At 41.0% G+C, this 1,129,647-nt stretch overlaps 5 protein-coding genes, 1 non-coding gene and 4 pseudogenes across 24 annotated transcripts; 5 read left to right on the forward strand and 5 right to left on the reverse strand.

Annotated features, from left to right (window-relative positions):
- The first annotated feature begins 45,497 nt into the window (after positions 1 to 45,497).
- CTNNB1 (catenin beta 1) lies at positions 45,498 to 86,457 on the forward strand. 3 transcript variants are annotated; one of them, XM_010374295.2, is made up of 16 exons: positions 45,498 to 45,737; positions 69,728 to 69,788; positions 70,229 to 70,456; positions 70,653 to 70,906; positions 71,032 to 71,270; positions 71,359 to 71,560; positions 72,906 to 73,050; positions 79,309 to 79,412; positions 79,495 to 79,833; positions 80,101 to 80,259; positions 81,692 to 81,811; positions 82,328 to 82,478; positions 82,567 to 82,688; positions 84,027 to 84,087; positions 85,146 to 85,366; positions 85,672 to 86,455. In XM_010374295.2, the coding sequence occupies exons 2-15, from the start codon at positions 69,776 to 69,778 to the stop codon at positions 85,352 to 85,354; spliced, it is 2,346 nt and encodes a 781-aa protein (XP_010372597.1). In that variant the 5' UTR covers positions 45,498 to 45,737; positions 69,728 to 69,775; the 3' UTR covers positions 85,355 to 85,366; positions 85,672 to 86,455. The 3 variants fall into 3 exon arrangements, with proteins under 3 accessions (XP_010372597.1, XP_010372598.1, XP_010372596.1); XM_010374296.2 differs by having other exon boundaries at positions 85,831 to 86,455; XM_010374294.2 differs by having other exon boundaries at positions 85,146 to 86,457.
- A 963-nt stretch (positions 86,458 to 87,420) lies between these two features.
- ULK4 (unc-51 like kinase 4) lies at positions 87,421 to 790,693 on the reverse strand. 8 transcript variants are annotated; one of them, XM_030935309.1, is made up of 37 exons: positions 790,431 to 790,692; positions 782,899 to 783,084; positions 766,691 to 766,790; positions 764,088 to 764,227; positions 759,550 to 759,712; positions 749,501 to 749,602; positions 748,556 to 748,639; positions 744,679 to 744,754; positions 741,797 to 741,889; positions 740,232 to 740,356; positions 740,008 to 740,077; positions 736,209 to 736,302; positions 727,083 to 727,187; positions 723,808 to 723,868; positions 722,210 to 722,391; positions 720,841 to 720,887; positions 702,933 to 703,011; positions 665,452 to 665,559; positions 655,647 to 655,730; positions 639,436 to 639,597; positions 628,447 to 628,503; positions 594,342 to 594,469; positions 562,926 to 563,059; positions 560,669 to 560,790; positions 560,468 to 560,524; positions 550,540 to 550,591; positions 550,342 to 550,436; positions 529,690 to 529,741; positions 529,447 to 529,591; positions 511,264 to 511,356; positions 463,317 to 463,365; positions 399,961 to 400,066; positions 305,298 to 305,464; positions 297,713 to 297,811; positions 238,977 to 239,162; positions 95,313 to 95,398; positions 87,421 to 92,826 (listed from the first exon to the last, which is right to left on the reverse strand). In XM_030935309.1, the coding sequence occupies exons 2-37, from the start codon at positions 783,034 to 783,036 to the stop codon at positions 92,763 to 92,765; spliced, it is 3,705 nt and encodes a 1,234-aa protein (XP_030791169.1). In that variant the 5' UTR covers positions 783,037 to 783,084; positions 790,431 to 790,692; the 3' UTR covers positions 87,421 to 92,762. The 8 variants fall into 8 exon arrangements, with proteins under 8 accessions (XP_030791169.1, XP_010372600.1, XP_030791159.1 ...); XM_010374298.2 differs by having other exon boundaries at positions 628,321 to 628,503; positions 790,431 to 790,691; XM_030935299.1 differs by lacking the exon at positions 511,264 to 511,356 and having other exon boundaries at positions 628,321 to 628,503; positions 790,431 to 790,693.
- On the reverse strand, positions 242,367 to 242,957 carry LOC115899071 (annotated as a pseudogene).
- Positions 725,490 to 725,622, reverse strand: LOC115892169. Its single transcript, XR_004052050.1, has one exon. It is a non-coding gene; the product is annotated as a U8 small nucleolar RNA (small nucleolar RNA).
- On the forward strand, positions 783,680 to 783,998 carry LOC104670935 (annotated as a pseudogene).
- A 12,828-nt stretch (positions 790,694 to 803,521) lies between the features above and the next one.
- Positions 803,522 to 807,369, forward strand: LOC104670993 (annotated as a pseudogene).
- A 37,239-nt stretch (positions 807,370 to 844,608) lies between these two features.
- On the forward strand, positions 844,609 to 889,551 carry LOC115899696 (translation initiation factor IF-2-like). Its single transcript, XM_030938049.1, has 4 exons — positions 844,609 to 844,881; positions 844,938 to 845,639; positions 888,189 to 888,428; positions 889,328 to 889,551. The coding sequence occupies exons 1-3, from the start codon at positions 844,609 to 844,611 to the stop codon at positions 888,213 to 888,215; spliced, it is 1,002 nt and encodes a 333-aa protein (XP_030793909.1). The 3' UTR covers positions 888,216 to 888,428; positions 889,328 to 889,551.
- A 30,041-nt stretch (positions 889,552 to 919,592) lies between these two features.
- Positions 919,593 to 1,059,180, forward strand: TRAK1 (trafficking kinesin protein 1). 10 transcript variants are annotated; one of them, XM_030935386.1, is made up of 16 exons: positions 919,593 to 919,875; positions 956,423 to 956,617; positions 1,010,365 to 1,010,441; positions 1,017,270 to 1,017,386; positions 1,020,921 to 1,021,021; positions 1,021,916 to 1,022,024; positions 1,024,863 to 1,024,941; positions 1,025,930 to 1,026,060; positions 1,026,681 to 1,026,755; positions 1,027,676 to 1,027,813; positions 1,032,822 to 1,032,898; positions 1,034,449 to 1,034,685; positions 1,036,050 to 1,036,366; positions 1,043,086 to 1,043,427; positions 1,052,793 to 1,052,895; positions 1,056,346 to 1,059,180. In XM_030935386.1, exons 3-16 carry the CDS (start codon positions 1,010,391 to 1,010,393, stop codon positions 1,057,139 to 1,057,141), a joined length of 2,673 nt encoding a protein of 890 aa, XP_030791246.1. In that variant the 5' UTR covers positions 919,593 to 919,875; positions 956,423 to 956,617; positions 1,010,365 to 1,010,390; the 3' UTR covers positions 1,057,142 to 1,059,180. The 10 variants fall into 10 exon arrangements, with proteins under 10 accessions (XP_030791246.1, XP_030791263.1, XP_030791256.1 ...); XM_030935403.1 differs by having other exon boundaries at positions 1,043,086 to 1,043,304; positions 1,056,346 to 1,059,178; XM_030935396.1 differs by having other exon boundaries at positions 919,681 to 919,875; positions 1,043,086 to 1,043,241; positions 1,056,346 to 1,059,178.
- Positions 976,967 to 977,659, reverse strand: LOC104670939 (annotated as a pseudogene).
- Positions 1,059,181 to 1,086,538: 27,358 nt separating the features above from the next.
- CCK (cholecystokinin) lies at positions 1,086,539 to 1,094,743 on the reverse strand. Its single transcript, XM_010374308.2, has 5 exons — positions 1,094,240 to 1,094,743; positions 1,093,825 to 1,093,993; positions 1,093,254 to 1,093,464; positions 1,091,980 to 1,092,195; positions 1,086,539 to 1,086,945 (listed from the first exon to the last, which is right to left on the reverse strand). Exons 4-5 carry the CDS (start codon positions 1,092,191 to 1,092,193, stop codon positions 1,086,812 to 1,086,814), a joined length of 348 nt encoding a protein of 115 aa, XP_010372610.1. The 5' UTR covers positions 1,092,194 to 1,092,195; positions 1,093,254 to 1,093,464; positions 1,093,825 to 1,093,993; positions 1,094,240 to 1,094,743; the 3' UTR covers positions 1,086,539 to 1,086,811.
- Between the last annotated feature and the right edge of the window lie 34,904 nt (positions 1,094,744 to 1,129,647).

The raw sequence follows: 1,129,647 nt of genomic DNA on the forward strand, positions 1-1,129,647 counted from the left end.
TTGCCCTCGTTTCTGCAGGGAGTGTTATATAATATGCAACTTACACATCACATTGCTTTTCTAAAATCTGAAAAATTCTAAATTCCAAGGGGCAAAACCTGTCAACAGGAGCATGACACTGATGCCTAGACCCATGGCCTGTAAGCTGCCCCAGGTATCCTGAGTTTGATGGCTGTGTCTGTCTCATAGAGGCAGCCTTTAAAGCAGAGGCCAGCCTCTGGCTGCTGCTATGTGTAGATCTCCCTCTTCAGCCCAGCCCCTGAGCATGTCACTGATTCTCCCACCAGCTGGGCCAAAGCATTAAGAACACAATCGTGGGGGCTGCAATCAGAGATGCTTCTCAGTGAGTGTGGCTTTGGCCTATGGGAGAGATATCTGAATCCTGATAAAGCCTCTCTCTCAGACCCTAGAAAAACAATTGCAGCCACTTGTGGATAACAGCAGCCAAAAAAAGAGTCTTGGTGCAGAGTCTTCAAGAGGGTATCTGAGATCACCCACGTCCTCAAACAAACAGTGCTTCAGTTGAGGTATCTGAATGCCCAAGACCAATTAAGCAGGGAAGTGGGTCAAAGAGATTCACAGCTAATATTTCTACACATAGTACATCTCAGTGGCTCCTAATGTGAGTTACTGTTTGCTTTTGAATATCAATAAATTATTTAAATTATTATTATATTATTATTTCGGGACAGAGTCTTGCTTTGTCACCCAGGCTGGAGTGCAGTGGCGCCATCTCAGCTCACTGCAACCTCCACCTCCCAGGTTCAAGCTACTTTCCTGCCTCAGCCTCCCAAGTAGCTGGGACTATGGCTGGGACCCAGCGTGCCACCACGCTGGGCTAATTTTTGTATTTTTAGTAGAGATGGGTTTTCGCCACGTTAGCCAGACTGGTCTGAACTCCTGACCTCAGGTGATCCGGCCGCCTCAGCCTCCCAAAGTGCTGGGATTACAGGCATGAGCCACGGTGCCCGGCCTGTATTTTCTGTACCTAACTTTTCTCATCTGTAGAGCAGGAATCATTATTAAGGTCAAAAGTGATCATACATGTAAACTAAATCACATAAAATAATGCTTGGTATCTGGTAAGTACTTAATAAATGTATGCTATTATTGTTGTTTTTGTTTTATTATTATTTGGGGTGGTTACTTATATCAGATGAAAAATAGGTCTTTAATCATGAGCCTGGATAGTTTATTATAGAAAATAGTAGGGAAAAGAGCAATAAAGAATTGTCATTGTCAAGGCTCAAGCGCTCATTGCTAGACCAAAGGGAAACTGTAATTTTTTTCTGGTTAAAAAATGTAAGAAGATATAATGTAAGAATGTAAGAAGATATAAAAGAAGAGGTGATGTCTCAAGACAACAAAAAAGGAACACACAACAACTAGGGGGACTGCAGGGAAACTCTCTAGAACACGGTTGGCTGGGCAGGTGAGCCCTTGACCTGCGGAGGCAGCCCTGCCTGCAGCTCTCAGGGTGTGCGGGGAAAAGGGGAACTGGCAGTATGAAACAAGCCATTAGAGGGCAAGCTGCTGAGAAAAGGGGGTCCAGGTCAGGCAAGGCAGGTCCATCCTTTTGTTTGTTACTGCCATTAGTGAGATGAGCAGATTAAAAAAAAAAAAAAAAGTTTGAAAAAAGAATTCCTCTCCAGAATTGTAAACATTAAAGGCATTTTTTAAGAACTCCAAAAACTGAAAAGGATTAAAAGAAGGCAGGATTTAAGACATCTCTATTTTGAGCTAGAATAGTATCCAGTACATGAAGTGTGTTTCCAAGAGAATATGTAGGCGGTGTGTGTTGTGTGTAGGGTCAGGAGGGGTGGGAGGGGGTGGGCAGTGGGGAGTTAGAATAGATTCAGTGCCCAGGGCATTGATGAAGTGTCAGTAGTCACCATAATTTTTGTCTCTCCATGGCCAACCCTGAGCTCCACCCAGAATTTGCCTATGTTGGGAAGACCAGGCAGAAAGGCAGAGGTGTCCCCCACTTCAGAGAGAAGCAGTCAGACTGGAATAGCAAGGTGGGGAAGGGAAGAGAGGGTAGTAGTGAATATGGACCAGGAGGGATGCGAGGGCTGTCCAATCAACAAGCACCCACTTGATCAGTTTCAGCTGTTCACTCTGCACTCCCAGTAGCTGGTCTGGGCACTGTGCAGACATCCTTGCCATCCATTCACGTTCCACAAAGTGGGCAGAGAAGACCTGTCGGAGTCCCACTTACCATTTTTAAGAGCTGCAGGACTTGACTTCTTGCTTGACAAATGCCAGTTCTGCCTACTCTGGGTAAAATAGGTTAAAAAACATAATACTACAAGGAGGGAGCACAAATTCTGAAGAGTACCAAAAGTGACTTCAAGTCACCAATTTTAGGGAATAAAAGACCTCTTGGAGTTAATAGCATATCATCAGAGTCGTCAAGAACAATTTCAGGATAAAAAATCCCTTCAGGAACATTTCTTAAGGGTAAGTCCAAGCTGGAATTCAAAAATAATATGGTAAAAGGAAAGGAGACACAAAACATGACTACTTATTTTCTGTGAGTACATGTGTACGTACGTGTACATGCATACATAAATATCAAAGAGGTAGGGGGAGCAGAATGAGTATTTGCTGAACATTACTCCAGTCTGATTTACACAACACAAAGAGAAAAAGAACTGGGACCAACTATACCGAAAATATCAATAATGGAATTTTGTGCATGGTGCAACTGTGAGGAATCATTTTCTCTTTTGAACGATTCTCTAGTTTTGAAATTTTCAGGGCTTATGGTTTTGGTTTTGGTTTTTAGAGAATATGTTAGGTCTCAATGTCCTGCCTCTTAGGAGGCTTCTTGACTCTCCCTGTGCCCACTTTGTCCCTAGCCACCTCACATGAGGGTACATATGAGGAGACACAACAGTTAATCCCTAAAAAAGTCCTGCTTCACCTTTCTCCCACTCTGCTCACAAGACAAAACCGAATTTTTCCATGGTAACCTGCAGCCTCCTCTGGTAGACACAGCAGCTTAACAGAAACAACTCCCAAACAGCAGCTTCTAAGTGGCAGCTCCACGGCCTTCTCCTCTTCATATATGACTTGAGGATAAAAGGCTGAGAAGAGCACACCAAATCGTTAGCTATGGTCATCTGAGTGGTGACAGCAAACGTGGTTGTTCTCATTTTTCTTTATACTCTTGTTATAATCTGAATTTTAAAAATAATAACATTTGCTAGTTATATAGCTATATAAAAATAAGCTAGTGGTTTTTTTTGTTTTTTGTATTTTTTTAGGGAGAAAAAAGTTAAACTTCATTGCCTCTCCATTCCCTCAGGTTAGCATTCAATTTCTGAATGGCTCACAAGGCTTCCCAAGATCTTGTGTCTATTTAGTGACGTTTTAAATATTTGGTTGAAATATATGCACCTGCTGTTTTTCTTAGTTAAAATGGTCAGTTATTGGCAAGTTTATATGGCTGAGCCTACCAAGGCCTTCATCCTCACCCATGTGCTGCTCCTTTGACCTGGAAAACATTTTCTCACCACCCCAGCTTTTCTCTACCTCCCACCCATTCCTTCCTTCTTCACTTCTTCCCTTTCTTTAAGTCATCCAGTCTCTGTGCCATGTCTTCCAAGCAGCCTTAACTGACCCCTCAATACTGGATTAGAGACCCCTCCTATGGGCTTTCCAAACATTCTACCCATTCACTCATTCATTCACTCAACAAATAATTATTAAACAAGAAGCACATGCCAGCATAAATCTAGACAATAGAGACACGGTAATGAAAAGGGCAAAGTCATCTAACCTCTAGGTATAACATAATTTGTTTGGGGTTTTATTTCTATTTATTTATTTATTTATTTATTTTATTTTTTGTTTTAGAGCCAGGATCTTGCCATGTTGCCCAGGCTAGTCTTGAACTCCTAGCCTCAAGCAATCCTCCCACCTCACTCTCCCAAAGTGCTGGGATTATAGGTGTGAGCCACCATGCCTGGCCTGGGTTCTTATTTCTAGTTTCCTCTGCTAAACTGTGAATTCTTATAGGTTAAGCTCCATGTCTCACACACCGTTAAACAGTCACAACTCAACGTACCCAGCACACAGTATTCACATGCTCATTGAATAAAAAATAAATGGGCCGCGCGCGGTGGCTCACACCTGTAATCCCAACACTTTGGGAGTCCGAGGGAGGCGGATCACCTGAGGTCGGGAGTTCGAGACCAGCCTGACCAACATGGAGAAATCCCATCTCTACTAAAAATAAAAAATTAGTCAGGCCTGGTGGTGCATGGCTGTAATTCCAGCTACTCGGGAGGCTGAGGCAGGAGAATCACTTGAACCTGGGAGGCAGAGTTTGCAGTGAGCTGAGATTGTGCCATTGCACTCCAGCCTGGGCAACAAGAGTGAAACTCCATCTCAGATAAATAAATAAATAAGTAAATAAATAAATAAATAAATAAATAAATAAATGCCTCCATTTCATCAAAGTATTATCTAACTTATTTTTGTTCTGTTACTTTTTTTTTTTTTTAAGGTTATTGCTCACAATTTATCTTCTAACAGAAGGGAACAGCTGATAAAAGAAGCCCTCCTTTGTTCTACATTTCCTGCCCAGGTCGCTCAAGTTCTGTTTGCTTTGACTGCCTCTGGAGTGCTTGCTGGGTGAGGTCAGGGAAGGGAAGGAGAAAACCCGCCCGCCTGTAGCTGGAGTCACAGGAAACCAACTGCAAGGTTCCCGCTGTGTAAGGGGGTTGGGGGGGATGGGCAGAGCAGCAGGATGAGTGATCAGCCTGGACAAACCTCAATCTGAGAAGAAATGTATATTTAAAGCCTGTACTCAGCCTCAGGACCTGCGCAGAAAAAGCAGCCTACATATATATATAGTCAGGTCACACAATTCTACCACTGGACAGAGGAGAAAACCAAGAAACCAAGCAGAGTCAGCACTTGCCAAGATAAAAGAGCCAAGTAACAGCATAACTGAACCTCAAACCCTAGCTTGCTACCCCAGAGTCCTTGCTTTTTCCTAGAGAGGCAGAGCTGGGAGAGTCTACAACCCATGACTGTTGGCTTCCACTCAACTTTGGGTGATTAATCCACCCACATTATTTACTGAGCACCTATTATGTTCTAGCACCTGTCTAGGTAGGCGGTAGTGGGGAAGGCAAATTCCCACACTTGAAAAATCCCCAGAATGAGAGTGATGTGATTTGTGGCATCCATAAAGTTGTGCAACTCACCTGAGTGAATCAGAGTCTAAAGCACTGGAAGCCTCTGTGGGAGGAAGTGGCCTCTTCAGCCTGCCCCTCCCAGAGGCACAGGCTCTGCTCCTGAAGTCCTGCCTCTTGAGATGGAAGCTTTTACTTGTCCTAAGCAGGCAGGAGTCCTGAGAACCAGGCCATTACAAGAAGGAAAGGAAGTACTCCTTGATTGAACACCTGTGATGAGCTAGGCCCTGTACTAAAACCTATACACTACGTGCTTTGATCCTCAAAACCATTTTCTTCAGATTAAGAAACTGAGGCTTCAAAGAGAGGATTGTGAGAACTGATTTCTAGGGCATCTGCTGCAAAGCGCCCTCAACCCTGTGTTGGTTACTTATATTCAGGGATCCGAAACCACACTTTCCACAGCAACTGGTCAATGAACACTTATATTTTGTCCATATTGAACAGCACAGATTTTACAGAACATTTCCATCATCACAGACAGGTTCTATTAAACAACACTGAACTAAACCATGAGAGTTGGTAGCTCATAAAAGCACTTTCTACCACCCTGTATTTTTAATCCACCTGCCACTCTCACTTTCTCTAAAAGTGGCCATGCAGTAGGGGATGTTGTGGGTGCTCAATAAATATTTCCTGAATGGATAAGGAAAATGTGGCCCAAAGATAAGAAGGAGGTGGAAGGAAGCAGAGTTGGAAGTGGGCCTGATTTATTCAAGAAATGTTCAGTAGCTGATTGAGAGCTTGGGCAGACCAAGAGGTCCTTTCTCTGATGTCACCGAACCCCACCCATGAAAACACAGAAATGAATGGTGACATAATTTATGGGAGCAATAAAAGTCATACCTACCCATTACCTCTTCAAATGACTCATGTCTGTATGTGTTCACAGTGAACGTTTCAAACAGACCAGAACAGTGGTTAGTGCCCATGAGGACAAGTGTCTTTTTAAAATAAAATTTTTTGGCCTACTCAAGTCAGAACTTGAGAACTCGGATTCCGGAGTTCCTGTAACCCAGTTCCTTTATGGTTCAAGTGGGAAAACTGAGGCCCCTTCCCAGTGACTGCCCCATGGTCACACAGCCAGTTGGAAGCAGTATTGTTCTCCAGCACACTTGCCACCTAGAATACAGACTAGAATGAGAGCAGATGATCTTTGTCAGAGTGGATGGACCAAGAAATGGGAAGCTTGGGTGCCCAGAGAACCAAGGGTGAGATCAAGATAATAAGGAAACCAGGAACAAAATAAAACAATAGGCTGGGAACAACCCCGAAACAATAGAGTCAACCAGGGGTACATTAAGAAGGGGGAAGATACTGTGGTCTGAATGTTTGTGTCCTTCCAATATTTATATGTTGAAACCTAATGACCAAGGTAATGGTATTAGGAAGTGGGGCCTTTGGGAGGTGGTTAGTTCACAAGGACAGAGCCTTCAGGAATGAGATCAGTGCCTTTATGAAAGAGGCCCCAGAAAGCTAGCTAGCTTCTTCCACCATGTGAGAACACAACAAAAAGCCACCATCTATGAACCATCAAGTAGGCCCTCATCAGACACCAAATTTGCCAGCACCTTGTTCTTGGGCTTCCCAGGCTCCAGAACTGTGAAGAATAGCTTTTTGTTGTTTGTAAGTCACCTGGTTTATGGTATTTTGTTATAGCAGCCCAAATACACTCAGACAAAAGACAATTAGAAAAAAGAGTCTAGTCTGGCAGCAAGAGTTGGCAAGGATGATGGAAATGAGCACTCTTGTACACTACTGGTGGGACTGCGCATTGGTAGGACCCTCAGAGGGCAATTCAGCTGGTAGAATTCAAAATGTGCATCCCTATGACCCAGCAATTCCATTACTTCTTAGGAGAAAAGCTTGCACACTTGTACACAGAGACGTGTACAGGGCTATTCATTGCAGCTTTGCCTGTGATCACGAGAAACTAAAAACAACTGAAGTGTCCAGTCATGGGGATGGATACATAAAATACACTATACCCACAAAATGGAATACTATGATGTAATGCAACAGAGTGTAAAGGATCCATCCAGGACCACCACAGTACATATCTTTCTATGAATTAAAATAAGATGATCCCCTCTGGGTGAACCAGTTCCAGAAAGGCATCCCTTCCTCCAGGCTAATCTAGTGGAGATGGGCAGAGTTCCAGCCTTCCTCATACCCTCCTGGCTGTGCGACCAGACCAGTGCCTCTGAGTCCAGTCCCACCAACCTGAATGACCACGTCAAATGGAAAAACAAGTTGTGGAATAGTATGTAAAACAGGATGTCTTTAATTCATTTAAGCACATATTCTTTATGTTTTTTCTAAGGATAGCAATTCATAACATGCATGTTAAGGAGAAGGAAAAGAACTGGAGGAATACACATCTTCCCTGCAATAGGTGTTACCTCTGGGGATGCCAGTGGGTAAGAACTGTTGGTCAAAGAGGCCTTTAACTTGATCAGATGTGTTTTGATTTAACTTCTCACAAGAATGTACTTTCCTATGATTTGTATGATTAAATTTTAAACTAAAAACTAAAGAATGGAAAGGTGGGCTTTGGGGACAGAAGGAGAAATTTATGCCATCCTAGGTGACACCCACCATCACTGCCACCACTGCCAGCACCAGATTTAAAGGCACACTGCTACATGGGCCAAAATCCCACACAAGTCCATTCTGATCTCAACTTTGGCATAAGGTGGAGTAGAAAGTGACAGGGACCTCAGATTAGATGAAAAAACCTTTTAGAAATCAGAGAGAAGAAGGCTTGCTGAGACCATATCTCTTCTAGGCACATCTGCTGACAACCTTGATGACTTTAGCCCCAAGAATCCCAGCTTTGTCCCCAAGACTGGAAAACAGCAGAGAAAATAGGAAGAAGGGGATGGAGTCTCCCCATGTCCATTTACTCCTAGAAAGCACTTGCAAGGAGCACCTCTATGCCCAATAGAAAGTGCTAAAAAGGTCAACACACCAACTGAAGCAAGATCAAAGGAAGCACCCAGTGACTTTTGGGGGCTTTATCACAGTGAATAGAGGGTGAGGGAAGTTGACTAATCTTGAAATTGTCTTTTAATGGTTTGATTTCACGGTCCTCTTGTTACTTAAGTACCATTCATCTTCCTCCAAATCTCCACCAGGAGTTTCATATGGCTTGGCAGCTCAATTTCCTCTCAGCCTACTGGATGAGACAAAAGGTCCACCAGTCACTTATCTAGGGAAAGCACATTGTGAGCCATTAGGGTCTCAGCATCCCTCTCTTTGCAAGATATACAGCCCCCACGAGAATGGATTTATATCTCAAAACACTTGCTACTCTTGTCATCTTCATTCAGAAGCAACCCTTGTATTGATTGTTCATGCTTTGGATACTGTTTAATTATCTGTCAGAAGTCAAGAAGATTTCACTGAATGACAATGATGTTTGACTTGAATGTGTAACTCCAAAGGAACAATAGTCCTATATCTATTTCCCCATTTCCTGCACATATCTTCCTTCCTTTTGTTTAGACCACCCACTGTCATGCCCACCCACCACAGCCATAATGTGCTGCCAGGGGGCATTTCTCTGTTGTACACTTTCTCCCAGGGTTCTCAGTAGCACGTCCCAAGGCCTACTCCACATGGAGAGAGGTTGGCTCCCATGGCAGGGGTGCTATTTCTCTTCCAATGACTCAAAGAGAATAAAACTGGAATAAAAGGGCAGCATACAGAATGTTTAAAAAAAAAAAAAAAAAAAAAAAACTAAACTAAAAGATTAAATCAGCATCTAGAAACTATACCTGTGGAAGGAAGAAACTCTGGCTCCAGACTGATCCTCCATATGGCCATCAGCATAATCTTGCTATTATTAAACACCATGCAGAGACATACCTCACAATGGACTGCAGGCTGGCCAATAGTTTTAGCTCTTGATTCAATCTCTCCATCTCCCCTCACTTGCCTGGTACAGTCGAGCCCTCTGTATTTGTTCATGTTGCTGCTGTTTTTTGGACCATGACTGTCTTAGATGCTTCTCCCCGAAGTAGACATGAGTCAAGGATGTCTCATGCAATTGTTTGGGATATGATCTCAGGAAACACTGCTAGGGAAGTGGGGAGGTAAGATGCGGAAAGGAAGGGAAAAGGAGGAAGTCAGTAAAGAATGTGTTATCAAGCATGTAATGACTATGGGAGAGCAAGGCCCAAGCTCCCTGGAGACCTCAGAATTCACCTCTAAGTTGTTCCACTTGAGGGGCAAAGAAATTAGGGCATTTGTCCTCCAACTCCTACCCACCATTGACTGAGGGCTCCTCCCAGGACATTACCTCTTCAGCCCTTGCTGCCTGCCCAGCTCACTTTAGAAAGCAAACCTCAGGCTGACAGTCATATGTGCATGTAGTAGGCAGCTGTGAAATGTCCTGAATGGTGAGCCCAACAGATATGGGCAGTAACTCCACAGTAACTGCTGCAACTCTTCATTTCCTTTTTGCTTTGACAAACTTGTTTATCTTTTAAGATCCATGTGAAATTCAACCTCCTCTGAGATGTCACCTCCTTCCACACTCCCTCCCCAGAAGGAAGAATTAATAGCTTCCTCCTCCAAGCTCTATTAACACTATGCTCACACTTCAATTAAACCAGCAGCTATGTTTTGTTCCACTTTGTTTGACTGTTCTTCTTCCCAAACAAACTGCACAATGAGTATGGAGATCAAGTCCAAGCCATCTCGGTATTTTAGCACATTCACCCAGGCTCCTAATTTGTATTAACGGAACATCTACTCTTTGACAAACATTGTTCCAGGTACTGAGGATACAGAAGTAAAAAATATATATACACACTAAGTCCCTGCTTTTTTTATTTTAACAGTTGTGTGTGTATGTCTGTGTGTGTGTAGAGAACAAATAAAAACAAATTAGTGTAAGTTGTGAGGGGTAAAAAATACAATGAAGAAAAATAGAGCCCGGTATGGAATAGTAACTAAGTATGAGTGGTTTAATCTTTTACATGGGATGCCAGGGGAAGACCTCTCTGATGAAACTGCATTAGAATGTAGATGTTGGATAAAATGAAGGGGTGATCCATAAGAATATTTAAGGGAAGAGAAATCTGGGCAAAAAGAATCATATGTGCAAAGGCCCTGTGTTGAAAGCATGAGGGTGTGTTCTGAAAATAGCAGGAAACACATAGCCCATGCCAAGCTCATGGCTGATTTAATCATGCATTGACTGTAAGATTCACCCACAAGTCCCTTATTTGGCTAAGCTGTCTCTCATCCTATGCACTTCTCTATCATTGCACTTACATATGATACTATAATTAAATGTGCAAAGATATACGGACTGTGTCTTCTGATCCTTTTTGTGTCCCTGGTGCCAAACTCAGTACCCGTTCTGTTGTAGGTGCTCAAAAATTGTTCCTTAAACTTAAGCCCTTATTATTCTCCATATAAAACTTGGCAAAATAGAAATCAAGTCACAGAAAGGGTCCATTTGAAGTGCACACACACGCTACAGAGCACCTCTGCTTGCAGATTAAGACGAACACAGATGCTGGAAAATAGCTTCAGAATTCTTAAAGGCAGTGGCCATTCTTGGCTGAAACTAGGACTCTTTTGAGAGTTACAGCCCTAAAACGTGTAGCCCTTTCTTTCAGGGGCATTGAATTGTCTCTGGTGGTTGAGCACATTTTACATTCTGATCAGAGTGGATTTTGTGTGCTAAAAACAAGGATGTATTACAACTTTCATGAATGAACACAGCCTGCAGTCCTCCAGAAACCCCCAATGTTCAGTCTCTTCCTAGAGCAGAGGGAGCAGCTGCTCAGAACTGACTCAGAGGTGGGCCTGAGTGATTGTGTTTCAAGGTAGTAACAGACGACAGCCTGTTCCAGAAAAAATGTCATGAGCCTTCACATTAGTAAGGACGTTTAGGGTTGCAAGGACAATAGTGTTTTGTCTATCCAGCACGCTCTGCCCTTCCTTTAGGAAATTATATCTTCCTACTCCAAACACATGATTGGAGGGAGGGAAGAGCTGGCAAGCACAGTTCCCTTGGTTACAGCATCAGTGGTCCCATGAGGTAAGTAGTCTTACTATCCCCATCTTATGAGGGAATAACCTGAGGTTCAGCATAATGAAGTTTCTGCCCAAATTCACAAAGCTAGAAAGTAATAGGGCCAGTGGTCAAACCCAGTTCTTTGTGATTCCAGGGTTCTTGCACTTCATTGGAAATGACAGGAAATAGGGCAGCAACAGGGCAGAGGGGATACGGACAGGAACTGGAAGCTGACATCAAGGTAACATGGTACTAGTAAGCTCAGGCCCCAGAGCTCAGACCAGAGTCAAGGTAAAGGATCTGAGCATGTCCATACTGAAACTAGATTTAGTAACCAGCTAAAGAACAGGATTCAGAAATCCAAGTGGACTTTCAATGGTTAAAATTTCTCATAAAGACACTACCTTGGGGTCAGAGGTTAAGGTGTAATCTATAAAGGCAAAGAGCAGTTCCAGTAAGGTTGGGAACATTTGGAGAGAGATGGGAATGCATTCTCCTTTCCCAAGAAACCAGGAGTCAGAGCAAGACCATGCCCCAAGTCTGCAGAGACTTGGTTTGCATCTGGGAGGTGACTGGGGGCAATCCATGGGGCCCCATTTAAACAGAATCTTCATATGCCAATTCTAATAGGCTTACCCTGGAAGTACTACCAATTTAAAGTCACCCTTGACCTGTGCTTTTAATAGCTTCAGAGAGAGCCAAACCAGGGGGTATTGCCAAGCCTATCAGTGATGGCCCTGTATCAACATAGGATCTCAAGGGGCAGAAGGCCAAGTGGGGCCTCTCAGAGGCAGAGCCCTGTATTGGTCAGGGCTCATCCAGTTGTAAGTGACAGACTCAATTCAAGCTAGCTTAGGCAAAAGAGGCAAAGCTTACCATACAAGAACCACATCACAGGCAGGCAAGGTAACCTAGAACGAGGGACTCAACAGCAGTTCATTATCCCTTCTCTTCTCATGTCTTTGCTTTCTGCTAAGAGGCCTCATTTCCTTTCTTGAAGCTGAAATCATGTTTCCCAGAAGCTCTGGACACGTATTCTCTCAACTTCGTCATCCGAGAAAGAAAGTTCCAATTAGATATATCTCAGAAAAGGCCCTGATTTGCCCATTTCAAGACCAGTCACTGTTGCCAGGGAGGAAGGCACTATGATTGGCCCCATCAGGTCAAGGATGTGGGGCATCAGAAATGGTAGCCTTTACCGGAACTTCATAGAGCTGTAGGTGTCAGGTGGAGGGTGGGCAGTTCCCCAAAAAGAGTGAGAGGATAGCAAGGACATGACTCCACAGGAACTGCTGAGACCTGGTCAGCTACACCAGTGGTATCTACTTCAGCTCCAGGACCTTTTGCCCTCCTCAGTCCAACTCCCATTCCTCCCTGGTGAGAACAAAGGGAGGGAAGGGAGTCCTCAGCCTATTCATTTCAAGAAATAAAGCAGTTAGAGAGTCTGGGCTCTTTCCTAGGTGAATGGGAAAAGGGAGATGGTCTTTGCTATGGAGAAAAGGAACAGAAACAAGACTAATACTTAGTGTTTATTGGGCTCTCATTCTGAAACTCTACATGGAGCAGCTCTAATCCACACAGCAATGTCAATAGTAGTGTCCCATCTTGCAGAGGAGGAAAAAGAGGTTGAGTTCACAAAAGTGATTGCCATGGATCACACAGGGAAAAAATGGGGAAAGCTGGTGAATTGAGCCTGTGTTTTCATATTGGTGGCACTTCACAGGTGAGGGTACTTCTTCCAGCCTACAGAGTCTCTCTCCAATAACATTTGCACACTGGCCTGAAGTAAGGTTTGTGCCCTGAGGGTGAACGTCTTATTTGGCATTTTTCAGACTTCTCCTCCTACCCACCTGTAGATAACTGTGTAGACTGCCATAGTCTGTCTGACACCCAAACCCATCAGGAAAAATGACTTGAGCCATTGACTAATGAACTCTTCCTTCATGCCTTTTGGTATAGAGGTGGCAAAACACTTTACAAATCATTGTAACAGGATGTTGACCAGGCCTTACATGAAGATGAAGTAGTGCTAATAATCCCCATATTCTAAAAAGATGACAGGGCTTATTAAGAGGCAGCAGAAATGACCACTCTATAATCGATGACCAGCCCCAACCCTGGACAATACTTAAAGGAAAGCACTGGGAGAAAAAAGGAAGTGGAAATCAGTGGAGAGAGCTACATGGCTTTACAAGGAGTACAGGGTCCCTGGAGAAAATAAATCTCTTGCCTCCCCACAAAGGATGGAGAGAGAGGGGTGCTTTCTTCTCTTCACTCCAATGGGGAACAGGGTCAGGAAAGTAACATGTGAAGGTTGGGGATGTCAACAAGAAGACTTCATCGCTCTCTTAGGCTCTCTAATGCTGGCAACAGGTGGAGAGAAACATGTTTAGAGAATGCTTGGGAGAATGTGTAAATGTCTCCTGAAAGTGAGGAGCACATGTGAACAGCCTCATCTTGCCTGGGGTAGGAGGCTTAGAAGAGACTCAGATGAAGAGTGCCTAGTGAAAAGAAGAAGGGGCACCTCCACCCCAGAAGAAGGAGTGTGAAGGTTAGGAGAGGGAGCAGGAACCACCATTCCCTAAACCAACAGAGGAGATGCTCCATCAGAAAGGACAGCAGGGACCTGAACTTCTGGTCTGGTTGACAAGAGAAGGGCCACCCCTGAAGAGTCTTCAGCAATGGAAATGGAATGAAACTGAGCACTAGCCCCAAGGAAACCACATCCACTGCCTACACAGAGACAGCCTCATCAGAAAAGACCTCAAGCTTCAGATAGCACCAGGTTAAACCAGAGAGAAATCAAGGCCACTGAACCACATGAGAGTCATGTAAGTTGACCCCTGCTTCTCATCTCTTTCTACTTCCCCAGTGTAGGCAAACTAGAGACAGAAGAGGGAGGAAGAAGAAGGGAAAAGGAAACGCAGGCTCTCCCTTCATCCAGTCCTTTGAGCCACAAGTCTAGACAGCAATAGCAAAGAATAAGCCATGACATTACTTAGAGGATTAGTGTTTTTACCAGGACCTGCCTGTGTTTAATCATCGGAAGTGGCCAGAAAGTTATAGAATCTGTCAAGATAATGTAAAGGTTGAGAAAGGCAGACACCACAGTGCACAGCAATGAGTGGGAAAAAAAAAGTCTCATGTTGGTATCTCTATTGCACTGAGTATTTTCAGTGAGTCACTTACCATTTGGATTCTCTCAATTGACCTATTTTCCCTAATCCTCTTGAGCCATTCAGAGTTCATTTTTATGTGTCCTTTTATGGATGAGAAAGAAGACCAGAGCCTTCCTTCTCTTTGCTTTGTCTGTATCATCTTGACTCATTATTTTGCAAAGCAGACAGGCTTTCTCTGGATGGCTGAAAACATGGCCACCACCCTCTCCAACTTCAAATTCTTCCTGATCCATCCCCCAGGTGCAGGGCCCGTCTCCAACTCCAGCTGAAAAAAAATCTCTCAGGGAAGGATTTGACTGGCCTTGCTTGAGTCACATTCCCCCACCAAGGGGTCAGTCTCATGACTGGCACACAGCCCCTTATCATGTGTTTGGAGTTAGGACAAAAGAGGTCCAATGCCCCTAGAACAATGGTGGACAGTGCTAGAACAGATAAAATACTACAGATGGCCTACATGATACTAAGATGCATTTTAAGCACAGTTTTCATCCTGCTGACATCTTGGAATTCTTGTTTATCTACATAGTTTTAAAAGACGATTTAAATCATGTGGGTCTTATAAAAGCTTCTTTTAACAGAATCAAGTGATGATGAAAGAGAATAAAAGTGAGTGATTACAGTTTCCATATTTTAGGTTTCTCTTCCCTAAAAGTTATAAAGGCCCTTTTATAAACAAGAACCTCTCTTTGGTCATCCTTTTTTTTCCCCTTGGACAACAAAAAGATTAAAAAGTCATGTGGCTAGTGTCTACTGTTTGGACAGCACAGATTATAGAGCATTTCTCTCATTCCAGAAATTTCTGTTGGACGGCACCAATGTGGATGCTTAACAGAGGCCAAAAGCACAAGCAGAATGAGCCAAGAACACATCGGCGATCAGACGGCGATCAGAGCAATGCATGTACAGAACAAGGAAGGAGCAGACGCCAGAGGGCAAGGTGAGTCAGCAGAGACCAGGGTTCCTAGGGGAACAGCTGGGGGACAAATGTGGTTTCAGGGTTGGGGGTGACATCTTAGTTCTCACTGTGCTGCCTTCTTCTCTTCATGCAGGAACCAAAGCCCTTACTTCTAGTTACTAGAAGAGCCCAAGCCAGTGTCAAAACTAGCACTTGTGGACTGGGCACAGTAGCTCATCCCTATAATTCCAGCACTTTGGGTGGCCAAGGTGGGAGGATTGCTTGAGGACAGGCATTCAAGACCAGCTTGGGCAACACAGGGAGACATTGTCTCTCCATGTCTCCTGCTTACTAGAAGGAAGGTCAGTGGAAGGAGGTAAGCAGGTACAGCTGCCTGGAGTGTGGCACATAGCATAAGGCAAGAATAGATTTGTTCTGCACAAGAATAGATTCCTTGCCCAGGGAGAGACCTGACATTTTGGGGTCCAGACTTGTCAGGAATGAAGCAGAAATAAAGAAAACAAAATAACTTAAGCTATCCTTTCTGGAAAGTCTTAACCTCTTTTTCTCTCTAATCTTTCTGATCAAAATGAAGCCAAGAAAATAAAGGTCTAGAAGGAGTTGGGCGGAACATCCAGCCCAGAATATTCCTTTTTATAGATGTACCAGAATTCAAACATTCCCCCATGTGAGGCACTTTTAGGATGTCCTAGTTATCTTTGCTTACCTAGTCCCTGACAGTGTCTGGCACAGAGTTGGTGTTCAGAAAATGTTGTTGAATAAATTAATTAATCCCCTTTCAGTTACATAAGGAAACAGTAGTTGCCCAGGAAAACATTCATCTATTAAATGTGGGTATGAAGGGAATAATGGATATTAAGGTATATCATTTAGGGCAGTGGCTGCTGCAGCACATCACAAGTGCTGGTTTGGTTTTACTTTTAGAGACAGTCTCTCTCTGTCGGCCAGGCTGGAAAGCAGTGACATGATCATAATTCACTGTACCTTGTACTCCTGGGCTCAAGTGATACTCCCTCAACCTACTGAGTAGCTAAAACTAGAGGGGCACACCACCATGCTTGGCTCATTTTTTTTTTTTAAAGAGAGACAATGTGTCCCTATGTTGCCCAGGCTGGTCTTGAACTCCTGGCCTTGAGCAATTTCCCTGTCTTAGCCTCCCAACACGCTGAAATTACAGGGATGAGCTGCTGTGCCCAGCCCACAAGTACTGGTTCTGACACTGGCTTGGGCTCTTCCAGTAACTAGCTGTATTCCTTGTGCCTCAGTTTCCTTATCTGTGAAATGGGGGTATTGCATTTGATGTGCTCCATGGCCCTGTCCAGCTCTCAAATTATCTGCAGAGTGACACCTGACCATTCCTTCTTTGACCTAGAACACAGGCTTTCCCCGCACCCCCACCAAAAGTGTATTAAAGAGATTTCTGCTGTCTTTTTGGTAAGGATAAAGGAGTTTATTAAGGGGGGCAAGTATTAACCCTTCCCCCATCAAATGTGAGTTTGGGAGTGTCCCCAGTCCAGTCTGGCGCCATCTTACCTGTGCTTTAAATTGTAAAACTATTCATGATTATGTACCTGTCTGTCTGAGACTACAGGGCTGGGGAGAAGTCCTCCCTAACCTCAGCAGAAAGCTGGAAGCCAGCTTGTGTGATTGATTTCTGAAAGCAGAGAGAATAATGTGCAGCTCTGAGAAAGGGTTAATGCAGGAGATCATAAAATTGCAGACAAGAAACTTAAATTAAAAAAAAAATAAAAAGGCCAAGGAAACAGGCACCTTCAGGCAGGTAAGCCAAAAAAAAAAAAAAAAAGAGACAGGAAATAACATGTAAAAGACTCTGTACTTTATGCATTTCTAACTACTTGTGTGCCTCTGGTTTGGGAAAAACAAAGCTAGTGAGTTCGATATCATTATCTTTACTTTACAGAGAGAAAACTGGCCAGGAGAAGTTCTCTGATTAATTTGCGTTACTGAGAGCCTATTAAGTACCAGGCATAAGTTATACAGCGGTGTATGTGATGGACATGAAATTTACAGCTCACTCAGAGCTGTCAGATATTGAAAAACTGATTAGCCAAATAACTATTTAATCATAATGCTGTGATATATAAAAGGAAAAGTCTAGGGTGCTCACTGGGATGCAGACAAGTAACAGGTGCAACTATGTAACTTGTTGGAGGGGTCAGAGAAGGGCTGTGAGGAAGTAAGCAGGAATCTGAAGGATGGGTGGGAGGTCCCCAGGTGAGGGTAGAGACAGAGTGTGCACACTGTGCATCAGGCAATCTGCTAAAAATCCCTGTGCTAACTGGAGGTCAAGTTGTTGCCATTATCTATTTCTCCCTTTTCTCCTGTGGTTCGAGGCCCAGAAAGCACGGCTAGTTAATGGCAGAGCTCAAACCAGTATCAGCACCAGCGCTTGTGATGCGGTGCTGCAGCAGCCGCTGCCTTAAATGATATATCTTAATGTTCATCATCCCTTTCGTGCCCATGTTTAATAGATAAATGTTCTCCTGGGCAACTACTGTTTCCTTAAGTAACTGAAAGGGGATTAATTAATTTATTCAACAACATTTTCTGAATACTAACTCCATGCCAGACACTGTCACGGACTAGGTAAGCAAAGATAACTAGGACATCCTAAAAGTGCCTCACATGGGGGAATGTTTGAATTCTGGTACATCTATAAAAAGGAATATTCTGGGCTGGATGTTCCACCCAACTCCTTCCAGACCTTTATTTTCTTGGCTTCATCTTGATCAAAAAATTTATAAAGAGAGAGAGGAAAAGAAAAAAACAACAACAACCAGTATTGGTCCCAGCCAAATGGAGATCCACAGTCAATGGCCTCAGGAAAATCCCCCACCCACAGCCCCGACTGTGCTGGGGCCACTGTTACTGCCCTTGTAGAATCTGGGTTTTCTTCCTAGCCCTTAGTCGATTTGCAATTATACATTTATTTTTGTGATTGTTAGATTAATGCCTGTCTTCTGCATTAAGCACAAGGTACAGGAGAGAAGGGACCAGTCCTGCTTTTGGTCTCCACTGTATCCTCAGCACCTAGTCCAGGACTAGGATAGAGAATAGGCCCAATAACCATTTGTTGAGTGAGTATATGAATAAAGGTGACAAGTGAGAGAAATCTCATAACTGAAGAAAAACAGAGAAATAGTTAATAACAAGAACAACTTGACCTCCAGTTAGTACAGGGATTTTTAGTTTATCGCCTGACACACAGTGTTTGCGCTCTTAAGTGGCAGTTATTATTTAAGATAATTTTAAATAACCTGAAACTAGAAAAATAGCTGAAGCTTTCCTTCTAACCCTGTGATGATTATCCCTGTTTGGGGGTGACAGAAATGACGCAACTTGCCTATAACCACAGCACTGGAACGCTCAGCCTGATGCATGTCCTAATAACCGTTATACCTTGACAAGAGTCACACAGTCAAAGAAGAACCTGCCTTCTTCCTCCCTTTCTCCACAGCATCACACCTATCATGAGCTCTTACCACCAAACTTTGAAAATCTCTGTAACACCTTCTCAGTTTTTTGTCTGTACCACCTAGACAATTACTTGCTTAATATTTTTCTTTAAACCAACCCAACGGGTTACTTTGAAAAGTTCAATAGAAAAAACACTATCGCTTTTTCTTAAATATTGGAGAACTGCAATAAACACGATGAAAACAAAAACACCTTGACTAAATTCAGATATTAATATTTGAGAAAGGATCTTGGCCTGAGGGCTGCTCTCTGCGTTAAACCAGAAGACATACTAAAGGAACTTCTTTACACAGAAGGAAAGGCTCTCAGATGGAAGGAAGGAAGTGCAGGAGGAAAAGCAGCACATCTAAAAGGGCAAATATAAAAATTGTTCCCTGTTGAAAGCAAAGAATAACAATAATGTGTGTGTGTGTGTGTGTGTGTGTGTGTCTGTGTGTCTGTGTGTGTATAAAATAGATGACCACAGGACCAAAAGGGCAGGAGCAGAATAAATACATTTAAATTGTAAGGGTCTTGCATTGTTCAGGTTGTAATAAAAGTACTAATTGGAAGTAGACTGCAATAAGTTAAGGATGCATTTTATAATTTCTAGGGTACCCAACTACTAGAATGATAGCATAATGCACAACAGAAATGCTAACGCAAGAGATAAAGTGGGCAGGGAAAAAAGAAATTAGCAAAGATGTGTTAATAAGGTCAAAAAAAAAAAAGATGCCAGTACAAACCCAAGACTTCAGTAGGTCTGAATGAAGCTCGGAAAGAAAATAAACTTCGTGCTTTTGATTCAACATTTTCTAATGCTGCACCCATGACCCATCTGAAATTCACCTCCTCTTACCCTCAGTAAGTGGATATAGGCTTTGAAGCCTGGTTCACCCAATGGGTATGAGAGGAGGCCATTCATTATTAGGACTGGTGCTTGGAATCAAATGTTCATATCCTCCTCACTTTTCTCATGGGACAAATGTCAGAGCAGAATTGGACTCTGCATAAGGAACCAGATACCACTTCTAACTACAGGCCTTCCTTCAAACCAGTGGTCATCACTGGGGATGATTTTGTCCACCTACGGGCATTTGACAATGTCTGGAGACATTTTTGGTTGTCATAATTTGGGGGCAGGGGGTCCGCTACTGGCATCTAGATGCCAGGGATACTGCTTAACATCCTACAATATGCAGGACAGCCCCAAACAACAAAGAAGTATGTGGCCCCAAATGCCAATAGTGCCAAGGATGAGAAACTCTGCTTTAGGGCATAACTAATCACAACACCAAACTGAAGTCTTGATTGGAAGCTAAGGGAAAGAGAGTTGGCAACATGAATGCACCTGTCCTGAATTCTCTACTGGTAGAAAAATGTTCAGCCCCACTTCTCCGCACTGGAATCAGATGCTTCATTAACACTGAGACTCTTCTTAGAGAGTTTGGTGACATTCTAGAACACAGAAAAAGCCCTGGTTTCACAAAGCTAAGATCCTGGAAATTAGGTAAAGGCCTCTTCTGACATCAAACTCCAGAGATAGAACATTGTGGGAAGAGAGTAATGCAATGGAGAGATGCTGTTTTGACATGACATGTACACAAGGCTTATGTTGAGTAAATGAGCAGCCTCCTTAAATATAGAAGAGCCCATGGTCAATCTTGTGCCTCAAGCCATTTCTCAGGGACGCCTGAGTCACTTTGCCCATCTTGCTTTACTTGGTTGTACAAAACACAGCCTGTTGTATTTCTCTCTTTTCTTAGCATCTATGTATCTCACCAGGCACAGCTGTCACCCTTGCCTCCTCCTTTGCCACAGTGGAGGCTCCTGGAGCCAATGTGCTTTCTCCATAGCAGCGCCAAGCCTCAGGGAATGTTACCCTCTTGTCTCCTGCTGACAACTGGGGCTCTGCAGAGACTCAGAGGCAAGAAAGCAATGCTCCCTGGAGGCCTCCTGCTCCCTTGAAGGAATCCCCAGGGATTCAGGACAGGCAAAGATTTCTCTCAAGGGCAAAGACTTCACTGCACTCCAGGCTTTCCTCCCACATGATGGTGCCATGTGCAGGGGGAGGGGAAGAAGAAGAGAGTGGGGCAGCCATATACAAGGCCTGGGAAGCAGGAACGGAGGGCTAACACTCCTCTGAGAACACTAGTCTCCCCAGCTTCTGGCACTGCACAGAATCTCCCTATGGATTCTTCTTGAAGTTCTCCAAAAGCATCAGCTCTTGGAGGTGCAGCCTAGACCCCCAAGAATCTCCAGGATGGGTAGCACACATCCATGCTGGGATCTGATTTGTCACTCAGATGAGTTAATCCCAAAGCTGTTTCTGTGTTCATGGTAAGTTTTCTTTCCCTGGGTGGCCCATCTACAGCTGGTGCTAACCACCATGGTGCAGACCTCATCTACATCCAACTGTTCACCAAACTCAGTCAATTCTATTCAAATTTCACTTATTTCCCTTCTCATCATTTCTCCCTCTTCATCTCTGTTGCCCTGTCTTGGTCTAGGAGGGTCATCTCTTACACAAATGACTAATAAGTCTCTCGCACCTTCTGCCTTCTGTCTCTATGGCCCTCTACAGACACCAGTAGAGGAGTATATACCCTCTTCCCTTGTGATTTTTCAGAAATATAATTCTGATCATCCTCCTGCTTAAAACCTTTGGAATACTTACCCTGACTTCCAGAAACTTCAAATTCCTTAGGGTTGGGCAGAAGTTCCTATTGGAATCCAGCCCTTCCTTTTCTCTTGAGCTCATCTCTGGCCAGTCAAACCCCCAGGGAAAGTGGTGGTAATTATATGAGTCAATCATAGAGAGAAAGCAAAACCTTCTGGCCCTATGGCTTTGTTCATTTTAAAGGTCATCCAGGCTGAGGCAGCCATTCACACCAGGGAGGCCAGTCAGAGTTGAAAGCATGGCTCCTGACTCTGAGGGACAATGTCATCTGCTGCTGGCCCCAAACCCTAGTTTATACCCTCTGCACGCCTCAAGAGTCCATCTTTCAGGATTCTAGCCCCCTATCAGGCTTATTTCTATCTCCTCCAGCCACATCTGAGTAATGGGGTAATGTTTGACATTCCCTGAGCTCCTACTGCACATTCCAGACACTGTGCTAAGCCCTTCACCTGTCCTGTCTTGTTTAACCTTCCCAGAAACCATACAAGGCGGTATAATTATTGTGCCCATTTTGCAGATGACCAAACTGAGACCCAGAGGTCAAGTAACTTGAAGATCACACAGCCAGGAAACGGCAGAGTTGGGATTTCTAATCACAGGCATGTCCTAATGTGTTGGTCATGCATTTCCCAGGTTGAGATGGGGGTACTGAAGCTGCTTCAAAGTTTGGAATGGGGAGGGCACTTCACAGCACGTTACTTATTCTTCTGTGTATATTTTCAGCATATGTTAGCAGCTACCAGTTTGCCATCTCTTTTGAAAAGATACTTTTGCCTTCTTTGAGGACTTACTCATGCTGTTTAATAGAAAGGATTCAGAAGTGTCTTAGTGATAAATTACAACTTGCCCTACCATTCCTGTAAGAGTCCTGGAAAGCTTAGCCGGATTTGGGGAGAAAGAAGGAAACTCTACTTGGTCACCCTAATCTCAGAGGATGCAGGCTGGGACTCTCAGTTCAGAAAGTAATCTCCCAAAGGCCCAGAAAGGACTGAGTTGCATTATGAGTTTAAAACAATTGCTAGGGCTCCCCTGGAGAGTAGAGGGGGAGTTCTAGCATCTCAGAGACAGTAGCTTAGTCATGTGTGCTCTGTTTCCCCTCCAATGTCAAGAAAGCTTCAACACCTCCTACAGAAGAGGGACCGTGAGACCACAGCCCAAAGGTGCCTGGACAGGGAGGGTCTCAGCTGGGGTTGCATAAGAGGAGTGGCATTACACTTAAAGACCTCACTTGGGAACACAGAGGAGCTTTCCCAGAGGCAGCTGAATGCTTAAAAAGCAAATCTCTCAAGCTGCCCTGCTTGTCTCTGCAGCTGTTCTTCATCTATTTTGTTTGGGTTTAAAGGTCAGTGAAAATGCACAGCACAGGGTTATTTAGGACCTTCCTCAGAGGACACGGATGCCTTTTTCAGTGGCCACATGGAATTCAACATGTGTTACTCTCCCCTCCTTTTGCAATATGGGAACTGGCGCTGTCTGAGGACTGGCGCTGTCAGGAGGTGAACCTGGCTGGTGGGGGACTGAACTGCATTCCTGGCATTCAGGAGAATACCTCTCCCTCGAGATTTATGGGCTTCGTTTTATGTTTAAATGGTTTCTGTCAAAATGCCAAGAGGCTTTAGTGACTAATGGGAAGCAAGGAAAGGGGAAGAATACTCCAGGTAGTAGAAACAGCAACGACAAAGGCTGTTGATAAGTGAACACACATTTGTGCAGCGAACGTTTACTGAACATCTACCACATATCTTTGACTGATTGCCAGATAAAAGGGTTTGGGGCCACAGAACTCTGACAGACTCTCTTAAGGCTATTGCAATTCCTGGCCTCTCAGGGGGAGTGAAGGCCTTCTGTCATTTCTTCCAACTGGGGTTGGAGAGCAGCATCTTAGAGGAGGCCAGTTCATACCAACCCCTTCCCAACTAGCAGAGGAGCTTCAGAAAATGGAGCTCAGAAGCTGATCCACGATGGAAATACAGAGACAAGGAACTGCTCTTTGCTCTTTTTAAATTCTAAATCTGGCATATGCCCTCGAGTCCCTGGCAGAGTCACACCCCATCTAGACATGATTTGGGCCGTGCTGGTGTCTGCACAAACTCACCCCTCTGAGACCAAGACATGCTCCCCACAGGCCACCTAGAGTTTCTTGCGAAACACCAGGAAGCCCATCTTGTCCGCCGCAGCCTCTTAGCCCATTTTTACCATCTACACTCCAGCCTCTCCTTTGAAATAAATGTATTCAATGCGAAGGTACAAAATGGATGAAACTGTTGCTTTTAAATGCTGATTTCATGCCCCTCCCAAAGGCACTCTTTTGTTCTGTTTAATTTTTACATCAGATTGGTGATAAACTCTAGGGTGGATTCATCAAAGGAAACTGATCATTACCAACTAGTACATTTTATTTTGTTCATTATTTTGTTAACATCTGATTCTGAAAAATACTCTTTATAAATGGGCTGGAAGTTGGCATAAAAATTATTAGCAATAACAAGATGTTTTTGCATAGAAATGGGTTTCTTACCTGCCAGCTGCAGTTAAGTATGTGGGACTTGCTTTGTGGCAACCAACAATATCCAGCAAGCTCCATTCCACCTGCCTCCAGGTTAAAAAAAAAAAAGAAAAAAAAGTTGTGTTAGAACCCAAGAGTGGGGCTGTATTTTCCTCTGCAGAAAGGTACCCATCTTGTTCCAGCTGGGATTCCTGGTGTGTGGAAAATAGATTACTAGGAAAGTGGAATCAGAGAGTGAGCCTAGAATAGCACTAAAAAGGGCATCAAGGGGTCAGTGTCCTAAGGATTGGTTGGAGTGAAACACCGGGAGATCTCATAATTGCTAAGAATAGCAGAAAGTATGTGCCCCGGTTGATTCACTCCACATTCATGAACGTGTACAGTCCTCAGTAGAATTCAATGTGTATAAGCAGTGGGTATTGGTTATTTCTGGATGCCACCCAACATCTTCCCATCTTTGGGGAAGTTCCATGGTTTATGATGCATCCCCATGGTAGAAGCTGGAATCGCTCCTGTCCATCCACTCTTGCTGCTAAGATATAGGCAGGGGACTTAGGATCTACTGATCTGATATACTCACTTGAGGCTTTGACTGGGAAACTAATACCATGAAGTTGGTGCCACAGGGAATTCATTCTGCTGAACATAGCAGCAGATTATTCTAAGAAGCATCCAAGCCCTAGACTCAGGGGAATAAACACAATATTTGTGCCCAGGGGTGTATTCCTGGAAGCAGATCTGTGATGAAATCTGGCCACTGTTCTTGGTCACTATGCTTTCATGTGTGTACCTCTGGTCTTCTCAGAGATTCTGTGAATTATCTAATATTCTTGAACAAATTCCTTTTCCACTTTAACTGCTTAGAATGAGTTCCTGAGGTTTGCAACTGGGAACCCAGACTGTGATCATAGCTTGATGTAAGCTGCAAGTGACAGAAGCCCAAAGGAAATTTGGTGAGTTTTGTAAGGAAAAAAATCCAGTAGGAGTATTCATGGTTTCAGGTATGGTCAAATCCAGGGGCCAGGATTGGCTACATAATTTGCAGGCCCCAATACAAAATGTAAGTGTTGGGTACCTTTTCAAAAATCATTAAGAATTTCAAGATAGCAATATAAAAGCATTAAACCAAGCACAGGGCCCTTCTAAGTTCAGACCCCTATGTGACTGCACATGCTGCATGCCCATAAATCTAGCCCTACTGGGGGCTCAAGCAAAGTCACCAAGACTTCAATGTCTTTCTCTCTCTACCTCTTGGCTCTGCTTTTTTCCTGTGTTGACTTCATTCCCAATCAAGTTTTCTCTATATGGTGTCCCCAAGCAGCTCCAAGCTTTAAGTGCAACAGAAAGAGTGGGGGCCCCTTTCCTATAATTTCCAAAAAATAATCCCAGAAGTTGATCTTACTGGTCAAGCCTGGACCACATACCTATTACAGAAGGTAGAGTCATCCCCACTGGAGCCATGTGACTTTAGAGTAGAGGAGGGGTAATGCAGTGAACTGTACTAGCAAAAAGAAGAATAGATGGTGGGCAGGCAAAAGCAACAGAGGTGACCACTGTACAAGGTACATCTGCTCTTAAGATGCTTATAAATTAATAGGAAATATGATCTCATAAGAAAATGTAACAGAGAGAGTTAATGTTTATTAACATGTGCTCCACTCATTTCCAGTCTCCCTTCAATTAGGTTAGGACCTGTGCAAGTTCTGGATTGCAAATCAGCATAGTTAAGAACTAGTGCCTCTCCTCCATCTTTCTCCTTCTTGTAGGCTACATGTTCCAGAAGCATAGTTAAAGATGGGGGAAGGTGCTCAATAGGCATTGCATTATATGTAAACAAGAAATAAATCCTTTTGTAATAAACCATTGATATTTCTGACTTTGCTTATTACGGCAGCAAAGCATAATTTATTTTAATATAGTACATTTGAGAAGACAGAAAGTAAGACTTTCTTGACTCTTTGTGCCCTCTAACTCTATGTGCTTCGAGCCTAAAGGAGAACTATGGGTTGTTATGTTCAGAAAATGTCTTATGATAGAGGACACTGAACCAAGGTCCTGAAATATAGGTAGTATTTGAATAAACAGGGAATAGGGTCATCCTAAGTAGAGATTTGCATGGATAAGTAGTACCCCATGAGCCCCAACCCTTATGATATTACCCTAAGTTTGATTCTTTCATTAATTTAACATGTTGTAAACTGCAGATTTATACGAGTCTCCCCTGGGATGTCCAGGGGCAGGAAAATGTGTGCAGATAACCTCTCTATGCTATTAACCATCTAGTACATTACTCCAAAGAGTATAGCCCTCAGCTGGACTGGGAAAAAGTAAGATAGGCAAAAGTGCACTTCCATCTCAGATCTATGAGGCAGCATTCCCCAAAGGCCAGTCCCGGACGTTGACTGTCATAAAGGGTTTGGAAATCAATTCAGCTCTTTCTTCTGCATATTGGCGTATAAAGGGCTTTGAGAATCTTACAGCTAAGTAACCTAGTTAACTTGGTCCGTGTGTTTTCCATTTGACCATCATACCTATTTTTCCCATAACATCGTCAAGGGATGGTCATAGACACTGCTGCACTGTTGCTACACCATTTTATACACCTGACCTATCTGTTACACAAAGTGTGTGCTGTAAATTTTATAATGAACGTTATAAAATGGCTATGAGTGATAAGCTCCTGGAGTTCAGACCTATTAGTCACTACAAAGCCAGAAAGACCGTTATAGTTAATACTCAGTTAATCTCCTGTTCATAGTGAGCTCAGTCTCAAAGAAGAAAGATATAGTTTTGTTGTAGTCAAAACTCAGCCAATTTCCTGGTCATAGTGAACTCAATCTCAAAGAAAGAGAAGGAAAGAGGAGAGGAGGAGATCTGTGTGTCCATTTGGAATGCTCTTTGCTGCAAGTAGCAGGAACAACAAGAAAAAGACTAACTTATCTTAAACAAATAAAAAACATTTCTTCTCCCATAATAAATCTCAGGGGCAGTGCTTCTGACTTTCCCTTGATCTCCCCCTTGTTGCTATAATACAGCTGCCCAGGTTCCAGACCTCACGTTTGTGTTCAAGGCAGGAGAAAGGGGCAAAGGCATGATACCGACTTTCTCGATCCCTTTAATCAAGAAAGTAAAAGCTTTTTCGGCTGTCCCCAGCAAATAGTTTCTTCCACCTCACTGGTCCCTGTCATAGCTGAAGGGCAGCTAGAAAAGTGAGTTTGGCCCATTTCAGAGTAGGTGAGGGAGGGAGGAAGGAATTCATCTGAGGTTAGTCAGCAGTGTCTGCCTCATTCTGCTTCCGACTGTAACCAGAAAGACTCAAGATCTGCACCTTGATATTTTCTTATTTCCATATGTTAAAATGTAGCTGATACTGCCTTTGTTTTATCTTATTGAAGTAAAACAAACAGGGAGAAAAGTACATATATTATAATGTATAGCTTGCTGAATTTTCACAAGGTAAACACACCCATGAAACAGCACCCAGTTTAAGAAACAGGACATTCCAAGCTCCAAACTTCCCCAGAAGGCACCTCACATCCTCCTCTAGGAGGCAGCCACCTTTATTACTTCCATAGCATAGATCAGTTCCATCTTTTGTTCACTCTGCAGTTTTGAGTAATAAAGGTTTGGCAACTTCTATTGTGTTTTAGGTGTGTTTTGTATCAGTATGGCAATTTTAGATGGTAGATGTTAAAAGGATATGTATGAAATGTGAGAAATATTGTGGGCTAGATCCTAAAACACCAAATGATCTGCCTAGTCAGTACCATTGTAAGTGAGAAATAATTCATCTGCACATTCACATTTGTACTAACCATGTGCCTCCAGGTGTTGGGGAAAACCATTAACTATTGTTAAACAAATAAATCCCTGATGCCACTCATCCTGGAGTGCATTACACAGTTGCCCATGCAAGAAGCAGCTCAACTGCAAATCAACTTCTACCTGTACCTCCATGAGGGGCTCGCAGTAGGAACTGTCATTTATTTTCCGCATCCTGAAATCTTTCTCCATCGGTAGTGTCTCAGACCTCTCATTGTTTCTGTTTTTCCTACTCTAGAAAGTAATTGTCCCTCTGTATAAAGTGCCCTCAGAATCCCCAAAGTGAATTTTATTCAAGCTATGTATACTATATTTTATTTCAGAGAGAACATATGTTCTAAATTTGGCAAATCAATGAAACTTCAACCAGTTGAAAACTGATGATCATATAAATCACTGACAATCGTGTACTTTTTTTAAGTAGAAGAAAACTATAGTAACTATGTACTTATTGGGTGCTTTTTATGTGTTAGATGCTGGATTAAGTGTATTACATTTATTATTTCATTTAATTCTCACAACTACTCAATGAGGTAGAGGCTTTCCTCATCTTACAGATGAGGAAAGAGAGGTTCAGAGAGGTTTCTGAATTGCCCAAGTTCTCACAGCCAAGGAGTGTTGAAGGGCAAACCAGAACCTAAGCTGCCTGACTTAGGAAGGCACACTGACATGCTTGGCTGGTAAGAAACCTTACACTGGCCCTCACCATGCAAAGGCCATGAAGTACAAGAGGATATTTTCTGAAGCCAAAACAGTTAGGGTCTCCTAGGGCAGTGGCAGACTCGGGTGAAAAGAGTGAGAGGCCAGGAGGATGCTCAGGGGCCTCACCTGGGGCCCAGGTTAGAGTCCAAGTAAGAGTAAATCTTCCTTGAAACCCACACTTTCACACCCATGCATAGAGCAGCCTGAATGGGGGAGGGACAGGGGGCAGAGTCACTTTCCTTGGGCTGGTAGGACTCAGCAGGAATCTCCTACCCCTACTCTGGTCAAAGCTGCCCTGAAACTACAAGCCCAGCCTGAGGAGCTGGGTTTCATAAAGGCCTTTGAGGAAATACAGGAAAAATGACAAATCCTAGCTGATCCCTTACCTGCCCAAGCATTCCAGTGCTCCAGACAGAAAGGCCTGTCCAGATCCCCACAGCCAGTTGAGATGCACAGACCAGTTCTACCTATAGCATGTCCAGGCAGGAATCCTGATGACACTCAACACACTGATCCGCCAGATATGTTGAGTGTGGTCTTAGGTCGAGTTCTCTAAAAGCAGACTCTGAGATAAAGATTGGTGTTCAGATGATTTATAGAGGAAGTGCTGCCAGGAAGATCTGTAAGGAAACAGGGGAGGCAAGACAGGAAAGGAGAAGAAGCCAAGCAAGGCTGTGGTCAGTGTCTTACGGGGTGACTTCAGCCTGATCCTACAGGGAGCTCTGGAGTGTGAGTTACACCTCAGCATTGTCTGGACCTGAGACAAGGGAGATGGCATTTCATCTCTCCCCATCTGCACCCCTTGGTTATTGACTAAGGACCACTCTGCATGTGGGTGGGCACATAATTTCCAAGCACTACTAGCTCTTCGTGCATGTGGACAAAGTGGGTTCCAGTAGACCAAGGATAATCTTCTAAAAAAGAACTGAGGACCAGGCATGATGGTGTACATCTCTAGCTCCTCTAGTCTAGTCCCAGGCTGAGGCAGGAACATTACTTGAGTCTAGGAGTTTGAGGTCATGGAATGCATTCATTTCAAAACAGGGAATCTAATTTTTAGATGTGCAACAGATAGGCTAACACTAATTTTTTAAAGTTAGGTAAATAGAACCTCAGAAATACCTGTTATTGAGTAGCCACCGTATTCCAGCCTGGACAACAGAGCGAGATCTCATCTCTAATAATTAATTAATTAAAAGAGACTGAAATAAAAGAATGCACATACTGGCTTATGGAGGTGAACACCAAAGTGGGGAAGGGGTCACAGAATGGTACAGGTGATCTAAGATGTAGGCAGGACATACCCTGCCTTCAGCTCCCACCTGCAGCATCCCTCAGAAAATGCTGAAGTATGAGGTTCCACTGGGAATGTTCACGTGTGATCGCTCTAACCAGTAAATCAGGAAGCACCTGGTGATGGGGAGGTAGTGATGATAATATAATATGTATTTCTGAGGTTCTATTTACCTAACTTTTAAAAATTAGTGTTAGTCTATCTGTTGCACATCTGAAAATTAGATTCCCTGTTTTGAAATGAATACATTACATAATAGTGTTTATAAGAACTGTATGAGCTTCTGAGTCTGTCACAGGAACAAACTTTGCACGAATTCTGCTCATACCTTTTGACACTTGCACTTAGTCACAAGTGGCCATGTACTGCTCTTGGGAGATGCACATCCCTCAGATTCATTAAGGATTGGATCCTAGAAAAATAGGATTAATTGTTAATAATAAAATATATTAATAAATTTCATAACAGCTTTATTGAGGTATAATTCACATACCATATAATTTCCCCATTTAAAGTGTACAATTCAATGGTTTTTAATACATTCACAAAGTTTTGCAACGATTCCCACAATCAATTTTACAATATTTCCATCACTCCAAAAAGAAACCTCATACCCACTGACAGTCACTCCTCATTTTCCCCTAAATCCTCAGCCCAAAGCCAAAAGTAGATAGGGCTGGGAGACAATCCCTCTTGCTCCTCATTTCAGGAAACATTCAGAAAGCCTTATGGAAAAGAACAGCTCTGGAAAGTCCCCCATTCTCCACATTTGCTTGACAGAGTCACAACTTTGGAGTGCCTTTGTGACTGCCAGGCTCAGTGACTGGCAAATCAAGAGAAAGAAAGAAAGGGAAAGCCTGTGTCAATTCAATACAGCCAAGCTAATGAATCTGGTCCCTTGTCCCAGACTAAGAGAAATGTGAGTATTTGCATGCCCTGCTATGTGGAGAGCAGCAGCAGCCTCTGGCACATGAGGCAGGGGTGTGGCCTGGTTTCTTCCTGAACACCAAGGGGATGATATCAGGCCACTCCCTCCAGAGGGCTTGATCCCCAAATTCAGACTTGGGGGAAACAGGGCACTCCTTACACAGGAAGCTGGCAGTGCTGGGCGGTACTGGTTGAACCAAGTTACAAATTTCCATAAAAGCCTCCTTACCTTTTGGGAGAAGAAAAAGGAAAGGAGCACCCAAGCCTATTAGAAAATCCTTTGGAAACATAAATTGACGATACTACTAAGGGGTTTATACGTGACCAAACATTTTTCATCTTTCCAACTGAGGAAAGAAGTCCAGAAAAAGTTACCCATGAGACTCAAGGTTATTAAGTCAATGAAATGTAATAACCTATGTATAATTTTGCTGTATAAATATCTTGGCTAGAGTGTAGCACCACTGGGTTGGATGCATTAAGTAAATACTTACTTGAAGACCTTTTCCACTGAAATATAAGAATAAGGCAGTGAAAAGAATACGTATTCTGAACATCACATCGGCCCCATTAGGAGGGCTCTGTGATCACATTATTATGTGCTTTGTCTTCAAACAGAGACTTCCCCGTCTTTTTCACCCATAAGCAGAAAAAGTCCTCTCCATGCTCATTATCAGGCTTACGGAGCCCATTCTCTCTGATGTGCCTCCCTCCCTCACTTTGGAGCTCCACTTCCTTGAGATCTGTCATTGTCACCTTTATTATAATGGTCCTTACAATCCCACAGCTAGTGACACCCAGGGGAGGAGTATTCTGATGAGGAGGGTGGGGGTGCCCGAGAGATGTCTGCGATGGAAGTTTCCACAGAGGCTACACTGAAAACTTGCAGAGAGAATGGAGAACTGACAGGGATATGGGCATTAGGCCACCCAGTTTTACTCCTCTGGTCTCATGCAAGAAAAAGTAAGGCCTTTGAAAGTATTTGGAAAAGTCGAACTTATAGTTTATTCCATTTGCAAAAGGCAGGAATATTTTCTTCCCAGGTAATGCAAGCAGAGGCTGGTGCACACAGAGGCAGTTGAGTAAACAGGTAGAGGTAGCAAGCTTTCTTTCTTTCTTTCTTTCTTTCTTTTTTTTTTTTTTTGAGATAGAGTGTTGCTCTTGTTGCACAGGCCGGAGTGCAATGGTGCGATCTAGGCTCACCGCAACCTCCGCCTCCCTGCTTCAAGCAATTCTCCTGCCTCAGCCCCCAGAGTAGCTGGGATTACAGGCATGCACCACCATGCCCGCCTAATTTTGTATTTTTAGTAGAGACAGGGTTTCACCATGTTGGTCAGGCTGTTCTCGAACTCCTGACCTCAGGTGATCAACCCGTCTCAGCCTCCCAAAGTGCTGGGATTACAGGTGTAAGCATGCTTTCTTTCTATCACATGTGGGCAAAAGGAGCTTAAAACACCCATGAAAGGAAGGAATTATGGCTGGTTTATTTGTCTCATGCTCAGTAGGGCCTCTGAGTCAATGATAAGACAGTATCAAGCAGCACAATAGAATATGATGGGCTTCTTTCCTTCTTTCTAAGAAGAAACTATGTGTCTGTGAATGCTACTCAACTAGAAAAAAAGTCAAAGATCAGTGAGTATGATTCACCCATATTTGGGAGTAGAATCCGCCCGAGATAGCATTAAAAGGTATCAGAGGTACAAAAACAGTATTTTTAAAAACCACATCTAAGGGATGGCCAAACAGGCAGCAATAAATCAGAAAAGGTTCAATCCTTTCAGTTTGTCTGCTTTGGCCAAAACAACTGAATTTAATCAAGTTCATGCACACATGTGATTTGTGCAACAGTTTATGATACTCTAGAGATGAATAAAAGTCATGGTTGTCTATCTATCTATCATCTATTTGTATTTTCTATCATCTGTCTAAATATCTATTGGTATTTTTTCTCACTAAGAGTAAACAACTATCAATTTAAACTGTACATAGCAGTGTGATAAGTTGCAAAAGTCAGATTTTAAAAATCATTAGGGCCCTCTCAATCTTTTTCATTGGTTTTTGGGCTTGCAATTAAAAACATGCTGGCTGGACATGGTGGCTCATGCCTGAAATTCCAGCATTTTGGGAGGCCAAGGCAAAATAATTGCTTAAGCCTAGGAGTTCGAGACCAGCCTGGGCAACATGGCAAGACCCTGCCTCTACAAAAAATAAATTAAATAAATAAATAGGCGTGGTGGCATGCTCCTGTGGTCCCAGCTGCTTGGGAGATTGAGGCAGGAGGACTGCTTGAGCCCAGGAGGTCAAGCTATGTTTGTGTCACTGCACTCCAGCCTGGGCAACAGAGTAACACTCTGTCTCAGAAAAAAAAAGAAGCAACAGCAGATGCAACTGCAATTTTAGGAGAGATTGGATCCAATACTGTATGAAAATGGCACACAAATTGCCCTGCCATTTTGTGCAGAATGAAAGAAAAAATGAAGAGCTATGGGAAAGGAAGAAAACATACACTTTCAGGAAAGATAAGATAAAGGCTCACAAAATAAAAAGATACAGAAGAGGCTATTCCAGATAGAGAGATGCTATAGCAGGAAACCCTTCTGCTAATAAGGGTAGTAAAGGCCAGGTCAAGAGGAAAGCCAAGAGACTCACAATCATTTACAAGAGGAAATAGATTCGGGCAGTGAAATACAACATCTTGCTCAAAGTATTCCAAGGGCAGTCTTCACAGTAGTGGGTGATTCTGGGAGAGATTATAGAGCAAAAGAAAAAGAAAATCACAATGAAGATAAAAGTTGGTGACTGTCTTCTAAGATAAGTTCCAAATAGATTAAAGATATAAATGTAAAAATAAAAATTAAGTGTTATTAGAAAATATGGAATTCTTCTTCTGAAACTTGGAATAAGAAAAGCATTTCTAACTATAACTCAAAATACAGAAGACACAAAAGAAAAGATTGATTAATTTGCCTAGGTAAAAATAAAATCTCCTGAAAAGCAAAAAGAAAAAAGAAGAAAAAGGATGAGGAAGAGGAAGAGAAGAAAGAAGAGGAGGAGGAGACCAAAAAAACCCCATAAAAAATGCCATAAACAAAAACAAACAACAAACTGAAAAAATATTTGTACCACAAAGACTGAATCTTCCTACTATAGAGATTTTGTAGAAATTGAAGAGATCAATAGGCAAAATATATACCCATCAGTTTACAGAAATAGAAAGAAAAATATTCAGATGCATGAAAATATGCTCAACCTCATCCAAAAGAGAAATGAACAAATTACACTGAGATGTCATTTATAAAATTCCAAAAGTTTGATGACAAACTAATTAGACTGGGTTCTCCCAAGTATTTTAATCTAAATAGTTAATTTGGGAGATGATTTTAGGAAACCCCAGCAGGGAAGTGAGGAGGGGAGAGAGAGAGAAGTCCAGAAGGATGTGTTATCAAGATGTGTTCCATTTAACACTATGGAGACCTGGAGCTCAGATGGGGAACTGTGGGATACAATGTAGAACACACTTTAGTGTTACCCTCTCTAGGAATGAGAAAGCAGGGGTCTTTATCCATCTACTCCCCTATCATTGCTTGATGGCTGCTTGTGGAAAATTAACTCTCAGGCACTTCTGCCCTATCCCCACACTCACATACAGGTCAAACCTGCTTCCTAAAGCCACAAAAATAAACAAAATGCCCTGGGACAGAGGGTTGCAGCTGTAATACAAAGATGACTTGTCTAGAGGGTGTGGGTGGGGCATAGCCATATCTTCCACACACCCTCCATTGATGAAACTGCCAGAGAATAGGCATTCTCATACGTTGCTGGTGAGAATGGAAATTGTTACAAAACTGATGATCGTTGGGAGTGCCTATTAGATATTGGCAATTTGACAATGTCATACTGATTCTTCCCTCCTGGTGCATGTATTTTTTGACTCAGCAGTCCCACTTCTGGGAATTGATCCTACAGCTAAGATTTGCACATGTAGCAAATGACACATGTGCAAAATCATTATGCAGCATTGTTTGTAATGACAAATGCTTAGAAACAATCTAATGTCCATCAATGGGGAGAGGTTAAATAAATTAAGGTACCAAGGAATGCTATGCAGTTGTAAAAACAAATGAGGCAGCACTCTGAGTACTGATGTGGCAAGATTTCCAAGGTATGGTAAGTGACAAAAATGAAGTGCAAGAAAATTGTACTATCTTTCGTATTTTAAAAAGAGAGGGAAAGTAATACAGATTCATATTTTCATAGAGAAGTGGACAGGATACAGAAGAAATTAATAATAGCATTAATGTAAGAGTGGTGGTGGTGGTGGGAAGTGGTGGACAGGGTGAAATTATATATAGAAATATATATTTCTGAATAAATGCCTGGAGGATTTTCCAAAGCAAGGACCAGGTTGCCACTTCATGGAGCTGGTGCCTTATGGCCTTTCCACAAACCCATATCTGAGTGTAAAAACAGAATGTTGAGCACATACAGTGGTTTAGAAATTATTTTAATAATTAAATGGACGTTCTATAGGAACGTGATATTCAGTTCTCCTGAAGACCATGGAAATTTTTATTTCTAGTGGCTGGAGATGGATATTATAGCTAAATAAAATAATTTTACTACAAAACGTATATGTTACAAAAAGAAAGAAAGGGGACGGCTATATAACCCAATCAAGCTGAGCTAATGAATCTGGCCTGGTATACCCGTCCAAGAGAGATACACACAGACACACACACAGACATACACACACACGTGAATGCATTATTTAATTTGAAAATTAAATTTAGAAATACTGATGGATATCTGGTGGCATGGAATTATGGGCACTTTTTCACTCTATCGCATACATTTTTATTTATTGGAATGCTTTACATGATGCATGTATCATTTTGAAATGTGGAAAAATAGTAGAGATATAATGACTAAATACAAACTAGGGAGACAGACAATAGTAGAAAATAATCAAAACAGAAGGTTTATCAAACCAGGTGTTGAGTTGCAAGGAATAGAAATGACTCTGACTGATTAAAGCAGAAAAGAAATTGATGGGAAGGATATTGGATAGTTCACAGAATCACCAGAAAGGGTAGAAGCAATGGGCTTGAAATGCAAGCAGCAACCCAATGGGGCTAGGGAGCAATAACTACAGAACCGTCTTATGAGTTACCATTGTACCCACTTGCCCTGGTTCCCTCTGAATCCTTTAGGGGAACAGGATTTCAGACCAGAAGTGTCAACTGAGGCACCAAAATACAACGGTTTTAGATGTCAGAATGAAATGTAAGGTAGATTACCAGGCAGAAAGGTCAAAGCAAATGACCCAGAACTGGGAACAGTGAGCACATTAAAGGCATGAGAGACTAAGATTGGGGAACAATCCTTGAAGAGAAACTTAGAAGGGCTTAGTGGAGTCCCACCATGCTCAAGGGAGAGGGAGTCAGAAGGGTTTGTAGGGGAGCTGCTGATGACCCACAAAAATGCACACCTTTAGATACTGGCTGGACCCAAAGAGCAAAAGCCAGTTTATGACCGTAACCAGTCTGTTTAGAAATGTTGCATTCCTCTTACCTTTCCACATGGCCCCAACCCAAAGGGAATCAAAATTGCTGCTAGCCGGTGGGGAGGAGGTGATGGTGAGAAGAAGACAGCTCACCCTCTTCACAGCCCTAGCTGGCAGAGGGAGAATTTTTACCATTGACTAAAGAAAAAAGTGTGGATTAATACACTGGGACTGTGTTTTGCAACTCAGTAACCATAGAACTTATTTGTGACAAAATAAGGGAAAGTCACTCAGAAACACTCTCATGAAGGAGGCTTAAGGGAGTGGACAAAAATAAAGTTGCTTTCAAGATTACCCATCACAATTTCAGTAAAGTGACAGCCACATAGAAACCCAATATTACTGATGCAGTCACTGAAATAATTAAAGCTGCCTCAGCTTCCTTATGTCATCTGTACCAAAGTCCCAAACAGAACCACCTGATTGGGAGAGGGGGGACTTCATGCTCCAGTTGCATGGCTCATGTGGCCCACAATACTCTACCTGGGGAACTCTCCAAGCTTAGGAAAAGGGTTCAGGTGAGCAGGCAAAAACTGACCCATGTGCACTATAACGCAAGGCTTCACATTCACTTCTGATGGGTACTGTACTCTGCTAAATGCAGGGCACAGGGGTGTATGGGAGACAGAAGAGAGGACTTCGAGAAGGGTAACATAGACCCTGCTCTCAATGAAGCAGCATTTCCCTACACTCCAACATAAAAGTATTTCACTTTTATCTAGAACCGTAGAGCTCAAACAACTCTTTCATGTCTATTTCATTTGCTCTTGAACACAATGCAGTGAGATAACTCTCCAGTGTCCCATGGGGTGACAAGCACATAGTTGGTATTCAGTAAATATTTGTTGAATGAACGAACAAGTAAAGGAATGAATGGGTGAGGAAGAATTAAATCCAGTGAAGTACATGCTTTACAGTTGGTCAGCAGAGTTCAGTACTGTCCAGCGGAACTTAGAGTGATAAGATATTATTTGTCTGTGCTGTGCAACATAGTAGCTGCATATGGCTACTGAGTGCTCAAAATGTGGAGTTCAATTTAATTTAATTTATATTTTAATAGCTACATGTGGCTAATGGCTATTGAACTGAACAGCACAGGTCCAGAGTTCAAATCCCAGTTCTGTGTTTATTTAGCTTATAACTTGAGCAAACTTTGTAATTTCTCTAAGTCTCAATTTCCAAAATGTAAAACGGGGAAAAGAATGTTTCCCTACCTCACTAGTTATGATGGTTAAAAGAGGCCTTATATATGAAGAGTGAAGTTCACTGGGTCATGAAGGGCAAAGCTCTTACCTGGTGGTAGGTCACTAAATGGAAGTCACCAATGGGATTATTGTGACTCACCAGCACTGCTGTTGCTACTACTACAGCAGTGACGCCAAGATGCAGAGAGAAAGAAGCTAAAGAGCCTGTTCAGATCACACGACTAATGCACATCAGAACGGGATTTGCATCTTCTGTATTCATTATAGCAGTGGGTTTCTAACTATCAAGTTAAACAAGGCTCCAAGACCCCATTACAAGCCCTAAGCAGTGTTCATGCACTGAAAAATGAGTCTTACACATTTGTTTGCAAATAGTACTCAAATTCAGATGCCACTGAAATTAATAAAACATATATATGTTTAAAATCAACACTGAATTTGTAGCTTTTTGTCATTACATAGATTCTCAACAAACAGCTGTTAAAAGTACAACCATTATTGAGGTCCTCAGAATCCTCTGACATTGAAAAGGCATACTTTCCTCTTTGTTAATTACTCCTTGTTAAAATAGTGTGTGTGTATGTGTATATCAAGAGAAAATGGTGATGCAAGAAACTCCACGAACCTGTATATATTTTAGGAACACTTGCTAGAAGAATGAATGGCAGTTTTTACCAAAGGGAGTTTATTGAAAGTCAGTTAATAGGAAAGATCAAGGTGTAATTCCCTAAAGGATTCTTCAATAATCAGTAACTATAATAAGTCAAGCTCTGGGTTTAGTTTTTTAAAAATGAATTGCACAAATTTGGAATAGGTAAAATAATGCTTTAAAGCTAATTATGGGAAAGATTTGAGAGTTTTAGAACAGTGGTCCTGAATGGTGTGACTATAACCCAGAAGGCACATGAGGATCCACTGGAATGAGGAAATAATGACTACAACCACTATATTTATTTTTTATTTTAAAAAAATAAATCAAGCTTCACTGATATTTAATATATGTAATTGGCATCTGTACACATATATAATTTTAGTAAATATGTGTCTGGGGCTGCACATACAAAATTATTTTACTAAAAAGACTGTACAATTAAAAATCTTTAGAAATGTTTGTGTCAGAAGATAAGCAGCTCATAACCTGCAGTATGATGTGATTATTTAAAACAAGACAAAATTTGAATTATCTCTGTTCTATTAGTTAGCTTTCCTACGTAACAAACCACCCCAAAACAAACTGGCTTACAACAACTACCCTTTTTTAAATTGTTCAGAATCGGCACAATGTCAGTTGTACTGACAATCTACAAATAAGGGTTCTGAAAGGTAAGTCATATGAGGAAGGGTTGAAAGAACTGGGATAGGTTTGCTATGAAAAGAGAACATTAATAAGAAAAAGGAATATGTGTGTTAGACATGTACTATCTTTATTTCTTACAGCTTAGTTTCTAATACAATTTCTAGTGGACAGAAAAATATCTTGAATGGACAATCCCTTGAAGCAACAGAAATTAAAGTACATTTTTCTTTTCCCAAAATGATTTTATAATTAAAGAACTATATGATTTCAGCGAGTTCCATTTGGTAGAATGACACTGTCAGCTGACATGAAAATTACTAGAAATTCCCAGTGGAGATGTATATATTTCATACTTGTCCACTTTCCTCATTTTTATCAAGGAATTGGCTATTTCTGCCTCTTCTTTTTAAAAGAAAATCAATATGACCTTTGCTTCTTTTTCTTTTTCTCCCTAACTCAAATTCTATAATTGTCAATTCAAAACATGAACAGATTTGAAAACAGATTATGAAGAAAAAGCTTTAGTACAAACAAAAGAAAGATGGAGTAAAATGCATGTCCATCGCTGCATGAGAAATGGTGTGACAAACGTGCGGTACCTCTCCACGGAGAATGGTAGTGACTAAGAGCTTTGCCTGTCCACCTAAAAAGAGGATGTGAAATAAAATATATTTTAAAGAAAATCCACGTAAATGCAGTGTCCCTTCTGGGTATAGCTGGAACAGTGCTCTATTTGAATACTTTTATACCTTCGCTTAGAACTAAAATTCCTGCAAAGTTATACCAAAATGCTGTTAAAATATATGCATTGTATAAGCAACAACTATATTATAAGATTTAGCATCACATTTTAAGATCATCCAATATAATAAAATTTAACAACCAATAACTTAAAATTTGGCCATGATAAAATTTATTTCTTTTGCTTTTTAACAAACAAAAAATTAAGACTGCAATACAAACAAAAATGTCATTTCTTTGGGCAGCATTATTAGGAGAAAAATCAGAAATCACTACATCCTTACCCTAAGAATTTTTTAGACAAGTAGTTAAAAAAAAAAAAATTCAATCTGTACGTTCTTCTACTTTTCCAGGTCCAAAGTTATTTTTTGCTGAATGGTACAAAATAGAAAACGGACATTTGCTTCTGGCACTGTGACATTCTCTAGGCCCTGCCCATGTTACTCTGATACAACATATTTCTGGCACACACTTGTGATATAACCAGCAACCACTCTCCTTAAACATTCAACTTGACAGCAGGTGAAAGGGGAGAGAAAATTTTCTTTTGCATCAATAAAGAGTGCTACACTATAAACACACTTTCTTCTTTGATAAGATAGATGATTTTTTAAAATTATTAATTCAGTTAGGTAATTGCTCAACACTTATTTTTTTCCAGCTATACACATGGAAACATGTAATTTTTGTTCTGAAACCAACTAAGCTCATAAATTTTATAAACTACTTATAATTTTTAAAATTAAATCTATAGCTTATCCATATGTTTTCCAACTAAGACACAGTATAAAATCTCTATGTTTTAAAATGCCATAGTCTCCATATATAACCACACATACATATACACATCGATGCAACTCCACACTTACCCATTGATGACTTAACCTTTTAGCATGGATTGGTGAGGGGCAGGGGGAAAAGAACTGGGGATAATTTTTTTTCAATAGGTATATTTACTAAACAGGACATTTTACTCAGTATTTTGTTTTAGTGTATGGGGGGAATCATAATTGTATTTAGACTTTATATGGCAAGGGTTACTCAGTTCACAGCAGAAGCACCTGCAGCAAATTAATTTGTTGTAGCACATTAATTATCTCATAGCTTCTATTTAGGCTGCAGCTGTTGCTATTATGTTAATAATATTTTTTATTACCACTGTATACAACAGGTTATGGCAATAATAGAAATATCTTTCTCTCTCTTTTTTTGGCTTCTCCCCCCTCCCGTTGTTTCCATTTTTCTATGTCAGAAGGGGAGAATGAAAGAAATTTAGGCAAATTAAGCCCCAAAGCGCACTATAATTTTCTATTTCTGAACTGATTTGTAAGAGAATGGGTAACTGAAATTAGCAAAGAATCACCCCACACAAAGATGGCGCGTGCAGAATTTGTGAAAGCGAAAAAGAAGACGAAGGAGAAGCAAAGAGGGACGGAATACTGCAGTGCTAGGGTGGTGAGTGTTTGGATGGGGGCGGGGAAAATGCTGCAGTTTTCATGAAATAATAAGGTGGGGGAAAAAAAGGCATACAAAGAGTAGGTTTTTCATTGTTTGTAAAATATAAACACAGATGAATTCTGTCTTTGGTTTGTTCATGCTTTTCACTCTGCACAGCAGGGATGTTCTTAAGAAGTTGCCCTCTGCGAAATTTCACTAAATGGGAACCGTGGACCCTGCATGATGGGATTATAATCACACCAGCCACTCCTTTTACATAATTTTTTGTTTAAGATCCAGTAAGACTCCCTGTTTTTAATACATATAAAGCAATAGACATGTATATGTCGATAAACTGAGGGTTTGCATCCCTATTGCCTAGTGCAAGCTAAAACAAAAAACCGGTGATATCACATCTACAAATCTCAATGGATTCAAAAACAATATGAAAATTTTTAGCTGACAAGAACATGTCTGCTGCCTGCAGTCCCTGCAATAGCTCACCATGTTGCCTACTAACCAAAAGATCAAAAATTATCGATTTCATGGCGCTGCGAGGTCTGGAAAGAAAAGCTACTTTAAAATTTGCATTGTTCAAGAAATGACTTAAAAGAAAAGAATCATTTTTTTCTGAACACGTTGGAAGGTGAAAATGGCTTGTTTTAATCTTATCCATGATTTACTATAATTCTATTATTTTTAGCAGCTGGAGTCCAGAAATGATTTTTTTCGATGAATTTAGGATTTTGCCGCAGTATACATCTGCAGTCCCAGAATCCTCCGGTAAGTTAATCCTTCTTGCGATGGGAAACGCCTTTAACCTTCTTGTGAATGAAATATCTGCAACCATTTTGAAATTTTTAATAGTGGGGTGTGTGTGTGTGTGCACGTGCGTGTGTTGCGGGTGTGTGTCTCCAAAGCATGATTTCTTAGAAATGCAGCGGTACTTGTGTGAATTCTTAGAAACATTGAGAGACATATATGCCTTTATGTTCTTTGAATATCATGGATGATGACTCCATTGCTTCTCCTTCATACTTTGTATGGTAGCCATTAAAATGTACTTCCTTAGTATGGCAAACCAATGAAGGCCTCGAGAACACATAACTTCAAGCATGTAGGGTGTTCCTGACATAACTGAAGTGACCAGGCCATAGCAACCACCATGGCCATTGCCTCCCACCACCTTCACCGCCCCTCCCTCGCTCTGCAGTATACATCAGCTGCAAGCTTTCCACAGTGGCTTTCCGCCGAACTTGCCCAGTGGGTTCCTAGATTACTTCTGTGTGCGAAAATAGCCAACCATGTAGCCTGACAAGAGGTATTTACAACTACTTAGCCTGTTCAGCTGGAAAGAAATCAAAAGATAACACTGAACCCCGAGATGATGTATTACAAATCAAAAGTCCCAATCCATAAATAGCCCACTTGATGAACTGCTAAATGAAAAGCTGATCCTGATTTTTGTCCAGTGTTTTTACATTGTCCAAAGAAATATTTTTAACAGGCCTTCTTGGAGAGTTGGGATTGTTTTTAAACGCATGGAATATTATTCTTACCTTTCTGCTGGGAGGGGAGCCTTCCGAGAGGATTCGGATGTAGAGTCCAAGGGAGACCACACCCTAGTTTCGCAGCTTGTTTTCTACCGTTTTTGCTTCTTTTTAAATAGGGTTAACAGATACAATTTTACATTAATTTAAGAGCCTTAATCACATGGAGCCAGTCATCCATTTCCCTCTCTCTAAGGGAAGCTCATTGTCTTAGGTGCTCAATAACTGTTTAATTAATGGATTTGATAGAGTTAATTATCCAAAAAGTGAACGAACCTTCTTTACAATGCTAGCATATTTCTGTGATTCATATTTCTGTCTGAAGTGTGAAATAATCTGGGCTTTTTTTTTTTTTCTCTTAAAGGTAATCAAAAGCCTCTGTTTTAGGGAAGGGATGCCTTACATTCAGGTTCGGTCTACCACTGCTTTATATGCCAGTGGCCTGATAGCGTGAAAAGAAATATCTTCTCTTTTAATCTAGCTGGAGACACTTTTGATTTCTAAGAACACAGCCTAAAAATTAGAACAACTTGTCTATCACCATTTTATAAAATTAATTTATGTCAAACCCAGGGTGACTGGCTCTGGAAGGAAAAGGCATAAAACAGATAACCAACTGTTTTTATGAAATGTATTGTCCAAAGTCAATTTAAAAAAATTATTTTACAAAATTACTTATTTTACCAAACTCAAGTATTTTGATAATGTATTTTTCTTTGATTTAAAGATAGTGTTCGTCTTCATTCCATAGAAGTTATTCATCTCATATTTTTGGTGAGACAACTAGAACAATTTCTGCTTTATGAAACATGCAAATAAAAATTAGGAGCAATGTTAAATTTAACTTGCTTTAATGCTAGTCAACCAGTAATTCTTCAGTACACTTAATATGATGGGAAAAACAGCAAGATGCACTGTTGCAAATTCTACATTTTCTTTAATAATATGTATTTGTTTACGGTGCCAATTGGGATTAAAAATCATAATTCTAAATTTAAAGTATTTAAATTATAGAAAAATGATTCCATTATTTTGATAATGGAAAAGAGAAATACAAATACAGAAATGTTTTTATCCTTTAGATCTTCTAATGGTGCAGATATTTCTTAACCAATTTCAAGAGTGCCTTATTCAACAACAAAAAGCACATAGAAAAAGCAAACATGTTTTACAAAAAAAGAAAAAAAAAGGTCCTGTAAAAGTGGTTAATTTGTCGTCTGATTTTTAATATATCACTTTAATCAACTGCATATTCCTTAATTCTGCAAATGACAATTAAAATTAGGAATCAGTACCTGAAAACGCCATTTATACTTTTGAGTTTGTATTAGAAACATGGCTTTGATGAAATGCCTTTTTCGGTTCATTTTTTTTAAAATTGTGACCACAACCAATAGCTATACTTAATTCTACAGAATTAGTAGGAAAGATACAAATGAGAAGGTCTTTCTAGACAATGGATCTCATTGAACATCATCTTAGTGTGTAGACTTTTTCCACTGCAGTGGCCCACATGTGCTATGGTGACAGACGGCAGTTGGCATTACCACTTACATAGTAAGATATCTTTAAAACAAAAATAAGTTATTTAAAGAATATGCTGGCCCTGAAACATGAGCTATGCTTAAACTACACATCCCACCTCCATAAGTGAATGAATAAATGGGTTTTCTGCCTGCATCTATGTATTAAGACCTATTGTTTGCTTGTATTAATTGTAGTCCTGGGATAAAAGCATAGATGTAACTTTCACTGTTGCTTTTTGTACTCTCTCCAATGTTTTGGAGGAAAAATAAGCACAAACAATAGGCTAGAGAAAGTGAATCGATCATAATTGTTGCAGCTTTGACAAGTGTCAATTTTGCTGGATTACAATGGGAAACATTTTTCAGTCTATTGAAATGAATTACAAAACGTTTTTAAATAGAAAATTAGTTTAAAAAATTAGAGGCTGCCTAATCGATAGCTTTCTCTATAAACATACTTGGATTTCTCAAATAAGTAATACCGTAAAAATCTTTTTCTCCAAAGAAAAATCCCCACAAATAAATCTATTGATACCTAGTGACAAGTGGAACCAGATAAAAATGGAATCTATAAGAATTAACCTAATTGACAGCGCTCTGGAGCTAATCCATTTCCATTAGTTATTTGTTCACAGTAGGTACTCATAAGGACTTGTTGAATTGCGGGCTTGGCGCCCATTCTACGAAGAGTTTACAGCCTTCGTGAGTGGGGATAGAAGGCAGCTCGGCCCGGTGATTCAGGTTGAAATTCAAGCTGAACAACCTGCTGAGAGGTGGGATCCACCCTCCGGACAGTGGAGGGGCTTTGGGGGTGCTGTGAGACTGGGCTGCGACCCAGGTCCAGCAGCGAGTGTGCGGCACAGACCGCAAGGTTGGCGAGGCCCCCTAACCCGCGCCCGGACGTAGAGCCCGCAGACCGGCGACCGGGCAGCGGCGGCACCCGGGAGCGCCCCAAGCCGGGCGGGCGCTGACCCCGAGCTCCTGCCGCCGCCCTGGCCCCGAACTTCCGCCCTCCCAGGACCTGTCCCGTCCACCCCGCGCGGTCCCCCAAGACCAGGGCCGAGGTGCCAACTTCCGCAGGCCGCGAGAAAGCCGCGCCGAGTCCTGCGGCTGTTTTCCGGGTTCGGGAAAGGCGGGGGGCGGGCGTGTCGGGCTTGGGACAGGGGAGGATACCGGGGCCACGTTCCCCAACCCAGGCCGCAGGGGCCCGGCCTCCCCGATGCAGACCACGGCGCCCTCAAGGGTTGCCCTCAGGTGCCGCGCGGCGGGCAACCTCCAGCCGTCACCCCAGGGAGCGTCCGTGGCGTGCCCAGACACCCCGCCCCGGCCCGAGGCGCTCAGACGGCGGCTGACTGCTGGGCGGCGCGGGGACTACTTTCCACCGCCCTCTCGCGCCCCGCCCCTTGTCCTCGCGCGGCGGAACGCTCCGCGCTTCGCGCTGCGCCGGCGGCGGCAGGATACAGCAGCTTTTGCGCGACTTATAAGAGCTCCTTGTGCGGCGCCATTTTAAGCCTCTTGGTCTGTGGCAGCCGTGTTGGCCCGGCCCCGGGAGCGGAGAGCGAAGGGAGGCGGAGACGGAGGAAGGTCCGAGGAGCAGCTTCGGTCCTCGCCGAGCCGCCACCGCAGGTCGAGGACGGTCGGACTCCCGCGACGGGAGAAGCCTGTTCCCTTGAGGTGCTTGGGCGCTCCTTTCCTTATCCTTCCGGGGCTGCTCCAGCTTCCTCTTGGAGCCAAACTTCGTCGCAGTCGCGCGGTCCGGGCGGCGGGCTGTGAGCCGGGCTGGGCGCAGCCAGGAGGCCTGGGGTTGGGAGCGGGGGGCTCAGGTAGGGGACGGTGGGGGCGGGCCGCGCCCGGGGCGCGGAGGGCGGCGGCCGGGCCCGGGTTCCGGTCGTGCTGCCTCTCGGGGGCCCCGGGGGCATCGCTTGCGGGGAGGGGGTGCCGCGGGGGCGCGTCCGGGAGCCCGGATGGCCGGCGGGGTGGGGGTGGGGGTCTGTGGTTTCCGTCCGGGGCTCTGGCCTTGGCCGAGTTTGGGGGAGGGACCCTGTGCCTTGGGATGCGCTGGGGCCGGGGTGGGGGGCGGGGTGGGGACGGGGGGCTCCGCCTTCTCAGCTCATGCGGCGAGTTGGGGTTCGGGCGCTGAGGCAGGGACACCACCCTAGGTCCCATCAGTCCTGGGGATCGGACCAGTGGACTTTCTCAAGATTTCTTCTTTCGTTCTTAAGAATAGAAATGTTGTTATTTTTTTTAATACCCTGGCTATGTGAGTTTGAATCGAAGCAACTTTAAACGTTAGAGTAACTAAACTCAGTGCAGCCGGTGCGATGCGTCAGTAGGGTGTGCACATGAAAAATCCATGTCTTGCACCTACATTGTAGTGTACTGTGCAGGTGAGTAAAAGCAGTGGGTAATGTACTGAGAGTCTTATGGATTTATGGTAGTGGGCATGAGACCCTGGTGAAATAAGAGGGTGGAGGAAGGCGAAGGTGATGGCTTACAGTTTTTTACCAAGTGAACTGCAGGATTCAGCCTCCGACTCAGAACGCTTCGAGAATTTTGTTCGTAGAAATAATTTAAATTTATTCAAATAGTTTGATGGCAGCTAAAATTGGGTTTTAGAGGATGTTGTTTTTTCAGCGGAGTGAATTTTCCCTTCGCTCCAAAACTGGCCAAATGGAGTTCAAGCACTGCAACTTCTTTGAGTGTTTTGTCTGAAGAGAGGACTTTGAACCGAGACTTTTCGAAGTTAAGTTCCTATAGCCCGCTTCTGAATCTGCCAAGCTTGAAAGCTTTGGCAGTTGGGTGTAGTTGTTGCCTTACGTTCTCTTCGCTTTTGGAGGGAGCATTGTCTCATACTTTGTATCTTCCAGACATCTGTGGTCTTCCCCCGTCCCCGGCCCCCCACCCCTCGAGTTTGTGAGTGGTGAATGAAGAGAGACTAGGCTGCTGGTATGCAGAGGTCGGCAAAAGGAAATCGAGGAGTGGTTTTAGTGAAATGGGAGCTTTGTATCTTGAATAATGGTGGCTTAGGCTAGACATCAACTTAAAGAGACGGCAGCATTTCCTTTCATAAAGTCTAGGCTAATGTTTTTCAGATCGCTAAGTTGTAGTTTGTCTGGAATTTAGGTAGCCATTTCAGTATTTGTCACTTGGTGAACGAAGATTCAGTACCTTCAGATGTCTTCGTATTGACTTGTATTCATCCTAAGAAATATTAAATATAGCCTCAAGTGTTATTTATGTTGTACCGCTGGTTTATTCCCTGCTTAAATTATTAACATACATTTCTACTTTGGAGGCTTTTCGTTTGAACTAAGGCTGTGCGACATTTATTTTACTTTTATATTTAGATCTTTGAAAATTTCTGATTCAAAAAAAGTACCCTTCAGGGTTTGAGGATGTACTTTCACACCAGACAAAATGTGGCTAATTTGCGCCCAATATTCATTACTTTGACCTAACCTTTGTTCTGAAGGCCATGTACAAGGACAAGGCCCTGAGATTATTGCAACAGTAACTTGAAAAACTTTCAGAAGTCTATTCTGTAGGATTAAAGGAATGCTGAGACTATTCAAGTTTGAAGTCCTGGGGGTGGGGAAAAGTAAAAACCTGTGCTAGAAAGCTTAGTATAGCATGTAACTTTAGAGTCCTGTGGAGTCCTGAGTCTCCCACAGACCAGAACAGTCATTTAAAAGTTTTCGGGAAAAACCGACTTAAAAAAAAAAAAAAAAAAAAGGTGGCTAATAAAAAAATGAAGCATTTAACAGTGTTCAGGTTTCAGAGTATTGAAGAGGGTTTTTAAAAACTGTTATCTGATTATTTCCTTTACTAGCATGATATAGAAAAGTGTATTTCCAATATTAAAATTTAGCAGACTGAGCTTACTGTTCCCGTTGATGACTGGAATAAAAATTGGCATAAGTGAAGGTCTGTATGCTTGTTTTCATACCACCACCACCAAGATAGGAAACGAGGAGGCAAGTTTCTTCAAGGGTATTTTGAAATGTGTTAGCAAAACTCTTGCAGATACTCTTTTTTGTTATAGGATGAGGTGGGGAGAGGCGCATGCTAAGTGTTTTTGAAACTAGGGATGTAGAGAATTAAAAGTTTGATATAATTTTTTTGTAGTTATAAGTAGCAGTGAAATTAAGTCTCTTGCAATAGACTATGTAAGTATATTTAGCCAAATGAAACTTCAGTGTTATTGAAATGAAATAATACATCTGTCCTGTTACAAGATTATTTTTATTTCTCTTGTGGTTTCCTAGCTGCTGATAATCAATAATTGTAGATGAGTAGGTGGTAAGTTTTAAGTTTGTACTTTGAGCTTAGTCGGAAGCATGCTTGACTGCCAACCCATGGCACAAAGGATGAAGGCTTTTAGAACTGGACAAACTTCTAACAAAAGGTATTTGCAACTCTTTTGTAGTGTGTCATGTTGATTTGTGACATTGTTTTTGAAAATACTGTGTTAACTTAGTTTTCTTGTAGCCCTCTTTATTGAAACTGTGGTATCTATTGTTGAAACTGCTTGACTGAGAACATTTTTATACCGTAAAAGTAAATACTAAACATAGCCCAGGAGCTGCTTCTGGTTTGTCCATCGTATGTAGCCATTGCCTCCTTGTACCCTCATTGAGAAGATACTGATTTGCAGATTCAGTTGTCCTTCTTTAACAGACTATGTAATATTGCAATTGTGATTGTGATAGGTAAGTGGGCCAATCGGTTAAAATAAATACATACTTCTCAGGTTTCACAAAAGGAAAACAATATGATTTGTGTTGATTGAAATGAGTAGGAGTTAACTTCTATAGTTTTTCATCACTTAAACTCGGGGAAAGTTCTTTATTTCCTCTGTTTACTTAAGAATGCTGCTTTTGTGTTTCATGCAAGACTGAGCTTGACTCAGTTTGAAACCTAGGCTCATCTGTTGAGGCCTGAACCCTGCTGTCCTTGAGGTATGCATATAATTTGCTTCCTCCCTAAGGAAAAAGAAGCTCTTGAAAGATAAAGTCAATCACATTAGGAACCCATTTTTAGGGTTTAGCCACTTTTTTTTTTTTTTTTTAAACTTAGGGGCATCTCTTCTGTTAAGAGACATTCCCCAATCTCAAAGTTTCCCTCAACTTTGTGAGTAGTGTTGGAGCATGTTTTCATTGCATGCTTGGGTCATGTTGAGTGCCCTCCAGTGGATATAGTGTAATGCTTGTGATTTTTTTTTTTTTAATTCCAAACAAGTTTATGTGGAATACATTTATGAATAGTTCTGATGAGGGAGAATCACCTAAGAAACCTTTGATTTCTGAAATCATACTACTTCTAATTAAAATACAGGCTTGAGAAAATGTCTTCTCAGCCAATATTTGCAGTAAAAAAGTTGGGAGGTTTTTTAAGGTCACTTTGAATAGGCAGTTCTGCTTAAATATATCGTAATGATAAACCAGAATCTCATTATAGTACTTTAGGAAGTAAAAGATCATAATGTTTAGCTGTATTGATGAATTACAGCAACTGAAATTCTCAGAAAAAAATAATGAAGATGTGAATTGTCAGTTTGTCTAAAATCAGTCACAGAGTAAAACGTAAGTGCTCAACTTGATTATATTAGGAAATAGAAATGAAGGCAATTCAGTGTATGTGACCTAAAATAAAATGCCCTTAGTTACCATAGGGTTGGTCTCATTTGTACGTAGTGGTGGGCCATGTTGAATTGTAAGTGTTTTGCCCTTTTAATTTTTTCTTAAAGAGCTTTCTCTAGCCTCCTATGTTAAAGTTCATGGTTTTTCTGTTAGTAATATTATTTTCTGAAAATCCATGTTTCAGATCAATCTAATTAGCAACATGAATGAAGCTTATTCTAAATTAGCTTTTGGAAGTTAAACGGTCAGCATATGGAAATATTTCAGTGTTTAGATTAAAAAATTTTTTTTTTCAGAATATGTTGCTAGAATGAAAATGTTAGCATAGGGAGGGAAAATGACAGTTATCAATGATTGCTTTACTTTGCCTATGGAATTCAGTGTCATTTTGTGGAAACTGGTATATGATTTTTTTTTTTTTACTACTTAAGAAATGTATTATTGCTATATTTAGGGTTTTTTTTTTTTTAAGGCAAGAATGCTTAAAGTGTTTTATATGAATGATTATTTCAGGGTGGATTAAATATTCCTCCATCAGGGACAATACTTGTAAATTAGTGATTTCCAAGTTGGTGCTTAGTATTTCCAGCATTTACTGTCTATAAGCTTCTCTTCTGATTTTTCAAGAGTTTTCTGAGAAAATGAGAGTAGGCTTCAAAGTTCTTTGAAAAATTATGTACATACAACTTACTGAAAAAAATGGCTACTGGGGACTTAAGTTTTCTCCTGAAATGGGTTACTTGCCTTCATTAATGTAGCATACTACAATTTGATGTTCAAGATATGTTACTAAGAATAAGATCATTTTCACAAGCCTTATATAGGATTGGTCTTACTACATTATAGTGGGAATGGCTACTCAAATGTCTCCAGGGCCAGTTAGGTATTGGGTAAATGGGACCATGTGGACTATTACAAATTGAAGTGCACATGAAGCAGCCAGTCATAATATGCAGCTCCAGCCATTGTGTGGGAATATAGTTTATGTTGCCAGATCATCTGATTTCTTTCCCCTAAGTGGGAAATCCAGATAAATGTACATCTCTTGATTTTCAAGTGTCGGTGAACAAAATTCATATTTTAAGATGCTGTATTCAGCACAAATTAAATACACTTATTTGCTGAATACTGCCAGTTTGTCCCTCTGCGGTAGTCCCATTTGAAGTACAGTGTTTTCATGATGATGATTCTGTGAAATAACTGGTTCTGTGAATGTACATAATTGAGCAGATAACATTGTTAAATTATTAGGTTTGTATTTATTTGGGCACTTGGGAAATGCCTTGTGTGAATTGATTATAGATTAGGAACTTAAAAAGCAGGATTCATATTATTGACTTACTGTGAAAACTAGGAAACCAACATTTTTAAAGTTAGGAATTAAGATGGCCAGGTTCAAGAATAAGGGGGAGAAGTAACTTTCTCATTACTTGGCCATCTTAAATAGAGTTCTTTAAGTGTGTTTTTAAGAGGTCTCAAAACTTAATGTGAAGGCACTTAAAATGCTGGACAAATTCTGTGTATACAACTCACATCAGCCCTAAATTTTACTGGTCTTTAAATCATGTCCTTTTTACCAGAAGTTTGCATTTCTAAGCTAAATTATTACTGTTAGACTACATCCAAAACTTAAAAAACAGTTTAGGTAATTAAAAATTAATTGAATATGTTTTACTTCAATTAATGGCTTATGGCTTTTTGGTCAGTTTATGTAGGCAGTTAAATCGATTTTGGTTAAATCTTTTGCTGCTAACAAGGTATTTCCAGAATTTCAGAAGTGGGGTAGCCGGGCGCGGTGACTCACGCCTGTAATCGCAGCAGTTTGGGTGGCTGGGGAGGGTGGATCACCTGAGGTCAGAAGCCCAAGATCAGCCTGGCCGACGTGGTGAAACCCTGTCTCTACTGAAAATACAAAAATTAGCAGGGCATGGTGGCAGGTGCCTGTGATCCCAGCTACTTGGAAGACTGAAGCATGAGAATTGCTTGAACCCGGGAAGCAGAGGTTGCAGTGAGCTGAGATCACACCACTGCACTCCAGCCGGGCCAACAGAGCGAGACTCTGTCTCAAGAAAGAAAAGTAGGGTGTTTAGTCTTCAAACTCCGTGTTTAAGTGACTGGACTGAAAACGTAAATCATAGGCCGGCGTTGGTTTAGAAAGTATCATCTGAAAATAATGCTATAGTCTGCAGTTATTTTTATTATGATATGATGGTGTAAAATACAAGCAGATTAGTGGACCTTTTATGAAATATTAATCCTAGAGGCGTCTCACCCCCTGGTCTATCCCACAATCTCCATGAGACTCTTCGTAGAACCACTGTAAAGTTTCTTTTGTAATATCCCAGAAGTTTCCTACCTCTGGTATCTTTTGAACTTGTTCATAAGGCTTCCCCTGCTCCCCTGCCCTATGATGGTTTGAAGAGTGTGAACATCTGAATGATGCTGGGGTGAAACTGCTTCATAAGACTTCCATTTTCTCCCCTATTTATTTCCATCTTTTTATTTCCATCTTTTAATTTTTTCATTAATATCCCCACGGTTTTACCTCTGTTTTAGTAATTCACATATTGCTGGACTAGTTCTTTTTAACTGACCTGTAACAGATATGTTAAACCGTTTAAAACTTGGGGGGTATTTTTAACCTACTTTAAGTTAATTTCAAGTTAGTCTACATGGCATATAAACCTTATGATTAGTAAATCTTAAATGCTGGTAGCTGAGTTGGAAGCCAAAGATGTACAAAAAATCTGAAGGGTTTGGTTTAGTTTGATAAACCTCTCTTACAGGGTTTTGTAATAGTAGCAATATATATATGTGCATATATATAGCATACGTTATTGGACGTCCATATAAAAATGTGTAAGAAGTTAAATTTACTGCAAAATGTCTTGGGAGTGCAATTTGAAGATGATCTTAAGTGGTGATAGTAATTTGCTACACTGAGGGATAGTTGTTGCAAACTGCTCCCAATTTTCCTTTACTGTGAAGTAAACGAAACAGCTGTAATAGGGATTACTTACTGTACTCTTTCTTTTTTTAAGTATAATTAAGTGGTTTTGGGGTAAGGGTATAGGGAGTGAGTGTCTTTGAAGTTTGGCATATACTAGATGAATGCCACATGTATAAGGGAGGAACAAGGGATTCTTGGAAATATTTTTCAATCCAAGTAACTTTGGAGGCTTCCAAGTGGAGTTCAATTCCCCTGTGTAGGAAAGTGCTGAGGTAGACCCTTAAATTCCTTTCTGAGCCTTTGAATGTCCTCAAACTTCGCTTATACTTTATAGTTCGTTTAGATACAAAAGTTACAAACTAAATTCTCTTTAGGAAACATAATACGCTGACATAGCGCTCTTCAAATAGATTATAAATTTAGTGTATCAATTTCCTGGCATTTTGCGGAATTTTATTGTTTAGTTTTCAAGCCCAAGTGTTTTGTTACTTTGTATATTGTAGTTGTCCTGCATTGATCACTGTTTCCTGCTTTACTTGTGCTGTCATTTTTCCTGGGTCGTGATTCAGAGTGCCAACCATTCTGTTCCCCATAGAATAAGAAATAAGAGGCTAGAAAGTTCAGAGATGAGATATCTAGGAATGCCTGAAGATCAAGGGTCACCCTTGAGGCAGAGTAAATATGGTTAAAATGGTATTACTGATAAGTGGATGCTGGGAAATATTAAAATTTGATTTTTTAGAAGAATACTTATTTCTCATGCTTGAAGAGCACCCTCACTATATGCTAAAGGGCCTCAGGTTTTTCCTTATTGCAATTATGCTGCAGATTCTATTACATTTGTCTGAAAAGATCTAAGACAGAAGGGCCGTTTAATACCTTCCGTTTTCTCCTCAACTTCCCCTGTCTTCCCCATCAGGAGCTAAATAGGAACCCCTTCACCTTGTTACCATCAAACTTCGTCAATGGTCTGTCTTTAAAATGAAGGAAGTAGTACTGCATTCTGGTCAGAGGCCAATCCTGAGGCATGCCTTTTCAAGGACTTGTTACTTTAGTTACACTGGCCCTTCTCTGTTAACTCTTATCCCCCAGACTCTATTCCTGTTGCTTTTTTTGGTCCCCATCTCCCACCTTTCATCATCTGAAATCCATTCATTGTTACTTCTGGAATTCAGTCGTTAGAAAATCCTTTATATTCTTAATCTGTTGTGAATGTTCGTTTCTTATTTCAGCTGTAACCTAGCCTTCTCCCCAAGAATGCTACTTCCCTTACAACTCTCTCAAGTGGTGAATTTTTCCCTTCTTGCACACCTTGTAACACTGAACTAAGAGATGTGTGGACTAAATGTCTGCTTTTTTTCCTCATTGTCTTGTCTTGACCTTTCTTTTCCAAAACTTCAAGCTTTGACTTTCATGTGATCAAATTATACCACCCATTGCCCGTCTTCATTTCAAGCACCTGCAGACCTTGTTGGGTCATTCACATCCTTCCTTGATCACTTTATTAGCTCTTGGCTCAGTTGTCACTCTCTCTTATTTCTGTCATAATTCTTGATGACATCACTATCCATGTAGAGCAGTACTGGTAAAGATGTGGTCTGGTAACTGTTTGTTACCTATATTGAATTAAGATAAGGAGTTATGCCAGAATGTAAGTCACCTGTGTCACTAAGTTTACTGTTTAGCTTACTTTTTTTTGTAGCAAGATTTTGATGAAGGAAGCAGTATGTTGATTTACAGTCTGGTACAAACTTTGATATAGAAGATGCTTCCAATATCCTGGTCTCTTAGTTCCTTGATTTCTTCTCCTCCAGTAATCTTACTTTCTATCCTAACTCAACTACACATTCCCATTGTCATATTCTAGACTACTCTGTCTTTTATCAGTAACTGTGCTCCCTTCCCCCAATCTCATTTCAGGCATCCCACTTTCTAATTCCTCTAGTAAATATGTCAACTCCAACAGCCCATCAGTCCCATTGGGACCTACAGTTTATCCAAGCTTTTCCCTGTTCCTCACCCTCACTTCTATACAGCTGAAGTTTCATACTGAATTATAATCACTTTCCTGTATACACGTTCAACAGTCTTGTCCCTCCCTGGCTTCATGCCCAGTGGTCTCTTGTATCTATGACCATGTCCTTTATCTTCTCCTCTGTCACTGGAAGAACTGTAGCCTTCCAATATAAGGCCACCCAGTTCATTTGCACACCAGATTCCATCCCCTCTTGCTCTCAAGAATATTACTGTGGCATCTCTCGTTTCTTGTATCAATGGTTTTTCCTACCCTACTGGCCTTTTCCATGAGCAAACATGCTATTATCCCATTATAAAAAAAAATTTTTTTTCTCTCCATCTCTCCTTTCACTCTCCACCTCAGTCTCTGTTTCTCTTTCCAGCAAAATAACCTTGAAAAATTGCTTTATGCACTCCCCTTTTTCTTTTGAACCCCTACCAGTGACCACCACGTTATAAATTTGTAGTTGTCATCTCACTTAATCTGTTAGTATTTGGCACCATTGCTACAATTGCTTGAATGCCTTTTGGTTGGTTTCCAGGCCACCATGTCTATTAGCAGGTTTTCAAACCTCTTACTTCACTGGCATTTCCTTCTTTGTTTTTTCTGTTATCTTTCTGATCTCTATTGGAGTGGCTGAAGGTTTAGTCCTTGAATCTCTCCTTTTTTGTTGTGCGTATTTACTCCAGTCTCATAGCTTTATACAGATGGTATTTACATCTGTTGCTAATGATTTACAAATTGATATCCTTAAACTGATATCCAGCTACTTTTTGGTCAGCATTTTGGATGTCTAGGAAGCTTCTCAAACTTAATATATCTAAAACTGACCTCCCAGTTTTCCCCAAAGCTGCAGTCTTTTCTGAAATGCAATTCTGTCTTTCCAGTTACCTAGCTTAAAACCTTGCAGTTGTTGACTCATCTTTCTCTCATACCCCATATCTAAATTCTCTCTGCATACCTTGTCTGTTCTCCCTTCAAAATAAAGTCATATGTCATTTTATAATGGGGATACATTCTGAGAAATGCGTCATTAGGAGATAATCATGGTTGTGCGAACATCAGAGTATACATAGACAAACCTAGATGGTATAGCCTACGCACATCTAGGCATAGGGTGTGGCCAATTACTGTAATGAATACTTTAGGGAATTGTAACATAAAGGTAAGTATTTTTACCTAAACATATTGAAACACAGAAAAAAGTACGGTAAAAATATGATATCAAAAATAAAAAATGGTACACCTGTATAAGGCATTTATGATGAATGGAGCTTGCAGGACTAGACATTGGTCTGGGTGAGTCAGCGAGTGACGAGTGAGGGAATGTGAAAGACCCAGGACATTACTGTACACTACTGTAGACTTTATAAACACTATACACTTGGGCTACACTACATTTTTTAAAAGATTTTAAAAGACTTTTTTCAATAATAAACCTTAAATTACTGTCACTTTTTTACTTTGTGAATTCTTAATTTTTTAAACGTTTTGACTCTTGTAATAACACTTAGCTTAAAACACACATTGTACAGCTGTATAAAAAATTTTCTTTATATCTTTATAAACTTTTTTCTATTTTTAAAATTATTTTTCACCTGTTAGCTTTTTTGTTAAAAAACTAACATGAACACATTAGCCTAGACCTACAGAGGATCGGGATCATCAGTATCACTGTATTTCACCTCTGCATCTTGTCCTTCTGGAACGTCTTCAGAGGCAGTAAACAAATAGAACTGCCACCTCCCACGATAACAGTGCCTTCTGGAATACTTCTTGAAGGACCAACCTCTGGCTGTTTTATAGTTAACTTTTTTTTTTTAAAAAGAAGTAACAGAAGGAGTGCACTCTAAAATAATGATAAAAAGTATAGTAAGTCCATAAACCTGTAACACAGTCATTATCATTATCAAGTCTTGTATACTGGACATAACTGTATATGCTATACTTTTTTTTTTTTTTTTTTTTTTTTCCGAGATGGCATCTCACCCTGTCACCCAGGCTGGAGTACAGTGGCGCTATCATAGTGCACTGTAACCTCAGACTCCTGGGCTCAAGTGATCCTCCTACCTCAGCCTCCCGGGTAGCTGGGACTACACCAGGCACCCCACCATGCCTGGCTAATTAAAACAAATTTTTTTTTGTAGAGATAGGGTCTCACTCTGTTGCCAGGGCTGGCCTTGAATTCTGGCATCAAGTAATCCTCCCACTTTGGCCTCCCCAAAGTGCTAGTAGCGTCACCACAAACACCATGAGTAGAGCATTGTGCTGCAATGTTATGATGGCTACAACATCATTAGGTGATAGGAATTTTTCAGCTCCATTATAATCTTGTGAGACCACTGTTGTATGTGCAGTTCATCATAAACTGAAATGTCCTTATGTGATGCATGTCTGCATATCCAGAAATCTTAATCATTTTTCACTGAAGCCATGTCTTGCCATGCCATCTTTTGCCTGTATTATTATTATTCAGCTTTTATTTTAGATTCAGGGTGTACATGTGCAGGTTTGTTACAAGGGTATGTTGTATGATGCTGAAGTTTGGGGTACGGTTGAACCAGTCACCCAGGTAGTGAGCATAGTACTCAATAGATAACTTTCCACCATTACTCCTCCATCCTTCCCTGTTTTTGTCCCTGTCTATTGTATCTTTATGTTCGTGTGTACCAAATGTTTAGCTCACTCTTATAAGTGAGAATATGTGGCATTTGATTTTCTGTTCCTGTGTTAATTTGCTTACAATAGTCTCCAGTTGCATCCACATTGCTACAAAGGACATGATTTTGTTCTTTTTTACAGGCTGCATCATATTCCATGTTGTATAGGTACCACATTTTTCTTTATCCAGTCAACCGTTCATGGGCATTTGGGTTGATTCTATCTTTGCTATTATGAATGGCTTTTGCCTATATTATTGGAAAGGCCTTCTAACTGGTGTCCCTGCTTACACCTTTTTCACCCTTAAATGTGTTTTCGACGTGGTCACCAGAGTAACCCTTTTTATAACGATAAATCATGTAACTTTTTGGTTCAGAAACTTCTGGGGGCTTACCATTTCATTCAGTAAAAGTTCAAGCTCCTGTATACTCACATCCTTCATCACCTGTTACTTTTCTCCTCTCACTCTTCAGCCTTGTTGTTTTTTTTTCAAACTGATGAAGCCTTCATGGCTGATGTCAGATATTTTGTCCATTGAGATCTTCCTTGTTGACTCAGTTGCACTTGGTCATATTATTTTCATTTATTTGGCATATCTAATCATAGTCTGAAAGTTTGTCTACTTATTTTTCCCTCTTTGAGGGTCCTTGCCCTGTTTTTGTATCCCTGATAGCTGGACAGTATCTGGAACTTACAGGTGTTCAGTAAAGTTTTGTTGAATGAATATTCTGGAATCACCCAACCTTTTTTTTCCCTCCAGTCATTTTTCTTCTCCCTTTCACTGCCTGAAAGATGTCCTTTGTATATGGTTCCACTTATCACTGTCATCCCAGTTTGTGATATACTATTCTAATGTATTATTATTAATACATTTCCAATGAACTTGCTCTTGCTTTGAGTTCACCACTGGACCTACATGTTGGCCAATCAAATGGATACTTTTAGTCTTGATGGACTCCTGCATTTGGCACATTTCTTACCTCTAGCACAGCACTGTCCAGTAATCCACACTTCCTGGGACAGTTGAAATGTTCAGTGTCTGTGCTGTTCAGTTGGTAGCAACCAGCTACACGTGCCTATTAAACACTTGAAATGTGGCTGTGTGGCTAGTGGCTATTGTGTTGGAGAGTGCAGTTTTAGAAACTGCTGTTTTTCTTACATGGCACTAGATTTAGTATCACAATCTAATTGTGCAAGCCCGATAGGTAGGAGTCATCTTTATTCCTCTTACTTAATTTTTCTCATCTACTATATGCAGTTCATCACATCAACAGAACCTGCTGTTTTTACCTCCTAAATATTTCTTTAGTCTAACTACTACTTGTTCCTAGTGCCACCCCCATCTATCAGCTGGAATATTGCTATAGCTGCTTTGCAGGTTTCCCTTCTTTCCTGTTCCCTTCTAGTTTTTTGAATTAGAGTCAGCATGAGCTTTTAAAAACTCAGGTAAGATTGCATTATTCACCTGCTAGAACCTTTCATGACTTTCAGTGTCACATAGAATAGAAAACACTTTTCTTACCAAAGGCTAGAGAGCTGTACGTGATCTGGCTATTTTTAACGTTTCATCGCACTCAACCTTTTCCTTTATAATCAAAGTACTCTGATCTCAAGGGTTCTTGAAAGATGATCATGTTCTTTAATGACTTTGGGTTTTTGCTTGTTATATTCTATTTCTAGAATGTTTCTTCTCTGTTCCTTACATGCTGTCCCTTTTACATCCTTCTTCAGGTCTCAGCTTACATGTTACCTTCAAGAAGCCTTTGACCACGCTAAGTGGGACCTTCCTTCCACTTCTGCTGTGTAATCCCATTCCCTTCTCCCACTTGTTAATTAGTTACATGCTTTTTTTGTAATTGTTTATTTGGTTATCTGTCTCCCTCAAGAATGCAGGGACCATGTCTGCATTCTGCAGTAATCACTACTGCACACCCAGAATCTATTACAGATCCTGGCATGTAGCTGATGCATAAATATTTCATGAATGAAAGGCTATGCATTGTATTTATGCTATTGGTATTGCTATGACCTGAAACTAAAAGGAGCTGTAGGAAAGATTTCTTATGGAACAAAAATATCCCTTTTGATTAATATCACAATCTCGTAAATTGAGAAAACAAAAAAAATATATACCAGTGGAGCACTCATGTATAGTTTGAGGTTATGACTCATTTGTTGGTGTATTTTTGGACTCACAATAGAACAAAGATTAGGGAATATTCCTTAAAGCTCTGTATTGAAATAACGAAAAGCAGTCACATTTTGATAATAGAAGCTTCCTAGCTTACTCTTTCTGCAGTCTTCTTTTCCTAAATATAAGAGAGCCTCATAATTATGAGGCTTACTACTAGAGTAAGGCAGTCAAAGGCAGCAAAATGTCTTTCTGTTTTAAAGAATAACATAAACTTGATATGTATGGTGGGGGACAGAAGGTTTCAGAAGTTTAAGAATGTGTTGTGTTAACGAATAGATGATTCTCAAGCAGCTTATGCTAGGGTTACTCTGTTTAGTCAAGGGTTTTTTCTTCTTTAACTTGGGTTCATTTCCTAATGTCACACATGAAGTTTGGATCATATGGTTTGACTTTAGCTATAGTCCTTAGCTATGGGGAGCAGCATCAGCGACCTGTGACACATAAATTAAAAATACAATGCCAGGGCCCTTCCCCAGCCCCTCTGATAGAGAACCTGTTGGTCATCTGTATTTTTAGATGTTCCAGGTTAGTCTGATTAACACCCTTGGTTAAGAACCATTGGGAGGATCTGGTTGCGAGTTTAAGGGGGACCTTCAAGCCTGTAGGTCTTTATAGTTTAAAAAAAAAAAAAAGATTTTAAAAATCATGCAAATGTTGTGGCTGAATTCTGGTTTAGCACATACTGCTTTTAATGGCCTGAAATGTTTTTTCCAAATAAATTGTCTTGTTATAGCTTTCATGTGTGATTTGGTCCAGTTTCTTGTTTTTGAAGATACTTATGGGGAAAAAAACTTTGTAATTTCTCTTAGTAACATATTAACCCACTTAAAAACCCTTTCTGTTACAGGTCTTCACATTTAGGCTTAATGTGCTTAATTAAAATGTAAAAATACACCTGCCTTTGTTCTCTGTGAAAGTATTTAATAAATAAATGAGGGATTGGCAAAGTACTGCCCACTATCTGGTTTTATATGGCCTATGACCTAAGAATTGTTTTTAGATAGCTTAAAAAAAAAAAAAAAAAAACCCAAAAGGATAATATTTTGTGCTGTGAAAATTACATGAAATTCAAATTTCAGTTTCTGTGAATGAAGTTTTAATGGAACACAGCCATCCATGCTCATAAGTGTGCATATTATCTGGCTGTTTTCACTGCAATAGCAGAGTTGAGTAGTTGTGACAGAGTTTATGGCCCACAAAACCTAAAATATTTACTTCCTGATGCTTTACAGAAAAAGTTTCCTGAATGTTGTTCTAGCTATACATTATTCATAAATGAATCTTTCGTGGTTCTGAAGGCATTTAAGAAATCTCTTAGGTTATAAATTGGCCTGGTGTGGTGGCTCATGCCTGTAATCCCAGCACTTTGGGAGGCCGAGGTGGGTGGATCACGAGGTCAGGAGTTCAAGATCAGCCTGGCCAAGATGGTGAAACCCCGTCTCTACTAAAAATACAAAAAAAAAAAAATTAGCTGGGTGTGGTGGTGGTGGGCCTATAATCCCAGCTACTCGGGAGGTTGAGGCAGAGAATTGCTTAAACCCGCGAGGTGGAGGATGCAGTGAGGCAAGATCGTGCCACTGCGCTCCAGCCTGAGCGACAGAGTGAAACTCCATCTCAAAAAAAGAAAAAAACTCTTAGGTTATAAATAATTGTTGTAAGCTCTCCAAGCCTCCATATTACATTTTGTGTGTTCTCCTTTTCACTTTTTGAGCATTTTATTTTTTATTAGCACATTCCGTTCATTAAGTATTTAAGAGCTTAATATATGCCAAAGCACTTTAGAAACAGTGAGAAACTTTCTAAATGTACAGTCTCAGCCCTCACAGAGTTCACTTCATTGGGCTCTTTAAAATTTCTTTTTTTTAAAAGGTCAACGTGCTGGTATAGTGAGGAAGGGAAACTCTTACAACAAGTGGAGTAGAGGAAGGTTATCATTATGGGATATAATTTGGAGGTCATTGAGTACCTGCCATTAATTCTGCCTGTAGTCTGAATGTAGAGATCAACATCTAGAAACTTTTTTGAAATAAAATCTTCAATTTCTTTGGCATATCTAGTACTATCTAGCTAGGCATATAGTCAAAGTATGGTGTATATTTCAAATATTAACAGTTTTTTTGGGCTGTAGTCACTGTTGAAAGGATATCGTTCTTTACTATTACATGTGATACCTGTATATAAAATTGGCTAATCCCTGTCTTTCATTTATCTGCAACACTGACTGTTACCAGTTGTCTCTTAACTTTGGTATGGGGGTGGCAATATGATTAGATTGAAAGGGTACATGACTGAGCCACAGGCAGACCTGGATTTGAATTTTAACTGAACGGTTTATTAGCTAGTCTTACATAAATACTGCTAAGCAGTTTTCTTGTGATACTTTGAGGAATGATGTCTTCTTTATGAGATTCAATGAGATAACATATTAGGCTCAGAACCGAAGTTGCTAGGAATTTAATTATGCTACCTTGTTAAGTATGTCAAAGGCAGAATTCAGTGTTTAGCTGATACCACAAGGCAGTAAGTATCCTAAAATTATGCTGTAAAAGATATAAAGATGCTGTAAGTGACTCAGAAGCCTGGTAACTTTGTAATGCAGTTGATTCTTAGAATACTGTCACTTTAACAAAATAGGAGCTAGGAATGGACAAATATTTATTAAATTACTAAAATAGAAAATTTGTTGATACATGTAAAGTGACATTTGCTTAAATATGGAAAAATTTGCAGTACTATTTCTTTGCTTTAGAAAACATTGGTTATCACTTTTTTTATTTTTAGCAATTTGTTTTTGCCTTGAGGCAAGATGGTTGACTGAGTGGTTGCCACATTTCTTTTTGTACAAGGTCCATTTCATAGGCCACCTAGCTTTTATGCTTAGAAACATTTCCTTAACGTTATATTTCAGTATTTGGCTAACCTATATAGGGTTCAATTATGTAGGCTAACCTTCTCGGACAAATATTTCTAATATACTTGGTTCTGCAGATGTATACAATCATATATGTAAAAAAGATGCCTTGCATACTTGATATATGTTACATTTTTTTTAATGTGTACCTTTTTCATTCTCTTTAATGACTGTATGGTATTCCACCATCCCCCTCCTGTCACCTGGACAACTGCAGTAATCTCCTAAATGGTCTTTCTGCTTTGCTGTTGCCCCTTAACTGTCTTTTTTCCCCTTTATAGCTGCTGGAGTGAATTTTAGAAAGTCTAAATCATACATCACATTGCTTCACTGGCTTCCCAGTACACTTTGGATTTTATTTTACATCCTTACTGATCTGATTCTCATCTCTGTCTCTTCATGGTTCCCTGCCTTCTAGTTACACTGGTGACCTTTCGATACCTTTACCACATTAAGCTCATTCCTTCCTTTTCACTTGTTCTCTGCCTGGAGTGTTCTGCCCCATCTTTACATGGCCAGCTGCTGCTCCTCTGATGAAATGTCTCTTCCTCACAGGCCTTCCCTGACCACCCGCTAGAGTAGCATACCTTCTACCTTATAAACTTGTTTATTAGCATTTCTCACTCTAAATTTTCTTTTTTTAATTGCTTAATTCCCTAACAGTAGAATATAAGCTTCACTGTATTTATGACCTTGAGTCTCTTATTACTGTAATACCAGTAACATAAAGGGTGTTTAAAATTTGTTCAGTGGGTGAATATATATTCCATTTAATTGATAAATTATTATTATTCCATCCCCTGTGGATGGACATTTGAATAATTTCATCTTTTTCTCTATGAATGCTTCACTTGGCATGCTTCTGACAGTATTGCCACAGAATACATTTCTGTTATAAAAATTGAATTTTTAAGTCAAAGGGTAGTTACACTGATGTTTAATGGATAGTGCCAGCTTACTATCAAAAGTTTCTGCTAGTTTCACCATATCCTTATTGGCAGTAGATACTAATCAATCTTTTCAATCATTGCCAATCTGAGAAGCAAAAAGTGTAAATGGGTTTAAACATCCTTTGTATATATTCATTGCTCACTTTAGGTTTTTCCTTTGCAATGTTGTTTCTTGCTCTTTCCCTGCAGTATAATTCTTTCTTCTTTTTGACTTGTTCCCAGTTTTTCGTGTACTGTGGATATTAGCCTTTATGTTACACATGTTCTAGTATGTCATTTTTTGAATTACTTCAAACGTGATTTGTTGCTCAAATTTTAAAAACTACATACACACACAGATTATCTCATGTTTCCCTTTTTGGTTTCAATTTCAACTCATGCTTAATCAGTTCATCGATTGGGCATGGTTTTAGTCTTAATATATACCCATATTTTATCTCATTGTTCTATTTTTTACATGTAAATATTTGGTGAATATAATAAGGATGAAAAAATGATAGTTGGAGTGACAAGCCCATTTCTCCTAATACTTTTAATCAAGTAATCCACTAATTGAAATATTACCTTCTTCATTTATGAAATTACCACATTATATCTGGGTGTTTTTCTGCCTACTACAGTCTCTTACCCATTTCTTTCCTAATAATACAATACTTGAATTGCTGTGGTTGTTGATTTATAATGTTATCTTAGTGATAACGTTATAAATGTGATGTAACTGGTTCCTTCTTATAGTTCTTCTTAAATCAAGAACAAGACATATCTTCCCATGTACTGTTGTATGTATTTCATTTTACTGTTATGAATGAAATCTCTGTCCTATTTGTGTATAGGAAAATAGTTTTAGTATGTCATTGTGGCCACTTTTATTAAAAATTCAGTTAAACTAAGAGTTGTTTTCTGTTCAGCCTTATCAGACTATAAAATCCACATAAAAGGGGTATAAAAATGTCTCAGGACACTGGGCTCAGATGATTCTCCCACCTCAGCCTCCCAAGTAGCTGGGACTACAGGGGCATGTGCCACCACACCCAGCCATTTTAAAAATAAGTTTAAAAAATGAAATTAGTATTTTTAGTAGAGACAGGGTTTCACCATGTTGCCCAGGCTGGTCTTGAACTCCTGGACTCAAGCAATCCATCTGCCTTGGCCTCCCAAAGTGTTGGGATTACAGGTGTGAGCCACCACACCTGGCTGAATTGCAGCTGTCTTTAATACTTTTTTCCATCCTATTCCCTTTGCTGCTCCCAGGCCTGCTGTATTGGTAGCCCACTATTAAGAAGCTAGTGTATATTCTTTGCATACTTTTACTTCATAAACTATATGAAGCATTGTTTTGTTTTTTAACTTAATTGGTATAAAATTATATTTTGGAAATTCAGTATGTTTTGTGAAAATTACTTAGAAAATGTGCCTGTGAGGTAAAGCCTATTCAGGATGTATCTTAAAGGAGATAGCTGTGCTTTAACATATTAGTCTTTTTGGCTGCTTATGTTAATATAAGTTAGAGAAAAACAATCTGCTTTTTGTGATAATTTGTTCTTGGAGATATAGTGAAAGATTGTTTTAAAACATTGTCTTTTTTTTCCTCCCCGGAGTACCAGTACTATTTATTTTAGGATGTTACCGATCAAAGATGCTGTGTGGAGTTACTCATTGGTGACACTAACAATAAATCACACATGCAAAGGATGTTACCATAATCTAATGATTTTAAACAGTAAAATTATATTCTAAGACATCCAGTTGGCCTAAATGTGCTATATCAATGACTATTCAAGGGGCTTTTTATGTATAATATATACAAGTACTTCACAAAAATATAAAAGGATGACAGTGACATCAAAAATCTGGCAAGCCAAAAGGCTACATTATACGTAGCAAATAAATAAGCATATAAACTTATTGGAATTTAAAACCTTGTGGGATGGGTGGGTGATGGTATATATGTTAGATGTGTGAACGTATCTATTAAAAGTTGTGTCAGATAACAGCTGATACTGGCAAGCCCTTGGTAAGATGGCAACATGTTCAGTACGTTCTGTGAAAATTATGTCAGTTTATGATCTGTCAGTATTTTGGAGCTATGCATGAAAGGACTTAAAATTCTTACCCTTTAACTCAGTAATACTATTTCTAGAACTTCTGGTGATATAGGAAATTAAGAGAATTATTTATATGCAAGGTGTTTATTGAGGCATTGTTGGAATAATAGACAAAATGGGGAAGAACAAGCTAAGAATGGAGGAGGTGGCTTATAGTATAGACATACAATACAATCCAGATGATAATATTTTATAATAGTCTTCACAAGGGATTTTATATTTTTATTTTAAAAAATACATAGCAGTGAGAGTTTAATATCATTCCAAATATACCAAAATGTCATCATTTACTGTGTAGTGGAGTCATGATGGAGATGATAAATAAAAATACTAATTTATACTAGGCATATATTACTTTATGGCTGAGGAAGGAAGACAGTTAAGAAGAAAAGAAGAGCTCATTCTGGAAACATACTAATTTTTCCCAGCCATAAAGAGATTCCATATTTCTTTTTTTTTCCATTTACCTTCTGTTTCCTACCTGACAAGATTTCATACTTCTAATAGCCATTTGTGTACCTATTTAAAGACAGTACCAAAGGCATACATTTTTGTGTTTGGAGGACGAAGGGTCGTGTGATGTTTCATGCGTATTGACCATTCTAGGATGACAAGACACCTCGAGAACACACACACACAGGCACACACACACACACACACCAAAGAAAGCTGTGAAAGAAGAAAGCAGAAAGGAACCTGGAGTGAGTTGTAACTTAAAATATTAGTGTTGCGTGAAATGTGCTAAAATAGGAAGAGTTGAGGAAACTGCATACATTTTCTAGATGGCAAAGTATTACTGGTGACGGTTAATGAAAATGCATATGCATGTATTTTTAGATTTGCAGATTTTACTATGAACTTTTTAAAAATCCTTGAAGATACATCAAAAGTTTATCTTGCTTATGAAATAGAGTAGCACTTTCTAACTTTAAAACAGGGAATAATTCTTTGGATCTTGATTATTGGAAAAGTGAACTATGAATTGCTAGTATAAAACTGTGATTTTAAAATGTATCTGCTTTATATTTTTATGTAGCATATTTACCCGTAGTTAATAATACTCAAACTTCCTGAAAACTAAGGTAATTAAGATAATTCTGTCCTGATGGGAAAACGAAAAATAACTTTAGTGTGAAATCTATTGTATATTATTTGTGGCAAGACTTCTCCCCTTGACTTTGACTGAAGACATTTATAGGGTAAAATCAGAAATAGCACGGTGAATTTTGAAGTATCCTTTATAAAGTTTGTAGTTGGAAAGAGTATTATGTTCATATTGCCAGAAAAATGCATGGATGCATTAGACTGCATGGAAAATACATGAGAAGTTGGCCAGCTCCCCCTTTGTCAAAACATCACTTGGTGGTGATAAAGCTGTCAGAAAACACAGCATTCTAATGTAGTCTGTAGTTTAATGATAACCTGTGTCTTGAAACATTTAGTGTAGTACTTATACAAACCTAGATGGCATAGTGTACTGCAGCATTGTTGCTCCTAGGTATAAAGCTGTATAGCATGTTACTGTAGGCAGTTGAAACAGTGGTATTTGTGTATCCTTTTTTTTTCCCCCTTTATTCTTTTAAGAGACAGGGTCTTGCTCTGTTGCCCAGGCTGGATGCAGTGGTGTGATCATAGCTTACTATAACCTTGAACTCTGATCCTCCTTGCCTCAGCCTCCCCAGTGTCTAGGACTATAGGCACATACTACCACACCTGGCTAATTTTTAAAATTTTTTTGTAGAGATGGAATTTTGCTGTGTTGTCCAGGCTGGTCTTGGAACCCTTGTGCTGCAGCAATCCACCCGCCTCCCGGAGTGTTAGAATTATAAGCCACTTCGCCTGGCTTGTTTACCTAAACATAGAAAAGATCCAGTAAAAACACAGAATTATAATCTTATGGGGCCACTGTAGCGTATGTAGTCCATCTTGACTGAAATGTCATTATGCAGTGCATGATTGTACTTCATAATTTTTAAGCCCTCCTCCCTCTTGATTGGTACTTAGTGGATTTTGTCATTTTTGTTTCTTCATAATTCTTTCTGAAATGCCTACTAGTTGGACCTTTGATCTCCTGAATGGATCGTGATTTCTTCTTTTGTATTTTTTGTCTTTGTCATTTTTTTGTACTCTAGGAAGTTTTCTCAATTTTAGTTTCTATTCAACTTTTTGTTTTTATTTGTTCTCTCCAGTCTTTTACGGAGATACTAAATTGAAGTGTTCTGTTTCTCTCTTCACCCTACCGCTAGTTTTAAATTTTATCTCAGTTTCTATGGAGTCAGTTTTTTTGTTGGTTTAAAAAAAATTTTCCTGAAGTGATTGGTAAGTTTTGGCTAATTGGGAGCACTAGAATTGGGCCCTTAATGGTTGGCAGGGTGTGGTGGAGGAGAGCCAGTCCTTAGCTTGTAAGGCTCAGGCCAGAAAAAGAAAGAGGAAGGCTTTCCTTTTCCTTTCTGGAGCAGTGTTCTGCCCTAGTTCTTGCTGGGCAGTCTATTTGATTTCTTTAGTGGTTAATGCTCAGATTTTTGGCATATTTGGATCTGCCTCCAGAGCAGGTACAAGGTGAGTGAGTCTATGCTGTTACCTAATTAGATCCCCATTTCTACTCTTTGTTTTTACTTCTCTAACTGCCGATAGATTTTTACCCTCCTTCACCTCATAGGGTTGCGGTGAAGAGCAAGATGAATTTTTATTTATGTTGCATAAATTTTAAAAGCTAAAAAATATATATGTAATGTTGGGAAGTCCTAGTGTACAAATGGCTGTTGTAAATTTGGAACATGAATATGTTTTTTTCCATTATAAAAATGAAATCGTTATAAATTGCGGTCAAGTTACTAGGTCAGCCCACACAGAGTTTACCCAGTAATATGCGTAAATGTTTTGCCTTTGCATCAACAACAAAGAAAAACAGTACTATAAAAAAAATGTTCCTGGAAGCCAGATGTATCAAAGCACTTCTTAAATAGCTATATAGTCTATAGACATGACCAGTTGGTTTCTGAGTCTCTTGACATTGGCCAAAGGAGAAGCTCAGTGTAGAACATGTTTTGAGTCTCCTTTTGCAGAAATACGTTGGAGGCTGGAGTGGGGAACCAATTTTTCAGAAAGGTGGTGAAGTAGTTAAATAACCACTCTTTTAAAGACAGTCAAAAGGTAGAAACTAAGGCCAGGCGTTGGCTTACATCTGAGATGGTAAAATCACTTGAACCTGGAAGGCGGAGGTTGCAGTGAGCTGAGTGTGCACCTCTGCACTCCAGCCTGGTTTGGCAATAGACTGAAACTCTTGTCTCGAAAGAAAACATAGTTCACACTTAAATATTTAATCCATATCTTTCCATACCCAATATGTTATTTATAGTTCCAGATGAACTTGTTTGGCACAGATTTTGTAATAAAGGAAATTTTGTTATTAGAAATACCTAGAGGCCATGAACTGTTCAAATTTGCAGGTAGTTCCCTGTGTGATGCAGTGTTTTTTTCTGAATATTGCACAATAAAGCCAAATACAGACATAAATGAGATGCTAAGATTTGTATATGATATTAATTTTTAAAATATTGATCAAAATAATATGTATCCATATTGGTAATATTTGTATTTATAATAAATCATTGCTATAAATTTGAACTTAGAAAAAAGGTGCTTTTGTGTTGTAGACTTTCATTTGAAAAGTAATTTTTCTTTGTACTAAAAAATCTAAAATTCGCTATTCTGACACCAAAATTTGCTTTATGAAAAATAATTTTTGATGGCCCTGTATTATATCAGAAAACAACTAACTTGTTAATGAAAATGTGGAGTTTTTAAAATCCCATGTACCTCTGTTATCCAAAGAGGATCTGTGAATTTTTTCATGAAAGGTTAAAAAAACGAGAGACCTTTTGGAATTCAGAGAGCAGCTCATTTTTGAATAGTGTTTTCCCCTCCCTGGCTTTTATTATTACAACTCTTTGCTTTCTCATCACCATCCTGATTATCTGTAATTTATATTTCTACTATTAATAAAAAGATGTATTTGGTAAGGAGGAATTTTCACTGAAGTTCAGCAGTGATGGAGCTGTGGTTGAGGTGTCTGGAGGAGACCATGAGGTCTGTGTTTCACTAAATAACCTGGTAAAAGAGGATATGGGGTTTTTTTTGTGGGTGTAATAGTGACATTTAACAGGCATCCCAGTGACTTAGGAGTATTAATCAAGCTAAATTTAAATCCTAATGACTTTTGATTAACTTTTTTTAGGGTATTTGAAGTATACCATACAACTGTTTTGAAAATCCAGCGTGGACAATGGCTACTCAAGGTTTGTGTTATGAATCTTTAGTTACTGAATTGGGGCTCTGCTTCGTTGCCATTAAGCCAGTCTGGCTGAGATCCCCCTGCTTTCCTCTCTCCCTGCTTACTTGTCAGGCTACCTTTTGCTCCATTTTCTGCTCACTCCTCCTAATGGCTTGGTGAAATAGCAAACAAGCCACCAGCAGGAATCTAGTCTGGATGACTGCTTCTGGAGCCTGGATGCAGTACCATTCTTCCACTGATTCAGTGAGTAACTGTTAGGTGGTTCCCTAAGGGATTAGGTATTTCATCACTGAGCTAACCCTGGCTATCATTCTGCTTTTCTTGGCTGTCTTTCAGATTTGACTTTATTTCTAAAAATATTTCAATGGGTCATATCACAGATTTTTTTTTTAATTAAAGTAACATTTCCAATCTACTAATGCTAATACTGTTTCATATTTATAGCTGATTTGATGGAGTTGGACATGGCCATGGAACCAGACAGAAAAGCGGCTGTTAGTCACTGGCAGCAACAGTCTTACCTGGACTCTGGAATCCATTCTGGTGCCACTACCACAGCTCCTTCTCTGAGTGGTAAAGGCAATCCTGAGGAAGAGGATGTGGATACCTCCCAAGTCCTGTATGAGTGGGAACAGGGATTTTCTCAGTCCTTCACTCAAGAACAAGTAGCTGGTAAGAGTATTTTTCATTGCCTTACTGAAAGTCAGAATGCAGTTTTGAGAACTAAAAAGTTAGTGTATAATAGTTTAAGTAAAATGTTGTGGTGAAGAAAAGAGAGTAATAGCAATGTCACTTTTACCATTTAGGATAGCAAATACTTAGGTAAATGCTGAACTGTGGATAGTGAGTGTTGATTAACCTTTTCCAGATATTGATGGACAGTATGCAATGACTCGAGCTCAGAGGGTACGAGCTGCTATGTTCCCTGAGACATTAGATGAGGGCATGCAGATCCCATCTACACAGTTTGATGCTGCTCATCCCACTAATGTCCAGCGTTTGGCTGAACCATCACAGATGCTGAAACATGCAGTTGTAAACTTGATTAACTATCAAGATGATGCAGAACTTGCCACACGTGCAATCCCTGAACTGACAAAACTGCTAAATGATGAGGACCAGGTGAGCAATGACATGGCTAACTTTTTAGTCTGCTTTGAAGTAAATGCTCAAGGGGAGTAGGTTCAGAATGTCTACCCAATACCAGGACTTGAAAACTAACGATGTTTCTAATTCCTGTATTACAGGTGGTGGTTAATAAGGCTGCAGTTATGGTCCATCAGCTTTCTAAAAAGGAAGCTTCCAGACACGCTATCATGCGTTCTCCTCAGATGGTGTCTGCTATTGTACGTACCATGCAGAATACAAATGATGTAGAAACAGCTCGTTGTACCGCTGGGACCTTGCATAACCTTTCCCATCATCGGGAGGGCTTGCTGGCCATCTTTAAGTCTGGAGGCATTCCTGCCCTGGTGAAAATGCTTGGGTAAGAAAACATTGTCAGAATGCTTGAAGCTAAAAAGTAAAAGAGTATAGTCACAGTATTTCTGATTAGGCTTTTTTCTTCTTCCCAGTTCACCAGTGGATTCTGTGTTGTTTTATGCCATTACAACTCTCCACAACCTTTTATTACATCAAGAAGGAGCTAAAATGGCAGTGCGTTTAGCTGGCGGGCTGCAGAAAATGGTTGCCTTGCTCAACAAAACAAACGTTAAATTCTTGGCTATTACGACAGACTGCCTTCAAATTTTAGCATATGGCAACCAAGAAAGCAAGGTAAGAGAATTGTTCTTTATGTGGTTTTCATGGAGCATCGGACACTTCCAGTGTCATGTCATTCCATGCAGTGTTCCTAACCTTTTTGGCACCAGGGATCAGTTTCGTGGAAAACAGTTTTTCCATGAATGGGTTGTGGGAATGCTTTCTGGATGACACTGTTCCACCTCAGATAGTCAGGCATTAGATTCTCATAGGGAGCGTGCAGCCTAGATCCCTCGCATGTGCAGTACACACTAGGGTTTCCGCTCCTATGAGGCTCTCATGCTGCAGTTGATCTGACAGGAGGTAGAGCTCAAGCCAGATAATGCTCGCTCACCTGCCACTTACCTCCTGCTGTGCAGCCCAGTTCATTTCTGCTTCTTTTAAATATTTGAGTTTCCATATGTAAAGCACTATGCGAAGTAGTAGGGATATCGTAGGCAAGCTTCTCTTCACACTTTTGTTCTTAGGTGGGATGTAGACGTTGGGAATAATAACCTAATATTTAATTCATGTAGTGGGAAGAAGTGGGGCTATGAGAACACATAACACAAGTGAAACAGACTCTTTGAGGGTTCAAGGAGGTACCTCTTGGAGGAAGTGATAGTTGAGTTCAGTGTTCAAGGATGAGAAGGGATTCACTAGGTGAAGGTTAGGTGAGAAACAGCATTTTTGAAACGAAGGAAGGAGATGGAAAGTTTTGGGAATTTAAGAAATACTAACAGTAAAGAGGAAGAAAGGTTTGAGGTGAGGCTATTGAGATAGACTCAGCAGATCTCATAGGGCTTTGTACAGCATGTTTAAAAGCACAATGGGAAATTTCAGCAGAAGCATGAAATGATGAAATTTGTTTTTAGAAAATTGGGGCAGTGTTGAAAGGGAAGATACACAGGGAATGAAAGGACAGGAGTGAATGATCATTTTATGGTATCTCTTTTTAAGGTGGATACAATTAGGAAAATTAAAGGGCCAAGTGATAAGGAGTTTTAAGTGCCATTTCTGGTTCAAATTTTCAGTGAATCAGTTTTGATACAACTTTCATCTTAGGGCATTAATCTTGCCTACCAACATGGTTTCTAAATTTTTTTCTTCTGCTGTGATCAGTGTGGGAAGAAGGAAATTGGGCCAAAACTGATACATTCTTGGGAGGACTGGGATGTCTGAATTTGAGTGGAATGCTTTAAAAGGACAAGTTGGATAGGGCCCCAGGATGGGGGTCTGAGTGATGGGGTCCAGGAATACATTTAGGTCCAATGACAAGCTGGCTGAAATTCTTGTATAATAAAATATGTTGGTAATATGGCTCTTCTCAGACATGTGATCAAGATTCCATGACTAACAAGATATGTGTATATCTTTCTAGCTGATCATACTGGCTAGTGGTGGACCCCAAGCTTTAGTAAATATAATGAGGACCTATACTTATGAGAAACTACTGTGGACCACAAGCAGAGTGCTGAAGGTGCTATCCGTCTGCTCTAGTAATAAGCCAGCTATTGTAGAAGCTGGTAAGTATATGTATCTATTCTGAGTCTTGTGTACAGCATCTGCAGTTCTAATTAGATTACTTTTCTTAGGAAAAGGTGGTAGAACTTTAATGACTGAAAATAGATGGTCCTATTCATTTTGCAGCCAAGATTACATTCAAAGTACCTGTCATCTGGATTGTAGCTAAATATTTAAGGCTAGTTTAGGTAGAGTTCTTACTATCCATCAAAAATGATGGCATATATTTTGCTTAATGAAATTTGTAATTTCAGTTTTGAGTAAACCTAAGATTTGCTAACAGACCTGTGAATTTATAGGAGAAATGACAAATTCTAATATAGTACAGGTTTTATGTAATAAAGTGATTGCTTTATTAGTAGATGCTCATGAGCAGTTTTTTTGTTTTGTTTTAACTTTTAGGTACGGGGTAATGTGCAGGCTTGTTATATAGGTAAATTGCATGTCACAGGGGTTTGGTGTGCAGATTATTTTGTCACTCAGGCAGTAAGTATTGTACCCAATAGGTACTTTTTCAGTTCTTTACCTCCCACCCTTAAGTAGGCCCCAGTGTCTGTTGTTCCCTTCTTTATGCCCAGGTGTACTCAGTGTTTACCTCCCATTTATAAGTGAGAACATGTGGTATTTGGTTTTCTGTTCCTGTGTTAGTTTGCTTAGCATAATGGCCTCCAGCTCCATCCGTGTTGCTGTGGAAGACATCTTGGTCTTTTTTTATGTCTGTATAGTATTCCATAGTATATATGTACCACGTTTTCTTTATCCAGTCTACCATTGATGGGCATTTAGGTTAATTCTGTATCTTTGCTGTTGTGAATAATGCTGCAGTGAACATATGCATGCATGTGTCTTTATGGCAGAAGATTTCTTTTTCTTTGGGCATATACCTAGTAATAGGATTGCTGGGTTGAATGGTAACTGTGTCTTGAGTATTTTGAGAAATCACCAAATTGCTTTCCACAATGGCTGAACTAATTTACTTTCCCACCAGCAGGGTATAAGCATTCTCTTTTCTCAGCAACCTCACCAGCATCTGTCATTTTTTGACTTTTTATTAGTAGCCATTCTGACTGGTGTGAGACGGTATCTCATTGTGGCTTTGATTTGCATTTCTCTAATGATCAATGATGTTGAGCTTTTCTTCATATGATTCTTGGCCACTTGTAGGTCTTCTTTTGAAAAGTGTTCATGTCCTTTGCCCACTTTTTAATGGAGTTGTTTGTTTTTTGCTTGTTAATTTAAGTTTATTATAAACTCTGGATATTAGACTTTTGTCAGATGCATAGTTTGCCAATACTTTCTCCCATTCTGTAGGTTGTCTGTTTACTCTGTTGATTTCTTTTGCTGTGCAGAAGCTTTTTATACTGTCCCATTTGTCAGTTTTTGTTTTTGTTGCAGTTTCTCTTGGCATCTTCGTCATGAAATCTTTGACAGGTCTTATGTCCCGAATGGTATTTCTTAGGTTATCTTGCAGAGTTTTTACAGTTTTAAGTTTTATATTTAAGTCTTTAATCCATTTTGAGTTGATTTTTGTACATCATGTAAGGATGGGGTGCAGTTTCAATCTTGGATATGGCTAGCCAGTTATCTCAGCACCATTTATTGAATAGGGAGTCATTTCCCCATTGCTTGTTTTTGTTGACTTCTTAGGTGTGCAGCCTTATTTCTGAGCTCACTATTCTGTTCTATTGGTCTGTGTGTCTGTTTTTATACCAGTACCATGCTGTGACTGTAACCTTGTATTAACAGTACAGCTTGAAGTTGGGTAAAGTGATTCCTCCAGTTTTGTTCTTATAGCCTAGGATTGCCTTGGCTGTTTAGGCTCTTTTTTGGGTTCATGTGAATTTTTAAATATATATATATATTTTTTAATTCTGTGAAGAATGCCATTGGTAGTTTGATAGGAATAGCATTGAATCTGTGAATTGCTTTGAGCAGTATGGCCATTTTAACAATATTGATTCTTCCTATCCATGAAATAGAATGTCTTTTCATTTGTTGGTGTCATCTCTGATTTCTTTGAGCAGAGTTTTGTAATTCTTACTGTAGAGATCTTTCACCTCCCTGTTTAGCTGTATTCCTAGGTATTTTATTCTTTTTGTGGCTTTTGTAAATGGGATTGCATTCTTGATTTGGCTTGCAGCTTGGATGTTGTTAGTGTATAGAAATGTTTCTGACTTCTGTACATTGATTTTTATATCCTGAAACTTTGCTGAAGTTTATTGGATCAAGGAGCTTTTGGGCAGAAATTATGGGGTTTTCTAGGTATAGAATCATATTGTTTGCAAACAGACTTCCTATTTGTATGCATTTTCTTTCTCTTGCCTGATGATTATGACCAGTGTTTTGCCCTGATATTCTGTATTCTCAGTGAGTAGATATCATCTAAGTATGAGAAACAATTTTTTTCTATTCTGAGTATTTTTAAGGATGCAACTTGTATGTGGTACTTTGTATCTTGTGTATGTTGGCAATTGGGGAGAAGAATAGATGGTTTGTACTAGGGCCTCTTGGGGTGTGTGTGTGTCATGAAAATAGTTACTCTTTAGCTACCTAGCATTTTTTCTCCTTTCAGTAACCCACCTAACAACATTTACCCAGAATTTCAAAGCAAGCTTCAAATCAGTATTGAAAGAGGGAAAAATATAAAGGCATTTAATGGAAGGAAATGTTGGGAGTAAAGTATAGGGCTGGCAACACTTATTTTTCCCACTTAATTGAGAGTAATTTTACTTGGGATTTTATGAGAGAGAAAGACGTTATGATTGCTCCAGGTAACTGCTGGCAGTGGAGCCATAGGCTTGGGGATAGACAAATGTGACTGAGTTCATACAGAATGAGGGGATGTAAATTCTGTCAGCTGTTCCAGCAGTAACCTGTAATGTAGGCTAAAAATACAGATTTTGAGATTTATTTAGTCAGAATCCCTGGAGTGTTAATTTTTATATCAAGATCTCATAGTGTTTATTTGAAGTGACAGGGAGGTCTGTAGATAGCTGGACTTGTATGGGACCAGAAGCCTAGGAATCTTTACGTTCTTCCAGGTTATTCTTACATTCATTTGTTTATTCTGAACATAGCATCTAATGTATTTTAAGAAATGGAATAGGCATGTGGTATACATTGGGTAACACAACAGATAGGGTCCCTGTGCTTGTTCTTATAGTCTTGTGAAGGTGACAGAAGTATTTAAAAATATGTGATCATAAATTAGAATGAGTGTTAGGGGAGAAGTGAACAGCAAATAGTGATAAGAATTAATGAGGAGGGTAATTGTCTAATTAGATGAGAGGGAAAGGGTCTCCTTGAAAAGGGGATGTTAAGTGGGACTGCAGGATGAGAAGGAACCTCTCTCTTGTCTGTATGAGAAGTGAGGGTTAAATGTTTTCCAGGTAGAGAAAAGGAACACCATGTGCTATGTCTTAGAACCAGGGGTATCCAGTCTTTTGGCTCCCCTGGGCCACATTGGAAGAGGAGTAATTGTCTTGGACTACACACCAAATACACTAATGATAGCTGATGAGCTAAAACAAAAAAAAATTGCAAAAGAATCTCATAATGTTTTAAGAAAGTTTACGAATTTGTGTTGGGCTACATTCAGAGCTGTCCTGGGTCACGTGGCCCATGGGCTGGAGGTTGGACGAGCTTGCCTTAGAAGGAAAGAGATTGTGGAGATCCAGGTGCTGAAGAGAAGCTCTGTGTAAACAGAACTTAGTAAGTAATGAGGTGGATGGCCTGGTATGAGGTTGAGGTTAGGTAAGCAGAGCTATAACATGCAGGACTTTCTAGGTTCCTATAAGATGTTTACTACTCATAGAGTTTATTCATGCTTTATCCCAGCTTTGGAGCCATAGATACAGAATCCTTTGGTCAGTTTGGAAGGCTAGGTGGGATCCAAATTCTAAACGGTTCCTCGGGGTTATACTAAAGTATTGTCTACTATCTTAAAAGGATGCCAAGACACTTTTGATGGTTGTCTATCAATAGCAGAGCATCACAGTGGTGTGTTTAAAATATTAATAATAGCATTGTGTAGATTAACAGTTTGAATGACCAAAAGGTAGAACAGACTGCTGAGATGTTATAGGCTTTTAGGAATGAAATAGTTTGGTTTTAGAACTGACTAGCTAAGGGCAAATGTCTGAGATGTCTGAAAGAATCACAGAATGTAATAATATAGGAGCTAAGGGAGCAACCAAAAATGGTTTGTGGAGGGGACAATATTGGTACCATGAAGAGAAATGGAACCCTCAGAAGGCATCCTTAATTTTTGAACATAATAATTTAAGAAGCTGACTTAGGCCGGGCGTGGTGGCTCACGCCTGTAATCCCAGCCCTTTGGGAGGCCGAGGCAGGTGGATCACCAGGTCAGCAGATCGAGACCATCCTGGCTAACACGGTGAAACCTCGTCTCTACTAAAAATACAAAAAATTAGCCGTTTAGCCAGGCGTGGTGGTGGGCACCTGTAGTCCCAGCTACTGGGGAGGCTGAGGCAGGAGAATGGCATGAACCCGGGAGGCGGAGCTTGCAGTGAGCCGAGATTGCGCCACTGCACTCCAGCCTAAGCGACACCATCTCAAAAAAAAAAAAAAAACAACAAAAAACGAAGCTGACTTAAAGTGACTAAAAGGTCAGTAGGTAGCTGGAAATGTAAGGTACTAGAGAATGCAAGAGAGGCAGGCTAGAGATTTGGAAGTTTCCCTTTTAGTATATAGGGGTAAGGGCAGCAGGGAAGGGGAGGTAGAGATGCCACAGAGTCATCTGCATGGGACTTTTTTTACCCTAGAACTGCTGAAACAGAATGTGTGTGTTTTAAAGTCTCTATAGGCCATTCTGATGGACATCTGGGGTTAAAATCCATTCTCTTAGAGTTAATAGTTATGTAAAGGGAAGGAATGAAGTCTTAATGAGGGGAAAGAAGGTAGTCATTTCACAAATACTGAGCATCCTGAGTATCAATCTTATGCAGATCATTCTGTTAGTAGCTGGAGCTACTATGAAAAAGGAACCCAATAGAGGTGATCTTTGTCTTGTAGGGAACATGGACTAACTTATACTATGAAGGAGAAGTGCAGGGTACTGTAAGAATTACAGCAAATAGACCTCATCTGAGGAAATAAAACAGACCTAAAAGATGAAGGAGACAAGGAAAAGTATCTCTTACTGCATTTAGAAGTGGTTTAAGTTGAAGATGGATGGGTGAAGTTAATCTAGTATGTGGGCATTGGGCTTCCATTTATACTCCTTTGCCAGAGTAAATGTCCCCCATTTAAGGGTCCTAAAGGATGGAAGGTTGTGAACCTTGGAACACATGTATTGCAGTCAGTGAATTGTATAAAGTCCCTGGCAGTAAAGTGTTTTCATGCCATCTTTCTGGATTGTTCTTACCCCAGGAATTTACCTAGCTTCTTTAGGTCTTTAGTCAGATGTCACCTTCACAGTGAAGTGACCTAATTATCTACTTAAAATTGCAGCCCCACTCCATTGTTTTTCTCCATAGCCCTTTAATATCATCTGACATGCTGTATGGTTTTAGTTTGTTGTATATTTTTTGTCTGCCTCTTCCAACTAGATCATAAGTTCTGCGGGTAGGAACTTTTGAATATTTTTGCTCACTGGTCTATCTCCAGCTCAGAGCAGGACCTGGTACTGAATAAATATTTTTGAAATGATTGAATGGATGAAAAGAAATTAATAAGAATATTACCGCCGGGTGTGGTGGCTCACGTCTATAATCTCAGCGCTTTGGGAGGCCAAGGCAGGCGGATCACGAGGTCAGGTGATCGAGACCATCCTGGCTAACATGGTGAAACCCTGTCTCTATTAAAAAATACAAAAAATTAGCTGGGCGCCTGTAGTCCCAGTTGCTCGGGAGGCTGAGGCAGGAGAATGGCGTGAACCGGGAGGCAGAGGTTGCAGTGAGCCGAGATTGTGCCACTGCACTCCAGCATGGGCGACAGAGTGAGACTCCATCTCAAAAAAAAAAGAATGTTACCTAAGGGGGATAGTGGAGATAACAAAGACTTCTTCGGCTTAGGAAAGGAACAGTAGCTATTTGACAGTTTGTCACTAGGGATGTGAACTGGCAAAACGAGGGAAACTGAGCAACATTCTGGAAAATGAGAGGAAAACAAATACTTAGGTGAAAGGAAGTAAACTCTGGAAATAAAGAAGGACACCTTCTAAGACTAGAATATATATTTAGGATTGATAGGAACTTCTAGCTAATGACTAGGACCTTACATCCTTTTTAATTTTCTAGGTGGAATGCAAGCTTTAGGACTTCACCTGACAGATCCAAGTCAACGTCTTGTTCAGAACTGTCTTTGGACTCTCAGGAATCTTTCAGATGCTGCAACTAAACAGGTAAATTGAGTAAATTGACACCATGGGAACAGAGTGAAGATGAGTATGTGCTTGTACTGACCATTTGTTTTTATCTTCATAGGAAGGGATGGAAGGTCTCCTTGGGACTCTTGTTCAGCTTCTGGGTTCAGATGATATAAATGTGGTCACCTGTGCAGCTGGAATTCTTTCTAACCTCACTTGCAATAATTATAAGAACAAGATGATGGTCTGCCAAGTGGGTGGTATAGAGGCTCTTGTGCGTACTGTCCTTCGGGCTGGTGACAGGGAAGACATCACTGAGCCTGCCATCTGTGCTCTTCGTCATTTGACCAGCCGACACCAAGAAGCAGAGATGGCCCAGAATGCAGTTCGCCTTCACTATGGACTACCAGTTGTGGTCAAGCTCTTACACCCACCATCCCACTGGCCTCTGATAAAGGTAAATTGTCAAAGTAGAATTTACCTTTGTTGCAGAATTGAAAATGAAGCATCCCTAGCCGTTGGATGGCTAAGCATAGTGATCAATAAATAGGAATTGTATTCCTTAGTAAGTAGGAAGTATGGCTGCAATAGGGATAGGATTCTGAAATGTTTGTGTAGTCAGAACTACTTTTAGTTGTTCCCAATAGATTTAGTGTGGTGGGAATTTTAGGCTAAGAAAATGATTGTGTTGAGTTGTATGCCAGTTCTTCCTTCTGTTTTTCAGGCTACTGTTGGATTGATTCGAAATCTTGCCCTTTGTCCAGCAAATCATGCACCTTTGCGTGAGCAGGGTGCCATTCCACGACTAGTTCAGTTGCTTGTTCGTGCACATCAGGATACCCAGCGCCGTACGTCCATGGGTGGGACACAGCAGCAATTTGTGGTGGGTAAATTCTTACAGTGATACCTGGCTGTCTAAAAGGAATGCATTAGACCCAAAGGATCCTGAACTTCTTTGGTCATTTCTTCCCCCCGTCCCTTTTCCTGAAGAGCTGATGACAAAATATGACTGCAGAGAAGCTAAGGCATAGTGTGGCCCCAGTGATATTTCCTTGGACACGTCCTTCACATGGTCAGTCTTAACAAAGGTTGGGTTAGGCATTTCATGCAGTGTTCTCATTTAACTTACACAAAGGCCCACTTAGGAAGAGGTAGAGTCATAATTTGAGACCAAATCTGCGTAATTTCAGAGCTTCTTACCCTTGCCTCATCATGAATTTTGACACTAAATATTTAGCGGTCCATTTTATTATCTTCTCTGTGAGTTAAACTTTTTTCATGGACCTAAGAATACAGTATTGACATATTTCAAAAATAAGTAGTAGCATTTCTGTACTCTTAACCACAATAGTCTCAACCTGAAGCTTTGATACAAAGTTTGAGTCTTAAAAGTAGCTTCATTAAAAGTATAGTCTGAAGACACTTCTGATTTCTCAGACTTTACAACCTTATTTAATTAGGTTAGTTTAGAAAACAAAGATGGAGCCTACCAGAACAGACTTTAGGAATCTCACTTTGCTGGTTGCTTTGTGCGTGTGCTCATCTTGGGGCTTTGGCTTCATTTATTACTGTTGGTATTGGCCCATCTCCATGAGGTGACTTAATAGAATGTTGAGGGGAATCTTTTATTTTAAATCTCTTTTCTAGGAAAAAAGGAGTTTTTGTGTCCTTGCAAGAATCAAATTATTTATAAAAGCTGCTAAATGTAGCAGAATCATAACCCCTTTAAAACTCAAATCCAGAAACAGGAGAAACAGATGGTACTTACATATTGCAAAAGCTAACTTCTCCTATACATGAGGCTGTCAGCTGAATATCTTGGAAGAGAGAGGAGTGGATTTTTCTGCTGGCAACTCAGTTAGTTTTAGCAGTTTGTGCTAAAACTTGGCAAAGTTTTCACCAAATACATGGAAGATGTACAAAAATAGAGGGGGCATGTAAAGGAAAAACGTTGACATAGTCTGAGCATTACTTTCTCATCTTCTCTTTTTATATACCTTTTACCCAGAATGATTGGTGCCCTTACTGTAGGGAAGTTGTCTTCGGGATTCAGTGCTATGTGGAAGCTCTGTTGCACTGTGTATGGGGGAGGGGTGCTGCCTTGAATTAGTGCTGCCAGGAGGCCTCTTTTCAGTGACATTCAAGTTAATGGAATCCTCCTTCATTCCCGAACTAATTGCAAGTTATGGGGAACTTTGGGTATATAATGTAAATAATTATAGTCTAATAATTGTTCCTCAGAATGCAAAGTCTTTCAAGTTCAGAAACTTTACAGAGGAGAATGCCCTATTTGTTAACCATGTTTCTTTTGGCAGGAGGGGGTCCGCATGGAAGAAATAGTTGAAGGTTGTACTGGAGCCCTTCACATCCTAGCTCGGGATGTTCACAACCGAATTGTAATCAGAGGACTAAACACCATTCCATTGTTTGTGCAGGTATGTTGCTTTTAAGTGAAGTGTTCTAGGTTTTATGTCCCTAAAATTTCCAGATTGTAATGACTAATAAAATTTCAGAAAATTAGGGGCCATAATAGGGGCACCAACATTTAATTTTATGAAAATTCTCTTCATTTTTTTGGTCAGTAGGAGAAACATTGAGACTCGAGAAGAGGGAGGAGATTTCACATTTCACTTTTACGGGTGCCTAGTTTTAGAGGGGAGAGCTGACCTGGGCTGCCAGAGGCGAGGCATAGGCCCCCAATCAATTCTGGATTTTCCAAATCTTAGATCAGTTAGAGTTGCCTCTGAAGAAAGGGTTTACAGCTAAAAAGTATTCTGGAAATCCAATGCTCCAGAGTATTAGACACCCTAGGACATAAAATTCAGAGAATATTATTTACTACAGTGTGAATGCCTCTTGCACTCTGAATTCGGAATGTTTGCACCACAGTGGGGGACTTGCCATGTTTTAGCTTTAGATTTAATTAGGTTTTGTTTGTGTTTTCTCCCTAGCTGCTTTATTCTCCCATTGAAAACATCCAAAGAGTAGCTGCAGGGGTCCTCTGTGAACTTGCTCAGGACAAGGAAGCTGCAGAAGCTATTGAAGCTGAGGGAGCCACAGCTCCTCTGACAGAGTTACTTCACTCTAGGAATGAAGGTGTGGGTAAGTAAAAAGGAACCAAAGCCTTTAGCAGATGTGTACATTGAAGTCTCAGTTTTTCCTCAAGGGCCTTTTTTTCCTTGTCTCTTAGCGACGTATGCAGCTGCTGTTTTGTTCCGAATGTCTGAGGACAAGCCACAAGATTACAAGAAACGGCTTTCAGTTGAGCTGACCAGCTCTCTCTTCAGAACGGAGCCAATGGCTTGGAATGAGGTAGGGAAATGTGAGCGGTTATTTATCTGGTAGTTTCCTAGAGCGGGTAAGGCAGCTCGTTCTTTCCTCTCGAAACACTTAGTACCCATTCATTTGCATTGATGTTTCCCTGGCCTGAGTATTTCTTCTTTATGCTGTCCAGCAACTGCCCTAAGGAAGAACTATAACACAAACTTTAAAGAGCCTGTTCAGAATCATTACAAATAAGTTGTGCTATTTAAAATTATAATTCGTAAGGGAGAAAGATGAAAAACGTTACCAGATTAAAGATGATTTTTCAAAAGGATGTAAGGAAAGAGGCAGTGTCAAACACTGTTAGAGGACAGTTTGTAAGTAGTTTTTACTAAACTTTAATAAAACTTTTCTATTTGAATTTCTGCTATGAATTTGCCTTCAGTATTTGTCCTCAGTACAGGTGTCCTTTGAAACATTGTTTCTAATACAACTAGAACCACCCTGGAAGTTTATTTTATCCACTCTGTAGTGATCACTGATGGTACACAGTCATACAGTGGATTATATTTGTTGAGTGAATGGAAAGAGAGATTATTAGGTTTAAAACGATGCAGCTCTTGAGGCCAGGAGTTCAAGATCAGCCTGGGCAACATAGTGAAACCCCATCTCTACAAAAAAATTTAAAAATTAGCTGGGCATGGGGATGGATGCCTATAGTCCTAGCCACTGGGGAGGCTGGGACAGGAGGATTGCTTGAACCCAGGAGTTAACAGGACTGCACTCAGCAACAGAGCCAGACTCCAACTCAAAAAAAAAATAAAGCAGAGCAAATTACCAGTGAGTAGTGTGTTACTTGGGTTTTTAATAGGCATCTTATTAACATGTTCCAACTTGAGCCCTTAACTTTCTCCACCTACCCCCTTCCACAAACCTGTTTTGACTGTCTTCTCTGTCTTGATGTCAGCTTTGTCTGTCCAGCTGCTCAGGCTAAAACTTTTCTTTCATACAACACATCCTGTCAGCAGCTCCTGTTTGGGGATAGGCATTTTGCCTGTTTTTTTTTTTTTTTTTTTTTTTTTTTTAAACTGCTATATCTCTAGCACGTAGAACAGTGCCTGGCAGCACATAGTCGGTGCTTAATATGTATTTGTTGAAAGATCAAGTCAGTGAGTATTTTTAATGTGAGGTGCAAAGAGAAAAAAAAATGTATCTTTGAGGGGTGGAGTTTTGAAGAACTTCCCATTTTCTAAGTATTTGTGTAATGTTGGAGTTACTTGTTTCCTTTGTAATCTGAAAGTATGCTTTAAAAAAATTAGTGTACTTTTAAGTTGAGAATTTTCATTTTGCTTTTTATTCTTTCTTGCCTTGTGCCTGTTTATCTAGACTGCGGATCTTGGACTTGATATTGGTGCCCAGGGAGAACCCCTTGGATATCGCCAGGATGGTATGCGTCTCATATTTCTCGATTAACTCAGATCAAGCTAAAGTTCTAAAACTTGATCAGAAGAGCTGGTTTGCTCATCTGGGAAACTAGTGTTGGCAGAGAAGTAATGGCTTCAGTTAAAAGCAGTTCTTAAATTCCAGTCAGCAACAGTATCTTTAATGGAGCACAGGGAATTCAGAGCCACATGATGAATAGCAGTAGGATTACACCACCAACAAATACATGCTACTACCAGGCCTCTGCAGTGTAGGATGTTACAGTTTACCTGGCTTTTTATTCTCTCTTTGGCCAGAGGACTCATAATACCTTTTGTCTACAAGCTACCCAAGGAAGACAGGAAAACTCCTGTCTCTAGGCTCAGATCTGGGGTGGGTTTTTACATAGTTGCATTATCGGGGTTTTCTTGAAAAGCTAATTCAAATCTGGGTAATGAACATAGAGGATAGGGTAGACCACTAACAGTTTTAACTGTCTTACATTTATAACCTTATCTGCTTCTACCTAATTATGAAACCACTAAAGCGCGGATTCTTACTCTGACAAATAACGTGTCAACCCTAAGATAAAATATGTTGAGGTTTCGTTGAAATAGTGCCTTAACTTTCCTTAGTACTTTTGTTGGTGTCACTTGGACTTTTTTGTCAAGATAGATTACACCTGCCAGACCTCATTATTATCTTAATCTTCCTTCCCATGGGTTCTCATTGCCTAAGTGGTCACACAGTAGATTCCTGCTTCTCCTCCTTGGGAACCCCAAGTCTCTGACAGGGGTAAATGCAGTGTGTTCAGGGTTAGACTAATGATGTGACTAGGCCCTGCTGGTGTTCCTCTCTGATGGAAACAGATGTTATTTGTGTAGTCTCTTGGGTGGTTTGGCACTGAGTAATTGCTTGGCTAAAGAAAGCTAGAAGTTGAGGAGGCTAGAAAGCATTGTTTTCTGACAAGTTTGCTGCTGAACTTTGGATGCCCTAACCTCAGTGTTAACGTCGATGTTTGTTTCTCTCCTCTCTCTTTTGCCTTCCTTCTTGCCTATTTTGTTGACACCCTGACTCTTCTAGATCCTAGCTATCGTTCTTTTCACTCTGGTGGATATGGCCAGGATGCCTTGGGTATGGACCCCATGATGGAACATGAGATGGGTGGCCACCACCCTGGTGCTGACTATCCAGTTGATGGGCTGCCAGATCTGGGGCATGCCCAGGACCTCATGGATGGGCTGCCTCCAGGTGATAGCAATCAGCTGGCCTGGTTTGATACTGACCTGTAAATCATCCTTTAGGTAAGAAGTTTTAAAAAGCCAGTTTGGGTAAAATACTTTTACTCTGCCTACAGAACTTCAGAAAGACTTGGTTGGTAGGGTGGGAGTGGTTTAGGCTATTTGTAAATCTGCCACAAAAACAGGTATATACTTTGAAAGGAGATGTCTTGGAACATCGGAATGTTCTCAGATTTCTGGTTGTTATGTGATCATGTGTGGAAGTTATTAACTTTAATGTTTTTTGCCACAGCTTTTGCAACTTAATACTCAAATGAGTAACATTTGCTGTTTTAAACATTAATAGCAGCCTTTCTCTCTTTATACAGCTGTATTGTCTGAACTTGCATTGTGATTGGCCTGTAGAGTTGCTGAGAGGGCTCGAGGGGTGGGCTGGTATCTCAGAAAGTGCCTGACACACTAACCAAGCTGAGTTTCCTATGGGAACAATTGAAGTAAACTTTTTGTTCTGGTCCTTTTTGGTCGAGGAGTAACAATACAAATGGATTTTGGGAGTGACTCAAGAAGTGAAGAATGCACAAGAATGGATCACAAGATGGAATTTATCAAACCCTAGCCTTGCTTGTTAAATTTTTTTTTTTTTAAATATCTGTAATGGTACTGACTTTGCTTGCTTTGAAGTAGCTCTTTAATTTTTTTTTTTTTTTTTTTTTTTTTTTGCAGTAACTGTTAGTTTAAGTCTCTCGTAGTGTTAAGTTATAGTGAATACTGCTACAGCAATTTCTAATTTTTAAGAATTGAGTAATGGTGTAGAACACTAATTCATAATCACTCTAATAATTGTAATCTGAATAAAGTGTAACATTGTGTAGCCTTTTTGTATAAAATAGACAAATAGAAAATGGTCCAATTAGTTTCCTTTTTAATATGCTTAAAATAAGCAGGTGGATCTATTTCATGTTTTTGATCAAAAACTTTATTTGGGATATGTATGGGTAGGGTAAATCAGTAAGAGGTGTTATTTGGAACCTTGTTTTGGACAGTTTACCAGTTGCCTTTTATCCCAAAGTTGTTGTAACCTGCTGTGATACAATGCTTCAAGAGAAAATGCGGTTATAAAAAATGGTTCAGAATTAAACTTTTAATTCATTCGATTGTGTCACTCTTTTTTTTCTTGTCATTAAATGGTTGGTGAGGGTGGTAAGTTTATCCAACTCAACTTTATACTGAGGAAGATACATAGTGAAGTAATTTGTTGTAGCGATAGAGAGGGCCTTACTTCTCTAGATGCAATTTGCCAAGTTTCTTTAGCATTTGGCCCTGGGTTACATTGCACCCCCAAAAAAGTGTTTCAGCCTTGCACATTGTGATTAGTTCTGGGCTTTTGTGGGAGAAAGCCAACAGACTATCTATCATCTCTACCCCAGTCTCTCAGATGGTTTGATTCCATTAAGGTAATGAAATATTAACTACCTGGATTTGGATTTGAATCACCTTCACAGAAGTGTGACTCATTGGGAGAGGGGAATTCCTTCAACAACTCTACTTTGAACTAATAATTAAATAGGTTTAAGTGTTGATGTGTATCTGAACACATTCAGAACCAGAATGAGCCTTCCACACTATCTGCCAGATGATCCTATCATCCTGGTGGTAGGTCTGACAAGCTTAGTTCATCTCTTCAGGTAGACCTGTTAAGACTTGTTTTGGTCTTATAAAAAGTGAGTGTTTTGTCTTTAGGGAGAGCTGTTTCTGATTTACTGTTTTTATTTTGATAGTGACTATTAATTATGAGAAAAACATACATTCAGTTCTTTTTCATTAAAAATCAGCTTCATCTGGGGAGGCCTTTTTGTGAATGCCCTTGCTTTGCAAAAATAAATTCTTCATTGTGGTCGAAAATGTAATTAGGGTTTGAAAAGAAACATTCACATAGCTGATGAGGTGGTAGGTCTCAGGTTCTGTCTCATGTGTGATAAACCAAACCAGCCAGTATTTCAAGAAGCCTAGGGCTATTGGTAGGTTAACACTGTGAAGATCTTCAGTGAATTCAGCTTTCAACATAAAGAGCCACCGCAGGGTGTTTCATTTACAGAACTTTTTAAAACCAGAAAACATTTTCAGAGCTTTGCTAATTCATTGTATTTTTGAAGTTTAAAAACTTTTAATGTGAGAGTTAATCCAGTTCAGCAAGGTGATTCTGGAAATACCAAAGGTGAATAATAGCCAAGACGCTTAGGAAAAATAATAGGAGTATTTGCTCTAGCAGCTGTCAAGGCCTAACTAATATATAAGCTAAAGTTAAGTTAACCCCGACAGGACTAGGGATATAAACACAGATTAATACATTAACACAGAATAACAGGCATTTGAAGACTCTTCAGAGACAGCGTTGGAGATCAGTGTGGGAGAGTGACTTTTTCATGAAGGTGTGAAACAGCCATTGGAATAAAAAATACAGAAAAACACCCATGACCCAACAAAATATCAAGATTTTAAATAAAGGCAGTATTACTGATTGATTGTTTCTTTCGCCTCAAGCGTCAGTAAGGCTTGGTGGGCCACAATGTTGACAGTCTATCCTGGACGCCCATGTGTCCAACAATCTCTGTTCACACAAGAGACACTGGAGTGAAAAACTACAGCTTCGGTGATGTGGGTATCAGTATAGTATGCATATATTTCACATAATACTGAACAAAAGTCACAGATGCATGCTTTAGAACTCCACTGATCTTCATTGATTCAAAAAAGGGACAAGCTATTTTAAGGAAAATGTCCACGGATGGAGCGAGGAGATGATTAGCTGACTAGAAATCGGAATAATGGTTACCTGGAGAGGGAGGTGCACAGGACGCTGGCAAGGGTGCCTAACCTTTCCAGTAAATGGTGGTGAAGAAAGTGAGGTCAAGTTTTCAATACCAGAAATAGTGGTGGGGAGGAAAAGGCCTAAATGAAATGCTGCCCACTTGCATTTTTGGGTACAGGAGGTGAAAATGACAAAGTGAACATGGCCGTTGAGAATAGGAGGGCTTTCCAGTGTTAAGTTTTCTTTCTTCAGTTGTGCTGTAGTTAATGATTCAGCCTTGAGAGTTAAGACATTTGATCCCATTGCAGCAACCACCATTGAATCTAAGAAGGAAGCTTTTCTATGTTGGGGCAGATCTTACAGACATGAAGCTTTGAAATCTGATGATCTGAATCCTTAATAATGAAAGCTCTTAAGATAAATACACTCTAACTCTTGGTTGCTATAATAAAAAGATGTGAATTGTGCTGTTTTGTTTATAAAGCAAAGAATGCTAAATTGATCTGCAGTTCTATTAAGTGAGAACCTGCCTTTCCTTGCCATGAGCAGATCACCCACCGAAGTGAAATTATGGTATCATGGCCTCCTATGTGGAATTTTGTATAGTATCCATTCCACCACTTCAGACTCCAGTAAACGTAGAAGGAAGTGACAAGTTTCAGAGTTCAGGTTGTGGGGGAAGGTCATAACAGGTATAGGGGTATGCAGGAAGGCAAAGGAGAAACTCCACCCATATATATTTCCAAGGTAGGTTTGGGCATGAATAGGGAAAGGTCTGTGTGTCCATAAACGTCATTTCCATGTTAGGTACGACTGAGAGCCACTCTGTGACAAAGCAGTTCTATTCAGAATTATTTGAGGTATACTCCCAAGTATGTACAAGGAATTCATTGCAGCACTATCAGAGATAGCAACCCAAATAGCTATCAAAAGGGAACCTAACTAGTTAAGCAAATGTTGATGCATCTATTTGGTGGACCACTCTGCAGTCAAAAGGGGGGAAAAACGGCACATAAAGCTGTGTTTTGGTATAAAACGGTCTTCGAAATACATTATTAGGAGAAAAAGCAAGGAGCAGAGTTGACAGCTGCTCACATACAGGTAAAAAGGGGTGGGTGCAGAATCTGTGAAGACATGCATAGACCATCCCTGGATGCACACAAAGACCCTGGTGGCAATGGGCACCTTGGAGGAGGAGATAGGGAGAGGACTAACAGCGTGTGAGGGAGAGACTCTGCTGTTTATCTTTTGGGTGTTTTCACCAGGCTTCATTGGTGCCAGGCTTCTGGATTGGATATTACCATTCAAATGTAATCATTAAAACCCTTAATGCATTTGTCCACTGCCTCAACATCAAGCCTCTGATGGGACAGGCCAGAGGCTGGACTTTAAGGGCCAGTTTAAAGCTCCTCATTCTAGGCCCAGCTTCTTGCTCCCACACACCACTTCTCAACCGCACTGAAGCCTGAGGCCAAGGCTGCCTAGCTTTGCCTAGTCTCCCCCAGCCCCACTCCAGACAGCTCTCCCAGGAGGCCAAGCCTCTTGTAGCTTTCTTGTAGCCATACCACTTGCTACCGTAGCCCCTGTATGTATACGATTATATTCTACATTGCATTTTTCTGTTGCCGGGGAAAGAAAAAGGGCATCTTGCTTCAGATGGAGACAGGAGAGACCTGGTGAGCGAGATTCCTCTCACATCACCTTGTACAAGAGCCTTAGCCACCAGAGCCCCCATTTTCTCAACTATAGCACAGGGATGATGGCTGCCCTGTGTTCACAGAACCGACCTGAGAACCTCATTAGCTAATAGGAGAAACTTGAAAAGATAAACTGCAAAGAACCACAAGAGTAAATTGTTGCTGCATTCCACTGACTCAAGTGCCACGAGTGATTATCAGCACCTTTCAGGGCACCTGTGACCACAGTTGCCCCAAATGGTGCTTCACAGAGGGACAGCTTAATGGGGATGCACACTCGGCTGTAAGTTAAGGCAAGGTCTTGGAACTTTGGGCTTGCTGTTAGTGGAGGGAGAGGAATAGTCCTGTGTGCAGCCACTCACCTGAGCCTCCTCTGTGCCCTATTGCTTGTCACCTTTGCCTCTCACCTCTGTGACTTCAGTGACACCATTTATCCCTGAAGACAGCCAGTGGATTGTAGCTAATTAGCAAATAGCTGACGCTTGGGGATGGAGGGAAGGAGAGGGCTAGGAGGGGTGGGCCCCTTGCCACTGCCAGAATCCTAAGAGCTGAGGGGCCAGCTCTGCTCTCAGAGTGGAGCCACTTAGGCATGCCAAATACTAAGGTACAGGCCTGGGGAGGGCAGGGAAGGGTTACTACTACAAGCTGCCCTCTGCCCAACCAGGCTGCTCATATCCCCTACCTCTGAGCTCAAAGGGACCTAGGCTGCTGCTTTCCATAGGCACCTTTCTTCCAGGACACAGCCTCACCAGGGTACAAGGCTTGGCATGGACTAACTTTAGTGACCCGGCACGTTTGGCAGGGCAGTGAGCTCTGCTTGGGACCATCATCTCCTTGTCCTTGCTGATCCAGATAAGCTTTTCCCCAGATAGGCAACACTGGGGCCCAGGGCCAGGAGTGGTCCACTGAACTAAATGGCTCTGGAATAGTAAGAGTTTCCTCTTCTCTGTTAAACAGCAAAGGCTCCTCCTTGCTCAAGTGAAAAGAGAAAAGGAAGAAGAATCTTCCATTGCTCCGAAATACCTTGACAGGACTCCAGACCCAGAACCCCACGGGCGTTCCCCCACCTAAGAACTAAAGGGAGATGGCAAAGAAAACAAACCTGAGCCTGTTGCTGTATCCAGCAGGCAAAGCCACTGGAGCCGAGAACCAAGCCTCTGGCTGCTCCATCAAGTACTCCCCACTCACTCCCAGAAATGCAGGCAAAACCAACCAGGCCAGGGCCACATGGGCACACACAGCTGGAGATGAGCACACCGCCCAGGAGGACTTAAATCGTGAAGCCTCCCCACCATGGGCAATAAGTAGGCTATGCGAGGTCCAATGAAGCTGTCTGTTCCTGGGTCATGCTCTTGGAGGGCACACTCTCATATCCCAATTAGTCACAGCCCAAGCTTTGTGCACCCCATTAGGGGATGAACACAGGGTATAGAGTCAGAGTCCTGGGTTCAGCCAAGCTGTGGGGCCTTGGGCAAGTGAAAACGGCTCCTCTGAGTCTGTCTTCTCATCAATGAAATGGAACTAAGGCGGCTTGCTTTGCAGGTTGTGGTGGGGATTACATAAGGTAATTGACATTCCCTTTGGTGCAGTTGTGCAGAGAACTGTTTTCATTGTAAAGCAATGAAACCATATCTGAACTATAACACAGGGATGATGTCTGCCCTGTGTTCACAGAACTGACCTGAGAACCTCATTAAGTAATGAGGTGCTGATGAGGATGCTTCTGGCTGGGCTGCAATGAAATGCTTTACAATGAAAACAACAGTTCTGTGCACAACTGCATCAAAGGTAATGTCAAATGGAAACTGTCAAACTACCCAGATTACTGTGTCAGAGGGGCTGTTGATGACAGCATGACCGGCTTCCTGAGATGCAGTAGATGGGGCCAACTGTGGGCCAACGTGGCCACTGCCTGGGACAGAATCCATCTGGGCAGTGTTAGAAGGCAAATCCCCTAAGCAGCAGCACCAGAGCACTGGAGCTGGGAAAAGGGTTGGCAGCCACTGATTCAGTGTAGCCTTTTCATTTTGCAGATGAGGAAAATGAGGCCCCAGAAAGGCCAAGGCATTACCTCAACTTACCCATCTGGTCAGAGCTGCCCAGGGCCCACCCCTACCTACCCAGTCCAGATTCAGGAGTAAGCCTGCCCAGTACAGCAGTCCCAACGTACTTCCACAGTATCCACCAAATATTGCCATGGGCTTGACTGACTCTTACATAGGAGGTTCTAAGGCATATGTGAGAGGGAACATGAGGCAGATATGGGATCAAGTGGCAGAAGTTGGGGGAAATGATTCTACCCTGATGCCATCATCCCATCTAGATGGGAAAAACTTCAAGGAAGCCAGTGTTCTTGAGCATTTTGCATTCCTTTAGGCAAACTTTTCACTATCTGTGCTGGTCAGTGAGTCTTACCTAGCCCTCCCCAGGATTCTTGGAATCAGTTTGCTCCTGAAATGAACAAAAGCCAGGCATGTAAAAGGGGGGAAGACAAGAGGCTCAGAGATTAGCTTCCAAAGGCTTACTCTGGAGCTGTGGCTGGGAGAGCATTCCTGCCTTGGTCCGCCCTTCCGCTCTTCTCTGAGGAGAGGAGAGATGCTCACAGATGCTGGCAGGCTGAGGACGTGCTTCGCATCCACTGCTTTACTACCACAGGCAGTGCTAACCTTAGCCCACCTGGCCCACACAGAGAGGGAAAGGACATTTCTGAGAACAGCTAACAAACCTGGGCTTCCCAGATGCATTCCACAGGAACCGAGGAAGTCCATTCTGAGTTAGTTTTCTAGGCCCTGGGGTTAGTGAGCACTTGGGCCACCAGGTTCTGGGTTCAGCTGACTTTATTAGGTCCAAATACAGCTGTGAGGGGATGTGGCAAAGGTGTCTAGGAGCTGACCTCGCTTGTGCATCCGAGGGCTGGGGTCACAGGGTGGGCTTGTGCGAAGCACTTTCTTGCCTAGTGTCCAACAGCTTGGAGGATTTCCAGGGCCAAGGGAGCCACCACGCTGTCAGCAAATGAACTGTAAGAAAAACCAAAGTAGGTACACTTAATAGGCATCTTTAAGGTAAAATGCCCACCCCCCTTCAAAGGGGCCAGTCTCTTTTGTACCCGAGTATCTGATGGACCAGCTGCAGCATCCTCTTGGAAAGCAGAAGCAGGAAAGCCTGGCCCACAGTCCTGGTGGGGTTCAGAATTGGCCATGCCCGCACCCCTGAGCTATTTCTGAGCTCCCAGCCCCAGCCACCAGTCACTATCTGAGCCACCACTGCCAGAAACACTGCCACTGAGCTGTAGGCAGCCAGACTCTACCAGGCCTGGGGCCCTCAGTGGGCCTGCCCGGCTCCTGCCTGGAGCTGACTCATGTGTCCCAGACCCACTCCACACACTGACCCTCCCTGCTCCGTTGCCCTTTCCAGCCATTCAGCTTTCTTACTCTTAGAGGTGTGAATGTGCAATTAAGAGCTTAAAATGGGAACTTTGTTACTGGAGCAAATTGTTTGAGACACATTTAAACCTATGTTTAACAACTGTTAGCAAAGAAAAGACTGAAACCAGTGACCCTTGAAGTGTAAAATTAGCTCGTGGCACACTCTTGACTGCACATAAATAGAGCTGGTACCAAATAAATGGGTGGGGGCGCTGCATAAAAGATGCGGGTGGCAGTGGGATGGGGCTGTGACCAGGAGACCGTGCCATGCATTCCTGCTCTGCGCATCAAAGCCCCTGTGTGACAGAAGGAATGTGTTTGAACTTGGCCCGCCCCTGGCTGAGTCTAGGCCAGACTAGTGGGGCCATGCTGCCCACCCGCACGCAGCAGGCCCAGTGAGGCTGGAAAGGACAGGAACTACTGGCAGAGCAGCATCGGAACTGAGAATGCCATCCACTCATTCTTGGTTGACAAGAAAACCCTTTCTGGTTAGGCCATCTGAACAAAGTCCAAACGAGAACTTTCCAGGAGCAACTTCCCTGCCCAACACAAGATCTGTCTGGTGTAGACGTTTTAGATGCTGGAGTACTGGGTGTGGGTACGGGACAGACCACCAGCCTCATGGACCACTGAACCTTGTTTTGACACATTTGGTCCACATTTGGGTCCAGCATGAGGATGTGCTATTTTTGGCTAAAAGGCAGTTGTAGGTCCCTACTATGAGGAGTCCCATAGCGCAGGTGCCTAGAGCAAAGGAGCTCTCCAGAGCTGTCTGTCAAACTCCACTCCTCTGTGGCTTTCTCTGTGCCCTCAGCATAAATCTGTGTAGCTGGCTTCATAATGGCATTTTGCACAAGGTCAGGATCCGATGACATGTGCTCCTCAAAACGGTCTTACATGAGGCTTATAGGTCAGTCCAGGGAGTCACTGTTCACACCTTACATGGCAGGGGCTCAGCAAGGTGTGAAGGGGCTTCTTGCAGCAAAGTCAGTCTCTCCTGCCCCTCACCTTACAGAAAACCATGAATAAGAACTTACTTCTATGGTTTATGCTGAAGACAAAAGGCGTAGGGTTAGGCTAAAAAGGATGGTATCCTCCCCTCTCACCTATCCAGGATTAAATGCACAAGGCTGATTGGAATTGAGCCTTCTCTGCAAATTCACCTTCTTAGCAATGCTTTAGCCACTTATTTTTCTTCAGATTAATAACAAACCCAAAGCACACCAGGAAGCAGACTTCATAGAAACATGTAGTTCTAAAAACAGAATCTACCAGGAAATGGCAGACAGCATTCCAGGTCCAGTGAAGGTCAAGCACCCCATAGGAGGCGGGTCCTTCTCCCTAGGGTGGGGAAATGCTCCACTGAGCATCAGCGTCTCTGTGGGGCTGGCTGGGATGCTGGCTCCTTCTGCTTTTACAGCATGTAACATGCTCCTGGGTGATAGGCCTATCCCCTGTCTGTGGAACTTACTTCTAGGATATTCTAGACACACCGACTGTACAGCCAAGGACTGGGAGGCTGGCCTAACCCCATGCTGTCAGCTTCTGGGTGTCAAATACGCAGTTGTATGTGGTCCCTCGGAACTTCTGGCTGAGGAAGGTAGCCTGGTGCGGCAGAGCAGGCTAAGCTGTCACGTTTGCCCCAGCCCTGCCTGGGCCTTGAGTCCTCTACAAGGTGGTGATGAGGATGCCTCTGCCTGAGCTACTGATGGGGGCACGTGTGCACAGGCCAGGGGCTGCCTTTATCATGAGGTTCCTTATATCTCCCACTTGGTCATCCACTCAACCTCCTTAGGTGCCTCAAGGTGGGAATATTGTTTCCCCTGGCATGAGTAAGACTTTCTCTCCCCCTGTGGATTCCTGTGCCCCCACCTTCCCCACCATAACTGGGGATTCCCGGTGGGTGGAGTGGTAGAGCTTCCCTTCCCATAGTGGGAAGGATCTCAGTGGACAGTGATGGGCTGGAAGGTGGTGGTCCCTGGTGTGGAGGGAGATGGGTGGGGGTAGTGAAGAAAGGAATGGCTGAGAGTGTGTGCTGATCCGGAGCAGACTCTGCTGATCCTCCCGGCCCCGCTTACCCACTCCTGGGGGCCAGCTGCTCCAGAGCCCGCAGGAGGCTGCCCGCATTCTTGAGGCTCTCCAAGTGCTTCTCATTGGAGGTGATCTGCAAGGGCAGGAGGGAGAAGACAGTGGTCAGCTGACCCATCCTGATTCATGCCCTGTTAGATGGGCACCCTGAGTATCAGGCCTGCATGGTGCTGTGGCTGCCTAAGGCACTGGGGAGGGTGTCCCCTGGGCTTGTCTGCAACCCCCATGCCTAACCTCCCCCACAGAGTACTGCTGACCAAGGGGAAAGAGGCAGGACACTGGTGGTCCTTGGGGAAGGGACAAGGCAGTCCGCTGGGGCAGGAGACGGCCAGCTCAGGGCAGGATGCCTCCTGCAGCTCTCTCAGGAGGGTTTGTGTCTGGGAACCTGAACTTTCCAATTAAAGCAAAACTACGTTTTCTGTGCTGGGACTCAGAGGGCCTGGCTAGCAACTGGAAATCTGTTTCTGGGGCTCTGAGCCCAGCATGATCTCTTTCATATGGACAGAAGGATGCCAAGAAGGTGCCTGGGGACCTGGCAGAGAGGCATTAATAACCCCAGGAAGTGTGCCCATGCTAATCGCCACAGTCCTGTGAGAAAAACACTTGGGCATGCCTGACTCTGTAGCACCTATTTGCAGAATCATAAACTCTCAGGGCTAGAATAGGCTCAGGTAGGGATTTATCCAGCTATGGCACCCAGAGACCTTACAATTCAGTCCCTCTAACAAAATGAGTCTATGTCCTGAAAGGCAGAGAAGAGAAGGCTTTGATTCTACTATTAGACTTGCTTCTCTTAATTTACCATCGCCTCCTATTGTTATCTTTGTTAGTTTAAAATTTCTTGTAATAAACACTTGTATGGCACTTTACATTTCAGAAGGCTGTTTCCTATATGTTTTCTCATTTAATCTTCTCAATGGCCTACCTTACAAAGTAAGTATATATCATGTTTTATTTATAAGGTAACCAAGGCTTAGTGAAATTAAGGGGCTGCTACAGGAGTACACATGAAGCCAGATTCCCCATCATGAGGTTGGAACCAGGATGGCTTCAGCTGACTTTGATCACAGCAACCAAGGCTGGATTATTGTCTCCTTAGTTAAGAGGCTCAACATTTTTTAACCAATCACTCATGATAGGTCACAGGGGTAACTCAACATTAACATGAACTCTGAATTATATACGAATGCATTTGCACCTCCACTGAGATCCTCTCCCACTTCCTGAGTATGCCAGAGAACAGCTGGCAGTTCAACTGCATCAGGTGTGATTCCTGCAAAGATTTGCAACTCGGAAGAGCTGCATGTCAATTTGTTCTGAAACTGCATCCAACTTGATGTGTTCAAAAGACTATTGCTTAAAAATGTCAGCTGTAGTTCAATTATGTCTGAAGTATGCATAAACTTACACTGAAGGTACACTCAACATCGGGGTCTTCAGTGAGGATTCCCACCTCATTTTTCTCAGAACTGCATCAAACAGGTCAGCTGACTACATCCAGACTCACTGCCCCTGAGCAGCCCTGCCATGAGATGGTGTGCAGAGGCTGTGCTCCCAGGAAATCACCCACAAGTTGCAAATAAATCAGAAGATGACTTTCATCCACAAGGCTGGTTAGAAGGTGCAAATAGAAATCTACAGTGACAGTTATGTGATCAAAGGAAGATACCAAAATAGTATCATGTGTAGCTGACATAAATGTAGACATAAACAAACCCAATTGAAAACTACGTGGTTTGGCCATTTACCTGATTCTTATTAATAACATCAGCTGTTGTTCTGTATATAAGGATGAGTTAATTCAAAAATAAAAATTTTAAATTATATCAATCAGAGATTCCAGTTCTGAGTAAGACAGAGAAAACACATGACACTCTTTCTCTCCCTTTGGATGCAAATCCACAGCGCAGCTATTTGAGAACACTGAAAAGCAAACAGCAACAGGTAAATAGGAGACAACACTGAATTCAAAGCACCACTGAACTGGCAGTGAGTTTACCACTTCTGTCTCAGCCTGGATGCAACAAACCCAAACCCCAAAAGCTCTAGGAGAAACCCAGTTTGAGAAGGGAAATCCCCAAAACCCTAGAGAGGAGATGAAACCCCCTCAAGATTGTTTTGCTCTTTTTTCTCCCTCCTCTTGTGTCCCAGGCCATTCTGTGATGGCAGCAGTGGTAGTGGGGACAGAGGTGGCAGCAACAGTAGTCAGCAAGAGGAGCCTGAAGCCAGAGCTCTATTCTTTCTCTGTTCTCCTAGTGTTTGGCCTGGATGTTGCATAATCATGGAACTAGGCAGTTTTAGGCCAGACAGAAAATGGGAAACCCAGGGAACCAGAAAGTACTGGGGAGAGAATGAATCAAGAAGAGCTTAGTAAAGTTACTCCATAAAACTGTTTATGAACTCCTGGCCTCACCCCCAACCTGTGTATGCATGGAACCGATCCCAATAGCATGCCACAGAATTGAAGAACTGAGGTAACAAATGTATCCCTGCTCACATCCCAGACTGACCCCTGGGGAAGGACACACCAGATAGATGCACATAGCACTGCAAAACCTGTGAAACTAATATGACACTGAAATTACAATTCCAACCCGCAGCCTGAACCTAATCAGCATGATTGCTTGCTAAAACAAAAATATCAATATTCTCTGTAGTATTTAACAAGACAGGGTCTTATAATGCAATATTTTAAATGACCAGGATACAATTCAAAATTACTTGGCAAAAGCAACCATAAAATCTCAGCTGACATGAAAAAAAACAATCAACAGAGGACAATAAATAAAATGACACATGTTGGAATTATCTGACAAAGACTTCAAAGTGCTATTATAAAAATGCTAAAAACAATCACTAACACTCTTGAAACAAGTATTACAATAGAATGTATCAGTAAAAAAGGAGAATATATCAAAGAAGAATCAAATGAGAATTTTCTAACTAAAAACAATAACCAAAAATTTAAAGTCCTCACTGGATGGACTCAATAGCAGAATGGAGACAATAAAAGGAATGAGTCAGTGAACTTGAAGATAGATCAATAGAAATTATCCAATCTCAGCAGCAGAGATCAAAAAAAAAAAAAAAAAAAAAAAAAAAAGATTGAGAACACAAATGAACAGCACCTCAGGGACCTATGAGACAATAACAAAAGGTTTGTGTCATTGGAGTTCCAGAATGAGAGGACAGAAAATAAATGAATGAAAAAGTATTTGAAGAAATCATAACTAAAACTATTCCAAAATGTGCTGAAAGAAATAAATCTACAGATTCAAGAAATAGTATATCCCAAACAAGATTAAACCCAAAGAAATCCATATCCAAACCCATCAAAATCAAACTTGCTGATGGATGTTGCAAGTGGGCAGAAAAAAAAAAATGATATATTACCTATAGGGTAAAAATAACTTGAATTATTGTGAATTTCTCATCTGAAGCTACTGAGGCCAGAAGATTTTAAGATGCTAAATGAAATGAACTACCAAACTAGAGTTACATACCTAGAAGATACAATTCAGAAATGAGATCATGGTTTCAAAATATTATTTAGGAATGAAGGTGAAATAAAGATATTCTCAGATGAATGAAAACTAATAGAAGCAGAGCGGCTACAAAAAATTTACTCTCTCATCAGAGAGAAAGCAAATAATACCAGAAGGAAACCTGGAACATCAGGAATGAAGGAAGAGCAACAAAAATGGTAAATACAACAGGATGTTATCTTTCTTTAAAAGCTGTTTAATAGTAGAAAACAAAGAATACATATAATATTGTATTGATGGGGTTTTCCATGTATGTAGATGTAACATATAAGACAGCTGGAACATAAGATGGGGGAGAGGAAAGGAACCTATATGGTAGTAAGGCTTTTATGTTCCATTTGAAGTGGTAAAATATTGTCATAAGTAGATTCTGAAAGGTTAAGTATTTTATAACTCCAAGAGCAACCACTTAAAAAAATTATACAAAGAGATGTAGTAAAAAAAAAAAAAAAAAACCACAATAGATAAAATTTAATATTTAAAATGTTCAAATAGCTTAAAAGAAAGCAGGAAAAGGAAAAGCGACGAAATAAAAACACTGGACCTAATCAGAAATCAAATAAAAAGGCAAACTAAATTGTAACATACCAAGAATTACATTAAATGTAAATGATCTCAAAGCAGCAAGTAAGAAATCTCCTGAATGATTTTTAGAAATGACCCAACCATATATTGTCTGTAAGAATGTTAATTCAAATATAATGAGATAGTGGTTTAAAGTAAGAGGATGAAAAAAGATATGTCATGCAGACATAAATTAAAAGAAAGCTAGAGTGGCTATAGTAATGTCAGGCAAAGTAGACTTCGGAGCAAAGAAAATTAGCAGGGATATATTTTGATTAAAGGGTTTTGTAACCAAGAAGACATAACAATAAATGTGTATACATCTAACAGTAGAAATTATACATACAGAAAGCAAAAACTGATACAACTGAAAAGGAAAACAGATAAATCCACAATCGTAGTTGGAGATTTCAAAATTCCTCTCATGGTAAGAAATAGGATGAGCAGACAAAAATCAGCAAGGATGTAGAAGAACGGAGGAACCCATCAACCACATGGATCCTATTGACATTTGTAGATCACTGACCCCATCAGCAACAGTATTCACATATATTGCAAGAATCCAGGAATATTTACCAATGTATACAGTATTCTGTGTCATAAAACATATCTTAACACATTAAAAAAATTGAAACCATATAAAATATATTCTCTGACCATATGGAACTAAACTAGCAATTAATAACCAAGGTAACAGGAATATTTCCAATTACTTGTCATTAAACAGCACTCTCCTAAATAATACAGGGGTTAGAGAGGACATTCCAAGAAAAATTAGAAAATAATCTTAGCTGAATGAAAATGACCTTGATACAACATGTCAACATCTGGAAGGGGGCTAAAGCAATGCTTAGAGTGAAATCTGTAGTATTAAATACTTATTTTAGGAAAGAAGAAATGTCCCAAATCAATAATTTAAGCGTCTACATCAAGAAACTAGGAAAAAAGGGCTGGGCACGGTGGCTCATGCCTGTAATCCCAGCAATTTGGGATGCTGAGGAGGGCAGGTAACTTGAGGTCAAGAGATAGAGATCAGCCTGGCCAACATGGTGAAACCCTGTCTCTACTAAAAATACAAAAATTAGCCAGGCATGGTGGAGGGTGCTTGTAATCCCAGCTACTCAGGAGGCTGAGGCAGGAGAATTGCTTGAACCCAGGAGGTGGAGGTTACAGTGAGCTGAGATCTGGCCACTGCTCTCCAGCCTGGGCGACAGAGCGAGACTCCGTCTCAAAAAAAAGAAGAAACTAGGAAAAAAGGAAGAAAACAAACCCAAACTGAGAAGAAAACAAGAGCAAAAATCAAGAGGAATGTGGTAAATGTATGACCTAAAATGTCAATACTTACATTAAATGTAGATTTATTAAACGCTCCAAGTAAAAGATTTCAAGCTGTATATAAACAAAATAAAATATATCTCATATATAGAATTATACACATCTATAATACATAAATTATAGCTACACACGCACACACATATTTATATATAGTACTTATAAGAAATATATTTTAAAATAAGGGCACCAAGGCCGGGCATGGTGGCTCATGCCTGTAATCCCAGCACTTTGGGAGGTCAAGGCAGGTGGATCACTTGAGGTCAGGAGTTCGAGACCAGCCTTGCTAATGTGGTGAAACCCTGTTTCTACTAAAAATAAAAAAAATTAGCTGGGTATGGTGGCACAAGCCTGTAATCTCAGCTACTTGGGAGGCTGAGGCAGGAGAATCACTTGAACCCGGGAGGTGGAGGTTGCAGTGAGCTGAGATCACACCATTGCACTCCAGCTTGGGCAACAAGAGTGAAACTCCATTTCAAAAAACATGAAAAAAAAAAAAAGAAAAAAAAAAGGGCACTAAACAGTTGAAGGTTAAAGGATGGAAAAAGATATGACATGCTAACAGTAACCCAAGAAAGTTGGCACAGCTAATACCAGATAAAGTAGACTTTAAGGCTGTAATCATAACTAGAGGTAAGGAGGGACATTTCATATTTATGAGAAAATAATTGGCCAGGAAGATATAGCAATTCTAAATTTGTATGCTCCTAATCACAGCCTCAAAATACATAAAACAAACAAAAATGACAGAATCAAAGTGAGAATTAGATAAATCCACAATCATGGTGACACACTTTTCAATCTCTTGCAGCAATGTGCATACAGAAACCAGAGGGGACACAGAGGTTCTATACAACAAGAGTAACAGAATTGACCTAATTGACATATATTTAAAAATCATCTAAAAACTGCAGAATATATATTCTTTTCAAGTGCACATGGAAAATTTCCAAAATATACCATCTGCTGGGTCTTAAGGCAAGTCCTGACAAATTTCAAAGTTATAAATCTGATAAAATGTATCAGGATCTGTATGATTAAAAACTGTAAAATGCTGATGAAAGAAAATAAATGGATACACTATATTCAAGGATTGGAAGGCTCACTATAATAAAAATGTCTTCCAAAATATAGGTTTAATGACATTCCTATCAAAATCTCAGCAGGAATCTTTGTAATATAGAATAGCTGAGTCTATTGCTTCTTGGCCTTTTGGCTAAGATCAAGTGAAGAATAACTGACTCTAAAATTTGCATGGAAAGGCAAAGGAGCCAGAATAGCTAAAATAATTTTGAAAAAGCAGAATAAAGTTTAGGCATCATACTACCCAACTTTAAGAGGCACTACACAATTCCAGCAACCATGACGGTGTGGTATGCGCAGCAGGTCAGACACACAGATAATGCAATAGACAAGAAAGCCCAGAAAAAGAACTATACAGATATTGTTAAAATTTTGACAAAGGTGCAAAGTTAATTCAAGGAGGGAAGAATAGTGTTTTGAACAAGCAGTGCTAGAACAAATGGATGCGCATATGCATAAACATCAATCTAGACACATATTTTACATCGTATATAAAATGCAATTTTAAATGGCTGATGGATCTAAATATAAAATGTAAAAACTGTGTAACTTCTAGAAGACAATATAGAAGAAATTCTGTGACTTTGGGTTTGGTGATGAGTTTTTAACATAAAAACATAATCCCTTAAAAAATTATAAATTGGACTTTGTCAATATTAAAAACTTGACTTTTTGAAAACATAAGAGAATGAAAAGACAAGCCAGACTTGGAGAAAATATTTGCAACTTACATATCTGATAAAGGACTTATATCAAGAATATAAAAGTGACTCTTTAAAAAAATTTTTTTTTTTGAGAAAGAGGGTCTCACTCTGTTGCCCAGGCTGGAGTGCAGTGGTGTGATCATGGCTTACTGTAACCTCATACTCCTGGGCTCAAGCAATCTTCTTGCCTTGGCCTCTCAGTTCTCACCTTGGCTGGGATTACAGATGTAGGCCACCATGACCAGTCAAAAAGAACTCTTCATATTCAATAATAAGAGAACGACCAGCCTAGTTTTTAAAATGGGTAGAAAATCTGAATAGACACATCAGCCAAGAAGATATATGGGTGGCAAATAAGAAAAGATAACTCAACATTGTCACTAGGGAAATGCATATTAAAACTGCAGTGCAATACCATCGCATACCTATTAGAATGGCTAAAATTCATAAAACTGACAATAACAATGTTGGTAGGGATGCAGAATAACAGCAATTCTCATTTCTTGCTGATGTGAATGCAAAATGGAACAGTGCTTTGGAAGACAATTTGGCAGTTCCTTATAAAACTAAACATACAGGCCAGGCACAGTGGCTAACATCTGTAATCCCAGCACTTAGGGAGGCTAAGGCAGGTGAATCACTTGAGCCCAGGAGTTCAAGACCAGCCCCAGCAACATAGTGAGACCTTGTCTCTGCAAATAAATAAATAAATAAATAAATAAATAAATAAATAAATAAATAGCTAGCTAGCTGGGTGTGGTGGTGCACACCTGTGGTCCCAGCTACTTGGGAGGCTGAAGTAGGAGTATTGCTTGAGCCTGGGAGGTCAAGGCTTCAGTGAGCCATGATCAAGCTGCTGCACTCCAGCCTGGGTGACAGGGTGAGATCATGTCTCAAAAAACAACAACAACAACAACAACAAAAAAAAAACATTAAACATAGTCCTACCATAGTCCTGGCCAAACAATTGCACTCTTGGATATTTACCCGAGTGAACTGAAAACTTCTGTCCACACAAAAACCTGTATTCAAAATCCTTCACTCTTTTATTCATAATCACTAAAATGTAGATGCAACCAAGCTGTCCTTCAACAGTGAAATGGAAAAATAAGGAAGCCGTGCATGCATCACTTGGAATGCAATCAGACTTACAGAGTCTGATTTGATTTTTAGAATGAGATATTAGTAAAAATAAGTCTGAGTAATTTTTGAAAAAATAAGAGTTTGAATTTACCTTGCTAAATTATCATATACCATGATACCAAACCATTTTCTATAGCTGGTAATGCCCATGATATGAGGATTTCAATGGGCTCTGAAATGAATGATCCTTGGGAGTGGACTGCTTCGGTCTCCCAGAGCTGAGTGTCCTCTTAGGCCACTGAAGGTTATAAATTAAGATGGGAACCAGCCCTCTTTCAGAAGCGTTAAGATTCCACCGTATCTGCTGGACTATGTGGCCTTTAACCTTCTATTTTCTCAGTACTTTTATTTTCCTCAAAAACCAAATTATGGGTCCACTCAAAAGTCATCCCACCTACTCCTCTTTTGAGCTACTTAGGCAGAGAATGTTCTGTACAAACTGAAACCCACAAAGAAATCTCCTCTCCATTTTGAAGGAAGGAGTAAAAGTGACCCTTCTCTACTGTGATGCTGAATTCATGACTAAGAGACTATTGGTGAACTTATCCTGGCTGTGATTACAGACGTCAAGAGACAGTACTGCAGCGACACTGAGAAAATAATGCAAGAGAACGCCAGCGAAGAGTGTAGGCACAACACTTTCTTCCCGAAGTTAACATTTTCATTACTGGCAGTCAGTTAGCCAAGACAGGCTAACTCAATTTTATTTTGCAATAATGTACTATAGCAGAGGTTCCTGGACCTGTGAGTCCATGAGTGGATTTCAGTATTTCAAAACATCAGATGGCAGGCATCCATTTCCTACAAACAAAGTCATGCCTGTCTCACATTTCTCTGCTTTACGATGAAAATATATCAGCCAAGCCTGCAGTGCCAGCCATTATCTCATGCTGCTAAGACATCTGCCTGGTAGCTAAATGGCTAAAATCAATCAAAATGGAAACATGAATTATACTAAATACATAAAGTTCACCTGGTAGACAGGTAATGCTCAAAACATGGGGTCTTTAAAGGAAAAATCATAAAATAATTGGGAATTTGAGCTTAGAATTAAGATAAACTTGGAAAGACAATTCCTCTACATCTGTTGATTATATATATGCATATATATAGATATATATACACACACACATATATAAAATCAGATAACACACTTGGGATAAATACATAATTTTCTGCAAACTCTGCTATGGTCACTTTAACATGGCACTGTGTCAATCCAGCATTCACCCAAACATTGAAAGGAGATGTTAGTGTCCTACAGAATCATCTTCAAATTCCCCACTAGGCTCATGAATTATAAGGTAGTGGTTTTATACACCACAGCCTGCAGTACAGAGTTTGGGTTGGCTCTTCTCTGGATTTCAGCTTTCCCAAATGCAAACTAGCACGTGGAGCCATCCTCTGCCCCCTGATAATGGCAGAACTCTGAAGTTGGCAGCCTCTTCAGTTTGCAGGAGAGGATGTGAGAACAGAGAAAACAATGGCTTGCCCAAGGCAAAGTGGCTACTGAGGGACAAATCCAAGCCTGGTGCCTATACTGCTCAACTAAGGCCTTCAAAAACATGCAAACCAGAACTTACTTCTATTTTCTATCACTGTGGCACATCAGGAATTTATGCTCACAAATATGACTCACAGCATCATCATCCTCCTCCTAAAGCTCATAAAATACCCCAGTGCGGCCTTCTGTGTTTGCAAATGTTTTTTGGTGTGGAGAGATGTGTGGCTGTAACTGAGTAAGGTATGGGCAGGCTGTGGTACTTTGTTTATGAGTGTGCAATAATATATGTCTATATCTGTAGTGATCTTGAATGTGTGTGGCAAAAGGAAGTCCAGTTAACTTTTGCTTTCTAATCATGAGTTCCTCTCAACAGGCCCAGGCAACACTGACAGACTAGAAAAAAAATATCAGGAGATGAAGCTGACACAGTGAGAGCAGCCCAGGTGCTTCTTGGTGCTTGTTATTACAGACACACACTTCACACAGGGGAGGATTATTTTAATTCTGTGGCCTTCAGATCTCATAAATACAAGTAAAAACAAGCAGGTAACTATGACAACTTTACTTCAGAGAGTCTAAATTTCAAAAATAAACCTATCCATCCAGCCCTTCATTTTGTTCTCTTAATGTATACTTTGTCTTCTCTTCAGCTGGGGTTTTCATGCTACTTCAAAGTCATTTCTCCCAACTGCACATGGAGACAGGCCATCCCCTTGCCACCTGACGCCAGGAAGGAATCTGGAGGAGAACCTCTCGTCGGCATGATGCAATCTGGCAGGCCCGTCTTCACTTTCTACCTGGTGTTGCAGTGTGCATTCTGGGTCCTTTCAGAAACATCCTGAGCTGCTGCCAGGGTCTCACCTTTCATATTCAGATTAAAGCAAGTCTATATTAACACATCCTGCTCTGCATCCAGACCCATATGCTCATCACATCTTTCATGGGATGCTGAGTGCATCTGAGACTGAATGGAGGAATTTTCATGCATGGCCTCCAGCTGCCTCACAGCATCTGTGCCTTCCCTGGAGTCCATTTAGAAACTCTATGTACCTCAGCAAAAGCAAGTGAGGCCCATTCTGTCCATGATTAGTAAGGAGGGGATGATCTGAAAGAGATCTAGAGGTGTCCCTAAGAATTCCCATCAGTAAATCTGCTGATCACCAAGGGTAAGGGGGTAACAGTTGGAGCTCAAGGAAAGAGGCAGGGTCTTACAAAAGAGGTAGGCCCAGTCACAAAGGCTTGCTCTCCTAGATTTGACCCAGGTCCTCATGAATGCAGGTTCTCTGGAGGGTGACAGAGCTATTGCACTAAATACCTGGAACAGTACTGGAGCATAAGCAGCACCATGTTTTTGTCCAGGAGGACCACTTTGTGAGGCAGTCTTTCACCCTCTGCATGAAGCACAGCTTTGCTTTAGCTCACTGGGAGGCCCCAAGCTTACTGAGGCCTGAGGAAGTGGTGGCATTTGCAATACAGTGATTCCTCAAGGTGAAGGAAGCCGGGAGAGGACAGGAAGAAAACAGCAGATGACCTCTTGTTCAAGGGCAGAGATAAGTCTCCACGTGGTGTACTCCAGACAAACGGGGTAGGAGAGGGGAGTGAGTGCACAAGGCATTAGTAGATGTGTGGGGGCAAAGTCAACAAAACCCAGATTTCAGGTAGAAACTGTTAGATTCACTTTTACCTATAGGATTAAATAAGTAAAAAGCCTTGCAGTAAAAATGGCTTGGGATTTGTGTCAAGAAAGGAAACTAACATTCCTGAGTACCTACTATATTCAGGAATAGAGTTAACTGCTTTCAAACATATTATTTTCTTTTTGGCAACTTGAAAAACAAGTATTAACTGTGTTCACTTTACAGATGAGGAAATGAAGGCTAGGAGGGCTCATGTGACTTGCCCAAGGTCAGCTAGCCAGGAAGCAGTGGCACTGAGATTTAACCCAGTCCCCACAACTTCAAGATCCACATTCTTCCCAAAAGACCATGGTATCTTCACATCTGCTACTAAGTACCTGGCACAGTTGTTGGCTGACTGGTTGATTAATAAAAGTAAGCAACTGACTAAGCCGTGTTTCTAGCTCTACTGCCTACGTGCTATGTGATCTTGTATAAATGGTTTGCACTCTGCACTGCTCTGCCGGCCACCTTTTGTAAACTGCATAGCACCCTTTGCTCCCCTAGTCATTGTTGTTCATCCTCATCATTTCCAGGCAAAGCAGGAACTGCAGAATCTCTCCCAGACGGAACTGGAAGTTGCTGCTCTTGACCAAAGGAGTCTGTGGATCCTATGTACTGTCCAGTAAGCTGTTCCTGATATGCAGAACACCATATTTTTGGCAACTTCTTTCAGGCTTGGCTACCAGAGGCTTTGCACATCTCTCCTGGCACTCTTAGATGGAGGTCTGCCTTTGCTGGTGATGAGAAGTGAATCAACAGTTTGCTGGGTAGCCACTGTGGGCCATTATCTCATGTTCTCTTCATGGTGACCCTATGAGGAAGGTCTTCATGATCACACATTAGAGACAGGGTGAGGCGGTGATCAGTAGTAGAGCTGGGATGGAGGCCCGGATGGGCTGGCTCTCTCCTGCATCCCACCCCATTGCTACTCTGCCTTCCCTCCATTGCTTCCTGCCCCAGTCACCATGTTGCCCTTTGCCTCCTCCCATGAAAGGTCTGGCTGTAGGAGCACCTGGCCAGAGACAGGGCCGGTGTCCAGCTGGGGAAGCCGGGAGTTGACATTTCCATGAGTAGTGAGGAGGCTGACATTCTGCCATGGGGGGAACTAGTCCCAGCTTTCAGGGGCCCAGGTCCCCAAGGAAATAGCTTGGCCTGTATTTAAGACAGAAGCCTCTCAAGCTGGGGTCAAAGGAAGGAACACTCCTCCTTTCCACTGATATTTCCAGATTTGGAGATGCAGCGTGCAAAGGAGGATGATGGTAAACTAGCATTTGAATTATCAAAGGGCACACTTTGGTGAGAGAAAAGCAGTGTTGAAGGACTTTCTTCTTTCTCTTGACCTTTATTTCCTCCTCCTGGGGTCTGTATGTTCCCTTAACCTAGCCTGACACCTCCATTCACCTCTCTCACCCAAACACCTCTCTGTACCTGTGGCACCCGCTAAATCTAGAGGCTACAGAAATCACATGTGGAGGATTTGAATGTTTTTCTTTTTCACCCCATAAGACATGATTATTTTCTAAAAGAAAATTATCCATAGCTACCTCCTCCTCCATTTTAGGCCAGCCAGTTCTCTCAGTTCTCTGCAGGGCAGTAAAAATGCCCTTATTGCTTAGAAACTGTTCATAATTACATCAGTTTCTGGCCAGTAAGTCCCATAAGTCTAAAATGTTGAATATAATATAGCTGCTTTGGGAAGTCGTTTAGGCCTGATCCAACTAACTACCTACAACAGTCAGTCCCAAAATAAGTGAGGAAACAAACAGTTTTAATTGGCAAAAAATTATGATGTGGACTTTTTGTAGATATAAAAATAAACAGGAGGTTGGCCCAAAGTATGTTTTGGTGAAATACAGGATCAGGACATACCATTTTGCCCAGGAGGACCCAAACCAAGCACTTAGAAAAGCATGAGAGCATAGATTTCCAAGGCACTGACATGAGGATGTCAGCTATGGATGTGGCTGGAATAATTTCCTCACAAGAAAATATACTTAGGGTGGTAACTAAAGTGGGAGAGCTTGGGTCATAAGAAGTGAGGAACAGCGTGAGTATATATCATGCAAACCTGATCCAAGCAAATACTAACCAGTCCTTAGGAATACTATATGGGGTCATAGTGAGCTGTGTATTTGACAACAGAGTCACTGATTTTGTGTTGTGAGGGTGTTTGTGTGATAGAGAGGGCTCTGAGGTGGGAGAGGGGATGGAGATAAGAGGAGCTTAACAGGGCCTGTTTCCAGCCCCTTCTCTGAACCTCCCACTGGATGAAGGAGAGCAAAGTAGAGCAACGTCAAGTCAACTTGGCTAAAAAAGCCCTTAGCCTTCTTCTTTCCCCAGTTCCTCACTCTACAAGGTAAAGACACTATCAGCCACTAAACCACTCTGCAGTGATTCAGCCACCATACATAGGGACAATCAGGAAAGTTCCCGTAATATGAAGTAAAAAAACACACAATATAAAAACATGCATGGACCATGACTGCAAGGATATGCAATAAATATCATACATTCTGACTTTGAGACCTCCAGTGTCATAAGAAAGTGCCACCAGGCCAGGCGCGGTGGCTCACGCCTGTAATCCCAGCACTTTGGGAGGCCGAGGCGGGTGGATCACGAGGTCAGGAGATCGAGACCATCCTAGCTAACACGGTGAAACCCCGTCTCTACTAAAAATATAAAAGATTAGCCGGGCGAGGTGGTGGCGCCTGTAGTCCCAGCTGCTTGGGAGGCTGAGGCAGGAGAATGGTGTGAACCCCGGAGGTGGAGCTTGCAGCGAGCTGAGATTGCGCCACTGCACTCCAGCCTGGGCGACAGGGCGAGACTCCATCTCAAAAAAAAAGAAAGTGTCACCAAATCCTCACACCCAAGGCCTTCAGTCTAGTCAAAGGTGGGCAGAAAAGCAATCACAATCACACATGAGATGCGTACACATTAAAAGCTCTTTTGGCAACTGTAAAGGATCCTTCAAACATTAGCTTGATTCTGTGGTCCATAAGACAGTGTGTATTGAGCACCTACTATGTGTTGGACTCTGTTTAGATTCTGGAGAAATAGCCGGGGGTGGCGGCTGTCAAGTCAGAGCTTCCACCTTGAGAAACACAATTAAAAAGTAAACAAATACAATAATTTGAGATGCTGATAGGTGTCATGGAGAAAGTAAAACAGGGGAGAGAAGAACAATAGTATGAGGTTGGCCAGGACAGTCTCCCTGAGGAGTTGACATGCAAGCCAAGGGTAGAATGATGAGAAAGAACTAGCCATGAGATTATTTGAGGGACTTATATTGTAAAAAGAGGTGATAGCAGCAACCATGAAGGCCTGAGGTGGGAACAGGCAGGGTAGAGATTTTTTAAAGGCTGCAGAAGCAGGGACGAGCTGGAAGCCAGAAGCCAGTTAGGAGGGACTTTGGGAATGGTCCAGGTGAGAGGCAACAGGATGAAGCACAACATCCAGGAACTCACACGCCAACACCAGATCCCTAACCACACTGACACAGTGTCTCCTCCCCTGCTTTCCAATGATCCTTCAATTGAGCAGAGGTAAGATGCCGCATGGTTCTTCCTTTGTCCTCAGTGGCAGAGGCAGTGCCTTGGTGGAGGTGTGAGCCAGCAGGTGGCTGTTGGGGTGGACATGCCAAAGAAGCCACACATTGAAGACCCTCTCTTGTAGGGCTAAATGCTGAAATAGTCCCATTCTGAGTGAACAGGAGAAGAGTCTGCCTCATCCACCGTATGGAAACAGAACCCTTGAGATTCCTATCAGAAATAAAGTAACTCAAGCACTCTTCAAAGAAGGGGGAAGAAAGAGTTTCCATTTGAACATGGGCAACATGATTACATATTCTCAGATTTGGAAGGAGATGGATTGACAGTTATAAGCAATCTCTTCAATATTATATTAGATGAGCATTTTATTTTTTGGTAAGTTTTAATACATGGTGAAATGTTTACCACTGTGCGTGAAGTCTTCAGCCTCCCCTTGAAACTCATGTTACAACTGGAGGAAAAAGTCAGTCAGTTATGGCCAGCTGTAATTTCTGCCCTTAATAACATGCTCTATTGAGCAAAACCACCTCTGCTGCAGTGAATCCACAGTGTGGAAGGGAGCCTTGTGACGGGGCACAGGGCTGGGGCCTAAGACCTAATCCCCACAGGCCCTCAGAGAAACCACCATAAAGAACTCCAGAGGCATCAAGTTGGGATTTATAAGGCAGGACAGAAGGACTCCGTGACTTTGGGACACAAGAGGTCCAGGTGGCCAGGCCTGGACAGTGGAGGCTGGGCCAGCACTGCAGAATCCTCAGCCTGGGCTGGGCACCGAGCCTCAGTCAGGAGGGCAGGTAAGGGACCATCTCAGATCCATGGCCACGGGGGGCCACGGCCAGCCAAAGTGTGAAACCGAGGTGGCCAGCTCTGAGAATGATCTGCATGCTTCTTAAGACTGAGGGCAGCCACGTTTGGGAGACACACCGTCATCTCGGGCCCCTGCTGAGCATGAGTCACAGCCAGGCGGAGTGCGGCTGGGCACCCACTGGAAATGATTGGTAGGGCCACGCGAGCTCAGTCATTTGCTCTGTCCTCCAAACTTCACTTCATACTTCTGTGGCTCTCTAATGAAACATAAGGGGCCGCCGCAATTCCTTCAAATCGATAAAATTGGGAGGAAGATAAAATGGAAAGGAAAATTAAAGCACACTTGGTTTACATTATTAAAGCCGTCAGGCACCAATTAATCAAAATTTAGGCCTGATATTGACTACCGGATAGCTGCAAATTCCCATGGTGGCTGTTACTTTTGTTGAAGGACTTGATCAAATATCGACTCCATTTGGAATCATTTTATAATGACCGTTTTGAGAAAATGAGCAGCCCCATTGAGAGATCTCACCCTTCCCTCCCTAAGGCAGGGCCACAGCTTTCAGGACAGTTTTTGCGAAGCCTGTGAGTCTGGCTGCAGCAGAAGGGAAGGGAATCATGAAGTCTGTGGATTGTTACCTCCAAGAGACAGGTCCACTGTCAGCTGACCTAAAAGCATCCATTCTGCACAGCCTGGTGGTGACAAGTAGCTATGTATGTGGTAGGGGCTTGGAAAACTCCCAGGAGGCATCTGCTGGCCCACACACCCCCTGCTCTGGGCGAATCAGAGGACCACACAGGACCCAGCAGAACGTGTATGCACAGGAAATCACTTCCTGGCTAAGTGTCAAATCGGCCTTGAGATAAAATTAACTGAAGCAAGGTCTCCCAGGCCTCCAAGGGCAACATCAAAGAGCCCGGATATTCCTCTCTAAAAGGCTTTGACAGGCTGAGCAGACCAACCTCCCCAGGCCTCTGCTCTTTATACTTGTGGACAGGCCCAGCTGGGGCAGTGGCTGGTGCAGTTGGCAGGCCAGGGTTGGGATCCTGGACTCAAAGGAGTTGTGACCACCATGTAGCCATCACTCCTTCTGGGCAACACTGGGCACTTGAACAGGAACAGCAGAACTTTGGTCCAACTGAGTCTCTAAATGGGTGAAGCTGATTCTAGAAAAGCCTCAGGCTGGCTGCAGACTCTGTCTGCTTACACATTTTTTGCAGAGTAGAGAAGGATGCATGAAGAGAGGCCTCACAGAGTCAAGGCCCCAGAGCACGGAGACCACTGAGACCAAGAGAGACTCCCTCCCAGTCCAGGTGAGCTACCACGGGGGAATTCTCACGCACAGGCTGTTTGGCTGCAAATAGGCTGGACTTTGTCATTGTTTCTTTGCATTTTTCTTGGTGGCTCATAATACAAGGTTAGGTCTCTTGGAAGCCTAAAAATATTATCCAAAAAGGCTGTTTTCAGTGGGTTAGAGTATAAATAGCATACAAGTGCTTCATGAACCCCAGTTCAAATTCAAAGGTATTCTTAGAAGGTTTTCATTGAATAAAGACAGGAAAATAAATTGAGACCAAGGAAATGATTTCAACAGAAGGGTGAAGGGGGAACTCCTATTCTTCCTTCTCACTGAAGTGCTTCTTCCAAACAGCCTCCTTTATTGCCACGGTCCCTTAAAACCACTTTGCTAGGAGTAGACTTACGCGGAGCAAAGGCAATGCTAATGGAGGGTGCGGCTGCCTCTGTGGCTTCTAAGTGGAAAATATAACCCTCTTGCCAGCTACCTCATGTGCCAGGTGTGTATGTGTATGAGTAAATTTGTGTCTCTATGAGGGTGGAGGGGGGAGGTTAAGGCTTTTTTTTTTTATTTTTAATTTTTTTTGCTTTTATTATTTTTATTAATTTTAAAGTTCCGGGATACATGTGCAGTACATGCAGGTTCGTTACATAGGTATACATGTGCCATGGTGGTCTGATGCAGCTATTGACCCATCTTCTAAGCTCCCTCCCCTTGCCCCACACCCCACAACAGGCCCAGGTATGTGTTGTTCTCCTCTCTGTGTCCATGTGTTCTCATTGTTCAACTCCCACTTATAAGTGAGAATATGTGGTGCTTGGTTTTCTGTTCCTGTGTTAGTTTGCTGAGGATGTGGCTTCCAGCTTCATCCACGTCCCTGCAAAGGACATGATCTCATTCCTTTTTATGGCTGCACAGTACTCCATGGCCTAGATATACCACATTTTCTTTATCCAGTCTATCACTGGTGGGCATTTGGGTTGCTTCCAAGTCTTTGCTATTGTAAACTGTGCTGCAATAAACATACAGGTGCATGTGTCTTTATAGTAGAATGATTTATATTCCTTTGGGTATATACCCAGTAATGGGATTGCTGGATCAAATGGTATTTCTGGTTCTAGATCCTTTAAAACTTATCTTAGACAGACTCATTTACCCTGAAATAGAGGACATGATGGATGCTAAAAAGGCAAAAGTTCTAAATGCCTTACCACTATAAATTCTGCATGACTCTTAGAGCCTAATTTGACATCAGCCACAGTGAAAAGTCCTTTACATGCACTCCACCTGTCCACACCAGATCAAGGAGTCCTGCTGCTACTCTCGTTTACAGATGAGGAAACTGCCACCTCAGGAGGCAAAGTGACTAGCCATGGTCTTCTTGACTTCGAATCCTTGATCTCAACCATCAAAGGACACTGAGAAAGAATGAAGGAGTCAGCAGTTGTAGCTGAGATGTCTACCAGATTGACAGAGCCCATGAAATAGGAGTCCAACTGTTGCTGTGTTTGATTCAGTGGCTTCATGGCACAGCTGACTATTTCACATTCGTGTTCCTCAACTGGGGGTGATTTTGACCCCCAGGAGATATTTGGCAATGTCTGGAAACACTTTTGGTGGTCACAACTGGGGATAAGGGGAGGTGGACTGGCATGTAATGGGTAGAGCCAGAAATGCGGCTATACACTCCATATTGCACAGGACAGTCCCCATGATAACGAATTATCTGACTCACAATGTCAATAGTGCTGAGGTTGAGAAACCCTAGGCTAGACCATCAGATCCATGCTGAGTCAGACTGTGTTGCCTTCTCATGTTACACCAGGATGTCTTTCTTTGGAAGGTTACTAACCACCCTCCCCACTGGACTACAAACCCTTCTTTTCCTCTCTCCTGAGGTTGGAGTCTTGGACCAGCCTTTCTTCAACACATAATACTCTTACTTCTGCAGTACTTGGATCAGTGGCTATCACTTGGTTTATCCTGTCCCAGGGTGAACCTGTGCTTCAAGGTCCTTCTGGGCTGCCCAACGCAGAGAGATTCTGGCAGACTACCCTTAAATGCCTCACACTCGGCCGGGCATGGTGGCTCACACTTGTAATCCCAGCACTTTGGGAGGCCGAGGCAGGCAGATCATTTGTAGTCAGGAGTTTGAGACCAGTCTGGCCAACATGACGAAACCCCATCTCTACTAAAAATACAAAAATTAGCTGGGCATGGTGGTGTGCACCTGTAGTTCCAGCTACTCAGGAGGCTGAGGCAGGAGAATTGCTTGAACCTGGGAGGCGGAGGCTGCAGTGAGCTGAGATTGCACCACTGCACTCCAGCCTGAGTGACAGAGCAAGACTTCATCTCCAAAAAAATAAATAAATAAAAATAAAAAAGCCTCACACTCCACCATCTTCCCAGAAAGTAAAGACACAGCTCTTCAGATGAAGGCTTTCCGCACGGCTGCTACAGGGACAGCAAGGAGCAGCCTTCAGATGCAGCCTTCAGGGCTCACTGGCCACACTGACCCAGCCAACCCAGAAGACAGACTGCATAGACTGCATAGCCTGACTAACTGGCACACACTTGTCACCAGGAAGTTCTTTTCCCCATATGACCCACTTGAGTGAGAATTTGAAACAAGCTTTATTACACATCTCTGCAGTTAGCTCCGCATGAGTTTTAGAACATATCAGGATTCTGACAAAAAGATGTGTGATAAGCAGGACTATTTTGTATCTAGGGTATAAATCACTCACAAGTATCCCCTGTGAATGGATAATTCCATCCATCCCCACTAACTTCACTACTAATTTCAATGCAAATCCACGAAAGGAATAAGGTTCCCAGCTGGTAGGAATGTGACACATCATTCAGCATGTCCTTTTACAGGAAATCCTAGAAGCAGAGACCTGGCCTAGGGTAGATAAATGAGCTCCAGGAATTGATGGTCCTGTACAATAGCACAGTCTTCCAACATCTGGATGAGGTGGCAGAATGCAGCATGATCCAAAGGCTCCCTTAATTAAAGATATTAGGAGGCTACAGTCCATTCACCCCATTACAAAATGGTGTCATGAATCAGATGCTACTATGATGAGATACTTTGGTTCATGATAACGAAACATGAGTTAAGGTAATAAGGATTCTAAAGTTGTTTTAATGAAATATAATGTATAAAGATGCAAATTTATGAAAAGCAAATTATTATATAGATTATCTACATAAGAGAAGGAGCTTCATAGCATCCTTATAAACAGTACAATCTCAATAGTGCAAACTTAAAGTTATCCAAATTATAAACATTTGGTTTTACCATTTCTTATAAAGTTAAATTACCCAATAAAGAGAAGTGTACAATAAAGTACTTGCACATGACTAATTAAAGAGGTGCTGGGGAAAATCCTTAACTCTTTGGAGACTCATCTTTTTGCTACCTTTAGCACTCTGTGATGACTGTACCTCTGGTTTGAAGGTGCCATGAAAATACTATTGTCAGTATGAACTGATATGTGTGAAAATTATAAATTAGACTGTTTTCTATATAAGTTGGAATATATATGTATCATATTAGGATAAATACACGCACACACAACACAAACAGACATATACAGCCTAAGATAAGGACGAGCAAAGTTGTTAAAGTTGGAGGTCACGATATTACTCAGAGAAAAAAAGCAATCTGTCATATGAAATAAAAACTACCTGCTCAAACACGAGGCCCAGAGTCCAGAGAAAAGAGGTGGTGATGTGTCACAGTCAGGTGGGGAAGGATACAAACCCCTAACCAGGAGAGTCTGAGTGCTGGGGCTGGACAGTCACGCTAAGTACTCAATCCATCATTCCCAACCCAGCTGGGGAGCTGTGACCTTGAAGCAAGTCCCTGACTGGCTTCATGTATGTCCACAACTGTCCTCTCTTCTCCCCATGGGCCCCAAAGAGTTGTCTTGCACATTTGTGGGGTCTTGGTCCTTAGAGTCAGGAAGCAGAAACAAAGATCTTAAGCCCTTTTTCTTTTTTCTCTATCCCTTTTTTAGTTTTTGTTGCTTTTCTCTGAGTATACAAGCAACAGGGAAGGAACTACCATTTTAAAGTTCAACCTTCTGGATCCAAGGTGGCCTTAGAGGCACATCCTATTAGTAGCTGGTAATGATAAGAGCTAACAAGTATTGAGTGCTTACTGTATGCCAGGTACAGTTCTGGAAACTTAGAAATGAATTAGCTCATTTAAAAGCTTCTGTTAAATACTACTAATGTCCTCATTTTATATGAGGAGATTGTGGCAGAAAGGTTAAGTTTCTAAAGAAATTATTAAAAACCTTACATGGAGTAATTAAAATTCAAATCCCATAAAATGACAAAATCTGAGAGTACATTTTTTTACTTCTATTTATTCATTCATTCACTGGCAAAAATTATTACAATAACTTTTTTTCTAAATATAACCATCTTTCTAAACTATTTCTTTAAAGATATATTATTTATATTGTATATTGTTTTTACCTAGTTGTTGCAGGGCTTGTAAAACTGCATTTTCTATATTTTTCTATGTCCTTTTTCTATGTCTTTCTCACATTCTACTCTGTCTTAAAATACTAATTTTTAACAGCTTTACTAAAGTTTAACTGACATAAACTATGCAATTTGCTCGGTTTGAATATACATATACAATTGTGAAACCAACACCACATCAAGCCAGTGAATATATTCATCATTCCTCATGCCCATTTGTAATCCTTCCCTTCTTCTCCCCACACCCAACTCCACCTTGTAGGTACCCACTGATTCCCTTTCTGTCATCATATGCTACTTTGCATATCCTAAAACTTTGTATAAATGGAATCATACCATATATACTCTTCTTTGGCTTCTTTCATAAACCTAATTATTTTGAGATTTATCCATATTATAGCATGTATCAATAATTCTTTTTTTTTTTTTTTTGAGACAAAGTTTCACTCTGTCGTGCAGGCTGGAGTGCAGTGGCATGATCTCAGCTCACTGCAACCTCTACCTCCTGGATTCAAGCAATTCTTGTGCCTCAGCCTTCCTCTGAATAGCTAAGATTATAGGCACTTGCCACTACACTCGGCTAAGTTTTGTATTTTAGTAGAGATGGGGTTTCACCATGTTGGCCAGGCAGGTCTCAAACTCCTGACCTCAGGTGATCCACCCGCCTCGGCCTCCCAAAGTGCTGGGATTACAGGCATAAGCCACTGTGCCTGGCTCCAGATTTTAATTTGGTATCATTTTCCTTCTGCGCCTGAAGGGCTTCTTGTAGTACCAGTCTGCTGGTAATAAATTATTTTACCTTTTGTATACCTGAAATTGTCTTTTGTTGCTTTCAATTTTGAAATTTTGTTTTGCTGGAAATAGAATTCTAGGTTGACAGTTTTTTTTTCCTTTCAATAAAGACTGTGCTTCCTTGTATTCTTACTTGCATTGTTTATAAGAATGTGCCATTATCCTTTGCTCCTCTGCATGTAATGCTTCCTTTTCCTCTGGCTGCTTTAAAGATTTTCTCTTTACTACTGGTTTTGTGCAATTTGATTGTGATATGCCTTGGTGTGTTTTTCTTTATGTCTAGTGCTTGAGGTTCATTGAGTATATTGGATCTATGGGTTTATAGTTTTCATGAAATTTAGAAAAATTTCAAGCATTATTCCTTCAAATATATTTGCTACTCTCTTCTATCTTCCCTTTCCCATTGACTCCAATCACACGTTAGGCCACTTAAAGTTATCCAATAGTTATCTTTATTTATTTCTGTGTTTCATTTTGGATAGCTTCTATACGTTCAAACTCAGTAATTTTTCTTCTGCAATGTCTAATCTACTGTTAATGCCATCCCATGTATTTTTCCTCAGATATTATAGTTTTCATTTCTAAAAGTTTTCCTTAGGTTTTTTTCATATCTTCCATGTCTCTGGCTAAAATTTTTGGACATATGGAATAGAGTTGTAACTTTTAACATTCTTGCCTACCCATTCTAATGTCTGTGTCACTTCTGGATTGGCTTTGATAGACTGTATTTTTCTGCCTCTTTGCATGTCTTATAATCTTTGATTATAAAATTATAAAAGTTTATAACATTATAAAATTTACCTTGTTGGGTACTTGCTATTTTTGTATTCCTAAAAATATTCTTGACCTTTGCTTTGAAATACAACTGAATTACTAGATTTTGTTTTTTTGAGGTCTTGCTTTTTTGATTTGCTAGGCAAGTCTGAAGTAGTGCTCAATCTAGGGCAAATTATTTCCCCTGTTGAGACAAGACCCTTCTGTGTATTCTACCCTATGCCCCAGGAACTATAAGGTTTTCTAGTTTGCCTGGTGGGAATGGGCATTATTCCTGGCCCTGTACCAGCATGAGGCATTGTTCCCTTTAATCCCTTTGGATGGCTCTTTTCCTGACCTCACATACAGGTGCTGATCAGTACTGCTGAAATACTCAAGGAAAACCATCCATACATTTCCAGGGTTCCTCTCCAGTACTGTGTACTATTGCACACTAGTTGTCTTAGTCCCTCTGGACTCAGCTCTGTCTCCTGAACTTGGAATTGATTGGGCCCTACCTCAGTTCCTCTCTCCTATAGTTTAGATACGATTTGTTTGGTCCCATCAAATCTCATGTTGAAATCTGATCGTTAGAGTAGGGGTGTGGGGAGGTGGGCCTAGTGGGAGGTGTTTGGGTAATGAATGGAGTGGATCACTCATGAATGGCTTGGGGCTATTCTAGCAGTAGTGAGTTCTTGCTTTTGCAAGACTAAATTAGCTCTCACCAGAATGGACTGGTTCCTGTGAAAGTGGGTTGTTATAAAGCCCCTCAGATTTCCCTCTCTTCACATATGTCTGCTTCCTCCTTGACCTTCTATACCATGTTGTGATGCAGCACAAAAGCCCTCACCAGAAGCCAGGCCATGCCCTTGAACTATCTTAGCCTGCAAAACAGTGGGCCAAAAAACCCTCTTTTCTTTATAAATTACCCAGTCTCAGGTATTTTTTATAGTAACACAAAACAAACTAAGACACCCTCCATATGCTGTGGCCTGTAAACTCTCAAGGCAGTAAGCTGAGGCAATCATAGGACTCACCTGTTTTTTTGTGCCATCTCTCAGAGGTCACTATCTTTCACAGCCTGGTGTCCAGTGTCTTCAAAGCCATTGTTTTATGTATTTTTTCCCTTTTCTTTTGGCTATTTCAAGGCAGGAGGGTAAATCTGGGCCCTATGACTCCATCTTGACCACATACAGAAATTCTCATGTATTAATTTGTGATGCTTACATGTCCAAAATGTATGTAACCATTTCTCTGTTTTTGGATACCTGCGATATTTCCAGGTTTCATTTTTGTGCATGTATGTCGGTTTGCCATATATTTTAAGGCTGCACAGTAACACAGACAGCCACTAATAATTGTTCCCTAATAATTCTGTGTGGGAATGTCTGAGATGTTTGTGCTGTGCGCTGCCCACTTAATTGGCTCTGATATATATCATTTCAGTCACAGTGGTAATGTTTTCTCTCAAAAAACACAAATTAATCAACTTTGGAAAAGGTCCAGGGACCGACTCATGGACTTAAAGATGAGTGGCAACCACAGAACCTTAAATTATTCATAAGACTATTTTGTCACAGATGTAGCCCAATTATTGTAGGCCTTGGCCTAGAATACATGGTTATAAATATATTGAACCAGAATAAAATTTTGGTGGGCTTGATTTACTAGTTCCCTTAGATTTCTGATATGCCAAACAACCAAAGCAGTCAATTCTACTCTATGGAGTTGTGTTCCAATTTGATATTGCTCCAATTTGCTGGCATTTCTCTGAGTCTCATATATCTCATGGACTCATGTACCAAGGCCTTCTATTTATATGGTGGCAGGGAAGATAAAAGGTTATGAGAAAAGATGCCGCCATGACAGCTACCCAACTCTGCTAAGCCTTTGGATGCAGTGCACTGTGTACTAATGATTCCATGTGGGAATGCCTGAGACATCTGTGCTCTACACTGCCCACTAAACTGGCTCAGAGGCTAACATTCCAATGGGGCCAAAGTACAGTGAACTGGGTTGTCCCACAATCCTCATGAGAAAGACACAGGCAATCTTGCACAGCCTGTGGTGCTTGGCAAACACCCTAGAAGAAGTGACTTATCTATTACTTCCCATGAAGAATGTTAGGACAGTGACAAAGCAGAGTTACTCATGTGTCATTGCTACTTGGACTTTGGGGATCCTCTGGGTCAGTGATCCATTGCTATAGAGGAGGCCTAGAAGTTCTCTTTACTTTCTGCCAAGTTAGAAACATTTGCTGGTTGCAAAGAACAGTTCTACAGCCCTTTGTTAAGGGTTACAGTAGAGCATTGGTTTGGGTTTTGCTTTTGAAAGTATTTGTCTTATTTGACCTGATATTTAGGTGATTTTGAGGCAAACCATTAAGTACACAGAAACAAAACATTAGATCAAAAGATCAAACTTAAAAAGAATGCCTACAAGATCAAAGCCTCTGTTCATCCTCTCTTCCTGCAGGAGTGTCTAGCAGAGGGAGAAAACATTTCTTTTGAGAAATACCCCTTTCAAAGAAAGATTAGAATCTGGCTTTAAGAGAATGGCCAAAGGGTGGGGAGAGAGGGGGTGGGAAGAAATCAGTAATGGCATTCAGAGCAAACTTTTTCAGCTACCAGTCCTGACAAGTTGGCATATCCGTCAGATGTCTGAATGCTCACGACAGAACAGTCCAGCTGCTGGTGAACTTACTTAGAATCTTTCTAATATTTCCAGAGTCCAAGGGACACCCTCTGCCCAAGAAATGTGCAGCTCTGCCATTCCCTCCAACTAAGATCGACCCAGCTGCTGCTGCCATCAGCTCCCAGGCAGAACAGGTGGTTAATGGTATGTCCTCACTGGGCATGGGCTTTCTCTATGGCTGTATTAAAGAAGGAATATCAACACAGAATGGGACATCCATGATGCAGAAAGGATGAAGAATTAGCTCCTTTGCCAGCTAATTCCAGGATTCCACAATGACAGAACAGGTAACAGACAGGACTACTGCTGATCCCCAGGAGTATGGCTTAGCATCTCAGAAGAGAAAATGAGTTAGAGAATATGTGTCTATGAACATCAGACATCTGCCATGCAATGGCTCATCTCAAACTGTGATGGTTTCAATGCACTGACTAGTTAGTTCTTTCATTCTCCTATAGTTATCTGATGATAGTAAATACGGAACACATTTGGCACCCTTACCCCAACTCCAATTTAACAATTTAACAAAAGACTCCTTTATTCAGAGCTCTGAGGAATCTCTGTCTTCTGGTTACCTTTCAAGACCTTCGAGCCTCCCTCCAGGGCAAACCTTTCACTTCAGATCTTGAAAATCTGTGTTCTCAATGTGTCCCTTGACTCAAAGTTTTGGGCTCTTCCTTATTCCTTGGACCAGCCAGGTGAAAGCTCCAGCCCTTGCACCCTTCACTTGGCTAGGAGGGGAGGTCAAAGGATAAAAACAGGTGATAGAAAAAGAATAAAAGCTCAAGACAGATTGACTGAAAGGAAAACCTCAGAGCTCAAACAGCTCTTTGTCTTCAGTCTTTTTTACCAAAGTATATGACAGGAATGTAATACATACAAATCACATTCTGCAAGGAAACAACTAATTATGAACAGAACAAAAAAGGAAACAAGAAATTGGGAAAACAGTTGTAACATTGATCACAAAGGGCTTGGGTGTTTTCCTGGTAAAGAACTCCTGCAAATCAACAAGTGTAAGGTCAACTAAAAGAAACTGGGCAAAACATGAAAAGACAGTGAACTACATGAAAGACATTCACATGACTTTTAGATAGGAATTTGTGCTTAATTTCACAGTAACATACAAATTAAAACAATGCAAGATTAGCCAAGAAAAGAAGAGAGAAAATCCCAGTAACCTCACTAAGAAAAAAATGGGAGATATTACAACTGATACAACTGAAATACAAAAGGCTACTATGAACACCTTTACACACATAAACTAGAAAACCCAGAAGAGACGGATAAATTCCTGGAAAAATACAACCCTCCTAAATCAGGAAGAACTAGATACCCTGAAAAGACCAATAACAAGCAGCGAGACTGAAATGGTAATTTAAAAATTACCACCAAAAAATGTCCAGATTCACAGCAGACTTCTACCAGACACTCAAAGAAGAATTGGTACCAATCCTTTTGACACTCTTCCACAAGATAGCAAAAGAAGGAACCCTCTCTAATTCATTCTATGAAGCCAGCATCACCCTAATACCAAAACCAGGAAAGGACATAGCCAAAAAAGAAAACTACAGACCGATATCCCTGATGAACATAGATGCTAACATCCTTAACAAAATACTAGATAACTGAATCCAACAACATATCAAAAAGATAATCCACCATGATCAAGTGGGTTTCATATTAGGGATGGAGGGAGGTTTAACATATGCAAGTCAATAAATGTCAAACACCACATAACAGAATTAAAAACAAAAATCACATGATCATCTCAATAGATGCAGAAAAAGCATTTAACAAAATGCAGCATCCCTTTATGATTAAAACTCAGCAAAATCGGCATAAAAGGGACATACTTCAATGTAATAAAAGCCATCTATGACAGGCCCACAGGTAACATAATACTGAATGGGGAAAAGTTGAAAGCATTTCCTCTGAGAACTGGAACAAGGCAAAGACGCCCACTCTCACCACTCCTCTTCAACATAGTACTGAAATAAAGGGCATCCAAACTGGTAAACAGGAAGTCAAACTGTCACTGTTTGCTGACGATATGATCATTTACCTCAAAAACTCTAGGGGTTTTTGCTTCCAAGATGGCCAAATAGAACAGCTCCGTTCTGCAGCTCCCAGTGAGATTGATGCAGAAGATGGCTGATTTCTCCATTTCCAACTGAGGTACCTGGCTCATCTCTCTGGGACTGGTTGGACAGTGGGTGCAGCCCATGGAGAGTGAGCCAAAGCAGGGCAGGGCACTGCCTCACCTGGGAAGCTCAAGGGGTTGGGGGATTTTCCTTTCCTACCCAAGGGAAGCCGTGACAGTCTGCGCCTAGAAAAACGGGACACTCTCGCCCAAATACTGTGCTTTTCCCACAGTTTTAGCAACCAGCAGACCAGGAGCTTCCCTCCCGTGCATGGCTCGGTGGATCCCACGCCCACAGAGCCTAGCACACTGCTAGCGCAGCAGTCTGACATCGACCTGTGAGGCTGCAGCCCTGTGGGGGAGGGGCGTTCATCATTGCTGAGGCTTGAGTACGTAAACAAAGGGACCAGGAAGTGTGAACCGGGTGGAGCCCACCGCAGCTCAGCAAGACCTACTGCCTCTATAGATTCCACCTCTGTGGGCAGGGCATAGCTGAACAAAAGGCAGCAGACAACTTCTGTGGACTTAAATGTCCCTGTCTGACAGCTCTGAAGAGAGCAGTGCTTCTCCCAGCACAGCGTTTGAGCTCTGAGAACAGACAGACTGCCTCCTCAAGTGGGTCCCTGACCTCTGTGTAGCCTCACTGGGAGACACCTCCCAGTAGGGGCCCACAGACACCTCACACAGGCGGGTGCCCCTCTGAGACGAAGCTTCCAGAGGAAGGATCAGGTGGCAATATTTACTGTTCTGCAGCCTCCACTGGTGATACCCAGGCAAACAGGATCTGGTGTGGACCTCCAACAAACCCCAACAGACCTGCAGCTGAGGGGCCTGACTGTTAGAAGGAAAACTAACCAACGGAAAAAAATAGCATCAATATCAACAAAAAGGACATCCACACCAAAACCCCATCTGTAGGTCATCAACCTCAAAAACCAAAGGTAGATAAAGCCACAAAGATAGCGAGAAATCAGAGCAGAAAAACTGAAAATTCCAAAAACCAGAGCACCTCTTCTCCTCCAAAGGATGGCAGCCCCTTGCCAGCAGTGGAAAAAAACTGGATGGAGAATGAGTTTGATGAGTTGACAGAAGTAGGCTTCAGAAGGCTGGTAATAACAAACGTCTCCGAGCTAAAGGAGCATGTTCTAACCCACTGCAAGGAAGCTAAAAACCTTGAAAAAAGGTTAGATGAATGGCTAACTGGAATAAACAGTGCAGAGAAGAACATAAATGACCTGATGGAGCTGAAAACCACGACACAAGAACTTCATGACGCATGCATGAGTTTCAATAGCCAATTCGATCAAGTGGAAGAAAGGATATCAGTGATTGAAGATCAAATTAATGAAATAAAGCATGAAGAAAAGATTAGAGAAAAAAGACTAAAAAAAAAAAAAAAAAAAATGAACAAAGCCTCCAAGAAATATGGGACTATGTGAAAAGACCAAATTTACATTTGATTGGTGTACCTGAAAGTGACGGGGAGAACTGGAACCAAGTTAGAAAACACTTTTCAGGATATTATCCAGCAGAATTTCCCCAATTTAGCAAGGCAGGCCAACATTCAAATTCAGGAAATACAGAGAACACCACAAAGATACTCCTCAAGAAGAGCAACCCCAAGACACATAATCGTCAGATTCACCAAGGTTGAAATGAAGGGAAAAATGTTAAGGGCAGCCAGAGAGAAAGGTCGGGTTACCCACAAAGGGAAGCCCATCAGACTAGTAATGGATCTCTTGGCAGGAACCGTATAAGCCAGAAGAGAGTGGGGGCCAATATTCAACATTCTTAAAGAAAAGAATTTTCAATCCAGAAATTCATATCCAGCCAAACTAAGCTTCATAAGTGAAGGAGAAATAAAATCCTTTACAGACAAGCAAATGCTGAGATGTTCTATCACCACCAGGCCACACATAACAATGTTAACCTTAAATGTAAATGGCTAAATGCCCCAATTAAAAGACACAGACTGGCAAATAGGATAAAGAATCAAGACGCATCAGTGTGCTTTATTCAGGAGACCCATCTCACGTGCAGAGACACACATAGGCTCAAAATAAAGGGATGGAGGAACATCTACCAAGCAAATGGAAAGCAAAAAAAAAAAAAAAAAAAAAAAAGCAGGGGTTGCAATCCTAGTCTCTGATAAAACAGACTTTAAACCAACAAAGATCAAAAGAGACAAAGAAGGTCACTACATAATGGTGAAGGGATCAATTCAACAACAAGAGCTAACTATCCTAAATATATATGCACCCAATACAGAAGCACCCAGATTCATAAAGCAAGTCCTTAGAGACCTACAAAGAGACTTAGACACCCACACAACAATAATGGGAGACTTTAATACCACACTGTCAATATTAGACAGATCAATGAGACAGAAGGTTAACAAGGATATCCAGGAGTTGAACTCAGCTCTGCACCAAGTGGACCTAATAGACATCTACAGAACTCTCCACCCCAAATCAACATAATACACATTCTTCTCAGCACCACATCACACTTATTCTAAAACTGACCACATAATTGGAAGTAAAGCACTCCTCAGCAAATGTACAAGAACAGAAATTACAATAAACTGTCTCTCAGACCACAGTGCAATCAAATTAGAACTCAAGATTAAGAAACTCACTCAAAACCGCTCAACTACATGGAAACTGAACAACCTACTCCCGAATGACTACTGGGTAAATAACGAAATGAAGGCAGAAATAAAGATGTTCTTTGAAACCAATGAGAACAAAGCCACAAAGTACCAGAATCTCAAGGACACATTTAAAGCAGTGTGTAGAGGGAAATTTATAGCACTGAATGCCCACAAAAGAAAGCAGGAGAAATCTAAAATTGACACCCTAACATCACAATTAAAAGAACTAGAGAAGCAAGAGCACACAAATTCAAAAGCTAGCAGGAGGCAAGCAATAACTAAGATCAGAGCAGAACTGAAGGAGATAGAGACACAAAGAACCCTTCAAAAAATCAATGAATCCAGGAGCTGTTTTTTTGAAAAGATCAACAAAATAGATAGACTGTTAGCAAGACTAGTAAAGAAGAAAAGAGAGAAAAATCAAATAGATGCAATAAAAAGTGATAAAGGGGATATCACCACCGATCCCACAGAAATACAAACTACCATCAGAGAATACATAAACACCTCTATGCATATAAACTAAAATATCTAGAAGAAATGGATAAACTCCTGGACACATACACCTTCCCAAGACTAAACCAGGAAGAAGTTGAATCCCTGAACAGACCAATAACAGGTTGTGAAATTGAGGCAATAATAGCCTACCAAACAAAACAAGTCCAGGACCAGATGGATTCACAGCCAAATTCTACCAGTGGTACAGAGAGGAGCCGGTACCATTCCTTCTGAAATTATTCCAATCAATAGAAGAAGAGGGAATCCTCCCTAACTCATTTTATGAGGCCAGCATCATCCTGATACCAAAGCCTGGCAGAGACACAACAAAAAAAGAAAACTTTGGACCAATATCCCTGATGAACATCACAAAGCTTATCCATCACGATCAATTCGACTTCATCCCTGGGATGCAAGGCTGGTTCAACATATGCAAATCAATAAACGTAGTCCATCACATAAACAGAACCAACAAGAAAAACCACATGATTATCTTAATAGATGCAGAAAAACCCTTTGACAAAATTCAGCAGCCCTTCATGCTAAAAACTATCAGTAAACTAGGTAGTGATGGGACATATCCCAAAATAGTAAGAGCTATTTATGACAAACCCACAGCCAATATCATACTGAATGGGCAAAAACTGGAAGCATTCCCTTTGAAAACTGGCACAAGACAAGGATGCCCTCTCTCCCCACTCCTATTCAATATAGTGTTGGAAGTTCTGGCCAGGGCAATCAGACAAGAGAAAGAAATAAAGGGTATTCAATTAGGAAAAGAGGAAGTCAAATTGTCCTGTTTGCAGATGACATGATTGTATATTTAGAAAACCCCATCACCTCAACCCAAAATCTCCTTAAGCTGATAAGCAACTTCAGCAGTCTCAGCATACAAAATCTATGTGCAAAAATCACAAGCATTCCTATACACCAATAATAGACAAACAGACGGCCAAATTATGAGTGAACTCCCATTCACAATTGCTACAAATAGAACAAAATACCCAGGAATACAACTTACAAGAGATGTCAAGGACCTCTTCAAGGAGGACTACAAACCACTGCTCAACAAAATAAAAGAGGACACAAACAAATGAAAGAATATTCCATCCTCATGGATAGGAAGAATCAATATTGTGAAAATGGCCATACTGCCCAAGGTAATTTATAGATTCAATGTCATCCCCATCAAGCTAACAATGACTTTCACAGAATTGGAAAAAACTACTTTAAAGTTCATATGGAACCAAAAAAGAGCCCTCATTGCCAAGATACTCCTAGGTAAAAAGAACAAAGCTGGAGGCATCACGCTACCTGACTTCAAACTATACTACAAGGCTACAGTAACCAAAACAGCATGGTACTGGTATCAAAACAGAGATATAAACCATTGGAACAGAACAGAGCCTTCAGAAATACCACCACACATCTACAACCATCTGATCTTTGACAAACCTGACAGAAACAAGAAATGGGGAAAGGATTCTCTATTTAATAAATGGTGCTGGGAAAACTAGCTAATCATATGTAGAAAGGTGAAACTGGATCCCTTCCTTACACCTTATACAAAAATTAACTCAAGATGGATTAAAGACTTAAATGTAAGAACTAAAACCATAAAAACCCTTGAAGAAAACCTAGGCAATACCTTTCAGGACATAGGCATGGGCAAAGATTTCATGACTAAAACACCAAAAGCAATGGCAACAAAAGCCAAAATTGACAAATGCTGTCTAATTAAAGAGCTTCTGCACAGCAAAAGAAACTATCCTCAGAGTGAACGGGCAACCTACAGAATGCGAGAAAATTTTTGCAGTCTATCTGTCTGACAAAGGGCTAATACCCAGAATCTACAAAGAACTTAAATTTACAAGAAAAAACCAACAACCCCATCAAAAAGTGGTCAAAGGATATGAACAGACACTTCTCAAAAGAAGACATTTATGCAGCCAGCAGACACATGAAAAAATGCTCATTATCACTGGTCATCAGAGAAATGCGAATCAAAACCACAATGAAATACCATCTCATGCCAGTTACAATGGTGATCATCAAAAAGTCAGGAAGCAACAGATGCTGGAGAGGATGTGGAGAAATAGGAGTGCTTTTACACTGTTGATGGGAGTGTAAATTAATCAACCATTGTGGAAGACAGCGTGGTGATTCCTCAAGGATCTAGAACTAGAAATACCATTTGACCCAGCGATCCCATTACTGGGTATATACCCAAAGGATTATAAATCATGCTACTATAAAGACACATGCACACGTATGTTTATTGCTGCAATATTCACAATAGCAAAGACTTGGAACCAACCCAAATGTCCATCAGTGATAGACTGGATTAAGAAAATGTGGCACATATACACCATGGAATACTATGCAGCCATAAAAAAGGATGAGTTCATGTCCTTTGTAGGGACATGGATGAAGTTGGAAACCACCACTCTCAACAAACTATCACAAGGACAAAACCAAATACCGATGTTCTCACTCATAGGTGGGAAGTGAACAATGAGAACACATGGACACAGGGCAAGGAACATCACAACCAGGGCCTGTTGTGGGGTAGGGGGCTTGAGGAGGGATAGCATTAGGAGAAATACCTAATTTAAATGACAAGTTGATGGGTGCAGCGAACCAACATGGCACATATATACCTATGTAACAAACCTACACGTTGTGCACATGTACCCTAGAACAAACAAACAAACAAACAAAAAACCCCTAAAGACTCCCCCAGAAAGTTCCCTGAACTGATAAAAAAAAAAAATTTAGCAAAGTTTCTGGATATAAGAAATACAAAAATCATTAGCTCTTCTATACACCAACAGTGACCAAGCGGAGAATCAAATCAAGAACTCAATCCCTTTTACAATAGCGGCAAAAAAAAAAAACAAAATAAAACAAAACAAAATAAAACTTAAGAATATACCTAACCAAGGTGCCAAAAAGACCTCTAAAAGGAAAACTACAAAACACTGCTGAAAGAAATCATAGATGACACAAACAAATGGAAACACATCCCATGGTCATGGATGGTGAGAATCCATCCATATGTCAATTTCACAATATTGTGAAAATGGTCATACTGCCAAAAGCAATCTACAAATTCAATGCAATTCTCATCAAAAATACCACCATAATTCTTCACAAAATTAGAAAAAACAATTCTAAAATTCATATGGAAACAAACAAGAGCCCGCATAGACAAAGCAAGATTAAGCAAGAAGAACAAATCTGGAAGCATCACACTATCTGATTTCACACTATCCTGTAAGGCCATAGTCACCAAAACAGCATGGTACTGGCATAAAAATAGACACATAGACCAATGGAACAGAATAGAGAATCCAGAAATAAACCCAATTACTTGCAGCCAACTGATCTTCAACAAAGCAAACAAAAACATAAAGAGGGGAAACGACACCCTTTTCAACAAATGGTGCTGGGATTACTGGCTAGCTGCAGGTAAGAGAATGAAACTGGGTCTTCATTTCTCATCTTATATAAAAATCAACTCAAGATGAATTAAGAACTTAAACCTAAGACCTGAAACTATAAAAATTCTAGAAGATAACATTAGAAAAACCCCTTTTAGACATTGACTTAGGCAAAGATTTCATGACCAAGAACCCAAAAGCAAATCCAGTAAGAGCAAAGATAAGTAGCTGGGACTTAATTAAACTAAAGAGCTTTTGAATGGCGAAAGGAATGGTGTGCAGAGTAAACAGAAAATTCAGAGTGGGAGAAAATCTTCAAAACCTATACATCTGATAAAGGACCAAATATCCAGAATCTACAACATGCTCAAACAAATCAGTAGGAAAAAAAGAAACAATTCCATCCAAAAGTGGGCTAAGGACATGAATAGACAATTCTCAAAAGAAGATACACAAATGGCCAACAAACACGAAAAAAATGCTCAGCATCACTAATGATCAGGGAAACGCAAATCAAAGCCACAATGCGATACCTCCTTACTCCTGCAAGAATGGTCATAATCAAAAAATCAAAAAACAGTAGATGTTGGCGTGGATGCAGCGATCAGGCACTTCTACCCTGCTAGTGGGAATGTAAACTAGCAGAGCCACTATGGAAAACAATGTGGAGATTCCTTAAAGAACTAAAAGTAGAACTACCATTTGATCCAGCAATCCCACTACTGGGTATCTACCTAGAGGGAAAGAAGTCATTATATGAAAAAGATACTTGGACACGCATGTTTATAGCAGCACAATTTGCAACTGCAAAATCGTGGAACCAACCCAAATGCCCATCCATCAATGAGTGGACAAAGAAACTGTGGTGTGTATATGTATGTGTATGTATGTGTATATATATATTATGGAATACTACTCAGCCATAAAAAGGAATGAATTAATGGCATTTGCAGCGACCTGGGTGAGATTGGAGACTATTATTCTAAGTGAAGAAACTCAGGAATGGAAAACCAAACACTGTATATTCTCACTGATACATGGGAGCTAAGTTATGAGGACACAAAGGCATAAGAATGATACAATGGACTTTGGGGACTTGGGGAGAAGGGTGAAGAGGGAGGCGAGTAATAAAAGACTACAAATAGGGTGCAGTGTATACTGCGAGTGATGAGTGCACCAAACTCTCACAAGTCACCACCAAAGAACTTACTAATGTAACTAAATACCACCTGTACCCCAATAACCTATGGAAAAATTAAAAACAAAACAATGGCAAAATATCACTTCTACCTAGTTGATGAGCAAAGATAAAACAACTGAGGAGGATGTGGGAAAGAAAACAAGTTGCAATATGCATAGTAGCTGCTATTTGTGTGAAGCGGGGAGGAGAATGAATAACACTTTCTCGCATATGCATTAAGTATCTCTAGGGTAGTATACAAGAAAAGATAATAAAGGCTATCTCTAGGGAGGAGAATTTGGTGGCTAGAGACAGAATTGGATGAGATACTGTTCATTTTACATTCTTTTTATTGATTGAAATTTGAACCAGAGATTGTCTTAAAGCTTTCATCACTATCTAGAGAAAGAATATCTTTTGGGGACCTCATTTTGATGCACATGCTAATGGGCCAGGTTGAATGAGGGGCTCTTTGTATCTTCAGAAATTGATATATAACAATTTCCTTTAATATTATTATGGTGCTTTATGGTTAGTTTATGAACGTCTTTCATACATTACCTTCTTGAATCTTTGTAATCACCCTCTGAGACAGACATTATTTTAATCTCTATTTTTCAGAGGGAGTGAATGGGGCTGAGAGAGACAGCTATTTTTGGCCAGAGAGTAAAGTTCCAGAGCCAGGATTTGGCATTAAGTTAACCTGGTAGCTCCATGAGTTTGCATTTTTAGATATGCCCAGCCTAGGGCGGATGTGACAAGCCCACCACATGCCATGGGGGAAAGCATATGTGGGACTGGAAGCAGCTGGAAGGCTGCGGCTAGGACAACCAGCAGACGGTGCCCAAGAACTGTCCAGGAGGCCTTCAGGAGGAGGAGGCAGGGCACATGATAAACATAGAAAGAAAAGCTTCTCCAGGGCCCAGCCAACACCCTAAACTGCAGGCACAGCCATGACTAGAGAAAAAGGGAGGTTGGTGCTGGGTGAAGACCCCAGGTTTACCCTCAGGAGTGGCACTGGAACACAGACTTTGGGCATGGCTTCCTGCCGAAACCATAGGGCACCTTCCTTCTAGTCCATGCTCAGACCTTCCCATACTTGGGGACTCCTCTCTCCATGTACCATTCCTCCCTGCCTCTTGCTGTCAAGGTCACTCTGTAAAACCTTCAGACTAGGAGAGACAGTTGTCCAGGAAGCAGAGGTTAAACCGTTCTCAAGGGATGTCTGTCATCTTAACTCAACTGCACTTATAGGGACCAGAAGACTACAAGACCTAGAAATTTAGACAATGTCCTTTCTGGTGCCATGGTTATATGTTGTAATGTACTGTTCATGCAAACCACCCACCGATTTGACAGAGAGGTGACGCAGAAGGCTGTGAAAGATGCCTGTCAGCAATCCTGGCACATCAAAGAGCCTGGCAATAACCCTAGGAGCTTATGGCAGAAACTGGTGAAAATCTCTATGGAAAATGACAAGATCAGGGTAGGAACTTAATTTTGGGGACAATAAAAAGGTGAGCTAAGAGCAGAGATGGAGAGAGTTACTGGGCAGGCAAGGGGTTCATATAGGCTAGGTGAGTAAAGGAGTTAGGGACTTTTTTCTTCTAAGAGGGAAGAAGAAAGAAACTTTCTTTTTAACTTAGTGGAAGGAAGGAAAATAGGGCTGAGTGTGATATAATTTCCTACCGGCTCAAGAACTGAAATGATATGAAGAGAAAAAACAACGCAGCTTCCTCTGTTGTCTGCCCCTGGGGTATGGATTTGGCTGTGAATGGAATATGATGCTTATCTTTATATTGATTTTTCTTGGTCCAAAATTCAGAAACAAAATAAGGTCAAATAGGGCCCCCATGGGGTGAAATTTGGTTGTGTAACTTTGCTTTGCAAAGAACAGGACACAGAGTTAGGACTGATGGAGGATACATTCTAGTCTCCTTTCACCCCTGGGGCATTAAAATCCTCTGGGAATTTGAGCACTCTTCAAATAGAGACCTGATTTCCCAGCTAGAGATTTGGGTCTCATGGAAGCTGAGATTTCCTTTCAACCAAATACTCACAGTGAGAACTTCACACCCTCCTAGCATGATATTCACATTTGCCAGAGCCCAAACACAGGAACGAGAGTCACTATGGAAAGGACCACACTGAGGCCGAAGTCAGGTTTGTTCACAAACGTTCAGCCCAATTAGTCTTACAGTTCACCAAAGTTATACATGGGGACATTTGAGGACAGGGCAGGCATGGCCTGTTTTCATAAATTAGGTTGAAACTTCTTTGGATCTTGATTCCATGAGCCTGGGTAAATATAATCTGATTGGGTTAAATGTCTTTAGAGTTTCTTTCAGGCTGCTTGAGTCTGAGACAAGTATGAAAAGACATAAAGAGAACACAATGATTTATTTGGTGAGGATGAGAATTACACTAAAATTCAGTTCAAGTCTAGTTATTCTCTATATGTAGTTTTGTGGAAAACCAAAACTAATTTCACAAACAAAAAATTTGAAATACAACAAGTAGTAGACATCTCTGTGACCATAAAAAAAAAAACCATCTCCCCACTTACCCTTCCTCACAGAAGTCCAATTTTAAGTATCTACTCCTCCTCCACACGGCTTGCTCCCAGGAAGATGAGCCCCACTGAGCACCAGGGCAGTTTCTGACCAGTCTGAGCTAATCCCAGTAAAGTGATTCTCAGGAAGGCACTAACCCTAATCTGGTCAAAGATACTTTAGGAAGTCTGCTGGTGCCTTCTGGAAAAGATCTCTTTCTCTAAGCCTTAGGCAGGTTGTCTTAGAGAGTCCTTGGAGGTTACATCTTGGTCTGACTCTTGGTATGATATGTGGAATTGCTGAAAACATCCCGCTATAGTCCAAAAGAGCAGGACATATGAAGAGGATGAGAATTCAAGAAAGAGAAGCCAGGCAGGCTTTGAAACCCCCTGTACCACTGGATTCTTCTAGGAAATACAATTTATATTTACTCACTGCTCAAACCAATGTGATTTGGTGTTTTTGTTATTTGCTGACAATATAACTAGTAACGAATACATAACCCTAAGAATACTCTGAGGGACCTTATACTCCCAGTGTATTAGCACTTGGTGCTCAAGAGAAAGGCGCACTCAAGGACCTGCCCAGTGGCTGTGTATATTGAGAGGAAAAACCCTCCTCGAAGTAATTCTTTGAATAGCCAAGGTTTCCAACCTAGTGTAGAAACGTGATAGTCAAAGATGGTACATCATTGGGTCCCAATCTGTTCAGGTTCACAGTGGAGCAGGCACGCAGCAGGCCCCACCTCTGTCCGTCAGGGCTCCCCAGTACGGAGCACACAGTGGGTGTGGAGGAGCTCTCTGTCAGAGCCCTGTGGGGAGCGGCAGAGCAGCCGGCCACTCCCATGGCTGTCTGCCTTTTTCCCTATTCTTTTTCTATTACAGCTGTACCTCCCATACATTTTTAAATTTTTAGTTAACCTATTTGAATTAGTTTGTTTTGTTTGTTTTTTATGCTACTGTTATGGCAGTTATAAACCACATGCTAAAAATGCTCTTAATTTTGGAATAACATATCATCATGAGAGTGTACTGTACATTTTTAAATTATAGCTATCACTTACTGAGTTTACTGGCTCAGGTGTTGGCAGGAGAGGATGCAGTGCACTGAAAGCACTGGAACACATGATTAAATCTCCAAGGGTGACTCTGTCTACTCTAAATTCTCCATCAGATTTTACAATCAACTGCACCCACTAACGATGATGAATACTGTCACACAGTTCTCTCAGAAATAGAGCATTATTGAAAATATCCACAAAATACAAGGTGGATTTAATATGATTTTTGGTGCCTGATAACAAATATTTGATGTTAACAGATGGCCAAGGCTGAGGTGACCTTTCACACAATAAAACCTGGGCAGTATCTTAGGACACCCCACAGAACCCTGGGTTGAAGGTGGCCGCAGAGCCCATGGTAAACAGAGTGGGAGGAATCTCAGGGCCTTTTCATCCAACCTGTCCTCATTGCACAGAGGACACTTAGTGCTCAGCACTAGAGAGGAGAAGCCCAAGGAAGGCAGCAAGTCAGTCTAATACCAGAAACTGACCCTAACCCTGCATCTTCTTATTAGGTCAACTTAATATTTATTTATTTATTTATGACGGAGTTTTGTTCTTGTTGCCCAGGCTGGAGCGCAATGGCATGATCTCAGCTCACTGTAACCACCACCTCCTGCGTTCAAGAGATTCTACTGTCTCAGCCTCCCAAGTACCTGGGATTACAGGCATGTGCCACCACACCTGGCTAATTTTGTATTTTTAGGAGAGAAAGGGTTTCTCCATGTTGGTCAGGCTGTTCTCGAACTCCTGACGTCAGGGGATCTGCCTGCCTCAGCCTCCCAAAGTGCTGGGATTACAGGCATGAGCCACCATGCCCAGCCCAACTTTATTTTGCTATAAGACTAAGTAAGCTTTCTGTCATAAGATATCACAGGGATGATAATGATGGTGATGACAATGATGCCGCCAGCTAAGTTTACGGAAAGTTTGCTATAAACCAGGCACTTCATGTATATTTATAATCATGCAACAAGTAGATGCAGAAAGTATTATTATTACCTCCCTTTAACAGATGGGGAAATTGAGACACAGGTTAAAAGTCACTTCCACCAACTGGAAAGTAGGAGGAGCTGGGATTTGAACGCTCAGTCTGGCTTCAAAGCCCCTGCTCTTACTCTTTAGATTATACTGCTTCTCTACTAGGCTTCCATCATCTTCTACTGGCTTCCACCCCTCAATGATCCCTTTTTGGCTCTGTGGTAGTCTGAGTGACTAGTCGGTTTCCACTGGGAGGGGGTTCTGGGAGTCCCCAGTATCTGGACTGAACTGTATTGCAGGGGCACTCAGCGGCTAGAAGGCAACATTATAAAGTATGTGCCAGGTGTTGACCAGAATTATTTGAACTCCTCTAGGTCATGTGCTTCCTGTGGGAAAGGACTGTGGTACACATATGCTCATAAGCTGAAGATCATCTCTTGATACTCAGGACTGTTCTCACCCTTCTACGTTCCTGCCTGTATGCCGGAATCCTGAAAACTATAATTCCCTGACTCCTATGCCAGCAGGTTCCATTACATTCTGCTGGTGAAATTAATCACATGTCATTTGGAAGGCAGGCAAAGAGAAGCTGTTATATTCACTGGAGACAACACAGGCAGTTGCCTGGGAATTAGTAAATGGCTGGTGTGAGGTTTGCTAATGGCTTCTAGGCCTCCTCCTGAGAATTCAGTGGCACAGGCAGATGGGAATTTTTTTTTTTTTTTTTTTTTTTTTTTTTTTTTTTGGTTTGCAGTGATCCTTGCAAGTCCTGACTCCTTGAAAACTTGCAGAAGCTTCTGATTTTCACTCTCTTCAACCTTTCAATCTCCTGTCTTCAATTCCCTCTTGACTGGAATACCTAGAATGACTTCTGTTTTTTTCAGTAGACATTGCCTGATATAAAATGTATACAGGGTTACAGTGCTTTTAGTAATTGGAGAGTGAGAGAGGGAAAGAGAGAGATAAGTAAAAGAGGAAAGAAAGAAAGAAAGAGAGAGAGAGAGAGGGAGGGAAAGAAAGAAAAAGAAAGAAAGAAAGAAAGAAAGAAAGAAAGAAAGAAAGAAAGAAAGAAAGAAAGAAAGAAAGAAGGAAAGAAAGAAAAAAAGAAAGAAAGAAAGAAAGAAACAAAGAAGGAAAGAAGGAAAGAAAGAAAGAAAAAGAAAGAAAGAAAGAAAGAGAGAGAAAGAGAGAAAAGAAAGAGAAAAAGAGAGTGAGCAAGCAAGCGGGAGGGAGGGAAGGAGGAAGGAAGGAAGGAGAAAAGGAAAGAAAAAGAAAAGAGAAGGAAGGAGAAAGAAAAAGGGAAGGAAGGAAGAAAGGAAGGAAGGAAGGAAAGGGAAGGGAGGGGGCGTCTTACAGTGTGCGTGATGTGCGGGTGACGTTGTTTGCCGATAGTAGGAAATAGAATAAAGGAAAAAGGAAAGAAAGAAAGGAAAGAGGGAGGGAAAGAGGAAGGAAGGAAAAAAGAAAGGCAGGGAGAGATGGAGGGAGGGAGGGAGAAAAGAAAGATAGCCTAATGTTTCCCAAGAGAAGAATGGATAAGCAAACTATGTTATAATCATGTAATAGAACACTACTCAGTAGTTAAACTAATCTACATGAGTAAACATTGTTAAGCCTCAAAAATATGAAGGGACATGATGGGGCTCCTGGGGTGCCGCAATGCTGTTTGTCAACCTGGGTGCTGCTGGTTGCACAGCTGTATTTTGCTTATGAACATTCATCATGTGGTCACTTGTGATTTTCTCTAGGTATATGATTTATCAAAAAGTTTACAAATAAATAATAACAACAATGGCAACAACAATAACTACTTCTAAGTGGAAGGCGGAGATTAAATAATTTGTAAAGACAAGTCTTTCAACTCACAGCAACGCTTTGAGAAAGGTATTGTTTTTCCCACTTAATCAACAGAGGCTCAGAAGGATCAAATGACTTGCCAACAATCCCCTGGACTCTTGTTCAAGCCTCTGGGTCCAGTACCTCAGCTTGTAACCATTGCCCTCTACTGAGGGTGGATCACCTGAGGTCAGGAGTTCGAGACCAGCCGGGCCAACATGGCAAAACCCAGTCTCTACTAAAAATACAAAAAATTAGCCGGGTGTGGTGGTAGGCACCTGTAATTCCAGCTATTCGGGAGGCTGAGGCAGGGAGAACTGCTTGAACCAGGGAGGTAGAGGTATCAGTAAGCTGAGATCATGCCACTGCATTCCAGCCTGAGTGACAGAGGGAGACTGTCTCAAAAAAGAGAAAACAAAAGAAAAAGAAAAAAAGACCAGATGTGGTGGCTCACACCTGTAATCCCAGCACTTTGGGAGGCCAAGGTGGGTGGATCACAAGGTCAGGAGTTTAAGACTAGCCTGGCCAAGATGGCAAAACCCTGTCTCTACTAAAAACACAAAAATTAGCTGGGTGTAGTGGTGAATGCCTGTAATCCCAGCTACTCGGGAGGCTGAGGCAGGAGAATTGCTTGAACCTGGGTGGCAGAGGCTGCAGTGAGCCAAGATTGCACCACTGTACTCCAGCCTGGGCAACAGAGCAAGACTCCGCCTCAAAAAAAAAAAAAAAAAAAAAAATCAGTCAGGTGTAGTGGTGCGTGTCTGTAGCCCCAGTCACTTGGGAGGCTGAGGCAGGAGGATTGCTTGAACACAGGAGGTGGAGGTTTTGGTGAGTTAGGATGATGTCACTGTACTCCAGACAGAGAGAGGCTCCATCTAAAAAAGAATAGGACTGGTAACCTAAAGAATATAAATAAGGCAGAAATGAATAAAAATAAGGCAAGGAAGGTTATAATTTAGATAGCCAAGCCAGGAAAAAGCTTAAGATTCACAGAAAAACAATGATGGGATTATCAGGAGAAAATAAAAATATGCACACAAACATACATATAAATAAAACGTGAAAAACAGAGCTGGCAGGATTCCATGGAAGGTCAAGGTCTCAGAAGAATGAGATTAAAGTCAGGAAGTGGCAAAGAGAGAAGAATATCATGCTAGTGAAGGTCAGTCCTCCACTCACTCCATAACCCAGTGTTGGGCCAGTCACAGAGCTTGAGATATATATGATACAACATTACTCTCAAAGACTCACCATCAAATGGAGAACTAAATTCCCATACAACATGTTACAGGCTATAACATCATAGAGGAATCTCTGAAAGTCATCTAGTGTTAGGAGCCTGAGCTTTGTAGTCTGATACCCTGGGTTCAAATCCTATCTCCACTGTTTCCTGGCAATGTTATTCTCAGCAACATGCAAACTAAACTATTTTTGCCGTGTTTCCTCAATGGTAAAATAATAGTAGCTCACAGAGCTGCTGTGAGGAGTAAATGAGTTAACAATTACACTTGAAACAATGTCTGGCATATAGTAACATATTATCTATTCTTAGCTATTATTCTATAAAGTGCTATGGAGCCCTATGGAAATACTAATTTCATCTGCAGTAGGCATGGAAGGCTTCATGGCAAAGGTGACATTTCATCTTGTGTCTTGAAGGATTAGAGGCAGTTTGAAAGGTGGAGAGAAAGCAAAATGACTCTCAGTAAAGAGAACAGTGTGAACCAACATATGAAGGTGTGGAAGAGTGTGTGAAGTCAGGGCCCAGCCTGGAGGGTTGATGTCACTGGTAAAGTTTGCAATGCAGGATGCTGAGATGAGTGGAGAGATGCTACAGTCTGAGTGTGTCCCCCCAAATATGTGTGGGACAGAATTCTCAGGGCAACAGTGTTAGGAGATGGGGCCTAATGGTAGGCAATGTTTAGGTCATGAGGGCTTTGCCTTCATGAATGGTTTAGTGCTGCTATAAAAAGAGCCTGCAGGAATGGGTTTGCTCTCTTCTGCCATGTGGAGACAAAATATCCCTCCCCTCTGGAGGATGCAGCATTCAAGGTGCCATCTTGGAAGCACAGACTGGACTCTCACCAGACAATGAACCTGCTCGTGCCTTGTTCTTGGACTTCCCAGTCTACAGAACTATGATAGATTAATTTGTTATTTATAAATTACCTAGTTTGTGATATTGTTATAGAAACAAGTGGACTAAAACAACAGATCATTTGAGACCAGCTGTGACAGGCTTTGTGTACCATGTTAAAGAGCTTGCACTTTTGTTAGTAGGAGAGAATCATGAGTTTTTCTCAAAAAGAAAGTAATCGTATACGTTTTATAAAGATAATGTGACTTCTGGTCAATATGGCTGGCAGTAGTGATATGAAAAGTCCCCCTTTTGTCCAAACACACTAAACCAAAACATAAACAAAACAAATTAGGAGCAAGCCAAAAATGGCCTCTCTCACCACTCCTTTTCAACATTGTACTAAAAGGTATTAGCTAATGCAATAACAAGAAAAGATCCATATGAGAAAAACTACAATAATGTGATGAATGAAAAAAAAAAAAGCCTAAATAAATGGAGAAACATTCCATGTTCTCATTGGATAGGGACACTCAATACCGTCAAGATGTCAGCTCTTGTCAACTTGATCTATAGATTCAATGCTATTTCAATCAAAATCCGAGGAGGTTATTTTGTGAATGTTGACAAACTGACTCTAAAAGTTATATGGAGAGATAAAAGACCCAGAATAGCCAATGGAGTATTGAAGAAGAACAAAGTTGGAGGACCAACACTTTCCAACTTCAAGATGTACTAAAAAGCGACAGTAATCAAGACAGTGCGGTACTGGTGAAGGAACAGACAAATAGATCAACGGAATAGAATAGAGAACCCAAAGACAGACCCACATACATATAGTCAACTGATCTTTGACAAACAGCAAAGGCAAAACAATGGAGCAAACAGTTTTTTTCAACAAATAGTGTTGAAACAACTGGATATTCACATGCAAAACACGAATGCAGACACAGATCTTTTACTCTCACAAAAATCAACTCAAAATGGATCACAGACCTAAATGTAAAACACAAAACTACAAAACTCCTAAAAGATAACATACAAAAAAAAAATCTAGATGACCTTGGGTATGACAATGACTTTTAAGATACAACACCAAAGGCATGATCCATGAAAGAAATAATTGATAAGCCAGATTTTGTTAAAACTTAAAACTTCTGCCACAGACTGGGAGAAAATATTTGCAAAAGACATATCTGATAGACTGTTATAAAAAAAAATACAAGAATTCTTAAAACTGAACAATAATAACACAGTTGATTAAAAAACAAGTAGCCAAAGACCTTAACAGACACCTCACCAAGGAAGACATATAGATGGCAAATAAGCATACAAAAAGATGCTCCACATCATTTGACATCAAGAAATGTAAATTAAAACAATGAGATACCACTACACACCCTTCAGAATGGCCCAGATCTGGAATACTGACACACCAAATGCTAGCAAGGATGCAGAGCAACAGGAACTCTCACTCATTGCTGGTGAGAATGCAAAATGGTCCATCCACTTTGAAAGACAAAGTATGCTCTTACCTTACTATCTAGCACTTGTGCTCTCTGGTATTTACTCAAAGTGAAAACTTACATCCACACAAAAGCTTACCCCACAGAGGTTTATAGTAGCTTTACTCAAAATTGCCAAAATTTGGAAGCAAGCAAGGTAGGTGCCATTCAGTAGATGAATGAATAAATAAACTGTGGTATACCCAGACAATGAATTATTACTCAGCGCTAAAAAGAAAGGAGCTATCAAGCCATGAAAAGTGTGTGCAATGTACTTTGTAATTTGTCAATGTAGGTTCACTGTGACAAATACACTGTCTGGTGGGGGATGTTGACAGTGGGGAATGCTGTGCATGTGTGGGGGCAGAAAGTATATGGGAAATCTCTGTACTTTTCTCTGAATTTTTCTGTGATCATAAAACTCCTCTAAAAAATTAAGTTTCTAATTAAAAAAAAAAAAAAGGAAATATGTAACTCGGTTTGAAAGAAATAAAAAGGGCTCCTGGAAGGTACTGAAAAGAAGAGTTGGAAGTAGAAACTCTCTGAGGACCTTGGCCAGGGTGATCACCCAGGGGCAGGCTTTAGCATCAGCCTGGTGCGTGTTCGAGGCCACAGGCCCACCAGAGCTGAGTTTCCTGGCTGATGCTGGGGTCAGGAAGATCTGTCCTGTCTGCAGAACAGGCAAGAAAACTCTGCCTACCAGGTGGGAACTCTGTAGAGAGGCTGCCATGGGTGGAAAAAGAATTATTCCTGAGACATCAGAGGCCTTTGGTGGGAGGTGACATTTAACATAAGGCCTAAAGGAGAAAGGGAGGCAGTCACACCAGGGGAAGAGCAAATAAGCAGAGGCAACTCCAGGCAGAAGCGCTCTAAGATAACAAAGGTACTCATGGCTGGGAGCTGATGAGTGAGGTGAGGGGGTCAATGGCAGACTGCAGAGGGTCTTGAGTCCAGAGGACGTCCAGTGGAGTAAGAACAAACAGAACGAGGCCACTGAAGGGAAGGTGGGAGGGAGGGAAGAAGAAACAAGTGAACCTGGAGAGGAAGGGGAGCAGGGATGAAAGAGGGTAGAAGGGACAGACGGCAGGAAGAAGAAAGAAGAAAGGGATGGAGGAGGAAGAATCATGTTGAGGAAATGGAAATCAAACACAGGGGTGAGATCTAATCCCACGTTTTCCTGTGCAGGAGCTCATCACACTTTTGCCTTCCACAAATTGAGCCTGAAACAGTAAGAGGGGCTGTGCTGTGCTGCTATGGTACCTGTCCACTGCTGGGAATGTGCTCTCTTTGCTTCACTGAAGCTCATCCATCCTTTAGGGGGTCAATTTCTCTCCCTCCTGCTGCCTGCATGAGCGCCCGCTGTGCATCAGCATCGTGGAGGTCCACATCTATTTGCTGTGTGTGGGCTTTGTGATCCTGGACTCCTTCTGAAACCCTAGCCCCTGCTTCTCTGCGATCACTGAGCGGGGTTGGAGGAACATGTCTTCTTCCTGCCACAAACGCTTGGAAAGTGGAACAGAGGGCATGCCTCAGCCTTCTGAGTTTGAGACTGATGTTCCATGTGAGGGTCCCATGAAGCATTCCAACATACTGCACTGGCAAAACAAGACAAACTGATGCTGATGCTGAGCCCACTTCGAAGGAGTGGCAGAATCTTTTTTCCTTACCACATGTCTGTCACAAGAGGTCTCAGCCCTGTTATCCTGGAGAGACACTTATACCACCATGAAACACACAGATTTCTAGATGCCTCCAGATCCAGCAAATCAGTGTCCTTCTAGAGTTAGGAGCCAATCCTGTTTTTAAAGTCCCATAAATTAAGAGCCACTGAATTCAACTGAGGTCAAAGCAAAATGAATACAATTAGCTGATTTGTTTCCTCCAACACCTGAGATGCTTTCTGATGGCCCACTCCTGATTTCAAAAGTGAACTGCCTTGCCAGACACAAACACTGTGTCCCCATAAGAGGCTGAGGATGGTAAGGCTGTCAGAAGTTTTTGGGTGGGTTAATGCATTATCACACTGTAGGAGAACATAAACATCAGCCCACTGTATCCAAGGTCACAAAGGATGATGCTTTCCTGGCAATGTTACACAAACACTTTAGCACCTATAGGTCAAAGAGCTAACACAAGTCAATAAGTCCTTAGTCAACAACTAACCAGGCAGCACTTTGCCTCACTGGTTTACAGTAGATAAAAATTGCCCATCACCACTCAGGATATTCCCTCTATCATCTGATTCTGCCAAGAAATGGAAAAATCAGACACCCAAATAATATCATATACCATATACAGAAAATAATATCCAGCTCAAAATGCAATAGATGCAAAATAATATTTGGCTTATAAGTCTAACACATAAACTCAAACCAGAAGCCTACTGAAATACTTTAAAAAACTGGCTTTTGGTTTTTCTGATGGATGAACTATTTCAGTTTTTCTGTCAATATGAAGAGATCACATTAGAATGCAAAGGACGAACACATTAGCTTTTTCTAAGAGTTTAAAGATAAAGAGTTTAGGGATCACTGTTCAATTTCAAATTGGTCAGTCTCCAAAAGTCAGTCCCCCAAAACTTCAACACTATTCCACTATTGCCTCTGTCTTATGTTTTCCTGTTGTTAAACTAATACGTTAACCGGAATTAGTGCTATTTGGAAACATTTAAATCTTCCTATTATTGTTTTTTCTCCCTTAAATCAAAAAGAAAATAAGATTCGGACCTAGCTGCAAGAAATACAGATCTCAGCTACCATAATCATGCCCTCTGTTGTTAAAGTCACTTAACAACTACACTCTCCAAACTGTGTATGAGGAAAGTGATAACTCTGGGAAGGTTGTGAACTTTCATGCATATTAGGGGATCCTCAAGTCATAGAGAGTCAAACAGAAGAGATACTCAGAATCTTTAAGAAGCTGGTATGGCATTGGGCTGAGCAGTCAGGATGGGCACCATGACCAGCCCAAAGGGATGCACACTGGCCTGTACGGGTTGAATCTCAGATGTGGGGTAAAGCATCAGATTTGGAATACCTGAGCTCTTTAAAGGGTCATTGAAAGTGAAAAGGAAACTTGACAATTCAGTGAGTCAGAACGACAAATCAGTGAGTTAGGGTTAGCTGGTGAATGCTTGAAAAAATGGCTGCAATTATTCTTCTCCCAGCATCCACGCCTCTGACAATGCGACACTGCAGCTCCCCCCATCAAGACCTAGAGTCTATTACCCATCCTTGAATCTGGGATGGTCTTGTGACGTGTTGGCCAACAGGATGTGATGGAAGTGATGTTGTGCAGATCCAAGCCTAAAACTCAAGAGGCTTTCCACACTTCAGTTCTCCCCTTTGGGTCTCTGACTATAAGAACAAGCCTGGGCTATCCTGCTGGTGAATGAGAGGCCACATGGGGCAGAACTGGCCCAGTCATCCCAAGTAAGATCCCAGATATGTGAGACAGGCCAGCTGAGATCAGCAGTGCCACCTGCCCGACCAGCAGCTGACCAAGGATGCATGAGGGAGCGCAGCATTCAACCCCTAACCCTAACTCACTGGACTGTCAACTTTCCTTATAACCTGCAATGATTCTTTAAAGATTCAGGTATTCCAAGGCTCACGCTTTATCCAAGGGCTAGGATTCAACCAATACAATCCCATCAAGACAAGCAAAAGGTTTTGTGGCAGTGCCCAGCCTAAATGGCTGGCCTGCAGAATGATGAGCTATGTACGTGGCTCTTGTTTTAAGTCCGTAAATTTCAGGGTGATTTGTTAATGCTGCAATATTTAACTGAAAGAGTTCGGGGTCTCCTAAAAATTCAGATGAGGAGATTCTTATGTTCTATGATCCTTCTGCTAAGGAGGAATAACTTATAATCCCAGTGAGCACACTATTTTTGTTACTTTACTTCTAACCATCATAGCTTACGTATTTTTCCACATTGCCAATTTGTATTTATTATAATAATCACTAATAGCTATAAAATATTCCACTGAAGGAATATAGTAGAGTTTACCTAATCATGCTCATGTTGGTAGACTTTTAGATTGCTTCCAATTTCTGAGAAGTATAAATAAGCTTATACATCTAACATATTCCATGTTTTGGATGATTTCTTTATGAGAGATTCTTAGGAGCAGAATGACCAAGTCAAGGTTATTAACAGCAATATGGCTCTTGAAATAGGCCATCAGATATTTTCTACAGGGACTGAACCAATTTTCACCAACACCAGCAGAAGAAGAGTACCAATTTCATCACACACTTGCCAGCACTAGATTTATTTTTAGGAGGTACAAATTTAGTAGATGAAAAGTAGAAAAATGAGAGCATTGGTTACATTTCTTTGAATGGATAAGATCCTGGAGCAACCATTGAGCTCTCTGATTTATATATCACTGAATAAATGAGGCTGGCATACAATTTTGAAACTGCAAAGAATTAAGGAAGAGGTCAATGCTACTCAGAAACTTAATACTGGAACATTTACAGCAGCTCTAAATTGTGGAAACTGGTGGGTATTTGCTTTTCTAAAACAAGTTTTAGAGGAAGAACTCTCAGGTGAATATGTGTAAGTTTCCTCTAAATGCATGCTTATAAGGAGCATTATTTAACATAATCATATTGCAGGGATAACAATAACTTGAAAGCAAATAAACTCTACAGGATTTTGTCTTAAGTTTTCACTGGTTTCTGTATTAAAATTATTCTGTAGTTGCTAAACAATACCCAAACAATATGACCACACCTGTGTGAACCTTTATCTTAATCAAGGCCTACAATGCATGCACAAAGTCACTGCACAGCCTGGTGAGGCTCCTGTACCCTCCTACAGCACCCCCAGATGTTTGTACAAAAGCACCACACAGATCCCAGTTAGGAGAACGCTATGGGGACACTCTCCTAGCCATGATACAAGTGATTTGTGGCTCACAGCAGTTAAAGCACTGAAGTTTACAAAAGTGTTAATTTTCTCTTCTCTTTTATGATTAAATTTTGATCATTTTACAGAATACATATATATATTTGGTATCTTGCTGGTCTAGAATGACCAAGACCTAAAGTCACAGCAGGGAAGTAGTTGAATGCAGATTGAGAAGGAGGATCATAAAAGACAGTTAGGTGTGACTGAATTCCTCAGGTTCAGGGACTTGTCCAAGGCCTTGCAGCTCATGTGGATGCAGCAGGACCTAGACTCAGAAAGGGTCAAAAGGAGGCTGCTGTATTTCACTACAAAATGAAAAGGCATGATTTCTGAATCATTTATTGCCTGGGGATCATCCACACTGCCTGCTGCCTTCATTAGTCAAGACTGAGAGCATAGCGAGATGGGGAAAAATCAATACCCTGCAGGGATGGTGCTGTGGATGCAGAGAATATTATACTAACTAGGTTTTTTCCTCTTAACCAGCTGGCATTTTACTTCATTTAAAAAAGAAACGCTATTCAATCTTTTAAGATTAGGGGAAACTGTGCATTTCACTATAACGACAGAATAGAATGGACGGAATCTTCCCAGGACCCAAGATACTTTCTAATTAGCTCTAAGTTATACACCAGGAACTGATACAACACGTGAGCACTAACTTATTTAATGGTATATAGTCAGCTGAAAAGATTTCACACCAATCCTCATTTATTTAACTTTCAACCAGACAATAGCTTAAGCGCTGGGTAGAAGGGTTGACCATTATTTTCTACAGAGACAGGCTTTCTGGTGTGCTATGTTTAGAGTATTACAAAGGCATACATCTGAGTAAATGCATTTACTTTAAAGAATTTTAAGTATCTTTATTTTAAATATCTATTAATGCAAATGAAGAAACATGAAAAAACCATAAAATCAAAAGGTTGAATTGCTATTTAATGCACATTGCCAGATATGTCATCACTAAAGTATCTCACAATCCAGGTATTCAAGAAAAATAAGTCAGTTATTACTCTTGGGAAGGGACATTCTATTTCTAAGAGTTATTTGATGTTGATTATCTAAAGTAAAACTAACGTTTAAGGTTCTAAAACAATCTTGGCTTTCTGATTAATAAATATATTTATATCGATAAATTTAACATTTTCTACTTAGTAACAGAGGCCAAGGCCTAACTGATACTGAATGGTAAGAGTCAGAACAAGAATATGGGGAGATTATGATTATGCGAAGCACCTGAATGAGGGAGGTAAGCATTTCCCATGCTCTCATGGAAAGCTACTTACATAAAAGCACTGTGAAGAATGTTTGGCAAACAAAGAATTGAACAGATATACTGAAAGATGTTGGCTATTAGTTTGAAATGTGCTTAACTTTTCTATCAAAGATAAATTTAATTTTCCCAACTTATTATTGAGTAGAAACAAAAACCATTTGACTTAAGGGAATGGTTTAAGCAAGTTAGCAAGCAGGGCTTTTCGTACGTCTGGAAACCAGGAATAAGAGAGGAAAGGGATGCCAGCAGTCCTGCTTTTAAGTGCCGGGGGGGAGAAAGAATACAGAAGAAGGGATGGTTGATGGGAATGAGGAGTGACAGATTATTCTCTGAATAATCAAATCTGTGCTCTAAAGAGGCAATTTCATGAAAACTCAGCATGTTGTAATGAGCCATGTATTTAACTATCTGCAAAGTCCTTGAAATATTTACAATATTGCCCAGATGTGGCACAGCTTTATTTACTTTCCAATTACACCAAAAAGTTCAGATTCTAACTTGCAAAACACTGCTTATTTTAAGTGAACAGACAATTTTAAAATAGTAATAATAAAAAGCTCTGATTCCAAATTAAAAATCCACAATGAATATCTGTTGGGGGACTATGGATAACTGAAAGCATTTCAGTGATCTATGTTAGCAAACTATCTATTGTTGGCTCTATATATGTCAAATTTGAGATAAACAAGTTTATTTCAATGTTCAGAAATCAAAATTATCTACTCTGACTAATTCAATGTGGGGGAATTTTATAATATTAAAGAATAAGTGAAATCTTTCTAAAATATAGAATATACTAAAACACACTATAGACAAAGACTGGAAGACAGAACCGTGCATTTATGCCAGAAGGAACAAAATACCACATTCAAAAGTCATGAAATGTCAAGCATTCAAATATAAATGAGCAAATGTTATAACTCTTTTAAAGTCATTTTTTAAAATTATAGCATTGCCTCTGATAATAATTATTTGCCTTTTAACTGATTTTGACTCACGCTTTTCTCAGAGTATGGACAAAAAGATTTTCCTATTTTTGAGTAACACTTCAAGAACTTCAAACTCAGGAGCCTACACTGGGATATTTTACTCTGCCTAACGTAAGATTAAAATGTTGAAGCTATCATAACAAGAAGTAAAACTCTAGGGAGGCTATTAACAATTTAGTATTTCTAGTTCACACTAGAGTATTAATTCCACTTCCCAAAGAAAGAGGAGTGGTATTCATTAAAATTAAGATCTTGTGACTGCACACCACATTTATATTAGAGCACTTTAAGAATAACATGCAGCTGTCTCTGTGAATTCAGTGAGGTTAGTGAGGTCTCAGCTTGAGTTTTCCCTATTTCTTTGCATTGGTAAAATACAACCAACCAACTTTTGATTATTCACAAATGGAAGTGAGTTTCTGCAGACATGTCCAGCAGTGTCCTCTGAAATAAGTGGTTTCCTGCACCAGGAAGTAGTGATGATCTTCAAGATCACAGCTGTAAATGCACTTTTTCTGCACTGTGGTTTCCTTCTGACATGCTCAAGTCTGTAATTCAGGGTCACCTTGGGTAGCATGCCCTGGGAATACACCTATGCCGGGAGGTAAGTAGTGCCAGGGGGAAGAGCAGCCTGCAGTAGTATCTGGGATTGAATTTGGGGGCAGTATGGGCGCAAGAGGTTGGCAGAGGGGGCAACCAAAAGGTGTTCAGAACTCCCCAAGGATTCTTAGAAATATTTGGGAGGGGGCTGGATACATGCCAAGTAGGTGCTCTCACTATTGTATTTGGATGCTAAAGAAACAGACAACAGGGCAGGCACGATGGCTCACGCCTGTAATCCCAGCACTGTGGGAGGCCGAGGTGGGCAGATCACTTGAGATCAGGAGTTCGAGACCAGCCATAGTCAACATGGTGAAACCCCGTCTCTACTAAAAATACAGAAAATTGGCCAGATGTGGTGGTGGGCACCTGTAATCCCAGCTACTCGGAAGGCTGAGGCAGGAGAATCACTTGAGCCTGGGAGACGAGGTTGCAATGAGCTGAGATGATGCCATTACACTCCAGCCTGGACAATAACAGCGAAGCTCTGTCTCAAAAACAAACAAACAAACAGAAAAAAGAAACAGACAACATTTGAAGACTGGAAAATGTGGGGCAACTCAGTAAGATATGTAAAAGAGTGAACAATCTGCCTAGTGTATAAGCCATTGAGTATCTCCAAGACAAATATTTAAGAGAAGGCAGTGTAAAAAGAGTCTACGCGGCCGGGCGCGGTGGCTCAAGCCTGTAATCCCAGCACTTTGGGAGGCCGAGAAGGGCGGATCACGAGGTCAGGAGATCGAGACCATCCTGGCTAACACGGTGAAACCCCGTCTCTACTAAAAAATACAAAAAAGTAGCCGGGCGAGGTGGCGGGCGCCTGTAGTCCCAGCTACTCGGGAGGCTGAGGCAGGAGAATGGCGGGAACCCGGGAGGCGGAGCTTGCAGTGAGCTGAGATCCGGCCACTGCACTCCAGCCTGGGCGACAGAGCAAGACTCCGTCTCAAAAAAAAAAAAAAAAAAAAAACTAACCGGGCGACGAGGCGGGCGCCTGTGGTCCCAGCTACTCGGGAGGCTGAGACAGGAGAATGGCGAGAACCCGGGAGGCGGAGCTTGCAGTGAGCTGAGAGCCGGCCACTGCACTCCAGCCTGGGCGGGAGAGCAAGACTCCGTCTCAAAAAAAAAAAAAAAAAAAAAAAGGGTCTACGCATGGACAGCCCCCAAACAGGGACATGTTGACTTAGGAGAAACACAGAAACTGTTAAAACATTGATAAGTGTAACACCTAGGTTCTTAGTTTTTAGGTCTCTGCAAGCTGCAGAAATCAACCCTAGTTCATTCAGCAGAGAAAGCCTGGGGGCTCATGATTCTGAGCGGGGCTGGAAAACTTGAAGCTAAGCTGCCAGGTGCAAAGCCCATAACCAATCACCACTACTGCTGCAAGACACTCCAGCTGGCACTAGGTCATGAGTAGGAAGGCAGTGATCCTGCAACTATGACTGGCAACAGCCCTGTTTCTGCTCCATAATGCCAGGAAGTCAATCTGGCAAACTAGGATCCTGTCGCTTCTCCAGAGAGTGAACTCATCAACTCTTGCTTCTATTGTCACTAGTTCCTGTGTCAAAGTGTGGAATGAGACAGTCTGAAAGGAAGAGCTGAGATCTCCTGCATTTGGCCCAGCTGCAGGGTAGGGAGGAATAGTGAGAACACAATATTATCACCAGAGGCTGTCTTTGTTTCCTGCCAAGCATTATGAGGTGGGTAACATTCTCCTAATATAGAGAAGGGTGCACATACTGGGCCACCAAAATGACACATGCTGTGCAGAAAAAAGTTACTATCTGGTTATGTTGCTTAAATGGTGGAGAGAAAAACGAGAAAAGAGACGTGAATAGGAATGAGGACAGAAGCCAGAGCTTGATGGAGATAAAAATAAATGGGTTGCTAACTTGGAAGGTGATTCAAAACTGGAATAGGAGAGTGAGTGAAGGCGCAGAAGCAGAAAAATACTGGGAAAACGCCGCACCCATGCGGCCACTCAGCCTGAGTCCACAAGCCACCCTTGGGAATTCACCTCTGTGCTTTGACAGCAGAAAAAGGGCCATGCCTGGAGGAGAAAGATTTAGACCCTAGGGAGGGAAGCTCCAGCCCTACGTGAAGGTAGGTGCTTTTCTCTTTTAAACTAAGTATGTTAATATTTTTCCTGATGATAAAGATGCATTGTGAGAGACTTCCATTTCAATAATATAACATTAGAGATTGGATAGACTAAAAAGTCTCACACTACAAATGTGCTGATAAAATAGAGCCTACATCCCCCTACAAATAAAGCTAAATTAGGCTGGGTGTAATAGCTCACACCTGTAATCCAAGCACTTTAGGAGCAAAGACAGGAGGATTCCTTGAGCTCAGGAGTTTGAGACCAGCATGAGCAATACAGTGAGACCCCATCTCTACAAATATATTCAAAAAATTCAGCTGGGCGTGGTTGCAAGAGCCTGTAGTCCCAGCCACTTGGGAAGCTGATTCAGGAGATTGCTTGAGCCTAGGAGTTTGAGGTTACAGTGAGCTATGATTGTACCACTGCACTTCAGCCTGGGCGACAGAGCAAAACCCTATTCATTCACTCATAACATACATATATACACACACATAGTACACAGCTAAAGTAGTAAGGAAATAGGAAAATCCTTAGTGGGAAAACACACAGAAAAAATTAAAACCTGGAGCTGTTGTGGCTGCCTCAGAACATGCCCATTTTGCTACCCAAAAGCTTGAGTTTCCACCGCATTTAAGGGCAGATACAAGAAGAAACGTGAAAACAACACATTCATGCCCTTAGGAACAGAGTAGAGATTATCCCCGCACTGACACGGGGACAGCCGAGGAAGTTTGACTTGCAGGGCCTGAGCACTGAGTCCAAGCAAAATGTCCCTGACATCAGTAACTATGGTCTGGCTTATATATGGTTTGGTTTACAACTACGGTAGGTCCAGAAAACTTAGTGAAAACACACATGTGCATTTACATGTACACACAGGAGTGTGTCTCTGAGGGTAATACCCTGAGGGTACCTGGAAGAATAAAAAATAAAACAGTGCATGAGGGACAAATCCTCAACACAGCCTGTGCAGCATCCCTACAGACAAAAAGATAACTGAAGATAAGCATCTCCCAGACTCAAATTACAAACACAAGGGACTTCATGTAACCAAATTATTGAATAAAAACTACAAAAAAAGATGACTCACTTGATTACAGGTATAGAAGAAGGAATCAGAAAAGGAACAATCAGGACATAGATACTGGAAACAGATACTGGAAATAATCGAAAGAAAACTCCATTTAAATACAAAAAGTGAAAAAATGTGGTTGCTGAAATTAAAAATTCAAAGACTGGGTTAAGCAGTAGGTAAGCAATAGAGGAAGAGAGAACAAATAAGTCGGAAAATAGATACAGGTTGAGTATTCCTAATCCAAAATCCAAAACCCAAAATGCTCCAAAATCTGAAAGTTTTTGAATGCTGACATGATGTTCAAAGGAAATGCTCACTGGAGCATCTCAGATTTCTAGATTAGACATGCTCAAGCCTTACATATATGCAAATATTCCGAATCCAAAACACTTCTGGTCATTTTGGATAAGGGATACGCAACCTGTATGAAGAAGCCATTCAGAACACAAAATAACTAAAGTGAAGGAGGGTAGAATTACAGAATCCAACATTCATTGAATAAAAGCTTAAGAACAGCAGTTTATTGCTTTCATAGCTTTCATACTTTCTAGAAAAGTTTTATTGTATGAAAATTATTTTATAAATAAAATGTATGAAAGTTATTTTTAAAGTATGAAAGTTGAAAGAAAGCTTACAACTGTAAAGCATGAAAGTTATTGATTAATAACTTATACTTTCTAGAAAATTATCAGCTAATACCTCAAATATTGCTGCAAGAAGCAATATTTTGCTACAGGAATATTTTGCTACAGGAATATTGCTGCAGGAAGCAACATTTTCTAGATGTTTCATGAAACATCTAGAAACACTGCTGTGAAACCGCAGAACAACAATGATAAAGGGAATATATATGTTTTAAGAGATGGGGTATCACTATGTTGCCCAGGCTGGAGTGCAGTGGTTATTCACAGGTGTGATCATTGCATACTACAATCCCAAATTCCTGGGGTCAAGCAATCCTCCTGCCTCAGCCCTCCCAGTAACTGAGACTGCAGGGACAAGACATTGTGCCTAGCTATGAGATTTTAAAATTAGAGAAAAAAGACTGATTATCTATAAAAAATGGCAATTAGACAAAGTAGACTTTTTGACATTTACAATAGAATGGCAGAAGATAGTGGGGCAATGTTCTAAAAGTACTGAAAGACCATTATAGGAACACTAAATGTTTTAGAACAATTACTTTAGAATATTATAATTTTAGTTATACAATTATGCCAAAAGTTGGTTAAAATAAAGATACTTTTCTAAAAAACAAGTTTTATCAGTAAAAACCCTTAATGAAAAAATTACCAAATGAGGTATTTTAGAAAGAACAGATTTGAATCCAGAAGGAAAGAAAAAGCTGCACTAAAAAATAATGAATTTTGGTAAATATATGGGTAAATCTAACCAACGCTTTTTAGGAAAAAAATAAACATGACACATTTTAGAGGTATATTTACAAATGGGTTTAAAACACTAGATGACAATAACATATACGCTGGAAAGGGGTAAACAGGACTGAAGGATTTAAAGTCATTGCATTGTGTGGGAGAAGGCTAGAAACCTTAATGAACTTTAGTGGTTTTCAAACCACTGTTGTGAAGGCCCCCAGCTTTTTTTCCAGTCCCTCATGAACTGATCTTTTCTAAAACATACTACAATGAATCACTAGGAAAATGATCATATCCTTAGATACACTGGCAACATCAAATGGATCAAATGTTTCTAAATGCTTCTTCGCAATCCCTATACTTTCATACTGTGAATTAATACACAACAGTCCTCAGACTGGTGCCAATCTGTGCGCCACTCTTTGTGCCACATTGTTTTTAAACTTTGTTAAATCAATTATACCAGATAAGTTTTTAAGATAATTTCCAAATAAAAGAAACAGACTACCTTTCAAATCAATAGAAGAGGAAAAAAAGGTATATATTTGTTTACCTTATAATCAATTTACTAGAAGCTGGGAGGGCGGGGGAAGACAGGGTGTGGGGAAAATCAGAAAAATATAGCAAATAAACAACACAAAATAAAATGGAAGAAAAAACTAAATACGATCACAATAAATACAAATAGGATAAACTGACCAAATAAAAAACAGAGATTGTCAGAGCAGAGAGAAACAACAACAAAATCCAACTTAATGCTATTTACTTGAAATGTATCAAAAGCATAAAAACAGAGAAAGGCTGAAAGTAAGAGGATGGAAAATGAAATAAGTGGAGGGCCAGGTGTGGGCAGTGGCTCACGCCTGTAATCCCAGCACTTTGGGAGGCCGAGGTGGGCAAATGGCTTGGGCCCAGGAGTCTGAGACCAGCATGGGCAACATGGCAAAACTCTGTCTCTACAAAAAATTAAAAAATTAACTATGTGTGGTGACATGTGCCTGTAATCCCAGCTACTTGGGAGGCTGAGGTGGGAGGATCACTTGAACCTGGGAAGTTGAGGGTGCAGTGAGCTGTGATCATGCCACTGCACTCCAGCCTGGGCAACAGAGGGAGACCTTGACTCAAAAAAAAAAAAAAAAAAAAGAAAAAAAGATGAAGGAAGGAAGGGAGGGAGGGAAGAACAAACAAACGTTGTGATGGTTAATTTTATGTGACAACTTGACTGACCCATAGTACCCAGGTATTTTGTCAAATGTTATTCTAGATGTTCAACAAAATAATTAACAAATTCAATTTAACGAACATTGTAATGGTTAATGCTGAGTGTCAACTTGATTGGATTGAAGGATGCAAAGTACTGATTAAAGGTGTGTCTCTGAGGATGTTGCCAAAGGAGATTAACATTTGAGTCAGTGGGCTGGGAAAGGCAGACCCACCCTTAATCTGGGTAGGCACCATGAAATCAGCTATGAGCACAGCTAGAGTGTAAAGCAGGCATAAAAGCATGAAAAGACTAGACTGCCCTAGCCTTCCAGCCTACATCTTTCTCCCATGCTGGATGCTTCCTGTTCTCGAACATCGGACTCCAGGTTCTTCAGCTCTGGGACTTAGACGGGCTCTCTTTGCTCCTCAGCTTGCAGACTGGCCTACTGTGGGACCTTGTAATTGTGTGAGTTAATACTTAATAAACTATTTCATTTTATTTTATTGTATTTTATATTTTTGAGACTGAGTCTTGCTCTGTTGTGCAGTGGCGCAATCTCGGCTCACTGCAACCTCCACCTCCCAGGTTCAAGCAATTCTCCTGCCTTAGCCTTCCAAGTAGCTGGGACTACAGGTACCTGTCACACCTGGCTAATTTTTTGAACTTTTAGTAGATAGGGTTTCACCATGTTAGTCAGGATGGTCTTGATCTCTTGACCATGTGATCCGCCTGCCTTGGCCTCTCAAAGTCCTGGGATTACAGGTGTGAGCCACCATGCCCGGCCAAACTCTCCTTTACATATATATCTATCCTATTAGTTCTGTCCCTCTAGAGAACCCTAATACAGACATATACAGAGCATTATACCAATTAGTGGAGGACATATTTCTTCTAACACACACATTGATTATTTATTTATTTATTTATTTATTCAGCAATGGGTTCTTACTCTGCTGCTCAGGCTAAAGTGTAGTGGCATGACTACAGCTCACCAGACTCAAACTCCTGGGCTCCAGCTATCCTCCTGCCTCAGTTTCTTAAGTAGCTGAGATTACAGATGTGAGCCACCGTGCTGGGCTGAATATTTATAAAAAATGATCACATACCAGGCCATAAAGCAAGTTTCTTTTTTTTTTTTTTTTTGAGACAGAGTCTTGCTTTGTCACCCAGGCTAAGTGTAGTGGCGTGATCTCTGCTCACTGCAAGCTCTGCCTCCAGGGTTCACACCATTCTCCTGCCTCAGCCTCCCAAGTAGCTGGGACTACAGGTGCCCACCACCACGCCCGGCTAATTTTTTTGTATTTTTAGTAGAGACGGGGTTTCACCGTATTAGCTAGGATGGTCTCGATCTTCTGACCTCGTGATCCACCCACCTCGGCCTCCCAAAGTGCTGGGATTACAGGCTTGAGTCACTGCGCCCAGCACAAAATTTTTTAAGAATCAGAATTCATTACAGCTAATGTTCTCTGGCAACAATGCAGCTCGATTAGAAGTCACTAACAACAAGCGACCTACAGGTTTTGATATCTAAAATTACATTTTAAAATAACTCATAATTCAAAGAAAAAAATTAGAACTGATAATAAAAACACTATATATCAAAACTTGTGGGCCAGGCCTGGTGTCTCAGGTCTATAATCCTAGCACTATAGGAGTCCAAGGCCGGGGGATGCCTAATGCCAGGACTTAGAGACCAGTCTGGGCAACATAGGGAGACCTCATCTCTACAGACACACACACACATACACACACACACACACACACACACACACATTAGCACACCTGTAGTCCCAGCTACTTAAGAGGCTGAGGTGGAAGCATTACTCGAGCCCAGGGATTTGAGGTTACAGTGAGCTATGATCATACCACTGCACTCCAGCCTGGGCAACAGAGTGAGACCCTATCTCAAAAACAAAAACTAATCAACCAAACAAAAAACTTGTGGAATGCAGTGTAAGTGGCCCCAGGAGGGTTATTTGTAGCCCTAAGTGCTTATATTAGAAAAGAAGAAAGGCTGAAAAGTAATGAGCTCATCATACAAACAAATAAATTAGAAATAGAAAAGCAGAATAAATTCAAAGAAAATAGAAGAAAGGAAATAACTACTGAGCAAAGAGTAAGGAAACAGAAACAAACACATGCCTAAAAGTTAACAAAGGCAAGGTTTGAGACGACAAACCTTTGGAAAGGTTTCTCCAGTGAAAAAGAGAAAAGACACAAAACACCATGAGGAATGAAAAGAGGGGACTAAATAGAGACCCAGCAGAGATGAAAAGTAGGAAGGCATTTAGTGGTGATGTGTTTTTCCATGGGCAAGTTATTTAGGGGTGTTGTGAGAATTAAACTAGTTAGTGTATGTAATGCGCTTAAATCAGTCCATGGCAATAAAAAGTAATAAATGTAGTGTTTACTAAATGTTAGCTCTTATTCCTATTGCTGGTGCTTATTTGTTCTTCTGCTTTTTCTTAGACAGTGGGACTATTAACATTCTCAAAGAACAGCTTTTGGTGTGGATCTTCTCATTTTTCCGTTGTTTTCTATTTCATTAATTTCTGCTCTTATATTTAGCATTTTATTCCACTGTCTTCTTTGGGTTTATTCTATTATTCTTTACAAGCTTCTTTAGTTGAACATTCAACACATTTATTTTCAACGTTCCTTGTTTTTAAAATTCATCTTTAATGATAAAAATGTATCTCTAGCTAAAGTACGAAAGTGCTGCTTTAGTTAAACCATATAATTTTATTTCCTCAGTTCTATAGTGGTTTTAAAACATACCTGGAAGTTCCTTTACACTCCTGCCATCAAAAATAGAATTTAATTTCCCTCATTTTGAATACAGACCGGGCTTAGGGACTGACCTTGAACAGATACAAGGTATGACGTCTGAAGTTAAGTGACTTCTGAAGCTAGGACATAAAAGGTGACACAGCTTCTGCAGGGCTCTAGAGCTCGTGAGATGGCTTTCCTTACAACCTAGCCACTGCGTCCTGGGGAAGCCCAGGCTACATGAGCAGGTCATGTACCAGGGTTCCAGCTTGTGCCAGCAAGTGTTGACTGCCACCTAAGAGTGAGCCTTCAGATGATTCCAACCTCCCAGTCTTTGAGATGTGCCAGCTGATGTCCTGTGGAGCAGAGGAGCAAAGACAAGTCGACTTCACTGAGACCAACCCAAACTACAGATCTGTCAGCAAGATAAATGTTATCTTTTTAGACCACTAGGTTTATTTTAAACATTTTTAAAATTTTTATATATTTAGAGGGTATAAGTATAGATTTCTTACATGCATATATTGTGTAGTGGTAAAGTCTGGGCTTTTAGTGTAGCCATCACCTGAACAGTGAACACTGTACCCAACCGGTCATTTTTCGACCTTCAATCCCTCCTTTCCACCCACCCACCTTTTGGAGTCTCCAATGTCTATTGTTCCCCTCTGTATGTCCATGTGTACCCATTGTTTAGCTCCCACTTATGAGTTTGAACATATGATATCTGACTGTTTCTGAGTTATTTCACTAAGGATAGTGTAGGCCACTAAGTTTTAGCATGTTTTGTTCTGTGGCAATCTAAAACCAGAACAGTTCTAAATATTTTCTATTTTAGGATTATCAAATTACCTTAATGGCATAAGAATATGTATATTCTGTAGTTTCCAAACAACCAATGGTAGTGGTAATAGTAGTGATGGGGGTGATATATTTTATTATTCGTTTTTAATTTAATTTAACTGTGGTTAGAAATATGGTCTGAGTACAGAATTTATTTGAAATTTGTTTAAAAATTTGGTGATGGTCTGTAAGTGTAATTGTTTTAGGTGTCCTTCTAAAGAATATATCTTCATTTGGTGCAGTGTGTGTGTGTGTGTGAAACCACTGATCTAAGGGAGATCATAGACGGGTCTTTATTAGATAAGTGGCTTTCAAACTTTTTGGTCTTAGACCCTTTATACTCTTAAAAATTGAGGACCTCAAGGGATTTTGTTTAGGCAGGGTATATTTATCAGTATTTACTATATTGAAAATTAAAACCAAGACATTTAAAATTACTTATAAATTCATTTAAAATAACAATAAAACCATGCAAATTAGCATATGTCTTTTAAATGTATTTTCTAAAACAAGAAAATCTGGGAACAAGAGTGACATTGTTTTACATTTTTGCAAATTCTTTAGTGTCTTTCTTACTAGAAAACAGATTCTCATATCTGCTTCTACATTCGATCTGCTGGGATATATTGTTTTGGATGAAGTTTTCTAAAATTCTAAAATTTAGAATTCTCATTTTGGCTGGAAAACTCAAATTTATGGCAACAAGTGCTGTCAGCTGTTTTCCTTGAAGTCACAGACTTTGTTCATTTCTGAGAAAATGCCTGCCAGATACTCAAGCCTAATCATAGTTTGCCTGTCAGTAGTTACTCTTTTGAGTAAAAATGGTGTTCCAGGTTTCTGGAATGGTGGCGTGAGGAGCTACAAAGGCCCATTCCCAGAGAAACAAGCATAACTTACAGAAATTATTTAAAAACCAACCATTTAATGCGTCTGAAATTGTCTTAAGTGCATACAGCAAATGAAGAAATATTTATTCAAGAAAATCTACTAAAACTTAGTGAGAACAGTTGTTAGTCTGTGGCATTTCAACCACAGGCCTCTACATCCGCTGCCTTCCCCGCTCGGCACTACAGAAACTCTGTTCTAGGCTGGTGTAGCCAAGAACACAGGGCTCAGTCTCTCATCAGTTCCCAGTGGTGGGGAAAGGATCCAAATAAACATTTCCCCAAAGAAGATGTACAAGTGGCTAATAAGCACATGAAAAGATAGATGCTTAATATCATTAGCCATCAGGACAATGCACATCAAAACCACAATGAGATGCCACTTCCCACCCACTGGATGGCCACAACCAAAAAGATAAACAGTAGCAAATGTTGGAGATGATAAGGAAGTCGAGAAATCAGAACTCTCATACATAGCTGGTGGGACTATAAATGGTCAGCTACTTTAGGAAAGAGTCTGGGAGTTCCCCAAATGATTAAACAGAGAGTTACCAAATGACCCAGGAATTCCACTCACAGGTATGAACACAAAAAAATGAAAACATATGTGTACACAAAACATGTATACAAATGTTTATGGAAGCATTATAATAGCAAAAGGGGGAAAAGCCCAAAAGACCATCAACTGATAAATGAATAAACAAAATGTGAGCTATGTCCATACAATGGAATATTATTTGGCAAAAAAAGAGGCACCGACACATGCTACAAAATAGATAAAATCTGAAAGCATTATACTAAGTGAAAGAGGTCAGACAAAACAGGCTGACTTTTGGGGTGATAAAAATGTTGAAAAACTGCGGTGATGGCTGCACAACTGCTAATACACTAAAAACCACTGAGTTGTACATTTTAAATGGGTGACTTGTATGATATGTGAATTATATCTCAATAAAGCTGTTATTTTTTTAAAAATGGAGAATGAAATCATATCCTTTACAGCAAAATGGATGAGGCTGGAGGCCATAATCCTAAGCAAATTAACGCAGGAAGAGAAAATCAAATACCGCATGTTCGCACTTCTAAGTGAGAGTTAAACACCGAGCACACATGGGCATAAAGATGGGAACAATAGACACCGTGGATTACTAGAAGGGGGAGACAGGGAGCGATGTGGGTTGCAAAACTACCTGCTGAGTATGATGCTCACTACCTGGGTGCAATATACTCACCATGTGACAAACCTGCACATGTGCCCTCTGTATCTAAAATCAAACTTGAAATTTTAAAAATGGATATATTATTTTCCCTACTCTCAACTACGATGCAAACTCCATGAAGGCAGCGTCTTTTTTAGTTGGCTCACCACCATATATGTTGGCATCTAGAACAGTGTCTGGCATATAACGGGCACTGAAATCTTTATTAAGTAAATGAGTTAACATCTTCAAATATTTCCCTCTAGACTTTGCTCTTTGTTCATGTATTTTTCTATGCAATTTTAATTTAATATTAGGTATTTTCTAAAAACATTAAGACTCTCCTTATACATACTATTTAATGATTGGAAGTTTTGATGTAAAATAGGAAATTACATCTATTTTTTCAGCAATTCAAACTCATTTCTTCTGGTTTTGAAACATTGTCATTTTACTTTTTTCTTTTAGTCTGTGCACATAACAGATAATTGATGATAATGATTATTGATAACAATAAATGATCTAACACAAGGATGGGTTAAACTTCTATGAAAGAAGAGGAGATGACCCAGGCCAGTTCCAGATGCATGTTCCTCTACCCTCCCACCCATTTACCAAAATGCAACAATCATTTTTCTCTTGGTCAAATAATACATCCCTCTGAACAACAACAAATCACTGATTTTCTTAGAATAATAACTCAAGATAAATAGCTGATGCTGAACAGAATTACAATTTGGAAGGAAAAAATTACCAAAATGTTCCAGAAGGTGATTTATCCTGTAGCTCCGTGCTATCCAAACCATAAACCAAGGCTCTGCCACCACCAGAATACCTTCAAGTGATTACAGACATGAAAGATTTACTTTCTGGGCCTGAGGTTGGGAAAGCTGCTGCCAATTCCTCTCCTTTTATATCTTCTTACTGTTAAATCACAAGTGCTGCAGGGTATTAGTCACTTGACCTTCCTCCTCCCTGTGGTGCCATTTCATTGACCCTTTAAACTAATCGCTGTATCTAGCACTGTTGTCCCAGGGGTTAAGGTAAATTATTAATGAGTTTAAAGACAAAAGTTGCTCTCAACTCTGTATCTTACCTCTTGAGAAAATCCTAATGGGGGAAATTATAGTCAAAAAATAAGATAGAAAAGAATGACTTTCTTCAGTTCTTCCATTCCATGAATGCTGTGAGAAATAAATAGTAATAGATGGGATTTTCTCTAGCATAGAGAGTTAAGAAGATATTTTTTAAAATTAAGAGTCTCAAAAAAATTTTAATTTGTAGGACAAGTTTGATATTTTAACTTTAAGAAGTCCACATTGGTTTGAATTGGGTTGTTAGGTTTGTTTTTAAAAACAATTGTTTGCATATTTCAGTAAAAACATATAATTAGATTTGGTTTTCAATACTGCGCTTTACCAAGGGTCTTAGCAAATGGCACACCAGGAGATTATATCCCACACCAGGCTGGGAGGGTCCCACGCCCACAGAGCCTCCTTCATTGCTAGCACAGCAGTCTGTGATCTAACTGCAAGGCAGCAGCGAGGCTTGGGGAGGGACGCCTGCCATTGCTGAGGCTTAAGTAGGTAAACAAAGCCGCTGGGAAGCTCGAACTGGGTGGAGCCCACAGCAGCTCATGGAGGCCTGCCTGTCTCTGTAGACTCCACCTCTGGGGACAGCACACAGCTAAACAAAAAACAGCAGAACCCTCTGCAGATGCAAACGACCCTGTCTGACAGCTTTGAAGAGAGCAGTGGATCTCCTAACACGGAGGTTGAGATCTGAGAATGGACAGACTGCCTGCTCAAGTGGGTCCCTGATCCCTGAGTAGCCTAACTGGGAGACATCCCCCACTAGGTGCAGACCGACACCCCACACCTCACACGGCAGGGTACACCCCTGAGACGAAGCTTCCAAAGCAAGAATCAGACAGGAACACTCGATGTTCAGCAATATTCTATCTTCTGCAGCCTCTGCTGCTGATACCCAGGCAAACAGGGTCTGGAGTGGACCTCAAGCAATCTCCAACAGACCTATAGCTGAGGGTCCTGACTGTTAGAAGGAAAACTAACAAACAGGAAGGTCACCCACACCAAAACCCCATCAGTACGTCAACATCATCAAAGACCAGAGGCAGATAAAACCACAAAGATGGGGAAAAAGCAGGGCAGAAAAGCTGGAAATTCAAAAAATAAGAGCGCATCTCCCCCTCCAAAGGAACGCAGTTCATCGCCAGCAACGGATCAAAGCTGGACGGAGAATGACTTTGACGAGTTGAGAGAAGAAGGTTTCAGTCCATCAAACTTCTCAGAGCTAAAGGAGGAATTACATAGCCAGCGCAAAGAAAATAAAAATCTTGAAAAAAGACTGGAAGAATGGATAACTAGAATAATCAATGCAGAGAAGGCCATAAATGAACTGACAGAGATAAAAACCATGACATGAGAAATACGTGACAAATGCACAAGCTTCAGTAACCGACTAGATTTGGTTTTAAATTCAGTAAGTAGGTATAGTTGTACCTAGTTTTTGGTTCAAAACTTTAGTTTTCTTAAGTATACTTAACACTTAATTAGTACTGAGAGTCAAAATAAAGATTTGGAAGAAATGCCACACAAAAAAGGTCTGTGTTTTGCACTGCACCTGCCATTATCCTAAAATATTTTAATGAGAATCTTCTCCATAGTTAGAATACTACGCAGAGTGCTGGTACAAAGAAATGTCGAGTGCTGGTACAAAGAAATGTCCAGTGCTTGTGGTGTGTCCTGAGGGAAATCCTGATGAGCAGGGTGAGCCAGCTACCTGAGTCATCCTGGAGTGACAGCAGCAGGCTATCAGCAGTATGTGGTCTGTGAGGTCAGAGCAAATCTAGAAAAACAATTAGGATGTGGTTGATCGATATTTTGTATCCAAGCATGGCTTGCAAAGAAAATAGCTGTATTTGGAATGAAGAGGACTTAATCAGTGACTCCTCTTTATAAAACCTGTAAAAGATGACAGATCCATCCAGAAACTCAAATCTATTTCCAGTGCATGTTAATTTGGTTTTAAAAAGAACTACGGTATGGAAGAATCAGTAACACTGATTCTATTATGGCGGATTTGGGAAAATAAAAGATTGGGTCTGAAAAGATATAATTAGCTGTAAAACAGGTCTATGAAAATGAGTTTAGGATTTATTGCATGACTTCTAGAAATAGGGTCTATATGTTACTTACATGTAATATCAAAGGTAGTGCAAGACATTTAAGCGGCAGTGCAGAGGCTATGACAACCTTTGGAATGGACTTGCAAGCTGCATTATTCTGCCAGGTGCCTCTGGGCATCTTTGTGTTGGGGTACTACGAACTAGTACAATGAAGTGCTTGTGATTTGAACTCTTCAACTTAATATACTCTTCAATTTACACACAAGATGGTCTCCATCTCAAGAGCTGTTAGGATGTCTTGTTTCTACTGAGTTCTCAATGGCTCAAAAAGGCTAAAAGCACTCTTCATGTGTCCATGATTATCTGATTATCATAGTTCATCAATAATTAGCCAAGTGTTTAAGTACTGTCAATTTCAAGAGTCCAGATCAAAAGGAAGAACCTACAGCCCTCTGACTCTGAAAATCTAGGTTTTATTAAGTAAGAGGAAGCCTTCACATTAATTGTATTACTATACTAGACACATCTTGGTACATGGTCAAAGCAGGATGCCATCATGTCCAATCTGCCAAAGCAAAGGCTATCACATCACCATATTCATTTTTTAAACATCTAACATTTATTTGGTGTTTACCATGTGCCTGATACTTTTCTAAATACTTTACATGTATTAATGTCATGTAATCCTCATAAGAACTACATGAGATAGGTATTAGTATTGTGTCCAATTTATAGATATGGATAATGGAGATTCAAAGAGGTTAAATAACTCTCCCAGAAACATTAAATGAATAAATGGTGGAGCCAGAGTCAGTGAATTAATAAATGGAGAGCCCAAGCCTTCTATTGGGTTATTGACAACAGCCCAATCACTATTCCACCAGCAGTAAAATCAACCGCCATTGATTCCATAGTTTCTTCACGTACAAAACTTTCTCATAACTTAAACCTCAGTAGTGATATAAATACGTTATATTTTAAATATGTTTAAGGGTTTAAACAATAATAAACTTGTGTTTTCTTCCAATTATGGAATATGCTACACGATTGGAGAATCTGCTGCCTGAATTCTGATCCTAGCTCTGCTGTTTACTGGCTATGTGACTTAAAGAAAACTCTTCTAGTGACTTTGAGCTTCTGTTTCCCCAACTATGAAAGTATAGATTTCTCAGGAGGATGAAGGGTAGGGTATATATGAAGTACTCACCTCTTCCTGGGCACTCAACAAAGGGTAGCCATTATAATTACGAGATAATCTAGGGGGAAGTCCTGTGTAAACCATGCTCTATAATGCAGGGATGTCACTATTATTACCTTGATGGTGATGACAAATGTGATAATACAAGTCAACTGTTGCAAGATCATAATCCATTTTTCAATAACAAGGAGAGTGGTTGAATCCCCGGGAGCCTAATAAGTCTAGAATAAATTCCTCTAGTTTTCATGCGGCTGAGGAAGCCACTGAACTTGCCCGGCCCAAGAACCTAGGCTGGCCACAGGGAACAACTTCTTCCTGCCACTGTCCTGTACAAGTGTCCTTCTCAATTTTGAATGTTCTTCTCAAGTGATCCTGAGAGGCCTATCCTTTAAATAAGCCATCTAGGGCTTGGTGCAGTGGCTCACACCTGTAATTCCAGCACTTTGGGAGTCTGAGGCAGGTGGATCACTTGAGGTCAGCAGTTCGAGACCAGCCTGGCCAACATGGTGAAACAAAAATTAGCCGGGCGTAGTGGTGTGCACTTGCAATCCCAGCTACTCAGGAGGCTGAGGCAGGAAAACCACTTGAACCTGGGAGGTAGAGGTTGCAGTGACCTGAGATTGTACCACTGCACTCCAGCCTGGGTGACAGAGTGACACTGTCTTGAAATAATAAAATAAAATAAAAATAAATAAGCCATGTAGGCTGCTCTGGAACAAGTTTTAAGATGCAGTAATTTAATGCAATGATATCTCACTGCCTTTTTTGTTTTGTTTTGTTAAGCCTGGAAACTGTCCATGGATCTTAATTGCCAGGCCTCTCTGGTTCTGGTTCTTACTTTTTCCCTTTATAATGCAACAAACTTGCACCCTGGGAAGGTGCTTCTTTCCAAGATCTCACATTTCTATTAAGGACCTCAGGGGGCTCCTTTAAAAGAAGACGAGAGGTGTTAATTAGGGTGGCAATAGCCTCAAAAAATCCTTTTCTAGTCCTCAGAAGAATCAGTGCCTGTTGGAAACTCAGCATTAGTGTGAAAACAGATAGAGATATAAAATATTCAACAACTTTTCTGTGCAGAAACCTTGCTTCGCACAACCCTACTGCAATGACTACAGTACCCAGTGGCTGGCTTGTTGTTGCAGGTAAACATTCCACTGCGTTCCCTTTGCTCAGAGTTCCTGACTTGTGTTGTTGTGGATGGTGTCCTTTAAAGTGATATATCTGCTATGATAGTGTTACAGTATGTAGTCAGACATGAGCAGGGCAGGAGACTCCCCCACCACCCAGGAATGTGAGGCGACTATCACGCCTGCTCCTTTTCGTAATTTTAGTAGAGATGGGGTTTTGCCATGTTGGCCAGGCTGGTCTGGAACTCCTGGCCTCAAGCAATCCACCTGCCTCAGCCTCCCAAAGTGCTGGGATTACAGGCATGTGCCACAGTGCCTGGCCTCTAAAACTTTTTAATAAACTTTCACTCCTGCTCTAAAACTTGCCTCAGTCTCTCCCTCTGCCTTATACCCCTCAGACAAATTCTTCTGAGGAGGCAAGAATTGAGGTTGCTGCAGACCTGTATGAATTCGCTGCTGCTAACCATTTGATCCACATAAGATAATATCTCTCAAAGTACTAACCGCAGACCACCTGCACTGGATAAAAAGCAGATTACTAGTCCCACCCTAACCTAATGAACCAGAATCTCACCAGGGATCAAGAATCTACATTTCTTCAAAGCTCCCTGGTAATACCCACAAACACTAATGCTTGAGAGCATATGGAATAAGAAATAATGCTTACTTCTTTCCAAGTTCTTTAATGCTCAGCAGATATTGGTTGCTAGACTACATCTCAAACATATTAAACTATATCCAAGATTTTTGCTTCGCTCAAACAAAACCAGAAATAAATGTGTGCCAAAGATTTACAGGATGACATTTCAAAAATTATGGTGAGAACAAGGCATATTGTAGAAGGTTATCTTTATGACTAGGGATTAGGGAAAGACTTCTTAAGCAAGGCTCCATGAGCATATGTAATAGCCGTGTGTGTATGTGTGTGTGTACCTTTTTTTTTTTTTTGAGATGGAGTTTCGCTCTTGCTGCCCAGGCTGGAGTGCAATGGCGCAATCTCAGCTCACTGCAACCTCTGCCTCCTGGGTTCAGGCGATTCTGCTGCCTCAGCCTCCCGAGTAGCTGGGATTACAAGCATGTGCCACCATGCCTGGCTAATTTTGTATTTTTAGTAGAGATGAGGTTTCTCCATATTGGTCAGGCTGGTCTTGAACTCCTGACCTCAGGTGATCTGCCTGCCTTGGCCTCCCAAGGTGCTGGGATTACAGGTGTGAGCCACTGTGCCTGGCCATAGTTTTAAACTCCTTTCATGTTGCCATACACACACGTCAGATGCATATTCAAGGACATATATTAAATTCATTAGAGTGGGGGTGGGGGGATGGGAGTAAATATTGAAGAGGGAGGAAAAAAAATTAAATCCTGACCCCATCCTGAACAACAATCATAAACACACACACACACACACACACCTCCCACCCCCAAAAACCAAAAAAAAAAAAAAAAGAAAAATAAATAGATTTGAAATGTTTCCCCCTTTTTGTGAATAGCAAAGGTCAGTTACTTCCCTGGATTCATAAACTGAGAAGGCAGCGAAGCTTGCACCTGGTTATCTTGAGCTTTTTCATGATCCAGCAGCATTTCTGTTATTTCACTTTAAGGGATTATGCCTGTCACTGCAGGCACAGCCCAGCAGGAAGCCAGGTCAGCCCAAGCTCAGGGTTCTGAGGTCACAGTTATTCAGCTGGAGCCTTAGCATCCAGAAGGCGGCCCATTCTCTTCCTTTCAATTCACTGAGCAGGTTCTGAGACTCTGGTGTGCCCAGCCTGTGTTCAGGACCCAAAGGGACATAAAGAAGATGTAGGCCTTGCTCCTAGGAAGGAGACATCCAGTTGTGTCACTATACACCTACTGTGCAAAGGCCATTAATCAGTTGTCTGCAAATAAGAAAGGTAAACGGACTGAGGGGGACCGTTGAACACCTGCTTCCTTTATGAGATCTTTTATCCAATTCACTGCATTTACTGAGTGTCTACTCTGTGCATAGAGTTATACAAATGCCTGTGTACTCTGTGTACACAAAGGCCTATATACTCTATGCACAGAGCTATACAAAGGCACAGAGCTATACAAAGGATCCATGCCTTATTTTGCCAGGAAAAGAAAATAGGAAAAGTTAGTAAAAGCTCAAGAATCAGATAAAACTACCATCAGGTAGAGAGGATTCACTGCCAATTAGAGAAGCAAGCACTTAGAGTGCAGAGAAGGGGAGGGGGCTGGCTCAGCTATTCAGAAGGTAGGTGGAAGTGGCCATGGGCCATGAAGGATGGAGGGGGTTTGGGGAAACAAGTGGAAAGCATGATGGGGGAACAATATAAACAAAAGCAAAGGTTTGAGTGGAAGGTCACCTTCTCTCTCTGGGCCTCCACCTGCCAGCATTTTTCTCTCCTTTCATCAAAGGCAATACAATGGCATCTTCCTCCTTCATCTTATACATTGTGATCTCAGGAGAGTCTCCATTGGTTTTCTTGTTTTCCAACCAGTGCCTCATGATAAACTATGCACATTTCACTCTTGAGTGGAGGAAGTATACAAAAACATTAAGTTGGAAAAACATAGGCACCACGAGAGTAAAAACAAATGACCGTCTTTCCAAAAAAGGTAACTACCCAGCCAAATGAGATCATCTACACCAGCAGGGAGATAGGGAGAACCAGTTGGGCTTGTTACGGTGGTGAGAATGTTCCCGATTCTTCACAGTGTAACCTGCAATTTTCTGATGCTTTAAATGATATGTTTTTCATTAAAAGTACAGCTTGACATCACATGCTCAGTCTCTAGTGACTAAAAGATGGGTATAATGGCAATATTCTCCCAGAAAGTATAGAGATAACCACCCCTTTTCAAAAAAAACTGACAATATGAGAGTTTGTTCACTCAGAAAAGAAACCCAGGAGGTGGGGGTATCTGGGGAGCTTGAAGAATGAAAATGAGCTATAGGTAAACTGGAGACAGGAAAAACTTTTTAAAACCTAAATACAAATACTTCATTTGTTTCCTAAAAGAAAGATCGGAGCTGAACTCCAGTTACCAAAAGGAAATCAGATTTCATGCTGTTACGTGATAAACACATACTTTTGATGCAAATACTTATCCATTCAGTAAATTCTAGAATATATGTTATTGTTTTGGTGAAAATGATTTCAAAGGGACTAAAATTGCATGTGAGGAGAAAAGTTTGTGACACTGAAGAGGGTGTTTTTTAATAAAAGGATGGATTTTATTTTATACATAAAATATATAATAGGCAGGGCACAGTGGCTCATGCCTGTAATCCCAGCACTTTGGGAGGCCGAGGTGGGCAGACTGCCTGAGGTCAGGAGTTCGTGAAAAGTCTGGCCAACATGGTGAAACCCTGTACTAAAAATACAAAAAAAATTAGCCAGGCGTGGTGGCGTGAGCCTGTAATCCTAGCTACTTGGGAGGCTGAGGCAGGGGAATTGCTTGAACCAGGGAGGTGGAGGTTGCAGTGAGCTCAGATTGCACCACTGCACTCCAGCCTGGGTGACAGAGCGAGACTCCATCTCAAAATAAATAAATAATATAATAGATATATAGATATAAATAAATTATATGTATATGAATGCATGTATAAACAAACAGATAAGTAATGAATTTTATGTATAAAATAAAATCAGGTCTTTATCATATCCCACGAAAAATCACTCTACACAATGTTTGGGCTCCTGGACGTCCACTGGCTGGGACCACTGGATTTAGCACAGCATAAGCATGGACGGGGGACTCCCCAAGAACAGACTGCTGTGATCTTTCTCATTCTCTCTGCAGGCAGCAAATTTATAGCATTCCAATCACGAGTAGTACCATTATACCTCACAAATCAATACAGACAACTCTTCAAATTTGATTCTTAAATACAAGTTTGCAGCTAATTCCTGCAAGAATTTCATTATTAACTGAAGTGCAATTTAGAATCTTTGATTGAAATGCCTGCCCGCTACAATTCCCAGTTCTCTTTAACTAGATTACCCTACATATGTTGAAAAATGTATTAATCTTCAGTTAAAGAGTTATATTTACATGCATATATATATGTATATACATACATACAAGAAAACATACATAGAATAATAATATATGTTACCTCCTCTGTTAACAAAGAGTAAAAAGAAAAGTAACAGGTGAAAGGCAGACTTCAGAGAAAAGAAGCTGACAGTCAATAGGGTAGAAGTCTGGGGATTTCTGAATAAAAGAAAAAAAATTACATGAAATGTATTTTTTGGCAGTCATGTGTAAAGTACATTTTGCATAGTTTTAAGCTGTTTCTAATGGTTTCTTCCTCACTCTGACTCACTTTACCTGAATTGGTGAGGACAGATGGTTTGACTATTTCAAGGCCATTGAGAAAAGCTCTTCTTTGACAGTGCATGACACTTTCAGAGGGACACAGTAAAAGACACAGAAGACAGGGACACCCATGAGTCAGACTAGCAATCAGAGGGACCCCCGACTCAGCAGCCAGATTCCCTTCTCATCCCATTAAGAGCTGGACCTTTAGGACACTGTGGCAATGTTTCATGTAAGGGCTCTCAACTAAATGCAATCTCTTGGTCAACTGGTTTAGGAATAACTATATAAAACAGGTCAGTATCTGGTAACATTGCATTTACATGCCAGGCTCTCTGCCCTACTGTTTCCAAGCTCTTCATAAGGTAGATCAGCATAGAATTTTTGCTCTGGGGCTATTTACTTTATTTCTTTTGGTGAAATGGTTTTTTTTTTTTTTTTTTTTTTTTTTTTTTTTTTTTAAAGAGGGTTGGAAATAAATCCCTGGCTTCTGGGAGGGGGAAAAAAGGATGATCTAGAACCTTCTCCATTTACCCTCACATCCTGAGCAATCTATTGGAAGAAGGTGTCTTGTTAGAGAAAGTCCATAGGGCACTTTCAGGAGCAAATTACACCAAATCCCTGGCCTTTTAATTTACCTTATTATATCAAATGCACTTTTAAATCATGCCAAGAAATCGGCTCCATGGTCATTTATGATTTGTCTCTCTCATTTTTTCCTATAGAGTCTCTACTTCCTCTTATGTCCTCTTGTCCATACTCTGGCATCTGGTCACTGGCTACCCACCTCCTCTGTAGTTTCCAGAGCCCACACACCTCCAGGACCCACTAAGGGAAGCTGCTTCCGAATTCCTGATTATTAACATAATTAACACCTTCTAATTCTAGAATAGGCCAGTAGTCACCTTTCAACTGCAGCAATTATGGAAATAAGACAGCCAGATGTGTAGTAATTTCATAATAACTGCACACCTATGAAGCACCAGAGGAAACTGTAGGTTTCAGACCTGCTTAAGTATGCAGTGATGCTAATTAGGATAAGTTGTATTTATGCGGCGCCATCCTGCCCCAGCAACCCAAACTATAATAGCATCAAGGCATACAATTAACAGTCACATATAAAGAGGTACAACATTCAGAAGACAAGAGGAACCTTTTCAGAAAGGAACACAAGCAGAGGGAAAGCTTAAGACATGTCGGCATTTATTTTCTTGTGGAACAGGCTGTTCCAGTGAGTCAGAGGTGACGGCACAAAAATGAAACTCAAACATCTCCCTTCTTCAAGTCGTTTGGAAAGAGAGACTATACTACTGACACAGATGAAGACTGACACAGATGAAGCCAGATGTCAGAGCCTGAGACTGGGAAAAATGGTGGGTATGCCAGATGTCAGACCCCTGCAGGATGCAAAATGATCTGGAGAGTGGAATGGCCAGCCCTAAAAAGATGTAACTGAATGGGATAAATGCAGAGTTCTACAGTGAAAGACAAAAAAACCTACTCCTGTTGAACATTATGGGGAGTTCTCAGCAGCATGTGCCAAAAGACAATGTCTGGGCACTCTGAGTCCACAGAGTGATATGGCTTCTGGAGGTGGCCCTGTGACCCTAGCATCATCAATAGAAAAACCATGTTAGGATTAGCAAGAGGGCCAACTAGCTCTGTTTCCTAGTATCAGACCACAGATGCAGAATCATGTTCACGTCTGACCAACGCATTTTCAGAGGGACGCTGACAAACCAGACAGTAGACAAAAGAGACCAGAGGAGTGGAGAGTGTAGAAACCAGGATGAGAAAAGAACCAGTTCAGAGAAGAAGTGAGAGAGGCAAGAGCAGAGAGAGATGACTGCAACATACTGAGAGTTTCTCGAGTTGTATTAATTCTACGTGATGCCAGTGAGCAAAATTAGATTCCGCTGGTAGAAGTTACAGTGAGAAATTGCAAGCTTCGTAGAAGGCAATATATGTAAATCCAATATAAAGTCTTGAAAGGTGCTGAGCTTCCTGATACGAGATTTGTTTAAATAGAAAGTGGGCAATCCCTTACAGTTCTTGGGATTGAACTTATCTCCCAGGCAGAAGTAAGGGTAAGGCTGGCTCTGGGATTTAGCCAAGGACAGAAAGCCCCACAGAGTGGGGTGGACACATGGTGCTGAACAACCAGAAACCCACAGCCATGTTCTTATGTGGGTTCAGACATATGATATTCTTTGGTTCCTTATTCCTTTATTTGGTTTTTTGCTTTTACATTTTTTACTAAATTAACATACAATAAAATTGATTTTGTTTACAGTTCTATGAATTTTAACATGTTAATCTCATGTTCACCACCGCAATCAAGATAAAAAAACTTTCCATCACTGAAAAAATTCCTTTGTGCTGCTCCTTCTCCCAGATCCTAGTAACCACTGATATTTTCTCTGTCTCCATGGTTTTGTCATGTTGAGAATGTCCTACAAATTCCATTTGAATTACTTAGTATGTAAGCTTTTGATACTGGCTTGTTTCAGTCAGTATAATGCTCTTGAGATTCATTCAAGTTGCTGCAATGTATCAATACTTCACATTCTTAAACAGAGTATGATGGGGATCATCAACTGGCTACTCTGAAATCTCTGCTTTTTCAGGTTTTCCAAATTTGGCTCTATCTGGGGAGCAGTGACTTCAGTTTAGAGATTACTATAGCATCCACTGCCTCCAGTGATCTCTTTCTTTGTATTGGTGTTGAATTTTACAGGAACTTTAATTCTAGACAAAAAAATGCATGCTCATTGAAAAAGGCCAAATGCTTCAGTTCTCAATACTTATATACATGGATAAGAGAATAAAAATTTCCCTTTACAACTTTCACCATTAATGGTTTGACAACAATTCCTCATAGACTCTTCTGAACTTACTTTATCACGTTTGAAATAAATTTATAAAAAATTGAATCTCACCATAGTTGTACAACCCAATATCATAAACATCTTTTCCTATCAATACATCTAGCTCTACCTCATTAGTTTTAAGAACTGCACAGGATTCCATTATAAAAATGGACCAAAATTTATATAATAGATATCCCATGGATGAATATTTAGATTATTTCCAAGTTTTCACTAATACAATGTAACAATAAATACCTTTCTTTATATATCTTAGAGGTTTTAAATCATTTGAATGAAAAAATAAAGCTCTTCATAAGAAAGGGTATTTATTAGAAAAGCATACTAGATTTGACAAATGGTATTTAGGAAATAAAAACACAAAAACATATGAAATTACTGATCCAAATTAAAATTCCCTAACTTGTACTAACACGAACATGTTTCAGATTAATATCACATGAATTGACCTTATTCCATAGGTCTAGTGGTTCCCCTCTACACAGTGAAACTTGTTTCTCCCCTGAAGGAAAGAGCTGTTTCCTGCCACAGATTTCATAATCCTGCTGTTGTTGAGCTTTCTGCACTCAGTGGACTGGAGTCAATGCCAGAGAGATTAGAATTTGCCAGCACAAGGATGCACCCTCTCTCTCCAAACCCCTCACTCCTATTTCCTCCTTGTTTCATTCAACCAGCTTCTATCCGCTTATCTCCTCTCCCAAGCTTCTGGGGTCTCACAATGCTTTCCTAAGGAAATTAGCCCTATACTGACTGCCTTTTCCAAGTTTTAGAAATTATCTGACAATCTGAGCACTTCTGGACATTTTCCAAGGCTGTCCACTACTCACATCCTATCCCAATTCCTCAGGCAATGCTTACCTAGACATTTCTTATAGGCAAAACCAAAATTAGGTTATGGCTAACTACTCTCCCACTTTTCTACAAACCTATTCGGGAATGAGGATTCAGGGACACCAAGGGAGCAAGGAAATGCAGTTACGAAAGCCATCAATGACGCTGTAAGAAGCTGTACATCATCCTGGTGAGGGTTGACTGGGCAGTCAGAGGGTCAGAGTCAAGTCGTAGGCTGAGAAGCCATGTTTACCTCTAAGTCATCTAAAAATATCCAAAGAATCCTTTGTCCTCAGTACTTTGTGGTTTAAAAGACTTTTTATTACAGTAACACTTAGGCCTCATAGTAGTTCCAGGCAGCAGAGCTAAGGCTCTGAGAATAGTCTAGCCAAGGCTATGGCAGTAGTCTGAGGTTCTGGGTTTTTACAATGTCATGCTGTCATGCTGTCATGCTGGCTACAGAGGTCAGAGAGAAGCAAGGTGAGGAGGTCAAAGGAAGGTGGAAGAGGTCCGGAGAAGTGGCCAATCTCTGCCAGTCTCTACTGGGTGTCATGTGAGATCTGTAACTTAGCATTTGGCATTGCAGGTTCCCAAGACTAAAGGGTCTGCTTATTTAACACATACACACCTCCTGAAAACACCAAAGCAGCTTCAAGGCCACTGCTCTTGGGCTGTTACTAAATTCCCTAGTGAACTCTTTTAGGCACAGCAGCCACTTGGGTGAAAGAAGGGAGTTACCCGCAAGCCAACTTGGATATCTGTTAGCACTAGGTCTGGCGGGCAAGCATTCATTAGGGTTCAAGATCTAGTTAGTCTGACTTGTACCAAGCAGATGTCCAGTGGGGGCAGGGAGCACTTTGGGCCCACAACTGAGGAAATGGCACAGCAGTGATGCATGTAAGAGACATTAAGAGAGCAGAAATACTTGGCCAAGTCAATTCACACTGGGTGTGTACTCTAAGGTTCTTGACACCTAATCTACTCCAATTAACTAAAGCAAATGGAGTGTTCTTGGGATAATAATGTGTGTAATTATAGAATAAAACCTGACTGTTTAATATTAATTCCTTGACTTTAGATCCTTGGTAAAAAGTGAAAACAAGAAGAAAAATGTGTAAGGTTTTTCCAAAGCTCTTTATTTCCTGTGCAATCCCCAATCTCAGGATACCAAAAGTGTCACAATGTCATTTAGAATTCCTCGGTTTTTCATTTTATTCTATATTATTTACACATTTTCTTCAGTATTTTACAGATTCAAGGTAGAAGTAAACCTTTTTTTGTGATTCTCTTCCCTCACCACTCACCATCATCTTTGCCAAATTCACAGAATCTCTAAAGTTGTTCTGAGACAAATTTCTTAACATTTAAGTTTTATCCATTTGGATCGTTTAATGAGTGTTCCCTAAAAATTCAATTAGTCTCTATTTGACTGGCTGTCAATTACTTCTGATTCTTCCTTGGTGTCTTATAAACAGCAGGTGATCAATGGATGTTTGTTAATATGGATTAAGTAAATATAAGATCAGAAGGAAACACACCAAAATTTAATAATTTATCTGGGACTATGGTATGATTTTTCTTTTCACCTATCTTCCAAAGGTTTCTATATGCTAAAATAAATAGTTTTTAAAATAAAATGTGAAATTATATAGGCTGTAGAAATGCAAGCCATAATTAAATGAAGATCTTGGGATGTCCAGTCTTAAAAGTTCATGACTCTTTCCTTAGTACCCTTTGGAAATCTGAGTGTGGCCACTGTGTAGAGTGCAGGATAGGGCTGTTTGCTCTAATGAGCAGAGATTCTCCAGTCAAGACGAAAAAGAAATAAAATACAAACCAACAAACCTATGTTTCCATTTCAAAGCTTATCTATTCCAAAAGCACCGATTACAAAGCAGATCTGGGGCTACAATAACATTTGTTAATTCCAATCACACATTCAAATGACTTTAGGAAAGTTCTGGAAAATAGTCAACTCCAAGCATGAATCAACTTGATTTCATCATGGTTATGACACTTTGTGCTTCAAAAGGATGGTATTTTCAGCTTCCCATCTTCCCAATGGCAGTCTTGATGGGAAGCCAGAAATCTTAACTGCTCAATGGGTTAAGTCTGTACTGCTTTGCTTGGATGAGCAGATGGCGTGGCAGGCAATGTAAAAGTCACTTGATATCTTTTCTTTAAGAAGATTAGTACTTATCTTTAAAATCTTTAGACAATTTTAACCAACATTTAAAGAATCTTATTTTTTTGTAATAATTTCCACTTTTATTTTAGATTCAGGGGGTATATGTGCAGGTTTGTTATGTGAACATATTGCGTGATGCTGAGTTTCAGGGTATGATTGATCCTGTCACCCAAGTAGTGAGCACAGTACCCAGTGGTTATTATTATTATTTTTTTTAGATAGAGTCTTGCTCTCACCCAGGCTGGAGTGCAGCGGCGCGATCTCGGTCCACTGCAAGCTCTGCCTCCTGGGTTCACGCCATTCTCCTGCCTCAGCCTCCCGAGTAGCTGGGACCACAGGCACCCGCCACCACGCCCGGCTAATTTTTTGTATTTTTAGTAGAGACAGGCTGGTCTCAATCTTCTGACCTCGTGATCCGCCCACCTCGGCCTCCCAAAGTGCTGGGATTACAGGTGTGAGCCACCGTGCCTGGCCCAGTGGTTAGTTTTCAACCCCCTTCGCTGACTCCCTTCCTTCCCCTTCTAGTAGTCCTCCATGTCTATTGTTGCCATCTTTATGTTCATGAGTACCCAATGTTTTGTTCCCACTTATAGGTGAGAACATAGGGTATTTGGTGTTCTGTTTCTGCATTTAACCGACTTTTAAAAATATTTTCTAGTCGGCCGGGCGCGGTGGCTCAAGCCTGTAATCCCAGCACTTTGGGAGGCCGAGACCGGCGGATCACGAGGTCAGGAGATCGAGACCATCCTGGCTAACACGGTGAAACCCCGTCTCTACTAAAAATACAAAAACTAGCCGGGCGAGGTGGCGGGCGCCTGTAGTCCCAGCTACTCGGGAGGCTGAGGCAGGAGAATGGGTAAACCCGGGAGGCGGAGCTTGCAGTGAGCTGAGATCCGGCCACTGCACTCCAGTCCGGGCGACAGAGCGAGACTCCGCCTCAAAAAAAAAAAAAAAAAAAAAAATATTTTCTAGTCATCTCATCTGCAACAAAGAACAAACGTTTTTCCAACAAAGCTTTCCACATAGATGATCTAGAGGATGGGATAATAACACACTTCTGGTAACTTATGCAAAGCCATGAAAAACCCCAACAACATGAGAAAGAATCTTTCTTGAAGGTTCCATCTGTATCAGAAGCAGAATAAACTGAGGATTTCATCTATAGGTATTTCAGAGTAAGCACTGAATTGGATCCTGTGGACAAATGTGGCCTAGACAGTTTCAAAATGAAAACCAATGGCCAGTGGGATCGTGGAAGTTAATGTTATGACAGCAAAGCCCAACCTACCCCATGCAGCCTCAACATGCCTGTCCTCACAAAGAGGACCTGGTGCTTGGCAGTCACTGCTCATTTCTATCTGTGATTGGGATACCTCTTACATTCCTTTCAACAGAAGTGCACTGTAAATTGCTGAAAAATTAGTTCTGAGAAGTTGGATACAAATCAGATTTGGGGGATCTGTACTGGGCATTGGCTTGGGGAAAGAGAATCAAAATTAGCAGATGTTTCTCACCCACCCTGGTCAGCATTACTCTTTCTTTGTCTTGGTGTCTGGTACTTTTTTAGTTCTGAAATCTTGCACTTCTTACCTAAGGGTAAGCAAGGGTAGTGCCATCTTGTGACAAGTTTCATTTTTCTTAGTCTAAAACATTTCTTTTATTCTTTTGTGATCTAGGCAAGATTTGAACTGAGCTGTTTTACTTTTCATCTGCTTGCTATGTAGGATATATAGACAGGGTTGGGATGCTGGCTGTTCGGGATGGAAACAGTAGAAAATAAACCAATTTGGAAGCACATCAGAATCAGGGGGAACATTAAAAATTCAGAATCCTAAACACCATGACTCAGTGATTCAGGTGGTCTGGACTGTGGCTCAACTGACTCCAAAGCAGCTGGGGCCATGGATTGGTACTGGGAACTACTAATCTAGGTGAAATAGTGCCAAGTTAATAAAGCTTTCAGACATGGTTTTCTTATTTTAATAAACCATCTTATTTATTATAAGAGGTCAAGATCTTGAGAGGAGAATAAAAGTTCACAGGACAGGATAACTAAGAAACACACGCAGACTCGCACACACACACACACCGGCAAAACTGAAGGTAGGACAAGGTCACATTTGCAGAATTGCTTCTTCCCCAATTATTTATTATGATATATGGTTGCTGTGGTGATGGGAAGAGGGCTGAACATGGAGGGCTTGTGACAGGGGCTGCAAACTGGCAGGGCTTAACCTATAGAAACCTTGTTGAAATTATCTCTGTGAATTGGGTTGAGAGGTTGCCTCATCTACTTTCCATCAGAGGCCGTTGCATCTCTTCAGGTTCTATTAGTCACTCGTGTTGGCTGTTTCTATCATCCTGAGGGGATCCCAAGCCTCTGCTACAAAGAGAGAATGTCCCACCCGATATCCTAGGATTCTTCCAGCTCTAAATATATGAACCTATATGACGACTCTGGAGGATTTTTTTATGGGCTATTTTTCTGCACAGGGCTTGTGGGAAAAAAATTGGTACACACACTTTAAAGCATGCCCATAAATATATATAAAAAGTGAGCCACAGGAAGCGACACTCTGGTGTGGGCTGTGCAGGTACTCCTCTCTGCTGGAGCCTGCTGCGTCTCCTCCTCCACTTCCAGGGCTCTCCAAATGGGGCAGCGGGAAGTCCACTTGTGAGGCTACATACCATTAAAACAAAGAGTTTTAGGTCTTTGAAGTGTACTGCCTAAAGAAACATGTCTGAGATGCATATTTTAATACATGAAAACATATTTGAACATCTGTGGAAAAGAATTAACCACAAATAGCAAAGTAAGTTTCATGTTTAATTAACTTCTGTTTTAAATCATCCTTTGAAGGAGTAGAGATAAAGAAAACTCAAAGAGGGAAGGAAGAAGTGAACAGGGTAGAAGCTGCCCCAAATGTCATAGCTAGAGGGGAAGGAACTGCCAAAATGATGGCCCATTTACCAGGGATGATAATTTAAGGCAGGATAAAAACATACTGGAGTTGAGGATGAAAGAGAGAAAGGTCAACAAAAGTAAACCACTATTTACACAAATAAGAAAAACAAAACTTTGACAATTCTACCCTCATTATTTAAAGGTGTTTTTAGTAATGGCACACAATTCCTTCTTTATAATAGTGTTCTTTGCAAGACAAGTAGAATGGATAATTAAGTCATGAACCAATAGTATTAAGTCTCCTCATTAACAGTGAAGGTTTAAATTAGCTTCATTTAAATGAGGCACTGAGCACAGGTCATTTAATGCTGGTTAACTTCACAGTAAAGATGATCTGCTCCTTGTAAAGCATCACATTTCATGGCCTGGAATTTAAAGACTGATGCCAGAAATCATCAGCAGCTTAGAATCTCTATTTTCATTTATTTAATAAGTTCCTAACTATTTACGTAAGAATAACTCCATCTTCATATTATCATCAAGTTTAATGGGGTTGGAAATTGGTAAAATATATCTTGGTGGTAACTTATGTTTCTTGGGAACACACTAAGAAATGGAGAAATAGTGAGATAAAGACTTTTTCCCCTTGTAAAAACATCACAACCACCGATGACACAAGATACAAGAAAATTATGGCCTGTGATGTGTGTAAACAGCTATTTTGTTGAAGAACACTGCCTGATGCTAACCTATCCCATGGAAATTGGTAACTACAAAACAGCTGTGTCCTAGAGGCATAAAAAATTTATAGGAGTTAGATGTCAGCAGCATGAGGGCAAAAAAAAAAAAAAAAAAAAAAAAAAGTTCTTGGTTTCTGAATATCACCAAAATTCTCATCTCAAATTATTTATTATTTTAGATATTTAAAAGTGTACACCCCAAGCCTCTAAGGGAATATGTAAAGGTGTAAAGGAATACATCAACATGAGGTAACCCAAATACAAATGCTCTACATTCTTTTAGAGAAATAGTTAACCTGTACAAAACAGGAAAAACTGTGCCACAGCCACAAGCCTGTCCTAGAACAAGGCTTTCTGAAAAATATAGGGATATACAAAGAAAGGAAGGAAGGAAGGAAGAAGCTACGACAGCTGAATGCATATGTGATCTTTGCCATGAAGAACTGTGGTAAGCCTGTCCTTGACCTAAACTTACTCCACTCTAGAGACCAGGCTAGGCCAAGAGGGTAATTGAGAAAATGAGGGCTCAACTCACCATCCCCAGCAACATGTCTGGACTCCCCAATAGGACCCCAGTTCTGCTACCAGGAAAACCATCACAACAATGAAACTATCTCTGGAGAAAAACACTTTCTGTGCAAATCAATTAGCAGGAGCTCTGGGAAAATAACATGCAGCAAAGTGTCCTCTATAATCAGTTTAAAGCTTATAAGGAAATGTATCCGCAAATGATGGAGGGAGAACTTCAAGCTCCCTCCGAAATACTCTTCAATGTTACTGGGGTCCAGATTAGGGAAGAAAAAGTGTGTCAGAGGAAGGTCCTATGGACTTCTATTCTGTGTCACTTCTTCTGGACAAGCACAGAAGTCTACTTCTCCTCACCGACTCCCAGGGAGGAGTCAACACACACCTTATGGCATAAGGCGAGAACTTGCTGGTACAGGCAGGCCTGGGGCTGATTCAAAGGCGCAGAAGGAGAAACAACATCTGAAACTCTTATTTTATCCCAAAGCTCATGCCCACCTCCTTTACAAACGCCCATGGTGTGTGTCTTTGGCCATACCACTAACTCCCTTGGGTAGGTCTCCAGCATTTCCACCCACAAAGCCTGGGATTGGATGGCACCTGGAAGGACTGGGTCTCCTGGGGCAGTCTGGAAGACTGGTGGTTCAAGTGAATGCTCGCTGTGTATCTGGAGCATATGGGATGCACTGATCAGGAAGCTGTGTGATTACAGCCCATTGTCAGTAACATGGAGGAGCCTAACCAATCTGGAGCACAGCTTCTTCATCTGTAAAACCAGGGGGCTATACTGCAGCTGTGAACCATTCTAAGGATGCTGATGACACTAACTTGATATGAGAAATGCTGTGCAGGTCACATTTTCTCAAATGTCATCTTACTGGATTGTCACAAAAATACCTCTACTTGAGTCTTAGCTCCATTTTCTAGATGGGGAAACTGAAGCTCAGAAAGAATACATGCCACATCGTGAATCAACAGCAAATTCAGGTCTCAGATTCAGGTCTTATGATTTGAGGTCCTATGTTCTTCAAATTATGATGATTCCATTTTATATTGAATTTTATATTTCTGGCTACAAAGTATTACTTTATAATATATATTATATTTATATAAAAATAATAAGTTTGATAATTTTGGTAAATTAAAATTGACATTGATTTGAAAGACTCCCTGTATGAGGCTGGGATGAGAGAGGACTCCAGGAATAAGAACTGTCATCTCTGTCATTGCTGCTGTCTGGAAGGACCTGTGTAAGGGCGAGGCCTCCTCACCTCCTCTGTTCTGAGGGGTGAGGATGAAAGGAGGGGGATGACTGGCCACTGACAGGGCCCACCAACACCAACTACATGTGCTAGGATAGGGAAGACAGGAAAAACACATGCATGTGCGGACGTGCATGCACACACACACATACATGTGCACACAAATGCAAGCACATGCATGCACATATACAGAATTCTGAGGCCTGGGGCCCACCAACTAAAATTTCACAGAACTTTAGAATTTATTATGCACCCTTCACGCAATATGCTGAGGCACTGCTGTCCTCGTTTCATAAGATGGAATTTTCAAAGCCTTTTAGCAGCAGAACCTCAACCACAGACAGAAAATCCAAATTTGATTCCTCTCCCACTGCATGGGCCCTACATTCAGCCCTCTGGGTTTCCTATCCTAATAGGAATCCCGGAATCTCAGGCTGCTCTAGGTATGGCAGCCCTTGAAGTTCTGCATCAGGGGATAGGGTGGTATCCACAGACAGATGGACACTGAAAGCCTTTCTGTCTACCCTCGTCTCTGAAAACCAGAGGGAAAGATGATGAGAGCTAATCAAGTTCCTATGGCCTCATATCCTCTCTTCTCTCAAAAGCAGAGAGTTTTCTCAAATGGAACAAAGCAATTTCTTTGCCAAGAAAGCTTTTATGTTCACCTTCAAAATAGCATTTCTGCTTTGCAAAGAGAGCCTTTCGGAGGAACAACTTCTTTGAAAGGAAATAAATAAGAAGAGAGAAAGTGCCCGCAGCTTCAATTTTTCTCCAATAGGATTGTAGTGCTTTGACATAAGAGTACCTGGCAGCTGGAATTCCAGCTTCCCGTTCCCCTCCTTGAAACAGGCATGAGGAGGCTGCTGAAGATGGGGCAGGACAGCCCCTGGAGACTCTCTCTTCTGTGTAATCGAGCCCTCGACATTCTAACTGTGAAAAGGGAGAAACCACTGCCGGAGTCCCAGGCTTTATACAGGAATTCTCAGATGCTGGAGCAAACAAACATTAATTTCTGAATTATGTGGGTTCCTTAGCCAGCCTTACCCATGAGTGGCTCTCTTAATCTGAACACTGTCCCCATAAGCCTTTCTACAAATTTCCTCTATTGTTAACCCCTCTGCTTTAAAATTCCTAATATGAGGTGATGGAATAAAAGCTATTATTTTAAAAATCCCTTTTGCCTGGACATAATTTATCAGGAAGCTCTCCAGTCGCTAGTTAGAGTCCAGGGAAAAGATCCAGTGAACTTTGGAGGGTACAGCACTGTGTTAGCTAGGGTTCTTCAGAGAAAACTAGTAGGATAATGTGCACATATATATGTGTGTGTATGTGTATAATATATATCATATATAATATATATAAAACATATATCTAATTATATATTATATATGATATATATGTGACATACATATCAGATGTTATAGATTCCAGTAAGATCCTGAAGGCCTGAGAACCAGGAATGCCAAGGGCAGATGATCAAGGGCAGACTGATATCCCAGCACAAGCAGTCAGGTAAAGAGAGTGAATCCTCCCTTCTTCCACCTTTTTGTTCTATTCAGGCCCTCAATGGATTTTTGATGCCCACCTGCTCTGGAGAGGGCCACTTGCTTTACTCAGTCTACCAATCCAATGCTCCTCTCTTCCAGAAACACCCTTACACATACGCCCAGAAATCATGTTTAAGCAGCTATCTGGGCATCTCCCAGCCCTGTCAGGTTGACACATAATTTAGCTACTACAAGCAGAAAGATGGGGCATGCAGCTGTGGGCAGGTGCCAGGGTAAGGCTCTAGTGGACATTGCCAGGGCTTTCTCCAATCCCCTGGGTCTTTTTTCTGGTCTTCACCCCTGTCCATGGGCCTGCGCCAGCAGCTCGTGGCAGGACTGTGCTCGGTCTACCGGTTGCTCTGCCTGCACTCCCAGAGAGCTGCCACTACCTGGGGATTTACATCCCACACAATGGCCCTTGCCAATGAATGACTTGAGTGCCATGTGAAAAGCCCAGGACCCTGGCCTCAAGTGGTACAAATTCTAAGGATGAATCCAACACTCCCTGTGGAATCAGGATGAAGCCACCGTCGGCATATCCCTGCTGGGCTCCCACTGTGCTCGGTTTCCTCCCTTCTCCTGCTTCTCCCACTCCATTACAGGTTTCTCCTGGGAGCACTTCCTCAATATACAACTTACTCCCAAATCTTCATCTCAGAGTTGGCTTGTGAAGGACCGTAAGACAGAGTTCCTCGCTGGTGAGGGCCAGGTGGAACAGGGTTTTTCTGAGGAGGTAGGAACAAAGCAATCTCATCTGCTTTTAAATTTTTGGCTTTGGGCCACTCTTATACAGTAAAGGTGGGAATTATATTTTAGAATTTCAAATTCTCCATGCAGCTAGAGGAAAAACATCCCTTTCTAGAGACAGCAGCTTTGCTTACCAGTATATTTAATCATATTCATAGCCCACGACCCATCTATTACTGTTGCCTAACACTGTGGGCAGTAGGTATGGTAATGTCTGCTGTTTTCCTCAACAGTGATTAATATTATTTGCATAAATTTGTAGAGGCGCTTATTACAAAGAAATAAAGTATCCACCTAAGCACTGCATGAAAATCAGCATAATATTAACCAAAAGAGGAAATTAAAAAGGAAAATGTCACCAGAAATTTTAGCTTATCAATCTTCATTCTTCCCCTTTAACACTGTTTCCACTGCTGCTTATATCACATTTGCATAATTAAATTGCTGGAAGCATGTGTTTTAATTTGGATGGAAAGTATATATTATTTCTACTGTGTAAAAATTATTTGATGTTTGATTGGGTTTTTAATGCTCACTCTTCAAATTACTGAAGAGAGCAAAATAGTTTTATTTTTGTCCTTTTTTTCCCCAACCTATTTGACCAAGAGGTGTTCAGATATTGTTAAAAGGTAACAAGTACAAAATTAAGGCCAAACTAATGCAAATACAGGCCTCTAGGAGAGAAGGTGGGAAGGGGCAGGGAGGTGCCCAGGCAAGGTTATCCATGGTTCTGGGGTCTTGTTTTGGCTTTGCCATGCATTGGCTATGTGACCTTGGGTGGGGGTCATTTCTCTTTTGCATTCATTCATTTGTTCATTTGAGAAACATCTGCTCACGTCTACTTTGGGTCAAAAAGGAATTAACTAGATCAGCACTGTCTAATATAGCAGTTACTAGTCACACGTAGCTATTTAAATTTAAGTAAAAATTGATAAAAATTAAAATCTAGTTCCTCAACAGTATGAGACACATCTGGAGTGCTCAATAGCCATTTATGGCCAGGAGCTACTACAATGGACAGGACAGATATGTACATTTTCATCATTGTAGAAAGTTCTGGACAGTACTGAACTGGATGATCTCTAAAGGTTCTTTCATCTGATGTGCTATGATTTGAAATGATGTGAAAATAAGCCCAGGTTCATAATGGTAACCACTCTCAGTGTTAAGCTGAAGTTTCTGTCACTTCATAAACATTCTCTGACATTCTGTGGAAATCTTACATGGAAATGGATGGGGTTGGGGTGGACACACAGGGGATAAAGGAACCAAGTGTCTGGCTGAGGAGACAAACATATGTACAAGCAGGACGTCTGAGGATGGGGGTAAGAGAATGATTCCTAAGCTGGATATACAGCCATCTTCCTCAAATTTCCAAATGGAAGTCCAGCTGTGTGCCATCTCACAGCTGGGAGCATCTCAGGCCACTGACATAACTGGTATTCCACCTTGATTAAGAGGCTACAATGTTCTCCAATGTGAGTTCATAATTGCCCACTAAGCACTGCAGCTATATCATCAAGATGTTAAGACTCTTGCTGTTCATGTTTCAGAATAAACAGCAAGGGAGGAACACACAGATTGATTTACCTTATATAGCCAGGCCCTGTGATGGTATGATAGTTTATATTATTCTCCAACAAATATTCACTTTGGCTTGACCATGTGACTTTTTACTTCAGGGTGGATAAAGATACTTCCTACCTCCTTGATTTTACACTTGACCATGAGATTTGATGTAGCTAATGGGATGTTAGCAGATACAGTGGCAGCAGAGGCTTGGAATGTATTTGAAGGGTTGGGTTTGGACTTTTGTGCTTCTGCTGCAGCTTTGAAAAGATCTTGCCCTGACTGACCCACTGGTCTTGAATAATGGAGCAGTGCTAAATCCAACCTGTGGGCTGGTAGGATGCAGCCAACCTGTAAAGGTAAAGACCAAGGGAAAAGAACAAGAAGGGTAGAGAACAAGAGAAATGAAGGGCTGGGGGCTGCAGACTGCAATCAAGAAACCAGCGCAAGTGGTTTGATGGCAGCCACATTTGGTCCTACAGGCTCCAAATCAGAAGGCCCTGCTAAGCATCCCCACAGAGACCCCACTCCTACAGCTTACTTTCCTATGAAGGGTGATATTCACCCCTCAGAGAAGCAACACAAATAATCAGATGAATGGCAATAGAATTTAGAATTTCTAATATTAAGAAATGAAATGGAACATGAAGCATCCATAAAATGGTCTCATGAAGTCAAAAAGGAGCTTCCTGAACTACTTGTAAACAAATTTTACTGTATTAAAAGCCAACACAGCACATTTCAGCAGATGAATCAATTGAAGTGATTTGGGGATGAAAAAAATTAAATATAGTTTATAATAAGATGCATATAGGTTATGATTTTGGGGTGAAAAAATTTTAAATATAGTTTATGATAAAAAGTGGAATAAACTGCCATAATGGTTTAATAAGTTTCCCTCACTCCTTTTAAGTTCTTGGCTGGTGTTGAGTACAGAAGCATATGGGAGAGTAAATTAATGAGCTGAGGGTTTGGAATTAAGCTACTCTATGAGTTTTCATGCATAGCAACAGGCAAACACACCCAATCACATCAGAAATGCACAGCCATGAGCCACTGCACATTTTCTGGAGAGAGATCAGAATGGAGAGGAAAAGGGCTGCCTGGGAGGCTAACAGACTTGCACTACAATCTAAGGCTTCCATCTCGACATTGAGCCCAAAGTTTCTAATTCTACTTTTCTTGTCTATGTTACAATCAAAGCTGATTTAGAGGCCTTTCATAATTAGGGTTTTGTTACTGTTATTAGAACTAAAGTCATATAGGAAATACACAAGCAGCTACTGCCTAAATAGACCAATAATGAGTTCTGAAATTGAGGCTGTAATAAATAGCCTGCCAACCACAAAAAGACCAGGACCAGACAGATTTACAGCTGAATTCTACCAGATGTAAAAGGAAGAGGTGGTACTATTTCTACTGAAACTATTCCAAAAAATTGAAAAGGACAGACTTCTCCCTAACTCATTCTATGAGGGCAGCATCATCCTGATGCCAAAACCTGGCAGAGAGACACAACACAAAAAGAAAACTTTAGGCCAATATCCCTGATGAACATCGATGTAAAAATCCTCAATAAAATACTGGCAAACTGAACCCAGCAGCACATCAAACAGCTTATCCACCACGATCAAGTTGGCTTTATCCCCAGGAAGCAAGGTTGGTTCAGCATATGCAAATTAATAAATGTGATTCATCACATAAACAGAACTAAAGACAAAAACCACATGATTATCTCAACAGATGCAGAAAAGACCTTTGATAAAATTAAACATCCCTTCATGTTAAAAACTCCCAATAAACTAAGTATTGAAGGAACATACCTCAAAATAATAAAAGTCACATATGACAAACCCACAGCCAATATCATACTGAATGGGCAAAAGCTGAAACCATTCCCTCGAAAACCAGCACAAGATAAGGATGCCCTCTCTCACCACTCCTATTCAAAATAGTATTGGAAATTTTGGCTAGGGCAATCAGGCAAGAGAAGAAAATAAATGGTATTCAAATAGGAAGAGAGAAAGTCAAACTATCTTTGTTCACAGAAGACATGATCCTATATCTAGGAAATGCCATCGTCTCAGCCCAAAAACTTCTTCTTTTTTTTTTTTTTTTGAGATGGAGTCTTGCTCTGTCGCCCAGGCTGGAGTGCAGTGGCACAATCTTGGCTCACTGCAGCCTCTGCCTCCTGGGTTCCAGTGATTCTCCTGCCTCAGTCTCCTGGGTAGCTGGGATTACAGGTGCATGCCACCACGCCTGGCTAATTTTTGTATTTTTAGTAGAGACAGGGTTTCGCCATGTTGGCCAGGCTGGTCTTGAACTCCTGACCTCAGGCAATCCGCCCGCCTCGGCCTCCCAAAGTGCTGGGATTACAGATGTAAGCCACCATGCCTGGCCAATGATACTCCCCAAAACTTCTTAAGTTGATAAGCAACTTCAGCAAAATCTCCGGATACAAAATCAATGTGCAAAAATCGCTAGTATTCCTATACACCAACAACAGGCAAGCCAAGAGTCAAATCATGAATGAACTCCCATTCACAATGCTACAAAAAGAATAAAACACCCAGGAATACAGCTAACAAGGGAAGTGAAGAACTTCTTCAAGGAGAACTAAAAACCACTGCTCAAATAAATCAATGAGGACATGAACGAATGAAGAAGCATTCCACGCTCAAGGACAGGAAGAATCAATGTTGTGAAAATGGCCATACTCAATGCAATTTCCATTAAATTACCAATGACATTCTTCACAGAATTAGACATTAACTATTTTAAAATTCAAATGGAACCAAAAATAACCCAAATAGCCAAGACAATACTAAACCAAAAGAACAAAGCTGGAGGCATCATGCTACCTGACTTCAAACTACACTACAAGGCTGCAGTAACAAAAACAGCGTGGTACTGGTACAAGAACAGATATAGACCAATGGAACAGAATAGAGAACTCAGAAATACGACCACACACCTACAACCGTTTTATCTTCGACAAACCTGACAAAAACAAGCAGTGGGGAAAGGATTCCCTATTTAATAAATGGTGCTGGGAGAACTGGCTAGCTACCTATGCAGAAAATTAAAACTGGCTTTTCCTTACACCATATACAAAAATTAACTCAAGATGGATTGAAGACTTAAATATAAAACCCAAAACTATAAAAACCTTAGAAGAAAATCTAGGCAATACTATCTGGACATAGGCATGGGCAAAGATTTCATCATGAAAACACCAAAAGCAATTGCAACAAAAGCAAAAATTGCCTGGGTGTAGTGGCTCACACCTGTAATCCTAGCACTTTGGAAGGCTGAGGGGGGCAGATCACTTGAGGTCAGGAGTTCGAGACCAGCCTGGCCAAAATGGTGAAACTGTGTCTCTACTAAAAGTACAAAAAATTAGGCAGGTATGGTGGCACACACCTGCAGTTGCAGCTGAGGCATGAGAAATGCTTAAACCTGGGGGGTGAAGGTTGCAGTGAGCCAAGATGATGATATTGCACTCTATCCTGGGTAACAGAGCAAGACTCTGTCTCAAAAAAAAAAAAAAAAAAAATTGATAAATGGGATCTAATTAAAAAGCTTCTGTACAACAAAAGAAACTATAATCAGAGTGAACTGACAACCTACAGAATGGGAAAAATTTTTTTCAATCTATCCATCTGACAAAGGTCTAATATCCAGAGTCTACAAGGAACTTAAGTTTACAAGAAAAAAACAACTGCATTGAAAAGTGGGCAAAGGACAAGAATCAGACACTTTTCAAAAGAACACATACATGCAGCCAACGAATACGGAAAAAAAAAGCCCAACATCATTGATCATTAGAGAAATACAAATCAAAACCACGAGACACCATCTCATGCCAGTCAGCATGGCTATTATTGAAAAGTCAAAAAATAACTGATGCTGATGAGATTACAGAGAAAAAGGAACACTTTTACACTGTTGGTGGGAGTGCAATTTAGTTCAACCATTGTGGATGACAGCATGGCAATTCCTCAAAGACCTAGAGGCAGAAATACCATTTGACCCAGCAATCCCATTACTGGATATATACCCAAAGGAATATAAATATTCTGTTATAAAGATACACACATGTGTATGTTCATTGCAGCATATTCACAATAGCAAAGACATGGAATTAACCTAAATACTCATCAATGATAGACTGGATAAAGAAAATGTGGTACATATAAACAATGGAATACTACGCAGCCATACAAAGGAAAGAGATCATGTCCTTTGCAAGGACATGGATGGAGTTGGAAGCCATTATCCTCAGAAAACTAATGCAGGAAGAGAAAACTAAACACCGCGTGTTCTTACTTATAAGTGGGAGCTGAATTATGAGAACATATGGACACATAGTGGGGAACCACACACAGTGGGGCCTGTTAGAGGTTGTGGGTGGGGAGAAGGACAACATCAGGAAGAATAGCTAATGGATGCTGGGCTTAATACCTTGGTGACAAAATGATCTATTCAGCAAACCACCATGGCACATGTTTACCTATGTAAAAAACCTACACATCCTGCACATGTACACAAGAAAATACAAGTTGAAGAAAAGTAAAATCAATTTAAAGATATACATAACGAAGTCATGAATGCTACAATGGGAGTAGCACAGACATTATCTGCCCCCAGTGGGTAAAGGCTATAAACCAAGACTTGCATACAGAGCAGGAATTTGTAGGGGGGAGGTGAGCACAGGGGGTGGTGTTGGGAGATAACGCTGTTCTAGGCAGAGGGAAGAGCCAAAAGGTATAGCCAAACAGGAAGTCTGATAGGGGCAGAACAGGTGGGTGCAGAGTATAAGGACAGGATGCGTGAGAGGCAACAACAGAGAGATAAGCAGAAGTCAAGAAGGACTTCATCAGCCACACTCAAGACTCCCGGCTTCATCTGAGAGCAGGCGGAACCCGCTGGCTGGGCTTTAAGCAAGGCAGTACGGAGCTTTCACGAGGTACTCAGTAAATGTTGACTGAGCGGTTCACCTGGTGCACTGAGAATGTGGCAAATGCTCTGTGGGGCTGTCTTTTCTTCCCACCTCTTCCATGACGCACCACTCATGCTGCGTCACATTGCAACATCCAGGACTTAATTTTACCTGCTTTTTGGAAGTTCCTATTGTGTCCTCATATTTGTCTCACAAGGAACCCTAGGTTTCCTTTTCAATAATATCAATGCTATCCTTTTTGGCATACTGCCGTTCTTGCTTTCCCTTCTCTGCAGAAAATGAGCTCGGCACCCGCTCAGTGCTCCCACCAGTACCCAGACTGGAATGCCTGGAGGGCAAGAGGTAAGTCAGACCAAGGCAGGTATGAGGAGGAAGTGACAGAGGGAGGGAGGCCAAAAGGGGTATGGAGAAAGAATTCTACCATTTAATTCTTTTAGATTTAGTTTAATATTTTCAAGTTTTTGGTTTATGTTCATTTTCATTGGGAACTACTTTTCATAATAATTGCACAATCAATAAGACATACATTTGTGTGCTGTGGAACTAAGTCTGAAGTAAAAGTAATTGAAAAAGAAGACAGCAGAGATATTCTATCTTTGAGCTCTCTTTTTCTGAAATAATTCCTTTAAAAATCATTTTCCAAGTATTCTTAAGTATAAAGCATTTAACATGACAAGAGTATGAGTCAGTCATTTGGATTTGAGTCGGTCACATATAGACTCAGTGCTTTTGCTGATGAGCTTCAAACTTTTCTAATGGCTTAAAAATAATCTACAATACATAGAGTCATTACTCAGGATTTATCTTCAAAGAACTCCAATTACAGAATTTAGTCACTGGAATCCCCCCTTTTTAGACACAGGAACAAATATTCTGGAAAAAAAAAAACCCACATAGGATTCACAAGTAAAGATTTATACCTTTTTCTGAATAAAGCAGGCACTAAATAAAAGTGCCGTCACTGCGGCTCTAGCTGAGTTCAAAGGCTCATTGCAGCAGCTTTAAAGTTTATTCCAATAATCAACTCAGTCCAAAGTTAGGCATGTGCTAACTAGACTTGTCATGTGTATATTGCTTTTAAGTCTTTAGCATGCAAAATGTCTCTTCATTTTTGGAAAAAACTCATAAAATAAAGAATTCTTACGTTGGAAATTAAGTTCATAGTCTAAAAAGCTAAACCAGACAGGCTACAGCATTCCAGCAAGTAAACAAGACAGATGTTTTGTGTTCCAGCTCTCAAAAATCATGAGATAGTCAAGATTCTCCCAGATCAGGTTCAGATTTGTCTTGTCAACTTCATTTCTTCCTCCTCTTCCCTTTCATGCATGCAACACCCTATCTAACACTTCCCTTCCACTCTTACATATATATGGTTCTCCCTTTCCTGCCTCCATACTCATGCTCACATGGTTCCTCATATCTGGAATGCTCTTCCTGCCACATCTGCATGACCAAATCATGCACACATTTGCAAACTCATGTCAGATACCACCTTCTCTAAGAAACTCACCAGAGTGTCTCCAGACAAGAGGAGTCTCTCCTTCTGTGCATGGGCCACTTCTTATCCCACATCATGTCATCTACTCTGGGCCCACTGAAGGCAGGGTAACCCTTAGTATATTGCTTTATTTACAAGAAGCATCAGTACCTCTTACTTGCATGAACAATAAGGTATTAGGAAGATATAAGCTGGCAAATTTCCTGATTTAATAAGCTTAAAAAGTACGTGGACCACTGGACACATGGCTCATGCCTGTAATCCCAGCACCTTGGGAGCCTGAGGCAGGCGGATCACCTGAGGTCAGGAGTTTGAGACCATCCTGGCCAATATGGTGAAACCCCATCTCTACTAAAAATACAAAAATTAGGCAGGTGTGGTGGCATGCATCTGTAGTCCCAGCTGCTTGGGACGCTGAGGCAGGAGAATCGCTTGAACCTGGGAGGTGGAGGTTGCAGTGAGCTGAGATCGCGCCATTGCACTCCAGCCTAGGCAAAAAAGTAAGACTCTGTCTCCAAAAAAAAAAAAAAAAAAAAAAAAAAAAAAGTACTTGGACCAAAAGGTGGCAAAAAGAAGAATAAGATTTCAAATGTGAAAGGATGAAGTTTTGACATAGGTGTAGCATTCACCTCCAGCAAATACAATTCAGCATTTCTGGGTGTCTAGGACAAGGTGTACTGGAGAACAGGGTAAAGGCTGTCATTTAGTGTGTGCCCACCAAGTGCAGAGTTTGTGCAAGGGCTTTATTGACACTGATTTCTTTCTCAAAACAATGCTAGAATGTCCCTATTATTATCCTGGCTTTACAGAGGAGGGATAGGGGCCAGACAGGATGAGTGAGCTCAGAGAGGCTCAAACAGCTAAAAATTCTTCTGCCTCCAAAGTCCCACATCCTTTATGCTGCCTAAGAACTTTCCAAGAGAGATAAATAAAACCGAGTACATACACTAAACCCCAGTAAAACGTGAGTAAATGTAAGACTTCTTCGAGTACGGTTAGTTTTATAGCAGGGAAAATCAAAAGAGGTTAACAGAAGTCCTTTATATCTACATAACGCATCACCCTCCAAAGAACTTCCATATTTATGAATTTACAGACATATCAGATTTGACATAATCTGATTTAGTAAAAAATGAACAAACAGGGTTTGGCGGCACCTCACCAGAGTAGGTCAGGGTCCTTAGTTCTTAGCCTTCTGGGAGACTCAGAAAGCCCAGAGACTCCAGAGAAGTGAATGTCTTCTGTAATGTCACTTAGAACCAGGTCTCCAAGGGACCCAAGGAACCAAAGCATCCTTATAAAGTTGTGGGTTAAGTGGTTTATTCTTCCCCAAGTCAGCCTCTGAGACACTGGTCCAAACAGAAATGGGTTTGGTGAAGCCCTCCAGTCTGAAGTGATGCATTCTGAGCACACCTGGAAGACCAGAGGATCTCTAGGCTTGGGTCATACTAAAGGTCACATAAGGTAGAAGGCTGAACTCCTACTGAATTCACCATATGCCCCCATTCCCAGTTTATCATTCATAGTGCTAACTTTTCTCACATCACAAATAATCCATCTATCCTTCCATTCATATCTCGTATAACTCCTGGAAGGCAGTCATAGACTCTTGTGATTTGACCAGTAATAGACTCTTGTGATTCAGTATTTCCTGAATAACACATGCTCAGAAACAGCAGGTTTCTAGGGACATCCTTAAGGAAATCTGACAACCTAGCTTGGTTCAGGAGAGCTGGCCTCTAGGTCCATTTGACTTGGAATGACATAAGCCAAACTTCTCTACCCGTAGTCCTATGCCTGAGTCTTCCTCAGGGACCAGCATAAAACTGTTCCATGCACCAATACTCAACTTTTTACAGGCAGACACATGACAGGCACCTTTAGGAGCAGAAGTGGTAGCAGAACTACTACTAGTAGTCATAATAAAAAACAGTTTCTAAATCCTTGTCCCTCTTGTAGAACTGAACTCTAGAAAAGGCAAAGTACGGCAAAAATAGTGTCTTTTCCACCCTCAGTCCATTTGTCAAATATAAACATAAAACTCTGATTTCCCCTTGGGGTTCTGGCCACACATACAAGGCATGTAAGTTCTTCTTTAGAGGGGTCTTGCTATATGAAATGCAGAATCCAAGGTATTTTATTCCTACTTACAATGAAATAACTTAATTTTTATAGAGATAATTTTCCCCTGTAAAGGAGATATCACCATAGCACCACTATGAAGGCCGCACACATCTTCCTGAAAAATAAGATGAAGATTATTTTGTCCATCTTGCCATTATTAATGCGAATATAAATTATCTGTGCTATTTCATTGGCATATTTTCCAGACTCACAGTATATATTCTATAATTTAATACTATATTATGAAAAATGTGATTTGCTGAAAGTCATTTATTCACAAACAGACCTTTCCATATTTTATGTAAACTTGCTATTCGTTATATTTAACATTCTCACATTTAACCTAAGAAGATAATAAAAGTGTAAGTTGAAAAAATAGTCTTATAACATCCTAACTTAACTGTCTCTGTCTTCTCAGCAGAAGGACAGCATGTTCTTGATCTTTTGCTTTTGTTCTCGTATTTTGAGTCATGAGCCTTTTCAAGAGTAGGACAAAAGTTATGGATCCCTTCTCCAGAAAAACATACACAAATAGAAACACAAGGTTTTCATATAACTAATTTTATTTCATTGGAAGTTTACTACCTTAACATAAACAGAAATAATCTTTATAAAGAATATCTTTTGCTATCTTTTTAATGTTTATTATGTGTGTAAACCAAAAAGTAATGCTGCTTAAAAAAAACTACAATTTGAGGGCTTGCCTAAGAAGATGAAATTGTGGTTTACTGTTTGACAGCCAGGGGTGTGTGGGTGTTATTTAATAATAACCAAAGCTACTTGTATCCAGCAACTCCAGAATCATCTAGACTTTGCAGTGAATTCACGGTTTATTCTTAACTGTCTTTCATAAGCGTCACTGTGTTTGGCAAGGTCTGACTCACTGGGGCTGCCTCTGTCAGCAGAGAAGAGATACAGAAATCCAAGTATCTGTCCTAACACAGGCACAGGAGTAGCCTTCATAGGAGTCAGCTGATGTTGCCAGAAACGTGCAGATTTCTTTTTGGAGAGAAATTAACATGGCTTTGTCCTTGTGGAGACCAACCTTCAGGTTCTCTTCTTCCAGCACAGGGAAGTTCACAAGAAAACGGCTTCCACCAACCTCTTCTAGAATGAAAGTACAGGATGTCGCAGAAGCATCAATAAAAGGGACTATAGGACCTTGTAATAAAAGATTTCCCTCATTCATGTGGCAGAAATTGAAACAAAACCTCTAAGCATGTCAGGTGATAAACTTCTCCCTGGCAGATTGCTCTGAGAACGGCTTTCCTTTCCACTCCACACTGGAGGACATAGGACGGAAGATAAGTTAAGTCTTGTAAGAGTCGTTCTCTGGAAAGCCAGCAAACTTCTGGGTAGCATAGAACTTTACATTCAGCAGTATGACTTGATATACCCCTGAACAAGCTGGTGATTCAAGGCCTTGGTTCTCCTCCAAGGCAACTCACCACAGAGGGAAATACAACTTCTGTGGGATTGGTAGTGGATGGTCGAGTGTCAGAGTGTGTGAGACAGACATTAATGGTGCTTCCTTCTTCACAAAAAGTCTAACCAGGAGCTCTTTAATTGCAACATGCACCTGATGGACAAAACCCATAGGCTGGTTTCTGAGGAATACACCAGGAATTTTACAAAAATGCTGCAGAAGGAAAGTGGCATAATGGCCAGTCGCTCCAGAGTACATTTTGAAATACTGAAAATGAGAACCTCCAGGGATTCCACAGTGGTTGGTATTTGAGAGGGCACTGCTTCATCCTTTCTCTTCTCATTCAAGCTACAAATTGTAGCACTCCACCCCTGGCCTCTCCAAAATGCCGTAAGAGTCTCACTGGCTGCTTAAAGATGAGGCTTTCCCCTTGGGACGAATCCAAGTTTCTGCCTTTCCAAATGGAACCATCTTCTCACAGAGAAGCTCCACATGCCTGGTGAGGCTCCAAGCGAGATGGGAAGAAGGTGCTTCTTTTCCCATCTTGTCTGCTGTGTCCAGCATCAGACACCCAAGGGACTACTATGGTCATCCTATCCACAGGGTGGAAGATCTGACCGTCTCCCCTGTCTAGGTCACCTGCCTCTAGGACTGCATTCTCAACAGGGTGATACTGCTTCCACAGTGGTGAAAACTGGTTCAGCAAGTGGGACTAAAGCTTACATATTACAATGGTTTGTGCCAGAGGACAATATATAAACAGACACAGTCTATATTAAAATTGCCTAGAGAGAGGTAGTCAGGGAAAATAAATCAAAAAAGGTTCCTTAGGGTGCATGTGAAAAAAAGGTTGAGCACCACTGCTATAACGTATTTGAAGGAGGGAGCCTGGAGTATCTCCACCCTGTTCCTATGCTATCTGGCCATGGCCTCGTGCTCTTCACTTGGCTGCAGGCTTCCTCTGACTTGGCTCCTGGTTACCAGCTGGACTAGAGGATGACGAGTGCCCCTTTCTGCTCCTCCATAAATGCTACAACCATCATCGTAGCTACAGAGGAATGGTGAGGGCCACATACACCTACACTGCCCTTGACAAGAGTGCCCACGGCTTCCCCTTCCTTTATCCTTAAGGCACCACTGACTAGTACTTATCACAGAATTTACTGATAGCATCAGAAGGGATTTGCAATTCATAAAAGAAAACTTAAATCTCTGTATCAAGTTCTAATGTTCTAATAGAGGAATTAGCCATATCCCACTGCCGGGGGCCCCCTGTCAACCCACTGCTTTCCTTGTTCCCTTCATATTGCTGGGACCCCTCTCTTTCAGTTATGAGCTGCTTCTCCTCATGCTCTCAGTCCTGTCCCATGATCAGAACTCTGGTCACCAACGCAGCCAAAAATAGCAAACACCATACTAACTTCTCCTCCCAGGACAGTCACCTTTTGATTTGCCCAGCAGAGCAGCTTAGATCCTCTTTGCTTAACTTCCTCCCTTGGACTATGTTCCCAGCCTCATCTCTGCAGAGCTCAAAGTCCAAACAGGAGAGTGCTTGGCTTGCAGGAAGGCAGATGATTCAGATGGCCTAACTAGGTTCTAGCTAACAGGGAAGCGTGAACCTTCAAGGTCAAACAAGGCCAATTCACAAAAGAGCAGGACATATGCATTTTTAAATCTTAAGCAAAAGAGAGCAGTACCATCTTCCACCCAAGTGGGTGTCAGAACAGTATCCATGGACCTGAGAATCTGCCTCTTGCTTTCGCCTCCCCAGCTTTTACTCTACTGGACTTGCTTTCAAGGCCAGCTGTATGTGGTAGCCTTCCTTTCTGGACTTGGGAAATCTAAGAAACAATTTGACTTTGGCTTATTCCAGGATACTGTCTCCTGCCTACTATGTAGAAATATTAAGCTTGGTACCCATTGCTCCTGGGTCTCCCCATCTTAGAACCCTCTCTGGAATTCAGATTTCCATGGACTCTTAGAACAAGCAGGACCTGGTTCCACTAAGCATTGACCTACCTCACCGACTACAGACCAGATTAATCTCTATTCAGAGGGCCTGTGATATAGACGCAAATTTGTATTAACATCTTTTAACAATCTGGAGCAGTAGAATGTTAACATAAAGCCAATAATGACTAAAGTAGGTTGGGTGTGGTGGCTCATGCCTGTAATTTCAGCATTTTGGGAAGGAAAGGGGAGAGGATTTCTCAAGAACTGGAGTTCAAGACCAGCCTGGGCAACATAGAGAGAGCCCATTTCTACAAAAATTTTTTTAAAAATTAGCTGAGTATGGTAGCTCATGTCTATAGTCCCAGCTTCTCGGTAGGATGAAGCAAGAAGATCACTTGAGCCCAGGAGTTCAAGACTACAGTCAGCTATGATTATGCCACTGCACTCCAGCCTGGGTAATGGAGCAAGACCCTTTCTCTAATAATAATAGTAATAATAATTACAATTACTATTACTACTACTACTACTACTACTACTACTACTACTACTACTACTCTGCTGCTGCTGCTGCTGCTGCTGCAAAACAAAGAAAGGTTGCTTTACAACTTTCCTGGTCTTACTTTTATAGGATACACCTACTATACTAGTTAAAATAATGCTAGATGAAGTAACAGATACCTCCCCATCCCTTCCTTCACCCAAATCTCAATGACTAAACACCTTAGAAGTTTATTTCTTATTTCTTCTGATAGGCAATTCAATACAAATTACAAAGGTGGCCTACTACCTGGTGCCTCAGAGACCCATGCTCCTTCCATTGTGGGGCTCCAATGTCCCATGAGGATCCCAGAGCCCTCTGCATGCAGCTGGCAAATAGGCGGAGAGAGGGCTGAGAAGGCACCACTGCCTGCCAAGGAAACTCAACCCAGAAGTCACACATATGCCCTCACACATCATTAGTTGAACCTGAATGCAAGGGAGGCTGGGATGTGCAGTCCAGTGTGAGCCACGTAAGAGAATGACCATCCTTGGTTCATTGCTGGCCACTCTGTCACTCCCTGCCTTCTCCCCTCAGTCCACAGTGGCTGAGCAGGGGCCATGGTGATATCATGAACTCATGGGGAGGGGCCTTTCGAGACCATGGAGTCCAATCTGCTTTTACTGAAGTCTTGAATAACGTGGCAAGGGCTTCTTTCCCAAGTGTCACTGCCCATAATTTCATAGATTGTATCCACTATAAATCAAGCCTCTCTGGCTGTTTCAGAGATTTCCGTGGAACCTGGTTTTCAAACAGGCTAACTCATTTATGGACATGGTTGCAGAGAGTTCTCATTAAATTACAAACATTGTATGACAACAATGTAAGGTAACACATCTCTTACCTGTTAGACTGGGGATTCTTTGAGGTAAGGACACAGTAGAGAACTCTTTATTATACTTTCTGCCCTTAAGCTGGGGACAAGCAGAAGTTTGACAAAAGTCAGGTTACAAAAGGGTCCTGGAAGACCAGGAAATGAGGTCCCACTCTGAGATGGGGCAACCAAACTCTGCTAGGTTCAGGCATGCCCACTAAAGCTGTGTTTACAAGATTATAACTTGTTTTTACAAATCTGTATTCAATTACAGACACATGTAATTGCAGACGAGCACTTCTGTGCAGTCTTCTCCAGGCTGAACACTTGACCTCTGTTTTATTACAGAAATCCAGAATGGCTTGCTGACCTCACCTCTACCTGTGGATGCCCCTCCCTCTAGCGATGGCTATCTTTCCCTTCTCTGAATATATGCCTCAAAGCGCTGTGAGGTTCCTGTTCGTCATTTCTAAAGGGGTTGCTCTCAGCTCTCTACCACACTGGAAAGCAGCTAGAAAACTCCTGTTTGCCAGGAAAATAACTGTGCTAAGGGTAAAGACACTACCTTTTCAAGAGTGTTTGTCTATTAAGGAGTGCTTGTACCCAAAGAAAGATCTCTAGTGGTAAAATTGTAGAAACTAATGATGACTTTCAGAGAAGACCCAAAAGACAGAGATGCTCTGAGGTGGAATGGCACGCCTATACTCTTCAATTACCTTAGAATGGTAGCTTTCGGTCCACCCACATCTAAAGAGATACAATCCTGGGTTGAATCTCAGCCTCCAAACTCAAAACTGCCACTGGGCTTGTCAAAAGCCTGACAAAACCTAACTTCTACTTACAGATCAATTATTGTACCCCTCCTGAAGACTCAGTGATCTTTTCAAAGAGTAATTCCCCTGTATGGACACATTCTTAATAGAGATTTTGGGATAGAAAGTCTTCAGGGCAGTATTCATAACCAACTTTCTTATTGTAGGAGAGCTGACTGTCAAGATGGTTGTTTGAAAAAATATTTTAGAAGGTCTCAAATCAAACTGTATAATCAGCACTCACGTTTTATGGAAATTAGAAGACATATTCTTATACTGCATCATAGGAACTAATCATCCTAGCATATCACTCAGAGAAAGCATCTGCCAACTGAAATTTAGAACGATCATTCACAGCCCATGGAATAGTGCATCACCACAGATTAGGCTTGTTATAAATTTATAATGATTTCATATAAAAACATTACATTTTAATAGTTTGAAGAAATGACAGGGTAGGGCTGGTATAAATATTTAACTAGCACTGTCTCATATTTTACACTTTGTTTATTTCATTACTGGATATGCTAAAGTGGAAGAGCTAGCTTAAAAATGTCATCACATTCAAAACAGAAAACTTGAGAACAAATACTCTATGCAAACCATTTTTCTAGCCTGAAGGATATCCCACAGCCTCTTTCAGATAAGCACCTGGATATCTAACTATCACAAAATTATAACTTCTTTAAATTGTTTATCATTCTGACCTTGGTGAGATGAAATAGGTCACAGCCCATGTAATTAAATTTGTTTCCATATTTGAGGCTGCCCCAGAGAAGCCCTGGCCCCTGTGTTCTCCATGCCAACTGCTCTTTGGCTCTTCTGTGACTTTACATGCTTTTCTATAAAGGAAAGAGGATTACTCAAAACACGTTGAGTCCTATTAATATGAGATTGAGATGTGGCAGTCCTTGGGATACGCCAGACACATAGACAAGACCTGAAGCTGCCTTGCAGGAATACATTTGATTTGTCACTGTCAGGTGCACATCATCTCTTGCCCTTTCTCTTGATAGTCTCTCCTGTCTCTAAATTCTCAGTGACTGTTCTTCTTTAATACAATCACTCACAGAGGTCTGAGGATATGGTAGCATCCCAAATCACAGCATCGGGAACTATATCCTTACTACTTATTAAGCGTAGCTTAACTAGACTAAAAATTCCACGCCTCACAAGACAGTGCAAAAAGGCAGTTGTGGGACACGTACAGTATGATTCCCTTTTCTGAGATACGTTTCTTTTTAACATTTTCACTCATTGCTGTAATGCTTTGCTTTCTCTAAAGGTTATATGTTACCTGTACAATCAGAAAATTAAAATAAAGATTTAATTTTGCTAAGAAAATGGATGTTCTTCTGGTTAGGATGTTTCACAAGGAAGACAGAATCAGAGTGGAAGTTGAAACCAGACAAAGCCCATCAGGGCCAGGTGTCTGGAGAGCAGCTTCAAGGAAGGGAGCAGTAGTGAAGGGAAGAGGGAAGCCTGAGAAGTGGGGTGCAAGGCAGAATGAGGCCTAGCAGTTCAGGCAGCAGGTTGAAAACACCTGCTCCCCACACCTGCCCATGAAATAGGTGAAATAGAGAGGCTCAGGTCCATGCTCTGAGGAAGGCAAAAGGTGTCATAGTGAGTCACAAGCAAGAATTTGGGGTGTGGAATCTAGGGTCTAAGCCCCTTCCACTTTTCAGGCATCTTCTGCAACCATTGGAGGGTGCTGGACCCCAGAGTAAAGCAGTTGTTTTATTGGAGATTAAAGGAAATTATCACCCTAGAAGCTTGGAATATGTGAGGACATTTGGGTAAACATTTGATCTTTACACTAAGATGTTATAATCTCCAGTTTTTGATAAAGAAAATAAATACTTAAGGAAGTTAAGTAACTTATCCCAGGTTTCCCAGTGTAGAGTGGAGACTTCAACCTAGACTCGACATGAAAATCTTGCCTCCTCATGAAAGACATTGTAGGGAGAATAAGTGACAGCCCAAGTCAGCAGCCTCGATCCAACTGTGAGGGTGTGTCCATGGCATGTGGGGCAGAATGCTCCCCGGAGTGCTGGGCTGGCAGGAACACCCCACAGCCTCAGAGTGGGTGGGAGCCAGAAGATGCAATTATAGATTGCATGTGGTCTGCTTCCCGCGGTGTCAGTTTCTGAGACTGGGACACCAGGATCTCACAGCTAAACAGGGTGCAGCTGAGAGATCCCTGACATTGGAGACTGTCATCTGTGTTTGCTCATTGCCATTTGTCCCATGCCCAATGCAGAGCCTAGCACAGAGTAGGGCTCAAAACATGTTTGTCGAACACATTCATGAAATGGTAACAGCTCAGGCATAGGTATAGGTCTGCTGCTTGCCAATCTGATGCTGTCCCCTCCTGCTTATGCTGTACCTCCAAAAGGAGGCATGTAGATTTGATGTAAGCTCACTTAATTCAACCTACTGTGACAGGAGTCATGGAGGATCCAAAGATGAATAAAAATATTACAACTAACACTTAGCATCTATCATGTGCTGGGCACTGCTCTAACTGCTTTTACAGAAATAACTCATCTAGTCCTCACAATAGCCTCATGTATAAAAAGAGAAAACTATTAGAAGCCCATTCTACAGATGAAGAAATTGGAGGCACAGACAGGTTAAGTAACCTATCTAAGGTCAGAGTGCTAGTAAGTGCTGGAGGCAGGTTCAAACTTGGCAACTTTGGCTCCAGAACTTGTGCTGTTCACCATTACACCACACTGCCTCTCATGTGATCTCTAGCTACAGGGCATTGGAGGGCAAACACACCACAATGGAGTGGGCTCCACAGAACAGACTGTGGCTCAAGCCCATTCCAGAGAGGAACAGGTGCCTAGTTTACAAAAACTATACTCATTTATTTAAACAAACCATATCCCTAGTCCAAGTATAGGTGCTAAGTATACAGCAGTGAGGATAAGAATGTACGAATTCATTATCTATGTAGTGCCTGTATATCAGAGGGGCAGATAAACAACAGAAAATAAACAAGCAAATAGGCAACACACAGTAAGAAAAGACAATAAGTGTAAAGGGAATAAAGAAAGCTAAATCAGGAGGCAGAGGATGCAGAGGCAGAGAAAGGGGCGCCTGTTCCTGCAGGCTGGTCAGGGAAGGTCCTCTCTGACAGGGTGACATGTGAGTAAAGACCTGAAGGAAGGAAATGAGGAAGCTACATAGTTATGTGGAAGAATCTTCCAGAAAGAGAGTAGAGCACATAAAAAGGCCTGGGGGTACAAGTATACTTGGCGTGTCTCAGAAACAGCAAGTGCATCACGATTGGAGTGAGCAGGAAGAAAAGTTGCCAGAGAGGAAGTGAGATGTGTGGTAGTGGAGGCTGACTGCAAGGGCCTCGAAGATGAGGTAGAACTGGATTTTAGTCCGAGATGGAGAGCCAGTCCATGGCTTGCGTGCCATAAACTTACTTAGGTTTTAAGGGGATGGCTCTGGCTGCTGTGTTGAGAATGAACTGGGGTGGGGGTGAGGGGCAATGGTGGAAGCAGGAAGACAATAAGCCGTGTGTGGGGTGACGGATAGGGTGGGAGCAGTGGAGGTGGTAAAAATGATCAGATTCTTCACATACATTGAAAGTAGGGCCAACAAAATGGGTTGGTAAATGGGGTGGAGTGTGAGAGAGGGAAGAGTTAGAGATGACTTGTTCCCTCACTCCCTTCAGGCCTCTGCTCAGAGTTCACCCTACTGAAGAAGCATGACTTGCTGATGCAAGGTCTGACTTGGGAAACTTGAAGCTGCCATGACTAAGGCGAACAGGAGTGAGGGAGGAGCAGGCCTGGGGAGGCCATGAGAAGCCCGAGGTGCCAATGAGCCAAGTGGGTGAAGATGTGGCGCATGTGGCTAACTCTGTCAGACTTGAGTTCAGGCTCTGGGTGGGCTGAAGGTACAAATACAGAGGCCTAAGTGTAGAGATGATAGAAAAAGCTAGAAATTGGACGAGCTCCCCTAGGGAGCAAACTCAGATGGAGAGGGGTAGCAGTCTTAGAACCCAATCTTCAGGCAGGCACTGCAACGTTTACAGACACCAGCCACGGAGATTGAGATGAATGGTCAGTGTGACGGGAGCAGCGAGAGAGTAGGGTGTCCCAGAAACCAAGGGAGAGAGTGTTCCTGAAGGAGGAGACACCAACTGTGCCAAAGGCCAAGTCAGCCAAGGACTAATAACTGATCATTCACTAGTCACCAGCAAGAGTAGCAGGTACAGATGCTCAGCTAGCTGGAAACAGTGAGTCTAGACAACTCTCCCAAGGAGTTTTGTTAGGGAGGCAGGTAGGGAAATGGGGGCAGAGTTAGACAGGTATGTGGATCTGGAGAGGCTTTTATTTTCTTTTTTAAAGATGGGTGATATCCATATACAAAAATCAACTCAAGATGGATTAGAGACTTAAATGTAAAACCCCAAACTATAAAAACCATAGAAGAACATCTAGGCAATACCATTCAGGACATAGGCATGGGTGAAGATTTCATGATGAAAATGCCAAAAGCATTTACAACAAAAGCAAAAATTGACAAATAAGTTATAATTAAACAAAGAGCTTCTGCAGAGCAAAATAAACTATCATTAGCGTCAATAGACAACTTACAGAATGGGAGAAAATGTTTTCAATCTATCCATCTGACAAAGGTCTAATACTCAACATCTACAAGGAACTTAAACATTTACAAGAAAAAAACAACCCCATTAAAAAGTAGGCAAAAGATATGAACAGACACTTCTCAAAAGAAGGCACATATGCAGCCAACAAACATGAAAAAAAGCTCAACATCATTGATCATTAGAGAAATGCAAATGAAAACCACAATGAGATACTATCTCATGCCAGTCAGAATGGCTATTATTAAAAAGTCAAAAAAACAACAACACTGGTGAGGTTGTGGAGAAAAAGGAATGCTTTTATACTGTTGGTGGGAGTGGAAATTAGTTCAACCCATTGTGGAAGACAGTGTGGCAGTTCCTCAAAGACCTAGAGGCAGAAATACCATTTGACCCAGCAATCCTATTAGTGGGTATATACCTAAAGGAATAGAAATCATTCTGTTACAAAGATACACGCACATGTATGTTCACTGCAACACCATTCACAACAGCAAAGACACTAACTCAACTTAAATTGCCTATCAATGATAGACTGGATAAAGAGAATGTGCTACATATACACCACGTAATACTATGCAGCCATCAAAAGGACTGAGATCATGTCCTTTGCAGGGACATGGATGGAGCTGGAAGCCATGATCCTCAGCAAACTAATCCAGAAACAGAAAACCAAATACCACATGTTTTCACTTATAAGTAGGAGGCTGAACGATGAGAACACATGTACACACGAAGGGCAACAACACACATTGGGGTCTGTCAGAGGCTGAGGGATGGAAGGAGGGAGTGCATCAGACAGAACAGCTAGAGGATGCTGGGCTTAATACCTAGGTGATGGGATGATCTGCGCTGCAGACCACCATGGCACACTTTTACTTATGTAACAAACCTGCACATCCGGCACATGTATCCCTGAACTTAAAAGTTGGAAATCAAAAAAAAAAAAAAAAAAAAGGAAGGAAAAAAAAAGATGGGTGATATATCAGCATATCATATTCTGATGGGAAAGACCCAGGAAGGGGAGCTTTGATGATGCAGGAGAGAGAAAGGGGACATCTGCTATGGGATGTCCTTGAGCAAGCAGGAAAAGCTAGATCTGGTGCAGAAGCTGAGGGCTCAGCCTCAAGGAGGAGTCAGCTCCTCCAGTAAGAGGGAAGAGCAGCCTTGTGGCACAGGTGCAGGCAGATGGCAGATATCGGGGAGAGAATCTGAGGTGTTCTCTTCTTATCTCCTGTTTTCTCAGTGACATATGAAGGTCATCAGCTGAGAGAGAAGATGATGGGCTTAAAAATCTTTTATAAGATTTTAAGGCCAGGCGCAGTGGCTCAAGCCTGTAATCCCAGCACTTTGGGAGGCCGAGACGGGCGGATCACGAGGTCAGGAGATCGAGACCATCCTGGCTAACACGGTGAAACCCCGTCTCTACTGAAAAATACAAAAAACTAGCCGGGCGAGGTGGCTGGCGCCTGTAGTCCCAGCTACTCGGGAGGCTGAGGCAGGAGAATGGCGTAAACCCGGGAGGCGGAGCTTGCAGTGAGCTGAGATCCGGCCACTGCACTCCAGCCCGGGCGACAGAGCAAGACTCCGTCTCAAAAAAAAAAAAAAAAAAAAAGATTTTAAATAGAAAATGGTAAAGTTAGATCTGATTGAGAAAACTCCAATTTGGTAAGATAAAAGCCAGGAAAAAATACATAAAATTAACAAAAAAATATGAATTCCTTACCCTATTGTTTGAAAAGTGCTCTTGGACACAAACTCATCTTTTCCTAGGATCAGGCCTGACAGTGGGCCATTCTTTGTGGAAGCAGCTGACTAAATCCAGAACTTGCTGGACATACAAATGAAACTGTTTAGAACTTTGAAAGCTATATGGTTAAAAGTACATCATTATTTGGAGATTATTTTATATCACAAACTACTATGAGATAAGTTTTCACATCCTGATGTGACGGACTACAACCTTTTTTTAAAGCAGCATTTTATTGGGTGGTGGTTACACAAGTCTTTATTATTTTGTTTTCTGCACATGTTTGCATGAGTGTGAAATATTCATAACAATAAAATGCAGCATCTTACTCTAATTTTGATATGATGAATCTTCATTCAATGTAAGTAAAGTCTTTAAAGATAGACTAGAATTCTGGTATTGTGTCTAGGGAAGTCAGCTATTTTTGTATCTATGTCATTATGAAGTAAGAGCTTCAGCAGGCTTGTAAAACAAGATAATTGAGGCTTTACTTGATGTTCTACTGTTTATAATATCATATGGGTCACTGTATTTTCAGAAAGGCATTCTAAACAGTTGAACAAAGATTAATTTGTGCAGGGAAGAGTTTTGCTGATAAAGCTTATCTTACTGCACTCTGCTTCCTGAGAGTATCATTGGTCAAATACCTCGATTAACCAGAGGAGCCTACTTTTCAGTTGTGTCAGACAGCACAGGGTTAACTATCATAAGACAGTTGAGTCTAGCAAGTTTCTTTCAGGTGTGAAAACCTACAGGCATAGACTTGTGGCTTAAAGACACAAAAAATGCAACCCCTCCAGTGTACTGACTGGAGTGTTCATAAAGTTACTAGGTATGACGATGCTGTATTATTCTGGAATTTTTTTGAGAAAAGACAATTTTAACAGAAAAGGTAGAATTCATATTTGTGACTGAAATAGAGACTGACATATTGAAGCCATTGATAAAGCAGAGATTGGTTAAGAACATTCGAATCAGCAACATATTCCTAAAAATAGATCCCTAGAGGATTTTGCCAACTCTTCCTTATCTAGCATATGATACCTAGTATCATATACAGTATACATGTATCATATACTATGATGATGATGGTTAAACTGTTAAGCTAAAATATCTCGGTTCAAATCCTGGCTCCACCACTTACTCATCCAGCCTCCTATGCCTCAGATTTTTTCAGCTCTAAAATGGGGTTAATAGTATCTCCTCTCATTAGGTTGTTCCAATATTATCCACATCAATGACTCAGTCAGTGGTCAGCCTAGAGGCAGTAAACACTCAATACGTGGGTGAATTTTACATCATTATTAAGACAAAGGTCAAACAGTAACTTTGAAGAAAACTGTTTCCCAGTCTATAGAGTCATCTGATTAACAATTGTTGACAATAACCAGAACATCCCTGGGAGAAGCACTTAGCAACAGAGAACATTCTAGCTTCACAACAGCTTAGGAGCAGGAGATCCAGGCACCAAGAGAGCAGAGCCCTGATCTGGCTGCACTGTTCCTGGTAAGTTTCTGTGCAGTGATGCAGTCTCCAGTGTCACTTGCTGCAGCTGAAGCCTCGCCAGCAGGCTGGCTATTCTCCAGCCTTTGTAATGGTAATGGAGGCAGGAGACCTGCAACTTTGCAGTGGACTCTCTGAGTCACACTGCCTGTCCCTACAATGCCCCAGGGTCACTGAAGAGACAATACCAGAGGCTCCAGCTCTCAGTGGCCACACAATTAAGCCTAACAAGGCATAAGGAGCTCCCCGGGGGGCACATAGAGATTCCCGCAGTAATTGGCAGTGGTCCTCTGGTTCCCCAGGGGCTGAGGATTATCTGTTGGCAGCAGGGAAGGATCAAGACTTTGAGGGAGGCCAGATGGGATCACCTATCTTCATGCATAAGTCATGAGCAGCTCTGTTGACTGCTCTGTGCTCTCCTGAGTTAGACACAGCAAGGCGGATGCCTGGTTTGGTGAATCAGGAAACAGAGGCTTCCTCTGTGCTGGGAGGCTCTGGCCCAGGATAGCTTCCTACATCTCTCTGTGGCTCCAATAAAGCTGACTTCACAGCTCTGTTTCTTGCTGAGGCAAGCAATAAAAATGTGTGCATTATGCAGTGTACATTTTAGTTCTCTCAACACTGAACCCCTCAGCAGAAGGTGTGTACCACTGACAGGAAGGGTGTGCATGATCAAACAGAAATGAACCTTCCCTGAAGAAACAGGATGAAAGCTTATAATATAGTAGGGATAGTCCACACATTTAAGATGACAACTGCCATTTCCAAAGTATATATCTGTGGGCATGGGCATGCATGTATGCATTTGTCTTTTCTTGATGGCTTTCTCTGTGCCAAGCACTATGACAAACATTTTGAATATCTATGTGCTGTAATCTTCATAAAAGGGCCCTATCAGGTAAATTACCATTCAGTTTTGAGACGTTAAGTGATGTGTCCAAGGAAGGGGCAGAGTGAAGATGTGAACCCTCCATCCAAATTCTCTCTCTTTTTTTCTGTAGATACAGGGTCTCACTCTGTTGCCCAGGCTGGAGTGCAGTGGTGTGATCTCAGCTCACTGCAGCCTTGACCTCCCCAGTTCAAGCTATCCTCCCACTTTCAGTCTCCTGAGTAGATAGGACTACAGGCATGTGCCACCACCCTCAGCTAATGTAAAAATATATATTTTTTGTAGAGACAAGGTCTCAATATGTTGCCTAGGCTAGTCTTGAGCTCTTGGGTTCAAGTGATCTTCCTACTTTGGCCTCCCAAAGTGCTGGGATTACAGGTGTGAGCTGCTGCACCCGGCCCAAGCCTCTTCTCTTAATCCAGTCACTGGTGATTAACTATCTGGAAGGGCTCACTCAATACTTCCACTCTACCTCCTGCCCATTTGCTGACCTTTGCTCCTGAACTGATTGATCAGCAACAACATTGGCCCACCTGCCCTCCACCAGGCCCTGTGCTGGGCCCCTTGCATGTTACTACATTATTAAGGCATCAGTATATAAATATTATCATTCTAACAGATAAGAAAACTCTTGTACTGTTTTGGCTAGCCTGTTCCACAGGTTTATTAAATCAGTATTTTTTTCCTGGTATTTCTCTTCTACTGCTGCTCAAAGTCTGTCCATTTGTGAATTCTTTACTAGATAAACGAGACTTTAGAGGCAAGAGACCATAAACATATGCCAAGGCTGAATGTTATAATTATCATTTAATAAAGAAAAACTAAAGAAATAGAAAGATTTTCCCAAGTGGATGTTAGCAGGTCTTCTAGAAATAAACAAACAAACACAAATTGGAGGTCCAGTCCCCTTTCCAGCAAACATAAGTGAAAGTATATGGAACTAGCTAGAGACAGACTAGATTTGGAAAAGTGAAACCCTCAGATGCAAATCTTTTTTACAGTTTCAATAATCACCCTTCTAGATTGTTCAGGAGCAATCTCTAGAGCAGCATTTCTAAAAAGATATGCATATGAATCATCTGGGGGATCTCATTAAAATGCAGATACTGATTCTGCAGGCAAGGGGTGGGACCTGAGATTCTGAATTTCAAATAGGCTCCCAAGTACTGATTTGGCTGCAAATTTTGAATAGCAAGGGGCTAGAGGTCCTGTCATCTCCATCACAAAAGCTATCCCAGAGATGGCAGTATTTCAGCATTTTTACTATACTCAGGATTTTGAATCCAGAAGTTCTTTTTGCCAGATAAGCTCAATATGTGGTGTGGAAAATCTGGCTGTCTTACCAGGGCATGCCATGAATGAGTGTTTCTTCACATCACAGTAAACAGTAACACTTGCCTCATTTAAGAAAAAGAAGGGGATAAACAAAATTTGACAATATCTGGTAACCTTCACCATCTTGAAGTTTGATGAAATTTTAATGAAGCAAATTCAAAATAGTCTCAAATAACCAGCAGATATTGTTCATGTCCTAATGTTTTGCAATTCTGTGGGCAAAAGTATTATGTATCTGGAAAATAAGACAACTAATTTTTTTGCTGCAGTCAGAAGATTAATACAACATAGGAATAAAAACGATGATAATGACAATAGCAATTAATAGTTTCAAGCACTTACGTTCCAGGCACATGCTAAGCACTTTGCTTACACTATATCTCATTTAATTCTCGTAACAATCTTATGGTAGAAATATCATTATGTCTAGTTTTTATGATAGAAAACTGAGACTCAGTGAAGATAGGTTACTTGCCCAATTATTTACCAAATAAAACTGAGACTTGAACCCAAGGCTGCCTAACCCCCAAGCCCCTGCTCTTCACCATTACGTTAAATGAGTGTTTTCATTGCAAATACTGAAGCAGCACCTTGTGAGAATTAAATTAAAGATGAATTAAATTTCATCTACCCCAATGGGAAGACAACTATATCATAAGGCCGTATCAAATAAACTACAGGCTTTAAAAAAATAAAGTTAAGATTATTGATTTTCTTGATTAAAGACATAAATCAAGTTGGTTAAAATCAAATACTCCAGATTGTAAAGTTAATTGTTCAAAAACCATTTGGACAGATTCACTATTTTCCTCAACAAAGGGTGATCTGTTAATTACACGTACTGAAAGGCTGCAGAGGTTAAATGTTCCAATCCAGAAAGACGGGACAGTCTCACAAACCAGGCTAATAATGTCACCATTTCAAAAGCTGGGGATGTCCTCAAAGCAAACAGCAAGTAGCACTCCAGGTGTCCATTCAGCTCCCCATAGCAGAGAGCCCTGGGCAACACAGAAAGAATCCCAGCCCAATGGCCTCCTGGCTTCACCATAGGGGCAATGCACTTCTTGAATTCCTCTAAACACTTCAGTGGGAAACCAAGGCAAACACATTTGTAGTGGTTCTCACCAAAGAGGGACAACCACTTAGGTGAAATATGAGGGAAAGTAGGTAAGATGGTCTTTCTATATTATGATATTGGAAATATCATTCCCTAGAAAATGTGTACTTCTGAGAGTAACAGCATACATTTTATGTTTTAACAGTACAATACAATTCTATTTATTTGATCTAAGTAAATATGTAGTAATATCCAGTTCAATTGATTCTACAAATGAAATGCCCTAAACACCTGTCTTTGGAAAATATGGCTACACACACACACCCACACACACACTTTATCTATATACCTATTATGTATATATACACACATATACACTTATTGTGTGCAGATATACTTATTATATATCAGTATATGTCTACAATTTTCTATACCACTGTATATTATACTATTGTGGATATAAACATGAATATATACAATATGCAAATTGCCCTCATGTGGACAATGTGGGGGAAATGTCCATATGCCACAGTTAAGTCTTCTTTCTGTCCCTTTTCTCTATGCCGGGAGGGTATTCAATTTCAGTAGATCACCAGACCTGTGGTGCTAATATACATTTCCCACAAACGGCTTTTGAATTTGTTGGATCTACCTGCCACAGTTCTTAACATTTCTCTCACTCTGTGCTCAGAGAGAACTCTCCAAGGTACTCTTGTAAGTAAGTCATGTGACTTTTGTCAGCGTGTACTGTTACTCAATCCCTCTACTGGGATTTAAAATCTGAAAGTCATATTTCATGGAAATCTTTCAAGTTGTCATGTTTGTACAAATTAGATATTTTTAAAGACCTGTTTCTTACATTATCTTTGTTTTTCCCATGACTATTGGCCTTCGGGATCCCCTGTGGCCTCTCTTTGGCTATGGACTTCCTCAAATGCCCAGCAATTCTTCCTTGTCTGTTCATGTTCATAAATGAAGGTCTATGAGTACTGGCAGCCTGATGAGATATCTCAGTAATTTTTAAGATCTCGCTTTGATTTACTTGGGGATCTCCTCCTAAGTAGATGCTGCTGAAAGCTGTAGGCAGCCTCACCCTGGAGTTAGTGAGAAATGGATGAGAAAAGAATAAAGATATTGATTCAGAGGAGGAACAGTGATGGAAGGTTGAGAGTCTTTTTTGGCGGAGGGCGATGGCTCTGGGGGACCAGGACAATCCAGTCCAGAATTCAGTTACTCTTGTGCCCACCCACAGGGCACCTTGGGGAATATCCTGTGGTGAGCAGCACCATGGCTGGAAGTGGGGCCCACACTTCGCTCTGCCTCAAAACCCCTGTCCATGAGTCTGGAGTTCCTCCAGGACTTTTCCATAAGCCTGCTTCCTGCTTATGGTGGTATGTGGTCTTCTCAATCCTGAACACTCTGTCAAAACAGCTCTGTCTTCTAGAAATTTCTCAAATTAGGTATCTATTATTGATACTTTGCCCTGTTTACAGTGAGATTGTGCATTTTTACTTATTTTCATACTTATTTTGATTACTTCAATGGAATTTTGTGGGAGCCAGCAAAATAAACACATGAAATTTCACCATTATGATTTACAATCCTAATTCATTTAGAAATATGTTAATATATGTATATGTATATATGTATGAATGTATATACATATGCATACATATATGTCATGTGTGTGACAAGAAAACAACCAAAATATTGTAACTACATTAATCTATGCATTATACGTTTAAGGAAGACATTATTTTCTTCTTTGTGCTCATGTATTTTCCAAGTTATCAACCATCACTATATACTCCATTTTGTGTTGTGATTTTTTTTTTTTTTTTTTTTTTTTTGAGACAGAGTCTTGCTCAGTCTCCCAGGCTGGAGTGCAGTGGCGTGATCTCGGCTCACTGCAAGCTCTGCCTCCCAGGTTCACACCATTCTCCTGCCTCAGCCACCTGAATAGCTGGGACTACAGGCACCCACCACTACACTCGGCTAATTTTTTTGTATGTTTTTAGTAGAGACGGGGTTTCACTGTGTTGGCCAGGATGGTCTCAATCTCCTGACCTCATGATGCTCCTGCCTCAGCCTCCCAAAGTGCTGGGATTACAGGCGTGAGCCACCGCGCCCGGCCTGTGTTGTGATTTTTTCAAATAACAAATTCACATACCATAAAACTCATCATTTTAAAGTATACAAACTCAGTGCTTTTTAGTATATTCACAGAATGTGCAACCATCACCACAATCAATTTTAGAACACCTTCATCATTCCCAAAATAAACTCATGCGCATTAGCAGTCACACCCATTCCCCTCTCTCTCTAGCCTCCAGCAACCACAATCTTTCTGTAGATTTGTAGATTCCACTTATCACTAATCTATGTGTCTATTCTGGGTATTTTACTTAAATGTAATCACACATCATGTGGTGCTTTGTGTCTGACTTATTTAACTCAGCATAATGTTTCCAAGATCCATCCATGTTGTAGCATGTACCAGTACTTCATTCCTTTTCATGACTGAAAAATACTCTATTTTATGGTATACCACATTTTATTTATTCATTCATCAATTGAATTACATTTGGGTTGTCTCTACTTTTTGGCTATTATGAACAATGTTGTTATGAAATTCATGTATAAACTGTATTGCTTTCGTAATTAAAAAAATACTGCTTAAAAAATTACAAAAATATTTTTTCAAAAATAGTACATCAAACTTTTCATTCATTTATACCTGCTTTGCTCCTACCTAGAGCATACGGTTTTCTTACACTCTTAAAATCTACCTAATACCTGCAAATAACTGGGTAGAATTAATTAAATAAGAATAAACAGACATTCTTGCATAAATTGGTGGCCAATGAATACAACTAATAAAATTTGAACATTTTCTTTTCAAAATGATGAGAGTACTCTAATGTATGTTAACAACTGCTATGGCATTTACAATTATTATTTCAGAAGTGGGCCTTCCTTTTAAGCATATCATCTTAGAGGCCCTGCACGGTGGCCCCCACCTGTACCAGCACTTTGGGAAGCCGAGGCAGACAGCTTGCTTGAATCCAGGAGTTCGAGACCTGGAGTCAGCATGGCAAAACCTTGATTCCACTAAAAATACAAGAAATTAGGAGGGTGTGGTGGCACATGCCTGTGGTACCAGCTACTCAGGAGGCTGAGGTGGGAGGATCACCTGAGTTTGGGAGGTCAAGGCTGCAGTGAGCTGAGATTGCACCACTGCACTCTAATCTGGGCAAATGGAGTGAGACCCTGTCTTTAAAAAAAAAAAAGAAAAAGAAAAAGGGCCAGGTGTGGTGGCTCACGCCTGTAATCCCAGCACTTTGGGAAGCCAAGGAGGGTGGATTATCTGAGGTCAGGAGATCGAGATCATCCTGGTCAACATGGTGAAAACCCGTCTCTACTAAAAAAAATACAAAAATTAGCTGGGCGTGGTGACGGCCACCGGTAATCCTAGCTACTCGGGAGGCTGAGGCACGAGAATCCCTCATACCCAGGAAGCAGCGGTTGCAGTGAGCCGAGACCACACTACTGTACTCCAGCCTGGGTGACAGAGTGAGACAAAGTCTCAAAAAAAAAAAAAATCATTTTGAAATATATTTTACTCTGTCACATACAACAGTCAGAAAACAATACTTTGTGTACTGAATTAAAACCTGCCCAGGCCACAAAAAAAGAAAAAAACATCTATTTTGCCACCCACTCATAGAGTGCAACCTTTAGAAAGGGATTATTTCCATTGCATTTTCATCAGAGACTGGCAAAGAAAAGTATATCATGTTATTACAGAGCCTGGAAATGTAATGACTTCCAGGTTGCTAAGCAACGCCACAACGTTAAAGGCCCCGGTATCTGTGATCTCTAGAGACACTCTCAAATTTCATTAAAACCTGCTCATAACCATTACACAAAAGATCTATGTGGAGTTTATAAACAGGCTTAGTTTCTTAACACGACAATGAAGGAATTAAAAAAAAAAAACAAGCAAGTAGCATCAAAACTTTTGTGGAACTTAAAACCAAATATTTTGGAGATGCAATTAATGAAATCCATAACGTTTCTAGAAGTGTTTCATAGAAAGAAACCAAGGACTATCATTTCAGGGCAAATAAGTGTTTAGTGGGGATTACCAGGCAAGATGGCCAAATAGGAGCAGCTCTGGTCTGCAGCTCCCAGCAAGACCAACACAGAAGGTGGGTGATTTCTACATTTCCAACTGAGGTACCCAGCTCATCTCACTGGGACTGGTTAGACAGTGGGTACAGCCCACGGAGCGTGAACCAAAGCAGGGTGGGGCATCGGCTCACACGAGAAGTGCAAGGGGATCGGGGAACTTCCTACCCTAGCCAAGGGAAGCCATGAGGGACGGTGCCATGAGGGATGGAGCTATTCGGCCCAGATACTACGCTTTTCCCATGGTCTTTGCAACTTGCAAACCAGGAAATTCCCTCAGGTGCCTACAGCACAAAAGCCCTGGGTTTCATGCACAAAACTGAGCAGCCAAGCTAGCTGTAGTTTTTTTTTCAAACCCCAGTGGTGCCTGGAATGCCAGCAAGACAGAACTGTTCACTACCCTGAAAAGGGGGCTGAAGCCAGGGAGCCAAGTGGTCTTGTTCAGTGGATCCCACCCCCATGGAGCCCAGCAAGCTAAGATCCACTGGCTTGAAATTCTCACTGACAGCACAGCAGTCCGAAGTGGATCCTGGATGCTTGAGCTTGGTGGGGGGAGGGGCATTCACTATTACTGAGGCTTTAGTAGGTGATTTTTCCCTCACAGTGTAAACAAAGCCGCCTGGAAGTTTGAACTGGGTGAAGCCAGAGCCCACTGCAGCTTGGCAACGCTGCTGTGGCCAGACTGCCTCTCTAGATTCCTCCACTCTGGGCAGGGCATCTCTGAAAGAAAGGCAGCAGCTCCAGTCAGGGTATTATAGATCAAACTCTCATCTCCCTGGGACAGAGCAACTCGGGGAAGGGGCAGCTGTGGGTACAGTTTCAGCAGACTTAAACATTCCTGCTTGCCAGCTCTGAAGAGAGCAGCGGTTCTCCAAAGAGAGCAGCGGTTCTCTCAGCACAGTCCTCAAGCTCTGCTAATGGATGGTCTGCCTCCTCAAGTGGGTCCCTGACCCCCATGCCTCCTGACAGGGAGATACCTCATGGCAGGAGTCAACAGACACCTCACATAGGAGAGTTCCGGCTGACATCTGGCAGGTGCCCCTCTGGGAAAGTTTCCAGAGCAAGGAGCAGGCAGCAATCTTTGCTGTTCTGCAGCCTCTGCTGGTGATACCCAGGCAAACAGGGTCTGAAGTGAACCCCCAGCAAACTCCTACAGACGAGCAGAAGAAGGGCCTGTTAAAAGAAAAACTAACAAACAGAAAGCAATAGTGTCAAGATCAACAAAGAGGATGACCACGCAAACACTCCATCTGAGGGTAACCAACAGCAAAGACCACAGGTAAATAAATCCACAAAGATGAGGAAAAACCAGTGCAAAAAGGATGAAAATTCCAAAAACCAGAATGCCTCTTCTCCAAATGATCACAACTCCTCGCCAGTGAGGAAACAAAACTGGATGGAGAATGAGTTTGACAAATTGACAGAGGTAGGCTTCGGAAGGTGGGTAATAATAAACTCCTCCGAGCTAAAGAGCATCTTCTAACCCAATGCAAGGAAGGTGAGAAGCTTGATAAAAGGTTGGAGGAATTTCTAACTAAAATAACCAGTTTAGAGAAGAACATAAATGACCTGATGGATCTGAAAAACACAGTACAAACTTCATGAAGCATACACAAGTATCAATAGCCAAATCAATCAAGCAGAAGAAAGGATATCAGAGATTGAAGATCAACTTAATGAAAAATAAAGCATGAAGACAAGATTAGGAAAAAAAAAATGAAAAGGAACAAACAAAGCCTCCAAGAAATATGGGACTATGTGAAAAGCCCAAACCTACATTTGATTGGTGTACATGAAAGCAATGGAAAGAATGGAATCAAGTTGGAAAACACACTTCAGAATATTATCCAGGAGAACTTCCCCAATGTAGCAAGACAGGACAACATTCAAATTCAGGAAATACAGAGAACACTACAAAGATACTTCTCAAGAGGAGCAACCCCAAGAAACACAATAGTCAAATACACCAAGGTTAAAATGAAGGAAAAAATGTTAAGGGGAGCCAGAGAGAAAGGCTGGGTTACCCACAAAAGGAAGCCCATCAGACTAACAGCAGATATCTCTGCAGAAACCCTACAAGCCAGAGAAGAGTGGGGGCCAATATTCAACATTCTTAAAGAAAAGAATTTTCAACCCAGAATTTCATATCCAGTCAAACTAAGCTTCACAAGTTAAGGAGAAATAAAACCCTTTACAGACAAGCAAATGCTGAGGGATTTTGACATCACCAGGCCTGCCTTACAAGAGCTCCTGAAGGAAGCACTAAATATGGAAAGGAAAAACCAGTACCAGCCACTGCAGAAACAAACCAAAATGTAAAGACTATTGACACTATGAAGAAACTTCATCAACTAATAGGCAAAATAACGAGCTAGCATCATAATGACAGGATCAAATTCACACATAAAAATATTAACCTTAAATGTAAACAGGCTAAATGCCCCAATTAAAAGGCGCAGACTGGCAAATTGTATAAAGAGTCATATGCCAGTAACAGACAAACAGAGAGCCAAATCAGGAATGAACTTCCATTCACAATTGCTTCAAAGAGAATAAAATACCTAGGAATCCAACTTACAAGGGATGTAAAGGACCTCTTCAAGGAGAACTACAAACCACTGCTCAGTGAAATAAAAGAGGACACAAACAAATGGAAGAACATAGCATGCTCATGGATAGGAAGAATCACTATCGTGAAAATGGCCATACTGCCCAAGGTCATTTGTAGATTCAATGCCATCCCCATCAAGCTACCAATGACTTTCTTCACAGAATTGGAAAAAACTGCTTTAAAGTTCATATGGAACCAAAAAAGAGCCCGCATTGCCAAGACAATCCTAAGTCAAAAGAACAAAGCTGGAGGCATCATGCTACCTGACTTCAAAGTATACTACAAGGCTACAGTAACCAAAACAGCATGATACTGGTACCAAAACAGAGATATAGACCAATGGAACAGAACACAGCCCTCAGAAATAATACCACACATCTACAGCCATCTGATTTTTGACAAACCTGAGAAAAACAATAAATGGGGAAAGGATTCCCTATTTAATAAATGATGCTGGGAAAATTGGCTAGCCATCAGTAGAAAGCTGAAACTGGATCCTTTCCTTACTCCTTATACGAAAATTAATTCAAGATGGATTAGAGACTTAAATGTTAGACCTAATACCATAAAAAGCCTAGAAGAAAACCTAGGGAATACCATTTAAGACATAGGCATGGGCAAGGACTTCATGTCTAAAACACCAAAAGCAACTGGCAACAAAAGCCAAAGTTGACAAATGGGATCTAATTAAACTAAAGAGCTTCTGCACAGCAAAAGAAACTACCATCAGAGTGAACAGGCAACCTACAGAATGGGAGAAAATTTTTGCAATCTACTCATCAGACAAAGGGCTAATATCCAGAACCTACAAAGAACTCAAATTTACAAGAAAAAAAAAACAACCCCATCAAAAAGTGGGCAAAGGATACGAACAGACATTTCTCAAAAGAAGACATTCATACAGCCAACAGACACATGAAAAAATGCTCATCATCACTCGCCATCAGAGAAATGCAAATCAAAACCACAATGAGATACCATCTCACACCAGTTAGAATGGCAATCATTAAAAAGTCAGGAAACAACAGGTGCTAGAGAGGATGTGGAGAAATAGGAACACTTTTACACTGTTGGTGGGATTGTCAACTAGTTCAACCATTATGGAAAACAGTATGGCGATTCCTCAAGGATCTAGAATTAGAAGTACCATATGACCCAGCCATCCCATTACTGGGTATATACCCAAAGGATTATAAATCATGCTGCTATAAAGACACATGCACACGTATGTTTATTGCAGCACTATTCACAATAGCGAAGTGTTGGAATCAACCCAAATGTCCATCAGTGACAGACTGGATTAAGAAAATGTGGCACATATATACCATGGAATACTATGCAGCCATAAAAAAGGATGAGTTTGTGTCCTTTGTAGGGACATGGATGAAGCTGGAAACCATCATTCTCAGCAAACTATCGCAAGAACAGAAAACCAAACACCGAATGTTCTCACTCATAGGTGGGAACTGAACAATGAGATCACTTGGACTTGGGAAGGGGAACATCACACAGCGTGGCCTATCATGGGGAGGCGGGAGGGGGGAGGGAGTGCATTGGGACTTATACCTGATGTAAATGACGAGTTGATGGGTGCTGACGAGTTGATGGGTACAGCACACCAACATAGCACAAGTATACATATGTAACAAACCTACACGGTAATGCACATGTACCCTAGAACTTAAAGCATAATAATAATAAAATAAAATAAAATAAAATATAATAAAACCAAAAAAAAAAATAAAAAATAAAAAATAAAAATTGTACTACAAAAAAAAAAGAGTCAAGACCCATAGGTGTGCTGTATTCTGCAGACCCATCTCATATGCAAAGACACTCATAGGCTCAAAATAAAGGGATGAAGGAAGATTTACCAGGCAAATGGAGAGCAAACAAAAGCAGGAGTTGCAATCCTAGTCTCTGAACAAACAGACTTTAAACCAACAAACATCAAAAAAGACAAAGAAGGGCATTACATAATGGTAAAGGGATCAATGCAACAAGAAGAGCTAACTCTCCTAAATATACATGCACCCAACACAGGAGCACCCAGATTCATGAAGCAAGTTCTTAGAGACCTATAAGGAGACTTAGACTCCCACACAATAATAGTGGGAGACTTTAACACCCCACTGTCAATATTAGACAGATCAATGAAACAGAAAATTAATAAGGATATTCAGGACTTGAATTCAGCTAGGGACCAAGCAGACCTAATACACATCTACAGAACTTGCCACCCCAAATCAACAGAATATACATTCTTCTCAGCACCACATCGCACTTATTCTAAAATTGACCACATAATTGGAAGTAAAACACTCCTCAGCACATGCAAAAGAATGGAAATCAAGACAAACAGTCTTTCAGACCACAGTGCAATCAAATTAGAACTCAGGATTAAAGAAACTCACTCAAAACTGCACAGCTATATGGAAACTGAACAACATGCTACTCAATGACTACTGGGTAAACAGCAAAATAAAGGTAGAAATAAAGAAGTTCTTTGAAACCAATGAGAAGAGAGACACAATGTACCAGAATCTCTGGGACACTCCTAAAGCAGTGTTTAGAGGGAAATTAATAGCAATAAATGTCCACAGGAGAAAGCGGGAAAGATCTAAAATCAACAACCTAACATGACAATTAAAAGAAATACAGAAGCAAGAGCAAACACATTCAAAAGCTAGCAGAAGGCAAGAAATAACTAAGATAAAAGCAAAACTGTAAAAGATAGAGACAAAAAACCCTTCAAAAAATCAATGAATCCAGGAGCTGGTTTTCTAAAAAGATTAACAAAATAGATAGACCGCTAGCCAGACTAATAAAGGAGAAAAGAGAGAAGAATCAAATAGACACAATAAAAAATGACAAAGGGGGTATCACCATGGATCCCACAGAAATACAAACTACCATCAGAGAATACTATAAACACCTCTACGCAAGTAAACTAGAAAATCTAGAAGAAATGGATAAATTCCTGGACACACACACCCTCCCAAGACTAAACCAGGAAGAAGTTGAATCCCTGAATAGAACAATAACAAGTTCTGAAATTGAGGCAGTAATTAATAGCCTTCCAAGCAAAAAAAAAAAAAAAAAAAAAAAAAAGCCCAGGACCAGACAGATTCACAGCTGAATTCTACCAGAGGTGCAAAGAGGAGCTGGTATTACTCCTTCTGAAACTATTCCAAACAACAGAAAAAGAGGGACTCCTCCCTACCTCATTTTAAGAGGCCAGCATCATCCTGATACCAAAACCTGGTAGAGACACAACAAAAAAAGAAAATTTCAGGCCAATATCCCTGATGAACATCAATGTGAAAATCCTCAATAAAATACTGGCAAATGGAATCCAGCAGCACATCAAAAAGCTTATCCACCATGATCAAGTTGGCTTAATCCCTGGGATGCAAGCCTGCTTCAACATATGCAAGTCAATAAATGTAATCCATCACATAAAAAGAACCCATGACAAAAACCACATGATTATCTCAATAGATGCAGAAAAGGCCTTTGACAAAATTCAACACTACTTCACGCTAAAAACACTCAATAAACTAGGTATTGACGGAACATATCTGAAAACAATAAGAGCTATTTATGACAAACCCACAGCCAATATCATACTGAATGGGCAAAAGCTGGAAACATTCCCTTTGAAAACCGGCACAAGACAAGGATACCCTCTCTCACCACTCCTATTCAACATAATATTGGAAGTTCTGACCAGGGTAATCAGGCAAGAGAAAGAAATAAAGGGTATTCAAATGGGAAAAGAGGAAGTCAAACTATCTCTGTTTGCACATGACATGACTGTATATTTAGAAAACCCCATCGTCTCAGCCCAAAATCTCCTTAAGCTGATAAACAACTTCAGCAAAGTCTTAGGATACAAAATCAATGTGCAAAAATCACAAGCATTCTTATACACCAGTAATAGACAAACAGAGAGCCAAATCATGAGCAAACTCCCATTCACAACTGCTACAAACAGAATAAAATACCTAGGAATCCAACTTACAAGGGATGTGAAGGACCTCTTCAAGGAGAACTACAAACCACTGCTCAAGGAAGTAAGAGAGGACACAAACAAATGGAAAAACATTCCATGGTCATGGATAAGAAGAATCAATATTGTGAAAATGGCCATACTGCCCAAAGTAATTTATAGATTCAATGCGATTCCCATCAAGCTACCATTAACTTTCTTCACAGAATTAGAAAAAACTACTTTAAAATTCATATGGAACCAAAAAAGAGTCTGTATAGCCAAGACAATCCTAAGCAAAAAGAACAAAGCTGGAGGCATCACAGTACCTGACTTCAAACTATACAAGGTTACAGTAACCAAAACAGCATGATACTGGTACCAAAACAGATATATACACCAATGGAATAGAACAGAGGCCACAGAACTAACACCACATATCTACAACCATCTGATCTTTGACAAATCTGACAAAAACAAGAAATGGGCAAAGGATTCCCTATTTAATAAATGGTGCTGGGAAAACTGGCTAGCCATCATATGCAGAAAACTGAAACTGTACCCCTTCCCTACACATTATACAAAAATTAACTCATGATGAATTAAATATTTAAATGTGAGACCTAAACCCATAAAAACCCTAGAAGAAAACCTAGCCAATACCGTTCAGGACATAGGCATGGGCAAAGACTTCATGAGTAAAACACGAAAAGCAATGGCAACAAAAGCCAAAATTGACAAATGGGATCTAATTAAACTAAAGAGCTTCTGCATTGGCAAAGAAACTAGCATAAGAATGAACAGGCAGCCTATAGAATGGGAGAAAATTTTTGCAATCTATCCATCTGACAAAGGGCTAATATCCAGAATCTACAAGGAACTTAAAGAAATTTACAAGAAAAAAACAAACAACCCTATCAAAAAATGGGCGAAGGACATGAACAGACACTTTTCAAATGAAGACATCTATGCGGCCAACAAACATGTGAAAAAAAGCTCATCATCTACTGGTCATTAGAGAAATGCAAATCAAAACCACAATGAGATACCATCTTGTGCCAGTTAGAATGGCGATCATTAAAAAGTCAGAAAACAATAGATGCTGGAGAAGATGTGGAGAAATAGGAACATGTTTACACTGTTGGTGGGAGTGTACATTAGTTCAACCATTGTGGAAGACAGTGTGGTAATTCCTCAAGGATCTGGAACTAGAAATACCATTTGACCCAGCAATCCCTTTACTGGGTATATACCCAAAGGATCAGAAATCATTCTACTATAAAGACACATGCACACATATGTTTATTGTTTATTGTACCACTATTCACAATAGCAAAGACTTGGAACCAACCCAAATGCCCATCAGTGATGCACTGGATAAAGAAAATGTGACACATTTACACCATAGAATACTATGTAGCCATAAAAAGAATGAGTTCAAGTCCTTTGCAGGGACATGAATGAAGCTGGAAACCATCATTCTCAGCAAACTAACACAGGAACAGAAAACCAAACACCACATGTTCTCACTCATAAGTGGGAGTTGAACAATGAGAGCATACGGGCACAGGGAGGGGAAGACCACACACCAGGGCCTGTGGAGGGATGGGAGGCAAGGGGAGGGGTGGCATTAGGAGAAATACCTAATGTAGATGACGAGTTGATGGGTACAGCAAACCACCATAGCACATGTATACCTATGTAATAAACCTGCACATTCTGTACATGTGTCCCAGAACTTAAAGTATTTATTTTTTAAAAAAAGTGAAACAAGAAAAAAAAAGTGTTCAGTATCCTAAAAAATACATGTACTGTATGGAACTCTGAAACTTTCGTTGGAGAATGGATAAAAATGTTATATGTATAAATTGGAAATAGAAGCAGAATAATTTGAAATGAGAGAGCTAATCATTACTTGCTTCAAGGAGGGGTCATGATAGCAGCATGCTTTCAACTGAAAAAGGAAATCAAGATGCCATGAGAAATAATTCTCAGGAACACTTTCAAAACATTTCCTTTAACAATGGTGTTGGAAAAGACTAATCCCTGAAACAGAAAATGTTAAACAAGCCTCAATAACAATTTCATAGCCATCACTGGGATACCGGTCTAGGAAGTCTGGCACAGTTGTCTAAAATGCCAATGAGACCTGATCTGTGACATACGTGTGGGGCACCTACCCTTGCCCAGCCATCTCCTAAATGTTCTAAGCAGAAATACTGGAAGGAGACCATGTGGTTTAGCTCAACCTTACTCATCACCACTAGAAGCCAAAAATATTTTTAAAAAATCAAAGTAAGTGAGCACTGACACAGATCAAAAAGGTCATTTGCTATGATGCTTGATTTTAAAGGCAAATTCTTAAATAGAAACTATGTATGCATATGGGATCATAGGTTTGCTATGCTAAATGGGTAGTGAGAGTGGCAGAGGATACGTATTACATATTTATTTTCAATTCCTTAGTTCCCAGAAAGTCTGATTGATTAGGGAAGCCCAAGTCTTTAGGGGCATAAACAAGTGCACTGATAAATTGATGAGTAGTTGGCTCTCACGTGGTCACATACCAAAGTGAAGAAAAAAATTAAAATCTTGCAAAAGATGTGAGATTTCATAAAATCAGTGCCAGTGATGATAGAAGAATTACACCAAAGTCTTTGATGAGTGAGGGTCTGACAGATAAACACAGAACTAGATGATTAACAGTTGGAGAAGAGAAAATCTCTTCAAGGGTGAAGACAAGACAATTCAAAAGATAAGGCAATTCAAAAGGGAATACTAATTTGAACAGCAAGGGAAAACTGAGGAATATCTTACATAGTTTTACAATAAGAGACTCACTTTTATGATGGGGCTGGAAAGGTTAAGTATGAAGAATGTCATAACATGCCATTACGCAATTTTGATAATGTGAAAGATGATATACAAGGAAGTTTAGAATCACTGGTAAAGCCCCAAGTGATGGAGCAAAAAGGTCCATCTACAGGCCTTCTTACCATACCCTCAGAGTAAGACTGCATCTCTGCTGATTCCCAGGGGCAGGGACATAGGGAACACAGGTGCTGGGTGGGGGTGGGGGTCACCTCTGCCCTGGCTGGAGTCAGGAGTTGTCCCAGAACTATTCAGGCTCCAGCAAAGCTCACTCACAGCCTCACCCATCCAGTTGACCTGGGACAGTCAAGGCCAATCTCATTCCTCATTGTGTCCAAGTTTATGTAGGTCGCCATGTAAAGCCCAGGCCCCCCAGGTCAGCCTTCTTCCCCTGGGCTCTCATCTCTATGAGGCTCTGTATATCCTATATTGTGATTCTCATCTTCACCCCTCCTCTTGAATCCCTTCTACTCACTGTGCCTTTTGGACAGAGGCACCAAGCAAGACCTCCTTTATCCTCAGTCTCTTCCCAGGATGCGCCTTTCACTTTTTTTGCTGTAACTGAAACTGGGCTTTTCCCTCGTGATATGCTCCTCTTGCATGTGTCTTTCATACCCCTGAGCTGCTGGGCCCGGAGAAGCCTCCTTGGTTCTCACAGAAGCTTCCTGGTCATTCTCCACCCCTCCTCCATGCATCTCCTGCCCCTCTGCCCCCAGCTTTAAATCTTATGTCACCAGAGAACACCTTCTACTCTTACCTGTGGCAGTTATCTGTGGATTATCAGGTCGCTCACACTCCCATTCCCCAGCTCACTGTCAGTGTCTTCAACACCACCCTTATCAAGCGCTTGGTCATTTCAAAGTCCACAGAGAGGGTCCTTCCAAAACTACTCATTTCTTTGGCTTTCCCTCCAGTGATCTTGTCCTCCTCCACACTTGATTCACTCCCCTTGTTTTAACCTATACCTGGTCATTACCATTAACTGGCAACCTCCGGAATCTACATTCAAGCATTCCACATTCCGATACCATTCTGCTCTAGTCCAGACCTCCCTCTGTTGGAATTCCAGGCCTGTAGAGCCAACCGCCAGCTTGCCATTTCCAGATGGATGTCCAACAGGCATCTTAAATGTAAAATGTTCAACTGAGCTCCTGGTTTTCTCTCTGCCCTCAAATCAGCTCCTCCTACAGTTTTAGCCATCTCAGTTTTGTCTTAGGCCAAAATTGGAATCATCTTTGAGTATTTCTTTCATAGTCTCCAACTAATATGTCAGCAAATTCTATTGGTTCTGCTTTCAAGATATATCCAAAATATAACCACTTTTTACTCCCTCCAAGTCATGATCAGGACTCTCCCGATATAGCAGCCTCCTGACATATATCTCTTAACCTTCACCCTCTTCAATGACTACTCTCAATGCAGCAGCCAGACTGTCTATCCCTTCAGCTCAAAACCCTCCAAAGGCTTCCACTTCACTGGGGATAAAGGCCAGTGTTTACAAGGGTTTACAGGGCCTTTGAAACCTCTTTCCTCCACGACACGCTTCCCTGTTGTCTCCCTCACATCCTATGTGTCTCCTTCTTGCTCAGTTTGCTCTGGACACAGGGGCTTCCTTACAGTCCCTAGAACATACCATGGATATACCTGCCTTGTGGCCTTAGCACTTGCTATTCCCCTGCTCCAAACACTCCCTGGCTGCTTTCTCTACTTCTTTCAGTCTTTACTCAGATGTCATCTCAGAGAGGCCTTCCCTAGTCACATTATCTAAAAGCTGCAAATAGCCTGCTGTCGTTTCTATTTTCCTTTCTCTCTTTATTTTTCTTCTTAGTGCTTTCCCTACATAAAATACGACATAGTTTACTTAATAAATGTGGCTATCATGTCACTTTCTTAGCAAGTTCCATTAGAGCAGGGTTTTCTGTCTGTCTTGTTCCCTGCTGTATCCCCAACATTGAGAACCATGGGTGCCACAGAGCAGTCACTCAATATTTACTTGTTGAGTGAGTGGTCACTCTGTCTTACTAAGGAGTTTTTCTGTGTGGTACTGAAAAATGCTGAATAACTCACTAGAATGACTTCATAACATTGTTAAAAGACAAATTAAATTCACTTTGATAAATGTTAGTTTCATATTTTGAGATTAAATCCCAGTGAAACTTTTTGTCATTATGTACCATAATTGTTAGATTGCCAGTTTAATGCATCTACATTAAGTGGTTAGTTCTCCATTATCACTCATTCTGGAACAAAAAGGAATTCCTGTGTTATCAAATAATATACCCAAACCTTGGAGTAGTTCTTTTGACTGAATTCAAGATACCAGTTTACAAAAAAACAAGAGTCATATTTTACATGATATGATTCAATTCAACTCATCTAACAGCTTGAACTTAAAATATTCTCTTGGATAAATATTGTAATTACCAACTGAATTGTTCTCTTTATATTTTTCTGTGATTAATTAAAACCTGATACCAAACTCTGGTTATTTGCTTTATATATAGCCTATCTACCTAGAAACAGTCTTGCTAAGGAAAGAGATATATTCCTATGAACATAATGTGGATATTAGTTATTGTTTATTTCAATTGATGGAATTCATTTCTTAAAATTAATATATATTAAAGAAAAATTATATTTAAATTATTTAAAAAACAAAATTTAAAAACATTTAGTGTAGGTATTCATAACAGAAGATCCCTCAAAAAATTGCCATTGCTGTTTACAAACACAAGGCAGTATTTTTCTTTCTTTTTTTTTTTTTTCTGAGACAGAGTTTCACTGTTGTTGCCCAGGCTGGAGCACAATGGCATGATCTCGGGTCACTGCAACCTCCACCTCCTTGGTTCAAGCGATTCTCCTGCCTCAGCCTCCTGAGTAGCTAGGATTACAGGCGCCTGACACCATGCCTGGCTAATTTTTATATTTTAAGTGGAGACAGGTTTTCACCATGTTGGCCAGGTTGGTCTCGAACTCCTGACCTCAGGTGATCCACCTTCCTCGGTCTCCCAGAGTGCTGGGATTACAGGCGTGAGCCACCATGCCTGGCCTGGAAGTATTTTTCAAACATATTCATTCTAATACTTAACTTGCTTTAAATGCTCATTGTTCTGAGACTGGTTTTGTTAAGGGCATGACATTAAAGACATCCCAAATTACCAAAGGAATCTGTAGCATTCTGCACAGCAAAAGCTGCACAGTGAAGTTGGTGATGGTCAAAATGATTACTAAGCATCAGGAAAGCACCGTAGGAACTTACAATTACTATTATTTGAACCAGATAATAATTCCCTTTAAATGGAAATATTCAGGGGTTGAAGAAATAAATGGTCCCTCACAGTGAGCTTTCCTTTGTGTTTCTCCCACCACTTCCCTTGGTTCTCAGGAGGCTGCAGAGTGCAAAGCACCAGGGACTCTTAGCTTTTTACTTACAACTTATACTGGGCAGATTCTCAATGAATTAATATCACAGAAGGAAGCAGTATTCCCGGCAACTCTTCTCCCTTTTTGAGAGTTATTATATCTGTTACCAAGAAAAGTAGATTGGTCTTTTCCACATTTTAAGTATTTCCCCTCAGGCATTAAAATGAACCATTTTGCTCCATAAATATTATCAAATTTGTATAGTTTTTACCCTTTAAAAAGTCAATGTGGGAAATAGGAATATTCACACAGTTCCAATGTATCTCTCCAAGCATGCCTTAGTGATTGCAAGGGAAACACACACCTGCATAGTGGAGACATGTGGCAGGTGCCCTCTTAACCAAGCAATTAAACTTAGCATCACTAAAAGTGGAGATGACTGACATCACATGCTTCTTAATATGATACAGTATAAGGGGCCACTATCAATGGGACATTGTGACCCAAAATATCATGAGGAAACAATCATTCTACTCTCCAGAGTATGGGATATTCCATAAGACAAGTGACTTAGGCTTTTCAAAAAGTCAATTTCATAAGAAAAAAAAAAGATTCTTCTAGATTAAAAGAGATAAGGAAACAATAATAAATTCAGTATGTGAGCCTTGGTTGGAATGTGGCTTAAAAACAAAAGACTACAATAGTCATTTTTTGACAACTAATAATACCAGCATTTTGGGAGGCTGAGGCAGGCGATCACTTAAGCCCAATTCAAGACCAGCCTGGACAATATAGCGAAACCTTATTTCTGTTTTTCTGAGATCAGATGAGATGGGGTGCATTCAGGGTGGTATGGCTGTAGAGCCTGTCTATATATATATATATATATATATATATTTTTTTTTTTTTTTTCAAGACAGAGTCTCGCTCTGTCACCCAGGCTGGAGTACAGTGGCGTGATCTTGGCTCACTGCAACCTCTGCCTCCCAGGTTCAAGCAATTCTCCTGCCTCAGCCTCCTGAGTAGCTGGGAGTACAGGCACCCACCATCACGCCTGGCTACTTTTTGTATTTTCAGTAGAGATGGGGTTTCACCATTTTAGCCAGGTTGGTCTTGAACTCCTGACCCAGGTGATCTGCCCACCTCAGCCTCCCAAAGTGCTGGAACTAAGGTGTTAGCCACTGCACCCAGCCTTTATTTTTAAAAAAAGAAAATTAGCTGGGCATGGTGGTGCATGCCTGTAGTCCCAGCTGCTTGGAAGGCTGAGGTGAGATAATCAATTGAGCCCCTGAGGTCAAGGCTGCAGTCCCCATGAGGGCACCACTGCATTCCTGCCTGAACAACAGAGTGAGACCTTGTCTCAAAAAAAAAAAAAAAAGTATTAAGTAGATATTAATGATATGAAATTGTTAATTTTCTTAGTTGTGATAATGGTATTATGGTTAGAGACCAAGTGTCATGATGTCTTCACTTTCACATGATTTAGAAAACACATACACACAACAGAAATATGGTAAAATGATAATTCTTAATTCTTGATTACACAGGTGCTCATCCTATGATTCTTTCATCTTTTCTTGGATTTTGAGACTTTTTATAATAAAAAGAAGAGTAAAAATATCATCAATGGCAACAGAAATCTGAAAGAGCAGAAGATGCTATAGAGAGAACAGGGAACAAATTTTATGTGCTAGGATTACAGAAAGGGAGTAGGGGACCTGAATCTCTTGAGAAAAGAAATCATAACAGAAGGAAAATTATGCTGCACAGGGGCTACAAATGACAGATTGGAAAAAAAAAATAGGAAGGGAAGGCAACCAGCCTGGGCAACAGAGTGAAATTATGTCTCTAAAATTAAAAAGAAAATTCATATCACAACTTGGTACGCACAGCCACATGTGCAAACAGATGCAGAAAACGGGAAAAAAAGTTTCACAAAGTAATATCCTAGTGAACAATACATTAAGATTTGTTACTCTGTTCTATTTCATTTTTATTTAAATAACAAATGCTGCACTGTGAAACTTTAAATTGCTTTCAGTGGATCATGATGTGTAGTTGGAAAAACACAAATCTCAATCAACTTGCTTGCTTTGTCAGTAGTGAAACTTAGAGAGGTTGCGTCTTGTCTGTGGCAGTACAAGTAGTTGACTGAAGAGCTGAGATTGGAACTCAGGGCTATGGGCTCCCAGGCCACATTCTTTCTATTCCACTAAGCTGACTTTCACATTGTTTTATCTTTAAAACACACATGAAACTTTTCAACCTCCTTAACGGACAATATTTTCGAAATCTCAAACCTGGATGCTTATTATTATCCTTTATACTATTTCTGGGAAGAAATATACTGTATTCAGCCATTCAGGTCATAAACTTCATGAGAGCAGAGGGGTTGCCTGTCTTGTTCTTCATGTATTATACCTTCAGCACTTCCATGTTTGGCTCACAACAGATGCTCAATATACTACTGCTAAACGAATTAATGACTCCACTCCTGTGGATTTAGCTATTATCTCAATATTGATAACTCTTATATACATATTCCTTTTTTTTACAACTAGAATCTAATTTTGCATTTCATTTTGTGGCCTTTCATATTCATCCACCCTAATTTTCAAACACCAGATCACTTTTTCAAGGTGTTATTTGTCATTTTTAACTGAACATGTGTAAAATTAAACTTACCATATTAAATGGGTTTTTCTCTACCTCTACTGAAGGTACTAATTATATTCCAGGTATTTGGATTAGGAATTTCCATGAAGTGGGGTCCACAAGCTCCAGTTTTCTCAAAAGTCAGGCAGGAAACAAATGTTTGAATCACTTGAGTATAAGAACAGAGGGAGAATTGAAACCACAGCCAAACCAGAGAACCCAGAACCACCTAAAACTTTTGTTGACCCTTTGTGTTCAATTTGTGGTCCACGAATCTACAGCCAAACTTAGCTCACATTCCTCTGCCTCAGAGACCTATACTCAATCAGACCTGGTTGATTCTTCCTATTCAATACCTCTTGCAATGGTTCTGGATCATATATCCTTATACGGAATCAAACTGCAGATACTAGGAGGAGAACCCAAGTGAGGAGGAAAGTAGAGAGCTGATGTGTGGGGAAATGAGACATGTTCAGGATGGATCTTAAGGAAGCTTTCTCTGTCACATCCTGTGACATGTGATCTTGTCGATACCTATGGGAAAGATCTATATATTTCCTCAACGCTCTTGAGGTGGACTATCATTTTATCAATAGTAACACTGAGGTCTGAGTCCTGAGAAGGACTGGCTATAAATGACTCTGTTCCACTAGCCATTTTCTGAATCTGCCTTGCTCAAAATCTCAGGAATATCTCTTCAGGGAATTATGTAAAAATTTTAGGCACTATATTTCTTTTTTTTAATAGACTTTTTAAAAAATTGGCAAATAATTATTGTACATATTCATGAGGTAAACAGTGATGTTTCAATACATATAATGTATAGTGGTCAGATCAAGGTAATTAGGATATCTATCATTTAAAACATTTATCATTTCTTTGTGTTGAAAATGTTCAATAACTTTCTCTAGCTCTTTGAAACTGTGTTTTACTATTAACTATAGTCATCCTACAATGGTATAGAGTGCTAGGACTTATTCCTCTTATTTAGCTGTAATTTTGTATCCTTTAACGAATCTCTCCCTATCCTTCCTCCCATGCCCCTTCCATTCCCTTCCCAGCCTCTAGAATCCTCTGTTTTACTTTTTACTTCTATGAGAGCAACATTTTTTAGCTCCCACATATGAGTGAGAACATGCGGTGTTTATCTTTCTGTGCCTGGCTTATTTCATTTAACATAATATCATCCAGTGCCATCCATGTTTCTTTTCTTTGTTGGAAAGATACAACAAAATCATTCAAAGAGTTGCCAAATTAACTTGCAAACCCTATGGCAATCAGTGGCAGAGAATGCCTCTCCAGTGGAACTGCAAACGGGTGTGTATGGATTCAATAAAAGATCTCTTTCAGAAATGCTTAAGAGCATCCTCTCAGGGTTTTAGGAAATCTTCTAAAAAACCAGATTTCATAAAATTGATTAAATTTATGTTTAACTCATTTGGGTGCATAGTGTTTCTCTTAGAAATTTTACTGGTTTTACATCAATCCCCATTCTTTTCTCCTTTAAGAATACAAGTCAAGAATAGAAGGTCTTAACCACAAGAAAAATAGGAGGGAGAGAGGTATAATTTCACCTTTTTATTATACCTCAAGGAATATTTCTTTACTTTTCTAGGAGAAACAGTGCCTCTTCTGATTCTAAATTCTACAACCCAACCTGGTGCTAAAATATTAAAAGAATGGCTGCAGAATTCCTAGTTTCCTCATCTGGTCTCTTTAAAAATGTAATGACTCTGTACATAAAGAAATGCTATATTACACTCATTTTCAGCAACATAACATGCCTGTTCTCATGTGGAATGAGAGGGGCCGGTGACCTATATGAGAATTCAGAAGGAAAATGATAGTGAGCACAGCAAGACTTTCTGAAGACCACAGGGTAAAGATTCTTCATGGAACAGATATTTGTAACAAATCCTTAATACTATTCATCTTCAGAGAGTTATTGCAAATCACACTCCTTCCACCTCTGCTGCACCAGGTAGATAGGTGAGAAGGCAACAGGGAGTTAGTAACATCAGCATATTACAGTCACCCTCCCATGGACTATTTTTCTGCTTTCAGAGAGTAGTTGATAGCATATATTTAAGCCAATTTTAGGCACAGAACAAATTTGTGGTGGTTCGTGTGTAGTCAATATTTTGAGTGTTGGAGTAAGCTAGCTTTAATTATGAGACAAGTAGCTAATCTACAATCATTGCCCTGGGAAAACTCCCATTGATATCCAGTTTAAGGGAAAGGTAAACTTGGGAGACATCTGAAGGAGCTCCATCACATTTTTAAAGCTAAAGCAGAAAGTATAATTATAAAACCTCCCAACTTCCTGTTAAATTACAGCAGATAATTAAATCGTTAGGTTTCTTCAACATTCTCTGGATGTTCTAAATACAGACTAAATAAGAAAGAGCACCCTAGAGGCAAAACATATCCCATCTCTATTAGCAGAAATTAAACATTCTATTTCTTTAATTTGTTAGTGAAAATTATAGTTTTAGAAAGTGACTGTCACAAGATTGGGACTTTAAACAGAAAAGTCAAGAATCCAGGACCCTTTCTGTGATTCACAGGGAGGGATCTGCCACATGATTCCCCAAGATGATTCTCTAACAACCATGGTTTACCAGTCACTGACATGCTCATTACCTGTAAATTATGGAGTCAAACATATCTTGGGCTTGCCCTCTGAATCCATCCAGACTCGCTCAGCTTTGGGCACAGGAGGCTACTCTTCCATCAGGGTTTTAAAAGAGATGACCCCACCAGCTTAGAATACTCTTCTTTTTAGATGTGCTCCTGGTGGGAGTGGGTACTTAATGAATATCCTCTAACTAGGTCCTCGGGGAACTTGTCTTTTCCTCCCTAACTTCTTACAGTCAAGAAAATGCATTTGTCAGGCCTCCTTAATCCAATTACTGGCACCAGGTAATAAATCTAGAATGCTTCTGTATCTCTATGGAATCTGATTCTTCTGCTCCAGTGAGCCGAGCCTAAGAGTTGGGTCTCCTCAAAGTCACAGGAAATTTTTGCATGTGTTCCTTATATCACTCAAGTTCCTGTCCTTTATCCATATGCATATCCAATCTCATGCAGTCTTCAGAAACTTGGCAGGGCTACTGTGGAGAAGACTGAAGCTTCAGACTATGGGATAACTAAATGTCTTTTATGGTCCTTCTCAGACTGACCTATGTGTGTCTGCAAAGTACTAACACGAGCTCCCAATATGGACTGAAGACCAAAAATGAACTGCCAATAGCAAAAACGCTGTATTTTATGAACATTCCTTATTCAGCTCAGTAAATGCTAAATACCTATTCTGTGACAGCTACTATGGTAAAGTTTTATTCCACAGTAAGGAAAACATTCAATTAAGATGCTGCCGGCAGCCTTTTCTTTCAGAGACCAGAATTTCTTAATTCCATCAACAATGTCTAAACTCTAAATTCTCCCAAAGTTAATGTTCAGTGAAGCTCTGGCTTTTCCTGGCCCATTTCTTATGTCTTCCCAATCTGGCTCCATGGATTTCTGGGTCTTTGCTCAGGATGTGCTTCTTCCTGCTCAGTGTGTAGAATACCAGCACATTCTTCCATACTCAGTTTAAACATCATGTCTTGCCAACTTCCTCCCCAGAATGATTGTTCCTGTGGAACTTTCTTGGCTCCTCCACTGTAGCACTGATTGGATCCTGCTTTGTAATGAAGCTGGTTGCTTCCATGTCTCTCTGGCTAGAGATCCCTGAGGGCAGTGATCAGCAAGATCATGTCTGTTTCATTATCTCCAGTGCAGTGCTTTGCACACAGTCATAACTCTATCCATTACTTGTTTTTCTATGAATAAAAGAATGAATCTCTCAGGTGCTGTCTGGATCAAAGTTCAGTCAAATTCTGCCTGACAAATGCCTGAGGAATTCAGATCAGTCCTTGGCAAAGCAGCAGCCTGGGGCCAGCTACTTCGAAGGAGAATGGGCTGGGGCAATCCAACCTGGGCTTGATACCAGCTCTACCATTCCCTAGTTGGTGGCCTTGGGAACATTACTTAAGCTCCTTAAGCCTTAAGTTATAACCTATAAAATTGGAATGATCTGGGAACAATCACTGGAGCTGTTCTCCAGGGATGCTGTCAAGATTAAAGGAGATTAATGCACCAAAAATCCTAACACAGAGACTACCACACAGTAGTAACCAATAACTGACGAACATCTTTTACACGTCAGACACCATAACATTCTGAAGATACAACAAATAACAAGACCGACCACATTACCACCCTGGAACAAGGGTAATGTAAAGATAAGGACAGAAAGTAAGCCAACAATTACAAAGCAATGGCTGCCAGAGAATTAAAAACAGAGAACAGAAGGACAAAGAGGAAGGAGGACTAAATCAGTCCAGAAGTATGAGACAGGTGGTATCACACTCCTCTTTGGGTAACCTGCTGCTATTTCTCTTCAAATGTACTAACCTCAGTACAGATGGAGTTACTTTCCAATAAACCCATTATAATGTAAGTCAAAAATGCATTTAGTATACCTAACCTGCCAAACATCATGGCCCAGCGTACCTTAAATGTGCTCAGAACACTTACATTAGCCTACAATTGAGCAAAATCATCTAATACAAAGCCTATTTTGTAACACAGTATTGAGTATCTCACGTAATTTATTGAAGACCATATTGAAAGTAAAAAATAGAATGGTTGTATGGGTACCTGAAATACAGTTTCTGCTAAATGAGCATCAGTTTTGCACCAGTGCAAAGTTGAGAAATCCTAATTTGAACCATGGTAAACTGGAAACCATCTGTATTCCATTTAATTAGAACTGAGCTTCAGGATGGGCAAGTTCAAGGCCATAGCTGAGCTGACTGGGGCCCCTAGAATCTCTGATTATATGTTTTATATGACTTGACCCAATATTGACTTACCCAGGGTAAATCAGAAGGTTTTCAGAAGATTTTGAGGCATTTATCACAGATGGCAGGCCTGCAAACATTATGGGCATTCTTGAAAAACTAAAGTAGACATCAAAGAGTTAGAGTGACCTTCACAGGTCCCCTCCAGAAGAGGGTAGAAAACAGTATCTTGGGACTGTCCAGGCTATTTCTGTTATTGTTGCTAAGCAAACACACAGTTGTTTTAATCCCAATCCAGAACGTTTTTGCATCTTACTTCCTAAATACCACACAGAAAGGTTCCATAGTTCTTTGGAGAAATGCCTGATTCCAAGGCTGGAGTAGTAGTACAACATGAGCCTGGAATATCACATTATGATTGAAAGCACTCCAGAAAAAAAAAAAAAAGAAGATGGAGAATGTCAAAAGACATAGCAGACATCCGAAAGCCATTTCCATTAGCCAAATCTGGGGCAGCCGTGGATTGTAACCCACTGAAAAATCCATGAGCCAATTCTGATAATAACAGAGATAAGTTTTTAAAAATCAATAAATGGGACAGAAAAGGTGGAACAACACAAATGTCCATCAATGGATCATAACATTTTTAAAATGTGGTATACACATAACAATGGATTATTAGTCAGCCCTAAAAAAGGAGGAAATTCTAGCACGTGCTATATCATGAATAAACCTTGAAGCCACTACACTAAGTGAAACAAGCCAGACATAAAAGGACAAATATTGTATAATTCCACTTGTACGAGGTACCTAGAGTAGTCAAATTCATAGAAACAAAGTAGAACGGTGGTTATCAGGCACTGGGAGAAGGAGGAGTGGGAAGTTATTGTTTAAAAGGCACAGAATTTCAGTTTGGGAAGATGAAAAAGTTGTGGAGATAGTAATAGTGATGGCTGCACAACAATGTGAATATGCTTAATGTCACTGAACCACATACTTAAAAATAATTCAAGTGATAAATGTTATGCTATATACATTTTACCACAATAAAAAGAAAATAGATGAGCAGCACCAGGATCAACTTCTGTTTTTGCATACAAAGGCAAAAATCACTTGGATTCAACTTTTCTTCCACAAAGCAAAATCTACCTGGCTCTATGAGGAAGGTCAGATATTATAAAGAAGCCATTTTAAATAGTAAAGCGAACTAAAAGACGGTAGAATCTGTTTATTTCGAACAAGTTGGGGTCTTACTAATTAATCTGTATGATTAATTTGATCAGTGTTTTAGTAAATAACATAACTTATTTCCATAATATCTGCAATTCTAAAATCTAAAAAGCTCTGAAAATCCAAACCTTTTTTCGTAAGTTCAAAACACATATTTCATATTGTTCAAAAACACATATGGTAGCAAAACCTGACCTGAACTCACAAGAGCCCATGTTTGGTCTTAATTTACCCCTGCCTGGTGTAAATATTCATACATTTCGCCACAGAAATATTACTGTGCTTATGGTGGCATTGCCTGAGTGTCTCCTATGGGCATCATATAATATACAGTATAAGTTCCGTGCCAAAAAGATGTGAAAATTCTAAGTTTCAAAAAAAAAACCTGGTCCTGAATTTCAAAGAAACTATAGATCCCTACAAAATTTAACCATATCAGGTATCAGACCAATATTTTCCAAGTTTTTGACATTTTCTACCAAATTCACACTTTTGCCATATCTACAGATCACTTGTATTATCTTCAGATTGACTCACCTTTTTTCTTTAAATAATTTTTTAAAGAAACATCTCCACTGTAAAAGATGAGAGCTTGAGAGGCCTGCTCTGTTAAAAGGGAAATTCTGAAGGATTAGAGAGGTATTAAAGACACAACGACAAACTGAGGCTTTTGCCTTGAATAACCAGAAAGACCAATAGAAAATGGAAATGAAATAACTGCCTCACTACGTGATTCCACATCATCTAGTGCTAGGCTGGTGCACCGTCTCTAAAACCTACTCTCCTCAGAAGTATTCATCCCACACTTGGGGAACTGGACTAGACCATCAGAATCCTGCAACTCAGGTAATGACTCTGCTGAGATTAGTAAGTCTTGTTTTGGGGTTGAGGGGAGTCACATCCACACAGCAGCACAATACAGCAGTGAGGGAGTCAATCTCTTTATCTCCCTTCTAGTTCTGTCACCCATCACCTGTCATGCAGGTTCAGCTGGGTCACTCACAACTGTCTACTTATCAAATTGGTGCAAGTCATTTTGAGTACAACTCTCTGGAACATCCACAGCTTCCACCTGCCAAAGGACACCTCAAGGTACTAGGATCTAGAAGTGAGCACGGACTGACAAACCAGAAGATGACAGGTGAACAGAACCCCCATCCTTTATTAACTTCAACACTAGCTACTGTAAATAGTGGCCTTCAAAATCAGCAGAGAAAGATTTACTGTAGAAAGAGAATAGGTTTTCAAAAGTACTTTCAAATAGACATCAGCTATACATGCATTTTTAAATAAAATAAGTGAAGCAGAAGGGAAAGTTTTTCCTTAGAGTGGAATGCTGGGAATTATAAACGCTGAGGATGAGAAAACATCCATTCTGCAACTACTACAAAAAAATAATAACTAACTACACATTGATTAAACCAAATGATCAAAATTAACATCACCAGTAAGGGGCAAACAGCCACCAAGAGCCTCTGGATGTGATAGATTGAGAAGGACCAATTTACTTCTAGAGTACTCACAAATCGAATCGTGAAGACACATCAAACAGACCCAAACTCAGGGAGATGCGACAAAATAACTGGTCTACACAGGTGGCCAAATGTACCCTCCGACCAGGCCAGACAACAAAAGCTGATGGAGACGCTGCTGCCATGCACAAGGTGGGCCCAGGAGAGGGCAGTTGGTGGCCAGGTGGGAAGAAAAGCAGAGGGACACTTCTAAGGAGGGGCTGGTAACTGAAGACCCCTCAGATGCACAGCCTCAACAGAGATGTAGAATGCCTGGGCTCTAGTCAGTCGCAGTGAATCAAGATCATGCCACTGCACTCCAGCCTGGGCAACAGAGCTAGGCTCTGTCTCAAAAAATAAAAAATAAAAATAAATAAATGAAAGGAGAATAGGACTGCATGCTCACTCAAGCCCCTTCCAGTGCTTCGTTCCAGGGGGAGGAGGCCACGCTGACCCCCAAGGCCTCTGAGGGGGGGAAAAAAACCAACAAAACCTGGCCTATAATCTTCAAAAATATCATGAAAGACAAAGACCGAAAGACTATTCCAGATTAAAGACACATGCCTACCAAAATACATAATCCTGGACTGTATCCTATACCAGAAAAAAGCTATGAAAGTTACTGAGACAGCTGACCTAACTAGAATATGGACAGAAGACTGGTAAAGGAATTTTATCAGTGTTAAATTTCCTGATTTTGATTACTTAAGTAACAGAATATCAATTTTATTTTAGGAAATACATACTTAGATGTTAAGAGGTGCGAGGCACAATGTCTCTAACTTACTCCCAAATAGTTCAGAAAAAATATGTATATATGCAGATGAACAGTATATGACAAATGTCAATAATAGGTGATTAAGAAGAAAGGTGACCCGGAGTTCTTTACCACTCTTGCAAATTTTCTGGAAATCTGAAATTAGGTACAAGAAATGGCTATTCACTGCCCTTGTGGCTGCCAGCAAAGCCACCCAGTGTCCCCAGTTTCTACGTGAACTCACCATTCTTCTGAGAATCCTTAACAGAAGCTTCTGTTCCTTTGGGTCCTCCTTGGATGTCAGCAAATGAGCAAAAATTTCCACATTTTCAGGAGAGAGGCTGTCTGGGTTTTCCCCTCCATACAGCTGAACCAGTATAGACAGGCACTTGGATGAAATGTCGAAAATCTCAGGATCTTCATTAGGAAGCTGAAAATTAACAAATAAGACCATTTAAATTTTGTTGAAGATGGTATTAGTACTCAAAAAAACACAGTAAAATTTGGCTTGATGGGGATGCCAGCCTGAGTAGTCTGCTGAATACTTTTTACTTTTCTTTTCTTTCTTTTTTTTGAGACAGGGTCTCACTCTGTTGCCCAGGCTAGAGTGCAGTGGTATGATCACACCTCACTCTAGCCTCAACCTCCCGGGCTCAAGTGATCCTCCTGCCTCAGCCTCCTGAGTAGCTGGGAACAAAAGCACACACCACCATCTTGCCCAGCTAATTTTTTTTTGGGGGGGGGGCGGGTAGAGATATAGTCTCCCTATGTTGCCCAGGCTAGTTTTGAACTCCTGGGTTCAAGGAATTCTCCTTCCTTAGACTCCCAGAGTGCTGGGATTACAGGCATGAGCCACTGCGCCCGGCCTAAATACTTTTTAAAATGCATCTTTTTCAAAGTGTATATAGTTGCTCAAACAAAACTAACAGCACAAAATCAGAAGGTCATATATTCTTCTTTTTAAAAAAGTTTTTTTATTATTTTATTTTTATTGGCACATAATTATACATTTTTATGGGGTACAGTATGAGGTTTCAATACACATATATAATGTATAATAATCAAATTAGGGTAATTAACATATCCTTTACCTCATACATATATCCTTTATTTGTGGTGAGAACATTCAAAATCCTCTCTTCTAGCTATTTTGAAATATACATTATATTATTATTAACTATAGTGCAGTGAAACGCTAGACCCGTATTCCTATTTAATTGTAACTGTACCCATTGACCCGCTTCATAGTAACTCTATATTTAACGTTTTGAAGAACTGCCAGACTGTTTTCCAAAGCTGCCGCTTGTACCAGCAATGTATGAAAATTCCATTTTCACTAACACTTGTTATTATCTGTCTTTTTAGTTAGAGTTATCCTAGTAGGTCTGGAGGGGTAACTCATTGTGGTTTTCTGACGTACTTCCCTGATGGCTAATGATGAGGGGTACCTTTTCCTGTGCTGATTGGCCATTTGTGTATCTTCAGAGAAACGTCTGGGCAGACCCTTTGCCCATTTTAAAAATAGGTCATTTGTCTTTATACAGTTGAGTTCTAAGAGTTCTTTATATATTTTAAATACAAGTTCCTTAACAAATATATAATTTAAAAGTTTTTTTTTCCTTTCTGCAAGTTGTCTTTTCACTTTCTTGATATTGTCCTTTGAAGTAAAAAATATTTTTAATTTTGAAAACTCTCTTTTTTTAATACTTGGGTATATGTATGATTTCAGTGACATATATCTAAGATTAATGTTTTATTTTTGTTTTTTGGGAGATGGCATCTCTCTCTGTCACCCAGGCTGGAGTGCAGTGGTACAAACATAGCTTACTGCAGCCTCAACCTCCTGGCTTCAAGCAATCCTCCCACCTCAGCCTCCTGGGTAGCTGGGACCACAGTGGTACACTGTCACACCTGGCTAATTTTTAAATTTTGTGTAGAGACAGGTCTCACCATGTTGCCAAGGCTAGTCTTGAACTCCTGGGCTCAAGCAATCCTCCTGCCTTGTCTTCCCCAAAGTGCTGAGAGTGTAGGCAAGAGCCATCACACCCAATCATGCCCATGTTTTCTTCTAAGAGCTTTATAGCTTTAGCTTTTTACATTGAGGTCTTTGATGCCTTTTGAGTTAATTTTTATATATGGTGTAAGTAGAGGTCCAATTTTATTCTTTTGCATGTGAATTAAACTTTTATTTTGAGATATTTGTAGGTTCACATGCAGCTGTAAGAACCAATACAGAGAGATTCCATATATACTTCCCCCAGTTTTCCCAATGGAAACATCTTGTATAACTACGGCACAGTATCACAGCTCGGACATTAGCCATCAACCTTATTCTGATTTTACTAATGTTACATGTGTGTGCATATGTGTGTTTGTACACACTGTATTTAGCTCTGTGCAACTTAACCACACGTGTAGATTTGGTGACAACCACCACCACCAAGATAAAGAAGAGTTCTATCACAAGGATTCCATTACAGTAAGAGCCAACTCTCACTCTCCTCCATCCTGAACCACTGGTGACCACAAACCGGTTTGCCATTTTGTCATTTCAAGTATGTTACATAAATGGAGTCACACTGTATATATGGTTTTCTTCACTCAGTATAATTTCTTTAAAATCCATCCAAATTTTTGTGTAACAATAGTTCATTTCTTTTTGAGTACTGTTCCATGACATAGATGTACCATAGTTTAACTAACTCACCCATTAAGAAAATGTGAGTTGTTCCCAATTTGGAGCTATTCCAGATAAAACGACTGCGAACATTTGCACAAGTTTTTGTGTGAACATCAGCTTTCATTCCTCTGGGATAAATGCCCGAGAGTACAATGGCTGGGCTGTATGGGAGATTCATATTTAGTTCTTTAAGAAACTGTCAAACTGTTTTCTAAGGCAGCTGTAGCGTTTTACCATTTTACATTCCTAGCATCAATGTACAAAAGATCCAGTTTCTCAGCATCTCCACTAGCACTTAGCGTTTGTTTGTTTGTTTGTTTGTTTGTTTGTTTTGCCACTCTGATAGATAGGTGGTGGTATCTCATTGTAGTTTAAATTCACATTTCCCTAATGGCAGCTGATAGGGAACATCTTATCACCTATTCATGACTTTTGCCCTTTGTTAACTGGATGTTTGATTCTTTATTCTTGATATTTGAAAGTTCTTTAAATATTCTAGATACACCTTTCTTAGATATATGGTTTTACAAATATTTTCTCCCAGTCTGTAGCTTGCCTTTTCATCCATTTTACTGAGTCTTTTGAAGAGAAAAAAAGTTAATTTTGATGAAGTCCAATTACTGGTTTTAGTTCTTAGCAATTGCGCTTGTGGTGGCAAGTACAAAAAACTCTTTGCCAAAACACATGTCCTGAAGACTTTCTGCTATATTTTTTCTAAAGGTTTTATAGTTTTATATTTTACACTTAATTCACTTAATTTTGGGTTAATTTTTATATAAAATATGAGGTGTAGGTAAAGGATTTTAGTGTTGTTTAGTTTTGCCACTGGGTATCCAATTGCTCCAGCACCATTCTTGAAAAGGCTATTGTTGTCCTATGATATTGCATGTTTAATGAACTGGCAACAAGAGAAAGTTGGTCTAAGAAAAGCAGAGGAACTTTGTCTCATAAGAATTAGAACCAAGGGGCTCCATAATCATCTGACATCAGTTCCATGTTGTATCTATGATGGTTAGAAATGTACATGACAGGAACTCTAGGAATCTTATGGATTCTTCTTTTAGGGTCTCTGGTCAACCATGGCCACAATGTGACACTTAATGCTGAGTTATTCTCTGTTTTAGGCAGTCTTCTGTGTAGGTTCCTCTGTGTGTGCATGGTAACTTTTCAAATCTTGGATCCTTGATGATCCTTGGAGTCACTCAATACTTCTGCCCCGATTTCTCAATTTCAGCCATTATACAATCAGTTATACAAGGGATACACTTGGCATACAGACTGTCCATCACTGACTGCACTAAGTCCAGTTTGGCTTTAATGGAAAAGTTGATAAAGTTGGTATTGACAAGGATGTGGTAAGGTGGGCCTAGCTGTGTGATATATTGGAAAAATAAATGGAACGGTGTTGAGAAACTTCTCCTTTAGCACACTAGGATCTTTTTCTTTCTTCTTAGGTTTTAATCTACCTTTTCTTTAAGCCTTTGATCTGAGACTAAGCATTCACTTCATGATTGCATACGTCCTTGTTTTCTTTCACTTCTCCATGGTCACGTCATACTTGTGTTTCTTCTGGAATCTATTAATTGTTAGTATACAGAAATGCACTTGATTTTTTACTGAGGTATAATTGATATACAAAAACTTGCACATATTTAATGTATGCATTTTGATGAATTTTGTTTATTGATCTTGTATCCTGAAACCTTGTTGAACTCACTTATTAATTCTAGGAGTCTTTTTGAAGATTCTTCGGCATTTACTACATAGATAATCGTGTTACCTGGAAATACAGATAGGCTTATTTCTTCCTTTCCAATGGGTATTCCTTTTCTTTCTTTCCGTACCCTACTACACTGGCTAGAACCACCACAAAGATGTTAAATGAGATTAGTGTGAGTAGACACTCTTGCCTTGTACCCAATCTTAGGGAGAAAGGATTTAGTAATTCACTATTAAGTATCATGCTAGCTGTAAATTTTTCATAGATGCCCTTTACCAGGTTGAGAAGATTCCCCCTCTAATCCTAGTTTGATAACTTTTTGCCATGAATAAATGCTGGTGGTTTTGTCAATTACTTTTCCTGTATCAATCCATATGATCATGTAATATTTAATATTTAACCTGTTTATATGGTAAAATACATTAATTGATGTTTCAATGTTGAACAAGCCTTGCACATCTGGAATAACTCCTACTCTGCTCATTCTCTTTATACATGGATGTATTCGATTTGTTAATATTTTGCTGAGGAGTTTTATATCTAAGTTTACAAGAGATACTGATTGTAAGTCTTTTTTGGAGAGGACTTTCTTTGTCTTAGTTTAGTATCAGGGTAATATCATCCCCATAAAATGAGTTGGGAAATGTCCCCTCTTCTATTTATGTCTGTAATCCCAGCACTTTGGGAGGCCAAGGCAGGCAGATCATCTGAGGTCAGGAGTTCGAGACCAGCCTGACCAACATGGAGAAACACCATCTCTACTGAAAAGACAAAATTAGCCAGGCGTGGTGGCACATGCCTGTAATCCCAGCTACTCGGGAGGCTGAGGCGGGAGAATCACATGAACTTGGGAGGCAGAGGTTGTGGTGAGCCGAGATCATGCCACTGCACTCCAGCCTGGGCAACAAGAGTGAAAACTGAGTCTCAAAAAAGAGAAAGAAATTATATAAAATTGATATTTAATTCTTCTTTAACTGTTTGGTAAAATTTTCCAGTGAAATCATCTGGGCCCAGAGATTGCTTTTTAGGAGTATTAAATTATAAATTCAATTTCTTTAATGATTATAGGACTATTCAAGTGTTCATGTTGGTTGAGTTCTGGCAGTTTTGGAAGAATTGGCTCATTTCTTCCAAGTTACAGAATTTATGAACATAAAATTGTTCACAGCTTTCCCTTATTATTCTTTAAATGGCTGATATACACTGACACCTCTTGTTTCATCCCTTATATTGATAATTTCTGTCCTCTCTCCTCTTTGTCAGTTGGATAGAGGTTTTTCAATTTTACTGATTCTTTTTCAGGGTCAGCTTTTTGTTTCACTGATTTCTCTGTATTGTTTTCCTGTTTCAGTTTCATTGACTTCTGGCTTGATCTTTATAATTCCTTCCCTTTAGCTTGTTTTGAGTTAGCTTTGCTACTCTTCCAGTTTATGGAGGTGAGAACTTAGATGACTGATTTAAAATCTTTCCCTTTTTCACCTTTTGTCTATAAGCTTTTGGTTTTTTCTCTCAGGACTGCTTTTAGCTGTAGTCTACATATTTGGATGTTTTCATTTTCATTCAGTTCTATGCATTTAAAAAGCTTCTTGTGTGACTTCCTCTTGGACCCATGAGTTATTAGTGTGTTTACTTTTTAAACACTGGAAATTTTCCTATTGTCCTTCTCTTACTGATTTCTAGTTTGATTCCATTGTTATCAGAGAACAATGCTCTATATTATTTCAATTCTTTTACTATTTCTTGAAGTTTCTTTTATGACCTAGGATACAGTCTATTAGTGGTACGTGTTCCATGGGCACCGGAAAAAAATGTGCATTCTGTTGTAGTGTGAAGTGCTCTCTCTATATCAATTATATCCTGTTGGTTGAGTGTATTGTTCAATTTTTCTATATTCTTGATTTGTCTAGTTGTTCTATTAATTCGTAAGTGGGAAAGCTCCAACTATCATTGTTGACTTGTCTATTTATCTTTTTAGCCCTATCATTTTTTTTTACTTCATGTATTTTGAGGTCTTGTGGTTTGGAACGAATACATTTAAATTAGTTATGTCATTTCAGTGGCTAGATCTTTTAATCATTAGGTAATGTCCCTCTCTGCCTCTGGTAATTTTCCCTGAAGTTGACTTTATCTGATATTAATATAACCACTCCTGCTTTTAAAAATATTTACATGATATACATTTTTCTTCCTTTTACTTTCACCGGCCTATATCATTATATTTGAGGTTTCTTGTAGACAGCATGCTGTTGGATCATGTTTTGTTACTCTGCTATGGTTTGAATGCGCTCCCCAAAAAGCATATGTAGGAAATTTAATCTGCAGTGCAACAGTGTTGGGAGGTGGAACCTTTAAGAGGTGAGTAAGCCATGAGGGTTCCACCCTCATAAATGGTTTAATTCTGCCACAAAGGGAGTAGAGTCATTATCACAGGATTAGGTTCCTTATAAAAGGACAACTTTGGGCTACCTCCTGCATATGTGCATGTGCTCATGCTCTCTCTGTTGCCCTCTTTGCACTTCCTTCATGTGATGCCTTCTGGCATATTATGACACAGCAAGAAGCCCTTGACAGATGCCAGCCGCCTGATTCAGACTTCCAAGCCTTCAGAACTGTGAGTCAATACATTTCTGTTCATTATAAATTGCTTAGCCTCTGGTATTATGTTATAGCAGCACAAAATGGACTAAGAACTCTAATCATCTATATTTTTAAAAAATGATTTCAACTTTTATTTTAAATTCAGGGGGTAGATGTGCAGGTTTGTTACCTGGGTATACTGCATGATGCCAAGGTTTGGGGTATAATTGATTCCGTCACCCAGGTACTGAGTATAGTATTCAATAGTTTTCCAACCCTTGCCACCCTCTCTTTCTCTCCCATCTAGTAGTCCCCAGTGTCTTTTTTTGCCATCTTTATATCCATGAATACCCAGTGGTTAGCTCCAAGTTATAAGTGAGAACATGAGGCATTTGGTTTTTGTCCCTGTGTTAATTGACTTAGGATAATGGCCTCCAACTCCATCCATGTTGCTGCAAAGGACATAATTTCATTCCTTTTTATGGATGTGTAGTATTTTATGCTGTATATGTATCACATTTTCTTTATCCAATCCACTGGTGATGGGCACCTATGTTGATTCCATGTCTTTGCTATTGTGAATAGTGCTGCAATGAACGTACAAGTGCATGTGTCTTTTTGGTAGAACAATTTGTTTTCATTTGGATATGTATCCAGTAATGGGATTGCTGAGTCAAATGGTAATTCTGCTTTAAGTTGAGAATTCTCCAAATGGCTTTCCATAGACTGAACTAATTTACATTACCACCAACAGTGTATAAGCATCCTCTTCTCTCCACAGTCTCACCAGCGTCTGTTTTTTAACTTTTTAATAACAGCTATTCTGAATGGTGAGAGATGGTATCTCATTGTGGTTTTAATTTGCTGATCTCTGATGACTCATTATGTGGAGCACTTTTTCATATGCTTGCTGGCTACTCGTATGTCTTGTTTTAAGGAATGTCTGTTCAAGTCTTCTGTCCATTTTTTAATGAGTTTTTTTTTGTTTTGTTTTTTGCTTTTTCAATTGTTTAAGTTCTTTATAGATTCTGGATATTAGACCTTCATCAGATACGTAGCATGCAAATATTTTCTCCCATTCTCTAGGTTGTCTGTTTCTTTTGCTGTACAGAAGCGCTTTAGTTTAATTAGGTCCTGTTTGTCAATTTTTGTGTGTGTTGCAATTGCTTTTGAGGATGTAGTCCTAATTATTTTCCAGGGCCTATGTCCAGAGGGGTGTTTCCTAGGCTTTCTTCTAGGATTCTTACAGTTTGAGGTCCTACATTTAAATCTTTCATCCATTTTCAGTTAATTTTTGTATATAGTGAAAGACAGGGGTCAAGTTTCATTCTTTTGCATATGGCTAGCCAGCTATTCCAGCACCATTTATTAAACAGGGAGTCCTTTTCCTGTTGCTTATTTTTGTTGACTTTGTTGAAGATCAGGTGGCTGTAGGTGTGCAGCTTTACTTCTGGGTTCTGTATTCTGTTTCATTGGTCTATGTGTCTGTTTCTCTAACAGTACCATGCTGTTTTGGTTACTGCAACACTATAGTATAGTTTGAAGTTGGTTAATGTGATACTTCCAGCTTTGTTCTTTTTGCTTAGAATTGCTTTAGCTATTTGAGCTCTTTTTGGTTCTATACAAACTTTAGAATGGCTTTTTCTAGTTCTGTGAAAAATGTCAGTAGCTTGACAGGAATAGCGTTGAATCTGAAAATTGCTTGGGCAGTTATCTCTGTCCTATAATTGGTGCATTTAGACCATTTACATTTAAGGCAAATACTGGGGAACTAGGGCTTAAGTCTAACGTGCAATTTTATTATTTGTCTTCTGTTTCCTGTTTCTCATTCTGCTCATTCTCTTTTTTCTACCTTCCTGTGGGTTACTTGAACATTCTATTTTTCCAGTCATCATGATTAAATTTATTTTACTCCCTGATTTATTATTAGTTTCCCAGGGCTACCATAGCAAAGTACCACTAACTGGGTGTCATACACAATAGAAATTTACTGTCAAGTAGTCCTGGATGATAGAAGTCTGAAATCAATCTTCCTCAGAAACCCATAGGTGAATCCTTCTTTGCTTCTTCCTAGCTTCTAGTAATTTACTGGCAATTTTTGGTATTCCCTAGCTTGCAGTTGCATAATTTCAATATCTTCCCTCATCATTTCATGGCGTTCTTGCGTGCCCGTGTCTTTACCTGGCCATATTCTTATAAGAACACCAGTCACACTGGATTTGGGGCCTACCCTTCTCAACTCTGCCTTTATCTCAACTAGTTACATCTGGAAAGACACCAGTTCCAAATAAGGTCACATTCTGAGGTACTGGGGGCTACAACTTCAAAATTATCTTTTGTCTGTGTGTGGAGGGCACAATTCAACCCATTACACTTCCTATCATCTTTGCTTCTTCTGTGCTCAGCTGTTTTCTTTATTTCCTTGGTCTTTCTGCATCTTGCTGTTAGGCTTTCCCAAATGTCTTGTGGTCTTTGGTTTTCTTTATGACTGGAAGATTGGGTAGATTATTACAGGCAGCTGGCTTGAACTTCCTATTTGTCTGTGCCTGTTTCTTTAAGGAGTTTCCCCGTTTGCCCACCCCATTTGCATTCTGTGTTTCCCTCAAACTCCCCAATGCTTCTCCCCTAGGCCAACCCCCATGTTAGAAATCACCTCAGATAGACAGTTCACCCTCTCTACAGTGCAGTCCCACAAAGCAGAGCAACATGTATTAGGAGAGGGGCCTGACTGACCTGTTTTGAATGTTAACCTTCAATTAGGCTGGTAGATGCCTAGGGCCTCTACCAATGTTCTACCTCACTCTGAGGTTATAGATCTTCTGCAGCTGTTCCTACCTTCTGCTTAGTTTTATCCTGTATACGTTCTGGGTGATAGGTTTCACCACCATTTCAATTCAGTTCCATCTGCTTTCTATCATCTAGTAATTGCACAACATTTCGTTTCCATTATCAAAACTTTTTCTGTTCTCCCAGCCCTGTAAGATACATTTAATCCTTCTCTATTTTCAAGAATTCAGATACTTGTTGAGATTGAAACCAGCTTCTGTTTCAATTTATTCTAATACGTCTTTATTTTTTAGTTCAAATAACTGGAGGATGTTTATCATAATATTTTAAATGGCAGTTTATTTCCCGGATCCTTGTAGATCTGAAAATGTCTTTGTTTTTTTGTTTTGTTTTGCCACAAAAAATAAATATTGTGCAGATATAACATCTTTCTATTTTCCCTGGCACAACAGGTAAGGGTATACCCAACTTCCTGAAACAACAAACTAGCATAAGAATGCATGAAGCAATGGTTCTTAAGACAGTAGACATAAGACAACGAAGAACAGTGGTCCCTAAGAGATGGGACACAAATAGGGTGAGAGGTCTCCTGTGGTCCCAGATTAGAGACTTGAGAGAGTTTCCAGGCCTATGTAAAGGAAGGACAACAGAGGTGGATCCAAGTGGATTCCTTAAGATGAGGAGACAGAGTAAAAAGTCCTGCAAGACCAAGAAGCTAGAGTTGATAGGACAAAGTAACAGAGACAACAAAGCAGGCCGAGGCTCATTCAGGAAGAAACAGATAACCGGGATAGCACATTATCCATTAGAGAAAATAAATTTATGGCTAAAAACCATCCTACAAAAGAACAACAACAACAACAACAACAACAACAACAACAAACATACTCAAGAGCCAGATGACTTTACTGGTGAATTCTACCAAACATTTAAGGAAAAATAATACAAATTCTACCATCTTCCACAAAACTAAGAAAAAGGGAACACTTCTGAACTCTTTCTCTGAGGTCAGTACTACCTTGATACCCAAACCAAAGATATTACAAAAAACAACAACAAAAACCCACTAGAGGCCAATATCCCTTAAGAATATACATGCCAAAACCCTCAACAAAATAGTAGCAAACCAAATCAGCAATATGTGAAAAGTATTATAGACCATTACCAAGTGGGATTTATCCTAGGAATTCAAAATTAGTTTAACATGTGAAAATCTATCAATGTTATATGCAACAGCAATAGAATAAAGAACAAAAACTACATGACCCTCTCAATAGTCACACAAGAAGCATTTCACAGAATTAACTATTAAAACCATTCAACAAATTAGGAACAGAAGGTAACTGTCTTAACTGATAAAGGACATCTATGAAAAACTTATTGCTAACGTACTTACTGGCAAAAGAGTGAACTCCCTTCCCCTAAGATCATGAACAAAGAGAGATGTCCACTCTTCCCATATTCATCATTATAATGGAGGCTCTAGCTAGAAAAATAAAAAGCACCGAAAAAGAAGTAAAACTCTACTTGCAGAAGATATAATCTTATACATAGAAAATCCTAAGGAACCCTTTAAAGAACTTTTAGGACAAATAAACAAGTTCATCAAGGTGGCAGGGTATGAGATCGATATACAAAAATCAATTGTATTTCTACACACTAACAATTAATAACCTAAAGTTGAAATTAAGAAAATAATTTCATTTGTAATAGCGTTAAAACGAATGGCATATTTAGGAATAAAGGCAGCAAAAAATATATACTGAAAAGTACAAAACATTGTAAAAACATTTTGAAAAATTAGGCTGGGTGCGGTGGCTCACTCCTGTAATCTCAGCACTTTGGGAGGCCAAGGCAGGGCGGATCATGAGATCAGGAGATTGAGACCATCCTGGCTAACACGTCTCTACTAAAAATACAAAAAATTAGCTGGGCGTGGTGGCGGCGCCTGTAGTCCTAGCTACTCGGGAGGCTGTGGTAGGAGAATGGCGTGAACCCAGGAGGCGGAGCTTGCAGTGAGCCAAGATCATGCCACTGCACTCCAGCCTAGGTGACAGAGTGAGACTCCATCTTAAAAAAAAAAAAAAAAAAAAATTAAAGACAGTCTACATAAATGAGAAAATTTTCCATGTTCATGGATCAGAAGACTGAACACTGTTAAGATGACAACACACTCAAAACTGATCTATAGATTCGAAGCATTCTCTATCAAAATTATAGTTGTCTTGTTTGGCAGAAATTGTTAAGTTGATACTAAAATTCATATGGAAATGCCAGGAACCAAGAATAGCCAAAATAACATTACAAAGGACGAGCATGGTTGGAGGATTCCTACTTCCTAATTTTAAAATTTACTACAAAGCAACAGTAATCCAACAAATGTGGTACTGGCATAAGATAGATCTAGAGACCAATGAAATAGAATTAGGAGCCCAGACAAACCTTTACATATACGTCAATTAGTTTTAACAACGGTGCCAAGACAACTCAATAGGGGGAAAATAGTATTCTCTACAAATGGTGCTGAGACAACTGGACATACAAAAAAATGAAATTGGACCCCACACCACACCATATATAAAAATTAACTTAAGATGGATCAAAACTTAATTAAGAGCTAAATGTGGCTGGGCGCTCTAGTCCCAGCACTTTGGGAGGCAAAGGCAGGTGGATTGCTTGAGCCCAGGAGTTTGACAACAGCCTGGGGAACGTAGCGAAACCCCATCTCTACAAAAAATACAAAAATTAGCCAGACATGGTGGCACACACTTATAGTCCCAACTTCTCAGGAGGCTGAGGTGAGAGGATGGATTGAGTCCAGGAGGCAGAGGTTGCAGTGAGTGGAGATCACGCCACTGCACTCTAGAATGGGTAACAGAGCAAGACTCCATCTCAAAAATAAATAAATAAATAAATAAATGTATAAAACATATAGATAACACAGGAGCAAGTCTTGTGAACTTAGGTTAGACAACAGTTTCTTATGTATGATGCTAATAGCACAAGCAACAAAAGGAAAAAATAGATAAACTAGACTTCATCAAAATCTAAAACTGATTTGCTATAAAGGATATAACCAAGAAAGTAAAAAGACAACCCACAAGAGAAATATTTTATAAATCTGATACCTAATAAAGGACTTGTATATACATGAGATATAGTATTTCTTACAACTCACTAATTTAAAAAATGATCCGATTTTTTAAAGAGCAAAAGATTTTAACAGATATTTCTCCAAAGAAGATATGAAAATAGACAATAAGAACAGGAAAAGATGCTCAATATCATTAGCCATCAAGAAAATGCAAATTAACGGCTGGGCACAGTGGCTCACACCTGTAATCCCAGCAGTCTGGGAGGCCGAGGCGGGCAGATCACCTGAGGTCAGGAGTTTGAGACCAGCCTGGTCAACACGGTGAAACCTCATCTCTACTAAAAATACAAAAATTAGCTGGGCATGGTGGCACGCACCTGTAGTCCCAGCTACTTGGGAGGCTGAGTCAGAAGAATTGTTTGAACCTGGGAGGCGGAGGTTGCAGTGAGCAGAGATCATGCTACTGTACTCCAGCCTGGGTGACAGAGCAAGACCCAGTCTCAAAAAAAAAGAAAAGAAAAGAAAATGCAAATTAAAACCACCATGGGATATCACTTCATACTCCATAGAAGGACTACAATCAAAAACACAGACAGTATCAAGCAGTTGGTGAGTATGTGGAGAAACTGAAACCCTCATATACTGCTAGTGGAAATGTTAATGGTGCAGGCACTCTGGAGAACAGTCTGGCAGTTCCTTTAAAGGTTAGACATAGATTTACCATATGACCCAGATCCCAGGTATATACTGAACAAAAGAAAGTCTATGTTTACATAGCGATTTGTACGCAAATGTTCATAGCAATGTTATTCATAATAGCCAAAAAGTGAAAACAACTGAAATGTCCATCAACCGATGAATGGATACACAAATGCGATACACTCATATAATGGAATATTATTTAGGGATAACAAGGAATGAAGCATTGATCCATGCAACAAACATGAATGAATCCTGAAAACATAAAGCTAAGAGAACAAAAAAATCAAATTATATATTTCCATATATATGAAATACCCAAAAAAGGCCAATTTATAGAAACAGAAAGTAAATTAGTGATTGACTAGAGTTGTAGAGGGGAGGGAATGGGGAATGACTTTTAATGAGTACGAGGTTGCTGTTGGGGATGATGAAAATATTCTGGAATTAAATAATGGTTGCACAATATACAAAAATATTGAATTATGTACTTTTGAGAGGTTAATTTTATGGTATGTGAATTACTGTGCGATAAAACTGTTGTTTTAAAAAAGATGCTAATTGTACACGAAGTCTTCAAGAAAACTGAAAAGGAAGAAATACTTCCTAATTCATTCTCTGAGTTCAATATTATCCTGATACCCAAACTAGACAGTCACTTACCACCAGGGACAGGGAAAAATGAAACAAAACTAGACAAAGACAGCATAAGTAAATGCCATTCTTCCAAGTGTCTTTGTCTCTACATGGCTGTCTTCTCAAAATGACACCAGTCATATAGGATTAGGGACCCACCATACCCCAGTGTAACCTCATCTTAACTAACTATATCTGCAAGAACACTGTTTACAAATAAGGATATTCTAGAGGAGTGGAGGTTAGGACTTCAACATATCTTTTCCAAAGGACACAAGTTAACCCATAACAATGTACCCCAAATCACAAGATCATCTCAATAGAAAAAGTATTTGACAATATCCAACACCTATTTACAATGTGAACTAGGGGTGGAAGGGAACTTCTTGTAAACCAAAAACAAAATCCTAAGGTCCCCCAAACATCTGAATAGTCTTCTCCTCAGCCAGGGCACTCTATAACTGAACCTGAAAGATTGGTTCAGGGAAGTGGGGGGGTCTAGACATGCCTTGTTATACCCTTCAGCGTTAACATCAACACATACCTTTGGTCTGATAAGAAACATTTACAATCTATTCTCTGTGAAGTCTGCTACTTAGAGGCTTTATCTGCATGATAAAACCTTGTTCTCCACAACCTCTTATCATAACCCAGACATTCCTTTTTTTTTTTTTTTTCATTTTGAGACAGAGTCTCACTCTGTCACTCAGGCTGGAGTGCAGTGGCGCTATCTCGGCTCACTGCAACCTCTGCCTCCCGGGTTCAAGCGATTCTCCTGCCTCAGCCTCCTGAGTAGCTGGGATTACAGGGATTACAGGTGCCACTGCGCCCATCTAATTTTTGTATTTTTAGTAGAGACAGGGTTTCACCATGTTGGCCAGGCTGGTCTCAAACTTCTGACCTCAGGTGATTCACCTGCCTTGGCCTCCCCAAGCGCTGGGATTACAGGCATGAGCCACCATGCCTGGCAAACTTTCTATTGATAATAACTCTTTCAACCAATTGCCAATCAGAAAAATTTTAGATCTAGCTATAATCTGGAAGCCTTCCCCACTCCCCTTTTCCTGGACATTCCTCAAACTGATAAAGGTTGTGTAGGAGACTGAACGCTTTCCCCTGAGATTACAAAGACAGACAGGATGTCTCCTCTCACCACTGTTTGGAAAATTCTGGCCAATGCAATCAGCACACCCACTACCTGACGCTCCACCAGATGCATCCAGATTGGAAAAGTAGTAGTACAGTAACTTTACTTGAGTAAGTCTGATCCTGTATGTAGAAAATCAGATGTGGCCGGGCGCAGGTGGCTCACGCCTGTAGTCCCAGCACTTTGGGAGGCCGAGGCGGGCGGATCACCTGAGGTCGGGAGTTCGAGACCAGCCTGACCAACATGGAGAAACCCCGTCTCTACTAAAAATACAAAATTAGCCGGGTGTGGTGGCACATGCCTATAATCCCAGCTACTAGGGAGGCTGAGGCAGGAGAATCGCTTGAACCCGGGTGGCGGAGGTTGCAATGAGCCGAGATTGTGCCATTGCACTCCAGCCTGGGCAAAAAGAGTGAAACTCCATCTCAAAAACAAAACAAAAAACAAAAATCAGATGTAATTAACAAACAAGGTACTAGAGTCCATGAGTGAGTTTAACAAAGTTGCAGGGGCCAGGCGCGGTGGCTCAAGCCTGTAATCCCAGCACTTTGGGAGGCCGAGATGGGCGGATCACAAGGTCAGGAGATCGAGACCACCCTGGCTAATATGGTGAAACCCCGTCTCTACTAAAGAATACAAAAAACTAGCCAGGCGAGGTGGTGGGCGCCTGTAGTCCCAGCTACTTGGGAGGCGGAGGCAGGAGAATGGCGTAAACCCGGGAGGCAGAGCTTGCAGTGAGCTGAGATCCGGCCACTGCACTCCAGCCTGGGCGACAGAGCCAGACTCCGTCTCAAAAAAAAAAAAAAAAAAATCAATTGTGATTTTCATGTAAGTAGCAATCAGAAATTGAAATTAAAACAATACCGGTATAATACCATAAAAAAATGGGAAATGCTTAGGGATAAATCTGACACAGGATGAAGGACATATATATGAAAAATACAAAATATTGCTGAAAGTAAAAAGGATTTAAATAAATGGAAAGCTATACCGTGTTCATGAGTCAGATAACTTGATATTGTTCCCAATATTTTCCCCAAATTACTTTATAGATTCAACCCAATCTCAATACCAAATCTCACAAGTTTTTTCTGTCAAACCTAACTTTATTACAAGCATTCTTATTAGCCACCTCAAATGCTTTATTTGGAGAGATGATATATAAAAGAATACACACATACAACTTGGAAATACTTCATAGTAAACTTATATTTGAATTTTAAAACCTGTTCTACAACAGATTAAAATCACAGTTGTGTTGTATTTACTTCCTGTTATCCAATCTACACAATATAATGCATTTCAAAATCTTTCACATTTTATATTCTATTTTAAAAATAATGCCTGGTGCAGTGCTTTGTCAAAAAGTATATGAAAATATTTATTTTCAGAAAAGATATTAACTAGCCAAGAAAGAAAAAAATAATCACTTAATTCTACCTTTTTTATACTACCAAAAAGCACTTGAAGAAGAGACTCGTCCATGTTGTTAGGACATCTTTAACAAAAGATTTCCCATTAGGCCATCAATACTGTTCCGCTTCACTTTCATATATCACTCCTGCCCAAACTCAGCTGAAGAGGCAGCAGAAAATATCATTAAGCTGATGAATGGTGGTAATTCCAGATGACACAGCTCAAGGAAACACTATTTGCCCAGGGCCTTGACCTGTCCCCTTTCTCTTCAGAAGGATACTTGGTCTCCTTCGATCCCAGGTACACCATATTTTTAAATGTGGGAATTTAGAAGGCAGAAAACCTGCCACCATTTTCTTTTTTTTTACTAATTTAGTTTTAAGTCTACATATCACAGAATAGAGTACCAGGGTGTTAAAAAAGAAACGTAAAAACAAGTTGAAAATGACAGATAGGTAAGCTCAACCTTGCCTTCTGGGCCTCCTGCACTGCCCTAATTAACTTTCCTAAGGCTCTTTCCACGTATATTATGAACAGACAGTTTCATGTCAATAACGAAAGAAGTGGAAAGCATCACTCATTTAAAAAGTCATAACCATCAATACAGGAGATTTAAATAATTCTACTGAAGCAACGAAGTTTCAGAAACCACAGAGGATAAATGTGTTAACAGTGAATGCTAGGATGCTGAGTTCTGTGGAAAAGCTCTGGCCTGATCATGTCTTTTCTGCTCTCCCTACTTTAGACATTCAGGTGGATTCTGCCACCACTGGATGAGTGACATGCGTTTGAGACAGCCACCCAAGAAGGAACCAATGCTCTACTATGCTCCATTGGGCTCCTACAATCCATTTCCCCATCTCACCAGGACCCACCTCTGCCCCTTGCACATTAAGCCTAAACACTGGCCTTCCCTCACTCCTCTAAATTTACGAGGCATGGTGCCGCTCAGGGTATTTGCATCTGCAATCTCCTCTGCCTGGGTGTTCACTGTCTATTTTCAGAAGGGTGCCTCCACATAAACTTGACTCAGTTGAAAGGTCACCTCCCAAGAGAGTTCTTCCCTGGCCTCCTAATACAAAGATCCTCATCTTATTCCCACTCTGCCTCTCCCACCACCAAAGCCATTCTGCAATGCAGGAGCACCTCTTCCTTTTCACTATTCCGACCACCCGTCACTCCTAGAAATGACCCTTCCATTCATTTGTCTCAGCCCATGGAAGCTGACTCTCCGCCTGTCTTGTGTACCTGGTAGACCGCAGCCAGCAAATGATGTGCCAAATTAAGCGTGCTGATGAAAACACCCCAATGGCAAGTGATCCGGAGCCAAAGAACAGTGAGAAAAGAAATACCCTCAAGTAATGCAAATAATGTGAATTTTTATATGTCAAACATTATTGTTCCAATGATTTTCATAAAGTAACTCCCCTCTAGGAAAAAATGTGGCTTTATGATCTTTATAAAATCACACTGAAAAGTCACACATTTCTATGAAAATGACCATTCTGATACCGCAGTAACAATAGGAACACTGTGTTGAACACATAAATAAAAGGATGTGGTTCTAGGACAAGAGCTTCAAGACCTGACAGAGGAGATGTAAACTGGTAGGCCCTGGGACAAATTTGTCACCACAGACTTGTTTTACTTGGTCTCGCATATTTTAAAGATTTAATATCGGTTTCCAACATTTAAAAATTGGAATATTTCACATAAAAACTCATATTTCCTATATTTTTTCTGTAAAATCAGAAGTGATCACCACAGGTCCTCATTACTTTGTGGCAAGTGCTGAGCAGAGCTTAGCCTGGCAGGGACTCTCCCAGGTCCCCGCCCTCCCAATTTCTTCATACCTAGAATGACGCCCTCATGTAACAAAAGGCCTCTTTCAAGCATTTGATTTTTCAACTGCTATACCCCTCAAAACAAAACTACTTGCTTCTAGTGGCTCTTCCCTTTGAATACTTTACAACAGAAAAATGGTCAAATTTCCAGAGTGACATAGGTAATACTTAGTGATACTACAGAAGTTTACTATAGTGCTGGAAGAAAAAAGAAAAGGAGAAAAGAGATCCACAATAAAATTATTAGGAAACAGAGCCTAGTAAGGAACTAGGGATGCCTGTGGGAAAGAAAGGGCTGCAACACTGGGCCTGAAATGCCCCATGTGAAACAGGGAAACACGTGACCAATGTACCTACTTTAATTACCCAGGAGGAAACGGAGGGAGAAAGGGGGACCCAAGTTTGTCCAAACGAGACAGCATTTGGGCATGAAAGAGACTAGAGTTAGAATAAGGAATTAAAGCATTTGCTTAGCTGAAAGTGCACTAAAATGTACATGTGATAGGAACATTACCAAAAGGACGCCATGGTTACAGTCCTTGAGGAGCACCAGGTGAAGACATGGAATGCATTAGAGCTAACGGGAGGCTACTGGGGCCAAGGAGTGACCACCTGGAAACCCACTCTCTTCTGCCTCTATGCACGTGAGAGACAGTAAAGAGTGAAGGGTATGTTGATGCACTGAATCATTCTGTTCTGCACAGCACTTGTTCCAGGAGAAACTCCAGAGACATCAGACTTAGATGTGATTCTGGAAGGGAGAAAAAGCTTTCTACTAGTAACTGAGCTAAGATAAGGATGTTAGGGGTCTAGTAAGGAGAGATCATCAGTGAAACTGTCAGGGAAGAGAGCCTGGTAAAGGAATGGGAATATGTCTAGAAGCTCAGGAACGACACGGTGACAAAACATAGCTGAAACACCTGAAAGAGGGAGGAAAATGCGACTCAGGTAGCTTCCTGAGGAGAGGTATGGGGTTAGAGGAGGCTGTGACTAGGCATGAAGAGCTCACAAAAGGCCAGGGTTAGCCTAGTGTAGGGGAAAACACATCTCTGAGCAGTAAGGCTCTCCCTGGGAGAGCTCCAAGAAGGCAGATAACTGACTGTACTTAATGCAGACAGGCTGACTCTGCAAACCCTGGGTGCCTGTTACTTTTTGAGGTACACAGAGGCTCCTCCCATCTAGGCAGCAGGAAGGACAGAAAAGGCAGGTGAGCACACATGCAGTTCTTTTAAGAGCTGATACCAGAAGTGACACATATCACTTCTGTTCGCTTCTCACTGGCTTGACTTTGGTCAGTCATATGGTCACGTCAAGGCAAAAGGGAGGCTGGGAAATGTAGTTTTTATTCTGGCTATTGAAAGAGCTAAAAACATACTAACTACTCTGGTATATTGTCTACTATTTATGTTAAAGCCACTTAAAAAACAGCAGGCGCAAAAAGATCACTCTGACTTTTGGGCTGTTTTTCAAAAGCAGGAGATGAAATTCCCATGCAAAAGATAACACATTCTTATCATTAAGGATGAGCAAGTTGAGGCTAAGGGAATTCTGTTCTAACAAGCCTTGTTAAAGTAACCCTTACCTTCCTAGTTACTTCCATACCCAATAATCTACCTTAGTCCATGCTCCTTTGCCTTACCACATTTTCACAACTACAAGTTGACTCTTGAACAACACAGGGTTAGGAGCACTAACCCTGTGCTCCTAACACAGTCCAAAATCTGCATATAACTTTTGACTTCCCCCAAACTTAACTACTAATAGCCTACTGTTGATTGGAGGCCTTACTGATAACAGTCAATTTATACATAGACTAGTACTGCATGTATCTTATACATTCATGACATACTTTTTTTCTTAATGGGGTGGGTATTTCTAGGCTACACAGTTTGCAAGTTTTTTCAAACTGTCTCAAATCTGCAAAAAGTTTGTAAAAGTCCACATATAAGTGGACCTGCACAGTTCATACCCGTGTTGTTCAAGGGTCAACTATACTACTCTTTGTCCAGTTCAGCATGTGAGTGACTGCTTTAACTATTTCTTCTGGTCTTCATTTCCTAATCTAGTCTTCATTTCCTTATGAGAACTCCCATGACATGTAAAAACCTATTCTAAAGAAATGTGTATGCTTTTAATCTATCTCATGTCAATTTAATTCTTGGGACCACTCAGGACCCTAAGAGCATGGAGGTAGAGTTTTGCAGTCCCTACAGTATTTATAGGAGAATGGATATTGATGGAGAACTTGAAGTTTCTGACAAATGCACCTACTACGAGTCAGGCATTGTCCTGATGCTAAAGGAACAGGTGGACTACACAGGTGAAGCCCCTCCCTCGTGGAGCTCTCACTCTAGAGTGGCTGGCAGACAGTGCATGAATGGGCACATTATAAAATGTCAGGCCATTTTACATAGAGTTGTTAGAAAAGAGTTCTTTGACAAATGTTCTTTGGACAGACAGCCGATGCAAGTGACGGAAAGAGTCATGTGAATGTTGGAGGAAACAGCCTTAAGAGGTTAGAACACCGAGTTCAAAAGTCCTGTGGCATTACTTTAGAATGCATCAGAAAGTAAGACGGATTGATAGATAAATGGACAAATGATAAAATAAATGTAGGAAACTGTTAAACAATGCAGGTGGGGCAATTATATATGTGCTTACTGTAAGCTGGTCAGTCTGAAATTCTTTCAGCTTTTCTGTTTGAAAACTTTCATAATAAAAATGTTGGGGAGAAAAAAAGCCCATTGACAGCAGTGTGCTTGGTGTTTCTAAGGACCAGCAGGGAGGCAGCATGACTCACTGAATGTGCAGAGAGAGGCTAGAAAACAAGGTCAGAGAGGAGAGTAGGATAACATGGAGCCTGCAAAAAGGTCAATCAGATCACCATCCTATGGCTCACACCACCACTGGCTCAGACACTCTCATGGAGGTATTATTTAGGCAACAGATTTATAAGAATGGAATTCAGGGGACAGGTCATGGCTAAAGATACAAATTTGGAAATCCTCAAAGCACAGACACCAGGGAAAGCAAGCAGCTGAATGACATCACCTGTGGTTAGAGGTGGTAACACCGCCCTGTAGCGGCGGTAACACTGCCCTGCAGTGGTGGCGGTGGAGCTCAGAAAGTTTCTCCTTAGGGAAACCTCACCATCACTTCTACCATCGGCACTCTGCAGAAAATCAGGACTACTTTACTCTGGGGTACTGCCTGATTTCTGCTCAGCTTCAGCTTCGCTGGAGAAAAGTGCTGGCATCACTGTGAAGGCACAGGGGCACGTGCTGGGCTGCTTGGTCTCTGGCATGCAATAACTGAGGAAGGGCGTAAGAGGGATGAAATGGCAGAGCTGTTCCTTATAGACTTCTGAAAATGCCCCTTTCCATCTCCTCCTGAGGCCAGGGGTGCTGTGGAGTTTCTGTGGGAAAGCCACTGCCCACCGCTGCTGTAACCCCTCACAGGGTGTTTTGGCACTGGGCTTCCTCCGCCCTGTGCCAAAGGCTTCCATATACCTCCTGTCTCCCAGAAGTAGGTTGAAATCTTAATCTGCCACTGACTTTCTTTTCCGCTTTCCCTTCATTAATGTCAGTTTATTCCTTTTTGAGTTCCTCTATTTTTCTCTAAAGAGGTCCTGTGAGAGACAGGAGATAAATGTAAGGAAAAAAAAGAGTAACAAAACGAGGGCTTTCTGCTCAAAATTTTCTTGGTTAGTCTCTCATATTTATTTTGTAGGATAATCTTTAATACACTTAAAAAAAAGGTTGGTGAGATTATAATTACTTAAAATTTCTATTTTAATTTTGGAAGAATTCATATTTTTAATGGTAGTCTTCCCACCACGTACCTGGCACATCTGTGATTTCATTTACATCATAGTTTACATCTTCAAATTTTTCCTATAGTTATCATGTACAAGTAATTATGACTTGTATTTTCTTGTTATCTTTATTTTTGGCCATTTTATAGGATGATTTCACACTTCTATGAAAGGGATTTTCCCCCATTTCCAGTTGTTTCTTTCTTTCTTTCCTTTCTTTCTTTCTTTTTTTTTTTTTTTTTTTTTTGAGATGGAGTCTCACTCTGTTGCCCAGGCTGGAGTGCAGTGGCACAATCTCGGCTCACTGCAACCTCCACTTCCTGGGTTCATGCGATTCTCCTGCCTTGGCCTCCCAAGCAACTGGGCCTACACAGGCACCCACTATCATGCCTGGCTAATTTTTATATTTTTAGTAGAGATACCACTTCACCATGTTGGCCAAGCTAGTCTCAAACTCCCGACCTCAGGTGATACGCCTGCCTTGGCCTCCCAAAATGCTGGGATTACAGGTGTGAGCCACCGTGCCCAGTCTGGTTCTTTCAATTTAATGTCAGTATTTAAAAAAAAAAAAAATCCGGCCAGATGCGGTGGCTTGCACCCATAATCTCAACACTTTGGGAAGCTGAGGCAGGCAAATCACTTGAGGTAAGGAGTTTGAGACCGACCTGGCCAACAAGGCGAGAGTCTGTCTCTACTAAAGATACAAAAATTAGTTGGGTGTGGTGGTGCATGGCTGTAGTCCCAGCTACTCAAGAGGCTGAGGCAGAAGAATCGCTTGAACCTGGGAGGCAGAGGTTGCAGTGAGCTGAGATCACACCACTGTACTCCAGCTTGGGAAACAAATAAGTGAGACTCCGTCTGAAAAAAAAGAAAGACACAAAAGAAAGGCTATTAATTTCTGTGTATTATATAATGCCTGCTTACTAAAATTTGCTGTTTAGGACCAACGAATTTTTTGTTGTAATTTCTTTTTTCTAGGTATAAAAATCTTATGAACTGCAAATAATGATTTCAGACTGCAGATTTATTTCTCTCATCTTACAGCATTACCTATATCATACCACCCCCACGCTCCCCATCACTGTTGACTAGTAGTGGCATTCTTCTTTTGCAATTTTAACGAAAATGCGTTTAGAGTTTCTTTATTTAAAATGTTTACTATTGACTTTAAGAAAATAACCTTCAACATGTTTGGGAGATTCATGCTATCTTAAATGGAGTTCTAAAAAACGAAGAATTGCTAGCTGAACTTTCTAGCATCAATAATTATAATCATGTTTTTGTTCGCCTTCAATTTCTTAAAATATTAGATGATGTTTTTCTAGTGCTTGAACTATTCCTGAATTCCAGAATCAAATCCTATTTGGTTACATTAAGTAACGTACTGCTGGATTTAATTTGCTTTTTTCGGGGGAAGGAATTTTCTTGCCTATATTCCTAAATGAAAGTTATCTTCAATTGTTCTGTGCTGTTTTAAAGTAGGTTATGGTATGAGACTTATTATAGCTTCATGAAAATGAACCAGGAAGCTTTAACTCTCTCTACACTCCAAATCATTTAGATAGCATAGGAGTTGTCTACTTCTTGAAAATTTTGAATGCACATATAAAACCATCTAAGCTTGACAAGATTCTATTTAAAGATCTTGTAGATGCAAAATATCAGATCACCATGATCCACTTGTTTGTTGTTTGTTTTTTCATATTAGAAGTTTTTTTTTTCTTTTGGTAAGAACTAACAGAATTCTGGTATTTACCCTTTAAACTGGCAGCCCTTCTAACTGCTTGTGAGAGAAATCTTAGCAGAAATAATAAAGAGAAAAATGTTTCCTCTTTCCCTGCAGCTATGGAAAAGCAGATTCTATTCTCTGTCATAAATCGTCCTTGAAAGTGTTATTTCTAATAAAGAAGTCTTGTAAGATACCTAGAAGGCAGAAAGGGTGATCATGTCCTGTGAAATCAACATTTATCTTTTAAAACATAAGAAATTCTGATTGGTTGTCTTACCTAACAATGTTTGCTTTGGTGATACGTATATTCACATCTTTGAATTGCTACAGGCTATAAATACTTGCAAAGTTTCTTTGTTGGATCTTTTCTTTTCTACCTGCTTGTGGTGAAATTACACCTTGCAGATTCCTATTCCTATTTAAATAGAGGTTGAGATGTTTAAATCATTAGATGATCACATTTTAAGAACTCTGAGGTTTGATATTTTTATCTATTCTGATGTCAATTTTGATAATTTATAGTTTTCTGTAAAATCATCTACTTCTCTATATTTCCACATTTAATGCCTTAACATTACACATATTCATATGCCTGTTTTTCCTTTCTCTTTCTTACCGCTATAGCCACAGTCCAAATTGAAAGTTTGTGATATGTCATTTTTACCTATCAAATGGACAAAAAATTTTTAAGACTCAGGAAATGCAGTGCTGCTGAAGATGTAGTAAAGCAGGTACATTTATACACTGTTTAATTAGAATATAAACTGTTAGAATCTTTTGAGAAGTTATATGGTAATTAGTACTTATAAAATAAAAATGTGTTTATATCTAATGATCTCACTTCTGGAGTTTATCTAATCAAAGGAAATTCAGAAGTACCACACAAAGATGTGTTTTGTACTACATTTATAATAGAAAATAACTAGAAACAATCTGAGTGGCCATCCATCAGACGACATTTGAATCAAATAAACCATGGTACATTCACACTATAAAATACCACGCTATTAAAAAGAATGAGATTGACATGTAAGTACAGACTTGGAAAAGATGTCCCTAATATTGAAATAAAAATAAAAGCAAGTTAAAAATATGTATACTATCTTGTTTATGGTCCTATTTTTAGAAATGAAAGCGAAAACCAAAGAAAGAAAATCACTGAGATAAGTGCTTGTGACAGTAAGCAGGGAAAAGGATGCAAGGACACATGCCAAATGTAAACATGGGTTACACTGGGGGTGGAGTCATGACAGAGGAAGACTTCAGTTTAATCACTGCTTGAATTGTTATAATATACTTATGGTACATTATAATATACTTATGGTACGTTTTCTAATTCAAATGTCTGATATAAATCTGTCTTTCCTACTCCTAAAATTTAAAAAAGGGAAAATTTGCTAGGCACCCTGTGTAATCGCCCTCATTTAGTGGTCAAATCCAAGACTTGCTACAACTAATAGAAAAGATGGGAAGGGCTCAGGCTGCCTTTAACAACTCTAATAATAGAGCATCATGGTTTCTATGACCATCAAATGAGGAATAACGAAACTTGAAAATTTGGCTTTTTGGTTATAAGATTCAAAAGTGTCTTGTGGAGGAGGGGCCAAGATGGTCGAATAGGAACAGCTGCAGTTGGAGGCTCCCACCAAGAAGAATGTAAACAGCAAGTGAACCCTGTACCAGCAACTGAGGTATACAGCTTCTCTCATGGGACTGACTAGGCGGTTGTCTTGACCCATGGGGAGTGAGGAAAAGCGAGGTGGTACAACAGCACACCTGGGAGGCACACAGGGCAAGGGAGCTCCCATCCCCAGCCAGAGAGGCAGTGAGTGATCATGCTACCCTGCCCGGGAAACCACGCTTTTTCCATGGATCTATGTGACCCACAGATCCTGTCATGAGCCCACACCACCAGGGCCTTGGTTCCCAAGCACAGAGTTGTGCAGATTCTCAGTGGCCACTTGGTTGGAGACAACCTAAGATTACACAGTTCTTGGGGGAAGGGGTGGTCATCACCACTGTGACTGCCTGTTGTCTCTGACAACTGAACTTCCTAGGTATTTTATTCACTTTGAAGCAATTGTGAATGGGAGTTCACTCATGATTTGGCTGTCTGTTTGTCTGTTATTGGTATATAGGAATGCTTGTGATTTTTGCACATTGATTTTGTATCCTGAGACTTTGCTGAAGTTGCTTATCAGCTTAAGGAGATTTTGGGCTGAGACAATGGGGTTTTCTAAACATACAATCATGTCATCTGCAAACAGGGACAATTTGACTTCTTCTTTTCCTAACTGAATACCCTTTATTTATTTCTCCTGCCTGATTGCCCTAACCAGAACTTCCAACACTATGTTGAATAGGAGTGGTGAGAGAGGGCATCCCTGTCTTGTGCCAGTTTTCAAAGGGAATGCTTCCAGTTTTTGCCCATTCAGTATGATACTGGCTGTGGATTTGTCATATACAGCTCTTATTATTTTGAGATACAACCCATCAATACTGAATTTATTGAGAGTTTTTAGCATGAAGGGCTGCTGAATTTTGTCAAAGAACTTTTTTGCATCTATTGAGATAATCATGTGGTTTTTGTCTTTGGTTCTGTTTATATGCTGGATTATGTTTATTGATTTGTGTAGGTTGAACCAGTCTTGCATCCCAGGGATTAAGCCCACTTGATCATGGTGGATAAGCTTTTTGATGTGCTGCTGGATTCGGTTTTGCCAGTATTTTATTGAGGATTTTTGCATTGATATTCATCAGGGATATTGGTCTAAAATTCTCTTTTTTGTAGTGTCTATGCCAGGCTTTGGTATCAGGATGATGTTGGCCTCATGAAATGAGTTAGGGAGGATTCCTTCTTTTTCTATTGACTGGAATAGTTTCAGAAGGAATGGTACCAGCTCCTCCTTGTACCTCTGGCAGAATTCGGCTGTGAATCTGTCTGGTCCTGGACTTTTTTTGGTTGGTAGCCTATTAATTATTGCCTCAATTTCAGAGCCTGCTTTGGTCTATTCAGCGATTCAACTTCTACCTGATTTAGTCTTGGGAGGGTGTATGTGTATGTGTTCAGGAATTTATCCATTTCTTCTAGATTTTCTAGTTTATTTGCATAGAGGTGTTTATAGTATTCTCTGATGATAGTTTGTACTTCTGTGGGGTCGGAGGTGATATCCCCTTTATCATTTTTTATTGCATCTATTTGATTCTTCTCTCTTTTCTTCTTTATTAGTCTTGCTAGTGGTCTATCAATTTTGTTGATCTTTTCAAGAAACCAGCTCCTGGACTCATTGATTTTTTTGAAGGGTTTTTTGTGTCTCTAGCTCCTTTGGTTCCGCTCTGATCTTAGTTATTTCTTGCCTTCTGCTAGCTTTTGAATGTGTTTGCTCTTGCTTCTCCAGTTCTTTTAATTGTGATGTTAGGGTGTCAATTTTAGATCTTTCCTGCTTTCTCTACTCATCTAACAAAGGGCTAATATCCAGAATCTACAAAGAACTCAAACAAATTTACAAGAAAAAAAGCAAACAATCCCATTAAAAAGTGAGCAAAGGATATGAACAGCCACTTCTCAAAAGAAGACATTTATGCAACCAACAGACATATGAAAAAATGCTTATCATCACTGGCCGTCAGAGAAATGCAAATCAAAATCACACCAGTTAGAATGGTGATCATTAAAAAGTCAGGAAACAACAGGTGCTGGAGAGGATGTGGAGAAATAGGAACACTTTTACACTGTTGGTGGGACTGTAAACTAGTTCAACCATTGTGGAAGACACTGTGGTGATTCCTCAAGGATCTTGAACTGGAAATACCATTTGACCCAGCCATCCCAGTACTGGGTATATACCCAAAGGATTATAAATCATGCTGCTATAAAGATACATGCACATGTATGTTTATTGCAGCACTATTCACAATAGCAAAGACTTGGAACCAACCCAAATGTCCATCAATGATAGACTGGATTAAGAAAATGTGGCACATATACACCATGGAATACTATGCAGCCATAAAAACTGGATGAGTTCATGTCCTTTGTAGGGACATGAATGAAACTGGAAACCATCATTCTCAGTAAACTATCGCAAGAACAAAAAACCAAACACCGCATGTTCTCACTCATAGGTGGGAATTGAATAATGAAAACACTTGGACACAGGGAGGGACACATCACACACCGGGGCCTGTCGTGGGGTGGGGGAAAAGGGGAGGGATAGCATTAGGAGATATAATTAATGTAAATGACGAGTTAATGGGTGCAGCATACCAACATGGCACATGTATATATATGTAACAAACCTGCACATTGTGCACATGTACCTTAGAACTTAAAGTATAATTAAAAAAAAAAAGAAATGTGACTAGTACAAAATGAGATGAGATGTACTGTAAATATTAAGTACACAATGGATTTTTTTTTTTTTTTGGAACAAAGTCTTGCTCAGTCACCCAGGCTGGAGTGTAGCAACATGATCTAGGCTCACTGTAGCCTCAATTTCCGAGGCTCAAGCCATCCTCCCATCTCATTTCAGCCTCCTGAGTAACTGGGACTACAGGTGCATACCACCACGAATAGCTAATTTTTTTTTTTTTTTTTTGTAGAGACAAAGTTTCACTGTGTTACCCAGTCTGCTCTCAAACTCCTGGACTCAAACAATCCTCCCATCTCAACCTCTCAGAGTGCTGGGATTACAGGTGTGAGCCACCATGCCCAGCCCACACTGGATTTTAGGGACTTAGTATGAAACTCATGGATAGGAAGAATCAATATCGTGAAAATGGCCATACTCCCCAAGGTTATTTATAGATTCAATGCCATCCCCATCAAGCTACCAATGACTTTCTTCACGGAATTGGAAAAAACTGCTTTAAAGTTCATATGGAACCAAAAAAGAGCCCGCATTGCCAAGACAATCCTAAGTCAAAAGGACAAAGCTGGAGGCGTCACGCTACCTGACTTCAAACTATACTACAAGGCTACAGTAACCAAAACAGCATGGTACTGGTACCAAAACAGAGATATAGACCAATGGAACAGAACAGAGTCCTCAGAAATAATACCGCACATCTACAGCCATCTGATCTTTGACAAACCTGAGAGAAACAAGAAATGGGGAAAGGATTCCCTATTTAATAAATGGTGCTGGGAAAATTGGCTAGCCATAAGTAGAAAGCTGAAACTGGATCCTTTCCTTACCCCTTATACGAAGATTAATTCAAGATGGATTAGAGACTTAAATGTTAGACCTAATACCATAAAAACCCTAGAAGAAAATCTAGGTAGTACCATTCAGGACATAGGCATGGGCAAGGACTTCATGTCTAAAACACCAAAAGCAACGGCAGCAAAAGCCATAATTGACAAATGGGATCTAATTAAACTAAAGAGCTTTTGCACAGCAAAAGAAACTACCATCAGAGTGAACAGGCAACCTACAGAATGGGAGAAAATTTTTGCAACCTACTCATCTGACAAAGGGCTAATATCCAGAATCTACAAAGAACTCAAACAAATATACGAGAAAAAAACAAACAACCCCATCAAAAAGTGGGGAAAGGATATGAACAGACATTTCTCAAAAGAAGATATTCATACAGCCAACAGACACATGAAAAAATGCTCATCATCACTGGCCATCAGAGAAATGCAAATCAAAACCACAATGAGATACCATCTCACACCAGTTAGAATGGCAATCATTAAGAAGTCAGGAAACAACAGGTGTTGGAGAGGATGTGGAGAAATAGGAACACTTTTACACTGTTGGTGGGATTGTCAACTAGTTCAACCATTATGGAAAACAGTATGGCAATTCCTCAAGGATCTAGAACTAGATGTACCATATGACCCAGCCATCCCACTACTGGGTATATACCCAAAGGATTATAAATTAGTCTACTACAAAGACACATGTACACGTATGTTTATTGCGGCACTATTCACAATAGCAAAGACTTGGAATCAACCCAAATGTCCATCAGTGACAGACTGGATTAAGAAAATGTGGCACATATACACCATGGAATACTATGCAGCCATAAAAAAGGATGAGTTTGCGTCCTTTGTAGGGACATGGATGCAGCTGGAAACCATCATTCTTAGCAAACTATCACAAGAAGAGAAAACCAAACACCGCATGTTCTCACTCATAGGTGGGAACTGAACAATGAGATCACTTGGACTCGGGAAGGGGAACATCACACACTGGGGTCTATCATGGGGAGGGGGGAGGGGGGAGGAGGGAGGGATTGCAATGTCAATGATCTCATTAAAATATTTTATATTGACTTCATGTTAAAATAATAATACTTTGGCTATATTAAGTCAAATAAAAATATTACTAAAATAAAAAAAGAAAAACAAACAAATAGAAAGCAATAACTACAGCATCAACAGGAAACTCCCCAAAAAAACCCCATCCAAAGGTCAGCAGCCTCAAAGATCAAAGCTAGATAATCTCACAAAGATAAGAATCATCAAAAAAAAAAAAAATGCTGAAAACTGAAAAAACCAGAGTGTCTCTTCTCCTCCAAATGATCACAATACCTCTCCAGCAAGGGCAGAGAACTGGGCAGAGGCTGGGATGGCAGAATTGAGAGAAGTAGGCTCCAAAAGTGGGTAATAATGAACTTCACTGAGCTAAAGGAGCATGTTGTAACCCCATGCAAAGAAGGTAAGAATCATGATAAAACATTATAGGAGCTGTTAACCAGAAAAACCAGTTTACAGAGGAACATAAATGAACTGATGGAGCTGAAAAACACAAGAACTTCACAATGCAACCACAAGTATCAATAACCAAATAGACCAAGCAGAGGAAAGAATTTCAGAGCTTCAAGACTATCTTACTGAAATAAGACAGGCAGACAAGATTAGAGAAAAAATAATAAAAAGAAATGAAAAAAAATCTCTGAGAACTATGGAATTATGTAAAAAGACCAAACCTATTACTGATTGGGGTACCTGAAAAGAGACAGGGAGAATGGAACCAAGTTGGAAAACATACTTCCAGATATTATCCAGGAGAACTTCCCCCAACCTAGTCAGATAGGCCAACATTCAAATCTGGGAAATGCAGAGAACCCCAGTAAGATATTCCATGAGATCAACCCCAAGACACATAATCATCAGATTCTCCAAGGTTGAAATGAAGAAAAAAATATTAAGGGCAGCCAGAAAGGCTAGGTCACCCACAAAGGGAAGCCCATCAGACTAATGGCATAGCCTCTCAGCAGAAATCCTACAAGCCAGAAGAGATTGGGGGCAGTATTCAACATAATTCCCAAAGAAATGAATTTCCAACCCAGAATTTCATATCCAGCCAGACTAATTTCATAAGTTAAGGAGAAGTAAAATCTTTTTCAGACAAGCAAATGCTGAGGGAATTCATCACCACCAGGCCTGCTGTGCAAGAGCTCCTGAAGGAAGCACTCAATAGGGAAAAGAAAAACCATTCCCAGCCACTGCAAAAACATACTGAAGTACAAAGACCAATGATACTATGAAGCAACTACATCAACAAGTCTGCAAGATAACCAGCTAGCATCATGATGACAGGATCAAATTCACACATAACAGTATCAACCTTAAAAATGTAAAATAGGCTAAATGTCCCAATTAAAATGGCAAGCTGGATAGAGTCAAGATCCATCAGTGTGCTGTATTCAAGAGACCTATCTCACATACAAAGACACACATAGGCTCAAAATAAAGGGATGGAGGAAAATTTACCAAGCAAATGGTAAGCAGAAAAAATCAAGGGTTGCAATCCTAGTTTGTGACAAAACAGACTTTAAACCAACAAAGATTAAAAAAGACAAAGAAGGGCATTATGTAATGGTAAAGGGGTCAGTTCAACAAGAAGAGCTAACTATCCTAAATATATATGCAACCAATACAGGAGAACCCAGATTCATAAAACAAGTTCTTAGAGACCTACAATGAGACTTAGACTCCCACACAATAATAATAGGAGACTTTACCCCACTGTCAGTACTACACAGATTGAGACAGAAAATTAACAAGGATATTCAGGACTTGAATTCAGCTCTGACTCAAATGGATTCGATAAATATCTACATAATTCTCCCCAATAAACAACAGAATATATAGTCTTCTTGGTGCCAAATGGCACTTACTCTAAAATTGATCACATAATTTGAAGTAAAACACTCCTCAGCAAGTGCAAAAGAACTGAAATTACACCAAACAATCTCTCAGACCACAGTGCTATCAAATTAGAACTTAAGATTCAGAAACTCACTCAAAACCCACAACTACATAGAAATTAAACAACCTGCTCCTGAATGACTCTTGGGTGAATAATAAAAATTAAGACAGAAAACAATAAGTTCTTTCAAACCAGTGAGAACAAAGAGACAATGCATCAGAATCTCTGGGATGCAGTTAAAGCAGTGTTAAGAGGAAAATTTACAGCACTAAATGCCCATGTCAAAAAACTAGAAAGATCTCAAATCAATACCCTGACATCACAATTTAAAAAACTAGAGAATCTAGAGCAAACAAACCCCAAAACTAGCAGAAGACAAGAAATAACCAAGATCAGAGCGGAACTGAAGGAGACAGAGACACAAAAAACCCTTCAAAAAAAATCAATGAATCCAGGAGCTGGTTTTTTGAAAAAATTAGTAGATAGACCACTAGCTAGATTAATAAAGAAGAAAATAGAGAAGAATCAAATAGACACAATAAAAAATGATAAAGGGGATGTCACCACTGACCCCACAGAAATATAACCAATCATCAAACAATACTATAAACACCTCTCTTCAAATAAACTAGAGAATCTAGAAGAAATGGATAAATTCCTGGATGCATACATCCTCCCAAGACTGAACCAGGAAGAAATTGAATCCCTGAGTAGACCAATAACAAGTTCTGAAATTGAGGCAGTAATAAATAGCCTAGCAAAGAAAAAAACACCAGGACCAGATGGATTTACAGCTGAATTCTACCAGAGGTACAAAGAGAAGCTAGTACCATTTCTTCCAAACAACTGAAAAGAAGGGACTTCTCCTTAACTCATTTTATGAGGCCAGCATCATCTTGATACCAAAACCTGGCAGAGATACAACAACAATAAAAAAGAGCTTCAGGCCAATATCCCCGATAAACATCGATGCAAAAATCCTCAACAAAATACTGGCAAACCAAATCCAGCAGCACATCAAAAAGCTTATCCACTACAATCAAGTTGGTTTCGAAGATCCCTGGGATGTAAGGCTGGTTCCACATATGTAAATCAATACACATAATTCATTACAGAAATAAAACGAAAGACAAAACCACATGATTATCTCAACAGATGCAGAAAAGTCCTTCGATAAAATTCAACATCCCTCCATGCTAAAAACTCTCAATAAATCAGGTATTGTTGGAACATATCTCAAAATAATATGAGCCATCTATGACAAACCCACAGTCAACATCATATTAAATGGGCAAAAGCTGGAAGCATTCCCCTTAAAAACTGGCACAAGACAAGGATGCCCTCTCTCACCACTCCTATTCAACATAGTACTAGAAGTTCGGGCCAGGGCAATCAAACAAGAGAAAGAAATAAAGGGTATTAAAATAGGAAGATAGGAAGTCAAACTGTCTCTGTTTACAGATGACATAATCCTATATCTAGAAAATTCTATCGTCTCAGCCCAAAAGTTTAAGCTGATAAGCAACTTCAGCAGAGCTTCAGGACACAAAAATCAATATGCAAAAATGACAAGCTTCCAATACACAAACAACAGGCAAGTAGAGAGCCAAATCATGAATGAACTGTCATTCACAATTGTGAATTGTGAATTCTCTTACAAAGAGAATACAATACCTAGGAATACAGTTAACAAGGGAAGTGAAGGATCTCTTCAAGGAGAACTACAAACCACTGCTCAAGGAAATCAGAGAGGACATAAACAGACGGAAAAACATACCATGCTCATGGATACGAAGAATCAATATTGTGAAAATGGCTATACTGCACGAAGTAATTTACAGATTAAATGCTATTCCCATTAAACTACCACTGACATTGTTCACAGAATTAGAAAAAACTACTTTAAAAATCATATAAAACCAAAAAAAAAAAAAAGAGCCAATATAGCCGAGATAATCCTAAGCAAAAGGAGTAAAGCTGGAGGCATCACGCTACCTGACTTCAAACAATACTACAAGGTTACAGTCACCAAAACAGCATGGTACTGGTACAAAAACAGATACATTGACCAATGTAATAAAACAGAAATCTCAGAAATAAGACCACACCTCTACAACTATCTGATCTTTGACAAACCTGACAAAAACAAGCAATAGGGGAAGAATTCTCTATGTAATAAATGGTGCTGGGAAAACTGGCTAGTCATATGGAGAAAATTGAAACTGGACCGCTTACTTACAATATATACAAAAATTAACTGAAGATAGATTAAAGACTCACATGTAAAATCCAAAACAATACAAAACCTAGGCAATATCATTCAGGACACAGTCATGGGCAAAGATTTTATGACAAAAACGTCAAAGGTTATTGCAACAAAGGAAAATTGACAAATGGGATCTAATTAAACTAAAGAGCTTCTACACAGCAAAAGAAACTCTCATCAGAGTGAACAGACAACCTACAGAATGGGAGAAAAATTTTTCAATCTATCCATCAGACAAAGGGCTAATTTCCAGAATCTACAAGGAACTTAAATTCACAAGAAAAAAAAAAAATCTCATTAAAAAGTGGGCAAAAGACATGAACAGACACTTCTCAAAAGAAAACATATATGCAGCCGACAAACATGAAAAAAAGGTCAACATCACTGATCGTTAGAGAAATGGAAATCAAAACTACAGTGAGTTACCATCTCATGCCAGTCAGAATGGCAATTATTAAAAAGTCAAAAAACAACAGATGCTGGAGAGGCTGTAGAGAAAGAGGAATGCTTTTACACTATTGGTGGGAATGTAAATTAGTTCAACCATTGTGGAAGATGGCTTGATGATTCCTTAAAAACCTAGAATCAGAAATAACATTTGACCCATCAATCCTATTACTAGTATATACTCAAAGGAATATAAATCATTCTGTTATAAAGATACATGCACATGTATATTCACTGCAGCACTATTCACAATAGCAAAGACATGAAATCAACACAAATGCCCATCAGTGAGACTGGATAAAGAAAATGTGGTACATATACATACTACACAGCCATAAAAAGGAATGAGATCATGTCCTTTGCAGGGACATGGATGGAGCTGGAAGCCATTATCCTCAGCAAACTAATGCAGGAACGAAAAACCAAACACTGCATGTTCTCACTTATAAGTGGGATCTGAACAATGAGAACACATGGATAATGGGAGAGTAACAACATATACTATGGCCTGTTGGAGGGGGGGCAGCACGTGGGGAGGCAGAGCATCAGGATAAATAGCCAATGTATGCTGGTTGGGTTTAATACCTAGGTGATGGGTTGATAGGTACAGCAAACCACCATGGCCAGGTCACTTACAAAGGGAAGTCCATCAGACTAATGGCATAACCTTTCAGCAGAAACCCTACAACGTTTACCTGTTAACAAACCCTGCTCATCCCACACATGTATCCCAGATGTAAAATTAAATTAAATTAAAATTCTTTTTAAAAAGTTTATTACAGAATTATATGGCCTAGAAGTGTGCTGTTTACTGAATCCAGGATATTGAAAAATACATGAAATCCTCCTCATACTAAATTCCTTTCTGAAGAGCTCATACTTAAATAATATAAGATTAAGGTAAAGAATATATACTAAATGAAAATGAATAGGAGATAATACATTTATTCTTTAAAAGAGTATTTCCATTAAAATAATATATACTTTCTAATAAAACTGCAAGGGTAATAAAATAAAAACTGCCACTTCCTAACGGTAGAAACTTAAACTAGGCAATTTTTACAACTGAAAGTAGAAAATTCTCTATATAAAATGGCTTAGATATAGTTAAGCCTTTATTATCTAGGCATTTAGCATAACTTCCATAAGGTAAAGTTTCAGCTTTATAAACTAATGGTTCATTTATTCAGAGACTAATCCAAAATTAAATTGGAATGGGTTTGTCTATGGTTTTACGCTATAGAACTTGGTTGCCCCAAAGTGCCTTTACTGTGAGCTCTGCTTCGTGTGCCTTCATGATCTGCAAGGTGCCACAGGAGATTCAATCACTGGAGCTGAAGTGGCAGTTTTTGCACCAATAGAGCTGTTAGGGCAGCTAATTTTAGAGCTACAATGAAATTGGTTGGAAATACCCCTGGGTACATTATTTCAGCACATTAATGAGGCTGTTCACAAAGAGTTTATTACAATAAGAGATAGATGTTTATTAGATCAGTAATGTGATTATAGAACATGCTGCATGGGAAAGGCCTCTGGGAGCCATAGGCAGGATAATTTTGCAGGCATTAAACAAAACAAAAAAGCCAAACATCATTATCAAAACTGCTACATTTACTGTATCACAGTTATGGGTAAATATCCACACTATTAAATATCCACATTATTTTCCTTTCAAAAATGATGCACAGGCATGCTTTCTGAGCTTACATGCAATGAGGTTTGGGGGTGGGGGTGGCAAAAATGAAACAAATCAAACTCAGAGAATTTACCGTTCATCTTAAGTAAGGCCCACTTCTAAAGACACCTAGGAACTGCATATTGTTGACTGTAGCCATGATAGTCTTTCACTACATGTTATTGTACTACTGAGTAATAAAGATAACAGGCTGGGCACGGTAGCGCATGCCGGTAATCCCAGCACTTTGGGAGGCCAAGGTAGGCGGATCACGAGGTCAAGAGATGAAGACCATCCTGGCCAACATGATGAAACTTCGTCTCTACTAAAAATACAAAAATTAGCTGGGTGTGGTGAGGCACACCTGTAATCCCAACTACTCAGGAAGCTAAGGCAGGAGAATCGCTTGAACCTGGGGGGCAGAGGTTGCAGTGAACCGAGATCAGGCCACTGCACTCCAGCCTGGCAACAGAGCAAGACTCAGTCACCAAAAAAAAAAAAAAAAAAGAAAGATAATAATTCCACTAACCAATAACAAGATAACAAAGCGATAAAAGCAAACATCCTGGGTTGGGGGTGTTTATCATACGCCAAGTGCTGTGCTAAGAGTTCTTCATGCATTAATCTTTTAGCCTTCTCAACAATCCTGTGAGGTGTTATAATTCCCCCAGCCTTTTTTTTAAGTGGAAACAGAGGCTTACTAACTTGCACATGGTCATTCATCTGTTAATCAGTAAAGCCTACTCAACCACAGTTAAACAAATGGGTGTTCAGAGGTGACCCAACTGAATAAGAAATGCCGTATATTTCCTGCCGAACAGCCTCATATTGAATGTCAAATTAATTAGATAACGCTGCTTCATTTTCAGTTTTTAAAGATGCGACTATTTTTTTCTTTTTTTTTCTTTGAGACGGAGTCTCGCTCTGTCGCCCAGGCTGGAGTGCAGTGGCGCAACCTCGGCTCACTACAAGCTCCGCCTCCCGAGTTCACGCCATTCTCCTGCCTCAGCCTCCCAAGTAGCTGGGACTACAGGCACCCACCACCACGTCCGGATAATTTTTATGTATTTTTTAGTAGAGACGCGGTTTCATCGTGTTAGCCAGGATAGTCTTGATCTCCTGACCTCTCCACCTCAGCCAAAGGACTATTTCTTTTCTTTAGTGTTGTTACTTGTAAATGCACAGTTGCATGCCATTACGCGATTATCCCTGTTGACAAGGCAACAGCGGCTTCTACAGTTTACAAATGTAGTATACACACATTGGAAGAGGCTGAGATACTAAAGACCAGTAATGACAAGGTAAAATGCAATCAGTATGACCTTGAAATAGAGACTTCAAAGAAATAGAAGCATAAACAATTATGTTACCCATTAGCACCTCAACTTTAAATGGAGTTTTCTTCATCACCCTCCACAGAAACGACAAAGTATGTCTTTAGTCTGTTTCTCTGGGATGAACCAATGAAGCAAGGATCTATTTCCAGGGGAAAACCAGTCCTGAAAATGCTGCTTTCTCTGGAGGATCACATAATGTAAAAACAAGGCTCTTCTGTGTAATCCTTGGGGACTATACCAGAACAGCTTTCCCACCTGTAAGCCACTACTAATCCTCTCTTCTGTGGTATAAAAGAATCACTATCAATCATCTCCTTTTGTTTAGTTTTATTAGGAAGCAGCACATTAGGTCAAGGAAATGTTATTTTCATAGAAGATGCTTTGTTATTGTTTCCCAGGACATACACTACTCCCAATTACTTAATGATTATGGTGCAGAGAATGGATATAACCAATCACATTCAGCCAAAGAAATGATAATTTCTAAGATACACAGATGCCACTCCACTTATTTAACAACTGTGTGGCAAACGATAACTAAAACCAATGGAACAAAATCTTACCAGTACTTGATGCCTGAAATCTTTTACCAATATACCACTACATAGATGTCTACCTATTCCTTACAATAAAATAATTCTGAACAAATCAAATAAATGTAAAAAATAAAACCATGGAAGTAGTAGAAGAAAATGTGGGTGACTGTATTTATAACCCTGGAGTGGAAAGACATTTTAAAACACAAAACTCAAAAATCTTAAAGATACCTGATAAATTTGATTGAACAGAACTATCTTTATAGTGAAAATACCTATAAAAATTAAAAATGCAAGGAGAAACCAAAAAAGTATATTTGTTACAAAAAAAGAGATACATTTATTAATATACAAAGAGTTCTTACAAATCAATAAAAGAGGTAAATTAAGTAGAAAAACATGAGAAAGGATTACACTAAAGCTTCAGTAATTGTGTAAAAAGACACACAAATGACTAATTAACCTACAAAATATGCTAAACTTCATAAATCATGAAAGAAATGCAAAACATCAAAGACCTATCAGGTTTCATATATCAGAATGGCAAAATGATACAATTTCAGAAAACTCAGTATCAGCAAGGAGAAACAGGCAATTTCTTCTTTTGGTGAGAATGAAAACTGTTCCTCCAGCTTTTGAGGAGGGCAGTTTGGCTATCTATATCAAAGCTAAAAATTCACAACCTTTTACCTAGCAATTCTATTTCTAGAAATTTGTCCTATAATTATATAAGCACAAGTAAACATAGTATACTGAACAAAAATTTTCAGTGCAGCTCTCTTTGTCAGAAAAATGTACCCCTTCCACATACACACACCTAGAAGCTTAAACATCCATTAATGGGAAATCTTACTAATTTGATTACGGTATGTTCATACAGTACCACAGTCATCCAAAATAGTTACACAGATTGAGCATCTCTAATCCTAAAATCTAAAACCCAAAATGCTCCAAAATCCCAAACTTTTTGAGTGTCAGTATGATACCACAAAGGGAAAATTCCACGCCTGAATGTGACAGGTCACAATCAAAACACAGACACACAATACAAAGATTATAAGTATCCCTGAAGGAAAAATAAAATTATCTTCATGCTATATGTACAAGTTGTATATGAAACATAAATAAATTTTATGTTTAGACTTGGTTCTTTTCCCTAAGATATTTCATTATTTATGGGTAAATATTCCAAAATTCAAAACACTTCTTGTCCCGAACATTTTGAATAAGGAATACTCAACCTGTATTTATATGTACTGATACGGAAATTTGTTAAAATATATTGAGAAATGGGAGAGAAAGCAAGTTGCAGACGCACATGTATACTATGATTTCATTGTATTAAAGGGGCATATATACATTTACTTATACACACACATATACATATAATTGTAAAAGAAAACACTATTTTTTGTGACTCTGGATAAGAGAGGAAGATATTTACTTTTCATTTATTAACCCTTCCAAAGAGTTTGAATTATTTTTACTGGGCATATATAATTATTAGTTTTAAAAGGACACTAGCACATAGAACCTATTTGTCAAACATCCAAAATACTTGGAGAAAAAAATGTAAGATACTATAAATCATGCAGGTACATTTAAAACTCAGAAGGGGGCAAATCTGCCCATAATCAGGATGACAAATTCACTTTTCATTTATACTTTTTGGTATTTATGTGAAAAGTCCCAGCATAGAAATAAATTCTTTATTATTGTTTTACGTTACAGTATATGTTTGCCTAGTGTTAATGGTAAATGTGTTTTAGTTTGAATTGACTTTTTAAAATAACATACAGGAAAAAGTTTAGTACTTAGTCTATTTTTCCCTCAGTGATAAATTAAGGGAAACTGATCACTACTAGGTTAAACACTGAATTTTCTGTACTTGCAGTGTTTTTGCATGATGAATTTTGTAATTATCCTAGCCTCCACATTCCAAAAACCTTTGTGGTTTCATTTACATGAAATGTGAGTTTCCTTTTTTTGCCTCAGCTGAATCTTTAATTATGAGCTAAACCATAATTATTAAAAAAAAAAGTTATGAGTTGAAAAATTTATTCTTCAAAATTCACACTGACAAACTCAAAGATAGAAATAGCTTAAGCAAACAATTTATACTTAAGTTTACTTCTCTGTAAAATGGGTGGATATCTGCTGCATATGAAAGCATTCAGTCCAACCAGGCATGCTCCTGATGGTACAAGCATCTGAAGAAATGAGTCTCACATCTCATGTCTTCAGTAATGTTGTTCTCAAAGATGCTTTAAGCCCAGGGACAAACAGAACTGTGGGAACCTAACTACTAATGATCACAGGGTGTCCAATCAAAATGAAAATTAAAATACCTAATAGAAGATACATAAGTTAATGATCCAAAATAACTATATATCTGTTTCTAGGAAGGATGGCTAATGAGATCAAATCAATCAAGGCTGACTGGTTTTACCAGATAACATAGGTGTGGCCCAAAATAACTCAAATTGTTAAATAAGGTTCTATGTGAGAATAAATAGTAACTTTGAACTGAGTATGCATACAACTACTTTTGGACCCAAGTGATACTTTAATAGTAGAAAAATGGAAAATGCATGTAACCAACTACCTTAAACATACAGACAGCCTGGGCGCAGTGGCTCATGCCTGTTATCCTAGCACTTTGGGAGGCTGAGGCAGGTGGATAACCAGAGGTCAGGAGTTCAAGACCAGCCTGACCAACATGGTAAAACCCCATCTCTACCAAAAATATAAAAATTAGCTTGGTGTGGTGGTGGGTGCCTGTAATCCCAGCTACTCAGGAGGCTGAGGCAGGAGAATCGCTTGAACTCCAGGAGGTAGAGGTTGCAGTGAGCCGAGATTGCGCCATTGTACTCTAGCCTGGGCAGCCTGGGCAACAGAGTGAGACTCCGTCTCATTCATTCATAAATAAATAAATAAATAAATAAATAAATAAATAAATAAAATAAAGAATACAGACAGTCCCCAACTTAACGATGGTTTTACTTAAGGTTTTTTGACTTTATGATGGTGGGAAAGTGATATGCATTCAGTGAAAACAGTACTTTGGGTACCCATACAACCACTGTCTTTTTCACTTTCAGTATAGTTGTCAATAAATTGCAAGAGATACTCAACACTTTATTATAAAATAGCTTTGTATTAAGATAATTTTGACCAACTAGTGGCTAATTTAAGTGTTCAGAGCACATTTAAGGAAGGCAAAGCTATGATGTTTGGTAGGTTAGGGGTATTAAATGCATTTTCAACTTACAATACCTTCAACTTATGACAAGTTTACCCGAGGCATAACCATATTGCAAGTTGAGGAGCATCTGTATTTTTGGTTGATGCTCTTTAGAAACACTATAGTATATTCTAGTACATAGTTTTATTTGAAACTGAAACCAGGTATTTTTCATTATCTGTTACTATATATTCAATTTTTCATTATCTCTTGGGTGACTTTTTAAATGATTGAGTTTGAAGGGGCCAGTAGTGCTCTTCTAGTCCAACCACAGTCTTGTAGGCAGAAAATTATCATTTTAACTCCCCACATATTTCAAATGAACAGGATGAAAAAGGCGCTTTTATGCACTGTGTCAATCAGCTGTACTGGGTTATTGGACAGAAATATGTTAGGGGCCAACTGCCCAAAATGTGCTGACTCCTTGGGAAGTGGGACCAGGCAGTCATGTTCTTTCATAGTAATTTGGAAGCAGAGTCAAGGGTTGCTGCTGTCGTCAAAAGTCAAGGCCCCCATGTCCTCTGCAGCAGAGGGGCACAATCCAGCTCCCTCAGGAAGGGCATCAAGAATTAATTAAGATTAGCAAATGTCACAAGTAATATTTATGAAAAAAATCTCATTTGCTTTCTTGTAAAAGAAAGTGCTATTCTTATCATTTCATGGATATAGCACAAAGTATCAAGACATGAACTTACTGAGTCTGGAAGTGGAAAAGCAATAAACCTAAATTCAAGATAAAGTTTTATGCTCTACTAAGTCATATCGAGCTGCTTATTTTGGATGCAAGAAAATAGCACTACAGATAGTCAATTTATTGCCACAGGAAAGCCAACCAAACTATACTTAGTCTCCACTCAACAGAACAGTATTCTGATCTTTTCTGGCAGAATTAAAGAGTGAATTCTGATGATAACAGCTACTATGAGAAACTCGGAGTTGGAATATTTACGAAGTTTTCTTACTATAATGGCCCCTTGCAGGGAGGATGGAAGGGATGTGTACTGTTGAATGATCTAAGAAGCTTGGAGTTTATCTATCAGACTTGACTCTAGGATTTCAAATCCTAAATTAAGAAAAAATGATAAAGTATATTAGGAAAAATGCTCAAGATTCTGAAGCTAAAATCATAATTTAGATATTTATCTCCATCTCGTAGGAAAAATGTTGGGTATCTCTAGTGTGGAAACAGCTGGCAGCGAGCTTCCACCTTGCTCTGCTTTTGTGTCTTACACACTATACTCTGGGCAGAGCAAGAGGATATCTTGGTCCCCAGAGATGCAGAGTGAGAGATGCCTCTGAGATCAGGTCCCTTGAGTAAAAGTTTCCAAGGCTAAGGCTGCATGGCACTTGCCCTGCTCCACCTCATGAACACTAAACACCTTTCTATTTTATCACTCACACCCCAAACTAAAATGAAAATGATCTGAATGTCATCACTGACTTGCCAGAAATGCATGCACATGAGCAGGTTAACTCGCCTAAGAAAGTAACCCAAGGCTAAGACTTTCATTTTCTAATTCTAACTAAAAGAATTTCAAGTAGCATCATAGAAAGATTTTTTGAAGGGATATAAGGGAGAGATTCTGTTTATATGTCCTTTTGGTCCTTTTAGAACACCTGAAAATTAGAACATGGAGGAAGAGAAGGCCAGTGAGAAGGGTAACAGAAAATCATGTGCAAAAAAGACTTGGTGCTCTGGAGATGGGGAATTGGTGGGAGGAGCTGTGCCCCCATCAGGAGAGATGAAAATCAGGACCCTAGTTCATTTGTTTACTATTTTCAGAATGAAAATAACTTTATCGTATTCTGGTTTTTAAAAATACATGTTTATTGTAAAAAACAATAACAAAAAAAGCAGGGTGAGGGCAAGGACAGCAAAGAAAGGCATTTTTTAAAATAAAAAAATTATCCAGAAATACACTAGTTTGCTGTTTCTCCAGCCTCACTTCTTTTTGTACATTTTATATACACATATATAAAGTGTGATATAAATCAGACCATATAACTGTTTTCATAACCAGATTGTGGCACTTAGTACATCTTATTCATGGATCCAACAATTATTTATTGAGAGCTTGCTATGGTGAGCACTTTAAAATGTGCCAGGGGTAAAGCTGGCAATTATACAAGCACGTGACCTTCCAGTCAAGAAGGTGCGTGAGTTCAAAATGTGCACCCCTGCCCCATAGTAACTATAATAATGGAAGCTTTAAAATATACAGATAGCTGTCCCTGTGGGTCAGCAGTGGAACAAACATACACAGCAGCTTGAAGTTCAAAAATAGTCAGAAGTAGCTACCAAGAAATAGGATCTTCAGGATCACTGAGACCAGCATTTTGAGACCAGCCTGGGCAAGACCTCATCTCTACAAAAATTAAAACAAAACAAAACAAAAAAAAGAACTTGGCCAGGCATGGTGGTGCGTGCATGTAGTCCCAGCCACTTGGGAGACTGAGGTGGGAGGATCGCTTGAGCCCGGCAGTTCGAGGCTGCCATGAGCTATGATCATGCCACCACTGCTCTCTAGCCTGGGCAACAGAGTGAGATCCCAACTCAAGAAAAGAAAAAGAAAAACCTTCCAGGGGCACATTTATTTGTAAACCATTCCAGAGGACAGAAAAGAGATGTAAAGCTCCCTAATTCATTCCATATGGTTAGCATAATCCTTACAGCAAACTGCACAAATAAAACACAAGGAAAATTTTTTTTAAAAAAAAAGGAAAAATAAATAGGATCTTCAATGTAATCGGACTATCAATCCAGGTGTGGCAAGACAAAAGCCAGCCAGAGAGTGTGAAATGGGAGTTGGGGTTCCTGTGAACAAAAGGAGATGGAAGAAGCTTTTCCAGCTGTGGGCCTCCTGCTAATAAATGAAGCTATTCTATTGTTGAAACAGCAGCCACAGAACCTGGGCCAAATTCACTGAAGGCTCAGTATCTGGATTTGTGATATACCAAATAATAGTTTGATATATAAATTTGGGCCTTGCATTTGTTTCTGGATTTGGGGACCCAGGGCAAGGTAACTACAGTACCACTAGATAGGAAGCAGCTGGTTTAGAGAAAAGAAACAAGAGCATCACAAAACACAAATACCTTCCACTCTTGATGAACTTGGATAGGAAGTTAGACTGAAATGGAGAAAGAGAACCACCAAACAAAATGACCGCTAGGTGAATTCATCCAGAAAGAAATAAAAATAATAAAGCAACCAAAAAATGACTTATTTTTAACAGCTTTCTTGAGTCATAACTGACATGCAATAAAGTATAAAGTGTACAACAATCAAGACAGTGAATATAACCATCACTATTATAATTTTATTTTCACTAATACCTCACTATTTTGATTACAGTAGCTTCATGGTAAGTTTTGAAATCAGAGTGTTAGCCCTTCAACTTTATTCATTTTCAAAGTTGTTTTGACTATTCTAAGGTCCTTTATATTTCATGTAAATTTTAAAACTAGTTGATTACTCTCTACAAAAAAGTCTGCTGGGATTTTGACTGGGACTACATTGAGTTTACACATCAATTTTGGGAGAACTAGCATCTTAACAATATTGAGCCTTCCTGCTCCTGAACCAGGTATATCTCTTCACATACGTAGAAGTCCTTTAAGTTCTCTAAGCAATGTTTTGTGGTGTCCATACCTTTTGTTAGATTTATCCCTAATATTTCATATTTTTATGCTATTGCAAAAATCATTACTTTTTATTTCAATATCAAATTGTCCATTGCCAGAAATAAAATAGATTTTTTGCATATTGATTTTGTTTACTGCAATGTGGACAGACTTATTACTTCTGGTAGCTTTTTGTTGATTCCATTGGATTTTCAATACAGACATCATGTCATCTATGGATAAAGACAGTTGTACTATTTCTTTTCCAATTTGGATGACTTTTACTTATTTTTCTTGCTTGATCGCACTGGCCAGGACCTCTACTACAATGGCAAATGGAAGCAGTGAAAGTGAACATCTGTTTGCATTTCAGATCTTAGGTAGAAAGCATTAAGGCTTCCACCATTAAATATAATGCTAACTGTAGATTTTTCATAAATGTGCTTTATCAGGTTTTATCAGAAATAAATGTTAGATTTTTACCAAGTACATTTCTGTCTCTATTGAAACGATTAAATAGTTTTCCTTTCTTAGGTTGCTAATGTGGTGTATTACTTGATTGATTTTTAAATGTTAAACCAATCCTGCATTACTGAGATAAATCCCACTTGGCCATGGTATATTCATTCTTCTAATACACGGTTAGATTCAATTTGCTAAAATTTTGTTTAAATTTTTGCATCTATGGTCATACAGGAAACTGGTAGTTTTCTTTTCTTGTAATGTCTTTCTTTGGTTTCTGGTATCAGGGTAATGCTAACCTCTAGAATGAGTTGGGAAACAGAGCTTCTTCAATTTTCTGGGAAAGATTTTGTAAATTTTATATGATTTCTGAAATATTTCACTGAATTTACCACTGAAGCTATCTGGGACTGGAGGCTTCCTTATGGAAACATTTTAAACTAAAAATTTAATTTCTTTAATAGACAGAGAGTTATTCAGGTTGTTTTTTTCTTGAGTGAGTTTGATAGTTTGTACCTTTCAAGAAAGTTTTCCATTTCATCTAAGTTCTTTCATTGATTGGCATAAAGCTATTTATAATATTCCCTTATTCCTTTTAATATCTGTAGAATTTTTAGAGATATCTTTCCATATTCTTCTCTCATTCCTGATAGAGGCAATTAGTGTCTTCTTTTTTCCCTGATCAGTATGGCAATGGGTTTATCAATTTTGTTGACCATCTCAAAGAAGTGGGTTTTGATTTTACTTATGTTCTCTACTGTTTTCCTAGTTCCTTATCTTTGATTTGATTTCTGTCATCTTTATTATTCCCTTTCTTCTACTTACATTGAGTTTAATTTGCTCTTCTTTTTCTAGTCTTTTAAGGTAGAAACTAAGGTAATTGATTTGAGACCTTTCCCAAACCTTTCTAAAAGGGGAGTCATGTGCTATAAATCTCCCTCCAGCTAAATATTGTTTTAGGAGCATCCCACAAATTCTGATACATAGTGCTTTCATTCATTCAGTTCAAAATACTCTTTTTGATTTTTAATTTGACCCATGACTCTTTAGGAGTGTGTTAGTTTCAAATATTTGGGGATCTTCCAAGTATCTTTTTAAAATTGGCTTTTAATTCCATTATGGTGAGTTCTATATATTTATCAATTTATAATTTCTATATATTACAAAATATATACTTGCATATTTATAAATTGATATATACTTTATATGACTTGAATACTCTTAAGTTTGAGGCTTTTATCGTGCAAAATATGGTATATCTTGGTAAAATGTTCAGTGTGCACTTCCAATAATGTATTTCCTTCTTTTGTTGGGTGCTCTGTGAATGTCAATCAGGTCAAGTTAGGTGTTAGTGTTGCTCAATTCTACCGTTTCCTTGCTGACGCTGACTTTCTTCCATCTCTTCTATCAATTATTAAGAAACGGGCACTGAAATCTTTTATTTAAACTGCATATTTGTCTTTTTACCCCTGTGTTTCTAACAGTTGTTTTGCTTCATGTGGTTCGTTTGGCACTGTTAGGTCTATTTGATTGACCATCGTATCATTAGAACATGACCTCTTATCTCTGGCAATAGCTTTGCTCTGAAATCTACTTTGTCTAATATTTTAAAATAGCCACTCCAGCTTTCTTTTGATTAGTGTTACCATGGTGCGTCTTCTTCCATTCTTTTACCTTTAACCTATGTGTATCTTTATAGCTAAGATATGTTTCTTGTAGGCAGTATACAGTTGGGTCTCGCTTTTTTACCCCCAAAATGGGGAAAAATGGGGGGGAAAAGCCCCAAAGTGGACTGTTAGCTGACGGGAAAGGGATATCACTGATTTATTAGAGGGAGGGTATTAGGGAGCTAGGACAGAACAGAGGAGGTAGAAATTTAATGTCATTGTTTATGCTAAGGAAAAATGGGTAACATAAGATAGAAATGGGGACTTAAAATGTTTTGTGATTATAAAAGTGGTAAAATTTTAAAGGTAGCTTAAAGAAAATCTGAAATATACAGATGATTTAAAGAAGAAAATAGAAATCACATGTAGTTCTACCACCCAGAGTAAACCACTGCAAGCATTTCAGTGTATGTTTGTCCTACATTATACAGAAGTAGTCCTCGCTTTGCATGGTATTAAAGGACCATAAAAACGACTATGCAAAGTTAAAACATGCAAAATAATCTTAATAATGAATGGAGAAATTAGGATTGCTCCATGATCTTTAAAGTTTCTTTTCAAAATATTTAAATCTTTATTATTATTATTACTTTTAGAGACAGAGTCTCTGTCACCCAGGCTGGAGTGTAGTGGGGTCACCACAGCTCACTGTTACCTTGAACTCCTGGGCTCAAGTGATCCTCTCACCTCAGCCTCCCAAAGCACTGGGACTACAGCCATGAACCCCTGCACCTGGTCCTTACTGTTGATTATAAACATGTACTTACGTGTTGGGAAATAAACAACAGTAAACTTAATACTTATTTAGTAATCTGTAATGTGAAACCTTAAAAACACAGAGAATTAAAGCATCTTATTTTTTTGTAAAACACTTATCAAGAGTAGTTTGAATAGTGCTTGTCTTCTTCTCATCATATAATTTATGACATAGAAACAGCACACTTTCCATGACTTGGTGAACTGTCATCCTGCTTTCTAATATGGGTCAGCTCTCGACATTTTATCCTTTGCACTTTCAATGTCATGGATATTTCCCAGGGCTCCTTTAATGTGAAGTTTTTTGCTTGCATCACTTCCTCTGGGACATCTTCATCCTTTTCATCTAAATCACCTTTGTCATTGATGCAGATAAGTTCATTCTCACCAAGTTTCTCTGGCTACATCCCCAGAGCTTCTCAAATGGTAGTAGTTTCAATAATCCTACAGTCAGCTATTTCTTCTGTAACTCCACTTACATTCCTTTCAAATTTCACTTCCCACGTTATCATTTTTGATTTCTTTGCTGCACCTTCATCTTTGCTGGACAATTCCAATTCCTTCTTTCAATTATCAATTTTTGTAAAATGCTACACAGATTTATCACTAGGGGACCAAGAGGCAACCCAACTACATGCTTTGCTGTCTGTGTATAAAATAAATAATGGATGCATAGTAAGTAAATGCTGACAGACTTTGAATAAATGACATGACTGGTCACTAATGGTGATGTGTAACTGTTATTTACATAGTGATTTCTTGACTGAAGAGCTAATGGCAAAGTTTATACTTTCATGTATTTACTTCCAGTTAACACACCATTGTAACTAAACTTTGGACCATGTTGTTAAGGGGACTGATATTATTAATATTAAACTGAAATTTGTGCATATCAGAACCATGCAAAGACTGTCTCTCTGCTCTGTGTACATATATTGTGATATATTTTATAAAATGAACCTAATTTTAAATATATATTTTAAATACATATATTTTTTCAATTATATACACATTTTTAAATACACTTTTAACTAGCATGTTAAGTGATATATTCTAGTACTTTATTTAACTTATGCTACAAATATTTTCCCATATGATTAAATATGCTTAGGAAACATGATATTGTGAGTAGCACAGAATCTACCCTAAGAATGGAATTTAATTAATTTCCAATTGAGCAACATACAGATTAACAAAGTTTTCAGTACTAAAAATAATGCTGTAAAGTATATCTGTTTATACAAATAATTCTGTACTTCTGATTATTTCCTATGCATACATTTCTATAAGTGGAATGACTACATCAAAAGGTATAAATAATCTTAAGGCTTTTGATACAGACCAATTAACATTTTAATTTACCAATATATAGTCCCACAGCTAGCTCCCAACTTTGAAGATTGGAAAAGTAAAAACTTGCATTTCATTTTTTTCACTTAATTTTCCCTTATTAACTAATGAACTTATATGTGTTTGGTGAAATTAACATTGGGCATTTGTATTTTTGCTGTTATGAATTACCTGCCTAATTCCTTTGACCACTTTTCTCCTGGGGGTATCTATTTCTAAATGATTTAAGTGACTTCATATATATATATGTGTGTGTCTGTGTGTGTATGTGTGTGTGTATATATATATATATATATATATATATATATATAGTCATATCCTTACAGATACTATGTCTCGTAATGAATTTGTTATAAGTTGTGGAACTCCAAAAACTATCAGTTATTACCACTCTGCCCAATTCTCACATAAGTGAGATGTATAAATATAATGTTACACTAAAATTCTGATGTGTTTTTACCTGGTTCTAATATCTAACCTTCAGACTTGGTTATTAGAGTCCAATTATTAAGACTCAATTTCCTCATTGATGCACATAAAAACTCAACCATTAATTATGCAAAAGTATTCTTATCCTACATTTAAAAATCAAGGCAAGAAAATAAAACGGCCAAGCACGGTGGCTCATGCCTGTAATCCCATCACTTTGAAAGACCAAGGCGGATGGATCACAAGGTCAGGAGTTTGAGACCAGCCTGGCCAGTAAGGTGAAATCCTGTCTCTACTTAAAAAAGGTACAAAAAAAAAAAAAAAATTAGCTGGGCATGGTGGCATGTGCCTGTAATCCCAGCTACTCAGGAGGCTGAAGAAGGAGAATTGCTTGAAGCCGGGAGGCGGGGGTTGCAATGAGCCAAGATGGTGCCACTGCACTCCAGCCTGGGCGACAGAGTGAGACTCCGTCTCAAAAAAAAAAAAAAAAAAAAAAAGAAAAAAGAAAAAAAAGAAAAGAAAAGAAAATACACCTTAAAAACCTTTTAATTAGCTAGACTTTGCTTTTGGCATGACCCACGTTTCACAGTTCCACATTCAATTCTTCCTTCCACCCCTCTAGCTCCCATCTCTTGTCTATCTGTCTGTCCCATTGCCCTAGTCTTGTTCTTTCAGTGAAATGTATTCATATTAAAGGATTACTTCCTGAAAGGGGGCTTGAAAAGAAGACAGGAGAATGCTGGAGTATGCATCATCATGGGTGAGAATGAGTTTCCGGAGGAGCTGCTTTCTGGAATGCCTCATATCCCACCACATAAATGCATGTTTTTCTACTCAACCTAGAGCAGGCAGCTTTGGCCAATAACAAAATGGCATTAAAAAACATATTGCTACATGACAGCCACTCAAGACAAAGGCATAAAATTTAATGGGAGAAAGCAGATCTGCAGTTCCAGGGCCTTTCTTCCCTAAAGCTAGACAAATCTAAACATTGAATGTCAGGGCCCTGGGGACTTTTCTGTTAGAAAAGGGTAATGATGCTGTGGCATCTATTTTGACTGCTCAGAGGCTTCTGTGCTCACCAATGCTACCGGGATCCTAGGGCTAGGATTTTATGCATTGCAGTGGCTATAAGTATAGCAATTTTCCAGAAACACATGGGTCCCTGGTTAATGTCATCTGCCCTTTGGTATCCTTTCTTGTCAATCAAAGATAGGGTTTGGGTTGCTTCAGAAATACAGGCTGCCCAATGAATGTCAGGGCAAACCCTGCTAAGAAGAGGACAACTTCTAGAGAGAAGTCTAAATGATGCAATTTTAAAGTGAGCGAGACAAGCCAGTGAGCCATCACCACCACCTCCTCTTACTAGAGACCACGCAGGACAGCAAGAGTGCTGCGGACAAATTCTCTGAATAAATTTGTATTTGAATCTATGTCTTACCAGACTTAGTCTGTCGTCAGTTACAATGAGAAGATACATTACATTTGCTAGCTCTTTACTTCCTTTCCTACACAAATATAATTAAATCCCTTCTCTGTAACAGGCCCCAAAGTGAAGCAAACAGATATGGCTTCTGCCTTCCTAGGGTTTACAGTTTAGTGGGAGGGACAGAGACATAAACAAGTGTTTTTGGTACCAGGTAACAGGAAGTGTTAGGACTAGGAGGCTGGGGATGCTATGGGAGCTGGGGTCTGAGGCAAGCTAACCCAGTTTTCATGGGTGTGAGCAGCTTCCTAAAATAAGTGACACTGACGCCAAGACCTGAAAGTCAAGGAAAAGTCAGCAAAATGAAAGGAGAATGAGCTAAGGGAAATCAAGGCATGTTTAAAGAACTGAAAAGAGCTGGTACACAGAACATAGAATATGACAAGGAAAACCTAGAGAAAGTGCTAGAACCATAAGAAAGGGTTCAATTATCTATGATTTTGTAAGCCTGTTCAGAAGTTGGAGTTTATTAAGTCGATGAATGACAGGGTGAGTTTTGCATTTTGGAAAGAACACTATGCCTGTACGATGGAGAAGACAGTAGAGGGAGCAAGAACAGGTAGAGAATCCAGGTGGAAGGCTTCTGCGGTCCTGTAAGGGCAGGAGGATGGTGGTGGCCTTCATGATAGTGCTCATGGCAATAAGGAGAAAATGGCAGTCTGTAACTTGTGATGTGTTTGGGTAGCAGAACTGCCAGGGCTTGATGAGATGGGGCAGGATGGTGAAGGAAAAGACAAGAATGATGTCCACATTCTTGGCTTGGGCAATTGAGTGGAAATTAGTTTCATGTGCTGACAGACAAAGCACAAAAGGAGGAACAGTTTTATTTTTATTATTTTATTTTCTCGAGACGGAGTCTCGCTCTGTCACCCAGGCTGGAGTGCAATGGCACCATTTCGGCTCACTGCAACCTCTGTCTCCTGGTTTGAAGCAATTCTCCTGCCTCAGTCTCCCAAGTAGTTGGGACTACAGGCATGTGCCACCATGTCCGGTTAATTTTTGTATTTTTAGTAGAGACAGGGTTTCACCATACTGGCCAGACTGGTCTTAAACTCCTGACCTCAAATGATCTGCCCACCTCAACCTCCCAAAGTGCTGGGATTACAGCTGTGAGCCACCATGCCTGGCCCCAAGTTTTATTTTAAAAAAATATTTTAGAGACCAGGTCTCACTATGTTGCCCAGGCTGGTCTTCAACTCCTGGGCTCAAGTGATCCTCCTGCCTTGGCCTTCTAAAGTATGAACAGTTTTGAGGAGGTACTTATGATGAGTTTGTTTTAACCCTGTTGAATCTGAGGTACTTATGGTGTATCCACTGGAAATGTCCAGAAGGCAGATGGGCGGTGGCTACTCAGAAAAAGGGGTATCACCTTTAAATGGAGTACTGACTCCTTAGAGGAGCTGCTTAGTATAGAACTAATAAAATCCCCAATCTCTTGGGCTTGACTTGCAAAAACACTACTACTACCCCTGGGCTCCATCACCGTAAACCATAATCACCATAAAGCATTATCTGTATTTCATGCCACTGACCGTGAGGTCAGCAGGAAAGACAAGGAGAACAGGCAAGTACAAGTCCACCACCATTTGAAAAGAAAAATCTGCTCATATACTTTGTGAAAGGAAGAAATTTAGTAATAAAAATGGAAAACAGAAATGGACTTCTCCTACATTGTGTTTTATTTTTAATTTATTTTTATGTTAATTTACCTATTTTTAAAACTGGCACAGTGATCTCAGAAACATGAATTGATAGGAATCATTAGATGTTCAGGTGACAGCTTGGTCTCCCAGTTGCCTAGCATAGCCACGCTGATACCAGTTGAGGACTGGGTCCTAAAGGGACTGTCGAGGAACATCTTTTCAGTGGCCAAAAAAGGCACACACGATTCAGGTGAAATAAACAGAATGATATAAATTAGTCTAAACACTGGCACCTTTGATATATAATAAATAATATTTTTAAAATAATACCTCCTATAAATTTGGAAATATCTATTTTAATTGAGGGACAAGCAGGCTGTAGCATAATTTCTTATCATAATTAACTATCTAATTTAAAAACTTATCTAGAATATATAGTTTGGTTTCTCGTTTTCTTTTTTCCAGTAATAAAACACTTCGGTCAAATAATAACTGTGCTTTATCTTTCCTTCAGGAGACACAGTCAGCTTATTATATCCTATATTAGCCATATCTTATACTATGGTTACCAATTTGAAGTTCCCCCTGAAATTGTGAACTATGTGCAGAACTCTGCATATAAGCAAGTCTGGGCATTTTTATGGTAAGAGAATCAAGAATAATCAGATTGTCAAAACAGACTTAGAATCACCGTCTTACATAAACATTTCACTATGGCTCTCCTACAGTGTATATTATAAATACAGGTCATAAATTATAGGTTGACAGATTTCATATTCTCTTAAGGATAAGTAGGTTTACTTTCATAGGACCATATCTGGAAAAAACCTCAAAAGCTAACAAGTTCATTCTGTTGCCTTTAGGCCAAATGCTTCCAAAATTATCCAAGTCAGATGAAAACTGAAAGTATGTTTATTTTTCCCTACGGGAAAGCAATTCCAGCACCTCATTCTGTAACCTATTACATTTTTTAACAACCACTGTAAAATTTATCTTTGGTCTGTATGTGCTCTAGTTTAGGTCCTCAATAGCTTTATTACTATTTTTCTTCACTTTATACACAGCTATAAATGTGTGTTAATCTTGCCCAGAGAAGACATATGGCAGTGTTCTTGTCACAGGCCATTTTTAAACCTAATGGTTCCAATGAGAAATGTGTATATATTGTACACAATGCAGCCCACACACATTAGGCATACGTCTAGTCAATACACTAGAACCTAACTATGATCAAGTTACAAGTAACAGTTCAGTGTCACAAAGAGCTGGGAAAAACCGCTCAGAGGACAATTTTATTCCTTGGGTAATCACCTGCCCTGAACACTGGGTGGCATCACCATTGGGCTGCAGGGCTCTAAGCAGAACAGTGAAAGCTGCAGCTCCAGCAGAATTCCAGGAGAAAGGCGGGAAGACCTCAAAGCAGTGGGTAGTATTCAAGGAAACTGGACCCTGTGCTTTTATATATGTGAATATTCAAGGTAAGAAACCAGAGGACAATCTGGAAAAAAACAGGGAACAAGAGGGGGCCTTTGGGAGGAACTTCCAAACACAAGGGAGGATGTCTATAAAGAAGGTTCCAAGATTCACCTTATAAAGAATCCTAAACTGAGCAGAGGGGTAGCATCAGAGGTTCGCTGGGTGAGAGAGACAAAAGGAGCACTTTATGAGGGCAGAACAGACTATTCCAACAAATCATAGCAAGCAGATGATAAGGCTAAAAATCAGATATAATATGTGATCAAAGGGGAAATTTTCGAGAAATGACACTTGATCATTTCTCCCAGGTATCATCTCATTTAATCCTCAGGCTCAGAGACAAAGAGTGCCCCATCCAAGATCACACAGGTGGGCAGCAGCAGAGCCAGACATTCACTCTTGGATTTCTGTCTCAAAATCCACAGCTCCTGGCAACCTCTGGCCAGAATCGTATAATATTCCAATTCAAGTAATTAGGGGATAGTACCATGTACAAAACAAATGCAATATGAATTTCAGGAACTATTGGTAGTACAGACCAATAAATTGTCATATTCCTACTATAAGGTTGAACCAAATGAAACTGCTACTTTTGTAGGCCCCAAATGGTCGGATATTGGCAATTTTATGTGATTCAATGTAATATCAAGGAATTAAAAATAAAAAGGGAAGGTGTCAGCCTAAATATAGAGCCCAAGGTGGTACCCTCTTGTGTTTAAATTTTATAAAAAACAGAAGAAGAATAGTGAGAGAAGAATACATAAAGCATGCTAATAAATATTTAAATGCAAAATCTTCAAATACCAACAAAAACCTTCACATTTTATGTTCTATACTCACCTTCCTCCCTGATTACTGGAATTCGAAAGTCAGCCTTCTGGGGAACCTTCTGATTTTGAACTTGGTAGATACATACTGCCCTATTTAACAGACCTCTGTGGCCTACAGAGAGCCACCTATCTGTTCCAAGTTCCAGGTTCTCTGCTCTTCATCTACTTCAGAACCTCCAGAAAGCTCCCCAGGCAGCACCTAGGCCACTCCAGGGTAGATAATTAAGTCTGCATTTCAAGTTTCAACTACTGCTCCATCCAGGGATTTTTCATTATGGCCTACAGTATTTGGTTGTTAGATTATCTGGAATAGACACCTGTTCAACAAACAATTCTGAAAGAAGCAGATTCCTCCAGGAGAGGAGATGGGAGTATCTACTCTCTTTCTACTGAGAGTTAAATCCAATCACTGAAACCCAGCAATTAAACAGTGTCATCAGGGCAGCTGTTACAAGGAATACAAGCAAACCCAGGTTCATCAGAGCTATTCTGTATTGGTGTTCCTCGTATTTTGAAGACATAATCGTTTCTATTTCCTAATTAACTCTGCTAATTAGATATAACTACATAAAATAGAAGTGTAAAATATTTTGTGCTTCCTAAACAAAAATGTTTTGTGAAGTCTACAAGCATTTTTGTCCATTTATGTGTTTGTCACAAATGGACAAAAGGCCATCATCCTTGGGATAAAAAGGCAAAAAGTAGCCTCCATTCAGAACATCTTAAACTATGAAAAATGCATCTGGAAATGACTCCATGTTTGAGCTAGGAATATCTTCCATTCATGAAGACCTCCAAAACTTAAAAACAGCCAAAACAGAATGGCTTTTGAATCAAAACATTGTATTTCAGTGAGACTATTCCCGAAAATGGAATAAAGTTAAGAGTTTAACGTGTTTGCAGTTAATCCAGAGGCCAAGGAGAATGGTGGTAGGGAAAATGTAGACATTGAGTTCAGACCCCGAGCTCTCTTGCATTTTTATCCTTTCTAACCTTTGGGGTACCTATTTGGAAGGTAAGGATGGGCCTATGTCATAAGGAAAGAAGGGCTAAATAAGATCAAAGGTAAAGCACTAATAGAATCTAGCTCATTGTCAACACTGGTTAACAGTGGTGAAATTGTGTATTTTTTAAATTTTTTAAAATTTAATATTTAACTTAATTTTTTTTTGAGACAGGGTCTCACTGTTTCACTCTTTTGCCCAGGCTAGAGTGCAGTGATATCATCATCGCTGGCTGTGGCCTCACACTCCTGGGCTCAAGCAATCTTCAAGCCTCAGCCTCCCAAGTAGCTAGAACCACAGGTGTGCACCACTACACCTGGCCAAATTTTAAACATTTTTATAGAGACGGAGTCCTGCTGTGTTGCCTAGGCTAGTCTCAAATACCAGGACCCAGTCGATTCTCCTATCTCGACCTCCCAAAGTGCCAAGATTACAAGCATAAGCCACCACACCTGGCCTGTATCAATTTTTATATAGCTATATTTATTGAGCATATACTATATGCCAGGTACTGTTCATTATTTAATCCTCAACATAATTTCATGATCTCATTAGCATTACCAACTTCATTTTATAGATGAAGAAACTGTGGCATCAATAAATTAAGTAACAAATATTGTTACTTAATATTTGCCCAAAGTCACACAGCTGGTAAGTGGCAGAGCTAAGCTGAGCCCATGCCCATGAACTCTGCATGCAATACTGTCTTGCATTATTACTGAAATTGTTCACTCCACTTTATTTCTCATATTTCATCTTCCATGTAGTTTCTAACTTATAATTCCATGGAACATAGATATCATAGAAAAATCTCATTTAAGAAAGGGCAACTAGATGTTCTTAACTAGAAAGATGATAAAATTAGGCTGGGCGTGGTGGCTCACACCTGTAATCCCAGCACTTTGGGAGACCGAGGCGGGCAGATCACTTGAAATCAGGAATTTGAGACCAGCCTGGACAACATGGTGAAACCCCGTCTCTACTAAAAATACAAAAATTAGCCAGGCACGGTGGTGGGTGCCTGTAATCCCAGCTGCTTGGGTGACTGAGGCAGAAGAATTGCTTGAACCTGGTAGGCGGAGGTTGCAGTGAGCTGAGATCATGCCACCTCACTCCAGCCTGGGCAAGAGAGTGAGACTTCGCCTAAAAAAAATAATAATTAAAAAAAAATTTTTAAGATGATAGAATTGGCAAAAATATAAAGTTAAAATCAATTAGGAACAATAATTTGATTTTTAAAGACTGAGAAGTTTTGTAGACAGTGAAATTATATGTTTAAAACAGTTTTTTAAATTTCTTATTTTTCTAGGCCAGGCGCGGTGGCTCAAGCCTGTAATCCCAGCACTTTGGGAGGCCGAGACGGGTGGATCACGAGGTCAGGAGATCGAGTCCATCCTGGCTAACACGGTAAAACCCCGTCTCTACTAAAAAATACAAAAAACTAGCCAGGCGAGGCGGCGGGCGCCTGTAGTCCCAGCTACTTGGGAGGCTGAGGCAGGAGAATGGCGTGAACCCAGGAGGAGGAGCTTGCAGTGAGCTGAGATCCGGCCACTGCACTCCAGCCCGGGCGACAGAGCAAGACTCCGTCTCAAAAAAATAAAAAAAAAAAAATAAATAAATAAATAATAAAGTTTTTATTTTTCAAGATGGAGTCTTGCTTTTTCACCCAGGCTGGAGTGAAGTGGCATGATCTTGGCTCACTGCAACCTCCGTCTCCCAGTTTCAAGTGATTCTCCTGTCTCAGTCTCCCGAGCAGCTGGAATTACAGGTGCACACCACCACACTCGACTAATTTTTTTTTATTTTTAGTAGAGACGGGGTTTCACCATATTGGTCAGGCTGGTCTCAAACACCGACTCAAATGATTCACTCACCTCGGTTTCCCAAAGTGCTAGGCTAAAACTGTTTAATACGTCCAAACTCTGAATTTCTGTTGAGCTCTTTTTGTATATTCAATGGTCTTGTATAGTCTTACCTGTTTTTATTTAATTTTGCTTATTTCACTCCATTTCTATTGAGATTGAGGGGGTGTGCCCTAGGTCTGTGTCTGTGCTTTTGCATTTCTGGGGGAGTCCTGCATGCCAAGTCAAACTCTAAAATATCTTTTTGAAAATAAATTGATTCCCATAGCAATTTCTTCTTTCTTCTTATAATTCATTTGTTGAATTTCTTACCTCACATTCATTAAGAAAGTAATTAGATTTGAGATTTTTGAGATTTTGCCTTACCTAAACATCTATTTAAATAAGTAAGCCACCTGGTTTTAAAATAAAGTAGAGATTTAGTTTTCCAGGCCAAATAATCTTCTGAAAGTTCTTTTGGCTCTAGTTTTGAAGGGAATGAAAATAACACAGAAACTCAAGAGATCATGAAATTCAAATACAATTACTTCAAGTTCAGTAATGCGCCAAAAGACATACAGGTGAGCTCTTACCAGTGGAATGAGCAGGCTAATCAGGTCTGTTAAAGGTTTGCTGAGCAGCAGCAGGTCTTCTGCAGCCTGAGTGTCCTCTCCTGAGCCAGACTTCTGGGCCTGGAACAGGGAGAAGAGAAATGAAAGACAGTCTTGGTGATTAGTCAGCTTGGCTAAAGGAAACAGGACCACTCTGTCTGGCAGACACAAGGGGCTGAGGAAGCATTCTACCTCGGTTCCCAGGGATGGAATAGATGGAGGCCCCAGAAGAGATACTATGCTTTGTTATGACACAAGGAGTGTAGCTATTGCCACTGCCACCAGCTCAGGCTATAGAGGCTGACCTCTGTACAGCACATAGATGAAAGAATTACAAAGGTTGCTGCTGCTGGAGGAATAATGGTGATGTATCATATATTGCAGTGGGGAAGGACTTAATCTTTTTTTTTTTTTTAGATGGAGTCTCGCTCTGTCACCCAGGCTGCAGTGCAGTGGCACGGTCTCAGCTCACTGCAACCTCTGCCTCCTGGGTTCAAGCGATTCTCCTGACTCAGCCTCCCAAGTAGCTAAGATTACAGGCTCTTTCCACCACGCCTCGCTAGTTTTTGTATTTTTAGTAGAGACGGGGTTTTGCCATGTTGGCCAGGCTGGTCTCTAACTCCTGACTTTACGTGATCCACCCATCACAGCCTCCCAAAATGCTGGCATTACAGATGTGAACCACCGCGCCCAGCCAAAAGTGTTTTATCTTAACCATCCTAAGACCTGAAGAAAATGAACTTCAGAGAAGCTGGGTCGTTTGTCTAACATTTCACAGATAATGGATGACAAAGCCAGAGAACCAAACCCAGGTTGACTCCAAGTCACAAATGCTAATCTCTGAGCATATTTATGCACATTATGATACATACCAAGTGCATTCTGCTGTGCTTTCCTTCTCTATATTGCATACATATGCTCAAATAACATCTAGAATATTTGTCCAACATATCACTGCATGAATAGGCTTCAAATATAGGTCTACATTCCTGTGAATGTGTAGACTTAAATGGCAATGAAAATAAATGAGTGAGTGGTTTTTACATTGTGTGTCTTCTCCCAGGGATTTTATAGAATTGTCTAGTTCCAAAGGAGACTTCTATCACAGAGATGAATAATTTTATATTGAAAAATGGTACGGATTATTTTTTGCATTTGCTATAATATGTATATACTCTTCCTCTCTGTTTTCACTTTTACTCAGAAGAAACAAAACCACTTTTCAATAACGACCTTTGCCAGAGCCAACAGAGCAGGCCAGAGGCTGCCCTGCCTTGAGTCATTAACCTGGACTCCAGGGCCCTTCTCATAAACGCCTAGTTTCCTTCTGCACTTCTGGCCTATGGACAGAATTTCAGTTGCCTGTTTTCTTTGGTTCAGAAGAACTTGACTGAAAATCGGACACCTGTCTTTTAACAACCTGCACATCTCAACAGGTAAGGAGAACAAGGGTCATCATTAGCTTGGAGCTTGCCTCTCACTTCCCTGACTGACTTTATCAGAAACGAAGAAGTTCCTTTCAGGAAACAAATGTGCAGCACTATCCAAGAGGCCTGAACCTTTCTGAATCTTGGCCGTTGATCCCTTGACCTCTGAAACATTATCTGATATGGAATATTACCACATTATCCCTTAGAGCAGATTGATTTCCTCCTGGGAGAGATAAGGCAGTCTTGCAAATCAGCAATGAGGCAGCAGTGAGGGGTATGGTGCCTCCTTTCCAAACACACATAAGCGAGCAAATGGGGCCACAGCACAAGAAACACTGTGGGACTTTTTCCACCAGGATGTCCCAGTCCTCCAGATCCTCCAAGATCTACATAGTCATACGTCATAGTCACCAAGAAACATCGATCCAGCCTACCAGTATTCATGTGGCCACCTCCTTGCAAAGTTGCCAAGAGTTTCAGAAGAAAGAGAATGCTACAGCTTTGCACAACAGAAAGGTGGCACAAAAGAAAGACATTAGAAATTCTACTCTCCCCACAAGAGTACTGGCCCACAAAGGAAGCTCTGTGCAACAAAAGGACATCTGCCTGGATGCAGCAATAAACACCGAAGCCCCCAGAATCAAATGTAAAGGCCCAGGCCTATCTTGTATCTCAGCCTCTCTCCAATTCCACAACATCAGACTCCCTCATGTCGGCCTCCCAACTCCTGGATTTCCCACCCTTTGTGTGCATCTTGTACAGGGCCGGTGTCCCTGTCACCACACCATGACTGTCTGCTCCATCCAGGTCCTCTGATTTTGCCTCTGGTCCCACTGACCCCTTTCCAGAACTCACTCCCTTTTGTCATTGCTGTGTGTGAACTTACCCCACTCCTAGCAATCCCCTAGCTGTTATAGCCCAGGCAAGAGAGGAAGCTAGCCTGGGCTAGGGTGGTAGCAACAGGGTTTGAGAGAGGCAATTGGATGAGTTGGATATGTATGGTAAAATCTACATGATTTGATGACAGATTAGATGTGGGATATAAAAAAGAGGGAAATTTCAAGAATGCCTCCCAGGTTTCTGGTTTGCATGGCAGGGTGAGTGGGGCAGGGCTTGCTGGCAGGGAAATGGATTTGGGGGGTAGATCTTGAGTTCGGCTTTGGTCTACGGGGAATTCTGGTGGTCATATTGAGCAAGCTGCTAGGTATATGAATATTGACTTCAAAGAAGAACTTTAGGTAGAAATATACATTTAGTAGCCTTAAACATATCAAACTAAAGAAGTGGACATTCCTTTGAAACTTGTCATCATTTTAGTTAAACCGTGAGATCCTAGAAGGTGGGGACTGAATCATACTCATCTTCGCATTGCGAAAGTGTGACATGATGGTGTTTGGGGAGCACAGTGAGTGTTAAATTGATCCGAGCCATACCACTGACAGTTATGCTCCACTGTGTGCTAAAACCTGCTGGAGATATAAGACAGGAACTGGGCTGGGCGTGGTGGCTCATGCTTGTAATTCCAGCACTTTGGGAGGCCGAGGCGGGCGGCCTGTCAATTTCTGAGTCATATTTAACATTAAATAGCAATACAGCATTATCTAAAATGAGATAACAGAAGACAGCTTCTCAGCATTAAAACAAACAAACAAACAAACAAACCAGGCCATGTATATTACAATTCTCTTACATCTAGCATTGCTACGCGGATCTAGCACACAGAAGTAGATAATCAACAGAGGTCTGCTAAATATACACAGAGGTAAGGCATCTATAAAGAACAAGAGACAGTTAATTCCTCAAGTAGTTCCTGTCTTATTTTATTTATTTTTTTGAGATAGAGTCCTGCTCTGTCGTCCAGGCTGGAGTGCAGTGGCACGATCTCGGCTTACTGCAACTTCTGCCTCCCGGGTTCGAGGAATTCTCCTGCCTCAGCCTCCCACATAGCTGGGATTACGGGTCCCCGCCAGCACGCCGGGCTAATTTTTGCATTTTTAGTAGAGATGGGGTTTCACCATGTTGGCCAGGCTGGTCTCAAACTTCGGACTTCATGATCCGCCCGCCTCAGACTCCCACAGTGCTGGGATTACAGGTGTCAGCCATCACGCCCAGCCTTTATTTTTATTTTTTGAGATGGAGTCTCACTCTGTCACCCAGGCTGGAGTGCAGTGGCATGATCTCATTCACTGAAATCTCTGCCTCCCAGGTTCATCAAATGATTCTCCTGCTTCAGTCTCCCGAGTAGCTAGGACTACAGGCGTGTGCCACCACGCCTGGATAATTTATTTATTTATTTATTTTTTTTTATTTTTAGTAGAGACGAGGTTTCACCATGTTGGCCAGGCTAGTCTTGAACTCCTGACCTCATGTGATCTGCCCACCTGGGCCTCTCACAATGGGCTGGAATTATAAGCATGAGTCACCATGCCCAACCCAGTTCCTGTCTTTATATCTCCAGCAGGTTTCAGCACACGGCGGAGCAGAACTGTCAATGGTGTGGCTCCGATCAATTCAATTCAACACTTACTGTGCTCCCCAAACACCATCACGTTGCATGTCCGCAATGCAAAGATGAATATGATTCAGTCCCTATTCTCTAGGATCTCATGGTTTAACTACAAAGATGACAAGTTCCAAATAACTGTGCTAAGGCAGAATATGAAAACTGCTATAATAGAGGTAGAAATACAGTTTGGGTGAAGGAGGGAAGTAGGATAATGTCACAACTGACTTCATCACTTGGATGGTGGGGATGGGGTTTACTAGGAGTCATATGGAGTGCAGATATTTCACATGTGGAAATTTCATGAGGAAAGGCACAGGATAAGCACAGCATCCATTTACAAGATGGCAGTGCAACTAACTGTCTGGTTGGGGTATGGGCAGCATGGAGATCAGGCAGATGGGCTGGGAAGGTACCCTGGGGCTCGACTGTATAAGCCTTTGAATGTCTTGGCAAAGAGTTGGAACATTATAGATAATGAGGTGTCACTGAAGTTTTCAAAGGAAGGGAGAAACTATCAGGACTATGGGCTATGACAGAAAAATCTCATCCGCATTCAACAACCAGGCAGAGGGTAGCTCATGGTGAAGGCCAACAAGGGGAAGGCCGTGAAGAAATCAGATTTGATCATTATAAGAGATGCTAAAAATAGACAGCCCCCAAAATAGCCCCCAATCACGGATAGCCTTTATGTGTATGTGAGACTAAGGAAGACTCAGTAGCCACATTACAGTCTTTCAACAATACTGATGTATCTGCAAATCAACAGCAGTTTAATGGTCCTACTATCAGGAGGATGATGTAAAAAGCTTCCCCATACCACCTCAGAAAGGATAAACAAGGCCCAGAATGGAGAGTCAGGTGACCTGAATTAGAATAATAAATATTTGTCTTCCCTAGAAAAGCCCTCCCTAATCTCAAAATTGGGTTTGGTCCCCTGCCTCATTATTCATTCTGCAGCATGTAATACCTTTCGATGGCTGCCTTTTCACACATGCAATAAGATGAAGACTTGCTTCATTATTTGTATGTTGACAGTCTTCTCTATTAACCTGTAAGCTTCCTGAGAGCTAACACCCTTTCTCCCTAGATTCCTGCTGAAATTACAGGTACCTAGCCCTATGCTAGGCTCATAAGTACAAAATAACTCATAAGCCTGCTAGGAGTTAGTCAGTAAATATGAACTGAGTGCTCTTCCATGCACCAGGACTTAGAAATGTGAAAGTCATGGCCCACAGGAGGCCCCCTGTAAACAAGAAAAGAAGAACCTTTCTTCTTGTTGCTGTTCATGATACAGTAACCACTTATTGGTCACCTTCACTGGGCCAGGTATATGTATGCCACTTTACATCTATATATAATTACATATATTTTATTCTCCCATTGAAGTCTCACAACCACCCAGCAGAGTGGTGATCACACCTACTTTCCAGATGAGGAACCTGATACTCAGGTGCAGTAACTTGCCCGAGGTCATACAGGTGGTGGTATGTCTGGGATTTGAATCTAAGGCATTCCAACCTGCACGACCCACATGTCCCCACCACACCAGTGAGTCTCAGGCACTTTGTCTCTGCCTCCATAATCTTTTATACATAACATTCAGAGGTGAACAGGGACCAGTTCTAAATCACGGGGAAGGTAGTGGGTAGGGACTGAACTTCTGATGGAGATTCTGACACATGCCTGCCTTTGCTCCCCCATACACATACTTGCATCATACCACTCTCCTCCCTGGAAAAGTGCTTTGTGAATCTAAGCATCATTATAATTTTAAACACTGGCCTCTCTCAATTTTTCTACTTTAAAGAAGCTCCTATTAGAAGTAGATATAGGTTTCAAGTGCAGAAGAATCTCCAGTGTGAGAAGTATGTCTATAAATGGAAGGGGTGACTTAGGGTTTTGGAAAGTACTTATGGCTCAGTGTTTCAAGGCAGATATGTCTTTGATTCACATTCCATTTCTTTTCTCAACTCTTTCACCTAATTCAGCCTCAAGGACGACTCTTCCTTCATATTGACACCAGGTGTCATGGAGATCAAAGTCAGTGGTCAAGGCCAAAAGCAATATATGGCAGATATTATGAGGGATGATTCAGAAAGATGATAGCAGTAAAATGTACAGTGGTGTTGAAGAATATGAAAACAATAAAAAAAAACAGTGATCTACTGGGAAACTAGCAAGTTGGAAATAGAAAATTCAAAAATATTTTGTATTAAGGAGTTTCCTTTTACAACATCCCTGAGTATCTACCTAATCACTTATAGTAAAAAACAGAATTTCTATTGTTCTGAAGATTTTTAACTTCTGATCCTTTTTTTTTTTTTGTCTATAATTTACAAGAAAATCTTTTACAGATTATCATCAAGGTATCCTGTAAGAATAACTATCAACTACATCTCAAAGAATTACAAAAAAATACCACTATAGAAACTGAAATAAGAAACCATATTCTCTGAAGAGAAACTTACTAGAACAGAGAGGAAAAGATAGGAGAAATACATAATTAGGGATTATTTAAGTATGTAACAATTATTTACTGTTAATTTGGAATTCTTATAAATGAGCTAATAAAAGCACCTAGGTAATTCAAAGGCCATGGCTTTTGAATTAATCTACTCGCTTTACAGTTTGGGTTAAATACTTAGTAACTAGTAATATTTGTTGAGGGGATCTTGGATTTATTAAATCACATTAGACAAGCTAAATACTTGACCAGCTTAACTGTGGAGAAAAGATACAATTTATCATAATGATGAATAACAGAGGCTATCCTGGGGTCTAGGGATTCATTCTTGGCTCTACTACTGTGACTTTGGCAAGGTATCAAAACAGTTTGGTTTCAACTTTAGCTTCTGCGTCTATGCAAGCTTGGATGCTACCATTTGATATACATCTTTTGCAATTGTATCAGGATTTTAAAGATAACAATAAATTCATATTGGCCCTGTCACTTGATCTAAATATCAGCTGACTCCATTGGTTAGAGCATTAAATAAGACAGGCATAGGAAAGTACTCTATAAAACCACATCTCCTTCCTGCCTTACAGTATGATGCTAAGTAAATACAGGTTACAGTTTATGGCTAATTGGCTTTTTCCATAGCCACTGAATACACCTATATTCCTCAAAACCATCTCACAAATCCATGGTATCAGTCAGAAGGGAAAGCAAGTTGAGCTTATGAGTTATATATGTATATGTGTCTACAAACACACATATGCATGTGTATGTACACAAACCCTCAATCCATTATCCCTAGAAAGCTGACCTATCCTGCTAAGGGGGAACTGGAGAGCCACTTCAGTACATGAAAGGCTGCAAACTACTTGGCCAAAATAGGATTGTGCCTAAGGCAAATGCTCTCCTTGGTCAGGAGTGGTTTCCCAGCTAATGCTTGCTAAGTCTTTGCTTAGTAGTAGGCCTCTCCTTCTTTCTCGGAAGATTTTGATCAAATTCTCTGTTCCTGACATTGGTCACCCAAAGATGACTCTTCAGAAGACACACTCTATAGAATGACACGTTCTTTTAAATAAGTAAAGACACAATAGAGGAAGATAAGAAAGAAGAGAATGAAAGGGAAGCATGAAATGGAGTAGGGCTGCTCAAGACACAGGAAAACAGATCCTCTACCTGCAAAGCCAGCCGTACAATACCGGAGGTATAGGTCAGCATACTGTGCAAAATATCAAGCAGGGAAAAGAGCAGTGCAGCTGCCATTTCATTGTTGTTTTTATTGTCCACATCCAAGCACAGTGTGGCAGTTTCAGTGAGCAGGTTACAGATGTGACTGACAAGTCCTGAGGGTAAAAAAGGAAAAGAAAAAAACCTCATCATTAAGTACACAAATGTGTCATATGAACCAAAAAGAGAGGCATTCTGGCTCGATGCTGCATAAACCCTATGCAATACTTAAACTGTACTCTTATCAGATTCACTGAGGAAAGTTGTTTAAAATGCAAGTTTCCAGGCCTCACTCCCAGAGAGTCTGCTAAGGAGTCAGGGATGGGGCTTAGGAAAATACTTGTTAAAGAAGTTCCCCCCCAAGGATTTTGATGCAAAGGTGCCAAACCACAGCTTGAGAAACACCATCCTACATGGGCAGGCTTCACAGGGTCTGAGGACTCCCTGACGCTGAAGGAAAGCAACTGTCCCCAGATTCTTGTTTGAAGGCAGTTTTCTTTAGTGCATGATCAAGGGCCACAGTGGACCCAGTGGTCTGGTCTATCTAGCAACTGGGTGGTTTCAATAATGCAGTCCAAAAATGTAAGATTAATTATAAGAAATTTGAAAATTAGAAATTACCAGGCGCCATCCCTTTGTCTCTGCAAATCTCATATTAACAGTGTAGTTGGTCTTTACTGATGTTTAGTTTGACACAGTCTGCTACAATAAATACATTTTCACATTTTGGGGTTATTGTTACATTTAAATTGACAGTTTTATTCTATTATATAGTGTCACCCTTTGAATTCACAAAAATGAAATACAACAAAAGTAAAATTACAACATGAAATAATGTTATAAACCTAAATGATGAATGAGAAATTTGGGACCAGTAGAGCATAAATTCAGATGTTCTTAAAAAAAAGTGAACATTCTAAGATAAATATTTTACACACACAGATGGGGGAAAAGCATGGCAAGGAAGTCTGATGTGTATTAAGAGCTATATTTTATCGGACCTGCAATCTACTTGTCCCTAATCCAGATGATCAACGGAATGGAAACTCAGCTAAGCACAGCCATATAAGTTTTGGCATCTCTTCCATACAGTGCACCTTGTCACTTCCAGCAAAACAATACAGTCTTCCTGACAAATGCAAAATTATCACAAAATTATCAGATTACAAAAGTGAACTAATTTTGTCACTAAAGGCAGTGACATAGAATGATAGACGCATCATTCAAAGTTATACCTCCTGTGGCAATAAAAAAAAGGGTATAAGTCCCACACAACTGCTAAGATGCTTATAAAAACAAAAACAAAACTGAGTTTCAAGGCTGAAAATAAACACACTTGAAAGTAGAATGAATATTGCCAAAATTTCCTTATCAAATGACAAGTCTGATAACCCATATCATCAATGATACATAGTGCAGAAAAGCAATTATTACAGCATGTGCCCTGCACCAGCAGACATTCTCCTGAGAGTTACAACGCATCATCCATGTACAGGCTATGAATCAGTACTTGGCATCTGTGAGCTGTAGACAGACTAGCAGGGCTTGAAAACACAGTATTTGGTAAATATACACTGCAAGAGAACAGGTTTTTCATTTGGGAGTTCCTGATGACTTTGTGACATGTCACATAGACGGTCAAAGGTAAAAGGGGTGAGTACTGGTGGAGTCCAGCTCTGTGAGCTGCAAAGAAGGATACAGTTCTTCAGGAGGCAGAGGTGGGCCCCAGAGCACCCATCTACATACTGCTTACTTCAGAGTAAACAGCTAGTGGGCATCAATGTTCTTCTTGATCTTTATTCAGCCTTCAAGGAAGGAGTGCAAAGAACGAATGCAATCAAATGCCTGCTGGGACAGAAAGTATTTCCAGTCTACTGTGTAAAAAACAGGCAACAAATGCCAAGCTCTGATTTTACACACTGAAGTCATCAGCTCCCAAGGGAAGGTTCTCAGATAAGATTAGAAATGAAGTATGAGATAAAAATATTTCTTCACAACAGTGATAACGCCAGCAAAACCCATTAATATGATTTTAAGAAGCAGATCTTGGCCGGGCGCGGTGCCTCAAGCCTGTAGTCCCAGCACTTTGGGAGGCCGAGACGGGCAGATCATGAGGTCAGGAGATCGAGACCATCCTGGCTAACACGGTGAAACCCCGTCTCTACTAAAAAATACAAAAAACTAGCCGGGCGAGGTGGCGGGTGCCTGTAGTCCCAGCTACTCGGGAGGCTGAGGCAGGAGAATGGCGTGAACCCGGGAGGCGGAGCTTGCAGTGAGCTGAGATCCAGGCCACTGCACTCCAGCCTGGGTGACAGAGCGAGACTCCATCTCAAAAAAAAGAAAAAAGAAAAAAAAAAGAAGCTGATCTCAGGCATATTTTCAGTTTTCTTCATAGCCAGAACTTTCATTTCAGGGTCAAAATGCATGTTTTTCATGTTTAAATTTTTTATTATGAAAACAAAGTCATGAGACAGTTCAGCAAAATGAACTTTCATTACCCTTTTCAACAATATCAATATTGTGTCTATTTTATCTGTCTTTTCAAAAGCATTTTAAAGCAAATACCAGAAAAAGTCTTATTTCTCCTGTAAATACTTCTGTATAGTATAACACATACTCATTTTTAACTATAATACCATTGCCACTTTTAAAAATTAATGTTATTTTTTTTTTTTTTTTTTTGAGACGGAGTCTCGCTCTGTTGCCCAGGCTGAAGTGCAGTGGCCAGATCTCAGCTCACTGCAAGCTCCGCCTCCCGGGTTTATGCCATTCTCTCGCCTCAGCCTCCCGAGTAGCTGGGACTACAGGCGCCTGCCACCACGCCCGGCTAGTTTTTTGTATTTTTTTAGTAGAGACGGGGTTTCACCATGTTAGCCAGGATGGTCTCGATCTCCTGACCTCGTGATCCGCCCGTCTCGGCCTCCCAAAGTGCTGGGATTACAGGCTTGAGCCACTGCGCCCTGCCAAATTAATGTATTTTTAATATACTCCTCAACTGTCTCCAGACTATCTTTTTACAATTAGTTTCTATGAATCAGGATGCAAAGCAGCTCCGCAAATTCCATTTGGTCATGGACCTTAAGTCTCCTTTAATGTCTGAAAGTCCTTCCTCTAACTTACAATTTTTTATGCCACTTATTCGTCAGATAAATTAGAACAGCTTTCTTGTAGATTTTCTCATAGATTTGTTCCTATATCCCTACAGTCCTGTAAATTGGTAACTGCACCTAGAGACTTGATTTAATTCAGGTTCAATTCCTTTGGCAATAATACCTGGGGCTGGGTTCTTTGGATTTCCTGTTGCATCTTATTTGGAAAGATATACCATTTGTCTTAGTGATGTTAAAACTGATCCATGGATTCAAGGGTTGTTATTTTGAAAAGGAAAGGCAAGATAAATGTTTATTCTTTCCTGTCATTTACCACTTTCAGAACAATGATTTTGGAGTGTTAGCAACTACCAAAGAAAAACAAGGTGTGAAGTAGGAAAGGTAGAGGAAGACAGAAACTACCAAAAGTTACTAAAGCATTCATTTTGTAGCATCATTGTGAATATACTGGATTTTTAAATAATATATATTATGAGTTTTGATTTCAGTCACTATTCATTTATATGCTCAATATGTTCTACTTTTGGCCACGAAAAGCTCCTTGAAAGTATCATTGCTTCTGCTATAATAACGTGCCCTGAGTTCATATTATAGAATTCCTGTCTCTGACTGGGCATTAGATGCTTCTACAAGGAGCGCTGGTTTCGTTCAATGATAATTTGTACTTAGAGACCATGGTCTGAGTACTCAGGGTGTTCATTGCTACTGAGTCACTGATTCAGTAAACAGAGATAGGAAGGATCTATCTCTTTAAGAAAAAAGAGCTCATGCAGATATTACTAATGCCAGAGTCCAGAAACAGACCTACAATTATATGGTCAAATGAATTTCAACAAGGAATTCTTCAGAAAAAAATCCTTTTCAACAAAAGGGTAAGGAAAAACTAAGTATCCAAATAGGGGGAAAGAGAGAGATCCTTGACCATTACCTCACACAATATACAAAACCGAATTTCAGATGAACGATAGATCTAAACATACAAGCTAAAATTATAAAGGCTCTAACAGAAAATGTAAGAGAAGATTTTGCAACTAGGAGGTAGGCAAGATTTCTGAGGATTCCAAAATACCTGGTCTTTAAAAAATGGATAAATTAGATACAGACTGGCAAATTGGATAAAGAGTCAAGATCCATCAGTTTGCTATATTCAGAAGACCCATCTCACATGCAGAGACACACAGAGGCTCAAAATAAAGGGATGGAGGAAGATCGACCAAGCAAATGGAAAGCAAAAAAAAGCAGGGGTTGCAATCCTAGTCTCTGATAAAAACAGACTTTAAACCATCAAAGATCAAAAGAGACAAAGAAGGCCATTTCATAAAGTTAAAGGAATCAATTCAACAGGAAGAGCTAACTATACTAAATATCTATGCACCCAATACAGGAGCACCCAGATTCATAAAGCAAGTCCTTAGAGACTTACAAAGAGACTTAGACTCTCATACAATAATAATGGGAGACTTCAACACCCCACTGTCAACATTAGACAGATCAACGAGACAGAAAGTTAACAAGGATACCCAGGAATTGAACTCAACCCTGCACCAAGCAGACCTAAGAGACATCTACAGAACTCTCCACCCCAAATCAACAGAATATACATTCTTCTCAGCACCACATCACACTTACTCCAAAATTGACCACATAGTTGGAAGTAAAGCACTCCTCAGCAAATGTACAAGAACAGAAATTATAACAAACTGTCTCTCAGACCACAGTGCAATCAAACTAGAACTCAGGACTAAGAAACTCAATCAAAACCGCTCAACTACATGGAAACTGAACAACCTGCTCCTGAATGACTACTGGGTACATAACGAAATGAAGGCAGAAATAAAGATGTTCTTTGAAACCAATGAGAACAAAGATACAACGTACCAGAATCTCTGGGACACATTTAAAGCAGTGTGTAGAGGGAAATGTATAGCACTAAATGCCCACAAGAGAAAGCAGGAGAGATCTAAAATTGACACCCTAACATCACAATTAAAAGAACTAGAGAAGCAAGAGCAAACACATTCAAAAGCTAGCAGAAGGCAAGAAATAACTAAGATCAGAGCAGAACTGAAGGAGATAGAGATACAAAAAATCCTCCAAAAAAACTAATGAATCCAGGCGCTGTTTTTTTAAAAAGATCAACAAAATTGACAGACTGCTAGCAAGACTAATAAAGAAGAAAAGAGAGAAGAATCAAATAGACGCAATAAAAAATGATAAAGGGGATATCACCACCGACCCCACAAAAATACAAACTACCATCAGAGAATACTATAAACACCTCTACGCAAATCAACTAGAAAATCTAGAAGAAATGGATAATTTCCTGGACACTTACACTCTCCCAAGATTAAACCAGGAAGACGTTGAATCCCTGAATAGACCAACAGCAGGCTCTGAAATCCAGGCAATAATTAATAGCCTACGAATCAAAAAATGTCCAGGACCAGAAAGATTCACAGCTGAATTCTACCAGAGGTACAAGGAGGAGCTGGTACCATTCCTTCTGAAACTATTCCAATCAATAGAAAAAGAGGGAATCCTCCCTAACTCATTTCATGAGGCCAACATCATCCTGATACCAAAGCCTGGCAGAGACACAACAAAAAAAGAGAATTTTAGACCAATATCCCTGATGAACATCAATGCAAAAATTCTGAATAAAATACTGGAAACCAAATCCAGCAGCACATCAAAAAGCTTATCCACCATGATCAAGTGGGCTTCATCCCTGGGATGCAAGGCTGGTTTAACATATGCAAATTAATAAATGCAATCCAGCATATAAACAGAACCAAAGACAAAAACCACATGATTATCTCAATAGATGCAGAAAAGGCTTTTGACAAAATTCAACAGTCCTTCATGCTAAAAACGCTCAATAAATTCGGTATTGATGGAACATATCTCAAAATAATAAGAGCTGTGTATGACAAACCCACAGCCAATATCATACTGAATGGGCAAAAACTGGAAGCATTCCCTTTGAAAACTGGCACAAGACAGGGATGCCCTCTCTCACCACTCCTATTCAACATAGTGTTGGAAGTTCTGGCTAGGGCAATCAGGCAAGAGAAAGAAATCAAGGGTATTCATTAGGAAAAGAAGAAGTCAAATTGTCCCTGTTTGCAGATGACATGATTGTATATTTAGAAAACCCCATTGTCTCAGCCCAAAATCTCCTTAAGCTGATAAGCAACTTCAGCAAAGTCTCAGGATACAAAATCAACGTGCAAAAATCACAAGCATTCTTATACACCAGTAACAGACAAGCAGAGAGCCAAATCAGGAATGAACTTCCATTCACAATTGCTTCAAAGAGAATAAAATACCTAGGAATCCAACTTACAAGGGATGTAAAGGACCTCTTCAAGGAGAACTACAAACCACTGCTCAGTGAAATAAAAGAGGACACAAACAAATGGAAGAACATACCATGCTCATGGATAGGAAGAATCACTATCGTGAAAATGGCCATACTGCCCAAGGTTATTTATAGATTCAATGCCATCCCCATCAAGCTACCAATGACTTTCTTCACAGAATTGGAAAAAACGGCTTTAAAGTTCATATGGAACCAAAAAAGAGCCCGCATTGCCAAGACAATCCTAAGTCAAAAGAACAAAGCTGGAGGTATCACGCTACCTGACTTCAAACTATACTACAAGGCTACAGTAACCAAAACAGCATGGTACTGGTACCAAAACCGAAATATAGACCAATGGAACAGAACAGAGCCCTCAGAAATAATACCACACATCTACAGCCATCTGATCTTTGACAAACCTGAGAGAAACAAGAATGGGGAAAGGATTCCCTATTTAATAAATGGTGCTGGGAAAATTGGCTAGCCATAAGTAGAAAGCTGAAACTGGATCCTTTCCTTACTCCTTATACGAAGATTAATTCAAGATGGATTAGAGACTTAAATGTTAGACCTAATACCATAAAAACCCTAGAAGAAAACCTAGGTAGTACCATTCAGGACATAGGCATGGGCAAGGACTTCATGTCTAAAACACCAAAAGCAATGGCAGCAAAAGCCAAAATCGACAAATGGGATCTAATTAAACTAAAGAGCTTCTGCACAGCAAAAGAAACTATCATCAGAGTGAACAGGCAACCTACAGAATGGGAGAAAATTTTTGCAATCTACTCATCTGACAAAGGGCTAATATCCAGAACGTACAAAGAACTCAAACAAATTTACAAGAAAAAAACAAACAACCCCATCAAAAAGTGGGCAAAGGATATGAACAAACATTTCTCAAAAGAAGGCATTCATACAGCCAATAGACACATGAAGAAATGCTCATCATCACTGGCCATCAGAGAAATGGAATCAAAATCACAATGAGATATCATCTCACACCAGTTAGAATGGCAATCATTAAAAAGTCAGGAAACAATAGGTGCTGGAGAGGATGTGGAGAAATAGGAACACTTTTACACTGTTGGTGGGATTGTAAACTAGTTCAACCATTATGGAAAACAGTATGGCGATTCCTCAAGGATCTAGAACTAGATGTACCATAGGACCCAGCCATCCCACTACTGGGTATATACCCAAAGGATTATAAATCATGCTGCTACAAAGACACATGCACACGTATGTTTATTGCAGCACTATTCACAATAGCAAAGACTTGGAATCAACCCAAATGTCCATCAGTGACAGACTGGATTAAGAAAATGTGGCACATATACACCATGGAATACTACGCAGCCATAAAAAAGGATGAGTTTGTGTCCTTCGTAGGGACATGGATGCAGCTGGAAACCATCATTCTTAGCAAACTATCACAAGAACAGAAAACCAAACACCGCATGTTCTCACTTATAGGTGGGGACTGAACAATGAGATCACTTGGACTTGGGAAGGGGAACATCACACTCCGGGGCCCATTATGGGGAGGGGGGAGGGGGGAGGGATTGCATTGGGAGTTATACCTGATGTAAATGACGAGTTGATGGGTGCTGACGAGTTGATGGGTGCAGCACACCAACATGGCACAAGTATACATATGTAACAAACCTGCACGTTATGCACATGTACCCTAGAACTTAAAGTACAATAATAATAATAATAATAATAATAATAATAAGATTCCACCATATAAAACTGCTAGAACTAGTAAATACAGGCTGGGCACACTGGCTCACGCCTGTAATCCCAGCACTTTGGGAGGCTAAGGTGGGAGGTTCACTTGCAGTCAGGAGTTCAAGACCAGCCTGGCCAACATGGTGAAACCCCGTTTCTAATAAAAATACAAAAATTAGCCAGGTATGGTGGCACACACCTGTAATCCCAGCTACACAGGAGGCTGAGGAGGGAGAATTGCTTGAACCTGGTAGGTGGAGGTTGCAGTGAGCCAAGATTGCACCACTGCACTCCAGGCTAGGCAACAGAGTGAGATTCTGTCAAAAAAAAAAAAAAAAGAAGGAGGAGGAGGAGAAAAACAAGAGGAACTAATAAATACAGTTAAGTTGCAGGATACAATGTCAACACACAAAAATCAGTAGCGTTTCTATACACTAACAACAAACTTTATGGAAAATAAAAAAAAGTCATTTACAATAGTTGTAAAAAAAATACTTGGGATTTTTAAGATGGTGAAAGAATTGTACCCTGAAAACTATAGAAAATTAAAAAGGAAAAGAAAAGAAATTAACAAAGACTGGGATAAATGGAAAGATATCCCATGTTCATGAATTGGAGGAATTAATATTGTTAAAATGTCTGTTCTGCCTAAAGCAATCTACAGATTCAATGCAGCAATCCCTAACAAAATTTCAATAGCATTTTTCATAAAAATAGGCAAAACAATCGTAAAATTCAAATGGTATCACAAAATAAATTAATATGGAGCCCCCAAATGGCCAAGGCAATATTGAAAAAAAAAAAAGAAAAAAGGACAAAGCTAGAGACATCACACTTCCTGATTTCAAAGTATACTACAAAGCTATAGTAACTTAAAAAACATGGTACTGGTATAAAAATAGACACACTGATCAGTAGAACAGAATAGAGAGCCCAGAAATGAAACACATTTGTAGCCAGCTGACTTTTGACAAAGGTATCAAGAACATATAATAGGGAAAGGACTGTCTCATTAGTATGTGGTGCTGGGTAAATCAGACATCCATATGTAGAAGAATAAAACTGGACCCTTATCCTCATCCTATATATAAAAATCAGTTCAAAACTACATGACACTAGACTGGACAATAACTTTTTAGATTTGACCTCAAAAGTGCAGGCAACAAAAGCAAAAATAGAGTTACATCAAAATATAAAGTTCCTGCATAACACAGGGAAAAAACAACAGAGTGAAGAGATAAGCTACAGACTGATAGAAAATATGTGCAAGCCATACATCTGATAAGGGGTTAATATACAAAATACATATGGAACTCAACAGCACTACAGAAGAACAGTCTGATTTAAAAATGAACAAGGAACTTGAATAGACATTTCTCAAAAGAAGACATACAAATGGCCAACAGATACATGAAAAGATGCTCATCACCAGGGAAATAAAAATTAAAACCACAATGAGATATCATCTTACATCTGTCAGAATGATTATAAAAAGAAAAGAAAAGAAAAGAAAAGAAAACAAACCTTGGCAAGAATGTGGAGGAAAGGGAACTCCTGTACACTATTGGTGAAATGTAAATTAGTATGACTATTATGGAAAAGTATATGGAGGTTCCTTAAAAAAATTAAAAACAGAATTACCACATGATGCAGAAATCCCACTTCTGGGTATTTACCCATAAGCTTTGAAATCAACATATTGAAGAGATATATGCACTCTCATGTCCACTGAAGCACTATTCACAGTAGCCAAGTTATAGAATCAATCTAGGTGTCCATCAGCAGATAAAAGGATAAAGAAAATGTGGTACATACATATAATGGAATTTTATTCAACCTTAAAAAAGAAAAAAATTCTGTCATTTGCGACAGCATGGATGGACTTAGAAAGCATTATGCTATGTGAAATAAACCAGACACAGGAAGACAAATACCGCATGTTCTCATATACATAGCATCTAAAACAATAAAATACAAAGAAACAGAGAGTAGAATGGTGGTTACCAGAGACTGAGAAGGTGGACAGAATGGGGAGATGATGGTCAAAAAGGTACAACATCTCAATTAGACAGAAGAAATAAGATTTTTTTTCTTTGACATATAATGTACAGCATGGTGAATAGAGCAAATAATAATGTATACTTCAAAATCACTAAGAGTATACATTTCACATATTCTCACCACAAAAAACAGTATTTGAGATGATGAACATTTTAACTAGCTTGATTTAATTATTCCACATTATATTCATAAATGACAATATCACTTTGTACACCATAAATATACAACTATAATTTGTCAGTTTACAATTTAAAAAATTAAAATTAAAAAAAGAATGTTAAACTGAGATAATTCAAAACCTGAGAAAAGTTCACTAATTTGGCAATTTCCAGGCCACTAATAACTATCATTAGTAAAATTTGCTAGGTACTGTGGACTGAAGTCAGACTTCAAGTTACCAGATCTTCCATGTTGCATTTTCCCACATACCGCGTAGGTGGTGACATATTTGCTCCCCTACTGTTTCAGAATTTGCCCAAAGAAGAAGTTAGGAAATAGGAAGGGAGGAGAGAAGGAGGGAAGAAAAGACGAAGGGAAGGAGTGAAGGAAGGAGGGAGGAGGGAAGAAATGAAAGAGGGAAAGAGAGAGGGAGGCATGGGAGGGCAAGAGAGAAGGAAGGAAGAAGGAAGGAAGGGAGGGAATGAAAGAAGGAGGAAGGGAGGGCAGACAGGAAGGCTTAAACCTGGGTTTGCATAGGGCTGACGCTACCAGTGGTCCATAGCTCCTAAGGGTACAAAGAGAGAGGGAGCAACTGCTGTTAGTCTCCCACCTTACCTAGTAGGAATTGAAAATTAGACTAGTAATGTTGGTGAAGCTCTGTAAACAGGCTAATACATGATGCATTTTACTAAGTGAAGAAATAAATCTAAAAAGAAGCAAAGCAAGTCAGGGTAGAAACTTTTGGTACAGAGGGGAGAAAAATTAACACTCCCCTATCTCCCTACTTTTATTCTTCTCCACATATGAGCCATGATCAAGACAAGATATTCCATCTCCAAAGAGATAGAGTGAAGTTCAATGATATTGCCAAGGCTGTGTTCTCCAGAGTAAGACTTTCCAAGAGATCAAAATGTCAGTGGAGATGGATGTGTGGCTCTTTCTGTCTTCATCTTCCACTAAGAAGGCTGGTGACAATATGGCATAGCCAGAGGCCTGACCCCTGGGAAACACTAAGCCATTCCTTTTTTTTTTTTTTCCTCTTTCTTTTCTCTCTCCTCTCTTTCATCTAGACCCAGTCTAAGGTGTAGCAGTTATCTGTGGCTTAGATTAGCTCTGCTTTAGACTACTGGGCAAATGCATAGCTCTTCATTTATTTATTTATTTTTTTTATGACTCTTGCCTCTTCTACTGGTTGTAGCTGATACACATCTACTTGAAAGGGTGAGAGAAGCTTTCTTACATGAAAGTATTAACATCCAAGACTGAAGTTTAAACACCGAGAGAAAGCCAAAGCCACCTTTGTCTCCAGACTAGTAGGTAGGTATAGGAAATAGAAAAATGTGTACCTCAGCATAATGAAAAGGGCTTCTGTGCTTTGCATGTCTGTTATCTCTCTCAGAGATGCTGCTGGGATGCATCTGGGATAGTATGCTAGTACTTCCCAGTCCTCTGGTCAAATGCTACCACAATACTTTCTTAATATTCCATCCCAACATCTCTAAAAGAAGTCAACATTCATTAATTCAAAGAACCAAAGAATTATTTTGCATTAATTATAACCAACTCCTAAAAAATCCAAGACTTATTTTGTATTAATTATAAGCAAACCCCGAAAGGAGTCTCTCCATAAGTTATTTTCAAGTGTTTAATGTTCTGAGAATATTAATATACATGAACAGTTCCCAACTCCAATCATTGTGTTCTTATTATTAGTTTTCCACAATCTATTAGAAAGCAAATATAAGAATATATTTTGAATTTCCAAGCTTTAGAAAGTGCTTTACATCTCATTTTTAATGACTTGAAAATACAACACTCTAAATCAAAGGTAACCTTCCTACACAGAGGCTTTCTTCTGGCTAATTTTACATTTACATCATGCAAATATGTGGTCACTTGCACTAGGGTTCGTTAAAATCAACCTAAACACAAATCTCGAAAAGAAGTATAAAAGCATTTGTGAAATTCAATGTGGGGACATAATTTGTTCCCAAACTGATCAATGCTTAACCACTAAAACCAGAAGTCACACTAAATCAGTTAAGTTAAAAAGTCTGTTTTTAAACTGAAGAACTTGGAGGGTGAAAGTGGCAATGCCTGTCTTGGACATACTGACAGGTTATAAATATAAGTATCTGTGAACTGTGGGGTTCTGAGCCATGCAGCACCCAAGGGCATGCAGCCTCTTCTGGCCAACAGTTAACAAGCAGCCACTCACATACAGCATGGCCCCACATGACAATATGACCAAACATCTATGAGGTTAAACATTTCTGAACCATCTCAGTGTAAGATTTGCCTCTGCTATTTTAGCCCTGCCAGGCATGGGTCTAACACGCTCACTAGGTTGGCATAAGTGCTACATACAAGACCACATAGGTGTCTACATTGTTCTTGTCACCAGGCCAATACCTTTCAAACCAAGCTCTGATCCTCCTCCTGCATTTGTACTCCCAATTCTGCAGTTCCTTTGGCCAGGAGCTTTGGGTTTGGCTTCTTTATCTGAAATCCTCACCCTCATCCAGGGTCCATGGGAGTTTAGCCTTCCCTAGTCATGGGAAGGACATCAAACATGTTTAGCTCAATGAGTATGACGAGCTAATTCACAATTCTGGGCTTTGCTGAAGTAAAGTACCCCATCAAACTCTATAATCTGAAAGAACTTGATGAATCACATGCTGAGACTTCTCAAATAAGGCAGAAGCTAATGTTTCAACAAAATGTTTTCTTTCAAAACTCTGGAGAGTCTCTGTATTCAGTATATTCATTTTGAATTACTTTCCAAAGAAAATTTAGCATATGAGAGTATCTTAAACCAGCCCAGCTCCCTTCTGAGCCCACAATGGTCTCTGGATCCTCCTTTGATTAGCAAAGATCATTGTGTTGAATTATTCCAAGCATGTAATTTATTCTGGTAGCCTGTCCCAAGGGGCTGCCATGCCCTTTTCTGGTTTAGACAGAAATCCTGAATTTTTCCTGCATGGCCAAAAAGTCCAAGTTACATACTTCAGAGTGAAAAGTTTCGGATAGGATGAACTCAATTATAAAATCCCTGAAAGGAGAAGTTTAACACTCAAGGGATTTCTGCACTGAAGATACACTCATTTTGACTACTGAGAGATAGCTCTAGTGGCTTAGGATTAATTTAAGCAAATATGGCTGGAAGGATTTTTGTGAGAATACAGAAAGTAGGAGTGGCTGGTAATTTCACACTCAAAACTTAAGATACAATGTTATTTATGACTAATTCAAAAACTAAATTCTATTATTAACTCAAAGTTACATAAACTTACTTTCCAATTATGTCCAGGTAATAAGATGGTTAAGGAATGATTGATCATATATTCCAATGCCCAGGAAAGTGCTGGGAAGAGAGAGTAGGGTGGAGATGCAGAGAAGAAAATCCTCTTGGGGTGGGGGTGATCTCTCATCAGCAACACAGCCTGAGGTCTATCCCCAAAAGCCTCAAAGTTTTACCAATTCAATTCCAACTTTAATTCAGCACTTGCTGAATTATAAGAGATTTTTGCAAGTTGGGCAATGAACTGGAGCACATCCTGTAGAGCCCTACACCTCGGAAAATCTTCGGCCATTCTCCTTTTTCCTCCCGTCATCTACTTCTGAGATGGTAAGTAAACATTGAGGAGAAAATCGGCATCAGTCTCATTCACTGGTTCATTTGCAATACACTAAGCATTTATAATGTAAATTTTACAATGCCGGACTCAAGGAATTACAAAAAACATAACGAATAGTCCCTTCCCTTCGCAGACCACATAAATATATTGGAACATGAACTGGATCACAGGATAAAGTACCAGTTGGTGCTGTTGGTCAAAGATGATGATCAACAGGAAGGCAGGGAAAGCTCTTGTGGGGAAGGAGGGACTTGAAGTGGACTTTGCAGGCCATCTGGATTTGGACAGATAGAATGGAGGAAGAAAGGCAAGATAGGCTTGTTCAGTAAACAATGAGAAAGACTCCCAGTTGGGATCTGAACATGCTGTATTCACGCAATTGTGGGAAGGCTAGGAGCCAGGGCCTATGAAAAACAGCAGTGAGAGGCAGGGCTGAAGAGTAGAGAGATGCGGCGTGCAGATTCCTAAGACTCCTAAAGGACAGGAGACCCTAGATTTTATCCTGTAGGCAATGCAATGTGGCAACAATTTCTCCCATTGCTTTCTTATTATAAAAGCAATATATATTCATTATAGACAAATTCCTATTTTTCATTTTTCCTTATCATACTCTGTAAAAATTCAAATAATACCAATGTGTATATTTGTATATAAAAGTATCTAACAGACAATGAAAAGTTCAAGGGCATCCTATCTCCTCAAAATGTACCAAATGTAAAAGTTTGCTATAGAGTCTAAGTATATGAGATATTTGTAAATACAGATATATTACACATGGGATATATTCTATAGCTTACTTTTTTTTCCATTGAAGAAGACAGTCGACCCCTGAACAACATGGGTTTGAACTACATCCACTTGAATGCAGATTTTCTTCTGCCTCTGCCCCTCCTGAGACAGCAAAACCAACCTCTACTCTTCCCTGTCCTCCTCAGTCTACTCAATGTGAAAATAAAAATGAAGACCTTTACGGTGATCCACTTCTACTTAATGAATATATCTTCTCTTCCTTATGATTTTCTTAATAACATTTTTTTCTCTAGCTTTATTGTATTCTCTAGTTTTATTGTAAGAATATAGTGTATGTATTAGTCTATTCTCACACTGCTAATAAAGACATACCCAAGACTGGGTAATTTATAAAGGAAAGAGGTTTAATTCACTCTAGTTCTACAGGGCTGGGGAGACCTCAGGAAACATTCAATCATGGTGGAAGGGGAAGCAAACACATCCTTCTTCACATGGCAGCAGCAAGGAGAAGTGCAGAGTGAAGGGGGTAAGTCCTCTCATAAAGCCATCAGATCTCATGAGAACTGACTATCGTGAGAAAAGCCTGGAAATAACTGCCCCCATGATTCAGTTACCTTCCACCAGGTCCCTCCCATGACATGTGGGGATTATGGGAGCTACAGTTCAAGATGAGATGTGGGTAGGGACACAGCCAAACCGTATCAGTGTATAATACATAAAACATACAAAATGTATGTTATTAAACAGTTTTACGTTATCAGTAAGGCTTCCAGTCAATAGTAGGCTATTAGTAGTTAGGTTTTTGGGTGGTCAAAAGTTACATGGAGGCTTTTTACCATGTTGGGGGCTGGTACACCTAACCCCCACGTTGTTCAGGGGTCAGCTATGTATAAGAGACATATTACCACATTTTAAACATGTAACTCATTGTTTTAATTTAAACTGCAGTGTCCTGTTGTAAAAATACAAACCCTTAATATTATTAACAATGCCTAGGCAGAGAAACAGTGAAGTTCAGGTGTCGGAGGTGTTTGAACCAGACTGACTCCATCTTGAATAGGGTAAGATAAGGCTGAAATCTGCTGGGCTGCATTCCCAGCAACTTAGGCATCCTTAGCCTCTAGATCTTTACGGTTAAGGGAATAGATTAACAACATTTACTAAACAGACCTAGTTCCAGGAATGTCCTGATATCCCAATGTCTTGAGAACAAAAAGCATTCCTAATTTTGCTTTAAAGATAATATTGATTTTTGCAAAATACAGTAATTAAGAAAATTAATCTGTTATCACAAACCCTTGTAGTAGAGCACATGATCCTATGATATTTTTGTTGTTGTTATGCTATATATAAACAAGCATTGTACCTAGGGTGGGTGTGTTCCTCCTCTTACTTTTGGGAATGTCCTGCTCTGTTTATGGAGTAGCTATTATTTCGCTACTTTACTTAATAAATTTGCTTTCACTTTGCCCTGTGGACTCATCCCGAATTCTTTTTTGCATGAGGTCCAAGAACCCTCTTTTGGGGGCTGGATCAGGACCCCTTTCCAGTAACACAGGTACCATCCAGTTACTGTGCAGCAGCCAGTCTGCACAAGGGCACTGGCTCCCAGGCCACAGCCAGCTGTTTCCTTCCCTTGGCACTTCAGAAAAGGGGCAAGGAAGGAGAAAATGGCATCCTTCTGAGAAACACATTTTAACATTTGAAAACTGGGAGTGGCAGTGATGGTGTCTTATTTCAAGGACAGGGGAGCCAGAAGCTGGGTTACAACAAGTATATAAAAAAGAAAGCTATGGCCAGAGAGGAGAAACCTGGGGCAAGGGGCTTCAGGGGTCAAGTTTGGGCCCTCAGTTCCAGATGTACCTGGGATATAAAAATAGTTCTTGCCTAAATGAAGACAGTCTCCTTTTCACTTGGCTATGGTGAGCTACATTTCTAATATGAGCAGGTAAGAGTCCTAAGCAATACAATGACTAGAAGTTGTTTTGTTTTTTAAATCTTCTAGATTAGCAGTCTCCAGTTGTCAAAATTCAAGTTACTTTCTTGACCCCATACATTTTCCCTCCCTTTTCCCTTTCTTTCCATCTGTCTGTTCAGAGTCAGAAGTCTTACAGCAGTCCCAGGTTACCTTCCTCTCTCTGCAGAGTACTTTCAATTCCTTTTTTAAAAAAATTTAGTTCACAGAGAGCTTTACATAGTTTATTCTGTTGTTCAGATTTTTTTAATTTTTTAATTTTTGTGGGTACATAATAGGTGTAAGGTATATATATTTATAAGGTACATGAGATATTTTGGTATAGGCATCTGATGTGTAATAATCACATCAGGGTAAATGGTGTAGCCATCACCTCAAGCATTTATCCTCTGTGTTACAACTAATCTAATTATATTCTTAGTTATTTTTAAACATACAATTAAATTAGTATTGACTATAGTCACCCTGTTGTGCTAGCAAATACTAGATCTTATTCATTCCTTCTCTTTTTTTGTACCTGTTAACCATCCCCACTTTAGCCCTACCTCCCACTACCCTTCCCAGTCTCTGGAAATAAGATCATTCCACCATATCTCCATGATTTCAATTGTTTTAATTTTTAGCTCCCACAAATAAGTGAGAACATGTGAAGTTTCACTTGTTTTACTTATTTTATTTACCTCCATCTCTTTAAATAACACATTTGCTCTGCTGCTTCAAGATTTTTTGAGTTTTAAGCATTATCTACTGACTTCCTACCATGGAATATGAAGACAGAGCTCTCTTTCCCCATCCCCACCTCATATGCATACTGTTTCCACCCCCACACCCCCATTTGGTTATCTCTTTCTTTTGCTCAGATTGATATTCAGTGATTACATTGCTGTGATTGTATGAACACTATTCCCAAGTAAATAATGTAGAATATAATAATTATCCTTTCCTGGGAAACTTTCTGTTTTCCCTGGAATTAATAGTTTCGAAGACTCAATTCTCATTTAAATTATGTTTTGAGAATCTGGAAAGCTGAATAATGCTCCCCCATCCCACCCAAAGACATCCACATCCTAATCCCTGGACCCTGTGAATATAATCTTACACAGCAAAAGGGACTTCGCAAATGTGATTAAGCTAAGAAGCTTGAGATGGGGGATTTTCCTGTAATATCCAAGTGTGCCCATTATAATCACAAGGATCCTCATCAAAGGGAGGCAGGCGACCAGGCTGAATACTAGGAGACGTATGATACAAGCAAGAAGTTGAAGTGATGCAAGGAAGGGACCAGGAGCCAAAGAATGTAGGGGGCCTCTGAGGCTATTCAGCTTGGTTTTTCAAGGCAAGGAAACAGAAGCCCCCAGAAGGAATGATACCCTGACAATACCTTGACTTTGGACTTCTGACCTGCAGAAGCTTGTGGCTTTTCTACTATGTCAAAAGGAAACTAATATGAGGAGGGAGCAAACGTAATTTCTTTAGCCTGGTCCGTTGTCTTTACCAAGAAGTTTTCAGCCACTGTTCCTAGTAATGAGATGCACTGCTGAGTCAGCATCAGGTGATGGACCAGGAACGTGCAGAACCCAATGTGATATTGATAATATCAGTAAACATAGGGTGTCTCCAATATTTATCAAATAAATTTATCAAATAAATTTAGGAGACACCCTATAGGTAGTACATTGTTTTGTGGGAAAAATTTTATAAATCAGCACATTTTTGCTCTGTCAAAATGGGATGAAAACTATATTGTTTAAATTATAACAGAGAAAACCCCCTGGACTGGGCGCCTGGAGACGTACATCCTGGTCTCAGCACTACTACACCTGAGTGACTTTTTTTTGAGACGGAGTCTCGCTCTGTCGCCCAGGCTGGAGTGCATGGCGCAATCTCGGCTCACTGCAAGCTCCGCCTCCCGGGTTTATGCCATTCTCCTGCCTCAGCCTCCCGAGTAGCTGAGACTACAGGGGCCCGCCACCACGCCCGGCTAATTTTTTGTATTTTTAGTAGAGACGGAGTTTCACTGTATTAGCCAGGATGGTCTCCATCTCCTGACCTTGTGATCCGTCCGCCTCGGACTCCCAAAGTGCTGGGATTACAGGCTTGAGCCACCGCGCCCAGCCTGAGTGACCTTTTTACGCAGCCTTAATTTCCTCATTTGAAAATGGAGAACGAGCACCATGTGATATCTGAGGTTTCTTTCAGCTGATACTTTATGAGTCACATTGTGGTAAATGAATATTATTTATCTCTAAACCTGTTAACACTCTACATAAAATTATTTCCATAAATTTTCAATAAAGATGTATGATAACAAACTGTAACTATCATTTATGAGTCAATATTTTAAAGCTAAAAATCAGACATTGGAATAACCTAGTGTAAAGAAAAGGTAATAACAGCAAATACCTACATGGTTCTTTCCATGTGTCAGGTACTATTCTAAGTGCTTTACCATAGCTAATGCATATCCCTTCAACAACTCCATTTCACAGATGATGAAACTGAGACTCAGGAGGTTAGGTAACTTTCCCAATGGTCTGTGCTATTACCCATTTTGCAAGACTGCTTTCCTGTAACTAAAATGACAGAAAAGGGGAAAAGGAAGAAAATAAGATCATCTAGCAAGTTTAAAGTGTGAATGCAACAAACAAAAACCCAACAACACCCAGATGTGTTTAAAAAGGTGTAATTGGGAACAGAAAAGCATAAGAAAGGAAAGGGGGAATGCTTCCCATGGGAAGTTGAATCTCTCCCCCAACTATAGAAATATAAAAGGCTAAAAAATAAAGAAGAAGAGATAGAAAATTGTTATGGCAGCAAGGAATTCTACCTTGAAAATAAATCTGCTTTGTTAAAATCTTATTTTGCAGAAGTTATTTTAGCATTTGTATACAGCAGGGTGTCTATTATCCCATGACAGTCTTTTACTTCAGTGGCATCTTTCTGCAATAGTTAATTAACAGCTGCCACTCAGAGTGAGTCCATTCTAGCTGATGTTGCAGGAGGTGCAGAGCAGTATTCAATATTCAACACCAGTGCTGTCAAGTAAATGACAACAATCAGCAGGGAGTGCATTTCATTTTCAGGTTTCTGGTGGAGAAAAAAAAATATTAAGATGAACTGATATGTAGCTTTTACATATCAAATCTCTAAAAAATTTGAAGTCACACTGAAATCAATTCAAGTTATAAGGGGACTTCTAAATGCTCACTTAAATATGAATGTAAAAAATGAAGCTGGCAGAAACAGACATAAAGGAAAATAAATAAGGAAACGTGGCTAAAGGCAAAAGAGCATAATATTCATTCTTTATCTCCTTGCACTTGATCTCCAGATGGCTCTAAACATATCTGACCTTTTGGAAACTGCCGTTCCATGGTTTGCTGGACACTTCACTTTTCTGGGTTTCCTCCCGGAATATTCCTTTCCAGTTTCCTGGAGCTTTTTTCCCTTTACCCCACAATAAAGCAAGTGCACTTATCTCATGAATATCTGTTTTCCTATTATGCCATAAATTCCACAGGGGCAGGAATATAAAGGGCTAAAAAATAGGTGCTGGAGAGGATGTGGAGAAATAGGAACACTTTTACACTGTTGGTGAGACTGTAAACCAGTTCAACCATTGTGGAAAACAGTGTGGCGATTCCTCAAGGATCTAGAACTAGAAATACCATTCAACCCAGCCATCCCATTACTGGGTATATACCCAAAAGATTATAAATCATGCTGCTATAAAGACATATGCACATGTATGTTTATTACAGCACTATTCACAATAGCAAAGACTTGGAATCAACCCAAATGTCCATCAGTGACAGACTGAATTAAGAAAATGTGGCACATATACACCATGGAATACTATGCAGCCATAAAAAAGGATGAGTTCGTGTCCTTTATAGGGACATGGGTGCAGCTGGAAACCATCATTCTCAGCAAACTTTCGCAAGAACAGAAAACCAAACACCACATGTTCTCACTCATAGGTGGGAATTGAATAATGAGATCACTTGGACATGGGAAGGGGAACATCACACACTGGGGCCTGTTGTGGGGAGGGGGTAGGGGGGAGGGATTGCATTAGGAGATATACCTAATGTAAATGACGAGTTAATGGGTACAGCACACCAACATGTCACATGTATACATAGGTAACAAACCTGCACGTTGTGCACATGTACCCTAGAACTTAAAGTATAATAAAAATAAATAAATAAATAAATTTTTTAAAAAGGCTAAAAAATAACTGCAGTAATTGGGTTATTACCACATCACCTAGCCTTGCACAGTCCCTGGCTCATAGTAGGTATTCAAGAAACATATGTGGAATAACTGACATGATAACATGAGCAAAGACGGCTTCATTCTAGAAATTTGTTGCCTGTGAGTCATTAGAAAACCCATTAATGAACATTAAAGTATGCAGAAATAAACAAAGGTCACCCAAATGAGAACAAGCAGAGGCTACGCAGCTTGTTATGGCAAGAGAGTTGACCATCATCTACATTTGATGGAGACTCAAAGGCAGGCACGGGAGTGGGAGAGTTTTATCATGAAAAGACTAAAAGGTGTCAGGTACGCACTGACTGGATGTTGTTGGCATGGAGAGGAAGCATGGAGGTAGGTGGCCTAACTAGAAGTGGGGCAACTTGTGCTATCGGGTTGGGGAGCATTTTTGTCTTTCTATAATTGGTCCTGAGTTGGAAGTATGGGCAAAAATCAGAGAAGCTAGTAGTTATTGACCAAGTACTGACCAATTTGGGCCAATTTCTGCAGAGGTTGTGGTTTGGCCTTCTGGACTAATTGCTGCAGATGTTGTGTATTAGTGTTCTATTTTCATATATGATCTGGCCATTGACCCTTTGTATACACAATCTCAAGGGAAACACTAGAAGCATATCCATTAAATTCAGGAAACAAGGATGCCTACTCTCCCAATTTTTACTCAGATTTGGTAAGGTAATCTAGCCAAAGCAATAAAGAAAGGAAATAAGCTGACAATACCAGAAACAAATAGTTAAAAGTATCATCAATTATAGATAATGTGATTGAGAACCCAGGAGAAATGAAAAGAAATTCTTACTAATCAGTAGGAAAAGTTTCCTTTAATATCAACAATATCCAGAAAAAATAACTTAAAAATCTCTTCATAACTAAACTACAACTTAAGCTATTTCTTAGGAATCAATTTGATCAGAAATGTGAGACCTATGTAAAGAATAATATAACACATTATGTAAAGATATAAAAGGAAAACTGAATAAATGGAAAGGTACAAGACCTTCAATTAAAAGTATCTGTGAAGATAAAATCCAAATTGGCATATAATTAATACTGGTGATCAAAATCTTATTGAGATTTTTGAGGAACATAACAAAGTTATGTTTTAAAGTTCATTCGAAAAGATAAATGCATAAGAACAATGGGATATTTGTGTAAAAAAAGAATTAAGTACTTGCCCTATCAAATATCAAAATATGTTCCAATACTATAATAATTAAAATATTCTGATTCAAATACAGGAATTAAGAGCTACACCAAAGGGACAAAACAGAGAGTCTAGATGTAGATAATAGGAATTTGGTGTATGGATATATGAATTCTTGTATAAACAGGGGTTTCAAATTCTATGAGGAGTAAGTAATTATGGCATAACTGCCTAATCATTAACAAAATTAAGGCTAAATTTCTACACTTCATATCATTCATAAAAACAAATCCCAGCCAGAATAAGGCTCTAAATATAAAAACAATCTCTCAGGTGGTAAAGGTTACCAGACGGCATAACAGAAAACATTGATATGTCTGACAATAAAAAAGTTTCTAATTGCTACATGACAAAAGACTCAATAAAGGTAACATATATTTTTAACAAAAGTTATATAACGTGTAAATATCCCTAATATAAAAATTCTTTTGTTAGTGATTCTTACAAATCACTAAGAAAAAGACAAATACCCCTGTTACTCATGAGCAAAGAATAAGGGACAGCTATTTACCAAAGAAACACAAATGATCAATGATTCTATGAAGAGTGCTCAGCCTAACAAAGACGACTACTTGGAAGGGGAAGGAAATAATGAGATTGGAAACCATTAAAAAAGATGAAGTAGAACTACATGCAAGGTATAGAATTACATCTATGACATAAAATATGGACAACCAAGTTATAGAACAATACATAGAGAATAATACAATTTTAGTTTCTAGCATATATATTATAGATATTTGAGAGTAACTTTTTAATTGAATATTTCCTATTTTTCAAGCATTGTGCTATTTTACATACAGTATGTTTACACACGTTATCTCATCATTTACGGCCTCTCAGTTATTATTCCCATCACTCTGCACAGGAGAAAGTGGAAACCATCCAGTAAGTTGGAAATGAGGCATGAACCCAGACAAGCTAACTCCAGACCTGGATTCTTCCTCATTACCTAGTTGTGCTTGGTAAGCCGTACACACACACATAACCCAGATCATCTCTGAGAATGAGTTCACTTTTAACTTCATACGCTTCTGAATTTTTATCATGAATATGCATTACTTTTGTGATTGGAAAAGATACAGATATTTAACATCTTGCAAAGAACTAAAAAGAAGAAGGATTGACAGTACTTCAAACATTTTAAATCGTGGCCTGAAACTTACCAATTTGCTAACAGTAAGTAAGGCTTCTATACAGGGTTCAGTTTCTACCTCTGTAACACCAGTGAAACTCTTGCTACATTCTGACACTTTTATAAGGTTTGTTCCACTTTGAAGAAAGTTTCAAGTGTCTTAGCTATGAGAAAGCTTGATACCGAGAAAAGTACCACTTGGCCACTTGTGGGAAATTAAAGTCCTGGCTTTCCTTGCCTAAATGGGATGACTTTGGCACAGGGGCATGATGTGAAAATCAAGGATATAAAAAATAGAGCTGAGAAAATGACACACTCCAGCCATCCTTCCTGCAGGTCTCATAGTAAGAGGGACTCCTTCCTTCTCAGGAGGCCCTCTTGGTGAGCACCCCTCCCGCTGAGACTCTATCTCAGCCCCTTCTGCCTCTTCCAAACCCCCATCCCCTGACCCTCAGTTTATCCACTTTCATGTAAGTTTCCTTCAACTCTCCCTTTCATCTGTCTTTTCTCAAATACGCCAATTTCTCAATTCCTAAGGAAAGCTTCAAGCAGTGCTCCCTGAAAATGCCATCCTATCCTTCTTTTACTGACAACATAGGCATGTTTTCTATTTTTCTCATTAGAGTCATGATTAGAATTTTCAAAAGATACTTTACTGACAAACACTTCAGCATTAGATCATCTATTCTCTGCACTGGCTTATTTCTCACTGCCCTGCTGGGTTTCCAGTTTCTCATCACGAGCTGACTTGTAATATAATTCTTTATCAGGTAGAGTGGGATGGTAATGAGGTCCTCAGAAGACTGAAAGTATTCACTAGAGGGCAGGGTGTGACCTAACTCATGCTTTCATTCTCTTGCTTGGCCCCGTGCCTCACAATCCTCGTGTAAGGAAGCCAAATCCTACTAACAGTGCAATGAGTCAAAGAGCAACACCCTCCCCCATCCTGGCACAATCTTTTCTCCCCATGACCCCCACCTCAGTAGGATTAGATGCTTTCTCCCTAAGCTTCATCTGTCCAGGCACTATCTGCAAAGTCCTTTCCTATATAGGAAATGTACCTAACTTTGTAATTTTTTCAAGGAAGTCAGCACTAACACACTCTAACATCTAGTAAATACGAGTTCTCCTGTGGACTCAAATCATCCCACTCCAGGAAAACTGCCCCTCAGATGTCACCTCCTACCAGACTTGGCTAGTCAAACTCTAGTTACTAGATTTTAAACATTATAAAGCCTAAAACATTACTATTAATACACACAGGGTATGACTAGGATTATTCTCACATGGGAATTTTTTCTTTCCCAACTATATTTACCTGAATCAGAGGACAGGACTCCCAAACTGACATCTTCAGGAATAGTAAAAAGGCATGATCACTTTTTCTGTCCCTGTGATTTGAAAACCTGGTGGCAATGATATCTTCACTCACTCAACCCATAGCTGTTGCTCAGTCCGGACTGTGCTCCTTTTGCTGTATCTCTGAAATGATTCCATATGTTACAGTTCCTTTCCTATTCCAGTTCTGATGTTTATCACTACATATGTAACTGGTTTAGCTTTCTAACAGTTCTCTCTGCCTCTGATCTCCATCACACGATTGGGGCAGCCAAATCATGCTTAACATCATTGACATAACGTTCCTCCACTGACAAGGGGGTCTGAGCACCATGTTATCACTTATCTGACCCAGTGGGAGTCCAGCCCAGCACTCAAGTCCCTCCATACTCCAGCTTCAGCACAGACCCACACTTCCAGCCAGAATGTATGTTCATAGCTGACTGTGGTCTCATCATTCACTCCTGCCTCTGTGCTCTGTTCCCACTGTTCTTTTCAGCTGAAGTGGTCTTGCCTTCTTATATTACCTACAGTCCCTGCTTCCTTCAAGGTACACATTCCTCCACTCACTATTTTCTTCTTTGAGTGCTTCTGTTCATACCATTCATTTTTGCAATATCGTCACACACTGGTTTTTATCCTTTAGCATAAAATGTTTTTCCCCAACTAGGCTGCAAGCTCCTCAAAGAATGGAACTCTAATGGAAGGCAAAACACATTTTAAAAAGATTGAATATACATTTGAACTGAGCAAGGTGCTTCTTGAGAGTTTTCTACAATGTCTACCATGGTTTGGGAATATTAAAGGTATTCACTGAATACTTTTTGAATAAATCAATCAACAAGTAAATTAACTGGGATAAGAGAGACTATAATATAAGACTACTGGTGCTTAAGGACATGGACTACATCTTCTGAATCATTATACCCAGAAACCCTCTCAGTAGCTGATACCAATCAGTGCTCAATAAATGTCTGTGTAACGAAACCAGACAAAGATGGAACAGCATTTAGGTGAAAGTCACAAAAATCACCAAATTTGTTGCAAAAAGAAAAAAAAAAGTGTGAAAGAGAGTAATAACCATAAAACATGGAATAGAAGATCCCATTTACAATAGCAAGGAAAAGATGAAATCACTGAGAATACGTTTAACAAGAACTGCCCAAAGTCTACGTGAAGAAATACTTAAAACACTATTGAGGGACACAGAGGCAGGCAGACTTAAACAAATAAAGAGCCATACCATATTTTTGAATAGGAAAGCTCAATTTCTAAAACATGTCAATTCTTCCTAAATTAATCTATTAATTCAAAGTAATTGCCATAAAATAAGTAGCCAACATGTTTTTCAATCTATAGAAGCTAATTACAAAGTTGTTTTGGAAAAAATAAAATAAAATAGTAAGAAAACTGCCAAAGAAGGTAAAGTAACTGGAAGCAAAAACGACCACGACCATATATCTAAATATTTAACAATACTACAAAAATTAAAAGAGTTTGGCACTGGCACACAAGTAGACAAATGACAGGGAAAAAGAAGCCTAAATTCTACACAAAAATATATAGAAATTAAGTACAAAAATATGGCATTTCAGATCAGTGGAGAAAAGATGAAATATTCAGTTAACAACATCAGTACCACTGAGTAGCCACAAAATAAATCCTACTCCCACAACTTATAACACAATACATTCCAGGTGGCCCAAGGATTTAATAATCAAACTGAATCCATAACATTAATAGGAAAAAAGAGAACTTTTAAAACTTTGAGTTGAGAAAGCATCCATAATACAACACAAAAGCCAGAAGCCATAAAAGATTTATAAGTCATACTTAATAAAACATTGTATTTCTGTAGTAAAATACAACATTAACAAAATCAAAAGTCAAACAATAAAATAGTAAACATTTGTAAAACATATCACACTTGTAAACATATCAGAAAGAGAAAAAGAGGATAATTTCACTTATTTGTAAAAAATACTGACAAACCAATAAGAAAACACGAAAAAGAGTAGAATGAACAAAGAAGGAAATATAAATCACTCTTAAATAAATGAATAAATGCTCATCATAAGTAAACTTCAAATTAAAAACACAATGAGGAAGACTGATATACAATTATGGTACAACTAGTACCAAACTAGTCCTATCATAAACGTTAAGCCTAGACAAAATACACGAGGCAACTGTTTCTCAAATGTTAGACAAAAAGCAATATAAGACTCTGACTCCTGAGAGAGGAAAAACACAATGAATGAGCCCCATAACCACCCCAGTATTTTGTCTGGAGGAATTCTCTAGACTAAGGTACACGGTGACACGGTCCAAGTAGAGGGTGGTATCTTGCTTTGCTGAAAAGGAGTAAGAACTTGGAGTTAGAGTTTGCTGAGGGAGCTAGAGTTTTCCTGGGAGAGTAATGAAGAAAGTGGAGCTGCTCAGAAAGGACATCAGAAATCTGCATTGTGCTGCCCTCAAGTCTTCAGCTTTAGGACGAGCCTCTAGGGAGCATGAGAGAGAACAGCCACCTGCAAGCTGTGAGTTGAATAGAGATACTTAAGATTGCACAGATCTGGCAGTCAAGGAGTTCTGACAATCCAGAGAGAGAAGATCTCACTAAACACTCTAGATATTCAACTGAGATCTAAGAAAAGCAACACCTCACTAACAGACCCACGATTAGAAAAACTAAAATTAAGCCTTGAATAAATCTAGCTGAAGCATCAGTAAATTAAGTAACACCCAGAAAAACACTCAACCTTCTCTAAAGGAAGACAACAAAATTCAGATTCACAATACAGCCTTCAGAACTGCCACCATGCAATCAAAAATTATTATGCATGCAAAGAAGCAGGGAAATGTAACCCATAACCAAGAAAATATATTAAATAGAAAGAGACATTGAGATGACACAGGTTTTAAAGCAGCTAATGATAATATGTTGAAAGACATAAAAAGAAAATATGGTTATAATGAATTAACAGATCAGAACTCTTTAGGAAATAAAAAACATAAACCAAATGGAAATTTTGAAATGAAAACATATATTATCTGCAAGGAAGCATTCACTTGTTAGGATGAAAAGCAGACTAGAATAGCAGGAAAAAAGGTCAGTAAACCTGAAGATAGATCTATAGAAATTGCACAACTTGAAGAAGAGAGAAAAAAAAGATTTGATTTTTTAAAAAATAGAGATTTAATCTGCTGAACTACACCAAATAGACTAATACATATAATATACATATATCTATATACATAATAATTGGGGCTCCATAGGAAAAAGAGAGAATGAGAGAAAAAATATTTTTAAGAAATAATAACTCATAGTTTGCCAAATTTGGCAAAACAAAATGTATACTTGCAAATTCAGGGAGCTCAGAAAACCCCAAACAGGAAAATTATAAATATGACCACACCTAGGCAAGTTAAAAGTCAATTTTCTGAAAACCAAATATACTGTACCAGAAATAAATAAGGACATTCCAGATTGATGATATAAGGGTCAAGTCATCAAGAACACCTAATAATCTTAAATATAAGGGCACTCAGTAACAGAGCTTCAAAATACATAAAGCAGCTGAGTGCAGGAGTACACATCTGTAGACTCAGCTACTCAAGAGGCTGAGGTGGAGGACTGCTTGAGGTCAGGAGTTCAAGACTGTAGTGTGCTATAATCATGCCTATAAATAGCCACTGCACTTCAGCCTGGGCAACATAGACTCCATCTCTAAAAAAATAATAATATGGGCCGGGCGCGGTGGCTCAAGCCTGTAATCCCAGCACTTTGGGAGGCCGAGACGGGTGGATCACGAGGTCAGGAGATCGAGACCATCCTGGCCAATACGGTGAAACCCCGTCTCTACTAAAAAATACAAAAAGCTAGCCGGGCGAGGTGGCGGGCGCCTGTAGTCCCAGCTACTTGGGAGGCTGAGGCAGGAGAATGGCATGAACCCAGGAGGCGGAGCTTGCAGTGAGCTGAGATCTGGCCACTGCACTCCAGCCTGGGCGACAGAGCGAGACTCTGTCTCAAAAAAAAAAAAAAAAAAAAAAAAAAAAAAAAATAATAATAATAATAATAATAATAATAATATGTAAAGCAACAACTGATATAACTAATTAGATAGAAAAAAACCATCATAACTGGACATTTTAACACTTCTCTCTCAGTGACAGAAACATTGAAAAAAAGCATATAGAAAATCAGCTATAGAAAATCTGAACAGCATTATCAAATATCTTGATGTCAATAATTTTTGTAGACTCCTATAGCTACAACTCCAGAATACACACTCTTTCCAAGTATACATGAAATCTTCTCTAAGAGAAACTACATGCCAGGTCAAAATAACAAGTTTAGGAATTTTCAAAAAACTGAAATTTTTGAGTGTGTTCATTCAACATAACCGGAAATAAATTAGAAATCAATAACAATAAAGTACCTAGAAAATCCCCAAATGTTTGGAAATTAAGGAACATGTTTCTAAAACACTCATGGGTCAAAGAAAAAAATCGCAAGGGAAATTAGAAAATATTTCAAAATGAATGATAATGAAAATACAATAGAGCTTAAAAAGAGTTGTGTAGCTTAAATACTGGAAATGAAGAAAGTTTTAAAACCAATTCTATAAATTCTCACTTTAGGAATCCAGGGAAAAAGAACCAATTAAACTCAAAGTAAATAGAAGAAATGAATTAATAAAGAACAGAAATCAATGAAATAGAACCACAGACAAACATTAGAGAGTTTCTTTTAAAGATTAATATAACTGATAAAATTCCTAGCAAATGAAGGAAGAAAACACTAATTAAAATACAATATAATACTATTCTTCAATAAAGAGGAACAAAATAGTGATATGCTACAAATGGACAAATCTCAAAAATGCTGTGGTAAGTGAAAAAAAGCCAGATGCAAACAACTATTATATTATTCCACTTAAATGAAATGTCTAGAAAAGACAAATCTATAGAGAACAAACATGAACCACAGGTCCACTTCATTCGTTCATTCCCTTGCCAATATTTTTATTGAGCTAGGAACTCTAGAACATTGGTTTTCAAAAGTTTTTTAATTGATGGAAACTCTTTTGCTAGAAAAAGCTCATGGAGAACCCCAATAGACAACAGAGCTTCTTTAGCTCTGTTGAAATGAGTGTGGCTGAGTGCAGTAGTACACGTCTGTAGAAGAGAAGAGTGTCTTTCCTGCTTTTGATCTCCCCTAGGCAATCAAGAGTTGACTATATTGAACAGAAAAGTATAGATTAAATATTTGCAAAACCTCCAAAATACAATAGAATCCCAATATCTCCTGGCAAAGTGGCAGCTTCTTTCCTATGTGTAGAGTGTTGAGGGCAGAACACCTTGGGTAAATTTTTATTGATTGGCACAAAATATGTGGTGAGCTCATAGCCTGGGTATAACCCACTGCAACATGAAAAAGATGGGAGATTAAACCTTCACTTCTACATAAATTAGTTAAAGATTTTTTTGGTCCAATTTTACTTTTGACTTTAACTGGCAAATAAATTAATGCAGTAAAATTTGAATTAATGTGTCAATTACACAAAAGCCTGCCAACTTTAAGTTGAACAAAATGGAACATCCCCGGGGCAAAAAGATAACATGCGTATGGCACATTGGGGTTAAAAATGAGGTTGTCTGTGGCTAGAAACTTTCTGCATAAAAGTCCTTCTTTAATATGAGAGTTTTGATTAGTGACATTTAATAGTATCTAGGTTTGAATGATGAATTATATTCACCTTGGTTATAAAACAGTTCAGACTTTCTACTTCTTGAATAAAGTTTGCTTAAGCTATATTTTTCTAAGTTTCTTCATTTTTCTATGTTTTCAAATTTACTGACATAATATTTCCAGAGTCTTCCTTTATTCTTTCTCCAGTCACTGCTCTAGCAGTATTACTTTCTCTTTTTCATTCTTAATACTGTTTATTTGTACCTTCTCTCCTTTTTCTCTTAAGGCTTTCTTGAGTTTTTTCCATTTTATCAGTCATTTCAAAGATCTATCAGTTGGCTTTGTGGATCTTCCCAACTGTATTAATGAACTTTCAGCTTCATTAATTTCTGCTTTTTCATTATTTTCTTCCTTCTACTTCCTTCAGGTTTTTTTTTTCTCCTCTTTCTAGCTTCCTAAATTGCAAGGCTAGCTCATTAATTTTCATCTTATCTTGTTTTTTTTCCTACTGAAATCATTGAAGGCATTGGTTCTCAACAGTTGAAAACCCTGATATTTAAAAACTATCAATGTCAGGATCCCACTATACAAAAATCTTTATTTCATTGGTCTAAAGTGGGGCCAGGATAGGAGTGCTTAACTTAGTTTTTACTTTCTGTGATGATGAAAGGGAGGAGGGGTAGAGAGGGCAAGGAGAGGCCCACCTGATTAGTGGTAGGCAACCCTTCTTCAGCAATCAGAGCAGCAGAGTGAGAGTCCTCAAATCCCTAGTAGCCTTCTGGCCCAATCCCCTGGATCAAAGCCAAGTTGGGAATTCCCAGAAATGCTGGTGGCTATCCCAGAGACACAGCAACCTCATTTATACATTCACTGGATCCCAAAGAGCCCAACAGATGGTACCAAGCAAAGCCAGTTCTGGAATGATTTGGAAATTACAGCTGAACCCTGCAATCTCCAAACCCTGGAACTCCGGGCCAGCAGAGAGTGTAGGCTCAAGCCGGTAATCTCATTAACAAGTCTTACCATAACAACCCCTCATTTTATGCATCTGTACTTTTTACTCCTCTTACTATGTGTGAAGGCAAATTTTTGTTATAAATGTGATCTTGTATGATTTCTGGGTTTTTGTGGATTTTTTACATGTCTTTACTTTTGTTTCTCCAGTAGGCCTTCATTGTTTTTGTGTTCTCCAGTAATTTGAAAGGTTTATACATTGCTTTAAGGTCTACAGTTACTAACTGGTTAATTAGCACAGCTCAACATCAATAGACCTCAGGGTGATACAAATTAAGACCATAATGAGATACTACTACACAGACACTAGGATGGTTAAAATTAAATAGATTGACAATTCATAAGTGTTGGTGAGAATGCGAAACAACTGGACTTCACACACCGCTGGTGAGAATGTCAAATGGCACAGCCAGTTTGGAAAAACAGGCAGTTTTTAAAAAATTAATGTTTAGGCCGGGTGCGGTGGCTCACATCTGTAATCCCAGCACTTTGGGAGGCCGAGACGGGCGGCTCATGAGGATAGGAGATCAAGACCGTCTTGGCTAACAAGGTGTAACCCCGTCTCTACTAAAAGTACAAAAAAAAATTATCTGGGCATGGTGGCAGGCACCTGTGGTCCCAGCTACTTGGGAGGCTGAGGCAGGAGAATGGCGTGAACCCAGGAGGCGGAGCTTGCAGTGAGCCGAGATTGCACCACTGCACTCCAGCCTGGGTGACCGAGCAAGACTCCATCTCAAAAACAAAAAAAAAATTAATGTTTAAAATTGACAAACAAAAATTGTATCTATTTATAAGGTACAATATTTTTATGCTTTGATACATGTATATATTATGGAATGATTAAATCAAGCTAATTCACATAACCATCACCTCACATACATTTTTATGGCCAGAATAATTACAATCTACTCTCTTGGCAACTTTCAAGTATACAATGCATTATTGTTAACTATAGTCACCATGCTATACAACAGATCTTTGAACTTACTCCTTCTGTCTAACTGAAACTTTGTGTCTTTTGACTAATATGTCCTCAATTATCCCAATTCCTGTACCTCACCCCTCCCCACTCCAAACCCTGCCACCACCATAATACCTGGTAACCACCATTCTCCTCTTTGCTTCTATGAGTTTGACTTTTCTGGATTACACATGTAAGTGAGATCATGTGGTATTTCTCTTTCTGTGCCTGTCTTACTTCACTTAGCATAGTGTCCTGCAGCTTCATCCATGTTGCTACAAATGATAGGATTTCCTTCTTTTTAAAGGCTGAATAGTATTCCATTGTGTACACATTCCATATTTTCTTTATTCATTCATCCATTGATGGACATTTAAATTGATTCTATATCCTAGCTACTGTGAATAATGCTGGAATAAATATGGGAATTCAGATGTATCTTTTGGCATATAAATTTCATTTCCGTTGGATATATTCCCAGAAGTAGAATTGCGGGATAATATGGTAACTCAATTTTTAAATTTTTAAGGAACTACTATACTGTTTTCCACAATGGCTGTATTAATTTACATTTCCACTAACAGTGTACAAGCGTTCTCTTTTTTCTACATCTTTGTCAGCACTTATCTTTTATCTTTTAAATAATAGAGAGAGACAGTTTCTTATAAAGTTAAAAACACATTTACCATATAACCCAGCAATCTCACCTCTAGGTATTTGCTCAAGAAAAATGAAAACAGATGTAAACACAAAGACCTATATGTGAGTGTTCACATTATCTTTATTCACAACAACAATATATAGAAACAACTCAAAAATGTCCACCAGCTGGGAAATTAATAAACAAAATGAAATATAGTCATACAGTGGAATACTATTCGAAAGAAAAATACTATTGATACATGTGACAACATGAATGAATCTCAAAAGCATTTTGCATTGTGAAAGAAGGCAGACACAAATGTTTACATATTGTATGATTCCATTTATGTAACATTTTTTTCTAAAGGCAAAACTATGTAGGCATAAAAAAAATTAATGGTTCCCAGGAAGTGGGAGGGGGTAAGCGAATTCACTTCAAGGGACACAAGGAAACTGAGGTGATAAAAATGTTTCACACCTTGATGATGGTGGTGGCTTCACAAGTATATACTCAGCAAATTGCACATGTAACTAGTGCATTTTATTGTTTAAATTATCTCAACAGACCTGGTTAAATGTACAAATATCCATTAATTGCTGTTGAAAAAAGATGCAATAGCCTTTGATACAGCAATACAACTATTGATAAATTAGTCTAAGGGGGAAAAATGCACTTTAGACAGGCTTATCAATAATTACAGAAATTCAAAAAGGTACTGAAATGGTAACCAATCGTCTGGTTGACAAGGAGGTCAGAGAACATATAGCCCCACACAAATGCGAAAAGGAATCCTACATATCTAAAGGACTAAGTTAGAATTATGAGTAGATATCAATTAACTTGAACTTCAGTCTTCTAGAAGAAAGTAAGGCTTTCCTCGGCAAACCAACATTTAATTTCAAAACTCTCACAAGAAACCTAGTTAGTGCACCAAAACTATCTCAGCAAGCTGGACATCACTTAAGGTCTAACTGGTGACCGGAAGGGCTGTCAGTGGAAGTGTCATGGCTACAAAGAGTGCAAAGGCAAACAACAAACTCAACAAGAGACCAAGACTTAGTTGTTGACAAACTCAGGATGTGTAAAACACTTCACGTATTATTTATACAAATAAGCATGACACCAGTTCTTCCTTTATGCTATGGGCACACTACAACCTAAAGTTGACCTAGGAAACAGAAGAAGGCAGAGATTTCAGTCTGCAGATGCCAGCTGTGAGCTCTAGCTCTGCAGGGTACCCTACCTTCTTCCAGAACTCCTCACTAACATGGAGAAATCAGATTAAAAGAGTCTAAAGGTCCTGTACACTCTAAAATTCTCTGAGGAAAATTCCTGCTAATGTCAAAGGATATCTAAATTTTTTAGAAATCACTTATGTAGATCAGAATATTGAAAAATATTAAAAACACTGTTCTGAACTGGCTGAAAAACTAAATAATGATGTCTTTTTATATCTTTTCAGATTATACTTAAAAGTAGAACACATACGTAATAAGCATTTAGTATGTTTTGTCTTTTAAAAAAAGAAGAAATCTGATGATTAACACCTGAAATTTCAATGTCCTAAAAATGATATAAAATAATACTCTCTCTTTCTGAAAAAAATCTGGATCTTACTCACGTATGTAAATACATTTTAATAGTAAGCAGTTACCTTGAAAAGAGCTAGAACTAGAAATGTTTAACTCTAGAACTTCAACATTTGGAACCAGTCATTTCAATCAATGCTTTGATTTTAGAAACAGAAAAGGCCATCTTGGTTGAATCAAAATATACAAAAACAAAGCAAACAAAACAAAAACAACAAAATCTCCCCATAGAAAGAGAGAAATATTAGAAATTTTTCTTTTGGGTCATTTGATTTCGAATTAAGACTCGAGTATCGAGTTGGTCAGGTAGAGAACGCTCGTCCCTACACATTGGCATGACTCTCCCTTCCTTCCTTCACTTCTCTGCTCAAATATCATCATAAAAAGAGAGGACGTCCCCAACTACCTTGCCTACAACAACCCTCACCTCCCATATCCTACCTGCTAACTGTTCGTGTCAACATCTGACATACTTTTACCACACAGGTTATTTGCTGTCTCCCTCTCCCAAAACATAAGATAGAGGCCTTTGTTTGTTTTATACATTGCTGTAACCAGACCCTAGAATAGCAGCTGGAATTAGTTGTCAACAAATATTTAAATAAATGAATATGTGAATGACTAAGGAAATGGAAATAAAAGCCATTTCTGTTATTTTGGACTATAATATGACTTAGGCTTGCAGACTGACATATGCAAATATGGAAGTGTAGAGCATAATTTTGAATTTCATTTTCCATCAATGTCTGATTACCTACTGATTAAATGTGACAAGCTACAAAGGGAGAAAAATCATTATTAGATCCCAACCTATCATCTATAACAACCTAAATGCAACTAATCATATGTTTAATTTTATATAATAGCTTTCAGACAGGAAAAAATCTATAGGCACAATGTCGTAAAAAATCTCCAGTGAATTTTATACTATACCTAAACATATCCACATCAATATATAGTTACACTTAGATCTATAAACTGTAAACATATATTTAGAAATAACATTTCATTTACAGTAGATCATTTTCAATCTAATGAAGAGTCATAATTTAAAATTCACTAGAGTTATTGTTTTTAATGCATAAACACACACATTGTCCCCTAAAGGGAAAGAAACAAGCATATTCTCAATGACATCTATACACCAATATTAACTCTCAATGTAGCTAAACGAGCATAATATTATCCCCATTTTAGAGATGAGGAAGTAGTTCAGACATGTGCCTCGGCTGGGTGTGCACGGTCACACTGCTATTATGCAGTAGTGTCAAATAACAATCCAATCTGACTGAATCTAAGGTACACATATACCAATGGTAAGCTACTATCTGCATATATAAACAGACATTTTCAGAAAACTTTTTATTGATGTGTAGTAGATACAGAAAAAGTGTACATAAGTGTGTAACTAGATGAATTTTCACAAACTGGACAGGCCCACATAAACACCCTGTAGCTCAAAAGCAAGAACATTGCCAACACCCAGAATCCTCATACTCCTTCCAGACATTATCCCCTTCCCCGAAAATCATTACTGCCCTGACTGCTAACATCAAAGATTAATTTGCTGCCTGGTTTTGTACGATATATAACCAGAATCAGATATGAGATCCATCCATACTGTATTAACAGTAGTTGTAATTCATTCATTCTATTATAAATACTGTCCTATGAACATCCTAATTTTCAATATGTTTTGTTCATTAGATTTATTCCTAAGTATTTTTATGAATGCTACTATAAATTAAATCATCTTTAAATTTTTTACTAATTTTTAATTGGTAGAAACCAAGTCAATTTTTTTATATCAATTGTATAGCAATTGATTTTTTTATATTGACCTTGTGCTTGGGGACCTAGCTAAACTGCTTATTAATTTTAATAGTTCATTGATTCTTTTTAATTTTCTAGGTTCACAATCATGTCATCTGAAAATAAGGGTAGTTTCATTTCTTTCTTTCTACTTTTAATGCATCTATTTCTTTTTCTTAACTTATTGTCCTGGCTAGGACCTCCAATACAACATTAAATAAAAGTGGTCATGGTGGACATCTTTGTCTTGCTCCCAGTTTCAGGGTGAAATTTTCAATCTTCTATTAAATATGATATTTGCTTTAGTTTTTTGGTAATCTTATTTATCAAACTAAGGTAATTCCCTTTTAATCTTAGTAAACCAAAGGTTTTAAATTATAAATATGTGTTTGTCAAATGCATTTTCTGTAGTGTTGTTCTTTTAATCATGTATATAGCAAGAAAAACTAAACTAGAAATGTCTGTTTCACATAAATAGTACTTATATTAATATAATCATCTTAAGAAACAGATCACAAAGTACATTAACACTTTTTATTAATCTACATTACAGCTTCTTTATTCTACTCTGCTAGCACTCACATAAATTAGTATGGATGGATAAAGCCAGATGAGAAAACCCTAAGGCCCCAGTACACAGAGGCATAAACCAAAGAGAAGGTGCACCAGGCTATTGTATCTATCTTTCAATCCATCTTTTGGTCCTGGAGACAGTTATTCAAGTGGTCTAATCAAGCTGAAAGGATGGTTAGACAGATTTCCTAAGTGTAGAAATATAGGAATATACACTGGAGGAAGAATAGCAGAAGTTGACAATAATTCATCTAAAATTACTTTCCAAGTTTTGAGCCACACAGTAGAAGCTGTGTAGAAATCCTGAATTGTAGTCATTTTCTTTCTTGCCCTTACTGCTGCTGCTGCTGCTGCTTCACTTCCTTTTTGGAGTCTTCTAAGATTTTTCCTTACTTTTCTACAAATTTAACATCAACTTCTCTGCTTATTTTCCTTCTCTGCTCTATATTCCTGATTTTTGACCATCAGTCCTTCACTAAAGAATCACTTTCTTGTCCTCTACTTTCTAAGCAAGTGTTTTTTTAGACCACAGTTCTCCAAAGCAATACACTGGAGTGTGATAAAATATATATATATATATGAACATGTTGTATAATTATTTTTACCAAAAAGGTAATAACTGAAATTGGTCTTTTCACTGAACACATGCACCCTCCTGCCTAGCAGAATGCTCATTGGTGGGTATCCAGGAGAAAGAGCAGGGGCGGCATGACTCAGGACAGCCAGAGTGAACATCCCATGAGTTTCTGTAAAATTTCAGTATATTGCACATATATATATATATACACATACATATGTATATATTTGCCATAAAGCAGTTCATGTACACCTGGTTAAATGGATGTGCCAATTATATTATCTAGTTTCAACTAAATTAACAATAAAAAGGTAGACAAGTACCTTACAGATTCCAACCCCCCAAAAAATATATATATAGAATTATAGATAATGCAAATAACCAGGAGCAAAAAAAAAAAAAAAAAAAAAAAATCAGTGTGATTCTGCTCCCCAGCTTCCTCAGTCACATTATAATGTTAAAAAAATGCCAAGTTAAATACATTTGAAAAACCAGCTAAAATACTGAAATTATGAAAACTACTACTGTTAAAAGAATCTTACTATGTATTTTGCTTGATATTTTAGCAAGAAATACTAGGAAGCCATCACAATTAGCAAGAAAATTTAAAACTAAGTACCCACAAGAGAAAATTAAAATTCTTTATTTCATGTGACTCAGTTCAGTACTTCTCAACATTTAAGAAACTAAATGACAAATATTCAGAAGCCCCTGTGAGATTTCATATTTTACAGTAAAAGTCAGAAAACCACAAACCACTGGGAAAAATGCTTTTCTCCCCACAGTAAAAACAGCTGAATATATTAAAACCATCACCAAAAAAAAAAATGAAATTTTAATTTTATCAACAAAAGTAACACTGACAATTTTAGACATATTGCAGAAAAGTTGAAGTAGTAAATGTTAGAACAAATACATCATGGAGGTTGAATCCCAGTATAGTTATTTCAAAACTGACTCCACTCATGATCCAGATTCTGTTCCTATGAAGAAATATTCAAAAATAAGGTGGCAGGACCAGCTTGCAGCTCCCGCTAGAACAGACGGAAGAGCGTGTGGAGATACGTCATGAACATTTGCTCCAAGAACCACCAGGAAGGCTGAGAGTATCCAGAGACCCTTTGAAGGAACTGGATTGCCACTGCAGGCTTCCTCAGATGCCAAAAACACTGTGAGTTGACTTGCTTTCTCAGCAGGGAGGCTGGTGGTCCAGGGCAAGTTCTCAGCACTGGTCACTGGCTCCTCTACTAGACTCAGTGTTGTTGGGGGAGCACAGTGGGATTGAGACCGGCCTTTAGGACTGCAGGCTGCATGGGAGTAGGGAGAGGCCTATGACTGCCAGCTTTCTCCTACTTCCCTGGTGACCTGTGTGACTCAGCAGATGCAGCCGTAATCCTCTGGAAACAGAACTCCACTGGACTGGGAACCACACCCCCATCCCTCACAGTGGCCACAGCAAGCCCTGCCCAAGGAGAGTCTGAGCTCAGACATGCCTATACCTGCCCCCACCTGGTAGTCTTTCTCTGCCCACCCTGGTTGCTGAAAACAATGGACATAATCTCTTGAGAGCTCTATGGCCCTGCCCACCACCTGAGAAACCTGAATACTTAACCTGGTGACCCTAAGGCAAATTTGCATCCTCCCTATAGTACCACAGGTAATGCACTTTTGAAAGTGCCACCTCCTGGCTGGAGGTCAACCAACACAAAACCAGTACACTAAAAAAAATACAATCAAGGACCCAAGGACCAAGGCCCACTTCACTCCCCTGCTACCTCCACCAGAACAGGTGCTGGTATTCACAGCCGAAAGACCTAAAGATGGATCATATCACAGGACTCTTTGCAGAGACTCCTCAGTAGCAGCCCTGAGCCCAGTAGCTCTGCTGGGTGGCTAGACCCAGAATAGCAAAAACAATCACCACAGGTTGGTTCTCAGGAAACCCCATCCCTAGGGGAAGGGGGAGAACACCATATCAAGAGAGTACCCTGTGGGACAAAAGAATCTGAACAGCAGCCCTTGAGTCTCAGATCTTCCCTCTGACACAGTCTACCCAAAAGAGAAGGAACCAGAAAAACAATTCTGGTAATATGACAAAACAAGGTAGATTAACACCCCCAAAAGATCACTAGCTCACCAGCAATGGATCCAAATCAAGATCAAATCTCTGAATGGTCAGACAAAGAATTCAGAAGGTTAATTATTAAGCTAATCAAGGAGGCACCAGAGAAAGATGAACTCCAAATTAAAGAAATCAAAAACATGATAAAGGATATGAAAGATATAATTAGTGAGATTAACCAAGAAAAGAAGAGAGAAAATCTAAATCTAATCTAAAATCTAAATAAGCTCAACTAGAAATGAAATGGGATATATTACTACTGATACCATAGAAACACAAAAGATTATTCAAGGCTACTATGAGCACCTTTGGGCACATAAACTAGAAAACGTAGAGGAGATGGATAAATTCCTGGAAATATAAAACCCTCCCACATTAAACCAGTAAGATACAGAAACTCTGAACAGAGAACAGCAAACAATGAGATTGAAATGGTAATTTAAAAAATTACCAACAACAAAAAAAGTCCAGTACCAGACGGATTCACAGCTGAATTCTACCAGACATTCAAAGAACTGGTACCAACCCTAGTGACACTATTCCATAGAATAAAGAGGAAATCTCCCCTAAATCATTCTATAAAGCCTATATTACCCTAATACCAAAACTAGGAAAGGACATAACAAAAAAAGAAAACTACAGGCCAATATCCCTGATGAATATAGATACAAAAATCCTCAACAAAATACCCAATCCAACAGCATATCAAAAAGATAATCCACCATGATCAAGTGGGTTTCATACCAGGGACACTGATGGTTTAACATACATGAGTCAATAAATGTGATACACCACATAAACAGAAAAAGAAAAATCAGACTATCATCTCAATAGATGCAGAAAGGCATATGAAAAAATTCAGCACACTTTATGATTAAAACCCTCAGCAAAACTGGCATAGAAGGGACATACCTTAAGGTAATAAAAGTCATCTATGAAAAATCCACAGCCAACATTACACTGAACAGGGAAAAGTTGAAAGCATTCCCCCTGAGAACTGGAACAAGACAAGGATCCCCACTTTCATCACTTCTATTCCACATAGTAGAAGTTCTAGCCAGAGCAATCAGACAAGAGAAAGAAATAAAGGACATCCACATTGGCAAAGAAAAAGTCGAACTGTCGCTGTTTGCTGATGATATGATCATACACCCACCACAAAGACTCATCCAAAAAGCTCCTAGAACGGTTAAATAAATTCAGCAAAGTTGCAGGATATAAAATTAATGTACACTAATCAGTAATTCTGCTATATACCTATAGCAACCAAGCTGAGAATCAAATCAAGAACCCAACCCTTTTTACAATAGCTGTAAAAAATTAAATAAAATACTTAGAAATATACTTTACCAAGGAGGTGAAAGACCTCTACAAGGAAAACTACAAAACACTACTGAAAGAAATAATAGACAACACAAGCAAGTGGAAACATATCCCATGCTCATGAATGGGTAGAATAAATATTGAGAAAATGACCATATTGCCAAAAGCAATCTATAAATTCAATGTAATTCCCACAGAAATGCCACAATCACTCTTCACAGAACTAGAAAAAAACACTCCTAAAATTCATGTGGAACCAAAAAAAGAACTGCATAGCCAAAGCAAGACTAAGCAAGAGAACAAATCTGGAGGTATCACATTACCCAATTTCAAACTATACTATAAGGTAATAGTCACCAAAACAGCATGGTATTAGTATAAAAATAGGGACATAGACCAATAAAATATAATAGAGAACCCAGAAATAAAGCCAAATACTTACTGTTAGTAACTTACTAATCAGCTACCTGATTTTTGACAAACAAAAAAAAAATAAAGTGGGGAAAGGACACCCTATTCAACAAATGGTGCTGGGATCATTGGCAAGCCACATGCAGAAGAATGAAATCTCATCTCTCACCTTATATAAAAATGAACTGAAGATGGATCAAAGACTTAAATCTAAGACCTGAAACCATAAAGATTCTAGAAGATAACATCAGAAAAACCTTTCTAGACATTGGCTTAGGCATAGACTTCATAACCAACAAGCCAAAAGCAAATGCAACAAAAACAAAGATAAACAGGTAGGACTTAATTAAACTAAAAAGCTTCTGCACAGCAATAGAAATAATCAGCAGAGTTGGCCAGGTGCGGTGGCTCACGCCTGTAATCCCAGCACTTTGGGAGGCCAAGGAGATCATGAGGTCAAGAGATCGAGACCATCCTGGCAACAATGGTGAAGCCCCATCTCTACTAGAAATATAAAAGTTAGTTGGGCGTGATGGCACACGCCTGTAGTCCCAGCTACTTGGGAGGCTGAGGCAAGAGAATCGTTTTAACGATGAGCCAAGATCCCGCCACTGCACTCCAGCCTGGCAACAGAGCAAGAGTCCATCAAAAAAAAAAAAAAAAAAAAAGGGAACAAAATAATGACATTCACAGCAACCTGGATAGAATTGCAGACTATTATTCTAAGTAAAGTAACTCAGGAATGGAAAATCAAACATTGTATGTTGTGACTCATAATTGGGAGTTAAGCTATGAGGATGCAAAGGCATAAAAATGATACAATGAACTCTGGAGACTCGGGGGAAAAGGAGGGAGGGAGCTGAGGGATAAAAGACTACACACTGGGTACAGTGCACACTGGTTGGGTGATGGATGCATCACAATCTCAAAAAGCACCACTAAAGAATGTATTCATGTTACCAAGCACCACTTGTTCCCTAAAAACCTATTGAAATAAAATAAATATTAAGATAAAAAAGAATGCCCTTTTCACAAAACTGGGTTCCAACTGTTTGCTTCAAGAAGTGAAAATTTTTCTGCATTTCAACTGTAAATTTATCCTGAACCAGATACCTAATAAAATTATTTTTAATGGATTGCTTAAAAAAATTGAAAAGGAAACCATTTTGGAGGAAGAGGTAGATTTTGCCTTGAAAGAGGCAACCTACTAGTTTTAATAATCAAGAACCACATAGAGAACTGAGCCCAGTTAAAGAGTTAATAAAATAAACAGCCTTTTGGGGGGAACAACTTAAATATTTTAAGATAAAAGTAATAATCTTACTTTTACATAAAATGCAGAGACAGATTTTCTTTTTTCAGGACCAGGTCAAACAAAAGACCTGGAGGGAGCTGTGTGAAGCAAAGGACCACAGAGTTCTGAATGCCCACCCTGCTGGGAATAGGATCATGCTTGATCCAAATGACTTCAGGCCCAGCAAAGGACTCAGTTCTGATGAGACCACAGCAATTTCCTGAGTGAATTCCAAGCCACTTCATTAACAAATCAAAGCTTCACAATAGCGAAGATATGAAATAGACCTAGTGTCCATCAGTGAATAAATGGATAAAGAAAATGTGGCATATACATATAATGAAATAATAGCCATAAAAACAATGAAATAATGTCTTTTGCAGCAATGTGAATGAAACTGGAGGCCATTATCCCAAGTGAAACAAGCCAGGCACAGAAAGACAAACACTGCATGTTCTCACTCATAAATGGGAGCCAGAAAATGTGTTCATGTGGACGTAGAGAGTGGGATGAGAGATAATGGAGACTCAGAAGGGTGAGGGGGTGGAAGGGAGGATGAGAAATTAGTTAATGGGTGCAATGTATGTTATTCTATTGATGGATAATTTAAAAGCCCTTACTTGACCACTATACAATCTATGCATGTCTACCCCCAAAATTTGTACAAATTAAAAAAAAAAGAAATATTCAAATAATTATCTTTTCTGTGAGTCGCTAAAGAACAGATATGCTGGCTATGCATGTTGGCTCATGCTTGCCATCCCAACATGTTGGGAGGCTGGGGCAGGTGGATCACTTGAGGTCAGGAGTTTTTGTGACCAGCCTGGCCAACTTGATGAAACCCTGTCTCTACTAAAAATACAAAACTTAGCTGTGTGTGGTTGCGTACACTTGTAATCCGACCTACTTGGGAGGTTAAGGCAGGAGAATGGCTTGAACTCAGGAGGTGGAGGTGGCAGTGAGCTGAGATCGCACCACTGCCCTCCAGTCTGGGCGACAGAGCGAGACGCCACCTCAAAAAAAGAAGAAAAAGAAAAGATATGCTGAAGAAATAAACTATGATATAAACAGATACAGACAGATATGCTAAAGAGACAAACTGTCATATATTCATATAATAGAATACTATATAGTAATTAAAAATTGATAAAAATGACAATGTGGATGACTCACAGAAAATGCACTGTGAAAACAGCCAGACATGTAAGTAGAGGTATTAGTCTGTTCTCACACTGCTATAAAAAATTGCCCAAGACTGGGTAATTTATGAAGAAAAGAGGTTTAACTGACTCACAGTTCTGCACGTGAGTCACGACTGGAGAGGCCTCAAAAAACTTCCAATCATGACAGAAGGGGAAACACATCCTTCTTCACATGGTAGCAGGATAGAGAAGGAGTGCCAGCAGGGGAAATGCCAGATGCTTATAAAACTATCAGATCTCATGAGACTCACTCATTATCAGGAGAACAGCAGGAGGGAAAGTGCCCCCATGATCCAATTACTTCCACCTAGTCCCACCCTTGATATGTAGGGATTATTACAATTCAAGGTGAGATTTGGGTAAAGACAGAGCCAAATCATATCAGTAGACATACTTTCTAATTCCTTTTATACGACATTCAAGAACAGGCAAAACTAATCAAAGGCGATAGAAATCAGAAGATTGATGAGCACTGTCTGGGAAGGGACTTGAAGTACCTTTATAGTGTACTAGAAATTTTCTTTAAATCTATGTGTTGATTTTACATGTGTATACATCTATATAAATTCATTAAGTTGTATGCTTAAAATTAATGTACTGTACTGCATGCATGTTAAACCTCAATAAAAAGTAAATAAAATATAACAAAAAGATTGAAAACAATTTTCACACCTATTTAAACATTTTCTAAGTGAACTCAGTAGGTCATGAATCTATTAGAAATACAACATGTTCTGATTCGTTAGTAAGGATAGGCAACAATTCTGAGAAAATGAAATTTTACTAGACAAATTATTTTTTAAAACCCTTTGTGTAACTGGCGTACTGATTTGAAAATAAGTATTAATTTGGGAAGCAGAGTCAATAGTGTACTTTCTGCACTCACTTCTATGTATTGTTTATGAAGTTTACTTTTCAGCTATTAAAACCAAGTATCAAAATAAACTAAACCTGAAGAAAATAAAAACACAAGTCACAGACTAGGATAAAATATTTGCAAAACATATCTGATAAAGGACCTGTATCCACTATAGTACTCCACAATGGAGTACTATTCAGCCATAAAAAAGAATGAGATCCAGTCATTTGCAACAACATGGATGGAACTGAACATCATTAGGTTAAGTGAAATAAGCCAGGCACAGAAAGGTAAACATCACATGTTCTCACTTATTTGTGTGATCTAAAAATCAGAACAATTGAACTCATGAACATATAGAGTAAAAGGATGATTACCAGAGGCTAGGAAGGGTAGTGAGGGGTAGGGGTGGGGGAAGGTGGAGGTGGTTAATGAGTACCAAAAAACAGAATAAATAAGACCTACTATTTGATAGCACAACAGGGTGACTATAGTCAATAATAATTGTTTATTTTTAAATAACTTAAAGTGTGTAATTGGATTGTTTATAACTGAAAGGATAAACACTTGATGGGATGAATACCCCTTCTCCATATTGTGCTTATTTCATACCACATGCCTGTATCAAATTATCTCATGTACCCCATAAATATATACACCTACTATGTACCCATAAACAATTTTTTTAAAGGACCTGTATCTGAAGTATACAAAGAACCCTTGAAACTCAAAAATAAGAAAATAAACCACTCAATTAAAAATGGGCAAAAGATCTGAACAGATACCATGTCAAAGAAGATATATAGATGGCAAACTAGCACAGGAAAGGATACTCAATATCATACGTCATTAGGGAATTACAAATTAAAAGAATGAGATACCACCATACACCCATCAGAATGACTAAAATCCAACACAATGATAATATCAAATGCTGGCAAAAATGTGGAGCAATGGTGCTATGATTTGAATCTATCCATCCCTCCCCCAGCACAATTCATATATTGGAACCTAAGACCCAAGTAATAGTATTAAAAGGCAGGGCCTTTAAGAGGTGATTAAGTTGGAGTTCTGCCCTCATAAACAGGATTAGGACCCTTATTAAAGGGCCTCAGAGAACTAAGGTGGGCCCTTCTGTTCCCTTCTGCCATTGGGAGGACACAGGAAGAGGCACCATCTTGGAAGCAGAGAGCAGCCCTCATCAGATACCAAATCTGCCAGGTCCTTGACCTTGAATTTCCCAGCCTCCAAAACTGTGAGAAGATAAAATTTCTGCTCTTTATAAATTACTGTCTCGGCTATTTTGTTATAGCAGCAGGAACAGTCTCTAATATATATATATATAGATCTATAGATAGATATACATCTATATATTTTTAGATATATCTATATCGATATAGATATAGATATAGATATAGATATAGATTTTTTAAAGAAAGAATACCTAATGGTGCCGTAGCTAAGCATTCGCTGTTCTGAAGAGAAAGGGAGGTAATTCAGCCCTTGGTGAGGGCATAGGTAGGAAGGGCGCCCCTGCCCCTCAGGGCCATCTCAGCCACTTTCTAGCCAGGGATCCTGGGCAAGTTTCTGTACCTCACTGGCCTAGTTTTTATTATCTGTACAGAGTGGGTTTTGAACAAATGATTTAGGTTGGTGCAAAGGTAATTGTGTAATTAAAAGCAATGGCAAAAACCGCAATTATACTTGCACCAACTTAGTATTAAGAATACTCTCATTCTAAATATTCTATGACTCAAAAAAGATTTGTTGAATGAAATTTAAGGGAACGACCCAAATCAGAACAATTGTACCTAACAGGAAAGGAAATCTTCTGGGTATAATACAGAGTAAGAGCTGTTAGGAGGCAGGAGAAGACAAACTATCATGTCCAGAAATAATTATGGTGGAAACTGTTAACAGAAGGGGAGGTAAATGGCCTAATGGTCTATAATTTATTCACCTATTTAGAGCCAGTAACTGGGAGACACCTAGAGAAGAAGACTGGATTAAATCCAGCATTTGGGGCTTATATAGACTAAAGATCATTTTATTGTTTGCCAATCACTCATCTATATATCTGTAAGTAGAAAGAGTTGATACCTTACATTTTATTTAAAATGTTAATGCTGGATCACTGCTCTTTGGGGACTCATTTTTAAGTGCGCATAATTCTGCAGGCTTTAACAATAAGATGCACATAAAGACATTTGAAATCTTAGTGATCTCTTGACATTTGACTAAAAGTCAAAGCAGTGGTCCGCAAGACAAATAGAACACTTCACCCATGAAGGTTGACTATTAGCTTTGTTTCATGATCTGTAAATGAGTTATTAAATGCCTCTATAAAGTTTTATTACTGTGTTAATCCCACTAATAACTGTCCTCACTTTAAATGTCCTACTGCTTGCTGAATATGGCAGTGATGTGCTTCAATAATGCTGCCCGACATTAGATTTTTTCTCTCTAAAACAAAGGATATAAAAGAGAATGCATTAGAGATACTATGCAGTACTGGTTCTATCAGTTAAGGGAAAAAAGAGCGAGCCAGATGTTAGCTGTCTGTCTTTGTATGGGTATAACCTGCTTGATTCCACATTTCCATCTTTAGTTCTTGAGTGTCAGCAGCCTAGACATAAGGGAATAAAAGTGAATGTATGTTTCAGCACATTATGAAAGCACTTACAGAGAAAACAATTTACATCTTAATAGCTTTCTTTCATTACATTAACTTCTCTGCTTTTCATCTTGGAGACTGCAGGAATGTTCACAAACATTGGCAAATGTGAGAAAGAATCACAGAATCTTGGAGCTAGAAGGGGCTCTAGAGGCTGTAACCCTTCCTCCCACCGTGCTGGAATTGCTTCTCTGTTCAGTCTCTCTTTGAGGCTGCTGGGGCACTCACAGTACAGACCATTCACTCACTACGTCCAGATGTTGGCCTCTACAAAATTCAGTCTTCAACCTGTTGGAATGGTCTTTCTTATGTTGAATACAAAGTGGCTGCCCCAGAACTTTCACTAGGATTCAGGGTCCTGCCTTTCGGAGCTTGTCACAGCAAGCACCTCCTCTGTGCCTCACAGGAGAGGCAGACACATATCTGAAGACATCCCTTGGAGCTCTGACTAGTCACCCGACCTACAAGCCAAACATCCTAGCATCTTCCACCACTCTTCAGAAGGAGTGGTTCCTACTTGCCTCACTACCATGGGTGCCAAATGATAAGCAGTCTCTAATTTCATTTGCAGTATTTCTTTTAAAATGTTCCACTATTAATTAAACTCAACCTTCTTCCTCATACAGAAGAGACATTTGATGTACCACAGTTGGGACACCATACAGTTGTCCCCTCCTGAAACAGTGTGGTAGGGAGTTTGAATTTGAAGCACACGTGAACATGTAGGGAAAACAGGGGCAGGAGAATCAAGGTCAATTAATGAAAGCCTTAAACATCAGACACAGAGCACACACCAATAAAAGAAACACTGTGTACATTTTATTCATTTTGCATTGGTAAAACGGGAACATATTAATATATCTTGTACCTGACTCAAGTTTGAGGGGAACTTTTCAGGGTCTTCTGACCCCACAGTTTCAAGGAGTTGCCTCTAAATTGAATGACTATTTTGTAAGTTGCATATATAGCAACTTAAATTTGGCCTTTGTAGCCAAAATAGCTGGCTGTCCACAAAATATTCATGCACTTCTTTCCAAACTGTGGAATAATTACTGGGAAATGTTGCTCAATCAAGTACTTCAAGTACTAAATTACCAAAAGTCTCTGCAAGGCTACCTCTCACCAGTGGAATGTGAACAAAAGACACATGTGTCATTTTCAGCTGGGGTTCATTTTTAACTGTGGTAAAATATACATGCCATAAAAAATGTACCATTTTGACTATTGTTTAAGTATATAATTCAGTGGCATTAAGTACATTCACAGTGTTGTGTAACCATCACCACTATCTTCAGAACATTTTCATCATCTCACACAGAAATCTCTGTACCCATTAAACTGTAACTCCCCATTCTCCCTCCCCCCAGCCCCTGGTAACCCCTGTTCTACTTTCAGTCTCTATGAATTTGATTTTTCTAGGTACCGTACACAAGTAGAATCGTAACAATATTTGTTCTTCGGCATCTGGCTTCTTTCAGTTAATGTCATGTTTTCGAGGCTCATCGATATTTTCTATCTCAATTTCTTTTTATGGCTGAATAACATTTCACTGTATGCATATACCACATTTGGCTTATCTTTTCATCTGCTGATGGAGACATGAGTTGTTTCCATCTCTCAGCTATTATGATTAATGCTGCAATGCATATTTGTGCATATATGTATATGTGTTTGAGTCCCTGTTTTTAATTATTTGAGGTATATTATAAGAGAACTGCTGAATTATATGTAATTCCTTATTTAACGTTCTGAGGAACCACCATAAAATTTTCTACAGTGGCTGAACCATTTTACATTTCTACCAGCAATGTGCAAGGATTCCAATTTCTCCACATCCTCACCAACACGCTATTTTCCATTGTTTCAATAATAGTTATATTATACACTAGGTGAAGTGGTATCTCATTGTGGTTTTGATTTACATTTCCCTAGTCACTAAAGATATTGAGTATCTTTTCAATGCTTAGCAGCTATTTGTATATTGTCTTTGGAGAAATGTCTACTCAAGATCTTTGTCCATTTCTGAACTGGGTTATTTGTTTTTCTTTTGTTGAGTTGTAGGAATTCTTTATATATTCAGGATATTAATTCCTTGTCAGATATGTGATCTGCAAATATTTCTTCTAGCTAGGATTATTAAGCAGCTGTGCCTTTTCCACTATTTTATTCTTCTGCCTGATGCAGATGATTCTAAGACCCTAGGGAACAAGGGAGCCATGAAATGGAAGAAGCCAGGTACCACATGAAAGAAAAACACCCACTGACCAGGAGTGCCGCACATTCTACTGTTACACTACTGATAAACCAACTTCTGTGCTGATACGCTGAAATTTTAGTTTCTTTTTTCTACCAGCTAGCACTACCCAACCTAACAGAGTCCTCTGTCAATAGGTTCCCAGTCCTTCTGATAGTATGATCTGGGAGGTCATGATTTCCATCTCCCAGATCTCATCTTCATTAATATCTCATATATGGTCTCAGGCCTTCACTGATTAGACCCTCCTTTTTTTTTTTTTTTGACTTTCAAAAACACAGCATCATCATTTTGTCTAGACAGATATATGTAGTTCTCAAATTCTTCAATTCCGCTTTTTGAAAATCAGGTATTTCCCACCCTAAAACTCTTAGGCACCTCTGTTTCTTTGTAACAATGGCTCTAAAATCCTATTTGTGGATTTTTCAGTACTCTGCATAAGAATCTATTTGGGTTGGTAAAGTTGAACTCATTTAGAACAGGTGATATGGTCTTGAAATCTAATCACTATCTTGGATTTCCCTTCAATCATTCTCAAGATCTGCTTATATGGTCCCATGTGAAGATCACTCAGCTATTTTTAGTATTTACTTTTAAATACACTAATTCAGTTATTATACATGGCAATCTTCAACACAAACATATAAAATAGGAATCAATATCCCTGGGGAGATTAAGACCCAAAGGATCTCACCAAATAAGCTGTACACTCTAGATTCAGACGTAGCTATTTCAATTGCCATGCCATGTTACTTTCTTGCATTCACATGCTAACTTGCCAAATTTTCCTAAATAGACTAATATCTTTTTGGAAGACAGCTTCAAAAAAGGATCTTTCTGTTGCTCTTTATGGTTTTTATAGCAGGCACAATTCATTGTACGCTATTTTCTGATACTATGGTAAATTTACACGTAGTGTTCTACGTCCCTCCTTGCTATTTTACATGTTTTAAATCTAACACACTGGTTAAATGGCCCTTTGTTTTGGAGACAGAGTCTCACTCTGAGACACCCAGCCACAGTCTCAGCTCACTGCAGCCCTCACCTTCTGGGTTCAATTAATTCTCCTACCTCGGTCTCCCAAGTAGCTGGGATTACAGGCACATGATACCACACTCAGCTAGTTTTTGTGTTTTTAGAAGATATGGGGTTTCACCATGTTGGCCAGGCTGGTCTCAAACTCCTGACCTCAGGTGATCCACCGGCCTCAGCCTCCCAAAGTGCTGGGATTACAGGCGTGAGCCACCACATGCCTGGCCAAATGTCGTCTTCTTTTACATTTAAAAAAAATTCTTTTCTGATAATTGATAATATGGCTTTGATGTTTCAGAATATTTTAGACATTAAGAAACCTAGGCAAACACTAGGCAGAAAGCTTTTGGGATGAGGAGTAATAACACAGAGGCCATTCTATCTCAATGAAATATTAAAGAAAAATGGAAAGTTCTCATTATTAACATCTTATTCTCCATATTTCAAAACTAAGGTCAGATGATATGACAGAAATGAAAATGAAACAACTGCTTGAAAGTTTTTAGGTCACAAAATTGGTCCATTAAGTCCAAATTATGGTCTCAGTCTCTGCCAGTGATTTTCATTGTGTTCCAAAGCAAAAGGATCTGCCCCAGGGAACTCAGCCAACTGTGTCCCAAGAGTATGCCATTATCACAAGAGGAACTGGGTAAGAACTAGTGAAAAAACAATCAGCAGATCAAGGTTTTTTTGTTTGTATGTTTTGTTTTGTTTTGTTTTTTCAGACAGAGTCTTGCTCTGTTGCCCAGGCTGGAGTGCAGCAGCACGATCTTGGCTCACGGCAACCTCCACCTCCCGGGTTCAAGCGATTCTCCTGCCTCAGCCTCTTGAGTAGCTGGGATTCCAGGCATTCACCACCACGCCCACCTAATTTTTGTATTTTTAGTAGAGACGGAGTTTCACCATGTTGGCCAGGCTAGTCACGAACTCCCGGCCTCATGTGATCCACCTGCCTCAGCCTCCCAAAGTGCTGGGATTACAGGTGTGAGCCAGCGTGCCCAGCCCCAGATCAAGTTTTATTCATTTTGGTGGCTCTAAAAGAATCCAGCACATAATGTCTTAGTAGACTATATGTAAGACATAATGTCTTACACATATTAGGTTCTCAATAAAGATACATGGAGAGAAGGAAGATACTACTAATAAGGTCAAAAGTGGGACAACACATATGGTACAGGGCATCTGGGACTGAGACTGTGGGCAGAGTGCATTTCTTCTAGAATCTAGAGATGGATGGTGGTAATGGTTGCACAACAATGTGAATGCACTTAATGTCACAGAATTGTAGCATTAAAATGGTTAAAATGGTAAATTTTATATTATAATAAAAAATAAATACTTGTATAATATATTTTTATAGATTTTTTTTAAAAAATCACATGAGATATCACTTCACACCACTAGAATGGCCATAGTTAAAAAGACAGATAATAAGTTTAGGAGAAAGTATGGAGAAACTGGAGTCTGTACACATTGCTGGTGGGAATGTAAAATGATGCATCCACTTCAAAAAACAGTCTGGTAATTCTTAAAAAAAATTAATCATAAAGTTACCATATGATCTAGCAATTCCACTCCTAGGTATATACCTCAGACAAATAAAAACATATCAACACAAAAACTTGTACATGAATGTTTATAACAGCATTATTCACAACAGCCAAAAAGCAGAAACAACCTATATTCTATCAACTAATGAATGGATAAACAAAATATAGTATATCCACATAATAAAAAAAATTCTGCAATCAAATGAAATGAAGTACCAATACATGCTACAATTTGGATGAACCTTGAAAATGTTATACAAACCAAAAGAAGCTAGCCAAAAACCCCATGCTGCATGATTCTTTTTATATGACACGTCCAGAACATGCAAATCTATAATGACAAAGTAGCTTAGTGCTTGTCTAGGCAGAGGGGAAATAGGGGGATGCAGTGAGTGACTGCTACAAGCAGAGTTTCTTTTTGAGGTGACAAAAATGTTCTAAAATTTATTGTGTCATGAATATACTAAAAACCACCGAATTACACACTCTAAATGCATGAACTGTGTGCTATGTGACGTACATCTCACTATAGCTATTTTTAAAATTAAAGCAGTGGCTGTATGGTAGTGAAAGTCCAGAAATGAGTGATGTCATTTACTAACCTAGTCTCCCCTTTCGTACTCCTCCATCTTCTTTCTCCCACCTCTTATTCCTTTGAATGGACTTTCAAAGAGATGCACAGTAGTGACCCTGGAAACAAGTCAATGGCCAACTAGGAGTTCAAAAGAAAGTACAGAGGAAACCAGTCAGTACCATAATCCTTAAAACTGGCTGTCCTTGTTCTCCTCCAGTCTTTCCTTAATTCCACAGTACTCAGGATCAGAGCTGTATTTAAAATTGTCACCAAGTACAATACAGTTGTATTAAAATTGTCACCAAGACTTCCTTTGGCCTGAAGTCGGGCAGAGTCAGGAACACACCTAAGAAAGGAAAAAGGGCAGCCGGGCACGGTGGCTCACGCCTATAATCCCAGCACTTTGGGAGGCCGAGGTGGGCAGATCACAGGTCAGGAGATCGAGACCATCATAGCCAACATAGTGAAACCCCGTCTCTACTAAAATACAAAAAAATTAGCCAGGTGTGGTGGCGCATGCCTATAGCCCAAGCTCCTCGGAGGCTGAGGCAGGGGAATCGCTTGAATCCAGGAGGTGGAGGTTGCAGTGAGCCAAGATCGCACCACTGCACTCCAGTCTGGCTACAGAGCAAAACAAAAAAAAAAAAAAAAAAAAAAAAGGAGGAAGAGGGGTTAAGCCTGAGATAAAGATGGTTAGCCAAACTAGGTGAAAGATGAGACTTGAGAGCATTGCTGGAAGCTATAACAGGGTCTAAATAAATATTTCAGTTCCTAAAATATCTTTTTCTATTCCCTGCTGTGATCCAGTCCATACGACTATCCAGCTGGGGGAATCTTTGTAACTAAGCAGATGAAAGATACGTGAGAGGCATCAACTCTCTCATATTTCTCATAGAGCACTTCAGTAAGGCTAAAATCCTCGTGCACAGTGAGAAGGGGAAGCAGGACAGCAAGGAACACTATGACTATTAATTTCTAGCATTACCTGTTCCTAAAGAGTCTAAAACAAGTTTTAATTTCTTAATTGAATAGCAAGAAAAAAATTATTTTGATGCCCATACTAAATGTCTTCTGATTCTCTTCCTGATCCACTCTCCACCCAACAGCTGACCTGTATGGATGGCATCAACGGACTCTCCTGTCTTCTGGTCCAGGCACAGGGAGCCATTGGCAGGAAATCAAAGGTCAGGACAAGAATGAGGCCCGGTCCCCCTCCCAAAGGGCATAGTTCCTGCAAAACAGCCCTTTCCAGGCAGCTTTCACTCCAGATTCCATCATCATTCCCTTACTGTGTCTTGCACATAACTAACTTTTTCTGCATGAGCATCAAATACTCCTTTCCCTGTCCTTGATGTTTAATATTGTCACTGGAATATGTCATTTGGTATCTGTATTTCCTAGGATACAATGTGCCCTTTTTATCTGCATTTATTTATGGAACATTTGCTTTTCTATTTTTAACTCTTTCATCTGTCTGGTTCCTTTTCACCTCTTCTGTAAAAACACTAATCATGCTTATGTTGTAGCTCCTTTGTCAATGACATCTCTCCATCATTGTCTCTATGCACATTTTAAATCACTGTTTCATTTCCTGTCATTTTGTGTGACTACCTAAAGCCTGTCTGCCACCTCCCTGAGGATGCTTTCAGTTGTGCTTATTTGGTCTTTTGCAGCTTCTAGTGTGGCTCTCATCTCAGTGATCTATAATGTTCAGTGGTATTAACATTCCCTACTTCCATGTCTTTCTAAGCTCCCCAGTTTGCTCCTCATCTCCTTCTCTGTCTCACACCTCCTTTGTGCCACTGAACCTCTCATTGAACTCTTTTTTTCTAGAGTGAGTGTGTTTGCATCTCTTACAGGCTATGTATGATTCTTCTTTTTCTCTTGTATTATTTATCCTTTCTCTGTCTTTTGTATAAGTTTCCTCCCTCCAGTTTTTACGTACAGGTTCCTTCCTGATTGTTACTCATCTTTGAAAAAGAACAGGCACCAGCTGAAGAAGTGTGGAAAGGGACAGAGCCAGAGGTGTGCACAGAATGAGATGGAGCCTCCGTTTGTGCCTGTTATTTTCAACATTCAAGAGACCCATGTGGCCACAGCTAAGCCAATTCAGTCATAAGGTCCCGTCTAGTTCTGCCTAATGTGCTTCCTAAGATCACTTTCTTCTGCTTAAAAGCAAGATCAGAGATGACAGAAATGGTCTATTGGCATGGACTCTCCTGCAGCACTCAACTTCCCCTGGCTTTCCTAATGCCCTTGCAATTCTGAAGAGTTATCACCATAGGGACATGACTGCCTGGCTGCCCTGTATCTCATTACTCTCACCAAAGACTTTTTAGATACGTCTTTCAGGACTGCAGCACTTGTTTGAGGGGTGGAGGGGAGATACATACCTTGCTTGAAATCTACAGAAGCATATACTGCCCATATTTCTAGAGAATTCACAATATTTGGCCAGTATCCTTCGAAGGCTTTGGCTCGGAGTGTTGTAGGGTTTTTAAAAAATATCCTTGAAGATGGAATTATGTTTCTGTTGTTTTATGCAGGTTTGAGCATATGAGAGTAAAATAAAAGTGACACTTTTTTTTTCTATTACTTTAACCAGAAACATTTGAGAAAGTCTAAAAATCAAATCTTCACTTCATCTACCAAGGAGTTATTGTTTACCAAAGAAGCTACCAAATATTGGTAAAAATAACAGCTATTATTTGTTAGAGTCCATTACATCAAGTGCTTTACATACATTATCTCATTTAAATCTTACCAACTTTGTAAAGCAGACTTAAGCTCTATTTTTATCGACAAGGAAACCAACTTCGCAGCCCTCCTGTGAGGACAGAAGAGGAAAACATGTGCACAGCTTTGCACGTAATGCCACACACACGACACGCTCTAGAGCTCGTTTCTCCTTCACACCTCAAGAGGGTTCAGCAGCTTGAGATTAAGAAGCAAATGCACAGAGCTGCCCAAGTACAAAGTATTACTGGGGGAAACAAAGGTAGAAATTCTGAGAATGTGAAAAATGTCACTAATACAGTAACTAATATTTCTGTGACGCTTACTATGTGTGGGACACTGGTCCAAATGCTTTACCCACATCAACTTGTTTAGCTTTCATCACAACTCTAAGACAACGGTGAGTGGGTATACTATTATTACCCTCATCATATGGGAGAAAACTGAGGGACAGACACAAAAAATCCCCAGTATAGGGCTACACCAGTGGCATATGCCAGAGCCAGGATTTTCAAAGCATGGAAGTCTGGCTCCAGACCTTTGGTATCAACCACAATGTAATGTTGTCCACCTAATTCTTTAATACTAAACTCAGGTACAAATAGCTTTGGCTATTTAACAGCACCTCCCTATCTACTATTTCATTGTATCCTCACAATAATACCTTTGCATGAGCATAAAAAAATTTTCAAAAGCTAAATTTATTTATTGCAGATTTGTTGTACTCTTGCAACTTGGATAACCACACTTTATGTGCACAAACTAACAGACAATTCAAGCTGGAAATCACTTTTTACTCTTACACTGAAATATTCTCCCAATTCCTGCCTTCTCAAGTCAATATATTTTATGGTTTTCTGTTAGAACCTAAATCTAATCATATACTTGAATTTATCAATAGAAATATATTGAAACAGACATTTACATACAAGGAATTCATTTTATAGCCTACTTGTTAGACAATGTTTCAGTAACTATAGCATCTTTTCGGAAGGGGATCTTGAAAGTCTCAAAAAATCTATTTACCTGCCAAGTACCTAGATGAGTCAAGTATTATTGCGGCCACTTTACAAGCAGGAAACCAAGTAAATGAAAAGTACTGGCTTTTCCACTGATTCAATAAGCACAGTAAATTGTTGGTGAGCATTAATATGAACATTAAGACCAGAGATGAAAGATATACTTTGTAGCAATATAAGCCAAAAGAAAACCTTGCCTCCTATTACATGATTCCACTAAGGATCTCATGATTCCATTCAGAGATAACACTGTCATGTATATATCGAGTTCAATAAAGGATTTTCCAGTTACCCACTTTTGTCTCATTCCTACCTGCAGCATTGAAAAATAAAACTGCAGTCTGTTGTCCAAGAAAGAAGGCATATCCTTACATAACTATTGGGTACTGGGTTTAATACCTGGGTGATGAAACAACATGTACAGCAAACCCCTGTGACTACCTATGTAACGAACCTTCACATGTACCTCCAAACCTAAAATAAAAGTTAAAAAAAAAAGATTCCTTGTTGTTGCCAAGCTTTAACTCAACTTTAAGTATTAGCTTAGCAGAGAAGAGTTCCCAAAGCATCTTGAGAGAAAGGAAGAGCCAACTTGGCATACACCTTATACCATTCTTAAATAAAGTTTGGTAACATTACCTTAATGAGTAACTTCATGTCAAATTCAAGCAATGCCCATTTTGTGTAATTAAAGTTCAATTTTTTGGGGGGAGCATTCTTCCTTATATTCACACATTTCCATGATTCATTAAAATGAGAAAAAATTCTAAAAGTTGGAGCAAAGCTACTAAATTAAATGTACTCTTTAGTATCATTAGAATTTGCTTCGGAGTCAAACCTTCATGTAGACATGTTTAAATACTCTGAAGCAAATAGGGGCAATTTGTTAATGCAAAGTTTTAGCAATATCAAGGTGGTAAGAAATAAGGCAAGTTCAAACACCTGATGAAAATAAGCCTGTTATCTGAACATATAAGAGCTTCTTGAGTATTGATTTGTTGTTGCTGTTGAGGCAAGGGTCTCACTCTGCCAACCAGGATGGAGTGCAGTGGCACAATCTCAGCTCACTGCAACCTCTGCCTCCCAGGTCCAAGCAATTCTTGTGCCTCAGTCTCCCATGTAGCTGGGACTACAGGTGTGCACCACCCCGCCTGGCTTTATTTTATTTTTCCATATTTTTAGTAGAGGCAGGGTTTTGCCATGTTGGTCAGGCTGGTCTCGAACTCCTGGCCTCAAGCAATCCACCTGCCTCAGCCTCCCAAAGTGCTGGGACTGTAGGCATGAGCCACCATGCCCAGCCAGGTACTGATATTTTAAGTTAGATTACTTTTGCCTTTTCTATTAACATTGAAGTGTATACATTAATGTGAAGTGAAAGAAGCCAGACACAAAGGCCAGGTATTGTATGATTCCACGTATATAAAATATCTTAAATAGGCAAATCCATAGAGATTAGTGGTTGCCAGCAACTGGGAAAGGAGTGGATGAGGAGTGCCTGGTAAGGGGGTACGTGGGTTTTTTTGCAGAGATGAAAATATTCTGGAATTACATAGTGAAAATAGTTGCACAGCCTTGTGAATATACTAAAAAATACACTGAATTATGTACTTTCAAACTGATGGATTTTATGATATGTGAAGTATACCTCAATAAGAAACTATAAGTTAAACAAATGAAATTTTACTAAATACAGAAGTGTAAAATATTTTCTCATGAAATATGTTTTTTCTAGAATTACTTTAAAAAACTTAAAACTATGAACCCTTAAAATCACCACAACTCTAAGGAAGGAGGACACAGAAACTGCTATTAGAACACATTCAAAAAGATAGGTTTCCGAAAACTGAGGTGAAATGTCTGGGACCATCAAGGAAATTAAGTCAAGGCAGTCAGGGAGTAGCACTGGGCCCTTACGTCATGAAAGACTAAAATGATTATTTTGGTGGCATTGACTATGGCCACTGAGTGCATTGAAGGATTAGTAGGACTTCATCTAGAACCAAACAGAACTGTACTAGAACCCAACTTTATTGGTCTATTGGAGTTACCCCACCTAAACTGCCCCAACGCTGGCAATTTGTTAATGTAATGTCACAGCCCAGCCTACGGCTGAGTTCTCTGCCAACCTACAGACAAGAGTCAACATAACAGATATTTTTTCCTTCATTTCACTGAGTTACAGTGGTTTGTAATTCAACAACAGCTAACGCAACTTGAAAAACAACTAGAATAACTGAATACATTCTCCTCAATAATGAAGTAAAATGAATTTTTATTTTTTTTTTTTGGAGACGGAGTCTTGCTTTGTTGCCAGGCTGGAGTGCAGTGGCATGATCTCAGCTCACTGCAACCTCCACTTCCTGGGTTCAAGTGATTCTCCTGCCTCAGCCTCCCGAGGAGCTGGGACTACAGGTGCACACCACCAAGCCCAGCTAGTCTTTGTATTTTTAGTAGAGATGGGGTTTCACCATGTTGGCCAGGATGGTCTCGATCTCTTGACCTTGTGATCCACCCACCTCGGCCTCCCAAAGTGCTGGGATTATAGGCATGAGCCACCACGCCCGGCTCATTAAATGCTGGGAAGAGCAGTAAGAAAAATCAGCAGAACTTGTTGATGTGATCAGGGTACACAGGTTCATTTTTGTCAAAACCTATTTGAAAGCATTAAAATCATTCGGGAACTTGTGACTGTCTACCTATCTCTCTACCTTGGTTGGCTAACTTGTATAGAGTAGACCAGTGGTTTAGGAAACCAATCCAGAGGAGTGCCTAGAAGCTTCCCAGGTGAAGCTATAATCATAACCTAGGTTAGAAAACCATTGCAGTAGACTCAACTCCCACCAGACTGGAATCTCTTGTATTCTGTCATCTTGAGAAATTACTGTGTGAATCTATCTGCAACCACACATTCTACAGGCTGTTCTGCTGATATGCCAGGTGTGCTCCCACCCTGAGCTTTTGCACTTGCTGTTCTCTTCCCCTGGGTATCTGCATGGTTTGCTGCTTCACTGTCTCAAGCTTTTATTTAACAATCACCTTCACCATGAGGCTACCCAGTGTAGGACTTCAACCCCCACTCCCATCCAGATACGTCATATCCCCTTTCTTCATTTTATTTCTCAGTATTTATTAACTAACAGCTAGCATCATCTAACAAACTTATCATCTATTAATTTTGTTTGTTGTTTATTTTTTCCACTAAAACATAAGCTCCACGAAGGCAGGGATTTTTGTCAGTTTTATTCACTGCTGTATTCTTTGCACATAGAACAATGCCTACCATACAAATATCTGTTCAATGACTTACTGGACTAGATCTTGGGTGGCAAACCCTAGATCTGGGATAAAGTTTTACTGGAACACAGTCACACATTCATTTATATATTGTCTACAGCTGTTTTTGTGCTACAAGCGTGGATTTAAACAGTTGTACCACAGACTATATGACCCATAAAGCTTAAAATACTTCTTGTCAAGACTTTTACAGAATAAAATTTGCCAATCCCTGAACTAGATGCACCAATCAGAATGTCATGTAGAGTTCCGATTCCAAATGTTTAAGGAACTGTGGTAGATTAAAGAAGGCCACATATTCTTTGCGGTTCCTATCATTAAGAGCTGAAGTCTCTTTCTCCACTTCTTGAACCAAGGTGGCTTAGTGATTTCCCTCAACTAATAAAATGTGATGAAAGTGACATGAGATTTCCAAGTCTAGGCAGTAAGAGGCCTTGCAGCTTCCACTCAAGCTGTCTTCAAATACTGCCACCATGTTTACAAGCCTGAGCTAGCCTCCTTGAGCATAAGAGATCACGTGGAGAGAGAGGTCCATCCCCCACAATGAGGCTCCGAGCTTGTGAGCAAGCTCAGCTGACACTGCGGAGCCCGGACCATGCTGCCAAAGCACACAACAGCAAGCAAGCAAGTGTTACTTTAAGTCGCTTAGCTTTGGATGGTTTATTACATAGAAGTTATTTGACACAGTAAGGCTTATTATGATTTTTAGATTAAATTCTTAATTTTCCCTTTTTCCTTCATACACCTCCATACTACTCTGGGAGCAGCAGCCTCAATCTCAAATTATTTATTTACATGTAAGGTCCCTGTTACTTCAGTTAAATCACAATTTAATAACTAAATTTTATAAATATGATGACGTGTGAAGATTTGAGAGTAGTTTGGGAAGTGTTTGAATTAGTTATTGAACAAAGGTTGGCAAGCCATGGCCTGTGGGGTAGCCACCTAATTCTGTAAATAAAATTTTATCAACACCAGTTATGGCCATTCTTTCACAGATTCTCTATGGTTCATCTTCATGCTATGTTGGCCAAATTAAGTAACAGCAACAAGGCAATATGGCCCACAGGCCTTAATTATTGACTATCTGGTCTTCTGCAGGAAAAGTTTACCAACCCCTGCTGTACAAAGTTATTTTGAATGTTATTCTTAAAAGTAAAGAAATATAAGAGAGCTATAAAGTACACTTTTTTTATTCTTAAAGCCCAAACAACCCTTATAGTGATTTTCTGGTCCTTGAGTAAATACCAACTTAGACAGTTTAATAAAAAAATCTAATAAGAAATGAGTCGTTTGATTTCTCACACTCCATAAACCAATGGGGACAAACATAACTTCTTTAAATAATTCTTTAGAGGTGCCACAGATTTTTGGTGCTGCAGTGTATCATGTAAATCCATTATTCTGACAGTGCTGCTGGTAAAACCGAAGCTGGAATTAATATCCATTATTGAAAGGTCATTGCACACGGATGAGCCAGCAGCCAGTTTAAAAATGTTAATAATGGATATTTTTCAAATATAAACAAAAGGTCTTACTTTGTTTTATAATTCTCTAAATGTTTCCTTTAAAAGAGAAAATGTTTAAGCAAAAAAAAAAAAAAAAAAACAACTAAACTGCATAATGCATTACATGCTGATAACATCAGTAAATACACTTAACAGTATTTCTACAGTTTGTGGCATGTCAACAGACACGAACTGAGGCAACAGACACTGAACTGAGGTCCTTACTGATATTACCTACCATACTTCATTGACTCTAAGATGCCATTGATCAGAAGGAACGTAATTATTTTATATACGGCTAAGAAAGAAAGTGTGCTAATTACAGTATGTTGTATACTTTATCACTTAGAACTACAGCTTACACTCAATGCAAGTGCTCTTTGAGACTCATACGGTTTTTCTCATATACTGCCTATATATGAGAAAAGTTAATTGACACAGTAAGGTTTATTACAAATTTTAGATCAAATCCTTGGAGATATATGATATAGTATATTTATAATGTATATCATATAGTATATTTATAATGTATATCATATAGTATATTTATAATGTGTATATTATATAAAATATATGTGGTGATATGAGAAAAAACATCAAACTATATGTATGTGTGTGTACATATATACACACATATATATACACACATACATATGTACACACATATAAAGGGAAAACATAAGTAAAGTTAATTGGTTAAGTTATTCTAAAAAGCTCTTCCCATTTGGAGCCTGCCTCTTATTTTTCAGCTAAGATTGAGCAATGCTTGCCTTTTTCCACATCCTTTGTTTCATGAGGAGTATTGGTGCATAAGAGCACTGCTAAAACATAGTCTCCTGAGGTCTCTGGGTTTTCTTCCAGGGTGTTCACATGGAAGCCACATTCTGTATGGTTCAACATGTATGTTCTAGCAGCAATAATTATGTCACGACTACTACACGGAGACCAGTGGCTGATGCACTGATTTCAGAAATTCCACAACATGAAGAAAAATAATGTGTACCTCAGAATTCAGACTTATAACAACCTGCCACTAACTTTTGGTGTGGCCTGAGGATGAAAGTCAGTTTGACAGTGACTAACACAATGCAGTGAAGCACTTAAAGCAGAGAACAATCATTTCTACTTCTTTATGTACATTATAATAGCATCAGTATTAGAAATAGTACTGTATGTTTGAAATAGGGAATTTAATACTGTATGAAATGCAATAAATATACAAACCAATGATTGAGGCAGAATTGATCAAAAGCAAAGATTTACAGTAGACTTCATTTAGACCACATACACTCAACACCCACACAGTGGCAGGTGATCTGAGACTCCTCATGTGGCCATGCTTCATGAATCTACATACACTCTGGGTTTACAAACACACATAACATCTTTAACCAATTTTGGAAAAATAAGCTCACACACTTAGCAGCCAGACCTGGGTGTTCATTTCTATAGAGTGGACTCTAGACAGTTCAAGCCACGTGGGCTTCCCCTCTGCTCTATAATCCACCAACTGGGGCCAGGATAGAGTTTCTGACCTAAATGCACTCCTGCCTAGGAAGCCCCATACCCTTCCTTGCCCCACCAGATTCACATTCTGAACACCCTCCTCGACCTTAAGACCATCCAGGCTCATCATATGTCTCTACTCATGCTGCAGCAAGAAGCTCAGGATTCTCAGGTCATCCCCCTCTTCTGCAATCTAAAAAGCAAGAGGATTTGCACATCTCTTTCAGATGCCACATCCCACCCACTCCAGCTACTGTGACTTTTGGAGCTCATAGCTATCAGCAAAATCCCTCAGATTGTCAACCTCTTTTCTTTATGTTCCTCTTACCTTCCCACTCTATCTGAAACTGTGTCTCTTAGGGCTTTGTATCCTCTGCAGGATACAAAGTGATGAATGATGAGTATTTCTCCATGAGAAGTGATAAGTATTTCCTCTCACATTCTGCTTTCATTGCTGGGCCCTGGTGACGTCGCCTTGTTTCACAATTCTGTTACTAGACTAAAAATTGACAAACATTTTCTTAAAAGGCAATATAGTAATTATAGCTGACCCTTGAAAAATGCAGGTGTTAAAGATGCCAACCGCCCTCCACACACCCCAGTCAAAAATCACCTTACAACTTTTGACTCCCCCAAAACTTTACTACTAATATCCTATTGTTGACTGGGAACCTTACTGATAACATAAATAGTTAACACATTGTGGGTTGATTTTGCATGTATTATGTATTATTAACTGTATTCTTACAACAAAGTAAGTTAGAGAAAAGAAAATGTTATCAAGAATATCACAAGGAAGAGAAAATACATTTACTGTTAAGTGTAAGTGGATCATCATAAAGGTCTTCATCCTCCACGCAGGCTGAGGAGGAAGAAGAGGAGGGGTTGGTCTCTTTGTCTCAGGGTGGCAGAGGCTGACAAGGTGGAATAAGTGGAAGGGCAAATGGGAGAGGCAGGCACACTCAGTGTAACTACAGAAATACTTCATAATTTGTCTTGACATTTTGCTTTTTGATTTCTCTAAAAATGTTTCTAAACAGTACCAATCCTTCTTCCACCATTTGCTTTAGTTTCAGTGCCCATATAAAAATAAATCCATGTTGTAAAAGCAGTCAAAAGCAGTCCTGAGTAACTAGAACCCTTCTGTCAGTTTTTGTTTTTTTTTTTTTTTGAGAAGGAGTCTCGCTCTGTCACCCAGGCTGGAGTGCAGTGGCCAGATCTCAGCTCACTGCAAACTCCGCCTCCCGGGTTTACGCCATTCTCCTGCCTCAGCCTCCCGAGTAGCTGGGACTACAGGCGCCCGCCACCTCGCCCGGCTAGTTTTTTGTATTTTTTTTAGTAGAGACGGGGTTTCACCGTGTTAGCCAGGATGCTCTCGATCTCCTGACCTCGTGATCCGCCCGCCTCGGCCTCCCAAAGTGCTGGGATTACAGGCTTGAGCCACCGTGCCCGGCCTCTGTCAGTTTGTTTAACGTCAATTTGTTTTCTGACACTGCTTCTTCTACATCTTCTTCCTCGTCATCTGCCAATGGTTCAGAAGCACTCATCTCCATCAAGATGTCTTCTTTAAATTCCTCTGGTGTGGTATCTATTAGCTCTTGAATTTTTCTAAGATTCATATCTTGAAACCCTTCACCTCCAATCTTTTTTTTTTTTTTTTTTTTTTTTTTTGCCATATCCACAATCTCATGATTTCCTTGATTGCTCTGCTATAAATCCCATGAAATCATGCACATCTGGACACAGTTTTTTCCAGCAGGAATTTATTGTTTTAGGTTTGATAGCTTTTATGGCTTTTTCTACAACAGTGGTATGTTCAATGGTGTAATACTCTCATACTTTCATGATATCCTCTCTATCAGGGTTCTTCCACAGAAAAACCATTTTCTTTCCATTTTCTTCGAAAATATTGACATTTTCAAAGTCTTACTGAGTTAAAAGCCTGTAATGAGACCTAAAAAGTCCTATGATCCATGATCTAGAGGCTGAATTACAGGCACTGTGTTTGGGGGCAAGTAGACCATGCTGATACCTTTGGTGCTTAACTCATGGGGTTCTGGGTAGCCAGGACCATTGTCCAATACCAAAAGAATTTTAAAAGGCAGTCCCTTAAATGCAAAGTACTTACTCTTTCCAGAAATAAAGCGTCAATGGAATCAATCCAGAAAAAGTGTTCTCATTGTCCAGCCCTTCTTGTTGTATAACCAAAAGACTGGCAGCTAGTGTTTTTTCCCTTCAAGGTTTAGGGGTTAGCAGTATTATAAATAAGCCAAGTCCTGATCATAGAAGTAACAACATTTGCACAAAACAGTGGAGTTAGCCTATCCCTTCCTGCCTTAAATTCTAGCACTCACTTCTCTTCCTTACTAATAAGGAATGTCCTTTGTGGCATTTTTTTTTTTTTTTTTTTCCAAAATAGGGCATTTTCACCTGCATTAAAAACCTGTTCAGGCAGATATGCTTTCTCATCAATGATTTTCTTAATGGTGCCTGGGAACTCATCTGCTGCCTCTTGGTCAGCAGTTCCTTCTCCTGTTTGTTACATTGACATTTTCAAAGCCAAACCTCTTTCTAAAAGTATCAAACCATCCTTTGCTGGAATTAAATTCTCCAGCTTTAGATCCTTCATCTTTTTTTTTTTTTTTTTTTTTTTGCTTTAATCTGTCATATAATTACTTTGCTTTTTCTATAATCATATTAGAGTTCTACAGATATACCTTTCTTATAGTAATCTTGCACCAACATAAAAGCTGCATTTTCAATGTGAGATTAAAGACTATATCACAAAAAGTTTTCATGCTTGCTGGTGTAGCGACAGCAGTAGCAGTGTCATGAATTTCCCTTTTGGTTTTTTTTCTACAATGGTCCTTACATTGGATTCATTTATCTTGAAATGGCAGGCAACAGCTGCAAACTTCAATCTACAATACATATCAAACAATTCAACTTTTTTGTTATAATGTCATGACTTTTCTCTGCTTCTTGGAAGCACTTTTAGCATAACTAGTGGCATTTCATATGGGTCCCATGGTGCTATTTAAAGTTTACAATATTACACTGAAAACAACGAAAAATACACAAGAACCTTGAGAGATCACTTTTTACCATGATATGCAACTTACTGAAGACAGAACTGCTCATGGGGAGATGATTAACATCACAAGGTATTTTAAATAGATCTCACAACACTTCAGCCCACCACAATTGCAACAGGAGGTAGCTACAAAATTATTATAGTAGTAAAGTAAGTATCACAGTTAATTTTATGCAGTTATGATTTAATACTGCATTTTTACATTTGTTTATATTTCTCCCTATAAATGTCCTTTGTGACATTTATGGAGAAAATGGTGCCATGTATGGTCTATAATCATGTGTATGCATGAGTTTTGATAAATTTCAACTTTTAATTTTATCTATTTAATTTTATTTTAGACATTTTATTTAAGATAGATACAAATTTTAGATTTGTATATATTTTATGGTAGTCAATGATAAAATAGACTAGTATGGACATAGATTTTATGCATTCATGACATATCTTTTCCTTAGTTTTTGTTTGTTTGTTTTTTAGCAATTCTAGGCTATGTGGTTTGTCTGCGAGTTTTTACAAATTCTCATAAATCTCCTAAAATTCATCTGACATATTTATAGAAACAAATCCACACATAAGTGGAATCATGCAGTTCAAACCATGTTGTTCAAGGGTGAACTGTATTTTAAGCTTTGTGTGCCATGCAGTCTTCATCTCAACTATTTAATACTGCCATTATAGCATAAAACCAGCCATTATCAATACACAAATGAGTGGGCTTGTCTATGTTCCAAGAAAACTGTATTTGTAAAAAGAAGTAGCCGACAGCAGGCTACATTTACTGAATCTCAGATCACTACTCTGTACCGTCTACTTGCTCTCCCCAAGTTGCCATGATCCTCAGATAATGAAATCTCTCCACCTTATTTTCTGAAGCTCACTGTTACCCTACTACTCTCTAACACTTCTACTACCATAATCATTTGTGTGGTTTCTACTTCACTCCATAAAACGTAGAATGTGTCCAGGTTTTGTGAAAACTTAAGCATATACAGTTCAGGAACAGGGATGGACTACAGGAAATAAAATTATGAATGTTAAATTGCCCCTGTGTAAACAAGGACCCCTGACACTTAAGCTTCATTGGCTTCATGGTAAATTCACCTGTAGTACTTCAGAACTCTGACTCTAACCACTGAACACAAAATTTCAGTAGCTACTTACATCACATTACAGATAAATCCTTCCATGCCTCTCAACTGCTTAAGCTCCTATCCTCTGGGACTTTGGTCGTCCATCCCACCTCAGTCACACAATCCCATGCTTTCATGAGCCAGGAGATACAAACCTCTGCCATCTCAATTTTAGGCATCTGACTCCTCATCCACTATCTCAGTCAGTCAATAGGGCTACTAAGAATCTTAAAGGCATTGTTCCACAGTATCCCAATTATCAGCCAAAGTTAGAGGAGAATATTTTGAAGATATTTAAGGGTAGGATTTTTGTTTAATGGAATGAAAATCAGTAATTTACAGAAAACAATGTTTTTTATTTATTATTATTATTATACTTTAAGTTCTGGGGTACAAGTGCAGAATGTGTAGGTTTGTTACACTTGCCATGGTGGTTTGCTGCACCCATCAACCTGTCATCTACATTAGGTATTTCTCCTAATGCTATCCTTCCCCTATCCCCCATCCCCGTATCCCCCGACATGCCCCAGTGTGTGATGTTCCCCTCCCTGTGTCCATGCATTTTCATTGTTCAACTCCCACTTAACGAGTGAGAACACGTGGTGTTTGGTTTTCTGTTCTTGTGATCATTTGCAGAGAATGATGGTGTCCAGTTTAGTCCATGTCCCTCCAAAGGACATGAACTCATCCTTTTTTATGGTTGCACAGTATTATATGGTGTATATGTGCCACATTTTCTTTATCCAGTCTATCACTGATGGGCATTTGGGTTGATTCAACATCTATACTATTGTGGATAGTGCCACAATAAACATACATGTGCATGTGTCTTTATAGAATGATTTATAATCCTTTGGGTATACACAAAGTAATGGGATAGCTGGGTCAAATGGTATTTCCAGTTCTAGATCTCTGAGGAATCGCCACACTGTCTTCCACAATGGTTGAACTAGTTTACGCTCCCACCAACAGTGTAAAAAAGTTGCTATTTCTCCACATCCTTTCTAGCATCTGTTGTTTCCTGACATTTTAATGATCACCATTATAACTGGCATGAGATGGTATCTCATTGTGGTTTTGATTTGCATTTCTCTAATGACCAGTAATGATTAAGTTTTTTTCACATGTTTGTTGGCTGCATAAATGTCTTCTTTTGAGAAGTGTCTGTTCCTATCATTTGCCCATTTTTTGATGGGGTTGTTTTTTTCTTGTAAATTTGCTAAGTTCTTTGTAGATTCTGGATATTATCCCTTTGTCAGACAGATAGAGTGCAAAAATTTTCTTCCATTCTGTAGGTTGCCTGTTCACTCTGAGGATGGTTTCTTTTGCTGTGTGCAGAAGCTCTTTAGTATGATTAGATCCCATTTGTCAATTTTGGCTTTTGTCGCCATTGCTTTTGGTGTTTTAGTCATGAAGTCTTTGCCCATGCCTATGTCCCGAATGGTATTGCACAGGTTTTCTTTTAGGGTTTTTATGGATTTAGGTCTTACATTAAAGTCTTCAATCCATCTTGAATAAATTTTTGTGTAAGGTGTAAGGAAGGGGTCCAGTTTCAGTTTTCTGCATATGGTTAGCCAGTTTTCCCAACATTATTTATTAAGTAGGGAATCCTTTCCCCATTGTTTGTTTTTGTCAGGTTTGTCAAAGATCAGATGGTTGTAGATGTGTGGTGTTATTTCTTTGGCCTCTGTTCTGTTCCATTGGTCTATATATCTGTTTTGGTACCAATGCCATGCTGTTTTTGTTATTGTAGCCTTGTAGTATACTTTGAAGTCAGGTAGCGTGATGCCTCCAGCTTTGTCCTTTTTGCTTAGGATTGTCTTGGCTATGTGGGCTCTTTTTTGGTTCCATATGAACTCTAAAGTAGTTTTTTTCCAATTTTGTGAGAAAAGTCAGTGGCAGCTTGATGGGGATAGCATTGAATTTATAAATTACTTTGGGCAGTATGGCCATTTTCATGATATTGATTCTTCCTATCCATGAGGATGGTATGATTTTTCATTTGTTTGTATCCTCTCTTACCTCCTTCAGCAGTGGTTTGTAGTTCCCCTTGATGAAGACCTTCACATCCCTTGTAAGCTGGATTCCTAAGTATTTTATTCTCTTTGTAGCATGTACAGGAGTTCACTCATGATTTTGCCTGTTATTGGTGTATAGGAATGCTTGTAATTTTTGCACATGGATTTTGTATCCTGAGAGTTTGCTCAAGTTGCTTATCAGCTTAAGGAGACTTTGGGCTGAGATGATGGGGTTTTCTAAATATACCATCATGTCATCTGCAAACAGAGACAGTTTGACTTCCTCTTTTCCTATTTGAATACCCTTTCTGTCTTTCTCTTGCCTGACTGCCCTGCCCAGAACTTCCAATAGTATGTTGAATAGCCGTGGTGAGAGAGGGCATCCTTGTCTTGTGTCGGTTTTCAAAGGGAATGCTTCCAGTTTTTGCCCATTCAGTATGATATTGGCTGTGGGTTTGTCATAAACAGCTTTTATTATTTTGAGACACATTCCTTCAATACTTAGTTTATTGACAGTTTTTAATATGATGGGCTGTTGAATCTTCTCAAAGGTCTTTGCTGTATCTATTGAGATAATCATGTGGTTTTTGTCATTGGTTCTGTTTATGTTATGGATTACGTTTATTGATTTGTGTATGTTGAACCACCCTTGCATCCCAGGGATGAAGCCAACTTGATCATGTTGGATAAGCTTTTTGATGTGCTGCTGGATTTGGTTTGCCAGGATTTTACTGAGGATTTTTACATCGATGTTCATCTTTGGCCTGAAATTTTCTTTTTCTGTTGTGTCTCTGCCAGGCTTTGGTATCAGGATGATGCTGGCCTCAGAAAATGAGTTAGGGAGGATTCCCTCTTTTTCTATTGTTTGGAATAATTTCAGAAGGAATGGTATCAGCTCCTCTTTATACCTCTCTGGTAGAATTCAGCTGTGAATCCATCCAGTCCTGGACTTTTTTTGGTTGGTAGGCTATTAACTACTGCCTCAATTTCAGAACTTGTTATTGGTCTATTCTGGGATTTGACTTCTTCCTGGTTTAGACTTGGGAGGTTGTATGTTTCCTGAAATTTATCCATTTCTTCTAGATTTTCTAGTTTATTTGCATAGAGGTATTTATAGTATTCTCTGTTGGTAGGAAAGCAAAGTTTTTAACTGAATTGTATCATCAGATGCACCTCCAGCTTGACAGGGACAATTCTTTCCAGAACGCAAAGAGATCTCAAGGTTCCCTAATCTTCTATGACAGCAATCAAGCTGAGAAATCTACTCAACCATAATTATGAGCCATTCTTATGTAAAAGGAAGGTTCGGAGAACATAAAGAACAGCCACAGAGAAGCATTCCCAAGGAGCAGAATTTGGACCAAAGCAAATAATATTTTTCCCCTAGAACAAAGAGAACTTGCCCATCAAGTTTTCAATGCTGCCATGCATCAGTGACTGCTAGGTGACTTCTGTTTTTCTACTTTTTAAATGAAAGTGTCTATGGTGGTGCTTCCTTCTGTGTCCCACATTATAGTATGGGAATGTGAGGGAGCAGATGATTTGTATCCTTAGTTCATGTCATCAAGATTGAAAGGAACAACATTCAAGGAGCTGCACCTGAGGATATGTACGCAAGGAGTCTCATGTATATCTAGATTTAATTTAGATAACAAGATCCTTGATTAGGAAGCCTGAAACTAACCTTGTAAGAAGATGAGATCTGGGGGAATATTAGAACAATGTTGCATTGTATGTGGAAAAGAACACACTGTAGTACCTGATCTCCAAAGGTAGTCCCTGGGTTATCTTCTTGTATTTAATGAACTATGCCTGCTTGTAGTCACATCCTTTGTGGGATGTTTTTAATTACTAATCCAAGCTCTTTGTTATAAGTCTCTTTATTTTTTCTATTTCTTCTTCAGTCAGTTTAACAGTTTGTCTTTCTAGAAATTTCATCTAAGTTATCTAATTTATTGGCATACACTTTTTCATAGTATGCCCTTATAATCCTTTTTATCTTTATGAGGTCAAAAGTGATGACCTATTTTCAAATTAGCTGTCTCTTTTTTCTGCCAGTTCAAATCTAACCTTGACCCCCTTTAGTGAATTGTTTGTTTCAGTTATTCTACTGTTCAACTTCTGAATTTCCATTTGGTTCATTTTGATAATTTCTGTCTCTCTATATCCTCTATTTGATGTGATATCATTTTCATACTCTTCCTTTAATTCTTTAGACATGGTTTCCTGTAGTTCTTTGCATATACTTATAATAATTGATTTAAAATCTGCCTGGTATTTCCAACATATTGGTCCTTTCAGAAATAGTTTGCCTTGCTTTTTTCCTGTGTATAGGCCATACTTTCCTAGTTTGGCTTTTTGACATGCTTTGTGATTTTTTGTTGAAAATTGAATACCTTGGATGATATAATGTGTCAACACTGGAAATCAGACCCTCCCACTGAGGATATTTTGTTATTGCTATTTTATTGTTGTTTGTTCAGTGACACTTTTGTGCTAATATTGTAAAGTCTATATTCTCTGTACAGTTTGGCCACAGAATGGTCCATTCATTTAGCTCAATGGCCAGCTAACAACTGTCCAAACATTTCCTTAAATGCCTTAAATCAGTAAGTATTCCACCCTTTGTCAAGGGGCTATATATATGTATTGGAGCATGCCTCCAACATTTAGGCAATTTACGGTTTTGCACACGGCCTCAGCATCAGCCAGCAGAGAGAGACTGGGTCTCCTTCAGGTCTTTCTTGGTCATATGTATAGCCCTATGCATGCACACACAGCCTTTTGTATTCCTCAGGAATACATTAGGAGTTTTGCAAAGTCTCCAGGGGATATTTCCTTCCCTAGAACTTCTTTTAAGTTTCTTGACAAACTCTTCTTTGCTACAGACGGTCTCTCAACTGCAAGCAGCTATGAAGTTTAAAAATTATCAATGATTGTTTGCTATAAATGCCAGTACTATTGACTTTTCCCCTCAGATGAGCTCCAAGTCAGGTCAAACAGTGACAATGACCTGTGAGTAGGGTTTTTCCAGGGAAGTATGAGACAGGTCAAATTGTGGCAATGCTCTGCTAGTGAAATTTTTAGGGCGGGGTTCCAAATACAAGTGGCCCATTCCAGAAGCTTCAAGTCTGCTTGACCTCTACAGTGTTTTTGAAGTTGCTAATTTTCAAGGCTACCATGCAGGTATGAAAGAGAGGATGGTGTCAGACTAAGTTACACTGCCACCAACCCACTGTTCTTACTGAGATTCATCAGTTTTTCTTGAATAAACACTCCTTGTATTGTTGCAAGCCTGTGGTAACTTGGTAATTTACAGAATTCTGAAGGTTAACTTTCACAATTTACTCACTATTTTTGTTGGGTTTTGGTTTTATTGTGGGGCAGATTTGTGGAGGTCCTCAATCCACCTTTCTGGGAACCTTCCTAGTCCGTTTTATTTTAGGTAGTTACAGAGTAACAAAAAAAAGGTATTCTTTCATATTTAACCACACTCGCATTCTCTCTTGGGCACTTCATTTCTTGCTGTAAATTTGAATTTCAGTTTTCATCTGGTATCTCTTCCTTTTAGCCTGAAAAACTTAATTTAGCATTTCTTGTAAAGCAGGCCTGTGGTGACAAATTTTCTTAGCTGTAATTTATCTCAAATGTCCTTATTTCAACTTCATTTTAAAAGATATTTTCTGGAGATATAAAAATATAGATTGGCAGCTTTTTATTCTTCTGGCACTTTAAAGATGGTTTTCTGCTTCCCTGGCCTCCATTATTTCTGACAAGGGTCAGCCACCATTTGTATTATTCATTACCCTTTACATAATATATAATTTTTCTCTGAATATTTCAAGATTTTATCGCCAATATTTAGGAGTTTGACTATCGTGTGTTTAGGTGAATTTTGTTTATTTGCTTTTTAATCTTCCAAGGGTTTTCTGACCTTTCTAAACATGTAGACAAATATGCTTTACCAAATTTGTGAAGCTCTTGGCCATTACTTCTTTAAATTCTTCTTCTGCCCCATTCTCTCTCTTCTGTTTCTGGGATTCCAAGGTACACATATATTAGAATCCTGGAAATTGTCCCATAGGCTTTTTCAATTTTTTAAATATTTTCTTTCTCTGTCCTTCACATGGGAAAATTTCTATTAATCTTCTATGGTTTTTAAATCTGCTGAAAAGCCCAGCCAGGGAATTTTTTTGTTTTAAATGTGGAACTTTTCATTTTAAGACTTTTATATGGTTCTTCTTTATAGATTCATTACTCTGATGAGATCTTCTACCTCTTCACTTATAATCTTTACTTTTTGGCTTTGAATATATTTGTAATAGTTTTTTCAAAATTCTGGCCTGTTAATTCCAACATCTGGGTAATCTTGGGTTTTGTTTCAGCTGATATTTCATTATTATTATGGGTCACATTCTTCAAATTATTTCTGTATCCCGTAAGTTTTGGTTTATGCTAGTCACTGTGAATAATATGTTGTGGGGAATCTGGATTATGTCACCTTCTTTTTAGTGGTACTGATTTTTGTTCTGGCAGGCAGTTAAATTCTTGGTAGCTCTTTTGACCCCAAAATGCTTAGTTTTACTCTGTTAGGACAGATCTATACTGATTTAATCCTTAGACCAAGGACTTAGCCCTTACTTTAGGACATGACCCATATTCTAAAACAGGTCTACAGTAGCCCTTAATTTCAGGCTAGTTTAGCTTTACTCAGGCGCATAGCAAGGACTGCCACTGTGGTGAGACTGGGGTTCTAACATCTTTCATTACTGCTTATCATCGTGTCAGTTCAGCCCTCAGCTTTGCAACATGTACCCCACGTCTGCGAGGTCTAACATAATCTTGCTCTGTGCAGGTATAGCCCAGCCCTCACCAAAAACCTGCGGAAAACTCTGATGTAGGTTTCTGGGCCCTATTCCTCTATGAAACTCACTCTTCTCTTATACTCTGCCCTGTTAATCCTCACTAGCTCACATCCCTAAACACTGGTCTTTTCCTTCCCACCTCAACAATAACTCTATTTCTACTTAGATTCTACTTCCCTCCCTAGGCCAAAAAAAAAAAAAAAAAAAAAAGCCAGAGTGAACACAAGGTTCACCCCATGTGTTTCACTTCTCTCAAGGACCGCAGCCCTATTCTGTCTGTTAAAAGATGTTTTCCTGCTCTTCTGGCCTCTGTTGATTTTGACACGAGGTCAGCTATCATTTGTATTGCTTGCCCTCCTTGATATAATTAGTAGTTTTTCTATGAATACTTTCAAAACTTGATTTCCAGTTCTCAGGTTGCTTGAAAACAGTTGCTTCACATAATTTGTTGAGTTTTACTGTCACTGATAGTGGGAGGGCATGTTACTACCAGTCACTGTCATAAAAGAAAGTCAATATGTACCTTTTCGGGAGCACATTATAAATCATGAAGATTGAACAGAGTAGGTTCAAAGTAACATCAATAAATTTTTAAAAAGTAGAAATGGTACTCCCAACATTTGCTGATCATAGTGCAGTAAAACTAGAAATATCTGGGAGGCTTTCAAGATGGCTGACTAAAGGCACACATGTACTCCACAAGGAAGGACCAAAACAGTAAGGAGAGAAGCATGTGTTGATTAGAGCAACTAAGAGAGCACTCGAATTTAGCAGGGAAGGGACAGGGAACACCTGAGGCACAGAAAGAGAGAAAAGTGAAGCAGCCACTGCTGCCAATCCAGGATCAACCTGGAGCCCAGAGAGGCTCCCCAGTGTAGGGAAAGGCTAAGAGATCCCAGTAGTCCACATTCCCACTGTGGACCCTTGCAAACCCTAGCCATGGGAGAGTCCCTTCACTCTTACAGGCCCTGAGACTAGTAGAGTGAGCTAATCGGAGTCTGGACAATGGCACTGCTTTAGACAGGGACTTAACACTGGGTCCCACACATTCACCCAAGCAGCGGCAGAATGGCATTCTGAGCACCCAGCTCCCACCATACTGCATTCTGCCCTGGGGACCAACAGCCCCTAAATCTCTACATCCCTGGAGTCCTATTGACATCCCTCAGTATCCACCCAGAGGGTTGCAGCAATGCAATGCCAGCTGGAACCATAACATGGCCAGTTTTCAGCACTCTAGCCCATGCAGTGTCCAACACCATGAAAACGAGCATTGCAGCAGGGGAGGCTGCTCCTGGGACAAAGGGAGCCGAAACATGCACTCCCCAGAGACAGAGTTGCCTGCCTGACACCTGGGGATGCTGCCACCAACAGCAACCCTGTACCTACTCCTACCCCCACAGTAACAGGGCTACTGTGTACTTTAAAGTGTCTTCAGGGGACCTAGGGACCAGCCCTCTAGAATACCAACCCAGGGCTTGAGGATAGGCTCATTTTGCCCACTGCTGCATGCCACCTGAGCACACCACACAGAAACCTGGGGAATGCCCTGCTCCACCCGCCACAGCCTGTGCCCATGTGCACTATTAGAAAGTCTGAGGGGCCGAGCGCAGTGGCTCAAGCCTGTAATCCCAGCACTTTGGGAGGCCGAGACGGGCGGATCACGAGGTCAGGAGATCGAGACCATCCTGGCTAATATGGTGAAACCCCGTCTCTACTAAAAAATACAAAAAACTAGCCAGGGCGAGGAGGCGGGCGCCTGTAGTCCCAGTTACCCGGGAGGCCTGAGACAGGAGAATGGCGTGAACCTGGGAGGCGGAGCTTGCAGTGAGCTGAGATCCGGCCACTGCACTCCAGCCTGGGTGGCAGAGCAAGACTCTGTCTCAAAAAAAAAAAAAAAAAAGAAAGTCTGAGGAAGGCCCTGCTTCACCTGCTGTCACCTCTCTAGGTGTCTGAACACACCTCCCAAGGGCCTGAGGATCATCTCAGCCTGTCTGTTGCCCCAAGCACACATTACACATCAGGAGGCCTGACACAGGACCCAGCCCACCCCGATCCCCAGCGCCCGTGCATTCTGCCTGGAGGCCTGCTGACTGGCCCACTCCATCTATCACCCTGAGCAAGCACATACATCACCAGAAACCCTGACAAAAGACAAAGCCTACCTGCCACCAGCACCCAAGCACACTGTCTCAGGACCTGGGGATTATCCTGCCCTATCCACCCACACATGCCACATGGGGTCCTGGAGACCGGCATGTGCAGAATGTCATTACCACTGCTAGCATCAGCATATGCCACACAGAAGCCAAACAGTTGGCTTACCACCCCAATGCCATTGCAGATGCCATGCACACTACCCAGAGGAAAAATGACCCACCCAACCTCCCTGCCCACTACTGCCACTGCCAGGACCTGAGCAAGCCATCTTTAGGACCATAAATTAACCCACCTACAGTCACTAATACTGGTGCCCACCTATACCATCCAGGGACCCAAAGACAGGCACCCTCAGGTCACTGTCACCACCACCACCACTGGGGCCTGAATACCAGCCTGGCTGGCATCTCCATCCCCCCAAAAAATATCACCATTGCCTCCATTAACAACCACATCCTAAGCCACAGAGGAAATCACAGATACCACTGATGCTGACTGCAGCCAAAGAAATAATACAGATACTATACTACTGCATGAACCCAGAATCAAAGCTGAAGTGTCCTACTCAACCAACACTACAGATACATCTACACGAAAAAATTCTTCCCCTAAGAAATTCAATCCGAAAAATAGGAAGAAGTGCTTGTTACACAAGATGCATAGATATCAACATAAGGACACAAGGAAAATGAAAAGACAAGAAAACATGACACCGCTAAAGGAATGCAATAATACTCTAGTGAACAGATCCCAACAAAAAAAGAAATCAAAGGTATTTGTAAAAAAGAATTCAAACTAATGATATTGAAGAGGCTCAGTGAAATAAAAGAGGATACAGATGAACAAAACAAATTAGAAAAACAACTCATGCTATCAATGAGAAATTTCAACAAAGAGATAGCTGCCATTAAGGAGGACCAAACAGAAAATCTGGAACTGAAGAATTAAATGAATGGAATAAAAATTAAATCAAGAACTTCAATAACAGACTATATAAAGAAGAAGACAGAATTTTAGAAATTGAAGAAAGGTCTTGAAATAACCCAGTCAGATATGAAAATAATAAAAATTAAAAATTAAAAAAAGTGAAAAGAGTTTCTCTGATATATCAGACACCATAAAGACAGTAAATATTCAAATTTTGGGTGTTCCAGAAGTAGAAGAGATAAGTAACAGCATAGAAAACCTATGTAATAAAATAATAGCTGAAAAATTCCCAAGTCTTGCAAGATCTTTAGATTCCAGAAACAGGAAGCTCAAATATTCCCAATCAGATACAACCCAAAAAGGTCTTTTCTAAGGCACATTATGGTCAAACTGTCAAAAGTCAAAGAAAAATAGAGAATTCTAAAAATAGTAAGAAAAAAAGTGTCAAGTCACATATAAGGAAATGACCATCAGCCTAACTGGATTTCTCAGCAGAAAGCCTACAGTCAGGAGACAAGTGGATGATATATTTGAACTGCAAAAAAAAAAAAAAGAGAAAACAACAACAAAAACCCTGTGAGCTAAGAATACTATGCCCAGCAAATCTATCCTTCAAAATGTAAGATAAATAAAATCTTTAGCAGACAAACACAAACTAAGAGCTCATCACCACTAGGCCAGTCACAAAAAAATATTTTTTTCAAAAATGCTTACAGGAATCCTACATATGAAAGGGAATGGATAATATTTACCATCACAGAAGTATAAAACTTACTGTTAGACCAAACACAAAAATGAGAAGCAGATAAAACTCAAATGTGAATAAAACATAAAGCCTAAGTAGTAATTAACTTCAATAAACAATAAAAGACAAAGAAAGAAACAAAAGATATGCAAAACAACCAGAAGATAAATAACAAAATGACTGAAATAAATCCTTACCTATCAATAACAACCTTGAATATAAATGGATTAAACTCCCCACTTAAAAGGTATAGACTAGCCGAATGAATTTTAAAAACCATGAACCATCTTGCTGTCTACAAGAAATGTATTTCACCTCTAAACATACATATAAACGAAAAGTAAAGGTATGGAAAAAGATACCCCTCATGAACAAAAGCCAAAAGCAAGCAAAAGTAGCTACATTTATATAAGATAAAATAGACCTTCAGTCAAAAACACTAAAAAGAAACAACATCATTACATAATGATAAAAGGATCATTTCAGCAAGTGGATATAACAATTCTAAATATATACATACCCAATGCCACAGAACCCAGATATACAAAGTAAATATTAGATCTAAGGGGAGAGATATTAATAGATGTTAATACAATAGTTGGGGATTTTGACATATCACTCTCATTATAATACAGATAATCCAGACAGAAAAATCAACAACAAAACACTGAATTTAAACTGTATTTTAGATAAAATGGACCTAACATACATTTACAGAACATTTAATCCAAAAACTGCAGAATATACATTCTTCTCATCAGCACATAAAACATTCTCCAGGATAGACAATGTTAGGCCACAAAACAAGTCTCAACAAATTTTTAAAAATCAAAATCATATCAAGTATCTTCTCAGAGCATAATGGAGCAAAACTAGAAGCCAATACCAAAAAGAATGTTGGAAACTATACAAATACATGGAAATCAATATGCTCCTGAATGACCACAGTTAAGTGAAGAAATCAGGAAACAAAAAAAAAAAAAAAAAAAAAAAAACAAGCAAACAAAAGTTACTGAAACAAATGATAATTGAAACACAACATACCAAAACGTATGGGATACAACAAAAGCAGTGCTATGAGGGAAGTTTATAGCAATAACACATCTACATTAAAAAGCAGAAAGACTTCACATAAACAATCTAACAACACAGCTAAAGTAATTGGAAAAGCAAGAGCAAACCAAAACTAAAATTAGTAACAGGAAATAATAAAGATCATACTAGAACTAAAAAGAAAAAGAGACAAAAAAGTATAAAGGATCAACAGAAGGAAAAGTTTGCATTTTTAAAAAAATAAAAATAAAAAAACCACTAGCAACACTAAACAAGAAAAAAGGAAGAAGATCCAAATAAACAAAATCAGAAATGAAAAAGGAAACATTACAACTGTTGCTCTAGAAATACAAAAGATCAGAGACGATTATGAGCAGCTATACACTAACAACCTGGAAAACCTAGAGAAAATAGACAAATTCTTAGACATAGACAACTACCAAGATTGAATTAGGAAAAATAGAAAACCTGAATAGAACAATAATGAGTAATGAGATTAAATCAATAAAAGACCAGGACCAGATCACTTCACTGCCCAATTCTACCAAACTTTCAAAGAAGAATTAACACCAATTCTCCACCAAATATTGTAAAGAAATAAAAAGAAGATAATTCTCCCTAACTTATTCTACAAGGTCAGCATTCCCCTGATACCAAATCCAGATAAGAACACAACTACAAAAAAACTCTACAGGCCAATAGCCCTGATGAACATAGACACAAAAATCTTCAACAAAACACTAGCAAACAGAATCCAACAGAACATCAAAAAGATAATGCACTGTGACCAAGTGGGATTCATCCCAGGGATGCATGGATGGTTCAACATATGCAAATCAATAAATGTGATACAACATCTCATAGAATGAAGGATAAAAACCATGTGATCATCTCAAACAATGCAGAAAAGGTATTAACATGGTTCAGTATCTCTTCATGATAAAAACTCTCAACAAACTAGGCACTAAAGGAACATACCTCAATATGTAATAACAAAGGCCAAATATGACAAACCAACAGCTAACATCATGCCATATGGTGGAAAGCTGAAAGCCTTTCCTTTAAGAACTGGAACAAAAAAGGATGCCCACTTTCACCACTCCTGTTCAATATATTACTGGAAATCCTAGCCAGAGCGATCAGACAAGAGAAAGAAAGAAAAAGCATCCAAACGGGAAAAGAGGAAGTCAAATTGTCCCTCTTTGCTCATGATATAATCTTATATCTAAAAATAACTAATCACTCCACCAAAAAAAACTCTTGCATCTGATAAATTTAGTAAAGTTGTAGAACACAAAAATCACTATATATAAATCAGTAGTGTTTCTATACACTAATAATAAACCAGCTGAGGAAAAAAAATCAAAAAGGCAACCCACTTACAATAGCTAAAAAAAACCCTAGGAATAAATTTAACCAAGGAGGTAAAAATACCTCTAAAAGGAACACTTGAAAACACTAAGAAACTGAGGAGGACAAAAATAAACGGAAAAACATCCTATGCTTATGGGTTAGAAGAATTAATATTGTTAAAATGATCATACTGCCAAAAGCTATATTCAGAGTCATAGCAATTCTTATCAAAGTACTGATGCCATTTTTTACAGAAATAGAAAAAAATCCTTAAATTCATATGGAACCAAAAAAGAGCCCAAATAGCCAAAGCAATTCTGAAGGAAAAGAAAAACAGCAACAACAACAACAGAAAAGGCTGGAGGCATCATACTACCTGACTTCAAAATACATTACAAGGCTATGGTAACCAAAACAACATAGTATTGGTATAAAATCAGACATATAGACCAATGGAGCAGAATGGAGATCCCAGATATAAATTCATGTATTCACAGCCAAACTGATTTTCAACAATGATGCCAAGAACATACATTGGAGATAGGACTCCTTCAACAAATGGTGCTGGGAAAATTGGATATTTATATGCAGAAGAATAAAACTCAACTCTTATCTCTCACCACATACAAAAATCAACTCAAGATAGGTCAAAGACTTAACCATAAGATCAGAAACCATAATATTGCTAGAAAAAAATACAGAGAGATAAGTCTTCAGGACATCGGTCTAGGCAAATATTTTATGACTAAGACATCAGAAGCATAGGCAACAAAAACAAAAACAGACAAATGTGACTATATTAAACTTGAAAGCTTCTGCACAGCAAAGGAAACAATCTATAGACTGAACAGACAACTTTTTGAAGGGGAGAAAATATTTTCTAACTATTCATCTGACAAGTAACTAATATCCAAAATATAAAAGGAACTCAACTCAACAGAACAATAATAATTCCATTAAAACATAGGCAAAGAATTGGAACAGACACTTCTCAAAAGAAGACATAAAAACTGCCAACAGGTATACGACTAAATGCTTAACATCACTAATTATTAGGAAAATGCAAATCAAACCCACAATGAGATCCTATCTTTTTACTCCAGTTAGAATGGCTATTACGAAAAGGACAAAAAACAACAGATGCTGGAGAGGATGCAAAGAAGAGGGAACTCTTATACGCCATTGGCAGGAATGTCAATTAACACAGCCATTATGAAAAATCAGATTTCTTTTTTTGTGTGTGAATACATGGTAGGTATATATATTTACAGGGTACATAAGATATTTTGATATAGGCATGCAATGCATAATAACCACATCAGAGTAAATGGGGCATCCATCCCATCAAGCATTTATCCTTTGTGTTACAGAAAATCCAATTATACTTTTTAAATTATTTTTAAATATACAATTAAATTATTTTTTATTACAGCCACACTGTTGTGCTAGCAAATACTAGGTCTTATTCATTCTAACTATCTTATTGGTAACCATTAGCCATCCCCACTTCCCCCACCACCACAACCCACTATCATTCCCAGACTCTGGTAACCTTCATTCTACTAGCTACCTCCATTAAGTTCAATTGTTTTAATTCTTTGCTCCCTCAAATAACTGAGAACATGTGAAGTTTGTCTTCCCATTCCTAGCTTATTTCACTGAACATAATAACCTCCAGTTCCATGGAAGTACCACTTGATCCAGCAATCTCACTACTGGGTATTTATCCAAAGGAAAAGAAATCAGTATATCAAAGGGATACCTGCACCACTTTGTTTACTGCAGCACTATTCACAATAGCCAAGACACGGAATCAAATAGTATTCCATCCATGTATAGATATCACATTCAGTCTACAGATGAATGGATAAAGATAATATGATATCTTTACATGATAGAATACTATTCAGCCGTAAAAGAGAATGAAATTGTATCATTTGCAGCAACATGGATGGAGGTGGAGGTCATCATGTTAAGTGAAATCAGCCAGGCACAGAAAGACAAGTATCACATGTTCTCATTCATATGGGCAATCTAAAAAAGTTGATCTCATGTAGGTAGAAAGTGGGATGATAGTTACCAGAGGCTGGGAAGGGTAAGTGTTGGTGGGCGGGGGTATACAGAGAGGTAGACTCATGGGTACAAACACATATCTAGATGGAAGGAATAAGTTCTAGTGGTTGACGTCACCATAGGGTGCGTACAGTTAACAATATATTGTGTATTTCAAAGTAGTTAAAAGAGAAGATTTGAAATGTTCCCAACACAAATAAATGGGGTGATGAATATCCTAAATACCCTGATTGGATCACATTCTATGTATGTATCAAAATATCACAGGTACCCTATAAATGTGTACAAATATTATGCATCAATAAAAATAAATTTTAATAGTAGAAATAAAATTAATAAAACAAAAAACCCTTTTCACCATAAAAATGCCTTCATTTCAAGGCAACTCTAGACTCAGTGAGAGAATATACACCAAAACTGAAATATATATGGGAAAGAAAAATGATCAAAGCACTACAGATTAGAATTTCCGTGTAAGGTATAAATAAGGTAATACTTGAAAATTCATGCATCAGAGTTAAGTATCATATCCAAGAACCAAGAAAAAGAAGGACAAAACAAACTCATGAAGCACAAAGGATTAATAGGTAAAAACAGAAATTGACTTTTGAAAAAAGTAACATTAAGAAGTAAATCCTAAAACTGATTTGAAAAAAATACAAACACACACATTCTAGTAAAACCATGATTATAACTACTCGATAAAAATGCAAAAGTACAAATTTTTGCAAACTATGCATCTAACAAAGGCCTAATGTCCAGCATCTATAAGGAACTTATACAAATGTACAAAAAAAAAAAAAAAAAAAAAAAAAGCAACACCATTAAAAAGTAGGCAAAGGACATGAACAGGCACTTTTAAAGGAAGACATACATGCAACCAACAAACATGGAAAAAGCTCATCACTGATCATTAGAGAACTGCAAATCAAACCACAACGAAATACTATCTAACACCAGTCAGAATGGCTATTATTAAAAAGTCAAAAAATAAGAGATGCTAGCAAGGTTGTGGAGAAAAAGGAGCACTTATACTAGTGGGAGTGTAAATGAATTCAGCCGTTGTGGAAGACTGTGGTGATTCCTCAAAGGCTAAAATATAGACATGCCATTCGACCCAGCAATCCCATTACTGGGTATACAACCAAAGGAATATAAATCATTCTATTATGAAGACACATGCACACATATGTTCACTGCAGCACTATTCACAATAGCTAAGACATGGAATCAACCTAAATACCCATCAATGATAGACTGGATAAAGAAAACATGGTACATCATGGAATGTTATGCAGCCATCAAAACAAAAAACAAAACAAAAACAAGATCATATCCTCTGCTGGAGGATATGGAGCTGGAGGCTATTGTCCTTAGCAAACTAACACAGGAACAGAAAACCAAATACTGTGTATTCTCATAAGTAGGAGCTAAAAGATGAGAATACTTGGACATACAGAGAACAACACATCCTGGGCCTTTCAGAGGGTGGAGGGTGGGAAGAGAAAGAGGATCGGGAAAAATAGCTAATGAATACTAGGCTTAATAGCTGACTGATGAAATAACCTGTACAATAAACTCCCATGACACAATTCTATTATCTATATAATAAACCTCCACTTGTATCCCTGAAATTAAAAGTTTTTAAAAAATACAAATACATTATACAAGAAATGATAATGGTGCAGTAACTTCTGAAATGTAGGAAAATAAAAGATTTAAAAGAATTAGTTTTGTTCAACTCTGTGAAAATAGAATTGAAAGTGTGTAGGAAATAAAAATTTCCAGGAAAATATAATTTACTAGAGCTGATTCTAAAAGAGATGGAAAATTTTTTTAAAGTTTCATTATTACTATAGAAATAGAGAAAATCATCACAGAGCTATCACTACTATCATACCACAAAAAGAGAGCACCAGCCAGATGACTTCAAGAAGAAACTCTACCAAACTTTTTTTTTTTTGAAATGGAGTCTCGCTCTATCACCCAGGCTGGAGTGCAGTGGCACAATCCCGGCTCACTGCAACCTCCACCTCCCGGGTTCAAGCGATTCTCCTGACTCGGCCTCCCAAGTAGCTGGGACTACAGGCACATGCCACCATGCCTGACTAATTTTTGTATTTTTAATAGAGTCAGGGTTTCACTGTGTTAGCCAGGATGGTCTCCATCTGCTGACCTCGTGATCTGCCCACCTCAGCCTCCCAAAGTGCTGGGATTACAGGCATGACCCACCGCGACCGGCCTAAACTTTTAAGGATTAGATAATTCCAATAATACATCAACTTTCCAGAAATACAGAAACAGGAAAAAAAATTTTTTTAATGAAGCAATATAGCATTAATATTAAAATCTGGGCGAAGAATGTTTTTCTCCCATCAAAAATGAACAAACAAAATCACAGACCAATCACACCAATGAATGGCAATGAAAAATCCTAAATAAAATATTTGCAAAGAACTAAAGTAGCACAATTAAAGAACTGTATATCGTAAGTGTGGTTACTGACTCAAACACTAGGATAGGTTCAATGTTCGGTAACCGATTAAATATAAACCATTATATAAATAGATTCAAGGAAAAATCATTTGATCATTTCCATAGAGGCCAAAAAAGCATTTGATAAAAGTCATTATTCCTGATTACAAAAGAAACAAAAATAAAATTAAAATAGAAGAGTACATCCTTAACCAGAAAAAAAGATCCTCAGACAAATCCAACACATCTTCTACCCCACTCTCTTTGAATCTTGTAATTAGACCAGAGGGGAAAAGTAGCATCGTAAAAATTGGAAAGAAAATCATCATTATTTGCAATTATTATATGACTGGAAAACTAAGAAAATCACCTAAAAACTATTACTATAAAAATAATAAAAGAATCAATGTAGTTACAAAATTGCATATACAGAAATCAAAAACTTTCAAACATATTTAAAACAACAAATTGCAGCCAGGCATGGTGGCTCACACCTGTAATATCAACCAGTGCTTTAAAAGTCTGAGGTGGAAAGATCACTTGAAGCCAGGAGTTTGAGACCACCATGGTTAACATAGCAAGACCCTGTCTCCATCAAAAAAAGGAAAAAAAATAGCCAGGCAGGGTGGCACGTGCCTGTTGTCCTAGTTACTTGGGAGGCTGAAGCGGGAGGATCACTTGAGGCCAGGAGTTCAAGGCTGCAATAAGCTCTGATTGTGCTACTGCACTCCAGCCTGGGTAACACACTGAGACTCTGTCTCTAAAATAAAGTAAAATAAAATAAAATAATTTAAAAATAAATTGGAATATATAATGGTAGAAAAGTCCTCATTTCTATTGAATGCAAAAAAAAAGATACAACACTTAGGAAGGCATAAACTTAACAAGAAATGCACAAGACCTGTATAAAGAAAACTACAAAAAATCTCTGAAGAACATAAAAGTGCCTTGAACAAATGGGGAAGCAAAACATGCTTGTAGGTCCAAAGACAAGCAATCTCATGTGCTCTTGTGGAAATTTAAATTGCCACATCACTTAGAGCAGCTTGTCATTATCTACAAAAATTACATACGTAGACATCCTTTGATCTAACAATTCCAATTCCAGGAATTTCTCCTATAAATATCCTGCTCCTGTGTGAAGGTATACATATTATAAAGCTATTCATTGTAGAACTGTCTGTAACAGCAAAATATTGCAACAACACATATCTACCACTGAAGCCCTGGTTAAATAAACTATGCTACATCCATAAAACAGAATAGCATGTTCCTGTGTAAAAGAATAAAGATATCTATATACCAAAGCCCCACAACTGTTGGCAATATTTATCACAGGGGGTAAGTGCATATTTTTCTTAGGGGAAGAAAAACATATTACTAGCATTGAAATATAATGACCACGTAGAAACAGAATTCTAGGCCGGGAGCGGTGGCTCACGCCTATAGTCCCAGCACTTTGGGAGGCCCAGGTGGCAGATCACCTGAGGTCAGGAGTTTGATGCCAGCCTGGCCAACATAATGAAACACCGTCTCTACTAAAAATACAAAAATTAGCCAGGCATGGTGGCGGGTGCCTGTAATCCCCGCTACTTGGGAGGCTGAGGCAGGAGAATTGCTGGACCCTGGGAGGTGGAAGTTGCCCTGGACCGAGATATCACCATGGCACTACAGCCTGAGCAACAGAGTAAGACTGTCTTAAAAAAAAAAAGAAACAGAACTCTAAATTCTTGGGTGGGCAGGGGGAAACTAGAACAGTGAGTTGGTAATTTTATTCAGTGACAGATTTTGTCCCAGGTCTTATTCCTGTGAAAAATTCCAGTTGATAGCTTCTATTTTATTAACATAAGAGAGAACGATATACAGTCATGCACTGTATAATGACGCTTCAGTCAACAGTAGACCGCCTAAATGATGATGGCCCCATAAAAATATAATAAAGTTGAAAATTTCTTGTCACCTAGTGACATCTTGATGATCCTGATCCTATTTAGGTGAAGGTTAATTTGCATGATTTTGTTGTAGTTTTTAACACAAAAGTTTAAAAAGTAAAAAAAAAAATTAATTAAATTTAAATATAGAAAAAAGCAGCCAGGTACAGTGGCTCACACTTATAATCTCAGCAGCATTCTGGGAGGCCGAGGGTGGCAGATCACTTAAGCCCAAGAGTTCAAGACCAGCCTAAGCAAGATGATAAAACCCTGTCTCTACAAAATAATAATAACAATAATACATTAATTAACTAATTAGCTGGGCATGGTGGCATGCGCCTGTAGTCTCAGCTGCTAGAGAGGCTGAGGTAGCCCCCTACCTGAGCTCAGGGAGTTCAGGCTGCAGTGAGCCGTGATCGCCTAAATGCACTCCAGCCAGGGCAACAGAGTGGGACTCTGTCTCAAAAAAACAAAACAATAAAAACAACAACAACAACAACAAAAAGTTTATAGAATAAGGACATAAAGCTATACCATGTGCTTGTGTTCCAAGCTAAGTGTTATTACAAAAGAGTCAACAAGTAGAAAAGGTTTTTTAAGTTATGAAGTTTAAAAATTATAGTAAGCTAAAGTGAATTTCCTATGAAACAAAGAAAAAACTTTTTAAAATATACTTTAGATTCTAGGGTACATGTGCACAACGTGCAGGTTTGTTAAATAGGTATACATGTGCCACGCTGGTTTGCTGCACCCATCAACTCATCATTTACATTAGGTATTTCTCTTAACACTCTCCCTCCCCCAGCTCCCCACCCCCGACATGCCCCAGTGCATGATGTTCCCCACCCTGTGTCCAAGTGTTCTCATTGTTCAATTCCTACCTATGAGTGAGAACATGTGGGGTTTAGTTTTCTGTTCTTGTGATAGTTTGCTAAGAATAATGGTTTCCAGCTTCATCCATGTCCCTGCAAAAGACATGAACTCATCCTTTTTTATGGCTGCACAGTATTCCATGGTGTATATGTGCCACATTTTCTTAATCCAGTCTATCATTGATGGACATTTAGGTTGGTTCCAAGTCTTTGCTATTGTGAATAGTGCTGCAATAAACATACGTGTGCATGTGTCTCTATAGCAGCATGATTTATAATCCTTTGGGTATATACCCAGTAATGGGATCGCTGGGTCAAATGGTATTTCTAGTTCTAGATCCTTGAGGCATTGCCACACTGTCTTCCACAATGGTTGAACTAATTTCCACTCCCAACAACAGTGCAAAAGTGTTCCTATTTCTCCACATCCTCTCCAGCACCTATTGTTTCCTGATTTTTAAATAATCACCATTCTAACTTGCATGAGATGTTACCTCATTGTGGTTTTGATTTGCATTTCTCTGATGGCCAGTGATGATGAGCATTTTTTTCATGTGTCGTTGGCTGCATAAATGTCTTCTTTTGAGAAGTGTCTGCTCATATCCTTTGCCCACTTTTTGATGGGGTTGTTTTTTTCTTGTAAATTTGTTTAACTTCTTTTGTGGATTCTGGATATTAGCCCTTTGTCAGATGGGTAGATTGCAAAGATTTTCTCCCATTCTGTACTTGCCTATTCACTCTGATGGTAGTTTCTTTTGCAGAAGCTCTTTAGTTTAATTAGATCCCATTTGTCTATTCTGGCTTTTGTTTCCATTGCTTTTGGTGTTTTAATCATGAAGTCTTTGCCCATGCCTATGTCCTGAATGGTATTGGCTTAGGTTTTCCTCTAGGGTTTTTATGGGTTTAGATCTAACATTTAAGACTTTAATCCATCTTGAATTACTTTTTCTATAAAGTGTAAGGAAGGGATCCAGTTTCAGCTTTCTACATATGGCTAGCAGTTTTCCCAGCACCATTTATTAAATAGGAAACCATTTATTAAATAGGAAACCCATTGCTTTTGTTGGGTCTGTCAAAGATCAGATGGTTGCAGATGTGTGGTGTTATTTCTGAGGCCTCTGTTCTGTTCCATTGGTCTATATATCTGTTTTGGTGCCAGTATCATGCTGTTTTGGTTACTGTAGCCTTATAGTATAATTTGAAGTCAGGTAGCGTGAAGCCTCCAGTTTTGTTCTTTTTGCTTAGGATTATCTTGGCAATGCGGGCTCTTTTTTGATTCCATATGAACTTTAAAGTAGTTTTCTCCAATTTTGTGAAGAAAGACATTGGTAGTTTGATGGGGATGGCATTGAATCTATAAATTACCTTGGATAGTAGGGCCATTTTCACAATATTGATTCTTCCTATCCATGAGCACGGAATGCTTTTCCATTTGTTTGTGTCCTCTTTTATTTCGTTGAACAGTGGTTTGTAGTTCTCCTTGAAGAGGTCCTTCACATCCCTTGTAAGTTGGATTCCTAGGTATTTTATTCTCTTTGTAGCAATTGTGAATGGGAGTTCATTCATGATTTGGTTCTCTGTTTGTCTATTATTGGTGTATAGGAATGCTTGTGATTTTTGCACATTGATTTTGTATCCTGAGACTTTGGTGAAGTTGCTTATCAGCTTAAGGAGATTTTAGGCTGAGACAATGGGGTTTTCTAAATATACAATCATGTCATCTGCAAACAGGGACAATTTGATTTCCTCTTTTCCTAATGAATACCCTTTATTTCTTTCTCTTGCCTGATTGCCCTGGCTGGAACTTCAAACACTATGTTGAATAGGAGTGGGGAGAGAGGGCATCCTTGTCTTATGCCAGTTTTCAAAGGGAATGCTTCCAGTTTTTGCCCATTCAGTATGATATTGACTGTGGGTTTGTCATAAATAGCTCTTATTATTTTGAGATACATTCCTTCAATACCTAGTTTATTGAGAGTTTTTAGCATAAAGGTCTGTTCAATCTTGTCAAAGGCCTTTTCTGTATCTATTGAGATAATCATGTCGTTTTTGTTACTGGTTCTATTTATGTGATGGATTACGCTTATTGATTTGCATATGCTGAACCAGCCTTGCATCCCAGGGATGAAGCCCACTTGATCATGGTAGATAAGCTTTTTGATGTGCTACTGGATTTGGTTTGCCATTATTTTATTGAGGATTTTTGCATCAATGCTCATCAGGGATATTGGTCTAAAATTTTCATTTTTTGTTGTGTCTCTGCCAAGTTTTGGTATCAGGATGATGCTGGCCTCATAAAATGAGTTAGGCAGGATTCCCTCTTTTTATTGATTGGAATAGTTTCAGAAGGAATGGTACCAGCTCCTCTTTGTACCTCTCTGGTAGAATTCAGCTGTGAATTCATCTTGTCCTGGACATTTTTTGGTTGGTAGGCTATTAATTATTGCCTCAATTTCAGAGCCTGGTATTGCTGTATTCAGAGATTCAACTTCTTCCTGGTTTAGTCTTGGAAGGGTGTAGTGTCCATGAATTTATCCATTTCTTCTAGATTTTCTAGTTTATTTGCATAGAGGTATTTATAGTATTCTCTGATGGTAGCTTGTGTTTCTGTGGGATCAGTTGTGATATTCCCCTTTATCATTTTTTATTGTGTCTATTTGATACTCTCTCTTTTCTTATATATTAATCTTGCTAGTTGTCTATTAAGTTGTTGATCTTTTCAAAAAACCAGCTCCTGGATTCATTCACTTTTTGAAGGGTTTTGTGTTTCTCTATTTCCTTCAGTTCTGCTCTGCTCTTAGTTATTTCTTGCCTTCTGCTAGCTTTTGAATGTCTTTGCTCTTGCTTCTCTAGTGCTTTTAAGTGTGATGTTAGGGTGTCGATTTTAGATCTTTCCTGCTTTCTGTTGTAGGTATTTAGTGCTATAAATTTCCCTTTAAACACTGCTTTAAATGTGTCCCAGAGATTCTGGTACGTTGTGTCTTTCTTCTCGCTGGTTTCAAAGAACATCTTTATTTCTGCCTTAATTTCCTTATTTACCCAGTAGTCATTTAGGAGCAGGTTGTTCAGTTTCCGTGTAGTTGAGCAGTTCTGAGTGAGTTTCTTAATCCTGAGTTCTAGTTTGATTCCACTGTGGTCTGAGAGACAGTTTGTTGAATCTTTTATATTTGCTGAGAAGTGCTTTACTTCCAATTATGTGGTCAGTTTTAGAATAAGTGTGATGTAGTGCTGAGGAGAATGTATATTCTGTTGATTTGGGGTGGAGAGTTCTGTAGATGTCTATTAGTTCTGCTTGGTGTAGAACTGAGTTCAAGTCCTGTATACCCTTGTTAACCTTCTGTCTCGTTGATCTGTCTAATATTGACAGTGGGGTGTTAAAGTCTCCCATTATTATTGTGTGGGAGTCTAAGTCTCTTTGAAGGTCTCTAAGGACTTGCTTTGTGAATCTGGGTGATCCTGTATTGGATGCATACATATTTACGATAGTTAGCTCTTCTTGTTGAATTGATCCCTTTGCCGTTATGTAATGGCCTTCTTTATCTCTTTTGATCTTTGTTGGTTTAAAGTCTGTTTCATCAGAGAGTAGGATTGCAACCCCTGCTTTTTTTTGCTTTCCATTTGCTTGGTAGATCTTCCTCCATCCCTTTTTTTTTTTTTTTTTTTTTTTTTTTGAGCCTATGTGTGTCTCTGCATGTGAGATGGGTCTCCTGAATACAGCACACTGATGGGTCTTGATTCTTTATCCAATTTGCCAGTCTGTGTCTTTTAATTGGAGCATTTAGCCCATTTACATTTAAGGTTAATATTGTGATGTGTGAATTTGATCCTGTCATTATTATGTTAGCTGGTTATTTTGCCCATTACTTGATGCAGTTTCTTCATAGCATCAATGATCTTTACAATTTGGCATGTTTTTGCAGTGGTTGGTACTGGCTGTTCATTTCCATGTTTAGTGCTTCCTTCAGCAGCTCTTGTTGTAAGGCAGGCCTGGTGGTGACAAAATCTCTCAGCATTTGCTTGTCTGTAAAGGATTTTATTTCTCCTTCACTTATAAAACTTATGATTGGCTGGATATGAAATTCTGGGTTGAAAATTCTTTTCTTTAAGAAGGTTGAATACTGGCCCCCACTCTCTTCTGGCTTGTAGGGTTTCTGCCAAAAGATTTGCTGTTAGTTTTATGGGCTTCCCTTTGTGGGTAACCCAACCTTTCTCTCTGGCTGCCCTTAACAACTTTTCCTTCATTTCAACCTTGGTGAATCTGACAATTATGTGTCTTGGGGTTGTTCTTCTGGAGGAGTATCTTTGTGGTGTTCTCTGTATTTCCTGAATTTGAATCTTGGCCTGCCTTGCTAGGTTGGGGAAGTTCTCCTGGATAATATCCTGAAGAGTGTTTTCCAACTTGGTTCCATTCTCCCCATCACTTTTAGGTACACCAATCAAACGTAGATTTGGTCTTTTCCCATAGTCCCATATTTCTTAGAGGCTTTGTTCATTTCTTTTTACTCTTTTTTCTCTAAACTTGTCTTCTCACTTTATTTCATTAATTTGACCTTCTATCACTGATCCCCTTTCTTCCACTTGATTGAATTGGTTATTGAAGCTCGTGCATGCATCACAAAGTTCTCGTGCCATGGTTTTCAGCTCCATCAGGTCATTTAAGGTCTTCTCTACACTGTTTATTCTAGTTAGCCATTCGTCTAACCTTTTTTCAAGGTTTTTAGCTTCCTTGTGATGGGTTAGAACACGCTCCTTTAGCTCAGAGAAGTTTATTATTACTGAGTTTTTGAAGCTTACTTCAGTGAACTCATCAAAGTCATTCTCCATCCAGCTTTGTTCTGTTGCTGGAGAGGAACTGTGATTCTTTGGAGGAGAAGAGGCACTCTGGTTTTTAGAATTTTCAGCTTTTCTGCTGTGGTTTCTCCCCATCTTTTTGGTTTTATCTACCTTTGTTCTTTGATGTTGGTGACCTACAGATGGGGTTTTGGTGTAGATGTCCTTTTTGTTGATGTTGATGCTATTCCTTTCTGTTTGTTAGTTTTCCTTCTTACAGTCAGGTCCCTCAGCTGCAGGTTTGCTGGAGTTTGCTGGAGGTCCACTCCAGACCCTGTTTGCCTGAGTATCAACAGCAGAGGCTGCAGAACAGCAAATGTTGCAGAACAGCAAATATTTCTGCCTGATCCTTCCTCTGGAAGCTTCATCCCAGAGGGGCAGCCACTTGTAAGAGGTGTCTGTCAGCCCCTACTGGGAGGTGTCTCCCAGTTAGGCTACACGGGCGTCAGGGACCCACTTGAGGAGGCAGTCTGTCTATTCTCAGAGTTCAAATGCCATGCTGGGAGAACCACTGCTCTCTTCAGAGCTGTCAGACAGGGATGTTTCTTTCTTTCTTTTTTTTTTTTTGAGATGGAGTCTCACTCTTGTCCCCCAGGCTGGAGTGTACTGGTGCAATCTCGGCTCACTGCAACCTCCAACTCCCCGCTTCACGTGATTCTCTTGCCTCAGCCTCCCAAGTAGCTGGGACTACAGTCGCCCGTCACCACACCTGGCTAATTTTTGTATGTTTAGTAGAGATGGGGTTTCACCAAGTTGGCCAGGCTGGCCTCAAACTCCTGACCTCAGGTGATCCACCAGCCTTGGCCTCCCAGAGTTCTGGGATTACAAGCATGAGCCACTGCACCCAGAAAAGTTTCTTTCTTTTTTTTTTATAAATCGAGTGTAGCCTAAGTGTACACGGTTTATAAAGTCTACAGTAGTGTACAGCAACATCCTATGCCTTCACATTCACTCACCACCCACTCACTGACTCCCTCAGGGCAACTTTCAGTCCTGCAAGCTTCATCCATAGTAAGTGCCCTATACAGGTGTATCACATTTTATCTTTTATATCATATGTTTACCACATCTCTTCTATGTTTAAATACACAATACTTCTATGTTTAAATACACAAATACTTACACCTCTGTGTTACGAGTGACTACAGTATTCACTACATGTTTGTAGCCTAGGGGCAACAGGCCATACGTACCATACAGCCTACGTGTATAGTAGGCTATGCCATCTAGATGTGTGTAAGTACACGCTATGGTGTTCACACAATGATAAAACTGCCTAATGATATATATCGCAGAACACACTGCTGTAGTTATGCAATGCATGACTGTACATGATTTTTAGAATTGTAACAGTACAGACGTGCATAAGATATAAAGTAAACCACTGTCAACACACCTAGTCTCATTTTCCAAAGTGCTTTTGGTCATATCTGTTTTTGATTGGCAGTCTTACAGTTCAAATGTTTGTACCCTCCAAAACTCATGCTGACCCTTAATCCCCATTATAATGGCATTAAGAGGATAGGAAATCCAACTATGGTATTTGAGAGGTGAGAACTCTGAGAAGTAGTTAAGATTAGATGAGATCATTAGGATGGGGTATTAGTCACTTCATAAGAGGAGGAAAAGAAACCTGAGCTAGCAAGCTCAGCTCCTTCACCATGTGATGCCCTACACTGTCTTTGGACTCTGCAAAGAGTCTCCAATAGCAAGAAGGCCCTCACCACATGCAACCCGTCAATCTTGGACTTCTCAGCATCCAGAACTGTACAAAATATATTTCTTTTTGTTTTAAATTACTCAGTCTCAGGTATCCTATTATAGCAACAGAAAACAGATGAAGACAGACAGCGATCAGTCTAAACACTATGAGTACACTTCTATTTCTTGGTTTGTCATCTTTAAGCAGTGCCTATTGATTTTATGCCATTAAGAGAATGAATTATCTTAGAGAAACCATCGCACACTTCCAAATTTTGCTAGTGATATTACTTAAAAATTCTTATCTATTTTGAGTCATCAACTTTAGATGGTACTTCTAGACTCCACGCTATATAAGATGAAGAAACGTACAAACAGGCAAAACTTGATCAGAGAGTAATTCTATGAAGCATTTACCTTGTTCATAAAGTAGTTTCATATTCGAATCTTTGCAGGCAACTAGATTGTTGAGTAACGCAATCACACTTTGCATGGTATTACCCAGAATGCTCTCTTGATGTTCCTGCAATAGATCACAATTCCCAACATAACCATACAGAAATACAATTACATCATCATAAAGACAAATGAACAAACGATCTCCATTTCTTCATTCTTTGCACAAGGTTAAACAATTACCTTTTTGCACTTTAATGAAGCACATCCTTCTGTGTTAAGACAAATCCCATCAGTGAGCTAAGTGAGCTGGGAGGGAAGGCAAATCACTCAGACACCAGTGCTGCAGTACGGACTCCCCTGCCCATGAGCTGAGAGACAACACATGGTCCTCCATGCTTTAGGTGGGTGACAAAGGAATTCAAGTATGTAGAACTCAGAAGACCATGCTTGAAGATGAGTTTGAGATCACAAAAGAGAACTACTTCAAACAAATATTTCTGCAGTTTCAACATTATGCTGGTACTGATATTTTCCCACTTTAGTACATTTGATCTGATTTATTATATTACTGCTTCAGTGCAATAAGCTACATTTGGACCTAAAAGAGTGAATTGTGAATTTTGCTTTCCTCAACACTTAGCATCATACAGGAGGGAGTAACTTAGGTCCTAAAGAGAATGGAAAATGAGTTATTCTTTAGTCTTAATTTCTCATTTTAAAGGCAGAATCATTTCTTTGTAATTTTTAAAGGGTCTTACAAACAACTTGCTTTGCTTTTGTTCCCTTTTTCATTGCTGTGAATATTTTTTAAAATTAAGCAATTAATACAGATTATAATTGAAATTATTAAATTTCATATAATTCAAAACTAAAGAGGCAGTCTTTGCAGTCTGGAACTAGGATGAGGCAAGAGAGACACACAGGGTGCAAAATGTAAGGTAGTACTCCTCACTCTCAGGTTCCTATAAGTACCTACTGAGAGTGAGGACTCCTAGGAGTCTAGCTTGCCCCACTCTAAGTCCTGTGCCCATTCACCATGACTATTCTGCTAACAACTAATCTAACCCCGAAGAGCAACAAGCATATTAATTAGTAGGCTTAATCTAGACCTCTTCATATTCATTTTCTCCACCCCTCACCCACAGAGAAACATATGGTTAGCTGTGGGGTTGTTTTTTAACGTATAGCTATTTTGTGCCAGGCACCATAGTAGGCACTTGAGGTATGCTAGTGAACAACGTCCCCTATCCTCACGTAAATAGACAGCAAAAAGCATAATAAATAAGTGAACTGTATAATGTATTAGAAGACAGCAGAGTACTCTGGCAAAAAAGAAAAAGGCAGAGCAGGGAAGCAAGGTTGAGAGGGCAGCAGTGGGGCTGCACATGATTTGAAATTGGGTGGTCAGGGTAAGACTCATTGAGAAGGTGTCATTTAACAGAATTTTTTTTTTTTTTTTTTAATTTTTTGAGACGAAATCATGCCCTGTCGCCAGGCTGGAGTGCAGTGGTGTGATCTCGGTTCACTGAATCTCCACCTCCCGGGTTCAAGTGAGTCTCCTGCCTCAGCCTCCCGAGTAGCTGGGACTACAGGTGTGTGCCATCATGCCTGGCTAATTTGTGTGTGTATTTTTTTTTTTTTTTTTTTTTTTTTGTATTTTTAGTAGAGACAGGGTTTGACTGTGTTGGCCAGGATGGTCTCGATCTCTTCACCTCGTGATCCATCCACCTCAGCCTCCCAAAGTGCTGGGATTACAGGCATGAGCCACCACGCCTGGCATTTAACAGAAATTTTATTTTACTTTTTAAATGCTGAAGCCTCTTGGTATCTCTGAATTCATTTTAATAAGCTTTTCTTTTTAAATAACCTCAGCTTTATAGAAGAGTTTCAAAGATAGTACGGAGAGTTTTCATATATCCATCACCCAGTTTTCCCTCATGTTAACATCTTACCCTAAACATGTTATATTTATCAAAACTAAGAAATTTACAGATATTAACAACTCAGCTACAGACTATTCAAGTGGCACCAGTTTTCCACTGATGGCCTTTTCTCTTCCAGAATCCAATCAAGGATCCTTATTTTGCATTCAGGATTATTTATTTTTGCAACAAATACTAAGTACCAACTATTCTAGGTAGTCGGCTTGTATCAGTGAACAAAACAGAAGAAAAGCCCTGCCCTTATGGTGTTTACCTTGTACCACGAGGAGAAGACAATAAATAACATAACAAACAATTATAAGATATGTTAGAAGGTGATATATGCTATGAGAGAAAATAGGGAACAGGATAAGGTGGCTTGGAGTGCTGCAGGGGAAGCTGCAATGCTAGAGCAAGCAAAGCATAGCTCCTTCAGAAAATGACATCTGAGCAAAGATTTGAAGATGTAGACACGTGTTCATTCTCTTAATATACTTCTAGACTCTGTCAGCTAAGTTTCTTTAGGATTGTTGCATCTATGTTCATAAGTGATACTGACTGATGAGTGACACCCTCTTCTGATTTTAGTATCCATCTCATGCTAACCTTGTCCATCCATTTTATTCCAAAAATATTTATTGTGCATCTAATATGTGTTTCTAGGAGATCTGGTAGAACTCACTCATACAAGCAACTAGGCTCCATACATTTCTACCAGTTGTGTGGAAAAACACACATAAATTCAAAGTGCTTTTTCTCTTCTCTCACTCAGTAATAATCAACACAGGAGACTTCTGGGACCAAATGTGTGGGGATTTTCCCCACACATGAAGCAAGCAATCGATTCTGCAGCTGACACAAGCTGAGTGTTCTCTGATTCAACTCCACACCATCTACCTGGAAATAGTATCAGACCCCATAGGGCGAGGGCTCAGTCCCACAAGGCTACGCCCTCCTCCCTTATTCTGACACTCATCCCAAGTCTGGGGCTCCGGAACTTCTGACCCACCAGCATCAAGTTGGGGTTCCCGTGATTCTCTCTTTGGGTTCAATTAATTTACTAGAGCGGCTCACAGAATTCAGGAAAACACATTTACCATTTTACTATAAAGGATATTACAAAAGACATGGATGGAGAGATGCACAGTGCAAGGTATGGGAGAAGAGCTGTGGAGCTTCTGTGTCTTCCCTGGGCACACCACCCTCCAGCAACCTGTATCTATTCAGCTATGTGGAAGTTCTCTGAACTTTGGGGTTCTGTTATAGGTCCTTTGGGGTTTTTATGGAAGCTTTGTTAGGCAGGCAAGACTGATTGTATCACCGGCCATAAGTGAGCAACCTAACGTCAGCCCCTTTCGCCTCCCCAGAGGTTGGGGATTGCGACTGAAAGTTTTCAGCCCTCTAATGTTGCCTTGGTCTTTCAGGTGACAAGCCACCATCCTGAAGCCACCGTAGGGGATGCCAGCCATCAACTCATTAGCATACAAAACGACAGCACCTGAAGACAGAGTTTCTAAGGATTTTAGGAGTTATATGCTAGGAAACAGGGGAGAAGATCAAATATATACTTCACGATATCATACCAGTAGAACTTAAAAAGAAACTGAAAAAACACTTCTACTCAGGCATCTACAACATCTTGAACCAATGTGGTTATTTCTATTTCCCTAGAAAACCATCTACAACATCTAGATTTTCAAACGTGTTGTAATAAAATCCTACAAAGCATTCTATTACACCTTCACAAAACTTTCCTGGACCCTATTTATAATGCCTTTTACACGGTGTCCTCTCTCTTATTGATCAGACTCACCAAAGCTTTATCTATAGATGATATCAGACTTTTCAACAAACCAGCTTTCCATTTTAACGACTACCCTACTTTTTTTTGAGTTAGTCATTATGAATGACTAACAAATTTCCCACTTATCTCTCCTAGGTATACGGTAGAATGGCATTTCCCTGCCTGCTTGGAAAATGACACTAGTGATGAAAATGATACTTGCTTTGGTCAATTAAACTCACAGGGGCAGAAGCATTAAGAGGCAGTGACAGCTTCATCATCCTGTCTTTTCCTCTGCCCCATGATCTTCTAGATGGTGAGGCTTCTAATGGCCTGGGTATCAGAGAGAGAACATGAAGCAGAGAATCCAGGAACCTCTTGATTGGACAACCTCTCTATTGACAAGGCTTACAAAAATACCCACACTGAACCTGGCTCTGAAACTGCTTTCTCAGCAGATTTGTACCTCCCACTGATGAGAGCCACTTGATTTCATATAGGTTTTGCCATGTATGCCATTGTTTAACACAAGACAAAGTATTTGCTTTCCAAATACTGAGGACTAAAAAATTTGAACTTCAGAAACACAAGCTTAAGAGCACTTTTGCAGTGAATGTTAATGTTTGAATGTTTAACTGACACCAGCTTAAGAAGATTAATGTGGAAGCGATGGTCTGCCACCAATTTCATCTAATTATTCTTGCAGTTGGTTGGAAGGAAAGGGTGATTAATAAGCACCAAGATGACACTACATGTTACTCGTGATAAAATAACTAACGATACATAGAAAACCTGTTCTTGTGAAGAAAGTGAAGCTAATAAATCTTTTATTTTTGGTCCCATTTGGTAAAATGACACATACTGCTCCTTGTTCAAAGACCCATCTGTCAGCAAATATAGGTCAGTCTTACTAGAAATAAAACTATTGTTTCTTTGAGATACACATTTTTGTAACTAAATGCACATTTCCTACAATCCCCTTGGCAATAACTTTGCTCATTCTGAAGTCAATACCTCAGCTTTTCCTGTACTCATGAGTGAGTGCCACTTGTTGATATAGGTACTTCCTTCAATACAAAAACTAACTCACCTTAGACGCTAAGAACACAGAATCAGATCCCAGTCAATCAGGTCCTGGGGCCCCCTTCCTGGAGGTCCCAGAGTCACTGCAGAATGAAGGCCTCTGCCTGCCCCACTACTCAATCTGCAGAGGGGTATAAAACTAAGGTACACTCTATCAAACTTCCCCACTAACATTATTACTAGGAGTACTTAGGAAAAAAATATCTGATGCACAGAATAAAAAAAGAGATGAATAATCCCATAACCAGTCTGGAGGAAACTGTTCCACTTCTGTTCTAGACGTTATTAAAAACACTGTTTTCTTTATTGTCTTTGTTGGTTTATAAACTATCCATAGATCATGAACTTTGCTCAGAATAAAGGGCTTTATAAAAATTATATTACAGAATTATCTTTACTTGCTCTTCCTTCTTATAGGTATATATGCCTTCTTACATAGTGCAGTGGAGGGAGACCTTGAGAGCACAGTAATTGCTTCTGCTCAAGATGATGACACGGTTCTCTAGGTGAACTAAGAGAGCTACTGCTTTGGCCTAGAGCATCATTTCCCCAGAAAGAATGCTAAACCCATGCAAAGGGCAGTTGAGAAGGTGTAAATGTGAATTAAGCATACTTCTATTAACTTGTATCAAACTGTGCTATTTCATTTATCTTAGCAACTTTAATAAGGTTTTTTTCTTGTTCACAATCTATTGGCTTACGGGGGTAAACTGTGCATTGAAAAACATTACATTTGCCTCTTAAAGTCAGAGGAGAGGAATATATGAAAAGAGAAAACTTGAGAGTAAACATGTGGGGCTCAACTTCTTCTTGGGTATAACTGGAAGATTGGTGGAAAGAGACAAGGGTGTGTGCATGTTTTATTCAAAGACCATAGGTCAGAGCTGGAGGGGAGGGATGATTCTGACTAAAGACTATTTCATCATTAGATGCTCCTCTGGGAGAGCCTCTCCCACTCCTCCAAATTTAAGACTGAATTCCAGGGTAAAAGAGCAATACAGGAAATTAGGTAAAATCTTGATATATTTTTTTTTTCAATCCTCACAGCTCATTAATAAAGCAAGGAGTCTATACTTTTGGTGCCCTGACACATGCAAGGAGAGATGAAAGCAGGTGAAGACCTGCAACAAGGCTTCTGGGACAGGGTCAGGGGCCCAGTTACACGCAGAGCTGCCACAGGGGCCCGAGCTGGGGCAAGACAGCACTGATAATGTATTGATAACTTACTATGTGCCATGTCTGGTACTTCACTTCACCTACATCATCTCATTCAACCCTTACAAAAACATGGAAGGGGCTATCGTTCTACTGTTTTTATCAACAAGAATTGAATGTTAGTGAAGTCAAGTGTAACTTGCCAAACTCTTCATTGGTGAAGCTGAGACTTGGTCTATGGGATGGCAGAAGCCTTGCCCCTAATCACCATGAAGCATTGCCTAGTGATCAGAGGAGGGCAGCGTGCCAGGGTCACCCAGGCCGGTCAGCACACTCCAGGTTAACCAACACCACCTGTGGACCCACCATGTTACCTGGGAGAAACTGAAAGAAGTCTAGAGTGGGGGCGGGAGGGGGGTGAAAATCTGAGAAACACTAATCTGGGGCTGTAATGGTGATGCTTATCCTTCCTTTCATTCCACAACATTCCCTGTCCCCTCCCCCCACCACTGGAATCTTCTGGCTTCATAAGCGCCCTCAATGTTTTTCACTACACTGTAAGATGTATAACCCACATGCCTGTAATCCCAGCACTTTGGGAGGCCAAGGTGGGAGGATCACAAGGTCAGGAGATTGAGACTATCCTGGCTAACATGGTGAAACCCCGTCTCTACTAAAAATACAAAAAAAAAAAATTAGCCAGGCATGGTGGCAGGTGCCTGTAGTCTCAGTCACTCGGGAAGCTGAGGCAGGAGAATGTCATGAACCCAGGAGGCAGAGCCTGCAGTGGGCCAAGATCGCGCCACTGCACTCCAGCCTGGGTGACAGAGCAAGATTCCATCTCTAAATAAATAAATAAATAAATAGATGTATAACCCAAGAAGCATGATGTGGGTATTAGGCAATTACAGGAAAGGAAAGAATGAGCACAAAATAAAAATACATACTAGGGCCACTATCAACAGTCACATTATTCAGACACTTGTGTTCACACTGACTGATGGGGGAAAAAGGAAATGACTCGCAGAAGATGGCATCGTTGAGAGCCCACAAAAGGCAATCCCACTACACTTTAAGATTATGACGAAAATATTTAACTCCTGCATCCATAATCCATAAGCCCAGCTCACCTAATTTATGTGTCTAATACCAGTATATGGACATTTAATAAACAAAACACCTGAGGGCTCTAATAAAACATACATTTGCCAGTAGAGATAATTAGAATTGAAGCAGCAAAATTCTAGTGTTTGGCAACACAGATGAAACAACTTCATTAAAATGTACAGTTTCAGCAAATGAAAGGCAGGAGAGCACTGGACCCTGAAGAATCAGCCTTCTCAAAACTAATTGCTTCAGTGCTTAAAGAGGACAGCTCTGAAATACCAAGGGCACAGCAAGGAAACACTAGTAAAAAATGACCAGCCTTTCCAAAGCAGTTTCACTGTAGACAGGGCATTCTACTTTACTCTGATATTTGACAATGTAAATGCCACTGGAAGACTTCAGATGTCTGAATTAAAAGTTTGGCAAGGATCTAAATAGTCAAGGTAGAAAATACCTTTAACAACTAAAAGTAACAGTGAACCATGGTCACTTTCCTTTGCCTTTGGTTCAGGCCAGAATTCAACAACGAATTAACAACTAATTAAAGGACCACAACTAATCGTAGGGATGAGAAACCACAGAGAGAATGAAGAGCAAAGCACACACGTGTTGTGCACACAGCATCTACAATCTCTTAGAAACACATATCACATCCTATTCAATACATGTTTAAGCTACATTTCAGAAAACAAACCTGCTGTTGCTCTAGAGAACAGCAGTCTATCGTGTACTCCATGTACAATGGCACCAAAGTGCTGCTCCAGGATGTACTGGTGCATCCAGTCACTTTCTGTCACAAACATTCTCACACCTGGCTAGATTCCTAGAGCTCTGAGACTCAAGCTCAGAAAAGTCTTCAGAGTATTGAAGTGAAATAAATATGTTTGAGGGCAAGAGGAAACATTTCCATATTACTGACGACTTTTCACAAGGCTGTGTCACACGCAGCTTAAACCAGACTGACCAACACGGTGAAACCCCATCTCTACTAATACAAAATTAGCCAGGTGTGGTGGCGCATGCCTATAATCCCAGCTACTTGGAAGGCTGAGGCAAGAGAACTGCTTGAACTCAAAAGGCAGAGGTTGCAGTGAGCCGAGATTGAGCCATTGCACTGTAGCCTGGGAAACAAGAGCGAAACTCCGTCTCAAAAACAAACAAACAAAAACAAAAACAAACAAACTCAATGGAATCTAAATTGAGTTCATCTCCCTTTGCCTTCACACTTTCCTTTCTTTTCCTCTTTCTATTGGAGGTCCCACAGCTTGCCCAGTCATCAGCCACAAACCTTAGAATCATCGGGACTACTGCCTCCCTAGTGTCTCCCTCATCTAGTCAGCCACAAAGTCCCCTTGAATCTCCCTTGAGCCCCTCTTGCATCTATCCTCTGCTCTCCATTCCCATTTACCTGCTTAATATCAGGCAATTGGCATCCTTAGCAGGGACCACAGTCTCCTAATGGGTGTCTTAACTTCCAGCCTCACCTCCACTACTGCTACCAGTCTCCTCTTTTTTTTTTTTTTTTTTTTTTTTTGAGACAGAGTCTCATTCTGTCACCCAGGCTGGAGTGCAGTGGTGCAATCTCGGCTCACTGCAAGCTCCGCCTCCCGGGTTCACGCCATTCTCCTGCCTCAGTCTCCCGAGTAGCTGCGACTACAGGTGCACGCCACCACACCTGGCTAATTTTTTATATGTATATATTTTTAGTAGAGACGGGGTTTCACTGTGTTAGCCAGGATGATCTCGATCTCCTGACCTCGTGATCTGCCCGCCTCGGCCTCCCACAATGCTGGGATTACAGGCGTAAGCCACTGCGCCCGGCCCCAGACTCCTCTTTCTAAAGTAGCAGAGACTTTATCTCCAGTTGTGGAGCTTAAATCTGGAAGGCTGTAGGCCAACGCAGGGAACATTGGTTTACAGTAGGCCCAAGGTCATTGCTACCACAGTCCAGTTCCTGTCCACAGCCCTGGTTGGATTTAAAGCCCTGAAAGGAGGGGAAGCCACAAAACTCATCGGACAGCAGATGCAGGGATGTTGTTACTCCCATGCTTTCAATCCAGCATTATGATGTGGGAAACATTCTTACGAGTTTTTGAACCAAATACGGACCCCTGGGGCTAAGAAACAGGAAGTTGAGTTAAACTGAAAGGGCACAAGCCAATTTAAAATTAATTCAGTCTTTTACCTCATAAATAATGTACGTGGATTTCTTAGGAAGAAAGACCAGGATTTAGGGGTCCACAGGGGGAATGCGTAGGGTAGGGTGAAGGTGCTGGGGTAACTGCCTGTGGGCATTTGCTCTGCTAGTTGTACATCAGATAAACAGCCCCTCTGCCAATGTGGTCAGGGCTTCTAGGGGCTGAGCAGGCTGACGGGCTGAGGAGGCAGAGGAAGAACACTGAAGCCTGCTTTTCTCCCCTCAGGAGCCAAAAATGTATGGTGCTGTCGCCCCGGGAGTCCGGAGATATAGATTGAAGCCCCTTCTTTTATGTGGGGCATCATCATTTGAAGGCTTCCTCCACCTTTCTGATCAAAGACATGAGAGAAGGCAATTTAAAATTATTTTTAAATTTGACTGACAGATACTGTAGAGGCCCTCTAGCAGCAGCAAATACAAGTTATGATTAGTGATACATTCCAGCTAGCACAGAAGGGAGTATTTGGATCAACTAGTACCATTTGCCAATCAGTATGCTGAGCTTGTCTTTAGAATTCCAGTCCTCATTCAACACCAATGGCAGTGTACTGTGAATGCCCTTCTGGCAGGTTAATTGTGTCACTTGGCTTTCCTAGCCCTACCCTTTCATGTTATTTAGCCTTCTAGCAGGAAGCTTCCATCCTCTTGGCTCTCAATGTGGCCCTATGCCTCAAGGCAGGAGCAGTGGGCCAGAGCCAATGCTGCTCAGGCAGGAGAACCCTGGCAGCGGAGCCAAAGGGAAGCTGCCAGGACCAGCTCCCTGGGGACGGACTGTGCCCCTTTTATGTATCTGCCTGTAGCGTTGAAAGAGAGGCCAATCTGCCACACAACACAATATCTGAGCTAATGACCAGCCCAAAGTAGGGAGGACAAATGAAGAACTAGAACACATCCAGACATACGACTCCTTTAGTCTTCTCCTCACATCCCTGCCACTGTTCAAAAGCAAAAATAGCAATAAAAATAGTAATAACAAAGTCCTAGCAAACTAAAGTCACTCTTAAAAATGCAGGCCAGATGTTGTTTCCTGAAGCTGGTGTCTGTGGGGAAGGCTGCCTCGGGTTGAAGACTGTTTTCCTCACTTTCCTATGCCTGCCTGCATCAATGTGGCCATCAAGTATACAGTAACTGTTGGTTAATCCCATCCCTCACCCAATGTTGAGTGCCTTGAGGGCAGGACTGGGACTTTTTTTTTTTTTTTGAGACTGAGTCTCGCTCTGTCGCCCAGGCTGGAGTGTAGTGGCCTGATCTTGGCTCACTGCAAGCTCCACCTCCCGGGTTTACGCCATTCTCCTGCCTCAGCCTCCTGAGTGGCTGGGACTACAGGTGCCCGCCACCTCGCCTGGCTAATTTTTTATATGTATATATTTTTAGTAGAGACGGGGTTTCACTATGTTAGCCAGGATGGTCTCGATCTCCTGACCTTGTGATCCGCCCGTTTCGGCCTCCCAAAGTGCTGGGACTACAGGCTTGAGCCACCGCGCCCGGCCAGGACTGGGACTTTTAATCGGGTCCCCAGTACCTACGTGCAGTCCCTGGTACACAGTGGTCTCTGAAAAATTAATGAAAAAACAGTCCTGCTCAAAGTTGCTTGGGTAAATACAGCTACAGAAGGCACAGACGGTGTGAGAGCCTCCTTCAAGAAACTAACTAGTCAGTGACTAGAAACTGCCTTCAGTTAAGCAATTGATAAACATTTATTGAACACCTAAAATTTGCTAAGTAATGGTGTGAGGTAGAACTACAAAAGGATAAAAAAGGCCTTTCCCAAAATGCTTTCAATCAATTTATATTCACTTTTGAATAATGTTTGCAAAAAGTTATAAATTCAGATTTTTTACTTTAAGTAAAAGACACAAAAATATCTCACATGCATGCTAAACACTGGTCAAGCACTCATGAAGCATTTGCATTGGCATGGAAACACATTTTCATGAAACAATTTTAACGAGATTCTCTGTAAAAGATAACTGCTCACAAACATAAAGTGTCCCATCCTAAAGAAAGAAAATGTCAAGCGAAAATGAATGGAAAGATTAATTATACACAATTATCACAAGGCAATTTTCAATTTGAGTTGTCTTTTTCTGTGGGAGTGTAAAAATTTTTCCTAATGGGAGTTTACCAAGTGTTGGTACTCACAGTCCAGTTTCGAAGAGGTACTAGTAAATCCTGCAGGAAAAAATATTTCAGTGGGAATTGACTAGAGATTTACTTAAAGCCAAAGTTTTAAAGAATGTAAAAGTATAGTGTGGTATAGCAGAAAAAAAACTGGGCCGAGTCCAGTTCTAAGCCTTGGCCTGCCCCAAACCAGCTGGAAAGCCTAAAGCAAAGCAAGAAAATAAGCTACTAGACCTTGGAAGAATCTTAGAGACTTTTGTAGTTCAATCCTTTAATTTTTTAATTTTTAATTTTTTTGAATACATAAGAGGTGTATATATTTATGGAACATATGAGACGTTTTGATACAGGCATGCAATGCATAATAATCACATCAGGGGAAATGGGGTATCCACTACCTCAAGCATTTATCCTTTGTGTCACAAATAATCCAATTATACTTTTTTATATGTACAATTATTATTGACTATATTCACCCTGTTATCAAATACTAAGTCTTATCCATTCTTGCCCCCACCCATTAACCATCCCCACCTCCCCTCCAACCTCCCACTACCCTTCCCAGTCTCTGGTAACCACCCTTCTATACTCTAGCTCCAAGAGCTCAATTGTTTTTCAATCCTTTAATTTTAAAGACAAAGCAATTGAATCTCTGAAAGGAATATAAAGAGGAGGGTCAGGACTTAAAAGTGCATCTTCTTTTCCTATTACCTCACAATTATTTACCTAAAAATCACATCAGGGCTTATAGAGTCAAAGGTGTAATTTTATACTTGATCTCAGTCAAAAGGCCAAGAAGAGATTCAAGGATATAACTTTAAACAGATAAAATGTTTGCCCACACTGGAGTAACACTGTAAACACTGCTCCCTGGAGCTACACATTTGGTTGCCCTTAACACCTTCCGTGCTAGGTCAGCTCTTACTCCTGAACGACAAGTGATGAATAAACTATTCTGGAGCAAATGGGAATACCCCAACATAATGCATGCTGACCCTCAGGCCAGCAGTACTTTTTGGATGTAATAGAATTTTTCACTTTTTGCAGCAGAAGGCTATCTCTAAAGAGGTGATAGTCATCTTACAGTCAGGGTTGAAATTTTAGGCCAAGAACACCGTTTTCCAATAGAATATTCTAAGCAGGTAACTTAGAACTGCAAGCATGTACATTTATGATATGTTTAAAAATCAGCAGCAAAAGGCAACCTGGATCTTTGTCACTCACCCTGGAATTTGCAGAACTTGGTGTTTTATGCATGATCACACTTCTGTTCCCAATTTCCATAACTGAAGGCAATCAGCTTTCCTTTTCTTAGACTCTACTTAGAAAATAACCATTATATTTGTTTACTGACTTTGGAACATTCAATAAGCTCATTTTTGGCCACATAATGACACACGCTATACCATCTTGAAGAATTAATGGTTGCAACAGGATAAAATGATTCCAGGAATATTTCACCTCTCAAATAATCTTTTGTGTCTTTACTGGCATATTTTTATTAACTGGAATTAGAAGAAACTCTAGATATAAGCATAAAGTGAGCAGTATTAATGTAGGTCAATAAATTAATAAATGTGGGTCCAAAATGTTGTGCTAAACAATCACAGGAAGTGTCAATTAAGGAATCCTGTGGTGGGAAAAGGTTTGGAGGAAGGGATTAATAAACCCACAGACCCTACACATAAGTAGGGTGTGTGCTGGACAAGCAGGAATAATAAGGAAATTCTATTAGTCAAGAGACTGGCCAACTTGATCAAGGGAGAAAGTGACCATATATTGGCCAGTCTCCATTTCCAAAGTCCAGAAGGGAACTCTTGAGAGCTTAAATTAATTTCTTCAGTCAAGCTAGGTTGAGAGTTTCCCTAAGGGCCTTGAGACATCAGGTGCAACCCAACCTTCCTCTTCAGTATCTATTCTGGGACAAATACTTATGGGGTTCTTGGCTATACGCTGAGTGTTTAAGGCCCATCTGAGAAGTACTATTTGTCATGTCCACTGTTTCTGCATCAAGGCACCAGCCCTACAAGTCCACAAGAGGCCCCCTGAACAATGGAATGAGGAAATGGGAAAGAGGGAAAGGGAAGGCTTGGTGTTTTTGTATTTTTAACTGCTGTATCCCAATAAATGAGCTTCAGCTTTAAGGGTTTATATGTCAAAGTGGCTTGATTAAATTTTCCTCATGAAAATCAAAGCGAAAACCAGAAACCAAAATGAGCGCTAAGAATGAAGGGACAGAGGAAGCGTGTAAGTGAGAAAGGCTAGGGAGAAAGGGAGGATGGAAAGGAAGGAAGAAGGAACAGATGGCTTTACCCATGAAGAAAACTGAGTCCAATGAGGCTAAGCTCAGAATACAATCCCAGTTCCACAGATGCTAGCTCCAAAGGCCTCCCCATCACAAGGCAGCTATTCACTTCAATCTGGAACTGGCATTTTTTGCTAAGAGTGAGTCGAAAGACCTGCTGACCCACGTGTTAGAGAGAAGTGCACAGACAGGGTAGCTCTGTCGCTGCGCTTGTGTTTTCCTGGCATGACCCACGCTATTACCCACAGACATGGAGCAGAAAAGCAAGTGCAGTCTTTGCCTTTCACTCTCTCTAACTCCAGGCACTTCAAGTTGTTTCTCGACTTGTGGAGCACACATGTGAGGACTGCTTTCTTGTTGCCATACTCCCACCTGGCCACCCACTGAGAGTACACAGAGTAATGGTGTCACAGCCTCTTTTGCATGTGAATTTCGATGAGCTGCTAATGACTAGATGTGCCATCCCCTCAGGCTGACTGGCTGGTACAGAATCCTGCTGGTGTCCATGACAATGGATAAGCAGCTGTCACAAGTTTGTATTTATAGGGGTAGAGCACAGAGCAGGTGTTGGTCGTTAGGAGATGTCCCTGAGCTTCAGGAATATCCATACACCATTGTGCACCATTCCAATTTCATTATTAGACAATCTTATTAGATAATCTTAGAATCTTATCTCTTGGGGCACAGATAACAAGTTAAACCAATTTTTATTAAAAAAAAAAAAAAACAAAACCTGTTTGGGAGGCACAAGAAATCATCTATATATTGAAGTTAGGATAGTTTCATTTCCCTATACTATGTAGTTCAACACAATGTAGGCTCTACTACACCAGGGCTAGGGACACCCCCAGACAGAAAAATGCCAACAGCAACAACTGTGAACCACGGCATTCAAATCATTGTCACCAGATCCATTAGGACAGAAAAAGAGGTAAAACTTTAGGTAGGTGGAAACACGTTGTTTAAAACCACACAGGTGAAAAGCCCCATCCTTACAGCAACTGAGAGCACCCAGTTGCATCACTGTGCATCAGCTGCCTCATCCAGGTGCATGGCTGGGAGCCCAACCCAAAAGCAAGCAGCAGGGGAGGGCACTGCAGCTTCCAGATGCGCACATGGATGCTGAGAGAAAAGTGATCTTCTGAGGACTCAAGCTAACCTCCAAGGCCCTTTTCTGCCCTAACATTCTTTGATGCTAAACCCAATGCTCTGTTTTTCCAAATTACTCCCAGGAAAGACCACACAGGGAGAATATTTGAATCAAAGGTCAAATAATGTCAAATTTTAACAATTTCTAAGCTTTATGACTACCTTCAAACAAAACAGTTCTGCACAATGCCAATTTTATTTGTGGATTAAGGCAAAGATCATTCAAATACAAGTTTTAGCACAAGACTGACATCCCCCATTCACCCTTTCCCAGAATATACACTCATCAATCCAAGAACAATATAAAATTGTAACATATAGCAAGAAAAAAAAATCCTCAGAAGCGTACCTTTCTTCAGTCCCGAAGGAATCCTATATTACCAGACTCTAGCTAAGTTACCATAAAGTCCAACTTCATCACACAAATATTGGCCAGGGTAGGTGGGTGGGGAGGCAGGCAGAGAGTACGTTTACCTTCTCAATTACAGGGTTTTGCCACATAGAATGGAAAAACCAGAGGACCCATTTAGACACAATGAATGGATTATAGCTAAGCTCCAACATAAAAATAACAAGAGGTTTTAATGAGAACTTGTATACATTTAAAACACAAACATATATAAACACAGATTAACAATAAACCCTTTACAAAATAATATGTAAACAATTTGTTGGTTTTTCATCATTTTTAGTCTTCCCTGCTAACACGTTTGTATCACAGAAAATGGACTATTTTGAAAAAAGTTTAAAAAATAATCTCCACTGCACACAATTGAATGTGATTTCTTTGACAATCTATATGAAGAACAGGCTAGGCCAAGCCCACCCCAGGTCCTTACACCAGTCCCAAATCTACACCCAGACATGAGCCATTTGGGAGTTCCCATCCAGGGCACGGTAGGTCAGACAAACACAACAGGCTAAGGAGTGGTGCCATGTGCTAATCAAGGCATACCAGGAGAGAGGCCAGAGTGAGCTGAGAGGTTTTAGGAAGGAGATGCAAATGATCTGGGCCAGAAGAACCAGCAGACTCGGAGAGGTCATGAACTTGGAGAGGAGCACAGGCTGTGGCTGCACAGATGAGATCAGACAAAGGTCTTGCAGCTGAGTGAAATGGGAAGTGACAAAGGTACACTGAGGCTGATTACTCTGAGCACCTGGCTAGAACTTTTGCAATAAACATCTAATCTTAGTGATAGGGTTTAGCTGTATCCCCACCCAAATCTCATCATGAATTGTAGTGTCCATAATTCCCACGTGTTGTGGGAGGGACCCAGTGGGAGATAATTGAATCATGGGGGTAATTTCCCCCATACTGTTTTCATGGTAGTGAATACTCATAAGATCTGATGGTTTTATAAGTGGAAACCCCTTTCGTTTGGTCCTCTGATTCTCTCTCGTCTGCTGTCATGTAAGACGTGCCTTTCACCTTCTGCCATGATTGTGAGACTTCCCCAGCCACGTGGAACTGTGAGTTCATTAAACCTCTTTTTCTTTATAAATTACCCAGTCTTGGGTATGTGTTTATCAGCAACGTGAAAATGGACTAATACACTTGGTTAATAAGTACCTAGGATATTAATTTCTTTTGAATTCAGGGGGATTAAAAACAAACTAGAAATACACTGTCATTATAAATCAGATATATCACCTATATTATGTCTGCATAGAGCAGACAGAAGCAGAGATGTGTCAGCCTCACTGTCAGTCCCATAGAGCCTATGCTGCCAGCTTCCTGGAGCTCTTCAACTCATCTCTGAGGAGGCCTTCATCACCTTGTTTTCTGCTTTCACATGGCCCTATGGGCCTCTGGGCATTGACTTGAGACTGAACCAAAATAACTAGGCTCTACCTCTCTGGTTGGAAAGGCCAGAACCCTCTCCCTAGTTACGTTAAACCAGGGGGAAATATTTTCTGGAAGTTTTTAAAGTGTGTGGATTCTTAACTACTCCTATTTCTCAAGTGCTACAAAACACAAAAGGTTAGTACTACTACTGATTCTGTTATTGTCTACAAATGTGATTTAGCTGTAGATAATGCTTGAAGGCAAAGGGATAACTAGATGCATTCTTAAGAACCCTCAGAGCCTCTGCACTTCAGAGACATTCATCAATAAGTCTTACTTTTGTTTTCAACTTTAGAATCAAACTTCTTTTTTGTGAAAGCTCTTAGATAATGATATTTATGGCTTTCAGGAGATGGAGTGGGAGAGGGAATATATGAAATTCTGAATGTGAGGCATTGATATCAAACAACAGAAATGAAAAAACATAGTACTATTAGCTATTTTTGTTTTTTAATGGAACTCACAGGCTTCTATATGCTCCCCAGAAATGCCTCAGAGCTGCAGTGTGGCAGGAAGCCTAAATGAGGTCTCAGAAAAGATAATGGAGCTTTAATGATGGAAATAGTAAGAAAATTAAATCTAATCATGTTCCATTAAACATACTCTTAGCTCCCATTTTTACTAAATTATTTTATTATGAGTTTGCCTCTGTCTATTGAAACAACCTTTTACGGCAATTTGATTTGCAAGCATAAATAAGTCTCATTTATTTTCCACTATGAATCTCTGTGGGATTAATAAGAAGAGATGGATCATCTAAAATTTTACCCATTCTACAATCAGGAAGTAACCATTCAGAGAGATGAATTCTTTGTTTTATATTTATATTTGTGAGGAAAGCATTATACTATAATTATAGTCGCATTTAACAGTAACATATCACCTGCCAGGGAGATGATGTTAGACCAGGAAGCTCCTTTTATACCAGCCTCTTGAAAGGGCAGCCAGAATCATGCACACCTTAGGTGCAGATCTGTCCTATGCTCCCAGTTACCTCACCTCCTCAGGCCGTGGCCTCCTCAGGCTCATCCTACACTCCCACTCTTCAATGGACTTTTACCATGTTTGGAGTGCTTTGTTATAATTGACCAGAACTGCTCGACTGTTTGCTTCTAACAGGATGCTCTTGCAAAGCCATCTAGATGTGGATCCTAGGTACGGCATGGTGAATTTTAAACAATCATGCAATCTGTCAAAAGGCACACAGAGATGCAGCTCTGGTCTTTGCAGAGAACAGAAGCACCTGTCATAGATGCAGATGGTGTTTTAAAGAATCTTTCCAAAACCTATTTGCTTCCAAAAAGTGTCATGATGAGAAAGCTATGAAGTCTAACTGAAATCACAATTCACTAATTAAATGGTTCTCTGGGCCAAATATTGATTGAGTCTCTTAGAAACTAGAGGACTTAATGAGGAAAACCTCTAATTTAAAAAGAATGGTATCAATGGGAGAAGAGATTGGGAGATTATACAAAGACCAGACATGAATCCAACCCTGTCTTCTAACTTTGTATTAAGATCTAAAGAGAGATAAAAACTATAAAGGATAAATTAATGAATCTATTCTGAACTATGGATCATAACATTTAGTGATGATATAATAACTTTATTCTTCTGAGACAGTCTCACTCTGTCACCCAAGCTGGAGTGCGGTGGTATGAGCTCAGCTCTCTGCAACCTCCACCTCCCAGGCTCAAGTGACCCTCCTGCTTCAGCCTCCCGAGTAGCTGGTACCATAGGTGCATGCCACCATGCTCAGCTAATTAATTATTTACTTATTTAGTAGAGATGAGGTCTCACTATATTGCCCAGGCTGGTCTTCAGCCCCTGGGCTGAAGTGATCCTCCTTCCTTGATCTCCCAAAGTGCTGGGATTACAGACAGGAGCCACCATGCCCGGCCAAGAAATAACTATTAGTATGTACATACCAAACAACACAGCAATAATTTTCATAAACTAGGAGATGTGGGAAGAAATATGCAAAAAACATACTAATAATAGGGTACTTTATTTACTTCCCTCAATCTAAGGCAGATGAAGGGGAAAAATTAGTAAAGATAAGATTTGAACAACATACTCAATAAGATATATATAATGTCAAATTCTAACTCATATAAACAGAATAACCAAGAACAATCTTCAAGTACACACAGGGAGCTTATTAAAATTAACAATAGCTAACAATAACCACTCTGAAAAAGAAATTAAGAAAACATTTCCATTTACAATAGCATCAAAAAGAATAAAATATTTAGAAATAACCCTAACCAACGAGGCAAAAGACTTGTACACTAAAAACTATAAAACACTGCCAAAAGAAATCAAAGATACAAAGCAATGGGAAGACATCCTGTGTTCATAGATCAAAACATGTAATATTGTCCAAATGTCCACACTACTCAAAGTGATCTACCAGATTCAATGCAATCTCTACAAAAATTCGAATGGCATGTTTTTGTAGAAATAGAAAAAAAATCCTAAAATTCATATGGATTCTCAAAAGACCTAAAAAAGCCAAAATAATCTTGAAAAAGATGTGCAAACTTCTCCAAGTTTTCTCACACTCGCTGATTTCAAAACATACTACAAAACAACAGTAATCAAGACAGTACAGAAATAGCATAAATACAGAAATATAAACCAATGGAACAAAACAGAGAGCCCGGAAATAAACCTGTGCATATATGGTCATACAATCTTTGACAAGTTGCCAAGCTTACACAACAGGAAAATGAGACATTCTTTTCAACAAATGGCTGGAGAAAACTAGATGTCCACATGCAAACAAATTAAGTTGAACTTTTACCTAATACCACATACAAAAATAAACTAAAAATGGATTAAAGACATAAATGTAAGCTCTAAAACCATAACACTTCTAGAAGAAAACATAGGGGAAAGCTTCCGACATTGGATTTGGCAATGATTTCTGCTGTATGACACCAAAAGCACAAGCAACAAAATAAAAAAACAGATAAATGAGACTACATCAAATTTTAAAACTTCTATTCATCAAACGAAACAACCAACAGAGAGAAAAGATAACCTATGAAATGAGAGAAAATTTGTGCAAATCGTACATCTGATGAGGGGTTACTATCTACACTGTATAAAAAACTCCTATATTTCAATAACAACAAAAAAATTAAAAATAGGCAAAGGACTTCAACAGACCATTCTCTAAAGATGAAATACAAATTGCCAACAAGCAGATGAAAAGATGCTCAGCATCACAAATTATAAGAGAAACGCAAATCAAAACCACAATGAGATATCAGCTCATACCTATTAGGATGGCCACTATATATTTTAAAAAAATGGTGAGGACAGGTAGAAACTGGAACCCCTGTACACTGTTAGTGGGAATGTAAAATGGTGTAACCATTATGGAAAACAGTATGGAGGTTACTTGAAACATTTAAAGTAAAATTATCATTTGATCTAGCAATCACACTTCTGGGTATATATCCAAAAGAATTCAAAACAGGATCTCAATGAGATAATTGCCCATTCATGTTCACTTCTGCATTATTCACAGTAGCTAAGATATGGAATCAACTTGAGTGTCCATCAATGAATGGATAGGGAAAATAGGTTCTATATGCACATTGGAATACTATTCTCTTTAAAAAAGAAGGAAGTGCTGTTATTTGCAACAACATGGATCAATCTCAAGGACATTATGCTATGTGAAATAAGCCAGTCACAAAAGGAAAAATACTGTACGATTCCATTCCATGATGTAAAGTAGTCAAAATCCTAGAAGCAGAAAGTAGACAGGTGACTGCAAAGAGATTAAGGGAGGGAAGAGAGTCGAAAACAATGTTTAATGGAAACACAGTTTCAGTTTTACAAGACGAAACAAGTTCTAGAGATTCATTGTATGACAATGTGAATATACTTAGTGTTAACAAACTTTACATTTAAAAATGGTTAAAACGGTAAATTTAATGTTATGTGGTTTTTGCCACAATAGAAAGATATTAGAAAAAAAGTGATCACAGAATATGTTAAATGACTTATGAGAACGTAGTCTGTGGGAAGTACTGCAGGAAAAACTATTTTTGTTTCTTCAATGTCAGAAAGAAAGAAAAAGAAGGAAAAGATGAAAAGAACTTAAAAGATGTACTATCAATGTGAACTTATTCAAATAAACTGTAAAAAATCATTTAAAAGACAATTGAAAATTTGAACAGTGACTGGATATTTGATAGTATTAATAAATTATTAATTCTTAGGGGCAAAAAAACACGACACCACCAGCCATTTATTATCTTAGTTTCTGTAGCTCAGAATTTCAGGCAGGCTCAACTGGGTTCTCCACTTAGGGTCTCACAATACTAAAATCAAAGTGTCAGCTATAGGCAACACTCTTATCCAGAGGCTCCATGGAAGAATCCTCTTCTGAGTTCATCCAGATTGCTAACAGAACTCAGTTTCTTGTGGCTGTAAGACTGAAGTGCCCATTCTCTTACTGGCTGCTGGATGAAAACCACTCTCAACTCCTAAAAGCCACTCTCAGGTCCTTGCTCCATGGATCCTTCCATTCCAAAGAGAATTCTCTGGCATTCACTCCTTCTCATATTTTGAGTATCTCTGATTTCCTGTTCTGCAACCAACTGAAGAAACTACTTTGCTTTGAAAAGCTCATGTCATGAGGTTAGGCCCACCTGCATAATCTCCCTATCCTAAGGTCAACTGTTTGGCAATTTAATTAAGTCTGTAAACTCCCTTTTGGCATGTAGTGGGGATAGAGCTCCTGGGGGACATATTAGAATTCTGACTGTCACACTGATAAAATGCATTGAGGTTGAATTTGACTCCATGTAGATACATAGCTTTGAAATCCTGAGAAAGAACTATTACCTTACAGGTAATCAGAAAAAAGCTGTGAAATATTCATTTGGTACCTTAGTTCCCTCAATTCCCAGTAGCCTTTATCTACTGGATTATAACTAGATAAAGTCACCTGAAGGCAAAGGCTAAATATTACCTATCTTGGTAGTCCTAGCCCCTACGACCTGGCACAATACCAGTGCTTAGTAATATTACTTTATGAATTGAAAACCGAAAACACCACGATGCTCTTGTAAGTGTTGTTCATGTCACAGATAAAAACTTTAAAATTAAATCATTTAATGTCAGTTAATTAGCACTTACAATTTTAGTATTTAATACAATTTCCTCCAGTTTTTAAGCTGAAGACAATTGAAAAGTGATCTTTTGTTATTTTCTTTATAACAGATGACAATATATGATGAACAAAAGACTAAAATGATTAAATACAGCTTAAGTCAGGAACACTAATTAGATCTGCCAAACTATACAAAGGAACTAAAAGTTCTTTTATCCAAAAGATTGCTGTTGAAATCAGGCTTTGGCCAGATTTAAGGACATCTGGGCAGACAGGCTTCAGGATGCCAGAGAAAGGTGCCACACTAGAACTGCAAACAAAAGAAGCAGGTGGTGAGGAAAAAATACACACAATTGCCTACACTAAAGGAGCAAAAAGCAGGAGAAATATACATACATAGAACATCTGACTGACAGGACATTTTGTTTAACACATGATCCTTTGTAAAATGCAATTAAAATATACTTTTGGAACCTAAAAATATATACTTGCATACAAACTTGCCTATATGACTTGATTTTTCAAAATTACATTCAATTCACAGATAAAACCATTATGCTTTGAATTTTCAAATTTTCACAGAAAAATTATGACAAAAATCATAGTGTTTGAAGCTAAAAGAAACTGTGGGACTGAGTTCACCACTCTGAACTGTTATCTATGGGCAAGCTGAGGATCTGAGAAGAACAGGCAACCAAAGAGTGGCAAGAGACACCCAGGTGTCCTGTCTGCTACCATTCTGGCCTGGCTGTACATCACATAACCTCTGCATCTACCAAACAGCAGGGCAAGTGCACAGACCCATTCTAATAACAAGACCTTATTCCCTAATGCATAAAGCATATTTTACAATGTGATTTATACCAGTAAACACAAATTATAATAATCTACGTTGACGTATGAAATTTTAAAACACAAAAAATTTAAGGTTACAGTTGATATACAGGGCATCCAGTCATTTAAATAAATTTAGGTATGACAGTCATATATTTTAAGCCATGGTAATAAAGAAAACATAAAATCAATGAAGTACTGAGTTCAGTATTTTTTAAGATGGTCCTAAGATCTCAATCACTATTTCCATTTAGCAAGTTCTCATTGAGCAGTATGTGTCCAGTGCCAGCTAGTGTTGTTGATGTTCAGCCACATGGTCCCTGCCTTGTGTTATTAACATTCTGGAAGGAGAATGAGACACGTCATAAAATGGATATTCTTGGACTTCACCTTCCAACCATGAGGGATTAAGAGGATCTGTAATTACCCTACCTCTGTCAAACACTAGAAAATTAGACAAATATTAAAAAAAAAAAAAAAAAAAAAAACTTAGCACAGGACTATGATCTCTAAAAGAGAAAAAAATAAGTGAGGCGAACCTGCCATTGACCAGGTGTTCTACTATGAGTCAGTTTTCAGACAGAGGCATAGTGAGCAGGAACCTATACAGAATCCAGCAATCTAGATAAGTTAAGGAGAAAGGAAATAGAGTTTGGAGATGCTAGAATTTAGGTGGTAGAATTCCAGAGAGAAGAGAGTTACAAAGAGAAAAAAACTTGGGAAATTTGCACAAAGGTTCCGGTGGATTTTTGAAATCAATCTGCATATGCACAGGAAAAAACACCACAGGCCAGGCCAAAAAAAAAAAAATCCTAAGAAATGAGTTACTAGGTAAGAGTAAGAGAAACTATTCCCAGAGCTCACGCAAGGCCAGGGAATCACTGCAGTTCTCACCAGCCAGACCACAGAGGCCACGCTGAATATACAACGACTTCAAAATAATTCACAATGGCAATGCCTTAGAAACAGAACAGTCTTACTCCTAAAATAAAGGAACTTCTAAATATGCCTTAAAAGAGCTTTAAAGCAAACCCCTAAAAAGTTAAAATAATCTAAAAGTAACTTTATTGCCCACCAGAAAAAAATCCAACACTCTTTAGAAAAATCTACACGACAGACTTAATGCAAAATTTACAATGTCAGAAATGAAATATTGCTAGACAAAAGAAGAAACGCAAAAATGGGACTCATAAAAAGAAAAATCAGCCAAAAAAATCAAGACCCAGAAATGACAGAAATAGTCCAAGTTCAAACAAAAAAGCTAAAATTTCTATTATAAAGACACACCATAAGCTTAAGAGTGTAAAGAAAAATGAATATAATGGGATAAAGAGATGTTTCAAACAACCAAATGCAAGTTTTTTGTTTTTGTTTTTGTTTTTGAGATGGAGTCTTGCTCTGTTGCCCAGGCTGGAATGAGGTTGGCACGAACTCGGCTTACTATAAGCTCTGCTTCCTGGATTCACACCATTCTCCTGCCTCAGCCTCCCAAGTAGCTGGGACTACAGGCGCCCACCACCACACCCAGCTAATTTTTTGTATTTTTAGTAGAGACGGGGTTTCACCGTGTTAGCCAGGATGGTCTCGATCTCCTGACCTCATGATCCACCCACCTCGGCCTCCCAAAGTGCTGAGATTACAGCCGTGAGCCACTGCATCTGGCCCCCAAATGCAAGTTTTAAAAATAAAAAAGAAGGGCCTGGCGCAGTGGCTCACACCTGTAATCCCAGCACTTAGGGAGGGTGAGGCAGGTGGAACATCTGAGGCCAGCAGTTCAAGAGCAGCCTGACCAATATGGTAAAACCCCGTCTCTACTAAAAATACAAAAAAAAAAAAAAAAAAAAAAAAAAAGCCAGGCATGGTGGCATGCACCTGTAGTCCCAGAAACTCGGTTGGCTGAAACAGGAGAATTGTTTAAACCTGGGAGGCGGAGGCTGCAGTGAGCCAAGATCACGCCACTGCACTCTAGCCTGGGCAACAGAGAGGGACTCTGTCTCAAACAAACAAACAAACAAAAAAAAACAAATACATCTAAAATACTAATTTCACTAGATTGGATTACCAACAAAGTAGACACAACAGACAAAAAGGCCAGTGAACTTGAAGACCTAGCAACAGAATATATCCACAACTAAGTACAGAAGAAAAAAACTCTGAAAAACAAAATAAACAGAGGCTCAGTGTCTTATGGGATCATATCAAGCAGCCTAACATACATGTAATTGGAGGATAAAATAGGATAAGAGGAAAGGGGACAAAAAGCTTTTTGAAGAAATAATAGTTCAAGAATTTTTTATTTGAGCAAAATCATAATTCCACAGATTCGAGAGCTTAATAAACCACAGATGGATAAACAGTCACAAACACACATATGTACACACACACCCTCCACACACCAAGACTAATCATAATCAGATTGCTGACAACCAGAAACAAAAGGAAAATCTTAAAAGCAAAGGGAAAAAATGATATTAGATAGAAAAGAAAAAATATAAAAATGATAGCAGACTTATTAGTAACTGTGCAAGCCAGAAGACGCTGAAAAGCATCTTTGAAATATTAAAAGAAAAACTAATGAACAAAAAATTGTACTCAGTGAATATATCTTTCAAAGATGAAGGTGAAATAAAAACTTTTTCAGCAAACAAAAGTGGGAAGAATTCTTTACCAGTATTCCTGCATGGTAAAAAAAGAAGTAGACGGTAGGGAAAGTTTTTCAAATTTTTTTTAAAAGATAAAGATGAAAGTTGAATAGAGTCTAAATGAGATGTCCAATCTTTTGGCTTCCCTGGGCCACACTGGAAGAACTGTCTTGGGCCACAAATAAAATACACTACTGATAATTGATGAGCAAAAACAAAAAAATAAAATTAAAGCCCGTGCACAAATCTCATAATGTTTTAAGTAAGTTTACAAATTTGTGTTGGGTCACATTCAAAGCTGTCCTGGGCCGCAGGTTGGACAAGCTGGATGTAGACAAAGGAATGAAGGTCTCCTAAGACAGTTAATATGAGTAAATATTTTTTAAACTTATTTTTACATTTAAATTTCTTTAAAACAACTGGACAAGGTTAAAAATTATGTATGATTAGATTCACAACATATGTATAAGTAGAATGTGTTATGTGGCAAATATTTGGCCATAAGAATAAAGTTAATTGTTCTATTTAGGCAGCCCCCATGTTGCACAGTTTATGTAAGACTATTAAAACAGCCATACCAGCTGAAACTATACAAAGCCATCTCACTAATAATTATTAGATAAAAAATTACAATTGCTCCATAATCTTTAAAATTTGTTGTCAAGGGACACTGGAGGATCATGACGGATGGCAGGCAGGACTAGATTGCAGCTCCCACTTGGATGGACAGAGCAGCATATGGAGTCTCGCATCGGGAACTTTTGCTCCAGAACTACCGCAGGAATAAATTAGGAGAGCCGAGAGAAGCCACAGACCCACTGAAGGAACCAGATTGCTCCTGCAGGACCCGGGAGACACCCCAAATACTATGAGTGCCCAAACTGTGGAAGTGGGAAGCGGGGATCATCCGTCCCTGAACACACAACCTCACTGGGGAACCTGAAGGTCTAAATCACAGAAGATTCTGACTTTTACCTGGAACTGAGTCAATTTAGGGAGCCGAGTGAAATACACGTGTAGAGGAAGCAGCGGGAAAAGCCCTGTGGGCTCTCTGGGTTCCCTGGAAAACCATTTCTGCCTTGCCTCACAGGGGTCCTTGGGGCAGGCTGCCTGAAGTACTGGAAAAAGGCCACAGGGAGAAAGGGTGGGAAAGGGGTGAGGGATACAAGACTACAAATTGGATGCAGTGTATACTGCTCAGCTGATGGGTGCACCAAAATCTCACAAATCACCACTAAAGAACTTACTCATGTAACCAAACACTACCTGTTCCTCAATAACCTATGGAAATTTAAAAAAATTTAAAAATAACAATAAAAATAAAATTTGTTGTCAAAACGTTAAAAACTTATCAGTTATAAATACATAGAGAAGTAAAAAATAGCAAACCTAGCACTTTAGTACACTGTAATTTAAAACATTGAGAATTAACACTTTTTATTTCTCTGCAAAACACTTATGAAGAGTAGTTAAAATGGTGTTAACCTTCTCTTTATCATATCACTTATGATACAAAGTATCTTATCTATGTTTTTGGGAATCGTCATACTCCTAACATTTTATCCTTTGTGCTTTCAATGTTTTGAAATATCTGTGTGAGTTCTCTTAATGTCGATTTTTTTTTAACTGATGTCACTTCCTCTAGGACATCCTCATGTTTTGTGTCACAACCACTTTCCTCACTAATGTCAACAAGTTCACCTTCACCAAGTTCCTCTGGCTGCATACATAGGAATTCTAGAAAGCAGCAGGTCACCATTACCACAATCAGCTATTTCTTCCCTAATTCCCCTTATATTTAATTCAAATTTCATTTCTAGTATTATTATATTTTGTTTCTTTGCTGAACTTTTACTTTTGTTGGCCAGTCTCTCAACTATCCATTTTTGTAAAAGGTCATGTGAGTTTATCACTAAGAGACAAGGAGAAAACACAACTACTCACTTTGCTGTCTAAACAAGAGCTGATGCAAAGTGACAAATCACTGAAAGACTTTGAAAGAAGTGATGTGATAGGTCACTAATCATGATGTGCATTTCTTATTTAGTGATTTGTTGACTGAAGATCTACCAGGCAAGTTTGTACATTATGCAGTTACTCACCATATACCCTACACACACACACGCATCCAGAAACACAATGAAATCTGTAACAGAAATCTGAACCATGTTGCAGGGGAACTGGAGTTATTTAACCAAACCACAGTAACTGAAATTCATGGATGCTGGAACCATGCAAAGAGATGACTGGCTATAGCTGATAGTTATATCTACATCAGTAACTACAGAGAGAGAGATACACAGAAATATATACACTAAAATAAATGCTAACTATGAATATCTCTCGGCACAGAGTCATAGCTAATTTCTATTTTCTTCTTCAGGCTTTTCTTTATATTTTAGTTTTTATACAATGATGATCAAAATGTACCACTTGTGTAAAAAGAAAAATAGTCTGGCTGGACACAGTGGCTCACTTCTGTAATCCCAGCACTTTGAGGGAGCTGAGGGCAGATCACTTGAGCTCAGGAGCTCAGACCAGCCTGGGCAACATGGTGAAACCCTGTCTCTACAAAAAAAAAATAATAATAACTTAGCCAGGTGTCACGGCATGCATCTGTAGTCCTAGCTATTGGGGTTGGGGGAGGGGGGTCTGAGGTGGGAAGATGGCTTGAGCCTGGGAGGTGGAGGTTGCAGTGAGCTGAGGCAGCACCACTGCACTCCAGCCTGGATGATGAAGCCAGACTGTGTCAAAAGGGAGAAAAGAGAGAGGGGGGAGGAAAAGGGAAGGAGAAGGAAGGCAGGTGGGCAAGCAGAGTTATTTCTAAAAGACAGTAAATTTTATAAGTTATTTCTTAGATGTTATTTCCTGGCATAGAACATATCATTTTAAATTCATGCAAACCATCAGAAAATCAAAATATGCACAGTTGCTTACTTATATACACAAGAAACAGGAAGGGCTCTGTGAGCTGGGCACAGCAGTTCATGTTTATAATCTCAGCACTTTGGGAGGCCAAGATAGGGCAATGACTTGAGGCCAGGAGTTTGAGGCCAGCCTAAGCAACACAGTGAGACACCCATCTCTATAAAAACATTTTTTAAATTAGCTGGGCGTGGTGGCAGGTGCCTACAGTTCCAGCTACTTAGGAGGCTGAAGTGGGAGGATCTCAAGCCCAGGAGTTCAAGGCAGCAGTGAGCTATGATCACAACATTGAAGTTCAGCCTGCATGACAGAATGAGATTATCTAACATAACATAACATAACATAGCATAACATAACATAACATAACATAACATAACATAAAATATAAAATAAAATGCCACTATGGCTGAAGAATACAGGTGAAGGGGTGAATGGTATGAGATGGGGTGGAAGAGAGATGCGAGGGACAGAAGTGGTGCCTTATATCCCCAGTTATAGAGATTTGGATTTTCAATTGGATGTTAAGCCATTGTACGTTTTAAGCTGAAGAAGAATATATAATTCCCATTTGTAAGAAAATCAAATATAGCAAATCTAGCTAAAGGGAATGCAAATAGCAGGGAAGATGAAAGGAGAAGCAGGGAGATGAGTCAGGCACCAGAGCAGTGCAGCTGAGACAGGATGGTGGCTTGGACTACGGGGAGAGTAATGGAGATGGAGAAAAGGAGACAAACTGAGCTATACTTAGGTGAAGAAGAAAGGCTGATTCCAGTCTGTATTATATGGCTAGGGAGAGATATATGTCACTGAGACAGGAAAAACCTGTGGAAGGAGCAGTTTTGGTATATGAGAGGAAGGGCGATGAGTACAGGATCAAAAGATCTATTTGGCTACATAAAGCTTAAGACATTTTTAAGATACTTAGGATAGTTTTTTCAGATTAGAGATGGCACATTGATCAGAACAGATGACACTCAAAAGGGTTTAACTGAAAATAATTTAAAGAGGGGCTCTACAGATGTGCAGGCCAGCTTCAGAGGACCTGCAAGGGGTGGTAAAGCACCCAGAGACCAGCCAGTAAGCCCCTTAGGCCTGAAGTGACTTGACCTCTTCCTCCTCCTGCCTGCTGATCCTGCCGGGGTCAACTTCTGGCAGCACCCAACTAGAAGCCAGCAAGCTACAGAGACCAGGTAAGATAGCTGGTTGGCCAGCCTCTTGGGGCACTGAGCAGGGTAAATGGTACCTAGTAATCCTACAAAAGGAGGCTAATGAAGAATTGCTAATAAAAGATTATTTGAAGCTACCAGCATAGATGGATTTACTTATGGGAAACTGTGTAGGTAAAAAAGAAAAGGTGTTCCAAGACAGAGCTTTGGGGTCCCCTGAACCTTCGTGGTCAGATACAGCTTGAGGAGTCAGCAAAGGAGACTAAGAAGTTGTACCAGGTGTCTATTAGGTCCACTTGGTGCAGAGATGAGTTCAATTCCTGGATATCCTTGTTAACTTTCTGTCTCATTGATCGGTTTAATGTTGACAGTGGAGTGTTGAAGTCTCCCATTATTATTGTACGGGAGTCTAAGTCTCTTTGTAAGTCTCTAAGGACTTGCTTTATGAATCTGGGTGCTCCTGTATTGGGTGCATATATATTTAGGATAGTTAGCTCTTCCTGTTGAATTGATCCCTTTACCATTATGTAATGGCCTTCTTTGTCTCTTTTGATCTTTGATGGTTTAAGGTCTGTTTTATCAGAGACGAGGATTGCAACCCCTGCTTTTTTTTGTTCTCCATTTGCTTGGTAGATCTTCCTCCATCCCTTTATTTTGAGCCTATGTATGTCTCTGCATGTGAGATGGGTCTCCTGAATACAGCAGACTGATGGGTCTTGCCTCTTTATCCAGTTTGCCAGTCTGTGTCTTTTAATTGGAGCATTTAGTCCATTTACATTTAAGGTTAATATTGTTATGTGTGAACTTGATCCTGCCATTATCTCCACCCCAAATCAACAGAATATACATTCTTCTCAGCACCACATCACACTTATTCCAAAATTGACCACATAATTGGAAGTAAAGCAATCCTCAGCAAATGTACAAGAACAGAAATCATAACAAACTGTCTCTCAGACCACAGTGCAATCAAACTAGAACTCAGGACTAAGAAACTCAATCAAAACCGCTCAACTACATGGAAACTGAACAACCTGCTCCTGAATGACTACTGGGTACATAACGAAATGAAGGCAGAAATAAAGATGTTCTTTGAAACCAATGAGAACAAAGATACAACATACCAGAATCTCTGGGACACATTTAAAGCAGTGTGCAGAGGGAAATTTATAGCACTAAATGCCCACAAGAGAAAGCTGGAAAGATCTAAAATTGACACTCTAACATCACAATTAAAAGAACTAGAGAGGCAAGAGCAAACACATTCAAAAGCTAGCAGAAGGCAAAAAATAACTAAGATCAGAGCAGAACTGAAGGAGATAGAGACACAAAAAACCCTCCAAAAAATCAATGAATCCAGGAATTGGTTTTTTTGAAAAGATCAAGAAAATTGACAGACTGCTAGCAAGACTAATAAAGAAGAAAAGAGAGAGGAATCAAATAGACGCAATAAAAAATGATAAAGGGGATATCACCACCGACCCCACAGAAATACAAACTACCATCAGAGAATACTATAAACACCTCTACGCAAATCAACTAGAAAATCGAGAAGAAATGGATAATTTCCTGGACACTTACACTCTTCCAAGACTAAAACAGGAAGAAGTTGAATCCCTGAATATACCAATAGCAGGCTCTGAAATTGAGGCAATAATTAATAGCCTACCAACCAAAAAAAAGTCCAGGACCAGATGGATTCACAGCTGAATTCTACCAGAGGTACAAGGAGGAGCTGGTACCATCCCTTCTGAAACTATTCCAATCAATAGAAAAAGAGGGAATCCTCCCTAACTCATTTTATGAGGCCAACGTCTTCCTGATACCAAAGCCTGGCAGAGACACAACAAAAAAAGAGAATTTTAGACCAATATCCCTGATGAACATCGATGCAAAAATCCTCAATAAAATACTGGCAAACCGGATCCAGCAGCACATCAAAAAGCTTATCCACCATGATCAAGTGGGCTTCATCCATGGGATGCAAGGCTGGTTCAACATTCGCAAATCAACAAACGTAATCCAGCATATAAACAGAACCAAAGACAAGAACCACATGATTATCTCAATAGATGCAGAAAAGGCTTTTGACAAAATTCAACAGCCCTTCATGCTAAAAACGCTCAATAAATTCGGTATTGATGGAACGTACCTCAAAATAATAAGAGCTATTTATGACAAACCCACAGCCAATATCATACTGAATGGGCAAAAACTGGAAAAATTCCCTTTGAAAACTGGCACAAGACAGGGATGCCCTCCCTCACCACTCCTATTCAACATAGTCTTGGAAGTTCTGGCTAGGGCAATCAGGCAAGAGAAAGAAATCAAGGGTATTCAGTTAGGAAAAGAAGAAGTCAAATTGTCCCTGTTTGCAGATGACATGATTGTATATTTAGAAAACCCCACTGTCTCAGCCCAAAATCTCCTTAAGCTGATAAGCAACTTCAGCAAAGTCTCAGGATACAAAATTAATGTGCAAAAATCGCAAGCATTCTTACACCCCAGTAACAGACAAACAGAGAGCCAAATCATGAATGAACTTCCATTCACAATTGCTTCAAAGAGAATAAAATACCTAGGAATTCAACTTACAAGGGATGTAAAGGATCTCTTCAAGGAGAACTACAAACCACTGCTCAGTGAAATAAAAGAGGACACAAACAAATGGAAGAACATACCATGCTCATGGATAGGAAGAATCAATATCATGAAAATGGCCATACTGCCCAAGGTTATTTATAGATTCAATGCCATCCCCATCAAGCTACCAATGAGTTTCTTCACAGAATTGGAAAAAACTGCTTTAAAGTTCATATGGAACCAAAAAAGAGCCCGCATTGCCAAGACAATCCTAAGTCAAAAGGACAAAGCTGGAGGTGTCACGCTACCTGACCTCAAACTATACTACAAGGCTACAGTAACCAAAACAGCATGGTACTGGTACCAAAACAGAGATATAGACCAATGGAACAGAACAGAGTCCTTAGAAATAATACCACACATCTACAGCCATCTGATCTTTGACAAACCTGAGAGAAACAAGAAATGGGGAAAGGATTCCCTATTTAATAAATGGTGCTGGGAAAATTGGCTAGCCATAAGCAGAAAGCTGAAACTGGATCCTTTCCTTACTCCTTATACGAAGATTAATTCAAGATGGATTAGAGACTTAAATGTTAGACCTAATACCATAAAAAGCCTAGAAGAAAACCTAGGTAGTACCATTCAGGACATAGGCATGGGCAAGGACTTCATGTCTAAAACACCAAAAGCAACGGCAGCAAAAGCCAAAATTGACAAATGGGATATGATTAAACTAAAGAGCTTCTGCACAGCAAAAGAAACTACCATCAGAGTCAACAGGCAACCTACAGAATGGGAGAAAATTTTTGCAACCTACTCATCTGACAAAGGGCTAATATCCAGAATCTACAAAGAACTCAAACAAATATACAAGAAAAAAACAAACAACCCCGTCAAAAAGTGGGCAAAGGATATGAACAGACATTTCTCAAAAGAAGACATTCATACAGCCAGCAGACACATGAAAAAATGCTCATCATCACTCGCCATCAGAGAAATGCAAATCAAAACCACAATGAGATACCATCTCACACCAGTTAGAATGGCAATCATTAAAAAGTCAGGAAACAACAGGTGTTGGAGAGGATATGGAGAAATAGGAACACTTTTACAGTGTTGGTGGGATTGTCAACTAGTTCAACCATTATGGAAAACAGTATGGCGATTCCTCAAGGATCTGGAACTAGATGTACCATATGACCCAGCCATCCCACTACTGGGTATATACCCAAAGGATTATAAATTATTCTACTACAAAGACACATGCACACGTATGTTTATTGCGGCACTATTCACAATAGCAAAGACTTGGAATCAACCCAAATGTCCATCTATGACAGACTGGATTAAGAAAATGTGGCACATATACACCATGGAATACTACGCAGCCATAAAAAAGGATGAGTTTGCGTCCTTTGTAGGGACATGGATGCAGCTGGAAACCATCAATCTTAGCAAACTATCACAAGAACAGAAAACCAAACACCGCATGTTCTCACTCATAGGTGGGAACTGAACAATGAGATCACTTGGACGCGGGAAGGGGAACATCACACACTGGGGCCTATCATGGGGAGGGGGGAGGAGGGAGGGATTGCACTGGGGAGTTATACATGATATAAATGATGAATTGATGGGTGCTGACGAGTTGATGGGTGCAGCACACCAACATGGCATAAGTATACATATGTAACAAACCTGCACGTTATGCACATGTACCCTAGAACTTAAAGTATAATAAAAAAAAAAAAGAAAAAAAAAGAAAAAGCAAGATTCAAAAAAAAAAAAAAAAAGAAAAGAAAATGTGGCACATACACACCATGGAATATTATGCAGCCATAAAAAAGGATGAGTTTGCGTCCTTTGTAGGGACATGGATGCAGCTGGAAACCATCATTCTTAGCAAACTATCACAAGAACAGAAAACCAAACACCGCATGTTCTCACTCATAGGTGGGAACTGAACAATGAGATCATTTGGACTCAGGAAGGGGAACATCACACACCGGGGCCTATCATGGGGAGCGGGGAGGGATTGCATTGGGAGTTATACCTCATATAAATGATGAATTGATGGGTGCTGACGAGTTGATGGGTGCAGCACACCAACATGGCACAAGTATACATATGTAACAAACCTGCACACTATGCACATGTACCCTAGAACTTAAAGTATTAAAAAAAAAAAAAAAAAAAAAAAAAAAAGGAGTCGTACTAGGGAGGTGGGAGGGAAACTGGAGGGTGTGGTGCCACAGAAGTCAACACAGAAGAATGTCTCAACAAGTGAGGGTGTTCATTTTATCAAGAACTGTTTTCAGGCCCAGGAAGTAATAACAGAGAGGTGATTATGGGATTTGCCAATGTGATAGTCATTGGTGACATTAAAAAGTGCAATCTCAGTAAAGAAGAGAAACCAAAAAACCTACTAAGTAGCTGAGGGAATAACAAGGCAAAGAAAAGACAGTGCCAAAGACAACTCTTTCAAGAAATTTAGCTGTGAGGGTGATCAGAGAAACGAAGGAATAGCTGCAAAGGGATGTGAAGTTAAGAGTATCCCTAGCATTTCCTAAGAAGAGTCAGAGCACCTGAAAAAATGCTCATCATCACTGGTCATCAGAGAAATGCAAATCAAAACCACAATGAAATACCATCTCACACCAGTTAGAATGGTGATCATTACAAAGTTAGGAAACAACAGATGCTGAAGAGGATATGGTGAAATAGGAACACTTCTACCCTGTTGGTGGGACTGTAAACTAGTTCAACCATTGTGGAAGACGGTGTGGCGATTCCTCAAGGATCTTGAACTGGAAATACCATTTGACCCAGCCATCCCAGTACTGGGTATATACCCAAGGGATTATAAATCATGCTACTATAAAGACACATGCACACACATGTTTACTGCAGCACTATTCACAATAGCAAAGATTTGGAATCAACCCAAATGTCCATCAATGATAGACTGGATTAAGAAAATGTGGCACATATACACCATGGAATACTACGCAGCAATAAAAAAGGATGAGTTCATGTCCTTTGTAGGGACATGGATGAAGCCGGAAACCATCATTCTCAGCAATACTGCATTTCTCACTCATAAGTGGGAACTGAACAATGAGAACACTTGGACATAGGAAGGGGAACATCACACACTGGGGCCTGTTGTGGGGTGGGGGGAGAGGAGAGGGATAGCATTAGGAGATATACCTAATGTAAATGACGAGTTAATGGGTGCAGCACACCAACATGGCACATGTATGCATATGTAACAAACCTGTACGTTGTGCACATGTACCATAGAACTTAAAGTAAAATAAAAAATAAAATAAAATAAAAAGAGAGTCAGAGAAGTTAACAGCAGCAGCAGACCTTACAATGGCAAAAAGGAATGGGCCCAGGGCACAACTAGATGACTTGGTTTGGCTTTGATAGAAGCTGGGATATTCTAGTCATTACATCGGGGGAATGACAAAAAAGAAAGATGGGAGTATCAATATACTTGCCTGCAGGTTGACAGGTTTGGTATTGAAATGTAACACTTCATGTCTCAATAAACCTTAAGGCAGCTGCACATTGGGGGCATTTGTTTCAGAGGGTGGGAATCATACACATAAAGCAGCATGAATTTCCAGCTGAGATATAGTCAAGTTATTTAAAGAGAAACCCATTGGTATAATTGTGTATTTTTCTCCAGGAGATTTTAATTTTTCAGGTGCTGTTGAAGAATAGGAGAGTTAGGAGTTGGGCTTAATAAAAGCTGTTGCTCTGACAGATGCGTAAGATACAGGGAAGGGGGCAAGGGAATTCGGGTATTTTCAAGGGCTTGAGGTGGGCAAAATCATGGAATCCAAGCTAAGAAAGGGAAGAGAAGACACAAAGAGTTGGGAAGATAGTGAGAATGGCTGGGTCAATGGTCTGGACATTTCTGTGAGGGTAAAGAATTCCTGAGAGAACTGTCACGGGTGAGCTGGAAGGACAGGAGGTGGCATTCAGAGACGTGTGAAATCAAGGTCATAAAGGTAGTTCAATTATGACAGATCACAAGGTCAGAGATGTGTCCATGGAATGTGTGCATGAAGTGTGTGTAGGCGGACGGAATAGAACATTAGAAGCAAGACGGTTAAGGTACTGAGTGGCCAAAGTGCGGGACGGACCATCCATATGAAAACGAAAGTCACCAAGAAAGATGACAGACGTCATTACAGAAAGGAAGAAATTCAGCCTGATTCTAGTGCAAGGTTTCTCAGTGTCAGCATTATTGACATCGTGGGCTGGATAATAGTTTTGGGGGTTGCTGAGTGCATTGTACACTATTTAGTAGTATCCCTGACTTTTTTTTTTTTTTTTTTTTACTTAATACTTAGCACTTTGCCACATTTAATTTTCTATGGTAAAGGTTTTGTTTTTTTTTATTTTTATTATACTTTAAGTTCTAAGGTACATGTGCATAACATGCAGGTTTGTTACATATATATACTTGTGCCATGTTGGTGTGCTGCACCCATCAACTCATCGACACCCATCAACTCGTCATTTACATCAGGTATAACTCCCAATGCAATCCCTCCCCACTCCCCCCTCCCCATGCTAGGCCCTGGTGTGTGATGTTCCCCTTGACTTCTACACTCTAGATATAGGCGCCATCCCACCCCAGGTCTCTCTGTTGCAGCTCCCTTGGGGTGGGGTTGGTGGTCAGGACAGAGAACAGGCCACCCCTCCTGCACACTCCCCTCTCAGGAGACATAAGTAAAGTCCTGTGAGGGCCCCTGTTTTCACACAGCATGGAGGTGACTGGGAGGGGTAGTCTCCTCACTCTGTGGTGGAGCATAATGGAAAAATCTCAAAGTAAGTGCTTATGTGTCAACCATAGACCATCCAAAGCTAACTCTTACTTGCTCTCTTGAAGCTGGACCCTGCCAAAGGATTCTCCAGGAAACAACATGACTCAAGGAACTTCCTTTTTCTGTGTGGACCAAGGGAGATACATTGGTGGCTTTTTTCCCTTTAGGCTCAAAACCTGCAGGGCCTTGCACAGATCAAGACGTGGCAAATTTTACAGCTATATTTTATCTCTTAAGTGAAAGTTAGCTCTGTAACATAATTCCTCTCTCTCCACCTCCGCATAGCCCATCCCAGGTTGAATTTTTTAGGCAGATAGTACAGGCACCTGCAGAATCGTTTCTCTTTGATTACTGCCCCAAGGAGGCTGATTTACCACTGGATAATTCTTAAGGAAGACAAAAAAGAGATATGCTTCTCAAAACACAAACCTAGAGATTTTTTGGGAGGGGAGCGGCCCTTCATAGTCGAGGCGAAGTCTACTTCAGTTTGCAATCTGCAATGCAACACGTAGAGAAAAGCAAAAAAACGAAACCAAACGCCTAAGCACAGCAGGTGCACTGGATTCTCTTAACACGCATTTCCCTGAAGTAAAACCAAAAATAACGTTCTGATAAAACTCATTTCTAAGCACATCTTTCAGTACTGGCAGATCCTGAGTTCCCAAAGGGCTCAAGCTAATAAGCCTCAAGAGTTCTAAGGCCCCTTGGGGATGAGTGGACCTACTGAACATTACAAGAATCCCCAACATGCAAAACTGATCAGAGATGTCCTGGTCCCACATGACCAGTTCCTCACTTCCTCCCAATCAGCCACCAGAGGGAGAGCTGGAAAGACCTACCCTTGCTTCAGCCTGCCATGCCCAGTCATCTACCTAAACAGCTTTACAGCACTGCTTACTTTGCAAACTAAACCCTCTAAAATATTGTTTAAAAGTAGCTCAACTGGAGCTATAAAAAAAAGCTATCAAACATTGGTGAAATAAAATATAAATCCAGTGTTTCAAAAGATATGGAGCATCTCAGGAGACCCAACAGATAGAGAAACATATGTGAGCAATCTCCCAGAGCATGCGAGTAATGTATTTCAAAGGAAACTCTGTCATGGAGAGCAACATCGATCATTTTTACAACGAAACCTAGAAACTGCCACAGTTATATGGCACAGCAGGAATTCTTCACAAGTGAATCATGTAGGAACAGCACTAGAAAAAAAATCATAAATTTTAATATAAGAAACATCATCAAATATATGTGGCTATTTTTATGGCCCAAAGAATACACATCAACCCCCCCACACATACACCCCCCCAACACACACACAGTGTTCACATTTAATCTCAGTCTGTGCTTCTACAAAGACTGCTGTATATTGTTTTTCATGAGGTAGGCTTACTATTAAAAAAACAGTAAGTGGTATTATGTAAGTGTATTATTGCTGTAACAAATTATCACAAACTTTGTTACTTAAATAACATAAATTGACTATCTTACAGTTCTAGACGTCAGAGGTCTGACAGCGTTCACTGGAACAGAAATCAAGGTGTCCACCGAGCTGCACTTCTTTCTGGAGGCTCCAGGGGAAAAATCTGTTTTATTGCCTTTTCTAGTCTCTAGGGGCGGCCTGCATTCCTTTGCCTGTGGCACCCTTCCAACATCAAAGCTAGCAATGGCCACTTGAGTCTTTCACACAGTGCATCATGTCACTCTGATACCTCCTTTTTCTATCTCCTTCTTCCACATTTGAAGAAGCCTTGTGACTGCATTGGGCTGTGGGATGAGGATAATCTAATGTTTAGGTCAGCTGATTACAATGAGGATAATCTAATGTTTAGGTCAGCTGATTAGGATGAGGATAATCTAATGTTTAGGTCAGCTGATTAGGATGAGGATAATCTAACGTTTAGGTCAGCTGATTAGGATGAGGATAATCTAATGTTTAGGTCAGCTGATTAGGATGAGGATAATCTAATGTTTAGGTCAGCTGATTAGGATGAGGATAATCTAATGTTTAGGTCAGCTGATTAGGATGAGGATAATCTAATGTTTAGGTCAGCTGATTAGGATGAGGATAATTAACGTTTAGGTCAGCTGATTAGGATGAGGATAATTAACGTTTAGGTCAGCTGGTTAGGATGAGGATAATTAATGTTTAGGTCAGCTGGTTAGGATGAGGATACACTAATGTTTAGATCAGCTGATTAGGATGAGGCTAATCTAGTGTTTAGGTCAGCTGATTAACAACCTTAATTCCATCTGCAACATTAATTCCCACATGCCATGTAACTAACATTTTCACAGGTTTCAGGGATTAGGGCATGGATGTCTTGGAGGGTGGGAGCAGTATTCTGCCTGCCAAAGGTACAAACTTTGAAAACCACATCGCAGAAGAGAATGTACATAAACACAAAAAACTGCTCAGAAAAGGCGTTTTTTTTTTTGTTTGTTTGTTTTTTGTTTTTTGAGGCGGAGTCTCGCTCTGTCGCCCAGGCTAGAGTTCAGTGGGGTGATCTGGGCTCACTGCAAGCTCCGCCTCCTGAGTTCAAACTATTCTCCCACCTCAGCCTCCTGAACAGCTGGGGTTACAGGTGCATGCGCCACCATGCCCAGCTAATTTTTGTATTTTTAGTAGAGACAGGGTTTCGCCATGCTGGCCAGGCTGGTCTCAAACTCCTGGCCTCAAGTGATTTGCCTGCCATGGCCTCCCAAAGTGATGGGATTACAGGTGTGAGCCACTGTGCCTAGCAGAAAAGGCATTTTCAAAATGAGAAAGTTAATGAATCATAGCTATTGCTTAATATCTACAAAAACAAGCATTATCTGCTAACATTACTCTTATGTTTCAAAATGTGTTCCTCACACATATGACTCTTAGGTGGCTCTTTCTAAATACAAATCTAATGACCAAATCCTTGCTTAATAGCTTTCCAAGGCTCATCAGAGGACATGAAAGTCCAAACTTCTTAGAACAGACAAAAAGCTTGTCACAGTCTGGACCCAGTCTACATTCCATCCACCCATCCACCACCACTCCCCTTTACCTACTCACTCCCTCATACAGGTATTTACTGAGTGTCAGTCAGTGATGTATGTGCAGGTGGTGACTAAACATGACATAGTTCCTGCTGTATGAAGTCAGTAATCTACTGGTGGGCTTTAATCAACTAATCACGCAAAACAAACGTACAAATGCAAACTGTGATAACTGTTCTAAAGAAGTATGGGTTGCACCTGTGGCAAAGAACTCTAACCTGGTCAGGAGAGTCTTGAGAAGGGGAACCAATGGGAGTTAACTCTGATAGGAGAATAGAAAAAGTGTTTTCCAAGTAAAGAAAGGACAGATGCATACATACTTGGGGGAAAGCAACATGGCAAGTATACACTGTAGCTTCTGAATAACATTGTCCATTCTGCAAATTGCAACACTTCATGCTCAACAGAGTGTCCCCTCTCTCCTGGATGGGTGTTCAGATTACCCCACATCAGAGAGGTGGCACCACCGTGTCTCTGCAATAACTTATACCATACTGGATTATAACTGTGGATTTACATCTGCCTCCACAGTAAACCATGAGCTCGCCAAAGCCAAGTCAAGTGCTCATTCTTTTCTCTAACCCCAGAAGTGGCAATGAACCAGCTGACTGAATTTAGCAATGATTGCCACAAGTCACACAGAAAACTTCCACATAACACTTCCCATTTCCTTCTCTCCCTAGCACACTCCCAAGGAAATAGAGGTAGCTCTAGTTGAGAAGACAAAAATAGATGCCTATTTTACACAAGAAAAATTGATAAAGGGATAAGCACTTGAATCAAGAGATCAGGAAAAGAACAAAACCCTTATTTAAAAAAGGAATAAGATGTTTTATAAAACAATGTAACAGACTAAAATCAGTAGAACTGATAACTATTCAAGAGCTAGTTCTTTAGGAGAAAAAAAAAACCCATTAAGTTAAATAAAACACCAAGCTACCTTAACATAAACAAAATGGGAAAAGTCACAAGTTATCAAATTAGGAAGAAGACAGGGTAAATAATAACATTAAAAAATATTTTTTATATAATGCTACTCAAATAACAATGCGATAGTATTCTAGAAAAAAACTCAAATTTCCAAAATAAGAAAAATCACTTTAAGACACAACAATAGGGAAGAAATTTTAAAAGTTGTCAGAGAATAAATGGGGGAGGGAAGGCGAATCTCCTGTAGGGAAAAATTCCAAATAATTTATGTAGATACTCTGCCCCCAAGGAGGTAGACCTTCATTTCCTATTCTTCAAGTGTCAGAAGTACTTAGAAACTTGCTTTCAAAGGGTAAGTAGAAAAATTGTAGGTTGGAGGGCGAGAGGGAAACAGTGGACTAACTCTACAGCACAGAAGCCTGAAAAACCTCAGTCACAGAATCAAGGTTAACATCAACGACAGGCCATGCTAACTGTATGTACCCTTAATATGATGTGATAAGAATGATACCTCGCCTCTGTGGTTTTCCTCCCCCAAACCCATAATGCTTCTCTTATCATGACAAAAAAATAAAAAGAACACACTTTAATTCAGAGACATTCTTCAAAGCATCAGTGCAATTCAAACCCACTAAGGTCATCCAAAAGAAAGTAAGTCTGAGGAACTGCCACATATCAGAGGAGATTAAGGAGATAAGATGACTAAGTGTAATGTGGTGTTCTGGATGGGTCTTGGAAAACAAAACAAACTACTATAAAAAAATTAGTGAAATCTGGGCTGGACATGGTGGCTTACACCTACAATCCTAGCACTTTGGGAGGTCAAGGTAGGAGGATCTCTTGAGGTCAGGAGTTCAATAGCACCCTGGGCAACCTAGTGAGACCCTATCTCTACAAAAAGTAAAATAAAATTAGCCAGGCATGGTGGTGTGTGCCTGCAATCCCAGCCACTAAAGAGGCTGAGGTGGTAGGATCACTTGAGCCCAGGAATTTGAGATTACAGTGAGTTATGATCATGCTGTACCTAAAGCCTAGATGACAGAGCAAGACTCTGTCTCAAGGGAAGGGAAGGGAAAAGGGAAGAGAAGGGAAAGGGGAAGGGAAAAAGGAAGGGAAGGAGGATGGGAAGGCAGAAGGGAAGGGGAAAGGAAGGAGAAAGAAAAGAGAAGAAGAGAAAAGAAAAGAGAAGAGAAAAGAGAAAGAGGAAGAAAGACAGAAAACTAGTGAAAACTGAATAAAGTATTGAATCCTTAGTCACGATAAATATACCATTGTAATGTAAGAACTTAACAATGAAGAAACTAGGTAAGGGCATACAGGAATTCACTATGCTACCTTTACAACCTTTCTGTACATCTACAACTATACTAAAATAAAAAGTTACATAAAAAATTTTAATAGCAGTCCAAGGACTATAATCTCCTAAAAATGAACCATAATCATAGTTTCAGAGCTGAATTTTTAAAGGAAATTTCTGTTGAGGCAGATAAGGTTTCTATACTTTATTTAAACTGGTAAAATGATGAAACTAGTAGACTATAACTTACATATTTCTAATATGATACGGAGAGTAACCACTAACAAATCTATACAAAAACAAACCCTCAAAAACGCTACAAATAAAAATGAAATTCTAAAAAGTGTTCACGTAATCTACAGGAAAACAGGAAACAAAATGCAAAAGAGAAAAACTAAAATAAAATGGCAGGCTTAATATGCAAAACATTAAAACTCAGATTAAATATGAAAGGTCTAAATACACACTGAAGAGACAGATTTGTAGAAAAGATTAAGAAAATAAATGACCAAACTACGTGTTGTCCACAAGAAACTCACTTAAAATATAATAAAGGTAGAGTGAGCATGCAAAAGGAAATACCATGCAAACATTAATTAAAAGAAAGCAGGCCTGGCTATACCGATATCAGAAAAAATAAACTTCAGAGGAAAGAAATTAACAGGAACCTACAGAAACACTATGTAATGATAAAATGATAATAAAATTATCATTTTTATTCCATTCACCAAGAAGTATGAAACAAGCAACAAAGGTGTAAAACACTGAAGTACAAACTGGGAGAGAGACAAGAGAGGAGAAACAATAACTCCACAATTATAGTTGAAGACTCCAACACTCCTCTCTCCTCAACTGATAGAATAACCTGAAAGAAAATCGGCAAAGATACAGAAGAACTCAACAGCATCTTCAAGCAACAGGATCTAATCAACTTTTATACTATACCCCAATGAATACTAGTAGAATACACATTTTTTTTCAGGCATCCATAGAACATAATGATAAAACAAACCTCAACAAATCACACAAATTGAGATATGCAGACACATTGTACCAATGCAGATTTTCTGGTATAGATATTATACTATAGTTTATAAGATATAACCACTGGAAGAGGCTGGGTGAAGGACAGGGGACTTCTCTGTCCTATTTGTGAATGTATAAGTATTTTAAAATAAAAAATTTAAGAAAGCATTAGCAGATGATACAACTACAGGCCAATTTCATTTACCATTTTTAAAAAATCCTTTAAAATGTGCCTATTAAATCCAGCGCTACATTAAAAATAATACTTCCCTATACTATAACTATTCAATAGATACGTATTGAGTGACTACCTAATACCTAATACTACTGTGTGCCAGATGATAGATGAGGCTAAAGAGACAGGCACAGCAATTTATTCTCATGGGACTACTTTAGATGAAGTGGAGAAGAAAGGCCTCTATGAAAATGGAAGGTTGAGAAACAGCCATGTAAAGAGACAGAAGAAAAACATGCTGAGGAGAGGTAATTGTAAAAGCAAAGGTCCTCAGGTAGGAAAAAAGTAGGCCTCTGCATAGCCTATTTAGTAAACTAAGAGGTCAATGTGGTAAAAGCATAATCAGGAAGGGAAAGAGAGAGATGACATGAGGCAAGAGGGGCAACCATGGCCAAATCATGGAGGGTGTTGCAAGAGTGAGACTTTATGATACATGTAATTGAAAGTCACTAAAAATAAAAGTATACTGATGTAAGTTTCTTACATAAGACATGAGTGGTATAAAGTACATTCCTGTATTACTTGAGAATATGTAGTTCTGACATAGATGAAAAAACAGAATGTAGGAGGCTTATGTGTCACATATAGATAGAGCATATGTGTGTTAAACAGAATTAGAAATGAATGAAAGGACCAAAAGATACATAACATTCATGAGTCATCAAACATACATGAAATATCTGGGCCCTACATATTCACAATACACCAAACATACAGGAAGCACCAAACCGGAGCATATATGAAGTTTTAATGAAGATGCCTACTGATGACATCTATTCAGGCCCTGTGTGTTCTTTGCCTAAGAAACACCAATAAAATTCATGGATGTTCAGCAAGTCTACTGTCAAGCTACAGTCAGGGCCAACTCTACATGTCTCTGTGTCTGTCTTATACAGCAAACATGTTTTTGACACAGGATACCTTCCATCCGTGGACTTTCTTTCTCAAATTTCAAGTCTGAAGAAAGCTGATGCAGCAGAGAGGGGATCAATATAAATATATTATTTCCCAGGATGTATGCAGCGTGTACTTCACCCTGTTTGCACCTTACCTAAAATGTACTCACTTGCCCTACCCCTTGCTTCTCACTGTGTGTACTTAATTGATTTAATAAATCATGTGAATGGAGCTGTTAAAAGTTGATCTGTGATCCTTTATGTTCAATGAGCTCTCGGCGACTTTGTCCAGTAGTCTACATGGAGGTGACTATTATATCAACATAATTACTTACATGACAGTAAGTAGACTTGAATAAATTAAAGGTGCATATATATTGTAAACTATACCAACCATTTAAACAAGAAAATACTCAACAGAGCCAAAAGAAAGCAGAAAAAGACAAAAAAAAAAAAAAAAAAAAAACAGAAGGTACAATAGAAAACTAGTAGCAAGATTTAAATATAATAGTATCAAAAATTGAATTAAATAAAAATGTTCTAAACCCCTTTAAAAATAATATTATTAGATTGAAAAAAAGGCAACGCCCAACTACATCTATCTTCAAGAAAACACTTTTGAATATAAAGGCATAGATAGGTCAAGAGTTAAGGAGTGGAAAAAAATATGTCTCACCAACACTAACCAAAAACAGCTGCAGTGGTGATATTAACATCACAAAATAAATTTCAGGACAAAGAGTACTACCAGGGAGAAAGGGGGTTATCTCATAATGATAAAGAGGTAGATTCATCAAGATGACATAAAATCCTAAATTTAATTTTTACATGGAATAACAGAGCTTCAAAACAGAAAACAAAACTGATCCAAGAGTGGAAATAGTCAAAGCCACATTTACAGTATGAGACTCTATAGACCCTGTTACCCCTCTCTCAATGGGTGACAGAAAAGTAGATAGAAAACCAGGTAAAGATAAAGATGACTTGAACAACAATGACAACCTATTTACCTAATTGACATTCATAGAACATTCTAACAGCAGCAGAATACACATTCTTTACATGTATAAAAAGAATATTTACCAAAATAGACCATACACTCGACCATAAAACAAGTCTGAAGGAATTGTATATGCAAATAAGGCAAACTATGTTCTCTAACTACAATGTAATTACATTTAAATCAATAAAAAATATATCTGACAGTTCCCCAAATACTGGGAAACTAGGTAACACTACTAAATAACCCATGAACCAAAGATAAAATCACAAAGAAAATTTGAAATTATGTTGAACTAAGTGAAACTGAAGAGACAACACATCAAAATTTGTGAGACGAAACTAAGGCAGTGCTTAGGGGGAAAGTTTAGCACTAAATGTTTCTATTTGAAAAAACACAGAAGTCTCAAGCCAATCACATAAGCTTATACATTTAAAAAAAACAGTCAGAATAAGAGCAAAAAATGAAACCCAAAGGAAACAAAAGGACAAAGCAAAGAGTAAAATTAATGAAATTGAAAACCAAAAGAAGAAATCAATAAAACCAAAGGCAAATAACAAGATTTCATTCTTTTTATAGCTGAATAGTAGTCCATTGTGTATACATGCCACATTTGCTTTATCCATTTATCTATTTAGGTTGCATATCTTGGCTATTGTGAACAGAGTTGCAATAAATATAGGGATGCAAGCATCCCTTCAATAAACTGATTTCCTTTCCTTTGGATAAATCCCAGCAGTGGGATTCCCGGAACATATAGCAGCTCTATTTTTAGTTCTTTAAGAAATCTTCATACCATTTTGCATAATGGCTGTACTAATTTATATCCCCACCAACAGTGTATAAGAATTCCCTTTTCTCTGTATCCTTGTCAGCACTTGTTAGTTTTTATTTATTTATTTATTTATTTATTTTTGGTCATTTTGATAATAGCCATTCTAATAGGAGTGAGATATCTCATCACACTTCTGATTTGGATTTCCACAATGATTAGTGATGTGGAGTATTTTTCGTATACTTGGCCATTTGTATATCTTCTTTTGAGAAATGATTATTCAAAGCCTTTGCTCTTTTTTTTATTATTACACTTTAGTTCTAGGGTACATGGGCACAACATGCAGGTTTCTTATAATGTATACATGTGCCGTATTGGTTTGCTGCACCTATTAACTCCTCATTTACATCAGGTATTTCTCCTAATGCTCTCCCTCACTCATCCCCCCACCCCACAACAGGCTCTGGTGTGTGATGTTCCCGGCCTTGTGTCCAAGTGTTCTCATTGTTCAATTCCCACCTATGAGTGAGAACATGTGGTCTTTGCTTTTCTGTCCTTGAAACACTTTGCTCAGAATGATAGTTTCCAGCTTCATCCATGTCGCTATAAAGGACATGAACTCATCCCTTTTTATGGCTGCACAGTATTCCACAGTGTATATGTGTCACATTTTCTTAATCCACTCTATCATTGATGGACATGTGGGTTGATTCCAAGTCTTTGCTATTGTAAATAGTGCTGCAATAAACATACGTGTGCATGTGTCTTTATAGTAGCATGATTTATAATCCTTTGGGTATATACCCAGTAATGGGATGGCTGAGTCAAATGGTATTTCTAGTTCCAGATCCCTGAGGAATCGCCACACTATCCTCCACAATGGTTGAACTAGTTTACAGTCCCACCAACAGTGTAAAAGTGTTCCTATTTCTCCACATCCTCTCCAGCATCTGTTGTTTCCTGACTTTTTAAAGATCGTCATTCTAACTGGTGTGAGATGGTATCTCATTGTGGTTTTTATTTGCATTTCTCTGATGACCAGTGATGATGAGCATTTTTTCATGTGTCTGTTGGCCGCATATGTCTTCTTTTGAAAAGTGTCTGTTCATAGCCTTTGCCCACTGTTTGATGGGTTTTTTTTTTTTTTTTTTTTTTTTTTTTTTTTTTTTTTTTGGTAAATTTGTTTAACTTCTTTGTAGATTCTGGATATTAGCCCTTTGTCAGATGCATAGGTTAAACTTTTCTCCCACTCTATAGGCTGCCTTTCACTCTAATGGTAGTTTCTTTTGCTGTGCAGAAGCTCTTTAGTTTAATTAGATCCCATTTGTCAATTTTGGCTTTTGTTGACATTGCTTTAGGTCACAACCATTCTTATACACCAATAACAGACAAACAGACAAATCACGAGTGAACTCCCATTAACAACTGCTACAAAGAGAATAAAATACCTAGGAATCCCACTTACAAGCGATGTCAAGGACCGCTTCAAGGAGAACTACAAATCACTGCTCAATGAAATAAAAAAGGACACAAACAAGTGGAAGAACACTCCATGCTCATGGATAAGACGGATCAATATTGTGAAAAATGGCCATATTGTCCAAGGTAATTTGTAGATTCAATGTCATCTCCATCAAGCTACCAATGACTTTCTTCACAGAATTGGAAAAAACTACTTTAAAGTTCATATGGAACCAACAAAGAACCTGCATGGCCAAGACAATCCTAAGCAAAAAGAACAAAGCTAGAGGCATCATGCTGCCTGACTTCAAACTATACTACAAAGCTACAGTAACCAAAACAGCATGGTACTGGTACCAAAACAGAGATATAGATCAATGGAACAGAATAGAGGCTTCAGAAATAACACCACACATCTACAACCATCTGATCTTTGACAAACCTCACAAAAGCAATGGGGAAAGGGTTTCCTATTTAATAAATGGTGCTGTGAAAACTGGCTAGCCATATGTAGAAAGCTGAAACTGGATTCCTTCCTTACACCTTACACAAAAATTAATTCAAGCTGGATTAAAGACTTAAATGTTAGAACTAAAACCATAAAAACCCTAGAAGAAAACCTAGGCAATACCATTCAGGACATAGACATAGGCAAGGACTTCATGCCTTTGCCCATTTTTTAATTGGATTATTTGTTTCCTTGCTGTTACATTGTTTGAGTTCCTAGTATATTCTGGACATTAGTCCCTTGCTGGATGAATAGTTTGCAAATATTTTCTCCCATTTCACAGGTTGGCTCTTTGTCCTCTTTATTGTTTCCTTTGATGTACAGCATTTTTTTATTTGTTATTTGTTATTATTATTATACTTTAAGTTCTAGGGTACATGTGCATAACGTGCAGGTTTGTTACATATGTATACATATGCCATGATGGTGTGCTGCACCCATCAACTCGTAAGCACCCATCAACTCGTCATTTACATCAGGTATAACCCCCAATGCAATCCCTCCCCCTCCCTCCTCCCCATGATAGGACCCAGTGTGTGATGTTCCCCTTCCCGAGTCCAAGTGATCTCATTGTTCAGTTCCCACCTATGAGTGAGAACATGCAGTGTTTGGTTTTCTGTTCTTCTGATAGTTTGCTGAGAATGATGGTTTCCAGCTGCATCCATGTCCCTACAAAGGACACAAACTCATCCTTTTTTATGGCTGCATAATATTCCATGGTGCATATGTGCCACATTTTCTTAATCCAGTCTGTCACTGATGGACATTTGGGTTGATTCCAAGTCTTTGCTACTGTGAATAGTGCCGCAATAAGCATACGTGTGCATGTGTCTTTATAGCAGCATGATTTATAATCCTTTGGGTATATACCCAGTAATGGGATGGCTGGGTCATACGGTACTTCTAGTTCTAGATCCTTGAGGAATCGCCACACTGTTTTCCACAATGGTTGAACTGGTTTACAGTCCCACCAACAGTGTAAAAGTGTTCCTATGTCTCCACATCCTCTCCAGCACCTGATGTTTCCTGATTTTTTAATGATTGCTATTCTAACTGGTGTGAGATGGTATCTCATTGTGGTTTTGATTTGCATTTCTCTGATGGCCAGTGATGATGAGCATTTTTTCATGTGTCTGTTGACTGTATGAATGTCTTCTTTTGAGAAGTGTCTGTTCATATCCTTTGCCCACTTTTTGATGGGGTTGTTTGTTTTTTTCTTGTAAATTTGATTGAGTTCTTTAAGGGTTCTGGATATTAGCCCTTTGTCAGATGAGTAGATTGCCAACATTTTCTCCCATTCTGTAGGTTGCCTGTTCACTCTGATAGTAGTTTCTTTTGCTGTGCAGAAGCTCTTTAGTTTAATGGGATCCCATTTGTCAATTTTGGCTTTTGCTGCCGTTGCTTTTGGTGTTTTAGACATGAAGTCCTTGCCCATGCCTATGTCCTGAATGGTATTACCTAGGTTTTCTTCTAGGGTTTTTATGGTATTTGGTCTAACATTTAAGTCTCTAATCCATCTTGAATTAATTTTCATATAAGGAGTAAGGAAAGGATCCAGTTTCAGCTTTCTACTTACGGCTAGCCAATTTTCCCAGCACCATTTATTAAATAGGGAATCCTTTCCTCATTTCTTGTTTTTGTCAGGTTTGTCAAAGATCAGATGGCTGTAGATGTGTGGTATTATTTCTGAGGGCTCTGTTCTGTTCCATTGGTCTATATTTCGGTTTTGGTACCAGTACCATGCTGTTTTGGTTACTGTAGCCTTGTAGTATAGTTTGAAGTCAAGTAGCATGATACCTCCAGCTTTGTTCTTTTGACTTAGGATTGTCTTGGCAATGCGGGCTCTTTTTTGGTTCCATATGAACTTTAAAGCAGTTTTTTCCAATTCTGTGAAGAAACTCATTGGTAGCTTGATGGGGATGGCATTGAATCTATAAATTACCTTGGGCAGTATGGCCATTTTCATGATATTGATTCTTCCTATCCATGAGCATGATATGTTCTTCCATTTGTTTGTGTCCTCTTTGATTTCACTGAGCAGTGGTTTGTAGTTCTCCTTGAAGAGATCCTTTACATCCCTTGTAAGTTGGATTCCTAGGTATTTTATTCTCTTTGAAGCAATTGTGAATGGAAGTTCATTCATGATTTGGCTCTCTGTTTGTCTGTTACTGGTGTATAAGAATGCTTGTGATTTTTCCACATTAATTTTGTATCCTGAGACTTTGCTGAAGTTGCTTATCAGCTTAAGGAGATTTTGGGCTGAGACTATGGGGTTTTCTAAATATACAATCATGTCATCTGCAAACAGGGACAATTTGACTTCTTCTTTTCCTAACTGAATACCCTTGATTTCTTTCTCTTGCCTGATTGCCCTAGCCAGAACTTCCAACACTATGTTGAACAGGAATGGTGAGGGAGGGCATCCCTGTCTTGTGCTAGTTTTCAAAGGGAATTTTTCCAGTTTTTGCCCATTCAGTATGATATTGGCTGTGGGTTTGTCATAAATAGCTCTTAATATTTTGAGATATGTTCCATCAATACCGAATTTATTGCATGTTTTTAGCATGAAGAGCTGTTGAATTTTGTCAAAAGCCTTTTCTGCATCTATTGAGATAATAATGTGGTTTTTGTCTTTGGTTCTGTTTATATGCTGGATTACGTTTATTGATTTCTGTATGTTGAACCAGCCTTGCATCCCATGGATGAAGCCCACTTGATCATGGTGGATAAGCTTTTTGATGTGCTGCTGGATCCGGTTTGCCAGTATTTTATTGAGGATTTTTGCATCGATGTTCATCAGGGACATTGGTCTAAAATTCTCTTTTTTTGTTGTGTCTCTGCCAGGCTTTGGTATCAGGATGATGTTGGCCTCAAAATGAGTTAGGGAGGATTCCCTCTTTTTCTATAGTTTCAGAAGGGATGGTACCAGCTCCTCCTTGTACCTCTGGTAGAATTCAGTTGTGAATCCTTCTGGTCCTGGACTTTTTTTGGTTGGTAGGCTATTAATTATTGCCTCAATTTCAGAGCCTGCTATTGTTCTATTCAGGGATTCAGCTTCTTCCTGGTTTAGTCTTGGGAGAGTGTAAGTGTCCAGGAAATTATCCATTTCTGCTAGATTTTCTAGTTGATTTGCGTAGAGGTATTTATCGTATTCTCTGATGGTAGTTTGTATTTCTGTGGGGTCCGTGGTGATATCCCCTTCATCATTTTTTATTGCGTCTGTCTGATACTTCTCTCTTTTCTTCTTTATTAGTCTTGCTAGCGGTCTATCAATTTTGTTGATCTTTTCAAAAAACCAACTCCTGGATTCATTGATTTTTTGGAGGATTTTTTGTGTCTCTATCTCCTTCAGTTCTGCTCTGATCTTAGTTATTTCTTGCCTTCTGCTAGCTTTTGAATGTGTTTGCTCTTGCTTCTCCAGTTCTTTTAATTGTGATGTTAGAGTGTCAATTTTAGATCTTTCCAGCTTTCTCTTGTGGGCATTTAGTGCTATAAATTTCCCTCTACACACTGCTTTAAATGTGTCCCAGAGATTCTGATATGTTGTATCTTTGTTCTCATTGGTTTCAAAGAACATCTTTATTTCTGCCTTCATTTCGTTATGTACCCAGTAGTCATTCAGGAGCAGGTTATTCAGTTTCCATGTAGTTGAGCGGTTTTGATTGAGTTTCTTAGTCCTGAGTTCTAGTTTGATTGCACTGTGGTCTGAGAGACAGTTTGTTATAATTTCTGTTCTTTTACATTTGCTGAGGAGTACTTTACTTCCAATTATGTGGTCAATTTTGGAATAAGTGTGATGTGGTGCTGAGAAGAATATATATTCTGTTGATTTGGGGTAGAGAGTTCTGTAGATGTCTATTAGGTCTGCTTGCTGCAGAGATGAGTTCAATTCCTGGATATCCTTGTTAACTTTCTGTCTCGTTGATCTATCTAATGTTGACAGTGGGGTGTTGAAGTCTCCCATTATTATTGTATGGGAGTCTAAGTCTCTTTGTAAGTCTCTAAGGACTTGCTTTATGAATCTGGGTGCTCCTGTATTGGGTGCATATATATTTAGGATAGTTAGCTCTTCCTGTTGAATTGATCCCTTTACCATTATGTAATGGCCTTCTTTGTCTCTTTTGATCTTTGATGGTTTAAGGTCTGTTTTATCAGAGACGAGGATTGCAACCTCTGCCTTTTTTTGTTCTCCATTTGCTTGGTAGATCTTCCTCCATCCCTTTATTTTGAGCCTATGTATGTCTCTGCATGTGAGATGGGTCTCCTGAATACAGCAGACTGATGGGTCTTGCCTCTTTATCCAGTTTGCCAGTCTGTGTCTTTTAATTGGAGCATTTAGTCCATTTACATTTAAGGTTAATATTGTTATGTGTGAACTTGATCCTGCCATTATGATATTAACTGGTTATTTTGCTCGTTAGTTGATGCAGTTTCTTCCTAGCCTCGATGGACTTTACATTTGGCATGCTTTTGCAATGGCTGGTACTGGTTGCTCCTTTCCATGTCTAGTGCTTCCTTCAGGGTCTCTTGTAAGGCAGGCCTGGTGGTGACAAAATCTCCAAGCATTTGCTTATCTGTAAAGGATTTTATTTCAGTTATGAAACTTAGTTTGGCTGGATATGAAATTCTGGGTTTAAAATTCTTTTCTTTAAGAATGTTGAATATTGGCCCCCACTCTCTTCTGGCTTGGAGAGTTTCTGCTGAGAGATCTGCTGTTAGTCTGATGGGCTTCCCTTTGTGGGTAACCCGACCTTTCTCTCTGGCTGCCCTTAAGATTTTTTCCTTCATTTCAACTTTGGTGAATCTGGCAATTATGTGTCTTGGAGTTGCTCTTCTCAAGGAGTATCTTTGTGGTGTTCTCTGTATTTCCTGAATTTGAATGTTGGCCTGCCCTACTAGGTTGGGGAAGTTCTCCTGGATGATATCCTGAAGAGTGTTTTCCAACTTGGTTCCATTTTCCCCCTCACTTTCAGGCACCCCAGTCAGATGTAGATTTGGTCTTTTTACATAATCCCATACTTCTTGCAGGCTTTGTTCATTTATTTTTCTTCTTTTTTCTTTAGATTTCTCTTCTCGCTTCATTTCATTCATTTGATCCTCAATCGCTGATACTCTTTCTTCCAGTTGATTGAGTTGGTTACTGAAGCTTGTGCATTTGTCACATATTTTTCGTGTCATGGTTTTCATCTCTGTCAGTTCGTTTTTGGCCTTCTCTGCATTAATTATTCTAGGTATCAATTCTTCCACTCTTTTTTCAAGATTTTTAGTTTGTTTGCGCTGGGTACGTAATTCCTCCTTTAGCTCTGAGAAGTCTGATGGACTGAAGCCTTCTTCTCTCATCTCGTCAAAGTCATTCTCTGTCCAGCTTTGATCCGTTGCTGGCAATGAGCTGCATTCCTTTGCAGGGGAAGATGCGCTCTTATTTTTTGAATTTCCAGCTTTTCTGCCCTGCTTTTTCCTCATCTTTGTGGTTTTATCTGCCTCTAGTCTTTGATGATGGTGATGTACTGATGGGATTTTGGTGTGGGTGTCCTTCCTGTTTGTTAGTTTTCCTTCTAACAGTCAGGACCCTCAGCTGCAGGTCTGTTGGAGATTGCTTGAGGTCCACTCCAGACGCTGTTTGCCTGGGTATCAGCAGCAGAGGCTGCAGAAGATAGAATATTGCTGAACAGCGAGTGTACCTGTCTGATTCTTGCTTTGGAAGCTTCCTCTCAGGGGTGTACTCCACCATGTGAGGTGTGGGGTGTCCATCTGCCCCTAGTGGGGGATATCTCCCAGTTAGGCTACTCAGGGGTCAGGGACCCACTTGAGCAGGCAGTCTGTCCATTCTCAGATCTCAACCTCCCTGTTGGGAGATCCACTGCTCTTTTCAAAGCTGTCAGACAGAGTCATTTGCATCTGCAGAGGTTTCTGCTGCTTTGTTGTTGCTGTTGTTGTTGTTGATTAGTTGTGCCCTGTCCCCAGAGGTGGAGTCTACAGAGACAGGCAGGGCTCCTTGAGCTGCCATGAGCTCCACCCAGTTTGAGCTTTCCAGCGGCTTTGTTTACCTACTTAAGCCTCAGCAATGGCGGAAGCCCCTCCCCCAGCCTCGCTGCTGCCTTGCAGTTAGATCGCAGACTGCTGTGCTAGCAATGGGGGAGGCTCCGTGGGTGGGTGTGGGACCCTCCCGGCCAGGTGTGGGATATAATCTCCTGGTGTGCCCGTTTGCTAAGACCTTTGGTACAGCACAGTATTGGGGTGGGAGTTACCCGATTTTCCAGGTGTTGTGTGTCTCAGTTCCCCTGGCTAGGAAAAGGGATTCCCTTCCCCCTTGCGCTTCCCAGGTGAGGCGATGCCTCGCCCTGCTTCAGCTCTCGCTGGTCGGGCTGCAGCAGCTGACCAGCACCAATTGTCCGGCACTCCCTGGTGAGATGAACCCAGTACCTCAGTTGAAAATGCAGAAATCACCTGTCTTCTGTGTCGCTCGCGCTGGGAGCTGGAGACTGGAGCTGTTCCTATTCAGCCATCTTGCTCCGCCCCCCAGAAGTTTTTTTAATTTGATATATATATAGTCCCATTTGTCTTACTTTTGCTTTTGTAATTGTACTCATAAAATCTTCACCTAGATCAATGTCCTGAAACATTTCTCTTAAGTTTTCTTCTGGTAGTTTTACATTTTGAGGTCTTACATTTAAGTCTTTAATCCAGTTTGAGTTATTTTTTGTACATGGTTAGATACTGGGGTCCCAAGTCATCATAATGATGGATTAAATCAGTAAACACTATTGCAACATTAGCTTGATGATAGTTAAAAGGAGATGTAGGGGAAGAGATAAGTTGTATTTGTACCCATTCCTTACAACAAAATTATTTTGGAGCAAAGATTTGCAAATTAATTATGAAGCCATAAATGTATAGAATAAAAGAAGAATATTTTATAACCTTTTGAAGGAGAAGAAGTCCTTCCTAAGTATGCTTGGAAACACATAAGCTTTGAGCAAAAACACTGATAAATTTGATTCTCATAATGAAAAGTAAACAGGTGAAAATACAAACAACTGACAATTTAAAAGACTGACAATATTCAATTGTGCTAAGGGTGTGGCAAAGCAGGCTGTATACACTGCTGTATACCACTGTTATAAAGTTATCACCCTTTGAAGTGTAACATTAAAATATAAAGGACGCATATACTTCAATGTAACAATTCGACTTTCAAAAATTTATCCTATAGAAACTCACATAGGTAGACAAAGGTATGACAAAGATATCCTGTTCATTTTTTCCACATATTATAAAGTTGGGGAGAAATTTGGAGCATCCATCAGTGGAGACTGGCTAAACAAATTATACTAAATACAATAAATACTACATAGTCATTAAATACAATAAAAAATACCCATGGGCATAGGCATGCCTGCACGCACACGTATGCACATGCATACTCTATCACTGTTGCAATGGACATTATAAAGTAAGACAAATACAAACTAATATTCAGTATGGTCCCATTTTTGACAAAAGACATACAATACATGCATGAAAAATAATGAGGAGAACATTCACTAGCTATAAGTCATGAAATTATGGGAGACCACCACATGCTATGTTAGACATTTCTGTGTTATTTAAACTCTTTACAAGTATGTAGTGTTTTTGTTACAAAAAAAAGATAAACCTAAAATTTCTATGTAATAACTTGCCCTTACTGACTTTGTATGTCTTTTTCCAATTTAGTATCTCTAATGAATCCAAAATGCAATTTCACCTGCTAGAACTATTTTAAAAGCTCTACTTTTCCCATAAATCTGTAAACTGATTTAATACATCAGATTTCCTGGTTCCGTCTGAAAATCCTTTGCAGCTCTGGGTAAGCACATAAATTCTTCTTTTTCTTGCCCATCCAAAAAAACAAATGTAAAGAGCATCAAAAGCAAATGCTAATAGATGTTTGCTGCTTTAGTTAATCAAAACTAGTAACTCTTTGCTGACATTTCTACCTTCTTAAAAAGTGGATAATCTCATTTGTTTCTGTTCACAAATAAACTTGATAGGGTCCTGTGTTACTGAGTAATTTTGAGAAAAAGTAACATTCACTGGAGTCATATTGAGAATGAGTAATCACTGATTTCACAGTAGGCTTTTCCAGTACTTCTTTGCATTTACCATCAGTCATTTTACTTTGTTTCATCTATCAAAGAACTCCAAATACAAATGTTTTGGGAGTAGTGTGATTGAGCAATGCCTGACCACAGTAAGCCTTTTATTTTTTAACACAAGCCTGAAATCAAAGTTGGCCAATGTAACTGAGAGTTAGGTTATCCAGAGTTAGGGAAGAAATTCAGTGGTATCACTTGCCATGGCCAGATTTCAGGGAGCCACATCCACTGCCTTTTGTGAGTTCATCACACTGAAGAACACTGGCCCTTCTTACTATTTCATTTTCCAGTTCCTGAATCAATTAGAAGTAAGAACAAAAACTACAAAAGCTTCTGATCTTGGGAAGTACATTGTTCAACATCTTATCACTTATCTACTTCTCTCCTGTGTTTTTTAACTAGACTCTCCTTTAGAGAGAAGAGTGTATATGTACTATTTCCTCAAAGTGAGCAGAACGTAAAGCAGAACTAGAAACAAGAATGATAATGATAAAACTCAAGATTCTACTAGCTTGGAAGAAGTTAAATGTAACACATTCTTAATATGTAACCTGTACCTGGTCACAGATATACTAAGCTCTATTTTAGCTTTTTTTTTCATTGGGTACAATATGTGGTTTTATCTCAATAAAATTTCTCTTTATTTGGCTGATTATGCAGAAACTAGTTATGCTTTATTTAGCCCACATTTACTAATATGTTTATTGCACTTAGTTCAGCCCATTTATTCAGGTAATGTGGAGCTGATCATATTAAAGTTATTGTTCAGTTGTCATATGAGCAACTTCACTTCATTCAATCCAGTATCAATAGATTGTATCCCAGCCCAAGAAAGTTATTTTGCAAACATGTATTTATGACATAAGTCACCAAGAAGGGATTTATACAAATCCATTTTCATTCCCAAAAGAAACACCTCACATATACTTTAATGGCGGTCTATGTTAGCAGTGTATAAAGTCGTCTTTGTATACAACAAAAATTGGTTAGATGGCTCCATTCTTCAATCTTGAAAAGCACTGAATGGGTATAGATGTAGATTTAGCAACTGCATTCAACAGGTGTTAATTGTATAAATTTAAAATTATCTTCCTAAGTCAAGCATTTTGAAATTTTAATCAAATCTTGTTCTCTGTCCAGGCGCAGTGGCTTACGTCTATAATCCCAACACTTTGGGAGACCAAGGTAGGAGGTCGGCTTGAGGTCAGGAATTTAAGACCAGTCTGGTGAACACAGCAAGATCTCATCGCTACAAACACTAAAAAAAAAAAAATTAGCCAGGCACAGTGGCACACCCCTGCAGTCCCAGCTACTTGGGAAGCTGAGGCGGGAGGATCACTTGAGCCCAGGAGTTTGAGGCTGCAATAAGCTATGATTGTGCCACTGCACTCCAGCCTGAGTGACAGAGTGAGACCTCATCTTGAAAAGAAAAAAAAAAAATAGTGAAGACAACAAAATTCAAATTTTTTTTTTTTTTTTTGAAACAGAGTCTTGCTCTGTCACCTCAGCTGGAATGCAGTGGTGTGATCTCGCCTCTCTGCAACCTCTGCCCCCGGGGTTCAAGCAATTCTCTGCCTCAGCCTCCCTAGTAGCTGGGATTATAGGCACGCACCACCATGCCTGGCTAATTTTTTTATTTTTTGTAGAGATGGGGTTTTGCCTGTCGGCCAGACTGGTCTCGAACTCCTGACCTCAAGTGACCCACCTGCCTCAGCCTCCCAAAGTGCTGGAATTACACCGTGCCCAGTCAATATATATATTTTTTAATCTTATTTTCTATTTTATTATAGAAATATTCACCCATGTGCATAGCAAAATTTTGTTAATAGTATATTTAACATAAGCATGAGATTCTTAAAATAAGAAATTTCTCTTTTTAACATACTCTAAGAACCAATACATATTTGTTGAGTTACAAGTAGAGCGGAGCAAATTTTATAAGCCTGATGAATGCACAGGATTGAAAACATTCCTTAAATGTAATGTGACTGTCTGTGTATAAGACATTGGTGTCTCAGTGATTAAATATTTTAGGCCTCAAGGGTCCATAAAGAGACTCTTTTCTAAAAATACAGTTGACTTGAAAGATTTACTGAAGCTTGCTTCAATTGCTATCCTTGAGAATTGTTAAAACAATATAATTGTCAAACTAGTGTATTGCTAATCCAATTTTTATTGTTAACATTTGCCACTGAAATTGCTCTTTAATTGTTTGTTTTGAAATAGACACATAAAATATCATGACAGCAATATTTTGGCATATATTGGAAAATCTGCCATGAATATTTTTTTCCAATAAAACAGAGGTTACCTATATTACTTGGCATTAAAATGATTTACTGAAGTAGGCCAAAACATAAACCACTGAAATAAATTGAAGAAAGATTAGAATTATAGCAAACTCTAAAGGCTGATACATCCAAATTCACACTTAAGGCACATTTAAAAGCAACTTAAACTCTTTTGAAAAAGTGGAGAGAAAATATAAGTCCTCCACAGCAAATCTGCACTCAAAAGCCAAGACAATGGACTCTTCTGACGGCTCACATTTTTCAGGAACCCACATTTATTAAGCAAGTGCAGACTGCCTTAGTGCGGTAGACCGTGAAGACTGTATATACTATAATACAAATGCATTCAGCTTAATCCAGCGTATGCTGCCTGAGCCTCCACTCCCTGTCCAGCACAGCTGCCTTGTGTTACCAAAGAAAATGCAGAGGTCTCACCCAGGTGGGCTCTGCTTGGGGAACAACACCCAGCTCCCACAACAGCATTTTTTTGTAAGCCATCGGCTACCTGGCCTCCACTGTTTGTCCTGTTTGTCCTGCCAAATACCAGGAAACTTGAAGCTAGAGCTCAGCATTAAAAACATTCTGCCCACTCTCTGCCTTGAATGTGATGTTAGAACTCCTGGGGCATCGGATCGGACATCTGAGACCTGTTCTGTATCTTACGTTCCCGTCCCCACAGTCCCTTTGACTGATCTCAAAAACCTCACTGATGAAAACTTGCAGAAACTCCCAGAATCTAGTTTCCACCCTTTCAATCTTCTAGCGACTGAAGGAGCATGGACACTCAAGTTTCCAGTGCATGCCCATGACCCAAGCCTGATTCCTGCTGAGTCCCAAACCTGTAGCCAATCAGCCTGCCTCCTCATTGCACACACCTCCTAAAGCACAGGGGTTCTAGACATTTTTTTTTCAAGTAGAGGATACTACCTGATTTTAAAGAGCATAAATTATTTGCAAAGCCAAACAAATAAGAAATAACCACAGTATAAAGCCCTGTAGGATTTCATCCCAAACTACCCTTTACCCTCATTTCCTACCATTTCTCCATGGTCCATGCTCCCTATACTTGGGCACATCTAAGACCAGTCAGTCCTGCCTATCCACGGGTTCCACATCCGTGCACCTGACCAACCACAGATCAAAAATATTCAGGAAAAAAAATTAAAAATAACAATGCAAGAAAAAGTAACACAAATTTTAAAATACAGTGTAACAACTATTTCCACAGCATTTACATTGCATTAGGTATTATAGGTAATCCAGAGATGATTTAAAGTATACAGAAGGATATGCAAAGGACTTGAGGACCTGTAGATTTTAGTATGAGGGTGGTTTCTAGAATCAATCCCAAGAGGATACTGAAAGTCAAGTATACTCAGCATTGAGTACACTGACCTAGCCTTGCCATTCCCCAAGTTGAAGTCCCTCCTCCTTCCCTCAGAATATGTCCTCCTCTTCCCCCAAGGCCCTGTTCAAAGGTTACTCCTTCTGTGAGATTCCCCTGCTTCTCTCAGAGGTGGTCACTACCTTCCCCGGGGTCCACAGCTTTCCACACCTACCTTCGTTAACAGCTCCTATAATGCTCCTACCTGATGGTGCGTGTACAAATCACTCTCTCCCTGCAACGTGAACTTAGAGGACCTACCCATTAGCCCTCCAGATAGGAAGCAGCACTGTGCCTTCTCAGTAGGTAGTGACAACTGGAGATAATTTTTATTTTTTTTTCCAAAATAATAAAAATTAATTTCAATTGGTTATCTATTTAACCAGTTTGAATCCATACTTGGAGCTCATAGTTTGCCACACAACTCCAGAAATGTCTGTTCTTCCTAAGATTTCCACTTGGCTACTTTGTACAGATAGGATGTCAGATTCAGAATTGTAGTTCCTCCACCTCATTTGCTTGCATAACTACAGGAAAAAACAGAGAAGCTGCCTGCAATTCCTGCCCAGCAGAAAAGACAGGCTCACTTTCTTAATGGAAGATACCTAGGAGAGAAGCACATCATAGGAGAAACTCTAGAAAGGAAGAAGGAAATTACAAAGCTCATAAGCAGGTTTTAAGTACATCAGACAGAAGCTGAAAAACAGGGATGGGCTCAGAGTAAGGAAAAAAGTCCATCAGGAGGTCACAGTAGACTACCAGCTAAATGAATTAAATGCTGTTTTGCTGTTTTCTTAATGGGTAGCCAGAAGGCATAAGTAGCAGCCAAGCATGCAGGGCCCCACACAATCTTCTCATTATGCCTTCTTCTGATCAAATCACTGCAAAGAAGCTGCCATATATATGCTAGACACCACCAAGGCCCTCAAACTTAGAAACCAAACCAAATTGAAATATATACTATATTTCCTTGAAACTAGAAATCCATCAGTTCTAAGATGCACCATTATTTTATCAAGCACTAAGAAAGAAAAATGCTGCCAATTAAACTATGACATGGTTTCTTATTACTTAGAATTTTTATCTTCTTTTTATTGAAAGAGTTCTTTTAGAGTTATTCAGACATAGATTTTTATAATATATCACTTTTAGGCATTTATAAAAAGGAAAATAAAACTGAAATAAATTGGTTAAGGCAACGACACCCAGGTCAACTGGCTGAAAGCAACTGTAAAACACCATTGATTTGGAAAGTATATCTCAGCTTCAGAAATGTTAAAATCTGGGGGAAAAAAAATGCGCATCATAGAATCAAGAAAATACTGTATTATACCTAGCTTGGTGACAACAATTTTAAAAGGACAAGTAATAGTTCACAGGATAACTGCTACAAAGACATTTCATCGATTGAAAAATGTATTTCTACACAGAAAAATGTTGAGATTATTCAACTCAAAAAAGACAAAAGTAGAATAGGAATTTAATAATGTTCTTCAAGGACATCAAACTCCTGCCTCATAAAGCAGTGATTTCCAACACTTTTCTTCTTTACTTTTTAGCAGCAAGATCTCTTTTTCAGAAAATGTCCTACAAGAAATCTGAGCATGGAACTGTTCTGGTTAGAGAAAGAGCACCATCCCTGACATGCCTGCAAGGGCCACAGGGCTCAGGACTGGCTAAAATGGTGATCTGGAGGGTAGATGGCACCTTCTACCTATGACAGCTACACCACAATGACAAGGGTTCAAATTGTGCCATTAATCAATTATTTAAACATTTATTATGGTTTGTAAAATACAAAACACTTGTTGGGTGCTCAGTACACAGAGATTAATCAAGTACGAAGGGGTTCTGGTAAACTACCAAAAGGAATTTTTTTTTTTTTTCGGGAGACAGAGTCTCGCTCTGTCACCCAGGCTGGAGTGCGGTGGCCAGATCTCAGCTCACTGCAAGCTCCGCCTCCCGGGTTTACGCCATTCTCCTGCCTCAGCCTCCCAAGTAGCTGGGACTACAGCTGCCAGCCACACCAAAAGAAATTTTTTATGTTGAGATTTTAGACCTTGAGATGATTGCCAAAGGATAAGGTAAGAACTTTCTGTCAGCCACAAAAGGAATTATATTGATCTAACAGGTTAGAAGCCTTCCTGCCACAGCAAGAGAATGAATCATGTAGACCCATTAGGCCCATTCTAGCTCCAGGATGTCTATAAAATGAGTCTCTTTCCAAACGCATTCAAATGTGGCTGAGTTCGGTCAGCTTTGGTTCTTGCCCCATACCCAACCATGTGGCCAAACTTAGCAGTCTGCTAGACCACTGTCCTCCAAAACAAATCCAACTCCATAACAAATTGGCAAATAATGTGTATCTGACTGAAGGTAGAAAGATACACATATCCATATCACTGGTGAAACTTTAACATCTCCATTAGAGAGCTCTTGATCGCCACATTTCTTCATCTGCCTCTTCTCTATCCTTTCTCTAAAATCCCTTTTTACAATTCTAAGCAACTCACAGTCCAGGCACTAACTTTACATGTTCCACTCATCAAGGCAGCTGTCATCTTGTCACCTGAACGTGCTCTGGGAATAGTACCCATTCCCATTTCTACTCCCCATCCAATGCAAACAGCTCAGCAAATCCACTCAGCTCTTCTGAAAATCTGTAGCTAAGAAAAATAAACTTTTCACCATATGGACATGACAGAACACAAATGATTTATAGAATACTATTTTAAGATGATTAAGGAAAGTTGATTTCCCACGTGTATGGTTATCAGACTATCACAACTAATGCTCCCCCACTGATGACCAAGGTAAGTTGGGCTGATCTGGCTGGGGAAGCGCCCCCTCTGTTGTGCCTTGTGCTGTTACTGAGCTAGGGAGGTAAAGTACTTAGGAGAAGAGGATAACACACCCAGGCACAAGAGAACCTTTCTTTGGCAATGGACACTTGATTGCAAGAACCAACTCAATTTTCAACCTAATTCACAGATCTGTATTTGGCATAGAGATTTATCAGAGACAAAGAAAGTTGACCCTGCATCCCATTTTATTCTCTACACATAGGAAACACAGAGGAAAGATTTTCTTTAACAGATGGTTTTAAATTAAATTGTATTCTGTGAACAGAAAAATGGTGTATGGAAGCTAAGCTATTCTAAGTTCTGAAGAAGACAACTTTCTGACCACAGGCATAAAACTGCTGATCTAGTACCCAGTAACTGCAAAGTCAGAGGATTTCATACTGAGCACCAGAAAATTCATATTGAAGTGTAGCAATAATCATTCTTCCCTCTCTATACAAACCAACTTCAGATAAAGTAATCTACATCAGAAAATATACATTGTGTAATACAACAGAGCTAAAATGTAAAAGATTTGTGGAAAGAGGGCAGTCATTAACCAGTATCACTACATTAATTTCAGAGCTTGGCATTCCTTTATAGATAAGGAAGCTGAAGTCCAGTGAGGTTAAGTGTGATGATGATGGACATACAATCCTTCAGGGCAGAGTCAGGGTTAGCAACACAGTCATACAACATGGTTAAAATCTTTACAATTTCAAAATTTCATTTGAATTTCAAATGCACATTTCCATTCTTACCAGAGTTACTTCAAAAATGAGTGGGATCAGTTTGCTTTCTTCCACAAGTCTGTTAAAAAAAAAAGATAAAAAGATGGGTACACATTAGACAATTCATATTTACACTGATGGTCTGATATAAAGCACTACAGCCCCCATGTTTTATTGCTAAAATTCCATGACTAAGAAATAGTATGATTAAACATTCATTTCTAAGACACAACTATAGCTATTAAACAAGAAATATGAGGCTTTTTTGCAAGTGACTACTAGCTTAGCCTTACTGATGTGTAGCAAGTAAAATCTCAAATAGACTGGTATTTTTAATGTAAGAATTAAAATTCACAATTATTATAAAGACTATCAAAATAGGTAATATCATCTGAAATAATGTAACCAACCCTCTCTGCACTGTTAAATGATAAAATGACATACTGTAATTCTTTATATATGCCTCATTAGCTGTCTTCTCAGCATTAATGAATTAATGTATGATGAATTTTAATGATCTTTAATTTTTAAAAAATTAGACACCAATCACCTGGTAGACACTAGGCACTTTCCCTCATCAAATTTAGTTATCAATTGACATCAATTGTAATAGAAGAATTTTTTCATAAAAGAGAAAACAGCCTTGATAAAACCTAAATCATTCAAAAGTCACAGTTTTGATTAAGAACAGTATTTGTGACATCCAGGGAGGGGCCAAGATGGCCGAATAGAAACAGTTCTGGTCTGCAGCTCCTAGCAAGACCGACACAGAAGGCGGGTGATTTCTGCATTTCCAACTGAGGTACCCAGTTGATCTCACTTGGCCTGGTTAGGCAGCGGGTCCAACCCACAGAGAGGTAGCAGAAGCAGGGCGGGGCGTCGCCTCACCAGGGAAGTACAAGGGGCTGGGGACCTCCCTCCCCCTAGCCAAGGAAAGCCGTGAGGAACTGTGCTACCCCGCCGGGTTACTATGCTTTGCCCACAGTTTTTGCAATCTGCAGATCAGGAGATTCCCTCATGTGCCTACAACACCAGGGTCCTAGGTTTCAAGCACAAAACTGGGCGGCTGTTTGGGCATTCACCAAGCTAGAGGTAGCGACAGGAGTTTTTTTTCATACCCCAGCAGCGCCTGGAAACCCATCTAGACAGAACCAAGGGGCCTGAAGCCAGGGAGTCAAGTGGTCTCGCTCAGCGGGTCCTACTCTTAGGGAGCCCGGCAAGCTAAGAACCACTGGCTTGAAATTCTCACTGCCAGCACAGCAGTCTGAAGTCAACCTGGGGTGATGGAGCTTGGTGGGGGGAGGGACATCTGCCATTACTGAGACTAGTAGGTGGTTTTTCCCTGACAGTGCTAAGGAGGCTGGGCAGGGCAAAGCAGCTATAGCCAGACTGCTTCTCCAGATTCCTCCTCACTGGGCAGGGCATCTCTGTAGGAAAGGTAACAGCCCAACTCAGGGGCTTACAGACAAAACCCCAATCTCCCTGGGACAGACCACTTGGGGGAAGGGGCGGCTGTGGATACAGATTCAGCAGATTTAATTGTTCCTGCCTGCCAGCTCTGAAGAGAACAGCTAATGATCTTGACAAGAGGGATTCTCCCAGCACAGAGCACCAGCTCTGCTAAGGGACAGGCTGTCTTCTCATGTGGGTCCGTGACCCCCAAGCCTGCTGACTGGAAGAAACCTCCAAACAGGGGTCGACAGACACCTCATACAGGAGACCGCTGGCTAGCATCAGGCCGGTGCCCCTCTGGGACAAAGCTTCCTGAGGAATAAGCGGGCAGCAATCTTTGCTGTTCTGTGGCCTCCACTGGTGATACCCAAACAAACAGGGTCTGGAGTGGACCTCCAGCAAACTGCAGTAGACCTGCAGAAGAGGGGACTGATTGAAGAAAAAGTAACAAACAGAAAACAACAACATCAACATCAACATAAAAAACCCCCACACAAAAACCCCATCCAAAGGTCATCAAAGATCCAAGGTAGATAAATCCATGAGGATGAGGAAAAGCCAGCACAAAAACGCTGAAAATTCCAAAATCCAGAATGCCACTTCTCTTCCAAATGATTGCAACTCCTCTCCAGCAAGGGCACAAAACTGGATGGAGAATAAGTTTGACAAATTGACAGAAGTAGGCTTCAGAAGGCAGGTAATAACAAACTCCTCTGAGCTAAAGCAGCATGTTCTAACCCAATGCAAGGAAGTTAAGAACCTTAATAAAAGGTTACAGGATCTGCTTACTAGAACAACCAGTTTAAAGAGAAACATAAATGACCTGATGGAGCTGAAAAACACAGCATGAGAACTTTGAGAAGCATACACAACTATCAATAGCCGAATCGATCAAGCGGAAGAAAGGATATCTGAGACTGAAGATCAACTTACTGAAATGAGGCATGAAGACAAGATTAGAGAAAAAAACAAGGAAAAGGAATGAACAAAGCCTCCAAGAAATATGGGACTATGTGAAAAGACCAAACCTATGATTGATTGGTGTACCTGAAAGTGATGGGGAGAAGGGAACAAAGTTAAAAAACATATTTCAGGATATTATCCAGGAGAACTTCCCCAACCTAGCAAGATAGGCCAACATTCAAATTCAGTAACTAGAGAGAACACGACTAAGATACTCCTCAAGAAGAAACTCCAAGAAACATAATGGTCAGATTCTCCAAGGTTGAAATGAAGGAAAAAATGTTAAGGGCAGCCAGAGAGAAAAGTCAGGTATCTACAAATGGAAGCCCATCAGAGTAACAGCAGATCTCTCTGCAGAAACCCTATAAGCCATAAGAGCGTGGGGGCCAATATTCAACATTCTTAAAGAAAAGAATTTTCAACCCAGAATTTCTTATCCAGCCAAACTAAGCTCCGTAAGTGAAAGAGAAATAAAATCCTTTCCAGACAAGCAAATGCTGAGGGATTTTGTCACTACCAGGCCTGCTTTACAAGAGCTCCTAAAGGAAGCACTAAATATGGAAAGGAAAAACTGGTACCAGTCACGGCAAAAACACACCAAAATATAAAGACTAATGACACTATGTAGAATTTGCATCAACTAATGTGCAAAATAACCAGCTAGCATCATGATGACAGGATCAAATTCACACAGAACAATATTAACCTTAAATGTAAAAGGGCTAAATGCCCCAAATGAAAAACACTGACTGGCAAATTAGATAAAGAGTCCAGACTCACTGGGGTGCTGTATTCAGGTGACCCATCTCACATGCAAAGACACACATAGGCTCAAAATAAAGGGATGGAGAAATGTTTACCAAGCAAATGGAAAGGAAAAAAAAAAAAAAAAAAAAGCAGGGGTTGCAATCCTAGTCTCTGACAAAGTAGACTTTAAACCAACAAAGATCAAAAAAAGACAAAGAAGGGCATTACATAATGGTAAAGGGATCAATGCAAGAAGAGCTACCTATCCTAAATATATATGCACCCAATACAGTAGAACCCAGATTCATAAAACAAGTTCTTAGAGACCTACAAAGAGACGCAGAACCCCAACAATAACAGTAGGAGATTCTAACAAGTCACTGTCAATGTTAGACAGACGAACAAGACAAAAAATTAACAAGGATATTCAGGACTTGAACTCAGCTCTGGACCAAGCAGACCTAATAGACATCTACAGAACTCTCCACCACAAATCAACAGACTATACATTCTTTTCAGTGCCACATAGCATGTATTCTAAAATTGACCACATAATTAGCAGTAAACACTCCTCAGCAAATGCAAAATAATGGGTATCATAACAAATGGTATCTCAGACCACAGTGCAATCAAATTAGAACTCAGGATTGAGAAATTTACTCAAACTACATCGAACCTACAACTACATCGAAACTGAACAACCTGCTCCTGAATGACTACTGGATAAATAACGAAATGAAGGCAGAATAAAGTTATTTGAAACCAATGAAAACAAAGACACGATGTACCAGAATCTCTGGGACACAGCTAAAGCAGTGCTTAGAGGGAAATTTATAGCACTAAATGCCCACAGGAGAAAACGGGTAAGATCTAAAATCGACACTTTAACATAATAATTAAAAGAACTAGAGAAGCATGAGCAAACAAATTCAAAAGCTAGGAGAAGACAAGAAATAACTAAGATCAGAGCAGAACTGAAGGAGACGGAGACACGAAAAACCCTTCAAAATAATCAATGAATCCAGGAGCTGGTTTTTAGAAAAGATTAACAAAGCAGATGGAACACTAGCTAGACAAAGAGAAAAGAGAGAAGAATCAAATAGACACAATAAAAAATGATAAAAGGGATATCACCACTGATCCCATGGAAATACAAACTACCATCAGAGAATACTACAAAAAACTCTACGCAAATAAACAAGAAAATCTAAAAGAAATGGATAAATTCCTGCACACATACACCCTCCCAAGATTAAACCATGAAGAACTCAAATCCCCGAATAGACCAGGAAGAAGATTGGAAATTGAGGGAGTAATAACCTACCAACCAAAAAAAGCCCAGGACCAGACAAATTCACAGCCAAATTCTACCAAATGGAGCTGGTACCATTCCTTCCGGAACTATTCCAAACAATAGAAAAAGAAGGACTCCTCCCTAACTCATTTTATGAGGCCAGCATCATCCTGATATCAAAACCTGCCAGAGATACAACAAAAACAACAACAAAAAATTTCAGGCCAATATCCCTGATGAACATCAATGTGAAAATCCTTAATAAAATACTGGCAAACTGAATCCAGCAGCACATCAAAAAGCTTATTGACCACGATCAAGTTGGCTTCATCCCTGGGATACAAACCTGGTTCAACATATGCAAATCAATAAACGTAATCCATCATGTAAACATAACAAATGACAAAACCACACGATTATCTCAATAGATACAGAACAGGCCTTCAGTAAGATTCAACATCCCTTCATGCTAAAAACTCTCAATAAACTAGGTATTGATGGAACATATCTCAAAATAATAAGTGCTATTTATGACAAATCTATAGCCAATATCATACTGAATGGGCAAAAGCTGGAAGCATTCCCTTTGAAAACTGGCACAAGACAAGGATGCCCTCTCTCACCACTCCTATTCAACATAGTATTGGAAGTTCTGGCTAGGGCAATCAGGCAAGAGAAAGAAATAAAGGGTATTCAAACAGGAAGTGAGGAAGTCAAATTGTCTCTGTTTGCAGATGACATTTTTATATATCTAGAAAATCCCATCGTCTCAGCCCAAAAATTCCTTAAGCTGATAGCAAATTCAGCAAAGTCTCAGGATACAAAATTAATGTGCAAAAATCACAAGCATTCCTATACACCAACAATAGACAAGCAGAGAGTCAAATCATGAGTGAACTCCCATTCACAATTGCTACAAAGAGAATAAAATACTTAGAAATACAACTTACAAGGGATGTGAAGGACCTCTTCAAAGAGAACTACAAACCACTGTGCAAGGAAATAAGAGAGGACACAAACAAATGGAAAATCATTCCATACTCATGGATAGGAAGAATCAATATCATGAAAATGGCCATACTGCCCAAAGTAACTTATAGATTCAATACTATTCATATCAAGCTACCATTGACTTTCTTCATGGAATTAGAAAAAACTATTTTAAATTTCATATGGAACCAAAAAAGAGCCTGTATAGCCAAGAAAATCCTAAGCAAAAAGAACAAAGCTGGAGGAATCATGCTATCTGACTTCAAACTATACTAAAAGGCTACAGTAACCAAAACAGCACGGTGCTGGTACCAAAACAGATATGTACCAATGGAACAGAACAGAGACCTCAGAAATAACATCACACATCTACAACCATCTGATCTTCAACAAACCTGACAAAAACAAAAATGGGAAAAGTATTCCCTATTTAATAAATGGTGCTGGGAAAACTGGTTAGCCACATGCAGAAAACTGAAACTGAACGCCTTCCTTACACATTATACAAAAATTAACTCAAGATGGACTAAATAGTTAAATGTAAAACCCAAAACCATAAAAACCCTAGAAGAAAATCTACGCAATACCATTCAGGATATAGGCATGGACAAAGACTTAATGACTAGAACGCCAAAAGCAATGGCAACCAAAGCCAAAACTGACAATGGGATCTAATCAAACAAAAGAGCTCTGCACAGCAAAAGAAACTACCCTCAGAGTGAAAAGGCAACCAACAGAATGGGATAAAATTTTTGCAATTTTTCTGTCTGACGTAGGTCTAACAGCCAGAATCTACAAGGAACCTAAACAAATTTACAAGAAAAAAAAACCTCATCAGAAAGCAGGCGAAGGGTATGAAAAGATACTTCTCAAAAGAAGACATTTATGTGGCCAACAAACATATGAACAAGAGCCATCATCACTGGTCATTAGAGAAATGCAAATCAAAATCGCAATGAGATACCATCTCAAGCCAGTTAGAATGGCAATTATTAAAAAGTCAGGAAACAACAGATACTGGCAAGGCTGTGGAGAAATAGGAATACTTTTACACTATTGGTGGGAGTGTAAATTAGTTCAACCATTGAGAAAGATAGTGTGGCAATTCCTCAAGGATCCAGAACCAGAAATACCATTTGACCCATTTGGGTATATACCCAAAGGATTATAAATAATTCTGCTATAAAGACACATGCACACAATATGTTTACTGCAGCACTATTTACACTAGTAAAGACTTGGAATCAATCCAAATGCCCATCAATGATAAACTGGATAAAGAAAATGTGGCACATGTACACCATGGAATGCTATGCAGCCATGAAAAGTATGAGTTCATGTCCTTTGCAGGGACATGGATGAAGCTGGAAACCACCATTCTCAGCAAACTAACACAGGAACAGAAAACCAAACGCTGCATGTTCTCACTCATAAATGGGAGGTAAACAATGAGAACACATGGACACAGGGAGGGGAACATCACACACCAGGGCCTGTTGGGGAGTGGAGGGAAAGGGGAGGGAGAACATTAGGACAGATACCTAATGCATATGGAGCTTTAAACCTAGATGATGGGTTGATAGGTGCAGCAAACCACCATGGTACATGTATACCTATGTAACAAACCTGCGTGTTCTGCACATGTACCCCCAAACTTAAATTAAAATAAAAAAAGAACAATATTTGAATCTCTAAATACTCTTTTAGTCCAGGGTTCAGCAAACATTTTTTCTATAACAGTCCAAATAGTTAATAGTCCAAATATTTCAGGTTTTGCAGGCCACATGGTCTCTATAGCAACTACTCAACTCTGTCATCATAAAGTAAAAGCAGCCATAAAGAATACAGAAAGAAATGAACATGGGAATGTTCCAATAAAACTTTATTTATAAACAACAGGCAGTGGGCCATGTTTGAGGAGAGCTATAGTTTGCAGGTTCCTGCTTCAGTCCAAAAAATAAAATAAAATCATATTCCTTTCTACTATTTTATTAGAATTTTGTATGATAAATTACAGAGCTCGAGACAAACATGTTGCATATGTTGTAGGTATGTGCAGTTTGTCTATTTCATAGAAAATACCAGATATTTAATAGTAGGATTAAATGCTCATGGATAGAAAGGGAATTTTAACATCTGGCCCCCCAGGAGTTTATTTGTCTATGATAATACATTGATAAAAGAAAAGCCTATGAGACTAACCAAAAAAGATCACAGTGTTTACATATATTTGTGAAGGGAAAATGAGATACAGAGATTTAACAAAGACTGAAGCACTTAGAAAGTCTACCTTGATGTCTAGCAAAAATAAATGTGATTACTATTCATTGCAGCATTATCCACAATAGCCAAGATATGGAAACAACCTAAATGCCCATCAGTGGATGAATGAATAGAAAAAAAATGCAGCATATGTACACAATGGAATACTCATTGGCCTTAGAGAAACAAGAAACTCTCATTCGTGACAATATGGATGAACTGTCCTAAGTGAAATAAGCCAAGCACAGAAAAACAAATACTACATGATCTCGCTTATACGTGGACTCTAAAAAAGTCAAACTCAGAGAAGTAGAGGGTAGAATGGTTGTTAGCAGAGTGGGAAGGTGTGGACAAGAAAAGGAGAGATATAAATCAAAAGGTACAAAGTTAAGTTAGACAGGAGGAATGAGTTAGTTAATAATAGTGTAGTATGTATATCAAAATTATTACAAGAGTAGATTTTTAAGTGTTCCCACCACAAAGAAATGATAAGTACATGAAGTAATGGACACATTAATTAGCCTGATTTACTTATTCCACAATGTACATACATATCATAACATTACACTCTATGCCATAAATACACAATTATAATTGTCAGTTAAAAATAAAATATAATTTTAAATAAATAATGTTGATAAATTTTAAAAATAAATACATGTAATCAGTTCTGTAGTTTCAATGAAAAAAGTTTTGGTGACAAATGTTAAGTTCATTTATATTTTCTCTCTTTCCTGGGCATGAATATATTTTCTCTCTTTCCTGGGCAATGAAGGCCTAGATGTGAGGCTGAGGCTCCTTACATCATGCCTAGGTAGGACAGTAAATGCACAGACTCAAAACCACGAACAACTTCAGGCTCAGCACATTCACAGTCTTCTTCCTCAGTTTCCTTAAATTTGTCTTCTTAAATTTTTATGATATATACCATTATTAGTCCTGGGCTAAAATAGCCAAGCACATACATCTCAGAGTTGCCCTGGCAATCAAGGCCAATGAAGTCAGAAGAAATAAATGCCACAACTTCTCCAATGGTACCTGGAAGCTCCAGAGCATCGCTCACAACACAGGCCCTTTGATGGTAGTATTTTAAACTATATTCTACTAAGGCATAACCATGCAAAACTATCTTAATTCCTTCTTAAGAATTGCAGCTAGTTCTTCTCCAGGTCTCTGCATAATGCGCAGGCTGGACTGGATTACCTCTTAAGTCTCTTTGACTATAAATGCTAACATTTCATTCTCACATTCTTCTGAATACAATACACCATAACAATTTTTCTTCTTTGATTTCACTAATTATGTAGCTCTAAACATGATTTAGAGCTACATAAATTATTCCTGAGTAAATAAAAAGAGAATTCAAGCTAAGTAATTTTCTAGTTAAAAAAAATCTGGGGGGGGCGGAGCAAGATGGCCGAATAGGAACAGCTCCAGTCTCCAACTCCCGGCGCAAGCGACACAGAAGACCGGTGATTTCTGCATTTTCAACTGAGGTACTGGGGTCATCTCACTGGGGAGTGCTGGACAATTGGTGCTGGTCAGCTGCTGCAGCCCAACAAGCGAGAGCTGAAGCAGGGCGAGGCATTGCCTCACCTGGGAAGCGCAAGGAGGAAGGGAATCCCTTTTCCTAGCCAGGGGAACTGAGACACACAACACCTGGAAAATCGGGTAATTCCCACCCCAGTACTGCGCTTTAAGCAAACGGGCACACCAGGAGATGATACCCACACATGGCCGGGAGGGTCCCACGGCCACAGAGCCTCCCTCATTGCTAGCACAGCAGTCTGCGATCTAACCACAAGGCAGCAGCAAGGCTGGGGGGGTCGCCCGCCATTGCTGAGGCTTAAGTAGGTAAACAAAGCCGCTGGGAAGCTCGAACTGGGTGGAGCTCACAGCAGCTCAAGGAAACCTGCCTGTCTCTGAAGACTCCACCTCTGGGGACAGGGCACAGCTAAAAAAAAAAACAGGGGAAGCAGCAGAGGCCTGTGCAGACCCGAATGACTCTGTCTGACAGCTTTGAAGAGAGCAGTGGATCTCCCAACAGGGAGGTTGAGATCTGAGAATGGACAGACTGCCTGCTCAAGTGGGTCCCTGACCCCTGAGTAGCCTAACTGGGAGATATCCCCCACTAGGGGCAGTCTGACAACCCACACCTCACAGGGTGGAGTACACCCCTGAGAGGAAGCTTCCAAAGTAAGAATCAGACAGGTACACTCGCTGTTCAGCAATATTCTATCTTCTGCAACCTCTGTTGCTGATACCCAGGCAAACAGCGTCTGGAGTGGACCTCAAGCAATCTCCAACAGATCTACAGCTGAGGGTCCTGACTATTAGAAGGAAAACTATCAAACAGGAAGAACACCTATACCAAAACCCCATCAGTACGTCACCATCATAAAAGACCAGAGGCAGATAAAACCACAAAGATGGGGAAGAAGCAGGGCAGAAAAGCTGGAAATTCAAAAAATAAGAGCGCATCTCCCCCTGCAAAGGAGCACAGCTCATCGCCAGCAATGGATCAAAGCTGGTCAGAGAATGACTTTGACGAGATGAGAGAAGAAGGCTTCAGTCCATCAAACTTCTCAGAGCTAAAGGAGGAATTACGTACCCAGCGCAAAGAAACTAAAAATCTTGAAAAAAGAGTGGAAGAATTGATACCTAGAATAATTAATGCAGAGAAGGTCATAAATGAAATGACAGAGATGAAAACCATGACACGAGAAATACGTGACAAATCCACAAGCTTCAGTAACCGACTTGATCAACTGGAAGAAAGAGTATCAGCGATTGAGGATCAAATGAAAGAAATGAAGTGAGAAGAGAAACCAAAAGAAAAAAGAAGAAAAAGAAATGAACAAAGCCTACAAGAAGCATAGGATTCTGTAAAAAGACTAAATCTACGTCTGATTGGGGTGCCTGAAAGTGAGGGGGAAAATGGAACCAAGTTGGAAAACACTCTTCAGGATATCATCCAGGAGAACTTCCCCAACCTAGTAGGGCAGGCCAACATTCAAATTCAGGAAATACAGAGAACACCACAAAGATACTCCTCGAGAAGAGCAGCTCCAAGACACATAATTGCCAGATACACCAAAGTTGAAATGAAGGAAAAAATCTTAAGGGCAGCCAGAGAGAAAGGTCGGGTTACCCACAAAGGGAAGCCCATCAGTCTAACAGCAGACCTCTCGGCAGAAACTCTCCAAGCCAGAAGAGAGTGGGGGCCAATATTCAACATTCTTAAAGAAAAGAATTTTAAACCCAGAATTTCATATCCAGCCAAACTAAGTTTCATCAGTGAAGGAGAAATAAAATCCTTTACAGATAAGCAAATGCTTAGAGATTTTGTCACCACCAGGCCTGCCTTACAAGAGACCCTGAAGGAAGCCCTAAACATGGAAAGGAACAACTGGTACCAGCCATTGCAAAAACATGTCAAAATGTAAACACCATCGAGGCTAGGAAGAAACTGCATCAACTAACGAGCAAAATAACCAGTTAATATCATAATGGCAGGATCAAGTTCACACATAACAATATTAACCTTAAATGTAAATGGACTAAATGCTCCAATTAAAAGACACAAACTGGCAAACTGGATAAAGAGTCAAGACCCATCAGTCTGCTGTATTCAGGAGACCCATCTCACATGCAGAGACACACAGAGGCTCAAAATAAAGGGATGGAGGAAGATCTACCAAGCAAATGGAGAACAAAAAAAAGCAGGGGTTGCAATCCTAGTCTCTGATAAAATAGACTTTAAACCATGAAAGATCAAAAGAGACAAAGAAGGCCATTACATAATGGTAAAGGGATCAATTCAACAGGAAGAGCTAACTATCCTAAATATATATGCACCCAATACAGGAGCACCCAGATTCATAAAGCAAGTCCTTAGAGACTTACAAAGAGACTTAGACTCCCATACAATAATAATGGGAGACTTCAACACTCCACTGTCAACATTAGACAGATCAACGAGACGGAAAGTTAACAAGGATATCCAGGAATTGAACTCATCTCTGCACCAAGCGGACCTAATAGACATCTATAGAACTCTCCACCACAAATCAACAGAATATACATTCTTCTCAGCACCACATCACACTTATTCCAAAATTGACCACATAATTGGAAGTAAAGCACTCCTCAGCAAATGTAAAAGAACAGAAATTATAACAAACTGTCTCTCAGACCACAGTGCAATCAAACTAGAACTCAGGACTAAGAAACTCAATCAAAACCACTCAACTACATGGAAACTGAACAACCTGCTCCTGAATGACTACTGGGTACATAACGAAATGAAAGCGGAAATAAAGATGTTCTTTGAAACCAATGAGAACAAAGATACAACATACCAGAATCTCTGGGACACATTTAAAGCAGTGTGTAGAGGGAAATTTATAGCACTAAGTGCCCACAAGAGAAAGCTGGAAAGATCTAAAATTGACACTCTAACATCACAATTAAAAGAACTGGAGAAGCAAGAGCAAACACATTCAAAACCTAGCAGAAGGCAAAAAATAACTAAGATCAGAGCAGAACTGAAGGAGATAGAGACACAAAAAACCCTCCAAAAAATCAATGAATCCAGGAGTTGGCTTTTTGAAAAAATCAACAAAATTGACAGACCGCTAGCAAGACTAATAAAAAAGAAAAGAGAGAAGAATCAAATAGACGCAATAAAAAATGATAAAGGGGATATCACCACGGACCCCACAGAAATACAAACTACCATCCGAGAATACTATAAACACCTCTACGCAAATCAACTAGAAAATCGAGAAGAAATGGATAATTTCCTGGACACTTACACTCTTCCAAGACTAAACCAGGAAGAAGTTGAATCCCTGAATAGACCAATAGCAGGCTCTGAAATTGAGGAAATAATTAATAGCCTACCAACCAAAAAAAGTCCAGGACCAGATGGATTCAGAGCTGAATTCTACCAGAGGTACAAAGAGGAGCTGGTACCATTCCTTCTGAAACTATTCCAATCAATTGAAAAAGAGGGAATCCTCCCTAACTCATTTTATGAGGCCAACATCATCCTGACACCAAAGCCTGGCAGAGACAAAACAAAAAAAGAAAATTTTAGACCAATATCCGTGATGAACATCGATGCAAAAATCCTCAATAAAATACTGGCAAACCGGATTCAGCACCATATCAAAAAGCTTATCCACCATGATCAAGTGGGCTTCATCCCTGGGATGCAAGGCTGGTTCAACATTCACAAATCAATAAACATAATCCAGCATATAAACAGAACCAAAGACAAAAACCACATGATTATCTCAATAGATGCAGAAAAGGCTTTTGACAAAATTCAACAGCCCTTCATGCTAAAAACGCTCAATAAATTCGGTATTGATGGAACGTACCTCAAAATAATAAGAGCTATTTATGACAAACCCACAGCCAATATCATACTGAATGGGCAAAAACTGGAAAAATTCCCTTTGAATACTGGCACAAGACAGGGATGCCCTCTCTCACCACTCCTATTCAACATAGTCTTGGAAGTTCTGGGTAGTGCAATCAGGCAACAGAAAGAAAGAAAGCAGGAGAATGGCGTGAACCTGGGAGGCAGAGCTTGCAGTGAGCTGAGATCCGACCACTGCACTCCAGCCCGGGAGACAGAGCGAGACTCCATCTCAAAAAAATAAATAAATAAATAAATAAATAAATAAAGGGTATCCAGTTAGGAAAAGAAGAAGGCAAATTGTCCCTGTTTGCAGATGACATGATTGTATATTTAGAAAACCCCATTGTCTCAGCCCAAAATCTCCTTAAGCTGAAAAGCAACTTCAGCAAAGTCTCAGGGTACAAAATCAATGTGCAAAAATCACAAGCATTCTTATACACCAGTAACAGACAAACAGAGAGCCAAACCATGAATGAACTTTCATTCACAATTGCTTCAAAGAGAATAAAATAGCTAGGAATCCAACTTACAAGGGATGTAAAGGACCTCTTCAAGGATAACTACAAACCACTGCTTAGTGAAATAAAAGAGGACACAAACAAATGGAAGAACATACCATGCTCATGGATAGGAAGAATCAACATCGTGAAAATGGGCATACTCCCCAAGGTTATTTATAGATTCAATGCCATCCCCATCAAGCTACCAATGAGTTTCTCCACAGAACTGGAAAAAATGGCTTTAAAGTTCATATGGAACCAAAAAAGAGCCCACATTGCCAAGACAATCCTAAGTCAAAAGAACAAAGCTGGAGGCATCACACTACCTGACTTCAAATTATACTACAAGGCCACAGTAACCAAAACAGCATGGTACTGGTACCAAAACAGAGATATAGACCAATGGAACAGAACAGAGTCCTTAGAAATAATACCACAGATCTACAGCCATCTGATCTTTGACAAACCTGAGAGAAACAAGAAATGGGGAAAGGACTCCCTATTTAATAAATGGTGCTGGGAAAATTGGCTAGCCATAAGTAGCAAGCTGAAACTGGATCCTTTCCTTACTCCTTATACGAAAATTAATTCAAGATGGATTAGAGACTTAAATGTTACACCTAATACCATAAAAAGCCTAGAAGAAAACCTAGGTAGTACCATTCAGGACATAGGCATGGGCAAGGACTTCATGTCTAAAACACCAAAAGCAACGGCAGCAAAAGCCAAAATTGACAAATGGGATATGATTAAACTAAAGAGCTTCTGCACAGCAAAAGAAACTACCATCAGAGTGAACAGGCAACCTACAGAATGGGAGAAAATTTTTGCAACCTACTCATCTGACAAAGGGCTAATATCCAGAATCTACAAAGAACTCAAACAAATATACAAGAAAAAAACAAACAACCCCATCAAAAAGTGGGCAAAGGATATGAACAGACATTTCTCAAAAGAAGACATTCATACAGCCAACAGACACATGAAAAAATGCTCATCATCACTCGCCATCAGAGAAATGCAAATCAAAACCACAATGAGATACCATCTCACACCAGTTAGAATGGCAATCATTAAAAAGTCAGGCAACAACAGGTGCTGGAGAGGATGTGGAGAAACAGGAACACTTTTACACTGTTGGTGGGATTGTCAACTAGTTCAACCATTATGGAAAACAGTATGGTGATTCCTCAAGGATCTAGAACTAGATGTACCATATGACCCAGCCATCCCACTACTGGGTATATACTCAAAGGATTATAAATCATGCTGCTATAAAGACACATGCACACGTATGTTTATTGCGGCACTATTCACAATAGCAAAGACTTGGAATCAACCCAAATGTCCATCTATGACAGACTGGATTAAGAAAATGTGGCACATATACACCATGGAATATTATGCAGCCATAAAAAAGGATGAGTTTGTGTCCTTTGTAGGGACATGGATGCAGCTGGAAACCATCATTCTTAGCAAACTATCACAAGAACAGAAAACCAAACACTGCATGTTCTCACTCACAGGTGGGAACCGAACAATGAGATCGCTTGGACTCAGGAAGGGGAACATCACACACCGGGGCCTATCATGGGGAGGGGGAAGGGGGGAGGGATTGCATTGGGAGTTATACCTGATATAAATGATGAATTGATGGGTGCTGACGAGTTGATGGGTGCAGCACACCAACATGGCACAAGTATACATATGTAACAAACCTGCACATTATGCACATGTACCCTAAAACTTAAAGTATAATTTAAAAAAAAATCTGTATTGTTTTCTATAACTTATGAACTCACCTCAAATGTAATTTCAACAGACATATGTCAAAGCAAGTAAGGAAGAAGGGTGGCTGCAAACATTTACAATTCTCTAAGGCAAAATTTTTCTAAATTGTGAGAAGTGATCAATAAGTGGACAATGAGATGAGTTTACTCATTATTGACTAGCATGTTTTTAATTAAAAATAATAAAACTAAGAATATCCAAGGGCATTGCACATAGTATTGTTCTGTAATGTATTGAGTCATAATATAAAATGCTTTTCTTTTAACCATGAATTGAATAACTTTTGATAAAACATTTGATATCCACAGATTTAAGGAGACTGCTTTAGAGACAAGATTCATTTCTCTTTCAGTATGTCCTTAAAATGTGAATTTAAGAAAATCAATCTCCTTACTTTAAGCATCTCCTCTCACACAAGCATAGGTCCAACTGGAGGAGACAGTGGTCAAACCCCAACGCGCTGAGTCATGGCACCATCTACTCAGTGAACCCTTCATTTGATGCGGACTTTGGAGAGCAGCTACAGTGCTCAGCCTCACAGAGGCAAAGGAGGATAAGGCTTACCACTAAAAAAAAGTTGATGTTGTTGATTTCTAGAGAATTATCAGACAGCAAATATTCAATAATCATAGCAGATCTTAGAAAATAATGATGCAGGGATATTGGTCTAAAATTGTCTTTTTTTGTTGTATCTCTGTCAGGCTTTGGTATCGTAAAATGAGTTAGGGAGGATTCCCTCTTTTCTATTGATTGGAATAGTTTCAGAAGGAATGGTACCAACTCCTCCTTGTACCCCTGGTAGAATTCGGCTGTGAATCCGTCTGGTCCTGGACTTTTTTTGGTTGGTAGGCTATTAATTATGGCCTCAATTTTAGACCAATATCCCTGATGAACATCGATGCAAATATCCTCAACAAAATACTGGCAAACCGAATCCAGCAGCACATCAAAAAGCTTATCCACCATGATCAAGTGGGCTTCATCCATGGGATGCAAGGTTGATTCAACATACGCAAATCAATAAACATAATCCAGTATATAAACAGAACCAAAGACAAAAACCACATGATAATCTCAATAGATGCAGAAAAGGCCTTTGACAAAATTCAACAGCCCTTCATGCTAAAAACTCTCAATAAATTCGGTATTGATGGTACGTATCTCAAAATAATCAGAGCTATTTATGACAAACCCACAGCCAATATCATACTGAATGGGCAAAAACTGGAAGCATTCCCTTTGAAAACTGGCACATGACAGGGATTCCTTCTCTCATCACTCCTATTCAACATAGTGTTGGAAGTTCTGGCCAGGACAATCAGGCAAGAGAAAGAAATAGAGGTATTCAGTTAGGAAAAGAAGTCGTCAAATTGTCCCTGTTTGCAGATGACATGATTGTATATTTAGAAAACCCCATTGTCTCAGCCCCAAATCTCCTTAAGCTGAAAAGCAACTTCAGCAAAGTCTCAGGATACAAAATCAATGTGCAAAAATCACAAGCATTCTTATAGACCAGTAACAGACAAACAGAGAGCCAAATCATGAATGAACTCCCATTCACAATAGCTTCAAAGAGAATAAAATACCTAGGAATCCAACTTACAAGGGATGTGAAGGACCTCTTCAAGGAGAACTACAAACCACTGCTCAGTGAAATAAAAGAGGACACAAACAAATGGAAGAACATACCATGCTCATGGATAAGAAGCATCAATATTGTGAAAATGGCCATACTGCCCAAGGTAATTTATAGATTCAATGCCACCCCCATTAAGCTACCAATGACTTTCTTCACAGAATTGGAAAAAACTACTTTAAAATTCATACGGAACCAAAAAAGACCCCCATTGCCAAGACAATCCTAAGCCCAAAGAACAAAGCTGGAGGCATCACACTACCTGACTTCAAACTATACTACAAGGCTACAGTAACCAAAACAGCATGGTACTGGTACCAAAACAGAGATACAGACCAATGGAACAGAACAGAGCCCTCAGAAATAATACTACACATCTACAGCCATCTGATCTTTGACAAACCTGACAAAAACAAGAAATGGAGAAAGGATTCCCTATTTAATAAATGGTGCTGGGAAAATTGGCTAGCCATAAGTAGAAAGCTGAAACTGGATCCTTTCCTTACTCCTTATACGAAAATTAATTCAAGATGGATTAGAGACTTAAATGTTAGACTAAAACCATAAAAACCCTAGAAGAAAACCTAGGTAATACCATTCAGGACATAGGCATGGGCAAGGACTTCATGTCTAAAACACCAAAAGCAATGGCAGCAAAAGCCAAAATTGACAAATGGCACCTAATTAAACTAAAGAGCTTCTGCACAGCAAAAGAAACTACTATCAGAGTGAATAGGCAACCTACAGAATGGGAGAAAATGTTGGCAATCTACTCATCTGACAAAGGGCTAATATCCAGAACCCTTAAAGAACTCAATCAAATTTACAAGAAAAAAACAAACAACCCCATCAAAAAGTGGGCAAAGGATATGAACAGACACTTCTCAAAAGAAGACATTCATACAGCCAGCAGACACATGAAAAAATGCTCATCATCACTGGCCATCAGAGAAATGCAAATCAAAACCACAATGAGATACCATCTCACACCAGTTAGAATAGCAATCATTAAAAAATCAGGAAACATCAGGTGCTGGAGAGGATGTGGAGACATAGGAACACTTTTACACTGTTGGTGGGACTGTAAACCAGTTCAACCATTGGGAAAACAGTGTGGCGATTCCTCAAGGATCTAGAACTAGAAGTACCGTATGACCCAGCCATCCCATTACTGGGTATATACCCAAAGGATTATAAGTCATGCTGCTATAAAGACACATGCACACATATGTTTATTGCGACACTATTCACAATAGCAAAGACTTGGGATCAACCCAAATGTCCATCAGTGACAGACTGGATTAAGAAAATGTGGCACATATACACCATGGAATACTATGCAGCCATAAAAAAGGATGAGTTTGTGTCCTTTGTAGGGACATGGATGCAGCTAGAAACCATCATTCTCAGCAAACTATCGCAAGAACAGAAAAACAAATACCACATGTTCTCACTCATAGGTGGGAACTGAACAATGAGATCACTTGGACACAGGAAGGGAAGCATCACACACCAGTGCCTGTTGTAGGGTGGGGGAAGGGGGTAGGGATAGCATTAGGAGATATACCTAATGTAAATGACGAGTTAATGGGTGCAGCACACCAACATGGAACATATATACATATGTAACAAACCTGCACGTTGTGCACATGTACCCTAGAACTTAAAGTATAATAAATAAATTTTTTTAAAAAATAGAAAATAATGATGCAAAAGGCTCTTTTACTATTCGGCTCTGTTGTGGCTGGCCACCATGACTTAAATCATCTGCATCATTTTACTACATGAGCTTGTTATACCCTAAATCCGAAAAGAATGAATTGTCTGTAATTTACGGACAGCCTGAAGGACAAGAACTGAAGAGATTTACCTAAATTTTTTTAAACCAAAACCAAACAAAATGAAGATCTTTTTGAAATGATCCCTGATCTTCAAAGGATTGTGAACATATTAACTCTGTTACAGTATACTTTTCTTCCTTTATTTTAGCCAGCTAAGCACACTGTATTTAAGTAACTCCAGATGAGTAAACTGAAATATACTTCACTTCCCAAATGCAGTTTCCAGGACCACTTTACCCTGGGGTTGGTTGGTTTGTTTCCCCTTTAATGGTGCCATTTAATGACAGATTTCATGTGGTTAACGAGTCTCCCTTACAAAGTTTGGGTTCAGAAATGATTTTGTATATCTGTGGTTTATATTATTAACAAAGGAGGCAGTGTTTCAATTACCAAGTTTGGAATAAACTTATAAAAACTTTTAGAATCCATTATTTCACATTCTAACTCCCTCCTGTGCCTAAATGGTACCCTTAATGTTGGAAAAATTGTTTTTAATTTATTTATTAATGTTCGATAGTCCAAGTGTCAATACACAGTATTTTAAATGTCATGTATTTAAGTACTATTTAAATAAACTATGCATTTAAATTATGATAATTATTTAGTTGAGATTCATCTATGGAAGCTACAAGCACAAATTGATCTTAAGATGATTTTGTCACAAAAGATGCTGTGATTATTAAATAATTAAAATGCATATTTTAAAGAATGAGTCAATAATTTTCATGTAAGAAAGTACACTTGCTTTTTTTTTTTTTTTTTTTTTTTTGAGATGGAGTCTCGCTCTGTCGCCCAGGCTGGAGCGCAATGGCACAATCTCGGCTCACTGCAAGTTCCGCCTCCCGGGTTCATGCCATTCTCCTGCCCCAGCCTCCCAAGTCGCTGGGACTACAGGCGCCCGCCACCACGCCCGGCTAATTTTTTTGTACTGTTAGTAGAGACAGGGTTTCACCGTGTTAGCCAGGATGGTCTCAATCTCCTGACCTCATGATCCACCCACCTCGGCCTCCCAAAGTGCTGGGATTACAGGCGTGAGCCACCGCGCCCTGCCGAAAGTACACTTGCTTTTGAGGTAAAGTCATAGCAGTGGACCTATGGAATATGGTGGCCTTGGTCTTTCTCTATTTTCTGGCACAGCTGTATTTCATGTCATTGAAAACAAAGGCTAAATATAAAGTAAATCTGATAATATTTAGATATAAATTAATAGCCGCAATTTAGGAAAAGTAGGAATAAAGAGATTAACTTCATTTATATTCAGAGAGATAAAGAAGTGGGTTGAGCTAAATCTCATACCATTATTAACATTTTCTAACTTTCCTTTAAAATTTAAAACTTCTGCCTCAGGCCATGTAGGGATGAACCAAGAACAAAATTAAGAGGAATGAAGTCTCTCCTGTCCTACCCCACCTTAGTCCTATTTATTCAGAGAGCAGAGGAACCAGCAGAAGGGAGAGGTAAAGAAGGGAAAGAATCTCTGCCTGTTCTGAGCTCAGTTTTGCAGGACAAAGAAATCAGCTCCCCCAAGAGTGACAGGACAGGTCCAAGGAGATCACTGGATTGGTCCATGCAGCTGCCCTGTCTTAGGTTCACTTGCTTGCCTGCAGCTTTTATCTACTCATAAAGAGTAGACAAGACACATGAAGCAAGACATATGACACAAGAGGCGTTAAGTCCAGATCCACTGTCTCTTGAGCCCCCCATCCAGCAAGGACACACTGTCATCTCCAAAGGGCTTCTCCATCTCCATCCACCTTCTCTGCCTTTCCGGCATCCACCTTGTCATACAGTTCTTACTTAGCATAGAAATTTGATTTTCTGGAAACTACTTCTGTATTTAATTTATGATTAACATTACTGAGCTCTTGCCATGGGCTAATCTTATAAACTCAAAGTCCATGCCCTCAAACTCAGAGTCAAGCAGGTTAACAGACATGCAAACAAATATGAAAGTGGAATTAACTTCTATCACAGATATGCATGTATGCACAGGATATAAGGGAACAAACATGAAGAAACCCTAACTAGCCCCAACTGGTAAGAGGAGGCATTCGCGAGCCTTCAAAGACAGTAGGAATTGGCCAGTTACCATGTGGGGAGTGGCAAGCGTGATAGAGGAGGGTAAGGACGACTACCAGGAGAGCACTGTAAAAGGTCAGTGTGACAACAGATGGAACAGAATGATGCAGCCTTGAATGTCATGCTAAGAAATGCTAAGAAGTTTGGGTTTTACCCTAAAGGTTATAAGTAACCTCTGAGGATTTTAAGCAAAATGACACCACAAGATTTGCTGTGCAAACTCCAATCTTATTGTAACAGGAAAAATAAACTGGAAGAAGAGCAGTCTAGAATATTACTATTTAAAGTGTGGTCTGCAGACCAAAGATAGCCTACAAACTGTCACAGGTCTATGATAAGATAACTACAGAAGTCTGAAAGATAGTTTACATCTGTTGGCTCTAATGATAAAAAATTTGAAGTTTGTGACAGTTTTAAAATATGGCCCCACCAAAATATGAAAAACAGGATATTTGTACAGTACTTCCCCATAAGATATTTATAGTATCTGAGAAACCTAGCAGACACCACCAAGGGAACAAGTTTCACATCACAGTAATAAAACATGTGGCCATGGTATACACTCCAATATGATGCACTGAGGAGGGGACAGCATTGCTTCCATGTTATTCTTACCAAAAATGCATGACCTCAATATAATCACGGAAAAACATCAGACAAACTTAAATTGAGGAGCATCTTACAAAGTAACTACCCAGTACACAAAAATGTATTATGGTTACGAAAGACAAGAAAAGGCTGAGGAACTGTTCCAGAATAAGGAAACATGAAAAACAAATGTCATGTGGGATCCTAGATTAAATCCTGAACCAGAAAAAGTGTATTAGTTGGAAAATGGGCGAAATTGGAATATGGTCTACAGTTCAGTTAATGGTATATCAACGTTAATTTCCTGATTTTGATAACTGATAACCGTTCTATGGCTATGTAACATGTTAACACTAGTGAAAGCTGGTTGAAGGGCACATGGAAATTCTTTCTACTACTTTGATTCTGTAAGGTTAAAATTATTTCAAAATTTAAAAGTTTTTTAAAATGACTTCTGATTTATTTGACTCTTCTCTGAGAAGAAGGATTTGTGTCTTCTTCCTGTGAGTCTGGGCAAGTTTCAGACTGCTTTGACCAAGAGAGTAGCATAGAAGTGACACTGTGATTTCTGCCTATATTCTGTGTGTCTTTTTTGAATTTCATCTTTATAGTGTTTTATAAAAATATTCTAGTTACCTTTTACTGCATAACTAGCTACTTGAAACTTAGTGGCATAAAGCAATAACCATTTTATGAAGTTCATGGATTCTGTGGGTCATGAATTTTGGCAGGACACAGTGGGGATGACTTCTCCTTGTTCCATGATGTTTGCAGCCTCAGCTGGGAAGACACAAAGGCTGTGGGGGATGGGAACAGCTGGGGGTTGTGATCACCTGAAGATTTCCTCTCTCGCACTTCTGGCACCTGGGCTGAGATGATTCAAGGAAGGTTCAGTTAATTCTGTTGACTGGAGCATCTATCTATAGCTGTCCTCTCCATGCAGCTTGGCCTCTCTTTGCATGATAGCTGGGTGCCAAGAGGAAGCATCCAAGGAGCAGGCATTCCAAGAGAACCAGATGGCTTTTCTAACCTAGCTTTGGAGGTCACAACATCACTTCCACTGTGTTCTAAGTGGGCATGTGCAAGTTATGAAGGCAGTCCAGATTCAAATGGAGTGCAACTAGACTCCACCTCTTGATGGACTATGGCATAGCTACACTACAGAAGGGCATGTGGGATGGGAAATATTATTACAGACATCTTTGTAAAATATGATCTACCACAGTATGAGTCTCCAACAAATAGAAAATTTTAAACCTGCTTCTTTGGCCAGGTGTGGTGGCATATGCCTATAATCCCAGCTCTTTGGGAGGCCAAGGTGGGCAGATCACTTGAGCACCAAGAGTTTGAGACTAGCCTGGGCAACATGGAGAAAGCCGGTCTCTACAAAAAATATATAAAAAATAGCCAGGCATAGTGGTGTCTGCCTGTAATTCCAGCTATTCAGGAGACTGAGGTAGAAGGATCACCTGAGCCCTGGAAGGTCGAAGTTGCAGTAAGTCAGTAAGTTGTGATAATGCCACTGCTCAATGTCTCAAATAAATAAATAACTGCTTCCTCACCAGTCTGAGTAGCAATAGCCTGCGTAACCAGAGAGACCAGTTAATAGGCCAGTTAATAGCAATCCAAGGGGGACACCACTGGAGCCTTGTATTAGCTTTCTATTGCTGCCTAACGAATTTCCACAAACATAGCAACTTAAAGCAATACCCATTTATTACTTCAATGTCCTATAGGTCAGAAGTCCAACTCAGCAAGGCTGGTTAACCATCTCAGGATATCACAAAGCTGGAATCAATGTGTCAGCTGGGCTTAGTTGCAGTCTGGAGGCTGGAGGTAGAGGGGATACATTTTCAAATTCATTCTTATTGTTGGCAGAATTCAGTTCCTTGCAGTTGTAGGGCTGACGTCATCATTTCCTTGCTGCTACCAGCTAGGGATCTCTCTCAGCTCCTAGAGCCACACATATCCCTTACTATGTGGCCCTCTCCTTCTCTAAACCAGCAAGTGAGGATCTCCTCCACGTCAAATCCTTCTCAAGCTTCAAATCTCTTGGACTTCTCTGTCTCTGACCTCTAGACCACATTTAAAGGGCTCATATGATTGGTCAGGCCCACCCAGATAATCTCCATATTTTAAGGTAAATTAATTTTTGACCTTAATTACATCTGCAATATCCCTCTTAACAGCACTAAATTAGTGTTTAATTGACTGGAAGGTGCCATAGATACACCAGTGTCTGGAAATCTCCAAGACCATCTTGCAGTTCTGCTTACCAGAGCCTGAACTTGCCCCTGATCTCAGTTCCTTACCCCTGCCTCCTTTCTTAAAAGTAATTCATATTTGGTTCTCTGAATAAGCTGCTTCTGGCCTACTTGTGTACCAACCAAAATAGAAGCTGGGCGTTGTTTAGCTTTCCAATACTGCTGGTTAGGAGGTTTAGATTTCATATTTGGTCAGCAACTAACTGAGCACTAGACTACAAGCAAAGCTTTTTTGTTTACATAATTTACCAGTCTACTGGACCAAGGACAGTCATTTTAAATTAAAAATCTCTAACATCAAGCTGAATTTCAAATTTTTGGATCAGTGAATCAACTTCAAAAAGAAACAGTTTCATAATGTTTAGCTATGGTATGATATTATGTCTACCCCGAAAGCAATAACATTTGTGACATTTCTCCTTGAAACGTTTGCCCTTGCCTGCAATTCTTGCTAATTCTGCAGACAACTGGCAGAAGTCTCACCGTTAAGGTACATATATAGGGAATTATTTTTCACACAAAAAAGGGGAGGGCAGGGTTGAGATTTCAGCAGCATTAGTACAAATAAATTTTAGAACTAGTCATTTTACAAAGATCTACAGCATCCTCCTTATGCACAGGCATTACACTTTTTCCCTAAGGAAGTTTATACTCCAGTAGGCACAAAACATATATAAAAATAACTTAATCCAAGTTATAAGACTGACTGCTTAATTTACTGAGAAAGTGTTAGAATTAAGTTAGAATATGAAGCTATACCAGAATAACCCTCTGACTTAGGGAAATCATCCATTGCCTAACAGCACTGAAAATATGGATTTTAGTAAGAGAATTTTGGTTATGTTAAAAGTAAATATTTTCCAATAGAATAGAGATTTTAGTAAATAGAATAATTTTATGTTGCATTAACAACTTTGTAAAATGCTTTTATGCCTATTACCTCAATAGATGTCCAATACAGCCCTGTAATATTCCACACCTGTTGAACAAAATAAGGCCACAGAGTGTTTCCATCACAGGAAGTACAAAAGGAGAAATGGGAAAGCTGCAGTCATTGTATGGATCTCCATACAATGTGCAGGACTCTTTTATGAAGCACCTCTGACTCTTCCAACCCTGGATGCTATGATGTGGTTGCAAGTCCTGTTTCATCCAGGGCTTTACAAAAATTGTCCCTACATCATGGTCCGTAATGCTCCTGCTACCCAGCTGAGGGCTTTGGCCTCTCACTCCCACATTCTGTCCAGTGCTTTCCATTCTGCCTGGGTCCTGAGCCTTCACTCTCTCTCTGAACCTCGTCGCTCTGCAGCTGGCCACGTTTCTCTAGTGATTCTTTGAATCCTTGGCATTCTCCCCAAGATATGATTCTGTATTCAGAATCCCACAGCTTCACAGGTTGAAACTACATGTAAGAGGCATGCTCATTCTTGCATCAGAGCCAGACGGGGAGTGAACAGGAAGAAGCAGTATCAGTAAGAGAAAGAATTGACAGTGGCGGAGACCAAAGGCAAGTCCCTAAGAGGACCACGAGATTGTACCAGCATTTCTTTTCTCCTACAGATACGAACCCAATAATAAAAAACAGAAATTCCATATGAGATATTTTTAAATTATTTTCCATTTAATGAACACGCTTACTTCCTAAAGTCATTTTTTTGGTCCGGATAACTTAATGAAATACAAGAGATTTTTTGTTTTGGAATCTACCTGAAATCAAGCTAAGATTTCTCTCTTTTCATTCACTTGATGAATATTTGCTTGGTGTTTTTTATGTGCCATGCACTGGGCTAAATGAGAGCTGCAGCAAGTATTAAAAATGCTAGGATAGATACATAAAGATAAAGATCTATAAAGGTACAGAAGAGACAACAGAATAACCTTTTCTATCTGAAGGGCATTGCGAAGGCTTGAAAGTACAACCGGTAATGACAATAGTAGTAAACATGGATTGCCCAGTTACTATGTGGAACACACAGTAACAAATGCTGTGTATCTGCTAATTCATTGGATTCTAACAAAAAAAAAAAAACCTCATAGTTAGATATTAGTATCTTTTTACTTCAGATGAGAAATTAAGGCAGAAAGAAGTTAAGTAAATCAGTTAAGTGGCAAGTAGAGGGGCTGAGATATAAACTTAGGCAGCTTAGATCAGAGTCCACATTCCACAGGGTAGGTACAGCCTGAGGTTCAGGAAAGGAGCTGGTTTCTGATAGCAGGTAGAGGAAAGTACAGGAGGGAAGGGTGGACAGATATAGATGAAGTATGTCCTTGGCAAAGGGAATAGCATGACAGCCAAAAAGAGGATGGTTCACTAAAGGCAGTGAAAGATTTAAGTGAAAGAGCAAGTTTATTACACAAGTGGAAGAGGCAAAAAGAAGGTAGCAAAAGATCCAGCTAGAAGAATAAGCCATGGCGGATCACAGAAGATCATGTTAGTCATGCTGAGTTGCTTGAACATTATCCTCCAGGTCAGGGCTGGCAAACTACAGCCTGTAGGTCAACTCTGCCAGCCACCTCTATCTGTATAGTCCACAAGCCAAGAACAGTTGGTGGGTTTTTCAACGTGAATCAATCAAGAGAAGACTATTTCATGATATATGAAAACTGTATGAAATTCAACTTTCAGTTTCCATTAGTAAAATTTTTTTTGGAACACAACTCTGTGTATTCATTTACATACTGTCTATATTTGCTTTTATGCTATAATGGCAGAGTTAAGTAGCTGTAACAAAGACCATATAGCCTGCAAAACCTAAAATATTTACTATCTGGTCATTTACAGAAAAGGTTTGCTGAACCTTTCTCTAGGTGGCTGGGTGCCATTAAGGGTAGGGTTAGGTAAAGCAATGTCATTACCAGATTTATATTTTTTGCAAAGAATATTCAGGCAACAAAAAGGAGAATGAACTGAAAACAAAAAAGGACTGGGAACAAGATCAGATAGCAGATTATGACTAATCTCAAGGTGATCAAAGCAGGAATCCATAGGAAAAGGCAAGGATGAGGGTTATTAATGAAGTCATATCAATAGGACTTGATAGTCTACTGAATGCAGGAGGGGAGAGAGAGATCTAGAATGACTCCAGGTACTTGATTTGTCCTACCGGGAGGCCACCATCATGACCACCACCCAGAGCAATAAACATCACACCAAGCAATGTCACTTATTGGAGCTCCCTGTGCAGTGATGCATGGTGCTTAGTGCTTTACCTCTCACTTGATCCTTACTGTGAGGTAGTAAAAATTAACCCCATTCTACAATAGAGAAAACCAGCACTGAACCTTACCCAGATGGTCTGAAAGCTCCCAGCAAAATTGGTGTTCCAGTGCCAGAGTGACTAGCAACCCTGTTCTAACAGGAAATGAAAGGGAGCTGGGATGTGGGTGTTTACAGTGTGCCTTTCATGGGATCCTTCTTTTACCTGGTGGATGGCCTAGTGCCTAATTGTCTGACCCATGACAAGGGATCCTTCTCATGGGGAACTCGCTTATACTGGCAGATGTCCTTGTGGCTCTTGCCTGACCCATGTCCAGTTTATGATTGCCTGGCCATTACTCTGGCTCTGAAAGCCTGATATTGTGTTCTCCCAGGCATCCTGGGGAAAACTCTGCCTGGAGCATCCCCTAGTTCTTCATCTGGAAGGTACAAACTCAATATACCACTACAATAGGAAACAAGATCAAAGAGTTTCATTTACAAATCCTGGGCATAAAGAGCGTAATGAATCAGGAGGGTAGCCCTCCATCCCTGGGTCACATGAGGCAGGAATGACATCAGGCAGAGAAAAAGAAAAATGCATGGCAAGTAGCAGCATACATAAGAGAACAGGGTGTGAGTCACTTCAAGTTAACAGGCAAATGTCTGCATGGTCCTTCAGAGGAAGCAGCAAGAAAGTGGGAGTCCACTCTGCTGGGCAGGAGAGACGCCTCTAGGTTCTCATCTCAGACCACTGGCTTGAGCGATTTGGGTATGGTGTAGAAATGCAACCGAGTCAAGGGTGACTGAGCCTTGATTTCTGTACAAAAAGTAAAATTTATGTTGAACATGTATGTCAAGGCAACATAAAATCATGAGAACTCACTACGCCAAGGTAACACAGCTAATTTTTTTCAGAGTTTATAACCTTAACTGCTGCAATGTACAGAGGAGAAAGGCATGGTTGGACAAGAAGAGCAAAGTTGGACAATAAGAATAAGAAGAAAACTGAGGGAGGAATCTCAGGGCATATCAACACTTAACGAGTTGGTAGGAAAAATAAAACCTGGTGATCTAAAGAACATCAATGAAGGTGAAACAAAATGGGTCAAAAAGAATGAGTTGACACTGTACTCATTCTTCTTGCTGTTTAGATTTTAGGTTCAGTACCAGTTCCTATAAATGACATGTTTATTGCATATACTGAGTAACTTTAGTATCCCCAAGTCTATTTTAGGAACTATTTCTAAGATCAATCATGATACTAAAGTTACTAAGAAGCAAAAATAGAGAGATGATCAACTTGAAACCATTGAAAAGGTTATCTTGTTGGCCATGAAAACCATAAGATGGATTACAGATTGTCATTCATGTTAATGTTTCATAAGAACCACCAGCCTGTGTTTGTGTGTGCACTTAACAAATCTATAGTTTTGTCCTGATTATAAAAAATAATTAAGAATTATAATTTTATAACTGTACATATTTATATAAATATATAGAAGCATAATTTTATTAATGTTACATTTAGAAAAAATAGAAAAGTATTACAAATAAAATGTAATCCCACTATTCTAAACAAATCAATGAATTTTGATATGTTACTTGTCTTTTTTCTACTCATATAGGACACAGGATCAACCTAATCTCTAAAATAGTAGCTACCATTTAGTGAGCGTGTACTGTGTTACACTGTGCTATCTGCTTGGACATCCATGCTTCAATTAATGTCTAACAACTCTATGAGGTTAAGCCCATTTTACAAAGAAGGACACTGAGCCATAGGCTGGTGAAGCAATTTGCTCACAGTCACTCAAACAGTAAGTAATGGATCTGAGATTAGAACTGATATCTACCAAAGAGCCTGTTAGATATATTACATCAGGATAGAGGGTGGGAGAAAACATTTTCCCATGTCATTAAATATTCATTAAAAATATATTAGTTCTTTTAGACACATGGTTTTCCAACCTATAATTTATTTAACTAGTCCTCCCTTGGTGGTCCCATTTTCCATTTTGTACTCCTAGACATTAGAAAACAAACTAAACCTCGTGGGGCTTAGAAATCACTTCAAATGGGTTCCAGTCCTCACTCAATTCTCTACCTTTGTATTCTTGGACAAAGTACATAAACTCTGAGTGTTACTTTTGTTATATGTATTATCATTGCCTACTTCGCTTGGTGACAGTGAGGAGGAAATAAGGTTGTGCCTGTGAAGCACCCAACACTATCTGGTCCATAAAAAGCTCTCTCTGTAAACAGCTACTAGGCTGAGTGTGGTGGCACATGCCTGCTATCTCAGCACTTTGGGAGGCTGAGGTGGGTGTAGGTGGATTACTTGAGTCCAGGAGTTCAAGACCAGGCTGGGCAACATGGCAAAACCTCATCTATACAAAAAATACAAACATTAACTGGTACAGTGTCACACAACTGAAGTCACAGCTACTTGGGAGGCTGAGGCAAGAAGATCACTTGAGGCTGGGAGGTTGAGGCTGCAGCGAGCCATGATCATGCCACTGCACTCTAGCCTGGTCCACAGAGCAAGACTCTGTCTCAAAGGAAAAAGAAGGGAAGGGGAAGGGGAAGGGGAAGGGGAAAGGGAAGGGATAGTAGCTGTCTTTACTATTTTTATTGTTGTTGTTTTAAATAATGTTTTAATGGGCATTCTTGTATATGAACATTTGCAAATATCTTTTACTATTTTCTTAAGATATATTTCTAACAGTGGAATCAAAGGTGTTTAATGTATACCGACAGTGTGCTCATCACAAAGGACATATTAATCTGAACCTTTATTTATTAATCTTAATTTTAAAATGTATATATTGTGTACAACATGTCAACATGTTTGGAAATACGTATACATCATGGAATGGCTAAATCTAGCTCATTAATATATACATTACCTTCTTGTGGTGAGAATACTTAAAATCTACTCTCACCAATTTTCAAAAATATAACACATTGCTATTAACTATAGTCCCCAGGTTGTACATTATATTCTATCTAACTGAAATTTTTTAGCTTTTGACCAGCATCTCCCCAACCTCTACTTCCTTCCCCCACCACTCAGTAACCACCAGTCTCCTGTCTACTCCTGAGTCAAAATTTTTACATTCCATATGTAAGTGAGACCATGCAGTATCTGCCTTTCTGTGCCTCATTTACTTGACTTAACATAACATCCTCTAGGTCCATCCATGTTGCCACAAATGACAGGATTCCTTCGTTTCTTAAAGACTGAATAGTATTCTGTTGTATATATCTACCACATTTTCTTCATTCATCTATTGACAGACATAGGTTGATTCTATGTTTTGGCTATTGTGAATAATGCTGCAATGAACATGGGAGTGTAATATCTCTTTGAGATAGTGATTTCAATTCCTTTAGATAAATATTCAGTAGTGGGATTGTGGGAACACATGGCAGCTGTAGTTTTATTTTTTGAGAAACCTCTATACTGTTTTCCATAATGGCTGTATCAATTTCCATTCCCATCAAAAATGTATAAGATTTCCCTTTTCTCCATACCTTCTCCAATCCGTTTTATCTTTTATTTTTTGGATCATAGCCATTCTAACAGGTGTGAAGTGACTGCTTACTGTGGTTTTAATCTGCATTTCCCTTATGATTACTGATAGTGAGCATTTCTTCATATATCTGTTTATTATTTGCATATCTTCTTTTGAGAAACGTCCATTCAGATCCTTTGCCCATTTTATCATTGGGCTGTTTTCTTACTATTGAGTTGTTTGAATTCCTTACATATGTTGGATATTAACCCCTTATCCGATGTATGGTTTACAAATACTTTCTCCCATTCTGTAAGTTGTCTCTTCACTCTACTGTTTCCTTGGCTGTGCAGAAGTTTTCTAGGTTGATGGAATCCCATTTGTCCATTTTTGCTTTTTGTTGCCTTTGCTTTGAGTTCAAAGATATACCAAGTTAAAAGGCAAACAGTGGTATATGAAAGTACATATTTCACTAGACTCTCAATAAGTGATATTTTAAAACTCTACCAATTTGTTTTTCTTAAGTATGTTATCTTAATGAGATTTTCTTTTATTATTAATGAGAGTGACTCTTTTTCATGTTTACTGTTAGGAACAGCCTTGTCATGTCCTTTGTCCATTTTCCCTTTGGGCCTACTCTGTGTTGGAATTTCAAGAGATCTAATAAAACCTGTCCCTAAAAACCGACCCATTTGTTTACCCTGTAAACAACTGAGTTGAGCAGAATTTGTGACTCCAAGCAGAGAGAAGAAATGCACACCACAAAATGGTATATTCTGAAGATACAAAGTGTCTCTGAGGCACTGACATCACTGAAGAACCATGACTTCACCTCCTGGGTCTTTTTTCCTATGTAATATGCTATGGCAAAGAATGCTAAGTGATACCACATGTTTGAGATGGTAACAAAAATGTACCAAGCAAGTCAGAGAACATTATTTGAAACTCAGACCACTGTTTAGTCTGGCAGCTCTTGTGCTCTTTAATTATATGGCTAAAGCCACATCTGTATAGCAAACACTGTAATATATTCTGGCCAATAACTGTCATCACATAAAATCAGAAGACTCGTGATATGGAAGAAGATTTGCTATTGAGACATGACAGATGAACTGAGAGTCCATGTTTTATGCCTCATGTTACATTCCATTCAGTCGGGCTTCACTTTGTTCTACTTAGTAGACTGCCAGTGGCAGGTGTATGCAATGTATTCACGATAATATATGACTTTATTAAGAGAGGATAACAACAAAAAAGAATTCACAGCACAAGTACTTTGTTCATTCTAAGATGGTAAATGACCTTGGCAAATTACCAAAAGAAAGTGTAAATATTAAAACAGAACCATGATGCCAAAACAGGTCAAATATGAATAGTGTCAAGGAATTGACTCTCTCATACTTCAGAAGGTACACTGATCACATCAGGAGATTCTGTGTAGCTATTATTTCTACAATTAGGATACCATCAGCTGATGGTTTTACTGGCTGCAAAAATCAAGTAAATAACAGTTCCTGAATTGGCTATATGATACACAGAGAGACCCAATAACCACATGAACACAAAATACAAGGACACCATAGAAATTCTTCCTTGCAAGACAATGTTTCTTATTGCCACTGTCTTCAATGCTGCATATTTTAACATCATCAGAAGCAAAATAAATTTGTTTTACAAGTTCAAAATAACTGAAAGACATTAACTGATGAGGCAAAAATCAAAGAAGCCAAAAAGAAAAGTTGTAAACTCTCATCAAGCAAAAAATAAACAAATGGCTGGGTGCAGTTGCTCACACCTATAAGTAATGCCAGCACTTTGGGAGGCCAAGGCAGATGGATCGCCTGAGGTCAAGTGTTCGAGACCAGCCTGGATAACATGGTGAAACCCCATTTCTACTAAAAATACAAAAATTAGCCGGGTCTGGTGGTGCATGCCTGTAACCCCAGCTACTCGGGAGGCTGAGGCAGGAGAATCACTTAAACCCAGGAGGCGGAGGTTGCAGTGAGCCGAGATTGCACCACTGCACTCCAGCCCAGGTGACAGAGCTAGACGTCATCTAAGTAAATAAATACATGTATCTGTCAAAGTATATATTGCCCACCATTAATATTCTGGTCTAAGGCAATTGCCACTTTTATACATTATTTAATAAACCAGTAAAATTAAGATGTTAATCTGATATTTTTTCAAAAAATAAGTAATTTGAAGAATATTTCCTTTAAATCCTGAAGATAATGATACCCGTGATGGCTGGCTAAAGAAACAGAAAACTGTTTATTATAAAGGATAAAGTAGATTGCTTTGAGGCCAGACCTATGTGTGTATAAGAAACCAAGCATCCACTGAAGGATATCAATGATTGCATGGCTGATGGCCCATAAAAGCTTGTGACGGTTTGTGTTATACCAGTGTTACCACAATCATCATCGTCTCACGGGCAATGATGTCCTCATCCCAGCAAATACAAAAGGGAGGTCCCATTTCTATTGGCACACAGGCCACTTACAGCTCTCACCTCCCCCATTGGACCAGTTAGGAAAGCTCGCTATGCACTCATACATACAAAACTGTAGAAACTCCTTAGAAAAGTAGCTCTATACAACTGAGTCATTTCTTAAAAATGACTGGTGAATTGAGAAGACTGCCACTGCCTGATTGGAGCCTAGCTCTGGATTTCACATCACAGTCTGAGAGCCCAGGCAAGACCTCATTCAATAAAATAATTACGGTATTTGAGTGCTACTGTTTTCAGAATGCTTTCATGCCATCTCCAAAATGTAGAACGGTCTCTGGTTTTTGCCTAGTGGCCCAGGAAACCTAAGGCTCTTCCTAGGGAAGAACTTAGGAGATGACCAGAGACCTGTGGGCTGCATCCACTGCCCACCCCTCCAGAGTTCTGTCAAGCTTCAATAGGAAACACATGGAGGAAACACTGCCCCAAATTGTGTCTCAAAATCCTTCAGTCTGAACAAATAATGAGCAGGTAATAAAATATGGCCAAAAGCATAGTGTACCTGAGACTTAACCAACATTCTAGATACATATGTAGCAAGGAAACTGGAAGACACACACTTTAAGCAGAAGTTCAAGAAGAAAATGGAAGAATGATCCAACAATATATACAACTCTTAAATCATAAAAACCACTGTCCCTAAAGCCTGGAAGACCCAGGCTAAAATTCACCTCTAGGAAGAGTTCCAAAGCAGGCTGAGAGACTCAAACAGGTGAGTCCTTCTGTCCAACGTGAAAGTAGTAAATTAAGTAGTAAATTCTGAACATGTTTAAATGATTTATGAGAGAAAATGTAACATATTTTCCCCAACAAGAATAATTATTTCCTAATAATTGTTTAAAAGGCAAGTATAAGAAAAGGAGCTCATAAAAATGACAATTAATACCTAACTCTTTTTTTTTTTTTTTGAGATGGAGTTTCATTCTTGTTGCCCAGACTGGAGTACAATGATGTGATCTCAGCTCACTGCAACCGCTGCCTCCCGAGTTCAAGTGATTGTCGTGCCTAAGCCTCCCAAGTAGCTGAGATTACAGGCACATGCCACCACATCCAGCTAATTTTGTATGTTACTAGAGATGGGGTTTCTTCATGTTGGTCAGGCTGGTCTCGAACTCCTGACCTCAGGTGATCCACCTGCCTAGGTCTCCCAAAGTGCCAGGATTATAGGCGTAAGCCACTGCGCCCAGCCAATGCCTAACAGTTTTTACTGTTTATGTTAAAGTAAGAAACAAAGGATGGTACCAAATGACTACAGCTCCAAATAGAATTATGTAAACAGTAACAAGGCATTAGGACAGTGCTAGTCATTGTTGTTACGAATATTCTAAAAATAGCACTATGTAATATAGTTTCCAATTACCCAAATAAGAATTCAATACCTTGTCCACCCAACTGATAGACCTCATCAATTGCAAACTGGTTTCTTAGCCTCCTCATCAATTGCAAACTGTTTTCTTAGCCTACCCTCAATCACCTAGTCAGCATCATTTCAAAAATCTAACTTTTAAGCATCTCAAAGCCAAAACACAGCTTCTTAATTTTCCAGCTCAATTACCCCTCTCCACTTGTGACACTTCTCTTCTCCTTTAGGGAATGTTGGGGGAGGAGCGTAGGAATCCACAAGAGGGTAAGAACATCAATCTAGCAGGTCACCACTTGCCCTCCAACATCACCAGTTTTACCCTTTCCAGGAGAGAAAGCATCAGAAAACTTGCAGTAAAAAGCCAGAAGTAGGCTAGGCATGATGGCTCACACCTGTAATCCCAGCAATTTGGGAGTCCAAGGCAGGCAGATCGTTTGAGCCCAGGAGACCAGCCTGGGCAACACGGTGAAACCCCGTGTCTACTGAAAATACAAAAATTAGCCTGACATGGTGGCACAGGCCTGTAATCCCAGCTACTTGGGGACTGAGGCAGGAGGGCTGTTTGAGCCTGGGATGCAGAGTTTGCAGTGAGCCGAGATTGCACCACTGCACTCCAGCCTGGATGACAGAGTGAGACCCTGTATCAAAAAACAAAAAAAAACAAAAAAAAAAGCCATGAGTCAATGTCCTTCATAGCTACTCAACTTTGCCACTGTGATACAAACACAGGCACAGACGATACATAAAATAATAGGTATGGCTGTGATGGCAGCAGCAGCCCATCTGAAGCAGCCTCTCCAAAGATGCCAGCTGTAGTAGGGGAGGCTCGGCCAAGGATGCACACTCTGTGGGGCTGGCAAGAGGCAGGAACAGGCAGGAGCCCCGCCCTCTACTGAGTCAGCAGGGCAGGGTACCTGTGCTCCTGGCTGCGGCTGCAGCCACCCAGTCATAGCTCTGGACCCTGGCACCCCTGTGTTCTCTAGGCCTGGAAAATCCCTGCAACCCCTGCCACCCCCAAGCTCGGAAGTGCCTCTCCTGCTCCCTGGCTTCTCCCTGCTCCTGGCACCTGCTCTGGCTGTGGCCAAGCCTGGGCACTGTCGCAACCCAGCTGGGGGTATGCATGCTCAGGGTGGTGCAGACACACCAGCCCCCTGCTGCCCCGGCCCCCTCCAGACTTTGGGTGCCAATGAGCATGGGCGGAAGGCTGGGTGGGGTGTTGAGGGTGGCTTGGCACAGGCCCACAGCACAAACAGCCTGGGCCACTATGGATGGCATTTTGATGGCAAAAGGCAGACAGGTTCCTGGGCAGAAGAGGAAGGATTCCCGGTGAAACTCCACCTTCAAGCCAGGGATAGCCTGAAGCCTGGGGACAAGGCTGCCAGTTCCAGGTAGAGTCCATGGCCCAGAGTGAGAACTTATGGTGCTTTTTCCACCCATGGACCAATGAGCATGCACTTCCTTCTCAGCCCATGAAAACCCCAGACTCAGCCAGACTCAGACAGACATTGGGACTACCAGTTGAGGGAAGGAGTTACCCACTTCGGGTATCCTCGACTTGTCAGGACAACCTGCCTGTGGAGAGGAGCTACCCACTTTGGGTCTCCTGAGAGCTCTTCTGTCACTCAATGAAGCTCCTCTACGTCTTGCTCAGCATACAGTTGTCCACATTCCTCATTCTTCCTGGATGCAGCACAAGAATTCGGGACCCACCAAATGCCAGGACTGAAAGAGCTATAACACAAACATGGCTGAAACACACCTCCTGTTTGTCATGTTGCAGAAGACAAGAAAGAGAGAAGAGCTCTCATCAAGGAGCCCAGACCCAGACCTAGGGGCTTCCCAAGCCAGGGCTGTGATACCCTCTTTGGGGTTCTGTGGTTCCCAGCACCTCCAAGCTTCTGGATGCTACCATGTTGCCTGGTGCCCAGAGTGGAGGCTGCTTGTGGCATGCCTGGTCCAGCCATAGCCTCGCACAGAGCTGGCACCTGTGCTGGCACTTGGAGCTGTCCGCCCTGCCACAGCCGGCACACCTGACTGTGCACGGTGGCCAGATCCCATGCTTGCTCACACATCCCATGCCACTATGTGCCTGGCTGGCCCTTGGCAGGCATGGGATCCAGGCTGATAACACAAGCTGAGCGCAGCCTGCTGGGCCGAGTGGGCAGAACGAGCCCAGCAGGCCAGAACAAAACTCGGGCAAAGGCACCAGCAGCCACAGAGATTTCCGGCTGCAAAAGCAACACCCCAAGGATCCTGTGACAGCTGTGTTCCAATAATATTTTATTTACAAAAGCAGGTGGTGGTCTGGATCTGGCCAGGAAAGTCAAAATTTATCAGCCCCCTGCATTGGATTGTTCTCATTAACATAGAGACAACACTAAAATATTCATCATCTTAAAAACAAATGAAAAGCCTCCTTTGACCCCCATATCTCCTTCTAGCTCTCTATTTTCAGCTCTCCCCTTTGTAGCAGAATTCCTTTAGAGTTATTGATGTTCCCTGTCTCCACTTCTTTATCTCCTCCTCAATCCACTCCACTAGGCTTTTGCCCCACACAGCACTGAAAATTATCCTTAAAGAAGTTACACCTTCTGATGCCAAAATAATGGTAATCCTCTGTCCTTATCATACTGACCCTCTCAGCAGCCCTGGATATTGTTATTCTCTCCTTCTGAAAGTCCCTGAAAATTGGAGGCTTGCTTTTAAATACTGCCGCTAGCACTAGCACAGCCAATTAACTCCCTCACCTCAATCCTACATTTCACCTTCCCAAAGAGAGGCTGCCTCTGTCCACCCTCTCAAAAACAGCCCACTCCACCTCACAGAACTCTCCATTCTCTTTATATGCTTCAATATTCTCCACGGCACTTGTAACTAGTGGAAGGTAAGTTTGTTTAAGTTGATTTCCTTGTTTATTGTCTACTATATACCTCCATTCAATCATAAGTTCCATCTAACACCAGGACATTGTTTGTTTTGCCCACCTCAGTGAATATAACTAGTTGTGAAGTGACTCAACGAATGAATGAATGAATGAATGAATGAATGAATGAATGACAACTCTTTTGCAGGCAGAAAAAATGCCAACCTGATTCTGTTCTGAAGTTCCATGATTCTACGATATAAATAAACTATAAGACCTCAAGAGACAGAAAAGTAAAAAGGAATTTTCCTGTGGGCAACTAAGGAAATACTTTGGGGTAAAGTGTTAGGTAGCATTCCATTAACAATGATGATCTCTAGATTTCTATTTAAATACAGGAGGAAGGAACTGTGAATTAGTGTTGATTGTAGCCCCCAAAATACCCAGGCAGTTCTGACCAAAGACCAACTAACTGCTAGCTTCCAATACAAGCATGCATTGAGTGACTCAAGCCTGGGCGCCATGTGACCAAAGAGACATCACCGTGGAGAGCTCTCTGCCAGGCTCTCGTTACCCTGCCTTGAGAAAAGCTATCACGGAACCCATGAAAGCCAGAGAAGAATAACTACAATGAGCAAGCCCCCAGCCTACAGGGCTGCTATGAAAATAAGGATTCAAAAGATTAAGTTGTCCCTGACAGCAGACATGAACAGTCCCAATGGACCCAACTGAGCCTCATACAATATAGATGGGCAATGAAATGTTTACCGAATTATCATGAAACAAGGGGAAACCTCTATGATGGGAAGCAAGATAATGGAAGAAAATAAGCAGAAATATTTACCACCTAGAACAGCAAAACTCACATAGGTTTTGTATATCCTGAAAATATAAATAACATCAAAACAAGCTTAGATCAATTACCATTGATCTTCCTTATGAATAAGTAAGAAAAACAGAATATCTGGGACAAAACTCCTAAGAATTCAGGTCGGTGTTTTTCTACAGTCCTATCAGAAAAAGAATACTGGAGTAGACGGAGATAATTAACACTTACTTCATCAGTGCTTAAGTAAAGGCTTAGGTTTGTTTCTAGAGGAGATACAGTGATGAGTTATATCATAATTAACATAAAAAGGAGAGATATCAACCCTATCAGTGTGGTTTAAGTCGTAAGCCAGAACAGGGCTCAAAACCTAGGACAGTGGGAGAAGGAAGAGGCTAAACTGAACGAGGATATAGACTCAAACTACGAATCAAATAGTTCCGAGAGCAACACAGTAATGAAAAGCAAAAAGAGGTGGGGGTCAGAACCTCATGATGATAGCAGGGGGAAACAGGAGAATCATGCTTTTGTTTTTATCCACATGACACTAAGAATGACTGTGTTGAGAAATTGGACTGTTATAAGTGTGACACAAAGAAACTTAAAACACTTTGACTTTAAGTTCTTTGTGATATTCATTTGGATTTTTAAAAGAAGAAAGGGACTCTGCTGAGTAGTACAAAGCACCATGAATAAACCAGGAGATGTGAACCCAAAATTTGATCTTGCTTCAAATTGATTGTGGGCCTTAGGACACACAAATTACTGCTGGGGCCTCATTTTCCTGATGTATAAAATGAAGACATTGGCACAGTATACTAACAATATCTTTTTACTCTGTATTTTTGATGCTTTGATATCCTGGGGTCTTACTAACCTAGAGGGAATGCCTGTCCCAGGCCTAGCTAATTCCTAGAGACAGCAAAGAACTAGCCTTTGAGCATGTCTTTCTAATGCAAACCGACCAATCCTTAGCTCATAGCCATAACCATTTCCGTTATTGAGCTCTTAACACTGTAGGCCAATATTCCTCTGCCCTGATACTCCAGGGTCAGGTACTAGACACCCAGGGACAGCCCCTACACTCCAGAGCCCATTGAAATTATTCACACTAGCCAATCCTAAGGCTGCTTACCCTGTCTTGCCTGTTCCTTCCCATGAAAACCACAGTAAAAGTTCTTGTCCACATTTTCCTCCGCCCCCTGACTGGCCCTGGTTCTTCCTCACATGGCACTCAGTGGCATGGTATGCCCTTGCTCTTGGATCTTTTAGTAACAAACTATTTTTTCAATGGCAATTGTCTCCTCATCTATTGGCCTCGCCATACCTGAATAATAAAATCCACATTTTAAAAGACCCAGATGATCTCCAAAGTTCCATCTAGCTCTAAAATTCCAATATTCTGTGTTCACATGAATAAAGACCAAAAATTTCTATTCCTTTAAAGCAAGAATCAGCAAACATTTTCTGAAAAGTGTCCAGAAGTAAATATTTTAGGCTTTGCCAGACACAGAATCTGTCTCACATTCATCTCTGTAAGTTTTACAACCCTTTAAAAATGTAAACACCACTCCTACCTCACAGGCCTCACACAAAAACAGGCTGCAAGCCAGTTGGCCATATGGGTCACAGTTTGCCAGTCTCCCTTTAGATGACAAGGGAAAGTTTACAGACCTTAGGAAGTCTTGCAAAACATAAAAAGCTTTACTGAATCCAGTCAGATTTAAAACCACTCTGCAATGCACAATGGGGAATCACTATAAATGTATACAATAAACCTAAGTTGTTTCCTTATAAATCTCACACCAAAAAGCCATCCACTTCTGACCCAGAAATAACTGTTAAGAATTCATGTGACCGTAAACTCACATCCACGCTAAAAGAAAACAGTGAGAAAATACCACTGTGTTGAAATAACTATCCTGGCTGGAGTCCAACAGACACAAACTCAACAGGTTCACAAATCAGGAAATCCATTGCAAGGACAACATGTATCTATTCTAAATATACTTATAAATTGTGGATTTCTCTAGAACCAGACAAGACAACATAAAACAAACATATCTAACTATCAACATTTCCTTTAGAATGAGAGGTGCTATTTTACTAATAGCTTTAAAAGATAGTTAACAACCACTGACAGCTGAATCAAGAAAAAGGATTTCCATAGGAAAAACAAAATGCTAAACTTTTCAACAGTAAAATAAAATTTTATGCTCAAAACTGTTAAACACCAATCATACATGCTGGGTAAGTATATAGCATTATAATCCTAAAATCAAGGCAGAGAGAAAGGGGGTCTTTTAAAAGCTTTTGAATCAAGAGACTGATAAAAGGAGCGAAAACTCAAAATTTGCTCAGTGTTTTAAATATTTTATGCTTGCGTTATCTCCTGAAATTCTACTTTGACGAAAAGCATGAATGTGCACCCAATTTGAACAAATGGCTGAGAGCACTGGAACACGAGCTATAGTCACAAAAAGAAGAAAGGGCAAGTTAAAAACAGATGCTGAAGAGCTCAGTTCCCACTAGAGAAACCTTGTATTTTATTCTGCAGAGTACCAGTGAAGAATAACGAGAAACCACGTATGAGTGACCCTAAAACAGAAACAGGAGTCTTACAGACTCAGAGACTGACTTGCGTCTCATTATGAGGCTTTTCAATATACACAGGTCACTTGAGAAGCATCGAATTATTTCTGAAGAAATCAGTTCATTCTAATAAAGTTGGTGGGATGCAGTGGCTCACACCTGTAATCCCAGCACTTTGGGAGGCTGATGCGGGAGGATTGCTTGAGCCTAGGAGTTTGAGACCAGCCTGGGCAACATAGCAAGATGCCATCTCTATTAAAAAAAAAAATTGTTTAAATTATCTAGGTGTAGCGGCATGCCCCTGTGGTCCCAGCTACTCAGGAGGCTAAGGTAGAAGGACTGCTTGGGGCTTGGAGTTCAAGGCTGCAGTAAGTGGTGACCACATCAGTGCTCTATACCCTGGGCAACATTAGAATGAATTTATTACATAGTTACATGGTTATTTCACATATTGAGATTTCATCAAAGGAAATATTTTAGCTGTATAAATTCAGCTAATTGAGGGTAAAAAACTTAAATGGCTTATTTTAACAACATTTTTAAAAATATCTCAAACATCTCTGATGATTTGGGCTTTTACTTTTACCAGACTACAAAATTTGAATTAAAATATGTAAGAATATGGCAATGCCTAACTTTATTAAGGCATGTAATAAATTGAAAGGCAAACTGAAGTGGAAGCTATCTTGTGACTGGGGTATCCTCAATGGCTTGCACAACCGCTTTGCAACGTCAATTCAAAAAGACCGTCCTGCCCATGCAAGTGTTTTCTGCTACTGAAAAACTTTTCCCCCTAATTTTTTATAGGGTGCTGGAGATCTGGTTTGAATCAATACCACTAGAGATTTCTACCTTCTGTCAAAGGGATTACCTCTTTTAGGAATATTCATATTAATATTTCTTCCCCTAAGAATAATGAAAGGATGAAGAAAGGAAAGGAGGGGGAAGAGGGAACACTTATATGGCATTTTCTATGGACTAGGGGGTCCACAGAAATATTAATATTTATTACTCTTATTTTCCGGAGGAGGGAATTTAGGTACAGACAAATGAAGCAACTTGGCCAAAATCATACAGCTAGTTGGGTTAAATTCCTTTAGATGCCATCATCATCAAAAGACATGTCATTAAAAAATCATTACATGTATTAAAATCATTACATTGTTTAATAAAAGCCTATTTATAAATCTATCTCCGTCATTAAATACTAAGCACCCTTAGAGTAAGAACATATTTATTTTTGTCATCATTCAGTAGTTGCTGATTAAGATGTTTGATAAATCAATGAAAGAATGAACAAATGAACCAAAAACTAATGAGAGAAGTCAGCTGAAGACTGGTGACTATATGGCCAGAAGTACTTTTCACTCAACACTATACCATTAATTCACTGTGAACTTCATTTAAGAGATCCCTAAAATTTCATTCTGATAAACAGGACTTTTATGAATCTTGTCATTAAACAAATAGCTCTAACAAGCAAACTAAAATAACAACAATTCTTAGATACAGAACGTAAACAATTTTTTTTTTTTTTTTCAATTCAGGAAAACAGCTAAATTTTGCTCCAAAAGAACTGGAAGAAGTTAAAATGTAATTTGTTTGCTAAGGAAGATTTGCTGAAAGCTCATTATCTCTTAATGGAAACAAGATACTGGAGTGTTGCTTTCTCTGAGAGGAATGGTTTTGGTGCAACCTACTGTAAAATTAAGGAGAGAGAATAGGGCAGTGCTCAGGGGAGTTAACACTTCCCTCCCAATAAAACTGCACCAACCAACATGGCAAACAACTTACCTTTCTGCTATACACCCAATAATAAACTAGATCCACCAGGGCAGTACTTTTTTTTTTTTTAAATCCTGGTCATGTACAATGCAGATTTCATTATGCTTGTCCCTCACTTAAAGGGGAACAATAAATTCCCAATGGTAATATGACTAAGCTTTAACAACTTCCATCAACTAAGAATTCTATAAAATAAGAATAAACACATAAAAATCATAATGCTGCCGGATGCGGTGGCTCATGCCTGTAATCCCAGCACTTTGGGAGGCCAAGCGGGGGGGATCATGAAGTCAGGAGATCGAGACCATCTGGCTAACACAGTGAAACTCTGTCTCTACTAAAAATACAAACAATTAGCCAGGCGTGGTGGCAAATGCCTGTAGTCCCAGCTACTCAGGAGTCTGAAGCAGGAGAACGGCGTGAACCCAGGAGGTAGAGGTTGCAGTGAGGCAAGATTGTGCCACTGCACCCCAGCCTGGGCAACAGAGCAAGACTCGGTCTCAAAAAAAAAAAAAAAAATCATAATGCTCCACTTGATACAGGATGGTTTAATGTTCCAATAGTTATTATATGGTACTCTAAACTCATAATATATACAAACAAAATTAAAACACATATATTTCAAAAAACATGATGCTGTTGGACACAATTAATAAGCAAGTTAAATTTGTAACAAATTGTTCATGGTTATTTTTACATATTTGGAAATCTATCTGCACAAACAATTAAGGCACTCTACACTTGATGTACATCTGTAGTTGACCATTTTGCCTCAAAACCATTGACACCCTGTAATCCCAGCACTTTAGGAGGCCGAGGCAGGTGGATCATGAGGTCAGGAGTTCAAGACCAGCCTCACCAAGATGGTGAACCCTCATCTCTACTAAAAATACAAAAATTAGCCAGGCGTGGTGGCGGATGCCTGTAATCCCAGTTACTCAGGAGGCAGAGGCAGAGAATTACTTGAACCTGGGAAGTGGAGGTTGCAGTGAGCTCAGATCGCACCACTGCACCACAGCCTGGGTGACAAAGCGAGACTCCGTCTCATAAAAAAAAAAAAAAAAACAAAAAAAAAAAAAACAAAAAAAAAAAACACTACTGATACCAAATAACTGGGGAGGATCTCTAAGGTTAATGAGTGCCATTTTAGGCACTTGCCAAAATCAGGGGTGACATTCCCTAGCACAAAGACTAATTTTTTTGGTTACAGTAAGCATATAAACAGAGCATTCACAAAAATTCACCATATATTAGGCCAAAGCAAATAATAAGACAGAAATAGAACAAAAAAAATTACCTGATCACAATGCAATAAAACTAGAAATTAATAGCAAAGACTTAATCATCACAATAAGGGAATGGCGAAGATCACATATACACTAATTTGATAAAGGTTTTGAATTAATAGGCACTTGAACACAGATGGTGGAGAGAGAAAACTGCCACAACTTAGATTGGGGAAAATTTGGCAACATCTCTCAAAATTACAAATACTTAGACCAGTGGTTCTCAAACTTGTTTGTACATTTAACAGCTGGGGAGTGTCTAATTACTGATGCTAGTGTCTAGCCCTAGAGATTGTGATTTAATTGGCCTAGGGTATGGCCTGGACTTCAAATTTTTTAGAAGCTCCCCAAGTGATACTAATGTACAGCCAAGTTTGGAAATCACTTGCTTAAATCTCTTTTGATAAGCAGTTCCATGTCTCATTTATAGTACACATATATTCACACACATGATCAATGTCCTATTTCCTTAACTGTAGCTTTGTTTTATAATACTAAAAGATTAGGAAAGAACAAATATTCACCTAAAGGAGACTTGTTAAATCAATATGTAATATTGATAAAATGAAACACTATGTATCTGTTTAAAAGAGTGGCACAGATATGAATTATATTTCAATAAAACTATTAATTTTTAAAAGAGGTCCAGAAATGATAAAGACAGCATGCTACTGTCTATGTGAAAAACAGTACACACACACACACACACACACACACACAAACTGGCAGCAGTGGTTCTACCTGGAGGAAGGATTGCTTTTCTCTGTATACCCTTTCAAATACTGAAGTTCCGAACATGTTATATATTAACTCTGAAAAATAAATTTTTAAAATTAAAATGAAATATAAAATCAATGTGGTCATATTCCCCAAGCAAACAGAATGATGAGGTAACATTCAAAGGAGCACAAGGGAACTTTTTGGAATGATAGAAACCCTCTTTATCTTAATTGTGATGGTGGTTTACATAATTGTATACCTTCTTCAAAACTCATAGAACTATATACCTCAAATGAGTGATTTTAATCCACGTAAATTATATCTCAATAAACCTGTTCGTTTATTTATTTACTTAACGCTTACATGACAGCCGGGGCCTCTTGAACAATGCTGATAGAAATGTAAATTGGTACAACCCACCTGGGAAACTCCTTTATGGTACAGTGTATCCATTGGATCTGGGTTACCACAAGCCCTCAGACCCAGCATTTTTACCCCTGCATAGGAATATTCATGGCTGCACTATTCATGACAGCAAAAATATGGAACAACCCAGACTTTGTTAAAAGTAAAATGGATTGAAGGGGTAGTCATTCTCACTCATAAGAGAAATACATGTTAAAATTACTCTGAAATAACTCATTTCACCTGTCACAATGGCAACATTGCAAAGTTTAATGAGTTTTGATGGCAAGACTTGTAGAGAAGTAAGCATCCTCAGATATGTCCTTTGGAGGTGTAAAATGGTAAACCCAAGGGAAAAAAATTTGGCCATATAAAAAAAGTTCAATGTATTTCTCCTTTCATACTCAATACATTTATATCCTATAAGTATCCTATAAGATATACATTCATACGTACAAAATTACACATTTATGAGAGTATTCATTATTTGCAATTACATAAGATTAGAAACAAGTCTATCCATTAGACACTAGAAAAGTTATATCCATGCAATGGAAGATCTTACCACTGTAAAACACAATATAGAAGCTCTCTATGTATTGATGCAGAAGTAAATCTAGAGGATAGACAGTTAAGTGAAAAACATCAAAGGGCAGATAAACATACATAACATGTTAGTTGTGTATAAAAGAAAGAAAAGAGGCCAGGCGTGGCAGCGAACGCCTGTAATCCCAGCAGTCTGGAAGGCCGAGGCAGGCGGATCACCTGAGGTTGGGAGTTTGAGACCAGCCTGACCAACGTGGAGACACCCTATCTCTACTAAAAAATACAAAACAAATTAGCCAGGTGTGGTGACTCATGCCTGTAATCCCAGCTACTTGGGAGGCTGAGGCAGGAGAATAGCTTGAACCCAGGAGGCATATACACAGGTACATACACATATGTGTGTGTATACTCGTATATATACACTCATATACATACATACAGATAGGCAGGCAGGCAGAGACAGAGAGAGAGAGAAAGAGAGAGACAGACAGACAGACAGACAGAATTTAAGTAGCCAGAAAAAATTCAGGAGGACACACACCAAAATAATAACAATTACTACCCCTAAGGGAGAAACCTGTGAGGCAGAGGGTGTGGGAGACGGAGAAGCCAAGAAGATCTCTTGATTTTATTGTTAGAATTTAAGGCAAAAACAGTATATTCAAATATTACTTGTTCGATCAAAACAAAAAAATACAAAAACTATTCCACTAAAGTCTGCTTGTAAACTTTTTTTAAAAACTAGAGTAAATGGACTTCTAAACCTAGTCTCTAATCACTTTTAATATAAAAAGATTCTATAGAGGCCAAAGAACTATTTCTACTTCTCTAGGGTTTTTCTCCTCAATATGAGGAAATTAAGCTGAATAGAGTTGGCAAGAAGGAAAAGGAGTCTAGAAAACATGACACGTGAATAAGCCAAAGTTACATTTAAAAAAGTAATTGCAATCTGTTCAATCTAATGAAAGGATAAAATTAGGATACAGTATTAGCACATGATGTCAAAAGTCCAGGAAAGAAATAACTATCTGAATTTTTATGTAACTTCTAATACAGATTCAGTCTTTAGAATTAAATTTCTTCTTCAGGAATGGAGAACGATCCCTTCTGAGTGATGAATTTGGAAGGCTCATTGCTCAGGCTCTCTAAAAGGCTATAGAAACACTGAAGCAAACACTTCGCTTCCAATTGGCAAAGATAAAAAGGGTGTTAGTTTAGTGCTCCCCGGATTATTTTGCACCATGGCTCAGAGAATAGAGGATAGTATTTACATGGCATCCTTTGGAAATGGATAAGAAAGGTAATAGGCTCGAGAACTACTACAGCCCCAGCATAACCCAAACCCAAAAGACCAAGAGGAACTTGTCTCCTGTGACTCAGTCACAGCAAATCTGTGTGTCCTGACACACCCAATGGGATGAGTGTTTTGGATATGAGCACTTTCTAATAACAGCCTTTCTTGTTTGCTAGTAACAACAGTCATAGTGGCTCATAATAATGCAGTACTTTCTGTGATTGGACAGCAGACCACAGGAAATCAAGATGGTAGGGGCTATGTGATTTAGTTCTTTGTTAAAGACCAACTGGTAGCTCTGGAGATTCACTGCACCTACAGATGGTATTCAAATCCCAAAAAGTCCTCAGACACCACCTGTACAAGAAAGTAAGTTTTCTTGTTTGAAAGCAAAAAGAACCTCTTCCTTTCTCCTTTCTTCCCCTTCTGTGGACCTCTCAGACAAACTATTCTTTTCAAAACTAAAAACATCCCAGCAACTAGTTCTAAAGAAATTTGGCATCATCATATTCAGTACCTTCAATAAAGATAAAAGCTCTCTACCACTTAAAAATATATATTTATCGGCCAGGCGGGGTGGCTCATGCCTGTAATCCCAGCACTTTGGGAGGCCAAGGTGGGTGGATCACCTGAGGTCAGGAGTTCAAGACCAGCCTGGCCAACATGGTGAAACCCCATCTCTACCAAAAACACAAAAATTAGCTGGGCATGGTGGTGGCTGCCTGTAATCCCAGCTACTCGGGAGGCTGAGGCAGAAGAATCGCTTGAACCCAGGAGGCGGGGGTTGCAGTGAGCTGAGATTGAGCCACTGCACTCCAGCCTGGGTGACATAGAGTAAGACTCCATCTCAAAAAAAAAAAAAGCATGTCAACTAAATAAAATGGTAGCAAATAATAGTCGATAAATACTATTGAGATTTAATAAACTGCTCAGTACAAAATGAGGCACCAATTTTTAAAGTACATATATTGTTTTATCTCTTAAGAGAAGTTATCATTTTAAAGCAATATGCATTCCACAGTATGCCGACTCTAATAAGAATTAAAAATATGAGAACGAGAGTCAAAACAGCATAAATGACAGATATTACAATCCATGAAACATTTAAAAAATGACGATTTTGACAACTCAAACGTTAGTCTTTTGGAATCTCATCTTTAATAACATTTTCAGAACACACAAAATTCATTTTATAGGTGAGACACAAGAAAAAGAAATATGAACTTCCAGTACCTTGTGAAGGTTGGGTTGTGTTCAGTCATCGCGACTAGCAGTTTCAGAGCATAGGCTGGTACTGGGTCAGGTTCTACAAGAATGTGCTCATACCTGAAATGGTAAAGATATTTAAAAAGTACTCAGTAGGAAAAACTATTTCCTACCTCGAATTCTATATCCAGCCAAACTATCAATTTAGCTTGAGACAGAAAGATATTTTACACACTAATAAAGATTTAAGTAATATACCTCTCATGTGCCCCTTCTCAGAAAGTTACTGGCAAATATGCTCTATTGAAATAAGAGAATAAACCAAATACAGAAAGACAAAAGAAAAAACAACTCAGTAGTTGTCCTCACTTAAATGCTACTCTGAACAATAGAAATAATATACCATAAGGTACAAACATCTGAAACATATACAGACACTGAAATAAATGTATGAGTTATAGGACCTACACAGGTTACTTAACCTCATGAAGCTTGAAACAACTTCACTCTCCAATGCTGATAATGATACTCACTTACTTCATAAAATATTGCTGTTGGGAAGATTCAGTGAGATAATCCATGTAAAACAATTAGTACTGAGCTAGGCATATAGTAAGAGATCAGTAAACACTAGGCATTTGTGTTAAAGGTCTCCAAGAACATCCTCACATTCAGAGACTCACTAGAGAATTCACAGAACTCAGCATGGCTAAGATGTAGCACAGCAGCATTGTAAGGCCACCTCTGAATCACATGGGAAAGGATGCAGGCAGAGGACTACAGGATATCATGTGCCAGTTTCCTTATGTCCTCTGTCTTCCATGAGGGGTCATACACAGCACACTCTTCCCCCAGCAATGAAAATGCAGCACATGTATGTGATGTTTCTGCCCAAGGAAGTCTACTGAGTACTCAATGGCCAAAGTTTTTATGAGGCGCTGGTCATGTAGGCAACCTCTATCTAAAATGTATGAAAATTCCAGATTCCCAGAAGGAAAGCAGCTGTGTTCAGCATAAACCAGACTGTCTGCTCAAACAGTTGAGGCACAGTGAACTACCCTTATCAGTTAAGTGTTAATTGGGTGTACTGACAGTCAAGTTCCTAGATGTCTAGCCAATGACAATGTTTTGTTTACAAAATTTTTGGAAAAAAAATCCTAAATTAAATTTATTACCAAAGAGAATAAAACTCAAAATGTTTTCATCAAAATTTCCACAACGAAGTTCTCCCAAGATTATTTTCCCATGTGATTTGCTAGGCAGAGGCTGATTTATGTACTACATCTTACCTATTTGAGGTTTACTCTCCAGTATGCAGCACTGTGTAGATGCTCAATAAACAAGCATCAAATGAATAAACAAACTAACCAATTTTATTATTTAATTCTTCGGAATAGCCAACAACTAAAAAGGGAGAAAAATATCTCTAAAATTCCTAACTGGATATCTTAAAAATCTATGATATAAAACAGATGCCTTTCATTTAGAGAATAGGGCCCCACGCTTACTCAGAGCTTATTTACTGTCATTTTGGAAATCACTGTATAACAAGCCTAATTATATAGCCTGTAAGCCCACAACCATTAAAAAGGAGCTAAGTAAAGAGAAGAGAGGGACTATTACAGGAAGGTAACCAATGAATTATAAGAAGTAGGACTTGAAAGCATAAGAAAAACAAAAGAAATCAATCCTAAGAACCCCAAGCAAAGAATAGTCTGTGGAGCATTTAATACAGACTAAGAAGTTGCTCAAACTCAAATGGGACCTGAAGCCCACTACACACCACAATGTCCACAACTGGGGTAATGAGTCAAGACAATGTTAAGTGGAATGCAGTGTTCTGTTTAAGAAGTCAGGAAATATCATATTTTAGAAAATTTGCTTAAATTTTAAAATTATAGTAGTTAAAAGATTTGCCCATGTATAAAACATACAGTATAATCAAGTGTGAGTAATTTCAAGAATGAAAAAAATCAACATTAGGAAATCAGTTAATATATTTTATCATATAAATAAAACAAATACCAAGCAAGCATCTTTAGGGATAATAAAAATGTCTGAAAAAATTTAACATCTACTTCAAATTTTGTTTAAAAAAAGACACAACTTAGCATACTAGAGAGAGATCATTAGTTCCTTTATGAATTCTTATGAAATAAAAGGTTCTTGCCATCTTGAGTAAAGAGTATGTAAGAATATTCTCAAAGTGTAATGATTTGCTAGAAGGACTCACAAAACTCTTAAAACTTGTCATACTCCCAACTATGGTTTATTACAGTGAAAGGATGCAGATTAAAATCAGCAAAGAGAAGAGGCGCATAGGGCACAGACAAGGAGAGACCAGGACAAGCTTCCAGCTGTCATCTCCCAGTAGAGTTGTACAGTGTTTACTCCTCCCAGTAGCAATGTGTGACAACACTGGTGAAGTACTACCAACCAGAGAAGCTCACCTGAGCCTTGGTGTCCAGGGTTTTTACTGGAGGTTGGTCATGTAGGCATGGATCACTTGTGGAAGTGACCTTAGTGTCCCAGTCTCTAGCTCCTCCAGAGGTCAAGCTGATGTGTTGTAGCCCAAGGCCCCCATCATAACTCACAATGTTACTACCATAAATTATCAGGCATGGCTCAAGGTCTCATGTATTCAAAGGCACTCTTAGCAGGGAGGATATTCCAAGGCCAGGAAGTTATCTCCCAGGCAGCAGTCAAGGATCAGTTTCTTTAGAATGTGCAAAGTTTGAACACCCTACACATGATGAGTTAACCCTTTATGGCATACATCTCTAGGAAGGAAACTGAGAGGCACTGTCATTAAAGTCAGAAATAAAATAACAATCCTCTTCCACTGCTTACCAGTATTTGGAAATTGTCTGGCCAGGCAGAATCAAATTGAAGTGATGGTGAGAAACTTCTGATGAGTCCTTCATGTACCCTGGATAACCAGCTCTCTTGTTCCCACTCCAAGACATGCTCGAATCACAGAAGGAAGGAGCCACAAGCCTGTGAATTTTTATAAAGCTTCCCAAGTAATTGTCTTATTCACGTGCTTGTGTGGAAATCACAAGAGGAAATATGGACAACTACTACTTAGAGATACAACAGAAAAAAACATTCTCAACAGGGCTGGAAAATATATCTTAAAATAGACTTGAAACATACAGAAATCAAATGTAAAAAGAAAACATTGGCCAGGGATGGTGGCTCACACCTGTAATCCCAGCACTTTGGGAGGCCAAGGTGGGAGAATTACAGGAGACCAGGAGTTAGAGACCAGCCTGGGCAACATAGTAAGACCCTGTCTATAAAAAAAGAAAAAGATTCTTTTTAATTAATCGGGTGCAATGGTATACACCTATAGTACTAGCTACTCAGGAGGCTGAGGCGAGAGGATTGCTTGAGCCCAGGCATTTAAGGCTGCAGTGAGCTATGATGGTACTAGTACACTCCAGCAAGACCCTGTCTCTTAAAAAAAAAAAAAAAAAAAAAGAGAGAGAGAGAGAGACAAAGAAAAAACACTGCTGAAACATTACTGGCTGAAATCAAAGTGTCTTGAGGTTGTTTGAGGTTATCTAACCTTGAAACAGGAGGGAAGAATAAAGCTTGCACTAGCTTGCGCGTAAGAATTTTCCCAAAGAATATTGCTCTGTTTCCCTCCGGTTGGAAAAAATGAAGGGCAAAATTCATGTTGGGCATGTTTAGAATACAAATACTGAATATATTTTAGTTTAATCAAATGATAGGTTTGTAATGGTCAGCAAGATCAAGCCAAAAGTAGGCTGTGATTTATTAAGCTCATCTTTGAAAAAGCAGCTAGTAATTGAGTCTTGCACTCCTTTGAATGCAACTTAGGAGAAAAAAATATATAGTGATGAGCCCTGACTCTTGAAATGGCCTCAGAGAAGACTGACTAGTGAAGAGCTGGCCCATTTTGATGGACTAGGGGCTGGAGAGGAGTACTCCAAGTGCCCTGAGGCTGGCCAGAGATTAAGATCACTGTTGACATAACAGTGCCCTGTCCAGATGGTGCCCTGGAACCTCACACTTCTTTCTCTAGGATCTTCTCTAACCAAGATGTCTTTGCTACAGACCAAAACAGGAAAGATGCAGGCAAGAAAGACCATTAATACTAAATTCAGATCCATTCCAAAGAAGAGAAAATCCCTTTAAGAAATCACACATTCAGGACCTAAGGCAAGAAGCTAAAGATGAGATAGTCCCCAACTCTTAATTCTTCATTACCAATCCTATAATTAATAAATCCCTATCTTGTCAAGTGCCTGGTATAGACAGTGCCCAATTAGGTCAGCTGGGAGAAAACTGAAACTGGTATATAAACAACTCTGGATTATCATGAGAAAATATTCTGAGGGATGTGACCAAACAATTGGTCAAGTGGAGAAGTGTCTCCAATTTTGTTGAGGGGAGGGAGAAGGAACTGTATAATAAAGAAGTCCATTCTGCAGGGATTAAGTCAGAGACTCAAATTTTCATCTCAATAGAGTGTGCTCTGAGAATGTGAAGGAGTGATTCCAGAATATTCAAGAAACTTCAGGGTTTGAGGAATGTTCCTACAATGAGGAAGATTCTGCTACATGAAAGGCTAGAATACATTATACAACCACAATAATTATTACATATAGGGTGGAATAAAAATACACACATACAGTCATGTGCCACATAATGACATTTTTGGTCAACGACAGATGGCATATACAACAGTGGTTATATAAAAAAATTTTTCTGTATCTTTTCTGTTTGGATACATAAATTATTACCATTGTATTACAGTTAGCAGCAGTATTCAGTGCAGTAATAGGCTGCATAGGTTTGCAGCCTGGGAGCAAAAGGCTATACCATACAGCCTAGGGGTGTAGTAGGCTGTGCCACCTAGGTTTGTATAAGGTAAACTCTATGATGTCTTCACAATGATAACACTGCCTAATGATGCACCATTTCTCAGAAGGTACTCCCACGTGGCGCACGACTATAAATCAAAAGAAAAGAAAGGTAACACCTAGCACTGGACAGGAAAGAGTAAATTTAGAAAGGGAGTTAGACTGGTTAGACCACATCTCAAGAAAATGTATCTCTTAATTAAAATTTTAAGGAAAAAATACTGACTTTATTAGAATACTAAAAATGAGTAAATATTTACATATTGTTGGGCAAGAAGGCCTCTTTAGCATAACAAATGTAAAATGAATGAGAAAAATACTTATAACCTTAAAGTTTGTTTTTTTTTTTTTAGATGGAGTCTCACTCTGTTCCCCAGGCTGGAGTGCAGTGGCTCTATCTCAGCTCACCGCAAGCTCCGTCTCCTGGGTTCACGCCATTCTCCTTCCTCAGCCTCACGAGTAGCTGGGAATACAGGCGCCCGCCACCATGCCCGGCTAATTTTTTGTATTTTTAGTAGAGACGGGGTTTCATCGTGTTAGCTAGGATGGTCTTGATCTCCTGACCTCATGATCCACCCATTTCAGCCTCCCAAAGTGCTGGGATTACAGGTGTGAGCCACCGCGCCCGGCCACCTTGAAGTTCTTAATTTAAATATTTCTCAATGGCAAAAGCACCATAAACAAACCAAATGAGGAAAAGATAAGTTGCAGAATGTGGGTAAAACAAAAAAGTTAATATTCTTACTATATAAAGAGCTACTGCAAACCAATAAACAAACCACAGAAAAATGGACACAATTCACAAAGAAGGAAATAAATGGCCAAGAAGCACGGGGAAGAAATGGTCTACGTCATCGACATCTGGAGGAATGCAAATTAGAGCTAACAAGGGTACAATAAAATGGGCAGTTTCATAAAGGGAAGTTGGTAATATAAACTGTTCATCCTGTTTAAAAAAATTGGCTGAATGTTTTAAATATCTTTAAAATGCATATAATTTTGAGGGTCGGGAGGAGAGACAGGGTCTTCCTTTGTTGCCCAGGCTGGAGTACAGTAGTAAGATCATGGCTCATTGCAGCCTCAACCTTCCAGGATCAAAGGATTCCCCAACCTCAGCCCAGGTCCCTCCCCACTCCCACCCCAAAGTATCTGAGATCACAGGCTCATGCAACCTAATTGTTTTATTTCTTGTAGAGACAAGGTCTCACTATGTTGCCCAGGCTGGTCTCAAACTCCTAGGCTCTAAGGATCCTCCCGCCTTGGCCTCCCAAAGTGGTGGGTCTACAGGAGTGAGCCACTATGCCTGGCCAAAATGTATATGAATTTTGACACAGAAATTCTATCCCTAGAGATTCTACAAAAGGAAACAAGGATGTGTCCAAGGATGTAGCCATAAAAAGTGGTTTTTGTAGCATTATATATAATGTATAATACTGGGGAACTCCTAGATATTCAGTGATTGGGAATTGTTCAAATGATTTTTAGTACATCTACAAATGTAGGTATAGATAATTTTATAAGACAGCCAATAATATAGTGTTATATAAATGTAGATACAGTCACAGACAAAGATAATAAAAATACAATGTCGAGGAATAGTGGGGACAGACAGGTTCCAAACAGAGAATTTCAGAAAGTACTAAGTAAATCTCACCAGGAATGAAGAAACCATAGAATGAAGCAGGAAAATACTAACTTAAAACAGCAGGCAAGAAGCAAAACGTTGAGAGTCTTGAATAGTTGGGTAAATACTGTTAATCTTTAGGTTAAAATGTTTCTAAGCAAGGGAAGGATTTGAGGAAGGTAATGTGTTAAAATGCAAATCTAATAGAATGCGACATGGATCTGAGGCTTGAGTTTACAGAGATGTGTGTGGAAAGAGATATTCTGGGTTTAGGTAAATAGCAGGCTGCCAAACAGCAAGGACATTGGGGTAAAATCTAACTTTTGAGAAGGTTAAGTACATTCCTCTAGACTGCTACAAGAAAAGGGTAGATGGCTGATTCTTCTTGGCATTTTCTGCACAGTGTTTTTCAAAATGTGAACTAGGTGACATTTTTAGTCAACTTCAAAACTTTATAAAATGAAATTGGGTATAAATCAAACAATAGTTAACTTCAGGACTTCCCAGTCATGCGATTTTTATGTGATTGAGCTCTGTGGGATTCTCTGGTGTTTTGCATGGATACATAGATAAAAGTACATCAATAGTTAAATGGATACATAAAAGAATAGTGAAATGGACAGTCAGGTGGGAAAACCTATATCTACTTATATATATAGGTATGTATAGATGTATATACATACACGTGTATGTATATGTACATATACACACTTTTTTAAGTAAAAGAAACGTAGGTACTTCAAAATAAATGTTAAATATAATTGCACATGGTAAGCTCTACTCTCTTCTGGGTTGTCTCTTCAATTAGATCAACAGCAAATTTTCATTGTGAAAGCCTAAAATAGATAAAAGAAATGACTTAAATAACACTCAAGATTTACAAAACATATGCGAAGAACTGAAGTAGTAGAATTATCCTGACTATCCTGACTGAGAGGGAGCAAATAATATTTATCGTTATGCTCTATTACCTACCGTTGACTCCCAAACTATCCCAATTTACATTTCGGTAGTTAGTAACCCAAAGAGGGAGATCACTGTACCTAAATGTGCCAATTTCGGCACAGACTCAAAACATTATACAATGATTAAGTAAAAGAAAAAAGGTAGAATATGATGATGCTTTTGATGAAAATTATCTGAAGTTAAATTTTATCTACAAAGGTTTATCAAAGGTGAAAAATACCCCTTGCTCACAGATTGGAAGAATTAACATTAAAATGACCATACTGCCCAAAGCAATCTACAGATACAATGAAATCTCTATGAAAATACCAAAGTCATTTTTTACAGAAATAGAAAAATAATCTAAAAATTCATATGCAATGACAAAAACAAAAAAGGCCAGAATAGCCAAAGCAATCCTGAGCAAAAAGAATAAATCTAGAAGCATCACACTACCTGACTTCAAAATATATTACAAGGCTATAGTAACTAAAACAGCATGGTATTGGTATAAAAATAGACACACAGATCAATGGAACAGAATAGAGAACTAAGAAGCAAATCAACACATTTGTAGCCAATTAATCTTCAACAAAGCCATCAACAACACACACTGAGGAAAGGACACTCTCTTCAATAAATGGTACTGAGAAAACTGGAAAACCATATCCAGAAGAATGAAACTGGACCTGTCTCCCATCATATATAATCACAATAGATTAAAGACATAAAACCTGAAACTATAAAACTGCTAAAAGAAAACACAGGGTAAACTCTTCAGGACCTTGGTCTAGGGAGAGATTTTATAGCTAAGACATCAAAAGCACAGGCAATAAAAACAAAAATAGACAAATGGGACTATATTAAACTCAAAAGCTTCTACGCAACACAATAAAGTCAACAGAGTTTGTTGTTGACTTTATTCAAAAAATAAGAGACAATCTGTTTACTGTGAGAAAATATTTGCAAACTACACAACCAAGAGGGGAACTAATATCCAGAATATATAAGGAACTCAACTCAGCAGTAAAAAACCAATAATAATAATAATAATAATAATAATCCCATTTAAAAGTGAGCAAAGGACATAAATATTTCTCAAAAGAAGACATAAAAATGGCCAACAGGTACATGAAAAAATGCTCAACATCACATCAACAGGGAAATGCAAGTGAAAACCACAATGAGATATCATCTTATACTGATTAAAATGGCTACTATGAAAAAATAAGAGATATTGGCAAGGATGCTGAGAAAGGGGAATTCTTATGCATTGTGAGAATGTAATATAGCAATTATGAAAAACAGTATGGAGACTTCTCAAAAAACTTAAAATAGAACTACCACATGATCCAGCAATCCCACTGCTAGGTATTTATCCAAAGGAAAAGAGATCAGTATATCAAAGAAACACATGCATTCCCATGTTTCTTGCAGCACTATTCACAATAGAAAAGATCAGGAATCAACCTAGTGTCCATCAGCGAATGTGAGATACATACCCAATGGAATACTCTTCAACCACAAAAAAATGAAATCATGTCATTTGCAGCAATATGGATGAAATGGAGAAATGGAGGTCATTACATTAAGTGAAATAAGCCAGGCAGAGACAGACAAATACCACATTCTCTTATATGTGGGAGCCAAAAAAGTTTATCTCACAGAGTTAGAGGGTGGAATGATACATTCCAGACACTAAGGAGAATGTATAGGCACAGTGGGGAATGAAGAAAAGGTGGTTAATGGGTACAAACATACAGTTAACTAGAAGGAATAGCTCTACTCTTTGATAGAGAAGTAGAGTGACTGTAGTTAACAACAATGTATTCTACTTTTAAAATAGCTAAAAGAGAGGACTTGAAATATACTGATGCATAGAAATACTAAATACTTGGGTAATAAGTTACCCCAAATACTCTTGACTTAATCATTACACATTCCATGCATGTAACAAAATTTCACATGTGCCCATAAATATGTACAAACATAATATATCCAAAATTTTTATGTTTTGAAACAGGGTTTCATTCTGTCACCAAGGCTGGAATACAGTGGCACGATCACAGTTCCCTGCAGCCTTGACTTTCCTGGGCTTAAGTGATCCTCCTACCTCAGCTTCCCAAGTAGCTAGGACTATAGGCACACAGCACAATGCCCAGCTAATTTTTTCTTATCTTTTGTAGAGACAGTCTCATTATGTTCCCCAGGCTGGTGTCGAACTCCTGGACTCAAGCAATCTGCCTGCCTCAGCCTATCAAAGTGCTAGGATTATATGTGTGAGTCACCATACCCAGACAAAACTTTTTTTTTAAATAAAAAAAAATTAAGTAAACAAAAATACAATACTCCTTTCTATTGTGATTCCTATCAAAGATGGTCAAGTTCATACCTATTTTAACATAGAATGCTTATAGCTAAGGGAGACAAAGAAGCAATACAGAACCATCCCAGTGTCCTTTGAGCCACAAACAGAGAAATCGGTAGTCAAACTCAAGACTTTTGCTGGACATTATTCATAAGGCAACTAAACAACCCTACAGTGTGTTGCCACTGACAGATAAATTCCAGTTTCTAAAAGGAAATGCCATTCTAATTTGTAAGGAATATATTCCTTTCTCAGATTCTAAAAAACAAAGCCTTAATAATTTATGAAGTTATTAAGGCCCTGATAATTTTACAGGTCACAAGAGAATTACAAAAAAAGAAGGGTTGTACTCATTTTCCCCAGGAGAGAAATGTTCAATGTCATACTGTTATAAAATATTGTAAGCACATTTATATCAGCATGATCTCTTTTCAATACAAACACTCAAAGCTAAAAAAATTTATATATAAAACTAAAATACATGTTGGCAAAATGGTTCCAGTCTACAAAAGGCAAATCGCACAGCATACTTTTCCCACAGCTTGCAACATCACTTAAACCTTTTCTGACTACGCTATCTAAAACAGCCAGCCCCTCCCTCATTCCCCTTACCAACACACACTCTCCCCTTACAATGTTTCATATTTTTCTTTATAGTACTCACAATTAGCTGAAGTCATCCCACATGTTTATTTCTTTATTGCTTTGTCTTGACCACAGGAATGTAAGCTCACTGAGGGGTGGGAATTTAACCATTGCATCCCCAGTGCCTAGCACATGGAAGTCAGTTAATATGTATTTATGGAATGAATTAATTTAAAAAAGAAAAAAAAAGAGGCAGTAAGGAAGACTGGAAGGATCTTGAACTGCATATGCACAATCACACGATGTAGTACTAATACAAATTAGATTTACATTCATAAGAGTATGAAAATTTCCACCTCCCCAATAATAAGCAATGGTGTTTCCTGAGTGAAAATCTAGTCCTATTTACAGATAAATACTAAAAGAGAAATGTCCTCGTCTTATGTAACACATCTCAGAAAAAAATGTCCAAATAGTCAGCATAAGACTACTTTCAGTACTAACATTTCACTGATAATAATTCTGATATTAAACTTCTGAGAGGTGCTGATTTTAATTAATAAGGTCAATTTGGGCTTAAGTTCCATTAAACACTGCCTCTTCTCTTCTGCATAAACCTTTAAAATTAAATCTTGTCTCTCAGCTGAATAAAAATCATGGTAAATTTCTGAGTATATGTGGTATCTTTTCTCCCAGAAGAGAAGCAAATCTTTGCTCATTAATCACACAGATAACTGAGTTATGACACTGGCATTCCAACTATCTTGAAAAAAGGAGGAAGTGAGTGCATACACACCAAGTTATAGGCAAGGTCAAGATTCGAATCCAAACAAGAACCACAAGATAAAGATTATCATGGCCAGTATCACCAACTTAGTAAGTATAGAGTTTCCTCAAGCTGGTGGTAAAATATGAAGTCAGACAGAGTCAAAGCACGACAAGTATTTGATACATCATTTTCAGCTTGAAGATGGAGGGATTCTGTAAGAAGAAATGCAGGTACCTTAAGGCACATAAGGCAGCACAGATATGGGTACTGTAATCCTATAAATGCACCATGGGTTGAGTAATTGCCCCCCAAAAAAGTATGTCCAAGTAATAACACCCAAAAAACACATCAGTGTGACCTTACTTAGAAAAAGGGTTTCTGGCGGCCGGGCATGGTGGCTCACGCCTGTAATCCCAGCACTTTGGGAGGGTGAGGCAGGCAGATCACAAGGTCAAGAGATCGAGACCATCGTGGCCAACATGGTGAAACCCCGTATCTACTAAAAATACAAAAATTAGCTGGGCATGGTGGCACACGCCTGTAGTCCCAGCTACTCGGGAGGCTAAGACAGGAGAATCGCTTGAACCCGGGAAGTGGAGGTTGCAGTGAGCCGAGATCGCTCCACTGCACTCCAGTCTGGTGACAGAGCACAACTCCATCTCAAAAAAAAAGAAAAAGAAAAAGGTTTCTGAAGATGTAGTTAAGAAACTCAAGGTGAGATCATCCTGGGTTAGGCTGGGCGTGGTGGTTCACACCTATAATCCCAGCACTTTGCAAGGCAGAGGCGGGCAGATCACTTGAGGTCAGGAGTTGGAGACCAGCCTGGCCAACATGGGGCAACTCCATCTCTACTAAAAATACAAAAATTAGCTGGGTGTGGTGGTGCACGCCTTTAGTCCCAGGTACTCAGGAGGCTGAGGCAGGAGAATCTCTTGAACCGGGGAGGCAGAGGTTGCAGTGAGCCAGGATTGCACCACTGCACTCCAGCCTGGGTGACAGAGGGAGACTCCATCTCAAAACAAAACAAAACAAACAAACAACAAAGAAAAAGATCATCCTGGATTTAGGATGGGCCCTAAATCTAAATCCAGTGATGGCAGTGATGGCATACCCACAAGAGAAAGGCAGAGGGAAAACTGAGGCAGAGACACAAAGGAGAAAGCCGTATGAAAGCAGAAGTACAAATTGGAGTGATACCACCACAAACCAAATATCACTTGCAGACATCAGAGACACAGAACGGATTCTCCCTCAGGGCCACCTGAAGGAACCAACGCCACCAACGCCTTGATTTCAGACTTCTGGCTTCCTGAACTGTTAAAGAATGAATTCCTACTGTTTTAAGATAGTTGGTGTATATAAATTGTTACAGGAACACTAAGAAACTAATACAAACACAAGAAACTGAATTCTATCAACAGCCTAAATGAGCCTGCAAACAGATTTCTCTCCAGAGCCTCTAGACTCAGCCCAGGGGATGCCTTGATTTCAGTTATGTGAGAACCTGAGCAGGAAACCCAGGGACACTATGGCAGACTTCTGACCTACGGAGCTGTGATCTAATAAATGGGCATTGATTTAAGCCACCAAGTTTGTGGTAATTCATTATGTATCAACAGAAAACTAACCAGACATTTACAGTTAAATTTTCTTGTATTATATCAATACTTAGAATCTAAAGTTATATAAAAGTTTTGATGGTAAGTATCCTTTTCTTGACCTTCGTGGAAATGTCCTTAATTAAACAGTATTTCTAAAATTGTGATAAAAGGAGCACTAGAGCTCAGAAAGATATAAATGGGTAGGTCATGGGAAATACTGTCCTAAGGGCACAGAGTATTGAGAAACCCTGAGCTTCAGAAAATATGAATTGTAAAACTCAAAAGCAAAGCACAGTTTCAGAAACAACACATGCTCCCTCCAGATTTACTAACATTATATAGGCCCAAAGTTTAATAAAGGTGGCTTCAATATAAACTTAATATTTCAGCAAACATTTTTACATACATGACTTACAAACTTCTTCAGTTAAAAAAAAAACAAAAAACTTCTGAAATTCTTGGAAATGTCAGAGACTAAGCTCTGTAAAAAGGCAGAGGCTATCCCTATCTTGGTCATTAATATTTCCAACAATTAGAAACATGCCTGAGAAATAAGATACATTTAGTATCAGGTGAGTAAATGAACTGATGAAGAGAGAAAATATTGTCTCTCCAGCTTATTTCACCTGACTGTCAAGGTGCAGGTTTCTGCTGGAAACAAGCTAGACTGCTTCCTGCCCAGTATGCTGCCTCTTCCATAGCTTTGCTTATCCCCTTCCTGCCTGGGGTGCCTGCCCCCCCATCACTTTTTTTTTTTTTTTTTTTTTTTTTTTTTTTTTTTTTTGAGACAGGGTCTCACTCTATTGCCCAGGCTGGAGTGGTAGAATCACGGTCACTGTATCCTCGACACCCCTGGGCTCAGGTGATTCTCCCACCTCACCCTCCTGAGTAGCTGGGACTACAGGCGTGCGCCACCACGCCTGGATAATTTTTGTATTTTTTTTTTCTAGAGATGGGGTTTCACCATGTTACCCAGGCTAGACTCAAACTCCCGGTCTCAGGTGATCCATCCACCTTGGCCTCCCAAAGTGATGGGATTACAGGCATGAGTTGGTGTGCCCAGCAGCCCCATTTGTTTTCTATCCAGTCATACTCAGGTTTCAAAGTCTAACTCAAATACTATCCCTTTATAAATGGTATTATAATCCACATGTGATAGGCACTAAACAAATACTTTAAAGTTCATTCTTTTTGTTTTGTTTTGTTTTGTTTTTGTTTTTTGAGACGGAGTCTTGCTCTGTCACCCAGGCTGGAGTGCAGTGGCGTGATTTCGGCTCACTGCAAGTTCCACCTCCCGGGTTCAGGCCATTCTCCTGCCTCAGCCTCCTGAGTAGCTGGGACTAGATGCACCTGCCACCACGATCATTTTTTATATCTTTAGTAGAGATGGGGTTTCACCATGTTAGCCAAGATGGTCTCGATCTCCTGACCTCGTGATCTGCCAGCCTCAGCCTCCCAAAGTGCTGGGATTATAGGCGAGAGTCACCGCGCTCGGCCCCTAAAGTTCATTGTTTAGAAAGTAAATCATGCACATGAGAAAGGATAATGATTCTTTGATATTAATTCATCAATTTAAGTAGCACACAGTTCATTCATGGTATTATGATAGACGTTGTGATGGTTACCTTTATTTGTCAAGTTACTCAATAAGTAGCGTACCCAGACATTTGGTCAAACATTTTTCTGGGTATGGCTGTGATGGTGTTCCTGGTTGAGATTAACGTTTGACTCGGTACACTGAGGGAAGCAAGTGGCCCTCCCTAACATGGGTGAATCTCATCCAATCAAAGACCTGAACAGAGCAAGAAGGCTGAGTAAGAGGAAACTCCTCCTGCCTGACTGCCTTGAACTGGGACACAGGTCTTCTTTGCCTTTTAACTGGAACAGAAACATTGGCTCTTCTTTAGTCTTTAGCCTGCCAGCTTTCAGACAGCAACTACACCACCACAGGATCTCCTGGGTCTCCAGCTTGTCAAACGCAGATCTTGGGACTTCTCAACCTCTGTAATCATGCGAGCTGATTTCTTAAAATAAATCTTTATTTCATACACACACACACACACATACACACACACACACACACATACACACACAGCTCCTACTGGCTCTGTTTCTCTGGAGAGCCCTCATACAGATATTTATTCTTACAACTGAGCTTTTGTTCATATTACACAGCAGCTCTGATAAGCACCTGGAACATGGCTATTACATGGTACTTAACAAGATTAAATTTTTGTTCTTCCTGAGCATTTTTCCAGAAGTATTAGAAAAGATATCCACCCTTTCTCTAGGATTACCCTCTCTGCCAGGAACCATTTACCTACCAAGTGGATAAGAATAGGAGCCTATCTGAGAACAAAGCAGAGTAGATGTAGGCAGAGCAAAAAGATGGCGAGAAAGACACAAACACGGGGTAGCACAGACAGAAATCAAGCCCCTAAATCCAGCTGTATCCACGAGTCTTTGACTTCTCAGTCATGTGAGCAAATAAATTACTTTATAAGTTAATTTGAATTGGGTGTTACTGTCTGCAAATAAAGTCTTGAATAATACAATACTTCCCTGTGCAAACTGGAGAGCCTACCATACATGTACATGAAAAGGCTGTCACAGTGGCTTTATCAAAAGTATTGTTTAAGGTCAAGGGAAAGCTAAAACTTTAACAAAATAAAATGTATCAACACCAATATGTCTACTTGCCAAATTGAAGTGGGTACTACACAGTTCCCATGGACTCTAGCAACTTCTTAATTCATAAGCTATTATATTTGTATACTCAATGGAGAGCATGAATTTTCCATTATTAATATTTCTAAACTTGTAACTACCAAGAGTTATCTCCAAAGATGAAACTCCTTGCCAAGGTTCTAGTTTTCTAGAGTTAAGGAGGTTAAATGAATGTGTTACTTACATTTCATTTTTAAAAATTTTGACATTACATCTATTGAGCCCTTACTATATATGCCAGGAACGCACAAAAAGCATTATATATTTTAACGGCCAATTCATTTCTATGAAGTATGTACCATTACTATTATTCCCCTATTACAATCTTCAAAGATTAATATGAGATTAAAATAATGAGCCTAATAATAACAGTCATGGTGCTAAACACTTGTCAAGAGGATACTATTTGCCACACACTGTACTAAGTGTTTCAAAAGAAGCATTCTATTTAATCTTTACGATTACCTTCTAAGGTAGGTACTATTATCCCTGTTCTACAGATGAGAAAACTAAGGCTTGGAGACTGAAATGCAGACTCAAGGCTTATACACCACAACCGAATCAGTCTGAAAGGTTTGAAAACATTCCACATTGCATCCAAATAAATTGCATACCATTATCTGAAGTGCATTTCAAGTTGTGTAATAAAAGCTTGAACTCATCTACATTTTTTATGCTCTTGAACTGCCATGCGGTTTACATTTACATTTTCCTCTTTAATTCCTCATCTCTGGAAAAAGTAAAGACTCATACTAAAGGAAATATTTATTCCAGCTCAATGAGTAACACAGGATCACTGATTTAGAGTTAGCACTTTTTATTTCACAAACTATTCCAAAACTGGGCAGACTTCAGATACACAGAAACGTGGTTTCAGACTAACAGAGCTTTAAAAAAGCTATTAGTAAACTAAAAAGCTATTAGTGAAGTCCTGTTGGAGTAAATCTGATCCCTACTGTGTGGAGGAGACATCTCCGTCCTGAAAATGCCTCTTTACAAGTTTTTACATAGCAGATATCCAAAGCACGTATTTTCTTTTTGTTTTTGTTTTTTTCTTAAGAGACAGAGCCTTGCTATGCTGCCCAAGCTGGCCTCAAACTCCTGAGCTCAGGCAATCTTCCAGTCTCAGCTCCCCAAATACCTGGGACTACAGGCACGAGCCACTGAACCCAGCTCTCAAGGCATATCCTTTAAATATCATATTTTGTACAAAAACTACATGTAAGGCATTTTCTTGTCAGAAAGATGCATATAACTATATATGAATACTTTTAGAAGCATAAAATATACTAGAAACATTAATCCCATTAAAGAAGGGTATAATCTTTAATTGAATTCACGTAAGTGTAGACCACAGACATACACTCACATATAACAAACGTAACTGAAAAGTTACTTATTGACACTTTATCACTGAGCAAACTCCACATGACAAAGTTTCAAATAATTGTCTTACTTTGGGCATCAAAAGTACTCTTACAGTACATATTAATTATCAGAGCTGTCCCCGAAACCAACTGCAGAAGTGTAAAAAGGAAAAAAGAAACAAGAGGCTGGCCTAGAAATCAAGCCATTACAGATCAAGCTCCAGTCAATCAAGACAGGCTCCCCCAGACAGTGGAAGGGTCAACACAGAACACCCAAACACTTATTATGAGGTACGTTCCTCAAACAACTGGAGTAGTTGAGTGCTTCATCTATAGCAACTGGCAATTTCAGTTATTTGGGTTTTCTTTAATGTGAACCTAATATTATATGAGAGAGTTCAAACTCTTAACATTGGCCAAAATCAGAATGTAATTACATCTGGTTTGTTTATTATGATCTTTTTTTCTTTTTTTTTTAAATGAGAACAGCGGGTCTCAAGAAGTTGAAACAGTAGAGGGAAGCATTAGGTTAGGCTGTCATTCTTATAAACCTGCCACACCGACCCAGACTGCAGGTCGAGGCCCTGAAGAAAGCCATGATCAGGCAGGCATATTAATGCATGATATACAATCTTGCATTTGTTTAATTTCACAAAATCTTCTTTAATATTGACATATGGCATATACTTTTTGGAACTAGCTTTGATAAAATTGACAGTGTCCCCTCAACTATAAGGTGAGATTCTGGGGTTTCGCATGTTTGCATTAGGTGCTCTTAGTAGTCATCCTGCTGTGTGTTTGCTCTATGAGCAATGGAGTAAAAGAATACAAAACCCCTTTCTCTTGATGAATACTCATTACCTGTTCTGCCACCTCCACCCAACCCCTGAGAAAGTCCTGCTCAGAACTAAACCTAAGTTCTATTCCAAGAATTTGGAGAAAGGCATTACCTCTACCTCTATTATTTCTGAGTAGAGCCAGAAGTCTCAATTTCATGTTCCAGTAGTCTTGTAATATTGATCTTCAGTCATAACCCTCACCCCTGGAGCCATGAACACCTTTAAATCTGCATAACTTCAAAATCATGCTTCTGGCAGAAAACAGATTAAGCTTTAAATGGATGTCTTCGAAGATGAACTGAGACTCTTCTGGGTCTTCTGCAGTCTAACAGTTCCTGCATCTGTCTCTAAACTTTTTTTACAATGAGTACACAAGCATATGTGTATAAATAGAAGGACATCAAGACCCCAACCCCATCACTGAACTTCGTTTGACAGAAGCTTCCTGGGTAGCCTACACTTCCCTGCATGAATACAATTGCATGATACTTACTGGGGAAGTAAGACATCTCGAATGAGAGCCAGAAGATTGCTGTCAGAATCGACACTGGCCTTCTCCTTGCCATCCCCAAACTCCTGGTTCACGAGTAGAGACGTGGTTTCTGAGAGCAACCGCAAGCTAAAGAGTCTCCACTCCACTTGAAAGAAAAAAAATGCCAAGAATGTGACTCCATGGAGATAGAATGAAAACAGAATGTGTAGCTGATGGAATTCTTGTTGGTGTCATCACACTTACCATTTTGGCTTTGAACCAAGGACACCAAGGGTGGCAGGATATAATCAACAACCTAAAAGGAAACATGTAAAAGACTTAGTTCAAATCTCTATGAACACAAAACTGGTATCAACCACTATCTATATTTTTTCCACAGACAGAATCCCTAATCAAAGGAGTGAAAAAAACAATGGCTAAGTTTATTCTGGATGTCAGCTCTCCATGACATTTAATAAACCACCAAGCTCATTTAACTCTAAAAAAGTCCTCAGGTCAAAATGACATTATGAAAATCAAAACAGTAATTTCTCAAAACCTTCAGGGTCTATGAAAGGAACTTAAAATATAATGCAAAATCTAATTGGCACAGGTTGGCATTAAACCACCAGATTAGTTATGTATAAGCTGGTGATCATTACTTCAAGTTTAACCTAAACAACAATCAAAATGTTGGGGAAAAAAGAGACACATAGTCCCCATGTTTTATCAAATACATCAAATAACTATGACAAGCTGGTCTTGGTTATTTTTAGAAATAGACCCCAAAGATGTAAATCCACTAGACAAACCACCTCTGTGAGTTCCCAGTTGTATCAGACAGAGAACAATCAATATGGTTTAAAACTTAACCTCAAAAGACAAGCATTTTCCTCCAAAATACCAAAAAAGAAAGAATCCCTACGCTCGTCTAATGATGAAAACTACTGTTTCATTTGATGAACTATTTTAGTGACAACAAACAAAATTCCCATTGTTTGTGTACTTGTTCTCTCTATACTGATAAAAGAGCAGGAGAATCTGTGCACCACCAAATGACATCTTGCTCTCCATACCAACAAAACAATGCCCTGCAGAGGCAAGAATCTCCATATGTGATTGGTGGCCCACTAGCGTTAACATGTTCTATCTCCACTTGACATAGGAAATTTCTATGTGTTAGTATATCTCAATATTTTTACAAGGACCCTAAGAACCAGGGGTGTTTAGTTCACCCTCTTCCACTAAGTGATGTCACATTACATCACTCAAAGCACAGGTATTTTGAGAACTCCAAACTTATAGTTATGTCTAAAGAAAAAACTATGCAAAGGAAAGAAATATATGCTGCTATCAATACTACCAACATGATCAACAGCTATCTTAAAGGTTGAATAGTATATATCACGAGAGGAGTTAACACTGAAACAAATGATCTAAGTGCCCAACTCAAGAAATTTAAAAACAATTAAATAGTCAAAAAGGCAAGATTGTCAGAAGATGAATACAGAAAAATCAACAGTATTTATGAGACAGAGTAGGAATGAGGCTTGGCTCCAGCTCATCCCTACTAGAGCATTCTTTCATACATTCCCAGTGATTACAAAACCCATACCACTACCTCACTGATGCCATACCCGCTAACCTCAAGGCTTTAGTCATGCTATATTGTTCCACTGAGCTCTCAAAATGTTTAACCATGCCTTTTACTTAAAGAATTCCAGGAACTGGCCTTAGGAGATCCAAACTATCAAACCAAGGTTGTGGAGTGTCCCACCTCAGGAAGGAATGGCAGCCTTGATGCTCCTGGCCAGACTGCCAGGTGGCCCATTACTCAAGATGACCATTGTAACCACATACGTTGCCCTGCACACCCTACCCATCATGTGCTTTGCCCAGTCCAGCATGCATACCCTACCCCTCGTATCAATTTCCATGCTTTGCCTAATACAAAATCCCAACCAGCTCTTTTCAGAGAGTCAGTCAGGGAATTCTCTTTCTCTCTGTCTCTCTCTGTCTCTCTCTCTCTCTCTGTCTCTCTGTCTCTCTCTCTCTCTCTCTCTGTCTCTCTCTCTCCCCCCCACCCCCCATGCTGCTTCCCTCATCGCTGGACATAAGCTCCAATGAAGGCTTGTCTGGGAGAACTCTGTCGGCCTCATGTCCTATTGCATTAAGAGCCCAAGAACTCATGGTCAGTAACATATTCATTCAGGGCTTATCAGGGATCACCAGACATAGGGAGCTTTTTTCTCCTCTGTGGAGGGAGGCTTGTGAGCCAGCAGGACAGCGGGATGTGACCCCTTCGTGGCTGACAGGAAGTCACCTGAAGTTTTGATTCGGCGCTGCTATGACTGGTGAGTTCTTCCTCCAGCCTCCCTGAGATTCCTCACAACCCACCCCGGACAATGCTTTCCCTTCCCTCCTGGTCTTCTATTTGTTGTGTCTTTCTTTTTCTTTCTTCTTCCTTTCTCCTCCCCTTCCTTCACTTTTCATTAACTTCATTGTTTCAGCCTAAATAGACACCCATGTGGCACTGATTCAGCCTCAGTAGACACCCATGTGGCACTGCTTCAACCTCAATAGACACCCATGCAGCACAGGCCAAAACGGTCATTCAGTTCAGCTGGTAGGAAACTGTCTGGCACTGGGCTCTGTAATTTTCTTTAAGTACCCTCCCTCCCTTTGCCACGCCTTGTGGGAAAGAGAAGGCTGTGGACTTTGTTGTCTGTCTATCCAAGCCTGCAACAAACCCTGGGTGTTATCTTTGTGAAGAGAGGACTGACAGCACATGGGTCCTGAGTTTGTGTCACTCCCGTCCTGATCCATTTTTCCTTCTTGTGTGTTTCATTTGACATCTGATTCCCCCATGCAGACTGTTAGGTGGCATCTTGCAAAGATAAGAGGCTTTCCTTCGGTTCCTCCATAAAATGGACAAAAGATGACTTTCTCTTGTAATGCAGCTTGGCCCCCACAGCTATGCTGCAGTGAGCAGTCAACAAAAGCTGCTTTGCTCTTCCAGAAGCTACACAGAAAGGGAACCCAGAAACCTGGCATGCCAGCAAAAGGTTAAGGATTTCTTACCAGCCAGGCTTCTGGCCTGCTTCTCTGTGCAAACCAGTTGAGTGAAATGGTAAAGACAATTGTTTGTCTCAAGGCCTATGACCCCTATAAGCCTGTTGTTTGGCAGACTCATCAGTTACAAACATTGCTGCAGGTCCTTGAAACAAAAACTGGATGAGGTTTCCCTTTCATTTTATTTTCTGTCTTTGGGAGCTTGACCTTATGACCATGGGGGGTTCCCTTTCTTGCTATCTAGCATCCAGAAGGTGGGAATTCCGAGGCTCATGTCAGGTAGCTGGTCTGAAAGAACCTGGAGTCTGAGACACAAGCACACATTCTTTGTCCCAAATGTGTCAAAAGCCCTTGGAGATGAGTTCTGTTTTAAAAGGTCCCACCCCAAGGGGCTTTTGTCATCTTTTGCTATCTTAAATCTATTTCAGACAGTAAATTCTTGGAGACCATGGAGATGCCTCCTCTACCCCCTCTCTAGAAATACCACTTGCTTATATTATAAAAACCTGAAAAATTACCATCTGAGTTTTAAAGGGTTTTTGGATTGAGTCGCTACTGAACCTAAGTACATCATTAAAGGAAAAGCACTTTTCTTATTCTCAACAATTTTTAAAAGGTTTAAATTAAAAAGAAGGATGCATAAGAATGTCATGGCTAGCCTTACATATTAACTTGAGCAGGTGAAATTCCTTGCAAGCTTGAAAATGGCTACTCGAGTTTCCTTCTGGGAAGACCACTGCCTCATGCTGTAGCTCAGTGGCTAAGGCTGTGCCTTTTCACAATGGCTGCGTGGGTTCAATACCTGGCATAGGGAATGAGTCCTTTCTGGTTTTATATTTGTGTGACCTTTGTCATTTATTATTTTCCCCTCCATGAACAACTTCTGACTTCCTGTCTTGAATTTTCCTTTCTCTGAGCTACCTTTGAGGTGATTCTAAATCTTATAAAAACTGCTTGCCCTAAAAGGTTAGGCAAGGACAATAACTTGTCCAGCAGGAAGTAGTTTCTGAAGATGAGATCTTCGGCCCTTTCTCCTTAAGCATAAAGAAGGTGAAATTTCTCAGCAGGGAATGAGACAGCAGGAATGGGGCTTGGCTTCAGCTCACCCTCACCAGAGCATTCTTTAATACATTCCCACTGATCACAAAACCCACACCACTACCTCACTGATGTCTTACCCACTAATCCCAAGGCTTTAGTCATACTCTGTTGTTCTTCTATGCTCCCATAATGTTTAACCATGCCTTTTACTTAAGGAATTCCAAGAACTGGCCTTAGGAGATCCAAAGTTGTAGAGTGTTTCACCTCAGGAAGGAATGACAGCCTTTTGTCATTGGCCAGACCACCAGGTGGCCCATTTCTCAAGATAAACATCATAAGCAGTTGTGCTGACCTGTATACCCTACCCTTTACGTTCTTTGCCCAGCCCAGACTGCATATCCTACCCTATTTATTAATTCTTATGTCTTGCCTAATAAAAATTTCCAACCAACTCTTCAAAGAGTTTGTCTGGGAATTCTCTCTCATGATGCTTCCTTTATGCCCAGGCACAAGCTCCAATGAAGCCTTGTATGGAAAAACTCTTTTGGCCTCATGTCAATTTCTATTGCACCGAGAGCCCAAGGACCACGGTCAATAACATTTATATGTACCTACAACAACCAACTGAATAACATAATTCAAAAAAATTCCATTTACAACAGGAATATTGTGATCTTAGCAAGAATATATGGATATAAATGTATGTGTGCATATATGTGTGTGTATACGCATATGAATATATTTACAGGTACTATAGTCGTTAATGGACTTCTGGGTTCTAGACCAACATGTAAAGAGTTTGGAAATCATCACAACCAACCATACAACAAAGAAAAAGCTAAATAAACTAAAAATCACAACTTTTCTTAGATAGGTCAAAGAATTGAAGTCATAGGAAAACCACCATCCTCAAAACTGGGGGGACAAGCAAATTCAGAAAATCACAGCTTACCAGGAGCAGGAACCGCCACTGGAGACAGCAATTACAACAACAACATAAAGGGTGATTGCCTGAAACTGTTGGAGATTGAGCATGGACTAGTATGAGAGATTAAAAACTCCCGGAGACCCAGCCTTAGGAGAGCCCCCATGCTTCTGCAAGTGTTACCGTCAGGAGCTCCCCACCAACACCACTTTTCAGGGTGAACTTGGAGAAAAAATCTCCTGGTGCTTCAGTAGGGGAAGGAGAAATTTAACTATTTTGAAATATGCCCAGAGCATTGTTTAACAAAAGTCTGACTCAGGGAAGCTATTTTACAACAGCCTAACTTAATGGGGTTTTAGCAGAACTTAACTCCCCAGGGCAAGGGAAATGCCCAACTCCAGGCCCCTCTAGCCTTCTTGTCTCACCTACAGTGGGAGGTTGGGGGTGCTGAAAAGCACTTGTGAAGGTCACAGCCTAGGTACTCAGGCTCACTAAGAGTAAGACCTAATCACAGAACTATACAATACATCCCTTCCCCCAGCACCTTACCACAACATCAACACGGCTTCAGTATAGTAACACAGACTTACAACTGACACAGGTGGTATTTAAGACAGAGTTCTTAGGGAAACCCAAAGACAATAGGAGAGAAAACAACTCGGTTACTAGAGGAAATTTTAGTCTCTGAAACCTACAACAACCACAAACAACCAACACAGCCTACCTCCTGGCCTTTTATAAACATAAAACTTCACACTAAAGGTCCATTTACCTAAGTTCAGTTCACCTGACACATCAGGCTGGAATGAAATTTTCAAAGTGCTAAGAGAAAAAAGCCACCAACCTACAATTCTATATACAATGAAATTATCCCTCAAAATTGAAGGAGAAATGAAGACTTTCTCACAGACAAAAATTGAAGAAATTTTTCATCAGCAGACTTGCCTTGTAAGAAATATTTAAAGAAATTCTTCAGAGTGAAGGAAAATTATAGGTCAGGAACGCACATCTACATAAAGAAAGCAAGAACGGCTGGGCGCGGTGGCTCAAGCCTGTAATCCCAGCACTTTGGGAGGCCGAGGCGGGCAGATCACGAGGTCAGGAGATCGAGACCATCCTGGCTAACATGGTGAAACCCCGTCTCTACTAAAAAATACAAAAAACTAGCCAGGCGAGGTGGCAGGCGCCTGTAGTCCCAGCTACTCGGGAGGCTGAGGCAGGAGAATGGCATGAACCCCGGAGGCGGAGTTTGCAGTGAGCTGAGATCCAGCCACTGCACTCCAGCCCGGGCCACAGAGCAAGACTCCGTCTCAAAAAAAAAAAAAAAAAGAAAGCAAGAACGTTAGAGAAGTGAATAAATGAAGGCAAAACACAGTTTTTAATAAGAAGACTCAGAGAGGCCAATTCTCTGAAAATTAATCTATAATTCCAACACACACAAAAAAATCTAACAAGGTTTTCAGGAACTCCTCATATTGACTCTGTAATATACATGGAAAGCAGATCAAGAAGAACAGAAAACTGGCTAGGTGCAGTAGCTCATGCCTGGAAGCCACTTGGGGAGCTGAGTTGGGCAAATCACTTGAGGTCGGGAGTTTGAGATCAGCCTGGATAACATGATGAAACCTTATCTCTACTGAAAATGCAAAACTTAGCCAGGCATGGTGGCAAGTGCCCGTAATCCCAGCCACTCGGGAGTCTGAGGGGCAAGAATCACTTGAACCTGGGAGGCGGAGGTTGCAATGAGCTGAGATTGTGCCACTGCACTCCAGACTGGGTGACAGAGCAAGATTCCATCTTAACAACAACAAAAAGAATAAAAGAAAACTTCCAAGAAAGCTTGGGAAAAGGATGCCTAACTCTAACAAGTTTCCACATTTACTATGATGGAAATAACATGCTATAAGCACAGGGCTAGATATGATCAATGGAACAGAATAGAGAGTCTAGAAACAGACATATATGGGAACTCTCTATATGAGAGAGTCATTCAGAGTAGGACCTGAATCTGGCTCACTACATTCTCAAAGATGGTATAGCCAAGCATGGTGGCTCACACCTGTAGTCTTAGCTACTTAGGAGGCCGAGGTGGGAGAATCTCTTGAGCCCAGGAGTTTGAGAACAGCCTGAGCAACATAGTGGAACCCCATCCCTAAAAAATGAATAAACAAACAAACAAACAAACAAATAGATGGTTTATCTAAGGCCCTTACTAAGAATATATGAGCAAACCAAATAGCTAAAAAGTTTTCTTGGGGCCACTTCTTACATCACTGCTATAACTCTATTCATACTATTTTTCAGTATAAAGAAGGTATTTTTAAAAAGATTTGAACTTACAAAAGTATTTGTTTATGGTACAGAACGTCAATTTCTTTAGAACAAAACAAAACCTAATTTGCTTTTGTATCCTAGTTATCAGCTGAGGTCACCCTAAACTTTGAGTTTCAAATAAAACCGTCAGCCTTGCATACTATTAAGCAATTTAGTGTCCTTTCCAAGATTTCTGGGAATTTGCAGAGGCTTATTTACTTTCCCATGATTCACTGCCAACTCTGAGTTTCTACTCACTTATCTGCTTTTTACCTTCTCCTGCCTGCTATTTGCTTCTGGGATACTGAATATACTGGTGGGAGCCAGACTATATATGACAATATATGACAATAAAACTCTAACCCACAACCTCTACAGGAACCAGTAGGGAAGCCAAAACCACAACCTTGGTAATAATTAGACTGGGATGGTTAGGATTTAGTCAATGACTGTCATCTTCAGTATTTTTTGTACTCTTCCAACTTAGGACCAACTAGAGAAAGCCAAAAATGTTCCCCGAACCAACCACATAGGATGTCCTGCTTCTAATGAGCCCACTTCCAGTTTCCCCTGCCAATAGCCTCCAATCAGGGCACACCTGAAGTCTTCCCTCTCCCACTCCCTTCCTTGCCTTTAAGTCTCTGCCAAACGCTAGCGATGTTGGCCAACTTCTTTGCTATAGCATTTGGCTGCTCTTTGTTGATTTCTACCCACCAGTGTAAGTCATAGAACGTAGCCCTTTTTAATAATCACATTTAGAAGACTCACAAATTCTTGGTATGTATACCAGACTTTACTGAAAGTCTGGAGTAATGGAGGGTTTATAGCAGCAACACCAACAATTTAAAATTGAAGTTTATCTGTTTTTAATCATCTTCAATCACTTGCAACTTTAACTTTTCTCACAGGCCTTCTTCCTTCACAAGCTCTGGGCTCCTGTCCTGCTGCCTAACTTTTTGGCTTCTAGGCAGCCCTCCTCGTTGTTTCTGCCTCCTTTCCTCTTTTGTTAACTCTCCTACCAACCAATACATTTTTATTTCTTATGCAGACAAATTTTAGCTATTCTGCTACCCCTATCCCCTTTCTTCATCCAGGGTTCTAGGCCACTCCCCAATCTTGCCTACAAAAGAAACAGAAACTCAATACAGACCATCCATGGCCTCATAGCTATAGAAAGGCCAGGCATATGTTTCCAAGTAACAGCTTTTCTGTCTTCAACCAGACCACCTTTCCAGGACAGAGCACCTATATGCAAAAGGGAGGTTCTTCCCTCATAATACAAGCTCATAATGTTGCAGCAGGTAGGCAGGCAGACATGAGCAGGGCAAGAGAGGGCCCCTGACCCCAACCAGGAACATCAGGCGACATCAGGTGATAGGCGGTTGTTAACTGTCTAAAATTACTGGTCACAGTCAGTGCTAGGGAAAGGCAGTCTCCCTAGATAGAAACACCTGAAACTGGTGATCAGAAGCTTCCTGGTAAGATCTAAGGAGTTAGGTGACTGGGCTCAAGCATGTGCACACAGAGGCAAAATGGCAGAGTTTAACTGGTATATGACCTTCTGGGAACATTCTAGTGGTAAGGGAAGAACTGCCTCAAGTGAGCATGTGTACAACTCCAGTAAACACAGCGCACATGTGGCCCCTCCCAAGTTCTGGAGGCCACTGCACATGTGGACAACCCACCCCAAGGGAAGCATCAGGGGAGAAGAGATGCAGACCCTGGAAGCATGCCAACGTATAAAACCCCAAGTCCAAGGTCAAACCACAAACTTGAATCTCTCAAGTTGCCCACTTGGCCCTCTTCCAAGTATACTTTACTTCCTTTTGTTCCTGCTATAAAACTTTTAAATAAACTTTCACTCCTGCTCTAAAACTTGCCTTGAGTCTGCCTATGCCCATGAGTCGAATTCCTTCTTCTGAGGAGGCAAGAACTGAAACTGTTGCAGACCCATACAGATTTGCCACCACTAACAATACCTCCCCCAAAGATGGGAAATTCTCTCTTCCAAATATCCTCTTAAACAGTATTATCTATTTATTCATTTCCGTTAACATCCATTGATTTTTAACTAAAGTAGTGGCTAAATTGTCTTAGGACCTGAGAAATTTCAAACCCGATAACACACCAACACAAAGAATGAGTTAATATTACACTTATTGATTAATCATGTTACATACAGGATGTTTGGAGAGTGTAGTCTGATACATGATGAAGCGCAATCTGCATTTTGAGAAGTCAAATTAAAATTGTTCGCTTTAACGACAACCCGACACCAAACAGCAACAATGCAGCAAGACAATAAAGAACAACAAAAAAAAAGGACAAAGCCCTAAAAATTATCATTATCAAGTCACTTCTAATTCATAGTGAGAAAACCATGACAACAAAATCTGACACAGTATATGACAGCAAACATGTTCTAAACCTTTGAATGGGCATGGCTTTGCTCACTGGTACGGGGTCACCTTATTAAAAAGAGACTGAATCACTGAGACAATAGACAATGAGTACCTTTTTGCTGCTGTGGAGTTCGAGAATATGCTCACCAATATTCTGCCCTTCCAGAATCTTCCACAGAATTTATACATATACATATTTATATATACTACTATATGCTGCATATTTAATGACATATGTAATATATATTTAATGGTATTAAAATAAATGCCATTGCACCCTAATCAAGCTCCTCTGTACCAGTGATCTCTATTATAAAATTCCATCACTCATTATTTGTTTTAGCATAGGGATAATACACTTATATGGAATAATCCAAGGAATTTTAATAATTAATACTAGTAATATTGATTTCTTAAAGACATTCACTTGTGCTAAAGTTCATTTGACAACGTGTTCTGAAAGCAAAGACCTACTGAACTTTTTGAAAACGGAAATTCCCAAGTCTGGTGACTTTTATTTCTTTGCTCAAACTAGGACCCCCACTCATTTTTTTAAAAATGTGTGAATATATGTGCACATTAGCTTCTCTGTATATCAGTTTCTCTGCATGTTAATGATTCTCAATGACATGTCCCAAATGAAATGAATGTCTATGATTTAGGAATGCTAAGACAGCTCTGGGACAATAGTACATGCTAAACAATAGTAAACGCATTTGAAATTCATAAATAACACTTGCATCACTAAACCTTATTTTACTTGTTCTTAAAGTTATTGTTGCCCAAGATGATGCTTTGTTTAAATCTTCTTTCCAATATTAAATAGCTATAAAAATGTTAAGGAATTCCCACGGTTATGTTAGGTTGGTAACACACTATTGGGAAGACTGTGTCGAAACAGGCATTCTCCTACATTGCTGGTGAGAAAAATGGTAAAAGCCTACATAAGGGATTCTGGCAGTATCTAACAAAAGCACAAGTGTATTTACTCTTTGATCCCAAAATCACCCTTCTAGTGATTAAACTGGTAAATCACAATTTACCCCGAAGATACACCTACAATAGGAAACTAAATATGAACAAGGTTATTTATTGCCTATAATTACAAATATTAAGCAACTACCTAGTGGGCCAAACATTGGTGGAATACCAAACTTGTTTTAATAAAGAGTGAGAAAAATCTCTAAGAACTGATATGGAGTAATTTCTAACACTCATTATTAAAGGAAAAGGCAAAATGCAAAAGAACGTATATAGTATGTTACTTACGGTATAAGAAGGAAAAATAAGAAAACATATACTCTCTTTACAGAAAGAAATATTAAAAGGACAAATCAGAAAACAATGAAGTTGTTTATCTACAAGGGTAAGGAGAGTATGATGGAATGGCAATGGAGTAGAAGGGATATATATTTCAGGGAAGGGAGTGGCACTGCTCTGAATATATCTTTTTCCATAGTTTTGACTTTTTTGGAAGCACATCCATGTTCTACATATTTTAAAAATTAAAAGCAACAAAAGAGGAAGGAGAAAAAGAAAACCTAAAATTGAAAGCGAACGGAGACAAATCAACAGTACTTCAAACGAATATTATAACCACACCAAAAGTGGGGAAGGGAGCTAATCCAAGTACCTTATGAACACAGTATTGACTATATACTCCCAGTGTTGCTTGGAGATGAGAAAAGGTTGGGAAGGCAAGGAATTCGGCAAACAAATTGTGACCTCATTTGGTTTGTTTTGGTATGGGTTTCAGTGAAGCAATTCCATAACAATTTTAAATGTATTACAGGATTAAACAAACAAGAAAATGTGCTGATGATGCTGAAGCCAAAACTTCTACAAAGAGATACACAAATATAGAATGGGCAAAGGCAAGAAAGAACTGTGTAGGAGACTGGATACGAAGATAGCATTGTGAACTCATGATTTCAAATATGTATGTATGTCCATATAGGCACGTGTACGTATAGCTGTCCCTCAGTATCCACAGGGGACTGGCTCCAGGGAGAGACCAATGTGTCAACATGTAATTGAGTAGGAGCATCGTAGGGGCTGTTATGGAGGGAGGTATAGAAAGCTATGGACCCCAGAGCAGGGAGGGACATACTCTGTTGGGTGGGTAGAGGGGAGTCTCACAGAAATTACTTTTGAACAGGGCCTAGAGAGAAAAGGAGGAGGAGATAGGGCAGACAATCTAACTTGGGGGATAAGAAGTCTAGGTTCACATAAGGAATGCTGAGTATAGTTGGGCCTCAGTATCTGAGACAGATTGGTTCCAGGATCCCTTTCCCTATACCAAAATCCAGGAATCCTTAAGTCCTTTATGTAAAATGGCATTAGTATTTGCATATAAACTACACACAACCTCCCATATACCTTCAATCATCTCTAGGTGACTTATAATATCTAATGCAACATAAGTGGCAGCTAATAGTTGTTATACTCTATTTTTAAAATTTGTATTATTTTTTATTGTTGTATTATCACTTTTCATTTTTTTCAAATATGGTTTATCTGCTGTTGGTTGAATCCAAGGATGTGGAACCTGTGAATATGGAGGGCCAAACCATCTGTGACTATACAGTATGAATGTGTGTTCATATGCATATGTGTTAGTCTACTCAGGCTGCTATAACAAATGCCTTAGACTGGGTAATTTAATAATAGAAATGTGTTTCTCACAGTTTAGCAGGCTGGGAAGTCCAAGATCATGGTGCCAGCAGGTTCAATGTCTGGTGAGGTCTGCTTCCAAGATGGCATCCTTTAGCTGTGTCTTCACATGGCAGAAGAAGTACAAAGGCCAAAACAACTCCCTCAAGTTCTTTTAAAGGACACAAACTCCATTCATGAGAGGGGACCCCTCATGATCTAATCATCTTCTGAAGGCCCCACCTCTTAATACTATGACACTGGGGATTAAGTTTCAATATATGAAGTTTGAGGACACATTCAGACCATCACAGTGCATATACATGCATATATTTCCTAACTGCTTCTTGGAAGGGCTAGAAGCTAAGATGTCCCAGAAGAGAAGAGCACACTTAGTGCTCCATCTTGGTCTCTAATGCCATTTCCCAGTAAAGAAAACCAACGCTCCTCAGAGAAATGACTAATTTCATAGCCAGGGAAGAGTAGTAACAAACTGAGGAAAAAATATTTTGTTGTAACATAAAATAAGGCAGCATTCAAAAAAGAATAGGCTATGTCACAAAGACACTTGAAAGAAGTCAACTTGAAAGGGCTTGCACTAGCCAAATCTGGAAAATATCAGGACCAAAATAATATAGTAATGAAGTCATTGATAAAAATAGGAATCTGTGGTAGACTGAATGATGCCTCCCCAAAGACGGCCATGTCCTGATTTCCAGAACCTTCAAATTTGTTATTTACATAGCAAAAGGGAACTTGTAGATGAGGTTAAGGACCCTGAGAGGAGACAGTATCTTGGATTACTTAGGCGGGTCCAATATAACAATAAGGGTCCTTAAAGGGTGACAGGATGGTCAGAGTCAGAGAAGATGTAACAATAAAAGCAGAGGTTAGAGAGAGATTTGAAGATGCTGCTCCGATGGCTTTGAAGATGGAAGAAGGGGCCACAAGCCTAAGAATCCAGGTGGCCTCGAGAAGTTGGAAAAGTCAAGGAAGCAGACCCTTCCCTTAGAGTCTCTGGAAGGAACACAGCCATGCTGACACCTTCATTTTAGTCCTAAAATTCATTTCAAGCCTCTGACTCTCCAGAACTGTAAGTTTACACATTTGTGTTGTTTTAAACTAGTAAATTTGTGGTGATTTGTTACAGCAGCAATAGAAAACTAATACAGAATATGAATCCACACCAATAAAAGATAGGTAGAGATGCTTATTCACATCAGTTAACTTTAAATATATATACACAGTCATGCATGGCATAATGATGCTTTGGTCAGCAACAGAGCACATGCATGATGACGGTCCCATAAGATTATAATGGAGCTGAAAAATTCCTATTGCTTACTGACAACGTCTTGACGATCCTGATCTTGTGTAATCCTAGACTAATTGTGTGTGTTTTTGTCTTCATTTTTAATAAAAAAGTTTAGAAAGGAAAAAAAAATTTAACTAAAAATTTCAAAAATAGAAAAAAGCTTATCAAATATTTTTGTACAACAGAACAATGTGTGTTTTAAAATCAATGTTATTACAAAAGAGTCAAAAAGTTTTTAGAAGTTTATAAAGTAAAAATGTGATAGTAAGATACAGAGAATTTGATACTGAAGAAAGAAAAATACATTTTTTTTCTACAGGCATGCACCACTATGCCCAGTTAATTGTTTTTTAAATTTTTTGTAGGTATATAGTCTCACTATGTTGCCCAGGTTGGTCTTTGAACTCCTGGCCTCAAGTGGTTCGTCTGCCTCAGTCTCCCAAAGTGCTAAGATTACAGGTTAAGGTGTGAGCCTCTGTGCCCAACCAAAAAATATTTTTTAATAAATTTAGTGTAGCTTAAGTGAACAGTGTTGATAATGTCTGCAGTAGTGTATAGTAATGTCCTAGGCCTTCAGATTCACTCACCACTCACTAATGACTCACCCAAAGCAACTCCAGTCCTGCAAGCTCCATTCATAGTAAGCATCCTATAAAGGTGTAACATTTATCTTTATACAGTATTTTTACCACACCTTTTCCTGGTATACTTACCATTTGTTACAATCACCTACAATATTCAGTGCAGTAACATGCTGTACAGGTTTGTAGTCTAGGTGTGTAATGGGCTACACCACTCAGGTTGGTGTAAGTACATTCTATGATGTTTGCACAACAAAAAAAAATCACCAAATAAGGCATTTTTCAGACTGCATCTCCATCTTTAAGCAAGGCATGACTGTATATACAAGTTGAGCATTCCTAATCCAAAAATCTAAAATCTGAAATGCTCTAAAATTTGAAACATTTTTTTCTCTTTTTTAGAAATGGGGTTATGGCTACATTGCCCAAGCTGGCCTTGAACTCCTAGGCTCAAGTTATTCTCCCACCTCAGCCTCCCAAGTAGCTGCGACTACAGGAGCTCACCACCATGCCCAGCTTGAAACTTTTTGAGCACCAACATGACACTCAGAGGCAATGCTCATTAGAGTATTTCAGATTTTCAGATTAGAGATGTTCAACCAATAAGGATAATGCAAATATCCCAAAAATGCAAATATTTGAAAATCCCCAAAACATCCAAAATCTAAAGTACTTCTGGTCCCAAGTGTTTCAGATGAGGGATAATCAACCTGTATATAGGCTTACCTTTACCAAGTTCTAAACCTTTTTTCATATTTATGTAAATTTTTAATTCACAAATAAGATATATACATAAAGATGTACTTATCCTAAGTATACAATTCAGATAATTTTTACAACATGAACATACTCATGTAAGTAGCACCTAGATGAAGGAACAGGACCTTATGAAGCCCCCTTTGTCACCTACCAGTCACCACCCAAGGGTCATCACTATCATGACTTGGAATAATTTTGTCTATTCTTAATTTTTTTGCTAGTGGAATCATGGTATTTTGTATTTGTTAACTTTAGCTCAACATTAAATTTGTAAGATTCATCCATGTCATTAAGTGTAACTGAAGGTCATTTGTTTTCTCTGTGGAAGAGCATTTCATCATTTGACTATACCATAATGTACTCATTCACAGACTGTTGATGGGAATTTGGATGGTTTCCAGTTTGCAGCTATGAGCATTCTTAGCTCATTTGTATTGAATATATATTTAGAAGTAAAATTGCTGAGTCACAGTATATGCATATGTTCAGCTTTAGTAGCTACTGCCCAACAGTTTTTCAGAGTAGTTGTACCAACGTACACTCTCACTGAGTATAGTGTTTCTGGGTTCCATGTGCTCTACATCACCACCAACACTAAGTATTAACTCAAATAACTGGTTTAAAGCTAGATTATTCATTATTTATTAGCCACCAGCCTTTCTCTGAGAAATTTACAAAAGGATAGGTTTTTCATTAAAAAGTATTAAGGCTTAGCTTACTTTCTAAAGTTAAATAGAAATACATTTTAATCAAATTATGTATATTGCAGCCAGAACTTTCTAATAAAGAAGTCATCTTTATTTTCCCTTTGCTATTAATAATATTTTCCAAAACCACCATGAGTGGGGAACAAATTCACTGTACAAAACAAATCATGTGGCTTTCTCACTGTCCTATAGGCCAGATTGATGATTTCAACTCTGAGGAGCTAAATGGTCTAAAACTCTGGGAAAAATCTGAATTAAGTGCTTGTGCTCAGCAAGAATCAAATGCATTTAGCCACTTCCATACAATATAGTATTGATCAGCAGCCTTGAACATCATGTGTGCTAACATTTCAAACAACAGTATGTTCCCTGGGGTGTTAGATCTTCATCTTCATGTATTCTAGTCATGCTCAAAAAGAGGTAATTAGAAAATTTCTCATGAGTTATAGCATTAAAAAATATTTTATGAAGCCAGTAAGTTGCAATAATACCTCTTCTATCATAATAGATGCTGTAGTTACAATAATTAGTATGCTTGCATTTCATGATTAGAAAATAAACTAATTTCTACTTAAATGCAAAATAGATATTTATAAATACAGGATCTTAACAAATTAGCCATAAAGTTACTGCTCATTAGGCAAAAGAATTAATAAGCAACATCTCAGCAAGTCATATCTTATTTGATGACTTGGAATTCATTACTATGACAATGACCATGAAAAACAGGTTCCTAGTTGTGGTGGGTCCTGTTACGTGGATTAACATTCTTACAGAAAACAATGAAAACTGCCAGATAAAATATAGACCCTAAACCCTAAGCTCTGAAAACAGGGGGAGCTTTCAGACTAGTTTCTGAATGAAAACCTGAGGCAGAGAGTTGAGACCATGAGAGCATGGAGCTGACTGCCCAGGAGGCACTTAGCAACAACACAGGTATCAGTGGGACCCCTGCACTCAGATCCTCCTAGCATACAGAGTTTTATGAGTCACCTTACACAGAAACGGACACCTGCAGAGAGGAGATTATACTCTCAAAGTAAGGAAAAACTAGATTCATTCACCAACCCCTCCACACACATTCACACTCCTGAAAATTGAGGAGGCTGCCCTGGGAAGTTATGATCTCAGACCTAAATTGTCAGGGATTTGCACACTGGGTACAAATGATGCTGATCTGAGGTACTGTCCCAACTGGCAGAGCCCTTAGGTGCCTGGCAGAAGGAAACATGTTATGGAGGAAGGAACATCCATACTTGATTTCAGGGAATGCCCTCTAATGGATTTCAGGAACAATGACCAACATGGATAAACAATACTCAGGCCTCCAAGAAAACAGGAAGATTTGGGCATGAACAAGATATAACAGACACCACAGACAAAAGATGACTTTTATAGTCTTCTGATATGAAAGACTGAATAACAAACATGAATAAATAAGTCACACACTAGAAAATACAGTGAACAGGAAATTATAAAAAGCAATACAGATTTGAAAAAAAAAAAAAAGACAAGCAGAATTTCTAGCAATGATAGACGTCTACAAATGAAAAATAACCAAAATTAGAAACTCAACTGCTATATGTGGCAGCAGAAGGGGCATAGTAGAAGACAGGAAAAAAAAGAAATAAAATTATTCAGAATATCAACTCTAAAAAAGAAAAAGCTGGAATACACAAAAAGTAAGAATTAGAAAGTACAGTGAGAAAGTTTATTGAGTATGTGATCTGAATTGCTGAAAGAAGCATAAAAAAGTAGTAAATACGTGATAAAGGTAAATGAACATTAACTATATTAAAGTAGTGATGATAAAGTCTGGTGGATATTTAAAAGAGAGAAACAAAACAAGACAGACTTGAAAATCCCAGACAACAACAATATATACATCATGAGGGGACCAAGTGGAGTTAAGTAGCTAAGGTCTGTATATTACTAATAGAAAAGAAAGTTTATTTTTAAGTTTAGCTTTTAATACATTAATATGTATGATGTAAATTTTAGAGTAACCAGTAAAAGAATAGGAGGAGAATATATAAATACCAACCTTATATAGGGAAAAAACAAAATGAAAAATAAAATGTCAATAAAACAAGAGAGCAGAAGTAGGTAAGAAGAAAATGATGTATGACAGTTTGAAAGAATATAGTCGAATGAATCCAAACAGACCAACAATTACAGTGTGTAAATGGAGTACATGCTGTAGTTAGAAGTAAAAAATTGGCCAAATTAATTTTTTAATTTTTTAAGTATTTATTTATTTATTTTGAGACCCAGTCTCACTCTGTCGCCCAGGCTGGAGTGCAATGGCGTGATCTCATCTCACTGAAACCTCCGCCTCCCAGATTCAAGTGATCCTCCTGCCTCAGTCTGCAGACAAGCTGGGATTACAAGTACATGCCACCACATCCAGCCAATTTTTGCATTTTTAGTAGAAACGGGGTTTCACTACGTTGGCCAGGCTGGTCTTGAACTCCCAACCTCATGTGATCTGCCTGCCTTGGCCTCCCAAAGTGCTGGGATTACAGGCATGAGTCACCACGCCTGGCCTGGACAAATTAATTTAAAAATATTATATGATGTTTATATTACATAGCTCTAAAACATAAAAATAGATGTTTGAAGGAAAAGAACGAAAAAATATATAGAAGGCAAATATTAATGAAAAGAAAGTTTGCATGATTATGTTAGAATGGGACAAAGAGTAAGGCAAAAAACATTCCTAGATATAAAGAGGGCCACTTCACAATGATACAAGGCTGACTTCATAAGATGACATAAATTGAAATTTGCATACACCTAATAACATGGCCTCAAAACACATAAAACAAAAATTGTCAGAACTACCAGAAGAAATAAATTCATAATAGTTATAGGAGATTTATACACATCTCTTTCAGTAATTTATAGAAAAAGCAGGCCAAATTTAGTAAGTTTTTTTTTTTTTTTTTTTTTTTTTTTTTTTGAGACAGAGTCTCACTTTGTCACCAGCCTGGAGTGCAGTGGCGCGATCTCGGCTCACTGGAACCTCCACCTCCCAGGTTCAAGCGATTCTCCTGCCTCAGCCTCCCGAGTAGCTGGGACTACAGGCATGCACCACCATGCCCAGCTAATTTTTGTATTTTCAGGAGAGATGGGGTTTCACCATGTTGGCCAGGATGGTCCTGACCTCCTGACCTCAAGTGATCTGCCCGCCTCAGCCTCCCAAAATACTGGGATTATAGGTGTAAGCCACCACACCCAGCCAAGGATAAGATTTGAATAACTAATAAAATTACTTGATGATCATATATTGAATACTGCACAGAACAGCTGCAAAATATGTATTTTTTTCAAACATACAGAGTATCTATAAAAAAATAACCTCATAATGGGCTAAAAACCAAGACTTGATGAATTTCAACATATCAAAGTCACCCAGACTACATTCTCTAACTTCAAAGCAGTTAAACTAGAAATCAGTATACAAAGATAAATATAATGTATCCATATGACATTTAAATACATATATATTAATAACCCATGAGTCAATCAAGAAGAATATAAAATATTTTAACTAAAAGATTAAAATTATATATACCAAAACTTGTGGGATGATGCTAAAGCAGTAATTAAACATAATCTGAAATGCATACATTAGAAAAGAAATATGAAAAATTAACAAGCTAAATATTTACCCCAAAAAGTTAAAAAAAGAATACAAAATAGACCCAAAGAGAAAGGAAATAAGAATAATTACAACAATCAAAGAACAAAGAAACAGAAGCAATTAGCAAAATGAAACAATGGCATTCTAAACCATGTTTTACAAATTCAAATTTCTAAATCTGTCTATAATAAAAACCCAAAGTAGAACTAAGCTAATTCCAAGATGTTAGAAGCCACAGAATACAGTATTTAAGTGAAGGATTTAATGCACATGCGCGCGCACACACACACACACACACACACACACACACACACAAGTTAACTGTGTTTGAAGGGTGCGGGCAGAGGGTGGAGACATCTGCGAGGCAACAAACTGAAGAATTCAGTTCCACAATGGTATTTATGTGACCATGAAGGTGTCAAAATTAACTTTTTTCTTACTTCACAATATCTTTTTTAAGTACAGTTTTGATTTCTAAATTCATTACTTTTATTCATCGTCATTACAGGAAATGCACAACTCATGATTGACTACTATCTAAAATGTTGCCTACAGGGTTAGTTGTTGGAAATGTGAAAAATATTTTCACATCAAACTCTTTGCTGGGTTATGCTTCGGATGCCCACATAATCTGTTATCTAAAAGCAGTCACTATTGCTTGGGTCCAATGCTAAATGGGACAGAACACTGGAAACAGGCATGAGCTGGGGTATAAGAAACACATCCTCCCTATACCAAATCACCAGTGCTTCAGTGAGAAGGGCAGGGGTAGGAGATGCGAAAGTTAAGGAGGGAAGGATGGAACCACGTGCCTGTTCCACAGCAGCTTCTAGGGAAAGCCACTGCCGGGTAAAACCTGATACTGCTCCTTGTACCCATAAGCTAGTTGTCTTCCTAACTGGCTCCTCTTCTGGGGGCCTTTCTGCAGAAAGAAAGGGAGGGAGGATTTCCTCCTCCTAAAGTCAACATGCAGCTCACCTAAGGATCCTTCAAAGGCACAGTTTCTCAAATGGGAGCAATTTTGCCACCCAGAGGACATATGTCAATGTGTAGAGACAATTTTTGTTGTCATAACTGAAGGGAGATGGAGTGGGGCTACCAGCACCTCCTGAGTAGAGGCCAGGTTGCTGCTAAAGATCCCAGAATGCACAGGACAGCCACATAACAAAGAATTGTCCCTCCCAAAATGCCTTTAGTGCCAAGGTTGAGAAACCTTGCTCTGAAGGTTTGTACTACCAGTTAAAACAAATAATCAGGCAAGAAGAAAGTAAGCTGAAGGATAGCTGAGGACCAAGAAGGAAAGAGAATAATAAAGAAAAATGCCAAGAAAGTCAACAAAGGGAAGGGATTTCCTATGTTCATCCTGCCAAGGTAGGGGGGTTCTGAATGGTTATTTCATGTGAGGAACACATATGAGCCAAGCACTGTAAACGAGGTCTCTTTACATACAGAATTACCAAGTAAATTTAAAAGGAGCTTTTTTCAAAAGCTGCCAGAACTGACCGTGCAGCGATAGTCTTTCAGTAAAATAGGATACTGTATTATTGCTTCAAAAGCTGACAACGTGATCTTGATAAATTCTTCTGATGCTGTCAGTCCTAGAAATACAGTTAATTATTATAGGTGTTTACTTACATGTTCTAAATCACAATATTAAAGTACCTCAAACAAAGACATAAAAATGTTCCATGGTCTACTCACCTATGGCTCCATCTATGTTCGTTTCTCCTGAGTCTATAGATTTAATATGACTCTGAAAAAAGTAAAATTTTTAATAAATAGTTTCAAAGTAACTCTGAAATAAAATATAGGCAGTTTACATTTTGCCCAAAACTGTATCTATTGTTCTTAATAACTCAGACAGTATTAAATACTCTACACATATTATAAATACTATTATAGTTATAAAAGTATATTAAATAATATACATAAATTATAAACTATAATCTTTTTTGTGTGTGTGTGACAGCGTTTTACTCTTGTTGCCCAGGCTGAAGAGCAATGGTGCAATCTTGGCTCACCAAAACCTCTGCCTTCCAGGTTCAAGCAATTCTCCTGCCTCAGCCTCCCGAGTAGCTGGGATTACAGGCATGAGCCACCACACCTGGCTAATTTTGTATTTTTAGTAGAGACGGGGTTTCTCCAAGTTGGTCAGGCTGGTCTCAAACTCCCGACCTCAGGTGATTCGCCTGCCTTGGCCTCCCAAAGAATCATTTTTAAATATACAAATCACGATCAATGAGATTTAATGTTGGATTAAAGTCAACGTTAATATAAGCACTTGCAAAAGTGAAAATAATATAACTGATACATAACTATGTCCAATAATACGCCACAATTACTCGCTCGCCATATCAGAAGTGAGTTAGAATGGCACCCAACCAGGGAAAACAGTCATCTCAAAGGAAGGTCAATCAAGCCTTAGCTACCCTGAGTACAAACTTTGTCAAGACAGCAGTTTCGCTCTCAGGGCCTGTCTTCAAATTTGACCACTGTTTTGAGTTCCTCCTAGATACCTTTTATTCCAATCCCCTTATCTGTGCTCCCATGCCCCATGCTAGTGCCTCCTTTGCAGGATGACTCCCATTGCTGTTTGAGAGGAAGGCCTTAGTAGCTCGGCTGTGAGCTCTCTGAGGCCTCAGTTCCCTGGATGAATGAGCTTCCCAGTCTCTGGCTGAATGCTCTGGACAGAAAAGGTACTCCATGACAATGAAACAATCACTGCCATGCTAGGCAGAGCACCCATGTTACTGACTGCAAGAACACTGCAACAGAGTTCTTGCCCCTAGGAAACAAAATAATATGTACATATTATTTTATATGTGGTAACAAATAGCAAATAAAATATAAGATGACTTTGAAACTAAAAAGCAGTGAAATATAAACAATTAGCCCACAGTAGAAATTGGTCTACTATGCTCAAGTGGTATGTGTTAAAAATATCTAATATAGGCCAGGTGCAGTGGCTCACGCCTGTAATCCCAGCACTTTGGGAGGCCAAAGCAGGCAGATTACTTAAGGTCAGGAGTTCGAGACCAGCCTGGTCAACATGGTGAAACCCCATCTCAACTAAAAATACAAAAATTAGCCGGGCATGGTGGCACATGCCTGTAATCCCAGCTACTTGGGACGCTGAGGCAGTAGAATTGCTTGAGCCTGGAAGGCAGAGGTTGCAGTGAGCCAAGATCATGCCACCGCACTCCAGCCGGGCCAATAGAGCAAGACTCTGTCTCCCAAAAAAAAAAAATCTAATATAATAGAATCTATGTAACATATACAAAAGAACATAGGTATATATTTTGCATTACAAAGAAAACCCTTAAACTCACTACTCAAGTTAAGAACTAAGACATTCCCAATTGGTTGCATAAGCTCCCCATCCCATCTGCCGACCTCACTTCCAGAGGTAATCACTATCATGTATTTATCATTTTCTTGGATTTCTTAAAATAGTTTTAACACATATACACGTGTCCCTAAATAGTATATTGTTTATTTTTTAGTCTTACTGAAAGTATACCAAACTATATATAGTTCATACAAACAGGATAGTAGCCATTAAAATGTCAGAAAACGTAAGACCTGAAACTGCAAAACAACTAGAGAGAAATAAAGGGGTAAACCTCCATGACATTGGTCTGGGCAATAACTTTTTTAGATCGAATCCAAAAACACAAGCAACAAAAGCAAAAACAGACAAATAGGATTACATCAACATAAAAAGCTTCCGCACAGTCAAGGAAACAACAGAGTGAAGAGACAACTTATGGAATGGGAAAAAATATTTGTAAACCACTGTATCTATAAGGGGTGAATATCCAAAATATATAAGGAACTCAACTCAACAGTAAGAAAGCAGATAACCCAATGTTTTCAAATGGTCAGGCTAAGTGAAGTAGCTCACACCTATAACCCCAGCCCTGTGAGAGGCCAAGGCAGGAGGATAATCTGAGGCCAGGAGTTTGAGACCAGCTTGGGCAACATAGCAAGACTGTCTCTACAGAAAAATAAAAAATTAGCCAGGCGTGGTGGCATGAACCTGTAGGCTTAGCTACTCGGGGACTGAGGTGGAGGATCACTTGAGCCCAGGAGATCAAGGATGCAGTGGGCTATGATGGTATCCCTGCACTCCAGCCTGGGTGACAAAGCAAGACCTTGTCTCAAAAAAAAAAAAAAAAAGTCAAAGGACTGAATAGACATTACTCGAAAGAAAATATACAAATGATCAATAGGTACATGGAAAAAATGATCAATATCACTAACCAGGGAAAGGAAAATTGAAACTATAATGAGATATTACTTCACATCTATAAGAATGGCTATTATCAAAAAGATAAAAGATAACAAGGATTGGTGAGGATGTATAGAAAAGGGAACTCTTGCACACTGTTGATGGGAATATAAACTAGTACAGCCATTATGAAAAATAGTATGAAGATTCTTCAAAAAATTTAAAAACATAAGTACCACATGATTAAAAAATCCAACTACTGGAATAAATACACATATATACATATATTTCCAAAGGAAATAAAATCAGTATGTTGAAGAAATATCTGCACTCCCATGTTCACCACAGCTTTCTTCACAATAGCCAAGATACAGAATCAACTCAACTGTCCATCAACAGATGAATGGATTTTTAAAATGTGGCAAATATACACAATGGAATTTGTTTTAAAAAGGAAATCCTGTCATTTGCAGCAGCATGGATAAACCTAGAGGACATTATGTTAAGTGAAATGAGCCAGGCACAGAAAGACAAACATCATGTGGTCTCACTTACAGGTGGGAATTTAAAAAGGTGAACTCAGAAGTAGAGAAGAGATGGTGGTTACCAGGGACTGGGGGTAGGGGGAAGACATTGGTCAAAGGATACAAAATTTTGATTATATAGAAGGAATAAGGTATCGAGATCTAATGTACATGGTGAGTATCGTTAATAAAAATGTAGTCTTGAAAATTGGTAATAGTAGATTTTAGGTTTTCTCACCACAAAAACAAATATGTGAGGTAATAGATATTTTATTAGCTCAATTTAGCCATTTCACAATGTATACATATTTCAAAACAATCTGCTGTACACAATAAATGTATACAATTCTTATTCATCAATTTAAAATTAAACTTTAAAATGTTTTTAAAAAGAATGTTTTAAAGTTATGGGAAAATACTTAAATGCAACTTAAGTTTTCTAAAGGATTTAGAATATGAATCTATGGATACAGAAGGTGTCAACCATATGTATTTGTATATGTCACATATATGTTATAGAAACATAAATAATTGTTTCTACAATACAAATGCATCTATATGAATGGAAAACCTAAGAAAACAACAATATATTAACAATGGTTGTCTCCTAGTGTAGAGTTACAGATAATTTTATTTTCTTCAAATTTCACTACACTTGTCTACATTTTGTTTAATAAGCATGAATTATAATTTAAATAAATAAGCATAAATTACCTTTAAAATAAGAAAAACACCTTAAAGACATTTATTGTCTAGGTTATAAAGAAATCAGAAAGCCTAAAAAATGCAAGCCCTTTAAAAAGTAAAACAGAGGATATCTTCAATTCTTTTTTTGGTCTACAAATAAACAAAATGGACTTTAAATTGGAGTTTTGTTTTTTTTTTTTTTTGGAGACAGAGTCTTGCTCTGTCACTAGGCTGGAGTGCAGTGGCACGATCTCGGCTCACTGCAACCCCTGCCTCCCGGGTTCAAGCGATTCGTCTGCCTCAGCCTTCCGAGAAGCTGGGACTATAGGCATGTGCCACCACGCCCAGCTAATTTTTGTATCTTTAATAGAGATGGGGTTTCACCCACTTTTGTATTTTTAGTAGAGATGAGTTTTCACCATGTTGGCCAGGATGGTCTCAATCTCATGACTGAGCCCGCCTCGGCCTCCCAAAGTGCCGGGATTACAGGCATGAGCCACCATGCCCAGCCGAGTTAATTTTTAAAAGCAGCTATGTATGCTTTTCATGATAATTTTGTTAAAATCATTTCACATAATTCCAAAATGGGCACATAAATTTTATCGAATAAAATATAAATTTGATGTTGAATAAAAAACTCAGAGAGAGACCTTTTGACTTAAACAAATCTATGTAAATATCTATGGATTACTAAGTAAAGAAAGAAGACACAGAGCAGAGTATGTAACAACAATCCCTTCTGCGCAATTCTCTTAAAAATACACACATAATACACAAATGCTAGCGATGTGAACAATAATTTTTGAGGAAGAGATCACAGGAAAGGACAAGCATTGTTTCCTTTGGGAACCTGGGGAGGCATGCTTCACTGCCTTTTCTGCCTTTCTCTTCCCTTACGACTTTCTAACCACTCGCATGTACTGTCTTTTTCTTGTGTGTGTGTGTGTGTGTATATATATGTGTGTATATATATGAATGTGTGTATATATATATGAATGTATATGTAAATAAAGCTTGTCTAAATGCTGAAATTGTTTATTAAGTAATTATTTAATATGAAGAATTATGGGCTTCTTTTAACTTATTTCCTACCTTATACCTCCCCTATTTAAATTTTTTTAAATTCCTACTAAATATTTCATTCATTTACCAATTTCAATATCCTTTGATATATTTCTTCCTTCTCATTCTCAGTGTAATAGGGAGTAACGAGGTGAGAGTGAGAACGGAGTAGGAGGCATCGGAGATTCAAAGAGAAGGGAAGATATAAATAGTCATCAGCTGATGTGAATTTTAAGAGAGACCTGTTATTTGCACTGTTTCCCCTCTACCTGCCCCCCCAGCCATATTTAGCCATTCAAAGCAGGGCTAGGGTAGGTAGAAACTTAAATTTAACTAGCATTAAGAGTTGCCAGAGAGCCAGACATGGTGGCTCACACCTGTAATCCCAGCATTTTGGGAGGTTGAGGCAGGCAGATCACTTGAGGTCAGGAGCTCAAGACCAGCCTGGCCAACAGGGCGAAACCCCATCTCTACAAAAAATACAAAAATCAGCCGTGAGTGGTGGCGCATGCCTGTAATCCCAGCTACTTGGGAGGCTGAGGATTGAGAATTGCTGGAACCCACGAAACAGAGGTTGCAGTCAGCCAAGATCACTCCACTGCACCAGCCTGGGAGACAGAGGTAGACTCTGTCTCAAAAAAAAAAAAAAAAAAGATTGTGACTAATGCTGGACCAGGCACTCTAGGTGGAATAAAGAGAAAGTGAAAAAGCAGATCCCTGGCAGGGCAGGATGGTGAGCGGAAAGCAGGTAGGAACAAGTAAGTCTCAAAGAACCTGAAGAGCTGTGGGAGTTGGGGAGGAGAGGAAATGAGCTGAAAATCAGGGGTGGTGGACCAACAAGGGGATGCTGACAGTAAGGTCAAGTGTTTGACCATGGGAGCAGGCAGCTGATGGGAAGACAGACAAGCTCTTGAGAAGAGAAGCAGCCAGGGAGCTGCAAGGCTGAGGCACTGGAAGGATCCTCCAGAGGGATATCAAATTCCCCACCAATAATGCAGGAGCGGCAAGGAGAGGCTCATGGTGAGCCAAGTGCTAAAGGAATGCTGAGGAACAAGAGCCAATGACCCAGAAATCTGCAGATGACCACAACACAGGGGGTGACACAATATCTTCTCATGGTGCAAACCTCAAAAGATGGGAGTTTCAGCAAGGGAGCAAAAAAGACCACCCATCCTGAGCTTGGTCCGCTGGCTAGAGGGTGTGGAGCAGTGTGTGCCAGTGCTCTCAGTATCATTCAGTGATCCCCAACAGGGACTGCAAAAAAGCTCTTACAGCAAACTGGGATACAAATTCAGGATATGTTAAAAAAAAAAAAAAAAAAAAGACAAGAATATCTAGGCGGCAACAAATAAGTAAATATATACTATCATATTTTCAAAAATACCAGAGTGTACTATCTCTGGCTTTTCTGCAGCTGAAACCAATATCTATCAATAAATCAGCATTCCTTTACATAAAAATCTACAGAGGGAAGGAAGTATAATCTTTCATAGTTATTTTTTGTGGAAAATTATAACCACCACAAGCCATCATACATTTATAAACTAATGAGGCCAGAACTTAAACACAACAAAGTCTGCTTCCTCTGCTCATTGATCAAATGCATTTTCAAAAGGACATAAGAAATACAGTGAATGTTAGGTTAATACACATCATGAGCTCTTGAAAATATTTCCTTAATCTACTACTTCCTGTTTCCCAGCCCAGTTCAATGGAGGCCCAAAAGAAGCATGGTATTCACCACAGAACTTCCCCAGAGACTAGACTGCTGAAACCTGGAGAGGGAGCTGAGTAAGATGACAAGCTGCTTCTGCCAATAAGAAGTGAAAATAGCAATTATCAGCTGGGTGGTTCTCTTTTTCCAGGAGTCTTTCAAAGCTTGATAATAGTTTAAAATTACTCTACTGAATTGTTTCCAAATGCTAGTCTCTTTAAAATGTAAGACGACCAAAACTTCATTTTCCACGGGGAAAAAAATGTACAAAAAAGTAATTCTTGTATTTATGCCTCCATATATAAGAAGTATCCTGAATTTTTGTACCAAAAAAAAAAAAGTCTGTAGGTCAAATATGCAAACCATGCCCTAGTGTCATTATAATACTGAAGTCAATGGGAAGCACAGTTCCAATACCCCCTTCTCCAGTCTGCTCCTTAAGAACCCTTCTAATGCATAGAGATCACACCAACCCTGGCTGCTATCTCCACACCCACCCCAAGGCAGGCCAGCAGCTCGTGAAGAGCTGCTTCAGGGGAAGCCAAGAAGTTCTTGGCTTGCTGCCCCTGGATACAGCTTCTAAAAGTGGACTAAGCTTGAATACCCCAATTAAGTCATATCTTTAAAATATAAAAGGACAATATCCCTGTCATAAGACAATAGCTACTCCATGAGATACATTTTGAGAAATACTGAAAATAGTATTTATCTCCAGATGTACCAGTAAGTCTTTCAAAACACAATGCTGGGAGAGGCGGCTCATGTCTATAATCCCAGCACTTTGGGAGGCCAAGGTCAGTGGATCACTCGAGTCTAGGAGTTCAACACCAGCTCAGGCAAGATGGTGAAACCTCATCTCTTCAAAAAATTTTTAAAAATTAACCAGGCATGGTGGCACACACCTGTAGTTCCAGCTACATCTGAGGCTGAGGAGGGAGGATTGCTTGAGCCTGGGAGGCAGAGGTTGCAGTGAGCCTGATTGTGCCACTGCACTCAGCCTGAGACAGAGAAAGACCCTGTCTCAAAAAAAGAAAAAAAGTGAAAAAACAAACAAACAAAAATTCCACAATGCTAAGTATGTAAATATGAATGGACTACTTCCCTATGTCACCAAAACCAAATAAGCACTATGCTCTGGACAATTTCACATAATCGTTCTGTGGACTGGGCTACAGAACATTCATAACTGTGCATCCCCACCACTACCACGAAAAAAAATAAAATAATAAAATAAAATAAAATAAAAAAGCTCTCTCAAATAGTTTAGAAAGGCTTTGCCTAAAAAAAAATTTAAAAATTATTTTAAAGCAGAAAACTCAAAGGGTTTTAATACGCTAATTTGCAATGTAAATTTCTAAGGGTCTGTAGAATGTTGGATGAGTAGACTAGACCTTATAGCATCAGTAAGGCACTGTAACTCGAGTAACATTTTTGCTATCTTCTGGAAAAATTATGAATTAATTCACAGAAGCAACATTCAATTCTCAATAGTTCACAATAACGTGCACAAAAACTGCATGGATAACTAAATCCAGGTCCTGAATTTTAGTCAGTAATTCTCTCCCTTTACTAGTATTTCATCAGTGCCATCAACACTGAGTATACAAAAGGTGACCACACAGTTAAGGCCAACCAACGAACACAGTAAGAAAAATAATTCAAGAATTCTGCGACGGGCCATGATTCAAACTAGGAAAATAGACTGAAGAGAGGCAAAAAACCTTCATTTTATTTCCCTAAACTTCCTCTAATTGGGTGAGACTATCAAGAAAAAACTGCTAAAATTTTTTTAATACCTTCATGATCTCTAAACCAGCCAAGTTATTTTCCATTTCCTAAAAGTGCCTGTATTGAAAAGACCCAACAGAACACCCATAGAAAAGTCTTTATGGACACACTCAGTGTGGCCTCCTCCCTTGTCTCTGAACACAGAATTACAAGCAGGAGATGAGTTCTCCCCAATATACATAGAATTTCTGAAAGTCCATCAAGACTTTTCTGTTGGAAAATCTTGGTAGTTCCTTAAAAACCTAAAGCATACTCAGTTAATGTAGGCAGAAGAAAATACTACACGTGAAAAAAAAAAAAAGAGAGAGGGAGAAAGAACAAAGACAACTATACCTATCCCAAACAAACACTGTGCCAAAATAATCCAAGGTGGGTTACCATGACAAAAGTACTAATTTCAGGCATCAATGTGCCAGTGCAATGGAACTGTAAATAAAAAAATAGTCATGCTAAAATGATGCCTATGTTACACTTAAAAACAGGTAAAAAGATGGTGGTAAATAAAAATTCCCATAATTTGCAAATTCATAAATGTGGTAACAAAATTATAGACTTTCTGGAATTCAAGATTCAAAGTACTCAAATGATAAAAATTTGAAATTGAGCTCAAAAGGACCTTTACTGCATTGCTTCCTAAAAAATCAGCAACCGCCACTCAACATTTATACTTACAAACATCATACTTCACCCTATAATGAACTTTCTAGAAAACCATATTCTCACTTGTATGTGGTACTCTTTTTTAAAATAAAATTCCAAACTAACAATAAAATTGAGATGCTGACCTCATTTTAACTAGTTACCTCTATGGCATTTTGAAAATCTCTGTTCAGCTTACTATTAATACCAAAGTAAGACTGGAGAAGCTCTGTGACAAATGTTTTAGCTTTCCCTCTGTATGACTACTCATTTTATCAACCATATATACTGTAACTACTACTGGCAAGGGAAAAAGATAACATAATTCACGAGCTAAACAAAAAGACAATTTTTGTGAGCAAAAACAGAAGTGAATGATAATACAATGACTTTTCATTTCTACTTGTATCCTCAAAATTAAAGAAAAAGCTAAACTGAGCTTAACATAGAGAAATACCACCATAAGAAGAGACACTGTAGGGGCTGGGGCAGAAGAATCACTTGAACCCAGGAGGCGGAGGTTGCAGTGAGCCAAGATTGCACCACTGCACTCCAGCCTGGGCAACAGACTGAGGCTCTGTCTCAAAAAAAAAAAAAAAAAAAAAAAGAGAGACGCTGCACATGATTGGACAATATAAGCTGAAGTAGAGAGTGATGATAATATATTCCCAGCATTCCATTTTCACCAGTTTTATTATATTTTTTTCATGACGTTTAATACCAAAATCTATGAAAGTGTTTCTGTGGGCATATTTACCCTATTTGGGCTGTCTCTGAACAAACTACATTATCAGGAGAGAATGTGTTTTCTCCAAATGTCAAATTTTATTACAGTCAACAGATAAAAATATTAAAAGGTCACTTCCCTAGAGACAAATAAATACCAATAGGATTTTTAAATTACCTCATTCTGACACCAAATTCCACAAACAGTAGAGGCAGCCACAATTTTATTAGAAACAAGGAAAATTTAGTGTTACTCACAAGAATAGTTCCGTAGCTGAAAAGAAACTCTTCTGTCACAACTTGAGGTCGAAATACCTGTGATGAGAGTTTCTACAGATTAAATTCTGGAAGCTATGTACAATTTTAGTTCAATTTAAATTTTGAGTTGAGGATTCTCAGCTCCAGTTTACAAAGAAAAGAGGCACATTTATATCCTTTTCCTCCTCAATACGATAGTACCTGTGAAGTTACGAGGTGAAGCACTATAGGCATCAGGGGGAGACACATCTTCAGCTGTTTCACTTGAACTGTTGATGGGTGTTTACGTCCAGAAACATTAGCCAAGGCGTTAAGAATGTCACCTGCGAAGCACAGCATGGAGCATACGTGGAGGTTAAAAACCACAAAACTTAGGAGCCACTGGTCATTGCTTGAAAACCCATAGGACTTCTAAGATAATTAATCTTCAAATAAAATAAGCAGATATACTTATTCACAAGTACTGAAATTACAGCAGACACTTATGGCCTCTGGGGACAGAATGTGATATTCTGCAAAGACACTATAAATAAACTCAACATCTCATTTGGAAATGAAAAATAAAATTTAATAAATTATAATAGAGTAACAGTTTTAGATTTTTTTTTTTTTTTTTTTTTGTATTTTTGAAATCTCAATCATGAGCATGCGTTACTTTTGCAACCAATAAAAAATATTCAAAATAATAAGTGGGCCAAGCACGGTGGCTCATGCCTGTAATCCCAGCACTTTGGGAGGCCGAGGTGGGTGGATCACAAGGTCAGGAGACCGAGACCATCCTGGCCAACATGGTGAAACCCCATCCATACTAAAAATACAAAAATTAGCTGGGCGTGGTGGTACACGCCTGTAGTCCCAGCTACTTGGGAGGCTGAAGCAGGAGAATCACTTGAACCCGGGAGGCAGAGGTTGCAGTGAACTGAGATGGCGCCACTGCACTCCAGCCTGGTGACAGAGCTAGACTCCGTCTCAAAAAATTAATTAATTAAATTAATTAATAATGTGAACGAATTACAGAACACGATTTACAACTTTTAAAAAAGAGAATAGGTTGGAGGTAAAAAGAGGTCAATTCCCAAAACTTCTCATTGGATGATAAATCTAACAATAAATAAAACTTGCTTTGTGGACATCAGAATCTTATCGTCATATCCTAAAACAGGATAAGCCCGGTAATAAAGAATTTAGCTACCAACTGACCAAATTAAAGCCTTCAGGTTGGAGGTAAAAAAGCTTACAATCTGAAATAAATTTTGAGAGGCTCTATTTTCAGTCATCAACAGGCAAAAATAATCTCCTAAAGTATCAGTAAGGGGCAAAAAGTTGCTGTCAGTCAGCCTTGAAGATATTTTCATTACTCTGTTTTAATATTCTGAATTCCTGAATCTAAGTACCCTCTACTATAATAGCTTGGATCAAATTTAACATTCTAAACATTTCTGGTTTATAGCTACATCTGCTGGAAAAGCATGGAATGGGATTTAAGCTACATGTACATGCTCCCTAGGTTATTTTAATTTCTGCAAATACCAATGAAATAAGGTATTTCTTTAGCTGTAATAAACATCCTTTGCAGTCATTATTAGATGTTTTATCTTAAGATAAATTTTTCAAACCAAAGAAAGTTTCAAACTTTAAACTTTAAACGAATATCAAAATTATTTAACATTACATTTTAATATTTAAAATTAAAATCCATGCATTTTTATTCTCACTTATTGTGGGAGTTAAAAAATGATTATATGGCAGTAGAAAATGAAAAGATAAATAATACAGGCTGAGAAGGGTGAGTGGGTGTGGAGGGATGAGGAAGAAAAGTGGGTGAAAGGGTATGAACATACAGTAAAATAGAAGAAATAAATTCAATGTTTGATAGCAGAGCAAGGTGACTATAGTTAACAAAAATGTATTGTAGGTGGGTGACCGACACCCTAAATACCCTGGCTTGATCACTATGCATTTTATACATACAACAAAATTTCTCATCTACCCAATAAATTTGTACAAATAAAAGAAAATCTTGTTTCAGCAAGGGAAAACAATAAAATCTAAGCATTTTTGAAGTTTTTTTTAACAATAAATAAATTCGTGCTCTAATTTCAAGAGACAATTCTTTTCTTCTGATTTAGGCAAAAAAGAAAAGTTACCCCCAAATACTAGCATAAGTCCAATTTTAAGGAATTAAACCACTTTTCTTTTGTATATTTTCTAAAATCGCCAGTTTACCTCAGATCACACCTTAATGTGACATTGTCTCATCATGCCTCATCATGTCATTGATGCAAAGTAATTACAAAAACAGAAGCAAATTTAAATCTTGAAACTACATATTCGTGAAAAATTGTCTTTGCATTTGCCTTCAAGAACAGACAAGTAAGAATAAAAAAGAACTCATGCTAAAAGCCAAGTCTTAGAAAGGTAAGCAGGAACAGGGCCTGAGGACGAGACTCCAATTTACCCAGGATTCGTGGCAGCTCCTGCACGATGTGACGGATGAGAAGATCCAGACATTTGGACAGGTATTCATTGCCACTTTGCTGCTCCTTGCCTGGAGTGGTCTTTCTGCTGTCTCTCTCGATGTACATCACCAGTCTACATACAGGAAAGTGCAAAGATTACCTCTCATGATAAAACACTTGATAGCATCGGTCCGAAAATGCCGCCAAGGCAAGTGTTTCCAGAGGGCACCCTCCCAATCACATTGACGTTTAGATTTGTAGCAACTTGTCGGGCACAATTTTTGCCTCAGAAAACTCAAAACATTTATGGAGAAAGAAAACAAAGCAACTTCAAATCTCTCTGCTAATGTCCTGATTTCATTTGCCTTGGCCAACGGAAACAAACAATATTCACCAGGTGATAAATGAAAGACAAAGAGATGTCTGGACAGAAGAGGGCTCTTTATGTTTCAAAGGTTCAAAGTAAAGCCACAAGTTAACTGCACATTTGTTTATCATTAGTATTCAATTTGCTTGGGACCCTAGATAATTCATATGAATTTCAATTCTCTCAGTAAATTGTGTACAGAAATCTAAAGAAAATGTTTCATTTTAACACTGGGTTATACAGATGACAGACAATATCTAAATATCTGGCTTTTACATGTCTCATTATCTACTAGTTTTATGATACCTGCCTTTTAAAGCTAACTTATTTCTTCTTTCAAACTACTGGCATTCTTTAAACATTCATTTCTGAACCAACCACTTCAACCCAGAACCAGGGAGTCTACTGGACCATCACCTTAGACATTTAAGGTGTTACTACAAACTTTTAGGTCCTCTCCACATTTTCTCTCCTTTGCTAGACCTGCTGGTCATTTTCTCAAGTTCCCATTCCCCACAACCCCCTACAGCGCAGCAAGTCCACTGATTTCACCATGCAAAAGGCCCTGTAAGACAATCTCCCTGGTCACCATCATCCATCTATCCATTTCTGTTATTCTCACCCATCAACCCAACTTTTACTTCTCAGGAAGAACTTCCAACCAATCTCCATTGTAAATTGGAGCTTTATATACAGTACACACATATACATAAGATGTATTGAAATCTTGATACTTAGCATTTATGTGGCTCTCTCAATAGATTTATTCACGCATTTGTGTTTCCATGTATTACTATTTGGACCTCACCATGTAAGGATGAACCCAAATCAGGAAGTTAGCCTTGATTCTGTATCAGCCAGTTAGCATCTTCTGTTCTAGTCACCAATTACATGGCTACAGCCATAATTACTGTTCAATCTACTTGTTCCTCAGTCGCCTTCAATCCAGCTTTCTACGTCATCACTATCTCTAAGGTCACAGGACATCAAATCCAATGGGCCTTCATCTGCCTTCACCTATACAAGTCAACAGCATTCAACGCTGTTGCCACTCCTGCTGTTCCTCTACCATAACATCATCCTTTATTAGCTTTTTTCTCCAGTTTCTCTGGTTGTTCCTTCTCTGTCTTTTGCTGGTTCATGCTCTTAAATGCTGAAGTCTGTCAAGACTGAGTTCTAGGCCCACAACTATCCTCTTTCTACCTGTTTAACCCAGGCTATCTCATTCCTACCAATGATTTAAATTACCACTTATCTATACAGATATCTTCCAATTACATATCTGCAGCCCAAACCCGATCTCTAAGTTACATACCAATATATTCAACTGCTGACTTGACATCTGATTTTATCTGTGTTAAAGAGACTTCAAACTCTATATATCCAAAATAAAAATCATCATCTCACCAAACCTGGTTGTCTTCTGGAGCACAATATCCCACTGTATAGTATCACTCTCTACCTTATTAAACAAACCAGAAAACTAGGAGAGTCATCCTTAACACCTCCTTTTCTCTCACTTCCCATATTAAGTCAATCATTGAATATTCTTCCAACTCTTTCACTTCTCCACTCCAAACCAATAGCAAGCTACCATACTTCCTTCTCCTGGACTATTACAATAGACTTCTAGCTAACTAGTCCATCTGCTTCTACTCTGCCACTCTAATCCTTGCACACTCTACATCTAAACTAATCTTGTCTATCAGGTCACTCCCCTATTTAAAATCCTTCCATGGCATCTCATTGCTCTTCACATAGGAGTTCTGAAAACTCCCTGTCATGACCTTCATGGCCTGACCCTCAATTACCTCTCCAGTTTCGTCTTGCTTTCTCTCCCTCCTGTCACACTGGGTTCTCTGTCTCTTAAATACAGTACCTCCCCATGCAACAAGCTACTGCCTCTGCCTAGATGGCTCTTCTCTTCCCCCTTTGCCAATAAATTCATATGCATGTTTCATAACTCATAACTGTAATCTCCAATGACTTCCTTAAATTAAAGCCCCCTATGGTACTGTCTCATAGCATGGAAGGATTACCCAACTGCAATTTTATAGTATATTTTTAATTATTTGATAATGTTTGTCATCCCAGTAAACTTAAAAATACCTAAGGGCAAGGACTATATCTGATTCTTCTCACCACACCCTTCCACTTCTGTGCACAGTTCTTAACTCTAATTTAGTGTTCAATACATATTAGCTGAATAGGTAAATATTGCTGTTGAAACTGCCATAAAGTTCTATCTAGTTCTCCACAGCAATTCCTTCTCATTATTCCCAAGGCCCAGTTCTTAATTCTGCTATTTAATGTGTGTTTGCTTAAAATTTATACCGCATATAAAAAGTTAAAAAAATAAAGAACTTCCACCTAGAAAAAAATACCAGAAGCAAAAAGACCAACTGGAGAAAAATATTTCCATTTCATATCACAAAATGTTAATATTATATGTGTACACACACACATATGCCCCCAGATAATAATTAGAAAAAGACTTACAAAGAAGAGGAACAAATGAACAAGGACTAGGAAAAGGCAGTACACACAGAAGAAAATATAAATGGTTCAAGAAGAAGACATTCCGTTTCACTCCTAATAAAATAAATATACATAAAATGACATCTATTTTTACCTCATGGGGCCAAAACTCAGAAAATCTGACAAGACTGCCATCAAGACTCTGAAGATACTGATACTCCAGTACCTTGCTGCTGGAAATGTAATCGAGTATAAATCCCAGACAGAGTGAGCTGTCAATAATTTGAAAATTAATAATCTAGTAATTTCATCTCTAGGAACAAAGTATTCTATAGATATACTTGTACACATATGATATGACACATACACAGTTTGCTATTTATAACGTCAAAATTTGGGGTGGGAAGTATTTAGCAAAAGGGGACTGGTTAAATAAAATATGGCACATAATTAGAATGCGGCTGTCAAAAAGAAGCAGCTCTTTATACACTATATGAAAAAGCTACAATATATGTTTTTAAGAAAATAAGCAAAGTTCAAAATAGGGAACTTTTGCTTATAAAGGAAGGGAAATAATCCATATTCATATTTGCTTAGATTTTTTAAAAATCCAGAGCGATAAATAAGCTAATAAGGATGCTTAATTTTGCATGGTGGTAATCTAGGGTAATGAAGCATAGATGAGAAATTTTTCGCTTTGATTTTTTTTTTTTTTTTTTTTGGTTTTTGAACCATGAGTATGCATTACCTACTCAAAGTTTTTAATGTATGTATGTGTGGGTGTATATACGTATATATACGTGTGATATTGTTGTCCCACAGAGTCTTTTTACAACATGTTTTAGGAGATACAATGTTCAGTTTCCCAGGATACCCTACCAAATAATAAATGATGAGTGCAAGGCAAACAGACAGCCCAATCTGTAAGATTTATGCTTTCTCACAGTGTCAAGTGTCAGGCTGACTTTACAAAAGCAGTAAACCAACAGTACTCCAGCAGTACCCCAAAACTTAATTGTGGTTTGTGTCCATTATGATTCCTAGATTCTTTCCTTCAGCAGGGTCAAATCTTTTACCTTGACAATATTGAAACAGAGATGTCAACCAAATCTGGAAGCAATTCTCACCTGTTGTACTTTCTGACAGTGTGATCTTGTACAAATTAAACTCTTACAAACTTCAGTTTTCTAATTTAAAAAATGGGATAATGCCTGCCTTACGACTGCTGTGAGGATGTAAATGAATTGGTAAAGACTCAAGAAACAGTAGCTACTATTATCAACACCACCAAATCTGGGATACTGCTTTCTTGAGTACACAAATCTTAAGAGAAAATCCCCAGAGAAGGCTAACACTCTGCTTTCCACCCCATTCTCTGAATCACGAATCACCATGCTCAAAAGTCCTGCCCCACTTCCCCTGCATTTTGAAGAACTGCCTCAACTTATTAAAATGAAAGAGAGGCCGGGCACGGTGGCTCATGCCTGTAATCCCAGCACTTTGGGAGGCCACGGCGGGCGGATCACCTGAGGTCGGGAGTTTGAGACCAGGCTGACCAACATGGAGAAATCCCGTCTCTACTAAAAAAAAAATACAAAAATTAGCTGGGTGTGGTGGTGCATGCCTGTAATCCCAGTTACTCAGGAGGCTGAAGCAGGAGAATCTCTAGAACCTGGAAGACAGAGGTTGCAGTGAGCCGAGATCACGCCATTGCACCCAACCCTGAGCAATAAGAGTGAAACTCCATCTCAAAATATAAATAAAATAAAATAAAATAAAATAGAGCCTGACATCTCTTCAGAGATGAGACAGAATTTGATGCCATTAAAATGGTTCTACTCCTTTTGATATAGGAAGAATAGAAACATTTTCTGTAAGGAAATAGTTTTGTCTTCATTAAACATGCAGAATACATAACCATTTATTTACCCATCATCCTACTAAAAGACATGAGGGGTGCTTTCAGCTTTTCTTCTCAAAAAGCAATGCTTGAGAAACACTGTTGCATCTGTCTCCTGGTACACATGTGCAAGAGTTGCTAGGGTACATATATAGGAATGGAAACTCAAATATGCAACTTCAGGACACTGCCAAACTGGTTTCCAAAGTAGCTGTCCCAATTTATTCCCACCAGTAGCGTATGTGTTCCCTCTAAGTTACAACCTCACCAATACCTACTGGTATCAGATTTAATTTCTACTCATCTATTTACGGAGTCTAAAGTGGTGCCTTTAGTCTTAATTTGAATTTTCATAACTATTAATGACATTGAGAATTTCTGAGGAAAATAAGGAAATATGAACAGTAAGTGCCTGAAAATGGCTGTTTCTGAAATGCCTGTTCAGGTCTTTTGCTCATTCTCCCATCGGGTTGTTGATCTTTTGTTACTGATTTGGAGACATTAATTATACAGTCTGGATCTTTTATCTTCTTCCTCTTTGTCCCCTTCTTTATCCTCTTTCTTCCTTCCTCTTGTTTCTCCTCCTCCTCTTGTCTTTCACAGTGAAGTCCTCAGTCCACTGGAAAGTGACTGATCATGTGGGTTGAGGTGGGAATCTAATTCCATTGTTTTTCCAAGTGGACGAGCACTTCTCCGGTACTATGTGTTGAAAAGGTACTTCTAAAACCAACAGTGAGGAAAGAGGGGTAAAAGATCAACTATTGGGCAAAATCTGATTAAAAAGCAGTTTGAACCTTAAATTATCTCCTCTGGCCAATATATGTAGGTAACTGCCACTAGGCTTGCACCCCGGCAAAAGTCTGAACATTTATTCTCTAGAGAAAATAAAAACCATCTAGACTGAGAAATAGCAGACCAAGTGTAAGACAGGACTACCAAACTGCAAACAGGGAGACTAAGTGAATTTATGCACAGTAAATACTGCAACTTCAGCTCCCTTAGCCCAGTGGACTCCTGGGACTCTGGTAACCCAGTCATTTCCTTCCAAGCATGTGACTGGAACACTCTGAATGTGCTCTTCTTTGGCAAAACTAAATAGCCCAAGAGAAATAGCCAGAGACATTCACACTAAAGTTCACATTAAAAATGCCTGTACAGATGATCTCAGTGTGAAGCTCAAAGTCAAAATTCACCGACACACTGCGAACTTCTAAAATAGGCTGTCATTCCTTCAACTCCTAATCATACGGAGATCAAACATTACCAAATAGCTGAAAGCCTGGCTTATCTGCTCTACATTGATGTCTGCTGGTATTCATCCACATTCTTTTTTGTTGCTGTATAGTGTTCCAGTATGTGAATATACCGTAATTTACTTACCCATTTTGTTGTGGATGAACATTTGGGCTATTTCAATTAATGAACAGGGCTAAGGATCACTTATGCTGGATGTATGTAAACATTTCTATTGGATATATCTATATCCTTGGAAGTAAAATTGCTGGGTCACAAAGCATGCCTCGATTCAGTTTCATACACACTGATGATCAGTTTTCTAAAGTCATCATTATATCAATTTATACTCCAACAGGTACATATAAGAATTCCAGTTTTTCGGCCGGGCGCGGTAGTTCATGCCTGTAATCCCAGCATTTTGGGAGGCCGAGGCAGGCAGATCTCAAGGTCAGGAGATAGAGACCATCCTGGCTACCACGATGAAACCCCGTCTCTACTGAAAATACAAAAAATTAGCTGGGCGTGGTGGCGGGCGCCTGTAGTCCCAGCTACTCAGGAGGCTGAGGCAGGAGAACGGTGTGAACCCGGGAGGCGGAGCTTGCAAAAAAAAAAAAAAATTCCAGTTTTTCTACATCCTTGCCAAAACCCTACGTTATCAGGCTTTTTAATCACAGCCATTCTAGTGGGTATATGTTGGTAACTCATTGTGATTAAACTAAATTTTCCTGATGACTAATCAGGTTAAGCATCTTTTCAGGTGTTAACTGGCCATCTGGAGATAACCAGTTTTGTAAAGTTTGTGCAAGTCTTGTGCTCATTTTTCTATTGCGTTATCTGTCCTCTTTTCCTTGATGAAGTAAGTCTGTACATATTTCTGTTAAGAGACCACTATTGATTATACATGTTGATTACATATGTCTCTTACTCTATGGCTTATCTTTTTACTCTTTTAATGTCTTTGAATGAACCATAATTTTAAGGTAGCCTAATTTTATCAATATTTTCCTTTCTGACAATGCTTCTGTGTTCTGTTAAAAATAATTCAGTCTACACAAAAGTCATGAAGATATTTTCATATGCTATCTACCAGAAGCTCTACTGCTTTACCTTTACGAATTTAAACAGAAAATCATAAAATCTATCTGTATTGATCTTTGGTACAGCACAGTACAGCTTAGGAGTAGAGTTTTTATTTCTTTCCTATATTGACATCCAAATTATCTATTACCATTTATTATAAAACCCACTGTTTTCTCACTGTTTTCCTCTGTATCTCTCCTACTCTTCTTCATGTCTTCTATACTTTTGTCTCTCTATACTGATCTCAGACTTCTCCCAGATAGTATTTCTCTGCTTCGTAGAGTCTAATCTGTTAACCAAATCCACTGAGTTCTTACTTTTAATTATTGTATTTTTCAGTTCCAGAATATCCATTTGGTTTTTTCTTAATAGTTCCAGTTCTCCACTGAAATCCTTAATCTTTCAAATTCCTTGACTATATTAATCACAGTTACTTTAAAGTCTGTATCTGATAATTCCACTGCCTGTATTCCCTATGGATACTGTCTCTCTTGCTGATTTTATCACTTTTATTTATATCATCTTGTCTCCTCGTACGCCTGATCACTTTCTATTGAGTATTAGACTCTATAGCTGAAAACTAGGGAGATATTCTGAGGCCTAGGGTTACGGTTAGACTTCTCCAGACAGGATTTGCATTTGCTTCTGGAAGGCAGCTAAAACACCAAACAATCTAGATCATCTTAATCCAGAGACTGCGATGATTCAAAAATGAGCTTCTCTCTTTGTTTTGGGAAATTCTCTTTATCAATAACAGCTACACCAGAAACAGAAAACAGAGAAAATAGAAATGTTTATCTTCTGGCAGTCAGGGAATCCAAATGAAATCCTCCAAATTTACAGAGTATAAAAAAAGCAAATTCACACTTGTCTATAAGGAATCAATTTTTCTCTAAAGTTTAAATTATCCATTATAAAATTTGATAATGTGTTGGTTAACTACCATGGTTTGAAATATCTTTCACTTAAGGCAAAAACTATTCAAATCATTTTCAAACACTAGTACAGACAGTTAATACATAAGAAAATATCCATTACATCTGCTGGGGGAAATAAAAGACTAATGGGATCCATAACAGTTTAAAACTAACTCTAGAATGATGCTCCATTTCTTCATGCTATCCCCAATGCCTCCCCATTACAAGATGTGTTTTCATGGCTACAGTAAACTAAATTGACTTTACTGACAAGAGAACATTATTTTCTAAAAGAATTCACATTCTATAAAGGAGATAAAATGTGGAAACATTTGAGCATAGTGTCCACAAATACTTCACAGGCATTCTACAAAAGGCAGCAAATGATATTTCTTAGTGTTCTACAAGGGTATATCAAGTTAAAAAGATAACACACTGAAAAGAAATCCAAATAAACAAGATCAGATCAATTCTTCCTTGTGTCCCTTACTATCTTTTTTTTTTTTTTTTGAGACAGAGTCTCACTCCGTTGCCCAGGCTGGAATGCGGCGGCATGATCTCAGCTCACAGCAACCTCTGCCTCCCGGGTTCAAGTGATTCTCCTGGATCACCTTGTGGCTGTGATTACAAGTGTGCGCCACCATGCCAGGCTAATTTTTGTATTTTTGTTTTATTTGTTTCATTTAATTTTGGTATTTTTAATAGAAATGGGGTTTCACCATGTTGGCCAGGCTGATCTCGAACTCCTGACCTAAAATGATCTGCCCACTTCTGCCTCCCAAAGTGCTGAGATTACAGGCATGAGCCACTGCATCCAGCCAACTATCTTTAATAGTATTATTTCTCCCCAGGACATACCCATTTCCCAAACTACTGTCACTCCAACCCCTGCATTTCTCTCCATTTATCTCTCTGATTCATTCCCTCTAATCTGACCACAATTTTCTTGCTCACATCACCACAGGAATCCTATGCTCATTGCACATACATCTACCTTTAGGTAACTCTGATCAGCCTTCTATTAAGACCTCCTGCTATACCTCCGTGATTCTGAGGCCAAACTCAGCAAGTCCTATACCTAATATCTATACCAGTACAATGTCTACAGCAAAATGAGTTCAATGAGTACAAGGAAGATGACATCAGTTTATTCATTCAATAAACATTTACCATGTCTACTATGTGCTAAGTATTTTTCTAGTTGATGTAGATACAACCCATGGACTGTATATAAACCAACACACAATACCTACAATGACTGTCTGATGTCAAGTGCAGTGAAACAGACAGACAGCAAATAAGCAACAAGAAAATAGCTTAGGTGGTGACACGTACTATGGAGAAAATTAAAGAAGAGTAAGAAAACTAGTCACTTGCCAGAGAAAACCTCTTGACAGGATATCATTGAAGCAGAGACCACAAGGGGTAAAGCAAGCAAGCAATGCGAACAAAACATTCCAAATAATTGTTAAGCCACATGCAACACCCCAAAGGCAAACACATGCTAGCTGTGCACTTGTGTAGCTATAGCACAGTGTAAGAAAAGATCAGAAAGGTAACCAGGCTCCAAACCATGTAAGGGATTGTATGCCAATGTAAGAAGCTTGCATTTTACTCTCAAGGAGAAAGAGTGGCATGATCTGATATGTGGCTAAAAAAATAGCATTCTGGGTACTGTGAGTAAGATAGACTGTGGAAATGTAAGAAGGAAGACCAGTTGAGAAGCAACTGTAACAGTTCGAATGAGAAGTCATGGTGGCTTTGGTTAGTGTGGTAGTGAAGAAATGATGTGAATTGATGAGATTATGGATATCTTTTCATAGTACAAATAATTAGATTTGCTGTTGATTGGATATGAGATGTGAAAAAGAGAAGTCAAGAATAATGACATGCAACTAAGCAACTGGAATAACAGAGCCACCATTTACTAATATAGGTAAAGACTGCTAGAATAGCAAGTCTGGAGCAGAAAAATCATTATCAGACATTAAAGTTTCAGTAGCACATGGAGAGTTGGTATGTGAGTGTGAGTTCACAGAAAAGGTTTGGGCTGATGATATTAATCTGAGAGCAGGCCATGGATGGATGGTATTTAAGGCAATTGTCTTGGTCAATCTGTGTTGCTATAAAGCAATGCGTAGGGTTGGGTAATTTATAAAGAAAATAATGTGTATTTGGCTCATGATTTTGATGTCTGTAAAAGTTCGAGATTTGGCAGCTGCATCTGGCGGGATCATAGGTTGCTTTCACTCGTGGTGGAAGGCAAAGGGGTGCCAGGGTGTGCAGCGATCACATGGAAAGAGAGGAAGCAAGAGAGGGGGCAGGTACAAGGCTCTTTTTAACAACCAGTTCTGGTGAGAACTAACAGAGCAAGGACAGCCCCAAGCCATTCATAGGGGATCCATCCTCATGACCCAGACACCTGCTATAAGCACTACCTCCAACACTGCAGATCAAATTTGGAGGTCTGAGGGACAAATATCAAAACTCTAGAAGCCATCAGATTAAAGGAGATCACCTGGGGAGTGAATGTCCAAGGACTGAGTCATGGAACTACTACCAAGGCTGAGATAATGAGAGAGGAAACTAAGGTAGAGTAACTAGTGAAGGGTGGAGAAAACCCAAAAAAACTGCCCTGGGTGTCAGGTAAGAAAGCACTTCAAGAAGGAAGACAGTAGACTTCTAGTTTCTGGTAAATGTGAATTAGGTTATTCAGACAAACATTCCTATTATAAATAAAACAAAAATGAAAAGATATATATATCTATCTCCACAGCATATATGTATACACATATATAATGTATATCCACTTGATATATAATCACAGCGAACTATATGGTTTATAAACCAACACACAATGCCTACAATGACTGTCTGATGTTAAATAAGAACTTATAGTTTTACACTGATGTCACCATCTTGGCCTTCAGTCTCATGAGTATCAGGCCTGATACTCATGATCCCAACTCCCACAAGAAAAGACCAAAACAATGAATAAATGACTCCATTTTGACTAGAGTATCTGAAGGAGAACACTGAAGTACAGCAGGGGAGTGGCAGAGACACCGTGGAACATGAAGACTCAGGATGGCTGTATTGAGAAGGAATCCAAATACCCTGCTCTCTGCCACCCTGTCTCCCCAGTTGGGATCAACTCAGAATCATGAGGAAACTCCCCCTACAAGAAAAAGGTAAAGCAAGGAGCCCCCAGTAGCTCCTACTAATGTCATGAAAACCTGCAGTTTTTGTTGCTGAAGAATCTTGCACTCCTCATGGACCAACTGCAGTTCAGGAAGCTACCAGGAGTTCACATGGCTGCACTGTGTCAGAGAAGAAGCCGACATTGTGCCCTATTTTCCCCCTGACCCAAGCTGCTACTGCACAATGCCATCTTCACACTGGAGCCACTGCTAGAGTGTGTCCTTCCCCAGGACTCCACAACCACTGTATCTCCTCACCCCAAAGGCTCCACCATACTCATCAGTCCTGCAGCCCCTTGGAGCAAACAGGCCTGCCAACCTGCTCCCAAAGGAACAATGCCTGATTTACCATTCATCAAGTTCCATTCCCTCTTGGCATGGCACGAGAGACAGCTTGTTACTTCCAACTCCGGAGGTGGGGAGCAGCTGAGCTGCCAGTCAACCAGCCCTGCACTCCCTTGGTGTAGTGCATGAGACAGCCTGCCACCCTGCCCTCAGGGAAGCAGCCCAAGCTGGCAGACCAGTTGCACAAACTCCTGCAGCCCAGGTCACTGAGGTACTCACAGGCGTTGTTCATACTGACTATAGCTGAAACAACTGCACAAAGAAAGACTACACTACTGCACCTACCCAACACCAAAGCCAACAAACCCAACACAACCGACATCATAAGACAGATTTTCAAAATTATATTGTAAGTATCTTTTCTGACTACAACAAAATAAAACTAAAAATTAATAACAGGAGAAACTCTGGAAGCTATACAAATACATGGAAATTAAACAATATACTTTTGGACAACAGAAGGGTCAAGGAAGAATTTTTTTTAATTTAAAAATTCTCTGATACAAATAAAAATAGAAACACAATGTACTAAAACCTATGGGATACAACAAAAGCACTTCTAAGAGGGAAGTTTATAGCAATAAATGCCCACATCAAAAAATAAGAAAAATCTCAAACAACCTAACATTATACTTCAAGGAACTAGAAAAACTACAACAAACTAAACCCAACATTAGTAGAAGGAAAGAAGTAACATAAGTCTGAGCAGAAATAAATGAAATGGAGACTTTTTAAAAGTACAAAAGGTCAGCAAAATCGAGTTGGTTCCTTGAAAATATAACAAACCTTTAGGTAGACTAAGAAAAAAAAGAGAATATTCAAATAAATTCAGAGATAAAAAGCAGATATTACAATGGATGTCACAGACTAAAAAGAATCATAAGACTATTATGAACAACTATACACCAAAAAGTTGAAAAATCTATCAAAAATGGACAAATGCCTCAACACATACAGTCTATCGAAATTGAATCATGAAGAAATAAAAAGTCTGGCCAGGCGCGGTGGCTCACACCTGTAATCCCAGCACTTCAGGAGGCCGAGGTGGGCGGATCATGAGGTCAGGAGATCGAGACCATCCTGGCTAACACGGTGAAACCCCGTCTCTATTAAAAATACAAAAAAATTGGATGGGCGTGGTGGCGGGTGCCTGTAGTCCCAGCTACTCGGGAGGCTGAGGCAGGAGAATGGCGTGAACCCGGGAGGCGGAGCTTGTAGTGAGCCGAGATAGCACCACTGCACTCCAGCCTGGGCGACAGAGCGAGACTCCATCTCAAAAAAAAAAAAGAAAGAAAAAGTCTGAAGAGACCAATAATGAGTAATAAGTAATAAGAATGAAACAATAATAAAGTCTGCCATCAAAGAAAAGCCCAGAGCCTGATGGCTTCACTGCTGAATACTACCAAACATTGAAAGAACTAACACTAATCCTTTTCAAAGTACTCCAAAAATTGAAGACGAGTAAGTCTTTCAAATTCATTCTACAAGACCAGTATCACCATAATATGAACCAGAGAAGGAAACTACAGGCCAATATCCCTGATGAAAAATCATTCACTATAATCAGGTATATATAATTCATCCCAGGGATGCGAGGACGGTTCAACATATGCAAATCAATAAATGTGATCCATCACATTAACAAAATCGAGAACAAAAACCATATGATTTCAATGCATGCAGGGAAAAGACTTGATAAAAGTCAACATCCTTCAAAATAAAAACTCTCAACAAATTAGGTATAGAAGGAATGTTTGTACCTCAACACAATAATGGCCATATATGACAAACCCACAGCTAACATAATACCTGAATAGGAAAAAAAAATAAATAGAAAGCTTTTCCTCTAAATTTAGAACAAATCAAGGATATCCACTTTCACCACTTTTATTCAACATAGGCAAGAGAAAGAAAGGGCAACCAAACTAAAAAAAAAAATTTAAAAAGGGGGGAGTCCAATTGTCCCTGCTTGTAAATGGTATAATCTTGAAGCCACAGAAAATCCTAAAGACTCCACCAAAAAACTCTTATAAATAGTAAGGGAATTCAGTAAAGCATTTCTATATATCAATAGCAAACTATCTGAAAAAAATCAAGAAAGCAATACCATTTATAAGAGCTATAAAACAAATTTTTGTTAATATGTTTAGTTAACGAGGTGAAAGCCCTCTACAAGAAAAACTATGTAACAGTGATGAAAGAAATCAAAGAGGACACAAGTAAATGGAAAGATACTCCATGTTCATGGATTAGAAAAATTGACATTGTTAAAACAACTATAGTACCTAAAGTGATCTACAGATTAAATGCAATCCTTATCAAATTACCAATGACATTCTTCACAGAAACAGAAAAAAAATTCTAAAATTTGTATATAACTACTAAAGACCCCAAATAGCCAAATCAATTTTGAAAAAAAAAAAAAAAAAAAAAAAAGAACAAAAGCTGGTGGCGTCAGACTACCAGACTTAAAAATGCACTACAAAGATTTACTAACCAAAACAGCATGGAACTAGTATAAAAACAGACACACAGACCAATGACACAGAACGGAGAACACAAAAGTAAATCCATACAATTACAGCCAGCTGATTTTCAACAAAGATGCCAAGAACACACTTTGGGAGATGGCAGTCTCTTCATTAAATGAAGCTGGGAAAACAGGATATCCACATGCAGAAGAGTGTTCTAGACCCCCTCACTCTCACCATACACAAAAATCAAGTCAAAATGGACTAAAATTTAAGATCTGAAACTAGGAAACTGCTAGAAGAACACAGAGGGAAAGTGCTTCATTGGTCTGGTCCATGATTTTTTGGATAGGAACTCAAAAGTGCAGGCAACAAAAGTGAAAAAGACAAATGAGATTGCATCAAACTAAAAAGCTTCTGCACAACATCTGATAAGAGGTTAATATCCAGAATATATAAAGAATTCAATTCAATAGCAAAAAAAAAGAAAAAAAGAAAAAAAAATCTACTAAGAAATGGGCAAATGAGTAGACATTTCTCAAAAGACATACAAATGACCAACAGGTATATTTTAAAATGCTCAACAACATCACCAATCATCAGGGAAATGCAAACTAAAACCACAATGAGGTATCACCTCACCCCAGTTAGAGTGACTATTAACAATAATAATAATAATAATAATAATAATAATGACAAATACTGGCATAGATGTGAAGAAATGGGAATTCTTACACAATGTTAGAGGGAATGTAAATTAGTACGGCCATTATGAAAAACAGTATGGGGGTCCTCAAAAATTAAAAATAGAACTACCATATAATCAAGCAATCCTACTATTGGGTATTTATCCAAAGAAAAATAATTCAGTATATTAACGGCATACTTGCACTCCCATGTTTACTGCAGCACTGTTCACAATAAGCAAAGATATGGAATCAACCTAAGTGTCCATCAATGAATGGATAAAGAAAATACGGTAAGTATACACAATAATAATATTCAACCATAAAAAGAATGAAATCGGCCGGGCGCGGTGGCTCAAGCCTGTAATCCCAGCACTTTGGGAGGCCGAGACGGACGGATCACGAGGTCAGGAGATCGAGACCATCCTGGCTAACACGGTGAAACCCCGTCTCTACTAAAAAATACAAAAAAAAAAAAAAAAAAAACTAGCCGGGCGAGGTGGCGGGCGCCCGTAGTCCCAGTTACTCGGGAGGCTGAGGCAGGAGAATGGCATAAACCCGGGAGGCAGAGCTTGCAGTGAGCTGAGAACCGGCCACTGCACTCCAGCCCGGGCGACAGAGCGAGACTCTGTCTCAAAAAAAAAAAAAGAATAAAATCTTGTCATTTGCAACAACATGAATAGAACTGGAGGACATTATGTTAAGTGAAATAAGCCAAGCACAGAAAGACAAACACTGCATGATCTCACTCAGATGTGGAATCTCAAAAAGCTGATCTCATAGAAATAGAGAACAGAATATTGGTTACCACATTCTGGGGAGGCTAAGGGGGTGGGGAGGGGGAGGACAGGGAAAGTTTGTACAAAATTACAGTTTGATAGGGAAAAGAAGTTCTCACGTTCTATTGCACAGTACGGTGACTATTACAAAATTGTATATTTCAGTATCTCAAAATAACCAGAAGAGAGGATTTTTTAATGTTCTCACCATAAGAAAATAATAAACATTTGCAGTGACATGCTATATACCCTAATTTAATCATTACACAATGTATACATATATCTAAACATCACAGCATACCCCATAAATATGTACAATTATTATGTGTCAAGCAAAAATAAAATAAAAAGAACTCTTGGTTTAGATAAAATTTGCAGTGACTGCATCACACACAAGCAGAAAAGGTGTCTCTGAAACCATTTAAATGAAAGAGGAGATGATCTAGTCTGGAATACTGTGTCAGATGATGCAGGAGAAACTCAAGGAACTGATGTTCAACATGCTGTGGTGACACTTCTATAAAGCAATTTAAAAAGAGGTGTTGAATACATTTATTTTACAAAATGCAAGAATGCAATCTTCCAAACCAGTACATTTTCTTATATATACACTTACAAATAAATACATGTAACTACAATAATAAATTAAATATTTACAAAAACAGGTAAACAGTCATCTATTTCATCAAATTCATTTAAACATTTATATAATTACCATGTTTTCCCCCAAAAAGACTTCTTTTTTAGATATTCCATTGAAAAATTAGGCTTTCATATAATCAAGATTGCCTTGAATTCAACTAAACAGAAGATGTTTTCTTTTCTTTTTTTTTTTTTTTTTTTTTGAGACAGAGTCTCACCCTGTCGCCCAGGCTGGAGTGCAGTGGCACAATCTCGGCTCATTGTAACCTCCACCTCCCGGGTTCAAGCAATTCTCCTGTTTCAGTCTCCCAAGTAGCTGGGATTACAGGCACCTGCCACCACGCCCAGCTAATTTTTTTGTATTTTTAGTAGAGACGGGGTTTCACCATGTTGGTCAGGCTGGTCTCGAACTCCTGACCTCAGGTGACCCACCTGCCTTGGCCTCCCAAAGTGCTTAGGATTACAGGCGTGAGCCACTGCGCCCAGCTAGATGTTTTTATCAAATAGTTCCAGCTTTTGTGTGGAAAACATATTATTGGGGTGGGGGGAGCTGAACGACTAGAAGCAGGAAGATCAGTTAGGAGACCAGTGTCAGAGCAAAGAAGAGATGCTATTGCCTTGGGTGGGGCAGGCTAGATGGAGTAGATAAGCAGGGGACCATCTTTTTGGAGGAAGAGCCAATATGACTTGTTTATTAATTGAATGAATAAGAAAAAAATATGGATTACTCAGACGTTTGGGTTTGAGTAACTAGATAGTGTGTTACTGAATGTATTTGACTATTACTGAGTAACTGGATCAAGTGCTACTGAATGTTTTTGACTCTCAGTCTGGGAGATGGGATGGAGTTAGAAAGCATATTTGATTTGTATATGTTAAATTTAAAACTCCTCTTGTGTATGCAATTGAATATGTTAAGATAATATAAGCCTGGAGTGGAGAAAAGTTCATCTAAGTGCATATCGGCACATAGGTAGTGTTTGAAGCCACGGGATTAGATGAAATCACCTAAGGACAGGGATGAAAGAGAAAAAAAGAAGGCTCAGCACATGAAACAGAAAAGCAGAAACCAACAAAGAAGAGACTGAGGTGGGAAGAAAGCAAGGAGTGTACATTAAGCCCCTATTATGAGCCCTAAAACTCTGTTTAAATTCCCAAGTTGCATTGAAGCATTTTACTTCCCTTTTTCACAAAGTCCCACTGGAAAGTCACATTAGCCCTAAAAACAGGAAATTGTACCATTCACAGTCAGAACCTTCAAAAACTTCGTAACGGTGATGGTACAGATTAAATGGATTGAGAGAGGGCCCAAGAACATGTAAATGAAAACGCTGACCGGAGAGGAGGCAGAACCTCAGCAGTACCTCAAGCCTTAAATGGCAAGGGAACAAGACAAGTTTTGGCTTTAGGGCTGATGGGACGACATGAGGTTTCTCAATCCTGTGAACAAAGGAATTGGGTGCCAGAAAACCTGGCACAAAGGTCGTGCTAACTACAAAGAGAGGGATCACAGGGAGACTGAGGGAAGGAAATTGTTTAAAGGAAAGAAATGATTTGATGAAAGTGGCATTTGGGGAATATTAATCTGATAGCGGATAAGCTAATGAATGTGAAAAGGAAGACAAGCAGGTAATTTGGAGTTACAAGTGTACAGGTGAAGAGAAGAAACAGAAACACAAGAGAAAAGAACTGATTGCCTGGAAATGGTATGAGCAGAAGACAAGATTCCAGTAGTATATTATGGATAGAATGGTCCATTTATATTGTGTAAAGTCAGTTATATAGGTTTTAAAAATAAAGAATTCACACTCCTTGCTTTAACTTAATTCAGGCTTCTCCTTAAAGATGCCATCATCCCAATGTCATCCCTTATTCCCTTCCAGTTCTACTGAGCTCTATGTGCTCATCAGTGAATAACTCCACTGCCTGTGTCTACTTCAGATATTCTCATGTGCAGTATACTACTGGAATAACATGTGAATTGTAGATATCCATCCATTTGAATTCATTCTGGACAGTATCACAACTCGTTCCTTGCTGAGGCCATATGCTATTTACAGAGACTCAAAACACTACAGTTTTCTCCTTGCTTCACTTCACTCTAAGTCCATTTTTATCTGTTTAGTGCACATCCTTTAATTTATAACCGTTGTTTTCCCCCATGCAGAAACAATTTGTACTATAAATATGGAATGAATTTTTCCTCTCTTCCATCTCCCTGCCAGAATCCTCAGCAAACTCATCATCCAATTCAATGCCTCTATAATTAAAGCTATTGTCTCTCAGCTTATGATAGCCAGATGATAAATAAGTTTGGGCCCAAATTTAAATTACAGTGACCCCAGCACATCTATAGACCTACTCTGTAATTATTCTTCACTTCCTAAATATATAACTGGAATAGACAACTTAGCAACTAGCAGAACCCATACATTGGCTATCTGATCTGTAGAGGTAGGCTAGTATGGTAAGAAGAGACAAATGAAAGTCTGGAGCATCCCCTCTCTAATAAGCCATATCAACATAAAACCAAATCATAAAAATTAGTATCAAGAGCAAAAAAAATATGTAGGGGTGATAATATCTATCATACCCATTTAAACTATTTGTTCAACAGAACAGATTATACAAGAAAAAAATTAAACATAAATAGTCTATTTAGCCTACGCAACATCTTGGAATATGACTGTAGTGGATCTTGAAGAATGACAGCAGATCATCCAAAATGCAAACATGTGACTCCACCTGCACATGCAGTTTAAGATGTAATATTTCTACTGGAGCAAATCATCATAGCCCCGGCATCTTGGGTGCTATTGACTTGGCAAAGGGTTTTTTCTCCGTGTCAATTTGGAAGAACCACCAGAATGTGTTTGCTGTTGCTCATCAGGGCAAACAGTTCATGTTCACAGCCTTGCCTCAAAGCCACGCTAGCTCTGCTACCCTTAGCCTTAAAACACTCTACAAAGATCTGGGACATCTTGACATCCCACCAAATGTCCCATTTGTACACTATTTTGATGACATTAAGCTGGCTGGACCTGAGGAAACATCAGCAGCGAGTACTTTTTACTTGGCTTAGTAAGATACATGAGAGAGCAATAAACTCCACAAAAATTCAGGGGGCTACCACTTCAGTGAGGTTCTGCAGCTCAGTGGTCTACAGCAGGCTGGAACATCCCTCCAGGTCAAAAACAAGTTACTGCACCTTCTATTGAATGTAACTAAAAAAAGAGGCACAATGCTTGGTGTTTTTTTCTGAATTAAGAGGTAATACATACCACCTTTGAATGTGTGTCTCTCATATTCTGAAGAATTCACAAACTTACTGGTTTTAAATGGAGTTGAAGTAAGTAAAGCTCTGCAGCAATTCTACAAGCTGCTCAGCCACTCACGTCTTATGACCTAGCATATCTAGTACCACTTGAGCCCCTACAACAAATGGAGCCCCACGAAAGCATCAATAAGTGAATCAACACACGTCTGTGCAGCTTAAGAGAAAAGTCACTTTCTCACATGTGGATTACTATTCTCCTTTCGAGAGAAAGCTCCTGAGAGAGAATGAACATTATGATTGAAACCAAATGATCACGTGATCTGAGTTACTTATCATTAACCTGGCTCACCAAGCCACTAGGGTTAAGTATGCAAAGCAGTAAACCATCATCAAATGAGTCAATCAATATAAGAGACTGAGCTTCTACATGTCAAAAAACACAGTAGTAAATTGCATGAACAGTGGCTTCGATTCCTTCAACACATACTCCTCTGTGTTGCCTTCTCTTACTTAATCCTAATTTTAAGAATTGTTTATGACCAGCTAACTGGTAAAGAAAAGCACTGAATCTGGTTAGTGAATGGTTCAGTACAATATGCTGGCACCAAATGAAAGTGGACTGGTGCATGACAAGCCTAATCAGAAGTGTCCCTGGAAAGAACATCCTCCCAGTGAGCAGAGCTTCAAACAATACATTGTGTTACACCCTATGTTTAAACTGAGATGCAACTCAGATATATGCTGATTCATGGGCACTGGGGCTAAACAGCTTAGTAGGATGGTCAGGAACTCAGAAAACTGAGGAATTTGAAAACTGGTGACAAGTTGTTCTGAGAAAGAAGTACATGGGTAGACTTCTCAGAATTAGCACATGCATGTTCATTACCGGGCATCTACTTCAGAGGAGGCTTTCAATAATCAAGTGGACAAGATGACATGTTCTGCAAATGGCAACAAACACTCCTTCCCCAGCCACCCAGGGCTTGCTTAATGGGCCTGCGTACAAGGGAGCAAAGTGGCAAAGATGAAGGCTCTGCAAGGGCTCAGCAAAAAGTAATGTTCCTCCTAACATATTAATCTGCATTTCACTGATTACTAATGATGCTGAATATCTATTCATATCATTATGAATCTCTTTATAACACACAGATTAACTGTTATATATGATGCAAAATTTTACAGCTTTTGTTAGCATACAAATTTTATTTATGATTTTTGGTGGATATAAAAGTTTCTAATTTATATGTAGCCAAACTATCAGTATTTCCTTTTATGGTTTATTTCATTGCTCTTCTACTCAGAAAAGCTTTCTTTGCCCATATTTAAACATATTCTCTTCCAGCTGTTTATGGTTTCTTTTTGGTATATAATTCTTCAATCCATCTGGAATTGGCTTTTGTACGGTGTAAGCAGAGAAAATAATTTTTCCCCACACAGTTAACCAATTATCCAGAGTAAATATTTCTTTTAAAAAATACTTCTTTTAAAATCAGGGCAGTTTTTTTTTTTTTTTTTTTTTTTTTCACTGATTGCTACATTATTAGCAATATTATGGGGAAGGAAAAAAAAAACTCTAGGAAAACCTGATCCATCAGGAGCCACTGACATTTCAGGCTCACGGCAAACCTATACAATCAACTTACAAGACTATTCATCCTCTAAAAGGATTATCATGTTGAGAGATGCATAAGGCCCTATCTTATCGCCTGTCATAGTAATATGAGTATGAAGCCATTCGGAGAAATAGGTGGACATTTGTGAGCCATCATATCATTTTTATCTGATCTTGACAGCTCAATTTCACCACCTGTCTCATGCTAGATAGATCTCAGAGCTGACATCATAGAAAATGTGCTGAAATGTAAAATGTAATCCATAAAAGGCCAATGGTGATGATGGTATGCAGAAAAACATATTTGCATAATGGAGCAAAGGTTATCCTGGGCTACGGATATGAGGCTTCCATTCTCAGGCAGATGGGCAACACTGTGATTTGTTAAGGACTCCAGCTGCTAGTGCAGTTTCAAGGGACAAGTAAGGAAGGGAGAACAATTTTCTGTATAAACTCATCACAGAGAATTTTAACATCTCTCTAGCCTGAAGGCTGGCTCTCTTTTGCATACCTTTATATTCAACCTTGCATTTTATATGCACATGAATACAATACCTGGGCTGCAAAGCACAAAGGAACAGCTCCTACTTTCTGTAGTCTGCACCGGCTGCCTATTTGTTTCTGACAATAATTTATATTACTAAATTTAATCTAAAAGTCTAAAAAGATGTGAATTTTCACTTCCTCAAGGATCCCCTTAATCCCTTCTTAACTAACTAGTACCCATTGCTAACATTTCCTTTAGTTTTTCTTCATTTTATATATACATATATATGTTTAATTACAGGAGTGAAATATGCTTATTATAAAAGCCTAAAAATACAAATGAGTAAAGATATATAATCTCCCCCATCACATCCTCCTCAGATAACCAATTTGGTATTGTTCTTTCATATCCATTTTTTTATTATTATTATTATTTTGAGACAGAGTCTCGCTCTGTCTCCCAGGCTGGAGTGCAGTGGCGCAACCTTGGCTCACTGTGAGCTCCGCCTCCCAGGTTCACGCCATTCTCCTGCCTCAGCCTCCCGAGTAGCTGGGACTACAGGTGCCCACCACCACGCCCGGTTAATTTTTTGCATTTTTAGTAGAGACGGGGTTTCACCATGTTAGCCAGGATGGTCTCGATCTCCTGACCTCATGATCCGCCTGCCTCGGCCTCCCAAAGTGCTGGGATTACAGGTGTGAGCCACTGTGCCCAGTCCCATATCCATTTTTTAATGAAACTGTATACCGATACATGCAAATACAAGTTTTGCCATTTTGCTTTACAAACGTAACTTCATAATTAACATATAACTCTGCCCTTGCCTTTTTTCACTTATCTATATACAATGAACATCCTTCCAGGTTAATCAAATGAATCATTTATATCGCAGTTATACCATTATTTACTGAAGCATTTCAATACCAATGGATATTAACTATATTTCAAGTTATTATATCACTTAGAAATAATGCTGCATTGAATAACCTCAAGCATATATCCTGAACAATTCACAATTTCATTTCTAGTGGCTAAATCAGATGCAAGCCTGTTAAAATCAAAGCAATGTATATTGTTAATAGTCACAGATTTTTCCAAATCACTTAAATCACTTTTTAAAAGGCTGCAGCAACTCACATTTCCCCGAGCAGTATTTAAAAATCACTGTGAAAAGTAGCTCTGCGAACTACCATACCACCAACTCTAAAAGCGACTTTGGATTTCCAGTTCTGCCAAGATGGAGTAGGATCAAAACAAGTACAGGAAGACTCTGAAAGGTAGAAAGAAGGTGGACTGGCTACAGAATGAAGGACTTGAGGAACAACATAGCAGTAAGTCTCCTTCCCTTCTTTATTGCCTCTCATGTATCCCAACAGGGTGCTAGACAAGCCTGCAACCCAGAACTGCCCCCTAAAAAAAGCTCTAACAAAAGCCTGTTTTCCCTGGCCAAAGGACCAATGAAAAAAGATGGCCTAACAACAGAAATTCTTTCTGGCAATACCTGTCCTACTCTGGCAACACACCAACAGAAAACAGAAAAAAACTTCCCAATCCTTCACAGTTTTAGTGGGACCATGGGAATTTGATCTTCTACCTTAACCCACCCCCAGGGAAGGCCCACTTCAATTCCCCAACTGAGAAGTATAGGCAAAGCAGAATAGGGAGCTAATATTCCATCCCCTGCCAAGTGGAAGCGGTCAACAGTTACCCAATTCCCGGAAAGGGGTAGTGCCTATAAGACTCAGCAGAGAGCTGATCGTCCATTCCCTGCCCAATAGAAGCAGGCCATTCTTTAATTTCCCTGCTGTGACAGTATTAAGGTGTCTGTGTGGGGAGCTATCTTCCATTCCCAACCAGCAGAAGCAGGCAGTGATTTGATTCCCCTACAAAATTAGTGTCAGTGAGGTGCAGCAACCAGCAACAAAACCTACACTCAGCAACAATAAGAATGACATAGAGCAAGTTGAGGATTCAAGACCTAGGCAAAATGTCCAGGATGTAATCTAAAATCACTCATAAAAACAAGTGGAAAATCACATGAATCAAAAAAGACCATCAACACATACTATACTAGTATGAATCAGATGCTAGAATGATCTAACAAAGATTTCAAAGCAGCTATCTTAAAAACGTTTCCAAAAGCATTGCAAATTCTCTTAAAACTAATGAAATTGTTTAAAATCTCAGATGAGGAAAAAGGTTATAAAAAAGAACCAATGTACAATATAGAACTGAAAAAAATACAATAACCGAAATGAAAACCTCATTGGATAAGCTCAATAGTAGAGTGTAGACAGAGAGCAGAATCAGTGGACATGAGTACAAATAAACTTATGAAATCTGAAAAACAGAGAGAAAATAGACAAAAGAAAAAAATAGTCTCAGGGATCAGTAGGAGAATAACCAAATACCTTATATTCATATCATCAAAGTCCCAAAAAGGTGAAGAGAGAGAAAATGGGACTGAACAAGTATTCAAAGAAATCATGGCTGAAAAATATCCAAATTCAGCAGAAGACATAAATCTATATATTCAAGAAGGTGATCAGACTCCAAATAGGATTAAACCAAATAATCCACACCAAAGATATATCACAATTAAACTTCTAAATCCTAAAGGCAAAGAAAATATCTTCAAAATAGAGAAAAAACACATTACTTATAAAGGAATACTAATGGAAATAACAGATTTGAAACCATGATATGAAACTACAGGGGACAGAAGAAAGTAGAAAAATTTTAAAGACTAAAAAGAAAAAAAAACTGTCAACTACAAGTTCTAAATGCAGTAATCTTCAGGCATAAAGGGGGAATAAGATTTCTCAAAGAAAAAGTAACCATTTTTTTTCAACAGCAAACATACCCTTAAAAAAATGTCTAAAGGAAGTTCTCTAATCCTAAAGAAGTGATAATAGAAGGCTAAGAATATAAAAAAAGAAGAACATCAGAATGGGTAAGTTAGAGGTAGATGTAACAGTCTAATTTACTTCTAACAAATTTCTTAAATCATATTTGATGATTAAAAGCAAAAAATATAACACCATCTGATAAACTGCTCAATGCATGCAGAGAGAACTTCCTTAAGACAATTATTTTTTTCTTTTTTTGAGAGGTAATCTTGCTCTGTTGCCCAGGCTGGAGTGCAGTGGCACAATCTTGGCTCACTGCAACCTCCACCTCCCAGGTTCAAGCAATTCTCCTGCCTCAGCCTCCCAAGTAGCTGGGACTACAGGCGCGCACAACCACGCATAGCTAATCTTTGTATTTTTAGTAGACAAGGGGTTGTACCATGTTGGCCAGGCACCGTGTCTGGCCAAGACAATTAAATTTTAAAAGCAGGGATAGTAAAGGGAAACTATGGAAAATAAAAGGAAACTAGGTGTTTACTCTTCATTCACAGTAATAACATATTATGACTAAGAGGCTATTATAAGTTATGTATGTATATTGCAACAACTGGAGCAACCACTAAGGAAACTATGCAACAGTGCTATAAATAAATCAAAGAATCCCAAATGTTCAGATAACCCAAAGGAAGCTAAGTAAAGAGAAACCAAATAAAGAATAAAATGTCAGACTTAAACCTTGACATATCAGTAATCATCTTAAATGTAAATGGTCCAAATATACCAACTAAAAGGCAGGAACGGCAGAGGTGATACAAAATTATGACCCAACAATGTGCTGTCTATAAGAAACTTGCCTTATATGCAATGATATAGATAAGTTTAAGGTAAAAAAAAATGAAAGCAGGTATAAAATGCAAACATTAATTTAAAATAAAGGCAGCAGTGGCTGTATCAATAGCCAATGAAGTAAACTTCAGAGAAAAGCATTAGAAACAAAGATGGATTTACATAATGATAAAAGCATCTGTACACAAGAAAACATAATACCCTAAGTAAGTATGCAGCAAACAATGAGGCCTCCAAATACAGGAAGCAAAAATTGTTAGAGCTGAAAAGAGAAACAGACAAAGCCACAATTATAACTGCAGACTCCAACACCCTACTTTCAGAAATTGATAGAAATACTAGAAAGAAAAACAGTAAGAATAGAGAATACCTAAACAACACAATGAAACAAATCTAATTGACATATAAAGAACATCCCCACCAACAAGGAGCAGAATGTACATGCTTTTCAAACACCCTGTACCATTCACCAAAATAGACCATACATTAAACTACAAGACAAACTTCAACAAATTTAAAAGGACTGAAATCACAGAAAGTGTGTTCTCTGACCATAATAAAATCAAGTTATATATCAAGAACATAATGACAACAGAAAAATCTCTAAATATGCAGAAAGTAAACAAGACATCTCTAAATAATACATGGATCAATGAGGAAGTTTCAAAGGAAATTAAAAAGATACACAAAACAACATAATTTTTTTTAAAAAATCCGAATCTATGCAAATGCTATAAAAGCATTTGAGAAAGAGAGTTATAGGACTAAATGCTACATGAGACCTTTTACAAAGAGAAAAGGTTTCAAATCAATAATCTGTTTCTGCTTTCAGAAAGCAGAAAAAGAGCAAAACAAAGCAAGCAGAAGGAAAATATAATAAAAATCAGAGAATGAACTGAAAACAGAAAAATGATAGAGAAAACAAAAAGCTGGTCACCAAAAAAACCATGATAATTAATAAATCTCTAGCAAAACTGATAAAAATAAAAACAGAAGAGGTACACATCATCTATATCAGGAATGAAAAGGGATATCACTACAAATACTTCAGTAGTAAAAAGATAAAATGGAATACTAGAAAAAAATTATATTTAATAACACAATAATTTAGAAAAAATGGACTAATACCTCAAAACCCATAAACTACCAAAACTCAACCTAGTAAAATGTTAAAATATGCACGGTCTTGCAATTTAATGAAATTGAATTTGTAATTTAAAAGTTCCTGAAGATAAATCTGCAGGCCCCAATGGATTCGCTAGAGAATTCTACAAAAAATTTAAAGAAAAATTAACAAATTTCATACAGTCTCTTCCAGAAAACAGAAACAGAGGGCATACATCACAATTCATTTTATGAGGCTAGTATTATAGTAATACTAAGAGGAAAGAAGGGAAGGAGGGAGAAAGCAAGCAAGCAAACTATAACCCAGTATCTCTCATGAACTTAAAAGTAAAAATTCTCAACAAAATATTAGCAAATCAAATCCAGCAAAATATAAAAGAATTAACACACTGTGACCACATGAGATTACTCTAGGTATGCAATTGCTATAGAATTTGAACAACAATTAATGTAATATATTATAGAAACAGCTAAAAAAATCATATTGTTATATTAATTGATAGAGAAAAAGCATTTGACAAAATCCAATACCCATTCATGATGAGAGAAAAAAAGCTCTAAGAAAATTGGAAATAAAGAATAAGAATGAGAGTGACCTTCCTCCACTGATAAAGAATATCTACAAAAAATCTAGAGTAACTTCATACTTAACAGTGGAGGCCTAAAACTGTTTTCCCTACAAAGCCAGAAACAAAGCAAGAACATCTGCTCTCACCACTCTTATTCAACCTAGTACTGGACATTCTAAATACTAAAATAAGGCAATAAAAATAAAGGGCACACAAACAAGAGAGAAACAAATAAAACTGTCCGCATTTACAGATGACACGACTGGCTACATAGAAAATCTCCTAGAATCAGAAAGACAAAAAAGAGGAAGGAAGGAAGTAAGGAAGGGAGGGAGGGAGGGAGGGAAGGAAGGAGGGAGGGAAGGAAGGAGGGAGAGAAGGAAGGAGGGAGGGAAGGAAGGAGAAAAAAAAAACAACCTAGAACTGATAAGTGAGTTCAGTAAGGTTGTGGAACATAAAATCAACAAACACATCAATTAAATGTGGAAACTGAAATTAATGACGCAATACCATTTACAATTGCTCCCCTAAAAAAAGAAATACTAGGTATATACTTAACAAAACATGCTGAAATTATAGAATGCTAATGAAAGAAGGTTAAAAAAAAACAAAAAAAACTAAATAAATAGAGAGAGACACCACATTCAAGGATCAGCAGACCATAGAGTAAATATATCAACTATCCTTGTATTGATGCATTAGTTTAATGAAACCAGCAAGGTTTTGGCAAATATAAACAAGCTCATTTCAAAGCTTATATGGAAAAGCATATAGGTCCCAGAACAGCTAAAACAATCTTGACAAAGAAGAATAAAAAGAGGAGATCACTCTGTCCAATATTAAGCCTTATGATGATCAAGTAATCTTAATTACAGTAATCAAGACAATGTTGTATTGATAAAGGGACAGACACACAGGTCAATTGAAAAGTTTAGAAGGAGCCCCACACAAATACGCCCAAATGATTTCTGACAATGTACAAAAGCAATTCAATGCAAGAAAGATAACCCTTTCAACAAATAACACCAGAGCAATTAAATATCCACAGGCAAAAACCAAAACCAAAACCAAAAGAAAACCTCTAACTAAGCTTTATACTTTATATGGAAATTAACTCAAAATGGATCACAAACTTAAATGTAAAGCGTATAATCATAAAAAATATTTTTTAAAACATGGGAGAAAATCTTTGGGATCCAGACAGAGTTCTTACTCTTGACATCAAAACTACAAACCACTAAAGGAAAAATTGATAAAGTGAACCCATTAAAATTCAAAACTTTTGTTCTGTAAAATATCCTGTTAAGATAAGATGACAAGTTACACACGGAGAGAAAAAATTTGCAAACCATATATCTAACAGTGGACTCATATCTAAAATATATAAAGAACTCTCGAAATTCCATCTTTGGCCAGTAGAAGCTCCTTCACATTGGCTCCTGCATTCCTTTTAACATGACCTTAGAAGTCTCTGATAAATTCCTCGCTTTCAGGACTGACATGCCCCAGCCTCAATTTGTTCATTTCTGGTCTAAATGCAAAGCTGTGCCAGGGACTTGGAACCTATTTATACAAGAGACCATGATTTGAGTAGAAAATGGTATTTAGGAATTAAAACTTGAATTCAGTGTTATAAACTGAATTCTGTTCCCCCCAAAATTCATATGCTGAAGCCCTAACCCTCAATGTGACTATATTTGAAGACGTGTGTGTTTGGAGATAGGGCTGTATTTGGAGATTTATGGGGGTAATTAAGGATAAATGAGGTCACGCTGGGGGGGCACCTGATCCAGCAGTAATGGTGTACTTAAAGGGGAAAAGACACCATGAGTGCGCAAACACAAAGCAAAGGCCATGTGAGGACACAGGAAGAAGGCAGCCCTCTGTGTAAGCCAAGAAGAAAGACCTCACCAGAAACCAAACCTGCTGGCACCTTGATCTTGGATCTGTAGCTGATGAAACTGTGAGAAAATAAATGGATGTGGTTTAAGTTGCCCAATCTGTGGTACTGTTATGACAGTCTGAGCAAACTAACACAAGTAGATAAAACTATGAAATAAATAATTTCTTTAAAAAGATAGAAAAATAAATGAGTTTATGCTAACACTTTAGAGTCAAATTAAGGATGAGACAATTTTACTTATATTTTTATAATTGTACATTTTACACTGATAATATTGGTTATTATTGGAATTAGCATAATTATTAGTTTTCTCTTACCATATATAAAGAGACTATATATATATATACACACACACACACCATAGAGACATATATATACCATAGAGAGGTCACATACATATACACACACATAGACACATACCATATATAGAGACCATATATATATACACACACACCAAAGAGAGCATATATATACACACACACACACACACACACACACACCATCTATATATATGTAATAGTTTCAAATGGCAATACATATATTAACACTGACAACAAGAACATTGAATGCGGTTTAAGGTTTCTTAATGGGATTTTGGTCACTAAAATATATTACAATAGAAATATTCTGCCATAATACTGTGATTTAAAAGTACTCGCTTTAAATCTCTCTTCCCTGGGGAATCATACCACAAACTTGACACACAGATTGTTTTCAATTTTTCAAGACCACTTTATTTTTATCATTTTTATTTTTAACATTATATAAAACATTTACATGCTTCTTAAGTCTAGACCATAAAGCAAGTACATTCAGAGAAGCATAGCTCATTCCTGCCCCTGCACCTTCCTTATTCTCTTCCTAATCCTGTAAATTATCACTCTTGTAATTTATTTAACTTTCCATTCTGTCTTTTGTAAAATATTAGTAAAGGCACATATATTCTCTGTTTTCACCCCCTTTCTTAGACAAAAGGTATTAACAGTATGCTACGAATACTATTTTACATCTGACTTTTATCAGGATAATAATATCTTGTAGGTGACTCCATGGCTGTGTACAGACATTTTCCTTGTGCCTTTCCACAGTTGTATAGCCCTCCATTCTGGGGACGGTGGTGGTTGGCAGAATGCTAAAGATCCCCCTGCCCCCAAAGCCCCACCATCCTGGCTATTCAAATACTAATCTGGATACTTCAGCTGGTACCCAACTTACAATGATTCAACTTGCAATTTTATGATATGTCAGTCTGAGATGGTGCAAAAACAATATTCAGTAGAAACGATACATGGAATACTCATACAACTATTCTGCTTTTCACTTTCAGGGTGGTATTCAATAAATTACATGAGATATCCCACACTTTATTATAAAAAAAAAAGGCTTTGTGGGCAGTGCGCGGTGGCTCACACCTGTAATCCCAGCACTTGAGGAGGCCAAGGCAGGCGGATCACTTGAGGTCAGGAGTTCAAGACCAGCCTGGCCAACATAGTGAAACCCTGTCTCTACTAAAAATACAAAATTAGTAGGACATGATGGTGCATGCCTGTAATCCCAGCTACTCGGGAGGCTGAGGCAGGAGAATCACTTGAACCCAGGAGGCAGAGGCTGCGGTGAGCCGAGATCACGCCATCGCACTCCAGCCTGGGCAACAAGAGCAAAACTCCATCTCAATAAAAAAAAAAATCTGAATTGGAAAGCTATGAATAAACTGAGAATTTTTCTCTTTTTAAGAAACAATAGTACCTAGATCTGACCTCTGAAAAGCTCTATGAGAGGAAAAAAAAAAAATCCTAGGGAACCCAGACTACATTCTCTAACTACATCTTCTAACAAGAAGAGGAAAGAGTTACAAGCCTGGAGAAAGACCTGTCCTTCCTAGTACCAGTCCATAAACTCTCACCTCCTTCCCTGCTCCTCCTTCTGAGCCTTCAGCTACTTATTCCAGAATCTTACAACAAGGAAAATTACAACCAAACCACTGGTCTAATATTGACTCCCAAAGGTACAAACCAGAACCATCTCAACACCCTACTTTGGACTGTTCTCAGATCTAGGGCTGTGTTATCCCATTCTCACACTGCTGTGAAGAAATATCTGAGACTTGATAATTTATAAAGGAAAGAGGTTTAATTGATTCACATTGCTGGGGAGGCCTCAGGAAACTTACAACGATGGCAGAGGGTAAAGGAAAAACAGGCACCTTCTTCACAGCTGGCAAGATGTAGTGAGTGCCAGCATGGGAAATGCCAGATGCTTATAAAACCATCAGATGTGGTGAGACTCACTCATTATCACAAGAACAGAATGGGGGAAACCACTCCCATGATCCAATTACCCCCACTTGGTCCCACTCCTGACACGTGAGGATTATAGGGATTATAATTCAAGGTGAGATTTGGGTGGGGACAGAGAGCCAAACCATATCAAGGACACACAAGGCATTTCTCACCCTGCCATAGTTTCAGAGGTCTTCTCTGGGTCCTCAGTACTTCCAAGCTGAGATTACAAGTGAAATATTAAACCCCTGGAAAAACCCTTAAAAAAAATATACCAGATACACACAGACCAAGAAATACCCTACAACTACTAATACAACAGGCACTAAATTGAAGTTACTGATGAAATCATCAGAGAAAGGCTTACCTTGCTTGGCAACTGAGCAGCAACATCTCACGGTTATAAATCAAAATATATAGAAGAACCAGGAAGGCTTTTGCTCTAATGTATGTTGAGGGGCTGTCAAGTAAACGGATAACTGTGGAGACAAAATCCTGTGGAAGACATTAAAAAATTTTTTTTGAGAGAACATAACAAAATAGGGCAGTCTCAATTCTCAGAGTAACCAGACTATAATAATCAAGCAGATGGCAGAAAGTAAAATAATATCAACTACTGTTTTCACATTCTCAATTTGTGCTAGATCCCATAACTAAATTTTAATACTATCTCATTTAAATCTGAAAATTAGTCATAACAAATTGACAATATTGTCCCTGCTTTAAAGAGAAAAAATGAGTATTGAAAAGTTAAGCAATTTACCAATATTCAGAGTTGGATAAAATCCAGGCCAACTGAATGACAAAGCCTGCCTGTTAACTACTCAATCACACAACTGGAAATGTGGCAGCAAATAATACAACTGTCAGTCACAACTGCATGTAGATATAAATCTCCAAGAAGAGCTGCATACAGAGAGATCATATCTCTAGTCTACACATCCGAGGACTTAACAGAAATAAAATAAAGATAATACTCAATACATGACACAAAGAAACATATACTCATATAACACTCTTTAATTAAAGGTATAATTCAACACAAAGGACTAAGTATTGACAAGGAATAGTGCTACCTTCCCTTTTAAAAGACAGACTATAAATAATTTCTATAAATACGCAAACAGAACACAGACACACATGCACATACATGGTTAATGAATGTAAGTAGTCAGAAATATAGAATCATAATATCAGCAAGATGGCTACAGAGAATAGGAATATATAAGTTCCCAAGAGAACTTAAGAGGTGCCAGCACCTAACAGTAACATTGTGTATCCAAGACAGATTTAAGAAGCTCAATTTTTTTTTTTTTTTTTTTTTTTTTTTTTTTGGCCACACTCCAATCCTTTTCTATTTGGTGCTATGCTTCCAGGTAGGAATAATTTACATATTCATATATATGCCATGTAAATTCTATGCTACTTAAGGATAAAAACATATCTAAGCATCAGTCTCACCTAGTTCCTGAACCAAATTACCAAAGCCAAAGTATTTATCTCAGGTAAAAAACAAATCAATGCAGTCATCCTTGAGTAGAAGATCTGTTTTCTACCTTTGCAGCAACTACACAGTAGAAAATCCATCCCCAGAGTCCATTCCTGATTCTAATTTATTCTCTGTGGTCTAAGGACCACAATCACAAGTCTGTTTCCCCTGTCAACACAACCCCCAACATATACATACATAATTCCAAAGCCATTCAAATTTCCAGCAATTACAAACTGAAAAACTCTTCCAGATTATAAGAGATTAAAAAGACATGATAATTGACTGCAATTCAAGATCTGGAAGTTCTGTAAGGTCTGTAGATTAGCTAACAACACTGAATCAATGTTAATTTCCTGATTTTGAAATTTCACGGCTTGTTTCAAGGAAACATTCAGTGAAGTAATTAGAATTAGAAAAGCATCATGTCCACAAACTTCTCAAGTGGGTCAGAAAACACACACACACTCACACATCCGTGCACACAAAGTGAAAGAGATAAAGACAGAGAAAGATAAATTATAAAGTAAACATAGTAAAATGTTAACATTTGGTGAATGTAGGCAAAGGATCTATTGCAATCATTTACACTATATGTCCAAAATTAAACTCAGTGCCTGAGGATCAATATACTAGCCAAACTCAGAAGTCTCAATACCATCCTTGACCCTTCTTCTTTCCTTTCTCTCATGCCCAATTAACCCCAAGCTCTGTGAAAATGACACCCCCACTATGGCTGTCTTATTTCTATGCACCATTATATCTTTCCTGAATTACTACAACAGGCTTTATTTAATTTTCTTTTATTCCATCTACTCTATAAATTTTAGCCACAGTGGACCCTCTATAAGAGCAAATGTAACTCACCTATAAAATATTCTCAATAGTTACACAACCATTAAAAAGAAGCTAAAACTCATTATGACATATGAGGTTCTTCATGGTCTGGCTTTTCGTTATCTTTCCAAAATCATGTATCATACCATCAACTCCACTGAATACCCTCAACATTCACAATGTGGAAATAAAAAAAAAAGGAAGATGAGAATATTGAACAAAGGAAAGCGGCAAAGGGAATCTCAGGATTATTCCAAGGTGACAGCCTTCACCAGACAGAAGGCAGCCTATCTGTACAGAAGCTGGTCCAAGGCCCCCAGAGAGAACTCAGGAGAAGAAACTGACAGACTATCTGAAGCACCTGAATGTAATTTGAAACACAAAGTGATGTAAACAAAGAAAGGTTCACTAGATATTGCTCTACACAAAATTAACAGACCGAGTACATATGCATGTTGGAGCCTGTCTCATGTCCTACTTCAAAATAAACACCAAACAAATCTAAGATTTAAAAAATAAACACAAAATGATTCAAAGATCTAGAAGAGGCCACAGGAGGTAGGCATACAAACATATATACATACATACATACATATTTCAATCTCAGACTGGGGAAAATGTTCATAAATAATTTATTAGAAAGAACATAATAAGTGTGAGAAAAGTAAATATAAAACATGTTAAATGCCACATAGAAATGAAACGCTATAAAGAAAAAAACCACATGAATTAGAGAAAATATTTGCCACACTTTTTTTAATAAAGGTGATTTTCTTGATATATAAATATCAATAAGAAAAGAACTAAAGGACAAAGAAAGTAAAAGTACTAGAATTAACTGAAACCTCTGATCTCTTCCATGTGGAATATCACATTAACCAAGGATAATTTAAGGTATTTCAAAAAATACAGAACATAGGAGGCAAGTTTCATATAAAGCTATCCACATAAACCTATTTCATATAAAGACAACAACAAATGAAAATAAAAAACATTTCAGCTGATAAAAACTCTTTTTTTTTTTTTTGGAGACAAGAGTCTCGCTCTGTTGCCCAGGTTGGAGTGCAGAGGCGCAATCTTGGCTCACTGCAACCTCCACTTCCTGGGTTCAAGCGATTCTCCTGCCTCAGCCTCCTGAGTGGCTGGGACTACAGGAGCGTGCCACTATGTCCGGTTAATTTTTTGTATTTTTAGTAGAGAAGGATTTTCACCGTGTTAGCCAGGATGGTCTCGATCTCCTGACCACATGATCTGGCTGCCTTGGCCTCCCAAAGTGCTGGAATTACAGGCGTAAGCCACCGTGTCCAGCCAAAACTCTGATTTTACCTGCTATGGCCTGAATGTTTTTTCCTGCCCCCATTCATATATTAAACTTAATCCCCAATGTAACAGTGTTAAGACGTGGAGCCTTTGGGAGGTAATTAGGTGATAAGGACTACACCCTCATGAATGAGGTTAGTACCCTTATAAAAGAGACCTGAGTGAGTTTATTTACCCCTTCCAACATGTAAGGAAACAAAGAAGACACTATCTATGACAAATGGGCCCACACTAGACACCAGATCTGCTAGTGCCTTGATCTTGGACTCCCCAGCCTCCAGAATGGTGAGCAACACATTTCCATTATTTATAAATTATCCGGTCTAAGGTACCTTGTTACAGCAGCCCAAACATACTAAGATACCACTCAACCAAAACAAAAAACAAAATAAAATAAAATTGAGGAAGAGGTAAACTGTACTATAACAGCTCAATTTGAAGGAACTATCATTGAATAAGCATTTATAGACATCAAAAAGGTCCAAGTCACTTAGTTATACAAAACAGGAGGTATAGACAGTATACCTTAGGAACACAGATGCAAAAACTCCTCAACAAAATATAAGCACATTGATCCAGTATATATTAAAAGAATAAAACATGATGACCAAGTGAGGTTTATCCCAGGAATCCAAAGCTGATTCAACATTTGAAAAACAATAAGTGCAATTCATCATAATTAACTGATGAAACAAGAAATACCACATAACCATGAATTACTAATAAAAAAATTTATAAAATTCAACATCCATTCATGATAAAAACTCTCAGCAGCCTAGGAATAAAAGAGACCTCCTCAATGTGAAAAAAGGCAAGTAGAAAAAAAACCTACAGTTAACATCATAATGATGAAAGACTAAGTGTTTCCCCAGAAACTGGGAAGAAAGCAAAGATGTCCACTCTCATCACCCATGATTCAGTATTTTACTGAAAGCTGTAGCCAGCATAAGAAGAAAAATAAATAAAAGACATTTAGATTTCAATGAAAGAAATATTTGCAGATGACATGATTACCTATGTGGAAAATCCCAAGGAATTTACAAAAAAAGCTTCTATAACTTATAAGTGAGTTTAGCAAGATCTGATATATTTCAATATACCAATAATGAACAACTGGAAAATAAATCCTTTTTAAAGTACCACTTTTCAATAGCTCCAACCATAACAACAACAAAGAGGTATTGCTTTCACCCTAACAAAACATCTACAGAATCTGTACATTAAAAATTCTAAAATCATGATGAAAGAAAACTTTTCAAGCCTATAAATAATGAAAAGACACTCCATGTTCATGTAGTAAGACTCAAGTTAGTCATCAATTCTCCCCAAATTTATCTATAGACTTAATGCAACTTCAGTCAAAATCCCAACAGGGTATTCTGTGGATATAAACTGAGTTTAAAATTTCTATGAAAAGGTAAAATAAAAACTAGAATATGCAAAACAATTTTGGGAGGATATGCAAGAATCGTACAATAATTTTAAGACATACAAAAAACTATGGTAATCAAAACAATGTGGTATTAACAAAATGATAGACACATAGAACAAGGAAACAAACTAGAGTTTAGAAATATAGTCCATCAGTTTACGATAAAGGTGCAAAGGCAACATTGGAAAAAGGCTAATCATATGACCAAATGATGCTGGAACAACTGAACATCCACAAGCAAAAATGTTAACTTAAACTCATTCCTTACTCCACATGCAGAAATTAACCCAAAATGTATTATACAACTGAATATAAGTCAACTTCATCAAAATGAAAATTTCTCCCATGAAGGACACTGTAAGAAAAGACACGCCACATACTCAGAGAAAATATTTGTACCCAGAATATATAAAGAACTCTCCAAACTCAAAATTAAGAAAAAAAAGTTAATGAACAAAATACTTAAACAGACATTTCACCAAAGAAAATATGTACCTGTCGAATAGATGCAAGGATGCTCAATATCATAATCATTACAGTAGTGCAAATTAAAATCATACTGAGATATAACAATGAACTTATTAGAATCACTAACATGAAAAACGGTGAGTATGTAGAGCAACTGAAGTTTTTCACACATTGCTAGTGGGAATGCAGAAATGGTACAGGAATCCTGGAAAACAGTTTGGCAGTTTCATTAAAATGTTCAATATATACCTATCATATATGCCTCAACCATCCTACTTCTAAGTATTCTAATGAAATAAAAACTTAAGTTCACAGAAAACCTTGTACAAAAAAATTGATAGTAATATTTAGTTATAATACAGATTGAGTATCCCAAATCCAAAAATCTGAAATCTGTAATGCTCCCAAATCCAAAACTTTTTGAGTACTGATAAAATGCAAGTGGAAAATTCCACACATAAGTACTTAACACAAACTTTGTTTCATGCACTGAAAATATTTAAAATATTGTATGAAATTACCTTGGCCTTATTTTATACAAGGTGTGTATGAAACACAAATAAATTCTGTGCTTAGACTTGGGTCCCATTCCCAAGGTATCTCATTATGTATATACAAATATTACAAGACCCAAAAACACTGAAATCTGAAACACTTCTGGTCTCAAGTATTTTGGATAAGGGATATTTAACCTGCAGTCAAAAACCAAAAACAGTTCACATGTCCTTCGGTGTGTACATGAATAAATAAAATGTGGTACATCCACATAATGAAACAGTACTCAGCAGTAATGAACTACTGAGACGTGCAGTGACATGGATGAATCTCAACTGCACTGTATTAACTGAAAGAAACCAGCTGCAAAGATTATATGCAGTGTGATTCCATTTATATGACATTCTGGAAAAGATAAAGCTATAGGGGCAGGGAAGACATCAGTGATTGCCAGGGACTGGGATGGAGGGTGGTTTGCCTAAGAAAAACGCAGCACAAGGTAATTCTTCGGGAAACTGGAATTGTTCTGCATCTTTCTGGTGGTGGTAACAAGAGTCTATGCATATACTAAACCTCATAGAACTGAGTCCCCACAAAGGTACATTTCATTGAAAGTAAATTTCATTACACATAAATTTTAAAATTAAAAAATGATATATATTATACATAAAATATAAACTGTTATTTATAAGTTATATATTATAGTACATATATGTATATATTATATGTATATACATATACTGGATTTATTATACATACAATATATGTATATATTATATATTATATACCATTCACAATGTGTAACAGTAATAATTATAGTAATGAGTGTTATGCCTTAAATAGTATAGCAACCACCTTTGTAAGTGAAAACTACACAGGATGTAAGAACCAATAAAATATTTTATTGTCAGTCTGAGACTCAAAAGAACAAAAATAAGTGAGGATATAAAAGACCTAAATAACATAAACAATAGGTTAGATATTATGGGTAGATATCAAATTTTATATTCCAATAATGGAACACATATATTTTTCTTAACATAAAATGATCCTTTAAATTGATCATATAACAGATCATGAAAAAACATTAATATACTCCACAAAGTAAAAATAATTTTTATGATTACAATGCAATAAAACTAGAAATTAGGCTGGCATGGTGGCTTACATCTGTAATCCCAGCACTTTTGGAGACTGAGGCAGGAGAATTGCTTGAGCTCAGGAGTTCCAGACCAGCCTGCACAACATAGCAAGACCTCTTCTCTACTTAAAAATAATAATAGTAATAATTAGCCAGGCATAATGGCACATGCCTGTAGTCCTAGCTACTTAGAAGGCTGAGGTGGGTGGATCACTTGAGCCCAGGAGATCGAGGCTACAGTGAGCTATGATCACATCACTGCACTCCAGCCTGGACAACAGAGTGAGACCCTGTCTCAGGGAAACAAACAAAACTAGAAATTAATTAAAACATAAATAATCCAAAAGGCCCTTCTACCTGCAAATATTTTAAACTCTGTGTTAAATAAACCTTAAGAGAAAATACAAACCAAAATTGCAGAACTTAAAAATACTAGGTCTTATTCATTCTAGCTAACTATATTTTTGGGCCCATTAACCACCCCCACTCTCCCTTCCACTACTCTTCTCAGCTCCTCGTAACCATCATTCTATTCTTTATTTCCATGAGTTCAACTGTTTTAATTTTTAGCTCTATCTACCCCCAAGAATTTAAAATGGTTTTTTAATTTTAAAAAATAATAAAATAAATAAATAAAATAAAAAGCTAACAGTAAAAACACTATTATATTAGCCTGTTCTCACGCTGCTATTAAGATACTACCTGAGACTGGGTAATACATAAAGGAAAGAGGTTTGATTAACCCACAGTTCCACACGGTTGGGGAGGCCTCAGGAAACTTACAGTGATGGTAGAAGTTGAAGGAGAAGCAAAGCATGTCTTACATGGTGACAGAAGAGAGAGCAAGAGAGTCAGGAAGTGTCACTTTTTTTTTTTTATTTTGAGACAGAGTCTCGCTCTGTCGCCCAGGTTAGAGTGCAGTGGCACGATATCGGCTCACTGCAAACTCCGCCTCCCAAGTTCATGCCATTCTCCTGCCTCAGCCTCCAGAGGAGCTGGGACTACAGGCGCCCGCCAGCACATCTGGCAAACTTTTTTTTTGTATTTTTAGTAGAGATGGGGTTTCACCGTGTTAGCCAGGATGGTCTCGATCTGCTGACCTTGTGATCCACCCGCCTCGGCCTCCCAAAGTGCTGGGATTACAGGCATGAGCCACTGCGCCTGTCCGGTAATGCTGCACTTTAAAACCATCAGCTCTGGTGAGAACTCACTCACTATCACAAGAATGGCGTGGGGGAGCCTGTCCCCATGATCCAATCACCTCCTACCACCAGGTCCTTCCCTCCACACATGGGGATTACAATTCAAGATGAGATTTAGGTGGGGACACAGAGCCAAATCCTATCAACTATATATGGGATAGGATAAAAGCAGAAATCAAAAAATATATAACCCATAATTATATAAAATAAAAGAATATAAATACCCATAATAAAAGAATAAAAATACCTGAATTAAATCTCCAACATAAAAAGCTAAAACATGAACAACAAAGTACACCAAAATGAAGCAAGAAAGGTGTGAGCAGAAATCAATGAGGTGGGAAAAAACATTTTTAAGGAAAATGATAAATCAAAATCCTGGCTCTTTGAGAAATATGAACAAAATAGATAACTTACTAGCTAAAATAATCATGAAAAAGGGGGAGATAGCAAAGATACACAAGAAAAGAAATGAAAAGAGGGAAATTATCATTGCCAGCTTCCATATAATGGAGTGAATGCTGTGTATGTTAGCTATAGTAGTAGTTGGTATTTTATTGTCATATAACATTCCATTGTGTAAATATAGAAACATTTACATATCCATTCTACTCCTGGACATTTGGGTTGTTTAGAGTTTGGGTCTATTATGAGCAAAGCTGCTGTGGACATTTTTGTAATGTCTTTTTGTGAACATGTGCATTCACTTCTCTTGGGTATACACCTGCCAGGAGGATTGTTCCAATAAGAGGTAGGCATCTATCTAGCTTTATTAGAGACTGTCAAATGGCTTTCCAAAGTGGTTGTACCGATTTACCGTCCACCAATATATGAAAGTTGCAGTTGTTTCACAGCCTCACCAACATTTATCATTGTCTGTCTTTTTCATTTTATTTAAATGTTTAATTCTTAGCTTAGAGCAAATATTAATAAATACACACGGCAGTCAATTCAGAAGAAACTTTCTAAAAGTCTACTGTTACTCACTTGAAAGGTACCCAAAGTTCTGTGCTACCCAAAGGATAATACATTTCTTATTCTAATCCATGAGGAATTTTCAAAGTAATCATGGCAAAGAAGGAAACCTATTTAAATCTCCCTGACAAGAAGCAAAACATAAGACTTTGGTATAAACAATAATAAACCAAGAAAATGAAAAAGTATATAAATTTAAAGAAAATATGATCTTACAAGTGATTTAGCTATATTTTTAAAATGTTTATGTATATTTAAATGCATTTTAGTAAACTTTATATTAAAACAAACATTTTCTTAAACACAGATTTAGCACTTATGAATTCAAGTCCAGAAACATGGTAAAAATACAATTGATACTTTTTCTTTTTGAGATGCCTAGTAAAGTAACTAGATAACCATAAAGACTGAAGACTCCATAGTTTCTACTATAATTACAGTTTAACTTTGGAAATCTCATTGATAAACAGCAACAAAAATACAAACCATACCAAAAAAAAAGTAGATCAGGCATGGTGGTTCACACCTGTAATCCAAGCACTTTGGGAGGCCAAAGCAGGAGGATTGTTCAAGACTATCCTGGGCAACACAGCAAGACCCTGTCTCTACAAAGAAAACAAAAAACTTAAAAGAGAAATGTAGGACTTAGACAAAAAAAACTACCGATTTTTACTGAGTGATAATAGGGCACTTGAATAAATGGAGTGGCAGTATAATATGCTGGCAAAGAATTTGAGCTTTGGAGTCAGGAAGACCTGACTTCAAATGCCACATTTCTTAACAAAATAACCACTATGATTCAGTTTCTTCAACTTTAAAATAAAGTGGAGAGAATTACAATAACATTTCTCATAGTCGTGATGTAATAACTTAGGCTTTTGTCCAAATACATAACAAAAATATCATAAAGCATAAATCTGCGAGAAGTATTCATTTATGAACACTGTTGTGAAAACACTGTTTCCACTGTTGTGGAAAAGACAACACAAAGGGGAAAACAAACAAAAGTACATTTCAGACTCTAGAAAAGATAAAGGACAGACTATTCATTAAATGATATCCTTACTTTATTTCCTATACTAGAAAGACTCCAAATTAAAAATGGAAGTAAGGAGTAGAAGAAGCAACCTTATAATACTATACATCTTTCAAAATGAATATATTACCTTGGAAAATGTATTGCAAAGAATCACTATCTTTATTATAAATAACATTTATCAATTAAAAAGTATGTATGAACACTCCAGTAAAACAACAAAATGATATGAACAAGAAACAACTGATAAAAGGACTCTACCACCAATAAGCAAATTAAAACATGGTTGTCATCACTAGTAGTCAAAGACATACAAAATTTCTAAGAATAAGAATCCATTTAGGCCGGGCGCGGTGGCTCATGCCTGTAATCCCAGCACTTTGGGAGGCCGAGGCGGGTGGATCACAAGGTCAGGAGTCCAAGACCAGCCTGGCCAAGATGGTGAAACCCTATCTCTACTAGAAATACAAAAATTAGCTGGGTGTGGTCGCAGGAGCCTGTAATCCCGGCTATTCGACAGGCTGAGGCACAGAGTTGCTTGAATCCGGGAGGCAGAGGTTGCAGTGAGCTGAAATCACACCACTGCATCCAGCCTGGGCATCAGAATGAGACTCTGTCTCAAAAAAAAAAAAGAATCCTTTTACAAATATGAAAGTGTGATGAAGGAAGGAAAAATATCTACTATATGCTTACTCTGAGTCAGGCACTGTGGTAGGTGATTTAAATATATTATTGCAATTACTCCTTTAAGGAAGATATTATTGGATTTATTTTATAGATGAGGAAACAGAAGCCTCAGGAAACCAAAACATTTTTGACACCTTACCCTCCTGGGGAGTCTTTTACTTTATACCAGTCCCACAACTAGCAAGGCTTCTTCTAGGAAAAAGCACAACCAGATTACACAGGTATCCACAGAATATGACTAAATATGACTAAGTTAAAATATGAGTTTATGCATTGATAAAAGACAGGGGAGGTAAATATGGATGATGTCAAAGTTGGTTAGGCTTTTGTTGTTTTCTCTTTACATTTTCTTAATCTTAATTGTGTTTTAGGAGCTCGTTTGGAGGTTCTAGCAAGGGAGCACAACTACCTGTACACCCCTGACCGAAGTATGGTGCTCCTCAATCAAGGAAGGATCTGATCAATCACAGGGCTTTGGCTGGAACACACATGGAGCCATGAGGGAGGAAGGGGACACCTGCCTAGCCAGTCAGATCAGCTGAATGAACCCTGGTGATCAATGAGGCAACAGATGTCACAGCCAGATTGCCCTCACATCCCTTACTGGTGTTTTGAAAATTGAAAGAACTACTGAAAGCTTTTGTATAGGTCCAAGCTAAGATGTAAACACAGTGTGCTTGGCTAACTGTGAAATGTGCTCATTTCCATACTTACGTTGTTTCAATGGTTTAAAAAAAGGATTTGTCATCATACATACATTATTTTCTTATACTCATTAGCATGTGGATATCGATATTATTAATACTGTAAATTATTGTTTAGTGAATGATTTAAAGATATACTTTTTGTCTGGATAAGTAAAATACAGTTGCTTAAAAAGTTGAAGCATGTTAATTTTCTTCACAAAAATGTATTCATGTAAGTTATAAAAACTCTGCAAAATACAGAAAATTAGAGACAAAAGAAAAATCATCCATTTCTTACATGATCCAGAGACAGACACTGAATTTAACTGAATTTGATTTTTATTACGTTTTAAAATACTTTTTGCTTTTTTAATTAAAAAATCTACAATGTTTATAAAAATAGCCATCTGCTCCCCACACTTCTACTTCTCAATTTTTGTTCACCAAGTGCAATTAATCTGAATTTAGCTATTTTTCTTTTCTATTTATACCTCTGTTTCTTTCCTGTTCCTTGCCTCTCAAATACACACTTCTCCTCTCTCAGTTATCCAACAGTTATATTACAAGTCAATATGCATATTCCATATGTATGACTGTGCAAATAATATTCATAATTGAGCCATGTTAAAAAAAAATTCACTTTATTGCAAAGTAGACTAGCAAAGATGAAAATGGATAGCAGCCAGTGTTGGAATGGTCATAGGTAAACAGGTAAATCTTACAAACAGCTGGTAGGAAAGTGAGATGTTGTTTCTCAAAAGCCTTAAAAATGTTATTTTCTTCTGATACACCTGTCACGTCTCAAGAAACTTATCTCAAAGTGATGAACAAATGAGCTTATGTACAAGAATACTCACAGTAGCACTGTTTATTGCAGGAGTCCCCAACCCCCAGGCCACAGACCAATACTGGTTTGTGGCCTGTTAGGAACCCGGCTGCACAGCAGAAGGTGAGCAGTGGGCAAGCTAGCATTACCACTTGAGCTCCACCTCCTGTCAGAGCAGTGGAGCCATCAGATTCTCATAGAAGCGTGAACCCTATTGTGATTTGCACATGCAAGGGATCTAGGTAGCACACTCCTTATGAGAATGTAATGCCTGATGATCTTCTGAGTTGGAACAGTTTCATCCCAAAACCACCTCCCCAGCTCTGGTCTGCTGGAAAAAAATTGCCTTTCACGAAATTGGTCCCTGGTGCCAAAAAGGGTGGACACCACTGGTTTATAAGACAAACATGAAACTATTTTAACATCTAAAAACAAGAGATTCGTTAGGTAAATCATAATTGTAGTAAATACTCCATCTATACAATATCTGGACTAACCTGCTTCTTTCATGACAAACACTAACAAAGTACATGGGGAAAGGAAAGGTGGTAGAAGTGATGCTACATTACCTCCAAGGCTAGGTCTGATATGGTCATGTAGATTCTACCTGGTACTCTCGAAACACTCACTCTTGGAACTCAGCCACCATGCTGTGAGGAAGCCCAAGCAGCCTGTAGAGGCCCACATACAGTGCAACTGAGGCTCCCAACCTACAGCCTCAGCTGAGTTCTCAGCAAACAGCTTGTACCAACTTGCCAGTCACATGAACGCACCATCTGGAAAGGATATTCTCCAGTCCCACCCCAGCTAACACAGCCTTGCTCAACTTACAGAATTTGTGAGCAAAATAACCTATTGTCCTTGTCCAAATCATAACATTGTGGGTGGTTTGTTACACAGTAATAGAAAAATAAAACATAACTTAAGTATACAAAGAAAGAAAAAAAGTTTCCAGGCACAAAAAAGTTTCAAACAGCAATAGACATAATTTGAAAACACAGAAATGACCAATAATAAATGATAGTGAGGTCTATTACTGTATTCCTTCTTGATATACAGATACTTTTCAACTTACAATAAGGTTACATCCCAATAAACTCACTGTAAATCAAAAAAATCATAAGTTGAGCAATTATAGATTAAGGACCCTTTGCAGTGTTATTCAGCTATACTAATAATCTTGCAAAATTAAAATAATATGCTTATGATTTGGAGTGAAACAAGCTAGACAAACTATTACAAACATCAAAAATAAAAGAAATTACATAGCTTTATTTGTAACACAATAACTCTGGGTCCTTTGAGAAGCTGCAGCACAATTTTAGATCTAAGCCTAAGAACATCTTCTGCCCAAATAAATTATCATTTAGTCATTTCAGAAAAACTGAATGAACAGTAATGACTTTGACTCCCTACAACCAGTTGCCTAGGATTCTATATTTAATCTTAAGCAATGTGTACCACGCCTCTAGAACAGTTTTAATCTTACAACACTTGAGGAGGGAAGATTACAGGCTGCAGGCAAAGACGTAGTGCCAAAGATGAATAATCAAAACTACCTTTAGAGAACCAAAAATGACCTCAGGTCACTTCAGCTAGCAATCCACTATATATTCAGCTTTGATGGAAATTCACCTTGTCATGTAGCTCAACATACCCAAATATTACGGTGGAGAAAAAGAGCAGAAGCCATTTAGTTCTATAACCCAAATCACAGCACAACAAGGTTATGTCCAGCATTCACAGCCAGAAGCAAATGGTATTCAGCAGTGATTTCAGAGTTGACATTTCTATTCTAACTTAAAGATGGTAAAATGAAATATTAAGAATGATAGGAATCTCTCTGAAATATATAAAGCTTGCACCACCACAACCAAAAATATTTCACTATCAAAATTAAGCATAATAGTAAAATATTCCTCTAGTACACATCGTAAAGGCAAATATGAGATGATAACAAGGTAGAGAACTTCAAAATTATCTCTTACAAATCTCAAAGGGTAAAATTGATCTGCTTCAACTGTCATAGCTAAAAATCAATATGTATGACCTGGCCATCAACTGATAACAGCCTCAAAGAAAAACAATGAGAAATCATATAGATAACTACACTGACACTATTTTCCTATTTAATATTGATGGAAACAAACAAGGTACTGATTAAATCTAAAATTGTTTTTGGATTACAATCTAACTTTAAAAAGTTTAGCCAAGTATCTAAGTAAAACGTCTTTCAGAGAACACATATTTATTAATACAGACTAAAAGTATCACAATATACACCCATAATCTGATTCATATGTATAAATTAATTTCATATTTTAAATGCTTGATTAAAAAGTGAGCAGGCTTATCCGAATTTTTCAAAATTTTACATGCATTAAATTTTATAGTGATCTTCCATGGTGCTTCCAAATTATACAGAGATCTGCAGCTTCAGGCTTATCATTAATCACTGTTGTGTTACAGGTTTGTATCAAAACACAAAACATGAACCACTCAGCCCTCAGTCCTTCAGGCTTTCCATGTTGACTGGGGAATTTTTCTATAGGGCGGTAACCACTTGTTACTCTTTCACATCCATAAAATAATCTTCCTAATGCTACAGAGTATAGGATTACTACCAAAAAATGTGTAACATATATATTGATTTTATAGAAAGATACTGTTTTGTTTTGTTTTGTTTTGTTTGAGACAGAGTCTTACTCTGTCGCCCAGGCTGGAGTGCGGTGGAGCAATCTTGGCTGACCACAACCTGCAGCCTCCCGGGTGCAAGTGATCTTCCTGCCTCACCCTCCCAAGTGGCTGGGACCACAAGCATGCACTACCACGCCAGGCTAATGTTTTTGTATTTTTAGTAGAGGCAGGGTCACGCCATGTTGGCCAGGTTGGTCTTGAACTCCTGGCCTCAAGTGATCCACCCACCTCAGCCTCCCAAAGTGCTGGGATTACAGGCATGAGCCACCACACCTAGCCAGAATGATACTTTCTGAATCATAAGTAAATAGGGTAAAGGAGACAGCCTGGTAGACTTTTACACGAGGAATATTACGTTACTTTTGAAAGGTGAATTTCTAAAGAAGTATTTTTTTTTTTTTTTTGGTTTTTTTGTTTTAGTTAACTTCTGATTCTCCACAAACAAAACAACTATGGCTACAGTCATCCATGGAGACCTGTAGATTGAAAGATGACAACAAGTTTGTAAATATTAAGAGAGAACTAAAATTTTTCTTATATTTAAAACACCAAATACTCCAGCTAATAATACGGCTTACTATAAGAATAGCTCACTCCACCGAGCAGTAAGTTTCCCTACTCCCTTGTGTGCCTAAATCACATTCTATCTTTGTCAATTATAAAATACCACATAATAATCTGTCAGAATATTTCCATTAAAATATGTGGTAAAGTTCAAAGTTAGTTAGTTTAATAATCCATACCGTTTTCAATAAGAGACGGAGTTCCTAAAATTCAGTGTATTCTGGAACTTTCTGTAAACTTTCAGAAGGGATGGAATAAGAAAGAATACATTGTCACAGTGTTTTCGTATTCAAATACATTTCTAAAGAACAAAAGGAACCATAGAATTACAAATGATAGCAAAACTCAGGAAATGTAAATTAATGATTTGTACATTCTATCATTACTGATATTATTAGTAAACACCAAAAAAGCACGTAAGAATTTTTGAAATAAGAACTCTCCCTCACTTCCAACAACAACAAAAAATCATGAATATCTGTGAGATGTTACAGTGCTTTTCCTTTCCAATCATACTGCGTGTGAATAAAACCTACCCATGTGGTAGGAAGACTATAATACCTAATACCATCACTGCCACTACCACACACACAAATCCCTCAAAGAGAAAATGACTGAAACTTCCCCAGACGTCACTGAAAAATCCACAAGTGAAGCAAAGAAAAATGTAAAACATTATAGCAACTCAAGTACATATATAATACCAATCCTTTCATTTAAATTATGGAACATTTCAAAGATACAATAAAGTAGGGTGATTTTTTAAAATCCATTTAACTTTATCAAATCTTAATATTTGAAACTTGTAAGCCCAAATCCTTTTTAAGAAACAGTGAATTAGAGAGACACAATTGAAGCCTACCTCTCTCCAATCCTACTGCCCTCCCTCTATCCTCAGAAGCAAGCATGCTGACTCTGGTGGGTTACCACCACAGACATTTTTTACTACATAACCATGTATCCATAAGAAATATAAAGATTTATATTTTTAAACAATTGTATTTTACTTATCTGGACAAAAAGTGTATCTTTAAACCATTCACTAAACAAAATAATTTACAGTATTAATAATATCCATATCCACATGCTAATGAATATAAGAAAATAATATACATATGGTGACAACTCCTTTTTTTTTTTTTTTATGGTGATGGGGTCTTGCTCTGTCACCCAGGCTGGAGTGCAGTGGTGCAATCTGGGCTTACTGCAACCTCCGCCTCCCAGGTTTAAGTGATTCTCCTGCCTCAGCCTACTGAGTAGCTGGAATTACAGGCATGCACCACCACACCCAGCTAATTTTTGTATTTCTAGTGGAGATGGGGTTCCATCATGCTGGCCAGGCTGGTCTTGAACTCCTGACCTCAGGTGATTCACCCACCTCAGCCTCCCAAAGTGCTGGGATTACAGATGTGAGCCACTGCACTCCGATGACAACTCCTTTTTATTGAAACATTAAAACAACATATCCTAGCTAACACGGTGAAACCCCGTCTCTACTAAAAAATACAAAAAAACTAGCCGGGCGAGGTGGCGGGCGCCTGTAGTCCCAGCTACTCGGGAGGCTAAGGCAGGAGAATGGCGTGAACCCAGGAGGCGGAGCTTGCAGTTAACTGAGACCCGGCCACTGCACTCCAGCCTGGGTGACAGAGCAAGACTCCATCTCAAAAAAATAAAAAAATAAAAAATAAAAAAAAAATAAAAAAAACATAAATATGGAAATGAACCACTCATGTAGTTATTATATTGCCCATATCCTTCTGCAGCTTGCCTTTTCTCAAAGTTTTCTGTTTTTTGTTTTTTGTTTTTTGTTTTTTTTTTGAGACGGAGTCTCGCTCTGTGGCCCGGGCTGGAGTGCAGTGGCCGGGTCGCAGTTCACTGCAAGCTCCACCTCCCAGGTTCACGCCATTCTCCTGCCTCAGCCTCCCGAGTAGCTGGGACTACAGGCGCCCGCCACCTCGCCCGGCTAGTTTTTTGTATTTTTTAGTAGAGATGGGGTTTCACCGTGTTAGCCAGGATGGTCTCCATCTCCTGACCTCGTGATCCGCCCGTCTCGGCCTCCCAAAGTGCTGGGATTACAGGCTTAAGCCACCGCGCCCGGCTTCAAAATTTTCTTTATGAGATTTATCCATGTTAATTCTTTTCAATCTAGTTTGTTCATTTTTAATTGCTGTATAATATTCCACCACATGGATATGAGTTTAATTATGCAATTTCTTGTTGGTTAACTTTTACATTCTGTATCACCTTATGTTACTGCAAAAACTACTGTGATAAACAATTTTTCCAAATTTCTTTGTATTTTTTGGCTCAAGTATGTGCATCTTCAACTTCATCAGAGATTATAAAATTACACTCCACTTTACCTAGGTGAGTTTCCACTGGCTCATATCTCTGCCAGCAATTCTGTCAGAATTACAAGTTCGCCAAACTGAAGATTACAGAATAGTCATTTTAACTTTCATTTTATCCATTAGTTTCTCGTTCAAGTATCTTTTCCCAAGTTTACTGACCATTCCAATTTCTTTTTCCATAAAGTAACTCTTCACCTCCTATGCCCATTTTGTCTTAACTTTTCCTTTTCATTATTAGGCTATTTTTCATATCCTGTATACTAATCATTAAGAAAAGTTTCCCTACAAGATCACAAAGACAGTTATGTAAATTTTCTTTGAAATTGTTTTCAAGTTTTTCTTTTCATATTTTAGTCTTATAATGTCAGAAAAAAAAGATCTAACACTCAAATGTCAATAAAAAACCAGCTGAATAAAAATGTGGTACAGTCACACTACAAAGTGCTAATTTAAAAAAAGATGAAGAACATTTCTATAAACAGATATGAAATTAACTCTGAGATAAGTTTAAAAAGGTACAAAATGGGCCGGATGCAGTGGCTCACACCTGTAATTCCCAACACTCTGGAAACACTTTGGGAGGCTGAGGCAGGTGGATCACCTGAGCCCAAGAGCTCGATATCAGCCTGGGCAGCATGGCAAAACCTGGTCTCTACCAAAAACACAAAAACATAGCCGGGTGTGGTGGCACACACCTGTGGTCCCAACTACCCTGGAGGCTGAGGTGGGAAGACAGCTTGAGCCCAGGAGGCAGAGGTTTCAGTGAGCCAAGATCACACCACTGTACTCCAGCCTTTGTGACAGAGTGAGACCCCACCCCAGGTCAAAAATAAATAAAGTGCACAATGGTGTATGCTATCTTTTATCTTTACATTAAAAATATAAAGATATATTAAAATATAATTGTATATAAAAATATAAAACATTATATTAAAAATATAAAAGATATGCTATCTCTTAAATTTTAGGGAGAAAATATCGCAGCACCCACCAAAGGCCTTTTTAGAGTCAACAAAGCACACAGATTCAAAAGACTACCCAAGATCACATTTTCTGTCAGTTTGTTCAGGAACCTCAGCTTGCCAGCAGGGCTACAACTGATGCTCTTCTCCTGTGGGAGTCCTTGCAGCAGCCTGGAAAGCACAGCTCAGGTGCATTAAGAAGACAGCAACACTTGGAGTAAGGGAAGGATCCAGTTTCAGCTTTCTACTTATGGCCATCAGAGAAATGCAAATCAAAACCACAATGAGATACCATCTCACACCAGTTAGAATGGCAATCATTAAAAAGTCAGGAAACAACAGGTGCTAGAGAGGATGTGGAGAAATAGGAACACTTTTACACTGTTGGTGGGATTGTAAACTAGTTCAACCATTATGGAAAACAGTATGGCGATTCCTCAAGGATCTAGAACTAGATGTACCATATGACCCAGCCATCCCACTACTGGGTATATACTCAAAGGATTATAAATCATGCTGCTATAAAGACACATGCACACGTATGTTTATTGCGGCACTATTCACAATAGCAAAGACTTGGAATCAACCCAAATGTCCATCTGTGACAGACTGGATTAAGAAAATGTGGCACATATACACCATGGAATACTACGCAGCCACAAAAAAGGATGAGTTTGCGTCCTTTGTAGGGACATGGATGCAGCTGGAAACCATCATTCTTAGCAAACTATCACAAGAACAGAAAACCAAACACCGCATGTTCTCACTCATAGGTGGGAACTGAACAATGAGATCACTTGGACTCAGGAAGGGGAACATCACACATCGGGGCCTATCATGGGGAGGGGGGAAGGGGGAGGGATTGCATTGGGAGTTATACCTGATATAAATGACGAATTGATGGGTGCTGATGAGTTGATGGGTGCAGCACACCAACATGGCACAAGTATACATATGTAACAAACCTGCACGTTATGCACATGTACCCTAGAACTTAAAGTATAATAAATAAATAAATAAATAAATAAATAAATAAATAAGAAGACAGCAACACTTGGTAGGCATGGGAGCCACCTTGGCTTAGGAACTTCCAACCACACAAACACCAAGATATCTTGTAACAACTCCATAGCCATAGCTTCCAGAGTTTCCATAGAGACCAGAGTCACTGCAACCACCTAGGGGAGCCCGAAAGCTGTGACTTCCTACCAAGTATTATCATTCTCCCAGCTTAGATGCAATTTACCAATCAGGGACCATTTTTACCACAAGCAGTCCTGCTTGATAATACAAATAACAGGTTGGTCTTATCAGGTTCCCAGAGACACAGAGTTCTCTGTTAACTGAAATTCAAATTCCCATACAGAAGGGGGAGAGGTTTTGTTAACCCTTTATCCATCAATAAGCAGAGATATAAAGAAAGAGAGGTAAACAAAGAGAAAGAGAAGATAGAGGCAGAAAGAGAGATTTAGAGATAGAAAAATACATATTTATACAAATACATATGTAAAAATATATTTTTCTCTCTATATATATGGACAGAGAAAGTGAGAGACAGGATAGAGCGACAGAGAGAAGATGAGACATATTTACCTATATTTTCAAACAGATATCTGTTTTGAAATAGATAACCTAGAAAAAATCATTTATGAGAAAGTCAAGAAAACGTGAACTCTGCGGTGAAACTGTCTCTACTAAAAATACAAAAATTAGCCGGCATGGTGATGGGCGCCTGTAGTCCCAGCTACTTGGGAGGCTGAGGCAGGAGAATGGTGTGAACCCAGGCACTCCAGCCTGGGTGACAGAGAGAGACTCCATCTCAAAGAAAAAAAAAGAAAAGTGACCTCTGGCTGGATTTGTGGTTATTTTGAGAACATATTAATTTTTTCGTCTTTAATGACATTGTGAATATATTTATTTGTAAAAATTCCTTGTCTTCTACAGATACATATAAGGTGATTACAAAATGATATGATGTATAGATTTTGCTTCAAAATAATTCAGAGGAAGAACCAATGTATATAAATGAAGTGGGAATGTAAATGAAACAAAACTGGCCATGGCCAGGTAGCAGTGGCTCATGCCTGTAATCTCAGCACCTTGAGAGGCTGAGGCAGGTGAATCACCTGAAGTCAGGAGTTCAAGACCAGCCTGGCCAACATGGTGAAACCCCAGCTCTACTAAAAATACAAAATTTAGCCAGGCGTGGTGCCGGGCACCTGTAATCCCAGCTACTCGGGAGGCTGACACAGGACAATCGCTTGAACCCAGGAGGTGGAGATTGCAGTGAACCGAGATCATGCCGCTGCACTCCAGCCAAAGCAAAACTCCACCAAAAAAAAAAAAAAAACTGACCATGAATAAAAAATTGTTGATGATGTGTATATGTAGGGCAATTATATTCTTTTTCTCAACTTCTTTTAGGTTTGAAACTTTTTACTGAACACATGCATACGTCCCTTGATAACTGAGGCTGCCTCCCAATTATTCTCACAGTAGCCCTTCTCATTTTCACTTCATCTTCATTCTTAGCGATTCTGAATTTTTTCTTTTTTTGGCAAGTTCAAGTATGTCTTTGCAAGGACTATCTGGCATGTCTATTTTATGAGAGAGGGTTTGCAGAGTATCTACTCAGCCATATTATCAGAAACAGAAATATTTTCCAGATTCTGTTCTTGTCCTGTTTAGATGTTTTAAGTTCCAAGAACAGTCACCTTCTACCAGACACTCTGATGTAAGAAGACAAAGCATATTTTGTAAGTGGCATGATTTCTGCGCTCAAATTTAGAACAGAGACGCAGCTTTCAAGAGCCCAAAAATAACTTACTGTGACTCACCAAATTTAAAAAGACAGATATTAGTAAAAAAAGAAAACCTTAATTTACTATGTGACCTCTAAGTATCTCAGCTGAAAATTTTAAAGATAGAAAGGTAAATCAAAAGATATAGAGACTGTAATCATGCACTTAATGAAGTATTAAATCAAAATATTTTTGGCATATGTGCAAGAGTTTAATTTTATCACATTTTTTACTGGCACTATAGCTATTTGCAAGTACATACAAAACTACAGTGTTATGGTAGAAATATCAATTCAACAAGAAGAGCTAACCATCCTAATGGTTAATGCACCCAATACAGGAGCACCCAGATTCATAAAGCAAGTCCTGAGAGACCTAAAAAGAGACTTAGATTCTCACACAATAATAATGAGAGACATTAACACCCCACTGTCAACATTAGACAGATCAACGAGACAGAAGGTTAACAAGGATATCCAGGAATTGAACTCATCTCTACACCAAGCGGACCTAATAGACATCTATAGAACTCTCCACCCCAAATCAACAGAATATACATTCTTCTCAGCACCACATCACACTTATTCCAAAATTGACCACATAGTTGGAAGTAAAGCACTCCTCAGCAAATGTAAAAGAACAGAAATTATAACAAACTGTATCTCAGACCAGAGTGCAATCAAACTAGAACTCAGGATTAAGAAACTCACTCAAAACTGCTCAACTACATGGAAACTGAACAACCTGCTCCTGAATGACTACTCGGTACACAACAAAATAAAGGCAGAAATAAAGATGTTCTTTGAAACCAATAGAACAAAGCCACAATACACCAGAAACTCTGGGACACATTTAAAGCAGTGTGTAGAGGGAAATTTATAGCACTAAATGCCCACAAGAGAAAGCAGGAGAGATCTAAAATTGACACCCTAACATCACAATTAAAAGAACTAGAGAAGCAAGAGCAAACACATTCAAAAGCTAGCAGAAGGCAAGAAATGACTAACATCAGAGAAGAACTGAAGGAGATAGAGACAGAAAAATCCCTTCAAAAAATCAATGAATCCAGGAGCTGGTTTTTTGAAAAGATAAATAAAATTCATAGACTGCGAGCAAGACTAATGAAGAAAAGAGAGAAGAATCAAACAAGACGCAATAAAAAATGACAAAGAGGATATCACCACCAATCCCACAGAAATACAAACTACCATCAGAGAATACTATAAACACCTCTATGCAAATAAACTAGAAAATCTAGAAGAAATGGATAAATTCCTGGACACATACACCCTTCCCAGACTAAACCAGGAAGAAGCTGAATCCCTGAATAGACGAATAACAGGTTCTGAAATTGAGGCAATAATTAATAGCCTAGCAACCAAAACAGTATAGGACAAGACAGATTCACAGCTGAATTCTACCAGAGGTACAATGAGGAGCTGGTTCCATTCCTTCTGAAACGATTCCAATCAGCAGAAAAAGAGGGAATCCTCCCTAACTCATTTTACGAGATCAGCATCATCCTGATACCAAAGCCTGGCAAGACATAACAAAAAAAGAGAATTTTAGACCAATATCCCTGATGAACATCAATGCAAAAATCCTCAATAAAATACTGACAAACCGAATCCAGCAGCACATCAAAAAGCTTATCTGCCACAATCAAGTTGGCTTCATCCCTGGGATGCAAGGCTGGTTCAACATATGCAAATCAATAAATATAATCCATCATACAAACAGAACCAAAGACAAAAACCACATGATTATCTCAATAGATGCAGAAAAGGCCTTCAACAAAATTCAACAGCCCTTCATGCTAAAAACTCTCAATAAACTAGGCATTGATGGGACGTATCTCAAAATAATAAGAGCTATTTATGACAAACCCACAGGCAATATCATACTGAATGGGCAAAAACTGGAAGCATTCCCTTTGAAAACTGGCATAAGACAGGGATGCCCTTTCTCACCGCTCCTATTCAACATAGAGTTGGAAGTTCTGGCCAGGGCAATCAGGCAAGAGAAAGAAATCAAGGGTATTCAATTAGGAAAAGAGGAAGGCAAATTGTCCCTGTTTGCAGATGACATGATTGTATATTTAGAAAACCCCATCGTCTCAGTCCAAAATCTCCTTAAGCTGATAAACTACTTCAGCAAAGTCTCAGGATACAAAATCAAAGTGCAAAAATCACAAGCATTCCTATACACCAATATCAGACAGACAGACAGCCAAATCATGAGTGAACTCCCAATTACAACTGCTTCAAAGAGAATAAAATACCTAGGAATCCAACTTACAAGGGATGTAAAGGACCTCTTCAAGGAGAACTACAAACCACTGCTCAGCAAAATAAAAGAAGACAAACAAATGGAAGAACATTCCATGCCCATGGATAGGAGCAATCAATATTGTGAAAATGGCCATACTGCCCAAAGTAATTTGTAGATTCAATGCCATCCGCATCAAGCTACCAATGAGTTTCTTCACAGAATTGGAAAAAAACTGCTTTAAAGTTCATATGGAACCAAAAAAGAGCCCACATTGCCAAGACAATCCTAAGTCAAAAGAACAAAGCTGGAGGCATCACACTACCTGACTTCAAACTATACTACAAGGCTACAGTAACCAAAACAGCATGGTACTGGTACCAAAACAGAGATATAGACCAATGCAACTATAGAATAGGGCCCTCGGAAGTAATACCACACATCTACAACCATCTGATCTTTGACAAACCTGACAAAAACAAGAAATAGGAAAAGGATTCCCTACTTATTCAATGGCGCTGGGAAAACTGGCTAGCCATATGTAGAGCGCTGAAACTGGATCCCTTCCCTATACCTTATACAAAAATAAATTCAAGATGGATTAAAGACTTAAATGTTAGACCTAAACCCATAAAAACCTTAGAAGAAAACCTAGCTAATACCATTCAAGCCAAATTTTCAAAAAATTTGATATATATCCTTTCAAGTTCATACATGCTATGCACGTATATATACATATACACATGTATACGTTGACATATTTCCCCCTTCCCTGCTGTCATGCTATTAGAGTCTTTTTTTTTTTTGTAGAAATTGGACCAACTCTATGTTCTTTGCTGGCACATATTTCTCCTATTCAGTGATGTGTTACGAATGTGTGTTTAAGTCAATTTATGCAACTATTCAATATCATTTTAAAAGGTTACGATATACGATCATATGAAGATATTACAATTTATTCCAACAGTTCCCTTTTGTACATTTAATAATTTCCATTGATTTGCCAGGGAGGCGGAGCTTGCAGTGAGCCAAGATTGCGCCACCGCACTCCACGCTGGGCGACAGAGCGAGACTCCATCTCAAAAAAAAAAAAAAAACTTTTTAAGAAATGAGGCTAATCCAGCAACTTTATTTAAAAGTTTTCTTAAGGGAATAATTAAGGATGTCCATACAAAAGGATTTAGCCATGAGAATGTTCTCCCTGGCAAATCAATGGAAATTATTAAATGTACAAAAGGGAACTGTTGGAATAAATTGTAATATCTTCATATGATCGTATATCGTAACCTTTTAAAATGATATTGAATAGTTGCATAAATTGACTTAAACACACATTCGTAACACATCACTGAATAGGAGAAATATGTGCCAGCAAAGAACATAGAGTTGGTCCAATTTCTACAAAAAAAAAAAAAAGACTCTAATAGCATGACAGCAGGGAAGGGGGAAATATGTCAACGTATACATGTGTATATGTATATATATATATGCATAGCAAGTATGAACTTGAAAGGATATATATCAAATTTTTTACAGCGATTACCTCAGAGAGATAAATGTTTAACTTTGGCCTTTGGTGTTCTGTATTCCACATATTCTGAATTTTCTTTTTTTATTTAAATAGAGATGGAGTCTTAGCCAGGAGCAGTGGCTCACACCTGTAATCCCAACACTTTGGGAGGCTGAGGAGGGCACACTGCTTGAGGCCAGGAGTTCAAGACCAGTCTGGCCAACATGGCAAAACTCTGTCTCTATTAAAAATACAAAAATTAGCCAGATGCAGTGGCTCATGCCTATAACCCCAGCTGCTTGGGAGGCTGAGACATGAGAATTGCTTGAACCAGGAGGCAGAGGTTGCAGTGAGCCGAGATCATGCCACTGCACTCCAGCCTAGGCAACAGACCAAGACTGTATCAAAAAAAAAAAAGAGAGAGAGAGAGAGAGAGAGATGGGGTCTCACCATGCTGTCCAGGCAGGCCTTGAACTCCTAGGTTCATGCAATCCTCCAGTCACAGTCTCCCAAGTAACTGGGGCTACAGGTGCATACCACTGTGCCCAGCTTGAATTTCTATACTACTCATACGAATCCTAAAATTTGTCACTATACAGTCTGATAACAATTAAAGTACATTAGCATTGACTATTTTAAGTTTTTAGATATTATAATTATAGAAAATTGTAATGAGCTCATCCAACATATTTCTCCCCAATAAACATCAGGAAACAACCATTAACTCTCAAACTCTTCCAGCCTTGAAAATGAAATATTTGCAGGAAACATTAACAGCTTGGAAGTACCAGAAAAATGACTACAAAGTAAACTAGAAAAATAAAAGAGTTTGGAGTACAAGGATTAGTAAATAAACTCATACCTAACCTACAAGGTTTTTTCTTCTACTTGATCAGGTCTTCCAGAAGCTTCTTGGTCAGTCATTCAAGCATCTCAATTATAAAAAGGTAATCAATTCCCTACATCTAGCAGTGATTCAAGAATCATATATAAAGTACCATCTGCCAATAGCTCAAAAAGTTTCCTATTGTCCAGGCATGGTGGCTCACGCTTATAATCCCAGCACTTTGGGAGGCCGAGGCAGGTAGATCATCTGAGGTTGGGAGTTCGAGACCAGCCTGACCAACATAGAGAAAACCCATCTCTACTAAAAACACAAAATTAGCCGGGCATGGTGGTGCATGCCTGTAATCCCAGTTACTCAGGAGTCTGAGGCAGGAGAATTGCTTGAACCTGGGAGGCGGAAGTTGCGATGAGCCAAGATCGCTCCATTGCACTCCAGCCTGGAAATCAAGCGAAACTCCATCTCAAAAAAAAAAAAAAAAAAGTTTCCTATTAAGTGTTTAGGGGAAAAAATGGAAAAAGGTGGTTTGTCACTTTGATTTTTAATCAAAAGTCCCCTCTCATTCTGGTTATGACTGTTCACTTTTTACATCACAGTGTATGGAACTAACACTTGTTTTGGATAAAGGAATCTTCTTCTATTAAGCACATCTATGGGCAAGCAAATTATTTTAAAGATGATGACACAAAATAAATCAAGCGCTCATGATGCAAATGGCTACTCATCCAAATAGCTGCTGAATAATAACCATCTAAGGATACTGACACCCAAGTAGCTAACGCAGATGACAGTGTGAACTGAACAAGTTCCTTCAATACATAAATATCCACTCAAGAAAATGTGTATGATTCAGAAGAGAATAGACTCTACCACCTAGTTAGTTTAAGATGAAAACCTGGCTACAGTTACAAATTTCAAATGGAGAATGAGAGATTAATTATGAACTACAAATAACTATGAAAACATGAAGTATACTGATAATTAAATAATGTTAAACTCTAGGTTTTATAATAAGAAAATACAGCATGTGGCTTAAACGATTGCTGGCTAAATTACAAGTAAATGGTACCCACATAATCTACATTTCCAGAGAACAATCCAGCAACATTAATGCAGCGCCTTACAAATGTATATAACACTTGAGGTAATCTATTAGAGGTAAACACAAAGATGTAGATAACAGGGTGTTCATCATATCATGATGAGTAGCAACCAAAAAACAGGAGCCAAACAGTTCAATAGTGGAGGAAGAGTTAAATTATTGGTGCATCACAAAATAAATCATATAACAAGTTTTTTTAATGTCCCTGAGGAATATTTAATGACACAGTAAAACACCCATGAAAATAGCAAGAAAAATCAATACAATTTTATTTTAACTTGGTAAATGTGTGCATAAAATGCATAGACACAGACAGAAAACTAAAAAGAGATCAACCAACATGTTAACAATAATGATGTCTGGGTAGTGAGATTCCAGCTGATTTTGTTTTCTTCTTTAGAGTCTTCTAAGTTTTCTGTAGCAAACAGTAATTTCTTTTATTTAAAAGGAAGGGAATGAACTCTTTTGGAGGCTGGGTTTCCATTGTAAAAGACCATAACATATGAGCATCAATCCCGCTAAAAAACAACACATAAAATTCCTTCTCCCTGTTCAACAGGAAGCAACTTTGTATTTGCTCCTGGGTCTCTCCCTCTTCCACTCATTCTAACCTATCAATAATAAGGCTGGTATGCACCTCAAACACACATGTATAGACATGTATAGACAAAGACACTCACTTTTCTTTAAGTAACAAGAAGACAATGATCATTGCGCTAAAACCCCTTAGGAAGGCCAGTATCATGACCCTACCTGAGCTGGGTCTTCTTCCAGCTGTCCAGATTCTTCCGGGTCCCTTCCTCCCTCCTGGCTGTGCTCCAACCTTGCTGACCTTCTTTCTCTTCCCACATCTCCCTAAGATCTCTCACACTTCATGAAGGCTGAACCACAAAGTTCTGCCCCTAGATCTTCACTTTCCAAGCTCTTTCTTATCATCCAAGGCCAGAATGCACCTTCTCAGAGAGGTCTCCCCTGACTGTTCTCCATCGCAACCTAGGCTAATAATGTCTGGCTCCACTCTACCTGGACACTGCCCCTAACAGTCACTCTATCACATACCCTGTTCTATGTTCTTCGGGGCACTAAAACCATCCCAAATTACTGTGTTTTCTTGTTTATTATCAGCCCCTCCTGTTAGGGCATAAGCGCTTATATCTAGCACTTATACATTCCAAGAACTTGACAAAATTACTCAACACACTGTCTCATCTGTGAAAGACCCAGAGTTGAAAATCATTTGGCCCAAAGTAAATGTTCAGGGCCAGGCATGGTGTAATCCCAGCACCTTGGGAGGCTGAGACAGGGGATCACTTGAATCCAGGAGTTCAAGACCAGCCTGGGCAACATAGTAAGACCCCATCTCTATAAAAAAAATACAAAAATTAGCCAGATGTGGCGGTGTACACCTATAATCCCAGCTGCCAGGAGGCTGAGGTGGTCACCTGAGTCCAGAAGGCCAAGGCTACAATGAGCCAAGATCACACCACTGTACTCCAGTCTGGACAATCAGAGTGAGATCCTATCTCCAAAAAAAAAAAAAAAAAAAAAAAAAGCAAATATTCAATAAATTGTAATTTTTTTTAATTTTGTTAATCTTTTTATTACAATAGAACCTTGCATTCTAAATAAAAATTCATTGTACATTTTTGAGGGTGTCACAGATACATTTAAAAAACTACAAGATGAGAGAGAAGATGCACTTCTCCCTATTCCTACCACTAAGTACAGCCAAAAACCCTGGACAGTATATACAAAACAAATATGACAGATACATGGAAAGGAGGCAGAAGACCACCTAGGGACCTTGAAACCTGAGGATCAATACAGCAATGCATTCATTGAGTTGTCTTTTTGCTTCTTATATCCCAGATTGGGTGTTGAAAAATCCAAGAGCCTAGAAACACCAACAGGTATACATACGCAAATACACAAGAAAAAACAGCTCTCTCAAACCAAAGGACCAAGAGAGGGGCAGCCTGGCAAGACAGAAAATTTTTAGGAAATAGCTACTCTACTTCAGCCAAGCACCATGGAAAAACCACACCAGCAAGGAGCAAGTAGGGAGCCTAGACTTCCAACCTCATGTGACCATGGCAAGGTGCCCCAACATTACCCCCTGCCAGAGTGGTGTCACAAAAGACCAAGCAAGGAGCTTGGGCTTTCATCCCAACCAAACGATAGAGAGTCTTCCATCATACTGCACAATGTTTCCCCAGTGATGAGGCATTCGTTCCACTTCACCAGTATCAGTGGAGGCAATAATGAGGATCCTTCCCCTCAGCAGCCAGGTTAGCATCAGAGGAGTTCTGGTGGAAAGCCTGGCCTCGCACTCTCACCCAGGAGCAATGAGGAGCTCTTCTACCTCCTGAGGTGACAAAAGCAGTCCACTGGGGATCTGTGCTTCCATCCCAACCCAGCAACATCAATGTAGCACCCTTATTCCCCCTGCCAATTCAGTGTCAGAGGGAACTCTAAAACAGAAAATTCAAATAAAATCCACCACCACTCAAAATATTTCATGTGCATAGAGTTTCAGTTTTGCAGGATAAAAAGGTTCTGCAGCTCTGTTTCACAACAATGTGAATATATTTAACACTACTGAACTGTACACTTAAAAATGGTTAAAATGTTTTCTGACTTTTTAATGATTGCCATTCTAACTGGTGTGAGATGGTATCTCATTGTGGTTTTGATTTGCATTTCTCTGATGGCGAGTGATGATGAGCATTTTTTCATGTGTCTGTTGGCTGTATGAATGTCTTCTTTTGAGAAATGTCTGTTCATATCCTTTGCCCACTTTTTGATAGGGTTGTTTGTTTTTTTCTTGTATATTTGTTTGAGTTCTTTGTAGATTCTGGATATTAGCCCTTTGTCAGATGAGTAGATTGCAAAAATTTTCTCCCATTCTGTAGGTTGCCTGTTCACTCTGATGGTAGTTTCTTTTGCTGTGCAGAAGCTCTTTAGTTTAATGAGATCCCATTTGTCAATTTTGGCTTTTGCTGCCATTGCTTTTGGTGTTTTAGACATGAAGTCCTTGCCCATGCCTATGTCCTGAATGGTATTACCTAGGTTTTCTTCTAGAGTTTTTATGGTATTAGGTCTAACATTTAAGTCTCTAATCCATCTTGAATTAATCTTCATATAAGGAGTAAGGAAAGGATCCAGTTTCAGCTTTCTACTTATGGCTAGCCAATTTTCCCAGCACCATTTATTAAATAGGGAATCCTTTCCCCATTTCTTGTTTCTCTCAGGTTTGTCAAAGATCAGATGGCTGTAGATGTGTGGTATTATTTCTGAGGACTCTGTTCTGTTCCACTGGTCTATATCTCTGTTTTGGTACCAGTACCATGCTGTTTTGGTTACTGTAGCCTTGTAGTATAGTTTGAAGTCAGGTAGCGTGACGCCTCCAGCTTTGTCCTTTTGACTTAGGATTGTCTTGGCAATGTGGGCTCTTTTTTGGTTCCATATGAACTTTAAAGCAGTTTTTTCCAATTCTGTGAAGAAACTCATTGGTAGCTTGATGGGGATGGCATTGAATCTATAAATAACCTTGGGCAGTATGGCCATTTTCACGATATTGATTCTTCCTATCCATGAGCATGGTATGTTCTTCCATTTGTTTGTGTCCTCTTTTATTTCACTGAGCAGTGGTTTGTAGTTATCCTTGAAGAGGTCCTTTACATCCCTTGTAAGTTGGATTCCTAGGTATTTTATTCTCTTTAGGATGTGGAGAAATAGGAACGCTTTTACACTGTTGGTGGGATTGTAAACTAGTTCAACCATTATGGAAAACAGTATGGCGATTCCTCAAGGATCTAGAACTAGATGTACCATATGACCCAGCCATCCCACTACTGGGTATATACTCAAAGGATTATAAATCATGCTGCTATAAAGACACATGCACACGTATGTTTATTGCAGCACTATTCACAATAGCAAAGACTTGGAATCAACCCAAATGTCCATCTGTGACAGATTGGATTAAGAAAATGTGGCACATATACACCATGGAATACTATGCAGCCATAAAAAAGGATGAGTTTGCATCCTTTGTAGGGACATGGATGCAGCTGGAAACCATCATTCTTAGCAAACTATCACAAGAACAGAAAACCAAACACTGCATGTTCTCACTCATAGGTGGGAACTGAACAATGAGATCATTTGGACTCGGGAAGGGGAACATCACACACCGGGGCCTATCATGGGGAGGGGTGAGGGGGGAAGGATTGCATTGGGAGTTATACCTGATATAAATGATGAATTGATGGGTGCTGACGAGTTGATGGGTGCAGCACACCAACATGGCACAAGTATACATATGTAACAAACCCGCACGTTATGCACATGTACCCTAGAACTTAAAGTATAATAAAAAAAAAAAATTCTTAAGAATTTCAAAAAGTGAAGCAAACTTGCAAGTAGATTATTTCTAAATTACTCATTTACTTTTAGAGACAGGCATTGCATTTGTAAAGTATAGACACTATCTGAGTCAAAATCTACATTCTTTATGAACTTTTAACTTCAAAACTGTTGTCCTGATTCAGAAAATAGAGTTAGAATGCTGGATTTTTCATTGAAAGGTGGAAGTGAGCTTTGTTTCAAGTAATATAATTCATGTGCTCATTAAAAACAAAATAAAATAAGAAAGTTCTGAACTCAAAAAAAAAAAATGGTTAAAATGATAAATTCTGTTATGTGTTATCTACCACAATAAAAACTTTTTTTAATGAACCAATACTAATCAAAAGTAAAAGACTGCTTATCATTCCACGCAATTGCTCATTTCCTTAAGACATGTGGAATAGTAGCTACATATGATAAATAATTAAAATTATATTAACATACAATCTATTTTACTGCTTTTGTGAAATAGTATATTTGAAACTCAATCAATCCATGCCTGTGCTGAGGGTAAAACACACACACACAAACACACACACACACACACACACAAATTCTAAAACTCTCAGCCTTTCTAACCATGGATTACATGGTAAAATTATTCAAGTATTACGTTTTCTAATATAACGATAAGAACATTTAATGAGTGAAAATTTAATAGCAAAAACTAGACACATAGATTTGTTAGAAAAAAATACTTTCTCTGAGGCACAAATTTCTTAGCAGAATCTAAATCAGAATAATTAAAGACAAGAAGTGGTTTACCTCTATTGGGACTTCCACAGATCAAGTTTACTATGTAAATCTGAGGGTTATTCATAATAGTTACTGAAGTTTTAAGCTTTATCATAAAAAACAAAATTTAATTTGTTTCATTTAAAGCAGAAGAACCATAGTAAACAGTGTATTTAAGTGGTTCCATTCCACACTTCTAAGCAGTGTTACCTTCACCATGTTTTGCAAAACTCTGAATTGAAAGGTACACTTCTCTACCTCTTATAGAAAAAAAGACCTGTAATCCCAGCACTTTGGGAGGCCAAGGCAGGCTGATCACAAGGTCAGGAGATCAAGACCATCCTGGCTAACACGGTGAAACCCCATCTCTACTAAATACACAAAAACAAAAAATTAGCCAGGCGTGGTGGCGGGCGCCTGTAGTCCCAGCTACTCAGGAGCCTGAGGCAGGAGAATGGCGTGAATCCAGGAGGCGGAGCTTGCAGTGAGCCGAGATTGTGCCACTGCACTCCAGCCTGGGCAACAGAGCGAGACTCTGTCTCAAAAAAAAAAGAGAAAAAGAATGACTGGTTGAAATAATGCTGCACACTACATTCTCCTTATGAGAATTCACAATCACAATACACATTAGCATATTAAAAACTGGGAAAAATTGTACAACTGAAAATATTTCTAAGTTAGACTCATTGCTTTCCAAATTTATATATAGCCAGACCTACTTTATTTTTTACCTGTTAACACATCATCAAACACTAATATTCTCAGGCAGAACTTCTCAAACCATAAAGTTCAAACAAATCACCTAGAGATCTCACTAAAATGTAGATTCTGATTCAGCAGGTCTGCATGGGGCCTAAGAGTGCATTTCCAACATGCTGCTAGGTGATGTCAACGCTGCTGGTCAAGGGATCACTCTTTAGCAAGGGGCTAGAGAAGACACTTCGAGAAAGGCTACTAGAGAGACCTGTTTATCACTATAAAGTTCTGTGATATGAATTTAATACTTACAAACTCTACTGTATATACAATAAAGACATATAAAGGACTAGAAGAGGATAGGTTAAAAACAGAATGGGGGCTCTATAATTTTGACTGGCAGTGTATTACAAGGAAAGGAATAAAAATAGGACAGCATAAGCAGAAAAATATAAAGGGACTCCTCCCCCTAAAAAAGGCAAAGGATATGGGAGAAAGAGATGGAAGTTGGAGTTGGTGAGGTATAAGAAATGCCAGCATATAGGAAGCACTGAGACATTTTCTAGTTTAACATTACCAAAATGGGACAAGCAGGCAGAAGCCATTTAAAGAACTTCTATTTTAATCACTAAAAGGCTCTTATAACATGTTCAGATGAACACTCTGTGGTACAAAGGTTTGGCAAAGTTCCAAAAGGCCTCTTGGGATGAAAAATGAATTCTACAAACACAACATTACTTGCAGAACCACTAAAATTGCAGAAGAAAACAACAATTCTTAATGTAGAGTAACAGGTGAAACCTAAGTCAAACCTTTTCTTGTATTAGTCTTTGAAGATGAATCCCACAGGACAACATGGCAGTGAATAAGGTCAACATGTACTGCTGAACTTTGCAGATGGCAGAGGCCAGGGAGTTTATTACTGAGTTCAGTCCCACCTTTTCAATAACATTCTGGAAGGCAGTAGGAGAATGGCGAGTGATTCTACACAAGGCCTACAAAGACAAGAGAACAGATCTGTCAGGCAACTCCAAGTGCATCAATCATTCTCCTGAAAGGTAACACAGGCTTCTGTGTCAAGGAGTAGAAGGTACTTACTTGGCTCTTCTATTACATATTTTGGCACAAGAAAGTTGGAAATTTTCAACAAACTTAAAAATAAAACAATCTGGCTGCCAATAAAATCTAAAGTTGTTTTAAAACACTAGAGACTACTGTAGCAATAACCATTAAATTGATAAATCCATAATCCTATATAGAAAAATTTCCCTTTAATAAATAAAAACACATTATCAAATACCTTCAGATAATGAACTAAGTGCTGAAAAACAGTTGTAAAAGTGAATATCTGGCATTTATTGTTTACAATGTGAGGAACACTATCTGTAAATATCTGAAGATTATTTCATTTAATTCTTCTAACAAATATGAGAAAGGTAGTATTATTATCTTCATTTTATAGATGATAAAACTAAAGCATACAGTAGTTAAGTAACTTGCTGAGAGGCATATAGCTAGTAAGTAGCAAAGCAGGGAATTAAACCGATGTAATCAGACCCCAGACTGTTCCTAAATTGCTCTCAGACTATCAGACATGAAACTTAAAATCAGCTAACAGAAAGTATTAAGTGTTGGAATAGAAGTGGGCTCAATTAATCGTGCTTGGAAAGGAAGAAAAAGTCAACAAAAGGTATATAAAGAAGATGATGCTGAGCCAGTTTTTGAAGGGTAGATGGGAAATAGGTGAACAAGTGAGTTAAAAAAAAATTCAAGCTTGAGAGAACAGAACAAGTATTCACATGGAGACATAAAGATGTAAGCTTTCTGATGCCATTAGAACATTTATCAGGTGTAGAAAAAGAAGTACACAGTAGGAAAGAAGAAAACCTTATGATCTATCTAGAAAAGCAGGCTAGAGCCAGAGTTGGTCAACAAAGTTAGGAACTTAAAAACTTATGCCATAAGGAAAGGGAAGGCCTTGAAAGGTTTTTTTTTTTTTTTTTTTTTTTTTTTTTTTTTTTTTTTTTTTCAGTAAAAGTATTGCTAACTCCGTTAGCACCTAAACAATTTCCAAATTAGCAACATGTAAGGGAACAAATTCTTTGCACTACATCTATTTTTTATTTTTTTTTTTAATTATACTTTAAGTTCTAGGGTACATGTGCATAACGTGCAGGTTTGTTACACATGTATACTTATGCCATGTTGGTGTGCTGCACCCATCAACTCGTCAGCACCCATCAATTCATCATTTATATCATGTATAACTCCCCAATGCAATCCCTCCCTCCTCCCCCCTCCCCCCTCCCCATGATAGGCCCCAGTGTGTGATGTTCCCCTTCCCGAGTCCAAGTGATCTCATTGTTCAGTTCCCACCTGTGAGTGAGAACATGCGGTGAAAGGTTTTAAGGAAAAGAAAGACATGATGATATTCTGTGTATACATGAGAGACTCCAAAGAGAGAAATAAGCTTAAGCTAGGAATAGTTTTATAAAAACATTCATTATAATATCATATAAGCTCCCTCTCCCTGATTTATATTTTAAACCGATTTATAACCTTGATTAATAACAAAAAGATCAAATATAAAACAAACAGAAATAATGATGTCAAAAGGAGTGACAGGAGGGAGGGAGATTAAAAAAGATAAAAGACTTTGAAAACTATTTCCATTTTCTTAATCATCTTAGAAAAAAATTAAAAACCTTTTTCTCTCCAAGAATAAATTTCCTTTAAACGTCATTCAGTAGAGATGGGGTTTCACCGTGTTAGCCAGGATGGTCTCAATCTCCTGACCTCAGATGATCCGCCTGCCTTGGCCTCTCAAAGTGCTGGGATCAGAGGCGTGAGCCACTGCGCCCAGCCTAATTGTGTTACTTTTAGTAGAGACGGGGTTTCACCATGTTGGCCAGGCTGGTCTCAAACTCCTGACCTCAGATGATCTGCCCACTTCAGCCTCCCAAAGTACTGGGATTACAGGTGTGAGCCACCGCACCCAGCTCCAATCTTCATGAAAATGCCAAGATGACTTTATTATAGCCAGAAAGGAAAAGGTAAATATAACTCATGTCAAGGAAAATCTAGAAGGACTTTTTTCCAGATGCTTCCTCTTGAGGGCAGGACTGAGAGGTGGGAGGTAGGAATGGGGCCACAAAGAACCTTCGATCTTTCACATTTATACCATTCAAATTTTTCCAGTAAATGCATATTACTTTATAGTAATATTTAAAGTTGCACTCCAATGCCAATGACTATATTAGATACTTTTTTACTTGTATTGAAATAAACATTTATGGGAGATTTTTAAATTAATAATGTATACATTTGCTGCCATTTCTGAAATAAACAAGTAAATATATACACTGAAAACATAAGCATTTGTAGAGCACGAAGTATATACTTCTCCCTAAAAACAAGTCCCTTTCCTTGTGGAACTATCATATGAAACACCTATAAAATTCTATAAACACCTATAGAATTAATAATCACTGACTCCATTTCAAACGTATACCAGGGATTTTTATTCATTTAGAGATATCCATATCAGAATGACATTCAATCAAATAATTAAACTCTGCTTTGGGCATTTTTCAAATAACTTTGCAGTGTGTCCTCTTTCTTTCAAAAAAGCTACAGATGGGTAAATTAGATATTATGGTTTAGAAAATACGAAACTAGGGTTCTTCAAATCTAATCTCCAAATTGCATGAGTTTTGGTAGAAAAGTATTAATAGTAGTAATATCTGAAAAAAGGAATAATAAAATGAATTCACTTTATTTTTTTCTCCGTGTTCATGTAACACAACAGAAAAATGAATTCACTTCTAAAAATCTGGTTATAATTTTAAAATTTTGAGAGGTAGGGGTGTGTGTATGTGTGTGTGTATAAAAAGCATTCTTTAATTAAAAAATAAAAATTGTGAAAGTTTTAAAAATGAATCTAAAATTGCTGTTTATGAAATCAAAACAGTATTGTTTAATTATTTTCCTAATCCAAGTATTTTTTAAAAAAAAAAAAGATCATTTGAAGTGATGTCCCTAAAGATCAGAATTTTTCTAGCAAATTAGGATTCTCTCAGCAATGACTTCAACACAGCAAAACAATGTCTCATTAGCACTATAACAATTCTTGGAGGAGCTGGCACTGCAAAACCGACTTTCCACTGATATAAAATCCCTACCCAGTTATGATGGGGAAATGTCTTAATAAAAGATTTTTCCAGACTACTTCTGGACAACTGGAATGGATCTTCTTCAGAATGCTGTGCAACAGCCTAACAGACTTTCCGTTTTGAAAAGCTCATGCAGAAAATACTTTTTAATTCACTTCTAAATCTCAAACTCGGTTGAAAGCTTCTGAGCAACTGAGAAGATGCACAGAGCCTTACCAGCACACTAGTACTTGTATTTTCTGAATCAAAAAAAAAGAAATCAAATCAAATCTGATCTTCAGTGATGTGGTTTTTAAACATTTACTTATTAAAATAGAGTCTGGTCGGGCACAGAGCCTCATGCCTGCAATTCCAGAACTCAGGGAGGCTGAGGCAGGCGGATCACAAGGTCAGGAGTTCGAGGCCAGCCTGGCCAACAAGGTGAAACCCCATCTCTACTAAAAATACAAAAATTAGCCTGGCCTGCTGGTGGGTGCCTATAATCCCAGTTACTAGGGAGGCTGAGGCAGGAGAATTACTTGAAACCGGAAGGTGGGAGTTGCAATGAGCCGAGATCATGCCACTGCACTCCAGCCTAGGCAACAACAGTAAAACTCCATCTCAAAAAAAAAAAAAAAAAAAAAAAAGAGTCTGCGATTATATTTTAAAACTGGAAAAAATTGTTCCAGTTCAAAATTCACTTCAAAATTTAATTCAAAAAGAACATTTAGTGTTACCTCCAGAATTTGAATTTTCTTAGTCTGTTCAATAAAAGCAGTTTCCAAGAAACAGACTCACTCAAAATTGAAGGCTGCATATCTGTTAGAAACATATGAGCAGAATCGCCAAGGAAGAAAACGTTTAAGAACCATTTCTTTTTGGTATTTCAAATGATTTTTTGATGTCATATGAAATTACCCTGGGAGGTTTTTCAAACTACACACAGTCTTATCTGACCCCTGAGAGATCTTAAGATATATCAGAATAGGGGCAGGGGGTGGACAGAGAAGAGGAAGTAGTCAATGTTGCTTGAAAAGCTCCCCTCCAACCCCAGTGAGAACCACTATCCTGCATACTTCTTCACTTTTTGACACCTTTTCATCTCAGCACTTCAGTAATTATGATTACCTTAGCTACCTCTCTCATAGGAGCCACTGTACTCAATCTAACTCTACAGGTTTCTCTGGTTCTCACTATGGTCCCTATAGAGATTTTCCCTATAATCCCAACAAGTCTAAGAATCACTTTTATCTATTCAACATATTCCCCAAGTCAGGTCCACTCCTTCCAACTACCAATAGCTACCAATGCTGCCACTCCTGAGTGGAAAGGACAAGTTAGTTATATTTTACTCTAAGCCACACTGGTGTATTTTAAGAGCTGCAAGGACTAGGGCAGTGGTTCTTAAATATCAGCAGGCAAAATCACCTGGAAGCATGTTGAAATAGAGATTACTGGCCTCTCCCCACAGGGGACTCTCGTTCAGTAAGTCTGAATTTGGGCCCAAAAAACAACACTTCAAGTTCCCAGGAAATGTTAATGTTGCTGGTATGGAGAGAACACACTGGTGTAGAACAATCTATGGAGCCAAGAGATCGTTAGGAGAAATAGGTCAGAAAATCACTGACAGGTAGGAAATCCAGATGGTTACAAGTGGAACAACGTGTACAGGTTGCTCCCTCAGCACTAAGCCATGCTATCCTCCACCTGCTCATTCATTCATCTGATTAGCAGATATCTACTCAGCACCTACCACGTGCTGAGAAAAGGAACAACAGGACTTTTGTCTTCCTAGAACTTACACTAATGAAAAAAACTGTGCATGAGGCCAGATGCGGTGGCTCACGCCTGTAATTCCAGCACTTTGGGAGGCAGAGGCGGGTGGATCACATGGTCAGGAGTTCGAGACCACCCTGACCAACATGGTGAAACCCTGTCTCTACTAAAAATACAAAAATCAGCCAAGTGTGGTGGTGCACACCTGTAATCTGAGCTACTCAGGAGGCTGAGTCAGGAGAATCGCTTGAATCCAGGAGGCAGAGGTTGCAGTAAGCTGAGATCACACCACTGCACTCCAGCCTGGGTGACAGAGCGAGACTCTGTCTCCAAAAAAAAAAAAAAAAGACACTTGTATAAATACATTAAATAAATAAAGCTGCGTTCATTAGAGGGGACAGAGCAGAGTCAGGGAGGTCATAATTGAGGAGGTGACACTTAAGCTGAGATCTGAAATAAAGAACTGGTGATGTAAAAACCAGCAGAGAACATCCAAGCAAAGGAAACAGCAAGGGGGAAAGGTCCTGAGGCAGAAAAATGCTTGGAAATCCTAGGAAATGTCTGAAGGTAAGTTTGGAGACAGAGTGAGGGAGGGAATGAGTGTTACGAGATGGAACCGAAGAGGTAGGCAAGGGCCAAATCATGCAAGATATTGAAGATCATGTTAAGAATTCTGACCTGTATCACCAAATGTATCCATTAACCTCCAGGACATGCTCCTGAGAGGTAAATAGTGAAAAAGACCTTAAGAAGCAGATTTGGCTCTGTAAGCCATCCCAGAGAGGAGGCAGTTGTCCTTCCTTGCCAGGAATGTGTGTGAATTATCTTCCAAATGCATATTCTCAGTTCCCATACCCTGAGTCTTTAATAAATCCTCATGTACATCTCTTAACCATGCAGGTGCAATTTTTTTTCTTAAGATTATGATGTTAGAGTAACTGTATAATGATCTCATGCTGTTCCCCCACCTGCCTTTTATTATTAGCAAGAATTTTATGGCCAATTCCTCTTTGTCTCCCAGTAAAGAGGGGAGTTTAATCTTATTAACCTCTGCCCTCTACTCACATGTAGGGCAGGATGCTCCCTCTTAATCTTTGCAAGAAAAATCTTAACTTGCTATCAACAGGCCTGGTATCAAACAGAAAGAGACAAAAAAAACATAGTCCTAGATTTCAAGGAGTTTAAAATGTATGACATTATAATAAAATAAATGTAACTAATTTACTAAGCAAAATGTGCTGCTTTTAACATTAATATTACCTTAAAGCAGTCATCAATTTTCAACTTCTACCTAGTATTATGAATAAAGTATTATTAACCCTTCCAAAAAATTGAAAGCTTTGAAAAGTTTAAGCATGTAAGAAGAGGAGATATGATTTTATGAAGTTCATTTTGTGTGGAGAATCAAGTTGGTGGAGCCTAAAACTGGACTTTGGAAGACCATTTAGAAAGCTACTCCAGGTGAGAGATGGTGGTGGCCTGGATTATGGAAGTAGCCATACAGCTGCAGAGAGATGTGGGCAGATCTGAGAGATGCTGATGAGTTAGAATCATAGGACAGGTTGACCACCTGGTTGTAAACAATAAAGTGGAAGAACTTAAGGGAAAGGAAAGTATCAAAGAGGACTTCTAGCCCTTTGCTTTCTTAATACTCCTTCCTAATCTTCCCACCCAGTATCCATATAGCAGTCTGAGAAAGGAGGTCAACAAGGGAAAAGAGCGTGCTGAGCTGAGGAGTGCCCAAGGAAGCAGAGTGGTAGCAGCAAGGGAGGGTGGGGTAACAGGGAGGAGGCCTCCAGTGTGGAGTCAATGGGAATTGGCTACACTAAGGGGAACAAATGAACTGAATGAACAAATCAGTAAGTATACTGAGAATAATGAGAACCCAGTTTCTCTCTGAGAAGAGATTTACAAACACAGAAAGAGGGAAGACTAGACCAGGCATGGTGGCTCACGCCTGTAATCCTAGCACTTTGGGAGGCCAAGGTGGGCAGATCACGAGGTCAGGAGTTTGAGACCAGCCTGGCCAACATGGTGAAATGGCCTCTATACTAAAACTACAAAAAATTAGCTGGATGCGGTGACGTGCACTTGTAATTCCAGCTATTCAGGAAGCAGGGTCAGGAGAATCACTTGAACCCAGGAGGCTGAGGTTGCAGTGAGGCGAGATTGCGCAACTGTACTCTAGCCTGGGCAACAGAGAAAGACTCCGTCTTGAGAAAAAAAAAAAAGAAAGAGGGAAGACTAGAAAGAATACTGAGGTATTAAAATTAAAATATAAATTCATGAGGTTTTTTCCAAATGTGTACATTGACAGACATTTTTAAAATATAAATGTGTATGCATGGGTACATATATTTTATCTAGCTTTGAATACTGAGAAACAACAATGACACTCCCCAGGGAATGAACACAAAGAGCACCCAGATCTTCATTTCGAAAAACAGGATTTCTTGGAGAAATGACTGATTCCAAGGCTGGCACAGGAAGAGCACAAAAGGAGCCCAGAATGGTACGTGGTATCAGGAGTTAAGGAAGTACTCAGTGATAGAAATAAGTCCAAGGACACAAAAGTCATCTTGAAAGGATCTCATTGGCCAAATCTGGGATGATTAGAGCACCCAAACAATAAGCAGTAGCAGTAATAGTATCACATTACAACCCATTGAATAAAATCTATATCCACAAGTCCATGCTGATATAAATACGTACATGCATGTTGAAGAAGGGAAAGTGCTTCCTCAAAATAGAATTCCAACTTATATATATGACTATCAAAATCATTTGCATAGCTAATGATCAATGCAAAAAAAATGGTGTTTATATTTTTAAAGGGTTACTGAAAGCAAAACAAACCAAAAGAATATGCAACAGATACTGTTTATGACCTACAAAACCCAAAATATTTATTATCTGATCCTTTATAGAAAATATTTGCCAACCTCTGATGTAAAGAGAATGATGCAAAAGGATAATCATCACATAGCAACCACCACAGAGGTATCTGGTACAGTTAAGAGTCATCAATGGATGCTATGGAGGTTTAATGAGGAAACACAGACAGACCCAGGCTGGGCCTCACCCCACAAAATAAAAGCTGTGCACTCTAAAAATTGTAAATGACGTGAAAAACACAAAGACTGAAGAACTGTGTCAGACTGGAGGAGACTAAAGAGCTATGAAAACAAAATACAGCTGGGCGCAGTGGCTCACGCCTGTAATCCCAGCACTTTGGGAAGCTGAGGCGGGTGGATCACCTGAGGTCAGGAGTTCAAGACCAGCCTGGCCATCATGGTGAAGCCCCGTCTCTACTAATAATACAAAAATTAGCCTGGTGTGGTGGCAGGTGTCTGTAATCCCAGCTACTCGGGAGGCTGAGGCACAAGAATCGCTTGAACCCGGGAGGCAGAGGTTGCAGTGAGCCAAGATCACACCACTGCACTCCAGCCTGGGCAACAAGAGCAAAACTCTATCTCAAAAAAAAAGAAAGAAAAGAAAAGAAAATACAATCCATGCTACTGAACAGGATCTTGGCACAGAAAAGAAAAAGGAGACACTATTGGGACAACTGGCAAAATTTCAATGAAAAATTAATGATTCAGATAAATGCTAAGTGCAAGTGATAAGAAGCCCAAGATAAAAGAGTCAAACTTGATGCATCAGATGAAAAAAGGAAGGACTAGAAGGTATGAAACTTTGGTGGGAACAATTGAAAAAAACTTTGCCAAGAAAAGAAACCATGCTGAGTATAAAGATGAAAATCTTTATAATGTAATCTTTATAACGTAAGCCCAATTAAAACAAGACAGATTTTTCTAAAGGCTCAGGATTAAAATGAATGTCTTAAAATATTATTCAAAGGCGCCTCAAGAAAGTTCACTGGTATACTTTGTAACTCTTTCTGACTGTTTACCTGTAATTATTATTATTATTATTATTATTTTTTAGACAGAGTCTCGCTCTGTCACCCAGGCTGGAGTGCAGTCGCCAGATCTCAGCTCACTGCAAGCTCCGCCTCCCGGGTTTATGCCATTCTTCTGCCTCAGCCTCCCCAGTAGCTGGGACTACAGGCGCCCGCCCGCCACCTCGCCTGGCTAGTTTTTTGTATTTTTTAGTAGAGACGAGGTTTCACTGTGTTAGCCAGGATGGTCTCGATCTCCTGACCTTGTGATCCGCCCGTCTCGGCCTCCCAAAGTGCTGGGATTATAGGCTTGAGCCACCATGCCCGGCCGCATACCTGAAATTATTAATACCATAATTAGTTACGGGTTTTTGTAATTTTGAAAACATGTGGCTCCTGAAACAGACGTGTGTATAATCAATGCTATATATCCTTTCTTAATGGTAATCAGGAGCAGGATTTATATCCATTGATCTTCAAGATTATACAGGTAACATAACTGAAAATTTTCCATAAATACCCACAGGATTTAGCAACATGAAAGTTACTAGTAACCTTAGCAAGATTAGCTTCAGTGGTATTTTTTGGACAGCACCAGACTGGGCTAAAAGGGTAACGTGGGCCAGAAAGGAGCAACGGTATGCAGCAATAGCTCTTTAAAGAGGTATGGCTAGGAATGGGGGGAATATGCAGCCAAGATTGTGTGTGTTGTGGGGGCGGTGGGGGTGGTAAATTAAAAAACACTGAAATGCTGACTAGAAGGATCTAGCAGAGAAGAAAAGATTTGAGATTCAGGAAAGGGCAAAAATAACCATTTGAGTGAGGTTCCCAAGAAGGGACCAGGAAGAAGATTTGGAGAAACATGAAGAGCTTTGTCTCTGACAAGAGAAGGAACAGCTTGTCAATGGTACCAGGAAGGACAGAATTGAGAGAGGACAGATGTGCAGGTAAATAAATCTACTTATATGGCAGAAGGCAGTTGGGATAGTTCCCATCAGATGCCTTCACTTTTCCCTGGGCAGCAAGGGGAAAGTCATGAGTGAGGATGTGTGATGAAAATGAAGGGTTGAGGGTATAAGGAAAGAAGACAAAGTAAGAAATTGCCACAGAGAGAAGTGCAAGAGTGAGCTGAACTAGATAAATACAACAAGGATGCCACACAGCATTTGAGAGCCCAGACGAGACTGCTAACTCAAAGGGGTATTTAAATAAATCATAGGAGAGAGGGTTATATTTGTTCAGTAGACTATTAAATTGATACAAGTGTGTTAACACATCTTTATACATAATTATCCTTTATACCAAGTTATTATAACCATGTGAGTAAAGTAGTAGGCAACCAATCAAAACACAAAAACAGCAAAATCACAGATGCTTGAACATTAAAATGAATTCATCTGAACCACATGATAAACTCATTTGACACAAAATCTGAATAGGGATGCTAACAGGGAAAAGTCAGGGAACACTAAAAATACAACAAACTAAACGCTGTACCCTATATACTGCCACAGTTTTCTACTATCGCCTCTAAATTGTTTTTGAGGCTGGGTGCAGTAGCTCATCCCTGTAATTCCAGCACTTTGTGAGGCCGGGACAGGCAGATCGCTTGAGGCCAGGATTTCAAGACCAGCCTGGGCAACATGACAAGACCCCATCTCTACAAAAATACAAAAAAATAAGCCAGGCCTGGTGGTGCATGCCTGTAGTCCCAGCTACTTGGGAGGCTGAGGCAGTAGAAATGCTTGAACCCAGGAGGTGAAGGTTGCAATGAGCCGAGATCACACCACTGCACGCCAGCCTGGACGACAGATGGACACTCTGTCTCAATTAAATAAAATAAATTTATTAATTCGTTTTTGAAACCATAATACCATAGTCCTAACAAGGTTTTACTGAAATTCTCTCACAGTCTCAAGGTTTTCCAGCTCCAAGTTTTTGAAATTCTCTTTTAGAAGAAAATCAAGTTATTTCTCTCAATATTACTCTGAGATTTCAGTTTCCTACCTATTCAATTAAATTTATTCTTATTCTAATATTTTCTTCAAACTTGCTGTTTAAAGATACCCAGATATATCCCCAAAGATGCTTCATCTTACCGATACTGCTGTTATCCTAAGAGAATCGGCAGTGGAGTGTCTGAATAGGTACCATAAAATGGGTCCGATTTCTCCTGTAATAAAGCCCTGGGCCTGAGCAGAAAAGGTGGTACAGACATTTTCAATAATTTTTGCTGCCATGTGATTCACAACACGCTCTTCCTAGAAAGGATACGGATCAAGGAGATTAAAATAATATTAATTAGTGTGAGAAATAAATACATGTTATTTCTTTATAACCATTGCAAATAATGTTATGATACCAAGACAGCATCATCTGCCTCTAGATGTGTTAGGCACCTTGGGAGGAATGATAACTCTTTCAGGTCATTATGAAACTATTACAAATAATCATTTGATTATTCACTAGCAAGCTATCATAACATAACCCTCCATATATTTAAATAAAACAAAGAACTATGAAACATATTTCACATGAAGGTTGCAATGAGCTGTGATCACACCACTACACACCACTGCTGAAACAATCTGGAAAATAAACAATATAACTATAACACAAAAGTTGAAAGATAATTTTAAAATCATATAGAGCAGGTAGAACAATCCTCAGAAGTCATCCAGTCCTAGGAATAACCTGTCCACCAATCAGCCAGCGTGGAAAGATTGCCTAAATAAGGGACATCAAGGAGAGTCTTAAGAAAGGTATTGCTTCAGTGATGTGACCAAATTAATCCTAGAGTAAAAGCCATTCTGGATGGTCCTAATGGTGCTAAAAAGCCGCAAAAAGATTCAGCTGTTTTCAGGTAATATAAATGAGTCCAAGGAAAAGTCCAGAAGTACTTACAGAAATTTTAAAAACTTCAGCACCCCATGATATAAAATTCACAGTGACTAACATCTAATTAAGCATTGCCAAGCATGCAAAGAAGCCAAAAAATATGATTCATAATTCAATCAGTAGAAATGACTGATAGACTTAATAGAAAGGTATTAAATGGCTACAATAAATGTAGTCCAAATACTCAAGAAGGAAGGGGAAAGCAAAAACATAAGGAGAGAAACAAAATATATAAAAATGACCCGAATCAAAAGTCTAGAGATAAATAATGCAATGTCTTATACTAAAAATACACTGAATGGGATTAACAGATTAGACACTACAGACTAAATGATTAGTGAACATGAATATATAGCTAGCTATTGGCAATAAAAATCTATCCGAAATAAACACAAAAAGAAGTAAGACTTTAAAAAAAAAAAAAGAGCATCAGTGAACTGTGGAACATCTTCAAAAGACATCATAAATGTGTAGTTGGAAAAATACTTGAAATATTGCTGAGAATTTTTCAAATTCATGAAAACTGGTAATTCCAGGTCTCAGAAGCTCAGTGAGCCCTATGCAGAAGAAACAAAGAAAAATGACACCAAGGTACATCATAATCAGACTGCTTTAAAAAAAGGGAGGGAATAAAGAGAAAACCTTTTGGACAGGAGCAATGTCTTATGCCTGTAATCCCAGTGCTTTGGGAGGCCAAGATGGGAGAATCACTTGAGGCCAAGAGTTCAAGACCAGCATGGGCAACATAGCAAGACCTTTTCTCTACAAAAAGTTTTAAAAATTAGCCAGGCATGGTAGTACATGCCTATATTCCCAGTCACCTGGGAGGCTGAGGTGGGAGGATCACTTGAGCATGGGAGTTCGAGGTTGCAGTAAGCTGTGATCACACCACCGCACTCCGGCCTGAGCAACAAAGCAAGACCCTGTCTCAAAAAGAAAAAGAAAAAGAAAAAGAAAAGAAAACTTTACAAGCAGCTAGAATAAAAAGGCATATTCCATAGAGAGGAACAATGATAAGGCTGACAGGGGATTCTCATCAGAAACAATACAAATCAAAAGACTTTAAAAAAAAAAAAAAAAGAGCATCAGTGAACTGTGGAACATCTTCAAAAGACATCATAAATGTGTAGTTGGAAAAATGCTTGAAATATTGCTGAGAATTTTTCAAATTCATGAAAACTGGTAATTCCAGGTGTCAGAAGCTCAGTGAGCCCTATGCTCACTGCTAAAGCAATATATTTTAAGTACCAAAAGAAAAAAAAGGTAACTGTCAACCTACAAATTTAGGCACAAAAATAACTTCTTTCAAAAACAAAGGTAAAATGAATACTCTTCTGACATACAAAAGTTGAGAAAATTCATCACCAGCAGAACTGCACTACAAAAATATTAAAGGAAATTATTCAGGTAGAAAAAAAATGATGAGAAGAAAATTAAATCTATACAAAAGAACAAAGAATTAAAAAAGTAAATGTGCGAATAAATATAATAGATTGTTTTCCTTAATTTTTGAGCCTATTTTAAACCTAAGCTGCTGCTGTTGTTTTTCTTTTTGAAACAGTGTCTCACTCTGTCACCCAGACTGAAGTATAGTGGCAGGATCACAGCTCACTGCAGTCTCAATCTCCTGACTCAAGCAATCTTCCCACCTCAGCCTCCCAAGCATCTGGGACAATAGGCATGTGTCACCATGCCCAGCTAATTTTTTTTAATTTTTAATTGAGATGAGGTCTCACTCTGTTGCCCAGGCTGATCCTGAACTCCTGGTCTCAAGGAATCCTCCTGCCTTGGCCTCCCAGAGTGCTGAGATTACAAGCATGAGCTACTATGCCTAGTCAAACATAGTTGTTTAAAGCAGAAACAACAGAAATGTATTGTGAGCTTCATAACATATGTAGACATAAAATGTATGACCATAGTAGGAAGGCTAGAAGGAGAATACTAGATTATTCTGGGGTAAGGTTCTTAGGAATTTGCATATCATTATATATATCATATAAATAAGGTTCTGATACAAAGTTCCAATATACATCAGGTTCATATATAAGAATTTGTATATCAGTACTTGAAGGTCAACTGTGATAAATTTGAGTTATACACTGTTAAAAAAAAGATGTATAGGCCAGGCACAGTAGCTCACGCTTGTAATCCCAGCACTTTGAGAGGCCAAAGTGGGGGTGGATCACAAGGTCAGGAGTTCAAGATCAGCCTGTCCACTATGGTGAAACCCCATCTCTACTAAAAATACAAAAATTAGCTGGACATGGTGGTGCGTGCCTGTAATCCCAGCTACTCAGGAGGCTGAGGCAAGAGAATTGCTTGAACCAGGACCCAGGAGGCAGAGGTTGCAGTGAGCTGAGATCGCACCACTGCACTCCAGCCTGGGTTACAGAGTGAGACTCCATCTCAAAAAAACAAGATTTATAATAATAAGCCCATAAAGGTGATAAAAAGGCAGGAAGTACATAGAAGAGTTAGACAACACTATCAACTGACTTTGACATTTATACAACACTCCACTCAACAAAGGTAGAAGACACATTCTTTTCAAGATCACGTGAAACATAACCAAGTTAGACTATGTTCAGGGTCATAAAAAATATCTTAGCAACTCCATACTCACAGATTAATTTGAGATGAATGACAAACCTAAATGTAAAAACTTAGATCCATAAAGCTTCTAGAAGAGGTCATAAAGAATATGTCGCAGTAGGTAAAGTTTTCTTAACCAGGACAAAAAGGAACTAAACCTGAGAAAAAGTATTAAATCAAGCTTCATAAAAATTTTAAATTTCTGCTCATAATGATACCATTAAGCCTCATAGTATCTCAGGCCAGGAAAAAATATTTACATCCAGGCACACTGGCTCACGCCAGCAATTCCAGCACCTTGGGAGGCCATGGCAGGTGGATCGCTTGAGCTCATGAGTTCGAGACCAGCCTGGGATACATGGCAAAACCTCTTGTCTCTACCAAGCACGGTGGTGCAACGCCTGTAGTCCCAGCTACTTGGGAGGCTGAGGCAGGACAATGGCTTGAGCCCAGGAGGCAGAGGTTGCAGTGAGCCGAGATTGCGCCACTGCACTCCAGCCTGGGCAATACAGGCAGATCTTGTCTCAAAAAAAAAAAATTACAACACACATACATTAAATATCTGAGCATTTTATATAAATGACACCGTAATTAAAATAAAAAATACATTACAGATTATATAATCCTATATTTGTTTAACAAGATAAATGCGTATGTAAAGGAAGGGCAAAGGAAGGTATATAACACTCTGTTAATGATCATTATAATAGGTATAGATTGCGGGGAGAAGGAGCCCACTAATTCAACTTTAGATATTTTTACATTGTTCGGTTTGTTACAATATGCCTGTATTGCTTTTTCAATCCAAATTTATGTATTTTTCATATAAAAACATTTAAAAATGAGCAGAAGATATTGAGTAATGTCTAAGTTCAAGCCGTAGTTTTTGCATTTTGCTAGTTATATATCCTTGAGTATTTTTATCTCTTTGCCCTAGCTTCATCATCTACAAAATGAAGAAAACAAAACACAAGCAGTTTGAGAATTAAATGAGACAGCATACACGAAGACTCAATCTAGAGCACGAAAAGTAGTAAATTCTCAATAAATGTTAGCTTTTATTCCCATTATTATTAATGCCATATAGTACAAACTACCAGATTGCTAGGAAAGAAATCTTAAATATCCTTCAATTTCTCAAACGTCAACACATTTTCATTTCTCAGAATGAGTATCTGACAGAACTCTTCCTTCCCATTCCCATTTCCTTCAATGCAGCCAGAATAAATTAACCTAACACTTCTAGCCTCTCTCTGTTCCTTTATTCACTCTACTTGGGGAAATAAAATGTGACATCCAATTGACAAATTTGAAGAGAAAAAACTGGATACTCCTAAGTGCTCAGCTCGACTCTTCTCCCTCCTCCCTTGGGGACAGGCCCACCCACGCAGAGTTGCCGTCACATATCTCCTAGTTGTAAGCCCTAACTGGACAGGTACCCCACTTGGGCACTGCTGCTGTGTCTGGAGAATGCTAAGCTTCCTTAATGTGGGGTTCAATATGAGGAAGCCTATTTGCCCACAGAGATAAGCTATATCCTCTATCCTAGTTCTCACTACATACAAATATTGATATTTTGCCCCATATGCCTTGCTCTTTGTCTTATTTCTCATGAAGTTCTAAAATCTTTTTCCTGAATGTAGGGACAAAATGAGCTATTTATAGAAGGCCTCTCAAATACATGTGCTTTACAACACAATTGTCAGTCAATTCCTAGGACTCATTCCTAGTACTAGAAAACCACAACTATTTTAGCAGCTGGGTTGGACAGGGGCCATGTGTCATCCCAGTGCTCTGTAAACTCAGTGAGGTTGTCAGGCCAATTCGACCTGCTCCTACCTGAAATAAGTGACCCTAGTCCATCTTCAATCCCCTGTGGGATACCATACAAGCAAATAAGACTAGTGGTACTTTCTGCTTAACTCACTCTTTGGGAAGGATAACTGAGCTAATGCCTATTGCTTAAATCAAAGACCTATTTCTTCACATCATTAAAATAAAAGCTAAGATTATTTTTTAAATAACTAGGCTTATTAATGAAGAGCTGTACTATGTTTTTAATGGTGTTAAATAGATTTAATATACTGTAGGTAGTCTTAACAAAAAAGTTTTCTGCCAATATAATTTTGGTCTACTTAGGCAGGCCCTTAGCCTTGCCTCTCATTTTTCTTGTTTACCTTGTTGGACAAATACCATCAGGGCAAACACCAGTTTAAGTGTTCTGGGTACCTCTCAGGGTTCTTGTCTACACAGTTGCTGGCTTAAGAACTTGGTGCTATGGACCAGGTGCGGTAGCTCACGCCTGTAAACCCAGTACTTTGGGAGGCTGAGGCAGGCAGATCACGAGGTCAGGAGTTTGAGACCAGCCTGACCAACATGGTGAAACCCCGTCTCTACAAAAAAATACAAAAATTAGCCAGGCGTGGTGGTGCTTGCCTATAATCTCAGCTACTCAGGATGCTGAGGCAGGAGAATCGCTTGAACATAGGAGGTGGAGGTTGCAGTGAGCCAAGATCACCCCACTGCACTCCAGCCTAAGCAACAGAGCAAGACTCTGTCTCCAAAAAAGAAAAAAAGAATTTGATGCTACTTTATAGATGTTTTTAAGGTTTATTTTTTTTTATTTTATATCCAGTATTTTTAGTTGTTTTCAGAGGGATAGGGTTGTCCAGGTATCTTGCCCACTATACTGTGAGAAATGAAAATCCTATATTCTTGGTTCAATGAATCACTAAAACAATAAAATAAGTCAAAAAAAAAAAATTTCAGGTACTTTGAAGCCCTTAGAGGAAAGATCAATCCACAAATGTGAAACAACCAATGTCAGTATTTCAGATGTTAATTTTGGTGCTCTTTATTGGAAAAGTAGGGCATGTAGACTCAGATTATATTTGTGTGTGGTGCTATGTTTACTTCTATTTTTGATTTTAAAGGTAAATATAGATACTCAGTTTCCGCATATCACTGAGTCAAAGAGTGTCTTCTCTTGCCTGCTCTGCAGTGTCACCTCTGTCATATCAATTGACATGTCTCTTTCTAGGTTCTATTTGGTTCTGTTGGCCTACTTATCTCTGTGCCACACTATCTAAATTAATAGTCTTACTTTTAATATATATTTTCAATATATGCAATGTTTTGCCTTACCAATATAATCTTTTTTCAATAATGTATTCTGGCCCTTTTTCATTTGCATGTAATTTCTAAAATCAACTTTAGTTTATCTATTGGGATGTTGACTGAGAATACATCTATAAATTTGAGGAAGATTAATTGATATCAGTATACAATAGAAAACACAGTCAATGAAAATCTTAACAGTAAGAGACAGACACATTTAATTTTGAAAACACTGGAATAAGATGACAGCTGACTGACCGAAGTTCCTTTGAATTCTTGATCACATTCAGCTAATGTGTTTATTACTTAAGTTAGTTCTCCACTATAGGTCCAATTCTTTATAGTTAACATTTATGAAACTATATTTAAATATCATATGCTGGCCAGGTATAGGAAAGACACTGCCCTGTCTTCATTTATTGGGAAAGAGAAATGGCTTTTTATCCCTAGTTCTGTACTCCAGGTTTTTATTGTTTTGTAACTTCATTTGCTTTATTTCTTACTTGTGTCATTATTAAATCATTTAAGGCTATGAACTTTCCTTTTAATCTAGTGTTAGCAATAGCCCATTAGTTTTGACATGCAGTGTTTCCATTATTGTTACTATATAGACAGTCCCAAGTCTCGTTTTAAAATTTTCCTTCATCTAAGGTTGTTTATGAGATGGTTTAAAACTTTCCAGGTGGGTGGGATTTTATTGCCTTTACTCCCCTTTGTTGAAATAAAGTTGTATTACCTAATAGTCAAGAATGTGGTCTGTTCTATTTCTCTCTTTCTTTAATGTTGTGGCAATGGCCAGGAGTGGTGGCTCACACCTGTAATCTCAGCACTTTGGGAGGCCAATGCAGGAGGATCGCTTGAGCTTAGGAGTTCAAGACAAGCCTGGGCAACTTAAGGAGACCCAACCTCTATTTTTAAAAATTTAAGACAAAAATAAAGTTGTGGTTATATGTAAGATAAACAGATATAAAATTGACCTAAAATTTTAACTCAATAGTGTATAGTTTTGTGGCATCAGTCCATTCAAACTGTTGAGCTAAGTTCTCATTTTTACATCTATTGAAATGCTAATTGGCTTATTTCCTTTTTTCCCCCCTCACATTCAAAAGTTAGTAATGTACCTTACTGGGCATGGGCCATTATTTTATTTTATTTTATTTATTTATTTGAGACAGGGTTTGCTGTTGCCCAGGCTGGAGGGCAATAGTGTGCATAGCTCACCGCAGCCTCATACTCCTGGGCTCAACCAATCCTTCTGCCTCAACCTACAGAGCAGCTGGGACTACAGGCATGCACCACTACATTGGGCTAATTTTAATTTTTTTTTTGTAGCAATGGAGTCTCACTATGTTGCCCGGGCTGGTCCCGAACTTTTGGCCTCAAGTGATCCTCCCACCTAGTCCTCCCATAGTGCTGGGATTATAGGTATAAGCCACCGCACCTGGGCTTTATTTATTTTTAAATTTTATTTTTAGAGATGGAGTCTCACCCTGTTACCCAGGCCGGAATGCAGTAGTACACTCATAGCTCACTACAGCCTCAAACTCCTGGGCTGAAATGATTCTACTAAGTAGGTAGGACTATAGGTGCACACCCAGCTAATATTTTTAATTTTTTAGAGATGGGGTTTCATTCAAAGATCACTTCAGCCCAGCGATCCTCCTGCCTTAGCTTCTGAAATCGCTGGGATTACAGGTGTGATTGAGCCATGGCGCCTGGCCAGACATGGGCTATTGATTCTGGTTATTACTCTTTTCCTTTTCCATCTAATCCTTGTATTGGAAAGAAAACAGTATGGAAATTTTATTTCTTCGTTTTATTGACATGTAGATCTCTGCATAGAAGGCAATTTTAGTTTTAAATTATAAATATTTGATTAATTATTCACAGAAAACTAGATTTGCCATGGGATATTCATAAATGTTGCATGAATGGTTTTCTAGTCAAATAAGTTGGAACACATTGGGTTAAACAAACTTGGACAGTTTTATTTCTGGCAACTTTTAGAGTTCTAAATTATGATTCTACGCAAGAGAATATTGTATGCAGCATTTTCAAAGCTACCTCATCCTGTGTCATTTTGCAGTTACGCTTTGGGAGAGGAAGCTATAATCTTATACTGAGACTGTAATGAATGTATTAAAGTAATTTTCAGTAGCTTTCTATTTTACAGTTACCCGAGAAATTACTACAGCCTTTTCCAAACAGGCCAACCTGCTTTGTGAACATGATTTCCATAGTTTTAACAATGGGGAGGCCAGGCACGGTGGCTCATACCTGTAATTCCTTCCAGCACTTTGGGAAGCCAGGGCAGGAGGATCACTTAAGCCAGTAGTTCAATCCAAGCCTGGGCAACATGGCAAAACCCCATCTCTACAGAAAAATACAAACATTAGCCAGGCATGGTGGCACACACCTGTAGTCTCAGCTACTCAGAGGCTGAGGTGGGAAAATTACTTTAGCCCAGGAGGTCGAGGCTGCAATGAAAGGTGATCACACCACTGCACTCCAGCCTGGGTGACAGTGCAAGACCCTGTCTCAAAAACAAACAAAACAAAACGCAAACCAAGGGTGAGACAGATGTTAGATCTTTTTGTCCTCGTTACAGATGTAAGTGCTCAGATGGAAAGAGGGAAGTATTTAGAGTGAAAAACTTTTAGTGAAACACACACAAAAATAGGAAGATCAGGTATAACTGTTCAAAAAAAAAGAGTACAGCAGTATAGAAGAAGAGGCATCCATGATAATATGGAATAATGATTTCAGAGCTGGTGCTGGGACTTCAGAGATCTTAAGCTGGGAATTAAAAGATGGGAATTTCAGTCTCGGATGTGCCACTCCTCAGAGGTTTCATATTGACTAAACCTTGGGGGTTCCACTTGGTGGTGTTTGCTATTAAAAAAAAAAAAAAAAAAATATGCCAATGATCTTCCATGTGTTTCTGAGTTGAGCCCCATCCCTGAGTCTGAAGACTTACCCTTCCATTGCTTTGCCCTTCAAGTTTGTGCCCATTAGCAAAAGGAACTTTTCTCCTTGGGATCACTGCTGTGTTGATCTCAGAAATATTTGGCATTGAATTTAAATACTATATCTTTCGTATGTGTGTACAATAGTGAGGCTGAGAGTGTTGTCTTTTTTTATAAGGTGTTCATTTTTGGGGGACAGGTAGCAGTCTACTCTACAATCTACACAGAAGCTGAAAATCGCCTCTAGAGAATTTCCACATGTCTAGAGAAGATTAATTTATACATTTGTATCTAATCAACATTTTTTAGCTTACATAATAGTCTGTATAATTATGAGTACTGAACTGACACCTGGCATATGCTGTATTTAAAAATGTGAGGTTCAATGAGAACACATGGACACAGGAAGGGGAGCAATGCATACTGGGGCCTGTCAGGGCAGACGGGGGAGGAGCATTAGGAAAAATAGCTAATGCATGCTGGGTTTAATACTTAGGTGATGGGTTGATAGGTGTACCAAACCACCAAGGCACACATTTACCTATGTAACAATCCTGCACATGTACCCTAGAACTTAAAACAAAATTTTAAAAATAAAAATAAAAATTTGAAACTCAGAACATAAACTTGGTTTTATTATTCATATTTTCTTAATTCAGAAATTTTTTCTGAACTATAGTTTATTAGATAATTTTGATGTAAAATTTTTTAAGAGGAAATTTAATGTTTACTTTTTAATTAGGGCTCTTTGTTCTTCTTTTTGAGAAAGCCAGTGACAAATAATTTATATATTTAATTAAAAGAGACTGGACTTGAATTTTTAAAAAGTATTAGAAATGTTAGCCATTATATACGTTATCTTTGAAATGTTTTAGACACTAATTACCTAAACAAGGAGCAAATAAGTTAAATCTCTTGGATTTTAATAAGAGCTAAAATGTACAGTTACATGTTCTGGTTTTTTAAATTGTTACGGTCTAAATTTATTCTTCCTAATGAAGAAATGTATGTGCCATCAATATCAGGTTCTTTGTGGGTACTCACAATTCCCCTTGCTTTTTATGCAGTGAAGGTGGGCAACATGTGTGTGGAACAGAAATGATGTCATTTTCTTTCTTTAGAATATCACTATGAATCTGATAATTCAAAGATTTCTAACTTTCTGAATGCCATTAGTTGGATTCACAATGGCTTACCAGGTACAGAGTTGCCCAGTGTGTCTTGGAGTGAACTATTGAGAGTGGTATGAGGGAAGCGATTCTCAGCCAGCGCTGAGCAGTGTAGACCACTGCCAAAGAGGTGATGGGGTAAGAAGCACACACAATGTGGCATTTTCACTGCAGAGGGAGGTTTGTGCTCCCTCTCCTCCTGCGGCAGGTCTACTCGCAGGGGAGGCTCCAAAGTTTGTCTTTGCTGGGTTTGGCATGTGAGAACTGATGAAATATCTGTATGTAGTATCTTTCAAGGATTTATAATGGTTGGATTTCTGTGTAAATTTTCATATCCCTTTGACTGCTTTACCCCATACAAGCTTTGTACGCTTAACAAAATCTATAACTTTTCTGTCACTTTCTCATTTAGTATCTGCCTTTCTGGCTTTTTACTTTATCTTTTTATTATTGTGTTTAGTTTAATGAGATTATGGTTAGAGAGAAAGATATATGAATATTCCACTTCTTTGGAATTTGTTGAGATTTTCCTTATGGCTCAGTACATATATACTTGGAGGGGCAGTGAATTTTGTCACTTTGGAGAGAGATGTTTTTTCTATACGTTAGGTCAAGCTTGTTAATTTTCTAGACAGATGTAGATATTCTCTATCTATGCTGATTGTTTTTTGTCTGTTCTATCAGATACTGAGATATGTGTTTAAATTGCCCTCTTAGGGTTGCAATTTTGTCATATTTTGCTTTCATGTATTCTGACTGCTAGTTATTAGATACATTAAAATTTTAGATTGCCTTTCCCTTGGTTTATTATAATTTTCATCATTATATTGTGACCTTAAAAAATCTCCCATATTGCTTTTTACCCAAAGCCTATTTTATCTGATAATAATATAGCTAACCACACTTCTTTGGGTTAGGTACATATGACATGTGTATCTTTTTTCATTCTCTTTCAGTCTTTCTATAAATTTATGTTTTAGATGTCTTTTCATAGTGTTTATTTTCTAATTCTGGTTTTTTTTGTTTTTTTTTTTTTTTTTGAGATGGAGTCTTGTTCTGTTGCCCAGGCTGGAGTGTAGTGGTGTGATCTCGACTCACTACAACCTCTGCCTCCCAGGTTCAAGTGATTCTCCTGCCTCAGTCTCCTGAGTAGCTGGGATTACAGCCATGCACCACCATGCCCAGCTAATATTTGTATTTTTAGCAGAGACAGGGTTTCACCATGTTGGTCAGGCTGGTCTTGAACTCCTGACCTCGTGACCCGCCCGCCTCGGCCTCCCAAAGTGCTGGGATTACAGGCGTGAGCCACCACGCCTGCTCTAATTCTGTTTTATAGTCATCTTCTCTTAACTATTTAGTCCATTTACATTTATTGTGACTGTTGGTATAGTTTCATTTAGAACTTTCATCATGTTTTGTGCTATTTGTTCCATCTGTTTCGCATTTATGTCTTCTTTTTTGTTTCTTTTTTTCCTAATTCTTTTCATATTCGTGGTTATTCTATTGTTCTTGAAATATATATTTTATGTGAATACATTTGTGAGCTGACAATACTTTATTAACAATTAAATACACTATTTCACTTTTTTTACTACAGTTGTTGCTGCTAAGAAATTAGCTGTCAGAGCAACTGTGGCTTCTTGAAGGAAATATTCTGTAAATCAAGTGAAGACCTGCTTATAATTTTAGCTTCTTGTGGGCTTTCCCTCCTGCAACCTGCACTCCCAGCTGCAAATACATCCTTAATGCCCTCCTCAGATCAGTGAGATAGCAGGGAGATGGGGGAGTTATTGTTCACATCTTTTATACTCAGTTGTAGGCACTGGGGGCACCTACCTGAAACTGGGTCTGGATAGGGGATTCTTCACTTGACTATTTTTATTTTTAAAAACCAAACTGGACCTACACATAGCACCACGCACCAAAGATAATTACAAATAGATTAAAGCTCTAAATGGGAAAAGAAAAAATAAGACTTTCAGAATAAAATGTAATAGACTCTCTTAATGATGTTGGAGGAGGGAAGCATTTCGTAAGATACAAAAAGCACAAATCATAAAGGAATAGATAAACTGAGCTACACAGAGCATGGTGGCATGCATGACTATAATTCCAGCTACCTGGGAGGCTGAGACAGGAGGACTGCTTGAGCCCAGGAGTTCAAGACCAGCCTGGGCAACGTAGAAAGACTGTATGTGTATACACACATACACACACACACACACAGAGTCTTATATATATATATATATATTATATATAAAGTGGCTACATTAAAATTAAGAACTTCTGCCTATCAATAGATACTGTAAAGAATATGAATAAATGCACATGCACGTGGATACACATATACTCACACACATATTACAGCAAAGCAAATAGGACAAAATGTTTACTGTTTAATCTAGGTGATGGAAACAAAGGTGATTATTACAGCTTCCTTTCCTTTTCTAATGTTTGAAACATTTTATAATAATAGGTTGTAGAGGGTACAGAGTTCCTACAAAGCAATAGGAAAAAGACAAGTTTAAGACTTGACAAGCACTTTTCAAAACAGGAAGCCCAAAAACCGAGGTAAATAGAAAAGGATGGTCATCCTCATTAGTAATCAGGGAAATACATGTTAAAACTACTATAAGAAACGATGGCTGGGCACAGTGGCTGGTGTCTGTAATCCCAACTCTCTGAGAGGCCAAGGGAGGTGGATCCCTAGAGCCCATGAGTTAGAGACCAGCCTGGGTGACATGGTGAAACTCTTGTCTCTACAAATACAAAAATTAGCCGGGCATAGTAGTATGCATGTGTAGTCCCAGCTACTCGGGAGGCTGAGGCAGGAGGATTACTTGATCCCAGAGGCGGAGACTGCAGGGAGCCAGGATGACAGAGTGAGATCCTGTCTCAAAAAAATAAAAATAAACCACTTAATGCCCACCAGATTGACAAAAATTTAAAGTTCGCCTATGTCAAATGTTTGGGAAGATACGGGTTAATGAGTACTTCCATACTCTGCCGGTGGGGTACAAAGTGATACACACACATGCATGCACACACATACACACACAGAGCCCAGAAATAAGTAGACCAACAGAACCAAATAGCGCCCAGAAAGAGACATGTCAATTGACGTGACAGAGGTGACACTGCAGGGCAGGGGAGAGAAGACAGAGTTTCACTCAGTGATGTGGGGAAAGTGTGTGTGTGTGTGTGTGTGTGTGTGTACTCACGCACGTGCACTGAGGCATATTTCAACAACACCCTACACAGTGGTCCAAATGAGCTATAGTTTACGCAATCAGCATGTAAACTAACCTAGCTTTAAAAGCAAAAGAATTAAGTCTCAAAAGAATATGGCGCCATTCAATTTATATAGAGTTCAGCATTAAGAACCGATCAGTTTACTGTTTAGCTAAATACTATTTCATGGTGCATATATGCCACATTTTCCGTATCCATTCATTCACTGATGGACACTTAGGTTGATTCCATATCTTAGCTAAGAGATTAATAACCAGAATATGTGGATAAAGAAAATGTAGTACATATACATCATAAAAAACTATGCAGCCATTAAAAAAATTATAAAATCATGTTCTTTGCAACAACATGGATGTTGGAACCATTATCCTAAACAGATTAAAGCAGATACAGAAAACCAAAGACCATGTGTTCTCACTTATAAGTGAGAACTAACATTGGGTATACGTGGACAGAAAGAAGAAAACGACAGACACTGGAGATTTCTAGAAGGGAGAGGGTGGACAGAGAATAAGGGCTGAAAAACTACCTACTGGATACTAGGCTCACTACCTGGGTGACAGGATCGGTCATAACCCCAAACCGCAGCATTACGCAATATACCCATATAGCAAACCTGCACATGTACCCCCTAAATCTAAAATAACAGTTGAAATTAAAAAAAAAAAAACAGAATATATAAAGACTTCAACTCAATAGCAAAAAAAAAAACAAACAAACAACCAACCCAATTTGAAGATGGACAAATGATCTGAAAAGACATTTCTCAAAAGAAGACATAAAAATTGCTAGCAGGTATATAACCAAAGGCTCAACAACACTAATCATCAGGGAAATGCAAATCAAAACCACAATAAGATACCATCTCACTCCAATTAAAATGGCGATCATCAAAAAGACAACAGATGCTGGCAAGGATGTGAAGAAAGGACAACTCTTCCACACTGTTGGTGAGAATGCAAATTAGTACAGCCATTATAGAAAACAGTATGGAGTTTCCTCAAAAAAAAAAAAAAACTAAACTAAAAATAGAGCTACCATATGATCCAGCAGTCCCACTGCTGGGTATACATGCTAAAGAAAGAAAACCAGTATATCAAAGAGACAACTGCACTCTTGTACTCCCATGCTTATCACAGCACTATTCACAATAATGACTTTTACACTGTCAACAGGATCCCTAGAAGTCTTCTCTTTCCCTTGAGTTCCTATATTTTGTTCTTTTGCATTCATGTGTTTGACACATTCCACTTTATGCTTTTATTTTCGCTCCCACAATAGGTGAGGTCTGTGTGTGAACAGGAATTTTTTCATCTGTGTGCCTCTAAGTGCACCTACCTTGAAGCTTTCAATGCTAAACCCAAACATGTCTTTTGATGATAGCTGAGAATGACTTAATTTTCATATCATTGACAAAGTACAATTGTTAATATACATCATATCCCATAACAACAAATGACTAGGTATTCAAACCTACAGACTGGGAAGAGTTCAAACTTTTCTTCTGGATCACTAGGAGAAAACCTCGGGGAGTTTTTCTACACTTAGAACATGATTCTGATTCTGTTACCATATAAAGTAGGAAGCAATGAACTCAAAAGAAAAATGTTTATCCTGATAAATCTTTTTCATTCCTGAAGGAATGTTTTCACCCTATGGCTTTGCCTTGGGTGAAACAATGTCAAATGACTTAATGCAAACAGAAAATGCCAGTCTTTTAGGTTGGTTACTAAATCCTTTACATAGTTACACGTGGGAGCTACATATAGATGAGTTGGTTGGTTGGCCAGCTGGCTGGCTTTCAGCCATTAACAATTGCTTAAGAAATGATGTGAATAAACTGAAAAATCATATCACATAACAAATACTACTTAATATTAAAATAAATGGATAATAGAAGCTTCCCTGTTTCTAAACCTCAAAATGGCGATCTGACAAGATAATCACAGGTTGTCTCAGGCTCACAGAAAATTCTCTGCACACACCTACCTTACTAAACTGGTGTATCAATAACTTTAAGGGGGGAGGGGGGAGGGTCATTAAGAATATGCTATTGAATGCTAGTTACATTGTTTATATAAGCTATCATTCCTTTAAAAAGCAAGACATTTAAACAAGTGAATGAGAAAGCTAGATCATTTTTACACTTGCTCCACTGTAGGTCACTTGCTCATGGTGGGTTGTCGGGATTATTTAAATTCAGGAGCAATACTTAGTTGACAAGCTCCTGCACTGCTGCAGGCTACAATCCTCATACAGTGCCTGAAGGGTTATTACAATTGCCAGCATCTACAGAGGACAACAAAGGAGCCTTACCCCTTCCCGAAGGCACCTCATTAGCACTGTGTATGCAGCCAAGGGAACAGCCCAGCACTCTCTAGGGTTCTTTTTTTTTCCTTCCTAAAATGAAGTGGGAAAAAAAAGGCAGTGAAGCTAACAGCACAAAAGATATTAACCCATTCAAGCAAATGGCACAGCTCCAAGTATACAAACTATCTAAAACCTAATAATCTATTTAAAGTATTACTTACTACCTGATGATAATGACTAGGTCAAGAATCTTTTACTACATTGTATATACAAGGTATTTATTCTATTTCTCACTGCATTATCTATGATGTGGGTAAGATCCCCTCAATAGAAGCTAGATTTAAAAACTTGAGAAATGACAATATGATCCAATATGATCTGACAGATAAATCAATCTAATGATAATTATAGATGATAATACAGATACAACTATCTTAAAAGTATTACATTATCTGGAATGATTTGAAAGCATAGAAAACACAAGTTTGAGTAATATCTTAGGATAATTCACAAGCACAAGTAAAAGGTAGTATGTTACCCAGTAAGACAAGGAGCTAATGAGCAAATGAGCAGGTAAACTGATTTTAATGACATGAGCAACAATTCTCTCCCAGAAGATTAACCAAATTAGTGTAATAACCTCAAGCACACTCCTGCAGCCTATCAAATACAATCAGAAAATAAATCAGGTACCACACAGTAAGATGAAAAAAACTAATTTTTAAAGCAGAAAAAAATAGGTTCTACTTATAGAACATACTCAAGAGTGTCCAAATGACAGAACTAGTACATTCTTAATTTACTTCAGCTACTATGAAAAACAGTTTGGAGATAGCTCAAAGAACTAAAACGAGAACTGCCATTTGAACCAGCAATCCCATTACTGGTTATATACCCAAAGGAAAATACATCATTCCACCAAAAACACACACACACTCATATGTTCATCGTAGCACTATTCACAAGAGCAAAAACATGGAATCAACTTAGGTGCCCATCAACAGTGAACTGGATAAAGAAAATGTAGTATATATCCACCATGAAATACTACTGCAGCAACATGGATACAGCTGGAGGCCATTATCTTAAGCTAATTGAAGCAAGAACAGAAAATCAAATACCACGTGTTCTCACTTGTGAGAACTAAACATGGTGTACACATAGAAGATAGGAACAAAAGACACTAGGGACTGCTATAAGTGGGGAGGGTGGGATAGGAGTAAGGGTTGAAAAACTGCATATTGACTACCATGTTCACTACCTGGGAGGCAGGATCAGTCATACCCCAAACCTCAGCATCATGCAATCTATTCATGTAACAAACCTACACATGTACCCCCTGAATCTAAAATAAAGTTGAAATTTTAAAAAAGAAATTAGTACATTACTAATCCAAAAGTATTTTAAACCCATGAGAAGACTCATGACCCATTAAAACCATACCCTTACTTGATTATAGAATTCCACATATGGTTATACCCTGGACATTATGATCAGGAGCTGCTCCAACTAAAAAATCACTAATTCACACTAAATTTAACTTGCAAACACAACTTTCTTTCCTTCCCTTATTTAAAATGCCCCACAACCCTTAACATCAGTGGACTCTATGCCCTCTCCCCTGGCCCCTCTTCTTTCCCAGAACAGATCACCTACTTCGCTCCCAGCCACTTAGAATCCCTGGCCCATCATTTAATCACTCCTGCCCCAAACCTGAACTATTGGTCTCTCTAGTTGTCCCTTTACTCTTGTTTGGGAAACCTCAACCTCTGAGAAAGCTAGCTGCTTGTTTTCTCTAAGTCTGCTCTCAGGCAACTGGACCCTTAGAGAAGGTGGCACCACAGAGCACAGAGTCCATTACTTACTTGGGATCAGCATCCTCAGGGGACCTTCAACATCAATCTCCAGCCATACTATTTCGCTTATCACCACCCTCCCTGAAAAGGCTATTTTAAACCTATGACCCTCCCACCACTTCACCTACTTTCCTCCGACACACATAAAGAGAATGGAAGTTCTGAGAAAGGAAAGACAAACTTTCCTCCACATAAAGCCATCTGCTACTTCTGCCCAATGGTTATAACAGGACAGGTTCCTCCGTTCGTCTCCCTCCACTTGGGCTCAGGATCCCATTCCCATCCTGCCTTCCTCAGGGTCATTAGCTAATGGACTATCCCTTATTGCTCCTAAATTTCAACATCTTATCCTCTCTGGATCTTTCCTGTTTCCACCTGAATACGGTCACTCATTTTGAAAACAAGACCTTCCTCATCCCTTGGCCCCTTTTCACAACTATCCTCACTTTACACTGACTTTCTCAGTTTCCTCACCTTCCACTAACGCCTCAACCCACTCCAATATGACTTCTATCTCCCATTCCAGGGAAAATAAATAAATATATAAAAAGCTCTTGTTGAGTTACCAGTGACGTTCATGTCATTAAATCCAACAGATCCCTCTTAGGCCTTTAAATTGGTCCTTAAACTACATTCAGTCCTGACTTTCCCTTTCCTGAAATACCCACTTCTCTCTCCTAGTTTTGCTCCTACGTTGCTTACTCTCATCCAGGCTCTCAGAATCCTGTCTTCAGTCTCCACTACTCTCCACATTTAAACCAGAATTATCTTTTTGGCATGCAAATCAGCTGACATAATTACTCTTCTTAAAACTCTTTAATGAGTTCCCCTTGCTCTTCGGATCAAGACCAAGACATCGGACTGGCGAGGAGCCCTTCATGATCATGTCCCTGCCAGTCTCTCCAACCCTGCCTCCTTCCTCACTTTTCTCCTGTCCCACTGGCCTTGGTGCAGTTCATGCATGAAAAAAGCACCTACTGTGCACCAGAAACTCCTCTTAATAATGGCCGTAAACCATAAAGAGGCAAATACATTTTCTTCCTTAATAGTAAGTGCTCAGGGGAAGACTGAGTTTTTTTGTTTCATTTTGTTTTTGTTATTTTCTGGTTTTTTGTTTGTTTCATTTTGTTTTTTTGATATGAAGTTTCGCTCTTGTTGCCGAGGCTGGAGTGCAGTGGCATGATCTCAGCTCATCGCAACCTCTGCCTCCTAGGTCCAAGTGATTCTCCTGCCTCAACCTCCCAAGTAGCTGGAATTACAAGCCTGAGCCACCATGCCCAGCTAATTTTTTATAGTTTTAGTAGAGACAGGGTTTCGCCATGTTGGCTAGGCTGGTCTCAAACTCCTGACCTCATGTGATCTACCCACCTCAGCCTCCCAAAGTGCTGGGATTACAGGCATGAGCCACCATGCCCGGCCAAGATTTTTTTTCAAAGAAGTCAACAAAATAAGTAAGTCAAGATAATGACGAGTGCTATAAAGAAAAACAGCAGAGTAAGAGGTTGCAGAAAGACTGTAGACAGGCTGGCTCCATCTCAGATCACTCATAGCCAGGGAAAGGTTTTCTGAAGGGATTTTTGAGCAGAGAGAAAATACTAACAACTCAGAAGAAAATACTACAAGCAGAAGGAACAGCAAATGTCAATATGGTGAGGCAGAAGCATGGCACAGTGGGTTTAAGGAACTATGGGGAGGTCAGTATAGCTGGAAGGAGTGAGTAGGAAGGTACTGAGGAATTAGGTCAGATAGGTTCTGAAGAGCCAGCCCATGAGGGCCTAGAAGGTAATGAGAGAGACTTTGGCTGTGACTATGAGCAAGGCAAGAAGAAAGAAATTATGCGATAAAACAAAAAACACAAAATAAGAATACCTGAACTCAGGGTGACAGGTATCCTTGACAAAAGCAAGAAAAATACATAAACTGAAAAGGTGTTGCCTTATAATATCCTCTACAGAATAAGGTCTGGTATTCTGTCCGTAAGCCTTAGGGTGTTACTAGAGAGCCAACAAGACTTAGGTTGGTATATTATATATACTATATATAATCACTTCAGCTCAGTCCCAACAGATCAGCACTGACCTGAGATTTTTAAGGTTTATTATAGTCAAAGTGACAATTCCACAAAGCCCTCATGTCCTGAAAAGTTATTTATTTTTGTAGATTCAGGGACTTAACTTCCTTTTCCAGTTTGCTATCAGGAGATGTAGTTAAATTTCATAGCCACATTATCATCCCTTTATTCAAATAGCCTAGCTTGTATTCAGTTAAAGTATATACCAAGGGCTAGGTGTGGTAGCTAACACCTGTAATCTCAACACTTTGGGAGACTGAGGCAGGCAGATCACTTGAGGTCAGGAGTTCGAGACCAGCCTGGCCAATGTAGCAAAACCCCGTTTCTACTAAAAATACAAAAATTAGCTGGGTGTGGTGGTACACACTTGGAGTCCAAGCTACTCAGGAAGCTGAAACAGGAGAATCGCTTGAACCCAGGAGGTGGGGGTTGCAGTGAGCCAAGATCGTGTCACTGCACTCCAGCCTGGGCAAGAGAATGAGACTCCATCCAAAAAAAAAAAAAGTATATGCCAAGAAAAATTATTCTCTAGATCTACTTTTAGATCTAGTAGGAACATGATTCTGTATGATTCTATCTGCATAAAATTCTAGAAAATGCAAACAAGTCTATATAAAGAAAGCAAATCTTATATAGTATGTATGGAGTATGGAGACAGGAAGGGATTAAAAAGGGTGCTAAGGAAACTTTCGGGGGTGATAGGTTCATTTTCTGTGTGTAGTGATGATTTCATAGGTGTATACATAAATAAACATTTATCAAATTGTGATCTTTAAATATGTGTTTATTGTATACCAATTATATCTCAAGCAGGGGGCAGGGAGGAAAAACTATAGGACCAAAAAAAGAAGAATTAGACTAGACTCTCATTCTTGGTAAGATAGCAGACCAGGTGGCCGGGCACGGTGGCTCAAGCCTGTAGTCCCAGCACTTTGGGAGGCCGAGACGGGCAGATCACGAGGTCAGGAGATCGAGACCATCCTGGCTAACACGGTGAAACCCCGTCTCTACTAAAAAATACAAAAAACTAGCCAGGCGAGGTGGTGGGCGTCTGTAGTCCCAGCTACTCCGGAGGCTGAGGCAGAAGAATGGCATAAACCTGGGAGGCGGAGCTTGCAGTGAGCTGAGATCCGGCCACTCCAGCCTGGGCGACAGAGCCAGACTCCGTCTCAAAAAAAAAAAAAAAAAAAAGAGAGAGCAGACCAGGTACCTGATTACTCTTCTAATGAAAGCAACTGGTTTTATTTTGACATCCCTAAAATGCATCAAAGATCTGACAAGATAATAAAGAATAATTAAGCCAAAAAACAGACAATTGAAAGCATGGGATAAACTGAGCACTGAAGTTTTATTTTCTCTGGGGGCATACAAAACTTTGTAAGTTTGAGCCTTGATGTCAAGGCCTTGAGGGTCCAAAATAGTGGTAAAGTAGAAATAAATTCTCCAGCCCTATTCCCAAAGAACTGCAAGGAAAAGTACCTTTCACAAAACTTGGCACATAATGTACATCACACAGGGAATGTTCTCTTATTTATTTATTTATTCATTTATTTATTTGACAGGATCTTGCTCTGACACCCAGACTGGAGTGCAGTGGCACAATCATGGCTGACTGCAGCCTCAACCTCCTAGGCTCAAGCAATCTTCCCACCTCAGCCTCCCAAGTAGCTGGAACTACAGGTGCACACCACTACACACAGCTAATTTTTGCAAGTTTTTTAGACAAGGTTTCACATGTTGACCAGGGTGGTCTCAAACTCCTGGGCTCAAGAGATCCTCCTGCCCCAGCCTCCAAAAGTGCTGCGATGGAAATGTTCTATTACATGAAAAGAAGAGGAAGCACGGAGCTACAAGTACTGATTGAGAAATACATCTATGTTAATTATTAAGAAATAGCTCTAGTGTACATACCTCCATATAAGAGTCTTTTTTTTTTAATGGCTAGTATCATCGCTTACCAAAGTATCTTGACCTTGATGGAGCTTATGTTGAAAAATAAAGTTTACATTCTTATTGTTATTTATACATATATATATATATTTGTGTGTGTGTGTGTATTTTTTTTTTTAATTTTAGGTTCCAGGATACATGTGCAGGACATGCAGATTACATAGGTATACGTGTGCCAGAGTGGTTTGCTGTACCTATCAACCCATCATCTAGGTTTTAAGCCCCACATGCATTAGGTATTTGTCCTAATGCTCTCCCTCCCCTTGCTCCCCATCCCCTGGCAGGCCCTGGTGTGTGTTGTTCCCCTCCCTGTGTCTATGTGTTCTCATTGTTCAACTCCCATTTATGAGTGAGAACATGCAGTGTTGGGTTTTCTGTTCCTGTGTTAGTCTGCTGAGGATGATGGCTTCCAGCTTCATCCATGGCCCTGCAAAGGATATGAGCTCATTCTTTTTTATTGCTGCATAGAATTCCATGGTGTATGTGTGCCACATTTTCTTTATCCAGTCTATCACTGATGGGCATTTGGGTTGGTTCCATGTCTCTGCTATTGTAAATAGTGCTGCAATAAACATACGTGTGCATGTGTCTTTATAGTAGAATGATGTATATTCCTTTGGGTGTATACCCCAAATGGGATGGCTGGGCCAAATGGTATTTCTGGTTCTAGATCCCTGAGGAATCATCCTCCACAATGGTTGAACCAATCTACAGTCCCACCAACAGTCCAAAAGTGTTCTTATTTCTCCACAGCCTCGCCAGCGTTTTTGTTTCTTGACTTTTTAATAATCGCCATTCTGACTGGTATGAGATGGTATCTCATTGTGGTTTTGATTTGCATTTCTCTAACGAACAGTGATGATGAGCTTTTTTCCATATGTTTGTTGGCTGCATAAATGTCTTATTTTGAGAAGTGTCTGTTCATATCCTTTGCCCACTTTTCGATGGGTTGTTTGAGTTTTCTTGTAAATTTGTTTAAGTTCCTTGTAGATTCTGGATATTAGACCTTTGTCAGATGGGTAGATTGCAAAAATTGTCTCCCATTCTGTAGGTTGCCTGTTCACTCTAATGCTAGTTTATTTTGCCATGCAGAAGTTCTTTAGTTTAATTAGATCCCATTTGTCAATTTTGGCTTTTGTTGCCATTGCTTTTGGTGTTTTTGTCATGAAGTCTTTGCCCATGCCTATGTCCTAAATGGTACTGTCTAGGTCTTCTTCTAGGGTTTTTATGGTTTTGGGCTTTACATTTAAGTCTTTAACCATCTTGAGTTAATTTTTGTATAAGGTGTAAGGAATGAGTTCAGTTTCAGTTCTCTGCACATGGCTGGCCAGTTTTTCCAGCACCATTTATCAAATAGGGAACCTTTTCCCCATAGCTTGTTTTTGTCAGGTTTGTTGAAAATCAGATGGTTGTAGATGTGTGGGTTATTTCTGAGGTCTCTGTTCTGTTCCATCGGGCTATATGTCTGTTTTGTACCAGTACCATGCTGTTTTGGTTACTGCAGCCTTGCAGTCAAGTAGTGTGATGCTTCCAGCTTTGTTCTTTTTGCTTAGGATTGTCTTGGCTATACAGGCTCTCTTTGGTTCCATATGAAATTTAAAGTAGTTTTTTCTAATTCTGTGAAGAATGTCAATGGTAGTTTGATGGGAATAGCATTGAATCTATAAATTACTTTGGGCAGTATGGCCATTTTCATGATACTGATTCTTCCTATCCATGAGGATACAATGTTTTTCCATTTGTTTGTGTTCTCTCTTATTTCCTTGAGCAATGGTTTGTAGTTCTCCTTGAAGAGGTCCTTCCTGTCCCTTGTTAGCTGTATTCTTAAGTATTGTATTCTCTTTGCAGCAATTGTCAATGGCAGTTCATTCATGATTTGGCTCTCTGCTTGTCTATTGTTAATGTATAGGAATGCTTGTGATTTTTGTACACTGATTTTGTATTCTGAAACTTTGCTAAAATTGCTTATCAGCTTAAGGAGTTTTTGGGCTGAGACGAGGGGGGGTTTCTAAATATAGAATCATGTCAACTGCAAACAGAGACAATTTCACTTCTTCTCTTCCTATTTAAATACCCTTTATTTCTTTCTCTTGCCTGATTGCCCTGGCCAGAACTTCCAATACTATGTTGCTCCATGTACTGTTCCTAATAGCGTGTAACTATTGAGTGAAAAAAGTGAGTTTCTACCTGTTGCATAAAATGACACAAAATCTACATTTGTATTTGCTCATACGTACAAAATTCACTCTGTAAATATAAGAGATTATATTTGTATTTTATAATATTTATATTACATTACATATAATTATAATATTTATTGGGGAACTAAACAGATGGGGTACAAAACTAGGAAAAAGACTTCTCCCCATATACCTTTCTTCACTTTCTAGTGTTGTAGGTTTATGAATATGTTGTCCCTTTGAAATACAAAATTACCTGAGAATAAATTCAACCAAAGAAAGATGTACAAAGGCATTCTGTATAGAATAAAAGAATTGTAATAAAATTTGTTAATATATTAATGTATGTAAATACTTTTTGTGCATTGGAGGACTATATAAATATCATAAAGATATCAATACTTTCCCAATCAATACACAGATTCAGTACAATTCCAAATGTGATTTGGAAGACTCAAAATCATAAATATATCAGTTCTCCTCAAATTTATCTGCATAATCAGTGTAGTTTTTAAAAATAGACGATTTGCAGAATTGGACAAGTTGATTCTAAAATTTATTCTGATATGCGAAGGGCCAGGAATAGTCAAGACACTCACAAAAAGAACAAAGAGGACAGATTTGCTGTACCAGCTATCAGTACTAATTATGAAGTTAAATAAATCAAAATACTGATGTTTTATAACAATCGTGGTAACTGCCTTAAAATTATGATTGTTCAGAAAGTCAGTTTAATTTAGATACTAAGGATACTGATGTTATGTAACATTTGAGCAAGGGCTAGAACCAAAACTCAAGAAATACAATGACAGTCATGTACAGTGGCTCACACCTGTAATCCCAGCACTTTGGGAGGCCAAGGTGAGTGAATCACTTGAGCCCAGGAATTCGAGACCAGCCTAGGCAACATGGCAAAATCCCATCTTCACAAAATATACAAAAAAATTAGCCAGGCATGGAGGTGCACAGCTGTAGTCCCAGCTACCCAGGAGGCTGAGGTGGGAGGATGATCTGAGCCCAGGAGGTCGAGGCTGCCGTGAGCCATGATCAAGCTACCGTACTCCAGCCTGGGCAACAGAGTGAGACCCTATCTCAAAACAAAGAAAGAAAGAAATACAATGACAGAAGTTCCTTAATTACTTATAACTTACCAGTATTTAAAACTCTCAGAGTATGACACTAAATGACTAATCCATAACTTATCACTATCTATTCCATAATATTCTTTTTTAAAAAACCACATTAATGGAATATTAAATTTTGCCTTGTTGAATTCAGTAGCACTTCCATATTGTAACTTTAGATATAAGAAGTCAAATTCTGCCTTCACAAATGTCCATAGTCATGTTTAAAGCTGTATTTGCACAAAGCTGTGTTTTATTTAAACTGAAATGGAGCTTTCTATGGAAAGAACCAATGGTCTCCTCTTGCCTAAAGGAGTCAACGATGGCAGCAACCTTGGGAGTACCTGAGGGACTTTCAGTTCATTGGTTTTAAAATATGGCCTTCAAATCGCATACATTTCAAAGGAAAAGAGGCCCTGGAAGGAAGGGAGGAGGGAGACAGGGTAAGATAGATAGAAAGAGACCGAGAAACACTGAGAAATTCTCTCCCCAAGAGGTAAAATTTATCCGAAGTTCCTTAGGCATGCTCTAAGGGGCGAAGTCAAAAAACTTTTATAGGATATTAATACTTGTCAGCCAGAGTATGTCAGAACATGTCAAGCAGCAATAGAGTTAATCAGACAGTCTCACCTGGGTGGCTACAAGATAGATCAGCTCCCCAAGGGTTGGTAAAAGGCACTGTTTTAATTTACTGTTCCTGAAGTTTTCCCTAATTAATTCAGTTAAGAGAACAATTGCCTGCAAAGAGAAAAAGAGTAAATTATTTCAAGTGTATCTCTCAGTTCTTAAACCTATATGTAAAAAGCAAGATACTCTGTAAAAGTCACCATTTCTAAGAACTATTTTCCAAATTATTTTCAAAATATGGGCCTTATATTCCTGAAAATGCAGTAACTCTCCCAGATGAAGCTCAGAAATATATCCAGTAAAATAAACACATATAGCCCTTTTCAGTTTATAATTTTTTTATTTTATTTTACCCAGGCTGGAGTGCAGTGGCATAATCTTGGTTAACTACAACCTCTGCCTCCCAGGTTCAAGAGATTCTTGTGCCTCAACCTCCCGAGTAGCTGGGATTACAAGTGCATGCCACCAAGTCCAGCTAATTTTTGTATTCTTAGTAAAGACAGGTTTTGCCATGTTGGCCAGGCTGATCTCAAACTCCTGGCCTCAAGTGATCCACCTCCACCTCCCAAAGTGCTGGGATTATAGGAGTGAGCCAGGGCACCTGACTCACTTTTCAGTTTATGAAGCACTTCCACTGTATCACTAATCCTGAGAGGCAATTAATTGTTGCCCTATCTTTAAAGAGTAAACAGAGGCTGAGAGAGGTTCCGGCAACTGGCCCCAAGCCATCCAGTTCACTTGGACAGCCAGGATCTGAAAACGAATTTTACCATTCCAGGTCCCTGGTATGCTCCAGCACACCACAGTTTAAAAAGTTCTTATATTGCATTAAACTTTTACATGATTTCTTAAAAAATCAGAGCCTGGGAATGTTATACTAAAGCTGTAATATAATGTATGCTGAAACTCGGCAGCATGTTTTATCAGATCTAGTTAATTTCCTAGGAGTCATGCTAAGAAAATCACATACACTCATTGCCAAAGTTCATACACCAGAACACAGATTAATCAAATCATAGTGCAACCATGATAAGGATAGAACAGTTTCAGAATGACACATACAGAATGGCTCCACTCTGAGAAGGAAAAAAATGCATATAAAATAGTGTGGAAGCACTATTCTCAATGTGACTCAAAGTGTGGTGCACAGACAAGACTATTTCTTACCACTGACAAAGACATTAGTTTAAAAACTGAAAGTGAGTGCTTAAAAACTTCAAAGCAATTTGACAATTCCACAACATCCAAGCATGCAATCACTGGTCTCATTTTGCAAATAAGAGTATGAAAAAGTTGGAGATGCAGGTGGGAGAGCGGCACAGTAGTCATGCACTGTAGGAGCACTTGTTAATGTGGAATTTAACAGCCTTACTGAGGCATAACTTATACAAAATAAATGCATATATTTAAAGTGTACAATTAGACACATTTGGCATATGTATACACCTGTGAAATCATCACTACAATCAAGGTAACAAAAGCCCTCCAGTGTTTCCTCCATGTCCTTATGTAATCCCTCTTTCCTACTTACTTCTTTCCCCTCCTCCCCAGAAAGCCATCAATTTACTTTGTCATTAGCATGTATTTTCTAAATTTTATGTAGCTCATATACTATATTAGATCATACACTATATATTCTTTTTTGTCTGGCTTCTTTCAGCATAATGCATTTGAGTTTCATCCCTGTTGCTGCACGTATCAATAATTCTTTTTTTTTTTTTTTTTTTTGAGATAGAGTCTCACTCTGTCACCCAGGCTGGAGTGCAGTGGCACGATCTCAGCTCACTGCAATCATCTCTGCCTCCTAGGCTCAAGAGATTCTCCTGTCTCAGCCTGAGTAGCTGGGATTACAGGTGCAGACGACCACGTACAGCTGATTTTTGTATTTTTAGGAGATACTGGGTTTCACCATGTTGGCACAGGTAGTTTCGAACCCCTGACTTCAAGTGATCCACCTGCCTCAGCCTCCCAAAGTGCTGGGATTACAGGTATGAGCCACTGTGCCCAGCCAGTTCATTCCTTTTTATTGCTGAATGGTATTCCATTGTATGGATGTACCAAATGTGTAACTCTCACCACTCACTGCCTTACACATAATGAATCATCTACATGAAGTGGGTGAGGAAATAAACGGAACCATGTGGCTTCACATCAGTCCTTGCAGCAGGTCACTTCTACATACAGGCTTCCTTTTCCTTTGACCTTTGCTGATCATCTACTATGTTGAATCATCTGAAATTGCCAGTGTTTAGCAATTTTTTACCTACAAAAACAGCAAATTGTCACAAGCACAGTACTGTAAAAGAGAAAGAAAATGATGAAAGAAGAAACCTTGAAATATCAGAAAGGAAGCAAGAACACAGTAGGCCAAAATATAGGTAAATACAATAGGCATTCCTACTGCTATTAAGTTTTCTAAATTATCTTTGGTCATTGAGCAAAAATTGTAAAAATGTCTGATTTGGTTCTAAAGACATTTAGAGAATACATTCAAGAGAATTATATAAAAAAGAGAGGGGGTAAAGGGATGAAAAGAAGGGTAAGTTTTCTATACTTCACTTGAACTAGTAAAAACGGTGACACCAGTAGACTGTGTTATGTATGTAGGTATGTATATAATACACGCAGCAATCACTAAAAAGAATCCATACAAAGAGATATACTTGAAAGCACTATAGCAAAACTCCAAATGGAGTGGTAAAAAAAAAAAAAAAAAGTTCAGTAAACCACAGGAAGGTAATAAAAAGAAAATGGAAATGAAAAACACTGAGAACAAACAGAAAACAAAAATAAAATTACAGCCTTCAGATCAAACACATCAATAATTACACTAAATGGAAGTCAATAAATCAAAAACTTCATACCAATCCTAAATGTGTATTGCTAAACAAAAGAGCTGCCAAATACGTGAAGCAAAAACTGATAGAACTGGAAAGATAAACAGACAAATCCACAATTACAGCTGTCAACTTCAACACCCCCTTCTCATGCACAGAAAGATAAATACTGCATCATCTTACTCATATGTGAAACCCAAAAAAGTGAAATTTATAGACAGGGAGAGTAGAACAGTGGTTACCTGAAGCTGGGGGTGGGGTGGGGAACAGGGAGATGTTGATCAAAGGGTACAAAGCTTCAGTTAGACAGGAGGAACAGGTTTTCAAGATCTACTGCACAGCACGGTGACCGTAGTTCATAATTACACGTATTTCACAATTGCTAAAAGAGTAGATTTTACGGCCAGGCACAGTGGCTCATGCCTGTAATCCTAGCACTTTGAGAGTCCAAGGTGGGCGGATCACAAGGTCAGGAGTTCAAGACCAGCCTGACCAACATGGTGAAACCCCATCTCTACTAAAAATACACAAATTAGCCAGGCGTGGTGGCACATGCCTGTAATCCCAGTTACTTAGGAAGCTGAGGCAAGAGAATCGCTTGAACTCGGGAGGCGGAGGTTGCAGTGAGCCAAGACTGTGCCACTGCTCTCCAGCCTGGGCGACAAAGCGAAACTCTGTCTCAAAAAAAAAAAAAAAAAGAAAAGAAAAGTAGATTTCTCATGTTCTCACTTTAAAAAATATGAAATATGTGAAGTAACAGATATCATTCCACAGTCCACAGTATACACATACATCAAAACATCACATTGTATTCAATATATACAATTATTTGCTAATGACATTTTTTATTTCTAAATTTTATAAAATGATAAAACAACTATATAGAAAATGAGCAGACATCAGAAGAATAATAAAGGAATACTACAAACAGCTGTATATATATATATTTCACCACATAGAAAATATGGACCAACTCCTCAAAAAATACAAACTATCACAACTCACCCAATATGAAACAGATAATTATTTGCAAATGACATGATTGCCAACACAGAAAGACCCAAGGAGTCTAAAGAAAAAACCTCCCTAGAACTAGTAAGTGAATTCAGCAAGGTCACAGGATAGAAAGTTAACATTCAAAAAACAACTGTACTTTCATATATTAGCAATAAACACATGGAAACTGAAATTTAAAACACCATTTACAATCCCCCCCAAAAAAACAATACTCAGGTATAAATCTAGCAAAACAGGTACAGGATTTGTAAGCTGAAAGTACACAATGCTATTTAAAGAAATCAAAGAACACCTAAATAAATGGAATAATAGACTATGTTCATAGATAGGAAGACTCAACATAGTGGAAAATGTCAATTCTCCCCATATTAATGGATAGATCTAATCAAATGCCTATCAAAATCCTGAAACAATTCTTTATAGATATCAAAATTATTCTAACATTTATATGGAAAGGCAAAAGAATTAGAACAGCCAAAACAATTTTGAAAAAGGAAGAAAACGTGGGCCAGGCATAGTGACTCAGGCCTGTAATACCAACACATTGGGAGGCCAATACGGGAGGATGGCTTGAACTCAGGTATTTGAGACCAACCTGGGAAACAAAGTGAGACCTTGTCTCTACAAAAATAATTTAAAAAAAGAATTAGCCAGGCATGGTGGTGCATGCTTAGAGTCCTAGCTACTCAAGAGACTAAGGTGGGAGGACTGCTTGAGCCCTGAAGTTCAAGGTTGCAGTGAGCTATGATCAAGCCACTGCACTCCAGCCTGGGCAACCGAGTGAAACCCCCATCTAAAAAGGGAAAAAAGAAAAAAATGGCTGCAATTATTCTACCTGGTTTCAAGACTTATATAGCTACTACAGTAATGAAGACTGTTTGGCATTGATATAGTTTGGAATTGATACAGTTTGGATATTCATCCCCTCCAATTCTCATGTGTAAATTTGATCCCCAGTGTTGGATGTGGGGCCTTGTGGGAAGTGTTTGTATGATAGGGAAGATCCCTCATGAACGACTTAATGCCATTCCTGTGGGATTGAGTTCTCACTCTTAGTTCTCAGGAGATCTGGCTGTTAAAAAAAATCTGGCACCTCCCTCCTCTCTCTTTCGTTCTCTCCCACCATGTGATGTCTACTCCCTTTCACCTTCTGCCATGAGAGGAAGCAGCCACCATGCTTCTATAGCCTGCACAATTGTGAGCCAAATAAATCTCTTTTCTTTATAAATTACCCTGCCTCAGGTATTCCTTTATAACAAAGCAAAACAGGCTAACACAGGCATTACTGGTGGGGTAGGCACATAGATCAATGGAACCAAACAGAATTCAGAAATAGCTCCACACAAGAATAGCCAAGTGATTTTTGACAAAGGTGCAAAGGCAGTCCAACAGAGAAAAGTCAACTTTTTCAATAAACAGTGCTGAAGCAACCAGGCATCCATAGGAAAGCAAAAAGTGAACCTTGACCTAAGTGTGGCACTTGACACAAAAAATTAACTCAAAATGGATCATAGTCTTAAATTTAAAACATAAAACTATAAAGCTTCCAGAAGAAAATACAGGATAATGTCTTCAGGTTCTAGTACTAGGTTAAAAAGTACACTTGACACCAAAAGCACAGAGACATTGTACCAAAGAGGATATGCAGCCACCAAATAAGCACATAAAAAGATGTTCAACATCGTTGGCAATTAGGGAAATATAAATTAAAACCAAAATAAGATATCACTACACATTCATCAGAATGGTAAAAATAAAAAATAGTGACAACCCCAAAAGCTGCCCAGGATGATGAGAAACAGAATCGCTTATACATTGCTGGTGAGAATGTAAAACAGTACAGTCACTCGGGAAACTCTGGCAGTTTTTCTAAAAAAAAAAAAAAAAAAAAAAAAAAAAAAAACAGCAACTAAATATGCAACTACCACAGGACCCAGCAACTGCACTCCTGAGCATTTATCCAAGAGAAAGGAAGGCTTTTGTCCACACAAACATCTGTACATGGATGTTTATAGTAGTTTTATTTATAATTGTCAAAACTGGAAATGACCCAGATATCTTTCAATGGGTAAGTGGTTAAACAAACTGTGATTCAACCATACCACAGAATACTTCACAGCAATAAAAATAACAAACAAGCAATAAAAATGAACAAACAACTGATACATCCAACAACCTAGAGGAATCTCCAGAAAATTATGCCAAATGAAAAAGGCCAACCGCCAACCACAAAAGGTTACAAACCATATGACTATTTATACAACATTCTCAAAATGACAAAAATATATAAATGGAAAACAGATTGGCTTCGAGGGTGGAGGGCAGCACATGCAGTAGGGTAAGAGGATAGGGTCATAAAAAGGGAATATGAGGGGTCCTTCCAGTGATGAAACTCTTATTTTCCTTAACTGTTTCAATATTCTGGTTGTAATATTGTACTACACTTTTTAAAGACATTACCATTGAGGAAAACTGGATGAAGTATACACAGGATCTATTATTTCTTACAGACAGAAATTATTATTATTCTGTATTATTTCTTATATAGTTTTGATATTTGTCCCCTACAAATCTCAAGTTGAAATTTGATCCCCAATGTTGGATCACAACTGGGCATGAATCCACAATTATCTCAAAATAAAAAGTTTAATTTAAAGAACTATCAACCTCATATTAAATTCAAAACCCAGATCTGGCTTTCTGCTTTACAAAGTTAGTGGCAGGGATTTACAGCATTTCTCCATTTTATAATCCACTGGTATTTTGTGTCAGCAAGCGTCACTGGAAATTTAAAACATTTTAATGCTACAGTCCCTTAAAGTGATAAAACTGTCTGGACTGCCTCCAGCATAATAGAAATTGCTTTGGAACTCAGTGTCTTGTAAATAGACACACATCATATAATCTATTCCAGTAATGCCACAGCAACCTCACATCTCACTTGCAAAAGTTAACTTTGGATAGCATTAAAAAGTACTCAACAGATAATGGTTCTCCTCAAGGTTATTTGTACAGATTTTTCATTTGTTGCATTAAAATTTAAATAAATAATAATAAAAAATAAAATATAAGAATAAGGAACAAATATGATACAAAAATAACAAATACCAAGGGTAAAAATGTATCTGTTGACCTAGGTACAATGGCAGTTGAAAATGCCAATACTAAATGAATAAGGTAAAATAGATTTAGTTCTTCAAACTCAGAAGTCCAAGGAATATGTGTATATTATTATTATGTATGTTTTCCTCTAGTCTTTAAAAATCCTCCTGGCCTTCTAACATTAAAATTACTGTTAAAAAGCCTAACATTGAGGCCAGGTGTGGTGGCTCACACCTGTAATCCCAACACTCTGGGAGGCCGAGGCAGGCAGATCGCCTGAGGTCAGGAGTTCAAAAGCAGCCTGGCCAACCTGGTGAGATCTTGTCTCCACCAAAAATACAAAAATTACCCAGGCATGGTGGCACACACCTGTAGTCCCAGCTACTCGGGAGGCTGAGACCAGAGGATCACTTGAACCTGTGAGGAAGACGTTGCAGCAAGCCAAGATCATGCCACTGCACTCTAGCCTGAGCAACAGAGCAAGACTCCATCTCAAAAAAAAAAAAAAAATTTACCATTGAAACTAAAAGATAAAAATAGGATATTCAAGTATCATGCTATTATTGTGTGAAATTTTTGAAAACCATACAAGAAGGAACATGAGTTTTTTGGTCTTATTTCTAATACCATTATGCTTTGAGGCATATCTATACCATCACTGGTTCTATTAACCTAACGGAAACTATTCTTGGGCAGCCACAGGCATGATTGGTTGGCTGAATACTGCAAATAGTAATTTAAGACTGTGCTGCCATTTTCCAAACTACTTCTTTGAAATCAAAACCTATTTTATAACAAATATGATTGGGAGGAGCCAGGCCTTTTTGGCTTTGTCTGAAGTCATCTGACAGATATGAAAAGGTCAAATGTGCTTCAATCTCATATGCCCTGGACTGCATCTCTTAAGTCAAAGACAGGAAGATGATGAATTAGAAAGCTAATTCTAATAAATGTGGAAGTTCTGCAGTTATACAACTAATATTCTGACACTTGCAAAGACATATTTGCTTGCTTTTGACTCTCAAAATATAGTTGTTAAACTTCCATGTTAGTGGATATACATTTAACAGCTACAAAAAGAAACTGAATTAAGCTCCAGATTCAGAATATATCAGGCATTTCCTAGTATGGTCAGTGTTTTACTAGGCCAAAGGGACATTTTAAAACCCTACTTAACTACTACCAATGGGAGATATAGTAGTAATTACACCAACAACACAATTTTTAAAATAATTCGGTATTCTTCCCTAACCTCTGAAATAAGAGGCATTCCACAATTCCGAATGAAGAGGGAATTCTATTTGATAACACTTTGCCCTTTGTTCTAAGTGGTTTCTTAGTACACTACTTTCAATGTCCCAAACATAGCTAGGGCACATAAAATAAGAACACTGTAAACCTCATAATCTCCACTCCTTTTTTAATCCATGTTCTATTTTATTTCTATTAAATCGTAGAATCCTTTGGATGCTGTATATTTTATTAAGCCTTGGCAAGAAAAATCACATCTGTCAGCTTGAAACTTCAAACTCTCGGTTTCACAAGTGTTGGTTAAAAAAGAAAATGGACATACTGAACAGATAAGGAAAGGCCGATAATGCCAGGGGAGACAGATAATGAAACTGAAGAGAATAAAATTCTGTTCTGTAATTAATAACTCTCAAAATGTCCTTGCAAGGTTGTCTATAAGATCTCTTTGGTGACATCTGGACCAAAATCAAAATTCTAACATTATTGCTAATTCTCTGCATGATAATTGGCTAAATGCATTCAAACTGGCATCTCTAATTGGCATCTAATTCCTAAAGCTAAATCAAGGAGAAGCAAGGACTGCTATCTTGTCACTTCCCTGTTGAGGCCTAAATGTAAACAAACAACCTATAACTGGTAGATTCCTTCTCTTAAAGATAATGAACTGTCAGGAAAAGCAAGAAAAATGCAGAAGTAGATTTCTCATACAGTCTTTCACAGTCATTTAAAAAGTTTGGAGATACTAGGTACACAAACTTTATATACTCCCTGGATTTTTTAAATTAGACATCAACAAATGTCAACTACAAAAGAAATCTGCCATTTTTTGGTCACCAGTCATCCAGTCCCTCTTCCTAACACCCCTCAACTTCCTTCTGAGGAAATACCTTTCCTGCACTGTGCCTGGTCTGTAGAAGAGCAAATCAGACATTCTGCCCTTCAAATACAAAACCTGAAAGGGTCCCTGGCTCTCTTCAGAAACACCTTTCGTCCTACAGTCTGGTACAGTCAAGGGCAGAACCACAGCCTAAGTTTCAGCCAGCAAGGCTCTTGCTCAGGAATCTGAACCTGGAATGGAGTGACACAGAGTGAAGGAACAGCTAAAGTTCACTTTTTCCTTCTAGCATTATCCCCAAACAGGACTCCAAGGGAGTCCAGGTCCGGAAACCCTCGGGAGCTGCCAGGTCTAGCTGCCAGGAATAGCTGACTATTCCAATCTTCTCTTGGAGCCTTTGACCTTGCTCATTTTCTTCTAATAAATACCCTTTATGCCTAAGTTAGGCAGAATCAACCTTAAAAAGTAATAGATAGTGCTGTCCAGTTTCCTGCCCTTCCTGGATACAAAAACATTTCCCAGCCCCCTTAGAGTCAGGTAGGGCCATGTGACTAGTTCTAGCCAATTAACTGAAAGTGGAAATGATGTATGTATTCCTATGTGCAATTTTCCATACTCTCTTCCTCTGTCTCTGGAAACTGTTAAGGCACTATGCTGGATAGAAGTGCCACATAAGATAAAAGCAGCCTGGAGTACTGAGGTGAGCTGCCCACAAGAGCCAGCTAGGCCTGCAGCAACCCTCTGAGATTTTGATGGTTTTTGTTACCATAACACAAGCTAGCCTATCCTGACTGATCATTCAATGCAAAAACATCACTCTAGCTAGAGGTAGTCATGAAGGAATCCTACTACTTTAAAAGAATTGTTAATAAAACAGTAAACTATTGCATCCATATCTTAGGGTAGAGGAGCATTTGTATAGCAGCTAAGATCTGTACCAACATTTATGTCATGGATCTGACATCAGGGTTGCAAAGCACCAATCACCAGAAAAGCAGTACATGAACTGTAGACTGTATACAACATTCTGGAAAAGGCAACACCATGAAGACGGTAAAAAGGTCAATGACTGCCAAGGGTTAGGGGAAAGGAAAAATAAAAAATAGGCAGAGCACATGAGGATTTGTAGGATAGTGAAAATACTCTGTATTATACTATAATGGTAGATACATGTTTTCATACATTCTTCTCAACCCAAAGAAATGTATAACACCAAGAGCAAAGCACAATGTAAACTATAGACTTTGGGTGACAATAATGTGTCAATGTAGGTTTATCGACTAGAACAAATGCACCACTTTGGTGCAGGATATTAATAGGAGAGGCTGTACATGTGTGAGGGCAGGGGTATATGAGATGTCTTTGTGCCTTTCTCTCAATTTTGATGTAAACCTAAAAGTACTCTTTTAAAAAATTGTTTTCATTTTAAAATGTATACTGATCAATATGCCATGCAGACTAAGTCAAGAAATTGGGTATCAAATTGCAAAAAATCTGTAATAAATCTATAGTTCAAAAGCAGATTACTCAAATAAAATTATTTTTTCTATTTCTGGTGAATAGCAGAGAAAATCTTCTGAATATTACTCCCATTGAAAGAAACAAAATATGCTAGATAAAATATCTTTATAAAATGCATACCTAAATTTGCAAGAAATTAAGAAAACCTCAAAGACCAAAAATAGACAGAAGAGAAAAAAAATGACAGAAAAGGGGAAACAGAGAGAAAACAGGACAACAGAGAGATAGAGAACAACAGGGAACAAATAGAGGCAACAGAGAATCAGGATACTTTAACCCCAGGTGGGGGTGGAGGGAGACATGCTAAACTCTTGGTGACCTTGAAATGACCTTCTGAAATGGAACAAGAGACAACCCTCAGCTCCTGCCCATAGTGTAGTATCAAATAGGGGACCATTAATATTAAATTGGTACCTCAAGGATATATGAATAAGAAATGAATCAGCCTGCAAGAGAGGCTGGCAAGAAATGTTGAGACCTTGATACTAAACGAAACAGTGGTGAAAAAAATCTCCCCTGAGAATCAAACCAAATCTCAAAAGCAGGTGGGCAGCTCACATTCACAATGCCTCACCTGGGAGACCAGAGATTCAAACACCTGGGAGTCTGCTAGGCTGGACAACTGAAACACGGCCTCTAATTAATGAAGTCAAAATGCTACAGTTTCCCCAGCATACTCTAGAGCAGTGGTTCTCAAATTTTAGTGTGCATCAGAATCACTGAAGAGCCTGTAAAAACACAGATCGCAAAACCCCTTCCTCAGAGTTTCTCATTTAGCAGATTTGGGGTAAGATCTGAGAATTTGCATTTCTAACAGGTTGCCAAGTAATGCTCATGCTGCTGGTCTAGGAGCATACTTTAAGAACCACTACTGTGGTACTCAATATTGCCTACGCATTAGCATCATCCTTGTAGCTTTAAAGACTACAGACACTTCCATCCACCCCCAGAGATACGGATTACATGATATGGGGTACAGCCTGGGCATAAGAACTTATTTAAATGTTAAAATAGAGAGCATAAGACTGACAGAACAGACTCCTCATGGCAATAAGATGCTAAATTATAAACAAGACCTAAGACCTAGGCAAGGGTTAGATCACGTGCCTTACACTTAAAGAATAAAAACTATGTTCTAACTGCCACAGGGTTTTTTGTTTTTCTCTAGCAGATAAATAAGCACTGGCCTCAAGACAGGCACTACTGAAACAACTGCAGCCCACTGACAGCCAGATGTTGACTAACTGACAACCTCCCCTATTCACAAGCCAAAATAACAGTTTTGATTGGATGAAAGACTGATTTCAGTAACTTTCTCCTGATAAGAGGTCGCCGACCACGGACTGGTTCTGGCTGGTTTACAGAGGCTGTGTACTGAGTGCCTTCCCGTCTTCTGCTTCACCTAGGGCCTAATTGTTATGCACTTAAATGTTAAGTCTCCACCCCAAAGTGAACATGGACTGCATGTAACATGCATGTTTACTTTCTACACATGTGTGTGACCCCTTTCATGAATGTTCACAGCTTCTCCTATAATCATTAAACATGCATACTTAGCCAATTTATTTGGCATAAATTTCTATTCCATTCTTCCCTCCCTCGAAGTGCCTGCTTTCAGTTTCTGCCAGAAGCCACACTTTCCAGCCTGTCAGGAGAGCCAACCCTGCAGGCTGCAACCCCTTATAAGAAATCAAGCTTTCCTCTTCAAATTTAGGAGCCTCGGGATTCTTCAGTTAACACCAACATGCCGTCAAGGTTGAGAACCACTGCCGAAGAGGACAGAATCTAAAAGCTCTGGAAATTGGAAACGCTGGAATGACTCAACAAAGTACGGCCTGCTCAGCCACCCCTTAAACCATCCCTCTTACATGACCCTGGGAGACCGTCTTAGTGAAGGGGGCACCAGCATCTTTGAAGAGCTCTAAGGTAGCTATCCTTTATAGGCCAGAGATGACAGTGAGAAATCCTAACAGTGGAATTTGGTTCTCTGATCACAGTGGAAACCATGAGATTTGGGATTAGTAAAAGCCAGTAGCAGCCCTTACCTGCAGATCAGGTGGGCACAACTGCCACAGTGAGTCAAAGGGCAATGTGGTGACCAGAATATCTGACCCACAAGAATCAATGGTAAACTGACCATCGTGTCTGTCTCCTAAGTTGATACTTAACATTTAATAAGAAAATTTCTAGATTTACTGAGCAGAAACCTAACTCAAGTCCCATAAAGAATTCACAGCTTCTTACCCAGATCCCAGATTTAACCAAAAGAAAAGAAAAAAACAACTATCGGGATCACTATAGATAACGGTCCATACATCATCTCAGAGATGCATCAGAATCAGCCTCTGAATTCCCCCTTTTAATCTACCCACCAAGCAACTGCTTGGCAGTGGCTAAAAGAGGAAGGTGCAAAAAAAAGACTGGCAGTCAGCAGAGGCCTCCCCATTCTGAAACCTACCTATGATGATAACAGTAATAATGCTCTGTGTCTTCTTACCAATATAGGGTACCTTAACCACGACTCTTAGCAGCTATACTGGAAAGAGAAGCATACCCTTTTTCTAATCTCACAGCTGCCTTCTGGAAACCACACACAAAACCTGATGAATATGGAGGGAGAAACCATTCCAGGCAGAGAAAACCGAGCCAGAGGCATAAAATCCAGGTACTGCCACACTGTTGTGGCAGGTCCCCATTTCTGTATCTAATGTAAGCATCTACTGCAGTGTGGATGATACATACATTTATCAAGGGTTATATGACACACATTTTGAAACAGAACCACAACTATGCCTCCTATATGAATGTTTTCTTAAGAAGCCAAGTTATACTGTCCTGTAATTAAAATTGGGTCTTTTAGATGCTGTAATAATTTAAAAGTTATGGCATAGAGAACTCCAATATTACAATTTTGAACTTGCTAAATATAACTAGTATTATTTACTTGTTACTATACTATTAAAAGTCATATCTTCAACACTCCTCAAATAGTAGAAATACAAAGCAAGCTCACTTTAAATTGCATTTTTCTGCTTCAGGGATCAGCTCTGATTAGTTGTATTTTGTGCAGTTCTTTCCATCTCCAATTCTGTTTCCATGTTTCTTTCATCTAATAGAAAATTAAATGTGATACTTTGCTAGGTTCCCAAGGATTACTAACTTACACTACATTCGAATATATTAGTCTCACAACTGCAGCCCTAAAATATACAGCAAAGGTACATTCATAGCCCAGGTAAAACGAGCACCAAAATTAGTCATAGCAGCAAACACAGAAGCTAAAAATTGTTCTATGAGATGTCAGATAAGAAATTAAATGAATTCCATCATTTTAAGAAATTAGAAAGCATGTCTTTTAAGAATTCTTTGATGTGAGATGTTTAATTTGTATGCAAAAGTGATTCAAATATGGTAATTCCCCAAATGACATGTACTTCAGCATCACAGCTCAATATAAGAAACAAATCCAGAATGTTTCACTTCATTCTACACAAAAATGTGATTATTATTCAACTCTTGCTTTATTATTTTCAACAAATTTGCCTCTCCTACTGTCCAAAAAGTAACAAAAAAAGAAGTCTATTTAGCTGTGAGATACAAGGGTAAATTCACTGAAATTAACAATGTGGAGGATTTAAATGACATGTCTAAGTTTCGGGGCTACAAAGAAGCAAGAAATAATCACATACTGTGTCTGATGTAAAATATGGCATCCTATGGCCCCTCCAAATATACAGTGTACAAAACAACTGAGAAAACTACACCGAAGCAGGAATGGGATACAAAGCACTCCATGAGGACACATTAATAAAAAAAATAAACAAATACATAAGCTCAACTTCAGCTTCAAATCCAACAGGATAGTTTTTCCAGAAAAGTATCTAAGAGTTCAAGACCAGCCTCAGCAACATAGTGAAACCCCACTTCTACAAAAAATACAAAAATTAGCCAGGTGTGGTGGCGCACCCCTGGGATCCCAGCTACTTGGGAGGGCTGTGGTGGATAGACTGTTTGAGCCCTGGAGGCAGAAGTTGCAGTGAGCCTAGACTGCACAACTATACCCCAGCCTGGGTGACACAGTGAGACCCTGTATAAAAACAAAACAAAACAAGACTAAGCCAATTAGTCTTCTAATCGCTCTTCTTCACTTCTCACAGCTTTTCTTCCTTTCGTTTCCTATTAGACTGGATAAACTAGGTCCTGGGGTAAAAGATTCCAAAACATAGGGCTTTGTGCAAGAGGGTTTGGAAGTGGCCACTCTCTCCCTCCAAAGAGATCCAACCCTCCCTTGACTGAAACTCAGCTATCTTCTGGAAAACAGCATAAACTAGGCTAACTTCTTTTACCACGAATTCTCCAGCACAAACCTGGATTCTGTAGAGCCCTATTCTCTTTCCCTAGAGGGCCAGCTTTCCCCTTCTCTGAGATGATGCTTCATATCTCCTCTTCTACTCAAATTCCTTGGGTAATCATTATTCTCTTTCTAATGAATGATCTTTCCAATGTATTGCTGAATTCAGTTTGCTAGTATTTTGTTGAGGATTTCTGCATCAATATTCATCAGAGATACTAACCCGTGGTTTTCTTTTCTTGATACGTCTTTGTCAGATTTTGGTATAAGGTAATATTGGCCTCGTAGAGTAATTCTGGAATTATTCTCTCCTCGTCTTATTTTATTTATTTATTTACTTACTTACTTACTTACTTACTTACTTATTTATTTTGAGTAGTTTGAGTAGGATTGGTATTAGTTGGGTCTGCTTTAAATGTCTGGTAGAACTCAGCAGTGAAGCCATCAGGTCCCTGGCTTTTCTTTACTGAGAGACTATTTATTATGATTTTGATCTCATTGTTTGTTATTAGTCTGTTCAGATTTTGGATTTCTTCATGGTTCAGTCTTGGTAGATTGCATGTATCTAGGAATTTGTCCACTTTAGATTTTCCAATTTATTGGCATATAGTTGGCACAGTAGCCACTAACGACCCTTTAAATTTCTGCAGTATTAGTTGTAATGTGTCCTTTTTCATTTCTGACTTTATTTATTTGGATCTTCTTTTTTTATTAGTCTGACTAAAGGTTTGTCATTTTGTTTTAACTCTTCGGAAAAACTACTTTTTGTTTCATTGATCTTTCATATTGTTTCTCCATTTCAATTTCATTTATTTCTGCTCTGATCTTTATTATTTCTTTTCTTCTAATTTTAGATCTGGGTTTCCCTTGCTTTTCTAATTCTTTAAGATGTATTATTAGATTGTTCATTTGAAGTTTTTCCTCTTTTTGACATAGGCGCTTATAGCTATAAAATTACCTCTGAGTACTGTTTTTACTGTATCCCATAGGGTTTTTTTTGTTTTGCTTTGTTTTTGGCAGAATCTCACTTTGTCGCCCAGGCCAGAGTACAGTGGAGCGATCTCGGCTTACTCAAGCCTCCACCACCCAGGTTCAAGAAATTCTTGTGCCTCAGTCTCCCAGGGAGCTGGAATTACAGGCACCTGCCACCATGCCTGGCTACTTTTTGTATTTTTAGTAGGGACGGGGTTTCACCATGTTGGCCAGGCTGGTCTCGAACTCCTGACCTCAAGTGATTCGCCTGCCTCAGCCTCCCACAGTGCTGGGATTACAGGCATGAGGCACCATGCCCAGCCTCCCAAAGGTTTTGGTAGGTTGTATGTACATTATCATTTGTTTCCAGAAATTTTCCAATTTTTTTTTTTTTTAAACCAGGCTGGAGTGCAGTGGCATGACCTCAGCTCACTGCAACCTCCACCTCCTGGACTCAAGCGATCCTCCTACCTCAGCCTCCCAAGTAATGGGGACTACAGGCACATACCACCATGCTTGGCTAATTTTTATTTTTGTTTTTGTTTTTGTTTTGTTTTTTGTAGAGACAAGGTTTCACCATGCTGCCTAGGATGGTCTGGAACTCCTGGCCTCATGTGATCTGCCTACCTCGGTCTCCCAAAGTGTCGGGATTATAGGCATGAGCCACAGTTCCTGGCCCAAATTCCTTTTTTTTTCCCCCATAGAAAGCAGAAAAATAATTTATTCCAAAAGATGGCAGAAATACTAAATTTATCCTGAAAATACAGCAAGGTTTAATTCTGTTGAGATAGCTCTTCTCTCTGAAAATGCTTTCCTACTGACTGCCCCACTGGAGTCTTATTTGTCTTGCAGCAGTTTCTAAACACTTCATTGATTCTCATGTGAGAAGGCAGGAGTCATCTTCAAGTGCCAGATTCCAAGGAGAGAGTAACGTATCTCTCAGAAGAAGAGCATCTTGTATCTCAGAAGAGTACACAATCATTTTGTGGAGTCAGCACAGTTCACTTTAAGTAGGCACATAATTCATTAAAGTGTAAAAAAGTGAAGGAAAAAAACACTACATTGTAGAATAAGACATTTAAATGTGGTGCTAATGTTTGAGGCAACTGATGGCCAAAATGGGCAAGTCAAGAAAGGTAGTCTGGTTTGGAGGTGATTTTGCATCTAGAAGGCATTCTCTCCTCGTGATCTCAAAGACTGAGCACTGTAGAGCACATCTTCTTCCTCAAGGCCATTGATGCTTCAGATACCAGATAGCTTCATTTTTCAACTGTGGTCCAAAGAGAGGGTTGAGTTGGGCCAGAACTGAAATCAGCCAAAAGAGACAGCAGAAAACCGGACAGGTCACCAATATGGTAATGATAACTCCCCAGTAAGGACCCGTAGGGATAAACCAAGGCACCAAGAAGCCAACAAAGCCCCAGAACATGCTCATCACAGTGAAAGGAACCATGAGTCCATGATACGCTATGGTCACTGCCTGAGCTGCCAGCCTCTGCCCTGCCACCTCCCTTCCCAAATTCCTTCTTCTTCTTTGTTTTGTTTTGTTTGTTTTTTGAGATGGAGTCTCACTCTTTCACCCAGGCTGGAGTGCAGTGGCGCAATCTCAGCTCACTGCAACCTCTGACTCCCAGGTTCAAGCAATTCTCCTGCCTCGGCCTCCTGAGTAGCTAGGATTACAGGCACATGCCACCATGCCCGGCTAATTTTTGTTTGTTTGTTTGTTTTTTAGTAGAGACAGGATTTCACCATGTCAGTCAGACTGCTCTCGAACTCCTGACCTCGTGATCCGCCCACCTCGGCATCCCAAAGTGCTAGGATTACAGGCGTGAGCCACCACGCCTGGCCCCCAAATTCCTTTGTAATTTCTTCAATGACCCACTATTCAGAAGCACATTGTTTACTTTCCATGTATTTATAAAGTTTCCAAAATTCTTATTAATTTCTAGTTTTACTCCATAGTGGTCAGAAAAGAGGCTTGATATTATTTCAATTTTTTTAATGTTTTAAGACTTGTTTTGTGACCTAAAATGTGTTCTAACCTTGAGAATAATTCATGTCTGAGAAAAAGAATGTGTATTCTGCAGCTCTTGGACGAAATGTTCTGTAAATATTAGATCCGTTTTGTCTATAATGCAGATTCAGTCTGATGCTTCTTTGTTGATTTTCTGTCTGGGAGATCTGTCCAGTGCTGAAAATGGCTTTTGAAGTCTCCAGCCATTATTGTATCACCGCCTCTCTCTTTAGCTCTAATAATATTCCCTTTATACATCTAGGTGCTCCAGTGTTGGGTACATACATATTTTACATTGTTATATCACCTTGCTGAACTGACCCCTTTATTATGTAGTGACCTTCTTTGGCTTTTCTTGCAGACTCTGTCTTGAAATCTATTTTATCTAATGTAAATATAACTACTCCCGCTCTTTTTTGGTTTCCACTGGCATGGAATATTTTTTTCCTTCCCTTTATGTTCAGCCTGTGTGTGTCTATATAGGTGAAGTGTGTTTCTTATAGGCAACAATCAATGGGTCTTGTTTTTTCATCCAGCCAGTCTCTGTCTTTTGATGGGAGAGTTTAGTCCATTTACATCCAATGTTATTGTTGATAAGTAAGGACTTACTCCTGCCATTTTGTTATTTGTTTTCTGGTTGTTTTGTGATCTTCTCTTCCTTCTTTCTTTCCCATTATTTTAACCTGATAACTTCACACTATTTACAAAAACCAACAAACAAAGCAAAAGAAAACCAATAAAAACTCTATGCCTTAATTTCATGCCCCTGCTTTTAAACGTTTTGCTGTTTCTATTTATATCTTATTTTATTGACCATCTTGAAAAATTGATGTAATTATTACTTTTGATTGGCTCATATTTTAGTCTTTCTACTTATGGTACAAGTAGTTTACACACCACAATTACAGTGTTACAATATTCTGTGTTTTTCTGTGTACTTACTATTACCAGTGAGATTTCTAACTTTAGATGATTATTTCTCATTACTGTCCTTTTCTTTCTGACTGAAGTATTCCCTTTAGCATTTCTTGTAGGACAGGTCTGGTATTAATGAAATCCCTCAGGTTTTGTTTGTCTGGGGAAGTCTTTATTTCTCCATCACATTTTAAGGATATTTTCACCAGATATACTCTTCTAGGATAAAAGTTATTTTCCTTCAGTACTTTAAATATGACATGCCACTCTCTCCTGGCCTTTAAGGTTTACATTGAAAAGTGTGCTGCCAGATGTACTGGAGCTCCATTTTATGTTATTTCTTTTCTCTTGCTGCTTGTAGGATCCTTTCTTTATCCTTGACCTTTGGGAGTTTGATTATTAAATGCTTTGAGGTTGTCTTCTTTGGGTTAAATCTCCTTGGTGTTCTATAACCTTCTCGTACTTGGATACTGACATCTTTCTCTAGGTTCAGGAAATTCTCTGTTATTATCCTTTTGAATCAACTTTTTACCTCTACCTTTCTCTACCTCCTCTTTAAGGCCAATAACGTTTAGACTTTCTTTTTTGAGGCTATTTTCTAGATCTTGTAGGCATGCTTCTTGTTTTTCCTTTTTTACGACAGGGTCTCAGTCTGCCACCCAGGCTGGAATGCAGTGGCATGATCTCAACTCACTGCAACCTCCACCTCCAGGGCTCAAGCAATCCTCCCACCTCAGCTTCCAGAGTAGCTAAGACCACAGGCTCACACCATCAGACCCAGCTAATTTTTGTATTTTTTGTAGAGACAGGATTTCACCATGTTGCCCAGGCTGGTCTCAAACTCCTGAGCTCAAGCAGTCCAGTCTCAGCCTCCCTAAAGGCTGGGATTACAAGTATGATACTGCGCCCAGCCTGTGTATTTTCAATTAGCCAGTCTTCAACCTCACTAATTCTTTCTTCTGCTTAATAAACTCTGCTATTAAAGGACTCTGATATATTTTTCAGGGTGCCAACTGTATTTTTCAGCTTCAGAATTTCTGCTTGATTCTTTTTAATTATTTCAATCCCTTTGTTAAATTTATCTGATAGAATTCTAAATTCTCTGTGTTATCTTGAATTTCTCTGAGTTTCCTCAACATAGCTATTTTGAATTCTTTCTCTGAAAGGTCACATATCTCTTGTTTCTCCATGATTGGTCCCTCGTGCCTTATTTATAAAGTTCATTGGTGAGGTCATGTTTTCCTGGATGGTGTTGACAGCACATATTCTTCAGTGTCTAGGCATTGAAGAGTTGAGTATTTATTATAGTCTTCACTGTTTCAGCTTATTTGTAGTCATCCTTCTTGGGAAGGCTTTTCAGATATTTGAAAGGACTTGGGTGTTGTAATCTAAGCTGTATCTGCTTTAGGGGGCACCCCATGCCCAACAACACTGTGATTCTTGCAGACTCATACATGTACTGCCTTGATGGTCTTAGATAAGATCTGGAAGAATTCTCTAGATCACCAGGCATACACTCCTATTCCCTTCCCTTACTTTCTCCCAAACATACAGAGTCAGTCTCTCTGTCTCTCTCTTTCTCCCCCGCTCCCTCTTCCCCCTTCCCCCACCTTTCTCTCTCTCTCTCTCTCTCTCTCTCTCTCTCTCTCTCTCTGTTCTGAGCCATCTAAAGACCTAAAGCTTGGGGTGGAGTGACACAAGCATCCCTGTGGCCACCACCACTGTGACAGCACTGGCTCAGACCTGAACCCAGAGAAGTGCTAGGTCTTACCCAAGGCCTGCTATAACCACTCCCTAGCTACTGCTTATGTTCACTCAAGGCCCTGGGGCTGTACAATCAGATATGGCAAAGCCAGCCAGGCCTGTCCTTCCCTTCAGGGCAGCAAGGTCCCCCAAGTCCCAGGTGGGTCCAGAAGTGCCATCCAGGAGTCAGCGACTAGAGTCAAAAACCTTAGAAGTCTACCTGGTGTGCATACTGCAGCTGAACTGGTACTAAAACTACACAAAGCAGTCCTTCCCTTCCTCCTTCCCCTTTCCAAAGGGAGAGGATCCTCACCGGTAGCCACCACCAGGCAATGAGGAGTACTGCCAGACTACCACTGATGTTCCCTTGAGGCCCAAGATCTCTTAAGTCAGCTTGTCATAAATGCTGCCTGACCTGGGCCTCACCCTTCAGGACAGTGGGCTCCTCCTCTGGCCCAGGAGGTCCAGAAATGCCATCCAAGAGTCAAGTCCTGAAATCAGGGATCCCAAGAGCCCTTCTGGTGCTCTACCCTCTTTGGTCATGCTGGTACCTAAAGTGCAAAACAAAGTCCCCTTTACTTTTCCTCTGCTTTTCTCAAGCAGGAAGAGTTTTGCCCCATACACCACAACTGGTCATGTGGTAAGTCTCACCTGAAGCCAGCAAGTCTTAGAGACTCACAAAGGCCCTCAAAATGTAATATGGGGGTATCACTGCTGGTTATTCAGGGCCCAAAGGCTCTTCAGTTCACAGGTAATGAATGCTGACAGGACTGGGTCTTTTCCCTCAAGGCAACAGGTTCTCTTCCAGCCCAGGTTGTTCTAGAAATACCATCTGGGAGCCAGGGCCTGAAACAGGGGCCTCATGACTTTAACTGGTGCCCTATCTTGCTATGGCTGGGCTGGTATCCTACGTGCAAGACAAAGTCCTCCCCGCTCTTCCCTCTTGTCTCCTCAAGCAGGAAGGGTCTTTTTTGGAGCCGCGAGCTGTGCAGCCTGGGGTTGGGGGAGGAATGAAGCCAGCACGCCCCAGCTGTCCCAGCTGGCATCTCAGTATGTCTCATGCCCCCTCAGTCCACTGTCTCTGGGCCTAATTCAGCACTAGGACTCACTTACAAGTTGCAGTCCTTATGGCCTAGGCTGCCTTTCAACATTACTTGTACACACAGAGTGCTGCAGCACGCAGTGGTAAGATTTGCAGGAACTCAAGCTCCCACCACTAGGACGAGTGACTCCCCTTTGGCTAAAGCTGGAGTACATGCCCTCTCCTTGGGCAGGCGTCAGCTGAGTTTGGTCTCGGTTTCCTTTCTGCTCTAACAGGACACCACTGAGTTCAGTGCCTCACAATTGCTATGTTCTCCCTCCCCCAGTACCCAGAGATGTTCTCCACACCAGGCTGCTGCTCGGGCAGGGATCGGGGAGTGGTATTGGCAATTCAGAGGAGTTTTTTTGTTTTTTTTTATGCCTCTTTCAGCGATATGAGGTTAAAACCAGGTACTATGAGTGCTCACCCGATTTTTGGTTCTTATAAAGGTGCTTTTACCACATAGATATTTGTTAACTTGGTGTCCTTGCAGGAGAGATGACAGGTGGAATACTCTATTCTACCATCTTGCTCTGCTCATTATTCTCTTTCTCACAGTGACCTTGCTGTACCCCAGAGTCAGAAGCCACTATATATTAGATAGTTCATTCAAGGCTGGGCATGGTGGCTCACGCCTGTAATCCCAGCACTTTGGGATGCCAAGGCCAAGCAGATTGTTTGAGTCCAGGAGCTCAAGAAGATAATTCATCATCCAACACCAAATCTTACCCACTTCATTTACCTTTATTCATCTTTTCTTCCTGTTATAGTGGATAAAGTGTCCCTTCCTTCTCTGATCTAAGGCCAATTACCCTGGGTCATTCCCTTCCACCCACTTTAAGAATTATCTACGTTCAAACAATTTTAGACATGATTTCCCTAAACTGAGTTGGTCCATACCCCATTCAGCCTCATCTACCACCACATGCAAGCTGTATCTACATCATAAGACCTCCACTATGCTGTTATCGTTCATGCTGTGTTGCTTGTGTTGTACATTCTCATAAAGCTAAGTAGACCTGATGTTGAGTGAATATAATTAAGTATCAATATATATTAATGCAGCAGTCCCCAACCTTTTTGGAACCAGAGATCAGTTTTGTGGAAGACAATTTTTCCATGGACCAGGGTTAGGGGGATGGTTTTGGGATAAAACTGTACTGCCTCAGATCATCAGGCATCAGTTAGATTTTCATAAAGTGTGCACAACCTACATCCCTCACATGAGGAGTTCACAATAGGGTTCACACTCCTATGAGAATCTAATGCCACTGCTGATCTGACAGGAGGCAGAGCTCAGGCAGTAATGCTCACTGGCCCGCTGACCTCGTGCTGTGCAGCCCGGTTGCTAACGGGCCATAAACCAGTCCTGGTCCACAGCCCAGTTTGGGGACCCCTGTATTAATATATCCACTGTAATATGCACTTGTATATGTGTTTGTGTGCATTCACAGTATATGTGTGTTGAATTCATCAATGAAGTCATCTAAGCCTGGAACTGTTATTGTGGGAAGGTTTTTAATAATGTACTAACAGATACAGGGCTCCCAAAATTTTTCTATCAGTTCCAGAAAATTCTGTTATTCAAGTACTTTTTCCACTTAAGTTGTCAAGTATGAAGTTATTCAGACTATCCCCTTAGTATCCTTTAACATACATTGGATTCATACTGCTATCTCCTAGTCTTGACGTTGGTAATTTGTATTTTCTCTTCATTTTCTTTTGCTCAATCTAGCTAGAGATTTAAAAAATTTATGCAGTTTATCACTATGAACTATTGGCTTGGTTTCATCTCTTTTTTTATTCTTTTCTACCTCTGGGAACACACAACATCATCATTTTTTTATCTATTGTTACTTATTGAGTTCATTGAGTTCAGCTCTTATTTTTATTATTGCCTTTATTTGAATTGCATTGGGTTTAATTTGCTCTCCTTTTTCTAGCTTCTTAAACTGGAACTTAAAACATTCTTGATTTCTAATATAGTAGCTCCCAAAGTATAGACCCTAAACCAGCAGCATCAAAAGCCACAAGGGCACTTACTGGAAATGCAAATTATTGTGCCCCACTCAAAATCTACAGAATGAGAAACTCTGGAGGTAGGGTCTGACAATCTGTTTTGTTGTTTTAAGAGGGCAAGGTGTCACCCAGGCTGGAGTGCAGTGATAAGATCCTGGCTCACTGCTAACTCCACCTCACAGGTTCAAGCGATTCTCATGCCTCAGCCTCCCAAGTAGCTGGGATTACCAGTGTGTACTACCACTGCCCAGATAATTTTTGTACTTTTAGTAGACAGGGTTTCTATTAAACTATCCTTGACCAGGCTGGTCTCAAGCTCCTGGCCTCAAGTGATCTGCCCACCTCAGCCTCCCAAAGTGCTGGGATTACAGGCATGAATCACCACGCCCAGCCTGACAATCTGTGTTTTAACAAACCTTCCGGGCAACTGTGATGCACAGAGTTTTCAGAACTATTGCTGTAATCTGAGGATTTCAGCTATGAATTATTTCACTCTTACCCCCACTTCAGCAGCATCATAAACATGGTGAAGTGTTGGGTTCCCCTTATTACTCAGTTTTAAATATTTTCTAAAAATTTGTGAGATTTTATTGACCCATGAGTTACAAGTATTTTTCTTAATTTCCCAATATTTGGGGGATTTTCTAGATTTCCTCATTAGATATTTCTAATTTAATTCCATCATGGTCAGAGAACATATTCTAAATACTTTCAATACTTTATTATAAAAATATGTTTTATGGCCAAGAATATGGTCTGTTTTAAGGTATTGTACAATTGTGGGAATCAGCATTCCATAAATGTTAATTATTTCAATATCATTAATATCATTCAAATCTTCCATGTTCTTACATAATTTTTATCTACTTATTTTAAAAATATCCAACAATAATGAATTTGTCATTATCAAGTTCTCCTTTTAGTTCTGTCAATTTTTCTTTCATATATTTTAAAGTAGTCTCATTTTACACAGAGAAATTGAGGATTATTAATGCTTCCTAATGAACTGAAATTTTCATTATTATGAACTGTTTTTATCTCTAGTAATACTCCCTTAATTTCTACTGTTATTAATATAGCTACTGAAGCTTTCTTGTTACTAGTGTTTCCATGGTATATCTTCTTCTATTTTTTAAGTCTAACCTCCTATTTAAAGTATGTCTCATATGAAGTGCATATAGCTAGGTTTTTGTTTTTGTTTTTATTTTGAGATGGAGTCTCACTCTGTCACTCAGGCTGGAGTGCAGTAGTGGGATCTCGGCTCACTGTAACCTAGGCCTCCAGGTTTCAAGCCATTCTCCTGCCTCAGCCTCCCAAGTAGCTGGGATTACAGAGGCATGCACCACCACACCCACCTAATTTTTTTGTATTTTTTTTTAGTAGAGACAGGTTTCACCATGTTGGTCAGGGTGGTCTTGAACTCCTGACCGCAAGTGATCCACCCGCCTTGGCCTCCCAAAGTGCTGGGATTACAGCTGTGAGCCACTGCACCAGCGTAGGTCTTTTTTTTTTTCCAACCTAATATAACAATCTCTGCCTTTTGACGGGAATATTTAGGCTACTCATATTTAATCCCAGCTGCTGCTTTCTGCTGGGTTCCGTTCAGCACATGCACAGCTTCAAAGTTAGCCAATGACTGTAGAGGAACTTGTACACATATTTTATGACTCTGCCCTTACTGTGATTTTTCCCTACTCATTTTCCACCACCCTTTCACAGCAGGGCCAAATTCCAACCTCAGTTCCTTGCCCCAGGATGAAGTCATTTTCTGCCTAAACTCTATTCCCTTGGTGTGAACTTAGCACATCTGCAGAAGGATAAACTAGTTAAACATCCAGCTCAGCCAGGTCACTTCCCTTCTTTCAAATAGCGTGTTGCCTCCAGTTTCTGCCTACTTTTGTTTTTCTATTCCGTCCAGATGTATTATTACTATTACTGGCAAGATGGTAAGCCCAATACAGCTCCCTGACCATTATCAGAACCAGGAACCCAGGTGTGGTTTTGATGTTAATTTCCCAGTTTGGGAGAAGTATAAATTCACACCCCAAAACATGAATAAAATTGGAAAAAAAAAAAAAAACTGCAGTTGAAAAATTATATGGAAGACTTTTTTTTTCCCCTTTCTAGAGTTGAAGATAAAAATCAACAAACTTCGGCCAGATGCAGTGGCTCACGCCTGTAATCCTAGCACTTCAGGAGGCCAAGGCAGGTGGATCACGAAGTCAGAAGTTCAAGACCAGCCTGGCCAAGATGGTGAAACCCCATCTCTACTAAAAATACAAAATTAGCCAGGCATGGTGGTAGGCACCTGTAATCCCAGCTACTTGGGAGGCTGAGGCAGAGAACTGCTTGAACCTGGGAGGCAGAGGTTGCAGTGAGCCAAGATCACTGCACTCCAGCCTGGGTGACAGGTTGAGACTCTATCTCAAATAAATAAATAAATAAACAAACGTATTTGTTATCTCTCTATGTAGGTAAGTGAGTTGCTTTTTTTTTTTTTTTTCCAAATTCCCCATTTTATTAAAAGGATAGCTCTCCAAGGCTCTTAGCTCCATCTAACTGCTTCAGGCAAACCTCAAGCCTCATCTTTTATTCTTAAATTGTATCAAACCTCAAAACTATTATACAACAGCAATAACCACCATCTCATCTTGTCCCAGACAGCCTTAAAGTGTTACCATTTCAGGATTTTAGTTGTCCCCATTTCTGACTTTTGAAAATTCCCCTGACTTTCTTGTTCATTCACATGTGTATTCCAAAGTCTTTTTGTTACATTTTACCCTGCATTTTTAGGTTTGTTTTGTGTTTGTTTTGTTTTTTGTTTTTGAGATGGAGTCTCACTCTGTCGCCCACGCTGGAGTGCAGTGGCGTGATCTCGGCTCACTGCAACCTCTGCCTCCCAGGTTCAAGCAATTCTCCTGTCTCAGCCTCCCAAGTGGCTGGGATTACAGGTGCCCGCCACCACACACGACTAATTTTTGCATTTTTAGTAGAGACAGGCTTTTCACCATATTGGTCAGGCTGGTCTCAAACTCCTGACCTCAGTTGATCTACCCACCTCGGCCTCCCCAAGTGCTGGGATTACAGGTGTGAGCCACTGCACCCGCCCTCTAGGTTTGTTTTTGTGTTGTTGTTTTTTTTTTTTTTTTTTTTTTGATGTGGAAGGATGACACATAATTTACAAGATTATCTCAATAGCTAAATTGCCATAATTAGAAGACCGTATGTTATTTTTATTTATTTTTATTTTTATTATTATTATTATTTTTTTTTTTTGAGACGGAGTCTTGCTCTGTCGCCCAGACTGGAGTGCAGTGGCCGGATCTCAGCTCGCTGCAAGCTCCGCCTCCCGGGTTCACGCCATTCTCCTGCCTCAGCCTCCGGCGTAGCTGGGACTACAGGCGCCCGCCACCTTGCCCGGCTAGTTTTTTTGTATTTTTTAGTAGAGACGGGGTTTCACCGTGTTAGCCAGGATGGTCTCGATCTCCTGACCTCGTGATCCACCCGTCTCGGCCTCCCAAAGTGCTGGGATTACAGGCTTGAGCCACCGCGCCCGGCTGTATGTTATTTTTATAAGAATATTTACAAAACATAATAAATGCTACATGGAAAAACTATAGGGAAAAATAAGTCCATATATATATAACTGATACATCTCAGAAAGTGCTACAAGTGCTGTTTGTTCTTGATAAAAGTTATACATTGAAAATGAGGGCTATGGAAAATAAAGACAACAACAGAACTATGTGCAGTTGTTCTGGTAATGAAAAGCAATACTACTCAAGCTAGGAGAGAGAGAAGAGGAAGTGGTGCAATCGTGCATCTCAACACGGAGCAAGAGCCCAAAGAGGAGCACACAATACCACAGCCTTTGAAATAGATTCATCATACACTATGTCTAGAGTTTCCAAAAGCACACAATTTTCAGAAAGAACTAAGTTAAATAATGCTTCAAGTCACCATATAACCACTTTTAACATAAAATTCAATTCTATAACCAATTCAGTAGAAAGCTAAAGAACATACTGCCAATATTCTTAAGTCAATCACTCTTTTAAAGAACTAAATCATAAAATGTGATTATCCCACAAAAAAACGTGAGGACATAGAATGTAAAATAAATTTTTCAAATTAAATTAGAGGCCAGCATTATTCTAAGTGAAGTAACTCAGGAAGAGAAATCCAAATATCGTATGTTCCCAATTATAAGTGGGAGCTAAGCTATGGGTATGCAAAGGCATACGGAGTGGTATAATGGACACTAGATACTCACAAGTGGGGGAGGGGAGAGGGATTTTAAAAACTACATACTGAGTACAAGGTACACTACCCAGGTGACCAGTGTACTAAAATGTCAGACTTCACCATTATACAACTCATCCATGTAATCAAAAACCACTTGTTTTTCAAAAGCTATTAAAATAAAAAATATATATTAAAAATATATTAATTAATCAGAGGTCAGGTACAGTGGCTCATGCCTGTAATCCCAGCACTTTGGAAGGCTGAGGCAGGTGGATTCCTTGTCCTCGGGAAAGGAAAGTTAGAGACCAGACTGGGAAATAATACAACACACTATCTCTACTAAAAGTAAAAATTAAAAGATTAGCTAGGCATGGTGACATGTACCTGTAGTCCCAGCTACTGCAGAGGCTGAGGTGGGAGGATCAGCTGAGCCCAGGAGTATGAAGTTGCAGTAAGCCATGATCATGCTACTGCACTCCAACCTGGGCAACAGAGCGAGACCCTGCCTCAAAAAACAAAAACTAAATTAGATTAATTTCAAAAACAATAATGGTGATAATAACGTTACACAGCATAATGAACTTAGTGAATTCACAATCTGTTGAGGCCACGTGTGATGACTCATGCCTGTAATCCCAACACTTTGGGAGGCTGAGGTGGATGGATCACTTAAGCCCAGGAGTTTAAGACCAGCCTGGCACATAGTACACAGTAAGCATTCAATAAAGGTTGGCTAAAATTATTTTTAAAAATTCAAAAAAGACCAGCCTGGTCAACATAGGGAGACTACGTCTCTACAAAAAATAAAAAATATAAAAATAGCTGGCCATAGTGACACTGCACCTTTAGTACTAGCTACTTAGGAGGCTGAGGTGGGAAGATGGCTTAAGCCCAAGGTAGTGAGCTATGATTGTGCCACTGTAGTCCAGCCTCAAAAACACAATGAAAGTCCATCTCAAAAATAAAAATAGTAATAATCTGTTGAAAATAAAGAGAAAATGCAATGGCAATTAATGACAATTAATTCAATGATTAACATTTCCTGAACTAAAATTGTATGTTTTATTTTAGAAAAATGTTCAAACAGCAATTATAATCTACATAAGTTTTAATATTATGTTCTTATTGCATACATCACATGAGAGTGAAAGTGGCACTGCAAAGGAAAAGATGTACCTTTACAATGGAGCTCTCTGGCAGCTCTACTTCAATCAAATGATCAAAGTAGGTGCAACTAATAAAACCTGACACTGCATGCTTCCTGATGAGTTGAAATATGAAGTACTCAATATCACCTATTATGTTCTTACCAAAAAAATGGTTTAACCTGAATCTAATGAAGCTTCCAGACCTAACCTACAGTTTATAGGAAATGTGTGAACTACAGGAATAAGTTAGCAATACCAAGAAAAAGCAAACAGACAAATCTGGAATGTGGAACATTCTACAGGACAAACAGCCTGGACTCTCCAAGAATCAATGTAATGTGGCAAGAAAAAATAGAGGAACAATTCTAGAAAAAACATTAGGAAAGAGACTCCAACAGTGAATTATAGAGAGCACCAAGTTGTTTCTTCTAAAGATGCAAAGGTGATTTATTTTTAGGAATTCCATTAATATAATCCACCTATTAATAGAGATAGGAAGAAAAAGTATGTATGCATATCTTCTGATGCCATACCAAACTCAGTAACCATTAACGTTAAAAATAAAGAGGAAACTGGTAAATACTTACATAACATGATTTTATGCCAACACCAAGTATTAATGAGAATACAGAGCACTGACCATTCTTTCATTAGTCAAAACATTTTAACTTAAACAACTTTTTTGGAAAGTAGTTTAGATTACCCCCTAAAGTTGAACACGCACATATCCTGTAACCTACCAATTCTATTCCTATGCATACCCAACAGAGAGCTTGCGCAAGTGCATCAAAATGTGTGTGCAAGGCTTATAATAGCCAAATACAGAAAACAATCCAAATGCCCATCACCAGTGATGTAGTATACTCACATAATAAAAATGAACTACAGGTACATGCAACAAGGATGAATTCCACAAACATAATATGAAATAAAAGAAGCCAGATACCAAAATATACATATCATATGACTCAATTTAAACAAAATGCAAAAGCCAGCAAAATCATCACAGAATTGGAAGTTACAGTAACTTCCTTTGGCGCATAGGAAGAGAACAGTGATCGGGAGAGGGCACAAGAGGGTCCCCGGGTAGGCTGGCAATGTTCTACCCAATGTTCTGTGTCTTGACCCAGTGGCAGTTTCTTAGGTTTTCACACTTGGCAATAATTCATTAAGCAGTACATTTATGTTTTGTACATATTTCTAACACTTCAATAAAAAAGAACTATAATTTTCAAACCAGAAAGTACAAAGTAATCTCTAAATATCTAAAAAAAAAAATTGAAAACATAAATAACCAATATCATAATAACCATAAAATATAAATAACCAATATCATATTGGTGACAAAAGTACAAAGTGAAGAATTATTTAAATTGATTTTAAAAGTCAGAATTTTGACTGTACGTATCATCCAGTGGGTTATATTCCAAGAGGAAAAGAGTACTTTAAATGCACTTTGTAGTTGTGTTGTTAGTAACAATACTTGTACCACTATTTTTAAACTATTCTAAACTCTAAGCTAAAAAATAATAATAATTATGTTAATGTTATTAATGGCCAAGATTTTTCTTTTTTTTTTTTTTTTTTTTTGAGAGAGTCTTCCTCTGTTGCGTAGGCTGGAGTGCAGTGGTCCAGTCACAGCAGCCTCCACCTCCTGGGTTCAAGCAATTCTCATGCCCCAGCCTCCCAAGTAGCCAGGATTATAGGCATGCATCACCATGCTCGGCTAATTTTTGTATTTTTAGTAGAGATGGGGTTTTGCCATGTTGGCCAGGCTGGTCTCAAACTCCTGAACTCAAGGGATCCACCTGCCTCGGCTCCCAAAGTGCTGGTATTACAGGCATGAGTCACTGCACCCAGCCAGGATTTTTAGCTTATGAGAAGAAAAATAAAAATTGTAAATCAAGAGGTAAAAACGAATTTGAAATCTGAATTGGGGCCAGGCACGGTGGCTCACCACTGTAATCCCAGCACTTTCAGAGGCCAAGGCGAGTGGATCACCTGAGGTCATGAGTTTGAGACCAGCCTGGCCAACATGGTGAAACCCTGTCTCTACTAAAAATACAAAATTAGTAGGACATGATGGTGCATGCCTGTAATCCCAGCTACTCGGGAGGTTGAGGCAGGAGAACCACTTGAACCCAGGAGGCAGAGGCTGCGGTGAGCCAAGATCGCGCCATCGCACTCCAGCCTGGGCAACAAGAGCAAAACTCCATCTCAATAAAAAAAAAATCTGAATTGGAAACCTATGAATAAACTGAGAATTTTTCTCTTTTTAAGAAACAATAGTACCTAGATCTGACCTCTAAAAAGCTCTATGAGAGGAAAAAAAAAAAATCCTAGGGAACCCAGACTACATTCTCTAACTACATCTTCTAACAAGAAGTAAACAAGATTCCTTATAGAAGTGGTTTCAAAACTAGGGGATGACAATTCCCGAAACAAGCCTGTGAAAGCTCACTGCTGAGAAGCCAGCAAGCTATCAGAGACAGGAGTAGGTTCGTGTCAAAGGGAGAAAGGAGCAAACTTGAAAGAGCTCCCACTGGATGGAGATGAAACAATGTAAGCATTGAAAAGACTAACAACTGCAAAGGACTAGATGATATATATATATATATACATACATACATCTGTAAGTTCTTAAGAATATAAAATCAATCTCACTGCACACTTAAGGAGATTTCTAAGGTACCAACTCTTTATTCTGAAAACTGACCTATGAAGAGGAACAATCAAGCATTTATCCTGCCTTACAAAACAAACCCTATTTTAGGATAACCAAATAGTTGATCAGGGAAAGATCTTCTATAAGAAGACTTCCAACTACAAACAGAAAGGAAATTACAGAATAAGAAAATTATCATTTTGCAACTCTAAAGGATGACTACATGTAGACAATAATCGATTGATGTTAAAACTATGAAATAAAAGAGTGATGAGTTCCTGACTCACAGATGAGGGCATGAAGAAAACAAAGAGTGATGGGAATGTTTATAATAAGGCCGGCAACATCTGACTCTCGTGATCAACTGTAACCCTCTAATAGAGGCATTTAATGTTTAGTTGTCTCACTTTCTATGAAGCAATAGGAAAAATACAGCACCAACTATGACAAATTCCTATTTCCCCAAGCCATCCCCCCAAAAAAAGTACTGAATCAAGGGTCCACATCTAAGCAGCCATGTGCAAGAAAGGAAAGGCAGGTGATAAAGGACTATGTTAAATAATACCAAAGGGGTGCAATAAAGCTTCTGGTATTCCAATTTGGGCCAAGACAAGGGACAATTTGTCTGCAACAAATAAATGACACTAAAAAATAAGAGACCAGGAATGAAGAGACTTAAGGGTCACATTATCTAAACGCAACCCTGGCTCAAAGAAAAATTACAAAATGACATGTATGAAACCACCAAGAAAATCTGAACACTAACTGGGTATTAGATGATATTCAGAGACTAATGTTGAATGTACTGGGTGTGATAATAAAATCACGGTTATATATTTTTCTAATCTTTTTTTGCTAGAAAAATATATTTACTAGTAAAATGATACTATCTTATTTAAAACACTACAGCAAGAGAGAGAGAAGGAGAGAAAAAGGAAAGGGGGAATGAAAGCAGGAGACAAAATGAAACAAGATTAGCCAGTGTTGATTGCTGGAAGGGAAAGATGCTACCTCATTATTCTAGTCTCTCTACTTCTATATATATGTTGAAATTTTCCATAATAAAAACATTTTATTTGAGACAGGGTCTTGCTCTGTTGCCCAGGCTGGAGTGCAATAGCATGATAATAGCCCGTTGCAGCCTCAACCTCCCAGGGTCATGTCTCAGCCTCGAGTAGCTGGGATCACAGATGCGCACCACCACGCCAAACTGTTTTTATTTTTTCTAGAGACAAGATGTCATTATGTTGGCCAGGCTGGTCTCAAACTCCTAGGCTCAAGTTATCCTCCCACCTCAGCCTCCCAAAGTACTGGGATTACAGCCGTTAGTCACCATGCCCAGCTGATAATAAAGAAATTTAATGAATGGATTAACCTAAAACGTCTATTAATATTCCTTTTGACCAGGAGTGGTGGCTCACGCCCATAATCCCAGCACTTTGGGAGGCTGAGGCAGGTGGATTACTTTAGATCAAGAGTTCAAGACCAGCCTGGCCAACATGGTGAAATCCCGTCTCTACTAAAAATACAAAATAAATTAGCTGGGCGTGGTGGTGCACGCCTGTAATCCCAGCTACTCGGGAGGCTGAGGCAGGAGAATCGCTTGAACCTCAGTGACAGAGGTTACAGTGAGCCAAGATCACGTCACTGAACTCCAGCCTGGGCAACAGAGTGACACTTGGTCACAAAAAAAAATTCCTTTCAGTTCTAGAATTTGATGGGTCTATATTAAATTTCCTAAAATATAGCCACTGCATGCTTCAGACTAAATATGTTGGCTTAATATCAGAGATATTTTTTTAAATTATTACACATAGAAACCACAATGATTACAGAGTGGTAAATGTGTTATCGAGGAAAATAAGCTTCAGATGGTTATATTTTTCTGTGAAAAAGATACAGATGTCAATAAACACTTCTAAACGCATAAAGGAGATCATGACCAGTTATTTTCTGTAGCTGTTGATGAAAGAATAAGATGAAAGAGATTTAAATTATATTACAGGGATAGTAAAATAGATTTTTGCTCCATTTTCTCTGTCTCTTTGTAACAAATTATACCATCACACTCTTCTGACATTCTTTTAATCATTCATTAAACTCTTCAGCATTGAATGAGGGCCTAAAATACATATTACTTTGCTGGCTCAGCACTGTGGGGTACAAAGGTGAGCAACAAAATGAGGTTCTACGCCTTTAAAATGCTTATATGGGCCAGGTGCAGTGGCTCACGCCTGTAATCCCAGCACTTTGGGAAGCCAAGGCAAGTGGATCACTTGAGGCCAGGAGTTTAAGACCAGCCTGGCCAACATGATGAAACCATGCTTCTACTAAAAATACAAAAATTAGCAGAGTGGGCCGGGCGCGGTGGCTCACGCCTGTAATCCCAGCACTTTGGGAGGCTGAGGCGGGTGGATCACGAGGTCAGGAGATCAAGACCATCCTGGCTGACACGGTGAAACCCCGTCTCTACTAAAAATACAAAAAAATTAGCCAGGTGTGGTGGCTGGTGCCTGTAGTCCCAGCTACTCTGGAGGCTGAGGCAGGAGAATGGCGTGAACTCGGGAGGCGGAGCTTGCAGTGAGCCGAGATTGCACCACTGCACTCCAGCCTGGGCGACAGAGCAAGACTCCATCTCAAAAAAAAAAAAAAAAATTTGCAGAGCGTGGTGGCATGAACCTGTGGTCCCAGCTACTCGTGAGGCAGAGGCTGAGAATCTCTTGAACCCGGGAGGCAGAGGCTGCAGTGAGCCGAGATCACACAATTACACTACAGCCTGAGCAACAAAGCGAGACTCTGTCTCAAAAAATAAATAAATAAATAAATACATAAAATAAAATAAATAAAATAAAATAAAATAAAATAAAATAAAATAAAATGCTAATAGGATCTGCAACCACAATTTTTCTTGTTCACTGAGAGTAAACCTAATAGAGAATTCAGGATTCATCTCACACTTGAAATTTTGTTACTGATTACTGAAAAATTATCTACAAGTACCCAATTGTGAGTTTTACAGAAACCTGGTCTCAAAAGTTATGAACCAAAGATTCACTCCACAGGGTTCCCATATCCCCTAAAATCATGTGCTAAGTGTTGACTGTATTTTTCTGGAGAGACTATAATGGTTTTCATACACCTTACTCATCTCAAATGGTAAAAAATCACCAGTGGAATGGAGCCACACATCCTGTAGCAGAAACTTAAAAAAAAAAAAAAAAATGAAACATGGTACCATGTACCTGCTCAGTTTCCACAGATTCTGCTTCTGGAAACTGAAACATAAATTCTTCAAACTTGCACAACTTTTTTCCTAGTGCTTGAATGACCTCTAGTGGCTACTTAAATTATCACAGCCAATTGCTCACAGCAGGAATTAGGTTGGTGCAAAAGTAATTACAGTTTTTGCCATTAAAAGTAATGAAATAAAGAACTAAAAAGTGTTGAGAAATAACAAAATTAAGATGGCATCACAAAGGAGCACCTCATTCAATTTCAAGTTATTATACAAACTCTCTATTATCCAACCAAATGTAGTTCACAGTACAGTGTGTGTAATTCAAAACAGTTCACCAGATAGTTCAGTACACGCCATTTTTTTTTAATGAAATAAGTATGATTTTCTCTAAGTTCTTGCATTTCAAACTAATAAAGCATCAGCAAACACCCATGAAGAGAACAGTACTGGAATAAAAGATACAAGAACCTCGGGAATTAACACCCACCATTTCCTCTCAGTTGAGGCAGCACCAGGAATACAATGTCAACAAAGTATAACAACTGGAGTAGCAGAAATACTTTGAGAATACAAACTGGCCACAGAACTCAACCCTAGTGAGAACAGGTAACAAATATGGTTCGGGAACTGCTGGGCCAAACTCTCCAAGTGGGAGTGCAGCAGCAGCAACAGCAAGTACCAGTAGAATGAGGGCATCACATCACCCAGGGTGACCAGCAGGTCCCGGGTTACTTCACATGCCCTCTGCCCAGTCCCTTGAGAATTCCTGCAGCAGCAAAACACACCATCTTCCAGGCACTGCTACAGGGATTTCCAAGAATACTGATAGAGTTTTATTCATTTATTTTGAAATATTTGTCAGTATCTATATACACACAAGGCACTGTCTAGGCACTGGGGTGGAGTGTTGAACAAGACAGTTCAAAATCCCTTTTCCAGTGGAGCTTGTAGTGGAAAGAGAAATAAATACATAAAATGCCAGGTGGTGATATATAGTGTGAAAAAGATAAAGTAGAACAATGGGGTTTGGAAATTACAGGGTAGCCATACTATTCTTTTCTATAAGTTGGTCATCTCAATTCAGACTAGCTTTTCTTCAAGCACTCAATAGCCATAGTGGCTGGTGGCTACTACACTGGATAGTTCAACAAATCTGAAACTATCATCCATGCTTTTTAGTTCATAATCTTTATCCTCTTTCTTTATGAATCCTAAGAGAATTCATCCAACTGATCTTCAAATTCACTAACTCAGCTTCCTAAAGTATCCATCCTACTTATTACCGCAACTAGTGAATAATTTAATTCAACAGTCATATTTCACGTATTCAGAAGCTCTTTCTTCACAGCTCCTGAGCAACAAATGCCTGCTCTGATGATGTAGGGATATCCTCTAAAATATTGGGACTCTGTCTTGGACTTTAAATTCTCTCCCTCCTCCTACAGCTACTACATCTCACTGGAGACCTTTTGCTCTGAGCCATCAGAAGGAACTCCCATTTTTGAGATCCTAAGCCTTCTCATCTTCCTGGTGATACTCCCCTATATGCTCAATCTTTTAGATAAAAATCTACTCGACATATCTCTGAGAACCAAGCTGGGTACCATTGGTAATTATATAGGTCACAATTCATTTATTTTAGTCCCCCTACCCACCACAAAAAAAGGAAAAAATTTAGACTTAGTAGCATTTTACTAGTAGCTCAGAGATCCAACAGTTTGCAGGAAATAGAGATGGAATTGTAAGCAAGGGAAATACAGTGAAATTAAATTAATCTCCACCCAGACACTATAAGGCCAGCTGGGAAACTATCCCAGCAATTGGCTACTGCACAGAGGGGAAATTTTTCAGTTCCTCTTAAGGCTCCAAATACCAGTTGGCTACTATAGTGGACAAGACAGACACAGAAATTTTTCCAATTCCTCTCAAAGCCCCAAATACCACACAACCAGCTTCAACTCTACAAAATCCCCTCTCCATACCCCTTTACTTCCTTCAGGAACTCTTGCTGTTGCCCCTAAAAGCCTTGGTTCTTTTCACCTATGCTGACTCTTGAGCCTCTTCCCAGATCAAGGGATAAAAACCCATTACCAATTAAGTGTAACATACATTAACAGAATAGGTAGAAAGTAATCTTTCATACGAAAACACTAAATTCAAGGTGAAAAGCCAGAAGAATTTGAATTTTGAATTGTAAGCTATGCTTTAACTAGGAAATACATTAGTCTATTGGACAGACTACAAGAAAACTAGAAATGAAAAAAGCCTTATTCAAAAACAAATGAAAGAATGATGAGCAGAGTTCACAAGTCTTGTTAACTCTGCTGTGCCATTTTAATGATGGACTATGTTGTAAATGTGCTGCTACGTTTAAGCCTAAAGGTCTGTTGAGGTGACAGTTTTAGAACTATTGCCACAATCCCACAGAGAAAAATCAAGTGAAGGTCAGTGAAAGCTGCATGTTCTAAATTACAGAATCAAGAACAGTATTTCTTGTCATTCATCACATTTAAGTAATAAAAGACATTACCTCAACAACAGGTGTATTTTCCTGGAGCTCAGTTGTGTGCAAAGCCAGTAAACCAATCACCCGAGCAACCTTGGCCCGTCTGTAAATGGAGAGAAAACAGGCTCTGAAGAGTCGGGGACCAAGGAAACTAATCCCAGCTAGTTACATTATGCAATGATGAGCATCAGATATAAGACTGTAAATTAAAAATTGAATGTGACAGGTCACGCCCAGACTCGCATGTGTACACAGCCCAGAGAAACATATACACAGGGAGACACGAACTGTAATGTCCGCTGCAATACTGCAATAGCGACAAAATTTAAACAAGTTGTGGTTTAATAGCAAAAGGAAAAATAAAATTTTTTAAAATTTTTAACCAGAGAAAAGAGCAAAACAGTAATCCTTTTATTGCTGAGTACAGAGGCATTTGGCTAAAGGTCTCTTTTCTGCTTGTTAGTAGATCAGTGAGTTTCTATGCAAGTAGTAAATAATATCTGAACAGTAACATATCTGTATATATTCAGTGTAACAGAAATTTTTACAATCAAAAGTTTTTAAAATATTGTACTATTTGCATAAACACAAGTTTTAATGAGGTGTTCTTTTAGTATCCAGCAGAAAACTGAAGTTGATAAATTACTATTAATAAATCACATTCGGTGTGATTTGAAAAGATATTTAATGCAGAAAAATTAGTTTTGATTAGTTTTTTTCTAATTGAAACAAATGAGTTGATGAGAACTGCACTCTTATTTAGTGATGTCGGCGTGTTGTCTGGAATAATCAGTATGTACCTTAGTCAGCTTTTATTTTTTACTGTCTTAAAATAAACCTATGTAGTACCCAGGGAGGAAAACAAATCAGACTCAGAGAGGTACTACAGGGAAAATGTCTGCGTTATCACAACTCTAACATACAGAAATGATTCTTATAAATTTCAACACTTCTTAAATTGACCATTAAAATATCTTAACATATACAAATTAAAGACATCCTGGGCAATTGTAGAATTAGCATCCCACCTCTGAATAAAAAGTTTATACTTTAAAAGTAGTCATTTTGAAAAATATCTGTAGGACAACTGGAAAAGCCATCTTCCCACCTCAACCCCCTAAGGAGCTGGGACTGTAGGCGTGCACCACCACACCCAGCTAAATTTTTTTACTTTTTGTAGAGATGGGGTCTTGCTATGATGCCCAGGCTGGCCTTGAACTCCTGAAAAACAATCCTCCCATCTCAGCCTCCCAAAGTTCTAGGATTACAGGCTTGAGCTACTGCATCTGTCTATCTCTTTTCAAAGACAAGCTCAAAATACTTACGAAACACTTAATCATTTTTCAATTTATAAAAGTAAATATTGGCTACCAGATTTATTCAACTAAAATAAAAATGTATCAACATGCCAATTATTTTCCCTAATATGACCAAAAACAATTCCTATTAGAACAAGAGAAAACACACTACCTAAAAATCCTATACTTTTAAAATAGAAACTTTAAATCACTTATGAATAGTCACTTTTTACCAAAATCCTAAACACAAGTATCACATACCCTATATACAACACCCTCACAGTACAGGTTCCTTCTCAAAATTCAGGTTTTCTCAGTTCACCACTCCAGGTGCCCCCAGTGACTTGACACTGTACCTCAGAACCAACCCATCTCCATGACAGCATCTAAGGCAGCACTGTCTAACAAACCTTCGTGCCCTGACAGAAGTGTCCCACATCTGCACTGCTCAATACAGTATCCACTAGACATGTGACTATCAAGCACATAAAATATGACACATGCAAGTAAGGAACAAAACATTTAATTTTTTTTTTTTTTTTTTTTTTTTTTTGAGACAGGTTCTCACTCTGTCACCCAAGCTAGAGTGCAATGGCACGACCTCCGCTCACTGCAATGCCTCCCAGGCTCAAGCAATCCTCCCAACTCAGCCTCCCAAGTAGCAGGGACTATAGGTGTGCAACGCCACCCCTGCTAATTTTTGTATTTTTAGTAGAAACAGGGTTTCGCCATGTTGTCCAGGCTGGTCTTGAACTCCTGAGCTCAAGTGATCTGCCCACCTCAGCCTCCCAAAGTGCTGGGATTACAGGCGTAAGCTATTGAATTTGGCCGTAATTTTTAATGTAAAAATTACCTCCACAGTTGAGGGTGAGGGAGACAGTACCCTGGGGTCATTACTCATCTTTCACGTGCCTGGTCCTGGTTACCTCATAAGTAGGACCAATAACAATACGTACCTCATGTTGTTCTAAGAATCAAAGGAGATAATCCATGTGCAGAAAGTACCATTGTGTCTGACAATATGTGCTGAATGAGTAAGCTACTATCAATTTTTAATTTAAATAACCCGCATGAAGTTAATGGCTACCACATTAGAGCAAAACTGAACTTCTGTAGTTACTTATTCATTCATTTACTTGTTTATTATCTGTCTCCCCAACCAGCCCAGGAGATTCATGAAGGCAGGGCTGTATCCCCATCACCACTGTAACACCGAGACAGTCTGCTGAATAAATGTATCAACATGAAAAGCAAAATAACTAAACACATTAGTAGGAAAAAAGTGCATAAAAGTATGGCTGTACAAGGCAAACAGGATTTCCAATGTAAATCTCAGTAGAATTCAAGGCTAAACTCATGAGAAAAAGATTCCCTTTAAACTGAAAACCATCGCCAGGCACGGTGGCTCAGGCCTGTAATCCCAGCACTTTGGGAGGCTGAGGCGGGCAGATCACTTGAGGTCAGGAGTTCGAGACCAGTCTGACCAACATGGAGAAACCCCATCTCTGCTAAAAATACAAAATTAGCCAGGCATGGTGATGCACGCCTATAATCCCAGCCACTCGGGAGGCTGAGGCAGGAGAATTGCTTGAACCTGGGAGGTGGAGGTTGAGGTGAGCCAAGATCGCATCATTGCACTCCAGCCTGGGCTACAACAGTAAAACTCCGTCTCAAAATAAAAATAAAATAAAATAAAATAAAGAACTAAAAAGCGTATGACCTACAGAAGAAATAAAATGTGATTTTTTTTTTTTTGAGAGGGAGTCTTGCTGTTACCCAGGCTGGAGTGTACTGAGTGACACGATCTCGGCTCACTGCACCCTCTGCTTCCTGGGTTCAAGTCATTCTCCTGCCTCAGCCTCCCCAGTAGCTGGGATTACAGTTGTGCACCACCATGCCCAGCTAATTTTCATATTTTTAGTAGAGATGGGGTTTCACCATGTTGGCCAGGCTGGTCTTGAACTCCTGATCTCGTGATCCACCCACCTCAGCTTCCCACAATGCTGAGATACAGGCATGAGCCACGGCGCCCAGCGTGGTGTGAATCTTTATACACCAAATAACAAAGCATGAAAAGTAAACCCATAGTAGTGGTATACTTCAATTTTTTTCTCTTCCAAGCAGAGAGAGAAGGCAACAATGAATACATTCATCAATACATTCACACATTCAAGCATCCTAAATAAAACTACAAAGTCAACCTAACAGATGTATCTATCAAAGTCTATACCCTACAGAGACCACTCTTACTCAGTGGGAGGCTGTATAGGATGTTGTCTAAGACTCTGGAATTCAAAGTCTTGACCTGGCCCTGGCCCCACCATTGGGGGTGAGGCAGACAGCACCCTGAGATAATTACTCATCTTTCATATGCCTGGTAGGCACAACAAGTAGGAAATAATGTGTACCTCATGCTGTTCTAAGAATCAGGAGATAATCCACATGTCATAACACAGAAATTACCATTGTGTCATGACAATTTGTGCTGAATGAGCAAGCCACTATTACTACATTATTATTAATAGTTGACTACATTCATGGCATACATTAAAAATGATTTTATATTAGACCACAAAGATAAATTATTAGAATTCCCTAAGGCAGAAATTATAAAGGACTCATTTTGATGTAGTAAAAGGAGAAAAGTAAAAATAACAAATATAAAACAAAAAGCCTAAACACTTGGGAAGTTAGAAGTACTTCTGCTGGGCATGGTGGCTCATGCCTGTAATCCCAGCACTTTGGGAGGCCGAGGTGGGCAGATCACTTGAGGTCAGAAGTTCGAGGCCAGCCTAGCCAACGTGGTGAAACCCCATCTCTCCTAAAAAATACAAAAATTAGCTGGACGTGGTGGTGGGTGCCTGCAATCCCAGCTACTTGGGAGGCTGAGGCAGGAGAATTGCTTGAACCTGGGAGGTGGAGGTTGCAGTGAGCCGAGATCGTGCCACTGCACTCCAGCCTGAGTGACACAGTGAGACTCTGTCTCAAAAGAAAAAAAAAGCACTTCTATATACCTTATACATCATATTAAAAAATGAAAACTTTGGCCGGGTAAAGTGGCTCACATCTGTAATCCTCAGCACTTTAGGAGGATGAGATGGAAGGGTCACTAAGGCCAGGAGTTCAAGACCAGCCCGGCCAACAAAGTGAGACCCTGTCTCTAGCAAAAAAAAAAAAAAAAAGTTTTTAATTTAGCCAGGCATGGTGACATGCACTGGTAGTTACATTTCAGCCTCAGGGACACAGTGAGATCCTATTTTTTTAGAGTGAGTCTCTGAAAATAATAATAAAATAAATAAATAAGGAAAAGAAAAAATAAAAGGGAAAGATAAAGTATCCGTAAATCATAATCATGTAAGTAACACAGATCTAAACTTATGAGATATTCTGTGTCTTTAATGATTCTCTGTCTTTAGCAGACTAAACACTTGACACTCACTTTTCTGATCCCTCTACAGTCTCTAAAATACAAGTTATTTTTATTAAATGATAACTGGAAACAAAAAGGAGGGCTAAAATTGGACTAGAAAGTTTGAGAAAATCTCAGATGACATGCATAGATAGAATTAAGACTGACGGAGAACCAACAAAGGAATCCCCTGTCTAAGAACTGCAGGTAGACAGACGTTCCCCAGGAAGCCTCAGGGACTTGGAACAAACTAAGACAGAAAGCAAGAATCAGCCACAGGACAATCATCAGTTTACAACTGCACAAGGAACAATTGTGTCCTTATACAAGAAACAGTTGAGTCAATCAGGTTCTGCCTCTTTTCCATCACCCTTCTCTGGTACACAGAATAAACCCTGCAGACCTGGCCTCCTGGGTAAATGTGGAAAAATGTTCCCACAGTGAGCAATCCACCTTGGGGTGAGACATAGATGTGGGAAGCACAGATAGTGGTCTTCTAGATACTGAAACAGGGAAGGGGTTAAATGAGGAAAGCCAACTCCACTCCAAATAAAAACCTACCCTGGCAATTGCAGAGGCCTCCAGCCTGCCTACCTGATCTTCAGTCAGCTAGAATTCCAAATTAGAGTCAACCAGTTAACAGGCCTCACCTACCCACATACCAACCCTTTATTTAAAGGAGAGGCTACTGGAGAAGGAGACTTAGGCAAGCATAAAGGAAACTCATATTGCCAACTTCTATACCAATCAATTTAATCATTTATTCATAATATAAACTAAGAACCAGAGATCACCAGGCATTTGAGAAATAAACAGCACTAAAAAGCAGGACCAAGGGAGCGCCCAAGATGGATGCATAGGAACAGCTCCAGCCTCCAGCTCCCAGTGTGAGTGACACAGAAGACGGGTGATTTCTGCATTTTCCACTGAGGTACCAGGTTCATCTCACTGGGGAGTGCCGGACAATTGGTGCTGGTCAGCTGCCGCAGCCCGACCAGCAAGAGCTGAAGCAGGGCAAGGCATCGCCTCACCTGGGAAGTGCAAGGGGGAAGGTAATCCCTTTTCCTAGCGAAGGGAAACTGAGACACACAACACCTGGAAAATCGGGTAACTCCCACCCTAATACTGCGCTTTACCAAGGCTCTTAGCAAACGGTACACCAGGAGATTACATCCTACACCTGGCCCTGAGGGTTCCACGCCCATGGAGCCTCCCTCATTGCTAGCACAGCAGTCTGAGACTTAACTGCAAGGCGGCAGCGAGGCTGGGGGAGGGGCACCCTACCATTGCTGAGGCTTAAGTAGGTAAACAAAGCCACCTGGAAGCTCGAATTGGGGGGAGCCCACCGCAGCTCATGGAGGCCGGCCTGCCTCTGTAGGCTCCTCCTTTGGGGACAGGGCATAGCTCCTCCTTTGGGGACAGGGCATAGCAAAACATAGCATAGTGAGATGAACCTGGTACCTCAGTTGAAAAAGCAGCAGAAACCTTGGCAGAGGTAAATGCCCCTGTCTGATAGCTTTGAAGAGACCAGTGGATCTCCCAGCACGGAGGCTGAGATCTGAGAATGGACAGATTGCCTGCTCGAGTGGGTCCCTGACCCCTGAGTAGCCTAACTGGGAGACATCCTCCACTGGGTGCAGACCGACACCTCACACCTCACACGGTGGGGTACACCCCTGAGACGAAGCTTCCAGAGCAAGAATTAGACAGCAACACTCGCTGTGCAGCAATATTCTATCTTCTGCAGCCTCCACTGCTGATACCGAGGCAAACAGGGTTTGGAGTGGACCTCAAGCAAACTCCAACAGACCTGCGGCTGAGGGTCCTGACTGTTAGAAGGAAAACTATCAAACAGAAAGGACACCCACACCAAAACCCCATCAGTACGTCACCATCATCAAAGACCAAAGGCAGATAAAACCACAAAGATGGGGAGAAAGCAGTGCAGAAAAGCTGGAAATTCAAAAAATCAGAGCGCATCTGCCCCTCCAAAGGAACGCAGCTCATCGCCAGCAACGGAACAAAGCTGGACGGAGAATGACTTTGACGAGTTGAGGCAAGAAGGCTTCAGTCGGTCAAACTTCTCAGAGCTAAAGGAGGAACTACGTAACCAGTGCAAAGAAACTAAAAACCTTGAAAAAAGAATGGATGAATGGATAAGTAGAATAATCAATGCAGAGAAGACCTTAAAAGAACTGATCGAGATGAAAACCATGACACGAGAAATACGTGACAAATGCACAAGCTTCAGTAACCAACTCGAACAACTGGAAGAAAGAGTATCAGCAATTGAAGATCAAATGAATGAAATGAAGCAAGAAGAGAAGTATGGAGAAAAAAGAGTAAAAAGAAATGAACAAAGCCTACAAGAAGTATGGGATTATGTGAAAAGACCAAATCTACGTCTGATTGGTGTGCCTGAAAGTGAGGGGGAAAAAGGAACCAAGTTAGAAAACACTCTTCAGGATATCATCCAGGAGAACTTCCCCAACCTAGTAAGGCAGGCCAACATGCAAATTCAGGAAATACAGAGAACGCCACAAAGATACTCCTCAAGAAGAGCAACTCCAAGACACATAATTGTCAGATTCACCAAAGTTGAAATGAAGGAAAAAATGTTAAGGGCAGCCAGAGAGAAAGGTCAGGTTACACACAAAGGGAAGCCCATCAGACTAACAGCAGATCTCTCGGCAGAAACTTTCCAAGCCAGAAGAGAGTGGAAGCCAATATTCAACATTCTTAAAGAAAAGAATTTTCAACCAAGAATTTCATAGTCAGCCAAACTAAGTTTCATAAGTGAAGGAGAAATAAAATCCTTGACAGACAAGCAAATGCTTAGAGATTTTGTCACCACCAGGCCTGCCCTACAAGAGATCCTGAAGGAAGCACTAAACATGGAAAGCAACAACAGGTACCAGCCATTGCAAAAACATGTCAAAATATAAAGTCCATCAATGCTAGGAAGAAACTGCATCAACTAACGAGCAAAATAACCAGCTAATATCATAATGACAGGATCAAGTTCACACATAATGATATTAACCTTAAATGTAAATGGACTAAATGGTCCAATTAAAAGACACAGACTGGCAAATTGGATAAAGAGTCAAGACCCATCAGTTTGCTGTATTCAGGAGACCCATCTCACAGGCAGAGATACACATAGGCTCAAAATAAAGGGATGGAGGAAGATCTACCAAGCAAATGGAAAACAAAAAAAAGCAGGGTTTGCAATCCTAGCCTCTGATAAAACAGACTTTAAACCATCAAAGATCAAAAGAGACAAAGAAGGCCATTACATAATGGTAAAGGGATCAATTCATCAGGAAGAGCTAACTATCCTAAATATATATGCACCCAATACAGGAGCACCCAGATTCATAAAGTAAGTCCTTAGAGACTTACAAAGAGACTTAGACTCCCATACAATAATAATGGGAGACTTTAACACCCCATTGTTGACGAGTGGGGTGTTAACACCCCACAAGATCAACGAGACAGAAAGTCAACAAGGATATCCAGGAATTAAACTCAACTCTGCACCAAGTGGACCTAATAGACATCTACAGAACTCTCCACCCCAAATAAAGAGAATATACATTCTTCTCGGCACAACATCGCACTTATTCCAAAATTGACCACATAGTTGGAAGTAAAGCACTCCTCAGTAAATGTAAAAGAACAGAAATTATAACAAACTGTCTCTCAGACCACAGTGCAATTAAACTAGAACTCAGGACTAAGAAACTCAATCAAAACCGCTCAACTACATGGAAACTGAACAACCTGCGCCTGAATGACTACTGGGTACATAACAAAATGAAGGCAGAAATAAAGATGTTCTTTGAAATCAATGAGAACACAGATACAACATACCAGAATCTCTGGGACACATTTAAAGCAGTGTGTAGAGGGAAATTTATAGCACTAAATGCCCACAAGAGGAAGCAGGAAAGATCTAAAATTGACACCCTAACATCACAATTAAAAGAACTAGAGAAGCAAGAGCAAACACATTCGAAAGCTAGCAGAAGGCAAGAAATAACTAAGATCAGAGCAGAACTGAAGGAGATAGAGATACAAAAAACTCTCCAAAAAAATCAATGAATCCAGGAACTGGTTTTTTGAAAAAATCAACAAAATTGATAGACCGCTAGCAAGACTAATAAAGAAGAAAAGAGAGAAGAATCAAATAGACGCAACACAAAATGATAAAGGGGATATCACCACTGACCCCACAGAAATACAAACTACCATCAGAGAATACTATAAACACCTCTATGCAAATCAACTAGAAAACCTAGAAGAAATGGATAATTTCCTGGACACTTACACTCTTCCAAGACTAAACCAAGAAGAAGTTGAATCCCTGAACAGACCAATAGCAGGCTCTGAAATTGAGACAATAATTAATGGCCTACCAACCAAAAAAAGTCCAGGACCAGAGGGATTCACAGCCGAATTCTACTAGAGGTACAAGGAGGAGTTGGTACCATTCCTTCTGAAACTATTCCAATCAATAGAAAAAGAGGAATCCTCCCTAACTCATTCTACGAGCCCAGTATCATCCTGACACCAAAGCCTGACAGAGATACAACAAAAAAAGAGAATTTTAGACCAATATCCCTGATGAACATCGATGCAAAAAATCCTCAATAAAATACTGGCAAACTGAATCCAGCAGCACATCAAAAAGCTTATCCACCATGATCAAGTGGGCTTCATCCCTGGGATGCAGGGCTGGTTCAACACACGCAAATCAACAAATGTAACCTAGCATATAAACAGAACCAAAGACAAAAACTACATGATTATCTCAATAGATGCAGAAAAAGCCTTTGACAAAATTCAACAGTCCTTCATGCTAAAAACTCTCAATAAATTCGGTATTGATGGAACATATCTCAAAATAATAAGAGTTATTTATGACAGACCCACAGCCAATATCATACTGAATGGGCAAAAACTGGAAGCATTCCCTTTGAAAACTGGCACAAGACAGGGATGCCCTCTCTCACCACTCCTACTCAACATAGTGTTGCAAGTTCTGGCTAGGGCAATCAGGCAAGAGAAAGAAATCAAGGGTATTCAGTTAGGAAAAGAAGAAGTCAAATTGTCCCTGTTTGCAGATGATATGATTGTATATTTAGAAAACCCCATTGTCTCAGCCCAAAATCTCCTTAAGCTGATAAGCAACTTCAGCAAAGTCTCAGGATACAAAATTAATGTGCAAAAATCACAAGCATTCTTATACACCAGTAACAGACAGAGAGCCAAATCATGAATGAACTCCCATTCACAATAGCTTCAAAGAGAATAAAATACCTAGGAATCCAACTTACAAGGGATGTAAAGGACCTCTTCAAGGAGAACTACAGACCACCGCTTAGTGAAATAAAAGAGGACACAAACAAATGGAAGAACATACCATGCTCATAGATAGGAAGAATCAATATTTTGAAAATGGCCATACTGCCCAAGGTAATTTATAGATTCAATGCCATTGCCATCAAGCTACCAATGACTTTCTTCACAGAATTGGAAAAAAACTGCTTTAAAGTTCATATGGAACCAAAAAAGAGCCCGCATTGCCAAGACAATCCTAAGCCAAAAGAACAAAGCTGGAGGCATCGCACTACCTGACTCAAACTATACTACAAGGCTACAGTAACCAAAACAGCATGGTACTGGTACCAAAACAGAGATGTAGACCAACAGAACAGAATAGAGCCCTCAGAAATAATACCACACATCTACAGCCATCTGATCTTTGACAAACCTGAGAGAAACAAGAAATGGAGAAAGGATTCCCTATTTAATAAATGGTGCTGGGAAAATTGGCTAGCCATAAGTAGAAAGCTGAAACTGGATCCTTTCCTTACTCCTTATACGAAAATTGATTCAAGATGGATTAGAGACTTAAATGTTAGACCTAAAACCATAAAAACCCTAGAAGAAAACCTAGATAATACCATTCAGGACATAGGCATGGGCAAGGACTTTCATGTCTAAAACACCAAAAGCAACGGCAACAAAAGCCAAAATTGACAAATGAGATCTAATTAAACTAAAGAGCTTCTGCACAGCAAAAGAAACTACCATCAGAGTGAACAGGCAACTTACAGAATGGGAGAAAATGTTTGCAATCTACTCATCTGACAAATGGTTAATATCCAGAACCTATAAAGAACTCAATCAAATTTACAAGAAAAAAACAAAAAAACCCATCAAAAAGTGGGCAAAGGATATGAAGAGACACTTCTCAAAAGAAGACATTCATACGCCAACAGACACATGAAAAAATGCTCATCATCACTCGCCATCAGAGAAATGCAAATCAAAACCACAATGAGATACCATCTCACACCAGTTAGAATGGCAATCATTAAAAAATCAGGAAACAACAGGTGCTGGAGAAGATGTGGAGAAATAGGAACACTTACACTGTTGGTGGGACTGTAAACTAGTTCAACCATTGTGGAAAACAGTGTGGTGATTCCTCAGGGATCTAGAACTAGAAATAGCATTTGACCCAGCCATCCCATTACTGGGGATATATCCCAAGGATTATAAGTCATGCTGCTATAAAGACACATGCACACGTATGTTTATTGCGGCACTATTCACAATAGCAAAGACTTGGAATCAACCCAAATGTCCATCAGTGACAGACTGGATTAAGAAAATGTGGCACATATACACCATGGAATACTATGCAGCCATTAAAAAGGATGAGTTCGTGTCCTTTGTAGGGACATGGATGCAGCTGGAAACCATCATTCTCAGCAAACTATCGCATGAACAGAAAACCAAATACCGCATGTTCTCACTCATAGGTGGAAATTGAACAATGAGATCACTGGGACACAGTAAGGGGAGCATCACACACCGGGTCCTATTGTGGGGAGGGGGTAGGGGGAGAGATAGCATTAGGAGATATATCTAATGTAAATGACGAGTTAATGGGTGCAGCACACCAACATGGCACATGTATACATACATAACAAACCTGCACGTTGCGCACATGTACCCTAGAACTTAAAGTATAATAAAAATAAATAAACAAGTAAAACTGTTCCAAAAATATAATATTTTAAAATACCTGTTTGCTGTTAATAAAATTAAATGAGCATGCTGGAAAAAAAAAAAAAAAAAAAAAAAAAGCAAGACCATGATGAAAAAGAAATGACCTACAAGTTTAACAGATAAGAATACAATGTTTATAATCCTAATTGTGTTCCCTTTTTTTTCAAAGTCCAGGTTCCAGGTTTATATTATATAATCCTAATGTTTAACCTTTAATATTATAACAATATTTAATTCTAAATTCTGCCCCAAGAAGAGAATTTTTATAATCCTAATATTTATCCTCAAATTCAGAAGTACATGATACACCAAATATATGCAGCTAGGAAAAAGGACCAATCAGAGAAAAAGAAAATGAACAAAAACTTTCAAATATGATTGTTGAAATTTAAAAATTAACTGAAATCCTAAATAATAAAACGAGTGGGGATAAACATCAAGCTTGAGAGCTCAAAGATAAAGTCAAGGAAGAGCAATAAAAGAAGAGAGTTTGCATGGACACAAAGAGGGAACAACAGACACTGGGGCCTATTTCAGGGTGGAGGGTGAGAGGAGGGAGAGGATCAGAAACAGTAACAATTGGTACTTACTAAGCTTAGTACCTGGGTAACCAAATAATCTGTACAACAAACCCCCATAACATGAGTTTCCCTATATAACAAATCTGTATATGTACCCCGAACCTAAAATAAAAGTATACAAAAGAGAGCTTGGCAGCTCTTCAAAAGATTCAACAAAGTTACCATTTTATCCAGCAATCTCACTACTCTAAGAGAAATAAAAACGTATGTTCACACAAAACCCTGTAGACAAATGTTCAGAGCACCATGATTCCTAATAGCCAAAAGTGGAAACAACCCCAAACGTCTATCAAGACCACATAAGCAAAATGTGGTATAGCCATACAAGGATTATTCAGCTATAAAAAGAATGAAGTACTCACACATTCCACAATATGGATGAACCTTGAAAACATTATGCTAAATGACAGCAGCTAGACACAAAAGGCCACATACTGTATGATTCCATTTATATGAAATATCAAGAATAGGCAAATCAGTCGACAGGAAGTAGATTAGTGGTTGCCAGGGGTTGGAGAAGAATGGATACTGGGTTTCACTGGGTGAGAAAAATCTTCTCAAATTAGATAATGGCAATGGTTGAACAACTTTCAATATACTAACACCTACTGAACTGTACACATTAAAATGGTGAATTTTATGGTATGTGAATTATATCTCAATAAACAAGAGAAAGTGAGAAAGCAAAAGAAAATTTGAAAGAAGAGTCAAGAGACACAAACTCCCACACCCATCCTGTAGGGGTTTCAGGAGCAGAAAAAGGAGGAAATAGTGAGGAAGAAATCTAAGAAATAACATGAAAGCTAAAGAAGGGATGAAGAGGCTGGGCATTGTGGCTCACACCTGTAATCCTAGCACTTTGGGAGGCCAAAGCAGGTGGATCACTTGAGGTCAGGAGTTTGAGATCAGCCTGGCCAACATGGGGAAAACCCATCTCTACTAAAAACACAAAAATTAGCTGGGCATGGTGGCGCACACCTGTAATCCGAGCTACTCGGTAGGCTGAGGCAGGAGAATCGCTTGAACCTGGGAGGTGGAGGCGGCAGTGAGCCAAGACCATGCCATTATACTCCAGCCTAGTGACAGAGCAAGGCTCTGTCTCAAAATAAATGGAAAGAAAAGAAGGGAAGGAAGGGACAGGAGGGACAGGAGAAGGGAAGGAAGGGACGGAAGGGACAGGATGGGAGGAGGGGAAGGGAAGGGGGAGGGGAGGAAGGGGAGGGGAGGGAGCAGAGGGGAGGGAGGGGAGGAAGGAAGGGAGAGGAGGGATTGGAGGGAGGGGAGAGAGAGGAGGGAGGAGAGGGGAGGGGAGGGAGGGGAGGGGAGGGGAGGGGAGGGGAGGGGAGGGAAGGGGAGGGAAGGGAAGGGAAGGGAAGGGAAGGGAAGGGAAGGGAAGGGAAGGGAAGGGAAGGGAAGGGAAAGGGGCAGGCAGGCAGGAGCAAATTAGTAAAAAGAGATTCCTAGAGACAATCTAGTAAAATTTACAGTCCTAGAATGAAAAGAAAAGCTAACTCAAACAAGACACACAAAAGAGGGGGAAAAAAAAAGGTAAGGGTGACCCCCCAAATCCTACAGAGCTACAGTTAGTACAGGGGAGAGAGCTCACATTCCTAAGCATGACGCAGAGGTAAGCCACTGAGAGACCTTGAAAACAAACAAACAAAAAAACTACGAGCCAGGCACAGTGGCTCACGCCTATAATCTCAGCACTTTGGGAGGCCAAAGTAGGTGGATCACCTGAGGTCAGGAGTTCAAGACCATCTGGCCAACATGGTGAAACCCTGTCTCTACAAAACTACAAAATTAGCCGGGCATGATGGCAAGTGCCTATAATCCCAGCTATTCGGGAAGCTGAGGCGAATAATTGCTTGAACCGAGGAGGTAGAGGTTACAGTGAGCTGAGATCACGCCATCGCACTCCAGCCTGGGCGACTGAGCAAGACTCCGTCTCAAACAAAGAAAACTACCAAATGATAAAATGTAATCAACCAAGAGGAGAACTACAGCAAAAAAAAACAGGAAAACTGTTTTTAATTAAAAAATTAATGATGGATGAGCATTTACTTTACCTTATTCAAGTATAAAACTCTTATTTAAAAAATAGAAAAATGCTTCCTAAATTCGCATCTCAAAAAGGCACCTGCCACAGTAAAAAGCAACCTATGTAATAAGAGAAGACATTTGCAATCATTTATCTGACAAGGGGTTAATATCTAGAATATATAAAAAACACCTACAACTCAACAACATAAAACTCAATTCAAAAATTGGCAAATGACTTGACTAGACCTTTCTCCAAAGAAGATATACAAATAGCCAACAATCACATGAAAAGATGTTCAACATCACTAGTCACAAAATACAAATCAAAACCATGAGATACTACTTCATACCCATCAGGATAGCTGTTAGCAAAAAAAAAAAAAAAAACAGAAAACACTAATGTTCATAGCAGCATTGTTCACAATAGCCAAAAGATATAAATGAGCCAGTGCCCAACAACAGATGAAAAGATAAACAAAATGTGGTATGTACATACAACGGGATATTACTCAGCCTTAAAAAGGAATGAAATGCTGACACATGTTAGTTATAACATGGATGAACCCTGCAAATGAAACCAGACCAATTGTCCCATAGAACTGATGTTTACCGTCTGTTAAAACAAACATAGAAATTGACCCTCCTAGTCTTAAACCTTGAGAAAGTTACATTTGTCTTATCTGAGTTCCTTTCTTGGGAAACCAGCCATCAGGCCTCCCAGATAGTTATCAAGGAACTGAAACTTAACAGATCACCACATCTGGACCATAAGATACCAGACCCCCTCACTCATCACAACTGCCTGATCAACTACCTGCTTCCTGTCAACCAACTCCTCTTCCTCACCCTTCCCTAATTCCTGTTTTCCCATACATGATTACATTCCTTCCCTGCTAAATAAACCCCTGGTTTTAGTCAGTTGAGGAGACAAATTTGAGACTGATCTCCCATCTCCTTAGCTGTAGCACCCAATTGAAGCCTTCTTCCCTAGTAATACTCATTGTCTCCGTGATTGGCTTTCTGTGCTGTGAGCAACAGGACCTAGACCAAACCCATTGATGTTTCAGTAGCAATATGAGGCACTCACTATAAGCAAATTCACAAAGACAGAATAAGTAGAGTATAGGTTACCAGGACTGGGGAAGGAAAAAGGGAAGTTACTGTTTAATGGGTAAGGAGCTTCTGTTTAAGATGATGAAAAAGTTCTGGAAATGAATAGTGGTGATGGTTATACAAAAATGAGAATGAACTCAACGCCACTGTACACATAAAAATGGCTAAAATTGAATGTTTTAAATTATGCATAATTTACAATTAACAAATTTTTTAATTACAGTATTATACTATTACTGCATGTGAATTATACCTCAAAGTTGACTGGCAAGGATAAAAGGATATACAATTTGATAAATACTCAATGTTGGAAGTTCTAACAAAAGGCATTTTAAACACACTGATTGGGATTATATATTGATACAATTTTAATTTTTAAGAGTATTTCAGCAATTTTTCAGAAGTCACAAAAATATTTACTGCCTTCTATCCATTTGTTCTAATTCTATGAATCTTCCCTAAAGCGAAAAAGAAAAAGCAGGCACAAAGATTTAATCTCAAAAATGTTCATCAGAATGTTGTTTATAACATTATAATACTATCCAAAAATAGTAAACAAAATGATCAGATATTCATAACATATAAAAAGTTTATCTTCAGTATTATGTATTTTATTTTCAAATGTTAATAACATTTAAAATATATAATACATATGTTATAGGGAAAACAAACACATAAAATTATATCATGTGATTCTAATTTTTTACATGCAAAACAAAACTAAGGAATAAATATATCTACTTCAATAATCATTATCTCCCAGACTAAGTTAAGGACCCTTTACCATATGCTGTCAAGGTAATATAACCTGAGGTCAGAGAAAACCTCGCTGGAAGTGGTTTTGAATGGATAAAGAGAATAAAAGAGGATTCCTACCAGAGAACTTGTCTACCTCAGTATCATTTTATTCAAATTAAAACTGTTTTACAATCAAACTTCAATTTTTAAAAGTGGGGGGAGAAAACAGTATGTGTGAATTTTGATATCCAAGCAGATACTAAAACCAATCTCTGGGCTGATACACAGGGATGACTGTACTTGGAAATGATCTGTCTTAAATGTCAGCAGGTGGCACCCCATTCAAGGATATAACACGTTTTAAATAAAAGTGCTTAAATAAATATCTCATTGATTCATTTTTAATGAGCATACCATTAGCTTTCTCAAAGTATTAAATACTCAGCCATTACCTAAAAATCCTAGTTTCTATTACCAGATTTTACTTTGGGAGAGTAACATTAGAAGATGCATAGTAAGAATTACCCTTATTATTAAGCATTTGTTAAACTCCTATTGGTTCACCCATATTTCACCAGCATAGAAGAATAATTATTATCATACCACTGCCACAATTCACAAAATTCTTTCACCTCCATTTTTTCATGTGCCTGTCCTAACAATCATGAGATAAGCAAGTTTGATGATAATAACTACAACTTCTACAACCCCAACCCCATTGAAAATGAAATACCCACTAAGAATCAGGCACTATACAAGGTATCTCATATATTTGCCTCATTCAAAGTTGAACAATTACCAAAAATCTATGAAGTAGTTATCCCATCCCAATTTTACAGATGAGGAAACTGAGGCTCAGCAATTGAAAGTACTTGGCCCAGAAAGCAGATCTTTGATCCACACCCAGGTCTGTCTGAATCCTAAACCTATGCCATTTCCTTGTCCCAGCCACACTCCCCAGGAAGCAGAGATGGAGAAAAAGATAATCATTTGGCCAAGTCTTATTGGCAACCAGAACCGAGGGACTTCTAACACTTGATTTACTGTGCTTTTCACCTGGTATATTGCTTCTATAAAAAGCAAGGACACTTCCTTCCATCAGGAGTTTATAAATCATAATCCCATTAGATTGTAAATAACATCTAGGGAAGCTATGTGCTACAAGAGGGAAAGATAACAGTGGCCAAGGGAAACTTCGAGGAAATATAACTAAATTAATACACAGGGATCAGGGTTTAAGTATTTTATAACCAATACTCAAAACAGTAACAGTGAGCCAGGCACAGTGGCTCACACCGGTAATCCTAACACTTTGGGAGTCAGAGATGGGAGAATCACTTGAGTCCAGGAGTTCAAAACCAGCCTGGGCAACATAGTGAGAGACCTTGTTTCTACGAAAATAAAAAAACAGTAACAGTTAATAAAGTTTCCAGGAGTACCTTAGATAATCCCAGAATTGTATTTATAATATTAGGAGAAGGGCCATTTTTAATATTCTAAAATTTATAATTGGAATGCCCATAAAAATTGCCTATGAGTAGAGTCATCATTACATCAGAACAATTTATGATAATTACTTAGGACTCTGTTTTTGATAAATATGTACACTCTAACTACTTAATAAAGTCATGAAAAATAATTTTTAAAATATAAATGTTACTTACATATCCCAGTTTGGAGCAATCCGCAAATGCTGGATTAGCAATTGGAACTAGAATAAAAAATTTAAATGTAAAAAAAGAAAAAATTAAAATGTTTAAGTCACAAAACATATAAAATGACAGCAAAGTTAACAGCCCGGGATTTTATAAAAAGGAAGTTTACACTGTACACCAAAAATGATATTTACTAAATTACAAAGGTACTAGTATATGAATAAGATTAAAATAAAAACTAAGAACAGTACTTTTAATTTCTCCTACCACTTTATATTCGCTAAATTACTGCCCTTACCTGACAGACACACACCAACTATCAACAAAAGTAACCTTAATACTATCCTGGAAGCAAATGAACTTAAATTTTTTCAAGCCAATTTCCAAATGAGGGACCACTATGGAAAACATCTCCGAACCACTGTAATTCCTTTCTGAGGATGACTTCAAAAACTCTGCCAATCGATGCTCAAACATGAGCCAAAAGAAACAAAAACCAAAAAAACTCTGACAAATTCCCTTGAGCTTACCAATAGACCAAGATAATCCAAAAAGTAATATTTCCAGGGGAAGAGGAAAAAAAATGTTCTAGAGAATTGATGTCTTCCTTCAATGTGATATCAGAAAACTTGCCGTTTACCAGAGGACCCAGTAAAGGAACCAACACCCCCAACCCATTCCACATGGGGAGTTCATTCCAGTCACTAACGAGAAGGTAAAAGGTCTTATGACATCACATTTTATTTTATTTTATTTTATTTTATTTTATTTTATTTTATTTATTTTATTTATTTATTTTATTTATTTATTTATTTATTTTTTTTTTTTTTTTTTTTTTGATGGAGTTTCACTCTTTTTGCCCAGGCTGGAGTTCAGTGGTTCCATCTCAGCTCACTGCAACCTCTGTCTCCCAGGTTCAAGTGATTCTCCTGCCTCAGCCTCCCAAGTAGCTGGGATTACAGGAGTGCACCACCACACCCAGCTAATTTTGTACTTTTAGTAGAGACAGGGTTTTGCCACGTTGGCCAGGCTGGTTTCAAACTCCTGACCTCAGGTGATCCACCCCCTTGGCCTCCCAAAGTGCTGGGATTACAGGCATGAGCCACCGCGCCCAGCCTGATTTCAGGTATTTTTTTAAAATCTTACGAGTTAACATAAAATGGAAACCTGAGTATTACAAACAAACACAGTTCAAAATCACCATCTACTCTCATCTACTTTAGGACCTAAGGATTAAACAGAGGATAATTTTCATAAACCTAAAATCGTGATCAATCGGTTTTTTCATGGTAGTTAAATCAAACTGATATTTCAGCACTTGTTTGAGCCTCTATAAAAACACAAATTAAAATGCATAAGGCATGTCACAAAGGCCTACCAGGGGGGAATGGAGGAGCCTGGTGGCCACCTCCTGGTGACCAGCCACCACACACAAATAGCAAAGGAGATTCAGCTTGGCTCGGGAGGCCCCCATGCTCTTCTCAGTGGAGTCGATCTGCGAGCACACTTGTTGCAAAAAGTCATTCCAATCTTGGTCTTTCAGAAATAATAACTTATCCACTGCCATGGAAAGAAAATAATAAAAGTATGTTTGATGAGAAAAACAACTGCTGGAAACATTACATGAGAAATAAACACAGAATTATAACAGCTAAGATGAGGACAAACATTACACTGTCAAAACCAAAAATACTCCAAAGATGACACTACTTTTATTTGTCCTTCCATATTCCTTATCTCTTTATCTATCCATGGAAACTTTTTAACCACTTCAATGGAAAGCTATACTTTCAAATAAAGCAGATGTCCTAAGCAGAACTGTCCCACAACCTACACCATAACAAAATGCAAAGTTCAATACAACTGGAGTAAAAGACAAAAGAGCCTTTGTATAAATAAATCAACTCTCAAATATTGAGAAACGCACAAATCCTACAGTTCTTAAAAAGTTCCAATGAAACTATTGTAAAAAATAACGAGAATAACATGATAGCTAAAAATCACCTGAAATCCCTACCTCCAAATCCCTATACAAAAAAATGGCAAAATCTAGGAAATGTGATATCCCCTAAAATTAACATATTTTTGGCTGATCTCTATCTTTAGGCAAAATAAATTATAAATATAATTTCCTAAATAACTCAAAGAAGAAAAGGGAAATAGTATTTCCAGGTAATAATTCTCTAGGTTTGCATAAATAGTCCTACTTGGCTCTGAAAGCACTATTAATAATACTTAGCTTCAAAAACGTCCTTCTACACACTTTCTTTTTTGTTTTTATCAGTAATTAAGTTGATCGATATAAACCCTTAGCTGGTTTATTTAAACCTAAATATATTTTAAATTTACTTCAAATCATAGATTCTACTCTAGCCACAATGAATAATTTTTCCCAAATCAAGTTTAACAGCTTAAAATATAATTTGTTAAACAAAAAAAAAAGTTTAAAGTATGTGAAAATTTCTGATGGTCACCCTAAGTAAGACTTTTGTTAGCTCAACAGAAACATAATAATTATCCCTTAAGTATCTCCACTCCCACACCACCTCCACAGTCATGAACCACCTAGTCCCATTCTCAAATGCCCTGGTCCCTCCAATAGAATCCCAATCCTTCATTGCTTGCCCCAAACCTGTACACCTACACCAGCCATAAATGGTGGAAATTCAACCAGCTCTAAGAAGGGAAGGGAAGACCTCCTACCCACTCTACAGGAAAACCAGTCCAGATCTATAGGAACCTCCCCACCCAGAAGAGAACAGGGCAGCCCAGACTCAGCTAAGAAATGTCAACAGATGGCACAAATGAATTACAGATTGTTTACAATTCGTGTAACACTGCCCCAAGAACATAGGCAATTGTCAAGATGAAATAAATTTAGTTATTCACATACAAATATTCTATTTGCAAATAAATTTCATATTTGTATCTGTATACAAAGAGTCTACATGTTTGATAAGTCCTTTATGATCCTACCTGAATATGCTGGTAGATGCAATATTTTTGCATCAAATTTAACTGGTGGCTGTTTCATTATCTGTGGTTTAAAAAAAAAAAAAAAGCTTTTGAGACAATTTTTAAGATGGATATCTATCTCCTTATATGTCCCTTATGTCAGATAATAAATCAATGAGGACAAAAAATGTGTAAAATTTTTACCAAAAAGAATAAGAACAATGACTTTTCAGATTAAAAACATACAAATATAGATAATAAGTTATTTTTTTAAATCATTTCAATTGATATCTGTAAAAAAATAAAGCTTCACAGAAAACATTCACCCCTATCTTGGCTTATTTTTTAGTTAATTTACCTCTAATTAGAAATTCAGTCATTCAACAAATATCTACTGGGTTCCTGCCAAGGTAAGGCTTTGTGCCAAGTGCTAATGGGGATACAAAGATATAAAAGACACAATCCTATTTTCAGAGAGCTGACATCCTAGTTGGGAAGACGAGACAAACATTTGATAAACAACGAAATATTTCACAATTCAAAACATGCAGGACGTAACTACAGACAAAACACTGGACAGAAAGAATTTTTTTGTAAACAGCAGTTTAGAGAATACAGCAAGCACTTTAGTTGATATAGTTAGGACCGGGTTTACAGAAGAGGTAGAAGGTGGGTTGAGGTGTTGAAGGATGGTTAGAACTTTATGGTCATATCAGAGAAGACACCATTCCAGGAAGCCATAATAGTATGAATTGGAAAGTGCACAACTTATTTGAGAAATGTGAAGAAACCATGTAGTTGGATCCATGAGTTTAGGACAGCCAGATACTTCATCTTGAGACTTTTAATCAAAAATTCAACCATCATTTCCATACCTAACTTCTGCAACACTTCTATATACAATATTTTTAAACCCTTTACTAATTAAGTAACCAGCATTACTGTATTTACTGTAGTAATCTTACTAAAATGCATATTCTCATTCTAATCTCATAATCCAAATTCATAATCTCATTCTAATCATGAGAAACCCTCAGACAAACCTAAATTAAGGGACATTCTACAAAACACCCAACCAGTTACTCTTCAAAGTGTGAAGGACTTGAGTCATACGTTTTATAACATGTATTACAAAAAAATACAAAGGACAGGCACGGTGGCTCACGCCTGTAATCCCAGCACCTTGGGAGTCCTAGGCATGTGGATCATGAGGTCAGGAGTTCAAGACCAGCCTGGCCAACATGGTGAAACTTCATCTCTACTAAAACTACAAAAATTAGCCAGGCATGGTGGCAGGTGCCTATAATCCCAGCAACTCAGGAGGCTGAGGCAGGAAAATAGCTTGAACCCGGGTGGCAGAGGTTGCAGTGAGCCGAGATCACGCCACGCTACTGCACTCCAGCCTTGGTGACACAGTGAGACTCCATCTCAAAAAAAAAAAAAAAAAAAAAAAAAGACAAAGTGTCAAGGTCATGAAAGACAAGAAAGGTCTGAGAAATTCTGACAAGGCCATGAAAGACTAGGACAGACTATACGAGACTAAGGAGGCATAACAACTAACTGTAATGTGGGATCCTGGAACAAAAAAAAAAAAGAACATTAGAGGCAACTGATAAAATTCAAATAAGTTTGGTAGTTTAGTTAATAGCACTATACTCATGTTTTTTGTTTTTTGTTTTTTTTCCTTTTCTTTTTCAGGAAGAATTAGAAAGGAGCAACCAGGGTATTGCAAGCCCTCATTACACAGAGATATTAATCAAGTATTATGCAACTCCAATTACCACATTCTACTGCCCTCCACAAGGAGGAACAGATAAGGATTATCCCGCCTGACTAACGTTATACTAATGTTAATTCCCAGGTTTTGCAAACTATACTAAAGACCTATGAGATGCGAACATTAAGAGCAGCTGGGCGAAAGGTATATAGGAACTCTCAATTATTTTTGAACTTTTTCTCTAAGACTAAAAGTTTAAAATTAAAAGTTAAACACAAAAATTTCTATTGATTAAGGCTTCCCAGAAACTATCAGATATGGTTATAAGAGGGAAAAAAGAAACACAGAATATTGTCTAAAGCAAGCTTGTCCAACCCGCAGCCCATGGGCTGCATGCAGCCCAAGACGGCTTTGAATATGGCCCAACACAAATTCATAAACTTTCTCAAAACATCGTAAGATTTTTTTGCAATTTTTTTTTTGTTTTTTAGTTCATCAGTTATCATTAGTGCATTTCATGTGTGGCCCAAGACAATTCTTCCAGTGTGGCCCAGGGAAGCCAAAAGATTGGACACCCCTGATAAAGATAACACAAATTGTTCTAGAAAGTCCAATTTGAAAATGCCCCAATGCACATCAAACTTAGCATAATAAAGTTACTCTGCCAGACATACGAACTCACAAAAAGAATTAGCTCCATTATGAAAAACAGCTAAATAATCTATATGAAATGCTGTCTATCTAGAAAATAAAAATGAATCCAAGAACCCTTATGGTCTAAACCACAGTAATGTTCCCAATGAGATAAGAAAAAACAGTCATGAATTAATACAGAAAAAGACATTGAAAAAGGAAAAAGAAGCAGGAAAATTAAAATAGAGAATAAGTAGTGGAATGTGAGTATGTTGGGGAGCTGGAAGTCAAGACAAAACAGAGGGACTTAGAAATGAATTTGTTTTTTAAAACAGATACTCATTATCCCCTAGCAATAAAGTATTATATTCCAAAAGACAAGAAGCAAAAAAACTCACACTGGTTTAGAAGTACATTGTGAACTATGATTCCTCAAGCTCCCATAATGTCTCCCCACCATCTCCCCTGCAGTCTTAACAACCTGTGAGAGGGTAGGGCTTCTGTGTGATATGCCTACCCAGCCCAGCCTGGTGAGCAGTGCCCTCTGACTGCTTCTGCCTTCAAAATACATCAGAGACTAGAATATTTAGAGTGATTCACATTAGCACGTATGGAGAAACAAAGGGACGGAGAGCTAAGGTCTGAGGTCAGGAGGCTGGCAACCCCTCCATGGCATGTGGAAGAAAGCAGTGGTGAGAGGCAGAGCTGACTTATTCAAAACAGAGGGGAGAAAACTTAGAACTCCAGTGAAGTGGAAGTGAAGGCAGAGGAAAGGGTTGCAGACAGAGCGGGAGCGGGAAATGCAGACATGCAGCACAAATGAAACAGAAGCAGACAAGAGAAACAGGAAAGATTAGACAGTAAATAATATTCTGAATGAAAATCTCATGCAGATTTTAGATCTCAGTAAAGTCTACAACTCAGTTGTTAGAGTATCTTTCCACACCTTTGGATTGTCGATAATGGGGGTGACAACAAGATCTGAGTCTGTGTAGATAAGCTCTCTCATCTGGGATTCCAGGTCCTGCTGACTCAGGTGTCCAGTTGCAATCTGAAATGAGAACAAAAATTAGACTTTGTTTCTGTGACTAATGTAGATCTTTAAAACACAGAACTAATAAGATGCTGAGGAAGACAACACTGTAAAATATCACCTATATCAATGTACTTCAACTGCTATTCAAGATGCTTGTAGTCTTATTTGATTTTCACAAAAATCCTAAACTGTAGGCACCATCATTCCCATTTTACAGATAAAAATATAAAACTCTGAGAAAGTAACTGAATTGCTCATGTTACCACTAAGGCTGGCTAGGACTAGAAAAAAGATCTTTACAATTCAATGTTCTAAACTGTGATGAGGCAAATTGGTTTTTTTGTTACCAGCATGGCTTTTTTTTTTTTTTTTTTTTTTTTTTTGAGATAGAGTCTCACTCTGTCACACAGGCTAGAGTGCAGTGGCACAATCTCGGCTCACTGCAACCTCTGCCTCTCGGGTTCAAGCGATTCTCCTGCTTCAGCCTCCCAAGTAGTGAAATTACTGGTGCATGCCACCACGCCCAGCTAATTTTTATATTTTCAGTAGAGTCAGGGGTTTCACCATGTTGGTCAGGCTGGTCTCGAACTCCTCATCTCAGGAGTTCTCAGGTGATCTGCCTGCCTTGGCTTCCCAAAGTGCTGGGATTACAGGCATGAGCCATGTGCCTAACCCACAGCTTTATTTTTCATTCACAGAATGCTAATCAATTTACTTCTGCTTTACAGAATATTCAATGTGAAGTTGAAGCTATAACATAAAAAAATTTTCAAACTTAAATACAGACCTGTTACCTAAGTGTTAAACCTCAATTATTTATTAAGCCTAGTTAGAGCTGATACATAATGAAATGAATCAGCAGACAGTCACCATCAGTTATTCCTCTGAGATGGTTCTTTGTGCTCTATTTAAACATAATTTGTATTCCTAGTGTTACACCTCAGTATTTCCCATCAGGAAAAAAAGAGAGAGAGAGAGAGAGGGAGAGAGGGAGAGAGGGAGAGAGGGAGAGAGGGAGAGAGAGAGAGAGAGAGAGAGAGAGAGAGAAATTTATGCTTAAGAACCTTAAAAGAAACAATGATTAGCAAACTAAATAAAACAGAAAAGCAAATCAGTGAAGTAAGGAATAAGGAAAATAAAGTATCCAAAACTGAATGAGGAAGGGGCATGGATAAAGGAACAGAGGAGTTAGCTAAGAAAGTTCTGGAAACCCAAGCTGCCCCTTGCAACTCAGACGAAAGACATAAGAAAACACACAAAGAGGCCAGGCGTGGTGGCTCACCCCTGTAATCCCAGCACTTTGGGAGGCTGAGGTGGGCAGATCATGAGGTCAGGAGTTTGAGACCAGCCTGACCAACATGGGAAACACCATCTCTACTAAAAATACAAAGATTAGCCAGGAGTGGTAGCATGCGCCTGTACTCCCAGCTACTCAGGGGGCTGAGGCAGGAGGATCGCTTGAACCTGGGAGGCGGAGGTTGCAGTGAGCCGAGATCACACCACCACACTCCAGCCTAGGTGACAGAGCGAGACTACGTTAAAAAAAAAAAAAAAAACCCACAAAGAATGAAGAGGAAGTTTGTTTAAAACAAGAAAATCTAAGTTTAAGAACATGGACTTTCAATTAAAGAGAAAAAAAAAAGACAGATGGACTTTCATGGCAAAAAGACAGGGATAAACTCACATTGCCAAAAAAAAAAGATGGACTTTCAAGGCAAAAAGACAGGGGTAAACTTTCATTGCCGCTTGTTAATTATGTGCTCTTTGGGAAGTTAAAGAAAAAAGCTTTGTTTTCTTTATCTATAACAAAGATTAAAATGAACAAGCTTTCAGGTTTGTGAAGAATAAACATAAAGCATTTAAAACAATGCCTGGCACTGCTTGAGAGAAGACAGTGATAGTTTATCAAGACATTTAAATATATACATCATACTTGCTTCAGTGGAGAATGGATAGAGGGGAGCAATGGAGAACTGAGGGGACCAGTTAGCAGGTTACTGCAAAGCCTGGATGGAAAAGATGGTGTCTTGAGCGAGGAAGGTGGCAAAGGAAAGGAAAGAAGTCAATGATAGAGCAAAGGGCTGGATATCCCTGCTGATTTAACACAGAGGAGGAACCGCTAGTAAATTATATTAGTCCGTAAAGTAAGACATCAATATTTGAAAGAGGTGGCCAAATTATCTTTACATATAGATGATATAACTGAACATCCAAAAAGCCAAAATTAATCAATGGGAAAACTATTCGAAATAATGTAAGAATTAGGCCAGGCATGGTGGCTCACGCCTGTAATCCCAGCACTTTGGGAGGCCGAGGTAGGTGGATCACCCGTGGCCAGGAATTCGAGACCAGTCTGGCCAAAATGGTGAAACCCCATCTCTCCTAAAAATACAAAAATTAGCTGGGCTTGGTGGCAGGTGCCTGTGGTCCCAGCTACTCAGGAGGCTGAGGCAGGACAATCACTTGAACCTGGGAGGCAGAGGCTGCAATGAGCCAAGATCATGCCACTGCACTCCAGCCTGGGCAACAGAGCAAGACTCTGTCTCAAAGGAAAAAAAAAAAAAAAATAAGATTAGTAAGGTGGACCAATTAAAAAACTGTATGCAAAAATTAATTTCCTATAGGTAAATTGAATGTATGCACAAATGCCAAGTTATAACAAATATCCCACTCACAATAGCAAAAATATATAAAATAAATTGCTCAGGAATAAACTAAATGATCAATAATTGCAATCAAACCATAATCATTAAATGAAAATAACTGTTACAAAATTATACTCCCTTGTTTCAAAATGAACATATATGTATAGAACCAGAAGTAGTAGTATCAAAATGTATGAGATGGTATGAGATGTATGAGGTTACAGTGAACTACAATCCTACGATCACGCCACTGCACTCCAGCCTGGGCAACAGGCACTCAAAAAAAAAAAAAATGTAATCAGTGTTTACTCAGGAATTACATAGTAAATAATTTTTCTATTTTCTTTGTCCTCTTTTACATTTTACAAGTTTTCTACAATTATATATGTTTTGTAATTGAATAAAAAGTGTCACTTAAAAATTATAAAACATAAGGCCAAGCACAGTGGCTCACAACTGTAATCCCAGCTCTTTGGGAGGCCAAGGCTGGCAGATCACTTGAGTCCAGGAGTTTGAGATCAGCCTGGGCAACATGGGGAAACCTCTACTAAAATTACAAAAGATTAGCCAGGCATGGCGGCGCACACTTGTAGTCGCAGCTACTCAGGAGGCTGAGACAAGAGAATCACCTAAGCCCGAGAAGTTGAGGCTGCAATGAGCCACAATCATGCCACTCCACTCCAGTCTGGGTGATAGGAGTGAGGCCCTGTCTCAAAAATAAATAAATAAATAAATAGAGATACATATGTAAAATAAGCTACCTTAGGTATTCACATTATTGATTATATTTCCTCCATACAATGATTATATACTCCTCTTTATAACCATCTGCCAGAAGAGCTTCAACATCTATCACATTTCAGAATGAATTTTTTAATTTACATTGATTTTCTATTTCACATAACCAAAAAATTAGCACAGTGAGATTTTATTATAATCCATTTATACTAAATTTCAAAGCAGAAATAAGCTTCACATGGTCCAAATACACTTCACATTACAACAAAATTGCAGTAAAAACTAAAAGCAATTATATTTGTCAAGCAACAAGTAGCATAAAAATAACTTAGAATTAATTCAAAGTAGTTCCGCATTCAACACAACTATGATTGAAAGAAATTAAAGGCCTAAATAAGTACAAATACATCCTGTGTTCGTGGAGGAAAACTTAACATTGTTAAAATGGCAGTACTTCCTAAATTAATCTACACATTCAATGCAACTGTGATTAAAATCCCAGCAGGCTCCTTTGCAGAAAATGACAAGCTGATCTTAAAATTCATATGGAAATACAAGTGACCCAGAACAGCCAAAACCACCTTAAAAATTTTTTTGGAGGATTCATACTTTCTGATTTCAAAGCTTACTAAACAGCTACAGTAATCAAGAGTGTGCCACTAGTATAAGAACAAATGAATAGATAACAGAATGGAATCCAGAAATAAACCTTTACATATACAATCAATCGATCTTCAATAAGAGTTCCAAGACAATTCAATGGTGAAAGAATAAGCTTTTCAACAGATAGTGCCAAGACAGCTGGATGTTTAGACGCAAAACAATGAAGTATACCCCCTACTTCATGCCACATGCAAAAATTAACTCAAATGGATAAAATAGCTAAATCTAAGAGATATTAATAAAACTATAAAACTCTTAAGAGAAAACATAGGCAGAAACCTTTGTGACCTTGGAGTAGCAATTGTTTTTTTAGATATTACACCAAAAGCACAAGCAGCCAAAAAACACAAACGAAGAAAGATAAATAGGACTATATCAAAATTTAAAACTTTCGTGCTTCAAAGGATACCATCAAGAAAGAAAAAAGACAATCCAGAAAAAGGGAGAAAATTGTTATAACTCCTATCTAGAATATGTAAAAAATTCTTAACTAAATAATAAAGAGATAAATAACCCAATTAAAAATAGGTTAAATTTTTGAATAAATGTTTCTCCAAAGAAAATAGACAAATGAAGGCCGGGCGTAGTGGCTCAAGCCTGTAATCCTAGCACTTCGGGAGGCCAAAACGGGCGGATCACGAGGTCAGGAGATCGAGACCATCCTGGCTAACACGGTGAAACCCTGTCTCTTACTAAAAAATACAAAAAACTAGCCGGGTGAGGTGGCGGGCGCCTGTAGTCCCAGCTACGCGGGAGGCTGAGGCAGGAGAATGGCGTAAACCCGGAAGGCGGAGCTTGCAGTGAGCTGAGATCCGGCCACTGCACTCCAGCCTGGGCGACAGAGCGAGACTCCGTCTCAAAAAAAAAAAAAAGAAAGAAAATAGACAAATGACCAATAAACACATAAAAAGATACACAACATCATTAGCCATCAGGTAAATGCAAATAAAAACCACTAAGACATAGAAATTCACACCTACTAGCTGGGCGCGGTGGCTCACGCCTGTAATCCAAACACTTGGGGAGGCGGAGACAGGTGGATCATTTGAGGTCAGGAGTTCGAGACTAGTCTGGCCAACATGGTGAAACCTTGTCTCTACAAAATACAAAAATTAGCCAGGTGGGCCAGGCCTGGTGGCTCACACCCGTAATCCCAGCACTTTGGGAGTTTGAGGCAGGCAGATCACAAGGTCAGGAGATCGAGACCATCCTGGCTAACACGGTGAAACCCCATCTCTACTAAAAATACAAAAAATTAGCCATGCATGGTGGCGGGCACCTGTAGTCCCAGCTACTCGCGAGGCTGAGGCAGGAGAATGGCATGAACCCAGGAGGCGGAGCTTGCAGTTAGCCGAGATTGTGCCACTGCACTCCAGCCTGGGCGACACTGCAAGACTCCATCTCAAAAAAAAAAAAAAAATTAGCCAGGTGGTAGTGGCACGTGCCTGTAATTCCAGCTACTTGGGAGGCTGAGGCAGAAGAATTGCTTGAGACTGGGAGACAGAGGTTGCAGTGAGCCAAGATCGTGCCACTGCACTCCAGACTGGATGACAGAGTGAGACCCTGTCTCAATCAATCAATCAATCAATCAATGGAATTTCACACCTGCTAGATGTGAAATAGAATGGCTATCACAAGAAAGACAGGCAATGCAGCACCATTCACAATAGCCAATAGGTGCATGCAACCCGAGAAATCATCAACAGATGAAAAGATAACAAAGCATATTAAACACACACAAGGGAATATTATTCAGCCTTTAAAAAATGAAATTCTGGGCTGGGTGCGGTGGCTCAAGCCTGTAATCCCAGCACTTTGGGAGGCCGAGACGGGCGGATCACGAGGTGAGGAGATCGAGACCATCCTGGCTAACACGGTGAAACCCCGTCTCTACTAAAAAAAAAAAAAATACAAAAAAAACTAGCCGGGCAAGGTGGCGGGCGCCTATAGTCCCAGCTACTCTGGAGGCTGAGGCAGGAGAATGGCATGAAGCCGGGAGGCGGAGCTTGCAGTGAGCTGAGATCCGGCCGCTGCACTCCAGCCTGGGCGACAGAGCAAGACTCCGTCTCAAAAAAAAAAAAAAAAAAAAAAATGAAATTCTGGCACATGCTACAACATGGATGACATTATGCTAAGTGAAATAAGCCAGGCACAAAAGTACAAATACTATATGAGACCACTTTTTTTTTTTTTTTTTTTTTGAGACTGAGTCTTGCTCTGTCACCAGGCTGGAGTGCAGTGGCACAATCTTGGATCACTGTAACCTCCGCCTCCTGGTTCAAGCAATTCTCCTGCCTCAGGTTCCTGAGTAGCTGGGACTACAGGCACATGCCACCATGTCCAGCTAATTTTTGTATTTTTAGCAGAGACACAGTTTCACCATGTTGGCCAGGATGGTCTGGATCTCTTGACTTTGTGATCCACCTGCCTCAGCCTCCCAAAGTGCTGGGATTACAGGCATGAGTCACCGCGCCCAGCCTATATGAGACCACTTATGCCAGCGGTCCCCAAATTTTTTGGCATCAGGAACCAGTTTTGCGGAAGACAATTTTTCCACAGACAAGGTTGGGGGAGATGATTTTGAGATGATTCAAGTGAATTACATTTACTGGGCACTTTATTTCTGTTATTATTACACTGTAATATATAATGAAATAATTATACAACTCACTATGATATAGAATCAGTGGGAGCCCTGAGCTTGTTTTCCTACAACTAGACAGTCCCATCTGGGGGTGATGGGAGACAGTGACAGATCATCAGGCATTAGATTTTCATAAGGAGCACGCAACCTAGATTCCTCACATGCACAGTTCACAGCAGGATTCATGCTCCTATGAGAATCTAATGCAACCGCTCCTCTGACGGGGGCAGAACTCAGACAATAATGTAGGTGTAGATTGAGAGCAGCTGTAAATACAGATGATGCATCACTCACTTGCCTGCCACTCACTTCCTGCTCTGTGGCCTGGTTCCTAAGAGGCCACAGACTAGCAGCAGTCCATGGCCAGGGGGTTGAAGACCCCTGACTTATGCAATGGACCTAGAATAGGCACATTCATAGAGGCAGAAGGTATAATAGTGGTTACCAGGGGCTAACAGTAATGGGAAATGGGCAGTTATTATTTGATGGGGACAGAGTTTCAATTTGGGATGACTAAAATTTTCTGGAGATAGATGGTAGAAATAGTTGCGCAACAATATGAATGTACTTAATTCCACTTGAACTATATATTTAGAAATGATTTAAAATAGTACATTTTATGTAATGCATTTTTTACTACATTTTTTAAGACAATACCAAATGTTATTGAGAATATGTAAAAATTGATACCCTCATACACTGCTGGTTAGAACGTAAAATGGTGCAGATGCTTTGAAAAACAGTTTGACAATTCTTCAAAAAGTTAAGGCCAGGTGCAATGGCTCACATCTGGCACACCAGCACTTTGGGAGGCTGAGATAGGAGCATCACTTGAGCTCAGAAGTTTGAGCTTAGGCAAAATAGAGGGACCCTGTCTTTACAAACAATTTTTTGTGAACTTAGCCAGGTGTGGTGGCATATGCCTGTAGTTCCAGGTACTTGGCAGACTGAGGCAGGACAACCACTGGAGCCAAGGAGGTCCAGACTGCAGTGAGCTATGATTGTACCACTGTACTCCAGCCTGGGTGACAGAGGGAAACATTATCTCAAAAACAAAAAGTTAAACAAGGAGTTAACACATGACACAGCAATTCTACTCCCAAATATTCACCAACTGATGACTAGAAAAAAAAAGATGTTGTATACACAACAAATTATTTGACAATAAAAAGGAATCTAGTACTGATACATGCTACAACTTGGATGAACCTTGAACATATATGTTAAACAGGCCAGGTGCGGTGTCTCATGCCTGTAATCCCAGCACTAGGGGAGGCCGAGGCGAGTGGATCATGAGGTCAAGAGATCGAGACCATCCTGATCAACATGGTGAAACCCCGTCTCTACTAAAAATACAAAAATTAGCTGGACGTGGTGACACACGCCTGTAGTCCCAGCTACTTGGTAGGCTGAGGCAGGAGAATTGCTTGAATCCGGTAGGCACAGGTTGCAGTGAGCCGAGGTTGCGCCACTGCACTCCAGCCTGGCGACAGAGCAAGACTCCATCTCAAAAAAAAAAAAAAAAAACAAAGAAGACATATGCTAAGTGGAAAAAGCTAGTAACAAAAGATCACATATTGTTGATTCCATTTATATAAAATGCACAGAACAAGTAAAATAATAAAGACAAAACATATACTGTGGTTGCCTAGTACCAGCATGGAAAAGAACTGGAGAAACATGGGGTGGCAGGGGGCAGTGACTGCTAACGGTAGTTTCTTTGTTGGGTGATGGCAGAATTCTAAAACTGTGGTGATGGTTGCACACCTCTGAAAATGTTACAGGTCCCTGAATTGTACCTTTTTTTTTTCTTTTAAAGAGGTGGGTCTCACTCTGTCACCCAGGCTGGAGTGCAGTGGCGCCGTCATAGCTCACTGCAGCATCAAACTCCAGGGCTCAAGAAACCCTTCCACTTCAGCTTCCCATGTGGCTAGGGCTACAGGTGTGCACCACCAAACCCAGCTCATGTTTTTTATTTTTTGTGAGGACAGGGTCTCGCTATGTTGGCCAGGCTGGTCTCAAACTCCTGGCCTCAAGTGATCCTCTTGCCTCAGCCTCCCAAAGTGCAAGATTTACAATTCACACCCAGCCTGAATTGTTCACCTTAAATAGGTGAATTGTATGGTATGTCAACTGTATCTCAAGGAAAGTCCTACCAAAAAGAACTATGAAGCAACTAAATGGGATATCTCTCTCAGAGAACATACAAGAAAAATCCATAATGATCAGGAAAGATGACCTTATTGTAAATTTTTTATTTATAAACATAAGTCATTTACCAACTTACAATTATTCTTTTGAGCTTCTACATCTTACGTAGAAAGAAAATTTCCCAAGTCCGCTCACCTTGGTCAGAGAAGTCTTCTGTGGTGAACAATGAGTCATATCCTCACCAGGACTTACTTCCACTGCAGTGCTAGTTCTGGGAGTAGGACGAGAACTGAAAAATACATACCAGTTAACATTATTCAGATTCCAGAAAGGTTATTCTCTGTTTACTATTTTCTGGAAGAAAATATATCTCATGAAAAATGGTAGAGTATGATGATTCCATATGCTCTCACTAAAAAAGTCTAGATCTAATTTGTGTTTATATAATTTTTATAACTGCTATTAATTTCCTGGCTAATGTATTATTTCTTTTATTTACACTTTCCATGCCATACACAGTATTTTCTTTTTTAACTAGAAACCTTCAAGTATTAATTTTTATAAATGTCTTCCAGTATAGGCAGGATTAACATAAATAAAATACATCAGATATTCTACAAAGAATGAAAAATATTTGTAGCTGTATATCAGAAAATACTTGAAAAGGAAATTACCCTGGCACCTATTTTTTTTTTTTTTTTTTTTTTTTTTTTTTTTTTTTTTTGAGACGGAGTCTGGCTCTGTCACCCAGGCTGGAGTGCGGTGGCCGGATCTCAGCTCACTGCAAGCTCCGCCTCCCAGGTTCACGCCATTCTCCTGCCTCCGCCTCCCAAGTAGCTGGGACTACAGGTGCCCGCCTCGTCGCCCGGCTAGTTTTTTGTATTCTTTAGTAGAGACGGGGTTTCGCCGTATTAGCCAGGATGGTCTCGATCTCCTGACCTTGTGATCTGCCCGTCTCGGCCTCCCAAAGTTGGGCTGGCACCTATTTAAAATAAGTAACAAGGAAGTTACAATCCTTATCTATTTGTAATGATTCCTCCTACACGTATAAATGCCTGCCATACCGTATGGGCCACTGTACTTTTCCTGGATCCATGGTTTTGAGCTTTTCACTTTTTTTTTTTTTTTTTTTTTTGAGATGGAGTCTTGCTCTGTTGCCCAGGCTGGAGTGCAGTGGCGCAATCTCGGCTCACTGCAACCTCCACCTCCCGGGTTCAAGCGATTCTCGTGCCTTAGCCTCCCAGGCGCCCGCCACTGCACCTGGCTAATTTTTGTATTTTTAGTAGAGACAGGGTTTCACCATCTTGGCCAGACTGGTCTTGAACTCCTTACCTCATGATCTACCTGCCTCAGCCTCCCAAAGTGCAGGGATTACAGGCATGAGCCACTGCGCCTGGCCTGAGCTTCTCACATTCTAAGAAATCTTTCCCATCAGATCATTAATATTTTTTAATTATTTCCTTCAGGGCCGAGTGCAGTGGCTCACTCCTGTAATCCCAGCACTTTGGGAGGCCGAGGCACTCAGATCACTTGAGGTAAGGAGTTTGAGACCAGTCTGGCCAATATGGCAAAACCCCGTTTCTACTAAAAATACAAAAATTAGCCAGGCATGGTAGCAGGCACCTATAATCCCAGCTACTAGGGAGGCTGAGACAGGAGGATCACTTGAACTCAGGAGGCAGAGATTGCAGTGAGCCAAGTTCAAGCCACTGTACTCCAGCCTGGGTGACAAAGTGACACTCCATCTCGGGGAAAGAAAAAAAAAAGCCCAGCATGGTGGTGCATGCCTGTAGTCCCAACTACTTGGGGGGCTGGGGCAGGAGAATAGCTTAAACAGGGGAGGTGAAGGTTGCAGTGAGCCAAGACCGAACCACTGCACTCCAGCCTGGACAATAGAGCAAGACTCCATCCATCTCAAGGGAAAAAAAAATTATCATCTTCAAATTCCCAAGTATCAAGATCCTCAACTCTCATTCACTTATCTGTTGATCCCTTCATTAAACATATACTTACATAGTACATAAAATATGAATACCAGAAATTGTATGAGGTTCTAAAAAGTTAAATTTAAAGTGTATAAAATGGGCCAGGTGCTGTGGCTCAGGCCTATAATCTCAGCACTTTGAGAGGCCAAGGTGGGCAGATCACCTGAGCTCAGGAGTTCGAGACCAGCTGGGCAACTTGGGGAAACCCCGTCTCTACTAAAAATACAAAAAAAATTAGCCAAGCATGGTGGTGCATGCCTGTAATCCCTGCCACTTGGGAGGCTGAGGCATAAGAATCACTTGAACCAGGGAGGCAGAGGCTGCAGTGAGCCAAGATCACGCCACTGCACTCTAGCCTGGGCAACAGAGCAAGAGTCTGTCTCAAAAAAATAAATAAGTAAATAAATAAATAATAAAATGTGTAAAACGTATATAGATAAACATACATTACATTTAAATATGGGTAAAACATATCAGGAATTTTAATTTATCATTATAACCCCTATTTCATGAAATAAAACTATTTCTCTCTGTTACAAAATATTTTAAATACTTTTAATATTTACATACTACTAAATTTTTTTTTTTTTTTTTTTTTGAGATGGCGTTGCCCTCTTGTTGCCCAGGCTGGGGTGCAACGGCGCAATCTCAGCTCATTGCAACCTCCACCTCCTGGGTTCAAGTGATTCTTCCTGCCTCAGCCTCCCAAGTAGCTGGGATTACAGACACCCACCAGCACACCGGGCTAATTTTTTTTTTCTTTAGTAGAGACGGGGTTTCACCATGTTGGCCAGGCTTGTCTCAATCTCCTGACCCCAGGTAATCTGCCCGCCTCAGCCTCCCGAAGTGCTGGGATTACAGTCATCAGCCACCGAGCCCAGCCCATACTACTAAATTTTTTAATGCATTGGTCCTAGTCACTTTAAGATATCATTCTGACTTTAATTATTTCAGTGATTACAAACATTATTTAAGCCTTCCATATAGAAAAGTAAAAGAAAGGCTGGGCACAATGGCTCATGCCTATAATCGCAGTACTCTGGGAGGCCTAGGCGGGCGGATCACTTGAGATCAGTTCAAGACCAGGCTGGCCAACATGGTGAAATCCCGTCTCTACTGAAAATACAAAAATTAGCCAGGTGAGGTGGTGGGCCCCTGTAGTCCCAGCTACTCGGGAGACTGAGGCAGGAGAATCACCTGAACCTGGGAGGTGGAGGCTGCAGTGAGCCAAGAACACGCCACTGTAATCTAGCCTGGACAACAGAACAAGACTCCATCTCAAAAAAATAAAATAAAATAAAAATAAACTAAAGAATAAAAAAACGATTTAAAGAAAAACAGAACCTCTTCTTTTCTGTAAGTATTTACCCAAATAGAAAAGATTTTGCCTTCAAAGCATTAACAACAACAACAACAAAAACTGGGTACATTGGCAGGCAGATGGCTCAAGCCCAGGAGTTCAAGACCAGCCTGAGCAATATGGCAAAACACCGTCTCTACAAAAAAATTAGCCAGGCATGGTGTCACACATCTGTAATCACAGCTACTCAGGAGGCTGAAGTGGCAAGATCACTTGAATCCAGGAGGCAGAGGTTACAAAGAACCAAGATCACTCCACTGCACTCCAGTCTCGGCAACAGAGGGAGATCTTGTCTCAAAAACAAAACAAAACAAACAACCTGGACTTCTGAAATTTTAAGTTCAATTCTATTTTAAGTTAAAGAACAAAATGAAGAGGCATTAAGTCTTACAAATGGAAATAATGAGTTGCTTTGGTAAAAAATAAGTTGGTTTGTTTAAAAATTTTCAAAAATCCCATATATAGCAAAATCTACATTTCACTGGCCACCACCTAACTGTAACTTTGAAATTGGAGAGTGAAACTGGAATTTGGCACTAAAATCCCTGTTCTTTATCTCTGTGTAACATGGTTTGCACCAAGATAGCAGATGCTTTAAGAAAATTTAACTTTTGTCTCACATTGATCCCTCTTTTTTCATTTTACCTACCTGAGAAGAAACATGGATTCATTCAACTGACCCTCAAGAGTACTCTTAGGCCGAAACTCAGTTGGATTTTCTGTAGCGGGAAAGTAATATGTTACACAGAAAAGAACAAAAATATCATATGCAAGGCATAACATACACAAAGATTTAAAGGGACATAACATTGAAATTAGGAACTCTCTCAAACAACAATATAAGTAGCATGAATGTGCTCAAATAAAACTTACCTAGTCTGAAAGAGTGGCCTAGTGGTTGACCACTCTTGTGCCCTTTTGTTTGTCTACTCTGAGCGTTCTGCAAAAGCTCCTTGGAATCTTGTGGCCCAGAACACTCCATTGTGTTTCTGCTATTACTGGAGAAAACCAACACAATCAAACTTACTTTGGAGTTCTCTATAGTTTTGTGTTAGAAGAAGAGGTTGGAGAAGGTAATTAAACTACACATGACATTTAGCGAAGTTACAGAATCTCTTAACTTTATGCCTCCCTCATCCATATAGCCATCAAAGACTGGCAGGAAAGCTATGTCACTGTAGTCCCTCAAAATCCAGGCTAAAGCCAGGCGTGGTGGTGCACACCTATAATCCCAGTACTTTGGGGGGCTGAGGCAGATGGACCGCTTGAACTCAGAAGTTTGAGATCAGCCTGGGCAACATAGTGAGACCTTGTCTACACTTTTTTGTTGTTAACAAATTAAAAAAAACAAAAGATCCAGGCTGACAGATCAGGCATGGTGGCTCACACCTATAATCCCAGCACTTTGAGAGGTCTGGCCGGGCGCGGTGGCTCAAGCCTGTAATCCCAGCACTTTGGGAGGCCGAGACGGGTGGATCACGAGGTCAGGAGATCGAGACCATCCTGGCTAACATGGTGAAACCCCGTCTCTACTAAAAAATACAAAAAACTAGCCGGGCGAGGTGGCGGGCGCCTGTAGTCCCAGCTACTCGGGAGGCTGAGGCAGGAGAATGGCGTAAACCCGGGAGGCGGAGCTTGCAGTGAGCTGAGATCCGGCCACTGCACTCCAGCCTGGGCGACAGAGCGAGACTCCGTCTCAAAAAAAAAAAAAAAAAAAAAAAAGAGAGGTCACAGCAGGCAAATCACTTGAAGCCAGGAGTCTGAAACCAGCCTGGGCAAAATGGAGAAACCCTGTGTCTACTAAAAATACAATAATCAGCTGAGTGTGGTGGCGCACACCTATAGTCTCAGTTACTCAGGATGCTGAGGTGGGAGGATCACCTGAGCCCAGGGAGGTCAAGGCTGCAATGCACCATCATTGTACCACTATACTCCTGCCTAGGTGACAGAGTGAGACGTTGTCTCAAAAAAAAAAAAAAAATCCAGGCTAGAACTCCATTTTGACATTTTTCTTCCCAATTACCTCATCATGTGGTAAATTACCACTGCTCTTCAACTTTGGATCTGGGAATAACACATATTACTTTTGCTAACATTTTGTTACCCAAAACAAGTCACATGACCACACCTAACTTAAAGGGGAGAAAAAAGATCCTACCATATACTTGGGAGGTGGGAAGCCAGATGTATTTGGTAACAGAACTAATGAGTATCATATTATATCAATGACTGAAGAATAACAACAGAAAATATGCAAAATCAAAAACACAAAAATATCATGAGTAAACTCCTCAAGCAACCCTTAATTAAACAAATGCTGGATTTTCTCCTACTACAAAAGCAGAGAAATTCAGGTCATTGATGTTGTATAAATAGAATAGTAATGGGCTTAAGTGTCCAGTAACTATGTCTTATACACAAAGGTAAGTGTATACTACCTGAGACTGAGATCTTCCATGCTTGATTCCTGATCTGCTCCAGCGAAAGCTTTCTTCCAAAATGAATGCTGCAGTAGCCTTGTCCAAGTTAATCTTTAAAAAAACACAAATGTTAAAACTCTACTTTAACATGATTTACCATGAAAAATTCCCAAGACATGTCCCAATTACACACATCGGATTTTACAATTTGTATCTCCTAAAGGTACATATGTACCTTTGAAATCATTTTATATTTTATTATTTCATTTTTGTATGCAATTAACCTCTTTTAGACAGCAAGATAAAAAGAAACAATTCAGAAGCCTTAAATGGTACAGAATGAAACAGTCTGATAAGCAAGCATTAGAAGTTTCAGGGTTCAAATTCCATAGAGTCTGGGTTCTCCAACCAGCGTAGGAAAAAGGGAATCGATAAATAATTTGAAGTTCTAAAGTAAATATATCAGATATCTATAATCCTGTCATCCTTTATTTGACAACAGAGGCAAGATTATTTTACTTACCCTGACTGACACATTTAAGTTTTGGAACTATTCTGTTAGAACTTCATTCAGAAATAAATAAGAATATCAGCCCAGGCGCGGTGGCTCATGCCTGTAATCCCAGCACTTTGGGAGGCCAAGGTGGGCAGATTGCTTGAGTCCAGGATTTCGAGATCAGCCTGGACAATGTGGCAAAACCCCATCTCTACAAAAAATACAAAAATTAGTTGGGTATGCTGGCCCACACCTATAATCCCAGCTACTTGGAAGGCTGAGATGGAAGAATCTCTTGAGCCTGGGAGGCAGAGGTTGCAGCAAGCCAAGATCACACCACTGCACTTCAGCTTGGGTGACAGAGTGAGACCCCGTCTCAGGAGGGGGTGCAGGGGCAGGGGAAGAATATCAGCTTCATAATCATATACATTCACATGTTGTTTAGGAATCAAAATAATCTTACCTAGCTAGTTCACCTGCATTAAAATGACTTTAGGCTGTATTTAAAACTCAGGCTCATTTTCAAAAGATTAAGTTTCACTACTAATACAGTATACCTGTAGGCATACCCACCAGAGTGGGAAAATTAAGCCTGACTGAAACTTTAAAACAAAAAAGAAAAAAATTTATAGTTGACTAATCACTCAAAACTTCTGTATAAAATAATATTATTCCCAATCAAAAGTAAAACGCAAATAATAGAATTTGCAACCACATATAACATTCCTTTACACAGAAAGCTCTTGTGGTTCACTAAAGGAGAAATAAAAATAGTCAACAAAGTAAAATTTATTTTCATCCATCAAACTGACAAAAATGTAGATCAACAAGGCACACTGCAGATGAGTGGGAGGGAAGGAGCTTTCTAACATATTGTCGCTGGGAATGTAAATCAGCACATATTCCTAGAATGTAGGAAATGTATCAAACTGTTTAAATGCTCTTAGCCTTTGGCAAGCCATTACACTTTAAGAAATTCACATGAAAGAGATAATTACCCAAGTAAACCCAAAAAAAATTTTTTAATTCACAAAAGAATATTTACTGTAACAACGTATATAATATTACAAATCAAGAGGCATTCTAAACGTTTACTTTTTTATAGGTAATTGTATGTACATTCTACAGCCATTTAAAATGACCAAGCAGCCAGGCACAGTGGCTCACACCTGTAATCCCAGCATTTTGGGAGGCTGAGGCAGGCGGAACTGCTTGAGGCCAGGAGTTCGAGACCAGCATGGCCAACATGGTGAAACCCCATCTCTACTAAAAACACAAAAATTAGCTGGGGATGGTGGCACGCACCTGAAATCCCAGTTACTCAGGAGGCTGAGGCATGAGAAATACTTGAACCCAGGAGGTGGAGGATGCAGTGAGCCAAGATTGCACCACTGCACTCCAGCCTGGGTGACAGAGCAAGACTCAGAAATGGAAATGGAAAAAATATGCATAATGTACCATGAGAGAAAAAAGTAGGTTATGGAGTGGTCCCATGTAAGCAAAAAATTATATAGCATAGGGTTATAAATGTAGGGATATGTAGATACAATCTCTTAAGTAAATTAGATATAGTTACATCCTATCAAAAGATGTCTGAAAAATTATCCACCAAAATAACACTAATGTTGAAAGCATTCTAATGTAAGCAAAGGATGTTTATCCTACAGCTTATACAAAAATCAGCATTTCCTTCTGCAGTTTTTAAAATATATTTAATAAAAGAGTGGATTCTTGTATATGCTACACTAAATTTATTCTCCATTTTATAAACTGAAACCTCCTCCCATCCCTGCATCCCAGTTATCTAGTGACAGAACCAGAACTAGAAACTAGTTGCTTGGGCCTCTTTCCCACTCTGGTCCACCTCCTCGCCTCCCCTACCCTGTGCCTCAACAATGATTTCTAACGCTGCCATCACTGACAAAAAATTCACAAAGTGTCTATTACCCTATCACTTAATATCCCCATTATGACAGGCTTGTCATAAAAACAGGTCACATTAAATATCACTCAGTTAACAGCACCTTAACTTGACAATATCATCCCTAGGTCAACAGTGAAACCGTTTTAGCCTGAAATACAAAATACAAGAAATGGCACTTCTTGGATTTGGGAATTATAAGAAAATTGGTCAACTACTTAATACATGAAAAGAGAAACTGACTTCAAAAATTCCTCATGATTAAAAACACCTGCAAACTGAGAGAAAAACTTTTAATCCGAAGTCAGACTTCTTTAAAAAATAATAATTTGAACAGCTATTTGTATATTAAGAACAGCACCATTTTAGAAGTACATAAAAGGGGGACAATATTCCACTATTTATTCCCATTAAAATACTGTCCCTTACTCCATCTACAGAACTCAAAAGAAAAAGAAAAAAAAATCGAAATACTGTCCCTACCTTTTTTGAGGATCTCTTTGAAGTAACCCATCAAGCAAATTAATAAAATCTGAAGAAGCTTTAGGACGAGAAGAATCTACAAACAAATTAATTTCCAAGAAAAAATGGTAAGTAGTAAATACATATCAATTTTATTTTTATCTCTTACATCAACATTTAAAGTAATAGTATTTTAAACACATAAATTATTATTAAGAGAACTCTAAATCCATTAACAACAATTACATCCTCCATTTGATGGGGCAGGATGGGGAGGTACAGAACACAAAGATTAAAAACATATTTTCCTAGATCACAAAAAAGAAATGTAAATCTCAAAAACTAAGTCTTAACAAACCTCTAAGCCTTCTCTTCACTGAACAATCCCAACAAGGATCACCAGCTTAACAAACTCAAACACTTGTCTTCAACTATTTTGGGGGGTTTTTTTGAGATAGTGTCTTGCTCTGTCACCCAGGCTAGAGTGCAGCGGCACGATCATGGTTCACTCCAGCCTCTACCTCCCAGGCTCAAGTGATCCTCTCACCCCAGCCTCCAGAGTAGTTGGGACTACAGGCATGTACCATCACGCCTAATTTTTGTTTATTTTTTGTAGAGATGGGGTCTCACTATGCTGCCTAAGTTAGTCTCAAACTCCTGGGCTCCAGTGATCCACCTGCCTTGGATCTCCTAAAGTGCTGGGATTACAAGTGTGAGCCACTATGCTCAGCTCCAACTTTTTTTTTTTTTTTTTTTTTTTTTTTGAGAAGGAGTTTCACTCTTGTTGCCCAGGCTGGAGTGCAATGGCACGATCTCGTTTCACTGCAACCTCTGCCTCCCAGGTACATGCGATTCTCCTGTCTCAGACTCCCAAGTAGCTCGGATTACAGGCATGTGCCACCATGCCTGGCTAATTTTTTTGTATTTAGTAGAGACAGGGTTTCACCATGATAGTCAGGCTGGTCACAAACTCCTGACCTCAGGTGATCCACCCACCTCGGCCTCCCAAAGTGCTAGGATTACAGGTGTGAGCCACCATGCGCAGCCCTAATTAACTATTAATTATACCTTATTCTTTGAAGTATTCCTAACTTGAACAACTTTGCATTACAATGTACTATGATTAGAATATTTGCAATCCAAAAGCAAAAATTGACAAATGGGATCTAATTAAACTAAAGAGCTTTTGCACAGCAAAAGAAACTACCATCAGAGTGAACAGGCAACCTACAGAATGGGAGAAAATTTTTGCAACCTACTCATCTGACAAAGGGCTAATATCCAGAATCTACAAAGAACTCAAACAAATATACGAGAAAAAAACAAACAACCCCATCAAAAAGTGGGGAAAGGATATGAACAGACATTTCTCAAAAGAAGATATTCATACAGCCAACAGACACATGAAAAAATGCTCATCATCACTCGCCATCAGAGAAATGCAAATCAAAACCACAATGAGATACCATCTCACACCAGTTAGAATGGCAATCATTAAGAAGTCAGGAAACAACAGGTGTTGGAGAGGATGTGGAGAAATAGGAACACTTTTACACTGTTGGTGGGATTGTAAACTAGTTCAACCATTATGGAAAACAGTATGGCAATTCCTCAAGGATCTAGAACTAGATGTACCATATGACCCAGCCATCCCACTACTGGGTATATACCCAAAGGATTATAAATTATTCTACTACAACGACACATGTACAGGTATGTTTATTGCGGCACTATTCACAATAGCAAAGACTTGGAATCAACCCCAATGTCCATCTGTGACAGACTGGATTAAGAAAATGTGGCACATATACACCATGGAATACTATGCAGCCATAAAAAAGGATGAGTTTGCGTCCTTTGTAGCGACATGGATGCAGCTGGAAACCATCATTCTTAGCAAACTATCACAAGAACAGAAAAAAACACCGCATGTTCTCACTCATAGGTGGGAACTGAACAATGAGATCACTTGGACTCGGGAAGGGGAACATCACGCACTGGGGCCTATCATGGGGAGGGGGGAGGGGGGAGGAGGGAGGGCTTGCATTGGGGAGTTATACAAGATATAAATGATGAATTGATGGGTGCTGACGAGTTGATGGGTGCAGCACACCAACATGGCATAAGTATACATGTGTAACAAACCTGCACGTTATGCACATGTACCCTAGAACTTAAAGTATAATAATAAATAAAAAAAAAAAAAAAAAACTATACAAAATTCTAAAAAAAAAAAAAAAAAAAAAAAAGAATATTTGCAATCCCTCTTTTAAGATTTTTAACAGAAATAAGAAGCATTACATTATGACAGTGTCCAATACCACTAATCTCATAATGTTTTGTCTTTTTAAATTAGTTATATACCATATCCAGGTCATCAATCTATGGTTAAAAGTAGTAGTAATGGTCACACATTGTGGCTCATACTTGAAATCCCAGCACTCTGGGAGGCCAAGGCAGGTGGATCAATCAAGGCCAGGAGTTCAAGACAAGCTAGGCAACACAGCAAGACCCTGTCTCCACAAAAAAATTTAAAAATTAGCCATTCCTGGTGGTGTGTGCCTGTAGTCTTGGCTACTCAGGAGGCTGACTGCACCACTGCACTCCAGCCTGAGTGACACAGCAGAACCCTGTCTCTCAAAATAATAATAATAATAATAATAATAATAAATATATATAGTAATAATTTTTGTAGAATCCTGTTTTCATTTATGTGTCTTAAGATAAACTTTAACAATGTATAGCAAAATGTTTTACTGCATTTGTGCCTTCTTTTCTCTTTCCTTAAAAATTATTGCTGATAGATCATTATATTAACCACAATTTATATGATTAAAGTTCCAACACTTTAAAAATACTACAACTGTATCTAATTTTAAAGATTTTTAGGCCGGGTGCAGTGGCTCATGCCTGTAATCCCAGCACTTTGGGAGGCTGAGGTGGGTGTATCACGAGGTCGGGAGTTCAAGACCAGCCTGACCAAGATGGTGAAACCCCATCTCTACTAAAAAACAAAAACAAAAAATTAGCCGGGCGCCATGGTGGGCACCTGTAATCCCAGCTACTCGGGAGGCGGAGGCAGGAGAATCGCTTGAACCCAGGAGGCAGAGGTTGCAGTGAGCCAAGATCACACCACTGCACTCCAGCCTGGGCAACAGAGTGAGACTCTGTCTCAAAAATAAATAAATAAATAATAAAGATCTTGAAAACTCATAAGGGTAGCATTCTGATTGATCAAGATAAGGAAACAGCAGATTTGTTCCAACAGGAGATAGAAATAACCACATGGGACATGACTACAAAGTAAATGGTACATACAAAAAGTAATGTCACATAAGTGTTTAAGTCTTTAAGCCATACTTTTTGTGATATAGATGCACAAAATAATTTGTTTTTAAATGAGGGAAATCTATTAGTACTTTGTTCTCTGTTTCAGCATCTTTAAAAAATGTCAAAGGAAATACTAACATTTCTAAAAATATCAACTTGGGATCACTTATAAAAGATAACTTTAAGCCTGTAATCCCAGCACTTTGGGAGGCCGAGGCGGGTGGATCACGAGGTCAGGAGATGGAGACCATCCTGGCTAACATGGTGAAACCCCGTCTCTACTAAAAATACAAAATAATTAGCCCGGTGTGGTGGCGGGCGCCTGTAGTCCCAGCTGCTCAGGAGGCTGAGGCAGGAGAATGGCGTGAACCCAGGAGGCAGAGCTTGCAGTGAGCCGAGATCGCACCACTGCACTCCAGCCTGGGAGACAGAGCAAGACTCCGTCTCAAAAAAAAAAATAAAGGTAACTTTGGGGAGTTATGAATCAATAAAAGCAAACTTTGGATAAAGGTACACCTTTAATCAGTGGAAAATGTAAATTAATTCCATTTATCACAAGAAATCTTACCTTTCGGAATAGGTGGCAAAGGATCTTCACATAAGATCTTTTCTGTTAATTCCGAAATACTTTCTGAGAAGAATGGAGGTTTTCCTGAAATCACATGAAAACTTGCAAAATTAAAGAAGTCTGCTATCACCAATAATTCTCATCTCAACTACAGATATTTCAAGATCATACAACTTATAGGAAAAAATATATAGGAATAGCTAATGCCTAGTACGTACCAGGCACTGCCTATATAATTTATATTTCTCTTAATTCGAAACGTATTATCATCCTAACAAATACACAAACACACACATGGACCACTACTACGAACCAATGGGGGTATAGGCCATTTGATGTATCTGAATAATACACAGTTGCAAGGCATCTTTACAAAAATTTCTAATAATCACAGTTTTTGAGTTAAGCACATTTCAGCATTCCAGATTATCATGAAAAATTACCTATTTGTCAAGAAGTTTCTAGGACTCTGCATATCCCTAGATACCAAGCAACTCAGCCAAAATCAGTATATATGAAAATTTAATAAGGTCACAGTTTTTTTGGCCAGGCATAGTGGCTCATGCCTATAATCCCAGAGCTTTGGGAGGCCTAAGTAGGCAGATCACTTGAGGTCAGGCATTCAAGACCAGCCTGGCCAACATGGTGAGATCTCGTCTCTACTAAAAATACAAAAAATTGCCAGGCATAGTGGTGGACACCTGTAAGCCCAGCTACTCAGGAAGCTGAGGCATGAGAATGGCTTGAACCCAAGAGGCAGAGGAGGCTGAGGTGAGCCAAGATCGTGTCACTGCACTCCAGACTGGGTGACAGTGCAAGACTGTCTCAAAATTTTAAAAAATCAAGTTTTGTAACATCTTATAAGTAAAACATCTGCAAACTACAGACTTAACCTGGTTTTATTTTAGTCATATCTGATTTTATACCTATTCAGGAAACAATTACCTGAAAACATTTCATAAAGCAGACAGCCCAAAGACCAGAGGTCACTGGAGATGGAAAAGTCAGCACCCCTCACAACTTCTGGTGCTGTATATATAGGAGATCCTAAAAGCAAAGTATGAAGAACAGTTCTGTTAGGCATTTGTATTGCTGCCAATGCGAACCTACCTAGGAAAGATCTGTGAGATGAAAAAGGGCAGGAGAAAAACATACGCATGAATAAAACTTCATGTGCATTTCACATTTTTCAATGTTTTCTAATTTTAAGGTTACATTTTGCAAAGAATGTGTGTGAATATAAAAAGGTGTTTAAAATCTACCTGAGAGGTATGGCACATTCAGCTACATTCTTCTTTTAAATTTCAATTAGAATAGTTTAAGTTAAACCTTAAATATAACAACCCCAACAACCCACTGGTTTAACAGCAAAGGTTTATCTATCACTAAATATATCCATAACAAATCTACCAAGAAGCTCTGATCATCATAGTCACTCAAAGACCCTGGCTGATAGAGGTTCCAACTCCACTCATGCTTCCTCAATTGGAGGCAGGGAGAAAGAATGTAGCTAACTGAACACTGGCTCCTAAAATTCCCATCTCAAAGTTACTCACATCACTTCTGCTCACACTTAGTTGGCTTTGACCAGGGAGAGGATGCAATCCTACCATCTATCCAGGAGAATAGGAAATAGTGAAAAGCACTCATGTGTGCCACATATACTTTATACAAAGTGTAATATTACATAGAAATCCCATATTTTAGAGCCAGAAAGTTCCCTTATTCACTGACAAGAGAGGGATACTTAACCTCCAGTAAATCACACAGCTAGGCAGTTGCAGAGCACCCGCCAAGACCCAGGGTCCTTGTCTCTCCCTGGTGCACACTCTGTGCATTCCATCTAACAAACTCCCACCTCCCAGTGAGAATCTCTTCCCCAGGAAGTAAGTAACCTCCAATGATTTGGAAACAAAATTCCACTGAGGTAAGCCTTCCAGCAAATCCTATCTCCAGAGCCCATCACAGCCAGATCAGCAGCTTTGTGTGCCCTGATGCGTGACTGTAAAGTTCTCCCATGGAGCAAATTTGCTATGCTATCACATTTCGCACACATCAATGGAAGGTATATTTGCCTGCACTAGCTGCTGAGGAAACACAAATAACACCCATGGAATGCCCTTGCACTCTGCCCAACACTTAATAGATGTTTCATTAATATTTGTTGAATATGAATGTTTGTCTTCCCATCCTTATTTCCAGTACCTAGAACATGGGTAAACTCGTCAAATTAAGAAATAAATGTGGACCAGGCTCACACCTGTAATCCCAGCACTTTGGGAGGCTGAAGTATCACTTGAGGACAGAAGTTCAAGACCAGCCTGACCAACCTGGTGAAACTCCATCTCTACTAAAACTACAAAAATTAGCTGGGTGTGGTGGAGGGTGCTGTAATCCCAGCTACCTGGGAGGCTGAGGCCATTCAAGAATCACTTGAACCTAGTAGGCGAAGGTTGTGGTGAGCCAAGATCATGCCACTGCTCTCCAGCTTGTGTAACAAAGCAAGACTGTCTCAAAAAAATAAATCAATGAGGGCCGGGTGCAGTGGCTCACGCCTGTAATGCCAGCACTTTGGGAGGCCAAAGTGGGCGGATCATGAGGTCAGGGGATTGAGTCTTGGCTAACACAGTGAAATCCTGTCTCTATTAAAAAAAAAAAATACAAAAAATTAGCCGGGCGTGGTGGCGGGCGCCTGTAGTCCCAGCTACTCGGGAGGCTGAGGCAGGAGAATGGCGTGAATCCAGGAGGCAGAGCTTGCAGTGAGCCAAGATCGCGCCACTGCACTCCAGCCTGGGCAACAGAGCGAGACTCCATCTCAAAAAATAAATAAATAAATGTGGAATTAACAAATCAATGCACTAATGAACAATGGAATTAAAGTCCCTGGGTTCACACTCAAATGGGTAGAAAACAAATACGCAAAACAGTATATTATTACATGGTAAGTTAAATGGTTTATACACAAAATATTATGAAAATAATAAAAGAAAACACTTAAGTATTCAGTCTGATAAAATCCTGCCATCCAGACAGACAAAGAAGGAAGTCTTTCTCAAGAAAGCTGAAGCCGGCCAGGTGTGGTGGCTCATGCCTGTAATCCCAGCATTTTGGCGGGCTGAGGCAGGCAGATCACCTGAAGTCGGGAGTTCGAGACCAGCCTGACCAATATGGAGAAACCCGGTCTCTACCAAAAACACAAAATTAGCTGGGCATTGTGGCGCATGCCTATAATCCTAGCTACTCGGGAGGCTGAGGCAGGAGAATCACCTGAACCTGGGAGGCAGAGGTTGCAGTGAGCTGACATCACACCACTGCACTCCAGCTTGGGCAACAGATCAAGACTCCATCTCAAAACAAACAAAATAAACAAACAAAAAGAATCCCTGAATCAATGTCGACTACCAGTGTGCTCTCAGGAATAGGCCTGCCTTAGTGTCCCCTCCAAGTTTAGTCACTAGCTGGGTACAGTCATGAGAAGCGTGGCCTCTGAACAAAAGCACTGATGGATTTCTTCAAGTAGTTGGAGGCCTTGGTCAGTTGTACCTGCAACTGAAGGACAGTGAAGCACAATCTTGTGGGAACCACAAGAACAGAGAGGCAATCCTGGACCAGATCGTGAAACTTGAACCCTAACCTGTAGGTAGGGGATTCTAAATTTGAAACTCTTTTCATAAATCAGCCCAGATTTCTAATTTCTCTCAATCAATCAACAACACTGGGCCAAAATTGAGCCTAGTTCGACATAACCCCCTTCAATCCCTCTTAAACTGGGCCACATTATTGATTTATATAACTTTTCTGTTCCTGAATTTGGGAACTATGATCCAGCCAACCCCTATCTTTAAACAGGAAATTAAAACTCCTAGCAGCTATGTGACACTACTCTGAAGGTTACAAAGAAGCAAAGACAGAACTAGAATCCAGATGTCCTTATTAGAAGCTCTTTTCAATATTACTTTTATGCAGCCTAACCAAACTGTTTGCCCTAACATCAGCATCAATGTTAACAGATTCTTCATGGCTGTACACCACCACTGACCAATCACCAACCCCATCACAGAACCCAACTAGTCAAATATGTCAAAAAGTAGCGTGATTTTTTCATGTGCCTTTTTCATCGCCACACTTAGACTGTGAATTCTCCAAGTCTCCAGGAAAACAGAAGTGGTTTTACACTCTATTTTTATCTTAATGCCACAGGGATGTGAAGGTTAACTGCCTATGAAGTACCTGATCCCCAAAGGTCAGGGCTAATTCTGCCCTGCTGGTTATGAAAGTATCCTCTACCCTTGGCCAAATAGACTAACCTGCCCCATCATAGAAATTGTTCTTAGATTAAGTTCAGAAGTACGCATCACTGCTAGAACATCTGATGTATTTCTCCACAACACAGCTCTCTTCCCCTTACTAAATATGCATTTATACTAAAATATACCATTGACCTTGTTTTCTATAATAAAATTATATACAATAATTCAGAACTTCATATCCTACTAACATAGACCACAATAGTCATTTTCATAGAATACTGATAATTCTATGGAATGCAATTTGAGGACATTAAAAGCCTTCTTCTTGGGCATGAAATCTTACCACATACAAGCCTGGCCCTGAAAGTTTAATTTCCTTTAGTCCTATTTACGGGGCCTGTGATTAACCTGCTGCTCCCCATCCTCTTCCCTCATCCCTGGGCCACATGACTACCAAGTCCAAGGATGTCTGCCACCCTCTCGCATCATGCTCTTTCCTACAACTGGCACCAAACTCAGCTGACAGCACGATGAGTATCACAGAGCTTCAATGGCCCAAAGTCTCAAGTACCTGAACATGGAACCTGAGGAGGAAAGATCTTTAGCACTTCCCCCAAAAGGCATAAGAAACATTACTTCAGACTCCCCCCTCAAGTATAGCAATTTTAACACCCCCAGCCCCATCTCACATGCCAAGAATATACCCTAGAAATTTGCTTCAGGGATGCTGGCAAGATAGCTGAATAGGAACAGCTCCAGTCTGCAGCTCTCAGTGAGATCAATGCAGAAGGCAGGTGATTTCTGCATTTCCAACTGAGGTACCCAGTTCATCTCATTACGACTGGTTGGACAGTGGGTGCAGCCCACAGAGGGCAAGCTGAAGCAGGGTGGGGCGTTGCCTCACCCGGGAAGCGCTAGGGGTCAGGCAACTCCCTCTTCTAGCCAAGGGAAGCCATGAGGGATTGTGCCGTGAGGAACAGTGCACTCCAGCCCACATACTGTACTTTTCCAATGGTCTTCCCAACCCACAGACCAGGAGATTCCCTCTGGTGCCCAGGCCACCAGGGCCCTGGGTTTCAAGCACAAAACTGGGCGGCCATTTGGGCAGACACCAACTAGGTGCAGGAGTTTTTTTTCATACTCCAGTGGCACCTGGAAGGCCAGAGAGACACAGCACCAGTCACTCCTCTGGAAAGGGGGCTGAAGCCAGGGAGTCATGTGGTTTGGCTCAGCAGGTCCCACCCCCACAGAGCCCAATAAGCTAAGATCCACTGGCTTGAAATTCTCGCTGCCAGCGCAGCAGTCTGAAGTCGACCTGGGATGCTCAAGCTTGGTGCAGGGAGGGGCATCCACCATTGCTGAGGCTTAAGTAGGCGGTTTTACCCTCACGGTGTAAACAAAACCACATGGACGTTCGAACTAGGTGGAGTCCGCTGTGGCCAGACTGCCTCTCCAGATTCCTCCTCTCTGGGCAGCGCATCTGCAGCAGCCCCAGTCAGATGCTTATACATAAAACCCCCATCTCCCTGGAACAGAGCACCTGGGGCAAGGGAAGGTTGTGGGAGCAGGCTCAGTAGACTTAAACGTCCCTGCCTGATGGCTCTGAAGAAAGCAGCGGATCTCCCAGCACAGCGTTCAAGCTCTGCTAAAGGTCAGACCGCCTCCTCAAGTGGGTCCCTGACCCTCAAGTCTCCTAATTGGGAGATACCTCCCAGTAGGGGCCGGCAGACACCTCACACAGGAGAGCTCCAGCTGGCATCTGGCAGGTGCCCCTCCGGGACAAAGCTTCCAGAGGAAGGAACAGGCAGCAATCTTTGCTGTTCTGCGGCCTCTGCTGGTGATACCCAGGCAAACAGGGTCTGGAGTGAACCTTCAGTAAACTCCAGCAGATCTGAAGCAGAGAGGCCTGACTGGTAGAAGGAAAACTAACAAACAGAAAGGAATAGCATCAATATCAACAAAAAGGACGTCCACTCAGAGACCCCATGCAAAGGTCACCAACATCAAACACCAAAGGTAGATAAATCCACGAAGATGGAGAGAAACCAGCGCAAAAAGGCTGAGAATTCCAAAAACCAGAACTCCTCTTCTCCTCCAAAGGATCACAACTCCTCACCAGCAAGGGAACAAAACTGGATAGAGAATGAGTTTGACAAATGGACAGAAGTAGGCTACAGAAGGTGGGTAATAACAAACTCCTCCAAGCTAAAGGAGTATGTTCTAACCCAATGCAAGGAAGATAAGAACCTTGAAAAACGGTAACAGGAATTGCTAACTAGAATAACCAGTTTAGAGAAGAACATAAATGACTTTATGGAGCTGAAAAACAGCATCAGAACTTCGTGAAGCATACACAAGTATCAATAGCTGAATCGATCAAGTGGAAGAAAGGACATCAGAAATTGAAGATCAACTTAATGAAATAAAGTGAAAAGACAAGGTTAGAGAAAAAAGAATGAAAAGGAACAAACAAAGCCTCCAAGAAATATGGGACTATGTGAAAGACCAAATCTACGTTTGATTGATGTACCTGAAAGTGACAGAGAGGATGGAACCAAGTTGCAAAACACACTTCAGGATATTATCCAGGAGAACTTCCCCAACCTAGCAAGACAGGCGAACACTCAAATTCAGGAAATACAGAGAACACTACAAATATACTCCTCAAGAAGAGCAACCCCAAGACACATAATTGTCAGATTCACCAAGGTTAAAATGATGGAAAAGGCCAGGCGCAATGGCTCACGCCCGTAGTCTCAGCACTTTGGGAGGCCGAGGCGGGTGGATCATGAGGTCAGGAGATCGAGACCATCCTGGCTAATACAGTGAAACCCCGTCTCTAGTAGAAATACAAAAAATTAGCTGGGCATGGTGGTGGGCGCCTGTAGTCCCAGCTACTCTGGAGGCTGAGGCAGGAGAATGGCATGAACCCAGAAGGCAGAGCTTACTGTGAGCCGAGATCACGCCACTGCACTCCAGCTTGGGTGACAGAGCGAGACTCCGTCTCAAAAAAAAAAAAAAAAAGAAAAGAAGAAAGAACTAGAGAAGAACAAACAAATTCAAAAACTAGCAGAAGACAAGAAATAACTAATTTCAGAGCAGAACTGAAGGAGATAAAGACACAAAAAACCCTTCAAAAAAAATCAATGAATCTAGGAGCTGTTTTTTTTTTTTAATGATAAACAAAATAGATCGCTAGCAAAACTAATAAAGAAGAAAAGAGAAAAGAAACAAGGAGATGCAATAAAAAATGATAAAGGAGATATTACCACTGATCCCACAGAAATACAAGCTAACATCAGAGAATACTGTGAACACCTCTACACCAATAAACTAGAAAATCTAGAAGAAATGGATAAATTCCTGGACATACACATGCTCCCACATCTAAACCAGGAAGAAGTCGAATCCCTGAATAGACCAATAATAAGTTCTGAAATTGAAGCAGTAATTAACAGCCTACCAATCAAAAAAAGCCCAGGACCAGACAGATTCACAGCCGAATCCTACAGGAGGTACAAAGAAGGGCTGATAACATTCCTTCTGAAACTATTCCAAACAATAGAAAAAGAGGGAATCCTCCCTAACTCATCTTATAAGGCCAGGATCATCCTGATACCAAAGCCTGGCAGAGATACACCAACAACAACAACAAAAACTTTCCGGCCAATATCCCTGATAAACATCGATGCGAAAATCCTGAATAAAATACTGGCAAACCGAATCCAGCAGCACATCAAAAAGCTTATCCACCATGATCAAGTCAGCTTTATCCCTGGGATGCAAGGCTGGTTCAACATACACAAATCAATAAACGTAATCTATCACATAAACAAAACCAATGACAAAAACCACATGATTATCTCAATAGATGCAGAAAAAGTCTTCGACAAAATTCAACACCCTTTCATGCTAAAAACTCTCAATAAATTAGGCATCGATGGAACGTATCTCAAAATAATAAGAGTTATTTATGACAAACCCACAGCCAATATCATACTGAATGGACAAAAACTGGAAGCATTCCCTTTGAAAACTGGCACAAGACAGGGATGCCCTCTCTCACCACTCCTATTCAGCATAGTGTTGGAAGTTCTGGCCAGGGCAATCAGGCAGGAGAAAGAAATAAAGGGTATTCAAACAGGTAGAGAGGGAGTCAAATTGTCTCTGTTTGCAGATGACATAATTGTATATTTAGAAAATTCCATCATCTCAGCCCAAAATCTCCTAAAGCTGATAAGCAACTTCAGCAAAGTCTCAGGATACAAAATCAATGTGCAAAAATCACAAGCATTCCTATACACCAATAATAAACAAAGAGTCAAATTATGAATGAACTCCCATTCACAATTGCTACCAAGAGAATAAAATACCTTGGAATACAACTTAGAAGGGATGTGAAGGACCTCTTCAAGGAGAACTACAAACCTCTGCTCAAGGAAATAAAAGAGGACACAAACAAATGAAAAAACATTCCATCCTCATGGATAGAAGGAATCAATATTATGAAAATGGCCATGTTGCCCAAAGTAATTTATAGATTCAGGGCTATCCCCATCAAGCTACCATTGACTTTCTTCACAGAATTGGAAAAAACTATTTTAAATTTTATATGGAAACAAAAAAGAGTCCACATAGCCAAGAAAATCCTAAGCAAAAAGAACAAAACTGGAGGCATCACACTACCTAACCTCAAACTATACTACAAGGCCACAGTAACCAAAAGAGCATGGTACTGATACAAAAACATATATATAGATCAATGGAACAGAATAGAGACCTCAGAATAGATATCTACAACCATCTGATCTTTGACAAACCTGACAAAAACAATCAATGGGGAATGGATTCCCTATTTAATAAATAGTGTTGGGAAAACTGGCTGGCCATATGCTGAAAAATGAAACTGGACCCCTTCCTTTTACCTTACAAAAATTAACTCAAGATGGATTAAAGACTTAAATGTAAGACCTAAAACCATAAAAATTCTAGAAGAAAACCTAGGCAATACCATTCAGGATACAGGCATGGGCAAAGACTTCATGACTAAAACACCAAAAGTAATGGCAGCAAAAGCCAGAATTGACAAATGGGATCTAATTAAACTAAAGAGCTTCTGCACAGCAAAATAAACTAGCATCAGAATGAACAGGCAACCTACAGAATGGTAGAAAATGTCTGCAATCTACCCATCTGACAAAGATCTAATATCCAGAATCTACAAGAAACTTAAACAAATTTACAAAAAAGCAAACAACCCCATCAAAAAGTGGGCAAAGGATATGAACAGACACTCCTCAAAAGAAGACATTTATGCGGCCAACAAACATATGAAAAAAAGCTCATCATCACTGATCATTAGAGAAATGCAAATCAAAACCACAATGAGATACCATCTCACACCAGTCAGAATGGCAATTATTAAAAAGTCAAGAAACAAAAATGCTGGCAAGGCTGTGGAGAAATAGAATGGTTTTGGACTGGTGGTGGGAATGTAGATTGGTTCAACCATTGTGGAGGACAATTCCTCAGGGATCTAGAACCAGAAATACCATTTGACCCAGCGATCCCATTACTGGGTATATACCCAAAGGATTATAAATCATTCTACTATAAAGACACATGCACACGTATGTTTATTGCAGCACTATTCACAATAGCAAAGACGTGGAACCAACCCAAATGCCCACCAATGATAGACTGGATAAAGAAAATGTGGCACCTATACACCATGGAATACTATGCAGCCATAAAAAAGGATGAGTTCATGTCCTTTGCAGGGACATGGATGAAACTGGAAACCATCATTCTCAGCAAACTAACACAAGAACAGAAAACCAAACACCATGTGTTCTCATTCGTAAGTGGGAGCTGAACAATGAGAACACATGGACACAGGGAGGGGAACATCACATACCAGGGCCTGTCAGGGGGTGGGGGGGCTAAAGGAGGGAGAGCATTAGGAGAAATACCTAATGTAGATGATGGCTTGATGGGTGCAGCAAACCACCATGGCATGTGTATACCTATGTAACAAACCTGCACGTTCTGCACATGTACCCCAGAACTTAAATTTAAAAAAAAAAAGAGCCAGGTGCAGTGGCTCAAGCCTGTAATCCCAGCACTTTGGGAGGCCGAGACGGGCGGATCACAAGGTCAGGAGATCGAGACCATTCTGGCTAACACGGTGAAACCTCGTCTCTACTAAAAAAATACAAAAAACTAGCCGGGCGAGGTGGCGGGCGCCTGTAGTCCCAGCTACTCCGGAGGCTGAGGCAGGAGAATGGCGTAAACCCGGGAGGCGGAGCTTGCAGTGAGCTGAGATCTGGCCACTGCACTCCAACCTGGGCGACAGAGCGAGACTCCGTCTCAAAAAAAAAAAAAAAAAAGAAAGAAATATGTTTCAACTGCAGAATATCATTCACTCAACTAATTTCTATTGAACCACTAATGTGGCAGGCACCATTCCCCTCCTATGTGCTAATGAATGCTCAGTAAAACATAAAGCTGAGGATGAAATACAGGCTTTGTTAAGGTTCCCCAGGCCTTACAGAGTAGATCCACATTGAATACTTTAGGCCACAGGCAAAGTCATTCCTATGTCCAGACTATGTCTGCTGGTCATTACCATTTTCAATATGTTATGTGAGTGGCAAAACAAAAGACTGACATTGTCTCCTAAACACAGGATTTGCATGGTCCACAACTAGAGTTACGATCTTTAAGCTTTCCAGGTCCACATACCTTTGACTCTACTTTTCATGCTTTTCTTCAGGACATTTTCCCCACTGTCACCTCCTCCTTCCTCTGCTGCCACCAAAGCAAAGAACTCTTCCAAATTTTCACCTTCCACTTTTGCCAAGCAAAAGTTGCTAAACTTTAGTGTGCCAGGCCCTTCCAAGAGTATCTATGAAGATCAAATAAATGTTTTCAGAAGAAAAATCAACTTAATTTGTACATATATCAGTACTTCTTATAATTGCACTAAAGAACTTTTGAGCATTGCTATTCTTTCTCCATCAGAACTCAGAAAAATAAATGTTTATAATTTTTTAAAAAGCTAAAGAAAAATAAATCCAACTTTTTAATAATCAAATACAAAATTAAATTGTTCATTCTCAGATGTATATAATGAACTCATCATATAACCAAAGTGGAAAACTTCAGGTTTGAGGAAAGATAAGTAATGATGAAAATAAAACAATCTGCACTTGCCAAGCCTCAGTGTCAGCTATAACAGGATTTGGAAACCTAGCTGTCTGAGGTGTTTATTCAAGTGAGGAAGCACAATGCAGAGTTAAGATTAAAGTTGGAGATCTGGATTTTACACCCAGGTCCACCATTTACTTGCTGTCTGACCTTGAAGAATGTATTTAACCTTTCTAATCCCCAGTCTCTTCACCTGTAAAATGGGAAAAATAATACCAAACTCTTCAGACTGTTGTAAGGATTAATCGAAGTTATACAAGTAAAGGGTTTGTAACAGTCGCTGGCATGTGACAAGTGCTCAAGTCTGCTAATATAATTTGTGATTAGAATCTATGGATTGTTGAAAACATGCCAGGAACTACTCTTCTGTTACTTTTATCACTTCCTCTATTAAAAGTATTTCTAGATAGGTACAATGGGTCAGGTGGCTTTGTGGCTTTTCAAGGCTATGTAGGGTCAAGTGCAGTGCCTCACACCTGTAATCCCAGCACTTTGGAAGGCTGAGGCGGGCAGATCACTTGGTGCCAGGAGTTCGAGACCAGCCTGGCCAACATGGTGAAACCCCATCTCTACTCAAAATACAAAAATTAGCTGGGCATGGTGGCGGGCGCCTATAATCCCAGCTACTCAGGAGGCTGAGGCATGAGAATCACTTGAACCCGGGAGGCGGAGGTTGCAGTGAGCCAAGGCTGCGCCACTGCACTCCATTCTGTATGACAGTGAGACCCTGTCTCAAAAATATAAAATTAAAATAAAATAAAGGCAATGTGAAGTTAACTCTTAACTTCTAGTCACAAATACATACTAAGGATGTCTGCTGGTCTACAATAGTGGCTTTTAAACTTATGTGAGCATCAGAATCCCCTGGAAGACTTGTTAAAGCACAGACTACCAGTCACTACCCCCAGAGTTTCTGCTTCAACAGGTCTGGGATGGGGCCCATTTCTACCAAATGCCAGGTCAACCTAATGCTGCTGATCCAGAGGACCACTAGCAGGGATCAACAAAATTTTTTGTGGTTGGTAAAGAGCCAGCTAATAAATATTTTAGACTTTATGAGCCATACAGTCTTTTATACTTCAATGTCATTTCATTTTAATGGAATCTCATACTTCAAATCTGTTGTTGCACAACGGTAGCCACTGACATTACATAAACCAAAGGTCGTGGCTGTGTTCCAGTGAAAGTTTACTTACAAAAATAGGAATCCTGCCCAACCTTTGCTAACCCCTGTTCTAGAACACAGGTTTAGGTTACAAAGCAGCCTGAATTTTTCAGATCGTAACAGCTGATAATAAATCTCATTAAACAACTCCCGTATAGATATCAGCAAACTACAGCCTCTGGGACAAACCCTGGCCACTGCCTTGTACAGCTATGAACCAAGAGTGTTGAATTTAAAAAAAAAACAAAAAACAAAAAACCTATCTGAAAACTGCCACACCAGCCGGGCGCGGTGGCTCAAGCCTGTAATCCCAGCACTTTGGGAGGCCGAGACGGGCGGATCACGAGGTCAGGAGATCGAGACCATCCTGGCTAATACGGTGAAACCCCGTCTCTACTAAAAAAATACAAAAAAACTAGCCGGGCGCGGTGGCGGGCGCCTGTAGTCCCAGCTGCTCAGGAGGCTGAGGCAGGAGAATGGCGTAAACCCGGGAGGCGGAGCTTGCAGAAAAAAAAAGAAAACTGCCACACCAAAAAAAAAGGTAATTAAAAAAAAAGGTGGGGGGGTGGGGGGCGTTGGCCAGGCATGGTAGCTCACACCTGTAATCCCAGCACTTTGGGAAGCCAAGGCAGTAGGATCACCTGAGGTCAGGAGTTTGAGACCAGCCTGGCCAACACGGTGAAACCCTATCTCTACTAAAAATACAAAAATTTGCCACACACCTGCAGTCCCAGCTACTCGGGAGGCCGAGGCGGGAGAATTGCTTGAACCCAGGATGCGGAGTGTGCATGAGTTGAGATCACACCACTGCACTCCAGCCTGGGCAACAGAGTGAAACTGTGTCTCAAAAAAATAAAAATAAAATAAAATACTTTTTAATGTGGTTTTTATATTTCTAAATGGTTAGGAAAAAATCAAAATAATATTTCTAGACATGTAACAATGAATTATATGAAATTCACATTTCCACATCCACAAATGAAGTTATTGAAATGCAGCCACATCCAGGTATTTACAAATTAGCTACAGCTGCTCTCAGCACTACAATGACAGTTGAGTAGCTAGAGACTTGAGGCACATATGTGACTATTTCAAACAAGAACTGCTATTCATTATACAGGACTTTATGGAGTTTTCTTTTTTAGGTTTAATTATCTTCTCATACAGATGGCCTGCAAAAATAAAATTCTTAAATGAAATATTCAGCTTTTTATTTCCTTGGCATATACTAAAGAAAAAGTGGCCGGGTGCGGTGGCTCAAGCCTGTAATCCCAGCACTTTGGGAGGCCGAGACGGGCGGATCACGAGGTCAGGAGATCGAGACCATCCTGGCTAACACGGTGAAACCCCGTCTCTTACTAAAAAATACAAAAAGCTAGCTGGGCGAGGTGGTGGGCGCCTGTAGTCCCAGCTACTCAGGAGGCTGAGGCGGGAGAATGGCGTAAACCCGGGAGGTGGAGCTTGCAGTGAGCTGAGATCCGGCCACTGCACTCCAGCCTGGGCGACAGAGCGAGACTCCGTCTCAAAAAAAAAAAAAAAAAAAGTAAAAACTCAGACCAGTAATATGTACAATTCCTCAGGGTATGTACTTATAAAGACAATAATTGACGTCACCATGAGCACACTACTTACCAAAAAGTATCCTAGAAACTTAACCTAAATATAATAGGTAATCCTCACAAATATCTTGAAAAATCTATCTCCATGTGACAAAGAAACTAAGGCAAAGAGAAGCAGGGTAACTTGTCCGGATTCACACGGCTTCTAAGTGTTAGTGTTGATGGCAACTCAGAAGCCAAGTAGGTTTCATGACTCTACTATACTGAAGCACATTTAGTTGTGGATAATTTTACCAAAAGAGAAAATATTTGATCCATAATATCAGGAGTCATACATATATAGCCAAGAATGCCACTATCAACTAAAACAATGGTTCATAAATGTGTATGATGACTTAAGAGTTAAGAGGGCCTTATCTTATAGACATTATTGGGTTCAACATTTACAATGTAGGTTAGTAGCATTAAGTGATTACTCAAAGAGCTCTGAAAAGGAGACTTCACATTCAAAAAGCAACTTAGACAGGTAGCTAAAATACAGTACTATATATTTCCTTTCATTTATTTTTTTTATTTTATTTTTTTTCCTGAAACAGAATCTCGCTGGAATCCCAGGCTGGAATGCAGTGGCGTGACCTCAGCTCACTGCAACCTGCGCCTTCCGGGTGCAAGCAATTCTCCCTGCCTTGGCCTCTCAAGTAGTTGGAATTACAGGTGACCACCACCATACCCAGCTATTTTTTGTGTTTTCATTTTTTATTTTTTTATTTTTTTAAAACAGAGTCTTGCTCTGTCACTAGGCTGGAGTGCAGTGGTGCAATCTCGGCTCACTGCAACCTCCGCCTCCCGGATTCAAGCAATTCTCCTGCCTCAGCCTCTCGAATAGTTGGGACTACAGGAGTACGCCACCACACCCAGCTAATTTTTGTATTTTTTGTTTGTTTGTTTGCTTGTTTTTAGTTGAGATAGGGTTTCACCATGTTGGCCAGGATGGTCTAAATCTCTTGACCTCGTGATCCACCCACCTCAGCCTCCCAACGTGCTGGGGTTACAGGCAAGAGCCACCGCGCCCGGCCTTTTGTGTTTTTAGAAGAGATGAGGTTTTGCTATGTTGGCCAGGCTGGTATCGAACTCCTGACCTCAAGTGATCCGCCCGCCTCGGCCTCCCAAAGTGCTGGGATTACAGGCATGAGCCACCTGTGCCCTGCATCCTTTTACTTTAAAAAAAGATTAACTAAAATTTCAAGATGTTCTATACCAAAATTTTATCTAAAAATAAAAACATCTTTGAGAAAGCACTCTAAATTGAGACAGAAGCAGTTAGAAAATCAAAAACTTTCATGAATTACCTTCCCAGGAGAAATGTCACAAAAGAGAATGCCAAGTTTATGAAGATGATATAATCCAGTAATCAGGTCAATCCCAAATTCTCTCACAACGTCTTCTGGGAGGTTTTCATCTTGAGCAATAACTGTTTTTAAGGAACCACCTGCAAGAAGTTGATTAAAATCACCCATTTCAACCCCCTACATCACCCGAGAGGTTCCATGCTGACAGATACGAACATTGAAAAATGATCAAGACAGTAAACCCTCACAATCTGGTCGAGGAACACACATGTGAGTGAATACAGTGGCCCAAGCACTGCAACAGAAGTCTATGCCCAAGCACCAGAGACAGATTCAGGAAAGTGCCTGCTCCCTATGGATGAATGGTGAGAGGCAAGCAGGTAAGATGAAAGGATAATACCCTAACAGCTGCAAATACTAATGGTAAATACCCCAAAACTGTGCACTTAAATCAAATTATGCAAAGTATACTCTCGTTTACTGTTGTGCTGTCAAGTCACATTCTGCAAAGTACTGCATGGCAAAAAAGACTATGCCTTTCCTTAGCAGATAATCACAACCCTTAGCATATGCCAAAAATGAAATAAAAGGCCAAAGTCAGGCACATTGAGAATCCCATTGCTATATTCTTCCAAGGTCCCAGTTACTTCTCTACCATCTAAGTGCCAGAAACAACTTTTTTTTTTAAGGGTCAAGATTACAACAGCCAATCCATCAACAGATGAATGGATAAAGAAAATATGGTACATATATACAAGGGAGTACTATTCAGCCATAAAAGAGAGATTTTGTCATTTGCAACAACACGGTTAGAACTGGAGGTCATTATGTTAAGTGAAATAAGCCAGGCACAGAAAGACAAACATTGCATGTCCTCACTCATTTGTGGGAGCTGAAAATTAAAACAATTGAAATCATGGAGATAGAGAACAGAAGAATGGCTCCCAGAGGTTGGGAAGAGTAGTGGGGAGGTGGCAGGGAGTGGGGATGGTTAATGGGTGAAAATAAATAGTAAGAATGAATAAGAACTAGTACTTGATAATACAACAGGTAGCTAAAGTCAATAACAATTTAACTGTACATTTTAAAATAACTAAAAGAATATAATTGGATTGTAACACAAAGGATAAATGCTTGAGGAAATGGACACCCCATTTACCCTGATGTGCTTATTACACACTGCATGCCTGTACCAACTATCTCATGTACCCCATAGATATTAATATACACACCTACTATATACCTACACAAATTAAAAATTAATACAACAGCCAAATTCAGAAAAAGTAAAGTCTCTGCTTGCATTGGAAAGTTGAATATGAATTACTATGATGAAGGGAAGAGGTATTTGGGGTTTTATTTTGTTTTGGTGGGTGAGGGGCCGTTACAGACGTAGGCATGTTTTCCAGTTAGGATACCACATCTGGTCAGCTGAAGCAAAAAACTAATTCTAGGACTATCTCTTGATAACCTTATCTACGGAAGTAATTCAACCATAATTCTGTCCTATTGATTCAGAAAAATAAAATCAAGTAAGTTATTAATCCAAATTACTTAAGTTTTGTAAATTCTGTGTCAATATGATAAGTTAGATTCACAAAGCTAGTAATAATTATATCAATATTCAATTATCCTTTATTGTTACTCAATGTATAAACAGAAGTACACTAACAGTAGTACTTCATAGTAGTTAACAGTAGTACTTAGTAGTGGTTATTACATTTTTTTCCCTGTTAAACTCTTAAAATTTTGAAACTAAAAGCCTAGATAATATGTATTTAGTCACCTTTCTCCCTGTATATAGTCCTAGAAAGCTGTATGAAGGAATAGCTATAATTTGTTATCTCTAATTATTTGTTGGTTCATCTTTGTACTTTTTCACATTGCTTAAAATTTTAGGAGGTACAGTATGCTTTTCACAAAAACAAAAAGATACTTTATAAATGTATTAGCTAATTAATAGCTAGTCAACTTAAAATGTTCGTTTTTATTCCTTGGGAAAATATTTTTGATAAATTAATCACCACTTTAAAACATTTCTAAATTTTTATGTACGTAATGTAATAATATACCAAAGTAGGCCGGGCGCGGTGGCTCAAGCCTGTAATCCCAGCACTTTGGGAGGCCGAGACGGGCGGATCACGAGGTCAGGAGATTGAGACCATCCTGGCTAACACGGTGAAACCCTGTCTCTACTAAAAAATACGAAAAACTAGCCGGGCGAGGTGGCGGGCGCCTGTAGTCCCAGCTACTCAGGAGGCTGAGGCAGGAGAATGGCGTGAACCCAGGAGGCGGAGCTTGCAGTGAGCCGAGATTGCGCCACTGCACTCCAGCCTGGGCGACAGAGCGAGACTCCATCTCAAAAAAAAAAAAAAAATAATAATAATAATAATAATAATAATAATATACCAAAGTAAACTCAACCCGGAACTGAATTTACATAATTCTTTTTCCCAAACATCTTTGCTCTTCACCCTTCCCTAATACCCACAGAACAATAGATTTTCAAGTTAACATAGTAAATAACATCAAAAGTAACAAAACTTACAGCATTTTTTTTTTCAATATTATATTCATAGCACTTTTTACCTATTCTTTCGTACCTGTGCAGAGTTCCACCACTAGCCAGAGGTGATTGCTGGTTTCATACCATTCATGAAAAGTTACAATATTCTTGTGTTTAATTTCATGGGTGAGACGGACCTATAAAAACACAGAGCATTCACTCTAAAAAGAATATTCCTAAAACTCTTACATCTACTGAGAAAAACCTAAATATACAATTGGTAAGTGGATAAGAAAATGGTGACATTTATTTGGTGGAATTCTATACAGATATTAGAAATCATGGTTATGAGGGCTAGTTACACAGAAAAATACTATCTTAAAAATAAACTTTTTTGGCCATGCACGGTGGCTCACACCTGTAACAATCCCAGCACTTTGGGAGGCAGAAGTAGGCGGATGACTTGAGGTCAGGAGTTCAAGAGCAGCCTGACCAACATGGTGAAACCCCGTCTCTACCAAAAATACAAAAATTAGTTGGGCGTGATGGCACACGCTGTTCAGTAGCCTGAAATTCAAGCTACTCGGGAGACTAAGGCAGGAAAATTGCTTGAACTCAGAAGGCAGAAGTTGTAGCGTGCCGAGATGGCGTCACTGCACTCCAGCCTGGGTGACAGAGCAAGACTCCATCTCTAAATAAATAAATAAATAAATTTTTAAAAACTTGTGTAATACTCTTTTGCATGTCTCTGTAAATACAAATTTGCAAAAGAATTATTTATAGAAAAATGACCAGAGGATATTCATCAACATAGCTACTGTTATTCGTGAAACTGCTGGTGTTTTTTAATTCTATTTTTCTCTCATTTTCTATTGGCTATACTAATACACACTACTTTCATAGCCAAGAAAGAAAAAATAATTTTAAAGGGAAAAAAATTTCTGCTAAGTAAACATAACCTACCTACTCAATAATACAATAGTTAACTAAGTTGTATTATCAACTGCCAAAATATTGTCAACATTAAAATGTATACTTAATTTTATTACATAGAGGAATGAGTGTTATAATGTTAATTGAGAAGGGCAAAAAACAAAATAATACCACGACTAAACCATTAAAGAACAAACTCAGAAACTAGAAGGAAACAAACCAAGACATGAGCAATGATTATCTTCTTTTTTTTTTTTTTTTTTTTTGAGAAGGAGTCTTGCTCTGTCATCCAGGCTGGAGTACAGTGGTGCGATCTCAGCTCACTGCAACCTCTGCCTCCCAGGTTCAAGCAATTCTCTGCCTCAGCCTCCCAAGTAGCTGGGATTACAGGTACACACCACCATGCCCAGCTAATTTTTGTATTTTTAGTAGAGATGGGGTTTCACCATGTTGGTCAGGCTGGTCATGAACTCCTGACCTCAAGTGATGCACCTGCCTTGGCCTCCCACAATGCTGGGATTACAGGTGTGAGCCACTGTGCCCGGTCAAGCAATGATTATCTTTAGGTGATAGGACAATTGCCCTTTTTTCTTCTATTCATTTTTCCCTATTGTCCAAGTTTCTACAGTGAAGTTGTATTTTTTTTTGTTTTTTAATTTTTAAAAGAACTCTCAGAAGGATTCAACAATCTACTTTTAAAAATATTCCTGATCTGGCCAGGTGTGGTGGTTCACGCCTGTAATTCCAGCACTTTGGGAGGCCAAGGCGGGCAGATCACAAGGTCAGGAGATCGAGACCATCCTGGCTAACATGGTGAAACCCTGTCTCTACTAAAAATAAAAAAATCAGCCTGGCATGGTGGCGTGCACATGTAGTCCCAGCTCCTCGGGAGGCTGAAGCAGGAGAATGGCGTGAACCCAGGAGGCAGAGCTTGCAGTGAGCCGAGATCGTGCCACTGCACCCCAGTCTGGGCAACAGAGCGAGACTCCGTCTCAAAAAAAAAAAAAGCAATTCCTGGTCAGTGGCAGTGGCTCACGCCTGTAATCCCAACACTTCAGGAGGCCAAGGCAGGAGGATCACTTGAGCCAGGGGTCCCCAACTCCTGGGCTGTGGACTGGTCCAGGTCCATGGCCTGTTAGGAACCAGGCCAGACAGCAGTAGGTAAACAGTCAGCAAGCAAGCATTATTGCTTGAGCTTGCCTCCTGTCAGCGCAGCAGCAGCATTAGATTCTCACAGAAATGCAAACGCTATTGTGAACTGCGCATGGGAGGGATCTAGGCTGTGCACTCCTTATGAGAATCTAACGTCTGATGATCTGAGGTGGAACAGTTTCATCCCGAAACAATCCCCACCCCATGAAAAAACTGTCTTCCACAAAACCAGTCCCTGGTGTCAAAAAAAATTTGGGGACCAGTGCCACAGTTTTATATATATATATATATAAACATATATATAAACATAGAAATTGACCCTTCTAGTTTTAAAGCTTGAAACTTATATCTGTTTTATTTGAACTCCTTCCTCAGGAAAGGACCTCCAAGCCTCTCAAAAAGTATCAAGGAACTGAAGCTCACCAGATCACCACAACCAACCATGAGGAACTGAAGCTCACCAGATCACCACATCCAACCATGAGGCGCCAGGCCCCTGAGTCATCATGATTGCTTCCTTTCACCTCCAAAGGCCTGTTTTCCCACACGATGCTACATTTCTTTCCCGTTACATGAACCCCTAATTTTAGTCAGTCAAGGAGATTGGTTTTGAGACTGAGCTCCCATCTCCTTGGCAGCAGCACCTGATTAAAGCCGTCTTGCCTGGCAATAGGTGTCATCTCAGTGATTCGTTTTCTGTGTGGAAAACAGCAGGTACTAGACCAAACCCCTGGTGTTTCAGTAACAGTTTTAACACAAGCCTGGGCAATATAGCAAGACTTCATCTCCACTAAAAAATTTTTTTAATTAGCCGGGCATGGTGATGCAAACCTGTAGTCCCAGCTACTCAGGACACTGAGGCAGGAGGATAGCTGGAGCCTGGGAGTTCAAGGCTGCAGTGAACTGTGTTGCACCACTGCACTCCAGCCTGGGCAAGACAGCAAGACAACAACTCCAAAAAAAAAAAAAATAGAAACATTCTTACTTATTTTCTGTTCGTTAAGTATTAAAAAAAAAGAGAGAGAGAGAGACATCCTAGATGAATCCTACTGTCATCAATTCACCCTATTGCAAAAGGTATCTTTACAATATGCACACTGATCTTAAAAATGTACATTTCTGTAAGATCATAAGAATACTTGTGCATAAAAAACAAATAATAAAGACGCAAAAGCCTATCTGTTAAAAAATGCTAAGTTGTTCTGGAGATTTTGCTCTCTCCTTCTAAAATTCCACTAAATATGAAAAATAAAACCACAAAAATGTGTGCATTACTAGCAAACCATCAAGATCCAAAATGGCTGACAACTAACAAAGTGCTTTCAATCGTGTTCTTTTTTTTGTTTTTGAAACAAGGTCTCACTCTATACCCAGGCTGGAGCACAGTGGCACAATCATGGCTCACTGTAGCCTTCATCTACTGGGCTCAAGGGATCCTCCTCCTCCCTCAGCCTCCAGAGTAGTGGGGACCACAGTTGCACCACTACATTCGATTGACTTTTTTGATTTTTTGCAGACACAGGGTCTCACTTTGTTGCCCCAATTGGTCTTGAACTCCTGGGTTCAACCAATCCTCCCACCTCAGCCTCTCAAAGTGCTGGGATTACAGGTATGAGTCACTGTGCTCAGCTTTAAAACATAAATAAATAAATAAATAAACTTTTTTTTTAAAGTCACATCCAAACTCTACTACCACTTAACACAAACAGATGAGCCCATATATACAGAGCTCCCCATTTTAAAAATGAGACACTCTGTGAACAACTAGGTGGGCTCATGCTGTAGCACAATTAGAGGAAAATGGATCCACATAACTTAGAAGACAGACGAGTTAAAAAACAGAAAGCAAAGTGACCAAGAGAAAATTTAAGGAGCAACTTGTAAGAAACTACAAAACTAAAATTAAAAACTTAGCCAGGCATGGTGGCACATGCCTGTGGTCCCAGCTACTAGGGAGGCTGAGGCAGGAGGATCCCTTGAGTCCAGGAAGTCAAGGCACAGTGAGCTGTGATCACATCACTGCACTCCAGCCTGAGTGACAGAGTAAGACTCTGTCTCAAAAAAAAAAAAAAAAAAGGAAGAAAGAAAGAAAGAGAAAGAAAGAAACTGTAAAACTAATAAGGCCACCAAAGAATAAGGAAGACCACCTGGTGTCCATGTTTAAGGACTCCCACTGATTCAGGCACAGGAAGGGGGAGGTCCTGATGAAAAATAAATGGGCACGGCAATTACAACAGAATCACCAACAGAATCTGGGCCCCAGCACTTCCTTCCAGCACTCCTCATCATTCAACATACGCCCTATGCCTACTCTTCCAAATGCTGGGCCAAACTGCCTCTCAAAGTCTTGCCCTCCACCTTCACCTCAACCACCTATCTCCATGGTTACTCCACAGACCTACAGTGTTCAATGTGGGAGCAATGTGCCACATAGGGCTACTCAGACTCAAAAAGTGGCTTGTCTGAACTGGGATGTGCTACAGATGTGAAATACACACAGTATTCTGAAGACTTCATACCAAAAAATAATAAACAATATCTCAATAATAGTTTTTACCGGCCAGGTGCAGTAGCTCACGACTGCAAACCCAACATTTTGGGAGGCCGAGGTGGGCAGATCACTTGAGGTCAGGAGTTTGAGACCAGGCTGGCCAACATGGTGAAATCCTGTCTCTACAAAAAATACAAAAATTAGGCAGGCATGGTGGTACATGCCTGAAGTTCCAGGAACTCAGGAGGCTGAGGCAGGAGAATCACTTGAACCCAGAAGGCAGAGGTTGCAGAAAGCCTAGATTGCACCACTGCACTCCAGCCTGGGTGGCAGAGCAAGACTTCATCTCAAATAAATTTTTTTAAAAAATAGTTTTTACCAATTACATGTTGAAATGATCACACATTGTGTACACTGGTTTTAGAAATATATTACCAAAGTTAGGCTGGGCGCGATGGCTCACGCCTGTAATCCCAGCACTTTGGGAGGCTGAGGCAGGTGGATCACAAGGTCAGGAGATCGAGACCATCCTAGCTAACATAGTGAAACTTTGTCTCTACTAAAAACACAAAAAATTAGCCGGGCATGGAGGCGGGCACCTATAGTCCCAGCTACTCAGGAGGCTGAGGCAGGAGAATGGTGTGAACCCGGGAGGCAGAGCTTGCAGTGAGCCGAGATGGTGCCACTGCAAGACTCTGTCTCAAAAAAAAAAAAGAAAGAAAGAAAGAAAGATATTACCAAAGTTAATTTCGCCCATTTGTTTTTTATTTTTCAATGTGGCTACTAAAAATTCAAAATTAGATTTGTGGCCCCCATTATATTTTTATTAGATGGTGTTGCTAGACTTTTACTAAAAACTGCATTACCACCAAAATCTCTTTCACATATCCTAGCCTGTGACCATATACACACGCTTTCCAGCTCACTCCCACGAGCATTCCAATTCTGGTTAAACTCAACCAACCCTCCACATACTCTGCAGCTACTCAAGCAGGTAAAGTAGAAGCTCCTCAAGCACGTAAAGCAGAAACAAACGGTGCTGTCTGATTTACTTTAAACGTATGATCACAAATCTCAAATGGCCCAAGACAACCTGCTCTTCAAGTGACCATTCACACCTCTTTTTTCCTCTCCTTCCTACCTCCTAACTGATGATTGTGCTTATTTCAGGGAAGGTAGAACCAAACAGGAGAAAACTTTCTCAGGCTCCTGGCATGGAGTCCACCCACTTGCATCTTGTACCATGCCCTGCCTCCCCTCAATTACCCATGCTCCTTCCAAAAGCCAAAGCCTCCCCTTGTATACATGATCCCAACCCCCCTCAAACTTCACTTATATAACTGTCTGCTCTCCACATTATGCTCAGTATTTTTCCATTGCTATTTTCCATTTCCTATTTTCCATAGACCATTTCCATCAGCATACACACATGCTGCAATTATTATCCTTATGGAAAAGCTGCTAGTTGCTTACCTAAATCTTTAATAACAGAATTCCTATATGACAAACACAGCCTTGTGCCTGTCCAGAAAAAGATTTCTCCCGCTCCTGCCCAGACAGGGGACACCAACAAGACGTGAACAGGGTCAGTAGCTCAGGTTTCCTGGAAAACACTTAATGGGGTTTATTCAAGGTAACCCCTTGGCACCTCCTTTCTTTCCCTTCCTCCCTGGAAAGCTGACATGGTAACTAAAGCGACAGTGGCCATCCAGCAACTGTGAAATGGCCTTGCACATAAGCCAAGTTAAATAAGGATAGGAGAGAAGAATGACAAGGAATTGATGACATGGTAGAATCAGTTTGCAAGTGCAGTTTCCTTTACATGAGAGAAAATAAACCACCTGTTTTAAGACATGTAATTTCACAAGAGGATGAGGCAGGAGAATTGCCTGAACCCAGGAGGTGGAGGTTGCAGTGAGCCGAAATCATGCCACTATAATCCAGTCTGAGTGACAGAGTGAGATCCTGTCTCAAAAAAAAAAAAAAAAAAAAAAAACCATGTCAATTCAGATCTCAGGAGTCAGAGGTAACTCCTGATAACTTTTTCCATCTCAACCTCCTGTCTCCATCCAGTTATCATCCCATTTCTCTGCTCCTTGATACAGCAAAACTCCTTAAGGATGGCCTCTACCTTCTCTTCCCACTCCCTCTTTTTATAAGAAGTGTACTTATTTATTTTTGTAGAGATAGGGTCTTGCTATGTTGCCCAGGCTGGTCGCAAACTCCTGACCTCAAGCAATCCTCCCACCTCAGCCTCCCAAAACACCAGGATTACAGGAATTAGCCACTAAGCCCAGCTTGCTCCCCCTTAAACATATTCTAATTCCAGCTTTCATCCCCATCACTTTCTGAAACCACTCTCTTCAAGGTTATCAGTGGCTTCTCCATTGCCAAATCCTCAGTTCTCACCTTATTAGCAGCATCTCACACAAGTGGTTTATCTCATCACCATATACTACTCTTTATTTGACCTCCATGACATCCCATGATTTGGCCAATATTTTTAGTTACAGAGAACAGAATCTATTCTGGCTAACAAAAGGACTTATAAGGGGCCTAGATAACTCCAGAATTGATGGAAAGTGCCTGAAACAGAATCTAGGCTCAATTTCTGGAAAGAATTCCCAAAACCACACCATAAAACTTAGCCACCAGAGGAGTTCCTATCTCCATCAGAACATTAAGGAATCAAGACTCTGCCATCACAGCTATCACAGCTGTCAGCACCAAAGTGCTGCCTCTGCCACCAGTAGGAAGCCACCACATCCAAACCATACTGCCTCTGCCTCAAGATGTGCTGGCAAATGGATGTCTTGGGGCCTTTACCACTTACATCAGTTTGGAATCCAAGTGTCCTTCTACTGCATCTAATTAATTTCATCACAATCCCACCTAGAACTCTGGCTGCAAAGAGTCTGGGAATTGCAGTTTGTAGCTCCCCAGAGCCTGCAGAGCAGGAGAACATGCCAGAATGGGTGATGAGCAATCCACAGTTACCCACACTCTCCAGCTCCCCTTCTCTCTCACTGGATGCTCCCTTTCACTCTCCTTTGCTAGGTCTTCCTTCTCCTTATACTTGCTAAATGTTGCAGTGAAGGTCCTGAGTCCTCCTCTATCTTCCCTCATATTGGCCTAATGTCTATAAGCTGATGACATATAATTTTGACACATAAAGATACACAGCATTTCCATCCCTCCAGAAAGCACTTTGTGCCCATTTCCAGATGTCTTCCTTAAATTTACATCTCCACCCTGATCAATCCCCTAAACTGCAGACTCAAATACCCAATGTCTTCCAATGGGCACCCAAAATTAAAATGCCCGAATCCATTGTTTTCCTAGTCTTTTTTCCCTCAGTGTTATCACCATCCTTCCAGTCATGTAGGCCAAAACCCTAGGATAATCATTGACTTCTCTTTCACACCTCACACCCAATCCACGACCAAAAACGATCAGCTGTACTCTACACATGTATTCATACTCTTCATTCACAGAAAGTCAAAACCAGCAAAATTAATCTGTGGAGTTAGAAGTCAAGATCATGATTACCCTTGGGTGGGAAGAAAGAGACTGGCAGGGGGCAGGAAGGGCATCTAAAATACTGCTCATGTTATTTCTTGATTATGTGCTGGTTTCACTGGTGTATTTGTTTTATGAAAATTTAAGCATACAATTATGCTTTCCCGTATGTATATTTTACTTCAATAAAAAGATTCACTCAAAATGGAATACATTTTAGTAATAAAGGAATAACTATAATACTTGCAGTAACACAGGTGAATCTCAATAACATCTTAAGGAAAAGAAGTGTGACACAAAAAAGTACACACCACAGGAACCCATTTACTTGAGGTTCAAGAACAGGCAAAATAATCTACAATGATAGAAGTAAGAACGGTGCTGGGGGCAGTGTTGAAGATGACATCTGGAGAGGTCAGGAAGCACTTTCTGGAGGAATAGACAGACTATTTCTTGATTTGGATGTTACATGACTGCATACATTTGTTAAAAGTCATTGAACTATACACTACACTATTCAGGTGTGCCTAAGACCTCAAAGATCCCGGAATCACACTAATGCCTGTACTAGTTATTCCTCATTCTCTTGGAATCCAGTACATTTCCCAATAGTACTTGTTCTACTTGGAAAGGCATCAGTTTACCAAGGTAGTGAAATTTTCCCTGGGGTTGTGCTATCCACCCTTATAGCCAGCATTTGTAGTGTGTGTCACAAGTTGTATTCTCATGGTGAGATAGTTTCTCTGTTGTGATCAGGTTTCCCTGTTGCAGTCAAAGAACAAGTGATTTAATCGGGTAAGTTTTACAGAAGATGGTGGCATTTGTTCTGGATCCTGATAAGCCTAAAAAGTATCACAAAGCTTCTTGTCTGAAAATTTCTCCCACAGTGACCCTCCTGCAGTCTTTGAAATTCCCTATTATCCATTCCCCTGAATTAAGCCTTTGACAGACACCAAAATGCTATCAAAATGTGATCACAGAAGGGGATGATACTTCAAGGAAAATGAATTTGTTACATTAGCTAGACACATCATCCAGCAGGGTCCTAAAATGAAGGAACAAGAGACAGGTAAATTATGACACCTGAAAGTGGTTATGAAAAGGTCCAAAGCAAGGGAAAGTACTGAGGAGGACTGTCAACGCGACAACTGAGAACAGCCAGTGGGAAGCATGATGGTAAATGCTATATGGAGAAGAGGAGAAAAAAGGCCATGAAGTCAAACTCTTCCTTATATGTAATTTTTTTCTTGGCCTACCCTGCTGGCATCCTCAACTGGAGAAGGGGCATAGGTACCATGATCCGACAGATCTGAACCAACTATAGATCAGGATAATACTGACATCATAGGCAATTGTGAGAAGTGAATGCACCCAGCACAGTGGCTGAAACATATTAGATATACTCAATAAATGGTAGCATATGATGAACTTCTGCAAAGGAAAAGAGTAGAAATGCTTCTGCAAGGTATGAGACACAGGAGTTTCCAAGAGCTAAGACGCCTAAAAAGCAGGGACTTGGACAACCATTTGAATGGAGTGTTCATACATGCCTTGATTCCTCTATCTCACCTTTCTTACCAGATCATAAGCTCAAAAGTACAGGATCTGCCTCTGACTGATCATTTCGTCCTCTAACACAGCAGACACTCAACAATACGCTTTTGCTGTTGAAGCGAGTGAATGAATCTTGGGAAAGAGATAGGCTTCTCCAGGCTCTATAAATCAGGAATAAGGCAGCTAGGAAACAGTGGCCTTTCTATATCCATTAAAACTCTTGCACATGCTGAAACTACCCTCATCCTTCTTTCCCACACATGACCCCACATGTCTCTTCTCAACTCTCTTCCAGTTCTGGGTATTTCCCTCTCCATCTATGCGTTCTCCAGGTATTTCTTGTTCCAGTAGTGACTATGACATAACAGACATCATGAAAGAATATTTAAGCCGGGCACAGTGGCTCCCACCTATCATCCCAGCATTTCAGGAGGTTGAGGTGGGCGGATCACTTGAGGTCAAGAGTTTGATGGCAGCCTGGCCAACATGGTGAAACCCCGCCTCTAATAAAAATACAAAGATTCACTGGGCATGGTAGTGTGCACCTGCAGTCCCAGCTACTCAGGAGGCTGGGGCAGGAGAATCGCTTGCACAGGGGAGGCAGAGGTTGCAGTGAGCCAAGATCACACCACTGCACTCCAGCCTGGACGACAGAGTCTGGACTCTGTCTCAAAAAAAAGAAAGAGTGTTTATTAAGTGTCAGGCACTATACTAAGTATCTTACTATCTTAGTGAAAGCTAGATATGTCAACAAAATACAAGCAAATTGAATTCAGCAGCATATTAAAAGGATTATGCACTGTAACCAAGTGGGTTTATTCCTGGAAAACAAAGATGATCGAACATATGAAAATGTAATATACCACATTATGAAGGGGAAAAAAAAGTATGATCATCTCAATTAATACAGAAAAAGGACTTGGCAAAATTCAACAACCTTTAAAAAAAAAAAAAAAAAAAAAAACTCCACAAGCTAGAATAGAAGGAAACTATCTCAACATAATAAAAGTCATATATGAAAAAGCCAAAGCAAACAACATACTCAATGGTGAAAGAGTAAAGCTTTTCCTCTAACATAAAGAAGTAGGCAAGAATGTCTGCCTTCTCCACTTCTAGTCAAAATGGTATAAAAAGTCCTAGCCAGAGCAATTACACAAGAAAAAAAAAAGGCATCCAAATTGGAAAGGAAAAAGTAAAATTAACTCTGTTAACTCTGTTAACTCTGTTTGCAGATGGTATGATTGATTTTATATGTAGAAAACCCTAAGGCCAGGCGTGGTGGCTCATGCCTGTAATCCCAGCACTTTGGGAGGCCGAGGCGGGCAAATCACCTGAGGTTAGGAGTTCGAGAGCAGCCTGGCCAACATAGTATCTCTACTAAAAATACAAAAAAATTAGCCAGGTGTGGTGGCAGACACCTGAAATCGCAGTTACTTGGGAGGCTGAGGCAGGAGAATCATTTGAACCTGGGAGGCAGAGGTTGCAGTATGCCAAGATCACGCCACTGAACTCCTGCCTGGGTGATAGACTGAGACTTTGTCTCCAAAACAAAAAACCCTGAAGTTTCCAAAAAATAAACTGTCAAAACAAAAACAAATTTTTCAAAGTAAAATACAAAGTCCAGGTCCAACACTCAAAAGATTAGCGGAAATTCTTTTTCTTTTTTTTTTTTTTTGAGATGGTGTTTCGCTCTTGTTGCCCAGGCTGGAGCGCAATGGCATGATCTCAGCTCACTGCAACCTCTGCCTTCCAGGTTCACGCGATTCTCCTGCCTCAGCCTCCCAAGTAGCTGGGATTACAGATGCCCAACACCATACCCAGCTAATTTTTGTATTTTTAAAAGAGATGGGGTCTCACCATGTTGGTCTCAAACTCCTGACCTCAGGTGATCTACACCCCTTGGCTTCCCAAAGTGATGGGATTACAGCCATAAGCCACCACGTCTGCCTTTTCTTTTTTTGAGACAGTGTCTCTGTCGCCCAGGTGGGAGTGCAGTGGCATGATCGCAGCTCACTGCAACCTCCACCTCCAGGGCTCAAGCAATCCTCCTGTCTCAGTCTCCCAAGTAGGTGAGACTACAGGCATGCACCACAATGCCTGGCTAATTTTTCTATTTTTTCTAGAGACAAGGTTTCACCATGTTGCCCAGGCTGGTTCTGAACTTCTGGGCTCAAGTGATCTACACACCTTGGTCGCTCAAAGTGGTTGGATTATAGGCAGGAGCCACCACACCTGGCACAGTCTGATGAGGTTTGATTGATGCAGGTACTGGCAAAACTCTCTTTATTTATTTATTTATTTATTTATTTTTTTTTTTTTGAGACAGGGACTCAGTCTGTCACTCAGGTTGGAGTGCAGTGGCACAATCATGGCTCACTGTGACCCCTGCCACCCAGGCTCAAGCAATCCTCCCACTTCAGCTTCCCAAGTAGCTGGGACTCAGGTGCATGCCACCATCCCCGGTTAATTTTTGAGACAGAGTCTCGCCCTGTTGCCCAGGCTGGAGTGCAGTGGTGCAATCTTGGCTCACTGCAACCCCCACCTCCTGAGTTCAAGTGATTCTCCTGCCTCAGCTTCCCAAGTAGCTGCAACTATAGGCATGTGCCACCATGCCCGGCTGATTTTTTTGTATTTTTAATAGAGACAGGGTTTCACCATGTTGGCCAGACTGGTCTTGAATTCCTGGCCGCAAGTGATCCACCCACCTCGGCCTCCAAAAGTGCTGGGCTTACAGTCAGGACCCACCGCGCCTGGCCCACTCCTGGCTAATTTTTGTATCTTTTGCAGAGACACATTTCACCATGTTGCCTAGGCTGGTCTCGAACTCCTGAGCTCAAGCAATCCACCTGCCTCAGCCTCTCAAAATGCTGGGAGTACAGGTGTCAGCCACCATGCCCAGGGTGAATTTCTATACATTCACAAATGTACAATCGAAAAAGGAAATTAAGAAAACAACTCCATTTATGATAGCAGCAAAAAGAATAAAACACATAGGAATTAACTTAACCAAACGGGTAGAAAGGCTTACACAACAAAAACTACAAAACACTTCTGAAAGAAAATTTTAAAATACATAAATAGGCCAGGTGTGGTGGCTCACGCCTGTAATCCCAGCACTTTGGGAGGCTGAGGCGGGCGGATCATGAGGTCAGGAGATCGAGACCATCCTGGCTAACACGGTGAAATCCCATCTCTACTAAAAATACAAAAAATTAGCCGGGCGTGGTGGCGGGCACTTACAGTCCCAGCTTCTAGGGAGGCTGAGGCAGGAGAATGGCGTGAACCCAGGAGGTGGAGCTTGCAGTGAGCCAAGACTGTGCCACTGCATTGCAGCCTGTGGGACAGAAGGAGACTCCATCTCCAAAAAAAAAAAAAAAAAAAAAAGACATAAATAAGTGGGAAAATATCACGTGTTTATGAATTAGAAGGCAACATTCAGATATTAATAACTGACATTCAAATACTACCCAAAATCAACCTATCCAAAGCAATCTATGCATTCAATGCAATTCTTATCAAAATCCAAACAACTTTTTTTGTGGGACTAGAAAAAATCTATCCAAAAATTCATATAGAATCTCAAGGTATGTCAAATGGCCGAAACAATCTTAAAAGAAAAAAAAAAAAAAAACAAAGCTGGAGAACACACACTTCCTGATTCCAAAACTTACTACAAAGCTACAATAATAAAAACAGTATAGTACTGGCATAAAGACAGACGTAGAGACCAACAGTATAGAATAAGGAGCCCAGAAATAAACCCTCACACATATGGTCAAATGACTTTCAACAAGTATTCCAAAACTATTCAATGGAGAAAGGGCAGTCTTTTCAACAAATGGTACCCGGAAAACTGGATATCCACACGTAAAAGAGAGAAGCTGGACCTTTACTGTTGTGGTCTGAATGTGTCCCTCTAAAATTCACATTGAAACCTAATGCCCATTGTGGTGGTATACTAGGAGGTGGAACCTTTAGGAGATGATTAGGTCATGAGGGCTCTGCCCTCATAAATAAAATTAGCGCCCTTAGAATAGAGCCTTAAGGGGGCCTGTTTTCGTCTTCTGCCATGTGGGAACACATAGAAGGCACCATCTTTGAGAAAGACAGCAAGCCCTTACCAGACACCAAAACTGCTGGCACCTTAATCCTGGACTTCCCAGTCCCAAGAACTGTGACCAATAAATTTCTGTTATTTAAAAGCTATCCAGTCCAAGGTATTTTGTTTTAGCAGCCCAAACAAACTGAGACATTTACCGAACACCACATACAAAACTTAACTCAAAATGAGTCAAATATCACTGAGGTAAAAATACATAACTCTCAGAACAACAAACAGGACAAAAGCTTCATGACACTGGGCTTGGCGATGATTTTTGGATATTTGAATAAGACATCAAAGACACAGATAACCAAAAAAAGACAAATGTGACTCTGCAAAAATTTTAAACTTTAGTACAACAAAAGGCACTATCAACAAAGTGAAAAGGCAACCTATGGAATACGAAAATATATTTGCATATCATATATCTGATAACAGATTAATATCTAGAATATATAGAGAAGTCATAAAACTTAGCAAGAAAACAACCAACCAGATTAGAGAATGGGCAAAGGATTTGTGGAAATGGACAAAAAGAATAGACATTTCTCCAAAGAAGATATACAAATTGTCAACAAGCACATGAAAAGATGCTGCTCAGCATCACTAGTCATTAGGGAAATGCAAATCACAATGATAATGAGATACCACCTCACACCCATTAGGATGGTTACTGTCAAAAAAAAGAAAAAAAAGTACTGAGAAGGATGCAGAGAAACTGAACCCTTGTACGCCGATGGGCTGGAAGGTAAAGATGGCAGAGCTGCTGAGGAAAACAGAATGGCAAGTCTTCAAATAATTAAAAATAGAATTACCATAGCACCAGCAATTCTAATTCTGAGTATATACACAAAAGAAAGCAAGATATCAAAAAGATATTTGTATCCACATTTCATAGCACCATTGTTCACAATAATCAAAACATGGAAGCAACTTGTGTCCACTGTTACATAAATAGATAAGCAAAATGAATTTCATATATGTACAATGAAATATGATTCAGCCTTAAAAAGGAGGAAATTCTGACACATGCTTCAATGTGGATAAACCTTGAGGACATTACACTAAGTGAAATAAGTCAGACACAAAAAAGAAAAATGCTGTATGATACCATTTATATAGAGTAGTCAAAACCACAGAAACAAAAAGAATGATAGTTGCCAAAAGCTGGAGAAGGAGAAATGAAGAATTACAGTTTTATGGGTACAGAGCTTCAGTTTTACAAGATGAAAAGAGTTATGAGGATAGATGGAGGTGATAGTTGCACAGCAATATGAATGTACTTATTATCCCTAACCTGTACAATTAAAAATCACTAAGGTACAAACTTTATGTTATATTGTATTTTACCAATATATTGGTAAAAATAATACCAATTATTATTCTATTTATATATGTTATGTTATAATATATATAACATATTATATATAAGTAAAATATATATTATATATTATAACACATAAATAAAATAACAATATACAATATGTTATATATTATATATATTTATATAGATTTTTTTTTTTTTTTGAGATGGAGTCCAACTCTGTCACCCAGGTTGGAGGGCAGTGGCGTGATCTCGGCTCACTGCAACCTCCACCTCCTGGGTTCAAGCAATTCTCCTGCCTCAGCTTCCTGAGTAGCTGGAATTACAGGCGCGCACTAACACGCCCGGCTAATTTTTGTATCTTTAGTAGAAATGGGGTTTCACCATGTTGGTCAGGTTGGTCTTGAACTACTGACCTCGTGATCCGCCTGCCTTGGCCTCTCAAAGTGCTGGGATTACAGGTGTGAGCCACCATACCCAGCCCACAATATTTTTTTTTAAGTTAGGTATGGTCCAAGAAGCCTAGGCTATAAAGTGACACAGCTATTTCCAACCCAAGTCACTCTCACCCAGTGTCCTTCCTTGACAGTAAGTTGCAGAGGTGGGGGGAACCTGCTTGTTTCCTAAATACACCAAATTCAAAAAGTAAATTACCTAATGTACAATATCGTTTCCAGGCTGGGCTCATTGGCTTCTGCCTGTAATCCCAACACTTTGGGAGGCTGAAGCAGGCAGATTGCTTGAGCTCAGGAGTTTAAGACCAGCCTGGGCAACATAGCCAAAACCCGACTCTAAGAAAAATACAAAAAATTAGCCAGGTGTGGTGGTATGTGCCTGTAGTCCCAGCTACTCTGGAGGCTGAGGTGGGAGGATCATTTGAGCCCAGGAGGTCGAGGCTGCAGTAAGCCCAGTGCACTCCAGTCTGGGCAACAGAGACAGACAGACCCTGTTTCTAAGGGAAGGGAAAAAAAAATAAAAAGAGTATAGTTTCCCTGATTTATATCCCCCACCAAAAAAAAAAGACACAAAAAAGAAAAGTTAGTCATTACTTGGATATGTTTATTACTCATTATTCAGGACTGATGGCCCTGAATAGATAGAAGGTCACCCATTCCGGACTGAAAATGTGGCATTTGATATATCAAATTCAATGACTACTTGAAAATGCTACCCCCTTCTACCCATCACAGCTCTCTATTTCCCCATGCCAATGGAAATACACTGACTTACCCAGTTGGTTATTTCAGGCCTTTTGCACTTATCAGTACAAAGAATGGCTACAAAATTGATTGTTCCCTTCCGTCGCCCTTTATAGACAACAGTCTTGCTTCCTCTTCCAATCTCCTCATACAGAATAAAGTTTTCCATCTCTGGGCCAATTTCTCACATACGGTAGACTAATAGCATCTCTAGCTCCTAAAAAGTAAACAAAAATGACATTGATAAATGCAAGCTAGTTGCATAATTAATTAGGCTAGGATAATTAGCCCAGGATATCTTATGTGTAAAAAAATCTAGCAATTCGACAAATTCAGAAAATTAACTTACAAATGTTAAATACTAGTGCTAAAGTTTTTGCAGGATGAACGAAGCTACGGAGCAAATAAATAAAACTTTATAGCCGGCGCGGTGGCTCACGCCTGTAATCCCAGCACTTTGGGAGGCCGTGGCAGGGGGATCACCTGAGGTCAGGAGTTCGAGACCAGCCTGGCCAACAAACCCTGTCTCTACTAAAAACACAAAACTTGGCCAGGCGTGGTGATGCGCGCCTGTAATCCCAGCTACGCGGGAGGCTGAGGCTGGAGAATCGCTTGAACCCAGGACTGCACTCCAACCAGGATGAGAGAGAGAGACTCCGTCTCAAAAAAAAATTCACAAACCAATATTCAAGTTCCCATCAACAAGATCTTTTTAAAACACAGTGGCCGCCCATGCCTCCAGGGTGGGTAGATACCCCGGCATTCCATGCGGCCGGCCCTTCCGCCACGGCCACCATTGGAGAGCGGCAGCCATGGCTCTGAGCTACCCTGTGGCCGTGGGCCTCGATGAGGGCCACAGGGTGACCAAAAATGGGAGCAAGCCTGGCCCAGCCACCGCCAAAGTGGGCGACAGACCAAGCACACCAAGTTTGTGTGGGACATTATCCCAAAGGTATATGGCTTTGCTCCCTACAAGCCGATGTGCCATGGAGTTGCTCAAGGTCTCCAAGGACAAATGGCCCTCAAGTTCATCAAGAAAAGAGTGGGGGACACATCCGCACCAAGATGAATAGATAAGAGCTAAGCAACGTCCTGCCCGCCAAGAGGAAACTGGCTGCCAAGAAGGACTGAGGCCCCCTACCCTCTGTCAATAAAACCTTCACAGAAAAAAAAAAATGTGAAAATAACAACTATTTCGAACAAGAGTAACAAAATCCAGGTATGAATTAGATTTTACCCAACGTCTCGTATCTTACTTTCTCAGTTACAATGGAAACCTGGTACAGTGGAAAACAACATCTGCACAATGGGATAATGTATGTGAGGCAGGAGAATAGGGTCTGGAGGCAGGTAACCTAAGGCTGTTTGACACTGACTTCCTATAACAAAATTGAAAGGAAAACCCTAACTTTCCACGCCTAAGTAACAAAAGGACCACAGGCTATTCCCTTTGCAAACACCCTACCTTTTCCACGCAGCAGATGGGAAATTAACTGATGGCAACCAATCAGAGTGATTGGGGCGGAGTCTTGCTTTGCAACTTTGTAACTTCACCTTGGCATCTACCTGGCTCAGAGAGTGGAATCAATGAATGCAATGGAATCAATGAAATTGGCTGACGGCAACCAATCAGACCGATTGCAGGCCACCACTTGATTTACATGAGGTGAGCATGAAAAGGCCAATGGGAAACTTCTAGGGAGTATTTGGGCTGGGTATCCCTATCCCGGACTTCCAGCGCTGCTCAGGCGGCTCCCACACTGTGGAGTGTACTTTCGTTTTCAATAAATCCCTGCTTTCATTCTTTTGTTGCTTCATTCTTTCTTTGCTTTGCTGGGCATTTTGTCCAATTCTTTGTTCCAAACGCCAAGAACCTGGACAACCTGCAGTCAAGACCCTCTGCCAGTCTTGACTGGTATGCCCCACCTAAACCTTATAAATTATGAGAAGCAAAAGAGAAGCATATGCCCTACCTAAACCTTATCAATTATGAGAAGCAAAAGAGAAAACAAGTGAAAATACAGTATAAACAAATATGGAATGATAGGTCCACGTAATCCCTAGAGACCAAAGGAGTCAATCCAAATATCATTAATACTACTGGCTCGTAGGCCAAATTGGGCATGCTGCCTGCTTTTGTAAATAAAGTTTAATTGGAACAGAGCCACACCCATTCATTTATATATTGATTATGGCTGCTTTCAAACTGCTATATATTGCCTATGACAGAGTTGGGTGGTTGTGACAGAGACTCTACAGCCTGCACAAGCCTTAAAATATTTACTATTTGTCTCTTTATTAAAAAAAAGTTTGCCAACCCCTGCTCTAAATCAAGATGTTTGTTGTTGTTGGTTTACCCAAGGACTTCAACCTTCACCTAAGGTATAAGAAGTTAAATGAGTTCATTTTCTTGGCCAAAATAACCCTTTAATTTTCATAAGTAAATAAGGACTTGATGTAATCTCTTATCAGACATCTTATTTAGAATTTCAGTTAAAGTGTAATTAGAGTATTAAACAATATATTATAAGTTAATCTAAGTAATTCATTAAAATCATTCTTTCAGTCTGAATACAGTGGCTCACACCTTTAATCCCAGCACTTTGGGAGGCTGAGGTGAGCTGATCACCCGAGGTTAGGAGTTTTAGACCAGCCTGACCAACATGGCAAAACCCTATCTCTACTAAAAACACAAAAATTAGCCAGGCATGGTGGCACACACTTGTAATCCCAGCTACTCGGGAGGCTGAGGTAGGAGAATCGCTTGAACCCAGGAGGCAGAGGTGGCAGTGAGCCGAGACCGTGCCACTGCACTCCAGCCTGGAAGACAGAGCACCACTCAAAAAAAAACAAATCCATCTTTCATAACCTGGCATCTCTTTGGAAAGATATGTTACACTATATTAAACTTTCCAGAAACTCACAATATATCTACATATCAAAACAGCACATTGGCCAGGCACAGTGGCTTGCACCTATAATCTCACCCCTTTGGGAGGCCAAGGCAGAAGAATTGCTTGAGCCCAGGAGATTGAGGCTGCAGTGAGCCACAATTGCATCATGGCACTCCAGCCTAGGCAACAGAGTGAGACCATGTCTCAGAGAAAAAAAAAAAAAAGAAAATAAAAAATTTAAAAAGCACATTGGGTTGAACTCAATGGCTCATGCCTGTAATTCCACCACTTTGGCCAAGGAGGGAGGTTCAATTGAGGCCAGGAGTTTGAGACCAACCTGGGAAACGTGGCGACACATTATCTCTACACAATATTTTAAAATGTTTAAAAATTAGCCAGCAGTGGTAGCCTGTGCATGTAGTCCCAGTTATTTGGGAGGCTAAGGCAGGAGAATAGCTTGAACCCGGGAGGCAGAGGATGCAGTGAGCCAAGATCTCACCACTGCACTCCAGCCTGGGCAACAAAGTGAGCCCTGTCTCAAAAAAAAAGAAAACCTTGTATACCTCAAATACATACAATTACTGGTAGATCATACCTCAATATGGGTATACTAAAGAATTAAAAGCAGGGTCTCAGAGATATTTGTACCCCACATATTCACAGCTGCATTATTCACAATAGTTAAAACATGGAAGCAACTTGTGTTCACTGAAACACGGATAAGCAAAATGTAATATATTTTGCTTTTGCAAAAATGAAGTTTTAGAGACTGGTGCACAACAACGTAACTGTTCTTAACCTCTACTAAACTTGTACCCTTAAAAAGGGTTAGGATGGTAAATTTTATGTGTATTCTACCACAATTAAAAATTTTTTAAGACTTCAAAAAATTAACAACAAAACTGGTGAATATATTGGCTGGATGTGGTGGCTCAAGCCTGTAATCCCAGCACTTTGGGAGGTCGAGTCAGGCGGATCACCTGAGGTCACAAGTTTGGGACCTGGCTGGCCAACATGGTGAAACCCCATCTCTACTAAAAATACAAAAAATTATCCAGGAATGGTGGCGCACACCTGTAATCCCAGCTACTCAAGAGGGTGAGGCAAGAGAATCGCTTGAACATGGAAGGCGGAGGGAGGTTGCAGTGAACTGAGATTCCACCATTGCACTCCAGCCTGGGCGACAAGAGTGAAACTCTGTCTCAAAAAAAAAAAAAAAAAAAAAAATTAAGAAAACTCATTTTACAGATCAAAAAAAAATCCAAGATTGTTCTATCCTAGGAGAGGAAAATTTTTTTCTATAAAATGTTAGGGGGTAAACATTTTAGGTTTTACACTTTATGGTTTCTGTCACAGCTACTCACCTTTGCTCTTGAACTAGAAAAACAACCAGAGACAATAAGCAAATGGATGGATATGGCTGAGTTCCATTAAAACTTTTATTTATGGGCAGGGTGCGATGGCTCACACCTATAATCCCAGCACTTTGGGAGGCCAAAGCAGGTAGATCACCTGAAGTCAGGAGTTCAAGACTAGCCTGGGCAACATGACAAAACCCCATCTCTACTAAAAATACAAAAATTAGGCCAGGCGCTAGGGCTCACACCTGTAATACCAGCATTTTGGGAGGCCGAGGTGTGTGGATCACCTGAGGTCAGGAGATCAAGACTATCCTGGCTAACACAGTGAAATCCCATCTCTACTAAAAATACAGAAAATTAGCCAGGCATGGTGGCGGGCACCTGTAGTCCCAGCTACTCGGGAGGCTGAGGCAGAGGCTGCAGTGAGCCAAGATGGCGCCACTGCACTCCAGCCTGAGCAACAGAACAAGACTCCGTCTCAACAACAACAACAAAAAATTAGCCAGGCATGGTGGCGGGTGCCTGTAATCCCAGCTACTCCAGAGGCTGAGGCAAGGGAATGGCTGGAACCCAGGAGGCGGAGGTTGCAATGAGCCAACTGCGCCACTGCACTTCAGCCTGGGTGACAGAGACACCATCTCAAAAAAAAAAAAAAAAAAAAAAATTAATTAGTTAAAAACAAAAAGGCATGGGTTAGTATCTTTCTTTTCATGACAGTTTCCATAAGTCCTTTTTATATTCCTCTTCGTTCTAAAACGCATTCATTAAAAAGAATGAAATCCTACCACATCCAGCTAATTTTTTGTGTTTTTGGTAGATATGGAGTTTCACTATGTTGCCCAGGCTGGTCTAGAACTCCTGGCCTAAAGTGATCCTCCTGTCTCGGCCTTCCAAAGTGCTAGGATTCTAGGTATGAGCCACCGCGCCTGCCACTAAGTTATTTTGCAATGTAATCCCAACACTTTTGGAGGTGGAGGCAGGATTGTCTGAGGCCAAGTGTTCAAGACCAGCCTGGGCAACATGATGAGATCCCGACTCTACAAAAATACAATAGCCTGGCATGGTGGTGCACGCCTGTAGTCCCAGCTACATGGTATGTATTATAACCAAAATAAGATTAAACTGACAGTATGTTAAGATGGGAAGTTATTAAGACAGAAAAAATATAATCAGAAACCTTAAGTGTTCAGAAATTGTCTACATTAGGATATACCAGGATGATAAAATAAGTTTTCATAAGATATGTATAACTGATTTCTTGAAAATAAGGTTTTAGGCTACAGGTGAAAAACTGAAGTACAATCTTGTTTATTTTGTTAGTTTGTTTTAAGGAAGGCTAGGTCTTGAATCCCTGGGCTCAAGCAATCCTCCTGCCTCAGACTCCCAAAATTCTGGAATTACAGGTGCAAGCCACCGCCCAGCCAATCCTGAAATTTTGAATTTGATTTAGGCCAAATTCATTTCCTTAACCTTTACTTTAATCACATCTGACCATCAAGTCACATCTGGACAATTTCAGTCTGAAATTAACAAAATACATTAGCTATAAATCTGCTTAGGGTGGTTTCTTACTTTCAAACATTTCTCCTCTCTAGGGCTCCGTTTCCTTAGAGTAAAATAAAAATTGGATCAGATGATTTTCTATCTTTTTTTTTTTCTTTTGGACAGGGTCTCACTCCGTGGCCCAGGCTGGAGTGCAGGCGCAAGATCTAGGCTCACTGCAACCTCCACCTCCAGGGTTCAAATGATTCTCGTGCCTCAGCCTCCAGAGTAGCTACCTCAGCCTCCGGCATGCCACCACACCCAGCTAATTTTTTGTGTTTCTAGTAGATATGAGGTTTCGCTATGTTGCCCAGGCTGGTCTAGAACTCATGGCCTCAAGTGATCCACCTGTCCGGGCCTTCCAAAGTGCTAGGATTACAGGTATGAGCCACCGCGCCTGGCACTAAGTTATTTTTCAATAACTTATTAATAGTTGAAATTCCAAGACTTTAAGATTCTTTAACTCAGTCCAAAGACGTTCCCCATTACCGACTTCCTAATATTCATTTTTAAATCTGTAACCTCTTAGTTGTAAAATAAAACACAAATACAGAAAACTCCACAGAATATAGTTTAATGACTTACTAAAGAGGGACACACTTCTAATCACTACCCAGGGTCAGGAAATAGGATTTTGCCAGCCACATAAGAAGCCCCTCCGTGAGCCTATCTCAATCACCAACCCTCCTGATGCCCACAAGTAACCACTCCCTGACTTTCGTAGTCATCACTTCCTTACGTTTCTTCATGGTTTTCTCACTCGAGTATGCTTTCCGAGAAACCACAGTTTAGTCTCTTAACCTATATAGTGCTCCTAGGGAAGTCTCTCTTAATTCACAAGTTCTCCTAAGAAGCATCCAAGAAGCCAGAAGGCAGAGCAAATCTCACACGGGTGCAAATAAGGCATTTAAGAGTCAGGGGGCAGGTCCTACATTCAAGGAACGCTGAGAGTGACCAGGTGATAAGAGCGCACAGGTGCCCACCTTCAGCACAATCATGACTCCCGCACCAGAAGCATGAGCATCACCTGGGACTTAATAGAAATGAAAACGTTATCGGCCCTGCCCCAGATTTACAGAATCATACACTCCGGCGGTAGGGCCTGGCCTTTTATGTTACTACACGCCCTGGGGTGACCGGGATGCGCTCAAGTCTGCGAACTGCCGGCCAAATCAACCTTCGCCTGAGATGTAACCGATGGCGAGCGCCATGCTAAGCACTCCATAGGTGCTCCTCCTCGCTGCACTTCACAGACTAAATAATTACAGACTCAGGGCTGCTACGTAGTCACTCGCATCCCACTCCCGAGGCAGCTCGCGGCGGGCGAATCGGCGGCTTTCGCGGCCTCCCTACGTCCACAGGCATCAGATCGCGAGGCCGGCTGGGAGCCTAGGAAGTGCTGCAGGGCGGTGAAGACGCGGTCCGCTCTGGGGAGTTAAGAGGTGGCGTCCATAAAGCACATCTCCCAAGCCGAAAAACACGAGCCTTCTCTCCCCGCTGCACCCAGGTCCTAGAAGAGGCGTCCCAAGTGCCCTTAACTAAAGCCTGGATAAAAACGGGCGGTTTTTCGTTTAACAGGAGCGCAAAGCGGGGGAGCGCAGGAGGCACGGGGTCCACGGGGAGAAGGAGAGAGGGAGGACAGGCGCCCCCACTCTCCCACCCCCCCCCCGCCCGCCCCGCCCCTGCAGGCCTGCGCTCTCTTCTGCGACCGCTTAGGCAGACACGAACCCAGACTCGTGGCTATTAAAACCGCCACTGCCACGCACCTGGTAGGTAAGTCAAGAAAAAACTCGAGTCCACTTGGCTGCTCCCGCGGTTGCGCGCATCTCGGCCTCTGCCTCAGGACAGGTTCACATTCCCAAGAATAGGGGAGAAAGCAGTGAAGCAAAGCGGAACGCGCGGAAGCGCCGACCAGCCTTACGGAGGCGGAGCCCCTCCAGGTTTGGATTCGTCCATACGGTTTCCAGGGCAGCACACAGAACGCCGGAAGAAGCTCAGGAAGCTGACTGGCTGTACAGTTTCCGTTCCTGTTGGCGGGGACCCGGAAGTGAGTGACCACGAGAGCCCCTCCCTCCACCCAAAGGGCATCACGCCCGGCCTTTGGACGAGCCCACAGGCCAGAGACTGGGGCGGGAAGTGCTAGAGTAACAGTCATAGTGTCCGGTCTTGTAGGCCCACCACCCCTCTATGTTTGGATTTGCTCATTCCATCTCCATGGCAGCACGCAGGCCGCCGGAAAAACGCAAAGCGCTGATTGGCTAAGAGTCTCAGTTCCTATTGGCTAGAGCCCGAAGCCAGTGAGGGACTATTCTTCAATCTTAAGTGGGTGCTGAGGCTAGAGTGTGAAGTCCTGGGCCGTCGTCAGTTTTTTCTCTTCCCCTCCCCACTGTACTGTTTCCTTCCATTCTCTTCTTTCTGGCGTCTTCTGGGAGCCCAGGTGGACGTGGTGGCATAGTCTGGATAACCAACGGCGGCGCCGAAGCAGGGGTCCCAGAGTCCTCACCATTTAGAAAAGAGAAGGCTGTGAATTACCTTCCTTCTTGGAGATGGAGGAAACAGATCCCAAGTTGATTGTGTAACCTAAAAATAACAGTTCCAAGCCCCCCTGCCAACTGAGTGGACCCCTCCTCTAGGCCAAAGGCATGCCAAAGTTAACCTGAAGAACTAGCACAGGCCATGATGGGAAGATGGGGTGGGACAGGCTTCATTATACCCTCCTCCCGTTGGAATACAGGCACAGCTGACCAGCATTAACATTAAACAGAGACCATAAGACTGACGAAACAGACTTTTTGCAGCAATAAGATATCTACATGGCAGCAAGCCCCGAAAGACATTGAAGTATTTTATCCATATATATATATATGCACACACACATATACATATATACTCTTAAAAATATATATACATATATACGCATATATATATTTTGAGACGGAGTCTCACTCCATCACACAGGCTAGAGGGCAGTGGCACAATCTCGGCTCACTGCAACCTCCGCCTCCTGGGTTCAAGTGATTCTCCTGCCTCAGCCTCCCAAGTAGCTGGGATTACAGGCGTGTGCCACCACACCGACTAATTTTTAGTAGAGACGGGGTTTCGCCATGTTGGCCAAGCTGGTCTTGAACTCCTGACCTCAGTTGATCCACCCACCTTGGCCTCCCAAAGTGCTGGGATTACAGGTGTGAACCACCGTGCCCAGTCAAATATATTTCTTTGACGTATTTTGAAATGGCTTTGCAGCGCTATTTCTTCTTGGGGGGAATCGACATTCTGTGACGAATCCCCTTGTCTTTCCAGGTCTTTTCCCTGATGCTGGAGAGAATTAACTAAGAACCTGACATCTGTTTTAAGTCTGATAAAAAACATTTACAATCTATTCTCTCTGAAACCTGTTACATAGAGGCTTCATCTGCATAACAAGAACCCTGGTCTCTGCAACCTTTTATCCCAACCCAGACACTGCTTTCTGTTGGTTCCAGGTCTTTATATAATAACTCTTTTAACCAATTGCCAATTGTAAGGTATATGGATGTGCTTTGGTCAAGGAATAGGCCAAGGTGGGTATCTGGGCCAGAGTGACTCAGCGAGTTTAGGATACAGGCGCATATTCCACTTGTTATATAACTTGTTTATGTAAGTTCATATTTGAATCTGAGTCACTGTTATCTGTTGAAGGTATAACTGCCCTACTGATACTGTGCACAGGGCTGAGTTCGGCACAGCACGACCTGGTTCGTGCACTGGTGCCCAGAGTAATGCTACTAACCCCTCTAAGGGAGAGCGGTTGCCCTTAAGGTGGGCAGAGGGGAGCTGAGCCAGGAACCAGCTTTTGCCCAGACGGAGAATTAAGCTGCTGACCCTGACAGACCTGGCTTTGCAGGCCAGGGTGTGCAGCTGCAGGCATGGGGGCAACAGGAGCCACAGAGCCAGAGCAGACAGTCGAGATAAAGCTGGACAGTGTGGGAGAGCTAGTGCGATTAAGCTGCTGATGAGAGAGCTGCTGAATAAAACTATATTTCACTTGCCTACATGCCCCCCACCCCAACTAGTGTTCTTTCAGCTATTCACCCATCCACCCACTCCCCTTGGACTTCAGCTGGGGTTGGAACTTGACAATTGGCGTAGTCGTGGCATAACACCAATCACCTCTTAAATCCACCCTGATGTAGAAGCTCTTTCCAGCTTTCCTGACCCAACCATTACCTTATGTTATGTATTGATTGGTATCTTATTTCTCCGTAAAACATGTGAAACCAAGCTGCAGCTCGGTCACCTTAGCTGTCAGGCCTCTGAGCCCCAGCTAAGCCATCATATCCCCTGTGACCTGCATGTACACATCCAGCTAGGCTGAAGCAACTGAAGATCCACAAAGGAAGTGAAAATAGCCTTAACTGATGACATTCCACCATTGTGATTTGTTTCTGCCCCACCCTACCTGATCAATGAAATTTGTAATCTCCCCCACCCTTAAGAAGGTTCTTTGTAATTCTCCCCACACTTGAGAATGTACTTTGTGAGATCCACCCCCTGCCTGCAAATATTGTTCCTAACTCCACTGCCTATCCCAAAACCTATAAGAACTAATAATAATCCCACCACCCTTTGCTGACTCTCTTTTCAGACTCAGCCCGCCTGCACCCAGGTGAAATAAACAGCCTTGTTGCTCACGCAAAGCCTGTTTGGTAGTCTCTTCACACGGACGCGTGAGACATTAGCCGCATGTTCTTAGGGCCTCTTGAGACTGCCTCGAGCCATGGCCACTCAGATTTGGCTCAGAATAAATCTCTTTAAATATTTTACAGAGTTTAACTCTTTTTGTCAACCATCACTTAAGGCTTTCAAAGCTCCACACTTGCAAATTTCAACCACCAGACACATTGGAACCTGTACTCCAGCCTGAGTAACAGAGCAAAACCCTCTCTCTAAAAAGGAAACATAAAAAGAAATTTTATTTTTTGCTAATTTTACATGCATCATTATTTAATGCCTCTTTGTATGAAGTAACAAATAAATTTCTTTTCTGCAGCATTTAATGCAATCCTTTGCCTAAAGAAGGAAATTTCTATGTGCTTGAATGATTCTTTTTTTTTTTTTTGAGACGGAGTTTCACTCTTGTTGCCCAGGCTGGAGTGCAATGGCGTGATCTCGCCTCACCGCAACCTCCGCCTCCCGGGTTCAAGCAATTCTCCTGCCTCAGCCTCCTGAGTAGCTGGGATTATAGGAATGCGCCACCTCGCCCGGCTAAGTTTTTTTACTTTTAGTAGAGACGGAGTTTCTTCATTTTGGTCAGGCTGGTCTCGAACTCCCGACCTCAGGTGATCCGCCCACCTCGGCCTCCCAAAGTGCTGGGATTATAGGCGTGAGCCACCATGCCCGGTCGAGAGCTTCTTTATGATCATCCAGAGGTAAGAAAATGGACCAGCTCCCCACTTCAGCATCCTTCAGTGCAAAAGTGGTTTGCAAACTTTACCATCAGAATCACCTGGAGCTCTTGTTAAAACGTAGATTTCTGGCCCCACCTACAAAACTTCTGGTTCCGTATCTCAATGGGGCCTAAAATTTTGCATTTCTATCGAGTTACCAGGTGATGTCAATGTCGCAAGTTGAGCACCACACTTTTCAAACAACCATCTAGAAAAAATGTTCTGATCTCAGGTAAATCACATCTCCTTTTACTTCTAACCCTTCCTGCCTTCTCAAGAATCCCAGTATCCATTATCGTCAGTTCGGTGTATTTAACAGCTTTGGTAGGGAAAACGTTTCCTCATGGACTACTGCCAAATTAATGAAGATTAAAACTTTGAAATATTTTGTTTTTTCTGAGTTCTGATAAATAACCTAAAAGTTCATGTCAGAAGCAATATCAGATCCTGGGTCTTCTTAGCCTAAGTTCCTTGGATGCTTCTGTCAGAGGCATGCGAACCAGAGTGACTCCATCTTGAATAGGAGCTGGGTAAAATAAGGGTGAGACCTTCTGGGCTGCATTCCCAGGTGGTTAGGCATTTTTAGTCACGGGATGAGAGAGGAGGTTGGCACAAGCTACAGGTCAGAAGACCTTGCTGATAAAACAGGTTGCAGTAAAGAAGCCAGCCAAAACTCACCAAAACCAAGATGGTGACAAAAGTGGCCTTTGGTCACCCTCACTGTGCATTATATGCTAATTAAATGCATTAGCATGATAAAAGACACTCCCACCAGCGCCATGACAATTTACAAATGCCATGGCAACATCAGGAAGTTACTCTATTTGGTCTAGAAGTGGGAGGTACCCTCAGTTCTGGGAACTGCCCACCCTTTTTGCGGAAAACTTACGAATAATCCACCCATTGTATAGCATATATCAAGATATAGGCTGGGCATGGTGGCTGACGCCTATAATCCCAGCACTTTGAGAGGCCAAGGTGGGCAGATCACTTGAGATCAGGAGTTTAAGACCAGCCTGGCCAAAATGATGAAACCCCATCTCGACTAAAAATACAAAAATTAGCCGGGCATGGTGGCACACACCTGTAATCCCAGCTACTCGGGAGGCTGAGGTGGGAGAATTGCTTGAACCCGGACGGGGTCGGGGGCTGAGGTTGCAGTGAGCCAAGATGGCACCACTGCACTCCATCCTGGGCGACAGAGTGAGACCCTGCCAAAGAAAGGAAGGCAGGAGGGAGGGAGGGAAGGAAGGACGAAAGGAAGGGAGGGAGGGAGAGAGGGAGGGAAGGAGGCAGGCAGGCAGGCAGTCAGGAAGGAAGGAACTATAACAATTATCAGTCCAGGCCGGGCGCGGTGGCTCAAGCCTGTAATCCTAGCACTTTGGGAGGCCGAGACGGGCGGATCACAAGGTCAGGAGATCGAGACCATCCTGGCTAACACGGTGAAACCCCGTCTCTACTAAAAAATACAAAAAACTAGCCGGGCGAGGTGGCAGGCGCCTGTAGTCCCAGCTACTGGGGAGGCTGAGGCAGGAGAATGGCGTGAATCCGGGAGGCGGAGCTTGCAGTGAGCTGAGATCTGGCCACTGCACTCCAGCCCGGGTGACACAGCGAGACTCCGTCTCAAAAAAAAAAAAAAAAAAAAAACAATTATCAGTCCAGCAACCCAAGCTGCTGCCCTGCCTGTGGAGTAGCCATTCTTTTATTCCTTCACCTTCTTAATGAACTTACTTTCGCTTTCTTGTATGGATTCCCCTCGAATTCTTTCTTGCTTGAGATCCAAGGACCCTATTTTGGGGTCTGAATCGGGACCCCTTTCTGGTAACACTTCCAGGCAACACATGAACCTACAAAGACAATTACATTTTTGTATGCATGTGCATTTGTTTCTGGCTAGAGGGTCTGTGAGTTTGGTCAGATTCTCAAAGGTGCCAATGACTCAGAAAAGTTTAAGAACTCCTGCTATAGATAATTTTAAGACAATATCACAAAAGACAAACTAGAGAAAGCATGGACCATTTTAAGACAGTATCACAAAAGACAAACCAGAGAGGCCGGGTGCAGTGGCTCACGCCTGTAATCCCAGCACTTTGGGAGGCCGAGGCAGGCAGATCACGAGGTCAGGAGATGGAGACCATCCTGGCTAACATGGTGAAACCCCATCTCTACTAAAACTACAAAAAATTAGCTGGGCATGGTGGCAAGCGCCTGTAGACCCAGCTCCTCAGGAGTCTGAGGCAGAAGAATGGCGAGCGCCTGTAGACCCAGCTCCTCAGGAGGCTGAGGCAGAAGAACGGCGTGAATCCAGGAGGCGGAGCTTGCAGTCAACTGAGATGGCACCACTGCTCTCCAGCCTGGGCGACAGAGGGAGACTCTGTCTCAAACAAAAAAAAAAGATAAACCAGAAAAAGCATGGACCCTACTCAGTGACCACTACTGGTCCAAAATTAGACCTTGACAGACCTAAGTTCAATTTCAAAAAGCATAAAACAGTTGAGTGCTATTTAGATTCTTAAGTAGGACGAGAGCTGAAATGCCACGTTTTGAATTGCTTAAATTCCCAACTGCTTTCAGAGTGACCTTTGCTTTCATCTCAGTTTTAGATTTTCATTCTCATTATAATTGGTAAGAGTGGATCTGACATGGAGAATATCAATGTGGAGTTTATGCAGGCAAATTCTTCCTTCCAGAAACAACTAATGTCTCATCTTCCTCACTTCTAGATGATCATGAAGAACCTCTTGCCAGACTCAGTGGCTCACAGCTGTAATCCCAGTACTTTGGGAGGCTGAGGTGAGAGGATCACCTGAGCCTAGAAGATCAAGGCTGCAGTAAGTCATGATCGCACCACTGCCCTCCAGTCTGGACGATAGAGTGCGACCTTGTCTCAAAAAAATTAAAAACAAAAAAACTCTTAATTCAAGCACATAGAAGCTTCCTTTTTTAAGGCTGGGTGCAGTGTCTCACACCTGTAATGTCAGCACTTTGTGAAGCCAAGGCAGGCAAATTACCTGAGGTCAGAAGTTGAAGATCAACCTGGCCAACATAGTGAAACCCCGTCTCTACTAAAAATACAAAAAGTAGCCAGGCGTGGTGGTGGGTGCCTATAAAACCAGCTACTCAGGAGGCTGAGGCAGGTGAATCTCTTGAACCCGGGAGGCAGAGGTTACAGTGAGCAGAGATCATGCCACTGCACTCCAACCTGGGCAACAGAACAAGACTCTCAAAAAAAAAAAAAGAAAAAGAAAGAAACTTTCTTTTTTAGGCAAAGCATTGCATTAGATATTGCAGAAGAGAAAAAAAATATTCATACAAAGAAGTATATGAATAATAATAATAATAATAATGCATGTAAAGTTAGCAAGATATAAAATTCGTTTTTAAATTTCTTTTCTTTTTTTTTTTTTTTTTTGAGACGGAGTCTCCCTCTGTCTCCCAGGCTGGAGTACAGTGGCATGATCTTGGCTCACCACAACCTCCACCTCCTGTGTTCAAGCGATTATCCTGCCTCAGCCTCCCCAGTAGCTGGAATTATAGGCATCTGCCACCACGCCCAGCTAATTTTTGTATTTTTTAGTAGAGACGGGGTTTCACCATGTCGACCAGGCTGGTCTTGAACTCCTAACCTCAGGTGAACCACCCGCCACGGCCTTCTGAAATGCTGGGATTACAGGCATGAGCCATCACACCTGGCCTAAATTTCTTTTTTAGAGACAGGGCCTCCCTCTGTTGCCTAGGCTGCAGTGCAGTGGCATGATAATAACTCATTGTAGCCTCAAACTCCTGGGCTCAAGAGATTCTCCCATGTCAGCCTCCCTAGTAGCTAGGACTCCAGATGCACACCACCATGCCCGGCTAAGTGTGTGTGTGTGTGTGTGTGTGTGTGTGTGTGTGTGTGTGTGTGTGTGGAGATGGGGCCTGGGGTCTCACTATGTTGCCCAACCTGGTCTCAAGCAATCCTACCGTCTCAGACTCCCAAAGTGCTAGGATTACAGGCATGAGCCACCACACCCAAAAATGTTTATTATCTGAAGTATGCTTTACCCTCAAGTTCTAAAGGCACTAAAAAGGAGGAAAAAAAAAGTTTTATCATGTTTATTTTAAAATTCTTTTATTTCTACAAATTCATGGGGTAAGTGTGAAATTTTGTTACACGCATGTAATTCACAAATTCACAGTGATCAAGTCAGGGTATTTAGGGTGCCCATCACTCAAGTTCCATATCTTTTTGTAAAGTATTGTCACTCTACTCTGCTATCAAACATTTAATTTCTTCCATCTTACTATATTTTTGTACACTTTAACACACTTTACTTCATTATCCCCTCTCTCCGCACTCACCTTTCCCAGTCTCTGTAATTTATCTTTTCACTTCGTACCTCCATGTGATCAATGCTTTTAGCTTCCACATATAAGTAAGAGCATGAAATATTTGTCTTTTTGTGCCTGGCTTATTTCACACAAAATAATGGCCTCCAGTTCCATCCATGTGGCTACAAATGACATTGTTTCATTATAGAAAAAATAAATGAAGGAAAAGGAAAACAAATTAAGAAAATCCACTTGAATACTGGAGAGCAGTTAGAACAAAGAATACTTATTTCGAAGGCTCTGAAGGACTTCACGGGTGCTCAGGGTGGCCCCTAAGACAGACTCTCCACCTCTACTTAGAAGGGAACAAAAATAAGACACTTGGGAAAGGCTACAACTGTCCTCATAAAATAATGTAGACTTAAGATTCAAGGTGAAGAACTGAACACATGAATTTACCGCAAATACTCCTAAAAGCTCACTACAATGACTGAATTGGGATTGAGGTACTTAAGGGTACTTAAGAACAAGCAAGGGAACCATCATTAGGTGGAAGTCCTGAAGCATTTTTTGGAACACAGAAAAGTACTTGACTTTAGACAAACAGAGGATTCATAGCAACTGCACCTCAGCCACTAACATGTTAGTCCTGGAGGATTTATCCTCATCTTGTTAATGAATGAAAAGAATTCCACCTTTAACACCAGCAGATCTCATCACCCAAGGCAAGTTTCTCCATGTAGTAACATTTACCTTCAAGGTGAAACATGGAAATACTTTCTAAACAATATGAACAAAAGGCTTGGGACAGTGGAGAATGAATGAAAATCTGGCTTTTGAACCACAAAGCCTTTCCTTAAGCCCCTTTCCTGCAAACATAATGGCAATTACTCTTCTAATCTTCAATTTAAAAATTGGAATGTTATTTATTGGGAAAGAGATTTGTACAAGAAATACTGACATCTGGCAAAAGAGAGTATTTCCTATTTTTTTGTTGTTTTGTTTTTTTGAGACAAGGTCTGGCTCTATCGACCAGGCTGGAGTGCAGGGCGTGATCTCGACTGGCTGCAACCTCTGCCTTCTGGGCTCAAGTGATCCTTCCATCTCAGCATCCCAATAGCTGGGACTACCGGTGTATGCCATGATGCCCAGATAATTTTTCTATTTTTTGGAGAGATGGATTTTTGCGTGTTGCCCAGTCTGTTCTTGAACTCATGAGCTCAAGCGATTCTTTGGCCTACACCTCCCAAAGTGCTGGGATTATAGGCTTGAGTCTCCACAGCATCTGGGCCACATTTCCTAATTTAAAAATAAAACAAAAACAAACAAACAAGAAAACCAGGACCGGGCATGGCGGCTCATGCCTGTAATCCCAGCACTTTGGGAGGCCAAGGCGGGCTGATCACCTGAGGTCAGGAGTTCAAGACCAGCCTGACCAACATGGAGAAACCCTGTCTCTACAGAAAATACAAAATTAGCCAGGCATTGTGGCACATGCCCGTAATCTCAGCTACTTGGGAAGCTAAGGCAGGAGAATGGTGTAAACCTGAGAGGCAGAGGTTGCAGTGAGCCGAGATCGCGCCATTACACTCCGGCCTGGGCAACAAGAGCGAAACTCCGTCTCAAAAAAAAAAAAAAAAAAAAAAAAAAAAAAAAAAAACAGAAATAAAACTATGCTTCTAGATGTCATTTTTTAAAAAAAACTCACTACCTCATCACCATAAAATGAAGTTTACCAATCAATAACCCCCCAATGTGCAGCAAACACTGAATGAACCTTTTAGTGCCTTACTATTACATATGTGAGCACACAGTCAGACATATTAAGATATGTGGCCGGGCACAGTGGCTCACGTCTATAATCCCAGCACTTTGGGAGGTGAAGGCGGGCAGGTCACCTGAGGTCAGGAGTTCAAGACCAACCTGGCCAGCATGGTGAAACCCTGTGTCTACTAAAAATGCAAAATTAGCAGGGAGTGATGGTGCATGCCTGTAATCCCAGCTACTCAGGAGACTGAGGCAAGAGAATCACTTGAACCCGGGAGGCAGAGGCTGCAGTGAGCCGAGATCTCGCCATTGCACTATAGCCTGGGCAACAAGAGTGAAACTCCATCCCAAGAAAAAATTGAAAAAGAGAGAAATATCAAGATATTTGAGGAAAGACTCTAACACGAAAGCCATTAAAATAAGCAAACCAATAAATCAAATGACTAAAAAAAAATGCAGAAAGCAAGTGAAAAACTTTAACAATTATAATTAGCATCACCAAAAGCAAGTGAAAAGGTGTAGTACCCATAGTTTGCATATTTTTATTTTACTTTTTACCAAATTCTTGTTCACCAGAGCTTGCATTTTATTTTATTTTATTTTATTTTATTTTATTTTATTTTATTTTAATTTATTTTATTTATTTTAGATGGAGTTTCACTCTTGTTGCCCAGGTGGGAGTGCAATAGCTCAATCTCAGCTCACCACAACCTCTGCCTCCCGGGTTCAAGTGATTCTCCTGCCTCAGCCTCCCAAATAGCTGGGATTACAAGCGCCCACCACCACACCCAGCTAACTTTTGTATTTTTAGTAGAGACAGGGTTTCACCACGTTGGCCAGGATGTTCTCAAACTCCTGACCTCGCTATCTGCCCGCCTTGGCCTCCCAAAGTGCTGGGATTACAGGTGTGAGCCACTGCACCCAGCCACATTTTATTTTTGATCAAGACATTTAAAAGTCTTTTTTTTTTTAATTGGCAGTCAAATAGATTTTATTAGCCTATATGTTATTTGGGTTTTGGAATTTATTGAAATTCTCTTTGTGGTCTAATGAAGGGCTACTATTTTTTTAATGTACCACAAAAGTTTGGAAAGAAGACGTATCGTATTTGTTGAGTTCCAAATATCATATGCATATTTTCAAGCTTATTAACTGACATGTACAAGTCTTCTAAACCCTCTTTTTATGTGGCATTGTCCTACTTACTCTGTCAGTTCCTGAGAAAGGTGTTTTGAAGTTGCTCATTATGGTTATGAATTTGCCAATTACATGTTGGATTTAGTTTCAAGACAATGAACTTAGAAAAGTAACAACAAAGCTGGACGCGCTGGCTCACGCCTGTAATCCCAACACTTTGGAAGGCTGAGGCGGCAGATCACTTGAGGTCAGGAGTTAGAGACCAGGCTGGACAACATGCTGAAACAATGTCTCCACTAAAAATATAAAAATTAGCCAAGTGTGATTGCAGGTGCCTGTGATCCCAGCTATTCTGGAGGCTGAGGCATCACTTGAATCCAGGAGGCGGAGGTTGCAGTGAGCTGAGATCATGCCACTGCACTCCAGCCTAGGCAACAGAGCGAGACTCCATCTCAAAAACAAAAATAGAAAAAAAAGAAAAGAAAAGAAAAAGAGAAAAAGAAAAATAACAACAAAAATGATCACAGTGGAAACAGAAGAAAAGCATTACTAAAGATAAAAAGCAGAAATTAATGAAATAGAAGGGAAAAATCCACTAGCCAGGGGCATAAATTTAGAAGGCAGGAGATGGTTTCTATGGTGCTATTCCAGGTTGTAAAGCTGGCCATGATGTCGTGGGGTCTGGAGTCCTCTTTAGGATATAGTGTGCTCCACTCTCAGATTACCAATTGAGGGAATGGATTATCCTAGAGACAGAAACTGGAGCCTGCGAGCTTCAAGACTGATGCTCCCCTTTACTCTGGAAGACCTGGGAAGTAGCATGATAATTCTTCCAGCACTAGTGTATTAGTGAATACACTGGAAGAGCCAGACACCCTCTCCCTCTTGGATGGGAGATTTTCACCCTTATAATAACAACCTAAGAGTCCTTAAAATTTGTGGCCTTCTGGGATGTCTTTTTCCTTTAATAACCATATTAATGACTCTAGCATCCATTGCACATACTTGGCAACTCCAGACTAGACTGGATTTTCTGGGAAATAATATTTTTTGGTCTTTTCTCACAACAAATTCCTTACGTCTTGCTTCCTTCTCAGCATCTTATCTCTAGCACATGCTAGTCTCATCTGACCCTGCTTCCCCTCACACATTTGATAGTGTAGAAGGGGGCCTTTGTTTCCTCTATTCTTATAAGTTCTGTGACCTGTGACTTTCACTGACAAAAGACAGATTAACAGGAGAAAAGCATACAAATTTTATTTGATAATATTCTAAATTTTATGTGCACATGGAGGCCTTCGTAGAAAAGAAAGGAAGACTCAAATAAATGACTAAACCCAGGGGCTTATATATCATTTTAACAAAGAGCAATAAATTGTAGAAACACAAAGAGGCAATGGAAAAAGAGATTTGAGCTAGGGGGCAGTAAATTACAGGAAAGTGATTGGAAACATATGGGGGAAATTAATGGAAGTGTTTTAATGTTTTTTTAAGATGGAGTCTCTGTTACACAGGCTAGAGTGCAGTGGTGTAATCTGAGCTCCCTGCAACCTCTGCCTCCTGGGTTCAAGTGATTCTCCTGCCTCAGCTTCTCGAGTAGCTGGGCCTACACGTGTGTGCCACCACACCTGAATAATTTCTGTATTTTTGGTAGAGATAGGGTTTCACCATGTTGACCAGGGTGGTCCTGAACTCCTAGCCTCAAGTGATCAACCCATCTCAGCCCCTCAAAATGTTGGGATTACAGGTGTGAGCCACTGCACCCAGCCAGATGTATTATTTTTATAAGGTTTGTTTCTGTAGATTCATGTTGGTGTCAATTCCCCACCTCCATTGATAAGAATGTTCTCCTTTTCCTGGTGCAGGGAGGGTACTTTCTGGCAGGAAATTTATGCCCTCCTTTTAGGTAGAAAGAGGAGATTAGGGAATCCTTCCTGCGTCTGCTGTTTCTCTCATCCAAGTATTAACAGGCCTGACCCTGAAATCAGCTGTCTCTTAATTGTCTTCAGTTCAAAATAATCAATATGTCTAAGTAGCATGTTTTGGGATGGCATGTTCTGATCTTCTTCAACAGTACCTTTAAAAGTACTTTCCTTCTCCTTCTTCATTCCCCAAAGCCCATGTTACTCTGTGACACATACTTTTACTGAACGTGTGGCAATAACAGAGAGAAGTTCCAGCATAGAAAGAAAACAACTTAAAATTGAGTATTAAACATGGTGATGGTAAGGGTGTTAGAAAGCAGGCAGATGCACATTGCTGATGGGAGAGCAGTTCGGCAGTATTCATGAAAATGGTAATTGCACATCCCCATTCGATCCAGCAATTCCACTTCTAGGAAGTGGCATGATCTCGGCTCACTGCAACCTCCACCTGCTGGGTTCCAGTGATTCTCCTGCTGCGGCCTCCCAAGTAGTTGGGACTACAAGCACGCATGACCCATATCTGGCTAATTTTTGTATTTTTTAGTAGATATGGGATTTCACTATGTTAGTCAGGCTTGCCTCCAACTCCTGACCTCAAGTGATCTGCCTGCCTCAGTCTCCCGAAGTGCTGGGATTACAGGTGTAAGCCACAGCGCCCGGCCTGTACATCATATGATTTAAATGAATATTTTAAAATTATATATATGTGTATACAATTATATGTGTGCATATCCACACGTGTAATATATAAAATATCTATAATGTATATATGTGTATATATGCATATATACGTACACATTAAAGATATGTAAATGTGTATATGTATTATACACATATGAATGCATAATACACATATAAATGCATATATTCTGATTTTCTTCAACAGTTCTTTTAAAAGAACTGTTTGCATATACATTTGTATATGTATATACGTATATATGTATATATACATGTGAGCATGATGCCTCACACTCTAGGGCTCTGCCTGAAGCTTTTTCTATTTTCCCTTCTCACCTCTTCTACCCCCTCTTTCTTCCTTGTCTTCAGGGAAAAATTTATAAGTCCTATTATGTTATCTGGGGCAGCATTTGAAATCTCTATTAATCACTTCCCTCTAGATGAAACTGACCTAATCTGTTATCTGCAAACATCATTAAAGAATCTTCCTAAACAAATGTCTCCCATCCCTGATTTTTACCTTTAGCAATTCAAAGAATTTGCAGATTATTATAATTTAAAGTTTTCTCTTACAAATTCAGGTCAAACTATTAGGTCAGCCTCCCTGAACAATCTCCGATAGAACAAGGGAGAGATGCTCTCTCCTTGTCCAGAATAAAAGCTAGTTTCCTTTCCTCTTTCCTGGTACAGAGTTAACACTGAAAAGAACATTCTTATACATCAATCTTGGCAAACATGTCAGGTTTTTTGTCTGAGGATAAATTCCTATGTGATAGGGTGGTGTCAACAGTTTAACATTTCCTCTGTGGCTTTATTTATTTATTTATTATAATTTTTTTTTGAGACGGGGTCTTGCTCTGTCGCCAGGCTGGAGTGTAGTGGTGCAATCTCGGCTCACTGCAACCTCCACCTCCGGGTTCCAGCGATTCTCCTGCCTCAGGCTCCTGAGTAGCTGGGATTACAGATGCCCGCCACCATGCCAGGCTAATTTTTGTATTTTTAGTAGAGACAGGGTTTCACCAAGTTGGCTAGGATGGTCTCGATCTCTTGACCACCCACCTCGGCCTCCCAAAGTGCTGGGATTACAGGCGTGAGCCACTGTACCCGGCCCCCTCTGTGGCTTTAAAAACATTATTATTTGTCAGGCACAGTGGCTTGCACCTCTAATCCCAGCACTTTGAGAGGCTGAGGTGGGCAGATCACTTGAGCTCAGGAGTTGAAGACCAGCCTGGGCAATAGAGTGAAAGCCCATTTCTACCAAAAATACAAAAAAAAAAACCCGGGTGTGTTGGTGCAAGCCTATAGTTGAGTTACTCATGAGGCTGAGACAGGAGGGTGGTTTGAGCCCGGGAAACAGAGGTTGCAGTGAGCTGAGATTGTGCCACTGCACTCCAGCCTGGGCAACACAGCAAGACACTGTCTCAAAAAAAAAAATTATTATTAAGCTTAGAAAGGCATTTATCATTTGGAGAGCAGATATTTGCATATTTTTCTACTTTCATTCTTTTAATTTTTACATAAAATTATTTAATCCATCCAGAATTTATTTTGGTGAACATTGGGAAATTAGGACATAACTTTATTACCCCTCAGAATGCTTAGCCAATTATCTCAGCACTAAAATTCTCCCTTTCCTCGGGAACTTGTGATGCTTTCCTCATTATAGACTGACTTTTTGATATATGCATTAAGGTCTGTTTCTAGCTTATTAATTTTGCTCCATGGGGCTCTATTTTTGCACTAGTTGGAGATGGTTCTTAATAATTTTGTTTTAAATTTTTATAACAAGGAAAAAAATTATCTGCAAAGAATGAGGGAACAGAGATGATAATGAAGACATAAAAGGGGGAAATGGTTAAGACAAGACAGTGTAGTGTGTGTAATGAGGAGTCATTTAGAGTTGAATAACTAAGGCACTGAGCTGCTCTAATGGCTTGGCTATGGGTGGAGAAAATCAGGTTATGATTAGAGAAAAAGTCTTCCATCAGTACTCTGTGGAACCCGCATCAATTTAAAAGCAGAATCTGGCTGGGCACAGTGGCTCACGCCTGTAATCCCAGAACTTTGGGAGGCCGAGGTGGGCTGATCACCTGAGGTCAGCAATTCAAGGCCAGCCTTGTCAGCATGGTGAAACCCAGGCTCTACAAAAAAATACAAAAATTAGCCGGACGTGGTGGCACATGCCTGTAATCCCAGCTACTCGGGAGGCTGAGGCAGGAGAATCACTTGAACCTGAGGCAGAGGACGCAATGAACTGAGATCGTGCCACTGCACTCTGGCCTGAGCGACAGAGCAAGACTCTGTCTCAAAAAAATTAAAAGTAGAATCTAAGGATTCCTATGTATTCTCCATTCCTTTATTCAACAAATATATATTGAGGATCTACTATGTGTTGGACACTATATTATCCTGAATCTAAATCAGTGATCAAAAAGATAGGATCGGGTGGTTTGAAAACCATGGTTTGGGTACCAGCAGAGTCTGCAATGGAAGAGTTGACACCTCCACTATTGTCAGTAGAGCTCTGCAACTTGATGGAAGGTTTTGATCCCTCGGTTCCCCTGAGGACACCTCAGGAATGCCTGAGGCGGGTCCAGATTGAAGCAGCACAATGTCCAGATGTTGTGGTAGCACAAATTGACCCAAAGGAGTTGAAAAGGAAGGCCGGGAGCAGTGGCTCATGCCTGTAATCCCAGCACTTTGGGAGGCCAAGGCAGGCAGATCACGAGGTCAGTAGTTCAAGACCAGCCTGGCCAGCATGGTGAAACCCTGTCTCTACCAAAAAGACAAAAAATTAGCCTGGCATGGTAGTGCACACCTATAATCCCAGATTCTCAGGAGGCTGAGGCAGGAGAATTGCTTGAACCTGGGAGGTGGAGATTGCAGTGAGCTGAGATTGCACCATTGCACTCCAGCCTGGGCAACAGGAGCAAAACTCCATCTCAAAAACAGAAAAAAAGTTGAAAAGGAAGCAAAGTGTGAATCTTTTTCTTTCAGGATGCCAACTGGCCCCTGAAGGTTATTCCCCCACACTTCAGTGGCAACAGCAACAAGTGGCACTGTTTCCAACTGTTGGACAGAATGTGAACAAACACAGAAGTCACTGGAAATCACAACAGTTGGATAGTAATGTGACGATGCCAAAACCTGAAGATGAATAAGGCTGGAAGAAATCTTCTCTGGGTGAAAAGTTATGTGCTGACGGGGCTGTTGGACAAGCCACAGTCGAAAGTCCCGGAGTAGATTCTGCACAACGAAGATGGCTTTATGCTTTATGGACTTGTCTGGAAAAGCCTTTATTACCTCAGGCTCATTCACTGATTTGGCAGCTTGCAAGGTGCTGTGAAGTGAGGCTCTTAGTGGAGAGCAAAGATGATGAGAAGGTTCCTACTTTGAATTTATTAGTCTGCTTGGTTAGCAGGTATCTTGACCAATGTGATTAAGCTGATGAGCCATCTTGATGTAGCTGATCTCTCAGCGATAGAAGATATCTCTCACAAAGGCAGCTTAACTCTGAGGAAATGCAATGCCAATTCAACTACAGATTACAACACATCTTCAACACTATGTGAGGAGTTCACATCTTACCCTGTGCCATTCAGGTTGATACTCAGAATATAGGTTGTATTGATTTGAATGTCTGAAATATCAATGAAAAATCAACCCCCAGTTTTTGATGAACAGTTTGAACCGTTTTCTGTAATCAAGCAGCTTGCATAGAAATTGTATGATGAAATTTTACACAGGTTCTTGGTACTGTTTTGTTGTTTATCTACATATATACATATACAATTTTATTGAAAATATGTTTTGGTTACTAAAATTTTGTTTGGCTCCTAACAAAAGACAATGGATGGCCTTAGCATCAGAATTAAAATAATCTAGAGTACATGATAAATGCATTCACAGCAATAAAATTAATCTGCCTTTAAAAAAGAAAAAGATAGGGCCGGGCGCGGTGGCTCAAGCCTGTAATCCCAGCACTTTGGGAGGCCGAGGCGGGCGGATCACAAGGTCAGGAGATCGAGACCATCCTGGCTAACACGGTGAAACCCCATCTCTACTAAAAAGTACAAAACACTAGCCGGGCGAGGTGGCGGGCGCCTGTAGTCCCAGCTACTCGGGAGGTTGAGGCAGAAGAATGGCGTGAACCCGGGAGGCGGAGCTTGCAGTGAGCTGAGATCCAGCCACTGCACTCCAGCTTGGGTGACAGAGCGAGACTCCATCTCAAAAAAAAAAAAAAAAAAAAAAAAGATAGGATCGGCTGGGTGTTGCGGCTCATACCCGTAATCTCAGCACTTTGGGAGGCTGGGCAGGAGGATTGCCCAAGGTCAGGAGTTTGAGACCAGCCTGAGCAATATAGCAAGACCTTGTCCCAAAAATTAAAAATAAATAAACAAACAAACAAACAAACAAATAAATAAATAAAAGAGATAGGATCCACCCTCTTGGAACTTCCTGAAAATAGAGAAACAGTCCTTGGAATAGGATATGTAGTCATTGGGGATATGCATTCTGTTTTCTGTTTTTCTTTTTTGTTTTTTGAGACAGAGTCTCACTCTGTCACCCAAGTTGGAGTGCAGTGGCATGATCTTGGCTCACTGCAAGCTCTGCCTCCCAGGGTTCATGCCACTCTCCTGCCTCAACCTCTCGAGTAGCTTGGACTACAGGTGCCTGCCACCACGCTGGGCTAATTTTTTATATTTTTAGTAGTGATGAGGTTTCACCATGTTAGCCAGGATGGCCTCGATCTCCTGACCTCGTGATCCACCCGCCTCGGCCTCCCAAAGTGCTGGGATTACAGGCGTGAGCCACCACGCCCAGTCACATTCAGTTTTCTTTTATAATAAAGATAGGCATTCCAAACGTTTTTCAATTTGGGCAGTCAGAACATAAATCTTCTTTAAAAAAAAATTTTTTTTTTCTGATGGAGTTTTGCTCTATCACCCAGACTGGAGTGCAGTGGCAAGGTTTTGGCTCACTGCCATCTCTGCCTCCTGGGTTCAAGTGATTCTCCTGCCTCAGCCTCCAGAGTAGCTGGGATTACAGGTGCTCACCACCACACCCAGCTAATTTTTTCTATTTTTAGTAAAGATGGGGGGGTTTCACCATGTTGGCCAGGCTGGTCTCAAATTCCTGGTCTCAAGTAATTTACCCGCCTTGGCCTCCCAAAGTTCTGGGATTACAAGTGTGAGCCACTGTGCCTGGTTGAATCTTCTTATATTTGGACTCACTCACTGTGTTAGGCCGGTCTTGCATTACTAAAAATAAATATCTGAGGCTGTATAATATACAAGAAATAGGCTTAATTGCCTTACAGTTCTGCAGGCTGTACAGGAAGCATAGTGCCAGCATCTGCTTCTGGGAAGGCCTCAGGAAGCTTACAAGTATGGTAAAAGATGAAGGGGGAGCAGGTATCTCACATGGCAGAACAGGAGCAAGGGAAACAGAGTTGAGGAGGAGGTGCCACATGCTTTTACTAAACCGGATCTCACAAAAACTCACTCACTCATCACCAAGGGAATGGGGCTAAGTTATTCATGAGGGATAGGCCCCCATGATTCAAGCACCTCCCACCAGGCCCCACCTTCAACACTAGGGATTACATTTCTTTTTTTTTCTTTTTTTTTTTTTTTCCTGTTTTCTTGTTTTATGTCTCCCCATGGTTAAGCAGGTATTAGATTTTAACATGAGATTTGGTGGGGACACAGATCCAAACCCTATTATTGTCTTAGGTTGAATTGCCTAAAACTAGAACCTGAGAGAAGGATTCTTGTGCATGTGATTTACAGAGGAAGTGCTCTTAGGAGGAGGAGAGTAAAGGAAGCAAAATTCAAGCCCAGCTTGTAACCAGGGATGGAATCTTGTTCTGTCACCCAGGCTGGAGTGCAGTGGTGCAATCTTCGATCACTGCAACCTCTGCCTGCCAGGTTCAAGCGATTCTCCTGCCTCACCCTCCCAAGAGGCTGGGATTAAAAGTGCCTGCCACCATGGCCAGATATTTTTTGTGTTTTTAGTAAAGATGGGATTTCACCATGTTTGGCCAGCTAGTCTTGAATTCCTGACCTCAGATGATCAACCCACCTTGGCCTCCCAAAATGCTGGGATTACAAGCACACTCTGTGTCTTTTAATTGGAAAGTTTTATTTTATTTTATTTTATTTTATTTTATTTTATTTTATTTATTTTGAGACAGAGTTTTGCTCTTGTTGCCCAGGCTAGAGTGCAACGGCCCAATCTCGGCTTACTGCAACCTCCACCTCCTGGGTTCAAGCGATTTTTCTGCCTCAGCCTCCCGAGTAGCTGGGATTACAGGCATGTGCCACAACACCCGGCTAATTTTGTATTTTTAATAGGGATGGGGTTTCTCCATGTTGGTCAGGTTGGTCTCAAACTCCCAACGTCAGGTGATCCACCCACCTTGGCCTCCCAAAGTGCTGGGATTAGCCACCCCGCCCAGCCTGGAAAGTTTAGTTTATTTACATTTAATGTTATTATTGATAAGTAAGGACTTATTCCTGCCATGTTGTTACTTGTTTTCTGATTGTCTTATGGGCTTCTCCTCCTTTTTCTCATCCTTCCTGTCTTCCTTTCAGTGAAGGTGATTTTCTCTGGTGGCATGTTTTAATTTCTTCCTTCTCTATATTTTGAGTATCCATTGTATGTATTTAGATTTCAGTTACCACGAGGCTTGCAAATAATATCTTACAACCCATTACTTCAAACTGATGCCAATTTCACACTTATTTCACAAACTAACAAGCAAAAAGAAAACTCATAAAAACTCTACAGTTTAACTTTGTTCTCCTGCTTTTAAACTTTTTGTTGTTTCTATTTATATCTTATTGTACTGTCTGTGTCTTAAAAAGTTGTCACTGTTGTTGTTTTTAATCAGTTCATCTTTTTATCTTTCTACTCAAGATGAGTAGTTTACACATCACAGTCACAGTATTATAATATTCTGTGTTTTTCTGTGTACTTACTATTACCAGTAAGTCTTGTCTTCACGTGATTTCTTATTGCTCATAAACGTTGTTTACTTTCAGATTGAAGAACACCCTTTAGTGGTTTTTTGTAGGACAGGTCTGGTATTGATGTAATCCCTCAGTTTTTGTCTTGGAAAGTCTGTCTCTTTCCCTTCCTTCCTTCCTTCCTTCCTTCCTTCCTTCCTTCCTTCCTTCCTTCCTTCCTTCCTTCCTTCCTTCCTTCTTTGTTGTTGTTGTTGTTGTTGTTGTTCTTTGTTGTTGTTGTTGTGACAGAGTCTTACTCTATGGCCCAGGCTGAAGTGCAGCGGTACAATCTCAGCTCACTGCAACCTCCGCTTCCTGGGTTCAAGCGATTCTCTCACCTCAGTCTCCGGAGTAGCTGGGACTACAGCTGCATGCCACCATGCCCGGCTAATCTTTGTATTTTTAGTAGAGATGGAGTTTTACCATGTTGGCCAGGCTGGTCTCGAACTCCTGACCTCAGATGATCTGCCCGCTTCAGCCTCCCAAAGTGCTGGGATTACAGGCATGAGCCACTGCTCCCAGCCGGAAAGTCTTTATTTCTTCATCATATTTGAAGGATAGTTTCACCAGATATGTTATTCTAGGGTAAGAGTTTTTTCCTTCAGCACTTTAAATATGTTATGCCATTCTCTCCAGGTTTGTAAGGTTTCCACTGAAAAGTCTGCTGCCAGACATATTGGAACTCTATTGTATTATTTGTTTCTTTTCTCTTGCCTTTAGAATCCTTTCTTTATCCTTGACCTTTGGAAGTTTGATTATTAAATGCCTTGAGGTAGTTTTCTTTGGGTTAAATCTGCTTGATTTTCTATAACCTTCTTGTACTTGGACATTGATATCTTTCATTAGATATGGGAAGTTCTCTGTTATTATCCCTTTGAATAAACTTTCTACCCCTATCTCTTTCTCTACCTTCTCTTTAAGGCCAATAGCCCTTAGAATTGCCCTTTGGAATTTATTTTCTGGATTGTGTAAGCATTCTTCATTCTTTTTTATTCTTTTTTCTTTTGCCTCCTCTGTGTTTTTTTTTTTTTTTTTTTCAATTTTTAAAAAATTAAAAAAAATTTTTAGACCAGTTCTTACTCTGTTGCTCAGGTTGGAATGCAGTGGTACAAACATGGGTCACTGCAGCCTTGACCTCCCAGGATCAAGCAGTCTTCCTACCTCAGCCTTCTGTGTGGCTGGGACCACAGGTGCACATCACCACACTCAGCTAATTTTTAAATTTTTTTGTAGAGACAGATTCTCACAACTACTTGTCTCAAACTACTGGGATGGTTTTGAACTACTGGGCTCAAGTGATCCTCCCACCTTGGCCTCCAAAAGTACTGGGATTACAGGCATGAGCCAGCACACCTGACTGTGTATTTTCAATTAGCCTGTCTTCAAGCTCAATAGTTCTTTCTCCTGCTTGATGAATTCTGGTATTAAGAGATTCTAATGCATTCTTCAATGTGTCAGTTGCATTTTTTCCATTCCAGAATTTCTGCCTGGCGTGAAATTGAAATTATTTTTAAAAATTATTTCAGTGTCTCTGTTAAGTTTATCTGATGGAATTCTGAATTATTTATCTGTGTTATCTTGAATTTCTTTAAGTTTCCCCAAAACAGCTATTTCGAACTCTGTCTGACAGGTCTCATATCTCTGACTCTCTGGGATTTGTCCCTGGTGCCTTACTTAGTTCATTTGGTGAGATCATGTTTTCCTAGATAGTCTTGATGCTTGTGGATGTTCATCAGTGTGTGGGCATTGAAGAGTTAGGTATTTATTGTAATCTTCACAGTCTGGGCTTGTCTGTACCCATCCTTCTTGGGAAGGCTTTCTGGATATTTGAAGGGAGTTGGGGGTTGTGATCTAAGTTTTTGGTCATTGTCATGGTACCTGCATTAGGAGACATCCCAAACTCCGTAACACTGTGGTTGTTGAAGACTCATAGAGGTACTACCTTGGTGGACTTGGGTAAGATCCAGAAGAATTCTCTGGATTACCAGGTAGAAACTCTTATTTTCCTCCCTTTGTCCTAAACAAACAGAATCTCTCTTTCTGTGCTGAGTTGCCTGGAGCTGAAGGAAGGGTGACACAAGTAACCCTGTAGCCACTACCACTTGGACTGTACTGGGTCAGACCTGAAGCCATCACAGCACTGGGTCTTGCCCAAGGCCTGGTGTAATCTCTTCCTGGCTACTGCCTATGTTTACTCAAGGCCCTAGGACGCTACAATCAGCATGTGGTGAAGCCAGCCAGTCTTGTGTCCTTCTCATCAGGGTGGGAATTTTCCCCAGAGCCCAGGTGGGTCCAGAGATGTCATCCAGAAATCAGATCCTAGAGTCAGGAACCTTGGAAATCTACCTGGTGCTGTATTCTACTGTGTCTGAGCTGGCACTCAAACCACAAGACAAAGTCCTTCCCACTCTTCCCTCCCCTTTCCCTAGGTAGAGGAGTTTTTCTCTGTATCTACCACCACTATAGGCCTGTGGGGAATATTACCTGGAGATTGCTAATGTTCACTCAGGGCCCTTGCAAGGGCACTTCAGGCAGCTTATGATAAATGCTGCCAGGTCTGGGACTCACCTTTTAGCGAGGTTGTCTCTTTCTTGGCCCAGAGTAGGTCCAGAAATGCTGTCCAAGAGCCCAGACCTGGAATCAGGGTCTCCAAGTGCCCTCTGATTGCTCTACCTGACCGTGGCTGAGCCGGTACCTAAGCTGCAAGTCAAAGTCAAAGTCCCCTTTACTCTTCCCTCTGTTGTTCTCAAGCAGAAAGAGTCTCTCTTTGTAGCCACCACAGCTGGGAATGTGCTGGTTCATACCTAATGCTAGCACATCTCAGAGTCTCACCCAAGATCCACAGTGAGTACTTTCTAGTTACTGCTGCTGATTATTTAGAGCCTAAGGGCTCTATGGTCAGAAGGTGATGAATCCTGCCAGGACTGGGTCCTTCCCTTGAAGGCAGCAGGTTCCCTTCTGGCCCAGAATGGGTTTAGAAATGTTGTCTGGGAGCTTGGAATGAGCCTCATGATGCTGCCTGGGACCCTGTGGTACTCAGGCTATGATGGTATCCATGTTGCAAGACAAAGTGGTCTTTACTCTTCCCTTTCCTTTCCTCAAGTGGAAGGAAAGGGTCTCTTTTGGACCCATGACTGTGCTGTCAGGGGTTAGGAGAGGGGTGGCACAAGCACTCTCTTAGCCACAACGGCTGGTGTGTCACTGGGTCAGGTGCCCCCACAAGTCCTCTGGCTCTGAGCCCAGCACAGCACTAGGACTTGGCTAGGAGCTACAGTCCTAGTGGCCTAGACTGCCTTTCAAGTTTCTTTAGAATACCAGAGCACTTTAGCCCGCAGTGGCAAGGCTTGCTGAAACTCAAGTTCTGACTGCAGGAGTGGGCAACTTTCCTCTGGCTAGGGCTTATCTAAATGCTCCCTCCATGATCATCGATTGAGTTCTGCTCAGTGTTGGCAGCACTGAGTTCCACTGCAAAGTCCCGCAATCACTGTGCTCTCCCTCCCGCAAGTGCACAGATTTCTTTCTCCATGCCACCTGACAGTTTCTAGGGGATGGGGAGGAATGGCACTGGCAATTCAAGACTGTCTTTCCTATCCTTTTCAGTGCCTCTTTCAATGGTATGAAGTTAAAGCCAATTACTGTGATTGGTCAGCTGATTTTTGGTTCTTATAAAGGGGTGTGTGTGTGTAGATGGTTGTGGAATTTGGTGTTCCTGCAAGGAGAACATTGGTGGAGGCTTCTATTTGGCCATCTTGCTCTGACTCTAGCTTCAATTACATATTTAATTTTTAAAAAACTGTATTTTCCAAAATAATTTAAAATCAGTAAGCAGAGTAGTATATTTAGGAAAGAGCTGGATTCTTCTATCTGCTTCTATATTCACTCTCTTGAGATGACATGTCATGTAGTCTCTGGAAAACTTCACTGTACATTCATGAGAGAATAAGAGTTGAAAGCAAATAACGAGGCTGGGCACAGTGGCTCATACCTGTAATCCCAGCACTTTGGGAGGCTGAGGTGGTAGGATCATTTGAGCCTGGGATTTTGAGACCTGCTTGGACAACATAGCAAGACCCCATCTCTACAAGACATTGTAAATTTTTTACTGAAAGAAAAAGAAAAGCAAATACATCATAGTACCATGAAAATGGTTTTGAGATCATACAGCCCCTGAAAGGATCTCAAACATGGCCAGGGTTCCCTGGGCCACACTTTGAGAGCCATAAATATAGAGAAAGGGCTCCAGAGACTTTGGAGAGGACCTAACTCCCTTTAGATATGTACTAGAAGACTCTTCCTTTATCAGGGTCTTGAAAAATATATTGGGAGAGAGGTGTAAGCATCTATTAAAAGTATACCATGGATACCAGTGGGAAATATTAAGTTGGAATGGGCCTTCTCATTTCAATGGAAATGGCGTAATCCCAGGGAGATCTGATCATACAACAGTTCTTCACTGTGAAAAACAAGATGCACATTGTTATCATAATAGCAGGGATGGAGAGATAAAAAGAATGTTATCTCCCACAGGGATATTTAAGAGTGGCTATTTGATCATGTAATTGCTATTACTAAATAGATTTGTAAAAAAAAAAAAAAAAAATCAAGGCTGGGTGCAGTGCTTCACACTTGTAATCCCAGCACTCTGGGAGGCCGGGGTGGGCAGATCACCTGAGGTCAGGAGTCCGAGACCAGACTGACCAACATGGAGGAACTTCATCTCTACTAAAAATACAAAATTAGCTGAGCCTGGTGGCACAGCTACTTGGGAGGAGAACTGCTTGAACCTGGGAGGTGGAGGTTGCGGTGAGCCAAGATGGCTCCATTGCACTCCAGCCTGGGAAACAAGAGCAAAACTCCATCTCAAAAAAAAATCAAATTATTAAAACAGATAGTAGTACAATTTGATTTGTATGACCCATCAAAAAAAATCAGGTCTGAAAAACAAAGGTGTAATTTGAGATATTATGATAGAGAATCATGGCTCCTTACCCACATGCCAGACCTAAGACATATCAGAATATACAGTCCTTGAATGAAAGGAAGGTCCAAATGCTCATGAGAGACATATGGTAATGGCATATACAGAAACTTACTGTGGATCTTCTTCCTAGCATTTCCCAACAAGACTTGAAGCCACAGATCATTGTAACAGTACATCAGGAAAAGGGAAATATTTGGATTGCTAGGGCACTATTGAGCACTATGGGACCCCTGATTAACAGTACTTTCAGGAGTCACATAATCCGTGTGATCCATAGATCAGAGCGGAATCTTGGGGTGTTAAGTGATTAATGGGGTTTCCTCCGTGGCCATCTCACAGTAGGCCCAGAAGAACTCCAAACATATTCTAGGATTTTTTTTCCCCAGCTCTGAGTGTGATTTGGAATATATACATTCAACAATTTCATAATATGTATTCCTTGACTTGTGAAATGAAGGATATCATGGTTTAAAGGACTGAGTAAACACTTTTTTTTTTTTTTGAGACGGAGTCTTGCTCTGTCGCCCAGGCTGGAGTACAGTGGCCGGATCTCAGCTCACTGCAAGCTCCGCCTCCCGGGTTTACACCATTCTCCTGCCTCAGCCTCCCAAGTAGCTGGGACTACAGGCGCCCACCACCTCGCCCGGCTAGTTTTTTGTATTTTTTAGTAGAGAGGGGGTTTCACTGTGTTAGCCAGGATGGTCTCGATCTCCTGACCTCGTGATCCACCCGTCTCGGCCTCCCAAAGTGCTGGGATTACAGGCTTGAGCCACTGCGCCCAGCCAAGTAAACACTTTTGTAGCTACTCCTACCCACTGAAATGGCAAACACTATATCCACATGAGATTTCCCACCATCAAAAGTTGAAAGAGGCATGGATAATAAGAGTGACCTTATGGATTACCATAGGGTTCTTCAATTGGTGACTTAAATGACAGTCACTCTTCTAGAAGTGGTCTTCTTACTGGAGTAAATCAACTTTCCTAGCATCCTATTTCTTTATTTTTTAGTTTTTTGAGACAGAGTCTCGCTCTGTCACCCAGGCTGGAGTGCAGTGGCACAATCACGGCTCACTCCAGCCTCAACCTCCTGGGTTCAAGCGATCCTTCTACCTTAGGTTCCTAGTAGCTGGGACTATAAGCATGTGCCACCACACCCAGCTAATTTTTGTATTTTTTGTAGAAATGGGGCTCCCTTATGTTTCCCAGGCTGATCTTAAACTCCTGCACTCATGTGATCCACCTGTCTTGACCTCCCAAAGTGCTGGGATTACAGGCACGAGCCACCACACCAGACCACACATTCCTATTTAATTAGCAAAATTGACCAGGACAAAAGTTCTTGAAAAATGACAATGGATTATCATAAGGCTCATCAGTTGGTGACTTAAATGGCAGTCACTCTACCAGACATGTTTTCTTACTGGAGTAACTCAACCTTCCTAGCATCTAATATGTAATTTGTTATTTGGCAAATATATTTTTCTGTATCTTTGTATGCAAGAACATAGGAGGGCATTTGCTTTTGCCTGACAGCATTAGTAGTATACTTTTACATTTTGCACAGAGTTATGTCCACTCTGGCTCTGTGCCATAGTTGAGGCCACAGAGACAGTGACCATCTCATCATCCTGCAAAACATCACATGGCTTCACTGTATTGAGGCCAGTATGCTGACAGAATCAGGAAAGATGGAAGCAGCAGGTCTCCTAGAGTTCCTGATAATATGCATACTTATTCTCTGAGGGTAGGAAATAAATCCTATAAAATTCAGAAGACTTTTTATCTGGTTGAATTTTCTGACTACCCACTGGTTCATATACATAGAGATATTCCCTTCGAAGCAAAGAAGAAATTGCCACATCTTACATTTCTACCACTAAGAAAAATGGACAATGTTTGGTAGACCTCTTTGTTTTTGTGAAACAACATATACCACATTCGGGTGCTACCCTGGATTTACTAATTGATGTGAAAAGAATGCCAAATTGGGCTGGGTGTGGTGGTTCATGTTTGTAATCCTAGCATTTTGGGAGGCCGATGCAGGTGGATCACTTGAGATCAGGAGTTCAAGACCAGCCTGACCAACATGATGAAACCCCATCTCTACGAAAAATACAAAAAAATTTAGCTGAGCCTGGTGGTGGGCACCTGTAATCCCAGATAGTCCAGAGGCTGAGGCAGGAGAATTGCTTGAACCCAGGAGGTGGAGGTTGCAGTGAGCCGAGATTGTGCCACGGCACTCCAGTCTGGACTACAGAGCGAGACTCCGTCTCAAAAAAAGAAAGAAAGAAAGAAAGAAAGAAAGAAAGAAAGAAAGAAAGAAAGAAAGAAAGAAAGAAAGAAAGAAAGAAAGAAAGAAAGAAAGAAAGAAAGAAAGAAAGAAAGAAAGAAAGAAAGAAAGAAGGAAAGAAAGAAGGAAAGAAAGAAGGAAGGAAAGAAAGAAAGAAAGAAAGAAAGAAAGAAAGAAAGAAAGAAAGAAAGAAAGAAAGCCAGCCAGTCAAATGTTCGTAGGTCCCTGAACCAGAGAGATTCTCCTGTTTTTCCAGACTAATGAGCAAATAGCTCTGTGATTTGGTCCACATACTCCAGTGGAGGCTCTGGTAATTAAGTGTCCATATCAGATCCATGTAGATCCTGTGGCCTACCCTGATGGCACTATCACAGGAGTGGCCTCTGTGATTTTGAATGGAGAACGCTGTCTTCATCAAGTAACTCCCTTTGAGAAACAGTTTTGTTGTTATAATTGTTCTATTTTATTATTCATGATTGTTGTTAATCTCTTACTGTGCCTAATTTATAAAATTAAACTTTTCATAGGTATGTATGTATAGGAAAAAACATAGTATATATGGAGTTCAGTACTATCTGTGGTTTCAAGTATCCCCTGGGAGTCTTGGAACATATTCCTGGTGGATAAGAGGGGGACTACGATACATTGTTATTAACTATTCTTACCATGTTGTACAAAGATCTTTTAACTTATTCCCCCTGCCTAACTGAAATTTTGTATCCTTTGGCTATGTCACCAACCTCCCATTCCAGCACCCCAGCTCCTAATAACTAACATTCTACTCTCTGCTTCTATATTCAACTTGAGAAACAGTGCTTGCCTTGTTAGAGGGGCCTGGTAGATAACATAGTCACCAAGTGCCTTTGGTATATGAGCTTCTTATCATGAACTGAGTTAAAAGAGCCACCAAGCCATAAAGATGGGTGAGCTCAATGTTACCACATCATTAATTGCAGGCCCTACAGGTACTGGTAAGTTGCCAAGCAGGTTGTTTACATTTCCAGCATGCCTACTCTTGATGCACATCCACCCCTTCCTAACCCACAGCTTTTTCCTCATGGGGAGTTCCCTTTGACCACTTGACTAAAGGAAGAAAAATTTAAGCCTGTCTTGTAACTTGTTCTGCAATGTTTATTGGAACCAACCAGAAGTGTACTGCGTTACCATTACAAGCACAGAAGACAAAGAGAAAACCTGGGCAACATGATGAAACCCCGTCTCTACAAAAAATACGAAAAATTAGCCGGGCATGGTAGCATGCACCTGTAGTCCCAGCTATTCGGGAGGCTGAGGTGGGAGGATCACTTGAGCCCAGGAGGTGGAGGTTGCAGTGAGCTGAGATCAATCACGCCAGTGCACTTCAGCCTGGGTGACCCAGTGAGATCCTGTCTCAAAAAAAAAAAAGAGAGAGAGAGAGAGAGAGATGGCCATTGAAGACTAAAGGAAAGAAAATCCTTCCAGTGAGGGGATTTTGAATAGCAAATCCACTTTCCTGGATGAAGAGAAGGTCTGAGGTTTAGCAGCACGATTCACAGGCAGGGACTAACATCCACAAGAAACGGAAGCCTCTGGGCCATTATTCCTCTCTTGTATTCCTAACCTGAGACAGTCTGTGCACACTCTCCCACACACCCTTCCGCTGTGTCTCCCTTCCGCCATGCCCTCTGGACTCAGTCTGTCATGAGAGAAATCTACTGGCCATTCACTGAAGACACTGCTTCTCCTACAACTCTCTCATGCCATGGCTATTTTTTCACCTGCACCACAAATGATTTTTTTCACTGTTCATCACTCCCTTCTTGTTTTCACCTCCCCATAGCACTAAAATCACTCTCCTCTGTATACTCTAAACTAGCATCCCCTTCTCATTCCTCATTAAACTCATCTGATCAAACACAATGTTGGTTAAACTCAACTCCTCTTCTCCCTTCTGTGCCAACATAGGAGCAGAAGATGGTAGCCGGAGGAAAACACACAGCCCCGCCGACCTAGGCCCGCCTTAGATTTGTAACCCACAGCTCGCAAATGGCTTCTCACGCCTCCACATTTTCTTAAACAATTTACTTTCTTCTGGTCTGAGCTATTTCACAACTTCTCTCTCCTTTAACCTCTGATAGTCTCATCCCTTCCCCCACTCTCCCCAGGATTACTAAGTCAATCCATTTACATGCATCTGAACACACAAACTGTCTTCCCTCCGATACGGATACGGGTACGATGGATGGTCTGCTCCTATTTAAGGGCAGCCCCTCCACTTGTTCCCTGGATCCATCCCCTTTCATCTGCATGTGACCTTTGTTCCTCCAATGCCCCTCCTGAATCATCAGTGGTTCCTTTGGCATTAACTTGCTGAATCTTAAATTGTTTATTTTGCTACATGTAACTTCATAAAAATAAATTAGAAAATTTGACGAAATGGATCTATTTTTAGCAAAATTCAAATTAACAAAATGGACACAAAAATAGATAGGACATCAAAATAAAACAATATCCATAGAAGAAATTGAAAATTTGTGAAAGATCTCCAGCACCACAAAAAAGCCGTGTCAAGATAAAAAGCCATGTCAGGGTGAGTTTTGTCAACACAGTTTCATTAATAATATGTACATTTTTGGTAACTTGTCATAAAAGCCTTATCTTTTAGAGATATACATTGAAGGCCGGGCGCGGTGGCTCAAGCCTGTAATCCCAGCACTTTGGGAGGCCGAGACGGGCGGATCATGAGGTCAGGAGATCGAGTCCATCCTGGCTAACACGGTGAAACCCCGTCTCTACTAAAAAATACAAAAAACTAGCCGGGCGAGGTGGCGGGCGCCTGTAGTCCCAGCTACTCGGGAGGCTGAGGCAGGAGAATGGCGTAAACCTGGGAGGCGGAGCTTGCAGTGAGCTGAGATCTGGCCACTGCACTCCAGCCCGGGCGACAGAGCAAGACTCCGTCTCAAAAAAAAAAAAAAAAAAAGAGAGAGAGAGAGATACATTGAAATATTTATGTTATTTATTTATTTATTTTTGGAAACAAAGTCTCACTCTATTGCCCAGGCTGGAGCACCATGGCACGATCTTGGCTCACTGCAACCTCCCCCTCCCAGGTTCAAGTGATTCTCCTGCCTCAGCCTCCCAAGTAGCTGGGATTATAGGCATGCGCCACCGCGCCTGGCTGCACTGAAATATTTATGAATAAAATGATATGATGTCTGGCATTGGGATTTACTTCAAAACAATTCAAGGGATGAGGGAATTGAGTGAGGATTGAGATAGACTGACTTGCCCGGCGCGGTGGCTCACGCCTGTAATCCCAGCACTTTGGGAGGCCGAGGCGGGCGGATCACGAGGTCAGGAGATCGAGACCATCCTGGCTAACACGGTGAAACCCCGTCTCTACTAAAAATACAAAAAACTAGCCGGGCGTGGTGGCGGGCGCCTGTAGTCCCAGCTACTCGGTAGGCTGAGGCAGGAGAATGGCGTGAACCCGGGAGGTGGAGCTTGCAGTGAGCCCAGATCGTGCCACTGCACTCCAGCCTGGGCAACAGAGTGAGACTCTGTCTAAAAAAAAAAAAAGAAAAATAAGAGATAGACTGACTTTGTGTTGATAGTTCTTGAAGCTAGTGATGAATACACGAGGGCTCCTTATATAATTTGTTTTTGGTTTTTGAGAGCGTCTCACTCTGTCACCCAGGCTAACAGTGCAGTGGTGTAACCTCCCAGGGTCATGTGATCCTCCCACCTCAGCCTCTGGGTATCTGGGTAGCTGGGACTACAGGCTATGCTACCAAACCTGGCTAATTTTTTTTTTTTTTTTTTTTTGTATTCTTTGTAGCGACGGAGTTTCCCCATGTTGCCTAGGCTGGTCTAGAACTCCTAGATTCAGGTGATTCTCCCACCTTGCCCCCAAAGTGCTGGGATTATAGATGTGAGCTACTGCACCCAGACTTTTTTTTTTTTTTTTCCCGAAAGAGAGTTTCACTCTTGTTGCCCAGGCTGGAGTGCAATGGGGCGATCTCGGCTCACTACAACCTCTGCCTCCCGGGTGCAGGCGATTCTCCTGCCTCAGCCTCCTGAGTAGCTGGGATTACAGACGTGCACCACCACACCTGGCTAATTTTGTATTTTTAGTAGAGACAGGGTTTCTCCATATTGGTTAGGCTGGTCTCGAACTCCCGACCTCAGGTGGTTCACCTGCCTCAGCCTCCCAAAGTGCTGGGATTACAGGTGTGAGCCACCACATCCGGCCCTTTTTTTAAGAAATTTAGAGAAGAGGTCTTGTTACATTGCCCAGGGTAGAGTGCAGTGGCTATTCACAAGCACAATCCTAGCTACTACAGCCTGGAACGCCTGAGCTCAAGCGATCCTCCTCCTTTAGCCTTCTGAGCAACTGGAACTACAGGCACAGGCCACCGTGTCTAGCTATGTAATTATATATAATATATATTTACATTTAATTTAATACAATAATTTATATTATAAATTAGATTATATATTATATACAAATGCATAAATACATAATGTATAGAGGTATTATATGTAATGTATATATATTAATATATATATACACAAACATATATACACATATATGTGTGTGTTTGTGTGTGTGTGTGTGTGTGTGTGTATATATATATTTTATTTTATTTTTTCTCCTGAGATGGAGGTCTTGGTCTGTTGCCCAGGCTGTAGTGCTAGTGCAGTGGCATGATCTCTGCACTCCTCCAAGCCCTGGGTTTAAGGAATTCTTCTATTCAGTCTCCTGGAGGAGCTGTGACTATGTGCACCATCATGCCTGGTTAATTTGTTTGTTTGCTCTTTCTTGCTTTCTTGCTTTCTTCTCTTTCTTCTTTCCTTTTTCTTTCTTTTTTTTGTTGAGATGGGGGTCTTGCCATGTTGACCAAGTTGGTCTTGAACTCCTGGCCTCTAGCAGTCCTCCCACCTCAGCCTCCCAAAGTGCTGGGATTACAGGTGTGAGCCACCATGCTTGACTGTGATTCTATTTTTAAGTTTGAAATTTTTTTCATAATAAAAAGCTTTTTAAAAAACTGCCGAATGTATTGGTGGTGTTATTAATCTTGGAAAATCAAAGGATGAGATAAGGACCCTAGAGATACAAGATCAGGATCATTTCTTGAAAAAGAGGAAGAAGGGGGCACGGTGGCTCATGCATGTTATCCTAGTACTTTGGGAGGTTGAAGCAGGCGGATCCCTTGAGTTCACCAGTTCGAGAGCAGCCTAGGCAACATGGGAAAACCCCATCTCTACTAAAAATACAAAAATTAGCCAGGCATGGTGGCGCACACCTGCAGTCCCAGCTACTCAGAGGCTGAGGTGGGAGGATACTTTGAGCCCAGGAGGCAGAAGTTGGAGTGAGCTGAGATTGGGCCACTGCACTTTAGCCTGAGCAACAGAGTGAGACTCTGCCAATAAAAAAAAGGAAGAAGGTCAGGCACAGTGGCTCACTCACTTTGGGAAGCCAAGGCAGGTGGATCACTTGGGGCCAGGAGTTTAAGACCAGCCCAGCCAACATGATTAAACTCCATCTCTACTAAAAATACAAAAATTAGCTGGGTGTGGTGGCACTCATCTTTAGTCCTGGCTATTCGGATGGCTGAGGCACGAGAATCGCTTGAATCCAGGAGGCGTGGCTGCAGTGAGCAGAGATCTCACCATGGCATTCAAGTCTGGGAGACAGAGCAAGACTGTTCCCACACCCCCCAACCAAAAGAAAAATAAAGGAACACAGATAATCTTTTTAAAAGTATTTTCTGTGGACTACATACTTCCCAGGATTTTCCCCAGAATCCATGTTACAGTAGACACCATGTGATTAATACAACTTCTTAAGGTTTTCTTTCAGTAAAACAGTTTCTATTTGAATTATTCAGGAACCCAAAGAATCTGGACTGCTAAGAGGGAGAGAAAATAGTGCCCTGCTAGATATAAAACTAAATTCTCACAGGTATATTATTCTGTTTTCAACTATCAGTTCTGTGTGATGGATGTATTTGTCTATTCCTATGACAAAAATAATCCCTTGATTACTGTGACTTTATGTTACATTTTACTTTCTGGTCAGGAGTGGTACCAATTGATTTTTTAAAATAGTCTTAGGTATTCGTATGTATGCATTCTTTCATAGCAGTTTTAGAATACATTGTCATTTCCTTAAAATACAATTTCTTTTTCATTTGGTTGGAATTACATAAAATTCACTGATTAATTTGGGGGTAAATGACATATCACAACATCGAGTCTTTCCATCTGGTTAACTTGTAATTACTATCCTCAGGTCTTAGTCAATTCTAATTAAACATGACAGCCTGATATTAGCTGTGCTTGGGTAGACAGTTGTGGGGCCTCGAAGTGGCATAGATTGAAAAGATGTGCAGAGGCAAGAGACCTGCAATGAGTCATTTAGTGGCCCGGGGCAAGATGTGACAAGAATAAGGGAATGGATTTTTGGAAAATGTAAACATATTTCAAAATCCTCAGTTTTACTGGGGAAAAGGGTGGAATGAACTGCAATCAGGCCTGATGAGGACGCAGGTTGTGTGTGAGCTGACTGAGAAACACAAGAATAGAGATGTTAGGGATACCATACTTTAGTAATAAAGTCACCTATGCTTTCTTCTTCTTTTTTGCCTTTATTTACTGTGCATTCTTTTGTTATATTTTTGCCCTTCCCACTATTTTCAAATTTCAAAATATCATGTTCTTTCTGATGTGTTTTTGTCAATTAATTCTATGGAATGGCCAAGTGCAGTGGCTCATGCCTGTAATCCCAGCACTTTGGGAGGCCAAGGCAGGTGGATGACCTGAGGTCAGGAGCTCAAGACCAGCCTGGCCAAGATGGTGAAACCCCGTCTCTACTAAAAATACAAAAAAATTAGCTGGGGATGGTGGCAGACGCCTGTAATCCCAGCTACTTGGGAGGCTCAGGCAGAGAATTGCTTAAGCCTGGGAGGCTGAGGCTGCAGAGAGCCAAGATCACGCCACTGCACTCCACCCCGGGTGACAGAGCAAGACTCCGTCTCAAAAAATAAATAAATAAATAATTCGATGGAGCTAGATTTTCTTTCTTAACTCCCCCACCCACCCACCCACTCTGAGAGCCTTCTCTCTCTCTCTCTCTCTCTCTCTTTTAATTTTGAGAAAGGGTCTCACTGTCACCCAGCGTGGCTGGAGTGGCATGATCACAGCTCACCTGCAGCCTCTAACACCTGGGCTCAAGCAATTCTCCCACCTCAGGCTCCTGAGTGGCCGGGACCACAGGCAATTGCCACAACGCCTGGCTCATTTTTGTATTTTTTATAGAGATGAGGGTCTTACCATGTTGTTCAGGCCAGTCTCGAACTCCTGAGCTCAAGAGATCCACCCACCTCAGCCTGCCAGACTGCTGGGATTACAGGCATGTGCCACAGTGCCCAGAAAAGCCTTCGCTTTCTTTATTTTATTTATTTATTTATTTATTTATTTTTTGAGACGGAGTTTCGGAGTTTCGCTCCATCACCCAGGCTGGAGTGCAGTGGCACGATCTCCGCTCACTGCAAGCTCCACCTCCTGGGTTCACGCCATTCTCCTACCTCAACCTCCCAAATAGCTGGGACTACAGGCACCCACCACCACGCCTGGCTAATTGTTTTGTATTTTTAGTAGAGATGGGGTTTCACTGTGTTAGCCAGGATGGTCTCAATCTCCTGACCTCGTGATCCGCCTGCCTCGGCCTCCCAAAATGCTGGGATTACAGACGTGAGCCACCGCACCTGGCCTCAAGCCTTCTCTTTCTAAAGGAGAATTTAACCTTTTAATAATTACTATAACCATTGATAACTCATTGGCCTTATTCTTGTCATATTTCATGTTTTGACTATATTATGTTTTATCAGTTTTTCCTCTATTGATTTAGGTGTCCTATAATGATTTCAGTTAACATCTAACATCTAAAAAAATTATTTTTCTCCATAAAAACTATACACTACACAGGAAGAAATCTACATTGACTTATTTAGTTAATTAGTTAGTTACTTAGTTAGTTAGTTATAGAGGTTCTCGCTCTGTTACCTAGGCTAGAGTTCAGTGGCGCAATCATAGCTCACTGTAGCCTCGACCTCCAGGCCTCAATCAATCCTCCCATCTCGGCCTCCTGAGTAGCTGGGACTATAGGTATGCGCCACCACACCTGGCTAATTTTTGTATTTTTGGTAGAGACAGGGTTTTGCCATGTTGCCCAGGCTGGTCTCAAACTCCTGGCCACAAGTGATCTGTCTGCCTTGGCCTCCCAAAGTGCGGGATTGCAAGCATGAGCCTCCATGCCCGGCTGAAACCTCTCAATTTACTTCATTTCTCCATCTTCTTCCTTCTCTGATGACTTCCCAGATTTTGTAGAAATAGTATATTTTAATTTTAAGTTATATTTATTTTTTATACTTAAATATTTCTTTAGTAACCAATTCATTAAATATCTTAATTATATTACAAATTATTTAAACTATCTTTTTCTGTTAAAAATATTTAACCACTACACTATGAGGAATAAATTATTTAAACTTTATTTATTTATTTTTTTGAGACGGAATCTCGTTCTGTCACCTAGGCTGGAGAGCAAAGGCGTGATCGTGGCTCACTGCAACCTCTGCCTCCCAGGTTCAAGTGATTCTCTCACCTCTGCCTCCCGAGCAGCTGGTACTACAGGCATGCGCCACCATGCCTGGCTAATTTTTATGTTTTTAGTAGAGACAGAGTTTCACCATGTTGGTCAGGCTGGTCTCAAACCTCTGACCTCAAGTGATCCATCCGCCTTGACCTCCCAAAGTGCTGGGATTATAGGTGTGAGCCGCCATGCCTGGCTAAATTATTTAAACTTGAAATCATACTGGGTTCCAATGTTTATCACTATTTTTGAAATAAACCTTTTATATTAGAATAATTTTAGATTCACAGAAAAATTACAAAGATAATACAAATTGTCTCCATATGCCCCACACCCAGTTTCCCCTGTTATTAACCTCTTACATTAGTAAGGTACATTTATCATAATTAACTAACATATACTGATGCTTGTTATTAATGATAGTCCTCTTTTTGTTCATATTTACTTAGTTGTTAACTGAATGTCCTTTTTCTGTTCCAGGATCCCATCCAGGATACCCCATTACATTTAATCATCTTGTCTCTTTGGGTTCTGCCTGTGACACTCTTTCATACTTTCCTAGTTTCTGATGACCTTTCCATTTTGAGTATTACTGATCAGGTATTTATAGACTGTCACTTAATTGGGATTTGTCTGATTTTTTTTCTCATAATCAAACTGGGGCTATTGGTTTTAGGGAGGAGGAGCATGGAGATAAAAGTGCCATTCCCATCACATACTACTAAGGGAACATATTATCGGCATGACTTGTTACTGTTCAGTCAGTTTTGATCACCTCACTGCCTGAGGTAGTGTTTGTCAGCTGTCTCCACTGTGAAGGTACCCTTTTTTTTTTTTTTTTTGAGACAGAGTCTCACTGTGGAGTACAGTGGCACCATCCCAGCTCACTGCAACCTTTGGCTTCCGGGTTCAAGCGATTCTCTTGTCTTCTGCCTCAGCCTCCTGAGTAGCTGGGACTACAGGCGTGCACCACCACACCTGGCTAATTTTTGTATTTTTAGTAGAGACAGGGTTTTGCGATGTTAGCCAGGTTGGTCTCGAATGCCTGACCTCAGGTGATCTGCCCACCTTGGCCTCCCAAAGTGCTGGGATTACAGGCACGAGCCACGATGCCCAAGCCATTCTGCACTCTTCTGAAGGAAGTCACTAAGCACAGCCCACACAGACAGAGTGGGAGTTATGCCCCATCTGTTGGAAGTGCAGTTCTACATACTTTATTTGGAATTCTTCTGTATGGGAGATTTTTTTCTTCTTCCCCATGTATTTATTCATTTATGTATTTATGTCAACATGGATTCATAGATATTTATTTTGCACTTTGAATTATAATCCAATACTGCTTTATTTATTTTGTTGCTCAAATTTTTCCAGCTTTAGCCACTGGAAACTTTTTCAGTTGACTCCTGTGCCCCTTTGACATAAGCCCCATGATTGTGGGGTTAGTTTTTGTTTTAGTATTTCTTTACTTCCTGGCACTACAAGATACTCCAGGTTCATCTTGCATCACTGTGTTTTGCATGTGGTCTTTTAGCCTCTTTATTTGGACTATTATTATTATTATTATTGTTATTATTTTTTGAGACAGAGTCTCACTTGGTCACCCAGGCTGGAGTGCAGTGGCACGATCTTGGCTCATTACAACTTCCATCTCCCGAGTTCAAGTAATTCTCCTGTCTCAGCCTCTTGAGTAGCTGGGACTACAGGCGCATGCCACCATGCCCGGCTAATTTTCGTATTTTTAGTAGAGACAGGTTTCACCATGTTGACCAGGATGGTCTCCATCTCTTGACCTTGTGATCTGCCCACGTCGGCCTCCCAAAGTGCTGGGATTACAGGTGTAAGCCACCGTACCCCACCCTATTATTATTTTGAGACAGGGTCTCGCACTGTCACCCGGGCTGGAGTGCAGTGGTGCTATCTCGGCTCACTGCAACCTCTGCCTCCCAGGTGCAAGCGATTCTCCTGCCTCAGTCTCCCGAGTAGCTGGGATTACAGGCGCCCGCCTCCACACCCGACTTTTTTTTTTTTTTTTGTATTTTTAGTAGAGACAGTGTTTCACCATGTTGGCCAGGTTGGTCTCAAACTCCTGACCTCATGATTTGCCCGCCTCAGCTTCCCAAAGTGCTAGAATTACAGGCGTGAGCCACCATGCCGGTCTAATTTTTTTTTTTTTTTTTTTAAGATAGAGTTTCCCTCTTGTTGCCCAGGCTGCAGTGCAGTGGTGTGATCTCAACTCATTGCAACCTTGGCCTTCTGGGTTCAAGCGATTCTCCTGCCTCAGCCTCCTGAGTAGCTGGGATTACAGGCATGAGCCACCACACCCGGCTAATTTTGTATTTTGTTGTTGTTGTGATTTTAGTAGAGATGGGGTTTCTCCATGTTGGTCAGGCTAGTCTCAAACTCCCGATCTCAGGTGATCCACCCACCTTGGCCTCCCAAAGTGCTGGGATTACAGGTGTAAGCCACCGTGCCTGGCCTTTTGTTTGTTTTTGAGACAGGGTCTCACTCTGTCACCCAGGCTGGAGTGCAGTGCCACGATCACTACTCACTGCAGCCCTGACCTCCCACCTGCCTAGCCCTCCTGAGTAGCTGGGACCACAGGCACGCACCACCATGCCCAGCTAATTTTTTATTATTATTTGTAGAGACAGGGGGTCTCCCTATGTTGCACAGGCTGGTCTTGAACTCCTGGACTCAAGTGATCCTTCCCCCTTGGCCTCCCAGAGTGTTGGGATTATAGGTGTGAGCCACCACACCTGGCCCCTACTGTGTATTCTTAAGTAAGATTAACGCCTCAAAGCATGATGTAGGCTGATGCAAGAAAAAAATTAATGTTATATTTTGATAAATACAAAATTGTTAAACATTTAAAAAATAAATATATTAAAGAAATAGGAACACGTTGTAAAACTTTCAAAACAGTTGAGATGGGCAGAAAAAGGACCAATAAAATGTGCTGTATCCAACAGAATTTTGAAATGGAAGGAGGGTGGTAAAGGAAACAATGACTTCATCAAGTTTCTTCAAATTGTGTGTTATTTCTTCTGCTTGCCACTGGGATGTGCAACCTTGAAGGATGCTCTGGACAAGGCTTCTAAATGGAAGCAAACACAAGTTTGAGTTCTTGTCAAGAGAAATACCCACGCTCTCTGCAGCAATGTCCAAGATGATCAGCCATAGATGTTCCTGCACTTTGGTCTTGGCTTTGTGCTTCTGTTGCAAAAACTATCCCACGTGGGATGGGGTAGTTTTTGTGTCCTGTTATATTCAGTGATTCAAATAAAATGAAAGGCAAAGGCACTCCTCGTTAGTATTCCTGAAAGTCCTTCTTTGTCAATTAAACTGACAAGCCTGCTACCTTCCTTTTTTTTTTTTTTTTTTTTTTTTTTTTTTTTTTTTTTGAGGCGGAGTCTCGCTCTGTCGCCCGGACTGGAGTGCAGTGGCCGGATCTCAGCTCACTGCAAGCTCCGCCTCCTGGGTTTAGGCCATTCTCCTGCCGAAGAATAAATATATTCTCCCTGATACTTTTCCTCAGCTAAGTTAGCTTCATCTTTGCCAAGTTCTTACAATCTACTTGGAGGTCGTTTCTTTGGGGTTTATTTATAGCTAAGGCCCAGTCAGAGCAACAGGAATCTATTCACATGTGTCAACTGCATGATTTTGTTAAATGTGTTAAATTCAGTAACACCAGGAGGAAAACATTCTACTAGCTAGTGCTGAGCAGTGCATGGTTGTTACTTTTGTTTTCTTCTCACAGTCCTTGCAGCACAGAAACAGCTGACCCTGCCACTCTTCACCTCATCGCCCAATGTGGCATCATCACAGTGTCTAAGAAGTTTCCTTGGATGATCTGTGCTTTACTTGGACAGTTGCCAGCATATCAGCCTTGTGCTAAACTCTGACCAAATGCAAAGCAGTAACAGTAAGAGGAGTGTCTTAGTTTGGGTTCCCCCTAAAGTAGCTCCTGAGATATGCAATTTATCTGGAAGTGATCCCAGGAAACACTGGCAAGGGACAGAGAATTGAGACAGGAAAGAAAGGTAGCTGCTGATGAAGGGTGCTTTATCAAGCAAAAATAACTGGAGCCTAATCACATGAAGGAAGTCTGGGAGCCAGCAGAGAATATGCACTGCCCGAAGGGACAAAGGAACAGGGACTTCTGGAAGATCTTCAATTCCCCATAACTTCCAGCCCACTGCATTAAGCAGAGCAGGCTTCAGTAGCCAGAAGATTAGGACAGCATGCTGGCAGCTGGTGCTGGCTCCACTACAGCTGTGAGGCTGTGGGGGATATGGGCAGAGTTCCAGCACTGTCCCCCACAATAGATTTTTCCTACTTCTTATCAAGTAATTATTTCAGATGTCATAACATGGTGTGATAATGCTTGTAACTTGCCTGACCATATGTAGTGGCATCTTCTCTTGGTAACAGGCCCTAAACTTTAGTCCCAACAGCCATGACCCAGCTGGGCCAATCATAAAATCTCATGCTTCCTAGTGACACGTAAAGTGAGTTAAAACCATAATCTTGCAAAACATTTTCTTTACAAAACATTTTCAGAATAATAAAAAATAAATCGAATAAAAATAGATATTTTGGCCAGGAGCAGTGACTTACACCTGTCATCCCAACACTTTGGGAGGCTGAGGCGGGTGGATCACCTGAGGTCAGGAGTTCGAGCCAGACTGACCAACATGGTGAAACCCCATCTCTACTAAAAATACAAAAAATTAGCTGGGTGTGGTGGCAGATGCCTGTAATCCCAGCTACTCAGGAGGCTGAGGCATGAGAATTGCTTGAACCTAGAGGCAGAAGTTGCAGTGAGCCGAGATTGCACCACTGCACACCAGCCTGGGCGACAGAGTGAGACTCCATCTCAAAAAATATATTTATAATATATATATATATACACACACATACACACACACACACACACTGAGTGCGTATGTGTGTGTGTGTGTGTGTGTGTTTGCCCATGTCTCAGACCCCCTATGATAGAAAACGCTAGCTGAGTACCAAAATCTATTCTCCCTTTCTTCTTGGTTGCTCAGCTAGACTACATTTCCCAGCTTCCCTTCTGGTTAAGTGTGGCCATGTGACTAACACCTCTAGCCATTGAAATCTGAGCAGAAGTGAAGTGTACCCCTGTCAATCTTGGCTCATCAAATCTCTCACATACACTCTGCCATGCTGTCTCCCTCATCCCCTAATTAGGATGACCATACCAGGGTGGCCTAAGACAGCACAACTGTGATTTACCCAAGTCCTTGAATGAGTATGTGGAACAGAGCTCCTCCTCCAATCTAGGGTCACTCTAGACTGTTACTTGAGTTAAAAACAAACAAACAAACAAACAAAAACAGCCAAGCGCAGTGGCTCACGCCTGTAATCCCAACACTTTGGGATGCTGAGAGAGGTGGATCACCTGATGTCAGGAGTTCAAGACCAGCCTGGCCAACCTGGTGAAACCCCATCTCTACTAAAAATACAAAAATTAGCTGGGCTTGGTAGGGGGTGCCTATAATCCCAGCTAATTGGGAGGCTGAGGCAGGAGAATCACTTGAACCCTGGAGGCAGAGGTTGCAGTAAGCCAAGATGGCACCACTGCAATCTAGCCTGGGCGACAGAGTGAGACTCTGTCTCAACAAACAGACAAACACACAAAACTGCTGTGTTGTGGCATGACATTTTAGGTTTTATTTATTTATTTATTTTTTAAGACAGAGTCTTACTCTGTCACCCAAGCTGGAGTGCAGTGTCACATGTTGGCTCACTGCAACCTCTGCCTCCCAGCAACCTCTGCCTCCCAGGTTCAAGCAATTCTTATGCTTCAGTCTCCTGCATAACTGGGATTACAGGGGCTCACCACTGCACCTGGCTAATTTTTGTATTTTTAGTACAGACTGGGTTTCACCATGTTGCCCAGGATGGTCTTGAACTCCTGGCCTCAAGTGATCCACCCACCTCTTCCTCCCAAAGAGCTGGGATTACAGGCGTGAGCCACTGCGCCCGGCAGGTTTACTCATTTTTTATTTCAGTTTTGTCCACCCTAACAAATATACTCCCTGATGCCCACCCTTGAACTTTCATGGACCCTGGGCTTGGGTCAAGACTGCTCAGGGGAAAACAAAACAAAACATAGAAAGAGAGAGCTAGAAGCATGTTGCTACACTTAAAATATCAGTTACCAAAAACTCAGAAAGGCCTACAAATTTGGAAAGATTTAAATAAGATCAACTAAAGAATTAAAATAGCAGAGGTATTTTTCCATGAGGATAAACTGTGACTAATTCTCTTTAGCTTGGGGCTGAGCATGGTGGCTCATGCCTGTAATCCCAACACTTTGGGAGGCCAAGGTGGGAGGATCCCTGGGGTCCAAGAGTTCAAGACCAGCTTGGACAACATAATGAGACCCCCGTCTCTACAAAAATTTATTTTAATTAGACAGATGTGGTGGCGCACACCTGTAGTTCCAGTTACTCAGGAGGCTGAAGTGGGAGGACTGCTTGAGTCCAGGCGTTCTAGGTTACAGTGGACTATGATTGTGCTTCTGCATACCAACTTGGATGACAGGGCAAGACCCAGTCTCAAAAAAAAAAAAAAAAAAAGAATAAAGAAAAATACTCTTTAGCTTAGGAAGAAGATTAGATGAGCTCAAAGTCCATAAAAGCCTGAGATTTAGCTGGGGTCAATATATCATAATCGGAAAGTAACATAGGATACTCATTATCCCAAGAATATTATTGTATAACTTGAATACAAATAGGATCTAGCAAGGTTTTGCTAGGTGGTCACTTTATAATGGGTTGTGAAAGGGAAGTTAAGGAGGTTCAGGACATATTCTCAAGATCTTTTAACTTTGATATGAGAAATGAGAATTACAACACTCTCCACACCCAACAAAACAATATAATATTAATCAATGAATGTACTCCAAGTCATATGGATCTTTGGTTAGAACCTGAAGGTTTGATCCAATCAACAAATATTTGTTGAGCAACTACTATGTTCTAGACGTTGTGCTGAGAATACATCTGAAAATAAGACTACCTTGTGAATTAAGAGTGTTTAAGAAAATAAATAATATATTAAAATGTGCTAAATGTTTAAAAAGACAGAGCAGGGCAAGGGGCATTGAGAGTGCCAGGGGAAAATAAGTGGCAGTATTAATGAGATGGTTCAAGGAGGTCTCATTGGTGAGCCACATGGCTCATGCCTATCATCCCAGCACTTTGGGGGGCCAGGAGGGAGGATCACTTGAGGCCAGGAGTTTGAGACCATCCTAGGCAATATAGCGAGACACTGTCTCTATAAAAATGAAAATAAAAAATTAGCCAGAACGATGATGTGCACCTATAGTCCCAGCTACTCAGGAGGTTGAGGCGGGAGAATTGCTTGAGTGCAGGAGTTCGAGGCTGCAGAGAGCTATGATCGTCCCACTACATTCCAGCCTGGGTGACAGAGCAAGACCCCTGTCTTAAAAAAACTAAGTCTTATTGAGATAAGGAGAAGAGCCATAAGGATAAGCAGAAGAAGAGCATTCCAGGCAAAGGAAACGGCCAGTGCAAAAGTTCTGAGTGACAGTGTCTCTGGCATGTTCAAGGAACAGTAAAGAGACTATTGTTCCTGTGAAGTTAGTGAGTTGCAGAGAAGAGGAAAACGAAGTCAGTGAGATGAGGTGAGTAGACAGTGTAGGTCTTGTGGGCCATGATAAAGACTTTTTTTTTTCTTGAGACAGGGTTTCACTCTGTTGCCCAGGCTGGAGTGCAGTGTAACAAACACGGTTCAATGCAGCCTCAACCTCCTGAGCTCAAGCAGCCTCCCGAGTAGCTGGAATTAGAGGTGTGCACCACCACGCCTGGCCCTGTGAAGACTTTTGCTTATATTCTGGGAGGAATGGGGAACAATTGGAGGGTTTTTAACAGAGGAGAGTCACAATGTGACTCACATTTTACAAGATAATTGGCTCCTGCATTGAAAAATGGACTGAGGTAGGGCAGCGGCAGAGTGAACAAGTAAGAATTTAGGAGGTTCTTACAGGAATGCAGGAGAAATGATGGTGGCTTGGACCAGGATGGAGGCAGTGAAGGTGGTAAGAAGTTCTGGATTATATTTTGAAGGTAGAACCAACAGGTTTTCCTGATAGATTGGATGTGGGATGAAAAAAAAAAGGGAGAAGTCAGAGATAAATATAAGGTTTTTGCCTGGACAATTGAAATCTAGGAAACTGGAATAGTAGAATTTGGTAGAAGTCCAGCAGTTCAGTTTTGGGCATAATAAGGTTGAGATGCCTATGAGGCATCCAAATGCCAGGGTCAAGTAGGAAGTTTGTTTACATGAGTCTGGAGTTCAGGGGGAAAGTCTGGGCTGGAAGTATAAACTTGGAGTTATCTATGTGTAGATGGTGTTTAAAGCCTTGAGATTAGATGAGATCACTAAGGAGTGAGTATAGACTGCAGTTTCCTAGAATCCAAGTATAGAAGATGTTTCAAGAAGAAAGATGACAACAGTTGTGTCAAATGTGGCTGAGAGGTCAAGTAAAAGGAGAATTGAAAATGGACCCTCAATGTAGCAATGTGGAGGTCAATGGTGACCTTGTAATAGGCTGTCTGGGTGGAGTAGTCTGAGTGTAATGGGTTTCAGGAAAAAATGGACAAGAATTGAGACAATGACAATACGCAACTCTTTCAAATACCTTTGTTATGAAGGATGACATAAAACAAGGTGGCATCTGGAGGTGGAAGTAAAGTCAAGAGAGTTTTTTTCTTCTATTCAAGATGGAAGAAATATAGGCCAGGCATGGTGGCTCAAGGCTGCAATTCGAGCACTTTGGGAGGCCGAGGCTGGTGGATCACTTGAGGTCGGAAGTTCAAGACCAGCCTGGCCAACACAGTGAAACCCCATCTCTACCAAAAAATACAAAAATTTGCCTGGTGTGGTGGCAAGCACCAACTACTCGGGAGGCTGAGGCAGGAGAATCACTTGAACCCAGGAGGCGGAGGTTGCAGTGTCATGCTGCTACATTCCAGCCTGCATGACAGAGTGAGACTCTGTCTCAAAAAAAAAAAAAAAAAAAAAAAAAGACAGAAGAAATAACTATGTTTGTATGCTGGTGAGAATGCCCCAGTAGAGAGGAAAAAAATTGATGATGGAGGAGGGAGGGGAGAACAATCGTAATGATATACCCAAGCAGGTGTATTAGTTTCCTAGGGCCACTATAACAGATTGCCACAAATTTGGTGGCTTAAAACAACAAAAACTTACTCTCTCAGAATTCTAGAAGCCAGAAATCTGAACTCGAGATGTTGGCAGAGATGCACTCCCGCTGGAAGCTCTAGGGGAAAATTTGTTCCTTGCCTCTTCTGGCTTTCTGGCAGCTGCTGGCATTCCTTGGCTTGTGGCCGCATCTCTCTCTTTTCTGCCTTCACATAGTCTTCTCCTCTGTGTACCTTCTACTATTCTGTCTGTCTTAAATCTCCTTCTGCTTTTCTCTTATTAGGAGACTGTCATTAGAGTTAGGGCCTCCCCAGGTAACCTAGGATGATCTCATCTCAAGATCATTAACTTAATGACAGGTGTGGTGGCTCACACCTGTAATCTCAGCACTTTGGGAGGCTAAGGTGGGCAGGTCACCTGAGGTCAGGAGTTCGAGACCAGACTGGCCAACATGGTGAAACCCCATCTCTACTACTAAAAATACAAAAATTAGCCAGTCATGGTGGTGGGCACCTATAATTCCAGCTACTCTGGAGGCTGAGGCAGGAGAATCGCTTGAACCTGGGAGGCAGAGGTTGTAGTGAGCCAAGATCGTGCCACTGCATTCCAGCTTGGGTGACACAGTGAGACTTCATCTCAAAAAAACAACGAAAAAACTTAATGATATCTGCAAAGTCCCTTTCCCCAAATAAGGCCACATTCATAGGTTCTGGATATTAGGACCTGAAATATATTTTGGGGGACCACCATTCACCCTAATGTAGGTGAGAAGGAATGGGGTCTACTTCACATGGGAGGAGTCGGCTTTTTTTTTTTTTTTTTTTTTTGAGGCAGAGTCTCGCTCTGTCGCCCGGACTGGAGTGCAGTGGCCAGATCTCAGCTCACTGCAAGCTCCGCCTCCCGGGTTCCCGCCATTCTCCTGCCTCAGCCTCCCGAGTAGCTGGGACTACAGGCGCCCGCCACCTCGCCCGGCTAGTTTTTGTATTTTTAGTAGAGACGGGGTTTCACCGTGTTAGCCAGGATGGTCTCGATCTCCTGACCTCGTGATCCGCCCGTCTCGGCCTCCCAAAGTGTTGGGATTACAGGCTTGAGCCACCGTGCCCAGCCGGAGTCGGCTTTTAATGGGACCAGGGATAATTCATTACTAATTTCAGTAGGGTCAGTAGATGATTTAGTCCCAGTCACAACTAGGTGGGTAGACACAGTGGTAGGAGCTTGTAAAATATTTTTTTGGGCTGGGCATGGTGGCTCATGCCTGTAATCCCAGCACTTTGGGAGGATGAGGAGGGCGGATCACCTGAGGTCGGGAGTTCAAGACCAGCCTGACCAACATGGAGACACCCCGTCACTACCAAAAATACAAAAAAAAAAAAAAAAAAAAAAAAAAAAAATTAGCTGGGTGTGGTGGCACATGCCTGTAATCCCAGCTACTCGGGATGCTGAGGGAGGAGAATCGCTTGAACTTGGGAGGTGGAGGTTGCAGTGAGCTAAGATCGTGCCATTGCACTCCAGCCTGGGCAACAGGAGCAAAACTCTGGTAAAACAACAACAACAACAACAACAACAACAACAACAAGAAGTTCATTTGATTCCTTCCATTTCCTCAGTGAGATGAGAAACAAAGTCATCATCTGACAGTGAAGATGGGGAAGGAGTTGTTAGAACTTGGATATGAAAAGAAAAAATGTGTTGTAGTTTTCATGGAGAGTGGGAGAATGACTGGATTAGAGAATTATTAATTGTTCAGCAGCAGTAAAGCTCACCTGAGATTCAAGGTCATAATTTTTTTTTTTTTTTTTTTTTTGAGACAGAGTCTCACTCTGTTGCCCAGGCTGGAGTGCAGTGGTGTGATCTCAGCTCACTACAACTTCCATCTCCTGGGTTCAAGCGATTCTCCTGCCTCAGCTTCCCGAGTAGCTGGGACTACAGGCATGCACCACCAAGCCCAGCTAATTTTTGTATTTTTAGTAGAGACGGGGTTTCACCATGTTGACTAGGCTGGTTTTGAACTCTTGACCTAAAGCGATCCACCTGTCTCGGCCTCCCAAAGTGCTGGGATTATAGGTGTGAGCCACCGTGCCCAGCCTAAAACAGGTAGATTTTATTTGCAACCCAGATTTCTGACTTCTTTTGAAAATCTAGGAGATAAGACAACATTGGGTTTGCATTTAGACATTGGAACAACTGCTAGAGCTCAGAGGTGGCTACCCAATAAAGACAGAGAAGGCTGGGTGCGGTGGCTCTCGCCTGTAATCCCAGCACTTTGGGAGGCCAAGCTGGGCGGATCACGAGGTCAGGAGATGGAGACCATCCTGGCTAACACGGTGAAACCCTGTCTCCATTAAAAATACAAAAAATTAGCCTGTAGTCCCAGTTACTTGGGAGGCTGAGGCAGGAGAATGGCGTGGACCCGGGAGGCAGAGCTTGCAGTGAGCCAAGTTCGCACCACTGCACTCCAGCCTGGGAGACACAGCAAGACTCTACCTCAAAAAAAAAAAAAAAAAAAAAAAGAGAGAAGATAAGACTTCATGTTGCTTTTTCCCTACCTGCTTCTCCTTACACACTGCTGATGCTACCTGCCTGGCCTCTGTAGACATTTGAGCTCCAGGGCCCTGAGTGAGGGCATTCCAGTAATTCAGTATGGCTGGAGAAAAGGGTGGTGGAGCAGATGGCTAAAGAGATGGATGAGGGCCAGTGAAGAATACTGTTCCCTGAGTGAAAGTTTGGGCTATGCCCCTAAGTCACTAGGGAGTTACTGAAGAGTTTACAGCACAAGAATGATAGTATCTGGTTTATCTAAGGAAGGCAGATGGATTCAAGGCAAAAGACCAGATCCTGTAAAGAAGTTATTGTTATTAATCCATGTTTTTTCTTACGTCTAAAAAAATCCATGAACAATAAGTCTGGTTTATAAACACAAGTCTTCATGTCTTTTTTTTTTTGAGACAGAGTCTGGCTCTGTCATCCAGGCTGGAATGTAGTGGCGCGATCTTGGCTCATTGCAACCTCTGCCTCCCAGGCTCAAACTATCCTCCCATCTCAGCTTCCTGAGTATCTGGGACTAAAGGTGCATGCCACCATGCCCAACTAATTTTTTTGTATTTTTTGTAGAGATGGGGTTTCACCCTGTTGCTCAGGCTGGTCTCAAGCTCCTGAGCTCAAGCAATCCACCTGCCACAGCCTCCCAAAGTGGTGGGATTACAGGCTTGAGCCACCATGCCCAGCCTCTCATGTCTTAATCCTAGAATTCTTTTCCAATGCCAGGCCTCTCCTCTTCATTCTTCCCATTACCCAAGACTGAGGTTGACTCTTTTACTTTGCAGAGAGAAAAGCAAAGTGTTTAATCAGTCATATGAGGCTAGCAGCCTGACTTTTTCAAGTTTATGACTGTATACGTTAATTCACTTATCCAAGGGTCAATTTCCTTATTTATAAACTACAGATAATAGCTGTCTCATAGAGTTGCTGTGAGAATGAAGGAACTGATGTTACTAAAGCACTTAACACATGGCTGGGTACAGTGGCTCACACCTTTAATCCTAGCACTTTGGGAGGCCAAGGCAAGAGTATCACCTGAGGTCAGGAGTTCAAGACCAGCCTGGCTAACATGGTGAAACTCCATTTCTACCAAAAATACAAAAAATAGGTGGGCATGGTGGCACACGCCTTTAGTCCCAGTTACTCAGGAGGCTGAGGCAAGAGGATTGCTTGAACCCTGGAGGCTGAGTTTGCAGTAAGCCGAGATCTTGCCACTGCACTCCAGCCTGGGCAACAGAGTAAGACTCTGTTTCAAAAATAAATGAATAATAAAATAAAGATTAAAAAATACAGCACTTAGCACAGTGCTACTTAGCACAGTGCTTGGTGCAAACTGTGCTCAATAAATGTGAGATTAAAATCTGGCATAAAATATTCTATGATGGCACGGTGGCTCCCACCTGCAATCCCAGCACTTTGGAGGCCAAGGTATAGGATCACATGAGGTCAGGAGTTCAAAACCAGCCTGTGTAACATAGTGAGACATGTGCCCCCCAATCTCTACCAAAAAATAAAAATAAATGAATAACTGGGCTTGGTGGCATGCACCTGTAGTCTCAGCTACCTGGGAGGCTGAGGCACTATGATCGCTTGAGCCCGGGAGTTTGAACCTGCAGTGAGTGGTCATAGCACCACCGCACTCCAGCCTGGGGGCCAGCGCGAGACACCATCTATAAGAAAAAAGAAAAGTGGTGGGGGCCGGTGCAGTGAGCGAGACACCGTCTCTAAGGAAAAAAGGGGGGGCCGGCGTGGTGGCTCATGCCTGTAATCCCAGCACTTTGAAAGGCTGAGGTGGGCATGGTGACTCATGCCTGTAATCCAAGCACTTTGGGAGGCTGAGGTGGGCAGACCACTTGAGGCCAGGAGTTCGAGACCAGCCTGGCCAACATGGTGAGACCCCATCGCTACTAAAAATACAAAAATTAGCCGGATGTGGTGGTGTGTGCCTGTAATCCCAGCTACTCAGGAGGCTGAGGCAGTAGAATTGCTTGAACCCAGGAGGTGGAGGTTGCAGTGAACCAAGATGGCACCACTACACCCCAGCCTGGGAAATAGAGAAATTTTCTATTTTTACTAGAAACGGGGTTTCACCCTGTTGGCCAGGCTGGTCTTCAACAGAAGTTGAAGTGATCCACCTCAAGTGATCTGCCTGCCTTGGCCTCCCAAAATGCTGGGATTACAGGCATGAGCCACCGCACCCAGACATCATTCTTTCTGTGTCTATTGACTGGGCATCTATGAGTCAGGCACTGTTGTTGGTGTTGGGACTGCAACAGTGAATAAAGCTGGTGTCAGGCGTCTTTTATATATGTCCCATGTTGTATCTTAGTTCGCTTTTTTTGCTCAGCGTCTACCTTTTTTTTTTTCTTTTTTTGAGACAGTCTTGCTCTGTTGCCCAGGCTGCAGTGCCATGGTTGAGTTATAGGTCACTGCAGTCTTGAGTTCAACGGTTCATGCAATCCTCCCGCTTCAGCCTCTTGAGTAACTGGAACTACAGGCATATACCTTCATAGCCAATTTTTATATTTTTCTTTTGTAGAGATGGGGTCTTGCCATGGTGCCTAGGCTGGCCTTGAACTCCTAGGCTCAAGCGATCCACCCACCTTGGCCTCCCAAAATGCTGAGATTACAGGTGGGAGCCACCACTCCTGGCCTCGGCATCAAGTTGACCAATGGGAGATAGGAACTGGTGGCTAAATATTTCCTCTGTCTTACATTCTGTGCAGTTCCTCAGGCGGCCTCAGTGGGACTAAGCTCCAGTTGTTTACAGAAATTTTATATCCTTGGATAGGCTTTCTTTCCTTCCTGTTTCATTCTTTCTGGTCTCAATTTCTTTTTCTACCCATATCCTATGGGATCATTTCCCAAAAGAAAGTATCTGCCCATGAGTCCTTCTCCAGTGCTGCTTTCGGGTGGCACCCCAGCTAATATAGGTAGCCTTTTAATTGCTTTTGTTGGGTCACTTTCAACATTTCCACCTTGGGTCCCTGGATGCATTTTGGGTTCCTAATGGATAGGGATCAGATATTCTATTTTGTATTTTCCCACAGTTACTAACCAGGGCCTGGCAAATGCAAGTAAACATAGATTAATTTCAATTTGATTCAACGAAAGGAAAGAATACAGTGGCTCTCTGTGGCTCAAGGGGAGCCAGCTGCCTCTGTTGCAGCTACTTCTGCCTGATGCTGGATAAAGGGAGGACTTGCCAGGGCAATTACTGTTTTCCTTTGTTGTATCCATCCTGCTTCCCTCCCAGGTTCCTGTTCCACTGACTTCCAGCAGCAGCAGGTCAGCAGCTGCTCCAAGTAGCTCATCAGCTCAGTCAGGCCCAGAAATGGGGCTGTCACTGGGGCCCCGCCTGCCATCTGCTTCCTCCAAGCTGGGAGTAGGAGAGGAAAACTGGTCTCTACTCCTCAGGGGCAGAATCCACATGCCTGTCATCTGGCACTACAGAACAAGTCAGGGACTCCAAAGAATGAATGACTTCAAAATTCTTTACCAGCCTTAACTGAATCTCGTAGATATAGGGAGTGACAGACAGCTGGTAAAGGTGCAAAGAAAGTAGAATATATTTGGCAGACAAGCACTAGTTACGGGTCTACCGCTAATTTGATGCTCCTGTGGACATGCACTACTTTTCTGCCCACAGTTTCCAGAAAATGAGTAGGTTGGACTAGATGATCTCAAAGAACCCCCAGCTCTAGGATTCTTAAATTACAGAACTGGAAGGAATCTGATCTGTCAGTTATACTTCAAATAGTCTAATTTTTTTTTTCTTGAAAGCCTTCACTGTTGGTAACAGCACCATGTCTATTCTAGATCCACTATGAGAGCTCCAGCATATCTGCTCTAGCATGCTCCCAGATGGGCACGCACATTTACATACAGGTTTTTTTGTAATTAAAAATGATTTCTTTTGTAATTAAAAATTGTATTGAGATAATGGTAGATTCACATTCAATTCTAAGAAATAATATATTTGGGCCAGGCGCAGTGGCTCATGCCTGTAATCCCAGCACTTTGGGAGGCTGGGGCAGGTGGATCACCTGAGGTCAGGAGCTCGAGAGCAGCCTGACCAACATGGTGAAACCCCATCCCTACTAAAAATGCAAAAATTAGCCAAGCATGGTGGTTTGCACCTGTAATCCCAGCTACTCAGGAAGCTGAGGCAGGAGAATTGCCTGAACCTGGGAGGCAGAGGTTGCAGTGAACCGAGATTGCACCATTGCACTCCAGGCTGGGCAACAAGAGCAAAATTCTGTCTTGGAGAAAAAAAAAAAAAAAAAAAAAATATATATATATATATATATATATACACACACACACACACATACACACACACACACACACACACACACACACACACACGGCCTAGTTTCCCCCAATGACATTTGCAAATGCTTAATATGATATCATAACTAGGATACTGACGTTGATACAATTTACCTATCTTTTTCAGATTTTCCCAGTTTTACTTGTACTCATTTGTGTGTGTGTGTTAAGTTCTAGATAATTTTATCACTGTACTACCATACTTAAGATGTTTAACAGTTCCAAAGTCACAAGGATCCCTTGTGTTGCCCTTTTATATCATACCTGCCTTCTTCCCACCTTACTTCATCCCCTAACTTGATGGATTTTCCAAATCCTTTTATTTGGAAATAAGTTCAAACTTACAGAAATGTTCAAGTACACCCTATATGCAGATTCACTGATAATATGCAGCTTACCTTTATTGCCCACTCAGCTTTATCATTTTTTCCTATCAAGATTTTTTTTCCCCTGAATCATTTGAAGGTAGGCTGCATACATTATGACCTTTACCCTTTCTTTTTTTTTTTTTTTTTTTTTTTTTTGAGATGGAGTCTCGCCCTGTCGCCCAGGCTGGAGTGCAATGGCCGGATCTCAGCTCACTGCAAGCTCCGCCTCCCGGGTTCCCAGGTTCAGCCTCCTGGGTAGCTGGGACTACAGGCGCCCGCCACCTCGCCCGGCTAGTTTTTTGTATTTTTTTTTTAGTAGAGACGGGGTTACACTGTGTTAGCCAGGATGGTCTCGATCTCCTGACCTTGTGATCCACCCGTCTCGGCCTCCCAAAGTGCTGGGATTACAGGCTTGAGCCACGGCGCCCGGCCATCACCTTTACCCTTTCAAGATACTTCAGTGTGTATTTCCTAAGAATTAGATATTCTTGTACATAATTACAGTAGAAGTTATCAACATCAGTACATTTAACATTGATCCAATACTTTAATCTCTTACATGGATTCTGATTTTGTCAGCTGGAATGTCCCTGATGTATTTCCACTCCTCTAGCACAGGATGAAGTCTAGGATCAGGCATGGCATTTAGTTGCCCTGACTCTTTTGCACCTTTTAATCTGGAACATTTCCCAAGCTTTCTTTTGATTTTAATGACATTGATATTTTTGAATAATACAGACCCTTCCTCTTTTTAATAGATGTTCCTCATTCTGGGTTTGTCTGATGTTTCATCATCATGATTCAGGCTATGCATTGTCCCCAGGAATACTGCATAGCTAATGTGGACATGATATCCATCTGCTTCTGGTGATGTAAATTTTGATCACCTGGTTAAGATGCTATCTGCCTGCCTCTTTGTATAGTTACTATTTCTGCTCTTGCTACTAACAGATGTAAACCATCTATGGGGAGACACATCAACCCAGACAAATATCTGTCAGCCAGTAACAGCCCCCTAGAGTAAGCATCCATGGATGATTCTTGCCTGAGCCAATCTTCACTATACACTTGATGATCTCTTCAAGTCGTCTATGCCAGTATGAGAAATCAGGTTTTGTAGGGTTTAGTTTCCTTACACCTTTGGTTCTGGTCTTCTTCTTCTTCAAGTCCTCCCAATGTTCTCTATGACCCCTGGGTAGAAAAGAAGAAGTAGACTCAGTAGCCTCAAATGGAAATGAGATCATGTGGGTTGTTCCCCGTTAAACCGTCCACAAGTGATTTGCATAACAGAATGGCTTGTAAGCGCTTACTTCCCGGATCGGTTCCTGATGCCCCCTCTGCTGTCCACCACACCCCCGCCTGTCATCCTTTGGTGGCATCTTACTCCAAACGCCAGTTCCATCCCCTCCAGGCTTCTCCCCGTCCCCGGCTCCATCCTCTCTCCATTTAAGCCTAAGGGCAGCTTTGCTAGAAGACAGCCCGCCCTGCAGGAACAGAAAGCCTGGACTTCCACTGTGTTCACCACAATCAGCGCCCCGGGCCGCGGGGGTCCCATCCTTCCCTTAGACCGACTCTGGAAGGACCCCGAGAAGACTCTGGAAGTGCCCCGAGAAAATAAGCGCTCGAGGAGGGGTGTAATCAGTTTTTCCGGATCCAGGTCTTTACCGGATACTTCTCTGTGCCCCACGGCGTGGGTAAAAGTGCAGGGGCGGCCACGGGCGAGGAAGGCGTGGCGCGGCTCCGGACGACTAGGACGTGGCCGGCGGGAATCCCGGAGGGCGGCCCGCAGGTGGCGGCGCGGGGCGGCGGGCGGGGCCGGGAAGGGGGAGGGCTCGGCGCGCGTCGGGCGGTGACGGCAGCGCGGAGGGGAGGTGCGAGCCGCCCGCTCGCCGGGGAGCCATGGCGAGAGGCCGCGCCGCGGCGCCCGCATCAGTGCCCGCGTCCGCAGCAGCGCCCCTGCCCGCCGCCCCGGGGCCCACCCGGCCGCCGCCCCCGCTCGCCCCGAGACTTTGACGCCCGTGCGCCTCGAGCGAGGCGTCCCCTGGCGCGGGGCCGCGCGCGGGAGAGCCCGAGTGCAGCCTTAGCGTCCCCGAGAGTCTCGAACGCCCCGACGACCCCCGCGTCTCCAAACCCCGGACTCCGAGCCCAGGAGCGCCAGGGCGGCAGGCGGGCAGTAGGAGGCGGCGGCGCCGGAGCGGAGCCACCGCGAGTGCCCCCGTGCCGCCCGGCCGGCTGCAGCGGAGGGAACCGGAGCAGCCGGGCGGCCGGGGTCGGGCCGACAACGACGCGGAGGAAGCCCCCACCGAGGCCCCTGGGGACCGCGCCTGCTGCCGGATTGCGCTCCGCGCCCCTCTTGCGGGTAAGCCAAGGTTCCGCTCACCCGCGCCCCTTGCGCCTCGGCCCGGGGGATGGGGAAGGACACGGGTGTTCCGGGAGTGTCCGCTTGAGATAGTGGCGGCGGGAGAGGCCGGGCGCCGAGACCCTGCTGGGACAGCCCTCCTAATGCACCGGCCGCACCTGCAGGAGGACCTCGGAGCCCGGAAAAGTGCCCCTAGGGCATCGTGTCGGCCACGCCGCGTGGCCTGGATTCCGCGCTCCGGCACTCCGAGGTGACAGTGAGGCGACCTTCAAAGAGCCTGGAGCTGAGCCAGGCCAGAGCGCGGGCAGCACCCCGATTCCCACTCACCCGCAAAACTTGATGAAAATGACATCATCTGAGCGTGTCAGAGAGCAGAAGGATGCCTTTTAAAGCCTCCCTTTGCATCCTCAGAGTTAACAAGTTTACTTTGTCACTTTCTTGACTTGATTTTTAAAGCTCTTTTCTAGTCTCCAAGGTCAACCTCTTGCAGATAAAAACAAATATAATGAACTGTATCGTTTCTTCTTTTGTAAAGTTGTGTTTCAGGAAAGATGTTAGAAGTTGACCGGCTCTTGAGGCTGACGCTGGGTGCCTCCTCTCCGTTAAGCTTCCCTGTTTTAGAACCCTTGGCTGCACTTGTTCAGACACTGAAATTAGCGTCCGCTTTGAGAGCCTTCAAAGTATTCGTCGTTGGGCCGCTGATATATATATATTTTTTCTGATATGCTTCACTATAACTTTATTTGCTTCAAGTGTGTAAACCTTGTCAATACTATCTGTGAGTGTGTATTGGGGACTGGTAATCTTTTCTGGAGGGTCTTTTGTTTATCTGGAAGCGGAGTGGAGGTTACCATAGGGAAACAGTCTAGTTCCAGGGTCCTTTCCAATTTCCAACTACAAGAGCAGCAAAGAGGAAGGTGCTCAGACTGAGCTCTGATTAGCCCTGGAGCCAGTCTGCACTGGGGAGGGTCTTCCCAGTGATTGAGTGAAGGGACAACAGGCTGGGAGCTTGACTGGTAGGTTTGGAGAGTTGGACCTGGAGTGACAGATGGCGCCTTCCCTTTTGTCTCTCGGTTTGGAATGGTCATACTCGGTTGCTCTTTGATCTTTGACCTCAGCTTTGTCGCAGAGGTTCCCAGGCCAGTGTAGTCTAAGCCAGCTGGAGAGCTGAGCCGGGCCCTGGGGGATGCTGAATCGGGTTAAAGCCCTTGTCTCAGGGCTGCGAGTTTGGCAACAGTTGGATTTCAGCTTGGCCCCAGCACCAGCCGTTTCCTGTTTGATGCCCCAGGGACCAGTTTCCCATCCCCAGTGCTCGGTTGAGGGTGTCTCCACTCTGGCTGTGTTGCTTCTCCTTCTCTTTGGTCTTGGAGTGGGAAACTTGGACTGAAATTCCAACTCTTCTCTATTAGCTGTGTGACCTTACTTAACCTCTCTGTCCTGCTCTTCCCCTCTCTGGGAGACAATGTTTTAAATGGAAGTGTCTGTCTGTAAAAGTTTGACTGAATAACATGGGAGAGTTTTCAGGTCTCATTCCAACATGATTGGGTTTGTAATTTGGTAACCTTTTTGAGCCCCAACAGGGATAATAAAGCATATAATAGTAATTGTTGTTTTATAGGTTTATTATGAGGGTTAAATCAGGTAATATAGAAGAGCTTTGGGCCGGGTGTGGTGACTCACACGTGTATTCCCAGCACTTTGGGAGGCTGAGGCAGGTGGATCACTTAAGGTCAGGAGTTCGAGACCAGCCAGGCCAACATGGTGAAACCCCCGTCTCTACTAAAAATACAAAAATTAGCTGGGCATGATGATGGGCACCTGTAATCCCAGCTACTCAGGAGGGTGAGGCAGGAGAATAGCTTGAATCCGGGAGGCAGAGGTTTCATTGAGCCAAGATCGCATCACTGCACTTCAGCCAGGGTGACAGAGCAAGACCCTATCTCAAAAACAAAAACAAAAAACATAAAAATAAAAGGGCTTTCAAAATAATAGAGCACTATTCACATTGAATGGAGTTCTTAAACTTTCACTTTCCAAATTAACAACACCTTAAGTTTTGCTGTCTTAAGTAGACTTTGTTCCTGTCATTGCATTCTATTGCATTCTGTTTTTTTTTTTTTTTTTTTTATTCTTTGAGACGGAGTGTTGCTCTGTCACCCAGGCTAGAGTGCAGTGGTGCGATCTTGGCTCACTGTGGCCTCCACCTCCCCGATTCAAGTGATTCTTTAGCCTCAGCCTCCTAAGTAGCTAGGATTACAGGCACCTGCCACCATGCCCAGCTAATTTTTGTATTTTTAGTAGAGACGGGGTTTCACCATATTGGCCAGGCTGGTCTCAAACTCTTGGCCTCGAGGGATCTGCTGGCCATGACTTCCCAAAGTGCTGGGATTACAGGCGTGAGCCACCACTTCCAGTCCCTGTCGTTGCATTCTGAGTCCCTGCCTCTGACCTTGTATATAGTAGGCCTCTGTAATTGTTTGATGATTCTTGAATTAACCATCTGGGCTCCCCATCTTGACTTCATGCTCGCAAGGTAGAAAACAGACCTTGGGCATTCTCTTCTTCATCAGCGGTCAGAGTTTTTATAGATGTGATTGTTCTGTTGCACCATATAGCTCATAAGAGAGCCAAGGAGAGTAAGCAGATAGGTGGCCAGTTTTTCTACAAGGGACAGTTCTTTTTTTACCCTTTGGGGCTTAAGTAAGAAAGGCATTGGAGGACGAACAGTCATTTAAACTCACTGAGGGTTGCAGATTTTCAGTAAAGCCTTTTGTGCATTCCAGTTTAACACTGTATGGTTGGAAAGTTTGATAAACTTGAAAGTAAAGTGACCATGAGAAAATGGACTCTGATCACCGGCTGTGGTGGCTCACGCCTGTAATTCTAGCACTTTGGGAGGCCTAGGCAGGTGGATTGCCTGAGCTCAGGAGTTCAAGACCAGCCTGGGCAACACGATGAAGCCCTGTCTCTACTAAAATACCAAAAATTAGCCGGGCATGGTGGCATGTGTCTGTAATCCCAGCTACATGGGAGGCTGAGGCAGGAGAACTGCTCGAACTGGGAGGTGGAGGTTGCAGTGGGCCGAGATTGCGCCATTGCACTCCAGCCTGGGCGACAGAGTGAGACTGTCTCAAAAACAAAACAAAAAAAGAGAAAATGGACTCTGATTTATTTAACTCATCTATATTTGGCATGCACTGTGATTTTTGTAGGAGAAGACAAGAGGATGCTGTTTTTAAAAGATGGAGATAGAACCCAAGGGCTTATGTGGGTTCTTAGGTTTTATTTTATTCTTGGATAGAGATACACTGTTGTTAGACAGAGATACACTGTTGAATGAATGGGTCTTCTGGCTTCTCACCTCCTTTTCCCCCCTTCTTTTCAAACAAATGTTCCCTATTCTGACTTGTCTTCTTAGATGTATCTAAATGGAGGCCACTTGCAGTGTTGAAAAGTGCAAAGTTTTAGTGAAGAGACAGTAAATAATTACATATGCATAAAACTGGATGTCTCCTGAGTTACATAGAATACCAATGATGTTTAGCTGCTTAAAGGCTTTGATAGGCATTTTATGAAAGGCTGTGTAGTATTATTCATTATAGTGAGAAATTTATTTAATTATTATTGTTAATAGCGCACCTGAGGTGGAACAGGGTGGAATTGGGTGGGAGGGGAGCTCTTGAAATCCTTGTTTGGACTTCTTTTTTTGTTTTCAAAATTTATTATTTTTATTTTACAGTACTGTTCCTTGCAGAGCAGGGCTAACTCATAGGCAGTGTGCTTATAGACAGCCTGTTTGGACTTCCTTAAACTTTTTTTTTTTTTTTTAAATAGAGACAGTTTCTTGCTATGTAATAGGTCTGAAGCTGGGAATAGCCCTTCCTAGAATGCTGAGGTGGGAGGATCACTTGAGCCCAGGAGTTCGAGACCAGCCTGGGCAACATAGTGAGACCTCATTGTTACAAAAAAAAAAAAAAAAAAAAAAAAAAGAAAAGAAAAAAGAAAAAGAAAAGAAAAAAAGAAAAAATTAGCCAGGTGTGGTGATGTGCACCTGTAGTTCCAGCTACTAGGGAGGCTGTGGTGGGAGAATCTTGAGCCCAGGAGGTTGAGGCTGCAGTGAGCCATTATTGCACCATTGTACTCTAGCCTAGGTGACAGTGAGACCCCACCAAAAAAAAAAAAAAAAAAAATTGCTGTCTGATTCAAAAAGTGCTCTTAAGGAAAATGTATCTTGTTTTCCCTGAGGTTCTGGGGACTCCCCGGCATAAGCACATGTGCCCCAGTTTGGGAATCGTGGAGCTGGATTATTTCTAGGGTCTCTTCTAGTTCCAGGACATTCAGAAGCAGAGGATAATCTATCCAGAGGAAATGGATTTTGTACTAACATCGACAAGGATGCTCCATCACAGTATAAGTTATCCACATTTGAATGTTAAATAAGACCATGCTGTGGGTACTCAGGTGACTTTAAAAATCTTTTTTATTTTCTTTTAAGAAGTAGGTGAAAATAACTGAACATGTGGACTAAGTGGCTTGACATTTTCTGAAAAGTATCTCTTTAGCATACTATTCAGAGCACTTACTGCATTCCTCCTTAATGACTAGAATTAGTTACTAGATAACATGATTATGTTGATTAAAAGATGTCACTGTCTACTAATTTATGTCAATACAAATGAACTATTAGCAAATCCTATCTTCCATTACATAGATGCAGGTTGATTTATGTCACTTAAAAAAATGCATATGAATGACCGAGCATGGTGGCTCATGCCTATAATCCCAGCACTTTGGGAGGCTGAGGCGGGTGGATCGCGAGGTCAGGAGATCGAGACCATCCTGGTCAACATGGTGAAACCCCATCTCTATTAAAAATACAAAAATTAGCCAGGCGTGGTGGTGGACGCCTGTAATCCCAGCTACTCGGGAGGCTGAGGAAGGAGAATCGCTTGAACCCGGGAAGGGGAGGTTGCATTGAGCCAAGATTGCACCACTGCACTCCAGCCTGGCAACAGAGAAAAAAAAAAAAAAAAAAAAAAAAAGAAAGAAAGAAAGGAGGGAGGGAGGGAGGGAAGAAGGAAGGAAAGAAGCATATTAATTAGAATAGGGATATAGGATCTCACTTTTTTTTTGTCTCTTTCCAGGATTACAGAGATAAAACATTTATGCATATGGAGAACCATGGGATTTTAGAAGTTGTCCATCAGTTTCTCTGGTTGTTTTGGTACAATAAAAAAATTCTTTTTTTATGGATAGAATCTCTGTTTGTTGCCTGGGGTGAAGTGCAGTGGCATGATCATAGCTCACTGTAACCTTGAACTCCTGGATGCAAGCCATCTTCCTGCTTTGGCTTCCCGAGTAGCATGCGTGCTGCCACACCTGGCTGATTTTCTTTTCTTTTCTTAAATTTTTTTGTAGAGAGGAGGTCTTGCTATGTTGCCCAGGCTGCCCTGACCTCAAGCGGTCTTTCTGCCTGGCCTCCCAAAGTACGGGGATTACAAGCATGAGCCACTGTACCTGGCTAGGCAATTCTTTAACATAAACAACATGTGCTGTGGGTCTGGATTTTTTTTATGCTAACATTCTGTAAGCTCTCCGTTTTTAAGTTTTGCAAAATGTGGAACAGATATGATACAACCTACTCTAGATACACAGCCTCTAATGTAGGCTGCCTCCTTTTCTTATAGGTTTCTATCAAATAATTTCCAGCTTGAGATTTGAGATGTGACCAAAGATAAAATGTCTCCCTATAATGTTAGAAGTGGTTTGGCTTCACCTGTATTATTGAGTAAGGAATTTGGACCTTGGGGAGCAGGTAAACAATGAGAGCAGAAACTACCCTTGAATTTATGTTTGTCTGAGGACCATTGGGAAATATTTCTTGGAGAGTGGGGAAGACAAATTCCTTTGACCTCCAGAAGAATTGATTGTCCTCAGTGTGATGAGAAAGTCAGGCAGAGAGTGACTGAAGACAGCTCAGCTGTTCATGCCAAAGGGACTGATGGTCCAGATTCATGGTGGAACCAGGTGGCCCTGTTCTGGCTGGAGAACAGCAGTGGGAAGAGGACAGTGCTCACGAGAGGGAGATCCTGTCTCAGTTTCTGCCTGACTTTTGGTTGCTGCTGTGTTCTGTGGAACAAATATTTTATATCATGTTGCATTACCATCTAAGGTTGACAAGTTAACTAGAACCTTTAATTTCTTACACATTGAACCTTTAATTATCTTAGCTCCATTAATGTTACTTACATATACCACTTGTACTGCCAGTAACACCTTGTAGATAACCACTCTTACGACCACTATTACCATAGGATGATTGTGTCTGTTTTGGACTTCATGTAAACGGAGTCATATAGTGTGTACTTTTGTGTCTGGTCTTGCTCAATGTTTTGTCTGCAATGTTCATCCGTTTGTTGCATATACTAGTGCTTCATTCCTTTTTAGTGTGGAATAGGATTCCATTTTATGGTTATATCATGATTTGTTCATGCATTTACCTGTTGATGGACATTTGGTTTTTTTCCAGTGGGGACTATCATGGATAAAACTGCTATGAACTAAGTATATTAAAGTACTTGTTTCTATCGGGGATATGCCCAGGAGTAGATCATTGGGTCCTAAGACATATGTTTGGCTTTAGTAAAAGTTAAGTTTTCCAAGTGTTCATTCTTCTTTGGATTTGGTATATGAGACTTCCGGAAGAACAAGGGTAACTCAGTAAAACAGTATGCTACATCTTGTGATTCTGAATACAGGGCCCCCATAGTAAACTTGGTTTGCCTGTTGGACTTCCAGTTAGGGAGTTTGGTAATCTGATATCTTAAGAGTTCTAGCAAGACAGTTATAGTATCAAGGAGCAGTTTTTATTTAGTGGGAGATCCAGAGGTGTGGACCTTACCTGCACTGCAGGATTTCAAACCTAGGAAGAAAATTGGAGGTTTACTTAAACTAACGGGACAGATTCTTATCATGTTACGAAGTTGGAATTGGCAAGCTTTATACTGGAGAATTAAAAATGCAAAACAAACAAAAAACCAAACCTATGATTCAGGAATAGCATTATAATGATTTAGAGGAAAGGTGGGGAGGAAGAAAATGAGCAATTTGTTTTGTGTATGACTCACTGGTGCTGTGTCTCTGAGTATAACATTTGGGTGCAGCATTTCCGAGACAATTGGTTTACTGGCTTTCATAGTGGAGAATAAAAAGAGTGTCACCTAGACAGTGAGCATTTCATTTCAACCTTTGCATCTAGAATATGTTTTAAATAAAATGCAGAATACTATGGGAATTGTACAGTTGTACAATTGATTTATGTACCTGAGTGGGATGTAGCTTTGTTTTCATTCATTAGTTAAAAAGTAAAAACCTTCAGATTTAACAGTGTAGATACAATGCGGCACACCATTGATGTGTTTGAAGCCATGTCTTTTTTTTCCGTGTAAGATTGGTGCTTAGGTGTGTGGAACCCAGCAACTCCTGTTTATGACAGGCAGCTTTGGAATCATTACGTTATATGATAACTTCATACAGTTATTATTTGTTTGAAACAGAGTCTCGCTCTGTTGCCCAGGCTGAAGTGCAGTGGCACAATCTTGGCTCACTGCAGCCTCCGTATTCCAGGTTCAAGCAGTTCTCCTGCCTCAGCCTCCTAAGTAGCTGGGATTACAGGCGTGTGCCACTACACCTGGCTAAGTTTTGTATTTTTAGTAGAGGCGGAGTTTCACCATGTTGGCCGGGCTGGTCTCGAACCCCTGATGTCAGCTTATCCACCCACCTTGGCCTCACAAAGTGCTGGGATTACAGGTGTGAGCCACCATGCCTGGCTTTCATACAGTTATTAAGAGGATTATGTGAACTTATACATATGTTTGGCTGAGAGGACGCATTTGTGTTAGCCATAATTATTGTTTTTACTGAACTCCTTATGATCCATTCATCCAAAAATAGTTTGGAGCAGGTATTCTGTGCCACACCTCAAGGGTGGGGTGTACACTGGACTTCATCTGTATGACAGTAACAGGAATAGCCCCCATGGCCTAAAGCATTGATATGAGCTATGGTTTTTGCTCACTTGACAACTACCTTCCCTGCTTTGACTTTGAGGAGAAAGGGTTAATTTTGCAGTGGTCCCAAGGCATTAGAAGAATCCCTTTGGATTTGAATATCAAGACATTCCAAAGATCTCTTGTGGGAGAAACATAGTTTGGTGATATATATTTGGGAAAACATCTTTCTATTTGAGAAGACAAGCAGATTGTTATTATTACAGCAGCGGATAAAAGGTGTGACAGGCAAATCATTGGCAAAATAGACTAAAATGTTGACTAGTGCAGTAGATGTTTTATACTGTATTTGAAAGATAGGAAAGCAGTTAGTCTTGTTAAATTACTGACCGGGTGTAGCACCTCACGCCTGTAATGTCAGCACTTTGGGAGGCCAGGGCGGGTGGATTGCTTGAGCCCAGGAGTTGGAGACCAGCCTGGGCAATATGGTGAAACCCCATCTCTACAAAAAGTACTAAAATTAGCTGGGCATGGTGGTGTGCCCCAGTAGTCCCAGCTATCCGGGAAGTTGAAACAGAAGGATCGCTTGAGCCCGGGAGGCAGAGGTTGCAGTGAGCCGTGATTACACCATTGCACTCTGGCCTAGGCAACGGAAGGAGACCCTGTCAAAAACAAAAAACAAAAAACAAAAAACTTTAGTACAAGATGAATGTTTTCACAACAATTGAGTGTTAACTTGCAAAACTTTTAGCTGGGCTAAGTCTCTTGATGTTATAGTACAAGTGATACTCATGGAAAGGATTAAAGAAAATAAATATTGCTGGCTGGGCGTAGTGGCTCATGCCTGTAATCCCAGCACTTTGGGAGGCTGAGGTGGGCAGATCACGAGGTCTGGAGATCGAGACCATCCTGGCTAACATGGTGAAACCCCGACTCCACTAAAAAGACAAAAAACTAGCCGGGCATGGTGGCGGGCGCCTGTAGTCCCAGCTACTCGGGAGGCTGAGGCAGAAGAATGGGTGAATCCAGGAGGCGGAGCTTGCAGTGATCCGAGATTGTGCCACTGCATTCCAGCCTGGGCGACAAAGCGAGACTCCATCTCAAAAAATATATATATATATATATGTAACAAACCTGCACGTTGTGCACATGTACCCTAGAACTTAAAGTATAATAAAAAAATAAAAAAATAAAAAAAATTAAAAAAAAAGAAAATATTCCTGGGAGTTTGGCTATCTTATAATCTAGTTTTTGTTCTTTACAGTGTACTGAATTCTCTGGCAGAAGGCAGCATGGCAGATTGATCATCACAACCAAGTTTGAGAATTTCCCTCACAAATTCAAGTTGCATCCACATTTGGTCACTAGGGTGGAAAGGGAAGCAGTTTGTAGATTTTCCAAAGAGAAGACCCATGGCAGGGTTGGGTGGCATTAGGAGTGGTGGCTGGCTTTACCTTGGTAAACACGTCCTAGACCAGTATGTGATCTGAGGCCTTATCTTACCTCCATGGTGACTGAGACCCAGATGGAAGCCCTGGCTGTACTCAAGGTGAGAGAGGGTGGGGGTTAGTGAGTGATAGTGTGGGTAGATGTTTAGGAGGTAAGCCTTGCTTGTTGAAGAGAGAGTGGTAGGGTAAGGGGCGGGGGGCAGAGTGAAGGATAAGGCTGAGGTTTCTGAGTTGGACTACCATTAATCAGTTGTTCCAGTGGTAAGGACTTGGAGGGTCTTGTTTTGAATGTGCGGAGTTTGATGTGCTTGTGAAGTTTATATTTTTTTTGAGATGGAATCTTGCTCCGTCACCCAGGCTGGAGTGCAGCGGCACAATCTCAGCTCATTGCAACTTCTGTCTCCCAGGTTCAAGCAATTCTCCTGTCTCAGCCTCCCAAGTATCTGGGGATCACAGGTGACCGCCACCACGCCTGGCTAATTTTTGTATTTTTAGTAGGGATGGGGTTTTGCCATGTTGGCCAGGCTGGTCTTGAATTCCTGACCTCGGGTGATGCGCCCACCTTGGCTCCCCAAAGTGCTGGGATTATAGGTGTGAGCCACCGTGACGGGCCACTCCTGAGATTTCTAAGTGGAGATGTTTAGGGCAGTGGGACATCTGGGCCTGACACTTCGAAGAGGGATAGGAGTTTGAGGCAAGGGTTTGGGGACCATTCCTGTGTAGACAGTAGTGATATCCATGTGTAGGAGAACTCACAGAGGGGTAGTGACTAGAGATTGGGAGAAGACCAGTAGTGCTGTGGGAGGGGGTGTTCTTTTGGTGAAGGGTAGGGTTCACAGGGTCACTCTGCTGTGAGAGGCCAAGTGAGATAAAAGCTAAAATGTCTTTTGGGGTTGTTTATACTTAGTAGGTATGCAGATATTTCTAGTTGTATCATTTGGTTCTTTTTCAGAAGAGATGCTGGCTTGGCCTTGTAAACATCGCAGTTGTATAAAATTATTTATGATAGTCCTTAAAATACCGTAATTATCTTCGAAGTTTTGTAATTTTGCTGCGTTTCACTTATGGCAGCAATAGCATTGGTATTTTAAATCAAAACAGAACACTGTCAAGGGTTACACAACTTATTCGTGATTCTAACAAGATATAAAGCACCATGTTTTTGTGTGTAACTATTTAACAGCAGATGAAGTTAATGATTGCCCACTTTCAGCTAATCATATGATTGCTATTGAAATAAATACTTGCTAGACAGGGATAGAATCTAGTAATTTGTTAGCTTCAGTACTTCATGCTTGCGTACACACCCATGCTATTGTGTTACCAAGCCTGAGTTTTGAAATGTGGCGTTGTCTTTTTCTGGTGAATAAACCCCATGTGTCTTACCGTAGGCATTTGACTCTTCCTGGCTGTCAGGATGTGTTGCCCTGGACTGAGAGTGAGAGATCCCAGATTTTTCAGCTTCTTTTCCAATTGCTGTGGATACCACATCAGTGCCAACATGAGTCCCCTCTTGTTACTTTCTGCTAGGCTTCCCCTTAGAAGCTGAAATTCTTTCTCGTCTTGATGCTAAGGTGCAGTTTCTCAAAATGCTAGAGAGCTTTTAAAAGTATACTGTGATGGGAATTAGTTTCAAAAGATTATACCAGAGGGGGTTAAAACTTCCCAACCTTGTAAAAACCTCACTTCTTTGTTTACATCCTCCCTACCCGCCTTTCTGCTGTGCTTGGTTTCCTCCTAGCAATATGCCTTGGACAGTCTTCCTGTCGGGCATAACTTCCCAGATCAGGGCTCCTGGAGGCGCCTGTACCTCGTACCTGGCAACGAGGCACGCTGGGGCACGCTGGCCTTTTGTTGTGGTGTAGAAAATTTTTCATTTGGAATTCCATTTTAAAAATAGATATAATGTGATTTTTATCTTCTTACATTAATTTTGATAAGTTGTGTATTATAAGGGCTTTATCCACTTTAAGCTGCTGAATTAATTGGCCCAATTATTACTCTTTCAATGTCCATAAGATCTGTAGTGATGTCCCCATCTTTTATTTCTGGTATTTGCCTTTCATGTTAAGAATGTGTCCGTTCAAAGGGAGAGGGAAAGGAAAAAAGAAGAATGTGTGTGTTCAAAGGAACTGCTGGAACAGAGTAACTTAGCTCAAGAAAATGGGAGGGGGTGGTTTCTGGAAGGGGAGAATGAAAGCAGTGGAGGAAATAAAGCATGAATGTGGGGGAGGGCGGGGGCGAGGACTGCTTCTCTTGCTGGCCGCCTTCTCTCTCTAGAGAAGCTGCTGGAGAAGGAGCAGTCACGTGGGTGGTGAGCTCATTAGGCTGGGGACACCAGCTGTGCTATTATTAGGGCTTTTAAAGTCCGTGGCAGATGTTCTTAGGCGGAGTTCCAGCCTTGTTCACTTCCCACATATGGCATGATACAGTACACAGAAAAAAGAGGGACTCTTTAACAAATAGCTTTTCCATGAAGCACATCACTATTTTTTTCCCGTGAACTTTTTTCTTTTCTTTCTTCCTCTGTCTCTGTTTCTCTCTCCGCTGTTTGTTCTTTATCTTCTTTCTCCCTTTCTTTCTCTTTCTCCCTCTCTTTCTTGCTCTCCTCTTTCTATTTTTCTGTATTCTCATTCTCCCTGTCTCTCCCTCCGTCCCTCCCTTCTATACCTCCTTCTTTTATCCTTTGAGGCCCTTTTTATTTAATCCTTTGTGGAACTAGAAGAGGACTCAGAGGCACATGAAGAAAGTTTGCCAATTTTAGATTAAAAGTGAGCCTTAGCATTGCATGGAAGGTATAAGAAATGTGGGTAAGTCTCAGGGTGATCATATACTAGAGATTTTTTTTGACGAGAGCCTGTTTTGAATTGCGTGGTTAGCTTGCTGTCCTCTTCACTCTTCTGGCACAGTGGTTGTTTTTATACAGGACCACTTTTACCCCAATTGACTGATAAGCTAGCCAGGGCACTGATTATTTTTACATACCAATTTGTGTGTTGTTTGTTTGGCTAATCACTTCTTCTGCAGCTGTTGTCCTGGGTCTCAGTGATCAAGTGATCAAAGAGATCAGTGATCCAGTGACCTATCTTTTTTTTTCTTTTCTTTTTTTTTTTTTTTTGAGACAGAGTCTAACTGTGTTGCCCAGGATGGAGTGCAGTGGTGTGATCTCAGCTCACTGCACCCTCTGCCTCCCAGGTTTAAGCAATTCTCCTGCCTCAGCCTCCCGAGTTGCTGGGACTACAGGCGTGTGCCACCATGCCCGGCTAATTTTTGTATTTTTAGTAGAGATGGAGTTTCACCATGTTGGCCAGGCTGGTCTCGAAATCCCGACCTCAGGTGATCTGCCTGCCTTGGCCTCCCAAAGTGCTGGGATTACATGTGTGAGCCACCGCTCCTGGCCAGTGATCAACTTTTGTCAGTAAGCTTCCATGTGTAGACCCTCTGTCTCCCCTCATGTTTATAGTAACCCATGGCTTGGCTTGGAGTTACAGGGTATAATCATTATCAAATTTACTTAAATAACTGCTCTGGTAGAGTGACTTTCTACAGGAAATGGGCCCTTATGTGAATATAACCTCAATGTATACTCTTCAATAAAATCTCAGAATGGTGCAACCTTCATTATAGATGTTTCCTACTGTTTATTTCAAATTTCTGATATTTTGATATATTTACACTAATTTTATAGCTAAGCACAAAATTAATTACCTCATCATATTTTTATTTCAAAAATAATGAGATAATATGTGCATACATTAGTGGCATATCTTACTCTAATAATGGCCACAACTGTCAGACGTACATTTTTAGAAAAGCTTTTATAATCCAGGCATTTTTCTTCAAAATAAAGTAAATATATCTATTTTAGAAAAGTATTTTTGTATTTTAAACATTATTTAGTTGTAGAAAATATTTTTTTTTTTTTTTTTTTTTTTTTTTTTGAGACGGAGTCTCGCTCTGTCACCGGGACTGGAGTGCAGTGGCCGGATCTCAGCTCACTGCAAGCTCCGCCTCCCGGGTTCACGCCATTCTCCTGCCTCAGCCTCCCGAGTAGCTGGGACTACAGGCGCCAGCCACCTTTTGTGTTTTTTAGTAGAGACGGGGTTTCACCGTGTTAGCCAGGATGGTCTCGAACTCCTGACCTCGTGATCCGCCCGTCTCGGCCTCCCAAAGTGCTGGGATTACAGGCTTGAGCCACCGCGCCCGGCGAAAATATTTTTTAAAAAACCCCAAACCTAAACTATACAGTGAGGCCAGTATGAGAATAGAGGTACTGAAATGGGTAACTAATTATTTATTAATGTGTTTATTTTGGCCGGGCGCGGTGGCTCAAGCCTGTAATCCCAGCACTTTGGGAGGCCGAGACGGGCGGATCACGAGGTCAGGAGATTGAGACCATCCTGGCTAACACGGTGAAACCCCGTCTCTACAAAAAAAAAAAAAATACAAAAAATACAAAAAAACTAGCCGGGCGAGGTGGCGGGCACCTGTAGTCCCAGCTACTCCAGAGGCTGAGGCAGGAGAATGGCGTAAACCCAGGAGGCGGAGCTTGCAGTGAGCTGAGATCCGGCCACTGCACTCCAGCCTGGGCGACAGAGCGAGACTCCGTCTCAAAAAAAAAAAAAAAAAAAAAAATGTTTATTTCCCTGTAAATTCAGAGACTGGGAAAGAAAACCAGGAACAACTGTTTTTCTTTTCTCTAATTTTATGTTAAGGAGGGGAATCATAAAGTAGGAAGCCTTTTCTCTCAATGGCAGACTCTGATTTTTTTTTTTTTTGAGATGGAGTTTTGCTCTCGTTGCCCAGGTTGGAGTGCAGTGGTACGATCTTGGCTCACTGTAACCTCTGCCTCCTGAGTTCAAGTGATTCTCCTGCCTTAGCCTCCTGAGTAGCTGGGATTATAGGTGCCTGCTATCACACCCAGCTGATTTTTTATATTTTTAGTAGAGATGGGGTTTCATCATCTTGGCCAGGCTGGTCTCGAACTCCTGACCTCAGGTGATCCACCTGCCTCAGCCTCCCAAAGTGCTGGGATTACAGGGGTGAGTCACCGCCCCCAGCCACAGCCTCTGTTCTTACAAACTAGCCGATGCAGGTGCTGGAACACCAGGCGGTGGGCCGCGTGTTTACATGCTGCTCCCTAGTACAGTTGCTGAGTGGTTTATGTTTATTCCAGAAATATATGGTTTGCTCTGATTTCACGGGTCTTCAGCAGGTAAGAATCACCTTTGATTAAAGTCAGGGGATTCCTGGCAGAACGGGGAGCTGGAGACCCTTAGATCAATGATTGCTAAGTGTGAGCTGTGTGGTTTCCCTGGGCCAGGCATTGAGTTATGATAGTAAATGAGACAGTCCAGGTCTAGGGGCAGACCAAAGAGACCCAATGTAGTAATAGATGTAGGATATGATACCAGGTAGTGACTAGGGGAGAGAATGAGGTGGCAGCAGACCTATAACCTCTTTAGGGAGGTTATAGGTAAGCAGAGATTGAATGGGGATTGAGCCATGGGAACATATGGAGGAAAAGCTTCCCAGGCAGAGCAAACAGCAAGTGCAGAGGCCTTGGTGAGAAGGTCAGTGTGGCTGCAGTGCAGGGGACCCTGGGGAAAGTGGACGGGGATGAAGCCAGGAGATAGTCAGGGGAGGGCTGCATCCATTGGCCTGCTGGCTGCTGTAAGGAGTGTATTTTAAGGCCGGGCGCGGTGGCTCAAGCCTGTAATCCCAGCACTTTGGGAGGCCGAGACGGGCGGATCACGAGGTCAGGAGATCGAGACCATCCTGGCTAACATGGTGAAACTCCGTCTCTACTAAAAATACAAAAAACTAGCCGGGCGAGGTGGCAGGCGCCTGTAGTCCCAGCTACTTGGGAGGCTGAGGCAGGAGAATGGCGTAAACCCGGGAGGCGGAGCTTGCAGTGAGCTGAGATCCGGCCACTGCACTCCAGCCTGGGCGACAGAGCAAGACTCCGTCTCAAAAAAAAAAAAAAAAAAAGGAGTGTATTTTAATCTGCATATGATTGGGAACTACTGGAGGATTCTTAGTATGGAGGAAGCTGCAGGGGAGTGACAAGAATTGATTGATTTTTAGATTATTTATTTTTGAGACGGTATATTAGTCTGTTCTCACATGGCTATAAAGAAATACCTGAGATTGAGTAATTTATAAAGAAAAGAGGTTTGATTGGCTCATGGTTCTGCAGGCTGCACAGGAAGCATGATAGCATCTACTTGGCTTCTGGGGAGGCCTCAGGAAACTTACAATCATGGTGGAAGGCAAGGGGGGAGCCAGCACTTCACTTGGCTGGAGCAGGAGGAAGAGAAAAGGTAGAGGTGCTACACACTTTTAAACAGTACCAAGGGGGATGGTGTTAAACCATAAGAAACCACCCCCATGATCCAGTCACCTCTCACCAGGCCCCACCTCCAGCATTGGGGATTACAATTCACATGAGATTTGGGCGGGGACAGAGATCCAAAGCATATCACAGTGTCTTGCTGTGTCACCCAGGCTGGCATGCAGTGGTGCAGTCTCAGCTCATGGGAGCATCAACCTCCTGGGCTCAAGTGATCTTCCCACCTCAGCCCTTCCCGCAGCTGGGACTGCAGGTGCATGCCACCATGCCTGGCTAATTTTTTTATTTTTTGGTAGCTATGGGGTCTCTCTATGTTGCCCAGGCTAGTCTCGAACTCCTGGGATCAAGCCATCCTCCCTCCTTGTCTTCCCTAAGTGCTGGGATTACAGGTATGAGCCAGTGTTCCCAGCCTGATTGACTTTTTTTTTTTTTTTTTTTTTTTGAGATAGAGTTTCACTCTGTTGGCCAGGCTGGAGTGCTGTGGTGTGATCTTAGCTCACTGCAACCTCTGCCTCTCCGGTTCAAGTGATTCTCATGTTTCAGCCTCCTTAGTAGCTGGGATTACAGGTGCGCACCACCGTGCCTGGCTAATTTTTGTATTTTTAGTAGAGATGAGGTTTTGCCATGTTGGTCAGGCTGGTCTCAAACTCCTGGCCTCAAGTGATCCACCCACCTCGGCCTCCCAAAGTGCTGTGATTACAGGTGTAAGCCACTGCAACTGGCCCTGATTGATTTTTTAAATGAAACCACAGCTGCTGCGTGGAGAGCCAGAGTAGGGGAGGCAGGATTGGAAGCAGGGATGGTAGAGAGGGTTTTGCACTGGGATAGGTGGGAAGAGGAGGATGGTAGAAGGTGGCATTTCAAGGGAGTGGAAGGATGTGATGTGCTCTGAGGGACAGAGGGACAGGAGGAGCCAGGGAGAGAAGAGTGATGCTGAGATCTCACAGACATCTAAATGGAATTTTTTAAGTCAGAAAACATTTACATAATTTTAAAATCCTGGGGTTAAAAATTGTTGTTGGCTGGGTGTGGTGGTTCACACCTATAATCTCAGCACTTTGGGAGGCTGAGACAGGAAGATAGCTTGAGGCCAGAAGTTCCAGACCAGCATGGGCAACACTGGGAGACTGAGGTGGTAGGATCCCTTTTGAGTCCAGGAGCACAAGGCAGCAGTGAGCTGTGATCTCATCACTGTACTCCAGCCTGTGAGACAAAGTGAGACCCTGTCTCTAAAAAAATAAAAAAATGTGTGTGTGTGTGTGTGTGTGTGTGTGTGTGTGTGTATATATATATATATATATATATATATATATGGCCAGGTGTGGTAACTCACGTCTGTAATCCCAGCACTTTGGGAGGCTGAGGTGGGTGGATCACTTGAGGTCAGGAGTTCAAGACCAGCTTGCCCAATGTGATGAAACCCCATCACTACTAAAAATACAAAAATGGGCCGGGTGTGGTGACGTGTGCCTGTAATCCCAGCTACTTGGGAGGCTGAGGCAGGAGAATTGCTTGAACCTGGGAGATGGAAGTTGCATTAAGCCAAGATTGCACCACTGCATTGCAGCCTGGGTGACAGAGGGAGTCTCCATCTCAAATAAAAAGAAGAACACATATATATATGTAACTTGGTCAGGCAGTTAGTAGGGACTGCTTGGGTTAAAGTTTTGCCCTTTAACTAGGTGGAAGCATCTTCATCTCAAGCTAGAAGTAGTGGATGAAGAAGAATGAGAATGTTCTGTTCTTTTGTAGCTGAGAAATTAATCGGCAGAAGAAAGAAGGCAAACCTCAAACTTCATCCCAAATCAATGAGCGTGGTGTAACTGTTGAACAGAGTACAAAGAGAAAAAGGAACAATGTGTTCAGAGCACAATGTCAGTGATACTTAATGATTGTTAACCTCAGCTATTTGCATTTTTTTTTTTTTTTTTTTTGAGATGGAGTCTCGCTCTGTCACCCAGGCTGGAGTGCAGTGGCCGGATCTCAGCTTACTGCAAGCTCCACCTCCCGGGTTTATGCCATTCTCCTGCCTCAGCCTCCCAAGTAGCTGGGACTGCAGGCGCCTGCCACCTCGCCTGGCTAGTTTTTTGTATTTTTTAGTAGAGACGGGGTTTCACCGTTTTAGCCAGGATGGTCTCGATCTCCTGACCTCGTGATCCGCCCGTCTTGGCCTCCCAAAGTGCTGGGATTACAGGCTTGAGCCACCGCGCCTGGCCTGCATTTTTTTTTTTTTTTTTTTTTTTTTTTTTGAGATGGAGTCTTGCTCTGTCACCCATGCTGGAGTGCAGTGGTATGATCTTGGCTCGCTGCAACCTCCGCCTCCTGGATTCAAGCAGTTCTTCTGCCTCAGCCTCCCAAGTAGCTGGGATTACAGGCATGTGCCACCATGCCCGGCTAATTTTTTTGGATTTTTAGTAGAGACATGGTTTCACCATATTGGCCAGGCTGATCTTGAACTCCTGACCTTGTGATCCACCCGCCTTGACCTCCCAAAGTGCTGGGATTACAGGCGTGAGCCTCCAGCCTGGCCTTGAATTTTCAAAATTGGAAGTTTTCTGAAGATTCTTGACTGGGCATGGTGGCTCATGCCTATAATCCCAGCACTTTGGGAGGCTGAGGCAGGAGGATAGCTTGATAGCAACATAGCGAGACCCCCATCTCTACAAAAAATAAAAAGTTAGCCAGGCGTGGTGGTGTGCACCTGTAGTCCTAGCTACTCTGGAGGCTGAGGGAGGAGAATCACTTGAGCCCAGGAGTTTGAGGTTACGGTGAGCCATGATTGTGCTACTGCATTCCAGCCCAGGGGACAGAGCAAGACCTTGTCTCAAAAAAATACTTTTCTGAACATTCTTCAGGTGATTTGATAATACTTCCTCAGTGTATGTGTTGTAAAATTTGCTTAGGCTGTGTCTGGGTGCAGTGCCTCATTTGAATTTTACTGTTTTAAAAATGATCCTTTTTAGAGTGGGTCTATCTGAGGCGCATTTCTAGTTTCCGCACGACATGGATAATAACATGCCCCCAGAGTAAAGATCAGAATTTCAGAAACCAGGGAGAGTATAAAAAGATTAAACAGCTGATCCAAGGCTCATCATTATCACTCTTGCTCACCTCAACAATCTGAGATTAGTTCCCTCCCTGCAAAGCTGCTGGCCCTGAGCACAGCATGGATTGGGGAGGGGAGGGAGAAGGGAGAAGGGTGTCTTCCCTGTCTTCTGAAAAGTGAGGGGAATAAGCTCCTTCACCCTCAGGCCTGGAGAGACTGAGTCAGGAATACTTAGCAGGTTTCCTTTTTAAGTGTGTGCTGATGCTTCAAGTGGCTAAGTGGCTGAGGTTATCAGTAGAGACTCTAGAAGGTGCAGTTCTCTTGGAATCTGAAGTATTTGAGGACAGAAAATCATGCTGCTTTCTGGCGAAGTATGGTAAGAATAATCAACACGGAGAGTTGGGCTTGTTTGGGGGTTGCAGTGAGTGAGGCATGCCTGGTTAATGCAGAATGTGCTGTTCCTTCCCAGGCAGTGGCTGCAAGATTTCTTTCCTTTCCTCTGTGCAGTGCAGCGAGGCTGCCCATTGTCCCATGTTGTTCGTAGCCAGGCGCGTCTTGCCAAGTACTGTGGGAAGCCCCACAATTTTGCTCAAATACACCCAGAGTGGGTCAACCCAAAAAAAAAAAAAAAAAACCATCTTTGCAACCACCAGCCTCTTCCCAGGTTTTTCCACTATGTCTAATTGACATCCAGGTAAATAAATATCAAACAAATGAAGAGCCACATGAATACCATTGGCTATCTTGTGTATTAATATTGGCAACAAGACTATTGTCATATCTTGTATTTCCTCAGCATTTCTTTTTGCTCTAAGTCTGTGGCAGCAAACATTTTGTAACCCCATAAAACAAATATAGTAGGCTGCTTTTCTCCTTATAATGAAACTTCGTTGTCATTGGAATTAAAACACTGGCTGCCAGGCATAGTGGTGCGTGCCCATACTGAGTAGTAGTGCCAGCTACTCAGAGGCTGAGGTGGGAGGATCTCTTGAGCCCGAGAGTTCAAGGCTGCGATGAGCCATGATTGCGCCACCTGCACTCCAGCGTGGACAACAGAGTGAGACCTACTCTCGAAACAAAACAAACCAACCACTGACTGGCTTGTTTGGAAATGTGGGAAGGAATTTTTCCAGTGGAGTTATGATCAAGTCAGCTTTTTTAGAAATATAAATTCTAGGCCAGTATTTCCTTAAAAACCAATATTTCGATGTGTTTGTTCTAGAAGTATTAGCACATTACATTCCCAGTGCTTTTTAATGGGCTCTGGGTAATTACCGCGGCCTCCCATCTCAGCCAGTACAGTAAGCCATTCAGGAGGACAGCCGGTGCTTATTACCCAGCAGCCTGGCAGTCCCTGACCCCTCCTCCTTGGAAATGGTGTGAGGCCCAATTAGAGAGCTCTGGTGTGGGGATAAGGGATTGCTGGGGCATAAATAATGCAATCTATCCTGTCTCTCTGTGAATGTGGTGGGGCGGAGAGGCTTTGGTGTTTGGAAGCCTGAACCTCAAATTCTGGATTCAGCATGTTTAAGATCTGTGATCTTGGCATCCTGGGTAATGTAGTGAGACCTCATCTCTACAAAAAAATTTAAAATTAGCCAGGCCTGGTGGCACATGCCTGTGGTCTCAGCTATTGAAGGACTGAGGCAGGAGGATCACTTGACCCCAGGAATTTGAGGCTGCAGTGAGCTGTGACTGGGCCACTGCATTCTAGCCCAAGCAACAGAGCAAGACCCTGTCTCAATCAGTCAGTCAGTCAATCAATCAATCATCTGTGATTTGGGGCAAGTCTTTAGCCTGTGAGCCACAGTTTTTCCATCTATAGAGTAAGACTGTAGTGTGGTTGTGGGGATTAGATAAGGCAGTATATATAAAGTTCTGCCTTGCTCTTGCTTGTTGACAGCATATAAGATGCATTTGGTGAAGGAGATCTCTGAGCTCCATTCCTTTGGTACAGGTGGTGTGTTGATATTTTCTCTTTTTCCTCCCTCTACTCCCATACTCTTTGCCTCATTCCTTGAAGACTGGGGGATTTGGCTCAAGATCATCTTCCCCTGACATACCACTGCATCATTCTGGGTTCCGATGACTCCCTTAATGTCTTGATCCATCTCCTGTCCAGTGGTGGCTTCTCTACCATGCTTCACCCACTGCCCAGGTCACAGCCTGGACTGTGTCATCTCCTGGAGTTACCTGTTCACCTGAAATCCTGAGTACAATCACCTTGTTCTCTGAATGCTAGTCCTCCCATCCCTCTGTACACATTCCTTGCCCCATCCAGGTTCTTGGCTTTTCTCCTACACTCCATTCTTTCATCAGTGAGCACCCATTGTCCTTCCTTTATGTAGCTGGCAGGACTCTGCCCCTGCCTTCTGAGAGCTGCTGGAGAAATCACATAGTCACCTATCAATCCAGCATGGTGACCCTGTAAACCAGCATCGGCTGGGTCATAGGGTCCTTTTTAAAAAAATTTGAAACAGAGTCTCACTGTGTCACCCAGGCTGGAGTGCAGTGGCATGATCATGGCTCACTGCAGCCTTGACTTCCCTGGGCTCAGGCGATTCTCCCACCTCAACCTCCTGAGTAGCTGGAACCACAGGCATGCACCACTATACCTGGCTAATTTTTGTATTTCTTATAGAGATGAGGTTTCTCCATGTTGTCCCAGCTGGTCTAACTCCTGGGCTCAAGTGATCTGCCCGCCTCAGTCTGCTGAAGGGCTGGGATTACAGACATGAGCCGCTGCATCGGGCTCCTTTTGTGTTTCCTTAGTCTTCCCTCTGCCTTTTGCCATGATTACTGTTCTAGACTTTCCTTGTCTTTCTCAAACACTGTACCTCATGCTTGCCCTTGGCCTTTAGAAGCTGTCCTTAACAGCGTGAGCAGGAGCCACCAGGTGTTGTGCCTCCAGCCCTCATGCCCAGCCCTGTAAGGGCTGTTCTTCTGGTCTGCCTCCTGTTAGGTGAAGGAGGGGCCCTCTTCCTACCAGAGCTAGTTTGTGCCGCTGAGATAAATCCCATCCCACGTCCTCAGGAGCAGTGCTTGGTCCATTAGCCCCTCTCTGTCTCTTCAGCCTCATCCTGCCTGTGGCCTCCATCTCACCATCCTGTAACAGGCTCAGTTCTCTACCAGTTTTCTAGACCACATCCCCTGCAGCCATTGCTCTTCCCCCACTTCATTTCTGGTCTCACTAAAGTGTCTTCTTTCTCCTTTCCCTGACTCTCTTGCCATCAGACACCTGAGCCTATTATTCCAGCACCAATAACCCAGTGAATATGGTGCTAAGTCCATAAAACACCTTCTAGTTCTGGCATTCTTTGACCTTTGACAGCATGGTCTATAATACTCTCATTCTTTCCTTCTTAAAATACTATTTCCCTTGGCTTCTGGGAAGCTACGTCCTCTTGGCTTTCCTCCTACTTCTCCAACCAGCCCACCTTAATTTCCTTGTAGACTGCAGGCTCCTTTGCCTCCATTCAACCTTTGAATGTTGGTGTCCTTAGGGTGTGTCCTGGTGCCTTACCTGGCACACTGCTTCTGGTGATCTTGCCAGGCCAGTGTCTTTGTTGCCATCACTACCCAAATCTTGGTCCGGACCTGTCTCCTGAGCTCTGGACCTGTTCATCCACCTACATGCTCATTCCTCACCTCCATTGTAGCCTGTACAAATGCTGCCCGGCTGACCACCACTGCCATTACCTACTCCCTGCCACCCCCAAAGGAAAGGATCTGCCTGTGAGCAGTGACATGGAGGGCACCGCTGTTCTCAGCTGCTCAGGCAGGAACCAGGACCTTTTCCTGACACTCTCTTTTTGCTCTAGCCCCTTCTGGTCAGTCACCTCCCAGATCTGCCTGATTGCCCTGTTGGGCTTGGCTGCTCTAATGTTTTTTCTACTCTGGTGTTAGGTGACCTTCCTAAAGTGCAAATCGAATCCCATCACTCCCCTGCTTAAAATAGTTCAGGAGCTCCCCGTGGGGCAAAAGAGGCTGCTGCCTCTCCTCCCCTTGCTAAAGCCATTCAGAGCGTTTTCAGTTTTCTAATGGGCCGAGCTTCTCCCTTCTCCAGGACTTTGCTTCTGCAGTTACCTCTGCCTATATAGAGAACCCTGACCACTCCCAACCCCTACCTGGTTCTCTGCACAGCCTGTTCTGGCAGCTCCAGCTTGTTCTGGCAGTCTAGGTATTTCCTGCTCACCTTTTAAGTCAGACTTACGGTTGGCTTGGGAAGCCTTCCCTAACCCCAAGGGACCCATCTGTAGCAGCAGTTTTGACAGTGGCCGGGCACTGCTGATATTTTGGTCTGCGGCCCCTTGAAAGTAAAGGGCATCTGTGAGAGGCTTCATTTGGACAGTGGGGGACACACAGATGGCTGACCTGGCATCTGGCACTTGACCCAAAGGGCAGTTCTTGTCTGTGTATTACAGGGGCCAGAGGTGGTTGAGATCATTGCTCCCAAAAGATTGTAGGTTCCATGAGGGCAGGGATTTTTGTTGGATTCATTTTCTGCTCTATTCTTGGCACTAGCAATGCCTCATAGTAGTTCCTGGTACATAGTAGGTACTCAGTAAATATTTGTTGAATGACTAAAAAGTGAACTTTTCAATCTTCACTTGGTGAGTTTTCATGATACCCAATGTGTGTTCCTCTTACACCTCTTAGAAGTTGCTCTGTCTTTCTGCCAGGGTAGATAGACGGGCATGGATTTGGAAATGGGGACTGGCTCATTGGAGCAGGCTTTCTCTGCAGCCTTTCTGCTCTTTCCCCACACATTTTTGAACCTCTTGAAATCACAAGTTGTAATCACCAGAGCAGTGTAACAGAATTCCTGGGTCATGAGATAGCTGTGACTGTTCTGACTCATGTCACACAAGGGGAAAATTAGCGTGTTTCTAGTCCTAAGCGTTAGAGACTACCTAGACTTGACTCTGTAACAGTCAAATGCCTTTTAACCTTCTAGGGAGTTTATTTTACTTTTTATTTTCTATCTCTTTGAGACAGGGTCTCGCTCTGTCAAGGCTGGAGTGCAGTGGTGCAATCATAGCTCACTGTAGCCTCAAACTTTAGGGCTCAAGCAGTCCTCCTACCTCAGCTTCCTGAGTAGCTAGGATTACAGGTGCATGCCACCACACCTGGCTAATTTTTATTTATTCATTTATTCTGTTTTTGTAAATTTTATTATTTTTCTTTTTTTTTTTGCTGCTTGAATCAGCCTAATTTTTTATTATTTTGTGTAGAGATGAATCTCGCTGTGTTGTCCATGCTGATCTCAGACTCTTAGCCTCTAGCTATCTTCCCACCTTGACCTCCCAAAGCATCGAGATTACAGGCATGAGCCATCATGCTTTGAATTTAACCTGGCTGAGTGCAGTAGATAATGCTGTGGTACCACAGGGCAGAAATGTGCTATTGTTGTAGTGTGATACCATAGAAGCTGCTTTTAGAGTTTTAGGATTCAAGTAACTGATTAGGTAAGGTTCATCATCATTATTTTATTGGACAAATATTCATGGTATGTCGATTTTAGACCCATTTTCTTTAATGATCTTATTCACTGGCTTATGGTTTTGTTTTCGGCCTTCCCTCTAAGTAGACCAGAAGCTGCCAGAGGTCAGGGGACTCATCTGATGTTTCCTACAGATGTTCAGGACCTAGAGTGGTGCCTGGCAAGTGTTGAGTCAATAGCAGGCAGGGTACCGGGGATGGTGAGCAGGCATGTGATGCATAAACCCTCCTGGAGTTTACAATCTGGTAGTGTAGACAGATAGTAATGCAATTTCGCAAACAAATGTCAAGTTGTAATAGTGACAGTTTCTGTGGTAGAAACCATTGTTCTCAGAGGACTAACATAAGAGCTTTGGCTTAGCCAGGAGTTTGGGAAACCTTGCCAAGGGCTAAAGGAAAGGTACCCAGGTGCAGGGGATCTTATGACCTGTGTCTGGAGAGTATGTGTTAGAGGAAACAACTGGAGTGAAATTGGAATCACGTCTTTCTGTCTCTAAGAGCGGGTCCAGTCAAATGCCTCTCCTTTCTTAATGATGACAACAAACAACATTTAGTGAGTGTTTGTGTGGATGATAGCAGTATGGTGTTCCATCCTTCCAGTGATCCCGGAGTGGAGCCTGGGAAATCCATTAGAGGTCAGGTGGCTGGGTGAGGGGTTTGAGTCCAGATGGCCTCTCCTTCTTCCTGATGTGAATTGTGTGTGGTGTGATGTGTATGAGATACCATCAGCCCTAGATTCTTGAGAGGTCATTCAAAGGGATGCTACCCTGAAGCTGCTGGACCATGTTTAAGGGAAAGACAGGATTATAACATTGTCAGCCACTTGCCTGGCAGAGATTTGCCTCAGAGAGGTCAGTTGCCTTTTCTAATGCAGGACCTCAAATGGAAAGGGAGGCAGAGGGTCAGAGACCTCCCAGAGGCTTACAGCATGGTGGTGGCTTTAAAATCTTTTAAATTCATCTCTTTTCTAGGTGTGGTACAAGGGTTTTGGGATAGGGTCAGGAATACTGAATTGAATTGAATTTCTGTAGCTCAAAAAACCAAGGAGATATTGGTGTTTTTTTGAGGCAGGTTCTCACTCCGTCGTCCAGATTGGAGTGCAGTGGTGTGATCACAGCTCACTGTAACCTCAACCTCTGGCTCAAGTGATCCTTCCACCTCAGTTGGGACCACAGGCATGCGCCACAACATCTGGCTAATTATTTTTTAAAATTTTTTGTAGAGGCCGGGCACAGTGGCTCTTGCCTGTAATCACAGCACTTTGGGAGGCTGAGGTGGGTGGATCACCTGAGGTTAGGAGTTCAAGACCAGCCTGGCCAACATGGTGAAACCCTGTTTCTACTAAAAATACAAAAAAATTAGCTGGGCGTGGTGGCGGGCGCCTGTAATCCCAGTTACTTGGGAGGCTGAGGCAGGATAATTGCTTGAATCCGGGAGGCGGAGCTTGCAGTGAGCCGAGATTGGGCCATTGCACTCCTGCCTGGGTGACAGAGTGAGACTTCATCTCAAAAAAAAAATAAAATAAAATAAAATAAAGGGTTTATTTTTTATTTTTTTGTAGAGACAGTCTCCCTAATAAAAAGGGTTTTTTTTAATTTATTATTTTTTATTTTTTTGTAGAGACAGTCTCCCTATGTTGCCCAGGTTGGTCTCAAACTCTTGGGCTCAAGCAATCTTCCTGCCTTGGCCTCCCAAAGTGCTGGGATTGATTTTTTAAAATCAGCTTTGAGATTAATTCATATACCTTACAATTCATCCAATTAGTGATTTTTAATATATCATAGGATTGTGCAACTGTGACCACAATATTATTCTAGAACATTTTATCCCACATAAAAGATAATCCCATACTCATTAGCAGTAAATAGTCAATCCTCCCTCCCTCCATTCCCCAGCCCTAAGCAATCTCTAATCTATTTTCTGTCCCTGGATATGCCTATTCTGAACATTTCATGTAAATGAAATCATATATCATATGGTCTTTTGTCTTTGGCTTCTTTCACTTGGCATAGTGTTTTTAAGGGTTACCCTTGTTGTAGCATATAGCATTTCTGTTTATTTCCAAATATTAATCTGTCATATGAATATACCACATTTTATTTTCCATTCATCAGTTAGTTGATGGACGTTTGGGTTGTTTCCACTTATTATTTATTTATTTCTTGATATGATGCCTAGCTCTGTCACCCAGGCTGGAGTACAATGGCGTGATCTCAGCTTACTGCAACTTCCGCCTCCTAGGATCCAGCAATTCTCCTGCCTCAGCCTCCTGAGTAGCTGGGACTGCAGGTGCGCACCAACATGCCCAGCTAATTTTTGTATTTTTAGTAGAGACAGGGTTTTGCCATATTGGCCAGGCTGGTCTCAAACTCCTGACCTCAAGTGATCCTCCCACCTTGGCCTCCCAAATTGTTGGGATTACAGGCATGAGCCACCATGCCAGCTGTCAACTTATTATTCATTATCTTATAAATAATGCTGTGAACATTGTGTACAAGTTTTTGTGTGGATGGATGACATGTTTTCATTTTGCTAGAGTATATATCTAGGACTAAATTGTTGGTCATAGAGGGACTGCCAGACTGTTTTCCCATGTGTCTGCACCATTTTACATTTCCACCAGCAGTATATTATGGTTTCATTCTCCCTAGATCCTTGCCAAAATTTGTTATTGTTCATATGTTTGATTATAGGCATCCTAGTGGGTATGAAGTGCTATCTCATTGTGGTTTTGCATTTCGGGATGACTGATGATGTTGAGCATCTTTTGATGTGCTTATCGGCTATTTGTATATCTTTGGAGAAATGTCTATTCAGGTCCTTTGCCTATTTTTTTTTTTTTTTTTGAATTGTGAGAGTTGTTTATATATTCTGGATACATGTCCTTTATCAGATATAGGATTTGCATATATTTTCTTCTATGGATTGTCTTTCACTTTTTTGATGGTATCATTTACAGCACAACATTTTTAATTTTAATGAAATCTTATTTATTTATTTTTGGTCACATGTGCTTTTGGTGTCATATCTAAGAAATCATTGCCTACCTTAAGGTCACCAAGAGCTGCTACTTTTTATTAATTAATTTATTAATTATATAACTGCTCCTTGCAGAGCAGGGCTAACTCATAGGCATCGTGCCCCGAGTTGGTCTACTAATCTTTTCTGTTCTAAGAATGTTATAGTTTTAGCTCTTATATTCAGGTATGTGATCCATTTTGAGTTAATTTTTGTGAGGGAGGGGTCCAACTTTGTTCTGTGAGGTGAAGGTCCAACTTTATTGTTTTACATGTGGATATCTGATTATCCTAGTACCATTCGTTGAAAAGACTGTTCTTTCCATATTGAATTGTTTTATTGAAAATCAAATGATCATAAATGTAAGGGTTTATTTCTGGGCTCTTATTTCTGGGCCCTTAGTTCTAGTTCATTTATCTGTATATCCTATGCCAGTACCACACTGTCTTTTTTTTTTTTTTTTTTGAGATGGAGTCTCACTCTGTCACCCAGGCTAGAGTGTAGTGGCATGATCTCGGCTCACGGCAACCTCCACCTCCCAAGTTCAAGCAATTCTCCTGCCTCAGCCTCTTGAGTATCTAGGACTACAGGTGTGCACCACCATGCCCGGCTAATTTTTGTATTTTTAGTAGAGATGGGGTTTCACCATGTTGGCCAGGCTGATCTTGAGCCCCTGACCTTAAGTGATCTGCCTGCGTTGGCCTCCCAAAGTGCTGGATTACAGGTGTGAGCCACTGCGCCCAGCCACACTGTGTTGATTACTGTAACTGTGCAGTAGGTTTTGAAATTAGACAGTGTGAGTCCTCCAACTTTGTTGTTGTTGTTTTCCCCAAGATTATTTTGGCTATTTTAGTTTCCTTACATTTCCATATGAATTTTAAGACCAGCTAGTTAATTTATGCTTAAAAAAAAAAAAAAAAAGCTGGGACTTTTGGTAGGAGTTGCGTTGAATCTGTAGATCAATTTCAGGAGTATTGACATCTTAACAATATTAAGTCTTCCAATACCTGATCATGGGATGCTTTCCCATTTATTTAGACATTTTTTCATTTCTTTCCACATTGATTGTAGTTTTAGGTGTACAAATCTTTTGCTTCTTTTTGTTGAATTTATACCTAAGTATTTTATTCTTTTTGATGTTATAAATGGAATAATTTTCTTAATTTCATTTTTGGTATGTTTTTTGCTAGTGTATAAAAATACAACTGATTTGGTATGTTGATCTTATATCCTTCAACCTTGCTGAATTTGCGTATTTGTTCTAATAGTTTTTTAGCCGTTCCTTAGGATTTTCTATATGTAAGATAATGTCACGTACAAATGGTGATAGCTTTAATTTTTCCTTCTCAGTGTGAGGGCCCTTTTTTTCCCCCAATTGCTCTGGCTAGAACCTCTAGTACGATGTTGAATAGGAGTCGTAATAGTGGATGCCCTCCTGGTCATAGTGGCAAAATATTGAATATTTCACTGTTAAGTTTGATATTAGCGGTGGGTCTTTGATAGATACACTATGTTGGGTTGAGGAAGTTCCCTTCTACTTCTAATGTCTTTTTTTTTTTTTTTTTTTTTTTTTCCTTTTTGAGACGGAGTCTCACTCTGTCGGCCAGGCTGGAGTTGAGTGGTGCGATCTTGGCTCACCGCAGCCTCTGCCTCCCGGGTTCAAGCGATTCTCCTGCCTTAGCCTCCTGAGTCTGGGATTACAGGCACGTGCCACCACACCCGGCTAATTTTGTATTTTTTGTAGAGACAAGGTTTCTCCATGTTGGTCAGGCTGGTCTTGAACTCATAACCTCAGGTGATCCACTCGCCTTGGCCTCCGAAAGTGCTGGTGTTACAGGCATGAGCCACTGTGCCTGGGTAATTTTTGTATTTTCAGTAGTGACGGGGTTTTGCCATGTTGGCCAGGCTGGCCTCAAACTCCTGACTTCAGGTGATCCTCCCGCCTTGGCCTCCCAAAGTGCTGGGATTACAGATGTGAGCCATCGAGCCCGTCCTGTTTCTAGTATGTTGAATGTTTTTGTCATGAAAGGGTGTTGAATTTTGTCAAATCCTTTTTCTGCATCTATTGGGATGGTCATATATGTTGTGTCCTTTATTTTATTAGTATGGTATATCATAAATGATTTTTAGATTATTATTATTTTATTATTATTATTATTGTCTTGAGACAGGGTCTCACTTTGTTGCCCAGGCTGGAATGCAGTGGTGCAGTCTCAGTTCACTGTGGCCTCTGACTCCTGGGTTCAAGCGATTCTCATGCCTTAGCCTATAGAGAGTAGCTGAAATTACAGGCACGCACCACCACGCCTGGCTAATTTTTGTATTTTTGTGGAGATGGGGTTTCACCATGTTGGCCAGGTTGGTCTTGAACTCTTGGTCTCAAGTGATCTCCCCGCCTGGGCCTCCCAGAGTGCTGGGATTACAGATGTGAGCCACTGCACCCAGATACATTATTACATTACTTTAAAAAATATGTTTAAACTTCCATTAACGGAACTTTTTTTCTTTTCAATGACATAGAGACTTCTGAGTAGAAATTTCTTCTGCTTGCAAACTGTTTTTCAGTGAACCTGTGAAAACGATTGCTTCACAGTGTATGCTCCAGGATGGAATACAGTTCTTAATGTGGAGGGTGCACTAGCTCTTCCTCTCTCTGGGGCGGGTCATCTATTGTACTCACTGTTCTGATTACTTTCTCTAATATTTAAGTAGACCGTGACCTGTCATGATCTGGACGTGTGGCTAATTATACTTATCTCCTCATCTCATCTTCAAAAAAGAATGATCTCAGATTCTTATTACCAAAGGGTGTTGACTTCCTTTGTAAAGAATATTTTGGGAAGGATCCTTCTGTGGAGTTTGATCCTGGGGACTCTAACTTTGGAGTTCTTGCTGATCTTCCTCTCCCTTTAGGGGTAAGGATTAGTATATCTGCAGACATCTCCAAGCTTAAGCTTTGTCCTTGTGGGCTTATGGGCAGCAGCTAAGCAACCATTTCAAGGCACTCAGCTGTCCCATGGGTCTGTCTCTGCTTGTCACTGTCTCCTCTTGCCCTCCTTCTCCTCCCTCTCTCATTGCCCATTCCCCTTCTTTCTTCCCTTGTCCTCTTACCCGTCTCCTCCTTTCTGTCCCCCATTCCTCTTTCTCCTATCCCCTCACCGACTCCCACTCCCTCTCGCTGCTTCCCTCGTCCTCCTCTTCTTTCCCTCCTCCTTGTCCCTTTGCCTTTTCTCCTTCTAGTCCCCTCCTCCTGACCCCTGCCCTCCCTCTCTGCTTTTGTCTTGGGAATCCTTTGTCCCTGCTCTGACCCCATCTTCTCCACCCCTACCCCCAGCTCTGTGAGCAGACCTCTCCAGCTTCTGATGGATGTTATCTTTGGCTTTTTGCCTGTGTGTTTTTCCAGCTCCAGACCCTGTGTCTTGTTTTCTCCATGGAGTTGGGGAGTAAAGGGGATCCTGGTTTTCATGGTCCCAGGCAGGCTCTGTCTGCAGCATTTGGCCATTTCTTAGCCAGTCCCTGGCTTTTTTTCTTGGTATCCCCCGTTCTCCCAGTGGCCTGTTAGGATGACAGGACCCACCCCCTCCCCCTGCCACCCCAACTCCCCAGAGGGGGCACAGGTTTGAAAGAGGACTATGCTTTGGTCTCTTAAGAACACTTGATTACTTGACAGACAACCTTCTATACCTTATAGTTGGTGGGAGGCCAACTTTTTTTTTTTTTAATTACTTTTAAATTTATTATAAATAAAACAAAATTATTTCTGTGGTCAAGTTTGCTATTTTGAAAATTGGAACTCATGTGTTTGTCATCTGCTGGTGGGCCCTGGCCCTGGGCAGAAGCCCAGCTTTCAGGTAGCCTAAGGCACTGGATTGTTTGATTTTGGATCTTAAAGTTGATTTTGAAATTTTAAATCCATTTTTCAGTTCTGCCTCAGTGTCCAGTCTGTCCTTTTCATCCCTATCTGCTTTCATGTATGTATTTATTTATTTATATTTTGAAACAAGGTCTTGCTCTGTCACCCAGACTGGAGTGCAGTGGCACGATCACAGCTCACTGCAACCTCTGCCTCTCAGGCTCAAGCAGTCCTCCCACCTCAACCTCCCTAGTAGCTGGGACCACAGGTGCACACCACCACAGTTGGCTAATTTTTTGTATTCTTAGTAGAGACAGGGTTTCACCATGTTACCCGGGCTGGTCTCGAACTCCTGAGCTCAAGAGATCCACCTGCCTCAGCCTCCCAAAGTGCTGGGAATACAGAAGTGAGCCATTGTACCTAGCCCATTTTATTTTCTTGAAGGCCATTTGAATGTTAGTTGTGTTAAATGGAAGGAGTTTTCTCTGTTTAAGAGGACAACTTTCCTAGAAAGTAGAGTCAACAAATCGCATTTGCAGAGGTTGGGCTCTGGAGCCAGAAGGCTCAAGTTCAAGGCTATCTGTGCCACTTGCCAGCTGTGTGTGGTTGTTTCTTGAGCTCCCTGGTAGAGCCGATGTGGGAGCCTCCTCCATCTGCATGGGGAGACGGGGAGGTGCTACAGGTTAAATGCTTATTAATAAATGCTCTGTTTGTTATTAAGAAGATTTCATGGCAAAGATCAACCACTGAAACAGCCACGAGTCTGCTGCCAATTTTCTCTATTTTCTTTCCTGTGCTCTGTTTTTTTCACTTGAATTACATGATTTCTCTGGATTTTTATGTTACCTTAGTTTTGGAAGCTAGAGCTACAAAACCAGTGTACTTAAGAAAATAAAATCTTTGCCAGCTGATGTTTGTGTGTTTTTTTAAATAATTTTTTTTTCCTAATCAGTAAATTGGATGTGGCAATTTTGAAATGTGATTAAAATTTTTCACAGGAGAAATCTATTGTTACCATAAATGTATACACTTGAGGATGCATTTCATAGTGCATTACTTCTCTACAAACATGTTTTTTTTTTTTTTTTTTTTAACCCTATTTAGAAGCTGAACTCATGCTTCTGTTAAAGGAAACCTACTATGGGAACTATTTGAGGGTAAAAATTTTGAAGGAAGAATCACATTGTTACTCGTTTAAGCCATAAACCCAGGCCAGGCACGGTGGCTTACGCCTATAATCCCAGCACTTTGGGAGGCTGAGGTAGGCAGATCACCTGAGGTCAGGAGTTTGAGACCAGCCTGGCCAACATGACGAAACCCTGTCTCTACTAAAAATACAAAAATTAGCCAGGCATGGTGGCGCATGCCTGTAATCCCAGCTATTAGGGAGGCTGAGGCAGGAGAATCTCTTGAACCTGGGAGGCAGAGGTTGCAGTGAGCCGAGATCATGCCACTACACTCTAGCCTGGGCGACAGAGCAAGACTCAGCCTCAAAAAACCCAAAAAACATAAACCCAATGTGCTCTGTGAGGTGGTGGGTCAGCATGGATCTGATCCTAGGTGGTGGGAAAATACCCTTTGCCTAATGCTAATGCTTAAGGTCTGGCTGCTGAGTGCACCTTGTACGGGCTTTGAAGAGATGGGAGTAGGTGGCATTTGCTGGACTTGAATTTACACCTGTGGTTGGGACCCAGGACCCAGACTGGCTATTTGGGGACTGGGAGTCCAGTTCTTACCCCCACCAGCAGTTACTCTGTGATTCTAAGGCAGTGCCGTCTGGCTACCACCCTTAGCAAGACTCTTTTGCCTGGGATGGTTAGATATCAGGCTGCTGTTTTAGTAAATTGAAATACTTTATAACGTGCTTTATTCTCCGAATCAGGGTTATACTCCAGGGCCATTGCTATAATTGCTTATTAGCATATACAGACAGTTAGAAAAATCTGTTTATTTGAGCTTTTTGCTTATGTGGACTTTGGATAATTGAGCGATTCGGTATATTATATAGTGGGAGTCCTTGTGCCTACAACATCTCTAATCCTGCAAAGAATGACCCTCTTCACCCTACCGCCCTTTGTCTTATGTCAAGCTGGTATCTAAGCCAGTAATGTGTGTTCTGGGCCAGTGGTCCCTAAACTGAGGGGCAACCGGATAAAAACTGGAATCTTACATGGGTAGCAGATTACCAGATTTGGAACTGGAAGCTTTGCTTGCTTGATAATCATGGTTTTATCTGAGCAATTTTTGCAATTTTGTATCTTTTTGTTGATCTAAATCTTCTGTAGAGCACATTTGGAAAAAACAAAGATCACACATAAGTTTTAAACCATTCAGGAACTCCTAAGACACCCTTAGAAGGCCATAGCCTGGGAAGGGTGGGAATGGGGCCACGTCTCTACGGCAGGGTAGAGTTAGAGGAATGAGGGTTTCTGTGGATTTTGGTGGCCCTTTGGCCATCTCGCCTGGCTGCCTGGGCTTCCCCTCTGGAGGGATTTATTGGTTCATCTAACAAACCAGAGGATAAATGAGCTGGTGCCTAGAGTTCTTCTGACTTTAGTATCCCCACTGCTGGGAAGATGGAATGAAGAGGATGTCTACAGAGTGCTTGGAGCCTTTCTGAAGGGAGAAGATTAATCACTATGTTTACCGTTGTCAAGTCTGATGTAGACTAGAAGGCACAGTGTCTGCTAGAATTTATAGTACTTATTTTGGGTGGAAGAAGTGTAAATTTTTCCCCCTAAAACTAACTCGCCATCATAACCCCTAAGTACTAATGGTGCTAATTGAGTAGTTTTCTCTTCCTTTTCAATGTGTGCATGCTTTTTGTTTATTGATTCTGGATTTCATGAGCTTTGGTATTTATTTCCTGAATGCCCTGAACTAACTGTATTTTTTTAAAATTAAGATGGCCTCAATTTCATTTATTTTTAAAGGGGTTATGGAAACAAATTAAAATGGAAGATACTTATAGGTATATCTTATCTGATTTAGGGTAACATTTTAATACTTACTATTTAAATTCATTCTTTAAGTTAAATATGGCCAAGGTATTAGCTTGTACTTTTAAAAAGGAAAAGCTGTTCTAAAAATGCGTAATTATGTACCTGAATTGTCTTCATATGTTTAAAGGAGACAAGAGGAGTATAAGTACTCTCACAAAAGCTGGTCTTTTTTTTTTTTTAAATCTGCCACCCAGGCTGGAGTGCAGTGGCATGATCATAGCTCACTGTAGCCTTGAACTCCTGGGCTCAAGTGCTCCTCCCACCTCAGCCTTCCAAGAAGCTGGGACTATAGGTACACGCCACTGTGCCTGGGTGATTTTTTTTTTTTTAACTTTTTGTAGAGATGGGGTCTTGCTTTGTTTCCCAGGCTGGTCTTGAACTCCTGGCTTTAAGCCACATTCCTGCCTTAGCCTCCCAGTGTTGGGATTACAGGCATGAGCCACCACATCTGGCCATAAAAGCTGATCTTTAGCAGATCTGAAAGGTAGAAAAATTGACTTATAGGTTTACTTTTTCTAATTTCTGTCCCACACTTCTAGGTTTGGCATTCATTGGGTAAAGTCGGGACAAAAGAAGGAAGATGGAAACTCTGGCACCCATAGATGTGAAAAATTAGCCCACAGATACCTATAGTTAACTTTAATGTAAAATAATGACTATTTTTGTGTTCCAACCTATTTTAAAGGTTCCAATTATTTAGGAAAGAGATGGAAGTAAGAAACTATCCCAAATCATACTACCCAGAAATACTTAATGTTGGTAACAGGGAATATCTTGCCAGGGAATCTTCTGTGTGTGTTACATCTGCCTGACTTTATTTTTAAATAATTCCTTTTAATTAAGGCAATCATATGCATGTAGCTTTTTAAAACACTCCCCCTCCCATCTTTTTTTTTTTTTTTTGGTAAAATCACATACAGATACAGAAAGCCACACAAAACAGTAATAAGATGGGGAATTATAAGATAAATCCTTGTATAATAAACATCCAGGTCAGAAAATAGAACTTTGCCAGCTTCCTTAGCATCTCCCCTCCAAGAGTAATTGCCATCATTTTATCATAATCTCTAGGCAAAATTTTGCCTATTCTTAAGAGCTTGATATGTATGTTGTCTTTTTCAATCTGCAGGTCCCTCTCCAGGCCTTTCTTTTCCTTACGTTTTATCTACTGAGAGATAGGCTGTTGGACCTGTAGAGTTTACCACGGGTCTGAAATAACTTTACTTTTGTGCATACTCAAAGTGCACAAAAGTAAAGTTTTGGGATTGCAGGCATGAGCCACGACAGTGCCCAAGAGTAATGTCAGCATGGCTCTCAGTTCAATGTATTTCCTGCCAATTCCATGTATGTGGTTTTAAAAAAGTCAAATGCTACTCATTGGTCACTGAAAACCACCGTGGGTTCCATTCTGTGTTCCACCTGCTCTACCTTTAGTCTTGTTCCCGAAAAGTCACTGGTCACTGTTTCTGACTTATAGCTTTTTCTTTTCCTTCAGTTACAGTTCTTTTTTTCTTCTCCAGTTTTTTTTTTTTTTGAGACAGGGTCTTTCTCTGTCACCCAGGCTGGAGTGCAGTGGTGCGATCTCAGCTCACTGCAACCTCCACCCCGGGCTCAAGGGGTCCTCCCTTCTCAGCTTCCTGAGTAGCTGGGACCACAGGCGCACACCAGCACACCCCACAACAATTTTTATATTTTTAGTAGAGATGGGGTTTCCCCATGTTGCCCAGGCTGGCCTTGAGCTCATGAGCTCAAAGCAGTCCACTTGCCTCAGCCTCCCAAAGTGCTGGGATTACAGACGTGAGCCACTGCGCCTGGCCTGCCTCTGTAGTTCTAAATAATATCCTTGTACATGGGACATTATTATTTTTATTTTTTGAGACAGGGTGTGTCACTCTGTTCCCCGCTCTGTTGAGCTCACTGCAGTCTCAACCTCGTGGCCTCAAGCAATCCTTCTGCATCAGCCTTTTGAATAGCTGGGATTACAGGCACCCACCATCAAGCTTAGGTATTTTTGGGGGTTTTTAGTAGAAATGGAGTTTTACCATGTTGCCCAGGCTGGTCTTGAACTCCTGGACTCAAGTGATCCACTCATCTTGGCCTTGCAGGCCTGAGCCACTGCACCCAGCAGGGATGTTATTTTTATTCTGCTCTCATGCTTGACTGCTAGTTGGAATGGATGTGGAATTCTAGGTTGAAATAATTTTCCCTCATAGTTCTTTTAACCTCCTTTTGTTGAGAAGTCTTTTACCATCTTGGTTCCTGTTCCTTTTTTATGTCATTCATTTTTATTTCTCTGAAAGCTTTTACAAATATCTAAATTTTGGGGTGCTGAGTGGGCCTTTTAAAATTCATTATGCCAGGCATTCACTCAGTGGGCCCTTTCCATCTATTTTTGAAAATTAATTTAAAGGGACTTCCCCTTTATCTGCAGCTTTCTCTAAATCCTGGGCCAACATCTGCAGCTTGTTTTCTTGCTTTGGCTCTCCTTTCTCCACATGGCCAGCTTGAACAGCTAAGTGGCTATTCGATGGCCCACGACCTGAGTAAACTGGCCTTCAAAGGCTCAGAGGAGATGGCTAGCCCTTTGCTTCTTACACTTGAATGAGCCATTATGAGAAAGAAGGGATGGGAACTCTCAGTGATCTGGGAGACTGAGAGACCTTTATCTTTTAAGACATGAAAGACAATGGAGGTCTGGCTGCTTCACCCCCAGTTCCCAGAATATAGTCCTGGTGGCTATCCAGATGTGTGTGGCTGAGATTTATTTCCTTCTTAAACTTATTCCCCTTTGAGCCCTATCTTCTCTACTATCTAGTGACGTGACTCATTTGGAAGCCACCCTGTGCCCTTGTGATATGACAGCTTAGCATGTGACCAGCTTTTGAATGATTAAATCTGCAGACTCCATCAGAAGCAAAGAGTAATCCGTGAAGTCCAAACTCACAAAGTAGTTAAAGATGATTGTAAATTCAAGAAACGCCACCTGGGCGGGTCTCTAAGGGACATAGCGTCAGCCCTGTGCTGAACAGTCCATTGTGTCATATGTTAGGGATTATGTGGCTTGACATTAGTTGCTCTTTCAGCAGTAGCCCTCAGTATAGTCCCCAGCCAGTACCATCAGCGTCACTGGGAACTTGTCAGAAATGCAAATTCTTGGGTCTTACTTCAGACCTCAGAAACTCAGGCATGGAGGCCCAGCAATCTGTATTCTAACAAGCCCTTCAGGAGGTTCTGTTGCTCTTTACTGGTTTAGATGATCTTGTAGACTGGTGCAAAAGTCAGTCCTTCTGGGTTTGGGGGTTGCTCCCACATAGCCTGGAAAGGCAACAGTAGTCTCATCTGAGGCTTCCTCAGGGAAATAACCCTCCAGCTTAAGGCCCCTTATGCTGTTGTTGAGCGGATTCAGCCTCTGATTTAGGAAAGCAGTCAATTGGAGCAAAAAGCATGATTCAGTCTTGAAGGAAAAAAATAACTTGGGTTACTCTGCGTCATGTGAAGAAGTAACTGGGTCTGCGTGTGGATGCCAGTGATAACAGTTGGCGTGCTGGGGATTTCCTTCTAATCTTTATTCTGTGTGCATGCAGGATGTGCGTTTAACCTAGTTGGGATCCCATTGTATGCATTGTTCTGTATTACCCCCTCCGCCGTTATGAAGGAGTCCCTGACACCACATTAAGGACTGAGGTGGTAAGGGCCCCAGGATGTCAGTGGCTGTCAGAGGTCCTCAACTCTGAGAAAATTGGTGGCTGAATGCATAGGCGCCGAAGAAGTCATTTTCCCAAGGCATTTGGAGTTGTTGGTGCTACTGGCACATTTTGGACCTCTGTTAAGGGGAAAGACAGGAGGAACTGACTGACTGGGCTACTCCATTGCCATTTAGATTTCCTGACTCTGCAAACTGGCTGAATGTTGCTTTTTCATGTGCTGCCTGGACTAAAGCTGTCTGATTCTTTCCTCCTGAACAATGGCTGTTTTTATGAGATCTTGCTTCTCCCAGGCAGTGGCCCACACAGTGAAGTCTTTTCTTTCCCGTTTGTGTAAGCTAGTGGACCTTATGGACTCTGTCTGGCTGACTTTTCTCTAATGTTTGCAGTTCATGTAGTGTGGTAGCTGAGCTCATTTTTTGTGTGAAGAAAAAGAAAAGGTAGATGATGGACCTCCTCCCCCTCCCTGCCTCTAGAAAAAAAGGCACTCAGTGAGAGAGAAAAGACTGCAGTCCCATTCAGAATCTCCGCTGGGGGATGGCAAAGGGGGAGGGTAAAAGAGGACCCTTAGGGCAAGTGACTGTTCTGGGGATGGGGTGGGGAGTCACCCCTTTTGGGGGAACTGGGGATACTTTGTGTAGGGCCCCATTCTGTGGTAATGGACTTCTTTCCTCCTGGACCCTGGTGAAGGCTGGAGAAATCTGTATTACAGAAGCCACTGCCTCCTCACCCCGCCACCAGGATCTAGGCCCAGAGGAGCTGGCAAAAGCTGGGTTGGCACCCACACCCAGGGCCTGCCTGAGCCAAGTCCACGCTGCCCCTGCCTGACCTGGGCTGGTCAAGTAGAGTAGGCCTGAACTGCCCGGGTGAAGGAGTATCCCAAGTCCATCATACTGCCTTTCCCTCCCTCACCAAGGGAAAACGAAACCCCACGCGCTGAGGGGTTACCTTTGATGGATTGACTGCTCATCCCACACAATTGGGACCACAATCTCTGGCCCTGCAATCAGTCTCCCCTACTCTGATACTTGCTTAAGCTGTGACAAAAGATATTTGGATGCACAGAGGTCTCTTTTGAGTTTAATTGGAATTTCTTTTTTTTTTTTTTTTTTTTTTTTTTTTGAGACAGAGTCTCGCTCTGTCGCCCAGGCTGGAGTGCAGTGGCTGGATCTCAGCTCACTGCAAGCTCCGCCTCCCGGGTTCACGCCATTCTCCTGCCTCAGCCTCCCGAGTAGCTGGGACTACAGGCGCCCACCACCTCACCCGGCTAGTTTTTTGTATTTTTTAGTAGAGACGGGGTTTCACCGTGTTAGCCAGGATGGTCTCGATCTTCTGACCTAGTGATCTGCCCGTCTCGGCCTCCCAAAGTGCTGGGATTACAGGCTTGAGCCACCGCACCTGACCTGGAATTTCTTTAAGCACTCTGGCTCTCTCTGAATCTTCCCTGTTCCCTAAGACCGATATTGTGGAGTCAGTAGATTTAGTGAGCACCTGCTAATGTTACCATTGGGGTAAGCGACCTGTCCTTATAAAGCAGGCTAACATTTGAGTATGTATCCGTGCATGGGCTCTCGTAGAACTGTGTCCATCTATAGCAGTAATGACAGCTATAATGAATTTCATTATTTACCTGAATAACAAAATATTCAGGGATCCTTGTGTGCTAAGTACTGTGCTAAGTGTTTTGTCAACATAATAAATACTTGTGAAGTGAATGTCCTCCTTCAGTCCCCCCTTTGACTGGAGAGTCAGGCCTGGCTGGTTTCATGGTCCAACCTGCTGTCCTTCCTCATCTGGTGCCCTAGCCCAATAGGCAAAGGCAAGGAGAGGCAAGTACAGGGTGTACCTCTAGAGCCTTGCAAGCCAGAATCAGGAGGTGGGAAGCCATAGGTGAGTTTAAGCAGGTGAATCATAAAGAACTCACCCCAGGTCACCTCACCAGCAAATCAGTTACATAGCCAGACCAAGAACCAAGGACTTCACATTTCTACCTAGCCTGGTGCCTGGAAGAAGAAGCATTCATTCCATTGGAAGACTCAGTTGTTTTCTATAAAAACGACCTTCTCCTCTTTTACCACCATCATACTTGTTCACAGCATGGTAGAAATATTTTCATGTTATTTTATATATGGTAGAAATTGTATGTATGGTGAAAAGTGGAAATAACTTTTTTATTCTGTGAAGCAAATATAACTAAGTCAGCAAAAGTTAAATCATTCTCCATTTTGCAAACTAACCATTGCCACGATTATCTTTGAACTTTTGTTAATAATACATCAGCTGGGTATGCCCAAAGCTGTAGACTTAATTTTTTTTTTTATTTTTAAAATGATCTACAGCAAACTAGATTTTTTTTTTTTTTTTTTTTTTTTTGAGACAGAATCTCACTCCGTTACCCAGGCTGGAGTACAGTGGCGCGATCTTGGCTCACTGCAACCTCTGCCTCCTAGGTTCAGGAAATTCTCCTGTCTCAGCCTCCATAGTAGCTGGATTTACAGGCATGCGCCACCACACGCAGCTAATTTTCGTATTTTTAGTAGAGACAGGGTTTTGTCATGTTGGCCAGCTGGTCTCAAACTCCTGACCTCAAGTGGTCTGTCCTCCTTGGCCTCCCAAAGTTCTGGGATTACAAGAGTGAGCCACTGCACCCAGCCTGAATTTTAACACATGTATATAGAGTCATGTAACCACCACAAGGATACAAAATAGTTCTAACACCCCAAAGAAACTGCTGAGAAACTCTCCCATAGACTTTTAAAAAAACTTTGTTAAAATAACAGCTTTATTGAGATATAATTAACGTACCATTCAGTTGTCACATCTAAAGTATGGAATTCTCTGGTTTTCAGTGTATACAGAGTTGTGCGATATCACCATAGCAAATCTTATTTGATTTTTTGAGACAGGTTCTCCTGCTCTGTTGCCCAAGCTGGAGTGCAGTGGTGTGATCATGGGTCACTGCAGCCTTGACCTCTTGGGCCCAGGCAATCCTCCCATATCAGCTTCCTGAGTAGCTGAGATCACAGGTGTGTGCCACCATGCCCTGCAGCTTTTCTAATTTTTTGTAAAGATGGATTCTCCTTATGTTACCAAGGCTGATCTTGAATTCCTGGCCTCAAGCAATCCTCCTTCCTCAGCCTGCCAAAGTACTGAGATTATAGATGTGAGCCACTGTGCCCGGCCATCCACAATAAATTTTTTTTTTTTTGAGACAGAATCTTGCTCTGTCACCCAGGCTGGAGTACAGTGGCGCAATCTTGGCTCACTGCAACGTCCGCCTCCTGGGTTCAAGCGATTCTCTTGCCTCAGCCTCCCGAGTAGCTGGGACTACAGGCGCATGCTACTATGCCTGGCTAATTTTTTGTATTTTTAGCAGAGATAGGGTTTCACCCTGTTAGCCAGGATAGTTTCGCTCTCCTGACCTCGTGATCTGCCCGCCTTGCCCTCCCAAAGTGCTGGGATTACAGGCGTGAGCCATCACGCCTGGCCCATAATAAATTTTAAAACACTTTCCTCACCCCCAAAAGAAACCTTGTATCCATTAGCAGTTACTCCCCATTTCCCCCAGTCCTCTAGCCCCAGGCAACTACTAACCTACTTTATGTTTATATAGACTTTCCTCTTTTGGACGTTTGTTATAAATGGAATCATACAATATGTAGTCCTTTGTGACTGACTTTTTTCACTTAGCATAATGTTTTCAGGGTTCACCCATGTTGTAGTAGGTATCAGTACTTCATTCCTTTTTATTGCTGTATAATATTCCATTGTTATGTATTTTTAATATTTTGTTCATTCATTAGTTGGTAAACTTTTGGATTATTTCCACTTTTTGGCTCTTGTGAATAATGTTGCTATGAACATCTGTAGACTTTTTTGTTGTGGACATTTGTTTTCATTTCTTTATGTTGATACCTATGAGAGGAATTGCTAGATCATGTGGTAACTCTGTTTTTAACATTTTGAGGAATTGCCAGACTGTTTTCTAAAGTGGCTGCACTATTTTACATTCCCACCAGCAGTGTGTGAGAGTTCCAGTTTGTTCATGTCCTTACCAATGCTTGTTATTGTCTGTCTTTTTGGTTATGGACATCCTTATGGGTATGAAGTGGTATCTCATTGTGGTTTTGATTTGCATTTTCCTAGTGGTTAATGATATTGAGCATTTTTTCATGTGCTTGTTGACTTTTGAAGTTATTATTGAAATAATTCTTGGATAACAGGTGTTGAAAATACTTCAACTTAAACAGAAATATTTTCTTTCATATAATTGATTTTAAAATTATGTTGAGCAAAGTTATTAGCTGATTATTAAATAGATTATTTTACCTTGGAGAATTATTAGAAATTTTGAAATTAAAAGCATTCTTTCGTTCACTGAGAAATCTAGAAGAAAGGTTTAAGATTCCCACTTTTTAATATTATCCCAAGTGCAACATTAAAGTATGCATTTTTCATATCTTAACCTTTAAATGTATGCCATGTTAGGATACAATATTGAGTGCTTGTAAATTTTTGAATTCACAGTCCTTTTTTCTGGCCCTGATTGTAATAATAGACTGTTCTACATCCTTCTTAATACCTTTTAGCTCAACATTTCTATTTCCAATATTAGGATTTTAAAAATAAAAATCTTGTGTAAGAGACAGAGCAAAGTACCAAGATTGCCTCAGCTAGAGGAGCCAGTTTTCTGTGGATTTGGACCAACCTGTAACCTGAGCCGTGCACAGCTGCCATGAATAGAACAGGGGCCTGGTGAAGGGCACCTTCTGCCACTTTGGCCGATTCAGATCCAGCAACCTCCTGGCTGGCAGTGATCATGAAGATGGGAACTAGGGCACCGGTGCATTTTAAGGTACAGTAATTAAAGGCACTCTGAATTACTCTTTGCTGTTTAGACCACCTGGGCTGTCCAGTGCTACTTTGGATACCAAGGAATATGGAATATTCTTATGTAAATATGGATGGACCATGAGCTCCTGGAGGGCTGGAATCCAGTTTTATGCAATTGTTTTCTCCACAAAGAACCTACTGACAGTAGATTCATGGTGCTGCTGCTTGAATGAAGGAAGGAAGGAGGGAAGGAATGAACGGTGAATGATAGGAGTAACAAATTGATTGCCAGTTCACATCCATCTCTGCCACACTTTCATCTTTCCTAATAGAAGCCAGATTTCGTTCCATTCTTAAGCCTCCTTTGCAGCATGCTGGAGTAGGGGTTGAGGAGGCGTCCGGTGGGTATTGATTGGTCCGAGCCAATCACAGTGGTCCTGTTCCCTCTGCTGTAGTTTTGACTGGGCCGACTGGGATCAGAACAAGTCGGCTGCAGTTTCCTGGGGAGGGTTTTGTCATGTTTGCCGGTGATGCTATATCTGCTGCCCTCATCTTGTGATCTGAGGAGAACCTGCCGGAAGGCGAGCGCTGACCTGCTGCTGTGTGTGGCCAAGCAGAAAGGGAGCGGACCAACTTAGATTCTGGGGTTGGCTCCGTCTCATTTGCATCTTGGGCAGGCCACATGTCTCTCCTCCATCAAGGGTCCTGTAACCTGGAGAACTCACCCTGGTTCACCTGACATGAAGCCCACACCATGTTAATCAGTTTGTGCTTTTATTCTTAAGTATTTGAAGAAACCAGAAAATACAACCAACCGAAAGGCGTTTTCATTTTAAATGCCTGTAAACCCGAACATGTCATTTAGTGAACTTCCTTGTAAAGCTGAACTCAAACATCATTTCCTCTCTTACTGCTTCCCAGGTTTGCCCTTCGCCCCTTGGTTGGGTTATTTTTACCACCTTTGAGCTCTTCTGATTTGGCTGCTGCTTCTCTTACTGCTCTGCCACAGTGCACCTTTTGTTGGGAAGTCAGACCTGTGGCCAGCTTTTGGGTAAAATACTCCTTGGAGCCTCCTCATCTTTAAAATATAGATAATACTCATGTACCCTGGAAGTTGTGGAGACTGACGAAGATAAGGTTTGTTTGTAAGTATACTTTCGCCCTTAAATTTCGTTTTATCACGTTCATCTTTATTTTGATAACTGAGGGCTGGAGGGAACCTTTATTTATTAATTTAATTTAATTAATTTATTTTTTGAGACAGCTCTTGTTGCCCAGGCTGGAGTGCAGTGGTGTGATCTTGGCTCACTGCAACCTCTGCCTCGCGGGTTCAAGCAATTCTCCTGCCTCAGCCTCCCTGGTAGCTGGGATTACAGGCTCCCGCCACAACGCTCAGCTTATTTTTTATGTATTTTTGGTAGAGACGAGGTTTCACCACGTTGGCTGGGCTGGTCTGGAACACCTGACCTCAGATGGTCTGCCCGCCTCAGCCTCCCAAAATGCTGGGATTACAGGCAAGAGCCACCACGCCTGGCCTGGAGGGAACCTTTAAAGTCAACCTGTCCTATCTCCTGGCTGATGCAGGGATCTCCCTTTAATGTCCATTGTGGCCTTACCCATTGTTTGATGGCCCATTTGAATTGTTGCACTGAACTCCCACCCCTACACACAACAGATCGTAAGATACAGTGTTGCTTTATGTACCTCTGAGAAAGCAAAAAATGCTACAAAGTAAGCATAGTAAGGGACAATTGGCTATAAGACAAAATTCAATTTTAGAGATATTAAAATGTGAAAAACTGTGTATCTTAAGAGATTTACTCTTTACCATCTGCTCTGTGCTGCAATTTTTTAAAAGATAAAGTGCTAATTTACTGAATTTAAAATAAATCCAGGTGCGTATGCATGAGTGTATATGTGTATGTGTATGTGTACGTATACACATGTACATACATACATATGATATAAGTAGGCTTTGGACTTCAGGGAACTTTTTTTTTTTTTCTTTTGAGACAGGATCTTGTTCTGTTGCCCAGGCTGGAGTGCAGTGGTGCGATCATGGCTTGCCATAGCCTCAACCTCCCAGGCTCAGGTGACTCTCCCCCTCAGCTACCCGAGTAGCTGGGACTATAGGCATGCACCACTATGTCTGGCTAATTAAAAAAAAATTTTATTAGAGACAAGGCCTCTTTCTGTTGCCCAGGCTGGGACTTCAGGGCCCTGTCAAGTGTGCTTCTGAGTGTATACAGATTTTCAGATTCCCATCCCTGCTCTCCACTCCAGGATAGGACCTGAGTTAACCGTATTTTAGAAACATAATGACTTGTCTTCATCAGTTATCTTTCTGGTAGTCTTTATGCATTCTAACAAAATTTTCAAAACAGTGGCTAAAAGAGAACTGTGGCCTGTTTCTGCCTGTGCCTATCAGCAGGCCTCAGGTGTTTCCTTTCTCCCTTGTGGACATTTCTGTGCATTTTCCTACAAGAATATATGTGATGGGTCATATATTGTTTTCTTTCATATTTGGCTTTTATTAAAAAAATCATCCAACTCAGAAAGCTTTTTATTTCCTAGAAAAAAATTTAGAAGTGACTGATTTCAGAGTCTTTTTATTCCATGGAGAGACAGCCAGCTATGATGGAGGCTCTTCTACGCAAGATACAGGGTAACTTAGATTCTTGTGCTGGCTTCACCACTTGCTTATGTTACTTCAGTTTCCTCCTCTGTGCAATGGGCATAATAACACCTGCTCCTTCGACTTCACAGATCATTTAGGAATGAGTGAGATTATATAAAGTAACATATACTTAGTATGCATAATAATATAATATTTAAAGCATGGAGGACAGTGTTACAGGTACCTAGTAATTCTGAAAGTGCTTGTTGATATTAATCACTTCTTTCTTTCCCCCTGCATAAGAAATGTCTTTTCTTTTTAAAAAACATTCTGTTCTTTTCTCAATGATTCCAGAGAACCATGTCAATAAGTCTCATAGGGAAAGCCCATAGAAGGTTTTCAAGAAATCCTGTTAGCAGTGAACAAAACACACATGGAGCTTACATTCTATTTGGGAGAGAGGGGAAATAAACAAATGAGTATATTGTAGTATATTAGAAGGAATAGCTTCTAAGAAGAAAAATAAAGGAAGGGGATACCAAGGGGTTGAGGTGTCAGCTAAGATATGAAAAAAGACAGAGACGGCTACTGCACCACGTTGGGGGGGTGGTGGTGGTGGTGGGTAAGGGCGGGTGGTAAAGGTAGATTACAGGTAGAGGGAATAGCAAATACCAAGACCCACGGGTTCTGAGGAGCAGGGATGAGAGATGGGGTAGCTTTGAAACTGTGGGACAGGAGAGTAATGTAATGGTAGAGGAGTGCCTCTTTTTCAGGTGTGGTCCCTTAGCAATCTCACTGGTTTATTTTTATTTTTATTTTATTTTATTTTATTTTTCGAGACGGAGTTTCGCTCTGTCGCCCAGGCTGGAGTGCAGTGGTGTGATCTCAGCTCACTGCAAGCTCCGCCTCCCGGGTTCACGTCACTCTCCTGCCTCAGTCTCTGGAGTAGCTGGGACTACAGGTGCCTGCTGCCACGCCCGGCTAATTTTTTTGCATTTTTAGTAGAGACGGGGTTTCAACGTGTTAGCCAGGATGATCTCAATCTCTTGACCTCGTGATCCGCCCGCCTTGGCCTTCCAAAGTGCTGTGATTACAGGCCTGAGCCACCACGCCGAGCCTAATCTCACTGGTTTATAGTCTCAGTCTGTCACTGGGATCAAGCCTTAATGTGAATGTTGTCATATTAATATCACACCTGTTTGTCAGGTCATTTTTGGCTGCTTTTTTTTTTTTTCCTGAGACGGAGTTTTGCTCTTGTTGCCTAGGCTGGAGTGCAGTGGCGTGTTCTCTACACACTGCAACCTCCGCCTCCCGGGTTCAAGCCATTCTCCTGCCTCAGCCTCCTGAGTAGCTGGGATTACAGGTGCCCGCCACCACACCTGGCTACTTTTTTTGTATTTTTAGTAGAGACGGAGTTTCACCAGGCTGGTTGCGAACCCCGACCTCAGGTGATCCGCTCACCTTGGCCTCCCAAAATCCTGGGATTACAGGCATGAGCCACCGCGCCCGGCCTGTTTGTTTGTTTGTTTGTTTGTTTGTTTTGCAGTCTTTTGGGGATCTCATCAAGTTCATTTAGAGCTAAATAAACTGACCCTCCAAGGGACTTAATGACTTATGCTGAAGGACCCTGTGAAAACCTAAATGGTATGCTTCAGGCCTTGAATCTGACTTGAAAGTGTGTTTTTAAAAGCCCTTTGTTATGGTATAATTTTAGATTGGTAGAAAAGTTACAAAACGTGTGCAAAGAGTTCCCATACACCCTTGACCCAGCTTCCTCTAATGTTAACATCTTATGTAACCATTGACCTTGTTTTAAAGAGTGATGGATGTGTGTACATGTGTGCATGCGTGGATGCACACACCCACCCACACACGCACCCCCCACGCACACCCCCCACATGCTCACACCCACACATGCACCCCCCCACCCCACGCACACCCCCCACGCACGCACCCCCACACCCACACACGCACCCCCAAGCACACCCCCACACACACGCCCCCCACACGCACAACCACACATGCACTCCCCACACACACCCCAAACACGTGCACACGCACACCCACACGCGCACCCCCCCACATCCCCCCCACACGCACCCCCTAACGCATACCCACACATGCACCCCCCACACACGTGCACACGCACACCCACACGCGCACCCCCCACACACACCCCACACACGTGCACACGCACACCCACACGCGCACCCTCCACACACACCCCACACACGTGCACACGCTCACCCCCCACACGCACACCCTCACACACACATACCCACACATACACCCCCCATGTACACCATCCCACACGCACACCCACACACGCACCCCCCACATGCACACCCATACACGCACCCCGCCCCCCACACACAGTGCCAGGGAGGCAGCCCTGTTGTCTGTCAGCCTTTTTATAGCTCATCATATTTACACCTCCTGGATACAGAGTGGACTCTGGCCATGGCAGAAGCAGGCAAGGAGCTACTTCGAAGCTGAAGTTCCAAAGCAGGAGATACGGGGAAAACAATCAGCTGCTACAGAGCTCTGAATATCATGTGAACCCAGTGCCACTTGAACTTTATTTAGTAGAAGATTGGCCCAAGATACTTAATATAGAAATCCCAGCCATCATGTGAGAATTCCATTCTGTGCAAGTATAAATACGAGAGAACTTGGGAATGTTCACTCTGGCTTGTGTCATACCTGGTCATCTCACTTCTTTCCTGTCTAATTTATGGATCAGAACACCAACAATATATACCATTTTATTAATGAATGAATCAGGAGCAGCAAGCCCATACATCTACCCATCTGCATGGATTTGAGCTTTATTCGGTAGTACTTTGCCTTGGAAGTGGTCCAGGTTATTTTGGAAGCGGATATTCAATTCAAATGATGACAGCCATTGGCACTCACTCTGGGGCTCAGGAGGGAAACCACGCCCTTCTAGGCTATTGCTGACGCCATCCCTCCAGAATGCAGCTGTCTTGGGAGGAGGCTCTGGGACAGCTGCTTCTGGCTAAGTCTGCCCAGTTGGGAGAAGGGGACATTGAAATTGCAAGAGCCATGGCTGAGAGAGATCCTGCTCATATGTGTGGCAGGAATCCTGCAGCAGACAAGGTTTTGACAATGGACAAGTCACTCACCTTCTAACATGTCCACTTTCCTGTGGATGAAGTGGAATTTTCCAAAAGCGGGAGTACAATGCTGCCTGTTACTCTTGTGGAACTCTCAATCTCTTGGTGAACTACTGGTATTATAAAGGGGTGCCGTATTAGTGGAGGTGCAAACAAAATGCTTCAGTGCTTTTGATTCCTTTGGCTAAGGATAAATCTTAATTTTGAATGATTTTTTTCCTACTAGGGCCAATTTCAAAAAAAATAAAAGTTTGCATCTACATGTTTAAAAATTCCAGTTATACTTTTAGCATTAAAAAATATGCTTGTCTCGGAGACTATTTTTTGACATTTCAGAATCTACAAAACCAGCTTAAATACAGCATGATTATACTGCTATGCCTCTGAAAAACTTTGTATTTGAGTGATGACACCTCTGAGGCTTCTTCATATTGGTTGTTTTTATTTTCCTTTTCACTGACCATGCGTGCTACTTTGTGTGAAATAGGGTTTGTGAAATAGGTTGTGTCAGTGCTATCTGTATGCCTTAAAACAAAGTATTTTGCTGTTGAGAAAAAGGAAAACAATGATAGGCCTTTAGCAAAGACTATTTAGGTTGCTGCTGCCTAATATAATTCTCATCAGTGAAGTCTTCACTTGGTTGGAAAACAGTGCCTGACACTCCCTTGTGTCCTGCCTGGTGGGACTTCCTGACAGCCCCCTTGAGCTGTTCTCCAGGCTCTGCACTGCAGCAAAGGCATGTTTGCCTTATGAGGGGATGTGCACTGCACTTTTCACCTATATTATCTCACTCCCCAGAACCACCTTAGCAGATGGATGATATTATCCCATTTTTGAGATGTGGAGGACACACTTCAGAAATTTTAAAAAACTCGAACAAGGTCACACTAGTAGTGAGTAGTAAAGTCAGAATTCCAGGCCTGGTTTTCCAGTACCAAATCTAGTGCTTATTCTCCCAGACCACAGGTCAACAAATTGACTTCTGGGTCAAATCAATCCCACTGCCTGCTGTTATAAATAAAGTTTTATTGGAACACAGCCACACCCATTCATTTCCATATTTTCTGTGACTGCCTTCCTGCTACAACTGCGGAGTAGCAACGGAGACTATATTGCCCTCAAAGCCTGAAATTGTTATTATTTTCTGCTTTATGGGAAAAATTTGCCAAACCCTGCCCTAGGCCATAGCTGAAGGAGCATCCAGGTTATATCTGTCAGTACATTCCCACCTGCCCCGCCCAACCAGGAATGCTTTTGTGATGGAGTTCTTGCTCTTTTGTAAAGGTGTGGCTGGGTGTGGTGGCTTGTGCCTGTAATCCTAGCACTTTGGGAGGCTGAGGCGGGCAAATCACTTGAGATCAGAAGTTTGAGACTAGCCTGGGCAACATAGCAAAACCCTGTCTCTACAACAACTACAAAAACTAACCAGGTCTGGTGGGACACGCCTGTAAACCCATCTACTTGGGAGGCTGAGGTGGGATGATTAAGCGCTTGAGCCTGGGAAGCAGAGGTTGCAGTGAGCTGAGATTGTGCCACTGCACTCCAGCCTTGGTGACAGAGTGACACTCTGTCTCCAAAAAAAAAAAACAAAAAAAAGGTGGTGGGAGCCACACAGTGAAAAAGAGCTTAGGTGCTGGGGCAGCCCTACTGTGCCTTATTGTCTGCTCTCTGACCCTGTGGTAGGCTGAAAATTCTTACCATACTCCCATCCAGATGTAGAGTCTGTAACCTTTCCCCTTGAATCTGGGCTGGCCTTGTGACGTATTTTGACCAGTAGTTTGCAGTAGAAGTGACACTGTGTAACTTTTAAAATTGAGTCTAAAGAGATCTGTAATTTGTCTCATACTTTGAACACCCCTTCTTGGGATCCAGCCACCATATGAGAAGCCGTGGTGGTTGTGTAGAAATTGTATCCATTTGAGAGAGAGGCCCAGCCATACCTTTCAGAGCACTAGATATGGGAGGGAACCCATTTTACATGTCCGGCCCTTGTTACTATCTGACCTGAGGGAGACCACAAATGGCTTCTGTATTGGGTGGTAATGACACATCACAAAAATGCAAATACTCGCAGCCAGGCACAGTGGCTCATGCCTGTAATCCCAGCACATTTCGAGGCCTAGGTGGGTGGATCCCTTAAGCCCAGGGGTTCGAGACCAGCTTGGGCAACATAGCAAGACCCTGTCTCTACCAAAAATACAAAAATTAGTCTTACAACCTGGTCTCAAATGAATAAATAAATAGAAGGATACAAATTAAAAAAAAAAAAACTTAAGAAGAATTCTCTCACAGTCTGATGTCAATGTTGAAAGATTAAGAAATAAAATACATTTTTGACCTTGCTGTCTGAGTTACCCAAATATAATTTCTAAGAACTCTAAAATATCATCACCTAGAATCTAGGAAGGTGCCATGTGATCCTAGACTAATAGCATAGAATGAATGTTGCTTCATTATGAACTTATTATGGAAATATAAGTACATAATAAACACTTTAAGCAGATTATAGAATGTTTCCTAAAATACTGAAGTTAAAATATTTGTGCTAGACTTCCTGGAATGAAAAACTTTTCTCATGATGATTTATGAATTAATTTTACTGTAGAATAGTAAGGGTATATTTTTAGTGGGCTAAGTAGCTATACTTAAAAAAAAGAAAAAATACAGGCTGGGCATGGTGGCTCACACCTGTAATCCCAGCACTTTGGGAGGCCAAGGTGGGTGGATCACTTGAGGTCCTGGTCAACATAGTGAAACCCCGTCTCTACTAAAAACAAAAACAAAAACAAAAAAAAATAGCTGAGCATGGGTGTACACACCTGTAACCCCAGCTACTCAGGAGTCTGAGGCACGAGAACTGCTTGAACCTGGGAGGTGGAGGTTGCAGTGAGCCGAGATTGTGCCACTGCACTCCATCCTGGGCCACAGAGTGACACTCCCATCTCAAATAAATAAAATAAAATAAGATAAATAAAAATGCAGATTGAGTGTTTTTTCCAAAATGCTTGGAATCAGAAGTATTTTAGATTTTAGATTCTTTTGGAATGTAGAATATTTGCATTATACTTGCTGATTGAACATCCCAAGTTTGAAAATCTGAAATCCGATATACTTCAGTGAATATTTCTTTTCAACATCATGCCAGTGCTCAAAAGTTTTAAATTTTGGAGCATTTTGGATTTTGAATTTTCAGATTTGGGGTGCTCAACCTGTGGTTATGTTGGGTAAAGGCTATTCTGTTTGATATTCATCAGACAATATAAAACTGAATAGCCTTTACCCAACATAATTGGGCCACAGAATTGTGGAAGTACTGGAATAGTTTTATTTATTTTTTAAGAAACAGGGTCTCATTTTGTTGCACAGGCTGGAGTGTGGTGGTGCAATCATGACTCACTGCAGCCTTGACCTCCTGGGCTCAAGCCATCCTCTCACCTCAGCCTCCCAAGTATCTGGTACTATAGGCGTGTGCCACCACACCTGTCTCATTTTTAATTTTTTTTTATAGAGATCGTGTCCCACTGTGTTTCCCAGGCTGGTCTCCAACTCCTGGGCTCAAGTGATCCACTCGCCTCAACCTCCCAAATTGCTGGGATTATAGGCATGAGCCACCGTACCTGGCTACCTCTTCAATCTTAACTCCATGTTGAACTTTTAAAGGGTTTTCTTATTCCTTCTGCCAAAAATTCCTTTTCTACCCTTCCAACAGAACAAACCCCTGTTAAAGTTTTGGTTGTGGAGGCTGGACCCAGTGGCTCACGCCTGTGATCCCAGCATTTTGGGAGACTGAGGCAGGCAGATCACTTGAGGCCAGGAGTTCAAGACTGGCCTGGCCAACATGGCAAAACCCTGTCTCTACTAAAATTCCAAAGATTAGCCAGGTGTGGTGGCGCACACCTGTAGTCCCAGCTATTTGGGAGGCTGAGGCACGAGAATCTCTTGATTCTGGGAGGCAAAGGTTACAGTGAGCTGAGATCGCGCCACTGCACTCCAGCCTAGGCAATAGAATGAGACTCTGTCTCAAAAAAAAGAAAAGTTTTAGTTGTGAAGGGTAAGCTCTGAGGTGTGTTAGACCTCCTGAGACCATGGAGGGATTCACTTGCTCTGAAATGGGATGGTCATGGAGAGGGAGAGAGCCTAGCGTGGGAAGGCTGGGTGTGGACATTGACCACCCCCCCCCGCCCCCCCCCGAGCAGCAAGGTCATGAGCCATGCAGAAGTGGGACCTCCCGCCATTGGTGCTCCTGGAGTACTGCCCAGTAAGGACCAGTGAGGAACCAGTATTCTTTAGCTTGGACATGGCTCAGTCCTACCATGCATGCAGTTTCTAGCCTGTGTGTTTCCTCTTTTCATTTCCTATCTTGCTATGACTTTTATGCGTTGTGCTTATCACCGCCAGCTCACTGTAAGGCCATCTTGCCATCCCATGACATGGTGACTGAAGGCCCAGCTGTCACTGTTTATTCACTTGGTGTGTACATGACTGTTTGGACCCGTTTCCTAGTAACGGCCCTGTTAATTTCAATGAGAAAGGCTAATGGGGTGCCTTTTTCAGGGGCTGCGGGGGGAGGGATGACGTGCTCCCTTTAGCCCCTCTGTGGCTTTGGCCCTTGGCCTTGCTGTTTCCTGGGGGATTCTTATACAGAGGCTCTTGGCCTCTTCCCTCAATACCACACATTCCTAATTATTTGTGCTACTTCTTGAGTAATCCCGAGGTCTGCTTTGGATTACTTATCAAAAGTGGCTGATAAAATTTGAGCTGTCGTTTCCCAGATGTGTGCGTTAGTGCTTTGTAGAGAATTTCTTCTTCGTAGTCAAGTTGATTGAAGTCTAGAATCTGACTTTTAATTGTGGATCAAGCAAAACTCCCTTGCCTCTCTAGGGATTATTTAGAATTAGTAAAATCAGGTACTTTTTCACACGTGCCTGAAGGAATTATTAACTGAAGGAACTTTTATGTGGTACAGTTTGTTCTGAAAATTAGGTATTTAAGGACTTTGTCAATTACGGTTAAGCACATTTTTTTATTAAAAAGAAAAAGATATGTAGCTAAGTGGCTGTGCCCAGGCTGAGATGTTTCTTCTCACTCGATCCTACAGTGAAGTCAAAATATAGTGACAGATTCAGTTTCCATAGCTGCGGAATCTGTTTTCAAAAACACAAGGCTGTGATTTCACTGTAGTCCAGTGCACATTGAGAAGCTAATGTGGAAATAGAAATGAAACTTTTCAAAATAAATGCCCTAAAACAAAAACTTCCAGTTCCCCTTTGGTGCTTAGATGAGAGTTTTTTTTGTTTTTCAGGCTGTGTAAGTTTTGCGAATTAATTTCAGAAGTTGATGGCAACGTGATCCTGGAGGACTGTCATTCTGTACTGTTAGTCAGGAAGCCCCTCACACACTTTCTTCTAATTTCCTAATATGACAGATGGTTCAGTGAATATCCGTTGTGCTTTATAGGTTGGTATGTTTGTAATTGGCCTATTACGTAGTTAATTTTTTTTTTCTTTTTTGGCAATCAGCTTTTTCCATGTGAATTTTCAAAAAATGTATTTATTTATTTAGAAACAGGGTCTTATGGCCGGGCGTGGTGGGTCAGTCCAGTAATCCCAGCACTTTGGGAAGCCGAGGCGGGCAGATCATCTGAGGTCAGGAGTTCAAGACCAGCCTGGCCAACATGGTGAAACCCCATCTCTACAAAAGTACAAAAGTTAGCTGGGCGTGATGGCGGGTGCCTGTAACGGGAGGCTGAGGCGGAAGAGTCACTTGAACCTGGCAGGTGGAGGTTGCAGTGAGCCGAGATCGTGTCATCGCACTCTAGCCTGGCCAAGAGAGCGAGACTCCATCTAAAAAAAAAAAAAAAGAAGAAAGAAAGAAGAAACAGAGTCTTACTCTGCCACCTGGAGAGCAGCAGCAGTGTGATCGTAGCTCACTGCAGCCTTGAACCCCTAGGCTCAAGCAATCCTTCTACTTTAGCCTCCCAAGTAGCTGGGACTACAGGCATGCCACCATGTCCAGCCAACTTTTTTTCTTTTTTAATTTTTTGTAGAGACCGAGTTTCCCTGTGTTGCCCAGGCTGGTCTCGATCCCTTGGCCTCAAACGATCCTCCCACCTTGGCCTCCTAAGCACTGTGATTACAGGCATGCCACTGCATGTGGTCCATGTAGTTTATAGTTAAGAGAAAAGAGTTGGGTTGGTTATTTTCAGTGTCTTGGGGATAAAGGATGAATCATTAAGTTCATTCTGCACTTACTGAGTTTTACCATATTTCAGGCACTGAGGACACAACAGTGTACTATAACAGGTAGAAGTGAGTCTTTAAGGAATGAAATATATTTTGTCTCTACTTGAAATTTTCACGTCTGTTTGTAGGACAATACCTATTGAAATAGGGTCTCCATTTCACCAACAAGTTAACCCTTACTGCTTACGGGAAATTACCTCAGCAGTAACTGTAGAGCAGTCATTTATTGAACTTTTACTGTATTCTTAGAGTGCATTTTTCTTTATTGTACTAGATCATTTAATCCTTATAACAGCTTCCCATTTTATAGATGAGAAAACTGAGGGTTGTAGGAGTTAACTGATTTTAAGTTGGCCAACATCATACAGTGACCTGTTTTGACTGTGTCTTTCTGTCCCTACAGGATTTGAACTTATAGTGGAAGTGCTTTAGGAAATGCATTTGTATCTGTGTGGTCATGGTGAGGAAATGTGCGCATGTCGGGCTGTTTAAAAGTTGTGGAGCCCAGGCGTGGTGGCTTATGCCTGTAATCTCAGCACTTTGGAGGCTGAGGTGGGTGCATTACTTGAGCACAGGAGTTTGAACAACATGGTGAGACCCCAACTCTACATACACACACACACAAAATTAGCTGGGCGTGGTGGTGCAGGCCTATAGTCACAGCTAGAGGTGGGAGGATCGCTTTAGCCTGGGAGGTCAAGGCTGCAGTGAGACTTGATTGTGCCACTTTACTCCAGCCTGGGTGACACAGCAAGACCCTGTCTCAAAAAAAAAAAAAAAAAAAAAAAAGTTGTGGGTGGGTCGGATGGTGCAGTGCTGCTAAGCTCACTTAGCTGTCAACAGGGGACGGCTGGGTTTGTCATGTTGGAGGTCAGACAAGTACCTCATAAGGAGGGTAACTGAGGACTGTTGGATATATTTCTCTGGGTGGGGATGGGCTGCCTGTGAAGGTGAAATTCTACCGGAAATATTCTTTAATTATATTTGTACATGTCTCACTTTTGTTTACATAGAGATACTATATTCTGCAGTTTGTTTTGTGACCTGCCGTTTTCCCACTTAATCTATCTCTAGAACGTCTTTTCTTGGCCACCATGTGATTGTCTGCAGTGTCACTGGAAATGGCGTTGTGGTGAAAAACGTGCAGACATGATATGTGGGAGGACCGTGCCTTATTTAATCGAAATCTGTGTTAGACATTTTCGTTTTCCAATTTTTAATGGTTGTATAAATGCTGAGAAGAGAAAAGTTACATCTTTGTACGCAGTTATTATTTTTCTTAGAAAATAACTGAAGAAGTGGAATTGCTTTTTTTTTTGAGGCAGAATTTCGTTCTGTCGCCCAGGCTGGAGTGCAATGGCATAGTCTCCCCTCACTGCAACCACTGCCTCCTGGGATCAAGCGATTCTCCAGCCTCAGCCTCGCCAGTAGCTGGGATTACAGGTGCCCGCCACCACATCTGGCTAGTTTCTGCATTTTTAGTAGAGACAGGGTTTCACCATGTTGGCCAGGCTAGTCTCGAACTCCGGACCTCAAGTGATCTGCCTGCCTTGGCCCCACAAAGGCCAGGATTACAGGTTTGAGCCACTGGAATTGCTTTTGGTTCGTGTTCCTGGGTGTGAGTGAGCTTGTTACCTGTACCCTTGTCAGCAACACAGGTTATCATTATAATTAACGCCAATTTGACAGATAACATGATAGTATCTCACACTTGTTTTATTTTTTCATTTCTTTGATTACTAGTGATATTTTTTTCTTGAAAACTTTTATTACTGAATTTTATTGTTGTTGCTGTTGTTTTGAGACAGGGTCTTGCTCTGCCACCCAGGCAGGAGTGTGGTGGCACCATCATGGCTCACTGCAGCCTTGAACTCCTGGGCTCAAGCGATACTCCCATCTCAGCCTCTCAAGTAGCAGGGACCACAGGTGTGCACCACCATACCTGGCTAATTTTATTTATTTTTTGTAGAGATGAGGCCTCACTATGTTGCCCAGGCTGGTCTCCAACTCCTGGGCTCAAGCAATCCTCCTGCCTTGGTCTTCCAAAGTATTGGGATTACAGGCATGAGCCGCCATGCCCAGCACTGAATTTTCTTTAGTAAAGATACAGGAGGTGTGGCACAGTGGCTCCTGCCTGCTGGTTATTCTTTTTATGTCCCAACTGTTTGTTCTGATAAATTTTAAATCTGTAAGGGGTGAAATAAGAATACACTGAAGTACATTGATTTTTATCTTATGTATTTATTAGCATGTTTGCCGGGAGCTATTGTAATCAACAGGCTTGGGTTGAACACCAGTTTCACCTGTTGGTTCTTAGGCCTGTGGGCAAATTGCTTCCAGCCCTACTTTCCCCATTGGTGACTTGAGGAGGGTGATGATGTGGGCCCCATGGGCTGCTGTGAGTTTTGGACAAATAACTCCTTGGAGTAATGCACCCAGGCCTGGCTAGGCACACAGTCACTGTGCGGTAAGTGGCAGCTATATTGCTCTTTTCCTTGTTGGAGTCATGATTTATTAAAAGCCAAGTTCCTCCTAGGGAGTGAGTGCAGTGAAAGCCAGTACCTAAGGAGGAATCACAAACAGAACTGTTCTCTTCCTCTCCTACCCATATCCCATATTCCCGGGCCTCTTTCTCACTCTAGTTATTTTGTTAACTTTATCCTAGGCTGTGATAGCTTGGCAGCCGCTGGTTTTGGCTGGGTAAGGTTCATTCCTAATCCAGGGGAGGCATGAGGCCCCATGTGCTTGCCTTCCCATAGAGACCCACTCTCGGTGGGGCGTGGTGGCTCATGTCTGTAATTCCAGCACTTTGGGAAACTGAGGCAGGCTGATCACCCAAGAGCAAGAGTTCGAGACCAGCCTGGCCAACATGGTGAAATCCCACCTCTACTAAAAATACAAAAATTAGCTGGTTTTGGTGGTGGGCGCCTGAAATCCCAGCTACTCAGGAGGCTGAGGCAGGAGAATCACTTGATCCTGGGAAATGGAGGTTGCAGTGAGCTGAGATCGCACTATGGCACTCTAGTCTGGATGACGAGTGAAATTCTGTCTCCAAAAAAAAAAAAAAAAAAAAAAACACACACACACAAAAAGATACCCACTCTCTCTCCCCCTTTTCTTTCTCCCCCAGACACCCTGCCATTCAGAGTGATGACACACGCAGTGTGGGCTGCAGGCCATCCTGCTTCAGGACATCTAGACCTTCTCAGGCAGTTTTCCTCTTCAAAGCAATAGCTTTTCAGCCTGGAGTCTCAGATTTCCAACAAGCCACCCCACAGGGATTTGGGATGAGGTTACCCCTCCTACCACCCTTCCTGGCTTTGGCCAGCCTCCAAAATTCCTACTGGTGTCTTGAGAATGTGGAGAGAACCCTGCTTCAGGTTCTGATTTCCTGATTGGACGTTACAGTGGGGTATGTAATATCCTGCTGGGATGCTTCTCTGAGAACTGCCTCCATCCTGCCAGCTGCCTGTCAGACTGGCCTCGTGCCCCTTAGCTGGCAGTATTAAGCGTCCAGAGGCCACTATGTACCCAAAACAGCAACCCCGTTGGCCTGGTTTGCTGGAGAAGCCCCTTTGCAGAGCAGTGTCCTATGGTTACCGTTTCTACACTGGCCTGGGAGTGCTGTTTCTCTCGGGAGTCGACAGCCAAGTTTTGAATGTCTGACTCAGCTTTGTGGGTCTTTCAGGTGGTGCGTCTTCACCGGACCTGGGCCAGCTGGTTTCACTGAACTTGCTTTGTGCTAGAAAGCTCTGCTCGTAAAGGTTCCATTGTAAATGAAAGAGGAGGCCGGCTGTACGCAGGGTCTGCAGCTCAGCCTCTTAGCCTGGTTTCCTGTGGCAGGAGAGGGAGCTATTTATGGCATTTTATAAATCTGCTGCCGTCAGCCAGGGAGAGGTGCAGACTGTTATGTAAGGCTGTCAGTGTGCAGCTTTTTTTTTTTTTTTTCTCTTTTTCTTCCTCATTTTGGGAGACAGGAGTGAGCTTACAGAAGGCAGCGTGGTTTGGGATTTCTTTTCTCTCAGTTGCAGCAGAATCATTTTTGGAAACGGGGATTTGGTCACATGACAGTAGTTTTCATTCATGAGATGTGGATCGATTAAACGGATTTCTCCTTACCTCATAGGTGTTTACTGAGGACAGTGCATGTGTTGGGGTGTTTGCTTCTGTCCTAAACAAGGTTTAGAGAAGAGAGAGGGCTGGATTCTGGAACTAAATTGGGTCAGAGTTATTTTTCTCCAGTTGCCTTGAGTTGTGGAAATTTTCTTTGCATGACCGTTGATTTATTCTTTGGGGGGATTCACTTTTTCCAGGGCCAGAGAAAGGTTTAGTCTTAAAAGTGGCATTTATTTTATGTGTATGTGTGTGCATATGTGTGTTTGTGTGTTCATGGGCTTGTATGAAATGAGAGCAAGAGAGGACAGACACGCATGATGGCACGCACGTGCAGCCCTCAGTCCACGTACAAGTCTGCCCTGAAGTCATTCGAGCAGAATCTGTGACAGGGACTGCCTGGGCTCCCTAGCTGTTCTGGCCTGTGCTGTTCAGGAGGCCCCGGGGACTCTCCCAGGAGCTCACAAGAGGCCCTGGCCGTTGTCCTTGACCCTTTGTTATCTCCTTTCCTGTGCCTTTGGTTACCGTGACGCTGCTCCGACTTTCTGACTATAGTTGCTGCTGTCCGCTCATCTAAATCTTTCTCTTTCTGTGGGTGGTCACACACACCCTCTTCCAAGATGCTGCTTCCCTTCACAGCATAGTGTAGCAGTAGTTGCAGTTTTCCAGTGATCAGAAACGCTTCCCAGTCCTACATCTACAATTATTTGGGATAAACTTTGATTAAGTCACTTAATCTTTCCCCGAGCCTTTTCCCCAACCCCTGCCTCACAAAAGGGGGACGATTCTACAAAGCTGTAGCATATGATTGTTGTACGGGCAGGAGCCGTGGCCTAGGGCATGTGAAAGCCCATCCTGAGCTGTGTAGCATGAGGGTCCTGTGAGGCCGATAACGGCTTCTTGACAGCCTTGCTTTTTCACCCCCCGGCACCGTTGCTGTAAACCTGCAGCTCATCTCCTCATCTTCCACCTGTTCAGCTTTTACGTGGTATTTTCCACTGCGCAGCCACTTCTCCAGTTATTTAAGGAGCTGACCTGGACTGATGAGAGTGCCAGAAAGGTCACATGAGGTAGGAGAGTGGTGAGATGAAAGATGGGAGGAACAGACCTCTTGCATGGTTGCCCATCAGCTGCCACCAACCCAACTTGACCCCGGAGTTCAGACCCCATCTTTAGCCTAGCTGGAGTATGCATATTTCATATATGGACTTGAGCAGTCTCAGCGGGTCTTTGCTTTGAGTTCCTTTGCCCCTGTTACAAGAGAGTTGTTTTAAGAGAGAGTGGACAGATGTAGGAGAATGGCCAGTGGTCAAGGATCACATGGAATGTCTGATTCTCCACTGGACCATGAGCTCCTTTAAGAACAGTGTTACTCAGAGCCATCATAGGGCAAGCAGTGTCTTTGGATCCATTCAAAGCTAGGCTCACATCCTAGGCAATGTTTAGTCTCTGTGTTTCCTCTCTTGTAAAAAGTGGGTGCTGATATTACTTTATAGGTTGTGAGCCTTAAACAGGGTCATGCATGTAAATTACCGAGCATAGTGCCAGACCACTTGCTTGTTTTACAATAACAAGAGTGCCGGGGCTGTTGATTCTTTGAAAGAGCACATGTTGGTCTCATCACCTTCTACACAGGCATCAGTTTGTTCAAAAAAGAAGCTGTAAAATGGCAAGAAAAAGGATTGCCCTGGCTAGAGAACAGGGAGACTCTAGGGCTCGTTGCAGCTTAGGCAAGGCTGTTCATGAGCAAGCTGGCCACAGATGAGAGCCAAGGTCTTGGAGTACCCACCCTGATTCCAAGTGACGGTCTGCAAGTTAGTTAGCTTTCCAGGGCGATTGTCCCTCAGATAGAAACAAAGTGTTGAAAACATGCGTTCATTTAATGTTCAGCAGCAAAATGCTTATGATCCCAAGGGTGAGTCTCAGACTAGTGTTTTTTTTTTTTTTTTTCTTTCCAACTTTTATTTTAGGTTCAGGTAGTACATGTGTAAGTTTATTACATGGGTAAATGGCCTGTCACAGGGGATTGGTGTACAGATAATTTCATCAACTAGGTAATTAGCACTGTACCTAATGGAATAGGTAGTTTTTCAGTCCTCACCCTCCTCCTACCCTCCACCTTCAAGTAGGCCCCATTGTCTGGTGTCTGTTGTTCCCTTCTTTGTGTCCATGTGTATTCAGTGTTTAACTTCCACTTACAAATAAGAAAATGTGGTATTCGGTTTTCTGTTCCTGCATTAAGTCACTTAGGATAATGGCCTTCAGCTCCATCCATGTTGCTGCAAAGGACATTGTTTTGTTCCTTTTTTATGGCTGTGTAGTATTCCGTGATATATGTCCACATTTTCTTTGTCCAGTCCACCACTGATAGCCATCTAGGTTGATTCCATGTCTTTGCTATAGTTTATTGTTATTTTAAAAATTTAAAAAAAATTTTGATTAAGGGATGAGGTCTGGCTGGGCGTGGTGGCTCATGCCTACAATCCCAGCTACTCTGGAGGCTGAGATATGAAAATTGCTTAAACATGGGAAGGGGATGTTGCAGGGAGCTGAGATAGCACCACTGCATTCCAGCCTGGGTGACAGAGTTAGACTCAGTCTCAAAAAAAAAAAAAAAAAATGATGAGGTATTGCTATATTGCCCAGGCTGGTCTTGAACTCCTGGGCTCCAGTGCTATTGTGAAGAGTGCTGCGTTGAAGATGCATGTGCATATGTGTTTATGGTAGAATGATTTCTATTCCTTTAGGCATATGCCCAATAATGGGATTGTTAGGTTGAATGGTAGTTCTATTTTAAATTCTTTGAGAAATCTCCAGACTGCTTTCCACCGAGGCTGAACTAACTTATAATACATTTCTGCCAGCAGTGGATAAGCATACTGTTTTCTCCTCAACCTCACTAGCATCTGTTATTTTTTGACTTTTTAATAGCCATTCTGACTGGTGTGAGATGATGTCTTATTGTGGTTTTGCTTTGCATTTCTCTAATAATGGTTAGTGATGCTGAGCCTTTTTTTCATATCCTTTTTGACCCTGTGTGTATCTTCCTTTGAGAAGTGTCTGTTCGTGGCCTTTGCCCATTTAAAAATTTTTATTTTATTTATTTTTTATTTTTTTGAAACAGAGTCTTGCTCTGTTGCCCAGGCTGGAATGCAGTGGCATGATCTCAGCTCACGGCCACCACCGCCTCCCGGATTCAAACAATTCTCTTGCCTCAGCCTCCCGAGTAGCTGGGATTACAGGTGCCTTGGTCACCACACCCAGCTAATTTTTTATATTTTTAGTAAAGGTAGGGTTTCATGATGTTGGCTAGGCTGGTCTCAAACTCCTGACCTCAGGTGATCCACCCGCCTCAGCCTCCCAAAGTGCTGGGATTACAAGCGTGTGACTGCACCTGGCCTCCTTTGCCCATTTTTAAATGTTTTTGTTTCTTGTAAATTTGTTTAAGTTCCTCATAGATTCAGGATATTAGACTTTTTTTTTTTTTTTGAGATGGAGTTTCCCTCTTGTTTCTCAGGCTGGAGTGCAGTGGTGCGATCTCGGCTCATGGCAACCTCTGCCTTCCAGGTTCATGTGATTCTCTTGTCTCAGCCTCCCGAGTAGCTGGGATTACAGGTGCTCGTCACCACGCCCAGCTAATTTTTGTGTTTTTGGTAGAGATGGGGGTTTCACCATGTTGGCCAGGCTGGTCTCGAACTCCTGACCTCAGGGTATCCACCCGCTTAGGCTTCCCAAAGTGCTGGGATTACAGGCGAGAGCCACCAGGCCTGGCCAGATATTAGACTTTTATCAGAGGTATAGTTTGTAAAAATTTTCTCCCATTCTGTGGATTGTCTGTTTATTGATAGTTTCTCTTGCTGTGCAGAAGCTCTTTAGTTTAATTAGATCCCACTTACCAATTTTGATTTTTTGTTGTAATTGGTTTTAGAGTCTTTGTCATGAAATCTTTGCCAGAGCTCATGTCTAAAATGGCATTTCCTAGGTTGTCTTCTTAAATTTTTTCTTTGGAAACGGAGTCTCGCTCTGTTGCCCAGGCTGGAGTGCAGTGGCCGGATCTCAGCACACTGCAAACTCCACCTCCCGGGTTTATGCCATTCTCCTGCCTCAGCCTCCCGAGTAGCTGGGACTACAGGCGCCCGCCACCTCGCCGGGCTAGTTTTTTTGTATTTTTTAGGAGAGACAGGGTTTCACCGTGTTAGCCAGGATGGTCTTGATCTCCTGACCTTGTGATCCGCCCATCTCGGCCTCCCAAAGTGCCAGGATTACAGGCTTCAGCCACCGCGCCCTGCCTTTCTTCTTAAATTTTTTAAATTTTAGGTTTTACTTTTTATTCCTTAGTCCATTTTGAGTTGATTTTTGTATGTGGTGGAAGGAAGGGGTGTAGTTCCAATCTCCTGTACATGGATAGCCAGTTATCCCAGCACCATTTATTAATAGGGAATCCTTTCCCTATTGCTTTTTATTGTCGGCTTTGTGAAAGATCAGATGGTTGTAGATATGTGGCTTTATTTCTGGGCTCTCTAACCTGCTCCATTGGTTTATGTGTTTGCTTTTGTACCAGTACCATGCTGTTTTAGTTACGGTAGCCTTGTAGTATAGTTTGAAATCAGGTGTGATCCTTCTAGCTTTGTTCTTTTTGCTTATAATTGCTTTGGCTATTTGGGCTTTTTGTTGTTGTTGTTGTTCCAAATGAATTTTAGAATAGTTTTTTTCTAATTATGTGAAGAATATCATTGGGAGTTTTGCAGAAATAACATTGAATCTGTAAATTGCTTTGGGCACTATGGTTATTTTAATTCTATTGATTCTTTCTATCCGTGAGCATGGAAAGTTTTTCTTTTTTTACCTTGAGACAGAGTCTTGCTCTGTCATCCATGCTGGAGTGCAGTGGCACGATCTAGGTTCACTGCAACCTCCGCCTCCTGGGTTCAAGCAATTCTTTTGCCTCAGCCTCCCAAGTAGCTGGGATTACAGATGTGCACCACCACGCCCAGCTAATTTTTGTGTTTTTAGTAGAGATAGTGTTTCACCATGTTGGCCAGGCTGACCTTGAACTCCTGACCTCAAGTGACCCACCCACATTGGCTTCCCAAAGTGTTGGTATTACAGGTGTGAGGCACCGTGCCTGGACTGTTTTTCCATTTGTTTGTGTCATCTCTGATTTCTTTCAGCAACGTTTCATAATTCTCATTGTAAAGATCTTTCACCTCCCTGGTTAGCTGTATTCCTGGGTATTTTGTTCTTTTTGTGGCTTTGTGAATGGGATTGAGTTCTTAATTTGGCTCTCAACTTGGACATTATTGGTGTATAGAAATGATACTAATTTTTGTACATTGATTTTGTGTCCTGAAACTTTACTGAAGGTATTTGTCAGAAGTAGGAGCCGTTGGACAGAGACTGTGGGGTGTTCTAGATATAGAATAATACTGTCTGTGAAGAGAGAGAGCATCTCAGACTTTGATCCAGTTTCAGACCTACCATCCCAGACCTGGCAGTCACCCACTTTTGTTGTGTCTACTTCTTCCGCAGCTTGACCATCAGGTGATGGCACCACTTTTTGTAGACAAAAGAAATTTCAGAACCTGGCCAGAGGCTGCTGTCAGTAGATGATGATTGAGGTGGGCCTAAATCCAGGCCTGTCTGGTATGTCAGATCTAAATCTGACCTTCTGGGGCAAAGGGTCTGGGTGGCTGTGGGGTGACTCTGGTTTGCCTTCCCACTAGGCTGGGGCAACATGGGGGCTCCGGAGGCAGTTTATGCCTTCAGAATCAAAGGCCCCTGTGGGAGGTAAATCTAGACTTATCCCCTCAAGATTTCCACCCGCTAGTTACTTAGTCAAGCACGGATCTAGATACTTCTGTAAATGGACTGTGCTGTGTAGATGGAATTAGGGCTATTAATCACTTGACCTTAAGATAGGGAGATTGTCCTGGATGATCTAAGTGAACACGTGTAATCACTTGAGCCCTTAAAAACAGAAAAGGATGGCAGAAGAGGGGGCTAGAAAGATGGGGCAGAGGCGGGCGCAGTGGCTCACCCCTGTAATCCCAGCACTTTGGGAGGCTGAGGCGGCGGATCATGAGGTCCGGAGATGGAGACCATCCTGGCTAACACAGTGAAACCCCATCTCTACTAAAAATACAAAAACAGCCGGGAGTGGTGGTGGGTGCTTGTAGTCCCGGCTACTCTGGAGGCTGAGGCAGGAGAATGGTGTGAACCTACTAGGCGGAGCGTGCAGTGAGCCGAGATCAGGCCCCTGCACTCCAGCCTGGGCGACAGAGGGAGATTCCATCTCAAAATAAAAAAAGAAGAAAGAAAGATGAGGCAGAAGGGGAAGTCATGGAAATTCCAAGCTTGAAAAGGATTCCATGTGCTGTCGCTGGCGCTGGGATGTGGGAGCCACTTGCAAAATCTGGAGAGAGGCCTCCAGGAGCTCATGGAAAGCATAAGGAACACAGGAACAAAGGCTGGTGCCCAGCTGACGGCCAGCAGGAAACAGGGACTTCAGTCCTACAACCACAAGGAACTGAATTAGACTGGCAGCCTGAATAAGTGTGGATATCAGTTCTTTCCCAGAGCCCCCAGTAATGGACTCACCCCTGTGACACCTTGATTGGAAACTGTTGAGATCCATGATGGCTTTCCAATATATGGAACTGTGATCTGATAAATGGGTATTATTTCAAGCCACTCAATTTGTGGTAATTTGTTACAGTAGTAATAGAATACTGACATAATCCTGGAGAACAATTAGTCACTTTTTGAAAACTTTTGCCATACTTGGACCTGCTTGTTTAGAATTGCTGAGTAAAATCCCTTGGTGTATCAGATGCCTCTGCCCAGAAAGAGGAAACCTTGAAAGCTCAGATACCTGACTGACCATGGAGGGGATCACCCAGGACTAGCTTCTCCTTGTCACCTTTTAAGCTTCAACCTGGTGCTCTGGTTCTGATTTTCTCCTTACAATCTCTGTGTTTGTCCTGAAGGAAGCTCCTTTTTTTTTTTTTTTGAGATAGAGTCTTGCTGTCTTGCCCCAGGCTGGAGTGCAGTGGTGTGGTCTCGGCTGACTGCAACCTCTGCCTTCTGGGTTCAAGCAATTCTTCTGCCTCAACCTTCTGAGTAGCTGGGATTACAGGTGCCTACCACCTCGCTTGGCTATTTTTTTTTATATCTTTAGTAGAGACGGGGTTTTGCCATGTTGGTCAGGCTGGTCTCAAACTCCTGACTTCAGGTGATCCGCCCTCCTTGGCCTCCCAAAGTGCTAGGATTATAGGCGTGAGCCACCGTGCCCTGCTGGAAGCTCCTTTCTTTCTTTTTCTTTTTTTTTTTTACCTCTTGATTTACTGTTTACAAAGGGCAGCTCTGTCTGCTCGTGATGTCCTACTGGAAGTTACCTGTCTGTTCGTGAGAATGGTTTCCCACTCATTGCAACAGGGAGTGGAGAAGGACTGATCAGGGTGCCCAAATCCTTCTGCAATTCCACCTGCCCTCTTTTGTAGCTCCTGGAGTGGTATAGTTGGAAGGCAGTGTGTTGAAGGTCACTTGATCCCTTCCTTGTCCAGATGAGGGGTCTGAGGCCCAGGGACATAACACAGTTTCCTTAGTGTCACACAGCTCTTTGAGTTTTAGTTCAGCTTCTGAGTCACAAAAATTATATAGGTTGAGGGTAGCGGGGAGAAAATATTAGGAATTTGCACATGTGTATTTTGTCAGCAAATCTGAGTTCAGTAGCAAACTGGCATGACGTTGAACAACAGTGTGTTAAGTACTCTTGACAAACGGGAGGCTGGAATTGTTGATCATTGAGTTGAGAAGATTGGGGTAGGGGACCTGGGCCACCCACCCCAGGCTCAGCTTCCATGTATACTTTATCCTGCTTCTTTTCCTGGCACCTCTTTTGCTGAAAAATTGACCAGGTTGCAGAATTTCTCACTCCTCTGTCAAGAAAAATCCTGCCTTCCTGCAGCTCTCTAGGCAGAATTCAGTAAACTAAACAGAGGCGCTTTCATCTCTCAGGGCCATGCCATCCACTCTCACTTTTCTTAAGCCTTGTTTGTTTCCTCTGCCTGAAAGAAGCCTTTTGCCTGGTGTGCCAGGGTTTGCTGGAGCCAGAGAACATCCAGGGCAGTGGATGCTTTGTTCCTGAGCCCCTGTGAAACCTCAGAAATGCCTGTTTACATTAGAGTGAAGTTAGGCTGGCACCGTGGGGAAAGGTTGTCACCTTTGCTCTACAAATTCCTGGGTGTCCCCAGAGGGCACATGCTGTGACTCATTCTTCAAGCTAGAAAATGGGTGGAGGCCTTACAAACCAGCTTTTGAGTGGTCTATAAATGACGTCTCCTGATCCTTGAATTGTTGTATCTGGGTCATTTTATGTGTTTGACTGTTAAACTACTATTTTTTTTGAGATAGGATCTCACTGTGTCACCCAGGCTGGAGTGGAGTGGCACATTCGTGGCTCTCTGCAGCCTCAACTTCCCGGGCTCAGGTGATTCTCCCACCTCAGCCTCCCTAGTAGCAGGGACCACAGACACAGACCACCATTCCTGGTCAATTTTTTGTGTTTTTTTGTAGAGACAGGGTTCCACCATGTTGCCCAGGCTGGTCTTGAACTCCTGGGCTCAAGCCATCCACCTGCCTGGGCTTCCCAGAGTGCTAGGATTATGGTGTGAACCACTGGGCCTGGCCCCTGTAAGCCACATTTGATGTATATTGGTCTGTATTGAGAACGATGAAGTAAGGTTAAACTCAGGACAGCCTAGAGAGCCCGTGGGCTGTGGTCTGCATACCTGGAACACTTAGGAGGCCCTCAGGTGGTTTTCATTGATTTCTGTTAGTCCTCAAAGTTAGCAGTGTGGAATTTGGGAGTTTAGACCCTTTGGTTCAGTATAAATGATAGAACCTGAGCTTTAAAGCTTCAAAGGATCCTCAGAGTCATTTGCACCAAACCCCATCTTTCATTTGTTGTTATTTATTCTGTAAACATTTACCTAGTACCTAATATGTGCCAGCACCAGTCCATGCTTTTAAGGAGCTCACAATTTCTCGGGGGGGGGGGGGGGGGGGGTGGAGATTGGCCCTGGACACATGGTGGTAGATGGACAATGCATGAAGCTTGTGTCTGAGATAGAGGCTTTCCCCAAAATGTACTCCATGAAACAAATGCCATGTAGATAGGTATGTGGAGAAAGGATCCATGGTAAAGTAGGTTTGGAAATGCTGGCATATGAATACTATAGTAGAACCAAGAAAGGTGCCTGATTTTGAGAATCTGGAAATTATAATGTTAATGACAGTAATTATTTTGAGAATCTAATTTGTACTAGACACAGGGGCAAGTGCTTTATATGGATAAGTGCCTTACATTTTACATAATTCAGTAGTTTGGATGAGCCATAATTTATGACTGTTTTTCATGAATAGAAATTTAGGTTGTTTTCCACTTGAATTTAATGGGTAAAAGCTTAGTCTTGTCATTTCAAGAGGGGCCTCTCAGGCTTCTGAATAGCTTTGCCAGTTGCTGCACATGTAAAGTTTCTTTGGATTTCGGAACTGTGGCTTGTGTTTGCCTTTTGAGTCTTGAGTGAGGTGAGCATTTGCTGATGTCTCCAAATTTTGTTTTTTTTTCAGAAAGTGCTTATACTTAAAATATTTATTTTGTAGCAGTATGTTTCTGAGTTAAGTGTCTGGCTGCTGTAAGTGGAAACACAGATATTAGAAGGAGAAACAGTAGTGATTTAGGGCTATTGATCATGATTTAGGCCATCTCCCTCATTTTATAGGTAAGATATAAAAAGCTTGTTATAAAGTTATAAAGGTATATGTAACTTTATAACATGTTATATATACGTGTTATATGTTATATATAACATGTTATATATACGTGTTATATGTTATATATAACATGTTATATATACCTATATGTTATAAAGGTAAGTTATAAAAAGCTTGTTATAATAAAAAGTTATGAAAGCGAAAGTTATGTAAAGCTTGACTATAAAACCTCTTTAAGAAATCTTTACACATTAGGGCCAGGCCCTGTGGCTCACGCCTGTAATCCCAGCACTTTGGGAGGCTGAAGTGGGTGGATCACTTGAGGCCAAGGGTTTGAGACCAGCCTGGCCAACATGGTGAAACCCCATCTCTACTAAAAATACAAAAATTAGCCAGGCGTGGTGGTGCATGCCTGTAGTCACAGCTACTTGGGAGACTGAGGCAGGAGAATTGCTTGAACCTAGGAGGCCGAAGCTTCATTGAACTGAAATTGCGCCACTGCACTCCAGCCTGGGAGACAGAGCACAAAACCTGTCTCAAAAAAAAAAAAAAAAGAGAGAGAGGAGAGAGAAATCTTTACATATTAGAGCCTTTGTAAAAACAAAACCAAACCATATTGATTTAAATGAAACTGTCTTAGTTTTCAGAAGAACAATTGTATCTTGCAAAGGGAGAAAGTATTTCAAACTTCTGTGTATGGATCAGATAGAATATGTTTAAGTACAGGTTAAAGAAGGCTTGAACGAGGTTTCAGTTTGTTAATGCATTTTAAAACCTTTCCAAGACCACATTCACTTTCTACTGTTTTTCTGCCTACTGCATCTTTCTGTGTTGATAAATTAATATCTGCTCTGACACTTCCTCTTCATGGCAGCATGGTTGACTTCTTGTTAGCTGTCCCATAATTAATGACTCGATCCTGTGCTGTGGCTTGTTAGGTTGTTTGTAGCATTTCACTGTGCCATACATCTTTGACCTATATATACTTGAGCCAGAGAACCACAGTAAATTTTTTCAGGCTGTTCTTCCAAATTTATACTTCTCACCTTACTCCAATAATATATAAGTCTATAAGTTTCCTAAATCAGTTGTGAACTTGAGCATTGTTATATTTTTTAAGTCTTTGTTGTTGTTGTTGTTGTTTTTTTGAGACGGAGTCTCGCTCTGTCGCCCAGGCTGGAGTGCAGTGGCCGGATCTCCGCTCACTGCAAGCTCCGCCTCCCGGGTTCACGCCATTCTCCTGCCTCAGCCTCCTGAGTAGCTGGGACTACAGGCGCCCGCCACCTCGCCCGGCTAGTTTTTTTTTTTTGTATTTTTTAGTAGAGACGGGGTTTCACTGGGTTAGCCAGGATGGTCTCGATCTCCTGACCTCGTGATCCGCCCATCTCGGCCTCCCAAAGTGCTGGGATTACAGGCTTGAGCCACCGCGCCCGGCCTGTTGTTGTTTTTTTTAAATCACTGTTAAGTTTCCTTAAACTGTGTATGTGTGTTATGTTTTGGCAGGAGGAGGGAATTTTTATATCCTTTGCCCATTTTTCCTTTGAGCTATGTCTGCTTTAAGTCTGTGAATGAAGTGCATTATTTACATGTTGATTTTAAGTGTTCCTGGTTTAATTTCCCCGCCAGTTTTACTTTGCCATGTCTTCCTTTTGAGTTCTTTATGGTGACCTGTGTTAGTGAGAGCCCATGAGGTGTCATCAGCAGACTTGGAGCCCCTCAGGAACGTCAGGGTCTTTGAGTTTCTAAATATCTGCCAATTGTTTTTGTGTATAACAGTAGCTTAATTGGGTATAAAAGTCTTCTGTGACTATCTTTCACTTAAGTTTCTGAGGAACTGGCTGGGTGCTGTGGCTCACACCTGTAATCCTAGCACTTTGGGAGGCCGAGGCAGGTAGACCACTTGAGTCCGTAGTTCCAGACGAGCATGGGCAACATGGCGAAACCTCATCTCTACTAAAAATACAAAAATTAGCCGGATGTGTTGGTGCGCGCCTCTAGTCTCAGCTACAGGCTAAAGTGGAAGGATCACCTGAGCCCAGGAGGTCAAGGCTGCAGTGAGCTGTGATTGTGCCACTGCACGCCAGCCTGAGTGATGGGAATGAGACTCTGTCTTAAAAATAAATAAATTAAATAAATAAATAAATAAATAAAGTCTGAGGAATTATCCCACTGGTATGGCATGTGGGGATACCTTTTTAATGTTTGTCATATTTTTATCTAAATCTTTGGAATTTAAAATTTTTACTAGATTATATCCAGGATATTATTAGTTTTTCATTGATTTTGTCTGGGTCTTGGTGTAGAACCTTTTGATTTAGAGGTGTACATCTTCACCTCCAGAAAAGCATTTTAAAGTTGGTGTTTTTATATACTTTACTCTTTTTGTCTTAAGCTTTTTTTGATTTTTCTGGAACTCTCATCAGTATGCCTTTGTATCTTCTTGGTATAGGGATGACTTCTCAAGCTGATTTATAGATTCAGTATCTGCATTCACTAACCTTTTTATCACTTAATTGAAATAGACATACAAAGAAAGTGTATGAGAGCTGGGCTTGGTGGTGTGTACCTATAATCCCAGCTACTTGGGAGGCTCAGGCAGGAGGATCACTTAAACTCAGGAGAACAACCTGGGCAACATAGTAAGACTCCATATTTTTTAAAAAGTGTAAAAATAGTGTATGAATTGTAAAGAGTGCAGCTTGATGGAGTTTCATGTACTGATTCTAGTCTGCAAGTCAGTCTCCAGACCAAGAATCACAACTTGACCAGCATGGAGAAGCCCCCTTGGGACCCACTGGGGGTGGGTTGTGGCAGTGCCCAGCTTCCCTTAGCTTCAGCCAGTGAAATCCCATCCTGGACCCTTGACCACCATTGGTGACTCTTGGGGGTCTTCTAGTCCACCCCGCTCAGCCTTCTGCTGTCCAGAATGTTCTGGGTTCTGCTTGAGGATTATAGGCTTTTCTAGTGAGGCAGCTTATCTATTCATCTGTGTTTGAGTCACTGACTAGGCGTGACAATCCAGTGTTCTTTTTCTTTTTTTTTTCTTCATGCCAATCCAGTTTTATGTACATGTTGTTTTGCAGAAATTCCTAAAGAATTCTTGTTAACTTTCTTTTCTCACCAGGGATATGCAGACTCTCCTACCCGTCCTTCCCATTTTCATATTTATTTTTTCATGTTAATGAGGGCAGGAAGTTTATTGCCTGGGCTGAGTTCATTTATACAGGCTGAGTATGTCTAATGTGAAAATCTGAAATGTGAAACTTTTTGAGTGTTTACATGACACTCAAAGGAAATGCTCATTGGAGCATTTCAGATTTCAGATTTTTGGATTTTGGATGTTCACTTGGTAAGTATAAGGCAAATATCCCAAAATTCGAAAAAAATCAAATTTTTTTTTCTTTTTGAGACAGAGTCTTGCTCTGTTGCCCAGGCTGGAGTGCAGTGACGTGATCTTGGCTCACTGCAAGCTCCGCCTCCCGGTTTCAAGTGATTCTCCTGCCTCAGCCTTCCTAGTAGCTGGGTTTGCAGGCGTGTGCCACGACAACCAGCTACTTTTTGTATTTTTTAGCAGAGATGGGGTTTCATCATGTTTTCCAGGCTGGCCTCAAACTCCTGACCTCAAATGATCTGCCTGCCTTGGCCTCCTAAAGTGCTGGGATTACAGGTGTGAGCCACCGTGCCCAGCCAAAAATCCAAAATTTGAAATGCTTCTGTTCCAAAGCATTTCAGATAAGGGATACTCAGCCTGTAATAGGAATTCCTGGTGTATTTTGGTAAATAAACTTGTTGGGAAAAATGTCACAGATTCAGGGCTGTAGTTTTCTCTCAGAACTGACTGTACATGTTGGGTGACATGTCTATTAACTTTCTCTTTTTGTGTGTACGTGTTTTTTAAACAAACGATAATGCATCACTTATTGGAGCAGTGGTTCTCACACTTTTTTTGTGTGTGGTCTTAGGACGCCTCAAAGTTATTGGGCCTCCTAAAGCATTTTTATTTAAATGGTTCTATTGATTCGTATGTATTGTGTTAGAAACATAAGGTGTAAAACTACAGGGATATGAAAGTTCCATTAATTAGCTTTCAGAGCAATGGCATCATCACACATAATGTAGTCTCTGAAAAATTCCACTGTACCTCCACGAAAAAGTGAGAGACCCTCTGAACCAGTCTCAGGAAACTCCAGGGATTCTCAGACCACAATTTGAGATCTCCTGTGCTGAGGAATGTTTGTAAGTTTCCTTTTTCATTAAGCTCCTGTTTGACATTTTGTGTGTACACATGTGGTGTGTGTGCAGGTGCGCTGGGAGGTGAGACAGCGGCGCTCCTGAAATGTGTGGGAAGTGGCCTGCATGTAGGTGTGCTGTTGCCGGAACAGAGCAGAGTGTTTAGCAGCCTGTGTCGTGTGCCATATTTTCTCAGCAGTTATCTTTAGTCCCAGTCAGATTTTAAATGGGGACGAGTCTATAGTTTTCATCAGATTCTTCTTTTTCATTTCTTTTCTTTCTTTTTTATTTATTCATTTTTTTTGAGACAGAGTCTCACTGTGTTGCCCAGGCTGGAGCGCAGTGGCGTGATCTCGGCTCACTGCAGCCTCTGCCTCCCGGGTTCAAACAATTCTCCTGCCTCAACCTCCTGAGTAACTGGGATAACAGGTGCCTGCTACCATACCTGACTAATTTTGTGTGTGTGTGTGTGTGTTTTTAGTGGAGATGAGGTTTCACCATATTGGCCAGGTTGGTCTCAAACTCCTGACCTCAAATGAGCCGCCCACCTCAGCCTCTCAAGGTGCTGGGATTATAGGAGTGAGTCACCGTGTCCGGCCGTTTTCATCAGGTTCTTAAAGGAGTCCCCTAATTTCTCACCGTAGGTTAAGTTAGGGGCATACCTTAAAGTTCTTAGAGAGTTGAGAAGTTACTGTGCTTGAAAGAGTTTATACAAATAAAAATGTTACTTCTCTTTGTGTGTATAAATCCTGTAGGAATATAGGTTTTAGCTGTGCTCCAGTGTGTTTATTTGCTTAGAGCTGCTTCAAGGCAGGTTTCAATAAGCAAATGAAGCCATGTGCTCCACATTTTGGTCAGTATTCATTAGTTGAATGGAACTTTGCTGCAATTATTTTATTGAAACTAAGCAGTGTGACTGGAGATGCCATGACTTGAGGGAAACACTTTTCAGAATTCGCAGTCTGAATGTACGTCATCCCCGGGCCCTTATTTTCTAAAGATTTGTCCAGGTTTATCGATAGACTCTAACTGTGCCCCTCTCTCTCAATTGTCCCATAGATTCCCTGTAAGGAGCCCCTGCTGGTGCACCAGAACTACCGGGGGCCATCTGCCCAACTGCCCCAGACTCTGGCAGTGGGGCCCCCGATGGCAGTGGGCACCTCCCTGTGAAACCTGCCAAGCTGGACGCCACAGCTCTGCACGACGACACTTTGGCCAACTCCGTGCCCCCTTCGGAGGCATGCAACCATGCAGTCCTAGCCTGCAGCCCGGGCATTCCTGAGGAACACTACATAAGCGAGGCTGTGGAAGATGCTCCCAGCTACAGAGGGTACCGGGATGCCTGCACCATTACTGGTATGGGGGCCCTTTCCCTGCCAGGGAGGAAGGGAGGGAGGTTTCAGTCACTGAGGATTAGGGAAGGAATGCAGCCACATGGGAGGGTCTCGGGGAGGTATGCGGAGGGGAACTACTAAAGTGCAAAAGACTCTGAGCTTTGGGATTGTGAGACCTCCCATCCAGAACCTGTTCTGCCAGTGAACCATTTTGTAACTTGGGTCAGTTGTTGACCTACTATCCTGACTGAGATGTAGACAGCACTTCACTGAATTGTCATGAAGGTTAAAGATGGTAACATTGAAACCTGAGCAGCAAGCATGGCTCATCACAGGCACTCAGTGTAGATTGAACCCTTCCTTCTCTCTTTGGACTCAGGTTCTTCAGATATAAAACAGGTATAACGGGAATAACATGCACTGTCATTGTGGGATGCAAAAACAGAAAACTTCATGGAGTGCCCTTTGTACACCATCAGGATTTGCACAGACATGGATTTTTACAGATACCTGTGTCAGTCATAACTCTCAGTGTCCCAGGTGGTAATCACCTCCCAGTGGGAACATCTGCTGTGCGGGCACTTAATACTAGAGCTATTGCTTTTTTATTTTCCCCAAGGAAACATTGAGACAAGTGCTTGGGGCTAGCATAAGAGAGGGCTCTCAATGGAAATGGTGTAGCATGGTGTGCATAACAGCAGCAAGTAGCAAAATTATAGTTCAGTCCAGTTGCATTCATATAGAAGTTTGCTCAGTTTCTCATTTTTGTCTGCAGTGTTTGCTTTTGTTTGTCTGTTTGAAGTAATGCCTGATGACAGCTTAATATATGCAAGTTGGCTTCCAGTAGCTTCTCTTGGTTCTGTGTTACCAGTTAAGCCTTGAGGACCTCCTGTGTGTCAGGGGTTCCCTGGATACAGAAAGGCACAGAGAAGGCTGGGGGTCCCAGCCTGGTACCTAGCTCCTCCTGTGTTAGGCCCCCAAACACCTCCTCTCCCTTTTTGTCAAGTGGCCCACACAAGTTGTCCTCCACTTGTGACTGAGTCCCTCTCCTGCTTGCCTGCCCCATGAAGGACACAGTTCCGATATCTCCCTTTCCTCTACTGCATCATTCTTTTCCCCTTGCACTTGGATCTTTCTTTTTAGTGCAGAAACATGCTATGATCTCCCTCTTCGGAAATAGAATCCTTCCCAGTCCCATGTTTCCCGGAGGCCAGTGTCTCTGCTCTACTTTTTGCTTACTCTGGTTTTTCCTTTGTTCTCTCTGGAGTCCACTTCAGGCAGGCTTATGCCCCACCACACTGACAACCTGGTTCAGTCCAGTCTGTCCTCTGCCTTCACCTCACTTCACTTTTCAGTGGTAATTCACACTGTTGCCAAGTCCTGTCTTCTGGAAGTACAGTCTTTACTTGGCTTCTGGGTCCCCACATTCTCCCTGTTCTTCTGCCTCAGTGGCTGCATTTCCTCTTCTCCCAAGCCTGGGAACGTTGAAGGGCCCAACCTTTCCACCTCTTTGCTCTTATGTGTGCACCCATGCAGCACATGATCTCACCCAGCACGTAGGTTTTAAAATCGCCTTCTGTACTGGCCACTCACTGGTTTCTGTACTCAACCTGGACCTTTCTTCTTAAGGCCAGACGTCTCAGACTGACTCCACATGAGTTTCCAGTTAGATGTCCAACAGGCATGTCAAACTCAAGTGACCAAAAATGAGCTCCTGGTTTCCACCTCCACCTGCTTTTCTTAGGGTTTTCCCCATCCTTGTAAATGGTGCTTTCATTATTCTAGTTGCTCAGGCCAAGACCCTTGGAGGAGGCATTTGTGATTCTGCCTTTCTGCATTTCATACCCAGGTTGTCAGGAATTCTGTTGGCTCTGTCTTCAGAGTGTGTCCAGAATCTACTCAGCATTTACCATGTCCCAGCCATCCCCGTCTCACACCTGGGTGACAACACTGGCCTCCCAGTGGGGCCTCCTACTGCTACCCTTGCCTCTGTAAAATTCTTTCTCCACCTAGCCATGAGAGTTGGCTTTTAATGCAGTCAGATGGTTTAACTCTCCTCCAAACTTACAGTGAGCTCCCCTTCTATAGAGATCTGTAAGGAAGGGGCTGAATGATGGGAATCCCTCTTTGCCCCACTGACCTGCCTCCTTTGTGCCCTCTGTGCTTCAGACACACTGGCTGCCTCACTTAACCTTGAACTCACCAGGCACATCCAGCCTCAGGGTCTTTGGACTGCCTTAACTCCAGATATCCTCATGATCCCCCTCTTCCTTATCCAAGTGACATTTTATTTGATGCTTTTTGTGACCCTCCCCCTGACATAAAGAGTGATCTACCCCACCTTTCCCCATCTCCCTTTCCTGCTTAATTTTTTTCCCCAGACTTAACCATCCTCTGAGCTACTATATTTGTGTTTTGTTTCCCAAGCTTGCAGTAGACTGTAAACTTGCAGAGGGCAAACTCTGTGTCTGCTTTGCGCACTCCTGAATCCAGTGACTACCATAGTGCCTGCCTGTGGCCAGTGCTCAGTGAACATTTGTTGGGTGTATCAATTGTGTCGATTTGTGCAGTGGGTGTTATCCTCTTCGTGTAGGTGAAGAGTCTAGATCTCGCAATGTTCAGCACCTTGGCGGAACTCCTGAGTGGCAGGAGTTGCATCCACGTCTGCAGGACCCCAGGGCAGGGGTTTTTTGCTGCCTAAGAATGCAGTCTAGTTGGGGAGACAGATGAGTGAGTAGAAATTGACTGTACACCAAGGTTAGCACAGTGATGATAAGCACAGCACAGGAGGGCACCAAGGAGGGTGCCAGGCTGAACCTTGGAGGGGAAAGGACAGGAGAAGACCACGAGGGCTTTGTGGAGGAGGCAGTGACCCAACTGCATCTACATTTATGCAAACACATGAATTGATCCATGGGATTCTAGTGGCGTCTGTACCAGTGAAATCTAGGAAGTATCCAGCCTATTAAAGTGGTTTCACTTTCTCCGAACGTGACAACGGAGGGTAAAGAAATGGCAGGATGTAGTGCTGAAACTTCATGGCCGAGCATGGTGGCTCATGTCTTAATCCCAGCACTTTGGGAGGCCGAGGCAGGCCGATCACCTGAGGTCAGGAGTTCAAGACCAGCCTGGCCAACATGGTGAAACCACATCTCTACTAAAAATATAAAAACTAGCCAGATGTGGTGGTGGACACCTGTGATCCCAGCTACTCGGGAGGCTGAGGCAGGAGAATTGCTTGAACCCAGGAGACAGAGGTTACAGTGAGCCGACACAGTACCACTGCACTCTAGCCTCGGTGACAGAGTGAGACTCTGTATCAAGAAAACAAAGCAGGCCGGGCGCGGTGGCTCAAGCCTGTAATCCCAGCACTTTGGGAGGCCGAGACGGGCGGATCACAAGGTCAGGAGATCGAGACCATCCTGGCTAATACGGTGAAACCCCGTCTCTACTAAAGAATACAAAAAACTAGCCGGGTGACGAGGCGGGCGCCTGTAGTCCCAGCTACTTGGGAGGCGGAGGCAGGAGAATGGCGTGAACCTGGGAGGCGGAGCTTGCAGTGAGCTGAGATCCGGCCACTGCACTCCAGCCTGGGCGACCGAGCCAGACTCCGTCTCAAAAAAAAAAAAAAAAAAAAAGAAAACAAAGCAAAACAAACAAAACAAAATAAAACAAAAAAAACAAAAAACAAAGAAATGGCGGAATGTAGTGCTGAAACTTCAAACCCTATAGGATGTGGTGACTTGAGGGTTCTTTGTTGGGACCAGAGGAAAGCTGAGAAACAGCTCAGTGCTGTTGTGTTTCGCACTGGCTTGGTAAACAGGAGTGTAAACACAGACACTCTTCTGCGTTTAAGGGATGGGCTGTCAGGTGATGGAGAACATGCTCAGATTAAAGTTTTATTAGGCAGTCATTGAAAGGAAGACATTAAATGGAAAAAAGTTCTCCGAGAGACCTAGACTATCCCCAAGAATGCATCTGTGGCCTCCCAGGGCTTTGCCAAGTGCAGTCTCAGGACACCGCTTGGCATTCAGCCCTTGATAATTCATTCCTCCCCCAGTTCCCAGCAAGCCCTGAGATGAACAGCAGACTTTTTGTTCCACTTTAATTTTTAGGCAAAACGGAATGCCCATCACAAAGCCCCGTTCTCCCCTACCCCCAACCTAGAGGTATCACATTTTTGGGTGCGTCATTTTCTGTTTGGGGTGACTTAACAAGATGAGCCGATAGGGTTCCCAGGCTGCCTGGAGTTACATAACCCATTGTGCTTCCAGGGCAGCTCACAATCTTAGGATTTGCCCTAACAAGCAAACTCAGAAAACTGCTGAGGAAGGCACGGGAGGACGGCTGTGCGAGGTACTGCCAGGGCTGGGCTCTCATGGAGGCTCTCTCTGTTCTCTGAAGTGCCTTTGGAGTTTATGTCTGCACATGGCATTGGTTTTTCAATTCGGGCAGCCCGTCAGGGCTCAGCCTCTGCCAGGACTCTGCCAAGGCAAGCTCATTCGGACAAACTCCCGTGGTAAGTATGTTTGCCAGGTCTGTCTGCTGTCTGTTTTCTTTGTGGTACGGTCGGAAAGGAGAAAAGACCTCAGGAGAAGCTGTCTCTCTCTTGCTCTGTGCTGCTTGGGAGGTTGTTCATGGTCATGTGGTAGAGAAATTGCCATGTTGAATGATAGGCAGAGCAAAGGGGCTTTAGAGACACAACCACTGCCCTCACCCCCCACCCCCATCTCCCGTTCCCAGGTCCCCTTGTCCCCTTGCCCAGGCTCAGTAGGTGCAAGTGATACTTGCAGGGCGTAAGCACAGGGCTGAGTTGAGTCCAGACTACCTGGGCACTCCCACTCCCTTTCCCTTCACAGTTCTCTGCAGTGGGTCAACAGGGTTTCTAAGGCGTCCTCCGCCTCTCCAGCTGTGATTTCTCTAATCCTATGTCTTGTCTTTATCCTGGTTTCTTGGACGCTAACCTGGTATCTTGGGTCAGCAAGGAATTTTTCAGAAGGTGAAGGACAGAGTTAGACTGTCTCCCTCCCTCTCTCCCCTTTCCCTCTTCTTCCACCTTCCCTTTCTTTTTTGTCCTTTACTAAATGCTTGGGCCTGGGACTTGGACCCACACCCCAGTGATGGAGGCTTACTAATCAGATCTGCTGTTGCTTGTCTCTTGCTGTGGGGTTGACACCTCTCACTTCCTCTAAGCTGGTCAGAGTCTGGTGGTTGATGACCCATCTGGTTTCTGCCCTGTCTACACGCTGCTTCCGGAGAGCTGTGTGAGCCAGAAAACAGTTAATTCCTGAGAGAAGTGAGCTCCTGTTCCATTCCAGTCAGTTTTAGGCTTTAAAATGTGTAAATCTTACTAAATAAGCCTAACGATACTTTAAACATGCATCTTACTGAGGCAATCGTATTGATTTTTGCGTGTTGAACCAGCATGCATCCAGGGCCAGCTTTTTACTGGGGTTTATGTTAATTCCTGGGATCGGTGAGGACTGGTCCTGCCCTCAGAGCACAGAGGTGGGCCAGGGTGTAAAGGAGAAGCTGTAAACCGAGTGAGAATTGCCTAGGACAAATCTGCTAACAGGAGCAGCCCTGCCTGGGAGGACTTTTCATCAAAGGGCCATGGCCTAGAATTTGTTCCTTTTATTTATTTTATTTTACTGTTTTATTTTATCTCATTTTATTTTATTGTATGACTCACTGTGTTGCCCAGGCTGGTCTTGAATTCCTGGGCTCAAGTGATCACCCTGACTCGGCCTCCGCAAGTGCTGGGATTACAGGCGTGAGCCACCATGCCTGACCCGGGAGCTGTTCCTTTTCTATCACTGATTTAAGCCATAAAACTTGATGTCTTATCCTCTGAAAACATGCTCAAATAAAACATTATGGAATTCTTACACGTCTTATTTATTAAATTTATGGCCTTTTCAATTTCTCTCTAGTATAATTTTTATACGTGTTTTCTATTGAAAATTTGTCATCTAAATGGGTCTTTTATTTGGCTATATTAATGAAACAGAAAATAATGAACAGTGAAATATCCCTTTTACAACAGAGTGAGAAAATGTAAATTACAATCTAGGGAATAACACATATTTTCTAAATGTGTAATTTAGAAGTTTTCTTTTCTCCTCTCAGTGGAATCTCCTTTATTTCACAGTTGATTTGTTTTTGCAAATGGAATGCAGAAAGGGGCCCTGTTATGCTTATTTCTAGAGAGAGCATTTGATCTTTGCAAAACCATGGAAACATTCACCTCTGCCTTTTAAATATGCTATGAATGATTTGGGGGCCACTAGCTAATCTTCCTACCTTTCAGTTCCCTTATGACTAGGTGAGTAGGTAGAATATTTATCACAAGGTTTTTGCCTCAACCTTCTGAATAGCTGGGATTTCAGGCGTGCGCCACCACGTCCAGCTAATTTTTTGTATTTTTAGTAGAGACAGGATTTCGCCATGTTGCCGAGGCTGATCGCGAGCTCCTGAGCTCAGGCCCAGCTAGGCCTCCTAAAGTGTTAGGATTACAGGCCTGAGCCACCACGCCTGGCCGAAACAAGCTTTTCATGTATATAATGTATCAATCTTTGTTCACTGCAAACTATTTTGGAAGCTGGCAAATAATAAATTATAATAGAAAAAAATGGCAATTGTTGGCAGAGTGGCCAGGTGTGGGCCTCGGCACCCTGTTCTTCCTGCTTAGCCAAGGGCTGTTGTGGGAACACTGACTGGGAGTGACTGAGAGGATTCAGGGTGCACCAATGCCAGGCTCAGGCTGAGCAGCTGGGTTGGCGTGTGAGTCTGGGACCCACGGCCCGGGGAGGAACTTTGGAGTCAGAAACCTCTCTGTTTTCACTGACCCCTGATCTCTCATAAACATTGAAAAACTTGAGCAAGTCAGGCTGAAACTATCAGGAGCTGAAACTTTATTTTACTTTTAGAGTCAGAGTCTTACTGTGTCACATAGGCTGGAGTGCAGTGGTGCCATGCAATCATGGTTTATTGCAATCTTGAATTCCTGGGATCAAGTGATTCTCCCACCTCCACCTCCCAAGTAGCTGCGACTACAGGCTGGAGCCACCATGCCTGACTTTTTTTTTTTTAAATTTTTTGGGTAGAGATGGGATCTTGCTATATTGACCAGGCTGGTCTTGAACTTCTGGCCTCAAGTGATCCTACCACCTTGGCTTCCCAAAGTGTTGGGATTATAGGTGTGAGCCCCAGTGCCCAGCAAAGGTGTAACTTTGTAACTAGATCTGGAAGAAATATAATTTTATAAATCCTGTTCTAGGTTTCTCCAGAGAAACAGAGCCAATAGGAGAAACATATATAGAGATTTATTACAAGGAATTGTGTTACTTGATGGTGGAGGCTGACAAGTCCAAGATGTGCAGTTGGCAAGCTGGAGCCCTGGGAGACCCAGTGGTATAGTTGCAGTCCAAGGGCTTGACAGGATTGAGGCCCAGGAGCTGGTGTTCCAGTCCTGAAGACCCTGGGAGGGGATCTGTCCGCCTGTTTGCTCTATTCAGACCCCAGCTGATTGGATGAGGTCCACTTCACTCACAGTAAGGAGGCATCTGTTTTACTCAGCCTACTCATTCATACTCATCTCACCCGGAAACACTGCCACAGACACATTTAGAATCATTCTTGACCAAATTTCTGGCCACCCCATGGTGCAGTCAAGGAGACACATATTATACAGTTAGCCTTCACAGATCCTAATGGTGGCTGCCATTTACTGAGGAGGAGCTCTGTGCCTGGCAGGTTTCCAGGTGCGTCTCCTGGAACTCATGTTGTCCTCAGCACAGCTCTGAGGTGGGTGCTGTTACCACCCCCACCTCTGAGGAGGCGCAGAGTAGGCAGCTTAACCTCTTGTATAAAATAGGGATCCCTGAGGTTTAGACCCAGCAGCATTATTTTCTGACCCCTTCTTCATTTTTTTTCTTTTGTATTCATTTCATTTACTGTTAAATGGGGTTTTAAATTATGAAAATAATAACACATGCAGGTGGTAAAACTTGAAAGTGTACCAAAATACAGTCAGTGCAGAGCAGTTCTCACTCCACCATCAGTGCAGTTTAATGGGTAAAAAATTCATTCCAAGAAGTTTTTATGCACATACGCATTTTCTAAAAAATACAGATGGGACCATATCCTATTCCTTGATCTGCATTTTAAGACGATTAACCATATTATTTAAAATGAATTCACATGATATTACCTTATTCTTTAAAATAGTGACATAATATCCCATTGTTTGGCTGTATCATCATCATCATCATCATCATCAGTCAGTTAATTAAACCAGGCTGTGGTCTGAATACTTGTCTCCCCAAAATATGTATATGTATGTTGAAACCGAATCAGCAGTGCAGTGGTATTAGGAGGTGGAGCCTCTGGGAGGTGGTTAGGTCACAGGGGCAGAGCCCTGATGAGTGGATTAGTGTCCTTATAAAAGAGGTTTTGGAGAGCTAGCTGGCCTGTTCTACCCTGTGAGGACAGAGTGAGAAGGTGCCATCAGTGAACCAGGAACCAAGCCCTTACCAGATGTCTGCTGGTGCCTTTATCTTGGACTTGTCAGCCCTCAAAGCTGGGAGAAATAAATGTTTATTGTTTACAAGCTACCAGTTTATGGTATTTTGCTCTAGCAACCCGAACAGGCTAGGAAAACCCAGGAGTTCTCAGTCCTGGAAAACCTAATATTTCTTTTTAGAAGAAGCATTTTGTAACTCCTTTTTTAATTACCCTTAAATGAAATTCATAGATAATGAATCCTCTTAAAAACATAATTTTATTTTTATTTCTATCTTTTTTTGAGATGGAATCTTGCTCTGTTGTCCAGGCTGGAGTACGGTAGTGTGATCTCAGTTCACTGCAACCTCTGCCTCCCAGGTTCAAGTGATTTTCCTGCCTCAGCCTCCCAAGTAGCTGGGATTCTAGGCATGTGCCACTACACCCGGCTAATTTTTTTTGTGATTTTAGTAGAGACAGGGTTTTGCCATGTTGGCCAGGCTGGTCTCGAACTCCTGTCCTCAAGTGATACGCCTGCCTCAGCCTCCCAAAGTGCTGGGATTACAGACATGAGCCACCGCGCCTGGCCAAACACATAATTTTAAAAGAATCAGCGAGATACTTTACCATACGATAAAGGAGAAGCTAAAGAAAAATGACATAGCCTGTATTTCAAATGTCACTGAGGGGATGTAGCCTCATTAGGGCACGTAATGAGCAGTTAGGCCCTGCCCCTGCAGGTAGAATTGTTGTGAAGGGGGCAGCCCCAAAGACAGTGAAGCATGCTGACTACTCAAGGGTCCAAGACAGAACCACTGCAGCAGCCCCCTATTGATGGGTGCTGTAAGTTGTTTTCAGTTCTTGCATTTTAAGTGGTGCCTCAAGCGCCATTCCTACTCACCCTTAGGAGCATTGGCTTAAAAAGTGTGCAACAGGAAAAATGCATACAGTTTAAAGAATACACTTTGAGGTTTTCCACCTTCATCACATTCCCAGCCCTCTGCCTTTCCTTCCAAGGGAATGACTTGCTTGTGTATCTTTCCAAAAATGTTCTGTGCTTGCGTTTGTATGATATGTATGTCCCCTCCCCTGCTTTGAAAGCTTTCTACACATAGGAACATATACTAAACGTATTGGTGCCTTTCCTCCTCAGTAATCTGTATTGGAGACCTTTCCACTTAGCATCCATCCATCATATTCTTTTTGCTGGCTGCCTATTTTTCGTTGTCTATAAATCCCATGATTGATTTAATTAATTCCCTATTGTAAGACATGTAGATTGTTTCCAGTATTTTGCAAATACCACTGGCTAGGGGATAGCCATGTTCCCACATATTTAAACAAACAAGTGATGAATGTACTTGTGCAAATTCCTAGGCTGGAGACTGTAATTTGATGGAGCGAGTCATAGAGGTTGTGTGGTATGTGTTGTTCAGACGACGTGGGAGAGTGTGTGGGCGCCCATTGTCTGCACCCCCGGTATGAGCACATTTGCTGTTTGCCGGCTGAGGTGTATAAATGGCAGCAGCCCCTGATCTTGATTTACATTCCTCAGTGTGTGGAAGCCGAGCGTTTTCGGTATTTCCTGGAGGAATTTTTATTGTATTTTCTGTGATCTGACATAAATGCTTAAGTTTCTACTTTTAGCTCATGGAGTGATTGCCTCCAAAATTCTAATTACTATTTATATCCTATTTATATACTTTCCTTTCCATCCCTCGTGTAGCATGTCACTGCCTGGTAGGCTTGGATTTTGAACACCACGCGGCACCTACTGGGCGTACATGAACCTTGTATCAGGCACTCACCACATAGTTTATGATTTGAGTTTTTAAATTTCCCAGACATATGTCTTAGAAAACGGACCAATCACATACTGATAGGTGGTCCATCAGAGTGTGCTCTGGGAAGGGCTGTGGAGGTCTCACCTTTTAAACTCCTGTGATATTGGCAACTATGTCAACACCAGGGTCCAGTGGTGTTTCTATTTCTAGAGGAGTATCTTGGAGGACCTTTAAGTTTTCCTTTCCTCCCTTCTTTTTGTTTTTCTTCTTCTCACCCTCTTCTCTCCCCCATCTCTCCTTCCCACTTTCTGTTTCCTCTCCCCCCTTCCCCCCATATCTCTCCTTCCCCTTGCTCCCTCCTTCCTTCTTCTCTTCCTCCATCCCCACTCCCCTCCTTTCTCTGCTTCTCTCCTCCTCTTCTTCCTTGCAGAAACAATGGCTTTCTGTTTTTTCTTTTTAATATTTACCTACAACTGAGGTAGATCTAGTTTGGTGATGCCTTTGGAAGCTTTGCAGCATTCAGTAGAGCTTCTTAGGTACAGGCAGCAGGCAGGTCACAGGCCATACTGAGTTAATGTTCTTTGGTGCTTTTCCAGCACATGGAGGAAGGGAAGTTGGGCCTGTGGTCAACTGGCCCTTTCCCAGTTGAGTCTGCAGGTCATGAGTGTGCAGTAAGTCTTTTGAATTATTAGCTGGAATTGAATGAGAAGGAAGAGGTGAGGATATCAACGTGAAGTGGGAAGGCTGAAGACTGAGTTCTGTGGAGGGAACCTGACCTGCGGGAGAGAGGGAGGAGAGAGAGAGCACAGAGCTCCAGCCAGCTCACCCTTTGGAGTGACTGGAAGGTGCCTAGAAGGTGGTTTTGCCCTAATTTACAAATTTACTGCTCTATTGAGGCCTTATGTGGTCCAGGCTCACTTCCTACTCTGCTACCCTCTATCACGGTGTTGGAAAAGAAGGAGCACCTAGCAGGGTGGGTCTTTTGAGCATGGGAGTCCATGGTGTACCCCTTGGAGCCCAGCTGCAGGGAGAGCAAGGTGGACAGGTGGTTTCATCCAGAATTGGGTTTTACTGTATGGTGCCATGAAAGTCCCATGGGAGTGAGGGAGGCTAAGCCTTAGGCACCAGTGTTGCTGGAGCAAAGGGCTGGGGGATTCCAGCTGGACGGGAAGGGGGCGGTAGAGGCCATGCAGAGGGATCGAGGGTCTGGGGGTCTCCAGATGGAATAGCAGGGATAACTGATAGAGAGCTGTGAGGGTGGGGGTTGCAGTCAGGGAGGGGAGCATCTGAATTCCAGATTTCAGAGGTGGTCCGGGTGTGGCTGGCAGAAGTGGCATGTGAAAGGAGGGCCATGGAGGTCCCGGACTTGAGAGCTGGGCAGTCAGGTGTTGTCAGGTGTGGGGGTGGCAGCGGCAGCCTGGATGAGTGGCTGCACTCGGTGGAGAGGACGGCCGCCAACCTCTACCAGGGCAGAGTTGCTGATGGGTGGACGAGTGGGCGTAGGCAGGGGGTGACCCAGCTGATGGCCTGAGTCTCAAGTGAGTAAGGATTTTTAAAGCAGATGGGAGAAAATGAGGGGGAGGTGGCCCAAGGAGCCAGAGGATGCCAGCACCAACTCCAGACCTGAGTGCGGCAGCTCAGACCAAGACCCTAATCTTGACCTTCCAGGGGGTTTAAACCCTAGTTTGATTTTGACCTAGATTATGGAACATTTGCGTGGTACAAGCTGAACCTTCTTAGTGGGAGAGATGGAAATGGTTGGAAAGACGACGTTGAGCTAAGCCTGTGGTCAGGGCCCCTCCTTCATACCCCAGCCATGCAGAGAGGGAGAGCCATGCTGAGGGACCCTGATGTTCTTCTCTTAGTAGGAATTCTGTTCTCTTTCCCAAACCAACATGTTCGGTTTCATCTTATCTGATAAATATAATTATGCTCTTTTGTTCAGCTTTGAAAAATCCTGACCATAGACCATTCAGGTGGTCATACCTGCAGATTTGAACTCATTGTCCAGTGCTATTTTAGCTGTTGTTTCTCCCTATTTATGTGAGTAAAAATGAGAAGGGGCAAAGCTGACTTTGTGACAGGGCCTGGAAGTTTTCTGTGCCCAGCCTCTCTTCCTGTGCCTTTAATGTGAGTTCAGGCTGCCTGGGATGTGGTAGAATGGGCCTGTCCAGGTGAGGATAAAGCACCACCTAGTGGGCCAGAGACGCACTAGCAACAGAAGCCAGGAGCCTTCACTGGGTGTTGCAACTTTTGGAATGGATTGAAGGAAATGGGAGTTAATTGTAGGAAGAGACTGCCAGGGTTAAGGCCAGTGGCTCACGCCGGTAATTCCAGTACTTTGGGAGGCCGAGGCAGGAGAACCACTTGAGCCAAGGAGTTTGAAGCCAGCCTAGGCAACATAGTGAAACACCCATCTCTACAAAAAATATAAAGATTAGCCGGTGTGGTGGTGCATGCCCTGTAGTCCCAGCTACTTGGGAGGCTGAGGTGGGAGGATCACTTGAGCCCAGGATGTAGAGGCTGCAGTGCACCTCTACTGGAATTAGTTCCAGTAAACAGAGTGGATGGGAAGAGAATAAAGGCAGATGGAACAAGGCAGGAGAAAAGATGAGATGAGAGAAGATTTCTTTCCTTCTACACAATTAAAGTTGCCTGTCTCACCTGTCACCATTTATTTTTTTAAGAAAGACAAGGTCTCTTGCTCTGTCATCCAGGCTGGAGTACAGTGGCACAGTCTTGGCTCACTGCAACCTTTGTATACTGGGTTCAAGTGATTCTCCTGCCTCAGCCTTCCAAGTAGCTGGGACTACAGGCATGTGCCACCATACCCGGCTAATTTTTTTGTATTTTTAGTACAGACGGAGTTTCACCTTATTGGCCAGGCTGGTCTTGAACTCCTGACTTCAGGTGATCCACCCCCCCCCCCCCCCCTTAGCCTCCTAAAGTGCAGGGATTACAGGTGTGAGCCACCGTGCCTGGCCAACTTCACAGGACTTTAAATTCGCTGTGCATTAGTCAGTTGTTGCTGTAGGAGTGCTAACAGCCTCCAAATCCTAGTGGTTCCTACAACATTTATTTCTTGCTCACAGACATGGGTCACGTGAGGATTGGCTTTGTTTGTCTCTTGTTTGGAGATTTGGGCCACAAAGTTGGGACCTACCTAGGGACGTGTTCTCCTCTGGGCAGAAGCCAAGAGCTCAGGAGGACAGACCCAACCATGCCACACAGGCCTGCTTAGAGCCTCCCACTGGACATGGAGTTATGTCGGCCACAACGAGTCGTGGCCCAGCCCGAAGTCACAGAGTTGTGAAATATTTTGCCCATATTGGGCAAATAGTGAACCATAGCAAGGGTGATTCAGGAAGGATGCAGGAAGAATTGTGGACAAAGTGAACAGCTTAGACTTTAGAATATTCTTAGGTGACAGGAGTGGCACTGAATGGCCGAGGTACACTGGTGGCCTTCATGAAAGCCTCGTGGTGCCAGTCACCTCTGAATTATTGGCTTCTTCTCTTAGCCCTACTTGAGGAGGGGAAGAACATGACTCTTATGGCCTCGAGCAGAAGTTGGCAAACTCCTGTAAAGGGCCAGGGAATAAATCTTTTAGGTTTGCAGGTCAGAACATCTCTGTCTCAACTGCTTGTCTCTGCTGTTGCAGCACATAAAGCAGCCATAGACACTCCCAGGAGGAACGGGTGTGGCTGTGTTTCAGTAACACTTTTCTTTATAAAAATAGCAGGGGGCTGGGTTTCCCCTTGAGCCATAGTTTGTAGACTCCTGGCCTAGACCTTCAAGGAATGACCTCTATCATGACACCAACTTAATGGTAGGAGAGAACCACCTCTTTTTAGTTGGGAAGCCAAATAGCATTCAAAGAGCTGTTGGTGAGTCCAGCAATCCTCCACCTATTTACTCAGCATTGTTAAGCTGTAAACAGTCGTTTCATGTCATTGAAAATCTAGGTAACCAAAGCTTATTGTTCTTAAGTATGAAATGTCATGTATTTATTTATCTTTTTTTTGAGATAGAGTCTCTCTGTCACCTAGGCTGCAGTGTAGTGGCACAATCTCGGCTCACTGCAACTTCCACCTCCCAGGTTCAAGCGATTCTCCTGCCTCAAACCTCCCAAGTAGCTGGGATTACAGGCACACGCCACCACACCCGGCTAATTTTTGTATTTTTAGTAGAGACAGGGTTTCGTCATGTTGGCCAGGCTGGTCTCGATCTCCTGACCTCCAGTGATCCGCCTGCCTTGGCCTCCCAAGGTGCTGGGATTACAGGTGTGAACCACCGCGCCCAGCCAAAATCTCATTTTACCTGTCTTAACCTATCTTCAGAAGAAATGTCTGTTAAAGGTATTAGAAGCTCCTTTTACCTTGGGCTTTCCAGACAGTTGATGTGGAAGGCAATTTAATCTTTCTCATGGATTCAGAGTTATCTTTTGTGGTATCTTCTGTTTTCCAGAGATTTGCTGATGTGTTAGGGGTACTGATGCAGGATATTTTGCTCATTAGCCCAGCAAGGTCCAGGTTCTTGTCTCATGACCAGGGAGAAGTAGGCACACAGACACTCAAAGAGAAGGGTCCTGAAAGCAGGTTGCTGCTTCTCCCTTCACAGTTGAATACAAGGGCTTCTCTATCTGCTGATGGGGCTGTGTTCCCTATTTGTATAAGGTATGAGTTTCTGGCGACTCTACCCTGACCTTCCAGTGTGCATGCGGGCTGCTTGTCTGAGCCATTCCACCTTGATTTATTTCCCTTACTATGCATGTGTTAAGAGACTGAATTTTTCACTGCTGGCACGTTTAGGCAAGCCACCTGTGCACAATGACCCTGGCAGGTGGGAAGTTCTCCAGGGACCCTCCCGTATCTGCCTCAGAGAGTTTTCTGCTTCCTGCCTCTGTCAGTGTGTGTGCTCAGCAGCCCTCCTTTCATATTCCTTGTGGTTATATTTTTTTCCTGTAACAGCTTCATTGAGATAGAATTCATGCTTCATACAGTTCATCCATCTAAAGTGTATAATTCAGTGGTTTTTAGTATGTTCATGGGGTTGTGCAATCATCACCAGTTCAGTTGGTGAATCTGTTCAATTTCAGAACATTTTCATCCACTCCCAAAAATCTTCTTTTCCTTTAGCTGTCATCCCTTATCCCTCAGTCTCCTCACATCTCCCACAGTGTGGCTGCATTCTTTTTTTTTTTTTTTTTTTTTTTTTGAGATGAAGTCTGCCCCTGTCCCCCAGGCTGAAGTGCAGTGGCGTGATCTTGGCTCACTGCAATCTCTGCCTCCCAGGTTCAAGAGATTCTCCTGCCTCAGCCTCCTGAGTAGTTGGGATTACAGGCATGCGCCACCATGCTCAGCTAATTTTTGTATTTTTTTTTTCTTAGTAGAGATGGGGTTTTGCTGGGTTGGCCAGGCTGGTCTCAAACTCCTGACCTCAAGTGATCTGCCTGCCTCAGCCTCCCAAAGTGCTGGGATTACAAGCGTGAGCCACTGTGCCTGGCCATGCATTCTTAATAAGCTTTCAAAACTCTCTTGATTTCTGCTGTCATTGTTCCTGATTCTGACAGGCTTGCCCCTAACCTTGGAGAGTGGTGGTGGGGGATCCTTCTTGAGTAGTCATCAATGCTATTCAAGTGTACACTTAACAGACATTTTATGGCTGAGCTCACATCTGTGATCCCAGCGCTTTGGGAGGCTGAGGTGGGAGGATCACTTGAGCTCAAGAGTTTGAGACCAGCCTGGGCAACATAGTGAGACCTCTTCTTTATTTAAAAATAAAAAATAAAAATATGATAATAACAACATAGACATTTTATGTGCACTGGAGTCTTGTGTATAGTGACTCTATCACCTGAATAATTACATTTTAAAGTTACAATGTTGCATTTATTTATTTGTATTCTGCTTTGTAGGTTGCCCTTTGGAATTTTCCACATTTTGAATTTATGTTTGTGTTCATTGGAAAATTGGTTCAAGTAAATGTGGAATCATTTTACTGTCAGGATTTATTTGTTTTCCTTAACTGCATATTGTCAGACTAATATTTTTTGGATGAGTTTGAAATCTTTTAATATCCAGATGATCTCATTTAATGTTTTGAAAAAGTAACCATTGTTCATTTTTAAGCAGAATTTCCTGTTCAGGAAATAATTTAGATTAACAATAATACAGATGAATGCATTGAATGGTAGAAGCACAGTTGGCATTGTGATTTCATAAGATTTTGTACTATTAATAAAATAAGTTTTCCTAATGTGGCACTTAACTTTTCCAGAATTTACCCCTTGATTGCTAACTGACTTCGCTTGTCCCCTAGTTAGAGCCACCTTTGAAGGGGAACACAGGACAGGCAGGACAAGGGAAGGGATGTGGGCCTTGAACTCTGGAAGCTGCTCAGGCTACCTTGAAAGCCTTAGAGAGTCTAATCATAAATATTGGGTAAAAATGTTTTTGGACAACAGAAAGCAAGTCTAAGAAATTAATTATTTGGGCCTGGCGCAGTGTCTCATGCCTATAATCCTAGCACTTTGGGAGGCCGAGGTGGGCAGATCATGAGGTTCAGGAGATTGAGATAATCCTGGCCAACACGATGAAACCCCGTCTCTACTAAAATACAAAAATTAGCCTGGTGTGGTGGTGTGCGCCTGTAGTCCCAGCTACTTGGGAGGCTGAGGCAGGGGAATCGCTGGAACCTGGGAGGCCGAGGTTGCAGTGAGCCGAGATCACGTCACTGCACTCCAGCCTGGCGACAGACAAAGCAAGACTCCGTTTCAAAAAAAAAAAAGAAATTAATTATTTAAAAACAGGAAATTTCATCTGAACTCCCAGATTAGAGCAGTAAAACCCGAGGTTGGAGGGAGATGGGTGAGATTAAGTGCAAATAGATTATTCTGTTTTTGCTGTGGATAATTAGGAAAATATAGGTTAACCTCTTAGCCTGTAACCTTTTGGCCTGTTAACCTCTTAGCCTGTACAGATAGTACCTTTAAAGGTAACTATATCAGTAAGGATTAAGTTTGGCTATATAGAACAGTGGCTTCACATTATAGGATTTATTTTTCTCTGAAATATAAGAAGTTCAGAGGGAGACTGCGCAGGACTGGTGCAGCCCTGCTGTCCCCAGGGTCCCATGCTCTTCCTGTCCTTCAGTTCTACCATACTAGATATGGTTTCCATCCTTAAGGTCACCTCACATCTAAGAAGGCTGCTGAAGCATCAGCCATCGTGTCCGAATTCCAGGATGTAGGGAAGGCAGCCTTTGAGAAAGGCTTACACACCACTGCTTTTATCTCATTGGCCAACACTTAGCCTTGTAGTCTCATTTTGCTGCAGGGGAGGCTAAGAAATGTGGTTTTTCCTTAGGGCCCAGAGCTTTGATACTAAGAAGAGTATGGATAGCGGATGGCCACTAGTAGTGTCTACCATGCCTCCTTGACCATAATTTAAAATATGATGCATGCTGGGGGCAGTGGCTCAAGCCTGTAATCCCAGCACTTTGGGAGGCCAAGCGAAGTGGATCCTTTGAGCTAGGAGTTCAAGACCAGCCTGGACAAGATGGGGAAACCCCATGTTTACTACAAATACAAAAAATTAGCCAAGTGTGGTGCTGCCTGCCTGTAGTCCTAGCTACTTGGGAAGCTGAGATGGGAAAATCACCTGAGCCCTGAAAGTTGAGGCTGCAGTGAACTGTGATCGTACCACTGCACTCCAGCGTGGGTGACAGGAGTGAGACCCTGCCTTTAAAAAAAAAAAAAAAAAGGATTCAAACATTCAACATTAGCATTCCTGAACCTTTCACATAATGACCCTGACAGGCAAACAATGGTATTTGCATAGCATGATGGGTAAATGGTGGAAGTAGTTCTTAGCTGATGGTCACCCCGGACACTGCCTGGCACCCTCCATTCCCAGCACTGCTTGTGGAAGCTCTCTTCTAAATCACTAGAAGAAAAAAGAATCTGGTAGCACATACTCTGCAATGCAAAAGACAGCAAAGTGATGAAACCTCCTGGCGTTGAACCACCAAGAGGCATGACAGTAGTAAGATGAGTCTTACCCAATTTGACCATAATGCTCCTGTTTGAAGGCGAAGTTTCAGAATGGGTCAAAAAGTGAAGCTTTATCTTTGTGCTTGGCTTAAGAAATTCTCAAAGTATGCAAAAGACCGGAAGTTGGGCTAGGAGAAAATTTAGAGAAAGAAGAGTTATAAGGAGAGATTATTTAATCAGTGAGGTCAGGATCTTTGGGGCCAGAGGCAGGTGTGGGTGGTGGTTAGGATTGTGACCTCTGAGTTCAGGCTCTGTTAGAAAACCAGTTCACTGTTTACAAGCTGTGTGATGTGGGTCTAGGTATTCAACTTCTCAGTGCTTTAGTGTATTCATTCTTCTGTCAAATGGGAATAAATGTTAGGACTGTTAGGAGGATTAAATGAGTTAATGGATGTAAATGCTTGTAAGTGTTTATGGTAGCACTCCATAAATGTTTACTATTATTACTAATGTGTTTGTTATCATTATAAGAAAGTACAGCTGGATCCCTACATAACTCCGTCAAACCCAGTAAAATCCAGATGGTTCAAAAGGTGATTGAAAGATATAATGTTGGCTGCTACCCTGCGCACACTGCCTGTGAATTAGCCCTGCTCAGCAAACAGCAGTTAAAAAAAAAATAGTAAGAAAGAAAAGATATAATGTTAAAAATTCAACTGTAAAAGTGCTAGAGGAAAATATTACAGGATATTTTGCTAATCTTGAGATAATAAAGGCCATCCTAAGCATGGTGTAAAGGCTAGAACTGTAAAGACAATGACTGATTGCTTTGAGTGTGCAAAATTAAACTTTATACAGGCATTCTTACTGTAACTATATATTTGTTCCTGACAACCTTGTGTGTGTTGCAAAATTGGACACCAAAAATACCCGGAGTAGTGCAACTGTGTAACCAGAACACTTATACAAACTGTCCATGTGGGGATAACTTGAATAGCCCAGACAGTCAGTTCCCAGCTGTGGCTGGAGCCACACAAACAATAGAGGGAAAGGCCATGGGGTGTGTGTGTGTGTGTGTGTGTGTGTGTGTGTGTGTGTGTGTGTGTGTGTGTGTGTTGGGGGGTGGGGATGGTAGATCTGGGCTTCTGGGGCTTCTGCTAAGGTGGGCACAGGAGAAAGTACAGCCCTCTGCAAGGTGAGAGCCATGCAAGGCTGGGGTGCTCCTCTCTGGGGATGGAGTCCTACACATGGAGCTTTTTAAGTTCGTTCCTATGAAGTAGTCCTGAAAGTGTTCCTCCTGCCTTCGCAGCATAAGAGCTGAAGGGCTTTTTCCTGTTGAGGGTTGTAAACATTCTCACTATTCTGACTTCCCTTGCCCAATTCAGCTGCATGTGTTGAATTTTGTCATCCTGGCTCAGCCCTTCGCCTTTTGTAGGTGGGGTGTGAGCTTTGCCATTTGACAACCAAGCTTTTTTGGCCCAGGAAGGAGTCGAGGAGTAGAAGACAGAAAAGCAAGTCTTGCCTTGTGCATTTTTGTGACCAGGAGAAAGGCATCATTTTGGCGAAAGCCCCAGGTCTCCCACGGGTGTTCGGTGAAGGTCCTGGCCGCTCTGCTCTGTGTTTGTGAAGGTTGATTTTCCCAGTGCAGGGCACTGCAGGTGCTTGTGAAGAACCAGATTGGCTGCTCATTCCATTCTGCAGCATTTATTGAGTGTCTGCTCTGGCCCTGAGTAGACCCTGACCTTGCCCTCTTGGAGCTGTATATTCCGATGACAGAGACTGTTGGTAATCAATCACTTAATCAGTGACTACAAATTGTGATCAGTGGAAAATGCCAGGTGCCAAGGGGGTAACTTAGCCCACCTGTCTAGGGAGGTGGCCCTGAAGAAGTCACTCCATCTGAGATCAGAGGGCAAAGGGGGTGGTTGGCAGGGAAGGGAAAGGTGTTCCAGACAGAAGGCCCAGAAGCAGCTGTGAACTCAGAAAATCTGAGACAGTGAAAGAAAGATTTGACCTAACTGACTCCATCTTGCTCTCATCCTCCAAGCTCTCCTTATTCATTCCTGGACACAGGTCAAACTAACTTTAGGAGGAACTTACAGTTTAGCTTTGAAACAAAGAGGATACCAGTCCTTTCCCAAAACAAACCTCCTTATTGTCCATGGGCTAGACTACCTAAAGCCACAGGATTAGAAGTTATGATAATCTTTTTTTTTGAGATGGAATCTTGCTCTGTCGCCCAGACTGGAGTGCAGTGGTGCGATCTCGGCTCACTGCAAGCTCCGCCTCCCGGGTTCATGCCATTCTCCTGTCTCAGCCTCCTGAGTAGCTGGAACTACAGGCGCCCACTACCACACCAGGCTAATTTTTTGTGTGTTTAGTGGAGACGGGGTTTCGCCATGTTAGCCAGGATGGTCTTGATCTCCTGAGCTTGTGATCCGCCCGCCTCGGCCTCCCCAAGTGCTGGGATTACAGGTGTGAGCCACCGTGCCCAACCCTAGTTATGGTAATCTTACTAAATTCAAAATGCATCCATTTTGATTAAACCCATATGAATGTCTTATTTATTAAAAATTACACGAAGATCATTCTGTTTTGGACTGGGTTTATGCCAAATTTTGACATCTTATATTGTGTTTGACAAGGATAAGTATGAAATTTGCCAACATTTTTGTTTGGAAAGATGCTGTGGGCCGGCATCTTCTTCTTCTTCTTTTTTTTTTTTTCAAACCTAGAAAAGAGTTTTCACACTTCTGGAGCCTCTCCCCTTTTCAGGAGACTGGTTTTCAAAGCACTTTTCTATACCAGGTGTGTGTCTTCTGTGGTCAAAAACTAGCCCCTACTCCAGAGTGTACTAAGACTCCAAGGAAAGCTTGGGAAGAGGAATTCCATGAACCTAATGATAATCTAATCCTTCTCCTCAGTTCTTACTTTGTTTTCTTTTTTTTTTTTTTTCTTTCTGTTGAGACAGAGTCTTACTCTGTTGCCCAGGCTGGAGTGTAATGGTGAGATCTCAGCTCACTGCAACCTCCATCTCCTAGGTTCAAGAGTTCAGGGACCAGCCTGGCCAACATGGCAAAACCCCGTCTCTACTATAAATACAAATATTAGCTAGGTCAACTTGGGAGGCTAAGGCCCAAGAATCACTTGAACCTGGGAGGTGGAGGTTGCAGTGAGCCGAGATCGCACCACTGCACTCCAGCCTGGGTGACAGAGCGAGACTCCGTCTCAGAAAAAAAAAGAGAAGAAAAAGAAAATTAAAAAGGTCAGGTGCAGTGTCTCACACCTGTAATCCCATCACTTTGGGAGGCAAAGGCGAGTAGATCACTTGAGCTCAGGAGTTCAAGACCAGCCTGGACAACATGGCAAAACTGTGTCTCTACTAAAAATACAAAAATTAGCTGGGCATGTTCACATGTGCCTGTAATCCCAGCTACTTGGGAGGCTGAGGCACGAGAACCTCTTGAGCCTGGGAGATGGAGGTTGCAGTTAGCCAAGATCATGCCACTGTACTCTAGCCTGGGTGACAGAGTGAGAGATGGGGTCTTGCCGTCTCCTAGGCTGGAGGGTAGTGGTATGGTCACAGCTCACTACATGCTCTAACTGCTGTGCTCAAGGGATCCTTTTGTCTCAGCCTCTCCAGTAGCTGAGGCTATAGGTGTGTGCCACCACACCTGGATTTTTAATTTTTTCTTTGTAGAGATGAGGTCTTGCCATCTTTCCCAGGCTGGTCTTGAACTCCTAGGCTCAAGGGATCCTCCTGCCTTGGCCTCCCAAAGCGCTGGGATTACAAGCATGGACCAGCTCACTCAGCCTAACAATGTCATTTTAAAAAGTATTATAGGCCAGGCGCTGTGGCTCATGCCTGTGATCCCAGCACTTTGGGAGGCTGAGGTGGGCGGATCAGTTGAGCCCAGTTCAAGGATGTAGTGAGCCATAATTGCACCACTGCACTCCAGCCTGGGTGACAGAATGAGACCCTATTTCTTCAAAACAAAACAAACATGATATTTGCCATTTAACCATTTAAAAAAATTATTTTTCTTTTTTTTTAAATTATACTTTAAGTTCTAGGGTACATGTGCGCAACGTGCAGGTTTGTTACATATGTATACATGTGCCGTGTTGGTGTGCTGCACCCGTTAACTTGTCATTTACATTAGGCATATCTTCTAATGCTATCCCTTCTCGCTCTGCCCACCCCATGACAGGCCCTGGTGTGTGATGTTGCCCACCCTGTGTCCAGGTGTTCTCATTGTTCACTTCCCACCTGTGAGTGAGAACATGCGATGTTTGGTTTTCTGTCCTTGCGATAGTTTGCTGAGAATGGTGGTTTCCAGCTGCATCCATGTCCCTACAAAGAACATGAACCCATCCTTTTTTATGACTGCATAGTATTCCATGGTGTATATGTGCCACATTTTCTTAATGCAATCTATCATTGATGGACATTTGGGTTGGTTCCAAGTCTTTGCTATTGTGAATAGTGCTGCAATAAACGTATGTGTGCATATGTCTTTACAGCAGCATGATTTATAATCCTTTGGGTATATGCCCAGTGATGGGATGGCTGGGTCAAATGGTATTTCTAGTTCTAGATCCTTGAGGAATCGCCACACTGTCTTCCACAATGGCATTCCTATTTCTCCACATCCTCTCCGGCACCTGTTGCTTCCTGACTTTTTAATGATCACCATTCTAACTGGTGTGAGATGGTATCTCATTGTGGTTTTGATTTGCATTTCTCTGATGGCCAGTGATGATGAGCAAAAAAAATTAATTTTCTTAAAAGCATTGTTTTTCTTTTCTTTTTCTTTTCTTTTTTTTTTTTTTTTTGAGGCAGAGTTTCACTCTCGTTGCCCAGGCTAGAGTGCAATGGCATGATCTTGGCTCACTGCAACCTCTGCTTCCTGGGTTCAAGCGATTCTCCTGCCTCAGCCTCCCAAGTAGCTGGAACTACAGGTGTGTGCCACCACATCTGGCTAATTTTTGTATTTTTTAGTAGAGACGGGTTTCACTATGTTGGCTAGGTTGGTCTTGAACTCCTGACCTTAGGTGATCCGCCCACCTCAGCCTCCCAAAGTGCTGTGATTACAGGCATGAGCCACTGCACCCAGCCAAAAACACTGTTTTTCTTTTATAGAGATGGGATCTCACTGTGTTGCCCACGCTGGTCTCAAACTGCAGGGCTCAAGTGATCGTCCTGCCTTGGCCTCCCAAAGTGTTGGGATTACATACGTGAGCCACTGGGCTGGGCCCATTTAAACATTTTAAGGGGTATAGTTCAGTAGCATTTAGTACATTCAAAATGTGCACCCATAACTGTTTAGTTCCAGAACATTTTTGTTACCCCAAAAGAAAACCGTCTACCCATTAGCAGTCGCTCCACATTGTCCCGTTCCCTTAGCGTCTGCCAGCCACTAATCTACTTTCTGTCTCTGCGGACTTACCTGTTCTGGACATTTCATATGAATGGAATCATTCAATATGTGGTCTTTTGAGGCTGGCTTCTTTCACTTAGCATAATGTTTTCAAGGTTCACCATGTTGCAGCATGTATCAGTACGTCATTGCTTACTATGGCTGAATAACACTCCAATATATCTACACATTTTGTTTATCTATTCATCTGCTGATTGGTGTTAGGATTGTTTTTATCTATGCTACGAAGAACACGGGTGTATAAATATCTGTTTGAGTTCCCACTTTTCACTTCTTTTGAGATAGAAGCAGTGGCAGGAATTTGCTGAAGTGAAATTGCTGCAACATATGGTAATTGTGTTTGAGTTTTTGAGGAACCTGGTTATGCATGTTTTTAACTTTGCTACGTGTACCATAAACATGCTTATGAATTTTACACTTTAGATTGTTTTTATTCCTTTCTTAGATTTAATCCCAGGTGTGATTACTGGTTTAAGGATCAGGGACACATTTTTGGTTCTCTGAACATAATGTCAAACTGTTTACTGCAAGTTTTGTTCCAGTTTACACCAGCTCCATCTGTCTAAACACTAGATCAGTTGTGAGCACTTTAATTACATTCGTACGGCACTGGATATTTTCATGTAAAATAATCTTCCCTTGGTTATTTAATAATTGTATCATGTAACATACTTAAATTTTTTTTTTTTTTTTTTTGGAGACAGTCTCCCTCTGTTGCCCAGGCTGGAGTGCAATTGTGCGATCTCAGCTCACTGCAACTTCTGTCTCTTGGGTTCAAGCAATTTTCATACCTCAGCCTCCCAAGTAGCTAGGATTACTGGTGTGCACCACCACGCCTAGCTAATTTTTGTAAAGACAGGGTTTTGCCATGTTGGCCAGGTTGATCTCGAACTCTTAAGTGATCTGCTGGCCTCCGCTTACCAAAGTGCTTGGAGTACAGGCATGAGCCACTGTGCCCGGCCAACTTACGCTTTTAAGAGAAGTTATCAATACTATTGGAGATCAAAAGTGTTTTGTCTTTTTATTTCCTATTAAAACATTCAAATCGACAGTAACAGTCCATTTATTGAGTATTTTCCTGCAGATTTAACTCTGGGCTGAACTTATACATGTTAACTTTTACATTTAAAATAAATTTCTGTACAATTTTTGCTTTGTGTTTTAGTATTAGAATCAATCTAACACTAATAACCTGTAATGTAATTATCGCCTGTTTTTTTTTAGTTGTGGCATTTTGGGGCCTCCATAACAGGATTCTTCCTCCCTTTCCTTTGCCCTGCCCTTCTTGTCCTTTCTTGTTGTGCAATAAACTGGCATGCCTGAGTGGAATGTGCCACATTCAGTTGCCCCTTAGCTTCACGTCGGACATCCTGTTTCCAAACACGGCTGAGTTGGCTGGATTGGCTGTCTCTGCGCTACTGCTTCTTTGGGGGTATGTGTCACCGGGGCTGGTGCGTGTATGTGTGAGTAGATGGTAGCTCAGTACTTGACACCAGGCTATGTGGAATTCAACTGTGTAATTTTTTTGTCCGTTTTCTTAGAAAGTGTTTCTTCTGTTGGTAATTAAGGCCACGGCATTCTAGAGAACTCCCCAGTGTTGGTTTTTGTTCCTGTCTCTGAAGCATAGTCTTTCCTTTCTGATTCTACGAGGGTTTCTCTGCTTGTCCTTCTCTCTTCTGGAGATCCCCTTTGCTGTTCACAGCAAGTGGGCTGTCCCTCAGTGGAGAGAAAGGCAGAAAAGGAAGACTTGGACCTGTCCCTTGTCCCTTTGTGGCTAGGGTGTGAGCCAGGGTGGAGTCGGAGGTCCTGCTTCCATTTCTGCCACCGCTTAGCCTTGAGACTTCCCCCATGTCTCTGAACCTTGCAGGGCCTCAGTTTCCCCTTCTGTCTTTTAGATCTGGGTCTCCTCCTTTATGAAATATGTTCCCAATCCTCATCCTGCACAGCCTGCTGGTTTGTGAGAGTAAATGAAAGGCAGTCATAGATACAAGTGCTTTGCGTTGTTCAGCAAACGTTTATTGAACACTTACTGGTTACTGGGCAGGGTTCCGGGTGCTGGGCAAACAGTGGAAAACGAATCAGCATCTGGAGGTGCTCTTGCTACATCCCGAGGCCCCTTGCATGGTGTGACCTGCAGCAGGCCAAGCACCACCCATCTCTAGTCTGGTACTGGTATGCTCTGTGACATTTGGCCACTTCCTCAGCTTGAACACAGTGTCCTTTTCCATTCAATGAGGAAGTTGTGCCAGTAGTTTATAGCCCTAGTGGCCTCCTTGTAATTTGTAGAATCACAACTTTTGTGGTATGGAGTGTAATTACTAAGACTGAATCTCTGAAGATGTTCAGGTAAAGCTCTAAACTGCATGGTCCCTTAATAGAGAGGAATTTTCTAGAAGGTTGTCTGTCAGATACCACTTACAAAGTATCACATACATCTCCAGCACCAGTGTGGCCTGAGTATAAGTCTTTATTCCTGCCCTTTAATCCTTATAATTTTAAGAAAATGGAATTGTTTCCAAGTCTGTACAGAATGGTTTCCAAGTGGCTGAGTAGGTGAGGAGTGTTGTCTTGTGAAGTCATTAAAACATTGCTGTGGGTTTGCAGTCACGGCCATGGGTAATGTGTCATGAGAGAGAGTTATTGCCTCTAGCCAGAACACCTCCCTAAGCATAGCCAGGGGTCATGCTCTGTGCCCAGCTCTCTGATGGCCAAGTGGAAAGTGGGTGGGTAAAGAAATGGAGTGGGAGAGGGACAGGGAGGAAAAAAATAAAAAAGATGGACCTCTGTAAGGTGGTCATTATTTGATGAGTGAAGGTCCCTTTTCTTGTTCTTTGTCACCTTTAATGTGGTCTGCAGTATTCTCTGAAGTCCCAGAGTGCGACACCAGGATGGAAGTCCCAGTGTGCAGACTGGAGGCATGCATGTTTAATCTGGCCCTCGGTATTCAACATTTAGAAATCAGGGACTCTCGGCCGGGCGCGGTGGCTCAAGCCTGTAATCCCAGCACTTTGGGAGGCCGAGACGGGCGGATCACGAGGTCAGGAGATCGAGACCATCCTGGCTAACACAGTGAAACCCCGTCTCTACTAAAAATACAAAAAACTAGCCGGGCGAGGTGGCAGGCGCCTGTAGTCTCAGCTACTCGGGAGGCTGAGGCAGGAGAATGGCGTGAACCCGGGAGGCGGAGCTTGCAGTGAGCTGAGATCTGGCCACTGCACTCCAGCGTGGGTGACAGAGCAAGACTCCGTCTCAAAAAAAAAAAAAAAAAAAAAAAAGAAATCAGGGACTCTCATAAAAATACAGATCCCTGGTCTCTAGGATGAAGTCAGCATGTCGAGGTCCAGGGGGTGTCACCGGGAAGTGCTGTGAGTGGCGGCTGCCCCCAGACACAGCCCTCAGAATGTGCAACTCTTGCTCGCACCACTCGGAGAAATTTAGGGTGTGAAGAAAGCTTTTCTGCAGCCGCGCACCTTTGTTCTACAGAGGAAGAAACTGAGTCCCAGGCATATGAAGATGTGATTTGCCAGAGTGACAGGATGAAGCTGCGAGGGCAGAACCAAGGCTGGGTGTCCTTGCTCCAAACTCTTGAAACTGTGCTCCTGGCCGGCATCCAGGCCTCTCGGCTTCTTCCAGCAGGTGGCAGTTGTGGTGCTGGTTTCCTGCCATTGTCTCTTTCTGGTATTCCTTTCCCCCTTCTCGTGTTCCTCTTTCTTCCTTTGCTTTTGCTTGAGCTTTCTCTCACTAGGTTTTCCCTCTTTCTCTCTCCTGTCTTTTATTCTATTCCCCTTGCTGTTTTCTCAGATCTCCTGCCAACCGGGCGAGTGTCTAGGTCTACTTTCCTTCTAGACAGCTCTTCTGCACACTCTGCTCACCTTGCAGCTACTCAGGTCTCTGTTCTCCTGGGCTTAGAGGCCTCAAGCTCCAGCGTGCAGGCACGAGGCCCAGAAACCCTGTTGGAATGATCACACTCCCTCTCTGGGAGTGGCCACCACTCAGAGCATTTAACTCCTCTGTGGAGGAGGAGGTTCCTTGATCCTAGATAGGCTGACTTCTTCTGAGAGGCCAGAGATCTGTATTTCTTCTTTTTTTTTTTTTTTTGAGACTGAGTCTAGCTCTGTCACCAGGCTGGAGTGCAGTGGCCCGATCTTGGCTCACTGCCCAACCTCTGCCTCCTGGGTTCAAGCGATTCTCCTGCCTCAGCCTCCCGAGTATCTGGGATTACAGGCACGCACTGCCACGCCCAGCTAATTTTTGTATTTTTAGTAGAGACGGGGTTTCACCATGTTGACCAGGATGGTCTCAATCTCCTGACCTTGTGATCCGCTCACCTCGGCCTCCCAAAGTGCTGTATTTTCATTGTTTTTAGACGGAGTTTCACTCTGTCGCCCAGGCTGGAGTGCAGTGGTGTGATCTTGGCTCACTGCAACCTCCGCCTCCCGGGTTCAAGCAGTTCTGTCTGCTTCAGTCTCCCAAGTAGCTGGGATTACAGGCATCCACCATCACGCCTGGCTAATTTGTTTTTTGTTTTTTGTTTTTTTTTTTTGGTATTTTTAGTAGAAAGGGAGTTTCACCATGTTGGCCAGGCCGGTTTTGAACTCCTGACCTCAAAGTGATCCTCCCTCCTCGGCCTCCCAAAGTGCTGGGATTACAGGTGTGAGCCACAGCACCCCGCCGAGATCTGTATTTTTATACGAGGTTCTCTTGAGTGTTAAATGTTGGACACTAATGTAGAGCTATTGCCTTTGCTGTAAAATGTAAGCATCGTCTCAGGCACCTGGCAGGTTTTGTGAAGCTGGCATGTCACCTGAGCATGCGTGCAAATCCCTAGATGGAGGAGGCTCCTTCTAGCCGGCCTCCTCCTAGCTGCTCTCTGCAGGTGAGGCTCTAGCCCCAGTCATGTGGAGAATGGACACAGCTGCTTCTACCGCTCCACACCTTCCAGGGGCCAAGCGGGCTTCAGCACCCTTTCCTCACTCCCAGGCGGCCCTAACTGATACCCACATCCTGGGTAGGAAGGTCCATTCCAAATCTTACGCCTTGAAAAAAACCTAGGAAGGGTTATACCTCTGAAGAGGTAAAGAGTCCTTTTAGGTTATTTTAGTTTCAAAGTGGTGCCATGAGAATGGTGGGGATGGGACTGACATCTGCTGAGCAATTGAGGGGACATTTACTATCCCATGGGACTTTCCTGTATGCTAGATAAAGACCTAGGGGCATACTGAGGTGGGTTTGAAAAGACCTTGACACTAGATGGCTCCACCTGCCTCATGCTGCAGGCTGGGCATGTGTCTGTCCTGGGTAGGCAGGGGATTCACAGACTAGATCTGCCACTGGCTGCTGCTCTCTGCTTCCCTTGTTCCATCACTCATCTCATGCTTACTGTTGCCTGGCAAAGTAGTAAGGGCTGGGCTGAAGGTAAGGTGGATAATTCAAAGCCTTTTCTTTTGAGAGGCTCACAATTAGTAGGGAAGAGCCACAGAGAACACACTTCGAACATCGTAGTGAAGTCATTTATGTACTGAGTACTGTGGAAGCCAGAGAAGAGAGGTTAAGGGAGGCTTTGCAATACAGAGTGACATTTGAATGATATTTTAAGATGAAGTTTGCTAGGCAGTGAAGGGCATTCTAGGGAGCCAAAACAGCTGGTGTAAAAACTTAGATTTGTGAAAAAAATGTGTTTGGAAAATGGTGAGAAGTTGGTATGCCTTAAGTGAAGGGAAATTGGAGAAAATAGCAGAGGCTGGGCTTGGTAAGAAAGGCTATTCGGGTGTTGAGTTAGCTGCTTTAACAGAGACCAGAGTAATTGGAATTGTGGCCTCAATAAAGTAGCCGTTTATTTCTTTTGCTTTTTTTTTTTTTTTTTTTTGAGATGGAGTCTTGCTCTGTAGCCCGGGCTGGAGTACAGTGGCCCAATCTCGGCTCACTGCAAGCTCCGCCTCCCGGGTTCACGCCATTCTCCTGCCTCAGCCTCCTGAGTAGCTGGGATTACAGGTGCCCACCACCTCGCCCAGCTAATTTGTTGTATTTTTAGTAGAGACGGGGGTTCACCGTGTTAGCCAGGATAGTCTCGATCTCCTAACCTCGTGATCTGCCCACCTTGGCCTCCCAAAGTGCTGGGATTACAGGCGTGAGCCACCATGCCCAGCCATTTCTTTGCTTTTTAAAAGTCCAAGTGGAAGGAGGTCCAGGACCTGTCTCTCCACTAGGGTGTTTCAGGCAGCTGAGGTAGCTGTGGTCATTTCCTGGGCATTGCCTTTACTAATTCAGCTGAGCATGGTTCCAGTACCAGCCCAACTCTGCAACTGGGGAAAGGGCATGACTTGGAAGTTCTGTTACATCCTGTTAACCAGGCATGTGGACACACCTTACTACAGGGAAAGCTGGGAAACAGTTTCTGGATGGGTGGCCGCGGGCCCAGCCACATCTTGGGGGTTGCATGACCAAAAGGAAGAAGCGGAGAGTGCATACTGGGAAACACTCAGTAGCCTCTCCCATAGAAACGTAGAGGCAGAATGATGAAGCACTTTGTAGGGAGCTGGGAGGTTTTTAAGGAAGAGCAATAGCATGATTTAAAAAGCTCTTTGGGAGGCTAAGATGGGAGGGTTATTTGAGGGCAGGAGTTTGATACTGGCCTGGTCAGCATAGTGAGATTCCATCTCTACTGAAAGAAAGGAAGAAAGAGAGAGAGAGAGAGAGAGAGAGGAGAGAGGAGAGAGGAGAGAGAGAGAGAGAAAGAAAGAGAGAAAGAGAAAGAAAGAAAGAGAGAGAGAGAGAAAGGAAGGAAGGAAGGAAAGAGAGAGAAAGAAGGAAGGAAGGAAGGAAGGAAGGGAGGGAGGGAGGGAGGGAGGGAGGGAGGGAGGAAGGAAGGAAGGAAGGAAGGAAGGAAGGAAAGCTGTTTTCCAGAAATGACACCAGCTGCAATGTGACTGGCCACCATGGGGCTGTTACAGTAACTGGGCACGGAGGGGATGCCGAGGGGTAAATCTGCCCTGATGGTTGAGCCTGGCCTTTTGATGGTTTGTCAGGCTGGAGGTCGGTGGGATTTGGGGCTGTTGTTAGTGCATATCTACCTGAAGGTGGGATTTGGGGCTGTTGTTAGTGCATATCTACCTGAAGCCATGGGCTTTTGGGCTTTGCGATTGGTCAGGAAATGGATGCCCTTCGTTTGAGACTTATTTCAGAACACATTTTTACAGCTTGTTACCAAAGTGAATTGCAACTGTGGGGAAATGATGTCCACAGAGAGCATAAAGGGTTCCTTTCCTCCAGGGTGGGCCGGCAGTGTCCATTCACAGCAGGAACTTGAATAAGCTCCTGTCCTACGCAGGCCCCTGACCCTCTGTGGTTCTGCAGACAAGTTACTAAATTCTTGCCTCTGCTTCCTGCGCTTTAAAGGAGAAAATTATTCCAACACCTCTCTAATTTGTGAGTGTGTTTCATTTTACATGCCTGCCACATGTATGAAGTCTTCCACCTGTTTAGAACAAAAACTTCCTGATGATGACATCCTGGGAATTCCCCAGCATTTCAAGTGCTCCCTCCTAGGAACTGGCTAGCAGGTGTTGGAGGGAAGAGCACAACTTTCAGTGGAACAGCTGAGGCTGCTCCTGCCTGATCTGCTGCTTAGTTAGCTGGATCAACTTGACCAACAAGATATCCCACAGCCCTTGTGCATCCCAGCTTACTGATCTGTAATAACAGGCAAATCTCTGTGTCCCAGGTTGCTGGGAGGGTGAGACAATGCTCTGGAGTGATGTTTGCCATGGTGAAAGCATTCCTGGGGAATTCTTGAAGACTATTCTGTTACGTTTACCTGATGTCAGGCCTTGAATGTGTCCTCTCCTTGAGGCAAACATGGTGTCTCCTTCCACAGGGGGTCCGTGGGGCTTTTGGTCTTGTGGCCAAGGTCAAGGAGAGCTGCACAGGCCATCTCCATAATCCTACCCCATGTCCTAATTCTTTGGGCCTTTAAGGCATCTGAAAATTTGCTGCTAATGTTTATAAGGCTGGTCACGTCACAGAAAAATCAAATATACAGAATTTTTTTATTTTTATTTTTTTTAGACAGAGTCTTGCTCTGTCACCCAGGCTGGAGTGCAGTGGCGTGATCTTGGCTTACTGTAACCTCTGCCTCTAGGGTTCAAGTGATTCTGTTGCCTCAGCCTCCTGAGTAGCTGAGATTACCAGCATGCACCACTATGCCTGGCTAATTTTTGTATTTTTAGTGGAGACAGGGTTTCACCATGTTGGCCAGGCAGGTCTCGAATTCCTGACCTCAAGTGATCCACCAGCCTCAGCCTCCCAAAGTGCTGGGATTACAGGTGTGAGCCACTGCGCCTGGGCCAGAGTTTTTTAAAAAGGCATTTTGTCATAGCCTTACCTTTTGATATTTTATCTCACTGGTCATATGCTTTAAGGAAAAAGATATCACATGGGCACAAGGACCCATGCTGTAAATAGGTTGACCTTCAGCCCTGGCAAATTTTCAGATGCTTTAAAGGCCCAAAGAATGAGGACATGGGGTAGGATTATGGAGATGGCCTGTGCAGCTCTCCTTGACCTTGGCCACAAGGGGTCAGCTTATTCTTAGATTTCTTAGAAGGGACTTTTTTTTTTCTTTTTCTTTTTTTTCTTTCTGGAGTCTATTGCTTTCCCCACCACCAAACAGCATTGACTCCAGATGATTCTAGCCTGTTGTGTGGGTGTATCAGGCGGGAATGTGTTGGTTCCCTGCCTGTTCTACTAGGGATAGGCTGGCACTGCCTTTTGTGGAGCTGCTGTGGAGACAGTTTGACCAGATCCATGTTTAGCCAAGAGATGCTACTGACTAGGTGTCAACCCTGTTTGGCCCCATGTTCCATCAGTTACATTGCCAAGACCAGCTCGGTGGGGGAGACCCTAACCCAGTGGCGCTAGAGGAATTAAAGACACACACACAGAAATATAGAGGTGTGAAGTGGGAAATCAGGTGTCTCACGGCCTTCAGAGCTGAGAGCCCCGAACAGAGATTTACCCACATATTTATTAACAGCAAATCAGTCATTAGCATTGTTTCTTTTTTTTTTTTTTTTTTTTTTTTGAGATGGAGTCTCGCTCTGTTGCCCAAACTGGAGTGCAGTGGCCAGATCTCAGCTCACTGCAAGCTCCGCCTTTCGGGTTCACGCCATTCTCCTGCCTCAGCCTCCCGAGTAGCTGGGACTACAGGCGCCCGCCACCTCGCCCGGCTAGTTTTTTGTATTTTCAGTAGAGACGGGGTTTCACTGGGTTAGCCAGGATGGTCTCGATATCCTGACCTCGTGATCCACCCGTCTCGGCCTCCCAAAGTGCTGGGATTACAGGCTTGAGCCACCGCGCCCGGCCGCATTGTTTCTATAGATATTAAGTTAACTAAAAGTATCCCTTATGGGAAACAAAGGGATGGGCCGAATTAAAGGGTTAGGTTGGGCTAGTTAACTGCAGCGGGAACATGCCCTTAAAGGCATAAATGGCTCATGCTATTGTTTGGCTTAAGAATGCCTTTAAGTGGTTTTCCACCCTGGGTGGGCCAGGTGTTCCTTGCCCTCATTCCTGTAAACCCATAGCCTTCAAGCTTGGGCGTTAGGGCCATTATGAACCTGTCACAGTGCTGCAGAGATTTTGTTTAGGGGCCAGTTTATGGCCAGATTTTGGGGGCTTGCTCCCAACATACATGGTGGTGTTTTATGACTGTGAGGTCTTTCCCAGAGATGAACTTCATGGGAACTCACTCTTTACTTGATAGTGAGAAGAGGAAATATTTGCTTATTACGGGCCCGTCTTGAGCCTTTGGATGGTGGTTTATTGCTAGTGGGAGATGGGAAGAAATATGAGAAATCTTCTGCCTTGAGGTTGGGCTATTGCTCTACCCGGGGGAAGACATAACTTCTGTTCCCAGCAGAGCTTTGCAAAGTGACGGAGAAGGTCTGGTCTTGTTTTTGGCTGGCTGAAATACCAAGTGTACTTGCTGTGACATTTCCCTCATGAGGCAGAGAAGTCCCAGCAGTGAGATGTAGTCCCCCCTCCAGGACTGAACTGCTTTCCTAAAGCACCAAGTAAAATTCTAAATGTCCTCACTTTCTCATTTTTAACCCTTTCCTTGGCATTTTGGAAAACCATACCAACTTCCTGAGTGGAAATGCTCTATGGTGAAGCTTTGCATATTGAATTGAGGGAGAGTGGTTAGTATGGAATGGTAGGAAGCTGCAGGAGAGGGTGGGTGCTGACAGGTGTTTTCAGTGGGCTCCTGCCCAAAGGGTCATGAGTCATTATGCTCTCTTTTCTCACAAATCCATAATTTTTTCACCTGTTGAATGGCCTTCTTATTTGACACAAAGTCTCTGGCACTGCTCTTCTTCCAGGCAGAGGTGTTCCATGTTCTACCTGAGTGTGTCCAGCTCCCACAGTTACTGCCTTGCTGCCTTCCTGGCCTTGGCTCAAGCAGGGGGAACAAGGAAGGGACTGGTCCTCTCTGCTGTTCCTGCTTTGGTTCTGCAGTGAATCCCTGCCCCTGGCCTTTCCTGCTCCTTCTGACAGTAGCCTCCCGTGTGGAGCACCCCAGGATCTACTCCCACTGACTGCACCAGTCATTTCCTGTGTGTGTGTAGACATGTACGTAGGTGTGAATGAATGCTCATGTGTAAGACTGGGCCTTTTGGCCGGGCGCGGTGGCTCAAGCCTGTAGTCCCAGCACTTTGGGAGGCCGAGACGGGCGGATCACGAGGTCAGGAGATCGAGACCATCCTGGCTAATACAGTGAAACCCTGTCTCTACTTAAAAATACAAAAAAAAAACTAGCCGGGCGAGGTGGCGGGCGCCTGTAGTCCCAGCTACTCGGGAGGCTGAGGCAGGAGAATGGCGTAAACCCGGGAGGCGGAGCTTGCAGTGAGCTGAGATCCGGCCACTGCACTCCAGCCTGGGTGGCAGAGCAAGACTCCGTCTCAAAAAAAAAAAAAAAAAAAAAAGACTGGGCCTTTCTCCTTTAATTTGATTTTACCATGTTTAGGAATACCTCATACTTTTGGTTCGTCCTCAGCATCTCCTCTTTATTTTCCCATGCTGTTGTGTGGTTTTATTTGTCACAAGTAATTTTTTTCCCCCTCTCCTCTGCCCCTTCTAACATCTTAGAGAGGGATGGAGACTGAAGAGTGAGTTTGGTCCTCCACTTGATCCGGGTTCTCATTTTTGTTTTCTACTTCAAAGCAACAACATGGTACTGTGACTTTGATAAGAATTGACCTCAGGCCCAGCAAGGTTTCTCATGCCTGTAATCCCAGCACTTTGGGGGGCCAAGGCAGGAGGATTGCGTAAGCCCAGGAATTCAAGACCCACTTGGGCAACATAGGGAGACCTTGTCTCTACAAAAAATAAAATTAGCTGGATTTGGTGGTGTCCATCAGTGGTCCTGGCTACTTGGGAGGCCAAGGTGGGAGGAATGCTTCAGGCTAGGAGGTCAAGGCTGCAGTGAGCCAAGATTGTGCCACTGCATTCCAGCCTGGGCAACAGACACTGTCTTAAAAAAAAATAAGAATCAACCTCAGTACTATTCTTATCTTTTGACTAATTTTTCTTTGTTGAAGACTCATTCCTAGAACAAAATACCAAGTTAAGTCTCCTGTCCTGTCTAGTTGTGTGCACCACAAGCACTTGGTTTATTTATGGGTTGACGGAACCACTGCTGCTCCCATGGTGTCATGGGAGCATGTTTCCCATCATAGGTGTCAAATGCCTTATGCACAATGGGCTGATACAGTGGATGATGCCAGAATTAGTTGATAGATAATGATCACTCACCCATTAGCACTTATTTAATTCAGTGTCTGTGTTCTCCTTTGATGAGTAAGCGCTGGGATAGAGAAGTAAGGTACATGTCCTGGTTATGTTTGCCATGTTGTCATGTTTGCAGTTTAAAGGCCTGCATTAATGTGCTTTGTGTGAATTGGTTCTCTGTCACAGGCATTAGTATGCACCCCCTGAGCACAGCCTGGGCCAAGAGCTATGACGTACAGGTGGTGGATCAAGGGTAGCTGTGTATGGAAGTTTGCCCTCTCCTAACTAGATGAGTCAGATACTGAAATACCCACAAGACACTTAATAAGTCTAGTAACTGAAGTTCTGACAAAATGGCATGTCAGTATAGAAAGGGTAAGAGAGACTAATTCTGCTTGGTGTGCTCAAAACACCAGTATGTCGGGTGGTATTCAAGGTATTCCTTAAAGGATGGGTGCCTATTGGTATAATTGCTGGATGCCCCATAAGGATATAAGTGTTTCAAGGGCAGGACCATGACTCTTATGTTCACCACTGTGTCTCCTATGCCCCTGGTACTCAGGATACAAATGGATGCATGGATGGAAGGAAGGAAGTGTGGATGAATGAACAGATGAATGATTAAATTAAATGAAGGCAACATTCTAGATGGGAGGATAGTTTGAATGGTAAAAGAGTGGCAAGAAGAAGTTAGGAATGTTGGTGAAATTAATACTGGTTTGGCTGACATATAGAACACTTGAAGGAGAATGGCCAGAGAAAGGGTTGGAGGAAAGACTTAACTCAGATGATAAAAGCTCAAAAACTTTGGCTTTTCTTCCTAAATAGTGGACACTAAACAGCAGGAAACATTTGGGTAGGTCTTGGCCGTAAGCGTGCACAATTAATTCAAAGTTTTGAGAATATAATTTAAATTGGAAAAAGACTCCTGACATAGGCTTGTCTGGCTTCTTCATGCTGTAGATAAATAACCAAAGATGGCTGCTATAGGCTACAAGTTTAGTTAACTAGCAGCAAGGCCATAACCATTTCTGGGCTCTCATTTCTTGGTTGTCTTGTCTTTAGATGTGTGCAACAGCACCGATCTTCCGGAAGTCGAGATCATTAGCCTGCTGGAGGAGCAGCTGCCCCATTATAAGTTAAGAGCCGACACCATCTACGGTTATGACCACGACGACTGGCTCCATACACCTCTCATTTCTCCAGATGCCAACATCGACCTCACAACTGAGCAAATTGAAGAGACGCTAAAATACTTCCGTAAGTAGTTGTCCATGTGTGTTGTGATGGCAATGTCATGACTAGTTCTTCTTAGCCGTGGCCCCAAATAAGATCTTGTACTGGCTACCCTGTGCTGTGACTTGTCATCTTTGGAAAGGTGGTCAAAGAAATGCGACTGTAGGGGTTAACCACATGAAACGTCCCAATTTTAAATGTTCTGAATAGACATTTTAGAGGAGTGAGGATCAAGTTAAGATTTTCATTTGAATCAACTTTTTATTTTTTTATTTTTTGAGATGGAGTCTGGCTCCTCTTGCCCAGGCTGGAGTGCAATGGTGCTATCTCAGCTCACTACAACCTCTGCCTCCTGGGTTCAAACGATTCTGCCTTAGCCTCCCAAGTAGCTGGGGCTACAGGCACGCACCACCATGCCTGGCTAATTTTTGTATTTTTAGTAGAGACGGGGCTTTACCGTGTTGTCCAGACTGACCAACCTGGCCACTCCTGACCTTAAGCCACCCACCTTGGGCTCCCAAAGTGCTGAGATAATAGGTGGGAGCCTACTTTTTTTTTTTTTTTTTTTTTTGACTGTACAGAAGAATTTGAAAATGTTCCTATTTCTGTTTCTTCACAAAAGTACCACAAGTCCTTAGAAACTCACTGGGAAGGAGTTTGTCTAAGTTTAAAACCAAAGATATTGGGAACATCCAGTCCGCTCATTTATGTGACACAGAAAAACATGTATACCAAGGCTGATAACTCTCGTGTGAAAGCTCACTAAGCTGGTTATTTGAAGAGTCCAAATACCGCTGCAGCGGCAAACCGGTCATGCTGATGGGCTGCAGAGCAGATACCTGGTAGGGTGAGCAGTAAACTAGGTGAGTGTTTTCAGTGTGGTCATGATGGCCAGGGTGTGAAACTTGATATTGCACACTTGTTAAAAAAAAGGGATAATTTAAAAAATGAATACTTTATGATTCTGATGTTTATTCAAAATGTGCCCTTTTAGAAGAAATTTTACTCCTTAAAAACCTATGGCAGCCAATAATCTATGTATCTATCACTGTGTCACTTAAAAAAAAGGATACCAGTCCTTCTACCTGCAGATAACTTGGTTCAAAATCAGCTTATGTCTCATCTCTACAAATTTTTTGTAATTATTTTTACTAATACAGGCTGATCTCTCCAATATTCTTGAATTTGTGAGATGATTTATAATAAACGAATTGGTTTGGTACTACAAGTTTCTCCTTTAGGGTGTGTCTAGGGATGTTTTCAGGTTCTCTTTATTAGATATTAATAAGAAAAAAGTGTTGCTTGTATTGACCCATAAACCCTACAGAGTCTTTGTGAATACTGCAGATGATCAATTTCAGTAGGGATGATAATAGAATAATCCACACCAGGTTAGTTGTGAAGCATGTTAGACTCGTACTCATATTGAAGTCGAAGCTTTAGAATTTCTAGTGTCTTGTAGCATATAGGAGGCTCCTAGCAAGTCATTTTGTTGATTCATGACGTCTGTACCACCAAGGAGATATGTGGTATTGTGTGGAAAACCGAGTCTACAGTAACCTCCTTGGTAGATTTTGTATTTGCTTTTTTCAGACTGTAGACGTCTGCAAAAAAAAAATTCACAAGAGAACAGCAGAGTTTGTAACAGAATTATTTTTTGGGCCTCTCTGTGTTACCTACCTTTCCTTAGGAGACCCTCTTGTGATTCTGCAGTACCTATCATGGCCATTTCTGTCACAGGAGGCTCCTGGGTTCCACTCATACAGTTTTTTTTTTTTTTTTTTTGAGACGGAGTCTCGCTCTGTCGCCCAGGCTGGAGGGCAGTGGCACGATCTCTGCTCACTGCAAGCTCCACCTCCTGGGTTCAGGCCATTCTTCTGCCTCAGCCTCCCGAGTAGCTGGGATTACAGGCACCCGCCACCACACCCAGCTAATTTTTTTTTTTTTTTTTGTATTTTTAGTAGAGATGGGGTTTCACCGTGTAAGCCAGGATGATCTCGATCTCCTGACCTTGTGATCCAGCTGCCTTGGCCTCCCAAAGTGCTGGGATTACAGGCATGAGCCACCGTGCCCGGCAACTTTTTTTTTTTGAGGCAGGGTTTTGCTCTGTTGCCCAGGCTGGGGTGCAGTGGTGCACATATGGCTTACTGCAGCTTTGACTTCCTGGCCTCAAGCAACCCTCCCACCTCAGCTTCCTGTGTAGCTAGGACTACATGTATGTACCACCAAGCCCAGCTAATTTTTAATTTTTATTTTTTTTGGAGAGATGGGGTCTCCCTATGTTGCCCAGGCTGGTGTCAAACTCTAGGCCTCAAACAATCCTCCTGCTTCAGCCTCCCAAAGTGCTAGGAAATCAGGTATGAGCCACTGCACTTGGCACCATTCATACTTTGATTAATCACTGACATTTACAGTGTAATTGGAAGACCATCCATGGGCAACACTACACAATTTTCAGAGAACATTTGCACAAATTGCCTCATTTCGTTCCTGTAAAATGCCTACAGTTGGGTAGGGCTGGTTTTATTATAGGTGAAATGGATGTGTGAAAGGCTCAGTGTTTACTCCATGGCACTGAGCCACAGTTTCTAAAATCTGTTTAACAGTAGACTTGAGGCTGGGCGCTGTGGCTCACGCCTGTAATCCCAGCTCTTTGGGAGGCCGAGGTGGGCGAATCACCTGAGGTTGGGAGTTTGAGACCAGCCTGACCAACGTGGAGAAACCATGGTGGCACATGCCTGTAATCCCAGCTACTCAGGAGGCTGAGGCAGGAGAATCACTTAAACCTGAGAGGCGGAGGTTGTGGTGAGCTGAGATTGCAACATTGCACTCCAGCCTGGGCAACAAGAGTGAAACTCCATCTCAAAACAAGCAAGCAAGCAAACAAACAAGCAGTAGACTTGAACAGAGAGAGAGTGTCTTTTTTGTTTGTTTGCTTTGTTTTTAATTATACAGTTCGGAAAAAAGAAGAAATCCTGGTGGGTTTGGCAATAGATAACACAACTTATAATAAAACTGGAAGAACCAAAATAAACATTGAGCAGAGATTCTGAAAGTTCTTAGAGCATGCTTACGTCAAAGCCTTAACTTAATTCTGTATCTTCTTCTGTGGTTCCTGTAGTTAGAGCAACGTAGCTGTTTCCTAAATATCTGTCAATTGAACGATCAAGTGTTAACTCTTAAATACAGGACCCTGTAGAGTGGAGCTCTCTCACTGAGGTCCTGCGACCTCTAAAGGGTCTGTAGAGAGAATTTAGGGGTTCCATGCACTTATAAAGGGGAAAAAAATCACACTTTTATTTTTATTAACTTCTAACTGAAATGCAGCATTTCCTTTAATTATGAACATAGACACACACAGGCACAGTGGTATTAGCAGGACCTGTGATATTGTCACCAGTAGAAATCACAGATATTTTCATGTCATGCTTCAGTGGAAGCAGATACTTTGAGTTATTGCCTTTGCTCATCACTGCCATGAAATTACATTTGTTGTTAAATGTGCTAATAGATCTTTTATTTCATGTTACGGTTGGGTAGAGCTGTTTTTATTATAGGTGAAATGGACGTGTAGAAGGCTCAGTGTTGTGGAATACAGTGTTATGGAATATGTCTTATTTTATTTATTTAGATCTTTTATTTCTTTTCTTCTTTAATAAAGAAGCACTTATCAGATATCACAGACTTTTTTGTCGTTGTTCATATCCCAGAGTTTTTCAAGTTTTAGATGCAGTTGTTTTCCTTTGCAGTCCTTTGTATTTTATGTCTTCAAAGCTTTCTTCTGAGGAGGTGTCTGTGAGCCTTGCCAAACTGGCAGAGGGGTCACCAGAAGGCACTGGTTCGGAGTCCTGCTGTGTGCATGGTATCCTTTTTGGGTTTCATGTGTTTGTTTACATGTGTGTAACCCAGGAGATGCTGTGACTCACCAGTGTGTTGAATCAGTTTTGAGGCGTGTGAGAAGACAAGGCAGCCTGCGTTGATTAGGGCAGAGGTTCTCGGTTGTGGGTGGGCGTGGGGATAAGGAGCGCTGGGCTTCTGATATGCTCCCCTGGATGAGAAATCCTACAGAAGAGGGCCAGCTACACATTGCTACGCAGATCAGAGGAGACAGGCCCCTTCCTGTACGTCCTCCCCCTGAGTGGAGAAACACGTCTTTACCTTTTAAATTTGGCCCTCACTTGGCTTCCTAAGAAGAGGCGAGAAAGCTTTGGGCATCCACCTTTGCCAGGTGGTAGAATGACCTTTTCAGAGAAGTTTTAGTACTTCTCCTAGTCCGGTGGGTTTATACCTCCTGAGTCTGAGAAACACAGAAAATTAAAATGACCCACAAAACAGATATACCCACAACGATGGAACATTTGGGAGAAAGCAGAGTCAACATATGGTACTTGCAGTGTGCTGGGTAATCCTCAGAGTGGCCTGAATTTAATACTCTTGCATTCTGCAGATGAGGACGGCGAGGCTCAGGGAAGTTAAGGAAAAGTCACATACCTAGCAAGGTGAGTCAGACCTAGTTTGTCTGGTTTGACTCCATCTCTTACCCAGTATCTCAGATTAGCTACAAAGGGGACAAGAAAACTTCTTGTTTAAGAATGAAACCCATCAGGTGAAATACAAGAAAACCAAAAACCCCGTCAAAACCTTAGTTTCAAAATCTGTCAATAGCTTATTTATTTATAAAACATATGTCTAACATATTGAAAATTCATTTTTTTTCATGGTTCAGGGCATTGTCCCAAGTGACCCTTAGCTTGATACAGCTTAATTTGAAGATGAGGTTTCTTTCTTCCCTGTGATTTTTACCTCCATCCTGTGACTTGTAGGTCACACTTGCCTAATCCCTGGTGGAAATGACAGCGTGTGCTATAGACTTTTGTAGCCATATAACACACAGCAGACACCAGACATGAAAGCTGCTGCATTGGTCTTTGGGTGGCTATGGAACTCTTTTTGGTCCCTTCTTCTAGGGACTGCTGTATGTAACTTTTTGGTTAAGAAGCATTGATTGAGAAAAAAAAAAAAAAAAAAAACTCCGTATCTCACCTGCATATGATCTGCTGACCACCCTCCCTGAGTTTACCTGGAGCAGCTTTTTTCCTAAGAGGAGAAGGTTATGAAGCAGATAAGAGTTTCATAATATTGTTCCATCGTTTGTTTTTACTGTAAAGTAATATTAAGGATTTAGCGAACAGTATTTACTGAGTGACTGATATTCACCTCTAACCCTTTGAGGACTTGTTTGCATTCCAGCTCAGGTTTTCTGACTAAGGAGATAAAAACATCTCCTGGGCTATTTATTTTTTTCCATGACCTAACCCAAGGACTTTGCACTGGGTTGGACCAATGCAGGCAGCTCTTGAGGCCTTCAGTGCCATCCTACCCTGAGTTGCTTACCTTGCTTATGTCGGGGGAGGGAGGGGGGTCTGGAACCTGCATATTAAACCAGCTCCCCTTGCCATGTTAACTTTTAAAAATTGAATTTAAAATTAAACAACAACAGCAAGACCTTTAATCTAGTCCAACCATCGTTGTTCACATGGGCCCCTGAGGTGCGGAGTGCATTGACTTGCTAAGCCTTGCATAGCCAGGGTATGTGGGGCCAGGAATTGTGTGCAGGTCTCGCCACGACTCTAGAGTTGTGTCCGTAAAGTAGAACCTACAGTAATATTATTATACCCCCATTTTCACCTTTGCTTATTCACTTGTGTCCACTGTGTCCACACGGTCACAGGCGTAGCAAGCGTTTATACAGTTGGTTTTATGGATGTACACAACGAACCTCATGTATTTTACTTATACAGGGCTCATCCCAGGAGAGTGGGAATTTACTCAAGGTAAAGCATGAGGAGCCAGAGTATCTGGCATGGGGTTTAATTGGAATCCCTCTACCTCCACCACTGTACCTAGAGGCTCCTCTCTCCCCTCATCCTGTTTGACCCTTGAGCTGGGACGACGCAGTGGTCACTCCCTGCTGGACACTCTCCTGGCTTGACTCCTAGTGCCTCACTTGCTCCCAGAGTTCCCTTTTGTCTCTCTGGATAGTCTTTCCAGCCTCTTTCACCAGTTCTTTCTTTTTCCTCTTCCTCTGAACTTCTAAATCAGTGGCTGTCAACCCTGATGCACCTAGAACTTAAAAAAATATAGTCTGGCAGACGCTGTGGCTCATGCCTGTAATCCCAGCACTTTGGGAGGCCGAGGTGGATGGATCACCTGAGATCAGGAGTTTGAGACCAGCCTGGTCAACATGATGAAACTCCGTCTCTACTAAAAATACAAAAATTAGCCAGGCATGGTGGCATGCACCTGTAATCCTAGCTACTCGGGAGGCTGAGGCAGGAGAATCTCTTGAACCCAGGAGGCAGAGGTTGCAGTGAGCCGAGATTGTGCCACTGCACTTCAGCCTGGGTGACAGAGCAGGACTCCATCTCAAAAATAAATAAATAAATAAACAAATAAAAATAAATAAATTAAAAAAAAATACAGTCCTAGGCCAGGCGTGGTGGCTCACGCCTGGAATCCCATCACTTTAGGAGGCCAAGGCAAGCAGATCATATGAGCCCGGAAGTTCGAGACCAGCCTAGGCAACATGACAAAACTCCGTCTCTACAAAAAATAATTATAATAAAAAAAATACCTGTGTGTGATGGTATGCGTCTTGTAGTCCCAGCTATCAGGAGGCTGAGGTGGTAGGATTGCTTGAGCCTAGGAAGCAGAGGTTGCAGTGAGCCAAGATCATGCCATTGCACTCCAGCCTGGGCAACAGAGTGAGACTCTGCCTCAAAAAAAGAAAAATACAAAAACCAGCCCTGGAACCAGTCCCCTGCAGATACCAAAATCCATGGATGCTCAAGTCCCTGATATGAATTGGAAAAGTATTTGCATTTAACCTGTACACATTTTTCCATATACTTTAAGTCTAGATTACTTGTATTACTTGTAAATGCTATTTTTTTTTTTTTTTTTTTTTTTGAGACAATCTCCTGTCGCCCAGGATGGAGTGCCTTGGTGCCATCTTGGCTCACTGCATTCTCAACCTTCCAGACTCAAGCCATCCTCCCACCTCAGCCCCCTAGTAGTTGGGACTACAGGCACATGCCACCATGCCCAGCCTAAAGTTTTGTATTGTTATTTTATATTGTTTTTTTCACCCTGAATATTTTTGATCCGTGGTAGATACAGAAGGCTGACTATATATCCTCCCTAGGCCCCAACCTCAGGCATAGTCATTCTAATTGATTCTCAGGTGACCGTGATGTACTGCTCTGAATGTTGGCGTGCCCAGCCTGCGTCTGTCTATATCCTCTCTCCCAAAGCTGTAATAACAGCCACATGCTGGTGACTGCCAAATGTATGCCCACCCTGACCTTCCCTTCCTCCCCCAGCCTCATGTACCCACATACTGAGGTTATTAACTCATCCACTGCAGAAAGTAGATTGTTCCCCCTCCACACACATTTGTCTTAATAGATACAACATGGTTTACCCTATTTCCATATCCTCCTGGCCATCCACCGGCCCTGTTAATTCTTCCTCCAGATATATCCCAGACCCATTCTCCGACCTGGCTGCTGCCACCCTTGATGAAGCCACTGCCATCTCATCCCTGGACAGCTGTAACTGCTCTCCCAGCTTCCACTCTTGCTTCTCTGTTGTCCTCTTTGGACCCAGCAGCCTGACTGGTCTTTTTTTGAAATCCAACTGGGTTATGCTGCTTCTTTGTTTCCCATTGCCCTTTGGATAAAATGCAGTCTTCCAAGACTCTGTGACCTGGCTCTTGGGTCTCTATCCAGCCAGCCTCGTTCCACCCTGTCCTTACCCTATAGCAGCCCCACCAGTGCTTCCAGACCCTCGAACACACCAAACTCCCATGACCTTGGGTCATGCCGCTCCCTCGCTACCCCTTTTCCTTTTCTTTTTTTGTTTTGTTTTTGAAGTTTTTATTTATTTCTCTTTCTTTTTTTCTTGAGACTGGTTCTTGATATGTTGCCTAGGCTGCCCTTGAACTCCTGGGCTCAGCACTCCTCCTGCCTCAGCCTTCTGAGTAGGCTGGGACTACAGGTGCATGCTGCTGTGCCCAGCTTCTTTTCTGTTCTTTGGTTCTCAGCAGAAGTGTGCTGTCCATGACATGCCTTCCTTGACCACTCCATCTGTGGCATCCCCCATCTCTGTTGCCTTTTCCTGCCTTCATAGGTTTCATCACTCTTTATTTGCCAATAATGGTAATAATGACTCACATCTACTGAGTGCTTACCACTTGTCAGGGTTGTGCTAAATGCCTTACCTTTATGAGCACTGCAGGACATAGACTCTAGATTTGTTGTAGTACATAACCCTCTTTTCGATTAAATGATTTTTCAAATATATTACAATTGTTTTATCTAAATTGAATTGGCCTTTTAATCCCTAATTGTTTTTCAAGATATTAAAGTTAGTTTACATAGATTTAACACTCTTTTATAGCAATGTAAATGGACTTAAAAAATTTTATAAAGAACACTTTTAATGCTATACATGAAATAATAAACACAATGATATAATTACATTAATCAACAAAACAGGCGTGAACAAACAGGTTGGGAACATACACACGACCATTTATCCATTGGGAAAATGCTCAATTCACAAGAGCCCAGATGCCGAGGCACGTAAGACAGTCGTCAGCTGGCTGGCAGTATCAGCAGGCTGTGGGCCCGCCCTTCCTTCCTTCCTTCCTTCCTTCCTTCCTTCCTTCCTTCCTTCCTTCCTTCCTTCCTTCCTTCCTTCCTTCCTTCCTTCCTTCCTCCCTTCCCCCCTTCCCCTTCCCCTTCCCCTTCCCCTTCCCCTCATCTCCCCTTCCCTGCCTCCTTCCTTACCTTTCCTTTAACCTTTCCTTTCCTTTTTCCTTTTACCTTACCTTACCCTACCTTAATCTTGCTCTATTACCCAGGCTGGAGTGCAGTGGTGGCGATCATGGCTCACTGCAGCCTCAACCTCTTGGCCTCAAGTGATCCTTCTGCCTCTGCCTCCCAAGTAGCTGGGACTACAGGTGCATGCCACCACACCCAGCTAGTTTTTAAATGTTTTGAATGTTTTGTAGAAACAGGGTTTTGCTATGTTGCCTTGGCTGTCTCATGCTCCTGGCCTCAAGTGATCCACCTGCCTTGGCCTCCCAAAGTGCTGGGATTACAGGTGTTAGCCACCTCGCCTGGTCTTTTTTTTTTTTTTTTCTTTAGAGACAGTCTTTCTCCCACAACCAGGCTGTAGTGTAGTGGCCTAATTATAGCTTACTGTAGCCTTGAACTCCTGGCCTCAGGCAATCTTCCTGCTTTCCCTCCCAAAGCTATGGAACTACAGACAGGAGCCACCATGTCCGGATGGTTTTTGGGGGCTATGGCAAGTGCAGGCTTGTCAGAGGAATTAGTGGGGAAGCAGGGATTAGTTAGGAAAACCTCTCCACTTCTTGTGTTTCATGCCAGGCAGTGTTTGTAACTTCAGAACCTGCCCTTACCTCGCCTACCTGCCATGTTATGCTCATTTCAACTACTATCCCCTGCTGTATAGGGAGTGCCTTGAGGGCAGAGATCATGTTAGTTTTGTTCCCCCTTCTATACAGAGGGTGGAGCCCAGGACCTGGCCCAGCTGAAGGAGGAGTGTGCTGCTGTTGTCTCTGTATTTCCAGGTACTCCTTGTTGATCTCTAGCCAAGACGAGGAGCCTCCTTATGAGATGTCATCTTCTGAGCTCTTTTGATGGAGGGAATACCAGAGTGATGATTGAACATGGAAAGTCTTGGCACAGTGGCTCACGCCTGTAATCCCAGCACTTTGGGTGGCTGAGATGGGAGGATTGCTTGAAGACAGGCATTTGAGACCATGCTTGGCCACCAAACGAGCCCCCTTTCTACAAAAAAAGAAAAACAAAACAAAAACAAAAAACCGTGAAAAGCCTCATCCAGAGTATTTCCCACTGAGAGTTTTGCTTTCAGCCTGTATTTGTGTGGAATTAGACTGTGTGGGAACATTCTAGCTCTCCTCCTCCTCTGACTAGTCATCCCTGGCTTTTTGTCTTTGTTTTTGGTTAAGTCCCCTTTTCTTTTTGGTGTGCTTAGATGTGGACATCTGTCAGTGCTCTGGCTTGGGGTCTCCTCTTGCCTACATCTTCTTTGCTTTGGCTGTTGCCTCTCTGCAGGTGATGGCTATGTTCCTCTCTACTGCCTGGATATGTTGCCGGAATCTCATAGAAACTGAACGTGTGCTTGTCATCCTCACACTAGCTCTTCTTACCATCTGCCTGACTTCCATAGAAGCCCGATGTGGACATGCGCCAGGCCCTCACCAATGACCCTGTCCATTCTCAGAGGTGCCTTTACCTGCTCTCCTAAATCCATAGATACTAAATTTGTACCTCAATCCTGGTTCTGAAACCTGTTTCTCTGTCATCACAAAGAAATCATGGAGCCTCTCTGTAGTTTGGTTTCCTTTTTTGTGGGTTTAAGGAAGATTCTGTGACTTTGTTGGTGATGACATGACATTGGGAGATAGGGTCCATTTCTGATTTTCAGAGAGAGGAAGTAAGCATGTGTGTCACTGTTTTAGAGAATTGTGGCACCTACCCTGTTCTTCAACTCTTGGTGCCTGGCCTTGTAATGAACACAAATGATCTTTAAAAGAAGTTAGATTTTAAAAATAATATTTTTATGGCTCACACTTATAATCCCAGTGCTTTGGGAGGCCGAGGCAGGAGGATTGTTTGAGACAAGGCATTTGAGACCAAGCTGGGCAACATAGGGAAACCCCCATCTCTATAAAAAAATGTTTAAAAACTACTCAGGTGGTGCATACCTGTAGTCCTAGCTACTCAGGAGGCTAAGGTGGGTGGGTCACTTAAGCCCAGGAGTTCGAGGCTGTAGTGAGCTATGATCATGCCACTGTTCCAGCCTGGGCAATTGAGTGAGACTCTGTTTCAGTAAAAAAGAAAAATAAATAAATAAATAAATAAATAAATAAAAAAAATAATATTTCTTTCTTTTTTTTTTTTTTTTTTTTTTTTGAGATGAAGTCTGGCTCTATTGCCCAGGCTGGAGTGCAGGCATGATCTTGGCTCACTGCAACCTCTGTCTCCTGGGTTCAAGTGATTTTTCTGCCTCAGCCTCCTGAGTAGCTGGGATTACAGACACATGACACCACACCAGGCTAATTTTTCTATTTTCAGTAAAGACAGGGTTTCACCCTGTTGGCTGGGCTGATCTCAAACTCCTGACCTCAGGTGATCCACCCGCCTCAGCCTCCCAAAGTGCTGGGATTACAGGCATGAGCTACTATGCCCAGACAAAATAATATTTCTTTCTATCATGAAAGTATGCTGATTTTAAGTGATTTTGAAAATAAAAACAAAAAGATGACTAACAGCAACCACCACTCACTTTTTGTGAGATTTTTCTAGATTTTTTTTTTTTCCTGCAACGCATATATTTAAGGACATAATGCATTTTAAATAAATATATGTTGATTATTTCCCCTGGCATTAAATTTCTTGAAAAACACAGTTTTCAGCATTGCTTAATATTCTGTCATTTATATTTGACCATTCATCTATTATTGGGAATCCAGGCTATTTCTACTTCTTCCCCAAACAACACATGAGTGAATACCCTTTTACTTCTGGATATCAGGCCAGATAGTACAAGCAATTTGCCTGAAAACACTGAATTTGGTCTTTAAGAAGCCTAAACACATCCTAAAGATTTTTTTATTCGATACCCGAGGAGGGATGTCTTACCTCTTTCTTAGTTTGTGCAGGTTGTTATTCATTAGTGAATGTTTGGAAAATAACCAACAGGTAATTGTCAGGAAGGCAATGACTAAAGTTTTTGTGAATATGGCATATAATTTCAAGAAAGACGGGTTTTTTTCCCTTAAACTCAAAGTTACCAAGAGATCAACTTCTCAAACTTTGTACCAAAGGCAGTTTTGTGGGGGAGAGCAGGAGTGTATGTTATTTGTGGAGTTTAGCTAGAATTGAGAGATGCACCTGATCACTGTGGAGTAGTTAATATCTCTGTGTGGGTTGGGTAACGTTGTTTTATAGTGAAGGTTTTCTTCTTCCAAGTGACTCTGAGAGGAGAGAAAGTGGTTGGAGACCCACCAGTCCTGCGTGAGAGGGCCATTTCTCCATCATCCACCGACTAAATATGTGACCTCGGGCAAATCACTTATCACTGCGTTGGGACTCGGTTTCTTATCTGGAAATTATTTAGCATTAAATATTTTATGGTTCTTTGAATGTTTCTTTGAGAGATTTTCACTCTCTAGTTAATGGTATCCCATGATGAAGTTTTTTTAAATTGTTTTTTGTTTTAGGGTCATTTCTTCTTCTTCTTTTTTTTTTTTTTGGTTAATTAATTTATTAATTAATTTATTTATTTACTTTTTTAAAATTTTATACCTTAAGTTCTAGGGTACATGTGCATAATGTGCAGGTATTATGGTCATTTCTTAATTTGAGTTTTTCTGTATTGCAAAATAGGAATTAAGAGAATAGGGACCTTTTTGTTTTATAGAAATTGTAGTGTTGTTTTCTTTTTCAAATGCAAGTGCTATTAAATTGCGTTCAGGTGATAATCTAGAGAACTTCCTACAAGTATTCTCAGAAGAACACTGTAGACATACGCACTGAACTGTCTAAGCATGTTTTAAATTACCCAGGATTTTTCTTGTTAAGATTTAGATATGTACGAGGCTTAAATTCCAGAAGATTACAAATTGTCGAAAGTAATTTTCATCTTCAGAGAGTAAATGAATGGAGCAGGGTCCATGTCTGCTTGAATGGGCCAATATCCTCTTCCCAGGGCCTTTTGTTGAATAGGTGCCTAATGAATGCTTCTTAAATAAGCGAAAATGCAAAGACACGTTTTTAAATTTAAAAAATAAGCTTTTTCCTTCCTTATCTTGTTTCATAAAAACAAGATTTAAAACCCATATATAGAATAACAAGATCATTTTATTTGTTGCCACCTTCTAAAGATTGCCTTCATTTTAATTAAAATCCTAAGTGAAACAAAAATAGAGACACTGGCCAGATGTGGTGGCTCACACCTATAATCTCAGCACTCCGGGGGCGTGAGGCTGGAGGATTGCCTGAATCCAGGAGTTCAAGACCAACCTGGGGAACATGGTGAGGCTCCGTCTCTATTAAAAAAAAAAAAAAAAAAGTACAGACACCACAAAATGCAGTACGCCTATACAAATTAAATGAATAAATAGCACACAGTGCTGACCTTCTGAAGGGGAGTGCGGTCAATAATTTTATTATTTTATGAAGTGGTGACCTAAAAGAAAGCATAGGGGTGTGTGTGTGTGTGTGTGTGTGTGTGTGTGTTTGGAGGAGGGGTATCTTTTGGAACATCAGCGAGTCTGTTGTCACCTAGACGTGTGTGGTGAGGCAGGGTTGAATGAAGGGAGGAAGGATAAATTATCAGGGTGGAGTAGAGGTTGTACTGAGTTGGAAAGGGGATCTAATTGCCAGGAACTTTTCATTATCATCTGCTAACAAAAACTAATGCAAGATAGATACGTTATAATGTATTTATAGGTAATTACCAAGAATTTCTTTTGTGTAAATGCGCAAGTACTCTGGGTATGTCCTTTCTGCCATCCCCAAGCTCTGGGGCCATTTTGTTCACAGACAAGAACCTAAGTGAGCCCTGAGAATTGTGCCTTCTCTCTTCTCTTACTGCTCACATATGCGGACTCTTCCTTGGGCCCATTTTCCACCATTGTTAGCTGACACAGACGGCTGCAAGATCAAAGGCAGAAGCAGGGACACCCTGGAACACAATCACGTCCGCTCCATTAGTCAAATGCAGTCATGATGTCTCCACCCAGGTGTGGGCCTGGGCACCAGATGCTGAGTGGAATTGAAGGCGCCCGTCTTGGGGAGGTAATCAAAGGCAGCCTTGTAGCAGGGTGCGTGACAGCACCAGGAGCCTTTCACAGTGTCTGGTGAGCACCGCAGCCAGGTACTCATACTGGTCAGCAGACCTACCCTCATGGTCCCTGGGCTTACTTTGTCACCTGCCACCTACCAGGTTTCATTTTTTCTCATCAAACCAGATTCCAAGGTTGAGTATTTATTTTTTTCTTTTTAAGAAGAAAAATGCCTGGCAAGCAATTCTGTACAGATTGACAGTTTTTCTTTTTCATGTTATTTCAGCATATCTAAGACAAAACTGGAACGGACTCAGGTGGGAAATTGACATGACAGCTCAGCTCACACTCCACCCCCCGTGATGGGCCCAGGCTACTGTGATTCAGCTGAATTTTGGCATGAATGGAATATGGGGCCGTTTGAGCTTCTGGTTTACTTGTGTTTTGAGGCCTGTGGCACCTGCTACCTGACTTACTGGACATAGGAGTGAGATTTCCCATACAGTCTCCCAGGCTGGCAGGAGGCAGACTTAGAACCATGCAGGCCGTGTACTGATGCCACCACACATGCAAGCTCTTTTTCTTCTCTCTCTCCTTCTCAGAGGTAGGGTTGATTTTAATGAGAACTACATCGAGGCCAAGATACATGTTGGCTCCTCAGTGCTCTGCCAAACGCCATCTCCCTGATTTTAGATATGTTCTGTAAAAGCCAAGCTTTGTTCCCCCATCTTCCCCGGAGGTGGGTTGATGCCTGTGCCCGAAATGAGGAGGAGATGTTTTCGGAGGGGGTAGTTGACAGCAAGCTGTTCATTAGCAGCCTGCCTTCTGCCGTGGGTGCTCAGTGACTGGCAGTGGCAACATTTTAAAAAATAAAGATCAGGCTGGATGTGGTGGCTCACGCCTGTAATCCCAGTATTTTGGGAGGCCGAGGCAGGCAGATCATGAGGTCAGGAGATTGAGACCATCTTGGCTCGATAGTGAAACCCTGTCTCTACTGAAAATGCAAAAATTCGCTGGGCATGGTGGCTACTCGGGAGGCTGAGGCAGGAGAATTGCTTGAACCCAGGAGGTGGAGGTTGCAGTGAGCCAAGGTCGCATCACTGCACTCCAGCCTGGGCGACTGAGACTCCATCTATAAATAAATAAATAAATAAATAAATAATAAATAAATAAATAAATAAAATAAAGATCAGAAAGATAACTCTGCAGAAAGAAGCACCTGCTCAGTTAATTTTCTGAAGCAAGTGGAAGGAAGGCCTGCTTGTAAGGCTGTCTTTCATGTGAGCCCCATGGCCCCCTCAAGGATGGAAGGTTAGAAAGCCTCTTCCGGGTCTTCCTTTCTTCTGCTTTAGGCTTCTGGGCTGGCCTGGCATACAGGTGCCCTGACCAACAGGGAGGAAAGCTTTGGAGTCTGAGGGCAGGTTCCAGAGGGGAATTGGGACCTCCCAGGGCTCTGTGTGCTAGCAGGAAGGAGGAGCACTGGGGACACATAGGAATTGGGAAGTTATTTTGTTCAGATGGCCACATCAGGGCCTGGGCATGCCTGTGCTGATCACCTGTGAGGCCTGGGGGAAGGTGGGATGCGGCAAGATCTGTGAGGTCTGAGACACTCGGGCAAACTCATAACTGCATCATTTATATATACTTTATCGCTTAATTGTTAGTGTTCATCTTTTTAATGTGTTGCATAAATTGAAATATTCATATACTCAACACAACTAATAAGTACAGACTTAGAAATTTTATTAAATTCTTTTTTTTTTTTTTTTTTGAGACAGAGTCTCGCTCTGTCACACAGGCTGGAGTGCAGTGGCCGGATCTCAGCTCACTGCAAGCTCCGCCTCCCGGGTTGACGCCATTCTCCTGCCTCAGCCTCCCGAGTAGCCGGGATTACAGGCGCCCACCACCTCGCCCGGCTAGTTTTTTGTATTTTTTTAGTAGAGACGGGGTTTCACCGTGTTCACCAGGATGGTCTCGATCTCCTGACCTCGTGATCCGCCCGTCTCGGCCTCCCAAAGTGCTGGGATTACAGACTTGAGCCACCGTGCCCGGCCTAAATTCTTTTAAACATTTAAATTTGATTACAAATATATTCAATTAGATCTGCCTTAACATCACAGACCAAATCTGTTAGATTCTCTTAAATGCTCACAAAAGAGAACATGTAGGTCTTCTAGCACTGACAACAAAACTCCTGATACTCACACTTAACATAAGCATTGGTACTGTGGGTTTAATTCATTTATTTGTGATTTCTGAATCTGTTTTATATTTTTGCAATGATCTAGTAATCTTAATAGATATTAAAGAAAATACGATCTCAGCAGTTGTGTTAGATTCCTAGGGCTGCCGTACAAATTACCACAAACTTGGTGGCTTAAGACAATAGAAATTTATTCTCTCACAGTTCTGGAGGTCAGAGGTCCAAAGTCAAGGTGTTGGTACTGCTGGTTCCTTCTGGACACTCTGAGGGAGAATCCGTTCCCTGCCCCTCTCACAGTTTCTGGTGGCTGCCGGCCACCCTCAATGTTCCTGGGCTTGTGGCCACATGCCTCCAGGTTCTGCTCTGTCTTCACGTTGTCCTCTCCTCTGTGGGCCTTTCCCCTCTTCTTTTCTGAGGACACTTGCCATTGGATTTAGGGCCCACCTCAATCCAGGATGATGTCATCTCAAGACTTTTAACTGAATGACACCAGCAGGGCCAGGCACGGTGGCTCACGCCTGTGATCCCAGTACTTAGGGAGACCGAGGCAGGCGGATCACTTGAGGTCAGGAGTTTGAGACCAGCCTGGCTAACATGGCAAAACCCTGTCTCTACCAAAAATACAAAAAATTAGCCAGGCATGGTGGCGCATGCCTCCCAGCTACTCAGGAGACTAAGGCAGGGGAATCGCTTGAACCGGGGAGGTGGAGGTTGCAGTGAGCCAAGACTGCGCCACTGTATGCCAGCCTGGGTGACAGAGCGAGACTCTGTCTTAAAAAACAAAATAAAACAAAAAAAGAAGAAAATGAATTACACCTGCAAAGACCATTTTTACACCTTCACAGCTTCCAGGTGGACATTATCTTTGGAGGGGCCACCTTCGACCTGATGTCTTTTCCTGAAATGACAAATTCTTTATATTTGGCCACTTGTGTGTGACCCAGTGTCCCATCCAAATGACACACTCATCTGGAACATGTTTGAACACACGTACAAGGTTTCTTAGTGTCTTACTGTTATCATTAGCAGCTTTTATTGAGCTTTTATCTTCCAGGAATTTGGGGCCCCAGTGTGGGCAGTCAGCTCTCCTCTGGAGCCCTCTGGCTAATACATCATCTTACAGCCCTGGGGGGGATCCTGCTCCTACCTGAGTGTAGTCTGTGCCCACAGCGTCAGGCCTTTCTGTTCTTGATACTTGCTTCCTCCTTCCATGTAGGGTTGGCTTATTCAGAGCCATCCTACTTAGAGACGTATTTGTACACTGTTTTATAAAAGGCATTAGTGGCAGAAACAGAGCAGTCATACATACCCACCCCTGCTGCTTCCTAAAATGGATTAAAAATAACTTCCTAATATATTCTCCCTTCCTTTATATATCAGTTGCCCTATTCATTTGGTTGCCCTTTACATTTTGATATTCATTGAAGATTCATGGCCTTTACAGGCTCACCTTGTCTCTTTTAACCATTATTAACTCTGTTCTCTTTTGGATATTCAGATTGTCACAACACAGTGCATGGTAGTCCTTTTAAGGTGGCTTTTGTATATCTTACCACTTCTACCCCAGACCTTTTGACGTGGTCTTTGCTTTCTTGAAACCTGGTGTTGCAGGTCCCTCTTGATTTTCCTCTGCCCCAAGACATGGAATCAGCAGCTCTACAAGGAGCCCCGTTAAGGTCTAAACTAAATCTGGGCACCAGAATGTTGACTTGCTGCTGATGGATGGGAGGGGTGTCCTTGTGCAGCCACTTATGTGACAGAGCTGGAAAGAGTTGTTTTGTTTGTTTTTAATATCACAAAGTTACATAGATGTTTTCAGTTTAACTCTTGCTTTCCTGATCATTTATTTTGTTTTGTTTTTTTAAAAAAAAACTTCTCAATTTGTTTTCTCTCAATTTGTTTTCTCAAGGTGCTAACTTAGTCTTTATCTTCTTTAATTGTACCTCTTTTTTTTTTTTTTTCTTTCAAATTCCATTAGCAGGTAATCCTTGGATGCTTTTTCATTCACTTATTGAGAAGTAGAAAAGGCTTAGGACGGGGATCGTTTCTGGTTTATATCCAGATGCTTTTGGTGTTCTCTGTGCAATCCTGGGCAAGTGACTTAGACCACTTAAGACCCGTTTCCTTGTATCCACAATGGGGGAGCCATTAGGTCAAGGGGTCTGAGGAGTAAGTGAGATATAAAGTACTAAATGCCAGGTATACAGTCAGCACTTTCTAAATGGGGCAGCTGAAGATGTGACTAAGGAATGGCTGACCAGGTGGCTGTGAGGCTTACCTGAGACTGGTCCTGGGACCTGTTCTTATTCCTAACTTTCTGGTGGCAGTGATGGAGGAGAGTAGGGTCATGGTAGGGAGGAGTCTGCTTTTTCAGCTGCAGTAAACCTGGGCCGAGGGAGAGCTGTAACCCTCAGGAGCGTTGGGACTCTTGGAGTGAAGGAAAGTGGATTTGATGTCAGATAGACTTGGATTTTAATTGTGAAACTCTTTGCGGAACTATGGACAGATTACTTTGTCTTTCTGAGCATATGAAAGAGTTTTAGTGTAGTTCACTTTGAAATTGCCTTGAAGCTCATAAAAATCACCCCTAAATGATGCTGTTTCCTTTGTGCTTATTTATACATTGTTTTGTTTCTTTCCCATTTGCTTAAAAAGTGAATTGGATATGTGCAGCCTTTGGACTTAATGTAAGCTGTGCTCAGTCATGTATTGTCACTGATGTAGGGTCCCTCACTCCCTACCTCACCCCACCTGTCACTCCTGCTCATTACTGTGAACTCAGTGCCTTTGGATCAGTTATGCTGGAAAAAGCTTACAAATGGCATTTCTACCTCATTTCCCTAATTATAGCTTAGGAATTTGTACCCTCTTTTTAATTGTTTATTTCCTGGCGTATTTCCCTTAAAAAAAAAAAAAAAAATTAGAGTGATGAAGATGACCACAACTAACATTTATTGCAAACTCATTTTGTCCTAGGCACTGTGTTAAGTGCTCTGCCATACACTAATTGATTATAGCTTCCCCTGTCTCTGTGGAATGTATTATAATCACCCCCATTTAGCAGATGAGACTGATGTATATACTAATAAGGTCACAGACGTGGAAAACAAAGAGCCCGTACCAAACCTCAGACCATCTGACTCCAAAAGCCCATGCTCTTAACTATGAAATCGGTTATTTTTTACTTGTTTTATGGTAATGGGGTAGGAATAAAATGTTAAACAAATTCATAGTGCCATAAGGTAAATGTGCCATGTTTTATTTAAGGGGGTTCTATCAAAACAAAAAGGCAAGCAAATAAGGGATTTGTATCCTTGTATTTTTTTTAACTTTAACAAAATTTATTCTTGTAATTTGAGAATACATTGTTCCATATAGATTGGATTATTTCATTAAAATGTATTTGTTTCTTGATTCTGTTACATATAAAATTGTATGTGGAGAAAACATGTGCAAAGAGATGGCTAGGATTTCAGTAAAAGACAAAGGTTTATCATGAAAGCTAATCTTTTATGTAACTCTTGGGATCAGTTGAACCCTACTGAAGTATTACATTTCTTCAATTCTAAATTTCATAGAATGTCAGTTTTTGTATGTCTCTTGCATTTAAGTAATATTCATTGCATTTTTCTTTTATTTTTTAATTATACAGGTAATACATGCTGATTGATTGGTAAAAAGTCTTGCAGTCTGTAAGACACACAGTCATAATCTTCCATCTCCTCTCCTCCCCAAAGGAGCTACTTTAACATTTTAGTATGTATTTTCTTCTACAAAGATATATGCAGTTTTGAAAATTTAACAACTGCGTAGTTAAGAATGGGCAAAGAGAGCTGACCATCGTGGCTCATGTCTATAATTCCAGCATTTTGGGAGGCTGAGGTGGGCAGATCACTTGAGGTCAGGAGTTTGAGACCAGCCTGGCTAACATGGTGAAACCCCGTCTCTACTAAAAATGCAGAAAATTAGCTGGGTGTGGTGGCACGCAGCTTTAATCCCAGCTACTCGGGAGGTCGAGGCATGAGAATCACTTGAACCTGGGGTCAGAGGTTGCGGTGAGCCAGGATCGTGCCACTGCACTCCAGCGACAACAGAGCGAGACTCCGTCTCAAAAAAAAAAAAGTTATGTGTATTTTTGAACAAAGATATTTGATATGATTTGTAAACAATAAAAAATGTATGCATTACCTTTTCACACTTTAGCATAATTTTCAGTTGCTGAAACTCAAAAACATGTTGATGTTACTCGATTTTGTATACATCTCATTTACTTTTCTGTAAGTAGATATAACTTTTCAAAAATGTAGTCAATTCCCCAACTTTCATCAATCTTCTCAAGACAATGAATATTGCATATTGTACTGAACAACCTTTCAATTTCAGCATGTGGAACATAAGACAGTGGGCCTGCATATTTAGTTGGGTCATAAGAAAGAACAGACCGGAGGTACTGAAACCCTTTTCCCAGGAGAGACAACACTGTATCTGCATAATGTTCGAAATCTCCTAGATTAATGGCAACCAGTGCTCCTCTATCCCAAATTCTGTCAAATTTGTCGATATGTGTTTGGGGAAGATAAAAAATGCTGCAACAGTGCAATGAAATGTTCTCTGAAGAACTCTTAAATACTTTGGCTCCAGGAACTTTGCTGATTGGTTCTTCTGAATAAGAAAGATTCTGCTCTGTAAAAAATTCTCATATCCCAAGTGCACTGATTTATACACCAACTATACTGTGTCCTTGGTCTGCAAACCATTTCATCTCAACAACCATTTCAACTCTCGCCTTTAAGAAAAGTATCCAAATGCTTCTTCAATAGCTGATGTCCTTGTTCTTGATGAAAAGCAGTATTGCTGTTCACCCACTTGTCTTGCCATTCTTCCAGAGTTCGTACTTGGTTTTCCTGACCTCAATATTGGGATACTCTTCCATATCAAGTGAAGCTCTTGTATCATTCATAGTTTCATAGATACCATTGTCTCATAAGCGAATGTTTTTAATGCCTTTACTGGTTTATTACAAAGGATACTGTGAAGGATACAGATGAAGAGCTACATAGCTCCAGGAACTTCCATGTGTTCAGCTATTAGGAAGCTTATCTGACTTTCATGTGATGCTTTGAGGAGTTTACATTTCCTGTTTCTTTATTTTATTTTATTTTTTAGTTTTTGAGATTAGGGTCTCACTCTGTCAACCAGGCTGCAGTGCAGTGGCATGATCACATCTCACTGCAACTTTGAACTCCTGGGCTCAAGTGATCCTCCAGCCTCAGCCTCCCAAGTAGCTGGGACTACAGGCATGTGCCACCACACCTAGCTGGTTTAAACTTTTTTTTTTTTTTTGTAGAGATGAGGTTTGGCCATGTTGCCCAGGTTGGTCTTGAACTCCTGGCCTCAAACTATCCTTCCTTCCTGGCCTCCCAAAGTGGTAGAAGTAGAGGCATGAGCCAATGCAACCAGCCCTCCGGTTCCTTTATTAAATCATTTTGCAAATTCTTGTTGGGCCTCCCCGACCCTGATTGGATCGAACTGGTGAACATTGCTGATTTTTTAGGAGTTCGTTGTTAACTATTTGCCTGTTTATAAGGCCCATCATCGTCTTTCTAAAAGAAAGACCTTACGGAACTTTAAACAAAACCTCAGAAAACCTGGGGACACCGGCCTCCATTCATCTGTCTTGAGGTGAATGTCTGAGGGGGCTGGTTTGGTGGCTTGCAGTGGGGCTCTTGAGAGGCACCATCATGGCCGGAGATAGGATGATATAAAAGACTAGAGGGAGAGATGAGACGTGTCAGGTAGCAGGGGCAGTTTTAAGAAAGGAATTAAAATCATTGTCTGCTGACTTTAAATAGTCAAAAGTCCTAGAAAACTTAAAATGCATATTCAAGTTGGAATCAGGGAGAGGGAATAAAGTAAGTGAGGGAGGCTATGGGATCTGATATCTACTTTGACCATAAAGAATGTGCAGTTGGGTTGGGGATGCCTTGGAGGGGGAAGAGATGATGACAGAGGGGCTCAGGTCCTCCAGGGTATAAGTGGTAGCCAGGAGACAGTATGGCCAGGGATGGTGTCATTCCCTTGTCTCCTACATTTTCTGAACTTTTCTGGAATCCTGTTAACAATTTTAGCCAAAATTCATCATCAACATCAGTGGTTCCACTGCCCCATGCAGGGATGGTTTATTTGTCTGCTTGTGGTTTGGGCCCCTGCCTTTAACTTCTCTTTTCCCCCCGAGACTTGAGGCTCTGCTATCCATAGAGCCAAAGGATTGGATCCCTGCAGTCCACAAGGGGACAGGACCTGCTGTCACTAAAGGCTGGGCCAAATGGGGTCAGCCAGCCACCTGGCAAGTGGGAAGGTCTGATGTGGTATCCTGTCCAGATGTGCAAGCAACGCCTAATGATGAGGGCCAGAGATGGCTGTAACATGAGGAGAGGGTACCCCAGAGCAGAGAGAGATTTCTTTGAGGGCCTCACAACACAGCATTACAGGCTCTTCAGCTTCCAGTAATTTAGGAAGATTGAGATAGATCAGTACAAAGTATAGATTCCATCTAAGATTCTCTATATAAGATGTATGTGTCTATGTGATTTTCCTTTAAATTTTCTATTTTATACACAGAAGCAGATATACACGTATAGAAACACACACACACACACTATTATCTGTATATATGCTGCTGTTGACACCAACAGATACTTACGGTACCTGGCCAAGAGGCCAATGAAGTAAGTGGTTTTGGTTTAGGGCAAGGTTCTCAACCAGGCAATTTTGCATCCAGGGGACATATGGCAATGTCTGGAGACATTTTTGGTTGTCACATCTTGGGGGTAGAGAGTAGTGCTACCTGCGTTTAGTGGGTAGGCACCAGGGTTGCTGCTAAACATCCTACAATGCCCAGAATAGCCTTCCACAACAAGAATTATCTGACCTCAAATGTCATTAGTGCTGAGGTTGAGAGAACCTGCTTTAGGGAATGAAATTCAACCTATAGGGTGGTCTAAAATCTGTCTTATTATCCACTACCTTGTTTTATTAGGAATATTTCAAACATGTCAAACATTTAGAACTAATATTAACTGTATTTTTTAAGGAAATAAAACATATGGGTGCATTTCTAAGGAAAGTTTTGAAACCCCATTTCCTCACTCCTTCCCCAGAGGCAACTAACTTCCTACAAATGGACTGTTTTCTTCTAGTGTGTGCATTTTTGCGCCTTGATTACACATGTAAGTGTCCATGAAACAGCATATTGTACTACACAAGCCCTTTGTGATGGTGCCCTCCTCTATTTGTATGTGACAGGCTATTTTTCTAGAAGTTTGAGCAAAGGCATGAGCAGAGAATAGTAGTGCATCTAAATGAAAATGTTTCCATTTTCTAAGTCATTTACATTTCCTTTAAGTGGTGGTCAAAAATTATAAAAGACGTTTAATGTGTTAAATCAGGTTGAAGAAAGGAAACCAAAAGTAATGATTTGCAGATTTTAAAAGGTAGCACTTTTCAAATCCAGAATCTTCTTTCTGTCGTGACCCAGAGTAGGGTGAATAAGCTTGTCCTTACATTTATTGAAGGTGATGATGGTGCTGACGCCCCTGTCTCTCCCTTGCCTGTACCCTCTCTTTTCCCTGCCTGGCATCTCTCAACCTCTGCTGCCAGCATCCTTGGAAGACATTTCCTCCATCTCTGCATCATTTTTCAGAGCCGGCCAGTTTCTATGGCAACGGTTAGATTGAAAGATGAGCGGCGAGCAGGAGACGAGGCTTGAGTGAGACAGCCGGTGGTGGTGTGTGTCCCTGACGTCACCCTCTGGGCGTCTGGATAGGATGATCCTGGCTACTCCCATTCAGGACTGCTGTCCAGTGCCGCTTTATTGGCAGTGCTGCCAGGGTCTCCGGTAGCTCTGCAAATTGCCTTCCTTTCTGCTCCTCCTACTCCCTCCTTCCCCCATATAATTTTTCTTTTCATTGCCCACATTCCTGTTTTGGCTCCAGACTGTCGTTAAGAATGTACAGCCTAATTCTGGTGTGTTTCGGGATGTTCTTCTGCCCAGTATTCTGGAAGGGCGGGGAGGCATGGCAGCGTTTTACTTGATGTTGATGGCGCTGTGAAGTCCATTCTTTCCTCTGCAAGACTACTGACTATGCAGAAATTTATCGAAGCGGATTATTATGAACTAGACTGGTATTATGAAGAATGCTCAGATGGTAATTATGGCCCCTGCAAAATACAGCCGGGATGTGTATAGGGGCATTGTCTCCTTCTGGGTGGCAGAGGGGTCCTGAAACCTTTAGGGGAGACAGGCAGCTGGCGGGTGGGGGGTACCAGAACTAGCACCACTGGCTCCGACAATTCCAAAGGCATGGTGGAGGAGGTGGCAGGTGGGCAGGGCTCTTTACCGTGAAAGACTCCTGCAGTATGTATGATCATTTGCTTAGAAGGGGAGATGGTTTTTGGTATGCTGGGCTTGTAAGTGTTATACTTCTATTGGATTGAATTCTCTCTGGTGTGAGACGTGAGTGTGTTGTTGATGCATGTATGTGTGCAAGTGGAAATGTGTTCACTGCACTCTTGCTGTTGGAGGGGTTAGGAAACTGGGGGCTTGGAACAGTGTGTGCAAGAGGTGGCTTCCTGGACTGTCAGCAGCAGGCCTTGAAGACTCTGCCCTTTTCTGAGCCCAGAGCTGGGAACTATCGGAGGCTGGAGAAAAGGCAGAAGCAGCTTACCACTTAGCGGGTGATTCAAATGAAGTTTGCGGGTTAGATCCAACAGAGATGGGGGTGGGGTGGTGATGGGAAGGGCAGGGAAAGAATGTGTCCTTCTGTCACTATCTTGGTTTGTGCAGGGAGGGTGTGGCACATTCCAGGGGAGACTGGGTAGAAGCCAAGTGTGTGGCTGGACAGGTCTCAGGAGGTTTCAAGCACATGGAAAACAGCACTGAGGTACGTTCTCAGAGAGATCACAGTGGGTGGGGTCTCAGGTTCCTGGGGTGTTGGACATCAAAATTGTGTATTACACTGTTAATCTAATCTGTCTTCTTCAATTTCTTCTTGAAAATGACCCTCATATCACATGCCTTCACAAAAGAAGGGCACAGTTAATATATGCACTTTGAGGGTCTGTTCCCCAGTGATGATATGTTCCCAGCCCTATATGAGCCATTAATAGATAAGGTAAGTGCTTTTTAATTGAGTCGGGAGTTTCAGAATGCTTTATTCCTGACTACATTTGATTAACCTGAATGATGTAACAGGCTGGGACCTGGCCTAGTTAGTAAACTGAAAAACTGCATAATTATCTCTTATCCACTGATTTTTGCCTCAACTGTGGGTTAAGGCTTTCTCAGGGGGTGGTATTTAAATGTGTGGAAAAACTGCCAGTTCAACCCCACTGTCCCCCGGCTTTAGATGCAGACATTGTCATGTTGGTTCTGTGTACATCTTTAACTGTCTTGAGTAACAAGGATTGGAGGCAGCTCCCAGGGTCATGAGGGCAAAGGATGAATGAGTTCTTTTTTCTTTGGAATATATTCATTCTTAAAGCAAGTTCCCATTCTGTTACCTAACTCCAAAAGGAAATTCTAGAGATGCTCCTTTTTGGAAACCATCATTGACCTCCTTCTAGTTTCCTTGGTGATTTGTGACTCATTGAACCCTCTCTAACTTTTTTAAGTAAGTGATTGAATACATCCTCACTGTACCATTGGATTAGGGAGCACTGGTTACAGCAGGGTGCTGTCAGAGGCCCGTGGATGAGTCAGGTGTAGATGCCATACTAGAAGTGGGGGAAGAAGGTTTCCTAATACCATGACCCAATTGCCACACCATCCAGTTTCCTTTACACCCTGAAATAAAGCCAGTCACTTGCCATGGTCAATCTGGAGGGTGAGTGGAGGCCTGCTCTTATCTGGGTGTCCATCGGAAGGATTTTCTTACCCAGCATTTCCTCAGTTGAGTCTTTTGGCCCTGAGAGACCCTGATCTGTCTTCCTCTAAGAGCAAAGGAAAATGGAAGAGGAGATGGCTCATCTGTTCAAGGGTAAATATATTAATTGCTGTTATTGTCTGAATGTATGTTGAGCAAAATACTTGTCTTTTATCCTCTATCCCGTTTTGGATAAAGGGAAGAAGGTTTTTGAGGCAGAATTTACTGGGACCACTGGCATTTTCATAATCCCATTTAAAGAGGCAGTAAAGTAGGGAATAAAAGGAACAGAAGTCCAGAAATTGGTTTAGGAAACGTACAAAAAGGAGATTTCTATTATGCGCTACTTTTGTGGTTACTTGCTTACACATTTCTAACTAGTTGGGTTCCTTCCTAGCTTCAGGCAGGTTAGCCTGGAAATGAAATTTGCCCCTGTTTATAAGTATTGTCTTTTATTTGTCTCTCTCTTTTTTATTGCAAGTCAATAGACACGCACTATTGCTTTGTCTCTGATTATTTGGCATTTGAATTGCCAATGAGGGAAGCTTTTAGGGAACTTTTGATACTAATAAAAGGTGAGTCAAATGTTTTGAAAAAGATGCAGAATCATCATTTATGTCAGAGTTACTGACTCACACTTAAATTGCAGTGTTAGCACTGAGAAAGAAGTGTATATGGATGGGAATATAGATTGTAGGCCAATTAGGACCCCTCTTTTGAAGTTGGAATTAAGGGATGGCTACTGTTCTCTTATATCTTTGAGGCGTAGGAGAACTTTATTCAGTGTTGAGTAACTGTATTCCTCCCATTTATTAATGTTTGTTCTGGTGGTCTTCTATTCAGCACTCATCTCTGCCTGCCCTGCTCTCCCGCCCCCAGAGGAGAATATAACAAGAGGCATGGGACAGGGGCTTACAAGGATAAGACATTGGAGGTGTTGATTACCCAGTGTCTTCAAGTAACCTTTATAAGAGATTTGAAATAGCCAGCAATCAATACAAAACAGCAGTAGTCTTGGCAGAATTTGCACATACATACTCAGTATTTACAGTTTAAACTCCAGTGTCAGACAGGGTCATTGTTACTCAGATTGAATGCATCCCATCTCTGGTGCAGAACCTCTAAAACTTGGGAAATCATTGAAAATCATCTGCCTATTAAAAAAGCAGATTCTCAGACTCACACCAGACTAGGAGAAGTTCTGAGAAATCTACAATTTTGGCACATACTTTGGGGGATTCTTTACATCACGTGTGTTTGGGAAACTGTGCTCATGTCGGTGGAAAGCAGCCCCAGGCATGGGGAGGGGCTGGAAAAGAATTATTTAGGTCAGTTTCAGGATCTTAGATTGTTTCTTGGCTACACTGGTCACTTTTTCAAGTGTGCTTAGAAAGAGTATGACACCTTTTTAATTTTCAAAAGGGCTTGGGTTCAGTGTATGTCCTTATGTTAAAGAAACAGCCCTCTTTGTAGTTACTCTAGAAATAGGTAGAATGGCAGAAAGAGCGCTGGCTGTTTGTGTTTGAGGGCTGTTTTGTACTTCGTGTGGCCACCTGGTATGGGAACATCCTGGGATTTCTGTGAGCCTCTGTGAACCCAGATTCCCCATCTGGAAAACAGGAGTAACAACACTGGTTGGAGCCTTTGTGGAGTGTAAATAAAGTAATAGCTCTTTGTAATCGACAAAGAGCCAGGTCAGTGTTTAATTTTATTTTCTCAGAAACAGTACTAGTTATTAAGTCCTTTAACAAAAAAATCTCTTTGAAAAGGCTGATGGGGGCCTGGCATAGTGGGTCATGCCTGTAATCCCAACATTTTGGCAGGCTGAGGCGGAAGGATCGCTTGAGGCCAGGAGTTTGAGAGCAGCCTGGGTAACATGTGAAAACCCTGTCTCTACAAAAAATCAAAACATTAGCTGGATGTGGTGGCATGCGCCTATAGCCCCAGCTACTTAGAAGCTGAGGTGGGAAGATTGTTTGAGCCCAGGAAGGTGAGGTAAGCTATAATTATGCCACTGTACTCCAGCCTGGGCAACCGAGTGAGATCCTGTCTTAAACAAAAAAAAAAAAAAAGGTATTTTGAACAAGGTACAGCATTTTGACCACCTGTTCATGGCATCAGTTTCTTTTGTAATCAGACTTGCTCTCCATCCCCGCTCACCTCCCCCTTTTATAACCTGATAGATTTGAATGTCGGGGCAGGAGGTGGTCTAGTTCATACTAATTTCACAAATGAAGAAACTCAGGTAGATTGTCGCAGAAGTTATTCTTACAGCTTCTTACTCCATAATGAAGATTTATGGTATACGCAAGGCCAGTCTGGTGTGCTCTGTCCTCACCTGATTTCAGTGATCTCTAAAGTGTCACCCAAGATGGCAGTTGCTGGTTCGTGATTTTTTTTTTTTTTTTTTTTGTGCATGAGTGAAGTTTTGTTAGAGGTATTTTAAGCATTAATTGAAAAACTGCATTTCTGAACTGAGTTTTCGAATTTTCCTACACGTTGATGCAAACAGATCCCCAGATCCCCAGATCCCCGTTCCTCTGTCTTGTGTTTTATTGTGTGATGCACCCGTGAAGGTAGAGGTTGACTTCTCTCTTTCCACACACAGCACTCTTCTCTCTGGTTATTAAGGAGATTAAAAAAAGAAAAAGAATGAAATATAAACAGTTTTGTAATGTAACTGTTTTAGAATTAAGTTTTTATTAATATCACTGGCTGTAGTACAATAGAGATAATGTCCTCTCTGACACAGGAGCTGAGGACTAGAGACTTGGCAAGAAGGCCAAAGCAAGCCCAGAACCCAAGTTTTTGGAGCTTTGTGGTACTCTTGTTTAATTAATTAATTAATTAATTAATTTTTTCTTTCTTTTTTTTTTGAGATGGAGTCTTGCTATGCCATCCAGGCTAGAGTGCAGTGGCACAATCTCGGCTCACTGCAACCTTTGCCTCCCAAGTTCAAGCAATTCTCCTGCCTCAACCTTGTGAGTAGCTAGGATTCAGGTGCTGGCCACATGTCTGGCTAATTTTTGTGTTTTTAGTAGAGATGGAGTTTCACCATGTTGGCCAGGCTGGTCTCGAACTTCTGATCCGCCTGCCTTGGCCTCCCAAATACGGGTGTGAACCCCTGCACCCAGCGTTATTTATTTATTTATTTATTTATTTATTTATTTATTTATTTATTTTGAGTCAAGGTCTTCTTGTCACCCAGGCGGGAGTGCAGTGGCATGATCACGACTCACTGCAGCATTGACCTGCTGGGCTCAAGCGATTCTCCTGCCTCATTTTTAAATTTTTTGTAGAGATGGGGGTCTCACTGTGTTGCTCAGGCTGGTCTCGAACTCCTAGGCTTAAGTGATCCTCCTGTCTCAGCCTCCCAAAGTGCTGGGATTACAGGTGTGAGCCTCTTTGCCCAACCTTATTTATTTATTTAAATCGTATGAGCAAGGTCTTTGGGGACATGACCCTCAGTAGGGCCAACCCTGCTCTCTAGGAGCAGAGAAGTGAAATGTGAGTGAGGAACGTTGAGCATCAATGGGACAGATGAAGTGGAGAGAAAGTCAGACCTGAAGGAGATGGGGAGCAGTGCTGAACCAGACCTTGAAAGATGGGAGGATTTAGGCCTTGGGAGGTGGGGATGTTGAGGTATAGCAGAGGAAAAACTTCATGCCTCTACCCTGCTTGATTCAGTAGCTAGGTGCCCTGAGAATCAAACTGATAAAAGACATTAACAAGAGAAAAATCAGTTTTAATTATGTAAGTAGGCACTGGCAATCACAAAGAAATAAGAGTCAAAGAGGCAATTAAAATTTGGAGGATTCTATATGATCCCAAAGGGCAACAAAGTATGGAGAAAAGGTGAGACAAAGGAAAAGGGGTTTGGGGTTCCTTCTGGGGAGTAAGTTATGGGAAGGCAACTTGGAAATGTGGGATACGCAAGGCTTGTTTAATAAGGTATGTGCAGATTCAAGTGGGTGCCTTGTCCATTGATAAGAGATTGTACAGGAGACGGAGACACCCTTCCAAATGTAAATTTCCTTTACAAAAGGGAAATTTATGCTCCATTTTTAGAGCTTTTCGGGCATCTGCTGTTCCTCAGTTTCTTGTGCTCAAAATAAACCTTATGCCAAAGGGGCATATTTTGTTTGGGGGTGGCAGTCTGGTCCCCTTCACAGGTGAGCTAAGGCAGTAGCATTATGTGGGCAGAAGTTAACGTCTTGTTTTGTCTATTTGAGGTGTGGTGGGAAGCCAGGCTGGGAGCAGAGGCTGCAGGGGAGATGCAGGGTGTGGAAGCTAAGAAAATATAGAGTTCCCATCTTGAAAATAAGGGGCACCCTTTAGATCAGTGCTATCCAGTGGAGCTTTTTGTAATGCTGTAAATGTTCTTTTCTGTGCTGTCAAATATGGTAGCCACTGGTCACATATGGCTGTGGAGCACTTGAGATGTGGCTAGTGTGACTGGATTTTAAACTTTATTTAATTTTAATCCATTTAAATGTAAACATTAATAGCCCCAGTGGCTCGTGGCCACTCTTTGGACAACACAGGGTAGAGCTTTGGGAAGATGACTTCTATGGAATATGTCAAGTAGATGTGAGCGGGAGACAGAGAACGATGTGCCTCCGCCCTGCAAGAGGTGATTGACCCTCCCCTCCACCTGTCTTCCTGTCCAGTGTTCCTGGAGATGGATCAGGAACTCACTCTCTGCTTCCTTGCTGTGGGTCCCAGTGTCTAGTCTACGCCTTTGATACAGCACACACATCTGTTACTTAACTGTCTTTCACACCTCCAGCTCCAGGCTCCATGTCCAGCCTGGCTCAGCTCTCTTCATCCCTCAGTTGGCACAGGGATTCCCAGGCTTTCTTGCCGGTCTTTGGGAGTCATATTTTGCTTTGACTTTTGGAGAAACTACACTCTCAGGGAAGATGCCCTTTGGCCCATCTCTGCCTTTAACCGTGAAGTGAAGGCAGATATGCATGAGTTTGGAGAATTCTGTCACACCCTTGCAGCAGGAGGGGAGGAAAGAAGAGAATGGGAGAGGGAGATCCTGAAGAGTGTCTAAACCCAGAGAAATGGGGTGACATGAAGAGTCTAGGGTTGGCCCTGTGTTCAAAATTTCATGTCTTACGCAGCAGCCAGCCTGAAGGGGCTTCTACTGACCTAATATGGGGCAATCTGAACATCAAAATAAATAATAATGGTCAAAGATTATGACTTATAGAATAAAGGAAGAATCCATGAGTCTATACTGATATAAATAAATGAATGACTAAATAATGGGAGGGAAGAAAAAGTTATTACTAACAATAGAAATCCAACTAATAAGTGTTGGAATGATGGAATTAGAAATTAGAAATTCACCACTTTCCATCCATCCACAGAAACGACTAAGACAAGACTTACTCAAACTAGTGGTCTCAAAGTATATCACTGTGAAACACTGTTGAATAACAAAGGGAAAAATAATAGCTTCGCAGTGGGGAAACCAAATGATCAAAGCTGACATTGGGCTTTAAAAACTGGAGCTTTAAAAATTACTCATGGGGGCCGGGCGCAGTGGCTTATCCCAACACTTTGGGAGGCCGTCTGTAATCCCAACACTTTGGGAGGCCGAGGTGAGTGGATCACTTGAGGTCAGGAGTTTGAGACCAGCTTGACTAACATGGTGAAACCCCATCTTTACTAAAAATACAGAATTAGCCAGGTGTGGTGGCGGGCACCTGTAATCCCAGTTACTTGGGAGGCTGAGGCAGGAGAATAGCTTGAACCCAGGAGGCGGAGGTTGCAGTAAGCAGAGATTGCACCACTGCACTGCAGCCTGGGAGACAGAGTGAGACTCTGTCTCAAAAAACAAAACAAAACAAAACAAAACAAAACAAAACAAAACAATCATTACTGATGGATGGGACCAGGCATGGTGGCTCACACCTGTAATCCAGCACTTTGGGAAGCTGAAGCAGGTGGATTGCTTGAGCCCAGGAGTTTGAGACCAGCCTGGAAAACATAGTGATGAGACCCTGTCTCTACAAAAAATAAAAAAATTAGCAAGGCATGGTGGTATGTGCCTATGGTGTCAACTACTTAGGAGGCTGAGGCGGGAAGATCGCTTGAGCCTAGAGGTCGAGGCTGCAGTGAGCCATGATCACACCATTGCACTCCAGCCTGGGAACAGAATGAGACCCTGTCTCAAAAAAAAAAAAAAAAAAAAAAAAAGGTAACATTGGCAGTGTGGGACCGCTCCACAGCAGACGCCTCCTGAGAAGATACACTGAAGAGAAAGTAACACCACTTCTGTGTTTTCTTGCCGAAAGTTCATAAACAGAATCTAATCATAAGAAAACACCAGGAATACCCAAAGTGAGGGACCTTCTACAAAATAATTGGCCTGTATTGTTTAAAACATCTATGTCTTGAAATACGAAGACTCAGAAATTGTTTCAGATTAAAGAAGACTTAAGAGACCTGACTGTTGAATGAAACACATGATCTTGGGTTTCTTTTGCCATAAAGGATGTTACTGGGACAACTGAAGGGAATCTCAATAAGGTCTATGGGTTACAAAATAGTATTGTTTCAGTGTTGAGAAAGAGAAAGTAAATGTAGTAAATGTTACCATTTGGGGAATCTTCTTGTACTATCCAGGAGTTTTCTGTTCTATCCTTGTAACTTTTCTGTAAATCTTAATTATATACCCCCAAAAAACAAAATATTCATTGTTCATTTCCGATGGAGGGATACCAGTGTTTACTGTAGTGTTCTTTAAACTATTCTGCATATTTTAAATATTTAAAGTTGGGGGAAAAGTAATAAAGTCATGTTCTAAATATTATGTAATATATAGAGACTTGGACATCATTTAGAATATCTAAGTCTCCGTATATTTCATAATAGGGATACTCTAGATTTGAATTAAAAGATAAATGAATTAAAAGTATAAATGAATTTATTATGAGTAAAGTCACTTGATAGTATTTTTGAATCGGTGGAATTAGCTTTTGTTTTCCTTTATGTACATTGTGGCCAGCACAATATCCTACTCATCTTATTGTCAATCTGATACTTGCTGAATGAATCATGCACAAGGTGGAGCTTCTTCCTCTCTCTTGTCTTCTTGGGGGTTCAGAAAAACCATTTGTGTCATTCACAACACTTTATAGATGTGCCCACTGTCATCTGAATTGAATTAGTCTAATCCGATAAAGCTTATTGATATTAAAGAAACATTTTTTGAGTGTGTTTATATTTAAAGCTTATGCAGTACTTCAAAATAGAATTTTGAACTCCCTGCCTGAATTTCTACACTTTTTTTTTTTTTTTACAAAGAACACATCTTTAACATGGTAAAATACAGCTCTCATTTTCAAGTTCTAAAAAATAAACTAGAGGGCCGCACACTGTGGCTCATGCCTGTAATGCCAGCACTTTGGGAGGCTGAGACATGCGGATCATGAGGTCAGGAGATTGAGACCATCCTGGCTAACACGGTGAAACCCCGTCTCTACTAAAAATATGAAAAAAAATAAAAATAAAAATTAGCCAGGCATGGTGGCGGGCGCCTGTAGTCCCAGCTACCCAGGAGGCTGAGGCAGAAGAATGGTGTGAACCCGGGAGGTGGAGCTTGCAGTGAGCTGAGATTGCGCCACTGCACTCCAGCCTGGGTGACAGAGTGAGACTCTGTCTCAAAAAAAAAAAAAAAAACAAAACTAGAGGATGCATATGTCCTTAGACTTTTAAATAAAATCTTTATTACTTCTGGTTTTCTATTTAGAGGCACTTGTATATGATCTCATATTAGTCTTTATGGAAGTAGTAATTCAATTTAGCTGATATTTTTAGCCTGAGCAGAATTCTTGGCCCTAAGGATTCAAAGATAAATGAGATGTAGTTCCCGAACTTGTACAAAAAATTGTTTTATGAAGACCTTGCCTCAGCTAAAATCTTCTCTCTTGGCTACCTGGGGGAGGCAGCTGGTCAGAGAGGTTGGAATAGGTGTCCTGGTGTAGCTGTTAGGAGCAGGAGACCTGCACATTGTAGCTGGGAGATGGCTGAAGCACAGAGATTACAGAATGAACTGTGATTCTCTGAGATGCTAGTACCCGAGGCTGCCTTTCACTGGGTTTGACAGAAGAACCTGCCATTCTCACTGTTACAGGCAAAATCAAACAGTACGGAGGAATTGATATCAAGGTATGCAATTAAACTGTGGCTTCTTTCTGCAGGCAGCTTTGCAAGCTATTAGGCTTTAGATTTTTTTCTTAGCTTGTTCTAGTAATTAGAGAGATCTTTATAAATTTGGCTATGGAAACACAAATTTAGGGTAAGAGCAGGATTTTATGAAATGCTAATTGATAAAGAGAAAATGTAGGTTATTGTCAAAGAAGGACTGGGAGAATTACGTTTAATGTGGTAATGGTCACTGCATTTTTTTTCCCTTTTGCTAGAAATCAGAATGATCCCTTCCTTCCCTTGCTCAGCACTGTCAGGCAGTTGTCACAGTTAGATTTGTCTCCACATCTTACGCCCGCCCACCGGAAGTCTCTCATCTGAGGGCGTTGGGCAATGCTTCCGCAGAACAACTCCTCTGCCAGTGCCCCACCTTTAGACAGGTGTGCCTGCTCAAGGCTCAGTTGGTGTTGCCCCATGCAGTTGCTGTGAGACTTCTAGGAAGCTACCATTCCTCATTGCTGCTGGGGGAGGAAAGGTGGAGAGAGTCTGGAGGCCGAGAGCTTGCTGAGATCCTGTACCTGCCTGCAGGGCTTTCCTCTGAATCTCCTGCGCCTGGCAGGGCATTCCCACTCCGCCAAGTGCTTCACCCCGCCCCGCCCCTCCCCTCCTCCAGGCTTGTAGGAGCCACCCCCTTCCGGGTCTTGCCCGGGTGATGCTGGGCCGAAGCTTTGTGTACACCCCTCCACTTCAGCTGAGCCAGGGCATGTCTGCAGCCCAGGCCAGGGTGCAGCGTGTGCCCTGGGGGCCCGGGCCTGCATGGCTCCTCTGGGTAGGGGGTTGGAGGCACCCCCAAGGATGGTCCCTTAGGGTGATGTTTTGGCTTTGGGGTAACTTCAGCAATGTCCCTGAGAGACAAGGGCGGGGAAGAAGAATGTTTTGAATACGACTGCCAGGATGAAGAGAGGAAGCCCACCCACAGGCAGCATGACACTCAGGACCTCTTGGAAGAGGGTAAATTCTGTACTTGGCTCAGATTTGATCCTTTCCTTGTTAGTGTCTAAATAGGCTTCAGTGTTTTGCTGATTTCATAGCACTCTTTTTTTTTTTTTTTAAATTGAGGTATAAGTTAGAGATCTTATGCAAATGACTTAAAGGTGTCCTTGTAAGAGCCCCCGCCCCCTCACCCATAGAACAGCATTTCCAGCTCCTCAGGAAGTCCCTTGGTCCCTTTCTAGTTTACATCTACCTTCCCAGAAACAATTATTGTGACTTCTGTCACCTTAGATTTGTTTTGCCACTTCCCGATCTTTGTAATGGAATCAAACAGGGTGTATTCCTTTGTGTCTGGCTTCTGTTGCTTAACTAAGGTCTTTGAAATTCATCCTTGTTGTTGCAAATATCACTAATTGTGTGTGTGTGTGTGTGTGTATGTTTTAAATTTGTGGCATTCCAGCATTCTGTTTTAAGAGATTCAGTTGTTATCTTGTGACTGTTTGGGTTTTGATAACTTAAGGGACAAGAGACCAGTCTTATTAAATGAAGCATGTTTTTGTTCTGGCAGTGTTTATTTTTTAAAACATTATTAATCACTTACCTGAAATAAGGATTTTTTAAATCTTAGCAATATTTCAAAACAAATAGCCCAAGGCTGACATTGAAATCTAGGAGGCCCACTGCTGGCTCTGTTAAAGAGATGCTCCTTTGCAGGGAAAAGGGAAGATGTTAGGTAAAGATAGGCCCAGATGCTGGTGGGAGCTTTCCAGTTGGCCTTCCAGGGCTTTCACCCACAGCCCAGAGAAAGGGGCTTTGGGGCTGATCAGGATGTGTAAACAGTGACTACGTGGATGTTCTTTAGGTCCCTTGAGTAAAAACAATCAGAATACGTTTCAAACTTCTGCTTTAGGATGGTCTATTTTCCTGTCTCGGGATAACTTTTCTCTTTCCTTTTCTTTTTTTTCTTTCTTTTTTTTTTTTTTTTGAGACAGGGTCTCATTCTGTTGCCCAGGCTGCAGTGCAGCAGTGTGATCCTGGCTCACTGCAGCCTTGAACTTCAGGGCTCAAGAGATCCTCCCACTTTAGCTTCCCTTGTAGTGAGTAGCTGGGCCCACAGGCACACACCAACTTGCCCAGCTAATTTTTAAAAATTTTTGGTAGAGACAGGATCTCACGAAGTTGCCCAGGCTGGAACCTCTGTTTTCAACATTATTTATAATCGGCCATATACTGAAAATATTTTTCTTTTGAAGTTACTGTTCTAAAAATATTGTTGGCCGGGCGCGGTGGCTCAAGCCTGTAATCCCAGCACTTTGGGAGGCCGAGATGGGCGGATCACGAGGTCAGGAGATCGAGACCATCCTGGCTAACATGTTGAAACCCTGTCTCTACTAAAAAATACAAAAAACTAGCCGGGCGAGGTGGCGGGCGCCTGTAGTCCCAGCTACTCGGGAGGCTGAGGCAGGAGAATGGCGTCAACCCGGGAGGCGGAGCTTGCAGTGAGCTGAGATCCGGCCACTGTACTCCAGCCTGGGTGACAGAGCAAGACTCCGTCTCCAAAAAAAAAAAAAAATATTGTTAACACTTCCCCTCCAGGACATCTGCAAATATTTTATTGCAGGAAGAAACTGGGAGAAGCCAAGAGAGGGTGAGGGACCCAATGCTGAGGCCTGTATTCTGGCTGGTGCCCTTCTGGCCTTGTCTTGAAGGAGATGGGGGAGGGGAGAGGAGTGACAGGATTGAGGATTTGTTAGGTCTCTGGAAGGGATCAGGAGAAAGGCGTCCATCTGCCCTTGTAGAACTAGGGCTCCCCCAGATTTAGCTGGATTAGCTTCCTGCCCCTTTAATCTCTGCTGCTTCAAGTGCAGCCAGGGCCCTCATCACCTGGAAGCTTGCTAGAAATGCAGAATCTTAGGCCCCAGCCCAGACCCACTGAGTCAGCATCTGCCTTGTAACAAGATATCCAGGTGATGGGCATGCATATTAAAGTATGAGATGAGCTGCTGCCTTAAAGCCTAGCAAGATTTTTTTAAAAACCAGTCATTGAACTGTATGATTCTAGATTAAAGGCTACAAAATATTCTGGAGAAGTATCATATATCCTAGTCAAGAGAGGAAAAAAATTTGTGTTGTGCCCATTTCATGTATATAATATATATAAATAGGTGATGATAAATATACAATATATAAATAAAAAATTATAAATATATGAAGAGAGAGAGAGACTGTCTCTCTCTTTCTCTCTCTCCATATATTTTGTCAACTAAGTGAAGTAACAGGCACTAGAACTTAGAGAAATCACAGCTTATTCTGAGCCAGGCTTGAGGACTTGAGCCCAGGAACACAGGCTCAATATAGACCGAGAATGTGTCCTGAATTAGACGGCTTGAGGCACAGTAGATACGCATTTTCTAATAGGGGGAGATGCATTTTCTAATAGGGGGAGACGTGTGACACAGAAGGTGGGGGAAAAGGATAGTGAAGCAACAGTTCCTTTCCTGTAATTCTGTTTGGTGCACAGCGATGCTGTACATAAGATAAGGTAAATATACAGTTGAGCAGTAGGGAGAAAGTTTAGGTATCTTAGGGGTCTAGTGGAGGGTGACTGATTTCATCAATCCTGTCTTTTGTTCTACATCTGATAAACAGGTTCTGACCAGTTCCTGTCAGCAAAATATTTGACAAACTCCATTTACACAGGCAAGAGGTCAGCTTTAGTTTATAGGCGTAGGTCTTATTACACTCGTGCTTATCTGCAGCCATCAGGGGCCACTGTTAAATTTTTCGTTAGAAATTTTTTTTTCCTGAAAATTTATGTAGATACATGTATTGAACTTTTTTAAAAAACCAAGCGCTAGATGATCATGATAGTGAATGTCATTGTGCACTTCCTAAGTACTTGGCACCATTTTAAGTACTTTGTGTGGATTAATGCATTGAACTTTTAAAACGTTTGAGGTCAAATACTGTTATTATTTTATATGTTTATGGGAGGAAATGTAAACAACTTGTGTAAAGTCACACAGTGAGTTAAGTGGTCCCAGCCTATTTAGAATGACTATGGAACTCTCTGCTCTTAACTATGATGCTAGCAGTTCTCAAAGTGGAGTCCCTGACCAGCAGCATCAGGATCACCTAGGAACTTGTTAGAAATGCACCTTCTTGGAGACCAGTTGTGGTGGCTCACGCCTGTAATCCCAGTACTTTGGGATGCTGAGGTGGGTGGATCACGAGGTCAGGAGTTCAAGACCAGCCTGGCCAAGATGGTGAAACCTCGTCTCTACTAAAAATACAAAAATTAGCCAGGCGTGATGGCAGGTGCCTGTAATCCCAGCTACTGTGGAGGCTGAGGCAGGGAATTGCTTGAAACCGGGAGGCAGAGGTTTCAGTGAGCCAAGATCATACCATTGCACTCCAGTCTGGGTGATAGAGCGAGACTCCATCTCAAAAAAGAAAAAAAAAAAAAAAAAGAAAAAGAAATGCACTTTCTTGGGTCCTACTCCAGACCTACTGAATCAGAAACTGGGGTGGGACCAAGCAAGCTGGGTTTCAACATGCCCTCTGGGTGATTCCAATGTACATTGCCCTGTGCTAATCTACATCTCATAGATAACAGTGTATCTGCCTTATAATTGGATTCAAGAGAAGAGATTTTGCCTTGTATTTGTCACCTTATGATAGATAATTACTGTATATTCTCTCCTTCTCTTGTTTGTTTCTATCCCATTTTCCTTCATACTCCAAGAAGTCATTTTTAGCAGTCCCGTAGGTGAGGTGTTAACAGTATTTTTAGAACAGTAACCTCAAAAGAAAAACACTGTTGCCAACATGCTTCCTTTACTTTGTGAAAGGAAACAAACTCACTTTCAAGGTTTGCTCCTGACATGAAAGAAGCAAGGCTGTGGTGCAGATCAGAAGGATAGCAACTTTAGAAAGTTTGGTGTCATGGCCAGTTTTGCTGAAAACGTGTATCTTAGAGCAAGCTGGGCAGGACCCCATTTTTCTCTGTCATGGTCACAGCACCCTTGTCTTGAGTTCACAGGAAGCCAGCCGCACATGTGGAGCAGAAATACTCTGTGAGTAGTGAAAATATGTGTGTGGATTTGGATCTGTGTTACGTGGATTTCGAGATGTTTCTACATTGTCAACTTGTCTAAAAGAGGTGCTTTTGGTTGAAATCTGTAAGATACAATTAGTATTTCAGTTGCTCTGATAGTTATAGATACAGGATACATTTGTTGTTCTCTCCAGGTCACCTTGTGGGATACTAGGCACTTTTTCATGTCACTCATTTAATCTTTAAAACAGACTTTCAGGGAAACATTCTCATTTTGCAAGCAAAGCACCCGAGGCTCTGATAGTTTGCACTTGTGCAGAGTCTCCCAGCTGGAAGCACAGAGCTGGGTCTTCACCCTGCCTTGTGGGTTTCTGTGTTTCACCATGCACAGGCTCTAAGCTGACAGAGTTCTAGTCTCTTCTCTTGTATTATCTCATTTAATCCTCTTATCCCATGAGGTGGGTGTTCCTGGGAGACCAGGCAGCAGGAGAGGGCTTGGCTTTCACTGTCTTTCCAGGGAGAGGAAATATCTAGGCCCTGTGTCTTCTGACTACTGAAAACTTGCACAATGAGAAAGCAAAATTGATGTCAGGTGCTTAGTAGCATATTTAGAGGAAGGCTCTGCCTGCTTTTCACAATCCCTCTCCTCGCTATGAGATTGAGAGGGCTGAACTGCATGAATGAAATAGTGAGTCCCGCCCTGTCTCAGTGCCTGGGCAGCTGCATGAGGAGAACACTGGTGTAAAGGGAAGTTTCATGGTCACTTCCTTGTGGCCTATTACCTGGCAAATTCCCAGTGTTCTTTTTCTTTTTTCTTTTTCTTAAATGAAATGCATCAAGGAGCCTGACTTACTAATTTCTTCTCATCGGGGTACTTCCAAACCTATTACCCATTTGCAAAGTGAATCACTAAATTTCTGGCAAATGGTATTCAGGATTGCTCAGGAGAAGGCATGATTTGGATAGAGATGCACAATGGTCTGGAGTTTGCTGGGTGTTCTCATGACCAGGTTTAGGTTCCCCTAGAACACGGGCTGCAGGAGAGAGAATGCATCCCTCTTTCCTTAGGGATGGCTGCTAAGAGTGTGTGAGTGGGCAGAGTCAGTCTCCTGCACAAAGGGCAGTTTTCAGGTGTTGAACACTAACCAGACTTGATCATCTGGAAAAACAGGGGTGAAAAAAATGCCAGTCAGTGGTGGGAACCCAGAGCCTCCCATGTCTATGTCCGGTGGCTACACCTGCTGACCTTTCAAATTCTCCATCTGGTTCCCAGGCGAAGCTGGAGATTGAGCACAGATAGAGCACATTTCTCCAGCTTGGGAGAGCATTCCTGGGCTGCAGAGAAAGGACTGGGCACCGTGGGGGAATAACTGGATCCAGGAGTGCTGTGTCCCGCAGGTGGTTGTGATGCGCCAGGCTTTTGTGGGCTGTGGAGTTGGGAATGTCAGCCCCAGAGAAGAGGCCCGAGTCCTGGGCCTTTGTTAATGTAGTGTCGCCAGCAGCACTTGAGGGTGCTGTGCACAACTTTCCCAATGCGTCAGCATTGAGGGAGAAACTGATCTGGCGCATCAGTACCTACTGCAGCACTGTTACAAAGGTCTCTTGGTTCATGGTTCTCATTGTCCTTGTCTCCACTTGGGGTTTGGTTCTCAGTATCCATGGCTGCCCCACGGAGGCCTCCTGTGGGGTCAGTCACTCTGGGTGGAACCAGCCCTCACTCTTGGCGCCTCCTCAGCCTTGGCATCCACTCTGGCGACGCTTGAGGAGTCCTTCAGCCCGCCACTGCATTGCGGGAGCCCCTCTCTGGGCCGGCAGAGGCCAAAGCCGGCTCCCTCTGCTTGCGGGGAGGTGTGGAGGGAGAGACCCGGGCAGGAACCGGGGGGCTCACAGACCAGCGCGAGTTCTGGCAGGTGTGGGCACCGGCTTGGCGGGCCCCACACTTGGAGCAGCCGGCCGGCGCTGCCGGCCCAGGGCAGTGAGGGGCTTCACACCCGTGCCAGCAGCTGTGGAGGTTGTGCCGGGTCCCCCAGCACTGCTGGCCGGCCGGCATGCACCACGCTTGAATTCTTGCAGGGCGTCAGCCGCCTCCCCACACGGGAGGGCTTGAGACCTGCAGCTCGCCATGTCCGAGCCCCGGGACTCACAGTGGGCTTCTGCCAGACCTGAGCCTCCTGGATGAGCACTGCCCTGCGCCATGGCGCCTGGCCCCATTGACCGCCCAAGGGCTGAGGAATGTGGGTGCACTGCCCGGGACTGGTTGGCAGCTCTGCCTGCAGCCCCTGTGTGGGATACATTAGGTGAAGCCAGCTGGGCTCCTAGGTCTAGTAGGGACTTGGAGAACCTTTATGTCTGGATAAGGGATTGTAAATACACCAATCAGCACTCTAGTACTCTGTCTTGCTAACCTAGTGGGGACTTGGACAACTTTTCTGTCTAGCACTCTGTGTCTAGCTCAGGGATTGTAAATGCACCAATCAGCACCCTGTGTCTAGCTCAAGGTTTGTAAATACACCAATCAGTACTCTGTATCTAGCTAACCTAGTGGGGACTTGGAGAACTTTTCTGTCTGGCACTCTGTGTCTAGCTAAAGGATTGTAAAGGCACCATTCAGCACTCTGTGTCTAGCTCAGGGATTGTAAACACACCAATCAGCACTTTGTCAAAATGGACCAATCAGCAGGATGTGGGTGGGGTCAGATAAGGGAATAAAAGCAGGCTGCCTGAGCCAGCAAGTGGCAACCCGCTCGGGTCCCCCTCCACACTGTGGAAGCTTTGTTCTTTCACTCTTTGCAATAAATCTTGCTGCTGCTCACTCTTTGGGTCCATACTGCCTTTATGAGCTGTAACACTCTCTGCAAAGGTTTGCAGCTTCACTCCTGAGGCCAGCGAGACTACGAACCCACTGGGAGAAACAAACAACTCCAGACATGCTGCCTTAAGAGCTGTACACTTACTGCAAAGGTCTGCAGCTTCACTCCTGAAGCCAGCGAGACCACGAACCCACCAGAAGGAAGAAGCTCCAGACACATCTGAACATGTGAAGGAACAAACTCCAGACACACCGTCTTTAAGAACTGTTACACTCTCCATGAGGGTCCGTGGCTTCATACTTTAAGTCAGCCAGACCAAGAACCCACCAATTCCGGACACACCAGCATCACCCTAAGGGTGACCATGAGCAAAGAGCCTACTCGCGATCTCTGTATTTTGGGGTTCTTTTGCAGCTCTGCCCACTTGTGGGCCCTGTCCCGTGTCCCTCTGCCATCCTCAGCTTTCTTTTATCATCTGAGCTGCCTAGCAGCATCTCTCACCTGACACTTCCTGCTTGCTCCTCTGTGTTATGCCAGTTTATGCACGCGCCCTACCTTCTCAACTAGGTCAGGAATTCTTCGAGGGTAGGATTCATTTATTTACTCAACAGACATTGAGAGCTCCAACTTGGGGGTTAGACAGACCAGGTCCTTCCATAATAGCTCTGTGACTTTGGGCAGTTTCTTTATGTCTAATATGGGACAATTGTAATACTTTCCTCATAGGATGGGTGTAAACGTTAAAGGAGGTGACATACAGACAACTCTTAACAGAGTGCCAGGCTCATGGTGAGGGTGCCAGAGCAAGCCATTTGGTTATTGCCTCATTAAATGTCTCGTTGATAAATGGCCACTGTAGATCAACACTGGGTGTTCCAGTCTGGGGCGGGGTGGATGATTACAGCATCTAGCAAACCTGCTCCAAGTCCACGGTTGTGTCTTTCTCGACCTTAGACGAGCCACTGGCCTTTCTGCCTGGTTAAATGAGGCTCATATGTATGTTGGGGGCTGCTTCTGAGTTTTAAGTGAAATAATACTTGTAAAATGTCTGGGGAAGCAGTTGGCACATTGTAGATACTCAGTAGTTGTATACTCATTTCATTTATTCTTCTCTGCTTCTTAAATAACTTGTATTGGTGTCCTGCTCTTAGCCTACAAGGCAAGGGAAAGTGAGCCAGTAGAATTGTCACACTTCAACTTCAGTTAATAGTGATACTGATAAGCGGTAAAAGGAAGCCAGAGCTGTGCTGTTTTGGTCTCTGTCCTTGGCAAGTGACACCATGCTCTTGCCTCCCCGTGCAGAGACCAGGCACTACACAGACATGCGTAATGGCTGTACAGACCATTGTTCGTACAGCTCTGGGTTGGTCTCTGCCCCCACTACTGTCCTGGCCACAAGGCTCCCTGCAAAAATGAAGTGACACAAAGAGACAAGGAGATGGGGAGTTGCTAAGACAGATGCATTAAAAGGATGGCATCAATTAAATGGTTGTGGTCCTAGGCCAGAAGCAAATGAGCAAACTGCTACTGCTTCTCCCAAGTAAGAGGCGCTGGCTTACCACACCCCCTCAGGCCTGTCTGGTGTTCAGATGACTTGTGGCCGGGACAGACCCACCAGGACTCATGCTCATCTTGAGGGCATGCGCTGTGCACCAGGGCTTCGTTTGCATCCCTCTCTGGGGTGTCGGTTAGAAATGAGCTGTTCTTTGCAAGTAGAACAGCGTTTGGTTCTGTTTTGTTTTTTTTTTCTTTGAGTATCAACTGTGTGTCTGGCCCAAAATGAGGAAGACTCAGCTGCCTTCCTGTGACCTAAACAGCCCAGGTGGGAAGGGACATTTGTAAGCGTTTGTTGGGTTTGTTCTGACTGCCCTGCTGTAACCATTTTTGACGTGAGGACACTGAGATAAGAATAAAAAGAAGTGGTTCTTTCTTTTTATTGTAACTGCTGAAAAATGAGCATTGTTTTTCATTACCAAGTACTGTGGGCCCTCACCCTGTTCCAGTGGCCACTTCAAAGTCTTCATCAAAATAGCTACATTTTGTTTGTTTTCAAAAGCAAGTAATGGGCCGGGCACAGTGGCTCATGCCTGTAATCCCACCACTTTGGGAGGCCAAGGCAGGTGGATCAAGAGGTCAGGAGATCGAGACCATCCTGGCTAACAAGGTGAAACCCCGTCTCTACTAAAAATACAAAAAATTAGCCAGGCATGGTGGCGAGCACCTCTGGTCCCAGCTACTCGGGAGGCTGAGGCAGGAGAATGCATGAACCCGGGAGGCAGAGCTTGCAGTGAGCTGAGATCGTGCCACTGCACTCCAGCCTGGGCAACAGAGCGAGACTCTGTCTCAAAAAACAAAAAAAACAAAAAAACCCAGAAAGCAAAACCAAGTAATGTGTGTCTTAGGGTTAATAGTTAATTCACTAGGACTATTTGGTCAAGTCTAAATTATTCTGAAGATAAGTATTGAGGGTCAACAGGCAAGTGAGGGACTTGGCCAAGCCTTCAAGGAGGTGGCTATAACTTGGGAGAGGATAGAAGAGGTTTGTGCCAAGGAAAAGGGTTCAAAGTCAAATTCTTCTCAGTTATGGCTGTATCATGAAATTATTTCTGCGATCTGACTAAATTTTATTTAATAACAATTTTCTAATTTTAAAATAGTCTAGTCTAAGTGGGGCAGATTAGTACCTTTATGTGCTGTTTATCAGTGCTAGTTTCTTAGTGGGTGATTTGCCATTTCTAAACAATTTTGTTATCTGACAACATCATTGTGACCCAAGGAAGTCCAAGTCAAAGGTTGAGACAATACAATAATGTTTTTACATGGTCATGTAACAGGGAAGTGGCTGAAATACGGCATGGTTCGGGGGTGCTTGCTTGAGTGTTATTTATTTGATAACTTAAATATCACCCATTTTAACCAGACAATTCAAAGATTTTCATTAAATTCACTGAGTTGTGCAACCATCACCATAATTCAGTTTTAGAACTTTGCATTCCCCCAGCAAAGATCCTTTGTGCCTGTTTACAGTTAGCTCCCATTTCCCACTTGCAATCCTAGGCAACCACTAATCTGCTTTCTTTTTTTTTTTTTTCTGAGACAGAGTCTTCATTCTGTTACCCAGGCTGGAGTGCAGTGGCACAATCTCATCTCTGCAACCTCCACCTCCAGGGCTCAGGTGATCCTCCCACCTCAGCCTCCTGAGTAGCTAGGACTGTAGGCATGCCACCACGTCTGGCTAATGTTTTTGGTTTTTTGTAGAGATGGTGTTTTGCTATATTGTCCAGGCTGGTCTCAAACTCCTGGGCTCAAGTGGTCTACTTTTTTCTATTATTGTTATTGTTTTGAGATGGAGTCTCACTCTGTCATCTAGGCTGGAGTGCAGTGGCAGGATCTCAGCTCACTGCAACCTCTGCCTCCCAGGTTCAAGCGATTCTTCTGCATCAGCCTCCCGAGTAGCTGCGATTACAGTCACGTGCCACCATGCCTGGCTAATTTTTGTATTTTTAGTAGAGGCGAGGTTTCACCATGTTGGCCAGGCTGATCTCGAACTCCTGACCTCAGGTGATCTACCCACCTTGGTCTCCCAAAGTGCTGGGATTACAGGCATGAGCCACGGTGCCCGGCAAAGTGATCTACTTTTTATCTCTATAATTTGCCTTTTCCTATACATTATGTGAATGGAATCATACAATATGTGGTTTTTTTTCTGAGCAGAAAGATTTTGGGGTTCATGCTATAGCATGCACGGACTTCATTCCTTTTTATGGCTCAATAATATTCCATTGTATGGGCGTACCTGTTGTGTTTATTCATTCACCAATTGATGGACTTTTTTGGCTATAATGAATGACGCTGCTATGAATGCTTAGTCATATGTTTAGGTATGCATATATGGTTCCATTTATCTTGAGTAGATACTTAGGAGACTTTAAAAAGTCTTCGTGACCTTAGACAATTCACCTGACTTCTCAGAGCCTCAGTTTCCCTGTCATATAAGATCTGGGGATACAGCTACTAGGGAGGCTGAGGCAGGAGAATCGCTTGAACCTGGGAGGCGGAGGTTGCAGTGAGCCAAGAGTGCACCATTGCACTCCAGCCTGGGCAACAGGAGTAAAACTCCATCTCAAAAAAAAAAAAGGGGGGGGGGGGATAAAAGTGTAAGTTACTCAGCACTGTATCTGGCAGAGATAAGAGGGCATTGCTGCTGTAAGCTGAGTCACAACAGCCATTTGAAGATGTTCCTCTCATCAGAAGTGCTTTGCCAAATCAGCCTGGTCTAGGTGTCTGGGCAAACTGTAAAAACTACAGATTTTTACAAAAGTGGGCAGAAGAACTGACACTTGGATAGGGTGTCAGCTACAGGGAGGCACCTTCTTTTTGAAAAGCCTGTGGGAAGAGCAGGAAATTCCCAGATGGAGAAGTGAGAGAAAGACAGTCCTTACAAGAAGGAAATGGCAGGCACACAAGTGCCAGGCCAGACATCTGAGAGTGGCATCACTGGGTGTGGAGGAGCTATGGTGAAGAGTGAGCTTGGGTGGCAGGGGAGGAGGCGGGAGGGTTGGGCTGGGCCAGGTAGGGATGGTTCCTGTATGTCCTGTGTGTTGAGGCTGCTGCTTGTAGGAGGTAGAAGAGCTGGGGAAGAGTATTAAGCAGAGCAGGGACTAATTAAGTTCAAAAGCTACGAACTTTTAACAAACCTTTAAAGGACATCTATTTTGTAATGCCTGGAAACGTGGATGACTGGTGACTTACCAAGAATTTTATGGAAAGCTTTTTTGCTCCCAGGTTCTGGGACCCCAGGTTCTGGGACCCCAGGTTGGCTCCCAGGTTCTGAACCTCCATCCCCTGCCCCTGTGAACAGTACAGGCAGTAAATGCTTATTAAGTTTACTTCCTGGGGCATCAGGGGCCAGATGTAGTGTTGCTTTTTCATCCTGACAACTGCTGCTGCTGTCAAAAGCGAGAGGTAATCAATTGGTTTGTGGCCCATTCTTTTCTTTGACACTTAAGTACCAGCTCTGTTTCAACTGGGTATATGAGAATGGCTAGGGGTATGTGTCTACTTTGAATGTTTATTCAGTCCCTTTGCAGGTTTTATAATGAAAATTGTAGAAAATTGACTTTTAAAAACACTGATGCTTAGGTATAGAAGGTAGGAGGAAAAATTATTGAGGGGAGGATGGAGCTCAGTTTCTTAATAAAACTTTGGGAAACACTGTTTTAATTAAAGAAATGACCTGTAAGTAAGGCAGAAGGCAGACAGCCCAAAATGCAAATATATCAGGCAGTCTTGAATATCTTTTCTACTTGTGGCTACTTGGTCTTTGAGTTATAAGTGTTTTCTTGAGGATTTGGGAGGTTTTTCTTTTTATAGACACACACACACATACACACACATACACACATATGTACATGTGTGTGTAAAATGTTTATTCACGCCAGAGATACATACAGCTGACATCAGAGGGAGGAATGTTACCAGAATTAGGTTCTGGGGTTTTGCTATATTGTATAATATAGCAATATAGCTATATATTGCTATATATAGCCATTTATGTGTGTGTGTGTGTGTGTGTGTGTGTGTGTGTGTGTGTATGTATATATATTTTTATTCTAAAATCATTATGAGAACCTTTTCCTCCAAAATATATGAATGGGAAGTGAGGATTTCTAACTATATTTTCTTTTTTTTTTTTTTTTTGAGATGGAGTCTCGCTCTGTCGCCCGGGCTGGAGTGCAGTGGCCGGATCTCAGCTCACTGCAAGCTCCGCCTCCCGGGTTTACGCCATTCTCCTGCCTCAGCCTCCCGAGTAGATGGGACTACAGGCGCCCACCACCTCGCCCGGCTAGTTTTTTGTATTTTTTAGTAGAGACGGGGTTTCACCGTGTTAGCCAGGATGGTCCCGATCTGCTGACCTCGTGATCCGCCCGTCTCGGCCTCCCAAAGTGCTGGGATTACAGGCTTGAGCCACCGCGCCCGGCCTCTAACTATATTTTCTTAAAGAAGACTGATAAGACCAAAATGTCAAGAAAGCTTTTATCAAGCCTGTTAATTTGACATACAACATAGAGATGCAGGGTCCCTTGGGGAGGGCAGGCTGCTGTGATGGAACTGTAGCGATTCTCCCCACCCACCCCTCGGCTTAGGCCTCTGGGTTCTGCCTTGTGCCTGGGTCTCAGATCTTACCTGCTGCAGCCCCACCACTCCCTGAGCTCGGCTCCTCCCGACTTCTCCCGACTCATTCGGAAGCCCTGGACAGTGTCAAGATAGAAACCCAGTGCCACACCACCTTTGTTTTCTTCCCATGGGGTTTTCCTTGGGGTCTTTAATTCCAGGCACTCCTGAGCTTCCCACTGGGCAGATCTCCTTGGCAGCAGGCGGGGACGTGTTTCCGTTCTCTTCTGGGCCTGCACACTGTATGTTTGGGGTTTCTCTTCTGGGCCTGCACACTGTATGTTTAGGGTTTTTTTGGCTGGCATCTCCTGGATGCTGGAAGATGGGTGCCAGCATTTATTCTTAAAATCGTTTTGAGCATGGTTTAATTTAGCATAAAAGCTGCTTTACTGGTTTTCAGACTAAGGCACTCCATGGAGCTCACCCCACCTCCATCCCCCCTCTCCGTCCCCATTAGCTGTAACAGCCCAATCATATGTCTCCCTCCCTCTGATCAGCTAGCCCAGGGCTCCTTGTTTGAAGTTGGCTTCATAATTCCTTACTTTACTTGCCATCCCAAGAAGAAGGACTTGATTCTCCTCTTATCTCAGTGGATTCTCCCAAACCAAAATCTCCCTCCTTCATCTCCTAGGAGGGTGTTTCTGTCAGGCGGGCCTGCTGCCACTGTGGGTTGTGGGCAGCCCTCTGCCTGGCACGTTATTACACAGTGACATCAACTACTGTCCCAGTGCCAGTGGTTTCTCGGGGATGCCCCATCTTGCCTCTGACTTTTCCATCTCATGCCCATCTCCAAAGGGGACATCACTCATGTCCTTGTTGTCCCAGTGAGAAGCCCCGATCCAATGCCTTTTGATTTACCTCCCACTCAGTTTTATCTCTTAAATCTCAGGGAAAGAGCCCACTTCTTCGCATCTACAGTTTCCTTGCATTAATCCAACAGCCTTGATGCTGGTCAGTCTAAATTGCCTTGCACCCCCTCCCCCATTGCTGCACACTGGAGCCAAAATGCTTCTGAAATATAAACCTTATTGCATAACCCCCCTTCAAAAACTCTGTAGTGGCTTTCCATTTAATTCCACACTCCTTAAAGGGACTTGTCTGGCTTTGAACCCCCTGAGCCCCCAGGCTGCCCTGTTTTCTGTGTGCCCCAGGAGGGCAGGTGTCCTGCCTTGTTCAGTGCAGAGTTTGGTGCGTGGTAATGGTTGTTTGGTGTTAGTCAGAGGTGAGGCATGTGTATTTTACTATGATGAGTAGGCAGCAAGTTGCATTTAACTTCTTTTTCTAGGAGATGGACCACAATTTTCTTATATTAAAGTTCTGTAGAGACTGAGCACGGTGACTCATGCCTGTAATCCCAGCACTTTGGGAGGCCGAGGCAGGTGGATCACCAGAGGTCAGGAGTTCGAGACCAGCCTGGCCAACCTGGTGAAACCCTGTCTCTACTAAAAATACAAAAATTAGCTGGGCATAGTGGCAGGCACCTGTAATCCCAGCTACTCAGGAAGCTGAGGTGGGAGAATCGCTTGAACCAGGGAGGTGGATGTTGCAGTGAGCCAAGACTGCACCATTGTACTCCAGCCTGGGTGACAGAGCGAGACTCTGTCTCAAAAAAAAGAAAAAAAAAAGTTATTGTAGAGGTTTATTTTCTTCCTTTTTTGAAACATCTTTTGGGTGGAAGTGGATTTATTTGGTAGCACTCCTTGGGTCAGAAATGGAACTTCTCTTTGAAATACGTTCTTACAGAGAGAGAAACTTGACCACGGTTGATTATAGATTTAGTGCCTAGGAAGTTGGTATTTGAAAAGCATAACCTGTGGTTATGCTGTCTGAAGGCATGGTTTATTATTTTTTGACTTCCATTGGTCTCACTCCTGCTTCCTTATTTCTTGGAACAGGAAATCCAAAACATAGAAGTTAATTGGTGGCTGCTCAGAGCCCCTTGGCCTGGATAGAGTCTCCTGTGAAAACCTAAGGTCAGGGCTCTTTCTTTCCCCTAGGCCCAAATGCTGCTTGCTCTGTTTACACGCTTCCTACACATCGATGGTTTGTGCCTTGTTTTCGTGTCCTTTATGGTCTTTGTTTTAGTCCAGGAGCCATACTGGCCTTGGTGTAGTCCCTGCAATGCAGCCTCATTCTCTGTGACCTCAGTTGGGTCCTTAACATCCAGATTCTTTTTTTTTTTTTTTCTTCTTCTTCTTTTTTTTTGAGATTGAGTCTCGCTCTGTCGCCCAGGCTGGAGTGCAGTGGCACGATCTCGGCTTACTGCAAGCTCCGCCTCCCAGGTTCATGCCATTCTCCTGCCTCAGCCTCCCAAGTAGCTGGGACTACAGGCGCCCGCCACTATGCCCAGCTATTTTTTCTGTATTTTTAGTAGAGACGGGGTTTCACCATGTTAGCCAGGATGGTCTCGATCTCCTGACCTCGTGATCCACCTGTCTCGGCCTCCCAAAGTGCTGGAATTACAGGCGTGAGCCATCATGCCCGGCCAACATCCAGATTCTTAATGTCTCAGAGCCTCAGTTTTCTTATCTGTGGAATGGTCATCACGACAGTGCCTACAGGATTGTTGTAAAGATTGAGAAAGCATGTTAAATCCCTTAACATAATAGGGACACCATCAGTGTTAACTGCTGCCTCTACCGATAGTCTGTTATTTTGACATATGCCACCTGCTAGCTGTGTGACATTGGGTGAGTTATTCAGCCTCTCTGGGCCTTAGTTTTCTGTTGTAAAATGGAGTTAATGTAAGTGCTCACCCCTCACAGTATTGTTCTGAAGATTACATAGAATAATCCATATAGAGGGCTGTGAATGGTGCCTGGCCATAGTCACTGTGCTTAGTAACGTCAGCTCACTGCAGCCTCCACCTCCCAGGTCCAAGCAATTCTCCTCCCTCAGCCTCCCGAGTTCGGATTATAGGCATCTACCACCACGGCTGGCTAATTTTTGTGTTTTTAGTAGAGACAGTGTGTCTTTTTATTGGGTTCAATTTTTAAAATATTTTAAAGCTTTATAAAAGAGCAACACAAGGGGTCCTTGTAAGTGGTAGATACATGCACCAATACAGTTAATAAAATTACACAGAGCTTAATACACACATGTGCACACAAATAAGTGCAAGTAAAATGGGAACTCTGAGGAAAAGTTATGGATTGTATCCGTGCTGATATCCTGGTTGGGATATTATGATCTTGCAAAATGTTACCATTGGGGGAACTGGATAAAGGGTAGTATACAGGATCCCTCTGTATTATTTATTCTTCTTCTTCTTTTTTTTTTTTTTGAGATGGAGTTTCACTCTACTGCCCAGGCTGGAGTGCAGTAGCACGACTTCTGCCTCCCGGGTTCAAGCTATTCTCCTGCCTCAGTGTCCCGAGTAGCTGGGACTACAGGTGTGTGCCACCACACCTGACTACTTTTTGTGTGTGTGTGTGTGTGTATGTATGTATATATATATATATATATTTTTTTTTTTTTTTTTTTTTTTTTTTAAGTGGAGACAGGGTTTCGCCATGTTGGCCAGGCTGGTCTCGAACTCCTAACCTCAAGTGATCCATCTGCCTCGGCCTTCCAAAGTGCTGGGATAATAAGGCATTAGCCACCGCTCCCGGCCCCCTCTGTATTATTTCTTCTGTTTGTGGTTATCTACACATGACTGACTATATGAGTAATTACAGTTATCTTAACTCAAAAACTTAGCCTTAAAAATTTGAGTGTTATCTCCAAATATAGTGTTAGAGAAATAGCAGCTCTGAATCTTATTGTACAGAGAATAGAGCCAGGTTAGTTAAAATGTAGCCCAGTTTTCTCTTTTTCCAGGAAAGCGGTGGACTCAGATTTTTGAGGAGAGTGGGCGCCGGTGAGGCGTGGGGGTAAGCGGGCCCTCAAGTGACAACAGAAATTTAAGCACAGAGGCCACTTAGTTGCTGTGATCTGTTAGCTGGTGTATGAAGGGTGCTGCAGATGCTTTGGCGTGCTGGCTGGGGGCCCCCAGGGTTTTTATCTGCACGTTTGCAGACCATCATAGCTGTGCGTGAGGAAAATTAACTCGGGTTGGTAGCATAGCAGTCTTCACTTAAGCACTTGTGTGACCTCGAGCTGATGGACTGTCTAGAGCAATTTGAGCTGGACTTCATCTACATCAAATTAGATCCAGGTTTAAAACTACCTTTATACATCTCCCTTGCTTCTGTCTCCCTGGCAGCTCTGTGCATATCCCCGGCCCACCACTTGGACAGGAGGGATCTCATGAAAGTGTTGGGTGGAGGGGTCTTGTCTGCTGGCTCTGATGGCACTGTCTTGGTAGGGTTTCAGATTTAGAACCAGATTTCAGGTCTCCTCTCTAAGCTAGAAAATCATTCCAACAGATCCGATTTCTCTGAGCTAATTTACTAGGATGATCTCTACTTGCATTTAATAAAATATTCAGAGACCTATTGAATTTCAGTTGTAATGCTACTGAGTTTGACTTACTAATACGCTTCAATTCCCAAATGCGTCGCATGGGCTGTTACTGAATGTGGGTCACTAGGAAAGCTTTGACTCTTAACAGAATTATTCACTGAAGTCTTAGTTACAAAGCATTACTAAGAAGTTATTTATTTAGTCCCAAAGTGACAGGTTTCAAAAAATTTGCACGTTGGCTGGCCATAAATCCATTATATTCACTTCTCCCCCCATAGAATAAAACTTAGCTACCTTCTTGGTGTTTGTTGAACTGCAAATCAGTTCCTTGTCATTGATTTAAAATAAAACAACCCTGATGTATCTTTAGCAGACAAGAGCCTTCTTTTGTTTCACAACCGACTTCTCCAACGGATGGAGAACAAAGACCCATAGTCCTAAAGTGCTTGTGTGCAGCCTCGTATGACCACAGTAAATTGTACATGTAATGAAATATTACTCTGTGTGTGTGTGTGTGTGTGTGTGTGCGCGCGCGTGCAATCGTAGTAGTCTTTTTAATGTATATTTAAAAAATAACAACCTAGTTTTCATGGTATGGAGCTGGTTGCATAACCTTAGAATGTAGGCCACTTGGGGGGAGGGGGCTGTGCCATTTTGAAATTATCAGTTTAAGGCTCTTGTTTAATAATTATGACAGCAGCTGTTTTCTGAAGGATTCCAGTCTGTTCATATGGTTGGGTCTGTATGATTAGTGGAGTCTAGATGCTACAGGCCTTTCTCATCATTCACACATGGGTGGCTGTGCTGCTGGCCCCCTCCCCACCTACTTCAGTTTACTGAATATCTGTGAGGCCAGACCCCCTTCCACTCCATTGCTTCGCCCTCAGCACATGCTCACACACACAGACACACAATGTCAAGGTTTCACAGAGGTTACAAGTCCCCTTGCTCATCCTCCAGTCACTGGAACTGGGAAGTGAAATCTGGTGGTGGTGAGTACATTGCGGGTTGAACCCAGCAGAGTCAGTGACCCTCTGTGCCTAATGTGCAGGCACAGTGTTAGGGATGCTTTTTTACATGAGTCATTTGTTTGGCAGGTTTGTGACATCGGGAGTCTCATTGTCATTTTTATTTCTTTCAGTTTTATGTGCTGAAAGAGTTGGCCAGATGACTAAGACATATAATGACATAGATGCTGTCACTCGGCTTCTTGAGGAGGTAAGTGCTCCAGGGGAAGGCAAAAGAGTTGTTTATAATCGACTGGTTTTCATTGATACTGATTAAAGCATGCCTTATCACCTGTTTCAGTGAGGAATCTTGGAAATTAGTCTCTTTCAAGGTATAATGTAATGGCTTTACTTTTTGAACTAGTAGCTATGTAGGCCTTTATAGCTATAATTTTATGCAGATGTTTTATGTTTTTAAAGGAATATATTAATGGCACCAAATGTGGTACGTTTAAATACTTGGTAGAATATCCAGTTGTAAGTGTAAAAAATCCTGAAAGATTGACTAATGATATATTTTAAGTGCATCCAAAAAATGTCAGAAAAATATATCATCGTCTGTGTCTTCCTAATGTATTTTAAGTTTTGACTTAGGCTAGTGGAATATTATGCAGTGTCAGCATAGAAATAAGCAAAATAAGCATGGCAAGAAAAATTTAAGTAAGTTGCTTAAGATTAGGTGAGCCGCCTTTATTTTAGAGACTGGTTTTCTGAATTTCTTCTGAGTATTCTGTTGCAGTTGAGAATTAAGTATGACGAAGGTCTCTAGAAACAGATGAGTATAATATGTGTATCTGCATGCCTGGAACAGGCCAGAACATGGTAGGTTCTTAGTATTTGTTGAATACATCTCTATCATTAATACACTGCCCCCTTCACTGAATCAGGCCTTAAATGGACAGGTGCTGCCTTCTAGCCCCTTGCTTCTGCTCTAGAAACTGGAATGATTTTGGGGTGTGTGATTATTATGTGGAGGACACAGAAATCATTGTCATTGTTTTCAACCAGTGGGAGGTCAGGGTTGAAGCTCAGACAGAAACTGGGCCAGACTGGTTTCCCAGAGGTTTTTTTTGGGGTGTGTGGCATTCTTTCACCGTTTTTATGTCTCTCTATTCCCATGTTTCTACCTCTGCGCATCGAGCATTCTCTTCCTGGTCCTGCAGTCCACTCCTGTTTGAAGTCACAAACTCATCAGCTCCCCAGAAGTGATGTCAGGGTTTTTGGTTATGTGACAGGGTGTCAAGGGTGGTATTTTGGGGCACCAGCCTTCAGCCTTCAGATGTCACTCTAGTTGCCGCTGTCTTTGGTGTTAGCCACGTGGCAGGCTGCCTTGGTTGGCACCACCGACTTTTGAAAATGGTTAATTGCTGACCCCTTTCTACTGCATCCGTTTCCCCCAACAGTGCTCTCCAGATCTTACAAACTGCTTCTGGCGCCTGCTCATCACCCCCTGTTCAGGTCATGGAGTGTTCTGAGAGGGGTCCTAAATCTGTACCTTCCAAGGCCACCACTCAAACTCTTGGGGCCTCAGCAGTGAGATTTTAGCTTCTCTCTGCTTTCCTCTTCCTTGCAGCTGCCACCGTCCATGCCCTCTGTGACCCTCTCACCCTTTCTCTAAGGCTCCTCGCTGTGTAGTCAAGGCCACCCATTGCTCACAGTCCTGAATGCTCCTCTAGCCCTTCACTGTCACTGGGGACATGGCTGCTGCTCTCCCACCCTCGGCCCTCTATGGCATTTAACTGCGTCGGTTCTTTCCTGCTTCTCAGTCTTGTGCTGCAGGGCCTTCCAGGGACCTTTGAAGCTGGTCCCAACCCCATCCCCAAGTAGTCTGTGCCCTCGCTGAGCCCCAGGCTTGGGAGTCACCCCACAGTCCTGTTTGTTTTGTTCATCCAGCTGGATGAACGATGTATTTTTTATTTTTCTGTAGAGGTGGGTTCTCCTTATATCGCCCAGGCTGATCTTAAACTCTGAGGCTCAAACGGTCCTCCTGGTCTGGTGCAGTGCCTTATGCCTGTAAATCCCAGCACTTTGGGGGGTCAAGACAGCTGGATCACTTGAGCATAGGAGTTTGAGACCAGTCTTGCCAAAATGGCCAAACCCCGTGTCTACAAAAAATACAAAAATTAGCCAGGCATGATGGTGTGTGCCTGTAACCCCAGCTACTTGGGAGGCTGAGGTGGGAGATTCGCCTGAGCTCGGGAGATGGAGATTCCAGTGCACCGAGATCATGCCACTGCACTTCGCCTGGGCACCAGAGCGAGACTCTGTCTCAAAAAATAAAACAAAACAAAATTAGAACCAAACTACAGCCACTGTTTATTTGAATTTCTCACATTTTTAAATTAAAAAATGCTCTCACCTTGGCCTCTCAAAGTGCTTGGATTCACAGGCGTGAGCCACCACAGCCAGCCTGTTTTATTTTTAAAGGGTCGTCATGGCAACAGCATCTGTTTGTGTCTATGTGTTCCATGTCTGATGCCATTCTGTTCCTGTCCTGATAAGATAAAGGCCTGAGTTACTGCCTTTCCTTGGAACTAGGAGGGTGTCCTGGTTAAAGTCTAACTGTCCCAGTCGTGTAGCTGTTGCCCTGTGCCATGCTTTTCCTGGGCGTTGGCTCTGTTTCTTCTGTGCTGTGGTTTGCATACCTGCTATAGGCAGACAAGTGGGGTACTGGTGGATTTGCACAGGATCCCAAAGCACAGCCTTCCACCAGCGTGGAGAGTTCGCTTCTGGTTTTTTTTTTTTTTTTTTTGAGACGGAGTCTCGCTGTGTCGCCCAGGCTGGAGTGCAGTGGCCGGATCTCAGCTCACTGCAAGCTCCGACCCCTGGGTTTACGCCATTCTCCTGCCTCAGCCTCCCAAGTAGCTGGGACTACAGGTGCCCGCCACCTCGCCCGGCTAGTTTTTTTGTATTTTTTAGTAGAGACGGGGTTTCACCGTGTTAGCCAGGATGGTCTCGATCTCCTGATCTCGTGATCCGCCCGTCTCGGCCTCCCAAAGTGCTGGGATTACAGGCTTGAGCCACCGCGCCCGGCCTGGTTTTAAGGGGAACAACATGCTGTGGCTCGCCTGGGCTTGCTGCTGTCTGGAATGCACCTTTGGGCAGAGCTTGCCTCCTCCTCAGTTACAGAGAGGGTGATTCCACTGGCCCCTTAGTCATGTTTTTATCCTGAAATTGGTGAATGAGATGAGTCAGTTGCTAAGCGTAGGCGGCAGGCTGTTCGGAATCTCTAGTAGGTGTGTCAGTCAGTGCTAGAGTTCATTGGTAAAAGGGGGCTGAGACTCAAGTTACAGTCTTTTTTAAGTCTATGCTTTGAAAGCATAGTGAGGAGAGGGAGGAGGCAGTTAGAATGAGCTCTACCTTGCCTCATTTCTTGGGGGAATAAAGGAACTAGTTCTTTTAATAACTTATTTCCAAGGGCCTAAATTACTTGTTTGTGGTCTCTTTTTCTCATTGTAGTTTAATCCAGTGACCATCTTCTAGCTGTTTTCTGGTTTTTATCTTTTTTTTTGGTAGACATGGGGTCTCACTATGTTGCCCAGGCTGGTCTCAAACCCCTGGCCTCCTCAAACTCCTGATTTTCCCACCTTGGGCTCCCAAAGTGTTGGGATTACAGACATAAGCTGCCATGCCCAACCTGTTTTCTTGTTTTTAGAAGTAAACATTAATCACATTTTGGCTAGAGAAATGGGAGGTTTTTTTCATTCTTGTAATTCTCAAAGAAAAACCCAACCAGCCTGTTGCCTCAGTAATACTAAAGAGAAAAAACTAGAGACTCTACAATAACGTTTCTGTTTAAATTTCCATTTTATTTATAACTATTTTTAATATAACTTGTTATTTTCAATGTTTTGAGTACATAGTAGGTGTATGTATTTATGGGGTACATGAGATACTTTGGTAAAGGCATATGCTACATAATAATCATATCAGGGTAAATGGGGTATCAGGCTGAGCAACATGGCTCACACCTGTAATCCAGACACTTTGGGAGGCTGAGGTGGGAGAATTGCCTGAGGCCAGAAGTTTGAGACCAGCCTGAGTGTTCAGTCTGAGAACTAGTTCTAGTAGAGACATTTGGTAGACTTGAGTTAGATTTTTGAAGACTATACTTCCAAAGAGAAGTGAACATTGGTATTGCAGTTTTAACCAAATCCAGCTGAAACCACTTGGACTAGGTGCTAATTTTGAGTCAGCCCCTGGAGACTTTAATTCTGTGCAGTCTCCCTCACACAGTTTTTTGAGTCCTTTCCTCTAGGTACCTAATAAGCACAACTGTTGAGTCTTAGAAATGGCAAAGGTCCATGAAATAAGGGACCTTTTTTTTCTTTTCAATTTTGTATTTTGAGATGGGGTCTCCTGTGTTGCCCAGGCTGGTCTTGAACTCCTGTGCCCAGGAAATCCTCCTGCCTTGGCCTTCCAAAGTGCTGGGATTACAGGCATGAGCCACTGCACTCAGTCAAGGGAACTTCTTGGTAGACACTGTGGCCAGTGTAGATAAATGTGCAGAGATGAGCATCTCGGTTGGTTGGGCAGATTCACCGAGTCCCCTTTGCCCCATGACAGGACTGTCTCCACATGTACTGTGTTTCTAGAAAGGCAAGGTCATGATGGGGAGGCACAAATTGTGAGAATGAGTTGGGGAATTTGCAACTCTTTTTTTTTTTTTTTTTTTTTTTTTTTTGAGACAGAGTCTTGCTCTGTCACCTAGGCCAGAGTGCAGTGGGGTGATGTTGGCTCATTGCGAGCCCTGCCTCCTGGGTTCAAGTGATTCTCCTGCCTCAGCCTCCCGAGTGCCTGGGATTACTGGCTCCCACCACCACGCCCAGCTAATTTTTGTATTTTTAGTAGAGACAGGGTTTTGCCATGTTGGCCAGGCTGGTCTCAAACTCCTGACCTCAAGTGATCCCAAAGTGCTGGGATTACAGGTGAGAGCCACTGTGCCTGGCCTATCTACAGCTCATTTTTGATACTGTGATACCTGGCTGGCTTCTGGGACTGTGGTAACAGCATTGCCAGTTTGGGGATTGTGGAAGGCCTGGAGGAGAGAGACCATCATCCTGCAAGAGGGAGCCAAAGTGCTGTTGAATCCAGTCTTCTCAAACTGTACTTGACCTCAAGTGCTGTGCTTATACCGCAGTGAAGTTCCTGTGGTTAGCAAAGGGAGATGTCTGCTGTTGCATGGAATCATTGGGTGGATATCTAAGACGTTAGAAATAGAAGCTGATTATTCTCTTTATTCTAAAACTCAGTGAATCATAAAGTTAGAAGAGTTTTCCTAGAATATCTCAGCTAGCCTGCCCCTTTACTCTACCTCCATTTAACAGTTGAGGGAACCCATGTTCAAATAGAGAACCCATGCTCTCCCAGTTTACAGCAGGATAGTTCACCTGGAGCAGTTCAATTTGTGACCAGTACCTGCTGTAAGAAACACAGCTTAGGTTGTGACCCAGTATTCACATAGGTAAATATGTGACAAGCAACAGTTTAAACATGAAATAATAATCTTATTACATATAATGCACTTTGGTGTTTTCAATTCTGTGCCATTGTATTTAAGTTGAAACAAAATGTCAGTTGCTGTTACTAAAATGGTTCTCAGCCCACCAATGGGTTTGAAACCTGTGGCCTGAAAAATGAATCTGTTGGCCCGGTACAGTGGCTTACACCTATAATCCCAGCATTTTGGGAGGCCGAGGAGGGTGAATCACCCGAGGTCAGGAGTTTGAGACCAGTCTGGCCAACATGGTGAAACCCCGTCTCTACTAAAAATACAAAAATTAGCTGGGTGTGGTGGTGCATGCCTGTAATCCCAGCTACTCAAGGGGCTGAGGCAGGAGAATTGGTTGAACCTGAGAGGCGGAGGTCACAGTGAGCTGAGATTGTGCTACTGCACTCCAGCCTGGGTGACAGAGTAAGACTCTGTCTCAAAAAAGAAAAAAAAATCAATCTCTAGTGTACTTGATTCCCTGTGAAGCAAAAGCCGTTTGCCTGGGACCATGTGGGTAGTTAATAGCAGGTGTTGGATCAGAACCTAGGATGCCTCCCCAGTGTTTTTCCTACCCCAAATGACATGTTTCCATTCTTTCTTTCAAACCACATGAACAGAGTAATTAGCATATACTTCTAAAATGATTTAATTTTTCTAACTTCTCCCCTTGCCAACACCCAAGTTGAATCTGACTGTGGTAGCAAATCACTAAGTCTGCATTTGCTGATGGCATCTGTCCACTATCAGGGGACCTCTTTCTTCCCCAGAGGCTACCCTACCTTTATATGCCACTCCGAGTTTTCCTCTGTGTACTGGCTCTGCCTAATTGATGCCATCAGCTGAGCTAACAGAAAATTCTGTGCCCTTAAGAGTGTTTTTGTCTCTGAATATGGCAATTTTATGCATAACGTCTGCATTTTGAAAGTTGTTTTTTTCTTAAATGAAGCCTAAGTAGCCTTTTCTAAGTAAAAAAACAAAAAAGCATGTAATTGTTTTTGAGAATAACTTTAAACATTTTTGTTTCACATAAGGCAAAAATAAGAAATTCAATGCATTCCTGCCTAATGTATGCTAAAGAGGCTGCCTCCCTGTGTCAGCTCTTGGCTTCATTGTAAGAGCGTTTTATAATTTCTATATTTATTCATTCATTCACTTAACAAATAGCTACTGTTTCCCTGTGCCCTGCCCTGGCAATACAATAGCCCAACCCTCAGGTGGAGAGACAGGTTATCAAGTGATTCCACAAATAACAAAAGCAGTTGCAAACAACTGTTTTTAGAAGCATTTTTTTCTTCCCCATAGGAATAAAGATTTGTTTTCATTACATTTTCAGACTTCTCTTTCCTTGTGTGATGTCCATGTAGCTCTCACATACTATATGGGCAGAGGTTACGCCTGTTTTAACAGGCATCAAATGCCAACACAGATGGTGAATTATTAATTCCTTTGTTATTTCTAGATGCTCATGTTTTCCTCGTTTGACACTATTGACTCCTTCAGGAAACACAGGTTCTTTTGAATACCTATTCTCTGTCTTTCCTTTCGTAGAAAGAGCGGGATTTAGAATTGGCCGCTCGCATTGGCCAGTCGTTGTTGAAGAAAAACAAGACCCTAACCGAGAGGAACGAGCTGTTGGAGGAGCAGGTGGAACACATCAGGGAGGAGGTAAGACACTGGAGGCCGAGGCTTCCAGAGGGCCCCGCCACAGGCCTGGGAGCCGTGGGCATGGCTGAAGGAGATGATAGAATGGGGTCCTAGTTGGAAGGGCCCTCCCGATGGCACGACCACGGCCTGAGCCCAGAATTGTCTGTTCTGAAACGGTCACCTGGGGACTGAAAGCCACCTTCCTGCAGCTCCTGCTGCTGCTTGTGTCTCCTTTCTTTCCTCAGGCCATGTGGATGGGATGGCTCAGGGCTGGCATGGTCCTTACTCAGTCGTTTGTCTGTGTGTCATGTTGGGCCAGCCACAGTCGTTGTCCTCAGAGAGTCTAGACTGTAACCATGCAGGCTGATTAAGATGCTCCACGCTTGGCAGAAGGGCACCCAGGCTAACACGACAACGAGCAGGGGTTCCTGAGTCTGGCTGGGCTTGGGCTGCTGAAGAAGGAGCCCTGTTAGGAGGCCAGCTCGTGTACACAGAGGAAAGTGGTGAATCACATTCATTGTTACAGTATAATTTTGTGTGTGTAAAACAAAACAAAAATAGCCTATTGTTTTCATGATAGAAACCCTCTTATTTCCATGATATCGATCTTGGCTGATGGACATCAGTGGTGAGAGGAAGGGCGTGGAGCTTTTCGGTTTATCTTACGGTACCTAGGTTTAGAAGGAATGATGCTGATTTTCTGGAAGGGATGTGGTATGGACAGAGGAGAGCAGCTGTGGAGTCAGGTGGGGTTGCTAGGGCAAGGATAAGAAGCTTAAGCTAAGTATCCAGGCCCTACTTAGTAGCTTCTTTTCTGTCACCCTGTTCTTCTAACAGTTTTAACTGTGACAACACTCCTTGTTTCTTTTCCACTTTTCTTTTTCTTTTTTCTTTTCTTTTTTTTTTTTTGAGATGGAGTTTTGTCCTTGTCACTCAGACTGGAGTGCAGTGTTGTGATCCCAGGTCACTGCCACCTCCACTCCGCGGGTTCAAGCTATTCTCCTGCCTCAGCCTCCCGAGTAGCTGGGATTACAGGCACCCACCACCACACCCAGCTAATTTTTTACATTTTTGGTAGAGACGGGGTTTCACCATGTTGGCCAGGTTGGTCTGGAACTCCTGACTTCAGGTGATCCTCCCACCTCAGCCTCCCAAGGTGCTGGAATTACAGGCATGAGCCACCATGCCCAGCCTTTTTTTTTTTTTTTTTTTTTTTTTGAGATAAGGTCTCACTGTGTCACTCAGGCTGGAGTGCAGTCGTGAGATCACAGCTCACTGTGGCCTTGACCTCCCAGATTCAAGCGATCCTCCCACCTCAGCCTCCTGAGTGGCTGGGACTACAGACATGTGCCACCATGCCTGCCTAATTTTTGTGTTTTTTATAGAGAAAGGTTTCACCATGTCGCCCAGGCTGGTCTCAAACTCCTGGGCTCAAGTGATCCACCCGCCTTGGTCTCCCAAAGTGCTGGGATTACAAGTGTGAGGCCCTGTGCCTGGCCTCTTCTCCCTTATTTTCTATCAGAAACTTTCTTAGTGGGAGTGGATGCCCTTGTTCACGTTCCTAAGATGTATTCACCCTTTTTCCCTGTTAGAACTGTTCCCAGTACATTGTTGTCTGGGTTTAACAGTAGTTTTCATATAATGAAGCATAGTTACCACTATATAAGAAAAGTTTTAATCCTGGGCTTTCTTTAAGATGTAAGAAGAAAGAATGCTGTTGTATTTTAGGAGAAATAAAGTGATTCCTGCATTCCCTGCCCCCAGCATCATGACCTGGATTCCCTCTCATGTGATTGGTGGGAAAGCATGCTGGATCAGCCTGGCCCCCTCCCGGCCACTTGTGAGCAGCGGGATATGCCACCCAGTAACTCACAAATGGTCACCCGTCAGCTTCTTCACTATACTGTTCTTGCTTGGGACAAGCCTCACCTTGCGCAAAGAGGATCCAACTCTCTGGGAGTGGAAATGCCTTTTATCCCCCTTGGAAGAGCTTTGAATTTGAAAGCTATAGCATGTTTCCCTTTGGCATATTATTAAATTATCAGTCTAGGTGTCGAAGTTAAAACCTTTATGCACATAAAATTGTCTTCTCCATGGACGACATAATAATTCACTCTGTTTTGTAGAAAAGTTGCAATAAACCATAGACTCTAAGTCAAATTATAAACAAGAAAGAGTTAAAACATAACTGCAGTTCTTCTTATAGCACTGGTTCCCTATTCATCAGTACTGCAGGGTGAAAGGGCAAGTGAAAAATTGTACAGTACAACTTTATTTAAAAATCTTAAGTACAAATCAGGGTGATTTGCAAAGCCATCTCAGCAGGAGTCAATGTAGCCATTCCCTGATGGTTGCCTCTTTTATTCCTGTGTCTGTCTGAAATTTCTATCCAGTGAGCATTGAGCACGGAACGAGGTCTGGCTGGGCTTAGCCAGGAGCCTTATGAGGGTGCATTCCAGAATGGGGCTGTGTGGTCATCCAAGTGAGAGCAAGGGTCGGTGAGCTGCCTGTATTGGCCCGTGCAGAGCTGGCATCTCCAGGATCCTATTTGGAGTTGGGATTTTGTTCTGGCAGAACTGAATGAATGGCCTTTTCTTTCATTTAGTAACATGATCAGTTTTTCTGGCTATTTGACCAGCTGGTCATCTGGCTACTTCCAAAGCCCGTGAACAGTCGCATCCCCACAAGCATCATTCTCTTTTTTTTGAGACGGAGTCTCACTCTGTCGCCCAGGCTGGAGTGCGGTGGTGTGATCTCGGCTCACTGCAAGCTCCGCCTCCTGGGTTCACGCCATTCTCCTGCCTCAGTCTCCTGAATAGCTGGGACTACAGGCACCCGCCACCATGCCCAGCTAATTTTTTGTATTTTTAGTAGAGATGGGGTTTCACCATGTTAGCCAGGATGGTCTCGATCTCCTGACCTTGTGATCTGCCAGCCTCGGCCTCCCAAAGTGCTTACAGGCGTGAGCCACCGCGCCAGGCCACATCATTCTTTTTTTGAGATGGAGTTTCTCTCTGTTGCCCAGGCTGGAGTGCGGTGGTGTGATCTCAGCTCACTGCAACCTCCGCCTCCCAGGTTCAAGTGATTCTCCTGCCTCAGCCTCCCGAGTAGCTGGGATTACAGGCACACGCCACCACGCCCGGCTAATTTGTATTTTTAGTAGAGACGGGGTTTCACCATGTTGGTCAGGCTGGTCTTGAATTCCTGACCTCAGATGATCTGCCCACCTCGGCCTCCCAAAGTGCTGGGATTACAGGCGCCAGCCACTGTGCCTGGCCCCCAAGCATCATTCTAGTCCCCTTTCTGCTCTTCCCTGTACCAAAGTAAAAATTATGAATTTAGACAGCTTTCTATCAAAAAGTAATTGTGTTTCTTTTAAATAGATGAAATGAAAGCCTATTTTTTTGAATAGCACAAAATCAGTTTAAATGCTTTAATTTTCAATGGTGAATTTTAAGAAAAATATTGTCATTAAGTGGTAAGTATTAGAATGTGAGTCGAGATGATAATCACCTTTTGGGAAGCAAATGATGGGCCCCCGCTCTGCTTGTGCAGGTGTCTCAGCTCCGGCATGAGCTGTCCATGAAGGATGAGTTGCTTCAGTTCTACACCAGCGCTGCGGAGGAGAGCGAGCCCGAGTCCGTTTGCTCAACCCCGTAAGTCACCAGAGGGCTGTATTTCTGGAGGCCAGAGGACAGGCTGACCGCTGTTGATGTCCTTGGAGTCACCTAGACAGGGTCACCTTCAGCAGCAATGGAGGTCAACTGCTCTCAGCCTTCTCTGGACCAAGCGTCTCCAAGTGCCTCAAACAGATTGATTTTACTATTTTAGCGGGACATGGATGGACAGGTTTTTAGTTTTCCTTTTCCTGGGTCTTACTGCTTATTTGTCAATTTAGATTGATTTGCCCTGGCACATGAGTGGATAATGGGTTAGGCTCTGCTGTTGGAGGCAATTCAGGGTTCTGGAGCCAGAGGTGCTGTGGCAGGTCCTTGGGACAGAAGGCGTGGTGTCTTCTCTGAGAGTCAGCAGATCCTCATGTTGGGAGCGTGAACTCTAGAGCCCAATGGGCTGCTTGCAGATCTTGGCTCTGGGACTTACCAGCTGCACGCTGTTGGCTAGGTTACTTAAACTTTGTACTTGTTTTGTCATTTGTAAAATGGAGATAACAGTAGAACTTAGGTCACAGAGTTATAAGCATTAATTGACTTAAAACATACAGAGTATTTATTTAAAAGAGTTGTTGGCACATACAAATGCATTATGAGTATTAAATGAACTCCCAGACATCCTGGAATTGTGTAGGCTTTAAACAAAGTTGGTCCCCTGAATTCTGAGGTGATGTGGCAAGTTGTGGATAAAGGGTTGAGATGTGGGTTCTGAATTGGTGGTGAGCCTGTGCACTGGGAGCGCTGTCTTCCTGGGGTTGGGAGAGTGGTCTGGTGGGTCACTGTCCTTTGTGCAAGCCCTTCTTTGTGTCTCTAACGGGGTTTGCCAGGTGGTGGGAGGAAACGCGTCTCCCTAGGTTGTGAGCGTACTTTCTCCCCCAGGTTGAAGAGGAATGAGTCGTCCTCCTCAGTCCAGAATTACTTTCATTTGGATTCTCTTCAAAAGAAGCTGAAAGACCTTGAAGAGGAGAATGTTGTACTTCGATCCGAGGTGATTTGCCCTCCCTGCTCCTGCCCCTGCTGGAAGGGAGGTGCCCCCACTCACCTTACCCAGCGAGGACAACCATGGTTAAGTGCCTTCCTCAAAGGTGGCAGTCCGTGAAGAGCTGTACCAGGCGCTCGGCAGACGTGCCTCCTCTGTGTTCTGGGCACTGCCTTCCAGCCCAACACATGCCTCCCTGGCTGGGGCAGGCGAACCTGGTGAATGACATGGTGTCTGGACCGGGAAGAGTCAGAGATCCCCTCCTTCACAGTCATTCCTGCAGTGAGGTCTCCCCTGGTGTTCCCCAGGTCTGACCACAGCACCTGTGGAGAAACCCAGCCTTGTTTTCATGCTGCCACAGATCAGATGCTCAAGGAAGTAGTCCATGGGTGCTCAGAGAGAGCCATTTTCTTTCTTTTTTTTTTGAGACGGAGTCTCGCTCTGTCACCCAGGCTGGAATGCAGTGGCCAGATCTCAGCTCACTGCAAGCTCCGCCTCCCGGGTTCACGCCGTTCTCCTGCCTCAGCCTCCCGAGTAGCTGGGACTACAGGCGCCGCCACCTCGCCCGGCTAGTTTTTTGTATTTTTAGTAGAGACGGGGTTTCACCGTGTTAGCCAGGATGGTCTCGATCTCCTGACCTCGTGATCCACCCGTCTCGGCCTCCCAAAGTGCTGGGATTACAGGCTTGAGCCACCGCGCCCGGCTGAGTTTTTTTTTAATTGGCAAGGCATTGTGCCTAGCATATTGCCCACGTTATTTATTTATTTATTTTTGGAGTTGGCAACAGGGCTGAAAGCTGGTTACTTTGATTCTCATTGGAACATTTGGCCCCAGGCTCCTAGGTGTTTTGATAACCCAAGGTCATTCGAGTGAGTAAATGACAAAGCTAGGATTTGCAAGTCTGTGACTCTAAGCCCCTTGTTTTTCACCTTCACCCACTGCCCCTCTCTAGAAACACTGATGCGTGCAAATTTAGTACTGTTTGTCTTAATTAGTGGTGAATTTCTGTCCTCTAGCCAAGGTATGGTGTGGTACGGTATGGCCCTGTTTATCAGGCCCCTCAGGTTGGAGCTATGTGCCCACCTAGGCTGGCCCTGGGTTCCTGAGAGCCCCTTAATAGTGCAAACCGTCAGTCAACTTGAACTTGCCCACACCTTAGTAAGATCTTCATGTCCCATCTGAACAAGATGCTCTTCTGCACATCTTGTTCTCTTAGACCTCACCTCTTCCAGCTCCTTGTTCACTGATGGGTCATGTAAACCCAGATTGACCAACAAGGCTGCCCAGGTTTCCTCTGCCAGCCAGTAGCTGAGCAAGGCAACAGGCCTGTGCTGCCCATTCTGAGTCCAGTGCTGCCTCTTCCAGTGCCTGCCTCAGGTAAATGCTCCAGCCCCGGGCACCCAGCAACTCGTCCAAAGCCAGCCAAGGGAATCTGATCCCAGCTGCAGATTCCTGCTACCCCAATCCATTTTCTGAAGTGTAATGTTTTTTTTTTTTTTTTTTTTTTTGAGATGGAGTCTCGCTCTGTCGCCCAGGCTGGAGTGTGCAGTGGCTGGATCTCAGCTCACTGCAAGCTCCGCCTCCCTGGTTTACGCCATTCTCCCGCCTCAGCCTCCCGAGTAGCTGGGACTACAGGCGCCCGCCACCTCGCCCGGCTAGTTTTTTGTATTTTTTTAGTAGAGACGGGGTTTCACCATATTAGCCAGGATGGTCTCGATCTCCTGACCTCGTGATCCGCCCGTCTCGGCCTCCCAAAGTGCTGGGATTACAGGCTTCAGCCACCGCGCCTGGCCGAAGTGTAATGTTTTTATGGGGCCAAAACTGAGGGCTCATAGACACTTCTGTCTAACTGGGGCTCTTGCTTGCTTGCTTGCTTGCTTGCTTGCTTTCTCTCCCTCTTTCTCTCTCCCTCTGGCTCTCTCTCTCCCCCCCTCTCTCCCCCGCCTCCTTCCCCTCTCCTCTCCTGCCCCTTCCTGCCCCTTCCTGCCCTCCCTCCCTCCCTTCCTTCCTTCCTTCCTCCCTCCCTCCCTCCCTCCCTCCCTCCCTCCCTTCCTTCCTTCCTTCCTTCCTTCCTTCCTTCCTTCCTTTCCTCCTTCCTTCTTCCTCCATGGGGTCTTGCTCTGTCACCCACACTGGTGGCGTGATCTTGGCTCAAGCAGCCCTCCCACCTTGGCCTCCCAAAGTGCGGGGATTATAGGTGTGAGCCACTGCGCCTGGTCTCAGGGCTTTTTCTTAAGGCCTTCAGATCTCTATCATCCCACCCTTTTCAGCCAGGGCAAGTTGTCCAGAGTCCTGGGATGGCTCTTGTGCCTCTGCATTTTAATGCTTTTGTGTTAGACCTTGTTCTTACTAAGCTTGAACACGACAAGTTTAATTCCAACTTGGGACCTCATGGTTCAATGCCTGGCACAGAGTAGGTGTTAGGCATTCCTGTGTGGTTATCCTTAGGATGCTTGCTGTGGGCAGGGTAGGGTCCTAGGCACTGTGCAGGTCACAAAGCATCCATATTTATGAGCCAGGACAGCCACAGATAACAGATACAATGATAGGATGGTGGTGTTCACAGTGTTTTTAACAGAGCAAGCTGTAGAGTGCCTGTGCCCATAGCTTTGTGTGGCGCCCTCTAGTGTTGTGCATTTTTCAGGTTTTCAGCGTTGAGAGTGCACATCCATTAAGCTGGGAATTCAGATGGACTTTCTGTATTTGAGGGTATGATGGGTGACAGGTGGGGGAATGCTGAGGGCAGCTTCCCAGACCCCGGTTAGCCCTTGCTGTATGCCTCAGCCCTTGCCTGCACCACCAGGCCAGGTGAGAATGCAGGGCCTCTGACCTGGGTCTTGCCCACAGGCCAGCCAGCTGAAGACAGAGACCATCACCTATGAGGAAAAGGAGCAGCAGCTGGTCAACGACTGTGTGAAGGAGCTGAGTATGTCCCCGCACCGCTGTCTTCTTACTTCCTTGCATCTGCTGTCATGACTAGACAGATTTGCGTCAGCCTTGCTAAAGTGCAGTCTCCTGCCAGCCTATGGCTCAGCAGCATTTTTCTTAAAACTAGAGGCCTCCCCAACCTCGCATGGCACCCCCTCTCTATTATTTAGTGCTAAGTTGTCAGCTATGTATGATCTCAGTTTATCACTGAGGTGGAGATTTAAATTTAATTTTGGCTTTATACTGGAATATTGGATTTTTTTTAATGCCTAAGTTAGGCCCAGCTACAGAAACCTGTGTTGAAAATGTGGAAGAACAGCTTACTACCAGTAATTCAATTTGTGAAAGTCGAAGCCAGGGTTCTCACCTTTGCAAATAAATATTTCTCTCCTCTTCATTTTAAGTTTACAAGTTAAGACAAAAGGTCAAAACACTAAGTATTTTGCATTTGAGCAAAATACTAAGTAATGAAACACACGTCATGTTCAAATCTAGTCAAATGAGTTATGGCTTTGAATATGGGTTGAAAACTCCAAGGGAATTGCGCTGTGCAGTCAGTAGTTCCTTTCTAGAACTGGGTGCAGCAGCGGGTTCCTATGTAGTCACAGGGGGTGCTCATGTGTGGAATGTGAGGATCTAGCCAGATGCACTCATGTTTTGTCACTTTCTCTCTGACCCCTAGAGCCTCCCTGATTTGTTCTGGGGAGACAGCCTCGGTTGGTGGGCTTGGGGCCCTACACTGAGCTCAGGAGTGCTATCTAATGGGGTGAGGTTCTTTTTCATAACTAATTGAGCCCTGAAGAAGCTGCTTTGCTTCTCCATGTGGGAAAATGGTCACTGTGAGTTCCTTCCTGCACCCTCCCCACTCCATGCTGTCTTTTATTAAGGATGGTTTTTCTTGTGCAAACCACAAAGAAACCATTCTCTCTGGGTCTGCATGTGTGGTTTTCTGACTTCCTCTCGTGATTGTTGTTTCTTTGTCAAAGGGGATGCCAATGTCCAGATTGCTAGTATCTCAGAGGAATTGGCCAAGAAGACGGAAGATGCTGCCCGCCAGCAAGAGGAGATCACACACCTACTATCGCAAATTGTTGATTTGCAGAAAAAGGCGAAAGCTGTAAGGCTTCTCTCTTTATCTGGCTGATATGACAGTGGCCATGCTGAGATGGGGAAGGGACATTTACTCCGGAAGACAGTGCCCCTTAGTTTCAAATCTTAGTAGTTTGTGTTACCCCTTTGCAGAAAAAGCTTGGTGGACTCAGTGGTATAAAACTGATTACCCTGAATTGGTGACGAGTCTTATTTGTGACCTGTTGTCTCCTAAAATTATATTGAATTCATTAAAAAGATGTTGTAAATATGGACTTTTGCAGTTTAACTTATGGATCATCTAGTCTAGTATTTGTTTTTACACAGTGCACCAGCTATGTGCTGCAGTAGAGCAGTATCCTCTTCAGATTTAAGAAGAGGCAGCAAAATGGACTTTGCTATTAGTGTGGGATAAAATGCTTCCAGAGAGCTTTGGAAGTGGGGGGTGGGGTGGTGGGCTATAGAGAATGAATGGGGATATAGGAAAGACTTTACCTTCAAAATTATATAAAAAACAGAACTTGAGTATAAGATGAGCATATCCTTGTAGAAAGTGATGATGAGTTCATAATGGATTAGGTTAATAAGAGGGAAAAGTTGGACTTATCTAAGTATCTTAGAAAGTGATCTATCTTTGCCATGCTTTAGTGCGCAGTTGAAAATGAAGAACTCGTCCAGCATCTGGGGGCTGCTAAGGATGCCCAGCGGCAGCTCACAGCCGAGGTGAGCACCTCTAGCACCTCTCCCTCATTCCTTCAGTGCCTCTGATTGCAGCGAAGGTGGATTCACCTTCCCGGACAGCTTTAGTCACATCCATTGCAACTACCGTTTTTATTTTGAATTTCATTTCATTTTTATTCTTGGGATAGTAAACTCAGTTGCACCTTGATTCTGTGGCCACTGACACTGTTACTGGTTATGGGCACCTGTGGAGCAGGGCTCTACACCAGCTGAGCCTGGCACGTGCAGGTGCCCGAAAATTGTTCAAAGAAATGAAACAATACAACACAGAGCACTCTGGGAGAGGAATCTCACAGGTGTGGCTTGAAACATGGGTGTGACGATTTTCTTTTTCTTTCTCTCTTTTCCTTTTTTTGAGATGGGGTCTCATTCTGTCACCCAGGCTGGAGTACAGTGGCATGAGTGTGGCTCACCGCAGCCTCAACCTCTCCAGGCTCAGATGATCATCCTGAGTATCTGCGACTACAGGTGTGGGCTACCACGCCCACCTAAGTTTTTTTTTTTTTTTTTTTTTGGAAAGATGAGGTTTTGCCATGTTGCCCAGGCTAATCTCAACTTCTGTGCCCAAGCGAACCGCCTGCCTTGCCGTCCCAAAGTGCTGAGATTACAGGTGTAAGCCATCATTCCTAGCCTGATTTTTCTTTTGCGTGAAGTTGGTTTTGTTTCATTTGCCCATTGTTGGTATTTTAGAAGATTTCTGAGTCTGTAAGCTTGCCTCAAGTCAAAGAAAAAGCAAGGCTTTGAAAATTCTGTTATTTGGCCACAGACCCACAGGGCAGCAGGTTCCACATGTGCTGGGAACTCCGTTAGATTGCTGTGTCTTTCTGGCCCTCTGATGGGCACATGTGCATACACCTGGGTGCTCAGGAGATCCTGACCCTCTGTGTCTTTCCTGCCTGCAGCTGCGTGAGCTGGAGGACAAGTACGCAGAGTGCATGGAGATGCTACATGAGGCGCAGGAGGAGCTGAAGAACCTCCGGAACAAAACCATGCCCAATACCACGTCTCGGCGCTACCACTCGCTGGGCCTGTTTCCCATGGTGAGCTGTGCTTTCTTCCCAGCCAGAGGACACCAGGGGTCCTGATGATAAGAGCACAGTGTCTGACATTCTGGCCACTGGAGTTGGGTGTTTACAGTTCGGTTCTCATTTTACAGTTCAAAAATCAAGGACACTTGAGTCTGACTGGTGGTTTCTTAACTATGTAGGACAAATTGGTTCTTTATTTTCGTTCCTCTAAATCTGTTGTCTTTTCTACTCCTGCCATTACAAGATAAATTTAGTAGGAACTTTCTTTGGTGGGAACCTCAGGTGTTTGGAAGATCTGACTCATACAGGTTGAGCATCTCTAGTCCAAAATGCTTCACAGTCCAAAACTTCCTGAGCATTGACATAGTGCTCAAAGAAATTGGTCATTTGGAGCATTTTGGATTTCAGATTTTCAGATTGGTGTGTTCAGCTGGCATGTATTCTGGAAATATCCCGAAATCTGAAGCACTACTGGTCCTAGGTATTTTGGATAAGGGATACTCAACCTGTTCCTGATTTTTTTTTTTTTTTCCTGACCTTATTGGACTGTGCGGCTATTTTGGCCTCACAAATTTCTGGAAGTACATTTCAGAATTTTTAAAATGCCATTACAGTTCTGCTGATTCTTTGTACGCTTATTAATCATTCTCTTGGTGACTTTCAGTATCTGTGATCTGAAAAAAAGAATTCTCTCTGTGCTTAGGCTGGTAATTTTCTCGCTTTCTCTCACTCTCTCTCCTTTGTTTTCTTTCAAAAATGGAGCTAAGGTCTCACTCTGTTATCCAGCCTGGTCTTGAACTCCTGGCCTCAAGTAATCCTCTCACCTCAATCTCCCGAAATGCTAGGGGTACAGGAGTGAGCCACCGCGCCCAGCCACATTATTCATATTATTTTACTGCAGTCAAATTTTTTAGCCCTGGCCTTATTTGCTTCATGTGCTTTGCGGGAACATGATTGAGAAGGGGATTTTCCAGGAGGTTAATCTCCTTGTGGAAGTTGGGCAACACAGGGCCGAACCCCTTGGCTGATCATTGCCTTGTAAGGAAGCGTTATCGGGGATTGAGCTTCCTCATGTTATCTTCTATCAGACGAAAGCCCCTGGAAGGTGGGGACCCTGCCTCCTTTGTAACGTTTCCCCCTTCCTCTTTTAATACTGTGTACCTAGCACAGCACTTGGTATGTTGTAGAATTGTAGACATTTAATAGGCATTATGTTTAGATGGATAGATGGACAGATAGACAGATGGCCTAAAGAGCAAACTCAAGAACTCCTCTATATTCTGGCTCTATTTCCATGGTTTGATGAAATGCTAAATGCTCTCTGAGGAGAGAAGAGCTTTTGAGAGAAATGCCCCCAAGTGAGATAGGAGTGGATGGCTGCGTAAATGCTTGTGAAATTCTGTCCCTTCTGAAATCGCCCTTTTCCTTGGAGCTCCTTCCTTTCAGCCCCCATTGCTGACCCCCAGCAGATACTGTCCCCATCCCCCACTCCTTACTGTCTGGCCCACTTTCCCTAAATCGTGATTTCTTTTCTTCTTTGCTCTCATGCATCAAAGTCAGAAAGTCAGGCTAGAACAGCCACCACTCCCTCTCCCCCGCAAGAAGCTTCATTGAAATCTGAGGGAAACAAAAAGACATATAACATAGTCTAAGCTTTCTAAGACACAGATGGGTGATCCAGTGATTCCAGGAATCTCAGCAAAAGCAGAAAAGAATATTCAGTCCGCCAAGTTCCCTGATCTAGTGCTAACCACACTTGGCTCGCACGCTGGCCTGTGTGGCTTTGCAGTCTCCTTGCCTGAGTTCCCTCCTTCCTGGCTTCTCATCTTGGTGCAGTAAGCTCCCGGTGCCATCTTGTTTCCTGGGCACCCAGGACCCACCCCACTGCCTTGCCCACTCTCAAGGACAGACCTGTCTTTAAAAACTAAACTATTGCGTGAGAAAAGTCGAATTGAAATTTGCATTTCAGTTTCTTCTGGAGGGATTCTCAGCTTTCATATTTGCTGAGGTAAAGCTTTTGTTTGCCTTTTTCTGTAGCTCTTGGCACAGCCCAGTTTTTGAAGATGGCTAATTTTAAAGTGTATTATGCATTAAAGGTATTTAAAGCAGTCTATAAAAGACTGCACCATGCAGAACACCCAGATCTGCCTCTTTTGCTCCTAGCCATTCTAATCGCTGAATAAAACAGTGAGTAGCAGTTTTTGCATAACTGTGTTCCCAGTTCTCTTGCCTTATGGCAGGAGTTCATCTGGGATCCACAGACCAAATTTGGGGGGCTTGTGAAATTAGTTCCTAATTGTACTCAGTATTTCCTTCCTTTATGAAGGTCACCATGTCACAGTGATATTAGCACTGCTTGTGACTTTGTCATCATTAGAAATCACAGGTATTTTTATGGCACATGTCTTTTTTTTTTTTTTTTTTTGAGATGGAGTCTTGCTCTGTCATCCAGGCTGGAATGCAGTGGCACAATCTCGGCTCACTGCAACCTCCCTCTCCTGAGTTCAAGCCATTCTCCTGCCTCAACCTCCCGAGTAGCTGGGACTACAGGCATGTGCCACCATGCCCAGCTAATTTTTTTTTTTTTTTTTTTTGTATTTTTAGTAGAGATGGGGTTTCACCATGTTGGCCAGGCTGGTCTCGAACTCCTGACCTCAGGTGATCCACCCATCTCGGCCTCCTAAAATGCTAGGATTACAGGCGTGAGCCACGGCGCCTGGCCCTATGGCACATTTCAGTTGTTACAGATGCCTCACAACACCACAGATGCTGATCTCCACTTCAAAATGACAGCAGTAACCAGTCCTGAACTCATTTCTCTCTCTCCTCTCTCTCTCTTTCTCTCTCTCTCTCTCTCTGTCTCACACACACACACGTTGTTATATTGATATGTATCTGTATCTGCCTTCTTTTATAATCCTCATAATTTTATTTGCCTAAAAATATTACTCTGAGAAGGGATCCACAGACTTGCCTGGATTGCCAGAGGGGAGAGGGTCATGGCCAAAAACAAATCACAGAGCCTACATGTGACTTTATCTCAGTATGGCTTTGAAATTACAGTCATCCCTCAGTATCTGAGGGGGATTGGTTCCAGGACCCCCTGCAGATACCAAATCCTCCAGTGCCTAAGTCCCTCATATGAAAGAGCTTAGTGTTTGCTTATAACCTATGCATGCCCTTCCACATACAAAAAAATCATCTCTAGATTACTGGTAATACCTCATACAATGTAAACGCTACGTAAGTAGTCGTTATACTGTACTGATTTTTAAATTTGTATTTTTTTTTTGTTTTCTTTCCCCAAATTTTCTACCCAAGATTAGTTGAATCTGAGGAAGTGGAGCCCACAGATACAGAGGGCCGACTGTAGTAATTTGACACTTCATTTTTCTTAAGGTGTATGAAGGTCCTTTCCTCTCTATTTGTAAATTGTATGGTGAATAGCAGTATTAAAAAATAAGCTGACTTAAAAGATGTCAGACTCATCTAGGGAAGCCCTTATTAGACATAACGTTTAATGGCAATCTGTGGGTAATAATTACAAAATAAAATGCATATTTGTGAATAAGGATTGAAAAAAGTCTGCTAGCCCTTTATTCATCCAGCTTCATGCTGACTCCTGTGGAGTCCCCCACTTGGTTCCAGCCTCCAGACTGAAGCATCCCCATCGACCATGAAGCCGCTGAGGTGGATGCCCTGGAGTCCCCAGGTGCTATCTGCTGGGAAGCCACTGGCCACATGTGGCTTTGCAAATTTAAATCAATTCAATTAAAATGTAATTGCAAATTCAGGTCCTCAGTCACAAGCCACATTTCATGTGCTCACTAGCCAGCCCTGGCTGGTGGTTTCGACATGTACGTATGTTCCAGCACAAAGGATGTGTCCATCATCACAGGAAGTTCTGTTGTTTAACATGAATTTAGCTTTTCCCTTCAGGTTGTCCTCCATGGATGTCCTCCTCTGGTGCTGAACCGGTGCTTTTCTGCACACACCTGGTCCTGTGGGTATCTACCATGTGTAAGGGATTGTGTGTTAGGCTCCACCTCCTACAGTGCTGAGTGATGAGCGGTACAGGACAGGGGGCATCCATCTGGCAGCCTTTATTGTTGAGTCTCAGCTTGAGGCTTGCATTGGTGAAGTGAGAAGTCATCAGTGACTAGCCTTCCCCTGACCCACAAAGCTGGAGAGAGAGATATGTGAGCTGTTGAGAAAAGTGGCAAGGACTTAACTGTATTTGGTGTCTGCTTCAGAAAAAAAAATGCAAGATTCCTAGTGGAAACAGGAATCCTACATTTCCTGGGCAGATTGTTTAAAGGTGGGTGGGGCCATGGATAGTTGGCGGCGAGAGGAACTTCCCTTGCAGGAGTCCAGGGAGGATGAGAGCAGAAACCTAGAGATGGCAGTGAGTTTGACTCATGTCTTGTATGTAGAGACCCTCTCGCGAGCACAGAACCAGAGTGCCCTTTGGAGGTGGGAAAGGCTTCCTTAAGAGCCGAAGTTGGAGGCCATTGGTCTGTTCTTGGTGTCAAAATCTTAGACACAGAGGGCGTGTGACAGAACCTGTAGATTAGGGGGACAATAGCTTTGTGTGGCCTGTGTGGGCTCTGGTGCCGTATCTCACTGTAAGCTCAGAGGTATTTGGAAATTCACCTGTCTCCATCATTCTGAACACATCACCCCTCCCTCATAAGTTCTGCATCCCACCTTGTAGCCATGGTTGCAGCTCCATGGTTTGGCCAACGGAGCATAGGGTTTGCTTTTAGACACCTAATGGCATGTGGATCAGCAGCTTTACACTCAGTGGCCAGTGGCACTGTCACACTCAGAACCTACTTGGGTAACTGCTCAGCCAGGGTCTCTGATAACAGAGAGTACTGTTCACTTCACATTGTGGGAAGACTGTGAGCTTCTGATGCCTCGGTTTACTCTCCATGGCCCACCTGGGTGCATACCTCTTTTAGAGACAGAGCATTTGAATTGGCGCTCACTTGACATTTGTCTTTCTGGCTTTTCCCAGGACTCCTTGGCAGCAGAGATTGAGGGAACAATGCGCAAGGAGCTACAGTTGGAAGAGGCCGAGTCTCCAGACATCACGTATGGCCACAGTTTTTACAGTTCTGCGCTTCCCAGAGACCACCTTGTGACCTGTGGTGTTCAAAACCTAGCAGTGTTGAGGCTCTGGGTACCAACAGTGATTGACTATTGTCCTTCCCGGTCCAGATTAAGGGAAATAATAGAACACAGCTGACAGCATCCTTCAGCTCCTCTTACTAGCTTTTGTTAGTGTTAATTTTTATTTATTTACTTTTTAGCAAGGGGGTGTCTCACTTCATTGGCCACGCCAGAGTGCAGTGATGTGATCATAGCTCACTGCAGCCTCGAACTCCTGGGCTCAAGTAATCCTGTTGCCTCAGCCTCTTGAGTAGCTGGGGCTACAGGTGCATGCCACCATTTCCAGCTAATTTAAAAAAATCTTTTGTAGACATGGGGCTTTGCCATGTTGCTTAGGCTGATCTCAAACTCCTGGCTTCAAGTGATCCTCCTGCCTTGGCCTCCCCAGAGCGTTGGGATTACAGGCGTGAGCCACTGGCCTGTGAGCCACTGTGCTCCTCTTCTTCTTAGGTTTTAAAGACAAATTGTGAACTTCCAAAAAGTCCTAGAAAAGGAGATACATGTTTCCCATCTGTCTTAACACAAGCTTCGTCTTGATATAGCTACACGTTTTTATCTTTCATTTCAGTGGAAAACATTTAAAAAATTTAAAATCAACATAGTATGAGATTCAGAGGGCTCTTCAAAGATTTTGTGCAAGGCTTCCATCTCCTTCTGAATACACCTAAGGATAGGAGCTTCTACCATCTCTCTTCCTGACTCAACTCTTGTACTTAGCCTGCCCCAAGGTGTTTGTAAGGAACCTGTGAACCAGATTTCATTGTGTTTTCTCTGTACCCAGACTCCATAGACAGAACTTAAATGAGATCCTGGGAGTGACAGATGTCCAAGAGAGGTTCGGTATATGTGTGACACCCTTTGCACCCCAGAAGGAAGTGGCCATTGTAAAAACATGCCTACCCTTTTCTCTTTAAAAGGGAACAAATGAGCATCAAAGTGTGGTTCTGCTCCTGAAATAACACTTTCCAAAAAATAGACAAATCTAGTATTGATCATCTAATTACAGAAGTGTAAGACTAACTTTAAGTCTTGCTTTTTTTATATGAATATTCATTCTACAAGTGTTCGTGGATCTCTGCTATGTGCTAAGCAGTGAACACGGCTCTGCTGCCGCATGTATTCTAGTGAATATTATGAAAAAAGAAAACTAGGAGACAAAAGTCAACTGAAGTATTTTTATTTGTAGGTTAAGCGTTAGGGATGTAAAACGCAGTTTCACTCTTGCTGGCGTCTTGAGCACAACCGTGGTTCGAGTTCTGGATTTAGTGGGTGTTGCAGCTCTGAAATTTCGCATTGTGAAGGAGGCAGCCAATACCCTAAGAAGCAGGTGGCAGGCACAGGATAGTGGGCTGCCTGGGGACTCGTCACAGGCCAGGTTCCCTTTTGGCTCCTCAGTTGGTCATTTTTGGAGGGTTAAACTCCAGGGTCGTGCCCGCATTTGCTCACTCACGGATGCTGTGCATTCTCCCTAGTCACCAGAAGCGTGTCTTTGAGACAGTAAGAAACATCAACCAGGTCGTCAAGCAGAGATCTCTGACCCCTTCTCCTATGAACATTCCTGGCTCCAACCAGTCCTCGGCCATGAACTCCCTCCTGTCCAGCTGTGTCAGCACGCCCCGGTCCAGCTTCTACGGCAGCGACATAGGTAACGTCGTCCTCGACAACAAGACCAACAGCATCATTCTGGAAACAGAGGCAGCCGACCTGGGGTGAGCAAGCTGGGAGTTTTCACTTCTCTGTTTTGGGGTGAGGAGTGGTAGTATGGATTGCCTGCAGGCTTAGTAATTGTTAAGAGGGAGGTAGATGAGAGTTGCCTGAAAAATACAGACCTGGCCAGGCGTGGTGGCTCATGCCTGTAATCCTAGCACTTTGGGAGGCTGAGGCAGGAGGATTGCCTGAGCTCAGGAGTTTGAGACCAGCCTGGGCAACACTGCAAAACCCCATTTCTACTAAACGTACAAAAAATTAGCTGGGCGGGGTGGCGCTCGCCTGTAATCTCAGCTACTCAGGAGACTGAGGCAGGAGAATCGCTTGAACCCAGGAGGTGGAGGTTGCAGCAAGCTGATAATCGCACCACTGCACTCCAGCCTGGGTGACAGAGTGAGACGCTGTCTCAAAAAGAAAAAGAAAAAAAAAAAAAACCAGACCTTAACAGTTCTCCAAATCTGTTTTACCTACCCACCAAGCCTACGACTATCCTTGATATGATATTTTAATCAGCTTAAAGATGTATAACAATATGATACCAGAAAGTCTGCTATCCTGTGAAATGCTTGCAGGGGAGGATTAATGAATATATATATATATATATATATATATATATATATTTGTTAGTCTTCACGGTAAGGCTACAGAATAGACATTTGTTTTGTGACCCTTTTGTAGTTTGATGTTGGAAAGGCTGAGGACTCAGGCTCTCTATCTTGTGACCAGAATGTGGTCACAAGTTTCAGAGGGTAGGGTGCAGCGGGGGCCAAGGTGCCCAGGACTGGGTTTTCCTCAGGAGTGGTCAGTTCCCCCTTGTCCTGAAGCCCTACAGAACCTACACACACACACACACACACACACACACAATTGTCCACTTTGTGCATCGTTTTCCTCTGACTTAATAAAATTGATTTTTCGGGACCAGTTGGATCAGACAGACAGGAAGCTCCTTGATCAGAGCAGGTTTTGTTCAGGGTCTGGGCTTCTTTCCTTCAAGAGGAGAGAGAAGCATCCCTTAAACCAGTTGCCCTTCTGGTAGCCAGGAACAGCAGCCTACAGGTTTCTTCCTAAAGATTCTTGAGGGAGATGTTTAGAGGGACTGAATTTACCTAGTCTGTGTGCAAAATATTCATCCCACCTTAGTCCTCACCCCCCCTCAACCCCACTAAAAAAGACCCCTGGCTGGTCAGTAGTTCTGGACAAGCATTTGTTTCCCCCTTTTGCCTAAATGTCAGCTGCTTGCCTTGGTTCCCATGGAGAATCCTGCAGCCCCAGGGAACGTCCTCCCCTGTGCATTGAGCAGTTGGGCCTCTGTGCTGTTGGAGACTGGCTAGCGTTCCACCCTCACACCCCTTTCTTCTTCCAGAAATGATGAGCGGAGTAAGAAGCTGGGGACGCCGGGCACCCCAGGCTCCCACGACCTGGAGACAGCACTGAGGCGGCTGTCCCTGCGCCGGGAGAACTACCTCTCGGAGAGGAGGTTCTTTGAGGAGGAGCAAGAGAGGAAGCTCCAGGAGCTGGCGGAGAAGGGCGAGCTGCGCAGTGGCTCCCTCACACCCACTGAGAGCATCATGTCCCTGGGCACGCACTCCCGCTTCTCCGAGTTCACCGGCTTCTCCGGCATGTCCTTCAGCAGCCGCTCCTACCTGCCCGAGAAGCTCCAGATCGTGAAGCCGCTGGAAGGTGATCGCGCGGGGCCTCGGCCTCTCTCTGTCCTCCTGGGGGACTCCCTGTGGTCCCTGATCCACCTGCGGAAGGCGGGTCACCTCTGTCACGCCTACTCCTTTTTCTTCCGAGACAGCCACCCGCGCTGCTGGTTTGAGTTCCTCTGAGGGTGGCGCTCAGCCTAGGCCTCCATCCCTTCCCTCTGGCTGGCAGGTGTGACAGTGCACACATAGGCCACCAAACTCACCAAGGAGAGACAGGCATGTGCACTGTGGTCTTCTGGTTATTTCCTTTGCCTTTAGAACCTTAGAAATAAAAACCTTTTGTGGCAGTAGAGGCATTGCTAACAGATTCAAAAATTAATTAGGTTTTGCCTGTGGGTGTGAGGAATGCAGAGAATTAACGCTTTAGCTTCTCTGAAGTTTTGGTGTCAGGGAGAGGTTCCAAGCAAACTCTATTAAATGGGGATTTTTTTTTTTTTTTCCCGTAACCACCTGAATGTGATTTGTGGGCTTATGTGTTTTGATTTGAACTTCATATAACAAGGTTGTGGCTTTTGGCAGATGCATTATGTTCTGAGCTCGGCTCCTAGAGTCTACAATTTGGAGCCCAGGGAGGGGGGTGGCTGTGGAGACAGTGAGTTTTGTACCTCCTTAAGCCACCCTTTTCCAGGGGCAGTTCATATTTTAGTATCAGGGGCACCTCAGATGATTAAACTCATGGAAAAACTTCTTCCTCCCTCCCTCCCTCTCTTGCTCTTTCCCTCCCTCCTTTTTTTTTTTAGGCACTTAAAAATGTTTTCCCTCTACATACCACCACCCTGCCCAAGAGCCACCAAGTGTTTCTATTTTTCATTTTTTACTCCTTTAGTTTTGAAAGCCATGTAAGTTTGAGAAGCTATTTTAAAACTGTGTTACACTTACGATGCAAACCAAATCAAAACTTCTGTAAGGCAGAACCTACCCAACTCTTAAAAATTAGTGTCCCTTCTAAGGAGCCTTCTAAGACGCTTTTTCCTAATCACCCCGATGACATTTTAATACCACAGATATATTGTTTATGTACTATATGTATATCCATATACAGTATACATAAACAATACATAAATAGTATATCTATGGTATTAAAATAAAAACAATCCAATTACATTCACCCCAAAAGAACCTGTTTTTGCCCCTCGGGAGCAATATTGCCCCCATGAGAACGCGTGCTATAAGGTAAGGCTGTGCTTGTTAAAGACCCAGGACATGACTGGGTTCCATAGTCTCCAGAGGAAGAGGGTGGGCTAGTTTGTTTCTATGATTATTTTAAAATTGTATAATTGGGGTCCTTCTTAGAGTTCCAAAAAGGTATGGCTTTCTCTTTTTTGATTATTTATTTCGTTGTAAGCTTGGTGATTGTTTTCTGATCTACAGTGTGTCTGTTCTTTCAATAAAATCTTTCATTTCTGCAATTTTACTTTCTGCCTTACTTTTCTTTTTTCTCCTTTGTCACTCAAAAATCATTGGAATTTATCATCTCTGTCTTGTCTGCTTTCTATATTTGACTCTGTGTTTCATTAGATCATTTAAGAATATGTTTTTGAATTTATTTTCAAAGCACACGTTTTAGCCAGTTCATCTTTATTTCTTTTAATTTTGTGACTTGGCAGTATTTTTGTGATCAGTTAATAGGATAATAGGAAATCCTGTTAGATTAGCAAGGTAAATTTCATCTGTAGTGCTCTGCTACCCAGGAGGCTAAATCAATACCATTGAAAAGTTATTTGTCTTATCACAGTGGCCTATAACACAACCTCATGATATAGATCCTTTAGGCTCCATTTTGTAGTTCTCTGACTTCTTAACTGTTTATTTATGTATTTAGTTTTTGAGACAGGGTCTCGCTCTGTCACGTAGGCTGCAGTACGGTGGTGTGATCACAGCTCCCTACAAGCTTGAATTCCTGGGTTCAAGCAATCCTCCCACCTCAGCTTCCCAAGTAGCTAGGACTACAGGAGTGCACCACCACACCTGGCTAATTTATTTATTTGTAGAGACAGGGTCTTACTATGTTGCCCAGGCTGGTCTTGAACCTTTGCCCTCAAGTTACCCTTCCACTTCAGCCTCCCAAAGTGTTAAGATTACAGGCGTGAATCACCACACCTGGCTCAGACTTCTTAGCTGTTACAACCAATATTTTCTTTTTTCCCTCCCCTCTACAGTTATTTTTTTGTGTTACCATGTTTAATATGATAAGATGGGATGCCGACACAGAAGTCAGCCTGGGCCAGGTTCAGTACAGCTCTGACTGTGACATTAGATAAATCACCCCACTTTTTGAGCCCTGTTTCCTATTTAGTTGTAGTTATGACATAGGCTGATAGCTATCAAACCAGATTCTGGTGAGGAGTAAATGAGAAGCATTTTATATTGTACCTGGCATCTAATAGGTGCTTATTAAAATGTTGGCTTCCCAAGCTTGCTCCAGTCCAGGTCTGTAGGGCTAAGTTACTAGTGTTGAGATCTGGACCAGCACTAGGGTCATGTTCTTAAATTATCTTTTTCTGTTGGCCCACTGAGAAGCTAGTAAGATTCCCATGATCACCATCAGCCCAGGTAAGTGGACCTGGGGGGAGGTCCCGAGAGACTGTTGGCTGAGATCACAGCAGATAGCCAATCAGTGTCTTCCATCTGGCTCCCTTACCTGTTAATTAATCTTGCCATCTGCTTATTGTGAAAGCCAAAATAGCTAAGTGTTTAAGAGTGCTAGCAATCTCTTGTCTCTTCATCTTACCTTACCAGTTTTAAGCAGGTGAATAACAAACAGCATTCAAACTAGAAAGATATCCGCCTTAAAAAGACCAAGGCAGGGAGTATTTTTTTCCTGTAATTTGCACTTCCTTTCTGCTTAATCATAACCAAGGTAGCATTTTCAAATAAATAATATGTAAATAAGGGAAAGGATACATTTTGAAGCTGTGCATTATCCAGCAGGTTTCGTTCTAGTGTCTAAACCCTGATGCTTCTCTGACATCAGTGGATTTTGGAGTTTCCTCTCCTTTGATGACTTGAAAATGTTTTAGCTGGAACACTGGGGTATGGAAGGAAAGCAGAGGGGGAAAGACACCATGACCATAGTTAAGTTTTCCCCACTGTCCATGCCCTTTTCCCATAGAACTTTATCTTAGGGCCAACCAGGAACATGAAGCTTCCTCTCTTTCCTTGCCCTGTTTGCCCAACTCCTGCCTGATTTTAATGTGGGTGAGAGGAGTGAGCAGGTCTTGAGTTGGTAATGGGAGGTAGCTCGTATTACAGTGTTTGGCAAGTAAAGAAGCCAGGCTGGGGAATGAGCTGGAGAAATGGAAAGAAGAGGCAACTTGGGCTCTGAATGAGATGCAATTCAAAGGCCGGGCACGGTGGCTCAAGACTGTAATCCCAGCACTTTGGGAGGCCGAGACGGGCGGATCACGAGGTCAGGAGATTGAGACCATCCTGGCTAACACGGTGAAACCCCGTCTCTACTAAAAAATACAAAAAACTAGCCGGGCGAGGTGGCGGGCGCTTGTAGTCCCAGCTACTTGGGAGGCTGAGGCAGGAGAATGGCGTAAACCCGGGAGGCGGAGCTTGCAGTGAGCTGAGATCCGGCCACTGCACTCCAGCCTGGGCGACAGAGCGAGACTCCGTCTCAAAAAAAAAAAAAAAAAAAAAAAAAAGATGCAATTCATATTTATTTTTTAATTCGTACACCTTCTTGTGTCAAAGGAAGGACTCCAGGCAGCCAGAAGATTGGTAGAATTCCCACATGGTGGTTTAGGCAGCAGCAGGGAGGTGAGGCATGAGGTGTTCTGCCCAGTTGATGGGCTTGGCAAACCCCACTGGGAACTTGAAACCAGCCAGGAGTGGAGATAGTCCATGAGCCCCACAGCATGACATAACTGAAATAACACAGTCAGGTTTGAGAAAGCACCTGCATGGGAATCTAGAAAGCCATTCAGGTGTGTTATTGACTAGGTTTCGGAGACTCTCATGTGTGAGGCCTCTCACTGCTGAGGGTTAAGAGAATGGACACTGAAGCCAGCCTTGGTTTCAGTCCCAGATCAGTCAAGCCACTTGCCAGCTATGCAGCCTCTAGCAAGTTACTTTCCCTTCCTGTACTCAAGTTTCCTTGAGTACAGTGGCTTCTTTAAGACTTCTCGTGGTGCTGTTTTGTTATCAGGAATGTGCCTGCACAGCCAGTGAGCATTTATACCAGGGCCCATTAGGTAGTGTGAATGCGAGTCCCCAGGGACAGCAGAGAACTCCTATCAGCAGGAATGTCTTCTGGCAGGCCCTGGACAGCCATCTGGAAATTCTGCTGCTGACCTTTTGTGCAGCTGGGACACCGATGTCCTTCTTGTTCTCAGACCTGTGGGTTTTGATGGATGGGCAGTGTGAAAACTTGGTCTTTAGTTTTGAACCCCAGCTATGCCGCCACTAATTAAGTGGCTTTGGAAAGTTATCTAACTTCAGGCAGCCACCATGCCCCTATCTGTAAAGTGTTTAATCATACTTAGTTCCTAGGTTGGTTTTGAGGAGTGAGTTGGTATAATACATGTAAAACAAACTGCCATGCAGGCCTGCCTCAATATAGGGAAGCTTAATTTTAAAAAAATCACAGCGATGCTGTGGCGTCTGGGACTCGGGAGCTCGTGAACTGGTCTCCGCAGGTCTGCGTAGCCCCGGCCTTGTTTACACGGTGTTGCTAGCATGCACCCTTCCTTTAGGAAGTGGGTCCACAGCTTCCTTCAGATTCTCAAAACATCCGAGAGTTAAGAACCACAGCTCTAGAGCAAGGTTTCTCAACCCCAGCCCTGTTGACATTTGGGGCCAGTTCGTTCTTTGTTGTGGGGGCTGTCCTGTACATTGTGGGATGTTTTGCAGCATCTCTGGCTTTTACCCCCTAGATGCCATTAGCACTAGATGCCGTTCCTCCACAGCTGTGACAACCAAATGTGTCTCCAGACATTACCAAATGTCCCTGGGCAGGGGAGGCGTATGGGGCGCAAAATCGACCCTAGTTGAGAACACCGCTCTAGATGCATCTTAGTACCTAGTGAGGGAACAGATATGTGATACCCTCTTTCATTGTATGTCATTCTTTCCTATTTCTTTTTTTCTTGAATTTAGAGTATTTTCTATTTACATTTAATAGATCCAGATTAAGTATGTTGCTGTTGTACCCGTGAACTCTTAAAACTGGGATAAACCTTCCTGTTGGTGTCTAGGAACTCGTTAAACATGTATTGGCAGTGTGCACCTTTTTTTTCCTTTTAAGCGGATTTGAAATTGCTCATTTAGAAATCCCTTTCAAGCTTCCCTGGCTAAGATTGACCCATGAGAAGTTATTTCCAAGGGGTGTTTGGAAATGGCAGACTCTCTGCGCACACCATGGGGCCTCTCCCTCACCCTATCACCTCCCACCTTGGCCTGCCTGCATTCCATTGTCTTTTGTCTTGACTTCCTGAGCTGCTGGCTCCTGGCATCCTTGACTCCCTTTCCTTCGCTCACCAGGGCAGCCTGGTATCCTGGAGGGCTTCTTGCCTACCCCGGAAGTATACCCTTGGTAAACCAGTGGTGACTGCCCAAGCATCCATTTGTGCAGGAAGGCGCCTGCCTTCCAGTGCCCAAGAACCTCTTCAGAAGTCTCTCCTTTGAGCATGGAATATTTATTTGTGTGGCCATGCACATTTGAGTGCCTTCTGCATCTGTAGAATGGGGCTAGCCCTGCGAGCCTCACGGGCCATGCACTAGCATGGTGTCATGTGAGGCATTAATAAGTGTTCCAAGGTAAAAAGGGTTGCTCTGTCAAGTAAGTTGGGCAAAAACACTGTAACACACTAAAGGTTCTGTGATGCCCCTCAGTAAAAACACTTCCATTTCCTGAGCATGCTTGGCCTAGGAACACTTCTCTTTGTAGAGCACCTGTGACACCTTGAGGTCTTCAGGGACACACTCCGGTGTTATTACAGACCTTGCATGATGTCATCTGAGTCCTGGGGTTTGGTGTCATCAAGAAGATGGGCTCCCTGGCATTAGACCTCCATGTGGACTTACTGTGTTCTTAAATCACACCTCTTTAACCCGATTCCTTCTCCCTAACCCAGCAGCCTCTCAGAGTTGCTGGCAAAATACCAAAAACCTAAGTAAAGGAGGTGATGGTCACATCTACCACATATCTCTGTGTGCTGCTTTCATTTCTTTTTGCTTTCCTCTTGCTGTGGGTCCTGGGCTTGCTTGGCTTGGCATGGTCTTATTCTGCCTGAGCTTATGTCTTCCCTGTTCCCAGGAGTGTGTATTTGGCCTAGAATCAGTACATGTGGCCCCCGTTTTGTGCTTATCTTGCCATTTTCCCCCTTCCATTTTGTAAAATGAGAAGGTGTTGAGTTCTGGGGCGGACATCGGTTGATTAAAATAAAGACCTCGCCACCAAACCTCTTTTGCACATACTATGGTGTGGATTTTACTTAAAAAAAACAAAAAATTGTTGATTGCTTAACTTGGTACCGCTTCTGATCATGGTAGGGTTTGGCTACTGTTTCATGCAGGAAGGGTGAAGGCAGCTCCACTGAAGTTCCCCCTGCAGTCCACCTGGAGGCCCAGACCCTGCTGGGGTTCACGCTAAGCACTTTGAGGGTGGTAAACAGCCATTGTCTTGGACTTCCATCCTAACCCTCTCTTCTCCTTGTCCCCCTTCTTCCATTCCCTTTCTCCTGCAAGGTTCTGCCACCCTTCACCACTGGCAGCAGTTGGCCCAGCCTCACCTTGGGGGCATCCTGGACCCCCGGCCTGGTGTGGTCACCAAGGGCTTCCGGACACTGGATGTTGACCTGGACGAAGTGTACTGCCTTAACGACTTTGAAGAAGATGACACAGGTGACCACATTTCTCTCCCGCGCCTAGCTACCTCCACGCCAGTTCAGCACCCAGAGACCTCAGGTGAGAGGTCCCGAGCCCATGTGACTGTCTCAGGCAGCAGAAGTTACCCGAGCCGGCCTCAGGCTTCCCCAGAGGAGATGCAGGAGCCAGCGGCCACGGAGGAGGAGGAGGAGGAGGGGTCTGGTGAGGGCACCACGATAAGTCCTGTAAACTTGGCACCTTTCCCGGAGGCAGAGTTTTGGGCCATTCTCACCTCTGTTCCGGGCACCATCCGTAGTGGCTCTCTGTCTGTAGCTTCCGCTCGTCTGTGTGGGTGATGATGAAAGCATTCTCATTGCACAGTTCTGTTTTTAAATACAGAGTCTGATGACTCCTATTTGTAACAATGGGTATAGCTCCCCTGCCCATCTGGGAGGTGCATGGCCCAGCAGGGATCATAAAGTGGGAGCAGGAAAGGCTGCTAAAAAAAAAAAAAAAAAAGGTGGGCTTTGGGGCCCCTGAAAAACATCAGTACCCTTCTTCCTGGTCTGGGTGGCTCCCTGAGTCTAAGGGGAAGATTCTCAAGTCCCCTGGTGATTTCCAAGTGGAGCTGAGCAGTTTTAGGGAAATTGAATGCTGGGTCAACAAATGAGATCATCTGTTACCTGTATGCTGTATTAAAATAGAAAGAACCAGGAAAGGTTCAGGATTTCAGATACTTCATCAGCCTTTTCACTTTCCCAACTTCAATGGAGGTGTATATGTCATTTTCTTTTCAGCTTACACATATGTTCAAAGTGGATTTTTATAAAGTGTTTTAGCAATACTCCTTAACCAAATAAACCTTTGAAGAATGTCACTGAGCTTTTCCAGAGAGAAGACCCTAGATGAAGCTGGAAAAGAGCTCTGGCTGACTCCACCCACTGCACCCAAGCGTTAAAGGTGTGGCCATGAGTTTACAGAATTACCCACATCCCAGTTGCCACTGGGATGAAAAGCTTTGTGCTCAGAGCCCTGGGAATCATGGGATCACATGGTTACTGTTTATCCCAACAGCATGCTCTGCCTAGACTGGACCTCCCAGCCCCTTGTGTTGGGAAGACAAAGCTTTTGTGGAGTCAGGGGAGAGACTGAGAAAAAAATGAATTAACCTTGTGTTGTCATCCTCATGACATTCCCGAGGATTCACCAGGTTTGAAGCGAGGACATTCATCTTTGTGATTCGTAATTTTCATTTGTGAAGGCCACAACACTCCCCTTGAAATACAGGGCAGGAAAGAGCTGAGGTTCTCCCATTCCCCTGGCGAATTTCAGACAGCTGTGGTCAAGGGATTTTATTTGGGATCAACTTTTCCTTTTTTCCTTGACATTAATTTTAAAGAAGTCATCAAGTCATGTGATTTGTTTAGTACATAGGTTTGTTTATGGTTTGATTTTTTTTAAAGCAGTTAAATTACTAGATTAAGCTTGTGAGGGAATGAAAATGTTTTTTTATTTCGTATCTACACACTTGAAAAAGGGAAACCAGCTGCGGTACTGTCCCAGTTTTGTCATCAGCACCAGTGGCCATCAGGAAGGCAGGTGGTGGTGCAGGAACACGATGCCTGGCTGGTTTTTGTGGCTGCAGGGGTAGGCACCATGCTGATTGGGATACTCCCCTACAACCTTACAGGTAGAATAGAAGGTGAGTTCTGGAAGTGCAAAGAAGCACCTTTAGGTGTACCTTCTAGAAGTTGTACAGAAGGACTAAGGCTTATCAAGTCAACAAAGAACTTACCTTGGAGGACAGAGAGAGAGAAGGGACCAATAATGAGGACTGGGGACATCCTGACCACTCTCCTTAACATAAACACTGACATTTTTCTTGCTTGTTCCCTCTGTACTCAAACCTGTAGCAAATTCATCTTAGAAACACTATTTGAGGAGGGGCATGAACATTTATAGTTGAAACTGTAGAAAGGGTCAGGTTGGAGGTGTGTAATAGAAAATAATTACCTAGGTTGCCAAAGGTAATTTAGGAAGGGTCTGACCATTTAGATGAGAATTCTTTGGGGCTTATTTTCTGGGTAATGTTCATCTTTAAAAACTGGCTTCAGGAGAGGGGGAGAGGGGTGAACAATGAATTGGCTCTATTTTCTCCATTGGGAATTACAGGACCATTTTGATTCTCAGAATGTAAAAAGCATATCATCATCCTGGAGGTCCCAAGCAGCTCTATGCTTGCCATCATGGAGACACAGGCAGACAGATAAGCTTTATGGGGAAGGCTTGGGGCATCCTCTGTCTTGGGATGTGTATCCACGGTGTCTCGTCCCTGCCTTTTAATCCGTCCTCTATGCTTGGGCTTTTCTGTTGCCAAACAGTACTATCCCAGGAGCTGCTGTCTGCCTGGGAAGACTCAGTAGGGAGGCACTTTAGAGACAGAAGGTGATGAACCTTTTTATGTGCAGCTGGTATGATAGAAGGAAACTGGGAAGACTTGTATGCTAGGCAGTTTTGTCCAGAGCCTGCTGTCCCATGGAGAAAAACTTTTAAGCACTGAAAAAATTTGGTTAATGTATTTAAATGTATTATTTGAAGCATCATTCACTTGTTGATTTTTATAATTCCATGTCTTAAAAAGGATGATTCCATGTTATTGTATTGTAAATAATTTAGATGATTAAAATGGATTGTTAAAAAAGTTTTAGATTACAGTTTTACTTTATTTCAGTGATATGTTTTATGTTTTAATTTATATAGAAAGTATACCTTATCAGAACTAGTCATCATCTTGTTCTGTCAGTACTCTGTATTTTAGGTATTTGTGTGGGGAAGAGCCTGCATGTGGCAAAGGACTAAGAGTTAAAGTCACACAGTTAAATCGGTAGTTGGCTAGTGGATGAGCAGTTCAGATGAATTATCTTGAATGCCTTGATCCCTAAAGGTGAGAGAAGTGGGATTAAAGCCACATGGATAGAGAAAATTGATGGTCAATTTATTTTAATGCTTTTATGCATCAAGACTGATTCATATTGAGGGGAGGTATCCTCAAAAACTTACACGAATCATGGCATCTTGACATCTTACCTGGCAGTGACCTGGCAGTAGAACCTTGTCCTAATTGGAGCTGAGATTTTTTTTTTTTTTTTTTTTTTTTTTGAGACAAGAGTCTCACTCTGTTGCCTAGGCTGGAATGCAATGGCGTAGTATCAGCTCACTGCAACCTCCGTCTCCCAGGTTCAAGTCATTTCCCTGCCTCAGCCTCCCAAGTAGCTGGGACTATAGGCACACATCACCACGCCCAGCTAATTTTTGTATTTTTGAAGAGACGGGCTTTCACCCTGTTAACCAGGCTGGTCTCAGACTCCTGGCTTCAAGTGATCTGCCCGCCTTGGCCTCCCAAAGTGCTGGGATTACTGGTGTGAGCCACCACACCTGACCTGGAGCTGAGATCTTAAAGTCAGAGTGGAAGACAAAAAACACAGTTGGCTAAAATTGCCCTTGAAAAATTCCCTAAATCTTCAGCAACTGGGCCACCAAGGCAAAAGCCAAGAATCAGCTGCTTTTGTTGCCTCCTTGTTTGAAACATAGGCCCAAGGTCAGGAGCAGTGACTGGGTGAGGAAAGGGCCGAGAAGGGCTTGTGGTAGGAAGGAGCCAGGCAGAGTCAGGCAGCAGGGTGTTCCCGCAGCTTTGCCAAGGCCAGGCAGCTAGAGCAAAGCTGAGCCAGCTCGTATCCTGTCCCCACTTCAGTCCACCACAGACCACAGAAGTGGGGTTCAGACAGGCTTGTGAGAAGTTGGTTTGGGGGCTTGATGGGTCTGGAAAGAAAAGTCTGGTATGCTCGATTCACAGACCCTTGGGTACAGGGAAGTTCCTTCCCATTGTCTACATTGAGAGAGTTGATGTGAGTTCCCACGCTGTTGGGAACACTTTTCGATTCAGCCTGGTTCTGTGGCAGTTATGAGGGAGTTTGGTTGTTACGGACAGAGTGGATGGTTGGCTCACACCCACCTGTATTATGAGATGCTAAGGGAAGCCCTGTGCTCTTCCATCAGAATATATATTAAGCCAGAGTAAAACAGGCCAACTGCCACCTGCAAGTGGAAAAATGAATGAAGAATGAAAGAATTGATTCCTTCAAAACAAATAGCATAGAGTCAGCTCTGCTTATTTTGTTTGTCCAGAACAAAGCCCACTTGTTGAGCATTTTCTCTCTGGTGTCCTCACCTCTGAACACTATAGAGGGTCCCCTGGTGCTCCTGGAGGCACGTGGGTTGCTGAGGAGTAGGTGTCTGAACCTGACACCCTTCTAATGTGGAGGGCTCTTGCGGGAGCACCCGGTGTTGAGGGGAGGAGCTGTGCAACCGCACTGTCTAGTAAAGCACAGGGGAAGTGCTCTCTTGTGCTGGCCTTGAACGCACCAGCCGGGAAAGGTCTTGATGCAGCTCAGCCAGGCCAGCTCCCTTCACCTGTTGGTGTCTGCCACAGAAGGAAGGACAAGAGGACAAAAGGGCATGGGGTCCAGCTTTGTTGGTGTCTGAAGACTACAAAGGGATTTCTGCATTTACCCTCTTGACATTTTAACAGCATTCTAAAAATCCCCCTTTCTCTAGAAGATACCCCAAGGGCACTTGAGAGAATTTGTGACCCTCTGCACAATGCTGTGAAATTGTTTATCTCTTAAATCACATACTTTTTAGGTGAAACAGGGTAGGCAACTTGGCGTAGTGGGAAGAAGAGTCGACTTTTAATTTTGCAGAAACCAAAAATAAGTTGTGCAGAAACCAGAAAAAGATCTTGTGATGTGTGGTTCGAAATCTCTGTGATAGAAACCTCCCAGCTTCCTGCTGGCCAGATGTCTGATCACCGAGGAGCTCAGGGATCTCTACTGAGCTGCAGGAGCAGTCGAGGGCTCTGTTGAAGAAATGCTTAAGCAGAGAAAAAATAAATATCAAGCCTCTGTGAAGCCCAGAACTAAGGCCTTTGAAAGTGTCATCTTATACAACATGCTACAGTTTAAAATCACTTTTGTATTTTTTAAAACAAACTGCACTGCTGCATCTGAAACTGCTCTTAATTCCCCCACTCCCCACCTCCAGAGAAAACACTTGTTAAAGCCACATGAATCCCTAGAATAGTACTTATATTAATGATGACTTGTAGGGCAAACTATGCAGCTTTTCCCACGTGAACTCATCATAGAACTTTTTTCCCCCTGAAAATATCATGAGCAGAGTTACATAATGAAGAGACAGGAAAGTCTTTAGAGCATCTTCCATGCCCTGATATTTTAGTCTTTTAGGAAGAGATAAAGCATTGTTTCTTCCCTATCTGTTTAATGGAAAGGGAACTATTTCTCATACAGATGACAGGTAAAGACACATCTTCCTCTCCCCTTTCCACCCCTCAAGCAAAAGGCAACAAAGTCATTAGAAGCTGGGCATTAAACAACTAAAATATACTGATATTCCTAGGGGATAGCTCAAGACATACCCTTAATCTGGATGGACAATGGCTTTTATTTTCAATAGATTTGTTTTTACTTGGATAGAACAGGCTGGCCTGTGGGTGCCACTGTTGGTGTGTGTGTGTGTATTGGTTGAGGAGTTTATAGAACTTGAAAAGCAGATCCAAGTCATGTTGACAGCAGTATCCCACTACATGCTCAAGTTAAGAAAAGGAAAGAAAGGTCAGGGCATAGGGTTTATTTTATACAAGTTGGCCACTTCCCAAGAGTGACGAAAAGAACATGGAAGGCCCTCAGTGCATCACAAAGGTGGAGTCCCTTTTCCAAGATTTTGAGATGCTTTTGTAAATTTACATTTATAGAAGTTATTTTTGTGAGTTTTTAAAAATAGCTTGGGTATGCGGCATGGCCAGTGTTTCTCCATTCTCAGAGGCTTCCTCAGAAGTAGCTGTGTCTGGGTGTGTATTGCACCCTGAATTTCCCCATAGCAACACACCAAGTATGGTTGCATTCTCCAGTGTCTCTGTGTGGGCTCATGTGAGGGTTCTTTTAAGGACTAGGTTTTATGGCGGCCTTTAGAGAGAAGAAAGCTTCTGTTGTCCCCAGCACTTCCCAGGGATGGGGGAAGGAGAGTGCCATTAGAAGGGAAGGAAATGCATGAGCAGGTGTGTACTAATTGTATTATGGGTGGCCAGATGGGCAGAGTTCCAATCATCCTGCAAATCCCTGTGGAACCTCTGGGCCCCACTGGAGTGTCCCAGCCTCTTCTGTGCTCCCTTCTCACCATGAAAGCACTGGGCCATGGGAAGCAGTGGGCTTCCTACCTATCTTCCCTGGGAGGCCCGAGCAGTCCACAGAGCAGCAGCCACCCTGCTCTATATAGTGCAGTCTGAGGGGCATCCAGGGAGTGGGGGCCGTGTCAGGGCTTCCCCATCACCGGCTGCAGCAGAAGGATCCCAGCCACCCAGTTTTCCAGTCAGTTCCAGGCATCACGGGCCCCTGAGAGCATGGGCAGTCAGTGCCACTGATCAAGTATACCTACTCCAGGCAGAAGGCTCACCAGAGTCCAACCAGAGAGAGCAGGTGAGCTCTCACTCTGTATACAGAGTGAAAGTAAGAGTGGCTCTCACTCTCGCAGAGTCCTCTGATGTGTCCACCTGTAGCTAGCTGAAGGATGTGTGCTTACATGTGGTATGTTTTCAGAACAAAACATCTGCACGACAGCCACGGGCAGTTCCTCAACATAGGAGATCTTGAATAATAATCAAGGATTAATTAAGTTTAAAGCGTGTATCACATTTTGTGCCAGTGTCAGAATCTGGGGGAAGAAGAACAATGTAAAAAGAATTAGGATTTTTATTGGTAAATCCAAATTCATTCCTAAATCAAATGATGAAAATATTTGTTGTTGTTAATACTCTAACCCATTTAACCTATACCCGTCTCTTCACAACACTAGGAAGCCCTCCACTCAGGTTGAGAGAAAGAATAAGAATTTAAATAGGGAGTTAAAGCCTTAAATTGAAGAAACTCTATCCTTTGAGCTCCCAAATGAGCAGCATGGGATGAACACATAATACCATCTTCTGCAAAGAACTTTCCATTTAGATAAAGAAGGGGGCTTTGATGTGTGGCATGGGCTTGGTGACTTCACAGTGAGCCCTCACCCCAACCCCCCTATTTCCTGCCAAGAAGGATGTTTTATGTTTCTTTTCTTTCTTTCTTTCTTTCTTTTTTTTTTTTTTTTTTTTTTTTAGAACTTGCTCTCTTCCTGCACCCAGGGCTTTAGGAATCAGCCGTTGCTTCTCTGTAGCAAGCATGAGGAGCCTCTGATGATCCCAGTCATGGGTGACTCACTGTCTCTCTGTTGTGTCTCAAGGAAGGGAGGTGCAGCAGCGGCCTGGCAGTCAGTGGTGACATGCGGAGAGCCCACGGGTCCAGGCGTCCTGGTGGTATTTTGGAGGGGCTGAGTCTCTGGCTTTAGCACTTTGGAAACTTGTTGATCTTCCTTGGTCTTCTATGGCTATTCATTGCTTCTGGGGAATGGTGACTTGTGAATTTTTAGCAGCCTTTTCCTATCCCCAAAACCCATTTGTGTAAGATGGGTTTGCTTCTGCTGATGCAACTATGTCTCTAAAATGTCCATCTCACACTCCCTATTGCAATTGAGGATCCAATATGTAAGAGGGTGGAGGAGGAAGTGAACATTTGTGACCTTTTGATTTGATATTCTGGCCATGTGTTTAAATGGGGGTATGCTTCTAATTTTAAATCTAGCCTTCCCTTGTTTGATTTCTTTTAAATGTTATCTCTCTTTCAACTGTGTTGTCTTATTTCCCCCTCTCCTGCTTCCCAAATAACCCCTCATGCCTGTTATTTGGGGTGCGCTTCCCAGGCTTTCTGTTATTTTTGTTTCTAGACCTTATTGCAGTAAGAGAGTCGTGATTGTTTGGTTGCCTTCTCTTCATAGCTTACTCCATTTTTGTTTTGCTTGTGGCAGTTTCTTACTGATTGGAGTTCCTGAGCCAGTGTGTTCACTGATTAAGAAAGATTCATAAAGGCTATTTTTATGTGTTTTTTTTCCTTCCCTCCTGCTTTGCTTGGAGCTCCCCGTGGCTGAGAGTTTTCTCCTGTGGCCGTGGTGCTGGCTGTCATGCCAGGTGCCGTGGGAGCCTGCTTTGACACACAGACCCGAGACAGACCTTAAAAATCGGAGCAAACCGTCTTGCCTTGTTCCTCTAATCACCGTCACTTTTGTACTCTGGATTTGTCCTGCCTGCCTTTAATTTGTGTCTCCAGCATTTTTTGTTTGTTTGTTTCATCAGGTTCCTGGTTTTCTTTTAAGACATAGTCAACTGTGTGGACCTGTAGGTTTGGGGCAGCAACCAATTCCATTGTTTTCCTTTTTGTCAAATCCAAGAGAAAATATACCATTCGGAGCTAGAAGATTCTAGTTCACAGCCTTTTGAATCTTCATGGCCTTTGAATCCTCATGGCCTCTGATATCTGAATCAGTTTTCTCCCAGGAGGTCTCTGGGGGCTGAGCTGCTACAGGGGCAGAGGGTGGGGTGGGCTTGGGTGGGAGAATCATCCCGGCACTTCATCGTGCATGCTATTTGGGGCAGTATCTTTTTTCTTTTTTTTTCTTTTTTTTTTTTTTTTTTCCCTGATGCTCGAGTTATGAATGAGGATGACCTCTGCAATCATGATGTCTCCCATAGACTCTGTTCCTTGTTCCTTTGCCAGCTTTCTCATGCATGGTCCTAACACTTCCATGATTTACTTTGCTCCAGACCCATAGTCTTCAGCCGCCTCAGCAATAACTTGTTTGAGCATTAAAAGGAAGTAAATTGGGAACAACTTGTTGCCATCTCATTTTCATTAGAAATCAGACATCTTAGAGATGTCAAGAAAGCAGCTGGCAACTAGAGGGTAGGGGGACCTGTACTCTCACACTGCTGTGTGTCAGACCAGACCTGATCCTGGAGCTTAAGACCCTGGAGAGCCCTGATCTCTGTAACTCTTGCCACATTGTTGCTGAGGCAGCTGAAGTCCCCATCTCCCACCATAACGATCACAAATAGACAGTAGTGGAGCCAGCATCCCCAAGCCCCTTTTTGTGTAAGCAGAAAGGGAGCTATGAGCCTTGCCCTGTTTCCAGGTGCCAAGTGCCTCTCCCCGCCTGTACCTCTGCCCTTCCTCTGAGCAGAGCTTTGATACCTGTTGCCAATGCAAAGAAATGTAAAGCAGCAAAAGAAGATAGCAGGTTCTGACCTGAGGAGGGAAACCAAATTTATCCCACAAAGGCCCATTACCCCGCCCCCCTCGCCTCCCACCCCCGGACTGGATCCACTACTGGCCCAAGAATACTGATGAGAAACTTTGTCTGGATTGGGTCGGAAGCTGGAATTCGGTGCTCTACAGACCAGTGCTCAAAATTGTGGTTATTTTTGAGGACTCACCTTCAATCCAGAACATTTGCGTTTCACCTTCCTCGCCCAGATCCAGTTAACAAGGTAGCTCATCACTTCTTGCATCTGTTGAGTGACATGCTGGATTTTAATTTTTATTGTGGTTGTACTTGGATGCAAGGAATATGTTTTGTTCCTCCCAATTTAGCGCACCATCCTGGGAAGTGCATGTCTCAGACCAACTCCACCTTCACCTTCACCACCTGTCGCATTCTGCATCCTTCAGATGAGCTCACTCGGGTCACACCAAGGTAAGGGACCCTGGCTCTGGGATGGGCAGGGGTGGGGTGAGGTCGGGGCACTCTCTTCCCTGCAAGGCTTAATATTGAGGAAAGCCAAGTAGAGAGACTCATAGAAAAACCAACTCAAGCCAGTTTAAGCATCTCAGCATTTGCAGGCATTTGTGCTGGGTCCCATCTTTTCTTTTGTTGTTGTGTGTGTGTGTGTGTGTGTGTGTGTGTGTGTGTGTGTGTGTGTGTGTGTGTTCTTGCAGCAGAGTTTTGCTCTGTTGCCCAGGCTGGAGTGCTGTGGCATGATCTTGGCTCACTGCAACCTCCACCTCTTGGGTTCGAGCCCATCTTTCCTTTTGAAATGAGGCTATTATTTATTTGGATCTGGCTCAGATAAAGAGACCTGGACCCACCTTCAGTTGCCCTTTTAGTTGGCCATTTAGTTGGCCATGGAGTGGATTCTTAGGCCCCTCCTTAACCAGCTGAAGTTGACACTACCACAGGCCCTGTAGCTAAAGTCTATTGGATTTTTGGCCCCAAAGTTTGTCAATAGAGCACAGAGTTCTTTTATTTATGGATGGAGTTACTGAGCCCTGTGGAACCCCTTGTGCCTCTGCAATAGGCCGCAGGAACCATGCACTATGGCCACACTGTAATGACCAAAATGAGAAGACTCCAAGACTAAGCCACATGCCCAGCATGGTCCTTTTCTCTCTGGAGCACCATCTGTGGGGAGGACTTGTCTGGTATGAGTTGGTCTGTTTGGCCTGATTTCAGGCCTTTCACTGGTGCCAGCAAAAGAGAAAATGCTCTCCCCTAACAGAGTAGAGCGACCCCCTCAGCCGTTTCCTCTGTGGTCCAAGATGCTGGGTTGCTGGAAGATAAAGCAGAAGGGGTGGGAGCAGTCAGCCAGGGAGCACTTTAAACTATGAATAATTCTCCACAGGTCATGTGAGGAGGACGACGAAGCAGCCATATACCCCGTTGAGCTGAGAGGAGATATAGGGCAGAGAGTCTGAGCCCACGGGTGAGGCAGGGGGTGAGCACACCACCAGCAGTGCCTGCCCTGGCAGGGCCCTGTGGAAGGAGCTGTGTGTGCACGCGTGGCCGCCACTAACCCGGGGACTTAGGCGTGGATGTGTCTCTGTGGTTGTGCCTGGCTAACTCGGCCTTGATGGTCGATGCCCCTAACCCATCTAAACACCCCCAGTCAAGCCGAGTGCCAGCACTAATAAAGGCCTAACCCTAAGTTCTCACCAGACGGGGATCATAAATATTAGCTTTGTCTTCTCCGTCTCCTTGCCCCTGGAGAACTTGGCTTCCCCGTCCTGTGGCTTTATGTTGGGAAGGGATTGTTCTCAAAACCATGGAACCAAGCTTCCCACTATGAGAGGCTGGTGCCCTGGATAACTAGATGGCACTCCTGACTGTAGCCATAGGACTTAAACCACACATGGATCTTCATGTGGCTGTGTCAGGGCTGAACGAAGCCTGGGAAGAAAGTAGCAAGAAAAGGCTTTTTCTTTTTTTTTCTTTTTCTGCCTGAGTTTGAAAGAAAGGCTGCTTGAAATAAAATGGAAACAAATCAACTGAAACAAACAAAATGGAAACAAAATCTCCCTAGGGGTGGCCATATCAACATGATTTTAAGTTTAGAGCTTTTTTGCCCTTTATTGAAGGTACATCGACATTTGTAAAACTTCACACATGCCTTTTGAAAAAATCCACGTTTAACCTTAGGAATCTGTTGTGGTTTCTAATCATGCTTTTCTGTGTCCCCCAGCCCACCAGCATCCCCACCCTTGAGCTTGTGTGAGATGGGCCTGTTCTAGTATCCCCACCCTGTGCTGACCTCCAAGGGCTGAGGTCACCTGAGTGTGGAGCCAGATGGTGCCCCTAGCTTGTACGTTGCTTTGAACCTCATGCTCCCCATGAGGGAGGGGGCCCCTTCTCTGGTCTTTCCAAAGACCTGCTCCAGAATGGGCCCTTTTCTTTCCCATTCCCTCCTTTGGTGCCTTTCCCAGAGTACATGGACTTCCTTCTGCCAGACTGGGGAGAGAAGCCTCCATCCCCACCTCCTGGGGACCATGCAGCTGACCTACTCCAAGGCACACTGGCAGCCCCAGCAAAATCCTGGAGCTGACACCAGGGCATGTCCCATGAGACTGTTAGGAGGGCTGTGCATCTTTGCTCCTTGGTTGCTCATTGAGAAGCAGTATAGGGTTTCCATGCCTGTTTGGCCTCCCCCAGATCCCTGTAGCAGCTGTTAAAAGAGAACCTTTCCAAGCTTTGCACGGTGACGGTATCATAGCCAATGAGGTTTATTACTAGTTGAAAAATTTCCCCAATACCCTGCCGTGATGACTTGAAATATAGGCAGCATTGGCAATTTTTGACAGTCTCTAGGGATACTGAATTATTAGGTTGGTGCAAAAGTAATTGCAATTATAAAAAAAAAGAGAGAGAGAACCTTTCCTGCTTTTTAAGCAGACAACAATGCATTTCCCTCTGCTGGCCTTCTGGTAACTTTTCTGTCCTAATGGACTCCATGACTGGATCCCAACTCCTGGAACCTAGTGAGTCCCTAGTGAGCACAACACAAGTGAATAAACACATCTTTCTCCTTTCCTTGGGTATCTCAGGCTCCACGCATTTCAGTGGACCTTTCCCTGGGTAGTGCCATTGATGTAGATCTCTTCATATGAGACATGTCTCCCCCCAACCCTCTAACTCCACTGGTTAGAATGGATTTGGGCAAGGATATAAAAAGGGTTAAGGGCAGCACGGTGCCGAGGAGAGGGATATAAAAAGGGTTAAGGGCAGCACGGTGCCGAGGAGAGGGATATAAAAAGGGTTAAGGGCAGCACGGTGCCGAGGAGAGGGCTCTGCACCTGGGATTCAGGAGCTCACGGCCACAACTGACTGGATGGGCACAGCCCGGCCTCAGACCACACGCTGTGGCCATCCTTTCCCTTCCTAAGATAAGGAATATCTCATCTCCCAGAGTCCTGGTTCACGTCTTGCTTCAGGGAGAAGTAGGTACTAGGAAGGAACACTGGAATCAGGGTAAATTTGATGGGGAAAGAATGCCTTTTTACCAAAGGGCTTCCTTTCCTGTTCTCTAAAAGATTTAGTCCCTCAACTTGGGTTGTCCACTTAACAGCCAGATGTGACACCAAGTAAACCCCTAACTCTGAGCCTGTTTCTTCATCTGCAAAGGGGACAACTGTACCCACCAACCAGGGATGTGCAAAGGGGATCATGTGCAGCTTCCTGTTAACTTAAACCATGCTTCTCTTGAAGGGTGAGAGGGAGGAGCAGACGTGGACAGAGCCTTTGGGGACCTCAGCTGGGGAACCCTCTCATCGTGTCCTGGGTCGTCCCTATACCCCCTGCAGGAGACTGGCCACTGACCCTTTCTGTGGAGCTCGTGGGTATTTCTGGTGAATAACCTGTCATCTCTTCTTTCAGCCTTAACTCAGCCCCAACTCCAGCTTGTGGCAGCTCCAACCACTTGAAATCCACGCCGGTGGCCACACCATGCACTCCACGGAGACTGAGCCTGGCTGAGTCCTTCACTAACACCCGTGAGTCCACGACCACCATGAGCACATCCCTAGGGCTCGTGTGGCTGTTGAAGGAGCGGGGCATTTCTGCGGCTGTGTATGACCCCCAGAGCTGGGACAGGGCGGGCCGGGGCTCTCTCCTGCACTCCTACACACCCAAGATGGCTGTGATCCCCTCTACTCCGCCAAACTCGCCTATGCAGACACCCACATCCTCCCCACCCTCCTTTGAGTTCAAGTGCACGAGCCCTCCCTACGACAACTTCCTGGCTTCCAAGCCGGCCAGCTCCATCCTGAGGGAAGTGAGAGAAAAGAACGTCCGCAGCAGTGAGAGCCAGACCGACGTGTCCGTCTCCAACCTCAACCTCGTGGACAAAGTCAGGAGGTTTGGGGTGGCGAAAGTGGTGAACTCAGGGCGAGCCCATGTCCCCACTTTGACTGAGGAGCAAGGACCTCTCCTCTGTGGGCCCCCGGGGCCAGCACCAGCCCTTGTCCCCAGAGGCCTGGTACCTGAGGGCCTGCCCCTCGGATGCCCCACTGTCACCAGTGCCATCGGTGGGCTGCAGCTGAATAGTGGCATCCGGCGGAATCGCAGCTTCCCCACCATGGTGGGATCTAGCATGCAGATGAAAGCCCCCGTGACTCTCACCTCGGGCATCTTGATGGGTGCTAAGCTCTCCAAACAAACTAGCTTACGGTGAGGACTGGAGGGGGGCCGGTTGCCCTGGAGGAGACCCACGTTCTCCTCTCTTGCTCCCACTTCCCTCTCTTCCCCCTACAATGCACTTCCTCCTTCTGCCCTTCTCTGTCCACCCCCTCCTGAGCTAGACAAATCAACCTCGTGCCTAATGGAGGAAGAGTGGAACCTTTGTAAAATGTGTACATAGGACTTGGAGACTTCGTGTCCGCCCTGCTCTTTCTTCCGGTCCCACAGGAAGTGCCCCTGCACTGTCATCACTCCCACGAGGACGTCACCTGTGCTAACCTGGGGGAAGGTGGGGTCCTTTCTTCTTTCCTTTTGAGAAGCACTGAAACTCCCAAGTGTGTTCTTATCCCATGGATAGGAAACCAGTGAATTCCGTGGCTGGCACACCACGAGCTGTCAACGCGGCACGGGTCATAACATATCTGGGTGTCATCGGACACCTTGCCTCACCCACCCTGTAGGAGCGTAAGGAGCCTCCATCCTCAGCCACATGCCGCTGACGTGGCTTTCCTGATTGGAGAGCTTTTCTTTCTTTTATGGGTGGCCCAGCTTCTTCAAGATCTTCACTACTCTGCCTCAGTGGACAGTCGTTTCCTTTTTGAGGTGTGACCTTTTGTTTTCATGCCTTCCCCTTGAAGTCATCCTGTGTTTTGTAATCAGCTGTCAGGCCAAATGTCTGACCCGAAAGAGAATGTATTTACACTCATGCTGCGTTCAGCAGCCCCTCTGTGTTCTGTGTGATTTGTTTTACTTTTCCTTTTTTTAAAATATATATGCAGGGAAGTAATGGTACTGGTAGTGTATGTTTTCTATGTGGTTCGAATATGAATTTCAAACACACCAAGCCACTAATGAGATAGCAGCTTTTTTCTGGGGCCCAGAGTCACAACCAAATTGATTTAAGACCAGACCCAAGACACCTTTAACAATAAGACTGAAAGGAAAAAGGATAGGGAAAAAGCTTGTTTAAAGAAATGTGTCAACACCAAACGTAGAGGTGAAGAACTACAACCAGGCATAATACCGAACTGGTTCCGGGGGAAACAAGGCTTTGGCGTTCCACTGGCTCCAGCACTTCCTCCGAAACCCAAGACTGGCCAGGGTGCTGTCACCGTGTAGTCTTTTATGGCAGCCATTCAGTGCCCACATGTTTTGCCTTGTTTCAGAAAAGCACGTGGTCACAACAAGGTATTTTCTTTCCCTCCAAAGCCTTTTGTCTCCTTGTGCCACTTTTTATCCTTAGGAAAAGATCCAGGTGCTTGTGAAAAGAACCATGAATGCAACAAGGGAGGCTGGTCCTGTTGCTGTCGTCGAGTAAATTTTTAACTTTTATTTATTATTTATGTCTGCCGTATTTTAAATAAACATTCTCGTTCCTTCCAGTTCCAGTCATAGTGTGTCTGTGGCATTCCAGTCCAACCACGTCACTTATTTATTCTAATTTGAGGGCTGCACTGTACATCATGGTGTCCCATGACACTGTGTTCCAGACATTTATGGAAGGAAAACATCCCATATAAATGAAACTGTCATTTCTGTGTCCTCCCTCACAGCAGAAGATGTGTCCTTCCATTGAGTGAGGGTGACCTTATGTCCAGCAGGGATACTTTGAGAAAGCCCCTAAGGAGCAAGCCTCAGTCCCACGGTTTCAGACTATTTATTCTCTGAACACAAGAGTATTGGTTAATTATGTTCTCAGCTCTCCTTGCGGTTATATGTGTGCACTCACTGCAAGTAACTTATATCTTTTTATTTGAATGTATTTTAAAGCAGTAGATAGAATAACAAAGGAATGTGAAAACCATGGACTGAATGGACCATTTTATGTATTCAGAGAGAGGAGCCACTCATCATTACCAGATATACCACGTAAAAATTGGCAGTTCAGAGGTTGCAATATTTAGTATAGTAAATAAATAAACGATCAACATTGTGCAACCACTACCACAAAGTGCGTTGTAATGCATCAAAAATCAACAAAATTTTATTCACTAATGAGTATCAATAAAATAAGTTCAAATGATGGAAACCACACCGGTATTCTGATTTGTATTTTGTTTTTATCTTTTCATCAAGGAGACGATCTCTTTATGTAAGACTTGAAAGTGTTTAGCTCTTTGCAAAATTAAATGAAAGGCATATACTTCACGTACTGTTATATGCCTTCTTTCTTTCAACATGATATTATACCTTAGACAACTTTCCAATCAGACTCTGAAGATGCCCCTCACTTTTCAGGGCTGTGTACTATTCCAGTGTGTGCATACACCTGCTGTGAATATGTACATACCTTTATGAACCATCCCTTACAGATGGTCACTGGGATAATTCTTTTTTCTTTCCTTTTTTTTTTCTTGAGACAGGGTCTCACTCCATTGCCCAGGCTGCAGTACAGTGGTACAAACATGGCTTACTGCAGCCTTGACCTCCTGGGCTCAAGTAATCCTCCTGTCTCAGCCTCCCAAGTAGCTGGGATCACAGGTGTATGCCACCATGCACAGCTGATTTTTATTTATTTTGTATTTTTTGTAGAGATGGAGGTCTCACCATGTTGTCCACGCTGTTCTTGAAGTCCTGGGCTCAAGTGGTCCTCCTGCCTCAGCCTCCCAAAGCACCGAGATGATAGGTGTGAGCCACTGTGCCTGGTGTCACTGGGTTAATTCTTATCTTTTGCTATCAAGGTACTGTAATGTAAAAACCTTACATGTATGCAATTGTCCACATATGTGAATACATCTGTGAAATAAATTCCTAGATGGTTATTGCCAAATTGCCTTTCATAGAGTTGTGTTAAGAGACAACCAAGGACAGTGGAGGTCCACCAGATGGAGAATTGTGAGAAGAACAAAAGAAAATAAATATTCTGCCACCTCAATATTTGAAAGCAGTGAGATTATGCAAACAAACACTGGTAGGATGTGGCATCATGGATTTTAAGTCAGGTGCTAACCATTTGGCAGTGGTGTGACCTCGGGCAAGCCACTTACCATCTTTAGGTCCTCCATTTTTTCTTTTTTTTAACCTGTGACGTGAGACCAGTAATGCACCTTAGAGTTAACTGTTGAGTAAATGTATTTTGAGCACCTACCATGTGCCAGGCATTGTAGGTACTGGGGATGAGCAAGTGAGCCAGTTTCTGCTGCCACGGAGTGTACAATCTAGAGAGAACAACACCAAGTGTAGAATAACAAGGGCTGTGCAGAGAATTAAAATAGGGTGGTGTGAAGGAGTGAGTGGCTGCTTTGGATTGGACAGTAAGAGAAAGCCACTCCAGTGGGGGGCACTTGAGTGAAGCGTGTGAGATCTGGCACAAGAGCATTTCGGCAGAGAGAGCAGCTAGTGTAAAAGTCCAGAGGCAGAAAAGCACTTTGGTGCGTTCAAAGAACTAAGAGAAGGCCTGTGTGGTAGTGGGCTGGTAGGATCAAGGGAGTGCGGTGGTAGCAGAAATTACGGTGCTCACCAAATGATTCGTCTGATCCCCATTTCCCAGCCATTGCTGTTGGGCAGGTCATATGATTAGTGGCTGGCCAATGGGCAATAAGCAGAGAAAAATCAGTGCATGACTTTGTGCTCCTTTCTTCCTGTGTGTTAAACCCTCAGGTCACGTATTGAAGTGCTGGAGTCTCCATCATCCTGAGTCCCCAAATATGTGGACCAGAGCTTCCTGCCAACCTATTTGACATGTAACCTGATGGAGAAATAAATTTTGTTGTTAAGCCAGTAAGATTTTTTGATAGTGCATTAGAACCCCGGGTATAGGACCTAGGTATCTGTGTTTTAACAAGCCCTCAAGATGATTCTGGTGTGCACCAAAGTTTGAGACCCACTGCACTAGACCAGGTGGAGTTTGGGTGGGAGTTCTGCTGTGGGAGGCAAATTCTCCTTTCCAGTCTCTCTTTGCCTCAGGGCTCTAAGAAGGCCAGATAGCCACAGCCCATCTTACTCGAAGGGAAGGGAGAGAGAGAGTGGGTGGGCTTAACTGCCCAGCAGGGGCAGGGAAAGCTTTGAGGTAAGGTGACCCTGTATCTGGGTTTCCAGGATTTGCCAAGTGGGGGAGGCATTCCAAGCAGAGGAAGGATGGAAAGGGGATCCTAGAATGCATTCCTCTATGCCCTTCCTTACAGTAGAATGAAGGTGAGTGACAAATACAGAAGGGACAATAGAATTAGAAAAACAACCATTTGGCCCGGTGCAGTGGCTCATGCTGGTAATCCCAGCACTTTGGGAGGCCGAGATGGGCGGATCACCTGAGATTGGGAGTTCGAGACCAGCCTGACCAACATGGAGAAACCCTGTCTCTACTAAAAATACAAAATTAGCCGGGCATGGTGGCACATGCCTGTAATCCCAGGTACACAGGCTGAGGCAGGAGAATAGCTTGAACCTGGGAGGCAGAGGTTGCGATGAGCTGAGATCGTGCCATTGCACTCCAGAACAAGAGCAAAACTCCGTCTCAAAAAACAAAAAACCAACCATTTTGAAACCACAATACTAACTAATTCAGACAACAATGGATGTTAAAACCATTGGGTAAAAATTCGTTAGGCAGCAGAATATTTATACCCATTGTATCTTCCCACAAAATGCTTATTAATTTACAAAGGAGGGAAGATATATTTGCAGTGGATAACTCTGGTACACCACTTTAAACAAGTCGTAAAATGTAATGTTACCCAAAATGGGACAAACTGCTATAAGACATCACCTGTTATGAGATGTACTGGGAGGGACACGCATCATGCTGTGCTGTTCCTGCCACAAACGCAAAACCTGAACCATGTGGTTGACAAATTGAGGGACATTTATCATGTTGTAAAACAATGTACCTATCCCTTTAAACATTGTCAGTATCATGGCAAAGATGGAGGAACGGTTCCGGATTAAAGGAGGATGAAAAGGCAACAAATGTAATTCATGATCTGAATGGGATACTGGAGTGGAAAAAAATGCTATAAAAGACAGTGTTGGGACAATCAGAAATTTGAATATAGAGCATGTATTTTAAAAATTGTATCAATATGAAATTTACTGAGTTTGATAATTGCACTGTGGATATGTAAGGGCATGTCCTATTTCCTAGGAGCTAAAGGATTAAGATAAAGGGGCTTGGTGTCTGCAAGTCACTTTGAAGTGTTTTCGGAAAAAGTGAAGAATGAACTTAAAAAATAATAAAAAGGTGTAGGAGCAAAAAGAGTTAATTTCAAACGGCTGGAAGCCCTCTACTGATGGATGTTTTCTAAACCCTAGAAGGCATTCTTCTGTCCCGTGTGTGATGGGAGGATGTTCAAGGTGGTTTGCTGCATCTTCCCTGTTCTATGCCAAAATTTCTTCATGTGTACCCCAAACCCTTCTCCCAGCCCAGGAAGTTCAAAAGAGGATGTCATGGCCTAAGGGAAACGTTGTCAAAGAGGCATTTGGTGAGACCTGAAAACAAAGATAATAAAATTCCTGGTTTTCAAATATGAGGAAGGACAAAGCTGAGTATGTGTTTTGGTGTGAGACCAAAAGATTTAGAAGGAAACTTGTGGAGCCAGTTTTTCTCTCTCGCTTTAAAAAAAAAAAAACATATTTAAAAATTTTTAAAGCATCAAGTTGGTGAAATAGTTTCTCTTTTCACTGCTTACTCCTCCTCTGCTACTCCTGCTTGCCAAACACAAAGGACAAAGACTTCATGCAGATTCCAACACCCAGGCCATGGGTGTTGGAGAGGGATGCCAGCGTTCTACCGGTGTGGAAGCCTTTCTCCTTTCCGTCTGGGCCACATCCAAGGTTATAGGAGAAGCCCCTGATGAGTTTGGGACTCCAAGGGCAGATGAGCTCATTTGGCAGGGGTCCTGGGGAAGTAAGGATGTTCCAGAGCCCCTCCCCAGCAACTCACCCCATCACAGGGCAGGGACCACATGGGGCAGTGAGGAAGTACAAGTGCCAGCAGACGCGTCTCAGTGGAGAAGTCCCAGGAGATCCTGAAGTACCTGGCCCCAGACAGATGTGGGAAACATTCCACACACTGCCTGGGAGCAGCGAGGCAGCTACGTCCTGAAGAGCCTTGCCAACAGGACAAAGGGAAGTGGACACCAGCCTCTCCCGCAGCTCTAGCCAGGGCCAGCACCCAGAACCTAGATGCCACCTGGGGAGAAGTTGGTGGAGGAGGAAAGTCATGCTGAATTGCCTGAGTCGATTGAGAGCTTATAATAGGGATTAAGTCGAGATTTAGAAAAAAATGAAATTTTTTGTACATCTGAACTCGTGGCTCGAAGACATCATATCCTAAAAGGATTTCTTCTTCCGTAGCCAGCAGAGGGCGCTTGGAGACTGCAAAAGACGCTTGGAGACTGCAAAAGACTTGCCCTAATCCCATCACAAGATCAGATGGGGTTTGCTTTTCCCCCGGAAAGTAGTTCAGGGAGGGCAACTCTGCCTCCTGGAGCCCCCAATACCCTCACTGTAAATAGAGTGCTTGTTTCTGGGGGTGCAAGTTGAGAGGAAATGACCAGGAAGAAGGCCTGGCCCCTCACATTCCAGAGCCCCTCCCTGGGGCCAGGAATCTGGCATCCCTTCTGGAGCTTTGGTGGATTCTCGGGGCTGCTGTGGTTGGCAGGGAGGTGGGGGGCGGGTAGAGGTGCCATGCCAGATCCCCAAGGACTCCTTAGGTGGACGAGTCTTCCCTCCTGAGCCTGGGTTCCTCCGTTCCACTCTTTCTCTCAAGATGTCCTGAGTCCTCGCTCAGTCCGACTCAGTTCCATGCTGCTCTGTGGATCCAGAGAGGAACCGACACAGTCCCAGCCCTTGAGAGGGGCTCCCTCTGCGCGGGCAGCAGAAGTGGTCATGACAATGGAGGGAGTCCCTCTGCTTGGGGGCTCAGGAACCACTTGAGGGAAGGCATGAGCATGGTCTCAGTTCTCCAGGGGAACTGGAGGGAGGCATTCCAGAACAAGAGGACAGCATGTGCACAGGCTTGGGGGGCAAGTGAAGAAATTAATCATAGAATGAGGAGGAAGCCACCTTGGCTATCATGCTGCCACACCCAGGAAGTAGAAAGGCATTTTTAAAAAGAGTTTACAAAACCTATTCTGTGTTAGAGTGCTTCCCACCTTGTGAAATCAACCCACTCCTTTCTAATGCATCTTCTTTTTAGAAAATGTTTTCTTTGCTTTTTTTTTTTTTTCTGAAAACATCTGAAAATGAGAGCCTTTTCTCCTTACTACTTTAGCCTGTAGTTCCTAAGTTCTGTAAAGTCAGCAGCGCAATGACTGAATCCAGGGTTAAAGGAAATGTTTGCTCGGCAGTACTTGGTCATTCACCATGCCAAATGCCCGAAGTTCAGGCTGATCCTGCTCTGAAGTCCCAAAGAATTGAAAACCAGTGAGAGAAATCCAGGCCTTTAGCTTAGACCGGCAGCCTCGGGGACCAGCAGCGCTGAGGCTCAGCAATGCCTGTACATCGATGTGACAAGATTCAGGGGAAAAAAGTAAGAGGGGGAACCCAGGGACCCCTAAAAGCAGGGAAGGGCAGAATCCACAGTTTCCAAGGGCCAGGCAGCTGGTAGCAGTGGGGACCATTGATAGAGGAGATTCTCAAGTGATGGGCAAAGGCTTAGGTATGTCTTTTCAGAAAAAAAAGAACAGAACACTGATGTGTTGTTCTCCCACACCTCAATTGCCTAAACTCATAGTCTTCCCTGGGGCCTCTATTAAGTCACCTGTAACACTAACTTCCAGAGTAGGAGCAATAGCCTTGGGCCCCGACTCTCCCAGTTGCATGATTTCCAGCCAGTGGTGGCCTTTGCCACCCTTGGGCCACTAGCCTGTGATTGGAGAAGAAATTGTACTGTGTGTTTAGCTGTTCCAGAGTTCTGCAGAAACTGTGGAAGTGACCCACCAAAGAAAGTGGAGTTGCGTGGCTCAGGAATCCAGTATGTAAGCACCCCCAACCCCACCAGCTGTAGTCCTGGCTCTGATCCCCCTCTGCCACTCCCCTTTCAAGGCTTCAGTCCTGACCCAGAGTGACTGTTCACAGGGGTGAATGGCAGTTAATTTGGTGTAAATAGCCAGCCACATCTCTGGGACTTTATGGACGCACAGAACCATACTTCTCAAATCTTAGTGGTGAAAGACCGGTGTGTTGTTTTTTAAAATTTGTATCATTTGTCCATCATGGGCCGATATTTTTTAAAAATACAGTAATAAAGAATTTCAGGAAAAATAAAATGCAATACAAAATAGTATAAAATGCAAGCCAAATTTTTAAAATATTAGTTTCAACAGACATTAAATTACCTTTCAAGGCCGGGCGTGGTGGCTCACACCTGTAATCCCAGCACTTTTGGGAGGCTGAGGCTGGTGGATCACCTAAGGTCAGGAGTTTGAGACCAGCCTGACCAACATAGTGAAACCTCGTCTCTACTAAAAATACAAAATTAGCTGAGCCTGGTGGCACATGTCTGTAATCTCAGCTACTTGGAAGGCTGAGGCAGGAGAATCACTTGAACCTGGGAGGCAGATGTTGCAGTGAGCTGAGATTGCACCATCGTGCTCCAGTCTGGGCAACAAGAGCGAAACTCTGTCTCAAAAAAAAAAAAAAAAAAAATTATCTTTTAAAAATATGAGAACAAACGGGGAAATATAAAAAAGAATTATGAGGATAGTACATATTATTCATTGAAAGTGTATATAGATCATTTAATACAGAGATTCACGATTATACTCAATGTCTGTCATTCTGCAGTTATAACTAAACAAAAAGTTATGAGTGAAGCAGTAATTTTTTTATATTACATACATACTCTCACTTTGAATATATATCAATATTGAAGTTTTATTTTTTCTTTTCTTTTTTAATTATAGCAAACATTGCTTGATACAATATTAAAGTTTTTAATGTGATAAATGAGGATTGGATTCTTTTAATTTATCTCTGCTAGTTCAGATTAATAATAGTTTTATTTGCAGGGGATAACATACAAGCTTGTGTTTTCTTTTAATAACACTCACAATAGAGAAACCAGCCTCAGAGAGAGATGTTGGTTGGAAAGGAAGATGAGACATTTAAAGTAATTTTTTGACCAAAATTTTTCTATGAGGCTTTGTTTTACAATCTGTAAATTCTGGCTAACAAATGAACAATACAAATTTTATATCTCCAACTTAGATAATAATATTAAACTATAAAGTTTTAAAAACATGATTAGAATTAACTTGATGGTAAACGTGACAGGTTAGAAAAATAAAGAAATGCTTGGGCAGGCGCAGTAGCTCACGTCTGTAGTCCCAGCACTTTGGGAGGCCAAGGTGGGCGGATGACCTGAGGTCGGGAGTTCGAGACCAGCCTGGCCAAAATGGCGAAACCCCGTCTCTACTAAAAATACAAAAATTAGCCAGGTCTGGTGGCGGGCACCTGTAATCCTAGCTACTCAGGAGGCTGAGGCAGGAGAATCGCTTGAACCCAGGAGGCGGAGGTTGCAGTGAACAGAGATCGTGCCACTGCACTCCTGCCCGGGAAACAGGGCGAGACTCAGTCTCAAAAAACAAAACAAAACAAAACAAAACAAAAGAAATGCTTACATTTACTCAGATTTTTATATGCTTTTGACTTATGGTTGACCGACTAACCTTAAAATCTCATGGGTTGTAATGTGGTCCTCCTGCCCATGGTCAGTTTGCTGCCTGCCACCCAAAACTCACCATTAGAGTGCAATGACACTCAAACAGTCCACACCATCAGCATGTATTTGGACAACGTGGCAATGCAAATTGCTTGAAAAGTAACCATTTACTCTCAGTTTCTGTTCTTATTTCATCAGGGACAGTTTGTGGACTGGCATGAGCCATAGGCCACCCTTTAAGGAGGATTTCTATGGTAAAAAGCTCATTTTCACTAGACCTAATAAACTTTCAGTTGCTAAATGAGGAATTTTTTACTTGTTTGTTTATTTGTTTGTTTTTTGACAGAATCTTGCTTTGTTGTCCAGGCTGGAGTGCAGTGGAGATCTCAGCTCACTGCCACCTCTGCCTCCTGGGTTCAAGTGATTCTCCTGCCTCAGCCTCCTGAGTAGCTGGGACTACAGGTGCACGCCACCACACCTGCCTAATTTTGGTATTATTTTTAGTAGAGACGGGGTTTCACCGTGGTGGCCATGCTGGTCTCGAACTCCTGACCTCAAATGATCTGCCCACCTTGGCCTCCCAAAGTGCTGGGATTACAGGCATGAGCCACCGTGCCCAGCCCAATGAGGAAGCTTTTTAAAAATAATTTATCATTTTTGCTTTCAGCAAATCACCCTCATGGCACAGAGGAATGGGAAGAAGGTGATGCCTTGGAATGGGCCCTTTGGGCTCCTGTTTTCCTCAGAACCGTGCCCTTTCAGCTGTTTCCTGTTACCTGGTACCTGGTTCCAGGTAAAGAGATTCCTTCACGTCTGTGACCTCCACCAACAAGAATCCTCTACCTCACGTCTGACCAAACCTGGCTGGTCCCTAAGAACCCTGCTGCGGGATAGATTCTCCCTCCACATGTTCCTAAGGGCTCTGGTCCTCTTTGCTATTGCAGCCTTTGGCGTGCTCCTCTTCTGTTATCCTCTTTCAAAACCCCTGCCCTATTGAAGTTCATGTTTCCTAACTGCTACCCTCAACCTCCCTCCCCCAGCTTCTTGGAGGTTCCCTTAATTCTTTGACCATGTCAACTCTGAACTCTTTGTCCTTTTCACCATCTTAAGTCTTTCTGTCACCTGGACAACTTCAGCCACCCATGAAGGATGACCCATTTGGCTCTGGGCTCCCCGTTCCTCTATTTCCTCATCTCTTTTGGCCTTTACCACCCTTCCATTTCTGATGAGCTCTCCAAAAGCCATATCTTTGAACTTACCATCTGAAATCACTCAACTTCTGAAATTTAAAAATCAGCTACCCCGCTCTTTCACCACAACCTCTTGGCACATGGATCTCTCAGTCAGAACATTCCCCATGTGTTCTTAGACCTCACAGAAACATCTAGTCCCCTGACTCCTCTGCTTTTCTAATTTGCCATCAACTGTCCCCCCTGCCCATCCCTACAATCTTCTTATTTTTCCTTCCATCCAGCCTAGATTGTGCCCTATAATTTCAATACTTTAGTTCCTAAGTTTTACGGTCCAGTGTTGCACTCAATTCTGGATCATTCACCTGTTCACCTTCTTTTTTCCAGACCAAACCAGGACTGCTGGCTTCCAGTGAAAATAGTAAGTCTGAGTGCCACAAACATGAGTGCCAAATTTATAGTCTCCCACCTCATCCAGGCCTTCAATGAAGCCAGGTGATCCTATGTTTCTCCAGTCAGCTCTCTCTCTTGTTCTTTATAGGCACTTCCTCATTCCTCGCTTTCTGTGCTCTCTCTCTCTCACTCTCAAAAGATATTTGCCCTCTTTCCTAAAGAAAGCAGAAGCACCACACAGGAATTCTTCCAACTTTCTGGAATCAAGCCTGTAAGCTTGCTATGGGCTCACTCGTTGCTTTCTCTGTCCTGTCTGCTATAAAGGAGGTTGGGTTCTTCATCCTAATTCTGGCCCATTTCTCCAGCAATAACATGGATCTCAGCCCCTCCCTCCTCTTGTGGGGCCTTATTTCATCCATTATGCCCTCACTCACCTGTATTTTAAAAACATTCTTTAGGAGGAATTTCAAGAACAATATCACTGATGAATATTGATGCAAAAATCCTCAAGAAAATAGTAGCAAACTGGATTCAACAACACATTGAAAAGATCACTCATCATGACCAAGTGGGATTTATCCCTGGGATGCAAGGATGGTTCAATATATGCAAATCAATTAATGTGATACATCATATCAACAGAATGAAGAATAAAAATCATATGATCATTCCAATTGATGCTGCAAAAGCATTTGATACAGTTCAACATTTCTTCATGATAAAACCCCTCAAAAACCCGGGTATTGAAGGAACATAGCTCAACATAATAAAACTCATATGTGACAGACCCACAGCTAGTATTATGCTGAGTGGGGGAAAACTGAAAGCCTTTCCTCTTAGATCTGGAACACAACAAAGATGCCCACTGTCACCACTGTTATTCAACATAGTACTGGAAGTCCTAGCTAGAGCAATCAGAAAAGAGAAAGAAAGAAATGGAAAGCAAGAAGTCAAATTATCCTTGTTTGCAGATAATATGATTTTATATTTGGAAACACCTAAGGATGCCACCAAAATCTATTAGAACTGATAAACAAATTCAGGAAAGTTTCAGGATGCAAAATTAACATACAAAAATCAGTAGCATTTTTCTGTGCCAACAGTGAACAATCTGAAATAGAAAGTGAGAAAGTAATCCCATTTACAATAGCCACAAATAAAATAAGACACCTAGGAATTAACTTAACCAAATAATTGAAAGATTTCTACAATAAAAACTATAAAACACTGATTTAAGTAATTGAAGAGGACACAAAAAATTGAAGTATATTCCATGTTCATAGATCAGAAGAGTCAATATTGTTAAAATGTCCATACTATCCGAAGCAATCTACAGATTCAATGCAATTCCTACCAAAATACCAGTGACATTCTTCACAGAAATAGAAAAAACAATTCTAAAATTTATATGGAACCACAAAAGACCCAGAATAGCCAAACCTATTCTAAGAACAAAACTGGAGGAATCACATTACCTGACTTCAAATTATACTATAGTAGCCAAAACAGCATGGTACTGGCATAAAATCAGACACATAAACCAAACAGAATAGAGAATCTAGAATCAAATCCATACATCCACAGTGAGTTCATTTTCAACAAATATGCTGAGAATGTACCTTGGGGAAAGGGCAGTCTCTTTGATAAGTGGTGCTTGGGAAATTAGATATCCATATGCAGAAGAATGAAACCAGACCCTGTCTCTCTCCATATACAGAAACAAAATCAAAATAGATTAAAAACTTAAATCTAAGACCTCAAACTATGAAACTCCTACAAGAAAACATGAAGGAAACTCTCTAGGATACTGGACTGGGCAAAGATTTCTTGAGTAATACTTCACAAACACATGCAACCAAAGCAAAACTGGAAAATGGCATCACAGCAAGTTAAACAGCTTCGGCAAAGCAAAGGAAACAATCAACAAAGCGAAGAGACAATCTACAGGGTGGATTTTCAAACTACCCATCTGACAAGGAGTTAATAACCAGAATATATAGGGAGCTCATACACTCTATAGGAAAAAATCTAATAATCCATTTTAAAAATGGGGAAAAGATCTGAACAGACATTTCTCAAAAGCAGACATACAAATGGCAAACAGGTATATTAAAAGGCACTCAATATCATTGATCATCAGAGAAATGCAAATCAAAACCACAATGAAATATCATCTCACCCCAATTAAAATGACTTTTATCCAAAAGTCAGGCAATAACAAACTCTGGCGGGGATGTGGAGAAAAGAAAACCCTTGTACACTGTTGCAGATAATGTAAATTAGTACAATCACTATGGAGAACAATTTGGAGGTTCCTCTAGAAACCAAAAATAGGCTAGGCGTGGTGGCTGATTCCTGTAATCCCAGCACTTTGGGAGGCTGAGGTGGGTGGATCGCCCGAGGTCAGGAGTTCGAGAGCAGCCTGGCCAACATACTGAAACCCCGACTCTACTAAAAATACAAAAAGTTAGCTGGGCATGGTGGTGGGCGCCTGTAATCCCAGCTACTCAGGAAGTTGAGGCAGGAGAATCACTTGAACTTGGGAGGCAGAGGTTGCAGTGAGCCGAGATCGCACCACTGCACTCCAGCCTGGGGGACAGGCGTGAGACTCTGTCTCAAAACAACAACAACAACAGCAACAAAAACCTAAAAAATAGTGCTACCATATGATCCAACAGTCCTACCCCTAGATATATACTCAAAAGAAAGGAAATCAGTATATTGAAGAAATCAGTATATCTGTACTCTCATGTTTATTGCAGCATTATTCACAATAGCCAAGATTTGGAAGCAACCGAAGCGTACATCAACAAACAAATGGATGAAAAAAATGTGGTACATATACACAATAGAGTACTATTCAGCCATGAAAAGAATGAGATCTTGTCATTTGCAACAACATAGATGGAACCAGAGGTCATTATGTTAAGTGAAATAAGCCAGGCACAGAAAGACAAACTTTACATGTTCTCACTTATTTGTGGGAGCTAAAAATTAAAACAATTGAACTCATAGAGATAGAGAATAGAAGGATGGTTGCCAGAGGCTGGGAAGGGTAGTGGCAGGTTGGGAGTGGAAAACGGGGATGGTTAATGGGTACAAAAGGTAATTAGGAAGAGTAAGTAAGACCTAATATTTGAAAGCACAGCAGAATGGCTATAGTCAAAAATAACTTAACTGTGTATTTTAAAATAACTAAAAAAGTATAATTGGACTGTAACACAAAGGATAAATGCTTGAGGTAATGGATACCCCATTTACCCTGATGTGATTATTACAGATTGCATGCCTGTATCAAAATATCTCATGTACTCCATAAATATATCTGCTCTATAGCCACAAAAATTTAAAAAGTTCAAACTTAGAGATATGAGTAATCAAATAAACAGGGTATTCTTACCATATGCATCAGTTAAGCCTCTTAGTTATATACAGGAGAAACCTAGATGGCTTAAGGAGAAAAAGGGTTTATTATGGAAAAAATAATTAGGTAATACAATCTCCCTAAAGACAGAGAAACAGGCTTCAAAGCCAGGGAGGTAGGAACATGCCCAAATCATATGACCAGCCCACTCCAGGAGAACACTGACACTGCAGCACACATTACCGGTGGGGCCAGCTTCATAAGCCTATGGCCCAGCTGCAAAAGAGGCTTGGGAAAAAGTTTCTGGTTCCTATTTTGGGGAGGTAGAAAATTCTCAAACAAAAGAAGGGTGTGTAAAAGTGCTAATAGACAAGAAAAATGTTGAATGTCCACTACAATCCACCCCTTGGCTGTTTAACACCTAATTACACTCTTCTTCCTTACTTAACTTCAAAACATAGATATCATCAACCACCACAAACACTTTCATTTAACACAATACAGCTATCCATCATACAAACAAAATTAAATTCATGATATTCTCCAAAAGGAAGTTCAGGATCTATAGAAGAAAGAGGTTCAGACCTCATTTTGTTCCATCATGATCCTGTCTTGATGTACTGAAACCTGTGGAGGCATTGGCATGGTAACCAAGATAACAAAATCTGGGTTAAAAAGTAAGGGAAAATCAATTGTGCCTATTATTACGTTATTGTCTCTTATCTCCAAATTCACCATTTTATGTCATCCTGGGGCTGGGACTGTACCTCGCTTCCACATCAGATGCTGCCAATAGGGACATCACTGGGGACTGGAGGAGGGAGAGGAGACATGTTTCTTCCTGTCTGTGTGCTGTTTTAGTCAGTCCTCCCAGAAACTTCTTCACTCAACAACAGCATTTGGTTTCAGTCTGTAGTTTTCCCTTCATTCCTAGAATGTGCCTTATCACACCTTCCCCCTGTCCTGCTCAGTGACAACAGCCAGGTAACACACTAGCCTCAGAACTTTGGGTTCCATCTGCTCAGTACCACTCCTCTAAGCTTCTCAGTGTATTATTCTATTCTCTTTGTTCCTCCAGCCCTAGAGAGGCAAGGGCTCTGATTCCTGCCACTGCGAGTACTATGTTATCTCAATGTTTGTTGTGGGAAGTCAGGGACCCCAAGCAGAGGGACCAGCTGAAGCTGTGGCAGAAGAATGTAAATTGTGAAGATTTCATGGACATTTATTGGTTCCCAAAATTAATACTTTTATAATTTCTTACGCCTCAGGTCTCCTAATCTGGATTAATCTCTTAATCCTGTCATCTTCATAAGCTGAGGATGTATGTCGCCTCAGGACCCCATGATGATTGCTTTAACTGTACAAATTGTTTGTAAAACATGTCTTTGAACAATATGAAATCTGATTGTAAAACATGGGTGTTTGAACAATATGAAATCAGGGCACCCTGAAAAAGAACAGCCTAACAGCGATTTTCAGGGAATGAGGGAGGATAACCATAAGGTATGACTGCCTGCAGGGTCGGGCAGAATAGAGCCATATTTTTCTTATTTTTCTTATTGAAGAGAGCCTATAGACAACGTGCTATCGCTGAATTCTTTTCCCACCAAGGAATATTAATAACTAGTACCCTAGGAAAGGAATGCATTCCCAGGGATAGTTCTATAGATGGCCACTCTGGGAGTGTCTGTCTTATATGGTTGAGAAAATGACTGAAATACGCCTTGGTCTCCTGCAGTGCCCTCAGGCTTACTAGGATTGGGAAATTCCAGCCTGGTGAAATCTAGTCAGACTGGTTGTCTGCCTTCAAACCCTGTTTCCTGTTAAGATGTTTACCAAGACAATGCGTGCCCAGCAGGACATGGACCCTCATCAGTAATTCTAATTTTGCCCTTGCCTTGTGATCTTTTATTACCCTTTGAAGCATGTGATCTCTGTGACCTACTCCCTGTTCGTACACCCCCACCCCTTTCAAAATCCCTAATAAAAACTTGCTGGATTTGCGGCTCAAGGTCGCCATTGTGGTCCTACCAGTATGTGATGGCACCCCTGGAGGCCCAGCTGTAAAATTTCTCTCTTTGTACTCTTTCTCTTTATTTCTCAGACCGGCTGACACTTAGGGAAAATAGAAAAGAACCTACATTAAAATATTGGGGGCTGGTTCCTCTGATAAATGTTCCTTTTTGCTTTTTCAGTCTTCCAACACCAGTTTAAATAATTATCTGTATTCCCTAGGTTGAACAAAAGCCAGCATGGTAGTCCTTGTTACTGATTAGTAATTGTGACTTCACTCCTCTACTACGTATTTCATGTTCCCTTTGTCCTCAGCTGCTCAGAATTCTATACTCAGTGGGAGAAACACAGATTTTCATTTCAGAAAGATCCGAACCACAGGTGGCCAAGCATATGTGAACTTGCAGGGAATATGCAAGGCATAGTGAAGCAAGGAAATAATGATTACCAAGTATGGCCTCATGACCTGTTCAGAAACAGGGACTATAGTGCATTGCTGTGAATGTATAAACTGTAGGGTGGAAGTGGGAAGACTAGTTAAGAGGCTTTTACAATAATCCAGGGGGAGGGAGAGTAATGGCCCAGACCAAGGTGGCAACAGCAGAAGTGGTGAAAAGTGAATGGATTCTAAATACATTTTGAAGCCAACAAGATATGCTAATGGATTAGATGAAAGGTGTAAAGGGAAGGAGGAGTCAAAGATTGTTCCAAGGATTTGGGCCTGAGCAATGGGAAGGAGGGAACTGCCATCAACTGAGTTGGGAAAGGCTAATGCCTTTCTGCATTTGAAGGGAAAGTCAAGAGTTCATTTAGATATATTGAGATTGAGATGCCTATTAGCCATCCAAGTGAAAATGATCCCTACGTCTTTGCCTTTGGATCAGATCTGTCATCTCCCACTAGAATGAGAAAGCCCTGACGTCAGTCTCTTTGTCTCTCATTTCAGCATCTTTAGTGCTTAGCACAGTGCCTGGACCATGATCATTTCAATAAATAGCTTTTGAATGAATGAATGAGTAAATGAAAGAATGAACGAAAAAAATAAATGAAAAACTTTGGGGGTTCTCATATAGGCCAAAGTTTGTCTTACCTAGGTTCCAACTCCACCATTCTTTTCCACAGAGAATAAGATAACCATTTTATTCTGCACACTGTGGCCAGTGTTCATTGGAAACCTGTCTTGTTAGTTTACTAATTGTAGATGAAATCTTTCTCCCTTGAAGTGGAGAAATCTCTCAGAGAGACAAGAGCCTTCCTCCCTCCTGTTATAAGCATGTTTCAGTCTGGATTCAGCTGGAGACTTGTTCAGACTAGAAGATAGGGCTTTGACAATGGTCTCAGGTCTGGGAGAGCCTGAGGGCATGGTATGTGCAGTAGGATCCTCTTCTTCTCTTCTTCCCTGTACATGGGTGTGTTTTTTTTTGTGTTGTGGCTTCTTCTCATAGGAGACCTGAGGTGGACCCAGAACAGTTTCCCTTGGAGCTTCTCTCTCTGCCCAAGTTCAAATCCCAGTGATTACGAGCCCCAATTCAGTACTTCTGACAGGAAGCAAAAGTAAGGTTCGCCCTCTCCCCAGTGTCCAGTATAGAACAAGAGGCATTCATTTGGATAGTTTCACTCTAATTCAGCCACAGTTAGGACTCCCATGTCAGGCTGCCTCTATAGTGCACTGCCTGTCTCCCTGCACCCTGACCTCTGGTGTCCCCTTCTTTGAGACTTTCTTAACTCCCAATTTTGGTTTATGAGTCGTTGCTATGCAGGGAGAAATTCAGGAGGTGAAGGTGAAGGCAGGGAGTTGATTTGCTATTAACAAACTTCTATATCTTGATTTTACGTTCAAAATACATGATTATAGGTACTTGATGGAACTTAATATTTTTGCTTATTTGGAATTGTTTTTTTCTTTCTGTTTTTCTTCACTCAAATCTGGAAAGCATAAGGTGCTCACTAATTAGAGGTAACCATAGTTACCAAGTTGTCTTCAAAATACCCCTAAGAGTTCCTTTTTATTTTTTTGAGCTCTTGTTCTACAAAAAGCATTTCACTCATCAGTCTTCTTTGTTCTCTTTTCACTTTCATGGGGTGATGTTCCAAACCTGGGAGCCTTTTGGTAGCTCTATTAAAAGTTCAAAAGTAAAATAATGAAATAAACTATCTATTCTTAGAAAACAGTCCCATGCCCAAAATTATCTGGTTTTAAAATTTCAGCTGACTGGGTGACAATGAGAAATAGACCAGAATCCTATAAATTTCAATGTGTATACAGTAGCTTCCCATTATCTGCAATTTCACTTTCTGTGATTTCAGTGACCCATGGTCAACCATGGTCTGAAGACATTAAATGGAGAATCAAAGAAATAAACAATTCATAAGTTTTAAATTGAGTAATGTTTTGAGTAGCGTGATGAAATCTTGTGCCTGCCTGCTCCATCCTGCCTGGGAAATGAATCTTCCCTTTGTCCAGCAAGATGCATGCTGTATATGCTATCCACTCATTAGTTACTTAGTAGCTGTTTCGGTTATCAGATCTAAAAAGCATAAGATGTATAAGGTTCAGTACCATCCGCAGTTTCAGACATCCACCTGCGTATTCTCCATGGATAAGGGTGAAATACTGCACAGCTAAAATCCTCAACAGAGAGAAGCTGGCACCCTGAGGAGTGTTTTCTAAAATTTCCACTTGAGAGCGCTGTCGTCTTCTGTAAGGGTAGAACTGACGTATTTTTTCCAGTTAGGTTAGTTACCGCATATTAAAAACTTCACTGACACCCAGTTTCGGTTTACTGCAGTGGTGATTAGAGGTCTTTTAGAGACTGGCACACTAGGCAGACACCTGGGTGGCCTCCCCTTAAATCAGTCAGCTCTGCCATTCAGTTTTCTTCCAGCCTCTGCACATTACCCATCCTAGTTCTAGTGTTATTGTACTGCCACTCAACTTTTCTGAATCTCACACTTGGCTGGGTCTCTGTGCCTGCTAAATCAACACAATGCCTGGCATACAGGTGCATTTCAGTGCATGCTGGTGAGAGAGCGAAGGGCTTGAAAGAGTGCACACAAGCTGATGCAGGACAGCAGTATAATCCTTTCTGGAGTGGGACTCAGAGAAAGATCTTGCATGTTGAAGTCATTCTGGCAGCAGTCCAGAGGCGCTGGGGCAGGTAAGGCTTGAACAACTGCTGATTGTTCCTGTTTCTATTTGCCCAGACTGGCATGTGAGCCACGGGAAAGAAAAGATAGAAAGATGCTAGCCTCAGAGCTCGATTAGATGTGACTCTTTCCACTTGTCAGTAACTCTTATTCCCTCTGGAGATTTTCCAAACCAGAAGCATCTTAGGAAACACATACATGAAAGAATCAAAAATTAAGATAAAATAAATCACCCATTCTTAGAGAAGAGCCTGAGGCCATGAATTACTGGGTCTTAACATTTCAGTATCTCTTGACCTAAAATTTCATCAAGATATTAGAGTTCCAGCAGAAATTGCCAGGCACTGACAGGCTGAGAAATGGCAGGGGAGGTCCTGAAGGCTGTGGCTGGTGCCTTTCTCAAAGATAGGTGGCAGGTGGACAGATGGAGAAGGAGTCTAGGTGGGCACAGCTGGACCCAATTTCTCAGATTGGCTGAGGTCTTGGGTGAATGGCAGGAGGGAGAGAAGCCAAGGAAAAGGGAAAGGAGGGGAGTTGACAGAAGATCAAAGCAAGGGCCACAAGAGGGGGTGGATCAGGGCAGAAGAGGCTTCAGCCAGGGCTTGGACAGATGAACCTGGACCAGTGACTGGGGAGGCAGGAAAGAGCTAGCCACAGAAAGACCTAATGAACCAAGAGGCAGCTACATGGCTGAAGCTGAGTGGTACCCACGTGGTTACCTTTTGGAAGTGGTTGGTTTCAATCTCTCCTGAAGCTGGGGTTGCAAATATAACACAAATGTGTGAGACTGGCCTGTGAGAGAGGGCATGCCTGTCTAGAGGGGCAGCCAAGTGTTGGCCTCCACATTGTCACCATGCAGAAATGCAGGCTCATCATTGCCAGAATTTCAGATAAAGATGGGATTTCATTGTGAAATTTCTATATTTAAAGACACTGTTGTTCTGATTCCAGGTAAGATGGAATAAGTGCACTGCAACCATCATTTCTGTTGGTCATCACTCCAGGAGAGAAAGTTTAAAACAGCTGTTTGAGGACAGTGAAAAGAAGACAGCAGAAGGAACACTGGTGAAGAACACAGAATTTGAAGTACATCAAACCAGTAGTGAGTTTATCACTTTCCCCACTCTTGTATCTCTTGGTTTGAACTTAACAGAGTTAGAAACTGGAAGTGGGCTCTGGGGCACAGACAGCTCCAGGAGAAGTTCTTTAGTTATGGCCCAAGGAGTGAAAAGGGGAACTCCTAATGTCCAGAGAGATCATGACCATTCTCTCTCTCTCTCTCTCTCTCTTTTTTTTTTAAATTATTCTCTTTCTCTGTTTGTCATGCCACAGGTCCTGGGCAAACCCACACCTGCAGGGTCAGCAGTCAGTAACGGCACTGATAGGAGCCAAAACTCTGAGGCAGGGTAAACTTGTTCTTTGTTCAGAAGAACTGTGATCCCACGGCAGGTGAGACTAGCTTCCATTGATATTTTTCTTTCCCTCTGTTCTCCTGCCACTTGGACCTGAACATGGGCTACAAACATAGACATGTGTAGAACAGAGTAACCAGGACCCCAATTTGGGGTGGAGGATCAAAAAGGGGAGCCCTGGGGAACTGAGAGTACCAGGGAGATTACAGAGAGGGTGGAGCTCAGAGAAGTGACTCCATACAGTTGTTTATGAATTCCAGGGCTCACTTCCAAGCCATGCATGTTTGGATCTGGTTTTAATGAGGATACCAAGGCCTTTGAGAACTGAAGTAACGGAGAGGTCATTAACCAGTTCTCAGACTGGCTTCTGGGTGGTGCACACCTGAAATGGGGACAAAAAGCAGTTAGAAAACTGAGTGGACATTGACATCACACTGCACAGAAGGTGAGCTGGAACTTGCAAACTGAACCTAACCATGTCCATCACCTGCTAAAACAAAATATGAACATTTTTCATAATATTTAAACAAGATCCGGAGTCTTATAATATAATATCTAAATTGTTCAGGATAAAATAAAAAAATACTGAGCATACAAAGAACCATAACAATGTAGATCACCTTCCCCTTGATCCCCCCCTGTGCATTGCAGCTTCTGTATCATTCTCCAGCTGCTCCCCATTCCACCCCAGTTTTCTTTGGAAAAGACAATCCACAGACACAAATGATGAGATTTCACTGATGTTGGAATTAGAAGACAAAGGCTTTAAAGCAGCTATTATAAAAGTGCTCAAATGAGCAATTGTGAATATTCTTGAAACAAATATTAATATACAAAATCATAGAAAATAAATAGAAGATATAAGTGGAAATTTGAGAACTTAGAAATACCAGAACCAAACCAAGAAATTCACTGGTGGACTCATTAGCAGAATGGAAATGATAGAAGAAAGAGTCAGTGAACTTAAAAGTAGATAAATAGAAATTATCCACTGTAAATCGTAGAGACAAAAAATAGAATATGAAAAAGGAACAGAGCCTCTCTGACATATGCAACAACTACAAAAGGTCTACCATTTATGTCATCAAGATCCCAGAAAGGGGGAAGAAAGACAGTGATGCTGAAAAACATTTAAATAATGTTTTAAAATGTCCCAAGTTTGGTGAAAGACATAAACTTACCCATTCAAGACTTGAATAAACCTCAAACAGGGTAAGCACAAAGAAATCTACATCCAGACACATCAAAGTCAAACTACTGGAAGCTAAAGACAAAAGAAAAATCTTGAAAGTAGCCAGAGAAAAATGACTCATTATCTGTAGGGGCACAATGATAGGAATGACTGCAGATTTCTCATCAGAAACCATGAAGGCCATAGGTAGTGATACAGTATTTTATTTATTTATTTATTTATTTATTTTATTTTATTTTTTAAGAAAGGGTCTCACTCTGTTGCCCAGGCTGGAGTGCAGTGGTGCAAACATGGCTCACTACAGCCTCAACCTCCCAGGTTCAAGTGATCCTCTTGTCTCAGCATCCCAAGTAGCTGGGACTAAGGCACATGCACCACCATCCCCAGCTAATTTTGGTATTTTCTATAGAGACTGAGTTTCACTATGTTGCCCAGGGTGGTCTCAAACTCCTGAGCTCAAGCAATCCATCCACCTTGGCTTCCCAAAGTACTGGGATTACAGGCGTGAGCCACCAATCCAAACCTGTGATACGGTATTTATAAAGTGCTGAAAGAAACTAACTGTTAACCTAGAATTCAAAATCCAGCAAAAATATCCTTTGGGGATGAAGGCAAAATAAAGACGTTCTCAGATGAAGGAAAACTGAAAGAATTCATAGAAGCAAGCCTGTTCTAAAGGAACTGATACAGTTCTTCTGATAGAGGGTATGCCCTGGTTCCATCCTAGCAACTGAACTTGCGGCCCTTCTGTATTATCCCTACCTTGTTGAACCTAAAGATTGCCACCTGGTGTAAAGAATGGACTGCCCATGTGACTGAATCTATCATTTTCTATTTATTAGGTAAATGCAGAGATTTCAGACATACAAAGTGACCTGCATAGGCCAATGGTGTTTCTGGAAACCTGTGAGCAGAAAAAGGACTTCCGCTCTGAGGGGTGGCAGCATAGTCATGTGGCTGGGGCAACTGGTCTCTTTGTCAATAACTGCTTATCAGAGAGGTTCCCATGGCATCCAGGCCCTGCAGGGTGCTGTTGAGACCCTGTCAGGTGAGAACAACATGGGAGTAATGTGGCCCAGGCTCCCCTACTGAGGACGGAAAGCACCAGAAGACAGTAGACACTGGTCCAAAACCTGCAGGTGTGCACAGCAGATAGAATACTCATTTCTGCCAGCAGAGGTGATATTTTCAGGGGCCTTCATGGCTTTAGTGAGAGAGAACCAGGGAACTGGAAAGGATGGACACTGTGGGTGGCCGCACACACAAACGTCAGTGATTGGCAAAATCATCTGAGGAGAACTGGGTTGCTTCCTTGGCAAAGGAAGTGGTTGAAGAACTATTTTTGTGGCTGTTCTTATGATTCTGTGTCTCACTGTAGACTGGCACAGCCTAGAGAACATGGGCCATGGTTGTTATAAGGACGAGCTACAAATATTACAAGTAATTTGAAGAAGAGAAAGAAAAACACCTGTGATCCTATAACCCCAGCATGACTATCATCATTTTCACATAATCTCATTCATTGGAAAATAAACTTAATATGATCAGTGGACCTTTTCACTTTACATGGATCATGGTTATTTTCAATGTTTCTACATTGTCCTCATACTCATCACTTAAAACAACTGCTTGATTAAATGGATGCACATTAACTTAACTAATTCGAAGTACATTAATTTCCTTAACAGCTACCCCTCTCTGTGGAACACTTAGGTTGTTTCCACTTCTCTAATATTCTGAGTAAGTGCAATGAACATCATCAATGCTCCTCTTTTTCCTTCTTTGAGATTGCCAAGGCTTTCTGGATTTTTTTTTTTTCCAGATGGAGTTTCACTCTTGTTGCCCAGGCTAGAGTGCAATGGTGCGATCTTGGCTCACTGCAACCTCCACCTCCCAAGTTCAAGCAATTCTCCTGCCTCAGCCTCCCGCATAGCTGGGATTACAGGCATGTGCCACCAAGCCCGGCTAATTTTGTATTTTTAGTAGAGATGGGGTTTCTCCATATTGGTCAGGCTGGTTTCAAACTCCTGACCTCAGGTGATCCGCCCACCTCGGCCTCCCGAAATGCTGGGGTTACAGGCATGAGCCACCGTGCCAGCTGCCATTCTGGATTTTAACTGCAGCAAAAGAAATAGGGCTGGATGTGCATGCGTGTGAGTGTGCACGTGTGTTTGGTGTGGGTGTACTTTAGCGCATACCAGCACTCTTCATGGATGCTGTGCACACTGCCAGCCATCTTTTTGTGTGAGTGCTCTGTTTTCCAATTTATGCCTATCTTGGGGGGACTTGGCCGTGTCAGTGAGGCAGCTTTACTTCTCTGATTTTTAAAACAAATGGTCTGATGAAACTGCTTCTAAAACCAATCTGTGACCTGAGTAGCAGGGATCCTGACAGATTTTTCCCTAACTGATTAATTAATGAGCTAATTAATTAAGTGAATATTTGATGAGTGTCTACTCTGTGCCAACCCTGTATTAAGAGTTAGGAATATAGCAATAAACACAGCTGACAAAAATCCCTGCCCTAATAGAGTTGACAGAACTTTGGTATTCTGTATTCATTGGTGAGACAGAATCAATGAATAAATACATATACAATGTAATTCCAAGAGATGATAAACATGTGAAGAAAAGTAAAGCAGGGAAGGGAAGAGAGAGTAATGGAGGACTTTTTTTTTCTTAAAATAATTTTTTTTTTAGAAATAATGTCTTGTTGTGTTGCCCAGGTTGGACTTCAACTTCTTGGCTCAAGTGATCCTCCCACCTCAGTCTCCCGAATAGCTGAGACTATAGGCATGGGCCATTGTGCCCAGTTCAGAGGAACCTTTTTAGAGAGGATGGTCAGGACAGCCTCTTTGAGCAGGTAATTTTGGGGTTTAATGCGCTGAGAGGTCTAGCCGTGCTTTTGGAAGGGAGAGTGAGCCAGGCAGAGGGAACAGCGGTGCAAAGGCTCTGAGTTAGGAGTGAGTTTAGTGTTTTCAAGGAATAGCAAAGAATACAGTGAAGCTGGAGTCAAATGAGTGAAGAGGGCAGTGATGAGATGAAGTCAGAGAGGTGGGGGTGATGATGAGGCTGTCTGGGGGAGGTCTGTCCAGTGTGGGCCTTGGGGATGGTAGGGAGTCCAGGGTAGGTGCTATCTCATCTGGGATCCCCTGATCCTGGTTCTGTGGGAAGATACAGATCAGAGCAGGAGACAGACACAAACAGATCATTTTAATATCTGGTGAGAGATGTTTTCAGAACCTAGAACCCAGGGGAAATTAGTGAGGCAACGATTTTCTCTCTTTCTGCTTGACTTCTGCTTTATTTATCTTCAGGACTAGCCATAATTTGAAGATGCTGGAAAAAAAATATTCACAGTCCCTGGAAATCTAGCAAAGTGATCAGGATTCTTTCCTTTGGCTCTTCAAAGCAGAGTCAACAAAAAGAGTTGGGGGCGAGTTTTTTTTTGGTTATATGTTAAAAGAAAGAATGAACATATACTGTCTTTCTTCCATTTTCCTTTCCTTATACTTGGGTTTGGCTGAGCCTGAGAGCAAAGATTGCCATTTGGATTCAGTAGGTTGCTGACAAATTAAGTAGTTTCCCTAATTTGTGGGTCAGATGTCTTACAGCTTGGTTTTGGTGAAGCAAATCTTGGGAGAGTGAATCCTGTCCACCCTCTGGCTACTGGCCATATGGAGATATTAGTAATTGCAGGTGAGGGCAGGTCAGCTATCCCAAGCCAAAGGTCCAGAGGTATCAGCAAATGCAGGGACTACCAAGCAATTCTTTATGTCTCAGGCTGGCATGGAGTTAATTCCAGAGAGAGCTGCAGGTTCCATCACTAATTCACTGTGTGATCTTGGACAAGTCTATTATTTGTAAAATGGGCGTTGAGGTAGGGTAGGGTGTGGACTGAGCTAGAGTGACAGCCATTGCTCTCTTCAGCTTTGAAATTCCAGTGGGTCAACAAAAACGAAGCTTCTGAGCAGCCTTAATTGGCAGAGCTGAGGACACAAACAGCAGGAAGAGCTGTAGAAGGATATGGCCTGGGTGGAGTTCCTGCAAGCCCAAGGGATTACAGGACAGCTAGCAGGAAAAGAAGGGTTAGCGAGGGGAGGAGGGACGGAGGGGGAAAAGGTTGGGCATGATCTTGCCCAGGATCACACAGCTGGGTAGAGGAGGAGGAGGAGGAGGAGGAGGGCAGGGCAGCGGGCATGGCTTTGTGGTTGTGTGAGTTCAGGCCTCTTTAAAGTGGAGTTTTGGAGCGGCTGGCTTCTCTGTTAGAGTTGCTCAGCTTAGTTGCAGGAACCTGATGCGATCCCCTGAGAAAGGACTTAGGAAGGCCTGAGTTGCATATTCTGGGTCCAGGGACCCTGCAAGAAAGGTGGCATAAAGATGAGAGCAGGGCCCCTGCAGTCAGAAGGTGCTGTCCTCAGCCCAGCATGGTACTGAAAGCATTAGGGGAAGAGGTCTTTAGGCTCTCTGCCTCTCCTGCCCAGGGAGCTCCATCAGGCCCCCTCCAAGGCTCCACACATGATCACATATGCTGATTCCATGCCTTCATTGTGTAGGTGCAGCTTCCAGACAAGGTTCAGAGGCCCTTCTCTGCCAGACAGTGGCTCTAAGTCCTTTCATAGAGAAGTTCCAGAGCCAGCTGCTTACATCCTGGCACTGCCATTTGTGGACAGCATGTGCACCTCCAAGCCACTTAACCTCTCTGAGCTCCTGTTTCCTCTTGGAGGAGTGGAATCATGATTACCTTGCAGGATTGGGGACTGTTACCTAGGTTGATGCTTGTGAGACTCTTTCTATAGTACCCAAGAGGAGGCCAGGAATGTTCTTTCCTTTCCCTTTCCTGCATTAGAAAAAGTTGTAAAAGGCTTGGAAGTGGGCAAAGGGGGTGACTAAATGTCCTTTCAGTGGAATGCTGGGCATTTATCTGATGCTGCTGGGGTCTGTGTCTTTGACTGGGTGACTTATAATCCCTGGAAAACTGATACAAATGCAAACAGTTCTTGCCTATCAAAACATAAGTGCGGTGACTCACGCCTGTAATCCCAGCACTTTGGAAAGCAGAGGCAGGTGGATTGCTTGAGCTCGGGAGTCTGACACCAGCCTGAGCAACATGACAAAAACCCCCATCTCTCTAAAAAGTACAAAAATTAGCTGGGAGTGGTGCACACACCTGTAGTGTCAGCTACTCAGGAGGCTGAGGTGGGAGGATTGCTTGAGACTGGGAGGTTGAGGCTGCAGTGAGCTGTGATTGTGCTATTGCACTCTAGCCTGGGCAACAGAGCTGAGACCCTGTCTCAAAAAACAAAACAAAACATAAAGAAACGTAAGTGAATATTGTCCTCTAATCATACAAGTAACTTCTGTTGTGGATTATTCCAAACAGTATGTTTTCTTGACCTATGGATATGAACCAGTTTTCTCTCTGTTATTATTCCTGGCTGTCCGTACCTGACTATCCTTCAGATTCTGCTTTGAAATGATTGTGACATCTTACTGGTTCCTTTATTAATTGATGAGTTAAATGATATCTTTGACATATGTTCATTTTGTGTTGTATGAGTCATGACTTTACCTTTAAAAATGGTATTTTAACACCCACTTCCTTGATGATTCATAAATCAGTAATTTAGATCAGACTTTCACCATCCATTCCCCACTGCTGATTCTATATTAAATTCCAAGTCCTTCATTCATCCTCCATCCCCAATACACAAACAGTACACACACACACACACACAAACACACACGCACACACACACACGGGCACATAACCCCTACACACACATAAAACTAGTGATTTTTGCAAGGGGAAGGGGCACTAAATACACAGGCATCTGGATATTTTAGAGTGAATGGGGGTTGGATACCTAAGATATGAGGCTGTCTTGGAGACCAATTGTAGGGACTGAATGAGGTGGTACCTCAGGAGGGACTAATATAATGTTCCCTATTTGGAGTAAGTTTTACACTGAATCCCAACTTCAGCTCAAGTGAAAGAATTGTACTGACCAAGTCTTCCTGGGGCTCCCTCCCAGTGTCCTGTCCCCAACACTAAGGAAGGTGGCACTGAGTGCCAGTAGTGAGTGGTGCTGGTCTGGGTAAGGTTTTAGATTTGCCAGTCTTGTTTTCAACATATTGCTCTTGGGGGCTGCCAGGTTCTGTTGCACTGGACACCTGGGGCCTCTGCTGGACAAGGATTGGAGGGTCTTGGAGGCCTCAGCAGGAGGCATGGAAAGGTTGCACTGTGGGTGGTGGGTACTGGATCATCTCTGGGTGTCACCTTGGACTAGTTCCCCTCACTGATTTCTACAGAGAGCCAACAGACAGATTGGCTTCTGCTCTGTATAACTACTAGAGTCTCCCCAGCACTTTGGAGTCCCACCAACTCCAAAACATGGCGGGGCTCAAGGAAAAGCAATTATAGGCTCTTCACTGCACCATTGCAGCTCAAAGTGCGGTCTGCAAACAGCAGCATTGACATCACCTGGGAACTTGCTCAGGCTCCTGCCCAGATGTGCTGAATCAGAACGTGCAGTTTAACAAGATTCCCCAGATGATTCCTGTGCACTCAGCTGGAGAAATGCTAGAGTGATGAAGGTCCCGCTAGCCTCAGAACATTAAGGCCTCCAGTCTGTGAATCTCCTTAGCTGGGGTATAAGGGCCATCACTTTCACTCTTCAGAGCCTGTTTCCTCATCTGTAAAGAAAGGATGATAACCTCTGTGTCACAGAGCCATGGAGTGATCAAATGTATGCAAAACCATGGCCAGTTACTGCCTCTAACTTGTTGAAAGGCCAAGAGAACCCCAAGGAAACCCTTGGGGTGGGAGTAGGATTGGCAAATAAGATCAGGGATCAGGGTGGCCAGGGCTGGGCTCTGGAGTTGCCCACAGATACCCTTTCACTGTCCAGCTGGCCTGTAGCAAAGTTAGCTCCAGGCCTGAGCTGCATTTCCCAAGCCCTTTCTGGGGACATCTACTATAAGGATTTGTCCTGGTATAGCATCTATCAGGCTTCCCTCCTTGCACGTTCTAAGGATGAAATGGAGCCCTTTGCCCTCAGTAGACGCAGGGAATGACAGGGCAGAATGAAATCACTTTAATCGCATAACAACATTTTCAGACCAGGAGTCACAGATGAAGAAAACATTTTGTCTTCCATTTGTACAATTCTGGTGAGGTGTGTGGTTGCACTGGACAATTTTTACAGACACATTTTTCACATTGAGAACTTAATAAATAGATACACATAACGTCAAATTCCACAGACAATGAGATATGGTATGATTGTTTTCTTATTCTGCCTCCTCTGGGTTGGGAGGTTGCTTCTCGTTGGGCCGATGGAGGCTGGGTCCTCTAGGAGGGGTACTCATACTCCTCGGCACTGCGACGGCCAAAATCCATCCAGCCCATGTAGTCCCGGTCACTTATCCTGTGGCTGGGGTCCAGGTTCTGCAGGTTCTTAATGATGGACATTCGTCCAGAAGGAGCTACAAAGGACAGGGAGGAAGGAAACAGGGACATTACATCTAAAAGCATCTCTAGTTCAATTTGTGAAGGATGGCAATGGAAAAAGCCAGACACAATATAATAGACACCACCTTAAAAGTATCAAAGAGCTGTCAAAGTAGTGGAATTGATGGACCAAAATCTAAGAGAGGAGAAGGACCAATGTCTGTGTAACTGGAGACAGGACAATATTTACAAGTTAGGGGTGTGCTTTGTGTTCTGCAAGTATTTAGGTGGATTCATTTTATCCAGCCTTGCAGGCTGGGGACTTGCCTAGATTTTCCTTAGTCTCCCTACCTTTTGCTTTCTTTTGGTAGGTGAGTGTTTTCCTTTTGTAGATGGCCTCAGCAGAAACCAACCAAAGATTTTTCCAGTACTTATTTATTCCTAAATTCATCCCTTAATATCCATCAACATTCCTGACTCCTGGAGAGCTCTTGTTATTAAGGTAGCAGAATTATAGTATCTTGATGTTGGAATGGTTAAAAAAATAAAATCGTTGGTGGGAGTGTAAGTTAGTTCAACCATTGTGGAAGACAGTGTGGCAATTCCTCAAGGATATAGAACCAGAAATACCATTTGACCCAGCCATCCCATTACTGGGTATATACCCAAAGGATTATAAACCATTCTGCTATAAAGACACATGCACACATATGTTTACTGCAGCACTATTCACAATAGCAAGGACTTGGAACCAATCAAATGCCCATCAGTGATAGACTGGATAAAGAAAATGTGACAATTTACACCATGGAGTACTATGCAGCCATAAAAAGGATGCATTCATGTCCTTTGCAGTGATGTGGATAAAGTTGGAAACCATCATTCTCAGCAATCTAACACAGGAACAGAATACCAAACACCACATGTTCTCACTCATAAGTGGAAGTTGAACAATGAGAATACATGGATGCAGGGAGGGGAACATCACACACCAGGGCCTATTGGGGGGTGGGGGGGTTAGGGGAGGGATAGCATTAGGAGAAATACCTAATGTAGATGATGGGTTGATGGGTGCAGCAAACCACCATGGCACAGGTATACTTATGTAACAAACCTGCATGTTCTGCACATGTATCCTAGAACTTAAAGTATAATAAAGAAAAAAATAAATAAAGCCCCTTTGGTATATAAATACTCTTTTAAAAATATGAATTTGAAAGTTACATTCAGAAAGTTTTTTTCATTTATCAGTAAGTGTTTTGAATTGATGATCATTTTATTTTCAATGATAAATCAATATCAATTAAAAATGATATTCAGAAAAAGACTGTCAGATTAAAATCTTGGCACCTCAGTAATACTCAAAGAAGGGCGAGAGAGAGGTGATAACAAAGATGATTTAAATCAGCCATTTTGACCAAAATGCAGTAACTGAACCTGAAATGGTCCCATTGGGATGGAAGTTAAGTCTTCAGGAACAGTGTGATCCTTTTGTAGAGCTCACACGGAGTGAGCAGGGACATGAAGAGGCAGTTTATTTGGAGGCATGAGACATAGTCCTAGCTCAAAGTTCATAGACAGTAGCCTCCTGGAGTACGAAATCAGTAGGACACCTTCTCCTGTGCAAGCTCAGTCTTAAGAAAGGTTCTTCAGGGACCTCAGTGAACAAAGCCCAGACCAATTCAAGGGTAGAGGAGTGGAGGACCACTCAATGGTTCCCACTGTGTTGGGGGCCACTGTGTCCCCACCTCCTGTGAGGCTGGTCTATATCCCTTCTGCATGAGGCTGCCCTTGCCAGCTCCTGCCCATAGGCTGAGTAGAGTCAGACTATGGCTTATTTATTGATAAATGAAAATGCAAAGGCAGTTACCCAGGGTAATAAAATTAAGCAAGTTTAATTAAAAACAGAAACAACACAGAACAACGTCCCCACCCTTTCTCTCTCCAACCGCATCCCTTCCCTGTTTTGGAACCAAGAGTCAATTCAGCACATTTCAAGCCTTTTTGCAGATATCCTCAGCCTACGTAGAAGAAAAATAGCCCCTGCTATTTAATTGTTCATTGTTCAGGTGAAATATTAGTCCTTGAATTCAGGAAAACCTATAGACCCAGTTACCTGTACACAGTCACGTGGAAACGTGATCCATCCTCCTGCCTGCTGTGATGATGAGTGCCCACTAAGGCCTGGGCACACCCAAATTTCCATCTAATGGAAGCAAAGTGACAGCTTCAATACGAGCAAGCAGCCTCAGTTAACGGTGGGGGCACCATGTTCAGTCGTAGAAGCTGCATTTATCACACACCCTGACTTCCCTGTTCCACGTACAGTTCTGTCCTCACGTCATGTGTATTTACCAGGGTCCTCACTCACTTTCCCAGTGCTGACATAGAGTAGAGGCTTACATCTGATGTATGGAATTGATCAAAGCCTGATTCCTACGGGCCACAAGAGATGGACGGGCCTCCCTCTGAATCACACAAAGAATTTGAAGGGGCTTAGGGGAAAGCGAGCCTCAGGACAGGACTGTCTGCATGTCACTCAGCTAGTGAGCTGCTGAATCACCTTATTTGTGGAGAAAGGCTTTGGTGCTGAGAAAACAGTGACATTCTGAGCTCTTGCTACAACTGAAGGGTTTAGCTCTTTTAAACTTTAAAATGTGGAATACACAGTACAGCTAGGAAGCTAAATGGCTTCCAGGCCCTCCTGGGAGGAGCAGGACTAGACAGAGTCTCAGCCCTGCTGTTGCGTAGATACGGAACAACATGTAGGTTACTTAGGCTTCTAGAGCCCCAGCTTCCACACTGGCAAAATGGGTATAATAATACTCACTGTGCAGGGCTGTTGTACTGAGAGAGACAATATAGATGTAGCACTGAAGCTTTGCTGGGCGTGGGGGAGGTGTACACTAAATGCCTCTAAGTATCTTTACCCACTGCCCTCCAAGAGAATTGTTTCTTCTTGGGCCATTGAAAGTGCTGCAGATATTTCCTAACGATAACACTTAAGCACTGCTCAAAGAATGCATTGTCTTGTTTAGAACATTTAAGCATAATATATACTATAGTGAAGCAAAAATCTGATATGATTTCAAAATATGTAAAATATTCAAAGAAACTATGTAGTTTCTATATGTGTAAGTATTTATTCCTAGTTCATGTTTGTCACATAGAAGAGTTTGGTTGTTTTTTAGCTAGCGTTGATCCTAGGTGTCAGCATCTAAATTTCCGAGTGATTGCTATTTTCTCCTGGGTTTGTTTGGCACAATTGGCTGAAGGCAAAGGGAGAGGGGGGCTGAGAAGAAGGACTAGAAAGAACTTTCCAGCTAAGATTTGTGCTTTAAGAGCCATTGTCTAGTATTGATTCTAGGAAACGATGTGGTAATGAGTTTTTTTTTTTTCTAGAACAATTTTGGAACCAAGAGTCAATTCGGCACATTTCAGGCCTTTTTGCAGATATCCTCAGCCTACTTAGAAGAAAAACAGGGTCTTTCCCAAATTGGGGGAGGGGAGTTCCAGATCCACAGATCAATGAATAGCCTAGGATATTTCAGACTTGTCTGGCTGAAATTCAGCCTGTGTCTGGGGACAGATACTAAATTATTTTCAGGCAGAAAATCAGCAGGAACTCAAAAGCTTTCAGACTTTCTCTCTCCATCTGATAAGTATTTCTATCTTCTTCAATTTAATTAGCAGGAAAGCAAAACAGAAGGTGGTGGGTGGGGCAATTTCCCAAAGAGAGGAAGAAATACAACAAATCACTGATTTGTTCTTTCCTTCTGAAGCCTCTGGGTCAAAGAGTTCCAGTCTTCCCTTCATGTGAGCCCACAGGAGAACTCTGCAGAGCCAAAGCTCTTCATCTTATCCCTTTCTGGTCAAGCCAGGGGTTAAGGTTCAAATCCAGGCTCTGGAACACCTGTTGGGTAAGAGTGCAATGGTGCAATCTCGGCTCACTGCAACCTCCACCTCCTGGGTTCAAGCTACTCTCCTGCCTCAGCCTCCTATGTAGCTGGGATTGCAAACATGTGCCATCATACCCAGCTAATTTTGTATTTTTAGTAGAGATGGGGTTTCATCATGTTGGTCAGGCTGTTCTCGAACTCCTGACCTCATGTGATCCACCTGCCTCGGCCTCCCAAAGTGCTGGGATTACAAGCGTGAGCCACTGCTCCTGGCCTGCTGAATTACTTTAATGTCCAGCTGTGTTTGTACTGTTCAGCACACTGCTCCACAGCCAGTGTTCATTATTAGTGTCACTGGGGATAAAGTTGGCAGAAAAAAGCTGCCGCAATCCAAAGCATGATTCCTATGGGTGACAAGAGATGAATGGGTCTCCCTCTGAATCACACAAGAATTGGAAGGAGCTTAGGCGAAAGCTAGCCTCAGGTCAGGACTGCCTGCATGCCACTCAGCTAGTGAGCTGCTGAATCACCTTATTCCTGGAGAAAGACTTTGATGCTGAGAAAAATGACTTGCTCAGCTCTTGCTATAACTGTGACCATCTCTGTGACAGTAAAGTAAAAACAAATACCTCTCTTGTTGGGTAATCATGTGTAAGTCATTGCAAGGAGAACACAAAACTGCTGCTGATTCTTTCCTTCTGTTACATGGTTTGGTGGAGATGGACACATTGTCACTGCTTTTTTAAACTGTTGTAGCCAGATCTCAGGCATCCTCAGCATTGATGCCTTCCTGCTAGAGGATTTCCAAGGGTTGGTATCTGGGTGGCTCCCAGTTTCTTTGCGTTTTTAGTAGAGGGTATTTAGTGTATCTAGGAACCCTTTCCTAGGGTTTGATAATTATCTTTTAATGGCTTGGTAAAATGGTGTTGAACTTAATCAGCAACACTGCTAAAAATTAGTTCAAAGAAAGTTTTTCAAGAAGGTTCCCCTTACTTATAAATTAAGTCTCCATACCCCTTCTCAGATTGCTACAAAGGACGGCCAGAAACCATGTTGCTTGTTTCCTACCGAGAGAGGTCATCTTCATCAGGCCGGCGCTAGAGAAAAGGGTCAGCATCCAGAGCCTGGGAATAAGGGCAGAAGTGAGGGATGGGGAGGCAGCATTCTTACCTTTCCTGGCTTGCTGGATGTATCTTGCCAGCAGCGCGCCCAGGTGCGCTCGGGACTCCCCGTCCGTTCTCTGCACTGCCCTCAGCTGCCTACGGGGCGCCTCCTCTGCCCGCTGCAGCCCGGAGCCCGCGGGCTCTGCGGGAGGCACCGGCTGCGTCAGGGCGCCAGCGGCCAGAACCGCCATCAGTACGCACAGGCGCACGCCGCTGTTCATGGCTGTAGGGAGCAAAGGAGGAGGGGGCGTTAACGGAAAGGCTGGGCATCCGAGAGCTCCTGCGGCGGGCAGTGCACCCAGAAACCGGCTTAGGACAAACACAGGTGTTCCAGACTCCCCAGGCCGCCGCAAGCACGAGGGCTCAAGCCGAGTGCCATGGCGCGCGCCCCCGGGCACACACGGCTGGTCTTTGGGAACTCCACACCCAGTGCCGAGGCGCAGACAGAGACCGTTTTCTGCCGTGTTGAGCAGAAGGAATGTTTTCTGCTTTCCTAAAGTTTGAGGAAGTGTTTGCAGAGTGCCTCTCTTCTAACTGAAAGAAGAAAAATAAAACCCCACGAGATTAAAAATAGTGTGGAAAAAATATCCTAAAGGGAAGGAAAACTCCGTGGGAGAAATGAGAACCCTGGGGAAAGCACCTTTCCAGATAGCTAACAAGCTTTCAATATGGAAATACAGTAAATGACGAAAAAGAGAAACACAGTTTAAAATGTAGGAGCAATAAATAAAGCCGTATTTATAAAGTTTTCTCAAAGTGTAGGCGGGAAATGGCAATAAGCCACTACGCAAAACATAGGCAGGTTTTAAAATCAGAAATATGTGCCCAGCACTCAGGCTTCCAAAGCCCCGTGCATTTTAGATCGCTAGTGGATAAAACACCCTCACATTTCTATCCGTAAAGCCTCGAAATTTTCTGCAGTATTTAGAAAATGAATTTAAATCTTAAAACCCTCTGGTATTTTATTAGAAAAGATTGCAAAGTCCCCAGCACCGCTGTGTAACAGCTAGCAAATCTCAATCTGCATGCGAATCTTAGCGAATGGGTAGTTCATCCCTTAATGATGCCGGCTCGTGAAAGGCTCTAAAGCAGCTCTACCTACCCAGACCTCACTTTTAGACCCGGAGCCGTTGTTTCTGACTTCAAGAAACGTCTTTCGAGCTCTCGGAGGAAAGACACAGAAAATAGAAAGGCAAAATGGAAATGGGCACAAAGCGGACGATAGCATTCTTCAAAGACACACGACACTTGGATCCCCCGCTGACGAACCGAGGGACCTACCTTTTGGATTAGAACGCAGCTGGCTTGGCGTTTCCAACCGGAGCAGCCCGGCAGCTGAGCCAAGTTCAGGGAGGACCAGAGGGCGGCTGCCTCTTAAATAGCCCCGCCCGGCGGCGGCGTCCAGTCATGTATTTACCCAGCGCTGACGCAGACTGGCAGCAACACGTGCTCAGAGGGTGGCCACTGGGGCGACAACCGGTTAAAGTGGCTCCTGGGGGAGAGGGGGAGGTGGTCCAGTGGGGCGGATTTAACCCCTCCCAGGCTGGGCCGGGTGTCTGCGCCCCTCTGGGTCCCAGAAGCTTTCGCCCAACCCTTTCCAGCTGCCGCTCCCCTGCGCATTCCAGAGCAGTGCTCTCCAAGGTGGGAAACCTAGGAGTTTGGAGTCTTACCCGGGATGGAGAAGCTGCCGCTAGCTTAGTTCGCTTTGGGGACCGGAGGGTCCAGAAAGGAAACTGGGGCGGGGGTGGGGGATGGACGCTGGGCGGGACTGAGCGTCAGTAAGGCGTGATTCTGAGAGGGATGGGGCGTGGGCCCCCCTACCCCGGAGCGTCCGAGGCGCTGGTCTTCATACTTGTGTGGGCTCTTTCGAAGGACAGAGGAGGAGTCGGGGTCTTTACTTTCTTCTCAGCCGCATTAAAGGCCCTTGCAGTTCTCCAGGTTTCTGAGAGCTAGTGTTCCGGGTCAGTGAAAGGGCTCCGGCCACAGCTGGCTGTTGGTGTCCTGGGCCTCTCTTTACGCAGCTGTAAAATGGGGATGACACCATCTGGCTTTGCTCAGAGGAATCCGGTTTGGGAAAGCGATGTGTTTCCTTCCCGGGCCAACTTACCGCCACCCACGGTGCCCACTGTTCCCAGCTGCCGACAAGCGGCGCCAGCGAGGGTCCTGGGGAACTTGCCCACCGCACCCCTGCAAGCTCGGGTAGACCACGGCATTCGCCCCTCCCACCTTTCCTGAGGGCCCACACACTCACACCCCTAGGACCGTACCTGTCAGGACTCAGCTGCGCAGCCTGGAGATGAGGACCTCGCCCGTCGTCACTCACCCGTCCGGTGGAGGGAAGGCAGGCACCAAGGCTGCAGTGCGCCTTTCCCTGCGCGAGGTTACTCTCCTGGCTCCGGAGCGGGCCGACCCGTAGTCCCTCAGTGCGCGGTGGTCGTCTACACCCTGCAGCCCTTTGAGTTCGAATCGGCTTGCTGGTGCTTGAGTTCGCGGCGTCCCCGCAAAGGCACTGCGAACCCCATTTCACAGACCGCAAACCGAGGGGCGAGGAAGAGCAGCGCTTGCCAAGGCTCCACAATGCGCCCCTCGCCCTCTCCGTGCACCGAGGCAGCCCAGCCTGGGACCTGGAGATCACCAGGCATCCCTGAACCTTGGGACCTCAACTCCTCTCCCTTTCTTTCCCTCATTCGTCTTAGATGGAAGGAGAAAGATTTAGAAGCGCTTATTTTAAAATCGGAATCCGTATTCAGCTCTGGAATTCCCTCTGGAATGGAGGGACTGTGGCGACGACAGTGTGGGGGTCGAGTAGGTGAGGCGGGAGTAGGGGAGGTGGTGGGGGGGTCCGGAGACGCCTCCGGTTGCTGCTCCACTTTCTAATCCTGAGAGGCAGCTGCGTTTCTGCAACCTATGGGCAATATGTTTGAAAGAGCTGATTAAATGATTTCCAGTGGTTTCCCCACTAGCCTGCTAAGGTTTGTGTAGTTCAGTTGGGAAAACTAGTCTTACTTGTGACTGTGGCAAGACATATCTGAAAACATAAACTTGTTATCAAAATATCCCCAGAACTTCTAATTCAGCAGGCTTGAGGAAGGGCCCAATAATCCGAATTCCTTCCTTCCTTCTCCTTCCTTCCTTCCTTCCTTCCTTCCTTCCTTCCTTCCTTCCTTCCTTCCTTCCTTCCTTCCTTCCTCCCTCCCTCCCCCCTTCCCTCCCTTCCTCTCTCTCTTTCCCTCTATCCCTTTTTCCCTCTTCTCCTTTCTTTCTTTCTTTCCTTCCTTCCTTCCTTCCTTCCTTCCTTCCTTCCTTCCTTCCTTCCTTTCTTCCCCTTCCTTCCTTCCTTCCTTCCTTCCTTCCTCCTTTCCTTTTTTTCTTTCTTTCTTTCTTCTTTCTTTTCTTTCTTTCTTCTTTCTTTCTTCTTTTCTTTCTTCTTTCTTTTTTTTTCTTTCTTTCTTTCTTTCTTTCTTCTTTCTTTTTCTTTCTTTCTTTCTTTCTTTCTTTTTTCTTTCTTTCTTTCTTTCTTTCTTTCTTTCTTTTTCTTTCTTCTCTCTTTCTCTCTTTCTCTCTTTCTCTCTCTCTCTCCCTCTCTCTCTCTTTCTTTCTTTCTTTCTTTCTTTTCCTTCCTTTGTTCAGACAGAGTCTCATTCTGTCACCCAGGCTGGAGTACAGTGGCGTGATCTCGGCTCACTGCAACCTCTGCCCCCTGGGTTCAAAAGATTCTCCTGCCTCAGCCTCCCCAGTGGCCAGGTTGGTCTCGAACTTCTGACCTCAGGTGATCCACCCGCCTTGGCCTCCCAAAATGCTGGGATTACAGATGTGAGCCACTGCGCCCCACCAAGAATCCACATTTCTAACAAGTTCCCTGGCCATACTGAAAATGCTGGTCCACCAAGCACACTTTGAGACCATTTCTATAGAAATTCCCTACCTTATATCAGTTACTCAACTCCCAGCCCTTGGTCCATTTAATCCATGTTTATTCAACACTTACTTTGTGTTGGGCCCCAGGGATTCAGTATGAACAAGAGCTGACAATACAATAGGGGAGCGGAAGCAAACAAGTGGACAAACACCTCCCAACAATTCTGATATTTGGGGACTATGGGGTGGAGATGGTAGGAGGAAATCTTGGAGAAATGTTTTGGTGAGGCGAGCTAGGTGGTGATATGGAAACTTCCCAAAAGGCAGATGGACTGGAAGGGGAAGGCTGGTTAGGAGGGCCTCGGGGATGGGCAAGCAGGACCAATCAAGGTAGATTCATGTTTAGGATAATAAGCCATTATGAAACCTATTAATTATTAGGAAACATAATAAACATTGTGCAAGTCATAAGTGTTCACCAGAGAACATTCAGAAAACAAAAGTAGAGAAAATAAGAAAGATTCCAGCCTCCCAGGGACCAACCTCTTGCTGCTCAGGTAGAGGGAACTGGACTTGGTGATTGAGGCTGTCCTTGAGTTTCCAGGCTGGGAGACAAGGGTGGGGGGTGGAGTGTTACCCAAGACAGGGAATTCAGAAGGAAAAGCAGGCTTGGAGTGTGGCCGTGGGGATGTGAGTCCAGTATGGGATTGGTTGATCGTTTGTGCATTGACAGTCCAGGAGGAGTTTGGGAGCCTTTGTCCTGAGCAGAGAGACATTGGAGGGGTGAACCCAGAGTCTGGCACATGGGTGGTGGCTGCCGGCCTGGGAGTTATAGGGAGAATTGATGAAGGCAGCTAGCAACAGGTGGCAGGGTGCCTCTAGACAGACCCCTGAGGAGTGACAGCATGAAGGAGTGGGTAGAGGAAAAGGAGCTGGTACAGAACCAGACAAGTGGGCCAAGAGGCCAGCATGGAAATGCCAGTGCAGAGCCAGAGGTGACAAGGACCATCAGAAGCTGAAGAAGGGCTTGTGCAGTGGGCCTTTCTCATTTACGATAAAGAGAGCTGCTTGCCTCTTTATTGTAAAATAAAGCAGTCATAGCTGCTTGCCTCTCAGGAGTGGAAATTCTGAGCAGGAATGTGTGATAGAAGAGCTGCTAGGAAAATAAAAAGACATAAGGGATCTGAACTCCTTGGCCATGGTCATGATTTTTCCTTCTTACAGGGTCAACGGGTACTAATTATTCTGACTATCGTTCCCAAGCAAGTTAGGCCTGGAGCCCACACTAGTCCTGTAATCCAGATGCATATCCGCATTAAAGATAATCCATTTGTTCACTTAAAAAAATGGGCTTGGCCGGGCGCGGTGGCTCAAGCCTGTAATCCCAGCACTTTGGGAGGCCGAGACGGGCGGATCACGAGGTCGGGAGATCGAGACCATCCTGGCTAACACGGTGAAACCCCGTCTCTACTAAAAATACAAAAACTAGCCGGGCGAAGTGGCGGGCGCCTGTAGTCCCAGCTACTCGGGAGGCTGAGGCAGGAGAATGGCGTAAACCCGGGAGGCGGAGCTTGCAGTGAGCTGAGATCCGGCCACTGCACTCCAGCCCCGGCGACAGAGTGAGACTCTGCCTCAAAAAAAAAAAAAAAAAAAAAAAAAAAAAAAAAAAAAAATGGGCTTGATGTCTCCTGAGGCAGATGCCTTTGGTGCTCCTCACCACAGTTCCACATTTTCCCTCTGGCAATAGCTGCAGCCTAGCCAGGCTGGGCAGTTTTCAGCAGACAGCATTCCCAGTTCAAGCTTTCAAAGCACCCTTCTCTGCTTATCTTCTTCAAAGTTCAGCCCCTGCAGAGGTTCAGCCTGTAAGTATGGGTGTTATCTCCCCGGAAGACAATCTTCAGCCAGTGGGGAATGGAAACCCCAGTCTCTCTGTATGAACCCTTCTGGAAGCATCTAAAAACTTCTCAACGGTCCTTTGCCTGTAGCGATGAACTTGATAATCTCTCTCTCTCTCTCTCTCTCTCTCTCTCTCTCTCTCTCTCACTCTCTCTCTCCCTCCCTCCCTATCCTTAGATGGGGTTTTACTCTGTCACCCAGGCTGGAGTGCAGTGGTGCAAACCCAGCCTCCTGGCTTAAACAATCTTCCCACCTCAGCCTCCCGAGTAGCTGGGAACACAGGTGCACACCACCATACTCTGCTAATATTTTAATTTTTTGTAGAGACAGGTTCTCACCATGTTGCCCAGGTTGATCTCAAATTCCTAGGCTCAAGTGTTCCTCCCTCCTCAGTCTCCCAAAGTTTTGGGATTACAAGCTTGAGCCACTGAGCCCGGTGGATAACATCTCTTTAGTTGTTTTTTCCTCCTTCTTCATCTTATTCTTCTCATTTCTTCCTCTTCTCCCAAATAAATGACATGTGCTCAAGTCTGTCTAATTTCAGTATAACCCTAACAAAGACGCCAACTGTCTTTCAGGCACTGTTGGGATTCAATGGTGAGCAAGACAGACAAAATCCCTGTGCTTGTGATGCTTCCATTCTAGTGGAGGAGACAGACAATTTAAAAAATACACAGCAGGCCGGGGGCGGTGGCTCACGCCTGTAATTCCAGCACTTTGGGAGGCGGAGGTGGGCAGATCACGAGGTCAGGAGATCGATACTATCCTGGCTAACACGGTGAAATCCTGTCTCTACTAAAAATACAAAAAAATTAGCCGGGCATGGTGGTGGGCGCCTGTAGTCCCAGCTACTTGGTAGACTGAAGCAGGAGAATGGCGTGAGCCCAAGAGGCGGAGCTTGCAGTGAACAGCGGTCGCACCACCGTGCCCCAGCCTGGGCAACAGAGTGAGAGTCCGTCTCAAAAAAAAAAAAAAAAAAAAAAAAAAAAAAAAAAAAAAATTACATAGCAGGCATGGAAAGTGCACACATGTTTTCAAGAAAAGTAGAGCTGGGGGAGGGTCTGGGGAGGACTGGGCACCCACATGAACGTATGCAAACCACTGCTGGAGGATGCCCTGTTAGGCTCTTTGCTGTGTAGACCTTGCTATGTATGTACATTATGGAGAAATGGTTTTGCTTTCCAGTCCAAATAGAGAAAAAGGAAGTTGTATGGGAGTTCGCACTGTTTGGAGATTGTTTTGTATTTCATCAAATGTGAGACGGTAATTAACTTTTCTCCCAAGTCCATTCTCTTGTCTCAGAAAAGGAATGGAAAAGTCAGTGCCCTCTGTGTTCTTCCCACCACCACCACTCTCCCCCATCACGGAGTGAGATGCGCCAGCTGGTGCCTGCCTTTATCTGGAGGACTAGGAGTGGAGGGCGCCACATCCAGATGCTGCATTGGAAAGGTAATAGTGGAGAGAGGAAACCTGTGACTGCTGACTGGTTTGGAGTCTAGAAATTCCCATCTGATTGTGGTGAAATGAATTTAAGTGAGATCTTGTTCAGAGTTGGGGAGGCATCCCTGAAGATTAGTCCCTGAAACAGATATATTTTCAATACAGGATTTTTTAATCATGAGACCTAACTCAAAGACATATGTCCATTTTGTATCTGTAGAAAACTTAGTGGAATTTCCAGGGACAAGCTAGAGCCTCCTGATTTATTATTCATAGAATTTAAGCTTGTTACAAGCAAGCCCCACTTACCAGAGGGCAGGAGGCTATTTGCTGTGATCAGAAATGTGATGATTAGAAGGCTTCTCTTTTGGGTCTTTTTTTTTCCTCCTGAACATGTATTAAAATGCTATTATTTGTCCTGGAATATTTCAAAGGTCCACACAGCCAATATCATCTGCCAATATCTGGAACGATTAGAATGAAAAGAGAGAAGTAACTATGGTCATTATTAAGTGTTTCCTTTTTCTCATGATGGCTTTCTTTAGAATAGCTTCTCATAGTTTAGGTTCCACAAAAGTAGAGCCTGGGACAGCACCTGGGTGCAGGTAATTACTTGGGAGTGATTCCAAGGAAGCAAGAGTAAGGGAGAGGGGAAGAGAGAAGACAGTGAAGTAATGAGTAGAGTAGATGACTGCTGTAGACCCAGTCCCCTGGGGACTCTCTGAGATACCTCTTGGAACATGGCTCATAGCCAGCCTACCTGAGGCCAGGAGGAGAGCCTGGAGCACCAACTCCCATTTCCTATTAGTCGAGGGCTGTTTCAGCAGGTGTTAGCTCCCTCTCACTTCCAAATAGGCTTACCTGCTCCTGCAGAGCCAGAGAAAGCCCTCAGGCAGAGGAGAGAGAAGCAGATGGCTGAGGTGGGAATAGCTACACAAAAGGGAACATGAAGGGGAAATAAACAGTGACTGTGTTACTGTCAACTCAGGGTGCTATAACAAGTACCATGGACTGGTGACTTAAACAATGGACATTTATTTTTCACAGTTCTGAAGACTGGAACATTTGAGATTAGGGTGCCAGCATGGCGGGGTCCTGGTGAGGGCTCTTTTCCTGGCTTACAGATGGACTACTTCTTGCTGTATCCTTGCATGGCAGAGAGAAGGAGGTTGGGGGGTGGGGAGAGAGAGGGAGAGAGAGAGAGCAAGAGTGCTAGCTCTCCAGTGTCTCTTCTTACAAAGACATTAATCCTATCATGAGGGTCCTCCCCCATCTGACCTCACCTAAACCTAATCACCATCACCTTCCAAAGTCCACACCTCCTAATACCATCACACTGGGGGTTAGGGCTTTGTATGAGAAAATCAAATCTCAGGAAATCTCAAGACCCTCAAACTCATTATGTCAAGGGGAGAGTTAAGCCTGGAGACTGAGCCATGCAACACTGCCTTTCTTTTTCCTGAAACAAATAGCTATAGAGAACCAGATGGCTGAGGTGGGAATAGCTACAGGTTAGGGAACATAAAGGGAACATTAACAGTGACTGTGTCACTGTCAACTCAGGGTGCTATAACAAAATACCACAGACTAGGTGGCTTAAACAACGGACACAACCCTGTGTTTTCATAGCTTTATACATAAGCCAGGTTCCCACAATGATAAAAGGCCTTCCGCCTCTCTGGATGGTCACCCTCACAAATTGCTCACAAGGAAATTCCTTGCAGGTCCCTAACTCATTTGAGATATATATCCTCCTATAAAACAAGCACACACCAGTTGTAACTTTAGGTGTGTAAGTCAAGTTTAACTCCTAAAACTGAGTTCTGTTCAATTTCATCCTGACAATGCCATTTACAAGCTTATCTTCCCAGGTACAGATCAATATGAAATGGCTTGGCTGTGTCCCCATCCAAATCTCATCTTGAATTCCTACATGTTGTGGGAGGGATCCAGTGGGGAGTAATTGAATTATGGGGACAGGTTTTTCTTATGCTGTTCTCATGATTGTGAATAAGTCTCGTGAGATCTAATGGTTTTATAAGGTGCACTTTCCCTGCACAAGCTCTCTCTTTGCTTGCTACCATCCATGTAAGATGTGACTTGCTCCTCCTTGCCTTCTGCCATGATTGTGAGGCCTCCCCAGCTATGTGTAAGGGCATTAAACCCTTTTTCCTGTATAAATTACCCAATCTCAGGTATGTCTTTATCAGTAGCGTGAAAATAGACTAATACACAAGGACAAGATAAGATCAATCACTTTTCTGCCTGCCCTGAGATGGCTGCATCATCTTTTCCCCATACTCCCTCTTTTCAGATGTTTACCTTATCTTATGTAGAGTGTAGATTTGTTGAGCATGAATCACAGCCTCACAAGTAGATAGCTGTTTGCCTCACTGCCTACACCCTTCCCTTTTTTTCTCCTGCTTGCTCTTTCCCTTTAAATACTGAATTTCCTGGAAAGGACAGGTTGCAGATGCTTCTGTGGCTTGTGTTTTTCCCAGGTGCCTCCTCACACTTTGGCTCAATAAACCTGTACTGGGATTTAGACACTTGCCTCAGTCACTCACTTTTTGGTTAACAGTTTCAACATATGAATTTGGTGGGACACAAACATTCGGCCCATAACAGAGTAAAACATCCCGGTAAATTAACATTTTATTTGTTCACTGGCATTTCTATAAGGTTGGTGGAATAAAGGAATCCTAAATCTGGGGTGGATCTTAAGGACCCTCTTGTTCAAGGGTCATGAATTCCAACACCACCCAAGGGAGTGAAGAGGTCTGTGGGTGAGAAGAGCAAGAGAAAAAGCAGAGATCATGGGCAAATGAAGTTATGGGTGGTGGTTAACCTCCTGGGGCACTCTAGGTGCCAGAGTAGAACGTGGGCCTCAGAGCCATCTCACCCTAGGGTGCGAAGGTGCGTGCGTGTCTATACATCAACTCCATTCACTCACTGGCTAAGGGCAACTCCTGGGGCATTCATTCTCTAGCACTTCTGGCCCACTGAGGGTCCAGTCCCCAGTGGAAGCCTTCAGAGAAGAGCTGCGGATGCTGGCGACTGGAAGCTGGGCCTGCAAGCACCATGATAGTGAGGCCTGAGGGGATATAAGTGGGGCAGCCACGGAGCCGCTACACTCTCCTAACACTTTTCATGTACTCAATGCTAGAGCTTACTGTATTGTATCTTAATTTCCTACAACATGGCTTGGGACATAGCTGCTCAATGAATATTTGTTGAATGAACTCTTCATCTGCATGAACATCTCATCTGCCATCTGACATGCTGTAAAGCAGGAACTGTGATTTATTCACCCAATGCAAGGATTGTGCTGGACACATGCTAAGTGACCAATAAACGTTCACCGAATTGGGCTGTTAGTTTCATCAGTTTAGTTGACTGGACTTACAAGATGGATAGCTGTGAATGAAAAGCCATTTGCTGACCCTTGGCTGGATCGTGGACTCCCAATTAACCACAGGAATTGTTCTTAGCACCATTTTATTTAGCCAGGGTTGGAAAAGCCACCAGAAATGAGAGATCACCTTGTGAATGGATGACAGGAATGCGAGGTCAGCTCCCAGCCGATTGAGCTCTCTGAAGAAGAAGCTTTCCTTTTGCTTTTCAAACTAATATTGAAAAGCCAAAAGAGGAACCGTAGTTGCCAGGGAAACCAGCCACCAGTGTCCTCGGGCCTGTTGCCTGGCTCACTTTCTTTTGAGGAAGGTTTAGAAGAGGCCTCCATAGCTCTACATGGGAAGTGTTAGCAAACAGTGAGACTTGAATTACTTGAAGGGCAGTCTGGGAGTCTTGTGGTCCTCCTGATCTAGCTCTTCTCTAAAGCTGAGGTCCCCTCACAGCAGAGGGCAAGTCTATGTCCTCTGGAATGGTTCCAGCCCCCAGCAGAGACATCTCCTACTTTACCAACCTGCCTTGTGCCTGCATGGTGGTCATGGGCCCTCCTTTGAACTAAGGCTTTGGGACACAGCTGTTCCAGGACAACCTTATCAGAAAAGGCTCATAGTTTTAAAATTTAAAATAAAATGGTTTGAATAAGTATTAAGTGCACATAATTCAAAACTTAAAAGGTGCAAAGGGGTATATAATGAAAACCAATTTTTCCCCTCACTCTTCTTCCTCCACCATGCAGAGGCAAGGAGTGCTTTAGTGTTTGGTAAATTCTTCTGGATAAAGTCAATGCACATACAAGCAAATCAATAAGTATCAAAGAAACACACACACACACACACGTACACACACACAGTCTCCAAATGGAAGCATATAATACAAAATGTTCTCTATGTTGCTTTTTTCACTTAAAATATGTATTTGAGGTAGGTCACTTTATACTGTTAGCATAATTCTACCTCAATATCTGTAAAATATTCCATTATATGGGTGTACCTGAATTCATCTAGCCAGGGCCCTATTCATAGAAATTTAAGTAGATTCCAGTATTTTCCAATTATAACCAACACTTCTTGAATATACATCATTCTGCACATGCACAAGTTTACCTATGGGATGAGCTCCTAGAAGTGGAACTGCTGAGTTAAAGCACATGTACATTTAACATGTTGGTGAATATTGCCAAGTTGCTCTCTGTAGCAGTTGTTCCCAACTGTCAAAGAGAGCATCTTTATCTTTTTTTTTTCCTCAGTCCTTTTATTATAGAATGTATTTTATATTTGTATTAGTCCATTTTCACCCTGCTGATAAAGAAGTACCTGAGACTGGGGAATTTACAAAAGAAAGAGGTTTAATTGGATTTACAGTTCCAAGAGGCTGGGGAAGCCCCACAATCATGGCAGAAGGCAAGGAGGAGCAAGTCACATCTTACATGAATGGCAGCAGGCAAAGAGAGAGCTTGTGTAGGCAAACTCCCGTTTTTTAAAACCACCAGATATCGTGAGACCTTTTCACTATCACAAGAACAGTGCAGGAAAGAGCCGCCCCCATAATTCAATCACCTCCCACTGGGTTCCTTCCTTGACATGTGGGAATTACGGGAGTTACAATTCAAGATGCGATTTGAGTAGGGACACAGAGCCAAACCATATCAACATTTATATTATATTTGGGCATTATATTGATTTTTAAAAATATCATGGGTATGGCATCAAAGATAAACAAAACTGGACAGTAATTAAAGTGATAAGGACAGGTTTTAATCAGTAATATATTATTGCAATATTGCAATAAGGAAAAGAGTCAAGCATGAACTGATTGCAACTTCAATTTGTACAGAGGTGACTGGATGTTTTGAAGGGAGAAGAGGGAATAGGAAGGAGGGTAAGCAGGGTTTCAGTGGAGTCAGAGGAGTGAAAAATTACAAAAAGTGGGACACAGGTGATGATGGGGGGTGCAATGGCCCATTTGAAACCCATCTGGGCTTGTTAACTGGTACTTCTCAAAGTCAGGCTCTTACAGTAAACTCTTTTAGCAACCTTGAGTTTTCTTGGGGAGGCACTTTAAGAGGGAAGGAAGATAGAGTTATCTTAAGAATGTGGCCTTGACCTGTTAGGAACTATGTTAGTGCTTGTTCAAGTCTTTATAGGCCAAGGTTGGGGCCTAATTGAGAAAGGGCTCAGAGGAGCCTGGCTAGAGTTTAGTCAAGGAGACAACTTTGTTAGTAGGTATATTATAACCATTATAAATGTCATTTTAGGATGATAAAGGAAGAGTGTGAAATATCTGTTGTTAAAAGGGGTTGTAGAGTCAGATTGGGCTAGGAATCCATATCTTAAAAGTATGGACATCACACTCCACCTGTTTCCTGCCATCATAACTCAACATGGGGAAAGTAGAAGAGCAAAAGTTTGGATCAGGGATTGAAGTCAGGGGCTCCAGCAAAATGGGATGCAGTGTGGGGGTCTAGGGCAACGGGGTCAGAGCATGGTCGCCAAGACAGAGAAGTGGTGTAGAAAGATCACTGAACACAACCCTTCCTCCTCCTCACCATGCTAATTATTGACCACTGGGCCAGACCACACCAATCAATCTGTGCTTGGCTTCTCCTAGACAAGCCTAAGATCCAAGGGTAGAAAGCAAGGTCCCAGATTTCAGCAGGGAGGTGGACAGTGCCAACGCAGGAAGTTCTCTGGAGGTCCAGCGTTTTAGGAAAAGCAAGTCTGGGGCTACTTCGCATAAGGATAATACTGAGCAGTGCCCAAAGGGCATGTTGATGGAGAAAGTCACCACAAGACAAAGAGAAAAAAATGTCATGCTAAAGAGCAATGGTATTTGGATGGCAGGAATTTTACCATGAAAGTAAAAGTCCTATTTAGATCTTAAAAACATCCATTCCTTAAGGAATAGCATGAACCTGCGGCATGTGCAAGGAAATGCTAAAAGTTGGCAGCTTGGAAATGAGGGGTCTGTGCACATATTTTCCTAGCACCCAGAATGATGAGCAAAGGAAGGAGATTGTTTACCATCTTCCTCAACATCCCCGGAGATGGCTGGTAACAGACGGGCCTCCAGATGAATGAAGGGCTTCTGAGTGCCGGGCCCAGGGTCTACTGAGAACTTGAAGAGGAGTGAGAATGTGATTTTTATCTGCCAGATTGCATTTCTTATGTAAGTTGCTGGAGCTTGAAGTTGAGAGGAAAGAGACTCAGTCTTCAAACAAGAATCTTGGTTTATATTTTGGGTCTCTGTCTTGCTTTGCCTACCTCCCCACAACCCCACAAGAAAACCAGACCCTGAGATGAAGACCTAGATGCAGGTGGTATATTTGGGACAGCACCCCAGAGAGCTGAACTGAGGAGGTGGAAAGTTAGACGAGACAGGAAAGCGAGAAAAGTCAATAATTTGTGAGTCAACAAGCAGGTGACTGCTGGTGACAACTGGGGCTCAGTCTTGCCAGGGCTCCTTTCAGTAGATGAACACCCTGGAATTGTCCCACTGGAGCATTTATCCATGGCCCCTATCTCCTATTGTTTGAGGGTTACTCCAGCAGTCAGGGTTGGTAGGGGACTGCTAGTGCTAAGACGGGTAGAAGAGAAAGGTGCTGCTAGTCAGTGTGGGAAGCCAACAGCCTGTCTTGGAACAGTCTCCTGCAGCTGCAGGTGAACCAGGGTGGGCGGAGGTGCCCTGGGGTGCAGAATCAACAGTGTCTCCCACAGCCCCTAAACACAAACCTCAGGAAAGACCCTATTACATTCTCAAACTGCAAAAACACAAAAGCGTAACTCTTTTGTTCTTGGTTTTGGGGAAATATGTGCACCAAGGCATACAAATATTTAGCCCTGGAGAAATGCTCAAGAAATGTGTTCTTTTTTCCATGGCAGACACTGCTCTCTTTCCTCCCTGACACTGGGAATTTCATAGTGAAAATGATACTAGATTTGAGTCCTAGGTCTCCTGTCCAATCTGCGTAACTCACAGCAAGTAACTGTGGTTTTGTGGCCCTGCATTTGCACAACTGTCAAATGAGGTGGATAGGAACCACTCCCTAGAACACTGTGAGGTCTGAAGGGGCTGAACTATAGCCATGTGAGGTGAGGCCTTAGGATCAAGAACATTTGCATTTTCAGTCATTTTCCACATTCAGCTCTTAGAACAAAAGGCTGGTCTCTGAATAAGACATTGAGGAAGAAACAGCTCATGGGAGGGTGGTATAGAGGTGACAGGCATCTTGGGACTGTCTCGGTTATGTAAATCCATCCCGAGGCTCCAGAGCACTATCACTCACTTCCTTTTCTGAGAACAGTGGCTTCTTGAGGTAAAAGCAGAGGGAAAACAACACTAAAAGCTCAAGTCCACTAAAACGATAAAGTTGCAGGAGGTTTATTCTGGGCTCCCTGTGGACGACCCTTGTATAATGAGATGCTAATTTTAAAGATACATTATGGATGCAGAGAGCAGGAGAGAAAGTGCAGCTATTTCTTGGCAGCCCTAATTGCTACGAGAGGTGCCAGGCTGCTAAAGGCATACGCATGTACTGTGCACACAGCCGAGAAAATCGGAAGCCAGCAGTGGGGTTTGTTATCAGCCAAAGCCCTGGAACTTACAAAGCAATCTGTTTTCCTTGAGGAGACACAGATGGGCCTACGGGGTTGGTTTAGAGAAGATGCTGCTGGTTTCATGGATGTGTTATGTTTCTTTTTCTTCTACTCATAACTATTTTCTTTCTTGCTTTAAAAAGGACCATACCATAGGCAGTGTGATTGGGAAGAGCTTGCCTTTACACAGCAGGCCCGCAAATATTAACATTGATACTTTAGCAGATGCTGGGTGCCCTGCCCACATCTATTCTCCGCGGTTGGCCTGACTTCTAGCTCCCTGACCCTGTGACTCTTTGCTCCAGTGTTCTTTCTGGAGGGGGGAGCCAGGTTTCAAGTGTTGGAGGATTATTGCCCCCGCTGGGAGCAGCCCTCAACCAGTAACTAATGGGAATTAGTGGACAGTCACCTCAGCTCTCCGACCCTTCCAGAAGATCACAGGCCATGTTCTATGCTGGCTCCTGGAGTTCCCCAGCAGGATTCAGTTCCAGTGGCCCTTTGTGGTAGCATGTGCAGAAATGTGCCCTTTATTGGTGGAAATTCTCTGCTTTGTCTCACTTGCTCATTTTCATACCTGTGTTTCCTGGGATCACCTCCCAAGCAAATCACTGGCCCTCAAAGCTTTTGCTCAGCATCTGCTTCTGGGAAAATGCAAACTATAATGGTTGCACTTTCAGCTTCCATTAACCTGAGTCATGTTCCAGAGTTTAAAATATTCTTCACCTGTATTACCCCTGTCCACAGGCAATGAATTTCCTGCTGGTCACTTGGCTAAGAGACTTGCACAGTCCTAGGATCCTTGATAAACGGTGCAGTGGTGCTCCCTCTTTGGCCAGGGGCCAGGGACTGATGTGTGGATGTGAACACTAGGACTTATCTTGGCAGGTTGAGAAGGTTGCTTTTATACAAGTTGATAAACCATTTGCTGAATGTTTCATGGCCCCTAATGTTCCCTCAGGGGTGGCCTCACCCCAATATCCAGACCCTCAACCTTTCTTTAGCAGCCCGTAAAGAAATGATAGCCCCAAAATGTACATTTCCTTGAATCAGAGTGATATGGTTTGGCTCTGTGTCCCCACCCCAATCTCATCTCAAATGGTAATCCCCACATGTTGAGGGAGGGACCTGCAATCCCCACCTGTCAAAGGAGGGAGGTGATTGGATCATGGGGGCAGTGTCCCCCATTTTGTTCTTGTGGTAGTGAGTGAATCCTCAGATGATCTGGTTTTAAAAGTGGCAATTTTTTCCTGTATTCTCACTTCTCTCTCTTGTCACCATGTGAAGAAGGTTCTTGCTTCTCTTTTGTTTTCTGCCATGATTGTAAGTTTCCTGAGGCCTCCCCGGCCATGTGGAACTGTGAGTCAATTAAACCTCCTTTTTTTCATAAATTACCCAGTCTCAGGTAGTGTCTTTATAGCAGTGTCAGAATGGACTAATATAGTAAATTGGTGCCAGGAGGGGAGTACTGCTATAAAGATACTAAAAAACGTGGACACAACTTTGGAACTGGGTAACAGGCAGAGGTTGGAACAGTATAGAGGGCTTAGAAGAAGATAGGAAGATGTGGGAAAGTTTGGAACTTCCTAGAGACTTGTTGAATGGTTTTGACCAAAATGCTGATAGTGATGTGAAAAATGAAGTCCAGGCTGAGGTGGTCTCAGATGGAGATGAGGAGCTTATTGGAAACTGGAGTAAAAGTCACTCATGCTCTGCTTTAGCAAAGAGACCAGTGGCATTTTGCCACTGCCCTACAGATCTGTGGAACTTTGAACTTGAGAGAGATGATTTAGGATATCTGGTGGAATAAATTTCTAAGCAGCAAGGCATTCAAGATGTAACCTGGATTATTCTGAAAGCATTTGGATTTACGTGTTCACAAAGAGATGTTTTGAAATGGTAACTTAGGTTTAAAACAGAAGCAGAGCATAAAAGTTTGGAAAGTTTGCAACCTGATGATGCAATAGAAAAGAAAAGCCCATTTTCTGGGCAGAAATTGAATCTGGCTATAGAAATTTGCATATGTAGTGAGGAATCAAATGTTAGTAGCCAAGGCAATGGGGAAAATGTCTCCAGGGCATGTCAGAGATCTTGGTGGCAGCCCCTCCTATCACAGGCCTGGAAGCTTAGGAGGGAAAAAATGGTCTTGTGGGCTGGACTTAGGGCCCTGTTGCTCTGTGCAGCCTCAGAACTTGGCACCCTGCATCCCAGCTGCGGCCATTCCAGCTCCAGCTGTGTTAAAAACGGCCAAAGTACAGCTTAGGCCATGACTTCAGAAGGTACAAGGCCCAAGCCTTGGCAGCTTCCATGTGGTGTTGGGCCTGGGGATGCGCAGAAGTCAAGAATTGAGGTTTGGGAACCTTTGCCTAGATCTCAGAGGATGTATGGAAATGCCTGGATGTCCAGGCAGAAGTTTGCTGCAGGAGTGGAACCCTCATGGAGAACTTCTGCTAGGGTAGTGTGGAAGAGAATGTGAGGTTGGAGCCCCCACATTGAGTCCCCATTGGGGCGCTGCTTAGTGGAGCTGTGGGAAGAGGGCCACTGTCGTCCAGTCCCCAGAATGGTAGACCCACTGACAGCTTGCACTGTGTACCTGGAAAAGCTGCAGATACTCAACACCAGCCCATGAAAGCAGCTGGAGCAGGGGTTGTACCCTGCAAAGCCACAGGGGTGGAGCTGCCCAAGACCATGGGAGTCCACCCCTTTCATCAGTGTGCCCCAAATGTGAGACAGGGAGTCAAAAGAAATTATTTTAGAGCTTTAAGATTTAATGACTGCCCTGCTGGAATTTGGACTTGTATGGGGCCTGTAGCCCCTTTGGTTTGGCCAATTTCTTCCATTTGGAATGGGAGCATTTATCCAACTCCTGTACCCCCATTGTATCTAGGAAGTAACTAACTTGCTTTTGATTTTACAGGCTCCCAGGTAGAAGGGACTTGCCTTGTCTCAGATGAGACTTTGGACTCAGACTTTTCGGTTAATGCTGGAATGAGTTAAGACTTTGGGGGACTGTTGGGAAGGCATGATTGGTGTTGAAATGTGAAAAGACATGAGATTTGGGAAGGGGCAGGAGTGTAATGATATGGTTTGGCTCTGCATCCCCACCCAAATTTCATCTCGAATTGTAATCTCCACCTGTTGAGGGAGGGAGGTGACTGGATCATGGGGACAGTTTCCCCTATGCTGTTCTCATGATAGTGGGTGAATCCTCACAAGATCTGGTGGTTTTAAAAGTGGCAGTTTTTTTCCTGCATTCTCACTTCTCTCCCCTGCCTCCATATGAAGAATGTCCTTGCTTCTCCTTCACCTTCTGCCATGATTGTAAGTTTCCTGAGGACTCCCAAGCCATGTGGAACTGTGAGTCAAATAAACCTCCTTTGTTTATAAATTACCCAGTCTCTGGTAGTATCTTTATAGCAACATGAGAATGGATTAAGATAAAGAGTCACTTGTTTTGGATTGTAAACTAAAAATAAAATCCTAAGTTCCCCACCTGACTGAATGGACCCCCTGTTGGCCAAGAGGACCCCAGAGAAACCTTAAAAATGGAGTTCCTAGTCATGATGGGATGGGAAGTCAGACATGCCTCATTATGTCCCCTCCCTATTGTGGTTAGATGCAACTTAACAACATTAATGTTAAAATAACCATAAGGCTGACAGAACAGACTTTTTATAGCAGTAGGATACAAAGCTATAAACAGGATCTAAGGCCATTCCAGGCAAGGGTCAAGTCACTCCCTGCCCCTACACTTAAAGAATAAATGATGTTTTAACTGCCACAAGGTTTTTCCTTTTCCCTAGCAGCTAAAGAAGCACTGACCTTGACATAAGCAATGGTGAAACAATTTACAGCTCATCCACTGCCAAATGCTGGCTAACTGACTCCCTGTTCCACCAGCCTTGATGAGACAAGAGACTGATTTCAGTAACTTTCTCCTGATAAGAAGACCACTGACCATGGACTGGTTCTGGCTGGACACAGTGGCTACACACTTGAGTACCTCTGTGTTCTGAAAAAAGCCTTTTGATATATAGGGCCTAATTGTAATATATTTAAATGTTAATTCTCCACCCCAATGCTTGCATCTGGATCCCCTCAATGACTATTCATACCTTCTTCTTTAAACTGATGAATATGTATGTTGAGCTAACCTATTCAGCATAAAGCTCCTGCCCAACCCCTCCTTCTTCCAAATGCCTGCTTCTGGGCTTTTACCAGAGACTATGCTTCCTAGTTCGTCAAAATGACCATCTTTCAGGGCATAATCCTTTATAAGAAATAAAGCTCTCCTTTCCCAATTTATGAAGACCATGGGATTTTTTAGTTAACAGGACCAATCATTCTCAGTGTGGATCCACTGATCCTTTATTTCAGAATCATTGAGATTGCTTGTTAAACAGGCAGAGCCTACTGCATCAGAATCTCTGGAGGTAGGGCCAGGATCTGCTTTTTTTTTTTTTGCCAAAAGAAAAGAAATTTTTTTTTTTGATTTCTTTTTTTTTTTTATTATTATACTTTAAGTTCTAGGGTACATGTGCATAACGTGCAGGTTTGTTACATATGTATACTTGTGCCATGTTGGTGTGCTGCACCCATCAACTCATCAGCACCCATCAATTCGTCATTTATGTCATGTATAACTCCCAATGCAATCCCTCCCCCCTCCCCCCTCCCCATGATAGGCCCCAGCGTGTGATGTTCCCCTTCCCGAGTCCAAGTGATCTCATTGTTCAGTTCCCACCTATGAGTGAGAACATGCGGTGTTTGGTTTTCTGTTCTTGTGATAGTTTGCTAAGAATGATGGTTTCCAGCTGCATCCATGTCCCTACAAAGGACGCAAACTCATCCTTTTTTATGGCTGCATAGTATTCCATGGTGTATATGTGCCACATTTTCTTAATCCAGTCTGTCACAGATGGACATTTGGGTTGATTCCAAGTCCTTGCTATTGTGAATAGTGCCGCAATAAACATACGTGTGCATGTGTCTTTGTAGTAGAATAATTTATAATCCTTTGGGTATATACCCAGTAGTGGGATGGCTGGGTCATATGGTACATCTAGTTCTAGATCCTTGAGGAATTGCCATACTGTTTTCCATAATGGTTGAACTAGTTTACAATCCCACCAACAGTGTAAAAGTGTTCCTATTTCTCCACATCCTCTCCAACACCTGTTGTTTCCTGATTTTTTGATGATTGCCGTTCTAACTGGTGTGAGATGGTATCTCATTGTGGTTTTGATTTGCATTTCTCTGATGGCGAGTGATGATGAGCATTTTTTCATGTGTCTGTTGGCTGTATGAATGTCTTCTTTTGAGAAATGTCTGTTCATATCCTTTGCCCACTTTTTGATGGGGTTGTTTGTTTTTTTCTTGTATATTTGTTTGAGTTCTTTGTAGATTCTGGATATTAGCCCTTTGTCAGATGAGTAGGTTGCAAAAATTTTCTCCCATTCTGTAGGTTGCCTGTTCACTCTGGTGGTAGTTTCTTTTGCTGTGCAGAAGCTCTTTAGTTTAATTAGATCCCATTTGTCAATTTTTGCTTTTGCTGCCATTGCTTTTGGTGTTTTAGACATGAAGTCCTTGCCCATGCCTATGTCCTGAATGGTACTACCCAGATTTTCTTCTAGGGTTTTTATGGTATTAGGTCTAACATTTAAGTCTCTAATCCACCTTGAATTAATCTTCGTATAAGGAGTAAGGAAAGGATCCAGTTTCAGCTTTCTACTTATGGCTAGCCAATTTTCCCAGCACCATTTATTAAATAGGGAATCCTTTCCCCATTTCTTATTTTTGTCAGGTTTGTCAAAGATCATATAGCTGTAGATGTGTGGTATTATTTCTGAGGACTCTGTTCTGTTCCATTGGTCTATATCTCTGTTTTGGTACCAGTACCATGCTGTTTTGGTTACTGTAGCCTTGTAGTATAGTTTGAAGTCAGGTAGCGTGACGCCTCCAGCTTTGTCCTTTTGACTTAGGATTGTCTTGGCAATGCGGGCTCTTTTTTGGTTCCATATGAACTTTAAAGCAGTTTTTTCCAATTCTGTGAAGAAACTCATTGGTAGCTTGATGGGGATGGCATTGAATCTATAAATAACCTTGGGCAGTATGGCCATTTTCACGATATTGATTCTTCCTGTCCATGAGCATGGTATGTTCTTCCATTTGTTTGTGTCCTCTTTTATTTCACTGAGCAGTGGTTTGTAGTTCTCCTTGAAGAGGTCTTTTACATCCCTTGTAAGTTGGATTCCTAAGTATTTTATTCTCTTTGAAGCAATTGCAGGATCTGCTTTTTAACTGGCTACTGTAACGTCTTAGGCTGGGCTCCCTAGAAGCCTACCTGGGGACAGGCACAGGATGCCAAGGAAGGGTGTGGTCTCTGATAAAGTCCCATCTGGTCAAAGTCCCAGCCTGATGCTGCAGGGGAGCTCTGCAGGAGCTTGAGGCAATGGGGCTGGACTCTCCTACTCCTGAACTTGTCAGTCATTGGCTAAGGGCTTGACTTGAGGTACTTCTGGGTTCTCTGTAGGTTCAGGCAGAGAGATTCTCATAGCCTGAGCACAGCCCTACACACTGAGTCACAAATGGAAGCCATTGGAAGTTAGTGAAGTAACAGGGAAGGACAGAAGCAGCAAAGGGATCAGTAAGAGGGAAGGACAGAAGGAGCAAAGGGATCCCAGGGCCTCTAAGCAGAACACAGTGCCCACTACAGCAGGTGATTAGACATCAGGATACTGGACCCTCATCTCCCTTCCCCATTATGGAGTGGGGATGGGGTGGGGTGGGCTTTAGTTTAGCAATTCCAGATGGACTGGCTCCTAGCCAGCTCTTTTTGAGATCTCCCCACCACTGAGATGTGCATTATCATTTTTTGTAGTTGTGTGGTGGGTAATGTTTAGTGTACACAACCCACACACGCACGCCTGCACACACACACACACACACACACATACATGCCCAGCATTAGAGAATGCATAATTGAGTGAAACCTTCAAAGCTTCTCTCTGCTGGAAGGGAATGGAAGCCCCAGGGCATATTGCCAAGTTCCTCCTCTCCCTACAGATGCTGTAAAGGGCATCCCAATCCCCTACAGGTTTCCAAATGGAGAGGCTGCTTGTAATTATTTGAATGCTGAGAGAGAGACACTTCACAGGCTTTTATTTCTAAGCAGTTGTCTTGATGTCAAGCAGCAGGACTGTTCTGGGAAAACTAGGCTTATGATTATTTCTTTTTTTGGTGGAAGAGAGATTTTGTCCACATAAAATAAATGAATTGCTTGGAGGCATAAGGGAATGGAGCGGGGGTGGATGATGAGATTACTCAAGGGGTGCAATATATGTTATTTGGGTGATGGATACCCTAAAAGCCCTTACTTTACCACTACATAATCTATGCATGTAACAAAATTACACTGTAGTCCATAAATTTATACAAATAAGAAAAGAAGAAATGAATTGCCAGCCAGGTGTGGTGGCTCACGCTTGTAATCCCAGTACTTTGGGAGGCAGAGGCAGGCAGATCACCTGAGGTCAAGGTTCTAAACCAGTGTGGCCAACAAGGCAAAACCTGTCTCTACTAAAAATACAAAAATTAGCTGGGCACGGTGGTGAACACCTGTAATCCCAGATACATGGGAGGCTGAGGCAGGAGAATCGCTTGAAGCAGAGGTTACAATGAGCCGAGATCTCGCCACTGCACTCCCAGCCCGGGCCACAGAGAGAGACTCCCTCTCAAAAAAAAAAAAAAAAAAAAAAAAGAAAGAAAAGAAAAGAAAAGGAAAGAATGAAATGAATTGCCGAATTGCTATGGAAGAACAAAAAAGTGGATACACTTAGGAAAGGGAAGGAGGGATGTCAGGTACCACAGGCCTTGTAACACATCCTCCCCTCACTCACATTTTCATCTGTGTCTGAGGGCAACTACCTCTCAAAAACACTCCTTTGAAGGACTTGTCAATGAGGTCAATGGAGTCTGTGCGGCTAGCACCTGATCACCTCTGTAAATGAAAACATGCTTTTCCTTTCAGGGAAAATACACAAATAGACCCTTTTCTGGGGCAGCTTCCAAAATGTCTGATGCTTTATTGTTCAATTTTGAAGGCTTTGACAATGGAAATTGTGACTGCTGGACTATTTGAGTATCTGTCAAGGCTTAGAGGCCCTCAGCTTTCTGGGTCAAATCAGAGGTGGGCTTACCTCTCCTCTCAATTCAGATCGTTCAGGTCCTCATTGTCTCTTACCTGGGCTCTTATTGTAGTCTCTTAAATCCAGCCCTCTTTCTCCTTTCCTTCTTTTACTTCTTTCCCTCCCTCCTTTCTTCTTTTACTTAAATATTTATTGCTACATTACTAATCACCCCAACATGAACCTGTTCAGGAACTTTTTCTGGTAGTGACCTCTGCATTCTCCTGACTACAGTTTCCCCGCCTGCATCTGTCCTTTCTCTGGGCCTGAGATTTGGGGCCAAGCCCGAGTAAGTGCATCTAAGGAAGAATATTTCTGGGACCAGTTGCCTCTCCCTTTCCCTACTCACTGTTAGCTAAATTTTCAGCCCTGGAGCCTCCACTTGGAGCCTAAATTTTTAGCCCTGGAGACTCTCCCTAATTTTCAGCCCTGGAGCCTCTCCCTCTCCCTACTCACTGTTAGCTAAATTTTCCAATTTGCCTTTCGCACTTGGCCAAATATGGCCAAAAACACCTGAGGGCATATTCTCATATCCCTTCTTCAGGCAAAAATTAGTTTAAGGGATTGAGTGAGTTCTGGAAAGCTAGGAACTCATGGACTGTTTATGATGCTGAGGATGAGGAATCAGGTAAGGACCAAGACTTGAAAAATGGGGTACCAGCTGAGCTTCCCCCAACTTTTCTAGGATAGGACACTTGCAGCCAATTGTTAGTTCACTCTGCACTTCGAGGTATGAGCTTAGCATTTATTTCTCACCTTCTCAGACAGTCCTTTGGGTGGAAAAGTTTTTGTTTTTGTTTTTTGAGACAGAGTCTTGCTTTGTCACCCAGGCTAGAGTGCAGTGGCGCTTTCATGACTAACAGAAACTTCAACCTCCCTGGCTCAAGCGATCCTCCTGCTGCAGCCTCCTGAGTAGCTGGGACTACAGGTGTGTGTCACCACGCTTGGCTAATTTTTGTATTTTTTTTAGAGAGACACGGTTTGCCATGTTGCTTGGGCTGGTCTCAAACTCATGGGTTCAACCTGGAAAAGTATTTTTAATTGAAATGGCAGATTATACTTGAAAGGGATTTGGATGAGGAAGCATGTGCATTGGGGGAGAACATTCTTTTAGCCATAAGTGCATGGACTTTGGTGTCAGATAAGCTAAAGTTTAAACACTTGCTTTGTCCCTATTGGCTGTGTGGACTTGCCTGTGTTATTCTGTCTTTCTGATCCTGTTTTTCATCTGCAAAATGAGCATTATGATGACACCTACTTTTCTTGGTAGCTCTCAGGGTTAGATCATGTACATGAAGCTCCAACATATAACCACACATCATATATACCAACTATTACCATAATCATTGAAAATTAAAGCTTGCATTTTGCTGGTTGGGATATCTTGAGTCTTTTGAACAAATTTTCTGAAAACTTGAAAAGTCAAAAACCACTTTTAGGGTTGTCTCAAGGAAATAAACTTTCAGCTTGCCTAGATAGTTTCCAATTTTAGAAAAGTTAAATGCACTTAAAGCCAGTTTTAAGAGGCCTGGATCATTCATGTATGTTTCCAGGGTTGAAGGTTGGAGAGAAGGTGTGGTATTGTGGTCATCTGCAGTGTCTCACCCATGGGACTCAGTTTACAGCTGGGAAGTGACTTGGTCTTGCTTCCAAGAGAGACTACAAGTCCAAGAGAAGCATCTTTGCCCCTTATCTTAGGGCAGGGACATTCACAGCAATCACTCAGTTTGAGCAAGCAACCCTTAGCTAAAGTCAGTCCTTACAGCAAAGGACATACATTTAGGATGATTTACACTTTCCCAGCTGGGTATGTGTGGTGAGTGCAAGGAATGCCCTTCAGAATGGCCACACTGTAATTATTTTCATTTTATGAGAAGTGTGCTTAAATTGTAGTCCAGTTTACAAAACTAGGCTAACTAGCAGGTCAATGGTGATGCAGTTTTGAAGGGTGCTTGAAGTTGTCAAAATGGGAACAGCAATTAGAGGGCCTTTTTGTGAGTACATTATTTCCTTTGGATATAGCTTTATGTCATATAAATATATATGACATAAAGAACATATATTAAAAAATTATGTTTACCATATTTTGTCAATTCTAAGTCATAGATTTTGTTTTCACATTGTAAGATTACTGAAATCAGGATACGTGTCACAATCTATGGCATCTTATGATCATTGGAAAAAGATGGTCTGTCATTGTCATGGCCTGAAGATACACAAATTTGACTTTGCTTGTTCATACTGATATCACTTCACCTGAGTGTTATCTTGGTCATTCATACTGACATCACTTCATCAGCGTGGGTTATTGGTATTATGTGTGCTAACTATTTTTTTTTTGAGACAGAGTCTGTCTCTGTGACACAGGCTGGAGTACAGTTGCAAAATCTAGGCTCACTGCAACCTCTGCCTCCAAGTTCAAGTGATTCTCCTGCCTCAGCCTCCTGAGTAGATGGGACCACAGGCGTGCGCCTGGCTAATTTTTAGTAGGGACAAGGTTTCATCATGTTTCCCAGGCTGGTCTTGGTGATCCATCTGCCTCAGCATCCCAAAGCACTGGGATTACAGGTGTGAGTCATTGCACCGGCCAATGTGTGTTAACTTTAAATGCTATTTGAAATGCCTTCAGAAAGGTTACACTACAATCTGGCATTGAATGAAAGGTTTTTGTGGCCTAGAAAGGCACAGAAATAGCAGTAAAACCTAGAGATGTTGTTAGTGAAATAAATGTTCATTATTGGAGAAACGACTGCAATTCCATATTTTATCAGAAAGCAATAACCAAATGCTTTATATACATCATAAAAAGCAGATACCCACTGTGTTAGTCCGTTTCTGTTGCTATAAAGAAATACCTGAGACTGAGTAATATGGTCTGGCTGTATCCCCACACAAATCTCATCTTGACTTGTAGCTCCCATAATTCCCATGTGTTGTAGGAGGGACCTGGTGGGAGATTTTTGAATAATGGGGGTGATTTCCCCCATACTGTTCTCATATAAGTGAATAAGTCTCATGATATCTGATGTTTTTATAAGGGGTTTCCTCTTTCACTTGGCTCTCATTTTTCTCTCTTGCCTGCTGCCATGTAAGACATGCCTTTTGCCTTCCACCGTGATTGTGAGGCCTCTCTAGCCACGTTGAACTGTGAGCCCATTAAACCTCTTTTTCTTTACAAGTTGCCCAGTCTTGGATACGTTTTTATCAGCAATGTGAAAACAGACTAACATACTAGGTAATTTATAAAAAAAAGAAGGTTTATTTGGCTTATGGTTTTGCAGGCTGCACATGAAGCATAGAGTTGGCATCTGCTTCTGGCGAGGGCCTTAGAAAGCTTCCAGTCATATTGGAAAACAAAGGAGAGCCAGTGTGTCACATAGCAAGACAGGGAGCAAGACAGAGAGGAAGGAGGTGCCAGGGTCTTTCTGACAATCCAATCTCACATTAACTCATAGAGTGAGAAGTCAGTCATTACTGGGAGAACTGCACCAAGACATTCATGAAAGATTGGCCCCCATGACCAAAATACTTCCTGCTAGGCCCACCCCCAACACTGGAGGTCACATTTCAACATGAGATTTGGAGGGAACAAAACATCCAAACCACATCATCCACAAGTAGATGAAGCTGTGCTGTGTTTTGTATTGAGATACTTGCAAAAGAATTGTTCAGTACACATCAAGCCATGTACCTACAGGCAGGAGAAATTGCCAAATTCCTTGGATTAGATAAAAGAAACTTCAAGGCAACAAGAGGTAGAAGTGACTGATTTATGCATTATGCAGGATGATTCTCAAGGAATTGTGTTTAACAGCGACATTTTTTCCTTTAGTGTTTTTATTTATTTATTATTTATATATTTATTGAGATGGAGTTTCACTCTGTCACCTAGGCTGGAGTGCAGTGGTGCGATCTTGGCTCACTGTAACCTCTGCCTCCTGGGTTCAAGTGTTTCCCCCCACCCCAGCCTCCCAAATAGCTGGGACTACAGGCAGATGCCACCACACCAGGCTAATTTTTAGTAGAGATGGGGTTTCACCATGTTGGCCAGGCTGGTCTCAAACTCCTGACCTCAATTAATCTGCCTGCCTCAGCCTCTCCAATTGCTGGGATTACAGGCATGAACCACAGTGCCCAGCACCTTTAGTGCTTTTAAAATAATGGTATATCTTATAATCAATTGAGTCTTAGAGTCCATGAAATATAGTACATTGAAAATGACACATACATATTCATTAGCAGCAAATGCTGTCATCACCTAGAAAATACATTTAGCAATTATACACAAAACAGGCTCCCCTGCCCCCACAAAACTCTCATACTTCCTTTGTTTTTTGGTCCCTCCTGTAAACAATTCTACAACTAGACAAAGCCTATGAGGCAAATGTTTTCAGCACAATACAGCAGACAATGCAAGTCTCTGATTCTTGAAAGAAGAGAAATTTGATATTCCTTGGTTGGCCAGCAAGGTGAAGGCTGTCAGGGCTCTTAATCCCCCGCTGATGAACTCACAGCCAACATTTATTTGAGTCTCTACTGTGAACCCTCATGGCTGGTTCTGAAAACTGAAGTGAATAAAAAGTCATAACTCTTGCCCTGTGAACCTTACGGTAAGAAGGACCATCCAGGCAAGATGGCTGAATAGGAACAACTCCAGTCTACAGCTCCCAGCATGAGCAACGCAGAAGACAGGAGATTTCTGCATTTCCAACTGAGGTACTGGGTTCATCTCACTGGGGCATGTTGGACAGTGGCTGCAGCCCACCAAGCGAGAGCCAAAGCAGGGCAAGGCATTGCCTCACCCAGGAAGTGCAAGGGGGAAGGGAATTCCCTTTCCTAGCCAAGGGAAGCCGTGACAGACAGCACCTGGAAAATCAGGTCACTCCCACCCTTATACTGTGCTCTTCCAAGGGTCTTAGCAAACAGCACACCAGGCTTGGAGGGTTCCACGCCCACGGAGCCTCACTCATTGCTAGCACAGCAGACTGAGATCTAACTGCAAGGCAGCAGCGAGGCTGGGGGAGGGGTGCCCGCCATTGCTGAGACTTGAGTAGGTAAGCAAAGCGGCCGGGAAACTTGAACTGGGTGGAGCCCACTGTAGCTCAAAGAGGCCTGCCTGCCTCTGTAGACTCCACTTCTGGGGGCAGGGCATAGCCAAACAAAAGGCAGCAGAAACCTCTGCAGATTTAAATGTCCCTAACAGCTTTGAAGAGAGTAGTTGTTCTCCCAGCACAGAGTGTGAGATCTGAGAACGGGCAGACTGCCTCCTCAAGTGGGTCCCTGTCCCCCAAGTAGCCTAAGTGGGGAGGCATCTCCCAGTAGGGGCCGACTGACAGCTCACATGGCCGGGTACCCCTCTGAGACGAAGCTTCCAGAGGAATGATCAGGCAACAACATTTGCTATTCAGCAATATTCACTGTTCTGCAGCCTCCACTGCTGATACCCAGGCAAACAGGGTCTGGAGTGGATCTCTAGCAAACTCCAACAGATCTGCAGCTGAGGGTCCTGACTGTTAGAGGGAAAACTAACAAACAGAAAGGACATCCACACTGAAACCCCATCTGTACATCACCATCATCAAAGACCAAAGGTAGATAAAACCACAAAGATGGGGAAAAAACAGAGCAGAAAAACTGAAAATTCTAAGAATCAGAGCACCTCTCCCCCTCCAAAGGAATGCAGCTCCTTGCCAGCAATGGAACAAAGCTGGGCAGAGAATGATTTTGACGAGTTGAGAGAAGAAGGCTTCAGACAATCAACCTTCTCCAAGCTAAAGGAGGAAGTTCGAACCCATTGCAAAGAAGCTAAAAGCCTTGAAAAAAGATTAGACAAATGGCTAACTAGAATAACCAGTGTAGAGAAGTCCTTAAATGACCTGATGGAGCTGAAAACCATGACATGAGAACTACGTGATGAATGCATAAGCTTTGGTAACTGATTCGATCAACTGGAAGAAAGGGTATCAGTGATTGAAGATCAAATGAATGAAATGAAGCAAGAGGAGACATTTAGAGAAAAAAAATAAAAATAAACGAACAAAGCCTCCAAGAAATACGGGAGTGAAAAGACCAAATATACGTCTGAGTAGTGTACCTGAAAGTGACAGGGAGAACGGAACCAAGTCGGAAAACGCTCTGCAGGGTATTATCCAGGAGAACTTCCCCAACCTAGCAAGGCAGGCCAACATTAAAATTCAGGAAATACAGAGAACACCACAAAGATATTCCTTGAGAAGAGCAACTCCAAGACACATAATTGTCAGATTCACCAAAGTTGAAATGAAGGAAAAAATGTTAAGGGCAGCCAGAGAGAAAGGTCGGGTTACCCACAAAGGAAAGGCCATCAGACTAACAGCAGATCTCTTGGCAGAAATTCTACAAGCCAGAAGAGAGTGGGGGCCAATATTCAACATTCTTAAAGAAAAGAATCTTCAACCAGAATTTCATATCCAGCCAAACTAAGCTTCATAAGTGAAGGAGAAATAAAACCCTTTACAGACAAGCAAATGCTGAGAGATTTTGTCACCACCAGGCCTGCCTAACAAGAACTGGAGGAAGCACTAAACATGGAAAGGAACAACCAGTACCAGCCACTGCAAAAACATGCCAATATATAAAGACTGTCGATGCTAGGAAGAAACTGCATCAACTAATGAGCAAAATAACCAGCTAACATCATAATGACAGGATCAAATTCACACATAACAATATTAACCTTAAATGTAAATGGGCTAAATGCTTCAATTAAAAGACACATACTGGCAAATTGGATAAAGAGTCAAGATTCGTCAGTGTGCTGTATTCAGGAGACCCATCTCACATGCAGAAACACACATAAGCTCAAAATAAAGGGATGGAGGAAGATCTACCAAGCAAATGGAAAACAAAAAAAGGCAGGGGTTGCAATCCTAGTCTCTGATAAAACAGACTTTAAACCAACAAAGATCAAAAGAGACAAAGAAGGCCATTATATAATGGTAGAGGGATCAATTCAACAAGAAGAGCTAACTATCCTAAATATATATGCACCCAACACAGGAGCACCCAGATTCATAAAACAAGTCCTTAGAGACTTACAAAGAGGCCTAGACTCCCACACAATAATAATGGGAGACTTTAACACCCCACTGTCAACATTAGATGGATCAATGAGACAGAAAGTTAACAAGGATACCCAGGAAATGAACTCAGCTCTGCACCACGTGGACCTAATAGACATCTACAGAACTCTCCACCCCAAATCAACAGAACATACATTCTTCTCAGCACCACATCACACTTATTCCAAAACTGACCACGTAGTTGGAAGTAAAGCACTCCTCAGCAAATGTAAAAGAACAGAAATTAAAACAAACTGTCTCTCAGACCACATTGAGAGCCCGCATTGCCAAGACAATCCTAAGCAAAAAGAATAAAGCTGGAGGCATCACGCTACATGACTTCAAACCATACTACAAGGCTACAGTAACCAAAACAGCATGGTACAGGTACCAAAACAGAGATAAAGACCAATGGAACAGAACAGAGCCCTCAGAAATAATACCACAAATCTACAACCATCTGATCTTTGACAAACCTGACAAAAATAAGAAATGGGGAAAGGATTCCCTATTTAATAAAAGGTGCTGGGAAAACCAGCTAGCCATATGTAGAAAGCTGAAACTGGATCCCTTCCTTACAGCTTATACAAAAGTTAATTCAAGATGGATTAAAGACTTAACTGTTAGACCTAAAACCATAAATACCCTAGAAGAAAACCTAGGCAATACCTTTCAGGACATAGGCATGGGCAAGGACTTCATGACTAAAACACCAAAAGCAATGGCAACAAAAGCCAAAATAGACAAATGGGATCTAATTAAACTAAAGAGCTTCTGCACAGCAAAAGAAACTACCATCAGAGTGAACGGGCAACCTACAGAATGGGAGAAAATTTTTTGCAATCTACTCATCTGACAAAGACCTAATATCCAGAATCTGCAAAGAACTCAAACAAATTTACAAGAAAAAAACAACCCCATCAAAAAGTGGGCAAAGTATATGAACAGACATTTCTCAAAAGAAGACATTTATGCAGCCAACAGACACATGAGAAAATGCTCATCATCGCTGGCCATCAGAGAAATGCAAATCAAAACCACAACGAGATACCATCTCACACCAGTTAGAATGGTGATCATTAAAAAGTCAGGAAACAGCAGGTGCTGGAAAGGATGTGGAGAAATAGGAACACTTTTACACTGTTGGTGGCACTGTAAACTAGTTCAACCATTATGGAAAACAGTATGGCGATTCCTCAAGGATCTAGAATTAGAAATACCATTTCACCCAGCCATTCCATTACTGGGTATATACCCAAAAGATTATAAATCATGCTGCTATAAAGACACATGCACACGTATGTTTATTGCGGCACTATTCACAATAGTAAAGACTTGGAACCAACCCAAATGTCCATCAATGATAGACTGGATTAAGAAAATGTGTCACATATACACCATGGAATACTATGCAGCCATAAAAAAGGATGAGTTCATGTCCTTTGTAGGGACATGGATGCAGCTGGAAACCATCATTCTCAGCAAACTATCACAGGGACAGAAAACCAAACACCGCGTGTTCTCACTCATAGGTGGGAATTGAACAATGAGAACACTTGGACACAGGAAGGGGAACATCGCACACCGGGGCCTATTGTGGAGTGGGGGGAGGGGGGAGGGATAGCATTAAGAGATATACCTAATGTAAATGACCAGTTAATGGTTGCAGCACACCAACATGGCACATGTATACATATGTAACAAACCTGCACGTTGTGCACATGTACCCTAGAACTTAAAGTATAATTAAAAAAAAAAAAAGACAAAAAAGAAAAAAGAAAAATTCACATTTGCTTTGCTCCTGCAGGCCATTCCTAGGCTGGAGCAGAAAAGTTGAGCCCCAGTGGAACACAGGGGTCTTGCTGGGTGAAGAAGGCAGATAATGAAGTCTGAGGTGTTTGGAATTAGTAGAGAAGGGTGCTAAAGAGGAGAGAGTCACAACGGAGAGCATTCTGGGCTGTCTGTGTGCAGAGCAAGGCCGTACTGGAATGCAGAGAACTAAGTCAAAATCACAGAAGTAGTGAAGTCCTGGGAAATGTTTGAGTTTCAACACAGTCAGTGTTCAGAGACCTTGCTGAGCACCTCAAGCATTCAGCTGAGATGTCAGAAAAGCCATAATTTAGGAGTAAGGACCACATTCTGGATTGAAAGCCAGGCTTCTAGGACTATGGACAAAACTTGAAATAGATTGGCCCTAACAAATTCTACTAAATTCTGACTGCATCAAGAGAATCTACCAGTAATTTAACCACTGGTCAGAAAAAACTTAGTGTTTTTTTTTTTTTTTTAAGGGAAGACAACATAGTTCAGACTTTGTACAAGGTATCATTTACAATGTCCATCATATAATCAAAAATTATCAGACATGTGAAGCAGGAAAACAGACATAATCAATAGAAAAAGCACTAAATAGACACTCTGAAATAACCTAGGTGTTGAAATTAGCAAAGGATTTTAAAGTTATAATTGTAAGTATGTTCAAGGGTTTTAAAAAAAAGGATTGGCAAAATGAGAGAATAGAAGGATAAGAAGATAAAAATTTTAAAAGAGTTATTAAAAATCTGTCTAAAGTTTTAAGAAAAGATGGATAGAATGAGTGAATAGATCAGTAGACTAGAAATGGAAATAATAAAACAAAAAATGGCCAGGCACAATGGTTCATGCCTATGATCCCAGAACTTTGGGAGGCCTACCACTTTGGGAGGCTGAAGCAAGAGGACCATTTGAGGCCAGGAGTTTGAGACCAGTCTGGGCAACATAATGAGACATTGTCTCTATTTTTTAAAAAAAGACTGGATTTGATGGCTCACATTTGTAATTCTGGCACTTTGGGAGGCAGACTACTTTAGCTCAGGAGTTTCTGAGCATCTGGGGCAACATAGGGAGACCACATATGTACAAAAAACATAAAAATTAGCTGGACATGGTGGCACACACCTGTAGTCACAGCTACTTGGGAGGCTGAGGTGGGAGGATTGCCTGAGCAGTGGAGGTCGAGGCTGCAGTGAGCCATGATTGAGCCATTGCATTGGAGCCTGGATGACAGAGTTAGACCCTGTCTCACAAAACAAAACAAAAACAAAAACAAACAAAAAAACAAAAACCAAATGGACAAACAAAAAAATCCCCAAGAAACACAACACCACCACCAAAAAAAAAAAAAAAGCTCTGGGTTACTCAGTTTACTAGGGTAGTGCTCTGTGGTGGTTAAGAGCACAGACTCTGGATCCAGACTGCCTGGGATCAAATGCTGATCCTTCTCCTTAGCTGTGAAAATTACTTATCCTTTCAGAGCTTTCATTTTGTCATCAGCAAAATGAGGACAAAAACAATAGTGTCTTCCTTTTGGAGCTATTGTGAGAATTAAGGGAGATAAATATAAAGTGCCTCTCTCAGTGCCTGACACAGACTAAGTATTATTTTTTAAATTATTTCAACTTTTCTAGGGTTCATCTAAGAACTCCAGTGTAACACTCTCTTTTCTGTGGTCTTCAGAAGGACTCCCATGTATCATGAGTGGGCTTAGACCATACTTTGACAAATAGTTGACTTAGATAACTAAGGTAACTTAGGTAGTAATGGCCACATGCCTATGGGACATTTACCAGGATTTTTGAATTTGTTCAACCTCTCATTTTCCTCCAAGCGGGAAAAATGTGAGATAGTGATTAGGCATGTGTGTGGTGGGGGTGGGGGAAATAAGTAAGAGAGAGAAAAGAAGAAAAACTCCACAATCAAAATATGGCCTTATTCCGTCAATTGCTTTTAAATTAAAAACATTTAAAATCAGCTTCAATTTTGAGGGGGACTTATTTAAAATGTAGATTCAAATCCTTTTCTTTTTCCCTGCTGTCAGGAAAATGTGTGTGTGTGTGTGTGTGTGTGTGTGTGTTTCTGGGTGAATGTTTCAATTTTTACTGACTTCCATATAACTTGGGTGGCCAAGATGCTCCTTGAAATTAAAGTTGGTCACATTGTTTATGCTGTTCATGATTTAAAGATGCTATCTGAGACTCTATTCTGGCTTTGGGGGTTAATAAAATAATTTTAGTCTGCTTTATCACATCTTAATAAAGTTAGTGACTGTTGAGCCAGGCAGAAATATTAATGTAACGAAAAAACAACAGTGCTACAGTATTTCTCAGTTGAAGCAGTGATTTTCCAGTATGAATAAATAAAATAAACCATGCAGGTAAGTGTGGCGATACCATTTTCTTAAAACTTTGTCTTAACGTTCATCTAGTCAGTGCAGCCTCTCTAATCATCTTAGACCATGATACATCTCTCCTTGTTTCCTTTTGATTATCTTTTAATGTATTGTGTGTGTATATATATATATATATATATATTTTTTTTTTAACAGAGTCTTGCTCTGTTGCCCAGGCTGGAGTGCGGTGGCACAATGTTGACTCACTGCAGCCTCCACCTCCTGGTTCAAGCAATTCTTGTGCCTCAGCCCCCTGAGTAGCTCGGACTACAGATGTGCACCATCACGCCTGGCTAATTTCTATATTTTTAGTAGAGACAGAGTTTCGCCATGTTGGCCAGGCTGGTCTCAAAATCCTGACCTCAGGTGATCTGCCCACCTAGGTCTCAGATTCCACAAAGTGCTGGGATTATAGGTGTGAGCCACTGCATCCAGCCTGTATGCACTTTTTAATTTAGAAACTTCTGTCCAATTCCTGACAGCAGGGAGCATATTTTATATTCCTTTCTTATCTCAGTGCCTACAACATACAACAGTGCCTGGCATACAGATGTTTGGTGCTGTTGGTGCATTTAAACTTATCTTTATTAATAGTATCATTATTAATTACAATTAGTGTCATTTATTCAAGTATTAATGAGATCAGTTGTAACCTGCAAAAGGTACTTGTTGTGGCAATTTAGATTCCCAGTTGGCTAATATCCTAACTGTTAAATTCATTTAAGAAATATTAAGTTATCTATAATAAATGAGTCATTTAATAATTTGTCCACATTTGTGTGGAGTTCACTTTGGAGTCATATAGGCTGGAGGCCAACATCTGGCCATGGTTCTTAGCTGTGTGGCCTTGGGGGAGTTAGTTTCCTCTTTTCTTTTTGTAAGTTTTTGCTTCCAGGGCTTCCCTTTGCTCCAAAAGGTGATAGGTAAAATGTAAAACATGTAAATTAGGAAGATATAGCTACCATTACAACCAAAATCTGTAGATACATGGATTGGAAACATAATAGATACATATGGTAGTGAGCTGGGGCTAAAGGTACAGGCTTGGGGCCTCCAGGTGCAGAGATAGGCAATAGCAGGACTTCACATTACTCAAGGAAGTACAAGCTAAAATAGCTCCATACAAGGCGAGGCTTCAGATCCAGGGTCACCCATGCAAGCCACAAGCTGGTCTGGGGTTTCCTTGCCTAAGAAACAATGTGAGGAAGGAAAATCATTCCCCATCAATTCCAGGAAGTATGTCTTACTTCATCTACCTTCCCAGGGTGGGCAGAGGAAGGAGACAGAACTTCACAGCCAGGACCTAGACCAAGCCTAGGTAAATGGATATGCAGAATCTCTAATATCATCACAAGGCAGCTGGATGTCCTGGGAGGATGAGCAGAGGCAGCAGCAAACCAGTTAGTAGGAAGTAATGTACTTGAGGGGTAGGGTGAAAGAGGGAGAAAAGAGAGTGAAGAGGGACATCACTTCAAGATAGGCTAAAAAATAAATTTGAAACCACCCGAGGAAAAACAAAAAACAAAAAAAGAAAAACAGCAATAAAAATCAACAATCAAGCGATGAATTCATACCAGATAAAATGAAAATACAGTTGATCCTTGAACATCATGGGGTTAGGTACACTGACCACCTCACTCCCATGCAGTCAAAAAATCCACATATAACTTCTGGCTCTCCAAAAACCTACCTACTAATAGCCAATGTTGACTGGAAGCCTTATTAATAACATCAACAGTTGATAAACGCATATTTTGTATGTCATATGTATTATATGGTATATTCTTACAATAAAATAAGCTGGAGAAAGAAAAATGCTATTAAAAATTATAAAGAAGAGAAAATATATTTACTATTCATTAAGTGGAATTGGATCATCATAAATGTCTTCATCCTTGTCATCTTCACTTTGAACAGGCTGAGAAGGAGGAGTAAGAGGAGGGGTTGGTCTTGCTGCATCAGGAGTGGTGGAGGCGGAAGAAAATAAGTGGACCTGAGCAGTTCAAACCTGTGTTGTTCGAGAGTCAACAGCCACAGAGTAATCTGAAAACCACATATGCTAAGAATTCTCAAGAGACGAATAAATAGCTGTAGAATGAGAAATTACTGAACACAAACAAACAGAAGTGAGACCAGGTAAAATATGCTAAGAACCAAACAGAAATCTTAGAAATTGAAAAATAAGGTCACTGAAATAAAGGTCCGATAGACAAGACAAACTCTAATATTATACTAAGCAATTGGAAAATTAGTCCTAAAGGATGGAATCCAGAATGTAGCACAGAAAGAGGGAAGGATAAAACACATACACAAAAATAGAGTAGTTTGACAGTCTTTAGCAAACATCTAAAAGGAGTTCTAGGCCAGGCGCAGAGGCTCCTGCTTGTATTTCTGGCATGTTGGGAGGCAAAAGTGGGATTATTTCTTGAGGCCAGGAGTTTGAGACCAGCCTGGGAAACATAGCAAGACTCCATCTCCACAAAAAGGAGGAAAAAACAGCTAGGCATGATGGTGCACCTACGCACTTACTTAGGAAGCTGAGGCAAGGGGATTCCTTGAGTTCAGGAGTTCAAGGCTGCAATGTGTGTTGTCACACCACTGAACTCCATCCTGAGTGACACAGCAAGACCCTGTCTCTGAAAAATAAATAAATAAGTAAAAGGAGTCCAAGAAGTGGATTAGAAGAATGCAGAAAAATAATATTCTAAGAAAATGCTTAGAATTTTCTAGAATTAAAGAAAGACATAAATCCTTGAATTCATAGTATGTACTAAAAATTATGCAGGATAAAAATAAATCCATATGTACACAGATTTGATGAAAACTGTAGAACATTAAGGATGAAGAAATTTTAAAAAATTCAAAGAAAAAATAAAACTCATGCAAAATAACAATAATGAGCTTGACAATCAGTTTCTAAACAGTAAAAATATTAATAAATTTCAGGAAACAATAGATTAATGTCCTCAAGGTACTGAGGAAAAATAA

The sequence above is a fragment of the Rhinopithecus roxellana genome, chromosome 1 (genome assembly GCF_007565055.1).
Source record: "Rhinopithecus roxellana isolate Shanxi Qingling chromosome 1, ASM756505v1, whole genome shotgun sequence".
In the NCBI taxonomy this organism is placed as follows: Eukaryota; Metazoa; Chordata; class Mammalia; order Primates; family Cercopithecidae; genus Rhinopithecus; species Rhinopithecus roxellana.

Bases quoted from the DNA above. Each gene is read 5' to 3' on its own strand.
- LOC115899696 (XM_030938049.1), top strand. From the start codon at position 844,609: ATGCCCCCTCTGCTGTCCACCACACCCCCGCCTGTCATCCTTTGGTGG. The intron at 844,882-844,937 runs GTGCCCCGAGAA...TTCCGGATCCAG, and splicing joins ACCCCGAGAAGACTCTGGAA to GTCTTTACCGGATACTTCTC. The intron at 845,640-888,188 runs GTAAGCCAAGGT...TTCCAATATTAG, and splicing joins GCTCCGCGCCCCTCTTGCGG to GATTTTAAAAATAAAAATCT.
- TRAK1 (XM_030935344.1), top strand. From the start codon at position 991,685: ATGTCCCTGAGAGACAAGGGCGGGGAAGAAGAATGTTTTGAATACGAC. The intron at 1,010,442-1,017,269 runs GTAAGTGCTCCA...TTCCTTTCGTAG, and splicing joins TCACTCGGCTTCTTGAGGAG to AAAGAGCGGGATTTAGAATT. The intron at 1,024,942-1,025,929 runs GTATGTCCCCGC...TCTTTGTCAAAG, and splicing joins CGACTGTGTGAAGGAGCTGA to GGGATGCCAATGTCCAGATT.
- CTNNB1 (XM_010374294.2), top strand. The intron at 80,260-81,691 runs GTGGGTAAATTC...TTCTTTTGGCAG, and splicing joins GGACACAGCAGCAATTTGTG to GAGGGGGTCCGCATGGAAGA. The intron at 84,088-85,145 runs GTATGCGTCTCA...TGACTCTTCTAG, and splicing joins CCTTGGATATCGCCAGGATG to ATCCTAGCTATCGTTCTTTT.
- CCK (XM_010374308.2), bottom strand. From the start codon at position 1,092,193: ATGAACAGCGGCGTGCGCCTGTGCGTACTGATGGCGGTTCTGGCCGCT. The intron at 1,086,946-1,091,979 runs GTAAGAATGCTG...TGTCCTTTGTAG, and splicing joins CATCCAGCAAGCCAGGAAAG to CTCCTTCTGGACGAATGTCC.
- ULK4 (XM_010374298.2), bottom strand. From the start codon at position 783,036: ATGGAAAACTTTATTCTGTATGAGGAGATTGGAAGAGGAAGCAAGACT. The intron at 727,188-736,208 runs GTGAGCGGACTT...TTCTCATTTCAG, and splicing joins AGAAGACTTCTCTGACCAAG to ATTGCAACTGGACACCTGAG. The intron at 665,560-702,932 runs GTAATGTCTTTT...TTCTCTTTGCAG, and splicing joins AAAATACACCTGTTGTTGAG to GCAATTGTTCTCTTAACTGA.